The sequence below is a fragment of the Giraffa tippelskirchi genome, chromosome 7, assembly GCF_054371585.1.
Source record: "Giraffa tippelskirchi isolate mGirTip1 chromosome 7, T2T-mGirTip1v1.2.pri, whole genome shotgun sequence".
Classification (NCBI taxonomy): Eukaryota; Metazoa; Chordata; class Mammalia; order Artiodactyla; family Giraffidae; genus Giraffa; species Giraffa tippelskirchi.
In genome coordinates this window covers 33,934,376-35,052,460 of record NC_137281.1, presented here as the reverse complement: position 1 = coordinate 35,052,460, position 1,118,085 = coordinate 33,934,376, and the positions used below count along the sequence as shown (strand labels likewise).

General features: G+C 40.6%; 9 protein-coding genes, 1 long non-coding RNA gene, 8 other non-coding genes and 4 pseudogenes across 103 annotated transcripts in view; 7 read left to right on the top strand and 15 right to left on the bottom strand.

The window, feature by feature from the left end:
- Window positions 1-43,412: 43,412 nt before the first annotated feature.
- Window positions 43,413-43,511, bottom strand: LOC145515947 (U6 spliceosomal RNA; annotated as a pseudogene).
- A 9,770-nt stretch (window positions 43,512-53,281) lies between these two features.
- GINS3 (GINS complex subunit 3) lies at window positions 53,282-59,061 on the top strand. 3 transcript variants are annotated; one of them, XM_081511699.1, is made up of 3 exons: window positions 53,282-53,632; window positions 56,935-57,157; window positions 57,542-59,061. In XM_081511699.1, exons 1-3 carry the CDS (start codon window positions 53,447-53,449, stop codon window positions 57,781-57,783), a joined length of 651 nt encoding a protein of 216 aa, XP_081367825.1. In that variant the 5' UTR covers window positions 53,282-53,446; the 3' UTR covers window positions 57,784-59,061. The 3 variants fall into 3 exon arrangements, with proteins under 3 accessions (XP_081367825.1, XP_081367824.1, XP_081367826.1); XM_081511698.1 differs by having other exon boundaries at window positions 56,935-57,168; window positions 57,553-59,061; XM_081511700.1 differs by lacking the exon at window positions 56,935-57,157 and having other exon boundaries at window positions 57,553-59,061.
- Window positions 59,062-104,570: 45,509 nt separating this feature from the next.
- On the top strand, window positions 104,571-148,036 carry NDRG4 (NDRG family member 4). Of its 16 annotated transcripts, none has more exons than XM_081511683.1 (17): window positions 104,945-105,056; window positions 124,275-124,369; window positions 130,274-130,318; window positions 138,093-138,198; window positions 138,471-138,591; window positions 138,679-138,741; window positions 138,902-138,962; window positions 140,277-140,363; window positions 140,478-140,534; window positions 140,914-141,017; window positions 141,853-141,909; window positions 142,012-142,063; window positions 143,033-143,080; window positions 143,247-143,282; window positions 143,398-143,449; window positions 145,080-145,118; window positions 145,894-148,036. In XM_081511683.1, exons 2-17 carry the CDS (start codon window positions 124,298-124,300, stop codon window positions 146,046-146,048), a joined length of 1,155 nt encoding a protein of 384 aa, XP_081367809.1. In that variant the 5' UTR covers window positions 104,945-105,056; window positions 124,275-124,297; the 3' UTR covers window positions 146,049-148,036. The 16 variants fall into 16 exon arrangements, with proteins under 16 accessions (XP_081367812.1, XP_081367814.1, XP_081367809.1 ...); XM_081511680.1 differs by having other exon boundaries at window positions 104,945-105,751; XM_081511686.1 differs by lacking the exons at window positions 104,945-105,056; window positions 145,080-145,118 and adding an exon at window positions 104,571-104,725.
- On the bottom strand, window positions 118,357-118,430 carry TRNAE-CUC (transfer RNA glutamic acid (anticodon CUC)). The gene has a single exon. It is a non-coding gene; the product is annotated as a tRNA-Glu (tRNA).
- A 1,196-nt stretch (window positions 148,037-149,232) lies between the features above and the next one.
- SETD6 (SET domain containing 6, protein lysine methyltransferase) lies at window positions 149,233-152,871 on the top strand. Of its 3 annotated transcripts, none has more exons than XM_081511679.1 (9): window positions 149,233-149,317; window positions 149,525-149,617; window positions 149,698-149,842; window positions 149,916-150,057; window positions 150,329-150,388; window positions 150,508-150,628; window positions 151,672-151,852; window positions 151,986-152,128; window positions 152,287-152,871. In XM_081511679.1, exons 1-9 carry the CDS (start codon window positions 149,291-149,293, stop codon window positions 152,590-152,592), a joined length of 1,218 nt encoding a protein of 405 aa, XP_081367805.1. In that variant the 5' UTR covers window positions 149,233-149,290; the 3' UTR covers window positions 152,593-152,871. The 3 variants fall into 3 exon arrangements, with proteins under 3 accessions (XP_081367805.1, XP_081367804.1, XP_081367803.1); XM_081511678.1 differs by having other exon boundaries at window positions 150,194-150,388; XM_081511677.1 differs by having other exon boundaries at window positions 149,525-149,642; window positions 149,678-149,842; window positions 150,194-150,388.
- A 1,262-nt stretch (window positions 152,872-154,133) lies between these two features.
- On the bottom strand, window positions 154,134-240,890 carry CNOT1 (CCR4-NOT transcription complex subunit 1). Of its 50 annotated transcripts, none has more exons than XM_081511628.1 (50): window positions 240,588-240,883; window positions 224,691-224,838; window positions 213,051-213,326; window positions 205,979-206,086; window positions 205,300-205,398; window positions 204,880-204,948; window positions 204,738-204,792; window positions 204,063-204,266; window positions 202,948-203,116; window positions 201,802-201,928; window positions 201,544-201,654; window positions 198,801-198,971; window positions 198,268-198,395; window positions 194,416-194,656; window positions 192,560-192,679; window positions 191,691-191,813; window positions 191,367-191,518; window positions 186,060-186,210; window positions 184,642-184,843; window positions 183,488-183,634; window positions 182,310-182,434; window positions 181,489-181,775; window positions 180,527-180,605; window positions 178,363-178,593; window positions 177,902-178,042; window positions 176,662-176,841; window positions 175,047-175,163; window positions 174,613-174,723; window positions 174,192-174,269; window positions 173,876-174,053; window positions 172,973-173,103; window positions 172,070-172,366; window positions 171,234-171,374; window positions 171,030-171,134; window positions 170,323-170,442; window positions 168,802-168,993; window positions 168,092-168,234; window positions 167,524-167,632; window positions 167,256-167,425; window positions 166,355-166,607; window positions 164,115-164,363; window positions 163,002-163,165; window positions 162,699-162,816; window positions 161,462-161,563; window positions 159,354-159,527; window positions 158,327-158,476; window positions 157,462-157,642; window positions 156,155-156,287; window positions 154,636-154,770; window positions 154,134-154,476 (listed from the first exon to the last, which is right to left on the bottom strand). In XM_081511628.1, exons 3-50 carry the CDS (start codon window positions 213,150-213,152, stop codon window positions 154,398-154,400), a joined length of 7,152 nt encoding a protein of 2,383 aa, XP_081367754.1. In that variant the 5' UTR covers window positions 213,153-213,326; window positions 224,691-224,838; window positions 240,588-240,883; the 3' UTR covers window positions 154,134-154,397. The 50 variants fall into 50 exon arrangements, with proteins under 50 accessions (XP_081367754.1, XP_081367795.1, XP_081367760.1 ...); XM_081511669.1 differs by lacking the exon at window positions 224,691-224,838 and adding an exon at window positions 216,235-216,456 and having other exon boundaries at window positions 166,376-166,607; window positions 183,503-183,634; window positions 240,548-240,828; XM_081511634.1 differs by lacking the exon at window positions 224,691-224,838 and having other exon boundaries at window positions 168,092-168,227; window positions 168,798-168,993; window positions 240,684-240,890.
- On the bottom strand, window positions 175,965-176,103 carry LOC145515983 (small nucleolar RNA SNORA46). The gene has a single exon (XR_014061174.1). It is a non-coding gene; the product is annotated as a small nucleolar RNA SNORA46 (small nucleolar RNA).
- LOC145515986 (small nucleolar RNA SNORA50) lies at window positions 185,635-185,770 on the bottom strand. Its single transcript, XR_014061175.1, has one exon. It is a non-coding gene; the product is annotated as a small nucleolar RNA SNORA50 (small nucleolar RNA).
- A 31,052-nt stretch (window positions 240,891-271,942) lies between the features above and the next one.
- Window positions 271,943-287,841, bottom strand: SLC38A7 (solute carrier family 38 member 7). 8 transcript variants are annotated; one of them, XR_014060011.1, is made up of 12 exons: window positions 287,813-287,841; window positions 285,605-286,028; window positions 284,615-284,813; window positions 284,243-284,387; window positions 283,244-283,342; window positions 282,092-282,149; window positions 281,778-281,892; window positions 280,307-280,454; window positions 279,559-279,758; window positions 278,658-278,712; window positions 276,299-276,934; window positions 271,943-274,461 (listed from the first exon to the last, which is right to left on the bottom strand). XR_014060011.1 is itself a non-coding variant. In XM_081511622.1 (12 exons), exons 3-12 carry the CDS (start codon window positions 285,872-285,874, stop codon window positions 274,449-274,451), a joined length of 1,302 nt encoding a protein of 433 aa, XP_081367748.1. In that variant the 5' UTR covers window positions 285,875-286,028; window positions 287,329-287,522; window positions 287,813-287,841; the 3' UTR covers window positions 271,943-274,448. The 8 variants fall into 8 exon arrangements, 5 of the variants coding, with proteins under 5 accessions (XP_081367748.1, XP_081367746.1, XP_081367744.1 ...); XR_014060012.1 differs by having other exon boundaries at window positions 276,730-276,934; XM_081511622.1 differs by lacking the exon at window positions 276,299-276,934 and adding an exon at window positions 287,329-287,522.
- Window positions 287,842-293,562: 5,721 nt separating this feature from the next.
- On the bottom strand, window positions 293,563-317,341 carry GOT2 (glutamic-oxaloacetic transaminase 2). Of its 3 annotated transcripts, none has more exons than XM_081511611.1 (10): window positions 317,145-317,341; window positions 307,075-307,231; window positions 304,817-304,945; window positions 302,395-302,454; window positions 301,700-301,861; window positions 301,236-301,340; window positions 299,972-300,122; window positions 299,570-299,735; window positions 295,332-295,555; window positions 293,563-294,849 (listed from the first exon to the last, which is right to left on the bottom strand). In XM_081511611.1, the coding sequence occupies exons 1-9, from the start codon at window positions 317,231-317,233 to the stop codon at window positions 295,375-295,377; spliced, it is 1,200 nt and encodes a 399-aa protein (XP_081367737.1). In that variant the 5' UTR covers window positions 317,234-317,341; the 3' UTR covers window positions 293,563-294,849; window positions 295,332-295,374. The 3 variants fall into 3 exon arrangements, with proteins under 3 accessions (XP_081367737.1, XP_081367736.1, XP_081367738.1); XM_081511610.1 differs by having other exon boundaries at window positions 293,563-294,802; window positions 295,405-295,555; XM_081511612.1 differs by lacking the exon at window positions 304,817-304,945 and having other exon boundaries at window positions 293,563-294,802; window positions 295,405-295,555.
- Window positions 317,342-317,417: 76 nt separating this feature from the next.
- LOC145514266 (uncharacterized) lies at window positions 317,418-1,036,125 on the top strand. Of its 7 annotated transcripts, XR_014060003.1 has the most exons (7): window positions 580,380-580,561; window positions 699,827-699,895; window positions 807,172-807,273; window positions 930,728-930,887; window positions 950,583-950,789; window positions 979,286-979,314; window positions 1,035,250-1,035,845. XR_014060003.1 is itself a non-coding variant. In XM_081511614.1 (6 exons), the coding sequence occupies exons 1-6, from the start codon at window positions 317,584-317,586 to the stop codon at window positions 930,813-930,815; spliced, it is 450 nt and encodes a 149-aa protein (XP_081367740.1). In that variant the 5' UTR covers window positions 317,418-317,583; the 3' UTR covers window positions 930,816-932,054. The 7 variants fall into 7 exon arrangements, 1 of the variants encoding a protein (XP_081367740.1); XM_081511614.1 differs by lacking the exons at window positions 950,583-950,789; window positions 979,286-979,314; window positions 1,035,250-1,035,845 and adding exons at window positions 317,418-317,593; window positions 462,757-462,859 and having other exon boundaries at window positions 580,484-580,561; window positions 930,728-932,054; XR_014060006.1 differs by lacking the exons at window positions 950,583-950,789; window positions 1,035,250-1,035,845 and adding an exon at window positions 639,943-640,043 and having other exon boundaries at window positions 580,427-580,561.
- Window positions 319,403-332,218, bottom strand: LOC145512391 (endogenous retrovirus group K member 25 Env polyprotein-like). Its single transcript, XM_081506123.1, has 4 exons — window positions 332,050-332,218; window positions 330,713-330,841; window positions 326,776-326,929; window positions 319,403-321,692 (listed from the first exon to the last, which is right to left on the bottom strand). The coding sequence occupies exons 1-4, from the start codon at window positions 332,216-332,218 to the stop codon at window positions 319,898-319,900; spliced, it is 2,247 nt and encodes a 748-aa protein (XP_081362249.1). The 3' UTR covers window positions 319,403-319,897.
- LOC145514901 (peptidyl-prolyl cis-trans isomerase A pseudogene) lies at window positions 356,608-357,091 on the bottom strand (annotated as a pseudogene).
- TRNAR-CCU (transfer RNA arginine (anticodon CCU)) lies at window positions 373,705-373,782 on the bottom strand. Its single transcript has one exon. It is a non-coding gene; the product is annotated as a tRNA-Arg (tRNA).
- Window positions 515,063-515,134, bottom strand: TRNAW-CCA (transfer RNA tryptophan (anticodon CCA)). Its single transcript has one exon. It is a non-coding gene; the product is annotated as a tRNA-Trp (tRNA).
- LOC145512390 (Y-box-binding protein 1 pseudogene) lies at window positions 545,404-548,579 on the bottom strand (annotated as a pseudogene).
- Window positions 580,887-581,850, top strand: LOC145512388 (small nuclear ribonucleoprotein-associated protein B' pseudogene; annotated as a pseudogene).
- On the top strand, window positions 720,254-720,326 carry TRNAG-CCC (transfer RNA glycine (anticodon CCC)). The gene has a single exon. It is a non-coding gene; the product is annotated as a tRNA-Gly (tRNA).
- Window positions 861,333-861,405, bottom strand: TRNAG-CCC (transfer RNA glycine (anticodon CCC)). Its single transcript has one exon. It is a non-coding gene; the product is annotated as a tRNA-Gly (tRNA).
- TRNAC-GCA (transfer RNA cysteine (anticodon GCA)) lies at window positions 937,967-938,038 on the bottom strand. The gene has a single exon. It is a non-coding gene; the product is annotated as a tRNA-Cys (tRNA).
- A 21,690-nt stretch (window positions 1,036,126-1,057,815) lies between the features above and the next one.
- The window catches only part of LOC145514265 (uncharacterized), a 985,725-nt gene continuing 925,455 nt past the window's right edge, over window positions 1,057,816-1,118,085 (top strand). For 2 of the 3 annotated variants that reach the window (XR_014060002.1, XM_081511613.1), the window contains exons 1-2: window positions 1,057,816-1,058,059; window positions 1,077,984-1,078,045. The gene's annotated coding sequence lies outside the window, so the exon portion shown is untranslated. Of the gene's footprint in view, window positions 1,058,060-1,077,983; window positions 1,078,046-1,103,534; window positions 1,105,820-1,118,085 lie in introns of those variants that run through there. The other variant, XR_014060001.1, reaches the window with a different exon arrangement.
- On the bottom strand, window positions 1,098,426-1,112,185 carry LOC145514267 (uncharacterized). Its single transcript, XR_014060009.1, has 3 exons — window positions 1,111,930-1,112,185; window positions 1,105,859-1,106,024; window positions 1,098,426-1,100,807 (listed from the first exon to the last, which is right to left on the bottom strand). It is a non-coding gene; the product is annotated as an uncharacterized LOC145514267 (long non-coding RNA).

The following is a 1,118,085-nucleotide window of genomic DNA, read 5'->3' as shown; positions in this document are numbered from 1 at the left end:
GGTGAGTTGAAACATGAATTTCTTTTTATTTGTGCTTTTTCGGGTATGCTATACTTTCTGGATTTGTGTTTTGATATTTTCTTATAGATTCTCGAATGATCTCAACTCTTTTCAAATATTGCCTCTTCTTCATGCTTTCTATTCTTCATATACTTTTCACATTTGTATCTTTTGGTCACTGGGCTGCAATCTGGCTGATCACTGTGGATATACGTCCTAGTTTACTTAATTCTCTCTGTCTCTGACTAATTTACTTTCCAACATCCTCTGGAAGTGTTTTTAGCTCAACAAAGAAACATTTTCATTTCCCGAATATCTATTTTCAAGCTCTCTCTGTTTCTGATTGTATCTTTTTGGTCCTCACCTTTGTCACTGCATCCTTTATGTCTTTAACCATTTCATATATATCTGTTTTATATTTGGCATCTGACAGTTCCAAGATCTGCCAGTTGAGAAGTGGAGGAACTCTAAATATGTTTTCTATATTATCGGTTAACTCTTAGACAAAATGGCTTGACTTCCCAAGTCCCTTCCTAATAATGATGGAAGTGAGTTTCTTCTTCAACTAGGAAGTCCTCTGGATCTAAACTGGGAACACGTTTTTCCAGAGAGTTTGCTTCTGCCTCTGGTCACTAGGCTTCTCTAGTAGCTCAGACGGTGAAGCATCTGCCCGCAATGTGGGAGACCCAGGTTCGATCCCTGGGTCGGGAAGTTCCCTTGGAGGAGGAAATGGCAACCCACTCCAGTATTCTTGCCTGGAGAATTCCATGGACAGAGGAGCCTGGTGGGCTACAGTCCATGTGGTTGTAACGAGTTGGACACGACTGAACGACTAACACACACACTGGTCACCAGAGAGGGCCACTACCAGGGGCTGTGGCTTGGCTTTCCACCCTCCCTGCATGTTAAGTATTTTAACATTTGTGCCCCTTAGGGCACTTGCCCCTGAAGCCATTGCGTTAACAGCTCAGGTCTCAGCTCATTTTTCTCGAAACCTTCTCCTAAAGCTTGTGGGAACAAAGATCATCCCAGGGTGTGTCCTCTGCACTGTTTTGCAATGAGAGGGCTCCTCAGACCACCCAGTCTGCAGTGATGGTCAAAACCGAAAAGGCTTGAGCTTTTCCGCAGATCACACGTTAGAAACTGGACTCACGGGCTCCCAGTAGAGCGAAATGTAATTTCCAGGTAGTCAATGTGGTACTTCCTATTTCACTTTTGGATTTCTTTGTTGCTGTTGTTTGGTTTCCCTCACCTAGATTTTTGGCTGCTTTCTCAAACTCATCATGCTCTCAGATTCATTTATCCCAGCAGAAGTGAATCACACTTGGGTTCCAGCCACTCCTTTTCTGAATTACAGTATTCACGCTTCTATTTTTATCACTATTTTTAAACTGCACAGAAACTCTTTTAGCCATCCCCTCATTTTTGTGAATTGGGGCTATAACACGGCACAGGCCTGATATTCCCACAGGCCCCGGAGTGGACCTGTGACCCAAGGCAGGCCCATCAGATCCTCCTCTCCCTAGAATTCGAGTCTTGAGCCAAAGGGCAGAAAGATCAAAATAGCTGGAGCCACTGGGCCAGACCAACAGCAGGCCCTGCTATCTCCGCTGCCTCACTGAGGGTCCTGCCTGACACTCGGATCTCCTGTAAACAAGCTCAGATCCCACCAGCAAACTTCTATATAGAAGGACAGAAAAGTCCAAGGCAGGCATGGGTTTGTGTGCACACAGGTGTTAAAGATTTGTAGAGCAGAGGAAACTAGGAGGTTTGAACTTCATCTTTGAGTTTTGGACCTACGGATCTCCCAGACCAGGGTCTCTGATGCAGCTTTGAGGGTCTAAGAGCAGAGGTATTGACCCCGGTCCCATACAGCAAATGCATCAGCAGCCACTGAGGACTGGAGGGATGAAAACTAAATGTTCCAGGGCAACCAGCTCTTCTCTCATTGCTTAGGACTGGAGATGCCTGTAAAATGCACATGTACATATGTACAGACGTGTGCACATGTGCATATACACATGCAGGCCTGCACATCTGTACACACATGAAGAGCTCCCATTCCTTCTGTGCCACCCCCCCATCATGCACATGGCCCCTTTGTCACTGACCAGCTGGCACTCTGCAGGTTGGAACTGGCCCATCTGAGAATTCAGTTTGGACCTCATAGTAGTGAATAAAACTGGATTTCCAACAATTAAAAAAAATCCAGGGCTTCCCAGATGGCTCAGTGGTAAAGAATCTGCCTGCCAGTGCAGGAGACACAGGTTCCATCCCTGTTCTGGGAAGATCCCACATGCCATGGAGGGACTAAGCCCAGGCACCACACCTACTGAGCCTGTGCTCTAGAGCCTGGGAGCCACAGCTATGAAGCCTGAGCATCCTAGAGCCTGTGCTGCACAACAAGAGAAGCCACTGCAATGAGAAGCCCACACACTCTAACTAGAGAGTAGCCCCCTCTCGCCACAACTAGAGAAGAGCCCGTGTAGCAACAAAGACCCTGCACAGCCAAAAATAAAGTTATTTTAAGTATTTTCCATAAAATAATGGATTTCTGACGTCTCTCGAAAGAAAGAACACCAACCCAAAATACCTGATAACAATGGGCCCACATTCCAGTATGGCAACTTAGAGCTCAGAGGTAGCTGCATACCAGCAGTGTTCTCAGACTGCCACAGACCCCACCGTTCCCTATTACCTTACACCAGCCCGCCTGTGGGCAGATCTTGGAGCCTGGAGTAATCCGAGAACAGGAAGAGAAGATGGGGGCAGAGGCTGGAAGCAGGAGAGGAATAGGAGAGAAGAAGAGTAAAACAGGATGCATACTTCAGTCTTACAGGAGGGTACAAAGTGATTTAAAATTCTTCCATCTGCCAGCCATCATCGTGACTGATGAAATCATGATCCCCATTTATTGGACAGCAGGGGTATATATATTTTCTGAGGGTTACATATATTATTTTACTTCTTGCATTACTCCTTCCAGGTGAATTTTATGATTTTCATTTGATACATGAGGAAACAGACTCAGGAGATAAGTATGTTGAGCCCAAATTTTAACCCAGACCTTCAAGACTTCCCACAACCTTTTTTTACTTAAAAAAATATTGAAAATAAAAGCACAAAGGATAATATAGGAAACACTCGTGAGCAAAAGTTCATTTTTTTCATATTTCTTTTTTAAAAATTAATATACAATCAACAGAGTGAAAAAGCAACATATGGAAGGGGAGAAAATGTTAGCAAATCATATACCTTATAAGGAATTAATGTCCAGAACATACAAAGAGCTCCTACAACACAACAACAAAAAAATCAAATAACCTTATTTTAAAATGGACAAAAAAACTGCATAGACACTTCTGCAGAGATGATATACAAATTGCCAACAAGCACATGAAAAGATGCTCAATATTACTAATAATTAGGGAAAGGCAAATCAAAACCACAATGAGGTATCATGTCATGGTCACCATAAAAAATAGTAAAGTAACAGAAACTAAATGTTGGCAAAGATGTGGAAAAATTGGAACCCTTGTGCACTTTTGTTGGGAAGGTAAGATGGTACAGCTGCTTTGGAAAACAGTATGGCTGTTCCTCAAAAAAAAAAAAAAAAATGGAACTATAATCCAGCAATCCTTTTTCTGAGTAAATATCCAAAAGAATTGAAAGCAAGACCTCAGAGAGATATTTTCATACCCAGGTTCACAGAAGCACGATTCACAATATCCAAGAGGTAGAAGCAACTGAAATGTCCATTAACAGACAAATGGAAAAAGAAAATATGATGTATATCCAGGATACATATCCAGAATCCACAATGGAATATTCTTCAACTTAAAAAGAAATCCTGTCACATGCTACCACATGGATGAAACTTGAGTTCATTATGTTAAGTGAAATAAGCCAGTCACACACGCACAAAATTACTGTGTGATTCTACTCATATGAGATACCTAGAGTAATCACATTATTCTAAGCAGAAAGTAGAGTAGTGACTGCCAGGAGCTGCGGAGAGAGTGGATGAGGAGTCTCAGTCTTGCAAAAGGAAAAAGTTCTGGAGGTCTGTGTTACAACACTGGGAATATACATAACACTACTGAGCTGTATACTTAGATATGGTGAAGATGGTAAACTTCATTTTTTTTTCTACAATAAAAAAGAAAGACATTAATGTTACAGGGACCAGGGATATGGCCCAACTGGGTAGTCTCTTCCCTCCTTCCCAAGGTCATCACTGTCACATTACTACCAATCACGCAGGTATCCATAAACATGACACAGCTTCTGTGTGTTCTTTAAACAGTCTCACACCACATACCCTGTTGCTTGCTGTTTCACTCCACATTATTTTAAGATCTACTCTACTCATTTTAATGTCTGTCAAGTATTCCAACTGTGTATTTCAGTGTATGTATTCATTCTCATGCTGATGGGCATTTACAATTTTTAAAATATTAACAATTGTGCAGAAAATTTTTTTGTACAGGTCTCCATACGGAAGCATACAGGATTTTGTATGTAACCCCATTACACTAAAGAAACATCATTGCTTGACTGTGCTGAGTCAATGTAAAAATTAGTTTTCCTGGAAGGAACTTTTCCTGAACATATTATAAAATGCATCAACTTGTCACTGTATTTCTCAATGTCAGTGACCAATGCCCTGAAGGAAATGGAAAATGTGACCTATGTATGTTTTGCTGGGGCTCTGGATCCCCTATGGCAAGAATCTGATTTAGTAGCAAACCCCATGCATCTTGCCTCGTCCTTCTGCTCACTGTAGCGCTGACCATTGCCCTATTCCATCCAGGACCCTCTTGCTGTCCTGAAGGTTTGGAGTTTCCGAGGCCATGACATCACAGGCCACCACTATTCAAAGGACAAAAGCTGTCCATTTCCCAAGGATCCCCTTGAAGATTGCATCGGAGGCCTTGAGATCTTTTCTTAGTTGAGATAGCCTTGCTTGAGGCTACCAGTGCCTTTAAGAATAAAGCCTGTGTGGACAGGACTCTTCGGTACATAGAAGGAGGTACCACTCCATGCCAGGACCTCCAGAAGGCCTAGGTCATCTGTTATTGAAGGAGAAAAGCAAGCTGTAAAACAGGCTATGGACTGTGAGTTCATCTCTGACTTTTTTTTTAAGTATAATGAAAAGATAGACATTGAAAATGTCTGATAGACCACATTCATACCCCCGAGGAATCGATTAAGACTGTGGTGGGGGTGGTTGGGGTGGGCAGTGGGCGGTAGGGATCTTTTGCTTTGGCCTTCATGTCTCTGTATACCTCCTCTTGATTAAGTACCTACTACTATTACATAGGAAGGAACATTTACCAGATGTAAGCTGAAATCCTGGTACTTCTATGGAGATCAAAGGAACAGAGTTAATTTAAAAAATATTCCATTATAGGGACTTCCCTGGTGGTCCAGTGGTTAAGACTCCATGCTTCCAATGCAGGGGACTTGGATTCAATCTCTGGTCAAGGAACTAAGATCCCACATGCAATGTGGCTGGGCCAAAAGATTGAAGAAAAAAAAAGCATTTTGTTATAAATAATTATTGGGGCTTCCCTGGTGACTCAGATGGTAAAGGATCTGTCCACCAGGCAGGAGATCTGGGTTTGATCCCTGGGTCAGAAAGATCCCCTGGAGAAGGGAATGGCTACCCACTCCAGTATTCTTGCCTGGAGAATTCTATGGACAGAGGAGCCTGGTAGGCTACTTACTGTCCATGCGGTTGCAAAGAGTCAGATAACTGAGTGACTCACACTTTCACTTTCACAAATAATTAGCAAAGATTATCGTACTTCTCTAACATTTATCGGTCAAGAAACAGTTGCTGAGCAAGAGTTAGAATGAGAAGATCTTTTTTTGGAATAAAATGTGATGTGTCTAAACCAGCTGGCTAATCAAGGAAGGACTCCAGGTGTCCCTCACTATTACACAGGACACTTGAAGAGACTGGTGACCCATCTGTCTGGCAGTTAAGATACTCAGCCTCACTGCAGAAGTAGATATCCTAGATTCAACCACATCAGCTTACCGAGACAGAGAAATTTGGGACAAAAAATACCTCGACAGACCACTGCATGAGATGGGGAAAAGAGGAAGAGTGTCATGATGGTGTCCCACATCCTCGGCATGGCTCTTGATGTCCTTCCCAATACAGGCTTTTCCCCAGCATCCTTGTCTGCTCCTCACAGCTGCCCCAGCCCTTCCGCTACCTCCTGTGGGTCCTGCCCCCTCACTGCTCTCCCCGCCTCCTCCAAACCCCCCTCCACCCTGCTGCCAGTCACCTTCCTCCAGGCAGCTTTGCCTAGATCTCTTCTCCCGCAGAAAAGAAGCCTCAGCATGGCCACAGACACACCTGTTTCCTACCAACCCCTGAGCCTCATCTCTTCACCACCTCTTCTCGAGCACCCAGCTCACCAAACCTCACCACATCAGTTAGCAGTGCTCAGGCACGGTCCCACCTACCCTCTTCCTGGAAGTCTCCCTGGTTCCCTGGTGGCTCTGTTGGTAAAGAGTCTGCCGGCAATGTGGGAGACCTGGGTTCAATCCCTGGGTCGGGAAGATCCCCTGGAGAAAGAAATGGCAACCCACTCCAGTATTCTTGCCTGGAGAATTCCATGGGCAGAGGAGCCTGGTGGGCTACAGTCCATGGGGTCACAAAGAGTCCCACACAACTGAGTAACTTTTAATTTTTTACCCTCTTCCTGGAAATCTCCCTACCCCTGCTCCCAGCCTCTCTCCTTGATTCTGATAAACTCTGCATCATACATATATATAGTCCGTAAGACTCAAAGTTTAAGTTTTAAAGGCCAGTTTTAACTGGCTCATGAAGCAAATGGCAACAGTGACATCATCCTGGTCCTCTGTATCTATGGCAACAGAATTTCTGAGCCATGATTAAACATCAAACTAGAACTACTGCATTAGTCCCAGCAAGAGTCCCAAATAAATATTTGGGAAAGTAGGTGAACTTTACTCATCCTCTTGGGATATTCCAGCCTTTTACTGAGAAAACAAGCACTAGGCCCTGCTGTTAAAACTGCCTGCTAACGTAAAACCAGGGTGTCGAAAGCAAAAACAGAATACTGTGCATGCCCCCTGCATTCAACACCCCCAGAGGGGTGGGCAAACCACCTAAGCCACCCTTCTGGCCTGATCCCTGGACACGACCCTACCATCACCCCATGTAAGAAACAAGCTCACAACTCCTCACCCCAGGGAGCAAGTGAGCAAGGGAACCTGTTACTTGTTCTCAGTACCCGCTGCTGCAGCAGGGACCGCAATAAAGACTTGCCTGAAAAAAAAACCTGCCTTCTAATGAAGCCAGGTCACCAGCCCAGCCTCCTCTGGGGCCTTGTGCAAGAGGAAGATCACCCCAAAATCAATTGCTCTTTGTTCGTGTATTGGTCTAAAGTTGGAGAGCTAGGTACCATAAGAAGGTGATAACTTGACATTTGAATAATCTTTTTTAAAAACAACCATTTTCTTCCAAATCATAAGAATAGTGATTAAGAAAACAATAGAGTTGTCCCCCGTTATCTTCAGTTTTGCTTTCCATGGTTTCGGTTATCCTTGGTCAACCATGACTGGAAAATGGAAAATTTCAGAAATAAACAGTTCATAAGTTTTTCATTAGGAGCCATTCTGAGCAATCTCATCCCTCCTAGGGCGTGAATCACCCCTTTGTCTAGCGTATCTATGCTGTATCCACCCCTATCCCCCGTTACTGTAAGAAAAAGCATAGTACAGGTGACCCTTGAACAAGCTTGCACTATTCAGGTCCACTGATATGGGGGTATTCTCCAAGAAATACATACTACACAATCCAAGGTTGATTGAATCCAGGGACAGAACCGTGGATTCATAGAGCTGGCTATAAAGTTATACTTGGATTAGTAGATTTTCAGTTGCAAATGGGAAGTGGAGGGGTTGAGATTGGAGCCACTGATGCCTGAGTGGTTCAAGGGCCAAATCAAAACATTGAACACTTCAAACTTACACTGTGTTATATGTCAATTGCATCTTGATTAAAAAATTTTAAATTAAAAAAATTAAAACAATAACTATCACGACTCTGAGGCTTATTCAGACTCAGTTTGATAAATAAGTGTTTTGTTGTTATTTATTTAAAAGCATGTATTGAGATATAATTCACTTATCATACAATTCACCCACCTAAATTTAAAATTCAATGGTTTTTAGTATATTCACAAATTTGTGCACTACCGCCATAATCAATTTTAGAACATTTTTGTTACCACTAAGAAAAACAATCCATACCTATTGACAGCCACTCCCTGTTTCTCCCTGACAATCACCTCTCTAGCCTCAGGCAACCAAAAATCTGATTTCTGTCTCTATGGATTTGTCTATTCTGGATATTTCATTAAAATGGAATCATACAATAAATATATGGGAAGATACGGTACAGAGAATGACTGCTTAATGGATTTGGCGGTGATGAAAAAATTCTGAAAATAGATGGTTGACAACATTGTTAATCTATTGAACACCACTGTACAGTTTAAAATGGCCAATCTTATATTACGTGTACTTTACCATAAAATTTTTTAAAATCCAAACTAAGACAAACCAGTATTTGTGAAGTCATTGGACAGTATCATACCTAATTTTAGCATTAATCATAAATATTTAAGAGTGTTCTGTTTTGTTACATTGTACTAAGAAACAACAACCATTACCAACAAACATCACCCAATACAACAAATATTTAAGCTTTATTCAATTAAAACAAGGAGTGTAGGCATAACAAGGAGTTATGTTTCTTCAACAACAAGGTACAATAATTTGAACAAAACAAACATATGGAGTTAAAAATATTTTAGCTAAATACGAATTGTGCCTTGCTGCATTTCAATAGATAATATGAAGCGTGTGAATGTGAAAACCTTGGTGTGTCAGGGTGAGGCTGGCTTCACCTTGCTCTTTCTCTTTATTTACAGGAAAGAAAGATATAACCCTCCAGCTTTTCCAGGTCCCTAAAGATTTCTCTCTTGAACAGCATTAGGCTACATGCACAGAACAAACTGTTTCTTCAACAAACTGCCTAAGCCTTTTCCTCTCCCCTGGGAAATGCCTGGTTCAGCCTATGGACAGGGAAGCAGGTCATCTGCCCAGGAGGCTGTCTGACCCCGAAGGTGATAGCATTCAGAGAAATGGCATGAAATTCTAGAACATATTCATGTATGTGCTATATGTCATTTTGCTTCCATGTGAGGGAAACTTAGGTGGGTTTCTGAATGGTTTAGGACTTTTAGAAATCAAATGAGCCAAGAATACTGAAACCCTGAAAAAACTAGGAATAAATCTACCATACGACCAAGCAATCCCACCACTGGGCATTTACCCTGAGAAAACCACAATTCTAAAAGACACCTGTACCCCAATATTCATTTCAGCACTATTGACAATAGCTAGAACATGGAAACAACCTAGATGTCCACCAACAGAGCAACGGACAAAGAAGATGTGGAATATATATACAGTGGAATGTTAGCCATAATAAGAAATGAATTTGAAACAGTAGTAGTGAGGTGGATGAACCTAGAGCCTATTATACAGAGTGAAGTAAGTCAGAAGAGAAAAGCAAATGTTGTATATTAACACGCATCTACGGAATCTAGAAAAATGGTACTGATAAATCTATTTGCAGGGAAGGAATGGACACATGTAGAGAACTGACTTGTGGATACAGCAGGGGAAGGAGAGGGTGGGGCAAATTGATAAAGTAGCATTGACATATACACAGTTCCATGCATAAAACAGATAACTAGGTGAAGTTGTATAGCACAGGGAGCCCAGCCCGGCACCCAGTGACAACATATATATATATATTATATATATATATATATAAAATTATGACTGATTCGTATTGTGTGGCAGAAACCAAAACAACATTGTAAAGCAACTTTCCTACAATTAAAAAAAGAATACTGCAACCAAGCAGGCATACAGTTGTTTGTGATACTGGCACCTTAGAATCACTTGGGGGCTTTTAAAAGCCGCCCCCCCCGCACCCCACCCTGGTCCCACCCCAGACCAACTGAATCAGATGCTGGGTGTGGGACTCGGGCAGGACCAGAGCGTTCATGCAGTCTAGGTGATTCCAACATGCATGCAGAGGAGGCTCTAGATGTAATGATGTGGGAAGTTTGACAATTAAGAAGTTTGAAACTTAGTTGCTTTCCAGCTGCCAGTAATGAAGCTACTCAACTTGGCACCCCACTCCAGTACTCTTGCCTGGAAAATCCCATGGACGGAGGAGCCTGGTAGGCTGCAGTCCATGGGGTTGCGAAGAGTCGGCAACGACTGAGCGACTTCACTTTCACTTTTCACTTTCCTGCATTGGAGAAGGAAATGGCAACCCACTCCAGTGTTCTTGCCTGGAGAATCCCAGGGACGGCGGAGCCTGGTGGGCTGCCGTCTATGGGGTCGCACAGAGTTGGACACGACTGAAGCGACTTAGCAGCAGCAGCAGCAGCAGCAGCAACTTTGCAGGGATATGCCTGCAGGAGGAATGAAAGTCCCGCTCCTAAAGGAACTTTCAGAAACTCTATCCTGAAAGCTCTGGGGAAGCTGAGCCAATGGAAGACACAAAGGGACAGGTGGTCCATTCATTCACTCGCCCACCCACCCGCAGAACCCACACCCCTTTGCCCACTGCCTCACACACGTTCACTCTGTATTTCTGTGGCTCCCTGCTGGGCCAGACCTTGTGCTGGGCCCTGGGGAAACTGAGCCACAGGAAGGCCTGGTGCCCACCCCTAGGAAGTTCAGTCAGGCAGCAGGGGCAGGAGGTGCTCTGGGAAGAAGTGAGTCCCGTGTGTCCAGGAGCAGGAAGGGGAAGGGGCAGGAGGAGGGAGCATCCTTGAAGACATCTTCCTAAGGAGAGGATACCGGCTCGAGATCTGGAGCAGATCAGGTGTGGGGTAAGTGCTGTTGGGAAATCAGCAGCGAGTCCCCTGTGGATGTGGTTCTCAGGCCGGGCTGCACCCTGGAGTCACCTGAGAGCGTCTCAGCGCAACTGTGTCTGGTCACACCCCAGAGGCTCAGGTTTAATTGGTCTGCAATGGGGCCTGGACATTTGTATGCTTTTTAAAATATCATTGTAATTTTTTATTGTGGTGACATTCATATCACAAAAAATTAACCTTGCTAAAGAGAACATGAGTTTGAACAAACTCCAGGAAATAGTGAAGAACAGGGCAGCCTGACGTGCTGTAGCCAACGGGGTCAGAAAGAGTCGGACGCGACCGAGCGACTGAACAACAACAAAAGAGAACCATTAAGTGGCACTTGGTACATTCACGATTTTGTGCAGCCACCATCTCTGGTTCCAGAACATCTTCATCGCCTCGAAACAAAACCTGGTTTTGTGAGACACTCCTCATCCTCCCCTTACCCCAGCCCCTGGCAACCACAAATCTGCTTTCTATCTCTATAGATTTAACTCGGTATTTTACATAAAAGAATATTTTATATAAAAAGGAATCTCACAAGATGAGACCTTTTGTAGCCTTCTTTCACTTAATGTCTTCAAGGTTCATCCGTGCTGTACCCTGAACATGCGTGCACGTTCAGCTGCTCAGTCATGTTCAACTCTCTGCGACTCCATGGCCTGTAGCCTCCCAGGCTTCTCTGTCCACAGAATTTTCCAGGCAAGAATACTGGAATGGGTTGCCATTTCCTAATCTAGGGGCTCCTCCCTACCCAGGGGTCAAATCTGTGTCTCCTGTGCATCTCCTGATTTGGAAGGTGGTTTTTTTTTTTCTTTTTAACCACTGCACCAGCCTGTATCAGTACTTCATTTCTTTTTAAGGCTGAATGATATTCCATGACATGGATATACCTCAATTTGTTTACTCATCATCCATTAATAAACATGTGGGTAGTTTCCACCTTTTGGTTATTATCACTAATAATAACTAATCACTAGTAACTTGGTTGTTGCTGCTATGAACATTTGTATACAAGTCTTTGTTTAGCATCTGCTTTCAATCATTTTGGGTATGTACGGGATACCTGGGTTTCCCTGGTAGCTCAGCTGGTAAAGAATCCACCTGCTTTGCAAGAGACCCCAGTTCGATTCCTGGGTCAGGAAGATCCCCTGGAGAAGGGATAGGCTACCTACTGCAGCATTCATGGGCTTCCCTGGTGGCACAGATGATAAAGAATCTGCCTGCAATGTGGGAGACCTAGGTTCGACCCCTGGGTTGGGAAGATCCCCTGGAGGAGGACATGGCAACCCACTCCAATATTCTTGCCTGGAGAATTCCCATGGACAGAGGAGCCTGGTGGATTATAGTCCATGGGGTGGCAAAGAGTTGGACTCAACTGAGCAAGTAAGTATACACACACACACTGGATATACATACATGTATATATATGTGTGTGTGTGTGTGTGGGTATGTATATAAGCTCTCCCAACAATTTTAACATGTAGCCAAGGTTGCCAACCACTGAACTGAAACAGCGGTCCCCAAACTGTGGTTCTAGTTTAATAAGTTCCCAAACCTTGGCTCTGGACAGTCTAATTCAGGGGCTCAAGGAATCTCTCTCTCTTTATGTCCCCCTCTCCATTTTGGTACCTTCTTCCTCCATGTTGGCCAGCCAGCCTATCTGTCAGCCTCAGGAGCGCCTGACAATGGACCCCTCATCAAACGCAGGAACAATCCCTTCCCCCCGAGAGAGGCCCCTGAACCCCAGCTCAGGGTCCCCCAGTGCCCTCATATCCCCCAGGTGAGGCCAAGCTGCTCCTGATCCTGCCTGGGCCAGCCTGTGGGCAATTTGGGGGTACTCACGTTCCCCAAGAACAAGTCATTATGTTGAGAGATGGCACAGGCTGAATCCATCTTTGAGGCCCAACACCATCTAACCCTGCTCTGTAAGGACATAGTCAAGCTGTAGCTGCCTTCACCATTCACACGGTTCCGCAGGACAGCCTGCTGAAGCATTGGTATCTCAGTTACAATCAACCACGCAGTTGCCACCACAAACTTTTTATATCTGTGTGACTAAAAGTCATCCTGGTGATTTTCCCCAAGCAAAGGCAAGTGCTCTAAAAATGGTCACTCAATTCCCAGAGATAGAAAACCACCCACAATTTTCACACAGCACTTCTTCAGCTTCAAAACGAAATTCAACACTAGGTATTTTTAAAAATATTTATTTAATTACTTATTTGGCTGTGCCAGGTCTTAGTTGCAGCACTCAGGATCTGCAATCTTTGCTGCTTGGTTGATCATTGCAGCATGCTTTAGTTGCAGCACTCAAACTCTCAGTTGTAGCAGGCAGGATCTAGTTCCCTGACCAGGGATTGAACTTGGGCCCCCTGCATTGGGAGCTTGGAGTCTTAGCCATTGGACCACCAGGGAAGTCCCAGCACTAATTATTTAGATAAACCAAAGTTGTATAGATTCTGGCGTCAGTGTCAATTTCAAGGACAGGGTGGTGTGACCTCTTGCGGGGCTGCAGCAGTCTCTTTCCTCACCTGAAATTGGAAAACCAGGGAAGCATAAGGCTTGTCTGTCTCCATACACGGAGTTGAAGTGGCTCTAAAAACCTTGATCAATAAAAAGCAAAACTTTTGGAAATAACTCATCCCTACAAGTCAAGGGGAAAAGCCAGTAAATACATTAAATCTACATATAGGAATACTTATAATGTTAATTTTTTACTACAGGCCAAACAGTTTACTCAAGATGTTAGCACATATTATGTCACTGAATTCTCACAACAACTATAGGAGGTAGAATATCTTCTCCATATTTCCAAGATGAGGCAAACTGAGGCCCGGAGAGGCTACACAACTTACCCAAGGTCACACAGCCAGCATAAGTAGTGGAGCTGGGATGTAAGCCCAGACTTGTTTGACGTCAAAGTGTGTGCCCTAAATGACAAATATTTGCTTGAAATGTGTATTTCAGGAAAGGAATGACTGTCTTTGTGCAGTCTGAGGCAAGGGACCTGGTGAGCATTCTTGTTCACAACACCTTGCCGAGACCTGGGTGTAAGCAGTGCTGGGTAAAAACTGGTCACTGCTGACACCCCACTTCCCAAAATGAGGGGTTAGTTATTCCTGTGGACCCCAAAGAAGAACTTATGGGTTAGATTGATCTTGAAAATATAATCATTCATAATTCTACAAAATTCCATATTTTTAGAGCTTCCATTTCACAAGATGAGTTTGTAAAACACTCATTCTGGACAACAAGTGTTGTTCCAGAGGCTTAGAGGATTCCAGCAGAGCTGCAACAGATATGGGAACATTTGTTCCCTCAGCTGGGTAAGTTTGGGGCTCACGTTTATTTCCAGATGAACATTATCACCCATCCTGCTGCTGCTGCTGCTAAGTCGCTTCAGTCGTGTCCGACTCCGTGCTACCCCATAGACGGCAGCCCACCAGGCTCTGCCGTCCCTGGGATTCTCCAGGCAAGAACACCGGAGTGGGTTGCCATTTCCTTCTCCAACGCATTAAAGTGAAAAGTGAAAATGAAGTCGCTCAGTCGTGTCCGACTCGTCACCCATCCTACGTCTAAAAAAGTCCGGCCAGCCACCTCGTGTTCACCTACCAAGTCGGGCCGCCAACCAAATGCCACACCGGCAGTTACAGGCAATGATCGTTAGGGGGCGGTCTTGCTTGCAACATTCTACAGTCAACCTTTCTCAAAAGGGCAGCTAGACGTGCCACTCAAGAAAAGGAACGAGTGAAAAGGTTTCTTTGCTGAGGGCTCCTTGGCAGCGAAGCTGCTGTTTGCAAATAGCAAGGTAGAAGTGCTCAAAAACAAACCAGGGAAGCCTGGTTTCTAATCACTGTTTTTAGAAGGAAGTGCACTAAAAAGAAAGAATAGGAAAGGAGGGAGAGGAGGAAGGAAGGAAGGGAGGGAGGAAAGGGACGATGGAAGGTAGGGGCCTACTTTTGTCAACTTATTGAAAGTGTTAAAACCGTAAAATTTTGGTGTTTTCTTTTTCTTCATTGGTGTCAAGTGGCTTTTTCATTTGCCTCATTTTTCAAGGCCGCTTAGCACCTGGACTTTCTTTTAAATGAACTTAAAGCAGAGGCTGAGCAGGCTGACTGCAGAAAAGCGCTGCCCTCGGTGGCAGCGGTTGTTAGAACGTTATTTCTGCCTCATAGAAACTTGGGGTTCCAGTTGCTCCTCAGTTTCCCTTGCAGCATCTTAGGGATGGAACTGGGAGGCTGAGAAGGGACCTCTTTATCCGAGCACCTGTGTCCATGTTGGAGGTAAAAAAGGTAAGACTCCATTTGATGGAAGTTCTCTTGCTGTCAAAACAAACCAACCAACAGAACACCCTTGAAACCCACTGTTTCCCAAAGGCCTAGGGGTGTCAAGTGCCATGGGGGAGGAGCTGGGGTTATATTTCGAGTCTCTTGACTCAGTAAATGAATGAGGTCAGCAAAAAGAAGGTCCCCTACAGAAATGGTGTTTAAACCTTGTTAAGGTTAGTTTGAACAGATTCTCAAAAATGAACTGTTTGTCACTGCGGTATTTAAAATGAATAACCAACAAGGACCTACTATAGCACGTGGAACTCTGCTCAATGTTATGTGCCAGCCTGGCTGGGAGGGAGGTTTGAGGAGAATGGATACATGTATATGTATGGCTGAGTCCCTTCACTGTTCACCTGAAACTATCACAGCATTGTTAATCGGCTATGCTGCTGCTGCTGCTAAGTCGCTTCAGTCGTGTCCGACTCTGTACGACCCCATAGACGGCAGCCCACCAGGCTCCGCCGTCCCTGGGATTCTCCAGGCAAGAATACTGGAGTGGGTTGCCATTTCCTTCTCCAGTGCATGAAAGGGAAAAGTGAAAGTGAAGTTGCTCAGTCGTGTCCGACCCTTAGTGACCCCATGGACTGCAGCCTATCAGGCTCCTCCATCCATGGGATTTTCCAGGCAAGAGTACTGGAGTGGGTTGCCATTTCCCAGTACAAAATAAAAAGTTAAAACACACACACAAAAACGAGTGTTTGTAAGCTTGAATTGTCCATAAAAATGCAAACTCAAGCTTCAGAAAGCTATAATCAAACTTATTTTTTTTAAGATGATAGATATATAATCCTTTTGGATTTGCACAAGTTAAAAGTGCAAACTCTTTTGTTTGGGAAGATGGGGATAGGCCTCCTTGCTTAGAGCACAGAGGAGATTTTCCAGGAGCACAGCTGAGAATGGGATTGCATACCACGCATTAGGTTAGGGGGAAGTATTGGACAAGAGGAGACACTTGGATGGAGCATCTGCTTGTCTCAGATGTGTCTCGGGGGAGTTTGTCCTTACCTGGCTGGCAGGGTGGGGCCACTCTTCTCTGCTGGGCTTCCTTCTCTCCTGTCCTGTCTTCCTCAGTCATTGACTGAGCTCCATGTTGTTGCCATAAGAAAAACCGCAGTTGGGACTTCCCTGCTGGGCCAGAGGCTACGACTCCGTGCTCCCAATTCAGGGGGGCCAGGTTTGATCCCTGGTCAGGAAAGTAGACCCCACGTGCTGCAACTAAGACCCGGTGCAGCTAAATCAATCGATCAGTAACAGTCAAATTCTTTGTTCTAGCCCTGAGGACAAATGGCAAAGGACCATGATGGGTAATGTTGGAGTTGGAAAGGGCAGAACTGATTGCCATCTCCCTCAGTTTACAGAAGTGGGGGTCAGTGACTTGCCTGGGTCACCTTGGGTAGCACAGCTGGGCTAGAGGTGGCAGATTTTGTGTCTGGTTAGAAGTTTGTTCCATTGCATCCCAACGACTCAGACCAACTCAGTGGGACTGTGCACATCAGAAATTGCCTGGGGATGGCTCCTGACCAAGTCCTTAAGAGAGTTCTCTTTTGGTCATTGATAGAACTTAGTTCCTTCAGTATGAAAAACAAAGGAATGGTGAGTTTTCAGAAGATTCGTTTTTTGTTGTTGTTTTTCTTTTTTTAATGATCATAAACTGTTTATGAAAAGAGCTTTTAAAAAATAAATTCTGAAATTCCCTGTTGTATTCAAAGTTGGTGTTTAATAAGTACTTGTTGTTCGATTGAATAAATAGAGATGGTTCCAAATTGAAGAAATGACTTCATAAATTCACTGCAATATCAAGATTTTTCAAACCTCTCAATTTTAGGCCTTTTTTCCCCTCTAGACCCAGGCCTGAAACTTTTTTCTTCTCCCCCTAACTTGTTCTCTGTATCACTCATGTCATGTTTAATCTCATGCGGCCTTTTCTTATTACTTGTTTCACACGCATATTTTATTTTCCCACCAATGGTGTTTTCTCCTCAAATGCTAGGCTAATGTTTTGTGTGCCTACAATATCCAGTCAGCATCTTGTACAATGCCAGGTCCAGAGAGAAATTCTGAAAATATGATTGAAGGAAAATTTCAGAAATGGTAAGAATTAACATTATGCTTTAAAATAGCATTTCTTCCTGTTCTTTCTTTCAAAAATTCTTCCTTTTTCAACAACCTAACAATTTTTAAAATTTGCAACTTATGTTCAAATTAATTTTTTAGCTTTTATTTTTCATTGCGGTAAAAATTTAAATAACATAAAATGTATCATTTAAACCATTTTTAAGAGTATAATGGCATGAAGTACATTCATACTGCTGTACAACCATCACCACTTTCCATCTCCAGAAATTTTTTCATCTTGCAAAGCTGAAACTCTGTCCCCATTAGACACTAAGTCCCTGTTCTCTGCCTCCCAACAACCTCCGCCTCTGGTATCTACCAGTGTACTTTCTGACTCTATGAATTTGACTATTCCAGGTACTTCGTATAAGTGAAATCAAACAGTATTTCTCTACAACTATATCGGAATGCATTTTTAAAGTTAACTTAATATACGTCCTACAAACAGATTGTAACTTCTTCCCCCCACCCCCCGCCCCATGCTACACAGTAGATTCTCATTAGTTATCCGTTTTACACCTAGTAGTGTATATATGTCAACCCCAATCTCCCAGTTCATCGCATCTTCCTTCCCCACTTGGTATCTACACATTTATTCTCTACATCTGTGTCTCTATTTCTGCTTTGCAAATAGGTTCATCTGTACTACTTTTCTAGAATCCACATATGTGTGTTAACATAGAATATTTTTCTTTTGGGGACTGGTGTATTTTGTTTAGCATATGTCTTCAAGTTTAATCCATGTTGTTACAAATGTCAGAATTTTCTTCCATTTTAAAGCTGAATAATATTCTGTTGTCTGTATAGACCATATTTTGTTTATCCATTTGTCTGTTGATGCACACTTGGGTTGCTTCTACCTCTTGGCTATTGTGATTAATGCTACCATGAACATGGGTATACAAATATGTGTTCCAGCCCCTGCTTTTAATTATTTTGATTATACACCCGGAAGTGCAATTGCTGAACAATATGGTAATTCCATGTTTGATTTTGTGAAGAATCATCGTATTGTTTTCCATAGTGGCTGCACCATTGCACATTCCCACCAGCAGTACACAAGGTTCTATTTAGTTCACATCCTCACCAATACTTGTTATTTCTGTTGTTGTTTGTTTGCTTTGTATGTTGGCAATCCTAATGGGTGGGAAGTAGTATCTAGTGCTTTTGATTTTCACTTCCCTACTGATCAGTGATGTTGAGCATCTTTTTGTGCATGAACCGGTCGCTTCTATATCTTCTTTGGAGAAATGTTTATTGAAATCTTTTGCCCCCCCCCTTTTTAAAATGGGTTATTTGTTTATATTGTTGAGTTGTATACGTTCTTTATTTTTTAATCCTTCCTCATTTTTTCCTTCCAGTTTTATTGAGATATAATTGACATACAGCACTATATAAGAAATAGAAATCTTGAGGGAAATGTTGGCCCACAAGATGGAAGTAACATATTTTCATTAGTGGGTGAAATTCCATCCTTCTCAGAATGCCTTGTAAAGAATGGAAGGATGAAGATGTGGTTTGACAGAAACAATTAACAAAAGGAAATGTTAGGCGTGGTTATCTTAGGAAGGATTGTTACTCTTGGAATTTTTATAGGCCAAAGGGTATCATAAATATTATCTGAAAGGCACACATAAGACAACCAAGAATAAAACTATGCCTCAGAAAACAAAGGAGGATTAGTGAACATGGAACTCTAACCACAGGAGAAGGGAGGGAAGTAGGCTTGAAATAAGTACTGATGGCAACTTTGTGCTTATCCAGTATCAGAACTATGGAATGCTTCAAGGACAATTTACAAAACATCCTGCTCAATCCCAAAAGGGCTTATTTTTGTCACTTATTTATGGTATCTATAAAGTTACTTATGTCAACTATATATGATTTAAAGATGTTTCTCAGGACTTCTCTGGTGGTCCAGGGGTGAAGACCTCACCTTCCAATGCAGGGGGGGCAAGATTGATTCCTGGTTGGGGAGATAAGATCCCACATGCCTGTGGTCAAAAAAATAAAACATAAAACAAAAGCAATATTGTAACAAACTCAATAAAGACTTTTTAAAAAGAAGTTATTCTTACATTTTCCTCAAATTTGAAAGCAAGCACTTTTTTTTTTCTTTTGTGGACTCACCTGAAAATATAGAGTTCACATGAACATGAGAACTTAAAATATAAACTCTTCCCAAGCCACCAAAAGCATTTGAAGTATCAAAAACACATTTTTATTTATTCTGGTTTGGTATTTTCAGATTTTAAAAAATCATGTATCTTTATATTGAAATGTTAGTTGACCTTTCTCTTTTTTTTTTTTTTTTGACCTTTTTCAAACACTAGTTTTACTAAGACAGATTGTAAAAAAATAAAATCTATGAGTGTTGTACCTGGCAATTCACATTTATAGAGAGTTCTGAGAAAACAATATTGACAATAACATTTTAGAGTTACTGCTCAGTAGGTTGGAGATGAAGATTATAATAAATGTTTCTTTGTGATGTTGCAACTGGTCCATCAGAGAAAAATACGTGTAATACATTTTCCACCTATGAGTGGCAGTATCTGTGCTATTGGCGTCATCTTTATTAAAGGGAAATTGTTAGAAATAATTTTGCAAAAAAATTTTAAACTTTTTATTATGGAAAATTTCAATCATACATAAAGACAGAGAAAGTAGTATAATGGACCATTATGTTCCCACCAACCCCTTCAACCATTACCACGGCCAGTCTGGCTTCACGAGCCCATATTCTCTTCTTGACCGTCTGGGTTATTTTGAGGTAAATCTTGGATCATATGAAATTAAAATAAAAAAATAAAATAACGATATCCCCTGTCAAACACTTCCAAGAAATTGTAGTAGCACCCATGGAATCGTAAAAAATAAGTGGACAGATAAGAAACAAGCAAAAAGCAACCTTTTTGTTAAGAAGATGAAAAGCATTGAATGTCATATCCTATAAAACATGGCGTGTGAAAACTCTATCAAACAATGTAAGACCGTTTCTATTTTATTATGCATAGGATGTATGCAGGTAAAGTAAAAGATGACACTTGTCTGAAGGAAAAAAGCTTTAAGATTTTGGAGAGTGGTTACTGAGTTACAGAAATGACAAAACACTAAATGATAGAGTCTATGACACGCCCATCTTCCCTGAGGGTGAAAAAAGTGACCAGACCAAGTTAGAAGTTTTTGCAGGAAGAGTGATTAGATATATAAAGAGAATACAAATAAGCAAAGGGCATGGAAAATTACCGACTTGTTAGAACAAAGCAGTGACAGCTGCTAGCTCTAAAATTAGGAACAGAGACAAGAAATTTTCCAAGCGCCACCAAACAAACCACAAAGTCTCACTCCATCCAGAACCTTTCAGAAAGGTTCTAACCCCTTAGAGAATACGAGGAAAATAGCTACTTCCAGGGTGATGACTTGGTGGCTATTCACTCCCCCAAACCTCGATGCTCTGGCCCAAGGCCATTTGTCTGCAGAGGGCTGCCCTTGGATGACAGCTCACATTAAAACCAAGGGCAGAGAGTGCCCATCTTTTTAAAGACTTTTATATTTTCTATGATTTGCTGAGACTTTTATGATTTCACTGACAACCTGAAAGTCCAGTCCCTGTTACTTACATCTTCATCAAACACTCTGCGCTCTTCCAGGCCAGACTCAGGGAATAAAATGATTCCCTGAAGCACTCTAGTTGCATCGCAAGGACCATGAATCCGTCTAGGAATCCGTCTAGGTTTCTTGGTCGATTCTTTCACCTACCTGAAGTAGAAACGTAGTCAATGCTACTTAAAAAAATTTTTTTAATTAAAAAAAATCTCATAAGACTTCCCTGGTGGTATAGCGGATAGGAACCCATCTGCCAATGCAGGGGACCCAGGTTTAATTCCTGGTCTGAGAGGATTCCACATGCCACAGGGAAACTAAGTCTGCACACCACAATTACTGAGCCTACGCACTACAGCACGTGCTCTGCAACAAGAGAAGCCAAGGCAATGATTTGTCCTCACACTGCAACTAGAGAGTACACCCCCCTACACTGGCCACAACAAGAGAAAGCCCAAGCCCAGCAACAAAGACCCAGCACTATCAAAAATAACTAACACATTTAAAAATCTCTCGTGATAACCTTAAACCAACCACTTCTGTCCTCAGGATAAACAGAAAGTCATTTCAGGAGCCTAAGACCAGGTTTAGAGTTAGGCTGTTGTCCCAGGGTGACCAAGGACATCATGCAAACCACATGGAATTTTGATTTCCTCCCCTAAGAAGAGAGAGTATGGCTGTATTTGCTTTAACTAAGTCACAGGAATATTGCCAGGGATGACTGAGGAAACAATTACAAACACACTTTGAAATTGTTCAAAGGCTTCCCTGATGGCTCAGTGGGTAAACAATCTACCTGCAATGCAGGAGACACAGGAGACGCAGTTTCGATCCCTGGGTTGGGAAGATCCCCTGAAGAAGGAAATGGTAACCCACTCCAGTATTCTTGCCTGAAAAATCCCAGAAAAGCCTACAGTCCACTAGGTAGGCTACAGTCCACTTTTGTGACCCGCAAGGAATTGGACAAGACTGAGCGATTAAGCACACAAATGCTAAAAGATTAGCTTGCCTAGTGGTTTCTTTTACTTTACTTCATTATTGCTTATGTGTTTTTTTCCCTAATGGTGATCATTTCCTATTTTGGTGGCCCAGCATCAACTTCCCCTTCTGCTCTTAGCAGCACTTTGCCCCAAGGGCCACCCAATCCTTACTCTTAGTTCTGTGCTTGGGGGTTCTAGACCCTGCCCTCCCATCAGGGGACGGCATGTGCCCCCTCTGAGGGGCCCTGTGGCTATGGGTGGGCTCTAGGGCAGAGATGAGTGTCCTTTCTTCGCTTTTCTTGCTGGACATGAACCTGGAAGGGTGGGGCAGGGTGGGGAGCTATGACCACCGCACTTCAACATGAAGCCTGGGAATGAAGTCAACCCCAGAGCAGAACAGAGCCAATTGACCAAGAGATGGAGGCCCGAGTGTCTCACTTTCAGGTCCCAAAGCCGGTTCCCCAGGGAGCTGCTCAGTTATGTCAGTGCATTCACTTTGTTTAAGCCAGTTGGGGCTGGGTCTTCTGAAACAATAACAAGAATCCTAACTGATGAAATACTCACACAGCAACACACTTACACACAGCTTGGTACCTCACTGCATCACACAAGGAGGTTAACTACATCAGCGGTCCCCAACCTTTTTGGTACTAGGGACTGGTTTTGTGGAAGACAATGTTTCCATGGACTGGGGGTCAGGGAAGGTTGACTTTCAAACACAGTACATCTATTGTGCATTTTATTTCTGTTATTATTACGTCAGCTACACCTCAGGTCATCAGACATTAGATCTCAGAGGATGGGGATTCCTGAACTACATCACAAACTTAAACTGAGAGCTTCAGTTAGTTGTTGACTAGCCTGTGGATTCTGGGGCTAGTCTTGATTACTTCCAAATTGGAACTCATAAATAAAGTCTAAAGTGCCTCATTTCACTTCCACTTATGCTCTCAAGAAATCAGAGCAATACCTTTACCTGGGATTTTGAGAATTTCTTATCATAGGCTTTGTGGAGAGGATTATCTAAGTCCTATATGTTTCAAATTAATTGATGCATGATAGAATTAGCGTGGAGATCATTTGAAATTGCTCTTGCACAATAACTAAAAGGGGTCCTGACCATTGCCTCTCCAAAAAGCCGGAACATTGGTATAATTTTTGGTTTCCACTGTAAAATGCCCAAAATGTAAAGTAAGAGATAGGAAGAGGTCATAAAAGCATCACATAAGGTCAAGTTTAGGAATTATTAGACAAGATAAACTTTTTTTTTTTAGTTTTCCAGTTGTTATTTTTCATCAGGGTGTAGTTGCTTTACAATGTTGTGTTAGTCTCTGCTGTATAATGAAGTGAACCAGCTCTATGTATACATATATCTCCTCCCTCTCGGTTCTCCCTCCCACCCCACCTCCCAATCCCATCCATCCAGGTCTCCACAGAGCACTGAGCTCAGCTCCCTGTGCTATACAGCAGCTTTCCACTAGCTATCTATTTTACACACGGTAGTGTATATATGTCAATCCCAGCCTCCCAATTCATCCCACCTCTCTTCCTCAGGGGAAGCTTTTTTTAATGTAACTTTTCAGAAATAATTTTGCTGGTAATACACTGAAGCTGTTGGGACCTCCCTAGGACACCTTTCAGGGAAAGGAGGCATTTATCAATCCCACGTCGACTATGATTCCTTGATTGGAAAATTGTGGTCAGTGTGGAGCAGGGAAATGTCAGCACTGTAGAGAATAGGGTTTCTTAATTCCTAGGCTATAGACATTTGGGGCTAATAATTGTGGGCATATGTGGAGGACTGTCCTATGCATTGGGCTTCCCAGGTGGCCCGAGTGGTAAAGAACCTGCCTGTCAACGAAGGAGATGTAGGTTCAATCCATGGGTTGGGAAGATCCCCTGGAGGAGGGCATGGCAACCCACTCCAGTATCTTGCCTGGAGAATCCCATGGACAGAGAAGCCTGGAGGGCTACAGTCCATGGGGTCGCACAGAGTCGGACACAACTGAAGTGACTTAGCACACGTGCACGTCCTGCATCATAGGCTGTTTAGCGGTGCCCCTAGCCTCTACTCATCAACACCAAGGATTTCCCTGCCCCAGTGTGACAACCAGAAATGTCTCCAGACACGGCCAAATGTTCTCAGGGGAGGACAGACTACCCCTGGGTAGGGCCCCTGGTGTACAGATTCAGCCTCTGAAGCACAACTGTCACCAGGTTGAAACTGAGCTGGTTACAAACACTCAAGCTTGGGATACCATCTGGTACAGTCATTATGAAGATTAATGAAGACGTTGTCTACTGTGGCCCATTTGGGAAATTCCAAAATGTGAAATGTGGGCTGATGGTCTGCCAGTGGTTAAATAATCAGAATATAATATGCTTCGAGTGTTTTTAAACTCTAAGCAATTTAGTCCAGCGAAATTCCTTTAAATCATTATCGGAGGGTAAACTACCACTAGTTTTTCCAGTAGTCATGTATGGATGTGAGAGTTGGACCATAAAGAAAGCTGAGAGCTTAAGAATTGATGCTTTTGAATTGTGGTGTTGGAGAAGACTCTTGAGAGTCCCTTGGTCTGCAAAGATATCAAACCAGTTAATCCTAAAGGAAATCAGTCCTGAATATTAATTGGAAGGACTGATGCTGAAGCTGAAACTCCAATACTTTGGCCACCTGATGGGAAGAACTGACTCATTGGAAAACATCCTGATGCTGGGAAAGATTGAAGGTGGGAGGAGAAGGGGATGACAGAGGATGAGATGGTTGGATGGCATCACCGTCTCAATGGACATGAGTTTGAGTAAACTCCAGGAGTTGGTGATGGACAGGGAAGCCTGGCGTGCTACAGTCCATGGGATTGCAAAGAGTCGGACACGACTGAGCTACTGAACTGAACTGAACCACTACAGAACTGCAGAGTTTGTGTGATGACACCGATATGAGGTACCTAGAATAGTCAAATCCATGGAGACAGAAGGCAGAAGAGTTGTTGTCAGGGGTGGAGGGAAGTGGGAAATAGGGAGTAACTGTTTAATGAGTACAAGAGCTCCCATTTTTCCAGATAAAAAGAGTTTTGGAGATCAGTTATACAGCCATGTGAATGTACTTAACGTTACTGAACTGTGTGCTTAAAAAGGCTAAGGTGGTAAAGTTTGTTATGTGTATTTTACCATAATGAAAAAAATTACAGGGACTCCCCTAGTAGTCCAGTGGTTAAGAATCCACCTGCCAATGCAGGGGACACAGGTTCAATCCACAGTCTGGGATGATCCTACATACCCCAGAGCAACCAAGTCCGTGCGCCACAACTACTGAGCCCACGCTCTCTAGATCCCGGGCTCTGCAATGAGAGAAGCCACCTCAATGAGAAGCCCATACACTGCAATGAAGAGTAGCTCCCATTGGCCACAACTAGAGAAAGCCTGCATGCAGCAACAAAGACCTGGAGCAGACAAAAAATAAAATAAATAAATTTAAAAATTTTTTTAAAATTACAGAGTTCACCACATTTGTGGTGGACAAATGGACATTCTCCACACTTTAAACTAATGGACATTCTCCACACTTTAAACTTCTCTCTTAGTTTTCCCAGGTTAATAAATCCACAGAAAGGCTTTGATTGGCTTGACTTTGGAAATGTCTATGTGTGGACCAATCAAAGGATGAGAAGATGGGGGTACCATGTTATCCCAGACTTCAGAAGAGCAGGAATGATCTATGAGCATCTATGATCCAATTAACTCTAGCCAGGGTGTGGAATCTCTTATCCAAACCGTATGGCTAAGTGGGCAGAGAAGCAATTCCAGAAAAGGGTGGGGAAGGAAGTTCAGGGCAGACAAAGCAATAACTGAATAGACTAGTATTCATTCAACCACCATAATTATGATCCAGTGTTTTCTACCCTGGTTCCCTCCTGTTATCCTTGTCACCAAGTTGGTTACATACACATAGGGCTTGGGATACCATCTGATACAGTCATTATGAAGATTAATGAAGAGCTGCAGTCTTCTGCAGTGGGAAACATGATCTATAAAAACTATGCCTATGCTGAGTAAGAGCCTGCATTGCGTAGCCCAGGAAGAGTCTGGGGTTGACACAGTTGGCTTTCTTCACTGCCTCATCAATGAAGATACCAGGCATTAGAATGCCTGGGACAGAGCTGCACCATCAGGAGCGTTAAGTCCACATTGTATGTAGATTTTCCCCCTCTGGGAAACTGTTGGTCACTCAGTCTTGTCCGATTCTTTGCAACGCCTTGGACTGTAGTCTGCCAGGCTCCTCTATCCGTGGGATTTCCCAGGCAAGAATACTGGAGTGAATAGCCATTCATTTCTCCAGGGGATCTTCCCAACCCAGAGATGGAACCTGGGTCTCCTGTATTTCAGGCAGATTCTTTACTATCTGAACCACCCAAACCTGAGTTTATAATCCAGTTTACCACTTGAAAGGAATAGAAGTTGCTTCACCTATGGGAGCCTCCATGTCCTTGTGAAAATTAAATCAGGCAGCCATGTAGAGCATCCATATCAGTCACGCTTTGCAAGAACACAGATCAGTTCAGTTCAGTTCAGTTCAGTCGCTCAGTCGTGTCTGACTCTGCGGCCCTATGGACTGCAGCACGCCAGGTCTCCCTGTCCATCGCCAACTCCTGGCATTTACTCAAACTCATGTCCATTGAGTCGGTAATGCCGTCCAAGAACACAGATTCGGGCTGGTAATTGGGGCATGTCATGAAGGCATTGGCAGTGGGGAAGGTCAGACTCTCACCAGGCAGTGCCCCCCTGCCATGCCTCCCAGAAACAATCACCAGGCAGCCTGATGGAGACTGAAGGAGTTCACAGTAAGAAGAATGCAGCCCGACTCTGGGGACCAGATGATTTTGCCTCCCCTCTGCTGTGGGTGTTCCTTCATTTCAGCATCACTTGCTCCTCCCTCTTGATTCTCTTGCTCAGATCACTCTTCTGGGAGTTTGGTAGTTTCATATTTTGCATTTAGGTCTGTGATCCTTTTTGCTGCTGCTGCATCGCTTCAGTCGTGTCTGACTCTGTGTGACCCCATAGACGGCAGCCCACCAGGCTCCACCGTCCCTGGGATTCTCCAGGCAAGAACACTGGAGTGAGTTGCCATTTCCTTCTCCAATGCATGAAAGGGAAAAGTGAAAGTGAAGTTGCTCAGTCGTGTCCAACTCTTCACGACCCCACGGACAGCAGCCCACCAGCCTCCTCTGTCCATGGGATTTTCCAGGCAAGAGTACTGGAGTGGGTTGCCATTGCCTTCTCCGCTGTGATCCTTTTTAGGGGGAGCTAATTTTTATGAAAGGTGTGTCAGGTTTCTGTCTGTTGTTGTTCAGTCTCTATGTCCTGTCTGACCCTTTGTGACCCCGTGGACTGCAGCATGGCAGGCTTCTTGGTCCTTCTCTGGTCTGTGTCTAGCATCAGGTTTTTCAAATGTGGATGTCCAGTTACTCCAGCACCACTTGTTAAAAAGACTGTCTTTGTGCCATTGTATTGTCTTCATTCCTTTGTCAAAGACCAGTTGATTGTCTTTATGTAGATTTATTTCTGAACTTTCTATTCCGTTCCATTGATCTGTCTCTGCTTTTGCCAATACCTCACTGTCTTCATTACTGTAACTTTATATTAAGTCTTGAAATCAGGTAGTGTCCATCCTCTACTTTATTCTTCTCCTTCAGTATTTTGTCTGCTCTTACGCGTCTCTTGTCTCTCCATACAAACTTTAGAATCAGTTGATATCTACGAAATAACTTGCTGGCATTTTGACTGATATTGTGTTGAATCTATAGATCAGGTTGGGAATAACTGACATCTTGATAATATTGAACTCCCTATCCATGAACTGGAAATATCTACTTATTTACATCTCCTTGAATCCTTTCATCAGAATTTTGTAGTTTTTCTCATGTAGATCTTATACATATTTTGTTACATTTATGCCTAAGTATTTAATTTTTAGAGGTACTGGTGTAAATGATACTGTATTTTTAATTCTGCGTTTTCATAGCTTGTGTATAGGAAAGCAATTGGCCTTTGTATATTAGCCTTCATCCTACAACCTTTGTGATAATTGCTTATTAGTTCCATGATTCTTTTATGAATTCTTTTGGATTTTCTATTTATAGAGAATCATGTCAGTTGCAAACAGAGACAGTTTTACTTCTTCCTGGTCAATATACCTTTTATCCACTTGTTTTGTCTTATTGCATTAGTTAGGATTTCCAGTATGATGCTGAAAGAGTATGCTAATCATTTTAGCTTTCTAGGCCAGTACAAACAAAATTGCTTTATTCCTTTAAATGACTGCATAATAGGGAAAGAGAATTTGGGGAAGCAGTATCTAGGATTAAGAATCAGACCTCTTTTGACATCCTTAAAAATATAGAAATGGATGTTAGAAGCCTTTTTAATTAACTTTGTTCACTAGAGTGTGTTTCTTTGAATGTCACACCAAGCTGAGATGGGCACTGGCAAAGATTTATTCAGGTTACATGAGAGAGAGCTTCAAAACCCTGGGGTGGAGGATAGATTTGCGGAAGATACCATTTAGACAAGAAAGAGAAAAAGGAGTGAAGACAGAATTATCCCCTCGGAAAGAGAAGAAGAAAAAATGCAGCCAGAAAGAGAGACTATAAATTAGTGTTGAAAGACAAGAGAAGTACCAAGGAGATATTATACCAAAGCACCAAGGAGGAATGCTATCCTGCAATGCAAGAGAGAAAAAAACACCCAGAAGAATGGAGTGGTGGGTGATGTGCTGCAGAGAAGCCAAACCAGGTAAGATCTGCAAAGGGTCCATTGGATCTAGGCAATTGTGGGTAGTGACATGGATGGTTGGAGAAGCAAATGGCAACCCACTCCAATGCTCTAGCCTGGAAAATCCCATAGATGGAGGAGCATGGTGGGCTACAGTCCATGGTGTCGCAAAGAGTCAGACAGGACTGAGCAACTTCACGTCACTTAGTGACATGGATGGAGCAGAAGCCAGAGAGTCAGGCTGTAGGAGGTGGAGAAGCACATATGGAGTAAAAGGTGGGCGTAACAGGGATAATACTATGCTTTTAAGAAATTTCACTCCAGATGAAAGGAGAGCAGTTAGGCAATGACTAAGAAGAAGTCACACAAGGCTATGGGGATAATTTTGAGCTCATATCACTATTATATAGAGAGATGAAAAAAATCAAAGTTCAGAGAGTCCTATTCAATTTTATAAAACAAACTCTGTCAAGTTAATGAGGCTTACATTAGTGAGTCAGACCCCATTAAAGCATATGTCACTGGCTGTTATAGGTACCCAGCCATGACTCAGAAATGCTGACACAGAGCCCCGTGGCATCAAATATTGCTAAGCATTGCCTATGCATTGTCAAACAGTGATTTAAAAGTTTACATAGGGTAAGCAGCTGGCAGACCAGCCCAGAACTATGGAAGGTACATTTCCTTTTACGGAAACTTTGCCAACCTTTATTTTATGAGAAAATGCCTTGAGATTATAAAAGCTAAGTCATAGACACTGAAAAGTTGCAGCTTTCTTCATATTTAAGCCTCTTTAGGGATTCTGTTTAAAGGGCTTCCATGATGGCTCAGACAATAAAGATTCTGCCTGCAATGCAGGAGACCCAAGTTTGATCCCTGGGTCAGGAAGATATCCTGGATAAGGAAAGGCAACACACTCCAGTATTATTGCCTGGGAAATCCCATGGACAGAGGAGGCTGGCTGGCTACAGTCGCAGAGAGTCAGACACAACTGAATGACTGACACAACAACAGGGATAAAAATGTCCAAGAAATGTCTTGATTCAATTCCATAGACACTTTTTTCTGAATCTTAATTAGGTAATTAATCTTAAAAAAAAATAGATGGTAGACTACCATGGTGGTCCAGCAGTTAAAAATCCGCCTACCAGTGCAGGGGACATGTGATCCCTGGTCTGGGAAGATCCCACATGCCTGGGAGCAACTAAGCCCACAACCACTGAGCCCACGTGCCTAGAGCCTGTGCTTTGAAGCAAGAGAAGCCACTGCAATGAGAAGCCCCCATACTTCAACTAGAGAGAAGCCTGTGTGCAGCAACAAAGACCCAGCCAGCCAAAAATAAATTAGTTAATGAAAACATAGATGACAGTGTGGTATAGTGGTTAAGATCACAGGCAATGGACCCCAACAAACTTGCATTTGAATCCCAGTCAACCTCTTGTGAGTCGAGAGATCTTGAGCAAATTAATAATCTGTAAAATGAGAAAAATTATAGTACCTACACAGAGAGTTGTTATGCAGCTCCAGTAAGGGCAGGCAGATGCAGTATTACAGCACCTGGTAGGTGCTCAGTAAGCATGAGTCTCCACTCAGTTCTCTGGGCCAGCAAGGAGACACTGATACAAAGAGCAGTGCAGGCACAAAGGCCAAAGGCAGTAAGGCTGGGAGAGGGCATTGGAAGGAAACCAACAGGGAATGAGGTAGGTAGGATGGGAGCAAGGTACCTGGATCTTCTGTTGGCAAAAACAATGAAATGTCAAATAGTTTTGATATTATATATATATATGAGTCTCTCCTGTGCTTTGCTAAACCTATGGAGGAGATATTATCTGAGCTACTCCATCTGTCAGTATTAAGTGACAGAAACCCAACTTCAGGTGGCCTAAGTCAATATTGAAAGGTACCCAATCATGTCACTGAAAGCCAAAAGGGATGGCTCTGGCATAGCTAGATCCAGCACCTGAAAGAGGACCCAGCCTCACCTGCCCCACGTCTCAGCTCACCTGTCTCTGCAAGCTCCAAGGTTACCCAAGTGCTTCCCTCCAGGTGACCAGAGTTACCTTTACAGCATCTCCTGCCTGAAGAGCATGCTTCTGGTCCCAGGATGGGTCTGGTATGGTCATGTACCCGTCTCTTTATCCCACTATTGGGACTAGGAGGGAGGGAACTGTAGATTTTCTGATTGGACAGTCTGACTTCCATGACCACCCAGGTCAACTTGGCAGAAACTCCATGGACTGAGAGTGGGGAAGGGCCGTTTCCGAAGGACAATTCAACAGCAAACAGATTCTGAGCCAGTAAAAACAATCCAGGTTCTCCATCCTCTCTGTCTCAGAGGTTGGAAATACTTTCAGATGTTTTCAGTTTAGGAAAAACTGCTGACATTTTGAGACAGATAATTCCTTGCTGTGGTCAATATCCCTGGTCTCTACCCACCAGAAGCCAGTGGACTACATACCTTCTCCCTCCTGTTCTGGCAACCAGAATTATCTCTAAGTTAGTAAATAACCCTTGGGAAGCAAAAATCACCCCCTGTTGAGAGCTATGAAAGTGAAAGTGTTAGTCGCTCAGTCGTGTCCGACTCTTTGCGACCCTATGGACTATAGCCCGCCAGGTTCCTCTGTCCATGGGATTCTCCGGACAAGAATACTGGAGTGGGTTGCCATTTCCTTCTCCAGGGTTCTCCAGGGGCTTTTCCTGACCCAGGGATTTAACCTGGTCTCCTGCATTTCAGGCAGATTCTTAACCGTCTGAGCTACCATGGAAGACCATTGAGAGCGATAGGCTCTGTGATTTCCCCGGGGTTTATTTTTATTATAATTATGCAGATAAAATTCAATTTTATCAAGTGATTCTAACTACAGAAGGTTTCTCAGTGAGTACAACTGGCATTTGGGGAGCTGGGGGAAGAAATCCTGTCCAAGTAGCTCGAGTGAAAGGAGGGTGTCATAAGAACAGAGTCGTCATGTAAAAGAAGGCTGAATCTGCAAGCCTTCAAGAAGGGGTCCCTCTCCGCCCCACTGCCTCTTGTCAGTTTCTCTGTTTCTCCACTCTGGTGTCCAGTGCTGACGGCAGCTGCACTTTGTGTCAATTACTGCAACAGTCAAGGGAGGAACCTGATGGGTCCAGCCCATGAGTCATGCTCTGCTTGGATAAGGGGTCTGCCCATCCAATCAGCTGTAGGCTGGAGGGAGAGTAACATCCTATGTTTCAGAGCCTGCCTTTCCAACAGCAGGGGCTGTGACAGGGAATTCTCCACCTATGGGACTGCAGTTAGAATGAGTGGGTGAATCAAAACGCATCTACCATATGATGGAAGGGCAGAGGGGGAAAGGTACCAAGGTGTAAGACATGGCTTGCCTAGCACTGACTCAGTTTTGTTTTTTAATTTTAAAACAATTGCATCATGGTAAAAAATACATATAACAAATTTGCCATCTTAACCAAATTTTGGTGTACAGTGGCATTAAGTACATTCTTTTTTTTTATTATTTTATTTTTATTTATTTTTTACTTCTTTTTTAAGTACATTCTGTATACAACGTGTGCCTTAATACATACTATGGCATTAAGTACCTTCACACTGTTGTACAACCATCAGCACCATCCATATCCAGAACATTTTTATATTCCTCAACTGAAACTCTGCACCCCTCAAGCAACTCCCCTGTCCCCAGCTCCTGGCAAACACCAGTCGCCTTTCTATCTCTAAGTCTGACTGCTCTAGGGACCACATATAAGTGGATCATACAGTATTTGTCCTTTCGTGACTGACTTATTTCACTTCCCATAATGTCCTCAAGTTTCATCCATGTTGTAGCATATGTCAGAATTCCTTACTCTTGAAGGTTGAGTGATATTTCATTGTATGGACAGGCCACATTTTGTTTATTCATTTATTCGTCAGTGAACACTTGAGTTGCTTCTACCTTTTAGCTGTTGAGGAGAGGACTGGCTCAGTTGGGTTTGCTTTTATTTTTAAGGAAGTCTGATATTCTAGTCTTAAAATGGGGGGTTGGGGGCTGAACATTTCCATTTGATCTTATATTTTAGCATTAAATTGTGATTGCCATGTCAAAATCATCGAGATTATTCAGATCTATGTCAGGGCACTGACTAAAGAACACTCATAAAATTTTTACAGCTTTGTTGATGTATGAGCAACAGACAAAACTGTACATATTTGATGTAAATATTGTGAAGAGTGTGGATATATGCAAACATCCATGATGTATCACCACTACAGTTAAAGAAATAAACATACCTACCACCTCCAAAAGTTCCATTGTATCCCTTTTCTTTGTGTGTGTGTTGATGACACATCCCATCATATTTGCCCTCAAAGTTTGAAGTGCAAAACACCATAATTGTTAATTATAGGCACTCTGTCATACTGTAGATATCTAGAACTTATTCATCTTGTATAACTATAACTTTTTACCCATTGAACAATTCCCTACACTCCCCTCCCCCATCCCCTCGCGACCACCATTCTATTTTCTGCTTCTGTAAGTTTGACTATTTTAGATACTTCATGGAAGGGGGATGAAGCAGTAGTTGTCCTTCTGTGACTGACTTATTTCATTAGCATAATGTTTCCGAGGCCCATCAACCTTGTTGCAAATGGTAGGATTTCCTTCTTTTCTTAACACTGAATGATATTCCATCATACGTATGCACCACATTTTCTCTGTCCATTCATCGGTTGATGGACCTTTGGGTTGTTTCCATATCTTGAATAGAGTGAGTAATGCTGCAGTGAACATGGGCCTGCAGATTATCTCTTCAATATCCTGATTTCGGTTCTTTTGGATATGTCCCCAGAAGTGGGATTTCTAGATCATATGGTAGTTCTATATTTAATTTTTGGAGGAACCTACATACTGTTTTGCACAGTGGCTGCCCCATTTTGTATTCCCACCAGCAGTGCACAGGATTTCCAGTTTCTCCATATCCTTGCCAACACTTGTTATCTTTTATTTTTCTGATAATAGCCATCATAATAGGTATGAGGTGATAGCTCATTTGTGATTTTCATTTGCATTTCCCTGATGGTTAGTGATGTTGAGCATCTTTGTGTGTACCTGTTGACCACTTACATGAGTTCGTTAGAGAAATATCTGCTCAAGTCATTTGCCCATTTTTAATCAGTTTTTTGTTGTTGCTATTGAGTTGAATGACTTCCTTATATAGTTTGAAAATTAACCCTTTATCAGACATAAGATCTGCAAATATTTTCTCCCATTCCAGAAATTGCCATTTAATTCTATTGATTGCTTCCTTTGCTGTGTTGTCCTGAAGCTCTTTAGTTTGGTGTAGTGCAATTTTTTGCTTCTTCTTTTTTTTGGCTTTTTTGCCCAGATTTTTGGTGTCATATCCATGAAATCGTGAGGGACAGAGAGACCTGGCATGCTGCAGTCCACTGGGTCGCAAAGAGTCGGACATGGCTGGACATGGACAACATCCATGAGATCATTGCCAAACCCAATGTCATGAAGCTTTTCCCTTATGTTTTCTTGTAGAAGTTTTACAGTTTCAGGTCTTACGTTTAAGTCTTTAATCTGGGACTAACTCAGTTTTCTTTTTAAAAATATTTATTTGTTTATTTGGCTGCACCAGGTCTTATTTGTGGCACGTAGGATCTTTAGTTGTGGCATGTGGGATCTAGTTCCTGACCAGGGGTTGAACCCAGGCCCCCCGCATTTTGAGTGCAGAGTCTTAGCCACTGGATCACCAGGGAAGTCCCAGGACTAACTCTGTTTTACAATGAAAGTCGTGTAGCCCAAAAAACCCCTCAGTCCCTGGACAAACCAGGACAGCTGATCACCCTAGACATGAACCAGGCTGGTATACTGAAAGCCAAGACATCAGCGGAAGCAGACAAGGGCACTCCCACCAGTGATGCAAGATTTTGGTGTTCCAGGAAAGGTGGCTCTTCCTTTACAACCTCCGAGGACTGAGCAGATTAAAGAGAGGTGGCTCTCAGAGGTCCCCAGTGGAGTGGCCAGTCCCAGTGACAGAATCCATGCCCATAGGGGACCCTGAAGGTGACTTTCCCACACTCAGGCTTTGCCTTAGCCTGGTCTTTTCGTGAATACCAAAGTGCATTAAAGATCTAACTCCTACAAAGCCGAGAGGGTTTTCCATTATCAAGAAACTTTACAAAAATCGTGAATTTTCAGTAAATTTGAGATCTGTTTCTTCTCTTGTGTTTTTGTGCATTACTTCTTAAACACGTGAGCTGCCAAAGTTATCGCTTTTCTATATATTTCTTTTCACACTGCATTGCTTGCAAGGAAACTGAATGCTCAGTTTCTGGCATTAAACACGTTTTTTCGGGATCACTGTCAGTGTAACCAACAAGGCTTATGTTTTTCACTGTCTGTAACGTGGCTTGTTGTTTGGTAAGAACAGGAACAGTAGGTTTTGGGGAGGTGTCATGTTCTATTTGCATTGGCTTCCCAACTGCTAAGCACTGACAGATTTGAGCACCTTTCAGGTCTGAAATAGCTTCAGTCTTTGGTTGGAGATGGGGGGAGGGAAAGATATTAAAAAAAAAAGTTATTGATCTGTTCATCATGGAATCAAGTTACATTTTTGTACTTTAAATCTCACATTTTAAGTCTCACCTGTGTGATACTGTCTTTTGTCCACTGCTAGAGTGAGATGCGGAGAAGGCAATGGCACCCCACTCCAGTACTCTTGCCTGGAAAATCCCATGGACAGAGGAGCCTGGTAGGCTGCAGTCCATGGGGTCGCGAAGAGTCGCACACGACTGAGCGACTTCACTTTCACTTTTCCCTTTCAATCACTGGAGAAGGAAATGGCAACCCACTCCAGTATTCTTGCCTGGAGAATCCCAGGGACGGTGGAGCCTGGTGGACTGCCGTCTATGGGGTCGCACAGTCAGACACGACTGAAGCGACTTAGCAGTAGCAGCAGTAGTAGAGTGAGATGCAGGATTTTTAAAGTGTGTTTTTATAGATGCTTCAGTTAAATTTTTTTGTTTTGCTCAATAAAAATCTGCATCTCCTAATCAGAGGTTTCATCAACAGATATTAGGCAAATATGATCAACTGCCAGGGAGTTAAAAGAACTCAGTAACGATGACATGATATTGATCATGGTAAGCTAAATAAACTGGCTCCATTTCTAAAGGTCAAACAGCCCCATTAGCTTCATAGAAATGAACGGGAGGGGCATTTTCCAATCCAGCAGAAGCGTGGGCCTTCTTTATCTTCAGCACGCCCTCCAACTCAACATGTTAATTAATACATAAGAACACCTACGTGGCTGGGTCTGAGGGTTGATTTAAAATTTTAAATGATATGAATGATATTTCGGAAGATAAAAGCCTCCCCTGGGGCCGAGCCGTGGTGGCTTGGAGCGGTGTCCCTGGCTGTCTACACAGGCAGCAACAGAATGTTGCAAAATGGTGCCCTGTCAGTACGTGGGGAGCAGTGACACCCTTCCCTTCACCCCCCTCCCTGGATTTGTAAGTTAGGAGGTGCAGTGGCCTTCTGGAGGGGAATACAGGCTGCTGGCATGTGCCCAGCCACCATTTCCCCACTGAAAGGAACATTTCAGTTCAGCTCAGTTCAGTTGTTCAGTCATGTCCGACTCTTTGCGACCCCATGAACTGCAGCACGCCAGGCCTCCCTGTCCATCACCAACTCCTGGAGTCCACCCAAATCCATGTCCATCGAGTAGATGATGCCATCCAGCCACCTCATCCTCTGTCGTCCCCTTCTCCTCCTGCCCTCAATCTTTCCCAGCATCAGGGTCTTTTCCAATGAGTCAGTTCTTCGCATCAGGTGGCCAAAGTATTGGAGTTTCAGCTTCAATATCAGTCCTTCCAATGAACAACCAGGACTGATCTCCTTTAGGATGGACTGGTTGGATCTCCTTGCAGTCCAAAGGACTCTCAAGAGTCTTCTCCAACACCTCAGTTCAAAAGCATCAATTCTTCGGCCCTCAGCTTTCTTTATAGTCCAACTCTCACACCCATACATGACCACTGGAAAAACCATAGCCTTGACTAGACGGACTTTTGTTGGCAAACTGATGTCTCTGCTTTAATATGCTGTCTAGGTTGGTCATGACTTTCCTTCTAAGGAGTAAGCGTCTTTTAATTTCATGGCTGCAGTCACCATCTACAGTGATTTTGGAGCCCAGAAAAATAAAGCCAGCCACTGTTTCCCCATCTATTTGCCATGAAGTGGTGGGACCAGATGCCATGATCTTAGTTTTCTGAATGTTGAGCTTTAAGCCAACTTTTTCACTCCTTTCTTTCACTTTCATCAAGAGGCTCTTCAGGTCTTCTTCACTTTCTGCCATAAGGGTGGTGTCATCTCAGGATCTTTATTTGTAGTATATAAAGTGATGGCTTATAAGTGCTCATCTTTGCTTTCACTACATAAAAAATATTTATTCAAATTTCACATTTGCTTTGTTCTTAAGTTTCTTGAGGTTTTTAATGCAAAAGTAACACATGCACAGGTTTAAAATATCAAGCCGTGCAAAGGTTTTTATGATGGAAAGTAAGTCTCCCTTCTCCTCCCTTCAGCCTCCTAGTTTACCTTCCTAAGGAAACTAGTTATCAGTTTCATTAATATGCATATTTTATGAATAGGCAAAGACAATCATATCTAGAGATCACCTTCCTTTTTACAAAAATAGTTTCATGCTACATACATTGTTTTGCATCTTGCTTTTTTAAATTAAAGTTTTAAAGATAATTGTAGGTTCATAAGCAATGATAAGAAATAATACAGAGAGATCTGTGTACCTTGAATCCAATTTCCCTGAATGCTAACATCTTACAAAACTGTTACATAAAACCACAACCAGGATATTGACTTTGATAGAGTCCATCCGCCTTATTCAGATTTCCTCACTTATACTCCTTTATGTGTATTTAGCTCCATACAATTTTATCACACATGTGGGTTTGTGTATCCAACACCACAGTCAAGATACAGAACAGGTCCATTACCCCAGGGATCCCTCATGTTGCTCTTTTTTTCTTAACTGGCCGTGCTGGGTCTTTAGTTGCAGCATATGGGATCTAGCTCCCTGACCAGTGATTGAACCCAGGCCTCCTGCATTGGGAGTGCAGAGTCTTAGCCACTGAGTCACCATGGAAGTCCCTCATGTTGCTCTTTTTTTTTCAAATTTATCTATTTATGGCTGCACTGGGTCTTCATTGCTGCACTCTGGCCTTCTCTAGTTGCGGTGAGCAGGGGCTACCCTCTAGTTGTGGTATGCGGACTTCTTACTTCTGGGGCCCTAGAGTGCAGGCTCAATTACAGGCTTAGTGTCTCCACAGCATGTGGAATCTTCCCAGATCAGGATCGAAACTAAGTCCCCTTCATTGGCAGGTAGATTCTTAACCACTGGACCACCAGGTTGAATGAATAAAGCTGTTATGAACATTCATGTACAAGTTTCTTTTTTCACAGAATAAGTTTTCATTTTTCTTGGTAAATACCCAAGATTGCAATTTCTGGATCAGATGGTAATTGTATGTTTAATTTTGTAAGCAATTACCAAACTTTTTAAAAATTACCATTTTACATTCCTACCAGCAATCCAGTTTTTTTTGTATTTTCACCAGCATTGGGTGTTGCCATTATTCCTTCTGAAAGTAGAATGTTATTTTTTACTTTGCACATTGTGACTTTTATTTCCTTTTTTCTTTTTTTTGCCTTATTGCAATGGGATTTTTTTTTCCACTTAAGCAATAAAATCAACAGTTTTTTAAAAAGAATATGACTTGGATATCATATGAGTAAATGTGAATCAGTCTCATTCTTTCTAAGGGCTTTGTAGTGTTCAATAGTAAAATTACCTTGTTTTACCAGCATCCTATTGATCGGCCTTTAGTTGATTCTAATCTTTTGCTATGAAGAACGAGGCTTCAGTGAATGTCCTTGTACATGTCTTTTCATACATATGTAGGATATTATAGAAAAAATTCTAGAAATAAAGTTATTACATTAAAAACATGTTCACTTTATATTTTGATAGTAGCTAAATTGCCCTCCAAAGTGGAAGATATTATCTAACACAGTGTCTTCTCAATTTTTAAAAAATCTTTGTCAATTGGATAGGTGAAAAAAAGGATATCTTTTTGTTATAGTTGCTGAATTTTAAGATGAGGAGTTGAAATATTGCTTAAAATAAAATCAAATTTATAAAACTGAAAATGATTCTCTAAAAATTAGAAGAGTATTTTGTTTTCATATATCAGTTAGATAATGTCACTTTTTAAAAAATTCAATCCAGGTCTCCAGGCTGTATTTTAAAATCAATATAGAGGGACTTCCCTGATGGTCAGGTGGTCATGAATTCACCTTGAAATGCAGGGAATGCTGGTTTGATCCCTGGTCAGGGAACTAAGATCCCATCTGCCTTGGAGCAACTAAGATAGCGCACCGCCACGAAAAGATCAGGCATGCCACACCTAAGACCCAAGGCAGCCAAATAAATAAATAGATTTTTTTAAAGCAATGTAGAATTCATGACACATTTCATTCATGTATATTGAGGGAGCTTTAGTTGAGGCACTTTAGCAAACAGTCACCAAATACCAGTTATGTCAATAAATAAAACCTCAGCTTTCAAGGAGTTTGTGGTCTAGCAGATGAGGCCAAAGAATTTCACTGCAATACAAGAAGTATCAGCATAACTGTCTACAATGGATACTACTTTATAGGACAGAGGGGAAAAGGAACTGAGCTGAACCTGGAGGTTAGAGAAGGCTTTGTGCAGGAGAGAAGTTCTGAGCTGAGATGCAAAGGAGGAGTAGAGACTAGCCAGGTGAAGACAGGTAGACTGGCATCTCAGCAGAGGGAACAGCATGGCAAGGACATTGAGGCATGAATGGACTGGAAAAGTGAGGAGAATACCTGAAACCCAGCATTTCTAGAGGGATAGGCCGAGGATACAGAAAACTGCTCAAATTTTACGCACCCTTGTGATCAGCACCCAGATTGAGAAAGAGAACATTACCAACATCCTGGGCCCTTAAGTTCCCTTTCAGTCACTACACCTTCAAAGGTAGCTATCCTGACTTCTATTGCCGTAGACTTGTGTTGTCTTTATTAAAATGTTAGAATACATCTTATTCAAATAGAATCATACAGCATGTACGCTTTGGTTTTATTTATTTCTTCTTTCACTTAGCATGGTTCTGAGATTCATCCACATTGTCCTGTGTGGCTGTGGTTAGTTCTTCTTGTGGGTGTATAGCATCCCATCTTATGTGTATATATTTATCTATTCATTCTCCTGTGGATGTATATTTGGGTAGTTTTCAGTTGGAGACCTCTATCAATAGTGCTTGCATATATCTTTGGATGAACATGAATATGGATTTTTTGGGGGAGAGGCATAATTGAATCATAGGGTAGATATCCGTGGGCTTTAGTAGATACTGCCAAGAGTTTTCCAAAATGGTTGTACCATTTATGCTTCCACCAGTGGTCTATGAAGGAATTCCACTTGCTTCACAGTCTTGCCAACACTTTCTGTCCTTTTCATTTTAGCCATTCTGGTGGGTGGTATTGCATTTTGGGTTTAATTTGCATTTCCTTGATGACTAACGAAGATGGGAACGTTTTCATAATTTCCCTTGATTTTTTTTTCTCAGCTTTTTATTACAAAAATGTTCACATTCAGAAAAGTTAAAAGAATTGTATAACAGACACTTATATATTTAGTACCTAGATTCAAACAATTGTTAACCTTTTGCTATATTTACTTTGTGCGTGCATGTGTGTTTGAGATTGTTTTGCTGATACATTGGAAAGTAAGTTATGATCAAAATGACACTTGATCCATAATTACTTCGGGAAGTATCCCCTAGAAATAAAGACACTTTCCTATATAACCATGATACCTGGATCATATCTAACAAAATTTACAATAATTTCCTAAAAATATTATCTACTTGCCCTCAAAGTCTTTGCCATTGAGTTTTTTGAACCAAGAGCTAATCAAGGCTGACATTGTATTTGGTTGCTGTAACCCACTAAACAGACCCACCGTCTTCTCCTGCACCCATTTCATTGACTTTTTTTTTTTTGACTGTTCTAGGTCTTCGTTGCTGCACCTGGGCTTTCTCTAGTTGCGGAGAGTGGGGCCTCCTCTCTAGTTGTGTTTGGGCTTCTCATTGTGGTGGCTTCTCTTGCAGAGCACAGGCTCTTGGCACATGTGGTTTCAGTGCTGAAACCACAGAGGCTCATTAGTTGTGGCTCGCAGGCCCTAGAGCAGTGCAGGCTTTGGTAGTTGTGGCGGGCAGACTTAGTTGCTCGGTGGCATGTGGAATCTTCCTGGACCAGGAATCAAACTCAGGCCCCCTGTATCGGCAGACGGATGCTTATCTACTGTGCCACCAGGGTAGTCCAATACTGACATTTTGGAGAATGTGATTATGTTCTGGCTGTCTGTATAAAGAAATTTTTAACTTCAGTGGCTTGAAACAGCTATTTTATATCTCACAAATTTAGGCAGGGCTCAGTCAAGTGATTCTTTGTTTTTCATGACATTGACAATAGTCAGTGGTGAAATTCACTTGGCAGATGGACTGGCTGGAGGGTTGAAAGACGGCTTTGCTCTCGTATCTGACGCCTTGGTTGTGATGGTTGGAGTGCTGCCTCCCAGCTAAGAATGCTCACCAGAGCATGTCCATATAGCCTCTCTAACATGGTAGCCTCAGAGTAGTTTTCTTATATAATGGCTCATGACTCTGAGAATGAGTGTTTTGGTGAATAGGACTTTGTTCCTTTTCTGACCTAGCCTCAGAAGTCACATAACATCACTTTTATCAGACCCTGTTGTTTGAAGTAGTCACAAAGCCCACCCAGTTTCAAAGAATTTGAAGCTATGTTTTAAAAACCACCATGGTCTGCCTTCTGGCCACAAATGACAGATCTTCCTCAATTGATGATGACGTGGCATCCTGATAAACCCATTATACAGTGAAAATATTGCAAGTTGAAAATGCATTGAATACACCTAACTTACCCAACATCATAGCTTAGCCTCGCTTGCCTTACAAGTGCTCAGAAAGTGAAAGTTGCTCAGTCGTGTCCGTCTCTTGGCAACCCCATGTTCTATACAGTCCATGGAATTCTCCAGGCCAGACTACTGGAGAGGTTAGTCTTCTTTTTCCAGGGGATCTTCGAAACCCAGGGATCGAACCCAGGTCTCCCACATTGCAGGTGGATTCTTTACCGGCTGAGCCACCAGGGAAGCCCCAAGTGCTCAGAACACTTACATTATTCTATGGTTGGGCAAACTCATCTAACACAAAGACTATTTTATAATAAAGTGTTGAATGTCTCGTGTAATTTATTGAATACTGAAAGTGAAAAACAGAGTGGCTGTCTGAGTACCGACTGTTTGTAAGTGTATTCGTTGTTCCCCACCAATGATCTCCTGGCTGACCGGGAGCTGCGGGCTTGCTGCCATTGCCCAGCATCATACGAAAGGATTGTACCACACACCACCAAGGCCGGGAAGAGATCAAAATTCAAAATTTGAAGAACAGATCCTGCTGAATGCATATTGCACCATTGTAAAAATCAAAAAAATTTAAGTAGAACCATCATAATTTGAAGACCATCTCTATTTGGCTTCCTCTCACATGCAGGATACACACACCCTTTTCCAAGCATTCTCCCAAGTCTCATCCCGTTATGACAACAGGTTCAGGCTCTTCGAGAGATGCCTTTTTAAATGTTATTGTATTTATTTATTTATTTTTGGTTGCACTGGTCTTCATTGCTGGGCATGGACTTTTCTCTAGTTGCGGTGAGCAGGGACTACTCTTTGTTGTGGTGCATGGCTTCTCTTGCTGCAGGACACAGGCTCTAGGCATACAGGCTTAGTAGTTGCAGCTCCAGCGCCCTAGAGCTTGGGCTCAGTTGTTGTGGCACATTGCTTAATTGATACATGGCATGTGGAATCTTCTCTGACCAGGGATCAAACCCACATCCCCTGCATTGGCAGGTGGATTCTTATCTACTGCACTACCAGGGAATACCAAGAGATGCCTCTTTTTTTTCTTGAGTTCCCTGTTGCAGCTGCTATTGGACCATCCTCTTAGAAGTCTTAGAAGCACTACTGACTAGCTGAGAGGAGTGATGAGGCAGGCCCTTAAGATTCCTAGGGAGATTTTTGTATACTTGAAAAGGTTATGAAGCATCATCTTAATTCTTTCTGAGGTTGGAAACTTCTGTCTTACAGTCCATGCACCTGATTCCCTATTTTACTCTTAGGAGGCTCCACGTTCTGATTCTGTCTACTTGTTTCCTCTTAATGTCGTTTTACTTTTTCTCAAACCCACCTCACTCACTTCCATATTTCTTGTAAGGTTGAATCTAGAGGCTTGATTGGATTCAGGTTAACTATTTTGGCAAGAATACTTCATAGGTGATTCTGCATACATTATACTGCACGACATCTATAGACACATACTATCAGGTTATCCCATCAATAGTGTGTTAGGTTTGATCACTTGCATAGGGTGGTGACCACCAGCTCTCTCCTTTGTAAAAATACATTGTCTTCTTTGTGATTAGCCTGTAATCTGTGGGGTGATACTATACAAAAATATGCAATGCATCACAGGTTCACCTTATCCTTGTGCAGGGGCCATGCTAATCTTTCTGACATTCTTCCAGTTTTACTCTCTGCTATGGAAGCAAGTGCTGATTCGAGTTTCATGCATACAGATGTCCCATCCCTTACCCCAGCATCTCCTCCGGCTCCAGGTATCTGTTGACTGAGCTTAGAATATCCCCCAAATGTTCTAGTTTCCTTGGTAGTAGTTTTTTTTTCCTATCCATGTTTAAGCTGTGTTTTTCTTTGCTCCAGTTTTTCTAATAATCTGATCCCATCTGCTTTCTATCTCATAGGAGTTCATGTATAATCTGCTCTTCTGGTGGTACTCTTTATTGCTTTCCTATGTTTTTATGGGTTTCATGTAGAGACAGGAAATACCTACAGCAGGGATCCTTAAGAACATGTGAGGCAGGAAGTAGGAAGGGTGATGTGTATGGTTGTGTTCAATCAGACATCTCCAGCTAATCTTCGCTCTTGGAAACTGTATCACTGGGTAACAATGAGCAATTAGCTGAGGATGGAGATGGAAACCAGCTTATTACTTCCTAGTATTAATCAAATTAGGCTTCCCAGGTGGCTCAGTGGTAAAGAATCTGCCTGCAATGCAGGAGACACAGGAGATGTGGGTTCCATCCCTGGGTTGGGAAGATCCCATGGGAAAGGAAATGGCAACCCACTCCAGTATTCTTGCCTGGAAAACCCTATGGACAGAGGAGCCTGATGGTCTATAGTCCATGGGGTCGAAAAGAGTTGGATATGAGGAACCCGCCAGGCTTCTCTGTCTGTGGGATTTTCCAGGCAAGAATACTGGAGTGGGTTGCCATTTCCTTTCTCAGGGGATCTTCCCAACCCAGGGATCGAACCCACATCTCTTAGCCTCCTGCACTGGCAGGCAGGTTCTTTACCAATGGTGCCATCTGGGGGAAGAGGCCCTAATCCAATATGGCTAGTGTCCTTATAAGAAAGGAACACCAGGGATGTGCCTGCATAGAGGAAAGGCCATATGATGACACCAAGGAGAGAGGCCTCAGGAGAAACCAGCCCTGCTGACACCTGGATCTTGGACTTTCAACCTCCAGTACAGAAAGAAATTTTCTGCTGTTTAAGCCACTCAGCCTGTGGTATTTTGTTGTGGTTGTCTTAGCAAGCTAATACACAGATCATGGAAGCCATGTATGACTTACCAAGGGGTTGAGAATTTATTCTATATCCGAGGGACTTATCTGGTAGTCCAATGGCTAACACTCCTCCATCCCAATGCAGGGAGCCAGGGTCAATCCCTGGTCAGGGAACTAGATTTCACATGCCACAACTAAAGATACTGCATGCTGCAGCTGAAGAAAAGAAAGATCCCATATGCCGCAACTAAGACCTGATGTAGCCAAATAATTTTTTCAAAAAAAGAATTTATTCCGTAACCAATGGGGAGCTGTTTGGTTTATAAGCAGGGGAGTAACAGGATCAGATCTCTGGGGTAGAAAGATCACTGTGACAATAGTGCAAAGGAACTTTGGAAGGAGAGAGAAGAGGCAGAGGAAACCTGGTCAGGAAGCATTTTTTGAGAGTACAGGTGAGAAGTGATGAGGGATTGAATAAAGGAAATTTTATAGACAAAAGAATGAATAAAAGGTAGAATCAGCAGAATCTATTGAAAGGTTGGATATAGAGACGTGAGAGGAGAAGTTATACAAGGTATTCTTCCCAGGGTCCTGAATTGGGCAGTGATTGTGGTGGGTATTTGTTTTACTCCTCAGCTTCCCTGTCCCTAAAAGTGCCTAGATTATCACGCAGAAATTGGCCTTCAGTCTCCCCTGTTGTGCAGCCCGTGTGCTTTAAGGAAACTGACCCCCTCCCAGCTTTAAAAGTGGGCCATGAGCGCCTGCATGAGAGCTGTTATGTCTGACTCTTTGCGACCCCATGGACTGTAGCCTGCCAGGCTCCTCTGTCCATGGGATTACCCAGGCAAGAATACTGGGGTGGGTTGCCATTTCCTTCTCCAGGGCCTTGAGTGACTTACACTAACTAGCTTATTCCATTGTTCTCACAGTAGTTTGGGGTACAGGGATATGTGATCTAAACCTGCCAGTGAGGATGAATGTCAGAATTCTCTATTGAGATCCAATGATCTCCTTGTTTTGGACAAAAATAAAGACCCTGCAGATTTGACTTAATTGGCAAACATTTTGTGACCCCAGGGGAATGATCCATAACTGGATGTGACTATGTACAGAGCAAAGGAATGATTAGATTCCTAGTGACATCCTTGGGCTATTGGACTAATCAACCATGAACTCTTAGACTCCAGTTTTAGAGTCTAGAATCCCTTGTCACTTAAGCCAGTTTGAACTGGATTTTCCTGTTACTTGTCATATGAAGATATAGGTCATCAGGCAGATGGCAGAGTCATTAACCAAGGCAAAAGGAGGGACAAGTTTGGAAGAAGAGAAGCTTGGTCCTGAACTTCCACAGTCCCACATCTTTTTCTTTCTTTTTTTAAAATTGGAGTACAATTGATTTACAGTGTTGTGTTTCTGCTGTATAACAATGTGAATCAGCCATATGTATACATATATCCCCTCCTTCTTGAGCCTTCCCTCTCCTCTATCCCACCCCTTTAGATCATCACAGAGCACTGAGCTGAGCTCCCTGTGTTATACAGCAGCTTTCCACTAGCTATCTATTTTACACAGTGTATATATGTCAATGCTATTCTCTCAACCCGTCCTACCCTCTCCTTTTCCCGCTCCTTCCCACAGGTCCGTTCTCTACATCCGTGTCTCTATTCCTGCCCTCCTAATCCCACATCTTCACTAGAAGTTGATCCTTGGGTCTGGTGTGACCCGCCCCCGCTTGCATTTGTGTGCCTGCTGGAAAAGTCTTACTCACTCTTGAAGGCCCCCTTCTGATACCCCTTCCTCTGTAAAGCCTTTGTAAACCCCTCTTCTGTCCAGGTCAGAATTCCTCCAGTCCTTCTGAACTTCTACATTTTGGACATGGCTCTGTTGGGCTTCCCTGCTAGCTTAGATGGTAAAGAATCTGCCTGCAAGGCAGGAGAGTCGGGTTCGATCCCTGGGTCAGGAAGATCCCCTGGAGATGGCAACCCACTCCAGTATTCCTGCCTGGAGAATCCCATGGACAGAGGAACCCGGTGGGCTACAGTCCATAGGGTCACTAAGAGTTGGACATGACTGGATGAATAACACTTTCACTTTTTCTATCACTTTTATCACCCACATTACTATTTTCTCCACTAGGCACCATCCTCCTTAACAGCCCAGAACATTTCATATCAGTCTATGCAGTCATGTTGGCAGCCCCAGGGCATCTAATAGGCATCTGAACATCTTTTTAAAAAAATATTTATTTATGTAGGGTTGTGTTGAGTCTTTGTTGCTGTGTGGGCTTTCTCTAGTTGTGGTGAGCAGGGCTACTCTCTAGTTGTGGTGCACAGGCTTCTCATTGAGGTGGCTTCTCTTGTTGTGGAAAACGGGCTCTGGGGCATGCCAACTTTAGTAGCTGCAGCACACTGCATTAGTTGCCCAGAGGTACGTGGGATCTCCCCAGACCAGGGACTGAATCCGTGTCCCCTGCTTTGGCAGGTGGACTCTTAACTACTGGACCACCAGGGAAGTCCAACATCTGAACCTCTTAGTGAATAAATGACAGCCGTTCTCCCCCTACATTCCCCTCAAACTAACGGATTTACTTGCTACTCCACTACCTTCGGACTGAGAAAAACTCTGGCTCTCAGATCATGAATTAAATTACATAATAAACTACCAGAAAAACATAAATAGAAAGGAATGGGAGAAAAGGGTATTTTTGTGGAACTGGGAACACAGAAAAAGAAAAGTTGGATTAAATGAGTTACCTCTATTAGAATGATGTGATATCTGCTCCTTTGCCAAGTTAAGAGGGTGACATACAGAGACAAAGTCTCTGAATATATAAGATGGATTTACGATTTCTGCTGAAGATGGTGGGAAGAATCTAAAATTGGAGCTACCCACACATAAGGTCGCATTATGCCCATCAATTTATTTTGATCTCATTGAAGGCGTTTTGAAGCAGTGCTCAAGAAATAGCTCAACCAACAGAACATTTAAATTATGTAAAAATGAACTCCAGTGATTTAAATCCATTAACCTTATATAATAAGGTTTCAAACATAGTACTGTAATTTAGAAATTAAAAAAGTTTAAGAATTTGAACTCACAAGAGCTAAATTCTAGCAATGTTTGCAGGGGAAATTTGAAGAATAATCATTTATCATTTTCAAGTAGTTTTAGAAACTTGAATTGGGGGGGCAGGGAGCAAGTGTAGTCAAGTCTTGATCAATGATGACAATAATGAATGATGATAGTTACTTAACAAATTTTATTGAGTGCTTGCTATGTGCCAAGTATTGTTTGGGATGCTGAGGTTACAGCAATGAACAAATGTGTATGAATAATGATGATAAGGAGTATGGTTATTGAACCCTTACTATAGTCCAGGCCCTGAACTAAGTGCTCTTTGAAGACTGGCTCATTCATTCCAGCTACTATCATATATATCATCCCCATTCTACAGATGCAGAAGCTAAGCTTCTTGTAAACAACTCACCCAAGGTCACAGAGCCAGTTAAATTGTTGGAAGTTAGACTCTACCCAGGCCTGTTGGATCCCAGAGTAACACACCACCTGAGCATAAATGGCTGCTAGGCATGTCTCATAGGTAGGAAACTATGCTAAGCCATTTTAAATCCTCTCTGCGTTTTAAAAGATAGTATTTATTTAATTTATTTGGCTGCTCCAGGTCTTAGTTTTGACAGGTGAGATCTAGGTCCCTGACCAGGGATCCAACCCACACCCCCCGCAACGGGAGCTCTGAATCTTAGCCACTGGACCACCAGGGAAGTCCCTAAATCTTATCTACTCTCTACTTAAGCATTCACCAAACTTTAACAACTGTATTAATAAGTGAGCAAAACCTGGTCAATGAGCTTCCATTGTGGCCCTGGAATGACTGGAGCTCATGGATATAGAAAGTTAGATGTGGCTGAACCTGTACCTCTGCAAAGTATATTTAACCACTTAAATCCAGTGTTTTCAGTGTTTCACAGCTACCCTCTATGACTGTTGTGATATCTGCACTTATACTACTTTTTATTTAAAACTGATTCATTATTTTCATCTCATGTTTTAAAGCAGCGGTCTCCAATCTTTCTGGCACCAGGGACCAGTTTTGTGGAAGACAACTTTTCCATGGACTGGGGGGAGGGGGGTCAGGGAGATGGGAAGTGAGGATGGTTTCGGGATGATTCAAGCACATTACATTTATTGGGCACTTTATTTCTATTATTATTACACCAGCTCTGCCTCAGGTCATCAGACATTAAATCCCAGAGGTTGGGGCCCCTTGTTTTAAAGGAAAATAATATCACTATAAATCAAGTTTATTTATATATAGATAATGTATATTGCTATATATACATTTATATATATAGCAATAAATATTTAGGAAGTGCCTACCCTGGTGGCTCAGATGGTAAAAAATCTGCCTGCAGTGCGGGAGACCTGGGTTCGATCCCTGGGTTGGGAAGATCCCCTGGAGGAGGGCATGGCATCTTGCCTGGAGAATCCCCATGGACAAAGGAGCCTGGTGGGCTACAGTCCATGGGGTTGGAAAGAGTCAGACACGACTGAGCGACTCAGCACAGCACACAGCACACGGTGCACTGAGCAGCAGGGATACACCAGTGAAAGACACACCAGAAAGAACCCCTGCCCTCAGCGATCTAAGGTTCTAGTAGGGGTGACAGTGAGCAAGGTAAGTAAGTAAAATATGCAGGATGTTATTGAGTGTCAGTGCTGGGGGCGGGTAAAGGGAGGGGATACTGGGTGTCCGTGGAGGAGGTTTAAAATTGTAGGTAGGATGGCTAGGGAAGGCCTCAGTTACTCAGCTAGAGCTGCATTTATTCAAGGTGACTTTGGAAGAAACTGAACAGGACAGGCACGTGGAAATATGAGAGAAACGCGGTCTAGGGAAGAGGAACAGACAAGGCAAAGCCCTGAGGAATGAATGAGTGTGCCTGGGGTCTCAAGGAACAGTAAGGAAGCCACTGGCAGAAGCAAGACTAGATAGGAAGCTATGGAACAGTCTAGGCAAGAGATGATGATGGCCTGGACCAGAGTGATAAGCAATGGTCAGATTCTAGAAATATTATGAAGGCAGAGGCAGCATTCACTGATGGACCAGTTACAGGGTGTAAGTTCTGGCTAAGCAAGCACCTGGAAGGATGGTTTCCTTAACCCACCCCCGTAGGTCTTCCCCAATCCACTACCCCCTGGATTTGGATTTCTATTACTTGCACCACAGCTTCCCCAACTCAAAGGAAGAAATTTAGAAAGCACTGGTATTCAGAAAAAACAAAACAAAACAAAAAAGTCCAAAAAGAAATAAAAAAGAGAAAGTACTGGTATTTAAAAAAAAAATTAAAGCTGCACGTTGTTTTGCTTTATCTACAATCTGTGTAGGATTTCCCTGGTAGCCCAGTGGTTAGGACTTCACTTCCAAAGCAGAGCATGCAGGTTCAATCCCTGTTTAGGGAGCTAAGATCCCACACAACTCTCAGCCAAAAAAAAAAAAAAATCGTAAAAAAATCCCAAACCGGAAGCAATATTGTAACAAATTCAATAAAGACTTTAAAAATGGTCCATATCAAAACTAAAAATATTTTTTAAAGTCTGTGTATGTCACACAGTTCTACAATTCTCCAATCTTGAAATGATTACAGTAGAAAAATTACTCTGTTTTTCAGGGATTCAGCAGATACTTTTCAGAAGACTGAAATTCCATATATTGTAAATATACTGATTATACTCTGAATATTATAGGTATACTGAAATTCTGTTCGATGTAATTCTGGTACATAGACTGGCACTAAGAAACAGAAGCTTTCTTAGAGAAGAGAAGCATTGCTGGCTCTTAAAAGTGAAAGTGAAAGTCACTCAGTCGTGTCCAGCTCTTCGAGACCCCATGGACTATAGTCCATGGAATTCTCCAGGCCAGAATACTGGAGTGGGTAGCCTTTCCCTTCTCCAGGGGATCTTTCCAACCCAGGGATCAAACCCAGGTCTTTCGCATTGCAGGCGGATTCTTTACCAGCTGAGCCACAAGGGAAGCCCGGCTCTTAAAATTTAGGCTACAAACAGATCTCTACTTGATAAAACTTGGTGCCATTTTTGTCAAAGAATTAATGCAATTGTTCAGCATCATAAGCTCAAACTTGCACTCATTTCACTTTTTGTGACTTATTCACTTATTAGTTCAAGGAGAAAACAGACTAAATAGAGAAAAAACATACAAAGAATAACAGTTTCACGATGAGTCATGACACTAAATAAGAAAAACAAGATATTCTGATTTTATCTTAAACACTGGCCTATTACCTTAGGATCAAAATACTGTGGTATTTGAGGTTAGAGCCAATATTCTGGTCTCTGCACAAAAGTAATGCCTTTCTTTGGCACTGATAGATCATTAAGAATCCATCTCAACTGTTTCAATGTAAAAAATAGCTTACTATCTTTGTCAGCAAATAACCTGCCATGCCTTCAATTAGACAAATTAACTTATATTTCTACCCCAAACTATATCCAGTGCACTACATCCATTTCACCAGAGAAATCAGAAGTTTTGGCTAGTAACTCTGTTTATTTTTGTATTGGATAGTGTAGCAAACTGAACATTTAAAACATGATTTTTCAAAAAAGACTCTCACGTAACTACCACAAAATAATAACCCTGGTGGTCCAGTGGTTTGGGCTCTGTGCTTCCACTGCCAAGGGCATGGGTTCAATCCCTGGTAGGAGAACTAAGATCCCTCAAGCTATGTGGTGCGGACAAAAAAAAAAGTAAAGAAAAAGGCTCTTAGGTAACTATCACAAAATACTGAACAGATAACTAAAAGTTCAAGGCTGGTTTTTCCACTGGGCTGTAGACCTGCCTGTTCAGCAGCTTCTGGACTCCACAAGTGCAAACTCGAACTCATATTTTGCCTCAAACTGCCTGTGCTCTGTACAGCTATCAGTGTCACCTCCATCCACCTAGCTGACCAAGTTAGAAACCTGGATTATCTCTGACCATCTCTGTCCTTTCATTCCTGTATCCAACTACTTGCCAGGTACTGCCCACTGTGTGTGCATGCTCAGTGGAGTCTGACTCTTAGCAGCCCCATGGACTGTAGCCTGCCCTGGGACAGAACCCACGTCTCCTGCGTTGGCAGGCGGATTCTTTACCACTGTGACACCCAACACAGCTTCCCTGCATCTGAACTCTCCCTTCTTCACTGCCAGGATATGCTTTTTAAAATCCAAATATATGTCCTTACTTGCTCAAAAGCCTTACTTTTTCTCCTGTTTCCTATGGAATAGCCTAAATCTCTTGGAATGGCACCCAAGGCTTTCCATTATTCAGTCCACTCTCCCACTGCCTCTTGTTTGGATGATGCCCAGGGTTTAACTTCCATTGGTCACTGAATGATTGCACAGAGTGGTCAACGCCACTGAAAGAAGTTTTATTACTCACAGTTCCCAAGAGAAAGGGGCACACAGCAAGCCATGCAGGGCCACATGGGGAAGCACTGGGTTCAGTCAGGAGGCTGAAGGAGGGAGGGGAGAAGATCGTCCAGAGTTTAGGGTGGTTTCTGTGGGAAGAAATAGGTGAGGTAGAGTAAATAAGTTTGAGCAAACTTAGGATTGGATAGTTGGAATCAGGTTGGTCTCTAATTGTCCAGTACTTGGCCCTGGGGTGATTTAGGGAAGGGGAAATATTGGCTTGGTATATGGGAGTTAGATAAAGAAAGTGGTTGGGATATGGGCTTTGGATCAGTTGCTTTGTCCATGGAAGGCAAGTTGTTTGTTACTCCTGGAATTAGCTCATCCTCAGACGAACAGTTCCTCCCAGAGCTGTAAGGCCCTAAAATGTCAAAGCATCGTAAAATGTAAAATAAAAAACACGATTAATACACATTCCTTTCCCATGAACCCTCTGTTCACAGCTCTAGTCGCCCCAGAAAATGTCCTTTATGAATAAGTTCTGTAGTGCCTCTCTCAACACTGCCACCACCCAGAGCCCTGACTGAGTAACGCCCCCAAGTCTGGTACCATGTAACATTACCCCTCCCTGTCCCTCTCCCCCTGGATCAGTAATAGCCCTGGACACAGGCAACCACTCCATAGAGAGGCTGGTCACCTGTGACCAGTGTGACCTGCCTGAAAGAGATGAATTGGGCCGATCAGATTTTCTCTTTTAAGGATTTAAAATGAGAGCCATAAAAAGAGATGGCAAATTGATGTTAAGATGAACTGGGAGGTTCTGAAGTAGCCTAAGGACCTTTGCAAACCATGTGTGCCCTGTGTGTAAACCTTTCTTCCCACTGTAATCTATACCCACTCCAAAATACTACAAATAGTCCATAATAATTATCTGGGGCTAGTGCTAGAGTTTTGCTCTGTTTTGAATGTTTCTTTCAAGTACCAGCATTAACAGAGATTCACAGAGACTGACAGAATGTAAACTCAGACTGGATCAGGTCAGAAAGGGAGGGTGCAATGAAGCCCCCAAATGTGTTGCAAAGTGTTTTAAATTTAGTATAAACATTTAAAGGACCACGATCTAGTGCAAATGCATTTTGCAGCTTCAAAGCAATCTCCAGTTCTCACACCGAACTACACTGCTGAAAAAAATACTTTGGGCGGAGCCAAGTACTGCTCCGCCTCCTCTGGGCAGCGCAGAACCAAATCCGCAGACTTTGTCGATTGCTTCTGTCTGGGCAGACCAGCCTGGATCGACTTCTCCCGTCTGGCCCGTCCGCGGGCGCGGGAAAAGAGTTTGAATCCAGCCTGACTGCGGCAGCGACCTCGTCAACCTTCACAACCCTGACCAGCCTCAGCCGCCTCCTCTTTTTACATCCCTGACTCCCGGAGGTCTCCCGAATCACGAGAGTGGAAACGAAGACGCTCAAGCCGCCGCCATGTCCGAGGCTTATTTCCGGGTGGAGTCGGCTGCGCTGGGTCCTGAGGAGAATTTTCTTTCCTTGGACGACATTCTGATGTCCCACGAGAAGCTCCCGGTGCGCACGGAGATCCCCATGCCGCGCCTTGGCGCTTTCTTCCTAGACCGGAGCGGAGGGGCCGAGACCGACAACGCGATCCCTGAGGTAAGCGATCCTGTCTGGAAAGACTACAACTCCAGGTAGGACTTGCGGGCTTTGGGGCGCCGAGTCGCCGGGCGCGATGCCCTCTGGGATTTGTAGTTTTATAGGGAGGCCGAGCTGAGCGCTGAGTTCTGTTTGCTGCGTGCCCCACTCCCACCCCCCAGCCTTTGCGACCCCTACGGAAACTAAATGTATACTGGGTCATCAGGCTCCCTCCAACATGGATTTCGTTCTTTTAACTATCCAAATTCAGCAGTGTGTTTTCACCCGGTGTGTGTTGATGCTTAAGGATTGGCGCCTACGGACTACTTGACCAGGGTTCTGATCACTTTTTGCCTTAAAGCAAAACAACAGTTTTGGTTTCTGTAGGAACAAATGATGTCTGGGAGCTGCAAATTGCTATATTCGCTCATTAAATGATGATGGCGCATCAGCAACCATTTCCTGAGAGCTTTTAATGCGGGGATCTATTACCCCTTTAGTCCTTTAGCAACCCAATAGTCAGATGTTGTTACACATAAAGAAATTGAAGCCCAGATATGTTGGGTAATTTGGCCAGGGTGCCAGGGTCTCATTGTAAGTGGTGAGCTGGGATTCGTACTTAGAACTGCATGACTTCAGATTCGAGTTTGTCCCAGGAACATGGCTTGTAATGGTTCTTATTTTTAAATACTTATTTATTTATTTGGCTGCGTGGGGGTCTTAGTTGCCACATGAGAACCCTTAGTTTTGGCATGTGGGATCTGGTTCCCTGACCAGGGCTGGAACCCACCCCCCGCCCCCGCATTGGGAGCTTGGAGTCTTAGCCACTAGACCGCCAGGGTAGTCCCATAATGGTTATTTTTTATTTCCTATTTAACCTAAGTTTTGTTTAGAAGGGCGTTTTTGTTTGGTCTGTTTTGAGTTATTTTTATCGAAGTGAGACATATGCAAAGTTTAAAAAGCCAAATAATACCCAAAGATTTATAGAAAAAAATAAGAGGTCCTACCTTGCTCTCCCTCCTGTCCTTTCCATTTCCACAGGATCTGTCTCCTTTTTTCATAGTCTCTTCAAAATTCACCTCCATATTTCTAATTAATATTCTTAAACTTATCTTGCGTTTTTAAACATTTAGACATTATTTTTTGACTTTCCTTTAGAGTAATTAGTTGGTTCTCTTACACACTGATAAACAGAGGTGTACCATCCATATTTTATTCATATTTCCTTCGTTTTTACTTAATGTCCTTTTTCTGTTCCAGGTTCCCATCCAGGATACCAAATTGCATTTAGTAATTTTGTGTCCTTGGGCTCCTCTTGGCTTTGACAGTTTATCAGACTTTCCTTGTTTTTAATGACCATGAATTTTGTGGAGTGCTGGCCAGGTATTTTGTTGAGAATATTCGTCATTTGGGATCTCTCTGTTGGTTTTCTCATGATTAGACTGTGTTTTGAGGAGGAAGACCATAGAGGTAAAGTGCCATTTTTACCACATCTGAACAAGGGTACATGACATCAGCATGACTTGTGTTGATAGGAACCTTGATCACTTGAGCTATGTGGGATTTGTCAGGATTCTTCATTGTCAAGTTACTCTGTTTTTCCACCTTTCCAGACTGTTCTCTCTGGAAGGAAGTCATTATGTACAGCTATACTTAAGGAGAGGGGAGTTAGGGCCCCTTCTTCGAGGGCACAATATCTACATATACTATTTAGGATTCTCCTGCATGGGAGATTTGTGTAGAAAGTTTTTACTGACCTATTTCATTTCATTCATAGATCAGATTTTCTATTCTAGTTTTACTCTTGGTACATGGTTTTTTCGCCCTAGGAATTTGACTGTTTCACCTAAATTTTCAAATATAGTGGTATAGTGTTGTTCAAAATATCCTTTTACTATCTTTTAAACATCTGTACAATTATAGCTGTATCCTGCTTTTTATTCTTGATATTGAGAAATTATAATCTCTTTCTTAAGTGGTCTTACTAGGAGTTTATCACTTGTAGCAGTCTTTTAAAAGAACTAAATAATGGTTCTGTCAGCTTTCTCATTTGTACCTTCATTTTTAGGTCATTTAGTTCTTATCTGAATTAGTTCTTTCCTTCTACTTTCTTTGGGCTTAATTTTCTTTGTTCTCTTGCATCCATTCACATTTTGAGATGGGTACTTAGGTCATTGATTTTTCAGCTTTCTTTTTCACATTTTTAGCTGTGCTTTTCCTGTAGCTTTAACTACATTTCACAAGTTTTAATTTGATTTTCTAATTTTCACTGTGAATTCTTCTTTGACTCATGAATTATTGAGAAGACTGGTGTTTAGGTCCAAACATCTGGGGACTTTGCTACGTACAGTTTGAATTTTGATTTCTGGCTTAGTTCCACAGTGGCCAAACAACATGAAATCTGAATGACTTCAGTTTTTTGAAATTTAGCATTTGCTTTAAACCGCAGCATAAGATAACCATTAGGTTTGTGCTTGAAAGGGCTTCCCTGTGGCTCAGTGGTAAAAAATCCATGTGCCATGGCAGGAGACTCAGGTTCGATTCCTGGGCCAGGAAGATCCCCAGGAGAAGGAAATGGCAACCCACTCCAGTATTCTTGCCTGGGAAATCCCATGGACAGAGGAGCCTGGCAGGCTACAGTCCACAGGGTCACAAAAGAGTTGAACATGACCTAGCAACTAAATAACAGTGATGTGCTTGAAAAGTTCGATATTGTGAAGTCATGGTCTGCAATACATAATCTATATGTAACTTAGGTGAAGTTTTTATTTGTTTTGTTGAGATTGTCTGTATTGTTATTGATTTTTTTGTTTGCTACTTCTCATTTATCGAAAAGAGATATGTTAAAGTCTCCCATGATGATTATAGATTTGTCATTTTTCCTTTTACTTCTGTTAATTTAGATAGATACTTCTATTTTTCTAATAGATTTAATGACCATTTTATTATCAAAGGTCCCTCTTTATCTTCTTTCTTTTGGTTACTGTTTGCATAACATTTTTTCCATCCTTCTATTTTCTGTTATCTGCAATTGGATAGTTTTTATTTACGTTAGTTAGGAAAACTTTCCCTTTGTGTCACATTTTTATTCTTCACTCTGTTTTTGGTATATAAATCCTTTTTCTCTCTCCATTCCATCATCACATAAAACTTCAGCCCACACAGTTCATTTCTTAAGTCACAACTACATCTTCTGTGTTTGGCAGTCATTCCCCTAGAGAGAACAGGCAGTACTGATAGTCATTCATTTCCTCAGGTCACATGCATAGTAACACATTTACTATGTTACTTGTCTTTAAAACCTACAATCCTGTGTGATACAGGGCACAAAGCTTGAACTCCCTTTGTGGCTGGCAAAGGGACTTTTTGACAACAAGCGGCGGATCCTTTCAGTGGAACTTCCCAAGATCTACCAGGAGGGTTGGAGGACTGTGTTCAGTGCAGACGCCAATGTGGTGGACCTCCACAAAATGGGACCACATTTCTATGGGTTCGGCTCCCAGCTCCTGCATTTTGACAGTCCAGAGAATGCCGACATCTCCCATTCTCTCCTGCAGGCAAGTAATTGACATGAAAACCTATGGCATTGCACATGACTCAGGAGATAGCCGTGCTGGCCACCAGCTGTTACTCTTAGCCAGGGGAGTGTATGATTTATGTGATCAGGATATTGTTATTCTAGGTCAGCCTGCAGTTAGGCTGTGTTTGCCAATTATATATACATGTAACTATGACTTGTGTGCTGCTCTTCATATTTGCTTGCTTAGAGTTGGAACCAACAGGAAATCCTGGAAATAAGAAAGGGGTAATGGTTGATCACAGGTGATAGGCAGAGGAGGCTCAGACCTTCTTCTGACTGAGTCCCAAACCAGATTCTTGCCTTTAAGTGTTCAGGAATTTAAAAAAATGTATCTGATTTCTCTCTGGCACTTCTTCTTCAGACGTTTGTTGGACGTTTCCGCCGCATCATGGATTCCTCCCAGAATGCTTACAACGAAGACACGTCGGCACTTGTGGCCCGGCTAGATGAGATGGAGAGAGGCTTGTTTCAAACAGGGCAGAAAGGACTGAATGACTTTCAGTGTTGGGAGAAGGGGCAGGCGTCTCAGATCACAGCTTCCAACCTGGTTCAGAACTACGCAAAGAGAAAATTCACTGACATGGAAGACTGAAGGCCAGAAGAACACAGAATTTCTCCCTGTAGACTTATCCCTCTGTGCGTCCTTGATAGGAACCAAGTTGACCTTGTAAAGGGGCAGAATCATGTCCCATCTTGTGGCTTATTCCCTGTAGCAGTGTCAGGAGTGGTATGATCTGGTGGGGGAACGACACGCTGGGGCTTGTCCCTGGCCCTCTGAGTCTTCCAGGACTGTCCTACCTACTGACCCATAGCCTAGGCCTCCTTAGCCCAGGAACCCACAGCCAAGGTCCTTCATAAAAGAAGGATCATTAACACACACATCGCAATAGTTAGAACCGGGATTCCTTGTGCCTGGGAGTTTGGACAGCCTTTGATGTCCAGTTTCACCAGCTCCAAAGGATGGGTACAAATGGACCTTCCCAGCCTGTTCATAAGACGTCCTCTTGAGCTGAACTGCCTCATCTTCCTTGTGGTTGTACAAAGGACAGTACCCCCGGAGATGCTGGCCCTCCTTGTAAGTATCTCCTGCCACCTGCCTATGGGGAATTACCCAGTTTCCAAAAACAGTTGCCAAGAATAAGGAAGGAAAAGGGGAAAGGCCGATGAGTGGCCTGGCTTTTACTAAGGAGAAGACGTTGCTTTCCTTTTCTGTGATGAGGGCTTCATACACGGACTTCACAGAACTCTACAGTCAGCCTAGATGGGAAATGGTTAAACTGAACTTGCCTCTGAGATCCTCAGTTACTCCATGCCCTCCCTAGGAAAGCTGTCAGAGAGTCGTTTGGAATTGCAAAGTAGTTATTAAAGGGTGTTAACCAGCTCTTCTTACATTGAGATCAGGACTTCAGTGTTGCTGATTAAGAGCTCTGTTTGAGGAGCTTAGCATGGCAGACATGAGTGGGCAAGAGACCTCAGTCATGGTTTTTACCTCTTCAAGAAATTTTGTAATATGATTATATAGTGGATTCCTGACCAGTTACCAACAGTCTCTGTAAGCAACCACAAAACTCTTTCCCTGGAGATCAAGGAGGAAACCTCAGCAGAGTAGGAAACAGCATCCCTGGGACCCACTGGACCTTTTGAAGGACAGTTATCTCCATGCCATGGCTCCCCTCCCAGCTTCCCACAGCTGGCGAAAATCGCCTTTGTCAGTGGAAATCACAGTGGAATTTGGGTCTCCAGATTGTGCAGATGTCTTGATGCAAACTTAGAATGTCAGAAATGTTTTTTAAATGCCTGTTTTAAGATGGAACTGATGTTTTTAAAGTTTGATTTTGGTGCTAAATAAACGATCCACTTTGCACATGAATACGTTCTGTACAAGTGCTATATCTGGAACTCGAGCACTACAGATGATCAGACAAAACTCTCAGAGAATTTTATTTTTGATCATACTTGACAGTAACGCCCAAATAAATCCATGTTTTAGCAACTGCTCTTTTGTTTACACAATACTCATAAATATGGGAGACATTCCCTATAGGGATGGGCTGTGTCCTAGAGAAGAGGGACTTCATTGATGTCACAGCATTCACATGTAGCCCGGGCCCCCAGAGATAATTCAGAGTCAGTGAGAAAAGCATATTGTTTAATTTTTGAATTCACAGACAGCTTTGTTTGTAAAGTCAATCCTAAGGCTGCTACCATTTTTTTTTTTTTGCCACACCACTCTGCATGTGGGATCGAACCCACGACCCCTGGAGTGGAAGCTCAGAGTCTTTGACTACTGGACCACCAGGGAAGTCCCTGGTACTATTTTTTATTTTATTAGAAACAATTTTTTGCGCAGAGGCCACATGTCAACAATATGTGAGTACGCACATGCTAAATATATTTCATTTTAAATTTTGAACAAATTATATTGCAAGGAGCTTCTGAAGCCCCATCTCCAAATTACAAATTTGCCTTCCAGGCTGTCAATTCCAAACCCTCTTCCCCACAACCATCCCCCAAATCAGTCTCTTGGTGCCTTCAAAGAGGTGAATTTTTTAAGTCAACAAATTGGCTCACATACCAAATAACTCTTAACAACTTATTGACCAGAGATATATTAATGTGTCTTTTGTTACCCAAACGTTATTGACTGGAGTGTTTCAATATTCACTTACAAAACAAATCGCTGACCACAGGTGTTAGTGTCTGCAAAAATCCCCCAGTCAAAAAATCAAGGGGGGATGTACACTCTTTCCTCTTAAAAGCTCTTTCCCCAGGTAATTCTGGCCTTAATTATATACAAAAGACCTCGCCATCTTCAGACTTTTCCTTGAGGTACAAGTTGGGCTGCTAAGAGGAGCAGAGGCTTGGTCTCCTAGGTCAGTTCCTTGCACTCGCCTGATCTCTGTTTTGGACGGCTCCAGCCTCAGTCCTTGGAACTCCCCTAACCATTCTGACTCCCTCCAGTGTCATTTGTCAAGTTTTAAATACCATCTCCTATATGCTGATGACCCCCACATTCCATCTCCAGCCAGACCTCCTTTAAACTCCAAACTTGCAGCCAACCACCTTGACATTCCCCTTCAACATCTGATCCCACATGGCTAGAACTGAAGCCCTAATCTTACTCTCAGTCTCTTCCCGTCTTCTCTATCATCTCTGTTTCTGACCACTCCATCTTTCCCTACTGCTTATGACAAGAATGTAGGAATCCTCCTTGGCCATCTTTCTCTTACTCTATCCTTTGGGTCAACTTTCAAATCATTGGCAGAACCTGCCCACATCTTCCCCACCTCCACTCCTGTCTGGAATGGCTGTGGTCACCTCCCACCTGCCTCCCTGCATTCATTCATCACCCCCACCCCTAGCCTTCAGATTCTTCTTACCAAAGCAGCCAGAGTGGTCTTGTTCAAAAATAAATCAGGGACTACCCTGGTGGTCCAGTAGTTGAGACTCCTCACTCCCAATGAGGGAAGAAGACCTGGGTTCGATCCCTGGGTTGGGAAGATACCCTGGAGGAGGGCATGGCAATCCACTCCAGTATTCTTGCCTGGAAAATCCCATGGACAGAGGAGCCTTGCAGGCTACAGTCTATGGGGTTGCAAAAGAGTCGGACAAGACTGAGTGGCTAAACAGCTGCAGCCAGGGAACTAACATCCCTGCATGCCAGGGAGTATGGCAGAAAAAAAAAACACAACCAATCAGATCTTATTACTTCTCTACTCAAAACCCTCCCTTGTCAGAAAAAGGCCACTCTTGTCATCAGTTCAGTTCAGTCGCTCAGTCATGTCCGAATCTTTGTGACCCCATGGACTGCAGCACGCCAGGCCTCCCTGTCCATCACCAACTCCCGGAGCTTACTCAAACTCATGTCCATTGAGTCAGTGATGCCACCCAATGATCTCATCCTCTGTCATCCCCTTCTCCTCCCGCCCTCAACCTTTCCCAGCATCAGGGTCTTTTCAAATGAGTCAGCTCTTCGAATCAGGTGGCCAAAGTATTAGAGTTTCAGCTTCAACATCAGTCCTTCCAATGAATATTCAGGACTGATTTTCTTTAGGGATTGACTGGTTTGATCTCCAGCAGTCTAAGGGACTCTCAAGAGTCTTCTCCAACACCACAGTTCAAAAGCATCAATTCTTTGGCGCTCAGCTTTCTTTATAGTCCAACTCTCACATCCCTACATGACTACTGGAAAAACCATAGCCTTGACCTTTGCTGGCAAAGTAATGTCTCTGCTTTTTATTTTTTTTCAGATTTTTTTAAAAATAAATTTATTTATTTTAGTTGGGGACTAATTACTTGACAATATTGTAGTAGTTTTTGCCATACATTGACATGAATCAGCCATGGGTTTACATGTGTTCCCCTTCCTGGACCCCCCTCCCACCTCCCTCCGCATCCCATCCCTCTGGGTCATCCCATTGCCCCAGCCCTGAGCATTTGTCTCATGCATCGAACATGGAATGGTGTTCTGTTTCACCTCTCTGCTTTTTAATGTGCTGTCTAGGTTGGTCATAACTTTTCTTCTAAGGAGTAAGTGTCTTTTAATTTCATGGCGGCAGTTACCATCTGCAGTGATTTTGGAGCCCCCCAAAATAAAGTCTGTCACTATTTCCACTGTTTCTCCATCTATTTGCCATGAAGTGATGGGACTGGATGCCATGATCTTAGTTTTTTGAATGTTGAGCTTTAAGCCAACGTTTTCACTCTCCTCTTTAACTTTCTTCAAGAGGCTCTTTAGTTCTTCTTCGCTTTCTGCCATAAGGGTGGTGTCATCTGCATATCTGAGGTTATTGATATTTCTCCCGGCAATCTTGATTCCAGCTTGTGCTTCATCCAGCCCAGCGTTTCTCATGATGTACTCTGCATATAAGTTAAATAAGCAGGGTGACAATATACAGCCTTGACACACGCCTTTCCCTATTTGGAACCAGTCTGTTCCATGTCCAGTTCTAACTGTTGCTTCCTGACCTGCATACAGATTTCTCAAGAGGCAGGTCAGGTGGTCTGGTATTCTCATCTCTTTCAGAATTTTCCACAGTTTGCTGTGATCCACACAGTCAAGGGCTTTGGCATAGTCAACAAAGCAGAAATAGATGTTTTTCTGGAACTCTCTTGCTTTTTCAATGATCCAGCAGATGTTGGCAATTTGATCTCTGGTTCCTCTGCCTTTTCTAAAACCAGCTTGAACATCTGGAAGTTCACAGTTCATGTATCGCTGAAGCCTGGCTTGGAGAATTTTGAGCATTACTTTACTAGCGTGTGAGATGAGTGCAATTGTGAGGTAGTTTGAGCATTCTTTGGCATTGCCTTTCTTTGGGATTGGAATGAAAACTGACCTTTTCCAGTCCTGTGGCCACTGCTGCGTCTTCCAGATTTGCTGGCGTATTGAGTGCAGCACTTTCACAGCATCATCTTATAGGATTTGAAATAGCTTAACTGGAATTCCATCACCTCCACTAGCTTTGTTTGAGGTGATGCTTCTGAAGGCCCACTTGACTTCGCATTCCAGGATATCTGGCTCTAGGGGAGTGATCACACCATCGTGATTATCTGGGTCATGAAGATCTTTTTTGTATAGTTCTTCTGTGTATTCTTGCCACCTCATCTTAATATCTTCTGCTTTTGTTAGATCCATACCATTTCTGTCCTTTATTGAGCCCATCTTTTCATGAAATGTTTCCTTGGTATCTCTGATTTTCTTGAAGAGATCTCTAGTCTTTCCCATTCTATTGTTTTCCTCTGTTTCTTTGCACTGATCACTGAGGAAGGCTTTTTATCTCTCCTTGCTATTCTTTGGAACTCTGCATTCAATTGGGTATATCTTTCCTTTTCTCTTTTGCTTTTTGCTTTTCTTCTTTTCACAGCTATTTGTAAGGCCTCCTCAGACAACCATTTTGCTTTTTTGCATCTCTTTTTCTTGGGGATGGTCTTGCTCCCTGTCTCCTGTACAATGTCATGAACCTCCATCCATAGTTCATCAAGCACTCTGTCTATCAGATCTAGTCCCTTAAATCTATTTCTCACTTCCACTGTACAGTCATAAGGGATTTGATTTAGGTCATACCTGAATGGTCTAGTGGTTTTCCCTACTTGCTTCAATTTAAGTCTGTATTTGGCAATAAGGAGTTCATGAGCCACAGTCTGCTCCCAGTCTTGTTTTTGCTGACTGTGTAGAGCTTCTCCATCTTTGGCTGCAAAGAATATAATCAATCTGATTTCGGTGTTGACCATCTGGTGATGTCCATGTGTAGAGTCTTCTCTTGTGTTGTTGGAAGAGGGTGTTTGCTATGACCAGTGCCTTCTCCTGGCAAAACTCTGTTAGCTTTTGCCCTGCTTCATTCTGTATTCCAAGGCCAAATTTGCCTGTTACTCCAGGTGTTTCTTGACTTCCTACTCTTGTCATACTAAGACCATTTGTTAAAAGTCCGTCTTTACCCCAGTGATCGGGTATTGAATTTTCTGCTTATTTAGTAGAAATAATTTGTTCCTCATTTTAAATAAAAATTTCACCGTCTAAGAGAGTTCTGAGCTTTTTAGAGACCTTCTTTTTAGTCTCTCAGCACCACTGAACCTCTGAACCACTGAACCTGAGAAGTTTCTGGAACCACTGTGTCTGACATAGTGAAACTGGAATGCAGAAATATGAGCCTCTCACTCAAGTTCATACAGAAGTTAGTCCCACTCTGAGTCTCTCTGTTATTTTCTGTTCTACCCTCCTTCAAGAAATATGAGGAGAGCTTTTCATCTTTATGCTTGAAACAATGTGTTTAAGTAAAAATATTTTACACTGATCTTGGCAAAAGAAAATCATTGTGGAGGCCATACATGCATTTCTGAAAGTAGGTGTCTTTGTGTTCAAGAGAAAAATCTATACTTGAAGTAACTTGTTGCACAAAATATAGGCTAGATGCTTAAACTGTAAGAATTACTCCAAGAACCTTAATTTCTTCTGGAAACTCAGCTTTCCCTAACTTTAATTAGTCCTTATCTAATATAGGTAAACTGAAATTTTCAATATTGATTGCACATAGAAACAATTTTTAAGAGACAACTGAATGCCCTGAACCTAAAGAAAAGTGTCTACAGTTTGGAATTCTCTTGCTAATTCTTGATAGTGGCATTTTGAATGAATAATAAATCTTCCATCATTAATGAATAGTGAATAAAATGTATAGGGAATCAAGAGCAAGTCTAAGAAAATATACAGCTACCCTCTATTGAGAGCAGATGATTAACACAGGTGACAGGCCCAGCCTGTCTTTGTTTGAGCTCATTTTGTTGATTTTTCCAGGCTTCTGCCTTTCTGCATTGCTAATTAAAGGAGATATGGTGCAACACAGCCAGACACAGCCAGACACAGCTTGCTTGCCAAGCAGCCTTCCTCTAGGACACGAAACGAACCTTCTACTTCCTGGGTGTGCTCTCCTGTTGCCTGCATTGTGAGCTAAAGGAAGGTATTCAGTTGGCCAGAAAATTTGTTCTGTTTTTTCCAAAGGATCAAGTGGAAGCCCAGTGCAAAGCAGACCACATCCGTAAGCCAGATCCTATCTATCAGAGATCAGAGTCAAGTCAACTAAAGGGGCGTCATTTCATTAAACTTTTTTATTTGAAAATCATTTCAGACTTATACAAAAGTTGTAAAACTAATATAGAGAGTTCCTCTATATCCTTCACCCAGCTTTCCCTAACATCTTACATAATCGTGGTACATTTATCAAGTACCATTAACTAAGTCACAGGCTTTAGTCAGATTTCACCAGACTTTATGTCCTTTTACTCTTCCAGATTCCAATCCAAGCTTCTACTTTGCATTTAGGGAGCAATATTTGTTTTTGATGTGGACCATTTTTACAATATGTATTTATTTTGTTACAATATTATTTCTGTTTTGTGGTTTTTTTTTTTTGGCTGTGAGGCATGTGGGATCCTAGCTCCCCAACTGGGGATCAAACCTGGCCTTGCTGCATTGGAAGACAAAGTCTAAATCAATGGGCCACCAGGGAAGGCCCTGGGAGCAGTCACTTTTGAGAGCAGTTTTGACAATCAAAACAGCAGTTCTATTGAGATGGATGAAACTGGAGCCCATTATACAGAGTGAAGTAAGCCAGAAAGAAAAACACCAATACAGTATACTAATGCATATATATGGAATTTGAAAGATGGTAACGATATCCCTATATGGGAGAAAGAATAAGAGACACAGATGCATAGAACAGTCTTATGGACTCTGAGGGAGAAGGTGAGGGTGGGACGTTCTGAGAGAATAGCATTGAAACATGTATATTATCATATGTGAAACAGAACACCATTCCATGTTCGATGCATGAGACAAATGCTCAGGGCTGGGGCAATGGGATGACCCAGAGGGATGGGATGGGGAGGGAGGTGGGAGGGGGGTTCAGGATGGGGAACACATGTAAACCCATGGCTGATTCATGTCAATGTATGGCAAAAACCACTACAATATTGTAAAGTAATTCAGTTCAGTTCAGTTGCTCAGTCGTGTCCGACTCTTTGCGACCCCATGAATTGCAGCACGCCAGGCCTCTCTGTCCATCACCAACTCCTGGAGTCCACCCAAACCCATGTCCATCGAGTTGGTGATGCCATCCAACCATCTCATCCTCTGTCGTCCCCTTCTCCGCCTGCCCCCAATCCTACCCAGCATTAGGGTCTTTTCCAATGAGTCAACTTTTCGCATGAGGTGGCCAAAGTATTGGAGTTTCAGCTTCAACATCAGTCCTTCCAATGAACACCCAGGATTGCTCTCCTTTAGGATGGATTGATTGGATCTCCTTGCAGTCCAAGGGACTCTCAAGAGTCTTCTCCAACACCACGGTTCAAAAGCATCAATTCTGCGGCGCTCAGCTTTCTTCACCGTCCAACTCTAGCCCCCAACTAAAATAAATAAACTAAAAAAAAAAACAAACCCGCATCAGACTCTTCCCTCTGTTAATTTCAGATGGTAGGCTCATTGAAAAGGTGTCATTTCCTTGGGTGCATAACTGGAGCCAAGTAGGAGCCTAGCAGGGTTTGCTCAGGAGCAAGCTGTTGGTGGGCTCTTCAAGAAGGGAGAGAGGATTTGCTTTTCACCTGAAATTTTCACTTTCCCCCCAGTCCTTGCATCTGATGGGAAACAGCCATTTTCATTTTACCTCAAGCTTTTCGCTTTCTCTCTGTGACAGCAGTAACTTGATTTTCTCCCCTTTCCCTTCTGACACATACTTGCTAATTTTCTTTGTGTCTAAATTAGTTTAAAATGAGCTCGGCTTTATACACCAACATTATTAACAAATGTCAGCATGGCTCTGAAAATAGTGCCTGAGACCTGCTGCTGTTTTCAGAACCCATAAAGGGAGTGCAGAGAACCAGCTAATCCTTGTACTCTTCTCCCACCTATGGCCAATTTAATAGAAGAAAAAAAAATCCTAGAGGTTTATAGCTTTGTGACATTCTCTGCTCCTGTATCATCCTTGAGAGAGAAGGGTTTTTTTTTTTTTTGATTCTTGCATGATTTGCGTGACTCTCTTTCTGGGCAACTAAAATTCTTCCCTGAAGACAGTTTCTTTGGCTGATTTATGAAAATAGTGCTCCATGCTAAGACGATTTGGTCACGTCTGACTCTTTGCAACCCCATGGACTGTAGCCCGCCAGGCTCCTCTGTCCATGGGATTCTCCAGGCAAGAATAGTGGAGTGGGTTGCCATGCCCTCCTCCTGGGGATCTTCCTGACTCAGGAATCAGACCCAAGTCTCTTAAATCTCCTACACTGGCAGGCGGGTTCTTTACCATTAGCACCACCTGGGAAGCCCGTGAAGGGGGAAAGCAGGAGAGCAAATGAGGACCTAAAGGTATAGATTTAGGTGTAACAAATGAGACAGGTGAGAGAAAGATAGTGTGATTTGTTGAAGGAAACATGTAGTGAGGAGGCATTTTTTGATGCTTGAAGAAAGACAGAAACCAGTGGTTAAAAGCCACCATTGTTGGGGTCACTGGAGGGAGAGATGACAGCAGTTGTTCCCGGAGAGTGGCTTTATCTTAATGGGAACAAGAGGGCTTGGCACTTGGCTATCTCTTAGGTTCAAGAGCAAAACATTTAAAAAACCTTTCAAAAGACACTGTCATTTTCTAATTTAGCATTGTATGTTCACGCATTTCTGCATCCAAGAGAACAGATAAAAATTAAGTAAAGTGCTTCTCTTCCAGTCACTGAGCAGGCCAGGAAGTGTTTTCTCAGATTTTGAGCCAACTTAGCCCCTGATCAACATTTCAGAAGGTTCTACTGGATGAATTTTCAGATTGTTTCAAAGATTTTTAGGGAGTGAAAGTGAAGTGTAAGTTGCTCTGTTGTGTCCAATTCTTTGCAACCCCATGGACTGTAGCCCACCAGGCATCTATCTCTGTCCATGGGATTCTCCACACAAGAATACTGGAGTGGGGTGCCATTCCCTTCTCCAGGGGATCTTCCTGACCTAGGCAGATTCTTTACCATCTGAGCCACCAAGGAAACCCCAAAGCACACCATATAACATGATACACCACGTTTATGTATAGTCAACAGTGAAAATTATGTTCTCCATTGTTTAAGGCATTTTTTAAAAATTGTAATTATTTTGTTTATATTGTATGTATTTGTTTTGACTGTTTTGGATCTTTGTTGCTATGTGGGCTTTTCTCTAGTTGTGGTGAGCAGGGGCTCCTCTCCAGTTGCAGTACTTGGGATTCTCATTGCGGTGGCTTTTCTTGTTGCGGAGTACGGGCTCCAGGACACCCGGGCTTCAGTAGCTGTGGCTCCTAGGCTCTAGAACACAGGCTCATGGGCTTAGTTGCACACAGGCTTTGTTGCTCTGCAGCATGTGTGATCTTTCTGCATCAGGGATCAAACTTGTGTGTCCTGCATTGGGAGGCGGATTCTTTATCACTGAAGCCCTTTAAGGCATTTTTAAAAGAAATCAATAAAAATTGGAAAAATCTCACTCCATTTTGAAAGGCTGTTATTTCCACAGGCCATTGTGATTTAAAAAAGCTTTTCTGCTGCTGTAAAGTCAAACAAAGAAACCATAAGAAAAAAAAAATTTCTTGGCTTATTGTAGATGCATCTGTTGAGTCAAGTGTTTAGCTGAGTTACATGGAGGTGGATGAACTGCCTTGCTTAATTATGGCCCAAGCATATCCACCTCCTTCAGTGTCATCCATACCACGTGGCAAGGTCCCTTGGGGACTCACGTGGTGAAATAAATCTCTCAGGAAAGAGCTTATGTCTTCAGGCCTCCGAGATGGCCTTTAACCCGGGAAAGCCAAAGACAGAGAACAATGTAGGGGTGACTTCTCAGTAGTATTCTCTGGGGGACCCCTTTGTTCAGTGACGCCACGCCTGTTCCCTTCTTAGAAGTGTGACGGACGGTGAGTGTCTCCTCGATGGCCCACTCATTCCCTGTCTGATTCGAGCCAAACTGCAGGAAGGTGCAAGCCAGTTTTCCCAGTTTGAGGGTGGCCTGGGAGCCAAGTCAGCCACAGTTTACCCAGCTCTCTCTCTCCCGTCCGCAGGATTGTTCTCTGTGCCTCTTCTCACCTCTTCTCCAGCCTCCAGTCTGGGTTTTGTGCCCAGGATTTGTTTTGGAGGCTTTAAAGACAGCGTCATGCCTGCCCCTTCCAAATTCTTCCCAGAATAAACAGACGGTGGAGGAATGGAGAGTTTCTTATCGTCTCCCTAAATTGGTAGCTGCTACCCAGTAGTTTAGAGCTGATGGGGCCCAAAAGGATTAACTGCTTTACAGGCTGGTAAAATAACTCTTTATCATGTTACATTTAATACATGGAAAGGAATTCGTGTAACATATCTTTAGATTATGAAGTGTTATAATAACAAGAACACGCAGGAACTTCCAGGCACTCAAGTTCTAGAAAATTATCAATGCTTCTGGTTCCTTCTGCATGATTTCCTGCTGCCCCCACCCCCAGAGTTACCATGATCTTGGGTTTTATGTTTATTATCTCTTAAAAAATTTTTTTTCAACTGGGAGAGTAGTACTTACATATATACACTACTCTGTGCAAAACAGATAGCTAGTGGGAGGGAGCTCAGCTCGGTGCTCTGTGATTACCTAGAGGGGTGGGATGGAGGCAGTGGGAGGGAGACTGAAGAGGGGAGGGATATATGTATGCTTACAGCTGATACACTTCGTTGTATGGAAGAAAGTAACACAACATTGCAAAGCAATTATTCTCCAATAACAAAAAAGATTTTATTGAAGTATGGTTGATTTACAAAGTTGTGTTAGTTTCAGGTGTACAGTCCCTTTGTTTTATATATCTGATGAATATGTTGATTTGGTTTTGAACTCTGCAAAAATAGTACCCTGCCACATGCATGTTTCTTTCGCTCAGTTTTACATTTAAACTTTCAACCATGTCTTTGCAGTTCATTTTTACTGCTGACTGACTGTCTATTCTGGGAACATGCCACGATCTCTATAAGCATTCTCTCATTACTGGACATTTGGTCTGTTTCCAGTCCTTTTTTCTGTTACAGACATTGTCACTGTGCATATTTGTGCTCATATCTGAATCATTTACTTAAGAATCTCTCTTGGGAAAGTTTCACCTGAAAGTTAAATTGCTGGCTTGTAAATTCTGTGAGTGCTCAAGTTCACAAGATGCTGCCAGAATGTACCAGATTACTCTCCCATCTGCTATGTATGAGTCCTCATCATCAGAGTTCTTAATTTTTGCCCAGTTAATGGGTATAAATTGATACCTCATAGTGATGCTGATTTGCTTTTTCCTGAACACTAATGAGGCTGAGTATTTTATTGTATGTTCCTGGACCATTCATGCTTCCTCTTCTGTGAAATTCCTTTTTATGCGTCTTACCCATTTTCCTATGAGGACATTTGTCTTTTTCTTACTGACCTATAGAAGTATTCTGAATAGGAATCAGTTATCTGTGTTGTAAAATTAAAAAAACTCCCAGTTTGTGGCTTGTCTTTTAATTTTCTTTGTGATATCTTTTAATGAATAGAAAAGTTCTTAACCTACCTTTTTTTTAATAGAAGAGAAAATGGGCACAAATAGGTAAGAGGAATTTCCAACATGAAAGTGTTACTATAGAAGAATGACATTGGACCCTTACCTAAAACCATATACAAAAATCAACTCAATATGGGTTAAAAATCAAAACATAAGAATTTCACTTTTGCAAGATGAGAAAGTTCTAGAGATCTGTTGCGCTACAGTGCGAGTATATATAACACTGTTGAACTGTACACTGAAAGTGGTTAAGATGGTAAATTTTTATGTTATTTTTTTACCACAATTAAAAAATTTTAATGTTGTAGCTAATAATAGCTAGTATTGAGTGCTTACTCTGTGCCAGGCACTGCAATATCTACTTTGTACACTTTATCTTATTATCTCATTTACTCTTTACAACAACCCCTAGAGAGAAATTATTGTTTCCCCTCATTTTCCAGAGATAGAGACAAGCTCAGTGAGGTTAAACCACTGCTCAAGGTCACACAGCAACAAGTGCTGATTCCAGGGCTGGAACCCTGATCCAGGTGCTCCTGAAGGTAGATCTTTGCTGCGCCACTGCACTGACCAGTAAGCAGCAGAGCCCAGCCAGGAGCTGTGGACATCCTCTTCCCACCATACCACCAGGCATCTTTACTCTTCAGCATTGGTCCTTCCAACACAGCTTCCACACCATCACTCCTAAATATCTCCTTTGGGAAAATTGGCCCAAGCTATGCCTATGTCATGTAACCATTATCTGCAATATAAATAGGACTCGTCTTTCTGTTTCAAAACACTGCTCATGTCATTGACAATTCATGCTCATTCCTGAGATACAAGTTACTATTTTTGAAGAGTTATTTTGTGTGGCATCTCGCCCCAGGGGCCCTTGGCCTGCTTAATCTGGTATCTTAATTGGCAGAACACAGTGCAGCCCTCTGGATTTGATTATGTGTCTAATCTGCAACTTTGGCTGTTCCCAAACCTCCCCTTCCTCCCTCCATCCCCACTCCAACCCCTCGCTCAAAACGAAGTGCTGAGTGGCTGAGGGTTGGCCAGATGGCAGGCAGGTTTGCAGAAAGAAGAGCCCACGGGGCAAGACTGGCTGGTTTTCCGGCCTCTTCCAATGTGGATTTCACTGAGAACAGAAGCTAATCCCATTCCTTCACTTCTCCAAGGATGCTCTACCCCAGCGGTCCCTAACCTTTTTGTCACCGGGGACTGGTTTCATGGAAGACAGTTTTTCCATGGACCAGGGATCTCGGGGGGAGGGGGGATGGTTTCAGTGTGATTCAAGCACATTACATTTATTGTGCACTTTATTTCCATGATTGTTACATTGGGTTATATAATGAAATAATTATACAATTCACCATAATTTGGAATCAGTGGGAGTCCTAAGCTTGTTTTCCTGCAACTAGACAGTCCCATCTGGGGGTGATGGGAGAGCACTGGGGAGCAGCTGTAAATACAGATGAAACTCGCTTTGCTCACCTCCTGCTGTGTGGCCCAGTTCCTAACAGGCCATGGACCATTACCCATCTGGGGGCTGGGGACCCCTGCCCTACCTGTGACTGCGCCCGGTGCGGGGTCTACAGCGGGGAGTGGAATGTCACTCCTCCCTGCCCTTGTGGAGTTTACATTCTCAAGGGGAGTCAGATCTGATCAACACAGGATCTGTGATGTGAATTACAGAGTGCTGGAAGGGGAACAGCTCAGGGGACCTTCTTTAAACTGTGTTCATAGACGGCCTCTCTGAGTTAGGGTGTGGAGTCGGCTGGGTGCAGAGCCCAAGAAAGAACATTCCAGGCAGTGAGGTTAGCAGGTGCCAAGGTCTTGGGGCAGGAAAAGGGGAGGGGAGGTCTGTGGCTTAGGCTGTTCTGAGGAAGAGAGAGCAGAAGCGTGGAGAGCAAGGATGAGAGTGACAGATAGGGAGGTGGGGAGAAGGAAGCAGGGACAGACCATCACAAACGGGAGGCCATACAAACTGCCTGAGAGCCAATGGCTGAAGCACCATCCCAAGGTTGGAGGAGGAGTGGAAGGGAGGGGGGTGACATTTAAGCAAGGTCCTGAAGCAGTGAGTCTGAGTGTGGCCCCCAGACCAACAGCATCAGCACCACCTGTGAATTTGTTAGAAATGCAGGTTCTCAGGCCCCACCTCAGACCTACCACATCCCCAGGAGCACAAAGCACCAAGCTTGTGCCCAATAGATGCTCCATTGATTGAATGGTTGAATTGCAAGCTGTCCACCTCCAGAACGTGCCCCTGTGTTAAAATGCAGAGTCCTGTGGTGGGTGCACACAGTGGCCAGCGGGTCGCACCCACCCTGGCATGGAATAAGGACGGAGCCCGGCTCAGGTGGGTTTGACTGATTTCAAGGTGCAAAAGTAAAATCAGAAATGCATGTCTACAGCTCTGCCAAGTGAAACTTCACACTTGGCCTCCGTGTGCCCTGGGGTGGTGCTTAAGACTTTTACAAGGTGTGGAAGGAATTAACATTCATTGGAAGACTTTCAACTGGTCTTGAGTTATAAAAGTCAGCCAAAAAAAAAAAAAACAAACAAAACCACAAAATCACAATAAACAAACACCCCACCACATAGAAGGAAAATGATGTTATCAACCTCAGTTGACTCAAGACCAGCTGCAGAGGATGTTACCAAATTATCTGTTAAGGAAACTTACCTTGGGGGTGAAAGGGAGCCCAAGACTTCAGTCCCCCATAAACCACCTGGGGTGCTTTTGGAAAGAAAGTTTTCTGCCTGAGCTCAGAACAGAATGCTCTGCTCAGTGTTAATAAGCACCTCCTCCACAGTGTTGCAGAGCATCAGGCCTGGACACTTTAATTGCTCTAAGAGAAACAAGTTAATGGGGTTTTAATAAAAATAGAACCGAAATAGGCATTGAGTACCCAATTTTCTGCAGCCAGGGTTTCAATTCCACAGGTCACTTTATGCAGTGAGACCCTGTTGAGAATTACAGAAGGGGAATGGGCTCATGCTTTCAATATTTTAAAAGTCCACAAAAAGCAGTTTGAGAACTCTCTCCATTATGGCCTGTTCTATAGAGAAAAAAACAGGTCAAATCAGGTCCCAAAACCACCACAGGCATTAAACCTCGGAGGTGGTTGGTCCAGCACTAGTGTGGCGGCTGAAGACCATCAGCTGCTCCTCCAGCCAGTTCTAAGCTTTAGAAAGTAAATAGGGTGCTGGTTTTTTGTTTTTTTTTAATCTCATTAGTGGTTTAGGCAGGATCATTTAGTAATGAAAGGTCCAGGCCTTGGGCTGAAGTCACTGGGTTCAAATCCCACCTTGGCCACCTAAGAATGGCCTGGCTTGGGGACAAGTTGGGTACTTCTGTGCCTTGCTTTCCTTATCTGTAAAATGGTATCATGCTCGTATTGGTTTCGTACAGTCTTGAGAGCACTAGATGAGTGGTCCATAAAGTGCTCAGAGCAGCGCCTCGCCCATAGTGGTAGTAGTAATAGTGTTAGTCACTCAGTCATGTCTGACTCTTTGTGACCCCATGGACTATAGCCCACCAGGCTCCTCTGTCCATGGGATTCTCCAGGAAAGAATAATAGAGTGGGTTGCCATTCCCTTCTCCAGGGGATCTTCCCGACCCAGGGATTGAACTCGGGTCTCCTGCATTGCAGGCAGATTCTTTACCATCTGAGCTACAGGGAAGCCCTTCGCCCATGGTAGCCTTGAAAAAAATAATGCCAGCTAGTGGGGCAGATTGGGGATCAAGCAGATGTGAGGATTTCAGACAGGCATAGTCCCAAGAAGCAGATACACAGGCTAATGAGATGGAGAGACCGGGAGTCAGAGGGGTGGAGTGTAAGGAGTAGCCAGGTTCACAGAGGCAGCGAGGGCAGAGACCCCAGGAAAGAAAGAAAGGCCAGGGTGGCTGGAACACCACTCTGGAAGAGGAGGAAGCGAGACGTGGTTGTAGCCACAAGGAAGGGCCAGATCCTACAAGGGCTCAGAGATCAGGACAAAGGTATTACTATAAAAGCAACGAGCGAACGAGGAAGCGAGTGAGCCGAGTTACCTTTTTAAAAGCTTGGAGACCGTTCAGGCTGCTGTGCAGGAAGAGACGGGGTCCCGGAGAGATGGCCTTTGGGCACCAGAAGACTTGTTAGGCGGCCACTGCAATCATGCAGGGAGAGATGGAGATGCCTAGACTAGCAGTGGGGATGAAAGAAGTGCAGGGAGCAGAGGACGCAGTGACGACGGATGGTGGGGGAGGGAGAGAGGTGCGGGTCCAGATGACATGCAGGTTTGTGGCCTCGGAACCAAGATGAGAAAGCACCCGGGAGAAACAGGTTTGGGCCAAGATGCTGTCATCTCACCTGGCTAACCGTGCCGGCCGTGGCTCCTTCACCTTTTCCCTGCGCGGCTTGCGCAAGCGTCCCTGGGCCCGCTGGGTGCACTTTCCCACTTGGCTTTTGTCACTTAATTTCCACACTGCTCCAAAATCTCACGATCGCTGCTCATGCTTAGGGCATAAGAATGTGCTGTAGGACTGCTCCCCATTTACATAACCATCTGCCCCTGGCCGGTGACTGAGCCTGTTTCTAATCCTGACAGTAACCAGGACCTTGGTCCTTCCTGAGGCTTCCTGGCAGCTTGGACTTGGAGCCTGTGAGCCAGCCCCATGGTGGGGTGCCAGGGAGCCGAGGGGAGCATTTTGGAGTTTGGAAGCTTTTTTAATTTTATAACTCTTTCATCGTTTTACTGTGTGCGTTTTGTTTGGTTACATAAATAATATGTAAAAGATTCAGACGATCCAGAACAGAACATAAAGTCCCTTCACCATTACCTCCCCACCCAGCTCCCAGGGCCTCCCTGCGAGTCACCATCATCAACAACAGGCGGCTTCCTTCCAGTCCCCTTTCAGCACTTTCATACTCTTACACACATCTTTTATGTATGTTGGACCTTATTATACATTCTGTTCTGTAAACTTCCCTTTATTATTTTGTCTGAGAGAGATCTAACTACTGTTTTCTTTTGTTAACAACTGCACAGGTTTTATAATATGGTGGTATTATATTTTATTGAATATTTTATCTATTTTATTTACTCACCTTCTCTGAGGGTTTGGCTGTTTACTAATTTTCTCAGTAATGCTGCCGTGAATGTCAGTAGGCTTACATTCGGGCTCACAGGCAAGGATTTCTGTCAAACATTCCTGGAAATGGAATTGCTGGGTCAAAGGGCACATACACTTAAAATTTTGAGAGCTACCTCCAAATTGTTTTTCCCAAAGCTGCCTTTTTCTTAAAAAAAAAAAAAAAAAAAAAATTCCTTTAGTTACAAAAAGTAATTTGTGCTCTTGCAAAAAAATGTAAAGGATACAAACAAGACCAGAAACGAAATTTTAACACACTCATAATTCCAGCATCCTGGAAAGACAGCTCTTAACATAAAATCTATTTATCTGAGTCTTTTTATAGTACTTATATGTACATATGGATTTTTAATGAAAATGTATTTATAAAATGTAGTCTTTTTAGAAACCTGCTTTTTGCCATTAACTGTATCTGACAAAAATCTTTTTGAGTCATTAAAGGGTGACATTCTAGGTTGTTAACGTGTTTTAGGGACAAGAGGAGGAAGGCTTATGTGAAAGGAGGGAAGCTAAGAAGGATTTTTTTGAAGACTATGCTAAATAGTTGATAACCCAAGTGCAGGATGTGTTCACCTGAACTATTTATGTAGAAGAATTATCCTACAACCCTGGTTATTGGATGTGTTTGAGAAGCTGATGAAGCCATCTTCTTCCCAGCCATGTGTATGATCACACAATTTGAATATATTTCTAGGGGTTCGTGTCCCTTCTCTCCCCAGTGGAGAAAAAAATGTATTATCTACATCATCATTTTAAATGGTTGCGCTGACTGCCTCAGTGTGGCTAGGGCACAGTCATGTAACCATAGGGTGTTAAGAATATGGACTCTTGAGTCAGGTACACCCCATCAAATCCTGGCTCCATTGCATGCTCTTCAGTCCCTCTGCCTGTCCCCTTGCATGTAAAATCCAGACAATAACAGGCGAGTTCTAGGGTTGTTGGGAGGTTTAAAGAGTTCGAGTATGGAAAATGTTTAAAACAGAGACTGGTGCTAATTAAATGTCAGCTCTTATTATTTCCAGTGTTTGAGTTTTGTAACATGTCTAACTCTCCTGTGATGACTTCCCAGGGATAAATTCCTAGATGTGGAATAGCTGCATGGAGGCATTAGCGTTATTTATGACATTTTGGATACATAATGCAGAACCCCGCTATAAAGATTTAGATCCAGTCATTATTCCAGGACTGGATTTCCGTTGGTGAAATGGGTGAAAATCTCTGCCATGGTGGAGTTTACATTAGAAATGGGGTAGACAGTAAGCAAAATAAGGAAGTGAGCTATTAGAAAGAGACAAGTGCTATGGAGAAGAGGCGGGGATTACAATTCTGAAGGGACAGGAGGTCCAGGGGGAGAAGAATGTTCCAGGCAGAGGGCCTAAGTACGGAGGGCTTGGGGGGCAAGAATATGCCACGTGTACCTGAGGGGAAGCTGGAAAAGAGGGGGACCCAGAAGGGGACGGGGAGACGGCACGGGGGGCCCGCAGACTAAGTCAAACTGCACTTTGGGAGCAGCTTTAATTCTGTTCAATGATCCGTCTAGAAAGGATGAAGTAGGTGTTCAAGGGAACACTTAGAATGAACTGAAATTATGTCTTCCTTGTTCCAATGTGTGCTTAAGAGCACTAGAAGGAAAAGACAACTCTCAACGTTTCTCTGAGAAAATCAGAGGTTCTTGTTTTCTGAGTACAACATGTGAGTGTCTCACATACTCAAGTCCAATCTTTTTTTTTCTTCCTAGAACAGTGAGAACCAAGAATAAAATGAAAAGACACAAGCTTGTTTTGTTTGTTCACAGGCCGTGTTCCCAGGACCGCCTGTTTGCCAGGTGTGTGGTTTTGAGACTGTGTTTATCAGAGAATTTAGGTCTACAAGTCTCAGATGACCTTGCCCGGGTTTGAGGGTTCTGGGGCCCCAGGCCTCCACTGCTCCTGTTTTCCCTGCACTCCACGGCCACAAAGCATCAACCCCACAGGCCCACGCAGAGGGCAGAGAGCCCAGCTCAGAGGCTGGAAGTCAGAGCAAAGAAGTAGCAAACCACACGTTCACCTCGGGGACACCGCAGCAGAAATAAGTGACCTGGATTTCTGCGCACTTCCTCCAGCTGCAGAGCCTCTGCTTCAGGTAAACTGGGATGTTCTGGGGGATTGGGAAGCACCAGACTAGGAGCTGAGACGGTTATAAACGACGGGGATCTCAGTGTAGGATGGAGGCTGGTGGTGCCCTGCTGCCACGTGGGGTCAAAGCTGAGCCCTGACAGGACGGCTGCTCCTCCTGTTTGGGCGTCGTTGTCATCTTCACCGGCGCTCCCATTAATGACTCCGCTTGTTGACAGTGTGTCATGGATCGCCTTCTGTATACACGAGTTCCCACCCGAAGAGGGAGGGACGCTTTGCTCCACTTGTTGGCTGAATGCCCACCAGCCTCGCCTGCTCCAAGTTAACACCCATCAGCCGGTTGTTTCTTTGTCTCTATTCTCTCCCTTCCCTCCTTTCTCTTTTGCAGCTGGTACGGTTTTATTATTATGCAGTGGGATTAGACCTAATAGATAACTTCTCCTGATTAAAATTAAACTGTACCTCAGTTTAATTTTTTAGCAGATTTCAACAAGCAGGTTTATTTATTTTTTCTTATGAGGCCGCTTTAACAAGCAAGTGTAAATGCTTGTTGAAAAAAATAAAGCTATATGAAAACATCCAAAGAAGAAGGGCAACTCTTCACAGCTTTTACCTCCTGTTCTTCCTCTTCCGAATTACCCACTGTTAACATATCAATATTTTACTTTCCAGCTTAGACCTTTTTTTCCATGCACACACCTATTCCGCGTATAATTTTCATACAGAAATAAAGTATAAACTCCTGTTTAATTCACATCTATGTTTCGAGCTCCAGGAAGATGGTATTATTCATTCGCTAAGTTGTGTCCGACTCTTCGCAACCCCATGGACTACAGCATGCCAGGCTTCCCTGTCTTTCACTCTCTCCATGGGGTCGCAAAGAGTTGGCCACGACTGGGCAACTGAGCTAGGGCCTCTGGAAGAAATACAGCCTTGCCTGCCCATTTTAGACTGTTGGCCTCCAGAACTGTAAGATAATCAATTTGTGAAGTTTTTTCAATTATTTTATTGTGATAAAATACATATAATATAAAATTTACTATCTTAATCATTTTTAAGTATACTGTTCAGTGGTATTAAATACATAGTGTTTCATCAACACCACCCATCTGCTTAGCTCTTTTCATCTTGTAAAACAGAAACTCTAGACGTATTCAATGATAACACGCCATCGCCCCCCTGCCCCGCCCCGCCCCTGGCAACAAATCTTCTACTTTGTCTCTATGATTTTGACTGCTCTAAATATCTCATAGTGGAATCATACAGTATTTGTCTTTTGTGGCTGGCATTTTTCACCTGGTGTAATGTTCTCAAGGTTCATCCATGTTGTTGCAAATGTCAGAATTCCCTTCTTTTCTAAGGCTGAATAATATTCCGTGGTGTGGTGGTGGGTTTCTAGGCAGAATTGAGAGAGGTATTCTTAACTGAGATTCCAAGAGGAAGTTACAACAGTATTAGAACATCAAGGTAGCTGATTCCAAGCAGAAAAACCCACTGACAAGGTATCACTGTATTTGAATCAGCTGTAATTAAAATTATTCATTGATGGTGGGTTTCCCTGATGGCTCAGACAGTAAAGAATCCGCCTGCAATGCAGGAGACTGGGTTTGATCCCTGGGTTGGAAATATCCCCTGGAGGAGGGCATGGCAACCCACTCCAGTATTCTTGCCTGGGAAATCCCATGGACAGAGGAGCCTGGCGGGCTACAGTCCAGGGGGTTGCAAAGAGTCAGACACAACTGAGCAACTAAGCACAGCACGACACACATAGGTGGCGGGGTGACGCAGGACCTCGCTGACGATGTTATCGAACTTGTGATGTTTGAATTCAACAAAAGGTTTACATAACATATTTCAGAAGGAAATCTAGTCTGTTTTATTTTTGCTTTCAAAATATTTTTGGATTTTCCAGTTTGCCTTCTGCTACTGATTTCTAACTTTATCTCATTGTGGTAAGAGGAAATACTTTGTATGACAAGTTATCTTTTTAAATCCTATTGAGACTTTAGTTTTGTGGTCCAACATATGGTCTAACCTGGGAAATATCCCTGTATACATGAGAAGAATATGTATGCTGTTGGTGGGTAGAGTGTGCTATGTCATGTATTGTTGGTTTGTTTTATCTATTTCCTTCTGTCTGCTTGCTCTTTTCATTATTTCTTTTCAATTCTGTCCATTTTTGCTTCATTTATTCGATTGTCTGTCATTAGAAACGTAATGTTTATAATGTTACAGCAAGAAGATTTATTGAACTTGTATTAAAATATAATGTCCTACTTTGTCTCTTGTAATTCTTTTTTACTTAAAGTCTTTTGTCCAATATTAGTATAGCCGTCCCTGCTCTCTTTTGGTTACTATTTGCGTGGAATATCTTTTTCTATTCTTTCTCTTTCAATCTAATTGTGCCTTTTGATCTAAAGTGAACCTCTTGTGGAAAGACTGGCATATAGTTGGATCATGTGTTTTTATCCATTTTGCCAATATGTCTTTTGAATGGGGAGTTTAATCTGCTTACATTTAGGAGTAATTACTGGTAAAGAGAGACTTCTGTCATCTTATTTGTTTTCTGGGCGTGTTTTTGAGGCTGTTTCCAGAAGAGATTAACAAAGAGATTAGAAGAAAATTAATAGTAGGCTGACTAAAAAAAGATCTGCCTTTACCAAAGTGGGCAGGCCTCATCCCATCAATGAAAGGTCTGAAGAGAACAAAAGGGCCAAGAAAGGGCAAATTATCTCTCTCTTCTTCAGCTGGGACATCCATCTTCTGCTGCCCTCAGAGATATCAGGGCTTCTGTTTCTTGCATCAGCAGCCCCTCACCCCTTGGGTCACAGGCCTTCAGCCTTTTACTGAATTATACCCATGGCCTTCCTGATTCTCCAGATTGCAGATGGCAGACCATGTAACTTCTCAGCCTCCATAACATGAGCTGACTCCTATAACAAATTTCATGTATAAATTTCAGGTGGCTCAGTGGTAAAGGATCTGTCTGCCAGTGCTGGAGACACAGGTTTGATCCTTGGGTCAGGAAGATCCCCTGGAGAAGGAAATGGCAACCCACTCCAGTATTCTTGCCTGGAAAATCCCATGGACAGAGTAGACTGGGGTTACAGTCCATGAGGTTGCAAAGTATTGGATACGACTGAGCGACTGAGCATGCGTGCACATTATATATATAAAAAGAGAGATCTATATAGAGATATTAATCTATATATATCATATTGGTTCTTTTTCTCTGGAGAACCCTAATACAGTATCCTAGTGTTTAATGTTTGTCTCTATAAAGGGGGGAACACAGAAAATGAAGAGGGAAGAAGAAGGTACCAACCCTTTAACTCCCCTGGAAGTCACTTCCACTGGAGGGGGCAGGGCGAGAACAATCTGATTAGAAGCAGCGATAGGCAATGGGAGCGTGGATCTCTAGTATTTGGAGCAGAGTCTTTTTTTGCCCACCCTGGCTCCACAAGCCATGTGCAAGCTGCTTCAGGAATACGTGCACAGCGTCCCACCATGGGGATGGGGGAACAGATAACTGCTATACTCAGAGCTGAAAGTGACCAAAATGGACCACAATTTATTGTCCAAGCCTTTCCCTGGAAGTTGCAGTCCTTCAACAGACTCCAGAGTTCCAAAATACTTATGCCAGATTCTGCTGGTACAATTGTCTAGGGCGTATTTAGTCATGTCCGACCCTTTGCAACCCTGTGGACTGTAGCCTGCCAGGCTCCTCTGTCCATGGGATTCCAGGCAAGAATACTGGCGTGGGTTGCCAGTTCCTCCTCCACGGGATCTTCCCGACCCAGGGATTGAACCCATATCTCCTGCATCTCCTTGAATTGGAAAGAGGATTTTTTACCCTGAGCCACCTGGGAAGCCTAATTGTCTAGCAAGGGAGACATATTCCTGGTGAGACATATTCCTGGTGCTTCCCATCAGACCATCTTTCCAGAATCCTTTCCATCTGTGTTCTTTTAAGCCACCTAGTTCATAGTAATTTGTTACAGTAGCAGTAGAAATGACTTCAGCAAGAGCCCTAGAAATTGCTAGTTCAAATTATAAACTCATTTTCTCACTTACTGTCCCTCATATACACATGGTTTCCATCCTGGTTGTGGCCCTCCAGACAATTCCCAATGTGCCTATGTTCCTCTCAAACTGTCAATCCCAGAATGACCCACTTCTCTAGACCCTGCCCATTGGTACAGAGTAAGCATTTTATTAGATTTGATTCGTGTGCCTGGGACTCTCCTGTTTTGCTCTGCTCATTAGCTAGAAATGAACGGAACATAAAGCTACCTCAGTTACATCTCTTCTGTCCTGTTCTCATGTCATTGGTTTGTTTTTGACCTTGGGAAAGGATTCTTTCCTCCTTTCTAAACTTCATGTTGACTAAACAGTGACATATTAGCACCTCCAGCATCAAGTTACTGACTAGTTGCTTGTTGGCCATTTCAGTTCCTTGTGCTTTTGGAGACTAGAAAGAGCAGGTAGATTTGGCCCCTTAATCTCCAAGGAAGCTAACAGAGGCAACATTATAAATAGTAGGTAAAATCCTTCATATCAAAAATGGTTCAGCTTCAAGGCTTTAAATGCCTAAGATGTGATTTATAGGGGAAAATTCACCAGAGAGCCCAGCTCAGAGCAGGGGCCAAATTTATGTTGGGAATTTATTTTGTCATCAGTGCCAGAGTGGCCAGGTCAGCCAAATGCTGGCCCAGATGCTTCAGGCCTCCTCCAGTGCCAGCAGAGAGGAGGTCCCCTGGGAGCCAGAAGCCTGTGCACATTCATGTGACAGGCACCTCCCTTAGCCCCCTGGGGCCCTGCCCAGTACTCAGCTGAGCAAACTCTCAAGGACTGACAGTTCCTTGGCTCTTCATTGTCTGATTAGGGGTGGGTAGTTTACAAATTTAAGGGAAGTTAGAGTTTTGAGAGGACCAATTCTATCCTGGCTTCTCTTTTTACAGAGACAACCGAGGGCTTCCCAGGTGGCTCAGTGGTAAAGAATCTGCCTGCCAATGCAGGAGACTTGGGTTCAGTTCCTGGGTTGTGGAAGATCCCCTGGAGTAGGATATGGCAACCCACTCCAGTGTTCCTGCCTTGAGAATCTCATGGACAGAGGAGCTTGGTGGGCTACTGTCCATGGGTTGCAAAAAGTCAGACATGATTGAGGACACACATAGGCAGCCAAGGCTAGTTTGTGTAGGCTTCAGAGTTCTCTCAGTTATGCTTTGGGGAATAGCCTCATGGAAAGGCTCTGTGGGTATTTTTCACTCCAGCCAATGGTGGGTGCACTGGGCCAGAGCAGGAAAAATGCCTGTAGACAAGGCTCACGCATACTCATGTTGGAAGCACTGTTTCCTAGGGCGGCTGTAACGTAGTACCATAAACTAGGTGAATTAAAACAATGGAAATGTCTTGTCTGTCAGTTCTGGAGTCTGGTGGTCTGGAGCCAAGGTGGCAGCAGGGCCATGTTCTCTCCACAAGCTCCAGGGAGACCCTCCCCTGCCCCTCTCAGCATGTGCAGGCTCCCGGCATTCCTGGTTGGCGGGTGCATCACCCCAGCCTCTGCCTCCATCGTCACACGGCATTCTCCCTGTGCGTCCCCCCATCATCTTCCCGCTACATGTGTCCATCTCTGGGCCCAAACTGCCCCTCTTATAAGAACACCAGTCCTATTGCATCAAGGCCCGCTCTGACTTGACTACCTCTGCAAAGACCTTGTTTCCAAATAAAGTCACATCCACAGGTACCGGGGGTTAGGATGTCAACATCCCTTTTAGGGACACAATTCAGCTGTAATAGGAACTTCCCTTCTACTAGGAGACGGAAGGAAGTGGGTAACACAGGGCCAGGAATGCTGGCTCCATTAACCATGTCCTAACTGAGATGTGAGGTCACCTGGACAGGCAACCCTCAACACTAGTATTCCTGGCTGACCCCGAGTAGGGGGTCATAGAAGGAAGGCCTGGTACAGGGCTGGGTCTCTGTACTGTCTTTTTAAAATTTTTTATTTATTTACGTATTTGTTTACTACACTGGGTCTTCATTGCTCATCGTGGGCTTTCTCTATTTGCCATGAGCAGAGGCTAGTCTCTAGTTGCAGTTTTCAGGCTTCTCAAATGTGGTGGCTTCTCTTGTTGCAAAGCATGGGCTCCAGGCACACAGGCTTCAATAGTTGTGGCACATGGGCCTAGCTGCCTCTCAGCATGTGGAATCTTCCCCGACTAGGGATTGAACCCTCATCCCCTGCATTAGCAGGCAGATTCCTAACCCCTGGACCAGCAGGGAAGTCCCTGTACTGTCTTGAGAACCCTTCTCAGACTCCAGCTTGCTTCCTTGACTCGGAAAAGCAAAGTCTGGAGTCCATCCATCACCTGGGATCCAGTTAGCAGTTGTTATGACTTACGTTACTTATTCTACCCTTGCTTCTTTCCAGTGCACTCCTTCTACCCCATACACAGCTCCCCTGAGAAGAGCTCTGGTTAATTCATATGATTTTTCTCCGTCTCGCTGCATTTCCAACATGTCATGTGGCCTGTACAGAGCAGCAGCCCAGGCAGCCCCTGACACACCAGCCCTTTAGCCTCACTCTCCTCACAGCTCTTGGCGGTGGAGAGTGAGGCGGCCCCATCCCTGGGCCTTGTCACCAGAGAAGCCTACGTGCTTGCGTGTCTTCTGGTTCCAGAACATTGCCAGGGACCTGCATGCTGTGATGCTCGAGGAGACTCCTCACTTCAGTTAAGGCTTCCAGACACAAACCAAATCCATCACCTAGAAAAGATCAGGAACCACTCGGGCCCATTGGTTCCACAGGGGCAGCAGGGGGCCCAACTGCTTCACTCCAGGTTCTTGCATCCTGACTGAAAACATTTTGCAAGCCCACTGCAGCCTAGCTAGAAAGCTACAGCCAGACTTTTCCATCAGGCGGCTCTAGAAATGCCCCCTTAGAGAACCATGGACTTGCCTGTGAGAGACAGGACCACAGGTCTTAAAGTGTGAGTGTTAGACTTCCCTGGTGGTCCAGTGGTTAAGACTCTGGGCTCCCAATGCAGGGGGCACAGGTTCGATCCCTGGTGGGGAAGATCTCACCAGCCATGAGGTGTGAGGGCCCCCCCAAAAAAGAATGTGAGTGTTCCCCACTGTCCCAGGCCTGCTGGCAAGGGCCTTGGCACTGCCCACTCCATCTCCCTTTATACCCTCCATAGAGGGCGCTTTCATTGCCCGACAAGTTCTGGGAGGTAGAAAAGGGCAGAACTATCCCAAAGGAACTCAGGTCAGTGGCCACATATTTGCAGCAGGTGCCAACCGGGGCAGCTGTGCCAACTTGTCCATGCAATACACTGTGAGCCTCCTGGAGTTGGGCTCTGGCCTCAGTGCAGAGGCCTGGAAGGGTGGGGCAGGCATGAGTGAATGAAGGAGGAGTTTTCTGGAAAGGAAAGTGCATACCTCATGGAAGCTGTGTGATTTTTTCTTTAATATTTATTCATTTATATATTTATTTGGCCGCTCTGGGTCTTAGTTGTGGCATGTGGGATCTAGTTCCTTGACTGAGGATTGAACCCAGGCCCCTTGCCTTGGGAGTGTGGATTCTTAGCCACCAGGGAAGTTCCGAGTTATGTGCTATTACAGAGGATGGTCACTAGACTGAAAGTGCCTATGCCGTCTGTACTTGAATCCCTTTTGTGCTCAAAAAGGCATAAACACTTGGAACTTTGGTGGGCTGTGTTTCCTTGAGCCCCTGCCCCAGGAATGGACCACATGGGTGTTAGAACCTCAGTGGGGTTGTGTGTACTTTGCCTTTTCTAATCCTTACAATACCACCTGAGGTGCCAGTGGTATTATCATCCCCATTTTACAGATGAGGAAACCTAGGACCAGGCAGATTAGGAGACTAGTTGAAGATCTCTCTTCACTGGTTTGTGCAGAGCTGGGACTTAGAGCCCTGGCCTAGACTTCTCAGTACTTCCCGCCTCCTTGGTGCTGTGTGCCCTGAGTCAGAATGGCCCAGTCCAGATTTGGGAATCGGGTGCTCCAATGCCTGGAATTGGCCAGAGTTCTCAGAGCCCTAAATAGACCCCATTCCCAGTGGGTCATGCTGTGTGGCGACACTGAGTCTCCCTGCAGCCCAGGAAAAACATCAACAACGCCCATGGGAAGAGTCTGCAGGGCTGCCCAGTGCCCCCCTAACCCCGTGGGGAGAGCACAGAGCTGGCTGCCAGTCCTGTGGGGAAAGAAAGCCAGTCCAACCTGCTCCTGGCTCTGTATTGTTGCACAGTTACTCAGTTGTGTCCAACTCTTTGCGACCCCATGGACTGCAGCAGGCCAGGCTTCCCTGACCTTCCCTGTCCACTATCTCTTAGAGTTTGCTCAAACTCATGTCCATTGAGTTGGTGATGCCATCCAACCATCCATCCTCTCATACCCTTCTCCTCTTGCCTTCTATCTTTCCCAGCATCAGGGTCTTTTCCAATCAGTCGGCTCTTTGCATCAGGTGGCCAAAGTATTGGAGCTTCAGCATCAGTCCTCTCAGTGAATATTCAAGATTGATTTCCTTTAGGATTGACTGGTTTGATATCCTTGCAGTCCAAGAGATTCTCAAGGGTCTTCTCCAGCACCACAGTTCAGAAGCATCAGTTCTTCAGTGCTCAGCCTTCTTTATGGGCTCTATGCTGCTGCTGCTGCTAAGTCGCTTCAGTCATGTCTGACTCTGTGCAACCCCATAGACGGCAGCCCACCAGGCTCCCCCGTCCCTGGGATTCTCCAGGCAAGAACATTGGAGTGGGCTGCCATTTCCTTCTCCAATGCATGAAAGTGAAAGTGAAGTCTCTCAGTCGTGTCCGACTCATAGCGACCCCATGGACTGCAGCCTACCAGGCTCCTCTGTCCATGGGATTTTCCAGGCAAGAGTACTGGAGTGGGGTGCCATTGCCTTCTCCTTATGGGCTCTATGCCTTTCTCCATTTAGCCTACAAACAGAGGTCACCCTCTGGACTTCACTGGCCATGGGGACCACCATGGCCAAGAGGAGGTAAACCTGAGTGGGCCCTTCCCAGAAAGCTGTGGGTATAAGACTATAAATAAGTGACAGTTTCCATAGTTACTGTGCTATCTGTTCTGAAGCGAGGGTGAATGAGGGTCAGGGCCCCAGAATCAGCACCCGGTTCAAGTCCTGGTTACTCTACGATTTTGCCTCGTGATCTCAGGCAAGTGAGCCAGCTGGCAAGACTCCAGCCTTGAACTCGTCTCACCCTCATGACTGCTTTCCCTCCAGACCAGCACCTACCCCCGCCCCCACCCCCAGCCAGCACACGAGTGGTGCCAGGACTCATGAGTGGTGTGGTGTGAACTGGACTCCCTGGCACCTCCCATGAAGACAGGGCCAGAGTTTGGAGTTCAAGCAACCCATGGGGAGGAAGAAATTCTCCAGACCAAGGGAACCCAGAGCCTGGGCTCCTGGCACTTTACCAGGGTGGCTGCAGAAGGGGCTGCACCAACCCACGGGGCTCCCCCTCCCTCTGCCATTCCAGGAAACTCTTCGTCACGCACTGCTGTATCTGCTGAACATCCACTCATCTGTCACGTGCTAAGAGGGAGCCACCCGGTCTCTGGCATTTATTACCCAGCCTGAGCTAAGACAGTGCAGCGCCAGGCAGAGTGTGCTTCCAAAGCCTCTGGTTCATTTCCATCATTAGGTTCAGAGCCAGGCAGCAGTCAGCCAGGGAGCTGCACCTGCCACCATCAGGTTCTCCAGGGCTGATGGCCAATCCTGCGTTGCCTGTCTGCTTCCTCAGAGCTGAGGCCCCAGCTCATCCGCCGCTTGGTACCAGACCTTCCACACACAGTCCTGAGTTGGTGGGGTGTTTGTGCCAGGTAACTGTTCCCAAGGGCTTCCCAGGTGGCGCTAGTGGTAAAGAACCTGCCTGCCAATGCAGGAGATGTAAAGAGACACAGGTTTGATCCCTGGGTTGGGAAGATCCCCTGGAGGAGGACATGGCAACCCGCTCCAGTATTCTTGCCTGGAAAATCCCTTGGACAGAGGAGCCTGGTGGGCTGCAGTCCATGGGGTCACAAAGAGTCAGACACGATTTAAGCGACTTAGCACACATGCACTGTTCCCATGTACCCCCACTCCAAGGGAAATCTCTGCATGGCTCCCAGGTCCCTGGGATCTAACATATAAAAGCCTCCAGCCCCTCCCCCAGCCCAGCTGGAAGGGATGCATCAGAGACTCACAGGGTTTGCAAATGTGTACATGTGTGTTCACAACACAGTAAGCTGGCTTCTTTCCTGATGTTTCACTTCAGACTGAGGTTTGCTGCCAAAGAAGAGATGGGAGGGGTCACACATGAGAATAGGGGTCAATTTCTGGAGAACGAGAGGCCAAGCAATGGGTGCCTGGCCAGAGAAACAGGGTGTCCCAGCGGGCAGGTATGCAGGATACAGCAACAGGAAATTCACTCAGTGCACAGGAATTAAGTGCCTGCTGTTTTCTAGGCACTGTGGGGAGCTCTGGGATACAGACTGGATGCAGACCAGAAGGGGCTTAGAAGTCAAGCTCTGGAATCAACCACCCCTGGCCCAACTCTGGCTCCTGCACTTTTAGTATCTGTGAAGCCGAGAACATCTGTTTTTGTTTTTTTTTTCCTGCCAGCATCCATTCTCAGCCCCTCTGGTAACAATATCCCTATTGTTCTCTGGGAAACCACCCCTGTGGTTCATGTTATCCTGGAGAATCTGACCTTAGGTCCAGTTCCTGGGAAAGAGTACGGAACCCCCCTCACCCCAAGCTAGGCTCCCACTCCTCTGGCCATGGCAGGAGCAGGTGGGTGACCAAGACAGGGCCCTGGTCACAACCCTGAAAGTGAAAGTGTTAATTGCTCAGTGTTGTCCATCTGTAGCCCACCAGGCTCCTCTGTCCATGGATTCTCCAGGCAGAAATACTGCAGTGGGTAGCCATTCCCTTCTCCAGGGGATCTTCCTGACCCAGGGATCAAACCTGGGTCTCCTGCCTTCCAGGTGGATTCTTTACCATCTGAGCCACCAGGGAAGCCTATGGTCACAATTCTAGATGACTGTGAAACCAGACAGAGGTAGAGATCGGAAGTCCCACCTGGCCACCAGACAGAGCCCAAAACTGAAGCAAACACAGAAGAAGCAAGAACCAGAGATGGGGGGAACCGAGGCCTGCCAGCATGTGAGTCCTTGGAGTTAGCCATGCCTGAAATAGCTGCATCCTTGCACCTCTCAGTTCAGTGAGTAAATTAATTACTTCTTCCTTTTAACTTTTTTTTATAAGCCAGTTTAAATTAGGTTTCTGTTGAGTGCAACTCCTCTAATATACAAATGTACCCAAAGCAATTGCAGATTCTGAAAACGGAGAATGAACCAAGACAACAGTGTCTTCAGGTTGTACCTGGTTACACATGGCTGGTGAGGGGTTATTGATAAGGGGACGATCTATGGTTTGCGTGGGTGATTGTCTGATGTAGGCAGAAGGGCTTCTCATCTAAGTGGTTTGTGGATACCAGATAAAGTGTGACCTTTTCCCCTTCTTTTCTGTGAGTGCCTCATAGGCAGACTGGTTACTCCTTGGGTACCCCAAGGGGTAAGACCTTCACCCCTTGCTCTAGGGACCTTGAGGTTAGAGGTTTTCAACTCCCTGCCTTGATAGCCTATGATGGCCACAGCTCCAGGCAGACTCACTGACCCTTAAGTGAGAGCGCTTTCAACTTAGCGACAGGATTCTTAGATCAAGAGAGGGCAAGGAAGAGGGGATATATATATATATATATAGCTGATTCAGCCTGCCAGGTGGCTTAGTGGTAGAGTCCACCTGCCAGTGCAGGAGACATAGGTTTGATCCCTGGGTCGGGAAGATCCCCTAGAGAAGGGAATGGGAATCCACTCCAGTATTCTTGCCTGGAAAATCCCATGGACAGAGGAGCCTGGCAGGCTACAGTCCATGGGGTTGCAAAAGAGTCGGACACACAACTTAGCGACTAAACAACAATAGCTGATTCACTTTGCTGTACAGCAGAAACTAACACAACATTGTAAAGCAACTAAGCTCCAATTGAAAAAAAAGAAAAGACATAAGGAAATGTCTTGATACATAGTGTTTAATGACATGAGTAAATTCTCAGGTAATAATAAATGGGAAGCCAGTTAACAATTTTAAAATATATTACATAAATAGGGCCAAGGAAAATAGAATAAAATATAAAATTAAAATTAAAAAGAGAAGGGCAAGGAAAGGCACATTTCTGGAGAGAAGGCCATCTGAGCAGGAGGTGGAATTCTCAACCCATGTGAGGAGGGGCGGGGGGATCCTAGATCTCTGTCAGCTTACAGAGTCTGGCACCCATAGGTGCTCAGTAAACTGGTTCTTCTGTAGATATGAATGAGTGAATGAGCAGACCTCACAGAGGGATGGAGTGTAGAGATGGTTATTATACAGGGAATTCTCCAAGATGTTAAAAGACCTAAGGACATCACTTGTCAGAATGTGCCTCAGATTCATCGGATTTTTGCCATATTTGCATGCCACCTGACTGTTATTACTTAATATTTTTATTTTAAGTACCCCCCATTTTTAACTGAAATAAATATACCACTATGGCAAATACATGTACAATGCAGATGCAATGATTCTAAGCCAGAGGCTGTTCTCTTTGTTAAAAAGGATTAGCAAGAGCTGGAGAGGTGTTAAAGACACCCGGCACCTAATAGAGACTTCCTCTTTGTAATACTCAGCACTGAAAGGAAAGACTTACCATGAGATTTACTGCTCTTTAATTATTTGTTAGGGTATTCGCTCAAAATCATCATGTATATCATCTATATCTCAGGAGATACTGGCATAGCTCAGGGATGTTATGAATTCAGTTCCAAACCACTGCAGTGAAGTGAATATCTCTATAAAGTGAGTCACATGATTTTTTTAGTTTCCTAGTGCATGTAAAAGTTATGTTTACAGTATCCTGTGGTCTCTTGTTTATTGTAATATTTCATGTAAATGCTTATTTAATGTTATAATATTGCAAAAATTACCTCTCTGCCCAACTTCACTTATTATGCTATTCTCTAGATGTATCATGTTGCTGCAAATGGCAATATTCCTTTCTTTTGATGGCTGAGTAATATTCCATTGTGTGTATATACACACACACCCCACATATTCTTTATCCATTCATATTCATGGACATTTCAGCTGTTTCCATGTCTTGGCTATTGTTTGCAGTGCTGCTGTGAACATTGGAGTGCATGAATCTTTCTGAATTAGAGTTTTCATCTTTTCTGGTTATATGCCCAGGAGTGGGATTGCTGGATCATGTAGTAATTCTATTTTTAGCTTTTAGAGGAACCTCTAGACTGTCTTCCATAGTCCCCGTGGCACCAATTTATATTCCCATCAGCCGTGTAGAAGAGTTCTCTTTTCTCTACCCCCTTTCCAGTATTTATTATGTGTAGATACACTCTTTCCAATATTTATTATGTTATTAAATGTAGACTTCCCATTTCAACTTAGGTAATTATTTACATTAAATTCTCTCTGTTCAAATATTTGACGTGGTTTCTGTTACCTACATGGACTTTCACAGATATACCATCGAGCTGTCAGTTTAAGAGGCAAATGCAATCATGCCACTTCTGTTTAAGATCTTTTCATAGTTCCCTATCTCCAACCAGGTAAACTGCTTAGCTCATCATTCAAGACTCGTCAACGTCCAACAAACACATATACATACACACACTATATACCCTAAATTGTGGGCACAGCCAGCCGCTTGCTATTTCACAAACACAATTCTAGCTTTTCCACAACCACCACCCGAAGGAAACTTTGTACCTCCTCCTCTCTGCCTGAAATGTCTTCCTTCTCCTCTGGAATGTCACCTGCTCCTCCTGGAAAACGTCTGTGTCAGTCACCTCCTCTGAGAAGCCTTCCTTGATTTTTCTCAGAGAAAAGAGCAGCCTCTCCTGGGCTTCCCCAGCGTCCTCCCAGAGCACATACCCAGCTGTGTGAGTGTGGACTCCACCGCCTGCCCCAGATCAGGGGCTGCTCAAGGCCGGGGAGCCATCCATGTTCTTCCCGAATCCTGTCAAACACTGTCTGACACTAAGCAAAACTCAATTCATTTAAGGGACGCTCTCTTTGTTTTAAGATTTTATTTTTTTTAATTTATTTATTTTTATTTCTTTATGGCTGCACTGAGTCTTTGTTGCTGCATGCAGGCTTTCTCTAGTTGTGGCGAGCGGGGGCTACTCTCTAGTTGGGGTGCGCATGGTTCTCACTGTGGTAGCTTCTCTTGTGGATCACAGGCTCTAGGGCGCACAGGCTCAGTAGTTGCTGCTCATGGGCTTAGTTGTCCTGCAGCATGTGGGATCTTCCCAGGCCAGAGATCGAACCTGCATCCCCTGCATTGCAAAGCAGATTCTTTACCATTGAGCCACCAGGGAAGCCCTCAATTCATATTTGTTAAATGAAAGCATAGAAACAGATCTATCCTTCAGTCGATCTGCAAATTTAAGTCAAATCATGCCCAAGGGTAAAGAAAAGTGGTGTCTAAGACTTAACAAACGATAAAGTTAACATTTTAAAAACTCAAATTCCATCCCATCTTTTTAAAACACACACACACACAAAAATGTATGAACATAAGTGTTAGCCTGGGTCTTGTTTTCTTTTTTTGTGCAGAGTTCTACTCATTTTCAGAGAGAGGTCTGCTTGTTGGAGTGACTTTAACAAATTCATGAAAAGTCATTTGACAAGTTTATAAAAGTTCACTTCACAAATTCATAAAAGCCAGACTTGCCTTGACACTTTGCCAGAAGGATCAGTTTCTTCGTCTTGAATGCATATTATTTTTAATGATACTAACTTTATTCTCATTTTATTATTAAAATTATATGTGCTTTTGTAAATTACAAACAATGGGTAGTAAAACAGATGATAGACGGGTAAAGACAAAACTAGAAACTCCCTTAAAATCCGCTACCCAGAAATAATCATTCTTTGCATTTGGTGAACAGAATGCACGAGTAAGAACCCAAGCTGCCTCTTTTAAAAATGATCCAGTATTTCAGATTTTTCTTTTCATGATTTCATGAAAAATCTAGAAGTCCTTCTGTCCTTCCGCCCAGTTGCTGAGCCAGGGCACACAGTCAGTCAAGACCTGACCTTTGGGAAGCAGGTACCCCAGTTACAAAACACAGGTCTCCCCTCTGAGATTCACAGAGCTGCTGTGAGCGTGGATTCAAAGAGAAAAACAGCAGTGGGAAGCTATCTGGAGGGTAATGAAATGACAGTCCAGTGAACATGTTTCAAAAGCACATTCAATTTTGAAAGACAGAACTATTAAATTAGCAAAAGGGAACATGTTAGACCCAACAGAGCCAAGTTTCCGAATGTCTTTTTGAAATAATTAATTCCAGACATAGGGAATCGGGTGTATTCACTGCAAGTGGGAAGTGACTGCGGGACCCAAAGCTGGAAGGTGTGTGGAGAAGAGCTTGGGGGAGCGCACTGGTTCCATTTTTGGGGTCCTAGGATGGAAGACAAGGAACTAGGAGACAGGATTCTGGAAGGACTCATTCCAAGGGCATCTGGAATTGTCCCCAGCAGGGTTCTTGCCCTCTCATTTCTCACAGTGGGCCACCTGCTTTGAAATCATTAAGAAGCTCATTAAAGACAAGAGTCTTTGGTGCCTCTGAGCCTTCCTAACCAGGGTCCTGGGGTCAAGGCTCAGGGGCTGTGTGAGTCACAGTGTCTCCAGATGATTCTGAGAACCTTCAACAAATCACTCAGGACCTGGATGATTCATTGTGAGCACTTAAAAGTGTGGAGGAGAAGCAGAAATGCCTGCCTGCTGGTTTTATGTGTTAACATGTGCCAAAAGCCTTAAATTCTGAGGAGGAGGGAGAACGTTCAGTCCAAGGAGTGATTTGTTTTGTGTAATTTCCTGGAGTTTTCATTCTTATTTTCCAGAATTCCCTGATGCTAGCCAGGACATTAAGCAACTATTAACTTTAGTCAGTGCCCATTTTACAGACATGGAAACTGAGATGAAGGTGACTCAGCTGTTGCCTAGACACCGACCATTTGGGTCTGCAAACCTCTAGCTTCTCACTTCCCCCTCCCCAAGTGCCCTTCCTCTCAAGAGTTTGTGATCCAGACTTGTCCTTCTGAGACTTCCCTGGTGGTCCAGTGGCTAAGACTCCACGCTTCCACTGCAGAGGGTGAGGGTTCGATCCTTGGTCAGGGAACTAAGATCCCACATGCATAGCACGGCCAGAAAAAAACTTGTCCTTCCTTGCTTAGAGGGAAGCAGGATAGGGTGCCTAGTCAAAAGATGTTTATCAGCCATCCCTCAGGCCCTGTACTGGTTGCTCGTCTAATCCTCCACTCAAGGAAGTAAAGGAGAAAGCAAATAAGGCACAGAGAGATTAAGGAACTTGTTCTATGTCACATACTCTAAGGCTGTGGGCTCCAGGGGCCCTGGGGAGTTCTGTTCCCAACCTTAGTGCTTCACTGAAGCACCGTTTCCCAGTCCCCATGTTGACTTTGCTTGTGGCTTCAAGACCCAGAAGGGACAACTGAAATGTGTTCAACTGTGAGCACTTAAACCCATGCCCCTTGCCCACCCCATATAGAACATACACTCATGCCCTGCTCTCATGACACACATACATGTACACACAACATCCACCCATGTACGCACATACTGGCCACTCAAGCTGGGGCTATGATAAGGGTATGGTGAGTCTGTACTGTGTTGGCTGCCACTGCTTTGTTCAAAAAGCCAAGAGCTAGGTGAAAGCGTTGACTGGCTGGGTAAAGAGGAAACTGGTTTCCTGGGTGGGAAGAGGGGACCAGTTGTGCCACACCCCAGGAGACTGCCGAGACCCAAAGAGGCTGCAAAAGAGGAGAGGAAGGAGAGAGGATGAGAGAGAAAGAGCTGCCCTTGGTCCTCTCCAGGGGACGCAGCAAGGTCACAGCCCTGGCAGGCGGCATCTGGGCGACTGCAGGAGGTAAGTAATGGGCCATAAATAATGCATCGGGTGAGGCAGGGGGCAGCTGGTAGGAGAGACTCTGGCTTTGGAGCCAAGAGACCCAGGAAGGAATCCCACCCTGGCTTTGAATTGAGGGAGGCTGTGACCTCCCTCTCATGGGTCTGTTTCCCCAAACGTAAGCCAGGGGCACTCATCATATGCCTGGCCACTGGGAGGATGACAAGAGAAAACAGGATGAGGACAGCCGTGAACAGAAAGGTGGTGTCCAAATGTTAGGCGGTGTTATTGCTCTTAGAGCCATCCCATCCAGAGACAGTAGAGCCCAGTGGGGAGGAACAGAGACCCTGGAGCCCCCCTGCCTTCCTTCAGTCCCAATTTCTGGCCTTGACTTTACCCTTCTAGGCTTCAGTTTCCTGATCTGTAAAATGGGGATAATGATGGCACCCATCACATGGAGTCGCTATGAGGGCTGAGTGAGTGAAGGATGCTCAGCACAGCAGAGAAGGTCACAAGAGCTGGCTGTTCCCTCCCCTGGTGAATCGGCATCATCATGGGACTTACACAGTGGAGCTTGTTATGGATGGAATGGTTGTATCCCCCAGATTCATATATTGAAGTCCTAAGGCCTCCAGCCAATGCAATGGTATTAAGACTTGGGGGCCTTTGGGAGGTGGAGAGGTTATGAGGGTGGGGTGTTCATAAATGGGATTAGCACACTTATAAAAGGATCCCAGAGGGCTCTCTCTGCTCCACCCCCCACCTCCCCACACGAAGACACAGTGAGAAAACAGCTATCTGCCACTGAGAAGAGGACCTCGCCAGGACCTGACCATCCTGGCATTCTGATTTCAGACTTCCAGCCTCTAGATCTGTTCATTAAGCCACCCAGTTATGGTACTGTGTTATAGCAGCCTGAGCTGGTGAAGAGTTGGTGAAGTCAAGACCTGCCTGCAGAGGTAAAAATCCAGTGCGTGGCATCCCTTCTGCTTATGGAAGCAGCAGGTGGGCACCCAGAGATGGCACCCCCAGTCCTCATGCTATGGACAGCTGTCCAGGGTGCTGACTTTACTGGCCGGCAGCACTGTTCACTCACACCCTGGGACTCCTTTCCCTAGAAGACCCCTCATGTCATTCTCTGTGACTCCCCCCTCCACTCAGCCTGCCGAGCCAATGGCTTGGTCTCAGGATCAAACTGTAACCCAAATTCTTCTTGTTCAGTTGCTCAGTCGTGTCCAACTCTGCAACCCCATGGACTGCAGCACACCAGGCTTCCTTGTCCTTCACCGTCTCCTGGAGCTTGCTCAAACTTACATACATCGAGTCGGTGATGCCATCAAACCATTTCATCCTCTGCCACCACCTTCTCCTCCTGCCCTCGATCTTTCCCAGCATCAGGATCTTTTCCAATAGGCCTCTGATGCAATATATCCAAAATATACAAAAATGCTTTTTTCTTGTCTATCTTTCCTGATAGTGAAGTACATACAGTAATAATCCAATTCAGCTCAAATCATTTAATAAGTGACCACTAAGTCTGATCCTTGGTGTCAGGCACTGGGCACCATACTATTTTTTATTGTTGGTGTGAAAAATTACCACATTAGTGGCTTAAAAATCACACCAATTTTCTTACAGGTTTGGAGGCCTGAAGTCTGGAATGGGTCTCCCTGGGCTAAAAGCAAGATGTTGGCAGGGCCGCGTTCCTGTCAGAGGCTCTAGAGGAGAATCCATTTCCTTGCTTTTTCCAGCTTCTGGAGACCATCTGCTTTTCTTGGCACGTGGCCCTTTCCTACATCTTCAAAGCTAGCAATGCGGTCAAGCCAAGTCCTCATGCTGCCATGTCTCTGGTTCCCTCCTGCCTCCCTCTCCCACTTTTAAGGTCCCATGTGATTATATTGGGTCCCCCCAGATAATCCAGGATAATATCTCTACTATCAAGGCAGCATATTAGCAACTTCATTTCATCTGCAACCTTCATTCCCCTCCACCAAGTCATGTAACATACTCACGGGCTCCAGGGAGGAAGACGCGGATGTATTTGAGGGAAGGCATTTTTCTGCTGAATACAGATCATCCATGGTGTGCCAAGCACTGCATCAGTACTTTGCAAGCATTCACTCACTCACTCACATATTCAACAAATACTGCTGGAGACTCCCACCTACTGAGCGCATCCTAAGTAGCCTAGTGCTGGGTGCTGAGGATCAACCACCATCAGGAAACAACCTCTGCCCCCGGGAAGCTCATAGTCCAGGGCAGAAATGGGCTGGCACACAGACATCCATTATACAGTGGAGCCAATGACTTCACTTCCCTGAACCTGTTTCTTCATTTGTAAAATCAGAAAAATAAGATGATGTATCTATTTCTCAAAATGTTGGGAGAATCATGAGATACTGTATGTAGGTAATGCCTTTAGTACTATACATGTCACATAGTAAGGGCTTCCTAAGTGGTAGACGATGATTAGTGGTATTATTATTGAGAATGTGATATGATGGGAGCACAGAGGAAGGGAATCAGGTGAAGTCTAAATTGACATCCCCCAGGGATGAGCAGGATTAGCCCAGGGAAGTATAGGAAGTGGAAGGAAGGGGTCCCTGGGCAGACAGAATGCATGTGCAAAGGCCCTGGGGTGAGCAGGCCTCTCCATCCGCATGATACCCCAACAGCCCATCAGATCTCTTCCTGCTCCATACATGTGCTGTGTTCCTACTCCCAAAGTCCAGAAACCATAGGGACCCCTGACTGATAAACGCCCAGCTCCAAGGCAGCTGGATGTGTCATTGCACCCACTGTTCTCATCACAGGGATCCCACCCGCCCCCATACCTTGTGCCTGGAACCACAAAATTCATTGTCCTAAGGGCCACTGGTCAATGGGCCCCAACTAGGCCCTGGGCTGAGGGCTCTTCAGTCAGCAACTCATGACTCCTCACTGCTATTTGTTAGACCTGTCTGAGAGAGGAGGAAACTCTGCAGGTTTGTGATTTTACCCAAGGCCACCAGGGAGTGGATGAAACCCAAGGCTGTCTGACTCCCCATCTCGAGGCCTGCTCAGGCCAACAGCCTAGGCTGATGGCTCAGCTCCATGCATGGAGACTGGACCGTGAGGAAATGGGATGAAGTGGGACCTTGGAAGATCTGGTCTACCCTAGAGTTGACCTAGGGGTGCCTGAAGTCTGGGCTAAGGGCCAGGGCAGGGACTGTTAGAAAGAACAGGCTCCTCTCTTTCCCAGGATAAGCTGCAATAGCGGCAAGGCTCCAGATAAGAAAGGACAAACTGGCTTGGACATTTCAGGGAGGGTCCCAGAGTGAGTCCTCCCACACTCAGCAGAGCCTGTTCTTTCCCAAGAGCAGGGACATCTGACCTGCGCTCACACACGAGCCAGAGGGAGCTTTCCAGTTCATCTGTTCCTTGACTGGGAACAAAGCTGTGTGGACAAACAAGAATAGCATGTATATCAGATTCCTGATGTACATTTGTGGCTCCTGGCCCTTCTCTCACCTTCAAAACTAACCATGTGGATTCCACCTATCTCCTCTTGGGGAGCACTAGCCCCTATCATCCCATGATGTCCAGACTACCTTCTTGGAGTTAAACCTCCTTCCTTGTATGAAATCACAGTGAAAACAGATGACAGTTTGCACACGTAAGTGGCAAAATAAGTGATTGTCATCAATGCCGTAAAGGGTTAACTCAGCAGGCTCGGGTGCTCAAATCTTGTTCTTTCCCCAAAAAGGACTGGCCCTTGGTGATCTCGATGCCTGACAGGAGTGTTCCTGTGTACATGAGGCCTTGGGCCACACTGCAGGGTATAATCAGACTGAATGCTCACAGTGTGACCTCTGGGGAAAACCTGTGTGGCCCTGGGCCACACTCTGTCAGTTTCACTTCTGGGGCCCTGGAGACCAAGTAAGTAGCTTAGGTCAGTCACTTGGTGCTGTGTGCCGATGATGTGACTGACTTCCAGTTAAAACCCTGCGCCCCAGGGCTCAGGTGAGCACCTCTGGTTGATACGCCACTTGTGATATCACATGTCAGTGCTGGAAGCATTGACCGTGCCTGTGTGTGACTCCTCTGGGAAGGACACCTGGAAGCTTGTGCCTGGAGTCTCCCAGACTCTGCTCATGCACCTCTCTCTCTTTACTGATTTGACCCGAGTCCTTTCACTGCAATAAATGGTAACCACGAGGGAAGTGACGTTTCTGAGTTCTGTGAGTCCTTCTAGTAAATCATCAAGCTTGAGGGTGGTCTTGGGAACCCTCCACACAGCATCTTGTGTTAGTTTCTCAGTTTCTATTTTCTGGAAACTTGGTTAGAACCTCTGACTCCACCCAACCCTGTTATCCTGGTGCTGAGGACACTGTGGGAACACTGTGGCCCCCAGGAGGGCAGAGTGCCCAGGGCAGCTCAACCTAGGGGCCACCCCAGGTGTGGGGCGTGGCACCCCAGCTCAGCCCATGGCTTTAGCTCCGGTCTGGGGTGGGGTTGGGACAATCACCCTGTAGAAAGTGGGCCATTCTCTCCAGAGAAGTTAGAGGCTTCTCCGGACTTGTGTGTCTTCTTTGGAAGGAGAATGGCTTAGCTGTCCTCCAAAGAGTAAGTTTTAGCTTTCTGTCTGCTTTCTGCAAATTGCTGTTTACCCAGGAGTTCCCTGGGGTCCATGGGGGAAGCTGTGCCTCCTCCCTGCCCTCTTGGCTCTCCCTTCCCACTGCAAGCAGGGTTGATCAGGCCCCTGAAGCTCACGATCAAGGCCAGCAGCAGAGTTAGGATCCAGGAAAGCTTGGAGAGCCACCCACCACCCACCAGGAGAGCTGTCTTTCCCTGGGACGTTTCCCACCCTTCAGGGGAAACTGTAGCAGGGAACTCTTATTTCTGGTCCTTGTGACAAAGTGCAGACTTAAAAACATTAGTTCCTGAAACTGGGGCCAAATAGATCCCTCTAGGACTACCTGAACTTTGTTTGTTGTTGTTGTTGTTTTCTAATTTGAAGTAATGATAGATTTACAGTAAGTTGCAAAAAAAAAAAAAAAAGTACAGAGAGGTCTTGTGTACCCTCAGCTCAGTTTCCCCTATTGGTAACACCTTACAAGTACAAGATCAAAAAAAATTAGGCTTTAAAATGAAATTAGCACAATTGGGAAGGTGGGATAATCACTCACTTTCCCCTGAGGATCCCGCATGAACCTGCACAGGTACAAAGCCAATCGGGGCACCACAATACAGGTCTCCTGTCAAGGATAGATGGGCTGACCTTGGCAGAGGTCAGAGAGGGCAGACGTCAAGTAGCCAGGCAAAAGAAGGCTGCAGAGTGGTCTTAGGAGGTCAACTAAGGGATGTGAGCAAAGTAGCATCTTGGCATAAATTACTAGCAACAGTGTTTCTAACTGAAAAATTGGAAACATTCCTACATGCCCAACACTATGGGACTAGCTCAGAAAATAATGCAGCACCCACACAATAAGGGGCTTCCCTTGTGGTTCAAGGTAAAGAATCCACCTGCAATGCGGGAGACCTGGGTTTGATCCCTGGGTTGGGAAGATCCCCTGGAGAAGGGAAAGGCTACCCACTCCAGTATTCTGGCCTGGAGAATTCCGTGGACTGTATAGTCCATGGGGTCACAGAGTCAGACATGATTGAGCGACTTTCACTTCATTTCACACAATAAAGACAGTGTAGCTCTTATAATTGCATTGCAGAAGAGTAATTTTATCAGGGTCAATGTTCATGATATACTGGTAAGTGAAAAAAGATAGAGTGGCAAAAAATATATGCAGTATGATTCCTTGGGGAAAAAACACAAAGTGCTGAAGAACGTACCCCTCCCCACCCCTCCCCAATGTTAACATGTGAACACTGGTTATCTTTAGGCAATGGAATTATGAGTGGTTTTAATGTTTTTCCTCTGCGTTGAGTGTTCTGCATTGAGCATAGATGACTTTGGGAATTTTAAAGATATGTTATCAGATCACCCCTTTCCTGGACTTAGCATATACTGGGACTGCATATGTCTGGTAAAGCTTCCAGGGAAGATGGAGAGCACCCTCAAAGGGAACTGGTGGGTGCTCGGCTGTCCTCTGGGATGGGGGAGGACAGAGTAGGGTGTCTGGATTTTCCGGGAGATCAAAGGGTGGAGCCTGCAGGGGGAGGGTCTTTACATGTTAGGGGAGAAAGGAGGTGGCGACATAGCCAGTGAGTGGTCCAGGGTGGCCCGGGAGCAGGGAGCAGATAATCTGGTGGCTGGTGAAATTCCAGAGTGCCCAAGACCAGGCACTCGCTGCTGCGCACTTGCTCATTCCAGCTTCCTTATCATCTGCTCACGCACACCGGGCCTTTTCCGTGACAATCCAGGAGCTCCTGATAGAGGGCAAGGCTGCAGCATGCTCAGCTCTGTGCCTCCCTGAGCTTATCACGGAGCCTGGCTGACCCAGTGTAGGATGGATGGATTCAGGGAGGATCTCTCCCAATCACCCCCTCTTCTATCTCCATCCTCTGACCTTGTGCCTCTCTGCAGGCTCAGATGCCTCTTCCTCCATGTAGCCCTTGCTGACCCCTCCAGGGCTCCACAGTACTGCACAGTAACCTCAACTGCACATGTCAGCAGGGTCTGCTCAGAACCCAGATTATGGGACTCTGAGCTGGTTTCCTCCACTGGTGCACAAACCTGAAAGGCAAGGTCAGTGCCTGGTCTGCTCTGGTTTCTCCAGTGCACTCAGCACAGATCTTGGCACAAAAGAGGCACTCAGCCAAGCCTGTAAAAGAAGAGAAAGGATCCTCTCTTCTCTCCCTGAGGCCATCTGACTCATGATGAGTGAGTGGGGAGTATTAGTTGTGTGTGTATGTGGGGGGGACCATTTCTGCTCACCCTCCCCTTGCTAAGAGAGGAAGCTTCCATGGCCCCAGGCTCCTCTGCACCCCTGACCCCACCTGCTGGTTCTTTTCACTTGCTCCCAGTCATGGTCACGAGGGGACTGGAGAGGGATGGTGACTCAGCCCAATTCATCACCACAATGGAAAAACACAGTCACCTGTCCTCCTGGCAGCGGGACCAGAGCTGCCTCTGCATCTGGAAGGGCAGCGAGCCATACTGTCCTCAAGGTCCTTTTGTCTTTCACCTGCTGAAAAATCAAAGACTGAAGGATGTAGGAGCATCCTTGCCTGGCACCGTAGATTGGCAGTGTGATATGACTCTCAATGACCTAGGATAATGTGTTCCCTCCATGCCAGGCTCGGAGCTGAGTGCCCGTGTGCATCATCTCACAGCAGTTTCACAATGAGTCCATCATTATCTGAAGTGGGCACTGGTCACTTTTGGCCACCAGCATCTGACATGCCCTTCCTATGAAGCAGGGTCCACCTCCCACTAGAGGAACTGAAAATACCTTTTCGCAGCCTCCCTTGCAGCTTTGACAGAGTACGTGGTCCAGGCACCTCCAATCAGACATCCCATTCTTGTCTGTGAATTAGAATCTGGTAACATGAGCAAGCCAAGACCATACAGACAATTCATCCTGGTGACAAAGCGGCCGCAGCACCTCTGGCTTCAGAGGCAGCCATGGTCCTAATGCTAGTATCCCACATCCCTGCCCAGGGACGGTGCTGCAGTAGCATCTGTGGGAAGATGGCACCGATGCTTTGGGATTGGGCCTGCATCCTGAGATCCCCAGGGCTGCCCTCCATCCTTCTAACATAGCTCTGTTTTGCTTAAACCAGACAGAGTAGGTTTCTAGTTTCTGCAACCACCCAGACTGATATCTTAGCTTGAGTTTCCAGATCGGGAAATGAAGGCCCAGAGAGATCTTCAGATAGGCTGGCTCTCATCTGTAGCTCAGGTGCAGGCAGTCTTTTCCCCCATCTACAAATGGGAAAAAGGGAAGTCCAGAGAGGGCAGCAACTTTTGCAGCCTTTTTCTTGTAATGAGTGAGGCTTGAGGGACATGTCTTAGAGGCCCCTTGTCCCAGCCAACACCCTGGCCATCTGCCATGCCCTGCTTTCCTCTGTTAAAAACCCTGCCAGGGGCTTTCCTGGTTATCCAAGGGTTAAGAATCTGCCTTGCAGTGCAGGGGACACCGGTTCCATCCCTGGTCTGGGACAATCCCACATGCTGCAGAGCAACTAAGCCCAAGTGCCGCAACTCCTGAGCCCATTCTCCAGAGCCTGTGCTTTGCAATAAGAGAAGCCACCGCAGTAAGAAGCCCAAAGCCTGCACACAACTAGAGAGTAGCCCCCACTCACCAAAACTAGAGAAAACCCATGTGCAGCAACAAAGACCCAGCACAGTCAATAAAAAATACATATATCTACGTATATATGTATATAAAGCCCTGCCACCTAGCTTGCCTCCAAACACCATGCCTCCATCACAGGATGAAGAAGAACCCTGGAGAAAAAGGAATATAGACCTTTTCCATCTACTGACTCAGTTGGGACTCCTCAGCCCAGCGTGACTGACTCCTCCAGAAGGGCTCAGACCCCCCTTCCTGCCTATACCCAAAGCTCCTTTCCTTAGTGCAATAGGCCCCGGCGAGGGCAGTGTTCATACAATCACATTGCTTCATCATCTTTTGAGTCGCTGCATTTTCTTAGGACTTCATATCCTTAACCTGACCCCTTGAATGCCCACTTGGGGTTCATGCATTCTGAGCCAGGTTGGTTGTCCACATTACTTCAAGTCCTTGCCAGACACCATTCTGCACGGAGACAGTCGAGTCACGGTGTCAAAGCTGTTATTAGGCAGCCTTTTACATCCTCCTGGGGCCTGATTTCCTCCAGGGAATTTAGAACAGGCTAGGCCTCATGAATTATGTTACTAGAACATCAGCAATCAGTTTTGTTCAGTGACTAGCTCTGAAATTATTGGAAAGGGTAGAATTCAGAAAAGCCTGAAAGAATCTCTAATACAATAATTACAGTTTTATCATCAGTAATCACAGGGACTATTTACTGAGCATTTCAGGCGTGTGTTTGGCACTATGCTAAAGCATTCTAAACCATCACTGATTTCTTAGGGACCCTCTGAGGTCAGCAGCATCCCAGTTTCACAGAGTATGACATGAAGCCTCGGAGAGGATAAGTCACACAGCCAGGAAATTGTAGAACCAGCCTGTGTTCTTAAGGACCAGCTCCAGACTTTTTATCTATAGAACCAGCTTCCTGGGTGTTTTGGATGTAGAAGTTTACTCTGTCACCACCTCCCCTCAGCATCCCCTTTGCAAAAGAGGAAACTGAGAGGCAAGGATTTCCCCAAGGTGAGCCCCAGAGCTGTAAGGAGAACCCAAGCTTGCAGTCTATATACTGCACCCCAAGCAGGAATATGCACCCCATCTGGGGCCACCAAGTCTTACCAGCTTCCTAAACATTGGTGAGTGGGTTAACTCAAGATCATAGTAGCTTCCTCCAAAGCCTGGAGTTGAGGGAAAGCTGGGGCTACAAACCAGTCCAGATAAAGATCCAGTGAAGGGGGGAGAGACCTTGAAGAATCACATTGACCTCTCAGCCTGAAATATCCCAGACTGCCCAGATGACCCGGTCCCACACAGTCACTGTGCCTCAGAAAGGCTGGAATCAGGAGGGGCAGAGCCCCGCCCAAAGTCAGTGGCAGAACCCGAGTAGAACCCTGGTCTCCAGGAGCCCTCCACTTGAACTGTCTCCCTCAAGTAAAGTTTCTCATCCCATTCCCATTCTCCCTACAGTAGGACTCTATCCGGGGGCACTGGCGCCCCCTCTCTTGGGGTAACAGGTGAGAGCAAGGTCACTGGGCCTGACCAGAGGGAGCGTGAGGACCAAAGGGGTCCCCAGGTTCCTACTGGCTCAGATGATGGAGGGTGAATGGCGGAGAACAGGGACTTGGACACATTCTGTTAGGGGGGTGGGGAGGAAGCTCTGGGGGTGGGGAGAGGGAACCTGAGGGCCTCAAACACTTGTGCCTGGAGTCACTCCCGCATGAGTTTCCCCAAGGAAACCCTCAGGCTCTGCAAACAGAGGACGACGACCCAAAGCCCCGCTGAGCACCTGGCTCTTCCAGACCCCCAGGACTGTCCCCCAGCGGTTCCCAGCCAGCGACAGGGGCGGGGGAGGGGGGTGCTGTCTCCTCCGGGCTCCCGGGGAATCTAAACAAAGACTGAGGCAGAGACCGCTCCCTCCCTCGGGAGCTCGACACGGCGCGGCGACCAGGGGACGGGCGGGGCGGGCGGGTCCTCCCACCGCGCCCGGCGCACTCGGAGCAGAGGGGACCCTTTCTCCAGGCGCCTGCAGGAGGTGAGGAGCAGGCCGACCAAGCCGGGCTCTCCGCTGGGTACGGGTGTCCCGGCGGCTAGCTCGCTGCGGGAGGCGGAAGCCGCGCGCCCAGGAACCGCCTCCCGGGTCCAGCCCCCAGGCCCGGCGCAGCACCGGGACGAGCGCCCACGCTCCCTGCGCCCTCGTGGGCACGCCCCCCGCGGCGCACCGCCCCCGGCCCGGCCCCCGGCCCCAGCAGCTGTGGCTCTGCGGAGGGGCCCCGGGTTGCCCGCACCTGCACCCGCCCGTTGGCAGCGGCGGCGCGGAGGCCTGGCTCCCCGCCTGCGCGTCTGTCTTGCTCGCGTCTCTCTAGGTGAGTCGGCAGAGCCCCGAGGCCCATCTCCCGCCACCCCCCGGCCACTGTGGCCGCGGCTGGCCCCCCTGCCTCGGTGCAGAACCCGCGCGCGACCCCGACCCGCGAGCCGGCCGCCTTGTCGCCTGGCCACACTTTGCCTAGGAGGGCGGCATCTCCTCCCCACCCCACTCCACCCCGTCAGGGCTCTTCCTCTTCGCCTTCCCGGCCCGACGCGGGGACCCCCCGTCCCCTGCCAGGGCCAGGGCCCCGCCACACCGCGCTCCTCCCTCGCTTCCCCGATCGCGACATCGGGGGCCGCAGGGCCTTTTTGTACGCGCGGCGGGCAGAGGGGCCCCCTCCTGCCGCCTCCCGGAGTGTCACCCGCGCCCACCCCGCGCTCTCTCTCCGCCTCCTGGAGTTCACCCGGACCAGGTGGCGGCGGGCGCCTTTTAGGGGTGCGCGGTCGTGCAATTGGTGGATTTTTTTAATCCGGTTTGGAGGGGGGGAGCGCGGCGTGGGGGGCGGCGAGAGCGCTCCCGGCTCCCGGCGGCTCCTCCTGCTCCGCTCCTCGCTCTCCTGCCGCTTCCCTCCTCGCCTCCCGCGCTCCTGTCCCCGGCTCCGCCGAGCGCACTCCCCCGACGCCGCAGCCGCGAGCCGGGCAGCGCCGGACGCCGAGATGAAGGTGCTGGGACACAAGATCGAGCTGCTGACAGGTACCGCCGGCCCTTCCCGGCCGCCGCCCCTCGGCGCGGCCTCGCCGCCCGCTACTTTCCGAGTTGGAGCAGGAGCCGGGCGCGGTGGCGGCGGCCAGGGCTTTGGGGTGTCTCGGGTTGGCGCAGGAGGAGGGGGTGCGGACACCAGCTAATTCCTACCTTGTGCGCTGCGGGTTCGTGTGCGGAGCCGGGCCCCGGGAGAGGACTTGGGGCGGTGCCCTGACCGGCTTTGCTCTCTGAGTCTCCGCGGCCCGGCGTCGGGGTGGGTAGAGCGCTTGCTGCCGGGACGTGGTCGGGGGAGCGGCCCGCTGGAGTCAAGCTCTAGTCAGGTCCTCAAAAGAAGAGAGGGAGCTTGTCCTTCTATCAGTGTCGCTCGGTTCCCCCTAAGAAAGGAGCTCCCTGAGCTCCAATAGACCTCGGGGCTGGCGGGGGAGGGGGCTCGGATTTCCGGCTCCCTGTGACAATCTGAGCACCTCTCCCTGGGAGAAGTTACTCGCTGGGAGTAGAGGCCAGTGACCAGGAGAGTGGGCAGCCGGACTGGACCCTGATGACTAGGAAACTTCAGCCTTGGGCCCCTCTGAAGAAGTGACCAGCCACTCTGCTGGAAACCACATCCCGGGGCACAATGGCTGGAAACGAAAGAGGACACTGGGTCTGCCCTGGAGAGGAGGAAGGATACAGGGCAAGGGGTCTGAAGGGTGGAGACACTCTCCCAGACAGGAAGGGCTAACCCTACTGATGGCTCCTGTGGTCTCCCCAGGGGAGAGGTGCACAGAGACCTAGACAGGAGGATGGGGGCTGGGATGGGGAACAGCAGGGAGGTCCAGGTGCCCCCAGGTTCCCGGCTCTGGCGTGCGCAGTCAGTGTGTACTGGAAGGACACATGGGTTCCAGAAAATGTCCTCTGGCACCTGGGAGGTTCAGTCCCTCACCTGGAGGACCTTGCCACCTGGTACATGGGAACAGAGCGCAGGAGAACAGAGAACAGGACAGGGAAGGGGGCCCGGTGTGGGGACACACTCAGGAAGCAGGTTGGAGCCTGAGGTGGGAGACAGGAGGGGAGAGGAGAGATTTGAGCAGGTGGCAGCATTTGAACTGCACCCTAAAAGACAGATTTTTCTATTGATGGAGAGGGAGGTAGTGCTACAGGCTGAAGAATGGAGGGACCAGCATATGCAGAGGGCTTGGGATATGAGAGAGGCTTGAACTAAGCAGAGACTGGAGGGCTGGAGTGTGTGGGATGGAGTGTGGGGGAGGGGTTAGGTAAAGTTTGGAGTTGTGGGTACGGGTTCAAGTAACACTGAGCCCTCCTTGGCTCAGGCCAGGCTCATAGAGAAGAGGAGATGGGCGCTGTTCCTGAAGCACTGGGAACACTGACAAAGTGCTCAGAAGAGCGAGATCTGAGCCCAGTTAGCCATGGGTCTGGCACCCCCGCCAGTCCCCTGCCTGTTTTCTTTGTAGAACTCACCTGAGGCAGGCCATTCCTCCTGACTGCAAAGGGAATTGCACAGGTGGCTGAACTTGTTAATGCCCCGGAGGGGAAGTTTTCACCACCGTGTGGGTTTTTAGAGCCCCCCATGCAGGACAGAACTCCTGGATCCTTTTCCTTTTCCAGCCCCAGAAGGGCCTGGAGGAGGAATGTTGGTGGGAGACATGTGGGGGGGCTCCAGCGGGGGGTCCAGGCTTTGGGGTCCCAATACAGTGTACCCTCATCCTCTGGCTACACGGGTCAGGGCCCCTCCTCCCTCATCAGACAGATTTGCCCAGTTCTCGCAGACTCTGTGCCCCTGGCCAGGCTGGAACAGGGCTCCCTTGGTCACTGTCTTCAGTCCTGGGCTCCCATTGCCATTTTCTCTCACCAGGCCCTGGGAGACAGGGCATCCCCCCCTCCGGTGGTTTTTCCAGCCTTCCCTCTTCCTGCAACTCCCTCCCATCCTCTTCCTGGTCCCACTGGTCTGGGTTCAAATCCCAGCCCCACTGCTGGCCAGCTGCGTGATCTCAGATAGGTTGCGTAACCTCTCTGACTCCAGTTTTCTCATCTTAGAGATGAAACTGTTGACACTTCCCTTGGTAAGCTGGGGTGAAGCTTGCTGAAATAGCACAGGTGACACACCTGGCTGGGGCCTGGCCTCTGGTGGGCACCTCGTGGGCTTCATCTCCCTTCAGGTTCCTTGGTCTTAGCTGTCCCTGTGATGGAGAATCCACCTGCCCTGGCTGATTGGCCACTAGGAAGTCTGGATCTGTCTTCACCCACTTTATCCCTGTTACAAGCATCTGTGAAATTTTGACCCGGCTCCTCCATTGGCCGATGAGCAGGTCACAGGTGGTGGCTGGTTTCTTGTGGTGGCATAAAGCAAGTGCTCAATAATTGTTGACTGAGCCAGGCTCAGCAGCATCTCCAGGATAATTTTACAGAGGTCTCCAACTCCCTACCCGCACATCAGCATCAGGAAATTATTTCACTGACCCTCTTTGCTCAACTCATGTTTATTTAGCTATTTATAGTTTTCACATTCTCCCATTTTATTATCATGATCATTTTACCAGTGACGCCAGTCTCTGCCTCACGTCATATGGCTGAGAAGAGGTGGTGCTTTGTTTCAAACCTGAGTCCTGAGCCCTGAGCCATCCTATGCGTTTCTAACTGCCTGGCTCCTCCAGACCAGTCTCACAGCTGCTCTACCCTTCACTTTCCTCATCTGTGAAATGGGCTTGTCGTGGTGCCGCCCACACAATTGTGAGACTGTGTGTAAAACGTTGAGAGCAGCTTCTGGCAGGTGGGCAGAAAATGGCAGAGGTAGGGCTGTTGTCCCTAAGCTGTGTCCTGGGGTCTCCTCCCCTTCTCTCTATGCTCCAGCCATCAGATTCCTTCTTCAGGGAGTTTCCAGCTCCTTTCTTCCTCTGGGCTCTCCACACAATGCAGGCCTCCTGAGATGTGCCTCTGGGGGACTCTGCTTCAGCCTTAGGTTCCCCATCACATGTGAAGGGGAGACATGATTTTCTAGGGTTGGGTCCTGCTGGTCTGATGTCCACAGCTCTGACACAAGGTAGGGAAAGCTAGGTCCCCCTCACTTATGGGGCTAGAAGGATGCCCATGAATTGTTATGGGCAGCCTGAGCCTGTCTTTTTGTTTCAGCGAGAAGAGGGGGTGGTCCTTCACCCAAGAGCAATGCTTAAGCGGCCAGCACTTAGTTTCCAGATGCCCTTCCAGGGCCCTCCCACACAGGGAGAGCAGGGATTCGAGAATCAGAGGATGTGAATTTCAGAGTCTCCTCTCTGCTCTCAGCTCCTGAGCATATTCTTAATTTCTCCGAGCCTCCGTCTCTTTATCAATAAAATGGGAACAAAGGCCCTCCGTCCTTAGTGTGGTAAGAAGGACCCAGGACTCTGTCCTGCCCACGCACAAGCTCTCTGCAGGCTTCAGAGGACAGACTCTCGGTGCCTTTTTTTATTCCTTAGTGAGATGGGAAAAGTGGGACATTTGTCTATTTGCAAGCAGGAAGGTGATGGTTTTTGTGCATTTGTTCTCCAGCAGTCTGTCTCTAGGAGGGTTCAGAGTCAGAGCTCTAAAATGGCAGATTTAAGGCTCTGAAAAATGGTCCTTTGGGAGCCTCAGTATTAGACGCTGGAAACTTTAAAAATATGCTTGATGTGTGATTAGAAAGCTGAACTTTTGCCAGTTCAGTCTGGAATTTTGGTATCATTTTAACGCGTGGAATGTGTATTTAAATGTGTTAGATTGTGGGCAGGTATATGGGCAAATATATCTCTGACCCATATATTTATATGTGGGGGAAACTGAGGCATAGATTTACCCCCCGCCCCTGGACCCTGAATCCTCATTGCCAGCCCATCCATTTTAGTAAACTTCACTGCTTCACTAGGGTGCTGGAGACAGGTGTGAAGGGACGCATGGGCTGCTGGACAAGGCGAGGAGGGCAGCAGATCCTTACACGGGGTGTGGGGAGATGGGCAAGCTGTTCCACTGATGCAACTTTATGAAGGGCAAGATGACAATGATATATCAAAAGCTCAAAAATATGTATGGTCTGTGACTCAGCAGTTGAATTTTTAGGAACAAATAAAGATGTGTTCAGAGGTGTTTGTTCAAGGATGTTATCCCGTAGTTGCTTATAGAAAGGAAAGAAAAACAACTGGAAACAACTTAAATGCCTAACAGTAGTGGAGGTTAAATAAACAGGAGTACACTCATACCAGGGAACCTCAGACAGCTGCGAATTAGGCTGCCGAAAGTCACTTACCCACCTGAACAGATGTCTCCTGATACACATATAATAATATGATGACAGCTCACACTTCTATGGCATTTGTCGTGTGCCAGGCACAGTCCAAAGCACTTTCTATATGTTAACTCATCATCATAACCACCTTATGAAATATGTGCTATTATTTCCTCCTTTTTTCCTCCTTTTAGACAGATGAGGAAACTGAAGCCCAGAAAAGTTAAGTAACTTGCTTAAGGTCACACAGATGGCAAGTAACTGGCTGAAATTTCAACCAGGAGATCTGGCTCCAGAATCCAAAAGATGTTTCAGAACACTGTTTTTTTGTTTTTAAATGTACAGATTAGCACTGAAAGTGAAAGGAGATAAGCAAAAATGTTCATAATTGTTTCCTCTGGTTACTAGGATCATATGTGATTTTTTACTTCTTTTTGCTCTTCTGTTCTTCTGACTTTTCTCAGTGAAAGTGTATTGCATGACATTCATGTTCTATTTTTAAAAATGAAAAATTAACAAATGCATAGGGGAATGTGTGAAGCTCTGGGGGTCTGATGAAACCAGAATTCCTGGGGGAATTCTGAAGGAGGTCTGAAGTCTGCTTTTGTGGAGAGGGTATGTTCTTGGAAAACTCAAGGGAGGAAGGGTCATTCACGGTAGATATTGAACTTGCCTTTCCATAAGTATAGGGAGGAGGAAGTCATTGTGGGCAAAATGGATAACACACAGCTGGGGTATGTGTGTGTACACACATGCTAGGCTGAATTTTGGCCTCCAAATATATTACGATCCTAATTCCTAGAAGGGCTTCCCTGATGGCTCAGGAGGTTAAGATGCAGGAGACACAGGTTTGATCCCTAGGTCAGGAAGATCCCCTGGAGGAGGAAATGGCAATCCACTTTGGTATTCTTGCCTGGGAAATCCCGTGGACCAAGGAGCCTCATGGGCTACAGTCTATGGGGTTGAAAAGAGTCAGACACAACTGAGCAACTGAGCACACGCTCACACAGACCTTTTGCAGTACGTGGGATCTTTAGTTGTGGCGTGCGAACTCTTAGTTGCAGCATGTGGAATCTAGTTCCCTGACCAGGGATCGAACCTGAGCCCCCTGCATTGGGAGTGCAGTGCCTTAGCCAGTGGATCACTGGGGAAGTCCCAGTCCTCAGGTGCTTTAAACACCAAACCACAGATGTAAGATACACTCTGACCAAAATGACCATACATCTTAAGCCCCATAACCAATACCTTTGAGGACCAAGATGTTTTTTCAGCTCATGTTGGGGTGGGGGTGGGGAGAGCAGCATAGGCCCTGTGTGCCTGGTGATGCTCCAGTCCTGGGCAAGTGAGAATCCTGGCCTGTCCCACCTGAGCACACACCTGTTCCTCACCCATCAGGTGAGAGCTCTGGGTTCAGACCCCATCTCTGTGGTGATGGGTTCAGTCCCAGCCTCTCCCCTGAAGTGCAGACTCTAGAACCCCATTGGCAGCACCCCTTGGCTTGGGTCTAAGCCAACTGCCTGGGCTTTCCCCCCAACCCCAGCCTCTTTTTTCCAAGGCCTTCTGGACCCATAAACAGCAGCTCTCTCCCTCCAGTGGCTCAGGACAAACCCAGATCACCCTGGACTCTTCTCTGTCTCTCATGCCCCACATCTGATCCATCCACAGCTCCCACTGGCTCTACCCTCAGAACATACCCAGAACTTGGGGACTGCCCACCACCTCCACCCTGGGCCTTCAGCATCTCGTTCCTGGATTACTGCAGCTACTGGTCTCCCTGCTCCCACCCTCACGCCCTAGGTCTGCTCCACACATAGCGGGAGAAGGGAGACTTTAACATGGAAATCCTATCACATCACCCTGCTGCTCAAAACCCTCCAAGGCAGAGACTTTCCTGGTGGTCCAGTGGCTAAGACTCTGCACTCCCCATGCAGGGGGTCCGTGTTCGATCCCTGGTCAGGGAACTAGATCCCACGTACTGCAACGGAAAGCTCCCACATGCTGGAACTAAAGATTCTGCAAAGGTCTTATATACTGCAACAAAGACCCCACATGCTACAACTAAGACCCAGGGAAGCCAAATAAATAAATATTTTCAAAAAACCAAAACCTCTAAGGTACCTCACTCAGGAAAAGCCAGAGTTTTTCTAACAAACCTTGCAGACGAAACATGATCGGATGTCTCCTCCACTGTTCACTCTTGGTCCTCATCCGTCCCTCCCTACTCCCCTCAACTCACTCTGCTCCAGACACGCCGGAACCCACCAGGTACACACCTGTCTCATGGCCTTAGTGCTTGCTGTTCCCTCTGCCCTGAGCACTCTTCTAGGCATCCACACGGCCCCCTCCCTCACCTCTTCCACCTCTTTGCTCTCATCACCTTCTCAGTGAGGCCCACTCTTACACTCTGGTTCAGATCACAGCCCCACACTCCTCCCCCTCCTGTGAGGCTGCTTCCTGGTGCACCTGGCATGTCTGACACACCATGTATTTACTTGGATTTGTTGATTGGAATTCTTCTGAAAGTTCCATAGACATAGGGCTTCTTGTCTGTAATGATCGGTCTTTTATCTCCGGTGCCTGAAACAGTACCTGGCACACAATAGGTGCTCAGTCAGTATCTGGCGATTGAATGAATGAGTGAATGAATGAATGAAGGACATAGTCCTGGGCCACTTGGCCGCCCTGAGAGTGTGGTCATTCCTGTACCACGTGGGCTGAGATTGGGGCAGGGGTGACATTTCCACAACCAGGTACTGCTATGAGAAGAAATGGCCTGGGTTGGGCAGCCCTGACACACGACCCCCTTTCTGCAGACACTGTATGTGGCGCAGGGAGACCCCGGGAGCAGCTTGGGGTGGGTGCTTTCCTGCCAGGTGTGTGTTGTTTCTCAAAACAGGAATAAGTGAGGCAATTCAGAGGGGACAGGGGCTTTCCGGGGGAGAAATACCCAGTCAGAAAGCTGCTCCTTCAGGCTCTCTTTCCTACAGACCAGACTGCAGACCTGTGAGACTTGTTGCCTTGGTTTACCCTCCTTTGAATCGTGCACAAACATCCAGTATCTTTGTTTCTGGGATGTTTGCCAAATTAGGCAAAGATACAGGAGTGGATCGAGGCACCTGTGTTAAAGAAACTTGAGAATTTGTGGCCCCAAGTGCCAGACTGAGAGCTTTTTAACTTTTGAATGTGGGTCATGGTTACCGGTGTTGATGCAGCTTCTGTGAGCCTGTGAGGGGTGGGCTGGAAGGGGCTGGCTCGCTCTCTGAAGCGAGAATGCTGCCCGCTGCAGAGAGGGGTCTGTGGCCCTGGAATTTCCCTGTGTCCCCTCGGGTAGGCCCCATCCTGTTCCTTTTCTTTGGGTTCCTTTAGCATGTTAGGCTGGGACTCCAAGAAAAATGTCCCAAGTTTAAATTAGCTTTGGTGGTATGTGACAGAAAGCCAAGGATAATAATAATAGATTAAACAGCAGAACAGAAACACACTCACAGACATAGAAAACAAATTTATGGCTACCAAAGTGGAAAGTGGGGGGAGGGATAAATTAGGAATTTGGAATTAACAGATACACACTACTCTAAAATAGATAAACAAGGACCTACTGTATAGCACAGGGAACCATATTCAATATCTTGTAATAACCTGTGACAGAAAAGAATCTGAAATATATATGTAATATATAAAATATATGTATATAACTGAATCACTGCTCAATACCTGAAACTAACACAATATTGTAAATCAACTATACCTCAATTAAAATATAGATTAAAGAAGATAAAAGTATATTTACCTCTTTTATAAGCAGAGTCTAGAGACAGGCCATCCCGAATTATGGCTTCAAGATTCTCAGGAACTGAGACTCCATCTATAGTGCCACTCTGCCACCTTTAGTATCTGTCCTCAGGATCCAAAATGGCTATTCAAGCTCCCCCCATCACATCTGTATTCTAGTCAGCGAAAAGAAGGAAGGGTTGAAAAATGGCATGTTTCCTCCTTTTAAGACTACTATCCCAAAGTCACATGTTTCCCTTTACATCTAACTGGCTGATTGTTGTCATAAATAGGCTTTATTCCCATTGTCTATCTGCTCATCTAAAATTTGGGGATCTAGTGTTAAGAGTATCAAGGGGAGAACAGATACTGGGGGACAATGAGCAGTCTCTGCCCCAGTAGGACTGTTTACTGTCTCCATACAGAAGCTGCTCATGTGAAATATATAGTTGGGATTCCAGGTCTGTCTGTCCTTGGTCTGGGGATTGGAGGTTTGTTATGTGTGTGTTTAATACCTGGAACCATGTTGTGTACAGAAAGAGAGTTCACACATGGGTGCTGTGCCTCAATGGAAGAAAATTTTATAGAAGAGCTATGTTATGGCAACTCTCAGATGCACCTTTTTTCATAACATCTCTGACAGATATCCCCTCTTGGTGAGGTGGGCCCCAGGACCACTGTCCTTGGCATCACGGTACACCAGAAGGCGTAGTCTGGTGGGAAATCCTGGAGGTGGTAGTGGAGCCCTGCTGGGAAATGCTGTACCAGCGACGTTCCTGATGTCAGAGGAGCTGGGACTCCATGGGAAAGCACAGCCAGCCACAACCTCAAGACAGAGTGGGACTTCCCTGGTGGTTCAGTGGTTAAGAATCCACCTACCAATGCAGAGGATGCAGGTTCAATCCCTGGTCAGGGAAGATTCCACGTGCCGTGGAGCGGCTAAGCCCACCACAACTACTGAAGCCAGCAAACTCTAGAGCCTGTGCTCCACAACAAGAGAAGCCACTGAAATGAGAAACCCTCGCACTGCAGCTAGAGAGTAGCCCCCTTAGAGAAAGCCCTCTTGCAGCAACGAAGACCCAGTGCAGCCAAAAGGAGAGAGCAGTTCAGAAACATCAGATCCTGAATGTGAACAAGTTTTAGGAAGAACTGACGCAGTTTATTTCACTTCTATTTTTTTTTCACTTCTCTTTCTTTTTAAGAATTTACGAGCATTGTACAGCAACTATACTTCAATATTTTTTCTTTTTTTAAAAAAATTAATTTATTTACTTTAATTGGAGGTTCATTACTTTTCAATATTGTGCTGGCTTTTGCCATACATTAACATGAATCAGCCACAGATGTACATGTGTCCCCCATCCCGAACACCCCACCCACCTCCCTCCCCATCCCATCCCTCAGGGTTGTCCTAGTGCACCGGCTTTGAGTGCCTTGTTTCATGTATCGAACTTGGACTGGTCATCTGTTTCACATATGATAATATACATATTTCAATGCTGTCCTCTCAAATCATCCCACCCTCACCTTCTCCCACAGAGTCCAAAAGTCTGTTCTTTATATCTGTGTCTCTTTTGCAGTCTCACATATAGGGTCATTGTTACCATCTTTCTAAATTCCATATATATGTGTTAATATACTGTATTGGTGTTTTTCTTTCTGACTCACTCTGTATAATAGGCTCCAGTTTCATCTACCTCATTAGAACTGATTCAAATGCATTCTTTTTAATAGCTGAGTAATATTCCATTGTTATACTTCAATTTTTTAAAAAAGGAAAAAGAATTTATAAGAGTGATAGATGTAGGTCTAAGTCAGAAAGAATAAACTGAAGTCACTCAGTTGTGTCTGACTCTTTGCGACCCGGTGGACTGTAGCCCACCAGGCTCCTCCGTCCATGGGATTCTCCAGGCAAGCATACTGGAGTGGGTTGCCATTTCCTTCTCCAGGGGATCTTCCCGACCAGGAATCGAACTCAGGTCTCCCACATTGTAGGCAGATGCTTTAACCTCTGAGACACCAGGGAAGCCACCCTAAAAGAATAACATATTTTAAAAAATTAATTACCCAAAGTTCTGAATGATAGGAACTCATTATGTTAGTGACAGGTCTGCAGTTACTTTGTGTGTATACTAGGAATGAGCAAATAAACAAAAATATTGGGGAAAATGATAGCCAGGTTTCTCACTGTGGAAGAAAAACAATTACAAATAATGAAAGGAGGGAAGTTAGAATAAACTGAGTGGTATTGAATTGGAATTAGAGATGTCAGTATAAATTTCAGATTTTTAATAGATATACAGATATATAGAGAAAAGTGTGTGTGTGAGGCAGAAAAAATACAAGATGAGTTTGGAGTAAATTAGAAGCTACTAAAAAAAGAAAGACAGCAAATGGTAAAAGGACCCAAGAGCCAACTTAAAGAACTCCCAATGGCCAAATCTGGCACAATCAGAACAATAAAATAATAATGGAAATGGATTATAACCCATAGAATAAAATAAGTAATTGAATAAATCAGTGAATGGAGAAGAAAAGACAACTCTGTTTCTTCAAGGAGAAATCCAATTAATAAATGTAGAAGAGATGATGGAAATAGAAAATTATCGTCAAGCAAATACCACTGTAATAACTGTAGCAAGCCTCATCCATAGTTGCTAAAATTAGTGGGCGGAAAGTATGATGAGAAACAAGATGTCTGCGTAGTCTCAAAGTATCTTCCCACAAGATACGTGTTAGTTACAAAGGGAAAAATAGTAACTTTACACTGGAGAAACCTGGCAGAACCTGAATCAAGTGATCAAGCTTAACGTTCCCCAGTAATAAGAGACTGACATCTTGTACCCCATGAAATGGTACAGTGACAAGGGCACATCTCTTCTGCTGTATTCATGTGAAAAATACAAAACCTCGGTCTAATCATAAAAAAAAATAACAAAAAACAGGAGACAAACCCAGACTGAGGGACAGTCTACAGATTTTAACTACTCACTGTTTCTCGAGTGTCAGCATCATAAAACACAGACTGAGGAACTGTCCCTGAATGGATGAGACCACGTGACAACTAAGGGCAGTGTGGCATCCTGGATGGGAGACTGCTGAAAAAGCCAGTGAAATTCATTGACGGTCTGCAGACTGCTTCACTGTATTATATCAGTATTTTCTTTCCTGGTTTCTCTAACTGTTTAAGGTTCTGTAGCACGGTGACATTCTAGAGGAAGCCGAATGAGGAGTATGTGTGAAGTTTCTGTGCTTTGTTTTATTTGTGTGATTTTTCTATAAATCTTTCAAAATAAAAAGTTAAAATGTAGGGGGCGGTATTAATTTCATCAATAAAGTTTTTTTTTTCTTTTCTATTGGTCCATAAAATGTTAGTGTCAGCTCTAATCGATGGTATCTTAGATTTGATAAGATCTGCTATGTAGAATAAAAGTCTCCTTTTAGATTCTTCCAAACACGTATTCTTCCTCAGAGTGAGCATTGTTATAGTTACCCTGATTCATTCGAGGACCTTTTTTCTTTTTTAATTTGCAAATATATGTACCTGTTCCATGCATGTATTTTTCACATAAATGGGCTTATTTATTTATACTTATTATTCTGTGACATGCCTTTTTCTCTTACCTGCATATTTTAGAATGCCTTCCCTATCCGTTTGACTGTAGCTGCTTCATTTTTTAAATAGCTGTGTGGTGCTCTGGGGTGTAGATGTGCCAGGGTTTGTTTAGCTGTTCTCCTGACATTTATTTTCCTTGTGATGGTTGTTTTCACTTTTTTCCTTTTCCAAAGAGCACTGCAGAGTACACCCCTGTGCATGGCCTCTTCATGTTTTTCTTCAGGATAAATACCTAGAGACAGAATTGTAGGGTTGAGAGATATTTACATTTTTACAAACTACCAACTTGCCCGCCAAATAAAGTTGAACCCACTGCAGTCCAGCCAATGGTGTATGAGAATATGTGTTGTTTCTCCACAACCTCATTGACATTGAATGTTACCGATCATTTAATACTTTACAGTCTGAGCAAAGAATCATTCATTCATTCATTTCATGTCATTCCACAAACACACATCGTGTCAGAAAATATTAAGAACTTATTTTCATTATTATTTCATTATTATTGTTATTGTCATTGTTGTGGGCATGTGATGGGGAAAGGCATTTCAGGCAGAGGGAACAGCTTGCACAGAAGCATGTGCTTCCTGCAGGAAGAATGGGCCGACTGAGTCAGCTGGGGTCTTTAGCTGTGAGTGTCGGCATCCAAATATGGCTGCCTTCAGCACAGTGGGAGTGTGTGTGTGTGTGTGTGTGTGTGTGTGTTGGCAGAGTGGCGGTGGTTGTGGAGAGATAGGAATTCATGGGCCCAAATCAAGGAAGAAGCAGGAGATGTGGTCTAGGTCAAGTTCAGCATAAAGCAAGGGGCTGTAATGGGAGAGGAAATGGAGGCTTGCCCAGAACACAAGATTCTGTTCCCTGCAGCCTCCTGTTAGGCCATCTACCCTAGGGTAACAGAATATGTGTAGAGGAGGGTTTGTTTGTTTTGGGGGAGGGATGGAGGGGGGGCAGTTGGCCGCAATGCAGCCTGCAGGATCTAAGTTCCCTGATCAGGAATTGAACCTGGGGCCCTAGCAGTGAGAGCACTGAGTCCTTAACCACTGGACCACCAGGGAATTCCCTGGAGTCGGGTTTAAGTGCATGGGCTCTGGGGTTCCTCCCTGGATGCGCCACAGGGGACTTGCACCAGTCACTCCCTCCGTGTCCCTGTTCTTGCCTCACCTGTGAGATGGGGATGCTGAGGGAAGGTCTGTCTCCATCCCAGCCCTGCCGCCAGCACTGTCCCAGCCCTCTGAGGTCAGCATCTGGACAGTGAGAGTGATATGATGAGGGGCCATCTACTCGGACAGCTCTAAACCCTCTACACAGTGCATTTGGAAGCGAAGTTCCTAATTTCGGGGTCCATGTGTTCTGGGACTTCTTTTCAAACCACAGTGCTGGCGTGGTGTGGGTAGATGGAAGGGCATCAGGTGCCCAGGCTTGAACATGAGTCTGAACCCGCCCTAAGCAACCTCCTTCTCAATCTGTGGCACAGACCCCTCCCCAGGGCGGAGCTGCCCAGGCCAGATTGGCTCTGCTCCTTATTCCATTTTCTCGTGGCTCTTCTCGTAACGGGACCTCATAAGCAGGACTTTCAGGAGTGCACCAACCACAGGGCACCTTGTACCAAGACCCTGACCATGACCTGCCGGAGACCCCCTCCCTCCAATGGTTAAATAAGCAAGAAAGTCCTACCTCTTTTATAGTTTGGTTTCTCCCTGTCCCTCAAGATCTGGTTCACCTGCGTATGCTAACTTCACCCTGTTGGTGTCTGCCCTTCCTTCTCCTTCAGCTCTTATGTTTCTCAGGGGGCAGCTCAAGGCATTTTGGGATGGGGAGAGATGCTTCACTGTGCAGCACCGTCCCCAGGCAGCCTTCCTTGCCTCTGACTCCTCACCACTGTAGGCACCCCCGGTTGCTGAGACAAGCTCAAATCCCTGCATGTATTTCCAGATGCCCCCTACTACTGACTGAGCTGGGCTTCCACTCAACAATGGCTTTATTCCATAGGATGTGTAACTGCCACTGATCAGTTTAATTGAAGCATTTATTGAATAGGTTCGAAGCTTCCCAGATAGCTCAATGGTAAAGAACTCACCTAGCTAATGCAGGACATACAGGTTCAATCCCTGAGTCAGGAAGATCCCCTAGAGAAGGAAATGGCAAACCACTCCAGTATTTTTGCCTGGGAAATCCCATGGACAGAGGAGCCTGCCAGGCTACAGTAATCCATGGGGTCGCAAAGAGTTGGACATGACTGAGTGACTACACACCAACTACACACCTCAAGAACGATCATAGTAATCATTTACCTTTATAACCCTATTAAGTCTGAGGGGTCACATGGCTCAGGTCTCAGCACAGAATCACATTTAAAGAGGCACAAAATCAGCAACCAAAAGTAATAGAAAAGAAATGCAATTCCTTTTAAAGAATTCACCCACCTTCACTCCGCTCTAGGGCCCCTTTCTGTCACCCTTGCTTTCTCTCCCTCACCCCTTTCCTGTCCCTTTATTGCAAACATCAGCAGAGCCTCCCTGCCAGCAGGTATGAACCCTTCCTTAAACAGGAGACAAGAGAAAAAGAAAGTCCTCCAAGTAGGCAGAGGAAGGTTAGGAGTACCCCAATCAACTCTGTGATTTTTGTCCCATCCAAATGGGTATAGAAATCTTCTATTTTAAAAACACGTTTCTCAGACTCACAAATTTAGAGAATGAACTTATAGTTCCTGGGGTGAGGGGAAGACTGTGGGGAAGGGAAAGGGAGTTTGGGGTGGACATGTATACACTGCTACATTTAAAATCGATAACCAACTAGGACCCACTGTATAGCACCGGGAACTCTGCTCAATGTTATGTGGAAGCCTGGATGGGAGGAGAGTTTGGGAAAGAATGGATACATGTGTATGTATGTCTGGGTCCCTTTGCTGTTCACCTGAAACCATCACAACATTGTTAATCAACTATACCCCAATACAGAAAAAAAAGTTTAAAAAAAATAAAAGAACACCTGGTATACAGCAAAAATACAAAAATGTGTTCAAAAACACATTTCTATCAGTTGTCTTTGTTGTACCTCAAAGCTTCCTGAGGTGGGCAAGGGGAGACTACCACTCCCGTTTTACAGATAAGCAATCCTCTTAGTGGCTTGCCCAAAATAAAGCTAGGCAGTGAGTGATACAGAAGAGATTCCAGTAACTCCGGGCCTAACCACTGAGAAGCTGAGGGTTGGAATTCATCCCAGGCCCATTTGTTTCTAACACTCTGTGTTGCATTTAGGGACTTGGGGATTAAGAGGAGAGCAAAGACAGTGTGAAAAGGCCCATCGCTATTGCTCCAAGACCCCCCTCCCCCCAGGACCTCCTACCCCACCTGCTCTGGGCTCCCTGACTCTGTACAGACCTGACTCAGGCTTCCTTGTGGGACTTGATAGGAATCTCACTCTCTTTTTTGAAAGCTTTTTTCCAGCTTTATTGAGATACCAAAGTGGACATATAACATTGTATAATAAGTTTAAGGTATACAATGTATTGATTTGATAGGAATCTCATTTTCTTGTAACATTATCTAGCTGCCTTGTTTTAATTTTTAAAAATTATTCATTTCTTGGCTATGCTGGGTCTTTGTTGCTGCTTGGGGTTGGGCAGCGAGCAGGGGGCTACTCTCCAGTGGCAGTGCGTGGGCTTCTCATTGCGATGGTTTCTCCTGTTGTGAAGCACGGGCTCTAGGGCACTCAGGCTCAGCAGCTGTGATCCACACAGTCTCCTCTTGTTGTGGTGCTCAGGCTTCAGCAGCTGTGGCTCACTGGCTCTAGAGCACAGCCTCAATAGTTGTGGCTCACGGGTTTAGTAGCTCTGTGGCATGTAGGATCTTCCTGGATCAAGGATCGAACCCACGTCTCCTGCATTGACAGGCAGATTCTTTACCACTGAGCCACCAGGGAAGCCCTACCTTTTTTTTTTTCCCAATCATAACTCTCTTAGGAAGGAACTTGTCTGCCACCACCCTGTGGGAATGCCTGCTCTGGCCTCTTTTCTGGAGCCCTACACCACCACCTGCTGGGCCCTGGGCTGTCCCTGTTTTCCTGGGGCTGAGACATCCCCTGTTCTCTGGAGTATGAGGTTTCTCTTTGCAGCCCCCTTCCCCACCACCCCCTCCCTCACAGGCCATCTGTCCCTGCACTGCCCACTCTCAGCCCTTTTAATAGCACCGTCCTTGGGGAGGATGGTCTCCAGGGTGGTTTCGTAACAGACCTGGGTGAGGGCGGGAACATCCCAGTCCTGCCAAGGCGTTTAATTGAGTCGGATATTCAGGGAGGCTGAAGGCTAAAAACGCCCTAATGGGGAAGAGACTTCCAGGGTGGGGGCCCTTCCTTCAGCTCCCCACCGGAGGGAGGGATGAATGTGCACACATCAGAAAGGATGGAAGAGAAAGTGGGGGAGGGGAGAGAGGACACCGTTCTAAAAATACAGCCCATGTGCATTGTGTTAGCCGGTTTCCCTGGAAACCACTGGGAACAGAGAGCGCCAGGGTGGCACAAGGTGCGGGGACCTGGGCGCCTGGGCAGGCAGGGGCCTCCCTGCCTGGTCTCTTCATGCTGGGGACCAGGCTCTCCCAGGGGTGGCTGCACAGAGCTGGATTAACCTTCCAGAAGGCCTGGGTGGCCAACAGCTCCCAGCCCAGCCTCAGCACATCTCAACCCCAGACTAGACTGAGGTGGGGACCATCACGCAATCACAAGGCACCATCTTGGTAACATTCTGAGGGCTAATGCTTCCTGCTTCTGATAGGATGGAAGGAAGCCTGGGGAGGTCTGGAGCTGCAACCTGGTCTCAGGACCGCCCACAGGAAATTGGTTCCATCTGAGGTCCTTGGGTCCCAGGCAACCACTGTGCCCACTCCCCCATCACTAGGGCTTCTATTGGGAAAAGACAAAGGAGCAGGGGTGGGCAAGGATGGGGGGCACCTTCTTAACCAACCAGCTAGTGGGATGGTCAGCCTTTCAGGGCAGAAAAGAAACTCTGAGGGCTTCACCTTTAAGAAAGACTGATAACAGAATTGGGAAGGAAGGGGCCGGGGGGGGGGGGGGGGGGGCGGGAGCCTGGGAAGAAGAAGAGGAAGCTGTCTTTCCAGGACAGATGGTGTTAGGGAACCGTGGGGCTGGATGAGGAATCCAAAGACCCCGTTTCCAGGCCTGGCCCCATCTGGGCGTGCCGTGGAACTTCTCTGAGCTTTGGTTATCTCATCGAATTTCCCATCAGGGTGAAATCTAACAGCACAGGAAAGTGCCTTGGGAGCCATGGAGTGCTTTGCAAGAATAAAGAATTGTTAATGATCTTCAGATAGTCTTTCTTAATGCTGTTTTTTTCCCCTCATTTCAGACTGTACCCCTAGTTTTCTGTCCTTCACTCTGGGATAATACCTGTAAACTTTATGAAAAGCCTTCCATGCTTTGTGTGTGTGTGTGTGTGTGTGTGTGTGTGTGTGGTGAAACTTCATATTTCTCATAATTTGAATAATATTGTGTTTTATAACTTCTTTTAAAAAGTCTATTACAACACAAGCATTTTCTCACATTATTAAATAATCTTACAAGTTATTGACATGTAGTTTGTCTGCCCTGTTTGTGGACATTTGACTTCTTTTAGTTTTTTGAGTTTTTTTTTATTATAAATGGCACTGGGGTGAGCTTTCTTAGAGATAAATCATTAGATACTGGTTTTCCTAAGGAAATCATCTGGTCTCCTTAGGAAATTTCTCCCAGGAAGAGGACTGCTGAGTCCAAGAGTAAGAACCTTTTAAATGATTTTAATTCAGTTCTGTAAAACTGCCTGTCAGAAAGACGTATCAATTTATACACTCACAAGCAGTATAAGAAAAGTGCCCATTTTGGTGCATCTTTGCCAGCACCGCAAACTGTACCAATCCCATTAGCCAAAAAAAAAAAAAAAAAAAGCATATCTTTGACGTCTAGTGAGCTTTAATATTTTCCCCTGTATTTATTGGATAATTGTAATTCTTTCTGAGTTCTCAGCTCATATTCCTGCCTAGCGTTTCTCTTGGTGCATTCTTATTTATCCCATCCTACAGTCCCAGTGAAGAATGGTGGTGCCAGGCTAGACGGATTGCGGAGTCTTGGCACTCTTTCTGTCTGCCTTCCCCCCAACACTGGATCCTCCAGACACACACATGTGCACATATGACCCTTCCTCTCCTGGGGTTCAGGGGCCCAGAGTCTCCCCCAGAACCTGCAGCCATTAGGCCTGGGCCCCTCTGCCTGGTGGCTGTGGTTGAGGGGTCACTGTGTCACCCCTCCCTGCTGGTGGTGTGTCATGACCGGCACCCCTTCCTTCAGTGTCACACTGCCAGTCCCCCTCCCCTCTCAGAGCCCCCTCACCCAGGCCTGTCCTAAGCACTGAGAACAGCCCTCAGCTCCATTCTGCGTCCTCTGTGTCCTCCACACCCCACTGTCCACTTCTGACCACAGGGGGCTTATGTCTGCTTCCGGTCCTGTGTCTGGCTTCCCCACACGTGTCCCCCTGCTTCTTAATAAATGCAATTCACTTGAAATTGTTTCAAGGGTCATCATATATTGTGTCGCTTTGCTTTTCCTTTTTTTTATTCTCTCCTTCCTTTCCTTCCTCCCTTCCGTTCTTCCTTTTTCGCCGCCTCTTTTTTCAGGGGCTTGGGGGAACATGTTTTAAGAGAAAATAATGTAGTGACCTCCCTTGAGTCTTGCTGCCTGGGTAAGGCGCTGAGCTGGGCCTGCTCTTGGGGACCGCGATCCGGGGATGGAGCAGAGCGGTCGGGGTGGTGCCTGGTGCCCCTGTCCCAGTCCAGGCTGGTGCTGCCCTCTCCGCCGGGCTGAGACGTCCCCGCCGCACCAAGCCCTAACCTCCCGTCCTCGCCCTCCCTTCCCAGGGCTCCTGCTCCACGACGTGACCATGGCCGGCCTGCAGGAGCTGCGATTCCCCGAGGAGAAGCCACTGCTCCGGGGCCAGGACGCCGCGGAGCTGGTGAGTAGTCGCCCCTTTGCGGTCCTGGGGGCGGAGGGCGCCACCTCTTGGCTAAGAAGGAAACTGCGCGCCTTTTCTCTGGTCTGACTGATGACAAACAGCTGACCGTCCATCCTTCTAGTCTGGCTAATGGCAAGCAGCTGACCCTCCGAACCGCGAAGCGAGCCAAGCGCCGGGAATCCTCAGGCCACTCTGGGAAGCCTTGTCCCTGCCGTGGGCGAGTTCCCCGCCGGGCTGAGCACCCACGCAACTAGCATCCAGCCAGCCTCGCTGGGGCTTTGGCTGTCTTTGAGGCAGGGAGGCTCTTTAGAAGAGTTATTCTCATTTCAGTGATGAGAAAACTGAGGCCCAGATAGGTTAACTCGCTTGGCCAGGATCACACAGCTATCAGGGAATGAGGCTGTATTCAACCCCTGGTTCTGGGCGGCCTTTGGACCCCAAAAGGGTCCCTGCTGGCCAGTGCTGCCTCCAGCAGGGGAACCACACTTCCCCACTCACTCAACCCTTTCGGGTCTGCAGCTTCTCTTTTTTCCTCACAAGCCTCTGAGATAGGCGGGCAGGTATTACCAGCAGAGCCCCCAGGAGCAGTGGGACCAAGGCATTGGAGGTTATTTTACCCGAAAGGGCCCTCATCAGGACCCCAGACATCAGATTCCAGAATTAATTCTGCCCATGCTTTCTAGTAATGGTCACGTCCAGCATGGCTTCCCTTTCCCTCCCTGCAAGGAAATCCTGGGGGTCCACTGCTCATGGAATTCTGGGGCATCACAGCCGCAGGTGTCTGCTGGTTCTGCTGCCAGGCGCCCTCACTGTACAGATGGGGAAGCCGGGAGCCCAGTCCCTGGATGCTCAGCACACCTGCTTCCTGCCTGGCCCCCACTTCCCGCAGCCTGTGTCCAGGAGGAGGTGAGCCCCAGAGCCACTGAGCACCGCATGTGCGGGCAGAGTGGCTGTGCAGGCCCCAGGGGGCCAGCTGCATGAGGCTGGTGGTCCTGCCCCAGAGAAGGGTACATTTTTAAAATTTTATGTTTAATTGGAGGATAATTGCTTTACAACATTGGGTTGGTTTCTGCCATACAACATGAATGGGCCATAAATATACATGTATTCCCTCCTTCCCTCCCTCTTGAGTCTCCCTCCCTCCCCCCATGTCTGCGTGCATGCTCAGTCACTCCAGTCGTGTCTAACTCTATGGACTAGAGCCCTCCAAGTTCTTCTGTCCTTGGGATTTCCCAAGCAAGAATACTGGAGTGGGTTGCCATTTCCTACTCCACGAGATCTTCCTGACCCAGGCATCGAACCTGCATCTCTTACATCTCCTGCATCAGCAGGCAGATTCTTTACACTAGTGCCACCTGGGAAGCCCTCCTGCCTCCCCCACCCCATCTTTAAGTCAGAATCTTGAGTTAACTTATAAGGCCTGATTACCTGAGGGTAGCCCCCAGCAATGGTCAGGAAACACTGGTGAGCTGGACACTGTAGACTTTTAAAAAATCCATTTATTTTTAATTGAAAGATAATTGCTTTACAGTATTGTGCTGGTTTCAGCCAAATATCAACATGAGTCGGCCATAGATATACATATGTCCCCTCCCTCTTGAACCTTCCATCCACCTCCCTCTCCATCCCACCTCTCTAGGTTGTTACTGAGCCCTGGTTTGAGTTCGTTGAGTCATATGGCAAATTCTCATTGGCTATCTATTTGACATGGGCTTCCCTGGTGGCTCACAAAGAATCTGCCTGCAATGCCAGAGACCTGGGTTCGATCCCTGGGTTGGGAAGATCCCTTGGAGGAGGACATGGCAAACTACTCCAATATTCTTGCCTGGAGAACCCCATGGACAGAGGAGCCTGGCGGGCTGTTGTCCATGGGGTCTCAAAGAGTCGAACACGACTGAGCGACTAAGCACACTCATCTGTTTTACATATGGTAATGTATGTTTCCATGTTACTCTCTCCATATATCCCACCATCTCCTGGACACTGTAGACTCTTGAGTCTAATTCTACTTCCTCCCTGTTCCAAGCCCCCATTGTCTCCTCCAGGTGCTCCATGCCAGTACAGGATGTGCATCTGTGCATGGCACAGAGAGCTGAGGGCACCTTGACCTCATATGTTCTCTTCCACTCCTCCCCTTGGCGGTGCACCCTAAGAGATGCCCCCACACCCCTTGTTTCTGCTTGGAGAAGCCTCCCCAATGGTCTCCCTACTCTGTCCCACCTTTTAAAGTCCATCATGTTCTTCCTGGTGTTCTAATATGCTCCATTCCCTTGTTCAGCCCTTCGTGAGTCCTGCCCTTGGGCTTGGTAAGTCACCCTTGAATCCTAATTATAAATTTCCCTTTTTGCTTAGGCCAACAAGATTTGATTTCTATTACTGGCCACCGTCCCTCCCAAGGCCTGTTTTTAACTATTGTTCTTGGCTTTGGTAAGGGACTTGGGTAAATTTATCCTTTTTTGCATACATCAAAAAATAAATAAGACATACCCTGTCACTTTTCCGCATTGTTGCCCAGCGGCTGCCATTGCTCTCAGAGTTACAGCCACAGTCCTTCCCTGGTGCCAGCATGTGCTCTGTACCACCCCTAAACTTCCCCTACCCTACTCCTCTCCTGTCTCTCTGGCTCACTGTTCTTCCCTGACCCAGCTGATCATCTTCCCAGCTGTTCCCTCTGCCTGGGATATTCTGGCCGCAGAATTTGCAAAGCTGGCCCTTCATTTTATTCGGGCTCTGCTCAAATGCTCCCTCCTCAGAAAGGCCTTCTCTGACCATGGGGTCTAATACTGACCCCCCTGCACACCCTCCAGGCCTGGCCCTAGCACTCGCCACTCTCTGGCCCTGCCCCACAGGCTCCTGGGCAGAGACCCTGTCCGTTTTGTTCCCCGATCCCCTCAGTTCCCAGCATAGCGCCTGGTACCCAGTAGGCGCTCAGTAAAGACTTGGGCCAGGTGGAAGCTATAGACTGTGATGCGGTTCAGAAGAAAGAAGTTTTTCAGAACTCTGTAAATTTCCTCCTGCCCACAAACAGGCTGTCTTTTGAGGCATGCAGGCAGAGACCGGCCTTCTTGTGAGGGCACGACGTGGCTCTCAGGGACCCCTGCGCCCATCACCAGGGCTCAGGGGCGGGGGTGCTGCCTGCTGACACAGGGTGTGCAGCTGTGGGTGGTACAGACAGATGAGGACACCATGGCCTCACACGTTCTATACATCTCTCCCACTCCTTGCCTTGGCAGGACACCCCAGGAGATGCCCCACACCCCTTCTCTGCCCAGCCTGGCCCAACGCCTTGCTGCCCCTCCTTCCCCGAGGCCCTCTGACCAGCCCCCAGGCTCTGCCTTCTTCCTGCTGCCCTTGGTGTCTCCCCTTATCCCACCTGGACCTGAGTATTCCTGTACCCCCAACCTCTGCCACCCACGAGGGCCCGCGTCTCTGTTCTCCTCCGAGGCTGCGAATCCCCAGCTCAGTTTCTCCCCTTTCTGCAGTGGACCTGGTCACCGGTCACATCTGCTTGTTCCAGGGCATATGAATGGCTCCAATCCATGCCCCCCCCCACCCCGAGATCCTCCCGTGTGCTCCCAGCTAAGGGAGGCTAAGCCACCTGCCCACAGCGAGCAGAGGGGAGCAGTGAGGGCTCTAGACAGACACGAGAGAAGGCAGAGCAGTGGCCTTTCCAGGTTTCAGTGACAACTGGTGCAGTCCTGCCTTGCTCTTGGCCTCTTTCCCAGGCATCCCCCTGACACCCACAGAGTCCCCCTGTCCAGCTACACGGGACGACAGTACCTGTCATTTTGCACTTTTTAAATCTTCCGCCACCTGCCAGGTGTAAATTCCCTGGGTCGACTGAGGAGCGAATGCTTGCATGTGGTCACCCACCATCTCTCCACCATTTGAGACTCTGAAGTCGTTGCCTGCTGTGTCCCGGGCTCCGTGCCTGCATCCCCCACCTGGGTCTCCTTAGGCTGCTCCTGGGCCTGCTCGCCTCCCCCCATCTGGGCCCTCTCTCCCACCGATCTTCCTCGAAATATTCATGTGGTTCCTCCCAGCCTCCTGCATCTCCAGATTGGCTGGTGTTATTCCTGCTGTTCCTTGGTTTGGGGTCCTGCCCCTCCCCTTGAAAATCTGCATGCATCTCTTTCCCTGCCCTCCCACCCCGAGCCAGGTCTTCTGGTGACAAAATTTGTGACTATCCAGCCTCGTCCCTTTCCCCCAGGGCCCCGCCCCCTTCCTTGGAGGGTCCAGGAGTGGCTTCCTCCATGTTCTCCTCCCCTCCCCATGCAGAGAAAGCCCCCAGGCCCTAGGGGAACCAGGAGGGGAAGGATGGCAGTTGTTGATGTCACCTGAGACAGGTGAAAGCCTCTTGGTCTCCTTTTTGGTGTGAGAGCCTCTAGTCTTGTCTGATTCTCTCTGCCACGCCTCCCACTCCAGCTGCCAGAATGCAGGTGGATGAATTTGTTTTGAGAGGAAACATCAGCATCGCTGGTTTTCATCCTGTCCCTCCCACTCCTGTGATGTGGGTTCATTTTCCTTCTTGTTGCGCTCGGTAGCCCTGCCCTTCTCTTGCTGTCCTCCCATGGCATCCTGGTTCTAGTCTGATTGTCTCCTTTATCCCATTGTTACCCAGCAGCCTCTGTAGCACACGGAGCCCAGTGCAGCTGCCAGGACAGAATAACTGCTCTCCATGCCCTCGGTCAATCCTCATGGACACTGAGGCTTGGAGGCTAAGCGACCTGCCCACAGCAAGCAGAGTGGAGCCACGAGGGTTCTAGACAGACATGAGAGAAGGCAGAGCAGAGGCCCCAGATCTCTGCTCTTCCTGGATATGTGGGATCCCGCCCCCCATGAGGTTTCCTTCCCCAAATAGAGTCCCAGGGAGCGTGCAGATTGTCCAGGGGCCTCCAGGCTGCACTAAGGAGAGCCTGGCAACTCAGACAGAGGGTTCAGGCTCCCACTCCTCCTCTCTCCATCTCCACCACCTTGTAAGCAGTGGGTATATCTAAACCTTGCTCCCCTCCTTGTGACGTCAGACTTGTTCACCCAGGTCTGTTTGTGTTTGAGGAGCTTGGTCCGTGCCAGGCTTTATGCTGAGAGCCGAGCCAGACATGGTCCACACCCTCTGGGTGCCTACAATCCAGTGGGAAGAATAGGTACCAATCAGATGGGCACACCATCGGCGGAAATGAGCCGAAAAGCCGACCTTCGAGAGGCGGGTCTGAAAAGGTGGGGGCAGCTATGGCACGGGCCCAGGCAGCGCCTTTGTGCAGGTCAGAAAAGCCCACCTCCCCCTCAGGGTGTGGGGCTCTGCTTCCCCATCCTCACGGTGGGTGTGACAGTCAGGCCCTCGTCCCCCAGCCTCTGAGCTTGTGCCCCGATGGTCAACCTTGAAAACCATCGGAGGGGCCAACGGGCAGAGTGATGAACGGCAAGAATTTGGGGTCAGAGATTGTTCCATCACTTTCTCGCTATGTGATTCAGCCTCTCTGAGCCTCAGCCTTCTCACCTGCAAAGTGGAAATCTTCACATTTTAAATTAATAGGTTAAAAAAAAAACTAGGAGGTAAAAATCCATGTGTGTAGCTGCTCGTAGCCTCATCTGTCACATACTCAATGGCTTGATACCTGGTGCATGGAAAGCCCTGGGTCACTTTTGTTCACATTAAGATAGACTAGGGAGGGACTTCCCTGGCGGTTTAATGGTTAAGACTCTACACTTCCACTGCAAGGGATGTGGGTTCGATCCCTGGCCTAGGAACTAAGATCCTGAATGCTGCAAGGCTCAGCCAAAAAAAAAAAAAAAAGATGGGAACAGCAAGTGATGCTGCTCAAGGCAGAGCCCCTCTGGCCACCCCTCCCTGCCCAGCCAGCCTGGGGCCTAACGAGCCACCCTTCTCTGTTTGCCTTCCTGTAGGAGAACTCTGACTCCTTCCTCTTGGCTGTGGACACAGACTGGAAGGTAGGTCCCCACTCAGCTTCCCCAAATGGGGGACCGACTGCTGGCTGGCCCCTCCCTGACCCAGTCTGTTTCAGACGAGGGTCACAGCCCTTCTGAGCGCCCCCAGCCTGAAGCCACAGGGACTGGGCACCTGGCAACCTTCAGAACCACCCCTACTGCTCACAGCAACTTTGCCTGGCCCCCTACCCCATGGAGAAATGCCCCCTCCCTCCCTGAACAGAACAGGGGAAGGAGGGAGGTCTGGGGGAGTGAGGATGCTGTCATCTGAATCAGCACTTTCCTCCTATGAAAGCCAGGTTGATGCTCCGAATAGCTCTTGTTGCCATGGCAGCAGTTGCCCGGGACAACCATGTCCTCTTCAGTTTGATGCCAGATTCCCTGGAAAAACTGAAATCAGTCTTTGTGTTTATTCCTCCACATGATGATTTCTGATTTCGCTCACTTGGCCCGCCATTTCTCCCCTGTGAGTCCCAAGGTGGCCATTTATTTCTGAGTGTCAGAGAACGCGTGATAGCAGACACAATGGGAGACTCATGGGTTTCCAGGGCCCCCGTTGGCCATTAAAACCTATTGACCAAAGTCAGACCTTTCTGGGACCTTCCTCCTGCCTGGCGGGAGCTAGCCCTCAGGCCACCATCCAATTTAGGTCAGTCTCCCAGCCCCATGACAGCCTTGGTCTTGTGGTCTGGACGCAGAGGTGACGTGGGAGATGGAGCGGCCTGCAGGCTCCTCCCCCAGGAGCACCACTCTGCAGCGAGGATCTGAGGATGTGGATCTGAGCCAGGCTTTGGACCCTGGGTCACGTGCCCCTTCAAGGACACGGTGGAGGCGTCAGAGCAGCGCCTGGACACATGCTCCCGTCTACTGGGAGTTCCAACTCCGATCACAAAGGCCTCTGCTGCTGGGGAGGCCAGGATGGGCCCTGGGGGAGTGGGGACCCAGGAACCAGTGGGGGGGGGGGATGTGTCCACAAGGTAGCCTAGGCCAGCCAGAATGCCCTTTGTCCTCCGTGCTCCAAATGAGGGCTGGGGAGTGTGAACACACCGCCCCTTTTCCACGGGCGGGACTTACTGAAATAAAATCCAGGGTAACGAGCCGCTGCCTGACCCTGACTGGGACTCCCCGGATGCGAATGGTGCTGCCAGCCCCCAAAACACACGCACCCTGGGAGGTGGATTGAGGGGTGAAAGGTGACAGAATCCTGGGGTCCTCCACAGCCATATACCGGGCCCAGGCCAGGGTGGGTCACCCCATGTGTGTGAGACCCTGGTTCTCAAGATCTTTGCTTGGTAAAGGGCAGCATGTGTTAAAAGGCACCTTACTCTCTGCTCTGGTTGCTCCACACAGGTTGCTTTTTGTTAAGTAAAGCAGCCACCAAGATGGTTCTTATCTGGGCCAAGGCCTGGCAAGGATTTTATCCTGTTCAGTCCCTGGCCTCAGGGGGCCCAGCTAGTGGGGGAGGCAGAAGGACCTGGTCCAAGTTGTGAACCTGCCATGTGACCACCAGCACAGCTCACTACCTCATTCATCGGGTGAGACAGGCAGCTCAGACCTCCCCGGGTGTTTGTAGGCTTGATGATGGTGCCCTTGCCCCTGACTGTGACTAATGGCTACCAGAGCCGGACTGCCTCCGTGCAGCTCCTCGCTCTGTGCCCTCTGGCTGTGTGATGTTGGGCAGGTTACAGGACCTCTCTGTGCTTCATTTTTCCTTGTTTGTAAAGTGGATGTTCAGAGGACAAAATAAGGTAACTTAGCAAAGCATTTAGATGGGAGTCTTGTACATGAGACTTAAAGCACTAAGCATTTACACCTCTTAATAATGTGACCTCATGAGACTTCGCTGGTGATCCATTGCTTAAGATTCCACCTTCCAGTGCAGGGGGCTCGGGTTCAATCCCTGGTCAGGGAACTAAGGTCCCATGTGCCTCGGGGTGTGGCCAAAAATTTAAAAAATAAAAACAGATAATAATAATATGACCTCAGACCAGAGTGCTGAGATGCCAGTAAGCTACACTGCTTACTCGCTGAGTGGGAGAATTTACTTCCCTGTGCTTCAGATTCTTCATCTTTTCTCATAGGTTTGTGAAGATTATGTGTTATCCTTGCAGCTACCTATGCAAGCAGCTACTCTTCTGTTCTCCCATTTAAGATATGACGGCTCAGAGTAGTTGACTGACTTGCTGGAGGTCACACAGCAGAGACTAGCAGGGTTTGGCTCCCAGGACTTGAGCCTGCCTTGTTCAGCCCCAACAACTGTATAATCTCCAGGGAAGAGACCCACAGTTTGGAGAAGCACACAGATTACCCCATTTCTCCCCTGGGCAGGCCTGGGGTCAGGTCTTTAGTGACGTATGTAGCTTTTTATCATCCTCCTAGGAGCTCTGTGAGGAAGGTGCAATTCTTGTTTGATGGTTGAAGAGACTAAGGCACAGAGGAGTGAAAAAATCTTGTCCAAGGTCACCCAGCTAGTGGGTGGGAAAGTTGAGACTTCAACTCATGTCTGGGGATTTGGAGCCATTGAGCTGAACAGAATTGAGGGGTCATGGCTTGCAGTGGGTAGTGTCCGAGGTCACCCAGGCCCAAGGGTAGAGAAGGTCACTCAGAGGTTCAGGTGGTCATAAGGTTGGATGGGGACCATGGAGGGGCAGAAGGAGTGGGAGGCCCCCAACCCTGCCCCTCTTCCAGAAGCAGTCGGGAGGATCCTGTGGCGGGTCCCTGGACCAGGCTGTGCCTTGGTGCACGGCCTCAATTGTCAGAACCTCTTCCTTTGCTGAAGTGGCTGCAGGGAACAGGGAATGTGGGCAGGACGTGAGGGGCTGGGGACACCCGTTCCAGGCCCTGGCTGTCCTGGGAGTGCACAGGCCCTCGCACTCTGCACCAGGCCCACATGGCAAGAGGTCAGAAAGGCGCAGGGAAGTTATTGATGCCCCGCACCCCAGGCAGAGGACATGGCTGGGAATAGCATAGAGGGTGGGTACTGACCAGGTCACCAGGCACCCAGAGACGGGGAGGTGACCGCCTTCCCCCAGGGCAGCCGGCCAGCGTGCACGGCTGTCTGCACAAGCTGGGGCGAGTGGCAGGTTCCTTCACCAAAGCGACAGAATGGGGGCACAGGCGCCCGCACCCTGCCCCCTCTCTGTTGCTCCTGCGTCTCTCAGTCCTTGGGCTCCCTCCTCTGCGCCCCTCCCTGGCCTATTTCCTCTCCTCCTCTGTTCTCTTTTGCCTCCTGCTTCTCATCTGAGTACTCTACCTGCCTGTCTCCAGCCAGCTCCTCACCCACATCTTGAGCCATATAACCCCCAGCACCTGTCCCGCTCTCCAGAGACTCGAGAGCCAAGTTCCAGACTGGGTGACCCCAGAAAAGAGGGCTGGGTGTGGCGGTGGGGAGATGGGCGTGTCCACGTGGACAAGCTGCCCTGCCCCCATTCCACCTCCTCTCTCTCCAGGGGGCCTCCGGCCTGGGTGCAGGATCCGGGTGCGGGAGGACAGAGCTGGTGTATGCCCACCACATCCCTGGTCCCGTAATCTCTCCAGGCCCCCTCGCCCCAGAACCCCCATTTCCCTTCCTCAATGGGCAGGCACTGGGCATAATGTGGGCAGAGTGGGGACTGCCCAAGGGGAGACCCTGGGGGTGGAGGAGGAACAGCCTCCTGGAGTAGGGTCACAGCCCAGGTAGCTGCAGGCAGCAGTGACTCCCCACACCTCTCCTGGTGAAGGGATCCAGGCTTCCTGAAGTGGAGGCTGGGCTTGGGACCCGCTCAGGCTCTCCCTGCTCCCAGGGTATGGGTCAAGGCCTGTGCTGTCTAGGGCACCCTGGCCTGCTTTGCTGTGAGAGGCTAATCTGTACCTGCCACCGGGCGCACCTGTACATGTGGCCTCTTGTCTTCCTGGGACCCGATGTGCAGCTGCGGCTTCGAGCCTCTGTGCGGGGGCGAGGATGGGGAGAGTTTGGGGGAGGGGGGCGGGTAGGTTGCAGGAGTTGGGCACCATCCCGGCAGATGTGTTGCTGGGGATGGGAGGAGCAGAAGCCGGGGTGAGCGAGGACCTTGGAAGCCAATCGGAGCCAAGTTTTGTCTCCTGAAAGCCAATCCGGGAGCAGGGGCTCCGGGTGAGCGAGTGGCTGCTCACAAACCTCACAGGGAGGAGGGGCCAGTCCAGGCCCCGCAGCTCCCCTTATAAATGACCGGTGAGCTGGGGCCCCACCATAAAGCCGCTGGTCTCCCACCTGCGCGCCCCTCTCCCTCTGGACTCGGGTGACTCAGGCCTTTGTTTGCCCTTCCTGGTCGAGGCGGGTGGCCTCCCTCGGCAAGATGCCGGAGTGCTGGGATGGGGTGAGTGAAGACTCAGGGGACCGCGAGGTCAGCGGGGAGGCGGGGGCATGCTCTGCCTCTGCCCAGCGGTCCTTCTGCCTTCGGTTGGCGCACCCTGGGGGTCACTAGGCAAGATCAGCGGGTCCCAGGCTTCCTGGTGACCCTGTTCGCTGCGTGGTTGGGAGGAAATGCTGGTGGGTCCGCGAGGGAGGACGGGGAAGACTGAAATCTCTGTGGAAATCGAAAAGGGCTGTGACTTGTCTGTCAGCCCGTGTGGATGGGTGTGCGGGAGTGTGTGTATCCCACTGACGGTGTGCCCTCCGCCTGGCACGTGCCCAGCTCTGCCTGGCGTCTGTGACCCCTTCAACCCTGCAGAAGCTGTTCCCTGCGGCGTCTGGGGGGTCCGTACTTGCCGGTGTCTGACCTTCTGACCCTGCGGGGGTTGTCATGGTTGTTTGGGGGGACTGCAGGCAGAAGCAAAGAAGTCTGGGTTGTGTGGTGTTAACTGGGCCGTTAGGCTGGGGTCCATGCAGGGGAGGAGCTGAGAAGGGAGTCTCTGTGCCTTATTTTCTGGGCATAGGAGGGCAGTGCTGGGGCGATGAGCCAGCAGGGGAAGGACCCGGAGGGGCGGGGTGGGGCGGGGGCGGGGGGTGGGGAAACAGGACAATTCCTCCCTGGGGCAGCTGGTGCCCTGGATCCGTGCAGTTCTAACTCTAGGAAGGAGAGGCAGGGGCAGACCCAACCCTCTACTCCCCGGCCTGCCCTGCGGGGTCCAATAGCCATGGGGCCACCCCTGACACCTGCACCCAAGCAGCGACGTCAGCGCCTCCCCGCCGCTGCAGACTCGGTCCCCTGAATTATTGATGCGGTTGACGGGAAGAATCCAACCAGCCCCACACGTGCGCGTCCTGAAGCCCGAGTCGGAGGGCCCCCCATCCCCCGCCCCAGCCCTCAAGGTCACGGATGAGGGGAGCGGGACAGGCAGAGAGAGGACTTCAGAGCCCCCTCCCGGACTGCCGCAGTGCCTGGCGCCGGCGCCCACCTGGAGGCGGGGACGGGTTCTGACGTCACCGGGAGCCAATGAGAGCCCTCGGCCCTGGGGGTTGGGGGGCTCCGAGCGCATCCGCCTGCGGCCCTTGGGACGCCCCTCTTGGGGACGTCTGGCCTTTATCAGGATGAATTGGATCTGAAGTTCTGGTTCGGAGCAGGTGCAGGGGGGTCGGCGGAGGGTTCAGCCAAGGTCACTGGGCAACCGGGCCGGGGCCCACGACGGCGTGCCCAGCCCCAGCCCTTCCCGTCCCCTGGGAGCTGAGCCTTAGTGGGGCAAGCGCCGCTCTGAGTCTCGCCGCCCCAGGGTGATGGGGGTGGGCTAGGGCGGGGATGGGGACCCAGGCGATCACACCAAGACTGGGAGGGGGCAGGCACCCCCTCACACACACACATCCACGGGCGGTGGAGAGCTGGGAAGACTCCTTCTTGGCCCTGACTTCAGCTCCGCAGGGCTAGAGCTGACCCCACTGCCGCAGGCAGCGCATTGCAGCTCTAGCTCCATGGGGGCCCTCTCCTGCCCCAGCCCTCACCTCCATAGCACGGAGCGTCCTTCCTGCCCCCATTCCTTGCCCTTCACAGAACTGAGCTCCTTCTGCCCACCCACCCCACCCCGTCGCACTCATAGCACTGTGCCTTTCTCCTGCCCCCATCAAGCCCTCCATAGCAGCCTGGGTCCTTCCTGCCCCAGCCCCTATCCTCCATTGCACCGGGCTTCCTTCCTGCCCTGCTCCCTGCCCTTCATAGAACTGAGCTCCTTCTTCCCCCAGCCCCGTCCATAGCACCGTGCACCCCTCCTGCCCCCCACCCCACCCTCCAGAGCCCAGGGAGCCCCCCCCAGGGCAGGGGGGGACACAGCAGGCAGCTATGGGGAGGCGGTCTGCTCAGAAGTCTCTTGGGTGGAGCTGGCTCTTCCTCAGAAATAGCAGCCTAAGAGAGGCACCCCCAAGGCCCACCCTGCCTGCCCTCTCTGAGCTTGACCTTGGGTGAGTCAGTGCTCCTTTGCCAGCCTCAGTTTCCTCCTCTGTGAGTAAACAGAAGGTACATGAAAAGTGTCTGGTCAGTGGTCAGCTAACAGGACGTGCTACTGAGGGAGCACAGGCCTGGGCTGTGCAGAGGCTGTGGCGGACCCCCAGAAGTGTGGCTCCCAGGGTTGGCACCACCAGTCCTTCCCTACTGGAGGCAGGCCCAGGCAGTGGTCCTCTGAGCCCAGACCCAAGAAGGCCAGTCACCTAAGGCTCCCCTTTCTTGTCAGAGGCAGAAACTTTGGTTCTCTCTGAATCGGAGTGTTCTCCATGTAAAAGGTGGGGAAAAGCACTCCTTCTGTCTCGCATAACACCTGGCACACAGTAGGTGCTCAGTCACATGGTGATTCTCCTTGACCTCAGCCAAGCCTCCAACTCCCTGGGAGGGACCACCCACCTCCTGCAGTCCCCAGGACTCTCCCTGGGAGGGCAGGGCTGTTTATTCAGCATTGACAGACCCTCTGGGAGTCTGCCCGTGAGTGGCCAAGAGGGACCTATTCCCAGAAAGATCAGCCAGCAGGGCTCAGGGATGCGCCCACCCATGGCAGCCCCCTTTCCGGGGCCAGGTATCAGCTCATCTAGTTCTCCCTGAATCCCCATGAGATGGCTCAGAAAGAGGTGGTTGAAGCACAGAGGTGTGTGTCCCGCTCAGAGTCACACAGTAAGGGGCAGAGCGGGTCCTGAACCTGCAGCACCCAGCTCCTGCTTCCTGAAGGACTGATGACCTCGAGCAGCAAACCCAAGGGGGTGGACACAGGAGAAGCCCAGAGCGGCCCCAGCAGAAGGTCTTTTGGGGGTAGGGATGATGTCTAGCCCGGCCCTGCCTGAGGGAGGCCTTGGGGATCTCAGAGAGGCAGGAGCGAGAGCCTGGGAGTGAAAGCGGGGACAGCTGTGGGGGCTCGAGGCTGGACTGGCTGGTATGGGGTCTTCACTGTGGATTCTAGGTGGGCTGCAGCCCTTTTGCAGGGTTCTGAGTCCAGGGGGAACATGATGAGGGCAAGACTCAGTGGGGACGGCAGAGCTGACCCAGAGGGGCTGCAGTGAGATGAGGAAAAATGGGCCTCACTGGACCCTGGAGGGCTGAGTGCAGCCGGGCTGGGCCGTGGCAGCTCGCCCCGCTGGCTGGTTTGCGGAGATTGGAACATTCACGTGCAGCCCAGTTTATGTTGCCCCTGTGCTGAACACCCATGGGGAGGGATGCGCCCTCTGGTCTGTTCTCTCTAGGGGCGGCTGGGGGTGATGAGAAGGGGATGCCCACCCTATGGGGGGAGGGGTGAAGGTCTCACACCATAGGCCCAGCAGCCTCCAGGCTGCTCCCCAGCCTTGTTTCCCAGAAGAGCCAGGAGGGGTGGGGAGCTGCCCAGAGGTTCCAGCACGGTCTCTCCCCTCCAGGAACATGACATCGAGACGCCTTACGGCCTTCTGCACGTGGTGATCCGGGGCTCCCCCAAGGGGAGCCGCCCGGCTATTCTCACCTACCATGACGTGGGGCTCAACCGTAAGTGTGCACTCCTTTGTCTCGGGTCTGCCAGAACAGTGAGGCCCCCTCCCTCCCCACAGGGCCCCGTGGATCCCCACTCACACTTAGCTCTATGCCTCCAGCCATGTGGGTCTCAGTTTCCCTGCTGAACCATGAGGCTGATCATCACCTCTGCCTCGACCTCGCTCCCAGCATCCACGGGCCTCACTGGCCTCCCCATCCTCCTCTTCCCTTCCCCCCGCTTTCCCGGTCCCTTGGCTCAGCCAGAGCTGAGAGCTGTGTCTTTGCAGACAAGCTGTGCTTCAATACCTTCTTCAATTTTGAGGACATGCAGGAGATCACCAAGCACTTCGTGGTGTGCCACGTGGATGCCCCCGGTCAGCAGGTGGGGGCGTCACAGTTTCCTCAGGGGTAGGTACCAGGAGCGCCCCGCCCCAGCTTGCTCTAGGTCCCCCGCCATCCAGCTGCCCTGGACCTGACCTCCTGCCCCACCTGCAGGTACCAGTTCCCCTCCATGGAGCAGCTGGCCGCCATGCTGCCCAGTGTGGTGCAGCACTTTGGGTGAGTCCCTGCCCAGTCCCCCGCCCCCACCCCGGAGGTGCCCACCACCGCTGCAGAGCCACCAGCTTCGAGCTGAGGGCTCGGGACTATGGTTAGGTCTGCTCTGGATGGCCATCATGGGTAAAGAAACCCCTAGAGTGACCAGAATGCTCTCTGTCAGGTTCAAGTACGTGATTGGCATCGGAGTGGGAGCCGGAGCCTACGTGCTGGCCAAGTTTGCAGTAAGTCTACCCACCACCACCCCCAGGCCCAGCTAATCCCAGGACTAGTCCCCCCAGGGGCAACCCCACAGGAACTTTTCTCTGTTCTTTCTTCCTCTCCTTCTCCCTCTACTTCCTCTTCACTTAGGAAAGTCCTTTGTTGTTTTTTTCCTCCAAGGAAATTAGCTTTAAAAAAAAAAGTTAATTTTTTCATACGTTTCCTTAAAACACTATACTCCTTAAGTTGCTTAAAACCATTATCCAAAATCAACAAGCTATACAACTAATTAGCCACTAAGTAAGGACTATCTTAATTCCTCATTCACTAATTAGAGTAATACTTAAACATGAATCATTTTTTAACCAAAAACTGCACTTATGTTAAGTTTCAAGGTTTAAAAAAGTCAGATTTCAGAAACATCGTGTCAGGTAGGAGGAGCCCATAAGCTTTCAATCTCTAAAAACAAAACCTTAATTTTTAGGACTCAAAGTATTTCTTTCTTCAAAACAAAGAATAAAACAAAAAACCTGACCAAGAATATTAAACTCCAGTTTCGACTGCAGTACTTAACCACCTTGTTAACTGTCAGTCATTCCCTGCCACCCCAGACAACCATGACGTGACCACAGTATGTATATATTACCATTTCCTCCTAAACAGGGGCAGACAGTCGAACAGAAAACTCCAATCTCTTTTACAATATCTAACACAGAACAGGCTTTGGAAAGCTCAGTTTCTTCACATCACTAGGGCTTTTTCTATGAAAGCAAAGAAACAGAATATTTTATTGAAGATGTTCAATCCTCAGTGTTGCAAGTGAAAGTCTTCAAGTGAAAGTCGCTCAGTCGTGTCGGACTCTTTGTGACCCCATGGGCTATACAGTCCATGGAATTCTCCAGGCCAGAATGCTGGAGTGGGTAGCCTTTCCCTTCTCCAGGGGGTCTTCTCAACCCAGGAATCAAATTGGGGTCTCCTGCATTGCAGGCTGATTTTTTACCAACTGAGCTATGAGGAAACCTCTTCAAAGATATATTTAAAAGCTGAAAAACTGTGATATAGGCATAGATTCCAAATAAAAGAACTGTGAAAAGTTCCAGGTGGGGAGGAGGATAAGCAGGGCTGGAAGGGGCGCAAGTTCTCAGCTGAAGGCACTTGGTCATCGCTTGCACCTTGGAAGCCGTTACAGAACACGTCTTCCTCTTCAGACCCTGACCACCCCCCACCGCCCACGAGACAGGCAGGGTTGGAATTTTACAGTCCGTTTTCTAGGTGGAAAGATTGGGGCTCCCTGCACCCCGTCCCGCCCCTCAAGCCCTGTCTCCCTGTCACGGCAGCTCATCTTCCCCGACCTGGTGGAGGGGCTCGTGCTGATGAACATCGACCCCAACGGCAAAGGCTGGATCGACTGGGCGGCCACCAAGGCGAGCGCGGTCCACCTGGACGGGGGCGGAGCCGGGGCGGGGGCGGAGCCGGGGCGGGGCGGAGCCGGGGGTCGTGCGGGGCGGCACTCACACTGGCCTCCGCCCGGCCCGCAGCTCTCCGGCCTGACCAGCACTTTACCCGACACGGTGCTATCCCACCTCTTCAGCCAGGTAAGGGGGTGCGGGACGACCTCATGCAGGAGTGGGGTGGCCGGGCTGAGAACCTCTCGAAGAGCCTGGTTGGGAGGGGGGTGGCAGGGGTGGGAAGCGGCAGTGGATGTAGCATCTGAGCTGAGCTGCCGCACCCCTGCCCTGTGGTCAGCCAGGAGACTGCGGCACCGAGGACTGGGAGGGGTTCCCTCTCCTCTGAAGGTCATGGGCTCCCCACGAAAGTCTTGCTGTCTCCCTCTCCCCACCATCACTGGGGGTGGGGCAAGGGCTGCTCTGCGATGCCCCCTCTGACGTCCCTGTATGTGGCTCCCCTCCGTGCATGCCGCTCACCCCCCACTTACCTCCCCCCCCCGCCCCCGTCCCGTCCCCTGGGACCCAGGAGGAGCTGGTGAGCAACACAGAGTTGGTACAGAGCTACCGGCAGCAGATCTCGAACGTGGTGAACCAGGCCAACCTGCAGCTCTTCTGGAACATGTACAACAGGTGTGGGCGGCAGGGGCCGGCTGGCAGCACCAGGACAGGAGGGGTCACACAGCTGGGGGACCCCTGATAACAGCCATCCAAGGGAGGAGGCGGGTTGCTGGCCGGCTGGCAGGAGAGCAGACTGCCGAGCCTCCAACAGGGGTGACCTCTTGCCCACGGTCACACCCCTGGAGGGGCAGAGGGCAAGTAGGGCTTGTCCACTCCTCCTCCACTCCTGGCATCGCTGAGCAGTGGGGGATGTGGGTGCCACCCCTGCCCCCACCACCTGGAGCCTCCATGCTGCCAGCCAGCCCAAAGTGGAGAGGAGGGGGGATGAAGTGCTCCATGGAGCCCCTTGGGGTTGGTCCTGCAGGGGAGTAGCCAGCACCTCTCACTGGCCTGTCCTTCCTTCTCTTTTTTCCTACAAATATTTCCTGAGCCCCTGCTGTGTGCATGGTGCTGGAGAAACACTGGGGAGGGAGAGGAGCCTCAGCCTGCCTCCCTCTTAAGGCCCAGGACTCCCAGCACAATGGTGGTCACAGCCCGTGATGACCGCCAAATGTGAGGGCCCACCTGGCATGAGCTGGGGAGTCTGGGAAGAAGTCACATGCGGGGGGCCCTAAGGCCCTTGGGTCCCTGTCTCCCCATTTCACCAATGGCATCCGTGAGGCTCTGTCTCACAGTCAAGACACCAGAGCGTGGGCCCCAAGTCTGGGACCAGCTTGGCACCTGGGAGGATGTTGGGCTGTAATTTCCATGTTGGAGGGACTGGGTATGGCTGAAATATAGCAGGTCAGGCTCGGGGACACGCTCCAACACCCCGCCCTGGGATGCCCACCTCTGCCTCCCCCTGCAGCCGCAGAGACCTGGATATTAACCGGCCTGGGACAGTGCCCAACGCCAAGACACTCCGGTGAGTGGCCCTTCCCCTCCAGCCTGCCCGGCCCTTGCACGCACCGCCCCCCACCTTGCTCTGGTGCCCAGGCCAGACGGCCCTCTTCCTCTGTGCCCGCAGCTGCCCCGTGATGCTGGTGGTCGGGGATAATGCACCTGCTGAAGATGGCGTGGTGAGTGAGAATTGTGCCCTGGTGCGGTGGGAGGCAGGGGCAGAGGGGTCACTCGCTCCTGGCCAGAAAGGCCAATCCTTGACCCAGCCCCGGGAAGCCTCGGGATGAGCACTGGGTGCTGGGCTCCTCATCCCACTTCCCCCATCTTGCCATACACTTCCGCCTGGAGCCACCCCATCCTTCAGGTGAGGGAGCCTGGATACAGGAGGGCCCTGGGGCCAGGACCAGGCCACTGATTCCCTCTGCCCACCCCACAGCAGTGCAGCCTCTCCGCAGTCTTGACCCATTTTACGCCCAGAGACTAAGATCTTTCTTTTCTCTAAAATTTGATTCTTTGATTATGAAATAATAATTTGTGAGCACAGGAGCACATACCCCTGTTACATTTGGGACCATGTGTCACTTCTCCTGTTGGAACTCTGACAGCAGGCACCCTGGGGGTTTCATGTCCCTCTTAGCATAGAAAGATGGGGTTCAGGAATGCCCAGGGAAGCCCCCCCCCCCAGTGTGCACCCAGACTACCACACACTCCCTGTGCCTGAGGACCAGAGGAGCAGGGGTGTGGGCTGTGCCTGCCATCTTAACCCAAGCAGGGTCAGAGCTTCAGAGGCTTCAGGGTCTCCTGCTGACCTTTGGTCCTCCCTCACCTTGACCCCTGACTCCTGGGGTCCCTGGTGCTTTTCCAGCCTCTCTGGCGGAAGTGGCTCTGGCTCCCTGTGAGGACTGGGCCCAGCCCCCACCCCACCAGCAGTGGTGAGTGGAACAGAGGGTCTCAGGCTCTCAGGAGGCTGCTTCCAGATCCCCAGGGCCTTGACCTTTCCGAAGGTCATAGGCTGGCCTATGTCTGCCCCCTGCACCCCCTCCCTGTCTCCCAGCCCTGGGGAGAGAACCTGCCTTAGCACCTGGGGCAGGGGGCGCCCCTGATACCTTCAGGTGCCTCACCATGCTGAAGCTGCGGCTTGTCCCCAGGTCGAGTGCAACTCCAAACTGGATCCAACCACCACGACCTTCCTGAAGGTGAGGCCTCCCCCTCCCCACCACAGGCCCCCCGCAGGGATGGGTCCCAGCCAAGGTGGGAGCAGGATGGTGTGTCTGATCAGGGGGCCTGCCCAGGTGTGCAAGGGACAGGCAAGGTATGGTGGGAAATGGCCCCTGCTCAGTTCACCCCCTCTTTTCCCTGCAGATGGCAGATTCTGGGGGTCTCCCCCAGGTCACACAGGTGAGACTCTTGGCCCTCCTTCCATCCCTTATCTGGCCCAGGGTGGGCGGAACCTCCCCCCTTCCCCGAATCCCAGGCCGCCAATCAGACCCTGTGCCTGTCCCTTGTCCTGCAGCCCGGGAAGCTGACTGAAGCCTTCAAATACTTCCTGCAAGGCATGGGCTACAGTAAGTGTACTCCCCCCCGACCACCACACCCCGATGACTAGGGAGCAGGCAGCAGGTGGGCCTGTGAGCATGAGTCCCTTTCCAGGGCCGGATGCTGTGCCTGGGGACTTCTAGGGCATCTTCGCCTATGCTGTTAAGTCAGGGATCCCAGGCTGATCCCTGCCCTCCTGTACCCATGGAGAGGAACGCATTGGGGCGCTGTTCTCATGGCAGGACTGGGCCTCTTGGGGTGCGGGGCTCTTCTTCCAGCCCTAGGGGACCCAGGCCTGAAGCTGAATCCTGCCTAGGAAGCCTGCCTGGGGGTGAGTCATCCACACCATGCCCCCAGCTGGGCCTCCAGCACCGGAAAAGGGCTGGGAAGGTGCTGGATCGTGCGCGGGGCAGCAGAGAAGTGGACTTGGAATCTGGGAACTGGGGGAGGCACGTGAGGCTGTCTGGGTGTGAGGAGAGCTGAAAGCAGCCAAGCCTGGGGACAGCGGACCTGAAGACCCCGAGGTCACAGGGGCTGTGGAGTGGGTGGAACCGGCTCCCTGCTGTCCGCAGTTTCCCCTCGTGTAGGGGTGAGACCCTGCTCCTGAGCCCCTCCTGCATGCACACATGCCGCTTTGGTGACACACGCGTATCCCCTGAGTTCCTCCCATCTCCCCCTTATGCCTGGCTCTCCTCCTGGAAGCAGACTTCCTCTCCCTGAATTTGTTTTCTTCCCCCTCGACTTCGGTCTCTGGAGCTTGTGTCTTCTTGGGAGGACAGGCCTGTAGGGAAAGACCGGGGTGGGAAGTGGGTTCCAGCCAGGAATCGATCTTCTCCCGGCCTCCAGGGGACTGGGCCCCCCTGCCAGCCTGTCTGGGGACAAGTGGGGCAACGAGAGGCCAAGCCCCACGGTGAGACCCGGCAGGGACACGGAGCCCTGGAGGTGCCCAAAGAACACGGCTGGGATGGGTGGGTAAGCGGTACTTATCAGGGTCGGGGCCGGGACCTGTTCTCTGGGCCCCAGGAGGAATACCACCAGGCAGCTCAAGACCTGGAAAGGTTTGAGAGATTGTACAGGCTTCTATCCAGGGCTTCCGAGGTGGCTCAGTGGGAAAGAATCCACCTGCCAATGCAGCAAACTCGGGTTCGATCCCTGGGTCGGGAAGATCCCCTGGAGGAGGATATGGCAGCTCACTCCAGTATTCTTGCCTGGAGAATCCCATGCACAGGGGAGCCTGGCGGGCTACAGTCCGTAGGATCACAAAGAATGGGACACGACTGAGCACGCACGCATGGGCCTCTATCTACAGGCATACTGGGCCCAATGGAGCAGTGAGGGTGTGGGGAACAGGTTATAGTCCTCAAAGGCCTTGTCAGCAGAGCCCCCAGGACTGCAGCCCAGGCTGGAGAAGCGGAGGCGGATGAGTGCCCCCTGCTCTCTGGGCTCCTCGGGGCAGGCTGACATCAGTGGCTCCTTCTGGGGCTGCTGCAGTAATGGGGAGGCAGGAGGGGGCCCCCTGAGTCTCCGGCCCTGCCCCCAGCCTCCCTGTGCCTTCCTCTCCTTTCTGGCCCATCTCAACGCCCGGGCCTCGCCCAACCGCCTCTTCACCCGTGTTCTGTGTCTCCCCCACCCCGCCCCTGGCTCTGTCTTCTCTCTTAGTTGCATACTTGAAGGACCGAAGGCTGAGTGGAGCAGCAGGTAGCCCCGCAGCCCCTCCCCTGATGCATGGATCCCCCCGCCCGCCGCCACCTCCCCGGGCCCCTCTGCTCCTCCCTCTATGCAGTGCTGCAGCCAAGCCGCATCTTGCCGGGAAAACTTCTTGTGCTGCTTTTCCGTGGGCTCTGTCCCATTTAGGGCTCTGGAGTGGCCAGGCTTTAGACCAGTCGTGCTTCAGGGTTCCCCAGGGCTCCATGGCTTCCAGAGCTCTGGCAGTTGGAGCCAGAACCTCTCAGAGGTGTCAGCCCTGGGGTCACGGGCAAGCCACGCCTGAGCTGGACAGGTGGCTGGCGGAGGTCAGAAAGGAAGCATTTGCTCCCTTCGAGTTTTTAAAGCTTGTGTGACTCTGAATAATGGACTGAGGGCCGTCTGAGGCCACCACACCTTGCCCTTCTTTACAGAGCTGATCTCTCCCAGCCCAGCCCCATTGTCCTCCTGAGGGAGGCAGAATTAGAAAGAACATCCCATCCTTCCCCGGACTCAAGGACACCTGGTTGATCATCAGCTGCTGCCCCGTTGGGGCCCGCTCTTGTCAGGGGGGTCCTGCTGGCCTCCGTGGCTCCCGCCCCTTGGGCGCACTCCCTGTCGCTGGTGTTGCATGACCGTAGAGCCCTGGCTGCGGATGAGCCTCCGTGCCTTCGTCGGAGGAATGGGTCTCGCTGGCCGCTTTGCTTGCGTAAATCCTTCTCCCTTCTCCCACGTGCCCGTGCCCACCCCGGTGGCTGGTCCTCACCCCCGGTGCCCTCTCTGTCTGCAGTGCCCTCGGCCAGCATGACTCGTCTTGCCCGCTCTCGCACCGCGTCCCTCACCAGCGCCAGCTCGGTGGACGGCGGCCGCCCGCAGGCCTGCACCCATTCGGAGAGCAGCGAGGGGCTGGGCCAGGTCAACCACACCATGGAGGTGTCCTGTTGAAGCCCCGGGTCCCACGAAGACGCCCACTCGCTCCCCCACCCGCATCGACCTCCTACGGCCACCTTCTCGCGGCTCATTTCTCCTTTAGTTTATTTTTGTGAGGGCGAAGGGGAGGAAATGGGGTTACTTCTCTTTTGTTTAAAAAGAAGAGGGGATCCGTCTAGATGCTGCAGCCGAAAAGTCTCCAGATCGTTTGAGGGGCTCACTCCTCCCCACCCCATTCCCCTCACACACCTCGTTAACCTGGCTGACTCAGTCCCTCTCTTCCGACTCCCCAGGGCCCAGGCACAGTGAAGGCACGGTTCCAGGGAAGGAAGGGGATTAGCTCAGGAAAGACTCAGAGTCCTCCTCTGGCCAGGATCCAGGATAACCTCCTGGGTTAAAGAAGCGTGGGTTGACCCCCGGGGCCAGGCAGGTTTGAAGATGAGGAGGGGGTTTTGAGGTGGTGGGTGCTGGGCCAGCAGCAACACCGGGTCCAGCTCGCGCACTGGTGTGAGAACCAGGAGACAGCCCCTTTCCCTTACAGCCCCAACATGGAGCATGTCTGTTTCTGTTCTTAGCACCTATGACAATCGGCTGAACAGCAGCCACAAGGGGGCGCTACTACCAGGCAGCAGTTTTGCGGGTGCTCTCCCAGCAGGCCTGGTGCTGTAGGGCCCGGCAGGCAGGGGCTGAAGGGGGCTACTTTGCCTGAGGAAGACAGAACACGGAGGACCTGGAGGGCAGGAACCCCATAGACTGTCCCTTCCAGCCCCACACTCAGCCACCTCCTGGCCCTGGCCCGTTGCTGAGCCAAGGCCCTGAGGCAGAACGTCACCTGGTCCTCTGCCTCCATAGGGAGCTGACTGGGGCTGAGGTTAAAGGCTGCGATAGCCTTTGAGTGTTGGGTGCACTTCTGAGAACTTCGTGGTGACTGCTTTTGGAAGCCTGCAGACAGTGGCGGCTCAGTGTTCCTATAGAGTTCTCTCAGAGATGCCCCTTTTTGCCCTCAGGTTCCATGGAGAACAACTCAGTCAGCAGCAGCATGGCCAAGGTCACTAGAAATGTTTCTAGAGGGAGTTCTAGTCAAGCTATGCCAGCATTTCACATAGGCATCACTGAGTAAGTTCATGTGGAGAAAACTGGTCCAAGGTAGTCCCACATCACCATCCTAGCCAGGTGGAGGAGACCTAGGCTGGGGCTTGCTGAGTCTGGGAGGTGGGAGGTGACGTTTCCTTAAGTGAACAAGGGCCAGGCAGAAGAGCAAGGCTCCCCACACACCCCAGCCCCTTCCTGTCACCTGAAGCCCAGCACTGTGCCATATACTTCCCATTCACCCACCTCACCAGGTAGAATCTCCTGGCCCAGAAACCAAAAGCCATTTGTCTCTGAGCCTAAATCAATTGCCATAAGCCCCCAAATGAGCAAAGAGAAGAGGAGAGAGCAATGAAAACTGCAGGACTGTGGGGGGTGGGTGGTGGGTGCATGTGGGGCTGAGGGGACACCTGCATCCACATTTCCTCTGCACACATCACCCCCTTCTATACTCTTAAGCCATTACTCTAGACTGCTCTAGAGCGCTCGAGAGCCCAGTGGAGTGTTAGTCTGTCCCCAGTTCTGTTCACTCACGTGCTTCCTCTGAATATCGAATGTGACTGTTTGAAAAGCTGGTAGAATTAATCCCTTACTGTAGATAGTGCAGTGAAACTTGGATTTCTTCTCTGTGTTCTTTCAGATGAGATATCTATAAATATCTATACATTATATATATATGTATATTGGGTACCCCCACGTGTGGCTTTCCATCGGAGGTTATGTCTTCTTTGGTCAAAGTGAACTTTAATGGAATTTATTATTTTCCTCTCTGTACAAAGTGAAGAGCCTACTCTTGTGTATTCTGGTGGCTGATGTCGTGAGACTTTTGAGATGACAAAATGTAAAACAAAAACCCTTGTTAACGTAGAAAGAGTTAACTGTGCTGAAAAACTAATAAAGTAATAAGAATTTGAGTATGGTGATGCTATGTCCATCGTGGGAAGCTTTGAAAGAGAAAGTATAAGCTGGTGAGGCTCGTGCTTCCTGGGTTTTAGGTGGGGTTGAACGTTTAGAGTGAAGACACGCATTTCCACCCGTCTCTGTATTTCCAGATCTTGTCACATTCCACAAGGTAGATATTAATTATCCTAGTTTCACAGATGAGAAAACTGAATTTGCCCTAAGAGACCAAAGTGGGAGCTGACCTTAGCAGTATTTGACTTCAAAACCCAGATCTGTAATCTCTGTATTCGCTGCCTTTAATTTCTTAAATTTAACGACATGCTATTTCCCCGTGTTTAACCACCATTTCTGATTCATTCACTATCCTGCTGTTTGTCAGCTACTAAAGAAGCAAGTAAATAAAAGCGAACCCCTCCCTCTGCTCCGCAGAAGCAAGACAGAGTCTGTTCTAGTTTTGGGAGCCCCGCCCACTCCCCACTAAACTGCGCAAACCACAAATCGCGCTCCCAGCCGACCTCTTGCGATGCCTTCCCTTCGCATCCAGAAACCAGATTTTGCATTTCAACCGGGCTTCTACCTCTGCTGTCAGAACCTAAGCGAGGAAGGGTTGTGCCTGGCTCAGACCAGGCTCAAGGCGGCAAAGGGACACGCCTTCATGCACCCAATCGCACGTTTTCTAAACCCAGCTGCGGACACCTGGCCTCAAAGATGTTTTCAGCGGGGATGGTAACAGTTCAGTTCAGTCGCTCAGTCGTGTCCGACTCTGCGACCCCAGGGACTGCAGCACGCCAGGCCTCCCTGTCCAACACCAACTCCCGGAGTTTACTCAAACTCATGTCCGTTGAGTCGGTGATGCCATCCAGCCATCATCTCATCCTCTGTCGTCGCCTTCTCCCGCCTTCAATCTTTCCCAACATCAGGGTCTTTTCAAATGAATCAGTTCTTAGCATCAGGTGGCCAAAGTATTGGAGTTCCAGCTTCAACAGCAGTCCTTCCAATGAACACCCAGGACTGATCTCCTTTAGGATGGACTGGTTGGATCTCCTTGCAGTCCAAAGGACTCTCAAGAATCTTCTCCAACACTACAGTTCAAAAGCATCCGGGCGCAACTCCCCGTTTGTCTTCCGCGTGAAGGCGAAATGAACGTCACGTGGTCCGGGGCGGGGACATAGGCCCCGCCCTCGAAAGTCCGGCCGCGCCCCACCCCGGACGCCGGAAGCGCCCGTGCAGGTCTACTGACGCGCGAGGCCGCGCGACCTCGGACCATGGCGACCCAGGCAAAGCGCCGGCGGGTAAGTCACGGCGGGAGGCGTGTGTGCACCCCTCTCCACCGCGCCACGCCGCTCCCCCGACCGCAGCGCCGGCCGGCGTGCCGGTCATTCGCCGTTCGCCGCGTCCCCTCCCCAACCCCCGGGCCTTCCTCCGCGCGCGGGCCGCCGTCTTCTCCGCCCCGAGAGCTCTCCCGGGCGGGGACGCGCCACTGCGCTTGCTTGTCTTAGGTGGCCGGGCCTGCGGGCAGCGACGACGACCCGGCCCCGGTGGCCGGCTTCCTGAGCTGGTGCCAGCGGGTGGGACTGGAGCTGAGTCCCAAGGTGAGAGGGGGGCTGGTGGAGGCGGGTGCAGCGGGGAAGGGGGCGCCGGCCAGCTCTGAGCGGCCGTTTTCTCTGCTCAGGTGGTGGTGAGCCGGCAGGGCACGGTGGCCGGCTACGGCATGGTGGCCCGGGAGAGCGTGCAGCCCGGGGAACTGCTGTTTGCCGTGCCGCGGGCCGCGCTTCTATCGCAGCATACCTGCTCCATCAGCGGCGTGCTGGAACGAGGTGGGCACGCAGGCAGGGGTGGAGAGACGCCGAGTTGGGCCCGCGGGGTCCCTAATCTCCGTGTCTCCCCTAGAGCGAGGCGCGCTGCAGAGCCAGTCGGGCTGGGTGCCGCTGCTGCTGGCGCTACTCCACGAAATGCAGGCCCCGGCCTCGCCCTGGAGCCCCTACTTTGCGCTCTGGCCCGAGTTGGGCCGCTTGGAGCACCCCATGTTCTGGTGAGAGCCGTAGGAGGGGCTGGGGAACGCGAACACCGTACGTAGCCTGGCTCGAATCGTTTGCCCTTGGGACATGGGTGCCAAGCGCTAGTCTCGGTAGGTTGGGTGAAGAACACGGGTGGGGGTGTCACTGCAGGCCAGAGGAGGAGCGCCGGCGACTGCTGCAGGGCACAGGCGTACCCGAGGTCGTGGAGAAGGATTTGGCCAACATCCGCAGCGAGTATTATTCCATTGTGCTGCCCTTCATGGACGCCCACCCCGATCTCTTCAGCCCCAGGGTCCGATCTCTGGAACTCTACCGCCAGCTCGTGGCTCTTGTGATGGCCTACAGGTCAGTGAGCAGAGCCTTGCAAAGGACTCTCTTCTTTAGAACTCTGCTAAGGGTCCAGAAGGGAAAGAACAGTGAGCCCCACCCCACACTGGGCTTTAGCCGAGTTCTCTCTGTGGCAGCTTTCAGGAACCACTGGAGGAAGAGGAGGATGAAAAGGAGCCAAACTCCCCTTTGATGGTGCCTGCTGCAGACATACTAAACCATTTAGCCAATCACAATGCCAATCTAGAATACTCTCCAGTGAGTGGATCCCTCCCAGTTCTTGTTTCTGTGCCTTGATGCTTGGGCATTTGAATCAAACCAATGTGTCCTTTATGCTGGCCTGGCAGTTGAGCCAAATGGGCTCCGTTTTCTTCATACTAGCAATGAGTAGGTGAAATTAGTTCCTCTGCTAGGTACTTTGCTTGCATATTACAGTGAAGTTCTTTGAACACAAATTAAAGCCCTCAAAGAAAGTTGGGGTTAATCCTCTGCTAAACCTGTGCCATTGTTGTTTTGGTGCTTTAGGTCGGTTCTGTGCAGTGCCAGTGAGCCGAGATTGTGTCAGGGCCCTGTGGACAACAATCTGGAACAGCCATAGCGTCAGTACTTTCAGAAGAGGGGATGTTCCTAAGAAAGGGTTTAAAGATGATACCAGGACTGTGTTTATATGTTTTATTTGCAAAGTGGAAAGTTGAAAGAAAAGATGTGTAAATTTATAGAGTTAAAAATTAGGAAGTGCCTGTTATTTTTAAAACCTTGTCTCCATTTGCTGTTCCTACTTTGATCTGGGTTGTGGGTTTTTTTTTTTTTTGCGGAGCTGCACATATCTTAGTTACCCAACCAGGGATTGAGTCCTAACCTCTGAACCACCAGTGAATTAATTTCCTTTGATCTGTTTTTTTTTGGCTGCACCATGCGGCACATGGGATCTTAGTTCCCCAACCAGGGATGAAACCCACACCCCCCTGCAGTGGAAGCTTGGCGTCTTAACCACTAAGACCACCAGGAAGTCCTTAATTCTTCATTTTTTAAAGCTAGCAACTTTTTGAAGTGCTTGAGATGACTGAGGAGAGGTTTCACCTACTAAAGCACTGGGCTGAGTTTCGACTTTTGTAAGCTTCACTTGTTTTATTCTACAGCACAGGATCATAACTAAAGGTAGAATGTTGGTAGGTACAGCATCAGTCGCATCACTGAACTGTACCTGCTGGGGGGAACTATACTTTCCTAGGAGCGAAGTTATCTTCTTAGGGGTGGCCTGGAAAGGGCCTGACCCCAGCTTCTGAACCCTTCCACCCCAGACTTGTCTTCGGATGGTGGCCATTCAGCCCATTCCTGAAGGCCATGAGATCTTCAACACTTATGGGCAAATGGCTAACTGGCAGTTGATTCACATGTATGGTTTTGCCGAACCGTATCCTGACAACACGAATGACACAGCTGACATTCAGATGGTGACTGTTCGTGAAGCTGCGTTGCAAGGTGAGTGGTTTGATTCAGACACTGGCGTGTGTGTCTATCCCCACCCCGGGTGCTCTGCCCCTTTGTGTGGACTAAGGAGAAATGAGGTTTTGGGTTTACTGAGACTTTCACACCGGTACTTTTCTATCTATAGGAATAAAAGTTGAAGCTGAAAGGCTCCTACTGTATGAACGCTGGGATTTCTTATGCAAATTGGAGATGGTAGGGGAAGAGGGAGCCTTCGTGATTGGGCGTGAAGAGGTACTGACTGAAGAGGAACTGGCCGCCACACTCAAGGTAAGTGTTCAAAATGAGTATTTAGAGCTAGATGAGAGGAAAGGTGGCCTGGACAGAGTACACTTAAATGCTGCCAGGATAGGCCGGCTTCTCTGAATCAGTTTCAGAAACATGCCAGTATCACACCCTACTTTAAAGGGCCCCATGGTTGCTTCTAGGTACTGTGCATGCCTGCTGAGGAGTTCAGAGAGTTTAAAGACCAGAACGGATGGGAAGATGATAAAAGTGAAGGGGACAGCCTGACAATCACTGATATCCCCAAACTCAAAGCATCATGGAGACAGCTTCTTCGGGACAGTGTTTTGTTGACCCTGCAAACCTATGCCACAGACTTAAAAACTGAGCACGATTTACTTAGCAACAAGGAGGTCTATGCGGCACTTAGCTGGAGGGAACAGCAAGCCTTACAGGTGCGTTACGGTCAGAAGATGATTCTACACCGGCTGTTGGAGCTGACATGTTAGCAGGCTCCCTTCTGCCTGAAGGAGTATCCCGAAGAGGAACTTCATGCTAAGCTGGTATGCACTGATGCTTGGAAAGAAGGAAAATTTGGATCTTTTGCTTTGTGTTTTGTACTAAATACCAAAAGGAAAAGTAGCAAAACTCTTAGCAAAATAAATAGGATGAACTCTGAGGTAAGAGTGATATGCTGAAGGATTGATTGGGAGCAGAAGATTCGTGAATTGCTGCTATTACTAATAATAAATTTTATGGCTGTTTTGTTATCAAGTTTGAACCAAAGTTAGCAGAAGTGTGGTAATGATACATTTTGTTGTAGTCTAGCATTTAATAACATGGACTTTTGAAAGTAGACCTGGTTCAAATCTAGGTAGGTCTATTTTGAGCAACCACTTCCCTTTTTTAAAAAACTGTTCCTGTTGGAGGCTTTAGTAAGCTGTGTTACTGGGACTCTGAACAGTTATTTTAATTCCCTAGCAGCCTAAGATACCAGTGACATACAAGCCCCCATGTAAGATTTCTATTTATCTTGTATATATTTCAAGTGGGATAAATATAAAATATGTACCTACTCCTATTCCTTTTCTTTTAAAAATTATATCAAAACGCCATGAGGGTCTATTTTTTTAAACTGGCATTTTGAATTTAACCACAGAAACCTGGTGCAATTAACTTTTAGAAAGGAAAAGGAAAACACTACACACACATCACTTCCTTATTTAAAGCTGCTTCATTGGTACTGGAAAAACCTACCATTCAGCAAAAGGTGGTGTTTGGCTGCTACTGAGAAAGGCACAGTGGACTCATGTGTGTCATGACTTTAATGTTTGACTACAGTATGCATACACATACAAGAAGTAGGGAGGCTCAAGTCCAGGAACTAGAAAGGCTACAAAATACAACACATGGACCAATACACTTAAAAAACATTCAAAATCCTTACAAAAGGGGCTGCATTGGTCCTTTGACTTTGTTGTTGAACTCAGCCTATATGGCCATTCACTGGAAAAATGGGGAGGGGCAACTGATACTATTTGGCTCCTTTCTGCACAATTTACAAGTTACTGTAATGAGAAATGGGGGAGCTGTAGGCCTGGTTTGGCTTCCCTTTATAAAAAGTGTCTCACAGGGCCCAAGAGGGTATGTTCTCCAGCAGGAAAGAGAAAATGATGCTCTCCCAGCAGCAAGCTGAAGATGTGGCAAAGAGGCAAAATAAAAAACCCATGGGATCTCAAATGTGAATTCCGCACATGCTCCTGGCATACCAGATTCTACACATCCACATTTTTTAAAAACAACTGTGATTTTCAAGGTCCCTGTCCATATTTTTTTTTTTAAGTAAGTTACACAATATTTAAACTGGCTTTCTTGCTATTCTTTGGTTCACCTGGAATGTCAGAAGACATGGCGCTATGCCCTGCCCCCAGCCCACCCCCAGACAAGTGCATGGCATGAGCAGCTCCTTCCATTATAAATTGGGCAGGTACCAGTTTACCTACTTGCCTTGAACACATTTTGCGCAAACCCAAGAAATTTCAGACAAAGGTTTTCTCTTTCATATATTTACACAAGTTCAAAATGATATTCACAGCATCTTCTAAATTTTGGCCAAGAGTCAAAAAAAATGCATTTAAACTTTGGAACGTGTCCACGTAGACAGGTAACTGACCCAAACAGTAATTGGGGCAGATAACCAAGAACCAAAGGGCCGGGAAAGTCAGGAAGAGCTGAAAGGATCTTCAGCCATTTTATGAACTTGGTACAGTGGGACCTCCAGGCAGACACATTTACAACAGAGATGTGGTTCCATCTAACTGGCACCTGTCCCTTCCATTACTTGCTGAGCCTGCTTTTGTCCCATGCAGCACTGTGCGACAGACTGGAATAACCTGAAGAATGAAGACAAGTACAAGCTGGTGAGAAAAATGCAGGCCTGACCAATTTTGGCTACTACTCCCTTCTTAATCACCCACCCAAGCTGAAGCCATCAAATGATCGTTTCTCCCGTCTTACAAGTGAAACAATGAAAAGAATTAGTTTTGACTCACTTTTCAATTTCTGGGGCACAGTGTACAAATTCATGGTTCCAGAATTTAAATGCTGGATTTTTAATCAGCTCAATGAAGGTAATAAGAAGACCCCAAGGATGTGGCCTATTTACAATCAACCGTTCCAAAAGAACCCTGGAGAATGGAAGAAAAAGTTGATCAATGCACAGGAAAACACCATATCATGACCACGTCTCCATTAGTTTTAGAAAAGGAAGGTGGATATACAGAATAGTTAGTGTAAGTAGATCCTAGAATTACATAAAGTAGGTTTGAACCCCACCTCTTCCCATTACTGAGCCTAGAAAACTAAGGTAATGGATAATAGATTACATGGCACAGAGAAGATAATCACTTAAAGAATACATACTCAAATAGGAAGTAATTTTACTACTACTAGTACACATGTAAACTGGGTGGGATGATTCTTCTGAATGGCAGTCAGTATTGGCTTAAATATTCACATCCTTTGACCTAACCAACTGTACTTCTAAATTTATCCTAAAGGCATAATAACGCACAGGAACAAAGACGTCAGTACAAGGATGTTCACTGACGCTTTATATGTAATCACAAAAAGGACTTTTATCATCTGAACATCTAGTAATAAAATACTAATTACTTTTTAGTATATAAAACTAAGGAATATTAATACCTAGAAACTAACAATAGGTGAAGGGGCAACTAAGGAATATTAATACCTAGAAACTAACAATAGGTGAAGGGGCAAGTTTAAGAAGTCTGGTCCAGTTCTTTAAGTTTGCCTATATAGCTCTCACTAGGATATACCCATTTCCTAATCTGCAAATGGTATATATAGTCCAAGCAATCTGCAATAGATTGCTAACTATTGTAAAACACAAGTATGATCCTGTTATTTCTCCTGCTTAAAACCTTACAATCTACAGGTAATGAAGACAGGTTTAAGCTCTTTAACATGACCTTTGAAAGGCCCGATGCTTCAGGACTCAGGTTAAATATGCTGACACCACCACTTGAGAAAAATCCTAATCTGTAGAAACACTGGCACCGTGTGGTGAAAACTACTTTGTGGTCTCAGCAGTGATTAGTGATTCTGTGTGTGTGTGTGTGTGTGTGTGTTTTTTCCGGTGCCCATCAGACTAATTTTCAGGAGGGCAGGAACCAAGTCCTTCTGTTCACAACTATTTAACACATGGGCTTCCCAGGTAGTTCAGCATTAAAGAATCTGCCTGCTTGTGCAGGGCAAGAGATGTGGGCTCCATTCTTGGGTTGGGAAGATCTCCTGGAGAAGGAAAGGCTATCTACTCCAGTATTCTTGTCTAGAGAATCCCCAGTATTTGTCCAGTATTCTTGTCTGGACAAAGAAGCCTGGTGGGCTACAGTCCATAGGGTCTCAAAGAATCAGACACGCCTGAGCACACATGCATTTAACACAGTTACTCAGTGAACATGGAATGCATAGGAAAAACACTCAGAATTCATAATAAAAGGGAAGAGGTTCCACTTAGAAACTCCGAAAAACAGACTTCTGTCTTACCTTGTGATCTGTTCTTGAATAGCTTCAGTGTTGGCCTCTGCAAAAAGGTACAGCATGGTACAGCTGAAGTAGTGAGTGTGGCTATTTGGGTACCGCAGCTGATTTGCAATTGCATTCAAGAAGAGATACCGACCTAGAAATGAAGATAGCTTAGCGAGAATTTGCTCTTCAAAGGCCAAATCATTCTGACTGGCTAGGGTTTGTATTTTAACATGTAAATAAAAAATTTAAGTATTTCCCCCCAAAAAACTTTATTATTATATAGCGTGGCAGTGTTTTACATTCAGCTGGATTCTCATTTCTGCCCTTTTGCTCCGTCTGTTCCAGTATGGTATTTCATTCATGTAGCCTCTGGAAACCTTCACTGTACACCAGTAACAAAATGAGTCAAAAAAAGCACATGTCTCATTATGAAAATAGTTTTGACCTCACAGTCCCTCTATAAAGGGCTTACCTTGGGGATAACCCACCGAGGGTTTCCAGTTTCTACTCTGAAACTAGCATCATCTTAATGGGATTTGGCTGGCTGTCTGCTTGGTATTACTCAGCTTTGTAAGGCCATCACAGTGAGCTTCAACACTGCCTTGGAGACTACCCTCTTTTTTTGCTGTTGGGCTCTGAATGCAGTGGTATTCACCTGTGTTAAACCTTGATTTTTAAGCTGTCTCAGACCTCCTCCCACCCCCACAAATATGCAAGTAGTATATACTTAAAATTAGCCTCTCAAGGATCCATAGTGAAGTTAAAAAGCCAAGACAAGCAGGACTGTATAGTTGGTCACCACCTACTCAGGTCTCTTTTATAATGAATACAGAACACCAAAAGATGTAGTTCAAGCAAGCAAGATACAACCTACACCAGAAATTTTAATGTGAACATTTTGCAAAGCAGCTAGGGGGACTCCTATTCATTAATCTTTCTTTACACATGGAATAGGTAACATTGCCTGGCAAAGAGGCACCAATAATGCTGGAATAAAAAGCATGCTAGCAAAATAAGTGAGCCTATCTTTAACGAGAGGCTAGTAAAATGTTTATTTTCACACTAAAAAAAAAAAAAAATAACAATACAATCGTATATACTGAAATGTTAACTGATGTGGTAAGGATTCTGGATGGGTTTTTTTCCCCCCTTTATGCTTTTCTGTGTTTTCTGCATTGAGCAGATACTATTGAATTAAAATAACCAGCCAGACCTATAATCATATTGACCGAACATTCTCTATTGTGGCTTAAAGTGTTTTTAGGACCAGACTATGAGCTAACACACAGAAAATGTGACTCTGAGAACTGGCTGGCTCCACTCACCTTCAGTGTCCAGGTCCACAGCCAGGTTCTGGAAGATGTCCATGTGAGCTGAGTGCGTGATGGTGCTCATCGAAGGTGTGCTGCCCTTGTTGTGGATGTGCGCAATGGCCTGAGTCCCTACATAGAGCACCAGTGCGTTAATGAGCTGGAGGTTGTAGCGATTACCAGGCTCATTGGATACCTAAGTGAACAAAACAGAAAGCTCCTGACTTACTCGCACCGATAGTGATTTAAGCATTGATTTAGGCAGCGATAGTTCTAAGAACCCTTTTTATGACTTTCAGAGAAAAGCTGAACTGCTCCCAATATTCTCTGTGACTTAAATTTTAGAAATTTGCTTTGATTTTTGTATGGTTATGTAACAAATACACAGATGCTCAAGGACAGTGTGTCAATAACAGAGGTATGACTTCCCTTGGGAAACCAAAGCTTTAACAGTTACTAGCACAAAAATAAAGTTTATAAAGTCAAAATATGCAGTATCTCAAAAAAAAAAATTGAAGAGGGAAAAAGATGTGGTTTCTTGGTATGGGAAGACTGGAAAAATAATACAGCCTCAATCATTTTCTATACAGCAAACTGAACCAGAATCCATTTACTTAGAAGAGTCTCAGAGTATGGGAGTGATTATCAGCAATCTAGTCTCACAGAAAACCAGTCCTTTCCCTGGCTGCCTCTTCCAAGATTATGCTATAGATGTACAGCATAACTAAAATGTATAATATAATCTCATCCAACCATTAAAAATGACAATGTCCCTTTAAAACCTTTAAAGCAGGTTGAAATGAGACCATGCATAGGACTAACTATGCATATCAAGTACTTCCTATGAGACACAACAAGAGTTTCAGTCAAATCAATTAACCTGTAGGTTGCTGCGCAGATCAGACAGGAAAGTGACGGGTGATCGAGTTTTAAGATAGGAATCCAAATCCTTTTTGAATTGAGGTGGCATCACTCCAGTAAAATTGGTGAGAATCCGGGGAGCGATGTTAATTTCACTCAACATATCCACCTGCCACAAACAAATACAAGAATCACAATCAGAAGCATCTGCAGGGCCTTAATGGCAAACTGTCTCTACGCCAGAAAGTTGTTTATCTAAAATTTTGTCTTGAAGAGTATTCAATCTTTAAAAAAAAATTTATTGAAATACAGCAACTTACAATGTGTTAATTTCTGCTATACAGCAAAGTGTTATTAATCTCAATTAGAAGAAATAGATTACTCAAAGGTACCTATATACAAAATGATAGTAATTTCTCATTCTATACTATTTTATCCTTCTTAAAATAAGGCACGATAGGTATCTTTTGTAGAAGTCTAGTTTAAAATACAGAATGAGATTCTTTGCTCACCAAGAGCCCTAGTCTTTGAAAAGATGCCCCAGAAAAGTAAGACATCATATTTCTCTACTTTAAAAAAAATCCACGTGACAGAAGAAAAGAGTAAAAAATACATAAAAATTACAGTAGCCATGTAAGGGTGGTATGATCTTAAAACAGTCCCTTCTCACTTTTAACACTTTAAACAAAATGCAAGTACACATCTATGAAATACGGCATTACTAGTGTCTATTCTGCAATGCTGTGCCACTGGGGCCTCCCAACAAATGACTGGCCCAATATCTAGGTTGAAGTTCTGTAAACACAGCTGAATTTAATATCAAAATTGAAAACAGCAACTAGACAAATGCTGTGAACCAATATCCAGCAGCAGTCTCATACTTGATCAGGTTTAATAACATGACTGCTTCCCCCCAAAGAGCATCGTTCTCTAACAAGTAACTTGTAGGTATGTGTGTGCTGGGGGCACCATATACCTCACTTAGCAGAGAAAGGACTAAAATATTAAGATACAACCTTCTTTTCCTTGAACTATTTAGCATTTACCTTCAGATTAGGAGTGAATGGGTCTGGGAGCCTCATGTTTCTTGGAAAGGCACTCAGGATCAGATTTCTTAGCTGGATACAATTAGGTGGGATCACGTCACAGAATCCATAATGGTAATCACAAAGGAACTCGGGAAAATCATGCAAAAGAACCAGCAGCACCCTTAAAGTGCCCTATTTTTCAAAAACAAGAAAAACATTGGCTGTTTCCATACTAAGTAAGAAAACAAGAGTAACATTTTTACTATTATAAATTTAACTGAAGGGAGGGAAAAAAGGCAAAACTAGGTACCCTGAGTTTATAAAAAATACAACTTACCAAAACCCAAACAAAAAAGAAAATCTGAATAGCCCTTTATAATAAAAGAAGTTAAATATTTGTTAAAACTCTTTCCTCAAAGAAACTCTAGGGCTAGATGGCTTTACAGCCAAATCCTTATAAATACTGAAGGAAAAATTAACACTATTCACAATCAATTCACAATAGAATTCACTATTCTCACAAAAAGAGAGATTATTTTCCAACCCCTTCAATAAGAGTAGCATAACTTTGATCCCCAAAAGACATGAAAACTAAAAACAAAAAATCCTAAATAGTAGAAATGGAAATCAGTGATACATCACAACCAAATGATCCACAAATGAATGCAATGGCAGTTTAAGAACCTGAAAATTAATGGACTAATAACACTGACAAAAAAACACATGACCTTGAGTTCAAGAAAGCATCCAATAAAATTCAATACTCATTTTAATGATTTTTAAAACTATCAGCAAATTATGAATAAAAGGGCATTTCCTTAACCACAAAATGGTACCTACAAAACTACAGATTTATAAAAACATTATACAACTTCACAAAAACATCAATATCTGGGAATAAGTCTAAGGAAAGTAAAATTAAAGACCTAACAACTAAATGGAGATACATATGGGTTGAAAGGTTCGATATTATTAAGGCATCTATTTTCTCCAAGTTGATCTACATACTCAGTAAAATCTCAATCTGAATCCCAGCAAGTTTTACAAGTAAAGCTAACTGCAAAGTTTTATGGGACTGGAAGTGATACAGAATAGCCAAAATAGTGTTACAAGAGAGCAAAGTTGAAGAAGATTTTGTTCTGCCTGATTACTCTACCTTTACAATAAGTCTTACCACCAAGACCTTTAGATACTGGGCTAAGAACAGATCAACAGATAAACTAGAGAGATGCCCATACATAGTCAACTAGATCATATAGGTACAATCAACTGAACAAGAAATGAAGAACTTTGTAAATGTTGCTGAGAAGCTTTACATATCTATTAAGCTGGAGGGTATAAGGAAGGGGAGAAAATGACCCTCATGATTCACAAAATTAAGTTTGCTTTCTGAATGTAAATGTAAAAGCCAGAATTAATGGTTTTTTGGGTAGGGGGCGGACACGTGTAGAACAGAATGAATTTAAGATTGCCAAAGATTTCTTACCCAAGACACAAAAAGCAACATACAATAAAAGAAGAAACTGGTCAGTTTGACTACACTGAATTTAAAGCATCTATCCCTCAAAAGACACGTTACTTTTAAGGGAGTGACGGCAAGCTACAGGAACAGGAGATGTCCGAATATACATCATCAAACAGCTTACATCCAAAATACATAAAAGAATCCTTGTTAAAAAAGAAGAAAAACCCAGATAATCCCAAAGGGATATGAGCACAAGGCTGGAAGAGGAACATCACCAAAGGCGGATACCCAACTGGCCTATCTACACACAAAAATCTTATTAAGAAATCAAGGAAATGCAAATTAAATCCTTCTGCACAACTGCCAAAATGACTAAAATGAAAAACAGGCAATTTCAAGTATGGTAAGTATGGGGAGAAACAGTCTAATGCACTTCTGGAAGAGTTAACTGGTGCACACATTGATATATGAACATAAGCACTGGTTATACAGATATGTTTGATTTTTGCACTTTTCTCAATATGTGTTATACTTTAAAAGCTTAATAAAACCAACATTAGGCCTCATATACTGCCAGTTGAAGTATTTTTCTTCAAGTGTTTTAAACGGCTTTGAGTGTTAGGTTTTAATTATTCTAATTTTACAACTTCAAATTAATTACCTTGTAGAGGATTTGCATAGGTTTGGTGAGTTCCACATTTCTAAGGAAAGGCGCTAAATATTTGAATAAATCAATCAGTAACTGTGCATACATAGGCCATCCCTGAAAGAAAGAAACATATGGGTCATAATTACACTCAGCTGCTGTCCCGCCACCAAAAAGGTTGCCCAAGCAGCTATGCTGTGACTTTATTATTTTCTTCATAAACCTCTCTTAAAGACTGACTGGCACGAAAAAGGAGTAAGCAAAATTATGCAGATAATGGGAAATGATATTTGAAACAAACTGGCTCCAGAAATTCCAGGATATATAGGTCCTTCTGCCTGTACCAACATTTTAAATAGGGGAAGGAAGTTTCAGACGGAACACAAAACACCCAGCCAACTAAGAAACTCACATCCCTTTTCTTAATTTCAAGTCCTGGATCTCAACTATTTTTCACACGTCCAATTCCTCAACTCTTAGCAAATAACCTCATCCAATTTACAACATGAATCCTTTATTTTCACACAAATTTGTCCTGCTTACCACATTCCAATTATACCAATCATGTGAACTTTGGGTAGATTTTATTCAATATTGTTCCTCCTCCTGGAATGCACTTATTCACCAAATACCAAATCCATTTAAGGATTATTTCACTTTTTTTTTTTTAAACCAAACACATAGTAGTCACATTTGTCTTCTGATCTGAAGGGTCAATCAAAGGTACTTCCTTAAGACTCATCTGCCACTTAATTGCAAGATGAGAGAGAAACTTTCTCATATAACTGTGTTTATTCACAATTATACTAAAAACTCTTATCTCAAGCTGTATCTTAATTCTTCAAATACAGTCAAGACCAGTGGTCCTCAACCCTGAATGTATTAGCCTTTAATATTTAGAGTGAGAACTTGTAAAACTGGCAGGTTCCCGAGTTCCATTTCTCAACAGTTTTATGTAACTGTCTACAGAGATGCTTTAGGGTGTCAACATTTTTTGGGAAATCCCTTACAAGACTGACATAAGGTGACTCGTGATAATTTGGAGAAGCCAATCCCTAATCATTGAGGAATGGCTTTCAGGCAGAGGCGGTCAAGTACCTGTTATGCCTCTCCCCATGACTTGACTCTACATTAAATGTGAGGACTCCCAACTAAGCCTGAAAGAAGTACAGTGACCACTGAATGACTAAGAGTGCTAGTAAGTCTCAAGTAGTTACAGTCTTCATCTGTAGGAGATAAACTGCAGCCACACCTTCTGCTGTGGCGTGTGTGCCAGCATTCTTGCAATAAATATCCGATGGGAGATCAGTTCGAGCCAAGCATACACAAAGCCAGGAGCTTTGGTAGGCCTCAAGATGTGGAATGTGTTGCTGAAAGAAGAAAACCTTAGTCAGAAGCACAGTCCAACTTAAAAGTTTTTTTTTAAAAAAAGACTAAGTAGACAACATGCAAGCTGCATTGTGAGTCAACATGCTTCTGACCCACAGAGTTCTTCTCAAATTTTATGACACTAAAACAGCAATCCTTAACAATATTATTTTCAATAATAACTCACCAGAAAGCTGTAAGTGTCTGGAAATTAATGGTTTCCAACACATGCTCAGGTGCATTGAGTTCCAAGAGCAGCATAATAAAAATTCGATGGTAGGGAAGTTGCTGAAATTCACTTTGCCGAACATCATGATCCTGTAGGAGAACTCCCACTACTATACCGAGGACCTATAGAGCATATAATTATACAGCATGTAAATCATGAAGATAGTTCATTTACCACTCTCTAGTCATGCTTCGTATCTTTCATTCTTATGCCTCACATGGAAGTAAATATAAAATTATATCCTGGGAGCCAAAGGGACCACACGCTACTTTGATGTGCCCTGCAGTTTTGTATGTTTTCTCTGAATTTCCATAACCATGGACCAGACATGTACACTCTCCACAAATTTTTCTAAAGCTCTAGAAGTCAACATGGTACATGATATTTTATCCTGTTTACACAACCAACCTAATTTTTCTGGTCTGACATAAAGCTTACAGGAGGCAAATGATGTATACTTCTCTTGGCATTTAGGAGATGGGAGGTCAGATATGCTGTTAGGTTGCAGAAACATTGCAGAACTATCCTGCACTCCACTTGATTTCACCACTGAAGAGCAGGGGACATGAAACCCATTTGTAACTATCTAAGACCAAAGCCTAAGTTCATTTTTGCACTATCTTAACATTCAAATTACCAGGAATTCCACTGCAGAAATCAAAGAAAAACTGTGTTCCTTTTCAGAAAATCAAAGACAACCGCAGTGTCACTCATGGTATCTGAGTTGTCAATCTTATGTTATCAATGGAGGTGTCTAGCCATCCCATTCACAGTAACTCTGTATATGGGGGCAAATCTTATACTACCTAAGTATCTTCTAATGTAGTCATTACCAAACAGTAACACACTGAAAATACCTTATATGTTTTTGTTTTGAGGGAGGGTGTCTTTCAGTTAAGGCACCATACTCCTCTTCTAAAATTCGGTGATTATGTTTACTTATTATCTATGAATTTAATTTCTGGACAGAAAGGGGAATATTACAAAATGTTTTGAGGGCCCTGTAGGGTTGAGAACCACTGATGCAGACTTCAAGCGTGCAAAAGTCTAAGGCAAGAAAGGATTTCAGACCTTATTCAGCAGATTAATCTTTGTGACAGTGTTGGTGGCCTCCCCTGAGTGCTTTACTAGCAGTGCAATGAGTCGGACAAAGGCATCCAGGTTGTGATAGCACTTGGCTCGGATCATGGTGGGATTAGCAGCAGGATTGTGCTGCTGCTCTGCCTGAGCACGGTAACTGATTTCAACACACATTTCAGTACACAGACGAAAGAACCTTGTTATGAGGTCATCAGTCTTCAGGATTCCTTGCTGGTGCATCTACCAAGGAAACAAAAACATTAGAAGGCAGGATGAGATAACACACATGAATAAACGTTTAATTTTCATGTTACGAAGTATTCTCTCGTTTAATCCTATTGTCACATTTCTAACTGTTACTTTGTAAAAAAGTAGAACCCATGATAGAATTCCATCAATTTTGACGGAAAATGAGAAAGAAGATAATAACAGGGCAATTTTAAACAAGCAGTCCATAGCCAATAATTTCAAAAGTTAACTATGCAAGTTAAACCACCTTTTTAGTAACCCATTAAGTCATATTAAGACATTCTGGGTCAAGGTGTATTTCCCCCAAGTAAGAGATTAAGTTACATATATTTTACTTCCTCACAAAATTTAAGATAATTTCTTCCATCTGACTTAACCATGACAATAAAATTTTTGAAACTCCAACTACTTGTACTAGGAAAATCAAATAATAATTTATACAATAAGTAGGTACCAAATTAAAATGCTCACAGATCATACCCAACTATTTTAATGTAAATTAAGATAAAGTGAAAAGGGCAAGTTTATTTAAAAGAAAGGATAAAGTACAAATTTTATGACATAATCTGGAAGTGAAGCAGAGAAGTTATTTGGCTAGCACAAAAGAAGAAAAAGAAGACAGTGTAAAAAACATTAAGGCTGCAGAGGAAGGTCAGTGCTTACTAAGCAATGAAACCAAGCCCAGAATAAAAACTTGTTTTAAAAAGTTTCCAAGATAATGGTCAAGTTAACTGTCCCTTGATAAGTAATTAAAACAGCTGAACTGACGTTAATAATACCCTAGGCAAAACAGATGGCCTGCAAAGGGACTTCTGTAAAATGAAATCTAAAAAACTAAGTTGGGAGAAGAAATGAGGACAGACTGCTATGATCAAGAGGGAGCATAAGAGGAAAAAGGAATTCTCAAAAAGATTCAAAAGGACGGAAAAATATAATACATTATCTTTTTCAAATGAAGAGAAGAACATTATCTTTTTCAAACGAAGAGAAAAACAAGAGCAAATAAGCCAAGAGGAAGAGCTGAGACAGGTGCCACATCCATACCCATGAAATATCAATGATCAATATCAACAAAAACCAATTGATTTGAAATTCCTCCATCCAAATCGGAAATCAAGCTCTAAGTATGCAGTAGCAGCTTTTAAATAGGGTATGTTTGATAATTCCTTGGATTCTTTTAAGGGAGAAACTTATTATGATTTAACTGAAAAACCAATCATCTTGAAAAGTAAATCCAATTGCTAACAACTTCTAAAATTCAAACCAGCTCTTCCACATTCATTTGTCATTCACTGGATAAGAGACCTAATCTGTATCTTATTTAGACCTATTTGAATTTGGTGGCACACCTAAGCTTTGGTCTCAGTTTGAAGAAATACAATGATCAAATTCAGAAATAAGCTATTTTAGGAGATAGTTAAGCTAATGAATTTAGAAAGTTAAGATAAAAAGCACTACCATTTAAATACTTAAGTCTTTTCTGTTATATTTTCAATTTTCTATTTTTTGTTTTTTGGCTGTGTCTCGCAGCTTGCAGGATCTCAATTCCTCAGCCAGGGACTGAACTTGAGTCACCAAAGTGAAAGCGCCAAATCCTAACCACGAGACCACCAGGGGACTCCTTATTTTACTTTTAAACATGGGCTGTTACAGAACTTTACTTAGCCCATAACCTCATCACTGCTGATAATCAAGCTGGTAAAATTACTATATACATCTGGCAATTTTATTATTCATTATCTGGTCCACTGTATTCTGTAGCTGTGACAACTGAAATTAGATAAAAAGTACTAAAGGGGATAGGAAATGCTGACTTTACTGCTTAGTGACCAATGATGAGAAAATAAACAGTATCAATTTAATTGAGTAATGATGAAGACATTTTTGGTTTACATGAGTATGGAGGTAACTGACCACAGGTACATAATACTGAGCTTTAATAATGGAGGCATCACACCCTACTTATGTTGAATAAAAAGCACCTTTCTTTCCAAAAGCTCTACCTGTCCAACAAACGCAGAGAAAGCTTTGGTACTGTCACGACCAGCTGCTGCTGAATGGTAGAGATTCACCCATTCCCTCAGAAGATACTCTGCCTTCTCCCTCAGGCCTGGAGGATCATCATACTCTGAGGCTTGAGAGATCCCAGAATGCATCATAAAGTTAGGGCCTCCATGAGCACGATCAATCATTGCTTCATAGTTGGATCGCACTACTTCCATCAGTTGGGGCAATCTAGTACAATAAATCCAGAATGAAAATCAGTCTACTCATGGTTGTGATTTCAAAGACATACAGTTGGAAATTTGCTTATTTAATAGAAACCACAAGAGTGATGATCATTTACCATTCCCATAATTACACAAAACTATCCTCAGTTTTTTTTCGTATCTGTTTACTCATGAGGACAAAATGTGCAAATGCCTGACTTCAGTTAAGTCACTTCTTGACCAAAAAATGCCCAATGAGATGGAGCTGATGTCTGTGGTCAAAAAATTATTCACTGCATGCCCACTATGTGCCATGCTTTGTGTTACTTATCTTAATTCTCAACAGCTATTCAAGATATTATTTCCATTTTATATAAGAAACAAGCTTAGGGAGGATAAGTCAACTTGTCTAAAATCAGATTTTAAGCAGCAGAGCCAGGCCTTCAACAGAGGACTCTGACACCAAACCTAGTGCTATATGTACTGGTCTGCAGCAAGAGGGCTTGGCAGCAGTTAGTTAAGCTTTCATATTTCAAGGGACAATATTAGGCCTCACCAAAGCTTACCATATGTTGTAGGTAAAGCTGTTATGTAACAGGTAACGTTAGTAAGTCTACACACTCATTTCTAAAACTGCGGAATGCACAACAACCTCAAAACATTTCCTTCTCACCCTTCAGGAGCATTGCCTCTGGAGTGAGCATTAATCCTCATGAGGGTTTCAATGGTGTGGAACAGATCTGCCTCAGTAACATGGGCAACACTCCTTTCATCCACCAGCAGTATTTTTACCAATTGCATAGCAAATGCCACAGCCATGTAGTTTAAACCGTTTTCCATTGACTGGCAATACAGAAAGCACAGTGTAAGAAAGACAGCACTGATGGCAAACACACTTCCCCACTATCAAAGTCTCTTTTCCTGTTTAATTCTTTCCATACCTGAGCGAGGTGAAGATCATACTGTTGCATATTGACCAAATGATTGCGAATTAGCAACTCCACTGCCTCCACATTATATTTGTATTCATCCCGACACTCAATCAGGCACCTAGGAAAGTCAGTATTCCTTTATTCATAAAGGCTCACCCATACTGTGGATCAGGTGAAATAAAATAAAGGGCCCGCTTCATTCAGTGTTAACTTATTCCAAATTAAGGATGCCTTGAGTACCAACTGAAGATCAGTTTGTCCATTTCCAAGATTTAAAATAACCAGTAACGAAGGAGAACAGATAACCCAGTGTTAAAGTTTTGCTAAGTCTTGAAAACAAAGCATTCCACTTAAGATATTACATATTTATAAGTATCACTTCTACAAAATCACTGAAACCAATTTATTCCCCAACAAGGTACTCGTTTTCTGTATCCATCATGGTCAACAGGTGGAAAAATAATAATTCTCACTGCTTAAAATTAGAAATTCTGTATGTTTGAACTTTATAAACAGGGCCATGTGGTGTGTGAGAAGGCTGTTGAATAAATATTACTCTTCTAAGACAAGGACTGACCTTGTGATCTGTTTGTTACACCATGGAGACCCATATGCCCGGCCATCTTGAAGAGCTTTCAAGACCAAGAGGTGGCACTCTCTGTAGCGAAGAAGGAGGTCAGCATCAGCACCACTGGTGGCATCCAGTAAGCCCTCTACAGCCTATTGAAGGAAAAAAAGCATTCATTCAGATCCATGGAAAATACAATACTCAGCCCAATAATCAAAGTCAATAACCAAACCTTGATACAAGTACAATGTATCTTCTAAGGCCTCAGTAAATGATCTCTCCCCACACACCAAAACCGTTTCCACTTGCCTCACACACACCCTCTCCCAGTTCCTTCCAGTTTATACTTACTACATCCCTCACTGTCAGAAAATGTTTCATTGTCCCTGCAGAGCCAAAACCCATTGAGGTCCCACACCCTGCCCCCACCAGTACTTAGATCAACTGTCCCTCAAAACCTAAGGGAATATCTTTTAAAGTTTCTTAAATAATCATAATTCCTGAAAATCTTACCTTTATAGGGAAAAAAAGAAAGACTTCCCACTTTAAAATTTGTAACTATTTGTAACAGTACTCTGGAAAAAAATCACCTGCTTATTACAGAACACCTGCTTTATATTAATTTTTTAAAATCATAACCATAAAGTAGATAATGGTGCAGGTCACCAGGTGTTTACAAACTTAGTGTCTTCTAAAACAAACAGATTAAGAACACTAACCTTCTGGAGCAATCCAAGAGCAGCAATGGCATCTCGAGAGTTCCGTGATAATACTACAACCTCCAGAAGACTTCTGAGGGCCTGAGCTTGGGGGTTCATGGCCAAAGTTGGCGGGATAGCGTGAAGATGCTGCTCCAGTTCTGTAATACACTTATCATAAATCTGAGCTACATCATCTGTTGCCCAAGCTTGCTGTTTTGGAGGAGGAAACAACCAAAAGAGAAGGGGCAGGGGGGGTGGTGGAATTAAAAGACTTTTCACTGGCACAAGCAGCAATTTAAAATTGGGTATGTCTACTACCCTTAATTTCTTTTTCATCAAAACATGGAAGGGCTCTTTCATTTCCCTTCCTGAACTATTTCGTCTTGATGCTGTTAGGTGGGGCAGTGCAAAATAAGCACTGGGGTGGGGTGGGGGTTTTCCTTGATAGTGGAAAGCTTTGCAAACATCAACACAAACAAGTGATGAAAGAGGGCATGATAAACAATGAGACAGGCTGAGGGCAGCACCCCTTGTAGCATCTAATAGTCTCTTTGCAGCCTATGAAAGTAAGTAATTCAAACCATGGAAAATATAGTATTCAGTCCAACTGTTAAAACTCAGTAAGAGAACAAGAACACAACATCATTTCTGTGATATTCCTATCAAACATGTACTACCTAAATCTACTCATGAGAACATATTGTACAAACCCAAATTAGGTCATTCCACTAAACCATGGGCCTGTAATCAAAGTGTCATGGCTGTGGAAGATGAGAAAAGGAGCTAGGCTAAATTGACATGGGGGAAAAATTTTAAATATGTCAACTAAATGAAATGCAATTCTTTTTTGGGGGGTGGAGTTGGGGAATGCAGCTTGTGAGACCTTAGTTCCCTGACAGGAAACCAAACCCAGGCCCCCTGCGGTGGTAGTGAGGAGTCCTATCCACTGGACCACTAGGGAATTCTCTCAAGTGTGTGATTCTGATTTAGATTCTTTTACTATAAAAAGATCATATTAGGACACTTTGTAAAACTTGAATGAGGTCTAATGATTAGATGATATTAATGTATCAGTGTTAATTCCAATTTCAATGGTTTTACTATGGTCACATAGAATGTCTTTGTAGGAAACACAGACCAAAGGATACAAGAGTGACAAAAGGATACAAGACATCAGGGTCAGCGCCTATGTTCAAATGGTTCAGGAGGAAAATGTTCCCCGCTCACATTTTCCACTTTTATAACATTTCAAATTTTTAGAAAATCTTTTTACAAAGAACAGGGCAAACCATGAGGTCACCAAGTAAATTCCTTTAGTTATGCCAAACATGAAGGTTAAATCAACCTCGTGGATTAAAAAAAATTCCCAAATGCCATGTTGATGTATTACAAAGGGTAGCTACACTCCACAATGCAACAGCTGCGGGTAATTTTTTTTTCCTTGTAACTTAAGCTCCTGGGAACAAGTGACAGATTGATCAACAGAAACATTCAAATTAAACTTTAAATTCCTCAATTTAATCCAAGGCAAGTACTTACCTTCATGGGCTGGGCTAAAAATCCTGTGGGCTGACTTAAATCATTTGTAGGCAAGAAGCCAGGCACATTGCGTGCAAACTCTTCATAAACAGCCAGCTGCTTTGGGTCCACACCACCAACCTTGGAAGAAGAAAACCTGTTTTAACAGGATCCTCTTCACAATCAAGGGAAACCTTTTTATCAAAGTGGAAACTTTGCATGGGAGTAAGCACCAGGGTTCTGAGAAGGGACACAGGAGCCTTTACAACATTTAACACATGACTGAACAGGCATGCATGTGTGCGCACACAGTTCAGTGTTTCCTATTTTCCCTGAGACCTGTCAGAGTCACCCTCATTTATAAAGACTTTTTCCACTGGCAAATGCTTCAAGTAGGACCATGCGGCCAGTGCAATTCTCCAATGGAGCTGTAAAAATGGTAAGATTTCTCAACATTGTCTTCTCACCAACAAGCGACTACCAATAAAAAGTCAAGTATCAGAAGGGAAGACCAAGCTGAGAAACAAAAACTAGAAGGCATATGAACTTTTAACAGCAGCACTTCAACAACAGGGGGAGGGGATACATCTAAGCTATTTCTGTGTCTTCCCCACAGGCGGCCTTTAAGAGAAATAACATGCTTTCTCAGAAACAGAATTTAACCCCTATCCTAGTCCTCAGAAAGAAAACAAAGACAGGGCAGGGAGAGACACAGCCCCAAGTCTCACTTTCAGCCTGATTTGCTCTGGCATCCGCTCAGCTTGGTATGTTAACACAACAGGATCACAATACCTTCGCCCTTCTTGCCTAGCATGTTTTCTCAGCTCAAATTCCTGCAAACAACAACAACAAAAAATCACTGAGGTTCTTGTTATGAGGCACTTTCTTAAATTGAAAAACAAATACTTAAAAGGCAAATGTTAAACACTTACAGTTGCTAATCTCTTGTCCATCTCAGGGCCTGCTTTTTCTACTGCAGTCTTCTGAATAAAACAGCAAGCTAATTCACAATTGTCCTGAGCTAACTGAGCAGCTGCCTGATCCATCATTTCCCTTTGTTGTGGGCTTGCAGTCTATTGGGAGGAGAAGAGACAGAAAAAAATTTAAAGTTTTCTGTGGGTAGACAAAACAGATACATGGGATAATAGAAAATGCAATGTTTGGGCAAATTAATTTTAGAAGTTCCAACTCTACTTATGACTTATTAGCTGTGACCATGAAATAATCTAACAATCATCTTCATCTATAAGATGATACACTACTCAACTGAAACATCTTACCAGGTTGTTGTGAAGATGGTGAACACTATGAAAGCAGTAAAGCAGTAAACAAAGGTATTATTAACCATGACATCTGAGACCCCAAATGAGTAACTGAGTTATCTGAAGAGACAATGTGCTTAAAGTATGTGTGCACGCATGCAGTCACTTTAAACTGTTTTGTACTGTCCTACTCCAAAGTGCTTTAAATCTAAATTCTTCATGGTAAACAGAATCAAGACTGTTAACTTAGGCAGTTTTCAAAAAAATCCTGCATTTATTTAAACCAGTAAGTATCTGGAGTATCTACTATTTGCCAAACACTATTGAGGATAAAATAAACAAAAATAAGCACGACCTCATAGAATTGACAAATCTAAGAGGAAGACATCAAACACATATGGTGACTATTAGCCTAAGTGGAATGCTCACTGCTACAAGCAAAGAAAAAGGAGCTTTTTCAGATAAGCAGTAATGAGTTTTATACTACAAGAAAATGGTAAACTTACACGAAGGGCTGAGGCAAAACTGTTTTTCAGGTTGGTTGATATGCTCATGAGTAAAGGTTCCCTGCAAGTAATCATGGCCATTCCAGCTGTCAAGTTCCGCATCATGTGATGAGCTGCTATTCGCATTCGAGATTCCTCAGAATCCAGGGCAAAATCTTTCCTGACTATTTGCTCACAAGTAGTCATGGCAATCTTAATTGATCGATCCACCACAGGATGGACCAGCTCCTGGACGGCCCGTTCGATTGCTTGGCGCACACACTGCTTCAGCTGTGGATGGGCCTGAAACAAGGGAATCTAGGGAGGAAAACAGAAGTCAACAACTTGTTTAAATAAAACAACCAAATTTCTATCAGTAATCACACCCTTGTCTTTGAATTACTTCCAAGTTAACCATGAACTACCAATTTCTACTTTAAATAATGAAAAGCTCAGAAAACAGAAGCTGGGCTCCAAAGAGGGCACAGTAGTCACTATATCTTGTGATACATGATTACAGATCAAGTTTAATGGGCAAACTGTTCATTACAAGGTGCTTAAAGACACTACCCTGGTTAGTCAAAATTTGTGGCTTGAGTACTCCTAAAGAAAGTAACTTCTTTAGTAGCATGGGGAAATGCAAAAACAATCAAGATAATAGAAAAATAGAAAAAAAACTATTTCCAAAATTGCAAGCATTTTATTAAAAAAAAATTACACTGAAATCTTTTGCTTCACTTGAAAGACTATTTATGGGTATTTACTCCATTTTTAAGAAACTTAAAAAATATTCATGATGAACTTATACTACACATAGCAATTCCTACTCTTTGCAACAAAAGCCTACAACTTTGGAATCCAGATAAAGAAGTAGAAAAGAGAAGGGGACCAGTTGACCTCATCACAAAGTAACAGTTTACTTACTGTTGGGTTTAAAGTAATGTGTGGTGCCAGGCCTGCGAGGGAATAGACATTGATGTCATGGTAACTGTACTGTGGCTGTGGTGGAACGGTGGCTGTACATGTGGTGCTGGTAGCTGGTGTTGTAGAAGTTGCTAAGTGTAGGGAAAAAATAAAAGTTAATGAAAGAAGCACACTTCCTGACTTTATTATAAAATTAGCAGGGCATCATGTGGTCTTAATCTAACTAAACTAACTGAATGGGGGCTGGGGAGGGGTGGCACAGGTCACATTTTCCCACCCTGAATTATCACAATCTGAACAAAGCATGTTAAAACTAAGTCACTGGCCATGCACCTGGGCACAGGAATGAATTGAGGGGTCATGCCACATTAGCTGGCCCAAACCTTGTCGCATTACTCTATATATAATGTATATCAATTTTCAACCTATTCTGTTTCCTAGTTTTACCTGGGGATTCTTGAGGGCTGAGAAAAAAGAAAAGCTGGTTTATTCTAACCACACCTCCTAAAGCTCCCAGTCCTCTTAATGCAGGTTAAGTAACCCACTCCCCTAATGGGTTGAGCTGATCTGGCCACCCCCAGATTTGAGGAATAACACAGGTCTTCACGCCAGTGCACTTCTTTCTCTAAGACCTCAAACAATGTAAAAGCCTGGCTGAGGGGGAATATGAGGAACAACTGATAAATGATATTAGTTACGAATACCACAGACAGAATTACCAGACAGATACACTAAGACAATGCCTAGACATTACTAACATTTCCTTAAAAATTTAGAAGGCTCACCAGAAAGTACATAAAATTGCAACCCCACATTACATAGAAAATTACAATTTGCTATATGCATGGGAATGTACCATTGAAGAGAACATATGATAAATAGAGGGCTAATTATCACACTTACTTGTGGTTGTGATAGGAGGGAGCTCCTCTGGCTGCTTGACATCTTTCTTTGGAGCAGAGAGTTGCTCATCTAAGTTCTTCAGGCGATCTTTATCCTTTAGGAGGTTTCCAGGTTTTAGCTCATTGATGTCTAATGCAAGATTCTTACAGAGGACCTCAATTTCAAACTTCAAGTTTAACTGCGTAATTCCAATATTCAATGAGAATATTAAAAATGAATATTCAGCTTCATAATAATAGACAGTATTCTCACCCATCTGTCATAGTGCTCCCCCCAGGAACACAGTGTTCCTAAGGCTAAAGAGCAACAAACTTACCTTTAAGTCATGTTCCTGATGTAGCTCAGCTAATACATTCATAATCGCCATTGTCCAGGGGTTGGGTGGCCTAAAAACCTGAAGAAAACCATTATGTTAAGCTTGCCCCAAACTCACTCCTTCATTTGTATTATCTAAAACAGTTAAGCACTCACACCCGTGTGGCCATAATAAAATCCCTAGCCTTCCCACAAATCATATTTCAGAAAAACACCAAACCCAAAGCCACCCATTAAAGCGAGTCCTGTATACTACTGAGCCTCTCAATTTGGAAATCCCAAGGTTCTCTGAGGAAAACTAACTGATCTAGCTCTACGTTGCTAAGAACTGAGGATATAGCCTCTTGACCTTGTGCCAAAACAAACGAACTCTCATTAGATGACTCAAATTAGTCTTCAACAAAATATTAAAATTTACTCACCACGCTACGAATGCAAGATTCTAAGACTTTGGCAACAAAGGGCACTACATAGAGCAACTCTTGCTGTCCTTTAACATAAGCCTCTAGCAGCAAAGATTTTACATCCAAGTCCTAGAAAAACAAACACATTTTTAAATCCTGGGACTATATTAGAAAATTCCTTATTCAATATCCCCAATTATACTCTGCCAAACTCACCCCTAACTGGAATCAGTAATTGACCCTCGCCTTATGAAAAGCCAGGGGTAACAATCATACCTTTTGTTTATCTTGCTAAACATCGTGAGGCCATGAGCATGCAATTAGGGATTTAAAACATGGGCCAAACATTCATAGACACCCCGTCAAACACCCCCAAATAACGTCAAGATTTTAGATAGAATATGCTGTATGAATATTCTCAAGTTTTACATGAGCCTTTGGTTAAAACTCACAGTATGTAAGATGGGTTTATTTTTAGCTAGTGTAATCATTCCTAGCCAATGTCCCAAGTTCTTCAGCAAAGACCGATCAGAGAAATTGGCTGCAGCTTTATCAGAGGTCAGGAGTACCTGAAACAGTGTAGGATTAAGAAAGGTATGAAAATGAGCTTATAAAAAAATATTCTCAACTAAATGTTTAAGAATTCCATCATTCTACATTAAAAACAAGCCGTCAATACTGAGAACACGCCCCAAAGTAGATCATGTCCACATATCACTGCAATATTTTGTTGTGTTCAGTGACATTTTACCTTCAAATGTCTTTACATTTAAAAAAAAAAAAAAAAAGGTAAAAAAATTTACAAAAATAAATTTTACAAAATGTAAAATATATAAACTATGTCATATTGACGTGAAGTACCACCAGGTTAAAAGTATCATGTATGGTCCCACAGCAAAGTATTTTAAAACTGAAATTTTTACCTAAGTTTGAAGCAGCGACCCAACTGCAAACCTATTTTGAAGAGCTAAATTCAATTCAAATGAAGACTACAGCTATGATTTTTAAGTCCTTCCCAGACAGCAGGCATACTAAGGAGTATCAGAAGATTGCAGTGCTCTGTTGTGATCTTTAGCATTGTCTTTGGAAACAACTAAGATAACTTTCTGGAATACACTGTATAATGCTGCTTGCACACTTCTAGAAGACCTAATCCATTTCATCAATTCTCTACTTTTAACTTTCTTAAGGGAGACAGAACCAACACTCCAGTGTCTTGCATACACTCATACATTCATTTACTGCATAATACCTTTTATGGCTGTAAGTTTAAATTTATACTTTTGTTTAGAAGAAAGAATCTTGATCCAAATTATGTGGAGATTTTCGTATCCCAACAATCCCTATCAAATGACAAAGGCTGAATTTAGTTATGTTCCTTAACTCCATACAGCAACAGCAGAATGGCACAAAGTCAGCTGTGCAACAGAAAGGAGCCAGGAATTCTTTTGCACTACAGCGTAACCAAGAATAGGGAAAATTCCTATTCACAGGTTTAAATATAGTGCTGGTTCCTAAACCAATATCCCAAGTTATTCAACCAAGAATGATTTCAGCTATATGCTGGTTCACACTGTTTTCTTTAAAAATTATTCTTCCTAAGAAAAATACTTAAGATTTTATAGAACAAGCATTAGCCCATTAGGAAATGTTTGACCTTAAAAGAAACTTCTGAGAATCCTAAACAGCCATTTTACAACATTCAAGAGTCTTGAGATATCTGGCATTTTAGACATAAATAATGGTATGGTACAGAATGATGAAAACGTCCAAAAGAGTGGGTTATTTTCAAAGTAAACAATACAGAGTATGTCTGTGAGAATAAATTCTTCATGAAAATTTAGTTCTGTATTTGAAACAATGCCTAAAGCAACTTGCATAAATACTGTAACAAATACAACACACAGGCGAAAACAATACCCCCCAATTCCACCTGTGCAATCAAATATTTCCAAATTAAAAACAGTAATAAAAAGAAATACAAAGGTTTGACAGAAAACAACAAAATTCTGTAAGCAATTATCCTTCAATTAAAAAATAAATTAAAAAAAAGACAAGAACACTCACTTTGATGTTTCTATAGGTCTCATTCAGAACCATCTTATTAAATTCAGGATTCTTCAGCGTGTCAAGGAAGTTTGAATACAGGCTGTGAAAGTTTGGCTCAATACTGACTCTCTTCATAACCAGGTATTGTGAAACCCAAGGCATAAATTCTTCCTTCACAGTTTCCTTTAGTTCTTCAACCTAACCAACCATTACAACATGGGAAGTATTCAATTAAAAGATGATAAAATACAGTTTTATGTTTTGTTTCTGTGAACACGACTACAGTGTATGGCTCTTGCAAAATTAGATGCTAAAGCAACATGCTACATGTCTCCCCCAATTCTAGACAGATGCTATCAAGTACAGTATATTCAAGTCCATGTAGGTATAGAGTCAATCATCTCTTAAGCTGGTTAACTAGAACTAAAACATTTATGGTCACTTTAAGCTTTAAAATTACAAAATACGTAGTCCCTCATCCCCATCTTACTTACTCTCTATTTGAACAAAAGAAGATAAATTACTAATCTACAACCTGTTATTAACAAGCCTGATGCCAGAACTATGTTTTTCTACATTTCTATCTACAGGAGTTATTTGTAAAGTTTGAAACTTTTCTTCCAAAAAGCATGTAAAATGCTTCAAAATTTTCCCCCAATCAATTATGGTGAGATTCTCAAAGACAGTACTTGCATGATAAATTACATCTCAAAACCCATTTGTTTAGGCTAATTAGTTTTGATGAAAACAGACGTTTCCAAGTATTGTCTTAGCACACAATCTTGTAAGGCAAGCATCAATTCTTTTCACAAGCTGTTAATGATCTCTGGGAGGACATGAATTGTGACTAGAAATACAAATGAAATTCCCATCATCATGAAATCATTTTCAAGTTTATTTCAAAAAGCCTGTAACTCACTGTAAAACACTACTGTCTGGGGCTTCCCCGGGAGTTCAGTGGCTACGAGGCTGCACTTCCACTGCAGGGAGAGGGAGTTTGGCTCGGTCCCCGATCAGGGAACCACGATCCCGCACGCCACGCGCGCGGCCAAAATCAGAGACAGACAGAATTGGTGCTACTGAACATCTACGGGTCCACAACCACTAGCTGTATATGCAAGTTCCCTTCATTTTGATTCTATTATCTCCACCTTTAAAGATTAAAAAGGGTAGAGAATATCAAATATAAATCCCCCACTCCATCAAGAAAAACAAGAGAACATTTGTAGTGATATATAAACTATTACTTCAGACTCACCTTTTGTGTCATATTTGACTGGGAAAGGTTGTTGAAGATAAAAGCAATTTTCTCCTGGATATTTTCTGGGGGCTCTACGATTCTCTCAGTTTGATCTGTGGCCACAAGCAATGTATCTATATTTGTTGTATTAATAGAAGGCTAAAGAAATAAAATACATAAAATTAACAAACTGAAATCCTTACTAGACAAATCCTAGGGGTGGGGGATGTACACAGATTCCTTTAGTATATAAAATACATATGGTATGTACGACTGTTCACTTGAAGTGCTGGCAAGAACATGTACTGAACTATTCATAGGGGCTGCATGTGGGAAATCGGGGTGGCAAAGGGAGAAATGCTGATCTTTCATGCTTTTTTTAATAGGCATGTGTTATTTATAATAAAGTACATGCTCACTACTGGACATATTGCAATGTAACAACAAATACAACAAAGAAAGAAGATAGACCTACTTACTGGCACATCTTTCTTAAAGCTGACTCCAGTTGGCCTGGTGACTGTAACCGTTTTAGCAACAGTGGTGGTTGTTGAGGTGGTTACCATAGTGCTAACCTGGCCAGCAAGGGGAGCTTTTGCTGGAACCTGGGCCTGGGCCTGGGCCTGAGCCAGTGCAATACTTCCAGGGGTTGTGATAGAGCCCTGCATTTTCACAGGAGGATCTCTAGATTGCTGTCCATACTCAATATACTATAGGGGTAGGGAGAGAAAAACACGTTAAATAAGAATTCTTAACAGAAACTGAAATACTTGAATTAAACTCCCCTCACTTCTGAGAGACTGGAAATCATTTCAGAGCACTCTTTTGGTTCATCTATCTCCCTTACAACTTGCCCCATTCTGGTGCATATTCCCATACGTGTAATACGTTAAGTGGATACCACGAACTTCTGAAGAAGTAAAGCTAAAATGTTACTATGCTTAAGTATTTATAAGAGAACTAGTCTAACAAAACAAGTTTTAAAAAGGTAGCCACAAATGCTTGCCTATAAATTTCCTTAAATCACTTTATATAATAAAGGTTCTAAAATTTATATAATAAACTGATTTCTATTGGAGGATAACGAGAAAACCACAGCCTAAAAAACACTGCAGTGTGAGTTCTCTCTCAGTGAAGCTAATAGCACAAAACAAGAACAGTTTATACCACCTAGCCAACTGGAGGGTAAGCAACATTCTAGGATAAGTTTCGTCCCTCCCCTCCACATTTCCCAGTCCAAAAAAAATTCCTTCTCCCACACCAGTTAGAAAACTGACACTGCCTTCCTGATACTGTTACCAACAGCTTGTTCCCAACCAAAAACTAGTACCTATATATACACCATAACTTTATTCAAAAAAGGAGACATTTTCAAGACGGAAATATACAGCCCTTTAAACTGAAATATAAACAATGACCTCTCTCCCCTTCTGTGGGTAATAAATGTGTTCAAGTGGGAACTCAGGATCACTGTTAGTGGGATCACCTTCATACCACCTCCCTTATTCTCCCTCTCTTTCTTTCAAGGTCCTAGATCTGAATTTCAAGCTCATCTGATTGTAGTAAGTCTCTGACTTCCCCTCCCAGCTTTTCAAACTCTGCTTTCTTGCCTAGTTTTCAGTGCCACAATTTTGGCATAGCCCTCCAAAACCCCTCAATAGGCATGAATATACTCCTGCCTCCCACACTAGGGTTTCCGAGGCTAAATCATCATAATGACACTCTGCACTCCTACAAACAAACCCAGTGGAATAAGGGAGAAAGTGCTGGACTAAACTATAATACAGAATTAAATCAGTTCAAATTCTGATCTGGTTTCTTAAAATATAATCTTATAAAGGAGTTCATCTGCTTTGTACTGAAAAAAGTAAAATAAAGTTAACAGATTAATTAACTTTCTTTTCTTGTTCTCTGTAAGCTGACTTTGACCAAAGGTAAGACGAAAGTGTGAATATTTAGTAATCACGTAAAAATCAATCATTAAAGAAATATTTACAAATTTCAAGAATAATCACATAACGTGGTTTAAAATGTATATTCTCTAGGTCCATTTCCTTAGGGACTGTCTCTTTTTAACCTCGAAAGAATCTAAATAGTTTAAGAAGGCTGTATTTTTAAGAAACACTGATCTAAAAACTTTCACATGCAACAGCTTTGGGGAATTTCCTGGTGGTGCAGTGGTTAGGGCTAGGCACTTTCACTGTCACGAGTCAGGTTCAATCCCTAGTCGGGTCGGGGAACTAAGATCCCACAAGCCAGACAGAGCAGCCCCCAAAAACCAAACCAAAACAAACAAAAAACTCAAACAACAACAACAGAAAGAACAACTTATTTTTATCAGAGTCCCACTCCAAATCCTTTTTAGACTCAGGCAGGGATTCTTGGTTAACAGTGAAAGATTTCTACTCCTTGACAGAATTATTAGGCTAAAAGAACTAGCAAAAGCCTTTTATCAAATCAAGCAAAACCGATGCTTACAAAAGATAATATAAAATTCCTATTTTTTTCAGGATTAAGCTACAAAACAAGCAACAATAATATGTCAGAACAATCATTAGGCAATCTTAATGCCATTGCCAGTAAATCCAAATTCAAATTAAAACAGATAAACCCTTCAATTACTTAGGTACTGAAGACATTTACCTCCTGTAAATGATGTGGAAATTGCATAAAGTGACTGATCGAAGCCAAGTGCTGACAATACTGGGGATAGTCCTTCAATCTGTCAACAAAAACATTTACTCAGTTACCATTTCATATAAGAACAGAGGCAGTACAATTTCAAATTTTTCAAAAGCTAACCTAGGCCATTTCTCCCACTTCTACCTCTGAAATACCTTATTTGAAGAGAATGCCAAAAGGAGGAACAAAGAAGAGAGAGAAAGTATTTGTGAACTTCACCCTTTCTGTATCAAAAAAACCTTGTTTTTTAAAGGTTTTGTTTTACTTAAGATTACAATGAGCCACTAAAACTACTATCTTTCCAGCTAGCCGAATTCCAAATGTTCATCACCAGGTGAAGAGAAAAACACTTTGCTAATGAGCCCATATGATAGAATACTATTCTGCAATAAAAAGAAACGGAAACATGCAGTAGCGTGGATCAATGTGGGAAGCATCGTGCTCAGTGTAAGAAGTCAGACTCACACACACTGTGTAGGACTCCATTCAAATAATACTCTGGAAAAACTAGACAAATCCAATCAGTGATTGCCCGAGGTTAGACGTGCAGGAAAGTTAACTACAAAGGGGGAGTAAGGGAACTCCTTGGGGGTGACGAAAATATTCAGTATTTTGATTGTGGTGGTATTGGTGGTGGTTACACAAGTGTTTGAATCTGTTAAAATTCAAAGACCTATTCACCTAAAATACTGACTTGCACATATTATAAAGTATAGTTCAGTAAACAAACCAAAAAAAAATTGCTATTTTATACTTTTCCAACCATTTATTTGGTAAATATAATGAACTGTTTTCACTTCTTCCTTTTATTTCATACAGTCATTAAGATAAGTACACATATAAGGCATAGAATTAGCTGAAAAGTAAGCTACTGCTTCTTCTTTCATTAAGAGAGAACCTTCACAGAAAACCTATCCACTCACCTGTTTTTAAATCTATCTAGTGCAGCAATCCCAAAATAATACATTTTGGATCCAAAAGGCTTGCGTAAGGCTTCAAGAACATATCGCAGGGCCAAACCTAGTGCCATGTAAGTGACCAGTCCTTTTTCGATTATTCCACCAAACAGGCAGGCTGTTATATGTAACTCTTTATCAGGGTATTGGGGGAAGAACCGATATTCTTCAAACAAGTTTCTTAGCATACAGTTAAATACTTCTCGTTCCCTCTTTATGGTAGAATCTTTAAACCTCTGTAGCATTTCTAATACCTGGAAAAAGCAAGACAAAAATGATATACACATAAAGGAAACCATTATTAAGAAAGTTAAGTGAGTCGCTGCGTCATGTCCAACTCTTTGTGAACCCATGGAGTATACAGTCCATGGAATTCTCCAGGCCAGAATATTGGATTGGGTAGCCTTTCCCTTCACCAGGGGATCTCCCCAATCCAGGGACTGAACCCAGTCTCCTGCATTGCAGGCAGATTCTTTATCAGTTGAGCCACCAGGGAAGCCCAAGAATATTGGAGTGGGTAGCCTATCCCTTCTTCAGAGAATCTTTCCAACCCAGGAATCAAACTGGGGTCTCCTGCATTGGAGGCAGATTCTTTACCAGCTGAGCTACCAGGGAATGCACTCCTCAAATATTCTTCATCATTAAGCAGAATATTTAACAATAAACTGAGCTTGAGATAAATATTAAAGAGACGTATCTAAACACTTGGTGTTATATTTCACTTTGAAAGAGACGTTTATTTAAGACTTACCTAAACCATGAAGAATTAGATCATTCTAGACACTCACCTCATCAACAGACATGGTTGGATGTGGTGGGTGATTATATATTCTCTGGAAATAGCTGTTTGCTTCATCATCTATCTCTTTACTAAAGTGCTGATTTGCCTCTGGCCACACCTGAGACAAGTCCGCTGTTAAACACAGAAAAGTAAACAGTGGGCATTCAGCCTCTTCCCTTACTCCCCCACATTAAGCACACAGAGCCAGAGAGACCAATATAGTTTGAATTTTAAGAGGAAAAAAAAACTAAAATGAAGTGTTAAAGGGGTCAAGTTTCAATATTCAACTGCTCTAGGGACACAAGAGATTTTAACAAAACTGCCTTACAACCACAGTTCTATCTGAGTACTTTATATAAGGACTTTTCACACCATGAAAGTTCACTAGGTTCAAATTTATAATGCACTTACCCTCAATACAACCTCATGCAAGGTTACTTTATCACCTCTTACATGTAAGAATTACCAATGCATATGCATGACACATTGATAGAAACACAAAGCATGCTACAAAACGTAACATTCAGACAAGCCTTTCACACTAACATTTTCAAAACAGTTTGTATACTTTCAAACCTTGGATAATGAATATTTAGTCCCAATGACAACGATATTTATAAGTCAGTGACATACATATATTTACAAAGAAGACTCCTCTGACTTTTAAATAACTTACTAAAGGAGATTAAAACTTTAAAATTTGATTTTTGTAACATACATGGCAATAATTATGTGTACTTACATATCATAAAGCTATAACATTGAAATATAGTTATTTACTTTATAAACTGGCAAAACTGAAACAGAAATCTGAGATTTTCCTGGCTGCTCCTGATTTGTTTAAAAAACAAAAAACGGTTTATATACATAGATTTAAACTGCTGAGTCTTTTTTCTTTACTTTGCTCCTTACTCTTACGATAACACCTTGAAGAATGCTACCTCTTCACTGTCACCTTGTTCTGACAATCCAAGATCAAAGGTGGAATAATACCTCAAATTTTTGTTTTAAAAATTTAAATTCATGATAATCCCACCGATCTAGGAGGCATATCAACATAATGGCCTTGTAACAACATATAAAGACAATGTTTTTGTCCATATATCTCTGGGGACAACAAATTGGACATGTAAGTTATATATGTATCAGTCACACTTCACAATCACAGACAACACTACCACTTACAAGGTTTCATCTTACTCTGCTGGAATGTAGGCTGGTTCAGTCCAGAGGTGCCCAGTTTCCTCTGTACAAAAGGATCGCTATTCACTGCAGGGAGTCCAAGAGCCCCAGTTCCTATACCAGTCAGGCTGCCTGTGCCAAGACCACCTACTAGAAAGAACGAAGGCAGCCAAAAGTCTTATCATTACTCATCTTCTTGACTTTATCAAAGACACAAGTTCTTAATTAAAAAGTCATGGTGTTTTGTTAACTCAGTTGCAACTAGGTTACAGAGTTACTACACTGCAGGGAGTCCAAGAGTCCCAGTTCCTATACCAGTCAGGCTGCCATGCAATTCTCCAGGCCAGAAACCTGGAGTGGGTAGCCTTTCCTTTCTCCAGGGGATCTTCCCAACCTAGGGATCGAACCCAGGTCTCCCGCATTGCAGGCGGGTTCTTTACCAGCTGAGCCACAAGAGAAGCCCAAGAATACTGGAGTAGGTAGCCTATTCCTTTTCCAGCGGATCTTCCTGACCCAGGAATCAAACAGGGGTCTCCTGCACTGCAGGCAGATTCTTTACCAACAGGGAAGCCCAAGTTATTACAACATTTCACTAATTAGGTTTTAGTACTCTGAACTTATACTCTGGCTATAAAAGGTGTAAATAGCTTAGGAGAAACATGTGGGTACTACGGAGGAAAATGTAAACTTTACTTCCACGTTAAGTTAAAAGCCAAAATATGTGGGAAGGTTCTACTGATTTACTATCATTTTCAAGGTAGGTGCAAAAAGGCAGGACATATACCCGAATCTGATGTATGAAACCTTTTACCTTTATTGTATGAACGCTGGGTGATTTATAAAGCTATCAGTTTTGATCTAAGCCTAAGTTCTTTAGAATGTGATTAACACACTTGTTACTGCTTATAGTATCATGTGGTAATAGAATCCTTACTGAATAACTGAACTAAAAAATTTATTAGTGTAAATATCCTCATTACAATTTGACTAAATTAATGTGATAATGTTTTTCTCTTCCCAGCTCTGGATGTGAAAACAACTTTCACAATTTAGTTTAAGCACTTTTCCTTTATCACAGTGACTCAGAACACTTTATATACACTAAGGCACGATGAAGCTTACATATAACCTGTACCCCTACCCACCACTCCTCTTACCTGGAAGCTGTGATGAAAGTCCTCCAATACCACTGAATGCAGTTGTCTGATTTGGGGTTGAAAGGGGTGGAAATGCTTTTGCTGGTGACTGTGGGGTACTGAATGCAGAACCCAAATTTGGAGGAAAGCCCTGCATACTCTGGGTGTGAGGGGCAGCTGAACCACCTATACTAAGAGATGCCATTCCAGCAAGAGGGTCAATCTAAAGAAAAACATTATAAAAACGTATTAAACACACTTCAAGCAAAGGCAGATAAATGACACAGGTAAAGCAATCTTTAGCAATAGCTCTTCAAATGCTTAATAAAGTAAACTGCAAAACATGACGATGCTTAATCCCCAAATCACACAATCATGATGATGCTTAATCCCCAAATCAAGCGTACCAGTCATTTTTCTTACTACATCACAACTGTATCACAGAATCTGTGATATAGCAGGTTTAAAGAGCCCCTGCCAAAGAACCAGAGCCACAATGTAAGGGCTATAAAACTTCAAGAATAACATTTCAGGTGAAGTTCTCTGAGGCTGCACTACTAAACATTTAGTAGTGACATGGGGCAATCCTTATAATTTCCAATAGGCCCCTTTAATATAAACAAATCTCAATTAAATTAACTTTTAATACAATAAAAGCATTAGAAATTAGAAATCTAGTCAAAACAAATCTTGTCAAACTTTGAGAATCTTGGGGTTGGAGGAGATCAGCTCTAATTTAAAAAACAAAAAACAAGGTATACTATTCATACCAAAAGATTTTATAAAATATCTAATAACTGCACTTCCAAGCTTCTTAGTTTGTGACATTATTTCAGACTTCTGTGGCTATAGAAAATAATATATGATATGCCTTTTATAAAGTGGTCCCTGAAGTGGTTCCCTAAATGCTCTTTCTTAAAATAAACCCCAATCTGCCATTCAATGCAGCTGAAAATAGAAGCGGAATATGTTGCTCCCAGAGAGAAGGGGGTGGTTGGTGTCAGGGAGTAACTTAAATGTACCTTGTTTTTAAAAGAGCAGTTCAGTTGAGAGCTGAAGAGCCCCAGTTATAACAAGTCCTTATGCTCTAGCACTGTTGCTTGGCCCGTGAAGCTACAAACAAGACACATCAGGTTCAAAGGCAGTGCTTATTTCTCAAGTCTAAGTTATTCTTATTTTAAAAAGAAGTCCTTACCATATACCTAACTCAGCTGTTTTGTATCTTTCCTCTCATAGTCTGTTTAATGATTCAAATCTATTCTCAACTACAATGCCTATTTACAGATCTCCTTTAAGTGGATACTAGACATGCAGTTATCTAAACTGTAAAAAATTCAGACAAAAATCTCCTTTGAGGAGAATATTAATGATGATGTAGAATTTTATTCTATTTCAAGTCTATGAACAAATGGAATGTACCAAATGTAGTGTTCATTTACCTGAACAGGAGAAATGGCGTCTAAGCTGCTAGCACTAGGAGGGCGTCCTTTTGGCATAACTCCAGGTGGTGGTTGCCTGGCCTTGTTCATAACGTTACTGCAATTGGCCACCATGGTGAGGATGGTTTCTGATAACTCCTGAGAAACACTTCTGAAGAGAAACAAAAAGTGAAAAATATCACTAATTATTCCCTAGAACACCTAAACAAACAAATCTGTGGATTTCTAATAAATAGAAAACTTGCTGGAACCTATAGCTCAATTTCCACCATATCCCATGTCTCGGTATCTGTCATTAACCACCAGGATTTTCTGAGCACTGCCTTTCTTGTGAAAATATTTTTAATACCTCTGAAATTAACAAGGCTTGGGTACAGTCCTGCCCATATGTTTTGAAATACCGCTCTAAGAAACATTCCATATCCTCAACTACCTCATCAAAAATTATGCACAAATGTGGGCATATCAAAGTAAACAGATAAACAATCTTTAGACAAGGTTCTCAGTCAAAAACAAGACATTTATTTAAGTATAGATAAAAATGCCATACACGTAGTCAGTAACTGTATTAGGCAAGCACGTAAAAAACTGACTGACTTCTAAAATGTGAAATAGGCTATATGTTTGACAGGAAAATCCACCTTCCTATCTCAGGGTGCTATTGTCTCCTAAAACTGTGGAACCCCTTACACTCATAAATGCTATGCAAACTTCCTACCGTCTTAGATTTAACCCTCTAAATTCTTAATCATACTGTTGACTCTAAAAAGTAAAAGCAGTCACTCAGACAAGAAAGTTGTTTCTAGCTGTGGTACATATACACAATGGAATATTACTCAGCCATTAAAAAAGAATACATTCGAATCAGTTCTAATGAAGTGGATGAAACTGGAGCCTATTATAGAGTGAAGTAAGCCAGAAAGAAAAACACCAATACAGTATACTAACACATATATATGATATTTAGTCAATCAGTAAAGATAACCCTGTATGCGAGACATCAAAAGAGACACAGATAAATAGAACAGTATTATGGACTCTATGGGAGAGGGCGAGGGCAGGATGATATGGGAGAAGGGCATGGAAGCATGTAAATTATCATATGTGAAACGAATCGCCAGTCCAGGTTCAATGCATGATACAGGGGCTGGTGCACCGGGATGACCCAGAGGGATAGGATGGGGAGGGAGGTGGAAGGGGGGCTCTGGAAGGGGAAAACATGTACACCCATGGTGGATTCATGTCAATGTATGGCAAAACAAATACAATATTGTAAAGTTAAAAAACAGAAAATAAACTAATTTTTTTAAAAAAGCTATTAAAAAAAAAAAAAGAAAGTTTTTTCTGAGGGGAGGGAGAGGACAGATTAGGATATTAAAAGTACCAAATAAAAGTCTACATTAAATAGTTCAGAGAATTCTCTGGAGGACCACTGGTTGAGACTCTGAGCTTCTACTTCAGGGGGTATAGGTTCAATCCCTGGTGGGGAACTAACATCCCACATGCCATGAAGCACAGCCAAAACAAACAAATGATCTTTCAGATAAGCACAATGCTATGGGGAAACAGACCAAATGCCTCTGGTTATAGTAAATGGAGAACTTGCTATGGTGAAAAATTTTACAGCACCTAACAAAACTGCATATGCCATTTCCCTTTAACGTAACAATTCCACTTCTAGTGGGCCCAAATATACACTAGCAAAGACGATGGATGCAAAATGCTATTCACTGCAACATAATTTGTGATATATAGTGAAAACAAACTAAATAGTCACAAATAGGTACTGGTTCGCTAGGCACAAAACATCTATTTAGTAGAGTACTATATAGCAAATACAAGAAATAAGGAAACTCTCTAATTGTACGGTGTCAACTCTGGGATATATAATCAAATGAAAGAAGCATGGTGCAGTAAGTATATAATATACTACCACCTTTTCTACAGGTAAAAGGAAAATATATATGCTTGTAACCCAGAGATAACCCACAAAATAAACAAAAATGGTGAACTATAGGCAAAGAAAATTAGAAGATGGAGGTAACAGAGTTTAAAGGAAAATTTCATTAAATATACCATTTTAGAATTTTTGCATTTGAAAGTTATCTGTGTTTTACCAATAATAAACACACATACCACACACCAAAAAACCCTTTAAATTAAAAGGAAAACCGTTTCAAAGACATCTATGCCATGGGTTGATGGCTACAAGTAATAGATAATAATTATCATATTATATTCAGTACAAAATGCCTTCAATTGTAAGCCACACCATTATTTTACACGCTCTACAAAATTAACTGGGTTAATTCTAATTGTAAGAGGTCACCAATGAGATGAATCATCATTTCAGAGATGTTACAATATTAAAACTGTGTATCTTATGATTGATAAAATATGGTTAATTGAAATATTATTCCTCGCTATTTCAGAACTTGCCATATCTGACAAAATTCCAAACTTAAAAGAGACCAGAGTACTAGAGGGAACTCCCATAAATGTTTCACTCACCAATTAGCTACGTTTTGCCTTATTTATGTAACCGTTTTTTTCTATAATACCCACTTCTCTCCAAAACATTTTAGATTAGATACACCATGTATTTTTTATCCCTAAATACTTTACTACCTGTTTTCTAAGAACAAGGGCATTTTCTTACATAACCTTGTAAAACAACAATCATGAAATCCAATACAAGTTGGGCTAGGATAAAATAAAATAGGCCAGATTCAATACATCAATTATTCCCATAATGTCCTCAATGCTCTTTTTCCCCTTGAATCAGGATCCATTGCACTGAGTTGTCACATCTCTTTTGCTTCTTTAAGCTATCAGAATTCATCAACTTTTATTTCTTTCTTAAACTTGATTTTTTTAAAAAGTAGAAGCCAGTTTTTTGTTTTTATACAATGTCCCTTGATTTGTGTTTGTCTGCTACTTTGTATTTTGCATGCACTGACAGCGAGATTACCACAGAACTTACACAATGTTCTTCTCAATGCCTTTTATCATGAGGCATGTGTAGAATGGAGCTGGTGACCTCCGGACCAATAAATTAATGTCGTATATGTCAGATCCAGAGGTCTCTACTGAAATGTTAACTACTTTTCCCCTTTGAGAAACACACAGGTATTCATTTTACTATGCTTCAGAAATTACAAAAAAGTATACATAGGACAGAACAAGTGAGGATGGTGGAGTAAAGACCTCTAAATATTCTCTCCTCCATAAAACCAACTACAACACTGGCCAAAAAAAGGTAGGAGCTGATTTTTTCAGAACTCCAGAAATGAACCAAAAAGGCTTTATAACAGTCAAGGGGGAGAATTCCCTGTCAGTCCAGGGGTTAAGACTTCTTGCTTTCATTTCACTGCTGGAGCCAGGGATCAATCCAAGGTAGAGCAGTGCAGAGTGGCCAAGAAAAAAAAACATGAGGGGAATTTTTCTTCCAGAAAGATAACTACTTCTTGGTAACAAGGGCAAGCTTTATGACATTTTAATTTGCCCAACTCTGATGCTTCCCTCAGAATTAAGACACACAATCACAGTGACAACCAGCAAGCAACCTGACAACCACTAGATCAAGAGGGCTCAGAACTGGGCTGAAACATCTTCAAAGTTCATTCTCAGAGAAATAATCATTATTTCACCTATCTGAGGATTCCCTGTGAGACCACAATGGCCGGGTGGTCTATACCGGACCTTAGAACTGACCCTGGGCAAATAGACTCTTCCCCGTGGGCATCTGCAGAGAACATTTTAAAGGTCATTGTTTTAACTTCCTAAATGCCTAAGGTAGAAGATAACAGTCTGACCAAACAACAGGCTAACCAAAAGTTTAAAAGGAAAACTTCAGATGATTCCCATGGGTGGAAATCCGAAAAGTGCTCACATTTCCCCAGGAATCTAGAAGGCATGAGGTGTGTGTAGGATTGTGCTAACATCTAAAGCTGTGCCACTGCCATGAAAGACCTAAGAAAGCCCAAGTTCTTAGGTTCAAGCCCAAGTTCACCTCAAGGCAACCTTCAGGTTCTGACCAAGAAGCAAGTGAATACCAAAGTGGACTCGTCAAGAGACCAACTTAGGGTTAAAGATGTACCTGGACACAGCACACAGAATCACAGAGTAAAGAATAAAGAATAGCTTACTGATTCCAGAATTTAGTTTAACAAAACCTCCAATCTCAGCTAACCACAAAGCTTACCCAGAGATATCAGTGACCAAAGAGGACAAATACAGATATTACTGCATTCGTTCAGAAAAGAGCATTAACAAAACAAAAAACCCTTGAGTGTGGGTAAAATGTGATTTCAAGAATTGCCATACTTTGCAGCTTTCAACCACAAATAAGACATGCAACACACACATATAACCAAACTAACTAGAAAACAGAACATAAGGAAACTCCCTTCCATGTGAAACATAACTGTAAAACCCATAACTAACATTATAGCTAATGGTCAAACACTGGATACTTTCCTCCTAAATCAGGAACGAGATAAGGTTGTCTGTTCTCACCACGTCTATTCAACTTTAGACTGGAGGTTCAAGCAAGAACAATCAGACCACACACACAAAAACCCTCTCTATTCAGATACCATGACTTGCATCAAATACCCAGCAAAAAGCATGACTGAAACAATGCAAACATCACTGAAAGAAATTAGAGAAAGCTAAACAAATGGGAAGGAAGATATCCTAGATTTGTTAACTGGAAGACTTAATACTATTGAAATGGCACTATCCCCTGAGGTGATCTAAAGATTCAACATAATCCTTATCAAAATCTCACTGGGCTATTTAATTTCTCTGCAGAAACGGACAAGCTGACCCTAAAATTCTTATGAAAATTAAGGAACTCAAAATGACCAAAACAATTTTGGAAAAATAGAAAGCAAAGTTGGAGAACTCATACTTCAATTTAAAAATTTACTTAAAAGTGAAAGTTATCAAGACAGTGTGGTACAGGCATAAGGACAGGCATATAGACAAATGGAATAGAACTAAGAGCCCAGAATAAACTCATTATGTGCAACTGATTTTTCAGAAGATAGTTCCAAATGGAAAGACCAGTCTCTTCAACAAACAAATGACTATTCACATGTAAAACTATGCATTTGGGACCCTATCTCACACCATACATTAAAAAATTAACTCAAACAGATCTCATATTTCAGTAATATAATCCTTTGGACTTAAAACCCACTGGATTACCTTAAATGTTGTCATTTTAAATCATTCAAACCCTCTTCCTCAAATCAACAATTAACCACACAATCCAGTTCCAGTATTAAATATTCTTCTTACCCTGCACAAGCTTGTAAACAGGCCAACATTGTCGCCAGGGTTTCTGGAGGAAGTTGAGCACTTTTGGGCTGATCTTTCTCTGGGGCAAGTCCACCCAAAATAGAAGGACACCGTCTCTTTAAAAAAGTCATACAAGCCTGGATAAAAGGTTCCTGAAAAAGAGAAAAGTCTTTCAGTGTATTTGAAACTCATCATTAATTGATTTCAGACTAAGCACTACAACTCAACTCCAGAATATAGTAGTAACATTTTCATTGCCATTTTCTTCAGTTATCTTGACCATCAAAACTTAAAAGCAGTAATAAATGGACAAATCCCGCTTACTCCATGCTCTCGAATTTTATCTGTGAGCCACTTGTCAAGTTTGAGGTATTCACGACGTGAAGCAAGTGCAGCAAGGTCAATAACAAAGGCAAATGGAGTACCATTTAGCAGCATTGACAAAGCCTAAAGAAAAAGAATATTAGAAACTACAAGTCAAGCAATTGAGTGACTTTTCTGTCCTATTTTCTGTTTCCAGTTTTTATTTTCACAAACAAGTCTAAATAAAACACTGCTAATATTTTCTTAATCATAATTTTTTAAACAGCTTAGTGTATATCAAGGGTAACACTTGTCCCTAACTATACGATCACATTTCAAAGACAAACACATGACTTTACCTTCACAATAAACTTTACCCTGTGTTTTTTCAAATAAACCTAAAGCAAAGCAAAACACAAAGCATGAAAAATTATCTTTATCCATTAAAAAAAAAAAAAAAGTCTATACTCAGGCTTCCTCTAACATAAGTTCAACTATAACACCAGTACTGTGTACATCAAATCAAAGACATCAAGAAATCAGACTACTTGTCAAAAAAACCTGTTAATGCTAATGAAATCTGTAAATGAGTCGACAGTCACCCAGTTTCTCCAAAAATTGTATCTCACAGATCACACCTAAGAAGAGGTCAATATCACTTGTTTTAAAACAGCCCTACAAATATCATAGAAGACCAAACAAAACTCAGTGAAATGTAAATGAAAACATTTTTACACTTCAAAAGAACCACTCTTCTTCCAACCTCTTTCTACCTATAAGGAAAAAGTCTAAATCGCATCCATTCTAGCTTCGAGTTACATGTGACTTATTCCTAAGACACTTGGAATTTTTATCATCAATAAAGTGTTACTCTGTCCCTCCAAGCTCACCTTCAAGTCCTGGGCCACATCAAGTATTCGAGACAATTTGGCCTGGTCATACTGCTCCCCTCGCATGTACCATTCTGCCATTGCATGCATGATAAGTTGGCGGATTGAGGGAGACTGTCCCTAAGAAATGAAAAAAAGGGAGTTAAATAGCAATACTACTACTAACCATTTGGATAGGCTGTTGCAACTGCTATTACAAATGCTGATTTCACCTGTACTCATGTAAAAATGAGCTGTATCAGTGCAGATGATAAAGCACCGATTACAGTGACTTGTGTGTGGGGGGGGAGGGGTGTTATTTCCGTATCTTTCAAATGATGCCTATCCCTAAACCCTTAGGTCATACACTCGCTACAACAAATCTGTCCTATAAAACATTTTCAAAGACAAAATATGATGTGAATGTGAGGGTGCATCAAGTTTATATGATCCCTTAAATTCAATTGCATATTACTGGCCTATAAAAACAAAACAGTTTCAGATAATCATCTCTTATGTTGCACAAGGCCATATTTTTTCAGTATTTCTGGGACTAGAGTTTGTACATTCTAAATTTAGCTATTTTCACAAACAATAATGCTCATTTTCTAGAATTATTCAAAAAAAAAATTTTTTTAAGCAGAAAACAGTCTGTCTTTGCAGGTGAATGGTAATTTAGCTACTGTCTCTCAGAGAAGCAACAACAATTACTACCACTATCTAAACCACTTTCCAGTAACTGTCTCAGAGTGACAGAAAGTCCAAGTGAGACAAGTATCTAATCAGGAGTGGTGATGCATGTCCCTTCACTGTGCCCTCTCTCACAGATGTGCTGAGAAAAGTCTAAGAATGCCTAGGCCGCAAACTTCTGGTTAAATGTTTACTAAACACTTTGTAAACTCTTATCTATCCTGTGATTTCAGTCTCCAGCAATGCAGCTGTCCTGAGGAAAGGAAAGGAACCAAGGCTACTGTTTTTCAAGTTTTATCTGATTTTTTTTAAAAGCACCTATTTATAACAAACAATAGTAGGAATATCTTAAAGGGGAGCACTTGGAATAAAGGGGAAAACAACTGCTTTTTCTTAAAGCTTCTACATATGTCTTAATTTAAAATGCAGGCTACTGGGGAGGAGGGGAAGATCAATGGACAAGAAAGTATTTATCTGTCAAATACATCCTACAAAACTGGGGGGGTGGAGGGGGAGGCGGGGACAGCCACAAGGGCTTAAAAACTCAGCAGGAACCAAAATAAAATTTAAATGCTGCATTTAAATTTAAAGTAAAATTATGTAAATTCAATTGATCTGTGATCTTCTCTCATTTGCTGTTAAGAAGTAAAACGAGAACCTTCTGTTCCTATTAAGTTCTGTACTGGTATCCTAGCAATACAGTTTTCATAATACTGATTTTTTTTTTAATTGTCTTGCCTCCTTGCTCTTTCAAGTTTTATACTTAATACCTACATGATGCTAAAAGATAAAATAAATTTTATGGAAGTGTGACTTTTTCAGAGTGTCAGGATTCCAAGGTTGACAATTTCTCTAGTTGAACATCATCAAAAGAATGTCTATTATGCAGAAACAGAATCACAGATGCAGGAAACTAACATAGTTATGTGGCCGGGGTGGGGGTGGGGGCATGGGGATGACATTTACAAACTCCTATGTACAAAACAGATAACTAATAAGAACCTACTGTTCAGCACAGCAAACTCTACTCAACACTCTGTAATGGCATGTACGGGAACAGAATCTAAAAGAGTGAATATATGTGTATGTATAACATTCACTTTGCTGTACACCCAAAACACAACTTTGTAAATCAACAAAAAATTTTTAATGTTGATTATTAAGACAAAGAAATGGTCGTATCTTACCTGTCCATGCCATGCATAGTGCAAAATTATAGCTGAGTTGGGGTGGTTCCCAAGGAAAATTGGCATCAGAGTGGAGATGAGTTCGTGGCGCAAGGTGTGCCAGGAGGTGTTGATTTGTAGTAAGGCCAATACCAGCATGTCTGGACAGTGTTTGATAGGGAAGCTGAAGAGCTGTTTGACTTGCTCATATTGCCCTACCTCTGCGAGCCTTAGCAGAGATTCAATCAAATCCAAGCTCTTCCTAACAAGAATGGAAATAAGATAATCTGTCAGTGAAAATCTAAGGACACAAAATCCATTTTCCAAATAAATGATACCAGCTATGAAGACAAAACCAAGTTGCTGTTATCTTTAAATATTTGAAAAATATTTAAACTGGTGCTGATTCATCTCAAATATGGAGAAGGCAATGGCAACCCACTCCAGTACTCTTGCCTGGAGAATCCCATGGACAGAGGAGCCTGGTGGGCTGCAGTCCATGGGGTCACGGCGAGTCGGACATGACTGAGCGACTTCACTTTCACTTTCCACTTTCATGCGTTGGAGAAGGAAATGGCAACCCACTCCAGTGTTCTTGCCTGGAGAATCCCAGGGACAGGGGGGCCTGGTGGGCTGCCGTCTATGGGGTCGCACAGAGTCGGCCGTGACTGGGGCGACTTAGCAGCAGCAGCATCTCAAATATATAATGCTGGCATGCTTTCAAACTAACTTCAAAAGAAGTCCAAATTAACAAAATAAGTGATGAAGGAGAGTAGATGCGACTGACCATTTGCATAACCATGAAAACCTTTTTGTGATTAAAGTGAAAAATAAAAATATCAGAGTTTGGAAACAGTCAAAAATTCAATAAAACATAAACATAATTTATACACAAGAAACATGCTACATAAAAATACAGCCTGACTCACACAACACTGCAAATCAACTATCAGTTCAGTTCAGTTGCTCAGTCGTGTCTGACTCTTTGAGACCCCATGAACCGCAGCACACCAGGCCTCCCTGTCCATCACCAACTCCCGGAGTTTACCCAAACCCATGTCCATTGAATCAGTGATGCCATCCAACCATCTCATCCTCTGTCGTCCCCTTCTCCTCCTGCCTTCAATCTTTCCCAACATCAGGGTCTTTTCCAATGAGTCAGCTCTTCGCATCAGGTGGCCAAAATATTGGAGTTTCAGCTTCAACATCAGTCCTTCCAATGAACACCCAGAACTGATCTCCTTTAGGATGGACTGGTTGGATCTTCTTGCAGCCCAAGGGACTCTCAAGAGTCTTCTCCAACACCACAGTTTAAAAGCATCAATTCTTCTGCGCTCAGCTTTCCTTCTAGTCCAAGTCTCACATCCATACATGACTACTGGAAAAACCAGAGCCTTGACTAGACGGACCTTTGTTGACAAAGTAATGTCTCTGCTTTTTAATATGCTGCCTAGGTTGGTCAAAACTTTTCTTCCAAGGAGTAAGCATCTTTTAATTTCATGGCTGCAGTCACCATCTGCAGTGATTTTGGAGCCCCCAAAAATAAAGTAAGCCACTGTTTCCTCATGTATTTGCCATGAAGTGATGGGACCGGATGCCATGATCTTAGTTTTCTGAATTTAAAAAAGAAAGCCCAAAAATACATTTGAATCGGTTCTATTGAGATGGATGAAACTGGAGCCCATAATACAGAGTGAAGTAAAGCCAGAAAGAAAAACACCAATACAGTATACTAATGCATATATATGGAATTTGAAAAATGGTAACGATAACCCTATATGCGAGACAGAATAAGAGACACAGATGCATAGAACAGTCTTATGGACTCTGAGGGAGAAGGTGAGGGTAGAACGTTCTGGGAAAATAGCACTGAAACATGTATATTATCATATGTGAAACAGAACACCATTCCATGTTCGATGCATGAGACAAATGCTCAGGGCTGGGGCAATGGGATGACCCAGAGTGATGGGATGGGGAGGGAGGTGGGAGGGGGATCCAGGATGGGGAACACATGTAAACCCATGGCTGATTCATGTCAATGTATGGCAAAAACTACTACAATATTGTAAAGTAAAAAAAAATAAAAAATAAAAAGAAAGCCCAGACAGAACACTTACTTTGGTAACACAGTTTTAACTTACGTGCCCCCTGATGTCACAGAAGTTCAGAAGTAAACAAAGCCTCCTATGAATTATTCTTGCCCTACGAAGCTAAATGTGGTTGGCTTCAGTCAAGCCTCAAATCTTACTAATCTTAGTCCATAAAAACTATGGGGCAGAGATCAAATTAAACACCATGAGGAAACAGATATCCTATATCATAGGGAAGACTATAGGATGCTATTTTTCTATTAAATCAATGGTCAAGAATTATATTAAAAAGCAAAAAGGAGGAGAAAGAAGACTTATAGAATGAAAGAAACTATGTGGATCTTGTTTGGACTCGCAATCATACAAACTGTTACAAACCATTTTTGAGACAATTAGGGAAACCTGAATATACAGCTGTATCAAGGAGTTATTAAATGTATAATGACATTTCAGTTTTATAAATTGGAAAGAGGTCTTTATCTGTTAAAAGAAAATGAAGAAACACTGCTGTACATACTAGTCTTAACAGGAGGAAAAAAAAAAAAAAAAAATCAACCAACCCAGCAGATCCAGGTTGGCTACCACCTGAACACCTGGGGAAAGGATACACTTTAGAACAGACCACTGCTTGAGTCAATCTTTCAGAACAGGGATCAGCAAACAACATTCACAGGCCCAATCTCACACTGCCTAATTTTTGTAAATACTGTTTTGCTGGAATAGAGCCACACCCACATTTATACTGTGCTACAATTTAAGAGTTAAGTAGTTGCATAGAGACCATCTGGCCTGCAAAGCCAGATGTTAAACCCTTTACAGGGAAAATTTACCATCCTTTGTTTTATAAGATGATGTCAATAGGGCTTTGTGTGTGCATGCATGCGTGCATGCTAAGTCACTTCAGTCATGTCTGACTCTGTGTGACCCTATGGACTGTAGCCTGCCAGAGTCCTCTATCCATGGGGATTCTCCAAGCAAGAATACTGGAGTGGACTGCCATTTCCTACTCCAGGGGATCTTCCCCACCCAGGGATTGAACCCACATCTCTTAAGTCTCCTGCATTCTCAGGAGGGTCCTTTACTACTGGTGCCACCTGGGAAGCCCAATAGGGCTTTATACTGTCCCCAAAATAACAGCCACAACATGTCCACCCCTTTCCCCCAAACACTATCTGTTCATGTTGCAAAAGCGTCCCAGTAGAGTATGGGTGGAAAAAATGGAAGAAACATTATAAAGTAGATGTCTTTAAGAACCAAAACAGCCCATCCCCACTTCCTATAGCCATGAGTGTATTGTAATAGTAATGCATATCCATCCCTCAGAGAGGAATGACTTAAGTTTCAGGAGAAACCAACTCAGCTAGATTCTCCCTCAGAAATTTGGAACTGAAATTCAGAGAAAATAGGTAATTAACTTAAAATCTGAGATTTTATCAGTTGGCCATTTTGAGCCACTTACAAAAGCAAGCAAGCAAAATCTACAGAGAAAAGAAAAGGATTTAACCCTAACAGAGAAGTGTAAATCTCCTTCTAACGTGTGTGATAGTTTCAGAAAATACAAAATGGTAGATATTACAAGAAGAAAGATATATCTAGTGGTAAGGGAACTAAATAGAGATTTTCACCCAAGAACACCCTACTATATAAAGTTTAGGGTAAGCAGGCTTGCTAAAAATACTGTTCCGTTTAAATCTTTAACTATGTAATTGGCTAACTATTAATCTTATATTTCAAAAAACTAGTGATCTCTTCAAGAAAAAGCTAGATGAAGAGTGTTTACCATGTGGCAATTTCTCGATTGTCATCCTCTGGTGGTGCTTTCAGAATATCAGTGGCAACAGTATGACAGGGATAGTCGGCAAAACAGAAGATCTCTGGATTTATAAGGGAATGCTGAATGAAGGAGAGCTGGAAAAAGAGAAAAAAGTCCTTACTACCATAAATGACTATAGATGTTAAAAAACTGAAACATTTTAACAAGGCTAATTTCAATCTTAAGGTTATCAGAAATTTCCCTTTAAAACCCTAATTATTTGATCATTCAAAACCACAGATAATTCAGACAAAATAAGGTGCATGATGACCCTGGAGACAAACATCCTTAAAATACTGGGAAAACAGATTGATTGCTACATATCAGCTGAGTCTGGTACTAAACTATAATAATGTTCCTTCAAAATTTACGGGAGTCTCTGCTTTTCTAAGCAATGCAAAACAAATTCTACTTTAAAACTATATTGTAATCAAAGGATAGATGTCACTGTGTTAGTCATTATTTTGTGCCTCTTCTATAGCTAAATACCATTCACTTACCTGGCCTTCTGCATGTTTCCAAGGTCTGTATATGAGATCTACAGGGAACACTTCCATACCGAGACCCCTTTGAATGCCATAGACTACATTATGAAGTCCTTTACTGTCACGAATTTGAAACCCAGGATGGTCCAGTTCGTAAGTTACTTCCTTGAAATTCAAACTCGGGTTCTAAAAAAGAAAAGCACTTCAAAGTTCAATGAACAAAAGTGCACAGATTTTGATTGCTTTATCCAAAGAGTCACATTAAATTTTTAGCTCAATCAAGATGGTCTAATTATAAGACACAAAATCATCTAAATCTTTCTGGCATTTCCAAAAAGTCTTAGAAGAGGTATATTCTTTTAAAAAAATTTTTTTTATTTTTATTTTGGCTGTGCTGGGTCTTCATTGTACCACATGGGCTTAGCTGCCCTGCGGCATGTGGGATCTTAGCTTAGTGACCAGGGATCGAATCTGGTCCCAGCAATGCAAGGTGGATTCTTAACCAGTGGACCACCAGGGGAGTCTCAGAAAAGCAAATTCTTAATATTCAAAATAAATCAGCTCTACTAGTAACTCCAACCTTTCAGCAAGCAACTCCAACCTTTCAGCTCATGACATACTTCTGAATATGTCTGAAGACATAATGGGGAAATCTCTTTTCCTCTACTTTAGTGCAATGAACACGCCCATCCCAATAATGTCTCTTCTTTACAGTAAGATTTCATTACTTTGGAACAAAGTGGCAAAGATAAATTAATTATCCCAAATGTCAATCTTAATTAAAGATTTCCCGTAAAAGCATCTCAATTTATGCATCAGGAAAAGTGATCTAAATTCTTTAAGTCAAAATGACTAAAAATTTCTATTCAAAAATGTTTTATGAAAATGTATTCATAAAAGCAGTAAGAGATACACAAAGCACAGGAAACAAGTTTATAGAGATCATTTACCAAACACTCTGCACCAAGCAATAAGAATATTTTGTGCTTGGGACTTCTCTGGTGGTCCAGTGGTTAAGACTCTGAGCTCCCAATGCCAGGGGCACTGGATCCCTGGGGTGGGGAACTGAGACCCTGCATGCCACATCGTGTAGCCAAAAAGGAAAAAAAAAAAAAAAAGAATATTTTGTGCTTGAAAGAAAAGGGGGGAAAAAAAAGGACGTGCACACTTGAAAATTAAATCTCCAACCAAAGCATCATGTCCAGTTTAGTTTTGCTTTAAGGTGACTTCTCTGAGGACTTTAAAACACTTGCTTTGTATACAGTACACAGAGTTAAACCTCAGTTGGGGTATTCACTCTAAGGCAACAATAGCATTCAGAGGTGAGATTTTTTTCTACAATTTGTTTCAAGGACTGAATGTGACAGAACAGAATCATAAATATACTATTAAACAGCATTCCTAAAAGAGGTTAAGTCTGGGAAGTCCACAAGTGTGTCCCTATGATTTCCTCCTTCCATCTTGGGTAGTAAAAAACAAACAAATTATTAACCCAATGTGTGTCTGAAATTGTCCTCTGCTCCCTATCTACAAAAAAATGTACAGAAACTCAAATACATGAGAAGAAAAAGGAAGAGGAAAGTATTACTAATTCAACTATTCAAATCCACCTGAAAATGTTTAATTTATAGCCTTTGCACTCTGAAATCAAAACAACATAGGTTCAGATAACATGGAATACTGTCCTTGTCTACAATTAAAAAAAAAAAAAGGGTATTGTCAATAAGGCAATAAACTACCAAGATGAAACAGAGGGAAAAGCATGTTTTCATTTTATAGACAACCACAGGTTAAGAAAAAATTAATAACTGGTTATCCATAAGTGATAAAACTGCGATTTTTATTTTGCCTTTCTTTCATTTCACTTTCCAAGTTTTCCATCATGATCATGTTATTTTTTCCCCTCCTATTACTAAACAATAGGTTTGAACACCATAAATCCATCTACTATTACGAAAAATAGAAGGAAAACCCTCTGATGTTAGTAGTAAGGTCATACAGAGAATGGTATGATTCCCTGTTATTCAATTCTGCCTCTAAGTTACATATGTGGAAAACTAAATCTGAAATATAGGATAGACAAATGATCTGACACCTTACCAAGAATGTTATGTGTGTATATGTAGTCTTTAGCCTAATATGTAGTTCCTTGACATTTTGTGAACAAGACTGGAACATTATATCTTGATCTTGACTCCACACTCCCTTTTAATAACTAGAAGTTTTACCCTTTTATTTAACATTTCAACATTATAGGAGAGGTACTTTTTATTTTAGGAGAGGTACTTTTTATTTGGGAGCCAATTATTTAGTTTATGGATATTCCAGGAGTGGAACTAGTAAGAGAAGTATGGATATTTATTATTCCTATCCACCATAAACAAAGTTGGCAGGGTTTTTGTTACACCTTCCAGAAAACATTCAGACTTTCTTTCTCCTCAGTAATTCTTCATACAATCATTATTTTGTAACAAATTCATCCTTCCCCAAAAACCACACACTAACCACCAGCAAATCATCTCATCAGTGCGATTCAGAACTGCATAGCAACAATTCATTATGAACAAAGCTTGAGTTTGACTATGTGCTATTTCCAATACATAATTATTTCTGACGTTTCATTACATTTAAGCCAATGAAGTCAGAAACTACAAAACAGTGCAGCCCTCATTCAGCTAGGCACTTTACTCATTAAAATTTTCATTTTCTGGGCTACACCTTACTAACATCATAAATATACGATATTACATGTACTCACCAATTCTTTGAGAACATCAATCAAGACTTCTACATTCCATGTGTGTGCCTGTGCTCCATCACTTTTATCTTTTCCATCACTCCAGATTCCACCGCCAGGAGCAGAGATACTCTGTAAGAGTAAAAATCTGAATTAAACAAAGCCAACTACTGCATGTGTTCAGCTCGGGCTGACAGAACAATCATATTGACTTAATAAGTAAAATAAAAAGGGTAGGACATTAATTCACTTTGTAGAATAGTTGATTGCCACACTTACCTGTAATGGAATTCCGTCTGTTAATCCTGAATGAGTTCGAGCCATCATTCCTAAAACCCTTGCAACCTGGGCAGCTGTGACCTCCCGAACACCAAACTGCATGATTATATTGCGACATTCTTCAATACTGAAACAAAAATTTAACTTCAGAAAAACAGCACCCTCAACACCAAGGTTAAGAAACACTCATATAATACATGAGTCCTTGAGTGAAATCACTAGTTTTACTAACATAGAGTAATACACTTCATTTCTTCTTACTTTCACATAGCAAGTAATGTAAAAACTGCCCAGTTAAGAAAAAAAGTTTAAAATACTGATGAAAAAAGGAAATATGAATTAAGAGTATTATCTTTCAAAAAGAAACAAAATTTTCCTCCCTAAGCTTTGGTATAAATCAAGTTATTTTTTAAAATACTGATATTCAAGGGTTATTGTGATATGTACAAAGCCTTGAAAATGTCCTTTTTTTCACTTTGCATCAACAGAAGTTTTATGCCAGGCACATACATACACATAAGAAAAACACTTTCAAACGTAAGTGGAAATGTGATTTATATCAGTTTTAAAAATATTAAATGTTACACTTAAAAGTCAAACTAAAGCACATTAATGCCCTTAATAATATATTCTCAGAAGAAATATTAATAATCCACTGTGTAACAGTCTTAAGTGCTACCATTAGGGTAAGCAATTTCCTCTGATGCCCCTGGCAGGTGGGGAAAATATGTGAGAGGCAGGGTATAAAAGGCCAGAAGAGGAAGACTGTAAAAATCAAGGTATAGTGAGGAAATTGAGGGTGGGAGCAGGCAGGAGCAAATCAGGCGTGCTGGATGGGACATGATCCCATAAACACTTGCCACAATGCCCTTTCTCTCTCAAAAGCTAAAAATGCCTAACATGCCAACTAGGCTAGGAACCCCTGATCTGTAACTGTGAGAAATTAGGGGGGATGAAGAGGTAGAAATTTAGCCACCAAAACAGTTATAGGTGACAGCAAAACTAATATGTGGAAGATTGAATTTAGAAGCAAAATTCTTGAGAGGCAAAGATAACACATCAAGGAATCATCAGGAACTTGCTTTAAAAAACGACATTGTACTTGTCATAAGAGTAATCAGAGGTTTAAAATGCCTTACTACCAACCTTGCACAAAAGCCATAGCCCACTTCTTGCATAAAATCAGCCAAAGAGCTCTCCATCATGGTTTTAGCTACCCCTCCGGAATCAGGCAGGATTCTGTCCATTAGAATGTCCCGTTTTTCAGGGTATAAAAGTGGTGCAAGCACCACGGGACAGCGCTCCTGGGGAAAATCTGCAAAAGGAAGAAGATAATTATAACTGCTATATTGATTAAAAACAAACTGTCCTCTTTCACTCTTTAAAAGTCCCTCAAACCTGAGTCTTTTACAAGTTCATAACTAAAGAAAGTTTATTCAGTTTTTTCCAACCCGGCTAGCCCAGTCCCAACTATGACTTCAACACCAATTCTAAAATCTGAATGTTCCTTTGTCATATATAATGGTCATAAGTATATTTTTAATTCTTTTAGATCCCATTATCTATTGACCAAGTCACACCCTGTATATCACTCTAAAATGTCACACAGAGCTAACTATCAATTCCCATGCAAGGAAGGCATCAGAAACAATTGGTACATCCATGTCTCTTCATTTCACTGACAAGTGGAAAACTTCCTATTACTGAGAAAATTAATGCAGTTTAAAATTAAATTATATAAATATTAAGAAAACAATAACAGTGAAAATGGATAGTGGCTAGTCCACTATAAGATTTGTTTTAAAGATTATCTCTAAAAGAAGGATCAGAGGAAGGAAGATGGCAACAACAGAACCAGGAGTTATCTTAGCACAATGCCAACAGCCAAAGAGGTAAAGTGGGTATATCAAAAGTGATCAATTTTTTTCAACCAAAAGGAACATGCCACAATACCGTAGTTTCTGTCTCCCATAAAAGGGAAAAATCTGACCATGTGGAAATACACCAAGTCCAAACTGAGATAGCACTCAGATAACAAGATTGTCGGTGAAGTGCTCTTCACTTTATACTGTTTCTATGAGGCTTTTATCACTTTGGTGTTTTAAATTATAAAATACTCGCTTCCTTCTGAAAGATTACCAACTTAACAGAAAGGTAAATCACTGTCTTCACTTGTATTCTAAAATCCTTTTGCCATGTGTGTTCATCCAAAGAAACCATCTTTTGTATCATCTTTTATAGGCTACAGACACTCTTTTTACCTCTGCGCAGCGTCTTAAGAAAAGCGTCTATCTGTTCCTGTCCAACTCCAAAGGCTCCCTTCTGCCCAAAGAGGAGATGGGACAGGAGGAGGTGTAGAACCTCTATTGCTATATCTTGGAAGCCACCTTCCTGATTTCCACTGACGTCTGCGTCAATGTAAGAACGCAGAAGATCTGGAAGCTTCTGTTTGATAAACTGGGCAGCTAGAAGTGGACAAACAAACAAAAAACACAAGTTATTTTTGCACCACAACAGGTCAGAAGTCATATACCATCAAAATGCGGATAGATGATCATCGTTCTCACTCACCAACTCACCCTTCACCCTCTATGTTTTCACAGCTCTAGCTGGCAGACATAAAATAAAAGACCAATTGCCAACGGCTTGGTGAGCGGGTAGAGAATTTCTGGATGGGTACAGAGCTTCAGTTTTTCGGAACAAAGAAGTTCCAGACACCCATTACATAACAATGTGAATACAGTTAACCCTAATGAATTATACATTTGAAAATGGTTATGACGGCAAATTTTAATGTGTTTTTACTATATATACACACACAGAAAGGAGACCAAACAAAAATAATCTTACTCTCTAAACTATGGAAGTTCAAGGTTCAGAAATCCACAGATTTAAAGACTCTAACCTCACTCTCACTACAGGAAAGACGAACTTACCAAAACCTCTGAGATCTGTGCTGGAAGAATTCAAGAGGGCAAGGCCAAAAATTACCTGAAACAACAAGTGTCAGATTGACCAAAGCGTACAGATAGTTGTTTTATTTCTAATTTTGCCTTTCTCTTTTCTTAAATCACTTACCTCTTGTACTTTGCTTAACTTGAGAACTTTACTCAGCTGGGCAAATAAGTGGGGTGCAGGCTTTAAACTCTGAAACAAACCAAACTTTATTTTAAAATAGGAACATACAATTTTCAGAAAGTCTATAAAAGCATCTGGTCACCCAATTATGGTGCTGCATAGGAGCAACAAATCTGTAGCGAGGCTAGCAACAGTTGTGGAACTGTGTTCTGACAAGCTTAAGCCTTCATATGACCTTGTTTTATTAAGATTCTAATTATTATCAAACTACCTTGACTTTGTTAGAAAGCTATAAAAACCCCCAAAGTATTTGAAATTTTTTAATTAAAATATGATATGAGATTGAGGATTAAGGCTTTTTTTACAACATCTAATAAGATATCACATCTTAGGACTACTAAAAGTAAAAGGAATACCAACCTTCTGATAGTGCAATGGATTATCAATGGCATAGGACAGCGTCGAGATAAAATTTGGCTTCGTAATCAGTGACGCACACTCCTGAATCAGAAACTGAGTCTTTAAAAATAAAAAATAAAATTTCATTAGCACTCAGTCATCTTCTTGCACAAACAGAAGCAGCATTGCTCAGAACAAAGGGTAACCTGATACTGTATACTGTTCCTACATTATCAAAATCAGCTCTTTAAAAATCCCACTGAAACTACCAAAGTCTATTAACAAGAAGTGTTAACCAAAACCTCTACAAGAGAGAGTCCGTTGACAAGGTAACTATAAGCAGTAATATCATAACAAACCGCTCCCAGATTGAGAATCAAGCCATAGAACTCAATCTAGGACAAGAGATCTTCTTTCTGCCTGACTTACTTGTCAAGCAGGACTGCCCTACAGTCCCGCTTCCTTCAGGCAGGTCTCATTCCCAGCTCTCTAAGCCTGAACTGAGTAGCTATCATTGTCTGCAGCCAGGCAAGAGAGGAGAAGGACAAGAAAAGGAAAAGTTCCTCTATCTTCTAGCCATTCAGCTAAGATTATTTCTGGATCCTATTTGTATGTGTGATCTGCTATGCAACTATGCCCAAAATGCAACTCAGGGAACAATAGGATCTAAGTGAATATATACTGTGTAAGCCCCAAATACCTGATGAAAATCTTTGCCACTGCTTTTACCATCGCCACTGAAATCCACATGCGAAAATAGGCAGCGTAATAAATGCCTGTCTGCCTCAGGACCGTGCCGATTCACAATCTAAAAAGACCAAAAATACGAGTTTGTAGTCAAAACTGAGTGATTTTTTTTTAATTCACCTCTAGGACAACATCCCAAATTACATAACTGTTCATTCTGGAACAAGAGTTCTAGGAATTGAGATGGAGGTATCAATATTTTGTGATTAAATATTTTTAAAATGCTTCCTACAGGCACTAGCAGGAAGGAGAGAAACAGAAAAACTATCAGGAATTAGTAAAAGTGACAAATAGATTTAAGGGACTAGATCTGATAGAGAGTGCCTGATGAACTATGGACAGAGGTTCGTGACACTGTACAGGAAGACAGGGATTAAGACCATCCCCATGGAAAAGAAATGCAAAAAAGCAACATGGCTGTCTGAGGAAGCCTTACAAACAGCTGTGAAAAGAAGAGAAGTGAAAAGCAAAGGAGAAAAGGAAAGATATTTCCATTTGAATGCAGAATTCCAAAGACTAGCAAGGAGAAATAAGAAAGCCTTCCTCAACAATCAATACAAAGAAATAGACGAAAACCACAGAATGGGAAAGACAAGAGATCTCTTCAAGAAGAAAATTAGAGATACCAAGGGAACATTTCATGCAAAATGGGCTCGATAAAGGACAGAAATGGTATGGACCTAACAGAAGCAGAAGATATTAAGAAGAGGTGGCAAGAATACACAGAAGAACTGTACAAAAAAGATTTCCACGACCCAGATAATCACGATGGTATGATGACTCACCTAGAACCAGACATCCTGGACTATGAAGTCAAGTGAGCCTTAGAAAGCATCACTACGAACAAAGCTAGTGGAGGTGATGGAATTCCAGTTGAGCTATTTCAAATCCTGAAAGATGACGCTGTGGAAGTGCTGCATTCAGTATGTCAGCAAATTTGGAAAACTCAGCAGTGGCCACAGGACTGGAAAAGGTCAGTTTTCATTCCAATCCCAAAGAACAGAAATGCCAAAGAATGTTCAAACTACCGCACAATTGCACTCATCTCACACGCTAGTAAATGCTCAAAATTCTCCAAGCAAGGCTTCAGCAATACGTGAACCGTAAACTTCCAGATGTTCAAAAGCTGGTTTTAGAAAAGGCAGAGGAACCAGATATCAAATTGCCAACATCCGCTGGGTCATAGAAAAAGCAAGAGAGTACCAGAAAAACATCTATTTCTGCTTTACTGACTATGTCAAAGCCTTTGACTGTGTGGATCACAATAAACTGGAAAATTCTGAAAGAGATGGGAATACCAGACCATATGACCTGTCTCTTGACAAACCTGTATGCAGGTCAGAAAGCAACAGTTAGAACTGAACATGAAACAACAGATTGGTTCCAAATAGGAACAGGAATACGTCAAGGCTGTATATTGTCACCCTGCTTATTTAACTTATATGCAGAGTACATCATGAGAAACACTGGGCTGGAAGAAACACAAGCTGGAATCAAGATTGCCGGGAGAAATATCAATAACCTCAGATATGCAGATGACACACCCTTATGGCAGAAAGCGAAGAACTAAAGAGCCTCTTGATGAAAGTGAAAGAGGAGAGTGAAAAAGTTGGCTTAAAGCTCAACATTCAGAAAACTAAGATCATGGCATCTGGTCCCATCACTTCATGGGAAATAGATGGGGAAACAGTGGAAACAGTGTCAGACTTCAGTTTTTGGGGCTCCAAAATCATTGCAGATGGTGACTGCGGTCATGAAATTAAAAGACGCTTACTCCTCGGAAGGAAAGTTATGACCAAACTAGACAGCATATTAAAAAGCAGAGACATTACTTTGCCAACAAAGGTCCATCTAATCAAGGCTATGGTTTTTCCAGTAGTCATGTATGGATGTGAGAGTTGAACAGTGAAGAAAGCTGAGTGCCGAAGAATTGATGCTTTTGAACTGTGGTGTTGGAGAAGACTCTTGAGAGTCCCTTGGACTGCAAGAAGATCCAACCAGTCCATCCTAAAGGAGATCAGTCCTGGTGTTCATTGGAAGGACTGATGTTGAAGCTGAAACTCCAATACTTTGGCCACCTGATGCGAAGAGCTGACTCATTAGTAAAGACCCTGATGCTGGCAAAGATTGAGGGAAGTAGGAGAAGGGGATGACAGAGGATGAGATGGTTGGATAGCATCACCGACTTGATGGACATGTGTTTGGATAGACTCCGGGAGTTGGTGATGGACAGGGAGGCCCGGCGTGGTGCGATTCATGGGGTCGCAAAGAGTCGGACACGACTGAGCAACTGAACTGAATTGTGTGCTCTGATTCCCCTCTACACCAAAAACATCAAATAGCACAAATGACACACTGAAGTTGTAAGGCAACAATTTTATACTGAACTGCACTAGTGGGAGCCTCACTTTTTCTGTCCATTGTTGTTTTTACCCTAAAGAGTATAACCTGAAATCTAACACAACTGCAACTTTTACAATAGCCCACAGGGAAAAGCCCTAAAGGAACTGATCTGATTATGAGTACTGGCCCTGAGCTTCTGGCTGTTGCTCAAATTTACCAATGCTATTCCCTCTAACTAAAAAACTCCAGATATCTACAAATGTCTTCTCACTTCCTTTAGGTTTCTGCTCTAAAGTCACTTCATCAGTGAGAGGTTTCCTAACTACCCTCCCTAAAATAGCAATATGACCTACCATCATCACCCCTCAGCCTGCTTTACTTCTCTCCATGATACTTACCATCACCAGATAATTTTCTATTTTCTACGTCTCACTAGACTGTAAGTGAGAACTGGGAATTTATATAGCTGTGTTCATGTCATATCTAGTCAAGAAAAGAGCTTAGCACAATGTATATGTAATCATTTGTCTATTAAGTGGAACATTAACAGACTCCATGAGCCAAAAGATTCATTGTGGGTTTTTAGTGTATTACCTGTATGAATGCTTTGGATTACTTTATAAAAAACAGTGCACCTAATTCAAACAGTTTAATATATTGAAAAGAACATGAAAAATTTTTGCGGGAAACATAAAAGATTACTTTTAACACAAAAGACATTAAGGACAAAACTGTCAAACTCCTAAGTAAAAGATGGTGGAACTAAGAGTACTTTTTTCCTATTCTAGTCTCTCATATTAAACAAACAAACAAAAAAACTTCAGCGACTTCTTTGGTCATCCAGTGGTTTAAGAATCTGCCTACCAATGCAGGGGACCTGGTCCAAGGACCTGCTCAATACCTGGTCCAAGAAGATCCCACATGTCATGGAGCAACTGGTACCATGTGCCACAACTACTGAAGCCTGTGCACCCAGAGCTTGTGCTCTGCAACAAGAGAAGCCACCACAGTGGGAAGCCGGTACACTGCAACTAGAGAAATTCCACGCAGCAACAAAGGCTCAGGGAAGGAAGGAGGAAATTTTTTTTTTTTTACTTTAAAATAGGGTCAAAGGACTTGGAAGCCAGTAAGAATAAGCTTTCACTGGCCAAAGAGGATAATGGATGAACATCAATAATTCTTTCAATGGATTCAAACACATCAAATATGTTAAAAAAAATACATAGATTTCTAATATTAAAAAATCATTCATTGGTCTTATTTGGAGGAGGCTAGGAAACACGTCATTTTGAAAACTGGCAAACAGAATCAAGCCCTTCCTCTGTATAAAACATACTTCAAGAAACCAGACAAGTACAGGTGGTAAGGGCAAGTTTCCATTTACAGAACTAATTCAACGAATAAAAAATGCTGACAATGAGAATGTTACCACTTTGCAATCCTTAACAATCAATGAATCTAGTCAATGAACAAAGCCTGACAAAAATCACAAAAACAGAGACAACTAGACATTGTGAACCTCCTAATTAAATAAAGAATACACTGCCACCTATAAAATTGTCCTAAGGGAGAAAAAAACCTTAATCTGATTAAGCTCCCAAATCTAATTATCAATTTACAGGAAAGTAAAGAACATGTAAAATACCACCCTGGGAATGTAATCAGCAATATTTAGACAGCGGGTAACTACAGGACAATCTGATTTAACAAAATAACTGCAAGGAAAAGAAAAAAAGAGGGAAGGATAAACCATAGATTTTAAAAGAGATTTAATAAAAATGCAACAAACTATGGGGGAGCGGTCCTGACTCAAGTCAACAGTTTTTACATTTTGTTTAATGAGGCAAAAAGAAAAAATGTTAATGTTAACTGGATATTTGATGCTTAAGAACTATTCTGCTGGGGGAAAGGTTTGGAGGAGGATTGGGAATTTGACAGTAGCAGGTGCAAGCTATTGTACAGAATGGATAAACACATCCTACTGGATAAACATCCTACTCTATAACACAGAGAATTATATTCAGTATCCTGTAATAAAACAATAATGGAAAAGAACACAAAAAATAATATACATACACATAGCTGAATCCCTTTGCTGTACATCAGAAACTAACCAACACTGTAAATCAACCATACTCCAATAACATTTTTTTTAAAAAGACTTACTGAGCTTTTTAAAAAAGATGTGATAATGGTATTGAGGTTAGGTTTATAGTAAGACATAAATGAAATTATGCCTGGGATCTGCTTTAAAACAACTGAAGAGAATGGGTTAGATGAAATAAGACTGGTTATGACTTCAAATGAAACCAGACGATAGATTCATGGGGGTTCTATTATACCTACTCATGTGTGATTGAGATCATCTTTAATAAAATCGTAATAAAACTTTAATTTTATTATTACATTTTCTAAGTGAAATAACTGAAATTTTAATAAAACTTTTAAAATTATATTGAGACTATCATTTAAAGAACAGTATAAAATGTTTTTATAATAAAAATACTTTTAATGCAAAACCAAAAATTACTCAAGTATTAAAAAGCTGAGTAAGAAAACCAGGCTTGATTTTATTTTTCTATATTTTACTTACATAGTACCTTTTAAAATATTTATTAATTTGTTTATTTGGCAGCACCGGGTCTTAGCAGCAGCATGAAGGATCTTTGACCTTTAGTTGTAGCATGTTGGAGCTAGTTCCCTGACCAGGAATCGAACTAGGGCCCCCTGCATTGGGAGTGTGGAGTCTTAGCAACTGGACCACCAGGAAAGTCCTCATATTTTCTTTAATGACGACAACAAATATTTTCAAAGAAAATAAGAACTACAGGAGTTACTCTCTAAAGAACATCATAAAATCCTAACTAAGGGGGCAAATTAAATTCTCAAATTGCTTTTTCACCTATAGCATGGTAATACTAGCTACCTCATTCACGTTTAGGGATCTCATACATCTAAAGAAAATCTGACAAATATTCCTTCTTCCTACTTGTCAGCAGAAAACAGAACAAAAGGAACACAATTCTAGTCAACCTATTTAAGCCACAAGTGAAAAGTGTTAGTCGCTCAGTTGTGTCTGACTCTTTGTGACCCCATGGACTGTAACCCACCAGGCTCCTCAGTTCATGGAATTCTCCAGGCAAGAATATTGGAGTGGGTAGTTATTCCCTTCTCCAGGGGATCTTCCCAACCCAGGGATTGAACAAGGGTCTCCTGCATTGCAGGCAGATTCTTTACTGTCTGAGCCACAGGGAAGCCCCTAAATATTTATAAAAATAAATATTAGGCATCTAGGAACTGCAGTAAGCCTTTACCTATCACCAAAGGAAATCCAGAGTCAAGAACTAGAACTCTGCTCCCATCCCAGCTCTAAATTGCTTACCATTCTCAAAGTAAAAGAGAAGGGGCTATCTGCAAAGGTACCAGTGAAGCCACACTTGTCTAAAGAAAATGTGTACACACTGAAAACCTCAGCCCAAGGCTAAAACCAAACATTCTAACATTGATGCTCAAAGTTAATTACTAAATAATTTATTCCTTCTTTCATTTCAATTGCATTTGAACACTAAAGGTTAGGTACAGGAGACAGAGGCTAAAGGACAGTCCCACACCTTGAGGTCTTCAGAGTCAGGAAGACGATCAAACCAATTATAATAAACTACTAAGTTGACCACATAGAGCCTTGCTGGGGGAAATTCAGGCAGTGCCACCATATTTCCCACTTCAAGATGAAGTTGTAGGTGCCCCTGCAATCAGCTCCTTCCGTGTTCGTCTAAGCTGCAATAGTATTACCCAAGAGCACATGTCTTCCTGAGGCAGCCCTCATACAACAACAACATGGATGTAAAGGCCAAGCCATCTGGGCCCCCCAGGGGACCACTGTGATATCCATTCCAGGTCTCCCCGTGGAGCTGCCAAGATTTTTACCGAGTTTCCACCACAGTTCTCCTGAATTACCATATGACCCAGTAATTCCATTCTTTGGTATATACTCTCAAAATTTAAAATAAACATCTACCCAAAAACTTATAAATGGATGTTGACAGCCACAATATTCACAACAGCCAAAAAGTGGAAACAAGCCTAAATATCCAAATGCATGCTTCAACATGAATTAACCTTGAAAACTTATGCTAGTGAAAGAAGGCAGAAACAAAATGCCTCATATGGTATGATTCCATTTATATGAAATGTTCAGAAAGGCACCATGGAGGCACAAAGTGGGTTGGTGGTTGCCAGTGGCTGGAGGGAGAGAGAAATGGAAAGCAACTGCTAGTGGATTCAGGTGTTTCCTCTTGGGGTGATGCGAACATTCTGGAGTTAGATGGCAATAGCCAAACAACTTCATGAATGTACTAAAAACTAGCAAACTTTACATTTTAAAAGGATGAGTTTTATAGTTTGTGAAGTATATCTCACTTTTTTTAAGGCAGAAAAGAAAATGGGACTGACTAAAATGAAACAGACCAGATTTCCTAAGTTTTATAGAAAAATCAAAATCTGTGAATCCTAAAATTTAGAAAAAAGGAATGAGGTAAGATCTCTTCTATATATTAAGCTGAAATCACTTGAAATAAGGGGCAAAAGTTATTTTTCATGCAGCATATGCACATAAATTTCTAATTTTCTTCACCGTATACTCATTCGTTTAATGGTGCTTTTTTTCTCAGTAGTTTACTTACATGCTGTATTTCCTGCTGGCTGGCTCGGTAGTTTTTCTTGGTTAAATTGTCCACCAGGTAGCTGATTTGAGACAAGGCCAGCGAGAGCGAGTCAAGATTCATTGCTGGTTGGGGCGGAAGCAGGCGGCCGAGCCCGGCGCAAAATCACCATTATTCCCCTTTAGTCACCTCAGAGGCAGGTTAATGCTTTCTTTGTAATCAGCCTATATCTGGTGTCCGTACAGTGTCTTCAGTTCTTTTTTACCAGGAGTCTTACTCTGTTCTGAAACATGGCACCTGTTTAGAATAAAAAAATTTTTTATTAGCTTAATTTTTACTAGGATTAAAAAAGTTTAAATAACCATCTCTCCATCTTAAGACCTGAAATACCACTAAGGACCGTTTAAAAAATTATGATGTCGCGACCATTACTGATAAAAGATGCAAAGTTTGAAAAATTAGGTAGGGGCAGTATAAAAAGAAAATACATCCATCCTCTCCAAAAAAGATTGTATTTTTAGCAAGATGTCGTATACATAACATAAGGCTTCTCCTTTAACGATTTCAATAATTTACACTACATCCTTTAGAAGGCACAAGAAAGTATTAACCTAAAAGTAGGGCTTGTGGAAAGTAACATTCATCTGACATTCTCAATCCTTCTTCCCACACTATCTACAACTTATTTACAAGATTCCATTTATTCACCTATTTATGTATTGCTTCAGACTCAGACAGTAGTTTGGTTTTAAAGCTGTCTTTTAGGATATATGTTTCAGTATCTGAACAGCTGACTTAAAAGTAAATTAAGGGCCCAGAACCCAAATTCCTTCCAGCACTGTGCAAACTTTTCAGTAGCAGAATTTAGAAAGGAAAGCTCAAAGCAGCAATATAGCTAAAATGACAGGATGCTTATCACTTTATTAATTCCAACCACCTGCTGAGTCAGGAACTATTCTGTATCACAATACATACACACAGGACTATTATGTATCACAACACACACACAGACCCCCCCAAGTTTTTAAGAATTCACCAAGTACCACTGCTGACACAAAAATCTTTGAATGCAAGGAGCTGAGCTTATCCACAGCTTCACAATCAGAAATCTGATCATAACTTCATGACCATCAGAACTTACTATGTAAGGAAAAGGAAATTCATGAAGATTAAAAACCCCCTTGGTAAGAGCATTTAAACCTTTAATAACTTCTTAACAATGTAGAAACACTACCCTGCTTCGTTCTGTTTTGTTTATACAAAGCAAAGATTCTACCTATGCTATTCTTCTCTGCATCTTCCTGGGGGGAAAAAAAAACAGAGTAAGAGACTCTTGGGGATGTGGCAAGGTATTTTTGTTTATTCTAAAGTAATAGCATATAAGAAGTCAAAGATAAACTGTGATGATATCTATCCATTATATGTAACTAACATGCTTGCTATAAATTCTTAGCGCAAGTTGTTTCCCTCATATTATGATGATGGCATATTTCACCAAGATTGTTAACATTAACTGGTACAACCTTTTCTGAAACTCAAATTGGCAATATTGTAAAAAGTGATTTTTGCATTACTCTGGAAACTATAATTCCACCATTAACACTGTATCTTTTTGATGTACATTACCTCAAGAACTCAAAGGAAACAGATTTTCAGTGAAATACTGTGTACCACAGCAAACAGAAAATACAGCAAAAAGTAACTGCTTAAATATGAAGAAATACAAGAAGAAATAAATCATGGGTATATTGCAACAAGGCAGCTGTTAAACAGAAATGAAGCAAACTGTACAGGAAAAACACTCATTAAGAGAAAAAAAGGGACACAGATGGGAATTCCCTGGCAGGCCAGTTAGGACTCTCACTGCCGAGGCCCAGGTTTCATCCCAGGTCAGGGAACTAAGATCCTGCAGGTGGGTGTGGGGACACAGAAATTTTTGTTGAGTATTTAATAGCTACTTCTGAGTAAGAACGTAAAATGTGGAAGATTGCCCTTTTTACCTTCTTTAGTTTCTAACATTGTTTTCCCACAAGTATATATTTTATTTTCCACCTTTATTTTTCAAAGAAATGTTTAAAGAAAAGGGGGAAAAAAACCCATCAGAATGGTAGGTAAGTTTAGAATAAGTAGATTACTGGAGAGTTTAGTAAAATATCAGCCAAAGAAACTAGAGGAAAAATGCACAGAGCTACACATATATACCACTGGTCGTTTCAAGAATTTTCACATCCAAGCTAAGCCAGGCAGCTTATATACAAGTCATTTCCAGAAAAAAAATGTCCAAGAAACCACTCAATACCCTCCCAAGTTCAAAATAAAAACTCAAAGTCAGAAACTCCTTGGCTAAGATGCCTTCAGATAACATTATCATCAAAACTATGAATAAAAGGGGTCAAAACAAGACCTCTTTATTAAAAATCTAAAATGCTCATTTTGGGGGATTTCTCTGGCAATTCAGTGGTTAGGACCTATCACTTTCACTGCCGTGGTCCCAGGATCAATCCCTGGTCAGGGAACTAAAGGTCTTGCAAGCCGTGTAGTACAGCCAAATAATAATAACTGTAAAATAAAATGCTTGTTTTTAGTGGCAAGTATAAGTCAAAGTATTTTTAATTTTTATAAGTTGTGTTCAGTTAAAACTGTATTATTCAAGGTCTTCCCTGGTGGTCTAGTGGTTAAGAATCTGCCTCTCAATGCAGGGGACACACGTTCAATCTCTGGTCAGAGAACTAAGATCCCACACGCCATGGGGCAACCAAGCCCTTGAGCCACAAATACAGAGCCCGAACACCACAACTACCAAGACCTCACACTCTGGAGCCTGTGTTCTGCAATAAGAGAAGCCCTTAAGCTGCAACGCTAACCCAGTGGAGCCAAAAAACCCCAAACATTTGTATTATTCAAAGTATATTATTCATATGAACAGTAGTTACTTTACATTATGTTGTTTAGTTACAAAGTCCGTGTCCAACTCTTTTTGCGACCCCATGGACTGAAGCCCACCCAGCTCCATGGGATTTCCCAGGCAAGACTATTGGAGCAGGTTGTCATTTCCTACTCCAGGGGATCTTCCCAATCCATGGATCGAACCAGCGTCTCTCTGCGTCTCCCGTTTTGGCAGGCGGATTCTTTACCCCTAGTGCCACTTGGGAAGCAGGTTTACCTGTGGTACAGCACAAATCCAGCAAAATAAGTGTTGACTGACCTTCCAAGAAAATGAATTCCTGCTTACTTTGGCACTTCAAACTATATCTTCTCTTCTGAGATGAGCTCCATAAGGGTTACAACTTTTCTGCATTAACACCTAAAGACTACGAAGGAGAGAGTTCCCTGGCGGTCCAAGGATTAGGACTTGGTGCTTTCACTGCTGGAGGCCAGGGTTCAATTCCTGGGTTCAATCCTTGGTCCGGGAACTAAGATCCCAAAGCTGCAAGGCATGGCAAAAAAAAAAAAAAAAAGAACTGCAAAGGATAAAAATACTAGTGTAACAAACGTTTCAACAAGCCAGTCTTCATTATATAAGCAAGTTAATGCATTAAACTAATGCCCAATTGAGCCCTCACTTTATGAGATTAGTAGGGTGACAACATCATTTATTAACCAAACTAGGATGCTTCTGAAAATAAAGGGGCACCATTAACAATTTATACCAAGACAACAGGTATAAACTAGGACATGTGATCACCTTAGCCATCCAGAAGCCTTAGACAAACTGACCCGTCACCTTAGCTATCCAGAAGCCTTAGACAAACTGATCCATCTCTCCAAGATACACTTTTGTTAATCTGTTTCTAAAATGCCAGGTCACTGGTCTCTTCCCTTAGTCTCCTTTACCGGCCCTTTCTCTTCTGACCTGACAGTATTGGAATCTTTGGACTTCTCTACATTCACTTTCTTGATATACTTCAGTCTTACAGTGTTAAAAACTATATATAGCAATAACTTCTATAAATTCTATCTCTAACCCAAATTTCTCTCATATCTAGAACTGTATTATTTAATTTCCTAATGACACTTCAACTACAACGTGTCCAAAACTGAGCCCCTGGGATTTCCCCAGCAGTCCAGTGTTAAGACTCCGTGCTTCTGGTGCAAGGGGCACAGGCTCGATCCCTGTACCTGTTTTCCCCATCTCAGTCGATACCAACTCCATCCTTAAGTTACTCAGGCCAAATTCTTAGATCTCCCATTCACTGTAATCAGTCAAAAATTCTTTTGGCTCTACTTATAAAATATATGCAGAATCCATTCATTTCTCACCACAGCTATAACCAAGAATCATCATCTCTCACTGGGATTACTAAGTTAACCTCCTAACTAGTCTCCCTGTTTCCACCCTTGCTCCACACCAGTCTATTCTCAACACAACAAAAAGACTTTCCAAATATAAAACACTCAGGTCATCCTGTGCTCAAAACCCTCCAATGACTCAGAATGGAAGCCTGAGCCCTTACAATGGCCTATGAATAAACACAGCTTGAGGGAACCTAGCCACTGGTACTGTTCTAGCCTTCTTCACTCCCCTCTGCTCAGTTCCCTTTAGCTACAATGGCCTCCTTGCTGCTGCTCCAGCATACTCTTACCTTAGATTCCTCTGCCTGGAACCATCTTCTTCCAGATGCCAATATGGCTAACTACTTCAAGTCTACACAAATGTCACCTTCTCAGTGAGTATCACCCTGTCAAAACTGCAATCCCTTTTTTTCTTTTCCACATTTTTCTTTCCACATTATACCACCAAACATGGGTAACATATCTGCCTATCTCTTCATATGAAAGTTCCATGAAAGCAGTGATAATAACTGTTTACTGTTCATCAACTTATTATGAGCACTACATGGCTCATACAAGGAGTTCACTGCATATCTGAAAAACTATAAACTGAAGCTTAGGATTTTGCACCTATATTCCAACTCTACAAAAAGGTATGACAATCCACTGAAATTTTCCTAGTCAGAAGTACAATCACATGAGAGTAAACAACAGATAATTTTTAATTTAACTGCCTCAGCAGCTACACTATCAAGTTGTTAAGACCGTTCCAATTAGCCTTTAGCATCATAATGTATATATAAATTGGGTCACAATGTCTTTATAGGCCATCTTTATTGAAATAGATAAGTGCAAAACAATAAAGTGTCTTTCAAAAGCTTTCCATCAAAATGTTTAGATGTTAAATTATTTCAAGATCACTAAATCTGAGATTCTAAGATACTCCTCAATTGTAAGGGATCTGTGGCTCAGGAGCATTTCATGTGCATACGCAGTGCCTAGTTTTGGTCTCCATATATACATCAGGGACTCAAACTGCTAAATAATTACTAACTTCAGGGACTTCTCCGGTGGTGCAGTGGCTAAGACTCCACACTCCCAATGCAGGGGGCCCAGGTTCAGTCCTTGGTCAGGGAATTAGATCCCATATGCCGCAACTAACAGTTTGCAGGCCTCAAGTAAGAGTTTGAATGCTGCAACTAAAAAAGGTCCCAAATGCCACAACTAGAAGATTCCGCATACTGCAACAAAGATCGCAGATCCCACATGTTGCCAACTAAGACTGGATGTTGCCAAATAAACAGCAAATTAATTTTTAAAAAATCTACCAAGGATAAAAGAAATCTACCAAGGATATGGCTATGTAAAAATTAAAACAGCAACTCTGGAAGACAAAGATTGTTAAGTGTATTCTTGGTATTTTTCCTAATATTAAAGGTATTAAAAACAATATATGTATATATCACATATGTATATATATTGCTGAAAGTATACATGTATATTGTCTCTAGTATCTTTTATACACACACACACACACACACATATAGCAGTAAGAGGATTATCTACCTACATACAATGGAATCCCACCCAACATGTGAAATAGACATTTAAAATGTAGTTTTGCTATAAACATCCACTACACAGTTCAGAATGAAGAAAAGCTTATAAAATGGTATGTAGAAGTCCAACTTACATAAAATTATTTCACATTTTAACTGAAAAACACTACATAATATTAAAAATTGTTTCCTGAACAGAATACCAGGCAGTTGTGGTTTACAGTTAATCCTTTAAGTGTTAACATAAAAGAATATTCATGACACTGAGTGAAAAGCTGCAGTACTCTGAACAGCATGATGCCATCCCATAAACACACCTATGTTTACATGTGCAGAGAAAATAAACTATAGATTAACAGATTACAAAGAGGCTTTCATTTAAAATTCCATTGTTTAAAAGTCCAAGAATTCTATACACTTCACACATGTAACATAACATATACATAATATTATTCACTGCAATATTTATCATAGCAAAGGAATGGCCATGAGTTGGTGGTGACTGGAGAATAAACATCTCAGACAATGTACAAAGTATTCTACTCTTTGTTTAAAGCTTTAATTTCTATAAATGCTACTTTTTGTTTTGTATATATGCACACATATACACAGTTGCTTTTTTTTTTTTGCAAAAAATACATGGAAAGATCAGCCATTAACTAATAAAAAGCTACCTACATTGGAGTGCTTGAGAAGTGGGTAGTAGACACAAGAATCAGAACAAAAATTCACTGATTATACCTTTTATATTGTTTTGACTTCTGAGCCATTATTTACATGTTTGATAAGAAAAAAAACTAACAAACACAAAGAATAAATGAACCTGAGTATCAAGCTGATAATAAAGAACACAGTGAAAACACATATTTCAACACAATATCCTGAACATCCTTGATGTAGAGTGGGATATTTTTAAGGACAGAAAGAAATCAAAGAAATTTAACTCAACAGGTTTACTGTTAGCAGTAATATTTTATTGCAATTTTAAGCTACATTTATATATTACTGGATACAGCAAATAAATGAATAGGAATCCAGAAGCAGTACAGATCAATGTAGTAAAGATCAAAGTTTAGCTTGACAGAAAACAACAAAATTCTGTAAAGCAATTATCCTTAAATTAAAAAATAAATTTTTAAAAAAGAAAAAGTTTAAAGAACCTGAAATATTTTATTTGAAATGTAAGTATCAACAGGAACTCATCTGAAAAATTTCTCGGACTTCTATGGTGGCCCAGTGGTTAAAGACTCCATTCTCCCAACAAAGGGGGCCCACGTTCAACCCTTGGTCAGGGAACTAGGTCCCACATGCTGCAAACTAAAACCTAGTGCCACTGGGTCTTAACTAAGACCCACATGCCACTAAGACCTAGTGCAGCCAAATAAATAAAAATTTCCTGAGTCTAATAAAACAGATTATATAACGAAAACTGCAAGACTTTGTGGAAAGCAAGCATCAGAAAAATGATAGTAATAAACACAGGAAGGAAAGTGTTACTTAATACTGTTAAAATGTCCATGCAACCCAAAGCCATCAATAAATTCAACACAATATCAAAATTCCAATGGCCTTTTTTCATAGAAAAAAAAAATCCTAAAATTTATATGTAACCAAAAGATCCTGAATAGCCAAGGAAATCATAAAAAAGAACAAAATCAGGCCACAACAAACTTAAAAGCTTCAGTATAACAAAAGAATAATATGAAAAGACAACCTATAGAATGGAGAAAATATCTGCAAACCATGTATCAAAGAGGTTAATATCCAAAGTTTATAAGAACTCATACAATTCAGTAAGGAAAACAAATATGACTTAAAAAAAATATTTAGGCTGTGGGAGTTCTTTGTTGCAGCATCCAAAATCTAGTTTCCCAACCATGGATTGAACCCCCAACCCCTGCATTGGGAGCCCTGAGTCTCAGCCACTGGACCACCAGGTAAGTCCCAAATCTGATTTGAAAATGAGCAGAGGAACTAAGTGGACAAAGAAGATACCAAAACAGCTAGCTGACAGTAAAAGTGCTAAACATCACTAATCCTTGGGGGAAATGCAAACCAAAACCAGGGTATCACCTCACATCTATAAGGATGACTATCAACAGGAAGACAAGAGGGGTTAGCAAGGATGTGGAGAAAAGAGAAGCCCTATATACTGCTGGTGGAATTATAAATTTGTTCAGCTCCTATGGAGAACTATGTAGCGGTTCCTCAGGATATTAAAAAGAAAAAGACCATACAATCCAACAATCCCACTTGCATATATATCCAAAAGTAATGAAAACCGATTATGAAAGAGGTATCTGTACTCCTGTATTTACTGCAGCATTGTTCACAATAGCCAATATGGAAATAACGTAAGTTTCTGTCAATGGACGAACATATGAAGATGTAGTACACACAGTGGATCCTTGAATGACACAGGCTTGAACTGAGTGGGTCCACCTATACGAAGGTTTCACAAAGGTTTTTACACTAAATATGTACTATGGCACTACATGATCCGTGGCTCAATGCCAAACTGCACATACTGACACCAACTACAAAGTTATACGTGGGAATTCATGCCCCTAATTCCGTATCACTCAAGGGTCAACTCTGTATACAATGGAATTCTCTTCAGCCATGAGGGGGAAAAACATCCTTCCGTTTGTCATAACGTGGTTGGGTCTGAGGACATTATGCTAAGTGAGATAAGTCAAAGACTATGACTTCCCTTGTATGTGGAAGCTTTAAAAAAAAGAAAAACAAAAAACTACCATCAAATTTATACAGAGAACTGATAACTGATTGATGGCTGCCAGAGGTGTATGCATTAAGTATGTGAAGGTGGTCAAAAGGTACAAGCTTCCAGCTATAAAGTTTAAGTCCTGGGGCTATAATATACAACATGGTGACTATAGTGATTAATAGAATAAATCTGAGAAGTCAGGAAAAAAGGAAAAAACAGACTCAACAACTATGTATAACAATAAACATTTAGATTTGTGACCATTTCAAAATATATGCAAACTTCAAATCATTCTGATGTATGCCTGAAACTACTATGTTGAGTATCTCAATAAAAAATAAGTTAAAACGTTAAAAAATCAAACTTGAAAAAACATAGTGGAATGGTGGTTACCAGCGGGTGACGGAATGTATGTTTAAAAAAGGTACACACTTGCAACTAGCAAATAAGTCCTAGGGATCTAATACACAGTACAGTGATTATGGACAACAAAACTGTATAATAAACATTAAACTTATTAAGATAGTAATTGTTCTCACCATAAGAAATAATTATATGATGTTCACAGATGAATTAGCTAACACTACAAAGGCAATCATATTGCATTATAAATGCATCAAACCAATAAGTTATACACCTTAAACTTACAATGTTATGTATCAATTCTGTCTCAATTTCTAAAAAGCCCTAGAAACAATGATACCCCAGAAGCAATGAGCTCACCTAACTTCTGGATCTTGGTTTCTAAATACTAAGAAGAATCAAGATTCCTTGGAGATAAAGATTCCTTGGAGATATGACTAATTCTAGGATTTTTAAACAAGGAAGAGGCAAGGTGAGTTTGGATCATCCTGTGACAAAAATGGGAAACACTCAGAAGTTTCAGGGGGATAATGTCAGAAAGACACAATTAAGCCAATTAAGCCAATTAAAAGGACTGTTACTAATGCTAGGTCTATTTGAGCACCAGAAGGGACTCATGAACAATGCTTCTGTAATTTACCCCAAATGCCACATCATTTAGAAATGCTTGAGGGAACACACATTTCTGAATCCACACTGGTGATCGTTTACTTTTGGGAGCCACAAATTTCTATGAATTCCAAGTTTTTCATGTGTGCAGATGAAAAAAAAATCCAAACAGTTAAGCATTCTGACATAATTAGAAGATTAGATGAAAATGTGTTATCTAATCTGTAATTGCAGTAAGCTACTACGGGTAAAAATTCCTTCCAATAAATCACAGGGTAAAAAAAAATTGCCTACGACTGTAACACAGTGAAGGAGAATTCCTGAATCCATGATTACATTTAAAGAGGAAGGACAAGATGTACCTCGTACGGAAAGGTGCTGGCTAACAAATTTAAAAAGTATAAAAGATTAAGTTACCATTGTGTAATACCCCTGCCCAGTATAAAAACCAATTCAGGCAAGAATCACCAGTAGTACAGGGCTTCCCCAGTGGCTCAGCGATAAAGCATCTGCTTGCAATGCAGGAAAAGCAGGTTTGATCCCTGGGTCAGGAAAATCCCCAAGAAGGAAATGGCAAACCACTCCAGTATTCTTACCCAGAAAATCCCATGGACAGAGGAGCCTGGCAGGCTATATAGTCCATGGGGTCATAAAGAGTCGGACACAACTAAACATGTACACAAGCATATGCCAGAAGGTCTTAATTTGTAGGAGATACACACTGAAACTATTGTGATCAAATACTTCAGTAAAAATATAGAAATGTAGAGAAAATAAACATGGCAAAATGTTAACTTGAATCTAGGAAGACATTAAAGGGTTGTTCACTGTGCTATTCTTTTTTCTGTACATGTGAAAGAATTTTTCTTAACAAAACTGGGGATGGGGGCAAGCATTACCTTTATAATTTAAAGCAGGAATTACCAGCACATAATGAGATTTCCAAAAACTGACTTTGTACTCAAGTTGTATTTAAGTTTCCACTAGTATATGGTAATTTTTACAAAGTAAAACATTTAAGGTAAGTTTAAGCAATTAGTTTTAAAAATTCAAAATTTAAAGCCATTAAGACCAGTAACTACATGTAACAAAAGGGTAAATGAGCTTGAATAAGTGACTGAACGTATATGCTCCCCATTTGTAAAATTAGGCTTCAGCTGTGTGTGTGTGTGTGTGTGTGTGTGTGTGTGCACGCGCATCTGTCTGCACTATTCAAAATGCTGATTCCTGGGGCTGTGTGTGTTTATCTGTCTGTGGTATTTAAAATGCTGATTCCTAGGGCTTCCCTGGTGGCTCAGTGGTGAAGAATATGACTGCCAATGATGCATGAGACATGGGTTCAGTCCCTAATTCGGGGAGATCCCACCTGTCAAGGAACAATTAAGTCCATTTGCGACAACTATTGAGCCTGTGCTCGCTCGCTCACTCTCTCTCCAGTAGCTCAGTTGTGTTTGACTCCTTGCAGATTACGTGGACTGTAGCCTGCCAGGTTCCTCTAACCATGGCATTTTCCAGGCAAGAATACTGGAGTGGGTTGCCCTTTCCTCCTCCAGGGGATCTTCCCAATTCAGGGATGGAACCCCCATCTGTACTTGCAAGTGGATTCTTTACCACTGCTGCTGCTAAGTTGCTTCAGTCGTGTCCGACTCTGTGTGACCCCATAGACGGCAGCCCACCAGGCTCCCCCGTCCCTGGGATTCTCCAGGCAAGAACACTGGAGTGGGTTGCCATTTCCTTCTCCAACGCATGAAAGGGAAAAGTGAAAGTGAAGTCGCTCAGTCGTGTCTGACTCTTCGCAACCCCGTGGGCTGCAGCCCACCAGGCTCCTCCGTCCATGGGATTTTCCAGGTGAGAGTACTGGAGTGGGGTGCCATTGCCTTCTCCATCTTTACCACTGCACCACCTAGGAATCTCTCAGCTATACCAAAGCTTTCCCAAAAGGGTTTATCTTTAAGGGGTAGAAGGTATAGCAGAGATAAGGATCTCCTAAGCCCTCATGGGAACAACAGGAGGTATCCATCACAAGCACAGTAGATGATGCTCTTTCACCTCAACAGCAGCTTTCACAACTAGCTGAAAAGTAAGCAACTGTCAATCTTTTCGGTGGAGCTGCTGGAGAAGTTTACATACCACATGCCAAGAAGGGTAGACAGGCAGACCAAGTTGTGACTGACTGGTCTCAGTGGTGATATGGTAAAGCTGAGTCATTGGCTCCCGACAGGAACAACTGAAACCCTTAAATCTCTTGTCTTCTCTGTTCAAATGGCATCCAAGACAGCTGCTATGCACACAAATTCTCAAATTAAAGCTGCACACAAATTCTCAAATTAAAGCTACATCTTTACTTTTACAATCATTATTTTTAATGTTGGGCTTAAAATACATTCACATTTTTCTAAAAGTACGAAATAAAAAAGGACAAGCCTTTATCCTTAAGCACTTCAATTTGAAATTTTTGAATGTCTTGAAAAAAATGCTCTGAATGTATCACTTATTTATGTAAATGAAACTTCTTGCTGATGACGATTATCAATAATTTGGAGATTATTAAAGTAGGTGTAGCTTTTTCAAGCATAAAACCAACATAAATCTTACTAGAAAAACAAGATCAAGTTCATTAAACTTTGAAAATATTTTTAATTGGAAAGTTTCACTATTATTATTCCTTATTTTGTCAGGATTATACAAAATGTCAAATGATTCTTTTGCAGTTTACTCCACTATACTATACCATAAGAATCATCTTCTAGAGATGGCCTTCCTATTAATTCACAGTTGAGCCTAACCATATACCATGTGCATACTTTAGATGCTACAGAAAACACAAAAATAAACACTGACCTCAAGGGGCTTAAAAGAATACAGAGTTTACTTCAATGCTTGCAACAAGGCAATTGTATATAAGGAGTGGGAGGGGGAAAAAAAAGTGGTATTTAAAACGCTGATTCCTGGGGCTTCCCTGGTGGCTCAAGTGGTAAAGAATCTGCCTGCCAATGCAGGAGACACGGGTTCAATCCCTGATTCGGAAAGATCCCACATGTAGAGAAACAAGTAAGTCCATTTGCCACAGCTATTGAGCCTCTGCTCTAGAGCCTGGGAGCTGCAACTACTGAGCCCACGTGCCATACAGAAGCCAATACACCCCAGAGCCCACGCTCCACGGAAGAGAAGCCACCATAATAAGAGAAGCCGTCACAATGAGAAGACTGCACACCACAACCAGAGAGTAGCTCGCACATCAAGGAAGACCTAGCAGAGCCAAAAATAAATAAAATTCTTTTTTAAAAAGCTGATTCCTGGGGATTCCCTGGCAGTCCAGTGGTTAGGACTCCCAAGATTTCACTGCTGTGGGCCCAGGTTCAGTCCCTAGTAAGGGAACTAAGATCGTGCAAGCTGCATGGCATGGCCAAAAATGATGATTCCTAAGCATCACCTTACACCAAAAGAGTCAAAATCTTTGGGGAAAGAGAACAGAACACTTCATTTTGAACTCTGGAGATGGTTTTTGTGAATTTTAAAGTTACAAAACCACCGATTTTACAAATAGCTCTGGGATTAGTTTAAGAAAAGTGTAACTTGACACAGTCTGTTGTTGTAACATAAGGGAAGTCCCTCCCACTGATTCCTTTTTTGGCTAGACCAGAGACATCTCTGTAAAGGCAATTTGGTTATTCATAGCAGAGGCCAGCAACCTTCATAGTATCATCTAACTTGCTTGCTCTAGGTTTAAATATGGTATCAATAGGTACTTTGAGAAGCCAAAAAAAAAAAAAAAGCCAAATAGACTAGGCCCAAGGCTATCAGGTTTATTGAACCCCCAACTTCCATTATTAAAAACACACAAAATTCTTAGGTCTACTTTACTAATACCAAAGTCTGACCTTGAAAATTCTCCTCTAAGTTTTTTTTTTTCCAGGCTCTGCCTGTGATAGGCTTTTTTTAATTGGAGGATAACTGCTTTACAATATTGTGTTAGTTTCTGCCATAGATCAGCATGAATCAATCATAGACACATATATGTCCCCTCCCTCTTGAACCCCCATCCCACCCCTCCAGGTTATCACAGAGCACCAGTTAGCATCATTTGGCAAATTCCCACTGGCTATTTTACATATGGTAGCTGACTCATTAGAAAAGACCCTGATGCTGAGAAAGATTGAAGGCAGAAGGAGAAGGGGACGACAGAGGACAAGATGGTTGGATGGCATCATCAACTCAATGGACATGAGTTTGAGCAGGCTCCAGGAGATGATGAAGGACAGGGAGGCCTGGCATGCTGCCATCCAAGGAATGGTAAACAATCAGACCAGACTGAACAACAAAGATATGTTTCAATGTTACTCTTTCAATTAGTCCTTCCCTCTCCTTCCCTGTGTCCACAAGTCTGTTCTCTCAACAGTCTTTAAAAAAAAAAAAATAAAATAAAATAAAAGCAGCATTCTGACTAAAAGACTGAGTTGAGCCTTCTTTTCTCATTCCTTTTCTTCGATTACGAAAATGTTCTACAACTGCACAGTTCAATATGGCAGCTACAAACATGCAGCTACTGAAATGTGACTAGTGACCAAAATGCTGAATTTGTAAAATTTTACTTCATTTTAACTAATCTTAGTACAAAATTAGGGACTTCCCTGGCAGTCCACCAGTTAAAATTCTGCACTTCAAATGCAGGGGGCTCAAGTTCGATCCCTGGTTGGGAAACTAAGTTCCCCTGTGCCACACTAAGCCGTATGTGGGTAGTGCCACCATACTGGACAAAGCTGTAAAGCCCTAACGGCCCATATAAATCACGTTAAGTATCTACTCTAGCATCCAAAAGCAACCAATACTAATTTTCCCCGATGTCCCACTTTTCACTTTGGTTTCCTTAAGAGAGCTCACTTCATGACCAACTAAACCCTTACTGTTGTTCAGCCACTAAGTTGAGTCCAACTCTTTTCCATCCCATGCACTGTAGCCTGCCAGGCTCTTCTGCGCAATGGATTTTCCCAGCAAGAATACTGGAGTTGCCATTTCCTTCCGCAGGGGATCTTCCCGACCCAGGGATCGAACCCGCCCTAACTTAAAATATATATCCTGATGTTTAATATTTCTCCAGTAGGCAGGGACTCTAGATTTACAGTGTACAGCTCCAAGCCATTCATCCAAAATGTTGGCTCACTTATTAAAACTCTAGTTATAATTACTGTATACATAACAGGATAACTTAGAGAAGCATAATCACAACAAATACTTTAATATTAGAATTATTCTAAGCATTTTACCTACAGTTGACCCTTAAACAAGGGTTTGAATTGAGAGGGCCCTCTTATATACAGATTTTTGTTCAATAAACACATACTACAGTACCACACCCAAAGTTGGCTGAACCTACAGATAAAAAGAGCCAACTGTAAAGCTGCCCGTGAATTTTTTATTGCAATGGGGTTGGTGCCCCAACTCTCACATTGTTCAAGGGTCAACTATGTCAGTTTATTTAAACCTGGTAACTTGTTGAGGAAGATATTATCCCAACTTTAAGGAGAAATAGCTGAACTTGCAGCTACTAAGTAGAAGAATTATGAAGACATGGTAATAATAGGGCAGGAGATGCAGGATTTAAAACACACAACTTGTATTATAATTTCCAAATAAATATTTGAAAGAATCTAATTGTTTTAATGCCATTTCCAGATATAAGTATCACCAGTCTTACAGAAAGTGATGAATAATAAGAGCTTCAGCATATGCCACATAGCGTGGCCAAAAAGAAAAAAGGACAGATAACCAAATTTGAATTTCAGATAAATAATATATATATATTTTAAAAAGAGCTTTAGGCCCTTTAGCCCCCTATCTCTGTACTTTCTTTTAATTGATTCCTTTTTCATCCAAGAAATGACCAACTCTTTAAAAACTTACTGAGAAGTGCCTGGGTATCCACCAAAAGGGCACTGGTTAAGCAAATCCAAAAAATGGAATATTATGTAACACTATAAAAAAGAGGAGTTACTTAGAAAGACTGGAAATATCTATTAGGGGATAAAAGCAAGCTACATGTATGTATATGTTCTTGTATGCAGACTATCTAGAAGAATACAAACAGTAACCATACGTGAAAAGTTAGATGAAAGAAGCTGAGATGGGAATTGACCTTTTTCCCCACTGATAAAAAAGTAATTTTCAAAAACAAAATTTAAGGTCAATACAAGTTTTTTGCATATTCCAAGATTCTCTATACAAAAATCCCAATCTACAGAGGTCTGAACCTCATTCCCTGTGCAGAAAAGAGTTAATTTAACAGAGAAGGCCTGAGACTGCTTCTCCTTAGGAAGACTTGCCAGGTTGGCTCTTGGCTGTTGTCAGTACTTGGATTTTGAGAGAATTCCCACTCCCAGAACGAGGCTCACTGTACCTCAACTGTACCCAAAAGCCTAAACTGTATCCAAAAATGTGGGCTTATGCTGAACAGCTGTTTTCCCTCTGGGAACCTGGAATTTTTCTATGTGGTAGGCAGAAAGTGCCTTCATGACCAACCAAGGCACTGAGTCTCTATGAGCTTCCCTGCCAGGCAACATTTCATACACACGTGTTGTCACAAGTGCTGGAGGAATTAAGTGAGTCCTGTGTGACTCTCCCACTGGGAGAGGCAGTAGGGGAGGCTCAAGCACAGGAGAACAAGCCCGAGTTTTCTCTGGCTGTTGTTTAGTCACTAAGTTGTGTCCGACTCTTTTCCAACCCCAAGGACTGTACCCCGTCAGGCTCCTCTGTCCATGGGATTTCCCAGGCAAGAATACTGGAATGGGTTGCCATTTCCTTCTCCAGGGAATATTCCTGATCCAGGGATCAAATATGCATATCCTGCACTGGCAGGTGGACTCTTCAGCATGTTTGCTTTCCTGATTTTGCTTTGTATCCTTTTGCTGTAATAAATCACAGCCATGAGTAGAGGCACATGCCAAGTCCTGTGATTCCTTCTACTGAATTACTGGACACCCACCTCCCAACACATTAATTCTGTTACTAGCCAAGAAGAAATGCCTTCTGAATGTAAGTGGACTCAATTTGTGAGTCTCTTCTCTAGAATGTGCAGAATCCGTTTCAGAATTTTACATTTTATCATAAAGACAATTCTGGAAGCTATATGGATTGGCTTAGATATGTTTTAGGGAAGAAAGAAGGGACAGATTCTGGTTAAATGCTCACCAAATCTGTTTTCTCTTCCTGGCTCAACAGCTAGACTTATTTTTCAGGCTCCTGCACAGGTGTGGCAAACAGACTAAGCTCTCCCCAATGAAATGTAGACCAAAAATGATACCAGCCACTTCCAGACCTGGTCCATAAAACCTCACACACATGATCCTCGGTTCTTTTACCAACTGCCAGGTGAATGAATAGAACTCCCAGGACCTAGAGGAAGGTGGAATCACAAGATGGAAGGAGTTTGGGTTCTTCAATTACTACTACACAGAAGGCAACCTAAATGAACACGCTCAATGAAAGTTACAAGTGTCTACTCTGCTAAGCCACTAATATCTTGGGGTTGTTAGTTACAATGTTAGTTTGCTCTGCCTACTACCAGACATGATTGGGTGAAATTAAAAGTTACTTTTGACAATGTGAAAAATTGAGAAGTGTTAAGTCAGAGAAATTAAGGCCATCAGTGAGAAAAAGAGGTGAATGCATTCAAGAGGGAACTGCAAGGACTCTAACTGTGGAGAATAAGGAAAGAAGTGAAGAAAGAGGAGGAATCAAATATTTACCTTTCTAGACTAACCACCTGAGTTCCACTTCCTCCTGACATGAAACAAGCGAGGAAGAAAGTGTAAAGGGCAAGAAAGATAATGAGGAATGCCTGGAGTGAGGCACACAGATGAAATCCACTGGACAGTTGGAGTTACAGCCAGGAGCACAGCAAGTGTGGGACGCAAATAACAGATCTCGGAATCATCAACATACAGATGATAGCATGGGAGAATTACAGAAATGAGCATAAGACAGGCCTACAGAGTCCTAAGGAAGCTTAGCACTTATGGAAAGGTTAAAAAAAAAAACTCAAAAACTAAAAGAAAGAACTACATATGATCCAGCACTTTCACGCCCAGGTATGTATCAAACAAAAATTAAAACCCTAATTTGAAAAGAAACATATACCCTAATGCATGTCGAAGCAACCCAAGTGTCCATCAACAGAGGAACAGATAAAGAAGATGTGTCTATTTACATATATATGGACACACACACATATAATGGACATATATATATACACACAGATAAAATGGACTATTACTCAGTCATTTAAAAAAATGAAATTCTGCCATTTGCAACAATGTGGATGGACCTAGAGGGTATTGTGCTTAGAGAAATCAAAGACAAATGCCGTATATTACCACTTGTGCAATCTGGAGGAAAAAAAAATGAATATAAGAAAACAGAAACAGATTCACAAATAGAATAAACTAGCGGCTACATGGGGGAGAGGAATGGGAGGAGGGGCAAGATAGGGGCAGGGGATTAAGAGGCACAAGCTATTATGCAGATATACCGTACAGCACAGGAAATATTGCCAATATTTTATAATAATGTTATACAGAGTATAACCTATAAAAATACTGAATCACTATGTTAGTAAAGTAATGCTCAAAATTCTCCAAGCCAGGCTTCAGCAATACGTGAACCGTGAACTTCCAGATGTTCAAGCTGGTTTTAGAAAAGGCAGAGGAACCAGAGATCAAATTGCCAACATCCACTGGGTCATCGAAAAAGCAAGAGTACCAGAAAAACATCTGTTTCTGCTTTATTGACTATGCCAAAGCCTTTGACCGTGTGGATCACAATAAACTGTGGAAAATTCTGAAAGAGATGGAAATACCAGACCACCTGACCTGCCTCTTGAGAAACCCGTATGCAAGTCAGGAAGCTACAGTTAAAACTGGACATGGAACAACAGACTGATTCCAAATAGGAAAAGGACTACATCAAGGCTGTATATTGTCACTCTGCTTATTTAACTTATATGCAGAGCACATCATGAGAAACACTGAGCTGGAGGAAGCACAAGCTGGAATCAAGACTGCCGGGAGAAATCTCAATAACCTCAGATATGCAGATGACACCACCCTTATGGCAGAAAGTGAAGATCTAAACAGCCTCTTGATGAAAGTGAAAGGGGAGAGTCAAAAAGGGGGCTTAAAGCTCAACATTCAGAAAACTAAGATCATGGCCTCTGGTCCCATCACTTCATGGCAAATAGATGGGGAAACAGTGGAAACAGTGGCTGACTATTTTTCTGGGCTTCAAAATCACTGCAGATGGTGATTGCAGCCATGAAATGAAAAGACACTTACTCCTTGGAAGGAAAGTTATGACCAACCTAGACAGCATATTAAAAAGCAGAGACATTACTTTGCCAACAAAGGTCTGTTTAGTCAAGGCTATGGTTTTTCCAGTGGTCATGTATGGATATGAGAGTTGAACTATAAAGAAAGCTAAGTGCCGAAGAATTGATGCTTTTGAACTGTGGTGTTGGAGAAGACTCTTGAGAGTCCCTTGGGCTGCAAGGAGATCCAACCAGTCCATCCTAAAGGAGATCAGTCCTGGGTGTTCATTGGTAGGACTGATGCTGAAGCTGAAACTCCAATACTTTGGCCACCTGATGCGAAGAGCTGACTCATGTGAAAAGACCCTGATGCTGGGAAAGATTGAGAGCAGGAGAAGGGGACGACAGAGGATAAGATGGTTGGATGGCATCGCTGACTCAATGGACATGGGTTTGGGTGGACTCCGGGAGTTGGTGATGGACAGGGAGGCCTGGCGTGCCGCGGTTCATGGGGTCGCAGAGTCAGACACGACCGAGCGACTGAACCGAACTAATGTTGTACACCTGAAACTAATTAACACTGTAACTCAACTATACTTCAATAACAAAAAAAGAGGGGAACTCAAAAAGAGAAGAGTGGACAGAGAGGTGGAAGAAATTTGAGAGTGATTAATATCAGAAATCAAGGAGAGTTCTCTACTTAATGGTAATAACTAAAACCTAGCAACAAATAACATCCCTAAGAGAGCTCCCAGGAAGAATCTGTCCACTGCGGCAGGCAGCCTCTAAAATAACCCCAATATTTTCTGCCTAATATTTACATCTTAAAGTAATCTGCTCCCTTAAGTGTTGGCTGGACCTTAAGTGTGGCTTCAAAATAAGAGACTAGAAAGTCACTTCCAAGATGAAGTTACATGAAGACTGACTTCAGCTTTGTTTACCTCTCTAAACCTGTGCTCCGAGAGAAAGCAGCAAGCTGTCGTGTTGTGAGCAACCCTGTGGAGAGCGCAATATGGCGAGGAACTGCTATCTCCTAAACAGCAGCCAGCAACGATCTGAGATCTGACAACTGCTACATGAGTAAGCTTGTACCCTTCAGACCCTTCTTACTCTCCTTCAGACATGAGATTATAGCCTATGGATACCTGCACTGCAACTCTGTGAGAACACTTTGTCAGAAGCATCTAGCCAAGCTGTACCTCTGAATAAAAAGCCAAAAAGATTTTTTAAAAATAGATAAACTTGGGAGTTTAGCTATTTCAAAACTCATTATGCAACAACTGATAACTAACACATCAATAATAGTCTATGAAAACCATGGGGGAAAGATTTTATGACACATATTTGGCAGTATAAAAAAGAAATTATTGTAAATTATCAGAATTACTAGGAGATCACTAATGCCCTCCAAGAGAGGGACATTAGTGGTCACCAAGAGACAGGCCAAGACTCCTCCATAAAGAGGATAAAACCATTAGGTAATAAGACCAGGGCCTGGCCCAAGCCCCAGCCCCTCCAAAACCTTCCAAACACATTAGATGGTCTACAGATTTAAATGCTGACCCATCTCCCCTTCCCTTTAGTACGCATTCTGCATACTGTTAAAATTTAATCACACTAGTCACTATTGTTTCATGTGTATTATCCTTTTCATCAGTTCCTGAGGACATACCTTGGGTTTGCTTCCTATCTCTTCTTTGCCTCCACTCCCAACCAACCAACTAGTTTTGAGGGCATCAAAAATTTTCCATAACCCTGCTAAGTCCAAAACCAGTACTCCATTTCTAGGTTTCTAGACTTATCAGGAAACAAAACATATTAAAAATTTGCATTTCTTCCACCTTCATCACCCATCAAAGGTAGAGATAATTTTCCATAATCTCATTCCAGGTTGGTCTGTTTGTAATTGTGATAACATCACTATTTTATGTTATCACTTAGAAAATTTATTTGGCAGTACTTCTTCTGACATGATACATCTCAATCCCAGAGGTGTTAAAATGTTAAAAATGTTTTAGAATCAGTGAAATATGGTATTCCTTTTCCATATGTAGTGTTTCACATATGCCAGTGTAAAATTAAAATAATTTTAAGTAAACTTGTGACTTATCCCAACAATATATGAATAGAAAGTAAGCAAAATAACCCTGACAACAAATATGAACCCCAAAAGGGTATTTACTGGAATAAACTAGGAGGCAATATTGTCTCCAAAAGCATTTTGAAATGTGAGAGTGAGAGTCATTGGAATTCAGTGCAAAGTAGAGATGCAACAGACATCTTGCAAAGAAGGAGAACAGCACCACCAATAAACTATTCTACCCAAACATCAATAGTGCCCTTGTTCAGAAAACAGCTTTTGCATCCAGTTTCTGCAGGGTGGGCCCTGGAATGTGAACACCTCAAGTTTGGCTTTCCACCAAGTTAACATCAAGTCAAGCACAACTCACAGCCACCAAGTGGTAGGATGTAGTATATAGCTGATGTGAAGTGGCTACCAAAACTTATCCAAGAAACAGTTTATGGGTCGGGTATTTGAGCTACATCAGTGAACAGTCATACATCCCTGCATTCCCACTGTGGGAGAGGAACAAAAATCATAAAAAATTATCAAACATGTTTTAAGAGACATTACATACTATGGAAAAATAGCAAAGTAAACTGAACCAAGTTGGAAGGGAGTGCAGGGCACCAGAGATTTTAAAGCAGGGTGGTCAGAGTTAGTCTTATGGAGAAAACAGTTATTTAAGCAGATTTTAAGGAGTTGAAGGGTTTAGTTAGCCATGAACACATCTGAGAGAAGAATGTTCCAGGAAGAGACTGTCAGTTAATGCAAAGGCTTCCTCAGAGAGGAAGTATGTGTGAAAAAAAGACATGGAGGTCAAGTGTAGCTGAAGCAAACTTAGTGAGGGAGAGAGTAAACTGGCGGGGGGGAAGGTAGAATATATGAGAAGGTACAGGGCAAGGCTAATGATGAAAGGACTTTCTTTGGCTTTTACTAAAGACAAATGGAGCATCAATGAACAGTTTGAACAGAAGACACGACCTTAGTTTTAAAAACATAAGAATCACTCTAGATGATGAGAATAAATTGAGAATAAACCATAGGGGAGCCAAGGGTAGAAAGCCAAGTAGGTAATAGCACATTAAGAGAATTAGTGACTGAAACCCAAACACAGAAGAACTCTACAAAGCCATACACATATCCCAAAACTAGGTTAGTATATTAAAGCAATTTATCATACCGACATTTTGTGGTTGCCAAAGTCCTTGAGGGCTTACTGATTGGAAAAGACAAAAATCACAATGAAATACTTTCAAGGAATTTTTACATTTTACCTTTGGATAGACAACCTCAACTTTTGTAACCTCTAGCATAACTGTTTGAAAAGGGAAGAGGATTATTCCTAAAATACTCATGCCATAACAGTGACTATTTATACATGGTACACTTATCTCTTCATTACCTAAAGAACAAAGAGCACCAGCATGAATAATTCAAATTGTGGACACCCCCAAATTATGTATTTCCAGGCTTAGAAAAGTTTAGTGTAAAACTTTTTCTTAGAACCCACCTGGCAAAGAATAAGGAAATATTCAAGGGCACAAAAGTCGACAGGTAACAAATCGGTTTGAAATGAAAGCTCTGCCAAGGATAAAACAAATGGATCAAGAGTTGACTTACTTCATAACCATGTCACTTCAAATATGCCAATTTTACTCAAAGCAACAGAACCTTAATACTAACTTAAAAAACATTTAATAGCCTTGTGTGGATAGCTTTGCAATTTTATTTATTTTATGGCCATGCAGCCCGTGGGATCTTAGTTTCCCAACCAGAGACTGAACCAGCACCCCCTGAAGTAGAAGCTTAAAGTCTTACCCACTGGACCACCAGGAAAGTCTCTTCACACTTTTAAAAGATAACAATCCATACATCAACATCCTTTAAACAATTGTTAGTGTTAGCAAATAACAATTTATAAAAACTGGAAAAGTGAAAAGAGCTCAAAAAGCATGCTTACTCTAAAATCAGAAAAGAATCAGTTCTTGATCTGAAATCAACCAAATATTAGGAAGCATTTTCCCAGTAACATGTGCAAAATTACAAAGCTATGCCGTATATATTGAAGACTGCTAAAAAATAAAAGTACTCTTCTTAGAGCTATACCTTAAAACTGTAACTACACCAAGAGAAAACTTACTCAAATATCTGTCACAGTTCAACTTAGAGTGAAGAACATTTTAAAATTTAAGTTAAAAAAAAAAAAAAGTAAGCCGCTCATCCTTTGAAGGCCTCAAAAGAAATGCAAGTTTATTACACTGAGGTTCAGTAATGCCCACTTTCAATAACTGTAAGAGAAAAGACTATCTTTCTGTCATACTTGAGTTTTATATTTTTCACACTGAAGAGATGAAAAACTCAAATCTTGTATCTTGTTCTCCAAAAATAAGTGGTTGATCATAGTTACCCTCACCTTTTTGATGAACAATCAAAAAGTTTTCCTTGTACTTTAGTAGTATGGAAAGACAGAACCAACAGTAAGCTAGAGTAGGAAAGCCTGGTCTAACATTAATCTAAGGAAGTCACTTCAATTTCCTGGGCTTCAATTTTCTAAACATACCATTAAATTCTGTATGACTAGATTTCAAAGTTTAACTTTCTAAAAGATGTCAACAGAATTGTAAGTATATATAGCTCCAAGAGAAACAGCCTGTGCCCTCAAAGAACAAAAACTAGGGTGTATGGTTTTCCAAGAATGCCATGTTCTATAAATCTACCCAAGTGTAACAAATGGACGCATTATTCAATTACAATTCAGGACAACTGTATGTGTTTGGAGGATGAGAGACTCCTTACCTACTACAAAGTAGGACAGAAAACTTACAAGTCAATATACAGTACAGGTAAGTGAAAACTAGCCAAAAGGAAGGAAGAAATTAATTTTGCTTAGGGAAATCAGGGAAAAGATTATAGACAGTACATGTGAATATGAATTGGAATGGTAATGTTTTGGTAGGTAGATGATGACACTCCAGATAATAGGGACAAAAATGCATTTGGGAACCATTGTGCAACCATCTCTTAACCACACCATTAGTTAGTAACATGCTGCTGTGAGTATGGAGGGATCAATACTTACATAGTGACAGGTCAAGGTACTGAAAAACTTGAGTATAGAATGCCTAGATTCAAACCAATGACTTGTTAGACAATTTGTCATTAACAGAAAGAACTAACTGTATTCCTGGAATCATTTACAACATTTCATTGTATTTATGTAATAAAGAAATCCAATAAACAAAAGATACTGGAGATCAGTTAGAAAGCTAATGCAAAAAGGACAGGGTCTGAAACAAGGAAGGAACTATTCTGATTAGGAGTCCACAAAAAAATTAACAGTAATGCTGCATTTCAAAACTAAGAGCTCTAAATCCAAGGTGACAAACTTTCAAACTAATTATCTAAAAGGGGAAGTGTTGAGCTCTTAATAAGAAGCTTAAGAGCAATAAAATGGTATCTCTCAAAATAATGCTTTCACTTGACATTTCATATAAATAGTCCAACACCACAAAACAAAAACAAAAAAACCCACAACAAAACCTACACCTCCACTGCAGACACTTGAACATCTCATTCAACATTCTAATTTAGCCTAGAGGCAGAAATGCATTTCTCAAACCTATGCTCCACACTCCCAAAGGCTGCATTTCCTTCAAATCTCAACACAGGATTTCAAATTAAATCTACACCTCTACTGACTTCTCAAAGGAGTTTTTCAATGAATAATTTGTTTTATTTGCTTTGCTACATTCTTGCAAATACATGAATGAAAAGTACCTTAAAATTAATCAAAGGTTTTGAGCCCATTTTAGCTTTGAAATATGCTTCTTAAAAATTGTGAGCAAATAGGAAAAGAACTGCAGGATCTTTATATAAGGTCTTAAAATAAGACTCAGTAGAATGCCATTTTGAAACTTCCCAGCAGGAAGTTCAGTTTGGATAGTGGGACAGTTAAGAAATTCTTCAACCAATATTTTTTAAATGACTTGAAAATTAGTTTTGTTCTCTTATAAAACAAAAAAAATACCAAGTTTATGACTGGTACTAATTTTGTTAATTCAAGAATCATAAACATCTTACCAAAAATAAGTGTCTTGAAATATCTGGGCATCCAATTAAAATTACTGTAGACAAATTCTCTTCCATAGTATTAACAAAGATTTGTTACACAGTAGAAAGAAATAAAGATTCAAGTTCATAAATTCATAAACTTAAGTTGGTTAAAAAGAAACTTTTCATAACTAGATCAGGATCTAACCAAAAACATACTTGGAAAAAGCAACATTCAAGAATAATTTGATATTAGTCTTTAAGCATGTTGTCAAGAAATAAGCATTTCCTCTTCGTCCTCGGAGTTTGTTTGTTTTTAATGACTTAACCCAAAGTTAGGAGGACATTACAGTACTTAGCCTGACAAGATCCATATTAAAGAGACCTGTACTTAAAACCCCAGCAGAAATCTAAGAGACTATAAAGAAAGAGGCTAAGCCAGAGATTCATTTGAGTTAGGAACCAGAAGTATTTCAGTTCTGTTCCACAATAACGCCAGAAAAGGGTGCCTTAAAACTGCTAAGATTACAATCTTAGGCAAGAAAGGCTAAGATGTTGTTATTGATGGTCAAATCTATGCCTTGTTTCCACGGAAGGAACTGGGACCCTTCACTTGTTGGAAAGGGACAAACTCTCCAAACAAGTTTTATCATCATGCGACCATTTCAAAGCACAACTAGATGCCTACAACGTTATGTATCATCAGCTCATTCAGACAAGGTAACAATTTGGAATGTCCTAAAACAGGATAATGTAAACTGCTCCCATATATTTTATTAAGAGCTAAAATACTACACTGTCTATCTCTGGAAGGACAGATGTGTCAACCCGCGGATATTAAACCCAAATACTTCTACACAAACAAGTTTGTTCTTAATCTGTTTGACCTACTTCCTGATTTTGTATTTGTCCAATCATTTTTCCATCCGTGTATCCCTACTCCTATGAAACGGGACTATCACGAGGCAAACTCTCAAGAATTTTCTCCGCAAAAAGTAATCAACTATACTCATTCAATTATTAACTGTTAAACTCCCCAAGGCAATTGAATTACAGGGAAATAAGAAGGGAGACTAAGAGTTAATACTTGCAGGAAAAAAATACTTTTAAGAGTCCTAAAATATGTGATGTTTGAGTGACTTCAAAGGGAAAAGCTTTCTGCTCGAAGTTTATTTTAAACACATCTCCAAACTCACAGACATCAAGCATTAAAGTTTAATCCTAGGGAGGGAACTCATCTGTGGGAACCCGGTTGGGTGAAATCTGCAGAAGGGGTGGAACTGAAAATGAACATTTGTGCTTTTGGCCTTATGTAACCCCCTGGAGACCCGTAGTATCTCTCACTGAGGCCTCCCAAGTGCTCGGCTCACTAGGAGGGCACTTCTGGGCGAGCAGCACCGCTACTACAGAACAGACACTGGGCCAGGTGGGTGGGGGCCGACTTTGGAGATTCAGTGAGCGCCCGGGCGCGCGAGTGGAACAAAACCTGTGGCAAGAAGTAATGAGGAAGTGCTCGCTCCCGCTCGCCCCTCCCACCGGCGGACACCCGAAACACCCGGGGTTTGACAACGTGCTGGGGGCGGGGGAGGGGGACTGGCAGCTCCAGGTCTGCCGAGAGGAACCAGGAGTCGGCAACTACTCCGAACACGGGCCCCTCGCCCCCCCGGAGCTAGGCCTCCGAGGCCGATGCCCACAGCACCCATCCGGCAGTTGAGGAGCTCGTGGGGTCTGCGAAGGGTGCAGCCCGCGCGAAGCGAGGGCCCAGCCGCCCCAAGTGCCGCCAACGCCGCCCTCGGTGCCGCCAGGCCCGGGCAAGGGGGGCCAATCCTGGGTCTCATTCCGCGCTCTGCCCTCGGTTTCGTAGAGCTTTCACCAAGCCCTCTTCTCTTTAGAGGCCGAAGACTCCGCGGGCCGAGGGGAGAGAGTCCGCCCTCTCTCGTCTCGCCTCGCCACTTCCCCGTCCCGACAGCCCCTCACACCGCGGAGCCCCGGGAAACGCTCCCAATGGCCCTGGGACCACCCCCGTTCCTTCCCACACGGGCACCCGCGTTCCGTAGCTGACACCGCCCGCCGGCATCGGTACCTTACCCCAGCCCATCACACCTCAAGCGGCTCCGGCGGCGCTGGACACAGGAAACTCCTGAGTCCCCGACTCCGGCTCTCCTAGACCCCGTCTTCGGTTAACTCCGCTTGTTTCTCTACAAAATGGCGCCGGAGGTCGCGCGCTCACGTCGCGGCCTTTCCCCTCCCCGTTCCCATTTCACCATTTGCTGCCCGCCGAGGAGGGATGGACCCAGCACCAGCCAATGATCGCACCCCGCTTGTGGCTCCCGCCCAATCACCGACAGGTGCCCGCGGATTTTAACCAATCACACACTATCACTTGCAGAAGTCAAGGAAGAAACCAGGCTCCTGCTAGCAACTACCAATCCAGACTCCTGCTTCGCGGGCTTTGGCCAATTGCCGTTCACCAGTCCCCAGGGACGGGAGTTGGAGCCCTCGCGCCTGCGCTCGAGGCGAGGGCCAATGGGGAGAAGCAGATAACTTCGATTTGGGGCTTCACGGACTTCCCACCTGCCCTCGAGGTCCTCGACCAATGGGGGTCTGGCAATACCTCTGAGAAACAATAAATAAAGGAGGGGGCCCTTAAGCCCTCTCCACCTTGCGCGGGAACTACTATGAGTTAGAGTGAAAAACAGCCGTCCAGTACTCTCCTTCCTCTTTCGAAGTGTCAAGTGTCCGGTAGACCACGGGGATTCCCAATCTTAAACATTCCCCTACTCCCCCGCGTCCGTTTGGCGGGGAACGCCGGCTACGAGAAAGCTACAAGCACGCCAGGCTCTAACTAGCGCTCTGGCGCTTTGCATCCTGGGATGTGTAGTCCTCACCCTCCGCCCATTCCTGTCGCAAAAGTAGTGGGAGTTCCTACCTCATTTACGGCGTCCCAGGAAGAGCAATGCATTCTGGAGAACGTAGTCCCGTTTAGTCCTCTCGTGCTCCCGTCAGGAGAACGTCCCCCTCTTGAAGAAGGCGCTCCTTACAGAGAAGTAGGAAACTCAGGTTCTCTGTTTGGCTTAGTCCCTGTTAGTGGTAGCAGAAGGAATACTTATAACCTTTGCTCTCAGGAGAAAAAAAATGTAGAACATCTTTTTTAAGATTTTGTGGTTAAAAATAAGAAAGATTTTGTGGTCACCTATCCAGCTCAGGGTGGGAGAAGTGAGAAGAAAGTGTTGACTGGTGGCTCTTTTTACTTTTTGAAAACACGTATTGTTCTCATCCGCGTCTTGGGGCTACGCGGAGTTGTTTCCTAGCCATCTCTCCTACTATCTCTTGTGCCTAAAAATCGTTTTTAAAAAGTTGTGGTAAGCCCTGTGGCCTTCTGAGATGCCCCACACTCTGTGGAGTATGTTTCTAAGTCCATATCTTAACTTTAAAAAAAAAGTTGTGGTAAAAACACTTAACAAAATTTACATTTTTATGTGTATCGCATGTTGTTGTTCAGTATTGCATAGTAGTGTTAAAACTAGATGCATATTGTTGTGCAGTGGATCTCTAGAAGTTTTTCATCTTGCAAAACTGAAGCTGTGTACCGGTTGAACAACTCCCCATCTCCTCCCTCCAGTCCTTGACAGCCACCCTTCTGTTTTTTTCTAAGAGTTTGTCTACTTTAGCTGCCTCTTATAGGTGGACTCATGCAGAATTTGTCTTTTTGTGACTGACTGATTTCACTAACCTAAAAATACTTTTTCACACCTGCCTTGGTTGGACGCCAACTCTTCCAGCAAACATTTACTGAGTATCTGGTGGTTTCAAATACCTGTAGGATACCCAAGGACCCCAGGTACAACAAGTGCCAAGTGTTGCTTCAGTCTTGTTCATAGCTGTATCCCAGCACCTAGCACAGTGCCTGGCACTTGATAGACACGTAAGCAAATAAATGTTGAAAAATCATGCAATGGAGAATTGGATTTAAAACATTATAATGTTAGTGATAGAAGACCCCTTAGACAGACAAAGGATGAGAATATAAGTCCTTCCTATACCTTGTTGCTGTATAAAATTGCTGAAACCTCAATGGATAGCAGAATTTTAGCCAGATTTATCAAAACTGAAACTGCATAGACCCATTGATCCAATATCTAAGAATTTATTCCACAGGTGAATATTGCAAATTTGTACAGACATGGATATTTAAGATATTCATTGATGGGGTTAATGGGGTCCCAAAAGGTTGGACACAATAGAAAAGAAGATGAATAAGAGTGTGGAATACTACAAAGTTTTTTAAAAATATGAGTCTGTAGGTACTAATATGGAATGATTCAAAGATTTATTGTCAATCGTTAGGTGCAGAATAAGAAAAACAAAACAAAAAACGGGTGGCATAATCAGTATGTTACCATTTGTGTAGGAGAAAGGAACTATATTTGTATTTACCTATCAATAAATGTATAAAAAGAGTTGAAAAGATATGCCATTTCCCCCAACTGACACCAATGGTTTCCCTGGGGAGGGAGTGGAATGAGAAAGGGTAAAGGGAGTTTTTGCTTTTTGTTTTGTTTTTAGTCAGTCAGTTCAGTGGCTCAGTCCTATCTGACTCTTTGCAACCCCATGAACTATAGCACGCCAGGCTTCCCTATCCATCACCAACTCCCAGAGCCTACTCAAACTCATGTCCATCGCGTCGGTGATGCCATCCAACCATCTCATCCTCTGTCATCCCCTTCTCCTCCCACCTTCAATTTTTCCCAGCCTCGGGGTCTTTTCCAATGAGTCGGTTCTCTGCATCAGGTGGCCAAAGTATTGGAGTTTCAGCTTCAACATCAGTCCTTCCAATGAATATTCAGGACTGATTTCCTTTAGGATTGTCTGGTTGGATCTCCTTACAGTCCAGGGGACTGTCAAGAGTCTTCTCCACAGTTCCAAAGCATCAATTTTTCAGCGCTCAGCTTTCTTTATAGTCCAACTTTCATATCCATACATGACTACTGGAAAAAACATAGCTTTGGCTAGATTGACCTTTGTTTTGTTTTATTACCATACTATTTGAACTTTTGAAAAGAGGATGTATTCATGTTTTATTTGTATAATTTAAAATATATTTTTTTAAAAGATACCTGTAGAGGTCAGCTTCCTAAGGTCAATGCTGTAATTCTGCAACTAGAATTATAGTTGGTCTTAGACATAAATCTCCTAAACTAAAGTAAGTTGAATGAAATAAAGCTGAGTTGCCTTTCCCCACTTCAGCTTGTCTTTACCCTAAGGCTGCTCTGGGAGACTCTTCTGTCCACTGCCACCCCCTTCCTCCCACCCCCAAACCCACAGCCCCAGATACACCAACACTACTAGGATTTGACTTGCTTTAGGGACTTAGCCTAGTACCAGCAAGGACTCCCACAATAACTGTGTGTTATCATGAATTCTGGGTGGCTTCTATACTTATTAAAAAGGAGAGAGAGGCATAGAATGTTTTCCAGTTGGAAGAGTTAGTGGAGATCACCTTGCATACTTTTTTCATTTTATTGAAAGCTGTAGATGGAAGTCATGCCCAGACAAAGTAGTTTACTAGAGACCTTCACAAAGAATTGAATCACCTTGTAACTCAGCAATTATGTGTTCTGGGGTTCAAACATATTTAGAAACAGTATGTTTTTACCAGCTATTAATTACTCACCTGGCCTCTTTCCTCAGCCTTCTTCCAATCCTTCACCCCCCAATTAATTGTACATCCCAGACTCTGGAAGAACTATACAAACTCTTTTAATTGTTTCCTAAAATAGCCTAGAGAGGAACATGTAAGTGCTAGGGAAACAAAAGCCTTATTGAATTGGCTTGGGGTGGAGGCAAAAATACCTAGAAGACAAAGGACTTTGAGGTCTGCAGAAAACTGTGTTATAAAATGTTTGGAGGTGCTTAAAGAAGAGATACAAGACCTTTTTATTCCATGTTCTTGTTTTTCAGTCCCATTTATCAGAGAGTTAGTAACTTCAACTTACAGTAGCTTTGACTGTCTTATCCAAAGCAACTCACTGACAGCCTAACTCTGAATTCTGATCTCCTTCCAGTCCATCACCACTGCCTAGCTCCAAAACCTTCTGGCTCCCTGGGCACCCAGGCTTTGGTATGAATTCGGTGACTCTGCCCTGATGGGGGATGAACAAGGAGGCACGTTCTATGAAGGCCATTGAGGAATTCAGAAACCCAGTCCCTAAGCTGGGCTGTGCCCTTAACTTTCTGTGTAACCTTGGGAAAGTCACTTCCCCTCCCTGTACTTCTTTTTCCCCCTTCATTATTCTGAGGATATTGGGCGTGACCCCAATACTTGAGGATATTTGGTGTGACTGTGTTCTGTGGACCCCTAGGAAGGCAAGGACTTACTGTGGGGTCCTGGAATTCTTATGTGCACATAGGTTTATTAACTAATAATATATCAAGTACTATAACCTAAAGGTAAAATTTTACATGCTTTATCTCATCCATACCTCAAGACCCTGTAGGATAGGGACCCCATTTTACAGATCATAAAACTGAGGCTTAGGGAGGTGAATCACTTGCCCAAGATCACATGCCTAGTCAATGGCAAAGCATGCCTTGCAGCCCAAGCTCTCTGACCATGGCGTACATTCCCAGTTATCGTCCTCTAAGCCTTCACTTGGAAAACCCCATGCCTAGGTGATCTCCCAACTGTCATGTTCAGTGATCCAGTAGTGACCAGACAGTTTCCAAGCCAAAAAATGTGATGCATCATCTGACAGGGGTATTATAAATTAGTGACATAGGTTCTGAAAATACTGCCATGAGTTTGGAGTTTTCCAGTTAAGTTTACGTTTGAATTTTTAGATCCTCTCCTTAACAGGGGATTCTGTCAAGACTGTATAGAAACTTGACTTTTTTTTAAGATTGTTTATCCCTCTGTCTCTTTTCATGAGTGAACAGGGAAGAAGCTAAGAGGAAAAAGGAAAAGCTGTGAAGCATCTCCTCTGGTTCATGGTTAGTTTATAGTTAGTTTAGCATTGAGTGAATGCTTGCAAACAAGCTGTAGCAGGTCTGCTGCCCTGGGCTGTAGACAGATGTGTGGACTTTAGGACTATTGATGGAATTCTTCTGAGCCGGGCAGAGTCTGTGTTACTCTGTCCTAATTTTCTATGTTCTCCCTGATTATAGACCTGATGTTTGAAACGATTGCCTGAAACTTGCACCATTAGTCTGAGCTCTTCATTCTCTGCCCATCTGGGCCCCTGCCTTCGCAGATAGTTCTCGTTTAGTTCTACAGACTTCTCTGTGCGCTGTCGCAATCCCTCTGCCCTTAGCTTACACTTAACATCATTTACCTAGCACCCATCTCTACCATCATCTTAGAGAAATAAACTTACACGATATCCTGAACTGAAGTGGGGAGGGGGCAATAAGTTGAATATTGTCTTCCAAATTCCCCTTTTGGGGGTTGCCAAGCCACCTCTCCCAGGTGGCTCAGTGGGAAAGACTGCCTGCCAATGGAGGAGACTTGGGTTCAATTCCTGGGTCAGGAAGATCCCCTGGAGGAGGACATGACAATGCATTCTAGTATTCTTGCCAGGAAAAACTGCCTGGACAGAGGAGCCTCGTGGGCTACAGTCCATGGGATCGCAAAGAGTCAGACACAATTGAGGACGCATGTAAGCCTCACAGCTTGTAGGATCTTAGTTCCCCAACCCGGGATTGAGCCGTGGTCAATCAGTTGAACCCTGGGCCAGGGCAGTTCAACATACATCACACACACCCCTCCCCCACCAGGGCAGAACCCTCATTTCTTCAACAGATAATTGCAGATTAAACATCTGCTCTGTCCTGCTCCGGAGAAGGCAATGGCATCCCACTCTAGTACTCTTGCCTAGAAAATCCCATGGACGGAGGAGCCTGGTAGGCTACAGTCCATGGGGTTGCAAAGAGTCGGACACGACTGAGCGACTTCACTTTCACTTTTCACTTTCATGCATTGGAGAAGGAAATGGCAACCTACTCCAGTGTTCTTGCCTGGAGAATCCCAGGGATGGGGGAGTCTGGTGGGCTGCCGTCTGTGGGGTCGCACAGAGTCAGACACTACTGAAGCGACTTAGCAGCAGCAGCAGCTGTCCTGCTCAGAGCAGAATAGGCACTTCAGGCGCCTGTGCAAGTTAATGTTGCTCATTATCCTCTGCTCAAACTAGTCCAGAAGCCAACTGTCAGAGCAAAGAATTACAAATGCGAACAATGTTAACAAATGGGGAACATAGGAAGTTTGGGAGAAACCTGCAACCTAGTCTAGGGATTCAAGGGCTCTCTAAGGATGTGAAAGGAGTTGGGGTTCTCTAGACAGAGTGGCAGTACCTTCCAGCAAAGAGCTAAGCCTCAAAGAGATGACTGCTGGCATTTTTGAGGAATTAAAAGAACAGAAAGGTTGGAGCCTAGAGAAGCAGCCAGAGGCTGGTTTAAGCCTCTGTGGTCAGCCCTTTATCCTTTGGGAGCCTTTGAAGGGTTGGATGGAACAGCTGATGTGCTAATATTTGCATTGTTTGAAGGTCACACTGGCTGTGGCATGGAGAAAGGACTGGTGTCCAGCAAGAGAAGTAGCTGGGAGACTAACCAGGAGGCCACCACAGAAGTCCAGGGGAGGTGGGGATGGAGGGAAGTGGGGCCACCAGAGATGTGGGAGGTCAAAGTGCCAGGCTTTGGCAACTAATGTGTGAAAGGTGAGAGGGCAAAGGGAAGGACTGTCTGCTCCTGGATACTTCCCCCACAACCCCATCCCATGAAGCTGGGAGACTGGAAGAGCAGGTCTAGGGGCAGAGATAGTGAGTTCAATTTAAAAGTGCATATGTTTCACACAAGTGGAGTGGCCCCCTTGGACTAAAGCCCTAGGTGACAGAGCTGGAACTGCTGATGGAGACTTGAGTCACTGACCAGCAAGAGGTCTTGGGGGAGTCTTCAGAGAGCAGAGGCCCTGGGGCCCTGAGAAAAGCTACGCTCAGGCCCCTGGTTGAGGTGGGGGAGTCATTAGCTTGCTGGGAAACAGACCAGCCCAGGAGGCCTGAGGACTGCTGGAGGCTAAATGAAGTCACTGTAGCCAGAGGACAGAGGGACTCAATGTTTTTGAGCAGCCAAGCAGGGAAGAGATTGACAAGGCCTTGGGCTGTGTGATAGGGCTGTGTGACCTTGGAGAGAGACTTTTCTGTGTGTGGAGAGAGGGGACCTTAAGCCAGAAGGGATTGGGCTGCCAGGAGAGCTGTAGGTGGAGGGGAAGGGAGGGTTTGTTTTTAAGATAGAGAGATGGGGGCACATTTAAATGCTAATAAAGTCTTTGGAGTTCAGTCTTAGCAGTTTTAGATAGCTGGAGGGAGGAGGTCTTCTGTGTTTTTGGAAATACTTGGGCTTTGATCTTCTCCAGCCCTCCTCCTCCTCCTTCTTCTCCTGAGGGTTCCTCTCCAAAGCAGAATGTGTCCAGCAACAGCCCCCATGGGAAGCGACTCTTCCTCTGGCTGCTAAGTTCGGGAAGAAGAAAGACCTGCAGCCACCCCACCGCCACCCCCACCCAGACCACCCCAGAGTCCACCCTTCTCCTGGGGTATCATGTCCTCACTGGCTGCCTGGGAGCCTCCACGCACATCGCCCTCCCCATGAAGTTGTAAGCCGGGTCAGTATCCCCCTTATGGACAAGGGCTCAGAGGTCATCCTGCAGCAGCTCTCAGGGGAGAGGGGCGGTATCTGGGCGCAGCAGGGAGAAGCAGCCGAAGGTGTCCAGACAACCCATGTCTACTCTGGGACACAGGGAAACTGGGAACTGGAGTTCCTGAGCCCCTTTTCAGCCTCACCTCTTTTTTTTTTTAATGTATTTGTTTATTTTTGGAACCCTTTGTTTTGGCCCTCTGGCTTCTCCAGTTGGAGCTTGTGTGCTTAGTTGCCCCAAAGTATGTGGGATCTTAGGTCCCCATCTAGGGATTTGAACCCGCGTCCACTGCATTGGAAGGCAGATTCTTAACCAGTGGGCTACCAAGGAAGTCCCAACCTCACTTCTTAATCAGTGAAAAGTTGCTCCTTCATATGGACCTATCCACTCTCTTAGGATGACGATTCCTTCCCACACCCCTTCCTGGACTTTAGGACTGCACCTCCATCCCATCTGCTTCCGACTGCAGCAGGTGCCTCTGCCTCATCCATCTCTTCTTTCTACAACTATTTGAGTCTTTACTGTGTTCCAGTCACTGATACAAGTGCTGGGATCCTAACAGTGAGCAAAGAGTCTGCCCTTACCTTAGTGCTGCTATCTCTGCCCTGGGCTAGTGCCGGAGACAGGGTTCAATTCCTGGGTTGGGAAGATCCCCTGGAGAAGGAAATGGCAACCCACTCCAGTATTCTTGCTTGGAGAATTCCATGGAGAGAGGAGCCTGGCGGGCTACCGTCCATGGGGTCACAAAGAGTCAGACATGACTGAGTGAGTAACACACACACACACACGTATGTCTGCCCTACCTCTCCCCAAGAAGGCCCTGTAATCCTGGGAGGACATATCCACACTCTCATGCCTCTACCAGGAGCTGCTACATCTCCTCAGGCTTACCTGCACAGTTCCCAGGCAGGGAGGGAGCTGGGGATGTGTCTCACGCGTGATGTGGCCTGGAGACATTCAGGTAGCCCAGAGATGGGGCCATTAGGAGACTGGAGGCAGAGTATGGAAGGGATTAGGCGTTCAAAGCCTCAGCTATTCCTTCCCACTATCCCATTTTCCATGCCAGTCCCCCCAAAACTTGGTGAGCCTCATAGAGATGCTATTTTGGGATCCCACAAATTCTTTCCATGTTCTAAGCCCCTGAGCCCTTACTGTGATTCTGCTCATCCCTTCCCCGTCTCTAGACTTCAGAATCCTCTCCTGTAAAACAGAAGAATTGACCCAGGTGATCTCGAAGTCCTTTCTCTCTGGGACTGTTCTGACTTCCACAGCAGCCTCTGGTCCACCCTGTACCCCAAACTGTCAGGGAGAGTTGCCTGAAGAAGGCAGGATAGAGAGAGGAGGGGTAACCAGCCTACTTTGCCTGTCTTCCACTCTCACCATCACCACATGATAGTCCCAAGAAGTAAGGATTCCAAGGACACACCTGTCTTGGTCAGGGGAACCTGGGGAAGTGCTGCCTGCTCCCATTCCCACCATCCTGAGCATCCCACATCCTGATCTCTTTCGGCTCAGACCATGCTGTCCGCAGTCCAAGGTTGCCCTAGGTAGCCTTGCACTGGGATGTTGTCTCTCTTAAGCTTCAGTTCCTTCATCTGTGAAGTGGAGTCACCATAATACCTACTGTGGAGGTTCTTTAGAGAGTTACATGATCTGATGAAGTATGTAAAATACTCAGTGCCTGGCACAGAGACACTTCATTTATTCAGTCATGGATTCAACAAATAGTTTTCGGATTTTTTTTTTTGGTTGTGCTGGGTCTTAGTTGCAGCACACAGAATCTTTTAGTTGTGACATACAGGGTCTAGTTCCCTGACCTGGGACTCAACCTGGGCCCCCTGCATTGGGAGAACGGAGTCTTAACCGCTGGACCACCGGGAAAGCCCCAACATATAGTTTTTAAGTGCCTCCTATGTGCCAGGTGTTGAGACTATAGCAGCAAAAAAGCAAAGTTCTTGCAGTCATCGATCTTGCATTTAAACAGGAGGTTGTGATAAACAATAATACTAAAGAAATCATGTGAGGCCGTATAAATGCTACAAAAAGTAATGAAGCAGAACAAGGTGCTAGAGTGACAGAGGAGGGTGGTTAGGGAGATGGACAGCTCTTTGTGTTTAGGGAGACCTCTCTGATAAAGGATCTGTGCAGAGCCACAAAAGAAGTGAGGGAGGAAACCATGCAGACATCTTGTGGCAGAGGGTTCCAGGCAGGAGTCCAGAAAGAATAAAGTCCCTGAGGCTGAAGGGTGGTGAGTCTGCCACTGGGGCTGAGCACTGGGAGAGGAGGAGAAGCGGAAGATGAGGTCAGAGGGGAGCCAGAATCACGGGGCCCTGTCAGCCATGGTGAGGACTCTGGCTTTCATTCTAGTAAGACGAGAAAGCCATACATAGATTTTGAGCTGAGGATGATGTGAGCTGACCTTAGTTCTAAAAGGTTACTGCAAGAAGAAAAAACTACAGGAGAGCAAAGGGGCAGGGAGCAGCAATAATCTCCAGATTAGAAGGATGTAATAATCCAGGCAAGACATGATGGTGGATTACACTAGTTGCAAAGGTGGAGAGAAGTATTACCTGTCATAATTATCTCCAGACTACAGGGCACAGCCCTCACCATCCCCCATGCCAGCTTTGTTGTTGTTGTTCGGTCGCTAAGTCGTGTCCGACTCCTTGCGACCCCATGGACTACAGCACTCCAGGTTTCCCTGTCCTTCACTGGCTCCCGGAGTTTGTTCAAACTCATGTCCATTGAGTCGATGATGCCATCCAACTATCTCATCCTCTGTTGCCTCCTTCTCCTCCTGCCCTCAATCTTTCCCATCCCACCTCGCCAACCAGTTACGCGGGTGGCCCTTTTGACCTGGTATATATATATTTTTTTAACCAGGGGCAGCTTTTTAAATTTTATTTCTTTGTTTGGCTGCATCGGGTCTCAGTTGCATTGTGAAGGACCTCCATCACATCATGTGAGCTCAGAGACTCTCTAGTTGTAGTGCTTGGGCTCAGTAGTTGGAGCTGGGCTTAGCTGCTCCATGGCATGTGGGACCCTAGTTCCCTAACCAGAGATCAAACCCCTGTCCCCTGTGTTGCAAGGCAGATTCTCGGCCACTGGACCGCCAGTGAAGTCTTGACCTGATATCTTCAGAAAAGGTTGCTCATGTCAGCAAGCATAAGGCCCATGGTAGCCATGTGTGCCCCCGGCAGGGTGAGCAGAGGTTGCAGATGTTGAGGGCAATGCCCTGAGTCATGCCATAAGCTTCCAGAACCTGCAGAGAGGAACCAGTCCAAGGGCTTTCCAGAGTCGAGGGTAAAAACACAATTTGCTGGCTTTTCAGGCACACTCTATTGACTTTGATACCTCATATGGTAAAACTGGTCAGCAATGCATGAGGGACCGGAGCCTGTGCCCCTTGGTCTCTTGGATGGGCAGTAGTCTTGGCACTGACCTGGGAAACACATCTGTGCCATACCATGGGGGAGCTGAGGGCACTGCTGCTTCCTTCCTCATGGGAGAGAACCACCAAGTGCCAGCCAGCTCCACCAAGTCAGTGAGGTGGATTATGCTCCAGAGCAGCAGTCCTCAACCTCCAGGCCACGGACCAGAACCTTCTGTCACATCAGCACCAGCATTAAATTAGGAATAAAGTGCACTATAAACGTAATGCGCTTGAAGCATTCTGAAATCATCCCCTCCGCCACCCCCTCCGTGGAAGAATTGTCTTCCATGAAACCACTCCCTGGTGCCAAAAGGTTAGAGACCGTTGCTCTAGAGGCCAGGATTAGCAATTGATTTTTTTTTTAAGTTTGGCCCATTTAGATAGGGTCAAAGGCTCTGTGGTCCTCTTATCTTCCCCATTCGTTCTCCTCGTGGTATTCCACTATCTTCGTGTGAGCATGCATAGCAAGAATTTTGCAAGGCTGCATGGCAGGCAAACTCCTTGGCAGAAATCCTGGAGTTCAATTGCTCAGTAAACACTCCTGAAATGCTCATCCTTCTTTGCAAATCAAAATTTGTTGAACCGGAATAGCTCCCTGTGTATAGTAACACTTGGTCAAAGGTCAAAGGAAGGTGTGAGGCATGTTCCATTTGGGGTTCTGGCAATGGCTAATCAGAACCTTGAGAGACTTCCCTCATGGTCCAGTGGCTTAGACTCCACACTCCAAATGCAGGGGGCCTAGGTTCAATCCCTGGTTAGGGAACTAGAGCCTACATGCCACAGCTACAAGTTTGCATGCTGCAGTTAAAAGATCCTGTATGCCAGAACTAAGACCTGGCACAGCCAAATAAATAAATACTTAAAAAAAAAAAAAACCTTGAGGGACAAACAGCAGCGCAGGGAGCAGAGGCAGAAATGCTGCTCTGGGAAGGTCATCCCCTCAGTGTTGTCATCTTTCCCAGTGAGACCTCCTGCTGTTTATTTGGCTTAAAAAATCATAGAGTGCTAAAGCTTGCACTCAGATTTGCATCATTTGCATTCAGATATGCATACCCTCTTGGGAGGAAGAGACTAGAGTGGTGTGACGGCAAATACTGCAGGAGCAGTTGGGGACAGTCCTGTCTCCTGAGGGAGAGTAAATGTGGATCAGGGCCTATCTGCTGTCTGTTTACTAAACCCTTTGTAGGTTTCTTCTGGATTAGGGCAGGGTAGGGGGCAGAGGTAGAGGCCCTCTGGGAGGCCACATAGCCCAGGGGACAAACCCGGCCCTTGGACACAAAATATCCTGAATTCTAGTGCACACTCTGCCTCTTACTGGCTGGAAGGCCTTGGGATAGTTTGTTTTTCTGCAAGATGGGGAGGAACTATTGCCTGAATTTTTAATGAGGACAGTATATTGTATTTACAATTGAAAAGCAAAAAGAGACAGGATGTTTTTAAATTTTATTTTTACATATTTAAATTTTTTCTGGTTTATTGAGATACAGTTGACGTATAACACTGTATTAAAGTATACACCATAATGATTGGACATATATATATATTGCAAAATGACTACCACATTGTTGTTGCTGTTCAGTCACTCAGTCGTGTCTGACTCTTTGCGACCCCATGGACTGCAGCACACCAGGCTTCCTGTTCTTCACCATCTCCCGGAAGTTTGCTCAAACTCACGTCCATTGAGTCAGTGATGCCATCCAACCATCTCATCCTCTATCGTCCCCTTCTCCTGCCTTCAATCTTCCCCAGCATCAGGGTCTTTTCCAATGAGTCAGCTCTTCGAATCAGGTGGCCAAAGTATTGGAGCTTCAGCTTCAGTCTTTCCAATGAATATTCCAGGTTGATTTCCTTTAGGATTGACTGGTTTGGTCTCCTTGCTGTACAAGGGACTCTCAAGAGTCTTCTCCAGCACCACAGTTCGAAGGCATCACTTATTGTGACTACCACAATAAGTTTAGTTACTATCCATCACCTCTTATACTTACAATTTTTTTTCTTGTGATGAGAGCTTTTAAGATCCACTCTCCTAGCAACTTTCAAATATACAGTAACAGTATTATTCACTAGTGTCTTCATGCTGAATTACATCCCCAGAACTTGTTTATAACTGGAAGTTTGTACCTTTTGACCATTTTCACAAATTTCCCCACCCTCCAGAAATAAGACTTTAAGAATGTACATATTTATTTGGCTATGCTGGGTCTTAGTTGCAGCACTCGGGATACTCTTTGCCACGCACAAACTCTCTCTCTCTAGGTGCAGCCCAGGAGCTTCAGTAGTTGCTCCACGGCATGTGGGCTCTTAGTTCCCCAACCAGGGAGCAAACCCGAGTCCCCTGCATTGCAAGGTGGGTTCTTAACCACCAGACTACCAGGGAAGTCCCCAGAAATAATAATTTTTAAATCACCATGTGAGTCCCACCAATCTGCCTGCCTCACAGGGTTGCTATAAACTGACTCGGGAGCATGCAGTGTGTGTAAGGACAGCTCTGCACACTGGGGTTCTGAGCTCCTCTTTTGCTTTATTCTCCCACCAGCTGAGGAGGAAGGAGGTGCCCTGTTTCCAACCCTCATGGAGGAGAGGGGGGACTCATGGCACTGAAGCAGTTGTCCTTTGTGGTGTACATGCAGAGCAGTAGTAGGTGTTGGGGGGAAGGCCTGAGGCTGTGGGCTGAGACCTGGAATTAGGCAGTGAGGGTGTAGCCACTTGGGCTCACCTCCACTCCCATGGCAGTTACCTCATTGCCTGTCATATTAATTACCTCTGATCAATGTGAACTGGCCTGCCTGGTGGCATCACCTGCCTCTGGCCTAAGGATGGCAGAGAGCCAGCTGCCTCAAAAGTAGGTATGCCAAGGACTGGAAGGAAACAGGACTTACTCATTGCCCATGAGCCGATGGTAGTAACCCTACTCTATCAGTGCATCATCACTCAACTGGTAGTTGTTCATTTCCTTTCCCATGCCAAAGCCCAGACACCAGAAGACACAAATAAGTGCTGAGAAGTTCCTCCTGATGGTAACAGTGATAATGGCTAAGCTTGAGCACTAGGCCCTGCTCTGAGCCCTGTATATTCATTGTCACTGAATATGTTTATTTACCATAATCCTGTGAAGCAAGTACTATTGTGTGTATCCCCATTTTACAGATAAGCAAACTGAGGCACAGAGAGGCTAAAGAGCTTGCTCACGACCATATAGCCAGTCAGTGTCAGAGCCAGGATTCAAACCCAGTTCGATGAATGATACAGGGTGCTCGGGGCTGATGCACCAGGATGACCCAGAGGGATGGGATGCGGAGGGAGGTGGGAGGGGGGTTCTGGAAGGGGAAAACATGTACACCCATAGTGGATTCATGTCAATGTATGGCAAAACAAATACAATATTGTAAAGTTAAAAAATAAATAAACTAATTTTAAAAAAAAGAGAGAATAACTGGGATCCTGGAAGAGAAAAAAGACGTTGTGTCAAAACCAAGAAAATCTAGATAAGGTATAGACTTTGCTTAACAATACTGCATCAATCTCTGTTCATTAGTTGTGACAACTGTACTATAGTAATGTAAGATGTTAATAAAAGGGGAAATTGGGTGGAGCCTCCATAAAAGCTCTCTGTATTTTCTAATCAATTTTTCTCTAAAGCTAAACTACTCTAAATTCAAATTTTACTCTCAAACCCATGAAAGATAATCTATAAATCCAGTAAACAATATACTTCATGCCCCTCAAAATTAGAGATAATTAAGCAAAATTAATGAGACTTTGAAATAAATTGCTTAAAATCCTCAAAGTGACATAAGATGAAATAGTATCCAGCCCCCTCCCCAAAAAAGGATTCAAACCCAGCTTAGTGCCATCTCCAAGTCTCTATTCTTAGTGCACAGCTGAATTCTCTCAGATTAGCCTTATGTATAGACGGGAAACAGGCCAAAGGGCATAGGACTCAAGGTCAGAGACTGATCTCTGTCTTCCAGATAGATCCCAAACCTTTCCATTCATCTCCACTTCCAGTGCTCTCATTCTAGTCCATGTGTCACCGTCATCTCTGCCTGGACCACTGCAACAGGCCCTACTGGGTTCCTTCCTTCTGCTTTCCCTCCATTCCCCACAATCCATCCTCCTCCTAAAACCCCTCCAGTGGCTTCCTGCTTCTGCTGCTACTCAGTCGTTCAGTTGTGTCTGACTCTCTGCAGCCCCGTGGACTATAACCTGACAGGATCCTCTGTCCTTGGAATTTTCCAGACAAGAATACTGGAGTGGGTTGCCATTTCCTCCCCCCAGAGATCTTCCAACCCAGGGATCAAACCCAACCAGGGATCTAACCTGTGTCTCCTGCATTGGCAGGTGGATTCTTTACGATTAGTGCCACCTGGGAAGCGTGTTCCAATGACTTCTTAGAGAATTCTTACTATGGCTTACAAGACCCCCAGGTTCCTGTTCATCTCCCCAGAAGCACTTTACTACGTGCTCCTGCTCATTCTCCTCTATCCACAGTAGCCTTCTTTCCACCTGGGGTTTTATGCCTCAGTCTTGCATTTGTTTTTCTCGCTGCCTGGACCACTTTTCTTGAGGCTTTTCTCTTGGCTTCCTGTCATTTAACTCATTTGTCTCCTTCTCAGGAAGTTTTCCAACTATGATGTCTAAAGCAGTCCTTCACAGTCCTTAACATTCTCGGAAATGACCTGGTTTATATGTGTGTACATTTATTGTTTATTTTCCCCCCACCGAGAAGGCAGAGACTGTGTTGGTCACCACCACATCCCAGTCTGTGTCAGACTGGGTGCTCAAAGAATATTTGAAGAGTGAAGGACAAGATAAAGATTATTGGGCAGTGTTGGCATTTGGCTCCTGTTCAGCCATCCAGAGACCTGAGACTTACCTTGAAGTTGCTGGAAAATGGATCCTTGAAAAGTTATGCACTTGGGGTGGGGTGGGGGAATGTATATACTCCCATCCCATCCCCCCAAGCACTGTGTGTGTGCTTAGTTGCTCAGTCGTGTCCGACTCTTGCAACCCCGTAGACTATAGCCCGCCAGGCTCCTCTGTCCATGGGATTCTCCAGGCAAGAATACTGGAGTGGGTTGCCATTTCCTTCTCCAGGGGATCTTCCTGACCCAGGAATCGAACCCAGGTCTCCTGCATTGCAGGCAGAGTCTTTACCGACTGAGCTATGAGGGAAGCCCCATATACCCCCATAACTTTCTCTAAAGACATATAAGTCATGGCTGGAAAACATGGGGAACTTTTCAAACCCACACCAGTGGGGATTCCAGGTCTAGAACATGGGCCACCAGGTTCTGGTTGTGTGGATTCATGTAGAGGGATTTGTCAGCATTCCTTCTATAGGGAGCAGGGAGATGTGTGGGTGTCCTTTGGGCTGCAGGCGCAAAGGGCACCCACTAGGCTGAATGCAGGGGTTGTGGGCCTCTTGCCAGTGCCTCCTAACCAGATGGCACCCAGGGAGGGGCGTAGGTGGCTGCTCCAGCCTGGGAGTAGGTGGCTCCACGATATCCTCCAGGTTGGTATCACAAGGGAGGTGAGGGAAGCCCTCTGTCTTCCAGCCTCTCCAACCTTCCCTGGAGAGAATCTTTCCACCACCCAAGCGACAGAGGGTATTCTCATTTCAGGCCAAACTTTGCAATGGAGTTTCTTCCTGAACCTCAAAACTGCTCCTGGCTAGTCCTGTTTTCTCTTTTGTGGATAGATCATTTGTCTGCCAGCTACTGTACTAAGTACTCGATAGGAATTGTCTCCTTATTCCTCACAGCAGCCTTTGAAGTAGGTTTTTTTTTTCTTTTCTGGTTCTGTTACACAGCTTGTGGGATCCTAGTTCCCTGCCTGATGAGGGACTGAACCCAGGCCCTTGACAGTGAAAGCACAGAGTTGTAACCACTGGACTGTCAGGGAATTCCCATGAAGTAGGTTCTTTTATTATTCCCATTTCTTAGGTGAAAAAACTGAGGCCCAACCAGGTTTATTTACCTAAAGCCATATAACTAGTATATGGCAGAACCCACATTTGAACTAGTCAGTTTCCACAGCACATATATGCTAAACTTCTCCTAAATGATCTATATCCTCACAATACTAATATTATTTTCCACTTCACAGAGACCTGCAGAGAGAGGTTAAGTAGAGAGAGGTTAAGTAATTTGCCCAAGTTCCCACAGCTGGGAGGTGGTCTTAGCATATGAACTGACTCTGCAGCTTTTTTCAAAAAATATTTATTTATTTATTTGGCTGTGATGGGTCTTAGGTCTTAGTTGTGGCATATGGGATCTAGTTCACTAACCAGGGATTGAGCCTGTGTCTGCTGCATTGGGAGCTCAGAGTCTTAGCCCCTGGGACACCAGGGAAGTCCCTGATCCTGCAGCTTTTAGTAATGCTCAGGATGGTTTGCTTTCCATGGAATGTTATTCACCTGATCCTAAAAAGTCCATAAGGAAATATATGAGTGAGAATCCTGGGATTCAGAGACGGGGAGTGACTGGCCCAAAGTGACACCGACTACAATTCATGCCCCCTGAGCCTAAGTCCAGTGTTCTTTCCACCACATGGAGCTGCTGTCATCGGTCACTCTCCCAGAGTTTCTCTGAAGGCCTGAGTCCAATTTTCCAACCCTCACCACCTGGCACTAGGTGAAGCAGGGCTCCTTAGGGAACCTCACGATAGCTCTGGCTTAGATCATCAAGGAAAAAGCAGACCAGATGGCCTTTATCCTCCTGCCCCACCCCAACACAGCTCCCAGGAAGCTCCTGCCTCACCCAGCAGGGCCCACCTCAGCCAAAATTCCCTGCCTGGAGCTCCAGCACAGACCATTCAGCCAGGGCACCAGATGGTTGGACACGGGGTTCTCCTGGGACTCCACAAACCTGCAGGAGAAAGAGAAAGGGATGCTCTGGCACCGTGTCGCAGGGTTTCCAGGCAGGCCAGATTCCTGGGCCTGTTACCTGCGCAGTCACAGGTCTGGTGTTTAGAAGGTCCCCACTCTTGGTTGACTGATCCGCTGTCACTGTCTTGAAGTCTTAATAATTTTTGAACAAGGACTCCACAAATGATGTGGCAGATCCTGTGGCCAGGAAACAGCCCAGCTGCTTGAAAGTGGGCCTCTCTATCTTACCCCTCCTCCTACAGAAGCCCTGTGTTGGGGTGGAATGACTGGTTTCTCTTTGTTTTCTGGTGTCCTCACTGAAGGCTCAGTCTGCTCCAGTTCTTGCGGCTAATTCCTGGCCTGGCTTCAGCCCCATCAGCCATATGTGATGGGTTAGGGGTTGGAAGGGGTTTGCAGCACAGTTAGTGGCAAACTCCAGCTGGACCCACAAGAGTCAGAAGGACCTCAGCAGTCATGTGCTTCAGTCCTCCCACTGTAGAGGAAGGGAACCTGAGACCCAGAGTGGGAAAGAAACCTGTTTGGACTAACAGTGACTCTTCTCTTACTGTCTGTACCCTGCAGAGGGCAGGAAACCAGTGAAGAGAAGGAGCACTCATTTAGCATTGATCTTGGAAGTCTTCTATCATCTTTCATGCCCAGTTTAACTGGAGCAGAAAGTTCCCTTAAAATGACCAAAAAAAAAAAAAAAGAGGGACAAGATTTTTAAAAGAAAGAATAAATTAAAACCCAAATCTGACTGCCCAGCAGAGCATCTTGGCAGGACACATTTGGAACGCCCTACCAGGCTTCCCAGGTGGTTCAGTGGTAAAGAACCCACCTGCCAATGCAGGAGACTCAGGAGATGTGGGTCTGATCCCTGAGTCAGGAAGATCCCCTGGTGTAGGAAATGGCAACCCACTCCAGTATTCTTGTCTGAAGAATCTCATGGACAGTGGAGCCTGGCAGGCTATAGTCCATGGGGTCACAAAGAATTGGGCACGAGTGAGCAACTGAGCACACACTCAGGTCCTGACTACCACACCTGCTGTGTACTCACCTTGGCCCAGACCCAGCGCGGAGGACTTTCCAACACTGAGCTCAATTAATCTACCCAACAAACCTGTCAGATGCTTTTTTTTTCTTTTGTTACTATCTGCACCTCTCTGTCCTCAAGCCTAGACAAGGGGGTGACACATCATAGATGCTTAAAAACAACTTGTGGAGGAAGGAAGAAGGAAGAAGCTCTCTGTCAGGCCTTTTTTCCCCAAAGAAAGATTCAGTTGTATTGTATTTATGAGGTATTCTTTGCTAAAGAGGAAAGCATTCCTAACACATTTTGGATTTTAAACATTAAAAACATTAAATTTTTAATTTTAAACATCAAGGATATATAGGTTAGGGATATACAGGTTAATCAGGAATTCAGTTAAGCAGAATGATGGGTTGCTGTTGTTCATTGCTCAGTCATGTCCAACTCTTTGCAACCCCATGAACTGCAGCATGCTGGGCTTCCCCTTGTCCTTCACTATCTCCTGAAGTTTGCTCAGACTTATGTCCTTTGAGTTGGTGATGCCATCCAACCATCTCATCCTCTGTCTCCCCCTTCTCATCTTGCCTTCAATCTTTCCCAGCATCGGGGTCTTTCCTAATGAGTCGGCTCTTCACATCAGGTGGCCAAAGGATTGGAGCTTCAGCTTTAGCATCAGTTCTTCCAATGGATATTCAGGGTTGATTTCCCTAAGGATTGACTGGTTTGATCTCTTTGCAGTCCAAGGGGCTCTCAAGAATCTTCTCCAGCACCGCAGTTCAACAGCATCAATTCTTTAGCGCTCAGCCTTCTTTATGGTCAACTCTGGTTACTTGAGATTCAGCGTAATAGCACAGCACCCAGAAGCCTCCTTTATACTAACATGCATGGTGCCCCACAGGCTTGGCTGAAAAGAAGGCACAGTCAGCTTCTCCTTGGCCTTCTGTTAACCATAAGCAGCCAGGCAAGCCGGGAGGATGTTGCCGTCTGAGAACAGCCAAAGTTTTTGGTGAAGCTAGGAGGCTACATCCATCTCGCTTCACTCCCTACACTGCCCTGGCTAGTATTCCTGGCCAGTCCCATTCCCTTTGTCAGCTTGAGCTTCTGGGCAGCGGCTGGTAAGACAGCTGGCTCCAGTGCTGGCTCCTGCTCAGCCACTGGCATTTCAGAATCTTAGGGCAGATGCTATCATTGCAGGGCTCCAAAACCCAGATATCCCCAAGTGCCAGGCAGGAAACATACATGCAAGAAACTTCCAGGTTGGTACTGTACTGAACTGGAAAGTAGGGGTCTACCTAGCTCTAACTGGTGGTTTCCAGACAGGATTGAACACAATGTTACTAGACGTGGTAGTTTCTCAGAGAAGCTGGACATCCAGATTTCTGTCTTGGCTTTTGTGTTAGTTTCTGCTGTACAGCAAAATTAGTCAGCCGCATGTATATATATATATATATATATATCCCCTCTTCCTTGGATTCCTTCCCATTTAGGTAACCACAGAGCATTGAGTAGAGTTCCCTATGCTCTACAGTAGGTTCTCATTAGTTATTAATTCTTCTTTCTTTTTTCCTTTCCTTCTTTCCCCCCTCTTCTTTTTTTCTCTTTCTTTTCTTTCTTCTCCTTCTCCTTCTTTTTAAATGATAAGCACACAAGGGCTTCTATTGACAACCCCTGTGATAAGGAACTGAGGAGGAAAAGGCTGAGGACAAGATAATCTTCCAGAGCTGGGAGGGACCACAGAATCAATCTCACTGAGAATAAACAAGTGGCCTATGGACACATCCTCTCATCCCTCCATCCTCAGCTTTGGTCATCAGGAGTCAAGCCCTGGGGACATCATCTAGTCTTAATTGGCCCCTGTTCCAACCACTGCCCTTCCAGGTGATGGAGCTGGTCACATTCCCAGCAAGAGCCTCTTTCTCCAAGTTGACCCTTCAAAAGACACCTCAGTGAATATGAAGGGTGAGTTCTACCTAGTAAGATGTCATTGAAATAACATAACCCAAGTCCTCTTTTCCAAGGAGATCTTGCTGTTTAGAGACTTGAGGTGAACTCTTGTAAGTGAAGAATTCTATCCTAATTTATTTAAATTATTCTCTGGGAGTTCCCTGGTTGCCTATTTGTTTGGATTCTGGGTTTTCACTGCTGTGGCCCAGGTTCAGTCCCTGGTCAGGAAACTGAGATCCTGTAAACCATGGGGCCAAAAAAGAAAAAAAAAAAAAGGTAACTTCTGATGCCAAATGTGACCTCTTAAAAAGGATAACAGTAATAAAACATTTATTTATTTCTTAGTATAGGCAAGGCACTTTTTATAAATTGGATACAATTTTTTATGTATATTTTTCAAGAGTATGTGGAGATAAAGATGGCCACAAATTGTTTGTCACGTCTCTCTTGGCGGGGTGGGTCTAGCTTCCCCCAGTTGAATCTGGTGACCAGCTATGGATTGGGGTTCCCATGACTCCCACTTCAGAGGTTAGTCGATTGCTACAATAACTTACAGAGCCCAGGGAAACATTTACTTACATTTGATGGTTTATTGTAAAGGATATGATAAGATACAGGGCTTCCCTGGTGGTTTGGTGGTAGAGAATCTGCCTGCCAATGCAGGAGATGCGAATTCGATCCCTGATCCGGGAAGATCCCACATATCTCGGAGCAACTAAGCCCGTGCACCAGAATTATTGAGCCTGTGTTCTAGAGCCTGGGAACTGCAACTATTGAAGGCTGCTCACCCTATAGCCTGTGTTCTCTTGGAACTGAGACGCCATCGCGATGAGAAGCCCATGCACTGCAACTGGAGAGTAGTTCCCACCCTCCACAACTAGAGAAAAGCCTGAGGAGCAACGAAGACCCGGCATAGCCAAAAATTTAGCCAAAATTAAATACATAAAACTGTAAAGAATATTATAAGATATAGATGAATGGCTAGGATGAAGGGGTACATAGGATGAGGTCCAGAAGGGTCCCGAGTACAGGAGCTTCTGTTCCCATGGAGTTAGGATGTGCCACCCTCCTGGCATGTGGATGTGTTCACCAACCCAGAACTTCTGCCAGCCATGCACTTTTAGGATTTCTGTGGAGGCTTCATCACATAGGCATGAGTGATCATTAACTCAGTCTCCAGCTCCTCTCCTCTTCCCAGAGTTTGAGGGGTGGAGCTGAAAGTTCCAAGCTTCTAATCATGACCTGGTCTTTCTGGTGACCTGCTCCAATCTTTCAGTTATCCAAGAGCATGCCAATCATTGCCCATTAGAACAAGATACTCCTATTGCCCAGGAAATTCCGAGGGATTTAGTAGCTCTGTGCAGGAACCAGGGTCAAAGACCAAACATTAGAACAAAAGATGCTCCAAGTGCCCTTATCATTTAGGAAATTACATACATTTCAGAAGCTCTGTGCCAGAAATGGGGCAGAGACCAACACATGTATTTTTTAAATTATTATTTCACAAGTTGTACAGTTGTCTAAGAATGGAGAAGGCTGACAAGCAGTCTTTGCCACAACAAATATTATAATCCATAGATAAGGAAATCAAGGCCCAGATAGTTTAACTAATTGCCTAAGACCTCATTAGAAGCAGCAAAGCTAGAATTCTAACATGCCCTATAATAGACATTCAATTTTTACTTCTCTTATTTAAAAAAAAAAAGTTTTATGATCGCTTTTAACAAGCACTTCTGAAACTGCTTCCCTGGTGGCTCAGATGGTAGAGAATCTGCCTGTAATGCAGGAGACTTGGGGTCAATCCCTGGATCAGGAAGATTCCCTGGAGAAGGGAATGGTAACCCACTCAGTATTCTTGCCTGGAGGATCCCATGGACACAGGAGCCTGGCAGGGTACAGTCCATGGGGTCGCAAAGAGTTGGACACAACTGAGCGACTAACAGTTTGACTTTCTGAAACCGTGCAGCTCAGATTGGGACTTGAACCCCCAGGCTGGGATACAATCTCAGCCGAAATCCAGATTGGGACTTGAACCCAATCTGAGATTGTACACCTGGTCTCAGGACTTAATGAAGCTCAGGTTCTTTGATGTCTTGTCACAGGAAGAATCCAGTGAGAGACAATGTGATAGGTAAGAAGTGGATGTATTTAGAGAAATACACTCCACAGATAGAATGTGGGCCGTCTAAGAAGGAGAGAGTGGCACCAGGGTATGGGGTGGTCAGTTTATATAGGGGTGGGTGATTTCATAGGCTAATGAGAGGGAGGAGTATTACAGCTATTTTGGGGAAAGTGAAAGTGTAGTCACTCAGTTGTGTCCCACTCTTTGCGACCCCATGGACTGTAGCCTGCCAGGTTCCTCTGTCCATGGAATTCTTCAGGCAAGAATACTAGAGTGGGTTGCCATTCCCTTTTCCAGGGGATCTTCCTGATCCAGGTATCGAACCCAAGTCTCCCACATTACAGGCAGATTCTTTACCATCTGAGTCACCAGGGAAGTGGTGGGGATTTCCAGGAATTGGGCCACTACCCACTGTTTGAGCTTTGGAACTGTTATGGCGCCTGTGGGTATGTCATTTACCTTGCTGATGTGTTACAGTGATCATATGCAGAAGCTCAAGGTCTAGTGGAAGTCCACGCATCTGCCACTTGGACCTTGTTGTTCAGTCACTCAGTCATGTCTGACTCCTTGCGACCCCATGGACTGAAGCAAGCCAGGATTCCCTGTCCTTTACCATCTCCCAGAGCTTGTTCAAATTCATGTCCATTGAGTCAGTGATACCATCCAGCCATCTCATCCTCTGTTGCCCCCTTCTCCTCCTGCCCTCAGTCTTTCCCAGCATCAGGGTCTCTTCCAGTGAGTTGGCTGTTTGCATCAGGTGGCCAAGTATTGGAGCTTCAGCTTCAGCATCAGTCCCTCCAATGAATATTCAGGGTTGATTTCCTTTAGGATTGACTGGTTTGATCTCCTTGCTGTCCGAGGGGCTCTCAAGAGTCTTCTTCAGCACCACAATTCGAAAGCATCAGTTCTTCAGTGCTCAATCTTCTTTATGGTCCAACTCTCACATCTGTACATGACTAGTGGAAAAACCATAGCTTTGACTATACAGACCTTTGTTGGCAAAGTGATATCTCTGTTTTTTTAATACACTGTCTAGGTTGATCATAGCTTTTCTTCCAAGGAGCAAGCGTCTTTTAATTTCATGGCTGCAGTCACTGTCCACAGTGATTTTGGAGCCAAAGAAAATAAAATCTGCCACCATTTCCACTTTTTCCCCATCTATTTGCCAGGAAGTGATAGGACCAGGTGCCATGATCTTAGTTTTTTGAATGTTGAGTTTTAAGGTAGCTTTTTCACTCTCCTCTTTTCACCCTCATCAAGAGGCTCTTTAGTTCCTCTTTGCTTTCTGCCATTAGAGTGGTATCTTGGACCTATTTGATTTTAATCACCTTATGTCATGGGCTTCCCAAGTGGCGTAGTGATAAAGAATCTGCCTGCCAATGCAGGAGACACAAGAGACGTGGGTTTGATCCCTGGGTTAGGAACTCACTTCAGTATTCTTGCCTGGGAAAATACCATGGAGCGAGGAGACTGGCAGGCTACAGTCCATGTGGTCACAAAGAGTCGGACATGACTGAGTGACTAGGTACACACACAGCTTACGTCAGGTCCTCAGGCTGCTGCTGCTGCTGCTGCGAAGTCGCTTCAGTTGTGTTCAACTCTTTTTGACTCCAGGTGTGCAATCTACGGACTGTAGCCCACCAGGCTCCTCTATCCATAAGATTCTCCAGGCAAGAATACAGCCCTCCTCCAGGGGATTTTCCCCAGCCAGGGGTTGAACCCACATCTTTTAAGTCTCCTGCATTGGCCTGTGGGTTCTTTATCACTGGTACCACCTGGGAAGCCCTATCCTCAGGCTATGTCATTCTTTTTTTTTTTTTTTTAATTTACTTGACTGCATTGGGCCTTAGTTGCAGCACGTGGGATCTTCATTGCGTCAGGTGGGATCTTTTGTTGTGGAGCATGGATTCTCTAGTTGAATCACAGGCTTCAGTGGTTGTGGCACTTGGGCTTAGTTGCTCCTTAGCATGTCGGACCTCAGTTCCCCAACCAGTGAGTGAAACCGAGTCCCCTGCATTTCAAGGCTGATTCTTAACCACTGAGCCACCAGGGAAGTCCCTATGTCATTCTTGTAAAAGTTGTGACCTGACCCCTTCCCTCCTGTCTCAGTTCTGCTGTAGTCTTTCTTTTTGTTATTTTAATTTATTCTTTCTTCCAGTTTTATTGAGATATAATTGACACACGGCACTCTGTAAGTTTAAGGCATACAGCATAATGAAATGATTACCACAATAAGTTTAGCGAACATCTGTCATCTCATATAGATACAAAATAAAGGAAACAGAAAAAAAAGTTTCTTTCCTTGTGATGAAAACTTAGGATTTACTCTTCTAACAACTTTCCTAGATAACATGCAGTAGTATTAATTATATTTATTATACTGTACGTTACATGCTAAACACTGATTCATCTTATAACTAGAAGTTTGTACCTTTTGACTAATTTCATCAAACTCCCCCTACCTCTGGTAACTACAAATCTGATCTCTTCTTCTATGATTTGGTTTGTTTGTTTTTTGAAGTATAATTGACCTACAACATTTTATTACTTCCTAGGATACAATACTGTGATCTGATATTTCTCTACATTTCAAAGGGCTTCCCTGGTAGCTCAGCTGTAAAGAATTTGCCTGCAGTACAGGAGACTGAGATTTGATTCCTGGGTGAGGAAGATCTCCTGGAGAAGGGACAGGCTACCCACTCCAGTATTCATGAGCTTCCCTGGTGGCAAAGATCATAAAGAATTCACCTGCAGTGTGGCAGACCTGGGTTCGATCCTTGGGTTGGGAAGATCCCCTGGAGAAGAGAATGTCAACCCACTCCAGTATTCTTGCCTGAAGAACTCGCATGGACAAAGGAACCTGGCGGATTACAGTCCATGGGGTTGCAGAGTCAGACATGACTGAGCAACTAAGCACACATACATTTCAAAATGATCGCTATGATAAATCCAGTTACCATCTTTCACCATACAAAGATATTATATAATTACTGACTGTATCCCCCACGCTGTACATTCCATACTCATGATTCATTTATTTTGTAACTGGAAGTTTGTACCTCTTAGTCTCCCTCATCTATTTTTCTCATCTCCCCACCCTACTCTGTCACCCACCTGTTAGTTCTTTGTATCTATGACTCTGTTTACATTTTGTTGTGGTGGTGGTGTTTGTTTTTTTGATATTTCACAAATAAGTGAAATCATTGTCTTTGTCTGACTTACCTCATTTAGTATAATATCCTCTGGGTCCATCCATATTGTCCCAAATGGCAAGATTTCATTCTTTTTTTATGACTGAAAAATAGTTCATTGTGTACAATCAGTCACTCTATAAAAATTATATATATATATATATATATATATATATATATATATATATACCAGCTTCCCTACTAGCTCAGATAGTAAAGAGTCCACCTGCAATGCAGGAGACCTGGGTTTGATCCCTGGGTTGGGAAAATCTCCTGGAGAAGGGAATGGCAACTCACTCCAGTATTCTCGCCTGGAGAATCCCCTGCACAGAGGAGCCTGGTGGTTTACAATCTATGGACACGACTGAGCAACTAACACATATATATACACCACATCTTATCCATTCATCTATCACTGAGCACTTAGGTTGTTTCTATATCTTGGCTATTGTAAGTATAAAAATAATTGTAAGTTTAAAGCATGAAAACAAAACAGGACTTCCCTGGTGGTCCAGTAGGTAAGACTGTGCTTCCACTGCGGGGAGCACAGTTTCCATCCCTGGTCCTGGTCGGGGAAGAGTGCTGCATCCTGCATGGTGTGGCCAAAAACAACAGCAAGAAAAAAATAACTAGTCATGCATCTTGTTTTAAAAAAGCCAGTCCTGGGACTTCCCTGGTGGTCCAGTGACTGGGACTCCACCCTTCCAATGCAAGGGACCTGCGTTGGCTTCCTGGTTAGGAAACTAAATCCCACACGCCACAACTAAAGATCCCACATGCCACAGCTAAGATCAGAGATCCTGCACGCTGCAACTAAGACCAGGCGCAGTCACATAATTTTTTTTTTTTTTTAAAGAAAATCCAGTGGTAATAAAAAGCTCATATGAAACACCAGCAGTCCTTTGTCCTAGCTTTGCCCACCTCCAGCTCACTGTGTTGCCTATATTTATCTCTTTTAAGCTGTTTCTTTTGGCATTTATCTCAGCATTTTAAGATAATGTGCTTATATTGTTATTTCGTGACTTAAAAACTAAAAGCAGTAATTATTGATAAAAGATTTAGCTTTCTTACTCCTGCACCTTGAAGTCCCTTCCTCCCCTTTTAAAATGAAGTTATGTCACAATACAGTCCATAGGGTTAAATAATCAGTATGGACATTATTGAGTATGTAAATATCATTCACTGCCGTGCTAAGTAGTTTACTATGATTACTTTTCCTTTTGTGTAAATCTTGTTTGTTTTTCCTATGATTAATAATGGCCGTATTTTCCCATTTGCTTTGTTACATGCATACTTATCCAAATGCTCCAACAGATCTGTTAATAATTATTTCAAATGCTTAGACAAGTCAGATAACCTCTTAGTTTTATCTCTCCCTGGAGACTTTCCTTTGATAGTGCTCCATATTCTTGCTCCAACTGAACTGGCCACATTCTGGTCAGCTGCCCAGCTGTCATTTGAAAATCTCTTGGTTGTTCTTCTGAGATTGATTCTTGGTTTCCTAGATGCTCTGCCTTCCACTTCCTTGCTTAGCAGCTCTATTTTGCTGAAACATATTCTCCAGTGACTTTCTGAGAAAGGTAAAACAGGATGTAAATTTATTTACCCTTTACTTATCTGGGAATATTTTTATTTCAGCCTCATACTTGATTGAAAGTTTGGTTGCACATGAAATCTAGGTTGAAAAGTTTCACTCAAAAATTATGAAGGCAAAAAAAAAAAATTATGAAGCCATTGGAAATTCCCTGATTGCCCGGTGGTTAAAACTTCACACTTCCACTTGGAGGGGGTGGGATGTAGTACAACCCATATGCTGTGTGGTGCAGTCAAAAAATTAATTTTTAAACATATAAAAAATTATGAAAACATTGATGTGTTTTCTAGCCTGCAGTGATGTCAAGAAGCATGTCATCCCTGCCCCCCACCATCTCAGAAAATCTTTAGGGTTTTCTCTTTATTTCCAGTGTGCAGCTGTTAAGATTCAATTCACTGGTTCAAATATGGAGATTCATGTCTTTGTTTTGCAAAATTTTCTTGAGTTATTTCTTTGATAATATCCCCTTTTCTCTGCTCCACCACTTCCTGTCCCTGCCCATTTTCTGTTCTCTATTTCTGGAATTCCTGTTAGTCAGATGTTGTAGCTGAGCCGAAACTTAATTTTCTTCTCTCTTCTTTTCCATCTCTTTGTCAATGAAGCTGCTGAGCCCTAACCACTGGACAGCCAGGGATTCCCTCCATCTCTTTGTCTTTTTGTTCGGCTTTCCAGGAGATTCTCTTAACTATTTTTAACTCTTCTTTTGATTTATTTTTAAATTCAGCAATCATACTTTAAATTTTTAGGTGCTAGTTTTCATTTTGTTCATTTTTCAAAGTATTCTCTTCTGGCTTTATAGTTGTGATATCTGCTTTATTTAATTTCCCTTCTCTTGGGAATCCCCTGGTGGTCCAGTGGTTAGGACTCTGAACTTCCTCTGCAGGGGGCCTGGGTTCTATCCCTAGGGATCCCATAAGCCAAGCCGGGTGGCATGTCCCCCACCCCCACCAAAAAAAAAAAAAAATTCCCTTCTCTCTAAATAACTCCTTTTAACAGTTCTTTGAAGGCAAGTCTACCGGCAACAGATTCCCTCAATTTTTGTTTGTCAGAGAAAATATTTCTCCTTTGCTTTTGAAGGACCATTTTACAGAATGTAGGTTTCTCTTAACATTTAAAGTATTTCACTCAACTCTCTTTATGCTTGCATAGTTTCAGAGAAGTCAGATGTGTAGTACACCCTTGAACAACATGGCTTTGAACTGCGAAGGTCTATATATAGTGGATTTTTTTCAGTAGTAAATACTACAATACTACATGATCTGCAGTTGGTTGAATCTGTAGATGAGAACTGTGGGTATAGAGGGCCTACTATAAATTATATAGAAAATTTCAAGTATGTTGAGGGTCAGAACCTCTAACTCCCATATTGTTCAAGGGTCAACTGTAAATCTTTTCTTTTTTTTTGCCATACCTGTTGGCTTGCAGGATCTTAGTTCCCCAACCAGGAATTGAATCCAGACCTGGGCAGTGAAAGTGCAGAGTCCTAACCACTGGACTGCAGGGAAGTCCTGGAAATTCTCTGTAATTTTTTTTTGTGTGTGTGTGGGGGGTGGGGGATGGAGGAAGAAGGCAGGTTTTTAATTTTTTGTCATTTTTAAATATTTATTTATATTTGGTTGCACTGGGTCTTTGTTGTGCATGTGGGCTCTCTCTAGCTATGGTGAACAGGGGCTACTCCTCATTGTGGTGCACAGGCTTCTCACTGTGGTGGCCTTGCTAGTTTCAGAGCACAGGCTCTAGACACGTGGTCTTCAGTGCCTGCGGCACATATGCTCTACAGTTGTGGCTTGAGGTCTCTTGAGCTCGGGCTCAGTAGTTGTGGCGCCTGGGCTTAGTTGTTTCACGGCATGTGGAATCGTCCAGGACCAGAGATTGAAGCTGTGTCCCCTGCACTGGCAAGCAGATTCCTATCCACTGTACAACTAGGGAAGTCCTGTAATTCTTAATCTTTGCTTCTCTTTAAGTACAGTGTTTTCTCCCTCTGGCTTTTTTCAGGATTTTTTCTTTGATTTTTTTTTTGTATTTTTGAAAATGATATGACTTGGTGTCAAATTTTTTGGCTTTATCCTGCTTGGTGTTCCCTGAACTTCCTGAATCAGTCATTAGTTAATTCAGTTCAGTTCAGTCGCTCAGTCGTGTCTGACTCTTTGCAGCCCCATGGACTGCAGCATGCCAGGCTTCCCTGTCCATCACCAACTCCCGGAGCTTGCTCAAACTCATGTCCATCGAGTCAAGGATGCCATCCAACCATCTCATCCTCTGTCATCCCCTTCTCCTCAGAGGATTAGTTAATTAGGTGCCTAAAATTAATTTTGGGGAAATTCTGTCATTATTGTTTCAAATATTTTTCTGCTCCTTTCTCTCTTCTTGTTCTGATATCCTACTCTGTGTACATTTATTACTTTTGGTTTTCTACAGTTCTTGGATTTTTCTTTTTGTTTCCTTTTCAGTTTTGGAGGTTTGTATTGAGATATCCTGAAGCTCAGAAATTCTTTCCTAAGTTGTATCTAATCTATACTGTGTGTTTGTTTTTGTTGCTAAGTCGTGTCCAACTCTTGCAACCCCATGGACTGTACCCCACCAGGCTCCTGTGTCCTTGGGATTTCCCAGGCAAATTTACTTGAGTGGGTCACCATTTCCTTCTCCAGGGGATCTTCCCAACCCAGGGATCAAACCCAAGTCTCCTGCATTGCAGTGAATTCTTTACCACTGAGCCACCTGGGAAACCCCTCTACAGTATAGGCCAATCAAAAGCATTCTGCATCTCTCTTAAAGTGTTTTTTTTCTTCTTTAATCTCTAGCATTTCTCTTTGGTTCTTTCTTAGAATTTCCATCTCTCTGCTTACATTGCCCATCTGTCTCTTCCTGCAGGTTGTCTGCTTTATCCGTGAGAGGCCTTAGCATTTTAATCGTAGTTGTTTAAAAGTCCTGCTCTGATAACTCTAACACCCCTGTCATATCTGAGTCTAGCGCTGATGCTCTGTCTCTCAAAACTGTATTTTTTGCCTTTTAGTATATGTTGTAGCATTTTGTAAAGAATTTGTAGTATTTTAAAAAGAATATGGGTCTTCATTGTTGTGTGAGGGCTTTCTTTAGTTGGGGCAAGCAGAGGCTACTCTCTAGTTGTGGTGGCTTCTCTTGTGTAGCATGGGCTCTAGAGCTCACAGGCTTCAGTAGTTGTAGCACTCAGGCTTAGTTGCTCCATGGTATGTGAGATCCTCCTGGATCAGGGATCAAACCTGTGTCCCCTGCATTGGCAGGTGGATTCTTAATCACTGGACCACGAGGGAATCCCTCCTTTAATTTTTTTTGATAGTCAGACATAATGTACTAGGTAAAAGGAATTGCTCTAAGTAGGCCTTTAGTAATGAGGGTGCACAGTATAAGGCGAGGGGAAGTGTTCTGTAGTCCTGTGATTGGATCACATACTCTTAAGTGAGGCTGTGTGCTTCTGGATTGTGGATGCCTGATGTTTCTCAGCTCTCTCTCTCCAGTCTGCCTTAGGTGGGACACAGTGGCTAGAGTGGGATGAAGTTGCGTGTTTCCCTTCCCTCACATCTCTTAGGCTCTGATAAAATCCCAGTAGGTTAGGCTCTGGTTAAATTTTAAGTGTCTCCCCAGGGCATATCTTTGTTAGCAAGAACAGAACGCTCTAGCAATTTCAGAATGGTTCTTTTTACCCTTTTCTGCTGGAAGCATGATGGATTTTTTTTTTTTTTCTGATATTTACTATGAGAACTTGGTAGAACTTCAGGTAAAACCCACAAAGTTTCCAAGTATGCCCCCTTCCCCCAAAAGAACTGGGCTCCTTGGTGTTTTTCTCCCTCAGATTTGTCTACACTGAACCTCCAGAAATTCATCAATTACAGTTTAGGTTCCCTTACTCTGGCACTGACTCCCACAGAGGTTTCTGTTTGTGGGTTTCTGCTCTGTATTTGTGTCTCTCTCCAATTTGAGGGGCAGAGGTGTGCCTTATAGTCTGACTTATCTTACACATTTTAGAAGAGTTGACTTTTTGGTTTGTTCAACTTTTTACTTGTTAGGATGGAGTGGCCACTTCCAGGCTTCTTACATGCTCGACTCTAAGAAACACATCAATTAAATATTTTTTCTTTTTTTCAATTTCATTTTTAATGGAAGAATATACAAATAGATGAATCATGTGTCTATTCCTCTTCCCTCCCACCCCACCTCTCAGGAAACATAAAGTATTTGGAGGACAGGGTGTCTGCCTTCTTCCTTCTTCCTGGCTACATTATCTCTGGCCTTCCTCCATATCTACTGAAAAATTTTTCATTGTATCACAGCAGTGAATTACCAAATCTGGATTTATAATATTGAACCTACATCTAGCACATATACCTACATAATTAGATTATTTGATTGGTCTGATTCCCCCACTAGGTTGGAGGCCATGATCTAGAAGTGGCCCTGCCCCAGTAGAGGGACATCATTCAGAAATGCTAGGCAGCAGATCACCAGGAACCTGAGGGACTCAGAGCACTGGAGTGTCCTCTGAAGCCATAGGTGCCTGTCTTTCACAGGCTGAAATTATACAAAGGTGACCTCTACTGACCAAAGGATGGAACTGTAGTTACATACCATGCGCCCCCTGCCCTGTTTTCTTTCCAGTACGAGGAAATGACCAACATAATCCCTGCTATCTACCAGGCACTTCACATACATTATACCACGTGTCTTCGGATTCTTAATATTTTCATCTACAACATGGGCACCATCACTCCTACTTCCTAGTTGAGGAAAGTGGGGTTCATAGAAGTGAACTGATTTCCCGAGTTCCCAGTGTAAAGAGGTACTGCTCAGATCTAACCCAGCTCTGTCTAAAGCCAAAGCCTTTCCTCTGCCAGTCCCCTGATACTCAAAGGGCAGTCCAAGGACCAGCATGGGCAAAACTGGGAGCATTTACAATGAAGACTAAAGCCCCACACCAGATCTACTGAATCAGAGTTTTGTATCCTAAGGAGATAAAAATTTTGTATGTACATTAAAGCTTGAGAAATACCCTCTCAGGAAGTGTTAGGGGAAACTCGGCCTTGGCCTCCTGAGGAAAAACTGAGTTTTCACATTTCTTCTGTAAATGTGGATTTCTGGTTATAAAGCACTTGTCATTTTTTCATGTACTTTCTTGACACTGGCTCTCCTTTATCCTGGGAGGTAAATAAGGTCAGTGATGATCAGTCCCACATCCGAGATCTGGAAACAGAAGCCCAGAGATGGGGTGACTTGCCCAGAGCCACTGGCCAGCCGACATCCCACCACTTGATGTGGTTTGGCTGGGAGAGTAAGCCAAGGGTTCCAGGATCTGATGTTGGTGCTGGCATGAGGGTTGGAAGTTCCTAAGCTTGCGTTCTGGGGTTAGAAGTCACCAAGTTAAGAGCCCTTTGCTCACTTGTTCATTCATGCATGGCAAGAGGCCTGTGTGGCTCCAATATTACTTCCTGTGTGTCACTGGGTAAACTATGTAACATCTCTCAGCTTTCACTTCTGCATAGAGTTGTTATGAAGAACAAATATGATTGACACAAGTGCTAGCACAAAGTAGGAAATCACAAGTGTCAGCAACATTCATGCAACAACTATTGAACACTTGCTAAGTATGTTCCAGGCACTGGCTAAGATATCTGACGGACAAGGGAGATGTGCCCGCCCCCGTGGAATTTACAGTCTAATGGGGAAGACAGACACTGATTAAGTACTTATAAGTCTTGGCTAAAATGGATGAATTTGGCTGTTTGTTTGCCTATAGCCTAGATGTAAGCTTTTCTTCCCTCTGTTTACTCAGAGAAAGTGAAACCATCCTCAAGCTCTTGGCCCACTAAGCAAGTGTAAAGCGTGGCCCAAAGCTGTCCCACCTGTGTAGTCTTTTTATTTGGCTGCATAGCATGTGAAATCTTAGTTCCCCGACCAGGGATTGAACCCATGCCTCCTGCAATAGCAACTTGGAGTCTTAGACACTGGACCACAGGGGAGCCCCCCACCTGTCTAGTCTTGCATCATGTTTCCTCCTTGGAAAGAGTCCCCATCTCCACCAGGAGGGAGGGATCTTTGCAAAATAGCTGAGCAGGGATAGAGAGTGCGAGAGGGATAGAGAGTATGGGAGAAGGTGAGCTGGTTAGACTTCTAAGTCTAACCAGGGGCAGCCATTGACGACCAAAGCCATCCCAGAATGCTCTGCTCTCCTCTGCTGCTCCCCCACACCCTGGCCATGCTCCACCAACAGCCACTTTCTAGTTCCTCAAACCACCATGTTCGTCCCACTTTTGCAAATGCATTTCCCATGGCCTGGAAAGGTCTCCCCACCTCTTCACTTAGTTCATTCCTACACATCCTTCAGGGGCCAGCTCATATGTCACTGCCCCCAGGAAACCTTTCTTGACTCTCCGGAGAAGCGCCAGACCCCCAAATGTAACCTTCTGTATTTTCCCTTCTTGGCATGTATCACAACTCGTGTGTTTATATCTGTGATGACTTGGCAAGCATCCGTCTTCCCCAGCAGAGGGAGAGCAGAGCTGGTGGGTTTTGCCGGGTATCTTCTCCCCAGCGCTGGAGCACCGTGACTGGCTCCTCAACCAGGACAACGGGGCGTGCTCTCAACACCAGCCTCTGAAAGGACAAAGGGGGGATGCTCAGGAGTTTGAAGCTCACCCCAAAACTTGAGGTGGGGGGGGGGCAGGACATACAACACAGAGGCCAATGTGAGCCTGCACAGGAAGGGTGTGAGCCAAGGCAGAGTCCCCAAGTCAGCGGGGAAAGGCTGATGGGATGTGGCAGAAGGCAAAGGTGCCCAGAACCACTTGAGGTTTCCTGCTCGGTAAAGGGAGTGCAGCGGGCCCATTCTCAACTCAAGGGTCATAGATGGTGAAGCCAAAAGGGGCTTGCCACAACCCAGCCCCTACTGCCCACCCCAGTCCGTCTTCCTTCTGCCAGTGGCCTGGACTGTCCTCGGCATCAGACACAGACCACGCAGCTCAGCAGCACAAGTCCCTTTTTATTTACCATCCTTCCTGGTCTGAATGTGCACAAGTAAAAAAGAAACAGTAAAATGCCCAGGCAGGGAGGGCAGGGGAAGGGGCCCCTGAGGTTATTAGGCCAGATTCCAGCTCATTTCCCCCTTACGGACTCCCACCACCGACCATGCAACATGAGTCGGCGGTGCAGCCCTGCTGATGTCCGTCCTCCCAAACCTTGTCCAGATGGGCACTGGTGGGGCCTGGTGCTGCGTAGCAGGCTGAAAGAAGACAGCCACATGGGCCTGGCCTAGGGGAGCCTAGAGGGGATGTGAGGAGGGGCAAGTCACCCAGTCTGGGGCTGAGCAGAAGTCTGTGGCTCCAGCCAGCCTTTGCTTCTTGTATCGCACTGCCCTGAGAACATGGGTTCCTCTCACCTCCACCTCTCCATTCAGAGGTTTTGGGCAGGAAGAGCCAGGGAAAATGCTGAGTGTTCCAGGCAGAGAAAGCCTGATTCGGTGCCTGGGGTTGGCCTGAGTGGCCAAAGTGTTCAAAATATGAAGGCCAAGAATATCCCTCCTCACCTCGCGTGGGGCACAACCTAGCTATGTCCTAATGTGATTGACAGGCCTCCAAGGCCAGGCTTGGTGGACACGTGGAGCTGAGGAAGTGGACAAGAGAGGGTTTGGTCCACCCTACTCCCATACTTAGGTGAGCAGGAGAGACTAAGCTCCATAGGAAAATGGGGTGGAGGTGAAGAGGCGATGGGGGAAAGGAGCAGACAAGATCCAGACTGGAAGGGAAACTTCTAGGCCAGCATGACTACACTCAAATGTTGTCCAGTCAATGACATGTCAGCTGCCTTTCTTGTCTCGTCTCTGGGTACCAGGCTGGGGTTGACATGGAGGGCAGGGAGAGAAGCAGCCACTGAAAGTGAAGATACCAGTCAGAGTCACCTTGATCCTCACTAGCCCAGCCCGTGTGGCATTCCCAGCTTGCTCCATCACCCACTCTTGTGCCTTTGTCCCATTTTTAACTTTTTAAAACTTTTTTCTGGTCGCACCTTGAGGCATGTGGGATTTTAGTTCCCCGATCAGGGATTGAACCTGTGCCCCCTACATTGGAAGCAGAGTCTTAACTACTGAACCACCAGGGCCATCCCCACTCTTGTGCCTTTGAAAAGAGGGGCCCATCTGGAATCTAAGAGAGAAAGCAGACTCCCCACCATGGGGAGAGTTCAGGCAGGAGTACTCACAGCACCGTGGCATGGGGAGGCCCCTGGCCCCTGGCTCAGAGCTGGGCTGGCACCGTTTGTAAACATTAGACTTGGTGATGTCTGGGATGGAGGAGCAGAGGGATACCTAGACCATCAGGTCTGGGTAAAAGAGGCAGGGCGAGATCCCAAAAGCCTTGGGAAATGTCAATCAGCCATGGGCAAGGGGGCTCTCGGGCTCTCTGTGGACCCAGGAGGCAGTGGACAGGCATTTATCTACCTGCCTTGGTGCACTCATATGCTTTCAGGCTACCTCTGGGACTTGCCAGAGGAAGCCACTGGTGGCTGGGCTGCCGTCAGACTGGAGCAGGTGCTGAGTCCTGGGGTGATGAGCAGAGCCTCTACTCAGGACAGGCTTCTCTGTGGAGGATGGCACCCCTTGGTGCACACTCTTCCTCCAGAGGCAAGTCAGGCTGAGTTCCTTCTTTGGAGACCTACCGACACTCTTTACCCATGGTGTCCAGGCATGGAAAAGTCGAGAGGTGGAGGAGGGGAGGAGGTTCCCCTGTGACATGAGACTTCCTCCTACCATCCATGGCACTGCCAGGATAGGGGAGCAGGAAGGGAGCTGAGTTTGAACTGTCCACAGGGATGGGGCCTGATTTCACCCCAGAACTGTTCCTGGAAAAGGATGGGCACATGTCATCCTACCAGTGGAGGGGAATGAGGCCAGGCCCAGGGTGGTCCTGAAGCTCTATGAGATGAGTTCCTGGGTCCAACAACAAAGGCCAAGAATTCTCTGGGAGGCAGTGGTTATGCCAAAAGATCCACAAAAATGGCGTTGGCTGTGGTCTGGCCAAAGATGAAGGCTCCCAGGGTGACCAAGAGGACTCCATAACTGACCATCGCCCACCAGCTGTAGAGCAGAGCGTGAGAGAGGGCCTGGTCAGTCAACCACTCATGACTTTGCCGACTTTCATATACATGCAAATGTATGTACTAAGTCACTTCAGTCATGTCTGAAGTCATGACTCTTTGTGACCCTATGGACTGTAGCCAACCATGCTCCTCTATTCATGGGATTCTCCAGGCAAGAATACTGGAGTTGGTTGCCATATATCAGTTAATTACTGTAATTACTTATACCACTTCTCCTGTGGGTAGAGCACTTTCTACTTCTCAACAGCTTTCACACAAAGTTTTATGGGGCTGGGTATATGGTCCTAGACCACGGGTAAGGAGACCAAGGCCGAATGCGATTAGCTGACGGGTCACAGGACAACAAGGGCAGGACCAGAACTAGAATGCATGGCTCCTGATGGAAAAGATGGTCAGGAAAAAGCAAGTCACACGGAGTGATCCATTTTGTTAAAAAATAAGTCAAGACATCTGCAAACGTATGTATCAAAAATAGCTACAGGGTTATAACTGGACTTTTTTTTTTTGGGCCTCACAACATGGCATATGGGATCTTAGTTCCCCAACCAGCAATCAAACCCATGCCCCCTGCATTGGAAGAACAGAGTCTTAACCACTGGACTGCCAGGGAAGTAAGTCCCCACAATAATTTTGTTTGATTTTTTTTTTTTTTAAGCACGCAACCTGGTCATAACGCCTCTACCATTCAGGAACATGTACATATTAAAAACAATGCAGTGTTTTGCAAAATGTGCCCTGTACATACAATGAATATTATTCAGCCTTCAAAACAAAGGACATTCTGACTCGGGCTACAAAAGACAGACCTTGAGGATATTATGCTAAGTGAAAGAAGCCAGGTACAAAAAAGACAAATACAATTCCAGTTATAGGAAGTACCTAGAAGAATTAGATTCACACAGAAAATAGAATGCTGGTTGCCAGGGGCTGGGGCGGGGGCAGAACAGGGAATGACTGTTTAATGGGTACAGAGTTTCAGTTTAGGATGATACAAAAGTTCTGGAGATGGCTGGTGGTGACAGTTACACAAAAATATGAATGGAATTAATACTACTGAACACTTTAAAAAGGTAAATTTTTAAAAAATGTAGTGTTTTGTTTTCAATAGACTAAGAAATATTGAAAAGGCCTCTATGTACCGTGGTGGCAGGGATATGGGGAACAGGGCACTTTCATCCACTGCTGCTGGGACTCTGACTGGTACTGCCTCTTGAGAGGGTAATTTAAACCCATGTGCCAAAGTGAAAATGAGCATGCCTTGTGATAAAGCAACTTCCTTCTAAGAATCGATGACACTAAGATCCTCGAACAGGTGTGCCAAGGTGTACGTGCAGAAGTGTGTGCACATTCAGGACACATTCAAACAACAGATTAAGTCCTTCAGAAGTGTTTGAACTGTTACAACTAACATGTTACTCATTTTAGAAGAAGTATTTTAAGGAACTTCCCTGGTGGTCCAGTGGCTAAGATTCCATGCTCCCAAAGCAGGGGGTCTGGGTTTGATCCCTGGTTTGGGGACTAGATCTCACATGCTGCAACTAAGGCCCAGCACAGCCAAATAAATAAATATATTTTTTTAAAACAGTATTTTAAAAACTCCTGTTTTCCAAGTACACAGGTCTCCTGATTCCGACCTGTTTAAAGGGTACCTCCCCATTCAGCACCTCCCCAAGAGGCCCATAGGCTGGGCCCTCCTTTACCTGGCTGGCTTGACTTCCTCCATCTCAGAGAGTTTGGCTTGAATGAGGCACAGCCCTGGAAGAGAAGAGATGGCCCTGAGAGCTTGGGTGGGTTTCCCCCACCACAGGCCAGCCTCCACCTTTGCCAGGAGAAAGGGGAGGTGGATGGAGAAAGGCCTGTGTTTCCTCCTCCATATTTTCTACCTCTGCCTCTACTCTGCACCCAGCTGGAGGCCTGGCAACTGGTCTCCCAGGAGAGGTCCTTGGGTGGCACCCAAGACCTAGAGCTAAAGGGGCAGCATTGGGAGGTGACTCTGAGATGCCCTCACTGCAGGGCTCTTCCCAATGTACTTCTGAGTAGTTGTGGCTCCCTTGCTCCAAGCAAAGTGGCAAGGGCTTTCCAGGTGGCCTCCTGGGTAGAAATAAGCTGGGTACAGGCAGAACTCGTGACTGGGCAGACAGGACAGTTTCCCAGGGATCTGGTGGCAGATTGTCTGAAACTCAGGTCTCCTGACCTCCGTGTCAGGGTGCCACTGCCAGATCCTAATTACCCTGTCATGGGCTGACCCAGCCAGATCCCCGACAGTCAGGGAGGAACAGGTACTTGAAATAAGAGTTAAGACTATATAGACTGTGGAGCTGGACGGACTTTGGTTTGAAAAGGTTCTGTTACTCTTTAGTTGAGTTTGTTAACCTCTAGGGAAGTTTGTTACCCTCTCTGAACCCCACACCCCCTCATGGGTAAAATGGAGATGACAACTACACCTTCTCTGCAGGAGGTGATGCTTAAACAGGGGTTCCCACAGAGCCTGAAGGTGATCGATAAATGCTGGTGATTATGCTCCCCCGCAGGTGAGCAAGAGAGGAGCTGAGGCCAGGAGGCTCTGGGAGTGAGTGCTGTGGGGACACCGGGGGTCCACACCTGGGAAGACAAAGATGAAGCAGGCGGCCAGGCCTCCGATGACCGAGATGACCTTGCCGATGTCAGGGATGAAGAGCGCCAGCAGCAAGGTGAGCAGGAACCAGACCAGCGTCTGCAGCACGCGCCGCCGCCGCTCCCGCCCCACGTCTTCCTCCACCGGCATGCCCTGGTAGCGCAGCCATAGGCCTTCGATCACCGCCCTGACCACACAGAAAGGGGCTCAGAGGCATACCTGCTGACAGCGCCCCGCAACTCCAGCAATGGAGCCAGACCCCCAACTGGGTGGACTGTAGATAAGACAATCCCTGGGCCTCAGTCTCCTCTTCTGTGAAATGGGTCTAGTGGGCATTCTTCTCAGGGTTGCCACAGGGACCGGATGGGATGATGAATGTGAAAGACTGAGTGCCTTGCCTGGTCCAGAGTTTGCACACCCCATGGGAACTGATTCCACTAGACTCCTGGAAAGGGAGGGTCTGGGGTATCCAGAAGACAGGGTGTTCAGGAAGGGACCTGGATTAGAGGTTCTCAGAACACTCACAGATTGTCCTGGTGACTCTGGGACAAAGGTGGCCCCCCAAGACCCGGCTGGGGGTGCTGGCAGGGCCATCCTAGGCACTGACTGTTTCCTATGGGCTTCAGTGTCTCTCTCTATAAAATGGATGTTACACAAGGCCCAAGGACCATGTTCAAATGGCATCCAGGGGTCCTGGTGAGAGGAAGCACCTTTGAGGGGTGGGGAGGGGCTCACCGTCCACAGAAGTGCAGGATGGGGTAGGAGGTGAGCACACTCAGGATGATGAAGGCACGGGCCACGGCCACAGCCATGTCCTCTGATGGGTAGGACAGGAGCACGTCAGGGTCCACTGAGGCTCCAAAGGTCAGGAAGCCGCATATACCTGAGGGCGGGGATGAGAGGGCTGGGTCAGAGCGACCCTGGGAGGGTTAGGGAGATAGACTGTCCCTTGCTCAGTCCAACAGCAGATGGGGAGGTGACATAGCAGCCCTGGAGGCTAAGACTGAGGCTTAGAAGGGTGTCGGGGCTGGGCTCAGAAGCTCCCCTCCCTGACTTCTCACATTCCCCACCCCCACACTGTTACCTCTTTGATCTTGAACTCCCCTAGCAGCTCCTGTCTCAGAGCTTCTGCATTAACTTCTGTCTGCCCATCTCCTCATCATTCAGGTCTCAGCTCAGAGGTCCCTCCTCATCCACAGTGACCCCTGTCCCCAGGCCCTCTCTCAATATCACCTTGTTCTCTTTTCTTCACAGTGTTCCTCTCTCTGAGGGATTTTTTTTCACTTGTTTATCATCTGTCTCCCTCAACTAGTAAAAACATGAACCCCAGGAGAACAGGGGCTCTGCCTATTTGCCTCCCTTGTCCTTGGCTCCATATTCCTGGCTGTGTCTGCAGAAGCTAGGACAGAGCTGGTTCTGAGACCCATCTGTGCGAGCAATCACTGGGCCATTCTTCCTGGTCTCCCAGTCCTGCTCTCTCATCCACACCATTCTCCACACAACACGCACAGCCAACCTTTCTCTGAGCCACACCCCTGCTGAAAACGCTTCCTCTCTGGCTCCCACCAGTCCTCAAGGATCTGGCTGTGCTCCCTGTTTGGCTGTGCTGCCCACCACCCACCCCCAGCTTGCTCCACAGACCTTCTTCTGTCCCGGCCTCAGGGACTCGGCATTTTCTCGTTCCTCTGTCTAGAATGTTTTTCCCCCGGGCTCTTCAGATTCTAGCTCCTTCTCATGGTTTGGGCTTCCCCAGATGCCACCTCCCCTGAGGGGCGCCATCTGTGATCCACCCCCTAAAGCCAGCCCCATGCACATCTTCCCTGGTTCGCTGTTACTGTGGCACGCATCTGGATTTCCTTACTGATTGCCGGTTTACTGCTATAAGACTGTCTCTCCAAATAGACTGCCAATTTCGTGCAAGCAGGACCAGGCCTCTCTCTGCCTATGGCATCCCCTCCATGCTGAGAAAGTTCCTGGGACTGACTGACTAGGCACCCACTGAGACCTGCTGAATGAATGCATGTACACATCTCTCATTTGGGCGGGAGGAGGCCCAAGGCAGCCCAAGTTCAAGCCAATGCCAACAGAAGTATTTGACGTGCTGGGAATGCAGGGTTAAGCCCAGGAAATCCTGGGCCAGAGGACTTGGGGACGAAGAGGGAGAGTGGGAGCCCTCTAAGCCCGGCCCTCAGAGGGGAGCACTCACCTGTGCCCATGTAGACAGCGAGGGCAATGACCATGGCAGCTGTCACCACGCCACCCCAGGTCTTCACCTCGGGCCGCCGCATGCTGTTGAAGACGGGTACGCTGCTCACGTGACACTGTCAGGGTGAAGGGGAGGGTCAGGGTGGGCAAGTGACCTCACCCCAAGGACAAAGGGCCAAGTCCTGGGGCTCCCACTCAGCTCCCCCTTCCAAGACCAGCCCCACCACCACCCCGGCCCTGTCCCACAGATTATGTGGACTCTACCGCAGGATGGGGAGCGAGCTAAGGGAACAAAAGGGACCTTGCAACTGGCACCTGAAATCCGAAGCAGATGGTGGGCATGGCATTGAACACGGCTATCCAGGAAGCTGGCCTGTGGACAGACACACAAGATGCTGCTGCCTGTGAAGACCTCGGAGTCCCCAGCTGCCCCACGCCTTTACTCTTCAGTCAGCCTCCCACAGCCCCCACCAGCCAGCTATACACATTCCACCCACACAAGTGTGGAGCTGGGAGAGGACACACTTCACAGGTCAGTAAACTGAGGTTCTGGAAGGCCCTCTTGGGACTCAAATCCAGAAGTTTTGGTTCTTGCACTTGGGTTTCTGCTTCTCTGGTTTGCTCCTTTCAAGAAAAAGGAAACCAAACTTCCTCTCAGTGGTAAAGAATACACCTTGCCTGCCAATGCAGGAGACATGGGTTTGATCCCTGGTCCAGGAAGAGCCTACGTTTCGAGGAACAACTAAGCCTGGCAGTCACAACTACTGGGCCCACATGCTGCAACTACTGAAGCCCAAGAGCCCATGCTCTGCAATAAGAGAACAAGAGAAGCCACTATTAAGAGAAGCCTGTGTACTGCAACTAGCGAGTAGTCCCCACTTGCCACAACTAGAGAAAAGCTCTAGAAGCAACGAAGACCCAGCACAACCAAAAATAAATTAATTAAAAAAAGTTTTAAAGCTTAAAAAAAAAAATAGAAACTTTTTTTTTTTTTTTAAAAAGTGAGAAAATTGATTCATTTTCACAAAGGAGATACGGGTATTACAGATAAGCACATGTTGAAAAAATGTGCAGTGCCACCCTGGCAGGATCTACAACCTAAGGCCTAGTCTCACACTGGCTCATCTGTTGGACGTTAATGGCAAAGTGGCCCTTAACTCTGGTTCCTACTCTTCTCTCCAGTAAAAAGAGATCAGGACCTCTTGTCTCCTTCCTACAACGACCAATGAGTCAAACCCCTAATGAGCCTTGGGGTTGTTTTTTTTTTTAATGTATTTATTTGGCCGTGGCAGGTCTTAGTCATCGCATGTGGTATTTAGTTCCCTGACCAGGGCCCCCTGCATTGGGACCACGGAGTCTCAGACCACCAGGGAAGTCTCCTGTGTGGCTTTTTGATGCCTGACCCAATACCTCCTGGGGCCCAAGTGCAGCTTCTACCCTGTGTGCCTCCTGGGGGCCCTCACTCACCTGTTCAGGATGCCTGCTGGGGTCATCTCTTTATCAGGCCAGATGTATTTGATAATAACGATGGCAGTGACATACCAGGTGCCCACGACGCTCAGGAAGCTGCCAGGAAGGATGAATTAAGCATCCTCCTCCCTAGCCCCAGCTGCCCCTTCTTCGATTCTATCCCCAGGGACATCCACCCTTCACCTTAGTGACCAAAAGTGTCTAAGGAACCAACTGGGAGATCATTCCAGACAAAGACTTAAGAAATGCATGAGAAATAAATTTCAGAGAAACAAGCCAGTTAGGAAGCCAAGAGGGGACCAGACTGACTCGTGTGGCCACTGGGAAATGAGGTCGTTCAGCTCCATAGCTCAGAGACTGCAGCAGGGGGCGCTGGGCTTCAAAGCACATCTGCTACTTCAATCAGAGAAGCCCAGATGTGACCAGAGCTGCAAGCAGGGCCTTTTGAGAAGCAGGAAAGGCTGGAGGTAGAAGGCTCCAAGACACTAATACCGCAAAGTCAACATTAAAGGGAACCTTGGAGACAATGAGTGTGGCCCCTTCAATTAAGGATTACAGGAAACAGGTTAGAACCCATGTTTTTCAGACTCTGAGCCAAGAAGCTAGTCCCTTCCCTTCACACCAAGCTGCATGGAAAATGCTGCGAAGCTTACAATCCCAAATGATCAAAAAATCCCATGCTTTGTGGGAAAGACAAGGCCCAGGCAAGGAGAGGCCTTCACACTCAGGATTACTATCTGTCCCTTCTTGGACAAGGATATTTGGAACTGACGCTCCCACTGATGCAAAGAGCCACTGTCTTCCTAGCTGCTGACACAAAAGGAACATCTTCTGCTAGAACCTCTGCAAGCCCTGGTCTGCCCCTGCCTCATCTCCTCTTTCTGCCCCTGGAGGCAAGGTGGCATGGAGGAGAGGGGTTCCCTCGTTGCCCTTGGGTCTCTGACTGCCTGTGATCAGAACTGCTGTCCAGGGAAGGCTGGGGTGGGGCCTCCAAACCTGGCATATTTCTGGAAGCCGATCTCCCTGGGAATGGAAAGGGGCAGGATGAAGAGGAAGGCAGTGAGGCTGATGGTGAACTTCCGGTCTGTGTACCAGGGGCTGCCGCTGGCCCCCTCTGGCTCCTTTGCCATCACAGCTATAACTGCAGAGGGAGGAAGGAGGAAGGTGATGCCAGGCTACTGCAGGGTATGGTCCTCCACCTCTGCCGGGATCTCCAACTGTCTCATGGGCCCAGCAGCCAGGAGAGAGGATTCCCAGGTGAATACTGGGCTCGGGCCTTGGGCGAGTATTCCATGCTCTTCCCCGCCCACCGCAGGATCCCCAGGGCCAAGGGGGAGGGATGAGGTAGATACTGAGGGGGGACCTCACTCTTGTCCTGCTGGTCCCCGATGATGATGAGGAAGGCGATGCAGGTCCCGAAGGTGTAGGTGGCAATGGCGACCTCACACAGCACACCTGTCAGCTTGCCACACACAGCCCACACCACCTCTTGGTAGGTCCTCTCATTGCTGGCCTGGGAGCAGTAGGCCAGGATGACGAGGCCACTGATGATGAAAACCAGCATGGCCTGCAGGCAGGGTGGGGCAAGAGTGTGTGGGAAACGCCTGGCAGCAAAGAGCAGCCTGGTTTTGCTCAGTGTTTACTGGCCTGGTGCCCAAAGCCCATTTGGCAAATGAGCCTTATCCTGTGGGGAAATTTTAATAGATTACTGGAATTGAGATTTTCCTTAAAGAGAAAAAGTTTTGAGGAAAATTTCAAACATGTGCAAAAGTAGATAGAATAGTACAGTGGACCACTATGTATGTACCTGTCACTCAAATCTTAAATTCAAAAATCATCAATTCAGGGACTTCCCTGGTGGTCCAGTGGTTAGGACTCCATGCTGCCAATGCAGGGAGGGCAGGTTCAATCCCTGGTGGGCAACTAATATCCCACGTGCTGTGTGGTGTGGCCAAAAGATTAAAGACAAAAAGATCATCAATTCAAGACCAGTCTTGTTTCATCTCTTCCCTCTCCCACTCTGGATTATGTTGAAGAAAATACAAGCTATCATTTCATCACTAAATATTTCAACACGCAGTTCTAAAAGGTGTGGGCCCACTTTTTAAACATAACCACATAAGTATTAAATATGCAATTGATGTCTGAAATTCCCTAACTGCTAGGAAGGCTTTTGAAACCTCATCTGGCCTCAAAGAAAAGAATGCTACAATAGTTTAATAACGTCTGCCATATGTGGCAGAGGGGAGAGTGATTAGCATGCGTCACTGACCACTCCTGATCCAGAGCCTCTCTTTTGAGGCCAGGAGCCCAGACCCACCACTCTGCATCTCTGCCCGCCAGGCCCCCCTCACTCACCATCTGCAACGTGATTCCGGCTGCCACGCCCCCGGCAGTGCTGAAGGCTGCCGGGAAGTTGAGTAGCCCCGCGCCCAAGCAGGCATTGACAACGATGAAGATGGCTCCAAGTGTGGAAGTGGTGCCTCCACCGAGACCCCCAGGAGGGGCCTCCCCCTCACTCTTGGGGGCTATGTCCACAGAGGGACTCTGCAGCAGACGGGCACGCTCCCCAGAATCCGTGCTTAAGCCCCATTCACCAAGGTCTCTGTTGATGCTGACCTGGGCCATGGCCCCCGGAGTCCTGTTCACACAGGGTCTGTGGGTTCTGTCTCACAGCCTCATCTGCTGGGGAACTGAGGGAACACACCTTCAGTTGGAGGGTGGCCCCAGCCTGTGTGGGGCTGTTATCCTAGGAGGCCTGTGGGTTCTGGCTCTCCTCAACCTAGATGGGAAAGGCAGGTATACTGTTATCCCAAGATAAGCACAGAAAGTAGAAACAACTTTCCCAAGATCAGATGGCTGAGATCCAAACCCAGGTGTGCCAGTGTGTGGAACACTACAATGGGTGCCACAGGGTAATGGCAGAGACAGAAAGATGGCAGATGCAACTCCTGCCTGCTTCAGGCTTACGGACCAATCAGGTAAGAAGAGAGAATGGGTACCGACAAACCCAGACGAGAGGGGTACTGACATGTCAGTACTAGAGGCTGTGCATCAAGCAGGAGTGTCATGCACATATCTTATCTCATTCATTCCTTAGATGACAATGGTCATAAGGTTTAGAGAGATCAAATCACTCATTCAGGATCACACAGTAGCAAGCTGCAGAGCAAGATTTAGATCCAAACCTGTCTGGCTTACCAACTAGTTTCTACACTGCAGGGTCTGAAGAACAATCCTCACCTAGAACTGTGGGTATTTCAGTTTCTTACAGCCCGGCATACCTCCCTCCCGCCCAGAATCTAAATTCTGTGGAGCTTTCAAAGCCCTTCAACATTCCAGTGAGGATTTCAATTCTCTTCTTCCACATGACTGACCTCACCCCTGCCCATCACAGAGGCATTCCGCCTCATGCCCCCAGCACACTGGGAGGTTTAAAATGTCTAATGAGGCCTCTTGGGTGGTCTGATTCTTGCCATGGCTCCTCCTGTGATGGCTGAACAAAGTTGGGAGCTATAAACTTATCAGAAGGAAAAGGGGGCGTTTGGGTACTCTCAGACATGTCACCAAGCATGCAACCAAGGGACACAGCTCCAGGAAGATGTCTCCCTGCTGGCTCCAAATCTAGAAAGATCAGTCAGACGCCACAGGGCTTCCTCTTATGCAACTTGCCACCCAGCCAGCAACTCAGCAAAAAACCAAAGCAGTGAATGAGTACTGGAGGCACTTTTGGTCTCAGGCTTCCAGTGTAGCTCCAGAGAGAACCATGTAAAGAGGTGCTCCCCACGCTGTGAGACCTCATCTTCCATCCTGCTCACCTCTCAGACACAAGAGGTTTCTGCACTGGTCGGGAATCTCTTAGCCTCCCCTCCCCTCAAATTACTCTGCTCCATGGTCCCCAGCTTACTTGCTCTTTCCACCCTTCTGGCTTTGGTGGACAGAGAGCTATTCCTTATGGCGCCTTCTCCCCCAAAATCTGAGATCTGATTCTCCTCACTTCCCTCTCTGCCTTCAATTTTTTCTTTCTGAAACTTCACCAGTGCTGGTCAACAGAGTGAAGGGAACTGAGACGGCTCTCTTACCTCAAAGAGTGAAGCACCAGCTCAGTTAGGGAAACAGACCCACGGAGGCAAAGAGGCTAATGTCCCCGAGTCTCGTTGGTAGAGTCATTATTAGCAGCCTAATGCCCACGCGGTCAGGCCAGAGCTGTAACCACTGCAGTAGGACCCTGAGAGCCCAACGAGAGTAAGTACCCAGGCCAGCCTGGGGCCAAATCCTAGAAATACAAGGGGTGGGCTGCATTGGAAAATGGGCCATGGCCCACCCGGGACGGAGAGTGGGCTGCTGTGTGGTAAACTGCGGAGGGGGTTCCGGGGCTCGACAGGTGGAGACCAGGTAGGGACAGGCCGGGATAAGGCGCGGCAAGGGCCGGCCGACCCCGGGCGGGCGTGGGGCAGAGGATGCCAGGCTGCAGAGCTCTGCAGCGAGTGAGTAGGATTCTGCCACGGTGGGGGCCTTGGAGACCCAGATTCCACCCTCCAGCAACCTGTACCTCCTTCCACCTACCTGCGGTCTTTCTAGCCCCGGCCGGCAGCGGAGACACGTGAGCAGCGATCACATGACCTCAGGGGCCGGGGCGGACCGCGGGGCACGCTGGGAGTTGTAGTTTTCTGCGGGCGTCAGTGTTACACTGTTGTTCGGTCGTGTCCGAATCTTTCCGACACCCGTGAACTGCAGCACGCCAGGCCTCCCTGTCCCTCACCAACTCCCGGAGTTTGCCCAAGGGCATGTTCATTAAATCGGTGAGGCCATCCAGCCATCTCATCCTCTGACGCCCTTTTTTCCTTCTGCCCTTGATCTTTCCCAGCATCAAGGACTTTTCCAGTGAGTCTACCAGCTCTCGAATGCTCATCCCAAAAGCTCTGCCCCAAACTAGTCCCGGCACCCCGCCCGCCCGTACTTATCCCACTACTTTTAGTCCTGGGTCCCTTGGCCAAACCACACACTTCTGCTTCCTTTTAGGAAGAGCCTTAGGAGGTTTGGTATCTTTGCCAGTCCCGGTGTCCCGTGGGCCCTGGCTGTTTGGCTTCATTGTCCTCCTTTGTTGCCCTTCTTTCCTTCACACCCACAGACAGGGACTCTGGACTTTTAAACTCAGGATACTTTTAAACTCAGGATAGCGAGGGGTCATCTGTACCTCCTTGAGCTGTGGCTGGCCTGAGAGTTGTTCATATTAATAGTTATAACCCCTGGGCCTGGATTCTACAACTGAGGATCTGAGGCATTGGTATCACTCAAATAAATAAATGTTTGTTGAATGAAGGAATCAGTATCCAGATCCCTGTCTTCTGTTTCTGGCTGTGTGCCACTTGAAAGTTGTCACATAACCTTTGGCATTCCAACAGTCTCATCTATATTACCTCCTCTCTATGCATCAAAGGTCCTTGCTGGTGAGATTCTGTGTACTGTTTACCTGGTTTCCCTCAATGGTGACATTTTGCACAATTACAGTACCATATCACAACCAGGATTCTGACATTGAGTTGATCCACTGATCATGTTCCATTTCCTCATTCACATTTATAGTCATTTTTGGTGTATATTTAGTTCAATACAACTTAATCATGTGTGGGGTTTATAAATCTACATACACCACATTCAAGATTCTGAATATTTTCATCACCACAGGGATCCCTCCTGTTGCCCTTTTATTAACATAACCACACTCACCTCCCTCCAGCAAGGCCACCCCCTTCTGTAACTCCTCTCAATCACTCATCCATGGCAGTCAACTCCATTTCTAAAAGGTTCTCATTTCAAAAAATATTCTATAAATAGGATCATAAAGTCTGTAAATTTTTAGGGTTGACTATTTTTATCCAGCATAATTGCCGGAAAACTCATGCAAGGAGTATATGTTTTGTTACTGAGTAACAATATACTTTGGCCACCTCATGCGAAGGGTTGACTCATTGGAAAAGACCCTAATGCTGGGTAGGATTGGGGGCGGAAGGAGAAGGGGACGACAGAGGATGAGATGGTTGGATGGCACAACCGACTTGATGGACATGGGTTTGGGTGGACTCCGGGAGTTGGTGATGGACAGAGAGGCCTGGCGTGCTGCAATTTATGGGGTCGCAAAGAGTCGGACACGACTGAGCGACTGAACTGAACTGAACAATATTCTCACACGCTAGTAAAGTAATGCTCAAAATTCTCCAAGCCAGGCTTCAGCAATACATGAACTGTGAACTTCCAGATGTTCAAGCTGGTTTTAGAAAAGGCAGAGGAACCAGAGATCAAATTGCCAACATCCGCTGGATCATCGAAAAAGCAAGAGAGTTCCAGAAACAAATCTATTTCTGCTTTATTGACTATGCCAAAGCCTTTGACTGTGTGGATCACAATAAACTGTGGAAAATTCTGAAAGAGATGGAAATACCAGACCATCTGACCTGTCTCTTGAGAAACCTGTATGCAGGTCAGGAAGCAACTGTAAGAACTGGACATGGAACAACAGACTGGTTCCAAATAGGAAAAGGAGTACGTCAAGGCTGTATATTGTCACCCTGCTTATTTAACTTATATGCAGAGTACATCATGAGAAACGCTGGGCTGGAAGAAGCACAAGCTGGAATCAAGATTGCTGGGAGAAATATCAATAACCTCAGATATGCAGATGACACCACACTTATGGAAGAAAGTGAAGAAGAACTAAAGAGCCTTTTGATGAAAGTGAAAGAGGAGAGTGAAAAAGTTGGCTTAAAGCTCAACATTCAGAAAACTAAGATCATGGCATCTGGTCCCATCACTTCATGGCAAATAGATGGGGAAACAGTGGAAACAGTGTCAGGCTTTATTTTTAGGGGCTCCAAAATCACTGCAGATGGTGACTGCAGCCATGAAATTAAAAGACGCTTACTCCTTGGAAGGAAGGTTATGACCAACCTAGATAGCTTATTTAAAGCAGAGACATTACTTTGCCAACAAAGGTCCATCTAGTCAAGGCTATGGTTTTTCCAGTGGTCACGTATGGATGTGAGAGTTGGATGATGAAGAAAGCTGAGCGCCAAAGAATTGATGCTTTTGAACTGTGGTGTTGGATAAGACTCTTGAGAGTCCCTTGGACTGCAAGGAGATCCAACCAGTCCATCCTAAAGGAGATCAGTCCTGGGTGTTCATTGGAAGGACTGATGTTGAAGCTGAAACTCCAATACTTTGGCTACCTCATGTGAAGAGTTGACTCATTGGAAAAGACCCTGATGCTGGGAAGGATTGGAGGCAGGGGGAGAAGGGGTCGACAGAGGATGAGATGGTTGGATGGCATCACTGACTCGATGGACATGGGTTTGGGTAAACTCCGAGAGTTGGTGATGGACAGGGAGGCCTGGCATGCTGTGATTCATGGGGTCGCAAAGAGTCGGACACGACTGAGCGACTGAACTGAACAATATTCCATGGTCTGTGCACAGTTTGTGCAACTAATCACTTTTGAAGGACATCTGAGCTGTTTCAGGTTTTTTAAAACATAAATTATTTTGTTGTGATTTATGAATTTTACCACAGAATTCATACTTTCAGTGCCAAGTACAGTGGTTTTTAGTATATTCAGAGTTTTGCAATCGTTACCACTACCTAGTATCAGAACATTGTTATCATTCACCCCCAAACCCTGCAACCATTAGCAGTCATTCTCCATTCCTCCCTCTCCCAAGCCTCCGGGAACCACTAATCTACTTTGTGCCCTGCATGAACTGTTTTCAAGATTTGTTCATATTGAAGCATATTTTAGTACTTTATTCCTTTTTATTGCTGAGTATTACTACATGTATGTATGTGTATGGCTATATCAAATTTTGCTTATTCATTCGTCAGTTGATTGGACATTTACGGTTTCCATTTTTTGACTCTTATGAATAATGCCACAGTGAACATTCAGGTACGTGTTTTTGTATGCACGTTTTATTTATTTTAGGTATACATGTAGAATTGCTGGGTCAAATGGTAACAACGTCTAACCTTCGAGGCAGACTGTTTTCCGAAGCAACTGTCCCATCTTACATCCTGACCAGCAGATGTATATATAAATGTTCTGTAACTATAACTGCACGTGTGCTCCGTCATGTCTAACTCTTGGCAACTTCATGAACTACAGTCAGCCAGGCTCCTCTGTCCATGGGATTTTCCAGGCAAGAATAATGGAGTGAGCTGCTATTTCCTACTCCAGGGGATCTTCCCAAACCAGGGATCGAACCAGCATCTCTTGTGTCTCCTGCACTGGCAGTGGATGCTTTACCGCTGTGCTGCCTGGGAAGCCCGTAAGTGTTCGTTTCTCTATAGCCATGAAAACCCTTGCTATTTTCTGATTATAATAATCCTAGTGGGTGTGAAGTGATGATTCTCTTTGTGGTTTTGAGTTGCATTTCCCTGATGACTCATGTTAGCATCTTTTTATGTGGTTATTAGCTATTAGTAGGTCTTCTCTGAAGAAGTGTCTATTCAGACCCCTTTTCCAGTTATTGTTTTTTTATGGAGTTGTGAGATTCCTTTATATATTCTGGATACAAATCCCTTGTCAATTATGTGATTTGCAACACTATTCCCAACATGTTTATAAGACTTTAAAAAAAAGTTGGTCTTTCAGTTATTAGATAGAAATAAACCATTAATTTCTATTAAAATTTTCCGATCAACATACTTCAATAAAAATTAATTAAAAAAATTTCCACAGCCTAGGAGTAAGGAAAAAGGTTTCAAACAAAATTCTCAAGTTGGTTGAATGAGCTGGACTTTGGTTGTTTAGAGGTAAGCATGAGGGAGTTTGGTCTAATAGCACCCAACAGCTGGCCCATGGGTCAGCTGTATCTGCATCACCTAGAAAGTTTATTTTTATTATTATTATTAAAAAAAAAATTCCATGCCTTACCTCAGACATACTGAGCCAGAATGCCCAGAGGTAAGACCAGGGAATCAATATTTTAAAAATCCAGATTTGAGAACTATTCTGTCTTAAATTATAGTGAAACAAAGGCATGACTTCTCTTTGTGGGCAGGCAAACCACCTCCTCTATCAAGTGGAAGAACATTAACATCTTAGACTCTAGTAGGAAACTAGGAAAAGGTTGATGGCAAACAGACTGAACTGTCAGAAAAACATCAGGTTCACACACTACATGCCTTTTCGGTGAGGAATAGGGCTTAGTCCAGGGTGAGCTGGAAATGCATGTGTTTAAAAATAACAAGGTCGGCCACGTGGTCAAGTTCCTCTTCCAGCTGATGTCTTGATGGCCAACTTTCAACCCCTTTGGCTCCAGACAGGGCGACTTTAAGCAGTTTCTTCTATGATAGGCAGTCAGCTCCTTTACAGAGCCGCTGACTAATCTGTTGCCTGTTTCCCCATTTAAGATACCTTCCCAAAGACATCCAGTGAATCAGTCCATTCACTTGACCTTTCATCACCCTGGGATATCCATTAGCAACAGAAACACACAGAGCTAACAGGTGGGAATGAGCCCATGTGTTTCTCTCTCAGAGAGTGAGGAGATGCAAAGGGGGAGGTCCAAAGCGAGCCTGTTTTTTCCTCCTAACTATAATCAAAACATTGTGGATGGGCTCTGGGCCTGACCCGTGCTCCACTGCCTGTCTGCTCAGAGCTGTCCTGTCTTGAATGGCTCCTGGCATAAGGTGACAGGAAAACCTTGGGATGTTTGCTGACAGAGTACATGACTTTATGGTAGAGGCTGCACCCTGGTGATCTAGTTTGCATCTTGCTTATAAGTCATTAAAAAAAAATTAGTTGCCAGCTTTTAAGCATCAATAGACTTCCTAAAAAAAATCAGGATTTCCATTTTATTTGAAAAATTGAAGACCTGCAACCCTGGGTTTTCGTTTTCACATTATCTGTCAATTACTTCTCTACTGTGTCTCACTCCGGGGATGCTGGCTGGTCACCAATAAGCATCTCACATCAAGTTCATGTCACTTTACTTTACATGCACTATTTACATTACCTACTTGAATCCTGTAGACATCTAAAGTTGCTACCTCCCCATCATCTCATCACTGCCTATATCCACAGGATTTTGAGGTACTCCACTTACTTGTTCCCCCAAGGTCCAAAGGATTATACCCACATTTTCAACATTACTGGACTGGATATAAGGAATGACACCTAAGATGTGGCTTTAGTTTACATTCGCAACAGCTAAAACATCTCTTGGCTTATGTTCACCTGGACACAATTCCAGATTCCGGGGATATATACCCACTCATACCTTTTCATCCCTTTAAAGAAAAAAGATAACATGGTAGACCGGTTGGGTCTACAGTAACTTTATTGTAACAGAGAAACCAGGCTGCAATAAATCTACATGATTAGAGCATATGGTGGTTTTCTTTCCAGAGGGTGAAGCCTAAGCCCAGCTGGCAGCACACAAAGGTTAAAACTGAAGCCCAGAAAATCCTCTTTCCCGGTTCTACCCTGCACTGCCTGACTCCTGATGAGATGACTGACTGCACAAAGGTACGAGGGCCAGCTGGGCAGAGGCAACATCCCCACAGGAGAGAAACTAAACCCTCATCGAAGAGGATGCCAAAATAAAGTGCAGTTACCTACTCTCTGCTATTCTTCACCGAGAAAAGCAAGGGTATTGAGATGAGCAGTAAATAATGTTCTTCGTTCTTCAAACAAGTAAATCCTATGGGATGGGACTGATGGTCACTCGGGGAGTAGGGCAGGATGAAAATCTGGGCTAGTTACAGATCTCTGTGTCCGAAGAAAGGAACAGCAGTGATTAGGGAGAAAAGAGGAACATTAAAATCCTGCAGGTACTAGAAAGGACAGCCTTCTTTCTCTTTTTCTTAAATAAGGTGGGAAAGAGCATCTTTTATTTTCTCCCACTACAGTGGTAGCAGACTTGCTGTAAAACATGATTTCCATAATACAGTTTGTTGACAAGTTGCTCAGTCACGGGAGGACAAAAATGAGGCTGACTGCTAATGTTAAAACTTCGTCTTTTCACAAAGCCTCTAACAGGTGCTGTTTTCAGGCTGGTTCTACAGAGAAACCCGTGACACCAAAAGGTGTTTCACTTAAAGCTTTTGAAATATTGCAATGGTGTGATTGACAGGGTTTTTTTTTGGGGGGGGGGCTTTCTCGTACATGTAAACTCTGGTGGAAAAACTGGAAATAAAGGATGATGGCGAGTTTGGTTTACAGCCACAAGTTCCCGACACCAGTCACAGGTGCCTCCGCCCTATTTCACTGCACGTTCTTTTCTGAGAAACACATTCAATCGCTGAGTTTTAAAGTACTGTGGTTGGAAAAAAATGATCCGCTCACCACCATCCACCCTCCCTCTTCCTCCATGTGAATCTCATAACAGCAGAGGCTGAAGACAGGAAGGTTGTCTCTGTTCCCGCTGACCAGGGGGATTACTTGGTGACCTGATGAATGGCCTGAGCAAGGTAGCCCACGTTGCCTGAGGTGACCCCTGCCACAGAGATGCGGCCATCCTTTGTCATGTAGATGGAGAACTCCTTGGTCAGCCGCTCCACCTGCAGAGAGAAGAGTGTGTGGGTACTTCCTGGTTGAGGGGGGTGGTCTCCCCAGCCCTGGCACAGCACAACTAGCTAATAGTTAGAACAGAAAAAAAACAACAGAAGCTCTGTTTTCTCACTTAAACCCATTCCTAGAGTTTGGTGTGTTAGCTTAGAACAAAAGAAGAATAAATAGCTATCTTAAAGTAGGATGCTGAATTCTGAGGTGGGGACAGGTGAAAAAAAATCTTAGATTCAGCATTTCTAGAAAAATTGATCCAGAATCTAGCTACAGAATAGCTACTTCTCCTATCAATATTCAGGCTCTTGCTTGTTCTGGAATCTTTTTGAGAAACAGTGCTGGTCATAAAAATGACCAAGACGAGCTCTGTTCTTCAGAAGTTTGTAACCTCACAGAGTAAACAGATAGGTATAGTACTAACAAAAGGTAAACGACTAACAAAGAATAATACGAAATGAATGCTTCATACTTCTTTTACCTAAAAAGGCTTCGAAATGATTCTTCTTAGAGTAATCCTAAATACACAGGTGACCTGAGGAATTCTGGTTTGCAGGGACTGATCAATTAGTCAGTGGGAGAGAAATGGGAGTCTACTCACCTGTTCAGGCTTTAGGCCTGTGTAACAAAACATGCCAATCTGGTCAGTGATGTGCTGCCAGTTATGGGAGGAGCCCTCCTTCTTGAGGTTGGACACCAGCTGTGTCCGCATGCTGATGATGCGGTCGGCCATGCCCTTTACTTCTTGTAACCTGTAAAAAAAAATCCCCCAAGATGTAGCTCAGTTCTCAAGCACTGACAGATAAGCCAGCTCTCGGCAGTTTTATTAATACCCCCCTTGAGCACTCCCCCAGGGTGCCTCAGTTCTCTGTTCTTTATCAAGTCCTGGTCTGGGAAGAAAGCTATTTGATAGCTTTCTGCTTTATATCAGAACACTATGATCAGGCAACTGAAATAGTTGACATAATTGAGTTATTAAGGAAAATGAACAGAGTGCCTTTCTACTTACCAGATGGATACTGCCCAATTTATGAATTATTTAATAAAGCCAATTAGATTTTCAAATTAAAAAAAAAGAAGAATGAATAAATCATTCTAAAACTTAGGAAGGCTAAGGCTCTTCATCTTTTATGCAGGGGAAAAACCTTCAAATTGAGCCATAAAATATTACCTTATTCTTTACCATGGATGGAAGAAACATTCCCGCCCTCACAGTGTGCTGTGAAATGACCATGTGCCCAGCCATATCTAAGTGCTGAGGAGGAAGGGAGGACTGAGACCTGGCCCTTGCCTTTAAACCTCACCACCCGTGGCCGGGGGCATACCTGTAAACAACCGACTACGGAACAAAGCAGGACAAGCTATGAACCAATAGATTTGTGCTGTGCTAAGAAAGCCCTGAAAAGAGAGGGTTAATTCCATCTGGAGGAGCAAAGAAAGCAGTCCTCTGGATCCAAGACACAGTCTGCCCCTTCCTCAGGATCTATCCTTTCATTCCATTTCTGTGGAGCTCTGGGCAATTCTTGTGGGCTCTTACCAGCTAGATGACTGTGAAGAATTTACCTCCTTGTTCTTATGTGTTCACTTTTCCAAACCATCTCTCTATGATGATGTCATGCAGGGTTAGAACAGAGGTTACATGTTGCCAACTAAAGGTCAAGTAAGAGTCTCAGTCGCGTCTTATCTGACCCAGTTAAACACTCCTAAATTTGGCACTTGCACATAAAGATGTAGATTTGCAGCCTCTTGAAAACCAAGAAGCTGGCAACACTGCATCAGCAGTGCGATCACTGGCTGGAGCTGGAACCCCTGGCCCCACTAAGAATGGCATTTGATTTTAAATTTCCGCTGGAAGAAACACAGGCTGGAATCAAGATTGCCGGGAGAAATATCAATAACCTCAGATATGCAGATGACACCACCCTTATGGCAGAAAGCGAAGAAGAACTAAAGAGCCTCTTGATGAAAGTGAAAGAGGAGAGTGAAAAAGTTGGCTTAAAGCTCAACATTCAGAAAACTAAGATCATGGCATCTGGTCCCATCACTTCATGGCAAACAGATGGGGAAACAGTGGAAACAGTGTCAGACTTTAGTTTTTTGGGCTCCAAAATCACTGCAGATGGTGACTGCAGCCATGAAATTAAAAGACGTTTACTCCTTGGAAGGAAAGTTATGACCAACCTAGATAGCATATTTAAAAGCAGAGACATTACTTTGCCAACAAAGGTCCGTCTAGTCAAGGCTATGGTTTTTCCAGTAGTCATGTATGGATGTGAGAGTTGGACGGTGAAGAAAGCTGAGCGCTGAAGAATTGATGCTTTTGAACTGTGGTGTTGGAGAAGACTCTTGAGAGTCCCTTGGACTGCAAGGAGATCCAACCAGTCCATCCTAAAGGAGATCAGTCCTGGGTGTTCGTTGGAGGGACTGATGTTGAAGCTGAAACTCCAATACTTTGGCCACCTCATGCGAAGAGTTGACTCACTGGAAAAGACCCTGATGCTGGGTAGGATTGGGGGCAGGAGGAGAAGGGGACGACAGAGGATGAGATGGCTGGATGGCATCACCGACTCAATGGACATGGGTTTGGGTAGACTCCGGGAGTTGGTGATGGACAGGGAGGCCTGGCGTGCTGCGATTCATGGGGTTGCAAAGAGTCGGACACAACTGAGCGACTGAACTGTAGTCCTATTCATCTAGCTCCGTTCACTTTGAGCCTGGGTCCTAAAGGCACTGAGTACATGAAATGGCTAGATGCAGGGCCACCTCAGCAACCACTGCCCCTAAGGATCTCATCCATGATCCTTGTTGTCCACAGAATAAAGATCTGACTTCTTACAATATCAAAGTACTTCATGATCTGCTCCCACCTCCCAGCTTTGCTGTCATCTCCATCCTCCTTACACTCAAGTGTTTCTGCCACAAAACTCACTTGCGACGTTCAAAGCACACCCTGCATGATGCACATCACGCGCCTGTGCTGATCCTCACGCACATCTCTTCCTCCAAGTTTCTTTTCGCCTCCCTTTCTTTGGAAAAGATCTCCTTCTCTCTTCAAGGCACAGTCAAATGATGCTATCTGCATCACATCCTCCCTCATTTCCCACTAATCAATAGCTCTTTCTTTACTCAGCATTTTTCCTATCTGTCTTGTATCAATGCTATACATGTTATCTCTCTCACTAGATTATAAACTCCCCAAAGGGACAGACATCTTAGTCACCTAGCACAGTATCTCTGTCATCTCTGTACACTATAGACTTCAAATGAATATTGAAATGTACACATTAAAAAAAAATAAACAACTTGATAACCATTAAGGACCATGGAAATCTTTTTTAAAAACCACTTAAAAATTAAGAAAAAAGGTTATTACAATTCTTTCTGACAAAAACAAACCAAGCCTATGCATATATATCTAATATATATGCCACACATATAATACATAGACATATTATTCATGCTACAATAGGAATAATAACAGGCAAAGGGAAAAAAAAAAAATCTGGGTTATAGTGACTTGCCCAAATTTTCTGAAATGTAATCACACAGTAATTTTGTAAAGGAAAAAAATAAAATTCTAATTTAAAAAGTAGTTGAGTTTTTAGTAAGCCTAGCATATATCTGTTGTTCAGAAAAGAAATATCCTGAGACTCTATTTACCCTCAATGTTCATAGGATTAATTCAAGGTAGAAAAAATAGTTGTCACATGATGTCCAGGTGAGCTGAGGATGAAGTTTCTCACAGACTTAGCTTTTCTATCCCATTAGCTGCTTAGGGATCTACTCCTCAGCTAATCAGCTGTACAGGATAAACTCTTACATAACAAATCACATCTTCCAAGACTCTGAAATATATAGAGCAAGGGTTGGTAAGCTTTCTCTAAAGGGCTAGATCATAAATATATTAGGTTTTGTGGGCTGTATAACCCTCTGTCACAACTACTGAACTCTGCTGTTGTGACATGAGAGCATCCATACAAATTCATCAAAAAGAAGGTAGGGCTGTGTGCCAATAAAATGTTATTTACTAGAATTGTGGCAGCCCAGATTTGATCTGCAGAACATAGTTTGCCAGCTCCTGATCTAGAGCAATGTTTTCTAAACTGTGGCCATGACCTATTAGTAGGTCATAAACTCAATATTGTTGGGTGCAATTGGCATTTAAAAAAAAAATTGGAGTATAGCTCAGGAAGACCAAATGTTGAGTTTTGAAAGCTGTGTGTGTATATACACACACACACACACACATATATAGTATATATATGTATATAGTTTCAGTTATATATTCATACATACATAGGTGATGATGTAAGACACAAGCTTTATGTGGATTGTGATTAAAAAAATCTTTTTTTCTGAGTAACACTAATTTAGAGCACAGGTGCCAAGAGATTCAGAGAGTATAGATAATACATGCAGAAATACCAATTCAGTGCTTGCTATTATTAGGATAAAAACAAAAAATATAACATTCGTGACAAAGTTTTCCTACATAAGACACTTCAGTTTAGGAGAAGGCAGGTTTTACTTAACACGGAGATGATGGACTACAGGAACTGTTGTTTCTGAATTAGGCCTGTCTCTTACAGGGGAAAACCAATTTATTTGCTCGAAAGTGCTGACAAAATGCATACTCCTCTCTCCTTCCCCTTCCACCTGTGGAAGCTGAGTGATAACTGCATGCCCCTATAAGCCAAGTATAAGGGAGCTTCGAAGGATCAGTGGTGGGGAAGGCAGATGGCTGGGGAGGTGCAAATCGCCTTTACCATTGTTTTCGCAAATCCGGGCTGGTCAGAATAGTGGAGGCAATCCGGGCCCCATTGATAGGGGGGTTGGAATACATGGGACGGATCAGGATCTTCAATTGGGACTCAACTCTTTTGGCTTCCTCGGCATCTTTGCAGACCACAGTGAAGGCTCCCACACGCTCACCTGAAAAGACAAAATGGATCTTGTCTTCTGGTTCTCTGATCAAAAATGATAAAAGGCAATCATGATTTGCTATGTCTTATATGTTTCCATTAGAAGCACTGCAAAAACAACTCTTTGTTATAAACACATCCTCATGTGCAACCCCTCCCCCCTCAACTCGACACATTTGTGGCCCCCTCTCCCAGCACTTCTTCAGTGTCAACAGAACACACATCACCCTCAGTCCTTTAGCTTACCGTATAAGCCCATGTTCTTGGCATAGGACTGGCAGAGACAAACATTAATGCCCTGTTCGATGAAGTGGCGCACAGCCCAGGCATCCTTGTTACCATCGCCACTGGCAAAGCCTTGGTAGGCCATGTCAAAGAATGCAAAGAGATTGTTTTTCTGGGAAGGAAAGAAAAGATGACCAAAGCTTTAGGCCGTCCTTCTCAAGACGCCCCAACTGATTACCTGTGCTTATCAGGACCATGCCTGCTTTGCTCAGAGTCAACAGTTTGGTCCCCAGATGTCAGTCTGGAGATGTGTAACTTTCCTAGAGTTAAGATATTAACATATATATATTTTTTATGTTGGTGGACATAGGCCTTCAAGAAGACATTAAGAAAAGATAATCCAATCTGGATAGAATGCTGTGTGGTCAAACAGGAAAATTGTTTCCTTGTTTTTTGGCCCGGCTGTGCAGCACGTAGGATCTTAGTTCCCTGACCAGAAATTGAATCTGTGCCCCCTGCTTTGGAAGAGCAGAGTCTTAACCACTGGACTGCCAGGGAAGTCCAAACAGGAAGCTCTTCTAAGGCCCACAGTGGTCTGGGTAATTCTTTTGGTCCAGTCAACATAGGACTAGCTTCAGCCTTTCCTGGGGCTAATGTGACTGGCAGGCCATCTTATTCCAGGCCTCATTCTAACCATCTCATCTTGAAAGTGCTCTCTGAATGCTGTTTCTGTCTCATTCTGTTCACAGCTTAGGTTTGACAGAATCGAAAGAAAGGGGAAACCAAAAGGAATGAGAATGGGGACGTGAGGCAATAGAAGTATCTCCCTCCTTGGGAACTTTGACGAGTGCCTTCTCTCACAGAAGAATGAGAATCGCTGTGGATAATTAATGGCAGTGCTGGGGAGAGTGGCAAAGACAGGAGGGGATGTGAAACAGTGGATGAAAGGATGACCAAGTAACCACTGACCAGGGCAAGTGGAGGCACCACCGGCAGATATCATGGGGCTGAGGATGCCAACTGTGCAGACTGGTCAGGGACAAGTTTTATCAGAATCCCATACATCTTGGCTGAGGAACAAAAGGTTATTTTCAAACTCCTGGTGTATCATGAATTACAGAATTGCTAATTATGCAAATGAGGAATTCTTTCCTGGTGACTACACTATGTGTGGAAATTTCATGCAGCCTTGAGGTTGATTCTCACTGCTAAGACTCTGCCAAGTGAAGTGTCCAAGGCTAGTTCCTCAATGCAGAACTGTCACCGGTCAGTTTACCCCCCTCACCTTCACAACTGTCGCCATCTCTTTCCACTGCTCAGGACGAGGGTCCACTCCTGTGGGGTTGTGGGCACAGGCGTGCAGGAGAATGACACTCTGCGCTGGTATTTTCTAAACAGAACAAGGACCAAGAGATTATCTGCAACTTTACAGGAGGTCATTTACTTGAAATGCACAGGGTCACCATTATTTGATAAGTAACGAAGATAACATGAGGTCTGGGAATTAGCTCATCTTGGTTTTTGTTTTTTTGGCCACTCCACGTGGCATGCAGGATCTTAGTTCCCTGACCAGGGATCAAATCCATAACATCTTACAGTGGATGGAGAGTCTTAACCACTGGGCCACCAGGAAGTCCCTCATCCCAGTATTTTAAGTTGGATATTGAGACCCAAGTGGGAGACATCAAACCTCCACAGGGAGGTTTATTCCTTGTTCCCTCCCCCTCCTGCCCTGAGAGCCACACTTACTGAAATGTCCTCAATAGCGCCTGTGAAGTCAAAGCCACACGTCTTGGGGTCATAGTACCGATAACTCTGGAGTTGCATGCCAGCATCCCTGAAGATGGGTGTATGATTCCCCCAGGTTGGTTTGGGCAGGAAGACATCCCGGCTGAACTTAAAAAATCTTTGCTAAAAGATCAGATGAAAGTGAGTGGAAAAATGAAGAAAGGAGAGGCAAAAAAAAAAAAAGTTAGTATATTTTACTGAGAGGACATTTTTCTCTATTGAAAGTCAGCTTCTCTCTATGACTGAGAGACAGTGGTGACTCAGCAGTGAGACTTCCTGGGTTGGTTCAGGCTCTGACAATTATACTGGGCTGTGTAGCCAAAGATTTGTCTGGGCTCACTTTCTTCCTCTGTAAAGTGGCATTAACTAAGTCTCCCTCAGAAAGATTAAACATGTTAAAATATAAAAGCTCCTAGTTACAGTATGTGCTCAGTAAGTTATACTTTATAATAATCTCTTCCTTATTGTTTCTTCTAAGTACTTCCATTCCTCCTCTCCTTAAACTTCATTTATCAGAGAACAGGAAACCTTCCAGCCTTGTGGAAAGAGGAAATCTATTTCCAGGTCAGAAGTCAAACACATATGCAGTTGGGAACCCCATCATCCCTAACTTACAGACTGTCTTACAGCTCTTTCTTGAAAGTTTCCAGACTCACCAGAAAACTGGCCCCGATCCTTAAGGCCCCGGTTCCAGAAATGGTCTGCACGGTGACATACTGAAGGAGAGAGGTGGGTGGTCAGTGAGGTGCAGCACTCTCTCTACAGGCCCACGACTTACCAACCCGAGCTCAAGCCCACAGAGAGGCACCATACAGTCAGTACCCTCCTTCCTCAGAAGCCGAGGACAGCCTTCCAAAGAAGATTTGGAAACAAGAGAACGGCACTATTGTTTTCATTCCATTTTCTAAGAGACAGATAGACTCTCCTTGCTGCTGCTGCTAAGTCGCTTCAGTCGTGTCCGACTCTGCGACCCCAGAGACGGCAGCCCACCAGGCTCCCCCATCCCTGGGATTCTCCAGGCAAGACTCTCCTCACAGGTTCTCAAAAGAGCTGGCTCTTCACCTTCCAGCACCTTTGCTGATGTGGAAGCTAATTCCTTATGGCCTGGCCTGAAAATTATCAGTGTCATACTGTGTTGTAGTAGCAATTCTCAGGACACAACTCCCACTTCAACCAGATATGAAAAAGGAGTGATTTATATAGAGAAAAAAAAGACATGGCCAACAGCCACTACATTAAAATATTATTCTAGACTTTGATGAAATTGAGACTCTCTGAATATGAAAAAGCAAGTCATCTTAAAAAGTCAACAAGTATGTTAGAATAACATTATTACATGAATCATAGCCTATGAGTTTTCATAATCTGAAAATATCTTTTGGGTAATACGGAAATGGCCTCAGTAAATCTTGAAATTGGTCAACTTTAGGGGATGAGGAAGAAACTACAGTAGGGTTTTTTTGTTTGTTTGCTTGAAGGCACCACAAAGTACTATGCTCTACAAAACATAAGTCTACTTTCTGGACTGGGAGGCAGTGCATTAAATGGTGGGAACCCCTACTAATGTACTCTTTCGTAAATAAAGTTTGCCGGTGCAAACTTCGGCATGATAGAAATAAAAACCTAACTGTAGTTCTGATAATAAGACTGACAAAGGCATAGCAATTTATAAAAGGGAAACTGATGTTATTTTATTTAAACTGTTATTTTAAGATAGGCCAGTCTTGTACTTAGCTGTAATTTGCTCCAGGAACACAGACTAAGCAAAAATTACAGAAAAATATAGACATTTTAATGAGGGGTAAACAGGTGGTTGGATCTTCCCTGGTGGCTCAGACGGTAAAGCATCTGCCTGCAATGTGGGAGACCTGGGTTCAATCTCTGGGTGGGGAAGATCCCCTGGAGAAGGAAATGGCAACCCACTCCAGTACTCTTGTCTGGAAAATCCCATGGACAGAGGAGCCTGGTAGGCTACAGTCTATGGGGTCACAAATAGTCAGACACGATTGAGTGACTTCACTTTACTTCAACAGGTGGTTGGTTGACAGACAGCCATCAGACCATATTTTGTCCATGACTTACAATCAATACTACATGACCCTGGGGTTGAGGGTGTATGCTTCTCTTGGAGTTAATGAACTAATGTACTGACTTAGACCAGCCTTGTGAATAAACCATTTATTCTGGCCTGGGGAATGGGGAAGGGAGATGTGTTAGTTTAGCTTTGATACTTTGTGTGTTTTCCCCCAGACTTACCCAGAAAAGTAAATATTTAAACACACAAATGTATCTATTTAAAAAATATATTTGCTTCAAAGGCAAATAAACTATAATGCACATGGAGCCTACATGTCAGGCTGGCTGGCTGCATTCCACAAGCATGAAGTGGCTTGTGCTTGCTGTATGGTTGCATACAAGAATCTATAAAAAGCTTATGTTCAGTGACCTTTAGGGACCTCTTTCTTCCATAGAAAGAGGGCCCCTCAGGGAACTGGAGGGAGGAGATATCTAGGAGTCCCTTGTGCATCCAGAGATGCTCTCTGCCCTGAGAAGAGGGAGACACTCAGAAGTGAGTATGGTCTGCTCTCTTTCTATGTGCAAGCTGGCTGTGAAGAGGTGCCAGAGGACGGCCAGACTTGTCCTGGCCCCGGCAGTCCCCCTGTGGCTTGTTTTCTGCCCGTTTCCTGTATCTAAGCTGGAAGCGTGGGGGCATGAGGGCGAGAGGGCTAACTTCAGGCCTTAAAACTCGGCATAGTTTGGCACTCTTAAAAGCCATTCAGTGTAAAATGAACACAAGGTCACACAGACTAACAGCAAAAGCAGTGGCAAATCTTCAGTTAGATCACAACATTTTCATATTCCTACTCCATTTTGGGAATTAGTATTATAGGAAATCTTTTATTGAATGAGTGCCAATTTACTATCTAAAGGAAGAGATATTAGTCATCGTGTGGCCACCTCCAAACAATCATCACACACAAAGGGATGCATCTTTTCTTGTTTAAATTATTTCAAATTTCTTTAATCTATTAAATTTAAAAACAGACCCTGTATGATGCCAGAGTCTGTGCTACTTACCCGGCCACTTTTCAACACTTCATTGTTCTCACCCAGGGCTAGTTCTGCAGATGCCTTACAAAATTCAGCCAGCCCTGCGATGGGCAGGTATTCTTTATCCAAATTTTTTGCAGCAATCTGGGCCTCCGCCTTGATAAGGAAAAAATGTTTTCTAAGTTAAATTTTGGAAGTAAAGCCTCTTTTAAAAAATTTGGAGATACTGTCCAAGAAGAAGGGTAATTAGAATATATTTTATAAATAGCACAGAAATTGTATATTTTTTAATCATATTGTATTATTTTTTAAAGTTAGGTTTTATGTGAATGGGTAGGTATATGGTATCTCCTGGTTTAACAAAAAATGGCATTCTCGGAATGCACAAGAGTAAGATGTAAGAGCAACACTTAAAATAGATATAAGATGATAAAATCCAACTGAATACATAAAGGAGTATTTCAAGGTATATGCCAGTCTAAGGGGGCTTCCCTGGTAGCTCAGATGGTAAAGAATCTGCTTGCAATGTGGGAGACCTGGGTTCGACCCCTGGGTTGGGAAGATCCCCTGGAGGAGGGCATGGCAACCTACTCCAGTATTCTTGCCTGGAGAATCCCCATGGACAGAGGCGCCTGGAGGGCTATAGTCCATGGGGTCGCAAGGTTGACAGTTATAGTCACGTATCTTCATGCTTTGGAGTCAGAGGCCTGGCTGACCCTTACTAGCTGTGTAACTCTGGGTGATTTATTAACTTCCTTGAATCTCAGTTTGCTCAACAGCTGTTTCTACACCTCATATGACTCAGGTAAAGAGTTAGGAGGTAATGTACAAAAGTGTGTGGTAGTGTTTCAGCTTTTGTCAATAGCTAACACATGCTAAATACTTAATTCTTTAAATTAAATTTTATTTTTAAAAAACTTGTTCAGGCAGATAATCTTTCTTCTTCTTTGTAATCTAGGTCTTTAAAAAAAATTAATTATTTTTTGATTTCGCTGGGTCTTCATTGCTGTGCATGGGCTTTTTCTAGTTGTGGTACACAGGCTTCTCATTGCAGTGGTTTCTCTTGTTTTGGAGCATGGGCTCTAGAGCACGGGATCAGTAGTGGTGGCACATGACCTTAGTTGCGCCAAGGCATGTGGGATCTTCTTGACCAGGGATTGAACCCAGGACCCCTGCACTGGCAGGCGGATTCTTATCCACTGGACCACCAGGGAAGCCTCACGCCAAATACTTTAAACTGACTTACTGAGAACAAAAGTAACCCCTGCATGACCTGACACCCAGGAGCTGGCACTTTTTGTGAGTCTTCTCATCACAGCTATTTCTTAAGTCCTTTTTTTCTACTTAGAGAGATGACACCTAATCTGTACTCCTACACACGCAGAAATTTCTTCTTTCAGTGGTTCACTCAGCCCCTGCTCTATTACTGCAGCGGCTCACAAGCCAGCCTAGTGAACCTCAAGTGCAGTTCTTTACTGTCACCCAAAGTTATGCTTCTGTAATTGCCACTCAGGATGCCTAGTTCTGCTGTTTGTAGGAACAACACATCACTACCCCATGACTGGAAGTGACACAGCAGCACATTGGTATTTCATCAGAGGTACAGATGGAAAGGAAATACTTTCTTTTAAAAAGTTGTTAGAGGGAAATTAGTTACATTATTTAGAGTTGTGATAACCAGTAAAAAGACTACTAATAAAAATATAACAAAATAAAATTATTTAATAGCTCAATAGGATGAAAGGACAGAGCATGCCTAGGTAGTTGTGTCTTAGTAAGGCAATCAAAATGGGAGAAGTGGAAAATAACAATGGTAACCCTCATCCACAGCCGGCTATTCCTATCACCAAGAGACAATGTTTCAATTCTTGGTCCTTTTGTGCATCCTTAGGATTAATCGTTATAGTCAATTCCGTTCAGTCACTCAGTCATGTCCGACTCTTTGTGACGCCATGGACTACAGCACGCCAGTCTTCCCTGTCCATTACTAACTCCTGAAGCTTCCTCAAATTTGTGTCCATCAAGTCGGTGATACCATTCAACCATCTCAACCATCATTACACTCTGCCTGTTTTTCAGATAATCATAGAAGTTCAATCTTGGAAAAGATAATATACTTCCAACTTCTCACTTTTATAGCTAAGGAGACCCCAGATAACACATGTGATTTAGAAAGTGAGTATCAGAACTAGAACCCAGGTCTCCTGACTCCCAATCCAGGAGTCTGTCTTCAGGAAGGCCCTTCAGTTATTTATCCCCATCAAACAGATGTCTAGCAAGCTTACCTTCCGGACACTTGGAAGCACGTAAGGCTTTCCATTATCATCCCGGTAGGCACCAACTCCCAGGTTCATCTTTTTGCTGTTGGTGTCTCTCTTAAAGGCTTCTGTTACTCCCAGGATGGGATCTGGGGGCCCCATCTCCACATGAGCCCACCAGGAGCTGAAATGGGAAAAATAAGACATCAGTCACAGTACCTAGATTTCCATGGCCAGAGACAACTTGGATCTGCCAAAAATCAATTTCAAGAAATGTTTGCATGCCTACTATGCATACAGTATAGCAACAGACACCAATATGATACAATAATACCTAAGACTTCACAGCAGTTGCTGAAGAGTGGAGAAGGCCAATAATATCAATACAAATGCTGTGAGAAGCAAAAGGCAGGGACACCCAAATCAACCTGGGGAGGACAGGGTGGATGTACATGCTTTCAACGCAGTCCAAACCTGACCTGAATTCCCAGGCAAAGGATATCTCAAGTAATTTGGCAGTAAGAAGCTGAGTGGTAAATGATGAGACAAGAGAAGGAAGCAAGGCCAATGTAAAGTTGTTATGTAATTCACCCAACCAAGAGGGTTACATTTTAGCCTGTTTCCCAACTTGTTAAGGGCATCATTTGGAAAGCCTGCTAAAATACAGATTCCTGGGCTCTATTTTGGATGCAGTGAAAATATACAGAATCATTTAAGGTTTTTTTTGGAGGGCAGATGGTGATCAGGTAAGAACAGTGATGTGAATAGATTTTTATAGCTTGTCTGGTCACAAGATGGGGTATTGAATGCAGAGAAGGAAAGGAAATGCAGAAGGATCACTGAAAAATCTGGTTCCTTACCCAGCAAGAGAAAGAGATGAAGGCTTGAACCAGGTTGGGGCAGTAGTGGTGAAGATGACAAAGAACTGCCAGGTATTTAGAGCCCGTTGTAACACTGCACTGATTTCCTTATTACTTATTGAGTTAAAATGTTTAACAATGTTCAGTATTTTATATTTGTATGAGTCATGATTTTACCTTAAAAAATATCCTTTAAATGAAATCTTGCCATTTGCGGCAATGTGGATTGACTTGGGAGGGCATTATGCTAAGTGAAATTAAGTCAGACAGAGAAAGACAAATACTGTATATCACTTACATGTGGAATCTAAAAAATACAGCAATGCTAGTGAACCTATCAAAAAAGAAGCAGATCCACAAATACAGAAAACAAACTAGTGGTCACCAGTGGGGAGTGTGCAGGGGCAATATAGGGGTGCAGGGGGAGTGGGGGTACAAGCTATTGGGTATTAAGATAGGCTCAAGCATGTATTGTACAATACAGGGAATACAGTCAATATTTTGTTATAACTGCAAATGAAAAGTAACCTTTGAGAAGTTGTATAAAAATAAGAATTAAAAGAAAAACCTTATCCTTTAAGTGTTTGGGGTCATCTACCACCACCCAGTGGATTTACCTGGTGAGGTCAGTGAACTGCCTTGCTGGGGGAGTGCACTCCCAGAGTGAGTCCCAAGAGGGAAATGCACCTAAATAGCTGTTTCTCCACTCCCTACTAATTTGGGGGTTCTGGTTCCTTTATGGTCAGTGAGCTAGTCCCTGTCGGCAACAGACTGTGAATGTGGTATTATGCTTTGACCATTAGTGATTTCTGGAAATGGATAGTAGAGCTCTGTTCTCCATTGGGAGAGACGACAGCTACTCTGGTTTGTTGTTGTTTTGCATCTTTATTTATTTGTTTACTTATTTGGCTGCCCCAGGTTGTAGCTGTGGCACATGGGATCTTCGATCTTTGTTGTGGCATGTAGGATCTTTAGTTGTGGCATGCGGGATCTAGTTCCCAGACCCAGGATTGAACCTGGCCCCTCTGCACTGAGAGTGTGGAGTCCTAGCCACTAACCACCAGGTAAGTCCCTGCATGTTTTTTCTTTTGGTTGTGCTGAGTCTTTGTTGCTGTGTGGGCTTTCTCTAGTTGCAGAGCACAGGCTCTAAGCATTCGGGCTTTAATAGTTGCAGCTCCTGGACTCAGTAGTTGGGAGTGTGTGGGCTCTTGAATACGGGCTCAGTAGCTGTGCGGCACGGGCCCAGCTGCTCTGTGGCAAGCAGAATCCTCTCAGACCAGGGATCAAGCCCGTCTCCCCTGCATTGGCAGGTGGATTCTCATCCACTGGACCACCAGGGAAGTTCCCTGCACCTTTTCTTTTTTTTAAATAAGACTTGAGATTGTGTGTTTTTACTCCTCACCTGTAACTGAAGTTATAGTTTTTTCTTTTTGGCATGCAGGATCTTAGTTCCCGGAGCAAGGATCAAACCCGTGTCCCCACAGGACCACCAGGGAAGTCTGAAGTTACAGATCTTAAGAGATATAAAGTCTTCATGTATAATTCAGAAAGTCTTTTTTTGTTTGTTTGTTATATCTCTGAGTGTCTGAATGTTAAATGTTTTCCATCTCTGGCGAGAGATGGAAAACACTGATTAGATTAATCTATTTGATAAAATAGATTATAAAAACCTCAAAGTAAAGGTGCTCTGTTCTAATAGTTACAGAAACTGAATTTTTAGTGCTTGAAATGTGCTTGACTCAATTTTTCTTTTCTTAAAGCAGCTCAGAAACATTTTAGAAATTCAAGTTCATATAAATTAAATCCTTGATAAATAAGACTAAATTTGATTAAAAAACCCAGCTATATATTTTATTTACTCATGTTACTATAATACAAGCATACATTTTATTCTATGTGGGTTTGTTTTTTCTAAATTTACACTAGTTCACTTGATAAAAGAAGCCAACAGCACTCCTGTGCATGCATGCTCAGTCGTGTCCAACTCTTTGTGATCCGGCATGGACTGTAGCCCACCAGGCTCCTCTGTCCATGGGATTCTCCAGGCAAGAATACTGGAGTAGGTTGCCATTTCCTTCTCCAGGGGATTTTCCCAAACCCAGGGATCAGAGCCGAATCTCCCTCCCCACCTTACCCTTCAGCCTGTCGCAGAGCCCCTGTTTGAGTACCCTGAGTCATACAGCAAATTCCCACTGGCTATCTGTTTTACACATGGTATTGTAAATTTCTATGTTATTCTCTTCATACATCTCCCCTTCCCCCTCCTCTCCTCCCACTTTGTCCATAGGTCTGTTCTCTGTCTGTTTCTCCATTGCTGCCCTGAAAACAAATGGCTGATTCTTGTTGATGTATGACAGAAAACCACAAAATTCTGTAAAGCACTTATCCTTCAATTAAAAAACAACAAAAACCCGCATCTCTTACGTCTCCTGCAATGGCAGGCGAATTCTTTACCACTGAGTCACCTAGGAAGCCCAACACCACTTCTAAATGTCCAAAATTATGGAAAATGTAAATCTGTGTTCAACCAATTTTTATTTTGACAAATTTTAACAGTAATAATATATTCTTTAATATTTATTTTTTATTTTACTTAATTGGCTGCATTGGGACTCTGCTGTGGCACATGGGATCTTTGATCTTCATTGTGGCATGTGGGCTCTAGTTCCCTGACCAGGGATCGAACCCAGCACCCTGCTTTGGGAGCAGGCAGTCTCAACCACTGGACCACCAGGGAAGTTCCCAGTAATAATACTTTTACTTACTTTTTATTAACAGACTTTATTTTTTAGAACAGTTTATATTTAGAGAAAATTGAATAGATAGTACAGAACTCCCTTATACCCACTCCACAACAGTTTCTTCTTAACATTTTATATTAGTAAGGTACACTTGTTACAATGAAAGAACCAACGGTTGCTACATTAAGTCTACAATTTATTCCAACCTTTTTAGTTTTTACCCAATGTTCTATATCTGTTCCAGGACACATTACATTTAGTTGTCATGTCTCCCTAGGCTCCTCTTGCCTGCGACAGTATCAGACATACCGTGTTTTGATGACGTTGACTATTTGGGGGGACTAGTTAGGGATACTCTGTAGGATGCCCCTCTGTTGGAATTTGTCTGATGTTCTTCTCATGATTAGACTAGGGTTATGGGTTTTGGAGAGAATTTTTGGGAGAACTGTAAGTTTTGGAATACTCAACTTGAAGACAATTTCTCAGATCTTTGAATAACTTAAAATCTTGGATTCATATTATAATGAGTTAACAGAGTAATTAATCATCGATATGGAGATAATTTCTAGGTATGACAAAATACTGAAATGCTGATTACTAAGCCTAATTAAATGCTTGTGTAGGACTGACATCAACTCCCTCCCCTGTTTTATCTGTGAAATGTAAGTTACTTTGGTTAAGATTATAATTATTGAGTGGTTGAGACTATACTATGATCAACAGTGACACAGAAATAAATGTGTAAGTTTTTGTTTTTCAAGGGAAAAAATGTTGTCCTAAAGCAGTTGCTCTCAAACATTTTGGTCTTTGTACCCCTTTATTCTCCTAAAACTTACTAAGGATCCAAAAGAGCCTTTGAGCCTTTATTTATATGGCACATGCCTACCAAGATTTACTGTATCAGAAATGAAACTGAGAGACTATCCTAAAGTGTCAGTTTGTGAAAGAACATGTAAGACACACCCTAGGGGAGCTGAGTTCTATGGTAGCCTCATGGGTAGGATTCTGGGCTTTCACTGCCATGGCCTGGTTCAATCCCTTCTCAGTGAACTGAGACGCTGCAAGTGGTGTTACGTGACAAACCTTAGGAAGTGAATTTTGTTTTGATTTATAATAACTGAGTCTGAAAAGAAGCTACGAAATGTGTTGCTATTTTAACAAGGTTTTGCTCAATTATTCTTGGTGATTTTATCAACAATATGAAAGGTTACTTTTTACCTTTTGTGTAATCTGTCTAGATGTTAGAGATTCTGTGTTTTAGAAAGCAGAATACTTCTCTATGCTTTATGTTGACTCTCATGTCTTTGATTATTTAAGGATAAATTAGAACAAATTTAGTAGATTAATCTTAGTTTTGGCTAGCAATTCAGTGAACAAAAGAATTTAAGGTAACAATGAGTTTTTTTTTCCCTTCTATTTTCCAACTCAAAGTTGTTGTTTTTTAATTTGATGTTCTGCATATTTGAAAGAGCCAGGTTCTTTATAATCATGTTATATGTTTATATTATTTTGTTGTTGTTTTGATTAAATAGGTAAGCAATGATTATTTCTCTGGCACTCACAATCCTTCGTTAATCTTAATCAAGAGACCAAATATTAATAACATCTAACAACACTTTCATTTGACCTTCCCAAAATTGAATCCTAGCTACAGAAAACATAAAAATTTCAGGCTATCTTTTACCAAAAACTATCTTTGTGATTGACCCCTGAAAAGCATTATCTTTTTTTCCCCCCAATAAACCTCCTGGCAGCATGGATGCATTAGTGGATAAAACTGAGGTTTTTACCTCATGGTAAATTACTGTTCTGAGAAAAAGATTATTTTACCTTTTCCTTCAGGGGTAATGAACAAAAAGGTTTTTTTATAGTTTCATATTATAGAAAACAAAGTCTGTATGACCTCTAAATCAGTTGTTGAGAACCTGTTGTGTGCTAAGAGCTGGGTATAAAAAAAGAATAAAACACAATCCCTCACCACCAGATTAGCCCAGTGGAGTGACCAGTAGGGAGTTATAGACAATGTAGGCTGGGGGGTGGAGGTGAGGGGGATAATGTACAGTGATGAAGACAGGCTCAGGGCATAGAGTACTATTCATCGGGGCCCTGAGGAAAGGGCCTGATAGCCTGGGAAGGGGAGTGAGGTACAGGCTTAGGAAGGCTTCCAGGAGGAGGTGACCTGAGAGCTAAATGCTACAGATGAAAGGAGGAAAAGGCATTCTAAGCAGAGGCTAAGGGTAAGAAAGAGCCTAGGGTGTTGCAGTAGAAACTGGAAGCTAGGGAAGCAAGGTTCCCAACGACTTAGGTGAAATAGCCCACCTTTTTCTAGTAATCATTTATCCAATCCTAACCAATCAAATGTTTCAGCACCGCACAGCACACTATCCACACTGAAAGCCTGACGAATTATTATTTCATTAGAATTTCTTTCCCAACAATCGTTCTCTTGTTGAACTTGTGGCCAGTCAGCACTAATATGCCTCTCTCCTCCACAAGGCACATGGGATGGCTCTTCAGACACAGCGGCAGAGATAAATTTAAGCTCTCCTGACAAGTTGAAAACTGTCTCAGTTCCTGGAGCTGTAATTGGTGTGTAAGCTAATTCTCTCTTGTCAAAGGGTGGATTATTCCATTTTCAGATTTCCCAGGCTTTTACTTCTTTTAACAGCTTGCCCTGGGCCATGTCAGGACTGGGCAAAAAGCATGGATTCCAATGCTCAGTCACCTACCAGCTGTGTGAGCACTGGCAAATCAGTTAATTTCTCTAAGCCTCAACTTTCCTTACTTGTAAAGTGGGGGCACAACAGTACCTATCTCAGAGGGTTGTTATAAGGATGAAAGGAGTTATCAAATGTAAAACACTCAAAAACAGGGCCTGGTACACAGTGAGTGCTTGATGTTAGCTGGTATCACTGTTTCTAAGTAATTACTACTACATTTTTTTTTTTTTAACCATCTTGCCACTAGTACAGAGACTGGTGAGGCAAGTATGTAAAAAATTCAAGGAGTGTAAGTTATAACTTTATGACCAAATGCAGGCCTTTCTTGCTTTTCAATGATTACTACTCAGGTTTTTTTCTGGCATCTTGGGAGATATCATCAATCTTCCTCCTTACTAGCGCTCCTGCCAGGACTCAAATTCCTTCTCATCCTTTTTCATTGTTCTAGGCTGCTAGGCTGTTTCAGTACCTAAGCAATAGCAAGAAACAGATATCCCAAAGCAATTTCTGAACTGTGCCCGACGAAAGCTTTCATTATATCCTACCCATGATTCAGACCCTGAAAACATGTAGCCATCTGCCCATCTATATCACTATCATTAAATGATGAGCAAGGAATGCCCTGAATGCCTAAGGACATGGAACTTTTAGTAAGCAATTTTCACTTTTAAAAACACAGTTCTATTTCCAAGGCCTTCCATCAACAATGACAGAGCCACTGATCCTAAACCACAAGGAGAAGGCACCCTTCTTATTAAGGGGTATGAAAAGCACTTATTTGTCAAGTTCTTTAAAAAGTTTATCTAGTAGAGAAATTTCTTCAGAAATCACAGCCTTGAGTCTTCTGGCAGAGAACTGACTGAGAGTGGTATCTTTTCAGAATTCTAAAAGAATTTCAAAATATTAAATCTTAATCTAAATAAAGGAGCAGGGATATTTCATTTGACTTAGTTCTACATCAGTAAAGATGTTTGAGTCCTTTATGCTCTTTATTATTCTACTGCTTAAAAGGGTAAAGATTATACCTACACTGCAAGAACTCTGTTTTGAAGAGAGTACTAGTGGGAACCAAGAGTGCTCCAGGGACAAAATTGATGCTGATAACTTGTGGCCTACAAAGCACTCTTATCTATGCACTTTGGACAAAAGTGCAGAGCTTTAGCCATTGAGCAATATTGATCAGCCAACCAAAAGATGTTAGGTGCAAAGTATTCAGATAAGCATCTCCAACTCAAAAACCCTGCAATTTTTCTGCAGGCCTACCTAGTGCTTCATAGTTTTTAAAATGCTTTCCCTCACATTCTTAATTTAAAATAAGAGAAGTTAATTGACTTGCTTATGATCATAGAACTAAAAACAGCAAAGGCAATACTACAACTATGATCTTCTTACTGGTACCACTACTGTACACTGCCTTTTTAAAGGGTCTCCTGATACTCTTTCAGTTATTTCACTACAAATTAAATAATCAGAATTAAATAAGAACAGATATCTATAAAATACATTAGCATATTTTCCTTTCTTCACTGTCCTGTGACTTTGTCTGATTTCATGTTACTATGTTTTTACAGCACAATAAGGAAAGGTTAAATGTTTAGTGCTTTCTGTATAAAAAATGCAGCTACATGAAACACTTGAACTTAGTTCATTTAAATGATTCAAGTATGAAAATTAAGTATTTCATAGGATAAATACCCAGTTCTTCAGAATACCAACTGCCAAGGTTTCACTGTATTAGAATGAGCTGTTAAAAAAAAAAAAGAAAAGAAAAAGAAACTTCAACCAATTGAGTTTATTTTTTATAAATGTTTTCCAACTTTACCATTTGGCTTTAGGTAAAGATCACATCCACAGTGGCAGGAAAGGAGGTTCTCACTTTCTTGTTGTCTGAACAGTTAACAATCATAGCCAGGCCTAGCACCTGTTTCTATCACTCAATCATGCATCAGTGTTAAACCTGAACACCTCAACTGCAGGTGCTCATATATTTTAAGACTTTTTTGGGACACATTTTGCACCACTCTGGTTCCCCTATGTTTAGACTTTGAACTAAGATATAGCGCTAAAATGTTGTATTTGTCTCTGTTGCATTAATTTAAAAATCAAAGTTTAAAGTTAAAATATTTCATTTGAAAGGCATGCCAGCCAACGTTCTAAATGCTGAGATAGAACAGTAAACGTTGTAGGTATAGTCTCTGCTCTCATGGAATTCACCTTCTAATGGGGAAAGACACAAAACAATCAGGCTGTCAAAGCGAAAGAATGACTAAAAGGTCAGAGCCACAGGGATTTTCACCAAGCACTTTGTAAGTAGAGCCAAGGGCACTCAGTCAAATCCAGAGAACAAGAGATTTACAATGGTGAAACAAACTGTCACTTGGCTATAATTTTAGGCATTACTTTCTGTTCTTCAAATTTGCTGCATAAATAATAAGCCCTCCCTAACTCTGGCCCACTAGATAAGCTGCCTTAAAGAGCACATCTTGACAGTGGGCCAAGAAGGAACCAAATCAGGGACAGAAGACAGTGACAGCCTGGGCAAACCTGTACAGGGTTTGGAAAGGATCAAGTGTCCTGCCGGCTTAGAGGCTTCCAGCCTGCATTCAAACGAAAAGGCCAAGACATGTCCGAGAGGTCAAGGCTTCGCTCTTTGGAGTTAGTATCTGATTTGCGGTGGTTTTGGAGACTTGGTTCCTGATGAGGGAATTATTAAGGGCACTGTCCCAAATCGGCTTGAGTGAATTAAACAGCCTGGATTAGGTCTCTCCGCTAGGAAGGGATTACTGACTCGTTTCATACTCTGCAACCTTTTCTCTGCAACACATCACACAGTTTGAACGGACATATTTGGAATTTTTGAGTGGCACCGACCCCTCCCTCGGGCTTGTTTGTTCACTGCAGTATCTATCTAGTACAGGCCTAGTCCCTGACTCTGTGAAACTGGGATGAAGACATATTCACTAGATCAAAATGCAGAGCGAGCGGGAGGGGAAGAAAGGCAACTTTCCTACAGCCAGACCTCCGGAGGGATAAAAGGCGGGGGGGGGGGGAGTCACTACACCCGGACCGGTACATCCAAGGGCCAAAGGGCTGGGGGAGGGGTCACTGGTGACTCAGGAGGCGACTGAAGGGAGGATGCCGCGAGCCAAGGTCACAGGATGCAGAGAGGAAAGCCGGGCCCGAAAGCCAGAGCCCGAAAATCTTCCTCCCTTGAGCTTCCTTGCCCTCACACACAAACGGCGGTCAGCCGCAGTCCGTCCAAGCCTGCCACGGCCCAGGGAGACCACGACTGGTGAGCCCCGCCGCCCCCCAAGAGCGGCCCGTTCAAGGGCACGCGCGCCCCCGGCGCCGCAGCCAATAGCCGCGAGGCAGTGCTGGCGCCGCAGCCAATCCGCGCGAGGCCTCCTCTGCGCTCCGGGTGCTCGCCCCTCGCTCCCACCCCCCACTGAGCCGAAACTGAGTCGGGATCCCACCCCCGCCCCCAACCTCGAATGGAGTCCGGGTGCCGTAGAGGGACATACTTCCTAACTCGGGGGAACACGTTGGCATGCTCTCCGACAGGCCCAGGGACATGGGAGCGGTGGGATGTAGGACCCAGAGGGTCATTGTGATATGTGGACGCTCAATCATCAGCCCCCTGTGAATCCGAGAGGGGAGCGGAGAAAGTTGGTGTCTGACGGTGCCCGCGTGTGCCTTCAAGGCGGGTTAGCTGTCCTGGGGCGCCGGCAGCTCGGCTGGGCAGGCCCGTCGCCCCGGCTCCTTTTCTCCCTGCTTACCTGGCTCTGGCAGAAGCCGCGGCAGCGAGGCCTGGGTGGAAAGCCGCGGCGACTCCAGACAAGACGCGGCCAGAGTGCAGCAGGGCCATGGTGGGCGGCAGGCGGGCAGTGGGTAGCTGGAGGACTGAGCGGAGATAGCTGAGGGCGCGGACCCAGAGGCGCGAGGTCCTGCTGAAGGTAAGGGCAGCGACTTCCCCGGGAGAGGCTAGAGCGGCTTCCCGCCAGGCCCCGAGCCGCGTCACAGCGCACCCTGGCGGTCGGAGCGGAGCGGCTGGATTTCTGTGCAGCCTTGGGTGGCGGGTTCCGGGTTGGCACCACGTGGTCCCGGAAAACAGTGACAGCACAGTTTAATCGCAGTTTACAGCGCTCGACATACTTCATTCATTTAACGACGACGGACCAGACCGAAGGGGTAGCTGCTATTATGCCACATTAAAAGATGGGAAAAGGTAGGCTGACGTAGATGAAGTAATTTGCCTAAGACTATAGAGCCAGTTACCTAAGTGGCCGTTCCTAAATCTTCAGCCGGATGTTTCCGTAAATGCAGATCACCTCATCTTGTTCCTGAGTGGTTTCTGATCTCTGTTATGGAGAAGATAACATGCGTTATCTCCTGGACACTTTTGAGGATTAGGCGAGATTAGCCGATTAGGTCTAAAAACAGGGTCTGGTTTAGTAAACTAGAAACAACTCGTGGTTATTAATGATAACCTTGTGTTTGTCAAATCCTTGCAGTTGTGTGTGGAAGTGAATTAATCATTCTTAAAGGAAAAAGCAAATGAATTTGAGACTCCAGACGTGGAAAGATTCAAACAAGTCCATTCTAAACAATGGCTGTTTCTCTTTTTTTGGGCCACGCTGCACAGTTTATGGGATCTTGGTTCCCCCACCAGGGATTGAACCCTGGCCCTTGGCAGTGAAATCACAGAGTCCTAACCAATGGACCGCCAGGTAATTCCCAATGGCTGTTTCTGTGACCCTCTTCTCTAAAACCCAAGTTGAACTGTGTCTCTTGCCGACTTAGTTTATTTATCTTCTATGGCATGACAGTGGGTAAATGAGTAAGTCTAGATGCCTATCTGTTGTCACATTCTAGGCTCTTCCTAGTGAGGCCCCAACTTACGGTCTCAGACTCATCTGCTCACTCTCTGACCTCAGCCTTTGCCCTCACAGGCCATGATTTCCATTCCCCGTCTGCATTAGTTTGCTAACAATTGCCGTAACCAATTACTACAAACTGGATGGTTTAAAGGAACAGAAGTGTATTCTTTCACAGTTTTAAGTGGCTAGAATTCCAAAATCAAGGCAGGGTTCATTCCTTCTGGAGTCTCTGAGATGGAATCTGTTCCATGCCTTTCTCCTAGCTTCTGGCAGTTGCCAGCAGTCCTTGCTAGCTCCTTGGCTTGCTGACAGATTGCTCTAATCCCTGCCTCCATCTGCACGTGGTGTTCTCTCCCTGTGTGTCTCTTCACTTCTTACACGGATGCCAGTCATACGGGGTTAGGGACCACAGTAAGGGCTTCACATTAATGGCTTGATTACATCTGCAAAGACCTCCTTTGCTAGTAAATCACATTCCCAGGTATGTGGGTTGGAACTTTAAGCTTCCAGTTTTGCAGGATACCTTTCAACGCATAACAATCATTGTCCCCAGAGCCCAGCAATTATACTTCCCGGGATAGATCCTAGAGACCTTGTGTATGTTTAAGGATGTCAGTGAAATGTTATTGGTAAAAGTAAGACACAGGCCACAACCTAGTTGGCTATCAATAGAAAATTAGACGCATGTGCTGGAGAAGGCAATGGCACCCCACTCCAGTACTCTTGCCTGGAAAATCCCATGGACGGAGGAGCCTGGTGGGCTGCAGTCCATGGGGTCGTGAAGAGTCGGACACGACTGAAGCGACTTAGTAGCAGCAGCAGCAGCTGTTACAGTCAAACAGTGAAGAATTACAGACTGCTGACATGAATGAGCTCAGTTTATAGGTATCAACACGTATGATCTCAAGAACATAAAAAAGCAAGTTACAGAACTATAATTGCAATATGGAGCCGTTTAGATAAAAGTTTATTTTATTTGTTATTTTTTAAAGAAGTGATCGTATTTACTTATTTGTTTGTTGCTTTGGCTGTGCCCTGCAGGATGCAGGATCTTAGTGTCGGAGCCAGCCGACGAGTCAACGTAGACATAAACGCGGGATTCTTCGGCTTAGAAAGAAACAGACACAGACACAGAGAGACACAGACACAGACACAGCGGGGCGTTGAGAGGATCACTGCAACCTGTAATGCCAGTGATGCCTGTTTATTTTTACACACAGAATTTTATACCCTTATACCATCATCAAAAATCACCTAAGTAACATGCATCAGAAATCTCCTAAGTAACATAAAGCTATCAATCAAGATCCCATGATTATCTTATGATTCTGTATCTAAAAACTCAGGTATCACCTAGGCAACACAAAGCCATCAATTAAGATCTCATGACTCTGTATCTCAGGACTCAGGTCATAAAAGCCATCTGTCCTGCGTCAGATGCGCTCTAGAAGGCTGCAAGAAGTTTCCCTAATAAACAACAAGAGGTGGCGGGACAGAGAACTATGTCTGGACTCGACCCTTGAGTTAACAAAGGCAGCCCCAGCTCTCAAAGCAGAGCCTGCTTGCCAGGTTGCCCTGGAATTAACCCTTGAGTTAACAAGGCAGTTCTTCAAGGCACGTCCTGCTCGCAGGTTGCCCCCCGCAGCTCCCCCTTATTTTTTTACTAAAGCACTGATTTTGTGCTTTAAATGATCAGTATGAATAGCTGCTTTAATGTTAAGCAGCTCTAAAGCTAAGCGCTTGATGCAGCATGGAATGAGACACATCAACAGCAGTAAAACGGCCAGTACAACCATAAGACCGAGAATATAATGCCAAAATGTACTCAGGGTAGGAAAATGGGAAAATAGCCCTTCTAGAAATCTATTAACAGTGGAGCCAATATCAGTGTTTGGAGAGAGCGTATTTTCAATGTTTAGAATTTCTTGATGTAACTTTACCAAATCTATAGAAAGGTTATCATGACTCCATATTCCAGCAAGATGAGCTTTAATATGTTGCCATGGTGTATCTGATTTATTATACTCTTTTTGAGTGACACATATCCAATAATAATTAGCATGACATCTCAATTTACTCCTAAGCTTCAGCTCTTGCATTTGTTCTCCTAAGTATAATACAGAATCATACAGAGCATTTAAGCGATCTTCCAATCGTTTATCAATATCTTCTTGTATTTCTAAAGCATTGGATGCATTTTTGGCAAGCCCATCTACAAAGGCAGCAGTATGAATAGACTGACTAAGCGCAATAGAAGCAGAAATAGTGGATGCTATTAACATTATCAGAGAAATTATCCCTAGTATAACTAAACCTATTCCTCTCCGAGGCCTGGAGAGTGCATTATTCAGGCGTTTCCACAATTCTATTCCTGTATCTTCATACCAGGATTCTGACACATTTACAGGGATAACAACAAAAGGAGGTTGCTTTACAATAAGCAAGCCTGACTTGTCATCAATTCCTCGAATACAATTTGACAATGTACAGTTTAAACAGGTAATATTATACATACCAAATTGTTTACGAATAGCAACAGACCCCGTTATTATCATGAAAGGTAAAGGTACACAAGCACGAGGATATCTGTAAGGCTCATTCAGATGGTTTGCGCCTGTATACGACAACCTCACTGTCTTGCTTGTAGCGGCAGCAAGCTTCCACAGGTCTGTCTGGAAGATCTTATCACCGCCGAGATTCCAAATGGGAGGATGAAGCTCTCGATAGCCAGACCCTTGTGCAGTCATCAAATCAGGACCCCAGTCCCAAAGCCTTTGTGTCTCATTATAGATGGTATACGTGGTAGCAGTTTCGTTTCTACATGATGTCCAAGGCACATAGATCTGCTGTTCCCTTAGTCCAAGTCTACAAAAGGGAATGTCCTTAGGCCCTATTCCATTCCGCTGTTGGGTCTGTCCAGCCTTTTCTGTTATTGATGGGAAACGTAGTATCCATGTATTCTGAGCAGCAATCTTGGTTCTGTAGAAGGTTTCTGTAAGTAAAAGACAGCTAGAAGCATTATAGTTTTTATACATACATATGGGAAGTTTTGCAGAAAACCCTGTATAATTTAGAGAAGCATTTTGTGGAACAATATGTTTATCTGAGGATCCTCCCAGTGTAATAGTGTCATTAACATATACAGGAATAAATGCCATCTCCCAGGTGACTGGCTGCAACAAGAGAGGGTCAGGGACATAGGCCCAATATACCTTTCCCTGAACACCAGAAAGATTTTGCAAAAGCAGTAATAATTGAATCCTCACTCTAAAAGGAGAGATATCTTGATTAGACCCCTGTTGGGCCAGCCTCAAAAGGGCTTGTACTTGCTGTGATGATGGAAGAGACGAATCATCGCTGTCCGTCATTCGCCTCATCTGAGCTGTCAAGGACTGCCTCCGACGCGCGTACCAGCCTTTCTGGGAGCCAGCGCGGCGCCTCGGCATTCTGCGGAAACACACAAACATGGCCTCTCCCCCATATTAATACAGGATCAGGACCATTCCAAGATCCGTTCATAGGATCTTTCCATCGTACGAGTGGGTACTTCCGTGGTGGATCCTGCATCCAGAAGCGCTGGGCAGCAGTATTGCCTTTATTATCGAAGGTCAAAAAATTCAAAACATATAAAGCGTGGCTCAATAGAGAAGGGATACTGCCCTGCACCCAATTCCCCCTTTTTAATTTTTTCAGTTGATGTTTTAGGGTTAAGTGAGCTCGTTCAACAATTCTTTGTCCTTGAGGATTATAAGGGATGCCAGTTTTATGCAGTATAGAAAAAGTGTCACAAAAGGAACGGAATTTACGTCCAGTGTAGCCAGGACCATTATCAGTTTTTAACACACGGGGTATTCCCATGGCAGCAAAACAGCGGAGGCAATGTTGAATACAATTTTTACTAGCCTCTCCAGAAAGTGCTGTGGCCATAAGGAAGCCAGAATAGGTATCAACAGTAACATGAAGATACTTCAGCTTTCCAAACTCAGCTACATGGGTAACGTCCATTTGCCAAAGATCATTAGGACGTAGGCCACGAGGATTGACACCAAAAGAGGGAACAACAAAGAACTGAGGACATGTGGAACAGCTTTTAACAATCTGTCGTGCTGTTTCTCTAGGAATCTGAAACTGCAAGCGTAAAGAATGACTATTTTGATGATGTATGGCATGAGAAGCTTTGGCAGCCAAGGCTGCATCTTGAAAATAAATGCTTTTTGTCAGGGCATCTGCTATCTTATTACCCTGAGCAAGGGGTCCAGGCAGAGCCAAATGAGCTCGTATATAGCCGAAGAAACAGGGGTTGACACGAGTTTGTATAGCCTTTTGGATACGAAAAAACAAATCAAATATTGAAGTTTTAATCGAGCCAATCAGCGGGACTGTTTCAATGACAGACATGGCTCTGACTACATAATGACTATCTGAGTATAAATTGAAGGCAGAAGAAACTGTATGAAGAGCTCCCAGCACCGCATACAACTCAACTTCTTGTGCTGATTCATAAATAGTTTGAGTAAAAAATGTTTGTTGACCGACAACAAGACTAGCTATTTCATTAGAAGAGCCATCAGTAAAAATAGTTACAGCATTAGGAAGAGGATGCTCTTTCACAATAGTAGGGAAAACAAATGGATGTTGTAAAGCAAATTGCAATAGCTTATCAGCTGGGTAGTGCTGAGTTAATTGTCCAGGGAAGTCAGCTTAGGCAAGCACCCAGTCATCAGAGAACTGGAAAAGCCAGTTCTGTTGTTCAGATGAAAAAGGGACACATATAAAGGAGGGATCTTTGCCTAAATACATAATAGAATCTTTTCGACCTCTAGCAATTACCCTAGCAACCTGAACATGGTAGGAATCAAGAGCCCGCACAGGAGAAGCTGCCAAATAAATCCATTTTAATGGCTTATCTTGATATAGTACTCTTGTGGGTGAATGTTGAGTAGCAAGTATATATAATCCCCATGGTCGGGTGTAATCACAGTATGCCGTATATTGTTCAGCAAGTGCCCTTTCCACAGTTTGTAGAGCCAACTCTCCTTGTGGTGTTAGTTGCCGAGGAGACGTAGGTGATGAATCTCTTCAAAATATCAAACAATGGTTTCAAATTTACACTAGGGAGGCGTAAGTAAGGGCGTATCCAATTAATGTCTCCAACCAACTTTTGAAAATCATTTAAAGTGCGTAACCCATCTCTTCGTAACTGAAGATGAGGGACAGAGAATTTTTCTTTTTCTAGACGGAAGCCCAAATAAGAATATGGAGGAAAAGTTTGAATTTTTTCAGTAGCTATAATTAAACCTCTAGACTTTAATGCAATTTCTACTTCAGAAAAGGCTTTTAATAAATAGGCATAATCAGTATGAGCCAAAAGAATGTCATCCATATAATGAAGCATGTAGACATCTGAAAACCTTTCACGCACACTTGTTAGGGCTGCGTCTACAAACTTTTGGCATAATGTAGGACTATTAGCCATTCCTTGAGGCAACACCTTCCATTGATACCTCTGCATGGGTCGTGAAAAGTTAACAGAAGGAACACTGAATGCAAAACGATAACAATCCTGAGGTGCAAGGGGAATGGTATAAAAGCAGTCTTTTAAGTCAATAATAATTATATGGGCTCCCCTAGGAATTGCCATTGGAGAAGGCAACCCGGGTTGCAAAGCACCCATAGTCTGCATGGCTTTGTTAACCTGACGAAGGTCTTGCAATAAGCGCCATTTTCCAGATTTCTTTTTGATAACAAAAATGGGTGAATTCCAAGGTGAATTAGAAGGTTCTATATGGCCCAAAACCAACTGTTCCTGTACCAGTTGTTGTGCAGCCAGCATTTTTTCTATAGTTAGGGGCCACTGATCTACCCACACAGGTTCCTCAGTTTTCCAAACAATAGGATCAGCATGAGTAACAGGACAATCAGTAGTCCCCACTAAAAATATCTTAACCCTGCTCCTGGTGCCAGCTTTTGAGGCTGAATTGGCGCAATTCTTCCCTGACCATGCTTACCCAGGCTCTGGTGAGGCAAAAGACCCTGATCAAACATTTGTGAACTTATTGCAGTGCTTGGACTGTAAAGAAAGACTCCCATCTTTGACATAACATCCCTTCCCCAAAGATTAACTGGCAATCTAGGTAGTATGTAAGGACGCATCTCGCCTTGATGGCCGTCTTGATCTTGCCAATGCAGTAGCTCTGCACTCTGTTCTGGATTACTGGACTGCCCAATTCCTTGCAAAGTGGAAATAGCTATATGTTTAGGCCATCCGCTGGGCCAATGATGTTCAGCAATAACAGATACGTCAGCTCCAGTATCCAAAATCCCTTTAAAATTTTTCCCATTAATTTTTAGCTCTAATTCAGGCCTGGATTCTTTAATAGCTTGGATCCAATAGGCATCTGAAGACCCAAAGGCAGCAGTGCCACGTGTCTTTTGAATTTCACGCCCTGTGATTTTAAGAGAGAGGAGAACAAGTTGTGCAATTCTTTGTCCTGGATGAATAGTACTAATGGTACGAGGTGATTCTGCCATAATTTTAATTTCTCCATGATAATCTGAATCTATGACACCTGGAGCGACACTAAGGCCCTTTAAAGTGGTACTACTTCTCCCTAACAGTAAGCCTACTGTCCCTTTAGGCAATGGCCCAAACACTCCAGTAGCAATAGTCTGAATTCCCATTTCAGGGGTCAATACTGTGTAGGAGGAGGCACACAAGTCCAATCCGGCGCTCCCTGAGGTGGCTCTAAACAGGTCTGAGACCCGCTTTCGACTGGAGAAGTCTGCTGAATTGCCCCATAACATTGTTTTGGGGCCAGGGGCTGGCCCCTCACCCAGTTTCCCTGCAAGGGGGGTAATGGATTGCCCTGTGAATCTGTTTTTGACCTACAGTCTTTCATCCAATGTCTTCCTCTCTTACATCTAGGGCATACATTCGGGGCTGTACCTCTTGTCCCCTTATTAGTCCTCTGAGGACATACTGCAGCTCGATGTCCTGCTTGGCCGCAGGCATAACAAACAGCATTGGACGAATTTTTCATCATCTCTTTCTTGCGCTGCTGCTGAAATAATACCTCTTTTAAGCTTTTCCCTTGCAAAGCAGCTGCAATAGCAATTCCCTGCATATAAGATGGACCAATATCAGCACAAATACGAATATAATCAGACAAAGCCCCCTTCTTTCTATATGGCCGCAAAGCAGCCTGACAGGCAGAGTTAGCATTTTCATAAGCCAATTGCTTAGTTAAAATCATACCTGCTTGATCATCAGACATTATTTTTCCCACAGCCTCTAAAAGCCGGGCAACAAAATCTTGATAGGGCTCGTCAGGCCCCTGCCGTATCTTTGCAAGATCTTCTGATCTATTAGAGGGACATGGCAATTTCTTCCAAGCCTGTCGTGCAGCGTTGGAAATTTGAGGATATGCTCCTGGCTGATAATTTAGCTGTGCATTGGTAGCCTGAAATGCACCTTCCCCTACCAACATTTCATAAGTTGTATGAATCCCTTGTCTTTGATTGATTTCAGCTATATTGTGACATTGTTTTGCAAATTCTGATTTCCACAATAAATAATCACCGCCCGAAAGACATGCACGAGCGATTTGTTTCCAGTCATTAGGAGGCAGATTTAAGGCCCCTAAATTCTCAATCATAGCCTGTGTAAAAGGTGCAGTAGCCCCATATTGTGCACAGGCGACTTTAAGTTCTTTTAACTGTTTAAAGGGAAGAGGATCATAATATCGCTGACCAGCATTTTCTAGTACTGGAAATAGAACTGGGAAACCAGAAACATTTTCCCCATCCTTATATGCCTGGTGAATGGCCTGCTGTAATGGGGAAAAAACCTGAACTTGCACCGTGGCCTGAGCGGGAGGAGGATCTAACCCAGCAATAATAGAAGCGGCATAAGTGGGTGGTGCAGCAGGTACCACAATTTTTTGAGGAGGTGGTTCTTTTAATGTAAGACGCTCTATAGGAGCACAACAGGACTGTTGCACCATCTTATTAGCAGCAGGAGATGACTCTTCAGCCAACAGATCCCAATCATCCTGGTGATATTCAGCTGCTTGCTCATCTAAATCTTCCTCATCAGAAGGAGACAGCCCATCCTCCTTTTTTACAAGATGGGACAAAGTGACCAATTTGTCTTGACCCTCTGGAGCAGCAGAAATCTGCTCCTCATCAACCATTTGATTAATTTTAGAACCTTCTTCATGACTAAAATCAAGGCAATCACGAATTAAAGTCCACAATGAGAAAGTTTCTACTGGAACTTTAGAAGGGCCATAGAGTGTATAATGTGTTTGAATCTGCTTACCAATTTTTTTCCAAATCTCTAAACTCATAGTTCCTTCCTCAGGGAACCATGGACAGACTTCCTCAACAAACTGCAAGAATGTGCGTAATTTAGGCTTAGATACTTTGACCCCTCGGTCTCTTAACATTACATATAACACATGAACAAACACTTGACGACTATGATCTTGCCCCATTTTTTACTCTCAACTATAAACCTGCCTGCCCCTACCTTATTTTTCTTTTTTCTTCAAGCCTGATAGGCGTATTTGTGCGCACCTCCGGGCAGGGCCGAGAATCTCCTAAACGTCGATGCCCCACGTTGGGCGCCACTTTGTCGGAGCCAGCCGACGAGTCAACGTAGACACAAACGCGGGATTCTTCGGCTTAGAAAGAAACAGACACAGACACAGAGAGACACAGACACAGACACAGCGGGGCGTTAGGAGGATCACTGCAACCTGTAATGCCAGTGATGCCTGTTTATTTTTACACACAGAATTTTATACCCTTATACCATCATCAAAAATCACCTAAGTAACATGCATCAGAAATCTCCTAAGTAACATAAAGCTATCAATCAAGATCCCATGATTATCTTATGATTCTGTATCTAAAAACTCAGGTATCACCTAGGCAACACAAAGCCATCAATTAAGATCTCATGACTCTGTATCTCAGGACTCAGGTCGTATCTCTGGACTCAGGTCATAAAAGCCATCTGTCCTGCGTCAGATGCGCTCTAGAAGGCTGCAAGAAGTTTCCTTAATAAACAACAAGAGGTGGCGGGACAGAGAACTATGTCTGGACTCGACCCTTGAGTTAACAAAGGCAGCCCCAGCTCTCAAAGCAGAGCCTGCTTGCCAGGTTGCCCTGGAATTAACCCTTGAGTTAACAAGGCAGTTCTTCAAGGCACGTCCTGCTCGCAGGTTGCCCCCCGCATCTTAGTTCCCCAACCAGGGGTCAAATCTACAGCTCCTGTGTTGGAAGACTGAGTCTTAACCACTGACTCAGTCTTCTTAACCACTGGACTGCCAGGGAAGTCCCTAGATAAAATCTGAAAATACACAAAACCATAGCATATATTCACTCATAAACGTATGTAAAAGTTTGAAAGAATGCACCAAAGATACAGTTCAGTTCAGGATCAGGAGGGCACAAGAGGGTGTTTGCCCTTGTGGAGAGAATAAGACAACTTTGTCATATTTGCTTCATAAAAAATTACAGAAAATATTACCAATTATCACCATTCTGGGTGTGGAACTCTGTACATTTTACTTTTAGTTTTACATTTTACTTTCTTATAAGAAAGCAAATTTGAGTTACTGGTATGAAAGGTGAATTGGAAAGGACAGTTGTTAGGGGTAGTGTTGTTGTTGTTATTTAGCCACTGAGTCATATTCAACTCTTTTCGATCCCATGGACTGTAGCCTGCTAGGCTCCTCTGTCCATGGGATTCTCCATGTAGGAATACTGGAGTGGGTTGCTATTTCCTTCTCCAGGGGATCTTCCTGAGCTATGAACTTGTGTCTTCTCCACTGGCAGGTGGATTCTTTACCACTGAGCCACCAGGGAAGTCCAAGGAGTATGGAGGGAAGGTCGAAAGAAGGCTGACAATAATCCAGGCAAGAAATTCTCGATTGTCTGAGTTCAGGTAGAAGTAGCAATGATGGAGAAAAGGTTACAGATCTGGATATATCAAGGAGGAAGAATCAAAAGTGTTGTGGTGATTAAAATGCAGGTAGAAGTAGAAAAGGAGTCTGAAATAATTCCCAGTTTATCAGTTAAAATTAGGGTTATCTGCAGGTAACAGAGACCCAAAATAATAGGCTTAATCAAGATAAACTGTATTTCTCTAACTTAAAAACCTGGAGATAGGCAGTCCAGGGCTAGTATGGCATTTCTGCCCCACACAGCCCTCAGCAACCCAGCTTGTGCCTCCACCCTCTGTAAGGTGTGGCCCTTATCCAGTGGTCCAAGGAGGCAGTCACAGCTTCAGCCACCACGTCTCCATTCCAACCAGGAATCTAAAGGAAGAGGTGCGCGTGCACACACACACACACACACACACACACACACACACACAAAATCAAATACAAAGGGTACACAGTATTACCTTTTTTTTTTTTTTTGGCAGGTGGTTTTCAGGATCTTAGTTCCCTGACCCCAACTCTTGGCAGTGAAAGCATGGCGTCCTAACCACTGGAATGCCAGGGAATTCTCAACCAGTTACCTTTTAAGGGAGCTCTAATAGGATGAGGCAGAATGTGGCAAAGATGAGTTGGAGAAGAGAGAGCCAGGGAGGGCCCAGGAGGGAGGACTCAGTGCCAGCTGTGGAAATCAGGGAAGCCTTCATGGAGGAGATGGTATTTGATTCGAACTGTGTAGGATGTATGATGGTTCGCATGTTGGGGAGGAAGGAAGGAGAAAACATGGCCAGTGCTCCACCTCACTGTTTAACTTGTCCCTGCTGCCCCCACTGGTTCCTGTCTTTTTTCTCAACCGTAATCAGGGTGGCTCTCCACCTTCTAACTCTTATCTTCAGGAGAAGACAGTGGCTAGTTGGCGTCCCTCTTCTGACTGATCACCTCTTCTGGCCATTTCCTGGTTTTTGTTGTTGTTTTTTTTTTTCTCACCCTCTTACCTCCCACTCCCAACCCTACTATTAGTGACCTGGACTCCTGAATCCTGCATTTCAGATTTTGGTCCTCATCTGCTAATTAGCTGGGAAAGATTGAAGGCAGGAGGAGAAGGGGACAACAGAGGATGAATTGGTTGGATGGGATCACTAACTTGATGGACATGAGTTTGAGCAAGCTCTGGGAGTTGGTGATGGACAGGGAAGCCTGGTGTGCTGCAGTCCATGGGGTAGCAAAGATTTGGACACGACTGAGCGACTGAACTGAACTGACTGAATTCTTTAATCCATCCATCTGCCATTGCAATCAGAGAGCCTCTGGCAGCCTCCTCTGCCCTCAAGTCAACCATGTATCTGTACTTTATTTACATTCTCTTTATTTAACATATAAAGTTCCAAGTAACCACTCATATATATATATATATATATATATACACATATATATATGTCAAGTTCATAAGTTTTTTTTTTTTTTTTGGCTATGCTGTGGGGCTTTGGGATCTTAGTTCCCTAACCACGGATTGCACCTGGGCCCTTGGCAGTAAAAATATGGATGCCTAACCGTTTCCTGGACTGCCAGGGAATTCCCATTCCCTTTAAATCAGTTTTCACAAACCACATGTAAGCCCTTGGTCCAGGCAGTCCTGGTGACTTTTGGATTCAGGCATTCACAGGCTCTGGATTCCAACAGTTGGAAATGACTATTGATAATATCATGCCCTGTTACATGGCGTCTGGAGCCTTTCTCCCATTTCCTGGCCACCCTCAGGCAGACTCAGAGGAAGTGTTTCCAAGAACTTTTCTGAGCTCAGAAAAGTCAGCCCCCCGAGTTCCAGGTAGATCTAAATGTTTATTGGATTCTCCTGGGTGAAAGGGAGCAGGAATGTCTAATAGTGAGGAGATCCTGAGGCATAAAGAAATTCTTTCTTCACCATACTCAACCTTCATCATTGTTTGTATTATTATTTTAAAAATTACTCTTACCACACAGCCAGAAATTCTGTTGGAGTTCCAGCTGCCAACTGAGCTGTCTATAGTCATGAGAGAGCAACAAAGACAAAACTTCGCTGGCAAATCAATAACCCCTCTCAACCCAAAGGCCCACATTCTCCATCCCAATGCAAGTGAAGCTGTAGATCATAGAACTCTAGAAACTGAAAGGGCTTTCAGAACTCCTTCAGGACAGTGCTTCTCACACTGTGATGTACATCGGAACCACCTGGGGTCTTGTGAAAATGCAGGATCTGATTCAGCAGGTCTTACTGGGGCCTGTAATTCTGCTTTTCTTATAAGCTTCCTGGTTAGGCCAGTGCGGCTGGCCAGTGGACCATGTTTGGAGCAGCGTAAATCTAGGCCATGCCATGCAGCCCTTTATAGATGTCAGTGGAAGCCTGTGTCCCAAACTCCAGACTTCCCACTGTATATATGGAGAATCTGAGGTCAAAAGAACGAAGTCTTGCCTAAGGTCACGTGGCCAACTGGGGCTTGAGACTGGGAACAAAAGCACAGATGAAGCGTAGATTGCTTTTACCAATTTCAGCACCAGCTGCAATGACTGTGAGGATCCCCTGATCTCTTCCTGACCTGGAGTCAGCTCCTTGGTGGCCTGTCCAGGAACCATCTCCAGGCTTCTGCTCCAGGCCCAGGCTGTGGATCAGTGCTGTGGGTCAGCCTCAGGCTGCAGGAAGAAAAGGTGTAGTCTCCTCCAGGCCAGGGGACTGAAGACCCTGAAGGAAAGAGAGACCTTTGCACAGACTTGTACTTTTAGGGGAGTGCTCTCGCCATCATCACCTATGGGAATGATGGAAGCAGGACTGTGCATAAAGAACAAAGGCTCTGAAGCTATAATGGCCCTGAAGAGTGGTCCTGAACTGGGACAAGGGGTCTGGCTATTAGACCTGTGCATTGACCTCCCCCCATCCCTTGTCCTGCTGCATGACCTTACCTGGCAAGTGAATGCTTCAATGCAAAGGGAGCAGGGGATCTGAGCAGCTGCCCCTAGCAGCTACTACCTGGATGTTTATATAAACTGTGTAAGGAGAGAGTACTTATGAGGGGCCCACTTGTATGTGGGGTGTGTGTGTGCGCGTGCACACATGTGTATATGGTGGCTGTATAGGAATATGCCTCTTTGGAATCTTTGGAGAGTGTTCATGTGTCCTTGGGATGACTGCATTTGAGTGTGACCTTGTTGTGTCATTCATTTGTGTGTACACGTGGAAGTCAGTGAGCAGTGTGTGGCTCTGTGCTGACGTCTGGGTGTGCCCCATTTGCATGTGGGTGTGGGAGTGGTGGCAGGTGGACATGTACTGGCTTCCAGACCCATTCGACGAGAAGCCCTGTGGCCTCTTGTCCCGAGGAGAACAGAGGAGGCCCCTGAGCCAGGGCAGGGGATGCCAGGCTGTCTTCGTGGCCTTGGGTGGGGAGGGGATGGTACTGCTGAAGGCCACCTCATCTGAAGAAGCAGCCCTTGCTCTGGATGGACCGGGGCCTTCTGTATTCCCTCAACCCTTGTCCTGCACGCCCAGCCTGCCCCAGGAAAAGGTGCAGCCCTGGAAGAAGAGCTTGGGGGAGGCCTGGGTGCAGGCACTCTTGCCAGAAGGAGGCTGGAGGAGGAGTTTCTGGTAACTCTGCCCCTCCTCAGGGTTGGAGGGCATCTCCAGAGCCCCCAGAGAATGTACTGGGGTCTTTGGCTGGTGGACCATCTGGAAACCTCTCCCCCTGGCTCACAGAATGTCTCCAAACACTTTTCTGTGCATGTGAATTTACTCTGGAAAAGCACACCTCCCTTTTTTACCTGATAACTATAAGGATTTCAATAAATGATTTTTGAAAACCCTTTATTAAAGGTGTCCAACTGTGACTTGCTGTGTGCGGCCCTTGGGTGTGTCTTGGTTTCCCTTTGTTCTGCTTCACACTCAAGACACTTCATCTGAAGGGCCCCAGCTCCCCTGTCAGCTAGAATCATGGCTAGCTCTGGGTTCTGGACCAGCCCTGGGCTCATGTCGGTTACCTGCACGGAGAGGGCGCGGCACATGTGGCCTCGCGCGTCCTGTGTGTGCCCGTCTGTGCTGCGGCTGTGGGGGAGCTGTAAGTAACTGCCTGTCGTGTGGTGTTTCTAGGAGCCCAGACTAGAGGGGTTGCTTCTGAATGGGGAACCAGGAGGGGTGACATGGAGAAGGTGACTCACCCAGGGTCACACAGAGCACCTTTAATAGCCCTAGCCTGTCACGTGGTTGGCCTGTTGTTTCTCCCAAACAGTTCTGTCCCTCTGGCTGCCTCTGCTGGATCCACCCTGCCCTGCTCACGGGGGTGAGAACCAGGATTCTGGTTGAGATGTGAAGGCCTGAACCTATTCCATCCACAGATCCCAAATACGCGCTCCCGTCAAGACCTGACATGCTCAATGTTGAGTCATTTCTGACTTCACCCGTTTCCAGAAATCCAAGTCATCCTTGATCCAGCTCTCTATCACCTTCCATGTTCCCCGGTTGACCTCCAGAATATACTAATAAACAGCTACTAAAACGTTTATTCCCTCATTTATTTCTCACAATGATGCCAGGAAGTTGGAACCCAAAGTCTATAGCAAGGGAGGGGCTGAGTCAGGGTTCAGGCCCAGCTCTCATTATCACAGGAAGTAGAAGGCACCTGCCTCTCGTCCGTGTGGTCGCATCATAGCCCTCTCTTGGGTCACCCCAGAAGCCCCTCACTAGACTCTTGGACTCCAGTGTTGCCCCTTAGGGCAGCCAGCAGTATCCTTCTAAAACATATCATCACCCTAGGGGGACATTGCAAAAAAGGGCAATTATAAAGTATAGCATCTGCCATAAGACTGAGCATTTTGAAGGGCAGAACTGATTTGGGGTTGTCTAAGTGTGGTGATAAATGTAAATACAGATGCTGCTGCCAGAGAAGTGCAGAACAGAGACATCCAACCTGCGATGTCAAGTAAAACCACCTGGATTTTCCAAAGAAGGTATACAGATGGCCAACAGGCACATGAGAAAGGGCCCAACATCACTAATCATCAGTTCAGTTCAGTCGCTCAGTCATGTTCAACTCTCTGTGACCCCATGGACTGCAGCATGCCAGGTTTCCCTGTCCATCACCAACTCCCAGAGCTTGCTCAAACTCATGTCCATGGAGCTGGTGATGCCATCCGACCATCTCATCCTCTGTCATTCCCTTCTCCTCCTGCTTTCAATCTTTCCCACCATCAGGGTCTTTTCTAATGAGTCAGTTCTTTGCATCAAGTGGCCAATGTATTGGAGCTTCTAATCATCAGAGAAATGCAAACCAAAACCACAATGAGATATCACCTCACACCTGTTGGAATGACTATCATTATAAAGTCTACAAATAACAAGTTTTGGTGAAGATGTGGCAAAAAGGAAACCTTAGTACACTACTGGTGGGGTTGTAAATTGGTGCAGTGGTTATGGAAAACGGAATAGAGGTTCCTCAAAAAACTAAAACTTTAACATATGATCCATCAATTCCACTGTTGGTATATATCTGAAAAAAACAAAAGCACTGATCTGAAGATATACATGCAATGTTCATAGCAACGTTATTGACAATAGCACAGATATGAAAGCATCCTAAGTGCCCATCAACTGATGAGTGAATAAAGAAGATATAATGAATATATGTATATAAAGAGTTGGACACAACTGAGCACACACACACACATATGTATATAATAGAATATTACTTAGTCAAAAAAAGATGAAATTCTGCCATTGGCAGCAATGTGGATGGACCTAGAGGGTATTATGCTTAAATAAATCAGAGAAAGACAAATACTCTATGTCATCACTTACATGTGGAATCTAAAACAAGCAAATGCATGTAACAAAACAGAAACATACTCACAGATATAGAGAACAATCTAGTGTTTACCAGTGAGGAGAGTGAAGGCAGAGGGGAATAGAGGTGAAAGGTAGATTAAGAGATAAATTATTACATATAAAATAAATAACAAGGCTATATTGTACAGCATGGGGAATAAAACCATTGTTTTGTAATAAGTTTAAGTGGAATATAACATATAAAAATACTGAATCACTATGCTGTACACCTGAGTGAGTGAGTAATAGTTGCTCAGTCATGTCCAACTCTTTGTGACCCCATGGACTGTAGCCTGCTAGGTTTGTCCACGGGTTTCTCCAGGCAAGAATACTGGAGTGGTTTGCATTTCCTTATCCATGTACACCTGAAACTAATGTTAATGTTGTAAATCAACTATACTTCAATAAAAAATATGGGAAAAAACATCTGGGGAAGGAAACATTGACTTGAATCTGGAAGAATGAGTACAAGTTTACTAAGCAGAAAAGGAAGGATGTTACCAGGATGAAATAACAGCACTTGTCAAGGCTGGAAGACATCAGAGAACAAGACACAGATAGACAAAGTCAAGGTGCTCTCAGATTGAACGTGTGTCTCCTGTTTGCCAGGCAGATTCTTTACCACTGAGCCACCTGGGAAGCCCATATTAAGACGCAGTGACTGACACATAATAGCTAATGTTTGCATGCATTATTTCACATGGTCTTGATGAAAATCCTAAAGGGTTGACTCTTATTATTCATTTTATAAAATCTTAAGTCAGAAATTGAAAAAAGTCTGAGATTTTTACCTTACTTGTAAGCTTATGAGTTACCCTGTTAGAGTTTTTATATACTTAGAGCAGACATGAGACCTCTGGGTCAGAGACAAGGAGGATTTAGTAATCACCTGCCAGGGCACCTTTTCTGCCTGCTTCACGCTCCGTGGGGAAAGGTTATGAGGGCTAGAGATTACCTGTTCATGCAGAGGGGTGCCCTATAGGACAGGAGCCCTCAGATTAGGAGACTGGTGACCCTTTCCAATGGTGAGAGAGATAGTTATTCCCCTGGAAGGTAAGCAGGTTTCCACTAAGGGAGAGGGGAGGAAAAGGCTTATCTTTACTACCTTGCCATATCTCCAGAGAGATAATCTCCAAACATCTCATGAAATACGTGTCTCTAGCTTCCAAGGCTGTTCTCCATTCAAACATACCTTACACAGAAGACCCAGGTCTTGCATCGAGTGAGAAATCTGGTCAGACTTGTCTCCTAACAAGGATAAGGAAATCGAAGCTTAATATATTGCAAATTATTTGAACTTGGGCTAGTGAAAGCACTAGGAAAATGAATGAATGAATGACCTAGGTGAAGGTCAAGATACAAATGGCCACCTTTATATACTCTCCTGAAAATAGGTATTGGGGCTTCCTTGGTAGCTCAGTTGGTAAAGAATCTGCCTGCAATGCAGGAGACCTCGGTTCGATTCCTGGGTCGGGAAGATTCCCTGGAGAAGGGATAGGCTACCCACTCCAGTATTCTTGCCTGGAGAATTCCCATGGACAGAGGGGCCTGGTGGGGTTCATGGCGTCGCAAAGAGTCAGACACGACTGAGTAACTAAGCATAGAGCAGGGCGGTATATGAGTGCCTTGTGATCATAGCAGAAAACTCTTTATCAAAACTAAGTTGAACAGTGACTTCCTTGTGGGTCCAATGTTTAAGACTCCGTGTTTCCACTGTAGGGGGCATGGGTTTGATCCCTGTTCAGGAATTTTATTTGTTTTTGACTGTTGGATCCCTGCTGCTTTGAGGGCTCCCTCCAGTTGTCACAAGCAGGGGCTACCCTCTGGTTGCAGTGGCTGCTCTTGTTGTAGCTTGTAGTGTCTGGGCACATGGGCTCAGTAGTTGTGGCTCACAGGCTTAGTTGCCCCATGGCATGTGGGATCTTCCTAGACCAGGGATAGAACCCATGTCCCCTGAATCACCACTGCCATTAGTGAAGCCCATTACTGTCCTCATTTTTATAGGAAAATGTGGCACAGAGAAGCCAAGCTTCTTACATGATTGAGTTTTGGCAGATGGCAGGCCTGGCATTTGAACCCAAGTAGTCAGACTCCAGAGACCAGTTTAATAACCATTTGCTAAACTCTTTTGAAGTACCAGGCATTCTATCTGTGTGTATGTCCATGTGTGTGTTTGTGTGTGTATAAATTCTCCTCTAGTTCTCACAAGCCTATGAGAAAGGCATTATTATCATCCCTAATAAAGATGAGGCAACCAAAACTCAGGTGTAAAAACTTGCCAAAAGTCTTTGGGTTGATAAGTTGTATTTAAGGAATTTGAACAAAGCACTGTATGTCTACTAAAGCTAAGCCCTGACCACTATATGATTCTGATGTTTCTGAACCTCAGTGCCCATTATACAGAGTGAAGTAAGCCAGAAAGAAAAACACCAATACAGTATACTAATGCATATATATGGAATTTGAAAAATGGCAATGATAACCCTATATGCGAGACAGAATAAGAGACACAGATGCATAGAACAGTCTTATGGACTCTGAGGGAGAAGGTGAGGATGGGACGTTCTGGGAGAATAGCATTGAAATATGCAAATAAATGTAAATAAAATTATTCCTGAAAGTGAGGACATGGAAGCAACCTAAATGTCTATCAACAGAGGATGAATAAAGATGTGGTACATATACACAATGGAATATTACTCAGCCATAGAAAGGAATGAGATTAGGTCATTTGTAGAGATGTGGATGGACCTAGAGACTGTCGTACATAATGAAGTCAGTCAGAAAGAGAAAAACACCCCTCATATAGAGGGGTGGGATGGGGAGGGAGATGGGAGGGAGGCTCAAGAGGGAGGGGATATATGTATACCTATGGTTGATTCATGTTGAGGTTTGACAGAAAACAACAAAATTCTGTAAAGCAATTATCCTTCCATTAAAAAAGAAATAAATTAAAAAAAAAACAAAGAAACCATATATTAGCACATATATGTGGTATCTAGAAAAATGGTATAGATGATCTTATTTACAAATGAGAAATAGAGACACAGACATAGAGAACAAGCATATGGACACCAGTGGGGGAAGAGGGTTTGGTGGGATGAATTGGGAGTTTGGGGTTGACGTGTATACACTGTTGATATTATACATAAAATAGGTAACTAATGAGAACCAACCATATAACTTAAGGAACTCTACTCAGTGCTCTGTGGTGACCTAAAAAGGAAGGAAATCCAAAAAAGAGGGGATATATGTATACGTACAGCAAGCTTCCCAGGTGGTGCTGGTGGTAAAGAACCCGCCTACCAACGCAGAAGACTTAAGAGATGCAAGTTCAGTCCCTGGGTCTGGAAGATCCCCTGGAGACGGGCATGGCAACCCACCCCAGTATTCTTGCCTGGAGAATCCCACGGACAGAAGAGCCTGGAGGGCTACAGTCCATGGGGCTGCAAAGAGTTGGACACAACTGAAGCGACTTAGCATGCATGCATGCACACACAGCTGATTCACTTTGCTGTACAGTAGAAACTAACACAATGTTGTAAAGCAACTAGACGCCAATAAAAACATAATGAAAATAACTACATTAAACTTACTTGTCAGTGAAAAAAAACTATATCGGGCAATGACTGAGGAGAGTATCACTAAGACCATTGTGTGTGAAAGACCTTTGCTACCTTTGGATTAAAAAACAAAGGGCACGATTAGAAAGCAGAAGACACTTTTATTATACTTGTTTTTGCTTTGAGAATATGTCTCTTCTTGATTTCAAAAAGACTTTCTGGGCACAAAGGTTAGATTGGAGGCTGGTTGCCAGCCAGCATCCAAATGACAGCATTTGCATGTAAAGAGAGTTTATGCTTTAATTTAACTTAGTTTTATTTGGAACAGCTTTATTGATATAGCATTCACATGCCATATATTTGCCTATTTAAAGTGTACAATTCAATGATTTTTAATGTGTTCAGTTTTATAGCCATCACAACTGTTACTGAACCAAACTCAGTCTGCTCACCTACATGCAGAAAAGCCCATTTAATGACAGCAGATTGTGGTGAAGAAAAGTGCAGTGTTTATAGCAGGAACAAGCAAGGGGTTTAGGCGGCTGATTCTCAAAAGGCCCAAACTCCCCATGGCTTTCAGGCAAAGGTTTATAAAGACAGGGAGAGGGAGGGGGTTGCACTGTGTGTGTGATCAGATCGTGGACCTTCTCCTGATTGGCGGGTGGTGATGTAACTGAGAGTCAGCAACATCAACCTTCTGGTTCCAGCTGGTCTGGGGTCTATGTGTTTGCGGGCAGCACACAGTTAACTTCTCCCACCTGGTGGGGATGTCAGTGGCTGCAAAACAGCCCAAAGGATTTGGCTCAGAATATTATCTACAGCCCTTGAAGAGGAACTGAAGGTCTCTGACTTTGTTTATTGGCTAAACTATTAATACCTGTGCTCAACTGCTTTCCTCTATCTCTGTATTTTCTCACCTCTTTGATTAAATATATTCTTTGGAAGCTGGGGAAGGCCCTAGGAGGCTAGTTTTTCTACAAACAAGAGGCAGGCAGAGCACATGGGAAAGGAGTTTGTCCTAGGAAGGCCCTCTGCTCAGTTACACAATCAAATTTTGAACATTTTATCATCCCTCAAAGAAATTGTGGCTAAGTGGTGAAGAATCTGCCTGTATTGCGGGAGATGCAAGTTCATTTGATCCCTGGATCGGGAAGATCCCTTGGAGAAAGAAATGGCACAGACAGAGGAGCCTTCTGGGCTATAGTCCATGGGGTCACAAAAGAATCGGACACGACTTAGAGACTAAATAACAACAAAGAAACCCTATGTCCTTTAGCAGCTACCCTCTGTTTCTCCTCATAGTACTAGGCAACCACGAATCTACTTCCTGTCTTTGTAGATTTGCCTCTTCTGGACCTTTCATGTAAATGGAATCGTATAATAATAATACGTGGTCTTTTATGACTGCACTTTCATTGTGAGTCATGTTGGTTCCTGCTCACAGAGCAACCATAGATGTGGGGAAATGTTTATGCTTTGTTCTTAGTGGCTTAAATAATTTGGCCCATGTGATCCTGGGCAATCTACCACTATAGTGACAAATAACCATTATCTTGGCTTTGCCAAAGTTGATTAGTTCCAGAATTTCAGTCTCAGTTCTTTCTCTCTCCAGCCTTTTAGCAATAAAATATCTCCTTTCTACCATTTGAAGGCAAAGAGAAGAAAAAAATCTTGTGTAAATCCAACTGGAGGGAGATAACGTGTGTTGGCTTAAATGTTAGCCGCCATATGCCTTCATACCTGCTTTCATAATGGTCCTCTGCTTTCAGTGTCCGTTTTTATGTCAGATGGAAATGTAACTTGCTGAGGACATTATTTCTCTACTCTGCTCTGAGTGAATTGCTGTGATCAGAACAAGGAGCCAGAATTCACATAGATGATCACCTCAGCCTCCACAGAAGGTACAGATAATTAAAGGTCGTGACCAGATCCATGGAAACAAAATAGTTTGGATGCTATAATACTTTTTGCAGTGTCTATGAATTGACATTTCAGACACATTAGGAACAGTCTCATTGCCTAACTCCCTTGATTAAACATTTTCTCTTGGTGAACTCCTACATTTACCATATAACCTTCATAATTTTGGCCTTGATTGGACAGTGTTTATTTTATATTATTTTATTTATTTATTTTTTAATTAAAAAACTGGCGGCACTGGGTCTTTGTTTCAGTGCCCGGGCTTAGCTGCCTAGCAGTATGTGGGATCTTAGGTTCCCCCACCAGGGCTTGAACCCACGTCCCCACCATTGGAAGTTGAATTCTTAACCACTGTACCACCAGGGAAGTCCCTCACAGTCAGCATTTATTAATCATATCATGAATAGCCAGATGCCTGAGGGACAGGACTAGGTGTGGTGATGTTCTTCTTCCGATAGGTCTTTCCCCACAATTCTGTCCCCCTGAGCCGATGCCAATCCTGTATTCTTCCTCAAACAGGTCACCTATCCTCTCTGACAGCTCCATGTCATTACGATGCTATGCTCTCCTCAAAAACTCTGACTCATCCTTTAAGACTGAACTCAAGCACCATCTCTTCTCTGGAGTCTCCCCTAATTCCTCCCACTTTGGGTTTTCTTAAAATACGCATAGTAGATGGAAAAAGAGACGCCGTAAATTGGAGCTCCTCCTATCAAAAGGAAGAGTCTGTTTCCCTTTTGCTTGACTCCAAACTGGCCTTATGACCTGCTCTGACCAATAGAAAGTGGCAGAAATGATGCTGTGTGAGTTCCAGAGCCTGGGTCCCCGGGTGCCTTAAGATGTCCCCCTTTGCCCTTTCGGAATGCAGCCCTGAGACTACCAAGCAAGGAAACTGTCTAGCCTGCCAGAGGGTGAGAGGCTGTGGGGGAGAACCAAGGTGCTCTGGCTGAGACCATCTGATCAGTCCATCTCAGTGGAGCCATTGGATGAGTTTAGCCACAGGAATGAGCCCAGCTGAGCCAGGAGATGTTCCTGTGTGTAAACCTGGCCAAGAGTAGAATTATAAGCATATAAATGGCTGTGGTTTTAAAAATATTTTTAATATATTTAATTTAACATATTTTTAATATATTAAATATTTTAATGTATTAATATTAATGTTTTAATATATTAAATATTTTAATATATTTTATATTTTTAATATTACCTTTTTTAATTTTCACATGACATATGTGATCTTAGTTCCCAACCAGGGATCAAACCCATGCCCTGTGTAGTGGAAGCTTGGAGTCTTAACCACTGGACCACCAGGGAAGATCTCTAAATGGTTATGGTTTTAAGTCACAAAATATTGAGGTGGCTTGTTATGCAGCAGTAGGTAACTGATAACAATAGGCTATTTTTCTTGATGTTTCTAAAGGTCACATATGTGAAGGAGGTTACAGAGAATTGTGTTTGGGAAGGAGCTTGCTTCTCAGGGGAAAATCTTCTTTTTCTCCTATTTTCTTTATTCAAAGAATTCTCCTTCACTATTTAAGTGTCATATTAGGCATCCATTCTCGGAATCCTTCTCTGCTCTCAGAGACAGGGTCAGGTGTCCCTTGGATGGGCTCTTTGGCGCTCTTGTTCTCACCATAGTACATTTTATACTTTATAGTTAAAACTATATTTTTTTCTGGTCTATGTTCTCTGTGAAGGCAAAGACAAAGCTTACCTCAAACATCACTGTGCGTCTAGAATTTGGCACAGGACATGACATACATGGAAGGATTTTCTGCTTATGGATCTCACTGGTTCACCAAATACTGATGCGCTCACCAGGTCACCTGTTCCGCTGTGGGACAGCACTCAGCATGACGATGCTTTTCCCTATCACAATATAATCCTTGTCTGTGTGCCTTCTATTCAAAGATCTGCATCTGACCACTAGCGCCAGAAAACAAATGCCCTGCTTATTTGAGTACAGGTGCTGTGCCCCCTTCATTAAATCATTTCTTGGGGCGTCCTTGGTGGTCCAGTGGCTAAGACTTTGTGCTCCCAGTGTAGGGGGGCTGGGCTCAATCCCTGGTCAGGGAACTAGATTCCACAAGCTGCAACTAAAAGATCCCACGTGCTGCGACTGAGACCTGTTGCAGCCAAATAAATAAGAAACCATTTCTTCTTCAGTTCATGGCAGGAGAAGCAGCTGAGGACCCTGGGGATGTCTGACATAGAGCTCCTGACCATTCTGAGCTCTCTTTTCTTTATTAACAAAATTCATACTAAAATATTATAAGAACTTTTGGCATCAAAACCCATTCTTTAGGTTAACAAAGCCTATCGTAAAATGTCATGACAAGAACTTGGCACTATTGGGAGAGGTCTGATCCAGTCAGAGGAGAGTGTGATAATCAGTTTCAGTTCAGTTCAGTCACTCAGTCATGTCTGACTCTTTGTGACCCTATGGACTGCAGCATGCCAGGCTTCCCTGTCCATCACCAACTTCTGGAGCTTGCTCAAACTCATGTCCATCCAGTTGGTGCTGCCATCCAACGATCTCATCCTCTGTTGTCCCCTTCTCCTCCTGCCTTCAATCCTTCCCAAGATCAGGGTCTTTTCAAATGAGTCAACTCTTCACATCAGGTGGCCAAAGTATTGGAGTTTCAGCTTCAGCATCAGTCCTTCCAATGAATATTCAGGATTGATTTTCTTTAGGGATTGACTGGTTGGATCTCCTTGCAGTCCAAGGGATTCTCACGAGTCTTCTCCAACACCACAGGTCAAAAGCATCAATTCTTCAGCGCTCAGCTTTCTTTATAGTCCAACTCTCACAGCCATACATGCCTACTGGAAAAACCATAGCCTTGACTAGACGGACCTTTGTTGGCAAAGTAATGTCTCTGCTTTTTAATATGCTCTCTAGGTTGGTCTTAGCTTTTCTTCTAAGGAGCAAGCGTCTTTTAATTTCATGGCTGCAGTCATCATCTGCAGTGATTTTGGAGCCCAAGAAAATAAAGCCTGTCACTGTTTCCATTGTTTTCCCATCTATTTGCTATGAAGTGATGGGACCAGATGGCATGATCTTAGTTTTCTGAATGTTGAGTTTTAAGCCAGCTTTTTCACTCTCCTCTTTCACCTTCATCAAGAGGCTCCTCAGTTCCTCTTCACTTTCTGCCATAAGGGTGGTATCATCTGAATATTGGAGGTTATTGATGTTTCTCCTGGCAATCTTAATTCCAGCTTGTGCTTCATCCAGCCCAGCATTTCACATGATGGACTCTGCATAGAAGTTAAATAAGCAGGGTGACAATATATAGCCTTGACGTATTTCTTTCCCAATTTGGAACAAATCCATTGTTCCATGTTCAGTTGTATTGCTTCTTGACCTGCATACAGGTTTCTCAGGAGGCAGGTAAAAAGGTCTGGTATTCTCATCTCTAAGAATTTTTCACAGTTTGTTGTGATCCACACAGTTTGTATGTGATCCACATAGACTAAGCTAAAAGGCTTTAGTGTAGTCAATGAAGCAGAAGTAGATGTTTTTATGGAATTCTCTTGCATTTTCTATGATCCAACGGATGCTGGCAATTTGATCTCTGGTTCCTCTGCCTTTTCTAAATCCAGCTAGAACATCTGGAAGTTCTTGGTTTAAACCATTAACTTTGTGGCATTTTGTTACGTGGGAACAGATGATCAATACATCATCAGCCTGTGCTGTGCTGTGCTTAGTTGCTCAGTTGTGTCTGACTCTTTGCAACCCCTGGACTGTAGCTCACCAGGCTCCTCTGTCCATGGGGATTCTCCAGGCAAGGATACTGGAGTGAGTTGCCATTCCCTTCACCAGGGGATGTTCCCAACCCAGGAATTGAACCCGGGTCTCCTGCATAGTAGGCAGATTCTTTACCATCTGAGCCACCAGGGAGGCCTGATAATCACTTCATTCTTTTATTAGTGCAACTTAAGGCCATACTGATTTCCTGGTTATAATGGCCCTGTGGCTAGCAGTAGCATAGAAAAAACTCTTCTGAGTCAGAGTTACATGACATCTAACCTCAAACTAAGAATGCATAGTTTATTTTACTAACATTTTTGAACAAGTGTGTCAGTCTTCATAGAACTTAAATTTTATATGATGATGAGGCATTTCAGGTGCTGTTGTGGTTACAGAAATTTTCTTTTTCTGTTATACCTGTGAGAATTCTTGTTGACTAGAATTCCATATTCCATTTCATTTAACTACGCTATGCCTTTAATAGGAAAACTTCTGTTTAGCATTTGGCAAAATTCTTTGTTTAATTCTATTGGATTCTATTTCTAAAAAGAAAAAATAATACCCAAGTGACACTAAATCTTTTCAGAGAACTGGATATTCTTGTCCCCCTGCCTCTGGTATTGCAGGAAAAGTTCCAATAAAGTAGATAAACACTACAATAAAGTGAGAGTAGAAAGAAGGGAGTTTGAAATCAGACAAATGTGGGTTTGAATCTCTCTTCAACCCCTAGGTGGTCTGTGAAAATAGAGATGTGACTAAAGCACACTGACAATCAGTTACCTGAGTGAAAAAAGGAAATGAAGTTACTTCATGGTACCAGGGTGTGCTCATCTGACTTCCGGGATTCCTTAGTTTGTGGTTTCCTGTAGATCCTGGCTGTGCAGAGTACAGCCCCCACTGAGGTGACCTGGCTGACACCGGGGGCTGGGAAATCCTGACCCTGAAGTTGTTATTTAACAAACATGCTGCATCTCCAGTGACTTCAGTATTTAAAATAGGGATGAATGAACAGATGCAATAGCCCTCTGACAGCTTGGCTCTGTGTGTGTGTGTGTGTGTGTGTGTGTGTGTGTGTGTGTGTGTTTAAAAGAGCCACAGCTGTTAGGAAAGTTATGACCAACCTAGACAGCGTATTATAAAGCAGAGACATTACTTTGCCAACAAAGGTCCGTCTAGTCAAGGCTATGGTTTTTCCAGTGGTCATGTATGGATGTGAGAGTTGGACTATAAAGAAAGCCAAGCGCCGAAGAATTGATGCTTTTGAACTGTGGTGTTGGAGAAGACTCTTGAGAGTCCCTTGGATTGCAAGGAGATCCAACTAGTCCATCCTAAAGGAGATCAGTCCTGGGTGTTCATTGGAAGGACTGATGTTGAAGCTGAAACTCCAATACTTTGGCCACCTGATGCGAAGAGCTGACTCCTTGGAGAAGACCCTGATGCTGGGAAAGATTGAGGGCAGGAGGAGAAGGGGACGACAGAGGATGAGATGGTTGGATGACATCACAGACACAATGAACGTGAGTTTGGGTAGGCTCCCGGAGTTGGTGATGGACAGGGAGGCCTGGGGTGGCAAAGAGTCAGACACGACTGAGCGACTGAACTGAACTGAACTGAACAGCTGTATAAAAAGTAACAGGACCTTCTAAGTGAGTGAGGGGAGGACTATGTGTGTACCTGTGGAGGCGAGAAGATTGCCTCTCGTAGGGTTAAAACAAAGGGTTACAATGTTTTCCGAACCTGCACTGAACCAGCATCTCCGCCTTCCGCTAAAGAGATGAGGACTCAGGTTTCCTCTCATCTCCTTGTTGCAGAGACGGGGTAGGCTGGTTGTAGCGTCTGTGAGTGGATGCTGCCACCTCGTGGTAGCTTCTCAGAATACGCCATGCAGGACACTGCAAAGGCTGAGCAGTCCCTATTCTGCTTTGGGAAGAGGATTAAGCGATTTTACCAGAAAGTAATTAAAAAAAAAATTATAAACTGGAACAAGATAGATGTATTCTGGAGTAGAATGTATGTCATATTTACTTTATTTAATAGTATTTTAGAGCAGTTTTAGATTCACAGCGACAATGAGTAGAAGGTACAGACATTTTCCCTTATCGCCCCTGTACCCCTACTTAGACACCTAGCTTCCCTCATTATCAACATCTCCCACCAGAGTGCTACATTTGTTACAACCAATGAACCTACATTGACTCATTGTAATCATCCAAGGTCCACAGTTTACATGAGGGCTCATTCTTAGGGTTGTACCTTCTACAGACTCGGACAAAGGTATAATGACATGTATCCATCATTATGTATGGTCCAGAATATCTTCTCTGCCCTAAAAAATCGTCTGTGCTCTGCCTGTGCTTCACCCAAAACTTTACAGAATGCCAACCCATGTAAGGACATCTACCCAAACCCTTATTAACCCTTTCACTCGACTTTGAACACGTAAGGAAAAAAAAATAATAGAGGCATACCTAGAGAGATCGCACATTGTGTTCAGACCATTGCAGTAAAGCAAATATCAGGAGGGCCAGAAATGTTGATGTCTGAGAAGAGGAGAAGATGAAGTTCAAGCAAAAAAGCAAATTTGCCCTTCCTTTACCTTTTTGTTCAATTCAGGCTCTTTTAAAAAAATTATTTACTTGCCTGTACTAGGTCTTAGCTGCAGCATGAGGGATATTTCAGTTGTGGCATACAAACTCTTAGTTGTGGCATGTGAGATCTAGTTCCCTGACCAGGGATAGAGCATAGGCACCCTGCACTGAGTGCAGAGTCTTAGCCATTGGATCACCAGGGAGGTCCCAATTCAGGCTCTTAATGGATAGGATGATGCCCACCCACATTGGGGAGGGCAATCTTCTTTACTCAACTGCTGATTCATATGCCAATCTTTCCTGGAAACACTGTTGCAGATACACCCAGAAATAATATTTTACCAGCTATTTGGTCTCATCCCTTAGTCCAGCCAAATTGACACATAAAATTGCCCATTACATAAGGTGTCCATACCTCCGAATCCTCTTCTTCCTGAGGGTTAACATTTAGATAAAAACTGCAAGAAGATTTGCAATACCTGTCTGATTTAAACTTAGCCTTGTTTTTCTCCTGAAGCAATGGTAACATGACCAATTATTTGCTCATCGCCTAGGACATGAAATTGGGAAACATACAATAGAGATTAAATATTTCAACATATTACCCTGCTACATTCTCCTTCTGGTAAATCTTTGTGACAGTGATGGTGACCTGAATGTCTACCTTGACTTCTGATCAAAATTTCAAAATAACTAATACCATTACTTTTCCAGAGTGGAGTAGCTGATGGGTCAGAAAACAGGTGAACATTGGAAGGTGTGTGTGTATGTCCAGTGGGGAAGGGCAGTTGGGTTCTGTCACTGATAGATGGAGAGTTCAGGCACATGATTTGGTTCCTCTTGGATTCATGAGACTGGGGACCAGTGGCAGAGAACCCTGGAAATGAGGATCCTGGAATCTTTTTGCCATGGCTGCTGATCACAGAGAGTCTGTGGAAGGAAATTCTCATTACCTACCCTCTCTCCATCTGGCTTCCAAAAAGACTGTAAAGTGACATTCAAGACTTATTTATTGATACTTGTGGTGTTCAATTCCCATCTGCCTGTTGGAATCATGCTTCGCTGTCCAAAGAATAGGTTCAGTTCCTTTAGAAATGCTGGGCAGGAGACAGGGGCTTATAAAAATCACTTTAGAAACTCCCCACCCCTACCCAGGTATTCTTCTAAGAATTTCAGAGAATTGAATCTTCATCATATTCTAGCAAGGGTTCATTTGTTCTCTCTTCTTTTTGCTGACAACCCCAGTGTGGCCCAGAGGATTTAAACCACTGGGTAGAAATGCAGCTGATTTTTGAATATGATTTTATGTCTTGCATCTTAGCTTTTTTTTTTTTTTTCTGGCAGACTCTTTAGGATTTCCTTTGTATAATATCATGTCCTCTGTAAACAGAGGCATTTTTACTTCTTCCTTTCCGATTTGGATGCCTTTATTTCTTTTCCCTGCCTAAATGCTCTGAGTAGGAGTTCCATAACTGTATTGGATAAAAGTGGTCCGAACGGGTACCCTTGTCTTTTTCCTGATCTTAGAGAAAAAGCTTTCAGTTTTTTACCATTTAGTATAATGTTAGCTGTCATACGTGGCCTTTATGTTGTTCTGTTCCCTCCATACTCATTTTGTTGAGAGTTCTTATAATGAATGGGTATTGGATTTTGTCAAATGCCTTTTCTGCATCTACTGAAATGATCCTACAATTTTTGTCCTTTATTTTGTTAATGTGGTATACCACACTTACTGATTTGTGTATATTGAACAATCCTCGCATTCAGGGATAAATTTCACTTGGTCATGGTATATGACCCTTTTAATGTGTTGTTGAATTTAATTTGCTAGTATTTTAAGGATTTTTGCATCTATATTCATCACGGACATTGACCTGTAATTTTCTTTTCTTGTAATGTCTTTGTCTGGCTTTGGTATGAGAGTAATGTTGCCCTTTTAAAATGAGTTTGGAAGTGTTCCCTCTCCTTAAATTTTTAGAAGAGTTTGAGAAGGCTTGACATTAATTCTTCTTTAAATATTTGGTAGAATTAATCAGTGGAGTCATCAGGGCCTGGACTTCTCTGTGTTGCAAGACTTTTGATTACTGATTCAATCTCCGTACTCATTACTGGTCTGTCTAGATTTTCTGTTTCTTCATTATTCATTCTTGGTAGGTTGTGTGTTTCCAGGAATTTATCTGCTTCTCCTAGGTTGTCCAATTTGTGGGGGTATAAATAAATGTTTATGGTAGTCTTCTATGACCCTTTGCATTTCTATATTAGTTGTAATGTCTCTCATTTATAATTTTGAGTCTTTTTTCCTAGTCTACTTAGAGATTTGTCAAACTTTCTTTATCTTAAAAAAAAAACCCAGATCTGAGTTTCATGAATATTTTCTATTGTTTTTCTATTATCTATTTCATTTATTCCCAGCCTCATCTTTATTCCTTCTCCTAACTTGAGGTTTAGTTTATTCTTTTTCCATTTCCTTGAAGTGTACAATTAGCTTGTTTGTTTGAGATCCCTTCCTTCCTCTCTTTTATAAGATAATCTAATTTTATTTTTCAAACAAATTGAATTTCACTTTGTTCACAGCAGAAACTAACACAACATTGTAGAGTAATTTTACTCTAAAAAACAAACAAACAAAAAACAACCCAAATTGAATTTCAAAGGAGATTTGTGCACCGGTTAGTTATTGAGTTTAATTTACAGAAGCTTGGAGTCACAGGCCTCCCCTAGACCCTCCCTTCCGTCTGCGCTCAGCCCCACGTTTCCACACGACGCACTGGACGCTGTGTTGAGTGTTGGGTCACCCATCCCTGCAGTTGGACGATGGATTTTCTCGGGGGCACGCGGGTCTCCGACTGGGCACCAGTCAGGTACGTGCTGGCTGAAGACCCCTCGGCCGTCAAGCCTGCCGTGTGGGGTCTGGGAGGCGGTCACCACAGTGCTGGGGGATCCCGGTAGGAGTCGCTGCTTCTCCGGGCTGCCATTTCCACGGCGTCGGACTCCTGGGCCGCCTCCTGCCCAGGACGCCCTCCGCGAGCACGTGGCCTGTGGGGGCCGGTCCTTCCCTGCAGCTGCCGGGGAGCTGGGAGAGGGGGTGGAGGGCGGAAGCACCGGCGACGATTGTTTCCTGCGGAGAGGGGCAGGGGACACGGAGCGGCACCTGGACGCCGGGCCTGCGGCCTCTGCGGAGGGGTGCGCACCCCTGAGCCTGCTCTGGGCGCGCCGGGTGTCGGGGGACCCTTCTGCACGAGGCGGGTGACTCTGCCTGCGTGTGGGAGGCAGGCGGGGGTGGGGTCCGGTGGGCGAAGAGGCCGCCTGTGCCCCGGGTGTGGGCTCCAGCCTGGACCCAGGTTCCGGGGATGACCCAGGCTGAGGTCCGTCTTTGCGGCTCCCGCGAATGGAGCAGGTGACACAGGGTCGTGCAAAGCAGGCCGAGGTCCGGGCCTGGGGAGAAAGGAGGGCGCCGAGGGGGTTCCCTGGGGTGGCTTCCGCAGGAGCCGGGCTGGCATCACAGCTCGCCGGCATGTGTCCTGGTCGGCCACCTCCTCCCAGGCCCGCCCGAGCTTGTCGTTGAGAACGGGCGAGTCAGGAACACGAGGCTCCGAGCACAGTGCTGGCCTGGCCCCTGGCCGACCTGGCTCCGTGTAGCTGGCCGCAAGGTGCAGTCTCAGTGACACCATTTCCGCGGCACCGCCGCTGGTGGGACCCACAGGGAGAAGGGATTAGGGCCGCGGGGCCCTGGGACCTCCCTCCCAGCCCACACCTTCTGCTCTCCAGCCGCATTTGCTCGTGGACCCAGAAGGGGACCACCCCAGTCCTTTCTGATGTGCTTTCCTAACTGACTCTCAGGATGGGGAAGCTGTGGTCAGGGTGTCTTTCCTTCCAGAAGCTTCTGGGCTCCAGGCCTTTGATAAAATACAGGGCCTGGATGGGACAGGTCTTCTGGGAAGGTGGAGGGGGAGCGTGGGAGACATTTGCAGATTCCGCTTTCGACTGAAGAGCAGCTCATAGGCCGTCAGGAGGCAGCACTCGGTCAGCTAAGTGGTCTCCGAAGGCGTTCCTTGTGTTTTCAGTGGGCTGGTATCACCAGACGAACCTTCTGAAAGAGCCAAGACTCAAAACAGAGGTGGAAACGCATGTGTGGGGTGCAGAGGACACTGAGGAAACCAGCTGGGCCACCAGAGATATTTTGAGGGTGGCCAGAAGAGTGCTTAGCTGGGGGGACGAGCTGATAGGGTGGTCTGTGTGGAGAAGGGTGGCAAGCCTCCCCTCTATCCGCTTGCTGTTTCTCTCCCCGGTTTCAGAGGGCTCATCTTGAGCAAGACTGTCACCGAGCAGCAGTGCAAAGGCGTGGCCTTATTTGCTCTCATCATATGTGGTAGGTTTTGGCAGTCTCACCACTTGGGCTTCCAGGTGGTGGGGCTGAGACAACAGCTACTTCGGGGGTCGGGCCCTGGCTGGGGAAGGCAGCTGGGAGGCTGAGCTGTGGCTGGGCTGCTGTTCCCAGTTGGAAGCAAAAAGCCCTGACTGCGGCTCCTCCAGCTCACACCTGCCCTCACAGGCACCCAGGACCAGAGCTGATCCCACACCTTGAAGGGTTTAACCTGGAATCTGCTGGCATCTGAGGCTGAATGTGGCTTCAGAACTGGGGTGTTGGCCTCTTGTGGCTTTTCTTTAGATTCACTGATGACGCTTAGAACTCAGTTACACATGAAAATCTGGATTCCCATCTTCTCCTTAAAAAGCAAGGCTGTGACAATACCGGTTCATGGAGTCAGCTGCCACCAGGATGGGCTATTCTATATAGTTTGCCTCAATCTCCTCCATCCTCTGTTGTCTCCTCCCTGACCCTCCACTGGTTCAACTTTTAGGCCTAGACCCTGTGGGCGTTTGTGGTAACGACCCGTTTTTTAACCAGAGCTTGACTTGTGTCCAATTTCTGGGAAGGCTCTGTAAGTGGGAGAGGAGCCAGTGTGACAACCCACTGCCCAGGCCCTGGCTGTCTGGCCCTGCGTGCCAGTGAGCCTCACTTCAGATCTGCACCCCGACAGAATCCAGAAATCCTTTCCGAGCACAGAGGCTGGTCACTGCAGGGAGGATGGCAGCAGTTATGGCAGGCCCAAGGGCCCACAGGTCTGGAGAGAGTCCCCTGGGGGTTCCCTTCTCAGCTGTCTGTAGGGGCTGAGTGAGCAACTAGAATGAATGAGTTATTCAGAGAGTCAAGCTGGGTGGTGGGGAGCAGTGGGGAACAGGGAAAAATGCAGAGTGGGTTCCTGGGTGACTGGCATGGTGCCTAGTAAGTTGCTAGCTAATGGGAACCAAGGTCTAGAGTTGCCAGAGAGTATATTTATATCCAATTGTTACATCACTGTTTGTTGTTAAGACTATCCTTTCTGCATTGTCTGTGTGTCTTTGTAAAAATCCAGCTGTTCATATATGTGTAGGTTTTTTTTTTTTTCTGGACTCACTATTCTGTTTGTCTGTTTTTTATAGAATGCCATGCTGATTTGATCACTTTAGTTTAAAAAATAACTCTTAAAATCAGGTATGTTAGTCCTTCAAATTTGTTCTTTTTCTAAGTTGTTTTTGATTATTCTAGGTTCTTTACCTTTTCTTATGAATTCTAGAGTTACCTTATCAATTTCTACAAAAATGTCTGCTAGGATTTTGATTGAGATTGCTTTGAATCTGCAGATCAGTTTGGAGGAGAATTGATGTCATAACAACACGGAGTCTTCTGACCCATAGTCAAAGTATAGCTCTCCATTGTTTAATTCATCCATAATTTCTCTTAGCAACATTTGTTTTCACTGTTTGGGTCTTTCCTATCTTTTTCTGGTTTATCCCTAATTATTTAATTTTAAAATACTGTTTTAAGTGATATTTTTAAAATTCAGATTCCAACTGTAGATAGCGTATACAAATATAATTGATTTTTATGTATTGATCTTGAATCCTACAACTTTCTTATACTCATCTATTTATTCTAGTAGTTTTTTGGTTGATTTTGTCTTTTTACACATATGTTATCATATTATCTGTGAATAAAGATTCACATTTTCCATCTTCCTTTACAGTCTGGATACTGCTTCTTTTTCTTGCTTGATTACGCTGTCTAGAACTTCCAGTACAGCGTTCAGTAGAAGTGATGAGAGTGGAAATCCTTGACTTGTTCTTGATCTTAGGGGGAAAACATTCAAGTTTTTCACCATTCAGTATGATGTTAACTGTTTGTGTGTGTGTGTGTGTGTGTGTGTGTATGTGTGTGTGGATGGCTTTTCTCAGATTAGAAAAGTTCTCTTCTGTTTCTTGTTTCCAGAGGCTTTTTTTTTTTTTTAAATCAGGATTGGATGTTGGATTTTGGCAAATGCTTTTTCTGTGGCTATTAAGATCATCATGTGTTTTTTTGTCTTTAGTTAGTGTACTATGTAACATAGTAAATTATGTTACAATGTAACATAGTAAATTACATTGATTGAATTTTGAATGTTAAAATAACCCTGCATTCCTTGGAAAAATCCCACATAGTCCTGATATATTATCCATTTAATATATTGTTGGTTTTGATTTGCTTAAGTTTTGTTTAGAATTTTTACATCTGTGTTCAAGAGGAATATTGGTCTGTTTCTTTTCTTGTAATGTCTTTTTCTGATTCTGTTGTTGGGGTACTTCTGGCCTCAGAATAAGTTAGCAAGTAGTCCATTCTCAAGTTTTAGAAGAGTTTGTATTGAATTGACATTATTTCTTCTTTAAATATTTGATAGAATGCACTGGGAAGTCATCTGGCCTGGAGTTTTCTTCTTTTTTAATGATACAGCTACTATTTTTTTTAAATTTTTACTTTATATTGGATAGTTAACAATGTTTTATTAGTTTTAGATGTACAGCAAAGTGATTCAGTTAAGCATATACATATATCTATCTTTTTCAAATTCTTTTCCCAGTTAGGTTGTTATAGAATATTGAGCAGAGTTCCCTGTGCTATACAGTAGGTCCTTGTTGCTTATCTGTTTTAATTATAGCAGCATGTACATGTCAGTCCTAAATTCCCAATCTATCCCTCCTTCAGTGCTTCCCCCTGTCCACCCTCCACGCCCATCTGTTACTATAAGTTCTTTCTCTAAGTCTGTGAGTCTGTTTCTGTTTTGTAAATAAGTTCATTTGTACCACTTTAAAAAATTCCACATATAAGTGACATCATACGCTAGTTGTCTTTCGCTGACTTACTTCACTTAGTATGATGATCTCCAGATCCATCCATGTTGCTGCAAATGGCATTATTTCATTCTTTTTAATCGTTGAGTGATACTCCATTGTATCTTCCATTGCACCACATCTTTATCCACTGTTGAGGGACATTTAGATTGCTTCCATGTCTTGGCTGTTGTAAACAGTGCTGCAATGAACATTGGGACGTATATATACTTTTTTTTCCTGTATATACAATACCTTATTTATTTTTAAAAACTTCTTATTTCATGTTGGGGTATAGCTGATTAACAATGCTATGATAGTTTCAGGTGAACAGTGAAGAGACTCAGCCATACATACACAAGTATCCATTCTCCCTTGATGGGGTGTTTTAAATTATAGTTTAGGTTCCTTTCATTGATAGACATTTTCAGGTTGCCAAATTTTTTCTTTAATGAGATTTGGTCATTTGTATCATCTAAGGAATTTGTCCATTTCATCCAAGTTTTGTATTTATTGTCATAAGGTTGTTTGTTATATTTACTTTTATTTTTAAAATTTTGTTTATTTATTTTTTGGGTAAGTGGCATGTGGGATCTTAGTTCCCCAACTAGGGATCCAACCCATGCCTCCTGCATTGGAAGTGCAGAGTCTTAACCACTGGGCCATCAGGGAAGCCCCCTGTGTTTGCTTTTTTCCTTTAATTTCTATAGAAAAACTACTTTTTTATTTTTGACTGTACCTTATGGCTTGCAGGATCTTAGTTCCCAGACCAGGGATGGAAACTGGGTCCCAGCAGTGAAAATAACAATTTCTACCACTGGACTGCCAGAGAATTCCCTGCAGAAATTTAAATGTTGTAGCTCTTTTATTCATTATGTTGATAATTTGTGTCTTTTCTCTTTTTCTCTTAATCATTATGGCTCGAGTTTTATTAATTTTATGGATCTCAGAGAAGCAACTGTGGCTTCATTTTTTTTTTCTATTTCCTTTTTGTTTTCTGTTTCATTTATTTCCACTTTGATCTTTAGTATATCCTTTCTTCTGCTTAATGTGGGTTTAATTTTATCTTCTAATTTTCAATGTGGAAAGTGAAATTGATTTTTCTTTTCTAATATAAGCATTTAGTCTTATAAATTTCTCTGCTTTGGTAACATTCCATAAATTCTCATATTTTCATTTTCCTCCTGTTCAAAGTATTTTCTAATTTCCCTTTTGATTTTGTTTTTGACCTGTGGATTACTTAGATATGTATTTAGTTTTAAAATCTTTGGGGATTTTTTTCAGAAATCTTTCTGTTATTGATTTCTAATTTAATTTCTTTGTGGTCAGAGAAAAATACTTTTTGGGAGTTGAGTCCTTTTGAAATAATTGAGATTTTGGGTACGACCCAGTATAGGGTTTTTCTTGGTGACTGTTCTGTATGCATTTGAGCAGAATGTGTACCCTGACGTTGTTGGGTTGAGTGTTTTGTAAATGTCACTCAGGTCAAGCTGGTTGATGGCTGTTCAAATCTACCACCTCTTTGCTGATTTCCTGTCCATTTGTTCTATCAATTGTTGAGACACACTGAAATGTCTAGCTGTAACTTGGGATTTGTCTGTTTTAATGGCTCACACTTTGAGTGTAAGTATCTCCTGCTTTTTATTTCCCGGGAATCTTGTTCTTTTCTCCCAACTCACCTCCAGAATGAGGTGCTGCTCTATGGAGCACATTCAGCTTTTCCTGGAGGAGTGTTCACTGCTGTGTTTGTCTTCTGTTTTTTTTTTTTTTCCTGTCCTTTCACTGGGTCATTGGGTCCTAGACCACAGTGACTGGGTTTTGTTGCACTCGCATATGAAAGACTCAAGAAGCATTTTATGATGTTAAGAGAGGTATTTGAGGCTCAGTACATGTACATGTGGCATTATTAAAACTAGGAACAAGAATTCATTAGATTCAGGGAACTGCAGCATGGAGTGGCAGTGAGAATGTAAGAACCTTGAGAATTAACAAAAAATTATTGTGGAGGACATGACTTTTGACTTGATGAAAAGTTAAGAGTGAAAGCTATCAAGTGCATCTGGCACGGGGTGTCATTCACACCTACTCAAGTTAGCAGGATCATATCCTTGATCCTTTTGTTTCTCTTCATAACCCATTTCCAAAGGATTCATTTAAAATGTTTTCCAGCAGATGGAATGTGGGCTTCATTTGAGATCTCATGTGTAATGCCCAGAAATTATAGAGATCACAAGGGTTTACTCTGGATGCTTTGGCCAGAAGGTGGTATGACTGAGGTGGTATGGTTTCACTTTGTTCATATAACTGGAAGTTGGAAAGTTTATGGGAAAATAAATCATTGTGGTTGGCGAAGAGCTTGGGATCAGAACCTCTGGTGCATAGTAAGAGTCTGAGGACCTAGGCAAGATCCTTAACAGAAAAGAGATGTAAAAACAAGAGGGTTATGGTTTAGGACAAAATTTGAGAAGGAGAAAAATCTGGATGAGATAACTTCTTTTTAGGTCTTTTGATCTGGGGATGGGCTGTCAGGCTTAAAGGGACAGAGCTAGACTCTGTTAGACAAGATATAATCTTAAGAGGTGACACATTTGATATCATTCTGCAGAAGTGACAGAAGGAAGCTCTTTCAATGCTCAAAGACCCAACTCTCTGGAGCCAAGACAGATGGTGAGCAGCAATCACTACATGAATGGGTAGAAAAATGTCAACATCACGGAACATTTTATCTCCCGTCTGTTTCCCTCTGCAGTTTCAACTTGGTGCAATAAATCCAGGTTTCCCACTTCCTTTCCTCAGGCTGCCCAGGTTGCCAGTGTCTTAGAAGTTGACATGGATCCAGGTTGTTTTGGAAGGGAAGTGTTTAACCAAGATGCTGAGCCTGGAGCTTTCAAAAATGGGATCCTCTTGCTTATGTTGTCAGATTGTATTAATATTTTTGTACCCTGGGCTTTGATTTTGTATGTCCAGTATCCTCATAAAGAGATAGGAAATAATTCATTCAGTAGCTTTCCGTTCAAACAACTCTGCCTTAGCCACTCACATAACTCTACTTGAGTATTAATATACGAATTAATTCAAGCCTCTGTCTGTGTAGGATCTGGCGATACAAGTGTAAGTTTGATATGATCCGTACCCATAAGGAGCTCCTGGTCTAGTAGAGGGGAAAGTGGATAGATGTTGTTTTAGTTATCTGTAGAGTAATTTATGGTTTCCCACAAATCCTTGGCTGACTTTAAGGTTTCTGAGGCTCTAATGGGCAGTTTTTCTGCTTGTCTTGCTTGGGGAGTCTCTCATGCACATGCATTCAGCTGGCTATTGAGCTTGGCTGGAAGATCCAATATGGCATCACTCATATGTCTGGCATCTCAGTGCTCTTCCATATGGCCTTTCTCTTTCTTTGTGGTCTCATCATCCAATAGTCTAGTCCAAATTTCTTTACAGCGAGGTGCCTGGCTTTACCAGGGAGAAAGCAGAAGCTGCCTGGATTTTTTAAAGAAGACCAGAAGTGGTATCGCTTCTGTTGCATTTTATTTATTTATTTTTAAGGATAAAAAAAGTCAAATTTATTAGATTTGCCCACAGTCCACAGTGGTGATCTTCTTGCTGGTATTGCCGTTTCTGGACCCAAAGCTCTCCATGGCTTCCACAATATTCATGACCTCCTTCACCTTGCTGAAGACCACATGCTTGCCATCCAACCACTCAGTCTTAGCCATGCAGATGAAAAATTGCAAACTGTTTGTGTTGGGGCCTGTGTTTGCCGTGGACAAGATGCTAGGACCTGTATATTTCAGGATGAAATTCTTATTATCAAATTTCTCCCCATAGATGGACTTGCCACCAGTGTCATTATGGCATGTGAAGTCACCACCCTGGCACATAAATCCTGGAATTATTCTGTTAAAGCAGGATTTATCCTTTCCCCCCAGTGCTCAGATCATGAAAGTTTTCCACTGTCTTTGGAATTTTGTCTGCAAACAGCTCGAAGGAGACATGGTCCAAAGACTCGCTGTTGTCAGCGATGTTGAAGAACACAGTGGGACTGACCATAGCTGGGCAATATAGAAGGCTCTGGGGTGGTGGGGTCTGCAGGCCTGTTGCATTTTATTGATCGAGGAAAAGTTATAATGCCAGCCCTGACTCAAGAGGAGGGGTAATAGTAGTGGTAATGGGTGAAGTAGCACACACCTATAGAGAGGGAACTCTCTTTGGAGAGTAACTTCCACAGATACAAATAAACAAGAACCATAGCTAAAATTTAGTGAGCTCTTCTGTGTCAGCCCGCCAGCTAAGTACTGGTCATGTTGTCTCACGACATCCTCATACTAATCTAAGTGAAGTAGGAATCACTCTTACCCCCATTTTATTTATTTATTTATTTATTTTATTTTATTTGGCTGTATTGGGTCTTAGTTGTAACACATGGGATCTTTAGTTGCTACATGTGGGATCTAGTTCCCTGACCAGTGATTGAACCCAGGCCCCCTGCATTGGAAGCACATAGTCATAGCCACTGAACCACCAGGGAAGTCTTACCCCATTTTACAAGCAAGTGAATGGAGGCTGGTATGGGTTAAATAAACAACCCCAGGTCTAATAAATGGCCAGGATTCAAACTCCTCAGAGATTAATTTGTTGAGCTAAGAAAAGTTTGAGTGAAGTGGTGAAGAACTCCGTCTATGGAGTCATCACATTGTAATTAATGCTAGAGAGAGGGCAGTGAGGTTCAGAGAAGGGAAAGAGCCCTTCTGTGTGGGAGTTCAGGGAGGCCTTCAGGAAAGGTGACATTTGATGGTTTAGAAGGATGGTTTAGACATGAACCGATGGTGGATGAAGGTCTCCTTGCAGGTGGGAAACATTATGCACACATGTTGAGGAGAGGATCCAGGAGTGCACTCTGGGACCAACGGCCAGTTTATCTTGAGTGGACTCCAGAATTCAAGGCGGGAGACGGAAAGTGTGATGGATGCAGGACACTTGGGGTCAGGTTGTGAAAATAGTCGAACATCAGGCTGAGATATTTGGACAGTTATTTCATGGGGAGACATTTAGTGTTTGGGAATAAGAACTTTATTTTAAAAAGGTTAAGACCACAGAGATAGATTTGATACATGAAAATGCAGATACTTAAGAGAGGATGAACAGAGAATGAATTCTCTGTAGGCTAATTTAGAGGAGATTTATGTCCGAAGCTTTCAGTTGACCCCTGGGATGGATTAGAGGTAAAGAAGAGTATAGATACTGAAGGGTTGATAGCTGAAGATGGAATCAAAGATGGGTGTCAAATAACTAGCCGCAGTAACTAAAATAATAGGGATGGGATAGATTTGGGAAATATACAGTTGCTTAAATTTTAGGCTACTGAATTGACTTCAAACAATGCTGTTGATCTGATGGGGGGGCCAAGGTCGGTTTGCAGGAGTTGATCCAGAGGTAAGAGTCATTGCTTATAAGGAGGAAATGTGACACTTTTGCTTTAAATTTATTTGGCAAGATATTGTATACTGTTTACATGATTTTCTCCTTTTCTCTTTGTTACTTTCAAATGCAAATGGAGCCCAGTTACTTTTATGGCCTGATGCATTAGCTGTATATATCTCCTAACTGTATCCCTCCCCCTGACATCCTCACATTAACCTCAGCATAGGTACTGCCCTGTGTCAAGGCATTGAGGGCTCAATGGAATACTATGCCTTGACCTACTGCTTTACACGTAAGAAAATGAGAGGGAAAGTTAAACGACAAGTATAACATAAGACTCAGAATCTGTGTGCTGACCTGAGTCTAGGCAGACAGAAGGACATTTATGACCTTTATACCCAGTGCATGGGGAGGTGGAAGGCCAAGTCATAGTTAGATAACCTTAAGCACACACGGAAAAGATAGGTACTGCCCTGTGGCCTCTCAGCATCAGGAATAAGCCTGGGATAGATAGAGCTGTGAGCCAGTGACTTAGTTTCCTTTACAAGATATTTACTTTTGACAGGAGTCCTCATATGTTCAGGATATAAGATCCTGTAATAGTGCTGTGATTAAAGACTTTCCTTCTGAATAGAGTTACACACTGGCAAATGGGTGGGAACCACCAGAACTTACATAGCTGCTCATCAGAACGAATGCAGTCATTTCTGAAGTGGGTTGTTAACTTTTTACTTGCTTTCTTGTTTTACATTTGTTTCAGGTCTGAGTATGTGAGTTCTGGGGCCTTGGGAATGGCAACTGGGATTTAAATATTTAATGGGGAATGCCTCCTACCATTATGCCTCATTACCGACTCTCACTCTCATCATTCATCAGAAGATGGGTAGCCCCTCAAGGAATGGGAAGATTGCACTGTCTCCTCACATAGGCTTTGTCAAACCCCTGATTATTTGTCTAAGTTGGACTGTACATGGTCCCACGTTGAGGGGAAAGGATTCATGTAGGAGCTGGTTTCCAAGAGCCCATACAATTCATTGGGGACTTCCCAGGCAAGGTGTTTTGTTACTTGTGGTCATGTGCTAAAACAGTAACTACTACTTCTACTACTAATATTTACAATAGCAGCAATGTTCAACTTATCTTACAGTGGGATGGGCAAGTTGTACTTATTATTTTGAATCCTCGTAACAACCCCTTTTACACTTAAGAAAATTGATATGTCTCAGTTCCACAACTTTAAATCCTGGTTCCGATACCAGAGGTTATGTCTTTTGTCTTCTGTGATGGGAACTGTTTTTTTTCTTACGTGGTGGGGTGAATAGGGATGTTAGGAGAGGCCTTTGAATATGATCTTCCTTTGTTTCCATACCCTCTTTTGGTTATTTCAGCAAATATGGGCAGCATGTATACACAGTTCCCAATATTGTATTTTTTCCTTAGTGCCTGGGGCAGCCAGATTAGAATGCTTGTGACAGTAAATTGGTCTTGGGCATCAAGGAACAAAACAGACCAGAATCATGGATATATGGATTTCTTGGATCATCTTTTCCTCTGTAACTAGGCTGGCCTCTACCAATAGGAGGTGAGCATTTTGAAGCTACTCGTGAATCAATACTTAGCAGGTATAGCTTAAGGTAATAGGTAGTATTGATCAGGAGAGCAATCTATTTTATGTGTGGGGGAGTACATCAGGCTAGGAGGGGAGCCCACGATAATGAAAAGGACATAGACTCTCCAATTTAGTGAACATTGGCTTGAATATTGTCTCCACAACAAACCTTGTGACTTTGAGCCACTCTCTTAATCATTCTGAGCCTCAGTTTCCTTGTCTGCAGAATCCTCCTACCTACTGGTTTGTTGTGAGGAAGTTATAGCTCCTTGTTGCCAAGGCTTATTACTCCTAAGGCACTATGATTGCTACTTTAAGTACACTCTGTATGTGTTTATGCTTTTATTGTTGTTTGGATGCTCACAAATGTTTGACTGTTAATTTCCGTTATTATATTTTCCTTTACTTATATTTTCGCCTTTTGGTGGTTATTGACATTGTTTTTGAACATACCAGCCTATCCTTGCTCTACTTAAAGAGGACATTTTTAGTGGCCACTTTGGATTCTAAGAAGTGAACAGGAAGGACTTCCCCGGCGGTCCAGTGGTTAAGACTCCATGTCCCCAGTGCGGGGGTCACAGGTTGATTCCTGGCTGGGGAACTAAGGTCTTGCATGCCACATGGAGAGGCCCAAAAGAAAAAAAAAAACACCAGCAGGATACTCCTGGATGCTACGGTGGAGTGAAAGGAAAGAATTCAAATGGAAGCAAAACACAGAGCACTCTTGGTGCAGCCAGCCTTCTGTCTGGGAGAATCCCCATTATGCCCTGAACCGTCAAGGGTCCAATTTCACAGGTCTCGATGTACTGCATTTAACGAAGAACTTATTCCTTTGCTAATCCCTTAAATTCCTTTATTTGTATCTTATTTTTGTACTTAATCAAATATTACCTCATACTGTTATTGTTTTCTAAGAACCTTATCCATGTTTTTGGGGTTTCCTTGATAGCTCAGTTGGTAAAGAATCAGCCTGCAATGCAGGAGACCCCGGTTTGATTCCTGGGTTGGGAAGATCCAGTGGAGAAGGGATAGGCTACCACTCCAGTATTCTTGGGCTTCCTTTGTGGCTCAGCTGGTAAAGAATCCACCTGCAATGCACGAGACGTGGGTTCAATCCCTGGGTTGGCAAGATCCCCTGGAGAAGGGAAAGGCTACCCACTCCGGTATTCTGGCCTGGAGAATTCCATAGACTGTGCAATCCATGGGGTCACAAAGAGTCAGACACAACTGAGCGACTTTCACTTTATCAATGTTTTTATATTATGATGTCATCACCATTTGAACAGTACCTAGCTCAGAGTTGGCACACAGTAGGTGGTTAGGTAGGTGTGTGTGTGTGATGATTTGCTGTTGTTTCTTTTGATTTAAAAAGTAAACTAAAAAGAGAGAATTGCCATTTCAGTTAATCCCACAAACCTTTGTTGTTGTTTCTGTTTCATTGCTAAATTGTGATTGTCTCTCTGAGACCCCATGGATTGTAGCCTGCCTGGCTCCTCTGTCCATGGAATTCTCCAGGCAAGAATATGGGAGTGGGTTGCCATTTCCTACTCCAGGGCATCTTCCCGATTCAGGGATAGAACCTGCATCTCCTGGGTCTCCTGCATTGGCAAGTGGATCCTGTACCACTGAGCCGCCTGGAAAGCAAATCCTTACGAGGTAATTACACAGATGTACTCAGTTATACACACATTTGAGTGTGTGTGCAGAGCTAGAATCTGAGCATACAAAGAAATCAACATAGTCCTTGCCCTTGAGAGTCCCATAGTTTGGTGTGCAAAATAGCCACACAAGAACACTTCTTAGTAGAACACTGGATATTATGTAAAAAAAGAAGGGGAGTCATATTATCTGGGGTTTCAGGGAAAGCTTTCTGGACATGCATCTATGTTGAACCTGATTGAATGGATAAAAGCCATCCAAGGGAGAAAAGAAGGGTGATACAACCCAAGCAAAGAAAATAGCATAAGTAAAGCGAGAAGGTATGTGGGAAATAATGTGGTGTTTCACCAGAGTTTGTGGAAAGCAGTTTGGAGTTATCACACTCCAATGTACAAAGTAACTTATTTTGGAAGTGAGGAAAGGAGAATGGATAGGGGGGCCAGACCAGAACTAGTAACTATATCCCACTAAGATAAAGATGTTGTCTGTAAATAAGGTGACATAGTTAAAATTGTCTTTAGATCGATCAGTCTGGTTACTGATTGGATGATGAATTTATGATGTGCTAGAAATAGGGGGAGGGGAGGCAATGGCAACCCACTCCAGTACTCTCACCTGGAAAATCCCATGGACGGAGGAGCCTGGTAGGCTGCAATCCATGGGATCGCTAAGAGTTGGACACGACTGAGTCACTTCATTTTCACTTTTCCTTTCATGCATTGGAGAAGGCAATGGCAACCCACTCCAGTGTTCTTGCCTGGAGAATCCCAGGGACAGGGGAGCCTGGTGGGCTGCCGTCTATGGGGTCGCACAGAGTCGGACACGACTGAAGCGACTTAGCAGCAGCAGCAGAAACGGGGAGGAATTAGAAGGTTGTTGAGATAGTCCAATGAGAGAAATTAAGGGCCTAGCTTAGGACGGAGAAGGACAGGATGATGATGATGAAGTTGCCTGTGCTGCTGTTACTGCCGATAGCAACATTTAAATACAGTTGATCCTGGAACAACTCAGGGCCCCCTCAACCGCCCCCCCCCCACGCAGTTGAAAATCCCCATCTAACTGACAGTTGGCCCTCCTACCCACGGTTCCACATCTGTGGATTCAACCAACCTTGGACCAGGTGGTACTGTAGTATATACTATTGAAAAAAATCTGCATGGAAGTGGACCTATGCAGTTCAAACCCACGTTGTTCAAGGGTCAGCAGTACATCCTGATATATTACAGGTTCCGTTTAAAGGGTTTAATAGGAATTAATTTAATTGTCCTATTGACCCTAATATTATCCCCATTTTATAGATGAGGAAGCTAAGAGGTTAAGTAGTTCACCTAGTGTATCATAAGGCAAAGTGGCCGAGTTCAGGCCAGGCTATCTGGCTGAGTCTGTGTCCTAATCACTGCTCCATGCTGCTGCTTTCAACGTTGAAGCAACAATAGGGTTTGTTTTTCTGATATTTTAGCAAAGAAATCTATTCCTCAGTTAATTTTCATAATTGAAGCTGTAACTTTATCCTTTGATTAATAGTTATGATGGAAAATTTATATAGTATTGATAAGCAAAAAGAGAAAAATAAGCAACCACTCCATTTCCAACATCCTTTAGGTAACAAGTGAAATCAATTTGTAATTTCTTTTTGTATCTTCTTCCCTCCCTTTCTGTCTCTTATCTTATCCTCTGTGTGTATGTACACATACTTTTGGGACATCATTCTAAGATATTAGATATTTCTCCATCTCTCCCTCTTTTTTATTTTGACTGTGCCATGCAGCATGTAGGATCTTAGTTCCCTGCCTTGGGAGTGTGGAGTCTTAACTACTAGACTTCCAGGGAAGTCCCTCAATCTTATTTTTAATGATTGAACAATACTCCTTTTTAGAGTGGAGGACTTTGGTGACTAGATCAATGTGGGTGGGTAAGGAAGAAGTAATATATTTAGTATGACTCAGATTTATGGCTGTGTGTGTGGTGATGTAATGAGGAACAGAGAACTCTGGAAGGTTATATAGGTTCATGTTGAGTTTGAGGGACTTAGGTATCATTTAAGTAAGGATGCTTTCAACTAGCTCAGTGTATGAATCTGCAGATCAACAGAAATTTATTTTTCTTTCCATGCACTTGATGAGTTTGAAACTCAGAGGTTAAGTCACTTTCCCAAAGTTCAAAGTCTGGTCTGGTCACAGCTCATATGTTCTTCACACATTATTATTATTATTTTTTACACACATTACCCATTACATGGGTAAATAAATTAATGAAGAAACTTATAAAATAGTCTTTTTTTGATAATATTCAGTGTTCAGTCCACTTTTCATTCTGCTCATTCTCACCTCTCACTTTCTTCCTCACCTAAGAAGATACAAGGGTAGGCTTGCCCTAAGGAAGTTTAGAAGCTGCATTTGTTTAATATTACTTCAAAGATCCAGTACCCTTAGGCTGTTTAAGATTGTTTAGCCTGCTTTGCTGCTATTTGAATAGATGGGATGCTTTGAAATGAATGCAAAACAAACAAGAAAACAGACAAAAATAAGAACACTAAAACCCTAGTGAGACTGATAGGGTCATGAAATGGAAAGACTGGGATGTAACAAATAGGCCACCTCATGTTCTGAACTTTGTCTAGCTCTGTTTGGGAGCTCTACTCCTTGGCTGTTGGTGGGACTCTGTGCTCTTACTTTGCCACTCTGTCCAGTAATGGTTGCTGCTGATTTAAAGCTTTAATCCTGTGAAGCCGTGTGCAGCTCATTTATTTCACGGGCAGAGTAGTAGAGGATGAGGCAGTGTCTTCCAAGTGAAAGGAGGCAAGAGGAAGAAGGATTTGCCTGCACTTAAGGAGCGGCCAGTGTGTATAAGTCTGCCCTGGGCCCCAGGGGAAGAGACCTTGGATTGCATCCAGCTTATTTTTCTTCTTACCTCTGTCTCTTTCTCCAGCATAGCGGGCACATTGTTGCCCAGCTGGCTGTACGCATGAGCAAACACACACAGAAACAGGCAACACTCCATCCTGGATAGTTGGACCACCGGCGTTCGCCCTTTTGGACTTCCTCCCATGGGACCTAGTTCTTTCTAGAGCCGCACAGAGCATGTTCCTTACCTTGTCCCTGTGATGTCACTTTAAAGAAATTCAGGCATTACAAGAAGACTTGCGCATGCTTCATTAGCTTCCTCCTTGAATCTCCTCCACTACTTCGCATCTGATAGTTCCCACTTTGGTCCCTTTTCTTTCAGGGTGTTGCATTCAAAATATTGCTGCATTTAGTGTTTAAAAAGCTTATTGTGGAGTCTTTTTATAGATATTAGGTAGGATGTATTGAAAGTTAAGAAGCCTTAGTCCCTGAATTGGCCATACCAGTTACTGTGTGGGACTTGGGCAGACTAGTTCTCTAAACTCTAGTTCTCTAGTCTGAGCATCAGTTTTTCCATCTGTATAATGAAGGGCTCAGATTAAGGGATCTCTATTCCTCCTGGTTCTGAATGGACCCAGCGACAACAGAGGATGAACTTTATTAAAAATCACCTTTTTAAAAGATTTAACACAGAGGTACATTGTAGAAATGAATACAAAAGGATCTTAAATCTAATACCAGGATATCCTCTGGTGGCTTTAAAGAGTTATATGTGTCAAGAGTAGAAAATTCAAAAAAATATTATAAGACGTGAAGTAAAAAGTAAAAGTCCCTATTTTGGTCTCTGTTTCGGGTTCCATTTCCTGGAGGATTTCAGTATAACTAATTACTTGTTTTACTTCCCTCTCTTCCAAAAATGAGAGTATCAGCTTTTAAAACAAGAATATAGAATTTCAAAATGTCTGTTTCTTCTCTATGGTCTTGGGTGGGGGGAGTCTACACTTTCTTGTCTAGTGTCTCTTGTGGCAAGTGCGGTTAAATACAGACTGTCCTCAACTTGTAATGGTTCGACTGATGATTTTTATTTTATTTAAAAAAAATGCACACCCTCCTTTTTTATTAATTGATTAATTTATTTCTGGTAGTGCTGTGTCTTTGTTGCTACATGCAGGCTTCCTCCAGTTGCAGTGAGCAGGGGCTGCTCTTCACTGCGGTGCATGGGCTTCTTATTGCGGTGGCTTCTCTTGTTGCACCGCACAGGCCTTAGGCACATGGGCTTCAGTAGCGGGCTTAGTTCCTCCCAGGCATGTGGGATCTTCCTGGACCAGCAATCGAACCTGTGTCCCCTGCATTGACAGGTGAATTCTCATCCACTGTACCACCAGGGAGGTCCTGACTGATGATCTTTTAGACTTAACAATGATGTGGAAGTGATATGTGTTCAATAAAAATCGTACTTGGAATTTAAAATTTTGCTCTTTTCCTGGGCCAGCAATACACACGTATAGGACTCACCTGTGATACTGGACGTCAGTGGTGAGCTGCAGCTCCCAGTCAGCCACGTGATCTCCAGGGTAAATAACTGATACACTTTTAGTCATTCTGTTCTTCACTTTCAGTACAGTATTCAGTATCTTCAGAGATATTCAACAGTTTATGATAAAATAGGCTTTGTGTTGGATGGCTTTGTCCAACTGTAGGCTAATGTAAGTGTTCTGAGCAAGTTTAAGGTGGTTGTTTAGTCGCTAAGTCATGTCCGACTCTTTTGTGACCCTGTTGGCTGTAGCCTGCCAGGCTTCTCTATCCATTGGATTTCCCAGGCAAGAGTACTGGAGTCGGTTGCCATTTCCTTCTCCAGGGGATCTTGCTGACCCAGGGATCGAACCTGTGTCACCCTCCCTGGCAGGCAGATTTTTTACCGCTGAGCCTTCAGGGAAGCTCCTGCCACCAATGTAAGTGTTCTGAGCAAGTTTAAAGTAGGTTGGGTTAACCTATGATGTTTGGTAAGTTAGGTATATTAAATTCATTTTCTATTTATTATATTTTCAACTTACGTTTATCGGGAGGTAACCCTTGTTAGTCGAGGAAGATCAGTAGTTAAACATAGAGGTGCTTCAGTAGTGGGATCTTTGGTAATTATTGTGGCTTGCCTTACAAACCTGAGCGCTAAAAAGACAATCTTGAAGTCCTCAAAGAGGAGTGAAAATGATAGCTAGAGGTTTCACTGGGTGGCGACTTTTAAGTAGACAGCAACACCTAGTGAAATGATTTGTGGGAGCCCTTATGACTGTGATGGACCTTCACTTGGTGATAGAAAAGAAACATTAGCATGGAGCATTATCTGCAGAAAGAAGTTGTTTTTTTTTTTTTTCCATCCCAGATATATGAGTCAGTGTTGAAGGAGCCCCATTTAAATGGTCTCAAGAGGAAAAGAGTCCTTGTATGAATGGTTGAAATAAATCTCTTGAAATTCTGTAGATTTTTATTTTAGATTTTACTTCTGTTAGTACTTACAAGACAAATAGGCAGTTATCACCAGCTATGGCAGAAAAGGCAATGGCAACCCACTCCAGTAGTCTTGCCTGGAAAATCCCATGAACGGAGGAGCCTGGTAGGCTGCAGTCCACGGGGTCACGAAGAGTCGGACACGACTGAGCAACTTCACTTTCACTTTTCACTTTCATACATTGGAGAAAGAAATGGCAACCCACTCCAGTGTTCTTGCCTGGAGAATCCCAGGGACGGCAGAGCCTGGTGGACTGCCGTCTCTGGGGTCCTACCGAGTCGGACACGACTGAAGCGACTTAGCAGCAGCAGCAGCAGCACCGGCTATGGTCTGGCCCATAACATATTTTAGCCATGCTGGACTTTCAGATTGATATCTCTAAGAAACTGAAGATTCCATTTCCCCTAAAATGTCTTCTCTTATTATAGCAAATGAAATTCCCACTAGTTTAAATATCTCTTTGGATTTATTAAGATATGCTTTAATGCTCTATGATTCTAAAATAGTGAGTGCCCGTTTTTGTTGAGGCATAGCGGTAAAGAATCCACCTGCAATGCAGGAGTCGCAGGAGACACAGGTTCCATCCTTGGGTTGGGAAGATCCCTTGGAGGCGGGCATGGCAACCCACTCCAATATTCTTGCCTAGAGAATCCCATGGACAGGGGAGTCTGATGGGCTACCGTCCGTTGGGTTGCAAAGATGGACATGACTGAAGCGACTTAGCATGCACATGGTAGCTGTATAATTAATTTTTTAAGAAGGTGCCAAACTGTTTTCCAAAGCAATTGTACCATTTTATATTCCTACCAGCAGTATCTGAGGGCTCCAGCTCCTCTGCATCTTCACTAGTATTGGAGTGATCAGTCTGTTACATTTAAGCCATCAAATTAAAGTGTGTGGTGCTGTATCATTGTGGTTTTAATTTGCATTTTCTTAATGAATAATGATATTGAGCATCTTTTCATACTTCTTTGCCATTCATATGTCTTTTTATTTTCTGAAGAATTGGTTTAACTCTTTTGCCCATTTAAAAAAAATCAGGTTGTTTTCTTAGTTTTGAGATTTGAGAGTTAAAATATTCTGGAAAGAAGTCTTTTATCAGATATAAGATTTGCAAAAATTTCCCCCTGCTTTGTGACTTGTCTTTTAACTCTTTTAATAGTCTTTTGAAGAACAAAGAGTTTCAATTATCATGAAGTTCAATTTATTAATTTGGTCTTTTATGGATTATGCTTTTTGTATTGTAGCTAGGAAACCTTTGTCTAATTCAATGTATTTTCTCCTATGTATTATTCTAGAGGCTTAAGGTTTATATTTGGGTTCAAATGAGTTAATTTTTGTATATAGTATGAGATACAGATCAAAATTATTTTTGCTATGTTTATATATGGATTATATTAATACAATAGTTCCATCTCCATTTGTTGAAAGACTGTTTTCTTCAATGAATTGTTTTAGTGTCATTGAAAAAAATCAACTGAATTTTTCATACATCTATGGTTCTATTTCTGGGGTCTGTTCTATTCCACGGATTTATTTGTCTATCTTTAGTTGGGTCTTACATTTTGTAAACCTGGCAATTTCTGCCTTTAATTGGAATATTTGGATCATTTTCATTGACTGTAATTACTGCTTTGATTAGGTTTAAGCCTATCATCTTTCAGATTGTTTTCTATTTGTCTCATCTCTCCTTTGTTTTATTTTTCTTTTTCTGCCTTTTTTTGGAGATTATTTTTTATGGTTTTATTTTTATCTCCCTTGTTAGCTTTATTAACTGTGACTCTTTGTTTTGTTATCATAGTTTAGTAACCACCTTCTCTTGCCCCAACCTCTCAGCTCTAAGCACCTGCTAAGTTACTTTCTCTCTGTGTAGCTTTTCCTATTTTAGACATTTCATATAAATTAAATAGTATCTATAAACTTTTGTCACTGACTTCTTTCACTTGCATAATGTTTTCAAGGTTCATCCCTGTTGAATTGCTTTTATTTAGAAAGACATTTTTGCTAGGCTTAGAATTCTTTTATGACAGTTTTGTTTTTCAGTGCTTTAGATGTGTTACTCTTCTGCTTTCTTCCTTGTTTTGTTTCTGATGAGAAACCTGCTATCATCCTTATCTTTGTTCCTCTCTACATGTCTTTCTCCAGCTGAAATTAAGATTTTTTTTTTACCACTCTGTAATTTGATTATGATACATCTTGGTATAGTTTTTTAAAAATTTTTCTTGTGCTTGGGGTACAATTGAGCTTGAACGTGTGGTTTATAGTTTTAATCCTATTTGACAGTTTTTGACTGTAATTTGTTTAAGTATTTTTTTCTCCTTCTCCCCCTCTTTTTTAGGGCTATAAGTACCCATATATTAGATTGATTTGAATTTGCCCCACATCTCACTGATTCTAATTTTATTGGGTTCTCTTTTCTCTCAAGGATACATTTTTCTCCCAGTGGTACATTTTGAAAGTTTTTATTGCTGTGTTTTTAAGTTCACTTATTTTTTTCTTTGTAATGTCTAATCTGCTGTTACACTCATCAAGTCAGTTTTTTATCTTATCATTGTATTTTTCATCTCTAGAAGCTTGATTTAGATCTTTTCTTTCATGTCTGTACTTCAAAGTTTGAACATATGGAAAGCATGAATACCGATAGTTTTAATTGTCCTCCTCATTATGGCTGTATCTTTTTACTTTTTCACGTCTGTTAATTTTTTTAATAGATGCCAGACATTGTGAATTTTACCTTACTGAGTGCTGGATATTTTTGTATCCCTCTAAATCTTTCTGAGGTTTATTCTGGGACATATTTAAGTTACTTGAAAGAAATCTGATCCTTCTGTGTATAGCTTTTAAGAAATAGGTAGAATTTGAGCAGAGCTGTCTAGCGATAATTACTTTCCATGACCGAGGCAAGACCCTACTGTGGACTCAGCGACTTGTGAATCACATGGTTTTCTAATCTGGATGGGTAGTTTTTCACACATATGCACTGCACTTATCAGTCCTCATTAAATACTTAAAGCGCACCCTCTGCAGTGTCTGGAGTTCTCTGTGCACATCCCTCCTTACTGGTTCTCTGTGCTGTGAGTTGTAGCCACTTTGGTCTCTGTGAACTCACAGATTTGCCTCTTCAACTCAGGGAGTCTGCTTGGTTTTGCCTGGTTCCCCCTCCTGTGCAGAGGTGTACTTTCTAAATAAAGTATCCTGAGGCAATCATAGGGCTCACCTCATTTGTTTCCCATCTCTCAGGGATCACTGTCTTTGTTGCTTGATGTCCAGAGTCTTGAAAACTTTTGTTTCATAAGTTTCATCTTTTTTTAAAAAATTTACGTATTTTATTTATTTGGCCGTGCCAGGTCTTCCTTGCGGCATTCAGGATTTTTAGTTGCAGCATGTGAACGTTGTGGCTTGTGGGATCTAGTTCCCTGACCAGGGATTGAACCTGGGCCCTCTGCATTGGGAGCAGGGAGTCTTAGCCATCGAACCACCAGGAAAGTCCTTATTGTTGTGGTCTGGGCACGGTTGGAAAAGAATTTCCGGACATGAGACAGAATGAGAGGGAAATAATGTTTATTAGAGTGCGAGACGCTGTTAGAACGTTGGACCAGCTCAAGCGAGAACCGACGTTGGACAGGGGTCCTCAGTTCACTTTTATAGCCAGGGTACAAGGAGTGGGATAGGGGTCTTGCAGGTCATTTGCTGATTGGATGAGGCACGTATACTGGGTCGGGGAAGAGTACGGTAAATACCTTCTCCCTATGAGGTAGAAGTGAAATGAGGTTATACTGTTTCATTAATAGTTACAACATGGGGATTCTATTTCCAGTTTTTTAAGGAATCTCCGCACTGTTCTCCATAGTGGCTGTACTAGTTTGCATTCCCACCAACATTGTAAGACGGTTCCCTTTTCTCACACCTTCTCCAGCATTTATTGTTTGTAGACTTTTTGATAGCAGCCTTTCTGACTGGTGTGAGACGGTACCTCATTGCGGTTTTGATTTGCATTTCTCTGATAATGAGTGATGTTGAGCATCTTTTCATGTGTTTGTTAGCTATCTATATGTCTTCCTTGGAGAAATGTCTGTTTAGTTCTTTGGCCCATTTTTTGATTGGGTCATACGACCCAGCAATCCCACTGCTGGGCGTACTTACCGAGGAAACCAGAACTGAAAGAGACACGTGTACCCCAATGTTCATCACAGCACTGTGTATAATGGCCAGGACATGGAAGCAACCTAGGTGTCCATCGGCAGACGATTGGATAAAAAAGTTGTGGTACATATACACAATGGAATATTACTCAGCCATTAAAAAGAATGCATTTGAATCAGTTCTAATGAGGTGGATGAAACTGGAGCCTATTATACAGAGTGAAGTAAGTCAGGAAGAAAAACACCAATACAGTATATTAATGCATATATATGGAATTTAGAAAGATGGTAACAATGACCCTATCTGCGAGACAGCAAAAGAGACACATATGTATAGAACAATCTTTTGGACTCTGTGGGAGAAGGCAAGGGGGAGATGATTTGAGAGAATAGCATTGAAACATGTATATTATCATATGTGAAACAGATCGCCAGTCCAGGTTCCATGCATGAGGCAGGGTGCTCAGGGCTGGTGCACTGGGATGACTATGAGGGATGGGATGGGGAGGGAGGTGGGAGGGGGGTTCAGGATGCGGAACACATGTACACCCATGGCTGATTCATGTCAATGTATGGCAAAAACCACTACAATATTGTAAAGTAATTAGCCTCCAATTAAAATAAATAAATTAATTTTTTAAAAAGGAAAAAAAATAGTTTTAACATGGGGGAGGGAAGGATGATAAGGGTCTGGTTTTTCTGTTCCTGCATTCCAAGACCCTCCTTGATTATTTGCTCTTTTGTCCTTGGGTCACCACACTTATTTCACCTGTTTTTTGTTGTTTTTGATGTACGGGTGAATTCCCTCTCTGTTACTTAATCGTGTATACCCAATTTTAAATATTGAGAAATATAGACAATAATTAAGATAGACATAAAATTAGTCATCATCTTATATTTTAACAATACTTACTAGTAACAGATTGTAGAAGTTTTATCCATAAATCTTGTATGCTGTGTAGTAAAAATGCTTATGGGGGTCAGATATACTTAGGACTAAATATGCCAGTTATTTTTTATAGGTTACTAAAACTCTAATCTTAGCTTTCTTATCTGTATAATAGAGGTAGTAATACTTATCTCATGGGTTGGTGCAAGGACTAAATAAAGCTGTATTTTTAAAAGCTGTAGTTTTTATACAGTGCCGAGTATATAATGAGAATGGGTAGTTAATGTTGATAGTCAGGAATCAGGGAGATGATAAGGCAGAAAGAAGCAGACTTGAGTGTGAAGATAGCAATTTGTAAGTCTTGGGGAAAAGCCACAAATGCTGTGGTGTATCCTTGCTATGGCAATTTTGGGCATTAGATCCTCAATGCTTAGATTTGGTGGCTGTTCTGAAAGTGTCATAGTTGGATTGCATGGGAAGTGCAGATGAGGTGGAGGAACGCAGGAACTCATATTGAAGATGTGGATGAATAGGTATTAGTGTGACATGATAGTAACCATCATAGAAAAGTGAAATGAGAGCATTAAGGCTGGGGGGAGTGATGTAGGGGTTCACCCGTGCAGTTCTAGGCAGATAAATAATAAACCCATTAGCACAGTCCAAGCTCCAGTGGACCAGTTATTTGGCTGTGGAATTGCTTGTTCTCTGGACAGGAGGGGAAAGTGGAATGGTTGATTTTTAGCATGAAAGGGCTTAGCTGAAGGCAAATCGAGGCTCTTTTTTAAACTCAGAGCTCTATGAATAATACGATCTAGTCATTTATTCTCCCTTGATGGATTTCTTTATATCATCAAATTACATCATTTGCTGTTGCTCTGGTTAAAGCTTTTAACTGCATATCTTGGTTGGGCCAGACGTGGTATGGAAGGTGACTCAAGGTCAGTAATTTGGTCTCTGGCTCCTGGGTCTTCACTCTGTTGTCTTTCTTCAGTAGATAAAAGGGGCCCGTGAGCACTATAGTCTGCTGAGTGACTTTCATTTATAACTTTAAAAGGGGTTGTCTGAAGACAAAAAATTTCCCAAGATGAGAGTTTTAATATTCAGAGATAGAGCCTGCTTTTGGGAGCCGAATTCTTTTGTTGCTGACAAAAATCAGAAAAGCTCTGGAGTTTGGGGGAAAGATCCTTGTTTTATAAATTGCTTCTGAAACCACTGTGTTAAATTGTTAAGAAAATGTTCACTTTGTGGATAATGGGGACAAAATTCCCATTCCCTGCCCACCCTGCGCTGGGGTCTCAGTGCTTCCTGATGCTGTAGTCAGGGGCTCTGGGTATTGTCTTTTTGAACGGGAGTCAGACTTTCGAAAATCTCTCTTTCAATTCAACACAGTCATCCTGTGGTGTATTTTTATTTCATTAAAAAGTGTTTAGTTATTTATTTGGCTGCACCATGTCTTAGTTGTGGCACTTGAGTTCTTCAGTCTTTTTTTTTTTTTTTTAAATATTTATTTATTTGGCTGCACTGGGTCTTAGTTGCAGGACTTAGGATTTTCATTGCAACATACGAACTCTTAGTTGTGGCATGTGGAATCTAGTTCCCTGACCAGGGATCGAACCTGGACCCCCTGCCTTAGGGGGACAGCACAGAGTCTTAGCCACTGGACCACCAGGGAAGTCCCTTTTTTTTTAACTTTGTAAAATTCTTTATTTCAGCCTTCTTTGAGGTTTTACACTTTTCTGTGGGAATGAGTCATTTAATAAGTCATTTAAATGTACAAGTTTGCAAGAACATATTGTTGGTCTAAAGTAAGATACTGCTCTCCTTAGCTCATCACTTGGGAAGGAATTCCACCCAGATGAACCCTCCTTCCCGGGATCTCTGGGGTTATTGCTCATCTTCTGCTGACTCTACTCCCCTCCTACTGGAGCTGCTCCTCCCTGGGCTTCCCTCCTTCCACCTTCCCCTGCTCAGTCCTATTTGTCATCATGTCAGGGCATGGCTTACGCTTCCCTGAGTGTTACCTCACCTATACACTCTCCCTTGCGGATTCCTGGGAATTTCAATTTTTATTGTAGCATGTGAACTCTTAGTTGTGGCATGTGGGATCTAGTTCCCTGACCAGGGATCGAACCCAGGCCCCCTGAATTGGGAGCTCAGAGTCTTAGCTGGACCACCAGGAAGTCCCTTGTGGTATATTTTTTAAAAGTTGCCTCTGTAACACCCATCCCAACCTTCTCTTTTCCCAAAGGGCAGAAACCAGACACTCTCTGCCCCCAGGCTTATGTGTGTAATATTGGGAAAGACATGCCACCAGGACCAAGATTACGGACCATGAAGCAAAATCCTGTCTCACCCTGAAACTTTTCTTCCATATCTCCTGTGGCATAATACAGAGTTACTTAAGTTTGGCACTACTGACATTTGTGCTGGATAATTCTCTGCTATGGGAGACTGTCCTGCCCCCTGTGGGATGTTTGGCTGCATCTGTGGCCTCCACCCACTGGATGCCTGTAGCCTCTCCTCTGCCCCCAGTTGTGACAACCCAAAGTATCTTCAGACACTGCTAAATGTCCCCTGGGTCCAGGGTTGGGGCAGAATCACCCTCAACTGAGAACTGTTAGCATACTAGTTAAAGGCCTGGGCTTGGGAATCAGGCAGGCCTGATAACATATGACCATCATTTGTCAGCTGTGTGGCTTGGGGATAGTTAATGGATCTTTTAGGGCTCAGTAGCTCCATCTGTAAAACAGGGATATGATTACCTACTTTATATGTTCATTCTAAGGGTTGAGAGAAACAGTACCATCATTGAATCTAAGTTCATGTGTCTGAGGCACAGTGAGGCCAAGCAAACTGAAAGAACAGAGTTTGGAGCCTAAAAATGTTTATTGATGGAAAGGGGACTGATCGAGAAGATGGGAGGTGTAAGTATGTCTCAGATCCATCTTACTGGCGGACGGCTTTTAAAGGCAACATTTGGGGTGAGGGTTATGGGGGGTGGGCACATGACTTTCTTCTGATTGGTTGGTGGTGAGGTAACAGGTGATGTTTCAGAAATGTTCATCATCAGCCTTCTGGTTCCAGCGAGTCCGGGGTCTGCGTGTGTGTGCTCAGCATATAGTCACCATGGTCTACCTGGTGGGGATCTTCGTTCCTGCAGAACAGCTCAAAGTCAGATAGTTCCGTGTAGCTCCGGGAGGAGGAACTGGGACTCTGTTTTATTGCTCAACTATTGTTTCTTGACTGCTTTTCCTTTATTTCCGTATTCCCTCACTTCCCTATTAGTAACTGCTTGAGTCTACTCTTTGAAACTCAGGGAAGGTGTGGGAGACTAAGATATTTTTTTACAGATGATAAATGAGGGACAAGAAAAGGCTTTTGTGCCCAGGAGAGCCCAGAAGGGTCCTACTTGGTTTCAGTACCTGTGATAGCACAGTGCCTGCTAAGGCTCTGCCTTTTTGTTTTTGCCATATTGTGCGGTATGTGAGATCTTAGTTCCCTGACCGGGGATTGAACCTGCTCCCCCTGGAGCAGAAGCATGAACTCTTAATCACTGGACCACTAGGGAAGTCCCAAGGCTCTGGCTTTCTTGCCTGTCTTTCTTTCCTAGATTCCTAGTGTCTTCTTCCCCATCAACTTCTGCTAGCTCTGCTTTTAGATTGCATATATATATATGTATTAATATATATGATATAAAATACTCAGAAGGATATACACTGAAACAGTAACTACAGTCATATCTGGAGAGATAGATTACTGGGGAGACAAAGAAACTCTTACTGTATCCGTCTGTAATTTGAGAAATGATGTTATAAATGAATATATGCAATGTGCCTGCTAAGTCACTTAAGTCCTGTCTGACTTTTCAATGCTATAGACTGTAACCTGGCCAGGCTTCTCTGTACATAGGATTCTCCTGACAAGAATACTGGAGTGGGTTGCCATGCCCTCCTCCAGGAGATCTTCCCAACCCGGGGATCAAACCTGTCTCTCTTATGTCTCCTGCTTCCCAGGTGGCTCTAGTGGTAAAGTATCCACCTGCCTGTCAAATGAATATATGTATTGACTCAGACATTTTGAAGTGAAAAATACAGTTTGCAAAATAATACGAAACCTTTTTAATAAAGAAATTCATGTATGCAGAGAAAATAATCTAAACTGTAGAATAAGGTAAATGCAAGAGTCAATAACAATTACTTCTAGGCAGTAAGATTGTGGATGTTTTCAAATGTCCTTTTAGATTACCTGTGTGCTTCAATTTTGCTGCGACAAACATAGATTGCCTTTGAATAGGAAAACAAAAACACACACACATAGGAAATAAAGTTAGAAGGTAGTTGCAGAGCCAATCATCCTTGTTTAGGAAGCAAACTCAGCTTTTTCCTTCAGTGTAGGAAAAAAACCCCAGTTCTTCCCTACTAGGTCTTTCTTCCCTATGTGTTTCCCTTACCTTCACAGAGAACACTTCACTTCTGACACTTCTGGTTACCAAATGCATGGAGATTTTTCCCTACACCAAGCAATTCTCTGTGACATCAACTGGTTGTCCTGCAAATCAACTCCATTCTGACACTGTCTACCTGGAGATAGCTTCAGATCCCACTGGGTAAGGGTTCAGTCCTACAGGACTGCTCCCTCCCTTTCCCCACCACTTCAGATGCCATTTGCAAAAGCCCAGGTTGTTATCTGTACTTCTGACCAAATGGCTATAAATTAGAGGTTCCTACGATTGCCCTCTTTGGGTTTAATTAGTTTGCTAGAGTGACGCATAGATCCTAGGAAACTGGTTTCCTCACTAGACTTGTTCAGTTGCTAAGTCATGCCCGACTCTTTTGTGACCCCATGGACTATAGCCCACCAACCTCCTCTGTCCGTGGGATTCTCCAGGCTAGAATATTAGAGTGGGTTGCCATTTCCTTTTCCAGGTGATCTTCTTGAACCAGGGGTCAAACCCGTGTCTCCTGCAGTGGCAGGCAGATTCTTTACTACTGAGCCACCAGGAAAGCCCTACTCACTAGATTACTGGTTTACTATAAAAAGATTTATCAGGAACTGCTAGATGGAAGAGATGCAGAGGGCAAGGTATGGATAAGGCACAGAGCCTCCATACTTTCTCTCAGCACACCCACTCTTTCCAGGTCTTCCTGTTTGCCAGCCTGGAAGCTCTCCAAACCTTGTCCTTTGGGTTTTTATGGAGGCTTCATTACATAGCCACTGCTGACTAAATCATTGGCCATTGGCAGTTGAACTCAATCTCCATCCCTTCTCCTCTCCCTGAAGTTGAGCGGGGGTGGGGGGAGCACTGAAAGTTCATACCCTTTAATTGCTTCGTTGGTCTTCCTGGTGACCAGCGCCCCCCACCCCCCAAATCATTAAGTTCAGTTCAGTTCAGTTCAGTCGCTCAGTCGTGTCCGACTCTTTGCGACCCCATGAACCGCAGCACGCCAGTCCTCTCTGTCCATCACCAACTCCCTGAGTCTATCCAAACCCATGTCCATCGAGTCAGTGATGCCATCCAACCATCTCATCCTCTGTCGTCCCCTTCTCCTCCTGCTCCCAATCCTACCCAGCATCAGGGTCCTTTCCAATGAGTCAACCCTTTGCATTAGGTGGCCAAAGTATTGGAGTTTCAGCTTCAACATCAGACCTTCCAATGAACACCCAGGGCTGATCTCCTTTAGGATGGACTAGTTGGATCTCCTTGCAGTCCAAGGGACTCTCAAGAGTCTTCTCCAACACCACAGTTCAAAAGCATCAATTCTTCGGCGCTCAGCTTTCTTCACCGTCCAACTCTCACATCCGTACATGACCACTGGAAAAACCATAGCCTTGACTAGACAGACTTTTGTTGGCAAAGTAATGTCTCTGCTTTTAAATATGCTATCTAGGTTGGCCATAACCTTCCTTCCAAGGAGTAAGCGTCTTTTAATTTCATGGCTGCAATCACCATCAGCAGTGATTTTGGAGCCCCAAAAAATAAAGTCTGACACTGTTTCCACTGTTTCCCCATCTATTTGCCATGAAGTGATGGGACCAGATGCCATGATCTTAGTTTTCTGAACGTTGAGCTTTAAGCTAACTTTTTCACTCTCCTCTCTCACTTTCATCAAGAGGCTCTTTAGTTCTTCTTCACTTTCTGCCATAAGGGTGGTGTCATCTGCATATCTGAGGTTATTGATATTTCTCCCAGCAATCTTGATTCCAGCTTGTGTTTCTTCCAGCCCAGCGTTCCTAGTGAAAATTGAAAGTGTTAGTCGCTCATTAGCGTCCGACTCTTTGTGACCCCATGGACCCTAGCCCACCAGGCTCCTCTGTTCATGGGATTCTCGAGGCAAGAATACTGGAGTGGGGAGCCATGCCCTCCTCCAGGGAATCTTCCCAACCCAGGTCTCCTGCATTGCAGGTGGATTCTTTACTGTTCTGAGCCACCAGGGAAGTTACCTAAGGGCATTCCAAAAGTCACCTCCTTAATATAACAAAAGAGACCTTTAGTGCTCCAATCAGAGGAAATGCCAAAAGTTTTAGGAGTGTAAGGTGATATCTCATTGTAATTTTGATTTTCGTTTCTCTAATAACTAACGATGTTAAACATCTTTTCATATGCCTGTTGGCCATCTGTAGCCTTTGGAGAAATGTCTGTACAGGTCTTCTGCCTATTTTTTTGAGTGGGCTGTTTGTTTTGATGCTGTTAAGAGTCATAAGCTATTTATAAATTTTGGAGACTAATCCGTTATCAGTCACATCATTTGCAAATGTTTTCTCCCAATCTTTGGATGGTCTTTTCGTTTTGTTTATTGTTTCCTTTGCTGTGCAAAAGCTTTTGAATTTAATAGGTCTCCTTTGTTTTTGTTTCCATTTAGGTTTTTTATATTGATTTTTGTATAGATTTTGTATTGTATTTTGTATTGACACACTTTTTCCAGCACCAGTTGGTTGACAGGCTATGATTTCTTCATTGACTTGCCCTTGCACCTTTGTCTTTTGAACTGTGGTGTTGGAGAATATCTTGAGAGTCCCTTGGACTGCAAGGAGATCCAACCAGTTCATCCTAAAGGAAATCAGTCCTGAATATTCATTGGAAGGACTGATGCTGAAGCTGAAACAAACTCCAATACTTTGGCCACCTGATGTGAAGAATCGACTCATTGGAAAAGACCCTGATGCTGGGAAAGATTGAAAGTGGGAGGAGAAGGGGACGGCAGAGGATGAGATGGTTGGGTGGCATCACCGACTTGATGGACATGAGTTTGAGTAGGCTCTGGGAGTTGGTAATGGATGGGGAGGCCTGGCGTGCTGCAATCCATGTGGTTGCAAAGAGTCAGACATGACTGAGCGACTGAACTGACTGACTACTCTTGCACCTTTGTCTAAAATCAGCTGACTTACGTAAGCAAGTCTGTTTCTGGATTTTCTATTCTTTTCCATTGAGTTAAATATCTATTCTTTCTCTTCAATATCATTTGCCTTGACCATTTTATATTTAAAGTAGTAGATCTTGAATTCAGATAGTTATGAGTCCTACTTTGTCCCTTTTCTTTTTTTTTTTTTTTTTTTTAAGAAGATTCACTTTACTTTTCTGAACCACTTTTCAGAGTCAGACCCATCTGGGCCATCCTCCTAGGAGCTGAGTGACTGCGCATCTCCGAGCCTGTTTGTTGTTGCTGTTTTTAGTCGTTCAGTCATCTCTGACTGTTTGTGATCCCATGGGCTATAGCCCGCCAGCCCCCTGTCTCCATGGGATTTCTCAGGCACAAATACTGGAGTGCTACTTTGTTCTTATTTTTCAATATTATTTTGGCTATTCTAATGCCATTGTAATTGCATGTGATTTTAAAAATCAGCTTATCTGCTTGTACAAAACTTTCTGATGAGATTTTTTATTGGATTGTGTTGAATCTATATATCAGTTTGGGAAAGATTTGACAGCTTAACAATATTGAATCTTCCAATCTATTTACTTGGTATTTTAAATATATATATATTTATTTATTCAGGTACTTTAACATTTCTTTTATTAGTATTATATATTTAATATTTTTCAGCATATAACATATCCTTAATAAGATTTATCTCTGAGTATTGCATGTTTTTTCTGCTATTGTGAGTGACTTTTAACAAAATTAAAATTTTAATAGTTCTCTGTGAATATATAAAAATATAATACATATTTTTACACTGATTTTGTATCATGCAGCCTTGCTAAATTCACTAATTAGTTCTATTAGGTTATTTTTCGGTGTGTGTGTGACAAATTCTTGGGGTTATTAATGTATACAACTTTGTCATCTGTGAAAAAAGAATTATTTCTTCCTTTCCAACCTGTATTCCTGTTATTTATTTTTCTTATTATATCTCCTAGGGTCTTCTGTAAAATGTTAAATAGGATTGGTAAGAGTGGAATTCTTGCCTTGTTCCCTATCTAAACCACACTCTGCCTTTCTCCATTAAGAACATTAACTGTCAGGTTAAAGAAGTTCCCTTATATTTCCAGTTTGCTGAGAGTTTGTATCATGAGAGGTTTTTGAATTTTGTTAAAGGCTTTTTCTGCTTCTGTTGAATCAGTAGTATAGTTTTTCTTGAGCCTATTGATGTGGTGAATTATATTGATTTTCACGTGTTTAATCAGCTTTGCATCAAGAGATAAATTCCAATTGGTCATGATGTATTTTCCTTTTGATTTGTTGTTGATTTTATTTACTAAGATCTTAGTGAATGAGGATTTACTTAGGAAGGAGGATTTTTTTGGTCAGTGCTCAAGAGGGATATTGCTCTGTAGCTTTCTTTTCTCCCAATATCTTTGTCAGGGTATCAGTGTAGTGTTGTACTCACAGAGTGATTTGAGAAATGTTCCTTCCTGTTCATTTTCTGGAAAGCTTTATGTAGAGGGATATTATTTTTTCTTTAAATGTTTGCTGGAATTCACCTTGGAAGCTGTCTAATTTTCTTTGTGGGAAAACTTTACGCTGCCAGTTGATTTCTTTAACAGGTATAGCGCTATCTAGGAGATCTCCCAGGCTTGCTTAGTTTCTGACACGAAGTTTGCTATAATTCTCATTTTCTCCATGTAATGTGTGATTTCCCTCTAGCTGCCTTTATTTATTTATTTTTAAACTTGGCTGCTGCTGCTGCTGCTGCTAAGTTGCTTCAGTCGTGTCTGACTCTGTACGACCCCATAGACGGCAGCCCACCAGGCTCCGCCATCCCTGGGATTCTCCAGGCAAGAATACTGGAGTGGGTTGCCATTTCCTTCTCCAGTGCATGAAAGTGAAAGTGAAAGTGAAGTCGCTCAGTTGTGTCCGACTCTTAGCGGCTACGATAAAATTAAAATTGAAATATAATTGATTTATAATATTGTCTTAATTTCAGATATATAGCATAGTGATTCAGTTTTTCTTTTTTTTGCTGATTATATTCCATTATGAGAGTTCCAGAAAAACATCTACTTCTGCTTTATTGACTATGGCAAGGCCTTTGACTGTGTGGATCACAATAAACTGTGGAAAATTCTTAAAGAGATGGGAATACCAGAAAACTTGACCTGCCTCCTGAGAAATCTGTATGCCTCCTGGGAAATCTGTATGCAAGGAGATCAAACTGTTCAGTCCTAAAGGAAATCAGTCCTGAATATTCATTGGAAGGACTGATGCTGAAGTTGAAACTCGAATACTTTGGCCACCTGATGCAAAGAACTGACTCATTGGAAAAGACCCTGATGCTGGGAAAGATTGAAAGCAGGAGGAGAAGGGACAACAGAGGATGAGATGGTTGGATGGCATCACTGACTCGATGGACATGAGTTTGAACAAGCTCTGGGAGTTGATGATGGACAGGGAAACCTGGTGTGCTACAGTCCATGGGGTCACAAAGAGTTGGACACGAACTGAGTGACTGAACTGAACTGATATTCCATTATAGGTTATTACAGGATATTGAGTATGATTTCCTTTGCTGTACAGTAAATCCTTGTTGCTTATCTATTTTATGTTTAGTAGTTTGAATCTGTTAATCCCATATACCTCATTTGTCTATCCCACTGCCCCCACCTTTGGTAACTATAAATTTGTTTTCTCTGAGTCTGTTGCTGTTTTATATATAGATTTATTCACTTTTCAGATTCTACATGTAAGTGATATCATATAGTATTTGTTTCTCTGACATGTTTCACTAAACATAATATTCTCAGGTCTATCCACATTGCTGCAAATGGCAATATTCCAGTTTTTTAAATATCTGAGTAATATTTCATTGTATATTAGCTGCCTTTTAATATTTTCTCTATATCTTTCATTTCAGGAAGTTTGGACGTGGTATACATAGGTATGCTTTGTTTAGTACTTATCCTGCTAAACCACGGGTGTTTATCATTAGTTTTAGAATATTTGTCACTATTATTTCTTTGAACATTTTTCTTCCTCATTTCTCTCTCTCTTCTGGAAAAGAAATGGAATCTTTTTCTGGGATTCAGGTGTATGAGACCATTTGATATAGTCCCACAGCTCTTGGATTCTCTGGTCTTATTTTTTTCTTTGTGTTTCAGTTTGAGTAATTTCTGTTGACCTATTGATACATTCAAATTCACTGACTTTTTCCTTCAGTTATGTCAAGTTTAGTGATTAGTCTGTTGAAGGCATTCTTTATCTCTGTTACAGTGATCTTCATTTCTAGCATTTCCATCTTTTTTTTTTTTTTTTGCTGAAATCATTCATCTGATCTTGCATGCTATTCACCTTTTCATGATGCAATCCCCCCCTCTACCCGCCCCTTTAATTGGTTGTGCTCTGCAGCTTGTGAGGTCTTAGTTCCCTGACCAAGGATTGAACCTGGGCTCCCAGAAGTGGAAGTACGGAGTCCTAACTACTGGACTACCAGGGAATTCCCTCTATGATAGCCTTTAACATAATAATCATAATTATTTAAAATTCCCTGTTGGTTTCCACACCTGTGTCATATATAAGTCTGATTCTGTTGCTTACTTTGTCTTGACAGTTTTTTTAATTGTTTTTGGTTTGTCATTTTTTGTATGGCTGGTAGTTTTTGATTGAAAGCCAGACCTTTCTTTTTTAGGACTGTAGAAATTTAAGTCAAGAGTTTTTATCTTTGGAAATTGGCATGCCTTTCTTTTTGCCAGACCTTTAGTATTGTGGTTGATTCAGTCGAGTCAGGAGATAAGTTAGGTTTTGGATTTATTTTTTCTGTGGTTACCCTCTGTCTTAGTTTGCTAGGGCTGCCATAAAAAAAGCACCACGAACTGAATGGCTTGAAAAACAGACATTTCTGTCTCATAGTTGTGGAGGTTAGAAGCCCTAAATCAAAGTGTCTTCAGAGTTCATTTCTTCAGAGATGGCTGTCTTCTCTGTATTTCTCTTCACATCATCTTCTGTGTATGTCTGTCTCTATATCCATCCTTCCCTATTATAAGGAAATCAACCCTATTGAATTAGGGCTCACCTAAAGGACTTCATTTTAACTTGACTGTGTGAAGAACTTATCTCCAAATAGGGTAATATTGTAAGGTACTAGGGCTCAGGATTCTAACACAGCTTTTTTGTCAGGAAGCAGTTCAACCTATAGCATCCTCATTGTACCACAGACTTCAGATTCTTCTCGCTTTTCTTTGTGTTTAAGGTAAAAGGGACTAACTTGCCAGAGGGTTTTTCTTCATATGTGCTCCACCATCAGCATTAGGTCTTCACTGTTGCCCCTCTCCAGCAATAGACTGCTATTATTGTTATTTTTAAATTGGAGTATGATTGCTTTACAATGTTGTGTTAGTTTCTTTACAGTGCAGTGAATCAGCTATATGTATACATATATTCCCTTCCTCTCTTTAAAAAATTTATTTTTTAATTGAAGGATAATTGCTTTACAGAGTTTTGTTGTTTTCTGCCAAATAGTAACATTGAATCAGCCATAGGTATACAAATCTCTTCCCTCTTAAGCCTCCCTCCCACCCCTCTAGGTCATCAGAATATTGAGCTGAGCCCCCAGCCCTTGACAGCAGCTTCCCGTCAGCTATCTATTTTACCCATGGTGGTGTACCTATCTTAATGCATCTCTCCCAATTTCATCTCACCCTTCCTTTCCCCCCTCTATGTCCACATGTCTGTTCTGTACGTCTGCACCTCTATTCCTGTCCTGGAAATAGATTCATCTGTACCGTTTTTCTAGATTCCACATATATGTGTTAATACACAATATTTGTTTTTCTCTTTCTGACTTTAGTCTGTCAGAGCAGAGGAGGGCCCATATTTTCTGTTTTGATTAAGCCTTAGAATCAGATAGGCACTGTGTCCTGTCTGGGTCTTGAGGATGAAGTCTTCTGTGGATTCTGCTCCCTTCCCACTCAGCTAGAGGAGGTGTCTAATGGCCCATGTCTGCTCTCTCCTCCAGGGATAGACATTTTTTTCTGTTCCTTTCCTCAGCTGCGATGGATTTGCAATTGTGCCCTAAACATGATAAGACCTAACTCTTCCTCTATGAATTATAAGTATGATAATAACAACAGCAAGTCTATAGGGATATTTTATGATAAAATATAAAACTTGTGATTTAAGTATGTTAGTCTGTTAGCTGTGTCTGGCTCTTTTCAACCCCATAGACTGTAGCCTGCCAGGTTCCTCTGTTCATGGAATTCTCCAGGCAAGAATACTGGCGAGGGTAGCCATTCCCTTTTCCAAGAGATCTTCCCAAACTAGGGATCAAACCTGGGTCTCCTGCATTGCAGGCAGGTTCTTTACTGTCTGAGCCACCAATAGTAGTTAACAGATAGTTGCTTATTGTGCTTCACCCAATAGCTTTTTTCTCCACATCTTCATGTTATTTACAAAGCTGTGTTCCTACCTTTTATATCTTCATCTAAGTCATCACAAGTGCTGATTGTTATAAGTCCTGAACCCAAAGATACTCATTAACAATTTTCAGAAAAATAATAATTATCTTATTGAATATCCTTTTTGGTTTAAATATTTTTCAGCATGACATAATCTGAGATGAACTTTCCAGAGAGCCCTTCATGTTGGCAATTGTAATACAATTGAGTGCCCCAAGAGAAATGTTTTATCTTGTGGGATATTTGCACAGGGCAATGAAAATAGGGAAAATCCAAATTCAGATTAAAGTTTAGAGGTCATAAATGGGAAGGTGAATTGCAAGACTGGAGGCTATTAAAGTTAAGATCCCAACCATAAGCACAATAGACAAGTTATGCTTAGTGTTATTTTTTAAAAAAAATTGTGTTGGGACTTCCCTGATGGTCCAGTGGTTAAGACTCTGTGCTTCCAATGTGAGGGTACGGGTTTGATCCCTGGTCGGGGAACTAAGATCCCACATGCTGTGGAGCAACTAAGCTCTCGTGCGGTAACTGCTGAGCCTACGCTCTGCAGCTAGAGAACCTGTGCTCCGCAGTGAAAGATCCTGAATGGTACAGTGAAGATCCCATGTGCCACAACTAAGAGCCGATGCAGCCAAATAAATAAAATAATAAATGTTAAAAAAAAGATTGTGAACATCTTGAGGATTTCTGGCAAGTTTAGGTGAAATGTTATGTTCAGGGAGGAATATGGGAGCGTTTTGGGAGAAAGGGACATTCTAATGGTAAAGTGAAGTGTGTGATTACCCACACATACGCGGTAGTTTAGAAAGTTTGTGTCGCACCATGTCTACCTCTGGAATTTGAGCAAAAACAAGATGAATGTGAATTTCATCTCTTCTCAGTGTGCTATATGAGTGTACAGAATGGTAGCAGAAAGAAACTTGGGCTAGAGTATGGTGAGTGTATAAGGAAGGATACTCATTTCTGATATCTGTGATACAGAGATTTAAATGATCTACCTCTGAATCCCTAATTCCATAGTGGAAGAGGAGATTAATCATTTTTTAGGTAATTAATAGGAGCACTGAACCTTTTGTTCTCGTGTATACAAATCATCAGCAGAGCAAAGAACCAGCTGGAGGCAGGTGATTTTCCAACTCCTCCCGAGCATTTGGAGAATTCATCTTTGGTGACAAAAGTTTTTCAAATTTTCAAGCCATGTTTTTACTAGAAAAAAGTTTATGGAAACTGAGTTTCAATGCTCCTGTTTAGATACCTCTGATGTTATACCAGTGTCTTAGTAGATAGAGTGTCCTAAGCCATCTATTCCATGGACTATATGAATCTGCTCATTTTTCAGGCTCATTTCAAATCCTTAGCAACCTATTTTAGCATTCAGTTTTCTTTTTTTTTTCTAACATTTAAATAAATTTATTTATTTTAGTTGGGGGCTAATTACTTTACAATATTGTAGTAGTTTTTGCCATACATTGACATGAATCAGCCATGCGTTTACATGTGTTCCCCTTCCTGGACCCCCCTCCCACCTCCCTCCCCATCCCATCCCTCTGGGTCATCCCATTGCCCCAGTCCTGAGCATTTGTCTCATATTTTAGCATTCAGTTTTCAATGGAAACAGTGACAGACTATTTTTTTGGGCTCCAAAATTATTGCAGATGGTGACTGCAGCCATGAAATTAAAATTCCGCTCCTTGGAAGAAAAGTTATGACCGACCTAGACAGCATATTAAAAAGCAGAGACATTATTTTGCCAAGAAAGGTCCGTCTAGTCAAAGCTATGTTTTTTCCAGTAGTCATGTATGGATGTGAGAGTTGGACTATAAAGAAAGCTGAGCACCGAAGAATTGATGCTTTTGAGCTGTGGTGTTGGAGAAGACTCTTGAGAGTCCCTTGGACTGCAAGGAGATCCAACCAGTTCATCCTAAAGGAAATCAGTCCTGAATATTCATTAGAAGAACTGATGTTGAAGCTGAAACTCCAATACTTTGGCCACCTGTTGCAAAGAACTGATTCATTTGAAAAGACCCTGATGCTGGGAAAGATTGAAGTCGGGAGGAGAAGGGGACGACAGAGGATGAGATGGTTGGATGACATCACTGACTCAATGGACATGAGTTTGAGTAAACTCTGGGAGTTGGTGATGGACAGGGCATGCTGCAGTTCATGGGGTCACAAAGAGTCAGACACAACTGAGCGACTGAACTGAACTGAACTTTCCCTCTCTCCTAAGTCTGTCTTATATTTTCCTCATGTACCAACAGGCTGTGACCAGGATTTAGTAGCCAGCCCAGCTTCTTTTCACCTTTTGTCATATCAGGTTCAGTTCCCCACGATTAGGTCACCCTTTGGGAACAGATGTCATTGACCCCAAATTTGGGCCTTCTGTGCTTTTTTTTTTTGAAATGTTGCTGGTGATTTGGGTTAGGGGCCAAGCAAGCTTCCCTATGGAATATTTGAGTGCTTTGGGGGAAAAAAAAACCACATTCATTGGGCTTATAAAGTTCCACGAATGAAAGCCAGTCTTTGTTTTTTTTTTGTTGTTGTTTTTTTGCCACACCATGTGGCATGTAGGATCTGCAGAATCTAAGTTCCCTGACCAGGGTCTGAACCCACACCCCCTGCATTGGAAGCTTGGAGTCCTAACCACTTGACCACCAGGGAGGTCCCCGAAAGCCCTTCTTTGTAAAGAACCTTTCTTTCTGTTCTTGCTTCCTTCCATTCTTCCTTTGTTTTCATTAGATTTGAGTGTCCAGTATGAGTAAAATTCAATAACCATTTGGTTTCAAGGAGTAAATACTCTTAAATTTTTTTTAAATAAAAAAACCTTTTTATTTTATATTGGGGTATGGCCGATTAACAATGTTGTGATAGTTTCAGGTGCACAGCAGAGTGGCCCAGTCATACCTACACATGTATCCATTGTCCCTCAAACTCCCCTCCCATCCAGGCTGCCACATAACCTTGTGCAGAGCTCCCTGTGCTATGCGGTAGGTTGTCGAGTAAATACTCTCCAAGCTCGGCTAAACTAAAGCAGAGAAGGGTGGAAGAGCATCAGAAGAATACAAAATCAGGTCTCATGAATGTCTGGAACCAATAAAATTAAAAGCCAGTGGGAGCGATGACAGTTTTTCCTCCCTTTCCTTCCCTCCCTTCTCTTTTCAAAACATGTGTTCATCTCTGGTCTGAGACTCAGTGCGGGAAATAAAGTGATGTGTGTGGGAGGAAGCCACTGGCTGTATTCTGAAGGTGTCCCTACTTCCCTGAGGTTGAAACAATCATTTTTCTAGCTCATCCTTCCTTTTCCCCAAGGAGCTCTATGCATAGGCTTGGATTCCTATCCAATAGTCCCAGAGACTCCTTAGAGACTGTTGAGAACAGGCCAGAGATTTATTACTATAACACTAATTAGTTCATTCAACAAGTCTTTCCTGAATGTCTTCTTTGGGCCGTGTGCAGTTCTAGGTTCTGATGACACATGGGTGAATAAGACAGAGTGCCTACCCTTGAAGACCTAAGTACTAGTAGTAAAACCTTCAGTGAATTAACTGCGAGCTTTTTGCTCAGACTTATAGAGGAAAACAACTCTGTCCACCCCCCTGTTTTTTTTTTTTTTTTGAAAATTCAGACTCTTCTTTCAGGAGATATAAAGGTCCTGCTTGAATCTCCAGATAGCACAGCTGTTGGTAGGGCAGGTTGTTGGTCAGTTGTACTACATAGCCTCTCTTGAATAATCCAAGTACTCCTCAATTCAAGAAAACCGAACTCACCTACCGAACTCACACCTTTCGATGCACACTGGCATGCAAACACGTGCAGAAAAAGGCATTACAGTTCACCCACTTGTCCAAGGTAGAAACGAGATATTCTCAATTTATGCCTTTTTTCCACATTCAGTTGATCTTGTTCAGCTAGTCCTTTTAAGAATTTTACTAATACATCATCTCTCACACCTGCTTCCTCTTTTTCAAAAAATTTTTGGCTTGTGCAGGGCACGCAGGGATCTTAAGTTCCCCAACCAGGGATCGAACAGCTCCCCCTGCAGTGGGAGTGTGAAGTCTTCACCACTGGACCCCCATTGAAACTCTCTCCTTCCTCTTCTTTATCCCTTCTGGTAGCATCTTCAGACATTCAGTCTCTCTCACCTAAATCCCTGCCATGGTCACCTAACTGACCCTCAGTTTCCAACCCATACTCATTTCATCCATTCTCAAAGAGCAGCATCTGACAAACGGTGGAAAAAAAGCGTTAGTCTCTTAGTTGTGTCTGACTCTTTTCAATCCCCTGGACTGTTGCCCACCAGGCTCCTCTGTCCATGGAATTCTCCAGGCAAGAATACTGGCGTGGGTAGCCGTTCCCTTCTCCAAGGGATCTTCCTGACCCAGGTATGGAGCCTGGATCTCCTGCATTGCAGGCAAATTCTTTACCATTTGAGCACCAGGGAAGTCCCCTGAAAAACAGTGGTTATTGTTAAAAGTTGAAAAAAAAAAAGGAACATAGATGTATTGGTTCGATTGCCTCAAGTTTCCCTGATCTTAGTGTCTGAGATGACTGTTTTCCATTTGGCCTCCTCTAGATCTTTTCAGTGCTAGGATGGTGGTAGTATCTATATTCTCTACTGAGTAAGAAAAATTATTTAACACTGTTAAGTGGATTGTTTTGGTAATTAAAATTTCATATAGAGCTTAAAATTGTGTGCAAGATATATTATTCATTCAATCTGTGGACTGCATTTCATGAATAGAAATTCACATACTACCTGTAATGTCTAGATAGCTGTGTCCATGACCTTGTGGTCTAAATGATAGAAATCACTGTCCCCTCTATGATAAAGTTAAATACAGACTTCCACTGGTAAATTCTGAAGTGTAAATAAATCTTCCTTCCACAGTGCCCTGGTAATTGGAATTTAAGCAATGTTAAGCAGATCCCCATCCATATGAGTTAATTATTTAATTTGTCTAAAGCTTTCTTTCTAGCATATTCTTCTGATCTATATTCTAAATTTTAGAGACTCCCCTGGTGGTCCAATGGTTAAGAATCTACCTTCTAATGCAGGGGATGCAAATTTGATCCCCAGGGAAACTAAGATCCCATGTGCTGCAGGGCAACTAAGACCCCAGGCAGGCACATCAATATTACAAAATACTGTAAATTCTCATCCTACTGCATACGCTCATTTTGTGTCTCCCCTGACAAGGTGCTTTTGCTGGTGCTGTTTCTGCTGCTAGTCAGGCATTCTTTCTTTCACATTTTTGTCTATTGAAATTGTACCCACCTTTCAGTTCAACTTCATCCATAAAATTCTCCTAAGATTTTTTCAGAGGCATTTAATATTAACTTCCCTGTTAGACCATAGCAATCTCGAGATCATAAATCATATTTTAATTACCTTCGTGTCCTTTTTCAGTTCTTAACACATCAATTAGCTTATAGTAGGTGCTTAGAATATTTGATCAATGGATGAAAATAGTGGCTAACACTTAACAGTTGACTTACAAAGTGAAAGTTACTAGGGAGGTATGGAGTCGAAATGGCCAAAGATGAGTGAAATGTGGTCTCTAGTGTTACGTACTCCTCTGTTTGTGTTGTTGCATATTCCTACAAATCAAGCAAAAATTTTTTGTTTTGAAATACATTAAAAATAATATGTCAACTCTGTATCGTTCCCTAAATGCAAGCATGGGATGAAGGAGGGAGACAGGTGGATTGTGAAATTTTGCAAGGTGACTAAGAGGAACAATGCTTATTTATTTATTTAATTTAATATTGACTTTAATTTTTTTGATGAAAACTTTTTTGATTGTGGTAAAAGTCACTTAACATAAAACAAATTCTTTTAGCTATATTGAACTGTACAATTGATCCGCACTAAATACCTTCACAATATTGTTCAACTCGTACCGTTATCCATCTCCTGAATTTTTTACCTTCCTAAACTGAAATTCTGTCCTCATTAAACACTTAAGTCCCCATTCCCCCCCACCCACTGATTCTATGAATTAGATAGATTCTAGGTACCTTGTATAAGTGGAATCAAACAGTATAACAGTGCTCATTTAGATGTAAGTTCTCGTCTGTTTGTTGCATTTCCAGGGTGACCTGGCAAGACTTTAAATATTTGCATGGTGTGTTATGTGGTTGTGGGCAGTATTTACATATACAGTGAATTTCTAGTACTTCAGATAAGAATGCTTGAATATGGTCTCAGGACAAAGCAGAGTTAAGGTGAGTACTGTGTCTGAAGCACAGTTAAGGCTCAATAAATGTTTATTAGGGAGGAAGAAGGAAGAATGAAAACAAGCCAAGCCAACTAGCATACTTCTGAATAAACAGAAGCTAGCTACTATGTATGGAGAAGGCAATGGCAACCCACTCCAGTACTCTTGCCTGGAAAACCCCATGGACAGAGGAGCCTGGTGGGCTGCCATCTATGGGGTCGCATAGAGTCGGACACGACTGAAGCGACTTAGCAGCAGCAGCAGCAGCAGCAGCAGCTACTATGTAAGAACAAGACCAAAATGGTGTCAACAGGTGTAAAACCATGAGGCAAATGAGATAGTACTCTTATAATTATTATTTTATTAACAATACTGTAGCAACTTAATTTCTGTTTCTCCTTGCACCAGGCACCTCTCATATGTTAACACATTTGTTATTTAGAAGAGCCCTTAATTATAGTTACTGTTAATAATTACTTTGTGGATGAAGAAGTTAAGATTCAGAGAGAGCAGTTTGCCGAATCACACACAGCTAGCAACTGGCAAGTGTGGTACTCTGTTCCCTACAGAACGTTCAGGGTGTCCTCTAAACCATTCAGGGTGAGACTCTTCCTAGGTGACCTAGACGCCTGACATCCCCAGGCCACACCCCCCCAACTCATCTTTTTCAGCTCTGCTGAGGGGGGAAGTTCCTTTTCCCATCACTATCCTTCCTCAGGCGTGTGTGCCCTCGTCTCTTTCTGGTTTTCTGTCCCAGGAGGTTTTCTAAAACCAGGTTCTTATCTGCTCAGCCCCAAGATGCAAGGGAGCAGTCCCTCGCCAATGGAAAATGAGAGTTGGTTGACAAATGCACCCTATTCCTGTCCTTCTTAAGGACAATCCTGAAGTGCTTTCCACATGGGTTCTTGGAGTGTGGTATCACTGAGCTCTATTTGACCCACAAGCAAATAGCTTAGTAACCCATTTTTCATGTTCCTCTTTCCCTGTTTTATTTCCACTCTTCCACATTCCTGCTTCTGCCATCATCTGCACTCAGCTTGTTTCAGACAAATCCAGTCTAGATACGATTTAATCAGGCCCGTATGTCACATCAAGGTCATACTCCTTAGGGTACCCTAAAGGACCACCAGGTATCTGAATCAGTAAAGCCACCAATATCTTTGCTTGAGAATCATACCTTGTATGACAGACAGAGAAGATGTGTTTTTATTAACTTTTTTTTTTTTTTTGCCACAACATGCAGGATCTTAGTTCCCTGACCAGGAATGAAACCCAGGCCCCCTGCAGTGGAAGCTCGGAATCTTAACCAGGGAAGATTTTGCCAAAACACCAGGGAAGTCCCAGAAGGATGTGTTTTTAAAAAGCCCACCTTTCGATGTTTGGGTAGTTAATGTCACATGGAGCTTTCTCATTTCCTATGTCCCTGTGATGGGGACGCATGATATTGATCTCAGGGAAGTGGTGCTTATTTCTAGGAAGTGGAGCTTACATTCTCAAGGGGAGACAGACAATGCACAACAGTTATAAGAAGGCATGGCAAAGACTGCCAATATGTCAGGGGAGCTCCCACCCTCGAGGCCCAGAACAGGTTTCCCAGAATGAGCTTGGATGTTTCCAGGCAGAGGTCTGAAAGCCAGGAAGGGTTTGAGGAGGCTCTGGGGAGGCTGGGCCAGCTCATGGAGCTCCAGGGCAGGAGGGTACGCTGAGCAGGGGTGGGCAGCGTGTGGAGCTAAAGATAAGCTGGTGTCCTGGCCTAGGGACCTTGACTTGCTACAGGGCTTCATTCCGAGGGTAGTGGAGCATTCCGTATTTGGGTTTGTTTCCTTTATAATGACCACTGCAGTATGTGCTATCACTTATACGTGGAATCTAAAAGATACAGCGGACTAGTGAATGTAACATAAAGGAAGCAGACTCACAGATATGGAGAACAAACTAGTAGGTTACCAGTGGGGAGAGGGAAGAGGGGAAGGGTGATAAAAGGGTAGGGGATGAAGAGGTACAAACTATTAGGTATAAAATAAGTTGCAAGGATATATTGTACAACATGGGGAATATAACCAATATTTTATAATAACTATAAATGGAGTATATTGGAGTATATAAATGGAGTATATTTAAAAATTGTGAATTATATTGTACACCTGTGACTTTTATAACATTGTATAGCAACTGTAATTCAACTAAATAACTAAATAAATAAAGGCTAAAAAAAGAAAACAAAAAATTTAAGGGGAAATAAAGGCGGCTTCGTGTGCTGCAACCTGGTTTTAAACTGATTTTGGATCGCTTCGCGGGTCATACCCACTAGGGAACACAAGGGGGCAGCCTCACACCGGGTTCTCAGGGAAGGCTGCCTGTGATCTCGGCGGCTGTTAGCTTTCCCCCCTTTATGTGCACAGTAAGTAAAACTCCATAGTTTGGTGAGGAAGCGGATTGATTTTTTTCTTTTTCTTTACGAAGGACTTGAGTTAGGGACGAGGGTTCGCTCGGCGGCACATCACAGGAAGTGCACCGTCTTCGCATCTCACTTCCGAGGGTCTTTTGATTGCCGGGAAGAGGCGCCCACTCCAAACACAATGCGTCCAAGGACGCTGCGAGTCGCCGCCCTCCCGCTGTTGTGTTCAGGTGTCGTCACAGAACTGCTGTGCGCGAGAAAAAAGCGCAGAGCTCTCCTGGAAAGGAGTGGAGTGGATTGCTTCTTTGGGAAAATTCTCCCTTTGCTTGGGTGACCTCATCCAGGCCCAAGAGTTTAAGTAGTATCTCTTCCCTAGTGGCTCAGTTGATAAAGAATCCGCCTGCAATGCAAGAGACCCAGGTTTGATCCCTGGGGTGAGGAAGATCCCCTGGAGAAGGAAATGGCAACCTGCTCCAGTATTCTTGCCTGGGAAATCCCAATGGACAGAGGATCTGGCAGGCTACAGTCATGGGGTCTCAAAGAGTCCAACTCGACTTAGCCACAAAACCACCACCAAGGAAGGTAACTGTCTGTTGGATGCCTCAATTCTCAACATCCTCCCAGAATCCCAGATTTGTATATTTCTATTTTTAATTACCTAGCTAGTGGTATCTAGTAGGCATCTCAAATTTGACTAAAACCAGCTATTGCTAACCCTCACGCTTGATTCTTTTCCATGGCCTTTTTTCCTCTTCTCAGTATCAGCCACCACCACTTATCTGATTGCCCTAGCCTCAAACCCACCAATGATGGTTCCCTCCTCTCTTTTTTCACCTCCTCCCACATCTAATCAGTTGATATATGAGTTCTGTTGACTCTCCATCTCCATTGACACCTTCACTCTCCTCTCTCACCTGGTTGCCTGTTAAACTCTCTTAATAGGCTTTCTTGCTGATCTCTGGACTCTCTACATATATGCCAGGATGATCTTTTAAAGAGAATTCAAATCACTCTTCTGCTTATATTTCCCAGGACTCCTAGGTGGCTCAGTGGCAAAGAATCTGCCTGCCAGTGCAGGAGATGCAGGAGGCACTGGTTCGATCCCTGGGCCAGGAAGATCCTCTGGAGAAGGAAAAGGCAACCCACTCCAGTATTCATGCCTGGAGAATCCTATGGACAGAGGAGCCTGGTGGGCTACAGTCCAGGGGGTCACAAAGAGTCAGACACTACTGAGCACACGCACAGGGTCTCTGTTTAAAACCCTCCATTGGATTCTATTGCACTTGTAATAAAATCCATATACCCTGTCATGAGTGTGCAGAGTCCTGTGTTATCTGCTCATGGCCTGCCACCCCTGCCTCATTGCATACTCCTCTCCTTCTGCTCTTGGTTCTGGGTGGCTTGGTCTTCTTGGTGTTGTTAAGCAGCCTTGGGCCTTGGCATGAGCTCTTCTTTCTCGCTTGTACACGTTCCTCTCTGGTCTCTACATAGGTGGCTGTTTGTGTCCTCAAGTCTCAACTGAAATGTGACTTCTCACGGGGAGCTTCTCTGGTCCTTCCAAATATAATGGTCACCCAGTCATTCTCATGTTTCTCTGTTTTCATTCTCTATAAGCACTGATACTAGATGCATTTCTTTCCTTCCTTCCTTTCTGTGCGGCTTATGGGATCTTAGTTTCCTGACTAGGGATTGAAGCCAGGCCTTGGCAGTGGGTTGAACCCAGCCGAATCCGAACAACTGGACTTCCAGGGAATTCCCTAGATGCATTTTCTTGCTTATTTATTTGTCACTTTATTGTCTATCTTCCTTCACTAGAATACTAGCTCCACAAGGGGTCGGACATATCTGCTTTGGACATTCAGCCTCATCCCGGTGACTAAACAGGGCCTGACATGTGAAAGATGCTCAACAGATGTTTGTTGAAGAAAGAAATGATTCAATGGGTAGAACTTCCATACCTGACCCTGCTGAGGGTGGATTGCAGGGTTCTTTACTATTCGTTACCTGTGTGTTTGGTCTGAGGTGAGACATTTCTTCTCTCTGAGCATCAGTTCCCTCTTCCAGATAAATACTGTTTTGAAAGTGAAAGTGTTAGTCACTCAGTTGTATCTGGCTCTTTGTGACCTCATGGACTGTATCCCTCTAGACTTCTCTGTCCATGGGATTCTCCAGGCAAGAATACTGGAGTGGGTAGCCATTCCCTTCTCCAGGGGATCTTCCCGACCCAGGATCGAACCCAGGTCTCCTGCATTGCAGGCGGATTCTTTACCGTCTGAGCCACCAGAGCCTGTGATATGTTTATTCTAATCCACAAGTGTGCTTCTCACCTAGGAACTCCTGAATGGAAAACCCACTTGCTGTCTAAAAGTTTTGAACACCTTGAAACTACTGAGAAGCACTGAGACTTCATGATTCCTATCCGTTCATTTTCACGTAAAGATTCAACACTTGAAGTTGCCAGGGTTTTTGAAGTCTCCTATGATGCTGGTTCCGTGTCATGAGACAGACCAAGCTCACCTTCTCAAGACAGTGGTTCTCTGAGTAGATGAGCTGGAGGTCAGACTGCCTTTTCTTGAAGGCTTTTGGTTAGTGATACCTCGTTTGAAATTCCCAACCTGCTATTTCAGAAACAAGTTAGGCGCAGCATGTCCATTCTGTCTTAGTGTATCTCAGATTTTATCTAAGTGAGGCAACAATTACAGACCCAGACTTTTTAGGATGCTAAAGTGCTATTCATAACTAGCCAGGAAAGGTCACCAGATAAATACTTTGACGTCTGCTAAGAAGGGGGATTAGTGAAAGCCTTGACTCTGTGTTCACCCAGATTGTGGGATGTGGGAGCATCTTTATTCCCTTTCAATTCCTTTGTTGCTCTGGGATTCTGATATGCTACTAAGCTTTAATTTCTTGAAAAGGCGTTTCATCAACCCTGTTGACTGTGTGCTGAGAGTCCCCCCTCCCTCCCTCTCCTACATTTGGGTCAGCCGGTACCAAAGAAGAAGGTTATCTGGGCTGTTAAACCTTTGACTTGGTGTCTTTTGAAGAGCGCATTTTGCATTTTGTTATGTCAGGATTGTAATTAGATCCGTTAATTAAGGAAAGAATGAACTTTTCCCAAACTCTGCACCTCTTTGAATTTTTGATAAGTTTGCTTAGGTTGCTGCTGACCTTTGCTAAGGGGTATGCTACTGCTCATTAATTGGCAAATTTTAATGAGGAGAGTTGATGAATGTGCTGGCCTTGACAATAAATAAAGCTGGCTTCCACTCCAGGCCTTACCACCTCTGGCTGCTTCAAAGTGTGTGGTGTTTCTTAACTAGTGACCATTAAACTTGGGACACTTGGCCGACATTCTGTCTTATGAGTAAGTAAGGGAGGGCCTCCTTACCCAGGCACTGATCTGAACAGCTCCTCGTCTACCGTCTTATTTCATTTTGGTTGCATGGTGGGCAGTGTGCTCAGCCTTGTTTGACTCTTTTGGACGCCATAGACTATAGCTCGCCAGGCTCCTCTGAACATGGGGATTTCCCAGGCAAGAATACTGGAGTGGGTTGCCATTTCCTACTCCAGGGGATCCTCCCGACCCAGAGATTGAACCAGGGTCTCCTGCATTGCAGGCAGATTCACTGCACCCCCTGCTGCTGCTGCTGCTGCTAAGTCGCTTCAGTTGTGTCCTACTCTGTGCGACCCCATAGACGGCAGCCCACCAGGCTCCCTTTATTCTGATAATAATTTTATACCTGTTTTAGACAAGGGGAAACTGAGGCATAGGGAAAGTAGTACATCACATAGGGATAGGTAACCAGTTAATGATAATAACTAATATTTGAGTTCTAATTGTGTGCTAAGCACACTCCCAACCTCTTAACGTGCATTGTGTCACTTCAAACTCATAACAGCCGCGTGAAATAGGTAGTATTTTTGCCCCTACTGTAAAATGGGACTTGATTTCCTGTAGGATTGACTGGTTTGATCTCCTTGCTGTCCAAAGGACTCACAAGAGTCTATTCCAACACCACAGTCCAATAGCATCAATTCTTTGGTGCTCAGCCTTCCTTATGGTCCAACTCTCACATCTGTATGTGACTACTGGAAAAACTGTAGCTTTGATTACATAGACCTTTGTTGGCAAAATGATGTCTCTGCTTTTTAATATGTTGTCTAGGTTTGTCATAGCTTTCCTTCCCAAGGAGAAGCATCTTTTAATTTCATGGCTACAGTCATCATTTAGAGTACAAAGAAGAATAAAATTCAGATTCACACACACACACGTATGAAGATTTCTCTCCTTTTCAAATATGTTTCTGCTGCCACTCAAAAAACCTAGTGAGCTGTGACACTTCAGAACATAATGAGGGCTACAATATTTAACATATAGAACTGATCGATGAGGGGACTTCCCTGGTGGTCCAGTGGTTAAGACTGCACGCTTCCACTGCAGGGGGCCTGGGTTTGGTCCTTGGTTGGGGAACTAAGATCACACATACCATAAGCCATGGCCAAAAAAGAAAAAAGACCTGAGTGATGAGAAATTTACTTAGTTATCCAAGTCCGAGACATAAATTTTGGCTTTATAGCTGTATGCACTATGACTCCTTGGATTATAGTGAGCAAGAGGGTATCTTCTGTTTGGAAGTATTGGTAGGAAAATAAGCCTGGCAGAAGTCATAAATAACTCTTCAGAGCCTCTTTTAAAGATTCTGCAAAATACTAGTACTTTTAGTAATTATAAAATGTGGTACTGACATCTCTGTGCCCCTTACTGAAACACAATCCTTCTACTAATCCACAACCGTGATAACCCTAAAAAACGATTACTAAATACTCAACAGTTTAAAATACTCACCAGCACTCACAGTTGCCCCAAACATTCCCCCCCCCTTTTTTTTTTTTGCTGAAAGCATCCTCTCTAGCAAAAATGTCACTACATTTAGAATTTCTGTTTCTGAACATTGCCCTAAGTGGCTTCTGAGAAATTTTTTTTGGACTGTTGATGACGATAATTTGACGTCACTGAGTAGCTGGTTCATTTGGGGAAATGCTATTCACATTTCATCCTCATCACGTTCTTATTATCCCTGTTTTCTAGAGGAGAAACACCGAGGCAGAGAGAATGTTGATGTCTTGTGCCGGGTATTACATAGCGAACACTTTGTTAAGGATGTTTAATGATGAATCTCACAATATACTTGTGTATTTGAATATATGCCCTGTAATCTGCTAATATGGTGAAAGCCTATTTAACCCCTAGAACCTTGGACATGGACTAGAATACCTAGACAGGGGTTTTCATGTCTCTGGATAGAGGAGGAAAAATCATACCTTAAGTCAATATATTGGAGGCTGACCTAGAACTCAGGGGTCTGAGGTTTTCCTTAAAACTATCTCCTGAACTCAAGGCAACAGGTATTATAAACTGGGATTGTAGGGCCCAGTGAAATCAAAACCTTCTTCTACCAGGCATGATCTTGCTCTTTTTTTTGGTGGGTTAAGAGCAAATGAGTTGGTTATGAAAGTGAGAAAAAGAGTGCTGAGATTGCTGAGGAGAGATCTAAGAAGATTTTACAGTGAGGGCAGTAACTGTGTGAAGCCTTGGAAAATGTACCAGATTTCTGTTTCTAGATCCGTGTTTCCTACTCCCATCAAAGCCCTTTACCCCCTCTTGTTAGAATGTGAATGAAAAGAGGGTAACACATCCTCAGGAATCCAGGGTGTTAAGACTTTCATGGTGTTGTTTTCTTCTGAGCTCCTACTGAAGAGTGAAGAAAGAAGGGCATTGCATTTTCTATGAATCCTGAAAGGAGCAAAGCCGTACACGTGTTAGGAATGAAATAAAATAAAAACAGAATCCAGAAAATCCATGAGTATCTCATCCTCATTCTGGATACTGAATAAATAAGCAGAATGGTGGTATGAGGCTCCACAATGTTTGCAAGGAGGTAGACTGTTTTCCCAGGGAGTTTTCAGGTTTAAATGCAGGAGGGTCATAAAGCCACACCCTTATTACAACTGGAGCATGGCAGCCCTGTCTTCCAAGACAGGAACCAAAACTTTTTATGAGTGCTCAGTCAAGAGGTAAGGGCCAACTTTTCAAGTACTGAAATGATGCCTATTAAAGTTTATTAAAAACAGAATAGAAAGTGCAGATCTCCCTGTTCATGCTTTCTCTTTCAAATTCCTCTCCAGAAACATCATGTAGACCTATGAACCCTAGTTTTTTGGTCCCAGTGGCATTTTGACTGAACTAATATAGGTGACACATACAGCATTGTCTCTTGGAAATATGTGTTTTTTCTTAGAACAGCCTGGCATTTGCAGGGGCCACGTCTTAGTACAAATTCTCCCAACAGAGGTTGAGATATGAACTTGGCGTGCAGTTTATTTGGGAAGTGACATTAGGAAGCAGGAATAAGGGGGTGAGAGGAAAGAGATAGGGAACAAGGAAAATCTAGTGCCAGTGTTTATCAAGATTACTCTTCTGGAAGATGGAGATTTGATTCTTCCAGGAACCCCTGAAAAAACTACAAAACGCCTCTCAGAATTTTTCATCTGAAAGGATAGTCATCCACAGGTTTCAACCCACTGGTTGAAGGTTGCTCCCATGATCTACCACGAGTCCTGCAGGAAGTAATAACTCAATATTAAAAATTAATTAGTTGATGGATGAGTGTGTGTGTGTGTGTGCACGCGCGTGCATGCCCGTGCATATGTGCGTGTGTACTTGGTCATGTCTGACTCTTTGCCACCCCACGGACTGTAGCCTGCCAGTCTCTTCTGTCCACGGGATTTTACAGGTAAGAATACTGGAGTAAGTTGCCATTTCCTACTCCAGAGGATCTTCTCAACCCAGGGATCGAACCTGTGTCTCCTGCATTGACAGGTGGATTCTTTACCACTAGTGCCACCTGGGAAGCCCATAATTGATGGGTATTAGATTGTTCCTAAATTTTTGGCTATTAAAAAGAGAGTTGCTGTAAACATTCATGTGCAAATCTTTGTGTGGTTATATGTTCTCATTTCTCTAGGGTAATCGCTTTAGGAGCAGAATGGTTGGGTCATGTGATCAGTGAATGTTTAACATTTAAAAATACTGTCAAAATGTTTTCCAAAGCAGTTGTGCCATTTTACATGCCCGCCAGCAGTGTATGAGAGTTCCAGTTGTTCAATATTTCATTGACACTTGACTTTGTCAGTTGGTGTGTAGTATATCTCCCTGTGGTTTTATTGATAGTTACCTAAGAAATTAACAGTGCTGAACATCTTTTCATGTGCATATTTGTCACCTGTTTATTTTCTTTGGTGAAGCCTTTGATAAAATATCTTGACCATTGTTTTTTCTTTTTACTCCCGTAGTGTTTGTTTTCTTCTTACGGAGTTCTTTGGATATCCTGGTTCAAAATTCTTTGCCTAATATATGTCTTGTGAATATTTTATCACAGTCTATGTGGCTTGCCTTTCTGTTTTCTGAACAGTATGTTTGGAAGAGTGAAAGTTTTAATTTTGGTGAAGTTCAATTTGCTGATTTTTTAATAGTTCATGCTTTTGTAGTCCTATATTAGATATTTTATCCCAACTCAAGACCATTATGATTTTTTCTTGTTTTCTTTTAGAATATTTGGAGGTTAACATTTATATCTATGGCCCATTTCAACTTAGTTTTTCTACATTATTACCATAAACTCAATAAAAGGGACAGAGTATTGATATATGCAACAACATGGATGGATCTCAGAAGCATTTATGTTGAATTACATAAGTCAGACCAAAAAAGAGTACATACTATATGACCTGATTTCTAGAACATTCTAAAAAATGCAAACAAATATAAAATAACAAAAAGCAGCTTTCCTTGTTTATCTCAGAGGAGGCCAGGCTACAACTTTCTTCAGTCTTCTTGCATCCAAGTTTATTCAGTACTAGCTGCCTCTAACATATTGCTTATTCAACTCCAGCAATAGTGAAGTCGTGTTTATCTGAAGTGTCTTAGTGGGGAAATTGATGCCACGTCTGCCCTGGTCACCAAGGTCTGTCCCCTGAGTCTGTCTCCAAAAAAGCTTGGTGGTGACATCACCAAGGCAACCAGTGATATGAAACGCCTGATATAGTGGACCTGCACATTTAGTATAGGCCTGATCAAGGTGGTACCTTCTACCTCTGCCTTGGTCATCAAAGCCCTCAAAGAACCACCTCGAGACAGAAAGAAGCAGAACAACATGAAGCACATAGGAAATACTACTGCTGAAGAGATTGTCAACTTTGCATGACAAACGTGGCACAGATTTTTAGCCAGTGAGCTCCCTGGAACCATTCAAGACATCCTGAGGACTGCCCAGTGTATAGCTGCAGTGTTGATGGTCACCACCGTCGTGACATGACAGAGATGACATCAACTGGTGCAATTGAAAGCCCAGTTGGTTTGGTTAGGAATTATTAATACTAAGGAAACTGCTTCAATAAAGGATCACTAGGAAACCAGTAAAAAATACTCCCCAAACCACGAAAAAACACCCACCCCCCAAAAAACAAGGACAAACAAACAAGAAACAGATTAGTGGTTGGACAGTAGGCTGCAGACAAGCCTAGGAAACTATTGGGCATCATGGAATTGTTTGTAATGTTGACTGTGATGCTGGTTACATGAGTGTGTGTAAATTTCAACACTGGTCAAGTTGTCCTCTTTGAACATGTACATTTTATTGTATCATTCACACCTTAGTAATACCATAAAAATAAAAATTTTCTTCCTCTGAGGAGCCTTGTAATTTAGCTGCCACAAAAAACTTCTAAATCAGAATCAGGTATTAATTTTTTCTTAAGTCACATTTAAATTAGAAGTAACATTAAATTTATCAATCTGCTTTTTCTAGTGTGGTCAGTTGTCCTTGGGTAGAGAAGGAGCCCAGTGAGCATATCTCACGGTCTCATTGCAGTGTGTTGTTCTTTTTGAAACTGGTGTCTTATCTTTACATCTGCAATTAGCTGAAGCTGGCACCTTCAAGAATAAATCCTGTACCCAAACATGTTGGCACTTAACCCCACACCATCCTAGGGTAGCAGCTAAAATCCACATCTTTCGCTTAGAGCAGACACTTTATTTGGAATTGTCAGAAACACGGACACTCTGAGGTCAGGTGCAGTCTACACTTGTTCAAAAAGAGGACCAATCTCTGAAAACTAGGATTTGCCCATCTTAAAAGAAATGAGTCCTGTTTTCTGCCTCTCAGAATGAGCCTAATACCCAGCTAAAAAGGAATTAAAATCTAGCTGGATGACTTCAACCATGCCATCTGATCTCTTGGGCCTCCATTATTTCTAATCTAAAATATTGGTTTATTGGGTTCGTTTTTAATAGTGTTTCCTATAATGCACTTCTTCTAGAATTGGTTATTAGAAGCCATTTTATGGCTCACCCTTAACCTACCGAATGCAGCTGTATTTTTGCTCCAAATGTTAAATATTTAATCAACTCTAGGTGAAACCCAAATGTAATTCATTAAGCAACTTGGTGTTGAGTCAAATGCAGCTGGACATGAAAAATGCCTTTTCATTAGTGTCCATTGGCTTCTTTGGTTCAAGAATTCCGGCTGATGGAATGAATAGTAAAACTGTCCTCCGTTTGAGCAAACTGAATGTATGTGAGTAAAATAAAATAAAATAAAAGCCAGGAGGCTTTCCAGTTGCCTTCTACTAATTGTGATGTATTGATTTTCTATGCTGCATTAACATCTACAAGGCTCTCCTTTGGCTAATCCAAAAGATGAATGAAGTTAATGAAAATTTTTATTTCAAAGTGTGCATAAATGTAAAGACTAGAGAAAGGCATGTGTGTTTGTGTGTGTACATGTGTGTGTGCAGAACATGGAGAAAAAGACACACATGATGCAACTTTTATAAGGGGAAGTAGTGGAGACCACCACCAAAGTATCTTTTGTATATGATCGTATTTTTGTCCTTTGTCTACAGGTCTTGAACAATTTAATCTCTCAAAAAATAACAATACTGAACTTAATAATAAGGGCTTCCCTGATGGCTCAGCAGTAAAGAATCTGCCTGCAATGCAGGAAATGCAGGTTCAATTCCTGGGTTGGAAAGATCCCCTGGAGAAGGAAATGGCAACCCACTCCAGTATTCTTGTCTGGGAAATCCCATGGACAGAGGAGCCTGGCGGGCTACAGTCCATGGGGTCACAAAAGAGGCAGGCACGACTTAGCGATAAAACATCAGCAACAAACTTAATGACAGCTGTTTGTGTTAAGTAATAAAGATTTGGCTTTCCTATATTTTTATGAGTCAGAATTAGAAAAACAAACAACAATTTAGATATGAAGTAAGCATATATTCACACCAAGTTTATGAAGCTGAAATCAGCAAAAGGAAGGAAGAAGGGAGGGAGTCAAGTATTGTCAAAGCATGTTCTGGGTATCAGGCACATCTCTGGTGATTTGAATCTATAATCAGTGTCTAGTCATTTAGAGGACAGTGTTGCCCTTATATAGACATCCTAAAATTAGCAACCATGGGCTTAGTAAAGTGGGTGGAAGTTCAACATAGAATATGACTGTCTTGGACGGTGACTATGGCATTAGTTTCCAGCCTCGAGTTCTCAGACAAGCGCACATTTCTTTCTCCTTTACTTCTGGGAGGACAGTCCCTCCTCTTTAATTTCCTAGAGCAGGGGGTAAATTCCAACCCTTGGTTCAAATCTGGTATGCTGCATGTTTTTGTATGGATTGTGAGCTAAGAATGACTTTTACATTTTTATTTATTAAAAAATTTTTTTTTGGTGTGTGGACTGTTTTTAAAGTCTTAATTTAATTTGTTACAATATTGCTTCTGTTGTACGTTTTGGTCTTTCGACCCAAGGCATGTGGAATCTTAGCTCCCCCACCAGGGACTGAACCTGCACCCCTGCATTGGAAGGTGAAACCTTAACCCCTGGACCACCAGGGAGGTCCCTACATTTTTATTTTTTTTAAAATATTTATTTATTTAATTTATTTGGCTGTGCTGAGTCTTAGTTGTGGCACCTGGGATCTTCAGTCTTCGTTGCAGCATGCAAGCTCTTAGCTGTGGCAGGTAGGATCCTAGGATCCAGTTCCCTGACCAGGGATCGAACCCGGGCCCCTGCACTGGAAGCTCAGAGTCTTAGCCATTGGACCACCAGAGACGTCCCCAGGACCTTCTTGATAAGTAAATGTTTGATTCCTACTGGACTTACGGAAAATTTGCCGAGTTCATAGATTTCCATATCATGGCACAGTAATTGGGGACCTAGGAGGGTGCTTACAAGCTCACTCTCTGGAATCGTACAGAACTGTGTTTGAATTGCCATTTTACCACTTACCAAATAAGGAATGTTTCTTAAGCATGCTTCTTGACATCTCTGAAGGCCTTATCTATAAAATGAGAATAATAATGGTGCTTAAAGGATCTTTGTATTAGTAAATGAGATAACAAATGTAAAACTGGTAGCTTAAAAAGTACGCTGTAACTATAAGCCATTATTTTCTCTTAGTTGGATAAAAGTGGAATTCCCACATAGCAATAGCTCACTTTTTCCACTGAAACACCCATATCTCAAATATTTCAGATTTAATTTTTTAAAAGCTCAGGTACACACTCTTGAGCTCCCCTTGCATTTTGCTGCCTGTTTCCCAAAGCCTTCAAATGCATTCGATGGTTGCGCTGAAGAAGGGACAGTCAGGGGATGTCATCATGACAGCCATTGGTGCTTTTTGACAAGGTGTTGAGAGTTGATGATGATCAGGGAAAAGGTGACTTCAAAACGCTCTTCCTAATTCATTAGGCACAGACCATTAGCATGGCTCAGAAGTACAATGGAACATTTGTAGGGGTCTGTACTATCAGCAGTCCACAATGAGCCCATCCTTGACACCAAAGGCTTTTAACATCTCAGTTCCACGAAGCTACATAGATGGTTGACACTTTTCATTTCAAAGAAAACACTCTGAACATACTTCTCTCCATTAAGACATTAACAGATATACTTTCAGAGTCTTAAAATGTTTCCATGTGGGACAGTTATGTTAAAAAAGCAGTGTGGGACTTCCCTTGTGGTCCAGTGGTTAAGATTCTCCACTCCCGATACAGCGGGCATGGGTTCGATCCCTGGTTGGGCAGCTAACATCCCGCATGCTGCACAGAATGGCCTAAAAAAAAAAAGACAATTAAAAAAGAGAGGAAAAAAAAGCATCATGTGCATTTACTGTGTGAGATTATTAAGAAGTGAGATATGTTTTGTTCATTTCATAATGGGTGTATTTTTGCAAAGCTCTGCTCTAATTTCTATTGATATATCCACATACATAAGTATCTAATTTATCAATAAGGTCTATTCATACCACACTACACTGGGGAAAGAACACATGCAGAAGTCATGTAAATGTATCCTTGTATTATTTTCAACCATTTCTCTCTAATGCTCATTTTCATATATTTCTGTCCCTGTTGAAATTTTTCCACAATAAACTCTAGATGGGATTATTATCCCATCTCAGGAAGGGAAAAATATAAGGGAATTTAACTCACTCTCTTTCTCAAACTTTTCTTTGTAGAATAAAATGAAGTCACAAGTATTGAACAATACATATACATATTCATACAGTTAACTTGATGAGAAGTGCTGAGGGTGAGGTAGAAAATTCATTTACTTTCTATAACTAATGGTTTTGGTCACTCAGCCAGATTGTTGGTTGAGGTTTCTAAAACAGAGTCAGCTCCAAAAGCAAACTATTTATATCTTGTCTGTCAAACTGTCAAGAAGAAAGTCAATGAATAGTATATGAAGACTTCCTTTATCTGAATTTTTCCTTTATTTAGTGGAGACAAATCTCATCCATGATAGAGTCTGTTTGCATTTTATGAACAATACTAATACACCTTCTTTCAAATCTCAGTGTTTAATTAGTTCCAGTCCTACAAGTCATTCCTGGACCCAAACTCTTTAGGTTCTGTCCTGGATAAGCAACATGTCCTGTTCATTTGTATTTGGACCATGAATTAAGACATTTCTGAACATAGAACATTTTAGTCCCATAAGCCATGCTAATAACACCAGTCTTTTTATTTCCAGATTCAGATTATTGTGATACAAGGGCTGAGGCCAGGTATGAGGGTAAATGTGCATTTCAGATTTAACCGGACCAACTTTACATTGGCCCTTTCCCTCCCTCCCATCTGATCTGACTTGCTCCACCCCAAATTGTCGTTTTTGGGAAATAGCATATCTATCCTTCTTCCCCATCCCAATTTCATGCAGTAAACAAGTCATCTGACATCTCATATTTGTTCACTCCTTACTTACATCCAATGACAAATCCTGTCATTTCTTGTTCCAAGGTATTTCTCTGTCTTCATGATCAACACACCAGTCACAGACACCCTTATGCCTCCTCTCCTTCAGTGGCCTGTGGTACTAGTTCTCCCTTTTGTATCAAATTTCCACCTCACAGCTGGATAGAGTGTTGCTGTTGTTTTTTTATATTTATATTAATATTTGGCTGCACCAGATCTTGGTTGTGGTGTGTGGGATCTTCGATCTTCTTTGTGGCATGCGAACTCTTACTTACTGCATGTGGGATCTAGTTTCCTGATCAGGGATTGAATCCGGGCCCCTGCATTGGGAGTGCAGAGTCTTAGCCACTGGACCACCAGGGAAGTCCCTAGACAGCGTGTTTGAATAGGCAGTTTCAATCATGCCGCCACACTGCTGAAAAGCCTCTGAGGGCTTCTTCATGTCGGTAAAAAAAAACCCATATCCTTAACATGACTCAGAGGATCCCACATGATGATCCCCATCTATGTCTAGAGACGCATTTTCTGCCCTTGCAGATGGATTCATTTTCTGTCACCTCGCTCGCCATATTCTGTCCACGCTGGCCTCCTCCAGTCCGTTTAGCTTGGCAAATTCACCCACTCTTCCCTCAGCGCTGTTCCTCGCCCACTCAGGCTCTAGGTCTCAGTACGGGAGAGGCCTTCTCTACACCTGACTGTGCTCCTAGGTAAAGAAGGTTCCCCTTGTTTGCTCTCTCATGACGCCTGTTAGTTTTCTTTACTGCACCTCCCCTCTGAGGCTATCCATTCATGAAACTATCACTGGACGCCTTTTTCCTACTAGCTCAGGCTCCAGGAGGAAGACACTGCTCTGCTTTGTTCACTGCCATCTAGCCAGTACCTGGTAAGAGTTTGGCAAAATGTAAGACCTCAGTTAGTCATGAATGCATGAATTTTCAGACAATTAAGCACAAAATAGATTAATGTTTCATTATGACTAATTCAAGCAAATCATATCCACTTATATGATCAGAAAAGCTCTCTATTTTTGGCCTTAATTGATTAACCCTTTATAAAAATCAGATGCTATCACCATCATCATCATCACCATGAGCTCAGTGTACTTCCTGGATCCTATTGGATAGTCAAGTCAGCAAAGAGGTAGGGTGGTCAGCTAAAAGACAGGATGCTCAGTAAAATTTGAATTTCAGGTAAACCACAAGTAATTATTTTAGCGCAATATTTAGGACATACTTGTACTAAAAAATTATTTGTTACTTATCCAAAATTAAATTTTAAGCCAGTATCTTGCACTTTTATTTGCTAAATCTGACAGCCCTACCACAAGGAAAAGGTCATTTGAATTTTTTAGAAAGTTAGTTTCACTGAAGTTTATAGACATATCACAAGGAGAGGCACAGAAAATAAACCTTGGAAGTCTTTGTGATGAAAGTGTTTTTTCTTCCAGTTTTACACATACAATTTACAGACAGCCCTGTATAAGTTTAAAGTGTACAGCATAATGATTTGACTTACCTACATCAGGAAATGATTACATCAATAATCTCCTACAGATACAAAATAAAAGAAAAAGAATTTTTTTCCCTGTGATGAGAACTCGTAGGATTTACTCTCTTCAGTTCAGTTCAGTCACTCAGTCATGTACGACTCTTTGCGACCCCATGGACTGCAAGACACCAGGCTTCCCTGTCCATCACCAGCTCTTGGAGCTTGCTCAAACTCATGTCCATTGAGTCGGTGATGCCATCCAACCATCTCATCCTCTGTTGTTCCCTTCTCCTCCTGCCTTCAGTCTTTCCCAGCATCAGGGTCTTTTCCAGTGAGTCAGTTCTTCGCATCAGGTGGCCAAAGTATTGGAGTTTCAGCATCAGTCCTTCCAATGAATATTCAGGACTGATTTTCTTTAGGATTGACTGGTTTGATCTCCTTGCAGTCCAAGGGACTCTCAAGAGTCTTCCCCAACACCACAGTTCAAAAGCATCAATTCTTCAATGCTCAGCTTTCTTTATGGTCCAACTCTCACATCCATACATGACCACTGGAAAAACCATAGCTCTGACTAGATGGACCTTTGTTGGCAAAGTAGTGTCTCTGCTTTTTGATATGCTGTCTAGGTTGGTCATAGCTTTTCTTCCAAGGAGCAAGCGTCTTTTAATTTCACAGCTGCAGTCACCATCTGCAGTGATTTTGGAGCCCAAGAAAATAAATAAATAAATAAATAAATAAAGTCTGTCAGTGTTTCCATTGTTTCCCCATTAGTCTTGTATGATCAGTTGTGTCCGACCCTCTGTGGCCCCATGGTGTAGCCCGCCAGGCTTCTCTGTCCATGGAATTTTTCATGCAAGAATACTGGAGTGGGTTGCCATTTTCTACTCCAGGGGATCTTCCCGATCCAGGCATTGAACCCACATCTTCTACACTGGGAAGCCAAATAACTTATAGCAGCGTTAATTAATCCTGTTGTATATTACATCCCTAGTGCTTATTCATCTTATAACTAGAAGTTGTGCCTCTTGACCACCTTCACTCGTTCCTCTGCCCTTGATCCCCTCCCCTGTGCCTCTCGTTACCACAAATCTGACCTCTCTATGAATTTGTTTGTTTTTTGAAGTATAATTGGCCTACAACACTATGTTAGTTACTGCTGCACAACATAGTGATTTGATATTTCCGTGTGTTACAGAAGGATTACCACCATGATGGGAATATTGAGCAAGTTTTAAATTCATTGCCACCGTGTGAGATGTTAGGACAATTGCTTAGATAAAATGTCAGTGCTTTGTTGACTGTTACAGGGGCAGATGAAGGGACTTGGAAATTTGGTTAGTCAAGAGATGTTGATCATCATCTTCGTTATTATACCGTTCTCATAATTGAAGTCCATTCTAAGTGACAGAGTCAGCCATGGTAATGCTTATCTTATCATTGGGCTTACTGGAACCAAGATTCATTTCGAATAACTAAAAATGCATGACTCAACATATGATTGGGCTTTCCTGGTGTCTCAGATGGTAAAGAATCTGCCTGCAGTGCAGGAGACCTAGGTTCAATTCCTGGGTCAGGAAGATCCCTTGGAAAAGGGAATGGCTACCCACTCCAATATTCTTGTCTGGAGAATCCCATGGACAGAGGATCCTGGTGGCTATAGTCCATGGAGCCACAAAGAGTCAGACATGATTAAGCGACTAATACTTACTTTTACATACGATTGTGCCATTTAAAAAACTTAAATATTCATGTTCTTTTTTTTTAAACCTGTGAACTTGTCATTGAAGGATAAATTAATAATTTTCCATAAAACTAAATGATAAAAATAACATTTAGCACTGATTTTTGAAGATTATAGTTTAAGAGTTTTGCCAAAAAATGTATTTGTGTATCCGCTAAGACTCTAGAGTGTTTATTTGGAGTCTTGGTTTAGTGTTTATTTAGTATCATGGGAGTGGAGTTGGGGAGGGATGGACTGGGAGTTTGGGGTTAGTAGATGCAAACTATTACATATAGAATAGATGGACAACAGGTCCTACTGTATAGCACAGGGAACTATATTCAATGTCCTGAGATAAACCATAGTGGAAAAGAATATAAAAAAGAATGTATGTACATGTATAACTGAGTCACTTTGCTGTACAGCAGAAATTAGTACAACATTGTAAATCAACTATACTTCAATAAAAATATAATGTCTTGATATAATTCACTGCTTATGGCAGTACACAAGATGTAATCACTGAAAAGTTAGTTTATTAGAATATTTAACATTTATTTTAAAGATTAAGTATTAAGTATAGTCAGGAAGATTCTATAATGTCACCTTTTAAAAATTAATTGATTAATTGATTTTGGGTTGTGCTAGGTCTTTGTTGCAGTGCGTGGGCTTCTCATTGTGGTGACTTATTGCAGAGCAATGGCTCTAGGTCCTCGGGCTTCAGTAATTGTGGCACTCAGGCTTAGTTGCTCTGAGGCATTTGGAATCTTCCCAGACCAGTAGTCGAACCCGTGCCCCCTGCATTGGCAGACCACTGATTCTTTTTTTTTTTTTAATTTTCGTTTACTGGAGGATAATTGCTTTACAATATTGTGCTGGCCTCTACCATACATTGACATGAATCAACCACAGGTACACATGTATCCTCTCCTTCCTGAACCCCCCTCTCGTTTCCTACCTCATCCCATCCTAGGCTGTCACAGAGCAGGGGGTGGTCTGGCTATAAATATAAACACTTCCAAGCCTTGCTTAGGGTAGGCAAGGGGCAGTTATGTCTAAATGGAGTGATTCATATGTTCACAGAATTTTAGAGCTGAAAAGAATTAGATTGTTAAGCTCAAGGGCTTCATTTTACAGACTGGGAATATCTGCACAGAAAAGTTAGGTGATATCTGTGGCACGCAGCGAGTGAGTGCTTCACTCGGGAGCAGATTCAGCTTCTTTGCACTATGTTTTTTCCTACCACAATTTACTTGTTGCATTTCTGGTTGTGGAATATCTTGAGTCAATCCAAATCTAAGACTAGTTGTTGTAGGTGTGCCCTGGAGCCCTTTTCATGCCATCTATTCCGTGCATGTGTGTGTTCGTAGTAACTATAAACTCATGTGATAATTAGTTTCAGAATATCATTTTGGAAGATCCGTGATGATTACTTTTGTAAGGGACGAACAGCCAAATAACACTCCCTCTGAGGTGCTGGATTAACCCCATGGTGAAACTGTCATCCTTGTCTTAGAAGTGAAGAAGCTAGGGATCAGAAAGGTTAATTTAATTATTTAAGGCACATAGCCTGGAGTGGCAGGTTTTGGCTTGAAAACCAGGTTATCCAAATGATTACATCTATACCTTTTTCTCCTCAATTTTTCAACACCTGTCTTTTCTCCTTTCTTAGCTTGTGACTTCTTTTTTTTTTTTTTTTTTTTTAATTTCACTGAAGCAAATGGAAGCAATCAGAAGAAAATTGTTACAGCCTCGCCATGACAAATCTGCCTAATGCCAGCACCTTCCGCTCATCTCCCTTTCACAGAGGAGGAAGTTGCGAGCTCTTATCTAATTTCCCCTCCCTACACACCTTGTAAATGAGATCCTGTACTTGTAAACTGCTCAAGATCTTCCAGCCTGCATTCAGTCCTTTCTCATCAGTTACCCTCTTTTTGTTAGATTTTCTCATCAGCGTAAACATGTGGCCTAATCTATCTCATCTTCAAAGAGTCCTGCTCCAGATACTATAAACTTTGAGCACTTTTCTTTACAGCAAACTCCTTGAAAGTGGTGTCTGTGTTTTGTTTATTCTCTCCTCATTCCATTTTTGCCCTCCCTAGTCACTGAAACCATGCTTGTTATGGTTACCCGTGACTTTAGCTTGCTGATTTCTGTCAGTCACTTGTCAAACTCATCTCATTTGGCCTTTGGGAATCTTTGGAACAGTTGATTATTCCTACCGTGTTGACCCCCACACCCCACCCAACATACACTTAATTTGAAGACATTCCACACTCCTCTTTTTCCTCCTACATCATAGATTGCTTCTTCTAAGGTTCCCTTCAGCCTCCTCTTTCTCACCTCTATATTGGATCAGACCTCATAACATCTTTTCTTCTCTTCTTTAGTCTGTGTGTGTGTGCTAAGTTGCTTCAGTTGTGTCTCTTTGTGACCCTATGGACTGTAGCCCACCAGGGTCCTCTGTCCATGTAATTCTCCAGGCAAGAATACTGGAGTAGGTTGCCATTCCCTTCTCCAGGGGATCTTCCCAACCCAGGGATTGAATCTGTGTCTCCTGCGGCTTCTGCATTACAGGTAGATTCTTTAGTGCTGAGCCACCAGGGAGGCCTCTTCTTTAGCTTAGATTATATTAATTCAGTTCCAAGGCTTTTTAATCCCTGTCTGTATTCGGAGGCCTCCTAGCTGTACATACCCTTGGATTTTCTGAGTTCCAGGATGTGCGTATGAATGAATGAAAGGTATCATGTCTCCCTTTGCACGGAAAAGGAACAGCAAGCCCAAATAAGGGTGCTCAAAGGATTCTCATTCTAATTACCTTTTACCGCTGTCATCACTTTTCTTCTTTCTGGTTAGAAGATGTCCTGTTTTAGCACTCAAAGTCTACTGACTGTTTGGTTGCTGTGCAGAATATATTTTACATATAAATGTCCCTCTCCAAAGAGCCCTTATAGGTTACATTGGAATACCACTACTTGTGCCAAGACTTCAAACAATTTTATGAAGATTTGAATTAAGAGTAGAAAATGAAAGCTGCTCATTGCAAATTGGCTTCTCTGCCTTCCCAGGAGTCAATTTCTACTTTCAAACAGTTAGGAAAATCATAAGTATTACTTTTTTGGTTATTAACTGTATGAGTGACACTAGAATTTCAGATTGTGTTTTACTGAAGTTTGTGATTTAAAGCCTCAGATACTTACTATGAAATGCATGGTTGTTTAAAATGAATAAACTATCTGAAGAATTATTTATCTCCTGGGAAAAGTACAGCAAATCAATTAGTATATATCAAAACACAATATGGCCAAGTTTTTGTGAATCATCTTCAAGATTGATAGAGGTGTCTCATGTCCTTTTATTATGTGGTAAATTTTTACAGGTTGTTTAGATTTGTCCTTTTAAAACTTCGGTGATGATGTCTACAGTGGTTTAATACATTAGTGGTTTACAGGAGTGCTAAAGTTCAGGTGTTAAACAGGGCTCACTGTCCTGGAGTGTCTGTTTTAACTGACAGTTGTGAAGGGAAATGTTTTGATGTTAAAAAAGGCATGATCATTTTATTAAGCATAGCTTTACTGATGCACAACACTTCAAGGACATTTTACACTTAAGGTGAACTATTTAAGACTTTCCTGAGAGCCCCCAGCCCTAGGGTCATGACTTTATTCTTGCCTGAAGTTAGAACCAGTGTGTTCTCGTGGCAAAACTTAAATTGAAGAAAGTAGGGAAAACCACTAGTCCATTCAGGTATGACGTAGATCAAATCCCTTATGAGTATACAGTGGAAGTGAGAAATAGATTTAAGGGACTAGACCTGATAGACAGAGTGCCTGATGAACTATAGACAGAGGTTCGTGACATTGTACAGGAGACAGGGATCAAGAAAATCCCCATGGAAAAGAAATGCAAAAAAGCAAAATGGCTGTCTGAGGAGGCCTTACAGATAGCTGGGAAGAGAAGAGAAGCGAAAAGCAAAGGAGAAAAGGAAAGATATTCCCATCTGAATGCAGAGTTCCAAAGAATAGCAAGGAGAGATAAGAAAGCCTTCCTCAGCGATCAGTGCAAAGAAATAGAGGAAAACAACAGATTGGGAAAGACTAGAGATCTCTTCAAGAAAATTAGAGATACCAAAGGAACATTTCATGCAAAGATAGGCTCGATAAAGGACAGAAATGGTATGGACCTAACAGAAGCAGAAGATATTAAGAAGAGGTGGCAAGACGGCTTCACAGTGGAATTCTACCAAAAATTTAGAGAAGAGCTAACACCTATCCTACTCAAACTCTTCCAGAAAATTGCAGAAGATGGTAAACTTCCAAACTCATTCTATGAGGCCACCATCACCCTAATTCCAAAACCAGACAAAGATGTCACAAAAAAGGAAAACTACAGGCCAATATCACTGATGAACATAGATGCAAAAATCCTTAATAAAATTCTAGCAAACAGAATCCAACATCATATTAAAAAGATCATACATCATGACCAAGTGGGCTTTATCCCAGGAATGCAAGGTTTTTTTAACATCCGCAAATCAATCAATGTAATACACCACATTAACAAATTGAAAGAAAAAAACCATATGGTTATCTCAATAGATGCAGAAAAAGCCTTTGACAAAATTCAGCATCCATTTATGATAGAAACCCTCCAGAAAGCAGGAATAGAAGGAACATATCTCAACATAATAAAAGCTATATATGACAAACCCACAGCAAACATTATCCTCAATGGTGAAAAATTGAAAGCATTTCCCCTAAAGTCAGGAACAAGGCAAGGGTGCCCACTTTCACCACTACTATTCAACATAGTTTTGGAAGTTTTGGCCACAGCAATCAGAGCTGAAAAAGAAATAAAAGGAATACAGATAGGAAAACAAGAAGTAAAACTCTCACTGTTTGCAGATGACATGATCCTCTACATAGAAAACCCTAAAGACTCGACTAGAAAATTACTAGAGTTAATCAATGAATATAGTAAAGTTGCAGGATATAAAATTAACACACAGAAATCCCTTGCATTCCTATACTTCAATAATGAGAAAACAGAAAGAGAAATTAAGGAAACAATACCATTCACCATTGCAACAAAAAGAATAAAATACTTAGGAATATATCTACCTAAAGAAACAAAAGACGTATATATAGAAAACTATAAAACACTGATGAAAGAAATCAAAGAGGACACAAACAGATGGAGAAATATACCGTGTTCATGGATTGGAAGAATTAATATAGTGAAAATGAGTATACTACCCAAAGCAATCTATAGATTCAATGCAATCCCTATCAAGCTACCAATGGTATTTTTCACAGACCTAGAACAAATCATCTCACAATTTGTATGGAAATATAAGAAACCTCGAATAGCCAAAGCAATCTTGAGGAAGAAGAATGGAACTGGAGGAATCAACCTGCCTGACTTCAGGCTCTACTACAAAGCCACAGTCATCAAGACAGTATGGTACTGGCACAAAGATAGAAATATAGATCAATGGAACAAAATAGAAAGCCCAGAGATAAACCCACGCACATATGGACACCTTATCTTCGACAAAGGAGGCAAGAATATACAATGGAGAAAAGACAATCTCTTTAACAAGTGGTGCTGGGAAAACTGGTCAACCACTTGTAAAAGAATGAAACTAGAACACTTCCTAACACCGAACACAAAAATAAACTCAAAATGGATTAAAGATCTAAACGTAAGACCAGAAACTATAAAACTCCTAGAGGAAAACATAGGCAAAACACTCTCCGACATAAATCACAGCAGGATCCTCCATGACCCACCTCCCAGAATATTGGAAATAAAAGCAAAAATAAACAAATGGGACCTAATTAAAATTAAAAGCTTTTGCACAACAAAGGAAACTATAAGCAAGGTGAAAAGACAGCCTTCAGAATGGGAGAAAATAATAGCAAATGAAGCAACAGACAAACAATTAATCTCAAAAATATACAAGCAACTTCTGCAGCTGAATTCCAGAAAAATAAACGACCCAATCAAAAAATGGGCCAAAGAACTAAACAGACATTTCTCCAAAGAGGACATACAGATGGCTAACAAACACATGAAAAGATGCTCAACATCACTCATTATTAGAGAAATGCAAATCAAAACCACAATGAGGTATCATTTCACACCAGTCAGAATGGCTGCTATCCAAAAGTCTACAAGCAATAAATGCTGGAGAGGGTGTGGAGAAAAGGGAACCCTCTTACACTGTTGGTGGGAATGCAAACTAGTACAGCCACTATGGAGAACAGTGTGGAGATTCCTTAAAAAACTGGGAATAGAACTGCCATATGACCCAGCAATCCCACTGCTGGGCATATACACCGAGGAAACCAGAATTGAAAGAGACGCGTGTACCCCAATGTTCATCGCAGCACTGTTTACAATAGCCAGGACATGGAAGCAACCTAGATGTCCATCAGCAGACGAATGGATAAGGAAGCTGTGGTACATATACACAATGGAATATTACTCAGCCATTAAAAAAATACGTTTGAATCGGTTCTACTGAGATGGATGAAACTGGAGCCCATTATACAGAGTGAAGTAAGCCAGAAAGAAAAACACCAATACAGTATACTACTGCATATATATGGAATTTGAAAGATGGTAACGATAACCCTATATGCGAGACAGAATAAGAGACACAGATGCATAGAACAATTTTATGGACTCTGAGGGAGAAGGTGAGGGTGGGACGTTCTGGGAGAATAGCATTGAAACATGTATATTATCATATGTGAAACAGAACACCATTCCATGTTCGATGCATGAGACAAGGGCTCAGGGCCGGGGCAATGGGATGACCCAGAGGGATGGGATGGGGAGGGAGGTGGGTGGGGGGTCCAGGAAGGGGAACACATGTAAACCCGTGGCTGATTCATGTCAATGTATGGCAAAAACTATTACAATATTGTAAAGTAATTAGCCCCCAACTAAAATAAATAAATTTATAAAAAAAAAAAAAAAAAAAAAAAAGAAGAGGTGGCAAGAATACACAGAAGAACTGTACAAAAAAGATCTTCACGACCCAGATAATCACAATGGTGTGATCACTCACCTAGAGCCAGACATCCTGGAATGTGAAGTCAAGTGGGCCTTAGAAAGCATCACTACAAACAAAGCTAGTGGTGGTGATGGAATTCCAGTTGAGCTATTTCAAATCCTCAAAGATGATGCTGTGAAAGTGCTGCACTCGATATGCCAGCAAATCTGGAAAACTCAGCAGTGGCCACAGGACTGGAAAAGGTCAGTTTTCGTTCCAATCCCAAAGAAAGGCAATGCCAAAGAATGCTCAAACTACTGCACAATTGCACTCATCTCACACGCTAGTAAAGTAATGCTCAAAATTCTCCAAGCCAGGCTTCAGCAATACGTGAACCGTGAACTTCCAGATGTTCAAGCTGGTTTTAGAAAAGGCAGAGGAACCAGAGATCAAATTGCCAATATCCGCTGGATCATTGAAAAAGCAAGAGAGTTCCAGAAAAACATCTATTTCTGCTTTATTGACTATGCCAAAGCCTTTGACTGTGTGGATCACAATAAACTGTGGAAAATTCTGAAAGAGATGGGAATACCAGACCATCTGACCTGTCTCTTGAGAAACCTGTATGCAGGTCAGGAAGCAACAGTTAGAACTGGACATGGAACAACAGACTGGTTCCAAATAGGAAAAGGAGTACGTCAAGGCTGTATATTGTCACCCTGTGTATTTAACTTATATGCAGAGTACATCATGAGAAACGCTGGGCTGGAAGAAACACAAGCTGGAATCAAGATTGCCAGGAGAAGTATCAATAACCTCAGATATGCGGATGACACCACCCTTATGGCAGAAAGTGAAGAAGAACTAAAGAGCCTCTTGATGAAGGTGAAGGAGGAGAGTGAAAAGGTTGGCTTAAAGCTCAACGTTCAGAAAACTAAGATCATGGCATCTGGTCCTATCACTTCATGGGAAATAGATGGGGAAACAGTGGAAACAGTGTCAGACTTTATTTTTTGGGGCTCCAGAATCACTGCTGATGGTGACTGCAGCCATGAAATTAAAAGACGCTTACTCCTTGGAAGGAAGGTTATGGCCAACCTAGATAGCATATTGAAAAGCAGAGACATTACTTTGCCAACAAAGGTCCGTCTAGTCAAGCCTATGGTTTTTCCAGTGGTGATGTATGGATGTGAGAGTTGGACGGTGAAGAAAGCTGAGTGCCGCAGAACTGATGCTTTTGAACTGTGGTGTTGGGGAAGACTCTTAAGAGTCCCTTGGACTGCAAGGAGATCCAATCAATCCATCCTAAAAGAGATCAATCCTGCGTGTTCATTGGAAGGTCTGATGTTGAAGCTGAAACTCCAATACTTTGGCCGCCTCATGCGAAGGGTTAACTCATTGGAAAAGACCCTAATGCTGGATAGGATTGGGGGCGGGAGGAGAAGGGGACGACAGAGGATGAGATGGTTGGATGACATCACCGACTCAATGGACATGGGTTTGGGTAGACTCCGGGAGTTGGTGATGGACAGAGAGGCCTGGCGTGCTGCAATTCATGGGGTCGCAAAGAGTCGGACATGACTGAGCAACTGAACTGAACTGAACTGAAGTTAGAACTGCATTGGTGAGGAATTTGAACAGTGCATACACTTCTGGTGGCAGTGGACAGTCACATATATAACATCATCTCTCTTTCCAGGGCTTCCCTGATGGCTCAGTGGTAGAGAACCCGCCTGCCAATGCAGGAGGCATAAGAGATGCAGGCTTGATCCCTGAGTTAGGAAGGTCCCCTGGAGAAGGAAATTGCAACCTACTCCAGTATTCTTGCCTGGAGAATCCCATGGACAGAGGAGCCCAGCGGGCTACAGTCCACGGGGTCACAGAGTCAAACATGACTGAAGTGATTTAGCACTCTTTTCAGTAGGCTCTAAGCTCCCCATAGTTAGGAACTATATGTTATGGGTTTTTTTTTTTGGCCTCGCCATGTGGTTTCTGGGATATTAGTGCCCTGAGCGGGGATTGAAACTGTGTCCCACCTGCAGTGGAGGCACGGAGTCCTAACCACTGGACCCCCAGGGCATTCCCTATGGTACTTTATTTTGTAATCCTGTAAGGGTCAGTGTGCTTGGCACATAGATAAAACTCTAATAAAAGTCATTGAGTGGAACTTAAGCAGATAGAACAGAGTGTTTAAAAAATAATTTCTAAGGCAATAGCAGAGATCCACAAATACAGAAAGGTTGCATTGTTCTCAAGGAAGAAAATGAGTTTCTTGATTTTTCACATAGAGCAGTGGCTGATTAAGCATTAGAGATGAAATTTGGGAATTACTGACTTGGACAGAGAGTGACAAGGCAGCTCTGTGGTTACCGCCAGAGGATCATTAGAGCATGGCTAGAAATGTAAGATACAATGATTTGAGGCGTGCATTCATAGACCCACATACAAGGAGTGAATTGCACATAAGTGGGAAGCTGCATCAACAGTCAAGTGGACCAAGAAGTCATGTTACATACATTTGCTTTACACAGTGATGAAAGGGAACCAACTACATCTACATAAAACAGTATAGATGAACCTAATGAACCACAGATCCCTCCATATGATTACATGTATATAAAGTCCTACCCCCTCCAAAAGAGGCAAAATTAATGTATGATGTTAAAAGTCAGCATTCTGGGTATAGTAGTTAATCCTTGGCAGGATAACTTGAATGTAACAAAAGCGAGTGTTATGCAGAAATGTTCACTTAGTGAAAATGCATCAATTTATACAATCATGATTTGTGCATATATGTATGCATATCAATTTGTGCATATATATACATGCAATCAATATATGTATTACATCACTAAAAACTTGAAACAGCCGCCTAACGTGAATTGTGATCATGAGTTAGAAAACACCTAGGACTGCTAAAATCCATCCAGGAGTAGAAACACAGCATCAGAGGGTACACTGGTTTGGAGAAGCACAGGGATCTGGGGATAAATGGATGGGGTTATTTCAGCTCACTTACACTCAAGACTACTGAGTTTTATCCTTTTTCATCAAGCTCTAAGCGTTCTGGATATCAGGCCAATAATCAGGGTTAGGCTGTTAGAGAGGTACATTAATGAGGAGGCTTTAAAAGTAATTTGGAATTTCTAACCTGAGAAAGCAGCAGTGCAGACTTATACTTTTTACTTTTTGCAGTGGATTCAGCAGGAAGAGAACCATGGTGGAGCTGGCTTTGGGAACTGCTTTCATTGCTGGTCTAAGTTTTCAGGTATAGACAGGAATTGTTGGTGGCTCTTTGTTGAGAAATCATTTTAATACTCACACAAAAGTCTGATAATAATTGGATTTATTCTTTTTTTTTTTTAATTTAGGATGGGCCCTTTATCCTGTCTTTTTTAAAAAAAATTATGTACTTATTTTTTTTGGTTGTGCTGGGTCTGCGTTGCTGAACCCTGGCTTTCTCTAGTTGTGGCGAGCGGAGACTACTGTTCATTGGGAAGCATGGGCTTCTCATTTTGGTGGCTTATCTTATAGAGCACAGGCTCTAGGTGCACAGGCTTCAGCAGTTGTGGTGCATGGGTTTAGCTTCTCTGAGGCATGTGAAATCTTCCTGGACCAGGGATCGAACCTGGTCTCTTGCATTGGCTGGTGGATTCTTATCCATGGTACCACCAGAGAAGTCCTGATCCTTTTACTCTTTTTGTTTCTAGTCAAATAAGTTAGCATCAGTTCCTCTTCTTACATGTTAGGTGGCATTCAGAGGGATAAAAAATGTACTTTTCATCATTCCTCAACATGGAGTCAAAATCATATGGATTTTGTGAAGCCACTTAGTAAAATTGTAGGTTATTAGACAAAGGTCACTCTTTACACACAAGCTCACTTTGTGTGTGTGTACGTGGCCTATGGAGATCCAGGAAGAAGTTGCATTTAAGGGGTAGTGAATTTCATCTTATAAAAGCCTTTTAAAATAAAAAAAAATTTAAAAATTGTGGTAAAAATACCCAGAATATTACCAAAATATAACCATTCTTAAGTATGCAGCTCAGTGGTATTAAGTATATTCACCCTGTTACGCAGCCAGTCTTCAGAACTTTTTCAGTAGAATCGCCACTCTGTACCTGTCAAATAGCTTTCCTCCCCAGCCTCTGGCAACCATCATTCCATTTTCTCTTCTTATGAGTTTTTCTATTTTAAGTATTGGAATCATATGTTAAAACTCTATTTTAATTTTTCATTCTGAGCCTGGTTTAGACAAGTCTATGAGCTAAAATAATTTTACTGATTGCCTAATGTTGGTTTACAGGATCACCCCGTAAATTATTATTATCAGATGGTCCATAATAACATCTTAGATGGACTATTTACATGTTCCAGAATCCTTTGCTGACTACATTTTCAATAGGAAAAAGAGGAACAAGACAGTCAGAGGCCCCAGCCCAATTAGAGGGCTTGATGGCATCACCAACATCCATGCTCCTGCCCCAAATGGAAGAAGCTGGTAGAGGCAGTGGTCCTAGAGTGTGCAGAGTTAAGCATTTATTGAGTTCCTATGATACAGTAACTGCTTTTGCATGTAAGTCATCTGACTTCGTGTGTGTGTTTAGTTGCTCAGTTGTGTCCAACTCTTCATGACTCTTGGGACTGTAGCCCGCCAGGTTCCCCTGTCCATAGGATTTTTCAGGCAAGAATACTAGAGTGGGTTGTCATTTCTTCCTCCAGGGAATCTTCCAGACCCAGGGATTGAACCCACATCTCCTGTTTCTCCTGCATTGCAGGCAGATTCTGTACCTGCTGAGTCATTGGGGAAGCTTCCCTGGTGGCTCTGATGGTAAAGGGTCTGCCTGCAATGCAGGAGACCTGGATTCAATCCCTGAGTTGGGAAGATTTCCCTGGAGAAGGGAATGTCTTCCCATTCCTGTATTCTTGCCTGAAAAATCCCATTGACAGTGGAGCCTGGTGGGCTACAGTCCATGCTGTCCCAAAGAATTGGACACGACTGAGCGACTAACACTTTGACTTCATCTGACTTCAATCCTCATCTTAATATTATGAAACTGGTTATTTTTGTACCTGCTTTGCAAGTGAGGAAACTGGAATTAAGAGAGTCGAGTGGTTTCTCCAGGTTTTCAAGGCTAATGGCAGAGATGGTATTTGACCTGGTTCCTTCTTACCCTTCTTTATCTTCTGTCATGCAGGAGGAGCTGTAGTAATATGAATGATGTACATTATCCTTGTGTTAGGGGTGATCAAACTGAGTTAAGTTGGGCTAAGTAATTTTCCTCAAATTACACATCTAGCAAGTAATAGAAATAGGAGTTGAAATCCGGAGATGTTAGAAATAAACTGTAAGCCCTTCCGAGTTTGGAGCTGTCTTTATGCAAAAGTTTACAAAATTCTTGCAGTTAAAAGCATTGGTAGGTGGAAAGTCTGTCTGTGCAGAAATAATACAAGTTGTGACATCTGGCAATTCCTTCTTCACAAGAGATGAAGGTTGGTCTGATCATATGGGAGACCTTGAATGACCCACCTATGGGTTTGATCTTAATTTGGTAGACAATCAGGGGCTTTTGAAGAACCTTGACTGAAGGTGATCAGAGCTGTGCTTTTAGAAAAATCAATGCATACATTAGAAGGTGAAGCTACTGAATGTAAGCACTCTTAACAGTACTAAAATTGGAATGACTTTATTGCCTCTCCGCATTCCCTTGACCTTTTCCCAGTATCAGTTAGGAAACTTCCTGTTATTTTACATTTAATACAAGGTATTATTTCTTTTCCCCAAAGGCATTTGAATGCTGAGGCTAACATCTCAAACTTTTGCATATATACACATGAAGACATTTTAACGCTAAGTCAGTAAGTCTGAACAGTCAGTATTTCAGTGATAAACTGATATGTACTACATGTTTCTTGGGTGACTTTCTGAACCAATGGAAATGATTATGCATGTGTGCGTGTTAGGTCCTTCAGTCATGTTCGACCCTTTGTGACCCCATGGACTGTAGCCCACCAGGCTCCCCTGTCCATGGGATTCTCCAGGCAAGAATACTGGAGTGGGTTGCCACGCCCTCCTCCAGGGGATCTTCCCGACCCAGGGATCGAACCTGCATCTTTTATGTCTCCTGCATTGGCAGGCAGGTTCTTTACACTATGTTACAATAAGTATGCATACATCTGTGTATATGTGTAGTTATATATATATATATGTATAGTTATGCATGTGTATGTAGTTACATATATATTTAGGATTCTGCACTGTGTGCTAGTTTGTCTCTCATACTTTGCTCATATTCCTCTTAACAACACTAGAGGTCACTCAAACCCTGTCTGTAATTTAGTTTTGCCATTGTTCATCTTCATGTAAGATACATCAGCATTCCTGTTGTGGACTTGCTGTTTTTCTTTATGAATTATACAGCTTGCCTCTCTTAACCTGCTAATGTTAGTTTGCAGCAATCCCTATTACAGCGATAGTTTAATTGACAAATTAACTTGTATTAGTTTGCCAGATACTGGCACAAATGAGATTTTTCTTCATCTCCTCAATGGTTGATGTCAGCTATAGAGAGACAAGTTGATTAGTTGCAGAATGGTTCTAATTTCAGAAAAATCAATGATACAACCATAGTATTCAAACTACATTTTTTCAAGTATTATATTTTCAGTCATTGCAAATAGGCTCTAATTTTTGTTTTCAGTCAACTTAATTTTTTTTTTATTAATCTGCAGGCATAAAAACATTAGTTTACTGTTCTGGATTAATCGGATTAGTCATTCAGTTAACAATCTTTTATTAAACACATACTATATGCAAGAAACTAAATCAGGCACAGAGCATGGAGACTAATTAAACTGAAAATGGATCAATAGACTTTATTCACGTTCCCCTAAACTCTAAAATTTTATGATGCTGGGAATAGGCTTTCTTAAATTCTTTAAGGATAAATTCAGTGAACTCTGAGGAAGGGTGATTCATTTCCTTCCGTTCCTTAATAATTTTATTTTTCCTCCTAACTTCTTTCATAAGTTATACTGGTGGGCACCTGCTCCTGGGTCTCCATGTAACTGGTACATAAATGCTGTCTGGGACTAAATGGCTTCCTGAACCTGTTACGTCCTCTGAAATATTGACCATCAAAGGACTTGCCAAAGCAGAACATTTTCATCCAGTTTTTGCAAAGTACTTGATTGATAAAGGTTTGTTATGAGCATAAGGCCATTTTGTGATAAAAAAAGAAGCAATCTTTGTGTTTTATTTAGTTTCTTTCACGAACCATTCTTTGGGAATGGGAAGACAACAGCATAGTCAAGAGTAGTGATTCTAGGACTTTTCGTGGTGGTCCGGGGGTTAAGAATCTGCCTCCCAATGCAGACTTCCCTGGTGGCTCAGTTGGTAAAAAATCCATCTGCAATTCAAGAGACCTGGGTTTGATGCCTGGGTTGGGAAGATCCCCTGGAGAAGGAAATGGAAACCCACTCCGGTATTCTTGGACAGAGGAGCCTGGCGGGCTACAGACCATGGGTTTGCAAGAGTCAGACATGACTTCGTGACTAAACAACAACAATACATCCTTCATATACCAGTTTAACAGTCATAATCATATACCAGTTTAACAGTCATAACTGTGAAGCTTGGGAGTATCATTTGCACCCATCTCTAACTCCCTTTGATAAAGCTGGTTATTGCTTTTAAGGTCTCCTTATGTTAACGTGGAACATAATACATATCATATTAAGATAGGGTTCCTGTTGGTTCATTGGGCAGCTGCTTCTCTCAGAGGAGATAGAATCTCATTCATCTTTGTGTCTGTACTACCTAGTGCAGTTCTAGTACAAAGCTTGCATTTCATAAATGTTTAGTGCATGATTAAATCTATGTATATATCTGTTTTTCCTTCTATATTGTGAGGTTCTCTAGAGGCATATCTTGATCAGTTTTGCTTTTTTGATACATTTCTCCCTTTACACATTATAGTTCAGTTTTAATGAAGGTTAACTGCATAAAAAATGAAAAGAATGAGAGAACTTATATTACTTTTAGTTAAAGTGTCTCCAGATTCTAAGTACCAAACTGACTTGGTATTTTTTCATTGTGCATTTATTATAATTGGATCTGATTTTAATAGTTGCATTTAACATTTAGACATGGTTTTGTGATAGGGACTTCACAAAACACATTTCAGGGATTTTTGCAATATTCACAACAATCTACAATGTTTTATTGCTACCTGTATTTTACAGAACAAAAAACATTTAATGAGCTTGAATTGTCAAACACGTGTCAACATTTAATATAAAAATCAGAAAAGTCAATGAAAGTAGGATATAGTGACTGTCCTTGTACCAGAAACAAGGTGGAAATAAGTTGTCCAGAGTTGCACTAAGATGGAATGACTTTTGAAGCTTTGATAATGTGTCACAGCTTTGTGGCAGGAAAAGCGAGTATACAGATTATATGTCATTGGTCCTGTGGCAGAGCTCATGCTAAGCAGAAAAACTGGCATAATTCCTGTTCTTTTGTCAGGCTGTCAAAAACTCAGGCTGTAAGGAAGAGTTACTGTTGAATTAGGCAAGTCTTCCTTGCTTGTCATGTTGCTAGAACCCTGGTTGTTTAAGGCCGAGAGTTAGAAAAATTTTTGCCCGTGAGCTGGTAAAGGCACTTGCTTATTATGTCTCGATGCCTGAAATAATTCTGTGTGCCAATAGCACATCTAGACCGAAGGGAATCTTGTTCCAGTCCCATTTTATGTGGAGGTTGCTTACACAGCTTAATTTTGGCACCACATTCTAATAAAGAAAATGTCAACGGTAACTGTCATTAGTGACATTATTACCATTAGTGACTCGAAGACTCTTTTTAACCTATAAATTACAGTTATGTCTTACTGTGGGTCCAGCCACACCTCCTCCTGCCACTAAAAGCTGACTCTAAGACAAGAAGTTGATATGGGGAGTTTATACTGGAGGTGGTCGCAGAAGTGTGGAAAGTAGAGAGAGAGAGAGAAGAAAGGAAGAAAAACAGTGAAGTATGTGTTAATGAGCTGATTACTGCCTAGAGCTGTCTCACTGAAAGACAAAGAAGTTGGGACATTTATCCATAGGCTCTTATGTTCCATAGCATTAGGATTGCATTGGGGGTAGACCCCTGCATATTTCTGGGTTGCATCTGCATGTGGCTAAGCCATCTTCGCCAACTTTAGAGAAAGCAGTTCAGAAAACTGTGGTGGAATATTGGGAAAGATACATGGAACTGTCTACCATACAAGTGCTGAAATTAGGTGAACGGAGGGTGGGAAATGGTTCATTGTGGGTATCTTCTACAGATGACAAAAGGTCTTACCTAAGAATAATGGCCAAAATGATGAAATAAATTGTTTATGCTCTACTAATTATTTATATGTTTATATATGCTTTTTTGTATGTTTTGAGAGATTACAATCATGTTTAAGGTTGGTATTTGTGCCAACCTCTCTTCATTTAATAATTGGAAAAATGCCAATTTCTAGAACATTTTGAAAGAGCCAAAAAAGCTATAAAGCTTATTAATGAATTACTTTTACTAGAAGGTCAGATCATTGGATGGGAATAGGTGGGTACAAGACTCAAATGACACATGTTTAATATAATGGCATCCAGAATTTTGAATTTAAAAATCATCTTATTTATCATTTCAGAAAATTACAAAAAAATCTAAATAAAAATATAAAGAAGGGAACTGTATCAACCATAACCTCCCATCTAGAAATGATCATTATTACTGCATTGATGTAATCCTTTCCAGTCAAAAATTCTTATTATAGATGTGAGTAATGATTTTTTTTTCTTTTTGCTAATAAATGCCACTTCCCTACTGTGTGGCAGGTAACGAGACTGATATTTGTTAAATGCCTGTTATTTGCTGGATATCGAGTTAAACATTCTACACACCTTCCCTAATCCATTAGCTCTTGTGCTGTTTGTTTTTAGGAAGCCACCATCCAGCCTCAGAGGTTAGTCTATGTGTGTTGGGTACTGCCCAGAGCCTGTCTCAAATCATTGAGAGAATGCTTTGTCTTCCACAGGCCCCAAGTGAGCAAGTGAGAAAGGTTAAGGGCAGCTTGGGAAATGCTGAGAAGTGTTTTTTTCCAATGGAAACGAAAATGGAATAGAGAGAGGCAGAGGAACCAGGGAAATGTATTAGAGGAGAGCAATAGAAAAGAAATTTCCTTAAATTTATTTTCCTCCCAATACGATGTTAAGTCTGTTTTTAGGTCTGCTTGCTCAAATGACTAGGCAGATTTTCCCAATTAAACCATCATTTACAACCCTACTCATCCCAAATGTGTAAATAAGCTTCCTTTGGATTTGTCTGACAGGCATTTGCTTTGCATCATCATTCGTGTTTTGACAACATTCCTGGCAATGAAAACAAGTCTGCCATACCCCCAACTCCTTCGAAATGCCTTTTTCCTCCTTTTATCTTTGATTCATGGATGTAAGTAAATAAAACCTGGCCTACCGAGTCTTGCTTCTCCTCCCCCCTTCCTTCTACAATTCAGGATTTTAATTTGAAAATGGTTATTTTTAGCCTTGTTCTCAACTGTGCCTATGCTTCTGTCCTCACCATGCTGCTGATTGCTGATAACACGGCAGGCTTCAGGGGTGGCTGGTGCAATCTGCAAACACTACAGATAAGATTGATTGAAAAGTGGGCTGCGGCTTATAGAGACCCCTGTGAGGCTTTGGAAGCAGAAGCTTCCTAAAGGGCTTGCTTTTTAGGGGGAAGTTTTTTAATCACACTTCCAGGCAGGCCTGTGGTGGGGAGAGGTATTTATTAAAAACTGTCCCTTTTGGGGTAGTCTTGGGACTCAGAAGTAGGTGGAGCAGTCGTGATTTTAGAAAATTAGGAACTGTGTGGGCAGAGAAAAAGAGTCAGGAGGTATGCTACGTCCAGAGGCAGTCCCAAAAGAAGGTTTTCAGTAAAGATAAAAGCAGGGGTCCCAGTCTGATGACCTGTAGACCATTAAGTGTTTGTAGACGTGTTTTGCTTGGCTCCCAGTGTTTTTCTTTAAAAATGTATTATTATTGATGTTATTCAATTACATATTTAATATTTAGTTGTATATTCAATATCCAATTATACCTTTAACATGAACTTGAATATTACATATTAATCGCATGTTCACATATATATGAAAACACCATGTGCCAAGAACTGCTCCAAGCTGTTAACAAATATCATGTAATTTACTTTTTATAACAGCCCTATTAATTAGGTTCCAGTATTGTCCTTATTTCACAGATGAGGAAACTGAGGCATGGAGAGGTTAGATAACTTGTGCAAGGTCATATATCTTACACTTGATATTGAAATAGTGAGAGATGTTTACATATAAGGCTAAAAATCAGTATTTCTGAATATTTGAAACTTCTAGGCAATATTGGGCTCTCAATCCTTAGGGAAACAAATGTCACTATTAGATAGGATATGCAGGCCACTGCTTATTGGAATCTTCACATGTTCCTATTCCCTGTAATTGGTTGACTTAAAAAAATTTCTGTTATTTTTCTTACTCCTATAAGTAGTTAAGTAGATTCACAGTTTTCAAATCAGGGAGATAAGGTTTAGCAAAAGGAGGCAGTAGGAGATGGGAGTAAGACATGGAGGAAATCATGAGAAAATGTGTAGAATCCACTGGCCCCAAACCACCTGTCACCCACCTGGGTAGTCATTACAGTCATGCATCTATTCAGCCATTTGCAGTAGATGATTAAAACTGAGCTGAAGACTAAGGACACAGCTCTGGGTGAAAACCAAACAGAATTTTGAGTCTAGAAGGACAGTGCTGGTGATCAATGACTGTACAATCATGCATTAAATATGGGAGGGAGCCTTGAAGTGGGGATGTCTGGGGAGTCAGGTCTGAGGAGGTACCTTTTGTTCTTAGGAGCACGAGTAGTTAGCCAGCAAGGAATAGGTCGTCACTTACGACTGTGACAATTATGCCCTGAAAACATACCTTCCCTGAGAGAGCATTAGAAATCAAGAGCAACCTAGTTGCAAAGGCTGGAGAAAGCAGGGCAGGCAGAAGAAATGAATGAAGGACATGTGTAGGGTGTGGAGGGCTGAGGGCATGTTGGGGAGGACACTCACCAGCTTTGTCTGTTAGGTGAAATGTTGGTTTCTTTCTTTTTAAAATATTTATTTATTTATTTGGCTTTGCTGGGTCTTACTGCGGCATGCTGGACATTTGATCTTCGTTGTGGCATGCTAACTCTTAGTTATAGCATGTGGGATTTAGTTCCTTGATCAAACCCAGTCTCCCTGTATTTGGAGTGAGGAGTCTTAGCCACTGGATCACCAGGGAAATCCTGAAACGTTGGTTTCTGAGTGTCACTTTTCTTCATTTTAGAAGTGTGGATGGAAAAAAGTGCTGACCTCATAGTTTTGCTTCAAGACTTAATTGTGATAATATAGGTAAAGTGCTCAGAGAGAACAGCACACATCACATTGCTCATCAATATGGCTATTATGTCATATCACATTTTTCTTCTGTCATTTTTGGTGCTAATAATAATGGTGAGGTTAATAGTACTTATATTATTGTTATTAGAAAGTCCAGTTGTTACTGTGGGAAGAGAAAACATTGTTTCCATAAGTGCATCTCATGAAGATCTAAACAACAGATCCATGAATGACACAGTGTGCAGTGAAGTGACCCTGAGATGGTGAGGCATTGGGAAGGAACTAATAAAAAGCTGAAGAATTGATGCTTTTGAATTGTGGTGTTGGAGAAGACTCTTGAGAGTCCCTTGGACTGCAAGGAGATCAAACCAGTCAATCCCAAAGGAAATCAGTCTGGAATATTCATTGGAAGGACTGATGTGAAGTGCCAGTACTTTGACTACCTGATGCAAAGAACTGACTCATTGGAAAAGACCCTGATGCTGGGAAAGATTGAAGGCAGGAGGAGAAGGGGATGACAGAGGATGAGATGGTTGGATGGCATCACCGACTCGATGGACATGAGTTTGAGGAAGCTCCAGGAGTTGGTGATGGACAGGGAAGCCTGGTGTGCTGCAGTCCATGGGGTCGCAAAGAATCCGACACGACGGAGCGACTGAACTGAACTGAATAAAAAGCAAAATAAACAGAACAGCTAAAAAAAAATCACTTTAAAATGCTTTGACAGTTTCTTCCTGCTATTAAAATATGGTGAAGATATTTCTCTTAACCTTGACCTTTGTAATTGATGAGTTAGGAATTAGAGGTAGAATTCAGGCTCAAATGGGTGGTTGATAATTTCTTTCTCATATCCAAAGTAGAGTTAAACTCTGAACTTCAAATCCTAATTATAATCTGTTTTTTAAAAGTATTTATAACTCCCAGATACATAGTAGTGGGTTGGCCAAAACATTCATTTGGGATTTTCCACAGCATTGTACAGAAAACCTGAACTAACTTTTTGGCCAACCTAATATATATATATATTTGTGTGTGTGTGTGTGTGCAAATAGTCCAGCTTGGCATCAGTGTGATACCCTAAAGGAAAACAAACTGAGGGCCTCCCAGTAGAACAGCTCCACCGTCCTGTGGATAATTATAGTCTAGATCTGTCACGCTTTGCCTTTATTAACATTTGATTACATTGCCCTCACAAAAGGTGTGCTCCCCTGTGGCTCAGCTGGTAAAGAATTTGCCTGCAATGTGGGAGACCTGGGTTCGATCCCTGGGTTGGGAGGATCCCCTGGAGAAGTGAAAGGCTACCCACTCCAGTATTCTGGCCTGGAGAATTCCATGGGGTCCCAAAGAGTCGACTGGACTGAGTGACTTTCACTTCACTTCACTAAAGGTGGAGAATGAATGCTCTTTTATCTATTCTCTCACCCTCTCTTTCTATCAGTTCTTCCCTCCAGGAGACATAAGAGGGCGATCAACTAAAAGGAAACAAGCCAAGCCTTAGAAACCTAAAATTTGGTTCAGAGGCACTCCTTTTTTGCTCCATGTCTGAAACTGTTAAAAGCTAGGAACTTGTTCAAATGTGGGAACTAAGAGGGTATTTCTGCCTTTTTCTGTCTCCCTTCTCAGTGTTCATTAGTTGTTTTTACTAATAACAGTTTCTGGAGACTCCTTTTGGAAATCCACCTTCTGTTTCAGCTCATTAGCTGACCCACCCTCAGCTGCAGGGGTGGGCAAGAGGCCAGCCCACCCAATTGTTTCATCCTGGAGCCTCAGGGCTTCCTTCAGGGCTGGGGACACACCCCAGTCAAACAATCAGAGCTAACACTTGGATGTTTACTGAGTAGACTGAAAGAAATTGTTCTTCTTTGTGCTGATCTTACAAAGATGAAAGATAAGAGCTTCCAAAGGCCAAACAAAGAGACCCATTTGAGCATGAAACACACAGGGGGAAGCAGAGCCAAGGCCTGGGGAAGGGAGAGAGAGATGGAGAGACAGAGTGAGGTCAGATAGAGTGGAGAGGGGAGAGGCCGGAGGGAAGGGAGGGGCGTGGGAGACAGAGAGATATCTCTAAAAGGAACTCTACTACAAGCAGGACTGTGTGGATCACAACAAACTGTGGAAAATTCTTCAAGAGATGGCAATACCAGACCACCTTACCTGCCTTCTGAGAAATCTGTATGCAGGTTAGGAAGCAAGAGTTAAAACCAGACATAGAACAATGGACTGGTTCCATATTGGGAAAGGAGTACGTCAAGGCTGTACGTTGTCACCCTGCTTATTTAACTTATATGCAGAGTACATCACGTGAAATGCTGTGCTGGCTGAAGCACAAGCTGGAATCAAGATTGCCGGGAGAAATATCAATAACCTCAGATATGCAGATGACACCACGCTTACGGCAGAAAGTAAAGAGGAACTGAGGAGCCTCTTGATGAAAGTGAAAGAGGAGAGTGAAAAAGCTGGCTTAAAACTCAACATTCAGAAAACTAAGATCATGCCATTTGGTCCCATCACTTCTTGGCAAATAGATGGGGAAACAATGGAAAGAGTGACAGAATTTATTTTCTTGGGCTCCAAAATCACTGCAGATGGTGACTGCAGCCGTGAAATGAAAAGATGGTTGCTCCTTGGAAGAAAAGCTATGACCAACCTAGATAGCATATTAAAAAGCAGAGACATTACTTTAACAACAAAGGTCCATCTAGTCAAAGCTATGGTTTTTCCAGTAGTCGTGTTTGGATGTGAGAATTGGACCATAAAGAAAGCTGAGCACTGAAGAATTGATGCTTTTGAACTGTGGTGTTGGAGAAGATTCTTGAGAGCCCCTTGGACATCAAGGAGATCAAACCAGTCAACCCTAAAGGAAATCAGTCCTGAATATTCTTTGGAAGGACTGATGTGAAGCTGAAACTCCAATACTTTGGCCACCTGATGTGAAGAACTGACTCATTGAAAAAGACCCTGATGCTGGGAAAGATTGAAGGCGAGAGAAGAAGGGGATGACAGAGGATGAGATGGTTGGATGGCATCACCGACTTGATGGACGTGAGTTTGAGCAAGCTCCAGGTGTTGGTGATGAGGGAAGTCTGGTGTGCTGCAGTCCATGGGGTCACAAGGAGTCAGACATGACTGAGTGAACTGAACTGAACAAGCAGGAGGGCATCCCAGGTGACTCAGTGGTTAATGAATCCACCTGCCAATGCAGGAGATGCAAGAGACATAGGTTCAATCCCTGGAGAAGGAAATGGCAACCCACTTCAGTATTCCTGCCTGGGAAATCCTATGGACAGAGGAGTCTTGCAGTCCATGGGGTGGCAAAGAGTGGGACACAACTGAGCAACTAAACAACAACAACAGTAACTAGCTATTTTAGTGATATCATTTAGTAGTGTCCCCTGTTTTACTTTCACCAGTTTGAATGGACTCTTCATTAATTTGCAACTCTAAGAGTGATGGCTAATAAATATATGTTCACAGCCATCTGGGTCCCAGGCAAAACAAAACCTTTGAAACTGGTTTGTTAATTCAGAAAGAGGAAGACAAAGAAAAGGAAGTGGCCTCGAAATATAGAGAGACACACAAACACCAGAGTAGATGGACTGTGCTAACTTGGAATTGGTTCTGAGGCATCGGATGTGACAAATGGCATGTGTGAATTTAAAAGGGATGAAGTAAAAGGTTGCAAATCTTGACAAGGACACTGTGTGGGTGCAAAGCCCTGATATGACAACTGAAGTCACACTTCCTGAGGGTGTGTGAAAGATTATCAACTTCAGATTCTGATTCCATCATGTTGTGTATCCTCCTCTTCTTTTCCTGCATTCTCATATGTTATCCATAAAGGTCGTGGTCATTTGCAGAAGTACATTTTTAACATCTTTTTGTAGCTGGGAAAAACAAGGACATGGATTCATCTTTGGCTTGGAGGAGAAGGAGCAAGGATGAGTTGGTAGAAGAACCTAAGTATTTTATCACTATTGCCTCCCTGGATTGCTATGATCTTAGGTGGTTTCATGCATTGCCCTACAAAACTTACATTTACAGTGGTGTTGCAGGTAGCCAGACAGGTGCTAGATAGCGCAGAATTTTGCAGACAATTGCAAGGAGCTTGGAGGAAGCTCTACATCCTATCATATATTTTCAGACAAGACTCTGACACCTCTACTTCTTTCTCTTCCCAAGCTAAATAATACAAATTATTCCAAATAATCATCATATGAAGTTATTCCCCCACAATCCTCAAATGCAGGAAACTTGTCTTTTTTCCACAGGTGCCTTCCCAGATCTTAGCATAGTTCCTAGTCCATATTAGATGCTCGGTACATTTTGGGAGTTGGAATCAATTTCCTTATCATATTATCTTTGTTTTTATTTATTTTTGCTCACTCTGATTTTCCTTCGGCAGGATGTTGTTTTTTTAAATTTCGAACTCAATTCTTCTCCGTCTCTCTCCACTTCTCATACGAACGAAGGGAGAGAGAGAAGAGAGAGAGTTAGTTAGTTAGCTCTGGTTTCTTATGAAAAGAGGAACTCCGTCATGGTGGCCACAGCCAATTGATTCCTAATTAAATGAAGCATAGAATTGGGCCGGAATGCATTTGTTCTGATTCAAAAGTCATCTTTCCTTCCCGCCTGATGATTGTGTCTCTTTCAGTGTCAGCACAATGTGGGCAGGGAGGAACTCTCTCTGCTCTGTTCCACTCCACACAGGGATAAAGGGAGATGGAAGTGCAGAATGCTTTGTGATGAAGCAGGAGCCACTTGTTAGAGCAAGGGGGAGAAGTGACAATAATAGGAGACTGCCCAAATGGAAAGGATGGGATCACAGGCAGTCATTCTTTCAGCAGCAGAAACTTTTCACTCCCCAAGAAGCAGGAAAGGAGCCAGCAGAGGTGATTAAGCCAGTGATCAGGATGAAGAGCGGCCTGAAATACAGTCAATGTGCAGAAATGACTCAGCAGGCTCGCCGAGCTGGGGCTGAACCTGTGGCTCTGTGAACCAGCCCGAACACTTCATCGCCTGGAATCTGCCAAGAACCAGGCTGTAATTTATCTGTGGCAGTGGATGCTGATAGTCAGATATCCCATTCATTCACTCATGCATTCCACAACTGTGGAGGGTGCTCCCTCTATGTGCCAAACCGCCTGCTAGACAGTGGGGATTCATAGGTGATTAAGACAGTCTCTTTTTCTAGAGGAGGTCCTAATTTAATGGGGAAAAGCAATAAATAAAGCCAGAGTAAACCCTCCATAGCTGGTAGCTGTGTTTTCATATTGTATTTTCATACTGTGGGGAACCCAAGCAAACATTCATTAGTAATGATTTCATATAACAACTCTAGGAGGTAAACTCTATTTTCCTCTCTATTTTTAGGTAGAAAACTCTATGATCAACATTACCTCCAAGTCAGTGAAAAAGCTAAGTTTGAACCCCTCTGGTTAAGAGGCAAGCACAAAGTACAGTTAGAACATAGGAGAGATTGACTCACCTTTTCCGAGAGCATTCAGAAAAATGTTTTCAAATAAGTACTGTTTGATTTGGGTCTTGAAGTACAACTAAGAGTTCACATCACAGGCAAAGGTTGACAGGAGGTCATTTCTTTCTTTTGTAACATATAGGTGGGAATGGTCATAGAAAATATTTCTGGATTCCTTTGTGAAGCCCAGTTAAGTAACAATTTTCATTGAGCAGGCTATTTTGATAATCTGATTTAGATTTAGCTTTATGGCTTTAAGCAATATAGTTTTGGCTTCAGTCTGTTGGTCACATTTTACTGACTTCTAAAACTTGAGGTATAATTGAGATATAACTTTATTTTTAGGTATACAACGTAATGATTTAATACTATATTACAAAATGGTCATTATAATAAGTCAACATCCCTCACCATGCATAGTTACAAATGTTTTTTCTTGTGATGAGAACTTTTAAGATCTACTCTCTTAGCAGTTTTCAAATATGCAATACAGTACTATTATTTTTATTTATTATTTATTTTTGGCTGTGCTGGGTCTTCACTGCTGTGCGTGGGCTTTCTCTAGTTGCAGTAAGCAGGGGCTACTCTCTAGTTGTGGTGTGTGGGCTTCTCATTGCAGTGGCTTCTCTTTTTTGCAGAGCAAGGGCTCTCGGGTGCGCGGGCTTCAGTAGTTGTGGCATGCATGCTCAGCAGTTGCCAGGTTGGACTCAGCGCAAGGAAGGATAGAATTTTCCTGTTAGCATACTAAAGACTGAGATATGATGAAGTTTGAGTGCTTTCAGAAAACAGGTAGAAATAGGTAGATGGATACTGAAAGAGAGACAGAGAGAGAGGGGGAGGGGGAAGAGAAAGAAAAATGAGAAGTAAGAAGAGACTTTAGATGTCCGTGCATGTGAGGACAGGCACCTACCTGTATTCCCCCTCTGTCCAGCTTCTGAAGTCCCCATTCGCTGGACTGAGAAAGGTATGCCACATGCTAGATTGTGCTTTTTTAAAAAAAATTATCTATTTTTGGTGGGGTCATGTCTTAGTTGTGGCATGCAGGATCTTCATTGCTGTGAGCTGGCTTCTCTCTCGTCATCGCAGGCAGGCTTAGTTGCTCCTCGACATGTGGGGTCTTCATTCCCCAACCAGGGATTGAACCTGCACGCCCTGCATTGGCAAGTGGACTCATCCTGATTGTGCTTTTTTTTTTTTTGTGAACGCGCCAGTGTGCCTTGCTGTCACATATGGTTTACACACACACACACACACATCTGTCTAGCTGACCTTTAAAAGACTATTCTCTTTTAGAAGCTAAGCAAGCCTTTACTTTCTCCTGTTATACCAGCTTGCCTTTCCAAATAATCCTCCCTTCCACACATCTTTCTATTTTACTTCTCATGCCCTCAGTAGATGACAGCTAAATATGAATAAATATACCAGTCATTCCAAACATAAACTGACATAAGCTGTGTGTGTTTGTGTGTGTGCTAAGTTGCTTCATTCGTGTCCGACTCTTTGTGACTCTATGGACTATAGCTCTCCAGGCTGCTCTGTGCATGAAATACTGTAGGCAAGAGTACTGGAGTGGGTTGCTATGCCCTCCTCCAGGGAATCTTCCTGACCCAGGGGTTGAACCTGAGTCTCCTGCATTGGCAGGTGGGTTCTTTACCACTAGTGCCACCTGGGAAGCACTGCATGTGTATATATAAAGCAGATTGAAAACACCTAATGAATTGAATCTCCTTCTTCCCACCAGTGTCTAGGAAAGGCAGAATTTACTGTCCAGGGCCATCATGCCAGGGACCTCTGGGACCTGGTTGTTCTTTGGTTCCCATTTCCCATCGCAGTGATCATGCCATCTGCCTTTTGTCTCTTGCTGTTATCAGACACACCACCGCATACCAAGCTGGATATGGGAAGCAGGCAGCACTGTCTGGTTTGACTCAAACATCCCTGGGAGTTGTACTCGCCCATTCTTTGCTGTAAATTGAAGCTTCTTTTCTTGGCATGATGAGCCCTAGACCTGGAATATGAGAGCAGCACATTGAGAGATATGGAAAAGAGGGCCAAATGTGTGTCTTTGTCCAGAGAAGAGTCATTTGTCTATGCATTCTGCAATAATTACAGTTCTCAGCTCTGTGGTCTCGATCTGTTTAGGAACAGAGCATACCTGATCATAGTCTATATCTAACTTTAAATCCAGCTTTTCAAAAACTATGTGGATTTGGCAGCCAGAGTAGTAATTGGGTCAGATGTAATGTTTTGGTGTTTGATAAACACATTCTCTGGCTTAATGATTACGTCTCTGGTTGAGTGGATATTATTGCTTGACACTAATTTAATCAGATAATTATTTAGCTTGAAAAGATCCTACAGATGGCCTAGTCTCTTGTTGATCTTCCCATGAATATGCCTCAGTTTACTCATTTGTGCACTAACCCCGGCCCCAGGAGTTGCCAAATTTCACATGGCAGAGAGAGAACCTGTGGAGGAATTGGTATTCAGTGGGAGGCGTCCACTTTATCCTGCATATAGGAATGATTATTTTTCATGACCTTCAAAATAGATGTCCTTCTGTGCATTAGGGACAGAGAGTGCGTGCAGAGACAAGGAGTGGAAATGGATTGGGAAGTGAACCCAGAGCCCTGATCTTGAGTAATTCTCTGCTTGGTTTGACTGTGGGGTCACTGTTTGAATGACCTAGAGACGCTGAAATTCTTTATTCTGGGACTCAGAACACGAAGAGAATTTTTATTGTAACTCTTCTCTTCTGGTAATAATGAAAATGAAATATTAAGAGCTCTTCATTACAGGCCTTAGGGAAATACGCAAATATGTTACAACTTTCTAAAATATGTCCTGATTAAATATCTCATTTCTCCACTTCTATAATCGGGAGATAATAGACCAACTGATTGTGCTAAATGGATTCCAGCAAGCCTCACTGTCTTGTTCCATCAGGAGGGAATACTGATTTCTTCTGTGTGTCATCTTTGTCTACAAAGAAGAACTCATTCCTACTATTCAATGTAAGTTTCTTAAAAAAAAAAACAGAAGAAAAAACCTAATAATCCAAGCTCTATTTCTGTTTTATATATGAATATCTTAAATATAGATATATATAGATATGGACTTCTGCTCCTGCCCAGAGAAGGGGGCAACAGAGGATGAGATGGTTTGATGGCATCACCGACTCAATGGACATGAATCTGAGCAAACTCCAGGAGATAGTGAAGGACAGGGAAGTCTGGCATGGTGCAGTCCATGGGGTCGCAAAGAGTTGGACACAACTTGGCGAGTGAACAACAAATGGGCTTTCCAGGTGGTGCTAGTGGTAAAGAACCTTCCTGCCAGTGCAAGAGACATAAGAGATGCGGGTTCAATGCCTGGGTCGGGAAGATCTCCTGGAGGAGGGCATGGCAACCCACTCCAGTGTTCTTGCCTGGAAATTCCATGGACAGAGGAGCCTGGTGAGCTGCAGTCCATAGGGTCACACAGACTTGGACATGATTGAAGCGACTTAGCACGCACGCATATATAGATACAGTTATAGATATGCATTGACCCATAATGTTGTAAGTTTTTCTGGTTAGGGAGATTAAGGAATTTTTTTGCATCCTTCATAATGCTTCTTTTTCTTTTGTTTACAATTTTTAATTTTTTAAAGTTTAGTTTTTATTTTATATTATAGTTGATTTACAACGTTGTGTTAGTTTCAGGTTGTATAGCAGAGGGATTCAGTTATACATATGTATATATCCATTCTTTTTCAGATTCTCTTCCCATGTAGGTTATTACAGAGTATTGCATAAGTTCTCTGTGCTATACAGTAGGTCCTTGTTGATTATCTATTTTATATATAGTAGTTTGTATATGTTAATCCCGATCTCCTAATTTATGTTGTGGTTTCTTTTAAACTCCCAAGTGCTTCTTATAACCAAATACCTGGGTAAAGGGTTCAGTTAAATTAGACAAGGATGGAGCACTTACTATATGCCAAACGCTGTGCTGAGATCTGGGTATTTAAGGATGAACGAGTTATAGATGCTTAGTGTCAAGTGGTAAGACTTATTTTTGCGTGTAAGTCTTGTTTCATGCAATAGCAGTAAAAATATAGATGAGGTTTTGGAGATGGAGAAATCACCTTTATTTGGAAGATGCAAAATAACCTGGATGGGGTTTTATGGGCTCATCATCCAGGGCTTTAAAGTTTATCATCCAGCAATAGTGAAGGTGGTCATTCCATAGTGGGAACAGCATGTGCAAAGGAAGGAAAGCCTTTTAAAAGTTTGCATCTTGTGTTGTAAGGGCAAGAGAAGTCCGTTAGGATTGCTGGAGTAAAATAGTGGGACAGCATGGGGGCAAAAAGACCAGTGTAGCTCAGATCATGTAAATTCATGAAGACTGGTCAAGGAACCTAACCTTTATCTTTTCAGAAATGGGGAATGAATGAAGGGGAGCTAGAAAAAAAAGGTTACTCCTGAGACCTTCATTTCCCTCCTGTCCAGAGCTTTGCTACTTAGCCACAGAAATACGGGTGATCGTACCTCAGAAGGTATCTGCCAGCATTCATTAAGACCAATGCTTAATCTCAACTGACAACATCAATGTCAAAATCAGACCTTGGAGCTGGCAGTATTTCAGCAGAGGAGTCTTTGGAACTTCCACGAACTGGTTCAATAAACAATCTTGCTGTGAAACACAGAGCTCGGTATTTAGAAGGGTTTTAGCTGGCACATCCACAAAGTCGCAGCGTCCTGTCCACTGACTAATTCCACTGTGAAATGTTGAAATATAGCTCTTAGCTCCAAGAAAGCATGTAGGCCCCCATTTGCATGCAAATCGCTGCCATTCATGTGTGAACTACAGCAGGTAACAGCTCTGCCAGATGGAATAATTTTGGGTAGGGCCATCCTCCTTGCTAAAGGCCACAGGTATCCACACATGGAGCAGTGTACCTCATTCCTATTTTCCACATCACCCCCCTGGGGAATAATCATCTTAATAATGGGCATTAAGGCAAGGAAGCTCCATCCCACCCTGTCATCATCTAGTAAACAAATGGTGCTAATTAGTGTAATACTGAGCTAATGCAATATTTGATGCAATTAGAGAATTGAGTCATAGCTACTGACAAGGATAACAGGGGACATGGTAAATTGATAAAGAAAACGCCCTTGAATTTTGAAAGGGTACAAAGAGCAGTTTTCAGAGGAAGACCACAGTGGTATCAATATCTGAAATTATTAGGGGTGTGTGTCTCTGGGATCAGAGTGCTTTTTTAAAAAAATATTTATTTGGCCATTTGGGTCATTGGTGTGACATGCAGGATTTTCATTGCGTCAGGCAGGATCTAATTCCTTGACTAGGGATTGACCCTAGGCTCCTTGCATTGGAAGTGCAGAGTCTTAACCACTGGACCACCAGGGAAGTCCCAAGTGCTTAAGTTGTTTTTTTTAAAAAATTTTATTTATTTATTTATTCTTGGTTGTACCAGATCTTTGTTGTTTTGCTCGGGCTTTCTCTAGTTTCAGCGGACAGGGGCTACCCTTCGTTGCTGTGCATGGGCCTGTCATTGTGGTGGCTTCTCTTGTTACGAAGCACAGGCTCTAGGCATGCGGTCCAGTAGTTGTGGCCTATGGGCTTTACTTGCTCCACAGCGAACGGAATCTTCCTGGACCAGAGATTGAACCTATGTCCCCTGCATTCGTAGGTGGAGGGGTGATGCACTCAGATCATGTAAATTCATGAAGACTGGTCAAGGAACCTGACCTTTATCTTTTCAGAAATGGGGAATGAATGAAGGGGAGCTAGAAAAAAAGGTTACTCCTGAGACCTTCGTTTTCCTCCTGTCCAGAGCTTTGCTACTTAGCCACAGGAATATGGGTGATCGTACCTCAGAAGGTATCTGCCAGCATTCATTAAGACCAATGCTTAATCTCAACTGACAACATCAATGTCAAAATCAGAGTGCATTATCCACTGCACCACCAGGGAAGTCCTCAAGTACTTGAATTTTAATCATAGCTCTACCTGTTACTAGCCAGGAGACTCGAGTAAGTGACTTAAACTTTCTTGTTTAGATAGGAAGTAAAGATAATAGTACATGGTTAGTTTTAATCCTTTCATAATCATGTGAGGTAGGTCTGATTTAAGTAGTTTAACAAATTTCCTTACATATAGTAAAGCTTAATAGTAATGGTAATTATGATTACTATTAATAAAATAACCATAGAAGCTAGTTGAATTCAATGTATTTAGCCATGTATTTATCCCTCATAGCTCAGTCTATGTAAAGAGTAAAGTCTATGTAAAGTCTATGTAAAGTCTTTACTCAGACTCAGTAAAGAATCTGTCTGCAATGCACGAAACCTGGATTTGATTCCTGGGTCGAAAAGACCCCTTGGAGAAGGAAATGGCAACCCACTCCAGTATTCAAGCCTGGAAAATCCCATGGACAGAGGAGCCTCGCTGGCTACAGTCCATGGGGTCGCAAGAGATGGACACGACTTAGCAACTAAATCACCATTTATCCATGTAGTAGCTAATGTTTCTTTGGGAACACTGATTCACAGATCTGATTTCTCCAATAAATAGAAAGCTCCTAAGGACAGAAACCATGTCTTCTCTCCCTATCGTCAGTAGTTTGCTCAGCAGTCTAAAACTTAGTAGGTGTTCAACAAACAGCTGTTAAATGCATATTTCTAAAAAAATCTTTGGTGGTATTTGTTGTGTTGTATTATTTCTTTCTCCACCTTCTTCATATCTTCTCTTCTATCATCATCTTCATCATCATCGTCCTCTTTTATCCTCTCTATTTCCAATAACAAAGAAATAAAATGTGTCCCAGCAGGACTCATGCAGATGACACGAAAGCAATGTTGTTGTTTAGTGGTGAAGTTGTGTCCTACTCTTTTGCGACCTCATGGACTGTAGCCCACCAGGCTCCTCCGTCCATGGAATTTCCCAGACAAGAATACTGGGGTGGTTGCAATTTCCTTCTCCAGGGGATCTTCCTGACCCAGAGCTTAAACCCACATCCCCTGGATTGGCAGATTCTTTACCACTGAGCCACCCGGGAAACCTGAAAGCAATATTGCAGACATTCAAATGTCCTCTAGGGATACCTATCAGCTTGTGTATCTTTGATATTTTTCATTTGAATCTCCAGACTTTTTTACACTTCCCAAATCTATTCTATGGAGTAATTCTTTGTACTTCATTGATCAGTTTGCTTATTTTCTAGCTTCCTGTTGGTTTCAGCTCATCAAGACCTAGCAGGGTAAGAGGAGAGTGAGGGTAGATTTCTCTCTACTAGGTTTAGCTGTTGCCTTTTTTCTTCCCTCTATGGTGAGTTCTTGTCTGCATGCCCATATTTAGGGTATGACATGTTTTAGGAAGAATGGGCAATACAGTATGGCTGAACTATAGTGGGTATTAGAAGGGTAATACCTGAACAGAGGTTGGACTAGATTAGCCTTGCAGAAAGAAGCTTGAATGTATATTAAGAAATTAGGACTAGACTAGGTCAGCATTTTTCAGTCTCTCTTTTTCTTTCATTGAAACTCTTTATTGAAAAATTTGTATTCAGAAGACAAATAAGTAACAAAGAAAAGGAGGTTCACTCTTAGTGGAAGCCAGGAAGATGGCCAGGAGCCCTGCCTACTTTTTCCACTCTACCAGTTGCTTCTTATTCAAAGGCAACTTCACATCTACAAACTCCCTAGGATTTCATAAAACACAGTCTGAAAACCTGCTCTAGGTTAATGGGAAATCACTGGATCCATGTTTCAGAAAGAACACCACCAACTCTATGGAGAGAGGAAGACCAAACAGTCTGTTGCTATCATGGAAGGGGGAGGTGAGGAGGGCTCATGGTAAAGTTGTGATGGTGAAAGTGAAGAAGAGGGACAGCTGCATAGCCAGGTCATAGGTGGAGTCAGTGTGACGTTGCGATGTCTTAAATATAGAGTTAAAAGAAGTGGGAGTACCAAGATTGTCTGGGGTGTTCTGTTCAGCTTAGATTGACTAGGAAATTCTGGGCAACACTAGGAAACAAGCATGAGAGAACTGTATTTCCCTTGTTCCCGAGCAGGGGGCTGTCATGCTGAAAATACAGAGGGCAATCCTCGAGAAAGAAAGAAAAAGCTCTCAGAAAGAGAAAGAGATGATGAGTGAGTGTCTAGAATAGAACACAGTCCCATGATTCCATTATTCAAACGTGAACTCCCTCAGATAAGAACTCAAGCTGGAGAGCTCTAAAAGGGTGAGTCGGCTTCGCATCAGGTGGCCAAAGTATTGGAGCTTCAGCTTCAGTATCAGTCCTTCCAATGAATATTCAGGACTGATTTCCTCTAGGATTGACTGGTTTGATCTTGCATTCCAAGGGACTTTCAAGAGTCTTCTCCAGCATACCAATTTGAAAGCATCAATTCTTCAATGTTCAGCCTTCTTTATGGTCCAGCTCTCACATCCGTACATGACAACTGGAAAAACCATAGCTTTGACTATATGGACCTTTGTGGGGAAAGTGATGTCTCTGCTTTTAAATACACTGACTAGGTTGTCATAGCGTTCCTTTTAAGGAGCAATTGTCTTTTAAATTTTATTTATTTATTTTTGGCTATACTGGGTCTTTGTTTCTGTGACAGCTTTTTTCTAGTTATGTCAAGTGGCAGCTACTCTCTAGTTGTGGTGCGTGGACTTCTCATTGCGATGGCTTCTCTTGTTGTGGAGCACAGGCCGTAGGGTGCGTGGACTTCAGTAGTTGTGGCATGTGGGCTCAGAAGTTATGATTCCTGGGCTCTAGGGTACAGGCTCAATAGTTGTGGCACCTGGGCTCAGTTGTTCCAAGGCATGTGGAATCTTCCAACCCATTGATCGAACCCATGTCTCTTGCATTGGCAGGCAGATTCTTTACCACAGAGCCACCAGGGAACCCCCCCAGAGCGAGCTTTTAAAAATGCAAATCAGATCCTGTTACTTTCCTTCTCAAAGCCTTTACTGCTTTCCCATACCTGGCCCCAGATTTCAAGGCTCTATACAATTTGGCCCCTGCCTGGTTTTTAACCTTAATTCCTTTCACTTTTGCTGCCTCCACCCAAGACTACCTATAAGTCCTTGGTTGCTCCATTCTGACTACATTGCCTTTCTTGTTGCTCCTGAAATATACAGGAGCTGGGCCTTTGTGGTAACTTTTTTTCTCTGTCTGGAATGTGATTTTCCTAAACTGAGCTTCATCCCTCATTTTTTTCAGGTCTTTTCTCAAATGTTATACTAAGAGGCTTTCTTTGACCACTTAACTAACGGTCTTGTTCCCTGTTCCCATTCCCAAGGCACCCCTTAATCCTTTCATGTTTCTTCATATACTTTTGTACCCTAGAAGTTGTATTTGATTTGCCATCATGTATCTGTTTAAATGTAAGTCTTTGAGGGTGGGAACATTAGTCTTTATTGACTGTTGTTAAATCACCAAGACCTCATACGGTCCCTGGCATATGGTTGACAGTATATATTATTTGATGGTATTTTTTCTTTTTTAAAAAATTGAACTATAATTGACATGTAATATTTTATTAGTTTCAGGCATATAACATACTGATTCAATGTTTGTATATGGTATGAATTGATTACCATGATGTGTAGTAACCATCTGTCATCATACCCAGTTATTGCAATGTTATTGACTATATTCCCTATGCTGTATATTATGTTCCCATGATTTACTTATTTTGTAACTGCAAGGTTGTACCCTTTAACCCCCTTCACTTGTTTCACCCAGTGTCACACCTTCCTCCCCTCTGGTGACCACCAGATCGTTCTCTTTACCTATGGCTCTTTTGTCTTGTTTTATTTATTCATTTGTTTTGTTTTTTGGATTCCATATGTAAGTGAAATCATACAGTATTTGTCTTCCTCTGTCTGACTTATTTCACTTGGCATCATACCCTCTAGGTACAACCATGTTGTTTCAAATGGCAAGATTTCATTATTTTTTATGGCTGAGTAATATTCCAGCGTGTGTGTGTGTGTGTGTGTGTGTGTGTGTGTGTGTGTGTGTTTGTGTGTGTGTATCTCATATCTTCTGTACCAATTCAACTATCAGTGGATGCTTAGGTTGCTTATATATCTTGGCTGTTGTAAATAATACTGCATTGAACAGAGGAGCATATATCTTTTAGAATTAGTGGGTTTTTTTTTTTTAATGGTAACTTGATATATTAATCATCTGTCTGTCTTCCCCCTTACATGTTCCTGCTCCTGATTCTTGCTTGACTATATGCTGGTTATCTAACCTGCACCAAACCAAAGGCTGCCCTAGACTCAAGTAATAAGATTTTTTTCAGTGTGGAGGAGAACTTCACACTTGTCTAGGAATTGGAGTGTCTGAATAGAATAATTTATTTTGCAGAATATCATGAAATCTGGATAAATCAGTTGTGAAATAATGGCATATATAACTGTGTGAAGAATCAGATATCATATATGCAGCAGTAAACCAGAGTGTTTAAGGATAATTTCTAGAAGAAAGGGAACCTTAAATCTGTAAACATTCTATTCAATGCCTTATTAGGAATTTTTGCTGAGAATCTGAAGAAAAGGATCAGTTATTTTACAACTGTCTTAGAATCTCCTGGACAACTTTGAATCATGGTGGTATGAGAATTATTATCAAAGGCATTAGAATTCAAAAGAAGTCAGAAGGGGTTTTTCCCTTGATAATTTTTTAAAATATTTTTTAAAAATATTCTTTTTCCACTATGGTGTATCCAGGATACAGTTCCCTGTGTTATACACTAGGACTTTGTTGTTTATCCATTCTAAATGTATTAGTTTGCATCTACCAACCCCAAACTCCTAGTCCTTTGATAAACTTTTGAAGTATTATACAGTTAACTTAAAGTACTTCAAGAACTGATTCACTTACTCTTCTCTTTGTATGAATATTTTGATTCTATTTGATAGAAGTATCAAGAAAAAAATTTTTTTCCTGATCTAAAGCTTAATTTTTCCTTTTCTTAATCTCATGCCATTACTCTTATATCTCCTTGTTCATATTACAATGAACATTTTCAGCCTTGCCCACCTCAGCTGTTTTTCTGGATCTAGTGAATTAGATTAAATTATTCTGTCTCTCTCTTGACTTTGTTCCGTCCTTTCCTCTTATTCTTTCTTGATACTTTCTCCAGTTTAATTCCATATTTTCAGAGTTAAAAGTGCTCAGGGCTGAGTCTAGCAACTCATCTCAAGGAATATATCAGATTACTTTATATGGTGTTTGCTGGCTGTCTGGTCATGCCAGGCATTTAGCCTGTTGCTTTTTGCATATACTGTCATATTAATCAGACAGCAGTTCTGTGAGGTGTTATCATCATTCCCATATAAAATGAGATGAAAAATTGAATCAGATGAAAGACTGGGGTTCAAATCTCAGATCTGTCTTACTGAATCCAAATCTAAGGTTCTTTCCACTCTACCATACAGCAGTAAGCCAGAGTTCTTTTCAGCAACCTTTTCACATTATAAGCTAAGATCTAATTGACTTTTCACTTCATTTTCCATTTAGCTTTATTGAGATATAATTGACGTATACCATTGTGTGTGTTTAAGGTGTATAGTGTGTTGATTTGATGCTCATATAGTTTTCAGAATGATTACCTCATTTGTGCTAGCTAACACCTCCATCATATCACATAATTACCATTTCTTTTTTTGTGGTGAGAACATTTAAGATTCAGCAACTTAGCAACTTTCAAGTATGTAATGCAGTATTATTTACTTTACTTAGCTATACATTAGATCCCCAGAACTTAGAGCTTTTTAATTTTAATCTGATTAAAAAGTACATGGAAAAACTGAATAGATATTTTCAAAAAAAAGTCATATAAATGGCCAATATGTACAAAAAAGGTATCCAATATCACTAATTGTCAAGGAAATGCAAATCAAAACCACAATGAGATATCACCTCATTGAAATCAAGAAGATAAGAGATAACAGGTGTTGGTGAGGATGTGGAAAATAGGAGTCCTTGTGCACAGTTGGTGGGAATGTATATTTGTGTAGCCAGGATGGAAATAAGTATGGAAGTTCCTAAACAAAAAGAATTAAGAACTACCATATGATCTGGCAATCCCACTTCTGGGTATATATCCAAAGAAAATGAAAACAGGATCTGAAAGAGATATCTGCACTCCTATATGCATTGCAGCGTTATTTATAATAGCCAAGATATGAAAACAGCTAAGTGTCCATCACTGGATGACTTTTCACTGTAATTCCTGGGTTTGCTTTAGAAATAATGCCTTAGAAGGTTTTCAGTTGATGATGTCATAAACATTAGTATTATTTCCTCTGTTAACTCTCGCCATCCCCCATTCCTGCTCTCAACTCTTAAAATTTCCATGGTGCATTTTTGGTTGTTTGCTTGTATCTACATGTCTAACTTCTCTGGATTTCTTTTGATAATTTAATAGTCTTTATCAGTGTTTGCAGTGCCTCCTCATACATTACTGTTTGTGAATTTCATTAACAAATTATTTGCTCCCTCCTTCAGGTCACTAATGAAGATGCCAAATGAAACTCAACCCATCAATCCCTGTGCCACCCCAGTAGCAAACTAGGTACTCAGAGTTTTATGATTATTTCTTGTTCATGACTCTTGAGCCAGGTCCCAAATCAACTGAGAGTACTCATAGCCAAGCCAATTTCAATTAATTCTGCAAGGAGAAATTTCATGAGCTAAAGTAGCACCTGCTTCTCTAAAACTAAGATGGATCACTTGCATTCCCTTAACCTACTAAAATTTAAGTTGTGTCCAAGTAGCAATTATGGACCATTTCTCTGGTGATATTCAATCTTTTCTTTTTTGAATTTCTCTTTATCTTATATTTTTCTTGACCAGGAACTGTTTCTTAAATATCTCTATTTTTCAGTTCCATGTTTAAAAACAAGTATGAATATATATGCTTTTGAATTTATGGGTTTATGTAATAAAAACTGCATAATTTTAAGTAAGCATTATGTAATAAAAAATGTACAGGCTTTGGAATCAGCAGTCTTAAGTTTAAATCTCTGCTCCCCTACTTCTTAGTTGTATGGTTTTGGACAAATAATAACTCCTCCTTGTCAATGCAAACCTTAGAATAATGTAACAGTGTAATAAAATTTATAAAAATAACAAAAATTTAAGGATAGTAATTCCTATCTTACTATGTTTCAGAATTTTCATGAGGATTAAAATTGATGAAATGTAATAAATACTCAACAAAAAGTAGCCAGTATTGGATTGAAATTTTTTCCTTTATTTACAGAGATTTCTGGACCTACTCATGTACTCATATAATTGTGTTCCATAAATTAATTTGAAAGTAGTCAAAAGTCCAATAAGAAAAGAACAAGAAAGTTTAATATGAAAAAAGATCAACCTCACTAGGAATTAATGAATTTCAAATTTAAAAAATGAGATTCTATTTCATACTCACAAAACTTACAAAAATTTCATTGGCCAGGACTTATTTTCAAATTGGCAAAGATGTAAGGGGTAAAAAAAATGCAGACATTGTTTATGGGAATGTAAAAAACTATCACTTTTCTAGGTGTTTTAAACTATTCTCCAAAGTTGAATATCGGTATGACTTTATAAACTTTCAGTACTAGGGAATCTCAGATACATGTAAAGAGTTCATTATACCAGGTGTTCACTGCAGTACTGGTTATGACTGTAAAGAAATAGAAATAAATAACTTACTAGAATGGATAAATGGATGTATGTATCTATAGCATATTCATTACTGGAATTCTATGAGTTAGGAGTTAATAAGGCTGCATGTGGTAGAGAACCAACTACTGTACCTTAACTGAAAAGAGATTTTGCTTTTCCCACTTAATATGAGGGCTTCCCTGGTGGCTCCGATGGTAAAGAATTTGCCTGCAATGTGGGAGACCTGGGCTCGATCCCTGGGTCAGGAAGATCCCCTGGAGTAGGACATGGCAACCCACTCCAGTATTCTTGCCTGGAGAATCCCATGGACAGAGGAGCCTGGAGGGCTACAGTCCATGTGGTCGCAAAGAGTCGGACATGACTGAGTGACTAAACACACACACACACACACACACACACACACATATACAATATGAAGTCCGGAGGCAGGACTACCTGTAGCTGCTATGGTAGCTCCACAAGGCCATCAAGGATCTAAACTTCTACTTAGTATGATAATTTCTAGGTCCATCCAAGTTGCTACAAATAGCATTATTTGATTCTTATTTATGGCAGAGTAATATTCCATTGTATATATGTACCACATCTTCTTTATCCATTCCTCTGTTGATGGACATTTAGGTTGCTTCCATGTCTTGGCTATCGTAAACAGTACTGCAGTGAACATTGGGGGGCATGTATCATTTTGAATTATGTTTTTCTCTGGATATATTCCCAGGAGTGGGATTTCTGGATCATACAGTAGTTCTATTTTTAGTTTTTTAAGGAACCTCCATACTGTCCTTCATAGGGGTTATAGCAATTTACATTCCCACCAACAGTGTAGGAGGGTCCCCCTTTCTCCACACCTTCTCCAGCATAAGACTTTTTGATGATGGCCATTCTGACAGTGTAGGTGATATCTTGTTGTAGTTTTGATTTGCATTTCTTTAATAATTAGTGATTTTGAACATCTTTTCATGTGCTATTTGGCCATCTGTACATCTTCTTTGGAGAACTGTCTAATTAGATCTTCTGCCCATTTTTTCATTGGATTGTTTGTTTGTTTTTAATAATGAGTTGCATGAGCTGTTTGTATATTTTGGAGATTAATTCTATGTTGGTTGCTTTGTTTGCAAATATTTTCTCCCATTCTATGGGTTGTCTTTTTGTTTTGTTTATGATTTCCTTTGCTGTGTAAAAGCTTTTAAGTTTAATTAGGTCCAATTTGTTTATTTATTTATTTATTTTTCATTACCCTAGGAGGTGGATCCAAAAAGATATTGCTGTGATTTATGTCAAAGAGTGCTCTGCCTATGTTTTCTTCTAAGGGTTTTATAGTATCAGCTCTTATATTTAGGTCTTTAATCCATTGGGAGTTTATTTTTGTGTATAGAGTTAGAAAGTGTTGTAATTTCATTCTTTTATGTGTTAACGGTCTAGTTTTCTGAGCACCACTTATTGAAGAGACTGTCTTTTTTCAGTTGTATATTCTTGCCTCCTTTGTCATAGATGAATTGACCATTCTAGAGCAATCCCAAGCAGATTTTGCTCAATTGCATTAGCTAGAAATTTGATTGCAAGAAGCTTGGAAAACATTGTTTAATTTTTCAGGGCACATGACTACATTGAAAACAATATTATGTTTCTCTTAGAAAGAAAAAAGGCAAGGGCTTGTATCATGGCTCAGTGACTGGCAATGTCTGACCACTCTATTTAGCAGCTGAAAAAAAAAGAACTTTATTCAGATCTATCAATCTGGATAGACCTCAGAAGCACAATTTGAGTGAAAAATCTAAGGAATAGAACAACACCCATGATATAATACAGTTTATGTGATTTTTTTTAAAAAGGCTACACACAAAGTGATACTATCTGTTGTTTATGGATGGGCTTCCCAGGTGGCTCAGTGGTAAAAGAATCCGCCTGCCAAGCAGGAGATACAGGAGATGTGGGTTCTGTCCTTGGGTCAGGAAGATCCACTGGAGTAGGAAATGGTAACCCACTCCAGTATTCTTGCCTGGGGAATCCCATGGACAGAGGAGCCTGGTTGGCTACAGTCTTTCGGGTCGCAAAGAGTTGGACACAACTGAGTGACTGAGTATGCATACACGTTGTTTATGGATAGGTATATATGTATTAAAAATGCAAAAACATATCTGAGAAAGCCATACAACTTGGGAGAATAGGAGAAGGGAATAAAGCAGGGCTGGCTACAAGGGCGGTTTCAATTGTTTCTTTAATGTGTGACTTCTAAGTGAAAGTTCTAAAGTTAAATAAAGTAAATAATATGAACAATTTCTGAAATTATATATTTAAGAGTTTACTTCTAAGTTATTTGAATTGAGTCTCATCTTCCAGGTGCCTAGCTGCAATGGCTTTCTGTTTTCGGAATCTTTTCTGTTCCAATTTTCTTAGATATAAAAGAATCGACCCTGAGGTGACAATTAATTAAGTTGATATAATTATTTTCTGAGAATGAAATCTGTCATCTAAAACCCGTAATAAATATTTTGAAGAAAAAATAATAAGAAAACATAAATAGAGATTTGCTTTTGGCAATCTATTAAAATATTTACTTTTGTGTAAGAATGAAATAGTTCCTTATGTTATCCAATGCCCTCTGCATTCTGAAATTCTTAGGGAGGAAATTACAAAGATGAAAACTAAATGGCATTTGATACAAGAATACAATTGGATCTTTTCTTAGTATTATATGTTGTATTATAAAACTGTTATGAAAATACATTGTTACACAAAAGTGATAAATCTGTAAAATTCTTTTCCAATCCTAAACCGACTTTAGAGCTTAAAATATCTACTGAGAAATAATGAGATAATAAAGGCCGGCATAATTGGTAAAAAACATTCATTTATGCTGATATTTACCTTTATAATTTCTACCATTTATTTATACATTTATTCAGTAAGCTTTGATTAAACATCTTTTATATATGAGGACTTTGCCAGATACTAGGAGTTCTGATACTACACAATTATTACTCTGGCATTTAAGAAGCTGGTGGAGAACATGGACATGTAAAAAAAATGCCATAAAAGTATGAAAAACAGTATAAAAAAGTATGAAAAAAAATGTTATTAACATAATCAGAGATACTGTGCTGTGCTTAGTCGCCCAGTCACGTCTGACTCTTTGCAACCCCATGCACTGTACAGCCCACCAGGCTCCTCTGTCCATGGGGATTCTCCAGGCAAGAATACTGGAGTGGGTTGCCATGCCCTCCTCTAGGGGATCTTCCCAACCCAGGGATTGAACCTAGGTCTCCCTTATTGCGGGTGGATTCTTTACCATCTGAGCCACCAGGGAAGCCCATTGGATGGGATGATGGAAAGTCTTATTTAGTTTCTGAATCAATCAGTCTAGACACTAGCAGGAAGTGTATGGCACACTCAAAGCAGGATAATTTGAGATCGGTTGAATAAAGGACCGTTTTCAAAGTGTGGCCAGGAAATAAAGACACTGCAAGGCATAGTGGGTGTGTACCACCTTTAAGTTCAATGTGAGAAGGGAGAAGAAGTGGTCAGTCTCCTACCCCCTCAGACCTCCTGTCAAGGCTCTCCATTCTGAATGTAACCAGAAGTCATAGGGCCTGGCCACTGATAGGTGTCCTGCATGTAGGTGACCCTTTTAGGAAAGAAAATTGGCGGGGAAGGGTGAAGATGGGGCGAATACAATACCTGGTCATATGGTTTTAGGTGGCTCTAGACAAATAAGAAGCTCCCTGGGAAACTTTGCAGTGGGGGAGATAGGCTGTAGGTAGGCTAGTCTGGGTCAGGATATTGTGCACAATTGTGAACAGAAGAACGAAAGAGAAACTTTTGTTTCTGGGTTTAATGTGGCTGAGATTTAGGGAGTGTATTGTGTACTGGGATGTGTTAGCCTCATTAGGCAAGACAATCCCTCTTTTCCATTCGGGGTAAAATGCAATGTCGAAATGAAATGGTCAGATTCTCTGAGTGCTTATGAAGTGTACATTCACTTTATGCCATGGTACTATAGAATATTGTATTATAGATTTTAGTCTTTCTTTTTTAAAAAAAATTTTATTTATTTTTGGCTACATTGGGTCTCAGTTGCGGCACATGGGATCTTTCACTGTGGCAGGCTTCTCTCTATTTGCCACACATGGGCTTAGTTGCACTGTGGCATGTAGGATCTTAGTTCTTGGATCAGGGATAGAACCCATGTCCCCTGCACTGCAAGGCAGATTCTTAGCCACTGAACTTCTGGGTAAGTCCTTCGGTTCCCTTTCTTTGGCCCCCTTCCTGAATTCTATTGATAAGTTCATGTGGTGAGTCTGTTAACTGTTGTAGTTTCAGTATAATAATGTAATTATAAGTAGAAAATATGTCAGGATAACAGTTGTAATACCAAATGACAATATCTGTGATTTCTACTAGTGACAGAGACAATTGAACGAAATGTTAAAATTCACTTGGAGGCTAACACAAATTGAGATGTCATTTTTCCCATACAAGTTTGTAACTACTAGTAGTCTGTGGACCTCACATTAAAAAGTCCCATTTTAAAACTCATTTGCAGTATGTTTGAACATATCAACTGAATTTTACAATCATTCAATTCATTAAACATAGGATGAATGGATATCTTATGCCAAATATTGTGCTAAGGAGATACATACTGAGGGAAGTTTTTCTTTTTTAACACTTCAAAATTCTGTGGAAAAATGCAATTATTCCCAAATGACTAGTCACAAAGCATTAGAATACAATAACTAAAGATTTCATCTGCTACTTCATTGAGATAATTCATAACACAGAGTGATACTCATGGAATCATATACTGCATTTAATGTAATAAAAAATACAAACTGCTAAATTGCTACAGTGAAAAATATAATCTTTTTTATGACAGAAGTTTAGCCAATTATAATCATTGTTAATTCTTACAGTTGGACACAAGTCATACCTTGTTTCAGGGACTAGCCTACAAAGATATTATTAATATCTTCCATTAAATGCTGTTACAGATGTATTACATTTAAACACTTTTTGTTGAACTAAAATGTAAATAAATACAAGTGCACATGACGTAAATGTCCAATGAAATTTCACAAACTAAATATGCCCAAGAAGCAGAATATGAAAGTGCTCCAGAAGCTCCTTGTTACTTCTTCCCAGACAGTGTACCCTCCTCAGTGTCCTTGATATCTAACGGCATGCATTCATTTTTACCACCATTGATAGGGGTTTGGATAATATGAATGTTGTTGTTGTTCAGTAGCTAAGTTGTGTCCGACTCTTTGCAACCCTATGGACAGCAGCACACCAGGCTTCCCTGTCCTTCACTATCTCCCAGAGATAGTGTCTCTGTCTTCTGTCTTCTGTGGGTTACCCTTTACTCTGTTAGTAGTATATTTTGGTGGAAAGATATACTTAATCTTATTACAGTCCAATTTATCATTTACAAATTTGTGGTTAGTACTTTTGGTGTCTTGTTAAAAAGTGTTTGCCTACATTTAACATCATTAAGATATTCTAGGGCATTCCTTGGTGGTCCAGTGGTTAGGACTCCATGCTTCCACTGGAAAGATCCTGGGTCTGATCCCTGGTTCTATTTCTGCTTTACTGACTATGCCAAAGCCTTTGACTGTGTGGATCACAATAAACTGTGGAAAATTCTGAAAGAGAAGGGAATACCAGACCACCTGACCTGCCTCCTGAGAAATCTATATGCAGGTCAGGAAGCAACAGTTAGAACTGGACATGGAACAACAGACTGGTTCCAAATCGGGGAAGGAGTACGTCAAGGCTGTATATTGTCACCCTGCTTATTTAACTTATATGCAGAGCACATCATGAGAAATGCTGGGCTGGAGGAAGCACAAGCTGGAATCAAGATTGCCGGGAGAAATATCAATAACCTCAGATATGCCGATGACACCACCCTTATGGCAGAAAGTGAAGAAGAACTAAAGAGCCTCTTGATGAAAGTGAAAGAGGAGAGTGAAAAAGTTGGCTTAAAGCTCAACATTCAGAAAACTAAGATCATGGCCTCTGGTCTCATCACTTCATGGGAAATAGATGGGGAAACAGTGGAAACAGTGTCAGACTTTATTTTTTTGGGCTCCAAAATCACTGCAGATGGTGACTGCAGCCATGAAATTAAAAGACACTTACTCCTTGGAAGGAAAGTTATGACCAACCTAGACAGCATATTAAAAAGCAGAGACATTACTTTACCAACAAAGGTCCATCTAGTCCAAGCTATGGTTTTTCCAGTAGTCATGTATGGATGTGAGAGTTGGACTATATAGAAAGCTGAGCACTAAAGAATTGATGCTTTTGAACTGTGGTGTTGGAGAAGACTCTTGAGAGTCCCTTGGACTGCAAGGAGATCCAACCAGTCCATCCTAAAGGAAATCATTCCTGAATATTCTTTGGAAAGACTGATGCTGAAGCTGAAACTCCAATACTTTGGCCACCTGATTCAAAGAACTGACTCATTGGAAAAGACCCCGATGCTGGGAAAGGTTGAAGGCGGGAGGAGAAGGGGACGACAGAGGATGAGATGGTTGGGTGCATCACCAACTCAATGGACATGAGTTTGGTTAAACTCTGGGAGTTGGTGATGGACAGGAAGGCCTGGTGTGCTGCAGTCCATGGGGTCGCAAAGAGTCAGACACGACTGAACAACTGAACTGACCTGAACTGGGGAATTTGATTCCTCAAGCCACAAGACAAGGCCAAAAAATAAAGATGTTCTATATTTTCCTCTAAAATCTTTATTATTTTAGACTTTTATACATAGGTCTGCAGTTCATCTTGATTGTATTTTCAGGTTTATTTGAAGTAGCTAACAAAATATGTATTTTTTCCATATGGATGTCTAATTAACCTAGAACCAGATAAAAAAATTCCCCATTGTATCTCATGTAATCATAGAAGTCTATTTTTGGACTCATTCTGTTCCACTGGTTATTTTATCTATCCTTGTGCTAAAACCACCCTGTCTTAATTACTAGAGCTTTACACTGAGCCTTCATATATGGTAGAATAAATCCTCTGGCTTTGTTCTTTTTCTTCAAGATTTCTCAAGTGCACTACTCTTTAAATCAGACAGAATAAAACATTCTATTTTCAGAGGATGGAGCAGTCCAGACTAGACAACTATTTGGATGAATTATATCAGCAGGCAGATAATCATAGAGAATCCTTTACACTACATCTAAGAGGGAACCATTTCTGTAGAAATCTGTAATCAGAATTGAGATAAAGTGCGATATAACAGGGAGCTCACAGACTTTGAATTAAAATTTGGTGGAAAACGCAGTACTCACTAGGACTCTGATTCAAATCCAGCAAATATTTACTTAGTACATACTACATGCCAAGTGAGAGTCTGCATTTCTGCAGCAACCGATGATTGACTTCACTAACTTCTGTGATCCCCAATTTCCTCTTTTGTAGGGTAAGATATTATAAAGATATATTCTAATATCCCACAGATTATATCCTTGTCTCATAAACTGATTAAAAAGTAGACTTAAGCTACAGAAACTGACTCTGATCACAGTGGAACTTGTTATGGATGACTCATAACATCAATGAAAGGTTGAAGAAGAAGACATTAAGAAAGATGAGAGTCAAGATAGCTTAAGTGGAACTCTCCTGGTGGTCCAGGGGTTTAGATTCTGTGCTTCTACTGCAGAGGACTTGGGTTCAATCCTTGGTTAGGAAACTAAGATCCCACACGCCTTGCGGAGAGGCCAAAAATTAAAAAAAAAAAAAAAAGATAGCTCAAGAGAAGGAACTTATGGAGAAATTAAGCTCCCTAAAAACAGAGCCTGTGGCAAGATTTAAGTGCCAGTAATTTATTGGAAGTTCAAATCCCAGGACAGAGAGAGAAAAAGGAAGTGAGGCTGAAAAGGATGGGGAGCAAATGGAAAGTGATGCATTACTGTGTGGCCACTGTTTCACGATAAATCACAGTTGGTCCCTCAGTAGGTACATCCTCTAAGCTGTGTGGAACAGATGGCTGGACACACTGCACAAAGCAACTGGGCTCCTGTCTTATGCAGTAAAGACAGAAGAAATTTGCCTGCCAGCTCCATCCTATCTCTCATCTCCCGTTGATCAAAAGGTAGAGGAGACAGCTTCTCTACCCTTCTAGATTGGATCCCTCAGTCCCTTCCTCTTGTCCTCCAGGCCCTGGGACTTAGGCTTCATCTGAGCTCAGGAAGGTCAAGAGGAGCCAGAGCATGAGCCAGTGGGGCCATGTGCCCTTTGTGGAATTAAGATCCTGGGAGCAACCGAGGTGGAAAAAAGGAACCAGAAGCCTAGAACATAGATCAGTGGGAAGAATCTTAATGAGGTACATATGATGGGTCCTAAATACATGAACTTGGTAGGCAGCAATTCTTCAAAGTAAGGGTTGCAGCGTGGACAAAAATCAAACCAAGTTAAGTAACAAACAAATATAGTCTTTTGTTTTTGGCTGATCAAAAGACTGCTCTTAATAGCTAAAACAAAACAAAACAAAAAACACAACAAGATTGAGTGATGGTAACGATTTGAAGTAGAGGCAACTCTTACATATTGATGTGAGTGTAAAATGGCACAATCCTTTACAAAAGAGTTTGGCGGTTTTCTTTCCTTTCCTTTTATTTTCATTGAAGTATAATTGACCTACAACACTATGTTAGTTCCAACATGGTGTACAACATAATGATTAGAAATTTCTGTACATTATAAAATGATCATCACGAGAAGTCCGTCACCATTCAAAGTTATTACAATATTGTTGTCTCTATTCCCCATGCTGTACATTTGTTCCCCATGACCCATTTATTTTGTAACTGGAAGTTTGTACCTCTTAATCCCCCTCAGCTATTTCACTCATCCCTTCACTTCTCTCACCTCTGGCAAACACCTGTTTGTTCTCTGTATTTATGAGTCTGTTTCTGTTTTGCCATGATTGTTAATTTGTTTTGTTTTTAGATTCCACATATAAGTACAATCATATAATATTTGTCTTTGAGTTATTTCACTTAGGACAATATGTTCTAGGTCCATCCATGTTGTCACACGTGGCAAGGTTTTACTCTTTGTTTATGGCTGAGTAATATTCCATTCTAAGTCACTGCACCCCCCCCCCACCATATATCACATATCTTCTGTATAAATTCATTTATTCATAGACATTTGGGTGGCCTCTGTATCTTGGCTGTTGTTTTCTATGCTAGTCTTTGGGTTGTTTTCACTGATAGTTGCTCTATAGATAGTTGTAATTTGGATGTGCCCATGGGAAGAGGTAAGTTTGGGGTCTTCCTACTCTGCCATCTTGGTCATTCCTTTGTGTTTGTTTCTTGAGTGTGTATTGACTGGTGTGTGCTCCGCTGAATTTGGCAGTTTCTTAACCAGTTAAATACCTATCTACTATATGACCCAGCAACTCTATTCCTGGTTATTTTTACCCAAGAAAAGTGGAAATATATGCTCACAAGAGGTTTACACACAAACGATCACAGAAATTTTATTCATGATAACCAGACTCTGAAAGTAACAACAGATGAATAGAGAAATAATCAAGGTATTGTTACAATGGATTACTACTCAGCAATAAAGAATGAACCACTGATATGTTTAACAGCATAGGTGAATGTTAGAATAATGAACTAAGCGAAGGAAACTGAGACAAAAGAGTACATATTTTAAGATTCAGAACAGGCAAAACTAATCTGTAGCCATACAAGTCAGAATGAGTGATTCTCTGAGATGGAGGAGAGGATTGACTATACTGGGGCATGTGGGAACTTTCTGGTCATGGATATGTTTTATACCTTGATTGAAATGGTAGCTGCATGGTTGTGTACATGTACCAAAACACATTAAGTGCGGGTATGTTTTATTTAATGCAAATTATAAGTCAATAAAATTGATTTAAAAATACTGCTCTTAAACATGAGTTAGTCCACTCCACACTATAGGACAATCTACTCAGAACGCTGGCCACTAATGCCAGCTGAAAAAGTCTGTCTGCCTGGTCTTCTCATTTGTCTTTATCACAGATTGAGGGCAGGAGGAAGGGCTAATGTGCACAGCATTTGGCTTATTTCCTTTGCCCCATGACCATTCATCTATGTACTGCAGCTTTGTTGAACTCAGGCAAACTTCTCCTCTCATTGCCTTGTGCCTGAATATCTGGGCTCATGAAAAATTCTGAAAGACTATCGTCTCCTGTGCACAGTACTTTAAAGTTTCTTTCTGATTTGTCCCTTGCTTATTAGCATTTCTCTTTCCGTCTTTTACACCATCTTAAATGTGTTGTATCATCATCAGTCCTCCCTCTTTTTAGCCTTGTTTTTCTTCTTAGCTTTAAAATCCTCCAGTATATTTTGAATGGGAGACACTTGGAAGGGACTGAGGCATAAACAGGAGAAAGGGAGTCTCCCAGGAAAGGGACAGCTGCCCCATTTTATACCTGAGCCTGGTTTCTGAGTCTGAATTAGAGATAAATAAATGGAGATCCAAATCCCTTCTGGGTGGTGTGTTTGCTATGAGAGATCATTTGCAGGGTGTCTCATCTCAGCTCTCTTGGATTGTTGAGATTTCTTACAGGTTCTGGTAATGGCTTCATTCTCTCTCTCAGTTTCCAGGCTTCCTTTGAGTTCTGATGTCTTTCTGAGTCTTTATAAGTATTACAGTAGCATATTTTGAGATATTGATATGTAGACTGCTAACTAGATGCAATTTTTACACTGGCAAATACACTTTCATTTACTTTTTAGGAGTCTCTTTAAGGAGGGTGAATTCTTCAGCAAGATTTATTCTAACCTAAATATGTGCTGGCTGCTCTGGGTCTTCACTGTGAGTAGCAGGGGCTACTATTTTGTCAGCTTGGAAATCTCTACTTGTACTTGCCGGCTCTCTCACTGTCATTTCTAATCAACCTGGTACTCCTTTCAATGCCTGTATCTGTGTAATTACATTAATAGGATGATGTCCTAGGGGATTTCATCTATGTTCTATCTTGAAAGTGAAAAATCTTGTAAGTCCCTATTTCTCATGAAACCACCTTCAAAGGATTGATCATATGCACATTTTCTTAGACTTTATCAGCTTATAAAACATTGCTACAGTGAAACTGATACTACCTTCACTTTGCAAAGGAGTAATTGACTTTCTTTGAAAAATTGAACTCAATTCTTTCCAACTTATTTTAGATAAAAGGAAAGTGTATTTAGAAAAGTGTATGTACAGGTGAAATGTAGGAAGATGTAGGTAAAGTTGAGTTTGAACAAATGGAAAAGTGGCCTTTTCACCAAACCCTTTAACCCCTAGAGAAATGTTCTCCAATTTCAAGATGCCAGGTTTGGGGATTTCCCTAGTGGTCTAGTGGTTAAGAATCTGCCTGCCAGTGCAGGGGACACAGGTTAGATCCCTAGTCCAGGAAGATTCCACGTGCCTCGGAGCAACCAAGCCTGTGTGCCACAACTATTGAGCCTGCTCTCTAGAGTCCAGGAGCCACAACTACTGAGCCCATGTGCCACAATTACTGAAGCCCACGTGCCTAGAGCCCTTGCTCCTTAACAAGAGAAGCCAGCACTGTGAGAAACCTGTACCCCCCAAAATAGTAGCCCCCTCTACTCGCAGTGAAGACCCAGAGCAGCCAAAAAATAAAAAAGAGAGAGAGAGATTTCAGGTTCGGCCCTGGAGCTAGAGGATTAGAACATCTGTGGTTGGTGACCTTCCTAGGCCATGAGCTTCTGATGCACATGTGTCTAGTGCACAATTTGAACTTTAACCTGTAGTTAAATGATCCAGCGGGAGTGAGTTCTATCATATGCAAATTAGAAATGGAGTATTTCTATTCATGGCTCAGTCAATATTGTGAAAACTCAGCATTTTTATTATGTAATAAAATGATAACATATTTTCCCAGTAAGCACACTTAGTGAAGAGTTCCAAGAATTAAGAATAGTAAAAGATGACTGTATTCCATTAGGGGCAATATGTCATGAAGTCCATGCATTTTAAACTGGGAGAAAAATGCAACCATGAGCACTTTTGTTTTTACTTAATAAACTTTCATATTTCGCAGGAGTATTTATCTGTTTTCCCTTAGTTTTCTTTTTTCTAGCTGAAAGTGGAATGCAATACGGGACAGTCTGGGCTGTTGAAAAGTAAGGCAGGAAGTGAAACTATAGAACTGAGATGTGATCTATTGTGAAGCAGTATAAACCATAGAAACACTACATTCAAGACATTTGGAACTACCATCATTTAGGATGAATAGCACTATCTAAATTCCTGAAAAAATAGCTCCATAATATTATAAAGACAAAAACTGGTTTGTAAAGGATAGTCCAAAATAATTTAAGAAGTTTAAATTATGTTCAGGATCATCTGGTAACAATGTTTCACTTGCCTTATTACATTTTTGGAAAAAAAAACCTTCCTAAATAAATTCTGTTAAGGTGTAGATATAAAGAAAGTGAAGAAAAATGCTAAAAGAGAAGAAAAAAAGCTATTTATCCAAAAGCAATGGCAGTTTTGCTGCTTTTCTTTATACAACAGTTAAGGGTATCATATGCCAATGACCTACTTTGGAAAATCAAGTGATACGCAGTCCGATGTAGATGTGTTTTGGAGGCCTGCAGTGGGACACTCAGCTGAACTTCTGCCAGTTTTTGATACCAAATTTTAGAAACTGAGTTTCTACAGAAACTTACGGGAGAATGCCCCAGTGACTATGAATGATAGTTTTGGATGATCAGAAAACATGATTGAGGTTTTGCTGACAGGATTCTTCATTTCCATTTATGATACATAGAATAATAGGAATATTATAGCAATAATGAGTTTTAGATATGAACTTGGTGCCAGCCACTGGAATACGTGCTTTAGTATACATCCCCACATTTAATCATTGCATTAGTCCTATTATGTATGTATATATTATTATTCCAGCTTTACAGGTGAGGAACTGAGATTTAAAGAGATCAATAAACTTACCCAAGATATAATGGCTTAGTTAAGTGATAGCATTAAGACTGGAACCTGTGTTTTGTTTTATTTTTTTTTAACATTTTTATTTTATATAGTAGTATCACAGATTATCAATATTGTGGTAATTTAAGGTGAACAGCAAGGGGACTTAGCCATACATATTGGAATACGTGTTTTTGAACTTCAAATTCTGACTTTTAATTGCTCCATTAGACTGTTATTCTGTGCATGTGTATGTATATGTGTATCAACATATATATGTGTGTATATATATGTAAATGTTATTCTCTGTTGTGCAGCTTTTTAAACGTGTTTATATATTTATTAATTTTTATTTTTTACTGCATTGGGTCTTTGCTGCTGTGCGTGGGCTTTTTCTCTAGTTTTGGCAGTGGGAGCTCCTCCCTAGTTGCAGTGTGCAGGCTTCTTGTTGTGGTGGCTTCTCTTGTTCTGAAGCATAGGCTCTAGGCACACTGGCTTCAGTAGTTGTGGCACATGGGCTCAGCAGTGTAGCTTGAGGGCTTTAGAGCACAGGCTCAGTAGTTGGGGCACACGGGCTTAGTTGCCCTGTGGCATGTGGGATCTTCCTGGACCAGGGATTGAATCTGTGTCTCCTGCATTGCAAGGCAGAGTCTTAACCACTAGACCACCAGAGAAGCCCTATATACATATATTTATATCTATATTTATGTGTTTGCATTTATAGTTATAAATAAGCATTATGTTGTTTTCTATAATCTTGAACTATTTGTGCTAGCCAGGTGACAGAAAGCATAGCTTTTGTTTTTTCCCCCAGAAAAATAGATGTTTACAGTTCCTTGCGAGAGACTGTGGAAAATCAAAAAGAAATTCTTGAAAGATTTAGCATGATATTTGAATGAAGTTACTTCAATATGGGCATCAATGTGGAATGTAAACTTTGTGAGGGCAGGGACTTGATTCTTTTTTCTTTCTCTGTTCTCTCACTGCTGCAATATATAAAACAGGGCCTGATAAAAAACAGATACTTTATGTATATATTTCAATTAGAGAGAATTCAGTAATCAAATAGCCCTCAATTTCTCTCTCTCAGAGGCCAGACCAGTCTCTTTAAGAGTGGTGAATGGAACTGATTCTGACTTAGAAGATTTTAAGACCATGGGATTTTCTGAAGTCAAAGGACGACTGATTTGGAGGTGAGTATTCATTCTTATTCTCTCTTACTTCTTTAAGACTAAGACTACGGTGAGAATATTTTTAGTTTTCCAAGTAAGAGATCCAAATGCATTGTGAACTGGTATTTACAACAGGTGCTGGTGAAGGGTAGGGTAGGTTAAGAAACTCTTGGAAGTTGAATATTTGAGTTGGAGTATTGGTGATACCATCATTTTTTCTAATTGCTTTAACTCATTTTGAGTTGAAACTAAATTTGTAAAATACTTTATTATTTTTAACAAATTTAGTCAGTGTAATAATGCTGTGTGTATGTGTTTAATAAATGCTTCTAGATCTCCATAGGAAAAGAGACAAAACAAAACACTGTAGGTTGCTTAAAATCAGTTCTCATCATTTTTGTGGCTGCTCACATCATACATACTACGGGCCCAGACTAAAGAGAAAAAGAAGAGTAATGGAGAGATTATTAATGTGCTTAATGTGTACAATCACAAAGGGACATACTTTCTGATTGGAGGAGGAAATGGCTACCCACTCCAGTGTTCTTGCCTGGAGAACACCATGGACAGAGGAGCCTGGTGGGCTGCAGTCCATGGGTTGCAGAGAGTCGGACACGACTGAGTGACCAAGCAACAACAAATACTTTCTGATAATTCCTCAAGAAAGAGGGAATCCTTTGCTTCAGTGTTCTGTAAGCCTCTTTATGAATGGGAAGTTTGGTGCTCATAAAAACCAAGTTTTCAGATTTCCTGAGTCTCATTCTGACAGTCTGGGGATATCAGAATATTTCCAAAAATATTCTCTATTATGTGGCTGTGGACTTACATTAGAGAAGGTTGGCACAGACTGTGAAAATAGAATATGAGGATTTGTTTATCTGATAAATATTAAATACCTCTTGTTATTGACAAGGAAACGTGGATTAGTATCAAGACCTTGCATGTTTATGCTTATATAAAAGTTTTTTTTTCCTGAAAATGTCCTCATTTAATGTGTTTTCATTAAAAACATTACTAAGACCATCAACATGTCAAGAAATTTGTCAGTTGCTAACAAGAAATGAAGAAGTCAAAAAATGTTATATGTGCTTAGTCGTGTTGGACCCTTTGGGACCCCCCTGCTAGGCTCCTCTGTCCGTGGGATTTTTTATTTCTCTTGCCTTGGGAGACTGACCTAAGAAAACCTTGGTAGGATTTATGTCAGAGAATGTTTTGTATATGTTTTCTTCTAGGAGTTTTATGGTGTCATGTCTTATGTTTCAGTCTTTAAGAGATTTTGAGTTTATTTTTGTGTATGGTGTGAGGGTGTGTTCTGACTTCATTGATTTACCTACAGCTGGGGGACATATTTCTTGAATCTGAAGGAACTGAATACAAAGTAGTTATACTTTTCAGTTGTCAAGTTATTGGCTCATCCACAGAAAAGAAAACAGTTTTGGGAAATATTACATTTAACTTCATCAAAATTCAGCTATGGAGTCTGAAGTGTTCTAGGACCTTTTCAACTTCTGTTTGTTCGAACCTGGAATTCTTCATTCTGACAAATTTTCTGTAGAAGCCCATATTAAAGCAGAGATGATCTGATTGAAGAAGGAATTGGGAGTGAGGGTGGAATCCACCCACATGGCCGACTTCTTAGCAATTCTGTTTCCTTTTCCACCTCTGCCTGAACCCCAGGGCTCTGAGAAAACCAGTTTCTAACCTATTGACATTATCCACATGGTGTTTTGCAGGAGACTAAACAGTAACTGCTGTACTGTGACATCCAAATGCATCATTAAAATCAAAACACTTGCTTTGTGTCAAGCACTGTCAGCAAGATAGGCACGACCGAGCCCTCATAAAATGTATAGTTTAGTGGAGAATGCAGAAGGGAAAGAGGGAATGTTTGCAGGTGTTACATGGAACTTTAACTGCTCAAACACAGTATGTTTTCAATGCTCAGTTCATGCTTCAAGAAAGGGTAAGACAAAATATCTCTCATATTGTCTGCTTAGCATTATTATAACTTAGCGTGATTTGGTGACATAAAATCGAATCATCTGGTAATTTGGCTGGAAGAATGTCTTTTATTATCATCCAATAGTTAACTCAGCTTAACTACTCATATTAAGATGGAGTTTACACCCCAACCTTATTGCATGTGAATGTAATGTTAATCAGGTGTGTATATCAGGATAAAAAAATTTTAAGAGTTTTGTTTTAAAGAACACTTTTGGTGAAGGAGAGGTGCTGGTTGCTATACAATTTAATGCTTTAAAATACAGTTTAACATATTAAAAGAAGCTTTAAAAAATGATATATGTGACTGTTTGCAGATTTTTTGATTTGCAAAAAGTGGAATAGCAGACTTTCTTAATCTAGAATTCAAGGAGATCCATGGATGATGAAAGGGCATCCATATCACTTTGAAATTATATTCAGCATTTTGCGTATATGGGCATTTTTCCTCTGAGTTGAGGGAAGTAAATTTTTAAAAAATATTCTGAGAGGTTCCCAGAAAATGTGTTGCATAGCGAAAGCTTTGTTTCCAGTTGGTTGTTCTGACTCAATTTTTGGATCCAATTATGTTTTCACTACACTTATCAAGTGTGTGTTTTCTTAGTGTTCCTTAGAAGGCATCGATTATAATCAGCTTTTACTTAATTATGAAGTTGAAAGCTTTAGCATTTACGATGAAAGAAAAACCTGCTATGGAACAGTTTTACTGAGAGATACTCTGATTTATTGACTGTTCACTCTGCAGCTTTATTGAAGTAGAATTGATAAATAAATAGTATATATGCAAGATGTACAATGTGATGATTTGATATTAGCTTTGATGGAACTCCTGAGCTGGAGAGAAGAATAGAAGAGGTGGCCTCTAGAGTGAGGATAGGTTAGCATGGTGACTTTCTAATAAGGGAAAAAAGCCGAGGAAAATCAGACAAAGAGCCTTGTTAAGTGTAGATGGTTTCTTCGGTACCTTTTGTGCATGTGGGGGATTCAGTTACCCGTTACTTATTTATCCATTCCTGCTGTGTTGTTAGTGCCAAAGGAAAAGACTTGCCTAATTTTCCACCCCCTAAATAATTCTTTATTGCAAAATTGAATTAGGAAAAGGGAAATTTTATATCTGTTTTTTTTGCCTTAAAACATAGTTTTATGCACATGAATTACTTTGGGGATTGGATGCCTCTCTTATGAAAGAGCGTTTATCTTGGAGATGTATATAAAAGCATTCACGAAGGGCATAATGCATGTAATTCTCCAGAAGTTTTTGCAAACATCAAAGAACGTGACAGCTACTGCTCACCATCTTTCAGCTGTGATTATGCCTGGCTGCCTCCCAAACGCCCATTTTTACATGTATAAGTCAAATGATTTGCCCAAGCTAAGTTGTCTGTGGATTGTTCCAGGGATTGATGAATTTCTTTAAATATCTATAATGAGTAGTTCAGTTCAGTTCAGTCGCTCAGTCGTGTCCGACTCTTTGCGACCCCGTGAATTGCAGCACGCCAGGCCTCTCTGTCCATCACCAACTCCCGGAGTCTACCCAAACCCATGTTCATCGAGTCGGTGATGCCATCCAACCATCTCATTCTCTGTCGTCCCCTTCTCCTCCCGCCCCCAATCCTACTCAGCATTAGGGTCTTTTCCAATGAGTCAACCTTTCGCATGAGGTGCCCAAAGTATTGGAGTTTCAGCTTCAACATCAGACCTTCCAATGAACACCCAGGATTGATCTCTTTTAGGATGGATTGATTGGATCTCCTTGCAGTCCAAGGGTAGTAGTGACCTATAATTTCAGGGAACTTGAAACTACTTGAATGTAGTTTCTTTAAAGATGCCTGCTGGCGTCCAGTTTGAACAACCAGCCTGTCACAAACAAACCGTCATCAATCAGGCATAAAAGGAAAACCCCTTTCCTAATGGAGAATCCAGGAACAGCGCCAGAGAGTGAATTTTTGGTTGGACAGAGAGCTATTGATGGCTCTGATAGGGGTGTGTGTTAGATAATCACTTAACTTCCCTATCTTTTGTTTCTTATTCTCCCAGGGAGGGGGGCAGATGACATTATCTCTAAAGCATTTTATACTTCCAGCCTTTTGTTAGTTGAGGAAGTCTCATTTGAAGTCTGATTCAAATGAATCATGTAGAAGGTGTTTGCTTATTGCTCCAGGGGACAAATAACAAAGCTACCACTGACTTACCCTCCTGGCCCACATTTGATTTCAGCTAGAGCTCTATTGGGCAATCCTACCCATCCTCATACTGCCAGAGTCCCTTCTTTGTCTTTTAGCACTCAGCCTGGGTCTTCTCCTATGCAGCAGGAGTGTGCCTAGCCTGAACACAGACAGGGCCCAAAGTGGTCCTGAGTTTTCCTGAAAGCCATGGCAAAAAAGTGTTTATTGTAGAGTGCATACGTGAACCTGAGACACTCTTGAGAAGTGGGTCAACAGTATTTCCTCCAGATTATGATACATTTACCTGCCAGTGTGTGCACTGGGATGGTATCTCATGACTTGTGATTCCAGAATGCGTACACATATGCATATGTTATGTATGCATGTGTGCTAAGTCGCTTCGGTCCGTGTCCTACTCTGTGTGACCCTATGGACTGTAGCCCACTCAGACTCTTCTGTCCATAGGATTCTCCAGGCAAGAATACTGGAGTGGGTTGCCATGCTTTTCTCCAGGGTATCTTCCTGACCCAGGGATGAAACCCACATCTCTTATGTCTCCTGCATTGGCACGCGGGGTCTTTACCACTAGTGCCACCTGGGAAGTCCTATGTTATGTATATGTACACACAAATAGGCACAGTTGTAGAACGCCGTTGTCTACCAACTGTTGGTTGATTGACTGATACATTAGCTCAATAAAAATTTTACTCAGCACCTCCTATGCCTCAGATACTGCTCTAGCTACTGGGAATGCAGTAGGGAACAAAAAAGATAACTATTTCCCCTTTGGATGTTATGTTATAATGGGTGAGTGGTGCGAGGAGAAAGAGAAACAAGCATTAAATTAACTAAGATAATCATAGGTCAAAGTTTGACATCTGCTATGAAGGAAAATGAAGTAGAAGATTAGGAAAAAGAGTAGTGGCAGGAAGCGGTGGAAGTTTGCAATTTTAAAGAGTGGTAAGGCAGGCCTCTCAAGATGGTGACATTTGAGCCAAGGCAAGACGATTGTATAGGAGCAGTCCTTGTTACCTAGGGGAGAGGATTACAGCAGAGGCTATGGAAAGACCAAGTGGTCAGGCCATATGGTAAGTGTGAGGATTCTGTTCTGATGCCTGGGATGCAGTTAGGCAGATAGGGAGAAAGAGTGAGGCAGGCTAGATGTAAGAAAGACTGACTAGCTATGACTTTGCTGAACCATGGAATGAATACCCGTGAAGACTAACTACTGTTGAATTATTTTTTAATTTAAGAAAAATCAAAGAAAAAATTTGATAAAATGCATATACATAGAATGTACCATCAACTATTTTTAAGTGTACAGTTTAATAGGTTAAGTACATTTACCTTGTTGTGCAACTAATAGCCAGAATGCTTTCATCTTGCAAAACTGAAACTCTCCACTCATTAGACAGCTCCCATTTCTCCTTCCTTCAAGTCTCTAGCAATCACCTGTCTCTATGGATTTGAATTTGCTCTTGGTACTTCATGTAAGTGAAATCATACAGTATTTGTCTTTGTGGGACTAACATTTCAATAAGTATTTGTTATTGTTCAGTCATGTCAAACTCTTTGTGACCCCATGGACTGCAGCATGCTAGGCTTCCATGTCCTTCACCATCTCCTGGAGCTTGCTAAACTCATGTTTATTGAGTCAATGGTGCCATTCAACCATCTTGTCCTCTGTCATCCCCTCCTCCTCTTGCCTTCACTCTTTCCCAGCATCAGGGTCTTTTCTAATGAATCGTCTCTTCACATCAGGTGGCCGAAGTATTGGAACTTTAGCTTCAGCATCAGTCCTTCTAGTGAATATTCAGGAGTGATTTCCTTTAGGATTGACTGGTTGGATCTCCTTGAAGTCCAAGGGACTCTCAACAGTCTTCTCCAACACCACAGTTCAAAAGCATCAGTTCTTTGGCGTTCAGCCTTCTTTATGGTCCAATTTTCACATCCATATGTGACTACTGGAAAAACCATAGCTTTGACTACATGGACTTTGTCAGCAAAGTAATGTCTCTGCTTTTTAATAACAGTATTCTCAAAGTATGTGTTGCAGCATGTGCCAGAATTTCTGTCCTTTTTAAGGCCAGATAGTCCACTGTATGTATATATCACATTTGTTTATCCATTTATATGTTGATGGAAACTTGGGTTGCTTCCAACTTTTGGCTATGATGAGTAATGCTGCTAAGCATATGGATGTATACCTATCTCTTTGAAACTCTGTTTTTAATTATTTGGAGTATAGACCCAGAAGCGGAATTGCTGGATCATATGGTAATTCTAATTTAAAATTTTTTTTTGAGGAGCCTCTGGACAGTTTTCCATAATGACTGTACCATTTTACATTCCCACCAATAGTGCACAAGGGTTCCACTTTCCTCAAATCCTGGCCAGTATTTGTTGCTTTCTTTCTGTTTTTTTTTTTTTTTTTTTTAATACTAATGGGTGTGAGGTGATATTCCATTGTGGTTTTAATCTGTATTCCCCTAATGATTAATGATGTTGAGCATCTTTTGATGTGCTTGTTGGGCATGCCTTCTTTGGAAAAATGTCTGCTTAGGTTCTTTGCCCATTTTTACTTTGGGTTACTTTTTGTTGAGTTGTGGGATTTCTTTATGTATTCTGGATGTTAACTCCTTAGCAGAAACATGAGTTCTCCCATTCCACTGGGAGAACTCACTCTTTTGTTTGTGTCCTTTGCAGCACAGAAGTTTATAATTTTGAGGTAGTCCAATTTGACTATTTTTTACTTTGCTTTCTGTGCCTTTAGCATCATGTCTAATAAATCACTGCCAAATTCCATGTCAAGAAGCTTTCCCTATATGTTTTCTTCTAACAGTTTTAAATTTTTAATTCTTACATTTAGGTCTTCAGTCCATCTCAAGTTAATTTTGTATGTCATATAAGGTAAGGACAGAATATCACGGTAATCCAAGTCTACGCCCCAACCAGTAATGCTGAAAAAGCTGAAGTTGAATGGTTCTATGAAGACTACAAGACCTTTTAGAACTAACACCCAAAAAAGATGTCTTTTTCCTTATAGGGGACTGGAATGCAAAAGTAGCAAGTCAAGAAACACCTGGAGTAACAGGCAAATTTGGCCTTGGAGTACAGAATGAAGCAGGACAAAGGCTAACAGAGTTTTGCCAAGAGAATGCACTGGTCATAGCAAACACCCTCTTCCCACAACACAAGAGAAGACTCTACACATGGACATCACCAGATGGTCAACACCGAAATCAGATTGATTATATTCTTTGCAGCCAAAGATGGAGAAGCTCTATACAGTCAGCAAAAACAAGACCGGGAGCAGACTGTGGCTCATATCATGAACTCCTTATTGCCAAATATAGACTTAAATTGAAGAAAGTAGGGAAAACAACTAGACCATTCAGGTATGACCTAAATCAAATCCCTTATGACTATACAGTGGAAGTGAGAAATAGATTTAAGGGACTAGATCTGATAGACAGAGTGCCTGATGGAAGTTTGTGACATTGTACAGGAGACAGGGATCAAGACCATCCCCATGGAAAAGAAATGCAAAAAAGCAAAATGGCTGTCTGAGGAGGCCTTACAAATAGCTGGGAAGAGAAGAGAAGCTAAAAGCAAAGAAGAAAGGGAAAGATATTCCCATCTGAATGCAGAGTTCCAAAGAATAGCAAGGAGGGATAAGAAAGCCTTCCTCAACGATCAATGCAAAGAAATAGAGGAAAACAACAGATTGGGAAAGACTAGAGATCTCTTCAAGAAAATTAGAGATACCAAGGGAACATTTCATGCAAAGACGGGCTCAATAAAGGACAGAAATGGTATGGACCTAACAGAAGCAGAAGGTATTAAGAAGAGGTGGCAAGAATACACAGAAGAACTGTACAGAAAAGATTTCCATGACCCAGATAATCACGATGGTATGATGACTCACCTAGAGCCAGACATCCTGGAATATGAAGTCAAGTGGGCCTTAGAAAGCATCACTACAAACAAAGCTAGGGGAGGTGATGGAATTCCAGTTGAGCTATTTCAAATCCTCAAAGATGATGCTGTGGAAGTTCTGCATCCAATATGTCAGCAAATTTCGAAAACTCAGCAGTGGCCACAGGACTGGAAAAAAGTCAGTTTTCATTCCAACCACAAAGAACAAAAATGCCAAAGAATGCTCAAACTACTGCACAATTGCACTCATCTCACACGCTAGTAAAGTAATGCTCAAAATTCTCCAAGCCAGGCTTCAGCAATACGTGAACCGTGAACTTCCAGATGTTCAAGCTGGTTTTAGAAAAGGCAGAGGAACCAGAGATCAAATTGCCAACATCTGCTGGATCATCGAAAAAGCAAGAGAGTTCCAGAAAAACATCTCTTTCTGTTTTATTGACTATGCCAAAGCCTTTGACTGTGTGGATCACAATAAACTGTGGAAAATTCTGAAAGAGATGGTAATACCAGACCACCTGACCTGCCTCTTGAGAAACCTGTATGCAGGTCAGGAAGCAACAGTTAGAACTGGACATGGAACAACAGACTGGTTCCAAATAGGAAAAGGAGTACGTCAAGGCTGTATATTGTCACCCTGCTTATTTAACTTATATGCAGAGTACATCATGAGAAATGCTGGGCTAGAAGAAGCACAAGCTGGAATCAAGGTTGCCGGGAGAAATATCAATAACCTCAGATATGCAGATGACACCACCCTTATGGGAGAAAGTGAAGAAGAACTAAAGAGCCTCTTGATGAAAGTGAGAGAGGAGAGTGAAAAAGTTGACTTAAAGTTCAACATTCAGAAAAGTAAGATCATGGCATCTGGTCCCATCACTTCATGGGAAATTGATGGGAAAACAGTGGAAACAGTGTCAGACTTTATTTTTTTGGGCTCCAAAATCACTGCAGATAGTGATTGCAGCCATGAAATTAAAAGGCGCTTACTCCTTGGAAGGAAAGTTATGACCGACCTAGATAGCCTATTAAAAAGCAGAGACATTACTTTGCCAACAAAGGTCCCTGTATTCAAGGCTATGGTTTTTCCAGTAGTCATGTATGGATGTGAGAGTTGGACTGTGAAGAAAGCTGAGCACTGAAGAATTGATGCTTTTGAACTGTGGTGTTGGAGAAGACTCTTGAGAGTCCCTTGGACTGCAAGGAGATCCAACCAGTGCATCCTAAAGGAGATCAGCCCTGGGTGTTCATTGGAAGGACTGATGTTGTAGCTGAAACTCCAACACTGTGGCCACCTGATGCGAAGAGCTGACTCATTTGAAAAGACCCTAATGCTGGGAAGGATTGGGGGCAGGAGGAGAAGGGGATGACAGAGGATGAGATGGCTGGATGGCATCAGCAACTCGATGGACGTGAGTTTGGGTAAACTCCGGGAGTTGGTGATGGACAGGGAGGCCTGGTGTGTTGCGATTCATGGGGTCGCAAAGAGTCAGACATGACTGAGTGACTGAACTGAACTGATAAGGTAAGGATCAAATTCATTCTTTTACATGTGTTATCTAGTTTTTCCAACACCATTTTCTGAAAAGACTGTCCTTTCCACATTGAATGGTCTTGGCATATTTGTCGAAAATATTTTGGTCATATATGTAAGGGCTTATTCACTTTCCAGATCTTTTGATGTTTCAGAATAAAGCACAAATTCATAATTTCATGTGTAATAATATTTTAAGTATAAGAATATAAATAAAAAAATTAAAATGTCACAAAACAAAGGAAACACATCTTTGGGCTGTTTTCCAACACATTGGGCAATAGCTTGTTACTTTTGCTTTGAAGAGAATAGGAATGGATGTTTACATGCACACACACATATTTGACCAAGTTTGTGCTCTGGAAAAAATGTTATTTTCTGCTAGGTTTATAATTAAGCAAATTTTTGTGGAGAAGTATTTGTATGGAAAATGGGGCTTTTGGGTTTCTTAAAAGCAGGTGAAAGCAGGAGATAAAGAGGGATTCTGAAGTCATTTCTCCTTTGCAAGAATGGAGAACTTTCCCCATGCAACATTTCTTTTCTGTGTTCTCTCTGTGGAATTTGTTTCTCTGAGGCCATAAAGATAGAAAAGGGAGAAGAAGGAAGCAAACCAGTGTATGTGTATGCCAAGCGCTTTACGAATTTATTTTATTATCTTTCAAAAGGTTCCTTACAGTTTGGCATTTCTTTTTTCCAGTTTGGCTTTTATTATTCTCATTTAAATAACACTTACAAAGTTAAGAAAAAGTGGGAAGCTTATTTTAGAGCACCAAGTAAGTGAATTGCAGAACCAGAGTTTAGACACAGGTCAGCCCTCCTCCAAAACTGCATGATTATGTCAGGAAAAGTTATCTCTAAACAAGTTTCCCAGTGTCTGAGACGGGCAGCCAGGAGGCTAAGCAAAGGGAAGAGGATTGTGCCATCAAAAAAATTTAACTGTATTAAATGTAAATAAAAGATAGGTGCAAATCAAGAGAAACCTAACCTTTCTGGTTTTATAATGCATTACTACCTTAATATATGCCTGAAATGGTCAATTTACACAGATATCCTCACTCCGTAATTAAACTTTTTTTCCTTTTAACTAAGCTCCTAAAGTGTGGGCACTTAATAAGTGATGACAGTTATTATTCTGTATAATGATAATGAAAAGTCTGAATAACCATAGTTAGTGAAAGCAACAGTGTCACATTGAGGTTAGGGCTTTAATAGATGAATTTTGGTTGTGGGACACAAATATTCAGTCCATAACGTTGACAAAAAGTTATCAAAGTGCTCTTTCTCTCTCTGTATATATTAATGCATAAACATTATATATATGATATATAATGTACACATTGTGTACACATACTTACAGAAAACTATATATATATATAGATTATATTTAAATGGTCTTTATTATATGTAGATAATATATTCAAGGATATTATAATTGGTAGGAAATATTAATTCTATAGAGAAAAATCTCTTGCTCAGTGTTGAAAATCTTGGTCTATTTTCAGCCTCCACTCTCAATCTGATCACCAAACAAACACCTATCTTCCTTTTATAATATAGACTCCGTATGTCATGGGTCTTGTTCAGTTATTAGTAACTGATAAGATCTCAAAAATATATTGAATGAGTAACACAAAAGGTTACCATACATTTATTGTCATTTGCTTTTTTCCGCAACTGTGTCCATATACTTTAAAATACTGAAAAGCAATGTTCTAATGGGAAGAGATGGCTTATCATAACAGACTGAGAAATTTGTTTTTTTTTTTTTTGGATGTCTGCCTATGACCATTTATTTATTTTTTCCTTTTCACAAGTATTATAATAAGTACAGATTGAGCCAGTCTTGATATTACACATTGAAAATACATTGTCTTTAAAAGTTCATATTGTTCTTCCCCCAATCCCAAAAGATGGAAAAAGTAGTAATTAAACGAATTTTTTAGATACTCTTTTGTAGGGTTTGATTTAATCCCTAATTAGGTCTGATAGCTCTTTTTTTTTTTTATTGTGATACTCATTTTATTGCAGTGGTCTGAAAGTGAACTCTCAATATCGCCGAAGTATGCAAACACTCTCAGACAGGAACCACTATGGTGCTTTGGGTCTGTGGGTATCAGTTTCAACTCATACCCTATATCCCTATATTGATTTTCTCATTGCCAACACACCTTGCCACAGATTGCTGGCTTAGAATAGCATGTATTTATATGATGGCACTGAAGTAAGCAATTGCAAGGTTCAGTTCAGTTGCTCAGTCATGTCCGACTCTTTGCGACCGACTCTTTGCTGCGACTGCAGCATGCCAGGCCTCCCTGTCCATCACCAACTCCAGGAGTTTACTCAAACTCATGTTCATTGAGTCGATGATGCCATCCAACCATCTCATCCTCTGTCATCCCTTTCTCCTTCCGCCTTCGATCTTTCCCATCATCAGGGTCTTTTCCAAAGAGTTAGTTCTTTGCATCAGGTGGCCAAAGTATTGGAGTTTCAGCTTCAGCATCAGTCCTTCCAGTGAAAATTCAGGACTGATTTCCTTTAGGATGGACTGGTTGGGTCTCCTTGTTGCCCAAGGCACACTATTCATTGTGTACCCACTATGTATCAGGTACCATGCTGGGTTCCAGGGATATGTTTAGGAGCAATTATGGGCACAGTCCCTGACCTCAGAGTGCTTATGGACTAGTACAGTGATAGTCCATAGATAAGTAAACACTAAATAAAAACAGGAATAAAAGAGTAACACCTACTTATTATCTCACAGTTCTGTAGGTCATAATTCTGAGCGTAGCATGACCCCATGAGTCCTCCTCGTAGAGTCTTTATTTATTTATTTATTTTAATTGGAGGCTAATTACTTTACAATATTGGTGGTTTTTGCCATATATTCACATGAATCAGCCATGGGTGTACACGTGTTCCCCATCCAGACCCTCCGTCCCACCTCCCTCCCCATCCCATCTCTAAGGGTCCTCCCAATGAACCAGCCCTGAGCACTCTGCCTCATGCATTGAACCTGGACTGGAGATCTATTTCACATATGATAATATACATGTTTCAATGCTATTCTCTCAAATCATCCCACCTTCACCTTCTCCCACAGAGTCCAACAGTCTGTTCTTTACATCTGTGTCTCTTTTGCTGTATTGCATGTAGGGTCATTGTTACCATCTTTCTAAATTCCATATATATGCATTAATATACTGTATTGGTGTTTTTCTTTCTGACTTACTTCACTCTGTATAATAGGCTCCAGTTTCATCCACCTCATTAGAACTGATTCAAATGCATTCTTTTTAATAGCTGAGTAATATTTGATTGTGTATATGTACCATAGCTTTCTTATCCATTCGTCTGCTGATGGACATCTAGGTTGCTTCCGTGTCCTGGCTATTGTAAACAGTGCTGCGATGAATATTGGGGGTACACGTGTCTCTTTCAATATGCCCAGCAGTGGAATTGCTGTGTCATATGGCAGTTCTATTTCCAGCTTTTTAAGGAATCTCCACACTGTTCTCCATAGTGGCTGTACTAGTTTGCATTCCCACCAACAGTGTAAGAGGGTTACTTTTTCTCCGCACCCTCTCCAGCATTTATTGTTTGTAGAATTTTTGATAGCAGTCATTCTGACCGGCGTGAGATAGTACCTCATTGTGGTTTTGATTGCATTTCTCTGATAATGAGTGATGAGACAGAAACATAGATCAATAGAACAAAATAGAAAGCCCAGAGATAAATCCACACACCTATGGACACCTTACCTTTGACAAAGGAGGCAAGAATATACAGTGGAGAAAAGACAATCTCTTTAACAAGTGGTGCTGGGAAAACTGGTTAACCACTTGTAAAAGAATGAAACTAGAACACTTTCTAACACCATACACAAAAATAAACTCAAAATGGATTAAAGATCTAAATGTAAGACCAGAAACCATAAAACTCCTAGAGGAAAACATAGGCAAAACACTCTCTGACATAAACCACAGCAGGATCCTCTATGACCCACCTCCCAGAGTAATGGAAATAAAAGCAAAAATAAACAAATGGGACCTAATTAAACTTAAAAGCTTTTACACAACGAAGGAAACTATAAGCAAGGTGAAAAGACAGCCTTCAGAATGGGAGAAAATAATAGCAAACGAAGCAACTGACAAAGGATTAATCTCAGAAATATACAAGCAGCTCCTGCAGCTCAATTCCAGAAAAATAAGCGACCCAATCAAAAAATGGGCCAAAGAAATAAACAGACATTTCTCCAAAGAAGATATACAAATGGCTAACAAACACATGGAAGGACTCTGAGAAATTTGAACAGGTGTTTCCTAGGGTTTTTGTGAGATGCATATATGGTAATAACAGAAGCTGAACATCAGAAGTAGGGTTGGTAGATGGAAGGTGTCCAGCAGTGATCCCCAGTAGCTGCAGTTCTCCTGCCTGCTGCCCCTTTCTCCTTACCGAGTCTGCTTTTGGAATGTGTCTCTAAGATAAACAAGTAAATGTTGAACAGACAAATTTGGGAAATTGTTCATTCTTTTAAAATTCCAACTACTTCCATGATCTGTTGAAAACACAATTGTATAAAATTGGTTACAGTCACCTTATTCTAGGGCCCTGGCATGGACTCAAGCCCTGTCCTTCCCTCTGTCAAAATATGTCAGAAATCCTGTGGAGACTTTCCCTCCACAGGTTTTTCAATAACTAACAGTTGAACGTTGAGTCAAGTAATTAAGACAGCTCTATTTGACATAACCAAGAAACATTGCTCTGGGAGCCAGGGAAAAGATAGTATAGCTGGCCTCTTATATAGCAGATCTACTGAATTATAAATGAATGAATGAATGGCAGAGGGAGAATTCAGAACTTAATACTAATGTCAGCTCTGTGCTGGACACTGTATGTCTAGATGCTGTGTACTGTGAGAAACGCTGTCATGTAACGGAACGTTACAATCAAGCAGGTAGATAAGACAATGACTAGAACTGAAAGAAGTATGTGTAGGGGTCGATGAAAGAGAGGAGGTTGAGAATGAATTGGAACAGCTGTGAGAATGAGGGGGGCAGTGGTGGTTTCAGCAAGGAGCTGGCATGTGTGTTTCTAAAGGGATGAAGAGAATTTTGCAAGGGGAATTCCAGAAAAGGACAGCAGTGAAGCTTGTGGGTGAAGAGTTAAGGCTGTGGGATCAGCAGCCTTTAGTTCTCAGTGGGCTCTGCCACATTCTTATCTGACCTGTGAGTCTCAGTTTCCTTGTCTGTGCAATATAGGAGGGGCTGGTGGAGACCAGGCTGGTTGTAAAGATTAAATGAGGTGACACACGTAAGGGACTCTGCATAGAATCAGATCCAGTAAGTGCTCGATAAGTGTTAGCCACTGTTGTAATGATAGCTATTGTGATTATTTTTCCATTTTAAATGTAACCCACTCCAGTATTCTAGGCTGGAGAATTCCATGAACAGAGGAGCCTGGTGAGCTCTAGTCCATGGGTTGCAAAGAGTTGGACACAACTGAGTGACTAAGCACAGCACGAAGTTTTTTGCAGTGGCGCGTGTCTAGAGAATCCAGGCAGATCTCACCATGGAAAGACAAGGAGCAGGTGTGGATTACAGTGTGAAGAGGTTAGATTCTGCCTGGCAGGGGAATTATGGAGAAGGGAATGCTCTCTTACTAGACACTCACTTCTCTAGATGGTGGGAACTTTGGAGGGCGCAGATGCAGTCCTGCCTTTTGGCACTTGCTTGGTGAAGGTCAGGCAAGAACCTGCATCATCCTGAATGCAAGAAAGACTGTGATTAGAGTCTGTATGTGCTCAGTTGCTCATATCCAGCTAGTCATATCCGACTCCTTGCTACTCCATGGACCGTGGCCCGCCAGGCTTCTCTCTCCACGGGATTTCTCAGGCAAGAATACTGGAGTGGGCTGCTGTCTTCTTCTGCAGAGAATCTTTCCCACCCAGGGACTGAACCCCCTCTTTTATGTATACTGCATTGGCAGGTGAATTTTTACCACCGTGCCACCTGGGAAGCCCTGATTAGGGTCTCTAAAAGAGGTGCAAATGTGTCACAGAGAACGGAAGTAGGAGTGATCAATTTCCCTTTGAACTATTAAAAAGAGGTGATATTAATATGCATCTTTAAAAAAGTGATTAAAAAAGTGAATCTAAAGCTGTTTCTGATTCTAGATTCTAGAAGTACAACCACTTTCCTGGTTCTGACATCAGGGTGAATTGTTTAACCTCTGTAAGCCTTAGCTTTCTTATCTATTAAATAGGGATAATGTGGTACCTATTGCTTAGAGCTATTGTGGGGTTTACAGAAGGTAATCCATGTAAAGGAGCTTACCTGGCACAATGCCAAGGAACTGATTCAGTGAATCACTTGTATTTATTATTATTATTTCAAGACTATTTTATAGGATACAAAGCTTGTTGTTATAGATTATCTCATTTGATCCTCATAACCTTTTGGTAACATTGGCAAGATAAACAACTATCATTCCCATTTACTTATTTATTTGGCTGTGCTGGGTCTTAGTTGCAGCATGTGGGATCTTTAGTTGCAGCATACAAAAGTTTTTTTTTTTTTTTTAAGTTGGAGCATATGGCCTCTTAGTTGTAACATGAGGGATCTAGTTCCCTAACCAGGGATCAAACCTGGGATCCTGCATTGGGAGCTCAGAGTTTTAACTGCTGGACCACCAGGAAAGTTCTTGTCATTCTGTTTTAATTGGTGAGGAAACTGAAGATTGAAGAGATGAGTTTATCAAGTCATACAGAACTAGTACGGGTTAGAGTTAGGACTCAATCCCAGATCTAACGCCCTGAGTACATTTCTTTCATTTCAGTCTAGTGATGTCCAAACCATCCTCAAAAAGATGTAATTGTTATATTAGCTTTAACGTTGTGGTTTCTTTAAAACTTCAGAGCTTCTTCCATTCAAATGAAATCTCATTAGACCCCTAATATATACAACAGTAAACAGAGATGCTCTATTTAAAAACTCAATACTATAAGATTCTCTCCATTCCTCTTCCCTCAACAGCTCCATGTAGCCCAACTCGGGAGAAAAAAATAAACAGACCTGAAGGAAAGATCTAGATTTGGAGTCACTGAGAACAGCTGAAACAAGGGTTCAGTGGTCTGACAGTCCACAGCCTTTCCCAAGCTCGGTGGTCTGAGAGTCCACAGCCTTTCACAGGCTCGGTGGTCTGAGAGTCCACAGCCTTTCACAAGCTCTTGAGGAGTTTGATGCTCCATCTGCAGCTGGACCAGTTTTGGAATCAGTGCCTGTGAAGTTCACTAACTGTGGCACCTGGGCATGTCTCTTAAATTCCTTTTGCCTCAATTCTCTCACCTACAAAATAACAAGTAATAACATCTACCTCATGCGTTATTGTAATAACAAGCAAAACATTCCTGTTCATGGCAAATAGTAAGTGCTCAATAATCATTTACTGCAAATAATTTCATCTTTCTGGACTTCACTTTTCTCTTCTGCAGAATAAGAACAATAATTTATTAATATTTATTTTGGTCAGACTTCCATGGCATAATACATATCAAATGCCTGGCACAAAGATGTCATTATAAGATTCTCCTTGTGACCTCTCTCTCTTTTCTGTATCCTAACTTTCTCAGGAAAAGCAAGTCTTCTTTTGTCTTTACAGTTTCTTCTTCTTCCCCAGCCCCTGCTCACACGTGAAGGACCTTTCCTGTCTGTTTCTGATGTCAGTCCCTGGACTCTTCATAGGAAAGACTCATGTCCTCCAGTTAGACCAATACCAATTGACTCAGGCCCTTCGGCAATCCTGATGCCTTCCACATTAATTTGACATCCTCACTTCACCTTGAAAATATGCTAATTGCAAGAGGGATCTGAAGATTGCATGAAACATGGGTTTGCAAGAGTCTGTGGTATGCTAGGAATAATTGCAAATTTGATTCCCTTTGAGAAGGTGTACAAAAACCTGACCACTCCCATTAGCCCAGAAGAAATTAGAATCTCTGAAATCAAGTGAAATGAACTAAATTAAAGGACAAATATTTCATTTTGGAGGAAAAAAATGCTCTACATTTTATAATTTAAAATCTTCCCAGAAAAAACTTTGGTTTGGAAAGAGTGTTTTTCAGCCCATTTGTTTCCATTAGGCAATTAATTTTTAAGAATTAATATTCTGAAAAACAACTTGCTCAACTTTATTTTTCAGAGACAAGTTTACCTTTAAAAATAAGTAAAAAAGAGATGTAGGTAAAAATTAATTGTATAATTGTCAAAGGAGCACTAATTGAAGCTAAGCATACAGCACTATTGTTAAGAAAAATATAATCTTAAATTTTAAAAACAACTTTATCAATGTATATTGTATGTATCATAAAATTCACCCATTTCAGGAATACCATTCAGTGATTTTTTTTAAAATTAACTTACCATTGCCATCACCTTAAATCAGTTTTAGAACATTTTTACTTCTCCAAAAAGATTCTTCATATCTATTTATAAGTTAATCCCCATTCTTACCTCTAGCTCCTGGCAACCACTAATTTACTGTCTCTATAAATTCGCCATTTCTGGAAATTTCATATAAATGCAATTACACAATATTTGGTCTCTACTGTATGGCTTCTCTCACATAGCACATTTTTGAGCTTCATTCATGCTGAAGCATTTGTCAGTAGTTCATTCCTTTTTATTGCTGAGTAGTATTTCACTGCAGAAAGAGACTTCATTTTGTCTATTCATATACCAGGTGATGTACATTTAGGTGGCTTTCAGCTTTTACCTATTGTAATGTAATCTTATTTTTTTCTCATTGGATAAATTTGACATGTAACATTCTGAAAATTTAAGGTATATAGTGTGTTACTTTGATATACTATATATTATAATATGGTCTCTGTTGGAACAATGTCACATCACATACTTATAGCCCAGTATTATTGTCTATATTCAATACACTGTATGTTAGAGCTCTATAGATGTCATCTTATTTTTATGAGATAAATGTGTTAACAATTTGGTGCTTGTTAGTTCTTCTCTCTCAGAGAAGGCAACGGCACCCCACTGCAGTACTCTTGCCTGGAAAATCCCATGGACGGAGGAGCCTGGTACGCTATAGTCCATGGGGTCGCTAAGAGTCGGACACGACTGAGCGACTTCACTTTAACTTTTCCCTTTCATGCACTGGAAAAGGAAATGGCAACCCACTCCAGTATTCTTGCCTGGAGAATCCTAGGGACGGCGGAGCCTGGTGGGCTGCCGTCTATAGGGTCGCACAGAGTCGGAGACGACTGAAGCGACTTAGCAGCAGTAGCAGCAGTTCTTCTCTCCTGATCCCAAACAACATGGGGAGCTTTGGAATGAAGCAGAAAGACATCACCCATTACCACCAATAGCTCCTGAGGCTTCTGTCATCCTCAGCTTTCTTTGTTCAATTCTGCTTAATATTCTGCCTCAGAAGATGAAAAACACTTTCTGCACTTTTGGAGTCTAGTTTAGGTCCATAACTCAAGAGCCACAGAATATTTTAATGGGCAATGAGGAAGGTGAACTGCTAAATGTTCCATGTTGTACATTGGAGAATTAAGCTTTCAGGGCAAATTCTCCACTCACACTTTGTAAAATTCTCTTTCTGTCAAAATTTTCTTCTCAGCCCAATTGAAGCAATATATCAAAAGTAAGTGGGTGAGTGACTCCCAGCTTAAAATTATACATTCTGTCCATTCTCACCCACATTTTTAATATAAATGTGAAGCCATCATGAGAAGTGTTAAGAGCTCAGCTGGTTGTATTTTCATGGTTTGTGCTTTGCTGAGACAGCTTTATCCATCTCTCCGAGGATGGCTTCGGAACAGCATTTAGAACACCAGATGGCTCCAAAGCATTCTAGGTAACAAAGTTAAAGAGAGACATAGAGATATAGAGAGACAAAGGGGGACAGAGATGTTATTAGTGTCAAAGGAAAAAGAAAATGGAAAATAGAAATGGACTCATCTCCAGGTATTTTCAATTCACAGTCCATATTTGATAGAATCCATTCATTTCTGAGCAGCCAGCACTTACCAAGCACCTGTTACATACAGAATCCTGAATTATTAGCTGGTGATGCAAAGATAAAAATGTTTATCCATTTGATCACTAACAGTATTTACTGAGTAACAATTTTGTGCAATGTACTGTAGATTCTCAGCATTCAAAAGTGAAAGCCACCTTGGTGCCTGCTTTTGTGGAGCTAGCAGGCGAGTGGGAATAAAGATAAAGCAAATGAAGAAATATAAAAAAATAATTGCATGTAGTGATGAATACTGTGAAGAAATAAAAGAGGTCGGGGTATTGAGGGGGAGTATAATGAGAGGTATTTAGACCTCTGAGGAGGTGGCAATTAAGCTGAGTCCTAAAGGAAAGGAGGAGATAGATCAGAGTCAGGAAAAGGATGTTCTAGGCAAGGCACAAGCACAGGCTCAGGGAGGGCAGGGAAAGAGTTTGGAAGACAGACATGGCACTGTGTCTAAACTGTCTGTTTCTGGAAGCAATTGTGGATAACATACACGCAGTTGCTATGTGGGCAAGAAGCAGCAGCTCAGAATGGTACTTTGCACAGAAAACTAGAAAAATGAGTTTAATGGGTGAATGGATGAATGAATAAATGAAATGAAAGAATGGGCAGATGAACGAATGACTGTCTGACTGACAGAATGCATGAAGGCATAAATGGAAAGAAGCATTTTTGATAGGTTGGTAGAGGAGACTTTTATGATATGAAATTTATAATCCAAGGACTGTGAGAGGAAGCAGGCATATAAGCAAATGGGAAGGAAAGGAGACTGAGCTGAGGGTTCTTTCCAGCTTCATGTTTTTTTCCCCCTGAGGGGCTATCTCTGAGTGTCTTCTTGCATTCTGATTTGAAGAACCTTCCCTGCACTATTTTAGGCATAAAATGAGAGCATCCTCCACTCCTGTGACAGCTGCCTGGCGAGCAAAGGAAAATTAATTAACTGGCACGAATGGCCTACAGGTCAGATTTTCCACATAAATAGCGCATAAAACAGTTGTATCTTTTAAGATTGGATTCATCTTGAGAAAGCAGGGGAGGCAGGATATATGAGCCGAGAGTAATTCAATGAAAACTATCAACTAAGTCATTTAAACATGAATAGACACACACACACACACACACACACACACACACACACACACATACATATTTGTTGACTTCGGGAGACAGGAGACGTTTATCTCCAGTGCAGTCAGATTATATAGCTCCAGGTTGCAGCATCCTCTTGTGTTACACCACAGGGAAGTCTTGACAACTGTATGCATTATGTGATAACCATCATGGGCCAAGACGGCATAGACTATCAATATTTAAAAAAAATTGGACTTCCCTGGTGGCTCAATGGTAAAAAACCCAGCTGCCAATGCAGGAGATGTAGGTTCGATCCCTGGCTTGGGAAGATCCCCTGAAGAAGGAAATGGCAACCCACTCCAATATTCTTGCCTGGGAAATCCCATAGACAGAGGAGCCTGGTGGGCTGCAGTCTATGGGGTTGCAAAAGAGTTGGACAGGACTTGGCGACTAAACAGCAACAACAATTTTAATAAATCACCTGTACCTCTCACAGCTGGCCAGTTTCCAACTGGATGGATTCTTTGTACATCTAGGGAATAAGCAAGAGTGGTCCTGTTACTGGTTTCCCTCCAGAATTATTTACTTTTGTTTCAGGAGGAAATGAATACATTCCATCAACTCAGGAAGCCCAGAGTCCTAATGCAATTTCTCACAGTCCAAGCAGCACCTCCAGAAAAGACACTTAAGCTCCCCACTCATGGTTGGTAAAATTCTTTTTTTCCTGATAGCATTAATAAAAATGACACATGGAACATTTGCTAAAGTGGCAAAGTGGGACATTCCTGGCTCTAACTTTTGTTTAAATCTTTCTCCTGTTATAGTTTATTCTTTCAGGTCACAAGAAAATCGGTCTAGCTGGAGGCCACAGGGAGCCAGTGGCCATAACAGGTGATTTCCCCAGATGGCTTAAGTTCTCTGTAAGCAGAGAGTACCTGCTCACTGCCAGGTAGAGCCTTATGGGTAGACTGTGCTGATGCCCCATCCTGACTGCAAACAAGCAATAGGGGTAGGAAGTAGTGTCGGAACATGGAAATCGGCTCCTACTTCTTTGCATGTCTACTGGTATCTAAACTTTTTTTAGCTCCTTTTTTTTCTCCCCAGTTTTATTGCCTCACCTCAATGACTTCTGTTGGGTTTTCAAAATACAGTATAGCATCTCTTCTTATGCATAACATTCTTGGGTCCCTCTTCCTTGCATTTAGAGCACCTTGCACGTACCATCATCATGTCATGTTTCAAAACTTCTATCAATTTAAATGATTTGGTTAAATCTCCCACCTAGGCTCTCCGATTCTTCCTCTTTGACAACTGCTCTGACAGCCATGGCAGGAGATTTATTTAAAATTGTTGTAGGGACTTCCCTGGCAGTCCGGTTGTTAGGACTCCATGCTTCCACTGCAGGAGGCATGGTTCCATCCCTGGTTGGGGGCTAAGATCCCACATGCTGTGTGGTATGGCCAAAAAAAAAAAAAGAGTGGTAAATTGTTGTGGTCTTTATCCTGGAGTATTCTTTCACTGTAGGGGAAAGAACTGAATGCTTTTACCTCTTATTAGACCTTTCTTCACCTTAGGGAGCTGAGCCCTGTAGGTGCCACCACAGGGCTATAGATTCCTGGAAAAGGCATAAAGACAGAGCCAAGGGAAGGCATAAGATAGCTGTTACCATCACACCAGCTCCACATCAGAGCCCCTGCCTTTGAAGGGCTCAGTGGAGGCTGCTTCATTAGACACTTTCCATCTTCATACCTGAGCACAGAATGGATAAAATGTGTTGTACATCTCCTGGGGCAACTTCAGCCTGGTCATGCAAAAACTGGTGAATCTTGATTGCCTGAGATTTCTTGATTTTTAAATGGAAACTGTTTCCTCTTTTTATCCCTTTCTGTTGTTTTTCATCATTAAAAAATGAAGCTTTGCATCTCTTAAAAGAAAAAAAAATACAGTCTTGGAGTGTGTTTTAGTGTGTGTGTTTGTGTGTGATGCATATTTTGGATGAATGTTTGGGGTATGGGGCTGATATATACAATTGGTGTGACTTATCTGGTCTGGCTTATATAGTGGCCATGTGTTGTATATGTGAGTGTAGGAGAGGTGTGTGCAAGAGGCACATGTGTTTTGCTTTGTATAAATGTGTGGAGGGTGTGTGTGTATGAATGTAATATTGTGAGTATCAGTATTCATGGGGTATACACTCTGTGCATTGAATGGTTGTCTGCCATATGTATTTAGTTGTGATAGACACGTGGGACTGTGCGTGTGAATATGTATGTGTGTGTCTTCACCTGTCTTTTTATGTTAGTTTTGTATTTTTCAGCTGCATTGCTCAAAAGCGATAGAGTTATAGATCAGAATAGTTCTCATAAATAGAAGCATTTGGCTTCGGTGGTTCAGCTGCATAGCAATTGGCAACACACTCCCTCTCAGGGTGTCTATTTCTAGAGGTGGGGCTTTGGGGAGATTCCCCAGAACTATCTGGAGGCATGTTAGATGACTCACCTTCTTGGATTGAAACACCCCCGAGATCTTATTGTTCCATGTTAATCACAGCTCTAGTTTTGCCTTTCGAATTGATTTTTTTTTCACACCCTAAGAATAGCACCACCAGGATCTCACTTCAGCCTTTGTACTGACTCATAAACCCCAACTTTCATAATTCCTTAGGAGAGCTATAGAGTTGGCAGCAATCAGAGATCTTTTTTAAAAAACCCCAACCCAGTGTAAATGTGTTTTATCAGGAATAATATACCCTATTAATTTGATCATCTGTTCTGCTCACACTGCCTACATATTTGCACTTGGCCCACGCTGAATACTTCCTGCCTTAGGAGGGAATCAATGTGGGACGTTCTATAAATCTCTGCAAGGAGGCCTTTCCTCACGGCATCACCACTGGGCTCTGCAGTGATTGCAGGTGTGATCCCTTTCCGTAAACCTTCCCTGACCACCCCAGTGATGGAGGGGGAATCCCTTCTCTGTAAGTTTGGAGTTTCTTTACCCTGATCTTTGCATGTGTGGCACATAAATCCAAACTCACAATGGGCACGGGGTCTTCCCCACCAGACTAAAGTGTGTCCATATCTGTTCCCTAAGCACTGTGCAGTCTCTGACTTGGAAGAGGAGATAATGGACTCAGAAAAGGAGGAAGGAAGAAGGGAGGGAAGATTAGAAAAAGATAGCCATCAAAAATATATTTCTTTTCAGTGCCAGTCACTCTTCTCAGTGCTTCATGTTATTACCTCACATAATTCATCTATCAGCCCTGTTTAAGTAGGTTCTACCATTCACTGCAAGTTATAAATGAGGAAACAAGTAACAAACAAGGATCAAATGGCTTGCCCAGCATCACTCAGTTTGCTAACGAGCCAGGCTACAAACCTGGGCAGTCTGGCTCTAGTTTGTTGCTGTTGTTCAGTTGCTAAGACCCCTGAGACCCCACGAGACCCCATGAGTTCGACTTCCTAAGACCCCATGGACTGCTGGACTGCACCGTGCCAGACTCCCCTGTCCTTCACTATCTCCCTGAGTTTGCTCAAATTCATATCCATGGAGTTGGTGATGCTATCTAACCATCTTGTCCTCTGCTGCCCTCTTCTCCTTTCGTCTTTAATCTTTCCCAGAATCAAGGTCTTTTCCAATGAGTCGACTCATTGCATCAGGTGGCCAAAGTACTGGCTCTAGTTGCCAGTCCTTCATCAGCCCACATGTTGCCTGCTTTGGGTTTGTGCTCTGCCCGAAAGTGTGTGTGTTGTTGCCTCTGTGACACTGGGAAGGGGCAGCTTCAAACTCAATCCATGTCTCTGTCCATAGAGACTTTTCCCCTTTTTATCTCCTTATATTAGTAAAGATTTTTTTTTTCTTTTTAATTGACTTTTTTTTACTGAAGGACAATTGCTTTACGGAATTTTGTTGTTTTCTGTCAAACCTCAACATGAATTAGCCATAGGTATACATATATCCACTCCCTTTTGAACCTCCCTTCCATCTCCCTCCCCATTCCACCCCTCTAGATTGATGCAGAGCCCGTGTTTGACTTTCCTGAGCCATACAGAAAATTCCTGTTGGCTATCTATTTTACATATGGTAATGTAAGTTTCCATGTTACTCGTTCCATACATCTTACCCTCTCCTCCCCTCTCCCCATGTCCATAAGTCTATTCTTTATGTCTGTTTCTCCACTGCTGCCCTGTAAATAAATTCTTCAGTACCATTTTTCTAGATTCCGTGTATATGCAATACGATATTTAGAATATATAATCCATATATATAGAATCCGTATATATAGAATACGATATTTATCTTTCTCTTTCTGACTCTCTTTACTCTGTATAATAGGTTCTAGGTTTACCCACCTCATCAGAACTGACTCAAATGCGTTCTTTTTTATGGCTGAGTAATAGTCCCTTGTGAATATGTACCATGACTACTTTATCCATTCATCTGTTGATGGACATCTAGGTTGCTTCCATGTTCTAGCTATTGTAAATAGTGCTGCAATGAACAATGGGATACATGTGTCTTTCTATTTTGGTTTCCTCAGGGTATATGCCTAGTAGTGGGATTCCTGGTTCATATGGTGGTTTTATTCCTAGTTTTTTAAGATATCTCCATACCATCTCCCATAGAGGCTGTATCAATTTACATTCCCACCAACAGTGCAAGAGCGTTCCCTTTTCTCCACACCCTCTCCAGCATTTATTGTTTGTAGACTTTTGATGATGGCCATTCTAATGGGTGTGAGGTGATATCTCATTGTAGTTTTGATTTGCATATCTCTAATAATGAGTGATGTTGAGCATCCTTCCATGTGTTTGTTAGCCATCTGTATCTCTTCTTTGGAAAAATGTCTGTATAGGTCTTTTCCCCAATTTTTGATTGGGTTGTTTGTTTTTCTGACATTGAGTTTTATGAGCTGCTTGTATATTTTAGAGATTAATCCTTTGGCAGTTGTTTCATTTGCTATTCTTTTCTCCCATTCAGAGGGTTGTCTTTTCAACTTGCTTATAGTTTCCTTTGCTGTGCAAAAGCTTTTAAGTTTAATCACGTCCCACTTGTTTACTTTTGTTTTTATTCCTGTTACTCTAGGAGGTGGGTCATAGAGGATTTTGCTTTGATCTATGTCATCGAGTGTTCTGCCTATGTTTTCCTCTAAGAGTTTTATAGTTTCTGGTCTTACATTTAGGTCTTTTATCCATTTTGAGCTTATCTTTGTGTATGGTGTTAGGAAGTGTTCTAATTTCATTCTTTTACATGTAGCTGTCCAGTTTTCCCAGCACCATTTATTGAAGAGGCTGTCTTTGCCCCATTGTATATTCTTGCCTCCTTTGTCAAAAATAAGGTCCCCTGGGTACATGGATTTATTTCTGGGCTTTCTATCTTGTTCCATTGGTCTATATTTCTGTTTTTGTGCCAGTACCATACCGTCTTGCCTGGAAAATCCCATGGATGGAGGAGCCTGGTAGGCTACAGTCCATGGGGTTGCTAAGAGTCAGACACGACTGAGCGACTTCACTTTCACTTTTCCCTTTCATGCACTGGAGAAGGAAATGGCAACCCACTCCAGTATACTTGCCTGGAGAATCCCAGGGACGGTGGAGCCTGGTGGGCTGCCGTCTATGGGGTCGCACAAAGTCGGACACGACTGAAGTGACTTAGCAGCATACCGTCTTGATGACTGTAGCTTTGTAGTATGATCTGAAGTCAGGAAGGTTGATTCCTCCAGCTCCATTCTTCTTTCTCAAGACTGCTTTGGCTATTCAGGGTCTTTTGTGTTTCCATATGAATTGTGAAATTCTTTGTTCTAGTTCTGTGAAAAATGCCTTTGGTAACTTGGTAGGGATCACACTGAATCTGTAGATTGCATTTGGTAGTATAATCATTTTCACAATATTGATTCTTCCTACTCAGAAACATGGAATATCTCTCCATCTGTTTATGTCATCTTTGATTTCTTTCATTAGTGTCTAATAATTTTCTGTGTACAGTTCTTTTGTCTCCTGAGGTAAGTTTATTTCTAGATATTTAATTCTTTTTGTTGCAATGGTGAATGGGATTGACTCCTTAATTTCTCTTTCTGACTTTCCATTGTTAGTATATAGAAATGCAAGTGATTTCTGTCTACTGATTTTGTATCCTGCGACTTTGCTAAATTCACTGATGAGCTCTAGTAATTTTATGATACGATCTTTAGGGTTTTCTATGTACAGTATCATGTCATCTTCAAACAGTGAGAGCTTTACTTCTTCTTTTCTGATCTGGATTCCTTTTATTTCTTTTTCTTCTCTGATTGCTGTATCTAGGACTTCCAGAACTATGTTGAATAATAGTGGGGAAAGTAAACACCCTTGTCTTGTTCCTAATCTTAGAGGGAATGCTTTCAGTTTTTCACTATTGAGAATAATGTTTGCTGTAGGCTTATCATATATGGCCATTACTATGTTGAAGTAGGTTCCTTCTATGCCCATTTTTTGAAGAGTTTTAATAAAAAATGGGTGCTGAATTTTGCCAAAGGCTTTTTCTGCATCTATTGAGATTATCTTTCAATTTGTTAATATGGTGTATCACATTGATTGATTTGCGTATATTGAAGAATCCTTGCATTCCTGGAATAAACCCAACTTGATCATGGTATATGAGCTTTTTGATGTGTGGCTGAATTCTGTTTGCTAAAATTTTGTTGAAGATTTTTGCATCTATGTTCATCAGTGATACTGGCCTGTAGTTTTCTTTTTTTGTATTGTTTTTGTCTGGCTTTGGTATCAGAGTGATAATGGCCTCATAGAATGAGTTTGGAAGTGTTCCTTCCTCTCCAATTTTTTGAAAGAGTTTTAGAAGGATAGGCATTAGTTCTTCTCTAAATGTTTGATAGAATTCTCCTGTGAAGCCATCTGGTCCTGGGATTTTGTTTTTTGGGACATTTTTGACCACAACTTCAATTTCAGTGCTTGTAATTGGGTTGTTCATAATTTCCATTTCTTCCTGGTTCAGTCTTGGAAGATTGAACTTTTCTAAGAATCTGTCCATTTCTTCCAGGTTATACATTTTATTGCCATATAGTTGTTCATAATAGTGTCTTATAATCCTTTGTATTTCTGCATTGTCTGTTGTAACCTCTCCTTTTTCATTTCTAATTTTGTTGATTTGATTCCTCTCTCTTTTTTCTTGATGAGTCTGGCTAAAGGCTTGTCAATTTTGTTTATCTTCTCAAAGAACCAGCTATTAGTTTTATTAATCTTTATTATTATGTCTTTCATTTCTTTTTCATTTATTTCTGCTTGGATCTTTATGATTTCTTTCCTTCTACTAATTTTGGGGTTTTTTTGTTCTTCTTTTTCCAGTTGTTTTAGGTGTAAAGTTAGGTTGTCTATTCAATGTTTTTCTTGTTTTCTGAGGTAGCATTGTTATAAACTTCCCTCTTAGAACTGCTTTTGGTGCATCTAATAGGTTTTGAGTTGTGTTTTCATTGTCATTTGTTTCTAGACATTTTTTGATTTCCCTTTTGATTTCTTCAGTAACTTGTTGGTTATTTCAAAATGTGTTGTTTAATCTCCGTATGTTTGTGTTTCTTACAGTTTTTGTCTTGAAATTGATATCTAGTCTCATAGTGATGTGGTCAGAGAAGATGCTTGATACAATTTCAATTTTCTTAAATTTACTGAGGTTTGATTTGTGACCCAAGATGTGGTCTATCCTGGAGAATGTTCCATGTGCACTTGAGGAGAAGGTGTATTCTTTTGCGTTTGGATGGAATGTCCTGAAGATATCAATGAGATCCATCTCATCTAATGTATCATTTGAGACTTATGTTTCCTTATTAATTTCCTGTTTTGATGATCTGTCCATTGGTGTGAGTGGGGTGTTAAAGTCTCCTAAAGATATATTCTTAAAGGCAAATGTCATACACAAAATTCTATCTTGCTTAAGCTAAAAGGGAACTTGTTGGCTCATAAACAGTGAAGTTTAGGTCTCGAATGGCTTTCATTCATGACAGAAGTAAGCAGGACTCCACAGTGTCATCAGCAATGTTTTTTCCATCTTTAAGTTCTGCTGTCTTCTGTGGTGAGTCACTGTCAAGTGGGCTCTGGGCACAGTGGAGAAAAGATGGTCAGTAGCTACTCAGCTCTCTGGATATATGTTTGGAGTTTAGAAATTCCAGTGTAAAGTAGGAAGACATTCCCCCCTCCCTGATAATTTCTGTTGTGTTGGCCAAAAGTTCATTCGGGTTTTTCCATGAGATGAGATGGTACAGGAAAAACCAAACGAACTTTATAGCCAACCCAATACAAAAGCCTCAGGTGTGGTTCTCACAGGTTAGGCTTGGTCCATGCCTACCCTGAAACTGTCACTGGTGGGGTTGATGCTGTGCTTTGTTTGGCTGGGCCAACCTCAACTGTCCCCTATTGGAATGACGGGGCTTGGGGCGCTCCTCTTAGACCACAGGATCTGAAGATGGAAAAGCGTGGTCCCCACAGACAGCTGGGACAATCTTGAGTAGAAGCAGATCTGTCACTGTGTCTCCTCTGATCTCTTTCCCTCTCTTATCTTTTTCCCGTAATCGGTAGAGGTGGGCATGAATCTGCAGTTACTCTGAAATAAGTAGATTTGTGCTAATACTCTGGGGTCTGGGACACCAGAGCGCAAAAAACATGTTCTTCCAACCCAGAGTTCTCATCTAACTAGAGGGCTTTCTCATAATTTGAGTGGATCATGCTGGCCCAAAGACCAACAGATTCAGTGACTTCTTAGCACTTGAAAAAAAGACCTATTTGAATTTGAAATGAGGATCAGCGTTGTAACCCTGGATATAGTCAGAGAGACAAAAAAAAAATCTTTAGGCCATAAGGAAAGGAGACTGCATTCATAATACAAGAGGAGGTGGTTTAGATTGTTTAAAGAAGGAGTATGTTTTTGATAACAGAAGTGTGAAGAAGCATTTATACACCATCCTGCATTTTTAAGCAACTGGAGAACAAACAAAACTATGGGAAATTATCATTGGCAAGTGCCATTCTTTCCACTCAGACATTCCTTTCAAGTACCTGAGGGAGGGTCCTATAATTCAGATTTAACTGCTCCACTCTCTAGCTCAATGATCCCCCATTCCCTGCAAGATAAAGTTCAGAGTCTTAGACATAACAAAAGAGCTAGGCTAAAACCTTTAGAGACTGTAAGCACTGAAAATATTGTAGTATATACTTCATATGTAATAAAAGGTGAAAACAATACTATGATTTTTCATAGTATTCTGAGTTTTCCCATGGTCACTTCTTGTGGATTTGGTTTGCATCTGTAATAACAATTTTTTTTCTGTCTTTCCTCCCCTGAGTGCTACAGCATATGCCAGGTCTCTCTGTAGCTTGTTATGTCTGTGCTTCTCAGATTATAATGTGCGTGCTAATCACATGACATCTTGTTAAAATGCATATTCAGATTCAGTAAATCTGGGACAGGGACTGGAATTTTTTTTTTTTCTTAATCTCCATTACCTCCAGTCCCAGAGCCTGGAGGATAGGCCATTTTGATTTTAGATTTCCTGGTGATTACTCTTTAGCTTTAAGCTATACACTTGTAACTCCTTTTCCTTTTTTAAAAATCAACTTAAGGCATTATCTATCTACTCCCTTTTATGAAATATTAAAATTTTGTAATGCCACCTCTTTACCCCACCTTTCTTCCTTCCAATGTTTAATAGTTTGATATTAATTTTAGTTTTACTGTTACTTCCTTGTTTCACATTCCATCACCTCTAGTCAATATTCATCTCTGCTTTGTGTGTGGTAAGAGTTACCACACACCTTCCATTCCCCTTGTCTTTGCATCTGTATTCCACCTTTCATCGTCTACCTTCTGTCACTTCTAATTTTACTTACTTTTAAAAGAATTCCATTTATTTTATTTTATATTTGTTGCTGTTGATGGGCTGTGCGGCGTGTGAGACCTTGGTTCCCTGACCAGGGACTGAATCAGTCCCCTGCAGTGGAAGTGCAGAGTCCAGAGTCCTAACCACTGGACTGCCAGGGAAGTCCCTTTACTGCTAGTGGACAATGCTTTCCTTCTGCAGAACTGTAGGGATGCTTTAGTAACAACAGCTGGGGAGAAATGGGATGAACTTGATCAGTGGTTCCCAGACCTGGATAATTATAAGAAAGACTTTCCAACGTAAAAGTCTTGGACTGTACACCTGACAATTCTTCATCTCTAGGGCTTTGAATCTGTATTTTATTAAACATTTTCAGGTGGGTTTGGTGATTCACCAAACATGGGAATCAGTGAATGAGAGACTTCATTTGTTCTTCAGATGGTGTTTTAGCCAGGATAGTCAATATCAGCTGCTGTAGCACATAACCCTGCAATCAAGGAGTTTAACACATTAAGGGTTTATTTCTTACTCTCAATCCCTTGTGGGTCAGCAGCATCAGGAGGGACAGGAATCTCTGCTTCATTCAGTGAGGGACTCAAACTTCCTCCAGTGGTTTTATAGACACTGAAACTTTAACTGAATCCTAGGCTTTTGGCTAGGAAACGAGGAAAGAATGAGAGTATGGAGTATCACACAGTAGATCTTAGCAGTGGTGTGCAGGAGCTGGCTCCAACTGGGCTGTGAGAGTTCAGTTCAGTTCAGTCGCTCAGTCGTGTCCGACTCTCTGCGACCCCATGAATTGCAGCACGCCAGGCCTCTCTGTCCATCACCAACTCCCGGAGTCTACCCAAACCCATGTTCATCGAGTCGGTGATGCCATCCAACCATCGCATCCTCTGTCGTCCCCTTCTCCTCCCGCTCCCAATCCTACCCAGCATTAGGGTCTTTTCCAATGGGTCTACCCTTCGCATGAGGTGGCCAAAGTATTGGAGTTTCAGCTTCAACATCAGACCTTCCAGTGAACACCCAGGATTGATCTCTTTTAGGATGGATTGATTGGATCTCCTTGCAGTCCAAGGGACTCTCAAGAGTCTTCTCCAACACCACAGTTCAAAAGCATCAATTCTGCGGCGCTCAGCTTTCTTCACCGTCCAACTCTCACATCCATACATGACCACTGGAAAAACCATAGCCTTGACTAGACGGACTTTTGTTGGCAAAGTAATGTCTCTGCTTTTAAATATGCTATCTAGGTTGGCCATAACCTTCCTTCCAAGGAATAAGCGTCTTTTAATTTCATGGCTGCAGTCACGATCAGCAGTGATTCTGGAGCCCCCAAAAATAAAGTCTGACACTGTTTCCACTGTTTCCCCATCTATTTCCCATGGAGTGATGGGACCAGATGCCATGATCTTAGTTTTCTGAACGTTGAGCTTTAAGCCAACTTTTTCACTCTCCTCCTACACCTTCATCAAGAGGCTCTTTAGTTCTTCTTCACTCTCTGCCATAAGGGTGGTGTCATCCGCATATCTGAGGTTATTGCTGTGAGAAGCAACTGCTAAATTTGTAGGAATTTTGTGAGTTGTTTTTAAAAATATGACCACTATGAACAATTCAATTACATAAATTTACAATTAACTAAATTATATTAAAAATAAACATCATTTCCTAATATTACTACATTTTTATGTGCTCTTGAGGTTATTTCCATCTACTGTCCCTGTATGATAGAAATACTATATAATACATTTTTCCCCCAACTCCATGTTCAGTAACATTATGTTGGTACTTTGAAATTAGGCATGATGGGAGAAGTTTACCATGGAAATCAGCAAATGCTGCAAACCAAGATTCCACCCTCACCTTCCCCAGTAGCTGGTTGCTAAATCTTTACTAGCACATACTTATTTAGGACTGGAAGTGGCATATATCCCTTTAGTATGTATTGCATTCACCAATATATGTTAGTGTTGGTGGCTTCACCTACATGTATGGGTTTAGTTTAGTTGATCCATCAAAGACCATGGATATTGGTAGGCAGGCATTTAGAACTTTATCCCAAAAGATAATTTAGCCATTGAAATGACTACTTTCTAGGACATTTCCATGGGTAAATTATATAATATGTATATATAATGCGCTGATGTATATAGTCACTTAGGAAAATTCATGAATCCCCAGAAACTAGAATTGGGGGTATCATGTGAAGAAAGGCATGGTAATGCTAAGCTTTAGTATGTGAATATTGTATTTCAATTTATCATGTACATAGCTACTCTAAAATTCTCCCATATCTCAAGATCTGCAATTTTATGTTGACCTTGTAATTGTGAATCAGAGTATAGTATGTCAATGAGAACACCTGCCTCAGGATAAACATATTTAAAAATCAGCCTTTTGCTCTGATTGGCTTTGAAAGTTCTACTGATTAGATATAGATATTTAAAGCCTTAATTCCTAAAAAAGATATAAAATATGAGTATATAATTAATTCTCAAATAACTCATTCATCGAAATGCTAGGAATTTCCACATGGTAATTTATTTTGAGGTGAGAGTACTTAACAATCTACCCTCTTAGCCTATTTTGCGTATATTATGCAGTATTATTAACTATGGTCACCATACTCATTTCTACACTTACTCATCCCATGTAACTGCTATTTTGTACTCTTTGACCAACATCTCCCCATTACTCCAATTCCTTAGTCCCCAGCAACCACCATTCTACTCTCTGCTTTGTATGAATTTGATTTTGTTACATTTCACATATGAGTGAAATAATGCAGTAGTTTTCTTTCTGTCTTTGGCTTATTTCACTTAGCATAATATCTTCCAGGTTCATCCATGTTGAAAATGGCAGAATTTTCTTTTTAAAGGCTGAATGTTATGTTGTATATATATATATACACACACACATATACATGGTTAAAGTTAAATATATAGTCAAATACAGATAGTGTAGTAGTATAATGGTAGTGTGTAAATAACTTATGTGAAAGTTAAAAGGCAAAAATATTAAGAATAATTAGAATCACAAAAGTTTGTTGATGGATATATAATATAAAAAGAAGTAAACTTGGACTAAAAAAACAAAGTATAAATTGGGAGTGGTTAAAGTGCAGTTTTTGAATGCAATTAAAGTCAAGTAGATACCAGCTTGAAATAGATGATTATACCTATATTTTGTGCAAACCTCGCAGTAACCACCAAGAAAAAGCCTATCATATATATACTCAAAAGATGAAAAGAATCAAAATCATTATAAATTCATCAAATAACAAAGGAAGATAGCAGGAGAAGAAGAGGGGAACAGAACAATAGCAAATGAGACAGAAAACTATTAAAATGGCAATACCAAGTCATTGCCTATCAATGATTTCTTTGAATGTGAATGAATGAAAGTCCCCAATCCAAAGACTGAGAGTGTCTGAATGGATTTAAAATCCATAATTTCCAATGACCTACCTTTGAGGTCTCTCTTTTTTGTTTGGTTGAGTCAGCTGTTGAAGCTCTCTGCTATATTTTTCATTTCAACCATTGTGTTCTTCAGCTCCTCAATTTCTGTTTAATACTTTTTTATGATATCTATCTCTTTGTTGAGCTTCTTGTTTTGTTCAAGTATTATTTTCTTGATGTCACTGAGTTGTTTACCTGTGTTCTCTTGTAACTCACTGATCTTTAAAAAATTATCTTGAATTCTTGGCAAAGTGTAGATGTCTATTTCTTTGGAGTTGGTTATGGCCGGTAATTGCGTTTCTTTAGCAATGTCATGTTTCCTTGAATTGTTATGTTTCCTTGTAGTCCTGGACTTTTGTCTTCATATCTGAAGAAGTAGTCCCTTCTAAACATGAAGGACTGGCCAAGGCAGGGAAAGACCTCCTCTCATGGGCGGTTGCAAGGATATTAGCTGGGTGAGGTGAGCGATAGATCCATGTGGGAAGATGTACGAGGATGCCAGTTCTGGGAGTACTCAGTGGTGTGGTCTCAATGGAGCATGCAGGTTGGGTCTGGTGGGTGTGTGGATGCATATGTAGCTGCGGCAGGCAGCTAGTCTCATGCGTGTACCTTTGCAGCTGAGATAGGTGCCTGGTCCAGCATGCATGTGGCTGCATGTGTGGTAGTGCTAGTGGGTGCTGGGACCAGTGCATGGCCACATGCTTCATGGTGGGGGTCAGTTCCCAGGCATGGGGGCTGTGGCCTCACCAGGACTCAAGTCGTGGGAACAGTACCTCTGACTCCAATGCGGAAAGAGTGGCTCTTGATAGCTCCAGTTCCAAGGGGCACAGAACCTCTGGCTCCAGGGAGGTCCGGCAGCTGGGTCTGTGTGATGACTAAGGGGGTGCTCTGTGGTAGTAGCTAGGGCTGCTGTGATCAACAGTGGCCAAGGCTGCTGAGATATCCCGCTGTTCTTTCCCCCCATGGGAGGAACTCGTGGCCAACGAGATTCTTCATGGTGACCCACGAGTGAAGGTGATGGGGCAGTGCAGGCAGAATGTTTCTTGCCTCCTTGTATGCTGCCATTCCCAGTCCTCATGCCACCTGGGTCACTGCAGCCCCCTAATGCCCCCCGCAGTGTTCTTCCAGAGCTGTCCTCACCCATGGATCATTCACTTTATCTTTGTTTTTGTGTGGCGGTAAGGGCCAGAATCTCTTTGTCTAATACCTTGCTGATGTCACTCTTACTGTATTATTTAGAAATGAAGCTCTGGGTAATATTAAGTTATGGTTTGGCATATTTTAAGGTATTAATAGATACATTAAGGTATGTATTAAAGTGGAATTACCCAGGTTCTCTTCTTGGTTAGGGAAGATCTGCTGAAGGAGGGCATGGCTCCCCACTCCAGTATTCTTGCCTGGACACGTGGACAGAGGAGCCTGCTGGGCTATAGGCCATAGGGTTGCAAAGAGTTGGACACAACTGAAGGAGACTTAGCACACACATACAAAGTGGAATTATGTTGCAAGACCCAAGAACCTCTTGCAGAAGAAGTGAACACAAGGAGTAATATGAAATGGATGCAAAGTGCACTGGTGACTGGACCAGGGTTCAGTGCTCAGAACAGCATTTGGGAAAGCAGGTTTGGAGTGTATGTCTTTACGCTTAAGGCTTAAATGAGACTGCCAGTTTCCCCAAATCCTAATGTAGACTACAGGACCTTATTACCCTATGGATTGCTGCAGTAATAAATCAGTGATGAGGAAACCCTGAGGTTTCAGGCTCTTAGTTTACCAACCCAGCCACACTGAGCCACACCCACATGAGTTAATGTTTCATGCAATAGTTATCCTGCAGATTGATAAACACAGACCAGTTTGTGTCCCAGACATTGACAAAATACTTTAACAGTCCTTTCTCCTCATGAAGCTAGGGGAGAGAGGGCGAGAGTATGTTCCACTCAATCATCAAACCATTATTTCAAAGAACATACCTCATCAAATACAGAAACTGAAAATAAGGAGGAAATGAAGATAGTGCCCCCTGCTCTCTGTGTATATTAAATACCATGAAATTGTTGTCCACGTTAATCATCATATCAATAAAATAAATAAAAAGGAGATATATGCCATATATAAACATTTTTCATTTGGAAACACGTATTTTATCCCTTGTGAGAGCCATGAGGTTATACCTTACAAATCTCTAAGTGTAATTGACCAAGGGCACAGGCTGCTGTGCTCTGAAATCCGTAGCAGCTTGTGTGTTCAGAGAGTGCTTCCTGCCAGCTGCTCCCAGAATGAAGGAGTGTGGCAGAGTAGTAAAGTGGGCTCATTCCAAAGAGACATGGGGCTCATCTAATGGTGACTCTGGGTTGAGAGCTTGCTGTTCGTCTCATGAAAACTTCCTATGATTGCTTCACAGTTCAGGATGCCTTGACCCAACCTCTCTCCATCACTGTTTCACTTGAGATCAGATTGCTTCCTGGTTTGATGGTTTCCCCAGCCTTTACAACTCTCACATAGGTGTTTTCCCTGAGAGCATCTTTGAATGTTTAATTTTTTTATTTAAAAAAAATTTAAAAGATTTTTTTGATGTGGACCATTTTTAAAGTCTTTACTGAATTCATTAAAATATTGTTTCAGTTTTATGTTTTGTTTTTTTGGCTGCAAGGCATGTGGGATCTGAGTTACCTGACCAGGGATCGAACCTGTAGCCCCTGCATTGGAAGGTGAAGTCTTAACCACTGGACTGCCAGGGAAGTACCTGAATATTTAATCTTAGATTAACACACCTTTTAAAATGGTGATCTTTCTACAGAGTACCTTAACCTGAGCATTTAAGAAGGACTTGCAAAAGAGTGATTTTAATAATTTTATTAAAAATATGTAATTTATGATGCCTTTAAGAAAGACTAATGAAAAATATCTAAATTTTTCTTATGGTTTTGCCTTATTATTTAGTTACAGTTTTACACATTAAGGAAGTTGTTTCACTCTCAATTTGTTAAGATTAATAAGCTGCTCTGTTTAAGCTTTATTGGTTGAAAGTATATTTTCTCAGAGGCCATGCTTTTTAAGGAATCATTGATTTGGAGGAAACTGAACATAAAATTTTCCACAGCTTACCTCATATAGAATCAAGCAGCTAAAGTTCTATCAGGTATGATTGATCTACTGACTGATAGATCAGTATCTATCATCAATTATTAGTTTATTATTTTAAAGTTTTGGCTGATACAGTCTGGCAAACATATTATCTTCAGCTGATTATCTTAATCTGTGATAGGATTCAAGAAAAATGCAATAGGAAATCTGAATTATTCCAAGCAAGATGTCCGTAGGATAAAGGGACTGTGCATTGCTGTGGTAAACACATAGAATGTGGTTCATGGTGAATGAGGGCTTGGCTGGGTGAATCCTTTACGCAGGTGGTCTCCACAGGCACGCTTGCCCATGTTCTAATGAAGCTTGAAATTAACATGGCTCTGTTGGTTTAATTCCTGGTTTCTGCTGGAATTCTAGCAACACTGGCCTATCAGTCTTAAACAGGGGGCCAGTACGTTTTTGGCAACATCACTTGTTGATAGGAATTTTGTCAGGAGAAAAATCAATAGCTGCATGGTTATGGTTATATCTTTCTTCTGCCTGGTATGTGTATGTGTACATGTGTGTGCATATGGTGGTTCTTAGAGCAGATCCGTCTCAATAAATATTAAGTTGATGAAAATGATGACAAATAGCCTCTGGATAGTATGTAAGAGCTCATAAACTATGTCCACGTGTACTGTGTATTTAAATCCTAATTGTAACTCTGAGAAGGAGATGTAATTATCCCTGTTTTACAAATGAAGGAACTGAGGATCAAAGAGGTTAAGAAACTCCTACAGTTAATAAGAGAACATAAACCAGGAAGGTGTGACTATATTTTCATATTCTTACCAATACATATTACTTCTCTTTTTTGATATGGCTTTGATTGTGCTTGCGATGTATATTCAACTAGACATTCTGTGATTTTGGATGACAGATAATTTTCACAAAGTTTGAAATTCCTTTATTCTTTATCTGTTATTAAGAGGAAAAAAGAAAAATATTTTTGAATGTTTATAACATGCTAGGCAATGGTTGGTTATTTTTTACATGTATTATCTCACTCGGTCTTCACAATAACAGTTTAAGAACAAATTATTTCCATTTTTACAAAAATTAGGAGATTTTCTGGAATGGACTTCTCAATATTTTTGGAGAATATTACAAGAAGAGAACATACTATCATGGAAGACCACATGTAAATTCTAACATAGACATTATTTTTATTATGTCATTTTATTCCCTTAGTCTCGTGAGGTAGGCAGCACAGGTCGTAATAGCCCCAATTTATTTTTATTTAATTTTTAATGCTTATGTTTTTTATTCTTTTTTAATTGAAGTATAGTTGATTTACAGTGTTATATTAGATTCAGGTATACAATATAATGATTGAATATTTTTATAGAAATATTATACTTCTATACTTCATTTAAAATTATTACAAAATAATGGCTATGTTTCCCTGTGCTATGCAATATATCCTTGTTGCTTCTCTACTTTATACACAGTAGTTTGTGCCTCTTAATCCCATAGCCCTAACTTGCCCCTCCCCTCCTCCTTCTCCCTATTGATATTGACTAGTTTATTTCCTGTATCTGTGAATCTGCTTCTGTTTTGTTATATACATTTACTTGTTTTACTTTTTAGATTCTACATATGTGATAACATATGGGTCTTTCTCTGTCTGACTTATTTCACTAAGCATAATACTCTATAGGGCCATCCATGTTGTTGCAAATGGCAAAATTTCATTCTTTTTATGGCTAATATTTCATTGCGTATACACAGACACACACCCACAACACAGCTTCTTTGTCCATTCACCTGTTGATGGATAGTTGAGTTGCTTCTATACCTTTGGCTAGTACAAATTACGCTGCTGTGAAATTGGAGTACTTGTATCTTTTCAAATTAATGTTTTCCTTTTGTTTGGATTTATTCCCAGTGGTGGAGTTGCTGGATCATGTGATAGATCTATTTTAATTTTTTGAGGAGCCTCCATACTGTTTTATATAGTGGCTTCACCAATTTACAGTGTGACCAACAGTGTACCTGGATTCTCTTTTCTGTATATCTTTGGCAGCATTTATTATTTATAGACTTTTTGATAATAACCACTCTGACAGGTTTGAGGTGATATCTCATTGTGATTTTGATTTGCATTTCTCTGATGACTAGTGATGTTGAGCATCTTCTAATGTGCCTATCTGGCATCTGCGTGTCCTCTTCAGAAAAATGTTTATTCAGATCTTCTGCCCATTTTAAAATTGGGTGTATCTTTATTTCTTTTTTGATATTGAGTTGTTCATTTGATATTGATATTGTTTGAACTGTTCATGTATTTTGGATACTAACCCCTTATAGGTCATATAGTTTGCAAATATTTTCTACCATTTAGTAGGTGGCCTTTTATTTTGTCATTGGTTTCCTTTGCTGGTACAAAAGCTTTAAAGTTTTACTATGCTCCATTTGCTTATATTTCGTTTGTTTCTTTTGCCTTGGGAGACAGATCCAAAAAAAATACTATAATTTAAGTCAAAAAGTCTCCTGCTTATGTTCTCTTCTAGGAGTTTTATGGTTTCAGGTCTTACATTTAGGTCTTTAACCTATTTGAGTCTATTTTTGTATATAGTGTGAGGGACTATCCCCAGTTTTAGAGATGGGGAATTGGGATATTAAAGACGTAATATGCTACTCAGAATTCTTGATTGCACCTGGATGTTCATCTGCTGATGAATGGAAAAAGAAGTTATGGTACATACATACAATGGAATATTATGTGAATGTGTGCTGAATGCATGCTGCATGCTCAGTTGTGTCCGATTCTTTGTGATCCCATCAACTGTAGCCTGCCAGGCCCCTCTGTCCTTGGAATTTTCCTGGTAAGAATACTAGAGTGGGTTGCCATTTCCTACTCCAGGGGATCGTCCTGACCCAGGGATCGAATCTACATCTCCTGCATCAGCAGGCAGATTCTTTATCACTGTGCCACCTGGAAAGTCCAATAGAATATTCAGTTCAGTTCAGTCGCTCAGTCGTGTCCGACTCTTTGTGACCCCATGAATTGCAGCATGCCAGGCCTCTCTGTCCATCACCAACTCCCGGAGTCTACCCAAACCCATGTCCATCAAGTCAGTGATGCCATCCAACCATCTCATCCTCTGTCGTCCCCTTCTCCTCCTGCCCCCAATCCTACCCAGCATTAGGGTCTTTCCAATGAGTCAACTCTTCGCATGAGGAGGCCAAAGTATTGGAGTTTCAGCTTCAATATCAGTCCTTCCAATGAACACCCAGGATTGATCTCCCTTAGGATGGATTGATTGGATCTCCTTGCAGTCCAAGAGACTCTCAAGAGACTTCTCCAACACCACAGTTCAAAAGCATCAATTCTGCAGCACTCAGCTTTCTTCACCGTCCAACTCTCACATCCGTACATGACCACTGGAAAAACCATAGCCTTGGCTAGAGGGAATTTCGCTGGCAAAGTAATATCTCTGCTTTTAAATATGCTATCTAGGTTGGCCATAACCTTCCTTCCAAGGAGTAAGCGTCTTTTAATTTCATGGCTGCAGTCACCATCAGCAGTGATTTTGGAGCCCCCAAAAATAAAGTCTGACACTGTTTCCACTGTTTCCCCATCTATTTCCCATGGAGTGATGGGACCAAATGCCATGATCTTAGTTTTCTGAATGTTGAGCTTTAAGCCAACTTTTTCACTCTCCTCTTTCACTTTCGTCAAGAGGCTCTTTAGTTCTTCTTCACTTTCTGCCATAAGGGTGGTGTCATCTGCATATCTGAGGTTATTGATATTTCTCCCAGCAATCTTGATTCCAGCTTGTGTTTCTTCCAGCCCAGCATTTCTCATGATGTACTCTGCATATAAGTTAAATAAGCATATTACTCGGCCAAAAAAATAATGAATGTGAGTCAATTCTAGTGAGGTGGATGAACCTGGAGCCTGTTATACAGAGTGAAGTAAGTCAGAAAGAGAAAACAAGTATTATACATTAATAAATAAATATGTACATATATTTATTAATGTATAATATATATATATATGGAATCTAGAAAAATGGTACCGATCGACTTATTTGCAGGGAAGGTATGGAAATGCTGATGTAGAGGATGGACTTGTGGACACAGTAGGGGAAGGAGAGAGTGGTACCAATGGAGAAAGTAGCATCAACATGTACACACTACTACGTGTAAGCTGCTGACAGCACATAGAGTCAGCTCAGTGCTCTGTGATGACCTAGAGGGGTGGGATGAGGGGGTGGGATGAGCGAGGGATGTATGTATAATTATGGCTGATTCACATTGTTGTACAGCAGAAACAAACACAACATTGTAAAGCAGTTTTCCTCCAATTAAAAAATAAATAAAAAAAGAATTTTTGGTTGCAGATGATGAAAAACAACTTTAACTTATGAAAAAATGATGACTTATTGGAAGAATATTGGGAAGCCCTGAATTCCACTAAGACTCAAAAAAGGAAAGGCTTCTCCAAAATGTGAAGAGGGGTCAGTTCTCAAAATAGGAAATATTTACAATAGTGATAACTTGCCCAGTGTCACATTTAGAAACGTAATTGATGCCCAACTCTTCTTTTTATTTAAATTGTTTTAGAACTCCAAACTCACATTTATCTGTTTTCAAAGTGGGAAGTTTTGTACCTTCCTTTCTCACTTTAGGAGAACTCAAAATGTTAAGGTACTCATCATCAATTGTCTATGAGTACTTAGAATTTGTGAAAGTAGCTTTAAGTTTTGTGGTGAGTACAAAGAAAGAAAACATAGCTTTGGTGAGCCTCCTTCAAGCCTCCCCTGAGGACAGCTGTGCTGGGCTGGGTAGGGAAGCACTTGGATTGGCCTAAGCCTCTGGGTTGGTGGAAGCAACTACTCCTCTGGTTGGAGTGGTCATATGGTCTTGGTCCTGGAGAAGGAAATGGCAACCCACTCCAGTATTCATGCCTGGAGAATCCCATGGATGGAGGAGCCTGATGGGCTATAGTCCATAGGGTCGCAAAGAGTCGAACATGACTGAAGCAACCTAGCACATGGTCTTGACAGCCAGCCATGCACAAGACTGGGGAGGTGATGAAATGAAGAGATGGGGTTAAACTGTTTAATCTCAAGTGAAATCAGAGGCTATAAAGCTGAGTGAATGACACAGAAAATTGCTGCTGCTGCTAAGTCGCCTCAGTCGTGTCCGACTCTGTGCGACCCCATAGATGGCAGCCCTCCAGGCTCCCCCGTCCCTGGGATTCTCAAGGCAAGAACACTGGAGTGGGTTGCCATTTCCTTCTTCAATGCATGAAAGGGAAAAGTGAAAGCAAGGACGCTCAGTCGTGTCCGACTCTTAGTGACCCCATGGACTGCAGCCTACCAGGCTCCTCCATCCATGGGATTTTCCAGGCAGGAGTACTGGAGTGGGTTGCCACAGAAAACTACCCTGTCCATATTCTGTATTTAGGAGACAGATCATATAGACTTTGAGTAGCAGCCCAAGGATGAATAGATTTATATTGTAAACAATGCTTATTTCATTAAAAACATTCTATAATGATTTACTCTCTTAAACCACAAAATCCTTCTTCATTAGTAATAGACTTCATTATTTAAATTTACTGCTGTAGATTTCAAATATCAGGCCGCTGGTGACTTATTAGCCAGTCTCTAAGTAATAAAGACTAATATTTATTAATGAGGGTTTAAAAGATGTAAACCATGTAATATCTTAATCTAATCCCAATGCAATGAAATCATTAATACATGTGAGTCCACATCACTGTGATCATATTCTCACATTCTGCTTCCTTGGTTTCCTTGTTATTATCATGAAATAATCAGTGTTTATCATATGGCATATAATGAAGTTGATAGTAACCCTGTCTGCCAATGAAAAACATGTATGTCACTTTTCATGCCTGTTGTCCTTTTTCCGCATGTCTTCCAGCATTGATTAATGAAATGTCATGTATAGAATGGCGTTATAGATTTGCCATTTAGCTAAGTATTATATCAGGTAATAAGTGCAACACCATTGCTTGTTCTTTGTCTTCACCCTTTATTTAAGTCTGGTTTCAACTGTAAAATGGGCTTATTGCACATGGAAACTAAAGTTGGAATATAAAAATTTCTGATAAAATTATGATTCAGTTTTTTATGTGAGGAAACGTTTTATGTACTTATTTTTAAAATTCTATTTATTTATTTTTGGCTGCACCGAGTATTCATTACTTGAGCGCGTTTTCTCTAGTTTTGGCGGCAAGGGCTACTCTCTAGTTGCAGTGTGCAGGCTTCTCATTGCAGTGACTTTCCTTGCTGCAGGGCGCAGGCTCTAGAGCAAGGGCCCAGTAGTTGTGGCATGCCAGCTTAGTTACCCTGAAGCATGTAGGATCTTCCTAGGACCAGGGATCAAACCTGTGTCCCCTGCATTGGCAGGTGGATTCTTAACCATTGGACTACCAGGGAAGTCCCGGGGGAAATATTTTAAATGTGTAAAAATAAACATATGCTCTTTGATTTCAACATTGAACTGTTTCTGGTTATAGCATATGATTCATATGTACTGGAATGCTGCTTTTGGTTTGGGTAATTCTATGCAAATTTTACTTCAGTGTAACAGGGTCATCTGTCTGTGTGCTGGGTGAATTATAAACTACTTCAAACACCCTTGGATGGAGGGGCTGTAATAATTTATACTTACATTCCTGCCAGTGATGTAAATGTTCTCTTTTTTTTGGTGGAGGCCAGCCATGAGAAAATCTGCTTCACATGACAACATTATATACCATATTTAGATTTGCAGCCATAATCTTGTCAAGAGTCGATTATCACATGATTGGAACAGTAAAAAAAATGACTTGGAGTTTAAACTTTTATGAAAAAGCACTTATATTGTGGAATAAGACTTCTTAATGGAGAGAAGGCATTAAACAGACCTTGTATTAGGCTCTGAAATTAATGGGTCACTGTATAACTTTCTAGTTTTCATAGCCAGATAAGATTAATGCTTGCTTATATAGCAAATTCAATGGCTCATTTAATTTCATATGAATGTTTAAAGTCAAATTGCTTTTGGATTAAGTCTAAATTCATTATTCATTTTAATGTCTGAAAGAACTTTCATTTTTCTTTCATTTTATTTAATCAAGTGCATCATCATTAAGTAAAGGCTAAGGACCTAGATAGCTAAAAATAATATGAAAAGGAAATTTATTAATTTCCATTGAAAAGCGATTTATTTGTACTAAAAGTTATTCAATAATATTCCATACTTATGCATGGTACTATTTCAGAGACAATGAGATATTTACAGGCTTATGGTCATATTTTAAAACACTCAATTGAGAAGCTGCCCATTTGCTACCTAATGTTCAATGTGTACTCCTTGAGCAAAGATTACCATTTGACCTTTATTTATACATTTTTCATTTATTATTGTAGTCAACAAACATTTATTCAGAACCTACAGTCAGTAAGCACTGACCAAGTACTGTGGTGTGTTCACCTATGAAAACCCCTCTTTGTCTGTGACCTGTGAGAATCAGCAAGTCTAACAGAAGGGACCATCTCTGCAAAGGGCCATGGAGTTCTCACCTGTACCATGTGGGGAGTTCTAGTCAAGACCTTGGAGGTCCTCTTTGAAAAGACAAAAGGTTTATTGATCTGAAGAGAAACCAGAATATTGAGGTCCTAGTCAGTTCCTGTATTCTGTGATCCCTCGGCTATATCATCCTTTGGGTTGTGGGCAGAAAATAAAAAAAAAAAGAATGAATCTTCAAATGTTACTATTGGTCATATTAATGTAATATCAGTAATAGCCGTCACTACAATTATTAATTAGAATATTCCTTTGAAATATATAAAGCATGTTACTTTCCATTCTGTCATTTCATGTTGACCAGGTAACCATTATTATCTTCAGTTTGAATAATAGTTATGATAAGCATTTGTTGAACGTGCACTGTATTTCCAGGACTTGGCCAAGTTCTATGAGGCATGGGTGTGTTGGTTTGTCTTTGTCACTGCTTTGTCCATATGGCCTATAACATGTGGTGGCTAATCAATATATACTGGTTAAGTGAGTGAATAAAATAATGATTGAAAGAGTAAAGAAAATATTGTGTTCTTTACAGGATATTGAGTGTAGTTCCCTGTGCTATGTAGTAGGATTGTTGTTTATCTATTGGGTTGGCCAAAAAGTTCATTTAGGTTTTTCTGTAAGGTGTTACCTGAATGACCTTGGCCAGCCTAGTATTTATTTTCAATATATCTGTCTTATCCCTTCCTAGCCAGATTGAAAACTACTAAAGGCAGTGAAAAGAAAAGAGTGAAGGAGAGATGGATACTTTTGTTTCATTTACTCTTCATGAGTAACTGATTGTAGTTGATATTTTATCTTCATTTTATAGATGATGAAACTAAAATTTAGAGAGATTAAGTAGAGTGGAATATATGTGGTAGGAAGGATATGGCTAAGTTAGAACCTTAGTCACTCTCTGCTCTTTCTATGTTAACACAAAACAGAGATGCTGATTCTGAGAACAGTAGACCATAGTGTATGATCTACGGGCTGTATGTTTCAATCACTGAGAGTTCTTTTTAAATTTTTGCTTGCTTATCTATTTTAGAGTTTTTTCTAAAACCGTCCATGCCTGGATCCCACCCCAGCCCAATTAAATCAGAATTCCTGTCAATTTGGACCTGGGCTTATGTATTTTTATTTTTTTTTTATTTTTTTATTTTTATTTATTTATTTTTTTAATAAATTTATTTATTTTAGTTGGGGGCTAATTACTTTACAATATTGTAATAGTTTTTTGCCATACATTGACATGAATCAGCCCTCTCCTTCTTTCCTCCCTTCCGCTAATCTTTACTGTGCTAATCTGGGAGGAAAGACATAAAACATTGCCCTCAAAGAACTTATAGCTTAGTACAATTGCTACTGAGCAGTCAAATAGAGAAATGCTAAATTTGAGAATGCTATCAATCTGTTCATCTGTATCAACCATTATCCTCAAACCATAATTATACTAAATCTGTCACTTTAGAGCTGCTCTTTGCTCTTGACAACTCAAAAGCTCCAACATGCCTGTCTATAAATACCTGGAGAGCTTGTGAAAACTAGAGATTTACTGAATGGAAATTCACAAGGAAAGGGGATATGAAACTGTGCCTTTTCCTCCTCAGGCACTCCCAAGTAATTCTTAAAAATGGGCCAGTGTGGGAAACATTAGCATAACCTGAAAGTTCCTAAAAATGTGATCCCCTGTAGCGTCAGCATCACTTGGGAACTTGTTTTAAAATGTGTATTTTCTGATCCTTTTTGGATCTACTGAGTCATAAACTCTCCAGTGTGGCCCTGTAATCTGTATTTTGACAAGCTCTCCAGCTGTGCACTAACATTTGAGTCACTGATAGAAGGAAGCTGTTTAGTGTTGGGCCCTAAGGAGATGGGAGCATGTCCAGTGCTTTGTTGTTCAGTAGCTAAGTTCATGTCTAACTCTTTGCAACCCCATGGATTGCAGCACGCCAGGCTTCCCTGTCCTTCACAATCTCCTAGAGTTTGCTCAAACTCATGTCCATTGAGTCAGGGATGTTATCTATAACATCCTCTGCCGTCCTCTTCTCCTGCCCTCAATCTTTCCCAGCTTCAGAGTCTTTTCCAATGAGTTGGCTCTTTGCATCACGTGGCCAAAGTATTGGAAGTTTCAGCGTTAGCATCAGTCCTCCCAATAAATATTCAGGGTTGGTTTCCTTCAGGATTGACTGGTTTGATCCTCTTGCTGTCCAAGGGACTCTCAAGAGTGTTCTCTAGCACCATAGTTCAAAACTAGTTCGAAAGCAGACCAGTACCTACCTTGTTTGAAATCTGAAGGGTTAAAACAAAATAGACCAGCTTAAGGCTTGACAGTGGGAAGCGAGGGTGCGGATAAGAACAAAGAGGCACCAGAAACAGAGCTGTGAGCCTGCCTGGACTCTGCCCCGACTGAACAGGGGAGAAATCTGAGGGACCATCCACGGGCTCAGCAGAGCAAGTCTGTTCGTGTCTGTGGTGAAATGGAGGGAGAGAGGATGCTGATGTAGACATGGATGTAACCAATGGAGAGGATTGTCTGAGAAGCTGGATGGAGCCAGGGTATGGGGCTTCCCTGGTGGTTCAGTGGTAAAGAATCCACCTGCCAATGCAGTAGATGTGGGTTCGATTCCCAAACCAAGAAGATCTCTTGGAGGAGGAAATGGCAACCTATTCCAGTATTCTTGCCTGGGAAATCACATGGACAGAGGAGCCTGGTGGGCTACAGTCCATGAGGTCATGTAAGACTTGGACATGACTAAGCAACTAAACAACACAACAGAGCCCAGGTATGGGTTTGGAAATCATCTAGGATGTTGGTAATGGAGCAGCAAAGCCCACATTTCCCTGGTATCATTTTTTTTTAACAGAAAAAAAAAAGTTTTGTGATGTTTCCTTTGAGAGTTTAAGGATTCCAAAGCCCTTGCTTTTTCTGCATAAGGAGTGCCACAATGTGAGATTTTTTTTCCCCCTCAGTTATGTTGGCTTAGAGAAACATACTAGATAATGAATTATTCAGGGTGATTTCCTAGGTTGGAGAAGAGACGCACCTGTCTGAGACGCTTATAGACTTGATTAGATAACATTTGTCAGCTGCATCAGCCGCAGGTAATTCCTGACGCGAATTGTATTTCCCTGTGGGTAGTGGAACCAAGCAATGTTCCAGATTTCATGGGGTTGCTGAAGAGGCTTTCAGGAGTGTCATGCCTAAGAGGCTGTACTGGATGTGTCAAGATAATCAGACTATTTGCAATCACTATTTTCTACCCTCTTTTTTTCAAAGTTCCTAGGTGAGAATGTAAAATAACCGAGAAAAGGTGACACATTTGTGTGCTATAAATAGACTGTTTGCAGTCAAACTATAATAGGTATATGCTTCTCTTGATAAATTCTATGAGTGATTCTTTTCTGTTTTATTTTTATTTTTAAACCACTGTCTTTGGGTGCAACTCTTAACTTGTGAATACATAATGAGCCACATTTATCCTGCCAAAATTTTGTCTTCATACTCGAAACTACTTATACTATGCACTGGAGATTTTCCATTTTGCTGAAAATATTTTATCTCTTAAAAGGTTTGCATCTTCTAGAAAGCACTCTTTGGGGCTTGTTTTAAAAATATATCTCCCAGAAAAGCACAGTATTATTTCTCATTTTGGAGTAGGAATATCTGTGGTTCATGAGAATGTTGAGCTTAAATTACCGTGTGTGATGAAGTATTTGAGAAGCAGTGTGACTGCATTCAAATCCAGCTCCCTCACCAGCCAGTTCTGGGGCACCTTAAGGATGGTACCTGGGCTTCCTGAGATGGTGCTGGTGGCTGCTTGAAACAGACGTTTTGGCATTAAAGAGAATAATGTATGCAAAGTGGTTTTGCTCAGTGTTAATAAGCTCTTTATAAATTTCGGTTTAAATTTTTGGTTGGAGGGAACAAGGCAGAGTGAAAAGAGCGCTGCGGAAAGCTGGGTCGAAAATTCACATACAGGCCGTGTGTGCTGTGCTCAGTCACTCGGTCACCTCCGACTCTTTGAGACCCCATGGACTGTAGCCCACTAGGCTCCTCTGTCCATGGGATTTTTCAGGCAAGAATACTGGAGTGGGTTTCCATTTCCTACAGACAGACCTTGGAGATATGGTGGGTTCAATTCCAGATCACTGCAATAAAGCAAGTACTGCAGTAAATTGAGTCTCACAAATTTTTTTGGTTTCCCAGTACATATGAAAATTGTTTACACTATACTTTAGTCCATAAAGTGTTCAATAGCATTATATCTAGAAAAATAACATGCACACCTTAATTTAAAAATACTTGATGGTTAAAAAATGCTAACCATCATCTGAGCCTTCAGTGAAACATAATCTTTCTACAGTCGTGACATCAAAGATCACTGATCATAGATTACTGTAACAAATATAACAATAATGAAAAAGTTTGAAATAGCAAGGGAATTACCAAAACATGACACAGAGACATGAAGTGAGCAAATGCTGTTGGACAAATTGTGCCAGTAGACTTGCTGGAACCATGGTTGCCATAGACCTTCAGTTCGTAAAAAGCATAATCTCTGCAAAGCATGATAAAATGAGGTGTGCCTGTAATTTCTTTCTAGTCCACAGTTTTCTTATCATTGCCAAGAAGAGTTTGAATGCCATGGTTTCTAAGAGCTATTGCAATGATGGAACCTTGCCTTTCTAGTAAAAGGATCCCAGACCTATTTTGAGGGGGAGAGAGAAATGTGGAACTGGTTACGTATCCCTCTCTCTCTTACCTTCATTTTTCTTTTTCACTTCCACTCCCCCTCTCTATCTTCATGTTACATATCTCTCCATCCCTTAACATATCACCTCAACATTTGCAGTGTTAGAGAGGAGTCAGTTGAGAAAATGGACTTCCTTCCTAAGAGAACTTGTTCAGCAGCCCCTTGTTACCGAGGCACATATCTCCACATTGTGCCTGGAACCGCCTCACTGACAGCCTTTAGGAAGGCGGCTGCCACATGGTTCTGTGACATGAAGTCGCGACCTCTGGGTTTGCGTGAAGGCTGAATGATAAGGGAAAGGTGATTCAGTTTGGAACTTCAAGTGGGGTTCCAAGTCCTGAGGTCAGTTTTGGCTGCCAGTCAAAGGGTAAACATTAGCTCTCCATCATCATGAGAATATGGAAAGAAACTTCTCTCAGTTGCTTAATAGTATCTCAATATTGAGCTGTTGATTGGAGTATCATGTCTAAGTGAATGATTTGTAAACAAAATATATGAACAATCACAGATGGTTGGCTAAATAAACTGCCAGATTTGTGGCGCTATTAAAAAATAGGCAGTAGAAAGAAAATTAGCTGGCTTTGAAAGATGATTATGTTGTATTACTTGATGGTAGGAAGTTAAATAGTATGCACCACTGTGTCCATTAAGAATGTGTCTATGTGTGAGACTGCAAGCCGCCAAAAGTTGTTAGAGGTTATCTCTAAATGTTGAAAGTTTGAACAGATGCATTGCTATACTTGCAGTATATAAGCTTCTAACTTTAAAAGGGTGGATAGAAATGTTAGTGTTTGTTGCAAAGACAAAATCAGAGGCTGTTACTTTGCAACCTTGGGAGTTATCTGGGTGTAATCTGAAACTGGCCTCCTGGATAAAGGGCAGGGAGAGACAGAAGAAAGAGGCAGGCCACTCCAGGTTGGTAGGTGGCAGGTTTAATAAGAAAGGGAACTTACATACAAGGCTTGTCTCTGGCAACTGCAGACAAGCAGATCTTTGCACCTGCCTGCTAAAATCTTAAAATTTCATAGAGGCCTTAAAGGGGCTCAGTAACATATACTGTCCAGGTGGTATCAATGCCACCTTACTATCTCAAGGCTGTGTCCTTGGTCAGCTAACAGTGTGGGGAAGGCAAGCAGAACTCACATTCCAAGGACAGGGGAGGGCATGAGAGCCTCCGATTGCCTGGGTACAGCTGTGGGTCAGCTGGCCATCACATATCCTTTCAATAACCTCCTCCTACACTTTATCCCTCATTATGGGCTCTTAATTTTTTCTTTTTGCCCACCCCATGTGGCTTGCGGGATCTTAGTTCCCTGAGCAGAGAACAAACTTGTGCCCCTACAGTGGAAGTGTGGAGCCCTAACCACTGGACTGCCAGAGAATTTCCTCATTATAGGCTCTTATAATCTCGTGTGTCCTCCCCTTCTGAATGGCCAGCAAGAGGTTTCATTAGCACAGAACTGGCTTGTTTCGCCACTGACTGCATTGGAGGCCAGATGTAGCAACAATACAGGCACATGTAAGAGAAGACACAGATTAAGACAATGATTCCCAGAATCAATGATGATTTTTTTTTTTTTAAATCAAGAGCCCCATGATCCAAGTCACTGATTTATTAAGTCCGCTAGGCTGGAGGTTGGATCATTCAGGGCATTTGTGTTTTTATGTGATTTAATAAAGGCACTACATTAGCAGACTCATCAGGTATGAACACAACATTCTGTCTGGATGACTGCTCAGGACCCCCCTTGTGAGGCAGTAATGGTGTCCAAGCCCATCCTCTTTTGGAGAAGAGTTGCTCATTAGATATATTTCAGTATTCAGGAAGGACAGGCTTTGTTGGCTATCGTTTAAGCCTTGCTGGGTGAATTTACTGAGAAGGCAATGGCAACCCACTCCAGTACTCTTGCCTGGAAAATTCCATGGACGGAGGAGCCCGGTTGGCTGCAGTCCATGGGGTCACTAAGAGTCGGACATGACTGAGCGGCTTCTTTTTCACTTTTCACTTTTCACTTTCATGCATTGGAGAAGGAAGTGGCAACCCACTTCAGTGTTCTTGCCTGGAGAATCCCAGGGGCGGAGGAGCCTGGTGGGCTGCCGTCTATGGGGTCGCACAGAGTCGGACACGACTGACGCGACTTAGCAGCAGCAGCAGGGTGAATTTACTAAGGGCTTCTGTGTGTGCTATAACATCCTCCTGGTCAATGGAAGAAATAGTGAGGGAAGCCAAATGATTGTACCAGTGAAAAACAAAATGTGGCCCTCTGGCCTTGAGGAGAAGGAAGCTGGCAGTTTTTGCTGTGGGTGGCTTTTCCCCTGTGCCCAGGAGGAACCCAGGGTGCAGTGGCCCAAGCATCCAGGTGGAAACCACAGACAGAGATGTGTGCCACACGACATGGAGTCACATGGGGTTACTCAGTAAATACCTGGCAGGTGTGACAGTCACTGCCCATCAGTCACTGTCCTTTAATATGATAGAGTGACTACACAGTTATGATGATACTCTTTCATATTCCTGGTACAGATGAGTTGGTTCTCTTTAGAGTGATTTTCCTGTTTCTAACATAGGAGTGCCTGGAGGTTCAAATGTCCAAATTCTGGGGTAAAACCCAAAAAAGGAAGTCGCTCAGTCGTGTCCGACTCTTTGCGACCCCGTGGACCGTAGCCTACCAGGCTCCTCCGTCCATGGGATTCTCCAGGAAAGAGTACTGGAGTGGTTTGCCATTTCCTTCTCCAGAGGATCTTCCCCACCCAGGGATCGAACCCAGGTCTCCTGCATTGGAGGCAGACGCTTTAACCTCTGAGCCACCAGGGAAGTCCTTGGTCTAGAAGGCCGAAACCCAAAAAAGCCATTCCAAATCTGAGCATAGCCACCCATAGCTCTAATGGTGGTATTCCTAGGATCTTTCTGGTCAGCAGTCTGATGGACTGCCTGTTGTAGTTTGATTGGCAGAAAAGAATACTGTGCCCTGTGTTATTGATGGTGTGTGCCACCAGCCAGATTTTTGGATTAGTGTTGGTAAATCAGTTGAATTGAGTCTTAGTTGTAGCTTGTTCTTCCTGAATGTACTGCTCTCAGGCTTTCCAGTCCCCTTCCTGGAGCAGTGGTAGCCACCATGGCGATCCCAGTGAGCTAGAGATGGAGAGTTGCTCACATACCCAGCAACTGGATTGATTTCTTTGCTGGGCATTCTTTGTGGGCCACTGTAGGAAGGAAGTTATATCAGGTGCCCATCATGTGACTGAACACCATAGGAACAACAGAAGTCTAAGGTTAAAAAGACATTATTGGGACTTCCCTGGTGGTCCAGGGGTTAAGAATCCACCTGCCAGTGTAGGGAACACGGGTTAGATCCCTGGAACTAAGATCCCACATGCCGCAGAGCAACTGAAGCCCTTGCGCCTAGAGCCTGTGCTCTGCAACAAGGCAAGCCATCGCAATGAGAAGCCCATGCACTGCAACTAGAGAGAGTAGCCTTTGCTTGCCACAACTAGAGAAAGCCTGTGCAGCAACAAAGACCCAGCATAGCCAAAAAATAAATAAGGAAGTAGTTTAAAAAAAGGTTATTTAGTAGGAACTTGTATGGGGAGGTCTTCCCTTCTGTAAGAATTGCACTTGTGGCCTGATCCTTAGATGTTAATGTGGCTGCACCTTGGGAACTTGACCTGGTTGTCCAAATCATACAAATAGGTTGGCTGACTGCAGGGGGTGGGAGAGGCAGCATGGTCAGGTGTGAAGAGTTGGACTGGGGACAGGATATTCCAGACCAGGACCTCTACTTTCTTTCCTCTTTTAATGGCATGTGGTCCATTGAAGATGTATAGTGCATTTCAGCAGGCCTAGCTTGCAGCAGGACAGTGGGATCCCAGTGGGTGTGAAGTAATTCACTGGTCTGGTAGGATGTCCCATAGCAAACTCTAACAGGGAACTCCTTTCCCAGATGTCAAGGGGCTTGTCTTCTCAGCAGCATAACTCATGGACCCATGGTGAGAGTGGGGGAAATACCTTTCTGATCATTGATGCCTTGGTAGGGGTTCCCAGTCTGGCATATGGGACACTAGGCCCTGCAGGTTAATCATTCAAATGTATTAAAGCCTGGGAAAGTATTAGAGTCCACCCAGCCAAGGTGGTTTTGAAAGTGAAAGTGAAAGTTAAAGTTGCTCAGTCATGTCTGACTCTTGAGACCCCACAGACTATACAGTCCATGAAATTCTCCAGGCCAGAATACTGGAGTGGGTAGCCTTTCCCTTCTCTAGGGAATCTTCATAACCCAGGGATCGAACCCAGGTCTCCTGCACTGCAGGCAGATTCTTTATCAGCTGAGCCACAAGGGAAGCCTAAGAATACTGGAGTAGGTAGCCTGTCCCTTCTCCAGCAGATCTTCCTGACCCAGGGGTAGAACTGGGGTCTCCTGCACTGCAGGTGGATTCTTTACCAACTGAGCTATCAGGGAAGCCCATGGTGGTTTTACCTGTTACTAATTTAATCCATTTTTGCTTTTTACCAACCCTGCTGCTTGTGTGTTACAGGGAAGATGGAACTTGCATTCAATGTCATGTTCTTTTGTCCAGTCTTGCACTTTTGAAATGTGACCCCAATCACTGTGTATTCAATGAGAGTATCCATACATGGTACTCAGTGTCCCTAATCCCCTAATGGTGGCAGCCTGCTTTGCATGGCAACATGGGAAAGCTTGAAGCAGTGTCTACGTAAAACAAGGCATATTTAGAACACTCACTCTCAGGGAGGAGACCAATGTAATCAATTTGCTAACCCCTCACCTGTTGGGAATTCCATTGGATGGCCCCTGACTCCTCGGGCAATTGCCTTAGGACTTGTTGAGAATATGCAGAACATGCTGTTACTGAATTAACCAAGTCACTGTATTTCAAGGGCAACTTGGCATCCTTGTTAATACATCATTCCATGGAGGCACTGTGGTCTTTCTAGGTGCTTCTTCTGCTGTATCTACTGAAGGGTCACTTGTAAGGGCTCATATCTGGGCTAGAGCTTCCACTTCTTGAATTTAGGAGGTGTCAGTGCCTTGTGAGCTGGGATGTGAAAGATGGTGAGGATCGTTTCAGGCTCATGCAGGTGAACCCACAAGCGCTGACTCATGATCATCCACCCAACAGCCTCCTGCTGTCTAAGCCACAGGGTTCATCTATTTAAACAGCCCTACCATCAATGCAAAGGATTAATGGCCAGGGCTCGTAAGTGATCATCAACCAAACCACTCTGAGCTCAGCTCATTGGCTGCTGCTGTTTGTTGCTCTTTCCATTCAGGTGGTGTCATTATGGGGCTGAATAGTGTCTGCAGTCTGTGTGGATGGGTGGCTGCTGCTGCTGCTAAGTCGCTTCAGTCGTGTCCGACTCTGCGTGACCCCATAGACGGCAGCCCAACAGGCTCCCCCGTCCCTGGGATTCTCCAGGCAAGAACACTGGAGTGGGTTGCCATTTCCTTCTCCAATGCATGAAAGTGAAAAGTGAAAGTGAAGTCGCTCAGTCGTCTCCAACTCCTAGCGACCCCATGGACTGCAGCCCACCAGGCTCCTCCATCCATGGGGTTTTCCAGGCAAGAGTACCGGAGTGGGGTGCCATTGCCTTCTCCGGGATGGGTGGCTAGGCTAGCTCCATCTACACACCAGGCATCAGTGGGAATTTCCCCCATTGTCTCTTTCTAGGCTGCAGGGGCTCCCATAGGCATAGGAGCAGGGGTATCTGGAGGACAACATATTCTACAGCAACAATCCCCAACCTTTTTGGCATCAGGGACTGGTTTCATGGAAGACAGTTTTTCCATGAAAAACCGGGGGTCTGGGGGGATGGTTTTGGTTTTGCTCGCCGCTCACTTCTTGCTGTGTGGCCTGGTTAGAAACATGGCACAGATAGGTTCTGGTCCATTTCCTGAGGACCCCCTTCTACAAGGCCTAACAGCACCGGCACTTTTAGAGGCAGTGAACTGGGGGGACAGGCTGCTCCTCTGCTGCAAATAGGCAGGCCACTCAGTCACAGTGGAGGTTTGCACCATGGCAGAGGTGGGTTGATGGATAGGAAGGGAAGTTCGTACCATGATACGCTGCTCTACCTGGAGGAGTGCTGTGTACGTGGTAGGAGCTGCCAGTACGGGGCCATATCAGCTTCCTGCCCACTTTGGGAGCTGGGGCCGAAACCCTACTAGTACTCCCTCCCTTTGTGTCTCTGCCTCAGTGCCCTCTGCATCCCTTCCAGAGTCACAGACGCATCGGACTCAAATGGTAGCCATGCTTCGGAGACACCCAGAGCTTTAATCTGCTTCACTAGTAGTTTTGCCTCTCAAAGGCAGCTTGCCGCTTTGATCTCCCAGCCCATATGTGCTCTTTCTGTACCAGGTGGTACAAGGGATGGAGGTACTGTGCCAGGTGGGGAATAAAAATCTCCTAAAATCAAAGTCCCTTCAAAGGCTTGCATCTCTTTCACGCTCCGAGGGGTTGGATAGGCTTTCATCTTCTCAATCACAGGTTCCAGGGCAACACCCTCTTAACCAAATGATTCCCTGAACCTTGGTGGTGGTGCCTGGGCCTGGAATTTTCTGTAGGTCCCCTGCCCAGCCTCTCCCTCACAGATGTTCCAGGAAAACCTGCAGTGTCCTACAGCAGAGGCAAGTCTTCACAAGTTAACATTATTTCATCAATGTAACAGGTTCAGTGTATTGAATTGAGGAAGGAGAACAGTAAGAGGTCTTGGGTTATAATCCCATGACATAAAATAGGGCTCTGCTGGTAACCTTGGGGAAGCACTTGAAAGGTCCATTCTTGCACCCTCTCTTGTAAAGGCAAATTGATGTGTGACTCAGTGGCCAGGGCTTTACTGCAAAAGTATCTGCTGAGCCCAGCACACTATGGCACACCCCTCAGACCAAGGCCAGGGTGTCTAAGATGGCAACAGTGGTGGGTATAGCCACATGAATGGGGGACATTACCTTGTTCAGCTGTCAGTGGTCCACTCATGATGGACTGAGCCATCTGATTTTTTTATCAGCCATACTAGGCCAATAGTTCACTTGAGATTTCCTCCACATATGCCTTTTTCCCAAAACCCATTTCTTCTATCTCCTGGCCAGCTTGCCAATTATTGGTTTGCAGACCTGGGAGCTTCCTGGGTGTAATCCAAAACTGGCCCCCATACTTGGAGGGCAGAGAGAGATGGAAGAAAAAGGCAAACCCCTTTAGATTGGTGGCAGGTTTAATAAGCAAGGGAATTTGTGTATGAGGCTTGTTTGGGGTGGTGCAAGATGGGTAGATCCCTGCACCTGCCCTCCAGAATCATAAACTTTATATGGAAGTCTTAACAGGGCTCAGTCAAGTAGACAGACCAGCTGGTCTCCACAATACATTACTGTTTCAAGCTGTGTCCTAGGGAAGCCTCAAGTGTGTGGAAGGCAAGTGGAAGATATGCTCCAAGGGTAGAAGACGGGTGAGGAGCCCAGGTCCAGCTGGTGGGTCAACTGGCAATCACATTCTCTCAATAACCTCCACCAACAGAGGCACTAAGCACATGCTAGTCAAGGAAATGATTCTGTAGACAAATTTGCACCAGGCAAAAGGATGGCCTTGAGATCGAGCCAACTCCCTCACCCCAGTCCCTTACCCTGGGTGCCTGGCTCAGCCTCCTGACTCCATTTTTGCTCCACCTGGTTGGAAGCAAGCTACTGAACGATTGACACGGCCTTAAACTTGACTCCTTGAAAGTGAGTCAAGGAGAGAATTAAGTAGCAATTCTAAGAGACAAAAACATTAAGAAATATTGCCTCAGACTAAAAAAATTGCCCCCAGATTTTTCCCAAGTGCAGCGGAAATGAAAGGAGAAAATTGCTCTGTGCCATTTCTGGGGCCCACTGCTATTAGAGACAGATGATAAACCTCACCAAATTGGCGCACCACGCAACGGGCTGGAGCAGACCGACGTAGCTTGCCCTTTTTAAACAGAGCTAACATGGCAACAAGCTGATTGCAGCTAAATCAAAGCCTGCCACTGAGCTCTCTTTCTGGAGGCCACCAGTTGAAAGGAGTAAATATAAATACGTATGTGAGAGCCGCTCATGTTCCTTTACTTAGAGCCCTCCAAAAGGGGCAAAAAGGAACTAAGCAGCTTAAATGTCCTCCTGCTTCATCATTTCGGATGTGGTCTCAGATTACCCTAATTTTAAGGCAGATTTGGGGTTTCAGAATCTCCCGACAAGGTTCAGTGTGCCTGAGTTTTAACCTTAGCTCCAGTGTTGTTGGCTGAGTAATCTAAGCAGCTACCTTCTTTCCCTGTTCTCAGTTTGAAGGTGAAGATTTATTTTATTGGTTTGTGTTACTCTCCTTCCCTCCATTCCTGCAAACAGAGTTAGCTTTTTGCATGTTTCATTTTGTTTTTGGCAGTTGCATCTCCATTGGTAAACGTGAGAAATAGATGGAAAGAGGAAGAATGACGGAGACTTGAGAGGGAAAATGAGAGAGCACAATAAAGAGTCTAAAGTAAAGTGGAATAATAAAGAGATGAAAGAGAAAGGGGAGAATGACAGGGACGGGGGAGTTTGGGAAAGTCTTATGAGAGGGGTTGGAGTGGCCACAAAGTCCCCGAGGATAGAAAATTGGTGGTGGGAAGTTTGAGAGGTGACTGTAAATTAGGAATTTGATCCCTTTAAATATACTTTTAAGGAGATGCATGTAAAGAATGGACTCCCTTGATAATTCCTGAGTTTGTGTTATGGCTAGGTGGCTCAGAGGCTGGACCATGGTTTAAATTCAGGTTATACAAACATGAATTTGTTTTGATTTCATAGTGTTAAAACATAGGTACAGATATTTCAACTTTATATGTGATAATTCTGATATTCTGAGAGTTATATATAAATTATTCGATGAGATTATTAGGTAAGGGAGTCAGATTTTGAAACCAGGTCTGTCCAAATACCAGCCCCTATTCCTTTCCATATCATGTTTCCAAGTCACCTGGATTCCGAATGGAGGCATATGACAGAAATAAATGATTGTTTTCAGTAATAGCAATTGTTGCATGAAGAAGCTTTTTGCCTTGTTAAACAGTGGAAGGCACAGGTTCAGCTGTTGGCCATAACTGGGTCAGATATTCATCAGTACACACATTCATTCAACCAGCAGTATTTGTTGTATGTGACATATACTGTAAGGAGCTGGGAAACAAATATAAATAAAAAAGAGGTGTGATCTCTGTTCTCATGAAGCCTACAGCTCCAGTGGGGAGATTGGCATTCATCTACTCATCAATTCATAAGTACGTATAGATGTTTGCTCCTTGGAAGAAAAGCTGTGAAAAACCTAGACAGCATATTAAAACGCAGAGACATCACTTTACTGACAAAGATCCATATAGTCAAAGCTATGATTTTTCCAATAATCATGTATGGATGTGAGAGTTGGACCATGAAGAAGGCTGAGCGCTGAAGAATTGATGCTTTTAAACTGTGGTGCTGGGAAAGACTTTTGAGAGTCCCTTGGACAGCAAGGAGATCAAACAAGTCAACCCTGAATATTCATTGAAAGGACTGATGCTGAAACTGAAGCTTCAATAGTTTGGCCACTTGATGTGAAGAGCCAGTTCACTGGAAAAGACCCTGATGCTGGGAAAGATTGAAAGCAAGAGGAGAAGGGGGTGACAGAGGATGAGATGGTTGGATGGCATCACCAACTCAGTGGACATGAGTTTGAGCAAACTCAGGGAAATAGTGAAGGACAGGGAAAACCGGCGCGCTGCAGTTCATGGGGTCACAGATAATCGGACACTACTTGGCGACTGAACAACAACAACAAATAGACCAAGTTATTTGAAAGAAAGAAATATGTAGAGACCTGGGATATCTGTCAACACAGATGTGGGCGATGATTTCCTGGGAAACCAGAGCTGCCTTTTGTCGAGAAGGCCAAATGTTCGTGTTTCAGAGGATGTGGCTGTGTGTGCCAGTGGTGGTTGTTGCCTCGATGTCTTTAGACAGGTTGAGGGTACTTTTCAGTGACTCTGAGTGTATTAGGCCCTGATGTTTCTGCCCTTGTGATAAGTTCCATAAATACTTTCAGCAGATCCATAAATACTTTCGGCAAGTAAAAAAAAGAAAGAAAGAAATATGGTTTTCCAAAAGCCTGTACTGAGGTAATCTGAGATTGAGAATCAGAGAAAGACATGAGGATGTGCCTTCAAACCTTTTCAATCTGGAATGCTGCTGCATCTCTTTTGTTCAAAATATCCATTAACTATTTACTTTGTTTACTGTATTCAGAGCCTAAAATAATGTCTGGTAAAGTTCCTGCATTGTAAAACTTGCATTCTGGTAGAGGAGATGAACAATAAACAGATAAACCAATAGATGACATATTTTCAGGTGGTGACAAGGGAGGTGGAGGAAAATAAGAGGAGGGAGAGTAACCAATGGTGTTATTTTTCAATAGGATGTGGGATAACACATCTGAGAAAGTGACGTTGAAGGAGAGACCTGAACGAAGGCTCGGACTGACCCATGTAACACAGAGGAGAACATTTCACATCAAGGAAACATAAAGTAAAGCACAGGTGTATTTTTGTGCTTTGTACAAGACAGGTGTATTCTTAGTGTGCTCAAGTAACAGGGAAGCAAGGGACAAGGGGTGGATTGAGGGAAAGCTATAGAAAACACAGTAGGAGAGATGATCAAGGGCCCCGTGTAGACCTTGGTAAAGATTTCAGATCATAATATGATGGGAAATATTTGGGTACTTTTGAGCAAGGAAATTACCTGCTCATATATATCTTTTTTCTTTAATGGATCAGAGCAATTTATTATTGCAAACACATATATGATTTTTTTTCCCCTTCTTTTTTGGGAGGTGTTCTTAATTTTTTTTAATTAATTAATTAATTAATTTTTTTAAATTGCTTCACAATGTTGTGTTGGTTTCTGCTGTATCATATATATCTTTTTTTGTTGCTTTTTGGGGGCAGTTATTTATTTATTTATGGCTGTGCTGGGTCTTTGTTGCTGCCCATGGGCTTTCTCTAATTGCAACGAGTGGGAGCTACTCTCTAGTTGTGGTGCACAGGCTCTTATATCGGTGTGGAGCTTCTCTTGTTGTGGAGCATGGGCTCTAGTGTGCAGGCTCAGCAATTGTGCCTAGGAGCTTAGTTGCCTCAAGGCATGTGGAATCTTCCCTGGTTCTCAGGAATTGAACCCGTGTCCCCTGCATTGGCAGGTGGATTCTTAACTACTGGGCCACCAGGGAAGTCCTCCATATATATCTATACACATTCATATATATGTGTGTCTATATATATATCAATACACATATCTTAGATGTATCTCCTAGGAATAAAGGTGACTATTTCCATCACTGGGCACACTCTGTCAATTGGCATAAATCAAAATGTCTTAGATCAAATTTGTACCCCTCTGGCATAATGTGAATGATAAAGGGAAGGGATCTCATTTTGACATTTTCCTTTCAAATATCGAGTTGTATTAAAGAAAACATTTTTTGCAATCACAGGTGCAGATGGGAAGAGTGAGTGACATCTTGATGTCCTCTCTTTGATAAGTCTTCTCCCTTGGCAGCTTCCAGTGTACTTTTAGGAACAAGCTTCCATTTATCTTTTACAGAGTAGATCTGGGTCTTGGAGCCAGCAGAGCTACATTTAAAAGTGTGCTTCCAGCTTGAGACTCTCAGAGGAGCAGCAAAGCAAAGAACAGAACATTGCCCTGAATGTTTGGAGAGCTCAGATGGAGGCTAAGCCATCAAATGTAGCTGTCATTATCACAAGCCCTTGCATTTAAGTTTCCAAAACACTTCTTACATTCACTCATTCATTTGATCTTTGTAACAATCCAGTGTAATCATCCAGGCAAGAATATGTACTCCAATTTTACTGGTAAAAAAGTAAAGTAAGGCTAAAAAGAGGTGAAATAAATGACTAAAAATGACGGCACATGCATACATTTGCTGACAAAATTATGCATGTCAGTGATAGGCACAGAGTAAGATCTCAGTAGTTTTAATATCCTTATCCTATTGGCCATGCTATATATGTTAACATAGGAATTGTTGAAGTCTCACCAGCCAGTGTTTAGTGATTTAAGAGGACTTAGTCTTTTGTATTCTCTTTGGTTGTTATGCTTCAGTCTCTATAATTTCAGTAGCCCACTGACAGAAAATTACTTATATTCGGGATATTTCAATAGAACCTCTGTACCTAAGACCTCGTGTTTCCTAGCTTGCCCATGGCTGTGTTCCAGGAGGCAGTCTGTGAAGTGAAGAAGCTCTTAGAAAAGATAGAACTGCTGTCAAGGAGGAACTCCCAGAGTTCCCAGCATTGCTGTGCTTCTCCATAGGAACGGCGATGCTGGTTCCTAAAGCATTAAGACATCCTGGGAACATTCACAGAATCTCTGTGTGGAATATAGCCAACACCAAAATCAAGCTTCAGATATTTTAAACTCTATGTATATTCTTTTAAAAAATATGGTTTAATTATACGTGAAAGGCAAAATTTCTCAGCACACTAAATAGAATGAATACTTGTTGAAGTCTTGAGGCTTTTTGGAGCTTTTATTTGAAGGGGATCAGGGGCAGTTTAAACTTTGAAGCTACTCAGATTTCAAACTTTCTATTTACAATAAGTCCCCTATTGTATATAGAGGTACTTTCCATTTCTGAAACTCAAGGGTAGTTGGGTAGTGTTGAAGGGATCTTTCTTTCCTCACCTGTGTATCCAGGACACCATTTTATGGGATTTATTATTAACAAAGACTCTTTCTCCACGTCTTCCTCCTCTTCCCCTCTCCTCCCATTTCCTCTTTTGCCTCCTCCTTCCTCCTCTTCCTTTCTTGCCTTTTTCTTTTTTTTTTTTTGTTCACACCCTGCGGCATGTGTGATCCTTGTTCCCTGACCAGGGATCAAACCTGAACCCCTGCAATGGGAGCACAGAGTCTTAACCAATTGACCACCAAGGAAGTCCCCTCCCTTCCCTTCCTTTTCTCTCCTCTCTTTCCTGCTTTTTTGTACTGAGGGAGTTATCCAAATAGTAGAGAATAGTGTAGAATTTCATAATTATAGCAGCAGAGTCAAGAGTCATTTGTAGTGACACCAGCTGTCTGGTGACTGTTCTGGTTCCATGTCAGTAGTGACCTTCAGACTCATCCTACCAAATGACCTTGACTGGGTTTTATGTTGGTCTTTCTAGGTGGTGCTAGTGCCTGCCAATGTAGGAGATGTAAGAGATGGGGGTTTGATCCCTGGGTTGGGAAGAGCCCCTGGAGAAGGAAATGGCAACCCACTCCAGTTTTCTTGCCTGGAGAAGCCCATGGACAGAGGAGCTTGGTGGGCTACAGCCCGGGGGGGTCGCAAAGAGTCCGACACGCCCCTTGGTTGGCATCCCTTGGTTCCTGCTCATTTTCCTAGCTCTATTCTCTGCTTACTGTCGATTCTATGAAGTATAGTATATCCTTTCAACAAGGTCTTTTTTGTGCATAAATTAGAATAGGTTCCTATTACATATAATAAAAACCAGACCAGTAGATTGAGTAACAGCAGTTTCTGTACTTACCTGTCCTTATTTGACTCATTCTATAAGAACTGATTTAAATTCCAGCTCAAGTATAGCCCACTATGACTATTTCACTTCTTCATAGGTTTTTGTGCTTTTGGAGTGTGTGTGTGTGGGAGGGGTCCTATACCACTTACCATTTTATCATGTTATACCTGGTAATTTTTTCTAACTGAACTAAAGCTAATTTATTTCAAATTCCTAATTCCATCAAAAGTTCCTCAAGGGCAGATTCTTTATCCATCCCACCCACTCTGATTTTCCTCCCTTTCCTCTCTCCCTGGTAGAACCAGGTATGAGACTGAGCACACCAAAGGTTTGCAGGTCAGAAAATACTTGTTTTTCTTTAATTGATGTGTATCTTAGTGCTCTGTTGATTAAAAAAGATTAAACCAAGCCTGTGCAACCTGTGTTGGAAAAGCCCATGTCTGTGTTTGTAGCCCATCCAAACAAGAACAGCATACTAGTGGGTTTGAACATGAACTCTAGAGGAGACGGACGTGGATATGACCTTGGAAGGCTTAAACTTCTTCTAGCTGTATAACCATGGTGGTGGTGGTGGTGGTGGTTTTTTTCACTAAGTCATGTCTGACTCTTTTGATCCCATGGACTGTAGCCTACTAGGCTCCTCTGTCCATGGGATTCTCTAGGCAAGAATACTGCAGTGGATTGCTATTTCCTTCTCCACAGACTGGCTTAAACTGGCTTATTCATAAATGGTTTGAACAACCCTTTCTTTCCAGGGTAGAAAAGAGGATTAAGAAAAGTAATAATAAAGTACCTAAAACACCTATAGAGAGCCCAGTAAGGTTTGAGTGTATTTACTCTCAGTCTCTTGTGGCTTATCAGAATAATGAGTGCATAGAATGAGTTAATGTAAGTAAAATATTAAAAGTGAGGGAGGTAAAAATTCCACTGTCTTCCAGCCCTTGTTATCTACCGAAAGTAAACATTTCTGGGGTCCTTCAGGTAGAATGTTGACAAGCTAGTACATTTTCAGGGATGAGGAACCAGGATTTTGAAGGTTTTCCTGTGGAGAGTGAGTCTTCATCTGTATTGCCCTAGATGTAAGGTCTGGAAACAATGGATTCTATCTGAGTACAGTGAAGAAGACTGCAGTCTGACATTAGGAAACACTTTACTGTGTGATTGTGGGAACATTGAATGGCAACTGGAGATGCTCAGTTAGAAAGTGCATTAACACTTGGCCAGTGTCTGGTGGGGAGGACTGAGCATCGGAAAAGTAGGTTGTATTAAATTATCCTTAAAGATCCCTTCTACAGTTTCTTTTGTTGTCCTTATGGCTGTTCATCATCTAGAGTAAACAGTTCCCTAGAATCACAAAATCCTTATGAGCCAACATACCTCTGGAAATACTCCAGCACCAATATCCCATATGTCTCTCCTTTACTTCTAGCAACATTTCCCAAACTTTTCTGATTACATCCAGTCGTGGGTCAAGGAAGCTCGTTTGAATTATTCTACAATGTCTTGTCCTCCCGTTCCTCTCTCAACCACATCCATTTACATAGTGATGGGCTCAGAATCCAGCCTGTAGCTCAGAGAAGTGGGCTGTACTCACTTTGTTTACTGGCATCACTGTGCATCTCCACGGAGTCTGCTATTGTGCCTGCTCAGGGCATTTTGTGAAAATTGCCAGTGAAATGGCTTGTGAGTCTGCTGGTGTCAACCTTTAACAAGATGGAAGAAAAATTATGGAAGTACTAGAGATGCTTATTACTGTACAGTTTGAGCTGTCTGTGGATGTGGCCGATTACCTGAAGCTTCCTTGTAGAGATGCTTTCTGATTCTGCTAAAACTACCTGCACTCTAAAACAGCCTCACATAATTGCTGACTTCCTCCTTCACTCCTCAGGATCAGACTCTCTTTGCCCATTGACAGTGGGGACAAGGAAAGGAACTCACAATTATTGGACACTGCTTTGGTGTTTTACATTGATTATCAAATTCTGAGCTTACAACCACTCTATCTGGGTGGCTCTGTGATTCTCATTTTATAGAAGAGAAAACCAAATATCAAGGAGTTGAATAAGTTGTCAAAGACACAGATCTAGTCAACAGTTGGAGATGAGTTAATAAACTTTATGATTGAACTTACAAGAGTCAATTTTGCTTGCCCCTAGGAATCCCAATCCAGGAATCAAGTCTTCTTTAAACCAAAGCTTATACCCAATCATCAGCTCAACCTCATCACCTCTCTTTGAGATGAACCTAGTAGATGAGTCAGCCTGCTTAAAAAGATCTGAAGAGAGATACTCTTGTTTCCGAGGGCCCTGCTGAGTTATCATTTGTAGGAGAAATAAAAGATTGTGTATGTGTGTGTGTGTGTGTGTGTAGAGTCTGCATGATTTCAAATTCAAGCTCAGTTTCTTTTTCTTTTTTTTTAACTATTTATTTGACTGCATCGGGTCTTAGTTGCAGTACATGGGATCATTTGTTGCTGTGAACGGACTCTCTAGTTGTGACTCTGGGGCTTAGTTGCTCTGAGGCATGTGGGATCTTTGTTCCCTGACCGGGGATCAAACTTGGGTCCCCTGGATTGCAAGGCAGGTTCTTAACCAGTGGAACACCAAGGAAGTCCCTGGGATTGATTCTTGATTAGCTATTTGAAGTTCAGAGAAATTAAGCAGCATGATCCAGGTCAGCTTTCTCATGTGAATGATGGACATAATATGCGTCTCACCCAGATCATGAAATGAGCCATTTGTTTAAAACACTTCTCAAAAAGTAAATGTTAAAAATACTCACTAACGTTCCTTCCTGTAATGACCTTTAAGAACCTGTGTTTTCCTGATGTATGTCAACAAAACTGGGGAATAAAGTCAAGTGAAATAGATGCCTTTATTTTTGTTGATCAAAAGTAGGTGGAAATCTTCAGCCAGTTGAAATCTGGTCACCTACTTGCAGAATAGGGGCAGGACTGACAGAAAGTTAAATTCCTCAGATGTGTTGGAGAGAGAGTTAAGCACTGGAAGCAGTTATGTCCCACATCACTGTTTTTCAAAATGTTCTCAAAAGTTCTCTGGAAAACCTCAGGGGTGTCAGTGAGAGGAGGTGATATGGGGAGGGAGTGGTGCATGCCCGATGCTCCATTGAGCTCTTCATCATCTTTTAAAGTTATTGCTTAATCATGGTGTCCAAACCAATGGACTCACTGGCCATAGCTGTTTCCTCTTCCTCCTCTTTTGTACAAAACCAGGGCTTCTGCTTTTCAAGGTACTCATGTCTGTTATGTATACCATGAAAGGAGCTGTGATTAGTCATTGGTTTCATTCACGATGAGGCTCAGGCTTGTGTGGATTCTCCACAGGCAAACTGGCCCCCTCTCCTTACGTCTGGCCTTGGGTTCATTCACAATGGCATCTGCTCGGTTTTCCAGCTCTGCTGTTGACTCCTCCTCTCTGCAGAGTTGGATGCTGGAGTCTCGCAGGAGCTCAGCATGTGAGTTTAAATTCAGATGGTCAGATAACTAAGGAAGTGCTAATAGCTTATGCTCTGGAGAAATATGCTTTTTTTGTTTTCTGTACATAATTGCTTTTGTATTTTGCTCCCCTTATCCCCAACTGACAATATTTTAATTAAAAGTTGAGGTGCGAGAACATGAGGAAGTTTATGGAGACGTGTGCTTGCCTTTTGTTTAATCCTATCACTCCAAAAAATATGCTTTCAGCCCTTTGGTAAGCAAGAAGAGAATTGGAAAGGGAGAAAAAGCCAGACACAATGTGTTTTTCAAAAATATCTTATTTTGTTATTTCTTATTTTTTAAAGACTCATTTCAAATGCCTTTGCTCTCCCAACTCTGTATTATTGCCTCAACAAATGATCAAGAACATTGAATCCTTTCATTCCTAAATTATATAAAAATGGACAAATCATATATCTATCTATCTATGTATCTATTTATAATTTTAAATGGCAAATTCAGCATAGGACCTAGTCTAAATCAAATATGAATTCCAAATCTGAATCCAGTTGATTAAATTAAAATCAAAACTTGTTTATAAAAGGATGCTCCTATTACTGCTCATAAGGTTGCAGTGGGAAGAGTGCATTATTTTATTTCTTCTATCAGCTGGTTTTTCTCCGTTCACTTCTGCAGAAAAGTAGAAGTTACAGGTAACGAGAAAATGAATTTATTCCTGTTCTCACTGTTATATAACCTTCCTCACTTTTAGCTGCCCCCTCCCAGTTCTATGTAGTCTCTCTCTAGTGTGGTCTTCCTGATGTTTTTCCTGAGCTTTATTTCCAAGGGGAGAAGGGAACATACTCCTAAGCTTCTCCTAGAAGCATACTTGTTTGTATTTTGCCACCTTTTCTTTTTCATGATGTAGGGTCAGAAAAGCAGGCTCTAGCCTAGCTTATTGTCCACAAATGATCTTTGCAAACAAGATGATAAGAGGTGCCAGAGGAAAATAAGGCTATTTTAGGATTTCTCCTTTTTCTGGATACGATATTGTTGAAGGCTTATTGGGTTTTGCCATCTTCTATTATGGATACCCTGCAATTCACACAGGAAAAGTTCTTCCAGCATGCACCCTGCCGTAGACTGAATGTTTGTGTCCCCCCGAATTCATATGTTGTCCTCGGTGTAATGAGATTTGGAGGTGGGGCCTTTGGGAGGTGATTAGATCAGGAGAACAGAACCCCCGTAAATGGGATTAGTGCCCTGATACATCTCAGTGTGCCCCTTGCCCCTTCCAGCACGTGAGGGCACCAAGATGACAGCTGTCTGTGGAACACAGTGAGATGACAGCTGTCCTCAATGTGTGTGCGTGCTCAGTTGCTCAGTCGTGTCTGACTCTTTGCGACCCCCATGGACTGTAGCCCACCAGGCCCCTCTGTCCATGGGATCCTCCAGGCAAGAATACTGGTGTGGGTGCCATTTCCTCCTCAAGGGGATCTTCCCAATTAAGGAATCAAACCTGCATCTCCTGCATCTCCTGCATCTCCTGCATGGGCAGGCGGATTCTTGACCACTGTAACGTGGTAAAGCCCCAGCCCTGGGAGGCTCCAACAGCTATCCTCACCACACACCAAATCCACTGGTGCCTTGATCTTAGGTTTCCCAGCCTCTGGAACCAGGGGCGGGGAGTGGGGAGGTGGGAGAAATAGGTGAAGGTCATCAAAGAGTGTGAACTTCCAGTTGTAAGAAGACCGAGTTCTAGAGATCTAATGTACAGCATGACAACTGTAGGTAACAATATTGTTTATATACTTGAAAATTGCTACCAGAGGATATCTTGAATGTTCTCACCTCTTCAAAAAAAAAGTAACCATGTAAGGTGATGGATGTGTTAGCTAACTGTATTGTGTTAATTCCTTCACAGTATATACATGTATCAAATTATCACATTGTACAACTTAAACTTATATAATGTTATATGTCAGTTATATGTCAATAAAGCGGAAAAGTTTTTTTTAAGGGACCAAAATATATATATTTATAAAAAATTTCACAATTATGATTTTTGGGCTTAGACATAGGGGGCTACATGCATGTGATTTTTATAATAGTGCTTCTCATATTGACATACTTGATATTATAATATTTGTTTTATTCAGTTATCTGGGGCTTCCCTGGTGGCTCAACAGTGAAAACTTTGCCTGCAATTCAGGAGACATAGGTTAGATCCCTGGGTCGGGAAGATCCCCTGGAGCAGAGCATGGCAATCCATTCCAGTATTCTTGCCTGGAGAATCCCGTGGACAGAGGAGCCTGGAAGGCTACAGTCCTTGGGGTGGCAAAGAGTTGGATACGACTGAAGTGACTTAGCACGCATGCATGCATTAATTTATCCATCCATCAATGCATTTGTCACAGGTCTGCACCAAAACAGAGCCCAAGGCAAGGATAAATTCTGGTACAATCAGCATGTATTCACTTGACAGTTAAAAAGATAGCAAAAAAGAATATGAGAGAGAGGAGAGGAGTGAGGAGAGGCATTCAAAAGAAGGTGGCTACTGCTTTATAAGCCACAGCAGACACAGCTGATTGCTCAGCAGGTCCAGCTACTCAAGATCACAGGGTGCATTGGGACAGAGAAGCTGTTTTGGAATAGTACTTTGAAGGGATAAAGGATAAGAGAGTTTGTCTTCTGAATTCTTCTTATCATCCATCTTCTGTATCTCATTGGTCAACGTTTGTCACTTTGGGAGTTAGTGTCTCCAAACCTCTGGGTTGTTTTTTAAAATCTCTGTTGGCAGACATTATAGAAGTTATTTGGGATGGCACTTCGGGTCCGAACTGATATAATGAGGCAGAAATTTTATGATTAGCAATTTTGCATCCCATTTGTAATATTTTTGCTTCTAAGTCATGAAGATATTTTCTTATTTTTTCTAGGAGCTTACTGTTTTATTATTTACTTCTACAATTCATATAAAATTGAATTTTGTATATAGTGTGAGGTAGGAGGTCAATATTTCAATTTACATTTCCAGTTGGCCCAGTAGCAATAAAGGCTGTTTCTCATTTTATTGTGATTTCACTTCTGGACTTAAGAAAATCTTTCACTGGTCTTTTAGTCTTTCCTTATACCAATATCCAACAGTCTAAATTGCTGTAATTTCATAATTAAGTTCTGATTTCTAGAAGTGTAAGTGCACAGCTTTTATATTTAAAACAAAGCTTGGACTATGCTTTCCTATAAAATGTTCTTACTGACATTAATTTACACACATAAACACCTTTGAAATTTCTTTTGAAATTGCGTAAGATCTACAGATCAGTTTAAGGAAAATTGATACCTTTAGATCACTGAGTTTTTGAACATGACTTTTCTTTCCATTTTTTCCCCCATTTTTTCTTTCATTCCATCTTTTTATCCTTTAAATGTTTTTTTCTCAGTATTAGTTTTTAATTTTCAGCACCAAAGTCTTGCACATTGTTCTGAGATAAATTTTTGGGTATTAGATTTTTGGATGGTATTTTGATAAATATTTTTTGAAAAATAAATTTCTTTTTGTTTCTGGTGTTTATTAATACAAATGTTTTTTGTATATTGACATTTTAATTAGGAATTCTTACTAAATTCACTTATTATATCTAATATATTGTCCATAGAGTGTTGAACTATGTACACAACCAGGTAGTCTGTAAATAATGACACTTTTAATTTTGCTTTTCTTTGTGTTTTTTAATTCTAAAGCCTTGGCTAGGCACTTTTTCATTATTAAATGTTGGATTGAATTGATAAGCACTGACATTGTTTTGTTATTCCTGATCTTGGGGAAATCTTTTAATATTTCATCTTATAGTTTGAAGTTTTTTTACATGAAAGCATATGAAGTATGATTTTTTTTAAAAGATGTGATTTCTCAGATAAAGAAAATTCTCTGCTATTTCTAATTTGCTGAAAGTTTCATTTTGAAATAATGAAAGAGTTTTGAAGTTTATTAAATACCTTTTCTGTATCTGTAAAAATAATAGTAGATTTCTCCCCTCATTTTATTTTCTTAATTTGATACATTACGTTGAATTTTCAATGCTAAACTAATATTGTTTAGAAGAAATGCAAGTTGGCTGTAACATATTTTCCTATATATTGGTGAGTTTTATTGTGTTCAGGAATGTGTGTCTATGTACATTAAAAAATAGGTTTCTCTGATTAGATTTTGGTGTTAGCTTATCCTGGCATTATAAAACAAATTGGAGGTTTTCTCCATACTTTCCTCTGTTTTTATGGAAGAGGTTGTATACTGTTGGGGTTCTTTCTTTCTTAAATATTTAGAAGATTTTACTAGGCAAGTTATCTGATTTGAAATTTTATTTGTGGGAAAATTTAACAATAGGTTTAATTTCTCTAAATTTGAGTATAAAACTATTTAGAAATTCCTTATTTTTCCCTGTATTTCTTTTAAGGAGATAGTTTAAGTTGTTTTTATCTAGAAAAATTTTTGTCTCATCTAACTTTTAAATTTATTAGCACAGAGATGTTGATAATCACATCTTATTATCTTGTTAACATCTGTAGAATCTGTAGAAATATCCCTTTTTTCTTAACTGAAATTGATGGTTTGTACATTCCTTTTCTCTGTTTTTTTTGAGTCATTTTTATTAGGAAACTGTTAATTTTTTTATCTTTTCAAAAAATTTTCAAGTTTGTAGACTTATTTGATATATTTGTCTTCACATTATTTTCGACTCTTGTTTTGTTACTTCTTTTCCCCTGTTTCTCCAGGGTTTTATTTTCTATTCTTTATTTTGGAAGATTTTTCTCTTTGAAATGATAGTCATTTCTCTTTCCTAACACATGCATTTAAGAGTAGCTTTAACTGCATTCAGATGTTGGTGGGTACATTGCTCTGTTGTTGGTTGTGTGTATGTGTGCATGTGCAGAGTGTCCAGTCCATTTATGTTTACTGTAATTATATTAACTGACTTAGTATTTGTTCTCTGTTTATCACATTGGTCATATTCTTTTTTTTCCTCTCATTTCTTGCCTTTTATTGATTAATCATTAAAAGTTATTATTTCATTTCCATCACTTATTAATTGTTATTTCACTTTTCTTTTTGTGGTTTCTCTAGGCATTAAGACCTTAAGGCATGCATCCTTAATTTATTCCAGTGCAATATAATTTAGTACTTTTACTAATTCAATAAAAATTCTAGGGCTGTAGAGCACTTTATTGATTTACCTCTTGCTTGTACTGTTATTATTCTACACTTTTCTATGTATATTAAATACCATAATTTATTACTATATTTATTGTTTTGCCTAATAAATACTTATTTAGATTCATCCACCTTTTTTTAAAAAACCCTTTCTTTGCTCTTTATTTCATCTTCTATTCTCATATTTCCATCTGGGATCATTTTCTTTCTGGCTAACCAATACACTTTAAAAGGATGTTTACCCTATTTTTTGCTAGTGTTTCTGGTTGTTTTTAGGAGCTTTTTTAGGATAACTAACCAAGTTCCAGAAATAGAAATCTGTTGGTTCTTTTTAGTGGACTTACTTTCTCTTCTGTAGAATTCTCAAATTAAACTGGATGAGCTTTCAGATCTTTTTTTGTATCCTGATATTACTTTAAATAAAAATTTAGAATTTAGTAAAGTAATTTTGGACTAATAAGCTCAATTAGACTTCATTTATTTTTTATAGCTAGATTGACATGTAGTGTTGATGCTTAAATATGCAGGGAATTAATTTCTTTTAAATTTGTTGAAAACACATGGTTGATTGAGGCTTCCTAAAACAGAAATATTCTGTATCTATATATTTTTGTCTCTATCAAGTATCACATCTACATTTTTCTATAGTTGTGTAGTCCTGGATTGAACCTGGGCCCCCTACATTGGGAAAGTGGGGTCTTAGCCATTGTGGTATTGGAGAAGACTCTTGAGAGTCCCTTGGACTGCAAGATCAAACCAGTCAATCCTAAAGGAAATCAATCCTGAATATTCATTGCAAGGGCTGATGCTGAAGCTGAAGCTCTAATACTTTGGCCACCTAATACGAAGAGCTGACTCATTAGAAAAACCCTGATGCTGGGGAAGATTGAAGGCAGAAGAAGAAGGGGACAACAGAGGACAAGATGGTTGGATGGCATCATTGACTCAATGGACATGAGTTTGAGCACGCTCCGGGAAATGGTGAAGGACAGGGAAGCCTGGTGTTCTGCAGTCCATGGGGTTGCAAAGAGTCAGACGAGACTGCGCGACTGAACAACAATGAGCCACTGGATTGCCAGGGAAATCCCTCATTGTATTCACTTTTGTATTTGATTAATTTTATCCCCTGAAACATCATGCTTTTCTGTATGGCAACTTGGTAGTAATAGTAGTAGTAGAAATAGTTGTTATCGTTTTTATTCCCTGTTCTTGTAGAGGACAAAGAAGAGCCCAAGGAATATTGCCTGGTGAAACCCTGTTTTGAGTTTGTACTAACACCTACCTTGTTTTCTTCCCGAGATAATACACACAAGGTCATGGTATCAGAAACATCCTAGATGTTAAAAATCTGTACTAGCAAAGGTCTCTTCCACAACCATAATCTATTACCTTGGAAAACTGTTACAACGTTTTCCCCCCTCAGGCTTCATTTGGGATGTGAAATTTATAAACACTACCTCTGCCTCAGATCCAAATGTTAGAAAATTAAATGCCTTTGAAGAATCTGACAGATTCACCAAAGCCAAATTTTATTTCTATTATGAAACAAGTATTGTCTGTTTGGATTTATTATATATCGTTAGGAGCTTACTAGAGTCTAATGAAGGCTATCTGTATGTCACCACTATTGCAAAAAAGTACCTTTGACAATCGATTTTTTTGCGTGTAGAATAGAATTTAATTTTGTGTGTTAGGGATATTTTAGTATTCAGGGATTGTCAGACCTTTGGTTTAAGGAAGTTTGATGGGGTTACTGTGGACTTCATTGTTCAAATGAAAAGTTCAGAAAAGAGAGTATAATGGAATTTGGAATCTACTCTATCTGCTTTTGAATACAGTCCAGCTATCATATTAATACCAAGATAGATAGAACAGAGCCGACCCTATGTGCAATTTTTCTTACTTTGAAGCAGGCTACATGAAGAATTTTTATGTTTTGTTTTTGAAAAGTAGGTAGATTATATTCTCGGTTCATCTTTGTTTTGCAGAGGTAAAATTAGAGGCCTCAGCCTCCTGCTGGCAGAACAAGCTCTCAATTTCTCACTGTCGAAATTCAATCTGATTTCTATCTTTTTCACTAAAAAGCTGTCAACAGCAAATAAGCATTCCCCATCAAAGAGCCACGTTCATTTCTGAGGTATACAAATTCCTCTCATGGGAGAGGATTCAAGTAATTTAAATTGTTTCTGACTTTTAATTTCTTTTCTGGGAAATGGGAAATGATATTAGCATGGACGTTAACTGCAGTCCAAAATGAAAGAAGAAAAGACACGCACCAATACCCTTCAGTGTGACATTCCCATGGGTCGGCCCGCCCGGGGTGACCGCTGGGCGGCAGAGTTAGAGACCCAGTACTTTTATGCCTCAGAGTGCAGGACGCTTACAGAGCAGAAAACGGTGTTTCCATCTGCATTCTTGTTTGCAGCTAGTCATCTAGTCTGAGCTATAGTTTCATGCTTTTAAGATTCATTAATACAAACTCATTTTTTTAGAAGCAGACTTGCTGTTGGAATGTATATTGCCAACATAAAAGTTGGAAATGTCTCTGAAATAAAAAAAATATATTTTTCTTTCTTAAAAGTTTGGGAAGTGGCCTTTTCTTTAGAAAAAGATGAAATTCCGGGCATTATCTTGTCTCCTTATTTTTACTTTTTTGGGGGCTTAGTTTATTTATGGAAGATAAGTGTTTAATAGAGTGTATTGGTTTGTGGCTAAACATTTATGGTGAGCATATGCATTGCTTTGGCTGCAGAACTTCTTTAAATAGACTTGTAAAAAAAATGTGGGCTTTTGGTTTTAAACCATAAATTTCATTGTCTTTCACTGTCCCCTGGCAGTTCATGCAAACTTTGACAATCTCAGAATCTTATGATTGGAATAAAAGTGGTAGGCATGGTGCATGCATGCCAAGTCACTTCAGTTGTGTTCAACTCATTGTGACCCTATGGATTGTAACCTGCCATGCTTCTCTATCCATGGGATTCTCCAGGCAATAATACGGGTGTGGGTTGTCATGCCCTCCTCCAGGGGATCTTCCCAACCCAGGGATCGAACTTGTGTCTCCTGCAGCAGCTGCACTGCAGGCAAATTTTTTACTGCTGAGCCACTAGGGAAGCCCAGTAAGTATGGTGTACACATACAAATAAATAAGCTGCCTATCACAGTTAAAAGCAAAACTCCCTTTCTGTGCAAATGCATTTGACAGTATTTAGAAAGGAAAAGGCATTTAAGAAGTAGATTTAGAGTGAGCAAGAAATCTACCAAGAAGGTTGTCAGATGACTTCCAGGACTTTGAAAGTCTTCTCATTTTTATAGGAGTATTCTGATTAGTGAAGGTCTCCTTAAAATGAAGACGTCTAGTATCAAACTCAAAATTGCAAATTGTCTCACTGGCACAGAATGAAAATGCAATCTAATTGTATTTTCTGATCTAGCATCTATATATATGTGTATGTATATCTCTATTTATGTCTTTATCTGTATCATTTATCTAAATCCTGGGCTCATTCCTTTCTTTTATTCAGTATAAGTTTTGAAGATCTACCTAGGAGGTTCCCAGCAGTGAGCTAAGAACTATGCAGTCTTGACAGAATATGAGCAAAGCTGAATCTGACAGTATGGGGCTAGGGAAGATGCATGCTAATACACCATTGCATGTGTGACATATTTTAGCAATGGAGGTGTGAGTGACATTAAAGCAGTCCATAATGGGTATCCCCAGTCCCCAGCTGGGTTTAGAAGTTTGAGCAGCCTGCTAATGTAGCCACCCCTCGCCCCAGCTGGATAAGTGTGAGAGCATCTGTTCAGCAGGTACTTGCAGGAGAGGCTGAGTAGGGAGCAGTGGTGGCAGTGCTGAGACTCTCCTCATGAGGAAGTTCAGCTACTGCGGGTTTTAGCCAGTCAGCCCCTCTGAATTTCACCCTCACCAGCAGTTCCATAGTAGATACTAGAAAGGACTCCGATAGATTCTGTCTTCTTCTCATTTCATTTCGAGTGGTGTTTCTCTATCTTTTCTAGAGGAGGACTCTGAAATGTTGGGCCTCCTGAAGTGTTGCTGAGAAATGGTGTTTAAAGAGCCTCCGAGGAGGAGGAAAAACTGTGCATTTGAAGAAGGACTGGGAGAAGGAGTCTGAGAAAAAAGGAGCAGTATGTGCAAGAGCTCTGGGGAGAAGAGGGCAGCTGCTGAGACCAGGAGGTCAGCGGAGATGAGAGGCACCAGGGAATCAGGGAAGGGAGACAGAAATAAGGGAGGTTGACTTGAGATCGGGCTCGAAGGGTGGGTCAACTTTATCCCTTTTATTCACTTGTACCCGCAGTTCTATTCTTTTCCCTTTTCTGCTCTATTCTGTACTTTGTACAGTTGACCCTTGCAGATTGCCTCACCGAGACTCCCTGGCTGGAAGGCTAATTGTTGGATTTGACCAGTAAGATGCAGTGGCAGTATACTGAAATATGGAGGGAGAGAAAGGTCACAGTGTAACTCTCCAAACCCTCTTCCTGCTTTGGTTCCTGTCTCAGGCAAGAACTACACACCCCCAGTTTCTCTGGAGAACTCTCCTCTAAGGTTCTGTCTCTCATTGGGTTCCTGGAACATCCTAGCTTTGGCTTTAGGGATATAAATGTCATCTCTTCACATTGTTATTATTTTTTAAATGTGTTTATTTATTTGGCTATGCCAGGTATTAGTTGCAGCACATGGGATCTTCCATCTTCATTGTGGCATGTGGAATCTTTAGTTGTGGCATACAGGATCTTTTTTTTTTTCAGTTGCAGCATGTGGGATCAAGTTTCCTGACCAAGGATTGAATCCGGGCCCCCTGCAATGGGAATGCAGAGTCTCAGCCACTGGACTGCCAGGGAAGTTCCCACATTATTATTTCTTATTGCCCATCATCTTTGATTGTTTCCTAACTATGGCTTCCCTGGTAGCTCAGATGGTAAATCGTCTGCCTGCAATGTGGGAGACCCGGGTTCGATCCCTGGGTTGGGAAGATCTCCTGGAGAAGGAAATGGCAACCCACTCCAGTACCCTTGCCTGGAAAATCCCATGGATAGAGGAGGCTGGTAGGCTACAGTCCATGGGGTCGCAGAGTCGGAAAATAGTTGGACACGACTGAGAGACTTCACTTTCACTTTTTCTAACCATGCCTGTACTCTTGTAACTGGTCCCTAATTTAAAATATCTTCATCTGAATGATCTAGGATCAATTCTGTTTCCTGCAGGGAGCCTGACTCATTTGGGTGGGTTCTAAGGCTGTGTAGCCTAGGAAACATCATGTAAATCCAATAGAAGTACCACTTTTCTTACCTCACCCAAGATGTTTGATTCCCACATCTTAGCAACAATAAAAAGATGGAGCCTTGGTGAATCTTAGTAATTGCTATCATGCCCCTTTCTGGTATGAACCATATATGAGACTGGCCGAAGGCCTATCTGTAAGGTTGTGTGCATGTGTGCGTGCTAAGTCGCTTCAGTTGTGTCTGACTCTTTGCGACCCTATGGACTGTAGCCCACCAGACTCCTCTGTCTCTGGGATTCTCCAGGCAAGAATACTGGAGTGGTTGCCATGCCCTCCTCCAGGGGATATTCCTGACCAGAGGATTAAACTCATGTATGTCTATGTCTCCTCTATTGTAGGCATCTTCTTTACCTACTGAGCTACCTAAGAATCCCATCTGTAAAGTTAGGAGGAGGGTTTTCCATAGCTCCTGATTTCCTCCTCTCCCTGCCTACTTGGAAGGCCATTTCTGACCTTTCATGTTGACTGCTATTGTGTGCTAAGCTGATGAATTAAAAAAAAATGATCCCAAAAATGATCCCACGTTTTCAGATCCGCAGCCAATACGTAGGTTTTATAGACCCATGATAAAATATATATGGTTTATGATGATTTAGTAAGTTACTCCTTTCTCCAAGACAGGAATCCTGGTGATAAAAACTTGGCCCAGAATATAGTATCTCAATGTCTACCCCATTTATGATGTGGGTCATGAGTAATTTGTGACCATTCATAGTTAAGTGCTGAAGTTCACAAATAATTATCTCTGGATTCATAGTTACCTTACAATAACAGAATACTTTCTTACACAGTGCTGTGCTTCTTTGAGAAACAAAAAAGCAATTAAGATACAGCTAGCATGCAGGGAATTGTATAGAAAACCCAGCCTCTTTGTCTATGTCACAGTCATGAATGGAGTGGTGATTCTGGTATTTAACCAGCACCTTGGAATAAAAAGACTGAGAATTACTGCCTTCACAGTTAACTATGACTAGAGGTATAATTTCTTATTTTGTGATATGTGTATAAGGAGATCCTATTTTCTTTTTGTGGGAGAGTAGATGGCAAGAAATAATAATCGCTCAAAAGCCAAGAGTGTTTGCATCTAGGATGTCAGTTTCAGGACGGTGGAGCCTTTGTTTTTCAGTGCTTTGGCCCCAGTGAGTAGACTAATATCTGGCATATAACAGATACTCAATACATATTAGTGGGAAGAGGGGAAAATTGGACAGTTTCCTTTCAGGACACACACAGGTACTTCCTTCTCAACATCTGTGCCTGAGATGCATTATAAGAGGGCGGTAAGAGAACAGATTTTAGAGGCCAGTAAAACTGCTCGCATGCAGAGCTGTCCTTCCTTTGGAGTGCCATCTCATGTGATTTAACTAATTTTGTGCTCTTCAATTTCTTCATCTATTCTTTTGTAAAATAAGGTACTAACATTTATATCACTCTGTTGCAAGAGTGGTATAACATGAGGTGTGTGGAAACCTTAAACAAATGATTTATCATTATTATTCTTTTTACCATATGATATTACTTATGAGCAAACTGTTTTTTTGTAATTTCTGTGTCAGGAGAAATTGATAGATGCAAAACTGGTAGAATCTTTGGGATGGAAGAATAAATTGTTGGGGCTAACTGTGGTTTACACCAAGACCAGGGTCTTTCTCCACCTAAGTTTTACTAAATATGGGTGAAAGATGGCTCTGATTAAAGGAAACAATCGTTTTGATCAGTTTGGTTCAAATTACTCTTCATGTCAGGGGAAGAACAGCCAACTAGTTTTTCTGAAAAGAAGCACAATAGGTTAGCCCAAGCTCTAGGAACTAGGAAACTGAGTCAGTTTTCTCATCCCTGCCTTCTCTCTGTTACTGGGCTGCTGGGAAGACCATCTCAGAGAATGGGCCGGAATGTCCTGTGTTAACTTTGTAACCTGTACATATCTTAGAAGTTACCATTCCCTCCCTCCCCCTGAATTTTATTTATCAGTTTACATTATCATTGCAGAGTGAAGTAAGTCAGAAAGAGAAAAACAAGTATTATATATTCACACACATATGTGGAATCTAGAAAATGGTATAGATGAATCTATTTTCAGGGAAGGAATAGAAACACAGACGTAGAGAATGGATATGTGGACACAGAGGGGGAAGGGGTGGTGGTATGAATTGGGAGATTAGGTTTGACATAAATACACTCAGTTCAGTTCAGTCACTCAGTTGTGTCCGACTCTGCGACCCCATGGACTGCAGCACTCCAAGCCTCCCTATCCATCACCAACTCCAGGAGTTTACTCAAACCCACGTTCATTGAGTCGGTGATGCCATCCAACCATCTTATCCTCTGTCGTACCCTTCTCCTCTTGTCTTCAATCTTTCCTAGCATCAGGGTCTTTTCAAATGAGTCAACTCTTCGCATGAGGTGGCCAAAGTATTGGAGTTTCAGCTTCAACATTAGTCCTTCCAATGAACACCCAGGACTGATCTCCTTTAGGATGGACTGGCTGGATCTCCTTGCAGTCCAAGGGACTCTCAAGAGTCTTCTCCAGCACCACAGTTTAAAAGCATCAATTCTTCGGCGCTCAGTTTTCTTTATAGTCCAACTCTCACATCCATACATGACTACTGGAAAAACCATAGCCTTGACTAGATGGACTTTCATTGGCAAAGTAATGTTTCTGCTTTTTAATATGCTGTCTAGTTTGGTCATAAATACACTACCATGTATAAAATAGATAGCTAGTGGGAAGCTGCTGTGTAACACAGGGAGGTCTGCTTGGTGCTCTGTGATGACCTAGACGGGCAGTATGGGAGGGAGGGAGTTTCAAGCGAGAGGAAAATATCTATGCATATAGCTGATTCATGTCACTGTATAGCAGAAACTTACACAGTAAAGCAATTATACTCCAGTAAAAGAATTAGTGAATCAGAATGGCCATCTTGGTAAAGACTAACCCATGATGGCAGGTGAGAGTGTGAAAAATTTGTAAATACCTGACTTACTGCTTTTTTAGAGTCTGGCCTTTCAGCTCATGAAAGTTGCTTCCTGTTGTCAATCTAAGAAACCAGGGGAACAAACATCCTCAGTCCAGGGGGAAAAAAAAGGATGCCTACTCTCTTCCAGGAAAAGTACGTGAAGCTTCCAGGGCCCCTCAGACTGAAAGCACAAGAGCTAAATACTGTTGCTCATAGAGAAATCAATACCAGCTTTTGTTCTGTTCTGAAGAATGAGACAACTCTGTTGCAGCTGGAGTGGGATGTTCTAGGTCTCACCCGGCCAGCAATTGCTGAGGAAGGAATCTGATAACCCCAGGTGATTGTGACAGTGAAACCCACCAGGGACTTGGAAATGAGAATGTCGGTGCATTGCTTCTATTTATCTGTTTTTTTAAAGACAGAAGTAGAAGAGATTTAAAGCAAATATTGTCTTTAAATAATGGAATGTACTGAAACTCTTTTACTGTTAAGCTAGCCTGAGATCTGGATCTGCCTTATACACAGCAGCTTTGAACACCTTTTGACTATGGGATCCCTTTTTGACTTCTGAACCCAGAAGCCCAGTAAGTGATACAGGTAAAGGTGAACCTATTCCCATTGAAGGGAAATGGGGGCCACTGGTTTGGTCCCTGACTACGTTGTTTGCCTGGTGATTGTCGTCTCTAAGTTGAAATTCTCTTAACTCTGGCCACTCTGCTCAGGTTGTTCAGCCCATCTGTCGGGTCACCCAAATGATGCCCCTTCCTGCTGAGCCTCTCAGGTAGAGTCATCATGGACCACGTGGGCACTTCAGATGAGGACTATCGCATCTCTTATCTTTCCAGGGTTTAGTGAAGTACCTGGCACCTTCGGATGTCAGTGTGTGCTTGCTCGGTTTACTTGGATTCCATTTTGTCCTCCTTTCTGTTACCACTTATACGTGGGTTCTTCTTGTTTCTTCTGTCTATCTCTGGAATATGTCTGTTCTCTAAACTCTCAGCTCCTTCAGGTCTGGGCTATCCTACTGACAATTGAGCTTTTCATTGACATGCCAAGATGTAATATTTGGGTGGAGATGCTGAACTCTTTGGAGATAGGTGGGGCCTTGAATGCCAAGAGGAATCATTATGTGTTAAACAAGACCTCTCTCTACGACTTATTTACGCATGAATGTATCTAACTTGTCTGTGTGATCAGTTGCTCAGTCGTGTCCAACTCTTTGCAGCTCCATGGACCGTAGACTGCAAGACTCCCCTGCCTATGGAATTTTCCAGGCAAGAATACTGGAGTGGATTGCCATGCCCTCTTCCAGGGAATCTTTCTGATCCAGGGATTGAACACATATCTTTTATGTCTCCTGCATTGGCAGGCAGATTCTTTACCACTAGCGCCACTTGGGAAGCCCCATATGTCTACTTAATGAGCATTTATTGAGCACCTACTATATTTCTGACACTCTTTCTGATGACAGAAATACAGCAAAGAATAACAAACAGAACCCTTGCCCTTAAAGAGCTTACTTTCCATTGGAGGAAAACAAATATAAACAACATGAAAAAATGAAAAATAATAGATACCACAGTGATAATTAATATAGGGTGATGTAACAGAGTAGCTGGGTGCCTCTGAATGTTTAGTCAAGAAAAGCCTCCCTGAGAGGTAACAGGCTGGGAACTGAGTGTCAAGAAGGAACTAATCCTGCAAAGATTAGAGGAAGAGCATGTCAATAAGCTAAGCTAAGTTGCTTCAGTCGTGTCTGACTCTGTGCGACCCTATAGACGGCAGTCCACCAGGCTCCGCCGTCCCTAGGATTCTCCAGGCAAGAATACTGGAGTAGGTTGCCATTTCCTTCTCCAGTGCATGAAAGGGAAAAGTTAAAGTGAAGTCGCTCGGTCATGTCCGACTCTTAGCGATCCCATGGACTATAGCCTACCAGGCTCCTCCATCCATGGGATTTTCCAGGCAAGGGTGCTGGAGTGGGGTGCCATTGCCTTCTCTGATGTCAATAAGAGGAGACAATTAATGCCAGGGCCTTATGGATGCTTTCTGAAGCAGAGTGGGAATGTGGCAATAGATAGGATCAGAAAGATTAGAGGGGACCAGATTGGATAGGGCTCTGTAAGCCAGGACAGGTAATGTAATGTTATTCTTTTTTTTTAACTTAAAAAAAAAAAAACAAAAAAAACCTTTTACAACTTAAGACCTTTATTAACATGGTGTTTGCAGTTTGTTGACTTTTTGGAAAAAGTTTACAAATTTTCATTTACAAATTAAAAATGAGGTTCTTAAAAATCTCAGCTTCACTAGATATGAAATAATTTAAAACCTTTAATGCTGTATTGAGAAAAACCAGGCTTCAAAAAAAACTCATTTGTCATTACCAAAACAAGATGTCTTTAGGTAAAAATGAAAACCCCATGCTGCAGGGACAGTGCAGATAGTTCTAGTCATTTGGTCAATGAGCAAAAAGCAAACACTTAAGGTCTTCAGCTCCTGTCTTCTGTTCATTTCTTACTGCTGGAATCTTATGTTCATTCCTTCTTCTTGGATGATTAAACGGGATGACCGCAGTGGTGGTAAGCCGGTATTGACTTAATGCTTACTCAGCAGTGCCCTACTCAATCAGCCCTGGGAGTGGATGAATTCTCAGTGGGTGGATGGGCTGTATTTGTCTCTTTGCTCTCCTTCGGTTGAGGGTTTTCAGGGTGTCTGCGTCAATAGTTGAAGTTGCAGCAGTATCCATGTTGAGGTGGCCATTGACCTTGGTCTGGTGTCCTGGGTTTTCCTTATCTTCTTTATTGCCTTCCTCTCTAGGCTGACAAGGAGGATCCCTGCAGAATTTAGGTCTCTAACCTGATATGTATATTCTGTCTCGTGGGCCTACCGTTTTCTGCACCCTGGTTGTCAGCTCCCTCTGTCCCTGCTCAGCGTGCAGGAGGCTTGGAATACTCTGGTCCCCGCCTAGATGGTCTCTGCATGTGGTAAGGTGGACACCGGGAGCACACTCCCACCCCGCATTTTCTGCCACTCTCACTATTTTGGTAACTCTGCTGCTAATGGTGTGGAGGACCCTGCATGGACCATGCCTACCTGCTTGTGGTCTGCGCAGACTGCCCTGCACTGTAACTCCACCAGCCCCTGCAACATGTGTTGCCTACCCCATCTTTTCTTTTTTCAACAATGTCATACTCCATACTTTCTCCATCTCCTATCCTGCAAAGGTGCTTCTGGGGTTATTCTTCTTTATGACAGTCTGGTGTACAAATACATCTTCCTTGGTGTCATTCCTGTCAACGAAGCCACATCCGTTTCTTACATTGAACTATTTGGCTATTCCCAAACCCCTCCGTGCAAAACCTTCTCATACCTCCTGCCTTCATTCATCATGCCTTTGTAAAGCTCTACAGAGAGTGAGACTAGGCACAGGATTTCTTTTTTCCATCTTACCACACTTCCAGCTTCCTGAGATATGCTCTCTGCGGCAGAATCCCGCCCTCACCCCATTAAATAAAAGACGCTGATGAAAGGATTATGGGTTTTGTTGAGAATGAAACAATAACCGCAGTGGGTTGGAGATAGTAATCTGGTCAGTCACACTGCAGTGGAACTCAAGTGAATGGAAAACTGAACTTGAAACTCAGTATGTGAGCTGATAGCATCAAGAACACAATCCCTGAGAACTTGTCTAATCTCCTCTCATCTCTGGATTTCTAGAAGGTAATTAGCGATGTAGAAGGTAGTGTATGGAGTGCATACAATGTGCTACACTCTTAATATATTTCATTTTATTTAATTCTCTATGTAATTCCACATGGTCGTTAGCTATCTCTCCATTTTACATATACAAAGACAAGGCTCTGAGAGGCTAAATAATTTGTTTAAACCTAGTTAGAACACTAGTAATAGAGTCAAGATTTAAATGTGTTCTGTGTGTAACTTTTGTTCTTCTTTTCCTGTGCATAGGCTGAAAGATATGCAGTGGCAGAGCTAAGGTATTTGAACCTCTTTCCTATTTTCTGTAACCATGTTAATTAGGATCCTTTTAGTCTCAGTGATAGAAACCCAACTCTAAGCTGGCTTTGAATAAAAAGGGAAGTTTGTAGGCTGACAACTTAAAATATTAGCTTCAGGTATAGCTAGATCCAGGTGCTCAAACAACATAGTTGGGAATGAGTTCTCACATCTATAGATTCTGCAGTTATGTTTTGTTCTCATTTTCAGGCAAGCTCTGAATTCAAGATGGTTCCAAGATAGTACTGACTCATTTTTTCACTTTCTAAGTCTATGAAGAAAACCCCTTGTCCAGTTGCTTTGAAATTGGCTTTGAATTGATGTAAGCCTATTTCAATCCTGCAATAATCACTATGTCCAAAAGATGGAACTAAGTGGATTGGTGAGACCTGTGATATGTATGGTTTCACCTCTAGATCTAGGACATGTGTCAAGCACATAAACACAAAGTGGAAAAAAGTTAGCTCCTTGAGAAAAATATTGGGTTGCTATTATTAAAAAATGGCAGATATACAACAGATAGGAATAAACAATGAAAGGCCACAGTGATGCTCTATTAATACCACCTTATCAAGGCTTTTCTTTTTCCCCTCCGTCCCTCTCTCTCTTTCTCCCTTCCTCCTCCTTTTCTTCCTTCCCCTACCCTTTATTTCTATAAGGTTTATGAAGTACACATATATACAGTATCTTCTTAGATACTTCTTTGGACATTATAAGGTATGTCTCTCATACGTGCTCAGTCGTGTCCTGCTCTTGCAACCCCATGGACTGTAGCCCGCCAGACTCCTCCGTCCATGGAATTTTCCAGGCAAGATTACTGGAGTGGGTTGTCATTTCTTTCTCCAGGGGATCTTCCCAACCCAAGGATTGAACCTGCAAGGATCTATTATTATTATTATTCTCATAGAGGAGAATGTTGAGACCCAGAGGTTAAAATTACCCTCTTTTCTCTATAAGAATTTGTCCATGAAGAAAACATAGTCAGAGCTGGCAAGGTTCAGTGATACTTATATGTCTAAACAAGAGAGGGGTAATCATTTGTACCCATGAGAAATCAAACCTGGGACTTTGACCTCATCAGCACTGAGCTACTAGCTGTTTGGAAATATAAAGCAGTGAACGGTATGAGAGAATTAATGAACATCCCAAATGTCTAATGTGTTACTAGCCTGAGAAGGCCCAGGGGCAAATGCAGCTCATTCTATGACTACAATATGAGCTGTAAGTCATTAGGAGCCCTCGGAGGGGATTTATAAGGAAACACCCTCTATATACTTAGAATTAAACTCTTGTCTTTATTTATTGTCGACTGTTTTTTAACATTGAGGGAATTGATGCTTAGTCTAAAGAAGCTATAAATGTGTTTGAGGCATAGTAGAATGGGATCTGTGGCTTTTCTGGAAGGGTGATAAATCACAGGTACCATTAGCCTGGCTCTCCTTGATCAAAAGGTGTGTCAGGTCGAGCTTAGAAAATGAACCACCATTGCCTCCTGTGATTATGAGTCTGAGGTTTAACAGGCTTTTCTGAATCATCAACAGCATTAAGACGTATCTCTGTCTGAGGCCTATGCTATCAAAAAATATCAGAAAGTGAATTGCATAAAATATCAGGAATATTTTTTTAGATTTTGTTTTAAAAAATATATTTTTTTAAAATTTATTTTTTATTTTTTTAAAAATTATTATTTTAATTGGAGGATAATTACTCCACAATACTGTGATGGTTTCCACCATATATCAACACAAATCAGCCATAGGCATACATTTTAATCTACCTCCATCCTCTACCCGCCTCTCACCTCTTTCCCCACCCCGTCCCTCCAGGTTGTTACAAAACACAGGCTTTGGTTGCCCTGTGTCGTACTTCAAACTCCCAAAGGCTATCTATTTTGCATATGGTGATGTGTATGTTTCAACGCTATTCTCTCAAATCATCCCACCCTCTCCTTCTTCCCCTGAGTCCGAAAATCTGTTCTTTATGTCTGTTTCTCCTTTGTTGTCCTGTACGTAGGATCATCAGTACCATCTTTCCAGATTCCATATATATGCGTTAATATATGATATTTGTCTTTCTCTTTCTGACTTAGTTCACTCTGTATAATAAACTCTAGGTTCATCCACCTCGTTAGAACTGCCTCAAATGCGTTTCTTTTTATAGCTGAGTAATATTCCATTGTGTGTATGTACACAACTTCCTTATCCATTCATCCATTGATGGGCATTTAGGTTGCTTCCATGTCCTAGCTATTGTAAATAGTGCTGCAGTGAACATTGGGGCACATGTGTCCTTTTCAGTTCTGGTTTCCTCAGGGTATTTGCCCAGTAGTGGGATTCTTGGGTCATAAATATATTTTTATTTATTTATTTGACTGTGCCAAGTCTTAGTTGTGGAATGTGGTATCTTTGATCTTCATTATGGCATGTGGGGTTTTTGTTTTTTAATTGTGGCATGCAGAATCTTTAGTTGTGGCATGTGGGATTTAGTTCCCTGATTAGGGGTTGAATCCAGACCCCCTGCATTAAGTGCACAACTTCTTAACCACTGGACCATCAGAAATATTAACTAATCTTTCTCCATTTTCTATTGGAGTGAATCTGGCAAAAGGAGGTGGCATACTCCTGTGAACAATTATTCATTTAAGATGTATTTCATAAATATTTATTGTATACCTGTGTCTGTCAAGCAGTAGGTTTAAAATGGACCCGTGTGGTCCTTTTACTCAAAAATCATACAATCTAGATCTGGAATGGGTAAAATAATAAATATACAAGAAGACAGGCAGACATTAGATTGAATCTCCATTCTTTCATCTACAAATGTTAAAGTTTCTGTTTTTAGTTTCCTTTTAAATGGGTAAATATTACCTCCTATAGAAATAAAGTTAAAGAGACAATTTCTTTAGAGTGCCTATCATGTAGCAAAAATTAGGATGTTAGAATTTTAGCAGAATTTTCCTGTTTTCTACCACTTTGTCTTGACAAACTACCCTTTTCTCTTCTTCCTCCCTCTCTCCCAACTGATCAAGAACTGAAGGCAAAACTTACTTCATTAGGGGAGAACCCACCCTGTCTAGATTCTCCTGTATTCTCTCTTGTCCTAGGGCTCATTGACTGACTGGGATGGAGCAAAGATTTGCCCATCTTACAGGAAATAAACATTTTTCCCTCAAAGGAAAAGAATCTTAAATCTAGGGAGCATTAATACATGTGCCTTTTCTTTTTTATTATGGTTTATTACAGGATGTTGAATATAGTTCCACTGTGCTATATTGTGGGACCTTGTTTATCATTCTGTATGTAATAGTTTCCATCCACTAGTCTCAAACTCCCAGTCCAGCCCTCCCTTAGCCCCCTCACCCTTGACAACCACAATCTTTTCTCTATGTTGATGAGTCTGTTTCTGTTTCATAGATAAATTCATTTGTGTTATATTTTAAATTCCACATATAAATGATATCATATAGTATTTATCTATCTTTCTGACTTGCTTTGCTTAGTATGATAATCTTTAGGTCCTTCCATGTAGCTGCAAATGGCATTATTTCATTCTTTTTTATGACTCAGTAATACTCCATTGTCTGTCTACCGATCTATCACATCTTCTTTATCTATTCATCTGCTGATGGACATTAAGTTGTTTCCATGTCTTGGTTATTGTAAATGGTGATGCTATGAACATAAGGGTGCATGTTTATTTTCAAATTATAGTTTTGTCTGGGTATAATGTATATGCTTTTTAAATCCAGGAGAAATATTTGCAATTATCAGACCCAGATGTGCATCAGAATCACCTTGAGGACCAGGTTAAAATATGTGTAAAAACTCTGATGCAGTAAATCTCAGTTGGATTTTTCTGTTTAAAAAAATGTTCACCACTGTGAACAGTAGATTCGATGCTAAAAACAAAAGGCTGTCAAGCCATGAAAAGATATGGAGGAAACTTAAGTGCATATTACTAAATGAAAGAAGCCAATCTGAAAAGGCTACAAACTATATGATGTTATGGAAAGGGAAAAACAATGAAGACAGTAAAAAGATCACTTGTTGACAAGATTGGGTGAGGGGAGAGGGGTGAACAGACAGCATAGAGGATTTTTAGGGCCATGAAACTATCTGTATGATACTCTAATGGTGGATGAGTGTGTGCGTGCATGCTAAGTTGCTTCACTTTTGTCTGACTCTTTGCAACCCTATGGACTGTAGCCTGCCGTGGGTTTCTCCAAGCAAGAATACTGGAGTGGGTTGCCATGTCCTCCTCCAGAGTATCTTCCTGACTCAGGGATCAAACCTGCAGCTCTTATGTCTCCCTCACTGGCAGGTGGGTTCTTTACCACTAGCGCCACCTGGGAATCTCCTAATGGTGGACACATGTCATTATATTATGTGTGATGTATATATATTTAGGTTGCGTGTATTATAAGGTTGCAGATAGAGTAGGTGGCAGTTCAGTTCAGTCGCTCAGTCGTGTCCGACTCTTTGCGACCCCATGAATTGCAGCACGCCAGTCCTCTCTGTCCATCACCAACTCCCGGAGTCTACCCAAACCCATGTCCGTCGAGTCGGTGATGCCATCCAACCATCTCATCCTCTGTCATCCCCTTCTCCTCCCGCCCCCAATCCTACCCAGCATTAGGGTCTTTTCCAATGAGTCAACCCTTCACATGAGGTGGCCAAAGTATTGGAGTTTCAGCTTCAACATCAGACCTTCCAATGAACACCCAGGATTGATCTTTTTTAGGATGGATTGATTGGATCTCCTTACAGTCCAAGGGACTCTCAAGAGTCTTCTCCAACACCACAGTTCAAAAGCATCAATTCTGTGGCTCTCAGCTTTCTTCACCGTCCAACTCTCACATCCATACATGACCACTGGAAAAACCATAGCCTTGACTAGATCGACTTTTGTTGGCAAAGTAATGTCTCTGCTTTTAAATATGCTATTTAGGTTGGCCATAACCTTCCTTCCAAGGAGTAAGCGTCTTTTAATTTCATGGCTGCAGTCACCATCAGCAGTGATTCTGGAGCCCAAAAAAATAAAGTCTGATACTGTTTCCACTGTTTCCCCATCTATTTCCCATGGAGTGATGGGACCAGATTCCATGATCTTAGTTTTCTGAACGTTGAGCTTTAAGCCAACTTTTTCACTCTCCTCCTTCACCTTCATCAAGAGGCTCTTTAGTTCTTCACTTTCTGCCATAAGGGTGGTGTCATCCGCATATCTGAGGTTATTGATATTTCTCCCGGCAATCTTGATTCCAGCTTGTGCTTCTTCCAGCCCAGCGTTTCTCATGATGTACTCTGCATATAAGTTAAATAAGCAGGGTGACAATATACAGCCTTGACGGACTCCTTTCCTATTTGGAACCAGTCTGTTGTTCCATGTCCAGTTCTAACTGTTGCTTCCTGACCTGCATACAGGTTTCTCAAGAGACAGGTCAGATGGTCTGGTATGCCCATCTCTTTCAGAATTTTCCACAGTTTATTGTGATCCACACAGTCAAAGGCTTTGGCATAGTCAATAAAGCAGAAATAGATGTTTTTCTGGAACTCTCTTGCTTTTTCGATGATGCAGCGGATATAGGCAATTTGATCTCTGGTTCCTCTGCCTTTTCTAAAACCAGCTTGAACATCTGGAAGTTTACGGTTCACGTATTGCTGAAGCCTGGCTTGGAGAATTTTGAGCATTACTTTACTAGCATGTGAGATGAGTGCAATTATGCAGTAGTTTGAGCATTCTTTGGCATTGCCTTTCTTTGGGATTGGAACGAAAACTGACCTTTTCCAGTCCTGTGGCCACTGCTGAGTTTTCCAAATTTGCTGGCATATTGAGTGCAGCACTTTCACAGCATCACCTTTGAGGATTTGAAATAGCTCAACTGGAATTCCATCACCTCCACTAGCTTTGTTCGTAGGTGGCAGAGCTCAGACTGAAACCCACAACTTTCTGACTACAAAGCCTACAATCTTTTTTCTGAACCAGGCTGCAAACAAGGTTATAAACACAGAAGGTGTCACCTCTGCTCTTTGCTCTTGGACTCGGGGAGATACATCTTCCAAAAGAGGGAAGCTGACCTTTCCTCTGTATGCCTAAAAGGACTGCACTCTGGTCTGCAGATGGTTCTCTGTACTTCTCAAAATTCATAACAGGAACAAGAAGTTTGCCTGGAGTCCGTTTGATGGTTTATTTCAGGATGTCTGGCCCTGGCAACCCATGGGATGCATCTCAAGCAGGGAGTGAGGCCCTTGGACTGAATAAACAGCTGAAGACAGAAGTGGTGGATCGGCGTCAGACAGGGCAGAGGTGACTTGGCATCAACCCAGCCACACAGCTCCTTTCATTCCTGTTCATTGGGATGATTATTAAATGCATTGCTTTTTCATCTTGATTTTTTTTTTCCTCTTGGCATACAAGAAGGATATTTATCTCATGATAGGATTTTAAAGCCAAGTGTCAGGTTTTAGGTCTCTAAATGCCACTCCTGAATTCATATCACAAAATACATTACATTTCAATGTATGCACAAGAAAAGCAAAGCATACCGGAGTCCCAGAGTTCTGAATGAAGAGGTTGGAACGTACTGGGTTGGCCAAAAAGCTTGTTCAGGTTTTTCCGTAAGGTGTAATAAGAAGGTCTGAACAAAATTTTTTGCCAACCCAATATTTGCTTTCTAGAGTGATTCCCTGGTTCACTTTGTGCCTGTGGTGGGTCAGAAAGACGCTGAGCAAAGGGAGAAATAGCTAGGTGATGGAGAACATTGTGGAGAGATGATTCATATTGTACCATCAAAGTGCAATTCATAAATTAGGATTTGTTAAAAATTGTGTTTGGAGTTAGAATGACTAGTGTCTAAATCCTAGCTCTTCCCTCTATCAGCTTTGTTATTTTAAGGAATTTCAGCTTTCCCAACTGTGAAATTGGAACGTAGTGGGGATTTAAGAGGATAAGGCCTGTCAAGTATTTAAGTGCCAGGCGCTTAGATGGTGCTTAGAAAAAGCAGGTTCCCTTTCTTCTCAGTTCTATTGTTCAGAGCTGATTTACAAGGTTAGAGAGGAAGAGGAGAAGCAGGAAGAGGAGGAGGGGGAGGCTGTTTCTGTCTTTATATTTCCTTTTAGACCTCTTATCGGCAGAGAGATGTATGGGATATATAACTGAGGAGAGGAATAGATGAAATTTTTAGTCAGATAGTGTGATCAAGTGGCTTCCCAGGTGGCACTAGTGGTAAAGAACCCACTTGCCATTGCAGGAGACATAAGAAATGTTGGTTTGATCCCTGTGTTGGAAAGATCCCCTGGAGGAGGGCTTGGCAACCCACTCCAGTATTCTTGCCTGGAGAATCCCATGGACAGAGGAGCCTGGCGGGCTACAGTCCATGGTGTCGCACAGAGTTGGACATGACTGAAGCAACTTAGCGCGCACGCGTGCACACACACACATACACACACACACATGTGTGCACAGAGTAATCAAAGCAAAGAAAAGGAGAAACTGAATGGTTTAAATCCATATTGTGGGGGATGGAGGTAGAAACAGAAGTGGAGAGTTGAGGAGATGTGAGGGTAAAGGGAAGTGTGAGGCAGGTATGGATAACGTGCAGGCTTTTTTTTGGGGCAATCTTCTATAGGCTCTCGCATAATTTTCTTGGATGGAAACTGTAAAAAGTTAATAAACAGAAACCTTGATTAGAGTTGGGAGATCAGTAAGAGGAGGGTTCACCCTGTGAGGTGAGCCAAGCCCAGCAGGAAGGAGAACAACTCCTTTCCTGGCAGGGACTCAGCCAGTGAAAAGTCATGGACTTTGTTTATTATAACCCACCCAGCTTCTTTTTCCTCTCTATAAAAATGTTCTCCTTTTCTTGCTGTGGGGGGACTTGCATGAGGTTTGCCATGGTTGCAGACCCTGAATTTCAATTCTCTGCTGATCCTGAATAAACCCATCTTTAGAGACATATCAGGCAGTCTATTTATTTCAGGTCAACAGAATCAAAAAGTCACAATGAGGATGAGAAAAAAGGACCTGCCCTTATCTACTTCAGTTTGAGTTCCATTATTTTCAGATATTTGACCATCATCCCTGAAGAGGGTACTTTATTTATTTTTAATTAAATTTTATATTGGGATATAGTTGATTTACAATGTTGTATTAGTTTCAGGTGTACAGCAAACTGGTTCAGTTATATATAAATATCCATTCTTTTTCAGATTCTCTTCCTGTTCAGGCTATTATTGAGTAGAGTTCCCTATGCTATACAGTAGGTCCTTGTTGATTATCTATTTTGTATATAGTAGTGTGTATATATGTTAACCCCAACCCCCTAGTTTACCCTCACCCCCACCAAAGGTTTCCCCTTTGGTAACCATAAGTTTGTTTTAAAAGTCTTTGAGTCTGTTTCTGTTTTGTAAATAAAGTCATTTGTATCATCTTTTTAGATTTCATATATAAGTGATATATGAATTTTCTCTGACTTCACTTAGTATGGTAATCTCTAGGTCCATTCATATTGCTGCAAATGGCATTATTTCATTCCTTTTTATGGCTGAGTAATATCCAATTGTATATATATCTTCCAATTGTATTATATCTTCATCCATTTATCTGTCAATGAACACTGCTTCCATGTCATGGCTATTGTAAATAGTGCTTCTGTTATCATAGGGTGCACGTATCTTTTCAAATTATGGTTTTCTCCAGATACGTACTCAGGATTGGGGTCAGATATTTAACCATCATCCCTGAAGAAGGTACTTTAAATACACTTGTCCCTTGCTCACAGTTTATGACCTAAATCCTCTCCATCTATCTTATGTTTACCAAATTCCAGAGTGCTGATTTCCTTTCTTTTCTCATTCTAATGCCTTCCCTTGAATAAGGCAACTGCTTTCTCTCCTCTGGCCACTGTTCTCTTTCCTGGATTTGCCTGAATTTTGCCCTTTGATCCCTCATGCCTGGCTGCTGCCCTAGATAACCCCTCCTATGAAGGAGCCGTGAGTCCTGGAACCGACCAAGCCTTGGTTCACTTGACTGAGATCCCTCACTGAAATTAACTCACCTCCCTGTAAAGGGAAATCTGAAAGTCTTTGTCTTTGCCAGTCAGAGAATTTTGATGTGGTCATTGAACTCTACAATCGAAACAAATTTTAAGGGCCTCAGCTTGTTTCCAGTGGTAATCTGTTTGAAAAGCCATATGAAATTACAAACTTGTTTTCATCTCTTTATCTGAGTGTCAGTGCAGAAGAGAAACAACCTGATGTAGAGAAATAAAATGAAATAATTAACAAGTTGCAGAATGTGAACCACCTAAGATAGAACCAAGCAGGCCCATTGGAGATAATGGTTATCTATTTGCAGTAAACGAAGTGAGAACAATTCTTGTCTTGTGATAACATTCAACTGAAAGGAAGTAAATTAGATGTAGACAAGGCCAGGAGAGGATTACAAACACATGCAGGGCCAGACAGGACACAGGGAAGATGGGGGCACGGGGGCAGAATTTTTCCTTTATCAGGTAATTGAAATAATGCTTTATGTTAACAGTATGAGTTAAAGTGGAAACTGGAGTCAGGAGGTACTAGAAAAAAAGAGGGGGGCGGAGGGAGAGAATGCAAAGACCACTAGAAACTGAGTTAAGAAAATAAAGGGTAACTGAGGGTCTACTGTGTGCCAAATGCTTTTACATATATAATCTCACTTAAGCCTGTAAAGTGGGATCAGCAGTTCCATTTTTGATGGAGGGGGAGTGGGCTCAAATATAACTTGCCTCACATCTTTGTAGCAAGTGAGTAGTGGAGTTGAGGTAAAAGGTGAGGTGGACCTGACCGGAAAGTCTTGTTCTCTCTAATGCACCACACCCTCTTATAACTGCTGAGTGATTTTGTGCCATTGAGACCCAGATTTGTTGTTGGTAGTCGCTAAGTCATGTCCAGCTCTTTTGCAACCCCATGGACCGTAGCGTGCCAGGTTTCTCTGATTTCCCAGGCAAGAATACTGCAGCGGGTTGCCATTTCCTCCTCTAGGGGATCTTCCCAACCCAGGGATTGAATCCATATCTCCTGCCTTGGCAGGAGGATTCTTTACCACTGAGCCACCTGGGAAGCCCCTGAGACCCAAAAGACTGTTACAAATCTAGATATGGCTGGGGCATTAATGGGGGTGGGCTACTCTGTTTCTCTGTTACTCATGTATACACACACACGTGCACGCATGCACACACACACACACACAGCCTTAGTCCCACACTGAGTTGCTAGCTTGATATATCCATTTGAGTGTCCCACAAACAGATCAGATTCAACTTTTCTAGAAATCACTAAAGCATCCTTCTCAGATTGTCACTTTTTGCCTCCTCTGTCCATCAGCTCAAGTCAGAAATTTGAAGTTTCCTTTGATCCCTTTCTTTCTGTTAACCTCATGTTCAATAAATCTCCAACTGTTATCAATTCTACCTCCAAACTCTCTCTGTTTACTTTTTTCCCCCATTCATTCTATATCAGCTTTGGTACAGGCTAACATCCCCTCCTGCAAAGAACACTGGTCTTCTCCAGCATTTATTCCTCCCTCCCCAAATCCACTTTCCATGTTGCAGACGCAGAGATGATTATAAAATACAAATGTGCATTAATCTTCCATACCTCTCCTTTTCTTTAGTATAAAGTTCAATGTCTGTATATAATAAGTCTGTTTAATAGTTTTTGCATTGGATATCGCCTCTCTGCTGCTTCCAGTTCCATAAGTAGGTGAAAAAATTGCATTCTCTGCAGTGTCATCACGCTTTCATAATCATCCAGCTTTTTAAACATGCTCTTCTTTCTGTATGGTTCTACATGGAATATTTTTCTGCCTTTCTTTTGTTTTTACCTGGACTAATTAGGTCCTTCTTGTCCTCCAGAAGCCAGTACAGATACGTCTTCCTCCATTATTTCAGGAGAAAGAGCAAAAGAACATTAACTAAGATCAGATTTGTCTTTAGAGAAGGGGAAAAGATTTTTCATCCTTCTTCACGAGCTCCCTTTCTGAATGGAGGGTCCCTGTCTCATTTTCATCACAGCACAGCATATAGTCATAACACCAGTTAGCATGCATTTCAGGGTAAATAACCTTTCTAACGAGTTGTTTTCTATCTAGTTCACCTCTTCTCTTTATGGCTCTGAATAGGAGAGCAATTTGTTAATCCTTCTTATTTGGGGAATAGTATGGTGCCCTGGAACCTACTTCAGTATTCTTGCCTGGAGAATCCCCGTGGACAGAGGAGCTACAGTCCATGGGGTTGCAAAGAGTCAGATATGACTGAGGGACTAAGCACAGCACAGCACATAATGCCTTAGAGGATTGCTGTGGCTCAGATGGTAAAGAATCTGCCTGCAGTACGGGGGACCTGGGTTCGATCCCTGGGTCAGGAAGATCCTCTGGAGAAGGGAATGGTAAGCCACTCCAGTATTCTTGCCTGGAGAATTCCATGGACAGAGGAGTCTGGCAGGCTACAGTCCATGGGTCACAAGAGTTGGACACCACTGAGCGACTTACGCACACCCCCCCCCCCCCCCACACACACATACAAGGTGCCTTTGGGCTTTCCCTGGTGGTTCAGTGGTAAAGAATCTGCCTGCCAAGGCAGGAGATGCAGGTTCAGTTCCTGGGATGGGAAGATCCCTTGGAGGAGAAAATGGAAACCCACTCCACTCTTTTTGCCTGGGAAATCCCATGGACAGAGGAGCCTGGCAGGCTACCATCCATGGGGTCACAAAAGAGTTATATATGACTTAGCCACTAAGCAACAACACGGTGCCTTGAACGTAGTAGATACTTGTTATGATCTGAATGTTCGTGTCTCCCCCAAACTCACATGGTGATTTTCCTAATGCTGATGTGATGGTATTACCAGGTGGGGCCTTGAGAGGAACTCAGGTCATGAGGGTGGAGCCCTCTTGAATTTAATTAATGTTTTGGTAAAGGAGGCCCCAGAGAGATCTCTCACTGTTGCCGCCGTATGAGGACCAAATGAGAAGGTGCAGGCTGACTATGAGCCATGAAGAAAGCCCTCACCAAAACTTGACCATGCTAGAAGCCTGATCATGGGCTTCCCAGCCTCCAGAATTGTGAGAAATAGGTATTTGTTGTTTTAAAACTACTCAGTTAATAGTATCTTGTTACAGCCCCTGTAAAAAATCAAGATAATACTGAAAAGGAAAATACATTTAGTTAACAAAAAAGAAAAAAATTAAGTTGAGAAAAATTGGAAGAAATACTTCCACATTTCCATCTACTAAACATAACAATTGTAAATATTTTAGTATATTTCCTTCCAGTCTTTTTTTGTGGTAAGTGGGCTTAGTTACCCCACGGCATGAGAGATCTTAGTTCCCTGACCGGGGATTGAACCTGCGTCCCTTGCATTGCAAGCAGATTCTTAACCACTGGACTGCTAGGGAAGTCGCCTTCCAGTTTTTCTTATAGGCACAGTCTTAACAATTGCCATGTACTAACACTCGGCTGTGTTTCCTGCCTTTCTCATAGGCAGACATTTTTAAAAACAAAAAGATTATTACATCACTAATAATGCCTCAACCCATCAACCTAAACATAAAATACTCTTGTTTGGAGAATCTCGTGTGATAAGATATTCAACATTCATTTTATGTATACCACCTGCCAGACCATGTGTTAGGCACCTGAGGAGGGAAAGAAAAATCAAGCTTGGTTCTGCCCTCGAAGCACTTACATGGGAAAGGAAGCTTCACATTCATATTTTATTTCCTGGGAGGTGACTCTCTCATGTTGGCGTAAGCTTGTTCTGTGTAGTTGAGATTATGCTTTTAAAGTATTAGAAAAAGAAGTTAGGCCCACTGAAGAAGTTTCAGCAAGGAGCCCATTTCTCAAAAATAAACAGACAAATAATCCCTGCAGATTAGCCAGCCACTGTAAAATAATTTTAACACAATACCAGCTGATCATTTGGGAGGCAAGCAAGTCAGCTGGTGGGGAGCGAATGTTAGCGACTTGGTTGTCATGGAAACTTTTCTTCCAGACCAGGAAAAAGGCAGTCGCCGGCAAACAGGAGATGTGGAAAAATAGCCCATTTCTCCATGATCTATTTCTCTGTTGATCACAAGTCGACACCCTACTGGGGCTGGGAGTGGGGAGAGAGGCAGGCATCCTAGGCTTACCGAGGAGAGCAGCAGTCAGTCCCCCATTGTGCAGACAGACCCATGGGACATGGTTCAAACAAGAAGTGTGCGGATAAAAGTTGGCGAGCCAAGGTCATACGTTTATTTTATTTTTATTCTTTTTTTCCCTTTTACTGTTTTTCTTTTAAAAAATGATTCCGTGCCAGTTGTTAAAAGGCTTATTATTCTCAGTTGTCCTCAGATACTGTTGATGTGAAAGCTTGACTAGCATTTTCAGTGCTGACTCAAGATACATCACAGTCTTGCTCAGAAATGAAGTCTGTGTCAGGTGGCTCAGTGGTAAAGAGTCTGCCTGCAGTGCAGGAGACTCAGGAGACACAGGGTTGATTTCTGGGTCAGGAAGATCTCCTGGAGTGGGAAGATGACAACTCACTTCAGTATTCATACCTGGAAAATTCCAGGGACAGAGGAGCCTCCTGGGCTACAGTCCGTGGGGTTGTAAAGAGTTGGACATGACCTAGCGACTGATCACAGTGTAGCCTCTTAACCCCATTAGGAAAGTGTTGGTTGCTCAGTCGTGTCCGACTCTTTGTGACCCCAGAGGAAAAGCCAGAGTTAAGCTGTTATGGGTATGACTGTCAGTCTTTAAACAGTCTTTAAATTGTACATAGGTATAAAAATTACTTTTAGAACTTGGTCTCACTTGATTAGGATATTGTTTATAAGTGCTTATAATTCTTGCCAGTCTCTGTCCACGTTTGCCCAGGTTAATCTGAATTTATGTAATCATAATAAAATAATTTTTTAAAAAGTAGAATTACACTCCTAGCTACATATCCAGCATTAACATGCATTATAGCTGTTTGTTCACATTTCCAACTCTTGCTTCTAATTTGTGAGCTCTTCAGTGCTTTGAATGGTGCCTTGTTCATCTTTGTGAGCTTCCTATTAGCACAATGCTCAGTTTTTTTAAAAAAAATTAAAAAAAAATTTTGATGTGGACCATTTTTTAAAAAGCCTCTATTGAACTTGTTACTGGTAAAGTCTTATCTTTGCTTTCTATTACTATATAGAAGTCTTTTATTTATAGGTTAAATAAGATCTACTGATCTACTCAAGAGTTTGCAAGAGTTTTTCCAGTATACATTTCTATTTGTATACAAAGACTGCTCTCGTTACATAAAGAGTTTATTTCTCTTGCTCATAGTTATGTGGCAATACTTCAAAATATCTTCATTGTCAGAGATTGTTTTTTCTGACCACGATATTCTCCAATTTTTCCCACTTTCTTCTTTGTACATTGAACATGGTCATAATCTCATACTATCACTTTTGCCTTTACCTCACTTAAAAAATTTTTTTAAATCAATTTTTATTGGAGTGCAGTTACTTTGCAATGTTGTGTTAGGTTTTGCTACACAGCAAAGTGAATCAGCTATATTCTCTCGTATATCTTCTCTTTTTGGATTTCCTTCCCATTTAGGTCTCCACAGAGCACTGAGTAGAGTTCTCTGTGCTCTGCAGTAGATTCTCATTAGTTGCCTATTTTATACATAGTTTCAGTAGTGTATATGCCAATCCCAGTCTCCCAATTCATCCCACCCCACCACCTTTCCCCCTTAGTATCCATACGTTTGTCCTCATCTGTGTCTCTATTTATGCTTTGCAAATAGATTCATCCCTACCATTTTTCTAGATTCCACCTATATGCATTAATATTCAATATTTGTTTTTCTCTTTCTGACTTCATTCTATGACACTTCTTTTCTTTAAAAGTTTATTTATTTATCTATTTGTGACTGTGCTGGATCTTTGTTGCTGTGAGGGCTTTTCTTTAGTCGTGGAGAGTGGGGGCTACTCTCTAGTTGTGGTGCGCAGGCTTCTCACTGCGGTGGCTTCTCTTGTGGAGCAGAGGCGCGAGGGCACGCGGGTTCAGTAATTGCAGCACATGAGCTCAGTAGTTGCAGCTCCCAAGCTCTAGAGCACAGGCTCAGTAGTTGTGGCGCATGGGCTTAGCTGCTCTGAGGCCTGTGGGATCTTCCCGGACCAGGGACTGAACCCCTGCCCCCAACACTGGCAGGCGGATTCTATACCACTGAGCCACCAGGGAAGCCCTCTATAACACTTTTTAAAAGGTGCATAGATTATGAACTTTGTCCATGCATATAGCCAATTAGGTTGGAACCCAGGTCTGCATGGTGTGGCCTGTGTTCTTCTGTCTCCATCAAGTGACCTTCTCTTTATTCCCCCAGGTTTACTGAAACATAATTGACAATTCAAATTTATATATAAATATAGTGTAAAATTTGAAAATTTGATCTTCACATACACTGTGAAAGAACCATCACAATCAAGCTAATTAACATATCCATCACCTCACATAATTACCATCTTCTTTTCTGTGTGTGTGGTGAGCACATTGAATATCTACCCTTTTAGCAGGTTTCAAGTATATAGTACAATATTGTTCATTATACTCATCATGTTGTCTGACGAGTATAACTTATTCATCATTATAACTGAAATAGATATCATTCTAGAACTTATTCATCTTATAACTGAAAGTTTGTACCCTTTGGCCAGCGTTTCTCCATTTTTCTACCCAGAGCCCCTGATAGCCATCATTCCACTCTCTGCTGCTATGAGTATGACATTTTTAGATTCCACATATAAATGATATTATAATATTGTTATCCTGAATCTGGCTTATTTCACTAAGTGTAATGTCCTTCAAGTTGAGCCATGTTGTCACAAATGGCAGATTTCCCTCTTTTTTCAGCCTGATTAATTTTCCACTTTACGTGTGTACACACATACATGTACATGTTCTTTATCCATTCATCCACTGATGGAAATTTAGGTTGCTGCCATTTCTTGGTTATTGTGAATGATGCTGTAATGGACATCGAGTGCAGACGTCTTTTCAATACCATGATTTCAGTACCTTTGGATGAATACCCAGAAGTGGAATTGCTAGACCTCATGGTAGTCCTATGTTTAATATTTTGAGGAATTTCCTTCCTGTTTGCCATAATGGCTGTACTAATTTACATTTCCATCCATGGTGTGCAAGGGTTCCCTTGTCTACATATCTTTACTAACACAACACTTATTTTTTAAAAAATAATAGTCACTCTAACAGGTGTGAAGTGATACCTCAATGTGACTTTGATTGGCATTTTCCTAATGATTAGTGATGTTGAATACCTTTACATATATCTGTTGGCCATTTGTATGTCTTCTTTGGAAAAATGACTGTTAAGTTCTGCCCGTTTTTAAATTGGATTGTTTGTTTTTTCGCTATTGAGTTGTATGATAAAGAAGATGTGGTGTGTATGCATGTGTGTTGTTGTTCAGTCGCCAGGTCATGTCTGACTCTCTGCAACCCCGTGGGCTGCCAGGCTCCTCTGTGTGTGTCTGTGTATATATAAGTATATGTGTATGTGTGTATAAATATATATGTATATGAAAAAAGTGAAAGTGAAAGTCACTCAGTCCGTGTCCAACTCTTTGTGACCCCGTGGACTATAGCCCGCCAAGCCCTTCTGTCCATGGAGTTCTCCAGGCAAGAGTACTGGAGTGGGTAGCCATTCCCTTCTCCGGGGGATCTTCCCGACCTAGGGATCAAACTTGGGGTCTCCTGCATTGCAGGCAGATTCTTTACCTTTTGAGCCACCAGGGAAGCCCATGTGTGTCTGTGTGTGTGTGTGTATGTGTGTGTGTAAAACTTTTGTGTATTACAGAGATTTTAAAGATCAATTTGTCACTGGAAATCCTTGCCACTGAACAAGCTTATATAGTACTATATTTTTTGTAAAAGTTGTTTCTACAGTGGTGTGTTTTAACAGCAGAGTTGCTTATGTAGGATATATTAATAGTGTATCATAATCCTGATTAAAGTCTCGTGTGGAATCAAGCATTCTCTCAATTTATCTTATACCTATGCTGTTTTGAAATTATAACTTTTTTTCAATGATATAAGTAATACTTGTCACAAAAAAGTAAGGGAAAAGCATAATTCTAAACACTTAGGGACAGACATTGCTTTCGTATTTTTAAATTTTACTTTGTTTGATTATGCAAGTGAAACATGTTTAGAGAAGACATTTAGAAAATTCTTTTAGAAATTTTAGAAATTTAGAAAATGCAAAAGATAAGAAAATGAAATCAATCACAATTTCACCATTAAGAAGTGACACTTTTAACATGTTGGCCTAAGTACTTATCTAGATTATATATTTGTCTACCAGATATTTAAAATATGCATTTTATTTTTAACAAAAGAAACCACATATATTGGATGACAGTTTTATATTGTGATTTATTACTTCATTTTCATATTTCTAGGCTAATAAAACTCTTTTATAATGCCACTTTTACTAACTCTATAGAATTCTATCACACTATAATTTATTTTATCAGTCTCTTATTTTTGGTTATTTGTGTTAATGGGCTTCATAGGATCATAGAAAAGCCAGTCACCAAGGAGTTAGACACTGAATGTGATAGAGGAAAGTTTTTCGAGATGAAGTACAACTCTAACTCTCAGATCTGATCTTCTGCCCTCAGTAAGAGATTTTTTAAAAAAATATTTTAACTTTTTATTTAAAATTAAAAAAATCTTAGCTTTTATGTATAGTAATGACATATTTAGTAGAAAAGACTGAGAGGAACTCAAACAGCTTGATAACAGAAAACAAATAACTCAGTTGTAAAATGGGCTAAGGACTTGGATAGACATATGTTAAAAAGAAGATATGCAAATGGCAAATAGGTATATGAAAAGAAGCTCAACATCAATAATCATAAGAGAAACGCAATCAAAATCACAATAAGGTATCACCTCGCACTTGTTAAGATACCTATCATTAAAAAGAAGATAATGAGTGTTGGTGAGATGTGGAGAAAAGGAAACCTTTGTATACTGTTGGTGAGAAGTAAATTGATAAAGCTATTATGTAAAGTAGTATAGAGGTTTCTCAAAAAATTAAAAATAAAACTACCATATGATCCAGCAATCCCACCTCTGGGAATCTATCCAAAGGGGTAAAATCATTATCTTGAAGAGATATCTACATCCCTATGTTTCTTGCAGGGTTATTTATAGCATTTAAGACATGGAGACAACTTGCACACTTCAACAGAAGAATGAATAAGAAATTGTACATACATGCACACAGACATACATATACACACTGGAATATTACTGAACCATAAACAAGGATGAAATGCTGCCATTGTGAGAACATGGGTGAACCTGGGGGACATTATGCTACGTGAAATAAGCCAGATACTGAAAGAAAAATAGCATATGATCTCACTTACATGTAGAATCTAAAAATGTCAAAGTCTTAGAAGCAGAGAGTAGAATGGTGGATACCAGGCGCTGAGTGTGGGGGAGATGGGTGGACATTGGTCAAAGGGTATGTAAGTAATAAGAGGAATAAGTCATCATACAGCATGGTGACTACAGTTAACAATGCTTTATTGTATGTTTGAAATTTGCCAAGAGAATTTTTACTATTCTTCAGCACTCTTCTGTTTTTATGTCTTACCTAATATTTCTTACTGCTTTCTGCTCTTACTATCAACTTTATACACCCTATTTCTCATATTTTAACTTCCAGATAAATAATATCATTGGGTCAGAGCATCATGAATGTTCCTCTTGGATCATGCTTTTCCTCCACACTGCTTTATAGGTCAACTGGCTTTCCAAGTCCAGTGGGAAGCGGAGAAGCAGGGCAGAGACAGAGAGAATGGCAAACTGTGTAACAGCCCCATTCACAGGTTGGTCTTTATTTCTGGTAGAAACTCAGAGCAAAATAGGCTTCCCTCCTCCTTTTTATTTTAAATTACATTTCACTATATATAAACAGCACTGAATAAATTTTATATAACCACTGGTTATTTGTATTTCTTGTTTTGTCAATTTATTGTTAATATATTCTAAGGTTAAAATAAATAGAAATGCAAGCATTATTGTTTAACAGGAAAATATTTAATTAATGATGTTTTTATTTCCTGTTTGTTTGAATCAAGTACCTTTGAAGTTGGGAGAGTATATTGGAAATCCTTAAATCACTTAAGATAATTTAGACCCGCTATTAATTTTATATCACAAATGAGTAGTTAATTCAGAGTTAGCAAGTTCATCACTGCTTTTTAATTAAACATGAGTTGATTGTAAAGAGAGAGTTATTGAGCATTTGAGAGATATATCTAATGGCTATATAATTAGATGAAAATTATATAAGCAAGGAATGCCCAATTTAATTCTTGCTATATATTAGTTGTAGGAAAAATATGCAGATACTTCATTTTCATTTATCAAAATAGCCTACAGCAAGATAATTAGGGATCACTTGAAAATGGTGGTGCTTAGTAGACATATTAATTGATATCAGTCTTCCTTCAAATAGTCCATTATGTGGAAAACTATTACATCAAAAATAGTTTATCAATAAAAATAAAAAATTCTATCTTTTATTTGAAAAGTTAATTGTACTCATATATTTTAACTTATTAAAGTTAAATAAAAATTGTATTTGCTTTATTGATAATTAAATAACCATAATAATAGTCAATGAATCTCAATTAAATACTGATGGTAGTTAACAATCACTTTATAAAAATAATAATGATATTATTATTATCAGAAACAATAAAATGTAAACTTATTATATTGAAATAAGAAAACCATATGACTAAGTTTTATTTATTTGTGTTCATGATTAGGTAGACTTCTAGTAATAACTTTAAAAATCATCTCTTTTTGAGAAAATTGCAATAAATTGGTGGAATATCATACCAGAGCTTTTGTATTAGGAAAGTGCTGACTGATTGAGGTCTACTCAGAAACAAGTGAGCATTTCCAGTCAATTTGCATTATATATCAGATACCAATTTGTGATAAAGTTTACAAAGCTGAGAAATAAAATAAATAATGATAGCAAATACTATAATAATAAGTAAAACTTCAAGGTTTGGGAAGGATATCAATAACTTATAAGTAGTCTTTGGATCTACTTGATTACTGTAAAATTTCAATCAAATGAAATCAAACAAAAGCCAGGAAAAAAGACTGCAATCTCAGAAGAAGGTCTTGGAATAAATGGATTCAACTAACATTACATAATTTTGTTTTTCTAATTGAAAGTCAAATCTATTAATTAATCATAGAAGTAATTTTAAAAGTTACACAAGCATTAATAATAAAATAGAAAAAAGAGTTCAGCAGTTCAGCACCTATAATAACAAATACTTTGCCATGAGATTTGGTTTTAGTTTAGTTATATACTTGATGTGTATGTGTGTGTGTGCGTGTGTTGTGCTGCATGTTGATGGTGATATAAACGGTATTTCTATTGTAGGTCACAGCTTGTATTAGTGAGCCTTCTTCAGAGAGATAGAACCAGTAAGGTCTGTCTCTCTATCTATCCATAGATGCAGGCATATCTATAGGAATGCAGGCAAGGGTCTTGCAAGTCTTCCTGGAAAGCTTGAATGTATTATCCTGAATGTAATATGTAGTCATTAAAGAATAATAAGGGAGAGTGTTAGGAAAAGATTTATTTTAGAAACATCAGAAAGAAGTGATATGGAAGGTGGATTATAGAAGAGTAAGGTTTGATTCCAGCAGTATAATTAGGAGGCAGTGAGACTGAGGAAAGAAGAGGGGATAGATTCGAGATGTACTTAAGAGGACAGAACCAATGGTCCTATCTGGCTGAAATAATGGGTGAAGGATAATGGAGTAAGAGGTATGAAGGACAACTCATAGTTTTGTGCCTTGGAATTCTGAGCAGAGACCAGTGCCATTCAATAGGATACGGAACAGGAGAAGGAGTAAGTTTTAGAGGGTACTTGATTCGATTTTGAATTTGTTGAGTTTGAGGTCTTTGAGGACTCCTAAAGGGAGTTGTCCAGTAACCAGAAGGTCAAATGTAACTCTAGAAGGAAACAGAATTTAAGGGATAAACAGAGGAAGAGAAGCCAGAGTAAACCAGAATTTATTTTTTGGAGGTGCCTAGGGGCATACAGTGGAAACAGTGTCAGACTTTATTTTTTTGGGCTCCAAAATCACTGCTGGTGGTGATTGCAGCCATGACATTAAAAGATGCTTACTCCTTGGAAGGAAGGTTATGGCCAACCTAGATAGCATATTTAAAAGCAGAGACATTACTTTACCAACAAAAGTACGTCTAGTCAAGGCTATGGTTTTTCCGGTGGTCATGTATGGATGTGAGAGTTGGATGGTGAAGAAAGCTGAGCGCCGCAGAATTGATGCTTTTGAACTGTGGTGTTGGAGAAGACTCTTGAGAGTCCCTTGGACTGCAAGGAGATCCAATCAATCCATCCTAAAGGAGATCAGTCCTGGGTGTTCATTGGAAGGACTGGTGTTGAAGCTGAAACTCCAATACTTTGGCCACCTCATGCGAAGAGTTGACTCATTGAAAAAGACCCTAATGCTGGGTAGGAATGGGGGCAGGAGGAGAAGGGAACGACAGAGGACGAGATGGTTGGATGGCATCACCGACTCTATGGACATGGGTTTGGGTAGACTCCAGGAGTTGGCGATGGACAGAGAGGCCTGGCATGCTGCAATTCATGGGGTCGCAAAGAGTCGGACACGACTGAGCGACTGAACTGAACTGAACTGAGGGGCATAAATAGATGAACAAGGAAGCCTGGTGTGCTGCAGTCCATGGGGTTGCAAAGAGTTGGACATGACTGAGCAAGTGAACTGGATTGAACTGAGGGGCATAAAACTGTCAGAAAAAAGTCAATCAGTTGATCTAAGAAAGAACTGGAAAATTTTATTCAAGCCAAATCAATATAACCCAGGAAAAACATCTCAGAAAGCTCTGAGAATTGTTCTGCTGGTTAGAAATCAAGGCATAGTCATACAAGTTTTTTTGAGACGGGGAACTGTACGTCAAATGACGTATTATCAACAGGTTACATACTCCAAATCTAAGCATCATCTTGGCGGTCACGTGACCCCTTCCAAGATCAAGAAGGAATAAGGAGTCCTTTAAGGAGCTGTCTTGTTGATGCTAGGAGAATGTTGCTCTTTGTGGTGCTCCTGCCAGTGAGGGAAGTGTGCTCGATGCATAACACAGACACACAATGCACAGGGCAGAGAGAATTTTTATATTTAAATTGTCCTTGTCTTGTCATAAAACAGGAATTTTACCTCACAAAACTAATTTGGATTCTGTATGTGTACGTGTGTGTGTGTGACAAGTAAAGGCCCTACTTAGGCACCTGGTCTTGAAGCCGTGTTTCCATCAGAGCACATTGGTTTGACTCGGAGTAGATGTTTACGTGGGAGGGCTGTTGAAGATAAATGTTGTCACTGTTTCTTGACCCCGCGAAGACAGACTCATTAAGGAGACTAAGCAGGAAGAGTCAGAGATAAGAGAAGGGACAGTGGCATCAAGTGTGGGTGAGCAAGAGAGCAAGATAAGGACTGTTGTCTGCCAGGCTGCCAGGCGCAGACAGATCACACTCTCAAATTGGGTCATTTGAGGAGAGCTTAATAAAGAGACGGTTTACCAAGGTGTGGGAAAGGGGCGGGGAAGCTCCGTGCGACAGTGCCTTCCAACACGGCTGGTAAGAGGCTGATGCTGTGTCTGTTCCTCTGCTTAACGGGGCAGGAGGAGGGTGCAGCTATTGAAACCTGGTGTGGGAGAGCTTTGTGGGAGGCTGCCTGAAGGAGCTCTGAGATGTGATCACGGGGCATTGCAGGGAGGGGCTGGGGGGCAGGAACCCTGACCCCTACTCTCTCTCTTTTATAAACTTTTAAATTTTATATTGGAATATAGCCGATTAACAGTGATTGTGATGGTTTCAGGTGCACAGCAAAGAGACTCATCCATACCTATATGTGTATCCATTTTCCCATCTCCTCTCCCACCCAGGCTGCCATATACCATTGAGCAGAGTTCCCTGTGCTGTACAGTAGGTCCTTGTTGATTATCCATTGTAAATATAGCACTGTGTACACGTTGATCGCAAACTCCCTAACTATCTCTTCCCTACGTTCTCCCCACTCTGGCAACCATAAGTTCGTTCTCTAAGTCTGTGAGTCCATTTCTGAACTGTAGCTAAGTTCATTTGCATGCCTGGGAGCTCTCCAACACGCTCTGTCCCCCCTGGAGAGTAGGGATTCTACTTTAGATGTCATTACAGATCTTCCTTGGCTTACAGTGAGGTTATGTCCAGATAAACCCACTGTGAGGCCAAGAATTTAATACACCTAACCCGTCAAACACTTACATTAGCCTACAACTGGACAAAGCTATCTAACACAAATCCTATTTTATAATTAAGTGTTGAATGACTCATGTAATTTATTGAATTCTGTACTGTAAGTGAAAACAGAATGGTTGTCTAGGTGCATGATGGTTGTAGGTGTTATCCATTGTTTACTCCAGTCTTGGTGTGGCTGACTGGGAGCTGCCGCTCGCTGCCTCTGCCCAGCATCAGGAGAGTATTGTACTGCATATTGCTAGTCCGGGAAAAGGTCAAAATTAAAAATTCCAAGTATGGTTTCTACTGTATGTGTGTCTCTTTCTCCCCATTGTCAAGTTGCAAAATTGTAAGTCTTACCATCATCTGTGTAACTTCAGTACCTAATGAAGTATTTGAAACATAGCAGGTGCTCAGTGAAAATTTTGAATACAAAATGTTCAGATGTCCAAAACCCTAAAAACATCCCAAAGGCATAATCCAAATGCATGAACACAGTCAGCTATTGTGTTCTATTTAGCTCTTCAGTATGGCCCCATCCCTCTTCAGTATATGTTATACATCTCAGTTTATCAGTCCGTTTGTTCTTCCCATAAGTAGTCTTCCTTAAACGAGTTTTAACCCCTTCTATCCAGAGAAAGTTTGATTCTTGTTTGAGAAGCCTTATCAGCTTTGCACAAATGCTGGAATATCTCTCATGTGAATTTAAGTGTATTGCTAAACTCTTTTCTCTCCATGAAGCTTCTTTGGAAAGCTTTCTTAGAAAGTAGTTTTTCTCCAGTCTTAACTGGTTCCATTTCCATCCTGATACTACAGTGTCTGAGTTCTAAGACTGACAGAAGTATTTCCTGTCTAACTAGCTGAAGGGGGTTGAAAGTTGCTTTTAGGTACTCTTATGAGTATTTTAAATATGGTTCTCTCGTTTAAGAAGTATTTTGACATATTTAGAAAGTCTTAGTAACATTTTTGGAACGAAAAGTATAAAAAAGAATCTTGCTTATTCTATAACTCTTTAATTTCTTTTTAACAATTCCCATTTCTCTCTTTTAAGATACATAATTTGAAACCAAATTCTACTTTTTATTTCATTCTCAAACCATAATATTATGAAATATGATAAAAGCAAATTAGCCTGAACAACAAAATAATAAAACATAATGAAACTTGGAAATTCTAAATTACAGAACAAAAGATGAAATTAAAATCTCTATTGTGAGAAAGAATCTGGCAAATTCCAGTTTGGCCCCTAAAGGGCCCTTTATACAACAGGCAGAAGCATAATATATAACGGATAGTAAATCAAGCTGAACTTAGTGTTTCTCTGTTTTTAATGGTTTGTGTTTAACCCTTATGACTAAATGCTCCAAGTGGTTGTTTGAATTATGGTAGTGGGATTAGTAGGCATAGTTGCGCATGAAAAGCAGGATTTTCTGCTTTGAAATGTGCATATTTCACAGATTATGTGCTTTCACATGCCAAGGCATGGTAAAATTTTGCTTGTTTAGGAATAGCTCCATTTTTAAGCTTCCTAAGTACCTCAGCTGAAATGATATATATTTTGCACATAAATATTGGAAGGGCTGGGGGTGTCAATGTGATTCTTGCATTGTGGAGACTAGACACAGTGGATTTCCATGTTTTATGTAGTTCTGAGTCTTTGTGGTTCCAAAACACACTCATTTTATAGGACAGGTTAGAAACATGTTGCTTCTCAAAATAATCACTTAATATTTTGTTTTTATTAAACTACTGAAAAATATCTGACTAGATTATTTCATTTTGAACATATTATTTTTTTGGTGTGTATAAAATGTTATTTAAGTAATTGAGTGTTTTTTTCCCCAGTTGTTTGAGTGCTAAAAATTCAATCTTCTGTAATTAAAAATAAATCTTCTAACTGAACACAGCAGTTATTTCCCATATACTTTATTTAAAGTGACAAAAGTGGATAAAATATAACCATGAATTGCGCCTCATTCCTATGACATATCAAACTCCCATTTCATTAAACTTGGGGAGGCTTTTTTTTAATATGATACTGAAAGAAGGGAAATAAAATTCTTAGAAAGGTTTCAAAAGATTATTAATAGATGAGATTTGAATAAGACTGATCAAATGCTGGAATGGATGCTTTCTTTTCTTTCTTTCTTTTCCTTTTCTTTTTTTTTTTTTTTGATTGCCTACATTGTCTGAAAACTGTTCAGCAGAACAAAGGGTTTTATGGATGAAAGACTAGTATGAAGAAACATGAATGTCAACTCAGGCTCTGAAAGACAGTCTGCTAATGAAATATTCTAAAAGTCATTTTCAAGGTGGTTGAAAGTTCTCACTGATGTGCACCAATGCTTTTGATAAAAAAATTATATATATCAAATAATTACACAAGTGTTGGCTCCAGGGATAGAGAAAATAAGGTGAGTCCATATGCACCCAAACATTAATGAAAGACTTGTGTATCATACTTTCTTTCCATGGGTAAAAATAATCAGACACGTGGTAACATTATTTTGGTAGTAAATTTCTTACTTTTTGCATCTGAAAAGTGCCCTTTTCTGCTATCTTGGTAATGCTAACTAACTGTGATCTATGATTTACTACATTAATGGTTAGCTCTTTGTGTGCAAAGTGTATTATCTTTTAAAATTGAATTTCCCCAAAACATCATTCAGTGATCTTTCCTTATAAATGCAAGAAGTAATGACTTTTCCCCAAAGATCCACTGATCCACTCTATGAATATACATACCTGCCAATAACACCTACTTATCCTCTATTCTTGGAGAAGGGCATGGCAACCTACTCCAGTATTCTTGCCTGGAGAATCTTATGGACAGAGGAGCCTAGCAGGCTATAGCCCATGAGGTTGCAAAGAGTCGGACATGACTGAAGCAACTTAGCATACACGCATGCATCCCCTATTCTATGGTTTGCATTTTTTCTTTAGGATACACACACACACACACACACACACAATCTTGGTAATAATTTTGAAAGATATATATCCCCCATATATTTATATACATATAACTATACCCACCATATATATATGACATATACATCTGTGTGGGTTTATAATTTGATGGAACTCTATATTCAGATGTCCTTGGAATCTGTATCAGTTTTCTGTGATTGATTTTAACCATGCAAGTTTGATGAAGATTCTCTTTCAGAAATGTCTATCATGATGCCCCATATAGGGAGGCCCTTAATTAGGCTAACAGTGGTTCTATGACATGTTCAAATTAATGGAGGCATGGTTGGTAGGTTTTTTCAAACACTCCAAATCAGATTGACCATGGGATGTCTACTTTCTGCCCCGTCACAGTGTCAGAGGACTAGGCTAAACTGCAATGGTCTGACAACAGCATTAAACTTTGTATGCCTGGGTCTGGGCTGGGCTTGGTTTACAAGAGGCAGCTAATCTCTGGGGAGTGGAGTCTATCTTCATTTCATTTTATATTTTCATGATTAATTACATGATACAAACATAAACAAGAATTTTGCATGACATTTAATATTTTGCAGGACCAACCCGGTCCCAATCTCTCAAACCCATCTGCCTTTGTATATAATATGTATCATAAAATTGCCAGTTTATACTACACTTTTCTTTTACGCTCTTTCAACTTCAAACTCCTTCTCAGCAGTCTGTATCCAATCATAATGCTGTCTTTTCTTCAAAACATCAGCTAACATTCTTACAGTTTTTATTTTATTTTATTTTTTTACATACGTTGTTTAGTTGCTAAGTCATGTCTGACTCTTTTGCAACCCCATAGACTGTAGCCCACCAGGCTCCTCTGTCCGTGGGGTTTTCCAGGCAAGAATACTGGAATGGGTAGCCATTTCCTTCTCCAGGGGACCTTCCTGACCCAGGGATTGAACCTGTGTCTCCTGTATTGGTAGGCAGATTTTTTTTTTTAACCACTGAGCCATGTGGGAATTCCTTTTACATATGTATATCAAGTGACATACGTTATATGATATATTTCGTATCACATTATAATTTGTGAGTATTTTTATATGTTTTATACTAGTCAGAGATGTTCTAGAGCTGAGGGGCTAGTGCTTACTCATTTAAAAAAAATTCCCAGCATCAAAAGTAGGCACTCAGTGAGTGAATATTAGTTTTAATATTAAAAAAATTTTAATTTTTAAAATTGTTCAAAGGTAAATAAAAGTGTGTAAAATAGGGTTTTTACAATTAATAAGGAAGCTTAAAAGAAGATGGAGACCAAGATGTGGTGACATTGAGAGTGTATAAAAAGTGGAATCACCTTGTAGAGAAATTGGGACCCTTGTGCACTGTTGGTAGAAATATAAAATGGTGCAGCTGCCATGGAAACTGTATAACAGTTCCCCCCAAATTAAGAATGTAATTCTTGCATGACTCACCAATGCCACTTCTGTGTATATATCTAACAGAATTGAATACAGAGTCTCAAACAGGTGTTTGCACAACCATGTTCATAGCAGCATAATTCATAATTGCCAAAAGATTGAAGCAATCCAAGTGTTGGATGAATGGATAAACAAAATGTGGTATGTACATACAGTTCAGTTCAGTTCAGTTCAGTCGCTCAGTCGTGTCCGACTCTTTGCGACCCCATGAACTGCAACACGCCAGGCCTCTCTGTCCATCACCAACTCCCGGAGTCTACCCAAACCCATGTTCATGGAGTTGGTGATGCCATCCAACCATCTCATCCTTTGTCGTCCCCTTCTCCTCCCGCCCCCAATCCTACCCAGCATTAGGGTCTTTTCCAATGAGTCAACCCTTCGCATGAGGTGGCCAAAGTATTGGAGTTTCAGCTTCAACATCAGACCTTCCAATGAACACCCAGGATTGATCTCTTTTAGGATGGATTGATTGGATCTCCTTGCAGTCCAAAGGACTCTCAAGAGTCTTCTCCAACACCACAGTTCAAAAGCATCAATTCTTCGGTGCTCAGCTTTCTTCACCGTCCAACTCTCACATCCATACATGATCACTGGAAAAACCATAGCCTTGACTAGATGGACTTTTGTTGGCAAAGTAATGTCTCTGCTTTTAAATATGCTATCTAGGTTGGCAATAACCTTCCTTCCAAGGAGTAAGCGTCTTTTAATTTCATGGCTGCAGTCACCATCAGCAGTGATTCTGGAGCCCCAAAAAATAAAGTCTGATACTGTTTCCACTGTTTCCCCATCTATTTCCCATGGAGTGATGGGACCAGATGCCATGATCTTAGTTTTCTGAACGTTGAGCTTTAAGCCAACTTTTTCACTCTCCTCCTTCACCTTCATCAAGAGGCTCTTTAGTTCTTCTTCACTTTCTGCCATAAGGGTGGTGTCATCCGCATATCTGAGGTTATTGATATTTCTTCCAGCAATCTTGATTCCAGCTTGTGTTTCTTCCAGCCCAGCGTTTCTCATGATGTACTCTGCATATAAGTTAAATAAGCAGGGTGACAATATACAGCCTTGATGGACTCCTTTTCCTATTTGGAACCAGTCTGTTGTTCCATGTCCAGTTCTAACTGTTGCTTCCTGACCTGCATACAGGTTTCTCAAGAGACAGGTCAGATGGTCTGGTATTCCCATCTCTTTCAGAATTTTCCACAGTTGATTGTGATCCACACAGTCAAAGGCTTTGGCATAGTCAATAAAGCAGAAATAGATGTTTTTCTGGAACTCTCTTGCTTTTTCGATGATGCAGCGGATATTGGCAATTTGATCTCTGGTTCCTCTGCCTTTTCTAAAACCAGCTTGAACATCTGGAAGTTCACGGTTCACGTATTGTTGAAGCCTGGCTTGGAGAATTTTGAGCATTACTTTACTAGCATGTGAGATGAGTGCAATTGTGCGGTAGTTTGAGCATTCTTTGGCATTGCCTTTCTTTGGGATTGGAACGAAAACTGACCTTTTCCAGTCCTTGGCCACTGCTGAGTTTTCCAAATTTGCTGGCATATCGAGTGTAGCACTTTCACAGCATCATCTTTGAGGATTTGAAATAGCTCAACTGGAATTCCATCACTTCCACTAGCTTTGTTCGTAGTGATGCTTTCTAAGGCCCACTTGACTTCACATTCCAGGATGTCTGGCTCTAGGTGAGTGATCACACCATTGTGATTATCTGGGTCATGAAGATCTTTTTTGTGCAGTTCTTCTGTGTATTCTTGCCACCTCTTCTTAATATCTTCTGCTTCTGTTAAGTCCATACCATTTCTGTCCTTTATCGAGCCCATCTTTGCATGAAATGTTCCTTTGGTATCTCTAATTTTCTTGAAGAAATCTCTAGTCTTTCCCAATCTGTTGTTTTCCTCTATTTCTTTGCACTGATCGCTGAGGAAGGCTTTCTTATCTCTCCTTGCTATTCTTTGGAACTCTGCATTCAGATGGGAATATCTTTCCTTTTCTCCTTTGCTTTTCGCTTCTCTTCTCTTCCCAGCTATCTGTAAGGCCTCCTCAGACAGCCATTTTGCTTTTTTGCATTTCTTTTCCATGGGGATTTTCTTGATCCGTGTCTCTTGTACAATGTCACGAACCTCTGTCCATAGTTCATCAGGCACTCTGTCTATCAGGTCTAGTCCCTTAAATCTATTTCTCACTTCCACTGTATACTCATAAGGGATTTGATCTAGGTCATACCTGAATGGTCTAGTGGTTTTCCCTACTTTCTTCAATTTAAGTCTGAATTTGGCAATAAGCAGTTCATGATCTGAGCCACAGTCTGCTCCTGGTCTTGTTTTTGCTGACTGTATAGAGCTTCTCCATCTTTGACTGCAAAGAATATAATCAATCTGATTTCGGTGTTGACCATCTGGTGATGTCCACGTGTAGAGTGTTCTTTTGTGTTGTTGGAATAGGGTTTTTGCTATTACCAGTGCGTTCTCGTGGCAAAACTCTATTAGCCTTTGCCCTGCTTCATTCTGTACTCCAAGGCCAAACTTGCCTGTTACACCAAGTGTTTCTTGACTTCCTACTTTTGCATTCCAGTCCCCTATAATGAAAAGGACATCTTTTTTGGGTGTTAGTTCTAGAAGGTCTTGTAGGTCTTCATAGAACCGTTCAACTTCAGCTTCTTCGGCATTACTGGTCGGGGCGTAGACTTGGATTACTGTGATATTGAATGGTTTGCCTTGGAAACGAACAGAGATCATTCTGTCGTTTTTGAGATTGCATCCAAGTACTGCATTTTGGACTCTTTTGTTGACCATGATGGCTACTCCATTTCTTCTAAGGGATTCTTGCCCACAGTAGTAGATATAATGGTCATCTGAGTTAAATTCACCCATTCCAGTCCATCTTAGTTTGCTGATTCCTAGAATGTCGACGTTCACTCTTGCCATCTCCTGTTTGGCCACTTCCAATTTGCCTTGATTCATGGACCTAACATTCCAGGTTCCTATGCAATATTGCTCTTTACAGCATCGGACTTTGCGTCTATCACCAGTCATATCCACAGTTGGGTATCGTTTTTACTTTGGCTCCATCCCATCATTCTTTCTGGAGTTATTTCTCCACTGATCTCCATTAGCATATTGGGCACCTACTGACCTGGGGAGTTCATCTTTCAGTGTCCTATCCTTTTGTCTTTTCATACTGTTCATGGGGTTCTCAAGGTAAGAATACTGAAGTGGTTTGCCATGCCCTTCTCCAATGGACCACAATCTGTCAAACCTCTCCACCATGACCCATCCGTCTTGGGTGGCCCCACACGGGGCCATGTACATACAATGTACATACAATGTACATACATGTACATGTACATACAATGGAGCCTTAAAAAGGAGGGGATTTCTAATGCTTGCTACAACATGGATGAACCTTGAGGACATTCGGCTAAGTGGAATAAGCAAGATGCAAAAAGGCAAATGCTGTATGATCCCACTTACATGAAGTACCTAGAGTAGTAAAATTCATAGCGAAGAAAGAAAATAGAAGGTTAGTTAGTTGCTAGTGACTCAGAGGGAGGGGAAATGAGTTATTTCATGGGTGTAGCATTTCAGTTTTGCAAGATGAAAAGAATTTTGGAGATTGGTTGTACAAAGATGTGAGTATACTTAACACTACTGAATTGTATGACTTCACAGTGGTTAGAGGGTAAATTTTATCTTAATTATATTTTACCATAATTTAATATAACTGAAAAAGAGAAGTCATCCTCATTATATATATTGCAATTATGTCAGATTAATTCATCCCAAAGGTATTTTAAAATCTATAACTTTGGTTATACATTTTGGGGCAGCTATGTGCATGCAAAGCTGCTTCAGTTGTGTCTGATTCTTTGCAATCCTATGGACTGTAGCCTGCCAGGCTCCTCTGTCCATGGGATTCTCCAGGTGAGAACATTAGAGTGGGTTGCCACACATTCCTCCAGGGGATCTTCCCAACCCAGGGGTCAAACCTGCGTCTCCTGGGTCTCCTGCAGCTTCTGCCCTTGCAGGCAGATTCTGTATCCCTGAGCCACTGGGGAAGCCCCTTTGGGGCAGCTAGTTTACTTTTATTCTTATTTTTAATTTTTTTTTACTGAAGTATAGTTGATTTACAATGTTGTGCTAATTTCTGCTGTACAGCAAAGTGACTCAGTTATATGCATTCCTTTTTGATGTACTTTTCAATTATGGTTTATCCCAGGAGATTGGTTATAGTTCCCTGTGCTATACAGTAGAAACTTGTTTATCCATCCTGAATTTAGTAGTTGGCATCTACTAACCCCAAACTCCCAATCCCTTCCCCTCCCTTCCTACCTTTCCCTTGCTAATCACAAGTCTTCTCTGTGAGTCTGTTTCTGTTTCATAGACTATACATGTAAGTAATATCATATGGTATTTGTCTTTCTGCTTCACTTAGTGTGATAATTTTAGTCACATTCATGTTGCTAGAAATGGTAGTGTTTCATTCTTTCTTATGGCTTAGTAGTATTCCATTGCTATATATACACCACATCTTCTTTATCCATTCATCTGTTGATGGATATTTAGGTTGTTTCCACATCTGGACTATTATAAATAGTGCTGCTATGAGCATAAGAGTGTATGTATTTTTTTCAATTATAGTTTTGCTTGGGTATATGTCCAGGAGTGGGATTGCTGGATCATGTGGTAGTTCTGTTTTCAGTTTTCTGAGGAACCTCCATATTGTTTTCCACAGGGGCTACAACAACTTACATTCCCACCAACAGTGTAGAAATGTTTTTGGGGCAGATAGTTTAAATACAGACTATCTGGTTGTTGCAGAAATATTCACATGCAAAAGGGAATTTACTGTTTCATAATTTTAAAACCAATCCACTAAGATGTATTTATTGCATATTCATAGTGTTTCATAGCCTTTAGTCATTGGGAAAAAGGATAAAATAAATATAAAGAAGGTGACTACCTGACTACATTTGAGAGTTTTTATATAGCAGAGTCATAACTCATAACACATTAAGGGAATTGACACAACTGCTTCTGTAAAGTCAAACTTTCTGGAATTGTTCTAGAATAAATCTTAGCTAAAAATTAACTCAAGAAACTCAGAGCTCTGACACCAGGGAGAAAGGAGAATGAGATTTCCAACAAGTATACTTGGTCAGTTAGATCTGCAATGTGGTGGTGGCTTGAGAGTGAGATTTGAGTTAAGAAAATTCTGAATTTTAATCCTGGCTCCATTGGACAATTTGACCAAATTATTTTATCAATAAATAAAGATAAAATATTTACCATGACATGCAACTAGAGTTGTGTGTGTGTGTGTGTGTGTGTGTGTGTGTGTGTGTGCGCTCAGTCATGCTGACTCTTGATGACTTTGTGGGTTGTAGGCCACCAGGCTCCTCTGTGCATGGGATTGTCCAGGCAAGAATACTGGAGTGGGTTGCCATGCCCTTTCCAGGGGATCTTCTAAATCCAGGGATCGAACCTGCGTCTCTTGTGTCTCCTGCATTGGCAGGCAGGTTCTTTACCACTGCACCCCCTGGAAAGCCCGTTGGATCCACTAAAATGTCTTAAATGCTCACCTAGCAATTGCTTTAGCAATGTTATCTCTCTAGTGGAACAGAAAAGGCCAAACAGAAAAATCTGACTCTTTTCAGCCATTTTTCAGCAGGGATGTAAGTCTTTTAAATCAGATCTGTCGAGTTTGATGTTCCTACCTGTGAAGCTGTTGGGGATGGCCTAGAGAAAGGCAAATTAAAAGGCAGCTATCAAAAGTGTGGCCGGGGACTTGCTGCGCATGCGCAGACAGGGCCGGCGTGATTAGTTGGTGCGCCAGTGGCAAAGAGCAGCGTGGAGGGGAGCGGTCCCTGGAGATGCCTGACCTATTCTGTTCTGTTCTGTTTTGAGGAGTGGCCAGCGGCGAGACAGAGCAGGCCAGGGACGGTCTACGCCTGAGGAGGACTACGGAGCAGCGCCGTACGTGAGGTAGGAACCCAAGTCAAATGTAGGACAGCCTCACTGAGCAACCAGTGGTGTCACCTGTACCGGAGGCGGTCACCGAGCAGGAGCAAGTACCTGTGGTAGATTTCCAGGGAGAACTGAGACAAGTCTTCTTAGCTGAGACACCAAGAGGTCATTAAAGCAGTATCAGAATACCCACGTAGCTGATACCAAGAGGAAACAGAACAAAACAAAAAGGCTTCTTCTACTATTGGAAGCTTCAAACCCAGCTTGCAGTGTTTGGTGGAGAACCTGCATCATACCTTAATCCGTAGGCTTCCTTAGGTCTTAAGGATCCCGAAACTGTCCTTTGGACATCGAATTGGGTGGAACAGCAATCGTGACTATGGGAAAGAGGTGCAAGTTGCTGCAGCACATTGACTATACGGTGAGATGCGTCTGGCAGGATGGCTGGATCTTCATAGGCCCTTTTAAGGCTTTTGACAAGTAGGTGAACTTGATCCTCTGTGACTGTTTTGAATTCAGGAAGATCAAGGCAAAGAATTCAAAGCATTCAGAGTGTGAAGAAAAGCGAGTTTGGGGTCTGGTGTTGCTGCCTTGGAGAACTGGGTTTCCATGACTGTGGAGGGACTACCCTGTAAAGATACTGGCATTGCTTAGGTACCATTTACTGGTGACGCTGGGGGTTGGAAGAGCAGCTGGCAGAGGTGTTCCAGTTGGTGTTCCAATTCCCCAGACTCTTGCTGGATTAACAGGCCCTGTCCATGGGGCTGGGGGGGCCATCCCAACAAGTAATGACCCCACAGGGAAGAGGTATTGTAGCAGCTGTTTCCACTGCCAGCATTTCTGGAGCCCCAACTCAGTATCCACCAGGAAAGGGGGCTACACCCACACCTGTTGGTCGAGCAATCCCACCTCCAGGAATTATGGCTCCTCCATTTGGTATGGGGCTTCCCAAGTGGCACTAGTGGTGAAGAATATGCCTGCCAGTGCAGGAGACATAAGAGACATGGATTTGACCCTTGGGTCAGGAAGATCCCCTGGAGAAGGAAAGTGGCAACCTATTCCAGTATTTTTGCCTGGAGAATCCAATGGACAGAGGAGCCTGGTGGGCAGCAGTCCTTGGGGGTTGCAAAGAATTGGACATGACTGAAGCAACTTAGCATGGCACATGGTATGAGACCACCCATAGGCCCACCAATTAGGCTTCCCATATTCGAAGGATACCAATAAGCTTGCCCCTGTTGGAATGAGACCCTCCACCAGGAATAAGAGGTCCACCTCCACTAGGAAGGTGTCCACCAAGACCCTAGGATATTATTGATCCTTCTTAGTCATTTTTTTTTTTCCTGCAGTGCATCTTGTGAAATGTATACAGTACTTGTAAGCTTTGGTCCCCTCTGCTGCATTAATGTAAGCTAATGCATAGAGTCATTAAAAAAAAGTGGCTTCAAAGGAGGTAGATGAACTTCACCCAGAAATTTCAGAGATTGATTGGGGACTGAGACAGCTATGAAGAGGAAAATTGTGGACCTAATAGTGAACCAAGATTAGTAGGTCAGAGGAGACAAATAATACTAGATACCAACTCATTATGGACCACAGACTATATACCAGGTGCTCTTCTAATAACTTTGCTTGTATTAACTCAATGAATCCTTTCAACAACTTTATGCGATAGATACATGATTCCCCAATGTCTTCCCTGGTATCACCCCAAAAGGAGACCTGGGGACTGGGATTTGGATTCAATCCCATGAAAATTATCTCAGATACTCTGTCTTCTAGGGCTTCCCAGGTGGCGCTAGAGTTAAAGAATCCACCTGCCTTTGTAGATGACATAAGAGACGCGTGTTCAATCCCTGGGTCGGGAAGATCCCCTGGAGGAGGGCCTGGCCACCCACTCTAGTATTCTTGCCTGGAGAATCCCATGGACAGAGGAGCCCAGTGGGCTACAGGCCATAGGGTTGCAAAGAGTTGGACACAACTGAAGTGACTTAGCAGGCAGGCAGGCACTCTGTCTTCTCTGAGGGAGTGGAGAAATGGAACAAGGAAGGAAGGAAAACCAAATGAATTTTTGTGAATTAGTGGTGTCTTCCACGGGCAACCAGGGCTCCAAATGCCACTGGAAATCCTGTATAATCTCAGAACTGTTCCACTGAAGGACAGAGAAGCTGGAGATTTTATCCATCATCTCCTACCCTTCATTGAGGACCTGGCTGAGGATTGCTTTTGGGGCATTCGTTTCCAGGCACTGTCATGTTCAGTTCAGTTCAGTTCAGTTCAGTTCAGTCGCTCAGTCGTGTCCGACTCTTTGCAGCCCCATGAACCACAGCACGCCAGGCCTCCCTGTCCATCACCAACTCCTGGAGTCCACCCAAACCCATGTCCATTGAGTTGGTGATGCCATCCAACCATCTCATTCTCTGTTGTCCCCTTCTCCTCCTGCCCCCAATCCTTCCCAGCATCAGGGTCTTTTCCAATGAGTCAGCTCTTCGCATGAGGTGGCCGAAGTATTGGAGTTTAAGCTTCAACATCTGTCCTTCCAATGAACACCCAGGACTGATCTCCTTTAGGATGGACTGGTTGGATCTCCCTGCAGTCCAAGGGACTCTCAAGTGTCTTCTCCAACACCACAGTTCAAAAGCATCAATTCTTCGGCGCTCAGCTTTCTTCACCGTCCAACTCTCACATCCATACATGACCACTGGAAAAACCATAGCCTTGACTAGACAGACCTTTGTTGGCAAAGTAATGTCTCTGCTTTTTAATATGCTGTCTAGGTTGGTCATAACTTTCTTTCCAAGGAGTAAGCGTCTTTTAATTTCATGACTGTCATGTTACCATATTCCAAAAGCACCGTCAGGCAGAGAAGCAGTCCTTGGTAATATAAGGAGCTGCCGATGGTGTCAGAGCAAAGACAGCATCTGCTTCCTTGAGTTCACAAATGGGGAACATGGGACACAAAGTTAACATCATTCAATTTGCTTTATTATAAACCCATCATTGGATTTATTATAGAAATGATGATCACTGACTGAAGCTAGGTTCTATACTCTGCCTGTGTTAACATCAGTAATCCAGTACAGCTGAAGCTGATGAAACAGAAAAGAGTAGAAAGACATCTTACTCATGAAATCCATAGCCGACACTGAGACACAGTTCATTGGTTCATTCATTCAATCATTTGTTTTTTCATCCAGAAACTTGTTAAGCGCCAGGGTGGAGAAGGCAATGGCACCCCACTCCAGTACTCTTGCCTGGTAAATTCCATGGACGGAGCAGCCTGGTGGGCTACAGTCCATGGGGCCGCTAAGAGTTGGACATGACTGAGTGACTTCACTTTTCCCTTTTCACTTTCATGCATTGGAGAAAGAAATGGCAACCCACTCCAGCGTTCTTGCCTGGAGAATCCCAGGGACGGGGGAGCCTGGTGAGCTGCCGTCTATGGGGTCGCACAGGGTCGGACATGACTGAAGCAACTTAGCAGCAGCAGGAGCATCAGGGTTGAGTTCAGTACTGTTCTAGGCACTGGGGATGGTGCGGGGAGAGGAATATAAGGAGAACGATTATGGCCAGATTTCTTTTGTCATGTAGCTGGCATGTTATTAGAGAGACAAAATAATAATTTCAAATGACAGTGAATAACTTGAATAAAAGGGACATCTATGTGACTAGTTACAATGCTAATAGTCACTGAAAGCACCAGGAACTTTGCCATAATTGCTAAAGAAAAAGGAAATTTCTACTTTATACCAGAATTAGACTCCTAAATATGATACTGAAGACTGTGTAGTTAGCAAGTGGATGCCAATACAGCAAAGAAGAGGTGGATAAAGAAATTGTAAACACATTGCCAGTGGGCCTTGGTGCACACCTGCCCTGATTAGAATGATGAATTGTGTATTTCAAAAGGAAGAAAGTAGTTGTGTATATTATTCTTTATTTATCTTTGCATAAAAGATTAAAAGCATATCGTCACATATTCTGTATCATTCATTCTTACTGTATTGAATGTGTGCTCAGATGTGTGATCACTCTAGTTCAGGGATTAAGAACTTCTTTAGAGCATGCTTTTTTTTTTTTTGGCCACCCCGCTTGGCTTTCAGGCTCTTAGTTCCCTGACCAGAGATTGAACCCAGGCCCTCAGCAGTGAAAGCGTGGAGTCCTAACCACTTGACTGCCAGGCAGTTCCTGGGGCATGCTTCTTCCTATGCCCCAGGAATGTTGTTTGAGTTACGTATTGTAGGTCATACTTGGAAACTAGTCTGTTGTGGGATGTTTATAATCAAAGAATGCTCATGCATTTCCTCATTAGTTTTATTTTTATTCTCATATTTACTGAGTGCCTGTATAGGGCAGGTACAGTGTGGGGCACTGAAATGAACAGGAGAGACATGGTAACTGGGGCTCACGTTCTAGTGGGGAAGCCTAACAACAGGTAAACAAGAAACTGATCATCAAAATTGGTAACAAGCCCCAGCAGGGTCCTCCTGCCCAGCGTTGTTCAAATCAATAGAATGATACTGAGTTCGGTTCAGAAGCAAAGGAAGGTTTTACTCTCTGATCAGAAAAATGGAGAGGTGTGAGCTCTTGCCCTCTGAGCGCTGAAGAATTGATGCTTTTGAACTGTGGTGTTGGAGAAGACTTTTGAAAGTCCCTTGGATAGCAAGGAGATCAAATCAGTCAATCCTATAGTAAATCAACCTGAATACTCATTGGAAGGACTGAAGCTGAAGCTCCAGTACTTTGGCCACCTGATGCGAAGAAGTGACTCATTGGAAAAGACCCTGATGCTGGGAAAGATTGAGGGCAGGAGGGGGAGGGGGACTGCAGAGGAACAGACGGTTGGATGGCATCACTGACTTGACGGAAATGAGTTTGAGCAAGCTCTGGGAGTTGGTGACAGACAGGGAAGCCTGGCCTGCTATAATACGTGGGGTCGCAAAGAGTTGGACACAACTGAGCAACTGAACTGACTGAGCCAGGGGCACAAGATCTTGCCGGTCTGGCACAGGTGTGCCGCTCACGCTCCGGATAGGGTGCAGCGTCGCACGCAGCGTCTCTGCGCTCCGCCTGCCGCCACCATCTTGAATCGCAGGGCAGTGCGCAGAGCTTCCGCACAGGGCACCTGGAGCCCAGGTGTCGGGCGCAGCCTTCTTGCACTTGGAACTCTGGTCCAAAAGTGTTGGGTACAAGACCTCTGCACGCGGCAGCCAGTGGGCAAGTGAAACTAGCACCATGGAAAAGGAAAAAAAAAAAAAGGTTAGGCTTTATTACCCAGCTTCTATTTTTATTTCTCTGGAATTGTTGATGGGCTTTACCAGTGGCAAGTCTCTCCTCTGTCTTTTGTGCTTGTTGCAGAGGGGCGTGGAAGGGCGTAGGTCCAGCTTCTGTAACTACTGCCTGCTGGTTTTGGGCGGTGGCGTAACCCCGGGTGGAGAACTGAACTCCCCAGCTATCTTGAGCTACGTATGTCACCCGACCTTGGTCCTAACTGTTCGAATCCCCAAGTGGTGGCAATTTATCTAATCTTTTGCAGACAGAGGATGTTACCGAATTAGATGTGAGCCCTTCCCCCACGCCCCCTCACCCCCCACTCTTGAGGTCCCGCTGAACTGAAGCACCCCTGGATTGGTCAGGGAGTTCTTTCCCGCTCAGGTTCCCACTGACAAAAACAAAACTGAATTTGGCGCAGGTGAGACAAGCTGTTCTTGGATGGCCAGGGAATGGAGAAGGGGAGCTCATGTCTAAAGACACCTGCTCCCCAAAGGGAGGAAAGTGGGGAGTTTTGCGGGGTGAGAGGCAAGTGCGTCCTCAGAAACTGGGGCAAAGGGCAGAGATTTCCAGGAGCAGCTGGTGCATGGGCAGTCCCTCCTGCCCCCTTGCTGTCGCACAGATTGTGCTTCTGTGCTGTGCTCAGCTGCTAAGTCACGGCTGCCTCTTTGCAACCCCATGGACCGTAGCACGCCAGGCTCCACTGTCCGTGGGGTTTCCTAGGCAAGAATACGGGAGTGAGTTGCTGTTGTTATTTAGTTGGTAAGTCATGGATTGCCATAGCAGAGTGCAAACGACCCCTTGGAGTGGCGTTCTTAGCATGGTAATGAAGCAAAGGTAACTTTCGGACTCCTCCAGCTTTCATTTGTGACGGTGCGTCCCTGAGGTCAAGTCAGAACCGACTTGGGGCGGTTGACCAGTGTGTAACTCTGAAAACATCTCTCTCTCTCAAAGTACAGCTGCAGAGCATCTTTGCCAAACACCTCGTATTATTGAGACAAACACAGAGCTGAGTCTGGGCAAGTGTCCTTTAGCTCTCAGGGGCTGGTGTGGAAACATAGAGATCAACCAAGGCAAGAAAAGCAGCGGGTTTTAGCCTACTTTTCCCTCTATCTTGGATCTAGCCAGTTTGGCTTGGTTTTGCAGTGGGCCTTTGTGGCATCCTGTTGATAGAACACAATTAGCTTCTATGATCAGCCATATGGCGTGGGTGACAAGAACACTGGTCGATTTACGATACATGGCCCACATACTAGCAAGAGCAGCATGTCTCAACTATCTCATCCATTATGCTCCTCGTGCCGGAAGCTACTGTGACCTCAACCAACCAGTTACATGGGGCTTCTCTCCCATAATGAGTTCCTTGATGAGCCTCCCTGATGGCTTGACAGGCTGTGGTTTAGGGAAAGAAGTTTGGCCCATGTTTGGTAACTAGCCACCCATGGCCTCCTAGACGTCTAATGAAGCCCTGTTTCCACATTGTCTTATTCTTCCTCATGTAGACTGGGGGATAATTGGATGGATCTGGCCCTTGAGGTGTAAGGGGTGGTTGCCAAGTTGCTGGTTCTCAGGCCACCTTTTGGCAGTTGAGTCTGCCTTGTTTCCCTCAGCACCGCCCCCTGCCCCCCTTTCTGGTGACCACTACGATGAGTCACTGCCACCTTTTTGGAAGCTGTACTAGTTCTAAGGGTTTCAGTATGCTTAAGCCATGTTTCAACTGTTGATTCTCTGCAGTCAGCACAACTCTTTCCTTCCAAATAGACCCATGGGCGTGGAGGATGGCCAATATGCCCCGGGAACCTGTGTAAATGTTTCAGATCCTCCCAGTCCTGAGCTCTAAGGATCACCCCTGAGAGTTGTCAGCTCTGTCTAGTGGGCTGAAGTCCCTGGAGGCTAGGCTTCTCGCTTCTGTGACTTGGGTCTGGAAGGTTGTTACATATCCGGCAGACTTCTCCCCTCTCTCATAAAACTGCTCTGATCTGTGAACCATTCCTCTTCCATGTTTGGAAGAGGCTTACATCCTAGGTCGGGGCAAGCAGAATAGATGGTGTCTATGGTTTCTGTACAGTTGTGCTCCAGGAGCCCTGAGGGTATCGTGGTGGCAGGATTTAGTGTGTGACAGGTTTTTATGGTAGCCACTGGATTGTCTAAAAACAGTCTGAACTTGAATCAACCTTCTGGGGGATAGCCACTCTGTTCCCTTAGAACTTACTAAAATCTGAAACTTTTTTTAGACAAAACTTAAAAAAAATTTTTATTATTTTAAAAATTTTATGTATTTATTGGTTGTGCTGTGTCTTCATTGCTGCACGGGCTTTTCTTTAGGTGCCATGCTCAGGCTTCTCACTGTGGTGGCTTCTCTTGTTGCAGAGTGTGGGGTCTAGGGTGCTCGGGCTTCTGAAGTTTCATCGCCTTTAGTTACCCCTGGCATGTGGAATCTTCCTAGACCAGGGGTTGAACATGTTATCACCTGCATGGCAAGTAGATTGTACCACTACAGAAATAAGCTTTTTATTTCATTCAAGTATAGCCAATTAACAATGTTGTGATAGTTTCAGGTGGACAGCAGAGGAACTCAGCCACATGTATACATGTATCCATTCTCCCGCAAACTCCTCTCCCAACCAGGCTGTTACATAACAATGAACAAAATTCCCTGTGCTACACAGTAGGACTTTGTTTAAAACCTGAATCATAATGGAGTCCATATAGTGACTGGCTGACCAAACGTTAACTTTTCAGCCTCCTTGAACAGGTTGTAATAGCAGCTACTTCCTGAAGCCAAGGAGGCCATCCCTTAGGGGCTGGATTTAATTGTTTAGAGAAATAAACAACCACCTGAGTAAAGTGCCCCAGTTTTTTGAACTAATACCCCAAGGACCATTGTTTTTCTCTCCTGAATGTAAAGGTCAAAGAGTGTAGCTAAATCTGGGAGGCTCCAGGGCAGGGGCCTGAAGCAATTACTTTTTCAGTTCTTGAAAGGCCCCTTTGCATTGTGAATTCCATTCAAAACGACCATCATTCTTTCTTTTGAACTTTGCATATGGAGGCATAACTAATAGACCATTGTTAGGGATCCAGAATGGCAAAACCTGGCCATGGGGAGGGGGAACCCTTCAGCTGTCTTCTAGTTTTAGGAGGGGGTGAGGCTGCAAATGTCTTCTCTCTTTTCCTGGGTGGGCTTCTCTGATCTATGAGAATGAAGCCTGGGTGGGTCACCCTAGTTTGTGCCATTTGAGCCTTTTTCTTGGACACCATATATCCTTTAAGTGGTTCAGAAGCCTCCTTAGGCAGGCTGATGATCAGGAGGTTGTCTGCACAGTGGAGGAGGGTTCCCTCTTCCAGATGGAGATCTTTTAGGTCTTTGGCTAAAGTTTCTCCAAAGGTGGTGGTTGGGGGGGGGGGGGGAGGAATTTTTGAACCTCTGAGGGCAGGACTGTCCAGCAGTATTGTTGTTTTTGTTACATGTTTGGTTCCAGCCACTGAAAAGCAAAACTTCCTTATGAGTCTGGGACTAATGGAATACAGAAGTCATCTTTAAAGTCTAATACAGAATACCAGGTCCTGGTGGACAGTAGGGTGGTCAGCTGGATGCAGAGGTTAGGGATGACTGGAGGTGTATAAGGAACCTTGGTCACTTACCCATGTTTTTTTTTTCAATAGTAAATACTGCAGTACTAAACGATCCCTGACTGGTTGAATCCTTAGATGTGGAACCTGAGACATAAACCACGTATACTGATGGCTAACGATAAATTATAAAGGATTTTCAACTGTGTGAGGGGGGTTGGTGCCCTAAGCCCCTGTTGTTTAAGAGTCAAGTGTGCAGTCTTTGAGTGAGTGCTGAGCCACTAGAAATCGCAAAGAGAGCCTCCTAGGACTGACGATTGTTGATACATTCTGAAATATTAGTATTTAAAATTAATTAATTATTCTTTGGCTATTAGTTCTTATTTCACGTATAATATCACTGAAGATGTTTGCTTTTTGTTGTTATTGTTGGAGTCTAGTTGATTTACTGTGTTGTGTTAGTTTCAGCTGTACAGCACAGTGAATCAGTTATACATATACATATATCCACCCTTTTGTAGATTCTTTTCCCACATAGGCCATTGCAGAGGAAGATGTTTTTATTGATTCATTCATGTGAGGTACCTATAGAGCATCCCCTGTGTGGTAGGCATTTATGCTGGATGCTGAGGAGATGAAGGCAAACACTACACGGTCACCATTCTCACCACTTAAGGTGAGAATTTAATATAAAAAAGCAAGTGTTACACAACATCAGTCACGCAGTTACAGAATCTCTAGAATGTGCAGTGCTGTCATGTACGGTGATGCAGTGAGGGTCTCGTTTGGAAGGGAACATATGCAAAATAGCTGTCAGGCAAATCACGGCATGCTGACATTTATCACCAACAACTGCTGAATAATGTCAAATGATAGGGCTGTTTGTACATATAAATGACAGAAACATACATGGCAGTTTCTTGAGAGTGCACTAATTCTCAGAGAGCCTCAATACTTCACTAAGTAATGATAACATAGAGGGTTTTTAAAAGAACAATTTCAATAAAAAATTTCCTTGCATAAGATATTGATTTTCTTATTTCCTTGATAAGATTTATTGCATAAATTTTGATTAAAAAATGAGCGTAGTTTTGACCTTACAAATATACTCCTGGGAATATTTTCTCAAGATGTATGTGTAAAGATTCAGACACAAAAGTTTTATTTTTTTTTTAAATGATTTTCTTCTGTACATTGTATCAGCACGTCACACATACTCCTTTTTCTGCCTCTTCTCTCTTTTTTCTTTTGGCCTCAACACATAGCTTGCAGGATCTTAGTTCCTCGACCAGGGTTGGAACCCAGGCTCTGGCAGTGAAAGTGCCAAAACCTAGCCACTGGACCAGCAGGGAATTCCCTCTGCCTCTTGTTTTACTGAATCTGGAAGGTTTGTCACTCAAATTTCCACTGGGCCAATGCCATACTCTCATTCAGATCCCTGTTTGAAGGTTTTCTTATCTCAGAGACCATCTATTACTTCTTGCCACTGTCTTCTTTATTTTTTTTTATTTATTTTTTTTTGCCACTGTCTTCTTATCCTGCTTTATTATGATATTATAGAACTTTATTTATTGTAGGACTTCATCACCAACTACCGTATTTATTTGTGTTCATTGTTTTTCTTGTCTGTCTTTATCCATAAGTCTCAGAAATGTAAGCTCTACAAGAACAGAGGCTTTGTATTCCCAATCTGGGACAAGGTAGATATTGAGCAATGAACAAATATTGCGTAAATAACCATTTAACAAATAAATAACGTAAACAAAACAAGCTACATGTCCATCAGTAGATTATTCACCAGTGCATTAAGTAGCCATATCATGAAATTCTAAGCAGCCTTTAAAATGATGGTTTTAGAAATGTTTAAGTGTTAGTCACTCAGTTGTGTCTGACTCTTTGTGACCCCCATGGACAATAGCCCACCAGGCTCTTCTGCCCATGGAACTCTTCAGGCAAGAATACTGGGAGTGGGTAGGCTTCTCATTGTAGTAGTGTCTCTTGTTGCTGAGCGAGGGCTCTAGGGCGCTCAGATTCAGTAGTTGTGGCACAGGCACTTAATTGCTCGGAGGCGTATGGGATCTTGCCAGACTAGGGATCGAACCTATGTCTCCTGCATTGGCAGGTAGGATTTTTACCACTGAGCTCCCCAGGGAAGCTCAATAAAGGCATTTTTAATCCTAAGATTAAGCAATTGTGTTGAGCATTACAGATTTTGAGGGTTTTGCTAGTTTCTCTCTCCAGAGTGACCCATACTGACAAAATTTTAAACTTGTCATTGGATTATTATCCATTGCCTCTAATATATTTATATAGGCAGCCAGTGACTTAATGCTTAATTCAAGAATTTGTGTGTGTGAAAAGTTAAGTGAAAGTGTTTGTCACTCAAACGTGTCTGGCTCTTTGTGACCTCATGGACCATAACCTACCAAGCTCTTCTGTCCATGGGATTCTCCAGGCAAGAATACTAGGGTGGGTTGCCATTCCCTTCTCTAGCGGATCTTCCCGATCCAGGGATCGAGCCCAGGTCTCCCACATGGTAGGCAGATCCTTTGCCATTTGAGCCACCAAATTGTCCCAATTGTGGTGAAAGTGAAAGTGAAAGTTAGTCACACAATCTGGTCCAACTCTTTGAGATCCCATGGACTGTAGCTCACCAGGTTCTCTGTCCATGGAGTTCTCCAGGCAAGAGTACTGGAGTGGGTTGCTATTTCCTTCTCCAGGGGATCTTCCCGACCCAGGGATTGAACCCGGGTCTCCTGCATTGCAGGCAGATTCTGAGGGTTTTGCTAGTTTGTCTCTCCAGAGTGACCCATGTTGACAAAATTTCAAACGTATCATTGGATTGTTACCTGTTGCCTTTAATATATTTATATAGGTAGCCAGTGACTTAATGCTTAATTCAAGAATTTGGTAGAGTTTCTAAGTGGAAAAGTATATAGTATATAGTAATATTCCTGTGATATATGATATTAAGAGTTGGGCACGACTAAGCACACACACATATGATATTTTTGCATCCTGAATATACACTTTTAAAATTGACACTTAGTATGTGTTTTTAAATAAATGATAGTTTAATGTAAATAGCAAACTATGTCTTCTGATTTTAATGGTGCTTACTTTCCTCTTTTCTCTGCCAAATTTAGCATTAGTACTGTTACAGAAAGAATCTGTTCATTCCTTCAGTCTTTTGATAAGCCTGAGATCTTTAGATAGTATTTACAAGAAAGTCATGGTTCTACTGCTTCGAGAGTCTAAAAGGATAATTTTATAAAAATAATACCCCATATAAATGACAATCCTTAGACAATCTCTTAGTATTTCCCCCAGTATCAATTAGCCCATGAATTTCTGAGAAAGATTAAAAATACATTTTAAACTTCTTCAAACTTTTTAAATTTTAAATTAAATGCTTAACTCTTTTTAAATGTGTGACACCATCCATCACAATTTTATATTTAGACACATAATAATGTATAATCTCAGCTTGCTGTCCACTTGTAAAAATGGGAATAGACTTGGAGAAATAAGCAATTTCCCAACAGAAAATTGGAAATTCTGCCAACCAATTCCAGGTGACCTGCCATCAATCAGTGTTAAATTCTCTGGGGCTATTGTTGAAGGGTATTGCTATTAGTGAAGGGCTTCACTGGTGACTAATGGTATATAACAAATACATTGAAGAACTATAGAAACCCCTCGAATTTGTAATTGTCTGGCAACTTTCCGCAGAGACCTTTCCTAGCAATTGAGAAAGTGAGATTTTTATAACCTCCTTGTAGTTCTCTTATTAAAATACCTGTTTTTTAGAGAAATAGGTGAAACGATTATGCCATGCAATTAAATTAAATTAGCTGACAAAATATTTCTTTATGACTAAACTGTTTAATGTAGGCATTTGGAAATATGTGGTATCATTTAGAATATGTGCAAATGTGACAATTATTCTGATTCTGAAGTTAAATAAGAAGTCTCAGTTTGCAATAAAATCTCCTTGTTTGGTATTATTAAGCAATTATGATTGATGTCTGAAATGTAGTGTTCCATGGTTATTATTTTCCTTGTTTGCTTGAGTGAGTACATTAGGAATTCATTAAAAATGCAAGCCGTTCAGATACCTGCAAACTACAAATGTAGTGAGGACTTTCTGGAGGTTAGGAAACATTTCAGAATAAGAAACCATGACTGGGGTGAACCAACAGCTGGCAAATAATTATGATGGATTTCTAGTCCTGCAATGCAGGGATAGACAAATGGATTTGTTCATTGATGTCAAAAATCAAATCCATTCTGATGTAAAAATCTAATTACAAGACATACCTGCCATTCTTCTGACTCTTAAAAGCTGAAGCAGGTAAGGCTTCAAACTTAACAAAAGTGGCTTATGCTGTTGTGTAAGCCATGGCTATATGAAGGAAGCTAAGAATCTGATGTTGTTAAAAAGCAGTTTGTCTTAAAGTAGTGAAAATAGTAAAATCAATTGATCAATCAATCCAGCATTCCTGGAGCACTTGCCTCACCAGATGGTTGTGAAAAATAGATTAAATGAGGTATATAAAATACCCAGTCTTGTGTTTGTTCTGTTTGGAAAGTGTCATTTAAAGTGTTGCTCCAGAGTTAGCTGTGTGCTGATCAATCAGTTGGCCTTTGTCTACATAGGACAAAGTCAGGCAGTAAAGAGCTTCTCCATTCTGGGAAGATTGTTGCCAGTCAAAGAAGGCTGAGCCCTGGTGTCACTTCTTATTTTTTATGAGGACACAAATCCCATCATGAGGGCCCTACCCTCATGGAATTATCTAAATCTAATTATCTCTCAAAGACCCTACCTTTTAATATTATATTGGGAGTTAAGTCTTCAACCTATGAACATTCACTCAGTCCATAACAAAGGGAATGAGGGCATCTCTGTAAAGCCTATAAATCATAACATGTATACAAAGGAGAACTTCCAGAAAAGTAGGTCTAAGATGTCCTTTTTTGTTGTTGTTGTTCAGTCACTAAATCCTTTCTGACTCTTTGTGACGCCATGGACTGTAGCCCACCAGGCTCCTCTATCCGTGGGATTTCTTAGGCAAGAATACTAGAGTGGGTTGCCATTTCTTTCTCCAGGGGATCTTCCTGACCCAGGGATCGAACCCATGTCTCCTGTATTGGCAGGTGGATTATTTATCACTGAGCCACCTGGGAAGCCCAAAATGTTCATTTATTGTCTGTTAAAAAATGCTCAAACTACCGCACAATTGCACTCATCTCACACGCTAGTCAGGTAATGCTCAAAATTCTCCAAGCTAGGCTTCAGCAATACGTGAACTGTGAACTTCCAGATGTTCAAGCTGGTTTTAGAAAAGGCAGAGGAACCAGGGGTCAAATTGCCAACATCTGCTGGATCATTGAAAAAGCAAGAGAGTTCCAGAAAAACATCTATTTCTGCTTTATTGACTATGCCAAAGCCTTTGACTATGTGGATCACAATAAATTGTGGAAAATTCTGAAAGAGATGGGAGTACCAGACCACCTGACCTGCCTCTTGAGAAACCTGTATGCAGGTCAGGAAGCAACAGTTAGAACTGGACATGGAACAACAGACTGGTTCCAAATAGGAAAAGGAGTCCATCAAGGCTGTATATTGTCACCCTGCTTATTTAACTTATATGCAGAGTACATCATGAGAAACGTTAGGCTGGAAGAAGCACAAGCTGGAATCAAGATTGCCGGGAGAAGTATCAATAACCTCAGGTATGCAGATGACACCACCCTTATGGCAGAAAGCAAAGAAGAACTAAAGAGCCTCTTGATGAAGGTGAAAGAAGAGAGTGAAAAAGTTGGCTTAAAGCTCAACGTTCAGAAAACTAAGATCATGGCATCTGGTCCCATCACTTCATGGCAAATAGATGGGGAAATAGTGGAAACAGAGACAGACTTTACTTTTTTGGGCTCCAAAATCACTGCTGATGGTGATTGCAGCCATGAAATTAAAAGATGCTTACTCCTTGGAAGAAAAGTTATGACCAACTTAGCATATTAAAAAGCAGAAACATTACTTTGCCAATAATGGTTCATCTAGTCAAGGCTATGGTTTTTCCAGTAGTCATGTATGGATGTGAGAGTTGGACTATAAAGAAAGCTGAGCACAGAAGAATTGATGCTTTTGAACTGTGGTGTTGGAGAAGACTGTTGAGAGTCCCTTGGACTGCAAGGAGATCCAACCAGTCCATCCTAAAGGAGATCAGTCCTGAGTGTTCATTGAAAGGGCTGATGTTGAAGCTGAAACTCCAAATACTTTGGCCATCTGATGCGAAGAGCTGACTCATTTGAAAAGACCCTGATGCTGGGAAAGACTGAAGGCAGGAGGAGAAGGAGGGGACAGAGGATGAGATGGTTGGATGGCATCACTGATTCAATGGACATGAATTTGGGTAGGTTCTGGGAGTTGGTGATGGACAGGGAGGCCTGGCATGCTGTGGTCCATAGGGTCACAAAGAGTCAGAGACAACTGAGTGACTGAACTGAAGTGAAAACGGTTAGATTGTGAGGATAAGGAGCATGGCTTATCTCTTTCTATATTATGCCCAGTACATGACACATGGTTCTGCACATGATAATCAATATGTAAATGAAAGGATGAGTAAATGAACACACAGGAGCTGTTCTAGCTCGAGATTGCACAGCTGAAAGATAACTGCACAACTTTCTTTAGAATCATGCATGTTCCTGTAAGATGAGACTTTATGAAAACAGAGAAACTTATCATTCCTTAAATTTGATTAAGTCATGATTTTACCTAGTTTAAAGAAGGCACAGGTAAACATTTTGGTAGTTACAAACTAAAGTTTAACATAAAAACTATTCTATACCTTCTGGGTTTTGAGAGAAAGTCAAGTGAGATGTTTATTTGGTACGTAAATATTAATAATATCAGTGACTATATTGTGCTAGGCCGTTTTGTGTCAGGAGCTGTGCTAGGTACACTTGGAGCAGAATTTAATTCTTAAAACCATCTGCTTTCGTTTTCAGGGTTTTTGTTTGTTTTGGCTGTAAGGGCATCTTTCAGGGGTCTTAGCTCTCAAATCAAACCTATGCCCCCTGCATTGGTAGCACAGAGTCTTAACCACTGAGCCACCAAGAAGTCCTCATCTGCTTTCATTTTTAGAAGAGGAGTCAGGGTTAGAAAAGGGAAGAGGCTTGCTGTGTGCCCCACAGCTGGCACATGCTCCAGCTGGTAATCTCAGCCTGGCTGCTGTTATCCCAGAAGCTGTGCTTTTAACTATTCTACAACCCTACCAGATTTGGTCATCCAAAAGTCTGAAAGGCTTTAGTCATACTTTTTGTTTATGACATAAATTCAAGTCAGAATCTGTATAGCAGCTATAGGAAAAAAGAAAAAGACCTCTGTAGCAAGTAGTCAAGAGAGACAGTATCATCCAGAAGTAAAGCAAGATTCATATCATGTGGTTCTGTAAAAAGTAAAGTCCTGCTGATTTAAGAAAATGATCAGTTCCATGTGAGACAGCGGACTGTATTAGATTTCCCATAGTTTGGCATTTGCCTGGTTTCAATGCCTTTTCATACCACTCCCTAGGTTCACCACATTGCAATTGTGTTAATTTCTTTCCTCATCTTTGAATTTATCAGATATTTCTGTCTGTGGACCTTTGTACCTGTCTCTGTCCCCACCTTCTGGAACTCTATTCTTTAAATGCTTGGTTTACTTTAAATGTTTGGATTATTGTCATCCTTTGTGCCTAGAGTATAGTACACAACTAATAAACATTTTCTGAATAAAGGAAAGAAACAGAGACAGATGTGATACTGGCCTTTTTAGCCTGATTTTTATACTGATTTCCTCGAGGTCTTTCTCCCCTACTGTTGAAATATGTTAAGCACGTGCCTTTTTTCCTTGTATCTCTGGAAAATGGGGAGGGAAAGTAAACACATGATAACTATTTGATTTATAACATTATAGAAGTTTCATGTATTCAATGTTATATTTTGACTTCTGTATATCCTATAGCATGCTCATCACCAAAAGTTTAGCTGCCATTTTTGATGTGCCAGGTTCTTACATATAATTGCCCCTTAAATCCTCGAAACATCTCTTTGTAGCAGTTTAAAGACATGAAATTTGAAGCTCAGAGAAGTTAATAGTGTGGTCAAAACTATTAAAAGATAGAGAGTTCCCTGGTGGTCTGGTAGTTAGGACTTGGTGCTTTCACTGCTGTGGCCTGGATTCAGTCCCTGGTGGGGGAACTAATATCCTGCGAGCCTCACAGCATGACCAAAAAAAAAAAAAAAGACCCAAACTTTTTGGGATTGACATGTACACACTGCTATATTCAAGGACCTACTGTATAGCACAAGGAACACTGCTCAATATTCTGTAATAACCTAAATGGGAAAAGAATTTGAAAAGGAAATAGATATGTGTATATGTACAGTTTAGTCACTTTGTTGTATACCTGAAACCAACAGAACGTTGTTAATCAACTATGCTCCAATACAAAATAAAACTTTAAAGAAAAAAAATATTATTGTATTTTAAGAGATATATTAAAAGTGTGTTTAAAATAATTTTTTTTAAGACGGAGCCAGCCAGCATTGTAACCCAGGTCTACCTGATTCCAGAGGCCACCATCTTTCCATTGTACCAGAGTGACCTGTATTTATGAAATAATCAGAAACATTTCTTATGGAAGAGAAGATGTGAAGGGATAGGGGCTAACTTTAGGAGTGGTTAAGAAAGATGTTTGCATAAGGTGGATGTCATGAGTTTTCTTCCTTAAGGACATCCCCTTCTTAGTCCTGGGATAATTGTATTAGCTCTGGCTATTGTGGACAAAATAATATCTATCTAGACTCTTGAGAGAACAAGAGGTTGAATGATATCTTAGTAGTAAATAAGTTATCTTAGATGAAGCAAAAGTGTACCTTTCTCTTCCAGTAAAGTTGAGAGAAACAGGAATTAGGATATAGAAGTAGGAACATACTACTTCTGGTAAATGAAAAAGGAAAATAAGAAACTGAGGGTAGAAGACATTGAATTGCAAAATTGTCTTGCCCTCAAGTGGCATTATGGTCTAGGACATATAGAGAAACACCACTGTCATTGAGCACTGAAACCTATTATATCAAGTGTGTTCTCTTTGACTGTCATAGCTGGTGGTAGTGTGGGAAGGACCAGACACATGGAGACAAGCAGACACAAATTTAATTCCTAGGCAGGCCTTCCAGTTAACTACCTGATTGACACTTAGATCTTTAAATTCTCTTAGCTTCAGTTTCTTCAACAAGAAATGAAGAATATCTAACTCTGGGGTTGTGTGGACTAACTTCAGTAATACTGTGAAATGCTTTGCACAGAAAAAGTGCTGTATAAAATGAACTGTGGTGATAGTTAATAATATGATTAATGTTAACAATAATAATCCTTTGTAATGATAAAGATACTAGGAATGGTAATGGTGCATTATGTTGTACATAACATGTAATCATTAAATAGAATTACTTATAATTTCTTTTTTACTAAGTGGTAAAGTACATAAAAAAAGATGCTTTGCTTGAACTGTTTATCACTTATGTACTTTATCTTAAAATGAGACATTATTCCTTTAATATTTAGTGCATTTATGGATTATGCTGTCTTCCTTCATTTGTTTGAATAATTACTTTCTGCCTGGGTCTCACAGGAACCTGATTAAAAATCACCAATAATACTGCTTCTTTAACTGCTCTTCATGTTATTTAGGGAGGTGTGACAAATAATTTTATCTATTAACAAAAACTATCAACTTCTGCAGCTGAGCATCAGTATCTTTACTTTACCTGGGTTTTCAAGATCATCAATGGCCATTTTTGTAACAGTGAGTAATTGAGCTCCCCTCTTGGAACCTGAAAATAGAAAAATAGGAGAAAAAAAAAGACTTAATTCCCAGAGTCACCCATACATGTTCTTCACAGTAATCTGAAACTCTGCCTGAGGGCACGGCAATGCCCTCCTAACCTGAATTCAGTTCCCACCTCCTGGCTCTCAGGAGGGGGGAGTTGTGAATCAAACTAGCACCTATACTAATAATACTTTCAAGACATTTAAGGAAGCCATTTATCAGAATCAGGATGTTTCTAAAGTGGTGTTTGTCAGCTGAGACATTTCGATTTGTTCTCATGAAGAAGAATGAGGTTAAATTAATCAAGCAATCGCCAAACTTTTGCTTTGGTAAAGAAATTAAATACTCAATCTGAAAATTGGTTGAAGGATCCTTGTAGAGCTGGGTCTATGTGGCCCCTGAAAAAGCATTTCAGAGGGAAATGTTAACGTGAGGTCCCATAGAACACTGAATCCCCTTAGAGATTTCTCTCTTTTGTAGTAAGAACATAAAAATAAGCACAGAGCAGTGAGTTTTTCTAAAAATGTTCTTGCTTCATTTAAAAGGCACACATTCTAAGATTATATCATTCTGTATCTATCTAATCTATCTAACATCCATGAAAAAAATTTATCAATCTAGGAAAGATATGGAAAATTTAGTTTGAATCAACCTGAGGATTATAACCTGGGAGAGAGTCTTTCAAAAAGCTCTGAGGACTGTTCCACCCTTTAGGGGTCAAAGCAGTTACGTACGTTTTTGAGACAAAGTGTTATATGTTGAATGACCTATTGACAGTTTGTACACTCCAGATCTGCATGTACAAAGCAAGAGGGGTCATCCCAATTCCTTACAAGATTAAGAAGTAAGATTATCTCCCAAGGAATTATTGAGTAATGGGTCATTCTCACCCTTTATAAGATTAAGAAGAAATGTGAACTTCTGAGGAGGTCTGGTTAGTGCAGATACTCAATATGCAGTTAAGGGGAGGAAGGAGACCCAAACAGGCAGGAAAAAATTTTATGTTTAAATTTTTCTTGTTTTTCTATAAAATATAAATTTTATTTCATCACTACCTACCTATCATCATCATCATCATCATCATCATCTACCTATATATCTCAAAATGCAGAGGCAAGTCTAGATCATTCTCATTTAACTTTGCAATTTAACTGTTCCTTGAAATTCTAATTCTGGACACCAGAGATGTAGAGTTAATACTTCAAAGATGACCTTGCAGCTCCAGGCCTACAATTAATTGGCTAGATAAACTTCTTCATCACTTGCTTTAACTAAAAACTCAGTTTCTCACCAGAGATTTATTACAGTGATGTGGATAGTCTGGCCCAGTGCTACACAAAGGTCTGAGGACCAGCATCACCATCATCACTTGGGAGCTTATTAAAAATGCAAAATCTCAGGCTCCATCCCAGACCTACTGAGTTAAATGTTCTGTTGGAGGGGCCCACACACATCTAGTTTAGTAAATTCTCCAGGTGATTCTGATAAACTGTAAAAACAGGGTATTAGTACTAATCTGTCCCACAGAGATGATGCTCTTGATTTAGAACCAGAGTATTTCCTTGTAAATTTTATTCTTGTTAGAGGAATTGGGTGTCGCCCTGAGCTGTCCACACACTCTCACTTGGTAACCAGAGTATCTGTGGGAGTAAATTACTCTTCATGGATCAACTTCTTGGAGGCCTTGGTGCCTTTCAGTTTGGAGGCTCTGAGAGATAAAGCATTCCCACTTGGTGAAAAGGCACTCATTGTTTTGCCTCAAAGAATCAGTTGATTTTTTGTTTTGAAATTGTAGTTGATTTATAATGTTATATTAATTTTAGGAGTGTAATACTGTGATTCAATATTTTTATAAACCATACTCCATTTAAAGTTGTTATAAAATATTGGTTATATTCCCTGTCCTGTACATTTCAACAGTCTCCAAACTTTTTAGCACTGCGGACCAGTGTCATGGAAGACAAATTTTCCATGGACAGGAGAGGAGGTAGGGGATGGTTTCAGGATGATTCAAGTGATTATATTTATTGTGCACCTTATTTCATCAGTGGAGAAGGAAATGGCAACCTACTCCAGTATTCTTGCCTGGAAAATCCCATGGGTGGAGGAACCTGGTAGGCTACAGTCCATGGGGTCACAAAGAGTAGGACATGACTGAACGACTTCACTTTTCACTTTATTTCATCAGTGATCCATCAGGTGGATATGATGTCCACCTCAGATCGTCAGCATTAGATCCCAGAGGTTGGGGAACCCCTGCATTACATCCTTCTCTCTTACTTATTTTATACCTAATAGTTTGTACCTTTTAATCCTCCTTCCCTGTCTTGCTCCTTTGCCTCTCCTCTCCCCAGTAGTAACCACTAATTTGTTCTCTGTATGTATGAGTCTGTTTTTCTTTTGTTGTATTCATTTGTTTATTTTTTTAATTTTATCTATTTTTTTACTTTACAATATTGTATTGGTTTTGCCATACATTGACATGAATCCGCCGTGGGTGTACATGTGTCCCCCTCCCACCTCCCTCCCCATCCCATCCCTCCGGGTCATCCTGGTGCACCAGCCCCGAGCACCCTGTATCATGCATCAAACCTGGACTGGCGATTCAGGTCACATGTGATAATTTACATGCTTCAATGCCATTCTCCCATATCATCCCACCCTCGCCCTCTCCCATAGAGTCCAAAAGACTGTTCTATACGTCTGTGTCTCTTTTGCTGTCTCGCATACAGGGTTATCTTTACCAACTTACTAAATTCCATATATATGCGTTAGTATACTGTATTGGTGTTTTTCTTTCTGGCTTACTTCACTCTGTATAATAGGCTCCAGTTTCACCCACCTCATTAGAACTGATTCGAATGTATTCTTTTTAACGGCTGAGTAATATTCCATTGTGTGTATATACCACAGCTTCCTTATCCATTTGTCTGCTGATGGACATCTAGGTTGCTTCCATGTCCTGGCTATTATACACAGTGCTGCGATGAACATTGGCATACATGTGTCTCTTTCAGTTCTGGTTTCCTCGGTGTGTATGCCCAGCAGTGGGATTGCTGGGTCATATGGCAGTTCTGTTTCCAGTTTTTGAGGAATCTTCACACTGTTCTGCATAGTGGCTGTACTAGTTTGCATTCCCACGAACAGTGTAAGAGGGTTCCCTTTTCTCCACACCCTCTCCAGCATTTCTTGCTTGTAGACTTTTTGATAGCAACCATTCTGACTGGTGTGAAATGGTACCTCACTGTGGTTTTGATTTGCATTTCTTTGATAATGAGTGATGTTGAGCATCTTTTCATGTGTTTGTTAGCCATCTGTATGTCTTCTTTGGAGAAATGTCTGTTTAGTTCTTTGGCCCACTTTTTGATTGGGTCGTTTATTTTTCTGGAATTCAGCTGCAGGAGTTGCTTGTATATTTTTGAGATTAATTGTTTGTCCGTTGCTTCGTTTGCTATTATTTTCTCCCATTCTGAAGTCTGTATTTTCACCTTGTTTATAGTTTCCTTTGTTGTTGCAGAAGCTTTTAATTTTAATTAGGTCCCATTTGTTTATTTTTGCTTTTATTTCCAATATTCTGGGAGGTGGGTCATCGAGGATCCTACTGTAGTTTATGTCGCAGAATGTTTTGCCTATGTTTTCCTCCAGGAGTTTTATAGTTTCTGGTCTTACATTTAGATCTTTAATCCATTTTGAGTTTATTTTTGTGTATGGTGTTAGAAAGTGTTCTAGTTTCATTCTTTTACAAGTGGTTGACCTGTTTTCCCAGCACCACTTGTTAAAGAGATAGTCTTTTCTCCATTGTATATTCTTGCCTCCTTTGTCGAAGATATGTTGTCCATAGGTGCGTGGATTTATCTCTGGGCTTTCTATTTTGTTCCATTGATCTATATTTCTGTCTTTGTGCCAGTACCATACTGTCTTGATGACTGTGGCTTTGTAGTAGAGACTGAAGTCAGGCAGGTTGATTCCTCCAGTTCCATTCTTCTTTCTCAGGATTGCTTTGGCTATTTGAGGTTTTTTGTATTTCCATACAAATTGTGAAATTATTTGTTCTAGTTCTCTGAAAAATACCGTTGGTAGCTTGATAGGGATTGCATTGAATCTATAGATTGCTTTGGGTAGTAGACTCATTTTCACTATATTGATTCTTTCGATCCAGGAACATGATATATTTCTCCGTCTATTTGTGTCCTCTTTGATTTCTTTCACCAGTGTTTTATAGTTTTCTATATATAAGTCTTTTGTTTCTTTAGGTAGATATATTCCTAAGTATTTTATTCTTTTTGTTGAGATGGTGAATGGTGTTGTTTCCTTTATTTCTCTTTCTGTTTTCTCATTGTTAGTGTATAGGAATGCAAGGGATTTCTGTGTGTTGATTTTATATCCTGCAACTTTACCATATTCATTGATTAGCTCTAATAATTTTCTGGTGGAATCTTTAGGGTTTTCTATGTAGAGGATCATGTCATCTGCAAACAGTAAGAGTTTTACTTCTTTTTTTCGAATCTGGATTCCTTTTATTTCTTTTTCTGCTCTGATTGCTGTGGCCAAAACTTCCAAAACTATGTTGAATAGTAGTGGTGAGAGTGGGCACCCTTGTCTTGTTCCTGACTTTAGGGGAAATGCTTTCAATTTTTCACCATTGAGGATAATGTTTGCTGTGGGTTTGTCATATATAGCTTTTATTATGTTGAGGTATGTTCCTTCTATTCCTGCTTTTTGGAGGGTTTTTATCATAAATGGATGTTGAATTTTGTCAAAGGCTTTCTCTGCATCTATTGGAATAATTGTATGGTTTTTATTTTTCAATTTGTTAATGTGGTGTATTACATTGATTGATTTGTGGATACTGAAGAATCCTTGCATCCCTGGGATAAAGCCTAGTTGGTCATGATGTGTAAGTGAAAATATATAGTATCCATATTTCTGTGATTAGCTTCATTAAGTATAATACCCTTCAGATCCATCTATGTTATTGCAGATGGTAAAATTTCATTGTTTTATGGTTTAGTAATATTCCATTATATTCCAACATCCCATTACATCTTTAAAAAAAACTTTTTTTTGGAGTATAGTTGATTTACAACATTGTGTTAGTTTCAGGTGTATAGTGTAGGATTCAGTTATACATATACATATATTCACTCTTTTTTATTTTCCCAATTAGGTTATTAGAGACTATTAAGTAGAGTTCCCTGTGCAGTACATTGTGTCCCTGTTGGTTATCTATTTTATATAATATATAGTAGTGTGTGTATATTAATCCCAAGCTCCTAATTTATCCCTCCACCCACATTTCCTTTTATATCATCATGTCTTCTTTATCCATTCATCTGTTGATGGACTCTTAGATTGTTTCCATATCTTGGCTATTTAAGTAATGCTGCTATGGGCAATCGGGGTGCATCTATGTTTTCAAATTAGTGTTTTTGCTTTCTTTGGATATCTAGCCGGGAGTAGAATTCTGGATAATCTGTAGTTCTGTTTCTAATTTTTTGAGGAAACTTCATACTGTTTTCTGTAGAGATTGTACCAGTTTTCATCCCACCAACAGTGAATTAGTGTCCCTATGTAGTCTGCCTGTAACCAGTGGCTTTGATGGGAGAGTGAGATCTGAAGTGAGCGTGTGCTGTGTCTTCCCCAGGGAGTGCTGGCAGCCACTGTCTTGGTGGGAGACAGGGTTGGAGCTGGAGGGGCTCGAGTCAGAGTCAGGTGCAAGCTGGGGCTTCTGTGTTCAATGGCTGTCACCACCCTGTTGGGGGCTGAGGAGCTGGAGCTGGAGCCTTGAGGGAGCTGGGCTGCTTCTGGTTATGTGGCAGAGCCCAAGGGCTTACGGCTGCACTTCTGTGCTGGTTTCACTTTTTTCCTGGAGTGTGTGCCTTGGTTAGAGGTTAAGTCAGGCTGGAGGGGTTGGTGCCACATCACTGAGATGGCCACACCCCTTCCCAAGTGTGTGCAGAGCAGGGGCTCCAGCCCAGGTTGTCTCTGCCCTGGAGCTAACTTCAGGTTGTGTGCAGGGACACGAGAGCTGGCCATGCTCGCCTCTGTCCTGGTCAGAGGCAGGACTGGGGTTTGGGCTGGCTTTGTTCCCAAGGAGTTTGCCCACTCTTGTTGGCAACAGCAGCCTCCACCTTAGTGGGGAGTAGTGCTGGAGCAGGAAGGGCTGGAGGAGAGCCTGGCGCAGGCTGGGATGTGTCCTGGGGTGGTCCTAGCAAGCTGGCCAGGGGCCCAAGCAGCTTTTAATCTGCTGCCACCGCACTGTGACTATAAATCAGTGTGTGTGCTCATCAGGAGCACAGTCTTGGTTTCTTAAAGCCCTTTGGTAAGCCCCAATGGTTTTCAAACCAACTAAGGTGTCTTGTCTTCCTCATGTCTGACTCCAGGGCTGGGGTGCCTAATGAGTGCCTCAAACCCCTCACTCCCCTGAGAGGAGCTCCTAGCCTGTGCTGTCTCCCTCCACTTCTCTTTCCCCCAAGCAGACTCCTTCTCCTTGTTTCCTAGCAGAATCTGTGTGGATCTTTCTTCTTTACAGCTAGTTCCCAGTGAGTCTCTCTCGGTAGCTGTAGTTCTGGTGTGTTCACAAGGGGTTGCGAACCCAGAATCCTTGTGCGCCACTATCTTGATCTCCAAAAGCCCTCAGTAGTTCTTGCTGAGAAGAAAATACCTGGTGAAAGAAAAGGGGTAGTATAGTAAAATGGGAGAGAATGCATGCAGGTCCTGGATTTATTTTCTGTTGACTCCCAACTCTTATATAAGATCAACAGCAGCTTCCCTTATTAACCTCCTGTGTGTGTGTGTTCAGTTGCTTCAGTCGTGTCCGACTCTTTGTGACCCCTTGGACTGTAGCCCACCAGGCTCCTCTGTCCATGGAATTCTCCAGGCAAGAATACTGGAGTGAGTTGTCATGCCCTCCACCAGGAGATCTTCCCTGACCCAGGGATTGAACCTGGGTCTCCTTCATTGAAGGCAGATTCTTTACTGCTGAGCCACCAGGGAAGCCCCTATTAACCTCATAAGGCTGTGTAAATGATGATCATTAAAGGGTTTTGTTAAGATTAAATGGGGTTCTGTCCTATTGTGTTCAGTCACTAAGTGTGTCTGACTCTTTGCGACCCCATGGACTGAAGCACGCCAGGCTTCCCTGTGCTTCATTATATCCCAGAATTTGCTCAAATTCATGTCCATTGAGTCGGTGATGCTATCTAACCATCTCATCCTCTGCCACCCCCCCTCTCCTTTTGCCTTCAGTCTTTCCCAGCATCAGGGTCTTTTCCAATGAGTTGGCTCTTCACATCAAGTGGTCAGAGTATTGGAACTTCAGCATCAGTCCTTCCAGTGAATATCCAGGGTTGATTTCCTTTAGGACTGATTGGTTTGATTTCCTTGCAGTCCAAGTTTAAATGAGGTAACATGCAGAAAGCTTATCCCTGGTCCTAGCACACAGTGAGCACTAAACACATATTACTTATTTTGGAGATTAATATGAACTTTCTGATAATGGGATGAAGGCCAGAAGAAGAAAAATTGTTTTGCGAACTTCATACTCAGGGAAAAAAGAAAAGTGTGTTGGAACATATATCCACCCTATGATCCAGCAGTTTTGGTTCTGGTTGTTTACTGATTAGAAGTACAATGTATGTATGAAATGGGTAAGGATTTTCATCACAGCTTTATTCTTAAAAGCCTAAAACTTGAAACAGATGTCCACCAACAGGTGAATGGATGTACAAACTGTGATATTTTCATACAATAAAATACTAATCACTAATGGAAAGGAATGAACTCCTGATATGTAAAGCGTGGATATATTATATCCCAAAACATTATGTTGAGCGAAAGAAGCCAGACGCATAAGTTGCTTATTATGTAGTCTGTAAATTAATTTCTAGAACTAAACTAAGTCAATGTGATAGAAACTGGAGCTTTAGTTGTCTTAGGAAGAGGGGTTGACTAGAGAGGTACTTTGGGAACTTTGGGGTAATGGAAACTATTCTACATCTTGATTGGGATGATAGTTATGAAAGTGTATGTACATTGTCAAAACACACCAAAGTGTACACTTGAAATACATTTAATTTTATGTAAATTAAAATTGAATCAAAAGTAACTCCCAAGAACAAGGTGGTGGAGGAGTAGGTGGATGTGGAGTTCATCTCTCTCTACAGATACATCAGGAATACACCTTCAGACAAAGAAGTCCGTGCAGAATACCAGCTGAGAGTGAACAGGAGTACTTGACTAGTGGAAAATAATATATAGAATCATGCAAAACTTGGTAGGATGAAGCAACTAGGGAGAAAAACGGGAGTGTAGTAGGACTGGACATGCCCTTGGTGGGTAGGGGAGCTGAAGCAGGGGTCCAATCCCCACATCACAGAAATTTGTCTGAGTCAGAGGAGAAACATTTAAGGCTGAGAGTGAAACAGCTGATCTGTGGCAGCTTAAATGGAATGAGAGTCAGACAGTCCTTGCCACAGCCATACCTACCCCACACAGGGACACAGGTCTCCTGGAATGCACAGAAGCTGGGAGCTGGAGTTTAGAGATTGTGGAACAATCCCAGGGCGAGGGCTGCTGTTGACTGCCAAGGATGGATGGAGGAAATGTGGGGGGGCAGATTGTGGAAGGGAAATGCCTGTGGAGGAAAGCCAGGCAGCCATGGAGGCCAGGTGATACTGCTGAGTCGCCTGTAGGGGGTGGAGCCATCACCATAGCCTCTCTCTCCCCACACTGCCAGCATCGGCAGCTGAACCCTAGAGAGGCTGGCCCGCCAAACGCCTGATGCACTGAACTACAGAGTAGGACCCCACCCAGGGTGCCCCTTTAAGTGCCTGGTGTGTCAAACTACAGAGTAAGACCCCATCCAGGGTGCCCCTTTAAGTTCCTCATGTACCAATCTTCAGAGTAGGACCCCAGCCGGGGGGACCCCTCTACGTGCCTGACACACTCCCAGGCAAGGGAGCCCTGTAAGTGCTTGAACAGGTGGAGCTACGGAGAAAGACTGGCCAAAGAGGCCTTCTGATTGCCAGCTACAAGAGGCTCGAGTAAAGATTCTGATAGGGCCATAACGCCTACAGCAGAGGCAGTCCGTATCCCTGCACACTTAGTGCCACCAGGGTCCCCACAAGCCAAGCAGCTGCGCTACCTTCACGTTCCACTCTTGCTGGGACAGAGCTGCCCCAGGCAAAAAAAGTCTTGCGTTTATGCACGCAAGGTCGCTTTGGTTGTGTCCAACTCTTTGTGACCCTGTTGACTATGGCCTGCCAGGCTTCTCTGTCCGCGGGGTTCTCCAGGCAAGAATACTGGAACGTATTGGCCAGTACTGGTTTCATTTCCTGCTGCCCTATCCACCAACTCCCCTGAGTACCTGGTGCTGCCAGAACCCCTGCGACCCAAGTAGCTGCACCACCTCCACACTTGGCCCTCACAGGGGCAAACCCAAGTCCTCCAGGGCAGCCTCAGGAGCAAACCCCAGTGGATGACCCACATGCAGAGGTGGAAAGAAAACCACAATTGAAACCCAGGGGCAGTGTGGCTAAGGAAGAAGACCCAAAACCTTCCCACCAGCTGTACAAGCTGCAGATTAAATCCACACAAATAACTAGGCAGACTCTGTGTCTACGGAATATATAAAAGGACATTGAGAGCTCCCACAAAAGAAAATGCACCAGTTCTGAGGTGAGAACACACAGGAGTAGAACTGAGCTGCCCCCACAGCAGGTCCAGAGATCAGCACAGTGTCGGAGGGCATCCTAGGGAAGTGAGGTGGACTGTGACTCCCAGCGAGGGAAAGGACTCTGACAGCAGTGACTCAAGAAAGACATTTATTATTATGTTTTGACTTGTTCCGTAGATTCTTTTGGATTTTTTTCTCTCCCCCCCACCCTTGTTGTAGTTGTCAATTTTATTGGCACTATGAAATCTAATTAAGCTTTTGAGCTTCTTTCCCCCTCAGTCACATTTTTTTTTGTTGTTATAAACTTCTGCCTGTACGTTGGGCTTTTGTGGTTCTGTGGAATTTTCCTTTTTTTTTTCTTTTATCTTTCTTTAATTTTTAATTTTAAACCTATTAATATTTTTCTACATTTATTCCTTTGTTTGCTTTTCCTACTGTTCTTTTCCCCTTGAAGTTATTATTTAATGTATATAAATCTTATTCAGCTACCTCTATTTAACTTTGCATATCTATTCTTTCTTTCTTTTCCTCTCAACATATTTGTTAGTTTTGTTTTCATTGCTTTATTCCCCACTTGGCACCTTGCTTTAGTTTTATTTTCCAGTTTGTGCTTTAGTTAGTTTTGTTCTTTACTGGTAAATATAATTTTTGATTTCCTTTGTTCGCCAGGTCAATCTACTGTACTTTATTTTGTTGGACTGTTTTGACTTTGCTTATGGGTGTATATGTATATGTATATATTCCATTATTTTAATTATTATTTGCCTGATTTTGTAACTGCCATTTGTCTGGGGTTCCTCTTTGGTTTCTTGTTTTTGGGTATTTGTTTTACTCTCACTTAATGCCATAACAAACCACTTGTGAAATCTTTGTTCCTGACCAGGGATCAAACCTTGAGCCTTTGGAGTGGGAGCACTGACTCCAAGACTCTGGAATACCAGAGAACTAATCCTAGGGAGTATCAAATAGTGAGAACTCACACAGAGGAAACCCTTGAATACAAGACCTGGCATCACTCAACCACCAGTAGCACCCTGTGCTGGACGCCTCATCTAAACAACAAACAAAACAAAAATACAAACCCAATCATCAGCAGACAGGATTACCACCTCACTCAGCCTTGCCCACCAGAGGAAAAGCAAGCAAGCAAACAAGCAAACAAAAACTCAGTACAAATCGCACCCTATATGAAGCTTACACAAACCACTGGACCAACCTTAGGAAGGCAGAAACCAAAAGGAAGAAAGAATTCAACCTTGAAGCCTGGGAAAAGGAGACCTCAAACATAAGTTTAAAAAAATAGGAAAAAGCAGAGAAATACTACACAAATGAAGGAACAAACTAGAATCACAGAAGTCCAAATAAATGGAGAGGAAATAGGCAAACCATCTGAAAAAGAATTCAGAATAATAATAGTAAATGTGATCAAAAACCTTGAAAACAAAATGGAGAAAATGCAAGAATCAATTAACAAAGACCTAGAAGAATTAAAGAATAAACATACAGAGACAAACAACACAATTACGAAATTAAAAATGCTCTAGAAGGAATCAATAGCAGAATATCTGAGGCAGAAAAATGAATCGATGAGCTGGAAGATTAAATGGTGGAAATAACTTCTGAAGAGCAGAATAAAATAAAAAGACTGAAAAGAACCGAGGATAGTCTCAGAGACCTCTGGGACAATATCAAATGCACCAATGTTCGAATTATAGGGGTCCTAGAAGAAGAAAATATAAAGAAAGGGAATGAGAAATTTTTTGGAGATTATAGTTGAAAATTTCTCCAAAATGGAAAAAGGAAATAGTCAATCAAGTCCAAGAGGCACAGAGTCCCATATAGGATAAACCCAAGGAGAAACACGCCAAGACACATACCAATCAAACTAACAAAGACTAAACACAAAGAAAGAATATTAAAAGCAGCAAGGGAAAAGCAACAAGTAACATACATACAAAGGAAACCCCATATGCTTAACAGCTGATCTTTCAGCAGAAACTCTGCAGGCCAGAAGGGAATGGCAGGATATATTTAAAGTACTGAAAGGGAAAAATCTACAACCAGGATTACTGTATCCAGCAAGGATCTTATTCAAAATTGATGGAGAAATAAAAAGTTTTTCAGGCAAGCAAAAGTTAAGAGAATTCAGTACCACCAAACCAGCTTTACAACAAATGTTAAAAGAACTTGTATAGTCAAGAAATACACGAGAAGAAAAAAGATCTACAAATCAACTCCAAACAATTAAGAAAATGGCAATAGGAACATTTATATCAATAATTACTTTAAATGTAAATGGATTAAATTCTCCAACCAAAAGACACAGCCTGGATGAATGGATACAAAAATAAGACCCATATATATGCTGTCTACAGGAAACCCACTTCACACCTAAAGACACATATAGACTGAAAGTGAGAGGATAGGAAAATATATTCCATGCAAATGGGATACAAAAGAAAGCTGGACTAGCAATTCTCATATCAGACAAAATAGACCTTAAAATAAAGAAGATTACAAGAGATAAGGAAGGACACTACATACTGATCAAGGGATCAATCCAAGAGGAAGACATAACAATTGTAAATACCTATGCATCCAACATAGGAGCACCTTAATACATAAGACAAACACTAACAGACATAAAAGGAGAAATTGACAGTAACACAATAATAGTTGGAGACTGTAACGCTGCACTCACACCAATGGACAGATCATCAAAACGGAAATTAATAAGAAAACACAAGTCTGAAATGATACATTAGATGAGATGGATCTCATTGATACCTTCAGGACATTCCATCCAAATGCAGAAGAATACACCTTCTTCTCAAGTGCGCATGGAATATTCTCCAGGATAGACCACATCTTGGGTCACAAATCAAGCCTCAGTAAATTTAAGAAAATTGAAATCATATCAAACATCTTCTCTGACCACAATGCTATGAGACTAGATATCAATTTCAAGAAAAAAACTGTAAGAAACACAAACACATGGAGATTAAACAATATGTTTCTAAATAACCAACAGGTTACTGAAGAAATCAAAAGAGAAGTAAAAAGTTTCTAGAAATAAATGACAATGAAAACACAACTCAAAACCTATGGAATGCAGCAAAAGTAGTTCTAAGAGGGAAGTTTATAGCAATACAATCCTGCCTCAAGAAACAAGAAAAGCATTGAATAGACAACCTAACTTTACACCTAAAACAATTGGAAAAATAAGAACAAAACCCCCCAAAATTAGAAGAAGGAAAGAAATCATAAAGATCAGAGTAGAAATAAGTGAAAAAGAAATGAAAGAAGCAATAGTAAAGGTTAGTAAAACTAAAAGCTGGTTCTTTGAGAAGATAAACAAAATTGACAAACCCTTAGCCAGACTCAGCAAGAAAAAAAGAGAAGAATCAAATCAACAAAATTAGAAATGAAAAAGGAGAGGTTACAACAGACAATGCAGAAATACAAAGAATTATAACAGACTATTATGAACAACTATATGGCAATAAAATTGATAACCTGGAAGAAATAGACAGATTCTTAGAAAAGTTCAGTCTTACAAGACTGAACCAGGAAGAAATAGAAATTATGAACAGCCCAATTACAAGCACTGAAATTGAAGCTGTGATCAAAAATCTCCACAAAAACAAAAGCTCAGACCAGATGGCTTCACAGGAGAATTCTATCAAACATTTAGAGAAGAGATAATGCCTATCCTTCTAAAGCTCTTTCAAAAAATTGCAGAGGAAGGAACACTTCCAAACTCATTCTGTGAGGCCACCATCATCCTGATACCAAAACAAGACAAAGACAACACACAAAAAGAAAACTACAGACCAATATCACTGATAAACATAGATGCAAAAATCCTCAACAATATTTTAGCAAACAGAATTCAGGAACACATCAAAAAGCTCAGACACCACAATCAAGTTGGGTTTATTCCAGGAATGCAAGGATTCTTCAATATACACAAATCAATCAATGTGATACACCATATTAACAAATTGAAAGATAAAAACCATATGATAATCTCAATAGATGCAGAAAAAGCCTTTGATAAAATTCAGCACCCATTTATGGTTAAAACTCTTCAAAAAATGGGCATAGAAGGAACCTACCTCAACATAGTAAACGCCATATATGATAAGTGAAAGTGAAAATCGCTCAGTCATGTCTGCCTCTTGGTGACCCAATGGACTATAAGTCCATGGAATTCTTCAGGGTAGAATATGAAGTGGTAGCCTTTCTTTCTCCAGGGGATCGTCCCAACCCAGGTCTCCTGCATTGCAGGCAGATTCTTGACCACCTGAGTGACAAGGGAAGCGTGTATATGATATAGTAAAAGCCATATATGATAGTTCAGTTCAGTTGCTCAGTCATGTCTGACTCTGCGACCCCATGGACTGAAGCATGCCAAGCTTTCCTGTCCATCACCAACTCCCAGAGCCTACTCAAACTCATGTCCATTGCGTTGGTGATGCCATCCAACCATCTCATCCTCTGTCGTCCTCTTCTCCTTCCACCTTCAATCTTTCCCAGCAGCAGGGTCTTTTCCAATAAGTTGGTTCTTTGCATCAGTTAGCCAAAGTATTGGAGTTTCAGCTTCAGCATCAATCCTTCCAATGAATATTCAGAACTGATTTCCTTTAGGATTGACTCATTGGATCTCCTTGCAGTCCAAGGGACTCTCAAGAGTCTTCTCCAACACCACAGTTCAAAAGTATCAATTCTTCAGCGCTCAGCTTTCTGTATGGTCCAACACTCACATCCATACATGACTCTTGGAAAAGCCATAGCTTTGACTAGATGGACCTTTGCTGGTAAAATAATGTCTCTGCTTTTTAATATGCTGCCTAGATTGGCCATAGCTTTTCTTCCAAGGAGCAAGTGTCTTTTCATTTCATGGCTGCAGTCACCATTTGCAGTGATTTTGGAGCCCCCAAATTAAAGTCTGGCACTGTTTCTGTTGTTTCCCCTTCTCTTTGCCATGAATTGGTGGGACTGGATGCCATGATCTTAGTTTTCTGAATATTGAGTTTTCAAGTCAACTTTTCCACTCTCCTCTTTCACTTTCATTAAGAGGCTCTTTAGTTCTTCACTTTCTGCCATAAGGGTGGTGTTATCTGAATATCGAGGTTACTGATATTTCTCCCTGCAATCTTGATTCCAGCTTGTGCTTCATCCAGCCTGGCATTTTGCACGATGTACTCTGCATATAAGTTAAATAAGCAGGGTGACAATATACAGCCTTGCTGTATTCCTTTCCTGATTTGGAGCCAGTCCGTTGTTCCATGTCCAGTTCTAACTGTTGATTCTTGACCTGAATACAGATATCTCAGGAGGCAGGTCAAGTAGTGTGATATTCCCATCTCTTTAAGAATTTTCCACAGTTTGTTGTGAGCCACACAGTCAAAGGCTTCGACATAGTCAATAAAGCAAAAGTAGATGTTTTCCTGGAACTCGCTTGCTTTTTTGATGATCAGGTGGATGTTGGCAATTTGATCTCTGGTTCCTCTGCCTTTTCTAAGCCTGCAGCAAACATTATTCTCAATGGTGAAAAACTGAAAGCATTCCCCCTAAGAACAGGAACATGACAAGTGTGTCCATTTTCCCCACTATTATTCAACATAGTTCTGTAAGTCCTAGCTACAGCAATCTGAGAAGAAAAAGAAATAAAAGGAATCCAGATTGGAAAAGAAGAAGTAAAGTTCTCACTGTTTGCAGATGACATAGTGTACATAGAAAACCTTAAAGATAGTATCAGAAAATTACTAGAGCTCATCAGTGAATTTAACAGAGTTGCAGGATATAAAATCAATATACAGAGATCACTTGCATTTCTATATACTAACAATGAAAAATCGGAAAGAGAAATTAAGGAATCAATCTCATTCACCATTGCAACAAAAAGAATTAAATATCTAGGAATAAACTTACTGAAGGAGACAAAAGAACGGTACACAGAAAATTATAAGACACTAATGAAAGAAAAGATGACATAAACAGATGGAGAGATATTCCATGTTTCTGGGTAGGAAGAATCAATATTGTGAAAATGACTATATTACCAAATGCAATCTACAGATTCAATGCGATCCCTGTCAAATTACCAAGACATTTTTCTCATGACTAGAACAAAAAATTTCACAATTCATATGGAAACACAAAAGACCCTGAATAGCCAAAGCAGTCTTGAGAAAGAAGGATGGAGCTGGAGGAATCAACCTTCCTGACTTCAGATTATACTACAGAGCTACAGTCATCAAGACAGTATGGTACTGGCACCAAAACAGAAATATAGACCAATGGAATAAGATAGAAAGTCCAGAAATAAACCCATGCATCTATGGGTACCTTATTTTTGACAAAGGAGGCAAGACTATACAATGGGGCAAAGACAGCCTCTTCAATAAATGATGCTAGGAAACCTAGACAGTGATATGTAAAAGAATGAAATTAGAACACTTCTTAACACCATATTCAGAAAACTAAGATCATGGCATCCGATCCCATCACTTCATGGTAGATAGATGGGCAAACAGTGGAAACAGTGGCTGACTTTATTTTTCTGGGCTCCAAAATCACTGCAGATGGTGATTGCAGCCATGAAATGAAAAGACGCTTACTCCTTGGAAGGAAAGTTATGACCAACCTAGACAGCATATTAAAAAGCAAAGACATCACTTTGCCAACAAAGGTCCATCCAGTCAAGGCTGTGGTTTTTCCAGTGGTCACGTATGGATGTGAGAGTTGGACGGTGAAGAAAGCTGAGTGTCGAAGAATTAATGCTTTTGAACTGTGGTGTTGGAGAAGACTCCTGAGAGTCCCTTGGACTGCAAGGAGAGCCAACCAGTCCATCCTAAAGGAGATCAGTCCTGGCTGTTCATTGGAAGGACTGACGTTGAAGCTGAAACTCCAATACTTCGGCCACCTCATGCGAAGAGCTGACTCCTTTGATAAGACCCTGATGCTGGGAAAGATTGAGGGCAGGAGGAGAAGGGGACGACAGTGGATGAGATGGCTGGATGGCATCACCAACTCGATGGACATGGGTTTGGGTGTACTCCAGGAGTTGGTGATAGACACGGAGGCCTGGTGTGCTGCGGTTCATGGGGTCGCAAAGAGTCGGACACGACTGAGTGACTGAACTGAACTAACACCATACACAAAGATAAACTGAAAATGGATTAAAGACCTAAATGTAATACCAGAAACTATAAAACTCTTAGAGGAAAACATAGTCAGAACACTTGATGACATAAATCAAAGCAAGATCCTCTATGACCCACCTCCTAGAGTAACAGGAATAAAAACAAAAGTAAACAAGTGGGACGTGATTAAACTTAAAAGCTTTTGCACAGCAAAGGAAACTATAAGCAAGTTGAAAAGACAACCCTGAGAATGGGAGAAAAGAATAGCAAATGAAACAACTGCCAAAGGATTAATCTCTAAAATATACAAGCAGCTCATAAAACTCAATGCCAGAAAAACAAACAACCCAATCAAAAATTGGGAAAAAGACCTATACAGACATTTTTCCAAAGAAGAGATACAGATGGCTAACAAACACATGGAAGGATGCTCAACATCACTCATTATTAGAGATATGCAAATCAAAACTACAATGAGATATCACCTCACACCCATTAGAATGGCCATCATCAAAAGTCTACAAACAATAAATTCTGGAGAGGGTGTGGAGAAAAGGGAATGCTCTTGCACTGTTGGTGGGAATGTAAATTGATACAGCCTCTATGGAAGACGGTATGGAGATTCCTTAAAAAACTAGGAATAAAACCACCATATGACCCAGCAATCCCACACCTAGGCATATATCCTGAGGAAACCAAAATTAAAAAAGACTCATGTATCCCATTGTTCATTGCAGCACTATTTACAATAGCTAGAACATGGAAGCAACCTGGATGTCCATTGATAGATGAATGGATAAAGAAGTTGTGGTACATATACACAATGGAATATTACTCATCCATAAAAAGGAACATATTTGAGTCAGTTCTGATCAGGCGGATGAACCTGGAACCTACTATATAGAGTGAAGTGAGTCAGAAAGAGAAAGATGAATATCATATTCTAACGCGTGTATATGGAATCTAGAAAAATGTTACTGAAGAATTTACTTACAGGGCACAATGGAGAAACAGACATAGAGAATAGACTTATGGACATGGGGAGTGGGGAGGAGAGTGTGAGATGTATGGAAAGAGTAACATGGAAACTTACATTACCATATGTAGAATAGATAGCCAATGGCAGTTTGATGTATGGCTCAGGAAACTCAAACAGGGGCTCTGTATCAGTCTAGAGGGGTGGGATGGGGAGGGAGATGGGAGGGAGGTTCAAAAGGGAAGGGATATGTGTATACCTATGGCTGATTCCTGTTGAGGTTTGGCAGAAAACAACAAAAGTCTGTAAAGAAATTATCCTTCAATAAAAAAATTAATTAATTAAAAAAACAAGTAACTCCCAGGAGAAGACATCAGGTCTCCTCCTTACCATCTCAGAAGTTCAGATGAGATCAAAATCTGTACGAACTCTGTAGAATATTTCGTAGCCTTTAGGAATTCTTCACTGTTTCTTCCTGTGTGCAGTTCTTCATGGTGAATAGCAGTTCAGCTCTAAAGTTAGAAATGATCAAGGACATCATTGGGAGCAAGAAGAAGCTGCAGATACAGGGCTGTATCCAGACCCATTTCACAAGAATTAGAAGAATTGTTCATTAACCACAATTTACTACCTTCTGACTCCTACAGTGCCATTTTGTTTTGTTTTCAAATTCTCTTAAAAATATTTGGGTAAAATTAAAAGTGATTTGCTTGGGGTCTATTCCCATTACTACCCTCTATCTGTGGCCACTAAGCCTATCATATTGTGTACTTTCATTCAGCAGCAGTCAGCAAGCATTAATTGAATGCCTACTGCCTGCTCAGTAGGGTCTTTAAAGAGGTAAAAAATAGGTGTTAACATGACATTTTGGAGCTGAGAAATCCATGTGGTTAAATAACCTCTTATACCTGTGTAAATTGCAACACAGAGAGGGCAATTGGCTTAATCAAAGTCGATTTTGCACTCCTGGGCTTAAATCTCCTGAATGCCAGTCAAAGAACCTCTTCATGGAATCCCATTGGTATAGGTCTTGCTTTTATAGGATTTATGATCTATTTGTCATACTCCTGCAAGCACAAGCTAGAGATTAATTAGAGCATAAACAAAGAGACAAGAGAACAGGGAAAAGAGGTTTAATGTTTGAGCATAGACTAAGGGCCAGATAATTTTCTGTGTTTTAATTCTCTTAACTATCCAAGAAGTGCATGTTTTTATTCCCACATCATAGTTGAGTAATCTGAGGCTCAGAAGGTTCCTTTGACTTACTTAAAGTCATATTGGTAGAAAGTAGCAGAACTCAGGTATGTCAGGCTCAAAGTCTTTATAGTAATGAAACTGGAGCATAATAAAGCAATCTTTTAGGGAAGAGATTTCAGTGAGAAAAATACTCAACAGGCCAACTGAATCAATTGTCTTTGCTTGTTTTCAGTAAGGAAAACAGAATTTCAAAGCCTGTTTGGGGTGTCCAATGTAGAGTGGGAATTCACACATTCCACAGTGACAGAGGAGAGAGACAGGTTGGGGAGATGAGATGTAAAGAGAGGAGCATTCACCTGGCTCTTTTTATTTTTTCTTTGCATTCACTATTAGTGACACAGAGCTTCTAATCAAGCATTTAATACTTTCTCTTTGCCACTCTGTAAAAGGCTTTTTATTTCAATTTGCCTCCTAGGTGTTCTGTGTCAGGCAATTACTCTACCTGAAGGTTTTCATAGTCTAAGAAATTAAATGGGCGGTTCTTAAAGCAACACTCTCTTGAAAGCATAATTGCAGTTAAATAATAACAAACCTGAGTGCACAAATCGGGTTTTCTTCTCTCAACACCTGGGCTCCTTCCATTTCTGTGAGTGAGTTCCTGGTATATCAGAAAGAAAACTGGAAACCTAGACCCAGAACAGTTGCCTTTGTGGTCCAGGAATGAGAGCATGCTGCCTAACACTAGGTTTTCAGAAAATTACTCCTTCCTCTTTTTTTTGGGGGGGGGCTTATTTTCTCAGTTTATTGCCTTTTTCTAGTGGGTCATTAGATTACGTGAAGCTCCAATGTGACAAAAGGACTGAGACAGGGCCCTGGAGTGCTTCCCAGGAAATTCTGGGGCTGACTATGATGTGATTGGCATTAATGCTACTGGAATGGAGGATTCCCAAGGGCATCAGACTCACCAGACTGACCAACCATCCACAAGACAGAACAGCCTTCATCATGCCAGAACCTGCTCATGCCTTCTGAGTTATTTTATAAGGTGGTGGTAGGCAGAATTCTAAAGATGTCTCCCAAGATTTCCTGTCCTCTGGTTATTCAATCAAACATGAATGTAGGTTCTGCTGTTTTGCTGGTGCATTTGCTAATCAGCTGACTTTAAAATAGGGAGATCACCATGGGGATATCAAGGTGGGTCCAATGTCATCACATGAGCCCATAAAAGCAAGTAGAACAGGAAGGCAGAAGAGTCAGTGAGAGAGATGCTGAAGAAGAACAGGAGGCAGAAGAGGTGGGCTGTGAGAAGGGTTTGTCTTACCATGGCTGGTTTTGACATGTAGAAGGCTATGTGCAAGAACTAGAGAAAGGATCTGGAAACCAAGGGTGGCCCCCAGTGTATTCCGCAAAGAGCAACCAAAGAAATCCAAGAAGTTGGTCTGAGGCTCCCACTCCCATTGCATTCAATATCTAAACTCATTAGTATGGCTTGTGAGGCTCTTCATGACATGTCCCCTGCTATTCCTCTGGTTTCATCCTTTGAACCTCTCATCTGTGACCCCCTTCCTGTACTACAGACATAGTGAATTACTCCATTTAGCTTCTCACTTTTTTTTTTTTTGCCATGCTACATGGCTTGCAGGATCTCACTTCCCTGACCAGGAATTGAACCCATGCCCTTGGCAGTGAAAGCTCAGAGTCCTAACCTCTGGACTGCCATGGAATTCTCCTCAGTTGTTTCATGTTCCCTCTTCTTTCTAGGCCTTCATACCTTCTGCCTCCCACCTCCTAATCTGGTACATTCTTTCCCTTTCTATCTGTGTTCATCAAATAATTGCTATTTATCCACTTTGACCTAAATGGCTTCTTCTCTAGGTAACATGCTCTTATCTCTCAGGATTTTATTAAGGAATCTTTTTTGTACTTAGCCTGAGTTTTCCCCAGTTAGTGCATATAATTGGGTATCATTCTGTCTGTTAATTTATCCGTCCTCCCTGAGGTTAGTTGTAAGCCTGGATGTATTTTGTCACCAACATGGCATATAAAGACTATTCAAGAAATATTTACAATTTGGGGACTTCCCTGGTGATCCAGTGGTTACGAATCTGCCTCCCAATGCAGGGGACATGGGCTTGATCCCTGGTCAGGAAACTAACATCCTACATGCTGCGGGGCAGGTAAGCCCGCCTGCCACAACTACAGGGCCTATGTACTCTGGAGCCTATGCGCCACAACAGAGACCCAACGCAACAAAAAAAAAAGAAAAAAGAAGAAGAAATGTTTACTATTTGAAGTAAGCTGGAAAGAGAAAAAAAAAAGAGTGCGAGAAAAAGAAATATTTACCATTCAAGAAATGAACGTACGAATGTAGGAATGTATGAGTAATACCTTTTCTATTCTATACGCACTGGAATTACTTCCAGAGTGCCATTCTCTCATAGATACTGATGACATATGCATGGCTGAAGTTTATGGGTTAATCCTAGACATGTCCTGGGTCACCTAAGATTGATGTTTTGAGATATGAAGTAGTAGTGTTTGTGAGTAAGAATGATGGTTGCTGGCACAAGCTTGACTACAGGGGGCAAAGAAAAGGCCTGCTATTGTAAGGTCAGTTCAGCATTGAGAATATGGGTGTTAACAGACCATCAAGCCGTGATTGTCACAAATGCACAGCCTCTCATTTGCAGGGGCTCCTCACTTCGGAGAGATGTTCACATGATGAATAGTTATGGTTTCCACAAGCCAGGTGTAAATTCACAGACTGTGCTCCTGCTGATGAGTGGAGTCATTTCGGATGCATTTGAATCAGGTTGCTTGCTAGGCTTGTCTAATGCTTGCACTATTAACACATAATCATTTTGCAAATTGGGCTGCCAGTGCTCGGTTTGGACATAATAGAGGAACAGACAGAAGACTTTGGTGTGTTTCTCTGGATGGTGAACCCATCTAGAACAGTGCTTTTTAGTCTTTCATGTGCTTGGGATCACCTGGATATCCTGTTAAGATGCAGATTCCAAGTGGGCCCAAGAATCTGTGTTTCTAGCAGGCTGCCAAGTAATTCCAAGAAACCTACATTAATTAAATAATTCATTAAATCTGCTTTATTTATTCATTTAAATATAGTTGATTTACAGTATTATGTTAATTTCAGGTGTACAGCATAGTGATTTAGTATTTTTTCAGATTATACTCCATTGTAGGCTTTTACAAGCTAATGGGTATAATTCCCTGTGCTTTGTTGTTCATCTATTTTGTGCATAGTAGTTGATATCTGTTGAGTTTCCCAGGTCGCGCTAGTGGTAAAGAAACCACCCGCCAATGCAGGAGATGTAAGAGAGGCAGGTTTGATCCCTGAGTCTGGAAGATCCCCTGGAGGAGAGCATGGCAACCCACTCCAGTATTCTTGCCTGGAGAATACCATGGGCAGAGGAGCCTGGTGGGTTACAGTCCATAGGGTTGCAAAGAGTCAGACACGACTGAAGTAAGTTAGCATGCCCTCCCGCATCTGTTAATCCTATACCTCTAATTTGTCCTCCCCCCTCCCCCCTGCTTCCCTCTCCCCTTTGGTAACCACAAGTTTTTTTTCTGTATCTGTGAGTCTATTTTTGTTTTGTGTGTACATTCATTTATATTATTTTTTAGATTGCACATATAAGTGATATATACAGTATTTGTCTTTCTCTGTCTTATTTCACTAAGCATAATATTCTCTAGGTCCATCCACGTTGTTACAAATGGCATAATTTTATTCTTTTTTGTGACTGAGTAACATTCCATTGTGTGTATATGTGTGTGTGAGCTTCTATGCCTTGGTTATTGTCGATAGTGCTGCTGTGAACAGTGGGGTGCATGTGTTTTTTTGAATTAGTGTTTTCATTCTTTTCTGGATATATACCCAGGTACGGAATTGCTGGATCATATGGTAGCTCTATTGTTAGTCTTTTGAGGAACCTCCATATTGTTTTCCATAGTGGATGCGCCAAGATACATTCCTAACCAACAGTGTGCAAGCAGGGACCCCCATTTTAAATAGCAAGTTTCCAGAGAATAAGAGGTGAGTTTTCTATGTTTTTCTGTCTGTAGCCTTTAAAATGGATGTTTTGAGAAGTGAAGCTAGAGGGACACAGATGGGAGGTTCAGAGAATGGACCTTTGGCTTTGGTGGCTGGGACAAAGAGATGAGGGAATTCAGAAGCCATTATGTAATGTCATCTAAAACAAAGCCATTGAGAGACTTGTCACCCTTGCCTCTGTTTCCGCATTGACGTCTGAAGATGAAGAGTATTAAGAAAACTGCTATATGTATATATCTTTTCCCTCTCTTTTACCTTTTATCTCCAAATAATAAAAAGAGAAAATCCCACATCTATCAAGAGCAATTTCTCTACACTTCTCTTTAGTATATAGGCTTTTAAAATTAGCTCTGCCCATGATAATCCCTTGGGTTAGCTCTGAGGAACACTTGGACATCACTCCTTCAGGACCATCTTCCAAATGAGAAACAGAAATATAACTCGCAAAAAATAGAGCATTTTTTTCTCCACTTCCTTTTTGTTCTTTCAGGTTTGTACTGACAGAAAGAAATTGCCAGCAACAACAACAAAAACCTACGCTTCCCTGGCACAATCTTGATTTGGATTTAGGATCTAGATGGGTAAATGCTGTAATGGTCAGACTTAATAACACTTCCTCCAAGAGTGTATTGATTGACAGTTCTTTTTACTTGAATATTTAACTTCTGTTATCTTATTTGACATTAAAAACAAGCAGTTTAGTTACAGATACGCAGAAGGAGGCTGAAAGATTTCTGTTTTCTCCATGGCCGTCAGTAAGCATGACCGGGATCTCTTCTGACAGGTAGACCTGGGTGGGTCTTCTTCTGCTCCATCGCTTTCTTGCATGTTTCCTCAGGTTGTTTCCCGAACCTTTGCTTTTACATACTTTAAAAGACACACAACCGTATTTTCACTAACATTGGACATTTGATTCAGTCAGCTTCAGCACCTCATCTGTGTATGAAAATGAATATATTGTATTTTGGTGCCCTTTACAGTTAACTGATGAATATACTCAGTTTTTACCTTCTTGAGTAGTTAAGATTTTCAGTGTTCATCTCAGAATAAAGTGAATCTGCCAGCTGATGAGGAAGATATATTCTGATGAGGAAGATATATTCTGATGAGGAAGATATATTCAAAACTCTGACCTTCACTCTAGGACCTGCCTTTTACTAATACTCCTCTGTGTGCCAGGGATTATGCTAGGTTCTTTACATTTGTTATATAATTTGAGAAGATAACAACAAAAACTGGATGAGATGGGTATATTTATATCTCATTGCCCTCCAACCAACTAATACACAAATCTTTCAGAAATAATGAGAAGCTAAAACCAAAGCCCCATTCAGAAAAAAGTAAGCAAACTACTCAAGATCATACAACTAGCAGCACTAAAAACAGATCTAGGGTGGTTTGTTGCTGGTATTAATGCTTTAACCGGTAGACTCTACTTTCTACTACCTCTGTCTATGCTATATATATATATATATTTTTTTTTTTTTTTTTCCTGTAGATGCATTTCTAAGGTATGGTCTTCATGATGTAACATCAGTTTTATTTTTCAAAATTAATTTTTATTGGAGTATAGTTGATTTATAATGTGTTAGTTTCTGCTGTACAACAAAGTGAATCAGTTATACACATACATATATCCACTCTTTTTAAGATTCTTTCCCCATATAGATCATTACAGAGTATTGATACTTCAATACTCTGAAGTAAGGATACTTCAGAGTATCCCTCTGTTATACACTAGCTTCATACTAGTTCTCTATTTTGTATATACTGGTGTGTATATGTCTCACTTGTAAAGTGTAACATGGAAAGAGCATAAAAGTGAGGAAACTATAGTTCTATTTCTGGTACTGCTGGAAGATTGATGGATACTTTGGAAAGTGGTGAGCCATTTTACTTCTTGGGATTTCCTTTTGCTTATCTGTTATAGGGAAATTGAACTCAAGATATTTAAGCAACTTATTTACACTGCTATCATTCTAGTAATTTATAGATTATATGGTGGTTGAAGGACTGGATTTTGGCTGGACACTTCTTTCTCTGGCTGAAGTGCCTCTTTAACATCCTCTACTTTTTCATGCTACTTTTCCATGGAAGGTTAAGAATTTTCTCTGTAACCCTAGATTTTCGATATTTCTCTGTATGAGTCCATTGCAATCATTACATACCAGGAAGGGCAACATGGATTCATTGCAATTTGAAAAAATTTTTGAAAATTGCCTCCAGCACATGCACAGCTTCCCTGGTCACCTGCCAAGTCTTGCTGTATCTTTGGTAGACTGTCAAACTAACAGAGCTGGAAATTAAGTAAAGAGACTGTCTTAACTCCGGAAAGCTGAACTTAGAAGACATTTTATCAAAATAAATGATCTGAATTAAAGAATTTTGGTTGCTGTTTAACTCAGTTGTAGGTAATAGGTTTAGAGGAAACCCAGCTGGCGCAGAGAAGCCCAGATTCTGCTATTGAGCTCTTGGTTAATACCAATGAACCCTAGGACAGCACCATCACTCACTTCACACTGCAACATTGCAACACATAGAGATCTTTTACAGCAAAGACCATTTTGGTTTTACTCCTCAGAAAGCAGAATTAAAAGTTCATCATGGCTCCAAAATCTAACTTGGGGTGTTCCTTTTTATTTGGATGCCATCATTGAGTTCACCATTTGCTTGAATTTTGTGAAAATCTTTAGCCTCTGTAATGGTGATGGTTGACTAGATGAGGCCAACTTTGAGAGCCAGTAAACTTTTTTTCCCCTTAATTTCATGTATTTATTTATCTTCAGCTGTGCTGGGTCTTCGTTGCTGCACAGGCGTTTTCTCTAGTTGCAGCAAGCAGGGGCTACTCTCTAGTCGTGGTGAGCGGGCTTCTCATTGTAGTGGCTTCTCTTGTTGTGGAGTATGGGCTCAAGGGCACACGGGGTTCAGTATTTGGGGTGCATGGGGTCAGGTTGCAGCTCCTGGGTTCTAGAGCACATGCTCAATTGCTCCTGGAGGGCCAATAAACTTTTAATTAATGAACAGATGCATGCCCCAGATCTTTAAAAAACTCATACCCTAGCTACATTTATAATGCACACTTACAATTTTCCAAGAACTACATTAAACACATCAAATATGTTTTCTCATTTAACCCTCAGAACAACTCTCAAATTACAAATGGGAAAGTTGAAACATAAAGAAATCATGCCATGTTGCACCCAGGTGGCTCAATGGTAAAGAATCTGCCTGTCAAGCAGGAGATGTGGGTTCGATCCCTGGGTGGGAAAGATCCCTTGGAGTAGGAAATGGCAACCCACTCCAGTATTCTTGCCTGAGAAATCCCATGGACAGAGGAGGCTGGAGAGCTACAGTCCATGGGAGTCACAAAAAAGTCGAGCATGACTTAGTGACTAAACAACAACAATGTAGTAAAAGCATAGTTGGATTTTGACCTCATGCCTGTATGTTTGCAAAGCTCATGCTCTTTGCCCCCGTGTCATGAGCCCATGATAGTTGTATGGGTCCGTTTGACTCAAAGAAACATGAAATGTGCTCTAGCAATAGATTCTCTTACTGAGAGCTCAAGTTAAATACTACAAAAGATTCTCTTACTGAGAGCTTGAGTTAAATACTACAGAAGAGTTAAATACTGCAGTGTAATTGTTTTTCCTCATCTAGATTTTTATTTCTATAAGTATGCAGTTACACTGAAATTTTCAGAAATTCAGTTGTTTTCTTCCCTGAACATCTTGAACTTCTGTCACACATTCTGTCTTTATTAATGTATCAGTTGAGTTCAGTCGCTCAGTCGTGTTTGACTCTTTGCGACCCCATGAATTGCAGCACGCCAGGCCTCCCTGTCCATCACCAACTCCCAGAGTCTACCCAAACCCATGTCCATCAAGTCGGTGATGCCATCCAGCCATCTCATCCTCTGTTGTCCCCTTCTCCTCCTGCCCCCAATCCTTCCCAGCATTAGGGTCTTTTCCAATGAGTCAGCTCTTCGCATGAGGTGGCCAAAGTATTGAAGTTTCAGCTTCAACATCAGTCCTTCCAATGAACATCCAGGACTGATCTCCTTTAGGATGGACTGGTTGGATCTCCTTGCAGTCCAAGGGACTCTAAAGAGTCTTCTCCAACACCACAGTTCAAAAGCATCAATTCTTCGACACTCAGCTTTCTTCACCGTCCAACTCTCACATCCATACATGACTACTGGAAAAACCATGGCCTTGACCAGATGGACCTTTGTTGGCAAAGTAACATCTCTGCTTGTTAATATGCTGTCTAGGTTGGTCATAACTTTCCTTCCAAGGAGTAAGCGTCTTTTCATTTCATGGCTGCAATCACCATCTGCAGTGATTTTGGAGCACCTAAAAATAAAGTCTGACACTGTTTCCACTGTTTCCCCATCTATTTCCCATGAAGTGATGGGACCAGATGCCATGATCTTAGTTTTCTGAATGTTGAACTTTAAGCCAACTTTTTGACTCTCCTCTTGCACTTTCATCAAGAGGCTCTTTAGTTCTTCTTTGCTTTCTGCTATAAGGGTGGTGTCGTCTGCATATCTGAGGTTATTGATATTTCTCCCAGCAGTGTTGATTCCAGCTTGTGTTTCTTCCAGCCCAGCGTTTCTCATGATGTACTCTGCATATAAGTTAAATAAGCAGGGTGACAATATACAGCCTTGATGGACTCCTTTTCCTATTTGGAACCAGTCTGTTGTTCCATGTCCAGTTCTAACTGTTGCTTCCTGACCTGCATACAGGTTTCTCAAGAGAGGTCAGATGGTCTGGTGTTCCCATCTCTTTCAGAATTTTCCACAGTTTATTGTGATCCACACAGTCAAATTTTATTTTATATTTGTATTATATGTATATTAATGTATAGAATTTCTTAAAATTTATTTTTGCAATTTTATGTAAATGTTTGTGATGAAAATACTACCAAACTAGGGTCTCCGTAACATGTTTCCCCTTTTTTGAGGCCGCCACTGTTCCATTAAGACCCGTGCCTAGTTTAAAACACCACGGAAGCTTAACACTTGCTCCCTGTTCACTGTGCTGTTTCTGACCCAGTTGCTTTGTCCCATTCCCTTCACTGCTTTCTGACTTTTTCTCAGTTTCCCAATCGTGTTATTAGTTCTCACATTTCTTGTTTCTTCTCACCCTCAGACTTGACACTGTCTTCCTAGATGTTGACTTCCTTCCCTCTAAAATGTCATTTGTGTTCACTGTTGGTGACACTTTCTCATACTTTCTTGGAAAAAGAATCTTGGTGGCACATCAGTAGGTAACATTTCTTCCAAACTTCTGTCCTAGCCCCCTCAAAGAAAAGCCAGTTTGAAAAAAGGTAAAAAACAAAAAACAGTTTTAAGCTTTAAGAAGGTAACTTCTTGTTATTGTAGCCTCTAGTATAATAAAGAAAGAAGATAAACATCCAATTTGTAAGTCAGTTGGAATGTCAATACTAGAGCAGTTATAAAAAAGCCAGTATTTTGATTTCTCTTCTTAACATCCCCATCTAGTGATTATTAAGTGTATACCTGTGTATTCCAGTCACAGAGAACTTAGTACTTCCTGAGGCATCCCCGTCCATTTACAAAAGTTTATTTACGTATTTATTCTTGGCTGTGCTGGGTCTTTGCTGTGTGGGCTTTTCTCTAGTTGCGGCAAGCAGGGGCTGCTCTCTAGTTGTGGTGCACAGGCTTCTCAATGCGATGGCTTCTTTTGTGGCAGAGCACAGGCTGTAGGGCGCACGGGCTTCAGTAGTCGCAGCTCTCAGGCTGTGGAGCACAGGCTCGGTAGTTGTGGTGCATGGGCTTAATCGCCGTGAGATCTTCCCAAACCAGGGATAGAGGCTGTGTCTCCTGACTTCGCCTCTTTACCACTGAGCCTTTACCAGATTCTTTACCACTGAGCCACCAGGGAAGCCCCCAGTCCACTTTTTATTCCACTCTTTTGGATCGTTCTTCTTATGTTAAGCAAAATTATATTTCACTGGTTTCAATTCTAAGCCATGCACCCACAGGGAACAAATCTATCTCCTCTTACAAGACAGTATTTCAACATTTATGATCATCCTCACTATGCTATTTCCATTTATTTTTGCCATTTCTTGTAGGAACTGGGCTGGAAACTATCATGTCCTTGTCTTTTTGTCTTGTTGGGATAGAGGGACCCTACTTTTTCAATATTTGTTTTAAATGAACTAACGAATTTTAATCCCCAAGTGATCTGCTCAAAAGTGTCTATATACCACTTTTGTTATAGACAGTAAATAGGTTTGTTAGTAAATACGTATTAGATCTCTTTTTGTTGTACTTTGTAAACAATATTTACATTGTCTGTACATTGTAAACAATGTAACTAAAAAGCTAACTAAAAACAGAAAACAATTAAAAAAGAAGAATTATGAGTTTGTGGAGGTGTGCACAATTTGACTAGGCTTCAGGAAGACCTGGGGCCTAGAAGGGAAATGTCTCAGTGTCTTGAACCTAATTCTTTAAAATTTTGGCTGTAATAATAGAGTGAATAAGAAAGCAGAGCACAGTTTATCCTACTGACTCTTAAATGTCTCTCCAGAACATCCCTAGCTCTCATCCTCTGCTAACACACTTTTTGTGCTGACCTTTAGATTTCCAGTGGGCTACACCAGTGACCTCAAAGGGAAGCTGTGGCTACAGCAGTTCACAGCATTACTATTGTAGATGCAACCTGGTTTCATAGAGGGTAAGATGCTAAGCAAATTAAGTCCCTCCCCACCTCCCAAAAATATCAAAGGGGTTAGACTAATTATGGTACATTTAGGGATGAAACATAATGGGCCCTTCAAAATCATGGATGGAGAGTTTATAATGATATAGGAAAATGCTGATGATATAATTTCAGTAAAAATTGAAGGGCAAGAAACTATATAGCCTGTGTGATTCCAATTACATTAAAAACTGAGACTTCCATGTGGAAAATGAATAGAAGCTTAATAGTGATAATATCTCAACTGTAGATTTTGAATGATTTGTCATCTCCTCTAAACATCTTCCCACAATTTCTGTGAGGAGCATTTTTAATTTTATAAAAAATAAACTGTAAAAGCAAAAAATGAAAATATAAAACTATTAAATTAATTAGGCATAAATTTTGATACTTGTGAGGATGGTGATAGTTGTGAGGGTTAATACATTACAAGGATTAACAGAGGGATTGGCCAGTTTTAGGTGCTCAGAAAGTTTCCTTTTCTGTTTATTTTCTCTGTTCAGTGCTGAGCCTTTATATGAAAACAGTTCATCTAGATATTAAATACAAAGGCCAAATTGACATTGAATAAAATTTAAGTCAATAGAATCAAAATAAAGTATATCAGAGAGAGAAAATAAATAAGCTTTGTGGGCTGAAGTAATCTCTGAGGTGACTTTTAAAGTCTAGGTTTTTTCTGATTCTATGATCTACTCCAGAATGGTCCAATTAAATGTAGCATAATTAAGGGAATAAAATTTACATCTACATGCATAATCGTGTACGTGTTTACATGTTCTCAAGGCTAATTGCCATCTCTGAATGCCATTTAATGTGTCAATGCTTTTTAAAGAGGACTTACAACTTCACATGTGAACTTTTCCTGTTAGGACAAGACCAAATTTTTAGTTTTCCTGATCCAAACTTATAGATGTAAATTTGAGAGTGAGGAAACAGTCTTTGGTGTAAAGTAGAATTGAAATCAAGTTGCACTGGAAATACTTCCTCTTCATTTTTCCTTTTTTTCTGCTTTTTTTTTTAAGTTGGAAATTCTTTGCTAGTTCATTGTTCTCTCAGAGTATTAAGAAAAAAATCATCCTTGGCTTTTGTTTAACAAGTCTTATGTTTGTACTGAATCTTCCCCCCCACTGCTCCTCCAAATACCATTTTGCTTTCTTAGCTGTTGAGTTTGATCCAGGGAAAGCCTACCTCAGTGTCCCAATTACAAGTATTTAAGATGCAACCAGGCCACAGATTATACAAATGAAAGGAGCAAAAAATAACAGCGTTCTGTAGAAAGAAGGCCAGAAAGACAATTTGTTCTAGTCAGAGATAAATAAAGTTAAACTCCACCCAAATTACCACGTGTCAGGCTAATCAGAGGAAATGTTGTTTCTCCATTGCTATTGTGCAAAAATAATTGAAATGACATTTCACAAAATCTAGCAGAGGTACATTTTTTTTTCAAAGCAGGCTTGCAGACTTCCAGATACTTCAGCTCACCCTGAGAGCTATTTGTATTGTGTGCTCAACTGAAATGTAATAATTGAAGAGCATAGTTTCAAAATGTGTCCTTTCTGCTTTAGAGAATCAGGACTATCTCTTGGGGTTCAAAGTAAACCCGGGTATGTTAAAGGGATCTCCCAAATCCCCGAGGCTGTCCTCTTGAGAATCACCCATGACATTTAATATTTTTTCCCTTCCTAGACCCTCATAGTATCTGTCAAGGTGCACATTGTAAAATCCATTTACCCATCATTTTTTCTTGCATATTATATATGGAATGTCTTGACAATGAATCAACTTTCTCAAAAGAAAATCGGTGCAAGCTTTATTCAGAAATGAATTTAGACTTTTATTGGGGCAGTTAACAAGTAGGAATATTTGAACAGAGATGGATAACATATTCATGGTTTTTGTCCCTCATCCTATCTAGTCTTCTCTGAGGTCAGTGTTACTTAAGGTTATAAGATGAAAGCTCTACAAATCACAGTCACATAGCTGTCAGGCACCTTATTAAATTTCATTCAGTTCTATACCAATTCTTAAGGGACCATCACTGTCTTCCAACTAACGCAAAGATTGAATAAAAACTGATCAAAAGTTTATGGGCTTGAATGGTCATCCTAAATTGGATCTGCTGTTACTGGAGACAAAACTAGGCCAAGAAATTTAGCCTATTAGGCAGTGGGGAGCCATCAAAGGCTTGCGAACAGAGGACGGACATGATTACCTCTGGCAGTGACACACAACATTGATTCCTTGATCATTGCTTACATTTTTTCCCTTTGTTATAAAGGCATAAAAAGCATTATAGCAACCCAAGCACACATACTTGTTGGAAAGTTAAATCACTGTGGCAGACAGTTCATCCATTTCTTAGGTTTCCTTGGAGTTACATAGCTTGTTCTGGCCGATGGTCTCTGAGTGACTTAGCCCAGTATGTCATGTCTGGGCTAAGGTGGGAAAGACCTGGAAAGTCTCCTGCATCCTCTCTCCCACTCTGTGGCAGCATTGGAATTATCGGCTGTGCAAGTGAGTCATGAGGTGAAAGCTGCCTTTACCAATCATCGGGAGAGTTGCGTTGTAGACTTGCCCAACAAGAAAGGTATAAACTTTGAATTTTACCACTCATATTTCAGCATGGCCTGGCTTATCCTACTACAACAATAAACAAGTGCAAGATAAGATATATAAGCTCACAATAATGAGAAAAAGGCAAATGAAAACAATAAGGCACCATCTCACCTATTACTGTTTTGCCTATTGTTGAAAACACAATGAAACATCAGAAAATACCAAATTTTGATGACGCTGTGGACAAACACTTATCTTTTGTCATTGTTGGCAGAGACATTAAAAATGATAAAGTCATTTTGGAGAGCAATTTGGAACTTAGTAATGAAATGAAGAATGACATGATCTATGGACTAAGAATCTACCCCATTAAAAGTGTCACAGGGGTCTGTAAAGGGTATATGGCCAGCATTAGCATCCTGGCTCTTCTCCAGGTCCTGCTACCATGGTTTTTCTGTTTATCTTTTATATTTTAATTTGCTTTCAGAGTATTTGTGATAGTTAAAAATCTCAGGTAAACTGTGTGTCTGTTTCTGATGAAATAAGTAAAATATCACAGTGAATGGGATCATACAGTAAAACTTGTAGATAGATTTTATTAAGTTAATTAATTGGCTTCCCTGGTGACTCAGATGATAAAGAATCTGCCTGCAATGCAGGAGACCTGGGTTCGATCCCTGAGTTGGGAAGATCCTCTAGAGAAGGGAATGGCTACCCACTCCAGTATCCTTGCCTGGGAAATCCCATGAACAGAGGAGCCTCGAGGGCTGCAGTCAGTGGGGTCGCAAAGAGTGGGACATGACTGAACAACTAACACACTTTTCATGTCTTAAATTCTCACTAACTACATAGACTATTCAACAGGCAGAAGTTTCTTTTGCAGGAAGATCAACAAAAAGTTAAAAATAACACGGATCTCTTGGTCTCCAGTGACTCTATTGTGGCCTGTCACCCGGGTTTGGGGAAGTGTTGACCCTTCCCGCCTTGCTGCACTGCCCCCTGACCTCCAGGGCGTGCCCTCCCATGCACAAATCCAGTCTCTTGGTTCACATCCTTGCTTCAGATCCTTCAAAGTTGCCCAGGCCCCATGGTCCCAAGTATGCAGCCAGCCCCACCTGCTGGGCTCTGAGGCACCATCCTGGGGCCCAATCATGAGACAGATTTGAAATACATAGTTTTAAATTATAAATTAAGCATCCTTCACATAAACTGAAAGCAGAAAGATGCATAAAATGGCCTATATTTTGCAAGTTATGTATATAGCCAAGACTGTGAGTAGGGAGGGGAAAGAAAATGGGCACTGAAGATAAAAACAAAAATAAAGTATTAATAAAAGAAGAGAAGGGCTATGCATAGAACAATTGAGGGGCATGTTTAATTCCATTAAAAGGAAAAAAATTACCTGTATGATTAAAAAACCATCTTGTTACATATCCATTTTAACATACTTGTATCTCCCATAAAGAAGAGTGAGCACCAAAGAATTGATGCCTTCTAATTGTGGTGCTGGAGAAGACTCTTGAGAGTACCTTGGACTGCAAGGAGATCAAACCAGTTGATCCTAAAGGAAATCTAGCCTGAATATTCGCTGGAAGGACTGATGCTGAAGCTCCAATATGTTGGCCACCTGATGTGAAGAACCGACCCATAAGAAAAGACACTGATGCTGGGAAAGATTGAAGGCATAAGGAGGGGGAGATGGCAGAGAATGAGATGGTTGGATGGCATCACCGGCTTAACAGACATGAGTTTGAGCAAGGTCAAGAAGATAGTGAAGGACAGGGAAGGCTGGCTTGCTGCAGTCCATGGGGTCACAAAGAGTCAGACATGACGTAGGGACTGAATAACAACAGCAAATCTCCCATACTATGCTCCCCAAATCCTTTAAGGATAGATTCACCTTTGCATAAACCTAAATTACCCCCATTGTGGGGACCTGGCTCTTATTACCGACTTGACCTTGGTTAGAGATTCATAGAACATCAACTGAGAACTTCCCTAGACTGTGCATTAGAACAAATAATTTCATTTTACCTAACCTTGACATAAAGAGCTGAACTCATTTTTTCAAACTAAAGGAAAAATTCAAGGGTCAAGGTCATTATTGAATTTTGAAAGTTAGATCTCCCATTACCAGTAATCAGCTTTTTCCATATTTGAGTCACACATAAGAGTGTGATGAGTGTCTGAACAAGGTCAAAATAAACATCATCAGTCTGAATATTAGTCGGACTAATTTATGTTACACCAATTATGCTTGCTACTTGAAAAATATATTTTAAGATGATTTTTCAAGTACCCAGACAACATTTACAGAGAAAGCTGTGATGGTATTAGAGACTGAGCTGTGATTACAAACAGGGTGAATTTTTGGCTTTATGTGATTTGTCTAAGGAGGCAGCAAAATACGTAGAAACACAGGACACTATCTGAGCCCTGTCCTCATGGAATTTGATTCTTACACTCAAATAATAGGGACATGTTTGGCTGTCATTCAGTTTGTCATTACATTGGCTCAAGCATAGGAAATGTACATTATTAAGAAACTTTAAAAATGTCCAATTATAACTGCACTCAAGAAATTTTCTTCCTAAAAGGCACATCTACTGGGATTTTAATCAGAGATGACAATCACTTGAATTCTAAATATTTTTTCATAGTATTCAATTTCTGGAATATCTCCAAGGAAATTGAGATACTGTATAGAGATGAGATAGATTCAAAGTTGGGAGCATCCACACCTGAAACAACTGCCCCCCCAAATATTCCATTGAAGGTCACTTCGATGTTGGGAAGCATATTAGTAGGAAAAACTGGTATTGTGCACTAACTTGTAGATCAATTAAACCCATGGCTGATTCATGTCAATGTATGGCAAAAACTATTACAATATTGTAACGTAATTAGCCCCCAACTAAAATAAATAAATTTATAAAAAAAAAATAAAATCATCAAGTTTATTTTAGAAAAAAAAAAGGTGCATATGCTTTTAAAAGATTTTTTTTAATTTAATTTTTATTTTATATTGGAGTATGCAAAGAAGAACTAAAGAGCATCTTGATGAAAGTGAAAGAGGAGAGTGAAAAAGCTGGCTTAAAACTCAACATTCAAAAAATGAAGATCATAGTATCTGGTCCCATCACTTCATGGCAAATAGATGGGGAAACAATAGAAGCAGTGACAGACTTTATTTTCTTGTGCTCCAAAATCACTGCAGATAGTGACTGCAACCATGAAATGAAAAGACGCTTGCTCCTTGGAAGAAAAACTGTGACCAACCTAGACAGCATATTGAAAAGCAGAGCCATTATTTTGTTGACAAAGGTCCATCTAGTCAAAGCTATGGTTTTTCCAGTAGTCATGTATGGATGTGAGAGTTGGACCATAAAGAAAACTGAGCGCAGAAGAATCGATGCTTTTGAATTGTGGTGTTGAAGTCTTGAGAGTCCCTTGGACTGCAAGGAGATCAAACCAGTCAGTCCTAAAGGAAATCGGTCCTGAATATTCATTGGAAGGACTGATGCTGAAGCTCCAATACTTTGGCCACTTGATGCAAAGAACTGACTCATTGCAAAATATCCTGATGCTGGGAAAGATTGAAAGCAGGAGAGGGGGACAACAGAGGATGATATGGTTGGATGGCATCACCAACTGGATGGACATGAGTTTGAGCAAGCTCCGGAGTTGGTGATGGACAGGGAAGCCTGGTGTGTTGCAGTCCATGGGGTCGCAAAAAGTTGTACATGACTGAGTGACTGAACTGAACTGAACAAAAAAGAGTTGGACATGACAGCGATTAAACAACAACCACTGTAGTTGATTTACAGAGTTGTAAGTTTAGGTTGATTTAATATTGTAAGTTGTATTAGTTTCATGTATACAGCAAAGTGATTCAGTTATTCATATACATATATCTACTCTGTTTCAGATTCTTTTCCCATATAGGTTATTACAGAATATTGAGTAGAGTTCCCTGTGGTACACAGTATGTCCTTGTTGATTATCTATTTTATATATAATAGTGTGTATATGGAGAAGGCAATGGCAACCCACTCCAGTCCTCTTGCCTGGAAAATCCCATGGACAGAGGAGCCTGGTACGCTGCAGTCCATGGGGTCGCTAAGAGTCATACATGACTGAGCGACTTCACTTTCACTTTTCACTCTCATGCATTGGAGAAGGAAATGGCAACCCACTCCAGTGTTCTTGCCTGGAGAATCCCAGGGGCGGGGGAGCCTGGTGGGATGCCATCTATGGGGTCGCACAGAGTCGGACACGACTGAAGCGACTTAGCAGCAGCAGCAGCAGCAGTGTGTATATACTCCTAATTTTCCCCTTCCCCACATTTCCCCTTTGATAATCTTAAGTTTGTCTTTGAAGTCTGTGAGTCTCTTTCTGTTTTGTAAATAAGCCTGTTTATATATATATTTTAGGTTCCACATACAAATGATATTTTGTGTATGTGTAATCTCCATGCTTCCTATTTAGAGTTTCAAATATATATTATTTTGAGGAACAATACAGCCTTTATCAATTCAAGTCAAAGTATGAAAGCAAAATGATAATAGATAGTGAAACATATGACAGCAGAATATTTTGACTTTATAATATTGTAGTCTGCATTCTGTTTGTCAGTGTAACCTTTGATCTAGACTTTTATACTCGTACAGTACCACAGAAATTAACATTTGTGTATGAAATGGATCTTTTTTTGCCAGGAAGTCCTGAAATAAAACTCAAATCATTTATAATCTTATTTAATAAAATGATATTTTTTTAAATGACAATTTTTGACATTTGTACCAATGTGGGAAATTGGCATTTTTTGAAGGGGTATAAATCAGTATAATTCTTATGCTGAATAATCTATGTGTGTTGAGAAGGTAATTTAAAAAAAAAAACAATTTTATAGGCTACCAGTTGCGTAAAGCATACATCACTTAACCTTGCTGAGTCAGCTTAGTTTTTCAACACCATCATACCTAAGAGTTAACATTTTTGGTGCACTTTTTTGGGGGGCTAGCATTAATACTGAGAGCTTTACATGTCACACTACAACTGGGTGAGCTAGGTACAGTTTGCCTCTTAAAGTTTCTTCATCTGTAGAATAGGTATCATTGACTTGTCTAGAATTTCAGGACTGATAAGAGGCCACGTCAGGAATGGAGTTCAGTTGTTTGCTGTAGTCTACAGTCTAGGGCGCATCTAACCACATACAGTACTGCCTCATGTTGATTTTCTCTCTCACCCTTCCTCTGCGAGGGCTTCTCAGCCCTATGTACTCTGCGGGCTGATACTTGGTGCAATTTTTCTTCTCTCTTCTCTTATTTGTTTGAGAGAATCCTTTCAACGTACTAATCTAGGTCAAGGACAACTAGGTTTTCATACTGCTTCTTCCCTTTCCTTCTGATTATCTAGAAAGAACCAAAAGACAAAAACAAAAACCAGTCTTTTCAAACCCATACCTAATTGTTTTGTGTTCTGCTAAAAGTCATGTAATGGTTTCTGATTGCTGTCGGAATGAAGTCTAAAATGACTTACTGAGGTTTTCAGACTTTGCTTGATCAGACCCCTGCCATCTCCCTGGACCCATCCTGCCTCAGACTTGCTCTTATTCCAATTCTCCCCTCTTCTTCTTGTTACAGGTACAACTCCTTTTCTTGGAGAAGTTTTCCTCTGCTTATCTATTCATTTTCTCAAGAAAATGCTTCCTTCTCATATAGCCAATCAGTTTCCTTTGTTAAATGGTCTAAGTGAAAAACGTTGTGTTGTTTCATAGCATTTAGTTCAGTTCGTAATGTTTTCTGTACGTTTTTTGACCATCACCCAAAGATTTACGTTACCTTTTAAGAGAGAAGGAGGGGTGACATCAGCAAGATGGTGGAATTAGCAGCCCCTGGCCCCCCATTTTCCCCCTGGACACATTGATTCAACAACAATTAATGGACAACCCCCCCCCACCATGAGAAAATCAGAAACAAGTTGAGAGGCTCCAAAACCAGCCACTTCAAAGCCAGTAGGAAAAATTGAGAATTGTCTAACCATAATCCCTACCCTTGGCACAGTAACATACAGTCAGAGAGAAATCCCTAGTGTCCAGCTTCTTCTGAGAGAGGGAAAGAGATGGACTATGTGCCCAACACTCCAGCTTTTCGGCGGGCTGCCTGAGGTACTGGCTTCTATCTCACCTGTGCCTTTGGAGTGCTCCTGGCATCTGGCATAGTCTAGGTGCCTGGGGGCCAGTGGGAACAAAAACGGTGGTTTGAAGTAGCAGCATGCAGTCACCATAGCCCCTCCCTTGGCCTCTACACAGAGCAAGCAAATGAAAAACCCCAGATCCTAGCTTCTCTCTGGGGAAGGAATGAATTGGGCTGTGATGGGTTTATACTATAAATGTTAAAGTAAAAGATATGGTAACAAAAATATAAAAGGGGCAGTGAAGAAATGAAAGTATACTGTTTTAAAAATACTATATAGACAGTATAATATCACTTGAAGGTAGACTGTGATAAAAGTGAATACCATAAACCTCAAAGCAATAGTAAAAAAAACCCCACTAAAATAACAAAACAAAGTTATGGCTAATAAAACAATAAAGGAGATAAAATGGATTCATAAAAATAATTTGTACAGAAGGAGGCAGAAAAAAAGGAGCATAAAAGGACTAATAGAAAACAAATAGTAAGACTGAAACCAGATCATATTAATAATAGCGTTAGATGTAACTACGGTATCTCAAGTGACAAACGGGTTAAAAGTAAAAGGAGGGAAACATGCCATGCTAACATGGATTAAAAAAAATCTGTAGTGACTATTTTAAAATCATACAAAGTAAGTTTCAGAGAAAAGACTTTATCAAAGAAAAAGGTGATTTTGTAATGATAAAGGGGTCAGTTTATCAAAAGGACATAATAATTCTAAATGTTTACTCACTTAATAACAGATTGTCAGAATACATGACAATACAAACTGATAGAACTGCAACTAACAACTAGACAGATCCACAATGTTAGTCATAGGTTTGAATCTATCTCTCTCAATACTTGATAGGAGAATAGACAGAAATCTAGTAATGAAGACTCAGAATTAAGGTGTAAATTATCCCTACTTTATCTAATAGATCCAAGGCAATCACAGCCAAAACCCCCAGCAGTATTTGTGTGTCAAAATAAACTGATTCTGAAATTCACATGGAAATGCAATGGACTTAGAATAGCCAAAACTTTTTTGATAAATGAAATTGCAGGACTTGTCCTACCTGTTTTCAAGACTTAATATAAAGTTGCATAATCAAAACACTGTGATGATGGCTTCCGGAATGTATACATATGTCAAAACTAATCAAATTGTGCATGTTTAAATATGTGCAATTTACTGTATGTCAATTATACCTCAGTAATGCTGTTAAATGTGATTACTGCAAAGAAATCATGAATTTTAAGTTCTATCAATAATGCAAAAATAAAAAAAGCAAACAGTAGAAAATGATAGAGCCTCATTTCTTCTATTTCCCCTATAAGCCTGTTGGAATACTTAGTGAGGTCAGAAACAATAAGATAATCAAGAAGTAAACTAAAGAAAAAAAAATTTCTAGGAAACTACTTGATATACGATTCATAGGTACGATTATAAATATAACACATTCTGTTTATTTTGCCTTGAGCTATTGACTAAAGCTTGTATGAAATAATCCCCTTAGCAAGGTGTTTAAAAATGATACCTCTGAGACATGAAGTGAACTCTGTGTGATTAGTAAATGAACATCATGACTTATTTAGCAAGCTGGTGATGCATTTTCTCCCCCTTTTAGAGATCTCTGTGTTGTGGGAGGTAGCTTATTTAGTTAATACTGGCAGCTAAAACTCAGTGTTGAAATAAGTTCAACCAAGAGCCAGACCTTTGAATCATAGTGATACATTTTTTAGTGACAATAACAAGGTTACTTGTTCCAATAATACATCAAATAAATTATTTTTATAAACATGGCTAATTTCATCTTTGTTTCATGTTTTAAAAAGATCCCCCCCCCAGTATTTATAGTTTATATTATGAGTAGGCTTGCACGTACATAACATTTATAAGTAAGTATATGTATATTGGAAAAATCCAAAGCAAAAACAAGCCTATTGAGAATATTCAAGAAGCATGCAGACTGTCCAAGTGAATGCTACTGAATTCACAGAGAATTTATGAGTGTGTTACTTGCAATTTACCCTACAGGGCTAGTTCAAGTTTGAGCTTAATAACACTGGGACTTAATAGTGCTGAAAAATACAGCATTTGGACGTATTCTATTTTGTGTTTTATAGAAAAGTTGCTGAAATGCTGACCTACAGCTATTTACGCTAAACCCAGAAAGACTTCAAATTGCAGAGAAAATACTGGAAACGTTCTTTAGTCCTACTGAATGGTGAGGGGAATACAGAATGTGGAATTAAGATCATGCCTGTGTCTTTTCAATTCTTATTATTATATAAAAAGCAGTCAAAGCTTTAAAGAAGTCAAAGAACAATAACCACACACCTAGTATTTAATAAAAACCATCTGAAATTAGACAATCTAAAATAGCTAATTTATTGTAGAGTTTCTATTGTGACTTAGGAAATACCTCAGTATTTTTAAAAATTGAGATAAATTGACATATTAATTTCAGGTGTCCAACATAATAATTTGATATTTGTATATATTGTGAAATGATCACTGTACTAAGTCTAGTTAACATCCATCGCCACACTTAGTTAATTGTTTTTCCTTGTGATGAGAGCTTTTAAGGTCTACTTTCTTAGCAACTTTCAGATGTTTGATATAGCGTTAACTATAGTCATCATGCTGTACATTACATCCCCATGACTTTGGTTCAATACTAAAAAAAATCAACACAAAATGTATAGTGCTTATGATTTCAGTGATATACATTTTGATATCTATCATCCTAGTTTTGCTTTTAAACAAAGATTAAGTGCCTTTGGGATGGAATTATATGGAATATATACTATTATATATATATATACTATTATATATTACTACATACTATACATACTATTATATATACTATATATTATATATATATACTATTATATGGAATTATATACTATTATTTTTCTCCTTTAAAAATTTATTTACATCACATAAAATTTATATGATTATGTGTTTTCTTAATTATTTGAAAAAGTTTACTGGTAAACATATTTGGGTACCTCCATATACTATTTCAGATTCTTCCCTTTTTATAAAATAAAATATATATTCAATATGATTTTAGTTTTATAACTTTAAAAATATTTTCATTAAAACAAATCAGAAATTAGAAACTCTCTTTTGCTAACTTATGAACAGGATCATTATTTTTATATTCATTTTTTAAGAAAATTCGATTTATTTGTATTTTTGGGTGTGTTGGGTCTTCGTTTCTACGTGTGGGCTTTTCTCTAGTTGTGGAGCAGGGGCTACTCTTGAGTTGCAGTGTTTGGGCGTCTTGTTGCAGTGGCTTCTCATTGCAGAGCATGAGTGGGCTCTAGGCACAAGGGCTTCGATAGTTGTGGTGCAAAGGCTCAGTAGTTGTGGCACATGGACTTAGTTGCCCTGTGGCATAGGGGATCCTCCTGGACCAGGGATCGAACCGGTGTCCCCTGCATTGCAAGGTGGATTCTTAACCACTGGACCACCAGGGAAGCCCCAGGATCTTTATTTTTAAATAGAGAAATTTGTATCATACGCAGTGATACAGTGAGAATGTTTTGTATGAGATATTATTTACATCTCTGGAGGTAAGCTTTTTTATTGCTTTATTTTTCTCCTTATAAAATATTTTTATATATAATATACCTATACTCTCTTTTTTGATCTTATTTGCTCTCTTTAAAATATTGTTATATTAGGGATGCAGGCTTTTTTTGGTAGTAGCTTTATTGAGGTATGGGTGCATACTAAGTGGCTTCAGTCGTGTCCAACCCTTTGCGACCCTATGAACTGCAGCCTGCCAGGCTCCTCTGTCCATGGGATTCTCCAGGCAAGAATACTGGAATGGGCTTTCATGCTTTCCTTCAGGGGATCTTCCCGACCCAGGGATCAAACCCATGCCTGTTACATCTCCAGCATTGACAGGCAGGTTCTTTACCTCTCGCACCACCTGGGAAGCCATTATTGAAGTATAAATAAATACGATAAACTACATATTACCTAAGGTGTATCATAAATTTTGATGTATGCTACACCCATGAAATCATCACAACAGTGAAGATCATGAGCACATCCATATACCCCCAAAGTTTCATCATGCCCCTTTGTAATCCCCATCTCCCAAGCTCGCTCAGAAGTCTCCCTCACTCCTGCCGTGTTCTTACACCACTGAATTTTTATTAATATAGAGTACTTTAATATTTTCTATAACTGTACATTCCTTGTAGTATATAATAATTTCTATTTTTGGTCTGAGTTCTTTCATTCAGTTTAGTTGTTTTGAGATTCACTGATGTTTGTGGTGTTTATTATATTTGTGGTGTTTATTATATTGTGGTAGTTATTAATTTGTGGTGTTTATTAATTAATTTGTGATAATTATTCATTTCTTTCTATTGCTGAGTAGCATTCCTTTGTATGATATACCGTTCATTCATTTCTTTATCCAGTGATGAGCCTTTGGGTTGTTTCCAGGTTTTGACTATTATAAATTTATCTGTTATGAATATTTGTGCATAAGTCATTATATGGACATATGTATTCTTTCTCTTAGGTAAATACATAGGAGAGGAATGGGTGGATCATATGGTAGGTTTAACTTTTAAAGAAAATGCCCAGTTGTTTCCAAAGTGATTCTACCATATAACTTTCCTATTATCAATGTTTGAAAGTTTAAGTTCCTCCTCATCTTTGCCAATACTTGGTATGGTCATTAAAAAAAAAATTAACCCTTTAAATAGATTTGTAGTGGTATCTAGTTGTGGTTTTTTTTTTTTTTTTTTTTTTTAGATAATAGAATGTAGTTGTGGTTTTAATTTGCATTTTCCTAATGACTAGTGATGTTGAATTATTTCTGCTATTCATACATCTCTGTAAACCATCTGTTCCAATTTTCTACACATTTTAAAAAACTGGGTTGTTTGATTTCTTATTGATAAATTTCAAGAGTTCTTATATATTCTGAATATGAGCCCCTTATCAGGTATATGCTTTGTAAATGTTTTATCTTAAGTCTTTTGCTTCTTTTCATTTTCTTAAGAGTTTCTTTCAAGAAGGAATAGTTTAAAATTTTTATGAAGTCTGTGATGGTTAATTTGATGGGTCATCTTCACTGGACTATGTAGTGGCCAAATATTTGGACAAACATTATTATGGGTATGTCTGTGAGGTTGTATTTTGATGAGATTAACATCTGAATTAATAGACTAACCAAACCAGATTGTCCTCTCTAATTTGGATGACCTCAACCAATCTGCTGAAAGCCTGAATGGAACAAAAAAGCCCATTTCCTAATCTACTGAGAGGAAACTCCTCCTGCCTGACTGCTTTGAACTGAGATGTTCAGTCTTTTCAGTTTCCCTGGTAGCTCAGTTGGTAAAGAATCCACCTGCAATGCAGGAGACCCTGGTTCAATTCCTGGGTTGGGAAGATCTGCTGGAGAAGGGATAGACTACCCACTCCAGTATTCTTGGGCTTCCCTTGTGGCTCGGCTGGTAAAGAATCTGCCTACAATGTGGGATCCCTAGGTTGGGAAGATCCCCTGGAGAAGCCATAGCTCTATAATAGTACTGCTAATCCTCCAACTTTATTCTTTTTCAAAGTAGTTTTAGATATTCGAGGTCCTTTGTATTTCCACATAAGGGTTAGAATCAGTTTGTCAATTTCTACAAAAGAAGTCTGCTTGAATTTTGATTATGATTTTATGTGATTGGTTTGGGGAGAATTGGTATTTCAACAATATTGAACCTCCTAACTCATAAAGATGATATATCACTATTTATTTAGGTCTTCTGTTTCTCTCAACAATGTGTTTTAGTTTTCTGTGTTCAGATATTGCACATACTTTATCCAGTTTATCCCTAATCATTTAATATTTTTGATACTGTTGTGATACATTTAAATATTTCAACTTTCAGTAGTTTGTTGCTGGTAAAAGAAATATAATTGTCTTTTGTATGTTGGTCTTGTATCCTGAAACTTTTGTAAATCCACCTCCTAGTTCCAGTTGCTGTTACTGCACATTCTATCATGTTTTTTTACATAAACACTCATGTCTTCTGTGAATAAAGACTGCTTTACTTCTTTCATTCTGGACTGGATGCCCTTTATTTGTTCTCCTTGCCTTATTGCCCAGTGCTGACTAGAACTGATGAACATGGACATCCTTGTCTTATCCTGTTCTTTGGGGAGAAATATCCAGTCTCTTACCATTATTTTTAATGGTTGCTGTAAATTTCATGTAGATGCTTTTACTGTGTTGAGGAAGTTCTCTTCTATTTGTGGTTTGCTGATAGTATTTTTTTTAAATCATAAATTAATGTTGGATTTTGTCATATGTATTTTCCATATCTACTAAGATGCATATAGGTTTTTCTTAGTATGTTAGTAAGATGAATTACATTGATTTTTGAATGTTGGTGAATTCTGCTTCACAATGATAGGAAGAGCCGACATTGAAGGATCAAGGCTTCCCTTGTGGCTCAGTTGGTAAAGAATCCGCCTGCAATGTGGGAGGCCTGGGTTTGATCCCTGGGTTGGGAAGATCCCCTGGAGAAGAGAAAGGCTACCCACTCCAGTGTTCTGGCTTGGAGAATTCCACGGACAGTCCATGAGGTCGCAAAGAGTCAGACACGACTGAGCGACTTTCACTTTGAATGTTGAGTCAATTGTATATCTTTACTATTTTTTCTATCAGTTATATCTGATTGTAGTTGTGGATTTGTCTACTTTTCCTTGAAGTTCTAGCATTTATTTTTATTTATTGTGAAGGTCTACAATTAGGTGCATAAATGTTTATGATTTTTAAATCTTTTGCTTGGTAGGTAATGGACACAGATTTTGCATGTGTCTTAGTAACAAAATGTGACGCAGTTTAAACTTCTTGGGTAGACCTTCATTTCATAGTCCCCATAATGCAGTTATTTTTATTTGAAAGAAAAAAATGAAAATGTGATTATTTCTCTTGCTATGATTATTTGTTTCACTGACATCAAACATAAGTTCTGTTTCTGGTGCTCTGTTTCTATGGCTTTGTGTATATTCAATTCAATGCTAAATTATAACATAATTTTCAAAGATATTTTACATGGCATTTAAACTCCATGCATGTAGTTTTCAACAGTACACCAGCTCTAATGAAGAAATGACAATATGAGCAGATATGATCAAGTTTGAGCACATGAAGGCAATGCCATTTATATCTGATTGCAGTCTAAATGACACTGTGTAATATACTGCTTGATGTTAGAATGTGAAAAAGATCACGCAAAGATAAGGTGTACAGGATCTTATACAGTGATGGGTGAAACAGCCGAGATTACTGCGCTTATTGAGTTCACATCCTAGTATGTAGAGACCAATATGAAACAAGTATAAAATAAGCCAGATAATTCTTGACCATGGTATATATTATGATGAAAAGAAAGTATGTACTGGGCTTTCTGAGGATATCATGAGTGAGATGAATGGCACTGAAACCTGAATAGTGAACAGAAGTCATTGGTTGGTGACCCAGGGGAGCAGCATTTGAGTGAGAGAGAGCAAGTAGAAAACAAGTTCAGAAGTGACCCTTAAGAGAAAAATAATGAAAATCAACATGACTGGTGTTTAGTAGTTACAGTAATCATGGTACCAGGTATAGGTAGAGAGTGGTTGGTGGTGGCTATTTTTGCATCAGTTTCTTTAGAGTTGAGCCAGATTAGGTATTACTTTAGTACATTATATCAAACACATTACAACTCATTAATCTGTTTCAGTTCAACCCTGTTTGGGGATTAAAAGCAGAAGAAAATAAGCTGAGCCTCCCAGGGTGCTTAGCATCTGTACTACATATAATTTAGCACTTGGATATATGTTTCCATGTGTTTCTTGCAAATTGTATCATCTGTTTAAGGCTTTTCACTCTGAGGGGAAAGGGCCATGTTATATTGGTTCGATTAATATTACAGGGTTTCTCAGAAGGGTGGTTATAGTTGGGGCAAGTAGGGGGTAGGAAAGGGTTGATGCAAAATCAGCACATTTCTTGGCAATTATATTAACCTGTTAGGCACTTAGAAAGAGTATAATTGGAACATGTTTCTGGAAGGAAATCAGGAAATATATATCAACAAATCTAACATTTTAAATGATTTTTTTTAAATCTAAGAAAGTATATAAAAAATGATCAGTGAAAAGACGCTTTAACAAAGATGCTCACTGAACTTTTTTTTTATAATAGCAAAAACATTTGTCAGTTAGTGTTGGAAAACAGAGTCTCCATGAACTACTATATATTATTATAAAATATGTAGTTGTGATATAGATTTATGCTTCTTGACATGAAAAAAATCTAAAATATTTTAAGTGAAAAATTGAGGATAGCCAGAATATAATCCCAAGGTTGGAAAATAACAAACTTGTATATGTGTAAATAGAAAAAGAAAAAAAAAAATTCTGTCTATATACAAAATTGGAAACAGTGATTACTTCTTTGTAGTGGAGCTGTGGGTAGGTTCCCTTTTATCTTTATACATTTTGCATTGTCTGAGTATTTTGTAATGAACATACATTATATCTATGAAATAATTAGGAAAAAAGAACCCTGTTTCTATTTTGGAAAAAATAAATTAGGGTAGGTAAGCTACTAAAGGAGCTGACTTAAAGGGTATAAAGATTAATGAAGTAAAGCTAAAAACACACTTGGGGCCAGTTCAGAAGAAAGAAGTTTCTGGCCTTGTGCCTGACACATAATAGCTAGCAAAGAGTAAGTGGTTGTTACAAGCTGAATTTTGTCCCCCTGCCTCTAATTCATATGTTGAAGTCCCAACCCGCGGTACCTCAGAATGTAACTTTGGGGAGAAGGTCTTTAAAGAGGTGATTAAGTTAACACGAGGCCATTACGCCGAGGCCCTAATCTGATTTGGCTGGTGTCCTTTAGGTAGAAGAAGGGACAGCAGGGAAGCACAGACAGAGGGCAGGCCATGGGAGGGCACAGGGAGGAGATGCAAGCCAAGGGGAGAGGCCTCAGGAGAAGGTACCCCGCTGACACCTTGAGCTTGACCTTCTAGCCTCCGCAACGGTGAGAAAATACATCTTTGTTGTTAAGCCACCCAATCTGCGGTATTTTGTTATGGCAGCCCTGACAAACTAATGCAGGTGGCTCTAGTGCTAAAGAATCTACCTACAGTGCAGAAGACGCAAGAGATGAGGGTTTGATCTCTGAATCTGGAAGATTTCCTGGAGGAGGGCATGGCAACCCACTCCAGTATTCTTGCCTGGAGAATTCCATAGACAGAGGAGCCTGGTGGGCTACAGTCCATGGGGTCACAAAGAGTCAGACATGCCTGAACGACTGAGCATGCACACACACACAGAGCAAACTAACGCAGTGGCCAACAAATGATGGCTGCTGAAATATTTATTTATTTGGCTGCCCTGGGTCTTAGTTGAGCACTTAACTTGTGGCATGTGGGATCTAGTTCCCTGACCAGAGATCGAACCTGAGACCCCTTCATTGGGATCATGGAGCCTTAGCCTATGACCACAAGGGAAGTCTCGGCTACTTACATTGGTAAGAGTTATCAAGTGTCAGGTACTACACTAAGTACTTTACATGCATTATCTTATTCATCACAGAATCTTACGTTGTATCTTCATGCACACTTTGCAAATTAAGTGGTACAGTTGATAAATCTTAGTAAAGCTAGTAAAGTAGTGGAGCTGGGGTTTGAATGTAGGTTATCTGATGCTATAACCCTTGCCCTCAAGGGCTATACTCATATTAATATAACTGTATAGCAGTGTGCAAGGTTAGGGTCCAAGGAAGCTGACATGGCAAAACCAATAACCTGGCACATTATTCGAACTACAGATAACAGAACGTAACTATTTTCATACACTGTACACAATTTTTATATCCTTTTTTGTTGAATTAAAAAATTCTCCTCTTTATTTTTGTCTTAATTCTGCCAATTTTATTTGCCAGCTGTCAGTCATTCAGGTTTTTAAACCAACAGACTTCTTTTCATATTTATGTTTTATGATTAGAAATAGTTCAAATAAAAACAAAAGAAAAACAATACATTTGACATCCCTATACTCACAACCCAGCTTTACCACTTTTAACTTTTGCCACGATTATTTCAGTTAAAAAGAAAAACCCCAAACCAAAACTCTCTTACATTGTATTTCCCTCTCCTCCATAACATTCCCAGAAGGTTTTTTTATCCTGAATTTTGTGTATATCATGTCTATAAATATTTATGTACTTTTATTCATTGCTTATAAAAATCCTCCTCTTTATAATAAGGTAGAGATATTTCATGGTATTTTGTTGGTTTGATTTGGAATCTCTGGGGGATATAATCCCATATAACTCAATGAGAAGAAGAATTAACTTCTGCAACTCGGTCCAGGTCTCTTGGAAACTAAACAGAGACCAAGAGCAAAAAAGGAAGTTATTGTTTGGAGTCTGAAGCCCTTAAAATAGCCAGTGCCCCCTTGACAGTTCACTTGGGCCTTTATTTGGGGTGTTCTTTCATGTACTCTTCAGATCAACCTTTTGAGGAAAGACCTACCATTGGTGAAACAACTTAAGTTCTGAAAGATGAAGCGACTTCTTTAAACTCCGAGGTCTGAGAAGCGCTCTGATGTCCTCTCACTCCTTTGACGTGATTGAGGAGGAGAGCCCCGCTCATCAGGGGAATTAACCCTTTCTTTGTAACCATGAATTTGTATTTATTTCATGTCCACTCTACAGAAGACTTTGGGATTTGACTTGATAGAAGAAAGTCCCCGAACTTAAGAAATTTTGAACTTCAGATAATTGAGACTTGGAAATTTTAATTCCCGAAAATAACTTACTGGAGATGAACTGGGAAAAAAAGTGGGAGCAAATCAGTCCTGTCTTTCAAGGATTCCAAAACAAGGCTGACATTTAATCATTTAGTGAGTGTTTACTATGTGTCATGCGCCATGAAATAGATTATCTTGCTTAATCCTTGGGAATTATTGTGAGACAAGCATTACTGTTTTGTTCAGTTTCTACACTAGGAAATCATTTCCTGTAGAGACTGGAGGAGGGGAGGCGGGGCGGGGCGTGGAGAGTGTGCAAACAGAATGTGGTAAGTACAGGACTGTAGCCTGAATGTGCGCACATGAGTGTGTGCTTAGTCATGTCTGGCTATTTGCGATCTCATGGACTGTAGTCTGCCTGCCAGGCTCCTCTGTCCATGGGATTTTCCAGGCAAGAATACTGGAGTGGGTTGCTATTTCCTCCTCCAGGGGATCTTCCTGATCCAGGGATTGAACTTGAGTCTCCTGCATCTCCTTCATTGGCAGGAGGAGTCTTTACCACTGTGCCACCTGGGGAGCCTGTAGCTTGTACAAACACCGTATATTGCTCTGGGACCTAAACTAGAAGAACTGGGATTTAGATTTCTTATGCCTCCTTCCTGCCATCAATTCTAGCCAATCATTTGTCGTCTCCTTTATTCATTGAAAGGTAGTAGGAGCTACAGTACGACACAGACCCGCCTCCTCCTTTAGAACGAGGCAGTGGCACTAATGGTAAATAACTTCCTGCTAATGCAGGAGACATAAGAGATGTGGGTTCGATCCCTGGGTTGGGAAGATCCCATGTCTGCAGGAAGACATGGCAGCCCGCTCCAGTATTCTTGCCTGGAGAATCCCCACGGACAGAGGAGCCTGGTGGGCTACAGTCCGTGGGGTCTGGAAGAGTCAGACACAACTGAAGTGACTGAGCACACACAGTACATTTCTCTAGATGGGGAAGTTGGCTGCCAGCAACAGTTCAGAGCTGAATTCCTCTCTGGAAATATAGCCAAGGAGGTGGTCCTTATCCAATGACTAGTTGACATAGGGTTCAAAAGAGCAGGATAACTCTGAGGAGCCATGCAGCGCATCCTCTAGGGCTGGCTGAGGCGTCTCTGTGATTTATCTTCTTCCTCTACCCCGTCTTGCTTCTCTCATTTCCTTACAAGTGTGGTTTATGAGACTTCTTCCCCAAATAGCATGCCCTCCAATCTCTGCTCAAAGTCTAGTTCCTAGGGAAACTGATCTAGGTTAGATGAACAGTAAGATTTTGTTTCATTCACACACTCATTCATTCATTCTCTACCCAGGATTAAATACCTGTTGTTTGCCAGGCAGTGTTCAGGGTCTTGAGAATATGTTGAGATTTTTGGGACTCCTAGAAGCAAAATCCCTGTGGAGTTCTTTACTGCTTTTGCTTGAAAAAAAAAAAAAAAAGAGCTTTAGGCTAGGAGAAAGGGCTTAGCACTTTGTCATCAGTAAGTGTTCTTTAGTTGTTTTATGACTAAATTATAAAAGTTACCCCAGTCAATATAAATTCTGGTTTGGGCTACAGCATCTCCCACCTCAAATTATTGAAATAACTTCCTCCAAGTCTCTCTAACTAAAACCCCTTGTCTCACCTTGTCCCCAGTTTTCTTCTTGAAAAGCAGATCTGCTCACTTAAAGCATCAGATATGTTGTAACTTTCTCAGTGTGGCGAGCAGACTCTTTACAAACTGGCTCTATGCAGTAGTTGCAGCTTAGACTCCCATCACTACTCCCCTGTAACTTCTTTCTATCAGGCCTCACAGATACTTCTTTTCCTTTACTATACAGAAATAATCGCTGTGGTCACAGTCTTTCATATTCTTGAGGCATTGTACATCATTCCCTCCTCCTGAAAGGCCACGTCATCTCCCAGATCATCTGCAGCCCCCATCAACACTCCCATTTATTAATCTTCTGACTTGAATGTAACCTCTTCAGTTTTTATGTTTAATTATCTTCCCTCCCCCATGCAATGTCAACCAAATACAGTAGGAGGATTCCTTTCTTTTCCATCCTCCCATGACATTTTGTTTATCCATCCTTTGTGCTCTTCCCCAAATTTGCATTGCAATGACTTACCTGTGTCCTTTGAAGAACTGTTACATCCTTGAAAGCAACGACTATGTCTTCTTTATATCTCCAGACTTTTTACAGTGAGTGTACTGCAGAAACTGGATGCATGCAGTTGAATGCTTCTCTTGTTTTCCTGTTGGAGAAACAGAATTAGCATTCCATTCCACTGGATTTCCTTTAAACCATGAAAGTCATATTTTCATATTAGTTCATATTAGTTCCTCCAGGGTAAATTTCAGCTGAGGAGAAATGGATACACGGTGGTGTTAACGCCTTTTCTTTATTTAAATGATCTATTTCTTTGTTTTTGCTGCTATTTACCATTGTCTTTTTGCACTGACTTAGTTCATAATGCAAATCTCTTCAGTCAATAGATACGCTTGGAATAGTTAGCTCATGTTATGCTGTTTGAATAGCTTTTCATCATTCAGCCTCCTGCATAACAAGTACTGTAGAAGCGACTTGGAGGCTTCTGTTGCAAGGGAGGAGCTGCAAGCAGGGTGAGGTATAATGGAGAACAGGAAAGGAAAAGCAGAAAATCTTTTCCAGTTTGGAAGAGGCCAGTCATCTTAATCACAGATAGTAACAGTTTAATTTTAAGTATTATTTTAACCTGATGAATAATTGTATATAGGTGCCAATATGCAGGAACAGGAATACTGTGAGCTCTGTCCCTTCACTCTACACTCCTTGTCACTTGTAACTGGACAACAGGTGGATTATTAAACCCCCTAGGATTCCCTCCCCCCACTTTCCATGTACTTCTTCCTGTTCTCTCTGACACATGCACCTAAAATACTCCTATTCAGTCCTCAAAGGTCACCTCTTTTCTTATGTTTTCCTGACTTCTCTCACATCAGTTCTTTAATTTTTCTTCTATGATGTCAGGTTCAGTTGTTTGCATCCATACTATTATTCTGGCAATGGCATATAACTATTTGCTTATTTATCTGCAAATAAGAGGCTCCAGTAACTCCAAAAAGTGGGCATCTTACACACCTGGGCATTCTCAGAGGTTGCCTGGTGAATGGTACAAAGCAGTCATTAGGAAAACTATGTACTGTATAAATGATCAAATGATTCAGAAGAAATAGTTATAGAGGATTTTTTTTGCGTATTACTTAACACAACTCTTGTAAAATGTTCACCCATTTCAATAATAACTTGGTTTCACTTAAGAATGTGATAAAAAGATTAGTACACAGCAAATAAAGATTAGAATTAAAAATATCACCAGCATACTTTTTGTTTGTTTGTCTTTCTCTCAGACTTGAAAAGTTTATATGATTTAAACCAGAAAACTATTCCTGAGTCTAGGAGACTATTGTTAGATATGGCATAAATCTTTAGTATGTTGAGTATTTAGGAATCCAGAGTTAGTGTGTGATTACAAATGTCAGTAATGGAAACTTGACAGAATCTTATTCCTCATGGAAATAATTGGTCTGAGTGTACACAATAGTTAGATGTTAAGACTGGCTCAGGTGGATACATATTAATTATATTTTGTGCATATTTAATGAGTTTTGTGATTGACCATTATTGTGCTACTATGTCCATTACTTTTTAAAAATATTGGCTACAAGCTAGCCTAATCTGGTATATGCCTGCTCTTTTTAAAATTTCTCTCTATATACTTTTCAGTGTCATGGATTTGTTATTTTGAGGAGGGAAGAAAATGTTTGTTAAACCTTTAATCCCTTTTCCTTAACTATTTACTAAATGTGCAAATGGACACCAGTGGCCTGTATCAGCTCTCAATGTTGGATGATGTGGGCAAATAAGCCTTCTTCCAAACAAAAGTTGAGTACTCACCAATTATAGTAATTAGAATCCAGCTTCTATACTTCTATAATGTCATAGAATTATTTATTAATAATTACCTAAGTAATTAAAAGCTTAATTACTTAAGCTTCTTCTTAAGTGGAAAGCCATTTCTGTTTAATCTCTTCCACCAAGTTAAAAAACAATCGAATAGAACTTCCTGAATATTTGAAACAGCATATTTTAAATACAGGTTTGAAACCTGGATGCCCTGGAACATAACCAGAGTATAAGGCATTGAAGCTAGGAAAAGTGTAATTCTGATATGTGTGGTCCTTCTTGAGGCAAGCTCAAGAGGTGTTTAGGGAATTGTAAACCAAAATGTTCCATCTTTAGTACTCAGTGGGGGTTAATGGAAGCAAAGTGTCATAGTTGCGGCTACGGTGGCTGGTCCCTGAGGTCCCTCTAGGTTACCATGTCATCCACTCTGGTCTCCTAGGAGGTTTGCAATTGACAAGGCGATAAGAATCAGTCCGGGGGGGGGGCGGGGAGGAAACAAGCTGTAGACTAAGGAACAGAGGGCAACAACAAGCTGATTTGGCTCACAGGAGCAATATTGTATCCTGAAAATATCACAATCGTGACACTTATAACTGCTTTTTTTGAGTGATCATTTGCCTACAATTTTGTTTCTCCAGTAATAGACAGTGAATTCCTAGAGTATCAACTTTGTGTCTTCAGTGGCAAGGACCCTGTTTGGAACACACACACACACATAGATATAGGAAAATAATTTGTATCCTTTGACTCCTAGATTGATTTGACAGATGCTCAACTAATTATTGTAGAAGAGAGGCAAAAGAGGGAGGAAGGAAATAAACTTTGTTTTTAATGGAAAAGTCAGTTCTGTGTTTCACACTCTTCATCTACAACATGGTGAGAAAAGGCAACATATGTTTCCTAAACATTTTTCAGAATTAATGTTTTATGGTTCCTTTGAAATGTTTGTTGGTAACAAAAGAGAATATAGAATACACTTGCTGGGGAAGCACTCTGTGCAGTCAAATGTCAAGGAGGTAAACTCTACAGTATTCATGGCCACTTCCAGACTTATTGCCAGCCTTCAGTGCCAACACAAGTTACTGTCTTGCTCACTTGTGTCACTGGGCCGAGTGGAGTGAAATAAAGGAGGACAATTCAGAGAAAATCCCTCCTTCGGTTTGTAAGAAAACTCTCAAGCAATGTGCAGCCAGGGTATCTCCCTCTTCAACACTGCTAGCACTTTATAGGGAATAAGGAATTATTTCATGGACAGGCTTCAGAACCACAAAGAAATCTGGCCCTATCATTTATAATCATGTGACACTGCTCAAGTCAGTTGACATTTCTAAATTAAATGTGCAAAGTACTTGTAAACTTTAAGGAACTGTACAAAAGTTGAAAGTCTTGATGATGATGATGATGGAGGTTAGTCTTTATAAGTACACTTCATTTCTTAATTGGGGATCCTTAGTTGATTAGCATTATTTTCTGGGCAGAAAGTCATAAAGAATTTTACTAATGCACTATCTATCTTTTAATCTTGTGATTAACCCAGCCTCATGCAGGAGGAGAGGATGCTACAGTAGATGACACAGGAAATTTGGAGTTATCTACATCTGACATAAATGTCAATCCTGTCTCTTAATGTATGCATTGTTCATTGTTAAGTCGCTAAGTTGTGTCTGACTCTTTGCAACCCCATGGACTGCACATGCCATGTCCTTGTCCCTGTCCTTCACTATTGCCTGGAGTTTCCTCAGACTCGTATTTATTGAGTCAGTGATGCCATCCACCCATCTCATCCTCTGTCACCCCCTTCTCCTCCTGTCCTCAATCTTTCCCAGCATCAGGGTCTTTTCCAGTGAGTCGGCTCTTCATATCAGGTGGCCAAAGTATAGGAGCTTCAGCTTCAGCACCAGTCCTTCCAATGAATATTCAGGGTTGATTTTCTTGGATGTTGGCAAATAAATAAACATTTCTGAACCTCAGTTTTCTCCACACAAACTAGTGTTTCTGTTTCACTATCAGGGTAGTAGGTAGGATTAACTAAGAAAGCATACAGTCAGCTTCTTCTAGTAGAGCATTGGGAACAAAGCAGATATACATTCATGCAACCAAAATTTATTGAAACAGCTATTATATTTTAACAATAAAATGTTTAACAAAATATAATCTCTATTCATGCAAATGTTACTGTTTAGTTAGTTCTTTTAGTTCCCTGTTTCCTAGCTAAGATAGAACACATATTCAAGTGAATTTATATTAGGGTGAGTGAACTTGCCAAGGATGGCATGGATTTGTCAATCGAGAATAATGGCCTCTGTTTTGGCTACTGACTGGTGTGAAAAAGAACCTAATCATGAAAGGGGCAGATGTGGTTGTTCAGTTCAGTTCAGTCGCTCAGTCGTGTCCCTCTTTGCGACCCCATGAATTGCAGCACGCCAGGCCTCCCTGTCTATCACCAACTCCTGGAGTCTACCCAAACCCATGTCCATCGAGTTGGTGATGCCATCCAACCATCTCATCCTCTGCGTCCCCTTCTCCTCCCGCCCCCAATCCTACCCAGCATCAGGGTCTTTTCCAATGAGTCAACCCTTCGCATGAGGTGGCCAAAGTATTGGAGTTTCAGCTTCAACATCAGACCTTCCAATGAACACCCAGGATTGATCTCTTTTAGGATGGATTAATTGGATCTCCTTGCAGTCCAAGGGACTCTCAAGAGTCTTCTCCAACACCACAGTTCAAAAGCATCAGTTCTTCAGTGCTCAGCTTTCTTCACCGTCCAACTCTCACAACCATACATGACCACTGGAAAAACCATAGCCTTGACTAGATGGACTTTTGTTGGCAAAGTAATGTCTCTGCTTTTAAATATGCTATCTAGGTTGGCAATAACCTTCCTTCCAAGGAGTAAGCATCTTTTAATTTCATGGCTGCAGTCACCATCAGCAGTGATTCTGGAGCCCCCCAAAATAAAGTCTGACACTGTTTCCACTGTTTGCCCATCTATTTCCCATGAAGTGATGGGACCAGATGCCATGATCTTAGTTTTCTGAACGTTGAGCTTTAAGCCAACTTTTTCACTCTCCTCTTTCGCCTTCATCAAGAGGCTCTTTAGTTCTTCTTCACTTTCTGCCATAAGGGTGGTGTCATCTGCATATCTGAGGTTATTGATATTTCTCCCAGCAATCTTGATTCCAGTTTGTGTTTCTTCCAGTCCAGCTTTTCTCATGATGTACTCTGCATATAAGTTAAATAAGCAGGGTGACAATATACAGCCTTGACGGACTCCTTTTCCTATTTGGAACCAGTCTGTTGTTCCATGTCCAGTTCTAACTGTTGCTTCCTGATCTGCATACAGGTTTCTCAAGAGACAGATCAGATGGTCTGGTATTCCCATCTCTTTCAGAATTTTCCACAGTTGAATAGCTAATTCAACCTTCACATTGTGGTCTCAATGTTACTTGATAATAATAAAAATTAATTGGTTGAGTACAGTCTCTTACTAAACTCAGCTATTTAAAGTTAGTGACAATCCCTAAATATCTTGATAGCTTTTCCATGCCTGGTATAAGATCTGAAGTGCAGGAGAGACTCATCACTTGCTGAGCATCTTTAATAGGTATTTGCTTATTTAGTTCTCTAAGCAAACTTCTTTATAAGTCAACTTTGTAAGCATTCCCACTGTACAGATGTGGAAATTTGAGAAATTAAGCAGTTTTTTCAGGGTCAAGCACTAAGTAACTAATATGGAATTGAATGCAGGTCTCTGGCTTAAAAAATTTAACTCAATGCACTTTGTCAAAAAATAACAACAAAGACAAGAAAAATAAAATAAAGGAAGTATTAGTTTCCTTTATTGCAATGAAAAACAGAGACCTATCTTGTGCCTTGAAAATGATAATGTGCACTGTTTATCTTTTTGAATATTTCTGTGAAACTGTGGTGAACAGTTGTTTGTCAAGTAATAATGAACTTTACACAAATTCAGAATTTTCTACAAATTTCTGGGTAAAATTATCAGGTTAAGCTGTTAAATGTTTGTTTACTTGAATCCATTTTCTGTCTAAATTATTTTCATAAACCGGCATTCTATTATTTGCCCAAATTGTTTCAGTAGGAGATCGTTGGCATTTTCCTTAGTGATGCCGACATTTTGCATAGAATCTGTGAAATTATGAATAGGTGTCTCTGAAGGCTTTGAAAACTGATTTGTGTGACTAATTTAGCCACATGAGCAAAGGCTGAGGAAGTCTATGAGTTATATTTGTATAAGTGTATTCTCGCGGTTGTTTTAATAATTCTGTCATGAACATAATGACAGGGACCTTGCTTGAAGTCCCTTCCTTTTATCATCTATCAGAATATGAGATAAGTAAAATGTAAAGAAGATAGAGAGTGCAACTCAAGCCTGTTCCCTTCATTCAGGAAAGGAATTATAGGAAAATGCTCTAGGAATTCTCTCTGCATAGAGATAGGAAATTGTCTTGACATATACTTGATAAGGCTGAAAGAAGAGAGTGAAAATGCTGGCTTAAAACTCAACATTCAAAAAATGAGATCATGGCATCCAGTCCCATCACTTCATGGCAAATAGAAGGGGCAAAAGCAGAAGCAGTGACAGAATTTTATTTTCTTGGGCTCTGAAATCACTGCAGACAGTGACTACAGCCATGAAATTAGAAGATACTTGCTCTTTGGAAGGAACACTATGGCAAACCTAGATAGAATATTAAAAAGCAGAGACATCATTTTGCCAAAGGTCAGTATGGTCAAAACTATGGTTTTTCCAGTAGTCGTGTACAGATCTGAGAGTCAGACCATAAAGAATGCTGAGCGCCAAAGAATTGCTGATTTCAAGCTGTGGTGCTAGAGAAGACTCTTGAGAGTCCTTTGAACAGCAGGGAGATCAAACCAGTCAATCTGAAAGGAAATCAACCCTGAATATCCATGGGAAGGACTGGATGCTGAAACTGAAGCTCTGATACTTTGGCCACCTGATACAAAGAGCTGACTCATTAGAAAAGACCCTGATGCTGGGAAAAATTGAAGGCAAAAGGAGAAGAGGGTGGCAGAGGATGAAATGGTTAGATAGCATCACTGACTCAATGGATATGAATTTGAGCAAACTCCGGGAGATAGTGAAGGACAGAAAAGCCTGCCGTGCTGCAGTCCATGGGGTTGCAAGGAGTCGGACGCAGCTTAGCTACAGAACAACAGCAACAATGCTCGGAGAGAGATAGCAACCTCTAGAAAACAGGTTTTTGCAATTCTTCTTTGTGAGTTTCTGGTACAGAAGTTGTAGAAATATGTTATTACCAGTTGGAAGTCTGACTTGAACCACAAATTTTAGCTTTTCTTGGAGGACTTCTTTTACCTAGACAAGTTAAATCCATGTTATACTGGAGCAAGAACACATACCTTAGCTCCTGTCATTCAGGTATGAGCATGGCCACCTGAAGAAAGGAGGAAAGCAGTTCAGACCTGAAGATAGCATGGTGGTGGCTCTGGCTGCATGCCCTGGGTGGCTCCCAATATTTCCAAGGCCCATGTCCATTAGCCACATGAGTGAAGCTGCCATATTCAGTGGGCATGCTTGATCTTTCACTCCTTTGAAATTCCAAGTCGCTAAATCTGTGCCATGTTTCATTATCCTGGAGTTTGGCCAATCCCCATCAGCATCCTTACAGAATGTGGGGAAGGAGAAAGGGACCAAGAGGAGCCTAGAGCTGCATTTAGAAACCTACACATCTCACAAGGAGCTTGTCTCTAACACGAGATAGGTGGACAAGTTCCTATTAAACAGCCCACTGTGTGGCATTAGTGCAGGGACCTTACAGAACCAGTTACTACTGTTTTCTGTCCTTCCAGTTTTGCACCCGGATCCTTTCTTCAGGCCCCTCCTACCTGCAGCCTTTAGGGGCTCCGTAGGACTAAATGCCCAGCAGAAAACCTGGCCACGGAGCCCTGCCCGCGGCTCAGAGCTGTTCCCCTGGGGTCTGCCTGAGGCATAGCTTCTCCACCCACCGCGCAGCAGCCTCGCTCACAGCGGGCAAACCAACTCCCTCCCCAGAAAAAGATAGCGGTTGTCCCTCATGTCTTTCCACCCCTTGTCAACTGCATGGGGAAAAAGAAAATAAAATCAGTTATTATCAAACATTATAGTCTGCTAATAGCCTAATTATAATTCTTTAAATTTGAGTTATAGGGAATTCTCTGGTAGTCAGTGGTAGGGACCTGGTTCTTTCGCTACCGTGGACATGGATTTGATCCCTGATTTGGGGTCTAAGATTCCATAAGCCACGTGTTGTGGCTAATAAATAAATTTGAATTATATATTATGGGCCTACCAGAGTAAATCAGCCAGCCAGAGCTCGTATTAGTTCTGTGATCTAGCTATATTTTATATGAAAAAATATTGGACATGTTATTATAAATAAGATATTAAAATATGTAAATGAAAATGCATGCATGCGTGCTAAGTTCCTTCAGTCATGTCCAACTCTTTGTGACCCCCATGGACTGTAGCCCACCAGGCTCTGCTGTCCATGGGATTCTCTAGGCAAGAATACTGGAGTGGGTTGCCGGTGCCCTCCTCCAGGGGATCTTCTGAACCCTGGGATCGAACCTGCGAGTCTTATGTCTCCTGCACTGGCAGGTGGGTTCTTTACCACTAGTGCCACCTGGGAAGCCCTGTAAATGAGAATATACAACATTAATATTCTTTTTCACACTGAGAATCCTGTTGTTATCGATTAGATACATCTTTTCTAGTAAAAACCCATGGGAACCAGCTCTCCCAGAACACTGCCTGAATTAGAACATCAGCTGCCTCATTTCCATTCCTCATCAAAGCTGGATCCAGTTTAAATGCAGTGTTTCAGTCACTGCTTCCTATTTTCAAATCTATAAATCTATCTTCCTGTCTTTATATACCATCTCCCATGAAACTATGTTGAGAATAAATTGAATTATCAAAAGCAGTTTTTAATAAAATTTTCTCAATTAGACATTTTCAGCAACAATGGAATTTTTTCATTCATCCAAAAAATGCTCACATATTACTCAAACTCGATGTTTTAGAGTTTTTTGAATGGTGAAAGATAAATTTTTTGAATAGCGAAAGATGAATCCTTTCATTTAGGGTTATATAAATTTAGGACTGTTTATTCAATGAAAGAAAAGTAAAAAGTCAGACGTTATTAACTAGTGTGTTATTCATGCTGTGTGTGTGTGTGTGTGTATGTGCGCTTAGTTGCTTAATTGTGTCTGATTCTTTGTGACCCCAAAGACTGTAGCCTGCCAGACTCCTCTGTCCATGGGATTCTCCAGGCAAGAATACTGGAGTGGGGTGCCATTTCCTCCTCCAGGGGATTTTTCTGACTCAGGAATAGAGCCCATGTCTCCTGTGTCTTTTGCTGTGGCAGGTGGATTCTTTACCATTGTGCCACCTGGGAAGAACGTTATTCATGATACACAGGTCCTATCTTTTTAAAAAAATTTTTGGCTGTGTTGGGTCTTCATTGCTGTGTGCAGACTTTCTCGAGCTATGTTGAGTGGTGGCTATTCTCCAGTTGCAGCACACAGGCTCTAGGGCATGGGCTTAGTACTTGTGGTATGAGGGCTTAGTTGCTCCGTGGCATGTGGAATCTTGGACCAGGGATTGAAGCTATGTCCCCTGCATTGGCAGGCGGATTCTCTACCACTGGACCACCAGGGAAGTCCCAGGCCGTATCTTTAAAAATATTTAAGTTGTGAGAATAATTCTTTTTGTCTTCATAGTCAATTCATCCACATTTGACTGAGCATTAAATTACAAATATATCATTTTTCCTGTGCCATCCTTCTCTTGCTTCAGATTAGCATGAATTGTATTGAACTTACATATTTTATTTTCAGAATCCTGCAATTTTCTTTTTTATTTACTCACACTTCACTGTTGACATAAGAGAAGATTTGACCCCATCAATTTCCCTTTTATGACTCAGTTTTGATAAGTATATGCTTTAAAGAGTAAACACTAAGATTTTAATGTTTTTCCTTCTGTTGCCTAAAAGCTATCATTTAGATGGGAGAAAAACACCATGTTTTAAACAAATAAAAATGCTTAATGTGTAAATGATTGGTGTAGTGTGATGTGATATGACAGCTATACCTCAATCAGAAGCTTGATCCTACTCTCTATTATTATCCTAAAGGGGAAAAATACTCTTCATTCTGAGGGTAACCATATGTAAAATGTTCATGGCAATATTGCAGGATCTTTGGGAGTTGGTTGAAACCTTGACTCTCAGTTTAACACTTCTTCATACATCAGTTAAGATGGCAGGTGCATTGTCAAGTTCTAATGTGATAACTTCACCCTCAGTGTTGAAAAAAGATGATTCAGATGGTTTATCCTTTTGGAAATTGCAAGCCCCAAACCATGGGTGATTTTGTACTTGTTGAGGAGACATCCATTGTGTTCTGAGGCTCCTCTCCATCAAAACAAAGAAAACAGTGCTTTTAAGACGTCAGAAGCATTTATTTATTAGTAGCTTCCTGAAAATGCACAGCTGCAAATTTTCTAATAATTGGAAATCAGGATATATAAGAGGCCTTTTTCTAGGGCAAGATCCAGTGTCTTCAAGAACATCTCTCCAGGATATCTGACAAATGCGTGACTGTGGTCCCTCTCTGTCTCCTTGTGTCTCTTGCTTTTGTGAAGGATTTGCTACTAGTCTTCATATTCTTACCTTATTTGGTTTGGGTATATCCTATTATGATAGTTGAGCCTGATTTTTCTTCTGATAAGTACATTAACTTTGATATCTGCCCACCTCAATGGCTCAGCAGGTAAAGAATCTGGTGCAACGCAGGAGATACAGGAGATGCGGGTTCAATACCTGAGTCAGGAAGATCTCCTGGAGGAGGAAATGACATCCCACTCCAGTATTGTTGTGTGAAAAATCCCATGGACAGAGGAGCCTGGTGGGCTACAGCCCTAAGAGCTGCAGAGTCAGACACGACTGAGCATGTGCACGCGCGCGCGCGTGCGCGTGCGCGCGCGCGCGCGCACACACACACACACACACACACACACACACACACACACACACACACACACACACACACACACACACACACACACACACACACACACACACACACACACAGTATTCTTCTAATATCCAATCACCAGTGTACTTTGTATCCTGTTACTCAAAATGGATGATGACCACTTTAATGGGAAGTAAATATGCTTCTTATGTATTATGGAGTTAACATGTGAATGGAAGTTTGTTGAAAACAAAATAGAGGAGGGAGGATGGATTCAGATATTTAAAAATATTCATAATAGAAGCAGCATTTATTGTGTTAGTGTCCCAAGTGCTTTTCCTCTTTTATTTCAGTTACCTCCAGTAACAAACACTAGTTAGGTAGGGAAAGTATCATCTCTCTGGAGCGGTTACTATTGCTAGCCCTATTTAACAGATGAGAAGATGGAAGCAGAGATAAGTTAACATAATTTTCTGGAGCTCATGAAGCTGATGAATTCATATCTGAACTGGGATTCAAACCCAGACTAACTGAGTTTAAGGTTTTAATTGCTAGGCTACATTCCTTTATTGGGACAGGCAGTTGTAGGTAGAAGAAAGAATTGTGGGGAAAGCATGTTGAATTAATATGAAAAGACTCTAAATGATACTAAGAACCACTTCTTCTAGTACCAACTACAAGTAGAGAACTATGCTAAGCATTTTGGCAAGAATTATCCATTTTAACCTTAAAAATTATGTTGAAAATTAGATACCATTATATCCATTTTATAGATGAGAAAACGGAGCTGGGCTGGAATCCCCATGCGGTGCTTTAAACACTATAATCCTAGGTATATTTTATCTGTTGGGCTCCAGATGATTCCAGACTCCTGTTTATTATGCTGTGAGAGAAAAAAAAACAAACACCTAATTCCATTTGCTAGCTTTAAGATTGGTAGTCAGTTCTAGCATGATCAATAAAAATTTATTTGATTGCACGGTATTTACCTAACTCTGCCAAGGAAGCCAGGTTTTCTCCAGTGCTATAACAAAGAATAGATCCTACCTGTCCCCAGAAATTCTCAGGGAAAGGTGGGGACTATTGTCTCATAAATAGAGAGGCTATTTTCTTCTTTAGTCCTATTACTGACAGCTTCTAAATTTAATAACTCAGTGCTCACTTAACAATAAGAGGAATAAAAGCTTAACCTGCCATAAGGGAAAAATGCTACAATATACCAGACCCAGAAATAAGTGATATTCCTGGGAAGGCCACTGCCCGAGGCTACTTGATAAACTCCAGGCCTTTCCTGTACCTACTGTTTGATGTCTAAGCTTTGGATGCTGAGACTGGTTATATTAAACTGCCCAACAGTTTCTCACTTAGAAATCTCAAGAAGGTGAGAAAATAAAATCCATGTAAAAGCTGTCAAAAGGACTCATCATTGAATTGTATTTTGCTCAAGTGACCCATCTGAAACTAAATGTGTCCTTTGTTCAACTCTTCTGAGAATTCAGCCAATGGAAACACCAGGGGGCTTTTCCATGACCATTTCCCACCCAGATCCCTTTTAAAAAAATGCAGGCAAGTTCCTGACTCGACCTTGTTGTGATAAATCTCCTTGAAGCAAGGTCATCGTAATTCTCAACCACACTTTTCTGCTGTCTTGTCAGATGAATCCGTGAAATTCACAGATTAACCCAAGTCCCTCACTTAGACATTCTAAACGTGCCAAATGTTCAAGTGTAACAAAAAATTACACATCTGGTAATTCTGCATGTTATTTATAGCCTTTCTGATAGAAGCATAATTGATTCAGAAATGTAATTTACAGCTTGGCATATCCATTTCAAAGCCTCAATTCTATGACATCTACCAAGAGAGTAATCTCACTTTTGTGGGGAAGCAGAGATAATAATTGTAAAGAATTTTTGTATGATAGACTCATGCTTCTGCATAAAGGTTTTCCTTCCTCCTTGTCTCTCATTTGCAAAGTGGGCAATATTCTTGTCAACCACACACTTTTAATTCCACGGTATGATTTATGGGGACATAAATGGAGCATAAAGTTGATCAACAAACCCTGGGGTGATGGCAAATGGCTAAAGCAAGTTTCTCTTGCCCTCTATTTTTAATTGCAACCCTCATAAGAAAACACTCTTTAAATTAACTAGGTAATTGTTCTTTACAAAGAGAACATTTATTATTTAGTTCCATTTTGAAAACTACTAAAGAATGCTGAAGCATTTTTTTTAAATCCAAGAATAGTCATAAAATTGCCTTCTTTTTTTCTGCCTCTCACTTCCCCACTCTTCTCAAATATAAAAGTGATGCTTTCATTTACTACTGTATCCCCTGGATAGGTCTTACACACATTTTAAGGAAGATAAGTTTATATGGGGTAATTAATTTCCATTAGCTAGTGGGGTTCAATATGGGTTCTATTGAAATAAGTCTACATATCTGATGCCTACCTTCACATCCCCAAATTATGATCACCCTAATTCTGACCATGCATATCTAATCTATGTAATGCAAGTCTACTTCAGCTCATAATTAGAACTCGGATTTTTCTGTGCTTCCAGAGCTTGAGATGTTGGTTCCATCCCTTTAGCTTTGCTGACCCACTCAGATCCATGGACTAGATTGTTATTGGTTTCAGCTGATCCATGGCCATTGAGACCTGCTTTATGTACCTGCTCGCGGCTTTCTGGTTTTCGTTCCTGCTTTTGATGCTAGTGTCTGATGTCTGTATTGCCACCCATCTAACTTTTCAACATTAGCTCTGTCTTGAGAATCCAGCTGTGATGGTCAACATCTGAAAATATGACTGCTTTGCTTATAGATACTGGCCACAATAAAGTCAATATTCACTGTGGCCCTTTTCTATTATGTTTTTACTTGACTCATCACAGGAAATCAGAAATATACTTCAAGGCATAATAAAGCAAGCACATATTATGCATAAGCCAAATATAAATCTGTTATCATATTTGTATATTTTCTTTATTTCTCCATTCCTTATTTTTTATCCCCTCCCTCCCATCCTCTGTTTTTTTTCTGTCACCTATCTATTTCTCAATCTACCTACCTACCTATCTTTGTTATCTGTCTACCTATCATGTTGATATCTTATCATTATTGTAGATTTTATCTGTGATTTTCACTCAATATTCCATTATTTCTATGCTCCCACCTATGAAAACATTTAAAAAACTTTTTTACTTTGAGAAGGAAAAATACTATTTTCTACTTTAAATATGTGCCAAAATTTGTTATTCATTTGCTTAGTTAGACTTAGTTGTCAATTTTCTGTTTTTGTAATCAAACCTTGACAAATATCTTGATAGTCTTTATTGTGGACTTACTATGTGTAAGGCCATAACACAATTGCTGAATTTAAGAATCTTAGAAAAGGAAAGGTCTAGAGAGGAGTTTATAAAAGGGCAATTACATTATTCTGTGAAAAGTGCTGAGGGCATATGGTAAGTACTGGATACAATTGGAAGTCAGAAGACTTTAAGAAAGTTAAACTAGATTCAAAACTGAAGGGTGAGTAAGAGTTAAGGGGATAAATGAAAATATCGGGGAAGGATCACTTTTCTAAATGTAGTGCACATCACATACAAAGACCTATGGGCAAGAAAATCATGACAATCTGGAAAAACTACAAGCAGTTTAGTACATCTGGAACATTGGTTTCTTGAGAAGAGAGGTTGGGGCCAGATCATGAAAAGACTTTTTGAAAATCTTAAGGAGTTTGTTCCTTATCCTGAAGACAGTGAAAGTCTTTAACATGTTTTAATCAAGAGAGCAACATAATTAGAAATGCATTGTGAAGGATGACTGGTGGCTTTGTGGAGACTGCATTGGTGGAACAAAGTAGACAGAGAAGCTACTTGAGAAATTATTTCCATGATACAATGTATAGATGATGATATAGTTGGACCTAGGTAGTAGGGGAGTGGGAATTAGGATGTAGAGAATGAGTTTTTAAGAAATTAATATTGAAAAGATGATGACTGTGCTCAGCAACTAAGGGAGAAGAAGCAGTCATGGATGGTGTTCGTTGGAGAAATCATGCTGCCATGTGCTTGAATGGGCAACACACAAGAAGCCAGCCTACAAAGAAGGAATGGTTTAAAAATGTGAGGTATTCCTGATTAACAGGCAGCTGATTATGTGAAGTTTAAAAGAGAGATTTGAATGGGGGTAAAATAGAGACTTGAGAGCAAGAGAGATGTCAGCTCTCATCATTTGATTAGAAGAGAATTCTGGAAGTGAAATTATTCATCAGTGTTTATTGGTGCATTTGACACAGTGATATCTGGAAAGGTCACAGATGTTGGCCTGTTGGCACAATAATTTTGACTTTGGACCTGTCACTGTAGTTTTAGAGACCTTTTGTACTATGGGGTTTATTGCTTGAGACCAGGATGTCTCTTCCTCCATTTCACTGTTGTAGCACCAGAATGTCTGCAGGAGGACTACTTGACATCATGACTCGTTTCTCTGGTCCCCGTGGGGCAGGAGGATGTTAAATGCATGACATCTTTGAAGTGTTGTTTTAGCATTCTGAGCCTCAGCTGGAATATTTTTTACCAGCAGTAAGTAACACAATGGAAGAGAGACCTTTTTCAGTATCTGGCTTCCATTCAAATTGTAGACTCAGCTGTGATCCCTAAATATTTTAATTAATGTCTCTCAAAGGGAGGTTTTAGTGAAGCAAACTAGAGGCACCTTGGTACATATCCATCTATGTACTGAGGCTTATGAGCAGGGGACTCTGACATTCCCTGAAGATCATACCTCTCATCTTGGAATAGATAATGCTCACCATTCTGATGGTAGAACTGCATTCCTTCTACTGTATCACTCCATTCCAGAAGAAAAGAAAAAGACTAAAGCCATTAATCAGCTGATGGAGCCACTGACTGCTGGAGAATTTGCTTTGCATTAAGATTTATTTGGCATCTTTGAAACATATTCATACAATTATGTAGTTTATTAATTTCCTGACAGAACAGAGTGATGAGAAAAATACTAGATATGAGTCCACTGTAAATCCATTATAAGAAGATTCAATACCTAGAAGAGTATGCTTTGTTTTGCTTTAAGTTATAATTAACCTTGGCCTTCCCAGATGGCACTAGTGCTAAAGAACCTACCTGCCAATACAGGAGACATAAAAGACACGGGTTTGATCCCTGGGTCAGGAAATCCCCTGGAAAGGGAATGGCTACCCATTCCAGTATTCTTACCTGGAGAATCCCATGGACAGAGGAGCCTGGAAGGCTATATATAGTCCATGGGGTCGCAATGAGTTGGACATGACTTACTATCTTACATATTGGATATTTATTATGTACCTAAGAATTAGGTTGAACACTTGACATATATGATCCTACATCTAACTGAAAGTCTGCAGTATTTATATTATCAAGCTCATCATGGTTTAGAAAAGGAAACTGACTTTACTAGATGAAATATCTTATTCAAAAGACCATACTGGGAGTAAGTAGTAGAAACTGTAGTCAAACTCAGAGAATCTAATTCCAGAACATGAACTGAAGATTATCCAAGATTCAGACTGAAATAGTTCATGAGTGTCCAGGACAGAAATCACTCTTTGTTCTTACTCTGGGGCTCACAATAATAATCTCACAAAGGAAGGCAGGTTTTAAAGAATAAGAACGGTGTCAGTGTGTATGGAAGACAAGACAAGAATTACTGTTTTGTAAAATAGAATTCAGAAGATATAAACCGCCTTATATGGTTTCTAGCAAGGAATAAGCTGATTGACCTTCTGGTTCTAGCTCCTCTTACCCTTAATTAGCAAATATTTGTCTGATGTGAGCAGAAACTGTACAGTCACTGGGCTTTAAACTAGTCATAATCCGCATGAAAAGGAAACAGTAATTTCTTTTGAGGAAGCAAGGGGATTTCATTATTTGATTTGATCCTTAAGATCTCGACCTAGGCAGTGGATATACACTGAATTCACAGTGGATCTCGACTAAAGGGAAAGGCCAGACTCCTGTTCCTTGATTAGTACAGAGATACTTCAGGGAGAGTCAGTGTGAACCCTGTGGGTATGACAGGACTGCTGAGAAGGGCCACGGACAATCTCCTGTGCCATTGAACCCTTCATACTCAGCTTTCTCTTTGTTTTCTATCCTTGATCGACCTCTGAAAAGTTAGTCATTTTCACATTCATATATGTGTATATTTAAACAATCCCAATCAGCACTTTTAAGAGGTCTTCTGTGGTGGTTGGTTCCATCTCCCATAGAATGAGCCAGCATTTAATCTCTTGATGTTTAATAATATTGATTAATTTCCCTGTAATATTTCAATATTCATCAGTAATGAATTTTTATAAGGGCTGATCTTTGATTCTCTCTTTGGGCACCTAGGATAAACCTGAGTCGACCTGATGTGTCTGTATATGGAGGGTGATATTTGACATTTAAGGATGCTGAAGGTCAAACAAAGAAGGTTACCAACTGTGTTGATATATGGATGTAATGCCAATGGGTGACACAGAACACTAGGACCACTTGCTATCCCAAGGGCTAAAAACCAGAGGGGCTAGAAACCTGGCTAATAAAAGGCAGTCCCCACATTACACTCAAGCGCTCACTTGTCCATCTATGCTGGGGAGTCATGTGCTTCTTTCAGTTTATCAGTGGCTCTAGGCTTCTCTGGTGGCTCTGATGGTAAATAATCTGCCTGCAATGCAGGAGACCTGAGTTCAATCCCTGGGTCAGGAAGATCCCCTGAAGAAGGAAAGGGCAACCCATTCCAGTATTCTTGCCTAGAAATTCCATGGATAGAGGAGCCTGGTGGCTACAGTCCATGGGTCACAGAGTTGGACACGACTGAGTGACTCACACTTTCACCTTCACTGGGTTTAGTGGCACAATTACAGTTAAGCCAGGGTCGAGCTGCTGTGAGTGCCAGTGCTATCTGTGATATTTTTTCAGCCTGCCTATTAAAGGCTAAGTAGCCCACCAGAGAATGAAATTGTTTAGACTGGCATGCCTATTTTCTTAGAACCAGTTCTTCACTTGGAATCTAATATTTTAAGCAGCACTCAGGAAAATTATATAACATTTGCAAACATAGTCACATAGAAATTTAAAAGTGTGTGTGTGACTGGGGGGCTTCCCTGATGCCTCAGATAGTAAGGAATCTGCCCCCGGGTTCGATCCTTGGGTCAGGAAGATCCCCTGGAGAAGGGCATGGCAACCCACTCCAGTATTCTTGCCTGGGAAATCCCATGGACAAAGAAGCCTGGCAGGCTACAGTCTGTGGGATCACAAAGAGTCAGACACAACTGAGTGATTATTGAGGGGGTGTTTTTATGTTATAATAAGAAAAAAGTAAAAAAAAAATCCTTTGAAATCAGAATAACTCAAAATGGAATTACATCACTACCATTTGCTAGTTGGGCAATTTAAGCAAGTCTTTTATCTGTGTTAAATAATTCTATTTGCCTACCCAATATCCAGGTCCCATTTTTTCATTCTTTCATTACTTAATTCCTTCATTTCTCATATGTTAAACTCATGTCACTTACTAGGAGTCAGATCTTATTCTAAGCACTTTGCCCAAATATTAACTCGTTACTAATTCTGAATTTATTTAGGGCTGCAGTGGAGTTTAGAATATTCTAAATATTCAATTCAGTGGTATTCTCTTACAGAGATAGGTGGTTATGTAATGTAGTTCTGAGCAAGAAGATTAAGCTTTCGGTATGGCTTTCAGAAACTCTGTTATCCTTTTGATAAAAAAGGACAGATTTGGTTGGCGTGGTTCTTCTCTGTTCACCTTTTGCTCTTCCATCTTTCTTTATCTCCCTCCCTGCAATGTATTTACAATGCTCAGAGGTCCAGCAGACATGCTGAAAGAATAAGGATAAAAGCCACATGCTGGGCATGGCGTACCAGAGAGGCAGAAGGAGCCTGAGTCCGTGCTGGCCATGTGGACACTTTGTGTGAGCCTCTGCTGCCCACCCAGACTTCCTGTTTCATGAGAAACAATGCTTTACTTGCCCAAGCCACTGTGAGGCAGGTTTTCTGTAGCTTGTACCTGAGCAATTGTAGTTGTTAAACTGTCTTTGGGCTTCAGTTTTTTCATCTGTAAAATGAGAACTGTATTCTCTGAATGAGGGGATTGTTAGGATTAAACAAGATATAACATTTAAAACATGAAGGACATAGCATTGTTTAATAAACTCTAGTTCTGCTCACCATATGGACATAAATTTTTCTGTTTCAGCATACATGGGGGCAGGGATAAGGATAGGACTTTAGATAATCTTGATTGCCACTAACCTTTTATACTCTTTTGGTTAGCTTTTAAACTGTAATTGTCTATTCTTTTCTTTTTTTTTTTTTTTTTGTCTTTATTGCCCCTATAGACATTGCTGTGAGGCACAGCAACTGCCAACTCAGTGTGGAGTCCTGCCAAATTTGCCTCCTTTAATTTCTTATATTCAATAGCACCTATGATTTCTTACATTCAACAGCAAGGGAGGAGGAAGAGTCGTGTTCTGGTGAGACCAGAGAATTGGCCCTGCTGTGATTTTGAAACTACGTGTTTTGATGATGGAATGACTTTTTTTAGTCCCATGTCTTCAGTATATAAACTGTGTTGACCATATTGGCAAGTTGCTTGCTGTTTCTGAGCCTCAGTTCCCCACCTGCTGGCAGTAAGATTAAAACTCATCTCTCAGGCTCCTTGTAAAGGTTAAATAAGTTAATGCCCTTGGATGCCAAGTGTCTGGCCTTCAGAGGAGTTCCATAAGCATTCCTTTCTTTTTGCCTACTTCTCAGTTTTTTTTTTCTCAGCCAATAGTTAGGCTCTTTTTGCCCCTGTCAATGTCTGTGGCACAGTTCCAAGAATTTTCTTAGCTCGCACTTTCTCAAATGGCCAGAGAAAACTAGAATGTCTCTGTGTTGGACATCTGCAGATGGAGTTCCATTATGATAAAGCTTAAATACTGCTATCATGTGTCTCCAAAGGGATTCACTCCAAGTGATGTTTTGCACTGTGGGGCTGTGAATTTCATTTGTGAAAGAAATGATAAAAAGCTTTGAGCATCAAAATTTTCTTTTAGATGCAGGATCCTAATAAACACTACATTCTGGAGAGATTGAAGTTTAGGAAACAAAATGGAAATGTAGGCAGAAATAAAAATGACAGATTCGAACCTCTTTCCTTCTGTGTCCCCCCTCATTGGCTTAAGTGGAGATTTGCCCTGTCCAAAATAACCACTGGCATCACAACACTTGCAAGTAAGTAACCTAAATGGATATTGGAGAATGGCAGTTTATCTTTAAGCTGTTTTTCTCATCTGTAGTAGTGCATGGGGCGTGGCGTGAATGAAAGAAAAAAATGGTTGAAATCACATCAAACGATGAAATTTCCAAAAGCTCAAAAGATTACAGATTTCTGGTCACTTATTGAAATTCTGCGAGGCAGCAGATATCATCTGTGTTACCTTAAGAGGCAGTGGCCACATGCAGTTCCCAAAATACCCAGGGACGGAGAGAAATATTTAGAACTATCTCCAGATGGGACAGCTGCTTCTGAAGAAAGTGGATTGTTTTGCATCAGAGGAATTGTAGAGGGTATCTTTGTCATGTTGATTTAAAGGGTTGCTTTTGATTTTCTTAGCAGATGAGGGTCTCTTCGGTGGGTGCCTTCTCTAGGGTTGAGATTCCAAGAGCTGCTTTCTGTTAGATAACCACCCCCGCCTCCCCAACTGGGAAGAGCTTTCTGGAGCAGAGTTAGACATCCAATCCAAGCCAAGCGGGATCAATCATGTTCTTTGTCTGATAATTTGTAGTATGAAAAATAAAGACTAGAAAGTGGGCTCTGAGCCAGGGTAATGACAGATTTCTAGATGGAAGGTCTGTTGACCTCTAAAGCTTAGGTCCTTGGAGGCTCTCAGCTTTTCTGAGACTTGTTATAAGAGATCTGCTTGAAGCATTCTCCACTTGTGTGCCACACAAATCTACTTTTCTGCAGAGGTTTTGGAAACAACTCCTTCATGGTTTCTCCAGCGTTTATTTTAAAAAAATTAATTTTTATCTGAGTACAGTTGCTGGGAAAGATTGAAGGTGGGAGGAGAAAGGGAGGACAGAGGATGAAATGGTTGGATGGTATCACCAACGCAATGGTTGGACTCTTCCTCCTCCCTTGCTGTTGAATGTAAGAAATCATAGGTGCTATTGAATATAAGAAATTAAAGGAGGCAAATTTGGCAGGACTCCACACTGAGTTTGAGTAATCTCCGGGAGCTGGTGATGGACAGGGAAGCCTGGGGTGCTGCAGTCCATGGGGTCACAAAGAGTCAGACACGACTGAGCGACTGAACTGAACTGAACTCAACTGATAGTTGCTTTACAATGTTGTGTTAGTTTCTACTGTAGAGCAAAGTGAATCAGCCTTACATACCCATTTATCCCCTCCCTTTTGGATTTTCTTCTCCTTCAGGTCACCGCAGAGCATTAAGTAGAGTTCCCTGTGCTATACTGTAGGTCCTCGTTGGTTACCTGTTTTATACAGCGTATCAGTGGTGTACATGTATCAGTCCCAAACTTCCAATCTCTGCAGCCTTTCTTCTTGAGGGGAATTTCAAAAAGAAGGAGGCCAATGAGATGAACTATAACTCCTTTCACTGTAGTTGATCTTGGGGCTGCCGCTGATCCTCACTTTTTGCTCCTTTATGATCGCTTCTTGAATCCTCCTGACTCTCACTCTGCTCATGGTCATTCTGAGGCCCGAGAGCACCTGGAGACACCCAGTGGGTTACGGTGGTTTAATATCCTACTGAGGAGCATAGACTGCCCCTGCCACTATGGTGCCTCCTCGTTTCATCTCCTGGCCTCTGGACACGAGGAGTCCAGATGGCCCTGGAGCAGGCTGTATTTTGTAGTTCAAAAGAATGAATCCTGGTTCTGTCTACTCACAAGAGTTTGCCCTTTCTTAGGACCAATATCTCTAACCTTGCATAGCCCCAGGATTATAGGGGCAAGAAAGCACAAGGTCACCTGGTGGGCCACTGGAAGAGAGGGTAAGCCTTCCACTCTTTTTTTAAAAGAATATTTATTTGTCTATGCCAGGTCTTAGTTGTGGCACATAGGATCTTCATTGCGGCATGTGAGATCTTTTTTTTTTTAGATGTGGTATATGGTATCTTTTTATAGTTCTGCATGTAGGATCTAGTTCCCTGACCAGGGATCGTACCCAGGCCCCCTGCAGGGGAGTCTTAACCACTGGACCACCAGGGAAGTCTCAGGCTTCTACTCTTTCATTCCCTAACCCATGTATTCCTTCTATTGGAGAGACAGTGTCACACAGAGATCTCTAATTTAAGTAAGTTTACTCTGTCTTGAAGGATGACACTTCATCCCTTTTGGAGTGTTTCTTTCAGGCTGGCACGTTGTGCCTTTAGAAGCTCCATTCCCTTTTCCAGGGGATCTTCCCGACCCAGGGATTGAACCCAGGTCTCCTGCATTCCAGGCAGATTCTTTACCATCTGGGCCACCAGGGAAGCCCTCACTTTCACTGTCTAGTGTTCTATGAAGTTAACTGGCTGCCTTTGGATGGTGCAGTATGTGCTATGACTGGTAAATTCCATAGTCACAGGCCCATTCCTACACCTCTTTTGCTGTAAAGTGAGTCCTGTCTTTGGATGCTGTGCAATATGGAATTTCATACTTGTGGACTAGAGAGTCCATAAATCCCCAGGTAGCAGTGCTGAAATAGGCTCTCTGTGAATGAAAAGCAGATTCAGACCTGAAATAGTTGTCTGTTCCTGTAGGTGAAGCACATCTGTATGTTTGCCGCAGCTTCTTAACTTGGAGTTTGAAGCTCCCAATAATTAGTCCCAAACGTTTTTTTTGAAACCTGTTTTTCCATTGCTGTATTTCATGAAACCTATATTGTGGTTAGTCTGTGGACTTTCCGGGTTTGGGCCTCAACACAAGTTTGATAAGAGAAAGAGAAGGAATGTAATTCACGTTTATATTATGCCTCATGAATCAGGATTTAGTCTTACCATCCTTTTTGTTTATTTACTTGCTTATTTGTCTGTTTGTTTTACAGATAAGAAAACTGAACTAAGAAAGAAATTCTGCTATATTATAGACTTGCATGTCAGGAAGCTATGTAGAGTTATTCAGGGTGAGATAAGTAAACGCATTCCAATAACTCTCATAATCTTGGCTTTGTGTTTTATAAGGTTATTCAAAAGAAGCTTGAAGATTTCTCTTTTTTCTTCTCCTAGAAAAAATAGATCTTTTCCTAGATCAGAACTTTGAAAATTTTTGATTTGCTTTTTGCATGCAGAGTTTTGGAAAACTGGTCAACTGAGGTGAGAGTGCAAAATCTCTGTGAGTCATGGAAAATATTAACCTAACTCTGTATGGAAATGAATGCACATTTTCTCCAGAGTTCAAAGGATTTACCATATGATTCAATCTGCAGAACTAAATTGGAAGAATATCGCCTCTTCTTTTACCCCCTTTTTCCCTCCACACTTTTGCTATATGTAATCAAGCCCTGAGTTTTGTTTTGATTTAGCTCTAATTGGAGCCATGCTTTTACTGAATCTAATTTCAGTTGGAACTAATTACAGGGGAAAAGGTCATAGCTGAGCTGAGAGTATTACTCTGCTCGAAATATATTGGCATCATATAATATTAACTCTTCTTTTGTAGATATACAAATGAAGATAAGAATAAACTACCAAAACATTCTGGATCTTCCTTTTGTTTAAATCACTAGGGAAAAATTCATACATAGTTATTGACAAGAAAACCTTTCCTGGGTATGAATAAATACAAGCTTTTCAGTTGATTTGTGTCTATTTCCTGACAACAGTCTGGGAATTGCCAAGTAAGAGATGTACTTTGTGCCTATTGAGCTTGAAATGATGATACAATTGTGTTTCAATTGGTGTACCATGCTCACCTATATAAAATGCTCTTTTATAATAATCTTGCAGTCTGTAGGGAGAAAAGAAAAAGAAATATACCATTCATTTTGTTGAGGAAAAAAGACATTTAAATGCATGTGTGAGAGAAACATTTATCCAAACTGAGAGTAAGTCTTTGACTTCTAACTATCAATAGTTATCTGATATCTTGGCTAATGCTTCTATTATCTTTCAGTCCAGGTCAGATTCATTTTCTTCACCACGCTGGGTTCTTACTAGTGTGCATCTCGTAGGGCATCCTTTATCTCTATATGCTCATCCATGATTATCGTTCATCTCTGGTGTTTTATACAAGTCAGTGTCAATTAGTAATACAACAATGATATCAGGGTACGAGTGTTATGAGATACAAAGCAGCATCCGAATATACTGTAGTTTCTGCAGAAACTTGTTTTCCTCTATTATCTAGCTGTAAGTGGTCATGTAGATAATTTTCCTGTTAAAATCTGAAGTATACATGTTTAATGATCTGCCTCAGTTTGCCAATGTGATGGGGAACTGACCCAGTATGAGAAAACTCAGATCAGATAAAGCATGATTCCGAACCTTCTCTATATGAAAGTGTTATTTGCTCAGTCGTGTCCAACTCTTTGTGACCCCATGGGCTGTAGCCCACTAGGCTCCTCTGTCTATGGAATTCTCCAGGCAAGAATACTGGAGTGGGTAGCCATTCCCTTTTCCAGGGCATCTTCCCAACCCAGGGATCAAACCTGGGTCTCTTGCATTGGAGGCAGATTGTTTACTGTCTGAGCCACTGGGGAAGCCAGCCTCTATGCAAATTCCTTTCCTGATCTGTTTTGGTGGTGTTAAGAGCACTATTGTCAAAAAGGAATGAGAAGTTGGTGTCCTTGACTCTCAAGTACCAAATGCAAATAAACTAAAGAAAACTATCAGTGACTTCCAGCAACGTACCAGGGTTGGGGATCACCTGTCCTGGAGTGTCAATAATGTATATTCTTTTAAGGAAGTGTATTAATACTAGAGGCTGCATGCAGGCCCTGGGATATCCATTTAAAAAATCATTACTTCAATCTAAATATAAGTGATAAAATATTTTCCTTTAAACTAAGACTTCACTGTTTTGAAAATATGTGTACAGTCTAGATGTCAGGTCTGTTCACTCTTCTGAGTGCCTAGATAGTGAAGACTAAAATACATGTGATGGTGGAAGGAATGGAGGAACCATCAGAGTCAAATATTGTTATGTATTCTTATGAAATTATTAGTGAAGAGGCCCATTGCTTTGTAAATTTATTTATATACTCATTTGTTTAAATTTGCCCACTACTCTACACTGAATGTCTAAAAAACGGAGTATTACATATGAGTGATTAACGGACCTAGAGCCACCACCCACCTTTACTACTTGAACATAAGGCACTGGTTAGTGGAATGACTCAATTCTCTCTGGGGATCTGGTGTTGCTTTGTTCCTATATGGAGCATGTTTAACTCCAGGCAGTCAGGTACAAATCCCAAGAAGCAATCACACCCTGCTGTAGTTCAATATGTACAGATGATCCTGGGAGGTCCCTTTCTTTCTGAGTCTTCTGGTCCATAGAAAACTGTGAGATATAGTTTTTATGTATTAATTCAAATGAATTAACTGCTATCCTCTGGTTATAATGAAACCATTTAGTTTAGAAATAACTAAACATATTTCTAGTAATTTCATCAGAAAGGGGAAACTTATAAGAGTAATACTCTACCAGGGTCCTATACCCCATCTTCTTCCACTCAACACACTGACATTTTGTAAAACTCACATAAGTAAAGAATAATCATAATACTTAGCATTTATACAGCTCTTAACAAACATCAGCTAATTAGTCCTCATGCCACCTCTAAAAGGCAAGCACTCTATTGTTATCCACACTTTTCAAAGCCTGGAACTAGAAAAATGTTAAGAGATCCTCAGAAAGGTTAAGAGACTTGCCAAAGGTCACAAAATAAGATAGTAATACAAGTTAAATTCCAGCTGAAATATCATACCATGCAGACATGTAGCCTCTTGAAGGTCCGAGGACCCACCCATTAGTAACACAAGGCCAGCCTGGACTATGTGTAACATCCAGTCTTATAGTGGAGAAAATACAGTTCAGTAGCCAGAAACAGGTGACATGCACCCATCAATACGTGATCAGAAGAAAGAAGCAATATAGTCTCCATTTCTCAAGCTACCCTTGTCCAGAGAGCATGTGTCCTGCATAGCAGCTTCATTCTCTTTTCTTCTGAAATTATAGGGTGAAATGTGAAAGCTCTTAAAAACTGCCTAAAAGTTTAGAGACTCTCAAAATTTCAATGCTCTTCTCTGGGCTAGTGTCAGACTACTAGACGACCCTCCCCCCACCCCCACTGAGGTATAATATGTGAGGAGGACCAAGTTTCGCATTTGTAGCCCGTGAAAACTCAAGAGGAATGATAATTATCTGCCTCATATAGCCTACTTGCAAACACATACACAAAAAACAAAAGCAGCATTGAAAAAACCCCAACCAACCAACCAAACAAAAAAATCCCCTAACGTTTCAAATGTGGGAAATTGTCTTGATTTAAAGACTATGCTTTTTAGGGACTTCTCTGGTGGTCCATTGGCTAAGACTCTGTGCTCCCAAGGCAGGGGGCTCGAGTTCGATCCCTGGTCAGGGAACTAGATTGCACATGCCGCAACTAAGAGTTTGCATGTGGTAACTAGTAGATCCTGTATGTCACAACTAAAGATCCTGCCTGCCCCAACTAAGACCCAGTGGAGCCAGATAAATAGTTTTTTAAAAAGACTGTGTTTTTCAATGGTTGCTGATTCACATGAACTAGTAATAATAATCAAAACATTCTAAACTATAAAATTGTCTTTCAGAGGTACAAAGGTTGAGATCAAGCAAAGTCTGAGCTCATGGAGGAGCAGGAAAATGTTTGTTAAATTCATACAAAGTCAGCGTTACAATGAACATACAAGTATCTATGGGTCTGCCAAATCAAAAGCCCAGACTTTACTTTCTCAAAAATAATTTTTTTCTACAGTTCATTACCATTATGAATTAAGAATCCTGGAATAAAAATTTTCAGTCTGATGTTCTGAAAAGGAAAACTTAACCTGCCTTAAAAATACTAATACCTAGAGCACAGATAGAAGAAACAAAACCTTCAGATTGGGAAGGTCTCCCTCTTGAGATATGAGATGTTGTCACCGTACTAATTTCTGGAGAATACTGCCTGCTACCCTGGCCCGTGTTCTTAAAATACTTAGTATGAAGTGTCAAAACCCCTTAGTTTGTAGAGCAAAAATGAGATAGCCTGAGATTTTTTTCAAAGAGAAAGGGAAAGCAGAGATACATTAAAGCACGATACTATAGGAAGCAAGAAAATCCACCCACTTTTCAAGCTACAATGACATTAAGAAAACTCAGTTGATTTACAAAGCCCAACTGCTCTGTTTTGTGGCCCTAAGTAACTGGCACATCTCTTCAGGCATTTTGCCAGCATCTTATCTCAACATTACATACTTTAGATGAGGTAGGTCTGAAACTACTTTCTAAAGCAATCTTAGTTGGTTAGTAGGCCACTTTATCATCTATTCATCAATATAGAGATATTTATTCTTAGCAGAATCTAATAAAACTCAAGTATTCAAGTGTTTATTGCTACCTGTTGGTCACTTCTTTATAGAAGAAATATTTAGAATGACAATATTTAATGAATTTTTCATTAAAATGCCACTTTTTTGGTTTCCTGGAGATTGATAAGACATCTTAGAAGAAGGACTGGATCTGAGCTTGGTGACCAATACAGAAAGTCAAGCATATCATGGGCTAAACTACAGCCCTTGCTTGGTAGTCTGAGAAAATGCTATGTAAAAACAATCATACTAGCATCAGGAGAGAAACATACAAGAAGAAACTCACAGTGAATTCAGATGTTGATGGCAGTCTTGAATTGTTTATGGTAAACTTTTAAATTATTTTTCTATACTCAAACATGGACTGCAACTTATAATGACTTTAAACAAGACAGTTGTGATTTTGTGTGAAATTTTCATAAATCAAAACAGTTCCTCTTAGGCATCAACACACAGTCTTAATCACCTTGTAATAAATCACTCAGAGTTGAAGGGTAAAGGTGGCATTTTATAATCAAATCAAATCATTTTATAAATCAAAAGATTGCTTCATCTCCCAACATGTTTTGTATTAACCAGCATCCAACTTCCTGGCATGTAAGTGCTTTATGGTGCTTTCACCTGATTGGACAGAAATGTATTTGAATTATTAGCATTCTTGGGTTGAAGGCAGCAAGGCGTTCACTTTCAATTCTGAAAAGGCTCTCTCTCAAAGGTGACATACATTCATTATGTTCTGATGCCTTGCCTATGTAAATTAGTAATCAAATATTCTAAATGGGTAATGGAAAATAATTTTATCTACTACTAGCATCCTAAATCATAGTCACAAGGTTTAAAAAGTCTGATTGGAGAATTTGGTTAAAATATCTTCCTAAGTGTTATTTTGGTACATTTTCCAAGTTATTAAATCTACTGTAAGCATAAGAAAAAAATCTATATATATACATATAAAATTATTTAGAAGGCAAATCAAACTGGATATAAAAATCTTTATGCTCAATTTAGTCAACTTCTTCCCGAGATGAGCTTGTAGAATAAATGAACTTTAATTAACTTATTGGCTCCTTGGTCACATGATGTGGTGTTAATCATTTTAATAGGCTGCCTTCTAAGGGTGTTTTTTAAAATAAATGTTAGAGAGAATGAACCAACAAATTACTTCCTAATAATTCTCTGTTTGTACAGTATTTCAAATGGGATCCATCTTTCTTGGATATTTAATTACTATTGTATAAAAGTATGAGTAGAGGATGCAAGTACTTCTTTGTTTCTAAAGAATTTGAGAGAAAATAAGTAATTTAATGCTAAATTGAGAAGATTTGGGAGTAAAATTAAGGAGTTCTGAATTTTGGCAAAATGCAGTCATGTGACTAGCATCACAATTAAGATATGTGACAGCTTTGTCACCCCCTAAATTTCCCTCATGGCCTTTGTGTAAGTTTAAAGTGACTGTTACTTCAGTCTCATCTTCTTATTTATAAGGTCTTCACAGGTGGCAATGCAGGAGATGCAGGAGACACAGGTTCAGTCCCTGGGTTGGGACGATCCCCTGGAGAAGGAAATGGCAACCCACTCCAGTACTCTTGCCTGGAGAATTCCATGGACAGAGGAGCCTGGCAGGATATAGTCCACGGGGTTGCAAAGAGTTAGACATGATTGAGCATGCACACACATATATTCAGAATAGATCAGGTTAGTAGAGATTTCTAGTCAAGTGAGAGCTTTAGCTACAGAATTATCAGAGCACCTCATTATAAATAACTATCACCTCCAAAGTAGTCTCAGATGGGTTACCTCAAAAAAGCATCTTGGCTATTTTGTATTCCATTACTAGTACCTCTATATTTTCTGCTGTGTTTTGGGTATTGTGCTAGTTGTCTGGCATTCAGTCGCTCATTTAGCCCTAACAAAAACTCGGAAAAATTGGTATTAACATCTTCAGGATGTCATAAGGTTTAAGAGTATGAACACTGAAGACCAACTGCCAGGGTTCATATTCCAACTACGCCACTTGCTGAATGAACACTAGCAAGATGTTTAACCTCACTTTAATTCATTGCTTCACGTGTAGAATAGGGAAGATAGTAACAATATGATCGAGCTGTTATGAGGTTTAAATGAAGCTATTCAATATTATACCTTAGCATATTTTCTGGTGCATTGTAAATACTACACAAAGTTAGCTATATTTTCTGCTGTCTTACAGATGAGGAAATGGAGAGATATGGAAACAAATGCATATGAGTAATATTTTTGTTGTAGTTCAATCTCTTAAGTTGTGTCCAACTCTTTGTGATGCCATGGACTGCAGCACGCCAGGCTTCCCTGTCCTTCGCTACTTCTTGGAATTTGTCCGTCGAGTCAGTGATGCTATCTAACCATCTCATCCTCTGCCACCCCCTTCTCCTTTTGCTTTCAACCTTTCCCAGCATCAGGGTCTTTTCCAGCATCAGGGTCTTTTCCAATCAGTCGACGATTTGTATCAGGTTGTCAAAGTATTGGAGCTTCAGCTTTAGCAGCAGTCCTTTGAATGAATATTCAGGGTTGATTTCCTTTAGAATTGACTGGTTTGGTCTCCTTGCAGTCCAAGGGACTCTCAAGAGTCTTCTCCAGCACCACAATTTGAAAGCAACTAATGTATGTCAGAGTTTAATCTAAGCACACTTACTTCCAAAGCAAGTCTTCCCTTGCCTATCATGCTGCTGTTATATTCTGTTCTGGTTAGGAAGAGGATATTTTGCTATTAATATTGTCATCATGTATCTAGTTTAAGCCTATTGTCTTAGTGCAATTACCAAGAGTGCCCCCTTTAACTCTCATGATTGTCCTTTTTAGATGATAAATTGTATGATCACTCTACTAATAAACCCCATTTTATGTTTCAGTGAAAAATGATTTTTTTTTTTAATTGTAAACTTTCCTGTGATCCAAAGGAATTCCCTGGTGGCTTAGATGGTAAAGAGTCTACCTGCAATGTGGGAGACCTGAGTTTGTGCCCTAGGTCAGGAAGATCCCCTGGAGAAGAAAATGGCAACCCACTCCAGGGTTCTTGACTGGAAAATCCCATGGATGGGGGAGCCTGCGGGCTACAGTCCATAGAGTTTCAAAGAGTCAGACATGACAGCGACTTCACCTTCACTTTTTCTGTGATCCTCTAAAACACACACACACATACACACACACACACATGCTCTAGCTCAGGGCAGATTTTATAAGGAAGTTGCAGATGCTATTTTTGTTTAGTATCCAAGACATTAATCACCATTTGGCAACTTGATGGCTTTATGCAGAGTAAAGATACACAGTTGTGAATCTGTTTTTCAGGTTGAGAGCTCCATACTGATCCCACGTGAATGGGTACACCTTGAAACTGACTACCATTGAAATGAATTTGGGGTATTAGTAAAATGCTGTTGGTTGTCCAAATCAGAACAATATGGTCTAGTGGACAATTAGAATCTATGAAGGGTTTCTGAGTTTTATTCTTTTGTGAGGGCTTGTTTCTTAGAGAGAGGAAGATAAAGGTTGTGAATTACTTCTGGTGTAATTGCCCCCTAATGGAAATTCAGTTCATATCTGACTTTTAGTATTTTCTTAGTAGTTCCATAGATCAACATATAGTGAAAAGTGAAAGTCGCTCAGTCGTGTCCGACTCTTTGTGACCCCATGGACTATACAGTCCATGGAATTCTCCAGGCCAGAATACTGGAGTGGGTAGCCTTTCCCTTCTCCAACATATATTAGTCGTTTATATAAACATTCTTATTGTGAGAAAAAAGTATCTTCCTTTGTTGCTTTCCTCTTTAAACATAAACATAACTGAAGTGTCTGTGCAATATGCCATAACTGAAATGTTTGCACTAGTGATACTCCAAATGAGAGCCAAGAATTCTCTGTTCCATAGATGCTAAACCTTCATAGAGACCCAAAATCAAACAATTTTATTTTTATTCCTTTGGGGCTTGGCGATATTCACACCTTTATATTCCTTATAGCAAGTATTTTATTTTACAATGTATATTTCAGTCTCCAGATAGTTAAATTAATTCATTTTATACTACATTGTATGAACACATTTTTTTTTTTTATTGTCATTGGAGGCCCAGCCATAAGCAATGTGTTTAGCCTTCTGCTCACCCAATCATATTCAGCAAAAAAATAGACTTTCATCTGAAGAAATTCCCTGTGGAGTAGGAGACACAGCTGTTTCATCCTGCTAGACAGCCTGCAGAGACATACTATTTTCCTTGGGGGACAGGACACTCAAGTTTTGAGAATCTAGGTATTGCACTATTGGGGAAAAAGATGAAAAGAAAATAGACCATTTTTTTTTACTTCTATTGTGCAGAATATAAAGAAAGTCTTTGTTCGGATTTCACGTCCTCCTCTCCTTTCGCAATCTTTAGTCTTTTAAAATTCTACCCTTAACTAAATGGGTAAGCTGCAAAAAAGATTAAACTTAAAAATATACTAGGAATACAGAATGAAGAGAGGTGATTGATCTCTGAGTAGGTATCCAACAGTGCAATGAAATTCTCAAGCAGGTTCCTTTTTATTTCAAAATGGGTTTGATTCAGAGGGATTTTATAGCTGCTAAATCATGCAGTTGGCAGAGACTGTGCGTGCTTCTCACAGTTACTTTGAAAGATGTCAAATTTGGCAAAGGCAGTAAAAATACTGGGATTTACTGAGTTTGCTTTTTTTTTTTTCCCTCTCCTCTCCTTGAGAATGCTCTAAAATTCAGCGTGCTCGGAAGTAATACAGTACAACCAAAGTGTGCAGAATCACAGATTTCACAGAAAGAGTGTGGCTTTCTCAGTCAGTGTGTTGCGAATACCTCTTTGGCGAAAGGATGGCAGCCGATGCTGGTTGTTACGAAAGGCTCCTCCTGACCACCAGCGTGGTTAGTTTCAGTGTCATTGCCTTTGGCGTCTGAAAGCTGCTGATTTCCAGCGTGATAATTCCTGGACAGCCTCACTTTATCCAGGGAGAAGGAGGTCTGAAGCAGCACCTCTGGTCAGGTAGGCATGCCTACAAAGACTGCCAGCCTGTACAGTATACTCATCATGAGTGTGGCTTTGGCTTTAGAATGCCTTGGTTAGACTTTCAGTTCCATTAGTGACTTGGATTACCTTTCCAAGCCCTAGCTTTACTAAGTGTGAATGAATGGCGGGAACAGACGATTTCATTAGGGATCAAGTGAGATGCAGAGTGCTTAAGACAGATACGTAAGTATCAATCAATGCCATTACAACTATTGTCATTTTTATGTTCAGTGAATGGGATTTATTATTATTATTAGATTGTTACCCCCAGTCCAGGAGAATAGATATTTAGGGTTCATAAAGTTCACATTTGTTTTCACGACACAAGTGATGTAATTGTTACTACCGTGTTTATAATACCATGCCTCATTTCTATCTTGTCTGGAAGAAAGGGGCACCTGCTATCTGTGAGTCCCTAAATGCTGTTCTGCTACTGATCAGATTCAGATTGCTATTTCTCTTTACACATGAAAAAAATTAGCTTTCCAAAGAAAACGTTGTTCCTAGGGCCAAGATTATAGCCCCTTTGATAGAGAAAACGTGTTAATATAAGCACATAATACAACAATATAAGCAATATAATAGAAGGATGCTCCGACTGGTGTGATCTAGGTAATTTGCTAAGAAACTGCTCATTCATAGAAGATTATATATAAATCCTTCCTAAAATCCATTGGCATCTGTAGCTCAGATAAGCCTGATTATAGGACAGGAAGTCAGAGTAGTGCTAGAATTCTAAGCACTTCAATTTCTGATATCCAGAGCTCTATCGGTGTGGCTTTTTAAAATGTATCCACTATGTGCTAGTCAATGTGACAATTTACAGATTTTATCTTTGAAGCAATCCTATTGTTCCTATCTCCAGAGGAAGACACTTCCTCGTTCCAGAGGAAAATTTTGTTAATTAATATGACCTTTGCCTTTAACGCTTTGAGGTGCATTTATTCTCTTTCACATAGAAATAGCCTCTCTTATCAATTACTATAACCCTAGTGGCCAGCACAGTGCCTGAAACATAGAACACATTCAATAAATTTCCTAAGTGTCTACATAAATGCTAACATAGGTATCCTGAAGAACTATGGATGGCAGAGCCTGGTGGGCTGCCGTCTATGGGGTCGCACGGAGTCGGACACGACTGAAGCGACTTAGCAGCAGCAGCAGCATAATGTCTTCATTTTGTGTGTCTCTTTTGAAACCTCTCCCTGACTAGAATAAAGTAGACAAACCCCTGCTTCCTTGCAAGAATAGTGAGGGTAGATTAAGGTGGAAACCAAGACTGTTCAAGCTTCAGGGATTATCTCAAACTGTGACTAAGCCTCTATTGTAGGACTAAAGGGATTCAGGCAGAAATTCAACCATCAGGACAAGTAAGATGATGGAAGTATTTGACTAAATTTCCCAACTCTGTCAACTGGAATAAATATAAACAAGTGAATCGAATCTTGTAGACTATTAATAGATAATTTAGGGAAGCTGTTGTAGGCCACCTATTTGCTCCATAGAAGCTCAAGGAATATGTTTTAAAATTTAAATTGGTTTGTCATATATCCTCACATAAAGTGTATCCATGTGTTGAGGCATTTTTAATATGATATAAGCACTACTGTGACCTATTGGTATGGCTGGATGGCATCACCGACTCGATGGACATGAGTTTGGGTAAATTCTGGGAGTTGATGATGGACAGGGAGGCCTGGCGTGCTGCGATTCATGGGGTGGCAAAGAGTCGGACACAACTGAGTGACTGAACTGACTGATGACCTATTGGGTCCTATATGATCTAGACCTTTCGCCTCCAAACTATCCTCTCAGTTGTATGACTTCAGTTCCACTGCTCTTTGCATCTCAAAATCTTTTTGTTATTGTTCCCTTGCCTAGAAGCTCTTTTCATTCCTGATCCTTCAATTTCAACTCAGATGTCACCTGTAGACCTTCCCAGACAGTGCATCTAAACTGATTTCCATTTCCAGACTCTCTCTATCAGAGTGCCATGATGATTTCAGCTTGTGATAAATGTAATGAAAGAAATCATCTTCATTCTGACTAGGTTTCTTCCAAATGAACAAAGTCAACAAATAAGTTTTGTGTGAATAAGGGACTTCTTTCTTCCCCCATATTTAAAGCTGATAAAAGCCTAGAGTTTGGTGTATTCTCAACAGATATCTGTGATACATATTACTATCTGAAGAAGGTAGTGCCGGGTACTATGGAATGGCCTAAAATATAGAAGATTTATGATTTTGATGATCCAATTGTTCTTGAAATGACTATGGACATTATACCGCTTGACTGTTAGGTACTGGTATCACAGCATGGAAAGCTGTGTGCCAAACCCTGGACAGAGGGCACCAGCAGCAAATGAAATCTTGTGTTGAGGTTGAGAGCATCCAGAGCATGTGACCTGTCTGCACAACTGCCCTGAGAGAGGATGGTGATGGTTAATTTTGTTTTGCTTGACTGAGCCATGGTATCCAGATATTTGATCAAACATCATTCTGGATTTTTCTGTGAGGGTGTCTTTGTGTGTGCGTGTTAGTTGCTGAGTTGTGTCCAACTCTTTGCAACCCCATGAACTGTAGCCCATCAGGCTCCTCTGTCCATGGGATTTCTGAGGCAAGAATACTGGAGTGGATTGCCATTTCCTTCTCCAGAGGGTGTCTTTAGATGATATTAATATTTAAATTGGTGAACTTTGAATAAAGCAAATTGCCTTCCTAAATGTGGGTGGGCCTCATCCAATCAGCTGAAGGCCTTACTCAAATGGAATACTGACCTCCCATGAGTAAGAGGGAGTTCTGCCAGCAGGCAACTTTCGGGCTTGAACTGAAACACTGGCTCCTCCCTGAATCTTCAGCCTGCTGGCCTACCCTGCAGATTTTGGACTTGATTAGTCTCCATAATCATGTGACCAATTCCTTAGAATAGATCTCTAAACACATTCCATTGGTTCTGTTTCTCTAGAGAGCCCTAAAAATTTGAGCATATTGAGGTGAAGGATCCCAAAGGCTCTGAAAAGTTAGAGATAATTGTAATAATCACAGCAGAAAGTTTATCACAGTTGGGGAGACATTGGCGATGTTTCTATTTTGAAGTCCATTAGGATAGTGGTTGATCTTTCCCGGTGGCTCAGTGGTAAAGAATCTGCCTGCAATGCAGGAGATACAGGTTCGATCCCTGGGTCAGGAAGACCTCCTGGAGGAGGGCATGGCAACCCACTCCAGTGTTCTTGCCTAGAGAATCCCTGGACAGAGGAGCCTGGGAGGTTCCGGTCCATGCAGTTCCAAAGAGTCGGACATGACTGAAGTGACTGAGCATGCATGCACCCACAGGATAGTGGTTGTACCTGGGAATCTGTCCAAATAAAGCAGCGTTTCCATTAGTGGCGTCCCTTTTGGAAATGTGCACAGAAAGCTTCAATTTAAGGAATGGGCGGGCACAATAAGTAGCAAGCCATCAGATGGAGTTGAAATGAACCCATAGATTCACTGTTCCACCTTTCTAAGGAAAGGTGAAATGGGAGTCTCTAGTAGCAAAGATAAGGCTATCATCAGGGGCATCTCCATGCCTTTGTATGAACTGTCTTACTTAATACCTACAAACAAGCCGTCAAGGTAGATGAGAATATTCCTGTATTGCAAATGAGAAAACTGAGACTCTGAAGAATGAAATTACTTTGCCAAATTCAAATAGCTAGTAGGTGCTGGTTTTAGGACTCATACCAAGCATGCTGTTTCTAGCATCTGTCCTGGCCTGCCATGGCATTTCCTTTAGCCCTTTGGCTCTGAAAGACACTTGAAGGTAAGGGTTGTTAGAACTTCAGAACTTAGAAGGTTCTACAGAAGCATTGGATCCCTGGACTAAAATTATGTTTCATATTTTAGTGTCTTCATTATTAAAACAATTTGTATTGTCAAATGAGTATAACATCTAGAGTGATTTTTTCCCACAGTTGAAATCTCAGACTGTGTGAAGTTCCATGCACTGTATTTCACAACAGTATATACATTCCCTTCCACTGCCTTCTAGAAGATCTGGACTTTATTTTGGACTTGGTAGGGGGAGGTCATTGTGAATTTGTGAGAAGGGTGGATGTGAAGGGAAAAATGATACACACTATGTCTCTCTAGGTATCAAATGTACTTCAAATGTCCTGAGTATAAGAAAACATCTTTTTTAAGAGGCTACGCATTCCTATGAATCACCTCTCCCCATCTACTCTAATTAGACATTCTACTCTATTTCTTCATTGTGAAGAAATTCAGGAAAAATATGGACAGACACATGCAGGTTCTAAAATTTCTCTCGATAGGAAAAGCTGTCTCTCTTTAAATTCTAGTACCTTTATCTCCATCCTGTGTGGCCTGTACCTCTGTCACTTTGTCACCAGCATGATTAGTAAGAGGTGGAAGGAAATTTCTTCAGCTTGGCATTTGACTCGACTTGGTTATAAGCAGAAACACAAAATAACATAGGTAGGAAAGTATTTTTAAATCTTACGTTTCAGAAAAACAATACCTATCTCAATAATAGTCATCTGACTGCATGTGCTGTGCTGTGCTCAGTTGCTCGGTTGTGTCCGACTCTTTGCCACCCCATGGACTGCAGCCCACCAGGCTCCTCTGTCTGTGGGGACTCTCCAGGCAGGAATAGTGGAGTGGTTGCCATGACCTCCTCCATGGGATCTTCCCAACACAGGGATTTGAACCCACGTCTCCCACATTGCAAGCAGACTCTTAACCGCCTGAGCCACCAGGGAAGCCTGAATGCATACCTACCATAAATTAGACACTGTCCTGGCAGAATTCAATATGGTGTCATACCTAATCCTCAAAACGATCATGTTTCCTCATTGACTTATTCATAAATTGAGATTTGGAGAAGTTAAGATGTTACTGACGTCACAGGCTAGGATAGGGATCTAGCCAGTATTCAAACTCAAGCTTGTCTGTTCCTCAAACTCATGTTTTTTTCACTGTGAATATCTATCTGATTTCCTGAAGTCTCTACAAAGACTTGTGCTGCCCACCAAGCCGTGAGACAAGGGGAAAACCCCATGCTATTTCTTAGAACAGCAGATCCTTAAGTAACATGCAGTGTGAGAATCTGAGTATCAGAAATTCCAGCTGTGAGTGTGGCCAACCAGATGAGCTGAAGCCTCAGGGAGGCTGCACAAGCAATTGGACGTTTTCTCATATTTTAACAAGAAGCGGCAAATTTCCACACAAAAGGAAATACCATTTGACACATGCAAGACGCCTGTTGTTGAGTCGGAAATTCTTCCCTGGGCTCTTCAGGCATCTGTTTCCCAGCTGCCCCTGGAGGTCAAAGGCCATTTTCCCTTCTGGTTCCTAAATCTACAAGACTGTCTCTATGCTGCTTCTCGCCAGTGCGTTTCCAGTTGGAATATTAAACATATTTTCTCTCTTATTGTCTCCTCATGCAGTCAGCTGCCTTCTGTTGCTAGCTTGAGGGGTTATCTCTTTTTAGTCACAGCACAAGGGCGATGTTTTTGCAGTGTTATCATTGAGTCATGTGCCATGTTTTCGCTTTCATCCAACAAGTCTGTCTAATAGAATTATAATACACAAGCCAGTCTGTCTTGCCATCCTGATGCTGTATTTCATGGTGCATGAGACCATGTGATGACTAGAATATTCTCCCAACTTGAAGACGTGATGGTTCTGCGACTAGGTTTGATTTGTGTAGAAAAAACAAGTGCTGGAATGACTACTTGATTCCTCTTCTCCTTGTCTTTCTGACTTGGACTTTCTCTGACTTGGACTTTTTTTTTCTGAATTTCTCTGCTTGTCTCCTTGTCTTGTGACTCTCAAGATTTCTCAACCTTGGTACTATTGACATTTGGGGCTGGAAAAGTCCTTGTTGTGAAGGGCTGTTCTGTGCATTATACGGTGTTTAGTAACATCCCTGGACTCTAACCGCTAGATGCTAGTACACCTCTCCCTCCCAGGTGTGGCAACCAAAAATATCTCCATATATTGCCAAGTGTCTCCTGGGAGGTAAATAGCCCCTAGTTGAAATCACTGTTGTCTCTTTTTTTCCCTCTGTCTTCTCTCTCTCTCTCACACACACACACACAGACACAGCACTTTAAAGGGACAGGTTTCTTACTAAAATTACCAGTCGTATGCATGGTGCTTACATGGTTTTGTGCATTTGACTATGGAAGAAATTCTTATACATCTAAAAAATACATGGCTAGCTAGTTTCTTCAAAGATGAAACTTGGAATTGTGTACATTCTTAGACCTCTGCAAAACCTTGAAATCATCTGAAGATGAGTCAACCCCAAAGCCTGACATACCTGTCCAGGGACTTGAAGGTGGAAAGCCAGGAGAGTGAGGAGGAGGGGCAGGACATGGGAATCATCTCAACTTTACAAAAATGAAAGCTTAGAAATAAACTGCTTTTAGTTCCTGAACAATTCAGGCTTCTAAGTTTCAATTCAAAGCTGCAGTAAATGCTCCTTTTTGTGCTCTCCACCCGGCTGAACGGTGCAGGGTCAGACGCCACCAGGGAGGTTCCAGGGTGCAGAAAGGCAGTTCCCAGATTAGCTGAACTGATGCCAGACAGGGAGAAGGGTCTGGCTTCCCTTTGGGTCTGGGTGTGAATGACAACCCTCTTCCTCCTCCAGGTGGGATTTTTTTTTTTTTAACACATTAATGCAAGTTATGTATTTCAGAATGTGTGACTTTCCCAGAAGTTACAGAATTTCAGGCCCATCATGGAAATGGCAACCCACTCCAGTATTCTTGCTTGGAGAGTCCCATGGATAGAAGAGACTGGTGGGCTACAATCCATGGGGTCGCAAAGAGTCGGCCATGACTGAGCATGCACACACACACACCCACACCCACACACCCCCACCCTCCCTGCAACAGACACACACACCTGTGTACTTACCTACTGAACTCCAAGTAGTGGTCCTCGAGGCTTGAGCATGAAAAAGTTCTGCTTCTTGAATTTAAGTGGCTTCCATTCCATTTTAGAAGATAAAAACCTGATATATTATATCCTCTGAATATTTTCTCAGTTTTCACCAAGTCACTTGCTCCCTCCTGGAGGTAATTCTGTACTGAATAACAGTTGTATTTTGCATTGTTCCCACTCTACTGTCACATGTGTGTTTACCTGTCTATGTTTCTATGAAGGCTAGAATGATGATGTATTCACATTCATATTCTCAGGGTCTTGCAAAGGTCTTGACATGAGGTTAGTGGAGCTTTCTGCTGCATTTAATAACAGAGAACAATAAAGACTTTCTGAAACTTTACCCCTCGGAGTCAGTGTCACTCCTGCTTTCCTCTATGACCTTACTTTACCTTTTTTCTTCGTTTCCTGGATCATTCCTACCCTGTAAAACTCTTACATACTGGAGTTCTATAGAGATTTAGATTTGATTCTCTATTTTACTTATTTTGCATAATTTCCCTAAATGATCTAATCTGTTTTAATTGGTTTAACTGTAGAGACTTGATTCTCAAATCTATCTTCTGTCCTAACTTCTTTTCCAAGTTTTGAGCAATTTGCTGGATATATCCACCTAGCATTCCAAAGTGAAAGTCGCTCAGTTGTGTCTGACTCTTTGCGACTCCATGGACTGTATAGTCCATGGAATTCTCCAGGCCAGAATACTGGAATGGGTAGCCTTTCCCTTCTCCAGGAGATCTTCCCAACCCAGGGATTGAACCCAGGTCTTCCTCATTGCAGGCGGATTCTTTACCAGCTGAGCCACAAGGGAAGTCCAAGAATACTGGGGTGGGTAGCCTATCCCTTCTCCAGCGGATATTCCCAACCCAGGAATTGAACCAGGGTCTCCTGCGTTGCAGGAGGATTCTTTACAAACTGAGTTCCCTGATAACTTCCCTGAGTTATCAGGGAAGCCCAAGAAGTTCCAATTCAGCACATTCAAGACATGGTGGACATTATCTCTTCCTCAACCACAGTTAACCTCTTTATTGTTCTGGATCTCAGTTGATAGCTCTATCATCTTTGTAGCCATTCAGTCCAGAAACATGTGAGCCGTCATCAATTCTTCCTTCACCCTCCTGTTCCCCAATTCTATATTGGATTTTCCACCAAATTGCAATGCTTTTACCTTCTAAATTTGTTGCTGTAGTTTTTTTTTTTTTTTGTCAAGGCTATACTCCCTTCTCTATTTGTGTCATTACTGTTGTAGTAAATGTCATTGTCATCTTGCAACGGTCTCTTATATGTCTCCTTGACTCTGGTCTTGCCCATCTTAAATTTAGCCTCCTCGCTGCAGCCAGGGTGAGTTATTCAAAATTAACTCCAACTTTGATGCATCTCTCCCCACTCTTAAAACTGCTTTTCAATGGAATAAAGCCCACCACTCTTAACATGGCATGACCTGGCCCCATTCTACTTCTCCAGACTCACTTGTTATGATTTTTTCCAGTTACTACTGCTGTGTAACAGGGTGCCCTGTAATTTAACAGCTTAAAATAGCCCTATTATTGTGCTTACAGATTCTAGGGGTCAGGAATTCAGATAGGACCCAGCAGGGGTGGTTTTTCTCTGATTCACAGTCTGGGAATTCAGTTGGGCAGACTTAATGGCTAAGGTGACTAGAGGGCTGGTGGCTAGAATCATCTAAAGGCTCATCTTATCTATTAGAATGACACGAAAGTTCGGACAAGCAATCAGAGTGCCTACGTGGGGTTTGGTTGGTTTATGGCATGGAGGCCTTGTGGATTGAGTTTCTTAGAGAATGGCTCAGAGCTCTGAGTATGAATGGTCCATTGAATAAGGTGGAAGGTGCATGGCCTGTTATGACCCAGCCTGGTGCATCACACAGAATCCCTTTAGCAATTCTCTCTTTGTGAAAGCATCACAAGGCCTGGTGTAATAAAGAATATATCTGGTCTTTGTCCCTGAATCTTGGCACAGAGCTTAAAAAAATCCTTGGAGTTTTATGAGTGATTAAAGTGTCTTTTGTTGCTTGTAATGATCCCTCTTCAATCATATCTGAATTTATGCAGTGAGGTAACTCATAGTGGAGCCGCTAGATAGCTTTAGCATGGGGACTGACTGACAGAAAAACCAACCATGTGGTTAGAGGGTTGGAATTTTCATTCCCACCCCCTGATCTCCATGGAGGGGAGAGGGACTAGTGAGCCCCTTGGTTGGTGAGCATATTGATGAACTGGGAGGGTGACATAACTCTGATTTCATGGGGCCAGAGACTCCTCTGCTTGAGACCTTTGTCCCAAGTACCTGTTCATTTGTATCCTTTATAATAAAGTGGTAATGTCAATGTAGCACTTCCTTGAGTTTTGTGAATTGTTCTAGCAAATTACTGAGACTGTAGGCGTTCAGGAAAACTCCTGAATTTGTAGCCAAGCCTACCAGTCGAAAGTGTGGTAGTCCCCAGCACCTGTAGGTGGGATCAAAGTGGTGACTATCTCATAGCACTGAGTCTTTTAGTCTATGGTTGTTGTTGTTGTTCAGTCGCTAAGTCATGTCCAACTCTTTGTGACCTCATGGACTGTAGCCAGGCGCCTCTGTCCTCCACTGTATCCTGGGGTTTGCTCAAATTCATGTCCATTGAGTTGATGATGCTGTCCATCCATCTCATCCATCCTCTGTCATCCTCTTCTCCTCCTGCCTTCAATCTTTCCTGGCATCAGGGTCTTTTCCAATGAGTTGGCTCTTTGCATCGGGTAGCTAAAGTAATGGTGCTTCAGCTTCAGCATCAGTCCTTCCAATGAATATTCAGGGTTTTTTTCCTGTACGATTGATCTCCTTGAAGTCCAAGGGACTCTCAGGGGTCTTCTCCACACCACAATTTGAAAGCATCAATTCTCTGGTGCTCAGCCTTCTTTATGGTCCAACTCTTATATCTGTACATGACTACTGGAAAAACCATAGCTTTGACAGTACAGGCTTTTGTTGGCAAAGTTATGTGTCTGCTTTTTAATATGCTGTCTAGGTTGATCATTGCTTTCCTTCCATGGAGCAAGCGTCTTTTAATTTCATGGCTGAAGTCACCATCTGCAGTAAGAATCTAATTGAATTGTAGGACACCTAGTTGGTTTTAGAAAATTGATGCTGGAAAGCACGATCCCACCCAGATTCAAAGTAGGGGACATGGACCTCCCACCTTTATTTATTTGACTGTGCCAGATCTTAGTTGTCGCACGCAGTGTCTTTAGTTGCAGCATGCCAATTCTTAGTTGCAATGTGCGAATGCTTAGTTGTGGCATATGGGATCTAGTTCCCTGACCAGAGATCGGAACCTTTCCTACCCATCTAACTTCTTCCTCTGACTTAGTCCAAATGAGAATTAATTTTCTTTTTCACAGAGGCAGAAATAGAAGTAAGTAGAGGTAAGCTTTAATGCCACCTCCTATCTTTTTCCTTTTTGGATCTCAGTAAGGCCAACCTAGATAGCATATTTAAAAGCAGAGACATTACTTTGCCAACAAAAGTCCACCTAGTCAAGGTTATGGTTTTTCCATTGGTCATGTATGGATGTGAGAGTTGGATGGTGAAGAAAGCTGAGTGCCGCAGAATTGAGGCTTTTGAACTGTGGTGTTGGAGAAGACTCTTGAGAGTCCCTTGGACTGCAAGGAGATCCAATCAATCCATCCTAAAGGAGATCAGTCCTGGGTGTTCATTGGAAGGACTGATGTTGAAGCTGAAACTCCAATACTTTGGCCACCTCATGCGAAGAGTTGACTCATTGGAAAAGACCCTGATGCTGGGAAGGATTGGGGGCAGGAGGAGAAGGGGACGACAGAGGATGAGATGGTTGGATGGCATCACTGACTTGATGGACATGGGTTTGGGTAAACTCTGGGAGTTGGTGATGGACAGGGAGGCCTGGCATACTGCAATTCATGGGGTCGCACAGAGTCAGACACGACTGAGCGACTGAACTGAACTGAAGTTAAGAGATAGAGGAATTTAATGGTTGCTTTCTGATTCCTTCAGGTAATGGGTGGTAGCAAGGAGCTATGCTATCAGTAGCAGCATGGACTGAGTTCAGGGTCTGTTGCTTTAGGATTCTCCAAAGAGAGAGAAGGTCCTTGGGCCTTTCCTCCATGAAGTTCACTGAATGTTATCCTGACTCTTGTTGGAAGGACCAGGAAGCAATGACTAGGCTTCCTGACTATATTAAATGTAATTACAGATTTAGGAACTGCACCACTCAGGCACAAATCCTTTAAAAAATATGTATTTAAATAAATCTGTTTATATATTTTGTACTGGCTATGCTAACCTTCCCATTTCAAAAACAGCATTGTCACCTCAGCTCAAATTGCTCTATTATAATCAATGGCACAGAGCAACTTTATATTCAAGGCTTATGGGTTTCAATTACTTCAGGAGACAATCTGGTAACTGAAGATAGAAAGCCTCACTTCAAAGTGGCATTCACTAAGAATTTCATTCCACGGGGGAATAGTCCAGAGGAATCTTATCAATATACTTTCCTCTCTGAAATATGGGACATGTGTATAGTCAGTGTGTGTGCCCATGCTTCTCTGTGTGTGTGTGTAGTGACTAATATTAAAAAGTGCAGGCATGGTACATTTAGACACTCTCTGCTGTGTTCATAAAGCATCTTATACAAATATCCATCAGAGCGCTTATATTGATTGAATTGTTACTCTGTGTATCCATTCATTTTCTAGATCTTCAGCTTTTAGAGCATTGTGGTAGTAGTAGTAGTATTAACAACAACTTACTGAGAATGGATCCTGTGCCAGATGCTGCCCCATCTATACTTATTCACTTATCTTGTCCTTACAACTGACCCTTTGATGTATGAACTGTTGGGCTGGCGAAAAAGTTCATTCAGACAGAAGAATCCGAACAAAGTTTTTGGCCATCCCAATATAACATACCAGCAGTTGAGGAAATAATGAAGATAGTGGTCATTCTAATGGACAGAAACTGGAATGGGCATAGGAGAGTGTGTCTGTAGGAAATCGATCATCCGCCAGTAAAGACACTCAGACCTGATTAGCTGTATACATAAGCTGAAAACCCAGGTGGCCAAGAGTTGTAAGTCTAGAGCCAAGAGGTGTGAGTAGAGAAGCAGCGTGTATATCCTGAAAGCGTATGATCATTAGAGTCGAGTAAATCTGGTGTTAAGTTTTCTTTTGAAGAAATAAAACTAATGTGCAAAAGAGGCAAATATTAGAAGCATCTTGTAGAGTTGTTACAAGAATTAGGATGCCTGCCGTTACTAGTTGATACCAATTATTAGTGGGTTAAGAATCTTTTAAAGTTGTTTCCAGGAATGAAGACATAAGAGAACACAAGGCCACAGACTCGGTTGTGTTACAGCTCTCCTTGCATGGCATAGTAGGAAAAAGAGGAGATGCAGATGGGGACAAAAGAGTAATTAAAGAGGCAAAAAGAAAAGCAGAATAGGAATTTGTTATGGAAATCTAACTCTCTGGTCATGGTTGTCAAGGTTGAGGAATACATAAGCCAAGGTCATTGTGAAGAATGAAATCACCTCTGAGAGGGAGGACCATTCTGATGTAATTGGGACCACAAATACAAACTCAGAAAAGTTATTCTGATTTTCCCACAGACCCAATACAATAAAAGACCAGGAGTCCTAGGAACCAGGGCTCAGCAAAGTTAACTGAAGTGTGAAGTTACATAAGGGGCTTCCCTGATGACTCAGATGGTAAAAAATCTGCCTGCAATGCGGAAGACCCAGGTTCCTTCCCTGGGTTGGGAAGATCTCCTGGAGAATGGAATGGCTACCCGCTCCAGTATTCTTTCTTGGAGAAGCCCATGGACAGAGGAGCCTGGTGGACTACAGTCCATGGGGTCACAAGGAGCTAGACAGGACTGAAGACACTGAGCACCTGGGGAGTAAATGGCAAAGATAGAATTTGAGCTCAGGTTTGTCTGGATTCACGTTCACAAAATGTGGGACTTGCAAAGCAAAAATCCGATAGTGAGAGATGTGAAAATGATTTTTCCCTTTTCTTTAGAAGTCATGCCTAGCTATTGAGGTCAGCAACTATTATGGAACTAACATTTTGGCAAATTCTTTTGCGTCTTTAAAAAGGCATAGATTAAACAGGAAGAGATGCTACAGATCAATAAATTTACATATTTTATAATTCCTGGGTCTCTGCTGCATTGTTCAGTGAATACAAATGCAGTAAATACTCGGTCACAGATGATATTTACATAACTATAGGCTGACAGTGCAGAGAGTCAGAAAGTATCATTTTCTGTACTTTAAGAATTACATGAAAATGAATAAGCTTTTTCTTTTTTCCTCAACAGTGGTTATGTAAAACAAACATTTATGATAATTTTAAAAGCTTGTTTCAGTGCAAAAATAAACAATTTATAAGACAAAGGCAATAAATAGCTAAGACAGTTGAATGATTACAATGTACACACAAACACGATCAAAAAACGTGGTTAAATTGCACAGTGAAATCACGATAAAAGAGGATTTTATTGCCAAATAATTAAATCTCTCTTTAAGTGTACTTTTTTTTCCCTGTAAAGCAAATTTAAGATCTTACTGAACCTTTTTGTTTTTCTCAGAAAAAATATTTGCCAGATTAAGTCTATCCTCAGCAGGCAGAGTTTTCATAATTACTTGCCTAATTCTGTTTATAAAAATGTCCTGTAGAGGCCATGCCTGAGTTTGCAGATCTACTATTATTTATATGGTGTGGGCAGGCAGGTGAAAGAGGGAAGTCATGAGCTTTTGCAGCTCATGAAATAGTAGTCATAGTTAACATTTATTGAGCATGTACTAAGTGTCAGGGGCTGTGTGAATGCTTTAAATGGATTGTCTACTTCAATTAACTCAATGAATTAAATATGAGAAAGCTGGAATGTAGAGAGATTAATCTAATTTCCAAGAATCAAATAATTAACCAGTTGGTAGGCTAACATTCAAAGCAGCTAGAGTCTGTACTCCTAATCAAGGGTTACATTCTTCATTTTCTTATCAAATCAGAGACAAAGTGTCAGTCCAGGCCTTCATACCCACTGGTTGCTAGACTAATGTAAACTTAACATTGGAAAAAATCTGATACCTCTTAAATTTACATCTATGACATTTTTCCCTGATAGATTTGAATTTTCTAACAGTAAAAGATTTTTTTAATGAGCTTATGCTATCAGTAACTGACAGCTTTGTAATAAGATTTTTGTTATTATTAACCATAAAAGCAACAATAACAGCATTAAAGAACAAGATAGTGGCACCTAATATACATGGAGCATTTACATATGCCAAGAGTGATATTTAAAGAATAGCTGTGGTTTTTGTTTTTCCTTTGGACATTTGCTACTCCAACCAGTCCAAGTGTTTAAAATGCCTGTCCCTCTTCTCTCCCTATCACATCACTTTGGTCAAAGGGAAAAGACCTGACCTAAGCTCAGCTAATCAATGTTCCTTTCCTAGGAGTCAGAATGTTGAACATAAAGATAGAAGATAATTGGAGTTATATCATTCAAAATAACCCCAGAAATGGCCTGTGAGTTCCCATGTCTGAGACACCAGAAGTATTCTATTTCTGACTTTCCTGTGACCAATAAATTTGTGGTTGTTTTCTTTTGTATTGTTCTGTTGTTAGCAGAATGCAGTATTTAGACTTACTTGGTTGCAAATGAAAAAATATAATTCTGGCTCAGCACTTGTGGTTGGGGTTATGATCGCAGCATTCAAAAGACAAAACTGAAGCTCAAAAAAGGCCAATGGAAAAAGAGACCCAGATATATCAGATTCTAATGCCAAAATTATCACCCGGTGTCCACAACAGTGAACAATTTGTGATTTTACTCTACTTACAAGCTAGCAAGTTAGTCTGCTGTAGTTTCACGGACGGACTGAAGACACAAGACTCCTAGCTCAGAGACAAAGGATGCTGTTCCTCACAGCAGGAGTGGTAACCAGAGCTTTATGATCGTTTAGATTCCCCCAGCTTCTCCCTTCACCAAGTCTGAGGGGCTGCATTACAGCAGAGAAATTCTGGATTATGGGAGTCACCACTGTCACAGTAAGTGGAAACAAGTCTGCTTTGGGTTAGAGGTGTGGAGGGGGTTGTTGTTGTTCAGTTGCTCAGTCGTGCAGCACTCTAAGCTTCCCTGTCCTTCATCTCCCGAAGCTTACTCAGATTCATGTCCATTGAATTGGTGATGCCATCCAACCATCTCATCCTCTCTCACCCCCTTCTCCTCCTGCCTTCTATCTTTCCCAGCATCAGGGTCTTTTCCAACGGGTTGGCTCTTTGTATCAGGTGGCCAGGGTACTGAAGCTTCAGCTTTGGCATCAGCCCTTCTAGTGAATATTTAGAGTTGATTTCCTTTAGGGTTGACTGATTTGATCTCCTTGAAGTCCAAAGGACTCTCAAGAGTCTTCTTCAACACCATAGTTCAAAAGCATCAGTTCTTCAGCACTCAGCTTTCTTTATGGTCCAGCTCTCACATCCTTCCATGACTGCTGGAAAAACCAGAGGTTTTTCCGGTGGAGAGGATAGAGAGATTATGTCATTCCTTAAGGTTGCTTTCTGCTAATAGGAAGAAAAGATTCAGGTAATGAGAGCTGAAGATCTTGCATTCTTGGCATCCCTAGCAAGTATGTGCATGGATGCTCTAGCTGCATGGTAAGTGGCCCCTCTCAACACTAGCTGTGCTGTACTACTTTTCAGACTTTGAGGTGGCCTTATTCATCTTCCAATAAATTATAAATTTCCCACCCCTCCTTCTTCCTGTGTCCCACTCCTGTTTTTCAGAAGCAAATTGAGTTAGAGAATGAAGGGAAAGACTCAATTAGTAGAAGCACCAGCTCTGCTTAGAAATATTTCAGGACCTTTTCAGACAGTTAATAGGCATAGATTTGGTGAATAGTGCAGAGAGCACAAGAGAGAGACTATAATCATATTTGGTTTAAGATGCTTGTGTTTTGATGCCTTAGACAGAAACAACACAGGAACCCAAACCAAAGTTGATGTATGTGCACACATAGCTGTGTATACACACTGGGAAAAAAAAACATAATCACTGTCAATGAGTATTTCATCAACAGGTGTTTATTGAGCATCTGCTTTAGTCCAGGTACCCTAATGGGTGTGATGAATGTAGGGGTGAACTAAATAAATTTGGCTCCTGTGCTCAGGGGGCTTGTCATCTTTGTGATATTTATGGAGGAAAACTCATATTCATGGAAGACTAAACTAATGTTTGTGCAGCCCTTGACAAGGCAAATCCTTTCTAGCCCTCTCACAGAGTCCCGCAAATTGTCTAGAGATGGCAGTATTAGAGGAGCCGGCAAATAAGGAAACTGAGGCTTAGACTAGTAACTCCTTTGCCAAAGCTTGTACCTCTAGCGAGTAATTGAATCGACACTCACAGAATACTTCTTAGAAATCTCATTTATTCATTCAGCAGATATTTATTGGCCTCTGTGTGCTAGCCCCTGTGCTGTGTGCTGAGTACACAAAGGAGATGGCTATTTGGGCCGCCCATGTTCCTTAATATCATAAGATAATTTCTTATGTTGTTCAGTCCACATGGAATGCTTTTCTTTCCTTTACTTGGTAAATCTTCTATCTTCCAGATTCAAGTTGATGATCCTTGGCACAGCCCTCCCAACCCTCAGATGGCCTCCACTAACTTCTGCTTTGCTGTAAGTAGTATTGTTCATCATATACTTTAGTGTATATTTCTTAAATATACAGATTTCAATTGAGCTGGGTGCTCCCTGAGGGGAGACACTGTATCTACTGTTGACCGTGTTTTTTTCCAACATGTAGCAGAGTTTCTGTCCCTTATTAAGCACTCAGCAAACTGTTTGAATGAATAAATGAATGACTTGTAAAAGTATCGTAAATATGGTCTGTGGTAGTTATCATTTAGGTTGCAGACGGTGATAGGTGTTGTTAAGCCCGTTGTTCAGGAGGGGAAAACTGGATTCAGAATGCTTCCCAGGAGCCCCTGATATGACACAGCTAACACAGACAGAGCTGGAGCTGGAGCCCAGGGCAACATGGTATCCCAGCCGATACTCCTCATAGCCACAAGAGGGGTTTTATTTGTTTTTTCTAGTAAGTAATTTTTTCTCTGAGCGACTTTTATCCCCTGCCTTTGCATCCTGCATGCACTGGCCTGGACCTGTAGACTGTCCTTTTCACAGGTCCATAGCCTGATTCTCAGCTTCATGCTTCCTTTCCTGCCATTTCCAGCTGCACATTCAAGCAGGACACAGCAGGAGGTGATATGGAAGGAAAGGCTGGCAGGGGAAGAGCCTGTAATTAAGAAAACAAGCAATAGCTGACAGTATCCACGGGCACTGCCACCTGGATTGACCTTCTAGCCAATGCAAATGTGACCTTCTGGAGGCCTGGGTGTTGGGGGGGGGAGTGGTTAGAAGCTTTAGCTGCTGTGGCAGGAATCACCTGGGGGAGACGTGGGGAAGACTGGAGAGAGACGACTTGGTTTATGGGAGCCGTTGTTCCCTGGGCAGAGAGTGCAGGCCTAGTCTTCAAAGGCCTACTGCTGTTTTGTGTGTTGAGAAGCAATTTGGAAAATGCCATCATGTCAGCTTTATTTCCTTGCTCTCTAGGGGTACTCTGTGGTTGCCCATAAATAATCCTATCTGAGGCTGAAAGTTACTGTAAGGTGTTCACTGCACTGGGCTTAACTTCAGACGTACAGGAGCCAGAATTTTAATGAACTTCATAAATCTCATCGATTTGTTTTCTAATTATAAAAGAAATACATACTCATAGAAGAACTTGAAATTATAAAGTATCAAGAAAATGAAAAAATACCTCTAATCTAGGTTTTATTGTATATTCACTACGTGATTTACCTCAAATTTCTTAAAGCATGTGCTCGTCTGTCTCTACTAAAATGTAGTGTTTTGTTAGGAGATTTGGTGCTTGAAGCATTAGGTACCCTATGAGGTATTAATACTCTTAAACTCATTGTTGCAATATGTCTTCTTCTAACTCCAATACAAAGTAAAATCTTGGTGAGTACAAGTGCTGAGACTACTTTTTCCAGAATCCATGAGTTCCAAATCAAGATTCAGATTTATTCTATTTTTCACTCTCTCATAGACTTGCCAATCAAGTCTTTTCTAGGACTTTGTACATAATTACACTCTTTAAATAACTAAGACTAGCTCTATATGAGGATGTTATTTACTATGGGGAAGATCTGCTGAACATCCAAATGGTCAGGAAAAAGCCACTCAAGAAAAGAATTGCTGAATGAATGAACAGTGTGTGAATGGATGTATGAATTCTGTTGGGTCTTTAGTAGGTGTATCTTCACTTTAATATTTTCCCCTTAGTTTATTGAGCAGGTGTGAACTGTTTTCACAGTGGTTCTCAACTTAGGGGTGATTTTGCAATATGACATTTGGCATTTTTGTTTTCACAACAGTTTGGGGGGTGTGCTTCTGGCACCTACTGCTTAAAATCAGAGATGTTGCTAAACATCCCACACTGCACAGGCTATTCCCCCTGCCCCAAGTGTGCCATGCCCCTCAACAAAGAATTACCAAATTGTTCACCACTGAAATGTCATTAGTGCTGAGAAGCTGAGAAACATTCATTTAACATAAAGGTGAGTATGTTTCATTGGACTCAAAGGGGAGATCCCTACAGGTCAAACCTGAAGGATTCTTGTGTGCAGATAAGCAAGATTATAAATGTGACGATAAAACGATGCCATCTCTTCTATTAAGAAAAAAAATCATCTTTTCTTGGTACAGATGGTCTCATGCCTGTAAATCTGCCATTCTTTCAGTAATCACATGAAGAAAATGGATGATTTAAAGCAGTTATAAGCTTTATCTTGCAGAAGGAAAGTGTGGGTGTCTGAAGAAGAATAGTAAACATAAATTCTGTTTTACATCGGAGAAGCAAAGTCATTTAGAGTATAACACAGCTTCCATCTGAACTATGGCAGAAAGAGAGGTGTAGGATATGATCAATGATTTTAAATGATTTAGGAGTATTTTTGTAAAGGAAGTACAAAGGCCTGGGCAGAGCCTGGCCTTTCTGATGTGCCGTAATAGAATTTTATGCTGTTTTTCTCTAAAAGTCTCTACAGTCTAATAAAGTTCAGTAGTATAGGTAGATTGTTACCTTGTATTAGTACTTTCTAGGCTGCCTGTCAGAATGTTTTATTCAAAGAAACAGATTTATATTTCACAAGGAAATGATTTCTAAAGCTCTCCCATTAATAATTTTTTCATTGAGATAAAAGCCAGATTCAGTCATTCCACCCATAGATTCAGAGATTATCCCAGAATGAGCCCTTACATGAAATACTTTTTTGGTATTTAAACAGGGAATAGTATTTTAATGCCATGAAAGGAGAATATATAAAAATGACTGGTCTCTTTACAGAAAATTCTACTTGTGATTTCCTTTCCTTTTCCATCACCAAGAAATTGGCTGATGGAGAATATCCCTAACACTTAATGTTGCCCAAGTACATGGTTGCCAATGCAGTGAACTTTCTGTCTATATGTGCAGAGTATCCAGAAGGTACCTAAGAGAAAAGACTCATAATTAGCAAAAAATAATACACTGTTTGCTTAGGAAAATCTTCTTTCTGCTCTCTCTGCTCATTATTTTACTGCTTCAACAAACCATTATAAAGCACCCACTGTATTCCTAGTACTGTTTTAGGATCAGAGAACACAACTGTGAAAGGCAAAGCAAATAAAACAAAACTATTCCTGTTTCCATGTGCCAAGCACTGTCCAGGGTGCTGAATGGATGGAGTTGTCAAGTGCATGTGTAAAGAGAATGTGTGTGTGCTGCTGCTGCTGTTAAGTCGCTAGAGAATGGCATATTAGAAACGGACAGGATCAGAAAATAGGACCCTGGCTCTTATACATTGTTATGGCTCTTTGACTCTGTGACCTTGACTAAAAACTTTACTCTTTCCTACGAAATTATTTTCAGATGTAAAGTCAAAATCCTATGTAAGTGAGATTACTTATTTAATGAAAGTGCAGCATGCCAGGCTCCTCTGTCCATGAAATTCTCCAGGCAAGAATACTGAAGTGGGAAGCCTTTCCCTTCCCCAGGGGATCTTCCCAACCAATGGATCGAACCCAGGTCTCCTGCATTGCAGACAGATTCTTTACTGTCTGACACCAGGGAAGCCCAATAAAAGTGTAGCCTCCAACAGACATTTAACTCAATACAGTACATTAAGCATTCATGAAGTAACTATACTGAACTAGTACATATTGAATGACAGTGAGGACTGAGATACAAAATGGAATTCAGCCCTTGCCATCAAGGTATTAACAATAAGAAAAATAAATAAACAAGCTCATTATTTGACTGTTAAGCTAAAGGAAACCTATTGTCACGTTTGATGTAACAGAAAAAAACTTTATGCCTAAATCACTAGAAAGCATGTATATATTTATATGTTTCTATACACGTATACAGAAGCTAACCTTCTTAAATACACCCTCAGTGAAACATTTTCTGCTTACCTCTCCAGGTCCACTTTCTAATTTTTTCCTTCTTGTCTTGTGCCACGAGAGGATGACATGTAGACTATATACATGGAAAGAAGGAGGGTAGAGAGTGAGTTTGGGGTGGGTATAATCTCCCAGATTGCCGCTGCAACTCACTGCAGGCTTGTTCTCTCTTGTAACTGTAGTTCTCAGCTACCATAGAATGGCTCTCAGCGTACAACCTTGTCCATTTTGAGCAAACCCTCCCCTCTTTTTACCCTGTTTTGACCATAGGGTACTGTAATATCTTCCATGGATTCTATATCTTCTTTTTTATGTTTTAAAATATCATCTTTGTTAAACTCTCCTCAAATTATCCTAGTTTCAAAGTGCCACATGTTTATAGCTGGGACCCCACTTGATAAGGGCTTCCCTGGTGGCTCAGACAGTAAAGAATCTGCCTGGAATACAGGAGACTTGGGTTCAGTCCCTGGGTCGGGAAGATCTCCTGCAGAAGAGAACAGGTACCTACTCCAATACTTTCACCTGGAGAATTCTATGGACAGAGGAGCCTGATGGGCTACCATCCATGGGGTTGCAAAGAGTCAGACATGACTGTATGATAAACTTGATAAACTCTGTATCACCTTGTATTATTAGGTTACCTTAAGGAACCATTTATTGCACATTTACTATGTGTCAGCCTGTACAAGTACTTTGCAGATTTCAATATTTTATTAAGAAATAATAGTTTCATCATTAGAATCTATGTAACTTTACCAAAGTCTGCAAAGTTTATGATGTTTCCACCAATTTTTGCTCTCAGTAGAAATGATGTCATATTATAAGACTATGAAAAATTCTGGGGCAATGGAAAGTGAGATGGGAGGTGGGCAGGGTTCTAATTATAATCAAGGTGATGGTGATGATGATGGGGTCACAGAGTCAGACATGACTGAGTGACTGAACTGAACTGAAGCCACATAGCACTTATGTCAGCAGATGCTCTATAACTTTTAAAGTTCTTTAGCCTCTGTCATCATTGTCACGATCATCAGTATTGTCATCATTATCACCATCATCATCACCATCACTTTGATCATAATTAGAATCCTGCCCACCTCCCATCTCACTTTCCATTGCCCCAGAATTTTTCATAGCCTTATAATGCGTGGCTTATCTCATTTAATCTTCACATTGAACCTATGATGTAAGTAGCATTGATATCCTCATATTTTTTTATTTTTTTTATTTTTATTTTTTTTGATATCCTCACTTTTTATATGCAGTTCCACAGACTCCTTCCTATACTTTTGCTCAGGGAAAAAAGTCACCATCTCCCACCGGTTTTCCCTATTCCACTTGACTTCTGGTCTTATCAGTATCAGTTTAATTTCTGTCTGTCCCTCCTGGAAAGTCTCTTCAGTTCTTAAATATTACTTTCCTCAGCCTTCAGTGGGAACACTGAGAAAATGTTCTAGATAAGTAGACTGGCCGAGAAACAAATTGCAACACCTTTTGAGGGAGTAGTATTTAAATTAATGAAAATAAAATTATATAAATACCATTGCATGTATTTCTACAGGTAGCTTTAAGAAATTGAGGTGTAATTGGCATACAGTGTTGTGTTAGTGCACAACATAATGATTTGATACATGATTTGATACATAGGTTTTTGTTGTTTAGTTGCTAAGTTGCGTCTGACTCTTTGTGTAGCTTTTGGTCAAAACTGTCACTGTAAAAAAAATCCTTTTAGAAACTGTTAGATATGATTGGAAAGACAAAAAAACCACTCAAATCATTGTACTTTGCAGAATCCAACTCTATGTTTAATGTTTGGGTAAAGCAATCCTTCCCACAAATATTTTTACATATTTGGACCACAGAGGACATGACTGAATTGTATAAAAAGCATGGGCTTTGAAGTCTAGCAAGAATTTTAATTTAGTAATATCTGTCACTGCAACTGTGTGACCTTTGGTAAGTTACTGAATGTCTCTGAGCCTCAGACTTTATCCCTTAACTAAATCCTATCTGCTAAGACTGCTGAGAAGATGAAACGAGGTATTGTATTAAAAGATTTAGCACATTACAGGAGCTCAAAAAATGGTGCTGAAAGTTTCTGCTTCCAGAATTAATTTATAATCATGCAAAGGTAAGAATTAAATAGTTTTGGACAGGAATTCAGTCAGAAAATACCATAACTTTCCCTCAATCTCTGACTGAACTTCTCATGACTGGATTGCTTTGAATGGTACAGACAGGCATAATATGAGGCTGGGCAGGGCAGGGCAGTGGTTAAAGCACTACTTTAGTATCAGGCTTCCTGGCTAATCTTGGGCAGATCACTTAACTCCTTTGTGCCTCAGTTTTCTGATATATAAAAAAAATATAATGAAGCTATTGTAAAACTATATAGAGTTGCAGTGAAAATTAAAATAAAATATGAAATCAGTCTATGTGTGTAAATAGCTTATGTTAGAACATTGTCTAGATCTAATAAAAGCTGAATTAATGTTATTTATTACTATCATTATTGTTAGCCCCTTTCATAGGTAATAGGATGAGAAAAGCTATGTTAAATAAAACAAGAATGCTTATCTAAAGACACTGGGGAATAAATGACACTATATAATTATCAATAAACTGTAGGAGGGAAAGGTAGAGAGTGTGTGTTTAAGATTTTATAGTATTTTCCACGAATCAGTGAAGAAACTGATCATTGACTTTACCAATTTAATAATAAAATGATTACTTCATCACCTGTTGACCTTGTGGTCATGAGAAATCCCTTTAAATTTTCAAGATATGAGTTATTTCCTCAGTAAATTGACATAATATATATCTGAGTATTAAATTAGGTAATGTGTACATCTGGAATATTTTTCTGTATATCTCTGTCATTCTTAATTAATTCCTTTTATTACTTAATTCTTTAGTTCTTAGCTATTATTTTCTCCCAGTCCCTCTCCATAGCAGAGGGCATCTGTAGGAGCTGTTGGGCAGATGTGGCATTGTGGAAGAGTACTAAAAGCCCATAGATGACTCAAAATAAGAGAACAGGAGTCAATGGATACTTTTTCTTTCATGTCTCCAGGGAATAGTTCTATACACTGTCCAAAGGATCCAGTGGTATCATCATAGCCCACTTGCTAATGCAGTTTTTTCCAAGGAAAAATGCCTTTCTCCTTTATTTCATTCTTTCTTGTCCTGGTGCTTGCTTCCCATGCATGCTAAGTCGCTTCAGTTATGTCTGAATCTTTGTGAACCTGTGGACTGTAGCCTTGTGGACTCATCTGTCCATGCGATTCTCCAGGCAAGAATACTGGAGTGGGTTGCCATGCCCTCCTCCAGGGGATCTTCCTGACCCAGGGACTGATCTTGCGTCTCTTAGGTCTCCTGCATTGGCAAGTGGGTTCTTAACCACTAGTGTCACACTTCCCACGATCACTGCCCAAATAAGCCAGCTTGTACAACAGCTCCTTTCCCAGCGTGTACAGCTGAAGCTAAGAAAGAAGTCTTTAGAGTCATTCAAAATACGAGCGTGGACTTGCCTGATCTACCCCATATTTAGTATTCTCTAACATTATGGGAAAAAGATAACAGGAGTTAGTAAATCTAGACCGTATATCAGTTCAGTTCAGTTTAGTTGCAACCCCATGGACTGCAGCATGCCAGCCTTCCCTGTCCATCACCAACTCCCGGAGCTTGCTCAAACTCATATCCATTGAGTTGGTGAGGCCATCCAATTATCTCATTCTCTGTCGTCCCCTTCTCCTGCCTTCAATCTTTCCCAACATCAGGGTTTTTTCCAGTGAGTCAGTTCTTCACATCAGGTGGCCGAAGTATTGGAGCTTCAGCTTCAGCATCAGTCCCTTCAATGAATATTCAGGATTGATTTCCTTTAGGATGGACTGGTTTGATTTCCTTGCAGTCCAAGGGACTCTCAAGAGTCTTCTCCAACACCACAGTTCAAAAGTATCAATTCTTCAGTCCTCAGCTTTCTTTATAGTCCAATTCTCACATCCATACATGACTACTGGAAAAACCATAGCCTTTACTAGATGGGCCTTTGTTGGCAAAGTAATGTCTCTGCTTTTTAATATGCTGTCTAGGTTGGTCATAGCTTTTCTTCCAAGGAGCAAGTGTATTTTAATTTCATGGCTGCAGTCACCATCTGCAGTGATTTTGGAGCCCAGGAAAATAAAGTCTGTCACAGTTTCCATTGTTTCCCCATCTATTTGCCATGAAGTGATGGGACCAGATGCCATAATCTCAGTTTTCTGAATGTTGAATTTTGAGCCAACTTTTTCACTCTCCTCTCACTTTCATCAAGAGGCTCTTTAGTTCCTCTCTGCTTTCTGCCCTAAGGAAGGTGTCATCTGCATATCTGAGGTTATTGATATTTCTCCCAGCAATCTTTATTCCAGCTTGTGCTTTATCCAGTCTAGCAATTTGCATGATGTACTCTACATATAAGTTAATTAAGCAGAGTGACAATATACAGCTTTGACATACTCCTTTCCCAATTTGGAACAAGTCCGTTGTTCCATGTCTGGTTTGGACTCTTGTATCTCAGCCTGCATACAGATTTCTCAGGAGGCAGGTCAGGTGGTCTGCTATTCCCATCTCTTGAAGAATTTTCTACAGTTTGTTGTGATCCACACAGTCAAAGGCTTTGGTGTAGCCTTTTAGCCCCGAGAGAATCCTAGAGATGGGGAAATGCAGAACCCAAAGGTTAGGGTAACAGGCAGATGGGATGCCTCACTCCGTTGTACATCTAGCATTCCTCTTTCATTGTTTTTTCATGACCTTCAGCAAGTCACTCTCCCACTCCAGTGACCCATGCAAGAGGGATGAACACAGCCAGGTTAACTTCATGTTACCTTCCAGCTCTGACTAACTTTTAAAATAGGACCTGTAATTTTGCTGTTGCTAGATCACAAGTATTCTAGTTTTAACATCTTTCTTTCTGTGTCAGTAGCAATTTATGCTTGAAATCTTCTAATGTCATTTTATTGGACTACTGGAAACATAACCGAAATGGCTAGAATGGCTGTAGTTTAAAAAGGAAAATTGAACACTGCCCATATGCACAGGTGGTGAGGTCACAAGTAGATAGATGGCAACCATGACTAAGGATATATACAGAATAGAGAAATGCTTTCCATGAATTAATAATTGAATGCATGAGCCTCTGGTATGTGGTTCTGTTGTCTGAAGGAGAAAATTATCCTATTGTTTACTAAGGGAGTTGATATTTGAGAATGTCAATGTTGTTATTTTTTTAAATCAACTTCTCCAGCTTTCTCCAAACTCTATCCTAAGTGTTAGACCATCAGAATACAAATTATGGTGTTTTTCTTGTCTTCAACACTTATTAATTAATGTGATAGTGAATTGAATAATGTAAAAATGCCTTCTTTAAAATGGTGGTTAAGCATGTTATTACTTGGTTAACTTAATGTCTTCGAAAGGAAGTACAAGTCCATGATTGTGTTAAGATGATAACATGTGAAAATATCCATGTTTATTTACTTTCAACATTTGATTAATACTTGCTAAGTTGCTTCAGTCGTGTCCGACTCTTTGTAACCCCATGGACTGTAGCTCGCCAGGCTCCTCTGTCCATGGGATTCTGCAGGCAAGAATACTGGAGCTGGTTGCCATGCCCTCCTCCAGGGGATCTTCCCAGCCCAGGGAATGAACCCACATCTCTTAGTCTCCTGCATTGGCAGGCAGGTTCTTTACCACTAGCGCCACTTGGGAAGCACTTGGTATTTGCCAAAGCTTGTCACATGAGAATGACTTCATTTTATTCATTATCACCTTTTTCAAACCAGTCACAGTGTAGGTCATCCCCATAAGAGGCCCGTTCCTTTAAAACCTTCCCTTGTGGTGTCTTTCTCCTTTTCTTTGCGTCCCTTCTTCTTGGCTCGTATGACACCCTAGATCTCCATCGCATTCAATTCTTCTTTAGGTGGATTTATCTTATGCTTCCTATTTAAAAACAGGGGAGTGGCTGGTGATTTATTACAATGATTCTATATGTATATACACATATATACATTTTTAAAAATTAGCAATGAGAGAATATAGAGGACACAATTTTTTTACCCAAAGCAGTACTTGCATTAATTCTGGTTCTGAATATGCTCATTCCTTCTGCTCTTTTCGATTAAATTTAACGATGGCTTTATGTCTCACTTTACCTATGCATTCATCTGCAGATGTTCTCATGCCCCTTTGAAGCCAGATGGGGCATAAATCTTAAATAAATAAATAAGTAAAAAGTATGATAAAAGATCACTACCCCGGTTAGCTTTATACCATAAAAATGAATTCAATAAGCACATAAATATATGTGAATTCTGAAATAAAATACCATCTGCTTTTGTAGGAAAAAAACACATTAATTTTATATCACAACATGTTATCCTGTGGAAATTCAATTCAGTGATATAAATAAAGAAAATATCTAAATATATGGAATGCTCAAATTATCTTCCTGCTCTTGCCAAATTAAAAAAAAATGAAAAACTTTTTTTTTTTTTGCAATAATGTGCGCTTAACTGAGTTAAATTTTAAACTGTCTGGAACTGGCACATTTCCCCAGAGTTGCATCAGATATCAGAATCAAGGGTTATTAACATTACAAAGAGCACCACTGTCCTACAGTGTCCCCTTTATCATTTTGAGCAGCTGCCTCAAGGCAGCGTATTTAACCTTGGGAAATGTGATAGAAATTCTGGATAGTCAAAACCTGCCAGCACGTGTCCTCAACTGGGATCTACTGTAAAGCTTTATTTAGCTGCAACACAGGAGAAAGATGAGCCTCTTATTATCATTTGATGTTTATCATTTCCATTCATCCTTTCTAAGTCCCCTGAATACTGTTACTCTTACTTACAAACAGCAATATTCCATTTGCTGGCAGGACATTGTTTTTCCCACTGAGAATGTCATTAAAAATAAAGGCCTCTGAGAAAGGAGTGCAAATATTAAAAAAAAATAGATGCCCTGATTATTTCCTTCCAGGTGTTTTAGAGCAAGATGCTAACTTTGACTTTTTTTTTTGGTAGAACTTTATTTTCTATTTTGGCTGAAGAAAATCTGTTGTTTGCATGATTACTTACTTAAAATTAGGGCTGGTGACCGAATAGCGAATGGGCATGCTTAGAAATGACTGGTGACATAACCATTGACATCAATCTTTAAAAAAGTGTACTTGGCAAGACTTCATAATAGACTTGAAACATTTTCTAGCTTTGATCCAATAATTTCAGTTCTGGGAATCCATCTGATGGAGAGAATATTATTTATTAAGAGAGTGAGCTATTATTTTATAGCTGGTGCTGTCATCTCTTTTTAATTCTTCACACAGAATGAATTCAGTCTTACAAATAAGGAAACTGAGGCACAGAGAGTTTTAGCAGCTTTCCAAGATCCCACAGATGGGAAACCAGAGATTCATGTGTTCAATACTGGGATCTAACATCAGTGCATGAACACAAAATCACTAAAATCTCAACCCTCTGTGTAATGTCTGAAAATATTTGTTGTCTTTGTATTTATGATGATCCAGAAGTTGAAAACAATGTAAGGAGAATGGCTAGGTAAATTATATTACGCAAAATGTTATAAACAAAGTTTTTATATTGACAGCTTTTAAAAATAATCCTAAATCTTAATGTATGACAAAACACACTTGTTTAAGCTACAATTCACAAACAACAAAACCCCCCAAACATCAAAATGTCAGTAGGGATTGTATTCATATATAAGTTGTACAAATATGTTCAAATATTTATTCCAATTCTACCTTGTTTTTTTCTATATTTTGTTTTTCTCCATAATGAGTATATTATTGTAGAAATAAAAATGTATTCATTTTAAACATTGACATAAAGATGTCTGTCAAGGACATTGGAAACATTTATCTTTTAAAGTTAAAAATCCTCTACTTTCTTTTATAGGTCATTCCATAGTTGCAAAAAATAGTGAAAATATTGACTTTCATCTTCATTTTTAGTTGGTGTATCAAGAATCATAGGACTTTCTGATACCAGGTCAATGTACTAATCTGTCTGGAAGGTTAGAGAGAACAAATTTTGCTTCGGATCACAGAGATTTAGATTGACCAAAATTTCAGGTTATGTACACTTAGTGACATCTGGTGTCACATTTCATGCTAAATATAGGATATAAAAACTATTTTATCACTTCCACCTTAGCAAGCAAGCCAGCATAAGATTACGATTGTATCTGTGAACTGTCTGCCTACTCAAATTAAGAAATTTAAGAGAAAATGCATTATTTGGCACTTAATTCATAGTAAAATTTGCAAGCCCTAGTATTTGCCTTAAGAAATGAAGCTGATAGAGCAATCTGATCAATTAGCCAATTCACAGTATATTTTATTTCAGTTCCATTAAAAAAAAAAAAACATTTTTTAAGCAGATGACAATCCCTCACCTTGAGTGGCATATCTCTGATCCCCAAGTCTGAGATTAAACTTTGACTCTATGTGTCTCCTGGGCCCTGTGTTAAAGATCCCATTTCCTAACTCCCCAGTTCTAACCTTATCTCATACTTCTTTCTAGTATAGAAAGATTTATCCATGAAAAGCTGATCTGTTCCCTGTCCTTAAGACCCTGTTGGTGCTGTATTCACTACCCTCTCCCATCAGAAAGTTTACTTTCTCCTTTTTCTTTTCACTTCTGAATTCTATATTTTTTCTGGTATGAATAGTATCTCTCATTATTTTGCTTGCCAGACTAAGTCTTAAAAATATAGATCAGCACTATCCAGTGGAACCTTCTGTGATGGTGGAAATATCCTATATTCATGTTGTCTAGTAAGGGAGCCACTAGCCACATGTGGCTGTTGTCCACTTGAACTGTAACTTGTGCAACTGAGGAACTAAATTTTAAATTTTGCTTAATTTTCACTTAAATTGAAGTGAGCACATATAGCTGGTGGCTACCACATGAAACAGTACAGATGAACATATACTTGTTGAGTAACGGAATCTAATCTATTGTTATGTTTACAGAGAAAATGGATCAACCAGAGCATTCACGTGTCTTCTCATTTCATCGATAATCTATTTCTTCTATCACCTTTTCATCTTTCACCTTTCTTCTCCTCCTTCCCTTTCAGCAAGAATCTTTAATACTTGGTTAGCCGTGTGGAGATAGGAAATTTTGAGACGCATGCGAGAAATGGTGATTGTTTGCTCACAAAAATCAAATGGAAGGAATTGACAATGGAAAAAGCTCAAGATTTTCCTTCTCTTTTAATCAACTTCACCTTCTAAGAGGAGGAATTCTATCTGAGGAGAAAATCACGTAAATGTGACAGGAGTGTCCACTAGGGTATCTAATATTCATGAACCCAGATTGGCTAATAAGTTCTCTTTATTGTGTAAGCTAATTTGAAATTGGTTTCTATCTACTAAAAAGTGCTCCCTAATTCAGAAGGTTAGCATGAAGATCATTTGAATGCTAGATGTGGAGAAGCACTGCACAGAAATTACCTAAAAAGTATTATTTTCTTTTTTCCCCTGAACCTCATCTGATACCAGGCATAGTGATACACTCTTTTACTGGATCAGTTCTTCTAGTGCATTCATGGAAATCCTGTGAATCGCCTGTTTTTGGAGACAAGAAAGGTATCATAGAGCCTATGGTGTTCCTACGTGCCCTACCCTCTGTTTCTCTTAAACACTCTGATACGTGTGAGTTGTGTTTGGATCTTATTGATATCTTCCTTTGGTTTGATGCCATGTGACAGGCTATAAAGTTTGCTGCAGTTTGGTGGTTTCCGTGCTGGGCACAGCTGTCAGTATCTCTTTTCTTCGTTTCAGAGAATCTGATGGTATTGGCAAAACATCAGAAAGCAAACCAGAGAATAACTGGGGTTTCTCTTTAGCAAAGGAGAAATGGAAAGATCATCTCCCAGACCTTTCCTCTACCCCAGCTGTTTTTTCGGTCAATGTCTCCATTTCACTGATGAAAAAAATCAGATTTTTTTTTTCTTTATTTTTCCTATTCACATGTCCCACTGCACAGGGGGCTGCTGAATTGTCCCATTTTTATTGCATTACTTGCTGTTTTAGCACAATACTGTGCTTGAAGTTATAGCACAAAGAGACAGCTGTTACACAGAAGGCACATGCCTTGCCTGCTGGGAATAGACTGTTTGGATTCATCCCTGATCCATGGACTGTGAATCAACTTATTAGTCTCTTCTAAAAGGCAAATGGAAGTGGAAGGACTGTCCTCTTCAGTTATTCAGTTGACTAATATTTGGCTCATTAATATGGTTTGGAATTGCAGTGCAGCAACCATTGGAAGGACTGATGTTGAAACTGAAACTCCAATGCTTGGGCCACTTGATGCGAAGAACTGACTCATTGGAAAAGACCCTGATGCTGGGAAAGATTGAGGGCAGGAGGAGAAGGGGATGACAGAGGATGAGATGGTTGTATGGCATCACCGACTCAATGGAGATGAGTTTGAGTAAACTCTGGGAGTTGGTGATGGACAGGGAGGCCTGGCATGCTGCGGTCCATGAGTTGTGAAGAATTGGACATGACTGAGCAACTGAACTGAACCAAGTTGATGAGATCAGTCTGTGCCGTGCTGTGCTCAGTCGTGTCCGACTCTGCGACCCTATGGCCTGTAACCCACCAGGCTCCTCTGTCCAAGGGATTTTCCAGGCAAGAATACTCGAGTGGATTGCCATGTCCTTCTCTAGGGGATCTTCTTGACCCAGGGATCTAACCCACACCTCCTGTGTTTCCTACATTGCAGGTGGATTCTTTACCTGCTGAGTCATTGGAGAAGCCCTTGAAATCAGTCTGTTTAACAGCAAAGGGTAGAATATTGGAAGGTCACAAAAAGGGAGAAGGAATGATGCTTTATGAGATCGAGAGGGGATAAATGTACAAGTCCGTTAAGTAAATAAGAAGTGAATGATTAGGATAGGGGGAAATAAACTTTATAAATGGCCAAAAAAGCCATTGGAATGCTTGTTGAATGCTCAATATAATAGATATTAATATAAAAGCCAAACAATCTAATATGTCCTTGAACAATGTTGATAGATAAGTAAGGTCCATAATGTTGATAGTAGTAAAGTGAGGTTCACTTTCCTACTGGTGATATTCAAAGTTTAGTTTCAACTCTAGTCAGTGCTAAGTGATTTGCTAACATAATCTTATTTACTCACCATGATAATTTCAGGAAACAGATATTGTTAATCCCATTTTACATATAAGTTAACTGAGACTCAAAGTAGATGAAAACCTGACCATGCTCATAAAGAGTTGGATTCAAACCCAGGAGTGTCTGAACCCAAGCTTATCACCTTAACCCACACCTTGATTCCACTCTGGAACGGCAGCCTGCTAGTGGACATTGACTAACAATGCTGCACAACTGGCTTTCTTTAGCCAACAAGCTCCAAACGTGAGCCTTATAATCTCCAACACATTTCCTATCCTTTATCTTGTCTCTCTACTTTATGCGCTTCACCTTTTCTTTGATTCTTTGCTGCCTTACTCTGTGGTCTTACATAGACATGGGGAAGATACACTTGGGTGCTCAGAGTAAGGGCAGGGCATTGCAGAGTACTTTAAAGAGTCAAATGGATGGAAGGATGGAGGGAGAGTTAGAAAAAATTGGCAAGAGCTTGATTTATGTAGAAGTAGAGGGAAGACCAAGCTATTTGAAGTGAGTAAATAATGATAAATTTTTTTGAAAAGTATTTTTAAGTAACAAATTCCTTTTCTTGGTTTTATTTGCTGTAAATAACTATTGGCTATTTTATGGGCATTAATAACTACTCAGGAATTTAAAATAATACTGTGCCATCTAGAATTAATGTTCTTAAAGTATTTTTCAATATTTTATGAAAATGAAGACATACCGTGTCTTAGAGAAGTTCTGCTGGAAGCAATTTGGGAAAAAGTAGCCCAGGGTTTTTTTTTTTTCTGTATTGTAATTGTTTTATTAGAAGAGATTGACCTCTTATTTTCGAAGCAAACTGTTCAGTTTTCTCTACCTCCATTTTTTGATCTCTAAAAGAGTAAATGTTGGCAACTCTCAGAGTAGTTTGATTTCAGATGAATGTCCTGAGGCTTTGGAATTGAAGTTAAAAAGGATTTCTGTGGGCCAAAGATCCTGTTAGTAATATTTTTGTGTCTTTTAAAAATTGAGATAAAATTCACATAACATAAAGCTCACCATGTTAACCATTTTAAAGTGTACAGTTGACTGGCTCTTGGCACGTTCACAGTGTTGCACAACCATCATCACCAGTTAGTCCCGGAATATTTTCATCAGCCCAGAAAGAAACTCTGTACCCTTTGCCAGCTTCCCTCTTGCCCACAGCCCCTGGAAACCACCCATTTGCTTTCTGTCTCTGTGAGTTTTCCTATTCTGGACTATTCATATAAATGGAACTTGACCTTTTGTGCCCAGTTTCTTTTACTTAGCATAGTGTTTTCAAGGTTCAACCATGTTGAAGCATGTAGTTTTGTGTTTTAATAGGCTTGAAAAAGTCCAGATTTTCAATAGAGTTTGAGAGCTAGTGGCATCAACTTTCATGTAACCTTGGATATACTTAAGGAGTTTTCTTATTTCTTTCATAACACCTGTCTGCATCCAAGACATCTCTTACTATGGGTTGGCGCCCCTCTCCTTTCGACCTCCAAGAAGTCTTTCTGTGCAAGTATAGTCAGGAAGGTATCCTTGACTTCAAAAATGAGAAATAAATGGTCTTTTATCTGAGCAGGGCTCAGCTCTTCTCTTGTTCCTGCTACGTTGGAGTATCTGTCCCCAGGGGATGCCCTCTGGCTGCTTAGCCTGAGGCCCATCTATTTCCTGCCTCAGTATTTAAACACACTATAATGATGTGTCATAGTAAGGGACCGCAGTATGTGCAGGGTTAGGAATCGTGAACAAAGAGTGTGCTCTGTGTAGAGGGCAGGCTAGCATCCTGCGGGCTCCTGTCACCCTTTCATAGATAACAAGCCAGAGGGGAAAGGAAAAGCCAGAGATAGGTCACAAGATTCACTCAGGGGCACCTTGCTGTTTGTTTTCAGACCTATGACTGACCGCTTTTTTCCTTTGTCTCTAATCACTGGCTTTATAGTCCAGCTTTTGTGGAAATATCTCAATATTCATCATTCTCTTTGGTATAGACACCCCTTTATATTAGTTACTAAGGTGCTCACTTTCTGCTTTAATTGTCCCATTGCAGCTCTGCTCTTTTTACCTTGGAACTGTTCCTCCACCACATTTTTCTCTGCACATTTTTCTCAAAATAGAGCCTGACATCTTTTAGATTCCCCATACATTGATTATTGAATAAATATAATAGCACATAGTGAAGTGGTTAAAAACTTGTGCTCTGGAGTCTGACAAAGGTCCATATAGTCAAAGCTATGGTTTTTCCAGTAGTCATGTACAGGTGTGAGAGTTGGAACATAAGAAGGCTGAGCACCAAAGAATTGTTGCTTTTGAACTGTGGTGTTGGAGAAGACTCCTGAGAGTCCCTTGGCCAACAAGGAGATCAAGCCAGTCAATATTAAAGGAAATCAACCCTGAATATTCATTGGAAGGACTGATGCTGAAGCTAAAACTCCAATACTTTGGCCACCTGATGTGAAGAACTGACTCATTGGAAAAGACCCTGATGCTGGGAAAGATTGAAGGTGGGAGGAGAAGGTGATGACAGAGGATGAGATGGTTGGATGGCATCACCGACTCGATGGACGTGAGTTTGAGCAAACTCTGAGAGATGGTGAAGGACAGGGAAACCTGGAGTGCTGCAATCCATGGCGTCGCAAATAGTTGGACATGACTGAGCGACGGAACAACTAGGTTCTGAGATCCTTATGTTGCATACCAGACTCTACCACTTGTTAGCTGTATACAACCTTGGGCAAGTTAATTAGCTTTTATGAACTGCAAAATTCTCATCTGTAAAATCAGGATAAAAATCAGCTTATTCTATAAGGACACACTAGCATTCAATAAGATAATGCTTATCAAATGCCTGGTTTATAGTAAATGCTTAATAAGTATGTGCTACAACTACATATATTACTGTAACTCATCCTGAAATTCTCTGGACTATTAGAGCCACTTCACAGATAAGATTCATTAAGTCCAAGTTTAATTTTTCAATTAGCTGCAGAATTTATTTTCTTGTTAGTTAAGTTTTTATTTATATTCTTCTGGAATAATAGAATCTAGCACAGTCTCCCTTGCTATTATAAAAATAGGCAAATGAAATTATATACTTATTCAATGATTATGTATTGAATATCTGTCATGTGGTAGGCACTATTTAGTTACTGAAGATGCAAGAGTGAACAATACAGATAAAATTTCCTGCTCTCTTGGATATTGTATCCCAATACTTAAAATCGCTAATGTGTATAAAGAAATTATGCTGTGTCAGAATTTCCCAAAGCACTTTATAAATATTACCCTCTTTAGTCATTTAAATGACCTTATGAGAGAATATAATTATCCACATCTTTACAAATAAGGAAACTGAAGCACAGAGACACTATGGATCTATTGTGATGAAGTAAGTGACATAGCCAAGAATTTAACTGAGGAAGTTTGGCTTCAGAGCTGTGCTTTTATGCTATTTTTATATATATATATATATATATATATATATATATATATGAAAGTGCTGCACTCGATATGCCAGCAAATTTGGAAAACTCAGCAGAGGCCACAGGACTGGAAAAGGTCAGTTTTCATTCCAATCCCTAAGAAAGGCAATGCCAAAGAATGCTCAAACTACTACAGAACTGCACTCATCTCACATGCTAGTAAAGTAATGCTCAAAATTCTGCAAGCCAGGCTTCAGCAATACATGAACTGTGAAATTCCAGATGTTCAAGCTGGTTTTAGTAAAGGAAGAGGAACCAGAGATCAAATTGCCAATATCCACTGGATCATCGAAAAAGCAAGAGAGTTCCAGAAAAACGTCTATTTCTGCTTTATTGACTATTGACTATGCCAAAGCCTTTGATTGTGTGGATCACAATAAACTGTGGAAAATTCTGAAAGAGATGGGACTACCAGACCATCTGACCTGTCTCTTGAGAAACCTGTATGCAGATCAGGAAGCAACAGTTAGAACTGGACATGGAACAACAGACTGGTTCCAAATAGGAAAAGGAGTACGTCAAGGCTGTATATTGTCACCCTGCTTATTTAACTTATATGCAGAGTACATCATGAGAAATGCTGGGCTGGAAGAAACACAAGCTGGAATCAAGATTGCTGGGAGAAATATCAATAACCTCAGATATGCAGATGACACCACCCTTATGGCAGAAAGTGAAGAAGAACTAAAGAGCGTCTTGATGAAAGTGAAAGAGGAGAGTGAAAAAGTTGGCTTAAAGCTCAACGTTCAGAAAACCAAGATCATGGCATCTGGTCCCATCACTTCATGGGAAATAGATGGGGAAACAGTGGAAACAGTGTCAGACTTTATTTTTTTGGGCTCCAAAATCACTGCTGATGGTGATTGCAGCCATGAAATTAAAAGACGCTTACTCCTTGGAAGGAAGGTTATGGCCAACCTAGATAGCATATTGAAAAGCAGAGACATTACTTTGCCAACAAAGTTCCGTCTAGTCAAGGCTATGGTTTTTACAGTGGTCATATATGGATGTGAGAGTTGGACGGTGAAGAAAGCTGAGCACCTCAGAATTGATGCTTTTAAACTGTGGTGTTGGAGAAGACTCTTGAGAGTCCCTTGGACTGCAAGGAGATCCAACCAGTCCATCCTAAAGGAGATCAATCCTGGGTGTTCATTGGAAGGACTGATGTTGAAGCTGAAACTCCAATACTTTGGCCATCTCATGTGAAGAGTTGACTCATTGGAAAAGACCCTAATGCTGGGTAGGATTGGGGGCAGGAGGAGAAGGGAACGACAGAGGATGAGATGGTTGGATGGCATCACCGACTTGATGGACATGGGTTTGGGTAAACTCCGGGAGTTGGCGATGGACAGAGAGGCCTGGCATGCTGCAATTCATGGGGTCGCAAAGAGTCGGACACGACTGAGCGACTGAACTGAACTGAACTGAACTGTATATATAAATAACTTTCAGGTAGTGAAAATTTCCTGAAAAGGCAAATATGGGGAAATAGGACAGATTTTTGCTTAACTAATATCGACCATCATCAATTTGATACCAAAGTGTAAACTAGAATGGAGAACTGAAAAGAAAAATAAAAGTACCTTATAATCAACATAGCTAGAGAGTATTTACCTTAAAAAATAAGTTAAAGGCCATAAACATCTAGGCCCTTTCCTCCAGTGCCTCTGAAAGACAGTTAAAATAATGTTCCAATAATGTTATTTTTAAAAGTGTAGAAAATATTTCCAAAAAGTACTAAGTACTACGTGAGAGTGGAAGGTGGCCATTAAGGTAACTGTCCCAGATGTCATTGCATGAGAGAATGTCTTCAATACACAATTGTCTTTCCAGGACTTTTTTCTTGTACTTTCCTGGTGGTCCAGTGGCTAAGACTCTGTGCTCCCAATGCAGGGGCCCCAGGTTCGATCCCTGGTCAGGGAACTAGATCTGACATACCTGCAACTGAAAGTTTGCATGCCTCAACTCAAGATCCAACATGCTGCAGCCAAGACCTGGTACAGGCAAATAAATAAATAAATAAATAAAAGACTTCTCTGCTGGTTTTCCATCATCTGTCATGCACTGGGAAAAACCTCTGAGCTTCACAAATAGGATTAAACCTGCTCTGAAAGTAAGCCCACAATGGAGTCTCCATCTTTTAACTAGCATTTCTGTGCAAACTCTGTTAATTGTCAGTGTGAATTACATACAGGGACACAGCAAAATGCCTATGGCAGGATTGGTGCCTGATATAAGTTTATCTTTTATTTTGAATTTTAGGAAAAATAGCATTTTATTGAAAGAGTAATCAAGCATTGTGATATTTGTACCCTCAACCCTGCTCTGAAATTATGTTCTTCCCACCTTTCATGGTAATCTGTTGTTCCATCATTTTAAAATATTACTAGAAACAAATTTTATTACAATATGTTATACGACTTAATTTTCTTCCCCTACCAGCCCACACCTATATACTTTCCCTTACATCATCCTCTCCATATTTATTGCATATTTATTACTCCACCATTTTTAGTGGTGTGTTCAAGCCCTGCTTAGTCACAAAAAATATCCCTGACAAGTTCAGGTTCAGGCACAGTTTTCTCTTTAAACTCTTAGCATGATTGTCTAGGTTTCTTAACAATCAAATGAACATGTCTAATGCGGGGTGGGGGGGACATGTGGGAAACAGTTGTAAAGCATAGATGAAAGTGAATATGAAGAAGACTCTTTAGGCTTAGCTCTCATCTAGGAATTAAGACAAATTCATAAAGGAATTTTTTAAAAACAGCACTTGATTTGATTTATACATATGTTACTTGGAGGCACATTAGATGCTAGAAAGGTAGCACATTTAAAGATGCTCTCAGGAATTAGCAGGGTAAGCTGGAAACCTAGCTCAACTCAAAGGCAGGAAAAAAAACTAAAGTTACAGAAAATCAAGTGATACAGGAACAACACGCAGGTGGCTGAATGTGGATGCACTCCTCCTTTTTGTTTGTTGTTAATTCCTTTTACGTCTGCATTTCAAAAGCCGTCCTGAGCCTAGTGTTCAGTGTCCACTATTCTTCTTTGTCTTTCTTTACCTTCATTGCACAATGAATACAATGTGTGATTCTACATTGACAGGCTCCAAAAAAACCTCAGCTCTGTTGGGTAACTTTGAGCAAATCACCTAACTGCTTTAATCATGTTCTTTTATTTGCAAGTAAGATTAAAAAAAAAAGAATTTCTCTTACAGTTTTGGTGGAAATACAATGTCTGCATTGGGCCTTCAAATGTTAGATTATTTCTGTATATCAGTCATGATGCCCCCTGGCCCTTTGTGAAAAGTACATGTGTTTAAGCAAAAAGTAAGTAAATTGTGTCATCACTTCACATATGCTTGTCTTATCCCTAGAGAGCTTGCCAGAGCTCTCTGGGAATAGAAATTATGTTCTGTTTCTTTTTTCTTTTTCTACCTCAGGATTCTTTGTACACCATGGATGCTCAATATATCTTGTTTGATGGTGATTGACAAGAACAAATTCAATTGCTCTGCTTCAACTTTAAGAAAGATGCTTGCCTCCACTCGAATTTTGCATCCATTAACTGTCCCTTCCCTTCTGGGAGTTGTAGTGAAGCTGAAATCTAAATAGCTGTCTATTTTGCAATTGCTTGCCATATTTGATTTCTGGAAGATATAACAGAGTATATTTTGGGGGAGTGGGGAGAAGGTAAGGTCCTTTATTCTGGTAAATTTTTCTCTCCTAACTGACCATTAAGTCATAAGGACTGAGTTAGAGTCCATTGCCTTAAAGATCCCTTTTATGCTTTTGGTTCAGTTTAATGGTTTAATGAATGTCAAGTCTCAGCATTCTACCTTGTACTTTCTTTTACCTTTGCTGCACCTTAGTATTTGTTGGACCTACCCATCTGACCACTCAGTTCACTAAAGAAAAGGTGATTTCAAAGCTGTACGTTCTCTCCACTGAAATCCCAAGTCCTGAATGTGAAAAATAATGAGAATTATATACCCCAGGGGATATATAATTGGGAAAAATAATACCCTTGGATCAGACACAACTAGCTCCAAATCCTAGCTTTATGATTTACTAGCTGTGCTTCTCAGTTATTATTGCACCAAACCTTAGTGCTTAAAAAAAAATTATTTTGCTCATGATTTTGTAGGTCAGAAATTTAAGTAGGGTCTAGATGGGAAGTTGTCATTTGAGATCTGTCATGCAGTTGAAGTTGCCTGTTGGCTGTTGCAGTCATCTGAAGACTCAGCTGGGCTGGATATCTAAGATGGCATACTTACATGCTTGGCAGTTGATGTTGGCTCTTGCCTGAAAACTCAGCTATGGCTGTCTACTGGGGCATCTACATGTGACCACTCCAATGAGACAGTCTCAGAGGGGTGGAAATTCATATGTGGTACCTAGCTGTCATCCAAAGAGAATGAGGCAGGAGCTGCATGGCCTTTGTAACCTAGGAAACCATATAACATCACTTCTGCCATACTCTGTTGGTTAGAGGAGTTAACAGATTTCCCAGAAAAATGGAGAGAGGGTATAGACTTGACCTCAAGGTTGCACTATAGAAGAGCATGTGGAGGTATTGGTGTGACTGTCTTTGGAAAATACCATCTGTTGTATCATATGATTTTTATTAAGTTATGGACACACTTTGAGCCTCAATTCCCTCATCCCTAAAATGGTGATAACTTGTGATAGCTTACGGTGAACGATGTCAGATTTGTGATCTCTGAAGAAGAAGACCAGGGACCAGGCTTGATCACTCAAGAGCTTTTGTGTAGCCGAGTTTTATTAAAGGAAGAAAAGGAAAAGAGAAAGCTTCTGACATAGACATCAGAAGGGGGACAGAGAGTGTTAGCAAGGAACTTATATACTTTTCTAATTAGCTGTTACAGTAAATCAAAAGAATGTCTCGAGGTTGTAAAAATTTTACCAGACCCACTCCCACAATTTACATTTTAAGATAACAGAATTAGAACTTAACAATAGAAAGATCCTACCAGACCCACTCCCATAATATAAATTCTAAGAAATCAGGATTAGTCAGAAGGTTTTCAGGAAGGAGAAACTGACCTCAAGCAGGGTGCATTGTTGTCACTGCTGCTGCTAAGTCATATCAGCAGTGTCCGACTCTGTATGACCCCAGAGACGGCAGCCCACCAGACTCCGCCGTCCCTGGGATTCTCCAGGCAAGAACACTGGAGCGGGTTGCCATTTCCTTCTCCAATGCATGAAAGTGAAAAGTGAAAGTGAAGTTGCTCAGTCATGTCCAACTCTTAGTGACTCCATGGACTGCAGCCTACCAGGCTCCTCCACCATGGGATTTTCCAAGCAAGAGTACTGGAGTGGGTCGCCAGTGCCTTCTCTGGCATTGTTGTTATATAATCCCTAGTACAGAGTTTAAACTGAGTTGTGTAATCATCAGTTCTGGGCTTAAAGAAAAAAAAAACAAAAACAAAACTGTTTTGTGTGACTACAACTGGAAAAAAAAAAAAACAAAAACCTTTGTCCTTTCCTCCTCCTGGAGAACCCCAGGCCCCTATCTCCTCCTCAGGGACCCCGGACTTCTTATCAACCTACCTAGGAATTTACTCTGTCACTTGTAGGGAATTTAACAATAATCAGATGGATAGGTACATGTTTGCTAAATATTTTTTCTAAGTTTGACATTTTACATAGTTATTTTGCATCCCCAAATCTAGTCTATCTGCAGACATTTTTGACCTTTAGACATTTCTATAAATGCATGTCTTGGCAAAGATAATTCTGAGATTTATATCTGCATTTTCATACAGAAAGGACTTTCAAATCTACTGACTTGAATATATTACAGTGACTGTAATATATCCAAATACTTCAGTTCTCTAATGGAACATTCTCTAACAGACTGTCATATCTAGTGTAGTTAACCATCCAAATTTAATTATTATTCAAGCAGTGAGACCTAATATTCATTTTCTTGCAAAGAACTTGGCTTTGGTACCTATTGATATGTGCCAGGAAAAGGTTATTATTGAAATGGGAAAGGAGTCCTGACTCCCGTTCTGGTTGCAGGATGGAGCATTTATAGCTTAGGATCATGATTGCTGGATTCATTTTGAGTGTTGAAATTTAAGCTGACCAAGCCCAGGAATTGTGCTTTCAGGAAACAAGCTCCCCACTCCCATTTCCACCTCAATTAGCATCCCCTAGAGCCAGCTCTCTTCCTCAGTTCTTGTTTAGGGGAAAACCAAATGGTGCAAATTTGTAGTGATCGTTTATGTCATATTTATTTTTTATGAATTATTCAGTGGTTTACCATCCAAATTTAGTTAACATGTTTGCTAATATGAAGGTGGGGAGGACTCAAACCTTCATATTTATTTATCTAATGGACACACCTAACTTAAAATAAAACATTCTTCATATAAGGGTTCTTTACTGTTGTCAACAGTGGGTAGCAGAAAAGGATCACTATTTATTATATTTTATTATTAAAATACTCATAATTGCCAAGTTGAATAAGACTATAAAGGGAGGAGGCCTGAATAAGAGAAAACTACGCTTTTGTAAAATAATAATGTGGGTCAATTTTTAAATAAGTCATGCAAATACGGATATTCAGGAAACTTTTCCCACTGGACTCTCCCATGCAACATACTGAAACTCGGTCACTGCTTATCAAGTAACTATATTTTAGGACCTCCTTTAATAAAACTGGCAGAATCCACCTGAAAAAGAGGGAAGGAAGGAGCTAGTGTTTTAAACCTGTAGCTCTGACTGAGTTGATTCCTTTGTAACTGATGTAGATTTGTAGAAATTAGAGTTTGGAGATGCCATCACACTGTGCCCAGTTTTCTGTTAAGTTTTACAAGTAGTGAAAGCATGTCTGAAAGGATCAAAATAGAGATGAGTATGTTCTACTCTAAAAATATATATTTAAAAAAGTTTCTTGGCACATACCTCTAAATTACCAATGACTTGCTTGCTAGAAAGTTTGAAAATTAAAATGAAAGGTATATTAAATAAAAGTGCAAGCTGTAATCCTGTGCATGTTTGGTCACTTGTGGGTATGTGTACAAATTGTGTTATTGTGGCATAGATCTTAAATGTCATGATTTTTGTAATTTGTATGGAAACACAAAAGACCATGAACAGCCAAAGCAATCTTGAGAAAGAAAAATGGAGCTGGAGGAATCAGAATCCTTGACTTCAGACTATAACACAAAGCTCTGGTCATCAAAACTGTGTGGTACTGGCACAAAAACAGAAACATAGCCAATGGAACTGTGGAGCTACTCTTCAGTGTAACAGGATGGAAAGTACTGAGATGAACCCGTGCACCTATAGTAACTTAATCTATGACAAAGGAGGCAAGAATATACAGTGGAGAAAAGACAGTCTCTTCAATTAGAGGTGCTGGGAAAACTGTACAGCTGCATGTAAACAAATGAAATCCAAACTCCCTATGACCACTCACAAAAATAAACTCAAACTGAATTAAAGACCTAAAAGTAAGATAAGATATTATAAAACTCTTAGAGGAAAACATAGGCAGAGAGCTCTTTGACATAAATCACAGCAAGATCTTTTTTGATTCCTCTCCTAGAGTAATGAAAATAAAAGCAAAAATAAGCAAATAGGGCCTAATTAAACTTAAAAGATTTTGCACAGCAAAGGAAACCATAAACAAGATGAAAAGACAGCCCTCAGAATGGGAGAAAATATTTGCAAATGAAGCAACTGACAAGAGATTAATCTCCCAAATATACAAACAGCTTATGCAGCTCAGTATAAAAAGCAAACAAACAAATGAACAGCCAAGTCAAAGCATGAGCAGAAGATCTAAATAGACATTTCTCCAAAGAAGACATACAGATGGCTGAAAAGCACATGAAAAGATGCTCAACATCACTTATTAGAAAAATGAAAATGAAAACTATAATGAGGTATCACCTCACACTTTTCAGAATGGCCATCATAAGAAAACCTATAAACAATAAATGCTGGAGAGGGTGTGAAGGAAAGGGAACCCTCCTCTTACATTGTTGGTAGAAATGTAAACTGGTGCAGCCACTATGGAGAGCAGTATGGAGGTTCCTTAAAAAACTAAAAGTAGAGCTACCATATGATCCAGAAATCCCACTCTTGGTTATGTATTTAGAGAAAACCATAATTTGAAAAGGTACACGCATGTGTGCGTGTTAAGTTGCTTTCGTCATTTCTGACTCTGCAACTCCATGGACTGTTGCCCACCAGGCTCCTCTGTCCATTGATTCTCCAGGCAAGAATACTGAAATGGGTTGCTGTGTCCTCCTCCAGGGGATCTTCCCTACCCAGGGATCAAATCTGTGTCTCCTGTGTTGGCAAGCAGATTCTTTACCACAGAACCACCAGGGAAGCCCACAATAGAATGTTACTCAACCATAAAATAGAAGGAAATAATGCTATTTGCAGCAACATGGATGGACCTAGAGATTGTCATAATAAGTGAAGTAAGTCAGACAGAGAAAGAGAAATATCATATAATATTGCTTATATGTGAAATGTAGAAACAAGGGTAAAAATGAACTTATCTATAAAACAGAAATAGTTACAGATGTAAAAAACAAACTGATGGTTCCTTGGGGGTAAGGAAAGGGAGGGATAAGTTGGAAGATTGGAACTGACATATACGCACTAGGGTGGGGCTTCCCTGGTGGCTCAGTGGTAAAGAATCCCTCTGTATCCCCGATGCAGGTTCAATCCCCTAGAGAAGGAAATGGCAACCCACTCCAGTGTTCTTATTGGGAAAATCCCATGGACAGAGGAGCCTGGCAGGCTACCGTCCATGGGATTGCAGAAGCGTCAGACATTACTTAGCGACTAAACAGCAAATATATAGAATAGATAACTGATAAGGACCTATTGTATAGCACAGGGAACTATACTCAATACTTTGTAGTGGCCTATATGGGAAAATCTAAAAATGAGTAGATGTACTTATATGTATAACTGATTCACTTACTGTACACAAACTAACACATTGTAAACCAAATATAGTCCAATAAAAATTATAAAAAAATAAGTAAAATGTCATTTTTTTTGACATTTAATAAGATAGAAGAGATCTCTCATCTTCATTGCATTACCTGCCTTCTTGGAATACAAATCCCAAATGGCAAGTTTAGGAATGCTTTCTAGAATGAAATTGTGTTTTGTGAGCCTGGATCATTTATACAAATTGGGCTGTATGCTGTGAGATGCATCTTACCATGATAAGATATTTTATTTTATTCTCCCTAAAACAAAAATCTTAAATTTAAATCACTGAGAATGAGAGGTTGGTTGGGGATATTTTCCAGCTGTTTAGTTTTAAGACAGAAAGAGAAGTGCAGTTTATGGGCAAAAAAGTGAAGAAGGCATTTAAAATTCTGTTTCCTTATGAATGATGTCTCTGGGTCTTAAATGAGTAAGAATATGTTACATATTTAATATCCCTGATTTATAATTTTAGGATAAAGTAGTATATGTCAATCCAAATTATCTTGTCCCGTGATATAGCAAGAATAATATTACAATTTCATAGTTTTCTTTTGTTAAGAAGTTGTCATATTTATTTGAATGTCTTTTCTGCCAACCATTGTGCTAGGTGCTTTAATTATGTTATTTCACTTAATCTTTGCAACACTGTAATAGCAATTTTTGCAGCTGGCAGTTTAACAGGCTGAATTCTAAAACATAAACTCAAGAATAATAATTTCAGATTTAATTTTCTTCCTAGATTAGTGACACATTACACTTAATTAAATTGTTAAGTTTATCTTAAAATTATATTTTCTTTCCATGGAAACCATTTCACTTAGAGAAACAGGCACCTCCAGTTCTACCTCATGAGTTGCCCCTGCAAAGTTTTATTTGTTGACTTGATTGAAATTGTAAGCATATGAAAGCCTTGGCTAGAACTGGTCCTATGTGAATTGAGAGAAACATGGAATGCAAAGCTTTCCAAAGAAACATAATCAATTTTAGAGGCAATTAATACAATCGGACTAGAAATTAGCCTGGGAAGATTGAGCAATACCAAAACAGTAATTATAACTCTGTGCACTCACAATGTGTTTAGCAATATTAAATATATTATTGCTAATTATCATAAAGCCCCTGAAAGTTAGGTATTGTTATTCTCATCATATAGATAAAAAATGACCTAGAGGGATCAAGAATTTTGTTCGAGGTCACACAATTGGTAATAAATTTAGCTAGCAGTATATAGCTTCAAGGATCCTTTACTGTCTCTTGTGTTTGTCTCCTCTTCTTTCATTGGTTATTAATGGGAACATTTATTTTAAAAATAGAGATAATCTAGTCTTAATATTTGACATAACATATTTCAAAAACACTGAGATAGACTGAGGATGAGACAGTCAATTCAATTTATCAAAACTCTGTTGAATGTGAAAGTGGTAAAACAAAAATCCAGTGATATTACAACTAGTTCCATTAAGAGAGGTAAGATTCAGGAGAGATTAAAGTTGTAATTTGGCAGTTGTAGCACCAACACAGATGAAATCTAGTCTCTATGTAACTTTATGCCTTCAATTATTCGATTTGCCATCTATTTTGATTAAATTATATCAAATAATTGCCAGATCTCCTCTTCAGTGTATGCTGCACAGACAGCTCACGAGATAAGACTGGACAAGTAAAGCACTGAAGATAAATGATTGGATTTGGTTTCTACCCTGTCGATGAAGCAATCTGATTAACTATGTAGCACATTTCTGCTTTTGTGATCCCTGGGTTAGTCCTGGTGAAAGTCATTCAGTCATGTCCGACTCTTTGTATAGTCCATGGAATTCTCCCGGCCAGAATTCTGGAGTGGGTAGCCTTTCCATTCTCCAGGGGTTCTTCCCAACCAGGATTTGAATCCAGGTCTCCTGCATTGCAGGCAGATTCTTTACCAGCTGAGCCACCAGGAAAACCCAAGTATACTGGAGTGGGTAGCCTGTCCCTTCCAGGAGCAGGTGTTATAAACAAACACAATACAAACTCCTATAGGATATGTGCGGTTAATACAAATACTTGAAACATGTTGATGCAATGAATAGGTGTTAAGCTGTAGGTACTGTGACTGAGCATCACAACTGCTTATTTACATTGCGTTGTAAAACATGATGTGGCATAAATGCTGTGTACCATCTTTTTTTAAGTATCCTGAGGAATGTTGCCAAACCACGTGTTTTAATTTGGATTACTCTAGAAGCAGACCTATGACAATATGAAGCACCTGGAAGGTGATTCCAGGAGGCACCAGTAGGGAAGGGCAAAAGTGAGAGAAAGGAGAAAATATAGGGTGCATAAATCAAATGATTACTGTTAGGAGTCCTTGGATTAATCTCACTAAGAAACTCTGGATGATGTTGCTGAGTAACCCTCAAAGCTGCCACCCCCCTCCCCCCGACCCCCACCCAAGATCTGAGAATACGAAGTTATTTTCCTCTAAATCCTGTTGTCATTCATTGAGGGCTGTTTCTAGTGATATTACAGACTTAGCACTAATGGCTTACTTGTGTGGGTCAAGAATCTTTGTGCAATGAGAAAAATCTTTGGGCAGAGAGTTGCACGTGTTTGGCATAAAAATGCCACTGGAGAGTAAGAAGCCAAGAATTGATGGCCCAGGGCTCAGGAATAGGGCACCAACTACATCTGAAAGTCAGGTATTGTTACTCCTCTGACACATAGGTAATGTCTAGTAAGTCTTTTATTTGTTACGTTTCAAAGTTTACTAAGAACTTATCTATCTCCTGTCCCCAGTGAGCTGAATTAGGTGCTGGGAGATTAAAAGCAAAGAAGAAACATTATCTATAAAAAATCACCAGCTATAATAGTCCAAAGTTCCCTGGTGGCTCAGTTGGCAGAGAATCTGCCTGCCATGCAGGAGATGCTGGTTTGACCCCTGGGTTTGGAAGATCCCCTGGAGAAGGAAATGGCAACCCACTCCAGGATTCCTGCCTGGGAAATCCCATAGACAGAGGAGCCACAGTGCATGGGGTCGCAAGAATCAGATACAACTTAGTGACCAAACCACTACCACACCTAGAATAGTTGCTCATTTTTTTTTCCCATTCTTCTGTCACATGATCTGAATTAATTTGAACCAAATAAGTGGTAGGGTGGTGTTTTAGACAGTGTCAACATGTCACATCACCAGTATGATTTCTTGAATCAAGGGCGAAGAGTTATTGCTACTTTCCCATTGAATACTGCGTTACATTCTCTTTCTCTCTCCTTTTTAAAAATTACATTCAGAAAAATGTATTTTTTTCCCTGACTTTAAACTCCTATACAATTATTGCACCCTTATTGACATTTCAGTGTTACATCCACGTATCCCAAAGAATAATTACAAAAATACAATGTGAAAAAAGATAAACATCATCGTTTTAATTGGTGGGGATTAATCAAATCATAAACCCACTACATATTAACCTCAATGAACTGTTTCAGACTCTCACCTCCAAAGTTGATAGAAAGGTAACCTGAGCTCTCCTGTGAGGGCTGTTCATATCCATTAATTGTTACAATACAAGATACACGGGGTCTCAGCTGGTTGCCATTTCTTCTGTATTTGAAATGTGCTTCTCAGCAGAGATCCGAGATCACCATTGGGACTCATTTGAGTCTGACTTTCACATTAATTTTGCTGTGCTGTGAAGAGCAAAGGCAAAATCAATGTCCATCAGTGATTATTCAAGGTAAAATATCTAGTGATATTGAATACCAATGGCAGCGCCAGGCATAAAATTTACTTAAGGTTTGTTGAGTTGACAGCCATTTATTCCAGTCCTGCTTCATTTTCCATGTTGCACATATTTTTTAGGAAAATAAAACAGTTACAAGGAAAAAAATAAATTCTATTTACTGACTCAATTTGCCAAAAACCAGATCTTTTTTAGAATGGTAGAGAAGAATTAAAGTTGTAGGATTTTATAAACCTAACTGAGAATAATATCTTTCCAACTGGCAGAAGCCAAGTGTTTCAGAATGCATATTGACACAAAACCACGTGGCTCAATTAAATTTTCATAATGAAGGTTCTTTGTAACTTGTGACTGAGCATGAAAAAAGAGAAGAGCCTAGAGCTATTTCTTGGTTCTTGAATAAATATTCTTAAGCTAAACACACGCTCATGGCAAAAGAGTAATAATACATCTGGGTTTAAAAGTTTGTTTCAACTGTTAGGTTGAAATTCAAATGTGTTCTCAATGCTATGGTATGCTTTTGAAAAAATTACAAATGGAAAACAAAGAATAATAGCGGGGCTTCCCTGGAGGTCCAGTAAACCCATGGCTGATTCACGTCAATGTATGGCAAAAACCACTACAATATTGTAAAGTAATTAGCCCCCAACTAAAATAAATAAATTTATTAAAAAAAAAAAAAAAGACTGCGCTTCCAATGCAGGGAGTCAGGGTTCATTCCCTATCAGGGAGTGAAGATCCCACATGCCGAATGGCATGGCCAAAAAATAAAATATAATAAGAATAATAGGAAAAAAATATTAAAACCTTCTTTTATTTTATCATGCCTGATACTCCAATGCAACATTTTGGTTAAGTGATGGTAGAAGAGGGATGGGAGGAGGGTCTGCAATCAGTGTTTGGGCCACTAGCAACTTGCCAGGCATTCGTTCCCGTCACGTTGGTGGATCAGATTATCACATGCATCATTTCTGTCCTTTCCATTAGCTCATTCAACACTGTTGCACAAGAGAGAAAAGGAAAAAAAAAACAAAACCCAAAACATTCAGGCGTTTCTTTGTCTTTCTGACAGCTAACAGTCAGTCTGAGTTGTCTGTTTTTTCAGTGGCTATTTTGTCACAGTGTGTGCAATACCTGGCATCTCGTATGAGCATTATCTTCCATGATACAGATTCCAAGGATTATCTCCCATTTTTACTCCACTATATTTTGTAATTTCACATGAGAAATTTAGAATTTAACCCTGAGGAATATTTGCTTCCCTGTTTGTTCAGGTGACTGGCTCCAGGAGGCCTGGTGCAATGTGCTGAAACAGAGAAAGCTTTATCCTTTCCACATTATCTCCTTCTTTCAAGAGCCTGAGGTTCAACTTGATTTCTAGGTTGATGAAGTAGGGATGACGATGAACTAGAATGGGTGATTCTTAGGTCATGGGAGAAAATCTGAAGTTTAGAAACTCTGGTCTATTTCAAGATCAATGTATACCTGACCTATGTTAGATCTAAGCCTTCACTGGGGCCATTATTCCTTCTGAGCACATGATATGTATGGCTACTGTTGTTGTTTAGTCACTCTGTTGTGTCTGACTTTTTGTGACCCCATGGACTGTAGCCTGCCAGGCTCTTCTGTCCATGGAATTTCCCAGGCAAGAATACTGCAGTGGGCTGCCATTTCCTTCTCCAGGGGATCTTCCCAACCTGGGGATTGAACCCGTGTCTCCTGCAAGTTCCCTGCATTTCAGGTGGATTCCTTACCACTGAGCCACTGGGGAAGCTCTGTTTTTGGCTATAGAACCTATATATTTGGTGCACGTGTGCTTGAGTAAGAAGACAGCATGATGGAAAGGGCCCAGATTACCAGGCATAGTGTAGTATTCAGGAGACAGGCACTTGGGGATGTATGCTCAGTTGATATTGAGATGAATGAAATAATACTCTGCCTTCAAGGAGTTCACAACACTGTGAGGGAAACAAGTAGGTGCTAAAATAGCTATAGCTTAGAATAACAAGGTAATGACAACTGCTCCCTACGATAAAGAGAGAAGAAATGAATTCATAGATTTCCCAAAGCCTGGGAGACTTTACTTTGGGGAATGAAGTGGAAATATGCCAGGAAATGGCATCCTCCTTTCACATGGCTGCATTTAAAGAATAGACCTTCAGCCTCTGTATTCTTCTTAGGAAAAATTATGACCCAAGGACTGAAGTTGTTGCTAGGTAGATTCCTGGGTAAGTTTAAAGTCAAGGTTTAAAGGGGTGATATGAGCAACCTATACACTATTAAGTTTTATTCCACATACTATGAATCCAGTATATCTTTTTGCAAAAAAAGTATATTTTTTGCCTTCTATGCTTGATTGTCAGTTAGGGCATGGGGCAAGTTTATTTTTATTATTTGATTTTCATGCCTAGCACAGCACCTGGAATAAAGAGAAGGCTCCATAAACATGTAGTCACTGAATAAATAAGAGCCAAGAGGAGAGACAGTTTATGGCTGGGAATGCACATCTCAGTTTTGTTGCTAATTATTCTTGTAACCTTGCCAATCTGCTTCAGCAACTTCGGTTTTCATTATATGTAAAATGAGGGGTACAACTATTTGTGTCCCAAGTAGGAGCACTATTCAATAATTTATTGCATTCATTTTGCCTGTTCTTGGAATTCAGTATAAATATAATCAGTTTGTACTCTTTTGTCTCTGACTTTTTTCTCAAAATGAAATTTTGAGATTCATCTGTGTTGCTGATGTATCAATAGTTTACTACTTCTTAAAATTGCAAAATAGTGTTCCATTGTATTAATAAACCATAATATATCAAACTGTGTGAATATGCTATTCATACAATGTAAATCAATGTATGAGTCAATCAATAATTCATACAATGTATATTCATGTATGAATATGCCATTCTCCTGTTATGAACATTTGAGTTGCTTCCCACTTCTTAGCTATTATACATAAATCTGTACTAAATGTAAATGTGTGTGTGTATATATATATATATATATGTATGTCTGTGTGTTTGCATATTTTGTAAGTCTCTAAATGCCTCCTCAACTTACTTTTGTCTGGCTCCCAAAAATTCAGTCTGTTTGATATTGGAGATATTTACCCTGCAACCCCCACTGCCACACAAACATACTGTCAATGTCTATTCCTTTCTCTGAGTTTGTCCAGATAAAATTTGAATACATGGACTCTCCATCAATTAAACAAGTGGACATGATTACTCTTCGCTCAAGACATATTCTGCAGGAGAAACACTGCATGTGTTCAGAAAAGATAAGCTCTTTCTTGTGACAGCTTCCATCAGGTTCTCATCAGATAGCTCTATCTTCTTGTCATTGTTGTCAGTTATTGATGGTTCAGCATCCAACCTTCTTGGAGGAGCCAAAAGTAGGCTCAGTGGCTGGCGTAGAATATTTATATGGAAACCGATGTCAAAGTTTCTGACATTGGACACTCCAACAGTTTCTTTGTGGAGTCTTACTACAGAATAGAAAAAATTCCACCAAAATGCCACCAAAAATTCCCTCTGTCTATGGTCTCATAGATCAGAATAAGAATGAAGTGTAACTGTTCCTCCAATAGCTGTCAAGAAAAGAGGGAGTGAAGAGGTAGACAATTGGCTAGAATTCAAATGACTGGTGAGCTTTGAAGTAGGCTGATTGATTGTTGTATCAGTCTGAACTATAGATTGATATAATGAGAGGGTGGATCATTGGAATGTAAGATAAGGTATCATCTATAGGCCAGAATAACCACTGTAGATTAATACTATTATGTTGTCTTGATTTTTTTTTTTTTTTTTGAGCTAATTCTCTAATATCTTCTACATTAGAAACTCATTCATATTCTTGGTTCCAGAGAAGTTTTGGGGGACAAAAATTAGGGAGGGTATAACATCTAAATTCTTTACACATATAAATGTTTAGCACATGTATATCCCCCTCATCATACATGGATATACATGCAGAAGCTAAAAATTTGCCAAGTGTCTGTAACTTGTTTGTTAATGACCACAATGAAGTGGGCAACATGGTTGCTGAAGTCTGTGCCAAGTCTGAAATTGTTTACTTTTGTTCCTTTACTTTCCTCTTTGTTTCCTCAGATATCTATTAGTCAGTGCAAAGTCAAATAAACTCACAAGAGAAACCCTTGTAGTTGACTGTTATTAGTGTGTCCAGATAGAGGTCTGTCTTCTTATGAAAATATGGGTTCCCATAAAGTAGAAACTTGAGCACCGTAGGACCTAAAGGAATAGTCTGACCATGGTGTTCACCTCTATATTATAATTCTTATTCTTCCCATCATCACCTTCCATCACCTCTCCCCACAGCCTTCCAAAGCTGTAAAATTGGAGCAGTCACCGTCTATGAAAACTATAAGCTCCAAGCAGAGGCCAGTAATGCCAAGGCAAGTTTCCCAATCCTCACTTGGAAAAACACAAAATGACATTGTTAATTGGGGGAGTAGATATCTGGAAAGTTGTGCCAATATTCCCTTATCTAACTGGCCTTTCAAAATTGAATGCACTCGCTGGAACGGCCGGATCAGATACTGTCACTCTTCACATTCTGGGGGAGATGATTTCAGGACTTTTTGGTCAGTCTCTGTTCAGCTCCGATTATATCAAATTTAAAAGAAGGTGAAACCAACCACGTTAGTTTCATTCCGCTTCATTGACTGGTATGTGAACTCCATTATGACAATCTCCTTTATTTTTCATCTAGAAATTTTCATCAGACTCAAGGCAGAGCTAATCAGTTCCTAGACAAAGCAGTTAGTTACTGTGAGACTCTAAGATGAAAGATGCTATAAAAATGTATAATGATAATAATTAGAATCATAATATTAATGATAGTGGAATTAACACTTCGGCCTTCATCTTCTTCTACAGGTAAAAACATCAGAATCTGAGCATCATCCCTAAAGGTAGAGCTGAAAAGGGCTTTTCCACACCTTGTCCTTCTCAAAAGCAATTAATTTTTACATCAGAAAGGATTATTAGAATTCATAATAGTTTTAGAATATAATATTAATTTTCAAGGAAACCCTGGCCAACGATTCAAAGTAACTCTTGAAACTTACTAATGACATCATCTTACTATTCTACAGAAAGGAAAGGAAAGTCGCTCAGTCGTGTCCGACTCTTTGCGACCCCGTGGACTGTAGCCTGCCAGGCTCCTCCGTCCATGGGATTCTCCAGGCAAGAACACTGGAGTGGTTTGCCATTTCCTTCTCCAGGGGATCTTCCCAACCCAGGGATCGAACCCAGGTCTCCCGTATTGGAAGCAGACGCTTTAACCTCTGAGCCACCAGGGAAGTCCACTATTCTACAGAGGTGGGTGGCAAATTGTTGGTGCTTCATTTGAGTTTTTTGATAAATAAATGAACAAGCAATGATGAAAGTATCTAGTACATACTCTATAGTAGCATTTAAGTACCTAAAATGTTTGCTCTTAGCATTCACATTGTGGCAAATTTGGAAGACAAATATTAGAATACATTACAAAAGAAAAGTAATCATAACCTAATTTACTATTCAGAAGAAACTGACAAGATGGCTCATTTCCTTCTAGCCTTCTTTTTCTTAAGCATATTAAAAGTAATAATAATAATAATAATAATAACTGTGATAAACTCAGTACAGTTTTCTATACTGCTTATTCTAGTTAACCAGTCTTCAATTGTTAACTTAGTTCTTTGGATTCTAAGGATCAGAAACCCATTCAGTTCATGTAAAGGAAGCAAGGCAACCAACTAAAAACCACCAACAAAGAAGGTTTTGCATTCTTTACTGGCAGCTTTGACCTGGATTTGGAACTGAGAGCTGTTAGAGGTTGAAGAAGCACTAGTCAGTTTTTCTCTCTCTGTTTTAACTTTCTCTTCTATGCCTTCTCTTCTTTCTGTGAGTCTTCTCTTTTCCCTTCATCACCTGGCTCATCCTTGTGATGGTCTCGAGAAAAAGGCCCAGAAGAAGCCAGTCTGGTAGGCATGCTTATTTACCATTTCTTTCATTGAGTAAGAGAGAGATACCACTTGTGTGCCATCCTCTAGCTATTTATGGGCCCCCCTAGGATCAAACTCCATCTCTAGTTCAGATTGCCTGATGTGATTTCATTAACTGAATATGTTTGGCCAAGGCACTTTCTACTAAAAGACAAATTGAATGGATATGTTCAGTATATATTATGTATCAGGTCACTGCAAGCTTTTTATTAACATTCGTTCATTCAGCAAATATTTATTGAGTATCGACCACGTGCCAACATTGCTGTAGGTGCTGAGGATACATCAATAAATAAACAAGAATCTTGATTTTCATGGGCCTGAGATTCTACTGGGCAGAGACCAATAGTAAACAGAATGAATGAATGAATAAATAACATGGTGTGTTAGATTGTGCTGAATGCTAAGGAGAAAAATAAAATAGGGTAAGACATTATGGAGGAAAAAAGGAGGGAGAAAAAGTGCCTACGTTGGTGAGGGTGGGGCAGTTGTTTGCAATTATAGGTTGGTCAGGAGCCTGGTAGGCTGCCATCTATGGGGTCACACAGAGTCGGACACGACTGAAGCGACTTAGCAGCAGCAGCAGCAGCAGCAGGAAAGTGTTCTACGAAATGAAATTTGACTCAAGATTTGAAGAAGGTAAAGGAGTGAGCCATATAATTTAAATTATATTTTTATTGCTTTTGTTATAATGATAAATATAACATAATATAATGTAATATACCTTTGTACCAATTATTAAAATTCATTAAACAGTTTGGTTCCCAGGACCATTCTAAGCATACTCTGCCTATTTCTCAATTCTCAGACCGCCTCTCCGAGTTAGGTACTGTTACTCCTATTTCACAGGCTTCCCGGGTGGCGCTAGTGGTAAAGAACCCGCCTGCCAATGCAGGAGACATAAGAGACGCGGGTTTGATCCCTTGGTCGGGAAGATCCTCTGGAGGAGGGTATGGCAACCCACTCCAGTATTCTTGCCTGGAAAATCCCATGGACAGAGGAGCCTGGCGGGCTACAGTCCATGGGGTCACAAAGAGTCAGACACTGACGCGACTTAGCACGCATGCACTCCTATTTCACAGAAGAGGAATTGAAGCAGAAGCGGGATTGAGTGCTTGCCTGTCTTCAAGTTAGTAAATGAAAGAGCTTGAATTTAATGTATTCTGGAGCCCTGCTCTTACATGCTATTGCTGCTCTTCCAGTGACATACTATACTATTCATTTTTTTAAACTTTTTGTTTGGTGTTGGGATATAGCTGATTAACAATGTTGTGGTAGTTTCTGGTGAACAGCGAAGGGACCCAGCCATGCGAAGGGACCCAGCCATGCGTATACATGTATCCATTCTCCCTCAAATTCCCCTCCCATCCAGGTTGCTACATAACATTGAGCAGAGTTCCATGTGCTATCCAGGTCTTTGCTGGTCATCTATTTTAAATTGGTGACATACTAACTTAAAAAAATCAAATAAGTCCACAACTGTACAAAGAAGAAAGAAAAGTGCAACAGAAATTTTCCATGCAGGGCATGCAAAAATGGTGCATTTTGATTAATGTCCTGCTCAGATAACTTTCTAGGTCTTCTTAAGCACACCTAAGGTGGTGCACAGTTCACCTAAGGAAAACAGTATTGTGTATTCTGTGCTGTAAACTGCCTTCCCGCTCAAAATTATGTCGTGTATGTATTTCCAAGTCAATAAATATAGATCTATGTCATTATTTTTATAGAATTTTGAATATTTCATCTTATGGATACGTTGCTATTTAGTCAGTCAGTTTTTTCCATCATTGACCATTTAAGTTAGAGAAACCTGTCTGTGTTCATATCTACCCTCACTCTTTCTCTACCCCTTCGAACTGCTGATATGAATTACTAAAAGAACAATATGGCCCTTCAGCAATTAATATCCATGGTGAAGATCACTAGAATGAAGAGATGCAAGTATCATAGACTCCTACAGGAATAGATACTTATGACTCCCATAACCAGTGTTGTAGGAATTTTTTCATTTGGGACATAGAAGTTGACTTTTCCATTTGTAGAATATGTTGATTCCAGTTACGGTGTTTAGGCAGTTCAGCTGATGGTAGGATGTTGAAATGGAGTGGAGCATCATCTCCTCTGGAAAACATTCAAGGATATCTTCATTAAGGTGGTATCTTTGCTTTCCTGTAACTCTGTATCCTTACCACTACCTCATCCCACACTTGCCATACTTTAGTTACTTCTCTGTTCTCTCCACTACTGATGAGATCATTAAGTGAAAAACACATTCCCTTAACTTCTGTGTCTTCAGCACAAAACTCACTATTTCTGGCATCTAATACAGGGAAGGGGAAGGAGAGGGTGGGACAAATTGAGAGAGTAGCGCTGGCATATGTACACTACCATGTGTAAAATAGACAGCTAGTGGGAAGCTGCGGTATAGCACAGTGCTTTCTGATAACCTAGGTGGGTGGGACGGGCGATAGGTGGGAAGGAGGATCAAGAGGGAGGGGATGTATGTATACCAGTAGCTGATTCACATTGTTGTACTGCAGAAATTAACATTGTAAAGTAATTATCCCCCAATTAAAAAATAAATAACATGTTTTAAAAGAAGAGAAAGGAAGACTTCAAGAGGAGATGAAGAACAGCTTAGCTTAGTTACCAGAGATGAACAATAGGCTGAAGTTGAAGGATGGAAGAAATAGCAAAGATTAAGGAGAGGAGAGAAGAAAAGCTGGAAGATAACATATGTGACCAAAATATTGATATATTGATATTGTCAAATGAACAATATCCTTCCAATAAAGTGCATTTAATATAATTTGAGAAGAATAAAATATTTATGCAAAAAACAATATATCCATTTACTGAATTGCAAACAATATTAAAAAAACTGTATTTACAGAGTTTTTAATAGACATTTAATATGTATAAAAAGGCTGTTGTCTCTGACTTTAAAAGCTATATATTCAATTTCATGATACTCTGGTTATATTTGATTCATTTAAAGTATATTTTGAGGGTCTACTCTCTGTATGCCAGTAATATATTAGATAATGGACATTTAGATGTGAATACTTCGAGTCTTTCTCTCAAGGAGCACACAATCGGATAGGATATTTGGAGTATGGTATGAGAAGTACAATTGTGGAAACATGTTTATTATACAAATCCATACATTGTACAAGAATCTCAGAGGAGGGACTTCTTCAGAAGTGCTCAGAAGCTCTTGACAGTGTTGTGATAGGAGTATGTGGCGAGGGGAGAGAGAAAAGCAAATGAGCCTTCAGGCGGCAGATGACAGGTCGTGGAAGATTTCCTGGACCAAGTTTGAGCTTTACCCTGCAGATGGATGATGAGAAGTCAGAGAAGGGATGGCTCTTAACTTCTTAGAGCCTGTTAGGCTGACTAGACATTGGTACATTAGAGGAGGGACAGAGAACCATTCGGCAGAGCAGCTACTTCTTTATGCCAAATGAACTTTTGGGGCAAGTGCATCTTAACATAAAAAGGACAGAGGTGCCCAACTGTTGAATTTCCCTCACCAGTACAGGCAGACATCTTTGGCAGGGTGGGTGGGCGTAGTGTTCTACAGATTAAAAGGTCTACAAATGATACCTCTGAAGCCCAAACTGGTTAAGTGAGACAGGCTGGACTTTGGGGTAAGTTTTATAAAATCACTTACCCTCAGGGCTGAAGGCTGCCCAGTCTATAGACCGGTCTAAAGACCCCACCCTAGAACAGGCCAGGGAGGGGCTCGTTCTCACCCAGGCAAGCCAGCTGCCTCTAAGAGGGTGCATCTCAGTATGAGATCACTTCAGAATTTAAAAAGTTGTATAGGTGAGCCAGAGTCCTGTTCGATCTAATATCACACTCACTGGCTTTAGTTCTTTCCTCCTGAAACCCATAGCTCATGACACTCTTTGTTCTTCAGGATAAAATGTCCCTAGGTCCTTCAGTTATCATGGTGTCCCCTGGTTTTACGTTCTCCTTCCATCTTTGTTTCTATGACCTTCCCTGTGACTTCCCTCTGGTTTTGTCTTGTTTTGGTCATGTGCCTTTTAAACAGTGGATCCAGAATAGAAGTTCAAGATGAAAATTTTTACCATCATTGGACATCTTCTCCCAGGTGGGCTTTTGGTCCCTGGATGATAATGCTGCAAATATGTGACCCCTGGGAGACCAGTATCCAGAAATCTGGGTAGCAGCAGGGACTCCCTTTTAAAAAGCCCTAGGCAGAGAGGGCACCGGTTATCTCGACCCACTTCAGTGAAAATTATTATTTCACGGCTTTCTATTGCCATGAAATAACAATCAGAAGCTGGGATAAGGCGCACGACTTTCCCTCCTCAGGTGTCCCAATGGCAGCCCTGCAGAAACCAATTATGATAATAATATTTTCATACTAAAAAGAAAATGTGTGATTGCCGGTTATTTTGTTTGGAGTGGATGTCATTTTTTTTCCATGGGGAAAATTTTTCATGCAATTTTATTGTTTCCCTTTGCTCAAAAATGGATCTCAAATGACCCTAAGCCCCAGGTACAGGGCTCTTCTGGTGAGTTTTGAAGATGCGAGTGTAGGTACCAGCCTTTGCCCTAAGCTGCTTTCAACCTCTAGCGAGTTAGCCTAAGTGCCAGGAGTTCAGCTGCTCCATCTTATCCTGCCCCAGCCTCACCCAGCTCCTTAGTCATCTTCAGTCTGTATCCAGACTTGGAACCCAAAGGCTGGTCCTTTGCGGCTCAGCATTGCATCCCTGCGATGAACTTCCGGTGGGATTGTCCAAGCTGAGGCTGGTTCACACTCACGCACCACCACTGGGGGAGGAAGCTTGCTCCCTGTCCATGCCTCACCCCTGTCAAATCAAAAGACCCCAACTCAAGTCCAACACAAAACAACCTCAGCACTCTCCCCACCTCAAGTCCACTCCCACCCCTGCAGGAGTGACACCATTGCCATCAAACGCCCTTCCTTCCTCAGAGTGATTTCCAGTAACCTCCAGAGCCATTTTTTCTAATTTAAAAAACCTCACCTCATCTAGGTTTTTGATCAGCACTTCGAACCCCCCACAGATGAATCTGAAGGATTTAACAGCAAGTCCTCCTTGACCTCACTTTGGCAGGTGGATGGCAATGTCTGGAAAATACTCAGACCAGGCTTACCTCCTCCCAGCAAATTAGTTTTAAAGTGGGGCTCCTCGCAATCCATTGAATGACAAAGGAGGCTACACACAAATGATATGAATTTTGTATGTAGAATACATTATCACCTCCAAATAATGGAAAAAAGAAATCTACCTGTGGGGAAAACAGTGGCCAGAGCAGGCAGCTTTTATTACTTTCTAGACAAAGAAATGAGAAATTTGTGAGGAACTGGCAGGACAAAGAAATGTAAACTTGGGTGTTTAGTGAATCTAACCAGAGTTTGGGCTTGGGAGTAAGTTAAAGAAGTTCACAGTTTGTATATATTGATTTCTTGGCCTGAATTCCCCATCTCTTCTTCCTCCCTGCCCTGCAGGGAGGGTGGCTTTCACATACGAGGTTTATTTCCTGCTTTCAGGGAGACATAGGAGAAGGTCAAAGTAGCCCTCTTGTGTTGGCCATTTCGTAAAGAAAAAAGTATCAGTCTCTCAGTTGTATCCAGCTCTTTGTGACCCTATGAACTGTAGCCCTCCAGGTTGCTCTGTTCATGGGATTTCCCAGGCAAGAATACTGGAGTTGGTAGCCATTCCCTTCTCCAGGGGATCGTTCTGATCCAGGGATCGAACCTGGGTTTCCCGCATTGCAGGCGGATTATTTACTGCCTGAGCCGCCAGGGAAGCCCATTTCTTAAATAACCCTATTTCGAAATGACCAGCATGCCATTTTTGCTTACTTTAGGACAGATTGCTCTGAGGCCTGACAAGTGGAACCCAGGTTTCTAGACTATGTATCATTCCTCTATAGAGTCAGTGTACTTTGAAGGTAGAACTCATTGAATTCTCCAGATGATACAGGTGGCAGATTGCTAACAACTAGTTAATGATTAGAGGAAAATGGCTCATAGAAATTGAGGTGACTGGCTAAAGGTAACATGGGAAAACAATTAAAATCAAGAATCTAGGTCTTCTGCTTCTTGCTTATAAGTCACCATTTCTATGAGCATACTAGTTATATTTTTTCTTCATTCCTAGGGTGACTAAATGCCTACTTTTGCTTAGGACAGTCTTCCTTAACACTTGTTGTGTCCCAGAATAATCATGAAAAACCCCTTTTCACATTCAAAAGAGAAGGGCCTGGAAAATTAAAACTATGTGATGAATCACCATCTGACATGTTTTTTTGTTTATTGTTTCTCTCACCCACTAGAATGTCAGATCCAGACAGCTGGGACTTCGAGTGTTTTGTTCAATGCTCTAAGTGGTGCTGACACATAGTTGATGTTCAATAAATATCTGTTGGTTTAGTTAAAAAAAAAATATTACCATTGTTTGTGTGAAAGTGAGACATCCACAACCCTCAGGGGTTAAGAAGGAAAAATAAGACATTGCTACATTTGCATGTTGGTTATAGATCTGAGGAGAGAGGAGCTTTTCAGAGGTAATTTTCTGTGCAATGTTAGCATTTATTCGATGCTGACCTTTGAGCTATGGGCAATGAGAGGCGGCTTTTATAAGTCTCCCTTCCCTAAAGTTGATTTTCTAGGCATGAAGTTGCCAGCAGGGGCTGGTAAATAACAGCCAAGCTTTTCTCCTATTCCCTTCACTCTCCCTGACATCTCACGAAGCACTCTCTTGTTTGATCAATTTTTTCCCACCTAGTAAGGAAGAAACCCACAGAGGCTGCCTCAGCAAGACTCCCAGAGGCTCCAAATGAATATTGAATGGCTCCCTACAAGCTCTCTAGTCTGGTAAAACGTAACATGAGTCAAAAAGTTCTGAGATGGTTGGCAAGAGGAGAAAGAGAAGGATCATATCCCAGGTTTGGGGCAGATTTTCATTTGGGCCACATTTTAAAATTACATTCTAGTGGGACAGTCTCAATCAAACTTCCAGGACATGTCTCAGACAGCATTATTTGCACTTATTCATTCGCATTTGTTATTTTTGAAAGCATTCAGTTTTTGTTTTCAGGTTATTTTTCAGTCATTCAGTTCAGTCACTCTGTCGTGTCTGACTCTTTGCAACCCCATGAACTGCAGCATGCCAGGTCTCGCTGTCCATCACCAACTCCCGGAGTCCACCCAAACCCATGTCCATTGAGTCGGTGATGCCATCCAACCATCTCATCTTCTGTTGTCCCCTTCTCCTCCTGCCTTCAATCTTTCCCAGCATCAGGGTCTTTTCCAATGAGTCAGCTCTTTGCGTCAGGTGGCCAAAGTATTGGAGTTTCAGCTTCAACATCAGTCCTTCCAATGAACACCCGGGACTGATCTCATTAAATATGTTTATTTCTCAAGCAACTACTATGTGCCAGAAGCCATGACAAATGTTTAGAATATAAACATGAACAGGAAAATCATAGTTTTTCTCTGATGAAATTTACATTACCCACACATACACAGACACGGTTAGAGAAGCAGAGTGGAGGTGAAAGAGGTTGAATAGGTATTGATTGTGTTTACTACTTTGAAGGAAGTAGAAAGGTGCAGACACAAGCATATTCAGAGGCTCTTTCTTTCCTCCTTCCCTCCCTTCCTTCCTCTTTCAAAACCGTAAAGCTGTATTAGCAATTGATCTGATTGTTTATGTAGAAAAACCCATGGCATTTACAGAAGAAATCTTAGACAAGTGAGTTTAGCATAATTCTAATGTATGCACTAAAGATACAAAAATCATGATCCTATTTTTGTAGAGTAAGTGTATATAATTTGAAAAAGACCAGAAAAATGTTCTCTATGAGTGACTTTTGTTTCTTTCTTTTTAAAATTTTATTATTTGCCTATCTGTATTTTTTAATGCATCTTTCTCTATTCACCATTCTTGACACTCAGTGGGACTTTTCAATCAGAATATTCTAGGATTTTTTAGAAACTGAGGTTCAATTGGCATATATGTTGGTTTCAGGTATACAACATAATGATTCAGTATTTGTCTACAGTTAACCTTTGAACAACATGGATTTGAACTGTATTGGCTCATTTATATGCATTTTTCTTTCAGTAAATACAATACAGCATTGTACTGTATTTTTCTAAATTGTCAGCTGAGCTTGATTGAACACATGGATGTGGAACTGAGGTTATAGAGGACAAAGTGTAAAGTTATACATGGATTTTCTACTGTGAAGAAGGGTTGATGTTCAGAATCTCTGAGTTATTCAAGGGTCAACTGTACAGTGCAAAGTGGTCTAGTTAACATCAAACATCATATGTAGTTACAAAAAATTTTTTTTCTTGTGATGAGGACATTTAAGACCTACTCTGTTAGCAGCCTTCATATCCTTTCTCCTGTGGATCTTTCTGGGTCTCCTGCATTACGGGAAAGATTGAGGTGGCTGAATCTTTACTATCTGAGCCACCAGGGAAGCCCACAATGTTTTTAGCAACTTTCAAATATATTATTATTAACTACAGCCACCATTCTGTACACCACTTCCTGTTAAGAGGTACTTTTTTGGGGGAAGAGAGGGAGATTAGCTTTATTTATTTGTTTCTTTAACTTTTATTGGAGTATAGTTGATTTATCATGTTGTGTTAGCTTCTGCTTTACAGCAAAGTGAATCAGTTATACATATAAATATATCCATTCCTTTTTTTTGTTAGATTCTTTCCCCATATAGGTCATTACAGAGTATTTTTTAAATGACCACTTTAATTTTTTAAAATTTATTTATTTTTACCTGTGTGGGGTCTCTGTTGCTGTGCATGCTTTCTCTAGTTGTGGAGAGTGGAGGCTACTGTCTAGTTGTGGTGCTCAGTCTTCTTATTGCAGGGGCTTCTTTTGCTGTGGAGCACGAGCCCTGGGGTGCTTGGGCTTCAATAGTTGTGGTGCATGGGCTTAGTTACTCTGTGGCACGTAGGATCTTCCCAGATCAGGGATCGAACCCATGTCTCCTGCACTGGCAGGTGATTCTTTACCACTGAGCCACCAGGAAATCCCCAATACATAGTACTGAGTAGAGTTCTCTGTGACATACAGTAGGTCCTTATTAGTTATCTTTTATATAGTAGTGTGTCTTCGTCAGAGAGGTACTTTAGTTAGGATGTTGGATAATAACGAGCTGAGCCTGAAGGCTGAAAAGAAGGCAGCTCTACAGAGATTAGCATGTTCATCAGCAAGGACTGCTGTAACAAAGTACCACAAATGAGAGACTTAGAACAACAGAAACGTATTGTTTCACAGTCCTGAATTTCAGAAGCCTAAAACCAAGATGTCGGCCCTCTGAAGGCACCTGGGAAGGATTTGCTTCAGGCTTCCTGGCTTCCTCAGGCATTCCTTGGCTTGTAAAGCGCCATCTTCTCTCTGTCTCTTCACATCATTCTTCTCTCTGTGTGTGTCTGTCTCTGTGTCCAAATTTATCCTTTTTTCCTAAGGACATTTGTCGTATTGGATTAGGGCCCACCAAACGACCTGATTTTCACTTGATTAACTCCGTAAAGACCCTGTTTCCAAATAAGGTCACATTCTGAGATATTGAGGTTTGGGCTTCAACTCATTTCTTTTTAGGGGGCAGAGGGTGGGTGCAAATGAACTCACAGAAGGTTGGGTCAACAGTGTTCCAGGAAGAAGACCACATGTTCGAGTCCCTGAACTGGAATGGAGGCTGGGGACTTGGAGAATCAGAAGACTGATGGTCTGAATAGAGCAGGCAGAGTGACAGGAAGAGACCAAAGCGGGGACGCATTGGCAACTACAAAGTCAGCAGTGTGGATGATTCAGTCATTTTTGCTACTAACACCTGCTGCCATAACTCTAAGGGGGTATACAGAAAGATTGCTGAGATAGTTCTGTCTTTTCCTCTCTGTAGTTCAGGGAATGCAGCTAAGGAAGAGAGTTCCCCAACTGGTCATGGTAGTTGCCAATTTAGAAAAATTAATTTTTCTTGCAAGTCAGATTGTCACATTTGTGTCCCTGGCTGGACCAGGAACCACAGGAGCCATCCGGTGAATCATCTCCAAATGAAACTGTGAAAGACAGCGGGACATGGACTTTGCACCATGTCACATTCATATGCCAAGGGGCTCCCTCCAGGGATCATACCACTTTCTGGCTGCTAGGTTTGCATCAAGAAGGCTGAATATTTAGTGGAGTGGGAGAGGACACAGAAGAGGTGAAAATGAACATTGTGGAATTATGATCTCATGTCAACCAAATTGCTTTGGGCTTAGTGTATTTAAGATACTGGATTTTAGGCCATCTGTATTTTTAGTTTGACCACCACCCTTATTCCCTGAGCCTTTCTTATGAAAAAAAAAAAAAAAACACAAACATTTGCATGAATCTATTTATCTTCTAGATGATGTTATTTCTATTTCCTTTACCCAGTCTTTAATCTACTGTCAAGTATGGAAGCTAATAATTTTATTTTATCTCCCACAATTAAGCCCTGGGTCATTCCCTTCTCATTGTAGTGATTAAATGGAACTTATTTTTAATTTTTTTTCAAATTTCATGTATACATTGTCCTTTAATCCTTAAACAGCCTTCCAAGGTAGGTAGCTTAATTGCATTTTAAAGATAAGGAAGCTGAAGCGTAGAGAATTTCAGTGGTAGTGGTAATATACATAGTGTTATCAGCGTGAAACTAGGAACAGCCTGCCTGGATTCAAATTCAGACTCTGCTGTTAATTGGCTTCTATGACCATAAACTAGTTATGAAACCTCTTTGAGTCTCAGTTTCCTTAACTGTAAAATAAAGGTGGTAATAACACTTGACTCACAGAGCTGATTTTGTTTTTTACGTTTTATTTTTATTGAAGTATAGTTGATGTACAATATTATATAAGTTATGGGTGTACACTATAGTGAGTCAGAATTTTTAGAGGTTTTTTCCATTTATAGTTATTAAAATATTAGCTTTATTCAAATGTATTTGTTATTACAAAAATACTGACATATTATATGCTTATTTTATTTTTTAAAATTAGAGTCTACTTGCTTTACAATGTTGTGTTAGTTTCTGCTGTACAGTGAAGTGAATCAGCTGTCTGTATACATATCTCCCCTCCTGCCTCCCCCCACCAAACCCACCCCTCTGGGTCATCGCAGAGCACTGAACTCAGCTCCCTCTGTTAAACATCAACTTCCCACTAGCTATCTGTTTTATATATGGTAGTGTATATATGTCAATGCTTCCCTCTTAATTCATCTCACCTTCTCCTTACCCACTGTGTCCACAAGTCTGTTCTCTACGTCTGCGTCTCTATGCCTGCCCTGAAAATAGGTCCATCTGTGCATTTTTCTAGATTCCATAAATATGCGCTAATATACACAATATTTGTGTCTCTCTTTCTCACTTACTTCACTCTGTGAGTCTTTAGGTTCATCCATATCACTACAGATGGCCCAATTTTGTTCCTTTTTATGGCTGAATAATATTCCATGATACAAGTATTAAATGAGTAAATATGTATAAAGGGCTTAGCCTAGTGTCTGGCACATAACATGCACTAATGAGTTGTTGTTCAACACTAGGTGTGAATCGCAGTTGTAGAAATTACTAGCTGTGTGCTTCTGGGCAAGTTCTTTCACTTTATTAAGTCCTCATCTCTAGCATTCCCTCTGCCAGCTACTCTACTGAAATGAAGCATTGTCGTGATGATTAAGGAAGATGTTCCTTGTTGGGTATTCAGCACCATTTCTGACCTAATGCATGTTACACAAGTTAAAGTCCGAAAGAGAAATGCTGTGCATGGTTTTGTAAATCCGAGTACAGAGTTTGTATTTCACTTTATAGGCATAGAGAAACCTTGGAGGGTTGTAAGTGGAGAAGTGATAGGATTATGTTTTAAGTTTTTAAAAGATCACTTCGGCAGCAGTGAGTTAATGGAGAGGTTGCGGTGGTGAGGAGCAATGAACAGCCAGGAGGCTATTTCAGGCATCCACTCAATAACGTGGTGGCCAGGACTGTGGTAATGATGGAGGCTAGGAGAAGCAACTTGATTTAGGATCTGTTTTTGAGGTAATGGGCTTCCCTTGTGGCTCAGCTGGTAAAGAATCCACCTGCGATGTGGGAGACCTGGGTTCGATCCCTGGGATGGGAAGATATCCCGGAGAAGGGAAAGGCTACCCACTCCAGTATTCTGGCCTGGAGAATTCCATGGGGTCACAAACTCAGGCACGACTGAGTGACTTTCGCTTTTGAAGTAATTTCAGACATGTTTGTTGATGGATTGGATGTGGAAAGGGAAGAAAAGGTGAGAAGTTGGTGCTAACGCCTGGAGGATAGTGGGGCCATTTATTGGGAAAGGCAAGGAGGCAGGCAGTTTGAAGGGGTGACAGCATGGATTCTGTTGGGGGCCTTTTGACTTTCAGGTTTTACGCTTGCTGGGGATCCTGCCTGATTCTTAACTGAGTGTTTAGTGTGCCCCTGTGGGATTTATTTAGACTATTGTCCCTGCCTCCCCAAAAGTTTTCACTGCTATTAACATTGACAAGGCATCTATTGAACTAGTAATAAAAGATCAGTGTCCATAGAGGGAGACAGAAAGTCAGCACCCTAACAATAAAGATTTACAGAGCTGTGATGGAATATGTGGCTTACATTTCAGCCTCTTCAGAAAGAAATTCCTGACCATTCCCAACATTCGAGCATCTGAAAGTCAGAAGCTCACACACCATTTGCACCAGGAAGAATGTGATATTTGAAATGAGTGGCAATAATGAACAATGTCTGCACCAAGAATTTCAAAGCAATTCAGAAGCAATTATTACCTGGCCATCCATTTTAAAACCTGTTATCATAAATCAAGGCTGATGGTATAAAAGAACAGCCTCTTAATGTACATGAGAGGATTCCTGGTGGTATCTCTTCTGTCTTTGAATCATGGGTAGTTGGTGCAACTGCTGGCAGTTAAACAAAGGTTAAGAATGGAAGAAGGGGGGCAGTGACTGACTGGTACGCAACACTCTTCTCCCCATGACACTCACCTTGAAGATACAGGAAAATCTACCAAAATTTACCAGAAACTTGGCATTATTAGAATTCACTTGGAACCAAGGAAAGTAATTAGCATCATATCCAGGGTGATACCAGGGTTAAGTGTGATAGCAAGAGCCATAGTGTTAGCTCAGTGATTAATATTTGTAAAATCATACTTAAACTTAGGAAATTCCCCAGGGCTTGGTGTTGAATTGTGCCTCCCTCCTCCCAAAGTAATATGCTGAAGTTCTATACCTCCACTACTTCAGAAGGTGACCATATTTGGAGATAGTTCTTTACAGAGGTAGTCAAGGAAAGTGGAGTCCCTGGGGTGGATGAGTCCTAGTACTCCATGACTGGTGTTCTTATGGAAAGGAGAATTTGGGATAATGGTACACATATAGAGAAGATGATTAAAAGAAATGCAGGGAGAAGATAGACATCTATATGTCAAGGAGAGGGGAACAGATCGTTTTCCAACCATCCTCAGAAGGAATCAGCTCTGCCAACACCCTGATCTTGGACTCCCAACCTTCAGAACCATGAGGCAAACCCCTGGATCGTTGAAGCCACCTAGTCTGAGGTGCTCTGTTATGGCAACCCCAGTACAGTAATACACCCAAGCCATGGAATCCAGGTTCCAACAATTCTGTTTTAATTTCAGGAGACACACCGCCTTGCCACTGATGCTGGAGCCGTATATAGTTTACCACAACCAATAGGCTTCTCAAGCTCCATATGATTCGCTGGGAGATCCTTGCCACTGGAGATTCTAGGTCACTAGGTTTGGGGTGGTGCCCAAGAATTTGCATTTCTAGCAAGTCTCAGGTACTGCTGTTACTGCCAGTCTACAGCTCACACTTTCAGGAGCCTTGGGTCTAGCACAATACAAAGGACACGGAAGGTGCTTGTGCATGTGTGCTCAGTAGTGTCCGACTCTTTGCAACCCTGTGGACTGTAGCCCACCAGGCTTCCCTGTCCATGGGATTCTCCAGGCAAGAACACTGGAGTGGGTTACCACGCCCTCCTCCAAGGGATCTTCCTGACCTAGGGAACAAACCTGCGTCTCCTGTGTCTCCAGCATTGCTGGCAGATTCTTTAGTGTTGAGCCACCAGGGAAGCCGCATGGAAGATGCTCAGTGAAAATTAACTCAGTTAATTTTAGGAACTCTACTTTAGGTTGAGAATCAAACAGACACATGATCACTCATCTCATGCAGTGATTCTTAATGGGGGATATGCCTGGGATTTACAGAATTCAAATTGCTGGAGAGCGCATTCAAAATACGTGATACCGACTTGGTATCAGAGTGCTGTTGGTATACAAGCAAGGCACCATTTGAAGCAGAGAGCTTTAACAGACTTATTCTGATGTTGTTGAGAAGGAAAGCGTTTCGAAGGATAGAAGTAATTGCCGCAGCCAGAGGTCTACAGGTGCAAGCGATTGAAAATGGTGACTGGGTCAGAAAATGCTAATCATCCGTGAAGTGGGCTTGCCACGACTCTGACGCCGTGTCTCTGGGTGCACTCTGTGGGAGGTGCATCTTTGCTGAACAGATACAAAGTGAACTTGACGGGAAAGGAGACCTCAGCAGTCTCACAAAGGCGATTTTGCAAGCTGTCTGGCTGTGGAATTAGTGGAATGTTTGCTCAGGAAGAAACAGCTGACGTCAACTTTGCTCTCTTTGTATCTCAAGGGCAGAGTTATCCATGCCTCTGGCCTGCACCGACACCCACAGAGGGAAGCGTGGCTTCCAGAGGGAAAGGTTAAAGAACAAGTCAGCTGGGCATCCACACTCCCTCCCCTGTTTGTCATCTTTCTGGCAAGGTGAATTCAATGTCCAGTAATTCCTTCTGACTTTCTAAGAGCTACGGGACACACAAGTGTGAGAAAAGTCATCTGGGCTCTAACAGGATTAGCTCAGCTTCATAACCTAATCACTCTGGCCAAAGAGAATAAAGAGGAAAGCAATGGGCTTGGGCAAGAAACACAAGGATAATGGAATTTCCATTCAACATCAAGGAGTGTGTGTGTGTGTTGTCTGACTCACAAAGGCTGTCCTCTTTTCCATTTCAGGGGGCTTGTTCAATATGAAATGGAAACGTGTTTTATCTCAGCTTCCCCCCAAAAGCAGTCCCAATGCGGGGCACATAAGCTACTCTGAAAGCTCTGTGGCATTATTCCTTCAAGGCCATTCTGAGAGTATCTTGATAACAACAGAAGCAGCTATTAATTAAGACAGGCAGAGTAGTGTGGCAGCCTGAGGACCAGATTTGTGGACGGACACTAGGATCTACTTTTTCCCTTAGCATCACTTGCTGGGGAGTCTTGAGGAGATCATTTGTTTTTCCAGGAACCTTATTTCAGTCTGGGTAAATTGAAGAGATTTGATGAATTTTTCTCTGGTGTTCTGTTGGTTGCCCACCAGTGAGCAGGATGTAATGAGTCAACTTTTAACTGTGTGTATTTTTACATGGATCAGGAAGATATGCCTCTAAGTTATGTGTTTTGCTTTGCAATTTTAGGTAATATATTGTCTTGCAATGAGTAGTCAGAAAATAAACAGAAAAATACATAGTGATTAAAGGATAGATTGTGGACCTTAGAACTAGTATTTGACTCTTGTCTTTGTGATTCGTTGACTGTGTGATGCTTGGCAAGTTGCTTAAAAAAGTCTCTGGTCTTTGGTTTTTTTTTTTTGCCTATCAAAGTGGAGACATTGATAATATATAACCACATATTAGGTCATATAATTTAGGCACCGTAATTCTTCATTTTTCTTGAAGGAGATGATGGGAGGGTAAAGTTTTTATGTGGGACATCCTAGGAAAGTCCTATGATAGATCCATTTTACTCATTCATTTAACAGTCCTGAATGGATTAACTAATGTGACTCAATACCAAGATAGTACCACAGGAACTAACACAACATTGTAAATTAACTCTACACCAATGACAATAAGTCAATAAGATCATTAAAAGAAAGATATAACCCCTGTATTCAAGGAGCTTAAGGTCTAATAGAGGAAAATAAGTTCTCATACTTACTTCCTCTGAACAAATGTTTGAGACTTTCACGTGTAGAAAAATTACCTACTCTCTCCATATGATAATATCACCATGCGCAGAGGTGGGGGTGACATAATTTACCTCCCAGGCTAGACACGCAGTGCAGGTCACAAGGAATCACACTGCGCACAAGGGCTTTGCTCTTCTCTTTGATGCTTCTCCTTCGTCTGGTTCATAGACCGTGTCTCCTCGTCCCAATACAGGCTTGAGAAGCAGTGTGAAGAAAGGCTGAATTTATTTAGGAAGTAAAGACCAATGCATTGTGTGTCTGGGAGGGAGATGACATCAGAAACTGTTTTTGACCAGACGGTGAGCAAAAGACGTGGGGAGAACGGATGCTATGTCAAGTGGTTAAAGTCTAGTTTTTCTAGAGGAGCACATTGTACCTGTCAATGTGTAACAAGTAAGTGTGGAAAATGCTTCCTATTAGTACTAGTGAACTTATGTAGGTCACACGTTATTAAAGAAATGGAAAAATAGAAGATCGGTTTTGAGTATGAGGAGACCTTGAGGTCTGCATGTAAAGTTAAAGAGATTGACTAGTAATTGGCTGGCAGAAATGACTGAGGTTCGCTTCAGGATAATTTTTTTTTACCGCGTTCTTATGATAGCTTTTACTCATTTAGTCATCAGTTTTATTTAAGGTCATTCCTGTGTTAGGTTTGGGTCTTGGATAAGAAGTAGAAAGAAGCATGTCAAAGTTTAGGAGCACATGATGATAAGACATGACAGTAAACAATATGATTCAATGCTAATTATTATAATGGAGGTGTGTATTACAGGAAGGTGGAAAGGATGAGTTGAGTAGTAAGATCAGATTTCTCAAAAGGTGTAAGATTTGAATGTAAGATATATCTCTCTAAATGGATTATTAGTTATCCTAGAATCCTTATCTTAAAAGATAATACTTGGTGTGATTTCCACTAATCAAGCATATCTTATTAAAGAATCCACATGTTCAAAAAATTGACTATATATGGGGGGTATGAGTAAAAAGTCAAGTTAGAATCAGGCTTCAATCTTTAGGAGTCTAGATTGTGTGTACGTGTATGTGTGCACGTGTGTAATATCTCTTCCTTCCTTCCTCCGTCCCTTCCTTCCTCGCTCTTTCCATCTGAGATCTGAGAGTCCTTTTCCGGGAATGCTTTTGCAGAATTCAGATCACATGCATTTCATCAAAATAGCATCTTTAAGATAATCTCCTCCAAATTATTTTTGCAGGAGATGAGAAGAGGATAATGTGCAGCTTTTAGAATGACTGTGAATGAATCATAGATTCTGACTTTTGCCTAGTTTGTTTCGTTATGAACATTTTGTGGCTATTAAAAAGAAACAACAAAAAAGGAAACATTGTACTGTTGAAAGGCATAATGAAAGAATATATAATTTAAGCAAAGCCCAAACTAAAACATTGCAGGCGTATATCTAAGTTTTTCATTACTAACAAATGTAAACTCTTCTTAATTTTTCTTTCCAAATGGAAGATAGCAGATGTTCATCTGTTACCATGAAAGTCTATTTTAATTGGCAGTTTTGGTCTCAGAGTAATTTTAAATTGCTACCAGGCTGTCACTTTTGCTTTTGCTGACTTGCAAGGAGGTTTAATGCCTCCCCCACTGGGCTAGACTTTATCCTTCTAGTTGGAGCTGTTGGATCACTTCAATTTACGACAAACAGAAGAGATTTAAATAGTCCACAGAAATTCAATGAAAATGCCTCAGAGTAGACGTGTGATGTTTTAAAAGCTCTCTGAGATCCAGAGATATAACTTGTTATGAGGAGACAGGTGCAAAGAGATAGAGACATCCAGGGTAAGGAAGAGTATAAGGCCCTTTGGTCAGGTTGAATTATTTTAATACACTCATAAAACTGGTTAACAAGCAATCACCTCTCTATCAAATTTGATCTTTAGAGTGGCTGATGGAATTGGAATACTACACTAGTTTTCTGTCAGTTTTCTTGCTTTGTCCATCCTGACAAATGCATGGAGAAACTTTTGTGACAATTCTGTGTGACTAGGTGTTAATCAGGGTATGTATGTTGGGAGAACTGGGATTGGAAGATTGCATAGGACAAAGGCAAATGAACGGAGCTGGGAACCAGAGGATATGGAATTTAACCTTGCTCTTCTGCTAGTTGGCTATGTGGTGGATGATTTGTTTGTTTTGTGAAGGGGCGGGGAAGGTATGGGGCAACTTGATAGACATTTTCTCCAGTAAAAAGAACTTATACTTTTTATTCTCACTTCATACACTGCATTTTTCTGGCTTTACCCCTTCTTTTTCTAGGGCGTTTCGTTTTCTCCAGATCTGTAGTCCCAAATGTCTCAGGATTTTTTTGAGAAATAGTCTTGTGCATAGTACAGGGACATTAGAGCAAGATGGATCCTGGACATTGGGAAAATTGTTCTGCCTTCTCTGAACCCGCTTTTTCCTCGCCTATAGAATGGTTATGTATGCCTCAGAGGATTACTGTGAGGACTAATGTAAAATGCTTAGGAGAATGGAATTGCCTAGTGATAGAGTGTGTATTCAGCATTAGAGTTGCCTGCTTTCTTTTTTAATTTGTGCTGTTCTGGTATAGTATAGTTTCATCACATTTGATTTTAATTTTAATTTTCCTGATGACAGGAGAAGTTGGGCATCTTTTCATATATCTGCAAGTCACTTGTGTACCATGTTATGTGGATTTCTTTGTCAAGTATTCTGCCAATGTTTCTATTGATTGTCTCAATGATGTAGCTAAAAGAGCATTTATTAATGCTTACAATTTTTTTATTAAAGAGATTTTATTTTTAAAAATTTTGGCCATGCCTCACAGCTTGCTGGATCCTAGTTCCCTGACCAGGGTCAAACCCAGGCCCCCAGCATTGGAAGCTCAGAGTTCGAACCACTGGACTACCAGGGGATTCTCTAAAAGAGAAGAATGTACTTTGAATGCAAGTCCTTTGTAGATCACGTGTTATATTAGACTCCTGCTGCTGCTGTAACAAGTCACCCAGACTTGATGGCTTAAAACAGCAGAATTCTATTCTCTCACAGTTTTGGGGCCAGACATCTGTGAAGAGTCCCCCTGGAGGCTCTGGGGGAGTTTCCTTTCTGGTTTCTTCTAGTTTCTGGAGACGAGAGGCATTCCTTTACTTGGGGCTACAGGACACCAATCTCTGCCTCCATCATTATATGAATTGTCACAGGACCTTTCCGCTGTCACTCTAGGTCTCAAGTCTCCCTCTCCTTTCTCTTATATGGACACCAGTCACTAGATAAAATGCGGGGCTCTGAATCTTGGATCCTACATCCGGGGTGAACTTATCTCAAGATTTTAAAATCAATCACAACCTCAAAGGCCCTATTTCCAAGTAAGATCATATTCATAGGTATCGAGAGCTAGGATTTGAACATGTATTTTTGGGGAGATACTGTTCAATCTAATACATATGTATTAAAACTATGTCCTTTAGTCTGCTTGCCTTTTCACAGTTTTAATCGTTACTTTCCAGTATTCTGGCCTGGAGAATTCCATGGACTGTATAGACCATGGGGTCCCAAAGAGTCGGACGCAAATGAGTCACTCTCACTTTTGATGAACCAAATTTCTTAATTTTAATAGGGTATAGTTTAATCTTTTTTCCCCCTTTATGTTTAGAAATTTTGAGGTCTTGCTTAAGAAGTATTTGCCTATCCCCAAATAATGAGTTTTTCTCATATGTATTTTACTAAAAGTTTATTAATTTTTTCCCTGCATATTTTTAGGCCTACAATCCATTTGGAATCAAATTTTGTGTATGCTGTGAGGTAGAGGTTAAGATTAAGTTTTTTTCTTTATGATTCTAAGTGACCTAGCACTAACTGTTGCAACAACATTTCTCCCCACTATACTACATAAACATGCTGAGAAGACAGATGACATTGGTGCATCTGTTTTTTGATATTCTATTCCGGTGATCAGTTTGTATCATTTTGCATCAATGTGGCACTATCTTAAATACTGTATCATAAGTTTCGATATGTGGAAATGTAAATTCTCCAGTCTACCCTTCTGTAAGATTGTCTCAAATATATTTGGTCTTTTCAAATGTCTGTGTAAATTTTAGTGTTAGCTTGTCAGTTTTCACACACACATTGGCTCTCTTTCCCTCATGCACATAAACCCACACACCCATGTGTCCACACACACACACACACACACACACACACACCCTTGCAAGGATTTTGATTGAGACTGGATTCAATGTATAGAATCCAGATAGATTTATTTATTAATCTATAGATCCAATAGATTTATTGTGAGGAGAACTAACATCTTAATAACAGTGAATTTCCTAGTCCCTGAACATTGCCTATCTACAATTTCTTTGTTTTCTTTAATTTCTTTCAATAACACTTATTATTTTCAGTGTATTCCACATCTTTCATTAGATTTGTCTTTAGGTAGTTAATGCTTTTGAAGCAATTATAAATGATGTTATTATACAACTTCACTTTTATGTCTTCATTGCTGTGTAATTTTAATACAGTGATCTTATATCCAGTCACTTTGCTACATTCACTTGTAAATTTTACATTCACTTATTCTGATAGCTTGCTTATAGATTACAGTCATGTCATCATGAAAACTGAGAGTTTTATTTCATCATTCCCAATCCTGTGCCTTTTTAAAAATAATTTTATTTATTTATTTTATTTTGGCTGTGCTGGGTCTTTGTTGCTGTGCTGGCTTCTCTCTAGTCACCGTGAGCAGACCTACTCTTCATTGCAGTGCACGGGCTTCTCACTGTGGTGGCTTCTCTTGCTGTTTAGCGTGGGCTCTAGGGCATGCAGGCTTCAGAAGTTCTGGCAGGTAGGCTCAACAGTTGCAGTTCCTGGGCTCTAGAGCACAGGTCAGTAGTTGTGGTGCATGGGCTTAGTTGCCCCATGGCATGTGGGATCTAGCCAGACCAGGGATCAAACCCATGTCTCCTGTGTTGGCAAGTGGGTTCTTTACTGCTGAGCCACCAGAGAAGCGCCAATCCTGTGCCTTTTGCTTTGTCTTACTTGATTAGCTACAACTTTCAGTACAGTTGAATATATGTGTTGATACTCCAGTAGTTTTTTTAGGTGACACTTTTTATTCAGTGTTTTTCTTTCACTACATGATGCCTTTTTAGGACTTCTATGTCTTTAAATTTATTCTCCCTGCTTACTTCCCCAATTCTTCTTTTGGGGGGAGGAGAGGGGTGACAGTGCCACCTCCTCTTTGCCCAACTCAAAGCTTCAGAGCTCTGAGAGTCTCCTCTGGCTCTCACACCTCACATTAGTTACACTGGTTCTGTTGTGTCTCTTTTCTTCCTTCTTTCGTCTCCCCCCTGCCTCTCATCTGTACCTTCTCCTGCCTTTCAGGAACCTCCTAAAAGACTCTGATATCTGTAGTCTCTGTGCTCTCCAGTGATTCCTACTTTGGCATGGTTTGGCCATTTCAATTTCCTTAAAAAACATAAATAACTTCTCACTGAAGAAAGAAAGAAATCGATATTCCTAACATAGCATTCCTGGCCACCCAAGATGTGGAGAGACAGTGTGGACTGGTGATCAAAACATTGATTCACGAGCACATTGCCTAAATTTGAATTCTGACTACCCACTTACCAGCTGGATAATGTTGGATATATCATTTCACTTCTCTCTACCTTAGTTTCCTCATTTGACATAATAATATTAATTGTAGCTATATGTAGATTGTAGTTGTATGTAGATTAAATAAGTTAATGTATGTAAAACACTCTTAATAAGCTTTACAATACATTTATTTTGTTAGTGTGTTGTTAAAGCTTTTTTTCAAATAATAGTAATATTGGTAACATATTATAACCAGTATTTATTAAACACTTAGTAATTATATTTATATAAACCAAGAACATGTGAAACCCTTTCATTGACGTATCTAATTTAATCAATGATAACTATGCTGTGAGTATCATTATGCTCTAGGAATAAGCAATGGTAAGTGATGTATCTTCTGACCCTTCCCACATAGACAGTTCCTAAACACGCTCTTGACTCCTGTACCTACAAGTTTGCCCAAAGTTCCCCTGTTCTTCTAAGGCCATTCTGCTTTATTATCTTAGGATAATCCTACCCATTTGGGGGGGTGGCTCTGTGCAACTTCTCCTGTTCCAGGGTGAAATAAAATGGAACAGACAAATAATTAGATTCAGACTCACTAAGCACATTTGCTGTAAAATAAAAGTTTTAATTCCTTTCTCCTGCAGGATCAAAAGACAGCCTTATGTGAGTGAGTTGGACTTTCCTGGCCCCTTCATTAGCCAGGTTGATTCTTTACAAACTAACTACACTGACCCTCTGGCTCTTTTTGCAGTTTTAAGACAGCTTCGACTTGGTTCTTCCAAGTGGCTCATCAGACTGAGCTGAGTTAGTGCAGAGCTTCCAGCCAAGTAAGGCCTCTCAGCACGAAGTGTCAAACATAAGACAGCTAATGCTAAGAGCCAAAGGAAGAAGGCTCTTCTTGACCCTGCTCAGAGACGAGTGCATTCACAGAGAAGTGGCTGGCAGGCTCCCTTTTGATGCAGTGAACAATGAACAGCAGGGATAAAGTCTCACCATATCCACCTCATGCTTGTATGTGTGTGTGTGTGTGTGTGTGTGTGACATGCGCACTTTAGCAAAAGGCAATGTGGAAAGCCTATGACCTATTATTTGAAAATAATCCAACCAGAATCACAGTGGGGGAAAGAGATCCCATATATCATTGGTAAATGATATAGCTCGGTATCCTTAGAGTCCATTTTACATATGAGGAAATTGAGAGCAAATGAAGGGTCCTAGTTTTACATTTGTTTGTTTTTGATCTGTTTTCTCAGTTTTGTACAGTGTGGACATTTGGGTACCAGTTTCACAAGACATGACTGCATTTTGCATCTTCATTGAGTTCTTCCTGAGTGAAATAATAGTGTGCTCATTCAAACCCAGATCGTCAATATGAACATAATCCTTCCTTTCACAGTTTCTATAATTCAGAGTTCTTTTTGGACAGAGTTTCTCCTTCTAGAGATTTCTAGACTGGGAGTCACATGTTTAGAGATACAGACCTGTCAGCAGAGTGTTAAAGAGGAAAAAAATCTAAAAGTTCACACATTTTGAAGTAGGGCATAGACTCTCATGTTTCTGCGGAACAGCATTACCTGTATAATTTCTAACCAGGTTTTCAAGTTTTTTTCCCAAGTTTATTTATCCCATCTGACCCCTGATGAAATATGAATTTGTCATTTCTGCTCCAGATGCTTCATTGCTACTTGTATTGGCATTAGAATCACGAAATCAAAGAGGCCTCAGATGCTAAAACTTAGAGTCAAGTCGCTATCAAATTTGATTAAAATTTTTTTTTGTTATGAGTTGGCTATTTTCTTTAAAGATAATCTCGAATGGAAATCCAGTGTATCATACCGATAAAGGTGCAGCTGTTCTGTTTGAAGGTGTGTTGTGGGGGTGGATGGATAGGAATGGGATGGCTCAGAATATTGTATCATTTGGTTTCTTCCTTGGCCCCCGAGGCACCTCTGTAGACAGTAGGATTAGGTGGCACCCAGTTTGAAAACCACCGGTAGAATATATTTCTTCACTTTATAGAGAAGACTGAGGTCTGGAGGTAGCTTGCATGTAATTCCCAGGCAGTGTTCTCTTTCTCATCAGTATGTCCAGAATTGCCTAGTCAAACCTTTATAAGTAGCTTTATAAGCCCCCAAAGCCATGGAGTTTTAACGATCAGAATCAAGTAAATAATTTCCATCATGTTAATAATTCATAAACATGCAATTTATAAATGAAATTTATTATTTAAATGATTTAATTAAAATTCTATGATTTATTTTCTAAATTTGATTTGTAAAGTTTTAAAATATTGTTTAGAGTAAGAAGAGCATGAAGATTAGGGGCCAGAAGCGCAGTTTGAAATCAGAGTGTAAGGTCTTCTATCTGTGTGTGACCTGGAAAGCGATTTTTTTTTTTGGCCATGCTGCTTGGCTTGTGGGATCTTTATTCCCAGACCAAGGGTTGAACCCATGTCCCCTGCAGAGGAAGTATGCAGTCCTACCCACTGGACTGCCAGGGAATTCCCTGGAAAGCTGTTTAATCGTATCAAGTCTCACTTATCTCTTTTTAAGAATAACCATCTTAGTACCTTAGTGTCTATGGGGCTTCCCCGGTGGCTCGGTGGTAAAGCATCTGTAATGCAGGAAATGCAGTTTTGATCCCTGAATCGGGAAGATCCCCTGGAGGAGGAAATGGCAACCCACTCCAGTATTCTTCCCTGAAAAATCCCATGGACAGAGGAACCTGGCAGGCTATAGTCCATGGGGTCACAAAGATTTGGACACGACTGAACATATACACATGCATACATATCTTAGTGCCTAATTTGTTTTTTTAATATTAAATTATATAATGTCATGGGCTCACTCAGTGTTTGGAATATAGAAAGCAGGCAGTATAAATTATTTCTGCTCTACATATACCATGATTGTAAGGGTTGATTCCTCTTTGTAGTCACCTATGTACCCTTTGAGTATGTTGGACACTTAGGAGATGTTTGTGAATGATAAATCAATATTACTGAAACAGGAAGAATGTGGCATTCTTCAGACTCAAGCAGTATGTATAGCTAGCAATTTTCCTATGTTCAGAATAAAAGAGGGTGGTGGGGAGTGAATATGTGAATTCTGCCTGCCATACAATAGGCATATTACAGAGTAAAGGAGGCTATCTCAGAGGAAGGAAACTTTCCTAAATAGAAAAAAAAAAAGATGAAAGATCTTTCTTTCAACAAAGAACTGCTAGTACTTAACTTGTCAGGACAGGATTTTGAAAAACAGCGTTCCCAAGAATCCCTTTGTAAAACACCTTAAAAAGAAGTAATGCAAACCTGGTGCCCACTAGCCTGTTATTATTTCTCGTTGATAATGGCTTGCCAGAGTCTCATTTTAGAAAACTCAACACACTACTGTGAACATGAAAAGCAAACCTGCTTTCATAAAGCTGATGGTCCATTGGGTAAGTAAGGGCTCAGCCGGAGTATGGCCAATTATAGATTCTGGCTGTGTTTGCTCTATGCCCAAACAAGGGAAGGAAACACAAAAAATCCAACAGAAACATGAACATTTTTTGAAAAGGAAGAAATAAACTCTTGCTTATATTCAATGCAATCACAAAGCACACATAACTGAATCCTTTCCTCCAATACATACGACTATTTTCTTTATGAGAAAGGGAAACACACTTGATCAGAATTTTACAATCTTTGATTTGTACAGTAATCACTGACATTTCCGAATGTGAACTGATAAGATTCTTAAATAACTTGTAGATCATCAAATGATATTTACATAGTCTGAAAATTGATGGTTCATCAACTTATTCTTCAAATATTCATTAAATATTCAGAGGCCAGTAGCACTCAATTTGCTGGTGATATAGAAGTGAATAGAACAAAATTCCTTCTCTCATAGAGCTTATATTATATTATATTAAGAGTAATTGAAAACTAGTTCCTGGATATTTTGGAAAGAGTACTAAATTAGGTAATGGAAGACCTTCATTATAATCCCAGGCCTTGTTACATAGTAGGTACTTGTAATATTTGTTAACAGAATTAGTTTTACTGATGCTTGGTTCTGTGATCTTGTGCAAATCAATTAAATTCCAATTTTCCACCATCACAGAGTATGAAAATTTGTACTAAAAAGTCTATAAGGAAGTTTCAACTTTAAAATTCCACAATAATGTGGATATGATTTCATTTCCTAGAACCTTTAATTTTCATTCTAAAAACATTCATTAAAGAGATCACACATGACAGAGCTCTGTGTTCCATGGGAAATATACAAATAGAGGAGTTATGATGTTTGTCCTAAGATAATTAATAATCTGTCAAAGATTAATCTTTAGCAGTTGTTGGGATGATTGGAGAAGAATGGAGGCTGAGATAACAACAGGAAAGCTTTAGAATGCAATGAAATATCTCATTCCTAATTAAATTTTGTAATTGCATGTATATGATTTATTTATATTGTTTTTTATATATATAATTTATTGTCTCAAGGTCAACTAGTAAATAGAATATTATATGTATTGTATACATGCAGATAACCTCCTCCACCTTTTTCCTGTTGTTTTGTTTATCTTCTGCTGCTGTAAACTTTTCTCCTCCCAGTGAACTTGCTAATTCTCATCCAGTTTCTCCTGAGGCAGAGATATAGCCTACATATTGAGACTAGACTATGAAAAATGGGCAGAGGGTTATATTATGATGACCAGAAGGCATATGCATTTAGAGCCGGAAGAATTCTCAAGAACCACGATGTAGTCACCACCATGGCTGTGTGCGATCAAGAATCTAGGGATGTCTGGCCCTATTGTTGGATTCTTTTCTGCAGGGTTCTTTTCTGTTGGTATCCGGTTCAGTGCCTGAGTCAATGGTTACTCGTGAGTTGGAGACTCAGTCTTAGGGGACCTTGCTCTGAAATCTTGGTCTTAGGAAATCCTTGTCTCTGAATCCTGGCAACAAATTTCTCTACTAGATGTTGTAGAGCATTCTCTGCATACCATAATATATGTTACCTATTCTTGAATTGCTAACTTGAATGGTGTACAGGAAAATTTTATTTGAAGACAGATGAAGTTTTCCTCCCAATTTAACAACGGTGGTGGTTTAGTTGCTAAGTTGTGTCTGACTCTTGTGACCCCAAGGATTGTAGCCTGCCAGGCTCCTCTGTCCGTGGGATTCTTCAGGCAAGAATACTGGAGTGGGTTGCCATGCCATCCTTCAGGGGATCTACCTGACCCAGGAATCGAACCCATGTCTCCTGCATTGCAGGAGACTCTTTACCTACTGAGCTACAAGGGAAGCCCCTAATTTAACAATGCTCTATGTATATTTAGATGGGTTTCTTGTTTTTTGAAAATCAACTTATCTTCAAATGAGTTGGTAATGATAGTTGTCTCTTAGGATTAGTTATATGCATTTAGTGAGATAAGAGATACCAGATGTCTAGCATCAGTTCTGGCACATAATTGCTGCTTAATTATGAGTGTTAGAACCTCTCCCTGTCCACTGAAATCTTTGTCAAAAAGCTTAAATTAACTTACTGTGGGTATTGATTCAGTTATTTCCATAGAATTCTCTTCGCAGATAATCACAATCACACTTGTTATACATCTTTTAAAAATTTTCTATAACTTGATTGCCATTGGCAGCTCTTTGATTTTATCTCATTTAAACTTTGTAAGATGCAAATGGTCATAATGGAAACTCCTGTATGGCTGTTGGTCAGGAACTTAAGCTCTGGTACAATCCTAGATCTGGGTTGACAGATGGGTAGCTTGTTTATGCCCTCTGGTTTAATTTGTGCTCAATCTTGCTGTATCTTCTATATCACAATGTATTTTTACTTAGCTTGTCTTATCTTAATACTTTGCAAGTCTGACAGGACCTAGCTCATGATAGACATTCTGATTGTATGGACAGTGTTGTACTATCACCAGGCACTTTTTCTCTCTACCAGAGCCTAGAAGCATGCTAGGGTTTATTTTTTTCTTCTCCAAAAATGTATGTGATTCTTTTCTTCAGTTAGGTTGACCCCATTCCAGAAACTTAGGAGTTTTCATTGTGATTTTTCACTTTATGGCTTGTTACAATCCCCCACAGCATCTCCTTCACCACCACCACCGCCGCTGCTGCCACTGGTATGTCTAAAACCATATGTTCCCCTGGCTCAAATACCTCCTGAGGCAAAGTTTTTGCACTGCAGTCTTGACTTACTGTACAGTCCTTTCATGCTCTGCTCACTATTCACAGGTGACAGCCTTTTGTGACACTTGGTATATGGATAAGAGTCATAGTCCCAGATAAGGAACATGTCGTCTCTAGAACCAAAGAAACGCACTGTGTGATGTTTCCTTTTCTATGGAGTAAGGTACCAAATATAATATTTAATCCTTTGGAGGGGTTATTCTAGAATACTCCTAAACACTGGATTCCTAAACATTATACTCAAGTGGCAGAGCTTTGAAACTTTGTTTGGTTTATATTCCCTCTCAAGAGCATGTAGGACTTGCCAAGGCTTCTAACTCGATAGACCTTCTTATTCAACTCTTTTTACTAGCTTGATAATTTATATAATGGAATAAGATCCAGAAGTATGAGACTGTTTCCAAGTAATTTATCTATGTATCAGAACAAAGCTTTAATATGTTTATAGAAATACAAACAATATTCAGCACTAAAAGGTAAAATACACATTGTTTATATCCAATTAAAATTTATCAGAAATGAAAAAGATTCTATCCATAATTAGTGACAGACAAGACATAATGAATAGACAAAGACATTAAAACTGTATAACTGAATTCCAGTTCAGTTATAGAAACTAGAGGAAAGGTTGATCATATTTGTGGAAGATAGAAAAATTGAAATAAAACACATAAAAATTACTACTTCTGAAATAAATGGATGGGAGTAATAGCAGTTTAGAAATTGTGAAAGAAAATATTAATGTACTCAAAGATATAAAAATGCAAACTATTTAAAATGAAATGTAGAAAATGTAGCTATAAAACCCCACAATGCCTCACTAAGCTCTGGGAAAATTTCAAGGACGTATGTGTGTGTGTGTATACATATGTATACAAAAGTTCTATACTTAGAATTTAATTTCATATTTAGAATTTTTATCAAACTAGAAAGAAAATTGTTGCCACTCTTTCATCAGATAAGATAAAATACCTCTTCATTTTCTGGGACCCCTAATATATTAATGCAAATTCTAAAGCCATGATACCAAGAAGCTCAATGGACCCCAAGCACAAGAAACATGAAGAGTATTACACTAATGCACATGATAATCAACTTGCTTAAAACCAGTGACAAAGAGAAAAATCTTAAAGGAAAAATTATATGTATATAGAAATGAAGGTAATGGTGGAAGTGAATTTCTTATAGAGAACAAGACAAGGAAAATTACCAAAGGTGAAGATAAGACAATAGAATGGCTATAGATCTTACTACAAATGTTGAAAGTATAATAAGGGAATATTTTGACCACCTTTATGACTATGAAATAGTTAAATCCCTTGAAAGACACAACCTACCAAAATTACTTGAAGAAGAAATAAATAACATGAATAAAACTGTATCTATGAAAGATACTGAATTTATAAAACAAACTTTTTTTACAAAGATCACTTCAAGGTCCACATGCATTCACTGGAGAACTCAAACAGTTAAGGAAGAATTAATACAGATTCTATACAAGCTGTTCCAGAAATTTGAAGAAGAAGGAAAATGTTCCAATACATTCTATAATGTCAGCATTATCCTCATAACAAACCCAGGAAAAACTGTTGCAAGAAAAGAAAACAACAAAGCAATCTACTTCATGAGTATAGAATTAAAAATTCTTAAAATTTTAGCAAATTGAATCTAACAGTATATAAAAGTGTAATACATTATGACCACAGTGGAGTTTTTTCCAGGAGTGCATGCTTCCATTAATATTTAAAAACCAATCAAGATAATTACCTTTTTAAGAAATGAAGAAAGAAAAGAACGTGATCATCTCAATGTATGCAAAAAAAAAAAAAATGAAGTAAGCCAACATAAATCCCTGATAAAAACTCCTAAGTAAACCTGAAATCAGTTGCAACATCCTCAGCTTGATAAAGGGCCTCTACCAAAACCCTGCAGTTCTAAAATACTTAATGGTGAAAGATTGAATACTTTCCTCTTAAATCAGGAACAAAGCAAGAATATTTCCTTCACCACTTCCATTCAACAGTATATGGACAATCTAGCCAGAGCAATAAGGCAAGAAATTTGAAAAGCCATCCACATTGGAAAAGAAGAAGTAAAACTGTCTTTTATTGCAGAAAATATTTTAATCTATGTAGAAAATTAAATCAAATATGTAAAAAACCTGTGTGTGCTAGGTTGCTTCAGTTCTGTTGGGCTCTTTGTGATCCTGTGGACCATAACCCGCCAGGCCACTCTGTCCATGGAATTCTCCAGGCAAGAAGACTGGATTAGGTTGCCATTCCCCTCTCCAGGAGGTCTTCCTGACCTAGGGATTGAACCCGCGTCTCTTATGTCTCTTGCAATGGCAGGTGGGTTCTATACTAGTATCACCTGGAAAGTCCCCCCAAAACCTATAGAACAATTGACTTGAACAAAAATTCAGAATAAACGATCAATGTGCAAAAGTTAGTTGTATTTTTATGTATCGGCAATGAAATGGAAATTGAGATAAAAATCCAAAAACACTTACAATAGTATCAGAAATATTAAATAATTAGAGTAAGTCTGACGAGGTATTAGAGATCTGTACATTGAAAACAACAAAACGTTGCTGAGATAAATTAAAGATGAACTAAGTATGTGGATTAGAAACCTTTATGTGATGACAATTTTCCCAAATTGATCTAGCTTCATTGAAATCTTAATAAAAATCCCAGAAGTCTTTTGTTTTGGTAGAAATTGATATACAGTTTCTAAAATTTAAATAAAAATGTCAAAAATTATTTGAAGGAATTTTAAAGATAAATGATGTTTCGAGACTTTTTACTTCCTGGCTTTAACATATTATAAAATACAATAATGAAGACAGTATGATGCTGCCATTTTAATAGATAAATAGATCACCTGAGGAGAATATAATCTAGAAATAGACCCGTACACATATGGTCAATTTATTTTTGACAGTGGTCCACACACATTGCATCAAATATAAAAGCTAATAACAAATAGATCATATATTTAAGTGAAAAATTGAAAATGACAGAATTTCTAGAAAAAAAGATAGAAGGAAATCTTGTGACCTTGGGTCAGGAAAAGATTGGCTAGAGCAACACGAAAATTATGTTCCATAAAATCAAAAAAATTAAAATTTTGACTTTACTTATATATAAAGCTTTTGCTCTTTGAAGACATCATGAAGAGAATGAAGAGACAATTCAGACAGACAGAAAACAGTAGAAACTTCTGATATGAAAAAACGGACTTGTATCCAGGATATACGAAGAATTCTCAAAAACTCAGTAATATCAAAACAACCCAATAAAAATGGGAAAAATTAAACAGACTTTTAACCAAAGTAGATATACATTTATCAAATAATTACATGAAAAGATGCTCAATATTAATCATTAGAGAACTACAACCACTATAAGATGCTACACCACAAATGCTGATAGAAAAGTAGGCAGTGGAACTCCTGTAGTCTGTGGTGGGAATGTAAAATTACAGTGGTACGACCACATTGGAAAACAGTTTGATAGCTTTTAACGTTATTAAACATGTACCTTCTACATTACTCAGATATTTCATTCCTACATATTTTCTCAGGAGAGATCAAAGCGTGGATCCATTCAAAGACTTACTCTCAAATGTTATAGCAGTTTTACCTGTAATAGTCAAAATCTTCAAAACAAACCAAAATCCCATTCAGGTGAATGGATGAAAAATATGGTCCATAAAATGAGAAACTATGCAACAATGAAAAGAAATTAATGCATGCAGTACTAATGCATGCAACAACATAGGTGAATCTAAAAATAAATTATGTTGTCAGACACGACTTAGCGAATAAACCACCACATGTTGTGAAAGTAGCCAAAGATTACATACCATGTGATTTTAGTCATTTCAAATTCTAGAAATACAAGGATACCTTGTTTTATTGTGTTTTGCTTTATTGCATTTTGCAATAATTGCTTTATTGCAGTTTTTATAAATTGAAGATTTATGGCAACCCTCTGTCGTCAGATAATAGCAGTTTTTGGTAATTTTCAAATTAAAGTATGTATGTTTTTAAAGACGTAATGGTATTGCACACTTAATAGACTATAGTATAGTGTAAATATAACTTATAGGCATTGAAAGTGAAAGAAAGTGTTAGTCGCTCAGTTGTTTCTGACTCTTTCTGACCTCATGGACTGTAGCCCACCAGGCTCCTCTGTCCTTGGAATTCTCCAGGCAAGAATACTGGGGTGGGTAGCCATTCCCTTTTCCAGGGGATCTTCCCAACCTAGGGATCGAACCCAGGTCTCCTGCATTGCAGGCAGATTCTTTACCATTTGAGCTACTAAGGAAACCCCTATACACACTGCGAAGCCCCTAAAATTAATGTGACTTGCTCTATTCCTGAATATTCATTGGAAGGACTGCTGCTGAAGCTGAAACTCCAATACTTTGGCCACCTGATGTGAAGAACTGGCTCATTTGAAAAGACCCTGATGCTGGGAAAGATTGAAGGCAGGAGAAGGGAACAACAGAGGATGAGATGGTTGGATGGCATCACGGACTCAATGGATGTGAGTTTGGATAAACTCTGGGAGTTGGTGATGGACAGGGAGGCCTGGCATGCTGCAGTCCATGGGGTCTCAAAGAGTCGGACACGACTGAGTGACTGAACTGAACTGAACTGCTTTATTGGGATATTCACATAATGGCAGTGAAATGGAACTGAACCTGCAATTTCTCCAAGATATACCTCAACAAACTGATCTGCAGTAGATTGGTAATTGACTGAGAATGTGGTGGGGTGGAGTGAGGGCTTGGAAGTGATTACAAAAGGGATAAGGAAATTTTTTTGTGGTTGATATATTTATCTTGATTGTGGTGACGGTTTCAGAGGAGTGTACTTATCCAAATGTACATGTTAATTATTTGCAGCTAATTGTATGTCAATGATACCTCCATATGCTGGTAAAAAAACTCAAGTTGTACACCATAATTGGTGAGACTTATCATATGTCAATTTTACCATAGCAAAACTGATTTAAAAAATTTAAAAGTTACAGACATGGTGAAAAAAAAACAAAAGCAGAAAGAATTCCTTTTTCCTCCAATAAATAAGAGTTTTTACATTTATAGGGAAAAATCACTCATATTGCTGTAATATGGCTGATGATGTACGAAGAGCCAAGTTTAGTTGTCATTTGCAGATATTCTCCCATTTTATCGGGCTTCTCTGATGGCTCAGTTAGTGAAGAATCTGCCTGCAATTCAGGAGACCCTGGTTCGATTCCTAGGTCAGGAAGATCCACTGGAGAAGGGATAGGCTACCCACTCCAGTGTTTTTGGGCTTCCCTTGTGGCTCAGCTGGTAAAGAATCTGCCTTCAATGCAGGAGACCTGAGTTTGATCCTTGGGCTGGGGATTTCCCCTGGAGAAGGGAAAGGCTACTCACCCCAATATTGTGGCATGGGGTCGCAAAGAGTCGGACACGACCGAGTAGCTTTCACTCCCATTTTATTGAAAAGAGTAAATTTGAAAAATCTTTTATGCACACAAGTTTTGCCACACCAGGCCTTAACACATCATCTCCATCTATCTGTAATAAAAACATCATTTAAAAAAATTAGAATATTAAGCTAATTTGTCCCAGTTTATATTTCATAAACCAAATTAGAATGTGAGATGTATATAACTAATGGGTTCTCATAGTTTGAGAAACAGTGATTTTTGGAATTTCTTGTAACTGCTGTGCTAACCACAAGTGCCCCTACGTAGACAACATTAAGACAAAGACCTACTAATTGGCCTACTTTAATTTGCTTCCACTCTGCAATATAAAAATAAATGCAGATGTCTTTCTAGCATTAATTTCTGTCTACACGGCAGAATTTCATTAAGGGCAGCCAGCCCCATTTTAATTAAGCTCCCTTACTCTGTGTGTGCACTGTCTGTGCTTTTGGGCCATCACAACAAGCACTTTGTCAATTAACTATTTTATTAGCCAATTGATTTTTGCTATAGGTCCCTATAGTTAGAAACGATCATGACAGATAAATAAATTGGTTCCTTTCATTTCTAAAAAGCAGCAGTAAATAATGAAACATTTCAAACAAGGTTTCTGTGAGGAACCTAAACACATATAAAAAATACCTGCCATTTATATTCTGGAATGTGAAAAGTGACTGCTTGCAGTAGCACTGTATTTGAATAAGTCGTACTGGCACAGTGACCTTTATTGATATACTGTTTCCCAATTTAAAGCATCGATCCTGCTGCTTAAAAGATCTTTTGTTGTGCAAGACCTGCAGATCCATCAGGTAGCAAAATAATGATTTGCTATCTGTGGACTTTGTGAATCAATAATTTAACAAGATCCTTAGTAGCTTCCTCCCAAACCCTCACTCCACCCTATCGCCTGTGTTTGCAATTTCAGTTATTCAATTTACTGATATCATTAGAAACCAAAGAAATGTTATTTAGCTGAGGGAAAATGCAATGTATGGCATTTAGCTTCGCAGGATAGCACTCATTTCTAGGACATACTATATGGCTTAATTTGGCCCACTCTGTGGAGAACAAAGGGTGTAATATGATAGATAATTTTTCTTCTAAACAAAATTTCTCCCAGGCGAATCAAAGGGCTTAAACCCAATGCACTCTCCTCCCCCACCCTCATTATTTTTTTGTGTGTTTCTGTGTTAGAGTGGTTTATACAGATATAGTAAACTTAAGATCAGTGTTGGGATAAATGGTGTATTAATACATGGAAATTGGACCTGTTTTGGAGTGTGTAGTATGCTTATTTACCCTAAAACATAAAAATACATAGTCAAAAATGAAACGTGGATGAAGAACTATGTCCTCCTTCTCTTACAACAACTGTTCTTACTGTCGATATACTTCTAATGGGAAAGGGCATTCAAGATGTTGATTTTCTAAGGACTTAGGACTAGGACATGAAAGTCCTATATTGGAATTCTGATAGTTTTACTAGAGATCTATGTTATCAGAGGCAAGTACTACTTACCCTATAGAAATCAGTTTCTTCATATTTATTTTTGAATATTTTATATATACCCTGTCTAACTTCAGAATGAACTCTGACAATACTAGTAATAGTAATGGTCCTTCTTTATTGAGCACCTAATATGTTACAGGTACCTTATAGACATTATCTGGGCTTCCCTGGTGGCTCAGTGCTAAAGAATCCACCTGCCAATGCAGGAGACACAAGTTCAATCCTCAGGTCAGGAAGATCCCCTGGGGAAGGAAATGGCAATCCACTCCGGTATTCTTGCCTAGGAAATCCCAAGGACAGAGGAGCCTGGTGGGCTACAGTCCATGGGGTCACAAAGAGTCGGACACGACTGAGGGACTGAACAACAACAACAGCAACGTAGATATTATCTACAACTGTTACTGTATCATATGATTTTCATGCTCACTTTCCAGCCAAGGAATCATAGGGACATTAGGAAATTCTTAGGGCTCCTAGGCTTACATACCAGAGTTGAATTGAAATCAGAGTCTACCATCCACTGTCTCTGGCCTCTTCCACTCTGCCACACTGCTTCTCCATGATGTAATGTCTAAAATTGCAGTATAAAAGCCAAAGCACAAGACAGATACTCAGTGGTATTAGAGCCATTATAATGATTAATAGTCATCATGAAATGTAGGACCTGACACCCAGAGGTAATTTTGCCCTTTCCGTGAATGGGAGTTACACTATGCCATTAGACAGATAATTACAGTGAGATTTTTCAAAGGCAAATTTTTGCCACTGTCTTCATGCATGGCCTTGCTAGCTCTCCAGGAGAAGCAAAAAATAACAACGCTGATTGATTTCCCTTTGCCACTTGCTTCAAGTGGTTCCCATTTTAATGCCCTTTCCAATTGTAACTTCATTGTCATTCGAAGCTGCTGATATTTCAGCCTCTACACAGGCTAAACAGTTGGGCTCCTCAGCAAGTTCAAAAGTCTGCACGACAGGGGGAAAATACACTATCTTTTCTAAAAGCTGTTTTGGTGGTTCTATTAGAAGCCATGGCTCTTCTGCCTTTATAGTCCAGTAGGCAATAAGCTGCCCATTCCTTCCATTCGCCACCTCCCTCCATAAAAGAAAGACTTCTAACTGATGGAGATTCTCAAAGCTTTCTGTGACCAAACTCAAATATCACAATAACACAAAGTCCAGCTGACTTGAATCATTATATTCTTTAGCATAGTCTAGCCATGAATTCCAAATACTATATAAAAAAAAATCCATTTTGTAAACTGCACACACTCTATGCCAAGACAAAATAGAAAGATTTCATAGAAGTTCCACAAAATGGCTGGTAGAGTATAATGCTGTTACCTGTGTGTATTAGTCGCTCAATCGTGTCCAACTCTTTGCGACCCCATGGACTGTAGCCAGCCAGGCTCCTCTGTCCATAGAATTCTCCAGGTAAGAATACTGGAGTGGGTGGCCATTCTCTTCTCCAGGGCATGGGGTGAACCCAAGTCTCCTGCAGGCAGGTTCTTTACCATCTGAGCCATAAAGGAAGCTGCAGTTACCTAAAGCTGGGAAATTATCCACCTCTGGTTTGCATCCCCCAAATCTCCAGACAGTTTCCTGTTCACTTAAGAGGGCGGCCTTGGATCCCAAGGATAGTGAGAAGATTTCTTTCTCTAACAAGTGGGCTGCTTCTCCTGAGGATCCTAGATGATTCTGGATACTTTACTTTCTCCTCTGGTGAAGTTAATGGAACACACTGAACCTTTGTTTTGTATACACTGTGATCCAGGCCTTAGTTATCAACGGAAGATCATAGGATGGAGCTCCCTCTTTGTATTCACATTACTTACCATGTAATGTGCTTGATGAATGTTTATTAAACTGTGTGGTTTAGTACCCAGCATCTCATTACCCAGGCCCAAAGATGGACCATGCACTATATGAAGCCAAAGGGCACACTTGGGTTAAAATAAAAAAGCTCACCATGTAAGTGGACAGAAGGATATTATAGTTCCCATCTGGCCTCCTCTAACAAGTAAAACCACAAGCAGTTCAATTTATAAGTGGATTCGGTATTTTTTAAAGCTGTCTTTATAATAGGAAGAATAAAGTCTTCATGCTTTATTAGCTACTAACAAATAAAGCAAAAAGCCATAAAGGCAAAAAAAAAAAAAAAAAAAAGAGTTCAAGTTGAGGAGGAAGATACGTGGTCTCCTTTCTCCTAAATCAAATATGCAATATTTCATAATAGATGAAAATTAAGTTATCTGTCAGAGCTCCCAAAGTTTAGTCCCCTTGCTCAATTTCCTGTGATCTTCAATTCCAGTGCTCAGAAATAAGGACTCATTACTGACTGTTGAACCATCACTAAAATACTCCACTGTGCTTTACCTAGACTTCCAAGTGCTCAATGACACCAAATAATTATTTCCTAACCCCAACTGAATTTTTTATCCTGACATTAGAGCACATATAAGTTAATATTTAAGAGAGTGATTTTTATTAAATTAATTCATGCCAATATATAAATGATTAATATCTTCATAATGGTCCAGCAATAGTTTCAGTTTTAAAGATGAATGCCCATTATCACAGAGGATTTCCCAGAGATGTACAATTAAGGAGACTTGAGATAAAGCAGCACGAAGTATTATATGGCAGGAGGTCAATATCAATTGAGGTCATTAACACCTGGGAATCTGATCCAAACGTTTGTCAATAGCTCATTTATTTATTCAACCAGAATTTGCTATGCATGAGACAGTGAGTTAGAAAGAAAGTATACAAAAAAAAAAGTCAACTGTTTGTAATTTTGGTTTAAAGAATTTCACCTTCCAATAGAGGAAATAGATCTTAAATTAATGAGTGATAACTACAGCTGTAGAGATACCAAAAGACACTTGACATATATTTCAAAGATTTTTCCTTCCAGATGACCTTTGTGGTTTCTTGGGTTAAGATGAGTGTCAGAGGATGGATCTGAGATAGCCATATAAAGACAGTGTATAGGTCAGGGTCTCAGCAGGCAGCACACTCAGAAGCGATGATCAGAGACACTTTAATGAAGGAATTATTTATTAATCTAAATACTAGGTTAAGGAAAATCAATAAGGAATGATGGTGCATTATCAAGTCAAGTAAAACTGGAAGCTCTTACCACTGTTATGTTTGAAAGGAAAAGAGGAAAGTGCTATTATCTAAAAATGAGCAAGACCCATAGCTATGTCTCCAAAGAGGAATATTGCCCTTCATCAGAGAAACACAGTCATTGCCAAACATGTCCTGATTGGGAAAAAGCCAAGGAAATAAATACCATGACTTCCCTCTCCTCCAGCTGTCTGAAGTTTCCAATGGGAAAAAGTGTAGCAAAATCCAAAGGATATTGGAACCCAGTTCTTCTGAAGCAAGAGAAAAGTGGAGAATGAAACTGGAGATGCAAAAATAAAATAACCAGCATAGTCATGAGGATGGAAAACAACGCTGTACATTTTCTGTTGCTGGAGTATGACGTGTGAGGCACAGTATGGTGAGAATAAAAGATAACTGTGATCATATGACTCTTAATGCTTGAAACCTTTCCATGGATTTCATCACCTTCTCAAAAAAGCTTGTAACGTGTCATGGAAACCTAGTTGCTTCTAGCTCCCTCTCCCTGTCCAGACTTACAGATGATTCTAGCAGCCCTGATGAGGAGAAAGAGGAGCTTGCCTGGAGGCAAGCAGAACAATTTGTAATTTAGGAGAAAAATGATGACTCCCTGAACTAAGGCAATGGAAATTAAGGTGGTGAGGAAGATAAAGTTTTGAGAAATATGGTGGAAATAAAATCATCAGGACTTATTAGCTGAAGTATGGAAAAGTAATACGCAGGCAACAAGGGTAACTACTGGATGTATGGTTTTATTCACAAGATGGATGGAGCTCACAAAAATTAAATGAAAATTTAGAGGAAAAATGGGAGGCTTTACCAATATCTAGTTGCATATCTGTGGCAAATACTCAAGTAGAATAAGGCTGGCACATTGGTAGAAATTTGAGTTGGGATATATATTTCAGAGGCCCTCATGAGAGGCTCTGTTCAATGTGCACATTCCTAGGTTCTTCAGCCATTTGGAGATGGTGGAATACAAGAGGACCATGAGAAACAGAAAGGAGAAATAGTTTCCCTATACAAGGAGGATGAGAAGGGTGAGAATGGTAAAAACCCTGGTGGTTATATCAGTTATTAATAATAGAAAAGCCATTGATGGCCTTTGGAAAAAGCACTTCATTGGAACAGGGAAATACATGATAATGGAGGTTTGAGGGATGCAAGAGGGCTTAGGACATAAAAACAGTGAGTGTAGACAGCTCTCCTGGGAAGTTTGGATGAGTGGGAGAGAAGAGAAAATATGTGTTGATAAAGGAAGACTCAAAATGAAGGAAAAGATTGACAGATGAGGGAAGGAGAGCTGTTTATCACTGATGAAGAGGAACAACACTGGAAAGCAAATTTGAAGTTACAGGAAAGAGAATTCTACTAGATGAAGAACTGAATTAAGGATTGACTTATCAAAGTTATACATAAATTAAAATTGAAATGGCAATTGAGATTTCTATGTTGTTTTTTCGTAAATTGAATTTGGGGATTGCCATATAAATCATTCCTGAATAATGAGATTTTTTCCCCCTATTCTTTCTGTAGGAGTATAAGTCCAAAAACATTGTGGAAAGCAATGAGACATATTTCTAGAAAAAGTAATTTATTATTATTATTATTGCTAGTAGGCGGCCAGAGTATGTAAGTAACTCATCCGGGATAGCATAGATAGTCAGAGGCAGGCAAGGTCTAGAACTGACCACTACCATTTCTAAATGTGCTCACCACAATCCTTCCAGACCTTAATCTTTATTTCAAAATCAGCTTAGGTTTTACTAGTCAAATCACTTCTCTTCCTCTTTCTAGCATTAGTATTTTACTCTTCTTGTAAACAGACTTTTAAATTTTCTTTTCTTTTTAAAGAAATATTTATTTTTTTGGCTGTGTCAGGTCTTAGTTGCAGCACATGGGATCTTTGTTGCAGAATGCGGGCTCAGGAGCTGCGGCTTGCGGGCTCTAGGGTGTGCGGGCTCAGGAGCTGCGGCTTGCGGGCTCTAGGGTGTGCGGGCTCAGGAGCTGCGGCTTGCAGGCTCTAGGGTGTGCGGGCTCAGGAGTTGTGGTGCCTGGGCTTTGTTGCCCCATGGCATGTGGAACCTTAGTTCCCTGACCAGGGATGTAACCCACCTGCATTGGAAGGTAGATTCTTAACCACTGAACCACCAGGGAAGTTTCTAAACTTTCTTTTATTTCCTTTTACAAATTGCTCATTAGAATTAGGAAGCCATTCTACTCTGACCACTAAATAATGAACAATGTCTAACTACTTATTATTGGGATCAAGTCATAGTTCAGAGAACAGGCTCTAAAGTCATGCTGTATGGGCTGAAATCCTATTTCAGACACTTAATGACTAATATAACTTTGGGCAGTACTTACTGTCTTGATGCCTCGGTTTCATCATCTGGATAGTAGGATCAGCATATTAAATCATCATAACCATAAGGGGATTAAACACTAAATGTATGTGTTGAACATAGTATTATAACACAATTGACCAAAGGAAAAATCATTTGATATTCGTTAGTGCTTTCCTTTGTAGTAACATTGAAATTGTACCAGTCATAGTGCTACTACTAGAGTAATAATTCAAGTGATAATTTACTCAAGTAAATATTCAATCTTATTAAATAAATAATCCCCTGATAACCACATAGTTCATATTCTAAGTAGACAGCCTCTTTCAAACTGAGTGAACATCCAGCTAACCAAAGTTGTAAGATGCAGTGAAAAAGACATGGAGAGCCAGGTAAACAAAACTGCATTTCTCTTATTATTATGTTAGAAAAGTCTTTCTCTGGAATTGGGCAATGATATTTATCACCTTCTGTACCCTGCCTCAACAAGGGCAGAGGAATCCATAGGCCTAGGTGAGTGACTAAGGGCTTACCACAACGTACATGCCTCTCTAAACATGAATCGCAGTGTTCACAGGGGCTTAAGGTTTGCTGACCTGATGTGGCTATTGTTCATGCTGGCTGATACAACTGCTTGGGCAGCTAAAATGTACTTATTCTCTTAGCACCCTTTTTTGTGTAGAAATGCCTGTGTTGAGGTGTAAATTCTATGTCATGCTTTCACAAGCTCTTATCATTGGTATCAGTATAGGTGATATGTAAGTGGCGATGGATATTAGACCATTTGAATATATTTACAAAATTAATCTCTGTATCTTTTCTCTAGGCAATACATGTATATTTGATAGCTTATCTGTTCTGGCCAAGATGAGTTTTGACTGATACTCTATCTCCCTACATCTTGTAGGTATGTGGAGGTGGGGTTTCTGCTGGAAAAACTGTCATCTAAAAATGGGATAAATGACAGTAAGCTTTCCTGCTTGGCACTGGAATTTGAACATTATGTACCCTGTTTGTCTGAAAAGGATAAACTGTGCTTTATATTTGGTTTTTCAAAGATTCCACAGATTATGGTTAGGCCAAAAGAGACTTATGTTCTATTATTTAAAATACTTGATAAAACAAAGTGCAGAAAATTGCCATAAAATTAGCTAGAAAAATTAGAGACAGAGCTCTCTAGCAGATTGCATTCAGAACAAAATGTAAACTCTTTAGAAGAGAAAATACAGTGTAGTCTTTCCCAAAATGTATTCTTCAAAGCACTAATTCTTCTTCAGAGTATGGATGAAGGGAAATCTATGATGAAATCAGTTTGGGACACATAGTGCGGTAAATCCTCAGTGCAGTAAATATTCCTCTTGTGCTCAGGTGTTCAGTCATGTCTGACTCTTTGTTACCCCATAGACTGTTGCCTGCCAGGCTCTTGTGTCCATGGGATTTTCCAGGCAAGAATACTGGAGTGGGTTGCCGTTTTCTCCTCCAGGGGATCTTCCTGACCCAGGGATCAAACCTGCATTTCTTGCATCTTCTGCATTGGCAGATGCAGTCTTTACCACTGAGCCACCTGGAAGAATATTCCTCTTAAATGTATATATAACACAAAAAGATAAACTATATTTACTATGGCTCTTTTTAATCATTACCCAAAACACTTACCTAGGATTTTTTTTGAAGTCGTACTGATTGATATCCCATGGATCAATCTAGAATTCTGTCCACGGCACTTTATGAGGTGCTTAGATTGAGAAAGTCTCTGTCTGAGGTGTGTAGATGGTAGGAAACCACTGCCTCAGATTTTCAAAACACCCTTCAATAGCGTTTTCTAGGAAAACTTGCATTGATTAAATTTATGCATTGATTTCCATTTGGTTTAGTATCAAATATGAATCCTTCATCAACAAGAATTCTGGAAAAGAAGATTAACATGGGGCACACACCCTCTTTGAACTGAAAGTTTATTAAAATTTAGTTTAGGATTAATTTACATTTTGTATTTGAAACTGTGTTGTTATAGTCATAGTTTTAAAAATTTTGCTCTGACATTACATGTCTTTTGACTTAAAGAGAAAGGTGTATAGTTACAGCAAAATTTACTGGTGATGATGGGAGTATTTTTTGCCAACTACATCTTGGCAGGAGAAATGGCTCTAGAATCACTGAGATGGTAGGCAGCTATCCTGAGATGGTAGGCAGATTTTTAAAGTGGCAGAAAGTAGAGGAGAGAGTCGAGTATTCAGAGTCAGACTCGGTTGTCTATGCTGGTTTTGAATGGTGAGCCCATAGGCACATTACTGCATTAGCTGGAATATCAGTTTCTCTACCTGTAAAGCAGGGACATTATGCTACCTTAGAGTGTTGTTGGGAAGAGTAGAACTAGAAAGTAGAGATAAGTACAATACTTGGAACATGCTAGTCCTCATCAGACATTGGTTCCCTATTTTTGCCCGTCACAGTGGTGATTCTCAACCAGGTGCGATTTTTGCTCCTCCCAGGAGCATCTGGTAACATCGGGAGACATTTTTGGTTGTTACAACCGGGGGAAATGCTGTTGGTATTTAGTGGATAAAGGCCAGTTCAGTTCAGTCGCTCAGTCCTGTCCGACTCTTTGCAACCCCATAGACTGCAGCACGCTAGGCTTCCTTGTCTGTCACCAACTCCTGGAGCTTGCTCAAACTCATGTCCATCAAGTTGGTATGCAAATAACACACCTTGGATAGAGGCCAAGGATACTGCTAAACAGCCTACATACATAGGACAGTCCCCACAACAAATAATTGTCCAGTACAAATGTCAACAGTGCCGAGACTGAGAAGCCCTGCTCTAGTTTGAATGTAATGAAACACTGTCTGCTTTCCCAACTCCGGTATTGAGTTGTTTCAGCACCAGATGAGAGCAAGCAGAAACATGTCTTAAGGAAAAAAAAAAATACTGTGGAGAATGAGGAACATTCAAAACCATGCAAGTTTAAATTATGAATACTGTATTCACTGTAATCATATAAAGTTAGCATCAGTGAATATATGGTGTTTATTTATAAACCAAAGTTGGTGACAAAACGCACACACACACAAGAAAAGAAACAAGAGATGAGAAAATGTTCTGGCAAATATGGAAAGGTAAAAATGTTGAATCACCTTTTCTTCTTGCTGACTGTTAAATAGGTCTTTTCCCCTATGGAACTGGGGGATTCAGCAGTTGGTTTTAAGAAAAAGAGCTACAGTATTATATTTCTAAGCTGTACTTTTCCTGCAAGAAAGTCAGGAGCTAAAATTCATACCATGGAACTTTGGGAACACGTTAGCATCCAGCACAGATATGTTTATAACATGAGACATCTTGAGATGCCATGATTCTTACCAGGAAGCTGTGATGGGAGATTAAGAGAGAGGAAGTGTATGTGTGTGGTGTGTTCTCCTGAGTGTATATATGGATCTTTTTTTATTGTTTGCTTTACTTTTTATGCTTTTTATTAAAACATAGTAGATGTACAACATTATGTTACTTACAATATATTAAAAATGATCATGAGGATAAATCTAGTAACCATGAGTCTGACTTATTGATCATACAACTGGAGGTTTGTACCATTCTTAATCCTTTCATCTGTGGAGCTGAACAGGTTGAGGTGATAGAGGACTAGGACCAGCGTGGATGGGAAATGCTGACTTTTTGCCTCTGATGTAGTTAGGAAACTACTGCCTCTTAAGCAGTTTAGGAAATCTAGAGAGGTGGTGAGGTGTGTGTACTTTTTAAAAATAAGCAAGCGAATACCAAACCAACCGAACAAACAAAAAACATAAAATAAACACACAAAACTCTTCTTTCCAGTTGGTCCCATGGGAGTTTTCTTTCTTTGGCTTTGAAAGGCTCATTCTATTACTATTATGTTTTAGTCATCTGACTTGAAATTAAGGCTGCAGCATTTAATACCTAAAAAGCAAATAAGAGGGCTTCCCAAGTGGTGCTAGTGGTAAAGAATTCACTTTCCAATGCAGGAGATTCAAGAGACATGAGTTTGATCCCTGGGTAAGGAAGATCCCCTGGAGGAGGAATTGGCAACCCATTCCACTACTCTCACCTGGGAAATCCCATGGACAGAGGAGCCTGGCAGGCTACAGTCCATGGGGTCCCAAAGAGTTGGACACGACTGAGCACGCGTGCAGGACACAGGGAAGCAAGTAAGACAGTCAGCCTACCTGCTTTGTCTTAAAGAGAACTTAGGACCAAGTTGCTGGTCTCCATCTTCCACATACAAAACAAGCAATGGTTTATCTTGGCATCAGTTATGACCCCAGCCTCAGGTGGCCTCAAGGTACCATCAGTCTCTCAAAAGTTACTCATGGGTCTTTGAGATGATATAGTAGTATTGTAGTCTCATTCAAGTGGGCTGCAGTTCACTTTGCCAATAATTTGGAAAAACTGTAGGAAGGACTGGGATTTAATTTTTGTAAAATGTTGTCAGTTGCAAGCAAAAGTAGAGAGGCTACCTGTGAGCACAGATCGATTTACCTGTAATACAGCACTGGTGAGGCTGTGAGATGGAATATTGGTTTCTTCTTAGAGGTTTGAACTAATATCTTTCCAGTTAATGCTCATGTCAAGTTCAGTTCAGTTGATCAGTTGTGTCTGATTCTTTCTGACCTTGTGAACTGCAGCACGCCAGGCTTCCATGTCCATCACCAATTCCTGGAGCTTGCTCAAACTCATGTCCATTGAGTCGGTGATGCCATCCAACCAGCTCATCCTCTGTCGTCACCTTCTCCTCCTACCTTCGATCTTTCCTAGCATCAGGGTCTTTTCAAATGAGTCAGTTCTTCTCATCAAGTGGCCAAAATATTGGAGCTTTAGCTTCAGCATCAGTCCTTCCAATTAATATTCAGGACTGATTTCCTTTAGTATTGATTGGTTTGGTCTCCTTGCAGTCCAAGGGACTCTCAAGAGTCTTTTCCAATACCACAGTTCAAAAGCTTCAATTCTTCGGAGCTCAGCTTTCTTTATGGTCCAATTCTCACATCCATATCTGACTACTGGAAAAACCATAGCTTTGACTAGATGGACCTTTGTTGGCAAAATAATGTTTCTGCTCTTTAGTTTGCTTTCTAGGTTGGTCATAGCTTTTCTTCCAAGGAGCAAGTGTCTTTTAATTTCATGCCTGCAATCACCATCTGCAGTGATTTTGGACCCCAACAAAATACAGTCTGTCACTGTTTCCATTGTTTTCCCATCTATTTGCCATGAAGTGAGGAACCAGATGCCATGATCTTTGTTTTTGGAATGTTGACTTTTAGCCCAGTTTTTTCACTCTCCTTTTTCACTTTCATCAAGAGGCTCTTTAGTTCTTCTTCGCTTTCTGGCATAAAGGTGGTGTCATCTGCATATCTGAGGTTATTGATATTTCTCCTGGAAATTTTATTCCAGCTTATGCTTCATCCAGCCTGGCATTTCAGTGATGTACTCTGCATATAAGTTACATAAGCAGGGTGACAATATACAACCTTGACGTACTCCTTTCCCAATTTGGAACCAGTCAATTGTTCCATGTCCAGTTCTAACTCTTGCTTCTTGACTTGCATACGGATTTCTCAGGAGGCAGGTAAGGTGGTTTGGTATTCCCATCTCTTTCAGAATTTTCCAGTTTGTTGTGATCCACAGAGTCAAAGGCTTTGACTTAGTCAATAAAGCAGAAGTAGATGTTTTTTTGGAGCTCTCTTGCTTTTTCGATGATCCAGCAGATGTTGGCAATTTGATCTCTGGTTCCTCTGCCTTTTCTAAATCTGGCTTGAACATCTGGAAGTTCTCAGTTCACGTATTGTTGAAGCTTGGCTTGGAGAATTTTGCTACTTTGCTACCATGTGAAATTAGTACAGTTGTGCAGTAGTTTGAACATTCTTTGGCTTTGCCTTTCTTGGGATTGGAATGAAAACTGACCTTTTACTGTCCCTGGCCACTGCTGAGTTTTCCAAATTTGCTGGCATATTGAGTGAAGCACTTTCAAAACATCATCTTTAGGATTTGAAATAGCTCAACTGGAATTCCATCACCTCCACTAGCTTTGTTCGTAGTGATGCTTTCTAAGGCCCACTTAACTTTGTGTTCCAGGATGTCTGGCTCTAGGTGAGTGATCACACCATCATGGTTATCTGGGTTATGAAGATCTTTTTTGTATAGTTCTATGTATTCTTTCCACCTCTTCTCTTAGGTCAATCATCTGCTTCTCTTAGGTCAATACCATTTCTGTCCTTTATTGTGCCCATCTTTACATGGTGTGTTCCCTTGGTGTCTCTAATTTTCTTGAAGAGATCTCTAGTCTTTCCCATTCTATTGTTTTCCTCTATTTCTTTGCACTGATCACTGAGGATGCCTACTGCATCAAAATTCCATAATAATAATCCATATAATCTCTCCTTGCTATTCTTTAGAACTCTGCATTCAGATGGGTTTATCTTTCCTTTTCTCCTTAACTTTATAGCTTCTCTTCTTTTCACAGCTATTTGTAAGGCCTCCTCAGATAGCCATTTTGCTATTTTGCATTTCTTTTTCTTGGGGATGTTCTTGATCACTACCTCTTGTACATAGTCACAAACCTCCGTCCATAGACCTTCACGCACTCTGTCTATCAAATCTAATCCCTTGAATCTATTTGTCACTGCTACTGTATAATCGTAAGGGATTTGATTTAGGTCATACCTGAATGGTCTAGCGGTTTTCCTTACTTTGTTCAATTTAATTCTGAATTTTGCAATTCTAATGTTAGGTCTGCATCATTCTAGCTAGGGGAATGTGGAAAAATCACTTACCCTTTCAGTACCTTATCTTCTTCATCTGTAAAAATGGGATAATAATAGTAGCAGTCCATGGATAGTTTAGGGGAATTAAATGTGAAGCTGTGAGCACAGTGTCTGCCATATGCAAGTTGATGTTACTTGTTATTGTTAATATCTTTAGCATTATTCTTTTTCATGACTTCAAATTACCCCTGTGTATGGGACAGTGTCATTCATTCACCAAACATTTGTTGTTATATTATGACATTACACAACATTTCATTAGACATTAAAATTAGAGAGCTGATAAATCAGTTTCTGTCCTTAAGGAGCTTAAAGTTAGGGATTAAGGCAGCATGGTTGTATTATCATGCATAAGACCATCTGACTATCAGGCTAGTAGCAAAAAGGGGTATTAAGGAAAGCTTCCTGCAGGAGGCCTACCTGAACCAGGTCATGCCATGCAAATAGCAGTCAGTTAGAAGTGGGTTAGGAAGGGTGTGATATGGTGGTGGAAGAAACAGCATGGAGAAAAACCCATGTTGTCTACAGGAGTGTTAAACTGCCATCAGTTGATGTATGTCAGTTTCAGTTAATTGTGAATGAGCCCAGTAACTGTCCTTCCCTTTTATATGCCAGGTACAATATTCCAACTTGACATACATGACTTTCTTCCAATCTACATCATCTCTAAAATTATTTGTTATTATTATTATTGTAATTTTACAAGTGTGGAAACTGAGGCACACAAAGAGAAAATTTTTTGCCTATGGGCTTACACCTACAGAGCAGCGGAGTCAGGGCTTGAGCTTACCAGTCTCTTTTCACAGTCTCTGTCTGTAACCTACTTAAACAACACAAAACCCTGGGATCGAGAAACTGGTCCATAGTTTTTAACTGTGGCTACAGAAATCAACCCCAGTTCTTTCTAGCATCAGCAACTTGGAATTTTGATGCAGTAGGCAGACCATCTGTTGTGGGACTATCAGACCAGGCTTTATCTCCATCCTGTAAATAGGATGAAGAGCCATAGTAAGCTGCTGAAGCTCTTGCCTGTACCAGCTGGACCTTTTTAAAGACTGCCCAAAACGTGAGAGGGTTTCCGGTCTTCATAAGCATACCATCACACATCGCGATGTCCCTCATATGCTCAGCTGCCATGAGTGATCTGCACAAATGATCAAAACAACACACAGTTAAGCAAACATCACAATTAGCCAGGGATGTGTTCTTGCTTACTTTCTGCTGTCTAAATAAAACAACCTTTCAAGTTTCTTCTAAATTGTAGTTTATGGAGAAAAGAAAGACTTGAATGATCTCTATATCCCATCTCCTCCTTTTAAAAATACACTATGTATCTTAAAGGAATTTAATTTTAAATTTAATTTTAATTTCATTCTCTCAGTTAAAAAAAAAGACATTCAGAAAGTCCTTATTATGAGTTAGAGAAAAAGATGTCATTGACATCAAATCAGCTTGTAGGAAATGCAGTCATAGGTCCCATAGAATCTGATTGTGACACAGTCCTCAGGTGAATCACATGCACTTTAAAGTCTGAGAAGCAAAAAAAACCAAAAAGAAGCAAAAAAAAAAAAAAAGTCTGAGAAGCTCTGAAAAAGCTGTTCCAATTAACTCAGGTGTTTTAATGTATTATTTTTTGCAATCAGAAACAAATTAAAAATTCATCTCAGAAATATATAACTCCGTAGAAGATCAATGGGAAAACAGTTGAAAGTGCTAAAAGCCTTCAAAGTTTTTGACCATGAAATATGGAGACTGTAAGTAGCAGAGCCAATTGTGTTTTCTGTAATTATTGGTCCTATTGAGAAAAGAATTTGTTTTTAATTTTCCTTTTCAAGTTGGCCAGCCTTATTTATTTTCTGATGTACATACCATCAGCAATCAATTGCAAGAACAAAGAGACTGTTTTTCTACTTAAGAGTGTTTTCTTTCATCACCAAATTAGCATGGTAACCCTAGATCTTGGTGGTCATGTCGTTATGACTTCTAAATGGAGAGCTGTCACAATCAAATTCCTGCCTTCCTAAAAACTTTGCTGTTAGGCATCAGTGTCTTGTTTGGCAATACATGGATGGGGTGCCTGCTACTGTTTAGTTCTTTAATTATAAGCATTTTCCCTTTGGGGGAATAACTAATTGGACCAATGCTTAAGTTAATCTGAGTGTGCCATTTTTGAAAAAAAATTTCTAGCTGTAATAAACAGGAGAATGTGGCATTGGTACAAGGATTAAAAAAAAATAGTAAGACAGAAAAGATTAGAGTCTTGAAGCAGGCTTATTTATATATGTTGCAGTTGATTTATAAAACAGGTTGTACTGCATGTGATGAATGGAGCCAAATCAGTTCTATACATAGATCTACTAGACCATTTAGATCTTGGATACCAATCAATTAAGATCAATTAGTTAGAGATCAAACACATGGAAAAGTAGTCACTGGATTCAAGGAGAATGTTTTAGAGAATCTGGAAGACGTGCTTTATAATGTTTACCTTAAAGAAGTGCTAACGTGGGCCAAAATTCTTCAACATATAACAAAATGTTGGAGTTTATTCCCAGATTAGTCATTCTCCCTGTTCTCACCTAGCATTTTTCACTTATTACTTCCCCATTGCTAAATCAAGCCATGCAGGTCCATCTTTTCGCCTTGTCTCTGCCCATCTTTTAAGTTTCACTATCCAATTATACACTCGGGGTTTCCCTATTTTACTTGAAAATAATTTCAAAAGTGCATCTTTTCCCCTCATGTTTTAAAGCTGCTGCACACCACTGTACCAGTCTGGAAGGTTTGCCCAACCTTCCGACTAGTCTTTCACATAGGTGACCTTAATGTAAGGTCTCTTGGGATAGAGAGATACTCTGCATAGGAAATTCAGTTGGAGCTTGAAACTGTGAGAGCAAATGTTTGTAGCAGAAATCTGTCATACTCCTGCTGGAAATCTCCCTGGGGAAGAAGCTTTGCCTACTGTTGAACTAAGCTTGTGGTAGATTGTGGTAGTTTCTTTCTGTGGGAGAACTATTTCATTCTTAGGCTCTGTTGTGCGATTTGCTTTGGCCAATTAAATGTGAGGAGAAGTAACATGTGCCAGTGCCAAGCGGAAACTTGAAGAATCATTTACAAGCAAGAAATGCCTTTCCCTCTATCTTCTGTATCATCTTGAGATGTCCTAAATTGTCATTGCTCCTTCAGCCTACATCCTGAAATGGAAAAGACATGTGTGTGGAAATAGCTACTGTCTACCCATGACTGCTAACCAATGTGAATGAGAAAGAAATCTTTGTTGCTCCAAGTGGAGGGTACCAAAACTTGATAGCTTAAATGTCTCTTTGGCATGTGGATTGTTTCAAGCTGAAAACCCTCAAGTTCTGAAAGACTCAGAAAGAAACTTTGCCCTTCCTCCTAACTTCCTAAAAGAATTTAGATAGAGCATATCTCTGTTATCACCTGAGATATCTGAAAGAGCATGGGCTAGGGGTGGTGGGGGAGACTCTAAGAAGGGCCTAGAGATCAGGATCCACTCTGTGTTCCATTGTCTCTGCAGGGCCCAGCAAACATGTATTTTTGAAACATTTGTTTTTTCCATCTCCATATGGTGGCTCAGTGGTAAAGAATTTGCCTACCAGTGCAGGAGATGTGGATATGATACCTGGGATGGAAAGATGTACTGAAGAAAGAAATGGCAACCCACTCCAGTATTCTTGCCTGGGAAATCCCATGGACAGAGGAGCCTGGCAGGCTACAGTCTGTGGGGTCGCAAGAATCAGACACAACTCAGAGACTAAATAACTCCATATGATGATACAATGTCCCAAACCCTAACCCCAGTATCCTTTTTTTTTTTGGTCTTTAGCTTAAGATTGTATTTCAGGTAGGGTCTTTGGGTATTTGGGCGAGTTACTCTGTTTTCCATGGTCTCTCCAATGTATGTATGTTATTAAGCTTTTGTTTGATTTCTCCTATAAATCTGTCTCATGTCAATTTAATACTTAGACCAGCCAGAAGAACCTAGAAGAGTAGAGGAAGATGTTTTACCTCTCTGACTCAAGTCATGGTTTTAAAATCTCTGTTTTTGCAGGATAATCAAGCCACATCTGACTAACACAGTGGGTTTTGAGTGAAATTCACTGAACTGCCAGGTCTAGGAGTGAACATATAACCCAATCCAGGTCATACATGTCTCTCATCTTTCTGGACACAAGTGATTGGTTAGGTAATAGAAATTGGGAGCTAAGTTAGGTCAGCACGATTTAATATTGGAATTCCTATTGGTGCTATTCAGATTAGGCACCTGTTTTTACTCAGGGGTTATGGAAACAACATTTTGTACATTTAGATTCCAGACCCCGCAATGAAGGAGGAGCCTGTCTGAATGTGCAGTTAACACAGTAGAATGTAGCATCAAGAGGTAGTAAGTGAAAAAGATAGTTCTGGGTAAGACTACGATTCAAAAATCGGACCTAAAATTTATCCCTGAACTTTTCACAGCAGTTAAGAATACTGACCAATAGTACAGTGTGTGTGTGTGTGTGTGTGTGTGTGTGTGTGTGTGTAATAAAATTTGGTTACATGAGGTGCACATTGTCAAATCATAACTACCAGGCATGTGTATAATCTCTTTTTCTTTAAACTCTTTGTGACCCCATGGACTATACAGCCTGTGGAGTTCTCCAGGCCACAATACTGGAGTGGGTAGCTATTCCCTTCTCCAGGGGATCTTGCCAACCTAGGATCATACCCAGGTCCCCCACATTGAAGGCGGATTCTTTACCATCTGAGCCACCAGGGAAGCCCAAGAATACTGGAGTGGGTAGCCTATCCCTTCTTAAGGCGGTCTTCCCGACCCAGGAATCGAACCAGGGTCTCCTGCATTACAGGTGGATTCTTTACCAGCTGAGCTATCAGGAAAGCCCCTTCTTAGGTTCCGCTTTAATTAAACCATAACTTGGGAGACCTAAAAATAACTAAACAGGATAGAGTTTGTGTAAATTATTTCAAATTCTGGTGATCATAATCAATCTGATTACTGAAGTTGATCTTTTCTGTTTAAAAATAGTTTACTACGGATGACATATAATAAAAGTAGGACAGGGAAATGAAAATACATACATTTTATTCATTGGATTCGTTTATGCTTAAACTTTTCCAGTTGCATGAAGGTAAATAATTTAGAGGTGGAATATAGCATAGAAAGATTTTGTGTCCAAAGTTGACCAATGTACATTTATGCCAAGACACTGAGGATGAGCTGTGATCAATGTTGAGGATTTTTGTCTTACTAGTAAATGTTTGATGTTAATAGATATATTAAATATATAGTGAGATCTTAAATATTTTCAAAACCTCATTTTTTAACATTTCAAAACAAATACCATAAACCATACTGGTGCATGTTGTTGTTGTTCAGTTGCTAAGTCGTGACTGACTCTTTGCAACCCCATAGACAGAGTCCAGGCTCCTCTGTCCTCCACTATCTCCCAGAATTTGCTCAAATTCATGTCCATTGAGTTGGTGATGCTATCTAGCCATTTCATCCTTTGTTTCCCCCTTCTCCTCCTGCCGTCAATCTTTCCTAGCATCAGGGTCTTTTCCAGTGAGTTGGCTCTGTGCATAGTGTGGCCAAAGTATTAGAGCTTCAACTTCAGCCTCAGTCCTTCCAGTGAATATTCAGGGTTGGTTTTCTTTAAGATCAGAGAAGACAATGGCACAAGTGGTTTGATCTCCTTGCTGTTCATAGAACTCTCAAGAGTCTTCTCCAGCATCACAATTCAAAACATCAGTTCTTTGGCACTCAGCCTTCTTTATGGTCCAACTCTCACATCCGTACATGACTACCGGAAAAACTGTATCTTTGTATGGATCTTTGTCAGCAAAGTGATGTCTTTGCTTTTTAATATGCTGTCATGACTGTAAACTAATTCTGTGGATGATTAGACAAAAGTTTCTTTCAGTAATAGTTAGATTTAAAGTACACTATATGAGGAGGGATGAAAAAATACTAAAAACTTAAACAACTTTCTAAGTTGCCTTAATTTCCTCTTCCGATTCAATTAATTCTGGCCTAAATACTGCCATTTTATTCTCCAGGCATGCACATTCCCACAACTACAAACAGTTTGGTCTCAATTAATGTAAAATCACAACCCACTTTGGCTGGAATATCAAGATATTGGAGGGGAAAGGTTTCTAAACTTTAATAATCTAGATAATTGCTTCAACTCTCCACTTTGCTGGGGAATCTAGTCGTAATTAACCAATTAAATCACATCAGCAGTTCACTTTTCCCCTAAGCATAGAATTTGGAAAGATAAAAGAGAAAGAGGGAGAGAGACTAGAGAATCTATCTAAACATAAATGTCATTCCGTTATAGAGCCTTATTAAATATATTTAAATGTTTTAATTTCTAGCACTCTGTTGTTCATAATGAACTCTGCAGGGATTGAAAATGAATTTTTATTCTGAGATTTCTGTCCCTTTTGAATTGCAAAGAGCATTCCTCTTGAATTTCCACTACATATAATGAAACATATTTTAATATCGCATCAGGCTAACCCCCTGAAGAGACAACTGTCAAAAATCCATGGTATCTTTAAATCACTTTAATAATTACATTTTGCTCCATGCACAGTAATAGGTAAGAAACCATTTGTTTAACTTTATTGTTGCCCTAGTATCTTCCATACTGTTGTGTTACACACTCTCTAAGCAAGACTGAGTAGTTCAGTAAGGTTGGAGTTCAGGGTGTATGGAGATACATAGTAAGAGATGGATATGAAAAGAAAGGTTCAGACCAGAATATAAAGGTGCTTAAACACAACTGAACAAAAACAGCAACAACAAAAAGACCATGTATAAAGTTTTAACATTCAGGGACTAATATGGTACCTAATAACGAGAGAACTAAAATTAAACTAACTGGTACTAGTGTCATATAACATGTAATATTACATGTTTTGCATTTATACATATTATTGCAATTAATCTTCCCAACAGATCTTCTAGGCAGGTGCTGTTATTATAAACATCATCTCATATGATGAGACTGAAGCTTAAAGTGTTTAAGATCACACCCAGGTAAATAAGTCAAATTCATATTGTCAGACATCAGTATGTACTTTAAACACTTTGTAAATGATAAAATTTGAATTGATAGTAAGACATTATTTAGTATATGCTTACTGGAGAAATGGAATCAGAAGAACTCGTTTGCAGTCTAAAATTAGTGGTGGCAGTTACAAAACAACAAAAAAAGGAAAAATAACTATGTGAGGTGGTGGATGTGTTAATTCGATTGTGGTAATCATTTCATAATACATACATGTAGTAAGTCATCACCTTGTGTTCACCCTAAATGTGTACAATTTTTATTTGTCAATTATACCTCAGTGCGTGCATGCTAAGTTGTCAGTGGTGTCGGACTCTTTGTGACCCTATGGACCATAGCCTGCCAGACTCCTCTGTCCGTAGGATTCTCCAGGTAAGAATACTGGAGTGGGTTGCCATCTCCTTCCCCAGGGATATACCTCAGTAAAACTGGACAAAAATAAAAATGTAGCAGTCACAGAAATAGAAATAGGGGGAAATAATTAGTCGAATTAGTCAAATTAGAATAATTAGTCGAATGTCTGGGATTCTGGTTTAGCTTCATCTGAGACCAGTTCTGGGATGGATTTGTGCCTAGGGAGCTGTGAAGACTTGTGAAATGAGGAAGTGCTTCCACGACTAGGCTTAACGGACCTCTGTGACACCAGGAATGGGAGCAACCCAGCCAGCTGTCACACATTCTGAGGTAGACCTCACCTCTGTTTTTCAAAACTGCACATTGTCACCATATGCAAGGACATTTTTCACTTCACCCCTTTTAGATCCAATCTGTCATTCTGCCAATCAATATGATATCCTCTATCCCCAGTATCATCTCAGAAATTCACAGGTAATTGTTCCCCAGAAACCTTGTCAAATGTTTTTCTTGTATCTATTGAAATGATCATGAGATTTTTTTTGTCCATTATTCTATTAATATGGTATAACATGGGGCTTCCCCAGTGGCTCAGCAGCAAAGAATTCGCCTGCAATGCAGGATACATGGGTTCAATCCCTGGATGGGGAAGATCCTGGAGGAGGAAATAGCAACCCACTCCAGTATTCTTGCCTGGGAAATCCCATGGACAGAGGGGCCTGGTGGGCTACAGTCCAAAAGGTCACAAAGAGTCAGACACAACTGAGCAACTGAACTATGGTATAACACATTAATTGAAATTTGAATATCAAATCAACCTCATATTTCTGGGAGTAATTCTCCATCATAGTATATCATCATTTTTATATGTTACTGAATTCAGTTTGGGATTATTAAGGACTTTTGTGTTTTATGTTCATATGGAATATAGATTTTCTTTTGACTTATTTGTTTGGCTTTAATGAAAGCTATTAATAATGCTATTTCCATAGAATAAATTAGAAGTGCTTTCTTCTTTTCTATTTGCTGAAAGAATTTTTGAAGAATTATTTTCTTCTTTAAATATTTGATAGAATTTGCCAATGAACTTTCTGTACTTTTCTTTGTGGGAAGATTTTTAAATGATTAAATGTTACTGTCTTATTTAAATTGTCAATTTCTTCTTGGGTCATTTGTGGTAATTTGAGTCTTTCTAAGAATCTGCTTATTTTGTCTGAGCTAAGTTGTTCATAATATTTCCTTATAACCTTTTAATTTCTGTAGACTTATTAATGATGTCCCTTTATTCATTCCAAATTTGATAATTTGAATCTTCTCCCTTACTTTCTTTGTCAATTCGTGTAAGTCAAGTGATCTTTTAAAATATAGTTTTTGTTTTCATCCATTTTCTCTATTGTTTTTATGCATTTTATATTATCGATTTCCACTGTGATCTCTTATTTTCTTTCTTATACTTGCTTTAGATTTAATTTGAGTTTGTTTTTATAGTTTCTTAAAAGATTTGATAACTTGATTCTCTTTTTACATATGTATTTAGATCTATAAATATGACTCATGATGAGTCATTTTCCTTTAATGTTCTTCAAGATTTTCTCTGTGTGCTTATGCTATGTCTGGATAGAGATCTTTTAAAATTTATCTTACTTTGAACTTCTTGGATCTGTAGATTAATGTTACTGAGTTTTCAACTCCAGAATTTCTATTTTTAACTGATTTTAACTCTTTCTTTGAGATTCTTTATTTACTGAGTTACTGTCATACTTTCAATTATTTAAACATGGCTTATCTTTTAGTTTGAATATATTTAGTAACTTCTTTGAAGTCTTTGTTGAATCCAGCATCTGAGAACACTTAGTGACAACTTCTGTTGACTGCTTTGTTTTTTTCTCTGTATAAATCAGACTTATTTATTTCCATGTTTCATAAGCTTTTGCTGTATACTGAACATTTTAGATAACAACTCTGGGTTCTTTTTTCCCTTTGAGAATTCTTGCTGTTTCTTTAATAACGTGCCTGAACGAAATCTGTGAAGTCTTTCCTGTAATGTGTGGCCACCGATGCCTCTGCTCAGTTTTTTATTTTTCTTGCTTTTATTTTTGCTTGATTCCTAGGGGTTGCCTCTATGTCTGCAGAGCTTATTGAGCCATCAGAAGGTGGCCAGAGGTTGTGCTCAAACATTTGAATGAGGAAGCTTTTATTCTCTGATAGTGGGTTTGTGAGTGGACTCAGGAATACATTCAGACATTAGGCCATATTTAAGTCTGGCCTCGCTTACAGTTTCTACTGGGCTTTCTACTGCATCTCCTTTGTGTGTGCAGCCAGGTTCCATCAGCAAGGGATGTGAGTAGGTTAGACCCTCTGCAGTCTCTGGTAAATGTGCACACATCAACCTGGGGCATGGGACAAGCTTCTCAAGCCCCTGCTGGCTGCCTTCTGTTTTAACTCCCTCCCTTCTTCCCTCCTTTCTTTCCTTCTCCTTACTCCCTTCTCCTTCTCTCCCTCCCTTCTTTCCTTGATAAAATAAAGCTTCCAAATCAAAGTAAGTCCTCTTCTCTTCCAAGATAAGTGTTGAACAAGTGTTTGTGAATTTTATGATATGGGTGGATATTCTGCGATGAGCACCTGTCTTCCATGGGCAAGATTAGAGTGTTGTCTTGTTTGGATCACTTGCTAGTTTGTGATTTTCGCGAAGTCATTCAACATTTGAGAAAGTGTGAGTACATTTTATGGTGGGAAAGAGAAAAATGGAAAATAAAGGTGAGCACGGCTGCCTTATATATATTTACCTAGGATTCTTACAGTGTTTCCTTTGTTCTGTCAGGTTCATGTTAGAGCTAGAACTTAAATCCTAGTCTTTCACATCAGTCCAATTGTCCTCTCATTCTTTCAGTCTTCAGTATAATTGTGGACCCTTTGCACAGTAAAATTTTAAGAGTCAGTATAATTTAGGGAGTTTAAATACACCTGATGTTTGCATGGCTTTCCTCAGGGAGGAAGGAAAGGGTAAAAGTGTGAGTCGTTGGTCTCTTTCTCTTAAAATCGACCAGACCCATGTCTTCAACTGATATGTTTTATGTATTCAGTTTACCTTTAAAATCATGTTTAATCAAATAGTGACTCAACTGATCTGGACACCACTCTCTTTGAACCAAACTGGCTTTGCAGGGCCTCTGGGAGCCCAGGGGCACTACACGCTTCTTTGGAAAGGTGGATGGTCAGCTGCTGTCCATGATCTGGCATAAAACACAATATGATTGAAGTCCTAAGCCAGGGAAGGGTGGACACCATTGTTTCCAAAGGATGACCTGGAAGGGAGCAGATTGCTGACCGACTGACCTGGGACCACCTTTCTCACTGCCCTTAACTCCAACCCATCCTTCTGCTCAATGTAGTCAGAAAATCTGTAGTGACTGTATTTCAATGTAAGCAGATCCTGCCTGGGAAGCCTAAGTGATACCCAGAAATAAATGCCCACCTGGACAACTCCCTAAACAAACTGGGCATTTTAGTGATGTACAGCACACATCATTTTATTGTACTGTATTTACAATAGCTTTTATTGCTCTGCTTTTGGTTTAAAAAGAGGTCTGCTTATTCAAAGGGGAGAAAAATTCTTCCTTGTAATTCATTCAGCAAGCATCTTTGCTCCACTGGCTGAGCACTTACCCACCAGGGGAGGAGAACTAAGAATATAATGGAAGTGTAATGTAGGGTTGGGAATATGTATCTGTAGAAAGCTTCAACGGGAGAGACCTAGGAGCTGCAAGCTGTCCTTTAGCATGTGTTTATTCCTCATATGAAGTGAAGTAAAAGTCGCTCAGTCATGTCCGACTCTTTGTGACCCCATGGACTATAGCCCACCAGGCTCCTCTGTCCAAGGGATTTTCCCAGCAAGAATACTGGACTGGGGTGTTGTTTCCTTCTCCAGGGGATCTTCCCAACCCAGGTCTCCCACACTGCAGGCAGCTTCTTTACCATCCGAGCCACCAGGGAAGCCTAACCATTCTTCATATACTGTTAAAGTTTCACACATTTTCTCTCTGTTTCTTCTTTGTACCAGGCAAGGAGGATCGTGATATATTTATCCAACCCATGTCAGTTCAAATGAAGAATTCAGAGTCATCTGGGAAACACATACAAACTAGTAATTTACTTGAAAGCTCTTACTCTCCTCCCACTAAAATGCCTTTTCCAAATATCCTTTCAATTTATTCCTCAATTTCCACAGCTCCCACTCCTGTTTGATACTAAGGCCACTGGTACTGAGAGAGCACTAAAATCAAGCAAATCGCAGTCACCCAACCTTTTCTCCATCACTTAGCTAGTTAAATGGCTATACATTTCCACTTCTTACATCCTAGGATGTAATTACATAGACATTTTAAGCTGCTGGTTTTAAATTTCATAGGACAAAAGCCGGAAGCTGGTTTAGCTTTGTAGAAGAAAAAAAAAATCAAATGCACAAGAATAACGCTTACAAATGTTGAGAAACAAGGCTTGTCAGCCAGATGAAGTTGCTAAATGAGCCATTTGGACTGAATGGTCTATATCTGTTTATAATAACTTGGGTTTTTCTCCTGTTAAAATGTCACTTGGATAAAGGAATATATTCTAACAGCTGTGACAGGATTATCATTGCTAAGAAACTCCGCTACGGTGAATTCAAAATCAGAGACATCTACTTCACTGTCTTTCATTCAGAATAATCCAAATATTCTCTTCCACACTCAGGAAGACTAACAATGACACACAGATAAAGCCCATGATTCTGACATCTTTTTTTTTTTTTTGATTCTGACATCTTATCCCCTAAGTTTGCTGTTAGATGAGACACTTGGCACCAACAGTCTCTAATATTTTCTGAGGAAGTTAGCAGAGGGACTCTTCCTAATCAAGGGATTGAACCCAGGTCTCCCACATTGCAGGAAGATTCTTTACCAGCTGAGCCACAAGGGAAGGGAAAGGCTACCCACTCCAGTATTCTGGCCTGGAGATTCCATGGACTATGTAGTCCATGGGGTTGCAAAGAGTCGGACACGACTGAATGACTTTCGCTTTCACTTTAGCAGAGGGACTCAGGATGAGACCACTATTCTTCTCTCAATGTAGCTATTTCACAAACTGGATAGAATTTATGACAAACTTCAGCAAGAATATTCCAAAAATTGTGATTTTTTTTGGTATCACAAATTTCGGTATCTCTCTTTCTTAGCCTTTTAAAATATGAAGTATAATTAATTTGCAATGTTGTGTTAATTTCAGGTGTACAGCAAAGTGATTCACATTCTTGTTCATATTCTTTTCCATTATAGATTAGTACAAGATACAAATATAATTCCATATACTATACAGTAGGTCCTTGTTGTTTATTTTATATGCAGTTGTGTGTAATTATTGTGATATATTAAAATGTAACACTGTTGCTGTTGTTCAGTCACCCAGAAACGTCTGACTCTTTGAGACCCCATGGACTGCAGCACACTAGGCCTCCCTGTCCTTTCCCAGCATCAGAGGCTTTTCCAATGAGTTGTCTGTTGGCATCAGATGACCAAAATAGTGGAGCTTCAACTTCAGCATTAGTCCTTCCAGTGAATATTCAGGGTTGATCTCCCTCAAGATTGATTTGATCTTCTTGCTGTCCAAGGGACTTTCAGGAGTCTTCTCTAGCACCACAGTTCGAAGGCATCAATTCTTTAGCATTCTATCTTCTTTACTGTCCAGCTCTCACAACTGTACATGGCCACTGGGAAGACCATCGCCTTGACTATACGGACACTTGTCCACAGAGTATTTTTTCTGCTTTTCAACACATTGTCTAGGTTTGTCATCTCTTTCCTGCCAAGAAGCAATCGTCTTCTGATTTCATGGGTGCAATCACTGTCCACAGTGATTTTGGAGCCCAAGAAGAGGAAATCTGTCACTACTTCCGCCTGTAAGTAACATGGACAAATAGAAAAATAATGAGAATGTTGTGTAGTCAACAGAAATCAGCATGTGGGATATGAATGAGAAAAATGACTCAAGACATCCTAAGAAATTAGGAGACAACATTTAGCTGGAAACCTAGTTATTGCTGATAAATGTCCTTTAACATGTATCTAACTCAATCTTATAAACTTCATTCATTTATTCATCCATTCATCTGTTCATTTAATACATATATGCTAGGCACTGGAATTAACACTGGCCATAAAAAGATAAATAAGCCACGGACCATACTTTGAAGTAGATCGTGTACAGTATTTGTGCAACTAACATATTATGGGAAGTGCTGTAGTGGAGATGGATTTAAGAAACAATAGCAGTCAAAAAAGGGAAGAGATGAACTGTATGTGAGAAGGTCTAAGGATAAATCACAGGGGAAGAAATTTGAGCAACATTTTGAAAAATGAGCAAGAATTTCCCAGGTGGATAAAGCAGAGATAGATGGCTTTCCAGGGAGATTAAACAGCATAAGAAAAGTCTTGGAGGGTTGTGAATCCCATAGCAACAGCAGGGATTAAATCTGATTGGTCCAAATCAGTTCATGTGACCTCTGAGCCGACTGCCATCTCTTCTTGACTGGTTTCTCCAAGACCAGCCTACATACCAACATGTAAGGTAAAATTGCTATGATGGCCCTTAGTATTTCTTCCCAAGATGAAATGAGCTAGTCTATAGAAGGCAATTGGTACAGCGGCTGGCAAAACCAGCAAGTTTGTTCTTATTGTTATGCTTAGTTATTACTAATGTTTTAATAAAAAAGCCAAACATGTGGACATCTAGCAGGACTGTAGACCCTTCCTCTTATGGAAGTTAAGACGAATATAGGGAAAGGAAAGCCATGGCTGCACGCTGGACAGCACATCCTCAGGAAGCCTTTCCAGGACTTGCTTTTCTCTAATCCTGATTGGGTTGACTCCTTTGTGCTTTATACATAGCTCCATCTGATCCTATCATATTGTAATAGAAAAATCTGTCCCATTAAACTGTGAGTTCCTCAAAGGAACACATGTATCTTATTCATCATTTTATCTCAAAAACTCGAGATAATGTAGGTACTAAATATGTCTGTTCAAATAACTTATGAATAGGCAGATCACAAAGAACACTTGATGATAGAGATTATATCTGAGCTGGGCCCCAGCGGATGGGGAGGACTTTTGAAATGCAGAAATGGGAAAAATCACAGCAAGGAGAAAGAGCTGCTCAGAATAAGTGTGGAGATGGAGACGTGTCCATCTTTCTTGAAAATGTCAGCTAATATGATGCAGTCGAAGTAAACAGTAAGTGAAGCAGGTGTAGGAGTGAGAAGGCAGACTTTAGGGCAGGTTGAAAAGGACCTTGAATGCTGTGCTAATGGGATTAGATTTTGTAACCTGTGGACTAGAAAGACCAAGAGGTTTTCTTCTGGGGACTGATATGGCCAGGATGCTTTTCTCTTTCTCTCTCTTGTGGGCATGTGCAAATACTCATACACACATTCACTCACAATGCAGGGCATTAATTTAGGCCTGGCTTAGAAAATAAAAAGTTCTTTACACGGGTTAAAAAGCAACCTGGCTTCCTCGGTGGCTCAGATGGTAAAGAATCTGCCTGCAATGCGGGAGACCCAGGTTCAATCCCTGGGTCAGGAAGATCCCTTGGAGAAGGAAATGGCAACCCGCTCCAGTATTCTTGCCTGGAGAATTCTATGGGCAGAGGACCCTGGTGGGCTACAGTCCATGGGGTCGCAAAAAGTCAGACATGATTGAGCTACTAACACATAGAAAATAAAAAATTGGTTACATAGGTTAAAAAGCAACATGGACCTCTTCTAAATAATATGCACATTGAAATCTAATTCTGTTTCTTAAAACAGTATCTTTCCTTTGATTTGGTGGAACATGAGCTCTAAAAATGCCACTAGAGTTAGAAACAGAAAGAAACACATTGTCCTGATGAAAATAAAGGGAAGGGCTCCCTGACAGCTCAGTTGGTAAAGAATCCGCCTGCAATGCAGGAGACCCCTGTTCAATTCCTGGGTCGGGAAGATCCCCTGGAGAAAGGATAGGCTACCCACTCTAGTATTCTTGGGCTTCCCTTGTGGCTCAGCTGGTAAAGAATCCACCTGCAGTGCGGGAGACCTGGGTTCGATCCCTGGGTTGGAAAGTGGGTAGCTACTGAAGTGGGTAGCACTCCAGTATTCTGGCCTAGAGAATTCCACGGACTCTATAGTCCATGGGGTCGCAAAGAATCAGACACGACTGAGTGACTTTCACTTTTGAGTTCTAAAATTACAGGATTTTGAGTTCTAGGTTCTAGTCTTTCTCAAGGACAATTTTACTCATCCCTCTGCATTTTGTTTATATGGCCAAGTGAGTTTTGTTTTTTTTTTTCTTCAGCAAGTTTGAGCTAATTATCCTGTCCCTAGCAATGGAAAGTACCTGGTAGTAATATTTAAATTACCATTTTACAGGTATGAAAATTGAGGCACACAGAGCTTAAGGAACTTGACCAAGGTCATAGAGCTAGTGAAACACTGAAATTAAGATCTGTCTAACTTCAGAGTGTAAATCTTTGCAAGGTGTGCAGATACATCTCAGTATTTCCATTCTAAAGGAAAATCATCAGGATAATGGCTATGCCTTAATCATGCTTTTATCTTACACAGCCACTTACACATTCCATAATATGTATATACTTAATACATGTGCCATTCTTGAAGTATAGAGCTATAAAAATTCCAGATGTGCTGTATTTTTGTGGCTAAGAAATAAATAACGATATTCCTATCACTCATGTTGTAAATATTTCTTCATATTGATTCTTAAACCAAAATATTGTTTATGCATGATATAATTGGCAGGTGCAGAGAAAAGCATTTTGTAGTCAACTCTTACTGTGCTTTTCTGCCTTTTTGTCCCTTACCATTTTTCTCTTTGATCAGCAAAGTCTCCTCTTCTTGGAGGAAACAATGAGCATTTTATAAACCTACCTTGGGCTGTAAAACATACACATACCTTTAATAGTGACAGAGGTATCTTTGGCACTTCCTCTAGAGTGAAATCTACTTCAGAAATTTCCTATTAACAGACAAACGTAATATTGTTGAAGAACACAGAATTAGAAATTCATGGACATTTGGGTACTGGGGATACTTTATAATCTGCACATCCATACTCTGACTGTGGCTTTTATAGCTGTGTAGTTCAAATTACCCAAGATGGAGAAAGCCATCACTTTCATTATTAACTGTATTTGAGGGGTTTGTAACAACTGCTCCATGAAAGCTCTTTAGAACAGGAAACTCACACGGGAAGTTGCAGGCCAAGTGTGCTTTCTCCTTTAGGGTATGAATTTGTCACTTCTTGATGTAATTTTTCCCGAGTTTGATTGGTCTTGGAAGTATTCATTTTGCACAACATTCTAAAATTCTCCTGCTTTAAAAATGAAAAATTGCAGGTAATTACTTTACAGCCCATGTAATTGCATTTGGAGATTTTCTGCCCCTTAAAGTCTCCTGGATAACCATGATAATGCTCTCCCCAAACACACTTTTGAACAGAGTTTTATTATGGGTAGCACCTGACCTTTCAGCATAATTGCATGTGGTCCAAATTAATTGTTCTGTTCTATTGTGCCTTGAATAATAGGTATTTGAAATAAGACTAATTATGTAGATACCTGATGGAGAAGAGAATCTTAGAGTGAGCTCTTCTGGGTGCCTGGAATTTGGAATATAAGGTATAAAATGACACTTAATTAACTAATAAACCAACTGACAAGATTGACTCCACAGGAGACTTCTAGTCAACACAATTCAGAAAATTAGGAGATTCTTCCTTAACTGAAATATAATAAGATAAAGCTTACTCACCAAACTAAATATTGCCATAAATTAACATGCTGGTGGGAGAGGCCTTTAGTATAGACTTTTTAAAGGAAAACATAAAAAACTTCTGCTTAACTATTTCGATTGCTTGTTTAATACATGTTCCATTTATCTCTTGATGCCTTTTTGGAATATTTTCATGGATGTCATTGTGGTATTGAATAACAAGTACCAAAGTGCATATTCTAAACCTAAATTTGATGCCAATTTGCTGGTAATTAACTGATTTAAGGACCTCAGTAACTGTGTAAGTAAATCAAGCTCTTCAGATTGTTTATTTTTCTCCTCATCTGAAATTGCTTGTTAGAGTCTCTTTCTGCTTGTTTGTTAGAAGTATCTGCTATGGAAACAAGAGTAGAAAAGATAGTACATAAAATGCAGTGCCATGAAGTTGCAGGATGTGGGGAGAAGGTGCCACTGCTGCCCATCCCCCACCCCACCTTCCCTGGTGTTATCCTGACTAAGATGGCCAGGAAACTGAGCTTGACTAAATTATAGACAGTCTTCTTCCTAACCCTGGGCCCTACTTCTCTTTTCTTAGAAGATTTACTTTGGAAAACTAAGTTCTTTCTCTGCTTCTTTGAGCTACCTATAAGTCTTTTAAAAAGCCTCTTGCCAGGTTTTACAACCTGGGAATGTCTTTCTCAAGGACCAGTGAGCCATCTCTTTGAAAACATCAGGAGATATATTAATAGTATCCCTATCTTCAAGGTTCTGCAGGAGGGAGGGAGCCTTTCAGTGGAGGTCTTACTCCACATTGTAAAACTACTCTCTGTCACAAAGAGAAGAATATTCTTTTCTTTTGGGGAAAGCTAGTTATATCAAATCTTGATGAAACTGAAAGAGGAGAGTGAAAAAGCTGGCTTAAAACTCAACATTCAAGAAACTAAGATCATGGCATCTGGTTCCATCACCTCATGGCAAATAGATGGGGAAACAATGGAAACAGTGACAGACTTTATTTTCTTAGGGTCCAAAATCACTGTAGATGGAGACTCCAGCCATGAAATTAAAAGACGCTTGTTCTTTGGAAGGAAAGAACCTAGACAGCATATTAAAAAGCAGAGATATTACTTTGCCAACAAAGGTCCATCTAGTTAAAGCTATGGTTTTTCAGTAGTCATATCAGTTCAGTTCAGTTGCTCAGTCATGTCCGACTCTTTGTGACCCCATGAACCGCAGCGCTCCAGGCCTCCCTGTCCATCACCAACTCCCTGAGTCCACCTAAACCTATGTGCATTGAGTCGGTAATGCCATCCAGCCATGTCATCCTCTGTCGTCCCCTTCTCCTCCTGCCCTCATTATGGATGTGAAAATTGGACCATAAAGAAAGCTGAGCGCCGAAGAACTGATGCTTTTGAACTGTGGTGTTGGAGAAGACTCTTGAGAGTCCCTTGGACTGCAAGGAGACCAAACCAATCAATCCTAAAGGAAATCAGTCCTGAATGTTCATTGGAAGGACTGATGCTGAAGCTGAAACTCCAATACTTTGGCCACCTGACGCGAAGAACTGACTTATTGGAAAAGACCCTGATGCTGGGAAAGAATGAAGGCAGGAGGAGAAGGGAGGACAGAGGATGAGCTGGTTGGATGGCATCACCGACTTGATGGACATGGGTTTGGGTAGACTCTGGGAGTTGGTGATGGACAGGGAGGCCTGGTGTGCTGCAGTCCATGGGGCCACAGAGATTCGGACATGACTGAGAGACTAAACTGAACTGAGTTATCAAATGCACATGGTCCAGGTTCTCCCTCTCACCTAACACTTAAAAATCTTCCTGCTCTTTGTTTCGGTGGAGTGGAGCTCCACTTGAGCTCCGGCTTCTCTCCCTTATTGTAATAGCCTTAAAGTCTTCCTTGCCTGTACAACTGTGGTGCAATTCTTGCCTATTGTCACCAGGATGCTCTGTGACATACAGACATTTCCAGTCACTTCAACCCTTTGATAGTTAGCCAGTAACTGTGTTGAACATATAATCTAGTGTGCATTGGTGGTGTTGAACTTAGATATCTGGCTGTGTTTTTACCATGCCAGGCATACATCTTTGTTATGGCGTATATCCTAGTTAGTTTGCTAACGGTCTTAATACTGATAGCCTAAGTCTTCATGTAAGGAAATTAACATTTGTGAAGCTCCATAGATGTACCACATGAACTGATTTGTGATTCACACACTGTATGGATTTCAATCCTCTCAATATCCCTATAAAGTGAGTGACATTAACTCTTGGTAGATTTGAAAACTGACCAGTTACGTCCTTGCCCAAAGCCAATGACTTGAAAGTGTTAAAGACATTGAGTTCAAGCATGGGAGTAGGACCTAACAAACCTGGATTTGAATCCTGTCTCTGTCACTTAGTACTACCTAACCAGCTAGCTACTAGTTAGCTCCCATTTTATGTATGAAAAAACTAAGGTTTATAAATTTTAGGTTACTGTCCCAAAGAGGCACGATTGGTAATTATCTTGGATTTTGTGAGCACGGAGTAAGGCAGTGTGTAAGAACTGCTTAGGAGAGGTTCCACATTCGATAAGGATCTGGTAAATGTTGAATATTATGATTTGTGGTTCACTTTACTGCCTCTTCTTCTGGGAGTAAAGAAACAGTTGGGGGAGCACACTGACAGTGACTTAGCATCCATGGGAGTGTCAGTTTGAGTTGTTGATTTTTGGGAAGAGTTTGTGGATCAAAACCATCGTTTATGTAGGGATGTCCCATGAGAAGGAGCAAATACTTGCACTGAATGGGTAAAAAAACTTTTGTAAGACCCAACGATGATGCCAGAGTGTCTGAGAGGATCAAGAAGGCTTCTAGAAACAAAGACAATCAGTTTTTGTTGAATTGGGAGTTTCCAGTTTGGTTTTGACCCCAGTTCTGTTGAGCTGTAGTGTAGGGTGAGTATATGTATGGCTGAGTCCCTTCACTGTTCACCTAAAACGGTCACAACATTGTTAATCGGCTACACCCCAATGCCACAATTAAAAAGTTAAAAAAATAAAAGGCCTAGGGCTCTGCCGCTTTCAAGAAGATTTTAAATACTTTTAAATGCATTTGTTGTCATTTAGCATGTCTCTTTTGCAACTCATGAACTGTAGGCTGCAAGGGTCCTCTGTCCATGAGATTTCCCAGGCAGCAATACTGGAGTGGGTTGCATTTCCTTCTCCAAGGGATTTTCCCCACCTAAGGATTGAACCCATGTCTCCTGTGTTGGCAGGTGGCTTCTTTACCATTAAGTCACCAGGGAAGCTGTTACATGCATTAGTGGTATTGTTTTTCACTTTTAGCGTGTGTACTCTGTCATTGGGACTGAGATTGTGACCCCATAGATTGTAGCCCACCAAACTCCTCTGTCCATGGGATTCTCCAGGCAAGAGTACTGGAGTGGGTTGCCATTTCCTCCTCCAGGGGATCTTCCAGACCTAGGGATCCAACCGCATCACCAGTGTTTCCTACATCGGCTGACGGATTCTTTACCACTGAGCCAGCTGGTGTGTTCAAGGCTATTGATATTCCCATTTTACAGATGAGGAAACAGCCACAAAGTCACACATGTAGTGAATGGCAGATTCTCTAACTCCAACATCTCTTGAGTGACATAGTCTACCGCATGTGTCTGCACCTGGCAGGCCTCTTTTTCTAGCCCCCTTCACTTTTAGGGGGGACCAGAAAAAACATTCAATTTAATTTACAGTTAATAAAAATTACTCCCATGTTAGTTTAATTATTTAGTATATAAATAACTTTTAATGAATTTTTTGGCTCTCTTCTGGGAATAACAGCCTAAAATTAGCTTAATTTCAATAATTACCTAATGACAACATGGCGATTTAAAAAGCACTCAAAGAATCTAGAACATGTCAGTGCATGACACATTAATTTTTCCATCTGTAACACTTTCTTATGAGTTGATTAATTCCTTTCACATAATAAACAAATTAAATATGTATTATGGCATCTTAAGTAATGGACTTGATTCATTTAATTGTTCACAATGATCTCAGTTTTCTTTGGTTTTGTGACTATATAGGTTTTTCTCATTAGGGGAAAGAACAAAATGTTAGAAAAGAAAAACTGGGAATTTTAAGTATCAATTGAACCTATCTGAGAATTTTGCTATGATAGTATTATATATTTTTACAGTTGATTAAGTTTGCTTAGTAATTGCCTGTTGTAAGATAATCATGCAACATCTAACAGAACAAAAGAGATGGAATTGCTCCTTTCTTCCGGGACCGAATACCTTTTGTAATGCACAATAACAGTAAAGTCCATCATTAACTCTTATTGTATCGGAAAACAATAATGTCATGAGAGATTGAATGTGGAGACTGGACTTTTTGACTTTTGTAGAGTTACTAAAATGTACATTTAAAAACTAATTCTGGTGTTTAAATTGTGTGACTACCTCTGCCTGGCTGGGAAATTTGATTGAGCTGAAGTGCTATGAAATGCATGCATTTATGCAAAGGTCAATTATGATATAGGCAATCTATTTTAGGGTAAGCTTCCTTGCACCTTTGGAAATGATTCCTTTTTTTAGCTGAGTGAGAATCTCTCAAGGAATACAAAAATTAAAGGGAAAAATCAAGCAGTTCAGTCTTTATACTTTTTCTTCTAAGTCCCCCCAGTAGAGGCCGTCATCAGCATTTATTCAGCAAAGGCAGCAGCTTGTTGAGCCTAGGGTGCCTTTAGCAATCTCAGATGGGTATGTCCTTCTGAAAAGAGAGATTGGGAGGAACCTAAGGCTGAAATACAGTGATGAGGGGGATGCTGATATAGCATTAATAAAATTAAAGCAGGCTAGAAAGCAGTATACTTTCAATTTTATTTTTAAAGATGTTTGCACATCTATATGTGCATGGCATTAAAAAAAAACATTGAGAAGAAATGAATCAAATTTTTAATGAGCTTTATCTCATAGGAAGGCTGGTGATTTGTACTTTTTATTTCTTAATTTTTTTCATATTTTACTGATGATATTATGTATCTTTATCTTTAAAAAAAGCAACGGTGTTACAAATTTTAAAAGCAAGAGTAATACAAACCTAATCTCTGAAAAAAAGCCTCTAGCTACCATTTCAAGGGCCATGATTAAACAGATTACCTGGGTAAGACATGTTTGTTTCTGTTTTTCATTTTAATACTTATTAGCTCCATATATGTGCAGCAAATAGTATGCAAGATGAATATTGACCCTATAGGTTTCATTCATACAGAAGATCTGTATATTAGCATATATAAATATGTCTGATTTCAAGTGGCCTCAGCCTGCAGTGCCTTAAAGTAGGGCTCTGGTTCCCAGCCAGAGATTGAGATTGGGTCATGGCATTGAGATTCACTAAATCCTAGCCACTTAGATCAGAGGTCAGTGACAAGACCCTAGCCCTTTGGTTTTGCAGAAAGGAATTCCCACAAAGATGGAACGTAGTGAAAGAAGTAAAGTGTCTATTAGGAGGAAAAAGTATAAGTACGTGTGGATAGACACATGGGCAGATTCAGACGGAGAGTTGTGCCCTTGAAGTAGTTTAAATCACTTACATGGAGCGTTTCTTCCAGGTTTCCTTTGGCCAGTCGTTTTGATTTGCCTGGTTCAGAGTCCACATTTGGTATGTCTCAGGATCCTCCCATGCGTGCACACTCATCTCTACAGGTCTACAGGTAGGTAGCATCATTTAGCATCACTCCCCTTTTGATGTCTAAGGAGGCTTTCTGCACCTGTATGGTAGAGGAGGTCTCCTGACTTTGAGAATGAGGAATATGTGGTCTCAGATCTTCTATCTGGGCAGGACCCAGCTTCCCCTCTCAATTGTCCTGCTATTTTTGTCTTGGAATATTGGTCCACAGGGAACAAATCTCTAATTACTTTACCCAGAGTGGGAGGAAGCATCTACCTCCTGCCTCCTGTCGACTCTTATTATTCACAATTTTATATTTCTGAATGTATCTACTCATTAAAATACATTTGTAACCCCCAAATCAACACTTGAGGTGCTTCATCTGTCATTTGTGGACATACACAGGCTCTAAGCAGCAAAACAACCTTGAGTCACCCAGTGAGCACATTCCCCACCAAGGTGGGACTCAGGCAGCAGCTCTGCCTTCTTGTTTCAACTCTCATACTGTAAACAAGTCCTTTCTGTGGTCTTTTTAGTGCCACATTTTGCACAATTTTTATGCCTGTTGTTGTTGATGTCACCGCTTAAGGTTGGCCCAACCTTAGTGCCGAAGTGCTGTCTAGTGTTCCTAAAGGCAAGACGTTTGGGTTATTACTTTCAGAGAAAATATACTTGTTAGATAAGCTTTATTCAGCCTTCAGTTATAGAGCTGTTGGTTGTGTGTTCAGTGTTAAGAAACCAACAACATACATTAAACAAGTTATCTTTAAAACAGAAATGCATGTCCAACAAGGTATGTATTAATCAGTTGATGGAAATGTTGTGTCAGGAGTCTCACAGGAACCTAACTTTGTGTTTACCTTAAGAGCAATGGTCTAGTATTTGCTAATTCAGTATTTATGGAAATGTTATAAAACATAATTACAGCAAATAGCAAGAATAAACTGTATATATATATGTGTGTGTGTGTGTGAAACTGTTCATCTCAAATTGGGACTTGAACCTGGCCAAAATTCATGGTCTGCCAACTTATACTGCACACCTGGTTTCAGGAACCTAATGAAGCTCAGGTTCTTAATGTCTCATTACAGAAAGAATTCAGTGAGAGACAAAGTGATAAGTAAGAAGTGGATTTATTTAAAGAGAAATACATTCTGCAGACAGAGCATGGGCCATCTCAGAAGGCGAGAGTGGCCTTGGGAGAAACGAACTCCATAGACAGTGTGGGCTATTGCAGAGGGTGAGTGTGGCCTCAAAGTTTGGTGTGATTGGCTTTTTGGGCTGGGTAATTTCATAGGTTAATGAGTGGGAGGATTATTCCAACTATTTTGGGGGATGAGGTGGAGAATTCTAGGAACTGAGCCACCACCCACATTTTGGTCTTTGATAGTCAGCCTTGGAACTGTCCTGGCACCTCTGGTTGTGTCATTTAGCTTGCTGATGTGTTGCAACGAGTGTATACCGAGGATCAAGGTCTAATTGAAGTTGACTTGTCTGCCATCTTGGACCTGTTTGATTCTAATCGGTTTATGTTGTGTCCTCAGGCTACATCTTTCTTTCAAAGGCTGTGCTCTGCCCCTCCCCTTCTGCTTCATATGTATCAAACTGTATGTATACGTATGTGCATATATATGCATGTGTGTACATGCAACTTTGGTCCAGTTTTTGCATTAATAGGATTCACATATATACTTTATAAATATAACCCAGTCACACATAAAACATCACATGTATTTCCATGTGTCTCTTTCTTCTCCCTCCTCCATCTCCCTCTCCAGTTTTCTCTGGTTCATGTACAATACAACAACTTATATTTGGTTCCTCAACAACTGAATATTGAAATGTGAATACATGGCTTGCCCTGGCTTTTTTCATCTACAGAAACTACAGGAGACTTTCCTATCCAAAAAATTTGAACCCACTTAAGAAACAACAAAAACAGTGATGACAAGAACTAGACTGATTTGGAAGCTTCTGACATTTTCTTGTGTGTTGTGACGAGAGAGTGGCCATCAAGGGACAGATGACTCCAGTGGAAATTTCCCTGAGGGGCCTCAGGGTGTAATTGGAAAGTATAATATTGAGAAAAAGGAAATTGATAACATTCTGCATAGTAATGTACAACACTATCTCTGCTGATAACCAGGAAGGTAGTAGAGATTGTGTTGTAGGAGGACCATATTTCTATTTCTGAATATGGATTTTTTTGGGTCATTTTTCATAAGTCTAATGTTTGTTCTTAATCAAGTGTCTGGGCCTTTGTGTATGGGTGTGTGTTTCACCCAAGTGATATGTAATCAAAGGATGACATGAAGAAAAGAGCAGTCACACCTAAGGACAGATGCCTGTGTGCAGTAACCCATTCTGAACCTAAAGTCCTTAACACATTTTGAAAGATAAAAGTGACTATTCCAGGCAGCAGAATGACACATGGAGAAAACCACAGATAAATGAGAGAGGGAGGGTAGTGCTTGGAATTGCAAACCTTGGAATTTCTCCCAGTGCATCTATCATATTGATTCTGAGTCCAAGGAGAAGCTGTGAAAGATTGGAGAATTTGCAACGGGACAGAGGAGGTTCATTCTGATGTTTCTGCCACAAGGCTTGTTCTTTATTCAGACAGCTGTGTGGAGACTCTGTAGAGCCCTAAGCAGGCAAACTTGGTGAGATTTCTATTTCAGATAGACTTCTCTGCAGTCTTGTGGCGGAAGCTGAGACAGAGAGACCACGTAAGAATCTATTTCAGGATGAGGCAGGGGCTAACAGAGGCTCTAATTATTATCACAGTGCTTGTTGACTTTGAACTCCCCTGTGGGGACTTGAGGGACTCTCTCAAGGCAGGGAGCTCTTCATTCTTTCCTCTCGGGTCCCTGCCTATCTCATTCCTCCCAGTTCCTGAGCTCCCTGCAAGTCAAGAGGTCCACTGGGGCTAAGCAGAAATGTCTAAATCTTGTATTTTGTGAATTCAGGGCCAAATTATTATTGGATCTTTCTGTAGATAAAGCTCCAAATGCCAGTGGAATATAAAAATATTACACCTTTTATTAATTTAGTCAACAAATATTTGTTAAGTGGCAGCATGTACTAGCTAGTAAATTAGGCATCTAATGAATGAGCAGTGGTACAATGTAGAGAAATCCCACTCTTAATTGAGTTTTTATTCTAGTAGGGAGATAAGAAAAAACAAATAAAATAATTACATATTGTTACTTCTGTTATGGAGGAAATAAACAGGGTGGAGGATTAGTTATGAATTAGAGAGGGAAGCTTTTTCTAAACAGGAGAGTGAGGGACATTCTCTCTGAGGAAGTGATATTCAAGTAAGACTTGAAGGATGAGGGAAAAGCAGACACATGAAAAATTATGAGAAAAGAGTTCCTGAGAGGGGACATAAAATGCGAGACTGTTTGTGTGTATATGTTTTCAGATTAGAATGTACTTGCAATTTTATTTTTTTCCTTTATAATATCATTTGCACCTTTTAGGATTTTTCCCTCTACTGTTATTGCCCGCAGAAAAGAATTTAAAATTCTTTTAAATTCTAATTTGAAAAATATAAAAGCAGCTTGACTTTTAGATTATATGATTTATTTCACAGTGGAAAAAATAGTCTTCTAATTTTATATGTATGTGTGTTATATATTGGTATTGAAAAATGGTTTTTTATTTTTAAATTTGCACTGATTCTTCACCATGTGGGGCTTCGCTGGTGGCTCAGATGGTAAAGAATCTGCCTGCAATGCAGGAGATCCAGGTTCTATCCCTGAGTTGTGAAGATTCCCTGGAGGAGGAAATGGCAACCCACTCCAGTATTCTTGCTGGGAAAATCCCTTGGACAGAGGAGCCTGGTGGGCTACAGTCCATGGGGACATGACTGAGTGACTAACACATCTTCACTGCATGAATTTCTCTGGAAATAGTAATGATAGCAGTAGATGACTTAATTGAGTCTCTACTAATTCCAGGCACTATTGCACACACATTAACATATTAACTCATTTAATCCTCCCCAGATTAGTATTATAATTATCTCCATTTTACAACTGAAGCCCAGGGAGGTTATATAGCTTGTCAAGGTCACACAGCTATTAAATGTCAGTACTATGATTAGATTCCAGGCAGTTTCTCTCTAGAACCCACTCTTTCAATCAAACAGCATAAATTTCTGACACTGGTAACCACATATCAAATACAGCAGCAATGCCATTCTGCCATTAAACAAAAGAAAACTTTTCTAAAATTTCAGAAGGACAATTTATACAGTGAATGAAATTTCCTCACTTGTATTTTTTCCTTTTTTTTTTTTAATATTGCCATGTACATTATCTTGCCTATGTTAGTAAATGGTTAATAAATATCAATAGTCAGGCACTGTGCTAAACACTTTCCATGACTTATATTATTAAATCTTACAAATGCTTTTTGACATAGTAGCTATTAGTATTGCCTGGGCTTGAATGTTGGCTTTGCCACTTCATAACTCTATAACCTTGGGCAAGGAGCTTATTTTAATGTGTTTCAGTTTCCCCATTTGCAAAATGCAGTCTGATTTCAGAACTTGTGACTTTAACCACTTGCATACCAACTCCCACTAATATAGGATGGTATCTAATTAAATAGGAATAATGTTTTTCGTTGTTTTTAAGTTTAACGTTTTGTAAGTTAGTATCTTTTACAGATCATTGTAACTTCCAATAGTTCTGTCAACAGAAAGATCAGAGAATCACTGACTAGTGTCTTTTTGGAAATAGCTTCCTCAAATCTAGAACTTGGGTCACTGAGAAACAGTGAACCTTTAACCTGAGTTATTCTTACTGTTAACAGCTTGTAATTACTATCCAGAATTTACTGTGCATGAGCTGGGCCCCACAAAGTAACATATTTTAACTTTTCAGCATTTTAAATTGAGTGGCAGATAGATTCATTTGTCGGAAATACCAATCTCAAAACTACAGCAAAACAATCAAAATATAAAATGCCAAATCCAATTATATGATCCAGAATGCAATTTTATTTCATTTTTTTTAGTTGAGCTCTATCTGTGCAATTTAAATAACCAGACCATGGTAGTTTAATGGGTGATTTGGCTTACCCAATGGTCAAGTCAATGAACTGCATAAATTGACTCTATTACGGCTCATGAAACCAAGTCGACCCTGAATATAAATTGGCAATATGTCTTTCAGAGCTTGAGCAAAAAGCAAATATTCTTCATACAAAGGGAAACTGATTCAACAAATGAGATTGAGTCTTATTTAAAAAAATTATTTCTTTATACATACAAAAATAGATAAAAGTTTTTGTTGTTCTGCCCATTATATATGTTTTACTAATTTATTTGGCCCATCTGAATAAGCTATTGAAAAGAATGATAACTAACATTTATTGAACTCCTATTATGCTCCAGGTACTATGTGAAGTGATTCCAGCTCTACCAATTGTAAAAAAAATCTTAATCTTCACAACTGTTCTCTGAATTATGGGTTATTATTCTCTTTTATAGAGCAGGCAACTGAGACTCAAGAAGGCCATTTAACTCTATAAGCTGTCACAGGCTAAACTAGACTCCAGAGTTCTGCATCATTATTAACCCCTTCCCCTCAAAAAGAGATTTTTCTCAAGACTCATCATCACTAATTAGACCAATGCATAAATTGAGCCAAAATATTTACTTTTAGATTTGATGTGTAGAGAACCTCTTCTATAGGGAACATCATTTAAAAAAGAAATGCTTTTTTTCCAAATAACTGGAATCGGCTGCCTCATGTATGGTTCCTCAATCATCTGCACTTAGCTAACTTCCCATCCCAGTCTGCAGACTCTCTGATTTTTCTTGACTATTGATTTTGGTCATCTCTGAGTCATTATTTCCTGCCCAGATCTCTGTAATGAGTTTCATATGTGTACCTCCAGCTGCCCACTGATTATGGGCCTACCTGGATGCACAAAAGACCTCAAACAAAACATGTCAATTATTGAGCACATTAACTGTCCTAGAAAATAGGTCTTCCTCCAGCCATGCTGGATGCAGAGGGTGATCTGGTGGTCTTCCATTTACACAGTCAAGAAACTTGGACTTCATCCTTAATATCTTACCACAAACTTCACTGAGTTCTGTCCATTCTATTTCCTATATATTTTCAAATCTTTTTTGAATATTCACAGTGACATGATTCTTCTAGATCACCATCAGTCTCTTGCCTGTATCCTGTTACCAGACTTCAGATTCATCTTTGTGTCTTTTAAGACTTGCCTTCCACCTCTAGTTTCTTCCAATCCACGCTTTGCATTCCAACAAGGAAATTCTTTGGAAAAGAAACAGGGGTAATGCTCTACTCTAATCTTTGAATGGCTCATCATAACCTTCAAAATAATGTCCAAGCTATTGAATACGGTTTGTTGGTTTCATAAGAACATGCTTTCTTTCTTCCTTGATCTTATCTCTTGCCTTTCTTGCCTCCACTCTCTGATTCAACCATAATGCCACAGTTTATCAAAGATGCATTTTAGCTGGTTGCTCCCTGACTTTCACATGTGTGTGAAGCGCTCTTCCCTCCTTTTCCCCTTTCTGGTTGACTCCAACTCATCCTTTCAGTTTTAGTTTAGATGTGAACTTCTCTTAAGATCTGTTTGTGATTACACTGGCCGTCTGTGGGGTATCAGTCCATGTGCTCTCGTTTCACCCTAAATTTCCCCATCAGAGCACTTAGGACAGTGCATTGTAGTTCATATATTCTCGTTTTATGTCCCTAGTAGATTATAAACATCTTCAAAGGCAGGGACTCACTGCTTGGCATGTAAAATATCCTCTTCTTTTCTGTCCCTCTCCCTATCTTATTTCTCTCTCTGTCTTAATCGGGCTCTCTCTCTCTACATATCTATTGAATCTTCAATGCCTATTAAATAATTCCCCTAATGTGCATAACTAATTTACCTTCCTTGTTGAACTGTTTTCTCTGTGATAACACTCAATCTGAAAATAAAATTTAGAATTGGGAAGGACTTTCAAATGAAATTTCCTTTATCTGAATGCTGGGCCAGTTTTATCATTTGTTTTCTACATCCATTTTGCTTTCTGTGGGATTTAGAGGCCATCTGTTTAAACCCTTCTAGATTGGGTTCCCTTATGCTTTCTTTTTTTTTGTTTACAATTTTTTCAAAAAAATTGAAATATAGTTGATTTATAGTGTTTAAGGTGTACAGCAAAGTGATTCAGTTGTTTATATATATATATATATCATACTGATTCTAGGTCATTATAAAATTGCCTCAAATTATTCATATACTTTAGCTTATGTCAAGGCAAAACAACAGAAACACACCTTATGTCTTTGTGTGCTTGTAGTATGCACTTTGCCATCATTTCGTCAACCTTGTTTCTCTTAATTTTGTCAATCATTTTTAATAAAGCCTGAAATAAAATCTCATTAAGTTTTATTTCAAGCACTAAAGCTGTTCCAGTGTTGTCATGTGTTTGAATGTAACCACTTGGATGCGCGAAAGAACTCAAATAAAACGTTTCAATTGCAGAGCACATTAACTATCCTCAGAAAGTAGCAGACAATACATAGGACACTTGTGATTAATAAGCAACGTTGACTGACTACACGGCCAACACGGTTATGTATACTCAGAGAACTATATTTTAAGGTATTAATACTTTAAAGAATTAGCTTTGTTATGAAAAGCATCTGTTTTCTCTTTGTGGAATGGGCAACAGTATTTCTATCCAGAGTAAAAGTGAAAGCATTAGTCACTCAGTTGTGTCCAACTCTTCGTGACCCCATAGACTGTAGCCCACCAGGCACCTCTGTCCATGGAATTCTCAGGCAAGAATACTGGAGTGGGTAGCCATTCCCTTACTCCAGTGGGTCTTCCTGACCCAGGGATCAAACCCCGATCTCCTGCATTGCAGGCAGATTCTTTACCATCTGAGCCACCAGGGAAGCCCATTTCTATCCAGTGTTAACTTTTAATATATCAAGAGTAATCACAAAGATGTCTTTTCATATTCACAGTAGATAGGAGATGAATGAGAATTACCATTGGGCCTAAATAGTGTCCAGGGATAATGGACCATTGAAATTTTCTCCTAAATCAAACAAACCAATCCTTCAAATATAAAATTAATCATTTTATCAATATCAGCCTTCAATCCGTACTCCATTAAATCCTTAAATTCATGCTAGGCATGGCATAGGAAGCAAATTAAAACAGGATTCTTGTAAAATGAGAAAGATAAAATCGTGCCTTCTGAAGAAGCAATTTAACCTTAATAAATTATTTTTAATATTCTTTTTTCAATGAGGCATCACATTGACCATAAAATGAAGTGTAAAAGGGCACTGGTCGAGGAAACTGAGTTACAAAGAGACCACTACACCCTTGAACAGTTATACCTGCAATAATTTGCTTCATAAATTTTTATGCTGCATTTTACATTTTTTAAGAAAGCGAGTATTCCCAACGGTGTCATAATTAGAATTGTGACAGTATGAGAGCAACTATAAAGGAAATTATATTTGATCTCTGGAGTATTTAGCTAAATAGTTTTAAATAGGAATTTGTTGCTTTGTTAAAGACAGATTAGCGTCAACACAGAAGGTATTACTTGAATGGAAGGCCCATGCTCGCAGAGGGTCCACAGTCATAGACACAGCTTCGTAGAAAAGCTGAGTGTCAATTAAGAAGATCCAGGAAATGGAGATGATTTGCCTGGGAGATTTATGGAGTATTTACTGAAAGAAAGGGTTTTAGTCTTTAAATGTCAAATGTTAATATTGTATGCTAACCCTGTCCAGAAATTTTATTTTGCAGTGCTTTATCTCTGTAGTTTTAGAATCCAAAGCCCTCACTAAGAAGTATTCCTTCGAGACACATTCTGCATTTAACAAGCCTATTTTCCACTTTTCTGTGAAGAATTACTGTACTGTCCACACCATAAGGATATTTTCTTGAAAGATAGACTGAAGCTGCCGTAGTTCTCAAAATCCAGGTAGTTTTTGGAAAGGGTGTGCCTCGTTCTTAACCTAGCCGGCTTCTACTGCTTAAGCACAAACATCCCTTAGAAGCCTTTTTATTATCAACTTCAGACTGTTGAGGACAGTGCCTGGAATATGAGAGCTGCTCAGTTAAAGAGCATCTTTGTTTCCCTGGTTGCTCAATATATGTATTGTGTGATGAGGGGGCTGGGCTACAAGGGAACAGAAGTGGTGAGCATCCTTTTCGGGCTCATACTTGGGAAACCACAGTCTCCTTTAGCCAGCAAGTCCATTGGCAGAAATAACAGGAGAATAAACAAATGGTTAGGAGCCAGTTGTACAGAATGCTCCTCTGTTCAAAGGGGAAACAGCATCTGATCTATGTCAATTGTGTAAATGTATACGATTTTCCTACTATGAGTCTACTCTCTCTTCATGACAAAAATGATATATGGAATCCTTGTCATGTAACTACAGTTGAATCCAGAATTTTTTTTTTTTTTTAACTTGATCATGGATATTTCTCTCTGTAACTCTAGATATACAAAGCTGTGAAACAGTCTTACTAACTTTTTGGAGGTAAGAGGTTGAGAGGCCACCCTCTCTTCTCTGGACTTGAGGGTGAGCTCTTGCTTCTCTGTTAATAAGGATAGCTCCAACCTAGATGATGGTCAAGCAAAAGGAGGACCATCAGGAGGACATGGGATACATAGACTGGATCACCTGGAACAGCTCAAGGTACCAAGGTCCTGGAGGAGGGCAGTTTTGACCCAATGGGAAGCTAGTGTGGTAACTTCTTTGGGAATGAGTCACCCTGGTGCAGCTGGACTTGGAGAGAAGTAAGTAGAGAATGTTAGAGCACATTGAAAGTCTTTTAATGTTTGTTTTTTTGAAGTCCCAGCCTCCATTAGCCTTTGACAAGCTTAGCTTTGAGGAAGAGGAATCATCTTGCAGGTTTGTTCAGAGAACTCTTTTATGGCAGTGGGAAAATCTCATTTCTCAGGCCAAGAGGGACTGGGAACTCATGCAGCCATGAGAAACAAAGTGTGGTGAACGAACCATATCCTTTGCTCTGCATGTGGGATTCTAGTTGACCTCCTTTGGCCTTAGTTCTCAAATATCTTAGAGGATTTAAAAGAGTAGAGGAGGCTTAAGAGGTAAGCTGTGGGCCTCTTGCTAATAAGGCTCATGAAAGTTAGAACAATAATTAGATAAAATATTAAAGGAATGGATTTTTGGAACAATTTATGACTTGCTACATCCAAATATTCACAGTTATTATGTTAGACTAAAATATCTGCAGAGTATCTTTTTATGGATTTCCCCAGGCACATCGAAGTCAAGTCCAATGTGAAGTTCAACATCTTTCTCAATAACCAGCCATTTACTGTTTTTCTCCATTCTTTTTTTAAAAAATATTTTAGTTGATTTATTTATTTGGCTGGGCCAGATCTTATTATAGTTGCAGCATGACAAATCTTCTAGTTGTGGCTTGTGGGACCTAGTTCCCCGACCAGGGATCAAACCCAAGTCCCCTGCATTGGGGACACAGAGTCACAGCCATAGGCCCACCAGGGAAGTCCCTTCTTCTTTGTTTATCTCCATCTTTTAAAAAATTGATGCAACATTTTTCCAGGCACCTGAAACAGAACACTTACAGGCATTCTAAACGTGTTTTTCTATTTTGTATCTCATGTCAGTCATGAATTCTAGCTGTGTTTAACCTCAAAAGTATCTCAACTCTACTGAGTCTTCTGCATCCCTGTGGCTGCTGCTGCAGGGCCATCCTCATGACGTTTTGGTCAGGCTTTTGCAGTGATTTCCTAAGGGGATTCCATATGTCTAACCTGGCACACTCCATTCTGTTTTTTATTTTGCTACCAGATATTTACATACTGTAAAAAATGTCCTCTATGATGCTTAACAAACATTTCTTCCAGGATGAAGTCCCAAATCTTTAGCAGAGTACACAACTCCTTCCATAAACTGAACTGTGCCTACTTTTATCACTAGGCTAAGATTTTTGCAGAAGGCTACATGTGTGTTTTTTTTAAAGTCTCTAGGACCTTATGAAAGTGAAAGTGAAAGTCGCTCAGTCGTGTCTGACTCTGCAACCCCATGGACTATATAGTCCATGGAATTCTCCAGGCCAGAATACTGGAGTGGGTAGCCTTTCCCTTCTCCAGGGGTTCTTCCCAACCCAGGGATCGAACCCAGGTCTCCCATATTGCAGGTGGATTCTTTACCAGCTGAGTCACGGGGAAGCCCAAGAATGCTGGAGTGGGTAGCCTCTATCCTTTCTCCAGAGGATTTTCCCGACACAGGAACTGAACCAGGGTCTCCTGCATTGCAGGCAGATTCTTTACCAACTGAGCTATCAGGGACCTTATAGGATGCTTTATATATAGGAAACCCTCAAATGTTTATGAAAATTGAAGTAATTTGTTGGTGTGGAAAATAATCCTTGAAAAAGCTGAATTTTTACTGTGTTCGGGTCCACTGTATAATAATTGTCTTTGGTGCCATTTCTGGCCTGTGATGTAGTTTTGCTCACCCTGAAGAGATTACCCTCATGCCTCCTCTCTCTCTGTTGGTGAAGATTATACCTGCTGCTACTTTATTCCAGAAATGGGATAACCTTCTGCCTTGTTTTTGTGCCAAGTGACCCTTTTGACAGACCCCGTGGCTCTGACCCTTTAAACAGTAGAAGTATCCTGGTGTTTCTACCCGGCAGTGGATCGTGATATTTAGAAATCCCTTCGCTGAGCACCTTTGATTCTCCAGGGATGCCCTTAATAAATATTTGCATTATTAAAAGAGTTATAAACACAGTATAAAAAATGAGTGCATAAGAAAGTCACAACTTGGCTTTTGATGATGTCTACCCAAATGAAAAATGAATGACTATGTAATTAATAATAAATGCCCTTGTGTTCTTGTTTTAATTTTAACTCATCAGAGGATGTTAAAATGAAAGTGGAGCCAACATTTACTTCATTGTTTCATTAAAGGCAGAATGTGGCCCTCATGTAACCGATTCATGCAACTTCATAAATCATAGCATTCTAATATATATTTTGCCACTTATTAGCGGTTAACTTTATGCGTGTTACTTATTCTCTATTAGCTTCAGCTTCCTCATTTATGATGAGAATAATAGGAATGTGTATATCATAGATCTCTAGATAGTGTTAAAAGAAATTGTTCACCTGATATATAGTAACCACCAAATATGTATCAGGCTGACGGTTTTATTTGAGCCTTATTCATTGTGGGGTACACACAATGGTGTGTACCAGGTGTACACTAGGTGGCGCTAGTGGTAAAGAACCTGCCTGCTAATGCAGGAGACAGGAGAAAACTGGGTTTCATCCCTGGATCAGGAAGATCCCCTGGAGGAGATCTCACTCCAGTATTCTTGCCTGGAGAATCCCATGGACAGATGAACCTGGCGGGCTGCAGTCCATAGGGCCGCACAGAGTCAGACCTGACTGAAGCCACTTAGCGCGTGCATGCGCGCGGACACACACACACACACACACACACACACACATTGTGGGCTAAGCAGTCTAGTATCTTTTTTCTCATTTTAGAGATGAAGCAATGTTTTTATTAAAAATAATCTGCCAAAGAGCACTGACTCCTCTAAATCCAACTATAACATTTTTCTTTTTTAGTTGCGAAGAATATGTCAAGGAAAATCTCTAACCTTAAGAGACGGGGAGGATATTCTGTTTGTGGCTAATGATTGATGGAGCAGAGGGATTTTACAGCTCCTGCCTCTATGGCTGTTCTCTCATCCCTTGACTGTCATGACTACAACCTTATTTTCATCAGAAACATTTTTCTAAACATATCTGAGCTTCCATGTATCAGTAGGTTGGCAGTTGGCTCTGTCTAAGCCAGTGTTTGAGCTTGCTGTCCCTCAGTCCACAATGATCTTTGGAAATGTGATCTTTCCTAAGATATTATGCCAAAGTCATCAGGAGCCAGAACTCTGTGTTTTTCCATCTAGCAAGACCTTATAGGAGGTGTAAACATTTTCCCATGGAACTGAGCCAGGTGGCAGGGAAGTCTTCATCAGTTTGGATAAATATTTAAGATGGATTGATCTAAGTAAATATCTAATGTGGTTCCCTGGGGATGAAGTATGGTGACAGGGGTATAAGGTACTTCCTGCTTAAAATTTCTGGCTGTCCATGAAAGAACTCACCTCCCAAATCAGAAGGAGCTACTCTCAGAGGAACCATTAAGATGATTTAACTGCACTTGATGGCGTTTTCTTTTCTCCTCTGACTTTAGTTTCCAGGCTAGAGTTCACAGGACTGTGTAGGTTTTGAGGGCAAGGCAGTGTCTTTTTCATTTCTCTATCTTTAGCATTTAGTGGTGTCTGCACCACAAATGATGCTTTGACAATTGGTGAGTGGATGAACGTGTAGGTTTTCTTGCTGCTTCAAAGATAGTCTTCGTTTACTTGACCTTTCCATACACTATTTCACATGGGAACTTGAGAAAAAGGAATCAGTGTCAAAAGGATGCTATTCTTATCTTTCATGAATTCTCACTTAGTTCAAGACTTGTAGCTAAGTTAATCTCACTTAGTTACCTGCTCATGGAGACTTAATTCTGCCTCCACATTCTGAAAACCAGTAAACCTGTAGAAGAATGGAATCCCCACTCCCACCCAATCATGAAGCACTGGAGAGCGGTTAAGGTGTGAAAGTACCATCATTCTAATAACTATGTTTATGGGAAGACAATATGGCCCAGAGGGTTGAAGCAATGTTTGTTGTCAGATGATGTTTTGATGTTGGGATTTAGTCTGTATCTCATTAGCAAAAGTGAGGGGTTGAAATGCTCTGGATAAAATGGGTGGATACCACCCCATAATGAAAAGCAAAAAATATTGCCATGGCAATCTATTTTTAAAAGCAAAACATCGTATGCTGGGAGGGATTTCTTACTTTGTTAAAATGGGAACTAGTAAAAGTCTCCATTTGTGGAAGGAAAGCATGTATGCTGTCAGTAAAGTTCTGGATTTTTTGTCCCCTTCTCTCACACTCCTTGAACATCAAGAAGCAAGAGAATGGTGAGTTTTACATAGTGTGTTAGTTTTTTTTTTTTTTTTTATATATAGTCTGTATCCACTTTTCTGGTCACCTTATTGTTTATTATTTTAACTATAGCCAGTTTCTAACATCTCTCTGCTGGAGGATGGTACTAATGGCAAGATCCAGGTTAGGGAAAGAATCCACCTGCCAAGCAGGGGACACAGGATCGATCCCTGGATTGGGAAGAATCCCTGGAATAAGAAATGGCAACCCATTCCAGTATTCTTGCCTGGAAAATCCCCATGGACTGTGGAGCCTCCTGGATCCCAAAGAATGGGATCCAATTTAGCAACTAAGCAACAACAAAGGGTGGGTGGTAGAGCCTGAGGGCAATTTCCAGAGGGCAATGCTTGCTCTTACTCAGTTGCAAAGGAGGCTTGTCACCTAGAAAAGGAAAGCTACTTCCAGTTGATTTTGTAGTAACACAATTTCAGGAGGAATCCATTAAAGTTTTTCCCTGCATAGGAAATCTGTTACCTTCTAGAAATTATTTGTCCATTTCTTAGATAAGAAAATTAGAATATTACAGATACTCTTTTTAAAAGGCCATAAGGCCCCTAAAATCAAGTAAGTAAATTCCAGAATCAAGGATAGGTGACCGAAGTCTGAAAGGCAAAAAAGAATTGAATGCTTTTGGTCCTAGCAAAGAAGAACTGGTACCTCCGATAACAGGAAGGACTGAAAGGAGGAAAGAAAGCAGAGAAAAACAGGAGGGAGAGAAAGAAAGAAAAGGAAAGAAGGAGGGAGGGGAGGAAGAAAGGGAAACAGCAAAAAAGAGAAAGAAGGAAAGGAGAAGACAGGCTCCCAGCTGGGGGAGGTTTTGTAGAGAAACACACCAAAAAGAGTAATGCTAGTTTGCCTCTAATTAGCGTGAAAAAAATTGAACAAAGTGAACATTTTTTTTTTCCTGTTTGAACAAAGAAGGCAATACCGTTTGAAATTGGAACTGTTTACAAGACAAACTAAGTTACATGTGAACAAGACTATCAGCGTTCCAACACCCAGTCTTGCACCACATTGTGGATCTACTTAAGAAAAACTGGCTCCAATTAGGGATCTCCTGTCGAGCATCTTATTTATCAGCTTCCAGAACAGCTGTGAGCCATTCAGGATGCCACCAGTTTTTCCTCATTACACTCTCCTTAGAATTACAGATGTGCCTGGCTCATCCCCAGGGAGCCACATTCTAGTAAACACATCCTTCTACGTTTCAGGGGCTTCTCTGAAATAAACTTGGGAACGCAGGCTAACGTGGTCAGTTGAAGTTGCTTAAGAGGCTTAAGGCTGTAAATACCCCCTGTAATTTCTTGGGAAAGGAAAGCTGGATAATGAAAGGGATTTAGGATGCGTGGAGGAAGGGAGGGAGCCAGTTAAAATGACACACTTTTATTTTTAATCAGCTTTAGCAGACAAGTTGTGTTGGATATTTGTGACCGAGAAGCCACAACTGGAAATGCTCTCTTTATTGTCACAAGTTTATATAGTCAGGGGTTAAGGAAAGAGGCTGAGGCAAGTAAAAGAGAATGAGAGAATCAACATACTTCAAGTAATGTACATATTTTTGCTTTGATAGTGCAAACAACTCTATTTTAAAATCTTGTAAAGTGAGTTCTCTCTGCTCCTGGAGAATGGCTTAAGAGGAGATGCATAGTATATTTAGCAGGCAGCCTCAAACTCTCTATTTCCTCTCATCTTCTCTGTCACTACTTCTCTCAAGAGTGAATCATTTGATTAATGAGCAAGTCATAGTTGTGTTTATTGTTAGCAAGGTAAAAAAGTTCTCATGTTAGCAGACTCAGAAGTATCTGTAACAATCAGATATTAGATTTATTGAGAAATGAAAATGTAGTGAGACTGTGGTGCTGATGTCTAGTTTGTTCACGTCTCATTGTTGACACATCCTTGGGTAATTCTTCTCACTTGGATTTTCTGGGTCACATGACCCACTGTGACCCATGGGACATCTCTGGTGCAAACAGAGACTTGACAACTTGCTCATCGAGGTCTTCCTTCCTCTGTTGCTCTTGGGAACCTTGCAACTAGCCTGGGAGGAATCTGCTCACCTACGAGGGATTCCAGTAGGGATGAGAAGAGCCAGTCCAGACCAGGATGATCATAAGTAGACCCACAGTGAGCCTGAACTAAGTGAATAATTGTTGTCTCAAACTGCTAGGTTTTGGAGGTGTTATTCTAAACAGCAAGCTCGAACAAATACAGAAAGTCAGATAATGAAGTAGACTAGGATGTGGGTTGGAGCCATTCACGTGTCTACATTAAAAGTCTATCATTTTGCACAGACACTGAAAACAAGATAGTCTTCATTCTTTTGTTCTGGAAGATGAAATGACCAGCAATTTCATTAGAGGGTTATACATATTATGAAAAGAAGAGACCAGTGTACGGAGATAGGACACATAACACGGGCCTGCGAGTTCAGCTGGGGAATGTCCAGGAAAGCCTGCAAAACAGAACCGTGATGCTGTGCCGATGTTATGTAGGTGAAAGGGAACAGGGGTGAGGGGGATCAGAGATGGGGGCTGAATGGGGCTCCAGACAGAGTAAACAACACACATGGAAGCCTTGACAGCGAGGATTTTCTGATGGAGGAAAGAAAACAGGTCCAGAGCCCGATCTAGAACTAGCTTTCTGTGTCACACTTTATGACCTTTCACTGAACCTCACCCCAAGAATGTTCTGCTTCATTTACCAAGATGTGAAAAACTTGCTTAAATTTTCCTCATGGTCTGTGAAGGTAATACCAGCGAGACTGTTAGTGACATGCAGCCAAGTGGATGCAGCTCACTGTGCTGAGATTTGTAACATCACTTTACATAAGTAGTAAGCCCTGGGGTATTACAAACCTGTGTTTGAATGTCCTTGCCCAGCCAATGGCAAGTGCAGAGGGAAAGACAGTGCAGAAGGACATAAATGTCAGATGTGTGCTTCCCTGATGTATATCTGTCACGAATAAGCACTGAAATGCTGGCAACCGAACCGCCCTGAGTACTTCACAGAATTGTTCTAAGAATAAAAAAATATCGTAAGAGCATAAAGCACTGATATAAGGTCTTAAAATGCAGGGTGGTATTATAACTATAATTTAATTGGATCTGATGGTTACTCATTATAATAACAGTAGCTTGATTGGCCAAACAAATTGTTTCAATACATTTTTAGAGCAGAAATGAGTTAACAAGTGTCTTAACGTGTTAAGTTTTAGAAACCTCGGCCTCCCACCACTGTTTGTTTAGCCAGTGTAATGTGTGGTATTTTTCAATTTGCAGGTCCCTGTTGTACATTTTCCCATATTCTCATTTATTTGCAAAAAGTACCACTAAGGAAAATTTGTTCATTTTGGACCTTTAACTCCAACATTTCTTTGAACAGAACATGTAGGTTTATCCAGAACAGTGACTGGCAATCTGTTTTCTCACCCAGTTTCCTAATTCTGTACATGCAACCAAGCTGAAGTTCTACATATTCTCCTAGCTGTGGAGGCAGAAATGCCTCTACCATAAAGTAAAACTAATATTGCTGTTCATAATCCTCCTTGATATATCTTCCGTGCCTTGAAGTTTGCCAGGAAGAATTCCAAGGATACACTTGGGTACAACTCATAGTGTCCTTACGTGGTGGGCAGCACAGCATTTAATATATGTGTCTTTCACTTAAGGAGATGGAAATGGAGAAGACGACCTCATTTGGTTACATAATTGGATAATAATCAGAATTCATATCTAGCTGTGAAATCTTGAGCAAGTAACTACTCTATGTGATGGAGGAGTTATGTTTGTAGGTAATTAAATGCTCAAGGAGGAGAGCCTAGTTGTCCATGCACTTGTGGCCTCCACCTCCACATCTTTATGCCCTACTGCCCTATGGGAGTATCTTTGGTTTGCAAAAGGCATTACAACATCATATGGGCTCTCTGAAGAATAGCAGTGAACTCAAATGGGGAAGAAAAATAGAGCCACAAAGGCTGGTTTGTGCCTGTTGAAGACTGCCTCATTCTCAGAATCATCAAGGAGACTGAATGTAATGCCTTTAACTAAGAGATCAGAAATACATAATCGTTAGTAACAGTTCTTTATTTTAGTTTAGGGTCAACTTTTCAGGACTTTTGAATTTCATTCATGTATGGGTATTTTAAGGTAGCAATTCTCAACTGGGGATCACTTTGTCCCACTCTCTCTCTGGACATCTAGTGCTGTTGGTGACATTTCTGGATGTCACAAATGTGTGTGTGTGTGTGTGTGGGTGTTGGGGAATGGGATAGTGTTCTATTGATCTGTAATGAGTAGAGGCCAGAAATGCTGCTAGACACAGTGCACAGGCTGTCCCTCACAATAAGGAATCATCCACTTCCCAGTGTCAATGCCAACAAAAGTTCATAGAGTCAAAGCTATGGTTTTTCCAGTAGTTGTGTGTGGATGTGAGAGTTGGACCATAAACAAGGTTGAGCACCGAAGAATTAGTGCTATGGAACTATGGTGCTGGAGAAGACTCTTAAGAGTCCGTTGGACTGCAAGATCAAACCTGTCAATCCTAAAGTAAATCAGCCCTAAATATTCATTGGAAAGACTGTGCTGAAGCTGAAACTCCAATACTTTGGCCACCTGATGCGAAGTGCTGACTCACTGGGAAAGACCTTGATCCTGGGAAAGATTGAGGGCAAGGGGAGAAGGGGGTGGCAGAGGATGAGATGGTTGGATGGCATCACCAACTCAATGGACATGAATCTGAGCAAACTCCAGGAGATGGTGGAGGACAGAGTGGCCTGGCGCGCTACGATCCATGGGGTCTGACGTGACTGAGCCACTGACCAACAGCGATGTCAATAGTCATGAAATTTAGAAAACTTTGTTTAGGGATAACTTTTCAAAAAGTAGCACTTATACTGTCTAATTACAAAGATATACATATTCATTATAGAACATTTGATGAGGAACAAAGAGCGCAAAGCAGGAAATGAAAATCATTCTTAATTCTATACCCGCAGATAACCTCGGTTAATATTATTTCCGTCTTAATAACCCTTCCTCTGTCTAATTATACTTTTTTAAAAGGGGGTTGTGGCATGCATATTTGTTAATTTTGTAGCTTGCTGCTTTACTGTGCCTTAAATGCCACTCACTGTTGCCAAATAGATTCTGTAAAAATAGTTTGGAATACTGTGCTCTGATTTATGTTCAGGTAACTTACCACATCAACCATATGGTTTGACTTTTGGTTAAACCTGTTTTGACCTACAGTTTTTCGCCCCTTTGCAACTAGATAAGGTAGTCTATCTTAAAGTGAAAGTCATTATTCTTGAAATTTATTTTTTGCCTGATAAATGGCAATGCACAATCACAGAATATGCTTAGAAGCCCTTCCAGTACTGGCAGAGATTATTTGATATTTCAAAGGTAGCTTCCCTAGGTCCCTAGAGGACTTCCTTAAAGAAATTATTGATTTATATCATCAAAAACCAAGTATTCAAGAAACAGTCTGAGACCCTGGCTAAAAGCAAAGTATGTGGGTTTCCCAGGAGTCCCATCTGTAAAAGGATCATTGATTTTTGACCTTTGGGGTTGTTTCATCTCTCCCTCTCTCTCCTTTCTAAAAATTCTCCCAATGTTTGATTATGTGCATGGATAATAGGAGAAGGAAGAGAGTAAGACTGAAGGAGAAATGACACAATTTCTCTGACTTTTGGTTGGTACACACTAAGGACTTCTCAGGCATGTTAGGTTGCATAGTTTAAAAAATTTAAACAAACAAAAATGACTGTGTCCAGGAGAATATTCTTCTCCAATAATCAGTACAGGTACTCTGTTTCTTCTTGATTTTATTAAAACTTTCCAAATAGTAAGAGAAAGCTTCCTAGAGGCAGTTAATTAATACAGGACCCATGTTCACAGAAAGATCTTCATCTCTGAAGTGTTAGACATGGTTCCCAAATTGGAATAAAACTTATTCATAAAATTTTAATGATCCAGGTCTAGATTTTCAAACGTTTCTTTAAAAATCTTCTCTCCTAAATGTGCTCTGACAATTCTGGGGATGCTAGATAACTATCTATTTTGCACATGCTGAATATCATCTTGTGCCTCTCAGACAGCATCAGTAAGATCTCACACTGATATTGACTAAAGGCTGCAAAAATGTCACTTTCTAAACATGTAAGCATCAGAAAGCTAATGGAGGAAAACAGAGAACCAGTCACCTCTATTCATTTGAAAATATTGTTTTCTTATATTGATGTATCAGGTTATTCATCACCGTTTGATGTGTAACCTCCAACCTCAAGATCTCCATGGCTTATAGCAGGAGCTTACATTTTATTGCTCAGAAATCTGCATACCCCCTGACGCTCTGGGGTTTGGGTCTAGGCTGCAGCTGGTTTCAGACTTACTCTACCTATTTGTTCATTCACCTTGCATCTGCAGCCACCTGAGTCATGTTCTGCTCAGGACAGATGGCAAAAGTGTGAGAGGCCAAGGCAAGCACAGTGCATTTCGAGCCTCTGCTCATGTTATGTCTCCTAACAGTACTTTACCCAAAGCAGGTCAAGGGACCAAGACTAACATCAATGAAAAATACCCTTTGCCTGCTCTGTGGAAGGTGCTTCAGAGAGGCACAGCGAGTTTTAATTACTTGCCCAAGATCACGGAGAAATAATGTCAGACCCAAGATTCATCCCTAGACCACATTACACTGTCTTGATTTAACTTAAAGTGGCTTCTATGTGAAAAATCATGACGATCTGTTTGTTCACCAACCTGTTCTTGTGTCCCTATTAAATAGTGAACTTCTCCAGGCAGAAATTTTATTTTATTCTTAGAGCCCACCTCAAGCATAGCATTTATAGTAGAAGTCTGTGAACTAGGTACTAATGAAATAATAGTTTAATAAGTGTATTCAATAAATGCATTCTAGTAACAGGGAAAACCCAGCCAAATGGGTGAGCAGACACAGTTTAGATCTTACCCTAAAAATGTAATACACATGTTTTCTTTCTTTCTTTTTAAAAATATTTCTCTATTTAGTTTAGCTGGGTTGGGTCTTAGTTTGCAGCATGTGGTATCTTTGTTGTGTCACATGGGATCTTTTGTTGCGGCATCTGAACTCTCTAGTGGCTTGTGGGCTTTGTTGCCTTGAGGCAAGTGGGATCTTAATTCCCTGATTAGGGATCAAACCCAATTCCCCTGCATTGCAAGGTGAATTCTTAACCACTGGACCACCAGGGAAGACCTGCAATACAAATGTTTTTTAAAAAACAAAGAATTTAAAATGCCTGTGCTTACAATGCCTATGCTTACAGTTAGAACCCTGTATGGAACAACTGATTGGTTCAAAATTGAGAAAGGAATATGACAGGTCCATCTGCTGTCATCCTTTTTGTTTAACCTATATACTGAGCACATCACGAGAAATGCTGGGCTGAATGAGTTACAAGCTGGAAGCAAGATAGGTGGGAGAAGCATCAACAATCTCAGATATGCAAGATGATACCACTCTAATGGCAGAAAGCAAAGAGGAACTAAAGAGCCTCTTGATGAGGGTAAAGGAGGAAAGTGAAAGAGGTGGTTTAAAACTGAATATTAAAAAAACTAAGTGAAAGAGGTGGTTTAAAGCTGAATATTTAAAAAAACTAAGATTATGGCATCCAGCCCCATTACTGCATGGTAAATAGAGGGGGAAAAGGTGGAAATAGTGACAGATTTCCTCTTCTTGTGCTCTAAAATCAGTGCAGTTGATGACTGCAGCCATGAAATCAGAAATGTTTGCTTCTTGGCGGAAAAGCTTTGATAAACCTAGACAGTGTGTTAAAAAGCAGATGCATTATTCTGCTGACAAACTAAGGCTATAGTTTTCCCAGTGGTCACATACGGTTATGAGAGCTGGACTATAAAGAAGGAAGAGTGCCGAACAATTGATGCCTTTGAATTGTGGTGCTGGAGAAGACTCCTGAGAGTCCCTTGGACAGCAAGGAAATCAAACCAGTCAATCTTAAGGAAAATCAACCCTGAATATATGCTGGAAGGGCTGATGCTGAAGCTGAAACTCCAGTATTTTGGTCATCTGATGCGAACAGCTGACTCATGGGAAAAGTCCCTGATGCTGGGAAAGATTGAGGACAGAAGGAGAAGAGGGCATCAGAGGATGAGATGCTGAATCTCTTATCTGTGGTGTTTGTATGCAACCACTTTAGAAGAGAAACTGCTACAAAAAGAAGCGGAGACGCACTTGAGTAAAATAAATCATTGTTAACTCCAAGAAGTCTCACTGTAGCCTTTTCCTTTGGGACATGAGCTGCAGTCTTTTGATTTTTAATTCCTCATGATTTTCAGGTTCTTGGTCACAAGAATGACTCATATGTTATTAGGACCACCCATCTAACATACAACTCTAAATGCAAGAGGAAAATGGAAAATGGTTCTGTTTTCCTATATTTCTTTAAAGGTTTCAGTAACAGTATTTGGAAAAATCTATAGGTCTTCCCTGGTGTCTCAATAAAGAATCTGCCTGCAGTACAGAAGACCCAGGTTCGATCCTTGGGTCGGGAAGATCTCCTGGAGAGGGAAATGGCAACCTACTGCAATATTCTTACCTGGGAAATCCCATGAACAGAGGAGCCTGGTGGGCTATAGTCTATGGGGTCATAAAGAGTCAGATATGACTGAGTGACTATCACTTTACTTTCACATATTGTATATTTCACACCTTAAGAGTTAAAAATACAATAAACACCAAACAATCATATAGAAACACACACAGCTACCCGTGCTTGTCAAATAGTGAGAACACAAATAGAAGCTTTCTGAGAAGAAACACAAAAGGGGAAATGGATAATGAATCTTTCTCTGCCTCCCAAGATGTGTTTGTCTTCGTGCATGTGAAGATTTGGGTAAAAGTCTCTGCTATGTCAGACTTAAATCACTAAATGCCAACAAAACCTTTCAGCCTTGTGGATATCAGAGATAGTTGCAGGGATCCAAAGACAGTCTATACTTATATATCATAAAAATTATGGCTTCTGGATGCAGACCTAGGCTTGAATCCTAGCTGCATTGCACCCTGTGTATTTTCAAAGATCACAAAGTTAGATTATCTGAGCCTTAGTTTTTTCATCTTTAAAATGATCACAAAAGGCTATTGTAAGGATTTACAAAGATACCTAAAGCACCTAGTTTAATGTGTGGCAGCAAGCTGTGTGCTAGATAAATTGTGTTTCCCAAAATGGCTCCATTTAAAATTGAAATTTAAATATCAAACAAATTACATTTGTAGTTTTAGCATGAAAGCTAAGGTTGAAGTAGCACATAGAACCATCTCAGTCTGGGCATATTTACTGCTAATAAACAAACATATTAGTGATCTAGGACTTATCATACCCTTATAAAGAGATCACGAAAACCAGAATAAATATTTTTGTCCATGTTGCATAGCAGAAAATCCCAGGCTTTTGAATCAGAAAGTCATTATTTACCAGGTGTATACCCAAGACAAACTACTTAACTTTTCCAAACGTTGATTTCCTAACTGGCAATTATAGTACAATTATTGAAAAATACTGTGTTCCAGAAGACTGTATTAAACCTGTTGACACACCAATTCATTAATTCCTTTATTTTTCAAGCATCTACAAAATGCTACCTACTGTGAGAAATGCTGGGAATAGACGAATGAATGAATGATATTGACACCATCCCTACTTTTATCCAGGTGGAGAAGACGTGATTTTTTCCTTAGTGGTGCTTTCTCACTTTAAAATTACACCTCGATGTAAATAGGCAAAAAGGGTACCGGAAGAGAAAAAGAAACTAAAGTGAGTCAGGTACTTAGAGTTAAAAGATTAATCCTCTCAGCGAGTCTTTCTTAGTTAAGACTTGATGAACGAGATGCATCTAAGCAAAGAGCATTCTGGGCATGGAAGAGAGGATGCTTGAAGGCTTTAAGAATATTCCTTAAAGCAAAATTTAACTTGTGTGTGTTACTTAAACTTGAAAAAAACCTCCTAGTGCTTGTGATTCCATGGAAAGCGGCTGGATTCCTCAAGTCTATGATGGAACCCACATTCTGTTTCTTAATAGCCTTGAATTATTCATTACCCTTTCTGAGACTTTTTTTCCCCTCATTCTGATTCTCAGTAAACATTAGTTTTCTTCTCACATCTGTTTCTCACTGTCCACTCTAAGTTAAAATATAAAGTAATAATTTATAGGTAAGAGAGGTGAAGCTAAGTCATCGATCATCAGTCATTCCACTTAGTGCACAAAATCACTCAGAAATGTTAGATATTTTGTATAGCTTTAAATTTTGCTCATGTTTACCATGGGCTTCCCTGGTGGTGCTAGTGGTAAAGAACCCATCTGCCAATGCAGAAGACACAAGAGACATGGATTTGATCCCTGGCTCAGGAAGATCCCTGGAGGAAGCCATGGCAACCCACTCAAGTATTCTTGCCTGGAGAATCCCATGGACAGAGGAGCCTAGCAGGTTACAGTCCCTGGTTCACAAAGAATCAGACAGGACTGAAGCAACTTGGCACACCATCAATAGAGTGAAAACGTGGCTAGTAGTTTGCTTAATAAAATGACATAGGTGCACATCAGTCTTATTTATTTTCCTTGGCATAGAGGATGATTGCATTTCCAAGCCTCACTCTCAGTTAGATTGGGGTCATATAATTATGTTCTGACCAATGAGATGGGAGAAGTACTGCATTCCAGTAAAAAACTTGGCCATAAACTTATCCATGTGCTCTTCTATGCCTTTTCATTCCATTCAGTGTCAACTGTGGAGGCCATATGGAATGGACAGTACGCAGGAAGAGCCTGGATGCATGAATCACCCCTGGAGAAGAGCCATGAGAAGAGCTAGTCCTTCTCATGTGGGCAGGAAATAAATTTGGACAATTGAAATTTGGGGATTGTTTATTGTAACAGCTAACACCACATATCCTGCCAACACACTAACCCTAAGCATGTCAGAGGCCCATTATGGCCCAAAATACTTCAACTATATTTTTGATATTTAAAGAAACCATCAACTTTTTTTTCCGATTCTTTTTAACAAAGTTGCATTACAGTCTATCTTTTCCTAATTAAAAATCCATTTCTGAGATTATTTTAAAATGAATCAGATGGGATGATTTGAGAGACAAAAGTACTTGTAATCCATTAGGTTGGGATTTAACCACAAAATGATGATTAAAACCCAAGATATTCCTTTCTTTGTTCTTTACAAATAAACAGAGATGGTCAATGCCCCCATAACCACCTGAGAAAAAGGAGTCCTTATTGATGACAAAGCAAGCTCCAGTATGTTAGATGTATTTTTCACAAAAGAATTAAAACACACCTACATACAGAGAGAGACACACATGTGCAAATTTTCTAAAGTGCATGACATTTCCACTGTCCTTAGAGCCAGCCTTTTCCTGGGAACATATAGTTATTGAAATCCCTATTTCAACGTAAATATTTATTTTTATGCAAGCTGAGCACTCTTGCTGGAAACCGCTGGTGTAAGTTCACATGGTGGATGACCACCCATGCAATGAGTGTGGATATAGCGAAGGGCGTGAGGTCAGAACTCAACTTGGTCAATTGCGGTTTGCATCACCAGGTAAAGCATCTGTTTCTCCATGTGCAAAGGGGAAATAATCATGCTTTCCGTCAGGATGGTTTTGAGTACTAAATAACCAGTATGACATCTCTCTGCTTTTTCAGTGCTTACATGTGGCCTGCTGTGCTTTGAGAGGGAATTACTCACTTTTGCAGATTTCCTTTCTTTCTCCTGAGATGCACCCTAAGGGTTATTCGACAATTCTTCATAGATGTCTGGTCAGCTACCTCTCATGTGTCCAAAGCATCCATTCCAGATTTTAATCACTCCCTTCCAACTTGCTCTTCTAGTGCTTTCAGCCAAAGTACTGACTTCTTCCTTCTCAGAAATGGAGCTTGTACAGCAGGGACCTGCCAGCTGCCACATCATGGACTTTTCTATTTCTGTAGTATCACTCTCCACCCTCTGAGAAAGCGCCCTCTGTCTCTGGACAGAGGCTAATCTGCCTTCCTGTGCTCTTGAACTTATCCCTTGAGTCTCCTATGTAAGCTTTATTGGTTGATGATTCATCCTCTTATGCCCTTTAAATTTCTTCTCTCATCTGCTTCTCCTCCAGTTTATGGATACTCTGAAGTCCATTTCTCTTTCTGTGAGGGGAAAAATAAGTTTGGAGAGGGTATTTTCCATCTCTTTTCCTCCCCAATCTCTTTCCTTTGCGTCATTAACGAGCTCCTACTACAAATAGTATTCTCAACGCAGTTGTCTATTTTTCTTTTAAATCAACTGCAATATGCTTTCTCCCTCAGCTAGTCCACTAGAATTCCTCTGGAAATGATCTGTTTGCCAGTTTCAGGTGTCTCCATTCAGTTCTGTTCCCTAAGACTTCTCTGTGGCACCAGATGCTATTGAAGTCGTTCTTCAAATTGTCATTTCCTTTGGCATCTCTGATACTAGGTTAACTTGTTCATTCTCTTACATCTCCGAAGTTTTTCCTACTTAAATGGCATATGAGATAGTCTTCTGTCAGCATTGTTGGCATCTGCCGATACTGTGCTGTTGGTCATCTCTTTTTTTTAAAACTAATTTTAATTAATTTACTTATTTGGCTGTGCCGAGTCTCAGTGGTGGCAGTTGGAATCTTCGATATTCGTTGTGGTATGTAGGATCTTTTACTTGCAACATGTAGCCTCTTGGTTGTCACATGTGGGATCTAGTTCCTGACAAGGGATCAAACACCGGTCCCCTGCATTGGCCGAGTCTTAGCTACAGGTCTACCTGAAAAGTCCTTCGGTCATCTTCTCTTAATCTCTTCCTTCTTCTTCTTCTTCTTCTTTTTTTTTTTTTTTTTTCAGATTTCAACTATTTCCCTTCCATCGCAACCTATGTGAAATATTTCCTAAGTCTGTGTCTCCAACTTAATTTCATGAATTCTGGGAATAGTCATCTATTCAACATCAGTACCTGGATGTCCAATAGTCATCTCCAACCTCAGGTGTTCAAACCTCAGTCTTCACTTCTCTTCTTCTTAAAGCTACTTTTCTTTCAGCCTAGGCTTACATCCTGACTTTAACACTTTTCAATTTTGTGCTTTATTTTAAGTTACTTAAGATTCCTAAATCTCAGTTTTTTCATTTATAAAATGAGACTTAATACTAAATAATCAGTATAATTTTTGTGAGAATGATCTATTAATAGCAATAACAAGAAAAAAATCTGCTACTGATTGCATGTTGGCTCTGTTCTATGTGTCAAACACAGTCCTGATGGTTTACATGAATTGCTATTTATGAAAGGAGAGTATGTAAGTGGTTATTGCTATTATAACTGGAAGCCTGGGATTTGAAGCTCACTTCCTTTTAAATTTTATTCTCACTGAAGCTTAGAGAAGTGAGTATGCCAGACACTGCTTTCCTGGGAACAAGAAAAGCTATCCTTCCAAGTCTATATTCTTGAAATAATAGGCAATTTCACTCTCCTTCTGCCCCAAGCAAATCCTTAAACCTATGGGAGAACAATGCATGCCAAATCTGCAATTCATAGTTGAGACATTTGGATTGTTAATTTTCATAATTAACATTTAAATAATTGTCAAAAATTCCAAGATGTGTATAGTAGCTGCTCTTCAGTTTTCTAATCATAGCCAGTTACCTGATGGAATCAAAGAAGAAAATTATGTGATTTTGCTTTGGAATTATGATATTAAATAATTACAACTTACCATGTAGATAGAACAGGAAACTTTTTTGAACATAGGAAAGACTTATTTGTTTATAGATAAAAATCAATACCATTGGTGTGAGTCTGTCAATGAATTCTGATAGAGAGTTGCAAATCAGTCTCATATTTTATGTAATAACTTGGATTACTTAATATTTTACAGGACTTTAGATACATAGTGGGCTTAGTAGCAGTAGGCTCAGTGGGTTCATAACAGTGGCAATTAACTACTTTATTTTCAAGTTCATTTTTTTCTTTTTAATTTTGTAATATGTGTCAAATTCCTGACAAAATATTCTCAGGAAAATTCATAAATGCAACCACACAAATTCATATAAAGTATCAGATATGATTCAAGGGACTAATAGGCCACCTGAAGCCCACCTATCAACCCTCCATAGATCGATAGACCCCAGATTAAAACTGCTCTATAGTAGAGAATCTTTGAGGGTCTAGGGAGCCAAGCTTTCGAAAATCATGAAATCCATATCCATTTGTGTAGTAAAAAAGTCATTTATTCCAATTTATTTTCTCAGTATAACTGGATTCCTCAAGCATTTTAAAAGTCTAACAGTTATTTAAAAAGGTTTCTGCTTAGAATTAAAATATTCTTCCAGGAGTCAATGGATGAAACTCTTAGCTTACATGTCTGTTGGAGGAGACATATCTTTATCCTTTTAAAAGAGAGTCTTTGGACCTGAAGAATTAACACTAACCAGGAAGAAGCAGCATGATAATCGGACAGATACATGCAATGCGGTCATAATCTATATGGTGGAGACAAATAAACACTGTTTTCTTTTATTTATTTCATAACCTGGTGGTTTCCAGAGCATGTTTTTGTCTTGAACACAAAATATGGCAAATCTATAGCCTTTCCTCCCCATTTGGTCTTGAATCATCTCATTTCTTTATCTTATACCTTTATTTTCTGAGTGCCCTTTTCTCTGCCCCCCCTCCCCACGCCATGCCACTTGGGACTCATTTTGAGGGGTTAAATGAGAAACAGATGTTCCAAAATACAGCAGGATAAATGTTTGTTTTTTTCTCATGGGATTACTGACCTATATTTTCCTTTTCCATAGGACTCTTTCTGAAAATCTGATGTTTATACAAAGAGGAAATTCTCCTATTTTGCTTGTGAATACTTGTTTCTCTGATTTCTCCTTTCAGGTTTTTTGAGTGATCTAATATATAAATACCATCTTCCTTTTTGTCATTTGTTACCAACTTAATTACAAGATGAAGGAATAACATGGATAGGGACAAAAATACAATCTTTGCAACAAGAGCAAGCTAGTATTACATAATACAGCTAACATCTCTAGGAAGAATGTCTTTCAAATAGTGAAACTTAGTATTAAACAGACTTACTGCCCAGTCCCACACAACCCTGGTCTAGGACAGATCCAACCCCAAAGGGGCAGAATATAAAATGTGATTTCTGCAAGAAGCTTGAATTCAGAAGAAGAGAGGAAACAGCAAGGGGATGAATTATGCACACCCAGTTTATCTTTCCAAGCTCCTGATTCAATCAGTCTTTTCCACAAGAAAAGGACCCAGTCGGGGGTAGGAGGAGAGAAGCCAGAGGAGCTCCTAACACATGGAACAAACTTGTGAAGTGGGGAAGAACCACACTTCCACCCAATGCTCACATATTGTTAAAACAGGGTAAATATTAAAATGTGAGATGAGTCAAATAAAAGATATGGATATCACCAATAACAAGATGATATAAAACTAGAGTGAAGTCAAGTGCTATACAAAACAGACATTTTTTAAAGTGTAAAATGAAGAACTTTTTAAAAAATCAAGAGTTCTTTCCCATGAGATAGATACAAGTGGTCAATAATGTTACTCCTTTTTTACTATCTGGTCGTAGTTTTTTTAAGTGTTTTCTGAAATTGTATAATCTGGCCAAAACATCTCAGGTCAGGAAAGCATTGAGAGTAATTCCTTGGATGCTTTGATTAAATATTTGAGAAATGATAGTATTATGATTTGTTCTCAACTGCTCAACAGAGCACACGATTTTAAGAGGAAAGTATGTTATAAGAAATGTGTCTGTTTCTTTTGTCAATTGCTTACGATCCCCAAAAAGAGCTGTTGGAAATTGAAGAATACGAGAACAGACTTCTCTTTTGTTGTAGGAGAAAGTTTAAAAAAAAAAAGTTAAGAGGAGAATAATAGCTGAAAGTTGAGATTTGGCAGATAGTATGATACGATCTGATTTTCAATCAATCTCGAAACTGAGAATTTAAACACCTTCATCTGACATCAAATAGAAATGACCTATTGGTCATGCGGTCAGTGTTTCTCAGCTCAGGATGCCTTACAATAAAAGGTTTTCTGCTTTATTTGACTCTTTCTTCCCCTCTCCCAAATCCCTACCTTTCCATGCTTGCTCTAAGTCCAAACCAATAACTCGATGAGACAGGATTGGGTAGTGAAAAGAGTGTTAGGATAGAATGTTTTTGAATAATAATATCAACATTTTGTAATTATGACAATGAATCTCTGAGGTTCAGATTTGTCCATAAATTGATAGCAATACTATTTTGCAGCTTGTGTTGTGAGAGTTTTAAAATACATAACATAACGGTTACTCCATCAGGGTGGGCGCATGCCTCTTGTCATTCAGTGTGTCTTAAACAAATAGTACCATGCTTAGCACATAATAAAAGCTCAGTTAATTTTTAACTGACTTATATTGAATTGAACTGTGAGGATCAAATGTGAATAAACATATAGAACCTGGGAAACAGAATTGTTTCCTAAGTGATATTAATTCAAGAAAACAGCATGAGATGTTTAAAGAATCAGAGAAGAGTGTAATACTTTACTTTTGCCCTAATAAATGTTAGCAGACAAAGAATCAGTAGAAGTAATCCTTTTCCTTAATTTAAGAATATCCAGCACTGTTTGGGGTATATAGGAATTTACATCATTCCCCAGACACTTTCATTTTTTGTCCCAACAAATATGTGATAATAACCCTTCCATTTATGGAGTTCTTTTTAATAAAAGAAATACTTTCTTTTTTTTCACACACAAACCCTAGTTGATAGAACAGATTTTTTTACTTGGTAAGCCATGGAAACATGTTATGGTAGATAACTTACAGTAGATAACATGTTATGGTAGATAACTTACAGTAGATAACATGTTATGGTAGACAACTCCAAGGTAACTCCAAGAGTTCTTGGAGCTGCAACTTAAATCTGAGTAGTCTAACCTCCTGTATGCACTTGGGTTAAATAATTTGATCTCTCTGAGCCTCATTAGCCCCATCTTTATAGATAAGGAAACAATCATGCCTACCCCATATTGTTGTGAAGGTGAGATGAGACAACACATTTAAACCACTTCTTGCAGTGGTAAATAGAAAGGGCCAGTCAATTTTGGCTTTCGTTTTTATAAGTAACACCTATTCTGTCCCAGGCATTATACTAGGCAGATAATATCACTTGTTACCGTAATTAGAGATCGAAGATAAGAAAACATGACTTGTTCTAGATCACACGACTAGTTAGTGTATAATAAGGATTTATGTTCCAGATTTCTTGGTTTCAACTTCACAGTCTTTAAGATGGATACAGTACAATGTTTTGCCCAGTGGTATAGCAGTTTGTATTGTGGTGCTGGATAAGACTTTTGAGAATCCCTTGGATTGCAAGGAGATCAAACCAGTCAATCCTAAGGGAAATCTACCTGAATGTACATCGGAGGACTGATGCTAAAGCTGAAGCTCCAGTACTTTGGCCACCTGATGCAAGACTGAAGGCAAAAAGGGCAGGGGGCAGCAGAGGATGAGATGGTTAGACAGCATCACCGAATCACTGGGCATGTATCTGAGTGGACTCTGGGAGACAGTGTAGGACAGAGGAGCCTGGCATGCAGCAATCCATCGGGTCACAAAGACTTAACGACTGAGCAACAACAACAGATAGCAGTTTGAGACTATAATTATGGATCATGCTAATAGTGGCTAGTGGGAGATGGGGCTCTATATCCCTACCTGCTTCTCCACTTTTGAATTTGAAGAGTTTACAGTTATGTGTCTTGTTCCATTCCTGATAGTGGCACTGGCCAAATGGTAGCAGGTCAGGTGGGAGAACTTCCCAAGGCTTCCCTTCCTTGTGGGATCCACGTGAGTGGAATGGAGCCAGAGAGTACCAGCTAGGAAGTCTGCAAGGGCATCATGTCTGCAGGGTAGAAATTAATTTTATAGATGAGTAAACTATTTTATCCAGCAAGTTGGTGATGGACAGGGAGGGCTGGCATGCTGCAGTCGATGGGGTCACAAAGAGTCAGACACGACTGAGTGACTGAACTGAACTGAAACTATTTTATAGATGAATAAACTAAACCCCATTGTGTGTGACTAACTTGCTTGAGAGCATGAAGTCAGTATGTAGTAGAGGTGGTACTAGTGTTGGATAGAGTCAATCAAGATGCTTAAATTCTTAAGCTGTGTATTTCATTTCTAATGTACTGTTGTATAATTATACTTCAGTACAATTATGTACAATATGTACATATGTACAATATGAAGTACATATCTTCAGTGGAGATATGTAGAATTACAAGGTTAGTTAAGATGGGATGTGGTTTTGTCAGAACAGTGCTACCTGGTAAATTTTCAAAATTTCCCAAGGCTGTCTAGCAAATCTTCAGATGTTTTTGGGTGTTAGGCCTCTCAGCTGTCAAATGGCACAGAAAAATTGACATTTTAAGACTGGATAAGTTCTGCATTATTCTAGATACTTGTGCAGGCGTTCTCAGTTGCTTCAGTTTTGTCCGACTCTGCAACCCTATGGACTGTAGCCTGCCAGGCTTCTCTGTCCACGGGATTCTCCAAGCAAGAATATTGGACTGGGTTGCCCTGCCTTCCTCCAGGGGATCTTCCTGACCCAGGGATCGAACCCACATTTCCTGCTTCTCCTGCATTGCAGGGGGATTCTTTACTGCTGAGCCACTGGGGAAGCCCCTAAATACTCTAGGTCAATGTTTATATTGTTAGGCAAGTATAAGATGTAAGAGAATGTCTTACATGAGTCATTAATTACCAGTCATCAGTCTGAGACTATTGTATTATACCAATAGTTAATCTATAGTTTTCAGGCCTCAACTATGTTATGTAATACATTTCTGGTGCTTGGTAACATCCATCATACTGCTGCTTTTTGTTAGAATCTTTTAAAACCAATAATTGTAGTATTTTTGCTGCCTTAGTTTTAGAAATAATCTTTTGTTTCTTTTATTTAATATTCAGGATATTAATTATTAGCAAAACTGTACATTACATGGTCTGATGCTGTCTCCAATAACCTCATAATATACCTGAGAACTAATAAGCAAAAAATAAGACTCCCACACATCTGTAACTGACCAGAAAGCCTGAGTTTCACCCCACTGCTCGGCAGGCTGGAAGCCAAGCTTGATAGAACCTTCTTACCTTTATGTACTTTGTTTTCTCTGTCACATAAATGGAGAGAATGTCAGATCTGTGTCGCAGGGTTTCCCTCTTAAATGCCTCTGAATATCTGTTATAAGGGCTTCTTATATTTCAGTTCAATCCATTCTCTAGATCACACAGGAAAAAATGTAAAGATGAGAATAGTAAATCAACAGGAATAGTGCTCAGAAACCATGAGGCCAAGTCTACCTTAGAAACTCTTTGGTCTTTTAGGCAGGACACAGTTTTGAAGTTCAAGGGCAAAGTCCTTGTGTTAAAAGGTGAATATTTTCAGAGTTAAAAGCAATACTTTTTCTCTCCCCCTCCTTTTTTTTTTTTTTTTTTTTAATGTTTCAGTAAAGCTCCAAAGGCCCAGAAAAGAAAATAAAGGGAATAAGTTACTTTTCCTCATCTCTCATTTTGTTTTCCTTTGTTCACGAGGAGGTGGAGCTACAGCTGAGGAGCTGAGGTGAGGGTTGCACACCCTCTGCAGTGCCCCGTCAGAGGACAGGCTGCTGTCAGGGAGTGGTTGTGCTGACATGAGGAAAGGCACCCGTTTCAAGGCATATCCTGAACTGGCCGGCTCAGGACTGCAGTCAGTGGTGTCACTCACATCCTCAGAACAAGGGAAGGTGGAAATATGGCCAGGGCAAAGGTGGAGCATCAGGAGCAATACGGATTTGCCCTTCTGACAAATCCTACTGCTCTGGAAGGTGCTTGTGAGAGCTGACATTATGATTTCTCCCCCCAAGAGTAATTGAAGCAAAAAAAAATCTAGGAACAGACGTTGAACTTCAGATCAGTTTTTATAAAGAAAAATCTAAGAATATAGCAAAGATGACTGTTGGATATTCTCTGTCTTTCTCTGGCAAAATTACGCCTAAGGTAATGATTACTTGATTCTTTGGCCACAAGGGGAAACAGAAGGCTGATACAAAGGAAAAACTATCACAGGCAAAAGTGTCAGGATGAACAGTGGGAGAGGTTTGGGGGATGGAGATGATAAATAAAACCTCGCTGAAATGCTGTACAACTGAATCAAGTAAATAATTTGTTATATATTCTTGAGTATATGAAATATATTTGCTATATATTCTTGAGTATAAAAGGTATATGAATCCATCCTTTTATACACATGTGTATGTACACATATGTATACGCCTTCACAGGTACATGTACGTATCAACTTCCTTTTAAAAACATTTTTATTGAAGTATAGTTGATTTATGATCCTGTGTTAGTTTCTATTGTACAGCAAAGTGATTCAGTTATGCATATATATATTCTTTCCATATCCTTTTCCATTATTGTGATCACATTAACTTACATCAATTTTATTTATAAATCAGATGTCATGAATATTAACAAAATAGATCCCGTACCTGGAGTTGAGAAGGAGAAGGTATAGAATATGATACCTTTAATACTGTAAGAGTTATGATTACATAATAGAAATATTTGAGCCTTAAGTGAAGAAATGAGAATAATTTCTCTAGGAAAAAGTGAAGCTAATTTATATTAAGTACATACTAGATGCCAGCCTAGTTTTTGGTACTTAACATGAAATAATTACGTACTTTACATAAAGTAATTTGGCATTAGTGTTTTTTTAAAAATATGGACAAGGACTTTGAGGGCAAAGTAATTAAACACATCACAGGACAATAATTTAAAATGAAATATTTTTATCTGCATCTCTAGTTGTGGTGAGGACAAGGCAAGAAGCCTCTTGTGTGGAGGGGAGGAGAGTGTAGAATGAAGAATAGAATTTCAACTGTTTCTTGAAGCCTAGGATGGGCCTTTTATAAAGACAGAAAATGTCAAGTTTTCTTCAATCGCCCATAGCATTTATGGTGTGAGAACCTGGATCTCCATCTTGGCATTCCTGTCCCCTGGTCGTGTGTGTGTGTGTGTGAGTGCACATGTGTGTGTACCTAATGTTTATAGGTTGGGTTCTCTGGGAAACAGGACAAGACAGAGTAAGTAGTATAAAATAGTGAAGAGTAACCCTGGGAAATTCCAGAACAGAGATTAGAAATGGTTAGGCAGGGATTTCCTTGGTGGTCCACTGGTTAATACTCTGTGAATGATGATTTTAATGTATTGTTGGATTCAGTTTGCTAATATTTTGTTAAGGATTTTTGCATCCATGTTCATCAAAGATTTTGTCCTTCAAGTTTCTTTTTCTGGAATGTCTTTGTCTGGTTTGGTATCAGGGTCATGCTAGCTTTGTAAAATGTGTTTGGAAGGCTTCCCTTCTCTTCAGTTTTTGGAAGTCTTTGAGAAGTATTAAATTTGCTTTGAAGATTTTGTAGAATTTGCCAGTGAAACCATCTAGTCCTGGTCTCTTGTTTGTTGAGAGTTTTTTTGGTCACTGTTTCGATCTCCCTTTTAGTAGTCAGTTTATACATATTTTCTATTTCTTTATGAATTAGTCTTCAAAGATTATACATTTCTAGGAGTTTATCCACTTCTGTCTACTTCCCTGGTGGCTCAGACGGTAAGGAGTCTGCCTGCAATTCAGGAGATCTGGTCAGGAAGATCCCCTGGAGAAGGAAATGGGAACCCACTGCAGTATTCTTGCCTGGAAAATCCCATAGACAGAGGAGCCTGGCGGGCTACAGTCCAATGGGGTTGCAAAGAGTCGGACATGACTGAGCGATTAACACTTTCAATCTCCCTTTTAGTAATCAATTTGTTCAGATTTTCTATTTCTTCATGATATAGTCTTTGAAGATTGGATGTTTCTAGGAGTTTATCCACTTCTTGTAGGTTGTCCAATTTTTTATTATATGATTACTTATAGTAGTCTTTTATGATGCTTTGTATTTCTGTGGTATTAGTTTAACTTCTCTTTCATTTCTGACTTTTTATTTGAGTTCTCTCTCTTTTTTTCTTGGTTAGTCTAGCTAAATGTTTGTAAATTTTCTTTATCTTTTCAAAGAAAAAACTCTTAGTTTCACTGATCTTTTTTTTTTTTTTTTTCTTTTTTCAGTCTTGATTCCATTTATTTCCTCTCTGATCTCTATTATTTCCTTCCTGCTACTAATTTTGGGATTTTCCTGTTTTTCTTTTTCTAATTCTTTTAGGTGTAAAGTTAGATTGTTTATTTAAGATTTTTTTCTTGTTTCTTCAGGTAAGCCTCTCCTTTGATTTCTTTAATGACCTATTGGTTACTCAGTGAAATACTAACTCTTAGAACACATCTCTCAGGTATAAACTCCTCATAAAATTTGAATTTAAGTAATGTGGCTGGAATATCTATTAATATTTTATTATGTTATTTAAAATAAAAATTGAATTTCTATACCAATATATATTTATTTAGATCATAGACAAAAGGCCAACTATTATTTAACTTATGTTTTGAGACATGGAGGTGTATAATTTGATTAATTAGTTTCTTTATAAAGGACCCATGGTTTTGAGATAAGTAAAACCTGAACTAAATTTTGGAAAAGGAGTTAAGAGAGGATCACCAAGTGAATGAAGAAGGAGCAAGGGGACTCCAAGAAGAATTTATCACATTGAATTAGCAAGGAATAAAATGTGTTACCTTCTTGAAAAGAGTGAGGTTTGCACAAGAAATTGTTGAAAACTAAGAGGATCCAGACTGTGTAGAGTCCCATATCCAGGGTAGTATTAAACAGCTGTTAAAAAGTATGACCTGTAGTGTCATAGATACCTGAACTCAAACTCATGTTCTATTATTTCCAACTAATGAAGGTGATTTGCGACAATTCCTCTATCTTTGTTCCCTCACCTGTATAATGAGATAGTACCACTTTAAATATTAAATGATAAAATTAGTGCAAAGTACTATTCCCAGTGCCTGGTACATAGTAAATACTCATCACTAGATAATTTAAAATAATCAGGATGTGTATATCGTTAATATTATAATTACTTTATATTTCAGTAATTTTAAAAATCACATGACAATATGTATAAACATTCATTTACATCACACTCTTTAAATACTAAAGCCGTGTCTCCTTTATATAAAGTCTTCTCCAGTATGATGGGGTTTTCATGGCAATCTACAGTCTGAACAGTGTGAGAGAGCTTCAGATATTTGCCTTTAGTACTACTGAAATCTGTTGTGTGGTGCTGATTAGGTATGCAGATGGGTGCATATCAAATATCTCCAGAAAACTCATTGCTTTAGATTGTTTTCACAACACTCCCTCTAGGAGTCATCTTCACCTATGCATTTATTGTATTTCCTTTCTTATAAGTTGGTGATGAGCCTGTGTCTATAATCTTTAGGTAGTTAAAATAAATAAACAATTCAAATGAGGTCTCTGGTGTTTGTTTGTTTTTCTCACGTTCTGTTAATTAGTGATGAATTATGCCTTAGATTTATTCTCAAATGGGAAACATTCATAAAACTAGCAAGATACGAACCTCCAATCAATTGGGCAATAGATGGCAAGTTTTTTCCAATCACACTTTACTCTTCTGTCACCCTGCCGTAGTCACCCGAAGTGTTAGTTGCTCAGTCGTGTCTGTCTGACTCTCTGCGATCCCGTGGACTGTGGCCCTCCAGGCTCCGCTGTCCATGGAATTCTCCAGGCAAGAATACTTGCGTGGATAGCTATTCCCTTCTCCAGGGGATCTTACTGACACAGGGATTGAACTTGAGTTTCCTGCATTGCAGGCAGATTCTTTATTTTCTGAGCCACTCATTTACTTCCACTCAAAACTGAGGAAATGTTGTCATTTGCCTGTCATTTCATAAGTGTTGATTGCTAAAACTTGTGAGATGTTAGTGAATAAGGCCATGTATGGAATAGTAGGGCTGCCTAGTTTTTGGTTCTCTACTTTCCAGCCTACTGTTCCTTTAGTCCATTCCTAGGGCTGTTTCCAGTGTGATTCTTTGAAAATGTAAATCTGATCATCCAGGCTGCCTGCTTCAACCCTTCAGAGGCTCATTACACTATTGCTTTCTATATAAATTATGTTCAAATATCTAAGCACAGTGTGCTGGGCTCTTTCAAATTTGGTCCCCAACTATTGCCAGTGTCAGCTGACATTCCTTTGTATTGCATTCTTCATGGGCATGGTGTGAGCGATCAGAGGCAGCATGGGCTTTCATGAACCCAAGTGCCTTTGCCCTATACCTGAACCCCTCTTGGGCTTTCTCTCTAGTGCTCAGTCATATCTCACAACTAACTCAAGGGTTGTTGCTCTTTTCTAAAAGCCTTACTTAACACCCCATCTGACATGATTAAATTTGCCTTATTTTTCTCTGTTTCCATAGATACCTGAATGAACCTTCTTAATAGTAATTATGACAGTTTTTCAGAATATTGTTGCATTCATAATTTGAGACAAAGCACAGGAAGAGAAGTTAAAGTAGGATTGATATCCCTAAGTAGACTCAGCAGACTTGATAAGAAAGGAAAATTAAAGATAGCATCAAAATTGTTTCTGAATATTTTGAAGATTCAGTGAGAATGATGGGAGAATATTCTCTTGAACACACTTGCTTAACCCTGCCTCATTAAAATATTATGAAACACATAAAAACAAGCAGAAGGTCCATGTTATGCATGCATATGCAGCATAATACTAAAATGAATAAGAGGGCACATTTATTGCATGACCTCTTTATAGACATTGCTTTTAAGCCTGTGTTGAGGAGGTAGATGCCCCTTGGGCAGATGAGAAAACCAATGCATGAGTGACGGTTGTGCCATATCTCAATGTTGGTTAAGTGGCAGGACTGATCCTAATGTCTATGGTGATGACAGGGATAACCCTGAAGGCATGTTAGTGAGTCAACAAAGATGAGGTTGGCTGAGATGCAACTGCCAGTGTGGTTTGACATACCTGTGTTGTTTAGTATAACCTGCTCTCCTGTCTAGAGCAAACCTAAGGGGCTGATATGAAGTGTCTTTAAATGTCCTGTTATTACAGAATTGTAATGACAATTGGGAGGTTTTTTTTTTTTATTTCATTGGAGTATAATTGATTTACAATGTTGTGTTAGTTTCAGGTGTACAGTAAAGTGAATCAGTTATACATACACATATATCTACTCTTTTTTAGACTCTTTTCCCCATATAGGTCATTACTGAATATTGAGTAGAGTTCTGTGTTCTATACAGCAGGTCCTTGTTAGTTATCTATTTTATACGTTGTAGTGTGTATATATCAATCCCAATCGCCCAGTATATCCCATCTCTCATCCCCACTGGTAGCCATAAAATTGTTTTCTACATCTGTAACTCTATTTCTGTTTTATAAATAAGTTCATTTATCCCATTTTTTTTGGATTCAACATACAAGTGATGTCCATTAGATAGAACATATCTCCTTGGAGGGAATGGTGGAGGGATCTCTGTACCAATACAATATATTTTGGTTGTAGTTTCCCTATCCAACTGTGATCAACTTCATGCAGAAGTCCTTTCTGTTTAATTCTTGGTTCTACAACATCAAATTTAGTGGGTACCACATGGAAGACAATCGGTGGTCCTTAAATCATTGCAAGTGTGCTCAAACATGTCCAACTTTTTGTGACCTCATGGACTGTAGCCCACCAGACTCCTCTCTCCATGGAATTTCTCAGGCAGGAATACTGGAGTGGGTTGCCATTTCCTACTCCAGGGGGTCTTCCCAACCCAGGGATCGAACTTGCATCTCCCGAGTCTCCTGCATGGCAGACAGTGTCTTTACCACTAGTGCCTCCTGGGAAGCCCTTAAATCATACTGAGTGAATATAGTTTATCTGTCTTTTAGATAGAGCCTAATGCTAAAGGATAAGTTTAGAACACCTTTGACAGTAGATTCCTAGATTTGTAGAGTTAGAAGGAAATGTAGGGGTTAGGTAATCCAACAACATCATGAGTTAGTGACCAATTCATGCTTAGAGGCCATGCTTCCAGTTTTCCCACCATCATACCTTTTCCCTGCTTTACAGTTTGGCTTTCTCAGAACTGAATGGCTCTTAGATTCATAACATTAAAGATTGATGAGAGGTCTTGGTGTTCAAATAGTCCACCGTCTCACTTAATAAAGAAGCACTTTTTATAGTTTCCTGCTCATTTTGGAAGCTGGATACTGAGCAGTGTGACTGGGAAGTGTCTTCTACTCGTGGCCAGAATAATGGCAGCAAGACAGCAGATGGAGTCTGTTGTCGAGGATTCCAGCTGAAGGCCAGGACAATGGGTCTTTTCTGAAAATGTTTCCCGAGCTTTTGGCTACTGTGTTTCAAACCAAAATATTGAAGTGTGGCGTTTGGCCAATATTTATAGCCCGTTTTGCCAAGGAGCCTTCACAGAGCTTATTACCAGGAGAATTTTCATGATTACTACCATCACAATAAAAAAGGAATTCATTTGAGAAATAAACCCCTGGGCTCAGTAAACAAAAACACAAGCACATCCAGAATTCTGGGTTACCTTTGCCAAATTCTCTCCCATCATCAGGCAATTGCTCAAAGAAACCCTGACTTCACGCCAAGTTGGGTTTCACAGAGAAATACTCAGACCTCTCCTGTTTTAACTTCATTCTTCCTTTCATGACTATAAAGATTTTTTAATTCTTCACTTCATGACTGTACAAATTAAGAAAAATATTTATAGAAGAAGTTGTATAGATTTTGTTTTCCTAAATCTATATTATCATAGATAGAACTCCTAGATTTGGAAGATGAAGACATATGATCAAATTTTTAACAAAACACTTTGATTAAGTCAACCTGCCTTTGCCAAGGCTCAGAGCTACTCAGAGATGGGGATAATCTTCCTGGATGTAATCATGACTCTTTGAACCAGAGTCAGCTAAAAGTCCTTCAAAACCTATCTATGCCTCTCTCCTTAACTGCTTTTCCTTCGTTGAAACATGCCCTTCAATATAGAGACAATTGAATCTTTTCAGTTTCATATATAGCATTTAGGTTCATAACAAGGGTTGCTTAAGTTGAAATTTATCAAACAGTGTTAATTAAGTTAGAGCATAATTGTAAATGAGAGCTAATTGTAAACTTTTTAGGAATTAGAGAACTGGTTACAGGCCATGGTTTAGGTATTTCCAACATGGAAATTTCCAAATGTGACAAATAAGGACTTTTAATTTATTATTTGTTTAAGAGCCTACCACTGAAAAAACATTCACCTATTAATTTATTCCTTCAAGGCTTTATTAAAATGCCGTCTCCTGTTTGCAGCTTTGTGTGATCCAGTGAAATCCCTCTCCCAATAGTACTTAATTTTGAAGCTTTTTATGAGATAAATAATTTTCAGACATAAAACATGGACATTTAACCACATATTTTTTTCCTGGAATTTTAGTTTATTGAGTTTTGGATTGCTATATGATTAAAAAAATCCTTTAGAACATCTAGTGTAGTCCTTGTAGTTTAAGCACTCAGAAAAGATTTTGCAAATAAAATATTAGCCTACCAGTGAGCTAAGTTTCTCAATTATACACTCAATTATGTCACTGCTGCCATTAAGACCTCAGGTAAGATTCTACCAGTGGGGACCATGGCAGTCTCAGGGTACTGACATGATATGTCATCTAAGGAAGGTAAGAGGATGCGTGGAGTGGAGGGTGATAGCCTCTGTATTTCGCTTTGGTTGAGAGAACACTCCTTAAGTTTTAAAGACTGGTCCTTTGATCCATATCTTTGGTTACAAAATTGCTGTTACTTGGGAAGGAGGTGGAAAGAGATATGCCATCTTGTGCTTTGAAATTGATGAATTTATTTCAGAGGATACATCATGCAAAAACATTAAAAGATTTTTTCAGGATAGCACAGTTATGAGTATGCTTAGAGAAAGGAGGAGGATTTAAAGAAGAGTAAATGATTAAAGTTTCATTTGGTTATTTCTTCACTTATTCACTCATCAAACATGTATTGGTTGAATAATGTATTCTAGGCTTTGTTTTAGGCATTGAGGATATAAAGATAAAAAAGAATTTATGCATCCCTGTGGAAATTGTGATCTATTAAAAGTTGAAGGTGGAGGAAATGTATTTAGAAAGAGATTTCTTCAAAATTATGAGAAACTTAAGTGTCAAATAGAATGACAAATTGAGGAATCAATTGAAAACAGTTTTAGAAGGTGAAACGTGTTATGAATGGTGAAGTATACAAAAGACTCTTTTTTCTTTGGTGTAATTGGGAGTTGAGTTCAAAGAGACAAAGAGAAAGAGAAAAAGAGAGATAAGAAGGTGGGTTTAACACATCCTTCCTCTTGCCCAGATATATATATATGTATATATATATATGCTATTTATACCCAGTGGAGCCATTAGTGCTGAAGAGCTTAGCTGCATGGCTAGTAATTAGGAAGACTCAATGAGGAAACCTGTTCCCCGAGGTCTTCTCCCTGCTTCACTCCCACCACTTCTGTCCGCCCACTTGTGCAGTGGACATAGCTATAGCAATTCTGTTCTCACTGTGGCAAAATAAATCACTGACGCCGTTTTGCACTTGCCCAGGTACTTTCAAGTGAGGATCTCAAAGTGAATCCAGGCTGCTGTGTGCCACAAAGAGGACCAACATTTCTCTTTGGCTTGAAAGGATGTCCCATTGTGAGAATGAACTTTGGGTTTTATCTCTCCCTTTGAAATAGAATGCATCAAAGTGAGACATCTAAAGGCAAAGACACAATGATCCCCAATCCAAAGCCAAGTTCAAAAACACTGAGATGAGTTGTGTTATTATGATATTGTATTTGCTGGCTGAGATGGGGGACAAAGAAAGATTAACCTGCAAACATAAGACAAGCCTTGAAATTTCTATTAGTCTCGAGCCCCAGGGCACATGCTTTTTTCAGCAGGATACTTATTTTTCAGAAGTAGGGGAACAATGTCTCATGTAACACATGGAGCCTGTTTTTTTCCTCAGTCTGCAATGTGCAGTTATTCCAGCGAAATTTATTAATGGTTAAATGATAGATGAGGAAAACAAGCTTTGGAAAGTTGACACTGAGAAGAACTTCCTTTGGGGAGGGGTCCAGCTCAGGCTTTTGAGAGCTGCATTCATGGATAGGCATTTTAAGTACAGCAATGGCTTTCCATGTGCCAACTTTCTAAAAGCACAACTCCAAGTCAGGTACACCTACCTAATTGTAACTGTGCTTAAAACCTTAAATTATAATTAAATTATACATGTATCAATCATGTTAAAGGATAAATTCTTCTAACCCAGCTGGATTTCAATATAGAGCAAAGCATTTCAAATCTATTCATTTTAAAATTCGTTGTTATCAATTACTCCGTCTACTTTTTGCTCTAATCATGCTTCAGTAGTTTACTTATTCATTCCACATTCAACACATGGGGCAGGTGAATCTGTGATTCCTTGATCATACCATCTTCTATTCCGTCTCTCTTTTTTTTTTAATAATTAATTAAGTTGGCTGCACTGAGTCTTCGTTGTGTTGTGCAGAATCTTTTGTTGCAGCACACGGACTCTCTAGTTATGGCACGTGGGCTTTCTAGTTGTGTCTCTGGGCTCTAGAGCACACAGGCTCAGAAGTTGTGGCTTGCTGGTTTGGTTGCCCCGAGGCATGTGGAATCTTAGTTCCCTGACCAAAGATTGAACCTGCGTCCCCAGCATTGCATGGTGGATTCTTAACCACTGGGCTACTAGGGAAGTCCTTTCTGTTCTCTTAATTGGAAAACCAGACCCTAATAAGCATTTGAATGAAAAGAGCTGGCTTGGGAAGTGAAGGAAACACAGATAGAGAAGTGCATAGTGATGTAGAAGAAACAGTCAATAAAAGGTACTCATCACCCTGCTCAACTAGAGTTACTGTTTGCGCTGTCCAGACTCCTCTTCCTCATTGATAATCCAGTTCATATCTCTCAGGGTTGTTTTGCGGTCAGATGCTCTACCACTGAGCTATACCTCCATGGTTGTTTTGCAGATTAAACTATGCAAAGCCAATTATCAGGACCTGCCTGTAATGATCATCTATCGTTATTATTGTGTGTATGCTCTGCTCAGTCCTAAGTCATGTCCGACTCTTTGCGACCTCATGCACTGTAGCCCTCCAGGCTCTTCTGTCCATGGAATTTCCCAGGTGAGAATACTGGAGTGGATTGCTGTTTCCTTCTCCAGGGGATCTTCCCGATGAAGGAATTGAACCCACGTATCCTGCACTGACAGGCAGGTGGGTTCTTCACCACTGTGCCACCAGGAAGCCATCATTATTATTATTGCAGCTTAATAGTGAGAGGATAAATAAACATTTTCACAGAGCTTCTAGGGATAGACATTGTCTTGAAGGCAGACTTATTGTGACATATTAGGGAAATGGAAAGAAAATCCATGTTTTATGTCTTTTTCCCCGAGTCTGCAGCCCAAAGATCTGAGGAGCTTCAATTTTGTGCTTACTAATTGCTTTTATTTGAACACATTAAGCATGTCACTGGAGCTGTTTGAGATTTCACAACCCTTTCTCATCTCATGTTGAGAGTGAAAAGCCACGCTTTTCAGAGATGAATTGAGTCCACCTAAGCATGAATGAGAGGAACAGAGGAAGTTCCCTTCTGGCATCATTTCAGAGATTAGTAATTTGTGAAACTCTGATGATGCAAGGCACAGCATAGAAAGCCATTTCTCTCCCTTTTGTCCAGTCTAAATGCAAATTTGAACTTTCATGGCAGTTTGTTTGCATGTTAATGCCTGTGCTCTGTCACCCTGGAGTGCTTTAGACTTCCTAAATTAGGTTGGATGGGTGATTTAAGGAAAGGGTCATTCCATTACACAGGCTCCATTTCAGAGGCACAATACACAGAGCTGGAAATTCACAGGAGCTTCATTTTATCCCAGAGATGGTAGCCTGGCTCAGGGCCTACGAGAAGGAGTGTCAAGGGCCAGCAGCTGGTCAGAAATTTCCTCCAGCACGTCTCCCTAAAGATGGAAAAATGCAGCAGAAGAAGGAAGGGTAAGAGCACACCGTGGTCTAATTAGCATTTGCTTCTCGTAGGCCTGGAAATGTCAGTCACCAGTCGGTAGCAAAATAAAGATGTAATGTTAGTGATAATGAATTAAATTGTGGTCATTTGCATTGGAATGCCATGATAATGATCTGAAATTACCATTGTATGTATTCCCCTTGACAGTTCAAAATTGGACTCCAAGCTAATAGTATTTTGGATGAACTTTAAACCAATGGAATTGCTCTGAGTATACTCCTTTTGGCAAGCCATGTGGATTTGAGAAAGTTAATTTACCTCTGCTTTGTTCAAGCTGTTTGGTAATTGATGAACATACCATATAAGTTTTAATGAGTAACCACAGGGACCATTTAATTTATTTACTAGGTAAAAGTGAAATGTACTTGATTACCTTCCCTAATCTGCCTCTCCAGTTGAAGCCAATCCAGGGTAAATACTGACTTTCCGTGTGTGCGTGCGATCTCTGTGGTACAAAACATCGCAGGCAAATATTTTCAGAAAGTCTGAATGGAGGAGTTGCATTTTCTCCCATTAGCTTAGATTTATAGTTCCGCTGCAAGTGTTAGATGTTGCTTCGGGAGGACTTCTCTCCCTGTGCATGAGGACTGAGGCTCTTGTTGCAGTGGGGTTAGGCTGCAACCCACAGAATCAGCACATGTCTTCGCAGCATCTGTTGTGTGAATAACTCTCTGGCAACACTCCATTATTGTGAAGAAGTTAAAATAAGAGCCACTTGTCTCCCCCTGGCCTCCCAGAGTCTAATTACATGATAGCATCCTTTCATAAGTAGAATGTTATTATGAGATAAGTGCCCGCAGGCATCTTAGTTTCCCATTAAATTCTATTCCCTGATTTGCCTTTCTAGAGTGTTTTGAACAGTGCAGCCATGTGCAGACCAAGAAGGTTGCATTGAAGTAGTAGCAGAGTCAAAAGATGCGCTCTATCCCATTCACTGCACCTTAGCAGGAGCCTCTTACACAAGTGGGTTAGATTTCCAGCCTTCTCGCTTACCAACTATGCCTTTGTGGTTGTTTTTCAGTCACTAAAACTGTGTGACTCCTGCAACCCCATGGACTACAGCATGCCCGGCCTCCCTGTCCCTCCTCACCATCTCCCAGAGCTTGCCCGAGTTTATGTCCATTGAACCGGTGATGCCATCCAACCATCTCATCCTCTGTTGCCCTCTTCTCCTTTTGCCTTCAAGCTTTCCCAGCTTCAGAGTCTTTTCCAATGAGTCAGTTCTTCACATCAAGTGGCCAAAGTATTGGAGCTTCAGCATCAGCCCTTCCAGTGAATATTCAGGGTTGATTTCCTTTAGGATTGACTAGTGTGATCTTTTTGCTATCCAAGGGACTCTACCCCTTTTGGGGAATATTAATTCAGGGCCATCTGGCCCAGTTTCCTCATCTGATATTAGGAGCTGACATTTAAGTTCTGCTGTGAGGATTAAACAAAGTAACTCCTGTGACCCGCATGACGTGTTAGCTTCAGCAGAGCTTCTCACCTGGAAGGCCTGGTTAAACACAGACCCGGGACCCATTCCCAGAGATTCTGGTCCAGTGGGTCTGGGGTGGGGCTCGAGAATTTGTACTTCTAATAAGATTCGGGTGATGTTTCTCCAGAGACCACACTTGGACGGCCACAAGTCTGTCTTCCATGGCTAAAATAAATTGCTACATCAGTATAAGCTTCTAGAGGGCCCCAATCAGGTTTATTAGCAAGGAGATCAAAACAGTCAATCCTAAAGAAAATCAACCCTGAATGTTCATTGGAAGGACTGATGCTGAAGTTCCAATACTTAAGCCACCTGATGTGAAGAACCGACTCATTGGAAAAGACCCTGAAGCTGGGTAAGATTGAAGGCAGGAGGAGAAATGGGGAACAGAGGATGAGATGGTTGGATGGCATCACTGGCTCAATGGACATGAGTATGAGCAAACTCTGGGAGATGGTGGAGGTAGGGAAGTCTGGTGTGCTGCAGTCCGTGGGGTCACAAAGAGATGGACACGACTTAGCCACTGAACAACAATCACCTACCTGGGAAACTAACATAATCGGTGTTGAGGACTGAATTAAACTGAGCTATGAATTTTAAGTCTAGAAACTCTGTCATTTCTGACCAAGTCAGTCATAGAACAGAAATGGAACCCAGACCACGTGTGATATGCTACCAACTCCGCCACTTATGTTTTATATGTCTTTGTGAAACTGTGCAGCTCAGATCGGGACTTGAACCCACAGTCTTTTAATTAGACTCTCTCACCTGGTGTCTGGACTTCCCGAGGCTCAGGTTCTTAGTGTCTCAGTACAGAAGGAATTCAGCCAGAGGCAAATGATAGGCAAGAAGTAGATTTACAGGACACTTGTGAGTGAGAGACGCGAGCAGGCAGGCGAGGGGGCTCTGCCCCAAAGGTTAAGTGGGCTACTTTTTTAAAATCAAAGGAAAGTGGTGGGGGGACAAGACTGCCTTCTTCAAGTAGATGTCAGGCTTATATCACTAACTCCTCCTTCATATTGAGAAGGAGAGTGTCTACCCTATGAGGTCAAACTAGGACTGTTATAGCACTTATACAAATCAGTAGAAGAGTGTAACATTGTCTTTTTCTTTCACTTAATAACCTGGGGCATATCTCATGCTTTTATTTATGTGAAGTTGCTTAGTCGTGTCTGACTCTTTGCGATCCCATGGACTGTAGCCTACTAGGTTCCTCTGTCCATGGAATTTTCCAGGCAAGAGTGCTGGAGTAGCTTGCCATTTCCTTCTCCAGGGGATCTTCCCGGGGATCGAACCCAGGTCTCCTGCATTGCAGGCAGAGGCTTTACCATCTGAGCCAGCAGGGAAGCCCGCTTTTATTTATGGGTTTATAGTTAAACAAGTCTGCTTCGTTCCATGACATGGTGGATAGCTTTCTTGAGTGATCATTAACTCACAGTGGTCTCCCAAATTTCCCTAGGTTTCCCTTTCTACCTATAATCCCCTACTGGGACTTTAATAACTACCTGTATAACTATTCTTTTCTAGCCCCATCACTTGGGCAAGGCTTAAACTCCTTAAGCCTCTGTTTTCTTATTTATGAAATGGGTATAATAATAGTGCATATATCATATGTTATTTATAATATCTATATTCCTTAATCCCACAAATTACTTCTCCCCTCTACTGTCTCACCTCTTCCCCTGTCAGAGAGAGAGAGATTCTCACCATGGTCCTCTTTCTGAACGCTGTCATGTCACATTAGAGGCATTTCTGTGCTGTGTTGTTTGCTTCAAAATGTAACTGTCTGAGAAATTCCCTGGCAGTCCAGTGGTTAGGATCTGCGGTTTCACTGCTGAGGGCATGGGTTCAATCCCTGGTCAAGGAACTAAAATCTCCGAAGCCACATGGTGTGGCCAAAAAAAAAAAAAGTAGCTATCTCTGTGAGTGATGACAGATAAGGTGTTATACTAATTTGCATTAAGAAAAAATCATACCAGATAACCTAACCCCATTACATATGGAAGCAGATGTCCTCAACATACAGGTTTTATGGATATAACTGGATGTTATACTAAGTGGGTTAAACTAAGTGGGTTAAACTAAGTAGGTTAAACTAAGTCATCAGTTTCTGATGGGAACTTAGTTGAGGGTGGTGATGGCCAACATAAATAGTGGAGACTGGCCCATAGGTATGAACACTGCACTGAAGATTGACTTTTCTCTCCCACTGTTGTATCTTGGTCTGACTGTATTTTTGAGTGGTGAGGGTTCTGAAATCAAGATGGACCTGAAATGGGCATGGGATGTGAAAAGTGAAGTGAAAGTTTTAGTTGCTCAGTTGTGTCTGACTCTGCAACCCCATGGGCTTTAGCCCACCAGGTTCCTCTGTCCATGGGATTGTCCAGGCAAGAATACTGGAGTGAGTAGACATTCCCTTCTCCAGGGAATCTTCTAGACCCAGGGATCAAACCTGGGTCCTCCCACATTGTAGGCAGGTTATTTAGTATCTGAGACACCAGGGAGGCCCCGGGTTTGGGATGTGGCTGCTCCCAAATTTGGAAAAAGATTTAAATATCAAGAAATTGCAATTGTTAAAATAACATGAATTGAGGAAAATAAAGAAAAGGTATAAAAATATTGTGAAAACTATCTTTATTTTTATATTTTTATCTTTTTTATATAATCACATTAGTGTTTATACCTACCAGATTTTTCTATGTAGACATACAAACACACAATTTATGTATTTATTAAATCAAAATTATTATTTTTACCCATGCTGTTTTTAATATGCTATTTCTCTACCAATAATATATCATGGACAGATTTCTATATTAAAAAATAACATATCATTATTTTAATGTCTGCAGAGAATTCCATTGCATGAATATGTCATAATTGACTTATCGAATCTATGTACTGCCATGTGATGAGTACTTTGTACATATATCTTTGTAACTTTTTCATAAATTTTTTATGATAATTTATGACAAGTTGAGTGAATCATCAAATATTATGCAAATTTTAGGGGGTTTGAGCAGTGAGTTAGTTAGCTACACAGAGTAAAGGACAAGCTTATTTTAGTGTAATATTTTTGTGAGCTAGTGATCAGTCATTCATTTATTCATTAATTATGAATGAATTTCTGATATGTGCCAGGCCTTTGATTACAGCAATAAATAAGTATAGATTAAATTTGTTTGAGATGGTAAAAAGGCCGATGTATTTTCACTCATTGTGGGTACAGTGTATGTTTACTCTTGGGCAGGAAAATGATTGTGTCCAGATTTACTTATGTCACCTTGTTGCATATTATAATCACTCAGGAAACTTTTCAAAAATACTAATGCTTAGCCTCCTCTGAAGCTCTTTCGTAGTCTGTGCTTGTTTCTGAGCATCAGGTAGTTTTAAAAATTTCCCAGTTGATTCTAGTAAGCAGCCAAATTTGAGAATTACTGACCTCACCCCTCTCTCAACTGCCACTTTAAGAAGACCCTACTTGTTTGTGGACTTCCCTGGTGGCTCAGATGGTAAAGAATCTACCTGCAGTGCAGGAGACCCAGGTTCGATCCCTGGGTTGGGAAGATCCCCTGGAGAAGGAAATGGTAATCCACTCTAGGATTCTTGCCTGGAGAATTCCATGGACAGAGGAGCCTGATGGGCTATAGTCCGTGGGATTGCAAAGAGTCGGACATGACTGAATGACTAACACTTTCATTTTTTCACTTTTCACTCTCAAACTGCCGGTCCAACTGAGCTTGTCTGTCTCTGTGTCCAGGTCTCAACCCACACAGGAAATATGAGGAATATTTTTGAACTGTGGGTCGAGGATAAATAGCCTTACTTTCACTTTTTTGCCAAGTGGGAGATGAGACGGATGGTATCGGTGTTTCCTTTCCTGCTGAAACTTCCACAGATCTGGGATATGTGGGTTGGGCCCGACCTTTCTCCAGTTTCTGGCTATGATTCAACAAGTACTCACACCCCCACCCCCCACCTCACACACACACAGCTCTGACTTCTAGGTGGTTGGCTGATGTCTCTCTGTCACTGGGAGATACCAGTGTCAAATCCACAATTCTGAGTGACTGAGAGTCTGTTTCACAGTGTGGCTTAAATACTTAATACTTTATTAAACCCAAAATACACTTCAGAAATACATCTGGAAGAACAAATTGCTTGGATGGGAAAGAGGGATTTAATACATCCCAATAACAATGAAGCAGTCAAACCTCCCCCGAGAGTCCCAGGCAGCAGGATCCGTCCCTGCCATTTCCTGCAGTGCACGCAGCGTCCCCGGGTGTGGATGAGTCTAGTGCCCCTCTCGTGCTCCAGAGCAATTCAGTTTGTTTCCCCTGGATGGAGACATTAGGCTTTGAAAAATAGTAAAATGGGCTTGCCTTGAGCACTGTTTGAGGAAAATATGAATTTCGTTGTTACTGTCTACTAAGCCTCTCAGGAAGCTTTAAAAAAAAGGTTCTGGTTAGAAGTTTGCCTGCGTTTACTTGATTATAAACACATGTGATAATTCAGGAAAATAATCAGCAATAAACAATACAATTTGCATCTCAGGTTGTCCCCCCAACACACACACACAGTAAACTTCACTGTCCCTTGTTGGTAATGTTTGTTAAGGGAAGAAATTGTTTTTCTAGTCTTTGAATATAAAAGGAGAGTCTTTCCCTCTTTATAATATTCCTGAAATGAATCTCAGTTCAATGCTTTTTATGTGCCAGGTGCTGTACGCAGTGTTTTCAGTGTTGTATCTCATTTAATCTTACATTTGTGTATAGACCAAGTGTTTGTGAATGGCAGCCAGTTACACTCACAACTCAGTGGCTAGTCCTGTGCACCGAGACAGAAGAATAAAATGCATATGTTTAGGGTCATATGGTAGAAGAAACTGATGATTTATAATAAGCAAGTTTACTTTATGCAAGAGAAGAATTGCTTTTTTCTAAAATGTGGTACTATTTCATGACCCAGTGACAACTCCTGGGCTTGCCCTCTCGCATCTCCTTTGAGTGTAAATGACTAAAACACTAACATGTCCACTGATGACGTGTCAGATTCCAAGCCCTTGGCTCTGGCTTGTATTGTTGCGATGTGTTCAAACTGCTATGTACTGCCCACCCAACTGTTTTTCACTCTTAACATTTTTTGGTTCTCTGGTTCCATGTTTGATTATGTATGTGTAGAACAAGGGCTCTTTGCCTCTAGGTCTGTGTTCGTGACAGCTTATCTTAGAACCTCCTGGGACTCAGTCTTCTTGTCTTTTCAGCTCAATGACTTAATATATATTTGTTTAGCACTCCTTTCTTGCTAGCACCCTGCTAGACCCTGTAGATAGAAGTGTGGAAAGCAAATACCTTTGAATTCAGTGTTGACGTGGTAATGTAATTGCTATTTTTCCATTTCTTCCTTTTTGTGGAGTCTATTGGATATGGAAAACAAATAATTCCTCCAACCCATTTCTTGATTCCAGTGGTTCACTAATTAGTGGTATAGATTTGAAGTCTTTGATTGGTCTCAACCTTGATTTTCTTTTCTGGACAATGGAGATCATAAAGTAAAATCTACCTCATAGATTTATTGTAGAAGTAGAGAAATGCAAGAGGGAGTAAAAAATGATAATTTAAGCATTCAACACTGGGAGTTAAAAAAAGAAACTGCAATATTCATGTGACGGAATACCATAAAGCAACAAGAATCAATGTGCTAATTTGTCATGTAATCACGTGACTGCCCCTATAAAAACAACAAGATTCAATAAAAATGTAAGATCTAAGTAGTGGTATATAGGATATTATTAATGAAGAGTGAGAGAATAACTCACCCAACGATATCTCCTATTGGTTATGGACATATGTTGTTGCTGTTTAGTTGGTAAGCTGTGTCTGGCTCTTGGTGACCCCATGGACTGTAGCCCACCAGGCTTCTCTGTCCATGGGATTTCCCAGGCAAGAATACTGGAGTGGGTTGCCATTTCCTTCTCCAGGGGATCTTCCTGAACCGGCGACTGAACCTGCATCTCCTGCATTGGCAGGCAGATTCTTTACCACCAAGCCACCAGGAACCCCTTATGGACATATATGTGTTAATAAAAATGTGTGAACCCAAATGGAATCAATCATATCAACTTTCTAATGATGTTGATGGGGAGCAAAAGAGGGAAATGCATTTGGGCAGGGGTGAAGAGTTTCCACTCTATCTATAAAATTTTATTTCCTACAAAAAAGGATCTCATCAAATAAAACAAAATGCTGATTTCACGTCTTTAGGAAGAGCGCATGTCATTTTTCTCATTCTCTTTGGAATTTAAATACTACTTAATCATAGAATGGGAAAGGAAAGGGGGGGGCAGTGAGAGAGAGGTCCTGCCTCTTCTTTCAGTTTGCCTTTCTTAGAGGGAATAGGTTGGTGAGACGTTGAAAGTGGATTTAACAAACAGCCCCACATCACATTGTGCTCGAGGCACCCAGTACCAGAAGAAGCATTCAGATAGGCTGCTGGGGAGGCCCTGATTGTTTCGGCTGCTTCTGCTCTCATGTGATTGAAGCAATGGAGGTGTTAAGAGCTTCAAACCCCAGCTCTGATCTGAAATGAAGTTAGGTGTTTGAGAAACGGCTGCTGGAAACAGCCCTGCTCCCTCTGGAGCCTCTGTTCAGCTTCAAAGCAAATGCTGAAGGGAGGGAGGCAAGCGGACTATCTTGTTTGTCTGTGTGTGTGTGTGTTAATAAAAACAAAATGGCTTTCCCTGAATAAGACATGGCTGGTTTCCCCAGGATGAAGAATTCAATCGTAGTTTCACATTTTTGCCTCTTTGGAAGTTTTGAGAAAGAACTTAGAGCCTCCTCTTTCCTTACCCTGGGGCCTTTGGATTCAAACAGCCCTGCACGCCTGTCCCAGGTCCAGCTCAGCCGTTTCCAGCTGTGGGATCTGGAGAAAGTAATTGACCTCCCTGAGCCTCAGTTTCCTCTTCTGCGTATAGAGAACTTGAAAAATGATAGACCTCAATAGAAGGAAATACCTTCTGCTAACCTCATTCAGTTACGTATTCAATTTTACTAGACCGTCTTTTGATTGCCTTTTTTCACTAACAGGGTGATCAGCTTGTCCTGATTTGCCTAGGCTTTCCTGGTTTCAGCACTGACAGGTCTGTGTCCTGGAAACCCCTCAGCTCTGGGCAAAACAGAATGGTTGGTCACTCTGCAGTGTATTCTGGCATATGTTAGATAGAGTTCATTGTCCTCAGGAAGTTTGTAATCTAGTATTATCTCTTTTTAAAAAACATTCATTTTTAAAAATTTATTTATTTGGTTGAGCTGGGTCTTAGTTGCTGCACGTGGGATCTTCGCTGTGGAATATAAAATCTAGTTCCCTGACTAGGGATTGAACCCAGGCTCCCTGCATTGGGAGTGCAGAGTCTTAACCACTAGACCACCAAGGAAGTCCTTAATACTATGTCTTAATTTCCTCATCATCTTTGATGTATGAATTATAATTGTTGTTTGTTTTATTGTTGTTATTTACACTACAGTCTCCCATTCTAGACTATACATTCAGAGAAAGCAGGAAATACATTATCTTTAATTATTTTTCATCTTTTTACATCATTTTCCCTATTATCAAACTCACATTTACTAGGGATTTGATAAATATGTACTGTACACATTAATGAATACATGAGATCAATGAAGTTGTTTTCTTCCCAGTTTTTATGATCTTAATCATAATACTGATGCTGGGAAAGATTGAGGGCAGGAGAAGGGGATGACAGAGGACCAGATGTTGGATGGCATCATTGACTCAATGGACATGAGTTTGAGCAAACTATGGGAGATGGTGAAGGACAGGGAAGCCTGGAGTGCTGCAGTTCATGGGATCAGAGTCGGACGTGACTGAGCGACTGAACAACAAATCATGACACTGACTTACTTTAGTGTTTATATTTCTATGTTAATTACATGCACATATATACAGAAACAATGAACTTGATTTTCTCAGTCACTGGTACATGAACTTCAGTACGTTGAAGAATCATCTGGAAGAATGGTTAAGATTCAAATTTTGGAGCCCCATATCTTAGATTCTGCTATAGCAAGTAAGGGATCGGGCTCAAGAATCTGCAAACACTCAGAATGAGTCTCACGTCCCAGTAACAGTGGGAAAAATACAGGTCTATCCTCTTGCTCTGTGAATGAGGTGGTTTCTCATTTTTTCAGGGTAGCTCAGGTTTACACCTGTTAATTCAGTGAAATTATCAATAGCATCACTTTTACTGAGTATCCCTGATCCCATGGATATACATGCAGTCACCTCACGTATGAGTCTATGCATTTCAATACTTAACACACCGCAGAGCTCTTTGGTTGGCTATCTATCTAGGGATTTTTTTTTTCTTTCATAACTTAGAGCCTTCCTTACTTACCCATCTCACAAAGTAGGCTTTCTTTCTCACTTTTAAAAATTGCGCATCATCTCAAAACTTAGAAGCTCAGGAGACTGTTTTATGTTCTTTTCTCAGTAGAATAGGAAAACCAATTCACTTCATTCCCTTAACACAATGGTCATATTTCCATAATGGAGACAGCCTAGCCTAGGGATTTAACATAAATATGATTACTATGAAAAATCATACCTTTGTGTATAGGGATTCCTGCACAAATAACCCCAGGAGGCCAATCCAGAAATCCAGGTAGATAGTTTATTATAAACTTTCATCGGAACTGCCGTACTTGGTTCTCACCTGAGTGTAACCACAACTTCAACTCAATCCTAAATGTACCTTCTTCTTAAAGATGTGTTAAGGAAGTCTAGTTAGCCATGAGTTTCCTACTTGGAAAATGTTTCTGTGTATTTCTTTTCTTTCTTTCTTTCAATTTGGAAGCTGTCAGTAAATTTATTTTATTCTCATAAGAGGTATGTCTTTTAAAATGTCTCTTTTCTAATTTTATTTTTTTGCCTGTGCCCTGCAGTGTGTGGTATCTTAGCTCCCTGAGCAGGACTCGAACCTGCATCCCCTGAATTGGAAGCTTGGAGTGTTAACCATTGGACCACCAGGGAAGTCCTTCTCCGTATTTCTTGAAAGTGAAATGAGTGCTAGTCACTCAGTCATGTCTGACTCTTTGTGACCCCATGAACTGTAGCCCACCAGGCTCCTCTGTCCATGGGATTCTCCAGGCAAGAATGCTGGAGTGGGTTGCCATGCCTTTCTCCAGGGGATCTTCCCGACTCAGGGATTGAGCCTAGGTCTCCCATATTGCAGGCAGATTCTTTACCATTTGAGCTACCCTGGGAAGCCATATTTCTTAGCACAGTAAAAATAAATCTCCTGGATAAGAACTTGTGGAAATCAGATTACTGGTAACAGAAAATGAAGTGATTGAGACTTCATGTTTTAGGATCGTCTGCTTGAGTTTGAAGTCCTGTTCTACCATTTACTGGCTGTGTGAAGTGGGGCAAATTATAGGATGTATTTGGGTCTTAATATTCTCATACGTAAATGGGGATGATAACAGTATAACAGGGTGTTGTGAGGATTAAAGAAAATAAGTCTTATCACAGACTGTCTTGTTGCCTTTGCAACCTCTTTTTGACTCACCTCTGATTTTAGCCAACTCTTTGATGAAGGATTTTGATTCATACCGACCACATCACACCTCAAGCATTGCTTATCTCCCTATTTTTTTTTTTTTTTTTTTTTGTGCTGAGAGCTTTCTCCAAACCTTGGTAGTCCCTTCAGTTCACATGCAGAGGGAGCCCAGAAATGCAGAGGAGATAACCTTGAACCATTGGTAGTTGGAAGACAGTGGATAAATGCCTCAGTCTGTTGTTCAGAAGAACAATTCTAGAAGTAATTTTCATGCTTCCTAGATGTCTTGGCAGGGTCAAGACCTTGTTGCCAAAATCAGTGACCTACATAGAAGATCTCATTCCTCTCATTCACTCACTCCTGTTTCTAAGGATTGGCCATTCCCCAAATCTTCTCCTTCCCCTTCCCCTGTCCCTGATCCTACTCTTAGTCAACTGTTAGTTGCTCAGTTGTGTCTGACTCCTTGCGACCCCATGGACTGTAGCCCACCAGGCTCCTCTGTCCATGGGACTTCCCAGGCAAGAACTGGGTTGCCATTTCCTTCTCTGGGGGATCTCCCTGACCCAGGGATCGAACACACATCTCCTGCATTGCAGATGAATTCTTTACCATCTGAGCCATCAAACTAAGCTATGTAAAAGAGTGAGCATAGTGTTGGTATGTATTAAGCTCCCAATGAAAATTAGTTACTACTACTAATCATAATAAAAATGACAGTATCTTTTGCCCTGCAGGGTGAGCTAGAGATCTGTATACCATAAAGGAAATTCTTTCTTGAAATATTGAGATTCTTTCTTGGAATAGAATTGAGATTAAAAAGTTTTTTTCCACCCCAAAAGCTCATATACTCTATAGAGTCTGTATTTTACCAAAATAAATATCTATTGTTGTCTGCTTTCCACCTCACAGTAATGTTCTAAGAATCCTCAGTGAGTGCTTTTACTTAGTTCTGTCATCCCCCAGGCAGAGGAAAGGAAACCAGGCAAATTCAGGGGAGTAGTTTGTATCGAACACCTGTTAATCTTTTTATATTTTACTGCTGTTGCTGCAGCATGAAAGAGACGGCTTCCATTCCTGCCGCTGGCAAAGGTTATTATTTGTTGAACATCCACTTGTCCTTGAATTTAGAGATGTAGGTTGTCATTGACTTTCTGTTTGTCTAATCACTTTGTGATTCTTGTGGGAAATCCTTGTGGGTATTGTGGACTGAGACCCTCTTCTCAGCTCATCCTAAATGTATAGATTTCATCCTGGGTCACAAGAGACTACAAGAGGAGTTTAGACAGACTTCCTAACCAGTTCTTCAGGTAAAGAAGATTCTGGAAATATATGGGGCTCAGAAATGTGTGTCATTATTGTGGAAAGACTGTTTCTAACACTCTATTCCTCTCCAAATTTTCAGTCTTCTAAGCTTTTTCCTGGTGGAAGAGAACAAGTTCCAATTGGTCCTTGATGGAGTTAAAGATAGACTGTCTCATCTTTGTTTACCAAGCCATTTCTTTTCCTTTTTTAAAAACTTTATTTTACTTTGGTTCTCTGCCATATAAAAAAAAATTGTATTGGAGTTTAGTTGTTTTATAATATTATGTTAGTTTCTACTGTGCAGCAGAGTGAATCAGCTATATGTATACATGCATCTGCTGTTCTATGGATTTCCTTCCCATTTGGTCACCACACAACAGTCAGTAGGGGTCCCTGGGCTATACAGTAGGTTCTCACTGGTTATCTGTTTTATACGTAGTTTCAATAGTGTATATACGTCAATCCCAATCTCCCTATTCATCCCATCCCCTTCCCACCTTGGTGTCCATCCAACCATTTCTTTCTTGAAACGTTTCTTTTCTTCAAAATAATAAGGAAAAGGTGTCTGTTTCCTTTGTCAGCTTTTATTATTAAAACGTTGTTTGTATGAATCCCAGTCAGTCAGTGCTGCTCAAAACTAAGTTAGATGTCTCTGTCGGATATAATACTTTGTATTTGTTCAATCACAGTCGAGTAAATTGCCTCCCTTGTCTTTCTTCCTGAAGTGCAAGCTCCTGGAAGAAAAATGTTTTCTTGGTAGCTAGTTCCTGACACATAAAGAAGCTTCTTAAAACTTTGGATTCATTTCCGTATAATATTTACTTCAATTCCAAAAATTCCATTATACAGCTTCTCATTGTGACACGAGTGCAAGGATTAAATAGAAAAATCTGTAATCTGGTTACTTATGCCTGCCATCAGAATCATTTCATTTGGAGAAGACATATTTTCCATTTAGCGTCAAAGACAGAAATGCACTTTATGGAAAAGAAAATTATCAAAATTATAATGGGTTAGTAATAGCAATTGTGTGTATAATACTTTAAGCATCACAAATAATTTAAAAGACAAGAGTAGGTAGCGTCTAGTGGCAGTCCTGTTCTAGACATTGTGCTAAGTAAGCACTTTGCATGCATTCTTTTGTTTGTAATTCAGTGATTCTATGAACTAAGTGCTATGTTAAAGTTGAGTACTAACTTGCCAAAATTGACATACCCTGTAAAAGATGGATCTGGGATTCCAACCAAGGTTTGTCTGATTCCATGATCTATAGATTAATTTTGACATAATCTATCTTACTTCCTATCCATTATCTCATTTCATTTTTACCCAGAAGCTATTAATTTCCCTCTTTTAGAGTCTTTCTTGGTAGCTAAGACCTTAAGGAGTCTGCCTGTAATGCGGGAGACCCTGGTTCAATCGCTGGGTCAGGAAGATCCCCTGGAGAAGGAAATGGCAACCCACTCCAGTATTCTTGCCTGGAAAATCCAATGGATGGAGGAGCCTGACAGGCTACAGTCCATGGGGTTGCAAAGAGTCAGACACGACTGAGTGACTTCACTTCACTTTTAGGGCCAGGGAAACTGAGATTCAGGAAAGTTCAGTGCTTAGCCTTAAGCTTCCATACTGGAAAGGACAGAATAGTAGTCAGTTTTTCTCGTTTTTCTCTCCTATTCTATCACCTCCCTACACTCTCCAATATATATCCTGTTTAAAACCTTGAGGGTTCAGGTGCTAACTCATTTGAACTATACAGTCTTTTTATACCAAGATAAAATTCTGGGGATTGTTTCAGAATAGCTTCCCTAGAAAGCAGAGCCTGGGGCACAAGCTATGTGCTAATATTTTATAGAGGGGAACAATTTTTAGGAAGCAGGAATGAGAAGAAAAAGGAAATTAAGTGGGAAAGGAGAAAAAGCAGATACAAAGGGATCTATTACCTATCTGGTCACTGCTTTTCTTTTTTTGCCTTAGTATACCTGCTTTTATCAATCTCTCCAAATTATATGATCATAAAGATATTTATATCAATATTATTTTTAGTTATTTTTTTATTGGAATATAGTTGCTTAGGTGACAGAGGATGAGATAGTTGGATGGCATCACCAACTCAATGGACATGAGTTTGAGCAAACTCCAGGAGATAGTGAAGGACAGGGAAGCGTGACGTGCTGATGTTCATGTGGTCGCAAAGAGTCGAACAGGACTGAGCGACTGGACAACAACAATAGTTGCTTAACAATGTTGCGTTAGTTTCTATAGCACAGCAAAATGAATCACCCATACATATGCATCTATCACCTCCCTTGGTCACAGCCTTTTGAAAGTGGGACTGATCACTTATTTTCATGTCTTCCAAATGTCTGTATGAACTTTTTTTTTTTTTTCTGTTTAAATAGTCAGTCTTGGAGAGAAAGGAAAAAGAATATAACCATGGAATCTCATATCCCATTTCCAAAGTTTTCCCCATTGTATGTCAGCTGGGTTATTCTCAGTCCTTTGGCAGTAACTCTTCTGGGGAGATACCAGGAAAGCAGAATCCTGACACAATGGAAGCATCCGTGTAGCAAGCCAGAGTATATAAGGTGACTATGGTCAATCTCTAGGGCTTCCATGGTGGCTCAGATGGTAAAGAATCTGCCTGCATACAGGAGACCCGGGTTCGATCCCTGGGTCGGGAAGATCCTCTGTAGAAGGGAATGGCACCCAACTCAAGTATTTTGCCTGGAGAGCTCCATGGTTATAGGAGCCTGGTGGGCTAAAGTCCTTGGAGTCTCAAAGAGTCAGACATGACTCAGAGACTAACACTTTCACTTTCACTTTTCACGGTCCATCTCAACCTAATTGCCTGCAGTTTATAAGTCCGTGGACCCACAAGGGACCAACCAGGGCACCTGCATGGGCACTGAGCTAGTCCTCATGAGCAATAAGGAAACCTGTAGGTTATGTGTTCAGATGCAAAAGGCAGGATACTAAAGGCACAGCACATTTTCACAGTTCCAAAATGTTCTGCAATGTGTGACAGGGAAAGATGCAAGCAGATTGAAAAGAATTCAGAATTCTGGAAGAACTAGGGATCTCCTCAAAAGAGTGATTTCTCTTATCTAGCCGGGAATAAGTTACAGCTTTCCTGAACACCTAAAAGCAGTATTGGGGGTTACCCTTGAAAGCCCTGGCTGGCTTTGGTCAAATAAGTGCATGGACACATTTATAAATTGTATCCAGGTTGTTTAGAACCTTTGTCTGATAACAGTCCAGTCTCTGCAGGTGCTCAGCATTCTTGTCCTATAATATTAACTCTGCACATCTATGTTCTCAGATGTCTGATGGGGGACCTTACTGTATCTCACTACACATGCCGATGAGCTCATGAAGACACAGCCCCTGCCAGGGGATGGTTGCTGAATTTAATAATCCTCCCTGCACAGCAGATGAAAACCTCCCCACTCCCACATCTGCCCTGTGCCTACTAGAAAGCAATTGTTGACAGACCATCTTCCTTAGAGGGTCATCCAAAGCATCGAGCAGAAAACTGTGGCTGATAGAATACAGGGAGAGTTTTAAATGCCATAGGCTAGGGCACAGGTTCTAGAGGCTGTCATGCAGAGTGAAGTAAATCAGAAAGAGAAAACAAATATCGTATATTAATGCATATATGTGGAATCTGAAGAAATTGGTATAGACGATCTTATTTACAAAGCAGAAATAGAGACAGATATAGAGAACAAATGTATGGATACTAAGGGGGAAAGTTGAGGGTGGGATGAATTGAGAGTTTGGGATTGACCTATATGAACTATTGATACCATGTATAAAGCAGGTAAGAGCTTCCCAGGTGGTGCTAGTGGTAAAGAACCTGCCTGCCAGCTCAGGAGACGTAAGAGGTGTGGGTTTGATCCCTGGGTTGAGAAGATCCCCAGGAGAAGGGCATGGCAGTCTGCTCCAGTATTCTTATCTGGAGAATCCCATGGACAGAGGAGCCTGGCAGGCTACAGTCTACAGGGTTGGACACGACTGAAGCGACTTAATACACATGCACACATAAAGTAGATAACTGATGAGAACCTAGTGTATAGCACAGAGAATCCTCCTCAGTGCCCTGTGGTGACCTGAATGGGAAGGAATTAAAAAAAAAAAGAGGGGATATAGGTATACATATAGCTGATTCACTTTGCTGTACAACAGAAACTAATACAACATTGTAAAGCAACTATACTGCAATAAAAACTTACCGAAAAAAGAGCACAGGTTCCAAATTACCCCATCCTAGTTCTGAGAAACTGCTAAACCTGGGTAAGTTTGGAGGACTTGCGAGCCAGAAGATGGCAGAACCTCCTGATATTAATTTATGTGATGGTCTTGGGTGCTTCATGGGAGTGAATCTATATTGAGGAAGAGAATAAGATGGAAATTTGGTCCCATGACAAAACATCATTCAGCAGAAGGAGGAGGGATTTGCTCCATCCCTTTTCTCTTGGACTCTATAAATCCTGCATGAACTGGCTGTTAAAGAAAGGTGAACACTAAATCAGAACTTGCCTGGGACACCAGGGTAAGGAAGTGGTACACGTAGCATCCCAATGGCAGCATTCATCATGAGATGAGCAAGAACAGAAATTCTTGCAGCAACAGCAGAAGCATCACTACTGTAATTATCTACCATGTTGCCAGCATCACATGTCAGCACTACGGACACAGACGTTAATGACCTTGGTCTCCGGTATCAGCAACCTAGATCCAGACATCAGTTGCCTTAGTAACATCAAAAGCTATGCTGAAGCCTCAGTGGGCATGAACAGCTGGACACATACTTTTGTAAGGGAAGTAAGGGTTTTAGAGGCAGATAGCTGTACTGTATGCTGGGGAGTGTGTTTGTCTGTGTGGTTGAAGGAGAGTTGAACCAGATATATGGGAGTGTTAACTACGACTAACACACCCTTTAATGGTGATGGTGCTGGGGCCGTTTTAGGACTACTCAGTTGCCTACAAAAATTTGCTCTACATCCTTTAGGAGGCAGGGAATGGATTAGTCCAGGGATCTGCAAACCTTTTCTGTAAGGGATCAGATAGTAAATATTGAGATTTGGCAGGCCTTACGATCTCTCTTGCAACTGTTCAACTCTGCCATTGTAGCACAAAAGCAGTCATAGAAAATACATAAGAAGATGAGCATGACTGTGTTGCAATAAAACTTTATTTATAAGAACAGGTCATGGGCCAGGTTTGGCCCCTGGGTTGTAGTTTTCTGACTAGTTAAAGGTTGTAGGTTTCCTAGACTAGTTAAAGAAAGCATCAACACAGACTAGAAGAGAAGCTTCTTTTTATCCCTTATTCATAACAGACCAGAAAAAGATAACACCCCCTTCTAAGATCATGCCATTTCTTTCTCTGCCATTAAAATTTTATTTTGACTTTATAACTTTTCAACTGCATGAAACATTTACATAAGACATTTACATAAGTAAAGTACAGTGATATATTCATTATTTTTTATTACCTGGAGGATGCATGAAAATGAAGTGTACTCACCAGCTGCCATAGTCTAACTGATAAAATTATATGCTCTCCATTCATTGATCAGTATGTAAAATAGTCTAAGAAATGTATATTCCATTATTTTATAAGCATAAGGTGTGAAACGCATAATTGCTTATAACACTAAATCCCAATTCATTCTGCAAGAGACACGAAGTAAGTGAATAACTGAAAACTCATGTCCTAGGCATAATATAATCTTCAGAATTATGTTCAATATGCACAATAAATAAAGTGAAAACAAGCTATGAAATGTGGAAGCAAAGAAATACTCTTGCACAAGTTTATTTGAATAATGAAATATACCCCCTTCCTATAATAGGGAGGATGGGTATTTGTCTATAGAGGAATGTGGAGTGTTTCAGGTATCACTAGAATATGGTTTCAGAGATATCTGGTGGTAATGTATGTGTTAATATAAATAAATACACATTTATACACACATCACGTGTTTGCTGTATACATTCACATGTGTACATACACACAGACACATACACATTTTTCAAGCTCTATTGATTTAGTCTTACTTACTCAAGTAGCCTAAAAAAGAAGAGAACTTAGACATTAGCAAACACCTTATTTTCCCTGGATCACTCTACCAAACAAAGGGACCCTGTAACTGAGTATGGTCTATTCAAGACACTAATGCCAAATCTAGAAAGCAAATGATGCAAATGAATTTATTTACCAAATAGAATCAGACTCTCAGTCTTAGAAAACAGAACTTATGATTACCATGGAGGAAGGGTGGAGATGACAGAAAGGATAGATTGAGAGTTTGGAATTGACAAGTACACTCTACCATATTTATTCATTTATTTTAATTGGAGGATAATTAGTTTACAATATTGTAAAGTAATACATCAACATGAATCAGCCATGGGTGTATTTAAAATAGATAACCAACAAAGACCCCCTGTATAGCAAAGGGAACACTGCTCAATATCCTATAATAACCTAAATGGGAAAAGAATTTGAGAAAGAACAGATCCACGTATATGTTTAACTTAATTACTTTGCTGTATGCCTGAAACTAACTCACCACAGTTAATCAACTATGCTCCAGTATAAAATTAAAAAAAGATGCTGACGTCAATTAAGTTGGGATTTAAAACACCCTCTTCTCCATTCCTGTTGCCACACCCTACCTTGAGCTCTCCTCATCTCTATCTCCAGTCAATAACTCTTCTCCCCACTGGAAATCTCTTATTAGTTTACTGTCCTTTTCATTATATGGAGACTTTCTTCATTATTTTTTTATTTCAATCTTGTGTGGGCTTCATATCTTATTTGCCATTAGGAATGCAATAATGCAGTCAGTTTTAAAAGATTTATAGCTTTTCAACACAAGCATTTTCTGCTGTTCTGCTATTTTGCTCTTGTAGATATTTATATAAGTATTCTGAGATCAGCAAATGAGTTCTTAATAGATTATCACCATTTGCAAATACTTATTTAGGTGATTCAAGGTCTCCTGAATATTGTAAAAACAATGTGGAAACAAATTAGCTGAGGGTGATCATTCTCACACTTAATTCCTGATTTCAAGTGATTTTATTCAATGAGATGATCTCATTGTTTTCATGGATTGACTTTGTAATATTATAGTTTTAAACTTATAAAATAAATGTGCATTAATGAAATATAACTTTTATTAACTTTTCCCAAAATATGTTTACCATAAAATGTTTTATTTTAAAAAGTTTCTTGCCACTTAAAACCAAAGTGAAAATCAGTGAAACAAAATAATGTTAGAATTGGGGTATTGAGAGATGAACGTGCCATGTGCTGAGATAGTAAATCAAGCTAAATGCAAGAAAAAAACTTAAGAAATAAGCAGTTCCAAGACTAGTTTTCTGAAACAGAGAAAGAGCCTGTAGAAGCTCCCATAGAAATTCACCCATGGGTCCCTGGTATATAAAAGAGCAAAAAACAGACCCTTTCTGTCAAAGCAAGAGATGGAGCAGTTGCCTTCCCATAAATTAAGTCATTCACCGTATTTCCAATTTGTGCCAGGCACTTTTCTAGGAACTGGGTTAAGTAAAATAAGTGACTCTTGCTTTTGAGGAGATTGAATTCCAGTGGGAGGAAACAGACAAGAAGCATAATATATGCAGTATTATTTTAAAGATAATATTAGTAACATAGTATTGTTACAAGAAGCAAAAAAAAACAAAGCAAAGTCATCTCACCAGTGCTAGGCTGGGGAGGGGTGTTTTATATAGGAAATTTTGGGTTAATTTCATGGAGAAGGTACTTGAACTAGATAAGGGAATGAACCATGTGAACTTAAGGAGGAATATTATTATGAGCAGAAGGAATAGCCAGTTCACAGGTGCTGAGTGAGCGGAAGATGGCTTATGTACTGTAGTGGAAAGATTAAGAGTGAAAATAATAGACCATGATTATTCATCTCCCCTCACTGTTGTAGGAGCTGCAGTAACTTTCAAACTCATAGTTTTCAATGGATGAAGACACCGAATTATTGAAATTAAGCTACCAGCTCAAGGTCATTATGCTGTTGGTATATTTAGCCTTTATAGTGCTGCCTTGCTGTTTGAATCTCAAAAATCCTTATTTTGCCCGTAAGAAAACTTCGAAGAACTTAACTCATTCATGATTGCACAACTAATGAATGTTAGAGATGGGATTAACATCCAGTTCTCTTTTTTAAGATCGATGTCCAGGGTATCTGTACATGGGGAGAGAAACTCTTATGAAATTTCTTAGTAACTCCTAACAAATGCAACTACAAATGGGATGTGTGAGGTTTATTAAATTTCCTAAAGAGGAAAATGGGGTTTCCTAGGTGGATTAGTGGTAAGGAATCCACCTGCCAATGCAGGAGACCCGGGTTCAATCCATTGGGAAGATCCCCTGGAGAAAAAATGGCAACCTGCTCCAGTATTCTTGCCTGGCAAATCCCATGGGCAGAGGAGCCTGGCAGTCTACAGTCTATAGGGTCACAGAATAGTCAGACAAGACTTAACAATGACAACTAAACAATGACAACAAAGAGAAGAACAGTATTATGAAGGCACAGTTTGTCATGCTAAAGAATCTGAGTTTTTTAATGAGATTCAAGAAAGGATCCTTTTAGAGCTTGTGGAATGACTTCAGTTAAAGAGAAGAGGATGCAGACTCTTGTCTAAAGTTTCAAGAGCTTGTTGGATACCTTAGGCCAGTGGTTGTCAATGGAGGATATTTTGTCCTCCAGAGGAAAGTCTGGAGATGTTTTTGAATGCCATGATTTGGGGTCTTGGTGCCACTGGCATCTTGTAGGTAGAACCCAAGAGATGCAGCTGAGCATCTTTCAATGTACAAGACAACCCAAAGGGGTTTTCTAGCCCAAGATATCAGTAGTGCCAAGATCGAAAAACTTTTTCTTAGGACAGAGGGGAGAAAAGATGTAATTTGGGAGCTATAGTGTCTGAATTCAGACAGTCTACTATTAGTATTATCCTTTTAACCAGGGAGACTGATCTAATTGATTTGCAAAAGCAATACTAGTGAGATTTCTCTGCAGGAATGGTCATGATTAACTGAAGAAGAATGAAAATCTCAAGGCATGTAGACATGAGATAAAATTCTTAAGTTGCAATGTGTTTTAGTTGTTGTGTGATTACTTCTGAAATTCTCAGTTTCTTCATCTATAAAATGGGAACTGTGAAAAGATAAACATTATTTGGAGATATTAAAAAAGCACACATTTTTGCCGAAGTTTGGAGTTATTAACAAATGTTAGTTATCTTTACTGAACACCTGTTCAAACTGAGCAAATAATACTATTAAGTTATGAGGAATGCGGTACAAATCTGTCTCCCAGGTTCCATGAGAAACTGAGAAATATTCTGGGTTAGAGGCAGGCGTTATCTGGGTGAAGCCAGACTCAGTTTTGATCTTCAGGTGTCACCTATTGGATGTATGTTCTACTAAATTTCTGGCTCTCCCAAATCTGCTGAGGAAAGAAGAGTATCTTGCAGAGAGAGTTCAGGCAATATTTCAAGGATAAAAATCATTTAAAATATTTTTAAGGGTTAGCTGCTAAACTTTGTTGTTGTTTTTTTCTTTTCTAGAAAGAGGGTTGTAAACTGCAGGGAATTTGGTAAATATGTTAATGAATAAAATCATCTTAGTAATGATTATGTTAATTCAAAGATCAACATGTAGTAGAAATCAGTGTTAAGATTAAGGGTTATAGCTGAATTTGTAGGTGGCTATTTGAGAGGGATTTTTAGCAAATTGCTTTAGCAAAGGTTTGTATAGTCAAGGTTATTGTCTTCTCAGTGGTCATGTACGGTTGTGAGAGCCGGACAGTAAAGAAGGAAGAACGACAAAGAATTGATGCCTTTGGACTGCGGTGCTAGAGAGGACTCCTGAAAGTCCCTCGGACTGCAAGGAGATCAAACCAGTCAATCTTCAGTGGGATCAACCCTGAATATTCACTGGAAGGACTGATGCTGAAGCTGAAGCTCCAGTATTTTGATCATCTGATGTGAACAGACAACTCATTGGAAAAGTCCCTGATGCTGGGAAAGATTGAGGGCAGGAGAAGAGGGCCTCAGGGAATGAGATGGCTGGACAGCATCACCGATGCAATGAACATGAACTTGGCAAACTCCAGGAGATGGTGAGGGACAGGGAGGCCTGGTGTGCTGCAGTGCATGGGATCACAAGGAGTCGGACATGACTGGGCAACTGAACAACAACTTCTTATTTTGGGTAGGTTGATTTCTCCCTGTTTTTCATTGCTTAAAGCAAAAGTAGCAATTCCAACTCCCTGTCATTTAAGGAGGTGGAGATTTATTACATTTAGCTGAAAGGGCACTGTTGGAGCAGGGACAGCGTAAGTTAGGTGTAATCAAGGTGCTCCTGCCTGGCTATTCTCGCCTCCCAGTGTGTTCCTTATCTGCCTCTGCTACTCAGTCATCTGCAGTTGGGACTGTCTATCCACAGAAATGCTGCTGGAGAAAAGACTCAGAAGTGATTGGCTTTTTGTTGACTGCATGTCGCAATCTAGGTGACTTCTGACTTTCTTCTTGTGTGTCCTGTTTTATACATCCATCAGACTCATGGGCTGTCCTTGTCCAGTGATAAATTAGAGCATGTTCAGTGATCGTTCCTCCGACAACTAAGAAAGAATTACATATAGAGAAGTTAGTTTTTGGTTGGAATTAAAACACAGCCAAGAGATGCTAAAAGACACAATTTCAGTTTAGCCAAGGAGTAGGGTCTTAGTGTCAGCCCAAGTCCTGGTTCCTTATTTTTGGCTCTGAGGAGATGATTAGCTTTCAGTATGGGATTCAGGGTCATGTCCTGGTTTATAGGGCTCCAATTCCATGGACAAAGAGCTCTACAAACACTTCACAGACATACTTTGCCGCAGGGTCTCCTTTTTTTCTAACGCTTCAGTGATTGTATGATTTAAGATGCCCTTTTAGTGTTTTTTTGGCTTTCAAGATTGTCTCATAGATAGATGTTACAGATACATACCTATACTTTAAATATAACTGAGATCACGTAGTTTGGTAGCAGTTAGCATTCCAGTGTTAGACTGTGGCATATTTCATATTTATGCAAGAAATCTTCCAACATTCTTAACCAAGAGCTAACTTCAAAGTGTAGTAATGGAAAACTTTCCATTTAATTAAAATACATTCTTTCTGACTAAAGAATAAAGTTCCTTATATTTCTTTTTCTCTTTTTTTGTATAGGTTCTAAGATAGTATAGATAGCACATAATTTCCCCTGTATTAAATCCATTGTAACTTAACAAAGAGAAACTTTGCCTTTGAATTTGAGGAATATACTTCCTCCAGAGATAAACTTTCATAATATTTGCTTCAGAACCTAAGAGTTTAATTTGTAATTCTCCATTATACTCTGCCATTGTCGGACTGGAAGTATTTGGAAGAGTAAGGGGAGGGGTGTGAAAACCTGACACTGGTATTAGACTTTTAAACCTTTTTACAGATATTTTTGCACAATTTATATTAGAATGTGGTATTGGAGGCATTTCAGGTTTTCTTAGAGGCTCTGTCTTTTGGGCAGTGGGTAGTAGTGTAAGGAAATTAGTCTAAACTCTATCTTGACTGAGTGATTACCTCCCATTTTTCAGAATAGTTTTTAAGATGAGAAGAGCTTTTACCCTATTACTTGTTTTTCTATGTGAATTACTGAATTCTAACATGAATTCAAAAAAGACATAAATCATAATTTTATAGTTGAAGACATTCAGATCAGGAAAGAAAATATTACCAGTACTCCATAAACATTCTTCATGGTACTTTAGTCACTAGCTTCTTCCCCTGATTGGGAACTTCCATCATCTCTAATACAGAAATTAGTTTTTGTCTATTTTGGATTTTATATAAATGAAATCATGAGGTATATACTCATTTGTGTCTGATTTTTCTTTTTGTCTCAACATTTTGTTCATGAGACTCATCTATAGTATCAGTTCATTTATTCTAATTGGTGTATGCCACATGTAGGAAAATGCCATAATTGACTTTTTTATTTATTGTTGACAGATATTTGAGTTGCTTGCAAATTTTGTTATTATAAACAGTTTTGTTTTCTCTCAGCACATTACAAACACACTACTGTGGAGAAATAAAGCTGGTTTGTCTTATTTTACTCTGGCGGGAGGGGTTTTTTGTTATTGCTTTTAAGAATTTATTTTCTGTTTCTATAAATTTTACTAAGGTGTATTAATTTTGTAATTTTTTTTTTTTGGTATTTGCTTGATATTTATAGTGCTTGATATTTGTTGCTTGGTATCATTCATCAGCTTTGGAAAATTAATTATTTCTTTAAAATCTTCACATTTTCTCTCCTTTTGGGTCTTTAATTACACAGGTATTTGTCCTTTTCATGTTTCTTTACTCTATTTTAGATATGTATCATTCATTTTTCACTTTGTGATTCAGACTGAATCATGTTACTGACATCGTCAAAATCTACAATCCTCTTCACCTGTGTCTAATCTGCTGTTAAACCCACTCTATTGAGTTCTCAAGATCAATAATTGTATGTTCACATCTAGAACTTCCATTTTATTCTTTTATGGATTCCAGTGCTCTTATGATATTCTTCATTTTGTTATCTTTTTGAAGATACCAATTGTATTGATAACAGTGATACCTGATTACTTGTCAGTCTCTTACTGTGCTTTTTTTCCTCTTAGTCCTGTCTCTTGGAATTTCTATTAACTTTTCATTGAATGCTGGCTGTTGGCCATGAAAAATTGAACAGTCTCTGCAGTTAGCTACTGGTGAGAGTATAAGCAGGTTACCATCGCTCAACAAGGTAGAGCTGTTTCCAGGCTGCATTTCAGCCTCTGGAGGGCCTAGTCATTTTAGAATTCACCCTTTCTTCTGAGGTATAGTCTTTTGAATTCCTGAGGTGTTTGTCAGACCCTTTCTCTTTTGTTGAAGCCTGTATGCCAGTTTATATATCTCGATCACAGTTGCTCTGTCAACTCGTCCACCTCCTGGCTTCCGATTTCTGCTAAGCTTTTCTTGACTTGTACGCATACAAATAAATGGAAACCTCAAGGGTGGAAAATAAGTAGAATTTCAGCCCACTTCATTGAATTTTTCTTCTCTGTAGTATCTAGCCCCTTCAAGCCTTGGTGTCTTGATAGTTCTCACGCCTTCAAAAAGATAGTCAGTGAGTTGTATATGCTACAGCTTAGTCCACCATTACTGGAGTTTGAAATTTCAGATATTCTTTTGCATCTCACTTCACCACAAATTTACCTCTTTGAGTAATAATCAGACTAGCAATTTTAAATTTATTTTTATGATAATTTGTAATAGTATATCTCTCTCTCAGTAGACTGTGAACTCCAAGAGGGAAGTGTCTGTGTGTGTTTTTATGCACCATTGCGTATCAAGTAAACTAGCAGAGTGCCTGATGCAGAGTATGAAATCAAATATTATGTGAATGAAAGAATGACTAGGGAGTTTTTGAGTATGTAGAAAGAGTCAGATAAAACATTAAGCTAAAGTAACAAGGCAAAAGTAAAATCTTGATCCAGAACAAAAGAACTGAAAAGCTTATCAGGAATATATTATTTCATGAGCTGGCTCTTACTGCAGGCAGTCGTGGGAACTGAGAACAATATTTTATTCAAGCCTTTATGAGAACTTGTAGGCGGAGAGGGAGTTAGTAAAGACTCTGACAACGTAAATATCTGGACGCTAGAATATTCATGAGGATTAAATAAGACGTTGCTTTGAAAGTGCCTGTCACCATGCCTAGACAGTATAATAGGTATTCAACTACAATGGTTAATGGCGTCCCATTCCCACATAGTGAAAACTGATTTAAAAAATTCTATATGTTTAGAATTCTCATACTCTGTGATTTCAAAGGAGAAAGTTAGTGTTGCTGATTATAGGATCTCATATTTGAAAGGGACTTTGAATATTACTGATATAAGATAAAGCACACGGGAAGTATGTTGATTCCGTGAGGGTTCTAACTACAAGCACACAAATGGAAAGGCCTGTTTTGCAGCTCAGCTATGAGGGTTGATTTGGGGATAAATAAAAAATATTTCATAATTTTGTTTAAATGAATTAGGAGTGAATATAATGTTTAATTCAAGATAGTTCAAGTTAAAAACAATGAACACTGTTTTCCATATCTAATTGCCATTGATCTCCTGCAAGTGAACGAGGTTAGAAAATTATCTCAGTAGACCATGAGCATAGTATTAATATATATATGAGCATAATTAATATATTGTTAGGACTTGGCATGAGAATCTTCTTTCTTTAATCTGGGGAGGAGGGGATTTATTTATTTGTTCATTCAACAGATATGCACTGAGTGAGTGTTATGTGCCTGGGTGTCTTAGGCACAGGGAATATAGTCAGGTTGGTGGGGAAACAGTACTGGGCACCCAGCTACAGTAAGCTGAGTGTGTGTAACTGCACACCGAGGGAAGTTAGACAACCAGAAATGAACGTTTGAATATATTATCTGAAAGAAATGCCCAACAGAACACATTTGATGTCAGGAATACTAAGTGTAGCATATGTAGATTCTGGCCTGCATTGTACAGGGTCTGAGAATATAATTGTTTCCCAACAGTGCAATTTTTAATGCACATCTCCATAGAATGGTGCAAGGCTGGATGACTGAATTTAAGAGCCAATTTCTAATGTCGTTGTCAGCATATGATATAGATGCCTTTTCCATGAGGCAGTGTAGCTTCATTGTTAAGAGAAGGTAGGCAACCTGATGTCAAATCCTGATTCTGTCACTTTTTAACTGGATGACCCCAGACAAGATACTTAACTTCTGCATCTTCATAAAATCACAGTAAGATAATGATTGCACCTATTTCATAGGATAGCTGGTTAGGCTTGAATGAGACAATGCATGTTAATACTTTAACAAGTTGAAGCTGCTAGGTCTTCTTAGATGTGACTTTATATATTATTTATTGGGAATGGAAAATGAAAATAAAAGACAATGTACATCAGACAACATTATCCTTTCCATTCCATCAAAAGGCACATTAACAAATCATCACCTTTTCCAATTCCTAGAACTGCCACCTTTTTTTTTCCTTTCTATACTTCAATTCAGAAGAGGAGTTATTGTCAACATTCTTGCCAAAATGTTAGTGACCCTTGACAAGCACTATTAGTCAAAACCCCAGCAAGCACAGCATGTTCAGCGGGGGTCCATGGTAACTCATCAGCTTGCATTGTTTTCAACAGATGCTTTAGAGCCAAACACTCTGTGCATGGGGTTAGTCCTACCCACACACCATTTACAGAAGTGACCTGAGATATTTACAGTAATTACAAGGGGAAAATGTAGACACCTAAGAAGTCACGTGAAGTTGCTATTATTTTCCATTATAGCTTTTTAAAAAATAATAAGATGGCTGGAGAAGACTTTATTGAAAGTTAATACCAAGAAAATCTAATACTTTTTTTTTCTTTTGTCTGAAATATTCTCTTTTTGTTACCAACTGTCATATCAATTCCTCTGTGACCAAAAGGGAGAATTTATCTGTTATGTTATAAAGGAAAAAAATATAAAACTTTTACTTTCCCCTCAGTGTAACTTGATACATTACATAGAAAGAGCAAATTTTATCTCGTTAAGGAGCTATTATATCTGCTTATTTGACTTTATTTACATAATGAGAGATTGCATTTCATTATAGAGTCACTACCGTGTGCTGGGAGAGCTACGAGGTATTGGGATGCAGAAATGAATAAGACAAGTCCTTTTTCTTGGGGAGCTAAAGGTGTAGTAGCCGATGCATGATACACAGAAAAGCAAGTGTCAAACAACGTGGTAAGTGCAATTGAGGAGGAGTGTGTCTATAAGGGGAAGAAAGAAGAGAGGTCATTTGAATAGTATTAAAATAGTATTAATGAGACCAGATTTGAAATAGATCATACTCACAGATATTGAAATCCTTTAGGAATATAAGAAGAGGTAGTTTATAGGTGTTGATTTGGATCCTAAGGCAATGGCCTTAAGCACATGGTTAAGGAATGAGGAGCAGTTGCTAAGAGATGGTAGGATGAGTGTCAATCAGGGAAGAAGAATGATGATCCACTAGTTGGAAGACAGTAGTGTATTCTCCTATCTCAACTGATGGTTTGTGGGAATGCGGTTGGTCTACACAGGAGAAGACTTGTATGAGGACTGCACTTCTATTAAGACAGGATAGAGAGAAAGCAATTTGTGAAATCTGAGGATGAGAAGGAATTTAGAATGTAAGAATGAGAGTTCACTGAGGAACATAACAGAAAAGCAAAGCTATAGAACAGAATTTATGGAAAAGATTACCCTGTTCGATGACTAGGATTATGGTGATAAGAGGGATCTTGGAAAATGACTAACTTTCAATATTTTAGAGTATTTTGCTGCCTAGCTGACTGTGAACTGGGCAGTGTTGGGCATGGTCTCAGAGATGTAGGTAACAAAGTTTGCAACAGGCTAATGGGTTTCCTTTGCCTTCTGGCTTCTGTACAAGGTAGAGGTTTGTACAATGGTAAACACTGGAAGAATACTAGAGGGCACCAGGAGGGGACAAATGGGGCATTTATCCTTTCTTTGTTTCTGATGTCATCTCCAGCAGTGACTGAGTCTCCTTTCTGGGTGCAGCTTCCCCAGGAAAGCCCTTCCATGTAGAACTTTACTACAGTTCTTATTCCAAGGATGGACCTGGCTTCGAAGGCTCCAAGTCACCAGTTCCTCCTGTCATTAGCAGCTTCCTGTTCTCACTAAACTCCAGGTCACCTCCCCATCATCCTTGGCTCTTTATTTCTTCCAGTATTTCAGTTCACTTCAGTTCATTCGCTCAGTCGTGTCCGACTCTTTGCGACTCCATGAACCGCAGCATGCCAGGCCTCCCTGTCCATCACCAACTCCTGGAGTTTACCCAAACTCATGTCCATTGAGTCAGTGATGCCATCTAACCATGTCATCATCTGTCGTCCCCTTATCTCATCCTCTGTCGTCCCCTTCTCTTCCTGCCTTCAATCTTTCCCAACATCAGGGTCTTTTCAAATGAGTCAGCTCTTTGCATCAGGTGGCCAAAATACTGGAGTTTCAGCTTCAACATCAGTCCTTCCAATGAACACCCAGGACCAATTTCCCTTAGGATGGACTAGTTGGATCTCCTTGCAGTCCAAGGGACTCTCAAGAGTCTTCTCCAACACCACAGTTCAAAAGCATCAGTTCTTTGGCGCTCAGCCCTCTTTATAGTCCAACTCTCACATCCATACATGACCACTGGAAAAACCATAGCTTTGGCTAGACAGACCTTTGTTGACAAAGTAGTGTCTCTGCTTTTTAATATGCTGTCTAGGTTGGTCATAACATTCCTTTCAAGGAGTAAGCATCTTTTAATTTCATGGCTGCAGTCACCATCTGCAGTGATTTTGGAGCCCCCCAAAATAAAGTCAGCCACTGTTTCCAGTATTTAGATCACCAATTTCCTCAAATGCAGTTCCTCTGTTTGAAAGACCTAGAAAAGTTTCTCATATACTTATTTCCCTGCCATATCCTCACTCTTACAGAGGACAAATATTCAATAAAAATTTGATAGAGTAAAAAGGATTAAGAGAAGGAGAAACATGTAAGTGAACAAAACCCTCAAATAAAAACAGCAAAAAACAAGATGGCTGGAATCAAATGGGTTGATTGCAGTTGTCCATGGTGAGGTATATGGCCAATGAAGGGAGGATGTAGGGTCAAGACCTTTTACTGAAATGACCTTCATGACCTGTGTGTTTCCAGACACATCAACCTCTTAGTATAATCCTTTTTCCTTGAATTAAAAAGAAATTAGAAACAATAAGGTCCTACTGTATAGCACAGAACTGTATACAATATCCTATGATAAACCATAATGGAAAAGAATATTAAAATATACATGTGTGATATATGTGTGTGTGTGTGTGTGTGTGTGTGTAACTGAATCACTTTGCTCTTAAGCAAAAATTAAACACAACATTGTAAATTTAAAAAAAAATCAGAACTTTAAGGCCTCACATATTTGTAATCAGTTTAGTTTCAGCTCCTGAAATCTTTTACTTAGCCTTTGCAAATTTGTTTAAACCTTGAAGCTTTCCCCCAGGCCCAGTGGGGAATGTACACTACCTGGAAACTGGACGCACCCCTGCCTGTGTCTGGAAGTCATTCATTATTTCAGGTTTCTTAATCTCAGCGTCTGCTCATACCTTTCAAAGTGAGCCTTTTCTAATGAGTGCTCTAGGAAAACAAGGACAATTCACAGTGCAAGTTAAAAATAATGACTTGATGTCACAGAAAAGAAGGACAATGACAATTGCCCAGGACACTCAGAATAACTTTTTACCACTTCCTAGGATATGTATTCTGAGTGTCCTGGACAATTGTCTTCCATTCTGTGCCATTAGCCTTCTGCCTTAAGTGGTGGCGGTAGATGTTTTATAGGAAGAGAGACACCCTGACTGGAATAAGCAAACACCTGATTATCATGCAGCCCTGAAATATGCATGCCCTGGTACTCTACAGCACCATTAAACATCATCTCTGTTGCTTCAACTCACACTGAATCAACCGCCCCTGCATTTAATATTAGTAATGGACACAAACACCGTGGAACATACGGACCCTGAACACAGCATAGAGGTTATTCAACAAACATTTAATTAGTACCTTGTATCCTAGGGCTTCAGGAATAAAGGAGAAATAAGAACAATTTGTGATAAAGGAAAACTAACAGAAATTGTCACCAGTAGGCCTACCATGTAAAAAATGGCGAAGGAACATTCTCAAAACAGAAAGAAATCTGATAAAAACTGTAGGTTCATATGCAATATAAGCAATGATATAGAGAGATTCTGTGGATGCTTCATCCAGTTTTTCCCAATAATAACATCTTGCAAAGATACAGTATAATATCTCATCCCAGGATACTGATACAATCAAGATACAGAACATTTCTGTCATCACAAGAAGTCATCATGTTTCACTTTTAAAGCCACACCCCCTTCCCTCCCACCCTATCCCTCTTTAATCACCAGCAACCACTAAATTGTTCTCCATTTCTATAATTTTATCATTTTTAAAATGCTATGTAAATATAATAGGTAACCTTTTGGGAATGGCTTTTTTCACTGGGCATAATTCTTTGAAGTTCTCTAAGGTATCTATGGGGCTTTCCGGGTAGCTCAGCTGGTAAAGAAGCCACCTGCAATGCAGGAGACACTGGTTTGATTCCTGGGTCAGGATGCTCCCCTGGAGAAGGGATAGACCACCCACTCCAATATTCTTGGGCTTCCCTGGTGGCTCAGATGGTAAAGAATCCACCTGCAATGCAGAAGACCTGGGTTTGATCCCTGGGTTGCTGCTGCTGTTGCTAAGTTGCTTCAGTCGTGTCCGACTCTGTGTGACCCCATAGATGGTACCCCACCAGGTTCCCTCGTCCCTGGGATTCTCCAGGCAAGAACACTGGAGTGGGTTGCCGTTTCCTTCTCCAATACATGAAAGTGAAAAGTGAAAGTGAAGTTACTCAGTCGTATCCGACTCTTCGCGACCCCATGGACTGCAGCCTAGCAGGCTCCTCTGTCCATGGGATTTTCCAGGCAAGAGTACTGCAGTGGGGTGCCATTGCCTTCTCCGAGCAGGGCATGACCGAGAGACTAAGACCAGCACTGATCGTTATGTTTATCAATATTTCATTACTTTTTATTGCTGAGTATTATTCCATGGTATGGATGTACTGTAGTTTGTTTATCCATTCACCTATTAAAGGACATTGAATTGTTTCCAGTTTTTGGCTATTATGAATTAAGCATCTGTAAACATCTCTCAACAGATTTTTGTGTCAACATAAGTCTTCATTTCTGTGCGATAAATGCCTAGGATCACAAATACTGGATTGTGTGTAACTGTGTTGTTTTTTAAAGAGACTGCCAAACTGTTTTTCAGAGTGAATGTACCATTTTGCATTCCCACCAGCAGTGTATAATATTCTGGTTTCTTCACCTCCTTGCCAGCAATTATTGTTGTCATTATTTTTTATTTTAGTCATTTTGATAGTTGTGTACTGATACCTTATTATTATTTTAGCTTGCATTTCCTTAGTGGCTTATGATGTTGAACACCTTTTCATGAGCATAGTTTCCATCTTTATATCTTCCTCAGTGAAATGTCTCTTCCTATCTTTTGTCCATTTTCTTATTGGATTGTTTCTTTTTTCATTATTGCATTTTGACAGTTCTTCAAATATTTTAGATACTAGTTCTTTGTTGTATTATTTAGTTTGCAAATTATTTCTCCCATTTTGTAACTTGTCTATTCACCCTTTTAACAAAGTTTTTTGTAGAAACAAAGTTTTTAAAGTTTTCATAAAGTCCAACTTATTAATTTTTCCTTTTATGGATTGTGATTTTGGTATCAAGCCAAAGAACTCTTCACCTATCCTTAGACTTTGAAGATTTTCTCCTAGTTTTTTTTAATCTAAATGTAAAAGTTTTATAGCTTTCCATATAGTTACATTCAGAATTTAATTTTTGTGTGAAGTTTTGGCCAAAGTTCCTCTTTTTTTGGCCATACATGTCAATTGTTCCATCATCCATTTGTTGAAAAGGCCATCTTTCCTCTATTAAATTGATTTTGTACCTTTGTAAAGGTTCTTTTTTTTACAGATTTCTTTCTGTTTTAAGAATGTTCTTTAGCCTCTTTTTTTTTTTTTGAATAGTAGGCCTGTTGGTGTCAATATCTGTTAGTTTTCCTTCATCACACATTGTTTTTATTTCTCCTTTATTACTGAAGAATATTTTTTGCTGGGTTTAGAATTCTTGGTTGACAGTTTTTTTTCTCTTAGGACTTGAAAATATTTTGCCATTTCTGTCTGGTGTCTTTGGTTTCAGACAGGACATCTACAGTCATTTAAATTGTTGTATCATCCTTTTCTGGCTGCTTTCAAGATTTTTTTCTTTGACTCTAAGTTTCAGAAGCCAATTATGTTGTGTCTTGGAGTGGATTGATTTGGGTTTATCTTGTTTGGGGTTTATTTAGCTTCACAGACGGGGCTTCCATGGTTGCTCAGATGGTAAAAAATCCACTTGCAATGCAGGAGACACAGGTTCTATCCCTGGGTTGGAAAGATCCCCTGGAGGAGTGCAACTCACTCCAATATTCTTGCCTGGAGAATCCCATGGATAGAGGAGCTGAGAGGGCTACAGTCCATGAGGTCTCAAAGAGTTGAACACAATTGAGAATTCACACACACACATACACATACACAGCTTCACAAATCCCTTTAGGGATATGCTCAGCCATTGTTTCTTTGAATATTTTTTCCTACCCTCATTTATCACTCCTTCTTGGATTCTAATGACACAAATGTTAGATATTTTCTTATAGTCTCATAGGCCCCTGAGGCTCTGTTTATTTTTTCATCCATTTTTCCCTCTTCAGATTGGGATAATTTCTTTTGTTTTGTCTTCCAGTTCATTGGCTTTCCCCTCCTCTTTCCCTTTCATTCTGCTGTTGAGCCCAGTCCCCAAACTTTTTACTTCCATTATTGTATTTTTTATCTCTAAAATTTCCAATTGGATCTACCTTATGGTTTGTATTTCTCTGCTGAAACTTTTAACATCTTTACAAAGTCTGTATTTTTAAAAATGTTTAAGGTTATAATTCTGGAGTCGGAAATAGTAACTCACTCCAGTATGCTTGCCTGGAGAATTCTATGGACAGAGGAGCCTGGGGTGTTACAGTTCATGGGGTTGCAAAGAGTCAAACATGACTGAGCGACTAACACTACACTAGGTTTTAATTGCTCATTGAAGCATTTATCATGACTTTAAAATTTTTTGTCAGATAATTCTCACGTCTCTGTCATTTTAGTGTTGGCACTACTGGTTGTTTTTTTTTCCTTTTAGTCTGACATCTTCTTTGCTCCTAATATGATGAGTAATTTTTTCCTTTCTTGTATTCTTGAGACTGGATCTTATTTAAATCATCTGTTTTAGTTGGCTGTCTGTGATGCCCCTGGAGCAGTAAAAGTGGAAGGGTGCTGCCTTATGTTACAGCCAAGAGAAGGTGAAAATTTGGGTTCTACACTTGTCTTTCATGGAAATCCAAGGTGGAGGCGTGGCACTCTTTTACAGCTGGGGAGGAGTGAGAATTCCAGCTCTTTATAGTCCCTACTGGAAGCACAGTAGTGGTGGCCTCTTACCGCGGGGGTGCTTGTGGAAGTCTTTGTCTTCCACTAAGCATCTCTGAAAGTACTCCAGTGGGGAGGATGAAGAGGAGTGTCTTGTTACCATGAGGTGGGAATGGAAGTCCTGGCTCCTTGCTTGACCTTTGTTGACACCACCTAGATAAAGGTGTTGGGCAACCTTTTATAACCTTGCTAGGGTGGAAGTCTTGGCTTCTCATTTGTCCTTTGCTTGCATAGGTGAAGTTGTGGACAGAAGACAGTCTCTCCCACCCCCCTACTGTGGTGTGACCGAAACAGCTTTAATAATTCCCTCAGCTTGTCCAAACTATATATAGCCTTCTTTCTGCCTATAGGTCTGTGACTTTCTTTTTCTTATGGCATTTACTTTAGAAAACTTGTAATTCCTTTCTCTGCCTCTGAGATACAAATCTTTTTAAAAGCTTCTAGCCACTTAAACAACCCACTAATGTCTTTCTCAAGGACCTTGGAACCATCTTTTTGAAATGTAAATATGGAAGGAGATAGTATCTCTATCTTTGAATCTCTGTTGACAGAGTAGGAACCTAACTTTAGTGGTCAGTTGCCAATTACCAAACCCAGATGACCTAATTACAGATAAGAACATTTGCAGAGTCAGCAATAACAATGTGCTGGACACATCCCATTCATCAATTTCATCCTCCAGTTCTTCTCCACTAGCTCATTCCCAATGCTTAAAAACCTCCTGCTTTTTGTTTAAGTGGGGTTCAGTTTAATCTCTCTCTCCTAAGGCAGTCATCTTAAAAACCTGTTTAACTCTGTCACATGCAGTTTTTGTTTTGACAAGTGTTTGGTTGCAGTGGAGTGATTATTGTCTAAAAGTTTCTGGCTTGTTGCACTACCCCTTTCTCACTCCTTTGGCTGGAGAAAGTGGAATTTTGTAGAGGTTTTTCACATCTGTACCTCTTGGCACCTCTGGATTGTTGACTTTTTTCAGATACAAACCTGGAATACATGAACTAAAAAAGCCCCTCCATGAACTCACTACTGTGTTGTTCCTTAAGTCTCATGTCCCTAGTCAGTCTGACTTCTCACCACCTTTCAGAGTCTTTTGAGTTTGTGTTATACACATTGTCCAGGGAATTTAGTTATAATTAGTGTGAGTGTCAGAGAAGGAGGAGGAGAAAAAAACCTCTACCCCGTCTTTTCAAAAGTGAAAGTCCTGACTCTGTTTTCTCACATCACATTTGTTCTTCAAATGGCCACTTGACCTCTTCAAACTCTTGGCAGCTGTCATTATGAGAGAAACTTTATTCCCATAAGTGATAACACATTAATTTTTTTTGCAATCATTCAAAGATTTACAGTCATTGACATTATATTTAAGGAATTGAACTGCTTTTCCTTATCTTTCATAGCTAAATGTAAGGCTGAAAAAAGTTATGATAATAAGAAAGGGTTTAGAGTTTAATCAAACTCTTCCATGTTGGATACTTAAAAACAACGACAAGGCTGTAATTCCTGGGATATGTTGTTGTTGTTTAGTCACTAAGTTGTGTCCGACTCTTTGCGCCAGAGGAGCCTGGCGGCTACAGTCCATGGGATTTCTAAGGCAAGAATACTGGAGTGGGTTGCCATCTAGGAGATCTTCCTGACCCAGTGATTGAACCCATGTCTCCTGCATTAGCAGGTGGATTTTTTGCTGCTGAACCTCCAGGAAAGCCACATTCGTTGGATACCTTGGACCATATCTCATTCAGCAGTTCTTCACATACAGTTACCAGATGCCCAATAACACACATGTACCTGACTGTTGACATGGTTACCCAGGTGGTAGAGGAACTCCTTGGCCACATTCAGCCCTCCATGTTGGACAGTGCCAGATGATACACACTGGATCTTCCAACTTAGTGAACTGGAGGAAGAGAACAGTCAGATATCCCTGAACTAAGGCTGGCCTCCCAAGGTCCCTAGAAAATTTGCTTACTGAGAAAGGTGACCCATGAGAAAGCCTAGCAACTTCTGGCCGTTCCTGTGTCTGTGAAGGCTGAGATGGCTGATCAATACCTCGTGACATGCATTGGCTGCACATTAGCTGGGAAACTCTGCCTTAAGTGTAGAGATGATGGTTTCTCCATCTGATTCTTTTCTCCAGCTCTTATTCTACTATAGTGCCAGGAATGTGGTGGAACTTAGTGCTCCATAACTGGACATTAAATAAATTTATAAAAGAGTAGATGTAGTCATTGATAGGTTTTACATGCTGTGGTACTTTTAACCTTTCATTATTTAAAAAAGTCTCCCAATAAAAGGAAGTGGTTATAATTGAGATTAATTTTTAAAATAAATAACCATCTTCCTATTTGTTAAGTTTTAGAACATCCATAATCAGGGAAGAATGGAAGCTTTGTGTGTGTGTGTGTGTGTGTGTGTGTGTGTACTCAGTCATGTCCATCTCTTTGTGACCCCATGGACTGTAGCCTTCCAGGCTCCTCTGTCGATAGAATAGTCCAGGCAAGAATACTGGAGTTGCTTGCCATGCCCTTCTCCAGGGAATCTTCCTAACCTGGGGATCGAAGCTGTGTCTCTTGTGTCTCCTGCATTGTAGGTGGATTCTTTACCAACTGTGCTACCTGGGAAGTCCATGTAAAATAGATAGCCAGTGGGAATTTGCTGTATGACCCAGGGAAACATTACCACAACTAAATTGCCAGACCAACATTTTTTTAGCTGTACTAATATAGAGAGCATCGATTCCATCTTAATACGAAAGTGAGAGGTACTTTGAAATCTCTCAACTATGTACAGATGTATTCTGCAGTTGGAAACATCAAACACCAGGCTGACAGCTAACATCACAGACATTTGAACACAAACAAAAGGCGGATACGATTTGATGATTTGTTTATTTTTCAAAGTTCTGAGAAAAATGCATGGACATTTCATTTGGATAACAGAAGACAAAAGGCCGTGCACATATACCATTTCTCATCTCAAATGGGCACATTTTCTGCTGTGCTTGTTTTGTCTTGTGACTGTTCTACATTGCCTTGAAATATATCTGCAGTCTGTTCTTCTAAAACTGGTATTTCTTAAAAAGCTCAGCTTCAAAAATGTCAGACATAATGAAAAATGAAAATCACAAAAGAGAAGGTTGTTCACAGCCCCTCCCCTGGGGTTCCCTCATGTTTCTGGGTCACCATGCCGACTCTCCCTGGGTAGAAATGACATCCATGGTATACTTAGTGGGAACCTCTTGTGATCAGGGTCACAGTGGTCTCCAAATAAACAAAGCCAATCCTCTCCTTGAAGACAATGAGCATCTGTTCAGAAATATGCCACACCATCCACCAAAGCAGCTCCAAAAAGAAGTTCTCCTTTCAAAGGATAAGGGAAAAAAGAAAGCTCCTTTGGAAAAAATTATAAAAGGGCATTTTATTTTCATCATGTGGGGCTTGAGCAGATGAAGGGCATGGAAGCAGAGGACTGCCAATGAGGGAAGGGGATTTGGCTGAATTTGATGAAGACCGTCTGAGGGAGGCAGTGAATAAGCACTGAGGTTCTGATGAAGTGAGGACCGGCGAGCTCAGACCAACATAGAGGAGAAACAAATGGCACAGAATATCAGAAGATTAAAGCCAGAAATGACCTTTACAGGTTATAAAATACATTTCTGGTTAAAAGAAATAATAAAAGAAGAAAAAAAATCCATTCCTATCTCTTCAGATGGGGCAACTGAAGTCAAGAGAGAAGTAGCCTACACAAGTTTCATCCTATATATGTTTCTATGCTTGCGTTATTAATATTTAGACCACTGATTATGTTAGCTACTGCTAAGCGTGTGCTCTTGTACCAAATCCTGTGAAGAAGTGCTTAAAATCTTATATTCTGGACTTGAATACCAAGTATACCACTTACTATAGATATGCGACCTTAGATTATATAATTTACCTCTCTCAAATGCAGCTTCTTTATTTGGAAACTTTGAAATATTAGTAGCCTTCTCACTGGTTGTGCTGACAATTAAGTAGAGAATGTAGGTAATAAATTTAGCAAGACACCAGGCATATGATAAATGATCCAAAAATATTATTAATTATATAAACTAGTGAATTATTATTATATTTATGTATTATTTGATATTTTATATTAACTGTTAGTATTATTTCATATTGACTTATATCAACTTGTTTTTTATCTTTGTATAAATATTCAATACTATATACTTATTCCAATATTTATGTTTATATGAATATAAATTTTATTTGCTACATGATATAAAAACTGAAAAGGATGACAATCATATGCTGCTAAGTCACTTCAGTTGTGTCCGACTCTGTGCGACCCCATAGATGGCAGCCCGCCAGGCTCCACTGTCCCTGGGATTCTCCAGGCAAGAATACTGGAGTGGGTTGCCATTTCCTTCTCCAGTGCATGAAAGTGAAAAGTGAAAGTGAAGTCGCTCAGTCGTGTCTGACTCCTAGCGACCCCGTGGACTGCAGCCCACCAGGCTCCTCCATCCATGGGATTTTCCAGGCAAGAGTATTGGAGTGGGGTGCCATTGCCTTAATCTAAAATTCTCATAAGCAAATGACCAATCATAAAATGGGCAGAAGACCTACACAGACACTTCTCCAAAGAAGACATCCAGGTGACCCATGGGCACATGAAAAGATGCTCAGAATTGCTAATTATTAGAGAAATGCAAATCAAAACTACAATGAAGAATCACTTCATGAAAGTCAGAATGTGCTTGTGTGCTAAGTCATTTCAGTCACGTCCAACTATTTGTGACCCTATGGACTGTAGCCCACCAGGCTCCTCTGTCCATGGGATTCCCTAGGCAAGAGTACTGGAGTGGGTTGCCATGCCCTCCTCGATGGGTCAGAATGGCCATCATCAAAAAGTCTATAAATAATAAATGTTGGAGAGGGTTTGGGGAAAGGAAATCTTCCTACACTGTTAGTTAGACTGTAAATTGGTGCAGCCATATAGAAACAGTATGGATGTCCCTCAAAAAACTAAAAATAGAGTTGCCATAAGATCCAGCGATTCCACTCCTGGGTGTATATCTGGAAAAGATGAAAACTCTAATTCAAAAGGATACCTGCAGCGTAGTATCCATAGCATCACTATTTATAATAGCCAAGACATGAAGGCAACCTAAGTGTCCATCAGCAGATGAATGGATAAAGAAGATGTGGTACATACATACAATAGAACACTACTCAGTCACAAAAGGACAAAATAATGCCATTTGCAGCAACGTGGGTGGACCTAGAGATTATCATACCAAGTAAGTCAGACAGAGAAAGACATATCACTTATATGTGGAACCTAAAAAATACTACAAATGAACTTATTTACAAAACAGAAACAGATTCATGGAGATAGAAAACAAACTTCTCTTTTCCAAAGGGCAAGAGAGGAGGAGGGGATAAATTAGGAGTTTGGGATAAACAGGCACATATTACTATATATAAAATAGATAAACAACAAGGAATTACTGTAAAGCACAGGAAACAACAACCTATGATGGAAAAGAACGTATATATAACTGAATCTCTTTGCTGTACACCTAACAGTAACACAATGTTGTGAATCAACTATACTTCAAAAAAAAGTAAAGAAAAGAAAATTCTTATTTTAGTTCCTAGGGAATTTCATTTTGGCAAACTGTCAACTGTTTTTCATGGAGCAAGTACAAAATCTGTAGTTTCAACTAGTTCACTAATAAAAACTCTAAATAATAGCAGTTTTTATGAGGTTATTGTGAAGATTAAGTAAGATTTTATATACATGGTATATGACATTTGGTCTAATTTCATATATTAAAGTATATGAAAAGTACTGTTGTCTCAAAAATTCTCATAAGCAGTAGCAGCTTTTGTGCAGAGCTATAGTTATAGGTATTAATATACAGCATTGAATTCAACACTTTAAATATTGAATATAGTAAATATTGATAGAGTATATGTTCTATATATGCAGTCACTGCACCTTTTCCTAGCTTTTGTGAATATTGTACTTTCTACTCCCATTATGATACTTGTAACAGACCCTAGAGTATCTGCGTTTCTCCTAATTCTCAAATGCACACTGTGCAGTGATTTTATAAAGGGAACTCACACAGAGAAGGAACACCAGGCAATCCAGTTAAAACCCAAACTCTCATTGCTTCCAATAAGTAGCCTAAATGGCCAAACGCCCTTCACAACTTTCGAGAGGGCCATTCTGTCTGCCAGCTTTGTTCCAAATTGTTTCATTTGGAAACATCCATGGCACATCAGTGCGCCGCTGGCATGCCTGAAGTGAATCTGACTGTCAAAGGCATGGGTCCTTCCTCACTACCAGCTTGGTTCAGAATATCCTAGCGGATAATGAGAACCAATTTCTAACTGGATTATATTTTCGAATTCAAAAGCTTCTTCATTAGGCAAGGCTGGTTATGAGTATTATTTCAGTGGGACCTATGTGAACAGAAAGTGCCAGGAACTGGGAAAGGTATGAGATTTTACCCTTCTTGTAAGCCAACAAGCTCATCTGTCACAGTTTCACAGAGGTTGGCAGAAAACACAAGATTTGTGGGTCAGAGACAGACGACTTGGTCGCAGCATGGAAGACAACATGAGCTTCATGTTCCTACTGGTTTCCCCTGTCCCCAGAAGCTATGGGGCAATGCAGAAGTGTATGCTATACACGGGACTTCACAGGTGGCATTAGTGGTAAATAACCCACCTGCCAGTGCAGGAGGCATAAAAGACGCAGTTTCAATCCCTGGGTCCGCTGGAAGAAGGCATGGTAACCCACTCCAGTATTATTGCCTGGAGAATCCCATGGACAGAGGAGCCTGCTGGGCTACAGTCCACAGGGTCTCAAAGAGTGGGATATGACTAGAGCAACTTAGCACGCATGCACACATGCTACATACACAGTGGGTCTGTTTCTCAGTCAAGAAATCCTAGTCTTGGAAAATATCCTATCTTATAAAGAACATTTGCCACCAGAATCTGTCTGCTCTGGAAAGAAATCCATCCTCTGCCCCCAGAGAGACACTATCTTTATTTTCCATGCTGTTTGCTCTACAAATATCTTTGCAAAGATAGTCCAGAATAAAAGATTTCAGTGCCTTTGCTCAGAAGGTGGAAGAAACACAAGAAACCCATGGAGAATTGTCTCTCAACAAGGTATAATACAGTGAGGTTGTGATGGCACCTTAGTTGTGCCACCATGGGCAGGGTGGGATGGAGGTCGAAGAAAAATAACTTCCATTTCACATTTACATAGGTTTTAAAATAAGCTTTCATTTAAAGGAAGATTTTTGTGGTTTAACACCAAACTAACCTCGCAAATAAAATCTCAAAACAAAACAAATATCTAATATAGCATTACAATGGAGAAAGGCAGTGAGCCATAGGTTCAAAAGATCATGTAATAGACTCTCACATTAACTTATGTGTGGCAGGGAATAAATTGCTTAAACACCAATAGTCTCAAGTTTATTTGTACAATGGTGAAAATAATATCTATCATACAAGATAACTAAGAAGCTTGAATAAGATAATATGTCGGATCTTGATTCATATAGCCTCAACAATAGTGCTTCCCTTCTATAGAGGGTAAGTATATAGCAGATGTATATAAGAGATACTGTTGGTACCCTGCTCAGATATTCTGGGATCCCTTTTATCCATTTGATGCATGCATCTAGATATATATCTGCAGATATATATATAGCAGATACTGTTGGTACCCTGCTCAGATATTCTGAGATCCCTTTTATCTATTTGATGCAAGCTGCTGTAGGTGCTGCTAATAATGGCTCATCACCACAACCTTCTTTGGAGGACTGCATTGGGTCACTGTGGGCAATGAATCCATTAAAAGAAATGGAGTAGCCCCCATAGTCAACAGAAGAGTCCAAAATGCAGTGTTTGGATGCAATCTCAAAAATGACAGAATGATCTCTGTTCATTTCCAAGGCAAACCATTCAATATCACAGTAATCCAAGTCTATGCCCCAACCACTAATGCTGAAGAAGCTTGAGTTTAACACTTCTGTGAAGATCTACCAGACCTTGTAGAAGTAACACCAACAAAATATGTCCTTTTCATATTTTCATATTCATAAGGGACTGGAATGCAAAAGTAGGAAGTCAAGAGATACCTGGAGTACAGGCAAGTTTGGCCTTGGAGTACAGAATGAAGCAGGGCAAAGGCTAATAGAGTTTTGCCAAGAGAACACACTGGTCATAGCAAGCACCTTCTTCCAACAAAACAAGAGACAACTCTACACATGAACATCACCAGATGGTCAATACCGAAATCAGGTTGATTATATTCTTTGCAGTCAAAGATGGAGAAGCTCTATACAGTCAGCAAAAACAAGACCGGGAGCTGACTGTGGCTCAGATCATGAACTCCTTATTATCAAATTCAGACTTAAATTGAAGAAAGTAGGGAAAACCACTAGACCATTCAGGTATGACCTAAATCAAATCCCTTACAATTATACAGTGGAAGTGACAAATAGATTCAAAAGATTAGATCTGATAGAATGCCTGAAGAACTATGGACGGAATTTCATAACATTGTACAGAAGACAGTGATCAAAATTATCCCAAGAAAAAGAAATGCAAAAAGGCAAAAGGGTTGTCTGAGGAGGCCTTACAAATAGCTGAGAACAGAAGAGAAGCTAAAGGCAAGGGGGAAAGGGAAAGATATACCCAACTGAATGCAGAGTTCCAAAGAATAGCAAGGAGAGATAAGAAAGCCTTCCTCAGCGATCAAAGAAATGCAAAGAAATAGAGGAAGACAATAGAATGGAAAAGACTAGAGATCTCTTCAAGAAAATTAGAGATACCAAGGGAACATTTCATGCAAAGGTGGGCTCAATAAAGGACAGAAATGGTAGGGACCTAACAGAAGCAGAAGATATTAAGAAGAGGTGGCAAGAATACACAGAAGAACTATACAAAAAAGATTTTCACAATCCAGATAGCCACGATGGTGTGATCACTCACACTCACCTAGAACCAGACATCCTGGAATGTGAAGTCAAGTGGGCCTTAGGAAGCATCACTACGAACAAAGCTAGTAGAGGTGATGGAATTCCAGTTGAGCTATTTCAAATCCTAAAAGATGATGCTGTGGAAGTGCTGCAATCAATATGCCAGCAAATTTGGAAAACTCAGCAGTGACCACAGGACTGGAAAAGGTCAGTTTTCATTCCAATCCCAAAGAGAGGCAGTGCCAAAGAATGTTCAAACTACCACACAATTGCAGTCATATAACACACTAGCAAAGTAATGCTCAGCATTCTCCAAGCTAGGCTTCAACAGTAGGTGAACTGAGAACTTCCAGATGTTCAAGCTGGATTCAGAAAAGGCAGAGGAACCAGAGATCAAATTGCCAATATCTGTTGGATTATAGAAAAGACAGAATTCCAAAAAAGCATTTACTTTTGCTTCACCAACTACGTTAAAGCCTTTGACTGTGTGGATCACAATAAACTGTGGAAAATTCTTAAAGAGATGGGAATACCAGACCCCTTGACCTGCCTCCTGAGATATCTGTATTCAGGTCAAGAAGCAAGAGTTAGACCTGGACATGGAACAATTGACTGGTTTGAAATTGGGAAAGGAGTACATCAAGGCTGTGTATTGTCACCCTGCTTATTTAACTTATATGCAGAGTACATCATGAGAAATTCTGGACTAGATTAATCACAAGTTGGAATCAAGATTGCCGGGAGAAATATCAATAACATCAGATATGCAGATGACATCACCTTTATGGCAGAAAGCGAAAGGAAACTAAAGAGCCTCTTGATGAAAGTGAAAGCAGAGAGTGAAAATACTGGCTTAAAACTCAACATTCAAAAAACTAAGATCATGGCATCTGGGCTCAACAGTTCATGGCAAATAGATGGGGTAAAAATGGAAACAATGGCAGGCTTTATTTTCTTGGGCTACAAAATTACTGCAGATGGTGAATGCAGCCATAAAATAAAAGACGCTTGCTCCTTGGAAGAAAAGCTATGACCAACTTAGACAGTGTATTAAAAAGCAGAGAGGTTACTTTGCCAACAAAGGTCCGTCTAGTCAAAGCTATGGTTTTTCCAGTAGTCATGTATGGATGTGAGAGTGAACCATAAAGAAAATTGAGTGCTGAAGAATTGAAGCTTTTGAACTGTGGTGTTGGAGAAGACTATTGAGAGTCCCTTGGACTGCAAGGAGATTAAACCAGTCCATCCTAAAGGAAATCAGTCCTGAATATTCATTGGAAGGACTGATGCTGAAGCTGAAGCTCTTAACTTTGGCCACTTGATGAGAAGAACTGACTCATTGGAAAAGGCCCTGATGCTGGGAAAGGTTGAAGGCAGGAGGAGAAGGGGACATTAGAGGATGAGATGGTTGGATGGCATCACCGACTCGAAGGATGTGAGTTTGAGCAAGCTCCAGGAGTTGGTGATGGACAGGGAAGCCTGCCGTGCTGTAGTCCATGTGGTCGCACAGAGTCGGACATGACTGAGCAACTGAACTGAACTGAACTTTGGTCATTACTCAACCTTTCCTAGTAGTTTCTTGGAGTTATGTCCCCTTTCCCAAGGCCAGTGGTGACTGCTACACATCACAATGGGACAGACGCTGCAGTATGTACTCTAGAACTTTCAGAGGGACTAGTTCTGTAGATCAGTCATGTCTATGTCCGACTCTTTGCAACCCCATGGACTACAGCACACCAGGCTTCCCTGTCCTTCACTGTCTCCCGGAGCTTGCTCAAACTCATGTCCTTTGAGTTGGTGATGCCATCCAACCATCTCATTCTCTGCTGTCCCCTTCTCCTCCTGCCTTCGGTTTTTCCCATTGTCAGGTAGACCAACCTAAAACCACATCTTTACTTAGTTTCTTCGCTACTCCCTTATGCTACCTTCTGTTCCTTACGTGTCTGTCCTTGAGAGGACTCCCTTAATAAATCTCTTGAATATAAATCCCCACCTCATGTTCTGCTTGCAAGGAATTTGTGCTAAGATGCTATTCAAGCATTGGTCCTTGTATTGTACAAATTGAGCAGTGTTCAGCTTTACCAGAGATATTAATACTTTGATTTCCTTTAGTATATAACCTGTAAACTCTCTTTACAGTTTCAAAGTATTACAAATGATAGGTATATCTATTTTTGTCATCATTTAAAACAAGACACATTTCCCTAATATAACAAATTGAAAGAAGTCAGAGCATTTTAGCAGGGAATTCAGGTGGCATATTGTTTTTTTTTATGTTGTTGACTCACATCTGTATATAGCACTTTATTTTATATTACACACACACACACACAAACACACATACAGACTCAGTTAGTTCTGCTCAAATGCTTGTTTTGAAAATGTGGATTTGTTCCAACATGAATGATATATTAGGGAACAATTTGAGCACGACGTGAATTTCGAATTTATTTATGTGCTATTACATCTGTGAGAAACACTAGGTGAATGCAGAAAAGTACACTGAGTTGACTTGAACCGTGCAAGGGTACAAAAAATGTACACACACATTCTTGCACACCTCAGACATCTACTGTCTACCTTGGTTTACTGCCTATGACAGCCTGCAATGCATTTTGCTCTTCTTTAATATTTGTGAAACTTTTCTACATTAAAATTAAACCACTCATCCAACATCCCAAAGTTGTTTTAGTGTCCTGGCTCAAAATCACTAAGCGTTATGCACAACAGGGATGCTTTAAGTATTGAAAGAAGTGAGAGAACATATGAAAATTTCTGAGCAACAGGCATAAAGGAATCCACCTTGGGGACTATAAGAGATAATGCCGTGAAAATAAAAGAAAGGTCTATGACTTCAAGTCCTGTGAAGTCAATAAGAACACAGCCTAAAGGGATAAAAGAAAAGGACACTGTTAAGCATATGGATTTCAGACCAAAGACAGAACAAAAAAATCAGGAACAGCCTTTCTCAGCATCAAAGAGAAAGCACTGTCTACACGTGAAGACCATAAACGAAGTCATCTAAATCCTGAAGACGTGGCTCCTTCTAGTGCTCGAAGTGGTTGATTTGGTGGCTTCAAACATCACAACAATTTTCAAAGCCTTCAGCTGTCAGGTGAAGCTATGAGTGCATGTGAGAAAGCCCCCAAAAGAGTTTACTCAATTAGTTTAATTGAAGAAGGTATTCATTGGATTGAATTACCGATTTTGAAGAAATAGATATCTATCACAAATGCATGCCTCAAAAGACATACATCTTTTCTTTCTTTCTTTAGATTATAATTGACATGCAATGTGATATTAGTTTTGGGTATACAACATAGTAACTTGATATTTTTATACATTATGAAATGATCACCATGTTAAGTCTAGTTACCATCTGTCATTATATAGAATTATTAAAATGTTATTGAGTATATTCCCTCCTCTGTACACCACATCTCCATGGCTTGTTTATTTTATAGATGGAAATTTGTATTTCTTAATTCCCTTCACCTGTTTTGCCTCTTCCCCCAACTGTCTCTCCAAGTACATATATTTTACAGGCACATCACATGCTCCAGAATTTAAATATGCTAAAGATTGCAGCTTTTGATATAGCTCCACTGCTTGGAATAAGTCACCAACTATAATCTTTATCATGGCTATGTTCACAAATAGTTTATCTATTTTAACCACTTAACATGTCTAGAACCCTGCTACCACTTTTACGAGGTTCCTATAATGTTTGTGTGACTTTCGTGAAGTTTTTGAGGGTTTTGTCCTGAATCATTTTTTTGCATAAGTTCCCTGGTAGCACAAAAGATTAAGAATCCGCTTGCAATGCAGGAGACCCGGGTTTGATTCCTAGGCCAGGAAGATCCCCTGTAGAAGGTCATGGCAACCCAATCCTGTATTCTTGCCTGGAGAATCCCACAGACAGAGGAGCCTAGTCAGCTACAGTCCATGGGGTCGCAAAGAGTCAGTCATAACTAAGTGACTCACACACACCCCCCCCCACCATATTTATTGTACATTTTGCATAGCGTGGTGAGTTTCAGGAATGCATACATCATGTTACAGAAGTACATGTGTGGATGTCCTTCCCTCTGCCTGGAAGATCCTTCTCCCCTTTTCTATTACTTGACTCCTACTCTTTCTTCAGGTTGAACTCTATTTGTTTAGAAGAGATTACAGTCTTTGGCTCATTGTCCATAGGGCAGACTCAGAGACAGAGATTTTGGAGTGCAAGTAGTTTAATTGGAAGGTTATTCTAGGAAGAACTATTAGGAGTGGGTACAAGACACCTCATGAAGGGAAGGTGCATTCATGAGCAGGTTACATGGAAGGGTACCTGTGGCTCAAGCCTGTGGGCCCTTCTGGGAGATGGTGTGGAACTCATCTTAAGAGTGGTCCCACCTGAGGATGATGAAGCTGGACTGTGTACCTTTCTGCTCACAACTTTCATGATCTGAAGTCTGCTCTCAAGAGAGTTAAGTTCCTGGCACTTCTTGCATGCCCCCACATGCAGGCTGAGAGAAATCCTTTAGATGGACAGTCTCAGGTGTTTGCAGTGGCATGCTATTAGCATATAATGAAGTGGTGAATGCCCATGGGATGGGACGTGTGTTGGGGGGTTGGAAAGGAGGTGGGAAAGAACAGTAGCATCTGCCACTGCTCCACTGACTTCCCTGTCAAAGAAAAATACTTTTATTATATGCTTCCTTGAACTAACATTCTAACAGTATTTTCTTTGTAGCACTTACTATGTTGGTCAAATTTCATTTATTGATGGAATTACTTGATGTATATTCAGCTCACACTGGCTCACAAGAGCCACTTGTTCTGCAAACCCATTGATGTCATGTTGGTAGCTTGCAATAGGCTGGTAGAAGTATACAGAACATAGAAATGGCGAACACCACAAAATCTTTTCTCCTTCCCAGGTTTTCCACTTCATCAACCCACTTCTTTCTGGAGAGCTCATTGTTAAACATTAACATGCACAGTCACTAAGTGTGTCTGTTTAGTGTCACTAATATATGAACACATCTTTTTTTCTCTAAGTTGCACAGCAGATGGGTCTGCCTATGACTGCATTGATTCACAGGCCAGATGAGGCAACTAAGAATGCCCGCTCAGGTTGTGAAGAATGTCTACCCCAAACCGCAGTATTAATCTTGGCAGAGTGGATATTGACCTTTTCTTGGCAGCAATTAGGACACAGTAACTGTTGAAACTTGAGACCATCATTGTCGTCAGGAAAGAAGAGGGTATTTGTCATCCTAATTTCTCTGCTGAGAGGGCAGTCATCCAGTCCATCTTAATGCTGAATATTATTTAACTTCAGAGAAGAAGGGAGAGGGTTATGAATTCTTGACACAGTACTTTAACCTCCAAAGAACATGCTTACTCTTGTTTTTAAAGTTTGATGATTACAGAGACTTTGCAAAACCAAACAGGAGTATAGAGGTTGAACTTCATAATCAATAAAGTTCCTTATGATTTTAAATATCTGTGATATTCTGCCAGTAACTTGCATTGTTTTTAAAAATTCTAATGTTAAGATGGAGAAGGCAATGGCAACCCACTCCAGTACTCTTGCCTGGAAAATCCCATGGACGGAGGAGCCTGGTAGGCTGCAGTCCATGGGGTCGCTAACAGTCGGAGACGACTGAGCGACTTCACTTTCACTTTTCACTTTAATGCACTGGAGAAGGAAATGGCAACCCACTCCAGTGTTCTTGCCTGGAGCATCCCAGGGACTGCGGAGCCTGGTGAGCTGCCATCTATGGGGTCGCACAGAGTCGGACACGACTGAAGCGACTTAGCAGCAATGTTAAGATACATCACTTGGGATGAACCATCCATGACAATAGCAAGAACCACGAGAAATACATGCTACATTTGTGTCAGTGGATGAGTAGAAAGAAATTATTTTGGAAAATAAATTGGCCTCTGGGGAAAAATGATTTGAGGTGTATGGATTTAAGCTGATTTGCCATAATTTGATATATTTGTATACTTCCAGGAACAAGTTGTTTTATTGTGTCAAATTGACCTTCCCAGTATCTGATACTCACAGTCATACTTCAGAGATATTATAACTTGCTATATAGCAGGCAAGTTTCTTAACTCCCAGTGACCATCTAAAGAACAATTATTTTTGACATGGGATATGTTGTTCCTGGTGTTGCAGTCTTTGTAATATTGACAGTGATCTAGAGTTATCATTGTCATAGAAGTGCATACAGATTTTTAAATTATAATGTCTATGAGAGTGTGTCTGTCCACATGTGTGTATCCAAGGGCAAGACTGTGTGTAAAACTTTAAATTTTTTTCCATGACTTTAAAGTAAAATCCTTGCTTTAACTCCAGTTATAACCAGAAACTTTATGTTGGTCCCTGAAATCATTGAGTACCATCTCTACCTGGAAACTTGCAGACATGAAGATGTCAGCTGTTTGGTCACAACTGTGAAAAGTCCACATCTGGGTGTTACAAAATGTTATCTCATTCAAGTAACCACTAGTGGTCCTCCTGTCTGCAATTCAATGAACCAAAAACTCCCAATTGCTACATCTGATTATCCAGGTTCCACCAGGAATCTTGGAAAGCATCAGGCTGACAAAATAAGGCATTCCCATTTCTACCTCTGAATCAAGACCGTAACAGAAAGCAGTCTGTGCATGTTTACTTTTAATTTATTTTTAATCAGCTTCATTTTAATCAGAAAATTATATCTAGAAGAAGTTCATTGATATCTAAAGAAATGACATGAACACTTAATACTGTGTTGACATACGTTTTAGTGTACCATCTCAACATGAATTTATGCTAGACCAATGGGATATTTTTAAGGAGAAGATTAAATATTTGAAGTGCAAGGAAATAAGATACTTTTCTAATCTTGTGATGCAAAGAATTATCCTTGGGATTTATAATTTTGTAACCTTCTGATACTTTGCGATCTCATTTTCCTATACAAATAATGCACAGCAAGTATAAAAGTAAGGGATTTTGAAATTTTGATAATGTAACATTTATTTTTTTGGCATGATTTTAAATGACTTTTTAGCATTCTCTTTCAACTTATATAGCTTTTGTGGTTTCCTTTGTTTATCCATAAATCCATCATCTGACAAACAGTGATTGGTCAACTAGTATGAATAAACACATGCTAACTAAACATTGAAACTTCTCAGAGAAAATGCAGGAGATTCCCTACACAAGTCAACTTCTTTTGGCAATGAATTCATTATCTGTACTATGTACATTAAATTTCATTATCTCAAGCTGGATATCGTATGATACACTAAAAAGTAGGCATTGATACATGTATTACAACAGCAAAATCTTGGACAGTGGGACTGGATCTTTTGGGCTTAAAATCAGCTCTGCTTCTTACTAGCTCCGTAATCTTTGTGTCAGCTTTAATGCTTATAAAATGGGGATGTTGATAAAGTTCCTATAATGGAGATTCAATGCAACTACTGTGTGTTTATATTATTTAGAATAGTTCCTAACATAGTAAGTATATCATATTATTATTAATAGGTAATAAATGTACAGAGCTTACTGTATTCCACACACTGGTTCGTATTACTAACTGGAGAGAGAAATCTCTACAATGAATAAAGACCTCACATTCTAGTAGGAAGACATGCCCATCTGTACATAGCTGTTGCACAGTACAGTGTACAGTATAACAGATGAACCTGTTCTATTGGCAGGAGTCAGAAGAAGGAGCAAACTTTGAGTTGAAGTCCAAGATAGGACTCCTAATTCTTTGAAGAGAGAAGGATGACGTGTGTTGCAATCAGAGGGAACATGTTCTACTTTAAGGAGGCATCCACATACATGATAGAACTGTGTGTTTTAAAAAAAATTAAAACACACAATGTCTATTTTTTGTGTAGGTGGTATCTTTATATTTATTAAGATGATTGCTTCAGTGACAGGATAAAATGTTTTGTAATACTACAGAAAGAACACTGGCTTGAGGATGTAAAGACCAGATTTTCTATGGATCAGTTAGCTGTGAAGTGAAACAAAGTGAAAGTGAAAGTCGCTCAGTCGTGTCTGATTCTTCGCGACCCCATGGACTATACAGTCCATGGAATTCTCCAGGCCAGAATACTGAAGTGGGTAGCCTTTCCCTTCTCCAGGGGATCTTCCCAACACAGGTCTCCAACACAGGGTATCAAACACAGGTCTCCCGCATTGCAGGTGGATTATTTACCAGCTGAGCCACAAGGGAAGCCCAGTTAACTGTGAGACATGGGCAAATTTCCCAAAGGGCTTAATGACCTCTAATGCCCTTCTGTATCTCCAGTTTTGCATTTAAAAACCCTAAAACTTTAAATTTAGTTTCCAGTTCAGTGCAAACACTCAACAATTTCTATGCAAAATGAGTTTTCAGATCTATAAATACAATCTAGTGCGGATGCTAGGGAGAAAGATAAAAATGGATTTTGATGCTCGCTTTGTTAATGCACTAGGGTTTTTACATGACAGGGCAATGGTAAGGAGGGAAATATTTAGTTTGAATATATATTGATAAATTGATAATTTAGATTGGTTAAAGGGTAGTTTTTCACCCAAGTATAACCTTATTTTAATTCCCATGGTTATTGAATTGAATTATTAAATTGATTAGCTCTTCCTTTTCCTGCGTCCAAGATTTCTCTTGTGAGACACAGGACATAGAGGGGACTGTATGGATAGCAAGCTCCTCGAGGCAAGGCACTGCAGCAAAAACTGAGCATGAGAAATAAGATTTTCTCTTCCCTAAATGTTTTAGCTTGTGCATGCATGTTCGGTCGCTTCAGTTGTGTCTGACTCTGCAACCCTATGGACTATAGCCCACCAGGCTCTTCTGTCCATGCATGGGATTCTCCAGGCAAGAATACTGGAATGGGTTGCCATGCCCTCCTCCAAGGGATCTTCCTCACCCACTCAGGGATTGAACCCAAGTCTCCTGCGTCTCCTGCACTGCAGGTGGATTCTTTACTGCTGAGCCACCTGGGAAGCCCCAAATATTTTAGCAGAGGTCCCAGAATTGAGTCTTGTTGGCTCTGAGTGGTCTGCTACATGTCAAGTCTGTCCTGAATTATCTGCAGCTAGGGGATGTGAGGCTCTGATTATGTAGGCTTTTATTCAAAGTTATCCCTTAGGCTGAGGATGCATCAGCCCCACTGAGGCCTGTGCGCTAAGATGAAAAGGATGGTTTCCAAGTAAAATCTGGGCAGATTTCCTGAAGGTGTGGAAGAAGATGCTGTTCGGTAAAAGCTAGACACATAGTTCCACAAAGAGACCACCTTCCTTCTAGGTGTCATAAAATAGCAATGGAATCCATAAATAACTTGACATTTTCTTTTCATTCAGTTGTCTCACTTTAGAGCTCTCTTTCAGGAGGAAGCAGATGAGTTATTATGCCCATTAGTATCTGAAATGATGTAATGGCACTCTATCTGTCAAACTGCTTAAAATTATTTGTATTAAGGGCACAGAATGTGTCCCTAGCCTTTGCTCAGATAACATTTGCCTTCTTATTTAAAGATAATATATCCTCTAAACAGAGGATAAACGGAGAATAAAATAGAATCTAGAGGCACATTCCTCTGTAGGGCAGAGGAATTAGAAACTGTAAAAATTAGTTTTAGAGATTCATCATTGAAGACGGCTGTTTTAGATTAATTTAGCTAAAATAGCTACTCTTCAGATATATAGCTTTTGTCATTGTTGTTGCTAAAATACTATGTTTAGTGAAAATAAATAATCATCTCCAAGACCCAAATATGTTCTGCAAATATACGAGTAGAATCTGAGCTAGAACAGATGCTACTCTTATTGAAAAGAATGAAAAATATTCACCTTACTTTGTATTAATTTTTGAATGTTTTTTTTAAAAAACAGTTATTGCATAAAAGGTACATTTTGGCTCTGGAATCCAAAAGACCTTGGTATGTGTTCTCCTCCTGCAACTTATGATGTGTATGACTTTGGGCAATTCATTTTAGTCTCTTTAAGCCTCTATCTTCCAATGAATAAAATGAGAGGAGGGGGGAAGTGCCTACCTGAATTGTAAGGATCTCATGAGATAGGCTATTTCAAGCATGGAGCATACTACCATGTCCAACTAATGTTACTTTTATTTCTGTCAATAGCTATTATGTAGGCATACTATTGTTCAGTCATTCTGTTGTGGTTAACAATGTCTATGTGTATATATTCACAGACATTTGTAAATAACCCTTAAATTGTCATTTTTGTATATAAATCTTTTTCTTGGTTATTGAACTTATTTCCTTGGTATATAATCCTATAAAGGTGCTCCTCGGTCAAGTATTTCTAGAGTTAGAGCAATATTTTGAAATTCCATTCTGGTGCCCCTGACTGAAAGGATCTGGCTTTCCTCCTGGCCCACGGCTTCTTATTGCATTGCAAATAGCCAGAGGGACATGGCTTGTTTTCTGTGGAGTGACCCACACCCAATGGTCTACTTTCCTAGTTGCTGGCCTTTAGAAAGGCTAACTAACAAGCTGTTAGAGTGCTGCCCTTTGAAAGGGCAAATCCCGGACTGCATTCCCAGACCAGAATTGCTTATTTGTTCTTGCCTGATATTTTTGTTCTGCACATGCTAGAAGGTTTTCAGGTTGGTCCTGGTGTTTGTCCCTGAAACTTATGAGGGTTGCGACTAACAGGAAAATAAAAAAATCACAGTGTAAATGTGCCTAAGTTGTAACGTTTGCTGTCCCCCAGATTAGCTCATTGTTCTGGTCTCTGGATTTCTCCTGGTGTTTGTTTCCCTTGAGGAAATAATCTTAAAGAGAGTGAGCGAGAAAGACATATAAATATTGATGTATAAACAGATGATAGATGGAAGGGTTTGAGTTAATTATGTAAAAACAGTTGAAAATAATTAAGAGCAATGTCTTTGATATACTGAACCAGGATAGGTCAGTATTAAAAAACAGAGCTGCAGTGACCAACTGTTCCTGTTTGCCTGTGATCGAGGGTTTTTCTGGGATGTGGGAATTTCAGTGCCAAAACTGGGGGGCGTCCCAGGCAAAGTGTGGTTGATTACCTTAAGGGAGATTTAAAAAAAAATGTTTTATTCATTTATTTTTATTAAATTTACTAATTTTTAACTGGAGGATAATTGCTTTACAATGTAGTGTTGGTATCTGCCATACATCAACACGAATCAGCCATAGATATACATATGTCCCCTCCTTCTTGAACCTCCCTCCCAACTCCCACTCCATCCCACCCATCTAGGTTGTCACAGAGCACCAGGTTGAGCTCTCTGCATCATACAGCAAATTCCCACTAGCTATCTGTTTTGCATGGGCTTCCCAGGTGGCTCAGTTGGTAAAAAAAAAAATCTGCCTGCCAATACAGGAGAAACAAGAAATGGGAGTTTGATCCCTGGGTAATGAAGATCCCCGGGAGGAGGAAATGGCAACAGACTCCAGTATTCTTGCCTGGAAAATTCCGTGGACAGAGGAGCCTGATGTATTACAGTCCGTGGGGTTGCAAAGAGTTGGATAGGACTGAGCACACACACACGAAGGGGAGATTTTGAATCAGACTAGAACCATGTCACTGGTCACTATCCTTTTAATAAAAGCCCCTTTTTGCTTAGTCTGTTTTACACTGAATTTCTGCTCCTTGCAAGGAGAATTATGATCAATGCATCTTGCTGCCATGTACCTGCCTTCAACAATGCCTGGGGTACTGCTGTCTGTAGATTGTAGTAATTGGCTGCTAATTCTCTTTATGCAGCAATTTCTTGAAACCCCTACCCCAGTCCAGGTTGACTGCTCTCCTTGGTCATGGCAGGATATGCTTGCTTTACTCTCTGCCTTCCTGGGAGCCCCTTACAGAGCTCAAGATGTTTTGCGCCCTCCTTCCAAATCACACAAATGAAGACAAGAGATTTTGTAGGAAGAGGACGTGTCTGGTTAGAGTGGTAGAGGTAGGGACATGCTATCTTTTCATTGCTTATTTTTCTCGTTCCTTACCTTCACTTTCAACACTTGCCCCAGAATCACTTCAAGGCAGTGGCGTCTCCCAATTGCCTCAAAGACACATCACGGTTCTACTCCTTCCCCTTCCTCTTCTTCCTCCTTCCCCCTCCTTCTCCTTCACTTTCTCCTCCTTCTTTTCCTTCTCACCACTTTTCTGTATCATCGCCTTTCTTTTAATCGTTAGCAATAACCACTATTTATGAAGCAAGCATTGGATGAAGCATTTTGTATAGTATCTCAAGAATTTCACCAAAAATTCCATTAGTTAGGTGTGATTATCCTCATCTCATAAATGGGAGAGATAAGGCTCAAGAGTTTAGATACTTAAGTAGCAGGCAACTGTATTTCATAGTGATTAGCCTGAAGGTTTGGCAGTCAGGCAAACCCTGACCCCTCTTCCTTGCCACAGATCATGTAGCTGCTAAGGATGAAATGAAATCTTCGTTCTCAAGAAAGTTCTTCTCAGAAACTCCTGCAAATGTCACATGAAGCTGTGTCTCTTAAGCTTCAATGTACGTCAGATCTCATGGGGATTTTGTGAAAATGCAGATTCTGAATTAGTTTTATCATGGCCTGAATTTCTGCATTCCTAAGAAGCTTCTCAGGAGGAAATGCTGATTCTGCAGTTCTGCAGAAAACTCTGAGGCCAGCAAGATGGAAGCATCAACACATAAAGCCACAGAGCCACATGGTTAGAATGTTTCTCTTTGTACAGAGTTCAGACAATTCTCTTGGCAAACAGCTATGTTGTCATATCTAATCAAGCTCTTTGAAACTTGCAACCCAGAAAGACCAAAGGCTTCCTTCTTCAGGCCACTGCCAATCTTTGTATTAGAATGCAGGAGGCCTCTGCTTGACTCAGAAATTAGATTTCCCTTCAAAGACACTAACTTTCCTGTAAAAAGAATAAATTGCCTTGCACACAGGTAAGAGACGTAGGAAAGGGCTTGACTTCTCTGTGAGTGCTAGTACTTGGAATTCAGTTCTGGCCCATCAGTGCAAAGTTACTGAACTTTTTCTGCTCCTGCCCTTCTCATTGATCAGTCTGTTAATTGATTAATGAATTCTCTGTCTGGTGGCACGTTGCCTGGAACATTGTGGGAATTTAGTGATTAAAGGCTTGTTGAATTCCTTATGTCCACAATATCCTTCAAAGATCCATAAAACACTCTACTTCTTAAGATGTGTCATAAAACAAAAGGAATCTATTTCACATGAATTTTAGAAACTGACTAGTGTATCCCACTCCTGGAGGTTCACAGTAAACTGTGTGTAAAATTCTATGAGAAACACTGCAGTAATAAATGAATTGCACAGATTGTTTTGTTTTGTTTTTTTTTTGACCATCTGGCCAAATTTCAGGGACTTCAGGAGTCTAGATTTCAGATTTTATGGAAGAGGTGTGTCGCAGTCACACTGGCTTTTGCCCCACCATTGGGCACTAAGCATTAGCACTGACTACATCCATGTACATTTTCAGGCAGAACCTGGAATATCATGTGAGTTCTTATGATCTTCAGCCTCCTGCTTCTTGCGGCCTGCCTCTTATCATGTATTCAGCTATATAAACTGCATGCTTTCATGCTAAGGAAGCCAACTCTTAGGCTGATTGGGATTAAGTGCACGGTCTGTGGACATGAATTAAATATCTCAATTTGTATTGAGCCTGTCTCTGAGTATATGCCTGGTTTTTTGTCTATGAATGTGTAGAAATCCAAATACATCTGTCTTTTATTGCTGGGAAAAATATATGTTCTCTTGATGAGTAAAGAATAGCTGTTTTCTTTTAAAATACCATTAAAGGAAATAATACATGTATAGATTTTAGTACTCTGTTTTACTACTGTTATTTTTATAATTTTTTTTATTGAAGGATAATTGCTTTACAGGATTTTCTTATTTTCTCTTTAACCTCAACATGAATCAGACATAGGTATACATATATCCCCTCCGCTTTGAACTTCCCTCCCATCTCCCTCACCATCTCACCCCTCTAAGTTGATACAGACCTCCTGTTTGGGCTTTCTGAGACATACAGCAAATTCCAGTTGGCTATCTGTTTTACATATGGTAATATAAATTACCATGTTACTCTCTCTCCATACATCTCATCCTCTCCTCCCCTCTCCCCATGTCCATAAGTCTATTCTCTACATCTGTTTCTACATTGCTGCCCTTCAGAAGTAAATTCTTCTGTATGCCCTGAAAAAGTAAATTCTTCAGTACCATTTTTCTAGATTCTGTATATTGCGTTAGAATATGATATTTATCTTTCTCTTTCTGATTTACTTCACTCTGTATAATAGAGTCTAGGTTCATCCACCTCATTAGAACTGACTCAGATACATTCTTTTTTATGGCTGAGTAATATTCCCTCGTCTATATGTACCACAACAACTTCTTTAACCATTTATCTGTTGATGGACATCTAAGTTGCTTCCTTGTTCTAGCTATTGTAAATAGTGCTGCGGTGAACAATGGGATACATGTGTCTTTGTCAATCTTGGTTTCCTCAGGGTATATGCCTAGGAGTGGGATTGCTGGGTCATATGGTGGTTTTATTCCTAGATTTTTAAGGAATCTCCATACCATCTTCCATAGTGACTGTATCAATTTACATTCCCATGAACAGTGCAAGAGCATTCCGTTTTCTCCACACCCTCTCAAGCATTTATTGTTTGTAGACTTTTTGATGATGGCCATTCTGACTGGTGTAAGGTGATATCTCATTGCAGTTTTGATTTACATTTCTGTAATAATGAGCGATGTTGAGCATCTTTTCATGTGTTTGTTAGCCATCTGCATGTCTTCTTTGGAGAAATGTCTGTTTCGGTCTTTTCCCCACTTTTTGATTGGATTATTTGTTTTTCTGACATTGAGTTGTATGAGCTGCTTGTATATTTTGGAAATTAATCCTTTGTCAGTTGTTTCATTTGCTATTATTTTCTCCCATTCTGAGGGTTGTCTTTTCACTTTGCTTATAGTTTCCTTTTCTGTACAAAAGCTTTTAAGTTTAATCAGGTCCCACTTTTTTACTTTTGTTTTTATTTCTGTTACTCCAGGAGGTAGGTCATAGAGGATCTTGCTTTGATTTATGTCATCGAGTGTTCTGCCTATGTTTTCCTCTAAGAGTTTTATAGTTTCTGGTCTTACATTTAGGTTTTTAATGCATTTTGAGTTTATCTTTGTGTATGGTGTTAGGAAGTGTTCTAATTTCATTCTTTTACATGTAGCTGTCCAGTTTTCCCAGCACCATTTATTGAAGAGGCTCTCTTTGCCACATTGTATATTCTTGCCTCCTTTGTCAAAAATAAGGTACCCACAGAGGCATGGGTGTATTTCTGGGCTTTCTAGTTCCATTGGTCTATATTTCTGTTTTTGTGCCAGTACCATACTGTCTTGATGATTGTAGCTTTGTAGTATAATCTGAAGTCAAGAGGTTATTCCTACAGCTCCATTCTTCTTTCTCAAGGCTGCTTTGGCTGTTCATGGTCTTTTGTGTTTCCATATGAATTGTGAAATATTTTGTTCTAGTTCTGTGAAAAATGTCATTGGTAATTTGATAGGGATCACATTGAATCTATAGATTGCATTTGGTAGTACAGTCATTTTCACAATATTGGTTCTTCCTACCCAGGAACATGGAATATCTCTCCATCTGTTTATGTCATCTTTGATTTCTTTCATTAGTGTCTTAGAACTTTCTCTGTACAGTTCTTTTGTCTCCTTAGGTAAGTTTATTCCTAGGTATTTAATTCCTTTTGTTGCAGTGGTGAATGGGATTGATTCTTTAATTTCTCTTCCTGATTTTTTATTGTTAGTATATAGAAAAGTGAGTGATTTCTGTGTGTTGATTCTGTATCCTGCAACTTGGCTAAATTCACTGATTAGCTCTAGTAATTTTCTGATATTATCTTTAGGGTTTTCTATGTACAGTATTATGTCATCTGCAAACAGTGAGAGCTTAACTTCTTCTTTTCTGATCTGGATTCCTTTATTTTTTTTTTTTTCTCTGAAAGAAAATAGAATAGGACTTCTATCCTATCCTATTCTGAAAGAAAATGTAGATGAGACTTCTAGAATTATATTGAATAATAGTGGTGAAAGTCTTCTCTTGTTCCTGATCTTAGGGGTAATGCTTTCAGTTTTTCACCATTGAGAAGAATGTTTGCAATAGGCTTATCATATATGGCCTTTACTATGTTGTGGTAGGTTCCTTCTATGCCCATTTTTTGAAGAGTTTTAATCATAAATGGGTGCTGAATTTTGTCAAAGGCTTTTTCTGCATTTATTGTGATTATCATACGGTTTTTATCTTTCAGTTTGTTAATATGGTATATCACATTGATTGATTTGTGTATATTGAAGAATCCTTGCATTCCTGGAATAAACCCAAGTTGATCATGGTGTATGAGCTTTTTGATGTGTTGTTGAATTCTATTTGCTAAAATTTTGTTGAGGATTTTTGCATCTATGCTCATCAGTGATATTGGCCTGTAGTTTTCTTTTTTTGCATGTTATCTTTGTCTGGTTTTGTTATCAGGGTGATGGTGGCCTTGCAGAATGAGTTTGGAAGTGTTCCTTCTTCTGCAATTTTTGAAAAGAGTTTTAGAGGGATAGGCATTAGATCTTCCCTAAATGTTTGATTCTCCTGTGAAGAATTCTCCTGTGAAGCCATCTGGTCCTGAGTTTTTGTTTTTTGGGAGGTTTTTGATCACAGCTTCAATTTCAGTGCTTGTAATTGGGTTGTTCATAATTCCTAGTTCTTCCTGGTTCAGTCTTGGAAGATTGAACTTTTCTAAGAATCTGTCCATTTCTTCCAGGTTATCCATTTTATTGCCAGATAGTTGTTCATAATGGTCTCTTATAATCCTTTGTATTTCTGCATTGTCTGTTGTAACCTCTCGTTTTTCATTTCTAATTTTGTTGATTTGTTTCTTCTCTTTTTTTCTTGACGAGTCTGGCTGAAGGTTTGTCAATGTTGTTTATTTTCTCAAAAAAACAGCTTTTAGTTTTATTAATCTTTACTATTGTTTCTTTCATTTCTTTTTTCATTTATTTCTGCTCAGATCTTTATGATTTCTTTCCTTCTACTATTTTGGGTTTTTTGTTGTTCTTCTTTTTCCAGTTGTTTAAGGTGTAAAGTTAGGTTGTCTATTCAATGTTTTTCTTGTTTCTTGAGGTAGGATTGTGTTGCTATAAACTTCCCTCTTAGAACTTCTTTTGCTGCATCCCATAGGTTTTGAGTTGTTGTGTTTTCATTGTCATTTGTTTCTAGAAATTTTTTGATTTCCCTTTTGATTTCTTCAGTAATCTGTTGGTTATTTAGAAACATATTGTTTAATCTCCATGTGTTTGTGTTTCTTACAGCATTTTCTTACAATTGATATCTAGTCTCATAGTCGGAGAAGGCAATGGCACCCCACTCCAGTACTCTTGCCTGGAAAATCCCACGGACGGAGTAGCCTGGTAGGCTACAGTCCATAGGGTCGCAAAAAGTCGGACACGACTGAGCAACTTCACTTTCACTTTTCACTTTCATGCATTGGAGAAGGAGATGGCAACCCACTCCAGTGTCCTTGCCTGGAGAATCCCATGGATGGGGGAGCCTGGTGGACTGCCATCTATGGGGTTGCACAGAGTCAGACCGACTGAAGCGACTTAGCTGCATCAGTAGCAGTCTCATAGTGTTGTGATTGGAAAAGATGCTTGATATGATTTCAATTTTCTTGAATTTACTGAGGCTTGATTTGTGCCTCAAGATGTGTTCTATCCTGGAGAATGTTCCATGAGCACTTGAGAAGATGGTGTATTCTTCTTCATTTGGTTGAAATGTCCTGAAGATATCAATGAAACTATCTCATCTAATGTATCATTTAAGACTTGTGTTCCTTACTGATTTTCTGTTTTGATGATCTTCCATTGGTGTGAGTGGGGTGTTAAAGTCTCCTACTGTTATTGTGTTACTGTCAATTTCTCCTTTTATGTCTGTTAGTGTTTGTCTTATGTATTGAGGTTCTCCTATGTTGGGTGCATAGATATTTACAATTGTTAGGTGTTCCTCTTGGATTGATCCCTTGATCATATGTAGTGTCCTTCCTTATCTCTTGTAATCTTTATATTGAGGTCTATTTTCTCTGATATGTGGATTGCTACTCTACCTTTCTTTTGCTTCCCATTTGCATGGAATATATTTTTCCATTCTCTCACTTTCAGTCTTTATGTGTCTTTAAGTCTAAAGTGGGTTTCCTGTAGACAGCATATGTATGGGTTTTGTTTTTGTATCCATTCAGCCAGTCGGTGACTTTTAGTTGGAGCATTTAATCCATTTACGTTTAAAGTAATTATTGATATATATGTTCTTATTGCCATTTTCTTAATTGTTTGGGGTTGATTTTGTAGATCTTTTTCCTTCTTGTATTTCTTGACCATAGAAGTCCCTTTAACATTTGTTGTAAAGCTGGTTTGGTGGTACTGAATTCTCTTAACTTTTGCTTGTCTGAAAAGCTTTTGATTTCTCCATCAATTTTGAATGAGATCCTTGCTGGGTACAGTAATCTTGGTTGTAGATTTTTCCCTTTCATTACCTTAAATATATCCTGCCATTTTCTTCTGGTGTGCAGAGTTTCTCCTAAAAGATCAGCTGTTAAATGTATGGACTTTCCCTTGTATGTTACTTGTTGCTTTTCCCTTGATGCATTTAAGATTCTTTTTTTTGTATTTAGTTTTTGTTAATTTGATTAGCATGTGTCTTGGCATCTTTCTCCTTGGGTTTCTCCTGTATGGGACTCTTTGTGCCTCTTGGACTTGACTGACTGGTTCCTTTTCTGTATTGGGGGAATTTTCAACTCTAATCTCATCTAAAATTTTCTCATACCCCTTCTTTTTCTCTTCTTCTTCTGGAACCCCTGTAATAAGAATGTTGGTGCATCTGATATTTTCCCAGAGGTCTCTGAGACTATCTTCAGTTCTTTTCATTCTTTTTATTTTATTCTACTCTTCAGAAGTTATTTCCACCATTTTATCTTCCAGCTCACTGATTCATTATTCTGCTTGAGGTATTCTGCTATTGATTCCTTCTAGAATATTTTTAAATTCAGTAATTGTGTTGTTTGTCTCTGTATGTTTATTCCTTAATTCTTGTAGATCTTTGTTAATTGATTCTTGCATTTTCTCCATTTTTTTCAATGTTTTTGATCATCTTTACTATCATTATTCTGAATTCTTTTTCAGGTAGTTTGCTTATTTCTTCTTCATTTATTTGGACTTCTGTGTTTCTAATTTGTTCCTTCGTTTGTGTAGTATTTCTCTGCCTTTTCATTATTTTTTTAAAACTTAATGTGTTTGAGGTCTCCTCTTCCCAGACTTCGAGGTTGAATTCTTTCTTCATTTTGGTTTCTGCCCTCCTAAATTTGGTCCAGTGGTTTGTGTAAGCTTTGTATAGGGTGTGATTTGTGCTGAATTGTTTTTTTGTTGTTGTTTTTGTTTGTTTGTTTGTTTAAATTTTTCCTCTGATGGTCAAGGTTGAGTGAGGTGTTAATCCTATGTGCTGTTTATTTGGTTTGTGTTTTTGTTTTGTTTGTTGTTTAAATGAGGCATCCTGCATAGGGTGCTACTGGTGGTCGGGTGATGCTGGGTCTTGTATTCAAGTGGTTTCCTTTGTGTGAGTTCTCACTATATGATACTCCCTAGGGTTAATTCTCTGGTAGTCTAGTGTCTTAAAGTCAGTGCTCCCACTCCAAAGGCTCAGGGCTTGATCTATGATTGTGGAGGCTTTCGGTCTTTGATAAGTCCCAAATCTTTAATCTGGAAGGCTGGAGACCAGGGAAAAGTTGCAGTCTGAATCCAAAGGCAGGGTTTTGGTAGAATTTCTTCTTGGTGAGGGAGGTCTATTTAATCGAGTGTGAGGTATTTCTGTGGAAATATAATTCCTACCAAGCTAGTATGTAAGCTCCATTAAAATAATGATTTTGGTTGATTTGTTCTCAACTTTCAGAACCTAGCACAGCACCTGAAAATATTTGGTTGTCCAAAACATTTGTTCAGATTTTTCTGTGCATTGTTGTAGAAAAACTCCAATGAACATTTTGGCCAACCCAATAGTTGTTGAAGAAATGATCTTATACTGGGAATACCTGAAAGAGTGAGAGAAACTAGTTTCTTGTGTAGCCTTGACCTTATATGGTAGCAGCTTGTAGTTATCATAATTACAGTGACAAAGGCTGCTCAAGAGAGTTAGTGCTAATGTCTGGAGGTGTGAAAACAACCAACACTGTAGATTTCCAGAAGGGCTAAGTTCTGCATGATGAATCTAAATTGGGGATTGTTTCCCCCTGCCTAACAGTGCCAGTGTTGAGAGCACAAGACATCACAGGGAATGACAACGTCTTTTTCACTTTGTTAAGGGTGGTTAAATCACCATGGTGATGACTAAAATTATGACACAGCCTCACAAGACATGTGAGCAGAGATTTCCGAATTGTCAATCATGAGCATTCATAATGCATACAGAGTCCATAGTAAAACCAAGGGTTATTCTAAGTGTTATTTCATCCATTAGACTTACGAGAAAGACTAATGTTTAAAAAAAAAAAAAAAGCAAGCCACTATATTTAAATGAACTCTTTGCTTTTTGATCAATTCATTACGTTTCACAACTGTACCTCTTGAAGGTGCTTAAATGTTCTTAATGGTTTCCTACTGCTCTTAAAATGACTTTCAAATTTCCCAGGATTGGGTTTGAATTACGTTCCCTGTTCTATAGGCTCTGTTTATTTATCCCATCTTATGCGTTCTGTCTCTTGCTCACTCTGCTTGGCCACATGACTTTCTGACAATTTCCTGAGCATAGAAAATCTTGTCTCTGACGGCTCTTGCTATTCCTTATTTTGGAACAATTTCCCTGTGTGGTTTTCCTGCCTGCCTTCTTCTCAAACCTTAGGTCCAATCTGAATAACAAACTCCTTGAAGAAGCCTTTACTAACTACTCTGTCCAGAGAAGGTCCATGCCCTGTAATCATCTAGCACTGCACCTTGTTGTTCCCTTTAGATCAAAGTTTATTCTAATAGTTTTGAATTATTTGCTCTCTTGTTACTTGCCTGTCATCTCCCTCTGCCCCCTCACTAAAATCTATCTTCTGTAAGAGAAGGGACCAAAAATTGCTCACCTACATTTTAAAATATGGCAGGCACTCTGCTAGGCCCTAGATATAGAGTACTGAATTAAATGTTTATTGAATAAACAAGAAATCTAATAGCTAATGAAAACATACTATATAGCACAGGGAAATCTACTTCATTACTGATGACCTAAATGGGAAGGAAGTCCAAGAGGGAAGGTATGTATGTAAACAAATACCTGATTAATTTTGTAGACACTAACTCAACATTGTAAAAGAACTCTACTTCAATAAAAATTAATTAAAAAATTATTAACTGAAATAGAATAAGAGCCAGGAAGCCCAGTCCAGTAATTATTGAGTCTTTTTAGGAATAGGAAATAAACCATGCAGGATATAGTAAATAAAGTTTTAAGGGTTTGTTTTGGAGCCCTGATATTTTGCTTTAAATATTTCCTTGTTTTTCAGAAATCCTTAAGGTTTAAGGGGCTGTGAGGAGGCATCAGTTCAGTTCAGTTGCTCAGTCATGTCCGACTCTTTGCAACTCCATGGACTGCAGCACGCCAGGCTTCCCTGTCAATCACCAACTCTGGAGTTTACTCAAACTCATGTCCATTGAGTTGGTGATGCCATCCAACCATCTCATTCTCTGTTGTCCCCTTCTCACCTTGCCTTCAATCTTTCCCAGCACCAGAGTCTTTTCAAATGAGTCAGTTCTTCACAACAGCTGGCCAAAGTAATGGTTTCAGCTTCAACATCAGTCCCTCCAGTGAATATTCTGGACTGAATTCCTTTAGTATGGTCTGGTTGGATCTCCTTGCAGTCCGAGGAACTCTCAAGAGTCTTCCCCAACACTACAGTTCAAAAGCATCAATTCTTTGGTGCTCAGCTTTATAGTCCAACTCTCACATCCATATATGACTACTGGAAAAACCATAGCTTTGACTAGACTGACCTTTGTTGGCAAAGTAATGTTTATGATTTTAATTAGCTGTCTAGGTTGGTCATAACTTTTCTTCCAAGAAGCAAGTGTCTTTTAATTTCATGACTGCAGTCACCATCTGCAATGATTTTGGAGCCCCCCAAATAAAGTCTGTCACTGTTTCCATTGTTTCCCCATCTTTTTGCCATGATGTGATGAGACCGGTGGAAGTGAGAAATAGATTTAAGGGACTAGATCTGATAGACACACTGCCTGATGAACTATGGACAGAGGTTGGTGACATTGTATAGGAGACAGGAATCAAGACCATCCTCAAGAAAAATAAATGCAAAAAAGCAAAATGGCTGTCTGAGGAGGCCTTACAAATAGCTGTGAAAAGAAGAGAAGTGAAAAGCAAAGGAGAAAAGGAAAGATATACCTATTTGAATGCAGAGTTCCAAAGAATATCAAGGAGAGATAAGAAAGCCTTCCTCAGTGATCAGTGCAAAGAAAACAATAGAATGGGAGAGGCTAGAGATCTCTTCAAGAAAATTAGAGATACCGAGGGAATATTTCATGCAAAGGTGGGCTCAATAAAGGACAGAAATGATATGGACCTAACAGAAGCAGAAGATACTAAGAAGAGGTGGCAAGAATACACAGAAGAATTGTACAAAACATATCTTCATGAAACAGATAATCACGATGGTGTGATCACTCACACTCACCTAGAGCCAGATATCCTAGAATGTGAAGTCAAGTGGGCCTTAGGGAGCATCACACGAACAAAGCTAGTAGAGGTGATGGAATTCCAGTTGAACTATTTCAAATCCTAAAGGATGATGCTGTGAAAGTGCTGCAATCAATATGTCAGCAAATTTGGAAAACTCAGCAGTGACCACAGGACTGGAAAAGGTCAGTTTTCATTCTAATCCCAAAGAAAGGCAATGCCAAAGAATGCTCAAACTACTGAACAATTGCATTCATCTCACACACTAGTAAAGTAATGCTCAAAATTCTCCAAGCCAGGCTTCAGCAATATGTGAACCGTGAACTTCCAGATGTTCAAGCTGGTTTTAGAAAAGGCAGAGGAGCCAGAGATCAAATTGCCAGCATCTACTGGATCATCGAAAAAGCAGGAGAGTTCCAGAAAACCACCTATTTCTACTTTATTGACTATGCCGAAGCCTTTGACTGTGTGGATCACAATAAACTGTGGAAAATTCTGAAGGAGATGGGAATACCAGACCACCTGACCTGCCTCTTGAGAAACCTGTATGCAGGTCAGGAAGCAACAGTTAGAACTGGACATGGAACAACAGACTGGTTCCAAATAGGAAAAGGAGTATGTCAAGGCTGTATATTGTCACCCTGCTTATTTAACTTATATGCAGAGAACGTTGGGCTGGAAGAAGTGCAAGATGGAATCAAGATTGCCAGGAGAAATATCAATAACCTCAGATATGCAGATGACAACACCCTTATGGCAGAAAGTGAAGAAGAACTAAAGAGCCTCTTGATGAACGTGAAAGAGGAGAGTGGAAAAGTTGGCTTAAAGTTCAACATTCAGAAAACAAAGATCATGGCATCTGGTCCCATCACTTCATGGCAAACAGATGGGGAAAACAGTGGAAACAGTGTCAGACTTTATTTTTTGGGCTCCAAAATCGCTGCAGATGGTGATTGCAGCCATGAAATTAAAAGACACTTACTCCTTGGAAGAAAGGTTATGACCAACCTAGACAGCATATTAAAAAGCAGAGACATTACTTTGTCAACAAAGATCTGTCTAGTCAAGGCTATCGTTTTTCCAGTAGTCATGTATGAGTGTGAGAGTTGGACTATAAAGAAAGCTGAATGCTGAAGAATTGGTGGTTTTGAACTGTGGTGTTGGAGGAGACTGTTGAGAGCCCCTTGGACTGCAAGAAGATCCAACCAGTCCATCCTAAAGGAGATCAGTCCTCTGGGTGTTCATTGGAAGGACTGATGTTGAAGCTGAAACTCTAATACTTTGGCCACCTGATGCGACGAGCTGACTCCTTTGAAAAGACCCTGATACTGGGATAGATTGAGAGCGGGAGGAGAAGAGGACGACAGAGTATGAGATGGTTGGATGGCATCACCGACTCAATGGATATGGGTTTGGATAGACTCTGGGAGTTGGTGATGGACAGGGAGGCCTGGAGTGCTGCGGTTCATGGGGTCGCAAAGAGTCGGACATGACTGAGCGGCTGAACTGAACTGAACTGATGGGACCGGATGCTATGATTTTAGTTTCGTGAATGTTGAGTTTTAAGCCGCCTTTTTCACTCTCTTCTTTGTGAAAGCATTTTCATCAAGAGGTTCTTTAGTTCTTTTTCACTTTCTGACATAAGTATGGTGTCATCTGCCTTCTGAGGTTATTGATATTTCTCCTGGAAATCTTGATTCCAACTTGCGCTTCATCCAGTCCAGCATTTCTCATGATGTATTCTGCATATAAGTTACATAAGCAGAGTGACAATATACAGCCTTGACGTACTCCTTTCTCATTTGGATCCAGTCTGTTGTTCCATGCCCAGTTCTAACTGTTTCTTCCTGACTCAAATACAGATTTCTCAGGAGGCAGGTCAGGTGGTCTGGTATTCCCATCTCTTGAAGAAATTTCCACAGTTTGTCATGATCCACACAGTCAAAGGCTTTGGCATAGTCAATAAAGCATAAATAAATGTTTTTCTGGATTTCTCTTGCTTTTTCGATGATCCAACTGATGTTGGCAATTTGATCTCTGGTTCCTCTGCCTTTTCTAAAACCAGCTTGAACATCTGGAAGTTCATGGTTCACATATTGCTGAGCCTGGCTTGGAGAATTTTGAGCATTACTTTACTAGCGTGTAAGATGAGTGCAATTGTGCAGTAGTTTGAGCATTCTTTGTCAGTGCCTTTCTTTGGGATTGAAATGAAAACTGACCTTTTCCAGTCCTGTGGCCACTGCTGAGTTTTCCAAATTTGCTGGCATATTGAGTGCAGCACTTTCACAGCATCATCTTTTAGGATTTGAAATAGCTCCACTGGAATTCAGTATCTCTACTAGCTTTGTTCACAGTGATGCTTCCTAAGGCTCACTTGACTTTGCATTCCAGGATATCTGGCTCTAGGTGAGTGATCACACCATCGTGATTATCTGGGTCATGAAGATCTTTTTTGTATAGTTCTTCTGTGTATTCTTGCCACCTCTTCTAAATATCTTCTGCTTCTGTTAGGTCCATACCATTTCTGTCCTTTATCGAGCCCATCTTTGCATGAAATGTTTTCTTGGTATCTGTAATTTTCTTGATGAGATCTCTAGTCTTTCCCAATCTGTTGTTTTCCTCTATTTCTTTGCACTGATCACCGAGGAAGTCTTTCTTTCTCTCTTTCTTCTTTTTTTGTAAAGTAGCTAATTAATTTAGTTGGAGGCTAATTACTTTGCAGTATTGTAGTGGTTTTTGCCATACACTGATATGAATCAGCCCTGGGTGTACATGTCTCCCCAGCCCTGAAACCCCCTCCCTCCTCCCTCCCCATCCCATCTCTCAGGGTTGTCCCAGTGCACTTGCCCTGAGTGCAATGATGACCGTATATGCAAGACTGTAAAAGAGACACAGATGGAAAGAACAGACTTTTGGACTCTGTGGGAGAAGGCGAGGGTGGGATGATTTGAGAGATAACATTGAAACATGTATATTACCATATGTGAAATAGATCACCATTCGAGGTTCAATGCATGAGAAAGGGCACTCAGGGCCAGTGCCCTGAGGAAGGCTTTCTTATCTCTCCTTGCTATTCTTTGGAACTCTACATTCTAATGGGTATATATTTCCTTTTCTCCTTCGCCTTTCACTTCTCTTCTTTTCACAGCTATTTGTAAGGCCTCCTCAGACAACCATTTTGCCTTTTTGCATTTCTTTTTCTCGGGGATGGTCTTGATCAGTGCCTCCTGTACAATGTCACAAACCTCTGTCCATAGTTAATCAGGCAGTCTGTCTATCAGATCTAGTCCCTTAAATCTATTTCTCACTTCCACTGTATAGTCATAAGGGATCTAATTTAGGGCATACCTGAATGGTCTAGTGGTTTTCCCTACTTTCTTCAATTTCAGTCTGAATTTGGCAATAAGGACTTCATGATCTGAACCAGTCTGCTCCCGGTCTTGTTTTTTGCTGACTGTATAGAGCTTCTGCATCTTTGGCTACAGAGAATATAATCAATCTGATTTCGGTGTTGACCATCTGGTGATGTCCATATGTAGAGTCTCCTCTTGTGTTGTTGGAAGAGAGTGTTTGCTATGACCAGTGCATTCTCTTGGCAAAATTCTATTAGCCTTTGCCCTGCTTCATTCTGTACTCCAAGGCCAAATTTGCCTGTTACTCCAGGTGTTTCTTGACTTCCTCCTTTTGCGTTCCAATCCTCTAAAATGAAAAGAACATCTTTTTTGGGTGTTAGTTCTAGAAGTTCTTGTACTATTTATCTAATTCTTCCTGAAGGAATCAGCTTGCTATCTTGCAGGTATTTAACTACTTGATTAAGAATAAATTTATGTTTTTTTTTGTTTAAAATGAAGCTTTTACTGTGAGAATAAAAGAAACAAAAAGACAAGATTGTCTATTTTTGTTTTATTTATACTGGCAGTTCTCAAAGGCACTAGCGTTTTCATGTTTTCCATAGTTTCTGTAGGTATTCACAAAATTGGAATGATGTAAATAATATTTTCCTTATTAATGTAAATTTTAGAATTATTTGTAACCTCCATTTGAAACATACACATGCAGTTTTATATAAGTGATGTGTCATACCTAAGATAAAAAATAAAATAATGATTTTCTAGCCCAGAAGTTGGCAAACTACTACTTGTGGGTCAAACCCAAGTCACTTGGTTTACCATTTTACCTTTTTCATTGTGACCTGGTAGATTTTGGTATCTTTCTCTACTGCCAACGCAAACTCATTGGACAATCACTATTAATATGCATCTTTTGTTCTTCTACCATATTGTGAGTTGAGCCTTCTTCACTCTTGTATTTTTAAGAACTAGCTCAGTGCCTCAAAGAGGAGGCACCAGATGAATATTTGTAAATGAATAATGAAATATGAACAAGTTAAAAAATTTTCCTTTATTAATCTTTGGTTACTATCCTATTTATACACTGGACCCTGCCAGTTCCAGCTGCTTTTCTCAAGCAGGTCAAGTCCTTTCAGACCTTCTTGGTATTCTCCCTACATGATTGAATCTTACTGTCTTGTTTTCTTAGAAACTTTCTATTCCAAGCAACTGGCTAGCACATCATGACCTTTTCCGTGAAGACCCACTCAACGCTCAAAGACCAAAATGATCATTCTTGCATGTCCTCTGCTAGTGCTTTGTTCCTTTCTCTGTTCTGGCAGGAACTAGTCTTAGGGATTTGTTAGGTTATTCTTCTCCCCACCCATGAGGAGATAAAAAAATCTTGGATGAATTGGTGTTATATAGTAGTCTGTTTAATGTGGATTCTAGGGAATGCTAACCATTATTGGAACACTATCCTCAAAGATACATCTTCTTATTTCAAATTTTATTTTTAACCTTGCTTGCTGGGTCACCATAATCGTTTCAGGATTTGGGAAACAAAGAGTTAGCAAGAATAACTTTGCAAAATTCTCAGGATCTCACAAATGGCTTTCCTCATCACCCCCTTTTAAGATAAGCCTTTCTCCAGGAGACTAATATCCGTTTGTTTTTTTTACAAAGTTATTCAAGTGTTCAGCTCACTTGACCTGATGCTTCAATTTGTGTTTAATCACTTGGACTCCTCATTTTGAACAACTGTTTACAATTTGTATAATTTTCTTTAGTAACACTTGATTTCCTATGAATGAGACAGAGTGAAACTAAATAAAGAGATTTTCTATCAGGTGCAAAAAGATTTCAAAGAAGAGAAAGTTGTAATTAACTCTTAGACATGGAGTCAACTATTATTGTGGTCAATTGTGTATGAAATAAAGCATTTCAAATCTGTAGTAAAAACAAATTAAAAAAAATTGTTTAATCCCCTTTATCTGGAAACTCTCTCTCTCCGTTATCTCCATCTACTTATTCATTGTGAGTGCTAGCATTAGTAAAGGCTTTCCAGGTGGCACTAGTGGTAAAGAATCCACTTGCCAATGCAGGAGGCATAAGAGACACGGGTTTCATCCCTGGATTCCGGAAGATACCGTGGAAGAGGGCATGGCAACCCACTCCAATGTTCTTGCCTGGAGAATCCCATGGACAGAAGAGCCTGGCAGGCTACAGTCCATGGTGTTGAAAAGAGTCAGATGTGACTGAAGCAACTTAGCACAGCATTAGTAAATTTTTCTTTTTTAGGAATTCATTTTGAGGCAAGTATATTACAATATGAAATAGGAATTAGGGAGATGTTTTGGTATTGTACTACATAATTGGAGGAGAAACATTTTCAGAGAAGAATGAAGCAAGTTCAGGAGAGAGGTAGAAATAACATATGAAAAGATAGCACTTCCTAGTTTCCTCGAAGTCATTGTGTCTACCAATAAAGCCCCTTTTCAGCCCAAGCAATTTAAATTTCAGCTTGTGTTATTGCAAATAAGAGTCCCAAATGAGAAAAAAAAAATCAAAGTCACATTCTGGAGTTTGAAGAAAATGAAGACTTTGTATGAATATATAAGGACTTAATTTGACTAGAATATCATCTCATTTCTTTCCATTCTGTACCCTTCCTGTGACTGTGATAAGGAAGCTGGTCTTATATTTTAAATAGAGAATGAGCTCTGGCGAAAAATGTGTTAGTTCATTATTTGTAGACAAATAAGTAAGCTGCTGCCAGTGAATACTTCAAGTCACTGTTGCTCACCTCCAAGATTGTACCTTGAAATGAATAAAATCTGTAGAAAAAGATATAATTTCAATGTGCCCCTTCATGATGGGGAATAATTTTAGGAAGAAAAGATGAAACCGCATTATTGAATTTTTTTTTTTTTTTTTATAAATTTATTTATTTTAGTTGGGGGCTAATTACTTTACAATATTGTAATAGTTTTTGCCATACATTGAATGTTGATAGTCCACTGAAGTTACTGGTGGTGTTTGTAGGAAAAATGGCACTATAATAGTATATATGTGATAAGATATTTTGTTTCATATGTTTCTGTAAAACTCCTCTGTGAAATTTTCTGAACCTAACTAGAAACGTATTTATAGTTTCACATTCTTCGGTCTCCTCTCTACTATCTCTCATGTGTATCATGATTCTTATAGGATAAAATATTTCGAGAATATTTGTGTGCTGGGAAGATAGTTTCCTCTTTTGTTATATTCTCTATTATTTCTGAACTCTTGGGTTTTGGATTGTGTAATAGTCTACTTAAAAGTTCCCTAAGTCATTTTTGTGTAACTGCACAGAAGCAGTGGTGCTTAATAATAATATTTAACATTTATTTAGGAATTACTGTATTCCAGTAGTCTTCCAAGAATTGCCGGTATATTATTTTATTTAATTCTCCCAAATCAGGAAGAGGTAGGTACTTCTACTGTCACTTCCATTTTACAAACTAAAATAATGAAGCAAAGTGAGTTGATCAACTTGCCTGAGGTCACACAGCTAGTCATTGTCAAACAGGATATAAACTGAGAGTCTGTGAGACACTACATTCTATATCTCTTATGGTAAAAAGGTCAGTGGATTACAAGGCCAGAGTCTTGAGTCCTGATTCTACTGCTTATATCATGGGAAGTCTTAGCTAGCCTCTTGTCTGACGGGGGCAGTTAAGACCTATCTCATTTGGGTGTGGAGATTTAGTAGGCAACATTACTCACCCAGCTATGTGAGAAGTGATAGGAATAGATTAACAGTTTTATTGGTTCTGATATTTATATCAAAGGTGCTGAATTTGAAAGTGCTGTTACATTCTACTAAAATGTTATATGTATGTATATCTATGCAATTTTCATGAATACATGGTCTGAGTTTCTATAGCTTCATCTAAGGGAGCTCCAATAGCAAAAGAGATATAGACTAGATAAACTTATAATTTATCTTGCAGTCTAGGAGATTTTTGAAAATTAAAGGAGATATTATTATTAATCATTCTGAGACAACAGGTCTGAATCAGAAAGTATAGTCACTCTATAAATAGTGAATGAAAATAAATATATCTGGACTTTAGTTTTCTCTTATATATCAACAAAGATGTCAAATTAAATTATTCTCAAGGGCCCTCCTACTTCTAAGGTTATATGACCAGTCTTCAGTTAACTTTAAATCCAACTGATTCAACATCCCAGTCAGATCACTGAAGATTGCCTTTTGTCATCTGTCACTGGAGAAGATAAACCACATTTACCATTGAAAGCAAATGTGCAGTGACAACAAAGAAAAAAAATCAAAATGCAAATCCAAATATCAATAGCATTGTGATAATTCGGTTATGTGTCATTTAGGGAGGATGCCATGTTCATCCATTTGCATGAAGAATTATGGGGTGACTCTTTTTTTAACATATGGAAAAGCTGCATCTTCAAACAAAGTAGAAATGTTCTGATGTTCCATAAGACTCAGGTTGGCAAGGCCTCTCTTTGAACTCTGAGCATGGTTTGATTTGTCAATTCTACACCTAGTATAAAACAATATCACCTGAGCATCAGTATACCCATGGTCAAATATCTGTAATGACAAAACAGTGTAAGGATGCCAGCATTTGTGGTGATTATAAGATGGTATAATTACCTTGTTGGTGATTCATGAGATTATTCTCTTGGTATTCTTGTTGACCTAGGATCTATGTCCTCTTTAAATGTACCTTGGAACTCTTCCAGGTCTGTGATAAAGATGAACAGACCAGTGACTGGAACCAAAGTTGTTCAAAAAAATATTTGTTAGGTTGAAGCAAGGAAAAAACCATGAAATTCCAAAGAAATAAAAAAAAAGAGGAATAGTGCAACTACTCTCTGTGCTTGCAGTTTCATGCTAATATTTGTTATTAAATACAATAAAATGTTATAGGCTAGGCTTTGATTCAGTACATGCCCCCGGAAAGCCACATTGTCTTACTTTGTAAGATGTGGTAAGATAAACATAATATACAACTTATCATTTTAACCATTTTAAAGCTTGCATTTCATTGACATTAAATACATTCACAGTGTTCTGAAATCATCACCACTATCCAGTTCCAGAACGCTGTTGTCTCCCCAGATGGAAAACCTATATCCAGTAAATAGTTACCCTCAACCCTGCCTTCTCCAAGCTCCTGGCAATCACAAACCCACTCTCCACCTCTAGACATTTGCCTATTGTTATTTCTTATAAAGGTTAATCTAAATCAACGTCGATTAAATTTCAGAAGCATTAACCATTTTGATGGCCAAGAAGGCTCTCTCTCTTGTGGCAATAGCACTTTTTTGGGCTGGTCCTGGAGTATCGCAAATGAAGGTGGAGGCCACAGGTTAGCAGAACCTCACACAATCTGTTACTGGCACAAGATAAAGGCCCAATCCAAGCTCAGTTTTACTTGAAAGGTTTTCATAAAGGATACATGGACAGGGCTTATCTCACCAGTTCTCCAGTAAGCAGTGAAACCATGCACAGGGGAGAGTGGAGAGGACATTTTCTGGGGAGACTGGAAAAGTTAATCCGGGACCTTTCTTTCACCCTGGGATGTTTGTTCCTATCAATGTGTGGGATTGGAGAGATTTTGGTATCTCACTGCATGTTGCTCCAAATAATCTTCAGTGAGACTTTGTGGCACTATAGGCTAAATATCAAACATCATTAATTACCTGCCTGTGTTCTTGATTCTAGGCCAGCACGTCTCTAGTTCTGAGCTGAGGTTAGTCTGGCTTGCCAAGCAAAAGATGCTGGTGTGAAGCTCCTTGTTCATCCAAAGCTACTGTGAATTCAGTGTCACAGGAGAATAAATTGGTTTTGCCTGAGATCTTGATCCTTGACGTAATTGATAACAGGCCTTGACATTCTTCACATATTAACATGTATTTAACAAAAATATTTTAGTCTGAAAAACATGCATATTGTGTTTCTTATTGATTTAGGGGCAGGATATGTTATTCTTTTTTTTTTTTGAGATTTTTTTGATGTGGACCATTTTTAACATCTATATTGAATTTGTTTGACTAGTGTTTCTGTTTTTCTGTTTTGGTTTTTGGGTCACAAGACAAGTGGGATCTTAGCTCTCCAACCAGGGATCGAACCCACGCACCCCTTGTATTGGAAGGCGAACTCTTAATCCCTGGACTGCCAGGGAAGTCCCTGATATTCTTGATTTAATAAATCTTTTAAACTTTTTCCCAATGGCCGTGTTTTCCAACTCTTATCATGATGGTTTAACTTCTCAATTATTAAGCTTCCAGTTGGACTTTACTAAGGCATTACTTGCTCTCTTTAATGAAATAGCATGCAGTTTCCTTTCCCTGTTTTTAAAATGCATCCTTAAAAACACTATTTATTTTTCCTTAGAAACCATTTGTCCTTTATTTTTCCAACAGAAATATTTGGGGTTTAATTAAAACCGTCAAAAATGCCATTAAAAGATCATTAGTAAAAACACCTGGTGCCATTATTACTGAGCACACTTTTCCCTGGAGCCCAGAGGAACTTTCAGTGTGTAGAAATGTGTGTATCATTTGCTTTATGTAATTGTGGTGCTGGATTTTTGCCGAGGTTTGGAAATTTTCATGCACTCCACTCAGAAATTCTTACGTTGGACAGTGTGAGAAGTGCCACACCCAGTGAACCAAGTACCTGTGTGTGTGTGTGTGTGTGAGTGTGTGTATGCTCAGTTGCTCAGTCGCTCAGTCGTGTCTGACTCTTCATGACTCCATGGACTGCAGCCCGCCACAGCCCTCTGTCCATGGGATTCTCCAGGCAAGAATACTGGAGTGGGTTGCCATTTCCTTCTCCAGGGGATCTTCCCAACCCTGGGATCAAAACTGTGTCTCCTGCATCTCTTGCAGGCTGATTCTTTGCCACTGAGCCACCTGAAAAACTCTCAAGTACCTTTACATGCTTTGAATAAACATGAGCTCTAGATTCAGGCTCTACTAGAATTTCACCTTCAGTTTTATATCACTAGCAAGAGAAGCTGAGTAAAGTATAGGGATCATCTTTACTCACCATTGCATGCCTGACACAGCAAAATGATCCCAGATCTGCTGTCTGCAGCACAGATTTACCACTGGAAGGAGCTAGAGTAAAGATATTGAAAGAACACAGTGTAACGGGGTAGCAGTGTGATTAACAGTGGCATGGAGGAAAATGATAAGGGGGAAAAAAAGAAAAAGAAAGACTGGCCTTACCTTCTGAAAGGCAGAGGCTCAGATTTGAACTTCCATGGCACTGAGATACATGAGATCACTTAAAAATTTTGAAATGTAGAACTTGTATAAAAGTCGTAAGACAATAGCTTGAAAGCCTGTCATTTCCTTTTATTTTGCTTACATCAAAGATACAAAAGAGAAGCAGTAAAGAGATGGAGAAGGGATTGGAGGCCATTACTCTCTCTCAGAGAACCCTTAAATCTTTACAAAGGAGAGATCTCAGAAAAAAGATCTGCTACAAACATTTAACTCTTTATTGGCCAAATTTCACAATCGTCTCATCTCAAATAGAGATGAAGTTTATTTGGCTTAACTGAAAAAACTTTTTCTGAGTCAAAGCATTTGAGATCACTAATAATTCAGTTAAGTATGAGAGTACTGGTGAAAGTTAAAACTGAAGTCTGAGACTGATTCTAAAAATATTATCATCCAGTCTTTTTTTCCTGAAAATAAAAAAACTAACAAGAGAGATATTCAGTTATATATCCTAGAGTTTCCCCCATAGTCAGAAATTCTTCTCAGCTTCTAAATTAATACAACTACTTTGTTCTATTCTTATTGATAAGAGGTAAAATAATTAAATGAATTACTGATGATAGCCTGCGCTTATTATTGCTGGGCAAAAGTTTTGTTTAAAGCATTAAGACAAATGGATCATTTTTAAAGTTACATTGATAAGTATGCAGCTCACATTAGCAATAATATCCAAAACATTCAGATTAAGTATTCTTTGTTCCTGGCATAACAGAAAATTGACCAGGAAGACTCTGGACTACATGATTACTGTGAGTCCTGAGGGTGTCTCCTTGATGAAGTAGGCAGAGAATAGGAGTCAAGGATGTTCTGTCTTTCAGATACCATTCTATCTAGGCACATCATTCACTAAAAAAATCAAGTCATTTCTTACATATCCAAATCATAAGCCATTTATTCTGGTAAATGGTCGATTTTTTGGTGGAACCTACATTTCCAAAAATTAATCTTGAGCTACAAGTGTGTTGCTGAATTTTATGCTTCAGTTTGACTGGACTATGGGATGCCCCAAAAGTTGTTAAGTCATAATTTCTGGGTGTGTCTATGCAGATGATTCCAGGAGAGATTAGCACTAGAATTCCTGAGCTTATTGCAGCAGATAGCCCTTGCCATTGTGGGTGGGGACCATACAATTTGTGGAGGGTCTGAAGAAAAGCAAAAATGCAGGGGAAGGGCAAATTCATTTTCTGTCTGACATTTATTTTCTCCTCCCTTAGACATCTGTGCTGCTGGCTCTCAGACTTTCAGACTTGTATCCGACAGTGTATCAGCCTCCCCACTGTCAGGCCTTTGGGCTCAGATTGAATTGCATGACTGAATTTCCTGGATCTGTAGCTTGCAGATGGCAGATCATGAATTCTCTTCCTCCATAACCACGTAAGTCAATTCCTGTTAATAAACAGGGATTATATATATCTTCTTTTTTATATATCTACATATATCCTATTAGTTCTGTTTCTCTGGAGAACCCTGACTAGTACAGCAAGGGAGGAAAGGAGAGAGATTGATTTCATTTGAGGGAATTGATTCAGATTAGCTCTCTCTTTGAGTGTCATGTTTTTTTCCAGTATATGAACGCTCCTAGAATTTCTGCAATTAATGTTGTTCAACTCATCCAGAGTTATTTGCTCTCAGAAGCATTAAAAATATTTTAATATATAGCATACTTTGAAAAACATTTTATTATGCAAACTAACTCCTGGGATTTGCTTTCTATGGGCTAATGAAGGATTGTGTTATTTGCTCAGCTGTATCTGATTCTTTGTGGCCCCATGAGGGACTGTAACCCACTGAGCTCCTTTGTCCATGGAATTCTCCAGGCAGGAATACTGGAGTGGGCTGCCATTCTTGTCTCCAGGGGATCCTCCTGACCCAGGGATAGAACCCCGATCTCCCACATTGCAGGCAGATTCTTTACTATCTGAGCCACCAGGGAAGCCCTAATGAAGGATGACCATTAAAAAAATATATGTGCATATACTCACATACACACATTGATTGTTGTGTATAATTTGCCTGATAGTTGTGTGCTTTATTGTGGCTTAGAAACAGCATCTTGTTTGAGGGGACAGGGTTGTTTATTTTGTTTTTCAATGCTTGTTCTTTAATGTAGATTCTGCAGTTTCTACAGAGCACTATTTTGAGTAGAAGGAACAACAGAAGAAAAAAATAATTATTTATGCTGCCATATTCCTGAAAGAGTTCATAAAGTTAAACAGTAACACAAGGGGCAGAGTCTTTAGTTTCTCTGTCTTCTTACATAATCATTTTGAGCATAGTTGCCTAGAAATCACACCATTTTGACATTCTGATCTCTCGTTTGGAAATGGAGTCCCTCCTGCCTCCTTTTCCTAGTCATTCTTGGAAGACTTTTTTAGTCTTTTTTAGTCCTGACTTTTTAAGTCAGAGTAAGAAAAAGCTAGTATTATTCTTTCATCTTTATTAAAGTCATACTCACCTTTATTAACAAATGGTTTATTACCTTACAAAAAGCCAGAATTCTTATATCCTTGGATTAAAGATTTACTAAGCATGGCCCCACCCATCCGAACAAGACCCAGTTTCCCCCTCAGTCAGTCTCTCCCATCAGGAAGCTTCCATAAGTCTCTTATTCTTCTCCATCAGAGAAAAGCGAAGGCTTTCTTAAAGAAATAGAGGAAAACAATAGAATGGGAAAGACTAGAATTCTCTTCAAGAAAATCAGAGATACCAAGGGAATATTTCATGCAAAGATGGGCACAATAAAGGACAGAAATGATATGGACCTAACAGAACCAGAAGATATTAAGAAGAGGTGGCAAGAATACACAGAAGAACTATACAAAAAAGATCTTCAGGATCCAGATAATCACGATGGTGTGATCACTCACCTAGAGCCAGATATCCTGGAATGTGAAGTCAAATGGGCCTTAGAAAGCATCACTACGAACAAAGGTAGTGGAGATGATGGAATTCCAGTGGAGCTATTTCAAATCCTAAAAGATGATGCTGTGGAAGTGCTGCACTCAATATGCCAGCAAGTTTGGAAAACTCAGCAGTGACCACAGGACTGGAAAAGGTCAGTTTTCATTCCAATCCCAAAGAAAGCCAATGCCAAAGAATACTCAAACTACTGCACAATTGCACTCATCTCACATGCTAGTAAAGTAATGCTCAAAATTCTCCAAACCAGGCTTCAACAGTATGTGAACCATGAACTTCCAGATATTCAAGATGGATTTAGAAAAGGCAGGGGAACCAGAGATCAAATTGCCAACATCTGCTGATTCATTGAAAAGACAAGAGAATTCCAGAAGAACATCTATTTCTGCTTTATTGACTATGTCAATGACTTTGCGTGGATCACGACAAACTGGAAAATTCTGAAAGAGATGGGAATAACAGGCTACCTAACCTGCCCCTTGAGAAATCTGTGTTCAGGTCAGGAAACAATAGTTAGAATGGGACTTGGAACAACAGACTGGTTCCAAATTGAGAAAGGAGTACATCAAGGCTGTGTATTGTCACCCTGCTTATGTAAATTATACGCAGAGTACATCATGAGAAATGCTGGACTGGATGAAGCACAAGTTGTAATCAAGATTGCCAGGAGAAATATCAATAACCTCAGATATGCAGATGACACAACCCTTATGGCAGAAAGCAAAGAACTAAAGATCCTCTTGATGAAAGTGCTTTCACAAAGAAGAGAGTGAAAAAGTTGGCTTAAAACTCAACATTCAGAAAACTAAGATCATGGCATCTGGTCCCATCACTTCATGGCAAATGGATAGGGAAACAGTAGAAAGAGTGACAGAGTTTATTTTTCTGGGCTCCAAAATCACTGCAGATGGTGACTGCAGCCATGAAATTAAAAGACACTTACTCCTTGGGAGAAAAGTTATGACCAACCCAGACAGCATATTAAAAAGCAGAGCCATTAGTTTGCCAACAAAGGTCTGTCTAGTCAAAGCTATGGTTTTTCCAGTGGTCATGTATGGATGTGGGAGTTGGACTCTAAAGAAAGCTGAGTGCAGAAGAATTGATGCTTTTGAACCGTGGTGTTGGAGAAGACTCTTGAGAGTCCCTTGGACTGCAAGGAGGTCCATTCTAAAGGTAATCAGTCCTGAATATTTATTGGAAGGACTGATGTTGAAGCTGAAACTCCAATACTTTGGCCACCTGATGTAAAGTATTGACTCATTGGAATAGACCCTTATGCTGGGAAAGATTGAAGGCAGAGGATGAGATGGTTGGATGGCATCACCCACTCAATGGACATGAGTATGAGTAAACTCTGGGAGTTGGTGATGGATAGGGAGGCCTGGCGTGCTGCAGTCCATGGGGTTACAAAGAGTCAGACATGACTGAGCAACTTAACTGACTGACTTGAGTTTATTAATCCACTGTTAGAATAGTTGTGGAAGATACAAACTACTTTGAATATGTCATCATGTTGATCTTTAGGATTTTTTTATTATAATCTGCTGGCTTTTGAATGATCATTACCTATCAAGATCCTTGAGCAAACCTGAAAGATAAAGACCTTTCCAAATGAAGGGCAAGTATTCTTCACTGAAGGGTGTGTGGGCTGTGCCATATCTTTACTGGAGCCCTAATGTGTGACTGAATGTATGAGGAAAAATATGCAAATGTCTTGAAATTTTGAAAACTGAAGTGAATCATGAAAACAGGGCAAAGATCTAGTCATTAAGTGCAGCTATATGACCATGTATCAAAATTTAGTTTTGACTTTTGCTTTAAGAGAAAGATCTTTTTTGAGCATGACTTTTCCATTGTGCGCCTTTTCTTGTCATGGTTCCATGCAATATTTATGGTCATGAAATTTTTTTTTCCTGTTTCAAAGCACTTGGAAAGAATTTTTACTGCTGCTCTTTTAAAGGAATAACTCCTTTTGTGTATGCTTAAATGTTTGCATTATTTCTCATTTAGCTCCAACATGGATGCAGTATAAGTTGCAATTCCAAGTATCAGAGAAGAAAGTTTGGGATTAGCAGATGCAAACTATTATATACAGGATGGATAAGCAAGAAGGTCCTACTACATAGCACAGGAACTATAATCAATATCCTGTGATAAACCATAATGGAAAGGAATATGAAAAATACACACACACACACACACACACACATATAATGGAATCACTTTGCTACATAGCAGAAATTAACACGACATTATAACTACAGTTGTTAATGTTTCCTTTAGGATTCTCCAAATTTGTCTTATGTTATTAGATATATAGGCAGATCTCGGAGATACTGTGATGTTTGCTCTAGACCACTGCAATAAAGTGAGTGTAAAGCAAGACACATGAATTTTTAAATTTCCTCGTGCATATGAAAGTTATGTTTACAGTATACTGTGGTCTATTGGTGCACAATAGCATTCTGTCTAAAAAAAAACAATATATATACCTTAATTAAAAAATAATGCTACTGGAAAAATGGCCCCAGTAGACTTGCATGATAAAGAATTGCCAGAAACCTTCAATTTGTAAAAAATGTAATATCCACAAAGTATAATAAAGCAAAGCACAATGAAATAAGAGAGAGAGAGTTAAAAGTGAAACAACTCAAGGCATCAAATTGAAGCTTCAGCACCGATCACATTATGTAATTATTTTTATTATTATTATTAATAGAGATTTCAAAAATGCTAAATGCTAGCTCGCCCTGTTAAATATGGCATCTCATTGGAAATTCCATGGAAGTCCACTGGTTAAGACTCCTTGCTCTCATAGCTGGGAGACTGGGTTCATTCCTTGTTGGAGAACTATGAACCCACAAGCCATGTGGTGTGGCCTTTAAAATACATACATGTGTGTGTATATATATATATATATACATACATAAATATGTGTGTGTGTTCAGTTGCTCAGTCATGTTTGACTTTTTGTGACCCCATGGACTGTATACATATGTATGTATGTGTATATATATATATATATATATATATGTATAAAATACCATTTACTTGCTTTTAAACAATTCTCAACTGAATAATGTCAAGTGTTACACAGTTATGTCTTAGGCTCTATTTTAACATAAGAGAAGCAATCTATAAGTGGAAGGAGACGTATGCATGCGAGATAGAGAGCCAAAGGCAGTCAATATTCAAAAAATAGAAATAAGGAAGAAAAATGGTTAATGGGAATGTGTCATTTGCCAGGTAGGCAGAAGGGAATGTATAAGTGACTGACAATCCAATTAGAGAATTCTTTGTAGGCAGAAAAGTGTGGCAGAGCAGAAAGTTATGAACTACATAACACACCATGACACAAATTCCCAGGGCAACCAGTACCATTCCATTTTTAAATATATGTATGAGAAAAGCCATGGATGATGAATTTCATAACATCCTTGCTATGCATTACTTAAAATATTTGTGCTGACTGAATGTGATCATATATATTTTTTCATTACAGTTTTTTTTGATATGGTTAATATTTTCTGCCTGTGATATTAGTATGGGTACATGATACTGGCCATGTCGTTTAAAAGCCTACAACAGATGATCAGAATTTAGATGACATCATAAGCATTTGCAAAAAAAATCCACTGCAACAGATTTTTTAAAAACTATTCAGTATTTGTATACTGTATTTTTTCCAGAAAGAATGATGTAAAAATAAAAAGGATGGGTGTATGATAATTATGGGTTGGTTAATTTTCTGATTTAGTGTTGTGATTATTCAGCATGTCACATCTCAGCAAAATCTTAGGAAAAGGCTCTTTTTTCCCCTCCCACCTATCTCCAAAATGGTAGAAGTTATCCAGGCAAAGTAGAGTTAGGTGGAAAATAACTTATTACCTGAAAATATCAAACTCTAGCCAAAACGGACATATTTAAGCCTATAAGTTTTCAGTAGGAAATGTTAATGTTAGAATGTCCATTTTGGAAGCTCAGAGTTTATAAAGACTCAATTCATTTTCTTACAAAAGATGATGCTGATGGATATTGGAAATCAAGCTAAGGCACCAGCATGTTGTTTTTCAGCACAAACTTCTTACATTTGCTTAACAGCATTTGCAATGCTGATCATGTTCTAGGCTTCATGCTGTGATGTGTAAAGAGTAATAACATGAGACATAAGTTATCGATGAAGTAGATCAATGTCAGGGATCATTTCTTTGTGGGCTTACTGGAACTAAATTTATTTACAATCATATATACATAAATATGTATTATACTTCATATCATCATGTGTGTTAATATATCACATATATGTTATATTATGTATAATATATTATTTGTGTTATGTATTTATATGTGATATATAATATAATATCATGTATAATATATTTAACTCTAGATTAATATTAACTCAGTCTTACTGTTATATATAATATATATAAGAAATATGACATATTTTGTTATGTTATATATATCAGTAAGATTAAGATTAACAGTTAAATATTGAGATATAAATTCCATTTCAGTGTTAGACTAAAATTCCAAATCTCTACAGGAGTATAGATGCTTATAAATAGTCCTGGTTGTTGAAATTGACTGATAATTCAATATAGTGGTTTCTCAGAAGCTGCTTTTGTTATATATTTTACATTACACAAATCACAGTTGTTTACATACATACCCAGGTTTAAAACTTCTGCATGGAACAAGACTATGCCTCTTTGATTCATAGCTGTTATCTACAGCATCCAGAGCAGTGCTCAAACATAATTGATGGTCATTAAGTTTTGTTGAATGAATAGACAAGTGTGTGTGTGTGTGTGTGTGTGTGTGTGTGTGTGTGTGTGTGTGTGCCTGCCAATGCAGGAAACTTGGGTTTGATTCCTGGGTCAGGATGATCGCCTGGGGAAGGAAATGGCAACCCTCGAAATCCTATGAACAGAGGAGCCTGGCGGGCTACAATCCATGAGGTCACAAAAGAGTCAGACATGACTCAGTGACTAAACAACAACAATACACAACATATGCATAATAATTGTAATGGCAAAACGATATACCATATTTGAACTTTGACGTAAAAGCCAGGTCCTGGGCTCTTTTCCATATTTGTCTCATGTAATTCTTACCTGCCATGTGGATAGATGATTGTTCTCATTTTACAGGTGGGGATAGTGAAGCTCAGAGAGGTTGAGTAATTTTGCGCAATATCCTAATGTGAGCGAACCACAGAGCTAGAATTCAAAACAGGTTTTCTCTGACACCAAAGTCCCACTTTTTAATGTTTATACATTTCTAGTAGTTCAGATGCCAGCATACCATGCCCCATGGGTGTAATCGAGTATGATAAAGTGCATAATGCAAATTTTGTTAGAAGCTGAACCATTATTAATGTTAGCATTAGTAGAACCCTGAAAGCCTGCCTGAAGTGAAGTGAAAGTCACTCAGTCGTGCCCTACTCTTTGCGACCCCATGGACTACACAGTCCATGGAATCGTCCAGGCCAGAATACTGGAGTGGGTAGCCTTTCCCTTCTCCAGGGGATCTTCCCAACCCAGGGATCGAACCCAGGTCTCCTGCATTGCAGGCAGATGCTTTACCAGCTGAGCCACCAGGGAAGCCCAGAAGCCTGCCTAAAACTACTCAAAAGGAGGGAGCTAGTATTTGGGTAAGCTGCCTCTCTTGGTTGCAAAATTCTTTGGTCTAAGGGCTTTGGTTCTGTCTTCACGAAGTAGAAATATATATCCAGCCAACTATCAAGCTAGTATTCAGATGCTTTATCTAAATTAAATGAAAAAGAGTGGTTTTAAAATAACTTTTTATTTTGTATTGGGTTGTAGCCAATAAACAAATTTGTGATAATTTCAGGTGAACAGCAAAGGGACTCAGCCATACACATACCTGTATCCATTCTCCCCCAAACTCCCAGCCTATCTAGACGGACACATAACATTGAGCTGAATGCCCTATACAGTAGGTCCTTGTTGGTTATCCATTTATAATGTAGCATTGTGTACATGTCCATCTCAAACTCCCTGAATATCCTTCCTCCCAGTACATCCCCCAGGCAACCGTAAGTTCATTCTTTAAGTCTGTGAATCTCTTTCTATTTTGTAGGTAAGTTCATTTTTATCATTTCTTTTTAGCCTCCACATATAAAGGATGTCATATGGTATTTCTTCTTCTCTATCTGACTTCCTTCAAGGAGTGATTATTTTTTAATTAAAAAATGCATCAAAGTATAATATATATACAAAAATGCACATATTATAAATATATAGCTTACTGAACTTGCACACACAGAACACACCTATGTACTTAGCCCCAAGATAAGAAAACAGAATATTACCAGCCCTCCATGCACACTACTTCGCATCATGGCCTCTTAGAGTCAATAATCCTTCCCCTCCCCAAGCATAGACATTATATTATTATCCTGACTTCTAACAGCGTAGATTAGATTAGTCTTTTGTTATACTTTGTATGATGGTGTTATCATTCTTAAATTTTTTTTTGCATGTGATTGTTGATGTTTGATTTCCTTTACTGTATGCCATTTTATTGTACAAACATGGTACAGTTTATTTATTACTTCTTCTGTTAATGAACATTTAGATTTTCCTGGTTTGCGTAACATTCCTATGAACATGTGCTGGGGTATTTTTGGCGAACATATTTGTACATCTTTTTAAAAATTTATACTTGGGAGTATGAGGTTGCAAAGAGTCAGACATGGCTTAGCAACTGAGCATACACACACTGAAGTAGAATTACTGGGTCATAGTTACGTATATGGGCTTCCCTGGTAGCTCAGTTGGTAAAGAATCTGCCTGCAATGTGGGAGATCTTGGTTTAATCCCTGGGTTTGGAAGATCCCCTGGAGAAGGGAACAGCTGTATATTCAACATAGTAGTTACTGCAAAGTATTTTTCCACATTTATATTACCACTAGTGGTATTTGAAAGTTCTGATTGCTCAACATCCTTGCCAATACTTTATGCTTTTTAACTTTAAAAAAATTTCAATATAGTTCTCATGATGAATGTGAAGTAGTATGTCATCGTGATTTTAATTTGCATTTTCTTCTGATGCAGTAATACTGAGAGCCTTTTCACATGTTTATTGGTATATTTTTTTATGAAGCATATATTTGTATTTTTTCTTTTGGGTTATCCTGTCTTAGAATTAATTAGTAAGGATTAATTATATATTTTGGATATAAGTCCTTTGTTGAAAATATATTTTCAAAGAGCTTCTAACTTTGTGAAATGAAAGATTTTATATAGACAGAAAGAGTTAAAATTTGTATATTTTGTCTAATAAAATTGTGTATATGTATATTACATATATATGTATATATATGTATATATTTGCTGAGAAACACCAAATTTTTCCCATATTACATTACAAATGCTTGAATTTTTAGGACTATTGCTCCTTTTTAACCCTCCTCACCACAAGGCCTGTAACACAGTACTCTTCAAGAGATATAGGAAATAAAATTTTTCCTGACTTCTTGCTGATTTGCAAAATAAAATAGGGTTCTTTTGGATTAAGAAACTTACCTTTCTTCTTCATGACCAAGCCTGAAAAAAGACCACCTGGAAACTGATTTCCAGGAGAACACTAAGCAATATAGTTGGAAAATTCAGATAGTAATAAAATTTTGGTTTGAAACAGGACTGGATTAAATTTATTGCAAGCATTTTCTACTCTCAAGCAAAACCAAAAATAAAATAAGAGCAACTTTTACAAATTTGGGTTGAGTATCAATGTTCAAACATCAAACAGGATTAAATCTCAATTTCTGAGGGTTAGAAACAGCAAGATGCCACTTGCTCTTCTTATGGCAACTCTCAACGTTCTTTATGGCGCTTGTCGTGGTGTGTGTCCCAATTGCTGTCAAACAGGCTGCTATATATCTTGCTTAATGTAGGTTTGAATTAAAAATCTTCAGACATTTGTAGGAAAGTAGTGTAGATATAGCTGAGGGGACTCTGAGAAAGATAAATGACTTCACATTCTTCCTATTAAGAACTGACCAGAAACAAGCACAGAGACTGTGTTTTGTTTTTAGAGTAATAAAAGAAGACTGATAGTTTAATTAGTTTAGTATGAGGTTATAAGTGACCAGTCCTGTGCTCCAGCTATTAGCTAGTAAGATGTCATTATATATTTTCAGACAAATAAACTCCCTCCACCACCAAGGAAGGAAAAGTATTTTTATTCGAAGACAAAAAAGTTCTTTTTTAGAACTTGTTTGACACAGATTCCTTAATCATTGTCACAAACATTCCATTTCTTTAGTAAGCTTGCTGAATTCATGAACTGTGCTAGAGAGCGGAAGGTTAAATTTTCCATTTCATTCACTGACTCATATATGCATCCTAGAAAAGGGGGAGTATTTGTGGAAAAGAATGACTAGAAACGTACTGTATTTTCTTCTCCATGAAATGGGGATCTTGGGGTTTGTGAGGCAAATAGGAGATTTGCAAATGTGTGTGTATGTGTGTGCTCAGTTGTGTCTGACCTTTTGAGACTCCATGTCTATAGCCCACCAAGCTCCTCTGCCCATGGGATTTCCCAGGCAAGGATACTGGAGTGGATTGCCATTTCCTCCTCGAGGGATCTTCCAGACCCTGGGACTGAACCCACATTTCTTGTGTCTCCTGCATTGGCAGGCAGGTTCTTTACCAACTGCACCACCTGGGAAGCCCCTAAGCTCTTAAATCTGAAATCTATCCTCCTTCCTCTAGACCAGGATGCCATTTATTAGGATAGTCTTTTTCCTTTTTCATCTTCATAAAAAAAAAAAAATCACACCCTGTCTATCTTCATGTTGGGAAATATTCAGAATCCTCACTAAATCCCATGTGGTATAAGCCCTTTTTATGGTTCATGTTCATTTGAAAGAGTAGTTATCAAACACTAAACATTTACAACACAGACCATGGAATTTTTAGGACACTTTCATGAAGTTCGTAGATATTTTAAAGCCCATCCATGTACCTCCAAATAAAAACTTTGGCATAAAGATACTTGAACATGGAACTTATTTGAAGGAAAAATGGTAAAGACATACATTAAATCCATGATTTTCCATACAACATATTTGCCATGCCATTCACTCCATGTCCACGTCAGGTACTGGAAGTTTAGAAGGAGATGCCTCCTATCTTTTTATCATTCTAAGAGGAGAAAATAAAATTCCCTAAATATTCAATGATTTCTTTCCCTTTCTTATGAGCAATAAAATATACTGGACTTTTTTTCCATGTGGGAAATATAAGAAAGACTTCATCTTTCCATTCAGATAACCATTTTACCTTTGAATGTTTAACTCCACCTACCTATCTGTTTATCTATCAAAGTAACAAAATGGAAAACTAAAGTCATCTCCAAATTCCTCAAATTGCTTCTAGAAATGAAAACAAAATGTTCATTCTAGCACATAAGCAGCTTTTCAGAATTTACTCTCCTAAAGGCTAATTTGTGTTTCATTTCAGCATCTTGCTTTTCTTCTGGTGGAGGATGGGAGCTGTCCAGGTCATGTTGAGTGGAACTGTATCTACTTCATTCTCTTTAAAGTTTTCATGGTCTCTGATGACCTTCTGTTACTTTGTAGCCATTATTCAGCATTGACTTTCTAATTCCTACAAGGCAATGATACCTCTGACACCAGACTGCATCTGTGCCTAAATCAAGGACAAAGACAGGTGGCTTGGTGAGATTTGCTTGAGATTCCAAGATGGTGAACATTACCATATGTTCTATTAGTTTGTTAATTAGTAGGGTGACTATACAATTTATCATCTAAGCAGGGGCACTTTTGAGAGAGAAAGGGGTGCTAATAACAATACGACCTGATGACAGGTGTAAGCTGGGACTGACTGTGGCAAACTGGGGTATATATATGGTCAGTCTCAATTAAGAATATGAGGTACCTCCCCTTTCTTCTGTTTTCTCCTGGAATCACTGAAATCTCCCACATCTCGTCATCCCTCATAACTCTGTCAAGTGATGTGCCATAGACACATAGCTGATGGCCCTCCCCTCAAACCAATTTTTTGAAATAATAGTCTTTTAAGAATTTTAAAAATACATACAATTGTTTTAAGATTTTATGTATTTTATTGCTTTTCTTACAAGTGTTTTCTCTGATGAGAATATTTTTTAATCCCTTATAAACTATTTTAAAATTTCTTTTCATTCTTCAATTCAACTATCACTACCAACCGCCCCCTACCTCCAACATGTGGAAATTCCCAACATCTTATTCTTCCTTACTAGCTATGGAAGCTTTGGGGGAAAGGATTAACCTAGGATTGATCCCCTGGAGAAGAGATAGGCTACCCACTCCAGTATTCTTGGTCTTCCCTTAGGGCTCAGCAAGGGAAATAAAGAATCCGTCTGCAATGCAAGAGACCTGGGTTCGATCCCTGGGTTGGGAAGATCCCCTGGAGAAGGGAAGGGCTACCCACTCCAGTATTCTGGCCTAGAGAATTCCATGGACTGTTTAGTCCACGGGGTCGCAAAGAGTCAGACAAGATTGAGCGACTTTCACTGTTCACTTTCACTTTTCTTTGTCTTCATCAATAATAAGAGAGTAATTACAGGGAATTGTTTAGTGGATGAAGTAAAATATTATTCACGGTGCCTAGAAATCATAGAAAACAAAAATAAACAAACCCCCAAACCTCTGGATTGTATTGAAGTTTCAAGAAACTGTCAAAAATATCTAATTCATAAACTGCTTCAGCTGGAAGATGAGACAGTTGATTTCTCATCTTAAATACTGAGGGTTACAGAGAGGATTTTATAAATGGAAATATAATAGATTCAAAGTATGAAATTTAATAAGCTTATCATTGATTGATTTCATTAACCAACACATTTGTGAATAATCATTAATTGTCACACTAGCCATTGATTTATCACTTGAGGCAGTTGTCAAAACAAACAAACAAACAAACAAACCTTAAAACCAACTCAAATATAAGGATTCCTAATAGGCATTTCAAAACTTTAAGTCTAGCAAAGGATGAGACTTATATTCTTTTCCCTGAGGTTCAAGAATAAGAAAGGGCTGCTTATAGCAAACATTCAATCTGAATTTTAAATATTTTTAAGAATTCTAGCAGGAGGAGGAAATTTACTGATTAAAAGTTAGTTTCCATTTTACAAAGATGTTTTATATTTCTTAGTTTATATTTTCATTAAAAAAAGTCATTATTGCTCCCCACCTTCATAGCATGTTAGATGCTCACCTAAACATTGGAACCAGCCAGTTCCAAAGCGAATTACTTAGCCACTGAACTGGAGAGATAGAAATAGTCTGCTTCTCCATTTTTCCTACCCTTGCAAGACATGCTCACAATGCTCCATTTTTATGTCTATCTTCCTCATTTATGTCTATTTTCCCTAGTTATGTAAACATCTTTCAGGATAGGAGCTGTGCTTTCTTTTTCCTCTTCTTAGCTCCAAGCATCCACATACTGACTAAATGTTTGAATGAATGGATAAGTGGTTTTCTCTTGAACCTTTCCTGTGGATGCCAGTTGCATTGGAGATACCTCTGTTTATTCATCCTTTATTTATTTTTTCATGACATTTAGAATGATGAACATAAACCCATAGTGATGTAGAAATCTTATCTAATTACAGATGAGTACAGTACATAATAAAATCTCTGTGCCCGTAGATTGTCTTTTTATATGTAACTGTCTTTGAGATACTTAAAGATGTAATAATGAAAACATTTTATAAATTCAATGGGAGGAAATTTTCACTAACACCCACAGAATGCACATAACAGACATGGTTTATTCTCTTTGTAAAGGTCAAGACTCTTTAAATTAATTTCTCTTTAAATCTGTTGGAAGATTCTGAATGTTATCAAAAGATCATGTCATTTGACAGAAACTCCTATAGAACAAAAATTTTTTTTTAAAAGCCACTTAGATTAATTTTGAGAAATAAGGCTTGTTTTAAAATATCTAAATTCCCCACCCTTATGGAAGAAAGTGAAGAAGAACTAAAGAGCCTCTTGATGAAAGTGAAAGAGGAGAGTGAAAAAGTTGGCTTAAAACTCAACATTCAGAAAACTAAGATCATGGCATCCAGTCCCATCACTTCATGGCAAATAGATGGGGAAACAGTGGGAACAGTGGCTGACTTTATTTTTCTGGGCTCCAAAATCACTGCAGATGGTGATTGCAGCTATGAAATTAAAAGACGCTTACTCCTTGGAAGGAAAGTTATGACCAGCCTAGACAGCATATTCAAAGAAGGCAATGGCAACCCACTCCAGTACTCTAGTACTCTTGCCTGGAAAATCCCATGGACAGAGGAGCCTGGTAGGCTGCAGTCCATGGGGTCGCTACGAGTCAGACACAACTGAGCGACTTCACTTTCACTTTTCACTTCCGTGCATTGGAGAAGGTAATGGCAACCCACTCCAGTGTTCTTGCTGGAGAATCCCAGGGACAGTGGAGCCTAGTGGGCTGCTGTCTATGGGGTCGCACAGAGTTGGGCATGACTGAAGTGACTTAGCAGCAGCAGCAGCAGCAGCAGACAGCATATTAAAAAGCAGAGACATTACTTTGCCAACGAAGGTCCGTCTAGTCAAGGCTATGGTTTTTCCGGTAGTCATGTATGGATGTGAGAGTTGGACTATAAAGAAAGCTGAGCGCTGAAGAATTGATGCTTTTGAACTGTGGTGTTGGAGAAGACTCCTGAGAGTCCCTTGGACTGCAAGGAGATCCAACCAGTCCATCCTAAAGGAGATCAGTCCTGGGTGTTCATTGGAAGGACTGATGCTGAAGCTGAAACTCCAATACTTTGGCCACCTGATGCGAAGAGCTGACTCACTGGAAAAGACCCTGATGCTGGGAAAGATTGAGGGTAGGTAGGAGAAGAAGGGGACGACAGAGGGTGAGATGGTTGGATGGCATCACCGACTCAATGGACATGGGTTTGGGTGGACTCCGGGAGTTGATGACGGACAGGGAGGCCTGGCATGCTGCAGTTCATGGGGTTGCAAAGAGTCAGACATGACTGAGTGACTGAACTGAACTGAACTTTTTCTTTAATAAAAATTTAGTTTACCAGAAGAGCTGACTTCTGTGAGGTAGTTGTTAGACAAGGCCCTGGGATTGAAGATGACACGTAATAGCTGCCTGCATCTCCAGTTATCTGTATCCTGGTATGGGAAATGCATGTTTGTATGTTGAGCTTTTATGCAAATTCAGGTGGAGCTGTCCATTGGGAGAAGTGAAATTAAATGGTGGAAAAGACTGCTGCTGTCATCTGGGTAGGTGTGCTATCCACAGGTAGCAGAGTAGCATCTGACAAAAGAAAGTATTCTCAGTCCTTGTTGTCTGGGGATAATTAGTAGTCCTATGTTGTTGTTGTTCTGTTGCTCAGGAGTGTCCAAATCTTTGCGACCCCTTGAACTGCAGCATGCCAGACTTCCCTGTCCTGGAGTTTGCTCAGACTCATGTTCATTGAGTCAATGATGCCATCCAACCATCTCCTCCTCTGTCAGCCCCTTCTCCTGACTGCAATCTTTCCCAGAATCAGAGTCTTTTCCAGTAAGTTGGCTCTTCGCATCAGATGGCCAAAGTATTGAGCTTCAGCTTCAGCATCAGTCCTTCCGATGAATCTTCAGGGTTTATTTCCTTTAGGATTTGCTTGTCTGATATCCATGCTGTCCAAGGAACTCTTAAGAGTCTTCTCCAGCCCCACAATTTGAAAGCATCAGTTCTTTTGTGCTCAGCTTTCTTTATGGTCCAATTGTCACATCCATACATGACTACTGGAAAAACCAAAGCTTTGACTATATGGACCTTTGTTGGCAAAATGATGTCTCTGCTTTTAAATATGCTGCCTAGGTTTGTCATAGCTTTTCTTCCAAGGAGTAAGTGTTTTTTCATTTCTTTGTAGTCCTATGACTTGAAGGCAACTCTCCAGGGAATTTTTAAAAAATTGTTACCTTGCCATAAAAGTCTTTTAGATGACTGGGTTTAAAATTTTGCTATCCTAGCCAGACAGTGAAATGGAATGCAAATAATACACATTTTGTTGTTACATACTTAATATTTATGGTCAAATACTTAAACTCTCAAACTTTGTTTCCTAATCTATAGAGGTAATTAAAGTGTGAAAGTGAAAGCATTAGTCGCTCAATTGTGTCCCATTCTTTGCAATCCCATGGACCTGCCAGGCTTCTCTGTCCATGGAATTCTTCAGGTAAGAATATATTGGAGTGGGTTGCCATTCCCTTCTCCAGGAGATCTTCCCAATCCAGGAGTGGAACCCAGTTCTCCTGCATTGTAGGCAGTTTCTTTACCATCTGAGCCACTAGGAAAGCCCATAGAGATAATAACAACACTTATTTAAAAAAATGTTGATGATTCAGTGACATGGTTCTGTGCCTACATATAGCAAATTATAAAATGTATGTCAGCAAATATTATCATTGGTTATTAGTACCATCTAGTCATTTATCCTTTGGGTAGATGTTTATGATTGATACTTCCTACTCTCAAGACTCTGACAGTGTTTAAAAATACAAGTGACACACATAAAAAGTCACTCAGTTAGCAGATGAATCCATGATTACCCGAAAAAGGGACTTTGGTAGTTTTGATTTAGCGAGATAATTTTCAGTTTTGGTGGGAAGTGAATGTGGTGGCTGGAATGTTGGTTTGGGAAACATTTTCTTAAAGCTAGATTTGGAGGAATAAATAAAAGTTAGAGACCTGAGATAAGAAAGCAAGCTATACCAGAAGGAAGATCATAGGCATGGGAAAACATTTGGTGGAAATGAAGGATGGTAAGGCACGGGATTTAGATGGAAATTTTGGAAATGTAATCTGGTATCTGACTATTGTCAGCTTTGAATGATAGGCGAGGCCTGTGAAGTTTTTTTGTAGACACCTGGAAGTGACTGTTTTTGACAGAGAAACGATCAAAACATAAGATGGATAAGAAAAAAAAAAAAAAAAAAAGCCTGAGATCCAGACAGAAGACTCTTCTTGCTAAACTAGACTACTTGCGATTGAATAGGAACTATAGAAAACCCAAGGGTAATCAAGTGGGAAAAGATTATGAAGTTAAAAGTGATAGGATTTGAAGATAGATTGACTCCTGCATACAAAGGGAACATTACAATTCTAAACTTGAACCACTGGGAATTTTCCATTGTTGGAGGAGGAAGTTAGGGAGAGTTTCTAAATTATTTAAGAAAAGGTGATCTTTCTAGTTTTGTACAATGAGATGTCTTGGGGATGCTATCTGGCAGTTGTCTGAAATGTGGTATAGACTTCGGAATTTGGATTTTAAAATACATACTGGAAACTGGAGGTAATTAGCCAATGGAATTAAGCAAAACTAAGATCTGAATTGTAATCTTTAATAAGACAGAGGCATTCCTTTGAATGTGATCAAGCCTCTTGGAAACAACTGACAAATGGAACAATTCGATCAGAATTCAACACCCTATTTTAAAAAAAAGGTCTGCAGAACCCTCAAACCTCTTATAAAGGGAAACTTTCTACTTTTGAAGCTGGTTTAGATAAGGGGACATTATGGGGCTCTGATATTGGTATTCTATTTATACATCCACTTGTCATGGTTGGATAAGTTCTCATAAGATTGGAAATTCAATCTTTTGATTTAGTCATTTTAGAAGAAGATTTAAATTCTTTTAGAAAATTTGCTGCTGTTCCCTAGTTGATTATTACTAAATAAAGGAAGTAAATTGTGGCATAGACAGCCCCCACTAGGTCCCTCATAAACACTCCATTTCAGATGAACAAAATGGTAAATGCATTTCCTGTATTTTCTATGCATTTAATGAGTATCAAACATTAGAGTCAAGAGACCTAATATCCTGTCCTAATTCTGGCCTATTCCACTGTGGGAACATAAGTAAATGACTTAAAACCTTTGTCTTGGTTTCCTTATAATGTAAAGCATGGAGGAATATGGGGATATTTTTAGTTAACTAAAATAGCATTAGTGTAAGGCTCACCTTACATAGTAATAGTGTATATTTCTGAAGACATTCTTTCGCCCTAGAATACAACAAGGGTGTCTGCATTTGAGCTTTAGGAGGTGATTTTAGGAGAAAATGTGAAAGAAAGCCTAGTGTAGTAACTGAAACATGTGAACTGCTTTATAAATATATGCCATCTGGGTGAATGCAATTCAACAGACATATGGAGAAAGACAGGCAGAAGAAACAGTCAAAGTATGGTAGTGTTAAAATCAACTAAAACCTTGTTTTCTAAGTGCCTTCATCTTCTGGAAACTGGGAAATTGATGCTTGAAGAGAGAATCCATCCTTCCAATAAAAAATTTAATTTTACACAAATGTGTCCCAGACTGAGCTAATACTTTCTTACATGTTAACAATGAACTTTCAAAGCAACCATACTTTCTATTATTACCCCCCTTTCCAGAGGTGACATCTAAGTGTGAGAGAGGCTAATTAACTTGCAAAGAGTTGTCCATAGAAGGTCTGAGTCCTGACTATGATCTGCCCATTTTGAGTCTTTGAGAGTGACAACTTTGTTCAGTTTTTCTTAGTAAGTACTAAAATACCAATAGCAACAGAGCGATGGAGATCCCCTGGCTACCTAGAAATATAGTTCTCATAGAAACTTACTCACTTATTTGAAGTAGTAGTTTAGAAAAGCCAGGAAGTTCTTTCTAATTCCAACTGACTTTATTCCAAGCTCTGAGTCTATGGGCAGTTGCCAATGCACAGGGCTGGGAAATGTGATATAATGGTGCCTGCAGGCTAGGAATCTGGTCTGTGGGACATATTGTTATTTACAGAGTTGCCATGAAACTTGGCTGGAGACTCAGCCCTCTATATGGGAGCCAGACTCTGAGTGTCTTTGGCTAATCAGTATGCTTCCAGGGAGAAAAAAATAATTGCTGGTAAGCAAAGGCACTGTTAATCATTAACTGTGTGGCATCTGCTTCCACAATTGCATTTCTAAAAGATCTGGATAATCACATCCTTTTGAAAATGGTCTAATTAATGCATTTTTGCTATTATTATATTTTGAGCACTGGTAATACCATGTTAATCATGAAAGGCCTCCCATTTTGCAGTATGCAGAGGTATCTTATTGATTGGTAGAAATATCCAGAGAAAGTGGAATGGATCAACAAAGACCGTGATGCCTTTAGCCCCTGCCAAACCCAAGGAAGTAAACTGAATGCTTTGTGCATCTTCTTCTCTCACAACTTTCTCTGGGTATAATCAGGATTAGATCCAAAATAATACATATCTTCCCATGCACAAATATATAAAGAATAAATAGCACCACCATGTAAAATTGGGTTGGAATCTCGGTCCTGACACTAACCATCTGTGTGACAGTAAACATAAACATTCTCAGCATCAGTTGCCTCTTCTTTACAATATGGGCTACAATTTGTGCCTTTAAGTATTCTTATGAAGATTAAAGGAGGTGACACGTGTAAAATGTATTGGCACAATAAATTACACTCAATAATTCATTCAGCTCTCAATAAATTATCATTTCCCTTCTCCATAACATTAGGCTATTGGTGTGATGCCCCTATTTTTTTTTATATTTTATGACCTGGCAAGTTGGGGGGTACTCATATGGACAGGAGAACAAAATACTGCGATTTGGCCTGTCCAGGATGTGTGGTTTCCCAAAACTATTAGACATTTGGTGAGAAAACTAAAAGCTGCCTGGATCAGTTTTGAGAAGCGGAGCAGTGTGGTATTGATGATAACCACTGAAAGTACTGGATGTCAGACTCAGCATTAACCGTCACCAAGATTCTGGCCTCTCACAGTGGGGGCACATAATAATACAAGGCAGCGATCATCTGCTCCATTCCCATCAACTATGAATAAGGTAGAAATGCAGAGTTGACAAACTGAAAATGAAACCATTTTACCAGCTCCAATCCACAGTCAAAAGAACTGTGAAGATTATATACCTAAAATTTAGGTAATTTCTCCTATTAGAAAATGATTTCCAAAATTAATACTAAGGCTAAAAACTGCTAACTTTTACTGTCAGTTTATTCTATGACAATAATTATGCCCATCTTATGTTTTCTCGCACTATAAACATGTCAAATGGTTACTGTTTCTGATTTTTATAGGTAAAGAAACCAAAATATGGAAATGTTAAATAATTCATCATATAACAATGCCTCAAAATAATAGAGTTGGGAATTGAATCCAGAACCTGTGTCTATTCGGAACTGGACAATAAAAAGAGTCATGACTTTTGAAGTCTGAAAAAAGTTTTAGACAGAGTGTCTTCAAGAGCCATGGAGTTTTTGATCTTAGGAAATCTCCAATTCCAGGTAATTTTATTTGTTTTTAATATTTGCCTGGGCTGTGAAAAACCATAAGGCATTTTCACTCTCTTGTATTACAAGCAATGCACAGTAGGTCAAACGCAGTAGATTAAATGCTATGACCCTCTGAAGACTCAGAGGCCATTTGAAATAGCCTGTGTAATCCTATTCCTTTTAGATGGGAATCAGAGATGCTCTGGAAGCGTATGTCGACTTTACAAATAAAATCGCTAGTTATTTCACTAGCAGAATGAATTTATTCAGAAATAGCCAGAGACATTGCAGTTAAGGAAATGCAAACTATGGAGGTCTGTAGGCAAATCCTAGAACAAAGAAGGGGAACTTGCTTCTATAGAGAAAACAGGGGAGTCAGAAGGGGCTGTCCTAAATAAAGGTTCACTGGAGGAAGCTAAGAGTTTAGGAAGCAGTTGGTTCTCATTGGCTGAACTGCTGCATCTCCTCTAGACTGGACTAAAAAACCTTTCTCTGGCTGGAGAATTAAAGTAGAATTGTAAAGTAAACTGCAACCGTGTGTATGAGGGCTCCCTGAGCAGAGTTTCCTGACTCCATTTTTAATGACGTTTCTTTTTATTAACTTTTTGTACATATAAGGGGACATCACAATTACTCAGCATTTTGATGCTTTCTAGTTTTGTCAGTATTTCAAAACTTATTTCCCTGATGACAAGCTTTGTCTCAACTTTCCGTACTTACAGCCTGAGCCAGGTAGGATTCTTCCAACTTCTGACCTTTCCCAGCTTCTGGACTTATACACATTCTGGCAGTCAGGATTTATTGAGCAGGATATAGGGCACTTGGTGCCCTTTTTTTTGTACATGGAACTTTTTATTTTTAAATAACTTTATTATGAAAATACCACATGTACAAGGTAATAAATAATTGCACACAATAAATAAATAGTTGTGGCATGCAGGATCTTTTAGTTGCAGTGTACAAACCCTTAGGTGCGGCATGTAGGATCTAGTCCCCTGGCCAAGGATTGAACCTGGGCCCCCTGCATTGGAAGCACAGAGTCTTAGCCACTAGACCACCAGAGAAGTTCCCCAAATTAACATGTTTTAATGTTCATATCTCTCTAACACAGTTTGATATCTGAAAAGGCAAGTCCTCTTCCATTACTCCTCCCTTTTAGAAATCTTTCTGGCTATTCTTAGAAGTCTGATTTTCCATATGGGCTATAGATTTGGCTGATTAAATTTTCTTATCTATTTTGTTTCTGATATTTTTGAGTAGGATCTAATTGTGTTGGTAATTTGTATTAGAATTATTTTTAGAGTAATGGTTTTAAAAATGTATTTCAATTATTTGTTACCATCAACAATTATGGTAATGACCATTTAACAACATCTCTAATCATTTTCTTAGACTAGAACCCTAGGAATAGGATGATAGAATGTGTCAAAGGTACAGAGATGTGTGTATTTCTCTTGTAAACTTGCTTTCCTTAAAGATTAGAGCAAGTGAACGAAATTACTATTTTCCCTATCTTTTTTCCAGGACTGAATATATTGAATATACTATGTCTAAGTGTTTCAGGAATTTTCCCCACCAAAATATCTATGAAATATAATGAGAGGGAGACTCACTAGGATAATTTGGTGGTTATGTCTTGTTTCCTTTATTGTACTGATGGGAAAATCAGGCAGAAATTGTTAAGACCTGGTCAGAATCATGCAGACATAAGCATTAAAGGGATCAATGTCCAATGCTCTTGTCCTATGAATTGAAGCAGGAATATATGTGCAAGTATACACACACAGATGATTTCAACCTCAGATATGTTGCCTAATTATAATTCAATCTGTCCCTAAGAAATGTGTTGAAATGCCATTTATGAGCCACTGAGCCACACCAAAGAGTTTTGATGATTGTAAAATTCCAAAATTTTAGGTAGAGACTGAATGTAAAATAAGATCACAGCATTTCTTTCAAACTGCTGCTTTCTTAAACTTAGAAGACAAAACAACTGTAACTGGAAGTTTCTTTTTAACTTTGCATCATTTATTTATAAATTCCTCTTTAATGAAGTACAAGTATGATATCCATATGTTTTCAAAGATGATGGCACTCAAAACAATGGTAATAAAAGACTAAGGAACAGTTTCATATAATTTTCGTCATTCTTTTCTGAGTTACAAACCACATACCTATATTATTCAGTTCAGTTCAGTCGCTCAGTCGTGTCCGACTCTTTGCGACCCCATGAATTGCAGCACGCCAGGCCTCCCTGACCTATATTATTACAGGGAGTATATTTCTTTGGTATAAATATTTAAAATATGATGTTATCTATAAGAACAAAAATTCTAGGTCAAGTCATATAAGTGTATAATTATTTTCTGATGTAATTGATTTTTTGCTAGGCACACTAATTTGTAATAATGGCTTTAGAACTGACAGTGATAAAATATTTACATGATAAAGTCTTGAAACATGGTGAAATTGCTTCAGTTTTTGGGCATTAACTGTTTCACGGAAACAGTCTCAGATACTCTAAATGGCATGGAACGTGAACAAACAGACAAAATATGGGCAATTTCCACACAGGAAAATTGAAAATAAAAGAGACAAGCATTTTCAGATGACCCATCGTCAATCTGTGTTAACTTCCCATCAAATTCAAGGGGGAAGAAAAATGCCCTTTTGGTACTCGCCTTGACAGAGAAACATCACTCTCTGACTTACAGGAAAGAGTAAGTGCTTCTAAGAGCTACTCCAGCCAGAGCTGGTTCAGAAGAGTTATAAGTCCATAAAAAATATTATTTTTAAGTGGCTTCCACACCCCCAGAGTCCACAACATCTTATTAGCTTTTGCTTTCAAGTGTCCTTAATTGATAGACTACATTTTCTTTAGAAACTACATCCAAATATCTTTTAAAAATGTTTTAATCAGTGATTATATTAATAACTAGAGAATGCCAGTGATTTAAGTACATGCTTGTTCATATTTTGTTCCGTGATTTTCATATTTTCTTTTGAACTTTTCTATATAGGCTCACTTTACAAGGCAACCCACTCCAGGATTCTTGTCTGAAAAATTCCATAGACAGAGTAGCCTGGTGAACTACAGTCCATGGGGTCACAAAAAATCAGACATGACCGAGTGACTTAGTATGCATACACTCACAAGTTAAATGGGGTCGAGTTCGAATGCCAAAATTGTGACATAGTTCACCAATTAAATTCTAATGATTGCAGATCTACTTGTATCCATAGTGCCTGCTTGGAACTAAAAAAAATAAACACAACATGTAACATTCTTGCTCTCAAGGTCTCTTCAACCTGGGTGAGGTTCTGTGTGTGTGTGTGTGTGTGTGTGTGTGTGTGTCTGTGATATCGAGATCACTATAATTATTTTTCTTAATATATAAAGATTTTATGTTTTGAGCAGTTTTTGGCAAAATTAAAAACTATTTCTTCAGTGGATATTGCCTTTAGTATTATATCTAAAAAGTCATTACCATACCTATGACAATGTTATCTCTTATGTTATATTCTTGGAATTTTTTAGATTTGAATTTCATATTTAGGTCTGTGATCCATTTTGAGTTAGTTTTTGTTAAGGATCTATGTTTAGATTCACTTTTTTGCAAGTGGATATCCAGTTGTCCCAACACCATTTGGTGAAAAGATCATCTTTTCTCCAGCGTGTTGCCTTTGGTCCTTTGTTGAAGATCATTGACTATTTTTTTAAAATTATTTTTAATTGGGGGATAATTGCTTTACATTGTTGTGTTAGTTTCTGCAACACTGTGAATCAGTTATACGTATACATATATCTGCTCCCTCTTAAGCCTCCCTCCACCTCCCCCATCCCACCACTCTGGGTCATCACAGAGCACCGAGCTGAGTTCCCTGAGCTATACAGCAGCTTCCCCCTAGTTATTTATTTCACACGGTAGTATGGATGTCAATGCCACTCTCATTTCATCCCATTCTGTCCTTCCCCTCTGTGTCAACAAGTCTGTTCTCGACGTCTCTGCGCTCTGGTCTTTGAATGATAATCAATTCTTGGATAATAATTAAGAATCTATATGTTGCTAGACACAGATACCTTTAAAAAAACAGCTATCTTTTTCTTCCCTGGCTAGGAGTGGATATCCTTTAATTACACTTCCTAAGATATATATTTATTAAACCTGAGATTCTTTGTCTTTTGTCAGTTTGGAGAATTTCTCAACCAGTTTCTTTGAGTATTACTTCTCAAATTATCTTTACTTCCGACATTTAGAACTGAGAATAGAAGTTTATGTTGGAACTTCCCAGTCTGTCTTACCTGTATCGGATTTTCTTTCATATGTCTCTTTGACTCTCTGGGTTTTATTCTGGGTATTTTGCATAATTATATCTTCTAGTTAATGGATTTTCCATATGTGTCTTTTATGCCATTTAGAATTTCCATTCTAAATCTCTGTGTGTGTATACATCATATATATATATTTATTTTTTCAACTTGAATGGTAATTTTTTATTGCATCTTTTTCTTATCTCATATTTTCAGTTTCTAGTTTCAGCTCCTTAAATATTTTCTGCATATAACTGTTATATATGGACTCTTGTGTCTAGTATTTGTTTTTTCATTTTAACTATGAGCTTCTCTTCCTTGGGACTTTATGTGTAGACATTTCCTGAGTCCCAGATTACTAGAGTATATTTCCAGAGATCGTTTGAATTTTCTTTTTCCACATTGCTGGAAGCATTGTCAACCTAAATCCTTTAAACGAAGTTTTTTGTTTGAATTTGGATGTGAAGGCAATATGATGGAGTGTGAATGATTATGCATTCTCATGAGAGATTTTGGGATTTTGGTTTAATTTTTTGCTTGAAGTTAGATGCAAAATGACTTTCCTACCAGTTCCCCCTATGAGATGATATATTTTTTTTGTTTACAATTTCACAGAAGGTTTGGAAACATGGAGACTCAGCATAATGTAGGAGATTTATGATCTTTTCTCTGTGTTGTGTGGGTCTGTGGCCTTGCCTCTTGTATTCTTGATGCGGTTATTAAAACCTTGTCTTACAACTCATGTTCTACTTTTTTTTTTTATTCTGAAGATTTCCCATTATTTAAGCCAAAAGACTTTTAGGAATATACTGCTCAGCATCTTTATATATCATACAGTGGGGTTGGTTTCTCAGCATATCTGATATGCTATGTTGCCAGAAATAAAAGTCTCAAACTAGTTTTAATGTTTATTTTGAATTCTTTGCAAAATGGATCAATGTTGATTATTATCTGTGGTCAATTACCAAAGTGTCTGGGAGGTCAACTGAAAGAACTATATTCCTACTGATTATTTCTTTCTTTTTCTACATGACATGTATTTTATTTACAATTTCCCTCCTGATCTGAATTTATAAATGAATACTGATGGGTCATTATTGCTGAACTCGGAATCTCCAAGGGGGCAGGACAGTGGAGAGGAAGATGAATATGTGTAATTCTGCAAGTTTTCCATTGTGCCTGGAGAACTGAGACTGCTTTTGATGTTTCCTGGGCCCTCTTTGTCCTAGTCATCTTTACTGACTAGTGCTTAAGTGATTTTCAGACAACTCAGTGCAACCAAGAAGATGTGCAGCAAGAAACGTGTCAGTTACAAATTCAAGCTACGGCTGCCAGTATCTTTGTTCCCTTGATTGTTCATACTGGTTCTCTAATTTTCTGTTTTCATATTTCACAGTGCTTGCTTAGGTATTTTCTTTTCTGTCTTGACTGTATAGATCATGTCCCTCTTAGAAATGTTTCTCTTGAAAAGGAAAGTTATCCTGGACCTTGCCTTCAGGCTAACCTTCCCACTCTATTGAAACTTGATAACAGGTAGCTTTCATTTATAAACTAATCATCTTAATTATACTCTCACTGGCCCTCCCTTATAAAGCATCCTCAGTTCTAGCTTTAACAATTGTCAGAGAATAAATACATATTGGGAAGGTTAACATTAAATTTTCTAGTTTTGATTAGTCCTGTTGCATTGCTTTGCATTAGTTTTCAGAGCAACGATAGAGGAGAAAACTTCCAAAGCAACTTTCAAATTGAATCAGTGTGTGTATACTGCTGATATTCTGGAAACTCTTTCACCCATCTTATTAATTTATACTAAGGCAGTAGGCAGTTTTCAGATTTTATTTTGAGATGATAAACTGTAATGCATCTAAACATGTGAAGATACATATTTAATGCACTTTAATACATTTATGGTCTCACTGCTAAAATGAGGAGTCCTAAATAATCTTGTGTAGGAATGCTTACACTGTCACTGAAACAGTCCCTACAGAGCTATGAATGTGTACTAGTGGGGGCTCTACCATACTAACTTGTTGAAATATTTCTAGCTCTGCAACTTTTGCTTGGTACTGGGATTCCACTGGTCAAGGAGGTTAATGTGCTGCTGTGCATTGTAAATCCGGAGATGGAGCCAACGCTTAATTTTCCTTTCCATGGAGGATTTAAGGCTAGTAGTTTATGGAAAATAACTCAGGAGGCTGATGTAACTATTCTTGTGGATGTAGTGTGTTTATTCTTGTTATTAGTAATGTTGAGTTTTGTCGTCACTACAAATATCAACTTTTAAAAAAAATTATTTACTTTTTAATTGAAGGATAATTGCTTTACAGAATTTTGTTGTTTTCTGTCAAAACTCAACATGAATCAGCCATAGGTATACATATATCCCCTCCCCTTTGAACTTCCCTCCCATCTCCCTCACCATCCCACGCCTCTAGGTTGATACAGACCTCCTGTTTGGGTTTCCTGAGACATACAGCAAATTCCAGTTGGCTATCTGTTTTACATATGGTAATATAAATTACCATGTTACTCTCTCTCCATACATCTCACCCTCTCGTCCCCTCTCCCCATGTCCATAAGTCTATTCTCTATGTCTGTTCCTACATAGTGGCCCTGCAAATAAATTCTTCAGTACAATTTCCGTATATATGCGTTAGTATACAATATTTATCATTCTCTTTCTGACTTACTTCACTTTGTATAATAGGCTCTAGGTTCATCCACCTCATTAGAACTGACTCAAATGCATTCCTTTTTATGGCTGAAGATATTCCATTGTGTATATGTACCACAACTTCTTTATCCATTCATCTGTCGATGGACATCTAGGTTGCTTCCATGTTCTAGCTATTGTAAATAGTGCTGCAGTGAACAATGAGATTCAGTTCAGTTCAGTCACTCAGTCGTGTCTGACTCTTTGCGACCCCATGAGCTGCAGCACGCCAGGCCTCCCTGTCCAACACCAACTCCCAGAGCCTACCCAAACTCATGTCCATTGATTCAGTGACATCATCCAACCATCTCATCCTCTGTCGTCCCCTTCTCCTCCTGCCCTCAATCTTTCCCAGCATCAGGGTCTTTTCAAATGAGTCACCTCTTCGCATCAGGTGGCCAAAGTATTGGAGTTTCAGCTTCAACATCAGTCCTTCCAATGAACACTCAGGACTGATTTCCCTCAGGATGGACTGGTTGGATCTCCTTGCAGTCCAAGGGACTCTCAAGAGTCTTCTCCAACACCACAGTTCAAAAGCATCAATTCTGCGCCGCTCAGCTTTCTTTATAGTCCAGCTCTCACATCCATATATGACTACTGGAAAAACCATAACCTTGACTAGACAGACCTTTGTTGGCAAAGTAATGTCTCTGCTTTTTAATATGCTGTCTATGTTGGGCATAACTTTCCTTCCAAGGAGTAAGCGTCTTTTAATTTCATGGCTTCAGTCGCCATCTGCAGTGATTTTGGAGCCCCCCAAAATAAAGTCAGCCACTGTTTCCACTTTTTCCCCATCTATTTGCCATGAAGTGATGGGACCGGATGCCATGATCATAGTTTTCTGAATGTTGAGCTTTAAGCCAACGATGGGAGATACGTGTGTCTTTTTCAATTTGGTGTCCTCAGGGTATATGTCTAAGAGTGGGATTGCTGGGTCATATGGTGGTTTTATTCCTAGATTTTTAAGGAATCTGCATATCATCTGCCATAGTGGCTATATCAATTTAATTCCCACCAACAGTGCAAGAGCGTTCTCTTTTCTCCACACCCTCTCCAGAATTTATTGTTTGTAGACTTTTTGATGATGGCCATTCTGACTGGTGTAAGGTGATATCTCATTGTAGTTTTGATTTTCATTTCTCTAATAATGAGCAATGTTGAGCATCTTTTCATGTGTTTGTTAGCCATCTGTATGTCTACTTTGGAGAAATGTCTGTTTAGGTCTTTTTCCCACTGTTTGATTGGGTTGTTTGTTTTTCTGGCATTGAGTTGTTTGAGCTGCTTGTATATTTTGGAAATTAATCCTTTGTCAGTTGTTTCATTTGCTTTTATTTTCTCCCATCCTGAGGCTTGGCTTTTTACCTTGCTTATAATTTCCTTTTCTGTACACAAGCTTTTAAGTTTAACCAGGTCTCACTTTCTCACTTTTGTTTTTATTTCCATTACTCTAGGTGGTAGAGGATCTTGCTTTGGTTTACGTCATCGAGTGTTCTGCCTATGTTTTCCTCTAAGAGTTTTATAGTTTCTGGTCTTACATTTAGGTTTTTAATGCATTTTGAGTTTATCTTTGTGTGTGGTGTTAGGAAGTGTTCTAATTTCATTCTTTAACATGTAGTTGTCCAGTTTTCCCAGCAGCATTTATTAAAGAGGCTTTCTTTGCCCCATTATATATTCTTGCCTCCTTTGTCAAAAATAAGGCACCCATAGGTGCATGGGTTTATTTCTGGGCTTTCTATCTTGTTCCATTGGTCTATATTTCTGTTTTTGTGCCAGCACCATGCTGTCTTGATAACTGTAGCTTTGTAGTATAATCTGAAGTCAGGAGGGTTGATTCCTCCAACTCCATTCTTCTTTCTCAAGACTGCTTTGACTATTCAGGGTCTTTTATGTTTCCATATGAATTGTGAAATTTTTTGTTCTAGTTCCGTGAAAAATATCATTGGTAATTTGATCGAGATTACATTGAATCTGTAGATTGCATTTGGTAGTATAGTCATTTTCACAATATTAGTTCTTCCTACTTAGAAACATGGAATATCTCTCCATCTGCTTATGTCATCTTTGATTTCTTTCATCAGCATCTTATCATTTTCTGTGTATAGTTTTTTTGTCTCCTTAGGTAAGTTTATTCCTAGATATTTAATTCTTTTTGTTGCAATGGTGAATGGCATTGATTTTTTAATTTCTCTGTCTGATCTTTCATTGTTAGTATATAGAAATGTAAGTGATTTCTGTGTATTGATTTTGTATCTTGCAATTGCTAAATTCATTGATTGGCTCTAGTAATTTTCTGAGAGTGACTTTAGGGTTTTTTATGTACAGTATCATGTCATTGGCAAACAGTAAGAGCTTTAATTCTTCTTTTCTGATCTGGATTATTTTATTTCTTTTTCTTCTCTGATTGCTGTAGCTAGGACTTCCAGAACTATGTTGAATAATAGTTATGAAAATGGACACCCTTGTCTTCTTCCTGATCTTAGGGGGAATGCTTTCAGTTTTTTACCATTGAAAATAATGATTGCAATAGGCTTATCATATATGGCCTTTATTATGTTGAGACAGGTTCCTTCTATGCCCATTTTTTGAAGAGTTTTAATCATAAATGGGAGCTGAATTTTGTCAAAAGCTTTCTCTGCATCTACTGAGATTATCATATGGTTTTACCTTTCAATTTGTTAATATGGTATATCACATTGATTGCTTTGCATATATTGAAGAATCCTTGCATTCCTGGAATAAACCCAACTTGATCATGGATGTATGAGCTTTTTGATGTGTTGTTGAATTCTGATTGCTAACATTTTGTTGAGGATTTTTGCATCTATGTTCATCAGTGACATTTGGCTATAGTTTTTTTGTTCTTGTTGTCTTGTCTGGTTTTGGTATCAAGGTGATGGTGGCCTTGTAGAATGAGTTTGGAGGTGTTCCTTCCTCTGCAGTTTTTTGAAAGAGTCTAATAAGGATAGGCATTAGCTCTTCTCTAAATGTTTGATAGAATTTTCCTGTGAAGCCATCTGGTCCTGGGCTTTTGTTTTTTGGGAGATTTTTGATCTCAGCTTCAATTTCAGTGCTTGTAATTGGGTTGTTCATAATTCCTATTTCTTCCTGGTTCAGTCTTAGAAGACTGAACTTTTCTAAGAATCTGTCCATTTCTTCCAGGTTATTCATTTTATTGCCATACAGTTGTTTATACTGGTCTCTTATAATCATTTGTATTTCTGCATTGTCTATTGCAACCTTTCCTTTTTCGTTTCTAATTTTGTTGATTTGATTCTTCTCTCTTTTTTTCTTTATGAGTCTTGCTAAAGGTTTGTCCATTTTGTTTATCTTCTCAAAAAAACAGCTTTTAGTTTTATTAATCCTCACTATTGTTTCCTTCATTTCTTTTTCATTTATTTCTGCTTGGAACTTTATGATTTCTTTCCCTCTGCTAATTTTGGCGGTTTTTTTGTTCTTCTTTTTCCAGTTCTGGGTGTAAAGTTAGGTTGTCGATTTGATGTTTTTCTTGTTTCTTGAGGTAGGATTGTAGTGCTATGAACTTCCGTCTTAGAACTACTTTTGCTGCGTCCCATTGTTTTTGAGTTGTTTGTTTTCATTGTCATACGTTTCTAGAAATTTTTTGATTTTTCTTTTGATTTCTTCAGTAACCTGTTGGTTATTTAGAAATGTATTGTTTAATCTCCATGTATTTGTGTTTTTGCAGTTTTTTTTCTTGTAATTGATATCTAGTCTCATTGTATTGTGGTTGGAAAAGATGCTTGATATGATTTCAATGTTCTTAAATTTACTGAGGTTTTATTTGTGATCCAAGATGTGGTCTATCCTGGAGAATGTTCCGTATGCACCTGAGAAGAAAATGTATTCTTCTGCATTTGGGTGGAATGTCCTGAAGATATCGATGAGATCCATATCATCTAATGTATCATTTAAGACTTGTTTCCTTATTAATTTTCTGTTTTGATGATCTGTCCATTTGTGTGAGTGGGGTGTTAAAGTCTCCTACTGTTACTGTGTTACTGTCACTTTCTCCTTTTATGTCTGTTAGTGTTTGTCTTATGTATTGAGGTGCTCCTATATTGGGTGCATAGATAGTTAACAATTGTTATGTTTTCCTCTTGGATTGATCCCTTGATCATTATGTAGTGTCTTTTCTTATCTCTTGGAATCTTCTCTACTTTAAGGTCTATTTTGTCTTATATGAGCATTGCTACTCCACTTTTCTTTTGCATTTGGACGGAATATATTTTTTCAACCTGTCACCTTCAGTGTTTATGTGTCTTTAGGTGTGAAGTGGGTTTCTTGTATACAGCATATATATGGGTCTTGTTTTTGTATACATTCAGCCTGTCTCTGTCTTTTGGTTGGAGCATTTAGTCCATTTACATTTAAAGTAATATTTGCTATACATGTTCCTATTGCCATTTTCTTAATTGTTTGGGGTTTGATTTTGTAGATCTTTTTCTTCTCTTGTATTTCTTGTATTGACTATATAAGTCCCTTTAACATTTGTTGTAAAGCTGGTTTGGTGGTATTGAATTCTCTTAACTATTGCTTGTCTGAAAAGCTTTTGATTTCTCCATCAATTTTGAATGAGATCCTTGCTGGGTACAGTAATCTTGTTTGTAAATTTTTCCCTTTCATTACTTTAAATATATCCTGCCATTTCCTTCTGGCCTGCAGAGTTTCTGTTGAAAGATCAGCTGTTAAACGTACGGGGTTTCCCTTGTACGGTAATTGTTGCTTTTCCCTTGCTGCCTTTAATATTCTTTGTATTTAGTCTTTGTTAGTTTGATTGGTATGTGTCTTGGAGTGTTTCTCCTTGGCTTTCTCCTGTATGGGATTTTTTGTGCCTCTTGGACATGATTGACTATTTCCTTTTCCATGTTAGGGAAATTTCCAACTATAATTCTTCAAAAATTTTCTCATACCTTTTCTTTTTCTCTTCTTCTTCTTCTGGGACCCCTATAATTCAAATGTTGTTGTATTTGGTATTATCCCAGGGGTCTCTGAGACTATCCTCAGTTCTTTTCATTCTTTTTACTTTATTCTGCTCTTCAGAAGTTTTTTTCCACCATTTTATCTTCCAGCTCACTGATTCATTCTTCTGCTTCAGATATTCTGCTATTGATTCCTTCTAGAATATTTTTCGTTTCAGTAATTGTGTTGTCTCTGTATGTTTATTCTTTAATTCTTCTAGGTGTTTGTTAATTGATTCTTGCATTTTCTCCATTCTGTTTTCAAGGTTTTTGATTATCTTTACTATCATTATTCTGAATTATTTTTCAGGTAGTTTGCCTATTTTCTCTTCATTTATTTGGACTTCTGTGTTTCTAGTTTGTTCCTTCATTTGTGCACTGTTTCTCTGCCTTTTCATCATTTTTTTAAACTTATTGTGTTTGAGGTCTCCTTTTCCCAGGCTTCAAGGTTGAATTCTTTCTTCCTTTTGGTTTTTGACCCCCCTAAAGTTGGTGCAGTGGTTTGTGTAATCTTCGTATAGGGTTAGATTTATGCTAAGTATTTTTTTGCTTTTCCCCTGATGGGCAAGGCTGAGTGAGGTGGTAATCCTGTCTGTTGATGACTGGGTTTGTATTTTTGTCTTGTTCATTGTTTGGATGAGGCATCTCGCACAGGATGCTATTGGTTGTTGGGTGATGCTGGGCCTTGTATTCAAGTAGTTTCCTTTGTGTGAGTTCTCACTCTATGATACTCCCTATGGTTAGTTCTCTGGTAGTCTAGGGTCTTGGAGTCAGTGCTCTGACTCCAAAGGCTCAGATCTTGATCTCATTTCCTTGGAAACTAGAAGGGAAGATCCTTGAGGACTGGGAATATCCTTGTTTCTCTAGTGCCTGTTACAATGCCTGGTCCATTGCAGAAGCTCGGTGTGTGATCTGGTCTTCCTAAAGCTGGGACCCCTGCAATAGCAACTTCTTCCAGCCCCCAATATCAACTTTTAATTGGACAAAATCTATACCATCAGTTCAATTCAGTTGCTCAGTCATGTCTGACTCTTGTGACCCCAGGCACTATAGCACACTAGGCTTCCCTGTCCATCACCAACTCCCAGAACTTGCTCAAACTCATGTCCATTGAGTCGGTGATGCCATCCAACCATCTCTTCCTCTGTCATCCCCTTATCTTGCTGCCTTCAATCTTTCCCAGCATCAGATTATTTTTCAATAAGTCAGTTCTTTGCATCAGGTGGCCAAAGTATTGTAGTTTCAGCTTGAGCATCAGTCCTTCCAATGAATATTCAGGACTGATTTCCTTTAGGATTGACAGGTTAGGTACTGCTGTTTATATTTTATATTTGAATCATATGAATAGATGAGCCACTTTGAAGAATAATCACTGGTCAATATTTATAGAGAAGTTAATACTGAAAAGCCATATCCTAATTTTTTTTTGATTTATCTCTTTTATGCTTTGGTATAGATTTTTTAAAACTCTTTTTTTGTACATGAGGAAAGGGAGTGCTAGAGCCTTCTTCTGAAAGTCATACCCTCAGTGAATGTTGAAACTTATATTGCAATTCTGATCTTTCTCCACTAGAAATGAGCACTGGCTTAAGGGTGCTGGTTTAGGAAGAGAAGAACAAAAAGAATATGTGCTAGTCATCTAAATGCTTGAGATCCAGTTAAGCTTTTAATACTGATAATGACTGTAACCAGCAAATACCCTGGCGCACTTTACCAATAGTAAAACTATAGTTTAAAGAAGAGAGATGGTGTATTTCAAATACACGCAGTTTTCTTTACTTTTATTTCACATTTGTTGGTCCTTTTATCCACAACAGAATGTAAATTCCTTCACTTCCTGTAATAAGTGAATGGAAATTACTTTTATACCAGTTGGGCCTACTTTATACATACTATGTATATAACTTACGAATTTGTGTAACAATAATCAGTGAATTGATTTATGTATAAGTGCTTTAAATATATGAAGGTTTGCATTTCCTTTGTGGCATCAGCCTCCAGATATGTTTTTGATGACCAAGATGGTCATTCTGAGTTTTGTCTCCATGTTGAAAATAATGATGACGAATGTTAGCTGATAAAATCATCATCATTATTATTAATGGGTTCTTAGAAAGTCCTTGGCATGGTCCCAAGTTCCTTTATAATTATTTTCTCAATCCAAAACCCAACCCCATGGAGTAGGCAATATTATCTACCAGTTTTATTGATGAAGGAACAAAAGCTTAGAAAAATTAGGTAATGTGCCCAAACAAATGAGTAGCAGAATTAGAATTTTGGACCTTCTTTCCCCTTAAATCACTGCTCATTCTTCATTTTGGTACCTTTATTACTTCCTTAATAGAAGTTGTAACAATGTGCAGTTTTTTACTTTTTCTTTCCTTTGCGTGCATGTGAGCTCAGTTGCTAAGTCATGTAGGACTCTTTGCAAACCCATGGGCTGTAGCCCTCCAGACTCCTCTGTCCATGGGATTCTCCAGGCAAGAATACTGGAATGGGTTGCCATTTCCTCCTCCTGCAGATTTTCCTGACCCACAGATTGAGCTCGTGTCTCCTGAATCTCGTGCCTTGGCAGATGGATTCTTTACCACTGAGCCACTTTTCCGCTGAATGCAAGCTTCATGGCAGCAGAGACTATTAGACTATGTCATGTTTTCTATGTTACATTCCCAGTGTGGAGCAGAGTGCCTGCTACACAAAAGATACTTCTCATGTTGACAGTATTTGCTGAAAGAGCAGATGAATATCTGATGCCAAAGTCACATCTGGGTCCAGTATACACATGAGAGAAAGTTTCTGCTAAATAGACTTATCCATTTTAAGGGGGGAAATCCAGGTTTTAATGTAGGTGATGATTTAGTTGGCTAAAATTAGAAATGAGGTAATTTCATAAGAATTTTATGTTACAATTTAGTATCCTGAATTATTGAGTCTTGAGAATGCAGTGTAGAAATGTGACTTAATTACTGCCATCATATATTTGAGGGAAATTGTAATGAGAGGGGTGACCAGCTGTTCCCCATCTGTACTAGTACAGAACAGGAGGAAAAGGGCTTACATCAAAAGTGCAAAAATTAAGCCTATCTCAGAAAGTGCTGGAAGATATTAGGATATGTTTCTGAGATATTATCAAGAATCACTTTTCCACATATTTTTATTTAATTTTTCTCTTTGTGCTGTCAGATGACGTGCGCATTAATCTGACTATCTCCTTTCTGATTTCCAAAGTCCTGGTCTCACTAGAAACATCAAAAACTTAGTATCAAGAACAAGCTCCTCAGACAGTGGTCATCACTGTGAATGACATTGATTATACAATTAATTCTGTATGCTCTGTACCAGCCAGTGAGATTAGAGATAATTAGTTCTATAAGTGAGGCAATTTTCAGTTTGTGACAAAGTAAGGGACTTATTTGACTATCATTTAGACTATATAACTTTACTGGATTTAATTTTCTTAATGCATTTCTACTTCTGATGTTTGATAATATCACTAAGAAATAGATGTAATCTTCAAAATGATGATCAACTCTGAAATGGACAATTAGTTGAATCAAATATCCAAATGTATAATTGATTACATAAGTAAGAAGTTTAATCTTCTCTGGCATTCTCACAGATATTAAAATGAAAGAATATTGGGTGGGCTTGCTTTTCACTCTTGTAGGGCTGCATTTCTTGTTTTATTTTTTAATCTTTTTTTATTCTTTAAGAGATCTTACCTTGTCAAACTTAGAGGTTTTATTTTATTATTTTTAGGATTTTTTTTAATGTGGACCATTTTAAAAGTCTTTATCGAATTTATTACAACATTGTTTCTGTTTTATGTTTTGATTTTCTGGCTATGAGGCATGTGGGATCTTAGCTCCCTGACCAGGGATCAAACCTGTACCCCCTGCATTGGAGGGTGAAGTCTTAACCACTGGATCACCAAGGAAGTCCCTGTTATTTGGTTTTGAGTAAAGCTAATCAGTTAGGGCATAAAACAAATTTCTTATTACCCTTTACTCTACAAGACATTGTTTCTCATGCACTCTAAGTTTTTAATTCAATAAATATTTTGAGGTGCCCACTAGATTTCAGGTTATGTCAGGTGGTGGTACTGTTGACTTGTTATTAAGGGAAAATACAGGCAAAGGTTAAAGGGGGAAGTTAAGTCCCAGTTCTGGTTACTCACAGATCTAACCACAAGAATATATCAAGTGAGTGTAACATATTTCCAATACTTCTCACAGATGAAAGAAATAGAATGCTGTCTGCACATTCCAGGGAGGAGAAACCCTAGTGGAGTGTTTAAGAACTTAACTCTTCAGCCAGTTCGTATACTACCTCCTCGATTTATTTGCTATAGCATTGAACAAATTGCTTAATATCCTTATAACACAATTTCCTCGTCTTCTGATTGGGGATAATAATAGAACTACTTTTTAGGGTTATTGTGAGAATTACCTGCTGTGTGCGTGTGTGTGCGTGTGCGTGTGTGTGTGTGTGTGTGTGTGTGTGTGTACACCTGCACTTGCAAAAGAGGTTGACAAACTAGTCTGTAGTCCACATTTAGCCTGACACCTAGGGCTTCCCAGGTGGCTTAGTGGTAAAGAATCTGCTTGCAGTGCAGAAGCCACAGGAGACACGGGTTTGATCCCTGGGTTGGGCAGATCCCCTGGAGGAAGAAATGACAACCCACTCCAGTATTCTTGCTAGGATAATCTCTTGGATAGAGGAGACTGGAGGCTATAGTTCATGGGGTTGCAAAGAGTTGGACATGACTGAGCATACATATATACTGTTTTTGCATGGCCCAGAAACGAAGAATAGTTTTTATGTATTATAATGATTGAAAAAAAATGAAAAGGAATAGGATCTTTTTTGATACATGAAAATTATCTGAAATCCAGCATCCATTTATTCAGTGTCCATAGGTATCCCAGTCATGCTCATTTGCTTATGTATTGTCTATAGCTGCTCTCACACAACAAAGGCAGAGTTGAGTAGTTCAAGTAGTTGTGACTGAGACTGTATATGGCTTTTAAAGTCTAAATTTATTTATTATCTGGCTGGTTATAGAAACTAAAATACTGTCAAACTCTGGCTTGTAACATTGTTTGATATAAAGTAAATGCTATAAATTGTTGCCTGTTATTATTATTGATCCATTTTCTATGTTAGAGTAATACTTTGGCTTGAAATTTAGCATGAACATCTCCTAATATAGAGGCTAAATGGAAATGAACTGAAGAGTATTCATGTGGTTGTAAAGTACAAGCATATACCGATTCAGATGTCTGTTTCCCTGTTATATCTTAGAATTTCATTAAGAGTGAATATACTGTAAACCTCTTGACTAGGCAGGTGGACCTTTAATGCTTCTTGGGGCAAAATGTTTGATAACTGGTCTCACTTTGCATGATTGTCATATTATAGAATACAGTTGTAAAATGTTAACTGAAGCTCATGGGATTTATCTTCTACATTCCTGCCCCACCAGCCACACCCATAATGAGTTATCTTTGAGAATAACAAAGAGGAATTGTTCATAGTACAAGGAGGAATTAGAATTACCGAGGCAGACCCAATTATCAAGTCGTAGGAATCCAGCTGGTAGATGCTATGTCAACATTCACTTCTCTGATGCAAAGGTCCTCTCCAAGGTCTTTCTAGTTGGACGCTCATCTTGGCTCCATGATCATTCCACACATTTGAGGAAGTATATTTACCGTAACATTATTTCAGTTGCTGCTATGAAGTATTTCTTTAGTGAGGTGACTCATTTGTTCTGCTATTATTTATTCATGTGTAGACTTCTCATACAAATTGCTTCACTTACAGCTTTTGGGCCCCCCATTCTGAATCTCTCTTTTGAAAATCAATAACACCTGTCTTCTGAGGGAAACTCAGCAAAACCAGCTGTGGTCACTTTTGTTATACTTCTTGGCATTAATTATTCATGGTTATTTATTGAATAATTCAGCGTGTTATATGATAATTTAAAATTTCTCTACCTTGTTACTGAAAAGTGTGGGCTTTCGGGGCCATCAACTGAGTCATGCCAAATGAAACTATTATCAGTGAGTGCATACAGTATCTGAGAAGGTGACATTCAGTTTTCAGGTCTTCATTAAATAATATAAAGATGATTTGAGTATATTCCATGGCCCTTAAGGAGAGCAAGGAGTTTCTTCCTATCCAACCTATAGTGTAAGTAAAGGGGAATTGCCAGTTTACCTAGAAAAGGAACACTTTCTTTTATGATAAAGTACCAATGAAATAATGAAGCAAAGCATCTTCCCTCTATGGTTAATTAAATGGCATGAAGTAGTCCCACAAAGCAGTCTCTTTTTCTCTCCTTGTTTTCCTCTCCATTTACTTCTTTGAATTTAATTGGCAAAAAGCAGGAGATTTTTTATTTATTTTTTTATTTTTTTATTTTTTTTATAAATTTATTTATTTTAGTTGGGGGCTAATTACTTTACAATATTGTAATAGTTTTTGCCATACATGGACATGAATCAGCCATGGGTTTACATGTGTTCCCCTTCCTGGACCCCCCACCCACCTCCCTCCCCATCCCATCCTTCTGGATCATCCCATTGCCCCGGCCCTGAGCCCTTGTCACATGCATCGAACATGGAATGGTGTTCTGTTTCACATATGATAATATACATGTTTCAATGCTATTCTCCCAGAACGTCCCACCCTCACCTTCTCCCTCAGAGTCCATAAAATTGTTCCATGCATCTGTGTCTCTTATTCTGTCTCGCATATAGGGTTATCGTTACCATCTTTCAAATTCCATATATATGCATTAGTATACTGTATTGTTGTTTTTCTTTCTGGCTTACTTCACTCTGTATAATGGGCTCCAGTTTCATCCATCTCAGTAGAACCGATTCAAATGTATTTTTTTTTAATGGCTGAGTAATATTCCATTGTGTATATGTACCACAGCTTCCTTATCCATTCGTCTGCTGATGGACATCTAGGTTGCTTCCATGTCCTGGCTATTGTAAACAGTGCTGCGATGAACATTGGGGTACACGCGTCTCTTTCAATTCTGGTTTCCTCGGTGTATATGCCCAGCAGTGGGATTGCTGGGTCATATGGCAGTTCTATTCCAAGTTTTTTAAGGAATCTCCACACTGTTCTCCATAGTGGCTGTACTAGTTTGCATTCCCACCAACAGTGTAAGAGGGTTCCCTTTTCTCCGCACCCTCTCCAGCATTTATTGCTTGTAGACTTTTGGATAGCAGCCATTCTGACTGGTGTGAAATGATACCTCATTGTGGTTTTGATTTGCATTTCTCTAATAATGAGTGATGTTGAGCATCTTTTCATGTGTTTGTTAGCCATCTGTATTTCTTCTTTGGAGAAATGTCTATTTAGTTCTTTGGCCCATTTTTTGATTGGGTCGTTTATTTTTCGGGAATTCAGCTGCAGAAGTTGCTTGTATATTTTTGATATTAATTGTTTGTCTGTTGCTTCATTTGCTATTATTTTCTCCCATTCTGAAGGCTGTCTTTTCACCTTGTTTATAGTTTCCTTTGTTGTGCAAAAGCTTTTAATTTTAATTAGGTCCCATTTGTTTATTTTTGCTTTTATTTCCAATATTCTGGGAGGTGGGTCATGGAGGATCCTGCTGTGATTTATGTCGGAGAGTGTTTTGCCTATGTTTTCCTCTAGGAGTTTTATTGTTTCTGGTCTTACGTTTAGATCTTTAATCCATTTTGAGTTTATTTTTGTGTACGGTGTTAGGAAGTGTTCTAGTTTCATTCTTTTACAAGTGGTTGACCAGTTTTCCCAGCACCACTTGTTAAAGAGATTGTCTTTTCTCCATTGTATATTCTTGCCTCCTTTGTCAAAGATAAGGTGTCCATATGTGCGTGGGTTTATCTCTGGGCTTTCTATTTTGTTCCATTGATCTATATTTCTATCTTTGTGCCAGTACCATACTGTCTTGATGACTGTGGCTTTGTAGTAGAGCCTGAAGTCAGGCAGGTTGATTCCTCCAGTTCCATTCTTCTTCCTCAAGATTGCTTTGGCTATTCGAGGTTTCTTATATTTCCATACAAATTGTGAGATGATTTGTTCTAGTTCTGTGAAAAATACCATTGGTAGCTTGATAGGGATTGCATTGAATCTATAGATTGCTTTGGGTAGTATACTCATTTTCACTATATTAATTCTTCCAATCCATGAACACGGTATATTTCTCCATCTGTTTGTGTCCTCTTTGTAAAGTGTTTGTTTTTGTAATTTTTAATTATTTTCCTGTTTTTATAACTGTTTCATTTCATTACCTCTTCCTTTATTCTGGACGTGATTCTCCATTAACTGACTTTCAGATGGTTATGGTTCCTTTGTAAGTGCATAACTCCACTATCTATACAAATCAACAGTAATCCACAATGTCACTTAACGCTGTTCGATATAAAGAAAACCCCAGCAAAATCAGGATTTCTGACTATCAGATCCTTCTCTAAATTTCCAATATTCTCACACTAAATGATTATGTAGCTAGTAGGCTTCTAAACAGTTTTTATCTGTACTGAAATATCATTAACCTGATATGTAATATAATTTCAAAATCCTGTAGCTGTGTTTGAACCATGGCCATTTTTAATACTACATCATCAGATGGCATATTGATTCAGACTGTGTTGAGGCTCGGCCAGAAAAGCTGAATATGAATTAAAGTATGATAAAGCGTAGTGTCACATGGATAAGAAGTAGCAAACAGGTAACTCAGAGAAGCTGTAATACAAATATATAATCAGATACAATCTTAGAATTTCTGTATCTTAAATATCTGTCTACAGAGATATCCTTAGAGTTCCTGCAAGGCAAATTGTAAATCAGAAAGTTTCCTTGTGATTGTGGAGTCATATCAAAATGAAGAGGAATGGATAAAATATTTATTTATTAATTGATTTCCATCTCATCTTCTGAGGCCTCAAAAAGTCATTTAAAAACTAATGAAGAAATAAATGCTAATGAGAAATTGGATTAAGATCATGTGGAGTTAGATGACAAAAATCCTATATAGTGATTTCTGCATCAGGAGGTTAAACTGATTCACTGTGAGCAAAAGTTGCTTTTAAATTAATATTTAAGGAAAATCATGAAATTTCAGACTGTGCTGATTTTACTGTAATGATCACACATATTATTGTGAATGTCCTTACATTTTTAACCTATTTAGTTTATTATTTTTAAAAGAAATCTTTGAGTAAAGTTTGGTGATCGAGAAATACGTGCAATTAATGGCAAGGCTATAGTGAAGGACTCTTAGCTCCAACCACAGGGATGAGAAACTTCCTTTCTCCTATTCTAGAGAGTGAAGTCTTTGATTTCTGAAAGTCTGAAGTTACACTTGCCCCCAGCTAGAATTAATAAACCTTTAAACTATTGAAACCTTGTAATTTAATGGATGATGGTATTGTATAATCCTAGAAGGGAGGTCCAAAGGTAAGAGAGACAGAAGTATCCCTTCCTGGAGAAGGAGAAACTTGCAAACAGTAAAGATGAGCAGTTGTTTCGGCAAGTAGATATGGTGAAGGTAGTCCAAGAGTGGTTAGATCCCTGTGCTGTTTCACATGCTCTTGTTGAAATATTGTAGCATATAATAAGCATGTAGCATATTCTGTTATGTTCTTTCAATAGCTGTGTAAGCACACTAGTGAGACTAGACCACTTCTTCTGGGATTGTGTCCAGAGACACTTGGTTCATGACAATAACAATGGGTGGTGTGAGAACCAAATTTCCATTGTTAGCATGAGGAGCACTGTATAAGAAATTGTTTTTTTGAAGCTTTTTATTTTATGTTGGAAAACAGTTGATTAGCAATGTTGTGTTAGTTTCAAGTGTATAACAAAATGATTCACTTATATATATAGATGAATCTTTTTTTCTGAACACATCATATACACAAATATACTGTATCCTTTAGCTTGCTAATTAATGTGAACATAAGTGTATGGAAAGGCATTATTTCTGTACTTTCAATAATTTTCATTATGCCAATTTCAATGAAAATGCAAACTATGGCTGGACATTTTCCAGTTTCTTTTTTTTTCCAGCCAAGTTTTGATTGGCTTTCTAGGTTTCTGCATTTTTGCTGTTTTTTAAGGTAACATCTAGAAACAACTAAGTTATTGCTTATATATTGAATGTAATTCTGCTGCTGCTGCTGCTGCTGCTGCTGCTAAGTTGCTTCAGTCGTGTCCAACTCTGTGCGACCCCATAGATGGCAGCCCACCAGACTCCGCTGTCCTTGGGATTCTCCAGGCAAGAATACTGGAGTGGGTTGCCATTTCCTTCTCCAGTGCATGAAAGGGAAAAGTGAAAGTGAAGTCGCTCAGTCGTGTCCGACTCTCAGCGACCCCATGGACTGCAGCCTACCAGGCTCCTCCGTCCATGGGATTTTCCAGGCAAGAGTACTGGAGTGGGGTGCCATTGCCTTCTCTGAATGTAATTCTAAGAGGCTGTAATTCCCAGAGCCAAGGTTTATAGAAATTCTAGAATCAGGTATTCTCAATTCCTCATAGATGGTAATAGCAAATGTTACATGGAAAATATTTTCTTGGAAAACACAAATAACATTTATATTGTTTCAAAATATACCATTAGGAAGGAAAACATTGCCATGTCCAATTCTACATCACAAACAACCATATACAGCATTAATTTCCAATTTAAAGATATATATCAAGATGGTATATAGTAATGTATTAAAATCACTGTTTTTTTTTATCACATACTGGGTAAATTGATGCTTGCTTGAAGGTCATGACAAAATAATTTTATATTCCTGGAGAAAAGTGGAACTACATAATTTCCTAATAAATATACATATAAAATAGTAATAAGTATAAAGGTACAGAGATACTCTAAAATAATTTTCATCATTCAAACACAAAGACATAGACAAGACATTTTCTACTGACAAAGCATGGCACAAATTTTGTATTCATCTCACTGCTTTATGTTTTTGAATTTCAGGTCAATTTGATGCTTTATATAACTAACAATTCTAATACTCATAAGAGTAAAATGAAGAATCTAGTTATTTGCTTTATTACAAAGCTTATAATAGGTGTCATGTGATAATCCATTGAGATATAAATTAGTGTTTGGTTTTAGATGCTGTAAGATGTTTAAGATAATAAGAGGAAAACTTCCTTTCTCCTGTTCTAGAGAATGAAGTCTTTAATTTCCGAAAGTCTGAAGTTAACAATTGTCCCTAGCTAGAATTAATAGACCTTTAAACTATTGAAACCTTGTAATTTAATGGATGGTGATGTTGGATAATCCTAGAAGGAAGGTCCAAGAATTAGAGAGACAGAAGTATCCCTTCCTGGAAAAAGAGAAACTTTCAAACAGTAGAGAAGGGATGAGCAGCTGTTTTGGCAAGGAGATACTGTGAAGGTAGTCCAAGAGTGGTGTAGATCCCTGCTCTGTTTATTCATATGCTCTTGTTTGAAACTGGCTGTTGACTCCTTAGAGAAGCTAAACTCTAGGAGGCTTGATGAAGAATCATGGTAGATTCTATAATAGAAAAGGCCTGTTTCAGAGGCATCTGTGGCAGGAATTGTTGCTCCAGGAAGCATTAGAGAGGATGCTTAAAATCAGGCCGCTATGGCATCTATGGTGGCTCTTGCACATCTACTCCTCCTATGCTTTTCAGGTGGCTTAGTGGTAAAGCATCTACCTACCAATGCAGGAGATGCAGGAGATATGGGTTCAATCCCTGGGTCAGGAAGATCCCTTGGAGCAGGAAACAGTAACCCACTCCAGTATTCTTGCCTGGGAAATTCCATGGACAGAGGAGCTTGGCGGACTGCAGTGCATGGCATTGCAAAGGGCTATGACTCTCAGATAAGTGCAGTGTGGAGGTGAGGTGGAGCATAATTTGTTTTAGGAGTCTGTTTTGCCCTTTTCAAGAAATAACTTGATGCCAGCACACAAATGTTTCTTTTACCTATATATTGTGGAACAAATTTGCTTATCAGAGGAGTAAACATACAAAATATTTTATTTGAACTAAATAATACATTATGGATCAGATAATTACAAATTTTCCAGGAGTAAAAGATTTTGTTGTAGCTTAAATTTGTACAACTGGTCCAGGATAAAGACTTCTTTAAGGTCTATAGTTATAATGGGAAAGATACTTTTCTTTTACTTAACTTGTATCTCTTATTCTCCATTCATTTATGCATTCTTTCACTCTGTAACATTTATTGCTTAATATAATAAACAAACTGGAGATTCTCTCTGACCTTGGTTCAATTACAGTGTAGAGAGTGATTGAAGAAGAAATATGATGAATATAAAATTTACCATTACAATTTTATATTGTTGCATTTAGAATAATGCTTTCCACATCCCTTTGGAAGATAGGATACCTGAAAGGTGACCTTAAGAGTCTTGGTATTTCCAGTGTAGAGAGTCAAGGTCAAATATATGGCTGTCAGAAAAGTCAAAGCCGTTTGCTATGCAGATATTTTTAGATGAGTGCAAAAGTTAGCTAGTCTCTCTGACTTTTATTAGTTTTACATATTACTTTCCTTAAGGACAGGTCTGACCAAAAAGAAATACATCCTGTTTCACTGACAAAAAGTCATTAAAGAAACTTTTGGAAAGTAGTCTTAATAAATAAATTAGTTGAGTTTGGTCATTCGTATGTTCATCCAACCAACTTTTCTTTAAGAATCTGCTAGGTCCCACATAGTGTAACTATTACGGTTATAGCTACACACTGAAGGAGCTTGCATTTAATCATAGAAGATATAATTTGTTAAATTAAAAAAAAGCATAATGAATATCACAAAGACATGTTAAACGAGATTTGTGTCTAGACTAGGGTTTCTCAGCTGGGGGTGATTTTGCTCTCCAGTGGACATGTGGCCATGTCTAGAGACATTTTCGATTGTCACAACTGAGGAGGAGAGAACTACTGGAATCTAGTGTGTAGAGACCAATGATCCTGTTAAACCTCTTAAAAAGGCGCCTGACAGCCGTTACAACAAGGATTTCTTTGCTCTTAAAAGTCCATAGTGGCACTGTTGAGAAACCCTGATCTGGAGTAATGGGAGGGACAGACAGGGAATGGAGGTTTGAGAATCACTGTGGCAGCCATATGGTTGAGCAACTGCTTTCTGGGTGGTGATATCTTTTAAATATTCCACCCATTAGATGTATAATTCAATAATTCCATTGTGTTTTATATCTAGATAAAGCTTCATAAAGGTTGATTGAATAAATAAATCACAAAATGGCAAATGTTAATATGAGACAGATGGTACCCAACCTTCTTTAATCTACTTTCCTACCTCTTCTTTGACAGAATAATCAATGTTCCCCAGGTTTGATTTTTGGCTCTGGTTACTGGCTACATGACCTACAATTGTTACTGAAACTGTAAAGTGGAGATAATAATAGCTTCCTTTACAATTGTTGTGAGAATTAAATGAGAATGTTCAATAAATATAAAGTGTCCTGTACAGTCTCTGAATAAATGGCAGCTATTAATCAGAGAAGATCACATTATGCTCCAAATGATATAAGTCACAGAGCTTCTGTGGCCCCATAAATTACAGAATTATTATATCTTACATGAAGACTGAAATGGAAATGATTACCTCTTTTGATGAAGAGCTATGTTGTGAATTACTTTTTTAAACCTTCAGTTAGATGAGTTATATATGAAAAGCTCTGGAATGCTAAGTGTTTTTACAAGATTTGTTACTGGCAAGAAATGGGCAGGCATAAATGAGATCAGTCCAAAAAAATTACCCTGCAAACTTGCTGATGTGCTGTCTGCTCAAGTAGTGACAGATCATAAAACCACTGAGAAAGACAGAGGTATAGGGCACTGGAAATATAAAAGGCACTGTCTCCGGATCTTTACAAGTGCAACTTTTTCCAGGATTTATACTGCTACACTGCTATGCTTAGCATCTAGTTCCTTTTATGTGCAGTACAGGAAATTGACCTGAGTTCAGGCCAAGGTAAGAGTTATCAGCAGTGACGATGGCACCATTACTGTGCCAGTGCCATGAAGTTATGAGACAGGAGATTGAAGTAAGCTGTAATGTTCCATCTTAGATGTGTGACAGCATTGTGACCTTGAGCACGTTCACTGTCTCAGATAAATATTCTTTTCTGTACAATGGGGATGTTGACAATACCTGCTTCTTCAGTTGTTGATTAAACTGAGTAATTCACGAGAAGCACTTTGTGTCGTGACTGGGACTATCATCGTTATCATTTATCATCCTTTATCATTTTTACTGTTGCCTTTTAAAAGCTTTCTATTCTTTTAAAAATTTTTATTTATTTAATGTTGGCTGTTCTGGTCCTTGTTGCTGTGTGCGGGCTTTCTCTAGTTGCAGCAAACAGGGGCCACTCTTCACTATACCGCACAGGCTTCTCATGCCATGGCTTCTCTTGTGGAGTGTGGGCTCTAGGCACGCTGGCTCAGTAGTTGTGGCTCACAGGCTTAGTTGCCCTACCGCATGTGGGATCTTCCCAGACCAGGGATTGAACCCATGTCCCCTGCATTGGCAGGTGGATTCTTAACCACTGGACCACGAGGGAAGTCTGAAGCTTTCTATTCTTAAATAATTTGTACCACTTAAAATTTTAGCTTTGTTAAAAGGAATAACTCTTAAAATGATTCTTCTGTATGGTTCTAACTTAAATATGATTAATTTTCTGGGTTGAGATACAATCTATTTTTATATATATTTTTTGGTTATGAGTTTTCTCATTGTGTAGCCAAAACAGCGAATCTGTTTGTGGGTGTTTTCATTTGATAATCCTTGACTCTGATTGTCAATATCCATAGAATCTCTTCTTACTAAGTGATCTATTTGTTTTTCATTTTCCTATCAGTCACTCTCCAGTTCTTCCTTCAATGATATGATCGGTTAGTCAACCAATATCAATGATTGCATTTGGCTTAGGAAGAACTTGTTGAATGCTCAAAACTTGAGCATGTGTGAACTGAGGTGTTTTCTAGTTGTATCTGACTTTTTAAAAAGTGGGAAATAAGATAGATGGTTGCGGAAATCAGACCACAAAGGACGTAAACTGATCATGTATGGATGACATTCAGGGAAACCTTCATTGCATTATATATATCAATATCTCAGCTCTTTAGGTAGAAGTAGGCTACAGGTAGATATTCCCCTGCCTCCTAACTGTGGCAGACATCTCTGGTTGATAACATTCATTTTCACTGGCCTAAGAAGACTTCTCAATTCACAGTCAAAGCAACCAATATCCATTGATTAATGTCAGCTACCTTGAAATCTCTTCTTCATCTCTACTTGTATAAGGGTCCCAAAATGTGAGTATGGACTCCTAGAAAAGTAGCAAGAGTAATTTAAAATATTTGGATAGTATCGAAATACTACCTGAAAAATTCGAGATGGAAGAGATAACACAAAAGGAACTTATATAGGAAAGGCATTAGTTTATCATGGTATAAAAATCAATAAGTATTTTGATTCCAACACTCGTGTCATGGAATGCTAGAGACTCAGAGAATCTATTGGCTTGTGATCAGCTAAGAGACTATGAAGACATACAGTTTTGAAGAACGTGTCACAAATATGAGAAAATCCACTTGTATGACATCTGAATATAGTAGATTTGATAGCACTAATCAAGAAAGTCTAATGACTTCTATTTTATTACATAGATTTTTTGTCCCCATGCACCTGTTTATCTAAAGGGAGAACTGGATCATAGGAACCAGGCCACAATTTTTTAAAATTTGTATGAAAAGGAAAATAAAGTCAGAGTTTTCAAAGTATATAAAATTGTTGCAAGTAAAGAGGGAAAGTGTGGAGAGGAGCGTTTGATATTCCAGGGTGTTTTTGTAGTCACTGTTCTTGTTTCTGTTGTTTCATTTTGTTGGTTTGGTTGTGGAGTCCTTATTTTCCAGAGTGAGGGAAAAAGCAGTGGATTTAGTTTCCACTGATGAATCCTGTCAGGAGAGCAGTATCCAGGCCTAATTCTTCTCCTTTGATCAGGAATGTATAGAGGGACATCAAGACTTGATACCTTGTGTGAAGTTGTTTCACTCCTGAGTCTAAAATTTTACAACTTATCAGTTTCTTCTCATTGGATAATCATAAAAGCAAGCACTTATTGACTCCTGTAGATGTCAGGTGACTGCACTGATTGTTTTTCATCATATATTTTCTCATTTAATCCTCCAAACAATCCTGTTGAAAAATTAATGGTTTTGAGTCCCAGTTTCCTAACTTACAAAATAGAGACTTAAGTGAATGCATTTCTTAAGGATTCACGTCTGAAGATTGGGACAACAAAATCTGATGGTATGAAAATTTTATTCTAGTCATATTTCTAACATGTGGTAAGAAGTAAAAGAGTATGCTATAGCCTGCTCTATTCCTTTTCCTCAATTTTAAGATAAAAAATGATGAATTTACTAGAGTCACACATTGTTCCAAAGCATTTTTTTTTTTTTTTCAGATGGAGCTGAAGAATATTTGAGAATTCAGGTAACTTCCATAGTTTCAAGTTTATTCTAAATTGAGTAAAGGTACATAGCAGTTTTTTTTTTAAGAAAAAGGAAAAAATGATGTCAAAAGTGTTTAAATGTAAATCAATATTTAAAGATATGTTAATGTGAATTTGCTCTTAAAAATCAATTTGGGAGATAGTTATATTCTTTCCATCAAATGACATGAGATAGATTTTGGTAAGTTACATATGTGTATGTGTGTATGTGTGTGTGTGTGTGTGTGTGTGTGTGTGTATCTCAAGTCCAGTGTGCTTGACAATGAGGGGTTAGTTGGCTCTAACTGATGGATGAGGAAATGGGTTCAGAGAGGTTATGTGGCCTTGGGTAAACCTCTGTGTTTCATTCATTTTTTGTGTGTTTATTCATATATTTTTTCCCTCCACAACAATAAATGTCTGATATGATAATGAAGAAGTGAAGGAGAAGGAACAAAAGGAAGTGATCCTAATACATGTAGAACATTTCTTTAAATGGTCACACTGACCACGAAAAACACTTGTAAAACTCTGGCTTTCAGTATTGGCTTGCTTTTTACTAGCAGTGTGGTTTTTTTGGTGCAACTGCTTAATTGACTTAAAATTCTAATTTCTTTATCCATAATATGGGGTTAACAATGACCCCTCACCCATCCCACAACACTTCCTTTCTCATACCCTATGTCATTAGTAGTCAACTTTGTGTTCTTCAGGCCTAGTTCAAGGATACCATACATGGCTTTGAGAGGTCAATATGACGATGAATAAATAAATCCTGTAAATATATAATTGCAACACAGTCTGGTGAGCTGGGCTTCCCACATGGCTCTAGTGGCAAAGAACCTGCCTGCCAATGCAGGAGACATAAAAGATGCAGGTTCAATCCCTGGGTCAGAAATATCCTCTGGAGGAAGGCAAGGAGCCCACTCAAGTATTTATGCTTGGAGAATTCCATGGACAGAGGAGGCTGGCGGGCTCCAGTCCATAGGGTCGCAAAGAGTAGGACATGATTGAAGCGACTTAGCAGGCACTCAGGCACATGGTGAGCACATGGTAAGCCTGACCCTCTGGCAGGAGAGAGGAGGTCATTCTTTCTGCTGGAGAGAATTGTCACCCTTGACTCATACTAGACTCAAACCCAGCTTTTCAAAGAGGTGTTAGAAGACTGCTGCTGTTTTTTCTACTACAACCAGTAGCTTGTCTATATGTACTATTATATCTAGATTGATCTATCTATCTGGCTGGCTGTCTCCTCTCTGTGTATATATATATATATATATATATGTGTGTGTGTGTGTGTGTGTGTGTGTGTTCCATATATTATGCCATTTGTCTAGCTCCTGATCATAATACTCTTAACCTATTGTAGGAGATGCCCATCAAACCTATAAATTTTACAAGTGTTCATTAGTTTTATTGATAGCACATTTTAAGAATAGTCTTCAATTTATATTTAAGCAGTTAATCACCCTGTAGGTAATAAGCGAGAATGTGTGAAAGGAAAAATCCATGCATGAGGCCTTAGGTAGAGAAGGCACACAGCAAGCTTGAGTTCTCTATGGGCTGAGAATGGTGACATTTTATTTTCATTAATTTCTCCTGAGTAAACATGGAGGATGTATACACAGGAAGGAAACAATAGCAAATGGCAGTGAACATTAATGCATCATTAATAACTAATGCAGAATTTCAAGGGAAATTATCCAACAAAGGATGTATGTCATGGAAACACCTCCTGGGAATGGTGGCAGACCCTGATTGCTCTGAACCATTTAAAACTGAACCTGCAGAAACCCAGCAGGATAATTATATCATAGAAAATTATCCTTATTAAGAAGCTGCCTTATTAGCTTAGAAGTGGCCTTTCTCTCCCTTGTTTCTAACATTTCATGGTACTTCTCAGCTGAAGAAACTTTTAAATACTGTTGACAAATTGATGAAAGAACTTTATGCAAAAGGTTGAGTTTCCCTTCAGCAAGCATTTGTAATATTGATTAAAAACAAATGCTATTTCAATGTGTCCCATAGAAACAATCAGCAATCATATCAAGTCCTTTACTAAGCTCTATTGCATAAAAAAATACAAGAACAAATGCAAAGAGAGCAAAATCAATGCTCTTCAGAAAAGGGGTTTACAGTTTGTTCTATAAAATTAAATCACTATTCATCCCCAAAGTGTATAATTATATGATTATAGTTGCATATAGCACTGATACTTTAATATTAGTTGTATGATACTTGTATATATTTAAGATGAGAAGTAAAGGAAGGATAAATGTTCTTCAGTTTTTTTGCTCACATATTTGAAATTGTAGGGAAAACCCCTACTTTTAGTATTTAGGGCCTCAGCACAGAACAGAATTTTTTGCAGTTGGTTCAAATGTAGAGATATTAAAGGGATAAAGAATATTGAGAAATCCAGCAACTAGTAACACCAGGAGGCTCAAAGGGCTGAAAGAAGATAGGGGAGAAAAAATGATGACAGCAGAGCCCAGTGAGAGCTGAAACTGTGGTTGCCACAGGGTTGCTTAGCAGAGCGGTAGTTGTGGAGCAACTCAGCTGCTGCCAGAGATTCAATAGTGATGCAGGGAGGAAATGAGGAACAAATGGATTATTCTCTTTCTCCTCTTACCTTGACCCTCCTGGAGGGTGCCTCCTATTGGCCAACTGAATACAGAATCCAGAAGGTGAGAAACCCTGGTGATGCAGTCCTCGGCAGTGAGGACCCTTTGGGCACAAAGCAGGAGGGATAGAGGGAGAGACCATGGCCCCAACGAGGAGACTTCCACTGTGTGTATCGACTCCGGGGCTCTTAGTGTTTTCAGGGACATGGCAAGAGGGATGGAGTGATGTTACCCAAGGCCTACGCATACATTTCTATTTTTGAGAGATATTCTAAACACGAGATAGGAAGGATTTGTGGTCAAATAGACTACAATAGTGAATTTCAAAGGGCAGGAAATATAGCCTATTAACAGGTTGCTTTACTTCAGAATTTCCCAAAGCCTTTAGATTTTGAAAATGAGCTTAACAGAGTTAATTTGATAGAGATGCCAATAGATATTCCACAGAAATAGCGCCCATGTAAAATATGTTGGAGGATACTGAAATGATTGGATTGAAGTGGAAATCTGAGACTGTGACATCTTGGATAGTTTAGAAATAAACTGTATTCCATCTACAACATTATCCTTTCCTTTCTTTCTTCATGAAACAGAACTATGTAGCATTCAAGTCAGAAGAGATGGGCAGTTAAAGGGAAAATTGTCTTTTCTTCTATTTCAACAGTGGACATTCCTACAAATTCATACTTCAGTGTTCTGATCTTTCTTTATACTGTCTTGTAATGAATGCCTTCTTCTCTGTGGTTTCAATTATAACCTCCATTCTCATTATACTGCAATTGAAAACTGCCTTTCTAAAGTCTAGTTCAAAGTATATAAGTAGAGATTTTTCAAATGGATATTTGCTTTAGGCAGGCATCTCGGATTTATCATCAGGTTATCTAGTTATTTGGTCCTGGCTAAGTTACTTAACCTCTCTTCAACAGAATTTCCTTATCTGTTATATGATGGAGTTGGGCTAAACATAATTCATGTAAGAATGTTGCTTCATGTGTGGTTGTGGTTGTTATTTAGTCTCTAAGTCATGTCTGACTCTTTGCGACCCCAGGCTCCTTTGTCTGTGGGATTCCCTAGGCAAAAACATTGGTGTGGGTTGCCATGCCCTCCATCAGGGGATCTTCCTGACCCAGGGATCTAACCCTCATCTCTTATGTCTCCTGCATTGGTAGGTGGGTTCTTTACCATTAGCACCACTTGGGCAAGCCCCTGACCTCTTAATTCTCCCAGATTTCTATGAGTCACTTAAAATCTCCTGGAGGAATTTTTACATCCTTCTAAATCCATTAGATTTGCGGATATGCAGATGACACCACCCTTATGGCAGAAAGTGAAGAAGAACTAAAGAGCCTCTTGATGAAGGTGAAGGAGGAGAGTGAAAAAGTTGGCTTAAAGCTCAACGTTCAGAAAACTAAGATCATGGCATCTGGCCAACCTAGATAGCATATTTAAAAGCAGAGACATTACTTTGCCAACAAAAGTCCATCTAGTCAAGGCTATGGTTTTTCCAGTGGTCATGTATGGTTGTGAGAGTTGGACGGTGAAGAAAGCTGAGCACTGAAGAATTGATGCTTTTGAACTGTGGTGTTGGAGAAGACTCTTGCGAGTCCCTTGGACTGCAAGGAGATCCAATTAATCCATCCTAAAAGAGATCAATCCTGGGTGTTCATTGGAAGGTCTGATGTTGAAGCTGAAACTCCAATACTTTGGCCACCTCACGCGAAGGGTTGACTCATTGGAAAAGACCCTAATGCTGGGTAGGATTGGGGGCAGGAGGAGAAGGGGACGACAGAGGATGAGATGGTTGGATGGCATCACCGACTCGATGAACATGGGTTTGGGTAGACTCCGGGAGTTGGTGATGGACAGAGAGGCCTGGTGTGCTGCAATTCATGGGGTCGCAAAGAGTCGGACACGACTGAGCGACTGAACTGAACTGAAATCCATTAGTTCCACGGGATGAAGAACGGGTATAGGAGTTTGTTATTTACAGTTCAGAAGTGGGATAGGAATTGAGAAGTAGAATCCAGAGTTGCATATTTGGTCCAAAACTGCCTCTTTGCAAAAGACTATATTCAAGTTCCCCGACTTATGAGGTTTCCTGGAGGAGCCACCCACCAGACCATAGACAGTCACATCAGGCACCTGGAGGCGGGGCCTGCCGACACGGGTGGTACTGAATATTCCATGTGTTTCCACTGATGTAGTTTACTTCTTATAACATTTATACCATCTTCATTGTTGTTTGACTTTGCAGTGTATATTGTGCTCCATTTGTCTGTCCTTTGTTCATGAGTGGTATCAGAATCTCACATTTTTTTTTATTATTGGCTTGAGTTCATGTTTAATGCTTTTCATTTTGAGTGTCTCCCCTTAGCCGTTTTTGCTTGTTCATTTTTATAAGAATTTTTTTAACAGTTTTATTAAATATACTATTACTGTCTTTATACTATCACCCATTTAAAGTGTAAGATTCAATGGTTTTTAGTATAAGCACGGATATGAATGGCCATCATCAGAGTCAATTTTAGAATGCCTTCATCACTTTAAAAAGAAACACTGTACCTTTTAGCTATCACCTCCCTATCTACTCATCTCTCCACAGCCCTAAGTAATGACCAATCTACTTTTTATTTCTATAAATTTTCCTATTCTGGACATTTCATGCAAATGGAATCATACCATATATGGTCTTGTGGGACTGACTTTTTTCCTTTAGCAAACATTTTCAAGGTTTATCCATATTGTAACATGTATAAATATTCCATTACATTTTAAGGTTAAGTAATATCCTATTATGTGGATATGTAGGGCTTCCCAGGTGGCACTAATGGTAAAGAACCTGCCTACCAATGCAAGAGACTTAAGAGATGCAGGTTCAACCCCTGGGTTGGGAAGATCCTCTGGAAGAGGACGTGGCAACCCACTCCAGTATTCTTGCCTGGAGAATCCCATGGACAGAGGAATCTGGTGGGCTACAGTCCATAGGGTTGCAAAGAGTCGGCACGATTGAAGTGACTTGGCACGCACACATGCATATGGGTATGTCACAGTTTCTCCATTCCTCATTTGGTGGACATTCAGGTTATTTCTTTCTTTTGGCTACTTTGAGTAATGCTTTTATGTGAAAGTTTGTTTATTGTGTGTGGATATATGTTTAATTTCTCTTTGGTGTTTAACTAGGAGAAGTATTGGTGGGTCACATGATATTCTATGTTATCGTTTGAGGAAGTACCAGGTGGTTTCCCAAAGTAGATGCAGCATTTTATTTCTCTATCAGGAGGTTATAAGATTCTGATTTCTCCACATCTTCAACAATATTATCATTATCTGACTTTTGGTTCTAATAATTCTAGTGGGGGTGAAGTGATATCTCATTGTTCTGATGCATAAGAATTTTAATTCTTTTTGTTAACTTAAAAACAAAAGAGTAGTGTTTTATTGTAGTTATAATTTGGGGACAATTGAAATAACTATATTTTAAATAAACATAATAATCATGTGATACTTTTTTCTCCAAGTAGTTCTTACAGACCTTTCTTATTAAATATATCCTCATTTATATATTTTAAATATATAAATATATTGTTTTGTAAATTCAGCTATTTAGTTTAAGCTTTTTAGCTGGTTGTGTTTGTTTGTAGAAAAGCCACTGTCTGAAATATTGAATTTGTATGTTGTTGTGTTACTGAGTTTTATTACTAAGAGTGCTTTTTAGTTGATTCTTTTGAATTTTTCAGGTATAAACCATAAGATAAGTACTTTCTCTTCTCTAATTTTTATACTTCACAGTCTTATTCTTTTTTCTTGTTAAGTATAATGTTATATTTTGGTTTAATATATGTTTTATCACAATAATATTAATATTTGAAAGTTTTAAAAAGTAGATGTTTTCTGTATCAAATACGTTTTCGTTGTGTAAGAAGATAAACAACACTTGGTCAGGATGTATTATTCTTTTGATTCACTACTGAATTCTAGTTGTTAATATATTATTTAAGATGTTAGCTTTGATTATCAGAAGTGAGATTTGTTTGTAATTATCTTTTGGGGGCCATTATTGTCAGGTTAGGTATCAATGTTATTGTACTTTGTCAAAAGAAGTGAAAGTTTTAGTTCTTTTTATACTCTGAAACAGTTCAGGAAATATTGGGATTATTTGCTCTCTAAAATTTTAGTAGAATTCTCCTGCAGAGGAGTTTAGGTTTGGTGATAGGGAGCAGAATAACGCTGCCCAACCTTCCAGCAATATCCATGTTCTAGCCCCTGGAACCTGTGAGTGCCAGGTTACATGTTGGTAAGGAAGAATAAAGGTTGCAGATCAAATTAAGACTGCTAATAAATTAATATTAAAGTAAGTTCGTCAGGGCTTCCCAGGTGGTGCTAGTGGTAAAAAACAAACAAACAACAACAACAAAAAAACACCTGCCAATGCAGGTAAGAGATGGAAGTTTGATCCCTGGGTCAGGAAGACCCCATGGAGGAGGGCAGGGCAACCCACTCCAGTGTTCTGGTCTGGAGAAACCCATGGACAGAGGAGCCTGGCGGGCTACAATCCATGGGGTTGCAAAAGAGTCAAACATGACTGAAGCGACTTAGCATGCATGCATGGAAGAAGTTTATCAAGTTTGGTTCAATGTAATCGCAGTGTCCTTTAAAGTGAAAGATGGAGGCAGACATGGTAGGACTCAGAGAGAGATGTGAGGATGCTGTGCTGCTAGTTTTGGTGATGGAGGAAGGGGGCATACACCAAGGAACGCAGGTAGCTTCTAAAACTGGAAAAGGGAAGGAAACAGAGCCTCCCCTAGAACCTCCAGAAGGAATCCATCCCCGCTGACACATTGATTTTAGCCTAGTGAGACCCATTTTGGACTTTTGACTTCCAGAACTGTGAGAATAAGTTTGTATAGTTTTAAGTTACTAAGCCTGTTATATTTGTTACCATAGGAAAAAAAAAAAATATATATATATATATTCAATCACATGTGTATGTATTCATAAATTTACATATGAATATATATAGTTATTAGGTATGTATATTAAAGTCGGCAATATTAGTGTATACACACACACACACACACACACACACACACACACACACACACACACATATATATGAATCAGTATATCAGTGCTGAATTCATGAATTCAACCCTAGTATAGTTGCCACTCCATATCTACAGATTTTGCACCTGTGGATTCAACAAATAATGAATAAGGAAATGGGAAAAAAATTCCAGAAGTTTCCCAAAAGCAAAATCTGAATTTAATGTGCACTGATAAACTGTTTACATAGCCTCTACATTGTATTAGATGTTATAAGTAACCTAGAGATAATGTAAAATATATGGGAGGAAGTTATGTGCAGGTGCTGTGCCATTTTATTTAAGGATCTTGAGCAGATGAAGATTTTGGTATCTGTGGAAGGTCCTGGAACCAATACCCTGTAGATACTGAGGGATGATGACTGTATACACATAAAGTCCATTCCTCTGTGAGATACAAATTTATTAACTGGAATACAATATTTATGTATGGTAATTTTTCAATCTTGAACCTTATGGTATCCAGTCAGATGGCTTTCCAGATGGTTCAGTGGTGAAGAATCCACCTCCCAGTGCAGGAGATGTGGGTTCCATCTCTGGGTCAGGAAGATCCCCTGGAGAAGGAAATGGCAACCCACTCTAGTATTCTTGCCTAAGAAATACCATGGACGGAGGAGCCTGGCAGGCTACAGTCCATGGGGCGCAAACGAGTTGGACATGACTTAGCAACTATATAACAACACTCCAGTCAAAGCACAGTTTTTAAAAATTTACTTCCATTGGCTCCTTTTCCTGCCTGCTGCTGCTGCTGCTGCTAAGTCTCTTCAGTTGTGTCCGACTCTGTGCGACCCCATAGATGGCAGCCCACCAGGCTCTGCCATCCTTGGGATTCTCCAGGCAAGAATACTGGAGTGGGTTGCCATTTCCTTCTCCAGTGCACGAATGGGAAAAGTGAAAGTGAAGTCGCTCAGTCGTGTCCGACTCTTAGCGACCCCATGGACTGTAGCCTACCAGGCTCCTCCATCCGTGGGATTTTCCAGGGAAGAGTACTGGAGTGGGGTGCCATTGCCTTCTCCCTTTTCCTGCCTAATTGATGTAAAAAAGTTATTTTCTAGTATTGACATATAACTTTTTTTTATTAGTTGCTCAGTCGTGTCTGACTCTTTGCAACCCCATGGACCATGTAGTCCATGGAATTCTCCAGGCCAGAATACTGGAGTGGGTAGCCTTTCCCTTCTCCAGGGGATCTTCTCAACCCAGGGATCAAACTCAGGTCTCCTGCATTGCAGGCAGATTCTTTACCAGCTGAGCCACAAGGGAAGCCCAAGAATACTGGAGTAGGTAGCCTATCACTTCTCCAGGGGGTCTTCCTGATCCAGGAATCAAATCTGGATCTCCTGCATTGCAGGCAGATTCTTTACCAACTGAGCTATCAGTGAAAAATGCTGAGGATTTTCCTGAAATATGCTTCCTTAAGCTCACAGCTTGTTATTAACTGTTATAATTAATATTATAATCCATTTTACTGTTTTTGGTTTATATCCTTACTAACTTAGTTTCTTAATATACATTTCTTTTTGCCAGGTGATAGGGTTTCGGAGAAAGCAATGGCACCCCACTCCAGTACTCTAGCCTGGAAAATCCCATGGATGGAGGAGCCTGGTAGGCGGCAGTCCATGGGGTCGCTGAGTTGGACACGACTGAGCAACTTCACTTTCACTTTTCACTTTCATGCATTGGAGAAGGAAATGGCAACCCACTCCAGTGTTCTTGCCTGGAGAATCCCAGGGACAGCGGAGCCTGGTGGGCTGCCATCTATGGGGTCGCACAGTCAGACACTACTGAGGTGACTTAGCAGCAGGGTTGATTTATTTTCTGGTTTTGTTATTTTGTTAGTTTTATTGCATCTAATTTGAGAAAACTGTTTTAATTACATGTTTCTGAAAATTATTAACAGTTTCTTTGTGGCATAACATTTATCATCAATTTTGTGACTGTCCCATGAGCATATGGGATAATATAATAAAGTATGTTCTTTATTTTCAGGGAAGGAAATTTTAGTTATATTTAGTTAAATCTCTTTATTTTTTAAAGTATTCTTTTAAATTAATTTTGTGTACTTGATATTTCATAGTCCGATATCTGTGAATTAAAGCTTCCTGCTTGTTGCTTATTTCTGTGTATTTCCCTCTGATATCTTTTACAGTTTTTGCTTTATCACTGTTGATGTGGCATTATTTGGCTTATGCGTATCCATAATTGCTATACGTTTATGCAGATTGTACTCTCACCTACTGTATAAATTGCTTTCCTTAGACTAACATATTGTCTCATCTTTGCCCTGAATTCTATTTTGGCTAGTGTCCTATTTCCCTTTAAATTTTTTTTTTATTTTTTTATATTGGAGTACAGTAGATTAACAATGTTGTGTTTCTGGTGGCAAAGTGATTCACTTATACATATACATATTTAAGATGGGATAACCAACAAGGACCTACTTTCTTTTTGTTTTATTTTATCCCCTCAAATTTTTCTGGTTTTGATTTACCATTGTGTCCAACCTGAAAGCTTTTGTAGTTATTCTTACCCTTTAAATATTAATTGACATGACTATATCTGGTTTTAGTTACATCCAATTTTTTGTTTTTTAATGTTCTTTTAACTTTTTTTTAAATTTTGCATTGTTTTCTTTGCTTTCTTTGGGTTTTCTTTGTCCAATAGCTGACCTGTATAATTATTTTTAAAATATGTGTGGCCCTCTATTTGTTTAAATAATGTAAGTGGCTTCTTCCTATGAATTTGTGTGATAAAATACCTTCCTAAGGACATCAGGTAATGAGTTATGGAGCCATAATTTAAGTCATGTAACCTTTGTTTTGTGCGTTTGTTTTTGTTTCATTTGCTTTGAGTCAGTTATAGGCTCTAAGGACAGTCAGTCCAGAGATGTATTTCAATGGTTTTTAAGCTTTGGGCAATTTCCCAACCCCCTTTCTGCATCACACATTTGTTTTATTTATTTGAACAGTTATTTAATGCACAAATCAAATGAATAAATGAGGGACCTGAATCAGTGATGGATAAAGATTGAGAATTTTTAGGTAATTGGTTTAACATTATAAGATAAAATGTAATATTACTGATGATTTTTCTTCTTGTTGCTGTTTTGTGTTTTTTCAATCTTCTCTTCAAAAATATTTATGTTAGGAATATGTTAAATATTAATGTGCCTCTGATGAACTTCGGAGAAGGCAATGGCATGCCACTCCAGTACTCTTGCCTGGAAAATCCCATGGACCGAGGGGCCTGGTAGGCTGCAGTCCATGGGGTCGCTAAGAGTAGGACACGACTGAGCAACTTCACTTTCACTTTTCACTTTCATGCATTGCAGAAGGAAATGGCAACCCACTTCAGTGTTCTTGCCTGGAGAATCCCAGGGACGGGGGAGCCTGATGGGCTGCCGTCTATGGGGTCGCACAGAGTAGGACACGACTGACACGACGTAGCAGCAGCAGCAGCTGATGAACTTGCTAGCTTTTGAAAGATTTCACTCCCCTAAATAGAGTTTTGTTTCTTCCACTTGCGTTCTCTCAGATCCTCTGCCTCTATGTATAGAAAGTTGAAAACTAGTGACAAATCATCCATTTAAAGCAAATGTTTTTTAGAGATATAATAGTTACAGTGATAGACCAGGAGTGATACTCATATCACATGTTGTGTAGAGGAAGAAAAAAGATGCAAAGCTTACCTGACAGCCACTTTTTAAAAATGTCTTTGAACGAGTTGTTGCAAAATAAAATATGAGGTAGATTTAATCACAAGAGGACAGTTTTCTGAGCTTAACGTTTTCTTTCATAAAATGACCAATTCATCTCATTCAGAATCTTAAAACATTTGTCATTTTGCTCAACTCCAATCTACATAAAGCAAGGCTGTAGGCTTCTCAAGTTAGAAAGACCAGGCATGCTGTAATGAGACCCAGTTGTTTTAGAATCAGAGCTCTGTTGATGGCATATTTCTTAACCTCTCTGACACTTGGTTTTCTTGTCTGTGGAATAGATGAAAGCGAGCGTGCGTGCTCAGTCGTGTCCCACTCTGCAGCCCCGTGGAGCCCGCCAGGTTTCTCTGTTCATAGAATTTTCCAGGCAAGAATACTGGAATGAGTTGCCTTTTTCTACTCCAGAGTAATCCCTATCTTCCAGAGAGAAGAGGCCTTAAATAAACAGTGTATTACAGTGGGTGTTTTAAGCAATAAGAATTCCCTTTCTGTAGTCATTGTCCAGCAGAAGCCTGTTGAGGGCTTCTCAGCCAATCCAAAGTAGTCCAATTCATTCAAAGCCAACGGGGAAGCTACTGAACAAGCTGACCTTTGTACAGCTGTCATGAGTGCTCTGTATCAAAGAAGAAATGAGTCCTATAGGATTACAACAACTCTCCAACTGTGGGCTTTGGTTTATTTTCTGAGGAGCTGTTTTATTCTCCTCCTGACCAGGCCAATAGGGATTTAACATTATCCTAGTTTTCTTAACCAAGTTACCTGATATAAATGTCCATATTGGTAAATTTGCCTGCTGCTAATACATGTAATGCTAATAATAGACTCAGCAATGAAATTAAACTTGCTTTATTAATTTTTCAGTGTTAAATTTCACTAACAGATGCATTAAAAATTAATTGTCATCTTTATTATGCCAACTCTAATGAAAAGACATACATCATTAGTGAGATGCTTACAATATAAAGTGTGTAAGAACATTTATGAGGGAAAAATCAATAACCTCATTAAACATGTTCATATTTCATATTTGTTCCTTCAGTGTCAATTATTTCCATAGTTATTAGCATATTCACATTATGACATGAAACCAATGAATAGCATTTTTTCATATAGTAACCTGGTCTTGTCTAATTTTAATTAACTTGTGTTTTGTAATATTTTTATATGCAGAATCTTAATACTAAAAAAAAATTTGAGATTGAACCAGACTTACCCTTATATTTTAATGCACATTTCTAAAAAGAAAAGCCTGAATCCACCATCTAGATTAAAATTATATGCGTATAAATGATTTGAATATTTAAATTCTACCTATAGATAAAATGAGTTTCAATTCTGTAAAAATTTCCTTATCTGGAAAGTATCTCATTTAAATTTGGATCTGGAGACTAAATGACATCTTATTTTGTCCCCCAAGATTTGAAAACCTCAAAAATCACTGCATCCCTACTTTGTACTATTTTTAACATATTTTAAAATGAAATATAGTATTCAAAACTCTGGTGTTACAACAGAAGAAACAATATGTCCTTTGTATTTAGTTATATTTTTCAAAGCTTGTCATTTGTAGACTTACTTAAGTCTATATGTTTTACATTTGTGTGTGTGTGTGTGTGCACTTGTGTGAATATGTGTGCTTTATTTCATATTTTTTATTAACACTGTTCTGAATTGAGCTATAGTCATTTGTAGAAAATATGTCACAATATTATAATTATTTCTAGTAAATGCTAAATGGTTGTACTCAGTCTAAACATTTGAAAGGCTAGTCAGTGTAACAATAATGCAAGAAGTTTGAAAAACCTTATCCAGCTGAATAATAAATAGGTATGCTTGCATATCTAAGAAATACCATAAGAATGTGTCAGCCTCTGAGGTGACGGGGCATAGGATAAGGTTAAAGGAGGGCAAGAAATGAAAGGGAACAGAATAAAAAGAAAATGTTGTCCAGAAAATTTGATTGATAACTCCACTAAACTGAACAATCAAGGAAGTATAAAGACTTGATATTTATTATAATCATTGCAAAGCAATTTGAAGTTAGGCCAAGGCCCTCCAAACCTTGTGATTTAATTCTATGGTTATAAATAATCCAACAGGAAACTTACCCAAAGAACTGGCCCTTGTAAGTTGTAATGGCATGGAATTACGAGCCAGTTCTTGGCCTCCTGAGCTGCAATAAATGTGCTATAAGAATGTCAAATACACATGATACCTTTTGTGAGAGATCATTTTAGTGACATAGACTGAAACTTTAAAAGACCTATGTGGAGGTACAGTTCCATAATTCTCATAAGAAAAGAAGGGTGTGAAATTGACAGGCAAAATTTCACAACCTCTCTTCTTTCCTCCCAAGTATATCACCACAGCAAGGCCATGGACTCTGTATTTTGGACTCTAAATGCTTGTGTTAAGTATTTTTGCCTGACCTATACTTTTCTAAGCTTTTTTTCTACCCCTTTCACCCAAGAATATTAAAATAGAATGCTGAGTTTACTAAAGAAAAGATACAAAATTTTAAGTAGTTAAAATTTCCCCTGAGATATTTAAAAAAATGTTTAAGGTAGATTAAACCTAAACCAAAAATTAAATCAAATTATATTCTGTGTGCTCAATTTTCTGTAGGGAACCAAAAATCACTGGAGTGTAAAATTCTAATTAATTATGTGGAATGCTAATGGATTTTCAATTAAAAATATGTGCTGTTTAACACCACCACACTCTACACAGTTTTGCAAGTGGATATTACAAAACTGTCGTATGAAATCTGGAATGCATGAAATGTATAATTGTCACTTTTCCAATTTAATCTAAGGAGAAGAGCTATACTCTTCATCAAGGAGGCATTCTGGAGAATGTTTGACAGTTCAACCTGAAGGAAAGTTTATTATTCTACTCCACATGCAGTAACGGATTAACTGGTGACATTATTTTAACAATCAAAATGTTGTTATAGTTTTTCTAATTTTGTAGTAGTTCTTAAGCCTAACTTCTTTTGCAGATATGGAAACAGGTTGACAACAACAAGGTTTTCCATTCCCTGGTGGGACATGTAATTAATCATGGCAAGCCCAAATGCAAAGGGCAGCTGTTAATTCATGTCATTAAAATATATATATATATATATATATATATATATATATATATATATAATTTTTTTGGCTGCACTGGGTCTTAGTAGCAGCATATGGGATCTTTAGTTGTGGCCTGGGGGCTCTTATTTGAGGCATGTGGGATCTAGTTCTCTGATCAGGGATTGAACCCAGGCATGTTGCTTTGGGAGTGAGGAGTCAGCCACTGAACCACCAGGGGAGTCCATGAGTCCATGTCATTTTAAAATACCAATATGGAATTCTCTAGGCAAAAATACTTTCCTTTCTCCAGGGGATCTTCCTGACTCAGGGATCGAACCCAGGTCTTCTGCATTGCAGGCAGATTCTTTACCATCTGAGCCAACAGGGAAGCCCCAGAAACTCTTTACTTTCTACCAAGTTGCTGCCAGTGTTCTCCCTAACACTGACCCTTGGATGTTGTAATGCTCTAAGAAAAAGCATGGGACTACCTAGGGTTGGCATGGTCTCCCTCATTCATTGGTTTGTTTGTTCAGTGAGCCTATCTACATTGTACCAAGCACTGTTTTATATATCAAAGACTCAGCAGTGACTAAAACAAACAAAATCCCCTTCCCTATAGAATATAGTGTAGGAAGATCATTGCTTTTAAAAAGGAAAAAAAAGTATCATATTGCAATAATAATTGAAAGGAAAAAGCTTAAATGAGATAAGGGTGATTAGGTAAATGGTGATTGCTGTTTTCTCTTGCATGGTCAGGAAACATTCACTGACAAAACAATGTTTTAGCTGACTCCAGCAAGGCATGAGAGAGCACACTATATGAATATCAAGTGGAAGAGAGTTCCTGGCAGAGAAAACTACAAAGGCAAAGCTCCTGGTGTGAAAATACCCTTGTATGAGACACTCAAGTAGTCCAGGTCTCGGGGCAAAAGGAGGAATAGGGGGCTGGTGACCAAATGGGTAGAAGTTAACAGGGACCAAACAAAATGACCATTGAATAGAACAAGGAGGAATATAGTCTGTTTCTGTGGCATCATCATGGCCAAAGATACTATGGTGAGTGTTGGCCACTGAGAGACGAGGCTGACTCTGTGGTCTAAGAAGTGAGGATCTCCAGAGAAAGGAAGAAAATGCAGAATCCATGAGAACTACGAAAAATCCCTTGTTAACTCATATCCACAGTGCATGGTTTTGTGTTTCATTTGTTTGTTTTTTGGAAAAAGCAGTCCTTTTTAGAGGAATCTAATCAAAATTATTTCATGAGTAGTCTTTTGGAGCTAGGACTGTGAAAACAAGAGCAAAGCACTTATCCATGGTACTTACGAAAGTTAAAGTGTTAGTTGCTCAGTTGTGTCTGACTCTTTGTGACCCCATGGACTGTAGCCCGCTAGGCTCCTCTATCCACAGGATTCCCCAGGAAAGAATACTGAAGTGGGTAGCCATTCCCTTCTCCAGGGGCTCTTCCCGACCCAGGGATCGGACCTAGGTCTCCTGCATCGCAACAGATTGTTTACCATCTGAGCCACAAGTGAGGTGTCAAATACAACTAAGTCTAGGAACAGTTAGTCTCCCATTTTCTAATCTTGGCAAATGCTATCTCTTGACCTTCCTTTATTTCTATTCTCCTTCCCTACCTAACTCTTCTTTGTTTTAAAGAGTGAGTTTATGTCATCCAGGAATTTCTCCTCTTGCTTCCACCCTGCAACATCTTCCCACTTCGATCAGATTAGCTGCTTCTCTTCCTTGTTTTCTGCCTGCTGTCCCCAGTCAGCCTAAAATGAAAGCAGCATGAGAACAGACATGGTGTGTGGGTGTTTTGGTATTATATCCCCAATACTTAGAAGAGCCTCAAAAATGGTAGGTACTCAACAAATAATTAATGAATGATTAATTAAGGATTGAGTAAAAAGCACTCAAACAACTAAATAGACAATGTTGTTGTTCTTTTGCTAAGTTACCTCCGATTCTTTGCAACCCCATGGACTGCAGCACTCCAGGCCCCCCTGTCCTTCACCATTTCCCAAAGTTTGACAAAATAGACAATGGCCAAAGAGAATATATTTCCCCACAGTGCAGTGTCTCTTTTTCACCGCAGTTTTGGCACAGAACTTAAAACACAGTAGGTGCTTAATAACTGAATTGTTGGATGAGTGCATTACCAGAAATTTAAGTTTTTTCTCTGCAGTTTGCATCCATGAAGAACAACACATGTATACTTCTCCCAAGGCGCTATTTTTCTTGGACCCATTTATGTATGATAAATCATACATTGATATGATTGCCTAGGGGTCTATGTAGCTAGGTAAAATTTAATTTTACAAAACTGTATCATTCCAAACACCATGGTTCAAAAACATATGGTTATGTTTATAAATTGACTATTTTTTCAGATTAACACTAATTCTGTGGGATCTTAATATGTGTGATTTGATTTATGAAAACTATACCCATCATCTACTATCTATCTGTTACCTAGCTAGCTGGCTAGCTAGCTATCCTATTGTGTTCAAAACACATGTAAAAATAATTTCTTCAGGCTGGTAAAGATTTTGTAGTAGTATTAATATTTGTTGTGAAAAGTGGGGGGTTGATATACAACTCTTTTCTTGCTCTTTGACTCCCTTGAAACGATCCCCAGGACTAGTTTTGCGTGTGTGTGTGTGCTCTGTTGCTCAGTCATGTCTGACTCTTTGCAACTCCGTGAACTGTAGCCCACTAGACTCTGTCCTTGGGATTTCCCAGGCAAGAATACTGGAGTGGGTTGCCATTTCCTTTTCCAGGTAATTTTCCTGACCCAGGGCTGAAAACTGTGTCTCCTGTATAGGCATGCAGATTCTTTACACTGCACCACCTGAGAACTTCAGTGAATACTTCCTTAACATTGTGATAGACTGAGAATTCAAGGAAGTCATGTTTTGTTTCGTTAACATGTAAAGTTTAGAATAGGAAAAAAAAAAGTTGAGAGTTGTTGAAGTTGGGGGATCGGTATGTGGAGGTTCATAATATATTATTTTATACATATAAAATTTTATAAGATTTATAAGTCTTATAAAAATCTGAAATTTTTATAATAAACCCCCACAATTTTAAAAATACACAGGGTTGCCATATCACTTGTTTTCTTATTGAGAATCAGCAGTTTGGTCCTTTTAGTTATTTTGGCCCAAAACTCAGTTTAGGTATTTTGTTAGAAGTCAGGTGGCCATATCTATATCATCCAAACCAGGACCCTGCTGGGAATGAATACAGGTGCTTTTAATGCATCAGGACTCCAGTCATGAAAAAGGGCTGTTCAAAACAAATCCACTCAAGCAGTCTGCCACTTGGTCAGGATTCTACTGAATGTCTTGAAAAAATGCATTTTCTGAAGGTCAACAAATAAATGAGTCAATATAATAAGCACATGAACCTCAGAAGCAATGCCAGTTTTTCTGGCTTCAGCATTTTCTGAGGTGCCTGAATCTGTGAATGAGGCGGTTATTCATGAAGGGAGTGCTCCCTGATTCTTCGGGAGGCTGCATTTCCACATGTTGGCTTCCTGGCAGTGAACTCTGCACGCCTTGAACGTCGCGTGTGCATGGCTGACCCACTGAGAGTTAAGGCGTTCCCATGTGCCAGCTGGCTCACGAAGATGGCTTGGCTCCCTGCCAACTCACTGCTCCCGTGGCAGTCATGAAAACCGGTTCCTTATTTATCCATGTGTCCAGCCAGCTGGCAGGGGAGTGATCACTAGGCTGAGAATGGGTTGCTGGTAATGAATGCCCCATGGGCCTCAGGGGTATCCTATGAATGCTGGATATGATGGGCATGCAGTTTCTCAAAAAGAATTTTTTTGGGTCTGGCACCTAATATGAACATGGTTGGTAAATTTATATAAAATATTAAGCTTGACTAATTTGTTTTTGTGATAAATAATTTCACATTTTCCAACTGAATTTTACTAAATTGTTTCCGAATTTCTTTTTTTGGCCTAATAATATAAACCTTAAATCCAAGTCAGCTTGAGTAACAGTACAAAAAATGAAAAGTGCTACTCAAAAAGTTCAAGACAATCCAAAAACATACTGCTCAAAAAGTGCAAAGTTTGAGTGTTTTATTGAACTTCCTGTGTCTTTCCAGGTGGCACTGGTGGTAAAGAACCTGCCTACCAGTGAGGAGACATAAGAGATGCGTGTTTGATCCCTGGGTCAGAAAGATCCCCTGGAGGAGGGCATGGCAACCCACTCCAGTATTCTTGCCTGGAGAATCCCATGAACAGAAGAGCCTGGCAGGCTACAGTCCATGGGGTTGCACAGAGTCAGACACAACTGAAGTGACTTAGCAGCACACACATGTCTTAATAAAAGTTTTAAACACAACTAATTTTTGACCTTATATTCTGATAGGTTTTAAGCAAAATAGTTGTCTCTCAATAAACATCCGTCATTCAAATAATTCAAATCCATATCAATTGCTATAAAAATTATATCCCTTCTTCATCAAGAGCTCTAAAAATGTCAGTGCACTTTTTTTTTTTTACAGGAATCCAACTTTGAGGAATTCACTAATGAGAGAAATGGTCAAAAATAATATGTAATATCTTTATTTGTAACTGTGATTAACGATGATTTGAGAGTGAAAGTGTTGGTTGCTCAGTCATGTCTCACTCTTTGTGACCCCATGAATTGTAGCCCACCAGGCTCCTCTGTCCATGGGATCTCCAGGCAAGAATACTGGAGTGAGTAGTCATTCCCTTCCCCAGGGGACCTTTCTGACATAGTGATCCAACCCAGGTCTCCTGCATTGCAGGAGGATTCCTTACTGTCTGAGCCACCAGGGAAGCCTAACAGTAATTTAAGTAACTATTAATTGAGAAAATAAATATTTTGATAAGTTCAGTGCTTGAGATTCTTTAAGGAATATTTAAAGATATTTAATGACTTTTAAAATTCATATAACCTTGATTTATTTTTGAATGCCTCCTCATTATTTAGGTATAGATATACAATACTGTAAATATACATAGAGAGAGTAACATTGGAAGAGAATACTACCAAATATTAATTGTTATCTGTAAGTTTGGAGGTGATGGAAAATAGTTGATTTCTGTAGGTTTTTTTGTTTTATGAGTTTGAGCCACCAGGGAAGCCTGTTTTATGAGTTAATTAGTCATTAATTAATGTTATTAACTGTTTAAAATAAGGACTATATAAATTATATATATATGTTACATACATTATATATGTGTGTGTATATATATATATATATATATATATATATATATATATATATGTATGTATGTATGTATGCATGCATATGTATGTATGGCTAGATTTGTGCCTACTAACCCCAAAGCAGTTTGGGCAAATTTACTTTACTTCTAGATTATCACTTGGAGGTTGCTGTGTTGAGGGAGAACTAAGCTCCATCAGTAATGTCAATCTTAAACCCATAGTAACTACCACTACTTTATTTAATACTACTGGTTTTAGAAAAGTTATATCATGTGCTTATAGTAAATAAAGTTCTTCATGTTTCTTGTGTTACTTATAAGAATATCTTATTTTATAAAACATGTCTCAGTGAGATATTTCTATGTATCTGTAAAAAATGTCTCTAGATCATTAATATTGTCTATAAATTGTTCATTATTTTTGTGTACATCCTGTTTTCCTGAAGTCTGTGTATAATTGCTCAAGTATGGATAGACACATTTATATTTCATTTATAGGAGACACCAAATTTAAAGTTGGCCTTTGTCCATGGGTTTGAGGTCTTTGAATATCAAAATAATAGTGTAAATAAATACCCCTTATATATTATACATCTGTACATACTATACAAAAGAGCTTCCCAGGTGGCGCAGTGGTAAAGAATCCTCCTGCCAGAGCAGGAGATGCAAGATACTTAGGTTTGATCCCTGGGTCAGGAAGATCCCTTTTAGAAGGAAATGACAACCCCCTCCAGTATTCTTGCCTGGAGAATCCCAAGGACAGAGGAGTCTGGTGGGCTACAGTCCTTGGGGTCTCAGAGAGTCGGACATGACTGAGTGACTCAGCACTATCACTATCTCTTCCTACGTAACAAATGCCTCTAAGAAACAGCCCTTTTTATGTAACAGTCTAAGATGAACGTTTTGGGATTGATACTGAAGAGAGACGAAGATGCCAACAGCATCCTAAGTGCTGCTTAGATAGCAACTTAGTGAACAATTTGAATAGTATAATCATTTTTTTCATGAATTGTGATTTTTTGTCTCAGTTTTTTTCTTCTTTGCCTGCTATGATTTCTACATCCTGAACCAGTGAAATTCAACTGATAGACAAAAGCACATATCAAAAGCTATCTCCTGTCTCCCCCATCAAACTTTCTTACATACTTCAACCAAAAAAAAAAAAAAAAAAACCTCACAATTTCCCATGCTGATACAATGATTTCATAACTCTCCAAGGACACACCACTCTAAACTGCATTGTGTGTGTATATGTTTGTGTGTGTGCATGTCTACAAGTTTTCACATATACTCAATTTCAGTTTAAAGAAAAAGTATGAACCTTGGGTTCAAAGAGATTTTGATTTATGGATAAACAAGTATCTATAAGTCAAGGTGCGTGTCCTTATAGGTACATGTCCTTGGCCCCCAAACATCAGTTATTACTGGCTGTGCATGTGTGTGTGTGGTAAATTGCTTCAGTTGTGTCTGACTCTGTGTGACCCCATGGACTGTATCCTGCCAGGTTCCTCTCTCCATGGGATTCCCCAGGCAAGAATACTAGAGTGGGTTGCCATGCCCTCATCCAGGGGATCTTCCCGATCCAGGGATTGAATCTGCCTCTCTTACATCTCCTCCATTGGCAGGCATGTTTTTTTACCAGGAGCACCACTTGGGAAGCCCATTGTTGTCTGTATTGAAACTAAAATAGACAATTTGGCAGTTAGTGTGAGATGAAGAAGGTAGGTGTTAAAAATGGTTTAACTTTACTGAATCATAGCAGCAGCTCAACTATAGCCAATTTATTATTATTATTATTAAGTATTAATATATTATTAATGTTTGTATCCTTTAAGTGTCTATCACAGTATTTATATCAGGAGCTTGAAAACATTTAAAAATTTTAATTGCCATATATTTTAATACATAAAGTTGACCTTTTTTATCTTGGGAGATGATTTAGCAGGTTTCTTATTTTAAATAAATGTCAAACCATTTAGCAAATGATAAATGCATTATGTCTTAATTTGTTTAGCTTTTACAGCTTATTATTGACTTTAACCTTTTAATTTGTATACACATTAAATCAGGTAAATAACTACAGCTACTCCAGCATGCTTTGTGCTAACTGATTTTTAATAATCTATTATATGCCTCCATTTAACTAAGCAGCATTTTGGGAATTTCAGTATTTAATATTTGGTATTTTATCCCAAATATAATAATATATTACAGTAGGTTAAGGATAAGGGCTAATCATAATTGTTCTTTTCTAAATAATTTGCAGCAACTACAGATCCTTACAGAAGTTTTATGATTCTTAAGATCAAATACTGATTTTTGTGTTTGCTGTATTACTTTTCAACCAATGAAAATATGGATATTGATTTTTCATGGTGTCCATTTCTAATGTGGTGCTCTTCATGAAAATATTAACTTGGTTGTGATGTGATCTCAAATTTGTAATGCCTAAGGGAGGAAGGCATTTTATATCATTTTTATGATGCAACAGACATCCTTTAAAAAAGAAGCAGTGGAAGGCACAGTTGAGAAACTCTAGCTTTTAGATCTGTCTCCACCCGATGCCCCATTTTTATTTGTTAATTCTTTTATTTGTCTACCCAACCACTATTTATAAAAGATCTACTATGTGTCAGAGACTTGACTGAATAAATCTGGGAGACATAGCAGTGAATAATAGTTTATGATAAAACTTGTCCTACGTTCTGTTTTTAATCGCTAAGATTATATTTTCAAATACAAGGATGCTATGCTCCATTTAAAAACTGTGTTTTTTTGTTTGTTTGTTTTGTTTTGACTTCAAAATAGCATAGCCCATAATTATTTGCTCTATCATTATATTACTTCCCTGGTGGCTCAGACGGTAAAGCGTCTGCCTACAGTGTGGGAGACCTGGGTTCAATCCCTGAGTCTGGAAGATCTCCTGGAGAAGGAAATGGCAATCCACTGCAGTATTCTTGTCTGGAAAATCCCATGGACGGAGGAGCGTGATAGGCTACAGTCCATGGGGTCGCAAGGAGTCGGACACGACTGAGTGACTTTACTATCATTATATTATTTAGAAGACCCCACAACTGACTAGTAAGATAACCTAGACATTTAGAATTAAGTCTTTATCAAACTCTGAAGTTTATAATTCATAAAAATTAATTGTTTAGGAAGTGCAAGACATCTCACAGTCTTTGAATTTCCTGAAGCACTGTTCTATATATTCTTTACAATATATAGGAAGCTCAGAAAGTAAAGTATGTTCACTTTTATCCCCACTCTTTTAATCTTTTACTCAGGAACAAAACCCTTTATAAAATAAACCCCACAATAAGTTCTGTGTCTACCATCATGTTTCATTAGATTGTACAATATGGTAAGCATCAAAATGCTGGCAAATAAACAAATCTGAGTTTTATTTCTATTATTATTCAATATGGATAAAATAAACATGTTTTCTATAGAAAGAAAAATAAAGCTTTGTTTTTGAGTGTCAACTGAGATAGTTCTTACCTAAAAATATCATGGATTTTTCTTTGGGCTTCAAACAGTCTCTGAATGCACTAGGCAGTCAATAAGATTAATTTCATGAACTGTTCAAGCATAATTAGAAGCCAATATATTTGAAATCAGTTATTAACTGGTAGCAAAGTTAAGCAACATTTAGCCTAATTAATAAACCAAGTAAACTGTCCAATTTTTCCCACATAGCTATCTTCTCTTAAAAATTTGTAATACATTACATCTTAAAAAGAAACACAGCTATGTACCATGAATTATAAATTAAATACTTTGCCTGTGCTCTGTTCAACTTGACTGCTTTTATTCTGATTTTATCCTTGTAAAATATGTACTATCTTATGTACTGATTATACTCCTCTATAACCAATTGATTACTCAACAAATACAGTCTAATGTCAGACACTGTTTGCAGAAACCTTATAGTGAAAACCATGTAATTTAAATGAATGTTAACCTGATGTCTATATTTGAAAAAACTAATTTTCCACGATTACTGACTGCATGTTGGTTCAGCCTTGAAATTCTCTAACTTTAATGACCTTCCTACTTAAAAGGCAGATTTAGCATCATTTCAGCTTTTCCCACCTCGGTGATGCATTCTTCAGTTAAGCAATTTCCTCATTGCTTTTGCTACAAGGAACCAAGGATGCAAGTCTGAATTTCCCTGTATGTGAAATGAGAGAAAACCACGCTGAGACAGTCACCTCCACCATCACACACTCAGTTTAAATATACAGTAATAGACTCATACTCCAAGAAGGCTTGCTGTGTTTGTTTGCAAACTAGTACACCGTCCTTACAGGTCTGTGGTTTTATTGACATATTCCTTTCCATTCCTGTGGTTTTTAATTGAAACCCCCACTGCTTTGCCCAGCTTCAGGAATGCAGAATATAGGAGTTTTACATTTACTTTCCAACTCAGACAAGAGGAACTCAGAGGTTCCAGTCTGTGCAACAGATTTTTATAGATTTTAGCATTTCCTTCGGTCTTTAGTGAAAAGATAAGCCTTCGTATATATATTGGGAATTAAGTCTGAATTTATGTGATGTTTCTGTTGTAACTTCTCAACATATACAGTTATTATTACCTGTAGAACTGAGACTGGATTTGTGTCCTCAACAGCCCTTTAGAAACCTTTCCTGTTTGTAACACTCTCTAGTACAGGCTGAGGCTCAAACAGGAAGAAAACATTTTTTCTCTTAAGGTGAGTTGATGATACTATGACAATTATTACTTGGCACCAAGGAGCCTGTGTTAGTTAAAATCATGCAAACTAAAGAGATATTAACCTGATGTCTATATCTGAAAAAATGAATTATTCCTAGATCGCAGTGGAATTGGTGCTTATATGTCTCTATTTCCCCCTCTGCCTCCTGTGATCGTATTTTAGTAACTCATGGCTGAATATTCAGTTGGAACTGAATCTTATAACACGTGACTGAGTGGTTCCTAAGGATTAACCTCCATCAGTCTTTCTTTTCCTTCTTCCTCTCCTCTGCTAAAGTGTAGATCCTAGTTTGATCAAGTCTTAAACTATGTTAGAAGTGGAATCTTTTTTTCGGAACACCTTTACATAAATTCTTTAAAGTGTGCATATATAGAACCATTTGTTTTTCCAGTTTCTGCAGAGGAAAAGAGGTAGCAAGAGTACCACCTTCCAGTACTTTCTCTGCCCTGGTCCCAAAGTCTTAACCGCGGTCTACAGAGGACAGAGTCAAGGGCTATTATATGTACATTGCATTTTCCCCAAGGATAGAAAGTGGAACATGAGACTGCTAAGGAAATCCAGCAACTTCTCCAACTTACCTGGCTAAGAGTTAGGCTGAATAAAGAAAATTATATTACCCAATTTCCTACAAAGCCTAATTGACGTTCTTTTTTGTGCTGCGCTGTGCTTAGTCATTCAGTTGTGTCGGACTCCTTGTGACCCCTTGGATTGTAGCCCGCCAGGCTCCTCTGTCCATAGGGATTCTCCAGGCAAGAATACTGGGGTGGGTTGCTATGCCCTCCTCCAGGGGATCTTCCCAACCCAGGGATCCCAGGGATCGAACCCAGGTCTTCTGCATTGCAGGGGGATTCTTTACTATCTTAGCCACCATGGAAGCCCATGAACACTGGAGTGGGAAGTCTAACCCTTCTCCAGGGAATCTTTCTGATCCAGGAACCAAACTGGGGTCTCTTGCATTGCAGGATTCTTTACCAGCTGAGCTACTAGGGAAGTCCAAGTTCTTGTATAGGATACATTATATGTTGATTTTCTGGAATATGTTGAAAAGTCATTTGTTTTTATGGATGAAAATACCAAAATAGGGTTTGTCACTATAAATACTAAAGTTTTTCTATTTTTTATGAGAGGAATGGAAGTGAAGAACTATATTAATTGTGATGAGTGATTAATAATGACAGGTTGAGATTCATTGTGTAACATATAAATCCCAGCAACCCAATTAGTAAAAGTGTATTTCTTTTTGACAAAATATAAAGATTTTGAAGTTTCTTTAAAATGCTTTGAAGATATCATTCATTTAATATAGCATTATGTTCATTATTAGTAAGATATAAATGCTTAAGAGAACTGTCCTCCCATTGCATATGATTGATAATGTTAAATACATTGGAAGGCAGCTTATGCATGCTCAGTCATGTCCTAACCTTTGCGACTCCATGGACTGTAGCCCACCAGGCTGCTCTGTCCATGGAATTTTCCAGGCAAGAATATTGGAGTGGGTTGCCATTTTCTACTCCAGGGGATCTTCCCAACCCAGGGATCAAAACCATGTCTTTTAAATCTCCTGCATTGGTAGGTGGATTCTTTACCATTAGCGCCACCTGGGAAGCCCTTGTAAGGCAGAGTCCTTCACTAAATTCTGTACTAATGCAAGACTTGAATAATGAGAATTGTGAGGTTTGAAGTGAGTGCAGTGAATCTCTAGTTCTATTTCTACACTGTCTCTCTCTCTTTTTTAAAAGTAATTGAGCCATATATGTTCATCTGCAGAGATACTGACAAAATAAAGAGTATCTAATGCTAGTGAAGCCATAGTTATAATACTAGAAAGTGGTATAAATGATGAAAAATAAATATCTAAAACAAAGCATTACGGGGTTTGTAACAGATCTGTAAGATTTTTCTCCATTTCGATAGCTTTTAGTTTGTTTAAAAATCTATAGACACGGGAATATTTGATCAGTAATCTGCTCATCTGAAAAACAATAGTTTAGGTGAGATAACACAGGCTTGAAATTCATATGGGCCAGTGTAGATAATCTGACCCTCTGACTTGGGCATTTCATTTAATCATTCTGAGATGGATTATCACAAAAGAATATAAACTTTGCAGAATTTTTGTGCTACAAATAATTGAGGTCTTAAGCCAAACTTTTAAAAGGTATTTTTCCAGTGTGCGTATACTCTTGTTGTATGCTGCTTTATTAGTATGTGCATTTGTATTGACCATTGATCACTTATCATTTAAGTCTGATGAATCGATTTGGTATAAGTTCTTAAATTTTAAATTAAACCATTATATACTAACCAGGCTACATTTATAAACTTGAATTTATTAGGAAAGTGGTTATGTGTTTAGTCACTCAGTCATGTCCAACTCTTTGTGACCCCATGGACTGTAGCCTGCCAGGCTCCTCTGTCCATGTGGATTCTCCAGGCAAGAATATTGGAGTGTGTTTCCTTGCCCTTATCCAAGGAAAGTGGTTATGTTTTTATCAAATTGAACAAAACTGCTACTTAATACAGCTTAGTAACTTGAATCATAATCTCATGATATTCCACAAACATTACTTTCTTTCTGGCTATTGTTATTAAGCGTGGTGAAGTTAGCCTTTCTGGGTTATCTGGCTCTAATACTTATGCCGGTGAGCTACTTAACCTAACGTGGAAGATTAAAGATGGTTACAAATTCTCTCCCCTTCCCCTTAAATAACCTGAGGAGTGATTCCCTTAAATAGGAAGTGACTCAGGAATCACTTCAGGAGTGACTCAGTGCCAGTGGCCAGATCCACGTCTGAGGAAACTGGCAGCTTCTGCTTCCTTTTCTTGGAATCCTTGCTCTGTGAGCTTTGAGTTACTAATAAGATGTCAGACTATTATATGAGACCACCATGCTGGAAAGGCCAGCTGAAGGTGCTCCTAGCCTTCTAGCCACTCTTACAACTGTGCCAGATGAATGAATGAAGTCACTTTGGCCCCTCTAGACCAGCCCACATTTAAGCTTAATACAACCAGTGTCTTCTATGAATGTCATGAGGGACAAGAGAATCAATTTAGACTTGCCTAGATTCTTAGCTCAAAATATCATGAGATTTAATAAGGTAGCTATTGTTATAAGCAAGGAATTTGGGGGGCATTATAGTGGTGTGTGGGGCTCCCCATACACCTGCCAATGCAGGAGACCTAAAAGATGTGGGTTTGATCCCTGGGTTGGGAAGATCCTCTGAAGGAGGGCACAGCAACCCACTCCAGTATTCTTGCCTGGAGAATCCCATGGACTACAGTCCATAGCGTTGCAAAGAGTCAGACATGACTGAATCGCCTGAGCATGCATGTATGCACACATAGTAGGGTCTGCATTGTTGAGTTTCTTTGAAAAGTGAATAAGCTTATATGTGTAAAGCACTTAAAATGTATGATAAGTAATAAAGCTTCTTATATTAGCTATCTTGGTATTTATTATTTTTTTCTGTATCCCATTCAGAGACTGAGCAAGGGAGTGATGGGTATGATTGAATACATTTAGAAATTCCTAGATCTTACATGAATCCTGTCTTAAACCCATGTCTAACTTCATTGATTCCCCCACCAGCAAACAAACAATGTCTTAGTTTGGACTTCCCCAGAAACAGAGGCTGAGTAAAGATGTTGTTGTTCAGTCACTCGATTCTGTCTGACTCTTTGTGACCCGAAGAACGGAAGCACACCAGGCTTCCCTGCCCTTCACCATCTCCTGGAGCCTGCTGAAACTCATCTCCATTGAGTCGGTGATGCCATCCAGCCATCTGGTCCTTGGTCGTCCTCTTCTCCTGCCTTCAATCTTTCCCAGCATCAGGGTCTTTTCCAATGAGTCAGTCCTTTGCATCAAGTGGCCAAAGAATTAGAGTTTCAGCTTCAACATCAGTCCTTCCAATGAATATTCAGGATTGATTTCCTTTAGGATGGACTGGTTTGATCTCTTTGCAGACCAAGGAACTTTCAAGAGTCTTCCCTAACACCACAGTTCAAAAGTATCACTTCTTTGGCACTCAGCCTTCTTTATGGTCAAATTTTTACATCCACACGTGACTAATGGAAAAACCGTAGCCTTGACTATACAGACCTTCTGTGGCAAAGTAATGTCTCTGCTTTTTAATATGCTGTCTAGGTTGGTCATAGCTTTTCTTCCAAGGAGGAAGTGTCTTTTAATTCCATGTCTGCAGTCATCATCTGCAGTGATTTTGGAGCCCAAGAAAATAAAGTCTGTCACTATTTCCATTGTTTCCCCATCTATTTGCCATGAAGTGATGGGACCAGATGCCATGATCTTCGTTTTTTGAATATTGAGTTTTAAGCCAGCTTTTTCATTCTCCTCTTTCACTTTCATCAAGAGGCTCTTTATTTCCTCTTTGCTTTCTGCTCTAATGGTGGTGTTATCTGCATCTCTGAGGTTATTGATGTTTCTCTTGGCAATCTTGATTCCAGCTTGTGCTTCATCCAGCCCAGCATTTCATATGATGTACTCTGCATAGAAGTTTAATAAGCAAGGTGACAATATACAGCCTTGACATAAGTGCATATTAATTTGGTTTTTGAGAAGTGAAATAAACACCTGTAAGGGAATTGGATAATGAAGCAGAGAAGGAGATGCAATAAGTGATGTATTATCAAGCCACTTTGCAATAGAACTCCATTCAAATAGGAAACTCAAAACATATGCTTCAAAACTTTCACTCAAGGGATAAGCGAGGTAGCTGGGTCATTAATATACCAAGTCTAATCACTGATTGAAGGCTGCTGTTGCAGTCCTAGATCTTGTAACTTGATCTGCCAGGTAGGCAGCAAAGTGGCCTGTGGTGGGGGAAAAAAAAACAAAAAACAAAAACACAACTCAGGAAATGAGATGCTGATACTGTCAGTTGACTGGTAATCTCTGAAGTGATAAGAACAAGGAGTTATGTAGGGAGTAGCAACAATACCTACTACAGTCAGTGAAATGAGAAATGGCTGGCTCTTCATCTGTCTAGCATTCTCCTATGTGGGATCTCCCACCCAGTGTAGGACAGATCATTTCTATTCATTTATATATGGGAATGTCTATTCGTTGAAATTGTTCAAGACAAGGACCTCTCTCTCTGGGAAATTAAATCTCTGTCTCTCACATTTTTAGTGATATCTAATGAGAATTGTAATTAGTCCTGGGCTTCAATTCCATGAGAGGGTTACAAGTCCCAAGGTTTTGTTAACATATCCCAAAGTGCTGGCACTTCAAAAATCCCCCAGACTTCGAGAAACCACTCAGAATGCCGATGGTCCTGCCATCCTTTGACATCCAAAGTAATTTACTTTTAAAGGTGGCATCATGTGAAATCATTGATCTAACTGTCCACTGAAAACGGACTTGCCTTTTTTCTTTGGAAGCGTTTCCTTTAAAAGGTGCTGGCTTCCTCAGTGACAAGCAAGGAAATCTTTCATGTGTCCAAATCTGGATTATTGAGTGACACTTGAACAATTTTAGTCTCCTTTGTAAAAAAGGTGGGGGGAGGGGCAAAGTATTGTATACATTTGCATTTTAAATTGTGTAATCATGTTATTATCTGAAACTAATACTGTGCTGTTAAATTTTAGGTAAAGTGTCCTGTAATGCATACAAAATGTTCATTTGTTGAAGGCCATTAAGTTAATTTCCTGGCAACAAGATTAAATGCAAGACATTTACATAATCATTAGTCGTGAGGTGTAGAAAGATAATTAAATATTCCACCACATTAATTTATATTTAATTAACTGTGCTTTAGTGATCCTTCTGTCTGAATAGTAATACTGTGTAAATAAACAATTAGAATGTATACTTCTTTTATTAAAGATTTATTCTTAAAATTAAGTAAAAGATGAAATTATTAATTTAATTATTTGTAATTTTCAATCAGAATCCTGTTAATAAAATTTGAAAAGGTTATCACTGACCTCAGTGATGATAGCTTCACATTTTATATTCCCTGTTATAATTTATCTTATAGATTAAAAATATATTTATTTAAGTTATGCCAATAACTATTTGCTTTCATGATATTCTATGCTATGGTTCTTTTAGATCAGAAGTGACAACTTATATTCTCACCAACAGTGTGAGAGGGTTTCCTTTTCTCCACACCCTGTCCAACATTTGTTGTTTGTAGATTTTTTGATAAAGAACTCGCCTGCCAATATAGGAGATGTAAGAGACAGGTTCGACCCCTGGGTCAGGAAGATCCTCTAGAGAAGGAAATGACAATCCACTCCAGTATTCTTGTCTTGGAAAATCTTATGGATGGAGGAGCCCGGCGGGCTACAGTCCATGGGGTCACAAAGAGTCAGACACAACTTAGTGGCTAAACAGCAGCAGCAACAGCAAACTTCATTCAGCCATGGCCATAATCACTTGGGACATGTCATATTTCTTGAAAACAGCTGTATTATGTCGAAGGAAGCAACAGTTAAGGTCCCAAATAAGATCAAATTGATAGAAACTAGAGCTAAGTTTATAGCCAATGAAGAGTCTACTAAGAGATAAAATTGCTGAGGTTTTAAGTTTTTTCCCATGAAGTGTTAGGGAAATTCTTGCAAAGATAATCAAGCATTGGTAGGAGCAAGAACCTAAATGCTTTCTAGTCTTAGATGTCAGACATTTGTGTAGGGCAAAGATTGTAGTAAAGTGAAATCCTGACAAGATGTGCACTGTGTCTTTAAGTGTTCTTGCTTTTATTTGCCTGGATAATTGGGAAACCAGTAAACAAATAGTCTAGGTTTTCTTTAAGCATCTTCAGTAAGATAAGCAACAAAATATAATGTGGGGAAAAAAGAGATTATTTTTTTCCCTGAATCATGAGAATGTATTCTTGACTAAAATATAAAGTTACATTAAAATATCACTAAGCAACAGTCACATTATCCTATCAGGAGAAGTTACTTCATATTAAATTATAACATCCCAAGCAAAAATGTTTGTGTTTTTAATATGAAATATTTATCTAGGCAAACAATTCAATACCAATTTTAACTGTCTAGATGGAATTTTCAGGATAGAGATGTTTCACGCCTGCGCCATTTCCTAATGGAAACATTTGTTTCTAGAATTATAGAAGGGATAATAAGGTTGCTTTTGTTTCTTTTCAAAGCTGTTGGGACGTTTTATGTTTGATATGGTTAGTGTTCCCCTGGGCTGACCAATATATATTCCCTTCTACTTTGTGAAAAAAACTTTTTTGGGGTTGGAAATCACTTTGCTTGTGTGGTAAACTCATACTTTCCTGCTTTTCAACCCAAGGTAGTCAAACATCATGTATTGGGATGTTGCAATGCTCACTTTCACAGGCTGAGTTCTGAAACAATACAGCCCCCCCACCCCCAACTCATAAATCCAATGGTGATTTTCTCTCCACTATTTTAAAATTTTGTTTTTGCTCCCTTCTTCAACCCTGTTGATATTAGAATCTCACGATTGTCCTCCCTTTTGTAGTTTTAGTATTGTTAGAGATGTTTGCATTGCTAGCTCATCCAGGTAATCATGACGTTTGGTTTGCTGTTTCATTCAACAAATATTTTTGAAGAGTGACTTTTCTAGTTTCAAACACTACCAAGATAAATAAGACAAGCTTCATAGCTTTAACAACGATATGTCAGTTCTGGTGGAAAAGATATATAATAAGTGGGTATACAAATACATACATAGTTATGGATTGTAGACTTAAAAAATGTACAACATAAGAGTTGTGAATTAAGTCTTATTTGGAGCAAAATAAAGATTTCAGTCTGGGAGACAGCACCTCAGATAGCTCTGAGAAACTGCCCAAAAGAGTCAAGGGGGAAGGTCAGTATACATGTGATTTTGGTGAAGGGGGAATACATGCAATGAAGCACATATTTTTCCAGAAAGTTTCTTCTAGTTTCATGAAGCTTTCTGCTAGTCATGAGGAACAGTCATTTCCATGAAGAATTTTAGTGCTTTCTTAGATAGGGGGAGATATAAGAATTGGGCTCATAAAATCAGTTCCTGAGAGTATCTAACTATCTGAAGACCTGTCTTGCCAGTTTTTCCCAGAGCACTGAGTGTCTCATTTCTGCTTTCCACCCTGAACTCCTCTCAGGGGGCATTGAAAATTAGCAGCTATAGCAACACATGATTTAATCCTTGTAAAGGCAGGTAGCAAGTGCCAAAGGCAATTGTCAACTTGTAGTTGACAGTAACTTCTCAGTTACTAAGAAGACTCCCCAACCTTTGAAGGTTGGATGGATGAAATTATTTAGGTTGATAATATGTTGAGCAGAAATTTCCAAGGATACATTTCTCTTTATTAGAGACAATATGTATTTTCTAAGCCTCCACTTCACTGAAGGATAAAACCTATACTGTTAAAGCAAAACTGTGCACCAGAAATTACAGGAAATGTCATTTGATTCTGAGTCATGGAACATTTTATGGTTGAGATTAGTGAATCATGGTTCACAGCTCTTGGGATAGGTGTTCCCATATTTTCTCAGCGATGCTCTGAATCCCCTCATGAGATGCACAAATCATAAAACATAAAAAATTCAAAAACAAGTCTCAGTAAACACGTCCCCTTTCTTCTGTTTGAAATGTTAATTTCCTTTTTGAAGTTTTTCCTATTTGATAGCAGGATGCAGTTTTGCTTGTTTCATTGCCAAAGACAGACTGGGAGAACTGAGTAGCCTCATGTGTTACAAAGATTGAAATTTCCAAATTAAAAAAGCCCACAAAACTATATCCAGTGTAGACAAGTTCTTCAACAATTTTTGTCTTTTAAAAATTTTATCTTTTTGATAAGATCTAAATTCAGCCTCTTTCCAAGTGAAATTATATTTCTCCAAGAAAACCATATCTGAAAACTCTCAGATAGGTAATTAACATAATTATTATACCTTTTATTTGTTTACATGATGTTAAAGATTTATGTTATCAGTTTATGTATACTTATATATGTCTATTGCATTTCTATTTTATTTTTATATTTAAAAATGCTTTAAATTAAAAGGAGCAGGAGCTCTCTAAGCATTAAAAGCCAGAGATAAAATGAAAAAATCTCAAACTGCAAATTTCTATGGAGCTATAGCAGAAAATTTCCTAGCAGTATGTAGATCTTAGAACAATTCTGCAGTTTTGATAAGCATAAGAAATATGATTTTTTTATTTAATCACTAATTTAGATAGTTCACCCAATGGTTGTATTATATTCTAAAACTTCTAGAAATCTGATCATCTAATCTTTTCCTTAAAGATCTTTACAGTTTGTTACAATTTGTACAAGACTATGATTAGCATTGACAAATGAGAGAACAGTGTCAAAATACCTTTCATAGCTTTACAACTTTCTAAACCTGCTTTGTGGCAGTATTTTGATTACTTTTATTATCCTTACTCTCTGACAATGAACTGTAATCACATGAGTACATAATTTCACTTTTGTGCCTCAGGTTCCATAGTGATAAAATGAGCAAGCTGAGCTAGTTTAACACTTTTGTATCTGATAAGCTGATTTATTTGACTTTCCCCCTTTTGATTTGATCATCCCATTAAGATACTCGTGCCGTTTTCAGGTCTGTGTGTGTTAGTCACTTCAGTCATGTCTGACTCTTTGCAATCTCATGGGCTGCAGACTGCCGGACTCCTCTGTCCATGAGATTTCCCAGGCAAGAATACTGGAGTGGGTTGTCATTTCCTTCTTCAGAGGATCTTTCCGACCCAGGGATTGAACCTGCGTCTCCTGCATTTCAGGCAGATTCTTTACCAGCTGAGCCACCAGGTGTGTACGCCTCTGCTGCCATTATAATAGTAGAACAAGTTTGGGGTACTCTTCACAAGTTTAGAAAACTGAGTTCATTGTTTGGTTTTTAGAATACCCTACCAAAATTGCTCTAACACAGTTGGGAAGTGGATGAAATTCCTCAGGTTATGAGGTTTTCCCATCCATAATTGTGAGGAAAATAAAAGTAGAGGGCAGTTTTCCAAAGGACTTCAATTCAAATAGGTGTCCCCAATCCCTGACCCACATGGACCAGTATCAGTCCGTGGCCTGTTAGGAACTGCAGGAGGTGAGCGGTGGGTGAACAAGTGAGGCTTCATTTGCGGCTCCCCATCCGCTAGTGGAGGTGATGGAATTCCAGTTGAGCTATTTCAAATCCTAAAAGGTGATGCTGTGAAAGTGCTGCAATCAATATGCCAGCATATTTGGAAAACTCAGCAGTGGCCACAGGACTGGAAAAGGTCAGTTTTCATTCCAATCCCTAAGAAAGGCAATGCCAAAGAATGCTCAAACTACTGCACAATTGCACTCATCTCACACGCCAGCAAAGTAATGCTCAAAATTCTCCAAGCCGGGCTTCAACAATACATGAACTGTGAACTTCCAGATGTTCAAGCTGGATTTAGAAAAGGCAGAAGAACCAGAGATCAAATTGCCAACATCCTCTGGATCATCGAAAAAGCAAGAGAGTTCCAGAAAAACATCTATTTCTGCTTTATTGACTATGCCAAAGCCTTTGAGTGTGTGGATCACAATAAACTGTGGAAAATTCTTCAAGAGATGGGCGTATCAGACCACCTGACCTGCCTCTTGAGAAATCTGTATTCAGGTCAGGAAGCAACAGTTAGAAATGGACATGGAACAACAGACTGGTTCCAAATAGGGAAAGGGGTATGTCAAGGCTGTATTTTGTCACCCTGCTTATTTAACTTATATGCAGAGTACACCATGAGAAATGCTGGGCTGGATGAAGCACAAGCTGGAATCAAGATTGCCAGGAGAAATATCAATATCCTCAGATATGCAGATGACACCACCCTTATGGCAGAAAGTGAAGAAGAACTAAAGAGCCTCTTGATGAACATGAAAGAGGAGAGTGGAAAAGTTGGCTTAAAGCTCAACATTCAGAAAACTAAGATCATGGCATCCGGTCCCATCACTTCATGGCAAATAGATGGAGAAACAGTGGAAACAGTGGCAGACTTGCTTTTTTGGGGCTCCAAAATCACAGCAGATGGTGACTACAGCCATGAAATTAAGAGACACTTACTTCTTGGAAGAAAAGTTATGACCAACCTAGACAGTATATTAAAAAGCAGAGACATTACTTTGCCAACAATGGTCCGTGTAGTCAAGACTATGGTTTTTTCATTAGTCATGTATGGATGTGAAAGTTGGACTATAAAGAAAGCTTAGCACCGCAGAATTGATGCTTTTGAACTGTGGTGTTGGAGAAGACTCTTGAGAGTCCCTTGGACTGCAAGGAGATCCAACCAGTCCATCCTAAAGGAGATCAGTCCTTACTGTTCATTGGAAGGACTGATGTTGAAGCTGAAACTCGTCAGGCACCTGATGCGAAGAACTGACTCATTTGAAAAGACTCTGTTGCTGGGAATGATTGAAGGTGGGAAGAGAAGGGGACAACAGAGGATGAGATGGTTGGATGGCATCACTGACTCAATGGACATGAGTTTGCGTAAACTCCAGCAGTTGGTGTTGGACAGGGAGGCCTGGAGTGCTGCAATCCATGGGGTTGCAAAGAGTTGGACATGACTGAGTGACTGAACTGAATTGAACTGATCTCCCTCATTCCTGCCTGAACTACACTACCTCCCCACACTGCTTCCTGGAAACATTGTCTTCTATGAAACTGGTCTCTGGTGTCAAAAAATTGGGGACTGCTGAAATAAAGAAGTGTGAATAAATGGCAGTCACTTCCACACACAGCATCCTAAGTTAAATGATATTCTGGCACTCATTTCAATGGGCTGTCCATTTGATTTACCTGTCCTCAAATGATTTCAAATAAGGAAATCAAGGAAACAGAAAACATGATTAATTTTGAATGGGAAGGCAGATGCCTGGAAGACATCATCTAGGACTAGGATTGAAGGATGAGCAGACATTTGAGGCTATGGCAATTCTGTAAGCCTTGGGTACAGCACAGTCTCCTTAGACTAGGCTGTTTCTTAGACCCCTTTGAAAGCTCCCTGGTCATGATTTTCTTCCTCAGTTTTTCCATGGGTTACGGTGACTATTTTCAGAAAGGAAACCTGAGATAAGACCATACCTTAATATTATTATCCAACTACTTCATGAGACAACTTTGAGACTATCCTCTAAGTTTATTCTCCTGTTTTTCTGTGCCAAGTTATCTATGGACAGCTCTGTTACATTAGGCAGAGGTGTGGAAAGACCAACAAATAACCATCAACAACAATAAAAACTTACCTGCTGAAATGACTGCTGATCCACAATAAAGAAGAAGAGGGATTTTTCCACTAAGTGGCTTAAGGATTCTGAATATTTGTGATTTTTAAAAATGCATGTAGATTCCATATCCCAGCGTGGCTATTAATGAGGATGAGATAAATTTCATAAACTTTCCTTGGCTTCCCCTGGGATGTCCATGCGGCATGTACCCTGAGGCCAAGTTTCCTCTATTATGAAGCTGCTTATTTGGTTGAGGTTAAACTACTTAATTTTCCACAGAGATTTGAGGAAACAAATTGTGTGCAAAACATATTGAAAGTATTAAATGTTTATATTTTTAAAGTGGCACATTCATGCAAGTATAAGTACAATAAAAATAAAATGGAACAAAGAATGAAGAGCAGTGCCTAGCTCAGTCTCTGCTCCTAGCATAAAGCCTACAAAAATTCCATGGGCATTTTTTTTTTCCTCTGTAAATAGCAAGAAAATTTGGCATTACCATCTCCCAACACTACAGACATCTTTACTTTGACTTATAATAAGACCTTTCTGATATATTTTAGTTCTGATTTTCATATTGGGTTGTGGTAAGGAGATGACAGGGTAGTGGGATGTGGTGGTGAAGAGGGAATTCATAGGGCCTGGACTGCATCTTAGGCCTGTTTATGCTGATCATGCTTGGCCGCCTCTCTAATGGACTTTAAACTCTGTGCTTAGTGGTTATGGAGACGACAACAAAAGGATAAGACCCCCTCCGGACAGGGGAACCTTGAAGATCATATCCAGGTTACTCATCGCCTAAGAGAAAACATACACTAATCACCCCTGTCTCTGGACAGGCCATAATTTTTTCTGTACTTATTGGAGTGTAACCTCGGGCTTATTGATTATTGGCCAATTGTTTAACTGTTTGAAAACATAACATATAAATGATGAGATTATTGTGATTGTATTTACACTTCCTTTGTTTATGTAAGTCTCAAGGAATTTGGGGTGGTGAGTTCGGACACGTACACATGGGGTATAAAAGATTTTCACAAATGCTGGTCAGGGTCCTTGGCTAAGAGAAGACTCTGCCTTGGGCCCGCCGGTGTAATAAACTGCACTCTGCTACCTGCACTGTCCTTCTGAGTGAGTTTGTTTCCCAGAACGCGTGGGTACAACAGTGGCATGGTTTAATTACTTTTCTTTGTCCCTTGGAAGCAGAGCTTAGTTGAAAATTGATGTATGCAGAATTCTTCATTGAGGGAGGTAGTAATGGAAATAGATCTAAAATAACTGCTTTTTAAAAAACCCATGGTAACAATTGTGTCGATTTACCATGCTGCTGCCTTGCTCTCTTCAAAATTGTCTCTCTCTCTCTTTTTAAAAGTTTATTTACTTATTTTAATCAGAGGATAATTACTTAGCAATATTGTGATGGTTTTGCCATACATCACTATGAATTGGCCATAGGCATATATGTGTCCCCTCTCTCCTGAACTCCCTTCCCACCTTCCTCCCCACCCATCCTCCAGGATGTCACAGAGCACCCGCTTTGGGTTCCCTGGGTCATGCATCAAACTCCCACTGGCTATCTGTTTTACACTTGGTAATGTATGCGTTTCAGTGCTATTCTTTGAACATACTTTACATGTTTTCTATGCATGGTAAGTTCTAAGCACATTCTCACTCACCTCTGAGTAACTGAGAAAAGGAAGTTGTTTAATGGAGAGGCATTCAGGGTAGATAAAAGGTGTTGGCTTGGATCCAAGTGGAATCAGTCTTCACCTGCAGCTATGACGTCTTCACCTTCATGCTATGGCTTGAATTAGTGGATTCACATCCTTCCCACCCCCTTCCCCTCCTTTCACCTTCATTTTCCCACTTTCCTTTTTTTCTTGCCTCTTTCCTCCCTGCACCCCTCCATCCTTCTTTCCTTCATCCCTCCCTCCATCACTTTCTTCATTTTTCTTTCTCTGTGAATCTTTCTCTTTCTCCTTCTTTTAAAAACTTGCTTTAATTTAGTCTGTTACAGTCCATTCTGTCAGCCATCGCTGAGCATCTCTGGTGCAAAACTGGCCAAGGCCAACAGGCAGGCAGGGCTGAGTGGCTCTCAGGAGGGGACACTGTACTCCATTTCACTGTTTTCTTTCAGGTCCACCAAGGTCTCCATAGATAGAATATGATGATGAAAGTAATAGGAGAGTAGGCAGAGCTGGAGCTCGAAGGAATTTACATTCCAGTTTTCGTTTTCTTACTTTTGTTTTGAAAAAATTATGAAATCACTGTAGACATTTGCATTTAAAAATACTTAAAATATGTATAATTCCAAAAAGTGAGTTCCAATTCAGCCCTGATGTTATGTCATCACGTGTGCTGGACTCCAGGCGCCGACTGAAAGCTGGCGTACCACCACAAGAGTAAAACGAGCAGGACCAGTGTTCATTGTTACCACACTACCTTTTATAGATGCCTCCTCATGGATGGGCTTCCCTGGTGATTCAGATGATAAAGAATCTGCCTGCAGTGCAGGAGAAGCGGATTCGATCCCTGGGCTACAGTTTGTGGGTTGCGAAGAGTCAGACGTGACTGAGAGATTGAACACGCACGTGTATAATGAGGACATTAACAGTATCTTCCACAGAGTGATGGTGTGAGGGATTTGCCCATCATCTCACAGATTCTGTCTGAGCTAAGGTCTGAATCTAAGACTGCCTTTATTCAGATGCTTCTGCCGTGTGTGCGCTCAGTCATGTCCCGACTCTTTGAGACCCAATGGAATGTAGCCCACCAGATTCCTCTATCCATGTAATTTGAATACTGGAGTGGGTTGCCAATTCCTTCTCCAGGGAATCTTCCCGATCCAGGGATCGAACTTGCATCTCTAGCAGGTGGATTCTGTACCGCTGCGCCACTTGGGGAAGCCCCTTTATCCAGATATTCAGCCCTTAAATGTGTCACTGCGTTATCTTTCTCTGGCAGAAAGTAAAATGTAATTGTTTTGCACCATTACTCAATGACACATTTTAATTTTTTCCCCTAAAATATCATCTCACTTTCATACATTCTTTGCTTTTTTAACATATGTGAACCCTGGAGCTAATTAGCTGATAGTAAGCCATATAGTGCTGAAACTGTGGATTGAGTTCATCAGAACCATTGGACTGCAATTTGTTTAGTTAAAAAAAATATAAACACTTGCTTTTTGCCCCCTTAAAATCAATGATTTTGTACTAGGCAGTTAACATATTCAGATAAATCTCAGATGATCTGATGCCTTAGAGTTTTTGTCCCTCTAAGGTACATTCAGAATACATTGACTGTTTGGCTTCTGTGTTAAAAAAAAAAAAGTGAATTACCTCCTCGTTTCTTCAGTAGTTATCACCTTCTTTCATCTCTCTGCATTTCTGTGTGTTTCCTAAAGCAAGTAAGCAACCAAACAAAAATTTTTACTTGTGTATAGTAATTACAGATTGTGATTGATAAAAATAAATGCCGCCTTTAGGTCCAGCCTACTCTCTTCTTGCAGGTGAAATTAGGTACAGAGTTTAAGATTAAAATGCAAATTTTTTTTTTTTTTTTGCACATTAATTTAAAAGAATACATTTGCTCTACCTGAATAATTGTTAGGCTTTGCACTAACAGCTTCTAACAGTAAGAAAGGCATTCTTATTCCCAACTCAAAACATCAAACATTTTCTTACATTTAGCAACCAGTGTTTTACAAATGTAACTTTAGCTCTATAAAAATTTTCAGGAAAATGTAACCAAGCCTAGCTTTACCTCTCTACTTTACTTACAATCTACTTATAAGGAGTCTACACTCCAGGTCTACTCTTCCTTACCCAGTTGTGTCTCAACTTCCTGTCATCAGCTTCCTAAACTTTAATTCTTGCCCTGAAACTGCCCTCAACTAATGTCATTGATTTCTTCATATTGGTATAGTTTAGTGAATAATTTTCAGTCTTCATCTTAGCTGGCCTCCCTGTAGTCTTTGACTTTGATTTTTCACGGTGACTTAAGGTTTTCTGACCTATGCTTTTGTAACACACTCTGTTCTCTTGTGACTATGTATTTTGAGACTTATCCATAGATTTCTCTTCCACCTACTCACCTACAAGGCAAGCTCCCATCTTTTCCACCATGTCAAGCTTCTCTTCTCCCTTTACATATTCTTTGCAGGAGGCAATTCCATCTAGTCAAACTCTCTGTGGACTCCAAGGAGATCCAACCAGTCCATCCTAAAGGAGATCAGTCCTGGGTGTTCATTGGAAGGACTGATGTTGAAGCTGAAACTCCAATACTTTGGCCACCTGATGTGAAGAGCTGACTCATTGGAAAAGACCCTGATGCTGGGAAAGATAGAGGGCAGGAGGAGAAGGGGACGACAGGGGATGAGATGGTTGGATGGCTTCACTGACTCAATGGACATAGGTTTGGGTGGACTCTGGGAGTTGGTGATGGACAGGGAGGCCTGGAGTGCTGCGGTTCATGGGATCACAGAGTCGGACATGACTGAGCGACTGAACTGAACTGAACTGAACTGAAACTGTAAATAGTGAAACACAATAAAAATGCTTTAACTCATATTTCCAAAGCAGATTTCCCTTCTGCAGCTCAACTCCATGTTATTTGTGTCAGACTATTTGAAATGCTAAGCAGAATAGCCAGTTACTTCTAACTCAAACTTGCAAATGTTTGGTGTGTATGTATGTGTAAATGTGCTTGTATCTCCCAACAAAAGTGAATCGTCCCAATTGAGTTTATAGCATCTTTCAAGTAACAAAAACAGGAGTGATGATATAAATTCTTCCTTTATCCTTAATGTCATGAGCACTAAGAACTGTTGGTGTATTCTTCTTCTTTTTTTTTTTTTTTTAGATCCAAAAATATCTGTAGACGAGTTTTTTAAATTTTTTTTTAAGTTTTAGTGATTTCTTTTCTGGATGATGAATTGTGGTATCTAACTTGTTTCTCATCTTTGGCCACTTTCCAATTCACCTCCACATAACTATAAATACTTAAAAAATTAAGACATTTTATGTTGTTACATGGATTTGACCATTCAATAGTAATCCCATGCTGATGAGATAGACTCCTAGTTTTATTGTATGTTACACAAGGCTCTTCATGATCAGGCACCTGAGTAAGTCTTGCCACACTTTTATCATACTCTAAATTCCAGAAAAGTGAATGATTTTCAGATCTTTGGATAAACTGTTTCTTCCCCCTCACTCATCAGTATCTGTTCTCATAACAGACAGAAAGAAGAAGCATTTACCAATTGTCTCCCAGCTTCCATTGGTTAAGTATGGCCCTGTGTGCATTACTTATGGCCCTTCTAAATGGCTCCTGTGTGGGTGCCATACAGATTTATGGCTGAAACACACCTGAAGATGTCAGAGAAGGTGCTGGGGTTGTTGATAAACAAAGGGAAGGAAAAAATATTTTGTAGCAGAGGCCTAAGCAAGGTGCTATCCGATTCTACCTGGGATTGTCTAGGCACTCAACAGGGGCTAGAAAAAGAGAGCATAAATTTCTGTACAAGAAGTGCTGAGTACAACCATACATTTCAAGACTCAGCTCACTTACTATATCGCTGTAATAATCTTTCTTTTATCTTGTCCTCATGTTCTCATGTGCTGCCACAGCACATCCCTGACATGCTTCTATGACCGATGCCATACTATAACCAAAGTCTTAATTTTCCATTGCCTATACTATGATCTTCTTAAGTGAAATGAGGTCTCTTTACCTCTATCGATATCTCTTGTGCATGTTGGTATTTGATAATAGATACAGATCTATTTGATTAAAATCAAATATTGCCTAATATTCTATCATATGGATATGTTACATTTATCCATTTCTAGTTAATATACATTTCAACTGTTTCAATGTTTCAGTGAATGCTACAGTGAATCATTTTCTAAGCCCTATTTTCTTTTTCTGTATATAAACATATGGCAATTAAGAATACTTTTGAAATTACTGGGACTTGTATTTCTTTTAAAAAATTGTGAACCAGATGTATTTTCTAGCTGTTAACAGACTGTAAATACTCCTATTTGGAGAAGTCTTTTCAGTACTTATGGTTACCTAAATATTTTCTAGATCTTATACTAGGTCTGTTATTTACATGTTAACTTGCCACCCTCCCTTCTTAGCTATGGTTACTAACTTGTTAGTTAATAACCTTTAAGCTACTGATCACACTGTTCTATTTATAAGTGTAATCTGCTTAAATATTTCTTGATCTTTTACCCATTTTGAAAAGGAATGTAGCTGAAGCTATTGTGATAAAACTTATCCCCCTTTGTTCAAAGACCAGCTTATGTTTCTGCATTAATTTTCATTCTTCTCTTTCACAGATAATTAATAGAAATGCTGAGAAGCACTTAACTTTACTTCAACCTATTTGAAGTTTATTACCCTTGTGACTCATACATCACAATCACCAAAAATGGATAAATTGTGAAATCTACCGGAGTAAATCTTCCCTTCAAGGACTACGACTCCCAAAACTCCTGACAGTCCATTTTCAGACTGCCATCTCTAATAACTCTGTTTCCCACAGAGTAAAAAACTTTTACACACTGCAAATGCTGCACTGTTGTTCTTAGAGCCTAGGTCCTTAGACTTTCATTTCTGACATGCTTCAGGTTGCTACACGTTCAGCGTGCTTACTTCCTGACATTAATATGAAATGTTCTATTTTGACATTTAGTCATTTCAGAAAGTGGGCATTTGATTCATGGGATAAAAATCTGTATCTCTAGAGAGCTGCATTAAAAAAAAATTAAAGTCAGGGAGTATTGTTGTTGTTCAGTCTCTCAGTCATGTCCGACTCTTTGCAACCCCTTGGAATGTAGCCCGCCAGGATCCTCTGTCCATGGCATTTCCCAGGCAAGAATACTGGAGTGGGTTGCCATTTCCTGCTCCAGGGAATCTTTCCAAACCAGGGATTAAACCTGCGTCTCCTGAATTGGCAGGCAGCTTCTCTACCACCGAGTCACAGGGGAAACAGGATATACTAGAGTACTGCTTATTTAGCAAACTTCCTAATTTCATTGTTGTTAAATTGACTTTCTACTGGTAAGAATAGGAACCTTTGTCATTTTTCTTATGCTCCATCCCTTGTTCAGGTTCTTTTCATCTCCTACTTGTGTTGTTGCACATATTTTCTAGACTGTGTCTTGCTTCTACTTAATCTCTTTGCAATTGTTTTTTCTTTCCTACACCCAAAGCTAACCCTTGACATCTTCATACTTTGCTGCAACAGGGACAGTGGTGCTCAACAAATACTCCATTTGTTCCCCCTCTCTGCCACATCTGAAATGCAAAATTATAAGTAGAGAAATGTGATCAGTAACTTAAATTTTATACACTAAGAAGGAAGGGTAGCAAATTAACATGTACATAAACAGAACTTTTTTGCATGTGGGCAGGTCCTCATGAGTATTATAGTTCTGGCTAATAGGTTACCCATGAAACTGATGTAGAATACTCCATTGGAAGCATGGAAGAACCAGTTCACTCCCCTCCATTTCTCTCTTTTCTTTATTACTTTTTTATTCTTTTTTGGGTGTATATCGCTCCATGTATTTTTAAGTTTTTACTTTATATTAGAGTATAGTTTACAATGTTGTGTTAGTTTCAGGTATACAGCCAAGTGATTCAGTTATACATATACATGTATCTATTTTTTTGGGGGGGGGGATTCTTTTCCCATTTAGGTTGTTACATAATATTGAGTAGAGTTCCCTGTGCTATACAGTAGGTCCTTGTTGATTCTCTATTTTATATGTAGTAGTGTGTATATGTTAATACCAAGCTCCTAATGTATCCTCCCCACTTTTCCCCTTTGATAACCATAATTTTGTTTTCTAAGTCTGTGAGTCTATTTCTGTTTTGTAAATAAGTTCATTGTGTCCTCTTTTTAGATTTCATATGTAAGTGATATCATATGATATTTGTCTTTGTCTGGCTTACTTCATTTAGTATAATAATCTTTAGGTCCATCCATATTGCTGCAAATGGCATTATTTCATTCTTTTTTACGGCTGAGTAATTTTCTGTTGTATATATGTACCACATTTTGTTTATCCATACCTCTGCCAATGAATATCTAGGTTGCTTCCATGCCTTGGCTATTGTAAATAGTCCTGCAATGAACTATGCATCTTTTCAAATTATATTTTTCTCATATATATTGGATCATTGGGTAGCTCTATTTTTAGTTGCTTAAACCTCTGTACTGTTCTCCATAGTGACTGTACCAATTTACATTCCCACCAACTGTCAAGAGGGTTTCCTTTTCCCCACACCCTCTCTAGCATCTTTTGTTTGTAAACTTTTTAATGATGGACATCCTGACTCTAGGGAGATGACACCTCATTGTAGTTTTGATTTGCATTTCTCTGATAATTAGCAATGTTGAATATCTTTTCATGTGCTTTTTGGCCATCTATAATGTCTTCTTTTTTAAAAAAATTTATTTATTTATCTATTTTTTTCTTTACAATATTGTATTGAAGTGTCTATTTAAGTCTTCTGCTCGTTTTTGATTGGGTTATTTATTTATTTATTTATTTTGATACTTAGCTGCATGTGCTGTTTATATATTTTGGAGATTAATCCTTAGTTGGTAGCATTGTTTGCAAATATTTTCTCCCAGTCTGTGGGTCATCTTTTTGCTTTGTTTATGGTTTCGTTTGCTTTGCAAAAGCTTTTGAGTTTAATTAGGTCCCATTTGTTTATTTTTGTTTTTATTTTCATTACTCTAGGATGTGGATTCAAAACAATATTGTTGGGTTTTATGTCAAAGAGTGTCTGTCTATGCTATCTTCTAAGCGCTTTATAATATGTGGTCTTATATTTAGGTCTCTTACATCCTCTTATATCCCATCACTTGCCTACTACACTGTGGACCATGGAAGGAAAATAACATATGGGGTGTGTGATGTTCCACTCTGACCCTGATGCCTTAAAGGTATTTAGTAGGGAATCAAACAGGGGGAAAAAATAAGTGACTGAATGTCCTGAAGAGAAGACATGGTTTCCTTCTTTCAACATTTTAAAGTTGTTTAACATTTCAACTAAGCCCTACCATTTACATTTACCTTACATTTAGAAGGACTAAGAGACTTCTGAATTTTTCTTTAAAAAATCAAGTCTTTAATCCATTTTGAGTTGTTTTTTTTGTATGTGTGTGGGTGTGTATGGTATTAGAAAATGTTCTACTTTCACTCTTTTGCATGTTAGCTGTTCATTTTTCCCAGCACCACTTACAGAAGTAAAAATTCTCAATGAATAGTGGCAAACCAAATCCAAAAAATGCATGAAAAGGATCATACAGTATGATCAAATGGGATTTATCCCAGGGTTGCAAATATTTTTCTTTTTTTAATTAATTTATTTTTATTGAAAGATAATTGCTTTACAGAATTTTGCTGTTTTCTGTCAAACCTCAACATGAATCAGCTATAGGTATACATATATATCCCAATGTAGTCTAGATACTATTCCATTGGTGAATATGTGGTTTGCAATTATTTTCTCTGTATCTATTGCTTATTTCTTCATCATCTTAACATAATCATACAACAAAAGTTTTAAAATTTGATGAAGTCCAATGTATCAATTTTTCCTATTTAGTTCATTCTTTTTTTTTTTTTAATAAATTTATTTATTTTAGTTGGGGGCTAATTACTTTACAATATTGTAGTGGTTTTTGTCATACATTGACATGAATCAGCCCTGGGTTTACATGTGTTCCCCATCCTGAACCCCCCTCCCACCTCCCTCCCCATCCCATCCCTCTGGGTCATCCCATTGCCCCAGCCCTGAGCATTTGTCTCATGCATCGAACCTGGAATGGTGTTCTGTTTCACATATGATAATATACGTGTTTCAATGCTATTCTCCCAGAACGTCCCACCCTCACCTTCTCCCTCAGAGTCTATAAGGCTGTTCTATGCATCTGTGTCTCTTTTTCTGTCTCGCATATAGGGTTATCAGTACCATCTATCAAATTCCATATATATGCATTAGTATACTGTATTGGTGTTTTTCTTTCTGGCTTACTTCACTCTGTATAATGGGCTCCAGTTTCATCCGTCTCAATAGAACTGATTCAAATGTATTCTTTTTAATGGCTGAGTAATATTCCATTGTGTATAGGTACCACAGCTTCCTTATCCATTTATCTGCTGATGGACATCTAGGTTACTTCCATGTCCTGGCTATTATAAACAGTGCTGCGATGAACATTGGGGTACACGTGTCTCTTTCAATTCTGGTTTCCTCAGTGTGTATGCCCAGCAGTGGGATTGCTGGGTCATATGGCAGTTCTATTCCAAGTTTTTTAAGGAATCTCCACACTGTTCTCCATAGTGGCTGTACTAGTTTGCATTCCCACCAACAGTGTAAGAGGGTTCCCTTTTCTCCACACCCTCTCCAGCGTTTATTGCTTGTAGACTTTTGGATAGCATCCATTCTGACTGGCGTGAAATGGTACCTCATTGTGGTTTTGATTTGCATTTCTCTAATAATGAGTGATGTTGAGCATATTTTCATGTGTTTGTTAGCCATCTGTATGTCTTCTTTGGAGAAATGTCTGTTTAGTTCTTTGGCCTATTTTTTGATTGAGTCGTTTATTTTTCTGGAATTCAGCTGCAGGAGCTGCTTGCATATTTTTGTGATAAATTCTTTGTCAGTTTCTTCATTTGCCATTATTTTCTCTTATTCTGAAGGCTGTCTTTTCACCTTGCTTATAGTTTCCTTTGTTGTGCAAAAGCTTTTAATTTTAATTAGGTCCCATTTGTTTATTTTTGCGTTTATTTCCAGTATTCTGGGAGGTGGGTCATGGAGGATCCTGCTGTGTTTTATGTCGGAGAGTGTTTTGCCTATGTTTTCCTGTAGGAGTTTTATAGTTTCTGGTCTTACGTTTAGATCTTTAATCCATTTTGAGTTTATTTTTGGGTATGGTGTTAGAAAGTGTTCTAATAATTCATTCTTTTACAAGTGGTTGACCAGTTTTCCCAGCACCATTTGTTAAAGAGATTATCTCTTCTCCATTGAATATTCACAAATCAATCAGTGTGATACACCACCAGAACAAGTTGGAGAAAAAAAGCATGATCCTCTCAATAGATATGGAAAAAGTTTTCGACAACATTCACCACTTGTTTATGAAAAAACTCACCAGAAACTGGGCATAGATGAAACACCCCCCAGCATAATAAAGGCACCCACCACTAATGTTGTTTGTCCCTTTTCTAACTGGTATGTGCTCAAGATGGGGAGCCTGGGTCCCTGAATGACCTTGCCCAGTGCCTGACAGCATGTAATAAAGTAGAAATAAATTTAAAAACCCATCTGCTTTGTTAAGTGCCTCAAATATAGGGAATATACTAGCCTATCTTGGCTAATGAACAATCACAGCTCTCTAAAGTCTTTTGGTAAGAGATTAAAAGGTTGTTTAATGTGTCTCCCAAAGTCTTTCAGAAATCAAACTTCCCTTTACTGATTCATGGAACTCCAGATAACCTCTGTTCTTCATAATTTAATCTATTCATATGCTTCTATGTTTGGTTATATATAATATTGCTATTATTTATTTTATTTTTACTGTGTTATTGACTAAACATCAGCAAACATTCTTTTGCTCACAGTCTTTCAGTTATTCCCTATTGTTCCTAATTCTTTATAGAACAAACTTCTTTCAGTTCAGTTCAATTCAGTTCAGTCACTCAGTCATGTCTGACTCTGCAATCCCATGAACTGCAGCACGCCAGGCCTCCCTGTCCATCACCAACTTCCAGAGCCTATCCAAACTCATGTCCATTGAGTCAATGATGCCATCTGACCATCTCATCCTCTGTTGTCCGCTTCTTCTCCTGCCCTCAATCTTTCCCATCATCAGGGTCTTTTCCAGTGAGTCAGCTCTTCGCATCAGGTGGCCAAAGTATTGGAGTTTCAGCTTCAACATCAGTCCTTCCAATGAACACCCAGGATTGATCTCTTTTAGGATGGAGTGATTGGATCTCCTTGCAGTCCAAGGGACTCTTAAGAGTCTTCTCCAACACCACAGTTCAAAAGCATCAATTCTTCAGTGCTCAGCTTTCTTTAGAGTCCAACTCTCACATCCATACATGACCATTGGAAAAACCATAGCCTTGACTAGACGGACCTTTGTCGGAATAGTAATGTCTCTGCTCTTAAATATGCTATCTAGGTTGGCCATAACCTTCCTTCCAAGGAGTAAGCGTCTTTTAATTTCATGGCTGCAATCACCATCTGCAGTGATTTTGGAGCCCAGAAAAATAAAGTCAGCCACTGTTTCCACTGTTTCCCCATCTATTTGCCATGAAGTGATGCAACTGGATGCCATGATCTTAGTTTTCTCAATGTTGAGCTTTAAGCCAAATTTTCACTCTCCTCTTTCACTTTTAGCAAGAGGCTCTTTAGTCCTTCTTCACTTTCTGCCATAAGGGTGCTGTCATCTGCATATCTGAGGTTATTGATATTTCTCCAGGCAATCTTGATTCCAGCTTGTGTTTCTTCCAGCGCAGTGTTTCTCATGATGTACTCTGCATATAAGTTAAATAAGCAGGGTGACAATATACAGCCTTGACGTACTCCTTTTCCTGTTTGGTACCAGTCTGTTTTTCCATGTCCAGTTCTAACTGTTGCTTCCTGACCTGCATCCAGATTTCTCAAGAGGCAGGTCAGGTGGTCTGGTATTCCCATCTCTTGAAGTATTTTCCACAGTTTATTGTGATCCACACTCAAAGGCTTTGGCATAGTCAATAAAGCAGAAATAGATGCTTTTCTGGAACTCTCTTGCTTTTTCGATGATCCAGCGGATGTTGGCAATTTGATCTCTGGTTCTTCTGCCTTTTCTAAAACCAGCTTGAACGTCTGGAAGGTGATGGTTCACGTATTGCTGAAGCTTGGCTTAGAGAATTTTAAGCATTACTTTGCTGGCGTGTGAGATGAGTGCAATTGTGTGGTAGTTTGAGCATTCTTTGACATTGCCTTTCTTTGGGACTTCTTTAGAGGGCTTAATAAATCCTTTATGTTTTTCCAGCCCAATCTATTGCCAGTCTTCTCTTTGTGTTTTTTCCTGACTAGAACAACTGACACGATTTCCGATCTTTATTTTGCAAACTTCGTATCTATAGGTCTCCACTAAACAGGTAGCTACTTAAAGAAGCTCTTTCTTATTTCCAGGTGTAGACACCTCCTGTATACTCATAAGGGATGCTGAACTTCCTCCATCACTGCTCTCATTACACTGTATTTTCATTGCCTAGATGCTTCTTTATACACCGCAGTAAGCCGTAAGCAGTGACTCAGTCTGTCTCATTGATGTGTGTTCTTACTGGCCATCACAAGCTCTGACACATAAAGAGAACACAGCAGGGCATTGAATCAAAATATGACCCCCATGATGGGGAAGTCTGCTCCTCTTTCTCTGAATACTTTCGCATCCCAGTTTGTATCCCATTGCTTCCATGAAGCCTCCTATGTGATTATATCCCACACGATTCCCTCATTTTGAGGTGTTTACTCCTAGAGTACACCACTTTACCACTATCCATTTTTAACAACCTTTTCTTCCTTACTTGTGTTGTTGCCTGAGTATTATTCCCAAGTATGTTCTTTGAAAACAGGAACTATATTGAGTAAATTATTTATGATATTCAGCAGAGCTTGCGCTGGAACCCGGCACTATTTGGTTAAGCAAGAATAACATGAAAAATCTGACCTCAGGGTATTCAGAGCCTAAAAGATAGGACAAAATGCCAACAGATAAATAGATCGCAATAGTTTTAATTTTACAATATTTGCCTGAGCAATGATCTGTGTGCCAAGAGATCTGCTGAAATACTTTACTATATGAAAAAGCATAGACAGTATCTTTCCAGCAATAAAGTGAAATTATGGGAAATATAATTATCTACATTGATTGTCTGTCCTAGTCAAATGTGGTAAAACTCCAAAAATAATTATGTTCAGAATTCCTTAGTTTCATTTCCATAATTTGTAAGAAAGGAAGGAAGAAGTCCCCTTTTTTCTTACTCATCTCCTTTTCTTTATTTCTCCTCTACTGTACTACTCTTACTTTTCTTCCTTCCTAATTCTCTACTTCAGACCTTTGCAGGTTCTACTCTCTCTCTCTTTCACACACACACACACGAGTCTGATTAGCTAGCTAATGCATTTACCCAGTTAAATTCTTCTCTGTTATTTTTCTATATCCTACATGATCTCAGTCCCATCGAAATTATGTGGACATCAAAAACAGTGACATTCTTACTACTTTATTTGTTATCCAAGATTGTGCTGAATTTCTCAGGAGATTAATTTGTGATGGTTTTTAGATCATTTGATTTTCAGGGATATGTTAATTCTAAATAGAGATAAAATATCTACTAATGAACAGTACTGGGATAGTTATAAGAGAAAGGTATAGTAAAGGAAGGACCTCACCAAGCGCATAAGGAATAGAGGTGGCAGCTAAGCCAACAGAAAGGTAAAAAGCCCAATTTATTTGACATAGAAATTTTATGCTATGAATATTCACCCTCCCATCTTATTCTGCACATGTGAAAGTGCTCATAGTTTTAGTTATTTATTCCTCACTTTGTTCTAAAGAGGATTTAAGATAGCTTATGAGGATATTTAAAATACATCAAAGCAACATAATTAGAAATAGATGAGAAAGTATAAAAATAACAAGACTAACAAACTAAAGTCAAACCCGAAATAGAACAAAACACAAGTACCCTTCAATGAAAGTTTTATACATTGACAGCTGTTTCTAAGATTTCAAGCAACGCATGTTGAAGGAATTTGGTAGATTATGACACTGACAATATTTAGGATATGTAAAATGAACTGTTCAGAAAGAGATGGTCAAAATAGGTGGGATATTCTCTTGAGAAGTCTTAGGAAATATACTGTATAATACAATGAACAGCATTGCCAAGAATGCTGTCAACCTTCTTAGGGTAACCATGGTGAATTCCATAAAGCAGCTGTTTGTAGCATTCTTCTGTTGAAGCTGATGATATCATATCAAATTAAATCTCAATGTAAGACACTATTTTGCCACTCGGTAAAAGGGGGGGTAGGGATGGAGGAACAATAAGATACAGACTAATATGTAACTATATACTGGTTTGAGTGAACTATTTGTAGAGATACTAAGATATTGAATGCGGTGTCTTGGTACCATGTTCTTCATTTAGTCCTCAGTAAAATCGTTTCAAAGTTACTGTCAATAATGTAATAAATCGAAACAAGAGAGCAAATGTATCTGAGAATAATGATGTGAGTAAAACTATGAAGAAAGGTGATTTATGTTCAGGAGCACAAATGTAAAATAATACACATTTTTTTTCTTCAAAAATGGCACAGGTAAGAAAAATGCCCTTTCAGGGTTTGTGTGTGTGTGTGTGTGTGAGGGAGGTGTTGCTGTAGTTTTATTGATATGAATTTCTAAATGTTGTTTTGTTAAAGTTGGAGGTTTGGCAGGTAACTGCAAAATTTCAGTACTGATAGATGGGAACTGAGTTTTATTTCTAGCCTTGAAATTAGTTCACTTAACTATGCTGTATCTCAATTTCACCAAGTAATGATCATTTTAGGGTTTCCTCATTTTGAAAATTCTATGGCTGTGTTGTCAAGTTGGCCAGGTTGTTGGTGGTGTTAGGAAAGATTTCTACCTGGTTACTGTGTTCTAATGTACATAGCCAAACTAAAGAGTTAAAGTATAGTAAAAAGGACACTTTGAAAAAGCATCATTCTTGTTACTAAGTTGCCTATAAATATTCCACAGTCAGTAAGTGTGAAGGGACAGAGGCTTGCTCTTTTATGTGACAGGCAGCATTCTGTGCTGAAAGGAGGCTCGCCATTCTTTGTGTAGTCTCTGCCTGAAGTCACCCCTTTCCTGGTGGCTCTCAACGCTGAAGGATGTTTTGAAAGGTGTGGCTTAGTGAGTCACTTGAAGCCCTGAGACAGGGATTGTGGTGTCTGTTTCCTAATGCTCATTTGGCCACTGGTGTCATGACATTAAACAGTTTTCTCTTGCCTCTGTGAAAAACAGTATCCTCTAAGGAAAAATCACAGATTGAATTGAATATTTATTTTATGATGTGATAAACTTTGTGTTATTAATTATAAAGCTCATTATAGGAAAAGTGCTTGGAGAATACACTCATTTAATTAGATATTTATTTTGCATCAGGCATGTTAATAATGTCACCCAAACTTAACAGTAGCCATTGAATAAAGTAAAAATGTATCCATTTTATGAATTAGACAATGAGAAATGTGTTTCATATCTCTGAGCACCTAAGTCATAGCTAGTGAGTGGGTGAGGCAAGATTTCAACTCAGGTAACTTGTTCTAAGCTCCCTACACTTACCTTAAGATATGTTGCTATTCATTTAACATTTTTTTCTATTATAACTGAAAGCTCCTTACTTCTAAAGCACCAGAATATCCTCATATTTCATCATGTTTCTAATTGTAGATATCTGTTTGCCTAGAAATGGAAGTTAACTATTAATATTCTAGTGATAAAGAAATGATAGTTATTAGGAAATACAATGTCACTCTAAATCATGTTTGTTGTTCTGATAATAATGAATTATAATCTCGCTTGGAAAGAATTCAGTGTAACTCCTGATTTAATGAAGTAGCTGTTTCTCTGTGTGACATTTCATTACAACACCAGAATCAAGGACTTGAGAATTTATTTTTCTACCTATTATTCAAGAAATATTACAAAAACGCAATTTCATTGTCATTAGGGTGTACTTAACTATCGGGTATTATAAGATCTTATCTCTGAGATAATGTCTGCATTAAAGAATCTATGTCAGTTCAAGCCTTCCTCTTCTCTGAGAATAACAACACAAAAGTGTAACTAAATGATCTTGAAGGTAGCAATAAAAAGCTTTTCTGGCTTCACGGTTTCTTATTGTTGGTTTCTGTTTTGATGAGCTCTCCAAATTCCTAAACTGAAACTTTACCTCATAAAAATGAGAAAAGCATTTCCCCTCACTTGTTCCAATTATTCCAACTGTGTTTATTTCCTTCTCAATAATAGCGGACTTACTAAAAGAGGCCTGCATTTAAGTCTCTATATTTCTAGCCAAAATATGGGGCAAATCTCCATTTACAAATAACCTTAATTGAGGGAGTATAAGATGTGAAAGTCTTGGCAAAAAATATTTTACTAAATGCCCTGCTTGTGGAGGTTATGGTGGTCTTCTTGGGCAGAAATTTAATGGCGGGGAGCTTGTTCCAAGGTTAAAGTCCTTATTGGATGAACTTATTTTCTGTATCCTTGAAGTAGGTCTATTCACTTTGGGGCAAAGGGGAAGAGGGCTCCACACATGCTGAATCTTGATAATTCCCGGCATTTCTAAATATTTATGTTTAGATGCAAAAAATTCCTGAGATATTCATATAAGCCTGGTATTGTTCACTTCTGATGACTAATCTGCTTGAGAGCCAAGATAGGCAAGTCAGCCATAATGTACCAGTTCTCACTAAGCCCCTTTTCTATCATATTTTACTTACTTTTGAGATTGTCGAGTATTTATTACAGCATGAGAGTGTTACAACAGATCTGCATTTCACTCTCCATAATAAGAAATCCCTAAGGGAAGTCTTCATTGTCTTTTATGGTGGGAGAGCGACTCATCTTTCACTTTTTTTTTTTACAAAGTGTCATTATGAAATCCTAAATGTAGTGAAATATTTTTAAAAAGGAAAAGAAATATGGCCCAAGATACTAAGTATGAAAAATATATATGAAAAAACCTCCAAAGGCCTGAATGTTTTGTTCGGGGAATGTCGTATCAATTTACTATCCGAACCTGGTTAACATGTTTTGTTGCTGTCAGGACCCAGCCAGACCAGAGTAAGATCACATCTCTGGAAAAATAACAACCTGCATTTCTTCTGCGTATGTTTACTGAGCTCCTATCGTGGGCCCAGCACTCTGCAATGGTTGGTGAGAATTGTAGAGATATTTTTGAACTAGATTCTGCTCTTATATAACTTATAGCTGAGAAGTACAGATATACCATCATAAGGTAGAAAGTGATGTATGACCAAAGTGAAGCACTGGAGAGAAAAGTGCTGTCTATATTTAGGAGAGGATTAGGGAATAAAGTTAATGAAAGAGACAACACTGTTTTTTTTAAAAGATTCAATAGAGTTGGAAGCTTACAGAATTCACTTATCAAGTGATACAGTTTAAAAATGAACTGGCAGGAAGATACATGTGCATTTAAGCAAGACATGTATTGGATTTTTATGTCACTCCAAGAACAAACATCTTCCCTGGTGGCTCAGACGGTATAGAATCTTCTACAATGCCGGAGACCTGGGTTTGATCCTTAGGTCGGGAAGATCCCTTGGAGGAGGGCAGGGCAACCCACTCCAGTATTCTTGCTTAAAGAATCCCATGGACAGAGAAGCCTGAAAGGCTACAGTCCAGATAGTTGCAAAGAGTCAGACATGACTGAAGTGACTTAGCACACACACATGCTAAATGTTATTATCACTTATGGTAGACAGTGAACTATAATAGGAAGAAAATATTACATTGAAATTTAAGTAGTATCTGTATCCAAGAATAGCCACAAAAATATTAAACATTACTGCCATTTTGTCTTAAAGAATTTCAGTTCGTTAAAGACTCCTATCCTTCGATGTGAAAAGTGCCAGAAGCTAAACCTTGTCATGAATTGCCATTCTTCTTCAGTCATTAGATGTTAATAGTTACCCAAAGGTTTTTATAGCCATGGCATTAATTGGAATTGAGCAGCAGAAATCACCAAGAATAGCATTAACCTCTTGGACCTCTTTTAGTATCTCTGCTCTTAGGGGCATATGAATTCCCTAGAGTAGTCGTTTGAAACTGGTCAAATTCACCAAGAATTGTAAACTATCTGGATTATATCTCTAGGGTAAAGTTTTCTCTAAATAATACAGCAATAAGCTAGACAAATCCGTGTGACATTTTCACCTTCATGTATACATAATGTGCCAAGCCTTTTAAAAACTGTTTGTTAAATACAAATGTGTTGGAAAAAAATTAAAATATCACCCATCACTAGTTTTAAAAAAATACTTATAATAGCTGGAAGTCATACTTAGGATGCTAACATTTGGGGGTATAGTGTGTTTGTAGACAGATGTGAGATCAATATACAAGTGGTTCAAGACAAATAATATTTCTCCTCTAGGCATTTCTACAAAGGAAAAAAAAAAAAAAACCGCACTCTACAGCCTTAATGTCTCCAGTGGCTGAAAGTCTCCAGGCAGTTCACATAAGATGAAAATTTAAAAAGAACATGAGAGAGAACAGCGTTTCACAATTCAATGATGCTTCTTGGGGGACTCAGGCTGCAGAAACAGAATATGAACTTCATCTGAGGCTTGCTATGGTCCGACCATGACTTCTTTTTTGCCTCTGCACATTAACTTGTGGCAAGTTGCACCATAAACGCAATGACTTACAAGAGGCAAAGTGACACATTCTTTTTATAAAAGAAAGAAACTCCATAAAGCTAGAACTGGGAATATAAAACCAAAGCACTCAGCAGATAAATTACAAGTCATTTATCACTACTCTAGGATTCTGTATGAAGAGAGGCTCCAGAGCTCATAAAGTTGGCTAGACAATTCCAGTGATCTATGGGGTCTGACCAACACCTTGCTGAACTCTGAGGATCATAAGTCAGAAGAACAACCAGAGTGGAAGCTCTAGGTCTGACATTAGGGGGGAAAAAAAAAGCCGACGTAAAACAAAATTAAAACAGCAATGGTCATGGTGGTAAAATATTGTTCTTCAGAGGTTTGTGGAATTAAATGAGACTGTCATTGGAGTGGAAGAATTCAAGTTTAAATGCTTTTCACATTTGAAGAGGCACGGAGTTGACAGCATGTCCTTGGGTCCCTTTGAATTCTCTTTGATTGTATTTAGTGACATTCCAGGCTTCCCTAATCTTCCCTCTGTGCCATCATTAGGATTGTCAAAGATAGAGGACTAGGACACCCCAGACCCAGCAAATGCCAAATTAAATATTGACCATAGATAGAAATAAATAATTCCGAATGGACTAGTTTGGAGGAGGACTTTGATTCATTTTTTAAGGCCATAGGTCACCACAAAGAATATTTATCCACTAGGTGTTTCTCAGAATACACAGGTTGTAGTTTCTTTTCCTTGCTCTATAATTTCCATGAATCCAGAAAGAAAGGGCCAGCTGGTTTTATAAATCATCTATTCAAAAAAACTGTGTACTTCATTGCTGGGGGTATAGAAGCTTAGAGATCATAAGTGAATCATATGCTGAAGGCTGGGATAATTTTAAACCAGGAATAGATTCCAGGCGTCCACATGTTACTATCGGAAAGAACGATACAAGTTTATTTGTTAGTTTTAGCCTTCTTATTTCCCCAAAAAGAAGTTGATATGAATTCTAGGATTCCTGGTTACTTCACAGAATATGATCTTTTTTTGTCACTTATCTTTTTTGAATAAATGAAGAGATCCCATAGCTTTGTACATGTTAACTGATGCCATACAGGAAACATATTAGTGCTAAGCACTGGATAGCTAGAGATGTATATGTCAACAGTATTAACCAAAAACTAGACTTTACTCCGATGCCACCTATTAATGGGTTTAACTTCTTCCATTTCTAATGGCTCATTAGCCACTCTGAGGATTCAGTGGGATTTCTTCAAGTTATCAGCTTCCTACTGATTGGGAAAATCACCTCAGGACTTTTTTGGGAGCATCAGTGGATGTCTAAATGAAGGTTGACTTATGTTTATATACAAAGGCTGACACAGTTTTGGAAGAAAGGAGAAATGGGTTTTGGTACTGATCTGCCTCTTACAAACTATGCGATTTGGGGCACGTTACATTTTCTCCTTGAACCTTGGTTTGCTTTGTCAAACAGTGTTCTCCACGTATTTTCACATCGAAAGAACAGTTGATGACTCCTTGAATTTATCATTAACAGTTGACTGAAGGATAAGAATTATAACTAAAGATGTTGAGCAGATGACGTTTATACATTTAATTATTTTCATTATGAATATAATTATACTGGCAGTTCCTTGGAATACAAGAACATTTCACCGAGTAATTGCTTATTTTATCACGGTATCAGTGGGCACCAGAACCAGGGCTTCCTTTTTTTGGCCACACAAATGAGGTTTCTCTGTTATTCCCTTGCACCCTGTATTGAAGGACATGGGAGCGTGTTATTGCTTTAGAAAGAGAAAATTATGTAAACTAGAAAGAGATCCCTAGACAGAAAATAGAGGCAGCTAAATTCTAGTGTGAGTTCTGGTGTTTATGAGAGCGTGAATAAATTACTCAAAATCACTGGATCCCAGTTTCCACAATTTTAAATGAGGTTCTTGTGCCAGATTATTTCATGGCGAGAGGATTTATGGTATTTCTTACCCTGGCTAGCTAGGTAGGCTGTGAGTGGGAATAAAATTTGAGTTTCTTTTCCTTATGTCGTATAGTTTCACACCCTCTAGTATACTGTGTGGAGGGGTATTGTGAGAGTTCACCCCAGTATAGGACACTATCATCTATTTGTGAGGGCTCTAAGGGTGGAATTGCATGCCATGTATTACCTTGCTTGACGATCACTTTAACTGCTAGAGTTTTTCCAGGTCCAGGTGTCTTGAAATAATGATAAGAGGGGTTGCTCCTCTATAATATGTTGGGAGGGGGGAGGATTAGGATGTGGGAGGAGTCTAGGATGAGTACTTGTCTTGAGAACCATCATATATGTCTTTTATTAGGCATCTAGTGTCTTCCAAACACTATGCTGTACATACTATTGTCTCTGAAAATACCTATTAAACAGTAAGGACTTCTCTGATGGTTTAGCATGTGAAGAATATGCCTGCAATGAAGAAGACATGGAAAATGCAGTTTTGATCCCTGGGTTGAAAAGATGCCCTGGAGGAGGGCATGGCAACCCACTCCAGGATTCTTGCCTGGGTAATCCCACGGGCAGAGGAATCTGGCCGGCTACAGTCCAAACAGTTGCAAAGAGTTGGACAAGACTGAATGACTGAGAACATATACACACACATTAAACAGAAGTGAGATATTATTCTAATACTTTGGCCACCTGATGCAAAGAACTGACTCATTGGAAAAGACCCTGATGCTGGGAAATATAGAAGGCAGGAGAAGAAGGGGACGACACAGGATGAGATGGTTGGATGGCATCACCGACTCGATGGACGTGGGTTTGGGCAAGCTCTGGGAGTTGGTGATGGACAGGGAAGCCTGGAGTGCTGCAGTCCATCGGATCGCAGATTTGGACATGACTGAGTGACTGAACTGAGCTGATATCAGTGAGGAAACAGTAGGTAAGAGAAAATAAGTAGCTGATGTTCGAAGAAGCTTTTTAATTTGCCTAAGATCATTTATGAGCAAATCAACAATTTTGGAATTTGAACCTGCTTGTTACTCTTTCAAAGCCTGTCTTTGAATATACAGAAGGCAAAATGCCATAATAGTATTAAAATCAGTAAAGTCTGTTTCAGATAGTATCTTGAGAGACACTTCCCTTTTACCAATGAAGTCATTTGGATTCAAAGAAAGAGAAAGGTTTATTTTTCTGAGGCCAGCAAAGATCAGTCCTAGAAGTAGATAATCAGAACTCCTAGTTACCAAACTAATACTCTTCTCACTAAAGAGGGATTTTTTATTTCACAGCATTATGTTACAGTTTTCCTTTTTTCCATGGTATGGAGGCTGCTTATTCTATGAGTTTGCAGACAATGACATCAAGAGAAAAGAGGGTGAGTGTTTACACTGATTGAGCATCTCTTTTGAATGAGTTGGTTCTGCCTTTGAATCCTCCCCCTAATCATGATGTAGCACAGAATGACAGGGATGCTGAGGTCGGAGGTTACTTGACTTCCCACCACTGACATCAGAGCCAGGATTCTCTATTGGTCTGACTCCAAATCTCTTTAGATAAAACTCTTTGGAAAGTTTAAATTTTTAGTTTTATTTCAAATGTTAAACAGTTTGAATTAGAGGATATATTATGCCACCTCATTATTTGTTACATGTTATAATGCTTCTCAAGTTCTTTCATTCTCGTTTTCCTCCCAGAAGGCAAGAATAGTTCCTTTGAACTGTTACTGCTACAGTTTTGTTGTGAGTCATTTTGGATGTGTAAATTCTGTGCATTTGGATAGTTCATGAGCTGCTGCAATCTGTTTTGATGATTCTGCCCTGCCAAAGCTGTAAAGCCATGAGGAAAGCAGGAAAGGTAATTCATTGACTTTCTGTAATGCCTTATTAAAAGATGATGATTCACAATGGCTGATTCATGTTGAGGTTTGAAAGAAAACAACAAAATTCTGTAAAGCAATGATCCTTCCTTCAACTAAAAAATAAATGAATTAAAAAAGAGATGATCATTCACAGAATTGTGAAATTTAATTGTTGCTTGAAAATTAATGATATGAGCTTCTTGATGTCACCGTAAGGATATATTTATAGTATCTTCATTGTTTTGGTTTTAATGTAAGTCAGTACGTATTTGGAAATGAGTTTAATGAATTCATGAAAAGAAGCTTAGATTATTCTTATTCAGGTTAGACTCAAACAAGGGAGTAAAGGAATTTAGATAGATTGAATAGATGATAAACTGTTAGAAAGAGTTGTATTAGACTATAGTTGATTTACAATGTTGCATTAGCTCTCAGTTCAGTTCAGTTCAGTCGTTCAGTAGTGTCTGGCTCTTTGGGACCCCATGGACTGTAGCATGCCAGGCCTCCCTGTCTATCACCAACTCCTGGAGTTTACCCAAACTCACGTCCATTGTGTCGGTGATGCCATCCAACAATCTCATCCTCTGTCATCGCCTTCTTCTCCTGCCTTCAATCTTTCCCAATATCAGGGTCTTTTCCAAGGAGTCAGTTCTTCGCATCAGTTGGCCAAAGTATTGGAGTTTCAGCTTCAGCATCAGTCCTTCCAATGAATATTCAGGACTGATTTCCTTTAGGATGGACTGGTTGGATCTCCTTGCAGTCCCAGGGACTCTCAAGAGTCTTCTCCAACACCACAGTTCAAAAGCCTCAATTCTTCGGCGCTCAGCTTTCTTTATAGTCCAACTCTTACATCCATACATGACTACTGGAAAAACCATAGCCTTGACTAGACTGACCTTTGTTGGCAAAGTAATGTCTCTGCTTTTTAATATGCTATCTAGGTTGGTCATAACTTTCCTTCCAAGGAGGAAGAATCTTTTAATTTCATGGCTGCAGTCACCATCTGCAGTGATTTTGGAGCCCCCCAAAATAAAGTCAGCCACTGTTTCCCCATCTATCTGTTTGCCATGAAGTGATGGGAGCAGATGCCATGATCTTAGTTTCTTGAATGTTGAGTTTTAAGCCAACTTTTTCAGTCTCCTCTTTCACTTTCATCAACAGGCTTTTTAGTTCTTCACTTTCTGCCATAAGGGTGGTGTCATCTGCATATCTGAGGTTACTGATGTTTCTCCTGGCAATCTTGATTCCAGCTTGTGCTTCATGCAGCCCAACGTTTCTCACGATGTACTCTGCATATAAGTGAAATAAGCAGGGATAGTCAGTATTTAATAAGTTAAATACAATATTGAGTTAGCTTTAAGTGTTCAGAAAAGTGAATCAGTTATACATATTTTCACTCCTTCTTTAGATTGTTTGCTCATATAGGTCATTATAGAGTATTAAGTAGAGTTTCCTGTGCTATCAGCAGGTTCTTATTAGTTACCTATTTTATATATAGTAGTGTGTATATGTCCCAATCTCTCAATTTATCCCTACCTGCCTCCCTATCTCCTGGTAATGCTAAGTTTGTTTTCTATATCCAGAATTCTACTAACTCTTAGCAAGGGTTTAAGTAGTCAGATACAGCCTACCAGGCAGAGAGAGAAAAGTAGCTTCTCTAGTTTAGAGAAGGAAATAGATGGATGTAGTTCAGTATCTTGGAGTGTTCTTCGAAAGACAAAACAGCAAAAACACAGCAGGAAAGAGAAGTTCTGCTGAAGGTTTTTTATATTCAGATCTCGCTTTGAATGTTCAATCTGTTGATTCCCTTAGGACCAGTTTTTTCTTTCTTGAGAGCAAGCTATAGACAGTTGGCTCTGTTGATTGTGCATCATTTTTTTTTCATGTGAATAGACATTCTTAAGAAAAACACCCTCTAGTCTCAGTTGTTCTTTTTTCTCTGGTTATAGAGAAGTTGCACTTCATAAAGACTTTATGTATAAATATTTTAGAATAGAAATTATACAACTGTGTGTTGCTTAATATTTAAAGAACTCAGAATAATATGGTTTGATGAAAAAGCAATGCACAGAGGGATTATTCTAGAACACAGTGGTCAGTGGAGCGTCTTGCAGTGGTAAAGATCCTGCCTGCCAACATAGGATACCCAAGAGATGCAGGTGTGATCCCTGGGTCGAGAAGATCCACTGGAGCAGGAAATGGCAACCTACTCCAGTGTTCTTGCCTGGGAAATCCCATGGACAGAGGAGCCTGGGGGGCTACAGTCTCATGAGGTCACAAAGAGTTGGACTCGACTTAGTGTCTAAACACACACACACACACACACACACACACACACACTGGTCAGCAAAACACACACACACACACACACACACACACACACACACACACTGGTCAGCAAAACACACACACACACACACACACAGGTCAGCAAAACACATTCCCAGGCTAAATTGGATTACCTGGAAGTTGAGAATAGTTTTAACATTTTTGTAGGGTTAAAAAAAAATGTTTGTATTTGGCCTACAAAACGTAAAATATTTATTTTTGACTCTTTATGAGAAAAAACTTCCTAACTCTTGATTTAGAATAATGTTTTAAAAAATATATAAACTTTGCAACTTACCTCATTTCTATTCTTATTAAAATTTTGTTTCCATGAAATGCAAGATGACTTTTTGTTGTAAGTAAATTATTACTAACCATTTTATATATGAAGAAATTGAAATTAAGTTACAAGTCCATGATTACTTTGTCTTTCAAATTTGTGGATAATATGAACCTCTAAATTTCATCTACTACTTGAAAGTATCAAAGCATTTATAATCAACGATTGTGTACAGTGATATTTGGCCTGTGTGTGAATAAGAAAACTTATATTTATATCCATATAATACACTTTACTCAAATAAAATGTAGATAAACCTTTGACTTGACAGAATCTTTGTATTAACACCTACACAGTTGACATGAGCCAATTGCAAACTAAGCATATGCTATTATTGTTAAAAAGAAATTCTAGAATAAAGACACGTATAGTCCCTTGGAAATCTCTATTGGGAGCAACTTTGTCCTTCCGCAGCTCCAAACTGTGAAAATAGCTGAAAATTCAAGGGGCATTGAATAACACACACCTGTGTGGTGAATGGGTTGGAATTCATTCATTCAACGGAAAGTTAATGTGAAACAAACATTTAATGTAAAAACTAGAATATACTCAGGGAAATATGAAATTTAGCAAAAGAAAGACTAAATTCACCATATTCTCTGGACCAGTGATTGCAATTATTCAAAAATGTGTGATGAATTCTGAAAACCGATGAATACTGAAAACCTAAAGTGTGGGTGATACACATCAAGCAAGTAACAGACACTCTGTCTTCATTATAATCAATAATATGGATAATGATTTAGGAGGCCTCGTTAGGAAATATGTAAATGGCACAAATATGGGAGAGGAATAGCTCATTCAATAGTGGTGGGTTTTATTAATGTGTACCAATATATGTTCATCTCTTGTGCATTTTGCCTGGAAATATTGTAATATATGTTTCAGTCAGCTAGAAACTGTGAAGTTTCAAAATACCAGTTACAACAACAGCTGTTTTAGATATTTTGCTTCATGGGATTTTTGTCTCATGTGACACTTCTAAATGTCCAGGTTAATGAAACACAGTCCCAGTTTACTTAGCACCAGTCATTAAATTTATAATTCAATAAATTAAAAAATGATAATTTATATAAAGCATGTATACAGATACTCACACTTTGACAGTAAGCTTTTTTTGAGTCAAACAAGGTCATTAAGAACCAAAAACAGTGTGTGTATGTGCTCAGTCATGTCTGACTCTTTGCGACTCCATGGGCTGTAGCCCGCCAGGCTCCTCTCTCCATGAGATTGTCCAGGCAAGAAAACTGGAGAGGGTTGCCATGCCCTCCTCCAGGAGATCTTCCCAACCCAGGGATTAAACCCGCGTCTTGCATCTCCTGCATTGGGGAGCAGATTCTTTACCACTAGCACCACATGGGAAGCCCAAACACAGTAGTACATATGCTATATATGTGATCAACTTAAGGGGTTGGGTAGTATTTAGCATGTGGGGGCAGATCAGAAAGGTTGTAAATCTGAATGTTAATCATTTGATCCTTGTATTTTAACTCCTGGATGAAAGCAACCTAAAATACTACTTTTTGGCTATTTCCAGAATGCTCTGGACTTTTTCATGTAGCTCTTAACATTCTAAGGGTTTAAAAAAGAAGAGAACAGTCATGTGGTTAAAAAAAAAAAATTATTGTCATCAACTACAGTAAAACTTGCTTAGGTCATATACTACTAACAATCTCTTTATTCTGATGCTCTTTAATCCTTTTTGTAAGGGTCACTGTGAGTCCAAGAACTTCTTGAACAGGAGATGTCTCTGACCTAGACTTATTAGATGAGCTGTATTGTAGATGTGCCAATTGTCCATTGTGTTTCCCGGGACAGTGAAAAAGAAAAAAAAAAAAAGTGAAAGGTAATTCTCAGAATAAAAATATGTAGACTCAAATATTCAGCTTACTAATTTGGAAACTTTCTTGTTTTATAATTTAGCCAACTCAGAAATATATAATAGGAGCTACGAAGTAAACCAAAGATGCCAAAGAAATCTTAAAGTTAAGAATATTGCTGTATACTGAAAAATAATCAAAACAACAGAGAGCATCATCGGAAAAAGTTGCTTCTTTGAAAAGACTCATAAAATTACCATTCATTGGCCAGACTGTTGAAGGAACTTAAAGAATATTTTTTAATATTAGGCAAAACAGAGAGCTTCACTACAGCTGTATGTAAACATTTTGCAATCAATCAGTGTACATATAACCTATAACATCTGATTAAAAAATTTTAAACATAAGTACTATACATAATTTGATGGCAAGCTGATATGAATAGCATAAGAAAGGGAAATTTTTTACAGATGCTTGACTTTGAGACCAAATTTTATTGCTTTGGCAGCTATTTTTAGTATGACTTTTTAATTTTTTAAAAATTTTATTGTGGCAAGAACACTTAGTGTGAGATCTGCCCTCAATTTATCTTTTTTCCTAATGAGTAAGAGTACATTTTTTGGTAGATAGATTACGTTCCCCTGGGATTTCTATGAAAGAAATGCTTCCTAGCAAGCTTGCTTTCTTCCTCTTATTGTAACACCACAAATAGATTATTTATGACTTTCATCTACAAGTTATTTTGCTGTGACTATTCAATTCATTTTATTTATGAGCTGAATAGAATGGCCCATACTTTTTCAGCACTCACTGGTATAAATAATCAATAAAAATATAAAGAAATAGTATTAATTTACTTAGCAATGCATATAATATAGACATATCAATTTTGTATTTATATTATCTCATTTTTTTTGCCACACTGCTCAATGTATGGGACCTTAGTTCCTTGCCCAGGATCTGAACTGATATCCCCTGCAGTAGAAGCATGGAGTCCTAACCACTAGACCTCCAGGGAAGTCCCTATATTTTCTCATTGAATCCACACAACAGCCTCTTGGTAAACATGAGTCACCACTTTGCAGATGCTCAAACTGAGGCTAAGGGAAGTTTGATAAACTTGGCCAACTCTGAGCTAGTAAGTACTTAAATTTAATGATAAACCGCATCAGGTATTCCAGAGCCTGCATTTTTGATGCTTTTATTTTTCATATGGTATATCCGAGTAAGACTCAGATCTTTTTTGTTATTCATTCAAGCAAAGATAAATGAATTTGGGGTGACGGTAGCACAAAATTGAGCCACCAACAAAAGGAGAGAGAGAATACATTATTTTTTCTATCAAGAAATGAGAAGGAAGGTCTCCGTGCCTCGGGAAAGTCCTTTTGCTTCGCATGGGGTACTCATAATGAAATCTCAGCACAGTTAGTGTCAGCCTGCTTCTTACCATCCAGGAGAGCTCTGCAAAGCCTTACTTTAGGGAATCCGTCTGTGGCATTCAAATCTAGTGGGTTCAGTGTGCCAACTACCATCACCCTATTTTTCAGTCAACTTAAGCATGAAATGTTAGGGAAAGTAAGTCAGAGGAGCCCTACAAGTAGCTCAGAGGAAGCTATTTCAGAAAATGAAATTATCAGTTGCTCAGAGTTGTGTCTGCCTCTTTGTGACCCCATGGACTGGAGCACACCAGCTCCCCGTCCATGGATTTGCCAGGCAAGAATACTGGAGTGGGTAGGCATTCCCTTCTCCAGGAGATCTTCCTGACGCAAGGGTTGAAACCGGGTCTCTGACATTGCAAGCAGATTCTTTACTGTCTGAGCCACCAGGGAACATTCACTTTTCTAAATTTGGCACCTAAGTGAGATCCTGCTTTCCTGGGTGGTTACTCTGCTCTCCACGTCTGGCACATGTTCTGACTAGAAGAAGGAAATACAGTGAACAATGACTTAAAATAGCCGATATTCCTGGAGGCAAGACTCTTGTCCTTTCTCATCTTGTCATGTATACCTACAAAAGGGTCACAGTATTCCTTTACTAAAATAGCTAAGCCAACAGCAACATGGATATTTTTGATTCATCAGATCATAATCAATAGCTAGGAATAGTTGCAGTGCAAATTTACAAATTTGGACTCAGATTAGGGAAGGTTCAGTTCAGTTCAGTTCAGTTGCTCAGTCGTGTCTGACTCTTTGCAACCCCATGAATCGCAGCATGCCAGGCCTCCCCGTCCATCACCAACTCCTGGAGTCCACCCAAACCCATGTCCATCGAGTCGGTGATGCCATCCAGCCATCTCATCCTCTGTCGTCCCCTTCTCCTCCTGCCCCCAATCCTTCCTAGCATTAAGGTCTTTTCCAATGAGTCAGCTCTTCGCATGAGGTGGCCAAAGTATTCGAGTTTCAACTTCAACATCAGTCCTTCCAATGAACACCCAGGACTAATCTCCTTTAGGATGGACTGGTTGGATCTCCTTGCAGTCCAAGGGACTCTCAAGAGTCTTCTCCAACACCACAGTTCAAAAGCATCAATTCTTCGGTGCTCAGCTTTCTTTATAGTCCAACTTTCACATCCATACATGACTAATGAAAAAACCATAGTCTTGACTACACGGACCATTGTTGGCAAAGTAATGTCTCTGCTTTTTAATATGCTGTCTAGGTTGGTCATAACTTTCCTTCCAAGGAGTAAGTGTCTTTTAATTTCATGGCTGCAATCACTATCAGCAGTGATTTTGGAGCCCCCCAAAATAAAGTCTGACACTGTTTCCCCACCTATTTCCCATGAAGTGATGGGACCAGATGCCATGATCTTAGTTTTCTGAATGTTGAGCTTTAAGCCAACTTTTTCACTCTCCTCTTTCACTTTCATCAAGAGGCTCTTTAGTTCTTCTTCGGGAAGGTTAAGTCATCTCAAATACTGACATTATGTTTCCCTTCTAGCTAAAATCTCAACATTTTTATTACTTCCAGTCATTAACAAGAGGCATTAATTAGCTTTTTTATCAGCATACATACATTTCTGTTTCAAAGTGAAATTTTAAGGAAAGAAAGCTATGATGCAATAGTCTTTGGAAATTACCACTATAATTTCTATGCTTGACTCAAGGTGTTCATGGAAACAATTACAATGAATTCATCTTCCCAATATAATAAAAACAGATGATGTTCACTTAGCACTTATTATGGGTTAGGCACTGTGCCAAGCATTTATCATGTATTAACTCATTCAGTGCTCTCATTACCTTATGTATAAGATAGTTTAATTACTTTTACTTTACAGAAGAACTAATAGAAGCTCAGAGAAATCAATGTGCCTAACTAAGTTCATATATCTAGTGAATTGATAAAAAATAATTCTAATTCAAATAGTTGATTTTACATCCCATGTTCTTAACAGCTATTCTATACTGCCTATAAAAATGTATAATGGTAAAATATTAAAGCAAAAACTAAAAAAATGCACCTTCCATCAATCTTGTTATTGATTTCAATTATTCATTTTCTTTCTCATAATTTTCCCTGATATATTTTCCTTTATTACATGTATTTGAAATAGTATCATATATGCCATTTTATAGTTTCTTTTCATGTAAACAGATAACACAGTTTCTATGATAGATTATTTTGGAAATCATAATTTTAATGTTTACTTAAAATTTTATCATACGGAAGAATAATTAATTCCCCTACCTTGAACTTTGAAGTTATTGCCAACCTGATGTTGTTATATTTAAAGCTTTACTTTGTATTATTTCCTGAGAAAAAGCTACCAGGAAAGTGATTCTTGGGTCATGTTCTTTTGTGTGTGTGTGTAGATGCTCAAACTGTATACTTATAGATGAGATCCAGATGATCTTTCTGAGTTTTTTTTGTTTTGTTTTTTTGCACTGTTGTGGAGCACTGATGATCCTTCAAGAGCATCTGCTTGTGGCATCTGATTAACATTAACTGAAGGGTTTATATGGTTGATGGTTAGTGGGAAGGTTCTGTTTGCTGTCATTATTATACATCAGTTTTCTTTGACTATAGTGCCCTGTTGAACCTGTCTAATAGAGGCAGACTTGTTCTTTCCCAAGGTGTGGAAGGAACCATGTTTCACTACAAGGAGATCTTTAATCATTATCATCTGTCCTATTGACGTATATGCTAATTAACATCATAAGGAAATGCTTGTGAAGCATCGTTCAGTTCTTTAATAAAGCCTGATAAAAGTTTAGATTCGCAGCAGCCCACACATACAAGATACATAAAATAACCAGCTGACATTAGTGTTTAAATCTCAAAAACAGATATAACTAAGTAGGTGTAATTTCACACAGCTACTAATAGCAGTAGAGCAGAGAGATCTTTGAAAAGGATCTCATGCTCCTCCTTGTGTGATCTTGGCCCACTTTTTTACTCTAGATGTTGCTCTAACAAATAGCTACTCATGATAAACCTGTTGCCTATCCAAACCTGGAAATAAAGAATCTATGTGCCAAGCAGAAGACATGGGTTCAATCCCTGGGTCAGGAAAATCCTCTGGAAAAGGAAATGGCAACCTACTCCAGTATTCTTGCCTGGGAAATCCCAGGACAGAGAGCCTATTGGGTTACAGCCTATGGGACTACGAAGAGTTGGACATGACTTAGCAACTAAACAACAACAAACTCTGCATGAGACAACTCTTGACGAGGTGCTGGCATACAAAGGTGTGTGTGCTAATCCCTTTGGTCATGTCTGACTCATGGTGGATTGCCATGCCCTCTTTCAGGGGATCTTCCTAACCCAGGGATCTAACTGCATCTCTTACATCTCCTACGTTGGCAGGCAGGTTCTTTACCACTAGCATCACCTGAGAAGTCCCAAATACTCTCTTCTTTAAACCCGGGGGAGATCTGAGGTGCATTCTACTTAGCTGCCAGAGGCCCTCTTTTGTGTGTGTGTCCTCGTTGTGTACACATTGGTGAACAGATCCAAATCGCACTTCTGAATTTGCTTTTCTTCTTTCCTATTTTCCTCTTTCAATTTCCTAAATCCTGTTTCTTGAGGTGATTTCAAAAATTATACTACCTGTATGAAAACTTTGCTTTTTAGTGGAACTTAGGCTAAAACATGGATAATTTGTGTGTTCAATTCAAATATATAGAAAGTTTTAAAAGGAGAGTTAGGATAAAAATTCTGAAACTTAAGATAACTATCAGCAGTTTCCAATATAAGGATTCTTTTGGTTCTTTGTTTCCATATATGCTAACTGCTAAACACTAAGATTAAAAACTATAGAGTTTTTTAAAAAGAAAAAGAAACTTACTAATATTTCAATTCCCAGAAGCAGTAGTCATTAATATGTTGGTATATATCATCCAGAATTTTCATGCATGTTAATATATTTATATTTTCTTCAGAAAACTGCATGAACTATGTTATTTTTGTACATGAGGATTTGTACATTTCCTTATAGACACTTTAAAATGGGCTCTGTGGCTCAGATGATGAAAGAATCTGTCCACAATGTAGGAGACCTGGGTTCGATCCCTGGGTTGGGAAGATCCCCTGGAGAAAGGTATGCTACCGACTCCGGTATTCTTGCCAGGAGAATCCCATGGATAGAGGAGCCTGGCAGGCTACAGTCCATGGGGTCGCAAAGAGTCAGACATGACTGAGCAACTAATGCTTTTATATTTGAAACATTATAGTATACCACATGGATTTACTTGACTTCTTTACTCTTCCCTAATTTTTGGTTATGATCCATAGATTTGCAAAGATTGTCATTTAATAATATATTTACAGAAATATCAAAGTAAAACAAGGACAAAAGAGCCATCTTTCTTTTGGGAATTTTGTATTATATTATTTTCAATCATTGGTGTATGAGAGTTCTCCCTTCGCTACATTGTCTTTGTTATTCTGTGTGTTCTTGTGTATACTTTGAAGAGAAAATGGTGTCTATATTTATTCACAGGTATTTACATGTTTGATAGTAAAGTTAAGAATTATTTAGGGTTTTTCATGTTTGATTGGCTATTTGTACTTTTTATTTTTATGAATTAATTTAAGTATTAGAATAGCAATTAACAAAATAAAAAGTTTCAACTGTTTATAAAGCAGAGGATAAATAATTATGAAAAAGATAATATTAGTTTTAAAGATAATATTCAGTTCAGTTCAGTCGCTCAGTCATGTCCGACTCTTGGCGACCCCATGAACTACTGTGGTAAGTTAAAGATGAATACTGTCAAAGCTAGAGCAACTACTAAAAAGTAAAACATAGAACTATAGCTAATACATCATTCAGTTCAGTTCAGTCGCTTAGTTGTGTCCGACTCTTTGCGACCCCTTGAGCTGCAGCACGCCAGGCCTCCCTGTCCAACACCATTTCCCACAGCCTACCCAAACTCATGTCCATTGAGTCAGTGATGCCATCCAACCATCTCATCCTCTGTCGTCCCCTTCTCCTCCTGCCCTCAATCTTTCCCAGCATCAGGGTCTTTTCAAACGAGTCAGCTCTTTGCATCAGGTGGCCAAAGTATTGGAGTTTCAGCTTCAGCATCGGTCCTTTCAATGAATATTCAGGACTGATTTCCCTTAGAACTGACTGGTTGGATCTCCTTGCAGTCCAAGGGACTCTAAGAGTCTTCTCCAACATCACAGTTCAAAAGCATCAATTCTCCTGTGCTCGGCTTTCTTTATAGTCCAACTCTCACATCCATACATGACTACTGGAAAAAACCATAGCCTTGACTAGATGGACCTTTGTTGGCAAAGTAATGTCTCTGCTTTTTAATATGCTGTCTAGATTATATTAGTTATCTTGAATATTTAAGATAATATTAAAGGTAATATTAGTTAAATAAAAATTATTTAAACCCCACATTTACACACAGAGAGATGGGTATTCATAGAAATTAAACCTGTCAGATAGAATTGTTCCCAGTATTTTAATCTTAAAAGGACATAAGAATACAAAGTATTAAGAATCATCACAAAACAAAGAGGAATCCAGAAAAAAAAACTATCACTATATTTCATTTCTTCACTGATCAGTATGTATATGTACACTAACATGTACAAACAAACTTCTTTTCATGCACAAATATGGGGAATATGGGTCCCATGAATATTCAATCACGGGAGATGAATATTAAGGACATTGGATAGGAAAAGATTAGTTTTCATTCCAATCCCAAAGAAAGGCAATGCAAAGAATGTTCAAACTACCGCACAATTGCACTCAATTCACACACTAGCAGAGTAATGCTCAAAATTCTCCAAGTGAGGCTTCAACAGTATGTGAACCAAGAAATTCCAGACGTTCAATGTGGATTTAGAAAAGACGGAGGAACCAGATCAAATTGCCAACATCTGTTGGATCATCAAAAAAGCAAGAGAGTTCTAGGAAAACATCTACTTCTGCTTTATTGATTACGTCAAACCTTTGACTGTGTGGATCACAACAAACTGGAAAATTCTTCAAGAGATGGGAATACCAGACCATCTGACCTGCCTCCTGAGAAATCCATATGGAGATCAGAAAGCAACAGTAGAACTGGACATGGAACAACAGACTGGCTCCAAATTGAGAAAGAAGTATTTCAGGGCTGTATATTGTCATCCTGCTTATTTAACATATGCAGAGTACATCATGTGAAATGCATGGATAGAGCACAAGCTGGAATCAAGATTGCTGGGAGAAATATCAATAACCTCAGATATGCAGATGACACCACCCTTATGGTAGAAAGAGAGGAATAACTAAAGATCCTCTTGATGAAAGTAAAGAGAAGAGTGAAAAAGTTGGCTTAAAACTCAACATTCAGAAAACTAAGATCATGGCATCTTGTCCCAATCACTTCATGGCACATAGATGGGGAAACAATGGAAACAGTGAGAGACTTTATTTTTGGGGGCTTCAAAATCACTGCAGATGGTGACTGCAGCCATGAAATTAAAAGATGTTTGCTCCTTGGAAGAAAAGCTGTGACCAACCTAGACAGCATATTAAAAAGCAGAGGTATTACTTTTCCAACAAAGGTCTATCTAGTCAAAGCTATGGTTTTTCCAATCATCATGTATGGATGTGATAGTTGGACCATAAAGAATGCTGAGCACTGAAGAATTGATGCTTTTGAACTGTGGTGTTGGAGAAGACTCTTGAGAGTCCCTTGGACTGGAAGGAGATCAAACCAGTCCATCCTAAAGGAGATCAGTCCTGAATATTCACTGGGAGGACTAATGCTAAAGCTGAAACTCCAACACGTTGGCCACCTTTTGAGAAGAACTGACTCCTTGGAAAAGACCCTGATGCTGGGAAAGATTGAAGGCAGGAGAAGGGGATGACAGAGGATGAGATGGTTGGATGGCTCACCGCTCAATGGACATGAGTTTGACTAAGCTCCGGGAGGCCTGGCGTGCTACCGTCCCATGTGGTCGCAAAGAGTTGGACATGACTGAGTGACTGAACTGAACTGAACTGAATGAACTGAGGATGATGATTAAGGAACAAAATGTCAAATCAGACTGAAATTTTTGTTGTGGGTTCCACTAAGCAGAAAGTCTAGATTTGATGTAGCTCAAGGCATGAGGAAGAATCCTAACATTTGTTTGGTTGTTTGGCTGAAAGGTGGATCAAAAGGTGGCCAACATTAAATGAAGTTGAAATGCCAGAACTTCCCTGGTATAAAGAGCTTCCCAGGTGGCCCTAGTGGTAAAGAACCCACCTGCCAATGTAGGAGACATGATCCCTAGGACGGGAAGATCCCCTGGAGGAAGATATGGCAACCCACTCCAGTGTTCTTGCCTGGAGAATCCCTTGAATGAGGAGCCTGGTGGGCTACAGTCCATAGACTTGCAAAGAGTCGGACATGAGTGAATCGACTTAGGACACACGCATGCATGACCTGGTATTCTGGAGAGGAAGGGATCCAAATCTTAGTGAGATTGGAATGTTAGGGTGGATTTATCATGTCAGACCTGCTCACCCACCTTGGGAGGGTCCAGAGGACATACCTTTCACTACTACTGTGAGAGAATTCACCACTGTGAGAATATCCATAGAATTCTCCAGGCAAGAATACTGGCGTTGGTAGCCATTCCCTTCTCCAGGGAATCTTTTCAACCCGGGGATTGAACCTGCATCTCCTTGCATTGCCAGTGGTTTCTTAATCATCTGAGCCACCTGGGAAGCAATCTTATTAAATACTATCATATCAGACCTGCTCACCAACCCTGGGAGGTTTCAAAGGACTTGCCTTTCACCACCATTGTGAGAGAGAAATTTTTGAGGGGAGCCCAGTGTCGCTGCAGAGCTCTGTGGTCACTCTTCTCTGTAGGTCAGAATTATAGCAGGAACCACAGTTACTAAACTAGGATCCTTAAATGCAACAGGGATAATCAGATTCCAAGGTGGCGGGGGCCAAGAGTCAGCACTCAGTCATCAAGGACAAGGTTGAGGTGGTTACCACAATGGGCAGCAGAATCCAAACAGTAATCAGCAGAGACCTATGGCATCAGCTAGTTTATCATTGTGTCTCTAGAAAAGAAATAGATGTGCAGTCTACTAAATTCTTACTTGAACTTTCTAAAGAGAAGCATCCGAGGTCAAATGAACAAAATTTTAACTTGAATCATTAAAACCATGTCACGGCCCCTCCATCAATTCCCAAAGTTGAGCCAGTTAACAAACCCTGTATCCCTTGAATGGAGGAGAGGCTGGATTCCCTGGAGAAAGGACCCCGCTATTCTGCCAGAAGGGTACACTGTTAGTATAACCCCTAGTCTTCCTCCAGTTGGATTTTGTCAGGCATTAGGAAAAAGGAAATAGTCAGATTCTTCAGGGATTAATGGATGCTGGCTCTAAACTAAACTGACACTAATTCTAAGAGACCTAGCACATCGTTTGGTTCATCAGTTAGAGTTGGTCCTTGTGGAGGTCAGTTGATCAATGGAGTGTTAGTTTAGACCTATCTTGTGGATTCAGTGGTTCTTTGAACCCATTATGATATTATTTCTCCAGTTCTGAAATGCATAATTGGAATAGACATAACTGAGCAACTGGCAGAATTCTCATACTGTAATACTTCTGTTTAACATATTTATATTATGACTATCTCACATAAAGCTTGAAAATACATGTCTCCTCCTCAAACCAAAATGACTCTAAGCCATGCTCAGTTGTTGAATCCAGAATAAAGTCCTGGATCTCTGGACAATATCCCTTACTGCTCTTTCTTATATCTCTTAGCATTATATTAACAGCTCTCTTATTTCATAAAGTGATCATTGAATAAAAGAGTGCACACACAACTTCTTCTATAATGCCCGTGTAGTTACTACTACTCACTAGCACTTTCTACCATCATCATCCCTGTCATTGTTCAAAATAAGAGAATTTCAAATTTGCAAGAAATTATACATAGGAAGAGATGAGATAATCTCTACTCCTGGTTAACATTGCTTTGGTTTGTGCCTATTTCTACACTCTCGAAGACTAATGTTTATTATTTGCCATAATAACAGCAGTTGCTGTTCATTCTAACTCACATCTAGAGAACAGTAAAATGTAATCTTCCTAAAGCTTGGCGTTCAAGTTACTTTTCAATAAAAAAATGCAAGTGGCTCAGTTACATTTCCACACACCCCATTTGGTACTGATTTTACTGAAAACCACAGTTCTAAGATGTTTGAATTGTATTTTTGTCCACTGAAGTGAAAAGCTACCCTTTCACAAATGTGCTGTATTTTAGTCCATCAACCAGTATATTTCAACTTTGTGCAGTTAGCATTGCTAGAAGCATCTTAAGCACATGATAGAAGAAATCTCCAGGAAATGGATATGAAAACAATGATCTCCTTGCTATATGTCCCCAAAGCATTTCTTAAAGGCATTTGTTCAGGCAAGAAATTGTATGAGATTTCATCTGCATTATGTCACTAATGATCACCAAGTGAATATGCAAAGGAGGGCCAGCCCCTTCTATCCACATTGCTTCAGACAGAGGTTGTGATAGATCAACAATTCAGAACATGTGTACTTTATGATTCGGGAGAGAAGAGATAAAGGAAAGTTAGAAAACTACAGAATAACTTCCACAGTACCACATTTTGACTGCTCTGAAGTGCATGCAGTGGCAGACTTTCTTGTTTTATGTAAAAGTGTACGTGGGTGGAAAAGCAAGAATTATGACCTATAGAAGCCTTTTGCTATCAGGGGAAATTCCCACTGCAAAGGTGGAGGAACTGAGTTGGGAAAACACACAATTTATTGGCCCCTAACTCATACTTTTCTTTTTGCAAAGCAACCTCAATAGATAGAAGCTGCTTCATAAGAAAGAAAGAAAACAGCAGTGCTGTGTGGCTTTGTTTTAGAACTTTGGTTTTGTTTTTCCTTCTGTTTTCTTCTTATTTATTTATTTGTTTTATTTTCAGAAGAAGAAACAAGAAAGATGCATCTTAATTTTTAAAATTCTGTGGTTTGTGAATTTTTCTATTGTTAGGAAAAAAGATTTTCAATGATAAATTTGATGGGATTAATCCATAGGAGGTCAAAATATTGGCAGTCTTGTCACAAATGCCCCAAGAAATGCAAATGCTTACTTCTCTATACAACAATGATGGCATTTAAGCCCCATTAGCTTTGGCCTCAAAGCTGCATAATACAAATCAGCATTTATCTTTGTTTCTGAATTGGCAGCATCTTTTTGGCTTAAAAGGTTCTGGACTGAATGTGTTAATACACATCTTCCATTGTATTAAAATTATATAACAATGACAGTGGTGACATATCCAAACATACATTTGATAGTCTATTTTTTATTTTGTAGACTTACTTTTATAAAAATCTTACAAATAAAAGAAATATATATCACTCGATACTTTTAAATTTAGTAAACAATATACTATAAAATAAAACTCTACAAAGCAAACTGTAGCAAAAAGCCAGAACTTATTGCATTAAGATAGAATGACAAGGAAGAAATAGATTTAAATAAAAAAGTACTTTACTGGAACTGCTAAAGGATAAATCCCAACTCCTTCATACCCCCACTACTGCTCTCCCCCCCGCCCCCAGTGAGAATCCGTAATGTAGAAGGATAGTGATCAGTATTGACTCCCTGTAGACTTTTGTACTGAAACTGAGTAAGTAGGCTCTTCTCTAACTTAGTTACTGTCTGTGCACAGTATATTGAGTTTCCAAAATCAAGTTAGAAATATTATTCTCTTGTACAAGACCGTGGTAAGTGCAAGTGAAACATACTAAAAGGCGAATATAGTTACTGAACATCAAGACTTAGGGATTATGGATTTAGTAGTGGCTTAGGCCAGCCTGATTGAAGTAACAGCTGAGTGTAGTTTGCATATGAAAGCATTCTAATAACAGATAAAATTTACTACAGAATAGAAAGAAAATGGAGAAACTGCAGTGTACCATAGTTTGCCCCTTATGGTTACTCAAATATCTACCTGTGTCCATTTTTCACACATAGAACATATTGGAACTTTGGTTTTCACTGTCCATTGGGATCCACCCTGATTGGTTATTTGCCTGACACTAAGAGAAATATTTTCTTCAAATCAGTTTTTTAAAAAAATATTTATTTATTTATTTACATGACCACACTGCGTCTTAGTTGCAACACATGGTATCCTTAGTTGCATCATGCAGGATCTAGTCCCTTGACCAGGGATCTATCTAACCCAAGACCCCTGCATTGGGATTGCAGAATCTTTTTTTCTTCCTATTATTTATTTTTAATTGAAGGGTAATTGCTTTACAATAGTGTGTTGGTTTCTGCCATACATCAACATGCATCAGCCATAGGTATACATATGTCCACTCCCTCTAGAACCTCCCAACCACCTTCTACCCCATCCGACCCCTTTGAGTCTCACAGAGCTCTGGTTGAGTTCCCTGAGTCATACAGCAAATTCCCATTGGGGAGTGCAGAATCTTAGCTCCTGGACCCACAGGAAAGTCCCCAACTCAGGGCTTTATACAATCAACAAAAGGTCTATTGAAGAATAAATCATTTTACATTTTGAATTGAGGGATATGTCCATTTGTATACACAGTTGCTTAAACTTCAGCTCTGCATCAGCAAATAGGGTAACAGCATTCTTTATGTTGTGCTTTGGAACAGTCTCTGCATTCCTTTGACCAGTTTCTATTTCTCAGTAATTCTTTTTGGAGCACAGAATCAAGATTGAATAGCTCTCTCTTTGCAAAAGTGCAAACAAATAAAAATTTAGTCTTTTCATTTTTCTTGCTTCATATTGCTGGTTTGTGAGCTAGACTTTTTGTTTATCTCTACAGATAAATTTGTTTTGGGGCTTGTGGACATAATCTCTTTATCATCAGCACCTCTTCACCTGCTCTCCTCTCCCCTCCAAGAGCAATTAATTCTCTGCTCTTAATAGTTAGAAGTTAGTGGTTGTCCTACAACACGTTGGGGGCAATACAGAATGAGCCTCATAGTCTTCTAAATATAAAACAAACCTTAATGTGTATTTCTGATACAATTCCTTAAGGAATAGGCAATTGATTGATCCATCTTACTACTGAGGATATTGTTTAAACATCTATTTAGTGTCAGAAATGTTCCAGGCATTGAGGAGAGAAAGGGACACCTATACGCAAGAATCTCACAGTCTTGTGGGGAAGAAAAGTGTGAATATCCTTACTGTGATATACAAATCATAGGCATGTTAATTCCAGAGAGATATTTCTGAAGGGTCTTTCAGAAGGTCTGCAAACGTCTTTCCAAAAAGTGTTAGTCTCTCAGTTGTGTCCAATGCTTTGAACCCCAAGGACTGTAGCCCACCAGGTTCCTTTATCCATGGGATTTCCCAGGCAAGAATGCGTAAGTGGGGTGCCATTCCCTTCTCCAGGTGATCTTCCTGGCCCAAGCTTTGAACCTGGGTCTCCTGCATTGCAGGCAGATTCTTTACCCTCTATGGCTCAGTCATGTCCGACTCTTTGTGACCTCATAGACTGTAGCCCACCAGGCTTCTCTGTCCATGGAATTTCCCGTGCAAGAATACTGGAGTGGGTTGCCATTCCCTTCTCCTTGGGAACTTCCTGACTCAGGAATCGAACCTGGGCCTCCTGCATGGATAGGCAGATTCTTTGCTGTCTGAGCCACCAGGGAAGCCTAAAACTTCAAAAGATGGAGCCACATCAGGTGGAGGACTTGGGGACATTCGAGGTGGCAGAAGAGTGAAAGAGTCATAGATGACCAAGTGAACTGACCAAAAGAGTAAGGTACAAATAAAAAAAAAAGGGTGGACGATTAGGCTGGAAAAAGGTTGCATTTTATCATGGAAGTGCTTTAATATCATCTGACATAAGGAAAAAGTAATAGATAGTGTGTGTAGGAATGGAGTTAGGAGATAATGGAGGCAGGGCAGTGATTGCAGGAGAGCAAGCAAGAGGTGATGAAGTCTGGATCGATAATGTGTCAGTGTGAAAAACCTTGCAATAATAATGGGAACCTTTAAAGCCATTTCCTGTGATTAGATTACACTCAGAATATTCAGAATTTAAATGTCCTATCAAATTTTATGTAATCATTCTTATGTAATGCTGTCCATATTAACCTATATCTTCTGGGTCAGTTACTTATTTTTTTATTAACTCTCAACACTGGAGTTTGATAAATCCAACACTGTTTTTAACAAAATTCCATAGCACTGATAGAGAGCAGGACTCACTATCTATAATGTCAATGAATGGGAAATAATTTACATTCTTGTCAGAAATCCAATGTCAATAGATATCACCTCCTAGAAATATATTTGCTATTAAAGTACTGAAAGGATATAAAACTCATAAATGACTAAAGAAGAAAACAGACTTCAATAGGAAACTAAACTTAAAACACAGGAAAGGACATGATTATTATTGATGTCATTTGTTTAAATTTCCAACACTAAAAAAGCACTTTAATTACCATATGCTTATCGTGTTGGTTGAATTCATTTATAGAAAGAATACAATCATTAATTATCATAATTAAGACACCTGAATTCAAAATGAATGGCATTCATTCTAACCTCAGTTGTAGCTATGCTTTATCTCTGACAGTTGGGTTTCCAATCAAATGTTATCTGATTTTTTCCCTTAATCATTAAGAAATGCTTTACTAATTAGCACATGAAATTCATGCCACATCAGACTGAATTGAATCAAGGCCTATTATCTCGAGCAGTGAGACACTTTGAAATTCTCAGTAATAGGGCATGAATATGTTATACAGTTCATACACATTTCATGAACCTCTGCATTAGCACTATTTTTTTTTCCCGAGACAGTGCCATTAGTTATGCCATTTTCAGGACCTTTAATTCGATCATGCTGTTTAACAGCCTGTTAGATTGTGGTGCTATAAAGTCATACATTAATTTATCTTTGGTTACACTTCGGCAAAATGATTGTATTTGGTTATAAATATCCTGGGTGGAATGAAAAAGAGTGTGCTGCCTGAAAGGTACAGAGCACTGTTGAGATAAACTCTGGCTTCAATACTTCATGGACAGAAATTTAGGATTTGTGCCAGGTATCCTGTCTTGGCCCTCCATATCCTCTCTTCCTGAGGATTCTCTTATTCACTTTGCTCTCAGCCCAGCAGGCTGACCTGTATGACCATATCAATGGATGCCCTCCATTTCTGGCTTCTCTTTGGGTTTGGAGCTCTGGCTGGAGGTTCAAGGGATGGAGGGGGAGAGAGAGGGCAGTGATGTCAGGGTTATTATGCTATTCACTCCTTCCCTGTGATGTTGCTGGAGAGTGGCTGTCTCTCTACTGAAGGTCCCTGTTTTGGTCAAAATAAGTGTTTAGGATTCTGCACTTCCCTGTCTAGTAAATGTCCTCTTTCTCATCCTTTCCCATGCTTCTGTGTAATTAGCCCTGCATATTGCACACAAAAATAGTGTACACAAAATTATAGTCATCATAGTGTTAAAAATAACAGCAAAGACAAAAGTTACCAACATAGCTGGTGGTCAGCACTGAGAAAATACCAACAATTATGGATTTCTTGTCAATGATTTGTCAGTGCAGAACTCTTATTTCCACTTGGCCACAGTCTGTGGAGGCTACGTGAGTCTGTATCCTTTGGACACAAGGAAGATGTACTTTCCAGTCTTTCACACTCCTCATCATATGGCTTCTCTATTGCTTTATGGCTAGCTTCATTTCTGCATTTCTTTCAATGCCTTCATGCTTGCATTTTTGGTTGACATTCCAGTGTGCTATTTCTGCACTAAAGGGCCTTATAGTGAATGGATGATATACCTGTGCAGTTCAAGTATTCTTCTGGAATTAATATGGGATTTCAATGTATGTTTCCATAAGGCTTGTGTAATGGTTGGGTGATAAGCTTGCTCCATTTGGCTAGTTCACTTCTTTGGTTGGATCATTGGCCTAAGTAATTTTCAGTTGAGCTTCTCCCTGCATGTTGTACAGAAGAAACAGAAGAAAAGTTGTTTAAGCCCCACAAATGAGTAGCAGTACTAAAATGAAAACAGAAGTTTGTAAACAAAAGAATCAGGAAAAAAACGTTTTTCAATTTTTATGCAAAGGAAATTTGTAATACTTATAAAATATAAAATCAATCCATAGTTCTAGAACCTGAGATGACTGTAAATCCTAAGAATTTTAGTGTCACATATATTGTGTTTCATTTTATTATATATTATTTATTAATTGTAACATATTAAATAAATTTTAGGTAATAAATACGATAATTATATGTTAAAAGTAGCAAATATTTTACTATACATAAAAATTTAATGTGTTATATTAGCAAATTATATCATATTCCTTGAAGTAAATTTAAATCAGTGTCAGGCAATAACTATACAATTTCTATTCTACTGTCTTTTTACTTAACAATAACTATTATATATGTTATTACTCTTTTAAGAATACATCATATAGATGTCGGAGAAGGCAATGGCACCCCACTCCAGTACTCTTTTGCCTGGAAAATCCCATGGATGGAGGAGCCTGGCAGGCTTCAGTCCATGGGGTCGCGAAGAGTTGGACACGACTGAGCGACTTCACTTTCACTTTTCACTTTCGTGCATTGGAGAAGGAAATGGCAACCCACTCCAGTGTTCTTGCCTGGAGAATCCCAGGGACTGGGGAGCCTGGTGGGCTGTCATCTATGGGGTCGCCCAGAGCTGGACACGACTGAAGCTACTTAGCAGCAGCAGCAGCATTAGATGTACCATAATTGCCATTTTTAAGAACTTGTATCAAATATTTTGCTATTATTAATCCTTGGGATTATTGTTCTTACATATATGCCTTTTGTGCATTTTTAAATTATTTCCTTCAAATGTTCATAATATAATCCCAGATGGAAATAGAAGTCTGGGTCTTTTAAACAGTTTGACAAGTTTTCTTTGTTCAAATAAATAGATAAATTACTTAAAAGTTTAGTCTTGCTATGTATCAGGTACTAAGCAGACTGCATTTTTCTGTTACACATTAACTTACTTCATCCACTCAAATAATCATCATGAAATTATAAAATACTAAAGGAATTCTATGTAAATATTTACTAGCTTCTACTATGTGCAAGGCAAAGCTATAAGCTCTAATAAGACATTAACTTGGATTTCCCCAACTTCCTTCACCTTGTGGACTCAATATAGTCAAGTTTTGAGTTTTGATTTTTGTTGAGTTAGTGAATACCTATGCATCATGCCAAATAACATATATATATATGTATATACACACACACACACAATAACATGCTAGTATAATAACACACATGAGTAATTTTTTTTTCTTTGCAATGAACTAAGGTTACTTTTGTTCTTGCTTTTCTTCTATATCATTTCAGTAACCACAGAAAGTCTGGATGTTGTAAAACCAAGCCTAGAATTAACTCTTAAGCAAAGATTCTACTTTTTGATGATGTCAAAGCCTTGATTTAACTGTGTGTGTCTTTGTGTCTGTGTGTCCACAAAGGGATTCTTTGCAGACAGAGCAAGAATCCCTTTGAATGACTAGGCTGTGTTCCATGATATTAAAGTCCACAAGTCCTTTGGTTTTCATCTAGCCTATCTCTTCTTTATACAAGTGAGAAAACTGAAAACCAGCAAGATCCATTAACTTATGTAATGTCATGCAGCTAATTAGTGGCAGTACTGCTTTCTATAATTTATTAATCCAGAGGCTACAGTCCAGGTGAGATTTGAGGACACACTGGGTTTCTGTAGTTGACATTGTTTTCCTTCTTTCATAGAAAGCCCTGAGATTTGCAGTCACACTGTGTGAGGTCTTTCACCTCCTCCCTGTAGATTGAATAAAAGGCAGCAAATTACATGCAATGTTATTTCAAGATCATAAGATATTTTAAAAACAGATGGCAGTATACATGAAAGATCACAGGAGATAGCAGTTCACAGCAGTAATTAAAAGGATCCTGTACAATAAAAAGGCTTTTAAATTAAGCAGTAAACTTTACATAATTAGGCACTCTTTTTGTCATTGTTCCTGTTTGGCAAAGACTTTAGACAGGAAGTCTTTTTTCTGTCAGTAGTATCTTTTCCCCTATATTTTATACAGAGGAGTCATTTGAATGTTGTTTGCAGTCAGCAATCGGAAGAGGAGAGTGAAGTAAGTTGAATTACTGAAGTTCAATAGTTTAGGAATTTTCCTAAGACCCTATGGTGAACCCATTCCATCATCTGAGAAACATGGCAGTAATATCTACTACAATGATAGAATTGCTTTGAGGAAGAAATGTCATGGAAATTCTTTGAGAAATTAATCATGTCCATGCCATGGCATTAGAATATATCTCACCAATTTGTGGTTCTGAAAATGGGCTTTGTTTCTAAAACAAAGCAGAAACCAAATGAATAAAAAGAATCTGATACAAATTTCATGGATTGATTTGTTAAATTGCACAAGTAGAGACAGATATTAAGAAATGGTCAGGACTTTCAAAGTCAACTGGTCCAAGATTTTCAATCTTTTATTTTAACACTTCCTGAGCAAGTACTATGGCCCCATCACTGAGTGAAGTACTTACTAGTGATGGCAAAGACCAATTCAGGTACCTAAGGCACTTACCTCCTAAACTTAACTTTGTGTAAATATGTTTTAAGAGTGTGGCATATGAATCCAAATCACCTTTTATGGATTAAAAGAATCAAGTGTTTAGGATGGGAGAAGATAGGCATATTGTGGTAGAATACAGAATATTTAGAAATCCTTCTGTGGAAACTAATTTTGTCCCTATGTAACAAGGACACCTATGTAATGTCTTATTGCCATATGTGGGATATTTTTTTGGCCTCCCTTGATGTAACCTTCTACTAATCTCCAGGTTTTTGCTTGCACACTTGCCTGGTCTTCATTTTTGGCTTGCCAGGGTCTTGCTTACTCCTTGGAAGGAAGGTTATGACCAACCTAGATAGCATATTTAAAAGCAGAGATATTACTTTGCCAACAAAGGTCTGTCTAGTCAAGGCTATGGTTTTTCCAGTAGTCATGTATAGATGTGAGAGTTGGACAGTGAAAAAAGCTGAGCGCTGAAGAATTGATGCTTTTGAACTGTGGTGTTGGAGAAGACTCTTGAGAGTTCCTTGGACTACAAGGAGATCCAACCAGTCCATCCTAAAGGAGATCAGTCCTGGGTGTTCATTGGAAGGACTGATGTTGAAGCTGAAACTCTAATACTTTGGCTACCTCATGCGAAGAGTTGACTCATTGGAAAAGACCTTAATGCTGGGAAGGATTGGGGGCAGGAGGAGAAGGGGATGACAGTGGATGAGATGGATGGATGGCATCACCTACTCAATGGACATGGGTTTGGGTAAACTCCAGGAGTTGGTGATGGACAGGGAGGCCTGGCGTGCTGCGATTCATGGGGTCGCAAAGAGTCGGACATGACTGAGCGACTGAACTGAACTGAACTGAGAGTCTTGCTAAATTGTAATCTTTCAGCTCCTTCATCATTTGAGACCTACCACTTTATTCTCTCCTTGACATTATCGAATGGAAAGTCTTTCAGATTCAGGATGGTATTATGTCAGGAGACTGAAAAGCAACGCGATTTCTACAAATACTGAGCTGCTGTCCATCATCACATATTCCAGAAATAAAAAGGAAGTTTCACTTTTCCATCTAGATAACGAAAGCCAGATTTCAGGGTGGCATGAGGCGCAGGTGACATTCTTTTCTTATTCATGTTAAAATTTCACACTCATTTATGATGTCTCTAGACGGGTTCCCCAGATTTCTTTCCTTTAAAGAACTTTCTCTCATCATCTCATGCAGTTGTGTTGGGCCTGTCCAGTAGCACCATGTCCTTTTCCTGGGCTAATCAGGGTCCTCTCAGACAAGGTAGTGACATCTAGACAAAAGGAACGAGAGTGCATTTGCTGGAGTCACAGGCTGTGAACATGGAGTTCTCTTTGGTCATGTTCCCTCACCTCATGGAAGAAGCACTTGACATAACGGAACTCACACACTGAGGAAGTCCAAGTGAAGAATGAACAGTTCAGAACCCTGATGGCTTCACTAGGGGCATCTGATACAGCCCATCTAGATGATTGATGTTGTTGTTCAGTTGCTAAGTGGTGTCCAACTCTTTTGCGATTCCATGGACCGTAGCCCGCCAGGCTCCTCTGTCTATGGGATCTCCCAGTCAAGAATACTGGAGTGAAGAAAAAAAGAATACTGGAGTGGGTTGCTATTTTTAACTCCAGAGGATTTTTCACGATCAAGGGTTAGAATCCAGGTGTCCTGCATTGCAAGCAGATTCTGTACCACTCAGCCACTTAGGAATCCAGATGATGGATACTCTTGTTTATTTATTAAAACATTTTCTTCTTCCTCTCTCTTAAGAACTTGAAAAGTGAAAATTCTGACAAAGGAATTATTGAATATAACTAGAGATCCTAGTATCAGGCCTTTATATGTGTCTTTGAGCTTTAACAGATATACAAGTTATCAAAGTACAGACGGCTTCTCTACTAAATTGTAACATAAGTGCTAAATTGTGGCCCTCTTTCACAGTTAGCTATCTCCGAAGAGGGTCTACCTATGTTTGTGAGGACTAGGGTGCAATTCAATAGATGTTTCCGAGTTAAAGTCATGCTTGGCCAAGTGAAGTACGATTTATTTAGGTATAGAGGGGTAGGATGTATTTTGTGTGGAACTAGAATGGAAAACCTGTGTCAAAAAGTAAGGCACATTCTCAATTGATTAACAAATGACAATCTAATAATTTCATCTTTGGAAATAGCTTAACTGATTGTGCCCCAGAGAGGAAAAGAACGCTGCCCCATTACTGAAGGTGGTCAAGCAGAAGGCTGCATAACCTTTGCTTGGAGAATTAGCAGAGGAAATTCAGGCATTGAGTAGGAAATGGGAGCTTCAGATTCTGTGTAAGAACCCCTAATCTTTTTCAAAATACATAGATAAATAATAAGGGAAGATAGTGATAGAAACTGTTACATTTGTTTCTATTTGAACAGAGGGTCTTGTCCCCTGAGGATATGGGTCCTCTGTAGAAACCATGATGACCCTTCAAAATAAATCTTTCTGGCAAGAAGGAAGCACATCTATTTCAATTTGTAGGAATAATGCATCAATCAAAAACATGATCCAGCAAATCTTAGATATAGGCCACTTGTCAGGCAAACAGTACAGGACACCCAGAAAATCCAGCTCAATCAGACCAAATTATGTCACTGGATTTGAAAGCAGCATTTTAGATCTATAATCATAGCGATTACTGATATCATGCAGTTTATATCTGAAAGAGGGATAAATTAATGCAGGCATGCTAAAGCTGCTGAAAGCTAAAAAAGCAAGAGGGCAGTTACATTAAAAACCTTGCCAACCAGAAGAAAGCAAGGAACGAGTTAGAAATCACTGATCATCAGAGAGATGGAACTTCAGAAAATAACTAATACTAATGGTTAACATTTAGACAAGAATTTGGCTGCTGATTCTTTGATCATTTCAATGAATTAACAAAACATCACAAAGGAAAGGAAAAAATAATGTTTTCCTTTGTGAGACAGATGTTTATCTCTACTTTATAGAGATGAAATATTTAACAATGTGATGAAATATTTAACACCACCAAACAAACAGAGCCACAAACCTATGTATATGTAGATGTATATGTGGGCTTCCCTGGTGGCTCAGTGGTAAAGAATCCACCTGCCAATGCAGGAGATGCAGGTTCGATTCCTGGTCTGAGAAATTCCAACCGGAGAAGGAAATGACAACCCATTCCAGTATTCTTGTCTGGGAAATCTCATGGACAGAGGAACTGGTGGGCTAGAGTCCATGGGGTCACAAAGAATCAGGCATGACTTAATGACTGAACAACATTAAAACCAGAAACTTAGATGTATATGTAATTTGTGTATATATATGTGCATGTATATGATACACATATATATACACAAATGCACACTCTCCTGCATTCTAATATAAACTATACCTAAGATAGAATCTTTTATTTACTCTTGCCTGGAGAATCCCCCTGGACAGAGGAGCCTGGCGGGCTACAGTCCATGGGGTCACAAAGAGTCGGACATGACTGAGCAACTAAGCATAGCACAGAGTCAATAAATATTTGCTCAATAAATTAATGAATGCTTTCTATTTCAGAGGCTGGGATTACAGTGGAAAATTCAACATACAATTTCTAAGTAAATTGTTTTAGTTGTTCACAGACTGGAGTCAGCATTGTTACAAATTCTAATTCCATAATTTGGAATGCTCAGGGTTTATTGCTCTGTAGAGTTTGCCCCTATTCTAAGTGAGCATGCTGGATATTTCTAGTTTCCTGGTGCTCTTGTTGTTTAGTCGCTAAGTTGTGTCTGATTCTTTTGCAACTCCATTGAGTGTAGCACACCAGACTCTTCTGCCTATGGGATTTCCTAGGCAAGAATACTGGAGTAGGTTGGCATTTCCTTCTGCAGGGGATCTTCCCAACCCAGGGATTGAACCTGCGTCTCCTGAGTTGGCAGGCATTCTTAGTTGCTGTTACTCACTGCTGGCCCAAAGAATGTTCAAAATGCATCGTAAGTTTCTGAATGAATGTATCAAAATCCATCCGCATGGGATCTGAGACAGCTATTTTCATTGCTCATAGCTTTTTTTTTTAAAATTTCCTTGTGGGTCTTTAGCTTTGAAACTGATAAATAAAATATGGGTAAGGAAGGAATTAAAGTAAATAAAATATGGTAAAATCACTTTAGTTGAAAGGAGAAAGTTGATGATTGGTAAGAAAAGTGAGAAAAAGAGGTCTACTTTGACCTACTGTAATTTTACAGACATAACTGCCCTTTGTGAAAAAAGTACAAACTTTAGACTTGGAAATTTTCGTAAGTTAACCAGAGTGCAAGGTCGTTAAGTAGGGAAACAAACTAAGATATCTATTTCAACGCTTAAACCTGCTGTTTTTTTTTCTTTAAAGACCTAATGTTCATTTTGGCTTTGCATAATTGTATTATCCTCCCTATGGGTGGCTAATTAAGACATAATCCAATTGAAATATTTTACATACAACTAGCTAATTTATGAAGATAATCTTTAAAAGTTATTCTGCTAGTTATATTTACAGTGAATTTTTGATTTCATTCACAAATTATATAAATTAATATAAAACATAAAAATAAATATGCATTTGCACATAAATGCGAATATGCATGCACTCACACAAGCACATGTACACACATACATATCAGTGCATATGCATACTTGGGCCAGAGTCTTCATTATTTGGTAACTTGATATCTGGATGTATTAAATTGAGAATAATATAGGACAGAAAACATTCCCAAAATATAAAACCTCTTGGTAGGCCTTAAAATTAAAAAATGTAGGGCAATTATTTGGCACATTACAAATTGAAGAACTGACCAAATTTACTTTTTATTAATAATATTTTTAGAAGATTATAATACACATGGTACAAAATTAAATCTCTTTATTATACCTGACCTTGAAGATATTCCCATGGCTTAATGTGATTTAGATTTCACATGGAAGACTTTTTGTGTCCTTTTGTTCATTGTGGTCCATTCTCTGTACCTTCTCATTTAGTCACTTTGTTTTGATTCATGAAGGATATATAAAGCTGCTTGAATATGCATAGGAGGCCTCGCACTCAATCTAATGTCCTCTCTTGGCATCTGCAATTCTCTGAATATTTTAAATGAATAATATATCAAACAGATGGCAAAATTCTTTTCACTGAAGCTCACCTGAAGTAGTCCTTGACCTCAAAGTGAGTTTGGTTGACTTGGATCTGCAAAATGTGCTCCCAAAGGAATTCTGAGTATAAGAGTATAATAGAATTAGTGTATTTTTTTTTCTTCTCCTCAATGGCACCAGATTAATTGCTGAGGTTGATGAATTTAGGCTTTCATCTATCAGATAATTTTAATAAAATCTCACAAATAAACATGAAACATATTGACATGATTGGTTGCACCCAAGTTTCCAGAAGTCTTCAGTGACTCTATGGTACTCAGAGTATTTGTGATTTTCTAGAATTCTCAAGATACTTTACCTTTTATTGTAATTCTTTGATGTATAAATACAAATCATATGTTTGAATATCAAAAAGACTTTAAAGAACTGACATACGATCACTTTCAGTGGGGAAAACAGGAAATAGAAATCTCAATGCTTTGTATCCTAGAATTCTACTGTATGACTATTGTCTTGCTGTGGCAAGAGTTAATAGTGGTGTTCTTGGTAGAAGCAGACACAAGATCTCCACACATGAGAAATATATGAACATAGACCAGAAACATGCCTTACTATGGCACATAGTGTCTCACAATTCCCTGCAAAGAATAGAATTTCCCCTAAGATTGAGCACTTATTGACACGTGTGCGTGGACATGTGTGTGTGTGTGTGTGTGTGTGTGTGTGTGAATAAGGAGAGCAGAAAAACGGCTCTGGAGCTATGAAATAACAGAATATAGTTTTACTTTTTAAAGAAAAAAAGATTACACTCAACCCAGAAATTTTTTCTCTAATTACCTTGATTTGGGTATATACATTCTGGGTATTTTCATTTGAGCAGTCATTGGTTCATTTCACAAATTTGTTTTCAGTCATCGGTGGATAACTGTTTGTTGAATTTATTGAATTTTTGGAAAGAAAAGTCCAAAGAGGATGAGCAGGTAGCAGTGTCATAGTTCTACAGATAAAATAGACTCTTTACCTAACCAGGTTTGAATGTGACAAACCTTGGTCTGGGATAGATGCCATCATCAGAGTCCTTTTCTACAGACAAACACATTCGGCTCTGGACAGGGGCAGAGTTGTGAGGCACACTGTTTTACTTAACAAAAAATTTTCTCTTGAGATATCTAGGTATAATGTGAAACTAAAAAGAGAAGTTTTTGAATTCAAATACTTGAATTTGAATTGTGGCTCAAAATACTTATGAGATATGTGACTTGGGGCAGTTGATATAAATTGAGGATAATAGTATCTACATAAGCATTTTTTAAATCAAATGAGCACCATGCTTGGCACTTAGTCATCACTCAACAAATGTTAGCGTAACAGTCACTGTGCATGCTCAGTTGCTTCAGTCATGTCCGACTCTGCAACACTATGGACTGTAGCCTGCCAGGTTTCTCTGGCCATGGGATTCGCCAGGCAAGAGTACTGGAATGGGTCGCAATGCCCTCCTCCAGGGGATCTTCTCAACCTAGGGGAAGAACTCGTGTCTCTTATGTCTCCCACATTGGTAGGCAGGTTCTTTACCAGTAGCACCACCTGGCAAGCCTAAAAGTTATTACACTTTTCTCTTATTGAAGCTCAATATTTATATATCTGTCTCATGATTCTTAGATATATTGGTGCTATATACCTTAAATTCAAATTATTTAAATGTTTCTTTACATGGGCTTCAAAATGTCTACTTTTTATAGGTATGTGTACTTGGAAACTACTCATTGCTTAAGGCTAAAGTACTTCCAGGCACCTTCTGCCTCATCAAAAATGACTTTTTTATTTTGCAGCATTAAAGGAAATGAATTATAATCTGATTCTCTTGAGATTAATTGCATTTGTTATAGAATTATTAAACAAACATACACACAGAAGTATAATTTCTGACATTTAATACCCTAGTCAAAACTGAAAGTTAAATTAAATCTTGGAAAAATGTCATTTATTTTTTAAAGGAGAGCATAGGTGATAAAAATAGTCTTTCAATTAATGCTCATGCCCTCAGAGTCATACTTTGGAATTAATATAAATTAGTCCCCAGAAATCTGTTTCAACAGGTCATTTGAGGAAAGAGAAAAATGATATAAATCATATCTTCTGAGAAATAAATAACTTTTCTTCAAGATGAACTTGACCTTCTGGACCAAATGTGACTGGGTCAAGAAACATGAGCTGAAACAGAAATAGAAAAAGAAAAAAAAAGTTATTCTTAAGCAGGATGGTCCACTTTTGATGAGATTTGCATAAATCCCAAAGTCCAACAGAGAAAAGTGGACAAGGAAAAAAAAGAGATTAAAATAATAGAATTCACAAGTCTTAAAGGATTAACAAAGACACAACAGAAGACTGCAAAGCCATTTCTGAATCCTTAAAGAGGAAAGCATTCAAAGCTATTCTGAAATCAAAGAAAGCAAAGTCACTCCTCAAATCCATCCATAGGACAAAAGGAAATAAAGTTTGAGCCCAATTTGTATTGAAATTTGCTTCTAAGAATAAATTGGCTTTAAAAACTACATAAATTCACTCTGGTAGGAAGATACCAGATTATGAGAAATTTACCATTATTCATGAGCCTTTTGTCAGTTCTTTCAAAAAGTATTATTTAAGATTCCACCCACTGGATAATTTCACTTTTCTAAAACTGCTGTCCCTAAATTGATATTCTCAGCATATAGTTACAAGGTGATTGAATCTTTTTTGTTCTAAATAACACATCCAGGAGTCATCCAAAATTGCAAGTTTGTTGTTGACTTAAAGGTAGACTAAGGCATTAGTCTTAGTCTGTCTCTTTACTGGATGTACATTTGTTTTGCCCCAAGCATAGAGAAGTCAAAAGCATTCCCTTCTAAGGATTTTATTTTGCTATGTTTTACAATTCATGTTTGTCTAGAACTTTTATTTTTTCATCATTTTTCTTTAGGCCAGTAGGGACATTTCCAGAATCCAAATTGTCTTACTTTGAAGAGATGTACATAGAAAACCAGTGTTATTAAGATCTTAATACAAGTTTGTTCCTTAATGCTCATCTTGCCCTTAATAGCAGAAAACATATTAAGAGAAATCAGTATCAGGTGAGTCTGCTAGTGAGTGTGGTTCTTACCTGTAACAAACAGAGTCAAAGGCTAATGTCTAAAGCATGAGAGTAAGTTTGGAAAGTTAACAGACCAAGGCATCAGTATCTTCAAAGTGTTTCCTGGAGAAGGAAATGGCAACCCACTCCAGTATCCTTGCCTGGATAATTCCATGGACAGAGGGGATCTTCCCGACCCAGGGATCAAACCCTGGTCTCCTGCATTACAGGCAGATTCTTTAGCACCTGAGCCACCAGGGAAACCCAGTATACTCAAAGGGACCTGACAATATGTTCTCCTTTCCACTGAGACATCACACAGTGTTAAAGAGTTGAGTTAATAATAAAAATCAGGGAGCTACAGAATGAAGAGAAAGTTCTTGAAGCTATGCAACAATGCTTAAGCTTGAGTGTATATGAGAATCACCTGGGAATCTCGTTAAACATGATAATTTCTGGGTTTCTACCTCAGAGACCCTAATTCAAGAGGCCTGAGTTAAGTCTGAGGGTCTACATGTCTAAAAAGATTCCCCGGGAAATCTAAGAGGGGGGTATTTGGCAATCTGTGTTTTGAGGCACAAAAGTGAAGCCGTTGAGGCACGTCTTTATCTTTTGTTTCTGTTTGTGTCGTATGGCCAGGCCATTCCCTGTGGCTTTCCTCTTGCTCTCTGTACATCCCCTGCTCAACCAGTGCCTGCTTCACCGACAGGACCATCCAATTCTCTAAATTACAGGGCTGAATTGATTCTTTGTAATTGAGCGCACCTGATGTCAATCCCCTCTATAAAAGGTAGCGTCCTCTCCCCACCCCCTTTCCCCCGGTAGCGAAGCCGACTGCCGTGGTCTTCCTGCCGTCTGCCCCACAGTGGGGTGCAGCTCCGGGACCGTGCTTTGGGTGTGTAAGAGCTCCCTTTTTCATGAACCACTGATACCTCTCTCACTGTCTTTGGGTTCTTTCTTTGGTCTTGGAGCTGGGCAACTATAAGGTTTGCAGGCCTGTGGGGTGCAGCCTAACACCTATTCCTTCTCTTTTTTTTTTTCTTTCTGGGGATTGTCTTGCTTGAAGCTCTATATTTTTTGTTGTACTTTCTCTTTGTACCTTTACAGTTGTTTTTTCCCACCTTAATTTGGCTTTGCTGAGATTTTAAGGGTTTCGCTTCATAAATCAAGTAACTTAGTGCTGGAATCAGAAACCATAGCCAGCCCCCGGGTGAAATCTGATCATGCCGGTTCATTTCTGTGTGTTGTCCCCGGGTGAAATCGGATCATGCCAGTTCATTTCTACGTGTTGTCCATGGCTGCTTCTGTGCTATAATGAAGAGGTGAGCAGTTGCAGCAGACACCAGCTGTTTGTTATCTGGAAAGCCTAAATATATATTACGTGGCTTTTTATAGAAAAAGTTTGCCAAACTGTAGTAAACCGGTGAGAGAGGACATCATTGGGCTCATGGAAGAGAATACACTGTCTGAAAAAGATGTAAAAATAATCTAATAGAGTCCAGAGGCTAAAATGATCCATGCATTGGACAGGCATTGCCTAGCAGTGTTATGGCAACTGCTCCAGTTTTAGGAATGGGACATTATGCACGGAAATCTCAGGATAGAAAACTTTAGTCAGACCAATTCTTGCCCTAACCACTGCCAAGTGGGTAGCTAGCCATCAACTGTTGATTTCAGTCTAAAATTCCTTTGTATCATCTTGAGTCTCATAAAAGATCCCCTGGTCTGAGGCAGCCAGCGCTTACATAGATAAAAATCAAGTTGATAAGGCATTAGAAAGGGATTATGAAAGTTGGCTTAATTAAAGAAACTTCACTGGGATCATAAGTAATCTGTGCAAGTTATTAACTTTAGCCAACTGCTCATCTATACTGATTTTGAATGACTTCTGACCTGTAAAGTCCTTAATCTAATTCTGAGTGAATACAGGTGATAAGGGAAAAATACACTTTATAATACATTGACTATAATCAACAATTTTTTGAAGCAGAAACTTCCCCAAGTACAACTAAACATACCCTGCATTTTCTTATATTTGTACCTCTGGTCCCATTTTTTTTTTTTTTTTTCACTTCAGTCTGTTTTATAAAAACTAATCAAGTACTACTTTCTCTATAAACTATACTTTGGACCTTATTGGAATTATTTTTTTCTTCTTATTCAGTTAGTATATTTTAATATTGCAATAACAGTAGTTATCTGTATTTGGCAATTTGAGTTATGTATTGTCTTGTACTACTCTCTAGATCATAAGATCCAGTGATCACAGTTTGTCTTAGTTTATTCTCCTCTGAATCTCTTAATATACGTGTAATGGTGTCTTGTATGGAATAGTCAACATACTAATTGAACTAATCATAGTTTGCTCTCCTGTCTTTCATAGTTTCTTTTTATATTCATTCATATGTAGGTATCTAAGAAAATTTTTCTCAGGAATACATTTTTCTTGTATACTTATTTACAAATCAGCAACTTTTCTAATTTTGTTAATTTTTGTTTTCTTATTTTTAAACGCATTATCAGAGACTGAACAAAATTAAGAGTGGTTGTTTTGGAAAGAACTGCCAACTGGTTGATTTAGCAATTTGTCAGAGACGGTTCTGCATACTTTTCTATGTTAGTGTAATTTTTACCCATTTTGTTTATATAAAGTGGATCACTACTTTTTTTAAGTAGAAATGGGGAATCTAGAAAAATAGTTTATAACTTACTAATGAAATTATTTCAGGAGCATTCAGTGACCCACAAGAAATTTCCAACACTGTGTTAATAGTGGTTCTCCTACGTATAGTCCAGAGTAGATTTTCCAAATTGTGCTTCAAAGGATATTGATAGTTGTGGCAGACAATGGTTTGGATAATTACATGTAATTAGACATCCTGTTTTAATCTACAGAATTTATACTCACCACTTCTAGATTAGTTATGTTGTGGAAAGTGTAAGGATGTTGATGTGAAAAGGATAAATAGGAAGTCAATTGTGTTTATCAGGATGTAAAATGTACACACCATAAAATTTACTTCTATCACATCTGCCTAAGATGGTTGCAAACAAGAGTGTCCATGCCTAGACACACATACATATCTTACGATTAGTTTCTAGCTGAGATGTTTCCCTCAAAGAGAGAACTAAAAAGCACGAATGTGATACAAATGAAGAACTGTCACAAGATGTAAGGAAAATGGGTGAGGAGATCCCACTTGAGGCACCAATAGAGGGGCAGTACCAATTCTTTTTTAGACTCCTTTTCTGTGGCTCAGCTGGTAAAGAATCTACCTGCAATGCGGGAGACCTGGGTTTGATCCCTGGGTTGGGAAGATCCCTTGGAGAAGGGAAAGTCTACCCACTCCAGTATTCTGGCCTGGAGAATTCCATGGACTGTAGAGTCCATAGGGTTGCATGGAGTCAGACATGACTGAGCAACTTTCACTTCACTTCTCTTCACTTCTGTACATAGGAAAGTCAAATAGGGAAAGGAACACTCGAAATGGCATTTAGAGAAGTTAAGTGACTCATCCCTGGAGCTAACTCAAAGTCTAGAGGAGGAGAGCAATTTAGGAAACAATAACAAAGGCAAATAAACCTTACTTAAGATTTTGAAATTCAAGCCCAACATAGCATGTCCTCAGTTTAATAACCTTGGTTATTCCAATAACTTTAGTAATTGTTGGTTAAAGAATGTTATACATGTTTTGTTTATTTGTTTTTAAAATAGGGTTTCTCAGACGTATTAGGAAATATCTCTTTTTTCCAGAGTGGAGGGTTTCACAGAGTGGTCTAGGGAAGCTTGGGGTTCCCTGTGTCCTTTTTAGGCAGTCAGTGAGGTCCCTCTTTTTTCAACTACATCCCTCTGAGTTTGAATGTTCTCCATTTACTTCAACCAAAACAACTTGTGCAACTGACTGAATACAGAGGCAGATAGGAGAATCCAGCTCTCTTCCATTAAATGAGACATTAAAGAGATCTGAAAAAAAAAAAAACAATACCACATTTCTCATTCTTCTTTATTTAATAAAGGTCGTTATTTATGTTATTTAGAAAAGGCAGAGGAACCAAAGATCAAATTACCAACATCTGTTGGATTATTGAAAAAGCAAGAGAGTTCCAGAAAAACATCTATTTCTGTTTTATTGACTGTGCCAAAGCCTTTAACTGGGTGGATCACCACAAACTGTGGAAAATTCTTAGAGATGGGAATACCAGACCATCTGACCTGCCTCTTGAGAAATCTGTATGCAGGTCAGGAAGCAATAGTTAGAAATGGACGTGGAACAACAGACTGGTTCCACATAGGCAAAGGAGTACATCAAGGCTGTATATTGTCACCGTGCTTATTTAACTTATATGCAGAGTACATCTTGAGAAACGCTGGGCTGGATGAAGCACAAGCTGGAATCAAGATTGCCAGGAGAAATATCAATAACCTCAGATATGCAGATGACACTACCCTTATGGCAGAAAGTGAAGAAGTACTAAAGAGTCTCTTGATGAAAGTAAAGAGGAGAGTGAAAAAGTTGGCTTAAAACTCAACATTCAGAAAACTAAGATCATGGCATCTGGTCCCATCACTTCATGGCAAATAGATGGAGAAACAATGGAAATAGAGACTTTATTTTGGGGGGCTCCAAAATCACTGCAGATGATGACAGTTCAGTTCAGTCGCTCAGTCGTGTCCGACTCGTTGCAACCCCATGAATTGCAGCACGCCAGGCCTCCCTGTCCATCACCAACTCCTGGAGTTTACCCAAACCCATGTCCATCGAGTCAGTGATGCCATCCAACCATCTCATCCTCTGTCGTCCCCTTCTCCTCCTGCCTCCAATCCTACCCAGCATTAGGGTCTTTTCCAATGAGTCAACTCTTGAAATCAAAAGACGCTTGCTCCTTGGAAGAAAAGTTATGACCAAACTAGACAGCATATTAAAAAGCAGAGACACTACTTTGCTAACAAAGGTCCGTTTAGTCAAGTCTATGGTTTTTCCAGTAGTCATGTATGGATGTGAGAGTTGGACTAGAAAGACAGCTGAGCACTGAAGAATCGATGCTTTTGAACTGTGGTGTTGGAGAAGACTCTTGAGAGTCCCTTGGACTGCAAGGAGAGCTAACCAGTCCATCCTAAAGGAAATCAGTCCTGAATGTTCATTGAAAGGACTGATGTTGAAGCCGAAACTCCAATACTTTGGCCAACTGTTGCAAAGAACTGACTCATTTCAAAAGACCTCGATGCTGGGCAAGATTGAAGGTGAGAGGAGACGGGGATGACAGAGGAAGAGATGGTTGGATGGCATCACTGACTCAATGGACATGAGTTTGAGCAAGCTCTGGGAGTTGGACAGGGAGGGCCTGGCATGCTGCAGTCCATGGGGTCACAAAGAGACACGATTGAGCAACTGAACTGAACTGTTATTTATGTTAACATGTAATGGGTTTATTTTTAAGTGAATTATTAAAAACTTTAAATCTCTATTTTATTTTTAATACATTAAATATTAACAGGTAAAACCCCCATCAACCAAACCTCATTAGAGTCCTCATTTATTTTTAAGAATGTAGAATTTTCATGAGACCAAAAAAATCAAAAACCTCTATCCCAGAAGGAAGTCTGGTATGGTGGGTTTCCAACATTATTTAAACAATAACAAGCAATCATACCTTTGCATGAACTAATAGTTCCAAAAGAATGTCATCACTGTGCAGGGATCATTGAATAATAAGAGTAAACAATTGCCATGTTTTATTCATCTTTTTTCTTTGGATAATTTCAAGTACTTGGAGTGCACAGAATCTTCTGCTTGATCAAGCTTGCTGCTGATACTTTCTATTCCACACACCCCCCTTTATTTCATTGTATTCAGAATTTTCTCCAGAATTTGTTTTATTCTTTTTTTTTTTATGATTTCTGTTGAAGCAGTCACCTTGTCTAGTCTTTGCTGAGTGGCTTTGGGAGAAAAATAGTTTCACCAGTCAGTATGGCTAAGAAGAGTTCTGATGCTCTCTATGGAATCACCCACTCTACGTCTACTGTTCCTCTTGGGAGCAGGTTACTAAGATTGTATGTGTGCACTCATGTGCACACATGCTCAGTCATGTCCAACTCTCTGTGACTCCATGGACTATTGTCAGCTAGACTCCTCTGTCCATGGAATTCTCCAGGCGAGAATACTGGAGTGGGTTGCTATTTCTTCCTCCAGGGGATCTTCCCGATTTGGGACTGAACCCAAGTCTCTTGTGTCTCCTGCATGGGCAAGGGGATGTATGTGCCACCTGGGAAGCCCTACTAAGATAGTGTGCACCGCTCAATTCTCTAAAGCCAAGCCAGGTGTGGAAAACCTCATGTTTCCCCTGGAGGGGCAGGGGTGCCCTGAGTGTGCCTTATTCCCTACCTGCAGTTAGGTTGACTTTCTGCATGTGTTGACAAGCCATCTGCAAAAACTGGCATTCACAAGCCACCAGAGTGTTCTCAGGGGGCCAGTGATGGGTTGGGGAGAAATATTAGGGTAAGTGAGGCATACAGAGCTTTGGGGGCACCCACGGGCCAGTTCGGAAGACCTGTGGCCAGATGTCCCAAGTGACTTATGGGGCATCTTCCTCATGGAGTTTGTGTCATAGGATTCACGATCCTCTTAGCTTCTCTCATCGTCTCGGTGGTGTTGATTCCTCAAGTATTCTGGCTTGGGTAAGAAAGAAGTAAGTCTTATGGCAGTGTCTCACATGACTAGGGGAGCAAGGCACACACTATACTCTTACTTCCCCACGAGGAGAAACTGCTGGGGGCCAAGGAGGTGTTTCTCTTGGCATGAGATGTGCCCCTTTGGGGGAGAGGTGATATGGGTAAAATGACACTGCTCTTACTTTTTCCAATGGATTTATTTTCAGATTTCTGTTTGCTCCAATGTTGTGCTGAGACTTCTCCACTGAACTCCTGGATTCCTACAAAGGTAGGTGTGGTAGTTAAATTCAATCTTCCATTTGAGGATGACAGTTATAGAGAGAGAAAGAAAAAAAACTCCTGATATCTTGCTGATGTCAATCCTTGGGATTTATATTTTGGATAAGCATTCTCAGTTGCTGGTTAGGATAAAGAAAATTTGGGAAATTTGTAGCTCCCTGTGGGAGGCAATATCCAGAGAATGTTATGGGTAATTTTTCAAATATCCAGAGAATGTTCTGGATGATTTCTCAAATTGGTGCTAGAATATATAGAGACAGTAGACAAACTGGATTGAGTAGAAGGGTCAGGTTTGTAATAGGGCTTAGTGGATCAGATTGAGTTAAGCAAGTAGAGATTTTATGGATATTTGTTTGAAAATGGTGGGAAATGGGTGGAAGAGTCTGAAAGATTTGATTAGAAAAAGATTGTTCAGATGAATTTAGCTGGTTCATGCTTGTTTATAAATGGATGTTGGACAAAAGTATCATTGGCATGAAAACATCCATGAAATTGAAGGGGAATTGTAAATGGAGATTGTGAAAATCCGTAAGTCCTGGCATGTTAAAGGTCCACCTCTTCTGTTGTTGGGTGCAGCACCAAAAGTCATTACTCCTTTCCTTATGATAGACTAATGGAATTGTTGTTTGCTTTTTCTGTGTTATGATGTGTACTGTTATGATAATAAGAGTGTGTCTATGGAGAGGAGAAACAAAAAGGACACTGGTTATAGTAGTGGTATGGGTTGGACGGCAAAGAGAAGATGGTTACTGCAAAGTGGAGAAGGGCAGATGGATGAAAGTTTTAAGTTTTGCAGAGCCTTACTTCCTGTGTGGTAGGTTTGAAATACTTTTAGTTCTCTCTCCAAACTGCAGGCATGTGACTGGGACATCACATGTCCACTAAGTTGCTGCAATAGACCCTATCTGTCCTCAGCTCATCAATGTGATGGCCTTAGAGAAAAGTGCCACTAGGGTGTATGAGAGCACATGTCCTCACAGAATACATCCTATATATCATCTTAGTCCAAGGGCAGATCCAGAAGAACACCGACTTTATGCAAAGGCAGCCTGAATATTGAAACATGTTGTTTTTAAAACGCTGTGTGACTTTTGCTGTCAATGAGCAAGGCTAAATGATATACAGCTCACAGATTGTTCCTCTTTCTTTGTGATGAAAAAGACTGCAAAATAAGATTTTAAGTATTTACAATCACCTAATAAAATGCTTCATGAGTATTTATGAGGTACTTCTTTAACTGGATAAATTGTAATATTAATCAAAATCAAGACTACTACTTGGAGTTCTTCCAAGAACCTAGATCTTAGAGCTCTTCGGGTATTTCTCAATTCATTAATTCTCAGTTGTTTACCTCATTCTTTCTTCATGTACAAGAATGCTGCTATTTGACAGGAAGTCAAACAATTCCAATATGAATTGTTGGCTGGTTTATTAGCTAAATCATGATGACTTAGGATATTGTTAATATTAAATAAAATTCTTCTAAGTGAATATGCATGAATGCAATTTTATTATGTTATGATTTCCTCTCTGTTCTGTGATTGAGACCCTGTGAGAGGCAAATTCATAAATCCAAGTTAATTCTTTGCACATCCTCTTTTCTCACCCTCTGCCCCTTTCTCAGTGAGGTAGGGGTTGAGGCGTAGTGTTCTATGGAGCTGAGGAGACCAAGGTGGAATTTAATGGTTTATGAACTTATAGACACAAAGCCATCTTTATCTTGAAATAATCTGTATTAGTTCCTGAAAGAATATCAGTAATGATTTCAGTTGCTTTAATTTTTTGAAGCCCAGTCTGATAACATGTAGAATGAGTCAGTACCTCACAAGTGATTTGTTTGGTTTTAACCCTAGGTGGTTTGTTTCAGCAAAGTTGGTTTTGAGACTAATGGAATCTCAGACAATATTTATAATTGACACTCCATGTTTTTATCCCTCTCCAAAAGCTCTGTTAAAGCTCCCAACGGTAGAGAAAAAAAGTAAAAAAGACAGTTAAGCAATATGACCTGGCGTGATAAGAATTCTCCTATTCTAAAAAGGCTAGTGAAAATGTGGAACTTTACCTGAGTCCTTTTCTCCTGGAAAACAGGAACAACAGTCAAGAAATCTCCCCCATCTTTTTTGTGTTTCTGAAAATTGTTTATTGCAGAGATCCATTCTTACTCATATGATTTACACACAAAGTTATCTTCAAATTTCATGTATCGGTAACAAGGCTGCTTGTTAGACCCTTTAAATTCCCATCCTTGGTCTCATAAATGATTAGCTGAATGTGTCCCCCCACTTAAATGATCTCTGATCAATTGTGTAGTCATGCAACACCCTCATCACTCCCTCACATCCAATTCTTTCTAGCCTTCTTGTATTAAAAGAGTATTCAGCATTTGCTTTAATCAAGTATGATAAGACCTTCAGATGTGTTCTAACTTACTTTCGTTGAAAGAAGTTTTGTGTACTTATACCTCCTTGGAGGCAGGGAACAGGAAGCACAATATGCAATGCAGGGCCATATAGAGAAGCCCCAGGATCAGTCAGGAGGCAGAGGGAGTGAGTGGACAAGGGACTATATAGTGACTTCTGCAAGAAGGAATAGCTGAAGTAGGTAAATAGGCTTAGGGTTGGCTAGTTAGAATAATTTTTGCATGCTCTGTGGGCAGTTCTTAGTTGTCTGATACTTGGTCCTGGCAACAATTTCCCAGAGGGTGTCTTAATGAGAGGAGTCCAGTAAAGGAGGTGTTGGGGCAGGGGTGTGTTGATCTATGCCAAATAGACTGCCAGCTACTTCTCCAGCAAAGATGGATTTATTGGGGATCAGCAAAGAGTTGCTGTTTGTGTCTGCAACCATGATGAGGAAAAAAATGGGATCTGATCGTTGGTCTACCTAAGAGCAAGTGGGTTCACCAAACTCTTCTTTAAGGAGTTAAACTCTATGTCATTCAGTTCTATCCATGGAATTGGATTGCGGTTTGTATTGATGAGTAAAACCTGCAGAGGTTTGGCCGTGAGAAATTTGGGATCCAGTTTTGGCAATAACCAATTAGCCCAAGAAAACCCCAGTTGGTGCTTAGTTTTGGGTTTGGGGAAACTTAGGACACCATGAAGTTTATCTGGATCTAGAAGTTCTGGTATGAGATGTTCTAAATATTGAATTTGGATTTGGGCAAACTGCATTTTTTCTTTGGCAACCTTTACGTCCCTTTAAGGCTAAAAGCTTTAGAAAGTGGATACTGTCTTCCTCTGAGGAGGCTTGAGAAGGAGAGCAAAGAAGCAAATTATCCCCCTATTGCAGCAAAGTAGAACCTCTGGGGAACTTGATATTATCCAGATCAGCCTTCAGAATTTGTAGGAAATAAGAAGGACTCTCAGTAAAAGCCTGAGGCATGACTAGCCAGGTAAATTACTTTTCTTCACTAGTGAAAGCAAAAATACTGGTAGCTTCATCAACTGAAATACTAAAGAATGCACTGCATAAATCCATTACAGTAAAGAATTTACTTTTGGTGGGAATGGACGGTAGTAACTGAGGGTGAGGAACAACAGGGCATCAAGGGATAACGATGTTGTTTCTTGTCCAGAGGTCCTGGACAGGCCTCCATCCTTTGCCCTTAGACTTTCCCACTGGTAAATAAAAATGTTATAGGGACTGGTGCAAGGATGACAAGGCCTTGAGTCTTGTAATCAATTACTGTCTTTGCCCATTAAAGGGCTTCTTATAGAGTATTGATTAATTGGGGGAAGAGGCTTTGATGGTTTACTTGAATCTGATGGGAAACATGCTGTGAATTTTGCCAATATCAGTTGGAGATTTTGCCTATAAGGAATGTGATAGCTGATTCAAAAGGGAGGCATGAGAGTTTTAATAAGAATCAGTTTTCATTCTGTCAGAGATGAAACAAATGAAAGATGTCAAAGGGACATTTCATTCACCTGGCTGGTTACTTTGACTATTATCCAATTCCAGAGTTATTTTCACCTTTTATAATTCTTTAAGTTTCAGCCTAATTGGTAGGAAGATCAAAACTAAGGAGAGAATGGTGTGCACCTCCCAAAGGGGATAGGTTCAGAGACAGGAATCTCTCGAGGTCCATTAGAGATCCCCACTACTTGAGCTATTTTAGCACTCTGAGGCAGGGGCTTCTTTGTAGAAGTGGCGTCAGGCACTGAAAGTATGGCTCCAGGCCCATTAGGACTAGGGGAGTTTCATCCCCTCTATGGAGAAATGTTTCTCAAAGGTGATGAAGGGGGAGGGTTGGGAAGAACCCCTGCCATTCCTTGTGTACATGCTCAGTAATTCAGTCATATCTGACTCTTTGTGACCCCATGGGACTTGACCCCGTGGACCCTGTCCACAGTATTTCCTAGATAAGAATACTGGAGATGGTTGCCATTCTTTTCTCCAGGGGATCTTCCCAACCCAAGTATTGAACTTAGATCTCCTGCACTGCAGGCGGATTATTTACCGTCTGAGCCACCAGGGAATCCTGTCATTCCTTGGAGCTCCCAGCTCTGAATTGGGAGGATATTAGAAAAGCTGGTTAGAGGGCTGAGGCACCTGAGGTTCTTGAATTTGTAACAGTCTCATTTCCAATGTCCTGGCTCTTTGCAGTTATAGCAGAGACTAGGAGCATTTTGGTTTCATTTTGGAGCCTTTGTTCACTGGAGTTGAAGTACAAGATAAATAATTTTAGCCATCTTCCTTTGAGATGACTCATTGAAAGGGTAAGAAGGCTGGTATGCCAGATTAATTAACTGCAGTGGACATGGTTTCCCTTTCCATCCTGGTCCTTTTTACTAAAAGAGAAACGTCTCAGTTCAGCCCATTAATAAGCATAGAGTTAAAAGCTACCTGGATGGAATGAAAATCTGAGGGAGGACCAGAATTTACTTTAAAAAACTTTCTGAAGTCAATTGTCCTAGTCATGAACAAGCTTATCAGACTTTTGTGTACAAGCCTGAATTTTGTTGCAATCAACAGGCTTTGGAAAAGCCTTAGGATTTGATTGATGAGGTCACCTAGTGATTGTTGGAGCCTGATCGTGAGTTACTGGGCTGGTCCTCTGTGTGTATATACTAACATTGAAAAATCAGAAGAGAAATTAAGGAATCAAACCCATTCACCATTACAACAAAAAGAAATATCAAGGAATAAACTTACCTAAAGAGACAAAAGAACTGTACACAGAAAATTATAAGACACTAATGAAAGAAATCAAAGATAGCGTAAACAGAGAAATATTTCATGTTTCTGGGTAGGAAGAATCAATATTTTGAAAATGACTATACTACCAAATGCAATCTGCAGATTCAGTGTGATCCCTCTCAAGTTACCAATGGCATTTTTCACACAACTAGAAAAAAAATTTTCACAGTTCATATGGAAACACAAAATATGCTGCATAGACAAAGCAGTCTTGAGAAAGAAGCATGGAGCTGGAGAAATCAACCCTCCTGACTTCAGATTATACTACAAAGCTACAATCGTTAAGACAGAATGGTACTGGCACAAAACCAGAAATATAGACCAATGGAACAAGATAGAAAGCCCAGAAATAAACTCATGCACCTATGGGTACCTTATTTTTGACAAAGGAGGCAAGAATATACAATGGGCAGAGACAGCCTCTTCAATAAATTGTGCTGGGAAAACTGGACAGCTACATGTAAAAGAGTGAAATTAGAACACTTCCTAACACCATACACATAGATAAGCTCAAAATGGATAAAAGTCCTAAATGTGAGACCAGAAACTATAAAACTCTTAGAGGAAAACATAGGCAGAACACTCAATGACATAAATCAAAGCAAGATCCTCTGTGACCCACCTCCTAGAGTAACAGAAATAAAAACAAAAGTAAACAAGTGGGACCTGATTAAACTTAAAAGCTTTTGCACAGCAAAGGAAACTATAAGGAAAGTGAAAAGACAACCCTCAGAATGGGAGAAAAGAATAGCAAATGAAACAACTGACAAAGGATTAATCCCTAAAATATACAAGCAGCTCATAAAACTCAATGCCAGAAAAACAAACAACCCAATCAAAAATTGGGAAAAAGACCTATACTGACATTTTTCCAAAGAGGACATACAGATGGCTAACAAACACATGAAAAGATGCTCAACATTGCTCATTATTAGAGAAATGCAAATCAAAACTACAATGAGATATCACCTCACACCAGTCAGAATCAGTTCAGTTCAGTTGCTCAGTCATGTCCGATTCTTTGTGACCCCATGGACTGCAGCACACCAGGCTTCCCTGTCCATCACCAACTCCTGGGGCTTACTCAAACTATGTCCGTTGAGTCAGTGATGCCGTCCAACCATCCCATCCTGTCGCCCCCTTCTCCTCTCATCCTCAATCTTTCCCAGCCTCAGGGTCTTTTCAGTTGAGTCAGTTCTTCGCATCAGGTGGCCAAAGTATTGGAGTTTCAGCTTCGGCATCAGTCCTTCCAATGAATATTCAGGACTGATTTCCTTTTGGATGGACTGGTTGGATCTCCTTGCAGTCCAAGGGACTCTCAAGAGTCTTTTCCAACAGTGCAGTTCAAAAGCATCAATTCTTTGGTGCTCAGCTTTCTTTATGGTCCAACTCTCACATGACTACTGGAAGAACCATAGCTTTGACTAGACAGACCTTTGTTGACAAAGTAATGTCTCTGCTTTTTAATATGGTGTCTAGGCTGGTCATAACTTTACTGCCAAGGAGTAAGCGTCTTTTAATTTCATGGCTGCAATCACCATCTGCAGTGATTTTCAAGGCCCCCAAAATAAATTATGCCACTGTTTCCCCATCTATTTGCCATGAAGTGATGGGATCGGATGACATGATTTTAGTTTTCTTAATGTTGAGCTTTAAGGCAACTTTTTCACTCCCCTCTTTCACTTTCATCAAGAGGCTCTTTAGTCCTTCTTCACTTTCTGCCATAAGGGTGGTGTCATCTGCATATCTGAGGTTATTGATATTTCTCCCAGTAATCTGGATTCCAGCTTGTGCTTCATCCAGCCCAGCATTTCCCATGGTGTTCTCTGCATATAAGTTAAATAAGCAGGATGACAACATACAGCCTTGACGTACTCCTTTTCCTATTTGGAACCAGTCTGTTGTTCCATGTCCAGTTCTAACTGTTGCTTCCTGACCTGCATACAGGTTTCTCAAGTGGCAGGTCAGATGGTCTGGTATTCCCATCTCTTTCAGAATTTTCCACAGTTTATTGTGATCCACACAGTCAAAGGCTTTGACATAGTCAATAAAGCAGAAATAGATGTTTTTCTGGAACTCCCTTGCTTTTTCAATGATCCAGCAGATGTTTCAATTTGATCTCTGGTTCCTCTGCCTTTTGTAAAACCAGCTTGAACGTCTGGAAGTTCATGGTTCATATATTGCTGAAGCCTGGCTTGGAGAATTTTGAACATTACTTTACTAGCGTGTGAGATGAGTGCAATTGTGTGGTAGTTAGAGCTTTTTTTGGCATTGCCTTTCTTAGGGGTTGGAATGAAAACTGACCTTTTCCAGTCCTGTGGCCACTGCTGAGTTTTCCAAATTTGCTGGCATATAGTTATCTACATCAATGCTCGCTAGAAAATCTCAAAGCATCTTTTACACTTCCTATGTGAAATCAAGCTCACTATTCCCATTAAAACCAAACTTTCCACATTTTTTAAATTTCCTTCTATTCCATTCTCTCTGCATTTCTAGAAAGATTTTTTTTTTTTTAAATAATAGGAGCAATGGGAATCTACTTTAGCATCTTAAGCATATATAATTTATATACTTTGTATTTTTAGGATCAAAGTACATATCATGGATGGCAAGACCCTTCAGGTTCTTTCCTTCTGGCACCACATTGTTCTTTACTTTCTGCTCCAAAGTGACTTATCTTTTCCGTCTCTAGGTCTTTACATGGATTAAATCCTCTATGTAGAAATATTCTTGCTCATACTCATCCTTACCTCACAGTGAGTTAGTAAATTTTCCTCAGATATCAGCCTAAAACCATAGGAAGATCACTTTGAACTGCCTTATCTGGTCTGGTTTTCCCTTAAAAGTCAATATTTATTTCCTCCATGACATACAGCAGAATTTTATTTTTATATTAAAAAAAAAAATTACTCCAGTGCAAGTCATCTGCACTAGACTGTGGCATTCATTAAGGCTGGAGTATTTTCTGCCTTCCTCACTGAATCCACAGTGTCTCACTACCTGGGACAAAGCAGACATTCAATAAATACTTGTTGAATAAAAATAAATGCTACTCAGAAATCATTAAGCAACTTTAGAATGCTTGCACAAATTCTAAAGTATAAGGTTAAATTATAACTCTTAGATGAATACATAAAGAAAAGCTATCAAAGATGTAAGTAACATTAATGGGAATGAGAAAGATACTAATACTGGGTTCACAGGTGAATTTGGAAGACAGATATACTCAGGCAATCAGGAATGCAGAGATAAATGTAATAATAAGTGCTAAACTGGCTAAACATCTGTTGGGCAATAAAATGTAATGTTTGGAGTCATCTTTTCTACAGATTGGAAAATCAATTTTATCTTTACTAGACTATTCAATTTTACTGCTATGGACAATAATTATTTGCATGATATTCAGTTTTATACAATTTCTACCACTAAAGAGTATAAATAAGCCAACTGAAAGACAATCGTCAGTGCTTATGCTGTGGAATCAGGTAATACCCAAGGGATCCCCACTCCTCTTAAAAGATACCCAATATTTCTTGCCCTTTTTAAAATATTCAATGCTTTTTCCTGAAGAAAATATCTTCACTTCTGCAAAAATTTCTAATTTTATTACCATCCCCATTCCAAATCTGTGAATCCTGCTAAGGTTTCATCTATAGATCATAAACCTAAGAGTCTATCTCTTTAGCCAACTGCCGAAAAGTATTTTGAATCCTTCTGCATCAGTTAAGAATTCAGACTATGCAGATAAATACTTTTGTTAGGAAGAAAATGTCATGTAATTTATCTACACTCATCACTTGTCTCTTTCTAGGGGATGAGTCTGAGAGTATGAAAGACAGCCAGATCCACACTTCTCACTTTCATAGATGTTTCACCGAGTCTTTTCAGCTGATCAAACAGGATACGGTTATATAAATTATTGTAAAAATATTTTTATGACAACAAAAACAAAGGCCAGAGGGGTTATACCTATTAAGCATGTTGGCACAAGGGGAAAAAAAAAATCAGAATTAATACAGCTCAGTTTCTCCAACTGATGGATGTATGATCTTGAGTAAATGCCTGACCTTTTCTGCACCGTAACAAACAAAACGGTATTCTCATTGTTGAAGCCCTTAGATGTCTTAAAGTCCTGATGCTTTGGGCTCCCAGGCCACACTCTTGGCTGACTCTGAAGCCTTGTGTTTAAGATCGCACTCCTAAGGGTTGCCGGTAGATTTCCACTTTGAACTCTTGCTGTTTCCTGGAGTTACTAGTCCGGAAGCAGGCACCACTTATCCCACTGTTAGAGCGCTGGAGGAACCTATAGCACTTTTGTTTTCCCCTCATGGGCTGTTCTCTCTCCCTTCTTTCTTTCTTCCTGTGGTGGATTATCTTCTGTTTCCCCTCCTAATCCATTTTCTACCCTCTGTCTACTCTGTTTGTGTCCTAGAAGCCTGATGTACATGGCCAACGTAAAAAAAAAAAAAATAAGCTTTTTGCTTTCTGCTATCATTGGATGTTTTTCGCCAGAGATTAGAGAATGGGGTGGAAGATAATGAGGCGAAGCTGTTTATTCCCCCAGTTCTGCCCTTGCTGAATTCCTGTGATTTGGCTCCATCACTCTACTGAAGGCCACAGTGCCTCTTGGGAAGATCTACCTTGCAGCTACCTACTCTGTATTTTGTTCCGCTATCTGAAAGCCTAAGCAGAGTACTAATTCCACACTTTTGCTGGCCTTGGTGCATTGCACGAATCACAGCTGTCTTCCCTAAATTCTGCCTGTGTGTTAACAAACCATCTTCATTAAGTACTTCTCAATGGACCAGCCTGAATGTACTATCATTGCTGCTTGGGCCCTGACTGCTATCACTACATCACAGCATAAAGCTCAGGCTCAAGGGCTATTGACCCAGAGTGCTTCTTCTTTACCCTTCCAACATCTTAGACTTGAGAAAGGGATGCTTCACTAAAAAAGACAGAAACAGAGTGGGGGAGAATAGAAGGCACCAGTTTAAATAAATTGTTCTGTTGCACCATATTAATGAATTAGTTTCCTCACTGCTGGCCATCTTTATCATGTGTATGTAAAAAAATCTTTCCCTAACTCCCATCTCAGTTCTCTTGACTAAAAAAAAAAAGTGAAAATACACTAACACATCTAGAATGGTAACAGTGTTCAAAGTATATATTTGCCATGTGTTAGAAAGGTTACTTTTCAGGTACTCTTACCTTCTCTTCAGTTACACTTGGTTTTCCAGATATTTGATCCTGTCTGCTATAACAAAATACCAGAGACTGGGTGGTTTAAACTACAGAAATGGATTTTGTCACAGTTCCGGAGGCTAGAAGTCTGAGGGTGCCAGCATGGCCAGTTTCTGGTGAGAGCCTTCGTCCTGGCTTGCAAACTGTCACCTTCAGCTAAGAGAGAAAGCATACTAATTTTTTTCCTTGTAAAGAGACTAATCCCCTACTTCTCTGGCAACCCAGTGGTTAAGATGCCACGCCTCCAAAGCAGAGGGTGCAGGTTTGATCCCTGGTCAGGGAAATAAAATCCCACATACCAGGTGGTATGGCCAAAAATTTTTTTTAAAGATACTAATCCCATCAGCAAACCTAACCCTAATTACCCCGCAAAGACTTCTTCTCCATATATCATCACACTGGGGATAAGGGTTCAACATATGCATTTTAGGGGAAAACATTCAGTCTAATAGATCCTGATTTATCAACTACATTAACTTGATTTTTTAAAAATTTTTTCCCCCAATTCTTACAAGAGAGAAGTAGGCTCTCTCTCTATTTTTTTTTTTTTTTTCCTGTAGAAGGTGGTTCTTTCCTCTCCTATTTCACTTAGTCTTCCGTGTCCTTTAGTGGTTTCAATCAGAATTTGCCATTTTTTTTCCTCTGTGTTCTGCCCATTGCTACATACCTCACTTTATTGGGTGGTTACAAGTCTGTTGGCTGTTAGGCTATTAACACACAAAAAACAGTTAATAATAACAATAAGAAGAGCTTTATCATTTCCTCAAAGTTTTATTTCACTGGCTTCATACACAGTTTAATCTTCTTAACAATCTCTTTTTTTTTTTTTTTTTTTTTATTTATTTATTTTATAAATTTATTTATTTTAGTTGGGGGCTAATTACTTTACAATATTGTAATAGTTTTTGCCATACATTGACATGAATCAGCCATGGGTTTACATGTGTTCCCCTTCCCGGACCCCCCACCCACCTCCCTCCCCATCCCATCCTTCTGGATCATCCCATTGCCCCGGCCCTGAGCCCTTGTCACATGCATCGAACATGGAATGGTGCTCTGTTTCACATATGACAATACACATGTCTCAATGCCTTTCTCCCAGAACGTCCCACCCTCACCTTCTCCCTCAGAGTCCATAAAATTGTTCCATGCATCTGTGTCTCTTATTCTGTCTCGCTTATAGGGTTATCGTTACCATCTTTCAAATTCCATATATATGCATTAGTATACTGTATTGTTGTTTTTCTTTCTGGCTTACTTCACTCTGTATAATGGGCTCCAGTTTCATCCATCTCAGTAGAACCGATTCAAATGTATTTTTTTTAATGGCTGAGTAATATTCCATTGTGTATATGTACCACAGCTTCCTTATCCATTCGTCTGCTGATGGACATCTAGGTTGCTTCCATGTCCTGGCTATTGTAAACAGTGCTGCGATGAACATTGGGGTACACGCGTCTCTTTCAATTCTGGTTTCCTCGGTGTATATGCCCAGCAGTGGGATTGCTGGGTCATATGGCAGTTCTATTCCCAGTTTTTTAAGGAATCTCCACACTGTTCTCCATAGTGGCTGTACTAGTTTGCATTCCCACCAACAGTGTAAGAGGGTTCCCGTTTCTCCACACCCTCTCCAGCATTTACTGCTTGTAGACTTTTGGATAGCAGCCATTCTGACTGGTGTGAAATGATACCTCATTGTGGTTTTGATTTGCATTTCTCTAATAATGAGTGATGTTGAGCATCTTTTCATGTGTTTGTTAGCCATCTGTATGTCTTCTTTGGAGAAATGTCTGTTTAGTTCTTTGGCCCATTTTTTGATCGGGTCGTTTATTTTTCGGGAATACAGCTGCAGAAGTTGCTTGTATATTTTTGAGATTAATTGTTTGTCTGTTGCTTCATTTGCTATTATTTTCTCCCATTCTGAAGGCTGTCTTTTCACCTTGTTTATAGTTTCCTTTGTTGTGCAAAAGCTTTTAATTTTAATTAGGTCCCATTTGTTTATTTTTGCTTTTATTTCCAATATTCTGGGAGGTGGGTCATGGAGGATCCTGCTGTGATTTATGTCGGAGAGTGTTTTGCCTATGTTTTCCTCTAGGAGTTTTATTGTTTCCGGTCTTACGTTTAGATCTTTAATCCATTTTGAGTTTATTTTTGTGTACGGTGTTAGGAAGTGTTCTAGTTTCATTTTTTTACAAGTGGTTGACCAGTTTTCCCAGCACCACTTGTTAAAGAGATTGTCTTTTCTCCATTGTATATTCTTGCCTCCTTTGTCGAAGATAAGGTGTCCATATGTGCGTGGGTTTATCTCTGGGCTTTCTATTTTGTTCCATTGATCTATATTTCTATCTTTGTGCCAATACCATACTGTCTTGATGACTGTGGCTTTGTAGTAGAGCCTGAAGTCAGGCAGCTTGATTCCTCCAGTTCCATTCTTCTTCCTCAAGATTGCTTTGGCTATTCGAGGTTTCTTATATTTCCATACAAATTGTGAGATGATTTGTTCTAGTTCTGTGAAAAATACCATTGGTAGCTTGATAGGGATTGCATTGAATCTGTAGATTGCTTTGGGTAGAATACTCATTTTCACTATATTAATTCTTCCAATCCATGAACACGGTATATTTCTCCATCTGTTTGTGTCCTCTTTGATTTCTTTCATCAGTGTTTTATAGTTTTCTATATATAAGTCTTTTGTTTCTTTAGGTAGATATATTCCTAAGTATTTTATTCTTTTTGATGCAGTGGTGAATGGTATTGTTTCCTTAATTTCTCTTTCTGTTTTCTCAATATTGGAGTATAGGAATGCAAGGGATTTCTGTGTGTTAATTTTATATCCTGCAACTTTACTATATTCATTGATCAACTCTAGTAATTTTCTAGTAGAGTCTTTAGGGTTTTCTATGTAGAGAATCATGTCATCTGCAAACAGTGAGAGTTTTACTTCTTCTTTTCCTATCTGTATTCCTTTTATTTCTTTTTCAGCTCTGATTGCTGTGGCCAAAACTTCCAAAACTATGTTGAATAGTAGTGGTGAAAGTGGGCACCCTTGCCTTGTTCCTGACTTTAGGGGAAATGCTTTCAATTTTTCACCATTGAGGATAATGTTTGCTGTGGGTTTGTCATATATAGCTTTTATTATGTTGAGATATGTTCCTTCTATTCCTGCTTTCTGGAGGGTTTTAATCATAAATGGATGCTGAATTTTGTCAAAGGCTTTTTCTGCATCTATTGAGATAACCATATGGTTTTTTTCTTTCAATTTGTTAATGTGGTGTATTACATTGATTGATTTGCGGATGTTAAAAAAACCTTGCATTCCTGGGATAAAGCCCACTTGGTCATGATGTATGATCTTTTTAATATGATGTTGGATTCTGTTTGCTAGAATTTTATTAAGGATTTTTGCATCCATGTTCATCAGTGATATTGGCCTGTAGTTTTCCTTTTTTGTGACATCTTTGTCTGGTTTTGGAATTAGGGTGATGGTGGCCTCATAGAATGAGTTTGGAAGTTTACCATCTTCTGCAATTTTCTGGAAGAGTTTGAGTAGGATAGGTGTTAGCTCTTCTCTAAATTTTTGGTAGAATTCCGCTGTGAAGCCGTCTGGTCCTGGGCTTTTGTTTGCTGGAAGATTTCTGATTACAGTTTCGATTTCTGTGCTTGTGATGGGTCTGTTAAGATCTTCTATTTCTTCCTGGTTCAGTTTTGGAAAGTTATACTTTTCTAAGAATTTGTCCATTTCTTCCAAGTTGTCCATTTTATTGGCATATAGCTGTTGGTAGTAGTCTCTTATGATCCTTTGTTTAACAATCTCTTGAAGGAGGTATGCACTGAAACCATTTTCAGATAGGTAAGCTGACTGGAAGTCATGCGCTGAAAGCTACACTTGTAAGAGTTAACGTGACCTGTGTGCTTGACATAGTGCCCAAGCTCTTAACCACTTTATAACAAAGGGAGCATAGAAAAAGGCAGTGTGATTTTATGGCAAAGTAAGGAGACTTTGGGGAGAGAACACTCGTGTTCAAATCCTGGTTGTTCTCCGATCTAGCAGGGTGACTGAGGGAATCACATCAGCACTCTGTGTCTCGGGTTCCTGATCTTGAAAATGACAGAGGTAGTCCAAGTCTATGCCCCGATCAGTAACGCTGAAGAAGCTAAAGTTGAACAGTTCTATGAAGACCTACAAGACCTTTTAGAACTAACACCCAAAAAGATGTCCTTTTCATTATAGGGGACTGGAATGCAAGAGTAGGAAGTCAGGAAACACCTGGCATAACAGGCAAATTTGGCCTTGGAGTACAGAATGAAGCAGGGCAAAGGCTAATAGAGTTTTGCCAAGAGAATGCACTGGTCATAGCAAACACCCTCTTCTGACAAAACAGGAGACGACTCTACACATGGACCTCACCAGATGGTCAACACTGAAATCAGATCGATTATATTCTTTGCAGCCAAAGATGGAGAAGCACTATACAGTCAGCAAAAACCAGACCTGGAGCTGACTGTGGCTCAGATCATGAACTCCTTATTGCCAAATTCAGACTTAAATTGAAGAGAGTAGGGAAAACCTCTAGACCATTCAGGTAAGACCTAAATCAAATCCCTTATGATTATACAGTGGAAGTGAGAAATAGATTTAAGGGACTAGATCTGATAGACAGAGTGCCTGATTAACTATAGACGGAGGTTCATGACATTGTACAGGAGAACAGGGATCAAGACCATCCCTAAGAAAAAGGAATCAAAAAAAGGAAAAATGGCTGTCTGAGGAGGCCTTACAAATAGCTGGGAAAAGAAGAGAAGTGAAAAGGAAAGATATACCCATTTGAATGCAGAGTTCCAAAGAATAGCAAGGAGAGATAAGAAAGCCTTCCTCAGCAATCAATGTAAAGAAATAGAGGAAAACAATAGAATGGGAAAGACGAGAGATCTCTTCAAGAAAATTAGAGATATCAAGGGAACATTTCATGCAAAAGTGGGCTCAATAAAGGACAGAAATGGTATGGACCTAACAGAAGATGTTAAGAAAAGGTGGCAAGAATACACAGAAGAACTGTACAAAAAAGATCTTCGCAACCCAGATAACCACGATGATGTGATCACTCACCTAGAGCCAGATATCCTGAAATGTGAAGTTAAGTGGGCCTGAGGAAGCATCACTACAAACAAAGTGGAGTGGAGGTGATGGAATTCCAGTTGAGCTATTTCAAATACTGAAAAATGACGCTGTGAAAGTGCTGCACTCGATATGCCAGCAAATGTGGAAAACTCAGCAGTGGCCACAGGCCTGGAAAAGGTCAGTTTTCATTCCAGTCCCTAAGAAAGGCAATGCCAAAGAATGCTCAAACTACCGCACAACTGCACTCATCTCACACGCTAGTAAAGTAATGTTCAAAATTCTCCAAGCCAGGCTTCAATACATGAACCGTGAACTTCCAGATGTTCAAGCTGGTTTTAGAAAAGGCAGAGAAACCAGAGATCAAATTGCAAACATCTGCTGGATCATTGAAAAAGCAAGAGAGTTCCAGAAAAACATCTATTTCTGCTTTATTGACTATGTCAAAGCCTTTGACTGTGTGGATCACCATAAACTGTGGAAAATTCTGAAAGAGATGGGGATACCAGGCCATCTGACCTGCCACTTGAGAAACCTGTATGCAGGTCAGGAAGCAACAGTTAGAACTGGACATGGAACAACGGACTGGTTCCAAATAGGAAAAGGAGTACATCAAGGCTGTATATTGTCACCCTGCTTATTTGACTTATATGCAGAGTACATCATGAGAAACGCTGGACTAGAAGAAGCACAAATTGGAATCAAGATTGCTGGGAGAAATAGCAATAACCTCAGATAGGCAGATGACACCAACCTTATGGCAGAAAGTGAAGAACTAAAGAGCCTCTTGATGAAAGTGAAAGAGGAGAGTGAAAAAGTTGCCTTAAAGCTCAACATTCAGAAAACTAAGATCATGGCATCTGGTCCCATCACTTCATGGCAAATAGATGGAGAAACAGTGAAAAGAGTGGCGGACTTTATTTTTTGGGGCTCTAAAATCACTGCATATGGTGATTGCTGCCATGAAATAAAAAGATGCTTACTCCTTGGAAGACAAGTTATGACCAACCTGGACAACATATTAAAAAGCAGAGACATTACTTTGCCAACAAAGTCCATCTAGTCAAGGTTATGGTTTTTCCAGTCATCATGTATGAATGTGAGAATTGGACTATAAAGAAAGCTGAGCGCAGAAGAATTGATGCTTTTGAACTGTGGTGTTGGAGAAGACTCTTGAGAGTTCCTTGGACTGCAAAGAGATCCAACCAGTCCATCCTAAAGGAGATCATTCCTGGGTGTTCATTGGAAGGACTGATGTTGAAGCTGAAACTCCAATACTTTGGCCACCTGATGCGAAGAACTGACTCATTTGAAAGACCCTGATTCTGGGAAAGATTGAGGGCAAGAGGAGAAGGGGATGACAGAGAATGAGATGTTTGGATGGCATCACCAACTCAATAGACATGGGTTTGGGTAAACTCCGGGAGTTGGTGATGCATAGGGAGGCTGACGTGCTGGGGTTTATGAGGTTACAAAGAGTCAGACATGACTGAGCGACTGAACTGAACTGAATGCCCTTAGGTCACTAACAGTCACTGAATGCCCTAACAGTCACTTAGGGATGTGGTGCGTGCTAGATCCATCAACATGCACGAGAGACCACCAGAGCAGCCATTTAATGAATATTAGTGCTATACTTACTTTTAATAGAGCTTTAGGAATGAGTCAGATGATTGTTCCAGAGTAGGAAAGACCAGAAGCATCAAAATCTTTGCAAATACTGGGTAAAACAACGGTCTTCACATGACAATAAGTTAGTGACAGTCAAAGGACAGTTTCAAATGTCTCTCAAACATAAAAAAAAACAAGCAAAAAGCAAAAAAACAAATCACCTCTCCTTATGAAGCTACATCTAGTTACTTCCTCTTCCGGCTTCTTCATTTCTGAAGTAGAAATGTTATCAGAAGATCTTATCAAAAAGCCCCACAGACTTAGATCTCCTTGAGCAAAGCCCTTGTTTTTATAATCATTTTCATCTTAGTTTTGAGGACTGCAGTTCCCACAGTGGTGGTTGATTATAAGGATAAATGTATGAATCTACAGAGTGAATGTGCAAAACCTGTGTGTTGTCTAGGAAACTGGCAAGGAAATACAATCACCATCTCACCCCTTAGATCAGTAGGTAAAAAATTGGTATCTAACTATTAATACCTTAAATTTCCATAGCTTAATTTTATGATTTTACTTTTTTTCAGGCATGAATTTTAACCCAATGGTTTGGTTAGTTGGTTGCTTTTTTTCTAAAAAGAGAAGGCAAATTTGTTAATCTACTTTGTCACACCAAGGTAATCAGTATATTCTGAATCTTTACAGAGAGCAAATGCTTTTAGCATATGAGCAGAAAAATTTAATCAGAGGGTAAGAGAGCAGTTGGAAATAAATAATAATAAATAAAATAATAAGAGAAATAAATGGATTAGACTAATCAAGTGCTTTAATAGTTTAACAAATGTATACCTTTTAGTAGACCACGTACCTCCCCAGACCTCGGCATCTTCATCTTAAAGAGGATTAAATTCCATGCTGCCTCAATTTCTTTATTGACTATGTTGTGAAATATATAACCTTTCCAATGACTTCCCATACATGAATATACCCACCTACTCTTCTCTGGTCTTAATGCTTAGGATGGGAGGTCCACCCTACCTTTGTGATCTGAGGAGATTCTATGGGAATATCTCAGTAAATAAGAAAACAAATATCTGCTGTTGCAGTAGGCTCTTTTTTTTTTTTGGATAGTATTAATAGGTTTGCCCATTTGTAAATCAAACAAGGACTATAAATGGCAGATACCAATTCCAACGGATATCTAACGTACCCTTCCTTTTCTTTCCAACATCAGTAGAAAGATTACTCAATCATATGAGTTACCTAAGTACATAATAATTTGAACTAGGTATCAAAATGGAAATAGGCATGTTGCTAATAATTTGCGGAAGATGCCAGAAGCTGAGGCCCATCTCTGCTCACACGTATGAGATCCTTGCACACAAAAGTACCTTGTTCAATTTGGAGAAATACATATTCCTGTGTTTGGTGGGTGGTTGTTATTGTTCCCTTGGCTGTTTACAAACTTACAAGAGTAGAAACAAACCCTAATGGTCTTGTGAACAGGTAATTTGTCAAATATGGAATACTAAGATTTATAGCAAGGCATTTAGATGCCTAAATAATACACAAATAGAAAAGCTGGATTTTAGACAATTATTTCATTTGATGCTGAAATCCTTCACAGTGTTTAAACCTAGTGCATGCAGCTACCTCCTTCCAGACAGCTTTCTTTGATTAAGCTGGTGTCGCCTTGAGTTTCTGCTATTACAAAGTCAAATGATTTGCTATTGATTTTGCTTTGAACCTGAAGTAATGATACGGTGTTGGCAGAGACTATAATGAATGTGGATCCTTGTGTTGCCCCAGGGTTTATTCTCAGACTAAGCCTTTTTCCCATGTAGCCAATGTGGGTTATTTTTAAAAATTAAATAAATTTGAAAGGACTCGTGTTATCTTCTTGTTCCCAATAAGCCTAGAATTTTCAAGGTGCTATCTTAAGATGAGAAAAAACCCACAGACGTAAGTAATCCTACTGGAAAGATTATATGGGATTTGGTCTAATCCTTATTTTTTTCTCCATTTTTATCTTTGGCTTTCATCAAACTAAATCAATGAATATGACTAGTATGGGGATCTTCTTATCTTAATGGACTTTTTAAAACATCAGCTAAAGCTTGTTATATTCTAATTTAGAATCCTAACTCCCCTTAATGAAATGTATTCTTAAATTCTCATCAGATATTTACTTTGAAAGGATTTCTGTAGCTTCAGAAATTTCTTGAGCTAAAAATGAGAAATATGTTTTTCTAATTTCTTTGATTGAAATCTCCTTTAAAATATTTATTTACCTTGTAATTATATTCCTCCTCCTTTGATATATTATAATTATCTTTTTTTATGTTTTGTAAATTCACTTCTCTCTCTGGGTTTAAAGTCTAAGTAGTAGTTGCTTTTAATTTAAACTGGAAAAGTACGACAACAGTTAAATGTTTACTGTGTACTAGATTCTGAGTTAAGCAGTTTGCATGCATATGCACTCAATTCTAGTGACTCCTGCACAAAGTAGGTATTCTTATTACCTCATTTCAAAGTAAGAGAACTGGGACTTTGGGATCTCATGTTCCCTAAGGTTACCCTACTTCAAGTAGAGAAGAGAGTATTTGAATAGCTTTTTCTAAACTAGTGCATCAGCCAGGAAAGCTGCAGAAAAGAAATAGCACTATCTAACTAGATAGTTTCAAGGAGAGTTTAGTAAATTTTCCATTTACAAAGGAGGGACTGGATGTAGGGAAATCACTCAGTATACAGCAGCTCCCTGGGAATAGTAAGAACAAGGTGTCTTTTTCATCCAGAGATCTAAAGGTACAGCAGAAAGAAGTGATCACTGGAAATCAGAAAGAATGAGCTTGGACCTGACAGGTGCTTGTTCTCTGGTGTGACCCATGGGAGGGAGTCCATGACCTCCAGCTGGTGCTTCCACTCATACGAACCCCAAAGGAAGCCAGACAGGCACTGATACACTTCATATTCATCCTCCTAGAACACAAAGCAGGGTGGAGAAGGGAAGGAGAGTAAACGTGCATAGGTGAATCATAGATACACAGCAAACTGTGCAGTCCTTCCGTGGTGAGACCTTTGGACCACCCACGTCAGAATTCTGGGAGTATGGGCAAAAACTTGATTGCCGCAGCTAAGGGATAGTGCTCAGAGTCTGCATTTTTTAACTTTTTTTTTTTTTTTTGGTATTAGGTATGGCCAATTAACAATGGTGTGATAGTTTCAGGTGAATGGTGAAGGGACTCAGCCTTACATATACATGTATCCAGGAGAATCTGTATTTTTAAACAGGGGTGATGGGAGAATGTCTATGATTCTGTACAACTTCTTAGAGAAGCAATAATAACTACCTTTAGATTTCAAAAGAATTATTTTATAGGAAGATATCAGACTTTAATATGAGTAAGAGAGACCAAGGACTGAGTGAAACTAACTGGGCGGCAGGAATCTCTTCAATACAAGGAAGAGCTATCTTGTAACCTAAGGGCTTATCTATGAATGAGACAGTCTTGTTGTTCTTATTATTGGAGGTGTTCAAGCAGTAAATATTTGATGAGATAATAAATGTAAAATGCTTTGAAAATGTAAATTTAGGTGATGATAATGATGGCAGGAGTGATGAGAAGGAGCGTCACAGTGCTTTATTTGCATTGAAAAGCTGAACTGTAACTTTTGAAAGAGGTTAATAGTGAAGAAAAGGAAGTTACAATTATACTGCCTGACACTTACAGTGTATCAAGGTGCCATTCTAAGTGCTTTATTTTGCCTTACCTAATGTAATCTGCAACAGTCCTGGTAAATAAATTTAAGTATCCTCGTTTACAAATGAGGAAAGTCTGGCCTAGAAAAATTATGTAGAAAGTAGTAAGAACCTAAGCATTTTGGTTCCAGAACCTAAATTCCTGTCTCCATATCCTATATCACCTTTGTATTGGACAAGCAAATGATGGAATCTATCACACAGTATGACCAGAGTATTCTGCCCTTTCCTATCTAATTCCAGTTCCAAGGCAGACACAGTTCATAGAATACAAAACAGGTAGCTACTAGGTGATACTACTGGTTCATACCTGGAATGAAACCTAACCATCACCCTTGTTCAGAGTCAATAAATGTTAAGCTAAATAGCTCTTCCATAGGCTGTGGTAGGATGTACATGTCTCAGGGAGGCTCTGGATCATTGAAGGTGTAAAATTCTAAAGTATTTAACAGAATGTTCCAAATCTTCCCTGAAGTCTTTAGAAGCTCTGAGAGCCATTTCTGTTCTTAAATTTAATTGCCAAACCTCTCTTAATACTGATATGTGGGCTTCCTTATTTCTCTGTGAGTAGTCAGCCAGCAGTCCCTAGGATGAGTTCAGATCTCTGAGAAATTGCAGATTTTTTGCTTTGCTCATTTCAGTGATCACTGGAGAGTGATTCATTTATATTAATAAAAGAGCAAGTTGAGAGGAAAATGGTCAGGCATTTAAAGGGCATGCTCATTTTTGCCTTGTGCTAGACTATGTCAAAAATGAAGGGCTTTTAAATAGTGACAACTGCCTGCCTTCTGCAAGAGCAGTCCTCACCATTATCACTTGCCAACAAAACTTGGGAAACAAATTGAAAGGCAATTGTAAGATATTTCACAAATGGACTTGAACATGGAAAATTCAATTAGACACATGACTTTAACTTTGTTTGCATAGCTGTTGAAATGTGTGCTCAGTGAGGTGATTTCAGCTATTAATACAAGAATGAGAGGGAGAAAATCCATGTGATACTTTATGGTTCTTCACACTCACAACTTTATCACCCAGCCTGATCTTTGAAGGGAGAAGTCTTTTTACATATACATAATCATCCTGAATTACGACTTCAGTCAACAGATTTGGCTTATCGTACTTTTCCTTTTGATTGTCTATTATTGGACTAGATTCCCTAGAACTTTGGCACATCCATCTATCTATATCACCTTGGTGTGTGATTCATGTTTGCCTTTATTTTTGTAAACATCTTATCTCCTTTATTCATATATAAACTCTAGAAAAATAGGAACTATCAGCGTCATTTTATTTTGACATTTCCTAGCATAATGCTCGGAGAAGGCAACGGCACCCCACTCCAGTACTCTTGCCTGGAAAATCCCATGGACAGAGGAGCCTGGTAGACTACAGTCCATGGGGTCGCTAAGACTCAGACATGACTGAGCGACTTCACTTTCACTTTTCCCTTTCATGCGCTGGAGAAGGAAATGGCAACGCACTCCAGTGTTCTTGCCTGGAGAATCCTAGGGACGGCAGAGCCTGGTGGGCTGCCGTCTATGGGGTCGCACAGAGTCGGACATGACTGAAGCAACTTAGCAGCAGCAGCAGCATAATGCTAAGCCCAGACCAAGAACTCAACTTGTACTTGAAATGTTGGAATCAGCTAAAGAAAATAAGAATGTTGTCTAGCCTCAGACTAGAGACACAGTTGTGGTTGGAAAGCTGGATCCTGGAGCTTGTTTGTACTCTTCTATTTATCTCCTTCCGTGAAGATCATGACCAGAGCAGAGCTTACTTCACAGGAGAACATGGGTCATCTGGAATAAATGTTGCTCTTTTCTGAGAAGGAGAAATAGAGTTTGTCCATCTACCATTAGATCTTTCTAGAATTCAAACTCTGAAACCATAGTGAAATTATAGCATCCTTAGTGCCATTAAAACCAAACTCTCTTACAGCTTTATACATTCTAATTCCATCAATTTTACCTCTTCTTCAAATATGGCTTGAATATAACCTTTAAAGAATAACTTCTGTAACCTTTAAGAGAAGGCACAATCAGCATCAGCTAAATCCTTTATTCCCTTACTATAATTATCACCACTCCCCAATTATTAATAAATTCTTCTTTGGGAGGGAAATCATTCTGAATGAATGCTCCTCTCTTAGATTCCTCTTAAGACCCAGTGTGGTGGTAGACATAGGGTACATACAAAAATACTCTTTCTTGACCTAATTCCTTACACATTGGAGAAGACTGTCTACTAGGTGTTTCCAGGAAGAGAGTGAATCATCTTTCTGTTCACATTTTCGGTTCCCATGGTAGTATTTCTTACTAAGGGAAGAACATTCTAGGAAGACTAGCACTAGGCCTAATGAGCAACTTCCCTGAAGCTTAGCATTCATATTGCTGGGTAACAGTTTTAGAATCAGAAAAGAATGTCAAGCTGAGGGCAACAAACAAACAAAAAAGTATATTGGATCATGCTGACAAAGGGTGAATGACAGGATCATAGAAGAGCCTTTTCAAGGTTTTGGAAATGAGATATTTGCTCTTTGTCCTCTCTGGGACTTGTAGCTGCTCAGAAAATATTTGTTGAATAAATGGATGAATATGTGAGGCACTGAGTATGTAAGATACTTAGGAAAATTGATATAATTATTGCCCTTAGGTTATTTAGAATGAGGCAGCCCTTTAACTTCTCAGTTATATGTAAACTTTTTTTTTTTTTTCCGTAAGACAAAGTTTCTAGCCCTCGAAGTTCTTGTCAACCTCCTCTACACAGTCTCTAGACATCTCTGGAAGCTTATATTATTACTGTCAGTTTCTACCTTCTCATAAACTGTATATATAAAAAACACTGGAGTCTAGTAAAATTATAGCCTCTTTCCAAAGAGTTCCATAATGACCTGAGATATATACAAAATGATTTATACAATTGAGTCTCTATGGAAACATATTACATCTCATAAGATATTTTTAAAAAATCTAAGACAGAGGTAAAAGTTGTGAATCCCAAAGCAGCAAGATACAGTAATTGTAAGGCAATGCTATGGGTTTGCAGCCACGGTAAATGTGTTTTAGAAATCCCTGTGGAGCAAGTAGGAAATGAAGAAGCAAAGTTAGTGTTAAAAATAAGAGGAAAATGAAATAAAAAGGGCAGATGTGATGTGTCCACTTTCAGGTTTGGCACATGGAAAATGGGCAAAATTATTGTGGGTATAAAAGGTAAAAAATGTTTTATCAAATGCCAACTGTAAACTTGCAATAAAATAAACTTAGAAAGAGACAGTCACAATATGAGTGTGAAAGGAATCAGACTTTGGTTGGGTTCCTACCTGGAAAACAATAGACTCATTGAGGGTGTCAGCGTTATTCCAGATGGACAATTATTTCATTGAGATTGCAGCCTTTGGAGGTTATATTCTGAGATACTTAAAGAAAATTTATGATAATGTAAATGATTTTGGAATATTTATTATATAAATAGTCAATGTGCATTTGTATATCTGAGGTTGCGTGAATGATTGAGGCAAGTACAAATATGAATGCTATTACTGTACCTCCATTATTTACAGTTTTCTTTTCTGCGTTGTACCAACTTCATGGCTGTTTTCCTTTGAAGAGTAAAAAATGACCAAAAGGAGCCAACATATTAAGTAGAGTTAGGCACTGGAACTTTTGTTATGTAAGTTTTATAATACAGTCTTCATTTTATCACTGGCTCATGAAGGAATCCAGTGTCCCATTTGATGAGCTTAATTATCCCCTCTGGTGTTTTTCCATATTCTATCTTAAATATTCAGCCAGGGTGTTATATCAATGAGTTGGAACTGCTAGGCCATAAAAAAATACCATAAGCCTTTCAGAATTGCAATTTCCAATGGAAAAAGACTTTAATAATAAAAGCATCTAACTGAAGACACTTGATATTAGACTGGGGGCAGGAAATGGAAGGGTGGCTCCATGAACCTTAAATTTCCCAGCACGATTTATGCAACATCATTGTGTCTAGGAAGCCCTTCTTTCACAAGTCATGTTATACTGGTTAAGGAAAGGTTATTATCTGCAGCAAGCATGTTGAGACATTAGTTTCTGTCTCTAGCTTTGTGATTGCAGTCTGGAATACCTAATTTAAAAATGTGTAGGGTTACAGAACTCTTGCATTAGAAACTGAATCTACGAATAATTATGTACTCAGATATGTAATGACATAATTAGGATACATGGATGATGGGGTGCCACTGAATCAGATACTTTACAAATATCAAGAATGAATTTGAGGAATTTATTTCAACAACAGAAAAAAGTTCACTGCTACAAATCTACTCCTCTGATTCCCAGTAACAATAAGGAAGAAAGGGAAGATTCCACTTTCGACCCAGCCAGAATTGGAGTAGGCAGTGGGTGTGAATTAATCACCATCATAGCTGTAGAAAAGAGAAGCAAGGCAGAGGAAAGAGCAAGCAGATGGAGAGTACTTGGGAAAGCTGACATGTCAAAGCGTATCTTAAAGTGTTGACTAATGATACTGAGATGGTTTCCATTACTTTCTACTTGTCCACAGACTCAACTGAAACTAGGGAAAGAGTGGATTAGCTTGAAGACTCAAACCAGAGACAGCGCTCATTTTATGTGATTTGTGTCACAGACAGACTCAACATGGAAACCCTAAAGGAAGAGGATCTACAGCATCACTGCATGTTTGATCCTCCTTCTGGAAGGTGACAGGGTCAGAACTCAGAACTAGGCTAAGGCAAGGAAACACTGAGGGTGAACTTCTAAGGAGGCACCCATTCTCAGGGTTATGGCGGTACAAAGTTGGCACCTACATCAACCTGAAACTGAATGCCTCCTTAAATCCTGGCTGTATCAACTTGGTTCCTCCTAGCCTTGACCTAAATGGTGAAGTCAGACTATTTTTCTTGCCTATTAACCCTCTGTCTCTGGGCAGGAGTTACATAAACATATGGCAGCTTCAGAAGGACAGCATCTTGGGCTCCAGTGGCAGGAGAGCTGAGCGACTCATGGTCATGGTTGTCAGGGTGCTGATTATTGTAAGCTACTGGGCTGCTGCTTTCTTAAGGTACACAGGTTGAATGATGTCTCTCAAAGCCAAATTTCTTTTTGTTTATATCTGTTTGCTCTTTAGGATCAAAACCCTAAAGGAAAAGAGAGAGTCATAGGTTTGGGATGTTGTCAAAAGGCTTAGGAAGCACTTCTGTGCCCTCTGGGAAAGATTCTGTGGTAGGTGAGCCCTGCAGTAGCAGGGCGAAGGTAGTATCATTTGAGGCTAAGGGCATGGGCTATGGAGTCTGTTTTAATTCAGATTAAAACTGGTACAGACCCCATCTGTACCAGTTGGCCAAATAATTTCACCTCTGTCTTAGTTTCCTTGTCTGGAGTATAGGGACGATAATCTTCACAACAACATTTTAAGTGAGAGTGTTTTAAAAGTATGTTTAGAATTGTACCTTGATTCCATAAAAGTATACAAAAGTGGTTGAGCATCTGCCTGCTCTATGATGAATTTTGTGCTACAAGTAAATAGGAAACACATTTCATCAGAAATCTCCCAGCTCAGGAGGAGAGAAAGTGGTCAGTGGGTATAAAGATATGGCAATAGAATTGCAAAATTTTTGGAGGCAAAACCTACACAGTTTAATAATTGATTGTATGTTTGAGTTGTAGGGTAAAAAAAATGTCAAGGGTAAGCTCTTGGCTTCTGCCATGAGCAACTGGATAAATGATGAAGACACTCAATGAAATAGAGAACACTGAGAAAGGTGGATTTGGGGGGAGTATAATGAGTCTTATTTGAGATATTTGCCACTCTGAAAAAATTACTACTGAGCTTTATGTGGGATATAGGAGCCAGTTACTAGTCATCGGCCTTCTCATCTTCATCTCTTTATATGAATGCTTTCCTCAAGCCACACAATGCAAGCAGTCTTCCAATTAAACCTTTTATTTTCCTTTTTCTGTCTCATTTTCAGTCCATCCATCAGGAGTGCCTTCCTGCTTCTTTCCATTTACCTGCATACTATCTATTCTTTATGATATACTGGCTTATAGGAGGGCATCTCATATTAATGAGCTGCTATTATGCTTGTGTATAGGTCTGTAGGATGTAGCAAGATTAGTGTAGGCTCAAGATAGGGTTTGTTACTTACAAGGTTGTATCAGCTTGGAGAAGTTAAACTTTTAGAGCTTGTTTTTTTCATTCATAAAGTTACCAGGGTTTCCATAAAGGATGATTGTAAAAATTAATGAAAATTTTTTCATGAGGTAACTAATCACGGTGCCGACCCTTGGTCAGTGCCCAATGCATGTCTATAGAAATAAATTTAGTGACCTGATTCTCCAAGTAGAATCTGTTATGTTATAGGGTTGATAACACTACTCATAGAGTTGTGTGGATTAAAGACAGTAATCTATGTAAGTCACTTGCCACCTGCCTGCCACATAATAGGCTCTGATAGCTCTTAACATACTTTTCCCTTGGGCAGCACTTTTAGTTCTTCTACAGTGCCTAATAATACACGAATATTTAAAAACCACCTCTCATCTTTCATAAGCGACAATCAAATGGAAGAGACCCTGGTCAATTCTGACTATAGGAGCCATTCTGATAGAGTGAGTATTCCCATTTGGTCAAAAATTTCCATTATTCTTATATGAACTCTAAATTTCATAAGGGCAAAAGCCTTTTTCCTAGGATTGGTACACAGAATGGCTTGAGGTCTGATGTTTCTTAATGTCTGTTCTCGAAGTCTTTAAGATACACAGCCCATTTCTTCTCAGCCACGTCAGTGTAAATAATGACTGTTCTTATTGATTATCCAACCCTGGGAGGAAAATCTTAAAAAGTACCATAGGGGAAATACATACTTTTCATTTTCAGTGCTTCTCATTTGGTATAAAAGATAGTCTCCTAAGTAAAATCACAGCTGTGATATGTTCACAGACAGTTTTGGAACGCCTCCTCTCAAATGCAGTAAGTCCAGAGTGGAGATCTAAAGTGACTCAGCAAATGTCGATTCTGGAGCATGTAGACCTGAGGAAAGAATGGAACATGAGTTTAGGCTCAGCTTTCTCTTTGTCTTCAGACCTAGGACATAACACTGAGAGATTCTGTTAGCCTTCTCCCTTCTTAAGTTACAAGGAATAGCTTGGAAATTATTTTAATTGAACGCATAATGGGGAAGCATTTTATATTTTACTTGGATAAGATGTTGGGGGTATAGGTATATTTTAATATGTATGTTTTAATATTTTATGTATATTTTAATATTTTCTTATATCATGTGTGCTGAGGATTAAATATAATTATTTTATAATTTTTAAGATTTTTATTGAACTATAGTTGATTTACAATGTTGTATTAGTTTCTGTTGTATAGCAAAATGAAATCAGTTATGCCTATAAATGCATACTCAGTCGTGTCCAACTCTTTGTGACCCCATGGACTGTAGTCCACCAGGCTCCTCTGTCCATGGGGTTCCCCAGGCAAGAATACTAGAGTGGATTGCTATTTCCTTTTCCAGGGGATCTTCCCAACCCAGGAATCAAACCCATATTTCCTGCATTGGCAGGCAGATTCTTGAGCACTGAGCCACCTGGGAAGCCCATACATATACTTTCTTAGTTTCCACTCTTTTTTAGATTCTTTTCCCATCTAGGCCATTACAGAGTATTGATTAGAGTTCCCTGTGCTATTACTAGATCCTTATCAATTATCTATTTTATACATAGTACTGTGTATATGTCAGTCTCAGTGTCCCAATTTATCCCTCTCCCAACCTCTTCCTCCTTGATAACCATAAGTTTATTTTCTATATCTGTGATTCTATTTTTGTTTGTAAATAAATTTGTACCATTTTTTTAGATTCCATATATAAGCAATTTCATATAATATTTGTCACTCTGATTTACTTTAGTAAATATAACTTTAAAAAAATTTTAGTATATATGTGTAGTTCAATTAAATTAATAAATTGAAACATGTATATGTGCTCACTGATTCAGCACGTATTTATGTTCCAAAATTATGTTCCAAATGTGGTGGCAAAGGAATTAATTTCTCTTGATTTCTTCAAATTACTGTGAATTGAATGCTCATAAAATGATTGTCTTATGAATCTCTGTATTGGTTGGAACATCAGAGGCCTTCTAGTACAATCTTGACCCATTATGGTAGCCTCCACTATAACAGCAATAATAATTGCTGTTGATCTGAACATGCCTGTAATATTTTAAATTAAACTCTATTTTTAAATAATTGTGGAATCACATGCAATTGTGAGAAAGAAACAGAAGGACCTTGTGTATCCTTCACTCAGTTTCCCTAAATGGCAAAATCTTTTACAATCATAATACGATATCACCACCAGGATACTAACACTTATGGAGTCCAACATGCATAACATTTCCATCAACACAAGGATCCCTCAGTTCTTTTATAGCACCCCTACTTCCTCTCATCCCCAATCTCTCCTTAACTTGTTGAACCACGAACCTGTTCTTATAATTTTGTCATTTCAAGAACATTATATTGATGTAGGTAATTAACATTTGGGGCTTGAATTTTCTCACTCAGCATCATTTTGTGAAATTTCATCCAGGTTTTTGTGTACATCAATGTTTGATCCTTGTTATTGCTGGATTATTCTGTGGTCCAGTTTGTTGAGCCTCACTGGAATCCCCAACAATTCATCTGAATGATATTTATTCATCCATTTCACAAATAGATACCTATTAGATATTCAAGTAGAGATGTCATGAAGGCAGTTGGGTCTACAAATACAGAGTTCAATTTAGAAGTCAAGAAAAGAGTTAAAGATCTTAGTTTTCAAAGATAACAGTATTTTTAACTGTGATTTCATATGAAATTACTGAGAAATAGGGTATATAAAACAGTTGTAAGAACTCAGAGGGATTAATGGGGCTTCCCAAGTGGTGGTAGTGGTGAAGAATCTGCCTCCCATGCAGGAGACGTGGGTTCAGTCCCTGGGTGGGGAAGATTCCCTGGAAGAGGGCACGGTAACCCACTCCAGGATCCTTGCCTGGAGAATTCAATGAACAGAGAAGCCTGGTGGGCTACAGTCTATTCAGTTCAGTTCAGTCGCTCAGTCATGTCCAACTCTTTGTGACCCCATGGACTGCAGCACGCCAGGCTTCTCTGTCCATCACCAACTCCCGGAGCTTACTCAAACTCATGTCCATCGAGTTGGTGATGCCATCTAACCATCTCATCCTCTGTCGTCCCCTTCTCCTCCCACCTTCAATCTTTCCCAGCATCAGGGTCTTTTCCAATGAGTCAGTTCTTTGCATCAGGTGGCCAAAGTATTGGAGTTTCAGCTTCAGCATCAGTCCTTCCAATGAATATTTAGGACCGATTTCCTTTAGGATTGACTGGTTGGCTCTCCTTGCAGTTTAAGGGACCCTCGAGAGTCTTCTCCAACACCACAGTTCAAGGCATCAATTCTTCGGCTCTCAGCTTTCGTTATAGTCCAACTCTCACATCCATACATGACTACTGGAAAAACAATAGCCTTGACTAGATGGACCTTTGTTGGCAAAGTAATGTCTCTGCTTTTTAATATGCTGCCTAGGTTGGTCATAGCTTTTCTTCCAAGGCAATTTTATAGGGTCGCAAAGAGTGGGACATAACTGAAGTGACTTAAGACGGCATGGCTGAGGGATTAATATTTACAAAGCAATAGGGGAAAAGCATTGATTAAGAGGGACACAGCATCTGTTCTGATATTACTTACAGTATGAAACTAAGGAGAATGCATCTTATTTCTCCTGCTTAAGAATTTCCTTGTAAAAATCTAAATTTAAATATTGTTTTGCATGGCACATGTGGTGAATTCTGCTCTAAGCGACTGTGAGAAAGGTGAGATTGCACGGATCCCCGTTTTTGTGTCCTTTTTGATTGTTCTGTTCCCATTGCCTATACTATCCTCCCTCTTCTTCCTTTCTTCCTGGCTAACCTCTACTTATTTATAACTCAACTCGAACATTACTTTCCCTGAAATGTCTTCACAAGTACCACTAGTACCCCCTTTCTAACATCCATTATTTTAAAATTATAACAAATTATAACTTCATGTAGATTGAATGATACTCATTATACCCCCTGTCCAGTGTCCATTCTAGGCTTTTCTCCTCCCTTGACTGGCACTTGTGCTGGTCTAAGTAGGTGACTTACCTGGTAGAGTAAACAAAGCCCATGAGAAATGGGAGCCCCTGGTGAGACCAGTTTGTGGGATGCTTTACGTCTCATCTCATTTAGTACATGTACAAACAGAGCAATAGAGTATTTTAATTGTCCAACAACAGAAGGGTATTGAGACAAAGTTTAGAATTCTTAAAGGGATTTATTAAGAGTGCTCAAGGGCTTCCCAGGTGGTGCAATGGTAAAGAATCTGCCTGCCAACACAGGGAATGCAAGAGGCATGGGTTCAATCCCTGTGTCAGGAAGATCCCCTGGAGTAAGAAATGGTAACTCACTCCAGTATTCTTCCATGGAAAATCCCATGGACAGAAGAGCCTTGCCAGCTATAGTCCATGGGGTCTCAAAAGAATCAGAAATGACTGAGCAACTAAACAAACAATGACTCAATAGAATAGAGGAAAGGGAAAAAGCATAGGACAAGTAAGGATACTTGTCTCTTAGTGACAGGTGGTGCCAAGGTGCAATCATGCACCCTTTCCTTTGGAGGCGGTAATGCTCATGTGCTCCAGAACTCAGGCCTCCTAAGAACTTCACCAATGTGATCAGCTTCTAAGCCTTTGTAGGTTCTCCCAAATTATAGAGATCAGGTGTTCCACTAAGGTTTCCAGAATACTTAGCACTGACTGCTCCCCAGTTACAATAAGCATGGTGTCAACAAATAGTTGGCCAGTGTCCTATTAGTGTGGGTTGTCTTAATCAGCATTGTTCAATGGAAGTACGATGCAAGGCAAACATATAATTGAAAAATGCTTAGTTAACCATATTACAGAAACAAGTGGCATTGATTACGTTTTATTTAACTCCAGCTACCCAACTGTAACATTTTAACATGCTGTCAGTACAAAAAGTTGTAACAAAGGCTGTAACTTACGCTGCTTTTTCCCTTGCTGTGGGTGTGAACAGTGAACTTTGGATGAGGGTGGACAGCCTCCCTCTATCACTTCTCCCATGCAAGGAAGTAAAAAAGAATGTTTAAGTATATAGTCAGTTATTCTCAAGGAGAGAAACTGATAGAGGGGTCCAGAGAAAATATAGAAACAGTAATAGGTTTCCTCTGCTATGTTCAAGGGCTAAAACATGAAGTTAGTATGAAAGTCCTAGATTCTCCAACAGTACCCATGGCCACATAGGCTACACGGGTTGCTAGTTATAACTTTGTTTATTTTCATCTTAAGAAAGCATAACCAAAAGCAGGAGAGCAAGCATGACATCATTATAGGAATAATCTATAACATGTTTAGGTAATAAAGAAGTAAACTACTAATATTTGATTGCATGCTATGAAGGTTACTCCCTCCTAAGACTTAAATTTATGGCTACAGTTACAGTAGAGCTGTAATGACATTGGTCACAATCAATTCTGATCATTTCATTTGGCCGATGCTGTCCCAGGTGAGCCTTTAAATCTCTGGATTGGCAACCCTTTTTATGCTCCGCCTTCATGAGTTGCCTCTGTTTGCTCAGCATTTATTTTGATCTTTAACAAAAGGAAGTGGATCATGTTGTGTGATAATTGAAAACCACCAGCATAGGCAGCGTAAACCCAATTCCTCTTCATTTCAGTCAAATTTCACATTTCATTACGATAGAATTAATTTGATGGCCAAATCTGGAATGTTAATGCTTTCCAGCTAGATTTACTTCCAATTTAACACCATAACTATGCTTGTAAAATAGACAGTAAAACAATCTTTTCTGATTTGGGAAATACTCTTTATTCTTCATTTCTCTCTGCTCCACTGTAACATTGTTGCTGAGTTTTATGGAACAATCACTTTCCTCATCTAATTACTGCAATTCCCTAGTAGAAGGCCTCCTTTGCCCTGCAATAGCAAAATTATCATAAATACACAATTCTGCTGCCAGCATCTCATCTTGCACATGCGTCAGTGAGCAGAGCCATATCTTCCCTCTCTAAATTGTGTTCTCACTAAATTGACAATTTTCATATGAACCAATCAAATCTTGCTTTGACATTCCAACAAATTTCTGAGAAAGTTCATCTTGCCTCATTAGGTACACTTCAGGTTCAGGTTCTAATACTTATGCAGGTGTTATTTGCCCCATCCTTCAAAATGCTCTTCAACGGACTTCCCTGGTGCTCTGGTGGTTAAGAACCCGCCTTGCAATGGAGAGGATACAGGTTCAATCCTTGGTTGGACAACTAAAATTCTCTGTGCCATAACTGAGACCCAACAAAGCCAAATAAATATTTTTTAAAGTACATGTGTTAAAAAAAAAAAAAAAGTTCTTCAAAATGCAGGTGAGGAACCATTGGCTCTTGCCAGATAAACTGGCTGCTTTTTTTTCCCACAGCAAGATGTGCTGTGCTTAGTCACTCAGTCGTGTCCAACTCTTTGCCACCCCATGGACTGTAGCCCACCAGGCTCCTCTGTCCTTGGGGATTCTCCAGGCAATAATACTGGAGTGGGTTGCCATTCCCTCCTCCAGGGGATCTTCCCAACCCAGGGATCGAACTCAGGTCTCCCGCATTGCATTTGGATTCTTTATATTTGGACCATTAGGTAAGCCCTTGAATACTGGAATGGGTAGCCTATCCCTTCTCCAGGGGATCTTCCCAACCCAGGAATCAAACTGGGTCTCCTGCATTGCAGGCAGATTCTTTACCAGCTGAGCTACCACACAGCAAGATATACCCAACTTTATACGAGAGGAGTACAAACTCATCTTCACTTATATTTCCAGTCTAATTTCCCACCATTTCCAAGTATGAGTGTTGTGTTTCCATTTTATTGAAGTCCTGTCGTTCCCTGAATACATGCGCAATTTTCATGCACCTGTGCTGTTGGGACTGTCCTTTCTGGTGAAGTGCGATTCCCTCTATTTCTGTTGAGTGTACATTCATCTTGAAATCTCAGCTCAAGAAAGTTGATTTATAAAGCTTACCCTGCCTTAACCTCTCACACATTGATTTTGGAACTTCTCGTTTGTTGTTCAGTTGCTAAGCCACGTCTGACTATTTGTGAGAACTTCTATGGAACTTCTCATATTACATCATAATTATTGGCTGTTTAGCTTTACCTTCTCCACTAAAGCAGTCATTTAGGCTCTGGAATCAGAAACATTCAGACCCCAACTTCTCAGACATTTTCCATTGTTGAGTAATCTTCTCAACACAGAGATTAAGAGGTTGGGATGTGGCATCAGACAAAATTCAGGATTGACTCTTGGCTACATTACTAAAGCACAGTGTAATTTCTGGTCAGTTTCTTAAATTCTGTTAAGTCTAGTTTGCTCCTCAGTACAATAAGGGTGAGAAAAGTACTGACATCAGAAGACTGTTGTGAGGATTAAACAAGATGACATGTAACTCTGAGTCATATAAGTGTAAGGAAAGTTAGCAGTGTGATTAAAATGTCTCACTTTCTCACCTGTGAAATGAGGATGGTAATGTTCTATCCATAAGACTATTGTAAGAAAGAACCACCATAGTTCTTGATGTTTAGTTGGCATTCAATAAGGCTTATTGAATGCATAAATGAATTAATGATATGTTTATAGGGTCTGTTGGAACGTGGCCATTGTGTTTTACTTTGTTCTGACAAGAGGTTATTGTGGGAAGACCTAAAGGTATGCGATTGAAGTATTGACATTCTTTAAACATACAGGAATTTCCTTCACTCATACCTCTTTCCAAGTACAGAATACTAAGCAATGTTCCTCACATGTTTTGAAATAGGAAGTATCTAGTATACTCCATATTAAAAAAATCATAGACATATCAGGAAGCAAAATGTTTATTGATTAATTGTTATTTCCAGACTTTCAACAACATTCTTTTTTATTTCCTTGGATAAAATCTACTCTTTCAGTGTATTATGGGTTACATATATTTGTAGTTTGCCAGCTAAAAAAATCAAATCATGGGGAATACTATTTTGAATCTTAAATGATTGCTTGGGAATAAACTTTTACATCCCATGTATTGGTATGGGTATATTTGTCTTCTACAGAAAACGCACACGATGAGCGGGAATTAAAAAACTTGATCGGTTTTTCTAAGAGCGTACCTTGCAATGAATTCTTTGAAATTTTCTTTATAATTATGTTTGCAATGAAAGCAAGAAAAAACCCTTTTATTAAAAAAAACGATAAAAATATTTTCTGTAGAACTCTTGCCCATCTGCACCAAAGGCATTTTACTTCCCAGCTGCTATTAGTTTATATTGAATGCTTATTCAGATGGGCTTCCACATACCCAGAGTCATCTCTTTTTTTCCTTCGGTGCACACTGAGCCATGTCTGAAACAGGATTAGTTTTCAGCTTAAACTAATACTGCAGCTTGATAAATTCAAGTGAATGGCTAATTCAAGTATATTCAAACTGCATTATTTACAAAACTAGGGTGAGTCTTATGAATCCTTTATATTGGTTTTCTTTCTTTTTGTTCTTTAATAGGCAACTTAATGTGGTGAATAAAAATAATTTTGATAAGGGCTTAAAAGGTGGATTTTAAGGTATTGCACCTGAACTGAAGTTGTTTTCATTTAGCTTTTAATACTTAAACAATTTTCTATTTTTTTTAGGAATAATTTATAAATGAGTAGTAACCTGTATCATCCTTGTGAAGTAGGCATGGTGATCTCATGTTTTAAATTAGACTCTTCAGAAAACTTATTGTGATGAGAGAAATATATGAATAACATGGATATTTTATCTCTTTTTGTCTGTGTAGAACTTATTAAATATTTACAACTTTTTTGTTTTCCTCCTCCTAAGGACTATTTTATCTTTTTCTCATGTGGGAACTTATTAAGAAAATGAGAGGAAAAGTGAGAGAAACCAAGGCAGATGTTACTGACTTTCAAAAACAGAATTAATATAGAACCGAAGGAAAGGAGGCCTAAAATGAGAAAAGGAATAAAGAAGGCAAATTAAATAAGGCTACGCATAGTGCGTAGGGAGTTTCCAATGATTTCTGAGGGAGTGGAGAGAGAAGGGAGGATGTATATTAATGAGAATGAGAAAGAATGCCTTAGTTTGTGTTTGGGGGCAGTGGCTACTCTGACCTTGTAAAGATCATTGAACATCATATGAATTTCCTATTGCTGCTGTAATAAAGTGCCACAGACTCGATGGCTTAAGATGATAGAAGTTTTTTATGTCGTGGTTCTGGAAGTCACAAGTCTGAAATCAGTCTCAGTGGGTTAACATCAATGTTCTCAGGGGGACTGCACTCCTTCAGGAGGCTCTAGGAGGGAATCTGTCTCCTTACATTTTCCAGCTTCTTCCAGAAGTTACCTAGGTTCCTTGACTCCTGGCTCCTTTCAGTCATCAAAGCCAGTAATGGCCGTTTAGTCTCAGGTTGTGTCCTACTGACGCTGACCCTTGCCTCATCTGCATTTGAGGACCCTTGTGATTACACTATGTGTAGTCGTGGCCTGTTGGTTAAGACGATGGACTAGAAATCCACTGGGGTCTCCCTGCACAGGTTTGAATCCTGCTGACTATGAGATTAGCTTTTGGTCTTCCCTGGTAGCTCAGTTGGTAAAGAATCCACCTGCAATGTGGGAGACCTGGGTGATTACACTGGGCCTACCCAGATAATCCAAGATAATGTTAATTTTTTAAGGTTAGCAATCTTAATTTAATTTGAAATAATAGCAATCAATTTTATTTGAAACCTTCATTCCCCTTTGCTGTGTAACATAGCATATTCACAGGTCGTGGGGATTAGGATGTGGGCATCTTTGGGGGGTTGTTACCCTGCCTACCATAGACAGCAAACCTATAACCTTTATTTTGCACAGGACAAAAACTGTGCCTGAAAAATAGAAGCCCCTCCAAGTCAAAGTTCTATAGTAAATATTGTTGCAAAACCATACAGCCACATGACTCATAAAAAATAATCTGTAGTCTCTTGAGCTTCAATTATTCTGATGGCTTTGTTTTGCCCATAAAGGATATTAAACAACTTTATATTCAGTGATGAATGCCTGTGTTTCTCATTATTTTTAATTATAAATGTCTTTGATCTCTGGTGGAATTTTTTCTGTTAGAGTTGTGGTGAGACAACAAAAGGTTTATTATGAACTGTGATCATATATATGGCAGATTGGGAGCAGTGGCATGGCCTCTGCCTAGCATCACAGGAGAGTGTCTTATAGGATATCACTAACCCAGGAAAAGATGGAAATTCAAAGTATGGTTTTCTACTGAATATGTATCACTTTTGTGCCATTGTAAAGTTTAAGTCAAATTGTTAAGTTGGTGGCCGTCTATATATCCTTCCCACTCCAGAGCCCATGTGATTCTGAGTCCTGGCACAGATAGAAGCTGGGTTAGGAAATGTTGGACGTGATGATGGCTTAATGTAAGGGAAGAAGAAGCCGATCTCAGCACAAAGGTTTATTGGAGTAATATTAAGACATAACCTGTCTTAATGGATCCAAGACTTGATGTTCTTGGATGTTCCATTTCCCATATCATATGGTTCTTCCCATTTTCTACCTAATACCTTTATCTTCACATACATGTTCAAATGCATATACTCATGACTTTCAAACACACCTACCTACACACACACACACACACACACACACACACACACACACACACACACTCACCCCATAGAGTAAAACAAGTGGGAAATGGTTATTCTTAGCAGAGTGAAAGAAGCACAAGGTCAAATTCTGTATGGGAAGAGTGAACATAAGGAGTGGTTCCAAGGACTAAACCTATGGATAAAATTCTGTCTATTTTCTCTGTACTTTCAGACCCATTATATCCTACATACTCTTTATATATTGGCAATTACAGCTTGAACCTAAAAAAAAAGTGCTGTTTTCTTATATTTTTTCCCCCAGAATTTCTGTGAGCTTGTATGACTAGCGGTTTTTAATAATGGCTCCTGTTGCCTGTTCTTTTAATTATTTGGGGAAAAATGCTGAGTTCATACTTGATTTTTTTTTGCAAGCAGATCTGTCCATTTATGTATACTTCTATTACCACAATAAGTCATGTGAGCAAATGTCTTCTTTTTGCCTGTGACTTTTCTCTCCATTTCTAGATGTATTTATTTTACTTTTAATATCATTTTCATTTTTCCTTAATGCAATGTTAACTGGAGGGACCTACTGATTTAATTGTAAGGTAAGTGAGATGTATCCTTTTATTGGCATTAACAGCAGTTGGCCCCGTCACCTGTCATAATCCTATTCTTTTCACTCAGAACTGAGAGAGCCTGGTGTATCAGACCAGGCCTCCAGGCACCTTCCCACGTGGATGAGAAATCAAGGGCTCACAGGGGCCCAGATCATTATGAAGATATTCCCCTATGGGTTTTAAGCTGGAAGGGCTGGTTATGCCTACATTGGTGTCCTCAGGCTTTGTGGCCACAGGGTCAGAATTAATGAAGCTCAGAATTGCCACTCTCCGAGTGTGTCCCTAGTGGCTTATTTCCCTGATTGTAAGCCGCCCATCATTCTCTTCTGTGTGCAGAGACCTTTGGAAACACTGAGATTCCAGGTGTACACTGAGGCTTGAGCTGGGAAACAAGAGGTAATGACAAACTGAAAACATCCTCATGAGCTGATTTCTTTCAACGGTGTATTAATCATTAGTCTTTAAAATTCTAAATTTGAAATAGTTTTAATTACTACATTTCAGATTTACGAAGCGGTACTGACTTCAAAGTACCATACTTATTATGGCATCTGTGCTTTTGCCAATGTCCTTTGCTTGGTCTTTGATTGTCTGATCCATCTTTGCAGGCCCAGCCTCTCTGTATGAAGCCTTCTTCTGTCCATCCAGTCAAGGAAAGATAGGCTTTTGTGCTAGGAAGTTTCCCTGTGTTCCTAATTTTTAATTCTTCAACCTCACTGCATTCTAGCAGGTATCATCTGAGCTAGTTATGTATGCCTCTGACTTTGCTAGAAGGTGAGTTCCTCAAGACTGGGGGCTCTGACTTATCTATGGACAGGTGGGATGTTCCAGGTTATTTCCCCCTTCCCCCTTGGTTCCATCCACCCTTGTTCCTGAGAAAGAGAGAGATTTTTAGAACAGTGGCTATTTAAGATTTCTATACAGAGTGATTTTTATTAGCAAGGTGGAGGTTTGAAGATGTCTTTCATGAAACGTCAGCTATTGCCATCCTAGGATGCAGCCAGGATGAGTCCTAAAAATGGTAGGTAATAGCTATCTGCAGTCATAAATAATAGCTTCAAAGTTAAGTTAGTCTCTTTGAAGGAGTGAAACAGAGTGGAAACTGAGAAGAGCAAATGGAACAAGGGGCAGTTAAGTCCTATCTATGGTTAATGTTTGAAGGGCTGAATGTAAACCCAGTGGAACTGATAGACAATATCGGCATCCTCTTTTGTTTGTTTTAAATATTTATTGGAGTGAAGTAGATTTACAATGTTGCATTAGTTTTTACTGTGCAGATATTCATATACATATATCTATTCTTTTTAAGATTCCTTTCCAATATAGGCCATTGCAAAAGCATCCTCATTTGGAATCCTGTTCCATGCCTCTGAGTGAAGTTATATCCCATCTGGTTATGAGGTATTTCTGTAAGCCCTTTGAAAATAGTGTGGGACAAAAGAGCAGGGTTTTCTAGATAGACATGAATAGAGAGACAGAGAGACTGACAGATAAATATTTGAAGAATTGAGTCGCAGTGGCTTGCAATTCCTGAGAGAATATTACAAACATCATTTCATCCTGAGTTCATCCTCAGTCAAGCGAGCGTTACAAAGAGTGGCTTAGTGTAATCCTCTGCTCCACATCAGCAGAGTCATTAGCTTAGACATGTGGAAACGGGTAAATATGTGAGCCGCCCGAGTGGAGAAAAAGCTTGCCTCTGATATCCTCGCACTGTGGACCCTGGCACAATGACTCTGCTCAGAGCCC

Bases quoted from the DNA above. Each gene is read 5' to 3' on its own strand.
- GINS3 (XM_081511699.1), top strand. From the start codon at position 53,447: ATGTCCGAGGCTTATTTCCGGGTGGAGTCGGCTGCGCTGGGTCCTGAG. The intron at 53,633-56,934 runs GTAAGCGATCCT...TGTGTGATACAG, and splicing joins CCGACAACGCGATCCCTGAG to GGCACAAAGCTTGAACTCCC. The intron at 57,158-57,541 runs CTCTCCTGCAGG...TCTCTCTGGCAC, and splicing joins GAATGCCGACATCTCCCATT to TTCTTCTTCAGACGTTTGTT.
- CNOT1 (XM_081511625.1), bottom strand. From the start codon at position 213,152: ATGAATCTTGACTCGCTCTCGCTGGCCTTGTCTCAAATCAGCTACCTG. The intron at 201,929-202,947 runs GTTGGTAGTAAG...TTTTTGTTTCAG, and splicing joins GGCTATGGCTTTTGTGCAAG to TATTGAAGAATGTCGCAATA. The intron at 171,135-171,233 runs GTAAGTGTTTAA...TGTTGTTTGCAG, and splicing joins TGGACAAGAGATTAGCAACT to GAATTTGAGCTGAGAAAACA.
- GOT2 (XM_081511610.1), bottom strand. From the start codon at position 317,233: ATGGCCCTGCTGCACTCTGGCCGCGTCTTGTCTGGAGTCGCCGCGGCT. The intron at 301,341-301,699 runs GTAAGTGTGGCT...TGTTCTGTTTAG, and splicing joins GCGCTATTGAGGACATTTCA to AAAATACCAGCGCAGAGTGT. The intron at 299,736-299,971 runs GTAAGCTAAAGG...TTGTCTTTTCAG, and splicing joins CAAGAACATGGGCTTATACG to GTGAGCGTGTGGGAGCCTTC.
- NDRG4 (XM_081511680.1), top strand. From the start codon at position 105,715: ATGAAGGTGCTGGGACACAAGATCGAGCTGCTGACAG. The intron at 124,370-130,273 runs GTGAGTAGTCGC...GCCTTCCTGTAG, and splicing joins GCCAGGACGCCGCGGAGCTG to GAGAACTCTGACTCCTTCCT. The intron at 143,081-143,246 runs GTGAGGCCTCCC...TTTTCCCTGCAG, and splicing joins CCACCACGACCTTCCTGAAG to ATGGCAGATTCTGGGGGTCT.
- LOC145512391 (XM_081506123.1), bottom strand. From the start codon at position 332,218: ATGTGCCGCGCCCTCTCCGTGCAGGTAACCGACATGAGCCCAGGGCTG. The intron at 326,930-330,712 runs GTAAAAGCAATC...TTTCTTTCTAAG, and splicing joins TGCAGCTGGTGCTGAAATTG to CCGAAGAATCCCGCGTTTGT. The intron at 321,693-326,775 runs GTAGGGGCAGGC...GTGTTTCCGCAG, and splicing joins GAAGAAAAAAGAAAAATAAG to AATGCCGAGGCGCCGCGCTG.
- SLC38A7 (XM_081511618.1), bottom strand. From the start codon at position 285,874: ATGGCCCAGGTCAGCATCAACAGAGACCTTGGTGAATGGGGCTTAAGC. The intron at 284,388-284,614 runs GTGAGGTCCCCC...CTCCCTCTGCAG, and splicing joins CGGGGACCAGCAGGACAAGA to TTATAGCTGTGATGGCAAAG. The intron at 280,455-281,777 runs GTGAGTGCTCCC...CCCCGCCCTCAG, and splicing joins CGCTGTCTACATGGGCACAG to GTATATGCGGCTTCCTGACC.
- LOC145514266 (XM_081511614.1), top strand. The intron at 462,860-580,483 runs GTGAGTATTCAT...TTCTGTTTTGAG, and splicing joins AAAGGACGACTGATTTGGAG to GAGTGGCCAGCGGCGAGACA. The intron at 807,274-930,727 runs GTAGGTAGCATC...CTCCTCCCTTAG, and splicing joins TCATCTCTACAGGTCTACAG to ACATCTGTGCTGCTGGCTCT.
- SETD6 (XM_081511677.1), top strand. From the start codon at position 149,291: ATGGCGACCCAGGCAAAGCGCCGGCGG. The intron at 150,389-150,507 runs GTCAGTGAGCAG...TCTCTGTGGCAG, and splicing joins GCTCTTGTGATGGCCTACAG to CTTTCAGGAACCACTGGAGG. The intron at 152,129-152,286 runs GTAAGTGTTCAA...GGTTGCTTCTAG, and splicing joins AACTGGCCGCCACACTCAAG to GTACTGTGCATGCCTGCTGA.